This window comes from Phymastichus coffea, unplaced genomic scaffold (genome assembly GCF_024137745.1).
Source record: "Phymastichus coffea isolate CEN01 unplaced genomic scaffold, Cenicafe_Pcof_1.1 PCOF00027, whole genome shotgun sequence".
Lineage (NCBI taxonomy): Eukaryota > Metazoa > Arthropoda > Insecta > Hymenoptera > Eulophidae > Phymastichus > Phymastichus coffea.
The window spans coordinates 1,942,493-3,095,925 of NW_026706838.1; the positions used below are offsets into that span (position 1 = coordinate 1,942,493).

Here is a 1,153,433-nt window from a genome sequence, read left to right on the forward strand (position 1 = left end):
TCAACTGGAGGTCAAAGTATGAATTCTTAAAAATCTCGCGAATTCAGTGGTTAAACAAAACAAACAAAAGGATAACCCCAGGTAACTTTCAACGGTGCTCTTTAATTTGTCCTTGAACCTCATTTTCAAGGTTATTTTGAGGTCAACCTCATTTTTTTTAATGGGTACCCCTATTTTTTATGGCGGAATCGAAAAAAATGAAGACTCTCACGTATGGATGAGTTGAGGTTTGAGGTTAATGTGACCTCTAGGGGTCAGATGAAGGTCAAACTGTGGCTTTGTAATAGTACCGGGATTTTAGTGGTACAAGGAAGCAAATAAAGGTCATGGAAACCCCCATTTTCGACAGCGGCAATCGAAAGAGCGGATAATTTCACATCCAAATATCTACTTAGATCATAAGTCAGGGGCGAACTTAAAGTTTAAGGTCAGTCGAAGGTCATCCAAACTTAAAGACGCCCTAAAATTTTTTAAAGTTTTTTTCATAATGGAGAAGGGTATTTATTTAGTAATTGCCCATCGGAGATCCGTAACCTTGAATTTAACCTTCAACCTCATTATCAAGGTTTTTTCAAGATCAATTTTTTTTACTTTTAGCGTTACTCAGGAACAACGACGTGGACGTAGTAAAATCTGTCCCCTTGGGGTGCTTTATTTTCGTGAGTTCCCCTCGCCTCTCACGATCGGGGTGCTTGATTTTCGTGAGCTCCCCTCGCCTCTCACGATCGGGGTGCTTGATTTTCGTGAGTTCCCCTCGCCTCTCACGATCGGGGTGCTTGATTTTCGTGAGTTCCCCTGGCCTCTCACGATCGGGGTGCTTGATTTTCGTGAGCTCCCCTCGCCTCTCACGATCGGGGTGCTTGATTTTCGTGAGTTCCCCTCGCCTCTCACGATCGGGGTGCTTGATTTTCGTGAGTTCCCCTGGCCTCTCACTTATGATTTATCTTACATCAGCACATCTTATTTTAAGTGCTCGAATTGTTCACCGTTCACTTCTTGACAGTAAGCTAATCGGTGGTAAAAAGCATCAACAGCATTTTGGATCATTTCAGTGGGAATGAGAGCTGATTCGTCTATGATCCTTTGACGTAATTCGTCCAAGTTTTGGGGTTTAGTTTTGTATACCCGATCCTTTAGATAATCCCAATAGAAATAATCTAAAGGCGTCAAATCGGGGGACCTAGCTGGCCATTCAATTGTGCCTCTCCTTCCTATCCACCGATTATCAAACACCTCATCTAAGTAAATTCGAACGTCTCGTCCATAGTGAGCTGCAGCACCATCCTGCTGATACCATGTATTTTCGAAGTTGTCTCCGACTATTTCTCTAATTGCTGGAACTATTTGATTACGAAGCATCTCTTCATAATTTTGAGCGTTTAAGTTACCATCAATAAAGAATGGCCCTATGATTCGATTATTCACTATTCCAGCCCAAACATTCAACTTCTGCGGATATTGCGATTTATCTTCTCGCATCCAGTGTGGATTTTCCGCAGCCCAGTACCTGCAATTATGTCGATTTAATGTTCCGTCAAGTTGAAAAGTTGCTTCATCAGAGAAAACTATGTTTGATGGAAGATTTGGATTTTCAATTATGCGTGCGATCATATCTTCACAAAACTCAACACGACGATCGAAATCGTCTTCATTCAACTTGTGAACCAGGTGTACTTTAAACGGATGGAATTTTGCTGTTCTTAAAATATGTACGGACGATGTACTTATGTCATGCTCTTGAGCAACTCTGCGGATGAAATTATGTGGATTTTCAGTGAATGATAATAGAACATTTAATAAATTCTCTTCATTTGTTGCTGAGCGTGGTCTGCCTGACTTAGGTAGATTTCTGACATGGCCAAAATTTACAAACCTTGAAATAGTATTCTGAACAGTAGACACAGCAATTGGAGTTCTATTAACCCGAAATGTCTCATTAAAAAGATTTCTCACTGCCCTGTAAGATCTTTCTACTCCAACCCAGCCTCTCATCATAAGAAGTGATATTCTTTCTCGTTCAGTGAGGCGTTCCATTTTAAGTCAGCGAATCGAAATTTACTCAAAAATCAATCAGAATTAAAAACAAAAAGTTTGCAACCCAAATAAATGTTTTCAAAAAATGAAAATTATAATTTGAGTACTTTTACAAAAAAGTTCTACTACAGTCCGACTAATGCACTAATGCTTTATGGAGATTTTCGACTGGTAAAATCTTTTCAAATATGTTGCTTTTTTAAATATTAATTTTTGAAAATGCAATTGTCCCGAAGAATAAGCTCAAAACGATAAAGTTAGGCATAGTACATTTCCTAAGGATAGAACCAAGTGAAATTGTTAGTGGATTTTCAATGAATAGGTATGGGATAGTAACCTTAAAAAGTTTAACCGGCTAATCAAGTTATTAAGAAAATAAGCGTAAAAAATCATTGTTGATAGGCGAAGGGAACTCACGAAAATCAAGCACCCCGATCGTGAGAGGCGAGGGGAACTCACGAAAATAAAGCACCCCAAAGGGACAGATTTTACTACGTCCACGTCGTTGTTCCTGGGTAACGCTAAAAGTAAAAAAAATTGATCTTGAAAAAACCTTGATATACCATAAAAAATAGGGGTACCCATTAAAAAAAATGAGGTTGACCTCAAAATAACCTTGAAAATGAGGTCCAAGTACAAATTAAAGAGCACCGTTGAAAGTTACCTGGGGTTATCCTTTTGTTTGTTTTGTTTAACCACTGAATTCGCGAGATTTTTAAGAATTCATACTTTGACCTCCAGTTGACCTCTAGGGGTTACCTCAACCTCATACCTCAATACATATCTGGACGTAAAATTTTCCGCTCTTTCCGATTCCGCCATAAAAAATAGGGGTTTCCATTTAAAAAAATGAGGTTGACCTCAAAATAACCTTGAAAATAAGGTTCAAGGTCAAATCCATGGTTACCATCGGATTCCTCGTAAAAAGTTACTTCAAGAACAACCTTCACCCGGTTAAAAAAATAACCGGCTTAGAAAATTTCTCAGGTGTATCGTTACTTTTTGGACACCCTGTATATGTAAATTCAGTAGTATTGAAACGTCATAATTAGCAAATTAATTTTCTTGAAAGATAATTTGAATGAAAATTACATACAAATATATATATACAAATATTTTTTATATTGAAATAGATACATTATTTTTAACTCAAATGTACATATATAATAAATATTCATGATATTAGAAATGTTATTATTTCGGTGTAACGGAGAAACAACCGTACCACCTGGGTAGCTCGCGGCCGTCCGCACAAATTATTTATTTTAACTAGAAAGAGGAGAATTCGGGGGGCACAAAGGCTTCCACGACTGAATAATGCGTCGAACAACTGCATGGATTAGGATTTGGGATGAGGAGCGACACAGCGATGAATAAAAACACAACAGCGGATTAACCTACTAATCCTTTAATCAACAATAACAATCTTACAAGACAGCGATCTCTCACCGATAGATTCTACGAACGGCACAACAAATCGCGAGCGCGGAGATGAATCGGTGGCTGGTTAGCCTGCCGATTCCCTTTTAACCTACTTGTTACAATCAATTCCGACAACAATTCCGCCGTTAATTTTACCGATGAGGTAGTTAACAGCTTTGCCGCATTATCCACGCATCGGCTGGCGTCCAAACATGCAAGAGAGAGAAGGAGAGAGAGAAAAAGAGAGAACACGGATGTTGTTGTCGTTAGTGTTAGTTCTCGTGATCGACCTCTTGCTCGCTCCAAAAATATTGCTGTCTAAAACCGTTGTCGCTCATTATCGTTCATACCGCTGCAATTATTGTTCTGTCGTCGCTCGCTCGGTGTCTGTAGCAGCAACGATAACCGCTCACACGCGCACCCGCGCACCTCGCCAGTTACTCACATGCATCGATGCCAGATATCCTTCGGGACACGGCTAGGCGCGACCCAGCCACAACATCCTGTTTCTTGTCCGTGCACCGGGTGTACCTCCGAAAACGAAACGTTGGTGAGGTCGCGGGGATGACTCCGGAAAAACCATTAATAATTTGGTGTAATTCATGCGCGTGACGATCTCTGCTACTCTCCAGCAGGTACTCTCTCAAAATTGGCGCGGGGATCCGTAACTGGAGCGCTCTCTCTTTCTCCTCTTCCATCTTCCGTGCCATCTTGATCACTCCATCCGTCTGCTTAGCTCGTACACCGCACCTTGAGCACAAAAACCAAATAAGAGTGTGCGTATCGTACGCACACACTCTTAGCTTGACGCGGCCCACGGACATCGGCAAGAGCCAAACGGACAAAATTGGCCTAGCCAAGAGTCTTCGTTACAATGGCGAAATATATAAATTATCAAACCAAATAAGTCACGGTTACATATTTTAGACTTTGCTTTGAAATTAATATTAATAAATATTGTACAAACTTATATCGTATAACTACTGCAAGAGAACATGACCACCGCGAGCTACGGATTAATCTCTGCTAAATTTTTACGTGAGTTCAGCCTGGATTAAGGAAACCGACGCTGACTTCCACCGGGATTATCTTGAGAATTCTAGGAGAGCTGCAGGTAACAAAGAAAATAAATCGGTAATTTATTTGTACAAATAGGAGTTTTTTAATTATATTACGCCATAAGTGACAAAACTCTTGATATTATTTAACCTAGGCGCGAGTGAGCGTACTCACTTAGACTCTTTCTCGACAAGTATAAAGGACACAAGCGAATTCGCTCGGCGTCGGTGCAGAATAGTAACAAACAAAAAAAAAATAAAATCGTTACGGACAGGTGAGAGCCGGCGCAAAAAAGTAAAATAAAGCTACATAGAGCGACCCACCGTATGTCCTCGGTTCCACGGTTCGCAGGAGGAAAGACGGCGTCAACAAAAATAAATATTGGTAACAGCTATCGAAGTAGAACCACCGCTGGTTTTGAAGCGGTGGAGGCGCGACACGATCTTTGGGGACCCGAAATGGTGATGCCTGACCGCCCGATCCCGGTCTTTACTGTTGTTGAAACACCGCAGTTCTCCGCTTTTCCACACGGCGATAAGGTTGCTGTCTCGTGCACGGACTTGTTGTGTCAATTCCAAAAATATCTTTTTCCTTGCTGGTTGATACTAGGCGGTCTTTTTAAAACTCAGTTCGCAACTCAGTTAACATTTTCTCTTGTTTTATTCTTACATGAGAAAGTTAGGCAACCTTATCTCTCTTCTGGCTCTCACCTAAGTTCCTACTTTTTCTAATACGTAACATACTGTCTTGATTCCCTTATCGTTTTCTTAAATGATACTTTTCCTACTTATTCTTTCTTTCGCTGCAGACTCTATTTGTCCCCACCACATGTGCCGCTCTCTTCTACTTCTCTTCTTCGTCGAAATCCTCTCTTGTAACTCATTCTCTCCTTCACTCTCTTCCTTTCGGCTCTTCCTCGACGGCTGCGACTCTCTCTATTCAAGCCCGGCAACGACACAAGCATGTATATATACTTTGCTGACAAAGCCATACTTAATCGTTGCGTTCACGTGAGGAGAGTGCCGCGCATAGGGTCAGCGAACTCATTGTAGCCCTCTCATAGCCCCACGCTAAACCGCGGAAGCTGCAGGTATCCGTGGGTTACCCATCGCAACCTATCGAAACTTCCCTCACTCGAACACAGGGTCCAGTCATACGTCAAAACATATACAAGTAAATAGTAATAAAAAAATACATATTGCCACGATAGCGGACACGAGTGGAGGTCCACTGGATGGCTATGACGAAGTGTGTTATAAATGTCATAAAAATCAAAATTTCAAATGGTAGTGTGCGTAATATGTGAAGGTGTTATACCAGACGAGTGAATTTTTAAGAGAAAAAGCAAAGCGCTAGTAGTATGTCCTGATCATGCACCAATAAATCTAATCTCAGAATCATGTCACGAATTGCAGAGTAAAAACAAAGCTATTCATAGCACGGATAAAATAAGAAAAAGAAGAAGTAATAAAAAGGAAAATTATTGATAAATTTGCAGAGGTAAGCCAAGGAGATAATAGAAATAAACAAACTTTTTATTATGATAGATCTGAATTTAAAACTATGAAAATTGTAAACACTTTATTAAAAAATTTGAACACCGAATTAATGGAAAAAAATTATCTATTACATGAGAAAAATGAACAATTTGTAATGCGGTACATTACAAGGCCTTTCCTGAGTGCTGCATTATTTGCAACACCTCAGAAAGGCCATCCCCGTCCCTTGCCGCCCCGTAACCGGTTGAATAAAATAAAAATAAACGCGCCCTATATAAAACAATTACCCTTTTTTATGTCCGAACAACCACACCGGAGATATGGGCAAAACAAACTCGACAAACGCGATCCGACGGACACTCAAAGAGCAGAGAGAAAAAAGGAGCGCACCACGGAAAAAGAGAGTGCACGCACACCCACACACACACTCCCGACCACGTGTTGCCGACCGGCGAAAGAAAAATGGAAAACTTGACTGGGAAATGCAACGGAAATGCATGTTGATGACACATGCAGATCCGTTACACTCCCAGACACCAACACCAACACTCACAAAGCACTGACACTCCTGGAGCGAACAGAAAATCGCCGATGAAGTGGCAGCCGGCAATCAGCTGTGTCGGGCTGCCGAACACCATCGGCGACATCCTGAGCGCCACACACAAGTATAACAGCAACCACACACACAAACACCCGGGAGAACGTCACTGAACCGGGACAGGAGCGCCCCAGGAGGCGCTCCAACAACCGACACGAGAACACGAGGCGTACGCGCGAGAGACCGAGCGGCCATTTTGAGCGAGCGAAACAGACTGAGAGCGAGCGAGCGAGACAGACTGAGAGCGAACGAGCGAGACAGACTGAGACAGAGCGAGCGAGACAGAGCGAGCGAGACAGAGCAAGCGAAGTAAACTAGACAAGAGCGAGCGAGACAGAGCGAGCGAAGTAAACTAGACAAGAGCGAGCGAGACAGATTGAGACAGAGCGAGCGAGACAGAGCGAGCGAAATAGACTAAGCAAGAGCGAGCGAGACAGAGGATATGAAATGATAAATAGAATAATATGCAAATGCGACGATGAGGGCGCTACAAATGAAACGACGTATATTATATACGTATTCATGACAAATTAAAATTATAATTGAAAAAGAATGAACATAGAACAGATACCGAATTGTAAAAATCGCATGTGACCGACACCCCTATTATGATAGTGAGCGACAACCACCCCGTTAGGTTTAAGCAATAAATTAACCGACAGAATTCGAACCTCTGACGAAATTCGCTAGTGACGTCACGACCAATCAGCGAATTAGAATAAAATTTGATTTCTGTCCAGATAGAAAAATAGATAAGAGTAGAGGTAGATCTTTTCCGACAATTAATGATAGCTACCTTAGTGGAGGGTGAGAGAGGGTAAATAACGACGAAAGTACGAGAGTTAAGGAGGGCGCTGTGTCCTTCTAATTTACATACGGACCAATGATAAAATATTCGGAGGGCGCTACCGATATCCGAATTAGCATACCGACCAATAATAACATTTCTTCTCGGAAAGAGGAGAAGAGAAGCGATCTTTGACCGCGAAAAGCCGATTCTCGTCCATTTTGCCACTGGATCTCTAGCTAGAAGGAGCATTCCTAGATAATCTTGTCGCAGGATCATTTGCGCTAGACACCTTCTATTCTAGATAATTTTGTTCGCAGAAGCAGCAAGGAAAAATCGTAAGTAGGCAAAATGCCACTCACTTATATTGATCGCGGAGTACGAGAGTGAGATTTTCAGTGCCGTAGGTCGTCGCGACGCGTGGATCCGTCGACGCCGGTGCCTATCGAATAGGCCGTCGCTGACCTTTCCGCCATTTCGTAGATTGAACGTGAGTGTTAGGTTTAAACGGATTAAAAGCAGTGTTCGATTTATTCGTGCTGACCTTTCGCCGTATAATATTTTATTGTGTATACAGAAGTAGGTGAATAAGATCATTGGTTAATTTATTCGCACTAATCTTTCGCTAACAATTTATCGCGACATAGAATTAGCCGAATAAAATTATCGTGCTTACTTAATTGTGCTGACCTTCCCGCCATTTCGTAAACCGAAAGCGAACGGTAGGATCAGACAAAGAAAATTCGTAACCTAGGATTCGCGCTGACCTTTCGCTAATAATTTATTGCGACATAGAACTGGCTGAATAAAATTACTGTGCTATATTAATTGTACTGACCTTTTCGCCAATTCGTAAACCGAACGTGAGCGTTAAAATCAGACAAAGAAAATTCGTGATTTAGGATTCGCGTTGACCTTTCGCTAACAATTTATTACGAGTGTAGAATTAGCCGAATAAGATTACCGTGCTTATTTAATTGTGCTGACCTTTCCGCCATCTCGTAAACCGAACGTGAGCGGTAAGATCAGACAAAGAAAATTCGTGTTTGAGTTGTTTGCGCTGACCTTTCCACTATCTTTGACGTTAATCGAAGACCGAAAATTGTTAACATTTCGATTAATTTGTACCCTTGCTATTTTATGATTATTCAGAGTTTTACCGATACTATTCACTCCGATCTCTTATTTGTGAATTACTAGATACGTTAATATAACGATTAATTGTTCCTTACATATAATTTACTTCTATTACCTGCCTCAATTGCATGCTGGTGATTTTCAGCCGCGGGCGGTTATAATCGGTTAACACTGATTTGCTGTATTTTCGGGTCCCACGATAGGTAACATACGCGCGAATTCGAACGGACTTACGACCTGGATTAAGGAGCCATCATCTGAGCTGCCGGCTTATCATAATTGAGGAAAAACTTGGAATCGAGTAGTTGGACACCGAGGCCTGAACTGAGGAAATCGCGAGTACTCACCCGCTTGCCTACCCTGCGCAGTTGCCGTGAAGGCGGGCCGAAATACCCGCGACGAAAGCTCCATTTTGGCCCTACCCCCGACGATCGCCCTAATTAGCCGGCGGTCTGGCGCCCTAAATAATCGGGGGTAGTGAGTCAAACAGGCCTTGTGGCGGAAAAAACTCGGAGCGCGGTTAAAACCCCCGAAATTCCCCACCACAAATTAATAGAGAAAATAGAACTAGCAAAAAATCTATTCCCAATAACAAAAAAAATAAACTAACATCTACTAGTGTCGTGGCAAGTAATCTGACAAAAATCTATAAGAGAATACTTCAAATTATCTTAACGAAGAAAAATAATGATGATAACATAGAGAAAATAAATAAATATGTATCTGATTACTTAGCCTAAGACAAAATGATTCAAACTAAGAAGCTGATTAAGAAAACTGATAAAGAAATATTAGTAAGCTGTATGAATCTAGAAAGCACAGAAAAAGCAATGTCCACATTAGAAAATAAACAAAAAAACATATATGAAATTAGGAAAAAACAAATAGAAAATCCTGAAGTAAAAGTAATTAGAATATATAATTTTGAAAAAAGGTTTAAAAAAAAATAGAAGAAGACATCAACTTAAGAAATTTTAAAAATAATGAAAATAAATGCAAAATCTTGGATATATACACAAATAGAAAAAACAAATCTAATAACAGTAGTTACTGAAATATCAGCAGAAGCACACAGACAAATAAAAGAAAACCATGGCAGAATATTCGTTGGTCACAAAAACTGTTGTAACGGTCTTATCTATGAGCTATTCTCTTATTTTCACTGGATTACTGCAACCCGCTAAACTCGTCAATCTGTCTACATCAATTAGCATATTAAACGGTGCCACCTTATATATTTTATGATTGCTTAGTACCAAAGTCAAATTTCATGACCATATAAGGAGCGTGATGTCACCTACTTATAGATATAAATATATAATAGATTTTGTTATTTAAGTGAAATACATTATTCAGATTATTATTATTATTATTAATTATTATTATTAATTCAGAGTAATTTCTATGAAACAAAGCATTTTTTATGTAGATTGCAAAGGGGGAAGAAATATTCTTAAAGACACAACCAAATGCGCCACTACTGTACCCCTTGCGATTTGTTAAAGGATCCTATTTCGATGAAGGAAGCCGGTGCTGACTTCCACGGGCGCGAATCTGCCGTGATGACGGGGAAAGTGGAGGAAAGAAGTAGAAATAATTATAAAAGGCGATCCCTTTTTTACGCCACCGAAAAATACATCTACGGATTAGTACAAATTACGATGGCGAGCGCGCTCGCTCAATCCATGAAACGCGACAATTCAGTTCGCGACGTTGCACTGGGCGAGAGCTGGTACCTGAGAGAATGTCCGTGAAACAAAAGTAGAATCGAACCCACCGGGTAGCTGCCCCGCGGCTCGCTGGTGGAGAGTCGGCGTCTGCGAAACCGCAGTCCTGCAGGCAGTGGAGATCGCTGGATCACCGGCGGCGGCTTGTTGGCTGCTGGCAGCCGGGATCGGCTTTTCGATCGTCTAATGATGTCTGCTGTGGAGGCTGCTCAAAACAGCCGGAATATCGCCACAAGAGACTCCCTCACTCGTCCCAGGTGTGCTTTCCGTCGGCGTACCGTCAAAACTCACTTCTCGCCGTGACCTGATTAGCGTTCGGTCACTCCTCAACTGCTCCCAATACTTCTCTCTGCTCTCTTAATTCTCGCGGCGCGAGCCGCGCTTTCCGCGTTCTCGCTTATTCCTCTTCTTCTCTTACTCTGTCTTACGCTCTTCACGCTCTCGCTCTCTCTCGCGCCGTCTCTCCACTAGCCGCGCTCTCCCCTCTCCAGGCCCTGCAATAACATGAACACGTGAATGCTATGTCAATCATAGCCATGCTCGGCCGCTACATCCGTGCGAGGAGAGTGCCGCGCACAGGGCTAGCGAACATCGCTATCAGCCCTGTCACAAGATTTTAGGGCATACATTTGGATTATAATAATTTTAATTGCGTTTAACTACTAAATTACATTAAATTTTAATATGCAAAGTTAATTTATTAATTACATTGTAAATATGAATTATTAGAATAATGCGGATACTCTAAATTCGAGATGATTATCTAAGAAACATAAGTAATAAGTTATTTCATTGATAACTGCTTAGTTATTACTGGTATCAATAAATAAACAATTAATAATTTATCTAAATGATAATTGTATATAGATCGAAAGCTTTAATTTTGTAGATAACGACAACTTTATAATTTATTAATCTTAATTAACTAATTTGGTATTAGCATTCTAAGATTTTACAAAAAACCGTTACAAATATGAAAATTATTTATAATTCTAATGTTATTAACTAATTTAAGTAGTTCTTCTTAGAAATTACTTATACTAGTGATAAACTATTGATATATGTAAAAGTTAATAACTTTTGACGACACTTTTTGCGATAATTGTAAATTATACTAAAATGATTTATATCTACTTCTGTAGAGTTTACATGTTTTAGAATTTCATTATTACTGTTTATTCTCTTGTAAATTAGAAAAAATGATTTCGCACAATTGCGTAAACAACTCGAAGAAAGCTATTCTGCAAAAATAGGCGAGAAAATCTGTGTATAAATACGCTGATTTTTGCACAGGCTAGCATTCACTCCTAGCCTTGCAAAGTGAGCGTTCGAAATCAAATAAACTTGGCTAATACCTACATTCTTTCTCTAAAGTGATTAACTGAGCAAATCTTATCTTTTAGTAGGTAAACTAGAGGGGCCTTAACTCAGAGAGGTATCAGCTCACTGAGTTGAAGCATGTGAGTTGAGGTGTGTGCATGTTCACCTCACCTCCCCCCCCCCCCCTTACTGATCGGTCCGTGTGCTATCGACTCACCCCCCCCCCCCCCAATATTATTTATATTATACATAAATATTTATTATGATTGGTATATAACGAATAATAATAATTTTTTTGATGTTCAATGTGCGCATGCGTGAGTGTGTGCGTGCATGCGTGTCTCATCTACCGAAGATGATTTAATAGAAAAAACGTGCAAGTACCTGCTTATTTTCTTTTATTTGTAGACTTTGTGGTTGTAAGCTACTATAAATAGCACAGTGTAAGAATTATCGAATCATTCATCAACCAGCATTCCAATAAAATGGATCGCTACTCTAAAGTAAAGTACTCTCGTCTTCCACAGAAAGACCCGGACGAAAAGAAGAACAAAGAATCATCGACATGGAAACAAAGTATTTCCAAATTTTCGAGCAATACTAAAAATTTTCCTGAACAAAAAGGCTATCACCAGTTCAATAACGATAAGAAAAAATAATAATCATATGTTTACATGTCATAATTGTACACCACCTCAACTACTAAATAAACATTTTTTTCATCTAAATTCTATGTTGTATAAATTTTTTTTGTAGATCAAAAAAATACAAAATTTATTATAAAAAAGATGAACTGCTGCTGCTGCTGCTGCTGCTGTCATCATCAGAGTCAGCGAAGAATTTCGCTTTTTTTTGGAAGGTTTAATAAAAAAATAAAAGAATATTTTTTTGTATCAATTGAAACAAAAATTTTTTATTAATAAAAAATATATCTTATTCTACATATTCTTAAAAAATACATATTATTCTAAAAAGTATTTACTTAAAAAACAAAATCACTATAGAAATCCTTCAACGACTTCATCGCTCTCTTCCCAATGCATACAACAGCCATCGATATAAAACTTTTTCATTAATTTAACGTTTTGATGTGTACATGTCGTTACGTATTTGCCGTTATGATTAGGGCATACGGTAACTAATTTTAATTTTTCGAAAGGCGAATAGCCCCAATGATTCAAATCGAAAACTTTGAGGCCATATCGTTCTAACCACTCTTTTTTTAAATCTCCGGAAACAAAAATTTTTGTGGCATCTTTGAGTGTATCTGTGATGATGAATTTATGTTCTTCGTATTTATAATCGCCAGAGTTCCATGTTAATCCATGATAGTAAAGTTCTAACCAGAGATTTTCTCGCTTATATTTCTCCGTTAGTCTTCGCCATGGAAAGGGAGGTTTGAACAAGCGTACGAGCGGTTCTTCGTTGTAGTTAAGTAGAAGTATCGCTAACTCACTCACAGCATAAGTTTTGCCAGGCATCATGAAGCCTTGCATATCCACTACGTACTCCATTGCGATAGAAAGCTACTACTGAGCTGCTTAAGGAAAGAGTCAATTCTTTAATACCTTCCCCTCCCCCCTCTTCTAAATAAGTTTCTTCACATCTCCATTTATCGGATTATACTGAACGATGCGATCGTGTAGAATAAGACAATACGCTGTAGTTCCTTCGGGAATATTTTCTCTGGTTTCGAACTCCAAGCGCACGTCTACTGGAGCAGTCTTTAATGATTCGTTTTGTTTCGATCAGTCAATCACTACGAGTGGCATGTAATTTTTATATTCGAGTTTTTTGAGCATCGGTTCGGCATCCTTACCGTAGTATACGTTTTGAAAATTGGCATACAATCGTACAACATTGCGTACTGGTTTTTACTGAAATCAATGTTGAGATTACCATATGGATAGCACTGAGAGTTGAAGTACAGTTTTACATTTCTGATGTTACAATGATCAAATATACTAGCGTTAGAGTTTGGTTCATTTTTTTGATTGGTTTGGAAGGCTAAGATGACGTAGCGTGGTTTCTCCAACTGATTTGTCGTTTTAACTGTCCAGACGTGATTTGTGTTTGTAGGCAGCGCTGGATATTCGTACAGTTCCCAACTACGAAAACTCATTAAAATACTTCCGTTGCTTTTTAGAAAGTCGAGTAGACGTATTTTCTTTGCATTCGATGCAGTCACATAGGGCATAAGCCATTCGAGACATGTTACATTAATCTTGAATTCTTCGTAAGATTCAACGTCGGCCACAGTCTTTTTCGTTTGATAAACTGCATTTAACCCTTTGCGGCATACATTTTTCAGAGAAACCAGTTTTCGGTGTAAATCGGTTTACAAGGGTTTTTGGGATCGCTGATCACGATTCTGAACTTAGATTTTCGAAATTAAAAATGGCGGATCCAAGATGGCGGCAAAAATTTGGGTTATTTTCTTTTATTTTATTGAAAATTGGTATACAAGGGTTTTTGAGATCGTTGATCACGATTCTGAACTCAGATTTTCGAAATTTAAAATGGTGGTCAAAATGACGGATCCAAGATGGCGGCGTAAATTCAATGTATATTTTTTATTTCATTGAAAATTTGTATACAAGGGTTTTTGGAATCGCTGATCACGATTCTGAACTCAGAATTTTGAAATTTAAAATGGCGGATCCAAGATGGCGGCAAAAATTTGGTGTATATTTTTTATTTTATTGAAAGTTGGTATACAAGGGTTTTTGCGGTCGCTAATTATGAATCTAAACTCAAATTTCCGAAATTCGTAATAACGAATCCAAGACGACAGCAAATATTGATATTTCAGAATTTCTTCTGAAAATGTGCATGTAGAGGTTTTCGGGATGGGTGATTATATTTCTTCGAAAATTTCCTTTCTTTCTGCGGAAAGTTCTGAAATTCCATATTTTTAAAAGTCAACTCCTTCCATCAATAGAGGCTGTAACAAACCGTCATCTGTTCAAATGTTGTAATTTCTGTATGCTGGTACTCCATTAGATCCAATGCCAATTCAGTAAATCAGAGGATAAATCATTACCAAACTTACTTGACTTCAATAATCGTGAAATTATATACGTATACATAAGAGTAAAAATATAGCGAGTGTTAAAAATTCTTTCAGTTGTATAGCACATGGAACATTTCAAGTCATCTATTGGAAATTGATGGAAAAACAATTTTAGAGCGATAAAATAGATTCGTACGGATCATTGTAGTATAATACACTAAAATCTGTTGTGAGTTGCAATTTTCGTAAGAGCTTGTACCGATCCTGTAGCATTAAAAATTTTTTTTATCAAGTAGTCGAGTTTTTTTATAATTACAAATATTAACGTATCTCATACAAAATGGAAATCGCTGATATTTCTAGCGACACGGAGTCAGTAGATCGACTTGTTGATTCAGACCAAGAGGAGGATGATATAAATGTAGAAACCGAAGATCAGCTTGAAGAGAATGGAGGTGACAGCGATTCAGATGAAGATCAAGGAGAACGCTCTGGCAATGAAGTATGGAAGAAAAAAGGAAAAAATAGAGATGATGATCAATTCACTGCTGATTTCGGACCAAATATCCCCGAAAACGTAAAATCTCCACTAGATATTTTTTTGTGTCTTTTTCCTGACGACATGCTGGATTTACTAGTTCAGCAAACAAATAAATATACACAGGAGAAAACTCAGGAAAAGCAATTGATCAAAAAAGAAGAGTTACTGATTTTTCTAGGAATTAATATTCTGATGGGAATAAAAAAACTGCCTTCTTATCGCGACTATTGGTCGAGTGACACAAAGTTGAAGGATTCATATATAAGCTCGCTAATGCCGGTTGTTCGTTTCGGATTCATATTAGGTAATTTGCATATATCCGACAACAGCACAGAACCTAAAAAAGGTGAGCCTAATTATGATAAATTGTATAAATTGAGACCATTGTTGGATAGACTTCAAGAAACATTCAAAACTTGCTGGAAACCAAGCAAATATCAATCTATCGATGAATCCATGATAAAATTCAAAGTTCGAAGTAGCCTGAAGCAATACTTGCCAGCAAAACCAATAAAACGAGGATATAAATGTTGGGTTTGTGCGGATGAGTCCAGTTACGTATGTGAATTTCAAGTTTATACTGGCAAAGCCGAAAGTTCTGAGAAACAGTTAGGAGCACGAGTTGTGAAAGATTTGACGCGTGAACTTGTTGGTAAAAATCACCATGTGTACTTTGACAATTTCTTCACTGGTGTCGATCTATTAATTTCGCTGAAAGAAGACAAAATATTTGCTTGCGGAACTGTACGTTCCAATCGTACTGGGTTACCTAAATCTGTAATGCTTGACAAACAAATGAAACATGGACAATACGATTTTCGAACGTCTGATACTGGTATTGCTTGGATAAAATGGATGGATAAGAAAGGTGTTTGTTTCCTGTCAAATTACCATGATCCATCCGAAGTGACAACAGTAAATCGAACACAGAAAGATGGCACACGAGTGCAGGTAGATTGTCCAGTCATGTGCTCTGATTACAACAAATACATGGGATTTGTCGATAACGCTGATCGTTTGTTATCTACATATAAAATAGATCGAAAGTCCAAAAAGTGGTGGCACAGATTATTTTGGCATTTCATTGATCTAACTATTACAAATTCATTCATCATATTTTCAAAAATAAACGCTGATAATCCTATAACATTGAAGAAGTTCAGACTACTTTTAGTGGATCGATTGGTTTCTCACAAAATTCCAACTAAAAAAGGAAGAAAGCGACAACCTACACAAACCAATCTTCACAAACCACAAGTTTCTGTTGAAAAAAGACGCTCTCTATCTGCTCATATGCCAACACCCATTGATAATTATAGGAGATGCGCTCACTGCAGTACAAAAACAAAAGATGTGCGAACTAAATGGTGATGTAGTACGTGCAACGTACCATTATGTTTACAAGTAGACAGAAATTGCTTTTTGAAGTATCATTCCTGAAAGATTGAAATGAATTAGAAAGCTAAGATAATTAAAAAATTGAAGGTGAGAAGATAAAAATATAAAAGTGAAAAAATAACAAAAAAAAAACAAAAATACAACAAAAAATCAATCTGATCTTGGATTCACCATTTTAAATTTCAAAATTATAGATTCAGAATCAAGATTAGCGATCCCAAAAACCCTTGTATACTAATTTTAAATAAATTAAAAAATATACACCAAATTTTTACCGCCATCTTGGATCCGCCATTTTAAATTTCGGAATTCTGAGTTCAGAATCGTGATCAGCGATCCCAAAAACCCTTGTATACAAATTTTCAATGAAATAAAAAATATACACTGAATTTATGCCGCCATCTTGGATCCGCCATTTTAAATTTCAAAATTCTAAGTTCAGAATCGTGATTAGCGATCCCAAAAACTCCTTTGTATAAATTTTTGTAAAATTATAACTGAAAGTTTCTTCAATAATGAATTTTGTTTATAAATAGAGCTGTTTTTTCGTCTTTGTTTAACAATATTAACAAATTAATAAAAGTTGTGGCACCAATTAACGTAAATTTCAATTGTATATCATCCTATAATCGTAAAACAACAAAAAACTCAGGGTAAATTCATCAAAAACTATTCTAAATTTGCAAAAAATGCTATGAAAAAAGGTGGGAATACGTATTCCCACTGTGCCGCAAAGGGTTAAATCAATACTCGATCTTACGAGAATTAATTCATGTATCATATTCACTAGCACTTTACGATAGTCCTCAGTGAATCCAAGTATGAAGCTCAGAGGAATCAAAATGTCAAAGTCGCCATTCGCATTAATTATTTTACGGTCCTCTTGTTCTAAGGTATTTAAATCCATCCAGCATTTTCGGCAATCAAGGTTTGACTTGGAGTGAGAGATAACCAGTTCTTCATAACGGTTGTGAGACCAACGTTCTTACATTTATCTATTTCTATAGTATTCAGCTCATACCTAATTTCTTCAAACATGTAACAAATGGCATTATTAACAAAATCAGTATTCGTTAACAATGTGTTATTGTTGTTGCGTAATCGTCCACAAATGTGTAACGAGCTGCAAGATGGTAAAAGGCACAAGTCTTGATGTTGAATTGATATACGAATCTCGTCACTATTTTTGAACGATGAATTGGTGTAAGGTTGTTGAGCGTGGATCTCGTAATGAGCCAAAGATTCATCGAAGACGACAGGTGACTGTATTTCTAGAATGTTCTCCATTGTTTCGTTGAAAGCAGCAGCAAAAAAAAAATTAGGCAATTTATTTTCCACCTGGAACCACTCTTAACCCAAGACTTTTTAGGAACTTTATGCTTTGACGCGTTAAAGCTTTCGTTTTCCGATGACGATTGATGACTGGAGTTCGTCGTGTTGACGTTTTCAATTTCAGTCGACGACTGATGATGGGTTTGCATTTTTCAATGCTTATATAGCCCCTACCACTCTTTGAATCGTAAATAATTCCCATTATACGCTTTTGAGGTGTAATCTGATGGTTATGACTTCACCGCGAAAATTAATTAAATTTCCGTCTTGATCGACAATGCGTAATTGTAAATAATCTATAAACTTTTTCGTGACTGAAAGATAAATCACGTGAGAGGAAATTTCAATAATTTTATATCCAGGCGGTACTGCTGAAAAAAATTCGTGAATATCGTGAACGGTGTTTCCGTTCAAGTAAGCTCCAGCGGTTATATTACACTCGACTCTCACAGCGTTCACTCTGAGAATACTGACGGGCAAATCAGAGTTGTGAGAAACGTTTGCCTCTAATGTACGTTGTGAAAAACCCAACAATCGTCCGAGAGAATTCTGCGGACGAAAATCGATAGGTTCGGAACACATGATTGTACAATGCAAGATGTTGTTGTTTGGTTTCAAACTTAATATTATATTATTATTATTATTAGTACGGAGAGGCTGCACAGCTTTGCGAAGAAATTTATCAATATCGTCGATCTCGTAGGTCCCGACATGTATGTCGATAATTTGATTTGCGACGTAAAATTTATTATTAGGTACGTCGATATTAGGTATCGAGTTGAACATTAGAATCTCGACTAAGCCCAACTTGTAATGTTTATGCTGTGATAGTTCGATTGGTGGGAAATAGTGCACTTCCAACAGTGAAGAATTACCCGAGAGCGTCAGAGTTAACGAATCCTCCATGACTGTGTGAACATGACTACCGATATTTTCACGTTGCCTTTACTTTTATACCCTCGCACAAAAACTATAAGCAAAGATGACCGCATATGTGAATTGAAATCTTGATATCTTTTCGTATTATGTTAATCTCGATATCGCCAAGATACATTATTAAATCAATAGGTGGTCTAAGATCTCCAAAGCTATCGAAATATGTGACGTTTTTTCTGATTTTGCGATAAGCCACCCAGTGCATTCCTGTTCCTTCGACGCCATCAAGATTGACTATAGCTGATTCGTGATAATATGGTCCAGAGCTCGGTAAATCATTTCTCATAAAGACTCCGCGAAAATTTGGTATACTCAAAACTTTTGCATACTTCATCAAGTCGGCATTTGTGAGGGCTCTATCCGATAATTTTATTTTGAACTTTTTTTTTCAAACCTGATCCCAGATAAGGTTTGAGATAAAGTCCATAGCCTTTTTTATAAGGTTTGAGATACAAGCCTTTCCCCAGAGTAATGGTCTCTATCGTTTTGTTGTGTCTCTTGTTCTCTTCCAATTGCTGTTTTGCAGACTTTGACGTTTGCATATGATCATCACTCGACCAAGTCCAACACACGACTAACGTTTGAAACTATAAAAACAGGTATATATATAGCCATGTGGTCGAGTTATCGTTCGAACTCTGTCTCGTGAGTATGAATTTCAAGAAACAAACTGTGAAACTTCCCGTAGAAAATTTTGACGTTATCGTGCGGGAGGATAAGCGATCAAAGCGTCACGGAGATTTACTGTCGAATAGCATCAGAGCTATTTTTTGTGGTTCGTCCAACTATGGCAATACCAACAGTCTTTTGGCGCTTATCACTTACTCCAATGGCGTTAGATTCAAAAATGTTTACACTGCCGCTCACATAAATTTAGCCACCCCATCAAAAATCTGTCAAACTTTGAAGTTTTGTACCTCTATAAGGAATCAACCGATCTAAAAAATTCAAAGTACGTTTTGAAGCTTGTACCAAGCCCTTCAATATATGATGAAAATATTTAAAAAAGTAACGTTTAATTAATTTTTTATAAACAAATGAAGAAAAAAAAATTTTCAATTTTTTTCGTCCATTTCCAAATTGGCATAACTTTGTTAAAAATAATCGGATTAAAAAAAAACAAAATGGAGGTTAAAGCTATGGTACTCCTCTTTAAAATGCGCTATGCAGAATTTCGGTTCATTTATTTTTTAGGGAATTTTTTAATTTTATGTAAAAAAATCACATTTTTTTCAACAGCTCATAACTCAAAAACTATGATTCAAACTAAAAAAATCATAAGAGCAAAAATTAAGCGTTTTTACTCAACGAATACGAATTCAACGTAAAATATTCAAATTAAAAAAAAAATTTTTTTTTTAGCAGGAATAAAAGATTTTTATTTACAATTATTTATTAAACTTTTAGTGAAATATTACATAATGAGTTATACGACTTGTATACGTAGTATTGATTAAAATAAAAAACGAAACTCCCGTTACAGTTATTAAAAAGCCGAAGTTTTTATACAAAAAAAAATTAAAATACGAAATCAATTCGGCTGATAATGTCAACAAGTACGAAACTGCTCAGTCTAGTGGCGGAGATAGCGATGCTACTGTCACGCACAATACTACACAGTTTTTTAACAGTTTATCCAACGAGCCGATCGAGGATGAGCATCTAGCTGACGACAAGTACACGAATGCATTGGATAAAAGTGATTCGAATTTTGTGGACTTGATTTATGGAGTACCTAAAGAACGAAATGGATCATACACGCTTGGTAAATCTACGGTGATTTTTGATAAAGATAACGTAGACGTCGATGGTTTCAAGTATTCAAAAACACAGGGTTTAATGGAGTTATTGGTTGCAAAGCAACCTGATCAAAATTTAATCGCTTCCAATGATCTCAAGAGCTACAAAGAAATCTTGGAGATTTCTAATATTCATAGGAAGAAAAATAATCCAAACGAGGCTATACGAGCGCACAATAGTAATACATTCAATAACATAATTGGTCCGTTATTTGGTTTGACTAAAAAAAAAATACAAAACGAGGTGAGGGGCTGCTACAAACGACTGGTACGTCTTTACCTATCTACAAGATTGCGCGAAATAATACTTCTATGGATTACATATACTGGGATGATCCGAATGAGCTCGTTGATTGTCTTCGATTGTTAGTGGCTGAGCAATCAGCTGGTACCAATAATCACATCAACGAAATTCATTTGAAAATCGAAGAATTACGAGAGGGTGAATATATATATATATACTAAGAGCACACCTATCGTTCGAGCATTATCAAAATGAACGTCGACATATTCGGACGTAAATATAAAGAGCAAGGAGTCTACGGTCTTCGTGGTCCACCCGGTATTGGGTTCAAGCTCACAAGCGAGTACCATTACGATCTGGAGAATAAAAGATTGGAAAATCTTGCTCCTCCGCGGAAGGCTAAAGATGCTATAAATTGGGAAACTGCGGAAAACATCATTCAGATGGCAATCAAATCTACGAGAGACGTGATCGCACGATTAAGGAGTGATCTTGAGGATTTGGATGCAATTATCAAAGAGGAATTACCACGAATAAAGTCAAGTGTTGAAAATTTAGAAAACAGTCGATTATATGGAAGCGGTCGTGGAGGAGTTGCAGAAACCAACGAGACGTAATTATCCAAGACGAAAGTACGACGTTCAAGGTATCAATGAGACGTGGCAAGCCGATCTCGTCGATATGCAGGCCTATTCTAGACAAAATCGCTGCTACAATTGGCTTCTCACGATAATTGATAATTTTTCCAAGCACGCGTGGACTGTGCCAGTGAAAAGTAAAACCGGTCGCGATGTGACAGCGGCCATGAAATCTATTTTAGCGAAAGGTAGACGGCAAAGAATCTTCATACGGATAGAGGCAAGGAATTCTACAATGCAGATTTTCAAGCTCTCGTGAAAAAATATAATATTAATCTGTATTCTTCAGTAGCAGTAGCAGTAGCAGTAGCAGTAGCAGTAGCAGTAGCAGTAGCAGTAGCAGTAGCAGTAGCAGTAGCATTAGCAGTAGCAGTAGCAGTAGCAGTACCAGTAGCAGTAGCAGTAGCAGTAGCAGTAGCAGTAGCAGTAGCAGTAGCAGTAGCAGTAGCAGTAGCACTAGCACTAGCACTAGCACTTGATCGATCTGCCCCGTATAATAAAAGCTGGCCGCAGCAAGATCTGCTGGTCGTACGTGTGCTCATGTCCATTGAGACGTGAAGCTATCCAGCCTCGCTTGCTCAAATTTGCACAAATAAAAAAATATTGAAAAAATATATAAAGTATGTTCTATAAACAATAAAACAAATAATTACCTATAGACAATCTTGTTGGAGCTCATTGTAGAATGTTCGTATAACCTTTTTTTCTTTCACACTTTACACTAGTTCACTCTCGATGCGAATGCAACTGCTGATGAGATGCAGCTCATTTTTACAACGGACGATTTAGATTTCCCCTCCTCCATTGTCCATTAAAAAAATTCCATACATGCCTTACGTGCCATACATTCCATTCATTCCATACATGCCATACATTCCATAAAAAAAATTCATTTAATTTTTATGAGTTATACATACACGTGCGCGCGCACGTGCGTGTATGCGTATGTAAAGCATACAACTTGTGGGGAATTGACTCAACGGTCTATGCGAGTGACGTCATTTAAAACTGTCCCATATACGCACTGATTTTTAGAGACATTTTTTTGTTGTTGTTTTTTAATAACGATATTTTAATTATTTTAATTAAGAAGAAATTACCTGTCCTTTCTGTTGAATTTAATTGTTGACAATTTACATATAAATAATTAATTGTCTACATCAAATACTCTATAAGAAAAAATTAGTAACATTATTTATCGAATTTTTTCTCATAATAATCTTTCGGTAATAGACATACAGGAGAATCGAACCTAGCCTTCTTTGCATCTATACGAGTACGACAGTGCTCTACCGTTTGAGTCATTGTCGCTCTTTCTAAAGATAGTGCATACTAACTGTATATTACTTCATGATTTAGAAAAAATTATTATTTTTTAATATTATTTTGTACACTGAATTAAACGAACTATTTTAATTTTGTATATATTTTTTAACTAATTAAAAAATACTTACCTTATACTTACCTACTCGTCTCGCTGAAAATGGAGGGGTAAGAATGAAGAAAAACACAAGGTTGAATTTATTCGTAATTTTAAATTGTTATTGTTTTTTGTTGAAACGTTTGTTTTTAGTACTTACCTTTGCGGCTACGATATATTTGCGCATACGTTTGAATAGCACTGAAAAGTGCTGATTTATAAAAAAATAATATAAGTTTTTTTATTGAAAATTTAGCACTGAAAAGTGCTGTTTTAAGTTAATCTGAACTGATGATGATATCGATTAACTGTCGGGATTGTATAGCTTCGTCAACTTGAAAAAAGTGGCCCAGAAAAGAGCCGATCGTTCGTTCACTGCAACTTGTCACTACCAACGGCTTGCCACCACCTACTCTTCGTCCGTTGCGTGAGAAAAAGAGCGTACGCGCTATCGCGATCCTGTATTAATACACATTGGCGTCTTTTCTCCGCACTAATCACATTTTCTTTAGCTACTCCTCCCACCACTAATTACACAGGCACACAAAAAATAAAAAGTGGTCTGTATCAAAAACAACACACATATATTCCCATGTATTTTGCCACGCTGAATCCGAATCCGCAGTCAGTTTGACCCCAGCACGTCAGGATCAAGGTCATTTGAAGGTCAAACTCGAATAAAAGTAGTATAAAAAATGTAACTAGTATTTCTATGGTTTCGAGGGTCGCTGAACATAAATCCGTCATCCCCTTGACCCAAGCACGCCAGGTTCAAGGTCATTTCAAGGTCAAACATAGATATTGCACGAAAAGTTGAATTCTGACTACAGATTTTGAAAGTACGGAAAAAATTACGTTCAGAGACAATTTTTTCAATTTTTTTTATCGTAAATCCAGCGGTCATTTCGAGGTCATTGTATTTTGATCTCATGAAAATCAGTATGACCATTTTGAAAAAACAGAAGTACGTCTTCAATGAATAAAAAAACTCTTTCCATACGTTTTGACGGTTGCTGAATCCAAATCCGTGATCTCCGTGACCCAAGCACATCAGGTTCAAGGTCATCTGGAGGTCAAACTCAAGAAAACGTAGTTTAAAAAAATGTAACTAGTATTTCTATGGTTTTGAGGGTCGCTGACTCCAAATCCAAAATTAGAATTGCTCCGACTACTCGAGTTTGGTTTGTAAAGTGATAGAATTTATACTTCTCTTCTCTTGTAACGGACCCTTTTATCTTCAAAAGATCTATGCAGCGGTTTTCTTTTTCTTTTTTCCGTTTCTGACTCGTTTTCCCTTTTAAGCATCCAACAAAAATCTGCCATCATATTTACATCCCGTCTTCCTTGATACCGGCGTTCCATCTCTTTGATATCTTGATGAAACCGTTCACCCTGTTATTCGCTATAGCCTGAAAGCGTAAGATTTTATATCACACCTACGTTTTTCGTGTGCCGGAACCTAGGGCACCTCCACGCGGTGACGGCGGGAAACGGCTTTTTTTCTTTTTTTTTGTTTTCCGGCAAAGCTCTGGGGTGAAAGCACGATGCCGTCATGGCCGGCACACGAGAAGGTACGATGCAGGGTTTCGGATGCCTAGTATCGGCGGTTGGTCAGGGTGAGCAAGCGGGCCCGCAAGCGTCGTCATCAAGTGACCGCAAGTCTAGTAGAATAGAATCTACTTTTCATAGGTGTGATGGAAAAACAGATGATTTCTGTTATGTTTGTGGAAAATTTGAAGTGCCAAAATATCGAAGGCTGTTATCAGATAGGTTTATAACTATTTACGAAGAATGTTTTAATTTAAAGGTTGTCAGCCAAAATACAGTCTGGGTACCTCATATGATTTGCAATTGTTGCAGAACAATATTATCACGATGGGAGAAACTTAACGCAACTACAAAAAATAAAATCGTGTACGCTGAAGTAGCATCAGTAACCCAATCAGTAAGCCAATACCGTTAGAAGAGGAAGCTACTGACCAAGAACCTATGGAAGTTGATACATCACTTGCACCAAAGGAAATGGAAGTTGTTGAATCCTCAGATGAGGAAAGTGACAGTCAAAGTGATAGCAAAGAAGATGAATATTTACCAAGCGTTGTCTCGAATAATACCCCCGAAACTTTCAATCAAAAAGAGTTGAATGATCTCGTAAGAGATTTGGGATTACCCAAAGATGGAGCCGAGTATCTGGCCGCAGTATTGAAAAAGAAGAATTTGTTGTCCAAGAGGACCAAGGCTTATGTTTATCGGAATAGAAGAGAAGTTTCGTAAGTTCTTTGCCAAAGATTCAGAGAACTCGATGACATTCTGTACAGATGTGAGAGGATTAATGAATGAATTGAAACCTAATATTTATAAAGATGAAGAGTGGAGGTTATTTATTGACTCTTCTAAACGAAGCCTCAAAGCTGTACTTTTGAACAATGGAAACTCTTTTGCGCCTATTCCGATAGCTCATTCAACGAAGTTGAAGGAAACATACCAGAATTTGGAAGTTGTATTAGAAAAAATCAATTACTCGGATCACAAATGGAAAGTGTGCGGTAACCTTAAAATTTCAACTCTGATTCTGGGTCAGCAGTCAGGTTTTACAAAATATCCCTGTTTCTTGTGTCTGTGGGATAGTAGAGATAGAAAGCATCACTATGTACAGAAAGAGTGGCCAAAAAGAACTGATTTCAATCCAGGCGTACAAAACGTTCTCCGGGATCCTTTAATAGATCCTTCAAAAATTTTGCTCCCACCCCTTCATATCAAACTTGGTCTTATGAAGCAATTCGTCAAAGCTCTGAACAAGGATGGAAAATGTTTTGAATACTTAGGATAGAAGTTTCAAGGCATAAGTGATGCCAAACTAAAAGAAGGTGTTTTTGATGGTCCCCAAATCCGCACTTTATTCAGAGATAACGACTTTATCACAAAGATGACCCCTGTAGAATTGGCTGCATGGTCAAGTTTCAAGAAAGTAGCAGAAAATTTCTTCGGGAATCAGAGAAGTGAAGATTACCAAACTTTGGTGGAAAATTTATTAAATAGCTACAAAGAATTAGGATGCTTAATGAATTTAAAATTGCACTTTCTACATTCTCATCTTGATTACTTCCCAGAAAATCTCGGAGACTATAGCGAAGAACAGGGTGAACGGTTTCATCAAGATATCAAAGATATGGAACGCCGGTATCAAGGAAGATGGGATGTAAATATGATGGCAGATTTTTGCTGGATGCTTAAAAGGGAAAACGAGTCAGAAACGGAAAAAAGAAAAAGAAAACCGCTGCATAGATCTTTTGAAGATAAAAGGGTCCGTTACAAGAGAAGAGAAGTATAAATTCTATCACTTTACAAACCAAACTCGAGTAGTCGGAGCAATTCTAATTTTGGATTTGGAGTCAGCGACCCTCAAAACCATAGAAATACTAGTTACATTTTTTTAAACTACGTTTTCTTGAGTTTGACCTCCAGATGACCTTGAACCTGATGTGCTTGGGTCACGGAGATCACGGATTTGGATTCAGCAACCGTCAAAACGTATGGAAAGAGTTTTTTTATTCATTGAAGACGTACTTCTGTTTTTTCAAAATGTTCATACTGATTTTCATGGGATCAAAATACAATGACCTCGAAATGACCGCTGGATTCACGATAAAAAAAATTGAAAAAATTGTCTCTGAACGTAATTTTTTCCGTACTTTCAAAATCTGTAGTCAGAATTCAACTTTTCGTGCAATGTCTATGTTTGACCTTGAAATAACCTTGAACCTGGCGTGCTTGGGTCAAAGGGATGTCGGATTTATGTTCAGCGACCCTCGAAACCATAGAAATACTAGTTACATTTTTTTATACTACTTTTATTCGAGTTTGACCTTCAAATGACCTTGATCCTGACGTGCTGGGGTCAAAATGACTGCGGATTCGGATTCAGCGTGGCAAAATACATGGGAATATATGTGTGTTGTTTTTGATACAGACCACTTTTTATTTTTTGTGTGCCTATGTTATGATCGTCTTATGCGCGCGACAAAATCAGTGCTGTCGCGTAGTCTCGCACCCCCTACTCCCAAATCTTCAACCAATGACCGAAGCGCGGCAAGTATTTCCAAAAATGAATAAAATTCGAACGCCTCGCAACGTTACGTCACAGTGATTTTTTTGGTTGGAAAGTCAACTTTGGTGAAGGAAGATGCAACGCGAATACAATAGTGAAGTGCGAGATCGAGTTCTGCAGCAATTGTTTGCGCCAGACGATAGGCCGTGAAATTTAGACGCATGAGAACAAGCTATGGAAGCATTTGGCGAGGACGGCGATCTTTCCGAAGATGAAGTTTTCGGTGTGAATGAAGCAGCGGTGGACGAAGTCGTCGAGCAGCCGCGAACACCTTCGTCGAGGAGAAACGGCGACGACATCCACGAAGCGACAACAATTCGGATGCCACTGACACTTCCACCTACAATATTTTTATTGTAAGTACCTATTTTTTTCATTCTCTTTTACTCTCTCTCTCTCTCTCTCTCTCTCTCTCTCTCTCTCTCTCTCTCTCTCTCTCTCTCTCTCTCTCTCTCTCTCTCTCTCTCTCTCTCTCTCTGGTAAGCATCACAGCATCTTTTCAACGGCTCTTCAACAAATTCAGTTTATCTAATCATCTGGCATCATACCTTCGAGCAAACTGTTCCAGGTAGTGCATCTTCCACGGGGCTAACAAGTGTACGCTGTTTCATGCATAATTATTTGCATTCTGCCCTGGAATTTGCATTACTTGTGCAACCAGCATCACCTAACCTCTTTCACCTGGATCAACACTGCATACGTCTCTCTACTAACAGAATCAATTGCTGAATCACAATTGCATCAGGACATCTCACCTACCTGGCCGTTCTAGCTCTACCAACAACGAATATCATCGCTAGAACAACTATTTTCTCGTCGGTTAAGTGAGGAATATTTTGTCCTACCTACATTTTGCCACTACTCTGTATTGTTCATTTTTCTTTTATTATTTGTTATTACTGCGAACCTGTAATCTATCATTTTAATTGTTAAGACTACATCTCACCTCGATTCATCTAGTGTAATTCACATCTTCATCTTTATTGTTATTTTTATAATTATTCATTTTAATCTTAAGTTGTAACGTATATTTAAGTCGGGTTGCGTCATCTTGCGAATTTTCCGCGCCAAATTTTCCCCCTAATTTCTATTTCGTGTTCCGCATTACTGTGAGCATCATCTTCGCGCGCATTTTGATTTTCCCGCCACACCCTCTGTAATAATTCGCTTTTCCTCGGTAGAGGTCACTCTACCGAGTTTATCATAGCTGGTTGGTTGCGTGCGCATCCGCGCCACTTGAAATTGCGCGCGAACATTCAAATTATTATAGACACTTCATTTCTTTCTAAACCTATCTCGCCTATTTATGTCAAGCCGCGTGTGTGCCAAGTGCGGATTGATCGTGCGACGACCTGATCAACTCCTCCTCTGCAACTCCTGTAATTCCCTGTACCACAACTGTTGCATTTCACCCAACTCAAGACCAACCAATCACAACTTTGCAGAATTTAACTGCTGCCTCAACCGCTCGCCGAACGTTGATACTACTTTAGCCAATACCGTCTTGGATATCTTCGCTATGCCAAAAGGACACTCCCCCTCCATTATCACACACGCCAGGAAACGTCTAGCCTCACCAACTCAGCCATCACCACTGCCGATCACCAAAGCCTGCAGATCTGAGCTACCTCCAACTACAGGTCGGAACTCCGATTATTCGGCAATGTCTGAGGCACCTGAGTGGTTCCGCAGGGAGTCGCAGCTTAACGCGGAGCGGCATGCGAGGGAAGCCCAACTCAATTCTGAGCGCTTTGAGAAACTTTGCGGACTCTGGACTAAAACGCAGGATGAGTTTCGCGAGTGTGACGTCCATTTCGCAATAGTCGACGAGCCTGAAATCTTGGTCCATGGGTTACCAGCGGAATTTCAAGGTTCCCTCTTCCAGGCCGCTACTTCTGTCCTCATTGCGCTGGGCTTTGGTGGAGAGCACAACCTTCCTGCGATTATTGCGACAAGGGAGTGGAATCCCACCGCTGCCTCTCGCTCTACTGCGCCCACAGATCAGTCGCAGTCCTTCTCTCACTCGACCCAAGGTTCACCTTCCTGCTGGATTCGCCATCCTCTCGGGACAGAATAATCAAGCTTTCGTCCAGACTGAAGGGGCATACTGCCCAGACGATCTTTGGCTGTGGAGGTGGTTTACGAGTACTACTGCGTCCAATCTACCCCAAGCCTGTCTTCGAGCTGCTATCCAAGGCCAGAAAAGTGAGTGATGACCTCGGATACGCGTGGCCTGTGGTGCGAAACTTGCGGGTCTTCTGCCGCGCCACGCCGCAATCGGAGCTCATCCCTATTGTCTCTGAGGCTGACCTATGTGGTTTGCCGAGGCTGGCATCTCGCCAACCAGTCGCATGCTCGGCGGGAGCCCCAGGTCACCCTCACCCTTCGGCCGCGCCTTCCGCTCCTCTTACCGGTGCCCGTCACGATCTCCGACTCCCTCGCTCTGATCTTCATATCCGACCGGCTGCAAATACACCAAGCTTCACTTTATCTGCCTCTTCTTCTCAGTCGCCAACCCGTAACCCAGCTCAAACTTCATGACATTCAACGGTCTCACTAAATAATTCTGTTACCACCTCCATCCCATCTCGATCTTCCCTCACCGTTGCGCACATCAACATAAACGGCCTAAACGTACCGTGGCATTTCTCTCTCCTAGAAGCACAGGCACATACAAGTTCATATGACATTATTGCCATCTCCGAAACCAAACTTTGTAATGTCATCTCTGATGACCACCTCGTACTAGACAATTACAATTTTTTCCGACTAGATCGCGAGGGCAAGGAGGGTGGTGGAGTTGGCTTCTATTGCCGCAATAGTTTGACAGTAAAATTACTCGCTGCCTCTGATCCCACGTTTAACAACTCACCTGAATTCATGATAGCCGAAATCCAAAATAAAAGCCACCTAAAACTTTTATTTGCAATTGTCTACCGCCGTCCATCCGCCAAAATCCCATCATTTTTCTTCAACACCATCTCTTCCTTTCTTCCTCTCTTCAATGATGTCATTATCACTGGTGATTTCAAGTCCGACCTTACATCACATCTTCCACACGTCCTGGCATTGCGCGATCTCATCGATTCACACGCACTTAGGGTTGTCTCCACCGAGCCTATACACCATCCCATTACTGAGAGAGGAGTGACCACACATACAGCGCTGGATCTTTTCATAACAAATCCCTAAACTCATATCCTTAGTTTCACCAAATCTCTCTCCCCATTTGTACCTTATCATGACCTAATTGAGCTTTTCATACTTTTTTCCTCGCCCCAAGAACAACCTAAAACCTTTGCCTCCCGCTCTCTCCATCGTCTTGATAAATCTGTCCTGAACTCTCTTATCACCACCAAGCTCTCGGTCTCCCAGGATTACCTGGGTGATTCTCTTCGTCGAGACACTCCCTCAGTCGATCAACTTGAGCGAACTTTCACCCTTGCGGTTTGTGGAGCTTTTGACGAACTAGCCCCTTCTCGTCTGGTCACCATCTCCTCCAAAAAGAAGCCGTGGGTGACTGATAAGCTGCGTGTCCAAATGCGGATCCGTGACGCAGCCTACAAACGCTTTCGAGCCTCCAACTCATCCTTAGCCCTTCAACAATATCGCTCCCTAAGAACCGCCATTTCAAACGAGCTCGATACTAGGAAAAATAACCATATCCGTCATAATATTGAACACGCCAATAGCTCCAAATCCAAGTGGAGGACTCTCCATGACATCGGCCTAACCAATCGACTTCTGCCGTCACCACTGCTCTTTTTCTCAGCTGACGAACTCAATAAATACTTTGCTACAGTTGTCAACAGATCTCCAGCCCTAACCCTCACTACATTTGACAATATCTGCAGTTCCCCCTTGCATTTGACCTTTACTTTTCCTCCTTTTGTCTTTTCAAAAATTAAACATGCTGATGTTGAGAGCGAGATCAGGGTGTTGCGTTCTAGGGGTAGGGGTTGTGATGGACTTACGGGAGGAATGCTTCTCCTTGGACTTGACACCGTGGCTTGCAACCTTACTGATATATATAACAAGTCCATTGAAACATCTACTTTCCCAGCCACGTGGAAGCGCACCCTTATTCGTCCTCTTTCTAAGGTCAGATCACCCCAGTCTCCTTCTGATACTAGGCCCATAGCACAGTTGTCTGAACCTTCAAAAATCCTTGAACGAATATTGCACCGACAATTCTCTGACCACTTGGAAGCTAATGACCTTCTGGATCCCAGACAGGCTGGTTTCCATAAGGGACACTCTACTGAGACTGCTTTAGTGGGCGTCCTTGACGACATGAGGTTTGCCATTGATAGGAGGCAAATTACCATCCTTGTCCTTTTTGATTTCTCAAAGGCCTTCGACGGAATTCCACATGACTTGCTTATTAATAAGATCAGAGCTTGTCACGTTGGTGACTCCGTCTTAAGATGGTTCTTTAGCTATCTTGTCGACAGGGTGCAAGCTGTCATTGACCATGGGGACACTGTTTCGCGGTGGGAGCGTTCCCGGACGGGTGTCCCGCAGGGAAGCGTCCTTGGTCCGCTACTGTTTGCCATCTTCATTAATGACCTCCCACGAGTTCTTTTTTTCTGCAAGCATCTAATTTACGCTGATGATACTCAGATTTACCATCACTGCGTCCCTTCCCAGATTGTTGAGGGGCTTGAGAAGGTCCAATTAGATGCACAGGCGGTGGCGGATTGGGCGCGAGCGAACGGTCTCCAACTCAACGTCGCCAAAACAAAGGTCATGATCGTTGGTAGCGAACTTCACGTCCTCGCTATTGACCTAAACTCGTTGTCCAGGCTCAAGATTGATGATGTTGAGATTCCATTCTCATCATCGGTCAAAAGCCTTGGACTTACTATCACCTCGACCCTTCAATGGAAACCCCACATCTCCGACATTGTTAAGAGAGTTCACCTTGGTCTAAATTCCCTTAAATTTTACAGAAAATCACTCACCATTGAAACAATGAAATACCTGGTTCAAACTTTGATCTTTCCCCACTTTTCTTACGCCTCCATAGCCTTCATGCACCTTGATAAGTCCAGAACCCTGGCCCTTCAAACAGCTTTCAATGCCTATGTCCGATTTATCACAGGCTTTATACCTTTCATCCCCACACCAAACATTGACTCCCATGTGTCCTTCCATAGATTGCGTCTGGGCTGGCTATCTCTTGAGAGTCAGCGCAACATCTCTCTCATCCTTCGTACATACAAAACTGTATGCAGTCAACACCCGTGCTACCTTACGACTTATGTCAAAACCCCAAATCCTCCTAATCTTAAGCACTCCTCCCGCAATCCCCCGATGGCCTTCTCCTATCCCGCTCCAAGAACTGAGGCTTGGAGGTTCTCGGCGGCGGCCTATGGCATGTATCTTCTCAACCAGCTGGCCATAGCTGAGTTTGATATTACTCGCTATGTAGAGCTCAGGCGCTGGCTCTATGACTATTTTATGGTGATCGAAAAGCTCCTTTTTCGCCATAGGGTGGACGCCGAACACCTCACAAATCTTCCCTTGCTCCTGAAACTTCCTTCTATCCCTCTTCCTTTCAACGTCTCCGCCTTCACTTCCTCATCAGAGTACCTCCTATCACCTGGTCGCTACCTGGTCTGTAATTTTCCCCCATTCAATTCCAAGTTGTAACACCGACCGACACTTCCACCCTGATCCACAATCTACCTTCACTGTCACTTCGTCATCTCTCCAGGCCTTACGAGTTAGTTCTTAGTCTTGAATCTGCTTGACCACCATGCTTGTTAACTTGTTTGCTGGCTCCAATTACCCTCTTTGGCCGGTGATTTTATTTAGTGTTTATTCTGGCCTCTTCAGCATAACGTACTGTGTTATGCTTGCCTGTTCACCACTAGTCACTTAAGTTCATCACATCCCATTTAGTACGCCCTGCTCTGTGATCTCATCTATCTTGTCACCTAATCTATTGTCAATCAATATATCTCTATTCTTTCCATCTCATGCGAATATTGTATCATTTATTGCTATGTATGCTTCATAATCTCACACTCATACTCCTTAATTATATTGTTTAACTTATGTTCATCTTAAATTAATATTTATTTGTATAACTTTATCGCTTATTACTGCGCTCTAATTTAATGTATCTGCATTGTATTCTGCTCATAGCCTACGGGGTTATACCCCACGGCTTAATAAAGCTTATTCTATTCTATTCTCTCTCTCTCTCTCATTCTGTTTTTTATAATATAAAGAACAAAATCATTTAAATGTAAATAGATATGTTCTTATTAATATAAATTTTTATATATAATTAATACCATTATATTAATAACACAATTATATTTAAATTTTATTAATTTATCAATATAATGGTATTAGTTATACATAAATTTTTTATAATAATAAGAGCATATATGTTCTTTACATTAAAAAAGAAGTTCTGTTATTTTTTCATTGAATAATATTGTATTATTCGTTATATAATATGTATGTACGTGTGTATATGAGAGAGAGAGAGTATTTCCAATTTCAAATTTAATGTCCCTTTCTCTCACGTAGTTAAAATTTTTTGTTTTGTTTTTGGATCGCGTTCTTTTTTTTACGATGTCTGGCTTTCGTCGTCGTAGTCGTTATCGGCATAGTACACTGTTACTCTCACAGTTTTATTATACAGGGAATTTCAGTACAAATACATGTGTTTCCTATTACAGCAGGCATCGGTCGCCACTTGAATTACTGCCACCGTCTCCAAGCTCGCGATTGCTTCCAACGGTGAATGTGTACGTTGAATATTATTATATATATAGATAGATATATGAATTGATTTTTTTTCAATTAAAGAATCTTTTTTTTTGCAGATCTGATGACGATGACGACGATGACGTGGAGATGGTCTGACAGGTAATTGTCTCGCGTCGACCACCACCACCACCACCACCATCATCACGACACGTGATACACGTTGACCTGGTGACGCCTCGAGCAGCACCCGTGATCATCTGCATCACAACGCCACAACAGCCGCTCTTGGTGACCTTAGTTTCACCAGAGATACAAGAGACGCCCTGCCGCCAACGAGAACAGGTATGATTTTTTTTTTCTCTTTTCTTTTTTTCTAATCGGCGGTAGTATGTTCTAAGTTTTTTTCATATTTTGTTGCAGGTCGACGATCACAACGACGACAACAACAACAACAACAACACCATGCCAATATGCGAGGGCTGGGAGTGCGTATACTGCGCCGCTGGTCGCTGCAGTAGGCAGCCGCAGTGGGTGGAATCACTACCGCAGCGCGGCAGCAGGCGGCACGTCGATCGGAATGGGTCGGTCAGACACATGGTGCGCAGATTATTTACATCGAGGTCGTTCAGTCCCGAAAGTTCCCCCGCTGTGCGCCAGCCTTCTCGATCGCCGTCGCCAGCTCCCTTGAGTAAGCCCGCGGAATCACCCACAACGGCGCTCACGCAGAATCTCCACATCACGGGGAAAAAAAAGCGCCTGTGCGTCATGGACGAAACGGTTGACAGCGCCCCGCGCTATAAAGTTGCCAAATTTTTCACAACTGATCACGACGACGACGACGACGACGACGACGACGATGGCGACGACGACGACGACGAGGACAACGACGAGGACGACAAGGACAACGACGACGACAACGACGACAACGACGCCGATGATGATGATGATGATGATGATGATGATGATGATGATGATGATGATGATAACTAAGCGTCAGTTTTTTATAAATTTTTATAGATTTTTTTGTATTTTTTTGTGGATTTTTTATATTTTGTTTTATTTTTTTATATAATAAATAATTATTAATAATAATATGTCTTTTTTTTATTTCAGCGATCAGACACACACACACACACACACACGCGCGCGCGCGCGCGCACATTGAACATCAAAAAAATTATTATTATTCGTTATATACCAATTATAATAAATATCTATGTATAATATTTATTATAATTAGTATATTTATTAAAATTTATTGTATTAGCGCTTGGACCCTCCCCAGCAGCAGCCGCCGGCAGAGCCACCGCCCCCCACATATCAATCGTGTAGCTAGTATACACAATACGGTATTGCCCGTAGTAACAGTGGCTGTAGCTCTAGCGGTAGAGCATCGGCCTGCGGATCCGGAGAACGCGCGTTCGATCCCCCGATCCGTCCGTTTTTTTTCCGATAAATTCAAAAATTTAACACACACACACACACACAATAAAAAAATCAAAACGCGTAACACAGAATGCGCGAGCGCGCATCGAGAATACATCAGATCACGAGGAGAGAGAGAAGGAGAAGGAGGGAAGGGGTAGTGCAGAGAACGCACGTTGCGTCAGAACACATCAGCACATAGTGCATAGGAATCAATCAGTAGGCTGGGAGAGAGGGAAGTGCAGAGAACGCGCGTCAGAGCACATTAGTATAGTATAGGGGGGTGGGGGAGTGCGTAGAACGCACGCACAGTACAGCAGAGCAGGGGGGAGAACGCTCGCCACATTAGATTAACTCAGTAGGGGAGGGGAGAGTGCGTAGAACGTACCGGTATAACTTAGTAGGAGGAGGGGGGAGGTGAGTCGATAGCGCACGGGCCGATCAGTAAGGGGGGGGGGGGGGGAGGTGAGGTGAACATGCACACACCTCAACTCACACGCTGCAACTCAGTGAGCCGATACCCCTCTGAGTTGAGGCTCCTCTAGTTTACCTACTTCTTTCCCATTGTAATTTACGCCCGACTTACAGAACACTCTCGCTATGAGAAACTTGGGCTGAATTACATCCTTTTATAAGAAAGACTTAAGGAGGCTCCAGCGCGAAAATTTTAGAGGTCTGTTGTAGTTATTTCAATAGATAAAAACGTGTTGAATCCAACGGTATAATTATTTATTAGGGTAACCGTGGGAAATTTTAAGATATTTAATCGCAAAGTTGACGCATTTCGTATAGACTATACGTACATAGGTTCTTATAGAGCGACGCGAAATTTTTTAAAAAATTGTTTATTTACATTATGTTAATGGAGTTGTTCAACGGTATAAAACTGATGTTTTATAGAGAAAAAGTTGAGCTTTCAGATGATGTATCGCATAATATGGGTAGCCGTGGGAAATTGTGAGTTATTACCGAAAATGTTGCTAAAAATCGATGTCGCGATCCGCCGTCGGCTTACATTATCTTGTGTATAATATTTTCTTCTGGCCATTAAGGCCTCAAATTTGGTAAGCAGGTTCTTGAGGTGCTAATAAATAATGTGGTAATCAAAAAATGTGGATTTTCAAAAATTCGTAGTTGACTTTTATCTGTAACGGCGGCTCAAAAAAAAAAGACAAAAAAATACCGGCCACACACTTAGCTCGTAAATTAAGATGAAAAACGAAAAACTGCATACAGCTAAATAAAGAAAATTTTTTCTGTGAACGGCAGTTTTCGGCTCGCGCATCTGGCAATCTTCGGATGTTGAAAATAATCAGAGCGATCTTACGATCGGGCCATCCAGAGTAGCCAGATTGCGAGCATCTTTAGAAAGTAGAGATCTGCAGCGCACATGTGCATCCTACCGATAGTACTGTTATTTTATTTTAAATAATTTCAATATTACTAATTTCTTTTAAATTAAGGGAAGCGCATTTGCTTGCAGATCTCTTAAAAAATGCGAAATTTATCTATTGGAAGTAACATTCAAGTAGTCAACAAGGACTATTTTAATTAATAGTTTTTGTTTATTGCTCGGATAGTTTTAATTTTATACCTAAATATAAATATGGAAATAATTCATTATATTTCCGTATTTATTAAGATTTTTTTTTATTGCGAATTTTGTATGTTTAATCGTTGAATGCGCACAACTTTGCGTTAGAAAATTTAAGAACGGCTTGAACGAAAGTTAATGACTATATTTATTATAATTAACTCTGATTTTTCAGTATTTCTTAAGGCTTTTTGATAATTAATTAATAGTTAAGACTATTAATATCTTGTTTGTTTTCAGATAAATATAATCCTTAACTTTTGTTCTGTACTTTAGTTTTATTATAGATTAAGTAATATTTTTGTAAAAATTAGAGTACCACACACAGAATTGAATTTAAATAGAATTAGTTTAAATAATTAAAGGTCAAAATAGTATATAGAGGGCCATCTATGTGAAGAAGGTCCAAAGCACTTAAATGAGGCCACTCCCGCACACGCCGCCCCCGGCCAATTAGGGTTCGAATTTTGCTTACGCTTGAGACACTCCCCAAATTTTCCAACCAATTAAGTTAAGAAAATTTGAGTTCTTCCTGCCCAAAAATGACAAAGATTTTCGAGTTGGAGTCTCTTGCGAAAAGCATAAAAAGGAGCTTTTCAAGAAAATTAGGCAGTTATTTTCTAAATTCAGTTCGTGTAACCATTCCAAATTAGTTTGCTGTTTTTCAAAGTTCGTTCAGTTCGAAAGTTCTAGTTATTCTTTCCAGTGTGTGTGTGAGAAATTAAGGCAAAAGTAAGTAAAGAAAATCAAAATAAATTTTTTTACTCTAACTTCTTTGTACATCCGTTTCTCTCCTTATTCTTGCCTAGTTTAGGTTCGCGGACGGTCTGTCTTTTAGATAGTTACACTCGATTGCCAAGCGTGTGGTCGAGTGCATATTAGATAGGCCCCCCTTTACGTTATTTTATTGCCAAGAGTGTGGTAAAATAACGCGAAGCATTGCTATATTGCCAAGCGTGTGGTATAGTAAAGCTTCAATCCTCCGTCGCCAAAAAAAGAATTTCCCGCGATAGTGGTCACGCACGTCCCGGTTATTTTCCGTAAAGATAGACCAAAAAAGTGCGCCTGAGAATTGTTTCGTCAACCGAAGTTACGTTTTTCGTCGTTTTTGAGGTTATAATTTTTTTTGGGAATACCATGTTATGTATTGAATTTTAATTCAATCTATAAGATACTAGAGTCTTCAAGGAACATCGATTTTTTTACATTGATTGGTTAATAATTGCCGAAATAACAGCGAGTTGAATCCCAGGAGTATTTTTTTAATGCGCGAAAACAAAGTTGAGAGTCGGTTGAGAACCGCCATGGCACTGGAGCCTCCTTAAGGTCTGCTTTTAGGATACTTCGCACCATAAGAAACTAGGGTAAAGTCTATCTTTCCTGAAAATGCAATTCATATAATCATAAATATTCATTTATAATTTTATTTCAAAGTTAATATTTATAAGTATTTTTAAAAATTGAAACAAATTCTTACTCATTAACGCGATAGACTACGAAAGTATGAACAATAATATAAATAGAAGGTGATACGAACATCATACTGTAGAGCTTTTGATATGATCAATGTAAAACCATGCTATAACTGTGGAGGTTATTGGTACAAAGGATTAAAATGTAGGAATGAATCAGCATATCTGTAATGCTTTGATAAATATCCAACAACAGCTTGCAAAGAACAAAAGAACGAATAGAAATGTATAAATTGTACTTTTAGCAACAATAAATATGAAATGACTTATAAAACAAACCATATGGCAACAGATAACCACATATATGAAATACTGAAATAAAAAATTTATAATGTGATTGACTTTACCAACTACGAAATAAAACCTATGCTACCAAGATATATTGGTATGTCAAACAACTACGAAAAAAACCAGTTAGAATTTTCACGCATCCGAGAACATCTAGTATTATTTATTATTATTATTATTATTATTATTATTCAAGCAGAAAAAATGTTTTAAGCACCAAGTAATGGATAAGTACTTTAATGTCGATTAATAAATAACGATTTAATAAATAACGTAAATGCATATAAAGATCTAAAAAATCTTTCAATGAAAATCTCTCGAGTAATAAAAGCTTAGTTATATGTATAAATATTAGAAGCATAAATGTAAATTTTAATAAATTAGACTTTCATTGAAAATCTTAAATTAAAACCTAGTGTAATTATATGCACAGAAACTTGAAATTTACATGACTCAAGTTACTATAAACTAGAAGGATATCAAAGTTATTATAATGAAAGTACCATAAATAAAGCATATGGAGTTATAATATTTATTGAAGAAAAATCGAATGAAAATATTGAAATCGTTCTATTTGATCGACTGAGAACTGTAACAAAAATAATTCCTTGCTTTTTGAGAATAACAAGACCTGCCAATAATAATATTGGAGAAAATTGTATAGATAACTTTTTTATTAAAAACAAATGTATTAAATATACTACACATAAAGTCGAGAATATTTTTAATAATTATTACCTAATTTTCGTCACAATAGATAAAATAGAATCTAAAATGGTCAAAGAAACAAATATTCTATTAATAAACTTTAATAAATTAAAAAGAAATTTTAAAGAGCGTAAATGCCTACAAAGCAAATTGGAATACTATATATTTAGAATATCACCCAAAGAGTGCCCTGAATAAATTGTTAATTTTGATAAAAACATCTGCAGACAATGCAGTAATAAAGAATTCAAACAATAAAATGACAAAAATCCGAATAGAAAAAATTAGATAACTAAGGTTATCATGACATCATGCCAAAAAAAAACTATTATATAAATTGTAGTAAAAAGATCCAAAAAGCATGATACTGTTATGTCTAAGCGAGGAGATGTTATGACTAGACGTAATAATGTTTAAAGTACTGTCGCGTTGGTAAAAGTTGGATCTTAGTCAGGAGTTAGGCGGAGATTGGTTAAAAGGATAGCGCCTTTATTACATGTAGCGTGTTTAGGTAGATAACTTAGTTTCTTACCTTGTTAGTACTGGATTTCAGAAGAGATTTTTCTAAACAGTCTCAGTTTGCGCTTGATTTAAGATTTATTGTTTAATGACAAGTTTATAATGCTTAGCAGAGTATAATTCCGGTTCTGAGTAGCCGGGAAGCGAAACTTAGAAATACCTAAATCAGTATAAGTACGAGTATGAGTGCTAACTTGAATATGAGCTGGAATATGAGCTACCGCGGATCCCGATCCAGCCTTTTTATACCATAGGCTGATGTGCCCCTTCCCTTGTGTTTGCTAAATTAATATACGGTGAGTAATATTCGCGGAAATATTATGGAGAATGTGGTTACACTAATTTATCTCGCTAGATAGATTTACAAATGTTCCCGGGAGGGTTGATACCATAGGAAGTTAAATTACCGATATTCGATTAGTTACCATAACCCGTCATGTGTGACACTTATTGACTTATCGTGGTTCGTCACGTATGTTTTCTTAGTATCGACGTGACAATACTTAAGGGCAAATATAAAAAACATACCAAAACTCTAGATAAAGTAATAAAAGATGCCAAAATGAAATTCGGAAAACAACAAGTTCAATTCAATAGTAACAATCCAAAGAAACTATGGAACTTAATAAGTACTAAATTAGTAACAAATAGTAAAAAAGGAAATGACAGTCTAATAATAAAAAATAATAATATAGAGATGGAAACTGAATCAAAAATAGCAAATTATATGAATAACTATTTTCGTAAAATAGGACCAGAGCTTAGCTCAAAAATCCATAAACCAAATAATGAAAATCTACATGTACCAAAAAAAATATGGCATTTACATATTTATCTAATACAACTAGTGGGAAAATGAAAAACAAGGCAGTTGGAGTTGATGGAATAAATATAAACACATTGAAAAGTATTATACATTATATAAAAGAACCTTTAGAATACATATTTAATTTATGCATAGAAAAAGCAATTAGGCCAGATCAACTTAAAACTGCAGAAGTGGTTCCGATTTATATAGTAGGAGTGAAATCGGACATATCAAATTACAGACCAATATTGCTAATATCGAACATTGCAAAAATATTAGAAAAGATTATTTATAAAAGACTTTTTTCTTGTGTTACAAAACATAAAATGATAATAAACATTTTGGATTTGTAAAAAATAGGGGTACAACTAATGCATTACATTACATTTCTGATATTATATACAGGATCCTAGATAAAAGTAGACCTACTATTATTACTTTTTAATTTTGTAAGTAAGCTTGAGTGGCAAGCCTATACACTGACACATATACCTACACTTCACATTCTTTTATTTGTAAATTTTTACTCGATACAGATTCTCGTTATTTCTTATTAAATAAATGCGCTCACTTTTAAGTTGCTGATGTTGTCGTCAATTTTTCCATCCTAGAATTCCTTTCCAATATAAATCTATTCATTCGCTAACGTATTTATCTACGAAGACAGCAAGGGATTAAATCGAACAACATCGCTACCCGAATCCGATATTGTGATTCGAGGTAAACCACGACCTATATAGCAGTATCTAAGCCAAGCTAAACTTTAATTTGCCGAAATAAACTACAATGCTGTTTATTTCCCTGCCGTGAGTAATATGTCCCATTGAAACCTCTACTATTAGCTGAAATATTTACCGTAGACTTTGTAATAACTAGTTGTTATTCCAGAGTGGCAATACTCTGGAACCTAATTATTTATCAAATTACAGTTAGCCATCATTATAATATCAAATTATATTAAATTATTTATGGACTGGTGTTCAACTTCAAGTTTAATTAATTAACTGAGCCGCGGTAGAGCCTATACCGTAAATTAATTTTTATTTTTGCTGATCTTAATATTTCTGACCATTATAACTTATTGTTATCTATACTACATGGTACCATGGTTATTTCTTGTCGGAAAAGCATCATGTTATAAGTTAAAAATAATTTTACACTTACAAAGCCCCAAAATCATCTGGTAGTAATTCTGCTTGAAATCTATAACTTCAAAATTTTAAATTTTCAATGATAACTTTCAAGCAACCTTTTTTTCATATATAAACAAATGATGATAAATTAAAAAATAATCTACCTACCTCGTTAAATATTTTTTTTACTTTTTGAATTCAATGGTAGAAAATGACGTGAAAAGGAAGGTTCTACTTCAGTAATAAAATAGCCCTGTTATGACTTATTTGACACACCCTGAAACATATATAATTTTCTTTATAATAATCATCGTAGTACTCGGTTAAACCCATACTACTCTCTTAGCTCTATTTTACGATACCTCAGTAACATCAGAGTTTGAACACAGACATGCAGCATAGAAAAACATATGCAGCGACGAAGTATCCCAAATATTTGTTCTGCCGCATACGACACACAAAAAAACGGTACGCTGGAATGTCCTCATTGCGTCGAAAACTGTAAAAGCTAAAAAAAACGCCTCGCCCTTCGAATACAAAGTGGTATCGCAACGCTTCGAAAGAAAATACACTCTGACAAAAGAAAAATCTGACCACGAATAACTGAAGAAAATATTTATAAATGATTATTCCAAAGGCCCGGAACAATCAATATCTGTATCAAAACAATCCATAGAAACAAGTACTCGGCCATTTAATAAAACTCAGTACTCAGAATAAAACGGCAAAAATAAAATCTCAGATGAATCAGACCTACTAGAAACTATAATTCATTAACTAAATCAATTAGTTTATCATAAATTCGTCGATTAAATCAGGAACAGACCAAGTATACTTAAGCAAACTATTTAATAAAAATTTGGAACTGTTGAAATTAAATATGGACGCTAAGTGTAAGAGAAAATGAAGTATCGAAGTTAAATAAATTTTTATTTAATATATCCGTATCTTAGAATAGTTGGTGTCACTATCAAGATCGATCGGACTAAACTATGAAATTTATAGAAGTTTTGTGAGTAGATGAGAGATAGAATTCCCACACACACACAATGCATTATAATGTATATACGAGGTGTGATCAAAAAGTAAGGTGAATTTTTATTTTTCTCAAAAAATATTTATTTATTCATCAATTTTTATTTTATCTCCTTCAAAGTAATCCTCCTCGGATATAATGCACTTGTGCCAACGCTTTTTCCAATCCTCAAAGCATTTCAAAAAATCATTTTTTGTGATCTTGTTTAGTTCATCCTTCGATGCCGTCTTTATCTCCTCAATCGTGGCAAAACGCCGTCCTTTCATGGGCCTCTTTAGTTTTGGGAACAAGAAGAAGTCACAGGGGGCCAGATCTGGGGAATACGGTGCCTGTGGCATCGTTACTGTGTTGGTTTTAGCCAAAAATTCGCGCACAAGCAACGATGTGTGAGCAGGGGCGTTATCATGGTGCAAAAGCCAATTTTTATTTTTCCACAAATTCGGACGTTTCTGGCGGATTGCTTCGCGCAAATTGCGCATAACTTGCAGGTAATATTCCTTATTTACTGTTCTACCCTGTGGCAAGAACTCACGATGCACCACGCCCCTGCAGTCAAAGAAAACTGTAAGCAAAACCTTTACATTTGATCGAACTTGGCGTGCTTTTTTTGGTCTTGGTGATCCAGAATGCCTCCACTGGGACGATTGAGTCTTAGTCTCGATGTCATAACCTTATACCCATGTTTCGTCACCTGTTATAACCCTGTTGAGTAAATCTGGATCATCGTTGACGTCATTCAGTAGCTCTTGGGCGATGCTCATGCGACGTTTCTTTTGGTCGAAATTGAGCAATTTCGGAGCAAACTTCGCTGACACACGTCTCATATCTAAAACACTCGTCAAAATTGATTAGCACGAACCAAATGAGATGCCAATATCATCAGCAATTTCTCTAATGGTAATTCGATGATTTCCCAACACTATTTTCTTCACTTCTTCAACATTCTCAGCAGTTGTTGATGTGCTGGGGCGTCCAGAACGAGGTTCGTCGTCGGTGTCTTCTCGGCCTTCTTGGAAGAGTTTATACCACTTGTAAACATTTTTTTGGCTTAAAGTAGACTCACCGTATGCCACTTTCAGCATTTCAAGTGTTTTGGAACATTTGATTCCGTTTTTCACAAAAAATTTAATGCAAACTCTTTGATCCATGTTTTTAGACAGCAGCAAATCGTGGAGCACGCAAAACACTTCTAACCTTGATGCCTCTCACAAACAAACCAAACATACTACAAAGCTGAAATTTGGTACATATGTTCTAGACGAGTGTACCGACATAACCAAATAAAAAAGTCGAAGATCGAACGGACGTAGCCCGCTAAATTTCAAAATTCACCTTACTTTTTGATCACACCTCGTACATAGTTCATAATACTTAGCTCTGAAAGGAACTGTTTGTCAATACAACACTTTAAGAAAATCGATATCAAGATACTATTTCTATTAAAAATAAGACACGAGTTTTAGATACATTTCAACAGGAACCAATAGCTAACTTAAAAAAAAGTTGTGACGGGAGAGGACAGAGAAAAAACAATTTATTCGGGTTTTTCACGACCTCCACTGCCACCAGCGGCGCAGTCAGCCAATAATTGCAGCTTTTATTATTGTTTATTATTGGGCGCCAGCTACCGTCCTCGCGTTAGGAGGGCAGGTAGCACTGCAGATCGGCTGGTTCTGGTCGCTGTGATTCGGGCGGTTTCGCTGTTTCTCCGCACGCTGGTTTCGCTGGTCACCTAGAGATGAAAAGAGGGGTGCGCGAAGTCCTAACCAACGTGCGAAGAAAACTACGGGCAACGGCTAGTTGATGTGTCGGGGCAAGGGCTTTTCTCTCAGCAGCGGGTAGTCGGAGCGGCGTCTCAGGGCGCCACGTCAATAATCCAGGAGTAGTAAGAGTTCGGAGAAATCGATCACGTAAAATAAATGGCGTCAAAGCGTTGACACGTTAACTGGCTTCGCGCACCCGATCGCGATAGTTACGGATGATATGGAAAGTCAATCGAGGTTAAGTCAATGACAACAAGGATTTAAGCTAGAATTCGTATTTATTGATAAATAAAAGTTCATTCTATATATATATACCCGAGTTAGTCCAAGGTCGGTCATATCTTAGGTCGACGTGAAAACCGGAGGGAAGAGAGGGGAACATGCTAGTGGCATCCGGTCATCGTGTCCTTACGTAATTCGGTTTTCTCCTTGTTCGATTTAAGATAACAATTCGCGGCGGTCTACCTCATCTGAATTCCCCTAAAACGCGGATGGCGCACTACGACGCGATTGCGATTCGTTTTCGTGGCGATCGCACGAAGGTCAGGTGGCACGGGCCAATGCGTGGACGATTTCGATGATTGCGCGACGGTCATGCGGCATTCCATTAATGTACGAATAATTAACAATCGCACAAAAATCAGGCGGCAATCTAATGCGTGCGCAAGGAATTCGGCGATCGCGCGAAGGTCAGACGGCACTCCCGTTGATGCGCGAGAGCTTAAACGATCGCACAAAGAAAATCAGGCGTCAATCTAACGCGCGCACGAGGAATTCGGCGATTACGAGAAGGTCAGACGGCAGGTACCCACTCTTATCCTTTTTATATCTACTCCGGCTACTGCTGGTATCGCTATCGCTGCTGCTGGTCGTTAATAGTTGCTGCTGCTGGTCGTTAATAGTTGCTGCTGCTGGTCGTTAATAGTTGCTGCTGTTGGTCTTTAAATTTATTGCTGCTGTTGTATGCTATTGCTGCTGCTGTATGTTATTGCTGCTGCTGTCCTTTATATTTTGCTGCTGCTGTCCTTTGTTTACTCACTGTGTCACTATTCCATTCTGGGCTTTCGCGCGCCTCCAGACTTCTGTGGATACTGCCGCGGCTTTTCGCGGCATCGCGTCGCTTCTCCTCCTTTACTTCCCCTTTTTCTTGTGGGTTTTTATCCGATTGGTTAGTTTTGTTGCTAGGTCGATTATCAGCGCCGTCTATTTTACTATTTCAGCCCGCGCAATTTTACGACTGGTCGGTTTTTGGCCCCTAATTTCCCTATTTGTTGGTCAGATAGCGTTGGTTTTATCCTATTTGTTAACCCATCCCTATCCTATTACCAATTGCTTGGTCAAGTAGCGTCGGTTTTATTCTATTTATGGCATTAGAGAGTACACAAATACCCTCTCAGCCTGAATGCAGTGAACGGAGCAAGTGAGAAACAATGTAGAAGTTGAAATTATCCATTATTAATTGTAAGTATTCAGTTAAAGACAAGTGGATATTTTCTACATTAGTGGCTTGCGAATAATATGCAGTGGTTATATGCTTAATTTTAAAACGAGTTGCGATGCGTTTTATAAACTTGGAGATAGAATTTATATCACGGTGGCTATTAGCATATTTTTTATAAATATTTGGGTCATTGAGAATCAGTGTGAGTAGCTGCTGACGGAGCGACGAAGCACAGAGAAGAACCATGCGAAAGGATAAGATGGATGAAGAGAGTTCGAGTTGTGCCCTAATCTCATGCGCGACAGATAGGCAGGGGCGATCCACAATATGGAAAGGCCTGGTCGAGAACGTGCGCGTGTATAGATTTTATTTTGCTCGATTACCGGATTTTTGTTGGTTTTGTTTTTCGTTTGAGAAGCGGTGCGGTTTTCGACGCCATCATGGTTTAAAGGATACGTATCCGGTATGCGAGCATGCGTGTAAGTGAGGTGATTATTCGTGTATGGTTAGCTAGATTGTACTAAACTGCTACCGCCCGATACAGGTGTGTGTGGGCTACATTGGCGAAGCCCGTCCCGGTGACGCGCGTACGATCTCGACGACCAACCCAGCAGCAGCTAAACAGCGGACACAGTGGTAGGATAGACAATAGCAACAATAGCAGCAGAAAGCAGTGGAGCGAGAAAAGAGCAGTGAGACGAGACAGTAGCGCTAGTGCAGGCTTGGGCAGCGGAAGGGTATCAGCAGCGGCGGATGAGATCGATTCCGGTTGGTTTCGCTCTTTCTCTTTCTCTCTTGCATGTTTTGGTGCACGTATACTAGCATATGTTAGGCCTGGAAAAATTGCCGGACCCTGTCGAGCTTAGGGTTCAGTACGCGATCGCGGCTTGATCATTTTATCGAACATTAGTGCCGATAATCAGATTGAGCTGATTATTCGTATTAAACCGCCACTATATAATTCGACAGAGTGAGCGCACTCCGTCTAAATAATGATACATGTGTTTTTGTCCTTTCTTTTATACAGGGTGGGCCATTTTAATCTACGCACCCGGATTTTTCGGAAGCTAAGCAAGATAGGGAAAAACGGTTCAGACAAAAGTTGTATCGGACAAAATTGGTCACACAATAACGCTAACGTCTTGGTCTTGACCTTCAAGGTTATTTCAAGGTCAAAGTGGTTTGTTTTAATGGGAACACCTATTTATGACAACGGATTCAGAAAGAGCGGGAAATTTCACGTCCGAAACTATATTTGAACATTTCTTTTTATAACTCTTACAAGGTCATTTCAAGATCAAGTTCCAAAAAAACCTGCGTTTTCAGGAAAATTCAGGGTATTTTTCCAATGAAAACACCTATTTTTCACACAGAATTTAGAAAGAGCGGGAAATTTTACGTTCGAAACGGTATTTCAACATTTTTTTCATGACTTTCGGAAGGTCACTTCAAGGTCAAATGTTGAAATATTCTGTGGACATTATTTGCGCGATTGCTTATTCTGATAGAATAATCGTCGTTTATGTACTTTGATCAGGAGGGGCATTAAGTACATTTATCCACTGTATACTGTGACGAATCGATAAGATCATTTGAATGATCTCGCTAGAAGTGCGATCGATGGCTCGCTCGACACTGTCTCGCGAGCAATTTCATGCCGAGGCTCGCTAGCGAGTTGCTCGGACCGCGGAGCGCGGAGGACTCCGTTTTCTGCCGTCGACACGACAACACCTGAGAGGGCTCCGTTCTATTTGCCTAGTGGATGAAGACAGGCAGTCCTGAGATGGCGTTCGTCGTAATCATGGAATCAGTGAGAATAATTGGACGGTGAGACCTGTGCACCATGGGTAGAAGAATTTCTCAATCATCATCGTTTTCTGGGATGACGAGTTCGGCCACCAAACTAACCTGATATAGCGTGAGTCGCCTCAAATGTGCAGACCGTTGAAATTCCGAACTATTTGAATTTAAATTATCCAATGAGAAACGAAAGGGCCGTTCGCGCGGAAATAAACTGAATCCAAAATCCACAAAATGACCAATTTTATTTTGTAACATAAATATCCTAACGAGTGATCGAATTATATAGTAAATCGCGTATTTGACCTAGTTTTATAAAAATAAACTATAAAAATAATCGGAGTGAACGATCTTCTTTTATAACACATAACTAGCATAACGAGCGATCGAATTCTATAGTGTAAATTGCGTATTTGACTTAGTTTATGGAGTGTAATGGAGTGAGTGGTGTGAATTTGGAATGAATGAGTTCGTGAGAATGATTTAATGTTGTAAATGAGAAATGTAACGAATATATGAAGAGATGAAGTGTGTGGCGGATGTAATTTTATAGCGTATGAAAGGTATAATGATTGGATTAAGTTGCTGAGATCGCGAGATTCGAGATAGGGGATTATATGATAATCGTGTAGAAGAATGAAGTTAACTTATGTTTCTGTGCTCTATCAGTGAATAAACACCGAATTGTTCACTGTCGAGATTTTGACATTGGCTTTCTTGTTTTGTTGCATTCCTAAGCTTTAAGTTATGTGATCATTTGAATAAATACCAAAATATTTAAATACAATATTTACAATACTTTGACCTTTAACTCAACGATCAAGGTTATTTGAAGCTCATTGTTTTTTTTAATAGAAACCTCTATGTTTGACTCTGTAATCAGAAAAAATTACGCTGAATAGTACATTTCCACCCTGGTGCTAGCCTTGGACCAGGTCGGTATAGTATTTTTTAGCATAAGAACCTCAAAACTCATATCAAAGTCGTCGTTTTGAGGTTAGAATGTTGAAAAATAACATTTCAAGTTTGTTTTGCCTTGAATGGATTTACTAGAGAAGTTAATTCAAGATCAAATAACATAATATGCTTATCCTATTTTTAACGTTACCCAGGAACAACGACGTGGACGTAATAGGATTGTATTTCTTTTGGGGTACTTGATGAAAGTGAGTCCCTTTGCCTCTCACTGTGTGGGGTGCTTGTTTAAAGTGAGTTCCCTTGCCTCTCACTGTTTTAACCACGAAGTAAATGTTCAAAGTTACCTTCATTTTCTTGTAGGCACAAAGTTAAGCGCCGTTGAAAATGGCGTACAGTGTTCAATAGAGTCTGTCTCGGAATTCCTACACATGCTTGACGAATGCGATATTGCATGTTTTCTTTAGTTGTGGGCCGCTCATCAAAAACAACACAAATAAAAGTCTAGAGATGTAAAATCAGGTGAGTTAGGAGGCCAATTAACTGATCCTCCACTACCAATCTACCTTTCATGGTAAGTTTGATTCAAAAATTCTCGGACAATTAGTGTAAAGTGTTGTGCTGCACCATTTTGCTGAAACCATATTCTTCGTCTAGTTTCTAAATCAACATCATCTAATAATACTGGCAACTGGTCTCTTATTAACTGTAAATAACTGTGTCTACCAATATTCCGCTCAAAAAAGTAAGGGGCAGTGAAATATCCATTTACAATTCCACTCCACACCGTAAGACTCCAGCGATGCTGATAGTCTACAACTCTGTGCCAATGAGGATTCTTATTTGACCAATAATGACAGTTGTGCCTATTTAATTGTCCTTCGCTTCAAAATTTAGCTTTGTCAGAAAAAAGAACATAGTTGAAAAAATTAGGATCATTTTCTATAATCGGTAAGGCCCATTGGCAAAATTCAATTCTCATTTGCATATGGTTCATTCTCAATTCCTGTACGAGCGTGATATAGTAAGTTTGATAATTAAGCCTATTTAAAATTCTCAGAAATGTTTTTCTTGGAATAACAACTTCTCTTTCTATTTAACAACTGCTGACATGAGGATTAAGATGAATAGCTGCGTTACGATGTCTTGCTGCAGCACGATAATTATTATGACATTCTTTTCAAACCATTATCAGATCAACAATCTCATTTGGAGGATAGTCAGCCATTATGACAGTTAAAAATTTAAATAACACTGTTAAATTTTATTTAATATTTCAAGTGTAGTGCAGTAAACAAAAATTGTTTATAATAATCAAAAAACTCAAGAAATAGTAATAGTAGTAAATGATAACTCTCGTCTAAATTTAACACGAATAGATATTCCAATATTTTTTTAAATGACTATTTCTAATCAAAAATAATTTTTTTACCTATAACACTATTCTATTTCTTCAATTACTACAAAGAACGTAAATGTTAATTGTTACTTTAAGTTAAAAACATCTTAGTACATTAAAGAATTACATTTGAGCAATCGGAAGGGGCTAATTACAATTAAAAAAAAAATCAACGAACTCGCAAATTTCTCAAAGTTCATTCATTATGAGAAGTTATATATTGAATTTTAATAATTAATTAATTTCTTTTTAATAATTTTAATAATTAATTTTAATATTAATTAATTTTAGACCATTCAATATACTAATAATTTCAAAAAGTTTTACTAGCTGTATTACAATAAATTTTTTTTTTTTTTTTTTTATTTAACGTCGCTCTATTTATGCTCCATCAGTGCTAATCAGCGACGGACTTTTGCAAATATTATTATAAAATTAAATTTGTACCCAAGCTATATAGCTAAATAAACGTCTGATCCAGCCAGTAAATATTATTTGGAAATAATTTATACGTATTCCAATAATAAATAATAATAAATAAATAATAACAATAAGTAGATACAAAATAACGTAAATATGAAAAAATTAAATTAAAAGTAAAACGCTACAATGAGTCGGGGCAAAACTAAATATGATAACTTTTCCTATTTGATTTAGATAGATTTAGAAACTAGACGAAGAATATGGTTTCAGCAAGATGGTGCAGCACAACACTTTACACTAATTGTCCGAGAATTTTTGAATCAAACTTACCATGAAAGGTAGATTGGTAGTGGAGGATCAGTTAATTGACCTCCTAACTCACCTGATTTTACATCTCTAGACTTTTATTTGTGTTGTTTTTGATGAGCGGCCCACAACTAGAGAAAACATGCAATATCGCATTCGTCAAGCATGTGTAGGAATTCCGAGACAGACTCTATTGAACACTGTACGCCATTTTCAACGGCGCTTAACTTTGTGCCTACAAGAAAATGAAGGTAACTTTGAACATTTACTTCGTGGTTAAAACAGTGAGAGGCAAGGGAACTCACTTTAAACAAGCACCCCACACAGTGAGAGGCAAAGGGACTCACTTTCATCAAGTACCCCAAAAGAAATATAATCCTATTACGTCCACGTCGTTGTTCCTGGGTAACGTTAAAAATAGGATAAGCATATTATGTTATTTGATCTTGAATTAACTTCTCTAGTAAATCCATTCAAGGCAAAACAAACTTGAAATGTTATTTTTCAACATTCTAACCTCAAAACGACGACTTTGATATGAGTTTTGAGGTTCTTATGCTAAAAAATACTATACCGACCTGGTCCAAGGCTAGCACCAGGGTGGAAATGTACTATTCAGCGTAATTTTTTCTGATTACAGAGTCAAACATAGGGGTTTCTATTAAAAAAAACAATGAGCTTCAAATAACCTTGATCGTTGAGTTAAAGGTCAAAGTATTCAGTGGATAAATGGCCTTAATGCCCCTCCTGATCAAAGTACATAAACAACGATTATTTTATCAGAATAAGTAATCGCGCAAATAACATCCACAGAATATTTCAACATTTGACCTTGAAGTGACCTTCCGAAAGTCATGAAAATAATGTGGAAATACCGTTTCGGACGTAAAATTTCCCGTTCTTTCCGAATTCGGTGTGAAAAATAGGCGTTCTCATTAAAACAAACCACTTTGACCTTGAAATAACCTTGAAGGTCAAGTCCAAGACATTAGCGTTATTGTGTGGCCACCTTTGCCCCATACAACTTTTGTCTAAACCGTTTTTCCCTATCTTGCTGAGCTTCCGAGAAATCCGGGTGCGTATATTAAAATGACCTATCTTGTATATTGTCGATATGAATAAATCTGGTTTTCGATAATTTCGTGAGTGTCACTGCATCAATCCTTAATATCGTGCACGATCAACACACGCGCTCGGTGAGTTATTTAGTCATGAGAGCATTCGTGCCTTCCGAGCTCGCCCCGTTTTACATATTATGTGGACAATCACGAGCAAAATTTATAGTTAAATTGTCTGCTGAATAGTTCCGTTACAACTTGAAAATGTTTTCAACTAAGACCATAGAATGGGACGAGTACGTGGAATTAGCCATGTTCAACTATAATACGAGATGGCATAGCAGCGACCCATTCTCTCCTGGAGAACTGTTGTTCAAGCGCAAGCCACCTATACTGGATATATTTATTACACTAGATATATTAACAAGCTCGTGAAATAAATACACGCTCTACATGAAATCGTTAGAGAAAAATTGATTATTGTTTTCAAAGAAAAAATTTTAATTATACTACGATAAAAAATCTCACCCCGAAGAATTTAAATTAGGTCAATAGGTATTCTTAAAGAGTGGCCTTAAGCCAAGTAAGCTAATAGGTAGCCACTATTCGGGCCCGTACTTGGTCTTAGAAGCCGGAGAAAAAGATAACATCAAAATAAAGATAAATGAAAACGAATTGCAAATAGTGCACGCAAACCACTTACGCCTATCATACATTAAAAAATTATTATAATTTTAGTCAAACAACTAAATTAATAATCATTATTTTAACAGATTGAAGTTATATTACTCATCATCTGCATACTTCTTCACACTACATTTGTCACTTCTTTTATAACCTAACTGTTTCCAACGACATGCGAACTTTACTACCTTCTCATTAGTTGACATTGCAGAATACGATATACCCAATCCTGTTATCAATATCTACATTACCGAAATGTTTCTATTATAATCATGACTTTGCTATCGTAATAGTTATATACTGCAAAATTTACATTAAACAGACAGCCATAACTTGCGGAGTCTACTCACATGAATGATCTCGATCATTCTCATGGAATATTATTGAATGCATCTATACAAATAACCGCTATTACTGATAACATAATTCATAACCTCACAGTTAATGAAACGACTTCATACTCTGTACAACTTGCATATATACATAGCGACGCAGACTTTACTAACATAACAAGCTACTCAAAATGAGAAAAAAGGTGCGAAGAAAGGCCAGTGAGGCGTGAGCTCTTAAGCAATTAGGGCCGTCTTGAGCATAAAGAGGATCTGACTACGATTCCTACGAGCCAGCTGGTGTAACAAGTGCCTCGCTATTACGACCGCCAACAAAAAGGAATTGTCTGCAGCTAAACCAGGACCAGCGACCATTCCACGTCACGGAGGCAAAGGCCGCGCTGCGGCTCTTCCTGCAGCAGTGCCCACCGTCACCAGGGCGCCATTCCCAGCCGAACTACGTTTCCGCCGCCGTTGTCTCTCCGCCGACGGACCATCGGTGCTTGGTGGGTCAAACCCTAATTTTATCTCTCTCGCGCCAGCTCTCGCTCAATTGCAGATCCGCGAATTCTGAGCGAACTCTTTCGCGCACACTGAGCGATTGCGCTTGCATGATCCCACGAACTTTGGTCGCGAAAAGGGCTGAGCGCGCGCGAAATGAACTATTGTAGCGAGTGTGTATGTGAAAGGCGTCATTAAATGAGATCGCCATGTGTATTACTTTATCGTCGATAATTTTATTCATTTGATCCTCTCCCAACCAGAGCGAACGTCGGCCCGTGAAAGTCAGCGCCAGCTTTCTTTACCGGAATTGAACCAGTAAAAAAAAATTAACAGAGCTTAGCCCAGGCGCAAGGTGGCTATTCCCTCTCGCAATTCTTACAAATGAAAAAAAATTCAGATATTATAATGATTTCATTTACAGAGGCAGTTATAAATTTTTTTAATGATTCAAAATTGACATAACTTTTTTGATGATACATCCATCGAAATGGATGAAAGATGTTGAATACATGAACGGATCACAGTTAATTCCCAGCCTCAAAGTTGTAAACGACACAGCTCAAAGAGCAGTAAAATGAGTGAGTGTATTTAAGAATATTTTGATTAAGGATGAGAAGCAATCACAGTATCTACTGCCTGTTATAGAAGATTTGAAGCTTATTTCCCTATAGCAACAAAAAACATTAAAGTAGACATATAACATATAATTTATACATGGACTGTATGAGCATGAAAAATTTATCTGCAATAATCGCTTATTTTTTAAATATGATTGATATTTACATAAACTAAATAAAATAGATGTTACTATCTTTCACTGTTTTTGATAAGTTTGAAATTTGTTTTGTGATTTTTACATTTGAGATGTTCTGAAATATTCTCTCGATACATTTTTATGTTAATAAATAGTGACGATCCGATTTTATAGAATTTCACATCGCACATAAATAATTTACAGCATTTTATCGTATTTGTTACCTCACTGATTAGAGTTTTACGTTAACTTTTATATAGGTTATATTTTTTGTTATTCCGAAAAACCCACTAGTAGCACCACTGTATTCAGCTGTTTAAAATATATAAAAATACATGTTTTTGAAAATAAAATTTCCTATTTTTTAGTAATTGAAAACGGTAAAATCACACATTTTATGTGATTTTTTGAGTTTTTCCATTTTGGCCTGAAAAAATTTATTTTTTGCGTTATTGATGAATACTGATAGTATCATTGGATTTAACTGATTAAAATACAACGAAATCATATTATGATAATAAATTTTTATACTTTACATTGATTTTGTACGTCGTAAACTCTGTTTTTTACACAATTTTCAGCTTATTCTTACAACTTTAGGTTTTAGAATTTTTCTTTCAAATATTGACAATAAGTAATAGCATCATCGGATTCAACAACGCAAAATACGTTAAAAATATATATTTGAAGAAAATTTATCTTCTGTTATGGATTTTACGAGGGATGAATGATCGAGTCTGTTTTTTACATGTAAAACCCATAAAAAACTTCAGATGCTTTACGGTGTGACGTCAGGGCGAAATTTAATTTAATTTTAATCCTAATTAATTAATAGAAATCAATATTAAGAACAGAACGAGAACCTTCAAGATATATAAAAAGAGCAGGATTGAGAGTCACTACTAATAAAATTTCCCATGAGGAAAGCACATCTGGAATAAATTGTTGATATAAAATTTGATAGCGGCCCAAACTTGTGTACTCGGCGTTAAAATCGCTGCCTTATGCTGCTTTGTACCACTCGCATATATTGACAAGAGCCTACGATCATCGCGATTATACAGGGTGTCTCCGACCACCCGTCCACCCCCCAAAGTGTGCCGAAAAAGTTTTTTTTTTCAAAAATTGATAACGCAATTATATATAAATCGAGTACGCTCTATCGATTAGATGTAAAATCAACTTCCGGTTCCAACCGGAAATGGCCTATTCAGACCGGAAGAGCAAGAAAATCCATTTTTTTAAATGGAACATGCATACTTTTTTTTCAGATTCAGATTCTACGGTAAAAAATACGAAAATTTCATAAGAAGAATTTTTTGAAAAAAGTTGATATTTGACCTCTAATTGACGTCTGAAGTCTGTAATCCACCAGTTCGTACTCAAGCTGCGAATATGCACGTTTTAACAATGGAATAGAATAATGTGGCTCCTCTAAGAGGTTTCCGGGGTCGCTGAGTCCGAATCCAAGGTGAGTTTGATCTTATCAGGTCATTTTGAGGTCAATTCAAGGTCATTTAGAGGTAAAACAAAAAAAATATTAGATTTATCAAGAATGCAGTACTTTTAAAATTTTAGCCTTAATATTACAAAAATATGAATCTCGTCGTTTTTTCATTTATTCTTGTTATTATTAATCTATGTATTTACATAGCGTACTTTTATGAAATAAGGGGAAATGAAATTCCAAAACAAATTAGTTTAGCGAGATAAAAATTTTTATTCTCAAAACATAATAGATTTCGTTACAGTAGCAACATTTGTTTATAATAACATAAATAATGATAATTTGATTTATTAGAACCTAAAATAATGAAAATTTTTATAACATAATTAGATTTTATCTTCTATTGTTCTGTAAATAAAATTTTTTTATGAATAACGCTGAAATAACTGTGCGAAAATAGACGGTGAAGATTTGACAAAAACTTTAATGTTCAAAATGCGCTCCGCCTTGAAAAATACATGCTTGAACTCTTCTTTTGAAATTATCAACAGCTCTTCTCATTTCTGCTACCTGCAGCGACCGAATTGCATCCGTGAGTCTGCCAATCATATTGGCTCTCGTTGTCGGACGTTCTTGGTAAACTATGTCCTTTACTCTTCACCACAAATAGTAATCCAGGACAGTCAGATCTGGGGATCGAGGTGGATAATTGACAGAACCAAACCTTCCAATCCACCTATTGGGGAACATACGATTCAAACTATTTCGGCAGATATGTGCCGTATGTGCAGGACATGCATCTTGCTGAAACCACATGTCACGCCGTAACTGCAGCGGGAGGAATTTCTAAGAGAACAGGTAACTCATTTTCAAGGAGATTCACGTATCTGAACCGATTTAGATTCTCATTAAAAAAAATTGGACCTACTATTTGGTTATCAATAATTCCGCACCATACATTGACTTTCCAAACCCGCTGGTGATCTATAGTTCTCAACCAGTGGGAATTTTGTGGTGACCAATAACGACAATTCCACGTATTAACTTCTGCATCACTCTTGAAGGTACATTCATCCGAAAATAGAACAGATCTGTGAAACTCATCTCTTTGGCGGATTGACCAGTTGCAAAACTCAAGTCTTTGGCGAAAATTTCCAAAGCTGCTTTTTAAGACCTATCTTGTATAACGCTATCGCAGAGTTTGAAATACATAACATTCGATAAAGTATGCTGATTTTTTAATGCCTACGTAATTTATTATCATATTTAGTACATTTTCTCTTGACATGTAGGGCGGCATACAGGCTCATCAATTTTTGCTAAGATAGGTTTCGACTAAAAATGTTTGTTGATTCAATTAAACGCGCATTTAATATCGATTGTAAAACTAATTGTATGATCATTTTTTCACACACAGTTAAAAGAAACAAGTTGCAAATATGGTTTACTCTAATGCAGAAGCATACGACATGTTACAAGTTTACTTTCAAGCAGGATCATTTGCCGCTGCTGAACAATTGTGGCGACGACGCTACCCTGACAGATTTCCTCATTCTCGAAAGGTTTTTAGTCGACTGTCTAGAAGAATTAGAACTGAGGGAATTGTTCAACCGCATCATAATAAAGGAAGGGTTATTCGGCGGCGAGTTCGGGATGAACGTTAAGCGGATATTATCGCATCTACAATCATCGAACCACAAGATATTAAATGCGCGTTTATATATAATTGCGTTATCAATTTTTGAAAAAAAAAAAAACTTTTTCGGCACACTTTGGGGGGTGGACGGGTGGTCGGAGACACCCTGTATTTTGAAGCACTATCCCATCGATAAGAAGAGGGGCCATAAAAATACAATCTATCTTTTTTTCCCACCGAATTTTCTCTTTGTAGTAACTTTGCAATTTACCATTGAAATCGATTAAAATAAAATTGATGAGATTCGGAAATTTTTCTTATTAATAGATAATTGTGGCTTCCTGAAACCTATAATCGAGTTTTCAAACTGAAATTCATTTTAGTCAGAAAACACTTAGAGAATATCCATAATATTAAATGGGTTTTAATCAATTTTGTAAGTTACTATCAAATAGTGATTGTTCTAATAACCATCGTACCATAATGCGCACCTATAAAGATATATTATTTATCCAATTTAATCCTTGCAAGAACAAAATAACTAATAAATAATTTCATGTTTAAAGCGAAAACAACAATAGAACCGTAATGCATTTTATAATAACTCTTAGAAGTTATTGGATTTTTCTAAATGTTTTTAATAATTAATTATTGAATTATTGTAATTTATAGTTATCAAATAATCACTATGTATCATTAAAATTAACTAAGTCTAGTACGATTTTGTATAAGTAATTATAAACCATAGCGTTACTCTTGTTCTCGAAAGTGGCACTCCAAGAGCCATCTCTAGAAAAAAGGCCCAAGTTAAGAAAGGACCGCCCTATCTATCTTTGAAAACTCACGCACTCTGACCAATTACAAATACCAAATCAAATAAGAAAATTTTTCCCACCAATACAGAAAATTTTAATCGTCATCATGTCATGGGTCGGAAGAAGGGGACTTCCACCCAACCACCCACTTCTTATAAAAAGCTCTGTACAAGACTGCGGGATCAGTGCTGGAGGAAACACAGAAGGATAGAAAATTTTTTGAGAATAATCGGTAGTGCAGTGTAGTGCCAGAAACTGCCAAGAAGTCAGCCAAGAAGTCAGTCAAGAATTCAGCTAAAAACTTAATCAAGAAGTCAGCCAAGTGCATCCAGAATTGAGAGAGAGAGATAGAGGTCAAAGAGCAGAGAGTATGCAGTCTAAGTATCAACCAATCAAATCAAATAAAAGGTAAGTGAATTTCATATGTGGCTATCTTTTCTTTTCTTCCTTTCCTTTTCTTTCGCTCTAGTTCTTCTTTCTTTCTGGAAATTCGTTAAGCATGAGTCTGGTGAATTTCCCTTAGAGTCTCTTAAGAACACATTATGTGAAAGTCTTGTGTATTCAATAACAACACTTAGTTATTATTTCCCGGTTAGTAGTTTCTCTGCGCAACAAAATTGCTCGTCCCAGCTTATACGTTGCACGCAAGCCAAATCAGAGCAATCTTGAGCTTACGCTTACTCCAAGGGTATCTGAGAGTGACCCCGACGTCATAACGGCACGTGAAGATAAAATTTTCTGGATTTGAAACCTATGCACACATTGTTTTTAGAGCATATAAAAGCCATTTTTACCCCGCCCGAATGTTAAGTAATTGAAAAAATAATTAATCTTTAGGCTAATATACATGTACATTAATACTTCATTTTAAAAATGTAACCCGGACAAAACTGAAAAAAAATTTGTTTACAGATGATGAAGTATAACTCAACCGTCGGTTTTCGTTAATGGAACAGTATAGCCGAAAAATCGAGTTTAGTATTCATGCATTTACATGCTGTCCATTTTTAATTTCAGGCGTTGCAAACTCGAACAATATTAATGAATTGATATTTCTGAAAGAAGAAAGAATAAGATCGGTTGCTGAGGAAGAAAATACAGTTCTCAACAGAATTTTGAGGCGAGAGTTTGCTATTTGCGAACCGAAAACCGAAAGCATAGTTACAATTAGATATATTCATGGACCTGTAACGGTGAAATTCGGCCTTTCTCGTCTGGGTTGCTCACGGCCGTCCGCACAAATTATTTATTCGGGGATTCGGGAAACAAAAGACGTTCTCACGACTGAATAACGCGTCGAGCATAAACACGTTAAACGTACAGATTCGAAATCGGGATGAGGAGTGATACAGAGGCGAAAAAACAGAACAGCGGATTAATCCACTAATTCTTTACTCGTCAATAACAACTTATAAGACGGTGATCTCGTACTTATACACTACGAGCGGCACAATAACAAACGCGAACACGAAGGTGAATCAGTGGCTGGTCAGCCTGCCGATTCCCTTGTTAAAACTAAATATTACAATAAATGCCCGACAAACACTTTCCACCGTTAAACTATCAACGGGTAGCCAGCAGGTCTGCCGTACTACCACCCATAAGCTGGCGCCCAAACATGCAAGAGAGAGAGAGTCAAGAGAAAAACACGGCACCGACCTCGACCTTCAGCCTCTCCGACGGCTAGAGCGCTCCGCAGTATGACGTCACTGGTGTACTTCTCGCTGACCGTCTCGCTGATGTTTGTTGTCGTAGCTCTCTATCTTGCTCGTCCTCTCGCTCGCTCCACAATACTGCCTCAATCCGTTGTTACACCCGAGAATTGCTGTTGTCGTTGTTTCCGCCGCCTCTCTGTTGCTCGGTGCTGCAGCACGTCAAATTCCTCGCGCACACCCGCGCACCTCGCCGGTTACCCACACGCACCGGTGCCGGGTATCCTTCGGGACACTGCTGGGCGTGACCCAGCCACACAGCCCAGCTCTATTACTCGTCCGCGCAACGGACGTGTCTCCGAAAACGAACGATCGTCGACGAGGTCGAGGGGCCAACTTTGGAAAACCGTGACCTTTCGATTTTATCCGCACGCGCGACTTCCTCTGCTCATAGCTTAGCAGACTCTCTCGAATTTTCCGCGGCGATCCGCAATTCGAGTGATCTTTCTCTCTCTCTTTTCTTCTGCGCCATCTGCATCGCTCCAGTCGTCAGCTCAGCCCGTGTTCAGCACTTCGTAAACAAAAGATCCAAGCATGAGTGTGTGTACCAAACACACACACTCTCAGCATGGCGTGGCGCACGGATATTTGCGAGAGCCAAACGGACGAAATCGGCCTAGCCGATGTACGAGTATATATATATGGTCTATTTATAGTTACGACAGACACTTTTAAACCTTCAGATGACCGATTTTATCAAAACTTGGTGTATTTATTAAATATCTAAAGAACAATAGTCATTCAAATATTTAAACCAAAATATTGATTAGATAAAGAGTTATTAACAAATGAAAATTTTCGATAAAAATGTTAAAAATATTTGTATTTCAGTCAGGATTAAAGATGTAGAAACCAAACTCATTTCATAACAATTAGAAAAATATGCATTTTCGGAGCATTAATATGAATAATAATTTTATTGATTTTTCCAAAAGTTATTAATTTTAAAAATCAATAAAATGCTGCTGCTTTTCTTGCTGCTGCTGTGATTGCTGCTGGCTTTGTTGTCTCTTAGCTATCACTCGCGCACGTATCCAAAACCAGAAAAACAACTTTTGGAAAACGGCAAGAACAAGAAAATTTAGCGGTTATATCGACAACAGCTGAGGTTATACTGAAAATTGAACTCTCGCGCGCCCCCTCTTTCTCTCTTAGACGTTTTGCTCTAGCATCGCGAGTGCTACCGAATCACGAACGTATCGATTGATCGAATCGACTACCGTTGCAGCACACAACTATATACGCATACACAGAGTATCCATACCAGAAATTCCTTGCGCACACGTTTATGCGGACACACGCATATGCATGCACAAGCAAATATGTATGTATTTCATTGAGAATTTATCTTATTATATATAATCTACATCAACAATATTTTCAAGTTCGTTTAGTTGATGAGGCAAATATATACTTTCTGACAGTAGAACTTGAAGACATTCTGCAAAATCTTAAATGCTATGAGATAATTCATCATTCATATATCGATAAAATGTTAGAAGATATGAATATTCTCAAACAAATTGTACGTCTATCATAAATTAAGAAAGCAGAAAGGCCGTGAATTTGAAAATTGGCTATTGTATTACAGTTTACCTGTACGGCGAATCCATTTCAACTCAGGCAAGTTGGTAGCACACGTCACCAAAAATGATTTCAAGTTCAAGAGGCTTATTATCTAAATTATATTAAATAATAAGTATTGTAACGGAGTGATTACTCCGTTTTTATTCCGATAATTCGTTCGACGCGCAATCGTACCAGAATGCGTGCGGTGATATCAAAATATTCAAATTCATTAATTGGAGAGCAGGAGGGGACGGGAGTCAGTCAACCAACTTACTACTGGCTAGAAACGATAACAGTAAAATTATCGTTTGAATCACATGCAAGTTAGTTTATTTTTCTATACTCTACAAAATACTTGGCCCGCGTGTTTATGTTTACGAAGCGCGCGCGCGACAATAACATGCATCGCCGGATCGTCCGTAGCTCTTTGTTCGCAAAGTTAGCTTACATGCACGCTACCGATTCTTACAGAGTACGAAGGATTAGCAATTAGTTAAGCGCAGTCACAAGTGAAAAGTCGCGATATTAAGCTGGCCAGCTTACCTTGGTATCGGTCGCACTATTAGAGGGGGAAGAAACAAGTTCGTCTATCCGCTTCCGGGATATCAGTCTTTTTGAAGGAGGCGATTCGCACCCTCGGTTTCGCCCTCGATGGCGAAACTTTGCACCCACACACTCACACACACTCGTGACGGTAGCGACGAAAGTACAACTTTCGGTTATTGTCTCGATAACTCAGCTGGCTCGCTTCTGCACTCTCGGAAAAACTCGGGAAAACTTGTATTGTTGTTATCTGCAGCTGGATGCTCGGATTGCTAGTCCTCGACTGGTTCTTTCATATGGTTCCGTCCCGTCTCATACCGAGTTCCCTTTTTCTATTTTCCCCAACCGGTAGGTGCTACCCTCGCAGGTAGCCGCGTGATTGAGACGGTAGCGCTAACAAGACGTTTACTGTCACAGTATGTATTATTTCCAAATTCCTGAAAAAAAAAATTTTATTCTTTGAATTCTACGCTATTCGCTGCGATTTTAGACTTTTCAACTGTCGTTAGGGTATTAAATAGATTTATAAGTGTAATTTATAATGCCGTTCTCAAAAGTGAAAAATTACAAAAAATAAAAGTATTGGCAATTAAAAAAAAATAAAAAATGTGTTTTTCTCAAAAAGGCCATTTTTTACACAGAAAAAAAAATATTAGATAGTTTATCAACCGTACTACAGAATAGTCAGTCATAGCGATTTACTGTTTTAGGAACAGAAAAAAAATAAAAATGAAAAATAGTTTTTATTTGTAACTTACGATGTTTGAATGAATACGATATAACATAACCAGATCTCCTAATTTACGAAATAAGTTAGTTATAAATTGTAATGTCAAAACTATAATTATCAATGTTTTGAGCAAAAAAAAAACGAAAAATCGATATTTTATCACTAAAACGTAAAAGTACGCGATCACTCCTATACCAATTTAAAGGTCTTGTAATGCTTAATCTATCATAAAAATTTGAAAAAAAAAACGATGGCTTTTTTGAGAAAATTGAGTTTGAAATTTTTTCGAAAAATTGAGTTTTTCCCGCCAATTTTCAATATTTTTTTATTCTGTATGGCGCATTCGAAAGAGTATAAGAAATACAGTAAAATAAGCTATAAATAACATATTAAGTAAAAAAATTAGAAAATATAGAGCATTTTTTAAAATTTTAATATTTGATTTTTAGAAAATTTATTTTTTAACCACTTTTTTAAAATGCTCGTAAAAAATGATGTAGAGGTCTAATCGAAAAAAAAATACGTGTCGGCTTATTTTTGAAGTAGAATAACATACTCCACAGCCGAGTCAATCGGAGATATCATTGCCGTAGGCCTGCCCGATCTGAAATGGATCCGGTCATAGACAAAAAAAAACAGATGGAATAGTTTTAACATTTTCAAAAGCAACGAGAACAATATTAAGAAAGTTGTACGATATCAATGATACCATAAATGCCTTTGTACAACAAAAATTACACGATAGTCATTGGATCGAAAATTTTAGAATAGCTCTCAAACTGTTCGTATTATTTAAAAAAGATTCGTTTATTGACATTGCTACCATCATCTTACTCAAAAAATGATATGTTATATCTCATACCTGAAGTTACTAAACACATGCTGGAAAAAGTTAGGACAGTTGTGACTCAGAAAGAGATTTATGCTAAACCAGAAGTCTATGTAGGCCATTCAATTAATAATAATAAATTATTTATTAATCAGCCAAGCCGGCCTAGAAAAAGGACTTGGTTTACATATAATACCCTAGCTCAACGAAACAAATACACACCACTCATAGCCTAAAACCACCGAAATCCACACATACTACATACTACACGAAATACATATATACTCTATATATATAGTTTAGTTAGTTTATTTATTTACAACTTATATGTTACATTTGGTTTTCATTTCTTATATTACAATTGTGTCTCGTGTCCAGTTTGTGTAATTGATAATGTATGTGTTTTGTGTGTGTGTGTGTGTTTTGTGTGTGTGTGTGTGTGTGTGTGTGTGTGTGTGTGTGTGTGTGTGTGTGTGTGTGTGTGTGTGTGTGTGTGTGTGTGTGTGTGTGTGTGTGTGTGTGTGTGCTCCATCATCCACGCTATCTTTTCTTTGCTTCCTATTATTATTTTTTCCCATTCTTCCCCATCCTTTTTGCTTTATTCACATTTTTCTACTATGTGTTTCCAATTTTCTTCCTCTTTCATACACATTCTGCATCTCTTATTTTCTTCTTATTCCCAATACCTGCTTCCCCTCGTTTCATTACCTAACCTAAACCTTTCCATTATTTGTAGGATTCCTTTTATTCTTCCCTCTCATTGAATTTCTTTTAACCTATACCTTTTCATTTCTTCTTTCAGCTCTTTCCACTCATTTATGTACCTTGATTTTTCTAGTTTTTCTTCTAGTTCTTTATCATCTTTTTTCTTTAGCTCATCTCTTATTTCGTCCCAAAACTCTTCCCTCATTTCATCTTCCCCTCTCTGTATATTTTACTTTTTTCCAGCCTTTCCTCTCTCTCCTCCTTCTTACCCTTTTTATCTTTTTCATTTCTTTCCCTTTTCTTTAATTCTCTCCATGCTTCTCTTTTTATTGAGCCATCTCTTTCTTCTCTTATTTTGTTTTCATACTTCATTGCTCTTTCTAATGCTGTTTCCTTCATTTCTTGTCTTCCTGTTTCCCATCGTATTAGGTAACTTGGCGTGTTTCTATCTAATCCCAATACCCACTTTATGTATTTTAGTTGTAATCTCTCTATTTCTTCATATCTCTTCCATCCCCAGATTTCTACTTCATACATAATCACGCTTCTCGTCAGTGCGTCCAACAAGTTCATCCTTAGCTCCCAATTTTCTCTAAATAATTTTTCTCCTAGCCCCAATAGTCTTCCGAATTCCATGTTTATTTTCCCTTCTACCTTCTTCATCTGCTTTTTATTTCCGTTATTTCTGCTTCTCATATATCCCAAGTAATTGTACTCTTTAACCATCTCTATCTTATCACCTTCCCATTCGAATTCTTCTTCCTTTCTTCTTCCTCCTCGTCTCTTGAATTTCATCATCTTTCATTTTCCAACATTTAGTTCTAATCCCCTTTCTTCCAGGTACATTTTTAATTTTTTCAGCATTGCTTTCATTCCACTTTCACTCTTTGCCATCATCACTATATCATCTGCATATCCTAATTTCCATATTTTTTTCCTTCCTATCACTACTCGTCCTTCTTGCACCTGTTTGATCTTGACTTCTAGGTCGGCGAAGGCAAGATTAAATAGCGTGGTGCTCAAAGGGCACCCTTGCCTTACGCCTTTGTAAGTCTCGAACTCCCCAATTATTTCTCCTCCAACTTTTACCTTACTCTCTGTTTTCTTATATATTTCTTCTATTCTTTTCCTAATTTTTCTATTTATCCCTTTCTCTTTCATCGTTTCCCATATTTTCTTCCTCTTTATCTTGTCAAAAGCGGCCTTCATGTCGGCAAAGAATACAAATAGTTTTCCTCCTTTTTCCCTTATTTCCTTTCCTATTATTGTTTTTAATACATATATTGCGTCCATTGTTACTCTTTTCTTCCTTAATCCCATCTGGGTATCGCTTGGCGTTTCTTTAGCTTCTAGTTCTCTTTCCAACTTTTTCCTCAGTATTTTCGCATATATTTTATATCCCGTGTCCATCAACGTTATTCCTCTATAGTTTTCTACTTCTTCTTTCCTGCCTTTCTTATATATTGGTACTATTATTCCCTTCCTCCATTCTTCCGGATATCCTTCTCCGTTCCATATTCTGTTTAAGTATTTTGTCATATCTTTTAACAAGCCTTCCGTGCCTTCCATCCACGCTTCATTCGCTATACCATCTTCTCCTGTCGCCTTTTTCTGTTTCATTTTTCTTATTACCTCTTTTACTTCTCTTACTTTGATCTCTTCACCTTCCTCTCCTTCGCTGTCTTTGGTTTCTTCCCCTTTGCTTTCTTCCTTTTCTTTATCTTCCAGTTATCCTTTGAAGTGCTTTAACCATTCTTCTTTTCCTATATTTTCATCTAATCCAATTCTTTTCTTCCTATTGCTATTCACTTTATCCCAGAATTTTCTTCTCGTCTTATCTTTTTTTATTTCTTCTGCCACTCTTTTCCCCTCATCTTCTTTTGCTTTTCTTATTTCTTCTCTGTATTCTCTCTTTGCTTCTAGGTATTTGCCTCTGTCTCCTTCCCCTTTTCTTACCTTATTTAACTCTGCCATCACCCTAGCCCATTTTATCCTACATTCTTCTCTCCACCAGCTTTATTTAAATCCTTTTTTTTCCTTATCTTCTTTTTTACGACTGCATTCCTGACTCTATTTTTATCTATTTCCATTTTTCTGTTCCCTCTATTGCGTCTATCCATTTCTGATACTCTTTTATACCTTCTTCGCTCCAGTCGTCTAACATTTTTTCTTCCTTTTCTTTTCTTTCTTCTGCTATTTTGTCTCTCAATTCCACTTCTACTGGTAAGTGGTCCGACTTTACCCTCTCTTTTATTTAAACCCTTTTTATTGCCTCATCACCTTCCTGGTTACCTACTACATAGTCTATCGTTGACATTCCTCTGGCTCCTATATATTTTATTTCTCCCTCTTCATCTCCATCTTTTCTCCCATTCGTTATCACTAAGCCCCTTTCTCCTAGCCATTTTATCATTTATTCTCCTTTTGCGTTGAACACTTTATCTTTGGCCTTTATTTCTTCTAGGTTTTCTTCTGTCTCCCATTCTCTCCCTTCATTTCCTGTTCTTGAGTTGAAGTCTCCTCCTATTATTATTGTTTTTCCTCTGTTCTCCTCTATCTCTTCGCTTAGGTATTCATAGTTTTCCTTTTTCTCATGTTGCATATACACCGTTGCTATCATGTATTTTCTCCCTCCGATCTTTATTTCTCCTGCTATTACCTCACTTGTCCTTTCTTTCTTCCATTCAACCTTACTCATCCCTTTCCTCTCTCTTACTGCCATTATTTCTCCTCCTATTTCTCTCCCTCTTCTTCCTTCTCTTCTTGAGTCTCTCCACTCTATGTTATACCCTTTCAGTTGCTTCTCCACCCCAGTTTTGCCCCTTGTTTCTTCACCCAAGTTTCGGTTAGCCCTATTATATCAAATTCTCTAAAATATTCCCAGTCGTCTTCCTCCATGCTCCTAATCTCCGCCACGTTCCAGAATAGTATCTTTACTGCCTACCTTCCCTCCCCTCTCGCTCTTTTTTCCCTATTGTTTTCGAACCCTTTCGTCCTTTTTCCTACCATTTATCCCTCTTTCTCGCTCCACCACCATTCTTCTTCTTCTGACTTCAACCCATTATGCCACATCTTTACCTCTTTACCTTTACCTTTTATTTCTCTCGCTTTCCTTCTTACTTCCTCTCTTATCTTCCTCTGCTTCCACGTCCAGTCCTGATCTATAAAGATCTTTTTCTGCCCCAGCTTCTTTTTCCTCTTCATGATTCCTTCTTTTTGTTCCCATGAAGCGCATCTAATTTGCCACATCTTTTTTCCTCTTTCTGTCTGATCATCCCTCCCCGGTATCCCTTCTATTCTTCTCAGATTCACTATCTTCGCTTTCATTTCTAGTTCTTCTTTTAACTAGTCCTCTGCCTCACCCTTCTTTTCCTACCTTAACCCACCCTCTAAGTCTGTCACTATTATATTGTTTATCCTACTTTCTCTATCCATTTTTTTTCTCATATACTCTATTTCTTCCTTATTACCTACTTCTGTTCCTCTTTGCTTCTCGTTTCCTCCTTCTATACTTTCTTTTAATTTCACGCACGCTTCTTCCAACTAATTCATCCTCTCTCCCGATTTTTCCTGCAGATTCTTTTCTCTAAGTTCTGCTTCTTCCCTTTCTTCTTTTGTCTCTCTCCTTTTTTCTTCTCTCTCTTTCTCTCTTGTTCTCTCCTAACTTTTCCTATTTCTTTCTCCCACCTTTCTTCTCTTCTTTTCTCCTCTGTCTCCATTCTCTCTCTCCCTCACCACCTTTACTCTTTTCTTCTTTTCCTCCTCTGGACCTTTCTTATCCATCCTTCCACCTTTATCTCTTAATTTTTCTGTTGTCACAAATCTTTCCATCACTATCCCGTACGCCTTAATTCGTCTCTCTACTTCTACTCGTGATCTCATTTTTATTCCCTGTCGTACCTTTTCTGTCTCCGCCTTTACTTCTTACCGCTCCTCCTCTCTACTTGCATTTCCCGCTTCTTAATTTTCTCTCTTAACCTCAACTTTTCTTTTTTCTTTATTCCTCTCTCTCTCCTCTTTCCTGCTCTTCTCCAAGCCTCTCTCTGTACTCCGCTTCTCTTCCGCCTCCACGCCCTTTTCACCTCTATCTCTCTCCTCAAACACTTTTCCTCTCTAACTTTTTCACCAAAACTCACACTCACAGTCAATACACGTCTACTCCCTTCCACGAGTCGAAACCCACTCCCTACTCTATACATATATATAACTTGTATACTCTTATATACATTTTTAATACACCCTTGTACATTCTTATACACTCCATGACAACATGACACTAAATTTCTTCGCTTACGTCCTACTACGAGTCTCGCATGACTCTGCGTTTTTCATTTACACACCTTGTCCTCAGTCCATGCGTCTGAAAACTGCCATCCCTTAGAAGTGCAACGCTGCCGAAGATCTTATTGTATATTCTCTCCGCCGCCATCTCACTAAGCCACTTATACCATCTATTGTTAATTCAGAAATCTCCAAGACCGCACCTTATTTGCGCACCAGTTACTTTCTTACTTTTTACCCATCTTGCTACACTTTCTTTCCTTTTCCTATCCTCGTAGCTGAGGTCATTTTCAATGAAAATCTTCGAACCCTTTAGTTTGTATTTGTTCTTCCAAATCAAATCTCTGTCTTCCTTCTTTCCACGTCTAGCTATATATACACTACCGCTTTTCCTCACCTGTAATATCTTCACCTCAATGCCTAGCATTTCTTTAATAAACCTATTTAAACCAATACGCTATTCGCCGGTTAGAGATAGGCCTCTAAAAACCACGTTATCTTGCCTATCCATCTCATCCTACCATTTAACTAACCTTATCATTGCGTCTATCTTGAATTCCGAGAGACAACTTGTACCGGCCACCGATTTCGTTTCCCCATTTACCGACCCACCTTGAACTCCTATCGTCCCTATACTACTAGCTATACTGCCTTCGTTTCTTAAATTATTTGTTTTGCGCGAGGAAACCGTATTACCGACTAACTTTTCGAACTCATCTAATCTAATACACATTTTTAATCTAAATTCCAGCCATTCGTTTTCCAGTCTCAACATTTTTTCATTTAAATCTATTTCCAAATCTTTAATCTCCGTAATGCTTTAATGCTTCCGTAACGTTTTCTTGCCTAATCTTTTCAATAAGCGCCTCCCTCTGCTCATTCATAGCTTCTTCCAATTCTCCTATCTTTAACCTTAAATCTTCGCATCCTCGGCTTTTAATACTTTTTCTTTATTATCAAATTTCACTACCTTCGCAAAACTCTCTGTAATCGACTCCTGTTTATTTCAGGCTTTTTCACACTTTGGCTATCTAGAGCCTTTTAGTTTCCCCTTTCCCCCGGATTCCGCAATGCCGCTAATGTTTTTTTCACACGCACTCATCTCACTTTTCTCACCTCTATCGCTATTTCTCATAGTGCCTATCACTTTTCTATCTTCCTTTTCCTTAACTTTTCCATACATTTTTGCCAATTTAAGCAATTTACAGTTCCTGCCTACCTAACCAACTGCCCTAACCTCTACGCACGTACAACTTTTTTTCACTACAGATCACATCCACGCCCTGCGCGATGGCACATGCGGTCACGTTTTACAATCAACGCACGCATTTTTACAATAAAACACTAAAATTGTTACACCAAACACTGAAATATTCAATTACAGAAACAAATACCACGGAGCTTCCTCACATGCGACCATCCACACTCGCGTCACCCAACCAAGTCCGGCCATTCAATTAATAAAAATGATATAAAAATAGCTACAGAATATTTTTTAAATAATGATTTGAATTGCTCTATTCAAAGCTTAAACAAAAAAGATGCCGTAACTATCAAGGTCAACGGTCAAAAAGAAAAAGTCAAACATTACATGACTCGAACTATCAATAAAACATACTCGCTATGCCTATAACAAAATCTACATTTGAATTTAGGAAGGTCAAAGTTTTATACTTTGAAGTCAAAGCATGTGATGACTTGTACTACGAACGATTTTTACCTTTGAATTCATTCTACTAATTTTGATTTGTTTTTAAGAGTGTTACTGTTATTTCGAGAGTAGTCATATAGATTTGAATATGATACATAAAGATATATTATCTGCTTTAATGTACAATAATCCCACAAATGCATGTTATTTTTAAGAATGTAAAGCGTGTCCAGGAATTGAAGTTATTACGTTGTCATCACTTAAACTTCAAGATATTGATGCATTTGAAGAAATTTGCTTTGCCAACTGGGTCAAAGGAGAGTTAATAAAAAACGATTTCACTTTCTACCTTTATAAATGATTTATCTACATGTGCTTTTTCTACAAATACACATATTTAATTTTGAGTTATTCAAAGAAATGTTATCAAGAATGTGAAACAAAAAATTTTATCAGCTCCTCGACATTTGCTAGTTCACATTAATTTTGCAGAAAATTGAACGATGGTACTCAATCATGCAGTATAAGACAACCATTGGATAAATAAACAAATATCTATAATATAATAAGGTTTTGCAGTTGTCAGTGAAGATACTAAGCATGATTTTGCTCATGCCTTATTATTACTTGATACAATAGTTGGCCATTTGTCGAAGTCATATGGCACTTTTTAAAGCGTAACAATTTTGTCAGATGAAGCTGCTGCTCATTTCAAAAATCGCTTTCAACTTTATGAATACAAAAAGTCTTTACGTAATGGAAACTGGATTTTTTCTACTACGGGTCATGGAAAGGGCATAGATGATAATATAGGTGGATTAGTAAAGCATTATACTACAATTGACAATCTTAAAAAAGATTTAATTGATAATATTCAAGATTCCAATGCTTTTGTAACTACTGTTCAAGAATATACAACATCCATACAACTATTAATATTAAACAATGCAGAAGTACAGTATTTCAAACAGAAAAATTTGATTGAATGGAAAAGAGCTATAAAAATAACTGAAATACAGAAATGCCATGTGGAGATGTATTGTTAAAGAAAATCTAAGAGAAGATTTTATTGCTCGGACTAGTAATCATTCATTTAAGAAAATTAAGAATCTCAACAAAAAACAGAAAAAAGTGATTTAAACCAAATATGGTACCAGTAGCCACTATTATCCCAAGAAAAAAAAATTATTAAACCGTAAATAGTAATAAATAATACAAAAATCAATATAGTTAACAATGAAACAAATTTTTCAATTTTTGTTTTTCTGTCTCTAAAAATATAAATCATTATAACTAACTATGGAATTCTATAGTACGTTTGGTAAGCTATTAAATATATTTTTTTAGTGTAAGAAAATGGCCTTTTGAGTAAAACGTATTTTTCATTTTTTTGAAATGGGGCTATAACCCTTATTTTTAAAAATTTTTCATTTTTAGGAGCGGCCTTAGAAAGTACACCTACAAGTCTATCTAATACCCCAATGACAATTAAAAAGTCCGAAATCGTAACGAATAGCGCAGTATTGAAAGAATAAAATGATTTATTCGGGAAATTGGAAACAGAAGAAATATACAAGACACATACTTCCGAATTATTTGTTTGTAACACTCGCCATCGAAGTAGACTCCATGCGCCCGCGTTTAGCCGTCAGGTTCACGACTTTTAGTTAGCATCTTCGTGAACAGGCGCTGAGCTGACGAAGTCACCGTTACATCATTACACAATAGCATGTGCAGAAGGATTTACATGTCCATTAAGACGTAATATTATAAAAAGAATAAACACGCACGAGACAAGAAGCCAACCTCAAAATTATTTACTACAACAAGACAAATATAAAATTTTCATATGCTTGTTACTGTCACTCTTGGTAGTTCTGAGTACATTTTTAATTGTAGCTTCAGTCATGATGTATATAAAATTTTTACATCTTCTGAACTATAATGCTTCTTAACTATAAAAAACTAAGATTAATGGCGTAAAGATACCTAGCGTTCAAAACAAAAAATCTTCTTGAAGTAATAATAACAATAACAATCCATCATTCTTAGTAGTACCATCCTTAGGGTTAAGATTGGTTAAATGTTACCCAACTACAAGGAACTAAGATTAAAGGCGTAAAGATACCTAGCGTTTAAAACAAAAATTCTTCTTGAAATAATAATAACAACAACAGTTTTTGCACATCTTTTGGTTGACCGTCAGAAACCGTGCACATGAAATAATAAAAAAAAATAAAACAAAAACGAATAAAATTATTACGCTAAAAGAAAACTGATTACAGGTTTTATCGTAACTGTTCAGAAAAAATTTAATTTTCAAGTTAATGTAAAATTCGAAATTGAAATAAAAATAAAATTTTTAAATAAACGTAGAAAATACATTTATTTAATATTTTGCACTACGTAAGGTTGAAAATGATTAATTTCCTTGATTATAGCGATTATTTATGATATCATTTTATTTTCAGCTTAAAACTATACATTTGAATTAAAACATTAACGGAGTCAAATGTTTTCAAAAATATACTATGAATTTTCAAATATTGCTATGAAGTTTTCTATTTTTTTTATGATATAAAAATACTTTTTTTACTCATACAAATCACCATAAGTGCGCAAGATTGGTTTTAACGAATATGAGAGGAAATTTTCTTTACGAAAAATAAAAGACATGTTTCATTCAATTTTAGTTCGTAGATCTTCTTTGACACTTATAGAGGACTTTTTACCATTAAATTACTATTTAAAAAAGAGATCTACCAAGAGAAAGTTGAGAATAAATCCTGCCACAAAAATTTTAATTCTGTTAATAATATTGGCTATATTAATAATATGGAATGGATTAGCTGGTACAAATTGGGTTTATTAAAAAACAAACTCCCACGATGCAGAGCTAACCACCGCTCCGTTAATCACGTATGAGTATACGTGTATTCGTCTTTACGTTTGATACTTTCGTTCCAATGTCTTCTTTTCCAACAGAGTTGAACTCACCTTAAGTCACCTGAGTTATGACACTCGATTTATCTTAGGTATAAGTGACCTAATGTTTACTCCAACTATTCCCTAGATGAAATTGGTTTAAAAAATAACCAGTGACGGATCCGTTAAACTAAAAGGAAGCGAAATAACGTAATGCGGCGAATAAAATCAAGATCGTTTATCACTAAAAACTACAGTCTTCGTTGGGCCGAAAGATTTGCGCACGCGAATAGGATTTACAAATTTTCAATAATACGGGGAGAGAGAGAGAGAATTTAAAATTCTATCGTGAAAACTAACGCTCAGCGCGAATACAAAAACGGTCGCGATTGACAAAATACTTTCGCAAGTATTTTGTCGCGCAGAAAAAGGGAGGTGCACCTACCCTGCGGTACAATTACGGTGATCAGCCGTAATTGTTATTCCGCAAAACTACAGGTATTCCTGGAGACCTTGCTGCGCTTCCTCACTCACGAAGATCGGATATTGCTCCGATAAATGCTGCTGTTTCGCTGCTGCTTTAATTTCTGCTGCTGTGATTACTTCTTCCTATGCTGTCCACTAGCGATCACTCGCGCGAATAAAAAACACCAGTAAATCTTTTGATTGGCAAATGGCAAATCACAGTGGAAAACTTTGGCAGTATTCTAACGAACAGCTGAGGCTTAACTGAAAAATTGAACTCTAGCGCGCCCCTCTCTCTTTTAGCCGTTCGCTCTAGCATTGCGAGTGCTACCGAATCGCGAACGTATCGATTGATCGAATCGACTATCATTGCACTATATATTATTAACAGTAATCGCAATAAAAATATTACTGTTGATTGTTTGATAATAGTTGAATTGTTCCAAAGTTATCCAGTTTTAAAATTTATTCATGAAATTTTAAATCAATTTCTGTTATCATAAAACTGGTTTGATAAAATTTTGTTGCAGTCTAACTTTCCAATAAAGTATATTTTTAACGGATAGATTTCCTATCAGCTTTCTCTTGGTGAACTTTAAATTACGATAGAAGCGATTTCTTTGTTGTATTATATAAGTTTAAAAAACAAATTCTCTGTAAGTATCCAAGAAGGCCTATGAACTAGAACTAAAACACATCGTTTTACTTTTAGTTTCATCAAAATCGGTCTGCCGTAGATATGATAAAATATTTATCAGTACAGTTAAAGTTACACAAATCAATCTTAAAAAAATCAAGGTAATTAAAAATATATGAAATAGCAAAAGTTTACAACAATTTCGGTATAATTCCAACGTTATCCAAAAGTAATACTATTCAATTTTTCGAGTGAAAAATTATTAATCTTATCCATTTTCATCGTATTATAAGATAATTTATTAACCTGACGTATTTCTCATTAAATGAATTTTTTATCTAAATACTGTCTTTGTTGGGGTATGCAGATCTATTCGTGCATCAGTCGTATGATAAATGAAATAAACGATTACGAAACATTCGATAAGACAAAGTTATTGTTCTTATTAGATTGCACGAATACATTATATCTAACTTTTTAAATATTTGAAGAAAATTTGAATTGAGAATTATTTTAGTACATAATTATGTTATCGCTTTTTGTACAAAGTACTTTTACGAAAATATAAAAACTTTTATGAAAACAATTTCGTTTTTCTTCTTCATTCTTTTTACACTGTGGCACAGGAATATAAGATCTTTTCTAGTAATTGTACGTTAGTCTCTTTCCCTTCTCAAGTTTTTCATGATCACTTTTCATAAATTTTATGAACTTTTAGTTGCACCATACTGCATACTCCTGGTTAGAAGTTATGTGCGTCACATTTCAGTTCACCTAAAAACAGTATGATACAAAGTGTTATATAGAAAATATAAGCTATAAAAGTAATTTAAAATAATCACATGGAATTAATATAATATTCATGTAAATAGAACATTCAATCGTGCTAAAACTTAGTTAGATTAATTCATAATTAGATTAGTTAGATGAATTCATAATTCGAATAACAATGTGTGGATCGCTATGCAAAAACGAAATTTGAAAAATGGTTATAAAAGAACTAAAGACTTAAAAGTCACTTGTTTCTACTACACATTACAATAAATATTGAAAATTAAATAGCTATAACGAATAGCAAAGCCACTGATTATCAACGTACGAATAACAAAGATTCTGTTGTAAATACGTCGTGAAAGAATGTGAAAAAATATGCGCATAATTTTGTGTTAGAATAACAAGATTAAACGTTAATATAGAGTGCATTTCCAGAGAAGTTTGCTCGAGGGTAGTTGCCATGTGTATCGTTACAATCTAAATAAATGAAATATACGGCGGATATCAACTATGTTTAGTCACGCGGGTTCGGGTTTCGCCGAAAGTTATTTTCGTACTTAAAAGATTGTTGTGATGGTTAATACTTCTAATCGTGCTTGGGTTGAAGTTATACAAGAAAACCTCTGGATCCACGGATCAAATCTAGAAAACCTGATATTCCAAGAATTTTCGTTGTCTTTAGAGAATCTATAAGTAAGTTAGGTGTCCAAAAATATTTGTGTCTGAAAGCAAATAAAGTTACGTTATTCTAACATATAACACTTTTCAACTTGGACTACGGAGAAAATACCAGAAAAAATTTATTTTAATAACTTGCCATAGAAAAATAGCTCGAGATACAGTATGCGAAGGAATTTCCTGGAACAAGTTATTCAAAGGATTTAGCTTCAGAGAAGTTTTCAGAGGGAAATTGTCCGAGAGGAAATGACATTGGAATGTTATCCGAGGGAATCATCAAAGGGACTTCAAAGAGAAAAAATCTTGTGTCTAAAAGAGTATACGCATAGGAAAAATTCTCCTGCTCCAGAGAAAGTCAATACGCTCGAAGATATAATTTTTACGTTCAAAGGAATATTTTTACAATTTTTTTTTTTGTTTTATTTAACGTCGCTCTATTTATGCTCCATCAGTGCTAATCAGCGACGGAGGCTTGCAATGTGTTTGAGAACAAAGCACATGAAACTTTTTTCAGTGGTGCTTGTATCAATCAGCAGGGACTGGGAATCGAACCCAGGCCTACCGGGTGCGAGTCCGTCGCCCTACCGACCGAGCCATTGCAGGCCTCCATTTTTACAATTTAGAATATTTTATTTCCATAGAAAATAATGAAAATTTGAATGCCCGTAGAGAATTCTGGAAACATTTGAAACTTTAGGAAAATTGGTCTATATCTTCATCTGATGAACATTTTTAAATTCACTTTACATTTATTAATTCCTCGATTACCATAAATGTTTTGATGCCCACGCGTCGGTAGCCGGAGCGGTAACAACAACAGAGGCACTATGGCCGGGTGAAAAAGTAGCGTTGCACACAAGGAAACTACCCCAGGTGTACCTAACCTATTTTCTTCATTTTTTAATATGTTGTAGTATGTAGAAAAATATTTGACTCGTGTCTTTTCGTTCATACTAATTTGTCATTTTAAGAGGTGAAAACAACCTCTAAAGTTCACTCCTAAAAACGGGTTTTTCTAGATTTTTTGGGAACTATTTCAAATTTCTCGAAGAAACAAAATAAATATTATGTATTATTCAAAAATAAGTATTTGTGTATTATTTTCACCAATAAGTTGCATTTACTTGTTATTATAAGTTTTGGGGATGAACTTTAGAGGTGGTTGTTACCCCTTCAATCGTTAAATTAGCACGAACGAAAAGATATGTGTCAAATATTTTTAAATGTACACACATCAAAAAATGGAGAACATCGGTAAGGTACACCTGAGATAGTTTCCTTATTAGTGCATAATAATCGATAATAATTGTCAGCAAGCTATACTGCACATCAAATCATTTAATAACCATTAATTTTTCAAACTCAAACTTTTTTCTTATACGAGTAATTTACAATATAACTAATCAAGCTAAGTAGTATTCAGAATTCTCTATGGACATTCGGATTTTCATTACTTGCATGTGTAATGCAATTTTTTCTCTTTTTTTAAAATGATTTATTTTGGTATGAAGATTTGCTTATAGACCCAAAGATCTATGGCCACGTTACGTACTTTTTTCCATCGGCAAAATTGGGTATTTTTCCTTATTTGTATGGTTACTGTAAAGATTGGATAACGTCGTTGATATGCACAATATATTCAACTTATTTAAGCCATAATGATACATGTGTCATTTAACTCCGAGCAACTTACAGTGTAAATGCATTCATATAGGTAAATATGATATGAAAGTTTTAATAACAGAAATATTGAAGAGCACCTTTGAAGCGTCATCTCTGCATAACGCGGGATATAAATTGATGCAAATGGGAGCCGTTTACATTGTTGTCGTAGCCAGGAATAATGTCTTTTACATTTGTAAAAACTTGTCAAGTTTTATCTAAACATGAGATTACAGACTGACATTTTTAGAAGCTCAAATAGTTAAATTTGTTAAATTTTTTGGAACTTCAGAGGGCAATCGGTCAGATCAGAAGCATATTTTTACTCCAAACAAAAATTATTTTGCTAATGAATTATGTTACAAAGTTATTTGAGAGTGACACCGAAAACTCTAACACAAATAATTATACACAATTAATTATAACAACATTTCGCTGGGTTGCCTTCCTACCTCATCAGGTCTTTTATTAAATTGTCAACCGATACAAAAAATACTTTATGACGACTTAAATAAATGATACATTAAAGATCAATATAACAGCAAATTTTACATACCAACGTAACATGTAGAAATTTAATATTTATACTGTAGAATATTTGTTTGGTTCGATTTATTACCAACTTCACTGTTGTTTGTATCTCTGTTGTTGTTCTTTCTTACAGCTAGATAGTCGTTTTTGTTGACGTTAGCATATTAACCTGGTTAAAATAAACTAACGCCTTTTTAGTAATTGTATCTTATTTATTTACTGTTTGAGTGATTGTTACATTTCGGGAGCTCGTCCTAAGCTATTTTTCCGTGACTATAAGTGGCACAGAAAAATCACAGAAGACAAAGAGGACGCCAATAAAAGTGCCGTTCCAGATGCAAACGAGGGTGCAAGCAGCTGCCACTGTTGTTGCTGTCGGAACTACTTGTAATCGCGGAATGGATATGCTTGATACAGATGTTACAGAAAATTCTGTTAAACGACAACAACAACAACAAGCGAGTGCAACTACCCCTTCCGTTTCTGAGTCGGCCATTCTCACTTTAGGTAGTGTCGATGATATTTCGCATACGGTGATTGCCGAAGTACATTCTCAAAATGACGTACATTTGCCAATGATAACAACTCTTCCACCGCCTATACTTCATGAAGCGCTCCTCGAGCTAAACAAGACGAGGAGTCAGCTAGATAATTGAGAAGATCCTCGAACTTCGTACTCCGAAAGAAAAGGATCTTATAGCTGAATTATGTGCACGCAATGCGGACATTATTGAAGGTCGTCGAACGATTGAAAAACTACAAACAGAACAATAGGCGCTACATCAACAACTCGCTCAGTTAAAAGAACAATTAAACCAGATAAGTCATGATTCACATATCTCTATACATACATCATCTACACATGACAATACGACTATGTCCTCGAAGAAGTTAATTAGTGATTTGAATATACTTCCACCATTACCAATTACCAATTCAAATAGTTCTGCTAGTAAAGGGTTACGTTATAATCTCAAATCTGATATTTATGACGATACAACTCCTTTGTCAGAATACTTAAATCAATTCAATTTAATTGCAAAAGCAAATAGTTGGAGTGATGACAAGAAAATGATAGCATTAGCTGCATCTTTACGCGATAAAGCAAAAAATGTGTTGATTAGTTTCAAAGACACAGAGGTTTTAGATTTTAAGTCATTATTGGAAAAATTAGAAACTCGTTTTGGTGAACATTTAGGATCAAATAGTTATTTTTTATTTCAGAATAGGCGACAGAGAGTAGATGAGGATCTCCCTACGTTAGCTACTGATATTAGAAAATTGACAACATTAGCTTATCCTGAATGCTCGTTGGAAATTCGAGACAAAATAGCTTGTGCTCAATTTAAAGCGGGTATTTTTCACACGGGGATTAGAGAAGTTCTTTAATTAGAACGTATTACTTCTTTAAGAGTTGCTTTAGCTCGTGCGTTAGAAGTGAAGTCGATTAAAGAACAGAAAAGGGTTTCTACATCACGAAATATAAAATCTCAAAATCTAAATTTTTTGGAGAATAAGTCACAAAATAATAATGCAATTAATACTAAACAGGATCAACCATTTGATTCTCGAAAATGGTTGAAAGATATCGAATATTACGGTTGCCATAAAAAGGGTCATATTCGTTCGCGTTGTCCAGAACAGGGAAACTGAATAATGTTAAACCTTGAGAAGCGGGTTTAGAATATAAAAATAGAGCTCCTTCGAATACGCGTGTTCGTACGTATAGAGTTCTTCACAATTTAAAATCTTTCGAATTTGATGGTCAGATTAACAATAAACCCTGTATTTTGAAAGTTAATTCAGGATCAATTGTTATGTGATCTCAATCTGCAACTCAGCATTTCTTTATTCTAATAGTAGAAAAATTCCTCTTGATGGGAAAACAATAAAATACCCCACTCGTGAAAATGTTCCTGTTAAATGTAGATCGATTGTCAACTTAGATTAGGTCAGCATTTGATCCGGATGATTGTTTTCATTGCTGAGATTACTGATGATTGTATTTTTGGATGTGATTTTCTAAATAAAACTGATATTTTAGAATTTATATATAACCTTTTTGAACATACCCCTCTTCCTAACAATGTCAACGAGTCGACATGCAGTAAGATTGTAGATTTTGAACAGGAATTATCAGATTTGTTGAAAGAAGTTTTTGAGAATAATTTTCAAAAATTAGATACTTCACAAAAAGAGTAAATTGCTCGACTCTTAACTGAATTTCTGGATATTTTCGAAGATGGTGATGTTGCCAGAAAATGTACACTTGTGAACATTCCATACAACTGTGACGTCCGGGTCACTATCTCAGGTACGTCTGAGACGGACGTTATCTCAGGTGCTCTATTTGGTTTGCGTGCGTACGAACGAGCAATTGGAGAATCAGAGCTTTTCTATTTCGCGTTTCGCGTTAAAAGAGAGAAAAATAAAATTGGACTGCAAGTCTTCCATCAAACACCAGGATCCAATGGAATCGGGACTTGCATGTGAATATCCCAGACCTTGCTGGAATTGTCACATAAAAATAAATTTAATTTTTCTTTAACGGCGCGACTGTCTTTTAGAAAAGTATCCCAATCCTTGCTGAAATACTTTTCGAAGACTTGTTTTTTCGAGTTCCGGTCTAGCTATTCTAATAGAAAGGAAGAGGAGAGATAGCAGTAAAAAAAATTCGTTTAGACTTACTTTTCTTTTATTTAATGCAGTTGACTGGTACTTGGAGAGTCTGGACCTGGCACTTGGTCGAACTTCGTAAAATGAGGTAAAACTAATGAACCTTGCGAGAAGCGAGAGAGTGAGCGTATTTTTCGCTTGCGCAACGCCCTTTTAAAGCCTGGGGGTGGTTGGGAGGAAAATCCCTCTTTCAGTCCCTCAAAATTTGGGAAGAGTGGAAATGCCAGTAAATTTTAATTGGCTGACTGAGATTTTCCCTCTTTTTCTCTTTCGGTTTTCGGGCCCTAATTGGTTCAGGGGCGTGGTGAGAATTGGGGGCGTGGTGAGAATTGAGGGCGCGCGTTTAAGAGTATGGGCCCTATCTCGTTAGATGGCTCTCCACGTACCATTTTCATTACAGATTTTCTTATAATTATTAATTTATTTGTTATGTAAATTGTTACAATTAATTCTTAATAATAACGCAAGTTTCTTAATATCTAACATATTTTACGCGAAAATGTCTAATTACAATTAGTAACTTAAATAATTAACTAAATTCGTTGTTTAAATAATATGGAATGAAAAAGGGGCATTATTTAATTGTGGACTATATAATTGATTTACTAAAGTTCATTCAGGTAACTGTTTTCGATTATTTATCCAATTTCCTAACTTATAATTACAAAACTTTGGGATATTTTCGATGATTGTGCGGTAACTACGTTTCTAATCAAAAAGTGTGCGGGAGGTTTCAAGAAGCTGCGAAATTTTCCTATCATGCTGTTATTTTCTCAATTCATTTGTACAAAAATAATTATTAAATTTTTTCTATATAGCAAAAGTTTTAGCTTCTAAAAGTGGAAAACTTTTGGATGAAATCGTGTAACAGGATGTAGGCAGAATTCCGCGGCTCCTTTACTCTATATCTAAACCTACTCAAAAAAAACTTTACGACCTTTCGGAGTAAAATTCGGAAAGTGCGCGACAAGGGGACGGGTATTTTCACGTGTCCTCCAGCCGCTTCAGCTGAATGCTCTCCCCTTGCTCATTCACGGAGTTAAAATTTAAGTTACGTATTGAACACGCAAAAGCACACGAGAAAAAAAAATTAATTTTATTGATAGTAAACGACCCGACGTTACACAACTAAATGATTCACGTCTTATTAAACAACCTATTCGTCCTCTTCCATTTCATTTACAAGCTGAAATCAATCAAATGATCAAAGGAATGCAGGAACAGAAAGTTATTGAAGAATGTTCTAGTTCTTGGTATTTTCCAATAATTTTAAAACAAAAGAAGGATAAAACTTGGAGATTTTGTGTTGATTTTAGAAAACTAAATGATAGGACGATCAAAGATTCGTATCCATTATCTAGAATAAACCAAATTTTAGATAAGTTAGCTGGTAAATCTTGGTTTTCAAGGCTAGATCTCAAGAGTGGAAATTGGCAGATTAAGATTCATCCAGAAAATAGAGAGAAAACCGCTTTTTCTATCGGTAATGGTCTATGGCAGTTCACTGTTATGGCTTTAAGTTTTTGTAATGCTCCGGCCAGTTTTGAACGATTAATGGAAAAAGTGCTTGGGAATCTTCTGCATGATATCTCCTTAATTTATTAAGATGATGTTATGGTTATGACTAAATCATTCGATGAGATGTTAGATAACTTGCGGAAGATTTTCATGAGAGACTAACTAGGGAACCACCCCAACCCTCCGCCTCCGATTTTTTGTGTAATTGAGATATGTTATAGTTCGTAAAAAAGTAAAAGACCCGTATTTTTTTTATTGGCGGAAAAAGCTATTTAAGGGATGAAACCCACCCCCAAAAAACAGCCCCAAAAGCAGTTCTATAACAATATCTTTAGTTGTAATGAATATTTTTTTATGAAACAAAAAAAACACAAGATACTTATAAAAAAAGTAACAGACACACATCAATTTGGTCCCCGGGGGTTGTAACCCCTACGTTGTATAGCGGAAAAACTGTATTTTTAAGTGTATTTTTACCTTACAAAATCAAAAAATTATGTTAAAAAAATTTTTAAAATGATATTCTAGTAGAAAATGATAAAGTAAAATTGACGTGTTTCGTGGTTTTCCTATTATCTATTATTTCGAGGGTGAACTACACCTTAATGTTATTAATACAATATCAGCAGTTGTTAATCGCAGATTATGCTTGTTATTTCATGTTTTATGACGCTCAAAAAAGCCAAACACATGTACTCTTTTGTTCTGCCGAATAAACTATTTAGAGGATGAAAGCTACCCCTCAACACCATTTTATAGCGAAATTTTCGTATTTTATGCACAGTTCTCGACGCAACAAACTCTAAAAAATTCTTTTAAAAAATTTTAGCTAAATATATGGATTTCGTCTACAGGGGTTGCAACCCAACACCCTAAGTCGCCTGAAAGAAAAGCTATGTTTTCAAATATTTTCTTGCAAAATTTTTTCAGGAGAAATGAAGTTTATGAAATTCCGTTTAAAATTTAACATAAAAGTATACAGTATCCGTCAACAGGGGCTGCTACCCCTTCATTGGAGAGTGAACAGATCATTCATTTGTTACCCTGATCTCCTACTACCCCGAACCCAATTTCCTTAAACCTCGAGCTAGTTACTCTGCCACGCTATAACCCGTAACTCCTACACCCCAATTTCATCAACCCTCGAGCTGATAACCCTGCCACGCTGTAACCCCAAACTCTTAACCCCAATTTCCATAACCTTCGAGCTGGTTATCCTGCCACGCTCTAATCCCAAACTCTTAACCTCAATTTCCTTAACCCTCGAGCTGGTTACCCTGCCACGCTGTAACACCGAACTCGTGCATTCCAATTTTCTGAAATCCGGAACCCAACTCCCTGTCATTCATCTATATTTATATAGATCAGAAATATTTATAGTATCTTCAAATAAAAGGACATATGCACATTTTTTGTAGAAGATCACGTTTAATTAATTACGTATATTTATGTATAGGTAGGAAATAGCAAATGCAACTACGAAATCATGCAAATTTTTGAAGTTCGAAATAGCTACGGGGAATTTCATTTTTAAATCATTATGTTCAACAAATATTACTACTATCCCTGAGGAAATTCGATTATTATGTTATTACGAAAAAATTCATTAGACAAACTGATTTTTCCATACTAATAGGTATACAGTGCCGGTCAGCCACTTTTACCCCCCCCCCCCCCACGGGCAAAATCAGTCTAACTTTAAAGTTTTATATCTCTGGTAGAAATTAACGTACAGAGACGCGCGTGGGTGCGTTTGAAAGGTCTTTCGGAGAGCTTTCAAATGATATGACTCACAGTTGCCATCGATTGTTTTTTTAAATTTTGCAACAATTATGCAAAATTGAAAATTCTGAAATTTGTTTATTATTTTTGACAATTAGCCAATTTTGGAAAAAAAATCGTACGAAAATTTGAAGTACACCATTTTTTAGCTATTACCAAGCCCTATCTGAATCACTCATCAAAAATTTATTTTCGTCAAATATGACGCGCGCACGGGCATTTTTTCCTGGAAGTTTTTTTCAACATTTTTTATCTCCGTCAAATTGTAACAATCGAAAAAAATTTATAGGAGAAAAAATGTTTGTTTTTTCACGTAGAATACTGCAATAATTTTTTTTTCGGTTTTTCGAAAATTTTTTTTTTTCGGTTTAAATTATTTTTCAAGGTCGAAAAAAAAAAGATTTTTTTTTTATATAATTTACGATACTTGTTATGTAGTATTATTGAATGGGTGGAAAAAAATTTTTTTTTGTGGTTTCTCATCTTTTTAGCGTACCGACTGTGAGAAAAAAAAATTGAAAAAAACCGAAAAAAAAAATTTTTCGAAAAACCGAAAAAAAAATTATAGCAGTATTCTACGTGAAAAAACAAACATTTTTTCTCCTATAAATTTTTTTTGATTGTTACAATTTGACGGAGATAAAAAATGTTGAAAAAAACTGTCACTTCCAGGAAAAAATGCCCGTGCGCGCGTCATATTTGACGAAAATAAATTTTTGATGAGTGATTCAGATAGGGCTTGGTAATAGCTAAAAAATGGTGTACTTCAAATTTTCGTACGATTTTTTTTCCAAAATTGGCTAATTGTCAAAAATAATAAACAAATTTCAGAATTTTCAATTTTGCATAATTGTTGCAAAATTTAAAAAAACAATCGATGGCAACTGTGAGTCATATCATTTGAAAGCTCTCCAAAAGACCTTTCAAACGCACCCACGCTCGTCTCTGTACGTTAATTTCTACCAGAGATATAAAACTTTGAAGTTAGACTGATTTTGCCCGTGGGGGGTAAAAGTGGCTGACCGGCACTGTATGTACGTATTTGGCGAGGCGGTTTTCCCCGATATAAAAATACTGACATAAGATAATGTTACTCTTATTTTCCACCTTAAACACACTCGAGTATGTGCATGGAAAAACAAAATCAAACTGTGGCATGACGTGGAAACCACAATAAACGAATGTGGTTCATGTGGTTCAAATAGCAAGATTGGAACTGCAACTGTTTTTTTCCTTGATAAAAATCGCAATCGTTGACGTATGTGATAAGCCAAGATCTAACAGTGGAGGAACCTCGGCTACCTTGACTTGATATCGATTTGTGTGGTGCCAACTTCAAAACATGTTTTGTTCATTTACAGTATACTATATATAAGCATATTCGACCAGCATACTTCAGTAAATTAGTAATAGAACTTTGCTTTACATATACGTTTTTGAATATCAAAATTGTGTTAGAATGGCAATTGAAATTCACAACGTCATTCAAAAATTACTGAAAACATACCACATAAGTGCGGTTGTAGAAAGCATACCTATATTAAACGATGCAGAGAGGCAGCTACATGATTATGTTGAAGTGCAACGGTAGTCGATTCAATTAATCGAACCGTTCGCGATTCTGATTTTCGCGCGTTAGTTCTAAGAATTCAGAGAGAGAGGGGGCGCGCGATCTTTCAAATTAGCAGTTACGCTTCAGCTGTATTCGAACGAGCATCGCCGATTTTTATTTGCACAGTTTTTCTCGCCGAGTAATAGTTACTGGTCCATAATAATTACGCGCGTGAGTGCAACAACGAGACCTACAGATTGCAGCGTTTTGGTAGCAGCAGATTTGCAGCTGATAGGTGGTACGAGGTAGCACAGCTGATAACCTAGGACCGGAGGCAGTTGATATTTTGCTGACATCAACAATTACGGCTGATCACCGTAATTGCACCGCAGGGTAGGTGCACCTCCCTTTATTATCGCGTGTCAAAATATATTTATTATTTTGCTCAGCCGCGTTAGCGTTGATAATTTTATATTCGCGCCGACCGATCGCGCCAATTTTCGTATCTTCTCTCTCTCTCTCTCTCTCTCTCTCTCTCTCTCTCTCTTTCTCACCGAAAGTTATTAAATTGTAAATCCTGTTCGCGTGCGTCAGTCTTTCGGCCCGACAAAGACTGTAGTAATTTTTTTATTAATAAAATCTACTAAAATTATTCGCTGATTTCGTCATATAATTTTTCCTAATAGATTAAACAATTGAAATAGGCTTAAGTTTTAATCCGATCATAGCTAGGGGATTAAGTGGATTAGGAGCAAAGTCGATTACACTTAAAACTCATCGTGTGTCACAGGGCACGTGACTTAAGGTGAGTTCAACTCCGCTTGATCGAAGACAACCAAGTTAAGTCAGCTGACGTTAAGGCGAATACACGTATTAACATACGTGTTAACGGAGCGGCGGTTTGCTCTGCATCGTGGGAGTTTGCTCTTAAATAAATTTCTCATTTTGCAGGTTTATTCCCCCCGTTACAGAAGATATATTGAGAAAAAGCATTGAAACGAAATCAAGTATTGAATGTGAGACAAGTGAGAACTTATGTTTCCTGGATGATGATTTTGATATTAATCCAGAATTAATTGACGATCAATTTGAAGTAATACATGGTGTAGACTATGCCGAGGTACCTGCTTGTATGGTAACAAATACGGTACTCGACGATGGATATAAAAGAAAAGCTGTTGTATACTGGGAAAAAGGTAAGAAAAAGAAACTCTCTTTAAGTTCCGTTCAGAGTAAATATAAACAAGTTTCGTCAGAACGTCAGTTGAGAACATGGAAACAGCAAATTTTGACAGGCGGGACCAAAAGAGAGAATCTGTTTAAAGTTTCAGAATATACTTTACAACAACTCAAAGATGCTTTAGATCGGAAGTTAACAGTGCATGATTTAGATCTTAAAAGATGGGCTTTACAAAAAAAGTATGAGTTAGATATGCCTTGGTTTAAAGCTTCACCCAATTGGATATTACTTTTCAAAAAAAAGCATAAAATTGTATCGCGTACAATAACTAAATATATGACTAAAGTATCTGTTGAAAATGAGGCTAGATTAAAGTTAGATTGTCAAAATTTTATCAACCTCATAAAAACAGAATTATCAACCAAAAGTGCAAGTTACATATATAATTCCGATCAAAGTGGATTCAATTTAGAAATGCATACTGGCAAAACATTGAGCGAAAAAGGTAAGAAGACAGTCGAATTAGTAGAACAATCAGAATCATCGACTACGTATAGTTATAAGATTCAACCGACAATATCTGCAGAAGGTACATTGCTATCACCCCTTTTTATGGTATTAAAGGAAATAAAAGGAGAGTTTGGACCCATTGTATCAAAAAACTATTAAATGCACCTAATATATTTTTGCGAGTAAGTGCATCAGGAAAGCTGTCGAGTGAATTACTTCAAACATGGTTGCAACATGTATTTTTTCCTAACTATGGGAAAATAGCAGTTTTATTATTAGACTCATGGAGAGGACAGTGAATTGTGAGAATTTATTTTATTCGAATTGGAAGAGAAGTGACACCAGCAGATACAAATTTTCGATTGATGACAATTCCTAAGAGTACGACAGGCAAAATTCAACCACTGCATGTATTCGGTTTTCAATTTTGGAAAAACTTTGTAAGAAAAATATCTGATGCCATTATTTTATTCGGATCAGACATCAGTTTACATGAGAGAAATAATATTATAAAATTACAGTCTATCACACATAATTGATTAACTTCACCTAAATTCAAAAGCGTATTTAAATATGCTTGGTACAAAAGTGGATACTTGGATAAAAAACCTGATTCGTTCGACAATCCTGTTGAATATTGCTTCGAAATTTCAGAACAGCCTATCTGCGACATTTGTGAGAAAATAGCAATTATAAAATGTGCATGGTACAAGAAACTAATATGACTACAGCATTTATTTATAGAGTATCAGTATTGTTCACTATATGTACAGTGGTAATGAGCGCGGATCGTCTTTTTATATTCAAAAAATGTAATCTCAATATTAGATGAAATGACGAATTAATATAACGTAAATATAACATAAAAATAAAATAAATTTAACGTTATCTTCTACAATTATTTCACCTATGTCGATTTCTTCAGAGATATTACAAATATGTCGAAATTGGGATTATGAATAACAGAGAACCGCGTTTCGGACTAGAAAATTGGAAAGGGCAGGGTAACCAGCTCGAAGGTTGATGAAATTCGGGCGTAAGAGTTCGGGGTTAGAGCGTGGCGGGGTAACCAGCTCGAGGGTTAAGGAAATTGCGATTAAGAGTTTGGGGTTACAGCGTGGCAGAATAACCAGCTCGAGGGTTGATGCAATTGGGGTGTAGGAGTTACGGGTTACAGCGTGGCAGGGTAACCAGCTCGCGGATTGATGAAATTCGGGGGTAGGAGTTCGAGGTTAGAGCGTGGCAGGGTAGCCAGCTCGAGGGTTAAGAGTTTGGGGTTAGAGCGTGGCAGGGTAACCAGCTCGAGGGTTAAGAAAATGGGGGTTAAGAGTTTGGGGTTACAGCGTGGCAAGGTAACCAGCTCGAGGGTTGATGAAATTGGGGTGTAAGAGTTACGGGTTACAGCGTGGCAGGGTAACCCACTCGAGGACCGATGAAATTCGGGTGTAGGAGTTGGAGGTTAGAGCGTGACAGGGTAACCAGTTCGAGGGTTAAGGAAATTGGGGTTAAGAGTTTGGGGTTAGAGCGTGGCAGGGTAACCAGCTCGAGGGTTACCCTCTAAGGTAGAATAAAGACTGGTGTAATAACCAATCTGAAACATCTGAATTTGAATACGTTTTTGAGGCATGCTAAACCATTATACCATGCTCAAATTAAGGAGACCTTGAAGAAACGAAAAGAAACGCATCGATGTTAAGTTGGTGATAAGTGGGAGGGGCGATACGGTGCCGAAGCTCTGATAGCTCGACCAAATTTCCACAGTAGTGACATTTTCGACGACGAACTGGTGTTGATTCAACTATTGCGGACGGAAATCACAGTGAGAAAACCCATTTACTCTCGCTCTTCTCAACTTGTGCAAGACTCTCGTGCATCGATTCCACTATGACTACATGACCAGTGCTGTTAGTGAACTTTGCATTCTTCTGTAAACCGACACGAACAGTTTGGTGTACGAGATCACCAATGTAGACATGTACGACGTCATGCGTCGAGATATTTGCGAATTCGATTCATCGGATTTTTCAGAAGCAAATCGGTTCAATATTTCCAGAGCCAATAAGAAAGTGGTTGGTAAGATGAAAGAAGAGATTGCCGGAATACTCATGCTCGAGTTTTTTGGACTTAGAAGCAAAATATACAGCGTGAGAGTTCAGAATAAAAATCCAATAAAGAAGGCAAAAATGATCAAGAATCTGTATTGAATGCTACGATTACATTCGCGGACTACGTCAAATGTCTCCAAAAAAATGTGATTCTAAGCCGACAGCAAAAATATATCAGATCACGTCATCATCAGTTGTACAGCGAAAGACAAATAAAGATCGCACTCAGCGCGCATGACGATAAACGCTTCTTGTTACCTGGAACCACCGAACACTTCCTTCGGGTCGTTACGGTATTCCATTGGTGGAAAGGGAGGGGATAGAAGCGTTCGGAATGGTCGCAGTCGAGCCGCCAACCGCCGCCGCCGTCGAGCCGCCAACCGCTGCCGCCCTCGAGCCGCCGAAAAAGACCGGAGTGAGGAACGGGTTATATCAATCAGCACCCGAGGCTTCGGAGCTCATTTTCATCGAGAAAAAGTTACCTGCAACGACAAGTAGTGAGCAGCAGTCTTCTAATTTCATTCTTAGTCAACTTGCTTCAAGGAAAAGAAAGTTACTGGAAGCTCGTTTTATCGATAAAATTAGAAAAAAGAAAATTATGTATACATCAATTCAAATAGACAAGTGATACTAAGAACCTACTAAGAAGGTTCGTAAATTGGAGACAGAATCCAAGTATATGATCACCAGACTCAAACGAGTTGAAACACGATTCGGTGCAAAAGTTGTAGTCGAAGTCAACGACGGGTTCCAGCTGTTTCTACCAAACAAGGTATCCAGTGCATTGATCGTAAATGAAAAGCTGCTGAACGATATGACAGATTACCATAATAAATTTAAATTATTTCTCACTTATAAAGGTGATGGTTGTATAGAATTTACTACTGCATGAATATATATATTAATGCACGTAAAAAAAAGAAAAAAATTAATTTTCTTTATATTTTTCAAATCAAAATATGTGTGTTTATTTATTAATTCTTCAATCTACATAGTTTTCTTTTTTCTTTTAGCAATTCGGTTCTATTTATCCAACTATTATGCGAATCATCAAATCATAACCACTTTACTAAAACTTGATTACCACGCCTCTTAATAACCTTTTCTACTAGATAGATGTCAGGATACTTGATTTTCTGAAGTTCCTGTTCATAGAAGCTACCTAGGATAGTCTTGTTTCGATAGTTTTTCAAATGATAAGTAGTTGGATTTGTTGGTGCTACGCACACAATTGTAAATATTTCCGTTGACCAATTTGGTGTATATCCTTTTTTAAATATTTGCTTTGCTTGACTCACTCTGACTTTGTCGCCAACTTTGAACTTTGACTTTCTTCTTCTTCTAACGTATTGCATACATTTTTTTAATACTTGAGCTTGATTCGCCGCTGTAACGTGGATAGGTTTCGTACCAATAGTTTTCTGTTTGCGATTATTGTAAGAAGCTGTGAGCTCCAGTAGTACGTCGAACCATTTGTAGTTCCCACGGAGACTAAACTTTTTCTACATAGCGTTCTTCAACGTGCGATTAAAACGTTTGAATATCGAAGCTTTGAGCGAACTATAGGTAGAGTATAGATTGATATTATATTTTTTCACGAGAGCTTTAAAATCTGCATTGTAGAATTCCTTGCCTCTATCCGTATGAAGATTCTTAGGCCGTCTATCTTTCGCTACAATAGATTTCATGGCCGCTGTCACATCGCGACCGGTTTTTTTTTCACTGGTAAAGTTCACGCGTGCTTGGAAAAATTATCAATTATCGTGAGAAGCCAATTGTAACCGCGATTTTGTTTAAAATAGGCCTGCATATCGACGAGATCGGCTTGCCGCGTCTCATCTATTCCTCGAACGTCGTGCTTTTGTCTTGGATAATTACGTCTCATTGGTTTGTGCATCTTCTTCACCACCGCTTCCATCTAATGACTGTTTTCTAAATTTTGAACACTAGACTTTATTCGTGATAATTCTTCTTTCATAATTACATCCAAATCCTCAAGATCACTCCTCAATCGTGCGATCACGTTATAACTGGTCGTTCGATTAAGAACCTTTCAAATAACTGCAGAATGGTCCAAAAAGCCAACGACAGCTCTCCGTACTCCGAATTGCACTAGCGCAGCGAATTGTAAAATAATTTACAACTAACAACTATTTATTTATTTTTTTTCATATGCTGTTACGCGATGAGCACCAGCGTTACAAATTTACTAATTATTAATACCTGCTATTCTTCCAGCGACTACTCCGAAAAGTCAATATATGGAGTCAAGCACAGGAAAATAATCAACGCTGCTAAAGAAAGAAAAACCAACTTATGTACACCTACATGATGCAAGAAAAATAAGGAGTCATCAAATGTTGGACGTACACGATATAGAACTCTAAGATTTACGTCCGAAAATATACATACCATGCATTAAATAATTATTTTAATTTTGCGTCAGCGTATCGGATATTTTCTTTATGTTGCCGATACACAGAAAATATTTTATAATTTTGCCTATGGACAGCAGCGATAACGTTCCTAATTTAGTTAATATGCGCAATAATACTTGAAAATTTCGATAATAAAAAGATGTAAAGATCGTCTCATATTTATTTCGAATTTATATACCGAGAGATACAAATTAACCTCTCGCTATTATTTAATAAAAATCATTTTAATATTCGTCTCAATTTAAATGCTGCTTGATATGCATATTCATATTCTACGCTAGCCACGCCCACTTAGACAAACATTTACACATAACACTATTTTCGTTGTACATTCTTTACTCTCCACATTTACACAATTTCTTTTTTTAATAAATCGGCTTAATTAATTTCAAATCTAATTGTGTCATGCGTCCGCCTTGTCCTCTATTCATCCGACCTTGGGTTTCGCTCCAACTTCGATAGAGAACCATTGGAATTAATAAACATACAGCCGATTTTGATCCGACTACTTGCTATCAAGGTAAGCCACGACCAAGCCTCGATTGAGCTAAGCCGCGGAGAAATCTTGCGGGTAAACAAATACATTCACTCATCAGATTGCGACTAATAATTCGCATTTCCCTTAGTTTAATACACTGCTACGATTCGACTTTTAACGGCTCATAAGTTTGAATATAAATCTAGTCGACTATTTGTCGGATTAATAATGATACAGGATGGCACTCTCCAAAGTATTAATTATCAATAATTCATAATTAGTAGTGCCTGGCGTTCAACCAAAAGAAAAATAATTATTCCAATGGCTAATTCGTTGTAACATGTTATGTATCACATAATCGAATTTCTAAGTGAGACTGAAAACGTGTCGGTAGTTATGGTCTTAACGATAATTATTTATTTATTAATATCCCGCCAAGTAGCACGGTAGTCATTTAGTCGGTAAAAGTACCATGTTACAACGTCTCTCGTAGATTTGATTGCCATCTGAACGATGTTTTCCACAGTTTCCCAATTTACAGCGTCTTTAGCCTGCCACGGAGGAGCAAGATTTTCCTATCTTTTATTCTCTAGATCGTAATGTTACTAACTCGTAAGCTTGAACCCAATACCGGGCGGACCACGAAGACCGTGGACTCCTTGCTCTTTAAATTTACGTCCTAATATTTCGACGTTAATTTTGATAATGCTCAACTGACTTTTAAAAATATGGTAATGAAAGAACGTAAAAACAAATTGAAAAAAAAACTTTTTAGATATACAACCCGATGATCTCTATTTTAAAACTGGTTTGAATCATAAGTCATTAAAAATAATACTAGAATTAATAATTTATAATGTAGATTTGGCTTTGGGTATGTATCTATCGAAGATTTGAATGGGATATACAGTAAAATACGCCGGACTTTGCTCCAAACATTTACCAAAAAATATATCACTTTTACTAAATCTAGAAACGAAATACTTTCTAATTAAACTAAAGTAAATAGAATTATTTAAACTGGTTCAATCATATAGGATGGTACATATCCAAAAATTGAAAAAAGTTTTGACTTTGAATTTTAATCTGAAACATGGTCTGTTCGTAAACATTGCAGTCTTTTAAAATCTATGGTAGCTGTTTACGCCAATATGCATATTGTACGAATATGTGGACCATATCCTGGTAAAATGAATGATGCAACTATTTTTAATCAATTATTGAAAAAACCATTAGGGCATTATTTTGAAAAAAATGACGTTTTTATTGTAGATAGAGGCTTTGGAGACCCTGTAAAATAGATAGAAGAAAATGGTTTCATGACAAGAATCTCTGCTTTTACAAATAAAGCAAAAGTTAATAGTTCAGCAAGCTAGTATGTCGAGAACAGTAACAAAGAACCGTTATATAACAGAAAATTTTAATGAAATAATTAATCGTATAAACCAATATTTTACCCGAACAATACGCAACACGACAGTAGAATCAGCTTACGATGATTTTGTAATCGTACGTATGTGCAGTCTATAATCTAACCTTTACTTTCAAAGAAAGTTTTTCTTTAAATGTTGAAATAACCAAATGTATGCTTACTTTGGTCAATCGGGATAATAAATTTTAGCATTTAGTAAGTTCTTTAAACTTTAATTTACGAGCATCATTATTTTATACTATAGAATCTATATACGAGGTCTGTCCAAAAGTATCCGACCTACGTTCATATCTTTGCACGGAGATTCAGGCAATCTCTGAATGATACGAACCTTACCAGCAACTTCTAATCTTCTCGTCAGTAGCCGGATCACGAAACGTATACTTGTTTATGACTTTTTTTGCGTTCATTGCAATTGGTTTATTGTTAAAAATAGCAAAACGAACCGAACAGCAAATTTGCATAAAATTTTATTTTAATCTTGGTAAAAATAGTGTGGAAACTATTGAAATATTGCAAAAGGCCTTTAAAGATGAGTGTACTGGGAAAACACAAATAAAAGAGTGGTATAGATGGTTCAAAAGTGGCAGCACATTTGTTCTGGTCCTCGTTCTGGTCTGTTTTTTCGATTATAAGGGCGTTGTGCACCACAAATATGCTCCTACAGGCAAGACGATCATCAAAGAGTATTACGTTGAAGTTTAGAAAAGATTGCGTGGTGCAATCAGGAGAAAATGATTGCAAGTTTGGGAAAGCAGTGACTAGTTTCTTCATCACGACAATGCTCCAACGCATTTAACCTTGTGCAGCAGTATTTATTGAAATACTGTATTGCACAGTGCCGCCAGCCTCCCTACAGTTTCAATATAGCTTCCTACGAATTGTGGCTGTTTCCTCGATTGAAAATGCCACTTCAGGGACATCGATTTGGCGATAAAGAGACTGTTGAAACTAATGCGACGAATAAACTAAAGGCGATTCAGAAGTCTAACTTTCAAAAATGCTTTAATAAGTGGAAACATCAATATGAGCATCTTATTCAATCAAATGGAGACTACTTTGAAAGATGTCACCCCTCGGATGGCAAAGATTAAATTAAGCGCTGAGAAATTGAGGTAGAATGGATATTTTTACACTGAGAAAAAAAATTCATTGTTTCAATAAAAATGGAATAGATTCAATGAAATTATTTAATCACCGGCAATCCATTAAATAATTTAATTAAATCAATTTGTCTATTGTTCATAGATGCAACTATATAAATTAATAGATGCAGTAAAATACATTATTTTTTGTACAACAATTATTTTGGTTCCAAAAAATATTTCATTGATACGATGAAATCACACATATGAAACGATTATTCCTTTCTGGAATTCATGAAAAGTTTAATCAATTATACTAAATATTTAATGACAATACCAACATATTTATTTACACTAAACTTTCATGTAACTGTCCCGATAAAAGCTTTTGTAGGAAAGATGAAGTGACGCGTACGATACGATTGTTCAGTGATCGATCTGATGAAATATTTAATAATCACACTAATTATTATATTGATTTACATGGCTGTTTAGTTAAAATGCTGACCTGATTTTTTAATTGGATTAATATCGAACTGATTTGATAGCGTATATCATTGCAGTAATAGAGTCAGACGCACAAGACAATTGTTTTTCTTCTAATCAATTAAATATTTTATCAAATATACTGATTATTGAATTGAATTGAATAGTTCGTTCAATGAAATAACAGTGTATTGGTTTGGATTGTGCCTATATATAATCGCCTGATGAAACCTTTCATTGCAGTTATGAAATTATATATATAAATTAATTGTTCTGTTTTCAAATCTAATAAATGTTTCATTGCAGTGAAAAAGTTATTTAATTGAATTAAGCTTCCATGTCATAAAAAAATATTTTTATTAATTAAATTGATTCAGTACATTAGTTTATTCATAACCAATTAGTACTTTAGATGATTGGTATAATTATTGCAGAATAAAGCGGCATACTTGTTTTCTGAAACGCTGTTTTGTTATTATGTTATTTATATTATATTATATATTAATATTAATTAATATTTACTTACCTCAGTACAATTATAGAGCTATATCTATGATACATCGCATATTGATTACAAATAGTCGCTTAATGATCGCAAATACAATTTTCCGCTTACTTTCTAATGACAGAATATTATCAAATTTGTTGAATCGTTAATGAAACCTATTTTAGCTAAACTATTTGAGAAATATGATTAAATATTCAATCAGTGAAACCATTGAATGTAATCATAAAAAACAATATTATTTAGATATAATTTATCATGACATAATATTTGAAACAAGCGTACAATAACCGTATGCATAATATTTCAACAAAAAGAGCCTTTATAAATATTTTTATTAAATAATACTGAAATTAAAATATAGTGAGTGAATATTATCGAAGCCTTATATCCTATACAGTACATCAAATTATTATAATAAAAGAGACTTAAGTTCTTGAAGGAACGTAACGTTTGCTATCATTCATTAAATGATCGCAAGAAGGTATGAAGTCGGCAAGATCGTTGTAATAAATGCAGTGCAAGCGTTTCGTTCTACGACTTCGTAAGCATTTGTGTGCGTATTATTAGAAACGTTTAATAGCTTTTTATAGACGAATATTACATCGTCTTGAGAGGTTACTATTATGTGATAAATTTTTCCTAGTTTAATTATTACTTTATTATTATTGATAAAAATGATAGAGCCACGTTTATACAATGTGCCATTTATTCGAGCCCACTTTACAATTTCATACTTCGTAGAATTGAGCAATTTTGACAATGTTAAATGGAATTTTTTATAATCTACTAACATTTCTATTCGAGTTTGCTCTATGCATCCTTTTTCTAAGCGCGTTTCAAACCCAATTTTACATAAAAATCGGTAAGAGACTTAAAGCTGGTGTTTCAAAGCAAGACTGTACTCTGGATTAACCGGTGAAGTAATTGAATTTGCAATATCTTTAATTGTTTTATGTTTGCCTTCGAAACGAAAAACTGTAAATTAAATCAAAGGTCCAAGTGATCTCATCAATTCTGGATAATGGAGAAGAACATGAAATTTAAGCTTTAGTGTTTCGTTAAATAATTTTATATAAAGTGAGTGATGTTCGTCAATGACATTTTCAAGCTGCTCCAATAATAGTTCGCTTACTTTAGGAGTATTAATTAAGTTACACATCTCTCTGAGCACACAGTAAAAATGCCAAATCTTGTTTCTTTTAGGTACTAAGTCTCCTACTAGTATACCACAATATTCAATGATAAACATCATTTCACTTGCCGACAAATTAATGTTTTTTTACAAAAAACACTCTCTCGTATTTCGGGTAAAATGTTTTTATCCTGCAAACAAATTTTATTCAAACAACTTATTCTGGAATTCAACACCTCTAGTGTAAAATAACGCTTGATTTTAATAAAATAACTAAGAATCTGCCCCAGATCATACCGACAAATACATTCATACAAGTCATGCATGATGTCTGCACATGAATTATCCATTACATAAAAATAGGGTATTTTATGAAATATACATATTTCTTCAATTCCGTTGCTACAAGCGCGTGAATCTGTTTCATAGTTCTGGAAATTTCTTAAAAGTGAAGGATCTACTTTAGTTTGACTTTGTCTGGTTTTCTTTGTCAGCACTACAAATTCGGCAGCAATTACTCGCTAAAAATGATTTGGAAAATCCTAAAATTGAGTTTGCACCTAAATTATCACTGACTACTTGAAAAATAACAAAGCGAATCTTGTTATTTTCGAATAATAAACTTTCTTTAACTAAATTACTTAATTCTTCAATAACTTTTCGAAAAACTAGTTCGTTACCTAAGTTTTTATGATTCAAATATTTGTGCAATTGAATTGAGAAAATATTTTGTAGCTGGCTAGAATATTCGTAAAGAATACCGAGAATACTAATGTAGACAGCTCCGATTTTTCGGAGAACCTTACGTGAACCAATTACGTTAGTTATTTCAAAATCGTCATTGTAGATCATGAGCGGAATTATCGTCTCATCTGCGAAAGTTATCTGTATTTTTTTGTACAATCTGCCAGTAAAGAGAGAGTCAAGCGTGTCACTTTTTTTATATTTATTTATATTTGAAAATATAGACATAAATACGCCAGGTAATTGCAAAAACTGTGTTAATAAAGCTTTGATAGGCACGATTTGTACGTCATCGTGTACACGCTCATTTTTATAATGACCTTTAATAATCTTAGGTTTGAGATAAGTCATTATCGGTACAGCTTTTGGCATAATTAAAGTTCTTTGATCGATAAAATATTTAATTACAAGGTGTTTAGATTTAAATATACTGAAAGCATTGCGTATTAAGGAAAGCTCAACGCTTAGTTCTGACATTGCTTTATACTTATTTTCAAGATATATTAACGGTACATCATAAAATTGCGAAAAAGAATGTATTATTTCTAAAATATTTTTGCGGTTTATTGAGGGCTTAGCAAAATATTTTGCTACCAACAAAGCGGATTTACTAGTAATAAAATGAGAAAAATCTTCAAGACCTAAAACTGGCTCTAGTGAGCTTCCCATTATCGAAGCTACATCTTTTTGTATTAAATCAATCTCATTTACACCAGCCGGTTCTGCTAAATATTTAACATCATCTGCTATAAAAGTTGGATTAATATTAACGTAATTATTAGTTTCATTGTGTATTCGAATCGCATGCTATTTATAAGCATATATATGGCAAAACTTTTGCTTGCAATTACTGTGTGAACACTGAATTTCACTATTTAGTTGCGTTTTATGATTAACTTTTACATGAGGCAAAAAATCCGATTCCGATTTTTGCTTTTCGCAAAATGGGTAAACAATCATTTTCATTAAAAAAAACGTGAGAACAAATGTACTTAACAATAATACTTGAAATTTACTGAAAAAAAGATTAATTTAAAATGATTCCATTTAAATATCAGAAAGACTTTCATTCTTTGAAATATCAGACTGTCGGTCTACCGATTCAATTGCTGCAAATAAATCTCTTTTTTGCAAGGCATGAATCACATGTTCCGTATGAGCGTAAGTTTTGTCCCATTGCGTACGAATTTTTTAAAAACTTTTGTATGATTAAATATAAATGCTCACTTTCGATAGGATATTTTAAACTAAATATATGAAAGCTTTTAAAGCAAATATTCAATGCTTCCAGCACAGATTCAAAGTTATACATAACCTTATCGATACACACGTAACAATGGTCTATTTTTTCGATCGTCTCACCTACAGCAATTAAGTGCGGCTGTAGTGTCTGCTTATGATTAGCTGCAAAATTCATTTGTTCTTTCTTCACAGCTGCTATATCGCCATCCGTCTACATAAACACACATACAAAAAAAATAATTATTTTAAGATTAACCTAAAATAAATAATAAAAAATCATATTTTATAAGTACATGACATACTCACAATTAGGTATTGTATCATGCTTTGCTTGCAATCTCCGATTGAAATCTTCCCGGTACTTTTTTTTACCTTAAGTACAGCAGTTGGTGGAATTAAGTGTGATAATAATAACAGTTGAATAACAATTTTGCCATCTGAAAATGTATTTGATAATAAATTGAATTTTTATATCTTGATAAATGCAAAACAAAAATTATTCATACATTTAAAATACTTACTATTACTCAAGTTTTCATGATTCAGTTTTTTTTTTTTTAATTTAGCAGTAGCATCTTTATTTTGAATTGGTTTCAGCTTTAAAATTAGTGTAAATATTCTCTGCCAAGAATCTTCATTTAAATAAAAATTAGTTAATCCTAAGTGAGTAAAATCCTGCTCGATTAGCGGATAAGTACCGGCTTAGTATAGGATATTCTTCAAATAAATTCGTGACGGTTTGATTAGGTTTTCGGTATATCGAATGTATTCTATAATCGGCAGTTATCCTCCAATGCTCTAATGTTACATCATTGATTGATGAACAATCATTAGCAGCTAGCCAATCTAAACTTTGTTTTACAGCTTCATCTAAAAACGAAAATATATAAAATGTATCTACGTGTATATTTATGATATATACGTATATATATATCGTACCAGGCTCAGAATCGACGATTTTAAATTGCTCATCCACGTTAGCCTGTACTTCCTCATGACCCTATTGAAAAAATCCATCTGGAAATCCCGGTTGGATTTCCACATGGATATCAGCTGGATTTCCATGTGAATTCGTGTGGATTCCACATGGATTTTGCGTGGAATTCCACGCTGGATTTCCACTTTGATTCCATCTGGATTTTCTCAAAAATCCAGATGGATTTCTACGTTGATTCCATATGGATTTTTGAGAGAATCCAGATGGATTTCTACGTTGACTCCATATGGATTTTTGAGAAAATCCAGATGGATTTCCACGTTGATTCGATATGGATTTTTGAGAAAATCCAGATGGATTTCTACGTTGACTCCATAAGGATTTTTGAGAAAATCCAGATGGATTTCTACGTTGATTCCATATGGATTTTTGAGAGAATATCAGATGGATTTCTACGTTGACTCCATATGGATTTTTGAGAAAATCCAGATGGATTTCTACGTTGACTCCATATGGATTTTTGAGAAAATCCAGATGGATTTCCACGTTGATTACATATGGATTTTTGAGAAAATCCAGATGGATTTCCATGGTGACATATGGATTTTTGAGACAATCCAGATGGAATATCTGGTCATGTCGCATGGAATTTGGGGAAAATCTAGAATGATTTACTGATTATTCCGCATGGATTTTGCGTGGAATTCCACGCTGGATTTCCACTTTGATTCCATCTGGATTTTCTCAAAAATCCAGATGGATTTCTACGTTGACTCCATAAGGATTTTTGAGAAAATCCAGATGGATTTCCACGTTGATTCCATATGGATTTTTGAGAAAATCCAGATGGATTTCTACGTTGACTCCATAAGGATTTTTGAGAAAATCCAGATGGATTTCTACGTTGATTCCATATGGATTTTTGAGAGAATCCAGATAGATTTCCACGTTGATTACATATGGATTTTTGAGAAAATCCAGATAGATTTCCATGGTGACATATGGATTTTTGAGACAATCCAGATGGAATATCTGGTCATGTCGCATGGAATTTGGGGAAAATCTAGAATGATTTACTGATTATTCCGCATGGATTTTCCCGAAAATCCGGATGTTTCCTGGTAATTCTACATGAATTGAAAAGTGATATATAAAAATGAGGTTGATTTTTCGTGACTTTTAGAAGTTTTCATGATTAACAACAATAAAATTTTCATTAACATTTTTTTATACAAGACTTTATTCTTTATGAAGTGTGCGAGATACTCGACACTAACGCAACTTAGGATAGAATAATATAGCCTGTAAGGAAGAAAGTAGGTTATATGGAGCTCAATGTACGGTGATCAAAGTAATATGTATAGAATCCTTCTGATACAAATTGAAATGCTACCAATTAATTTTTTATTTCCAATACATATTAGGAACAGATAAAATGTAATCATCGCAATCAATACTTAAATAAACACATAGTTTATCAATATTCTGAGTTTCTGTTATATTAAGACTCAAGTTAATTCCAATGACTTTTTTTATGCAGTTCAACTCATCACTTATTGGATCATTATTGATTTCTATTTTTCTATATGTTGTGTACTCTTTGCCGTCCTCAATATTTATGAGAAACTGCTTAATCTGTATAAAACTGCCATCTTTTAGTATTGCAAAGGCATTATCTGATCTGTATAACAATTTTTCATTTGACTTAAATAAACATCCATCTTTAACCATTTTCCTGTATGCCCTTATTCTATTCGATGGTAATTGAAACTGTTCAATACCATCTTTATTCACAAGTGTCCTACCAAAATATCTGTAATTGAATTTTAAAGTTTTTTGGACAAACCCGTTTTCTAAATAATTTACATACTCTAAACACGCTGAATCTTCAATACTTTCAACATGTTTTTGTAATATCATTATACTCTCTTCAAAATTTACATGCCGACACACCTGGCTCAATACACCTTTGGCAGCATATATAGTTCGTTTTAATTTGCCATTACCTGATTCAAATACATAACTACTATGCGCATACAACGGGCCCCAGTCGGCAACACTTTGAGTTAAATGTAGCAGTTGATGAACGTTGAATGACATTGCGTCTTTTCCATACAGAAGCTGCACATTGAAAACAAATTTTTTTAGCAATAAATCTGCTCTCCTTAACTCTGTGATATTTGATCCATTTCTTAGTAATATATAATATGCTTCTACTAAGAGAGACCAGTGATTCATATAAACTTCAAATTCAGGAATGTCACGTGATAAATACTTCAATATTGGTAGACTATAAAAAAGGGTCCAATTCGACCATTCTGACGCTTTCCAATAAGCTCGTTCATTTATCGAACGTGATAATCGTACAAGTTGCGTAGGCACTTTAAAGTTTTCGATGTATCGATCAATTACTTTAATTCTATTTTTCGGAATCGAGTATGGTTTACCAGATGAAGCCACCCAATAGTTACAAAATTGGCAACTTATACCTTTATTAACGCAGTGCAGCGGGTCTGGAACAAACCCATCAATGATGTCGAAACTGTTCGCAAGTAACAAACAACTTACATTTTTGATACCAAGAACCGGAGCATTGAATTCAACTGATCTTTGCATGAGTTCAATTGTGGCACTTGCTGTTCTTCTTTCAGGATATTCATCCAGTATAGGATACTTCATAGCGTACCCAGTATCATGCCGAATACGAACACCTGGGTGCAAACACCAATTGCAGCCATAATAGCCATTGAATTGAACTGTACCTTGCATAGGTGCTCGCGCAACAGAATCTACACAACAATATAATACGTAAAGATATAGATTTTTCAATTGACCCGTATTTTGCAGTTGACATCGTATACCACCTTCTGTAAGTTTGTTGATGTAATCAACGAAGGGACGTAAAAAATATGTCATGTTAGGCTTATCACGTCCAAACCACAACGCACAAGTTATGCTTTTTGAAGAACGAACATTTTCTGGTACTTCATTCACAACAAGTTGTATTGGCCATATTGAGAATTTTGAACTTTTAAAAGTTGGAGATCCATCGCTATTAAATGTAATACTGATATAAGCCTCTTTACGATCGACTGGCAACGATGCTACAAATTTTTTGTATTTTTGACCATCGGAAATATCTCTAAAATTAACTGTAGGCTCTTTGTTACGTCGGGATACAACTTGAATATAGTAATCAGAATTGGCTTCGATCAGATTTCTTATGTTATTTACGACATCGATAATAACAAAATAATTAGTATACGATGGATCTTTCAAGTTTACGTCTTCATCGCAAACTTCACAAAATATTGTCCGCTGTTTCTTACCAAATTTCCCAATGTATACATTACATATTGGACATACAGCGTGATAATCAATACCACCTTCTGGATTGAATAGACTATCGACTTGATATCGATTCTCAGGAAAAATTACCTTGTTAAGAAATATATTTTGCATTTCAAACAAATCTACTATTCCCGTAGTCGGGATATGATATTTTTTAGCATACTTCATTACAGACAAAATCATTTCTAGTCTACTAACGCCTATTTGTAAAGGTTCGACTATATTGTATTCTTCATTTCGTATAATGTCATCTAATTTTGCAAATCTTCGCTTTTCGATTTTATCGTCATTGATGGACAGATTATTGAAATCGTCTTCTTCATCACTACTATTTGTAAAGTCATCTATATCTTCTGATATCGGATAACTGTCCTAAAGAGAATAAAAAAAATACCATTAATTATTATAGATGACGCAATATGTATTCTTATATTTTAACAAGCCTAACCCATATCGTCTTAATACGCTACACGTAATAAAATGGTGTTTGTCGTGTCATTCGAGAACGCGACAGTATTTTACTCTTTCTCCAAGCATAACTCATGTGAATGAATACGAAAAAATTGAGAGATACGCGTTTTTGAAGTTTAAGATCTTTCATTTTCAATAGTAGTCACAGAAAAGTAATAAAAAATACATGTCAACTACTTCTGATGTATTCTATGCATGATTCTAATATAATAATAATTTGAAGTGTTTTTTGTAGTATTAAGTTTTTTTGTAAAGTTGATTCTTTTTGAGTAAAATAATTATACACATTCGTAAAACACTATCTTGAAAAACCACCATTTTATAAAAATGCTGGCAGAAAAAAAATTTTCCCCGGATGGTTTCTAAAAGCTCAAACATCGGGACCGTGATTCCTGTTGATAAAATATTGGCTTGAACAGGCCTGTAACGAGTCGATTTGAACCTCGCGCCTTTTCACATTTGTGTGTGTGCGTGTGTAGATTCGTTGCGGATCACTGCGCATGAGCGAGGGTTAAATAAAATTAACGAACATCATAGCTCGCTCGCTCTGTTCGAACTGCCGTCCCGCCGACGTGACTGCATATCGTCGCGCTTGCTGCCGTCTCCGAAGCAGGATACAAGGCGAGGTCAACGCCGAAATTGTCACCTCTGTGATGCAACGAGACTGGAATTTATCATCTCGGAAACACCAGACTGGCATCGGTGGTTATGTATCTAGTTTCGTCGAGGCTTTTGAATTCGTTGCTCTCAAGGAATCCTCAACATTCACTACGTCATAGAATTTGTTTGTGATACAAGAAATAACAACGGTATTACCAATACCAGCGGACTTTGTTAATAAACGTAAGCATAAATCTAATTGAGCTCAATTACATTGTATTAATTATTCTAACGAATTATGATAGTAAATCTATCATAAATTTACAATCGTCACTCTACGCCAAAGAAAAGAATTAAATTTATTGGCAATTGAAATGCGGATACATAAATATGTGTGAATAGTGTGTGAATGCAGATATGATAATGTATGAATATTGTATGAATGTAGTTGTGATCACGTATGAATGTATTTAGTTTTAAGAAGTTTTAACTATTGAAAATAATGTATTGTGGCCAAAAGAAATACTGTGTTTATTATTTCAATAATCTTTCCTTCTCGTCGTGTGATTCGGGAGCTTAAGGAATTCATGTTCTACTGACTGTGAAAAGCCATTTTATTTACAAGTTGTCCTTTTAACCTATATAAATTTTACATTGGCGCCCGACCACGCGGCAACCTAACTCCTAAATTAAAAAATGCATGGCTAATTCCAATGAGTCCTCGACTTACGTGACGAGATCAGGAAGAACATCACACAAAATCGTTACTAATTTGTTTGGTACGAGTACGAGGTCACGAAACAACAACATGAATGTCATTCCTGACGATCCGAGAAATGAGGCGAGACGTCATCAGGCGGATCTAGAGAGGCAAGAAGCTGAAATACGGCGACTCACTCAACAATTGAATGAGCAAACGAATAATGGCAACAAACTTCAGGAAGAATTACAACAATCAAGAGAACAACTACGCCAAGTTCAAGAAAGTGTTCAACCTCAACAAAATAATATCCAGGTAGAGTCGGTTGCCGTACAGCGAAATTTCGTAAATGACTTTCTATCATTGATCGGAAACGTACAAGTAAATCAAATTGATATAACGGTCCCGTCATTTTCTGATGAAAATAGTGCAAATCCTCTGGAATTTTTAGATGAAGTGGAGAGATATTTCCGTTTAAAACAAATTCAATGTGAGAGAAAGCTACACGTGGTTACTATGTTACTTAAAAATAAAGTTAGAGCATGGATGGAATTACAAAATCCATTTGAGAATTATGATCAATTTAAAGTTGCCTTCATGGAAAATTTTTACACAGTAGAAGTACAAGTTAAAACTAAGAATCGGTGGTTGCAAGGGAAATTTAGCCCTCAAAATCATGAGAACTTACAATCATTTTATTATTCTCAGTTGAGAAAAGCAAATTTTATTAGACCAACTATGTCAATTTACGAAAAAAATTATTCAATTATTCAACAGTTACCTAAATCAGCAAAACTTGCGTTGGCTTCAATAGATTGTAACCAGAGTGATTTGATTGTTAAAACTTTAACAAATTTAGATCTTCTATTCGCAGAAAATAAAAGAAATTTTGAAAATAAATACAATTCACATAGTAATCATAACAATACACAAGCTCAAATCGGGCAAATAAATACTTATACTAATAGAGGTCGAGGTAGATTTAATAGAGTACGAAATAATTATAATCCCCAACGATATCATAACAGTAGACGTTATTCAAATAATAAACCTTCTCAAAATTTTAGTCAAAACAAATTTCAATTGCCTGATTTAACGATTCCACCTCCAAACATAAATAATAGGTCTCATTCAAATGGTACAATTATTGATGATAGCCAACAAAACAATTCAAACTTTAATAATTTAAACTGAAAAATGACGCATTGAATTATGGCTCATCAGTGCGTCAATATTATGACGTAATTAGAGATTTATCTCATGACGTAATAAATAGTGAGAGTCACACACAGTCAGAAATAAATAAAATACCTTCATCCCCCAGAGTTTTACTTGAAGTTGACAAATATAAGGTGTGGAGTCTTGTGGATAGTGGTAGTCAAATAACAGCAATATCAGAAAACTTTTATAACAAAATAAAAAATACAATACGCATATTAGAATTACCAGTAGCAAACGTAATAGTATCAACAGCTATAGGAAAAAAATCTACAACAGTTAAAAGACAAGTAGCATTAGATTTAAAAATTAATACAAAAATATTGTCGTTTTATTTCTTAGTGGTGCCCTTTTTGTCGACAGATATAATTCTGGGAAATGATTTCAACTTGAAATTTGGTATGATCATAGATTATTGGAAGACTCAATTGAGATTGAAAGATGAAGTGATCCCTACTCATTTGGTTTTGTTTGAGAGTGGAGATTTAGAAAGATTAATAATAAGAAATAAAGAAAAAGTAACTTGTATTCATATAATTAAAAATGAAAATATTAAAATTGATAATATATGCGAAACGCAAAATAATGAACTGAATGATTATCAGGATTTAAGAACCGTTGAGAGAAATAAAAATAATGGTATAAATATGAACAATTGTGAAATTAATCAAAATCCAACGGAAAATATTATTAGGAAAAATAATATAGAATATATTGACAATTTGTCTGATGTTTACAATGATCTTATGGATCTAGATATTGAGTTATTAGATACTTATAATAATTGTGTTAATATTAATCGCATATATATGAATAACATGAATACAAGAGTAATGCATAAAGAAAAAGAAAATGAAAAAAGTCTTGATGATCAACTTTACTCAATTGCGTTTTCAACTGAAAATCTAAGTGACGGGGAGAAACAAATTTTTCATGATCTTTTAATTAAATATAAAAAATTATTTGAGAATAAAACGGGATGTGCACTGGGTTATGAGCATAAATTGGTATTGAAAAATAATAATCCAAAAATTAATCGCTCGTATCCCGTACCATCAGCCTTACAGGAACCGGTACGTAGGGTTATTAATGAAATGTTAGAAGCAGGTATAATAGAACCTTCAATTAGTCCTTACTGTAGTCCTTTACGTATAGTGGTTAAGGAAGATGATTCATTAAGGGTTTGTTTGGATGCAAGACAAATAAATGATAACATTGAAGATGATTTGGAATCCCCCCCTGTTATAGCAGAAATAATGCAAAAGTTTTATGAATGCAAACATTTTTCAAAAATAGATTTACGAAATAGTTACTGGCAGGTAAAATTACACAAAGACTCAAGACCTTTAACCGCATTTAAATTTGACTCAAGACCATATCAATGGATTCGCGTGCCTTTTGGCATCAAAACAGCTGGCAGCGCGCTCATTAGAGCTTTTGCCATCTCACTTCAAACCTCTCTTCCAATTAATTTTAAATTTTTAGTTGAAGAAAATAACGAAGAAAAAATAGAAAAGAAAATACCTCTACAACTTTCTAATATAGAGAAAAATTTGATAACCTATGTAGATGATACTGCTATTGCGTCTAACACTTTTGAACGTCATATTCAGTTGTTACAAATAATTTTTCAAAAACTATTGCAAAATAATTTCACAATAAAAATTTCAAAATCAGAATTTTTCAAAAATGAAATCTTATTTCTTGGATATATTTTGTCGAATAAAGGCATAGAGCCAGACCCGAAGAGAATTGATGAAATAATTAAGTTTGAACATCCAAAAAATCAAGCACATTTACAGCAATTTTTAGGTGTATGTAATTACTACCGCAGGTTTGTTATGCGACATAGTGATTACATTTCGCCATTTCGAGATTTGTTGGCTGGGGATGCGGTTTGGCATTGGACAAATGAGCATGAGAGAAATTTTGAGGCCTTAAAACAAAATTTCGCTCGTGCAGTTTGCTTGAGTCACATCATACCTAATAGCCCATTTAAGTTGCAGTGTGATGGTAGCTTGATTGGTATAGGCGGCACATTATATCAAATTGACCAAGAAGAAAATCAATGTATAATTTCGGTAGCGAGTAGATGCTTAACATCTGAAGAAACTCGATATACTACTACCGAAATAGAATTACTAGCTATTATATATTGTGTTACAAAGTTTCGGTATTATTTGATAGGTGTCAAGTTCGAAATAATAACTGATCATAAAGGTCTGACATTTTTACAAAACACCGTTTACCATAATTCGCGCTTAATTAGATGGTCCCTGTTATTGCAACAATATTGTTATGATATATCTTATTGTAAGGGTACGGACAATGTAGTTGCTGATTTTTTCAGTCGTAATCCTATGGGAAGATTTCATAGAGAAACGGATAAAAAATTAATGATTGGTTTACTCAATACATTTATTTTTCCTTCTCAAATTAATGAAGTTTCTCCTTTGGTAATTATGGCAGTAAATGAGGAAAAACCGTCTTTAAAGCATATGTTAAAGAACTTAAATCAATTGCAATCACAGGACAGTTATTGTACATCAATCACGAATAAACTTCTTGCCAACAATAACAAAAAACAAACAGAAAACTTTGAAATATATCAACAAATCTTATTTCACCGCGAAAATAAAAGTCATTATTATCGTATTGTTATTCCAATTACATTAACAAATAAAATAATAAACTACGTTCATAACAAATTAGCCCATCCGGGTGTTTTTAAAACCTTAACTTATATCAAGCGATTTTATTACTGGAAATTCATGCATAAGCAAATAAAAAAGTTTGTATTAACATGTGATTTGTGTCAGAGGGTTAAGTATTTATCAGTCGCGATGGAGGGACCATATAATCAGGTTGCATCAAATTCACCTTCAGATTTGGTCACAGTCGATTATTATGGACCCCTCCCTCGCGCCAGGGGAGGAATGGAGTATGTATTTGTCGTCTTAAACGTGTTTTCAAAATTGGTACGTTTATACCCATTGAGAAAAGCTACCACAATAAGTTCACTCGATAAAATCTTGAATAAATACATTCCAGAATGCGGAAAGTTCGAGAGAATATTAAGCGACAATGGTACTCAGTTCACCTCACATAAATGGAGAGATTCGCTAGAAAACATAGGTGTCAAAGTCCTGTTTAGTAGTGTAAGGCATCCACAATCTAATCCCACTGAGAGAGTTATGCGTGAATTGGGTAGAATGTTTAGGACCTTGTGTAAGACGAGGCATACTACTTGGGTGAATCATATAAATACTATTGAAAACCTTCTAAATGTAACTACTCACTTTACTACAGGTTTCGCGCCAAACGAATTACATTTTGGAAAATCGATACAAGATGAAATACAAAAGTTGGTTGAGTTTCCAATGCAACCGAGAATTGATCATAAAATAATTATAACTCTTGCTAGAGAGAATATTCAAAAAAGTTTCAAAAAACGTTGTGAAAAACAAAAAATAATATCTAAAGTAAAACTTAATATAGGTGACTTAGTGATGTTACGTGTAAGACATTTATCAAAAGCGTTAGACAAGGTCACGCAGAAGTTTTTCGATATATTCGAAGGACCGTATCGTATTTCTAAAATAATCAGTGAAAATGCATTCGAAATAACTGAGTCTGAAGATTCCAGTGCGATTATTGGTACTTACAATCGCGCTAACTTGAGAAAGTATAAAAATAGATCCGATTCGTAACCTTTTTAGATCCAAATGATGACGAAATATAATTTTAAAACACGTAAATAAAATCTTAGTGATTATTTAAAATGTAAACTTCAAAACATGTATAGATAGATTTTAGGTATGGAATGAGTGAGGAGAATGAATGAGTACATTTAAGATAGGATAATTGTTTTGACGATGTGCTAAACCGAAAACCACGAATACTTATGAATTATTTGTAAAGATGTACATAGAATATCTAAAAAAATCATATATGGAAAATGACTTTAATTTGAGAATGAAATGTATGTATTGTAGAATTGATGATCTAAATTTATATTTAATTTGAAATGTGTGAATCATGGAATTGAGGAAGACGACGCTTAATACTGACTAAAGCAGATCATGAATGTCAGTCTACCCAAGCCTATATGGACTTCTTCTCAACCCTCATAAGTCCAGGGGAGGAATGTAACGAGTCGATTTGAACCTCGCGCCTTTTCACATTTGTGTGTGTGCGTGTGTAGATTCGTTGCGGATCACTGCGCATGAGCGAGGGTTAAATAAAATTAACGAACATCATAGCTCGCTCGCTCTGTTCGAACTGCCGTCCCGCCGACGTGACTGCATATCGTCGCGCTTGCTGCCGTCTCCGAAGCAGGATACAAGGCGAGGTCAACGCCGAAATTGTCACCTCTGTGATGCAACGAGACTGGAATTTATCATCTCGGAAACACCAGACTGGCATCGGTGGTTATGTATCTAGTTTCGTCGAGGCTTTTGAATTCGTTGCTCTCAAGGAATCCTCAACATTCACTACGTCATAGAATTTGTTTGTGATACAAGAAATAACAACGGTATTACCAATACCAGCGGACTTTGTTAATAAACGTAAGCATAAATCTAATTGAGCTCAATTACATTGTATTAATTATTCTAACGAATTATGATAGTAAATCTATCATAAATTTACAATCGTCACTCTACGCCAAAGAAAAGAATTAAATTTATTGGCAATTGAAATGCGGATACATAAATATGTGTGAATAGTGTGTGAATGCAGATATGATAATGTATGAATATTGTATGAATGTAGTTGTGATCACGTATGAATGTATTTAGTTTTAAGAAGTTTTAACTATTGAAAATAATGTATTGTGGCCAAAAGAAATACTGTGTTTATTATTTCAATAATCTTTCCTTCTCGTCGTGTGATTCGGGAGCTTAAGGAATTCATGTTCTACTGACTGTGAAAAGCCATTTTATTTACAAGTTGTCCTTTTAACCTATATAAATTTTACAGGCCGCACCAGGAAAACAATCGAGAAAAGAATTTTTTCTAATCATCAAAAGATGGGTATTTTTTTATTAAAACGACAAATTAATAAGATTGTTGATAATTTATCATAGAACTGATTCCGGATTCTGAAAGAGCACCTTCGAAAACCCCCTAAATAGGTTTTTAGGAAGAAGTCACTTTTTATTTTTCTGTATGAATTGTGAGCTTGAAATTGGGTGCGCAAAAATGCGGTTTTGCGCATTAATGGGTTAAGAGAATCTATTTATAATTATGCTTTATGATATGAATTTAAATCTGCGATGACAACAACATGGCACATTCGGATTAATATAGTAATCTAAAGAGTGCGGGAAAAGAACACGAGAGGAGAATCTCTTTCCTGAACATGTTGGATACGGTATTTCATGATACGACGTGCAGAAGGTTCGATTTTCAACGGACGATTTTTGCGGAGCGTACGGGAAAGTCGTATTTGCCGGAGGGAGTGTCGAAAAATATTTTTTTTATATTAATATTTTTGACGCAGCAGTAAAATATTGAAAATAATATATTTGAATAAGAGCCGTTTTTAAAAAATATCTTTAGTACAAAAAAACCTACGAGATTCATCTGGAATTAATTGAAATAATTTACTTAGAATCCACCTGGAAATCAAGGTGGAATACATGTATATCAAAGTGAAAATCCAACTGGAAATCCATTTGGAATCCATACATCTAATCAACTAGAAATCCAGACCGGATAATTTTAATAGGATATTTCAAATTTTTCAATATTTTTTCAATTTTTTCAATAAACCTATATATCTAATTTATTAATGTTTAATATTAATTTTTAACATATTATTATTTGATATATTTTTTTCAATAAATTTTATTTTTCCTAATTTTTTCTATTTAAAAGTTAATTTAGCGCTCTTTGAATTTAAGAAAAAGCATTAGAAATAAGGACGTTTTCACGTACTGCAATTGCGAAAAAATTTCGTTCCAAAAACAATTAAAAAGTCCATAAAAAAAATGTTCAGTGAAATTTTATACCATATTCACGAGTATTTTTCGACGCTATATGACCTACATAAAGAAAGGAAAAATTAAGAATTTGCACATGTCATGCATCCCTTTTTAAGTAAACAGTATATAAGATTTTTCAAACAGCATATAAAATATTATTTATTTCTATTTGTAGTGAATATATATATTTTTTAGCTTTAAGTAAAGATCCTGCTCTACTGATTTTAATACAGATATTCTTTAAAGATTGATATAAATAATCATCAAACGTTCAAAGATTATAAGTTGATATAGCGAAGATTTATGAGATTGACCAATATTTTTATTTAAAAAAAATGACAAATGAAACAAATTTCATATTTATAAAAATTTTTAAAGAATATCTCTATTCAATTATTATAGAATCAGTAAAATCCTTCTCACTTGATCAGCTAGAGAAAATATTTACTCTGAAAAATATATCATTTTTATACTCATAAAACAAATCAGTACTTTTCATAAGTAATAAAAAAGAAAAGAAAATATTGCACTATAAAAAATTAGCTTCCCCTCAATCAATTTACTGGATCTATCTTTAGTTACTAAAATCATCATACAAGTATATTTTCATTTATTAGACAAATACGAAAGATGTACATAATATGTATGCAATACTCAAATATAATTTATGAATTAATTTGCTTTACTTAATTATATCACAATTTTTATGAAACTTATAGATAATAGCTACATATAAGGCATCAGTACACAATTTTTTTAATTATACAAGGTGTCAAATAAGTAACGGAACAAGGCTGTAGCTTTTTAAGTACAGATTATTAGACCAAGGTCAAGGTCATTCCTTTAGTAACTTTCAACGCGGAATCCGATGGTGACCTTGGATTTGACCTTGAGATTGACCTTCAAGGTTATTTCAAGATCAACTTTGTTTTTTTAAATGGGAACCCCTATTTTTGACAACAGCAATCGAAAGAGCGGAAAATTTTACGTCCAAAACGGTATTTTAAAATTTTTTTTCATGGCCTTGAGAAGGTCGATTTAAGGTCAAATGCTTGAAAAACTGCCTAAAAGCGTTTTTTTAATTTTTAAGATATCGAAAAATGACCTCTACAAAATTTGTTCAGAACAGAGTGGGCCACCCAATGCACCAAAAACCTTTGACCTTTAACCTCATTTTGAAGGTCATTTCAAGGTCGAAGTGTTTTTTGTAATGTGGAAACCCCTATTTTTGACCCCGGATTCGCATATAGCGCGAAATCAGAAAGAAACATTCAAAACGCAGTGAGTGGAAAAAACTTATCCTGCAAAAAAACTGTACCTATGTCTCTGCTTGCTCCTCATTTAAAACAACTTGACTTTCGGTTTGGATAACCCGTTACTTTATTATTCAAACAATTAAAGGTCAAAGATAAGGTCACTGTAACATGCTCTCAGTAGAATTTAATAAATTTAGCCCGAAACATTTTGTAAATGTTTCGCGAATAATATTGGATCTAAATTTCACATGACCTTAGCGATGAACGTCGTAGATCAATCGAAACTCAACATAATACCTTATCCAAACGTCGGATTTCGCGCTATGTTCTAATCCGGGGTCAAAAAGAGGGGTTTCCATTACAAAAAACACTTCGACCTTGAAATGACCTTCAAAATGAGGTTAAAGGTCAAAGGTTTTTGGTGCATTGGGTGGCCCACTCTGTTCTGAACAAATTTTGTAGAGGTCATTTTTCGATATCTTAAAAATTAAAAAAACGCTTTTAGGCAGTTTTTCAAGCATTTGACCTTAAATCGACCTTCTCAAGGCCATGAAAAAAAATTTAAAAATACCGTTTTGGACGTAAAATTTTCCGCTCTTTCGATTGCCGTTGTCAAAAATAGGGGTTCCATTTAAAAAAACAAAGTTGACCTTAAAATAACCTTGAAGGTCAATCTCAAGGTCAAATCCAAGGTCACCATCGGATTCCGCGTTGAAAGTTACTAAAGGAATGACCTTGACCTTGGTCTAATAATCTGTACCTAAAAAGCTACAGCCTTGTTCTGTTACTTATTTGACACCTTGTATACATACATAGCTGGGAGTCATGAAGTTTTGATCAGCAACAATTGTATCAGATTCATTATAGGCATCGATATTCATATGTGTTACGGTACTGACATCTGAAAAATTGAACACACAAATTGAGAATCCATTAATAAATATAAAGATAATAACTTTACATGCAAGACTAAAAAGTGTTTCTATTATTATACTTTGTATATCATCTTGAATATTGTCATGAATATAATTTGACTGTTCACTTGTACAACTATTATTTCTCAACGAAGGGATATCAGAGTTTGCTGAAGAAGACTTCTGTGAAAATCCACTTGCAATATAAGTAATTGAGTATTGTATAAAAATACATATTGAGTTTGTTACTATTTAAAATATGCTGCATAATTTAAAGATAATTTAAATTTAATGACAAGAGAAGTATCTATTAATTGTTCATACCATTTGGAAGATCATTCAAGGATTGATTTTCATCAGAAAAAGGTTGCCGCAAACTTCTAAATATACTATCAGTATCAAGTGATGAATAATCATTCAAATCTGTTGAAGTTGAATTGAGCATCTCATTATTCTCGATGGTCTCACGAGTCACACTAGAACTTTCAGAATCCATGATTTGATGTGAAAAATTTAATAGAAATAAAAAAAATGCCAACACTAATTCATTAGTGGTACGAGGATTTGTTATTGCTTGATAATTGTTAGATGTTAGGTATCAGCCGGTAGAGTCGAGGTATCAGATGTTAGTACTCATAAATAAAAAATTTGAGAAAATTACTAAAAAAGTTTACGGCAAATTATTGTTCCTACATTGCTTTGCTAAATTAGGTGGACAATCTTTATTATTCATCTCTATATTGGTAAGCTATATGTGATTTACAAAAAATTGTTGCATACTTACTACTCCCTTGACAGTGACTGACGAATTTTACCGTCAATTTATCGGTCATTGTACTTACAGCTCATGCTTTTGACATTTATAGTTTTTTCATACTAATTCAAAATAATCAAGGCATTCAAAATCCATTGTTCTTCAAAATTTGTCAAGTAGATTTGTAAAACTGCAGTGATGGCAAACAAATTTCAAGAGGATTATTACGCAAAAATAAAATATCATGAAGATAATGTGCGGAGCACGGTTTTAGTTTCAGATATTTTAGAATTTAAAGATAATCCGAAGGAAGCAATACAAAATTTTAATAAATTAGCAGTTTACTCCATCTTATGGAGAGATAGAAATGATAAACCTGTCAAACTGGCAATACAAGTTTCGGCAATTAAAAGTAAGTTCCATTATTGTATGGTATAGTATAATATTATAATTATATTATATACGTTTATATAACATTCATTATATATTAACATAATTAATTAGTATTAATTCAAAAAGTTTGATTATAACATACAGTCACAATTATAATATACAAGTAAAATATATAATTTTTTTTTAACGTACAATAAAGGATCATCCTTTCCATTTTCATATCCATAATATAAAAATAAAATACATAATTCAAAAAGTTTGAAGCGAACAAAATTATCTAAAATATTAAGTGATGGTTTGTCATGTTATCAAAATAGAAATATAATTATGGAACATATAAAAAGCTGATTTTCATGATTTTGATAATGAACAGTAAAAAAATTATCCTTTAAGCAGCAGCTTGTTCTCATCTTAACATTTTAAAAGTTGTAAGAATCAAAGATTACATATCTCTACAAGCGATAATCATTATGAACCATGGACCACATAATTAAACACAAGTAAAATAAATAAGTTATTTATAATATACAATAAAGGATCCTTTCCATTTTCATATACATAATATACATATGAACCATCATTTTATATTTTTGATAATTTTGTTCGCTTCAAACTTTTTGAATTATAATAATGTGATGTTTTATTTGTATATTGTGTATATGAAAATGGAAAGGATCCTTTATTGTACGAATCACTTACACATAAGCAATCAAATATCAAATATCAGCTTTAAAACCAAGTTGTTATATAAAAAGTTATTTACTTTTAAATATATTAAACAAATAATTTATTATTAATTCAAAATAATTTTTATAGAATGAGCAATTTATTCTAATTACTTAAAAGTATAATAAAGCATTTGAATAAATTTACAGTAAAGTATTAATTAAATTGCTTTCAATTAAATCAAAATTGTGTATTGTTATTGTTATTAAATGGTTACTTCAAGGACTAAGTTCAGTTTTGAACTCTGCAGAGTTACACAAGGTACCTGTACGCATATAGCCTTGGTTCCCTATAGTTATGAGAGGTATGCATATATATATATGTGTGTGTGTGTGTGTGTGTGTGTGTGTGTGTGTGTGTGTGTGTGTGTGTGTGTGTGTGTGTGTGTGTAGCATTCGGCATTTTTTTAAATAGTAAACTTTTTCTATGTAGGCATTGTAACAGGGTGCAACTTAATTAAATCCCGGCGAGTTATGGCTATTCTTATCCGACGTTACAGCATTTAATTGAAAATTATTAGATAAATCTGTTTCAAACATCAAACTAATTAACAAAACAAATAATGTGTTGAGCGCGCGACGCGTAGTCGATAGTATGCGTAGTCGTTTTAATTTGGACTAGTGACGTCACTAGTCCAAATTAAAAATTGTAAACGTCGGATTACAAAAACTATTCTTTAGAGAGATAGCATCAAAATCCATATCAAAATCCTAGCTATAAGGTCAAAATCCACTTGGAAATCCAGATGGATGGATTCGATATATCCACTTGGAAATCCAAGTTAATCGTTAGTGTATTTCCAGGTGGATATCCATGAACAATTTCCAAATGTGACGGTATACCCAGATCATATTTTCTGAATGAACTTAAAATTGATTTGTTTGTTCATTTTTATGAACGTTTTAATAACAATCCTTACTTTCTAGTGATAAGAAATGCTTTAGAATTAGAACAATTCCAAGAAAAAAGAGGGAATTTCAACGTGCTTCATGACTCGGTAATCGACCGTTATTATGAAAAATATGAGACAGACGAAGATTCTAACAATGATTGTCAAAATAAGTCACCTACAGTATTGAAGCCAAATCCCAAAGTAAACATAGTTAGATAAGCAACTCAGGAAACAGCAGTTGGTAAGTTGGATGACCAATATAGTCAGATTTATAGTTTCAAAACATTGATTATACCTACAATGTTTCATCTGATTTTGCTGTAAATAGTATAGTCAGGATATAGGGTTTAAAAGTCTTGGCTCCAAAAGCGGTCCAAAACATTGTTTAATTTGCAATAAACTGCCAGGAAAAAAATCCTTTTTTTAGTTTTTTGCCCGTAACTTTTATCTATAGGTCATGCATTTCATAAGATTACAAGCAAGTTTGCCTAATTGTTACATTGAAGGACTCGAAAAATGCTATGAAACACAATTATTTGTTTGGAAATATTCCCATCTTGATCGGAAAACTCCAGCTGGAAATCCTGACGTATATCTTCTCACTCTTACTTACTAATCAAATTCGCTAATACCTGAGCTGTTTTCTCGACTTGGAAATCTATTGGTTGGATCTTACATCAAAATAGCTTATTGATCTGAGCACTGGTAACCCTAGAGCATGTTGTCGTCTTAGATTTGAATGCAAGTGAATGGATAAATAATTATAAACATTTCTTCTTGAGATCATTAAATATACTAACATATCATTAAGTATATTAAAAACCAAATTCAACATATTTTTTTGTTTAAATAAATTCAAAATATGAATAGACTAGGTAATAGAGTATGCTTGAGACATTGACAACATTCTTAAGAGTAACATGTGCTCGGATAATCTATGCAGTTGCAAGATCCTATTAAAACCAAGATGAGAAAACAGCTCAAGCTGATTAGTGAGCAAGAGTTTAAACCACGTTCGGATTATTTTATTCATGTATTTATTTATATTTTTGTATTAACTTTGTACGGTTTTATAAATATTTTTAGTACAAAAGAACATATGAAATTCACCTGGTATTTTAGCAAATTTCTACGTGGAAACCACTTTGAAATCCACCTGGAAAATACCTAGATTTCAGTTAAATCTATATGAACCTATCTGGAAATCCACCAAGAATTCACCTGAAATCCATCATGGATATTCATAAAAACTATGTAATCCATTTGAATGCAGCCGGATTTTTTCGCGAATCGTTTTATTCCAGACCAATAAAAAAAGTTATAGGCTGAAGTAGAAAAAAGTTTTTTTCCGGCAGTTTAGTGCAAACTAAAGAATGTTCCGGAACACTTTTAAAGTCAAATTTCTCCTATATTCTTAGCACTATTCGAAGCAGAACTATCGAAACATTGCATTGACTAATATTGTTTTGTTTCTTTGTAAGATTCCTTTTCAGTTTTCTCAAAAATATAAATAAGCTCCATAAGGTGATGGGTCATTAAAATTGACTTTAAAATCAATTCAGAATTCGAACTCAATTTATAATTCGAACTCGATTTTTACTTTTAAAAAGACGTCTTTTTTTGTCTAGTATTATATAAAGATGATAATTTCAGAATTGTCACAAAGATGCGCAGAAAGCAGTATTAGCTCAAATGGATAAATTTACAACTGCAAAAACTCTGTTTTATGACAGCGATGAAACTCAGTTTGAGCCACTCAGCACTAATGCAACAGCTGCTATTTCAAATTTGAGCGCAACTCGATCAATTGAACATAAGCCGAACGCCAGAATAAAAGAGTTAGAAAAAGAAGTTAACTTTCTCCAGGAAAATAATAGAAAACTGAAAAACTCATTGGAGGTCATAAATGAAAGATTCGAGACACTTCGAATCATTAATGAGCGGTTGCAAACAAAAAATCTGACTCTTGAGAGAAAAATTGAAGAAATGACAAATAGTAAATATGTTACAGTGGAGGTAATTATAATAATATTATCTTCATTATGTATTATAACTATATATTTTCCACGTGTGAATAGCACAGTTGAGCACCAGCCCTCGTGGATTATCGCACATAACTTTTGACCTTGACGTCGAAAGCCGAGAGAATCGACGCGTACTCGGGTGCTAGCTCCTCTTCGAGCCCCGTTAAATGTAGGGACGCGTTTGCGTCTGCTGCGTTCTTGAGTCGGAGCGTTTCAGCTAGCTAGAATGGATCGCGAAAGCGCGATCGCGTTACTCAGGGGAAACGTTCGTGCGCAGGAAATGAGGTGATAGCAGGTTGCATTTGCAGGTTAATTGATCCACTCGCGGATAGAGCTTTTCATGAGCCGTAGGACTCCTTTATTAATAAAAGAGAAGAGCGGAAAAGAAATGACACGTTAGTTTGCCGCGCTCGCTTACAAAGATGGCATGCGCGCCGCCATCTTGATGTTCGCGTGGCAGAGAATCGTGCACTCGCTATAAAAATACTTCATTTTATTCTGTCGATCACCCGCAGACAGGTGATCAACGGCGCACGCAACAACAATCTAGATTACAATAATAACGTGTGACGAGAGCAGGCCGTTTGCCCGTCTCTCGTCCGCGTTTCTCCCTCCCCCACTCGGCTAAGCGTGGTGGCCAACGTTGGGCGCATTTAAGTATGCGCCTAACACTTGGTCTTTTGTTTCAGCGCTAAGGACGAGCCAGCGCAGTTGAGCGCAAGAGTTGAAGAGCGCGGAGAGAGAGTGAGAGAAAGAGAGAGAGAGAAAGAGAGCATTAGGCCTATGCAGGGATTGGCAGGCGCGCAACGCGTGACCGATAAGCGACGCGTCGCGTGCCGCCTAACTAATAGGTCAAGGTAGGGAGAGGAGCGAGCGCCGCAGAGCGACTGCAAGAATGCGCGTAAGAATTAGTGCGTGAGAGAGTCGCAGCCGAGCCTTACGAGAGTGAGGGAGCCTACGCTTAGTCTTGCGAGAGTGCGGAAGTCCGAGCGCAGCAGAGAGAGCAGTTTGGGACAGCCGGAAGGAAGGACGATCAACCCTACCGGCAACGGCTTTGCCAGCAACAGCAGCCAGCCCGCCTGCCAAGAGAGTCAACGCCACCGACGGAGACCTGGTCAGCGACAGCGGGTAGCGACGATCTGACCAGCGACGACGGCCGGTACGTCCTGCGGCAGCACATCGCCCAGGATTCTCAACGTTGCAAGGAACAAAGAAAAAAGGTCAAGTCTTCCTTTTCTTCTTTCTCTCTATACTCTCTCTCTCTGTTGATGCGACGACCGGTACGCGGTGAAAGAGATAGCCTGGCACTCACGTGCCGGCTATCTGAAGGTACGCGTTAAGATTAATTTGTAGTGACGTAAGTTGCGACCGGTGAATTGTCCAGGCGCCCACGTGCCGGGCAATCTACCCGGTATTAATCCGCGTAGTTTTAAGGAAGTTTGTAATAGGTTAAGTATGCGATTTGTTATTAGTGAGATGCGAAATGTTCATTTGTGATTATCTTAAGTAGTTCATTGTTCGATTTTTAGTTTGTTAGTCGGTAATTGAGATTATGTTATGCGCGCGCGTTTGCTTAGTGTGAATGATTATTAATAATAATAGGTTATAAGTGAGATTTGATTCGTGTCTGTATATAATTTATTATCAACCTCCCCTCATTCTCCCCTCTCAATTGTCATGAGCGAAAGTGCCTCACTTACCCCGCAAAAGAATTGGTAACAAAGGATCAAGTTTTGTTACATGGCATCCCTTGTGAGTCTGACAATTGGGAGATAGATGAGAGAAATGGTTTGATAATAAAATTTTAGAAATAACGGTTAAATGATTTTCTTTGTGAACTAAGGGCAAAAGAGTGCGCGTAAAAGAATTTCGAGTTTTCGGTATTTTGAATTCTTGTTAGTGCTTGCCAGTGACCTTTCTTAATAGCGGTGTCGGATGACAACGGTGCGTCATTGAGTCGCTTTGACGCTAGACGACTGCGTTCTTTCTTCGCTTTAGTTTTTTTTCTGTGTTTTAAGAATTTTACTAGACTGCCTATTCAAAATTACGGTAAGTAAATTTTGATAAATTATAATTTCTTTCTATAAGCGTAAGCAAGGCGATTTCTTGCCGGCTTATAGCTTGGAAAGAAATTAGTCAGTAAGGTTTCAGGTTACACGGACCGGTCGAGACTTGCTTAGTCCCATAGGCTCGCGTCGTAGTCAAATTACGGATTTTCACTTTTAGAAATAACAATGTCGCTAGCGTGTAGAGATAAAATAGTCTTGCGCAGAATATTACGCGACGCGCATGCGAAAAAATTAAAACGCAAAATTGATTCCACAGAACCGGCTGTTCTGTTAGAATTAATGCGCTATCGCGAACTTAGTCTACACGGTGATCTTGAGGAATTACAAACCCGGTATTTTCGATATATGCTGCTAAGAGAGCGGCCAGATTTGCAGCCACCGTTGCGCTCGAGCGATTTTGCGTCAGGCCGAATCCCGGAAAAGCTGTATGACGAACAGCAAGAAACAACGGTAAGCAGTGCGCGGAACGCGAACCTGGGCGATGAATTCGCGGCAGCTGCAGCACCTTTGGCGGCCGAATTATCAAGCGAGCAAGAGCAGGCGACACAGGCAAGAGCAAGTGTTGCCGCTCCTCGCGAACAAGTTCGACCGCCGGGCGAAAATGCAGTCGCGCTCGGTGACAACGACATGTTACCGATGGCGACTCGCTCGCCGTCGGACAACAGGATCGAACGCGCACGCGAACAAGTCGCGGAAAACCGAGGCGAGCCTAGCACTAGCGCGATAAACCAAATCTGGGGAGCTTTAACTGCAGTACCGCGTTGGATTTATAGGCGCGAGGTTAGACAGGGCATCACGGATAGTGCGAATGCAGTTTTTAGAGTTGAAAGAGAGGCAATGCACGGTAGAGCGGCTCAGGCCGAACAGCAGGCTTCATTGCCGCCTCAGGCCAAGCCGCTCGGCGACCGCGAGACGCTAAACGCGCCCACGGTTGCGACTGAGCCATCGGCCCACGCGAACGCACCAAACAATAGAGCAGATAGTACATTCCTCTATGCCGATTCAAATAGATCGGCGAGCACGAAATATCACGCGCCTAGAGTAAGTTCATGGGTTGAAGACTGGGAGCGCGAGGTACGGGTAGCTACTAGAGAGGAAATGGAAATACCAGCTCCGTTAGGTGAAGGTTCGATTATTAGCGAGAAAAGTGTAATGAGCATAAGGCGACCTAAACAAAAACAGGTGAGACAGGTACAAAATATCAGTGGAAGCGACACTAGCTCGAGTCTATCGGATACTGATAGCTGTAACACCTGTAAAGTTAAATCGCCGCGGAAAACTGAGCAAGTTAGAGCGGAAAGATCAGGCAAAAAGAGTGCTCCTCCAAGAATCAAGTATATTAATGGTATACCTGCGGATGGAGTAAGCGCGCTCAATGCCTGGTCTCTTCGTTTTTCCGGTAAGGATAGTACAAACGCCCTAAGTTTTCTATCAGGTTTGAGTGATTGCCAGCGCTATTATGGCATCTCGGACGAAGAGATGCTGATAGCAATAGGCACCGCATTCCGCGATAAGGCGCGTCCGTGGTACGAGGTTAATCGCGGTATGTGGAAGACGCTGAAAGACTTTAAAAAGAGTTTTTCTAGCGAATTCTGCCGACGATTGAATAGAGAACAACTTTACGGCGAATTGCGTCAAAGAACACAGGGCGAGAACGAGAACATTACGGACTATGTCGCGGCTTTTCAGACGATATTACGCCGTTTTGATCCGCCCGTTTCGGTGAGACGCCAGTTAGCTATGATCATAGAGGGTTTACATCCAAGATATAAGCGATATCTTGAAACTAAGACCTTCTTAGATCTAAATAGTTTTAAAGAAGCGGGTATGGCGCTCGAAGATCGCATGGCCGGTTGGAAAAGGTGGCAAAAACCGCCCACGGCTGACGTAACGCTAATTCCGGAATCCGCGTACACAGAGACGAAGAAGTCGCCCGGTAAGCAAAAATCGGTCGAAACTATTGATGGTTTAAACGACGCGATTGACGAGGTCTTAATAGTTGAATCTCCTAAAAAGAAAGCGCAGCAGCAGAACAAAAAACTAGGTAAAAAGGGCAAGAAGCAGAACGGTGAAATTGCCGTGGCTATTGCCGATAGGCAACAGCCACAGGCAAGAAACCAGCCTGCGAACGAAGCCGCGCCTGCTCGTCAGAGCGCGCAGGCTTCGTTGGCCCCGGCTGCAGGTGTAGCCCCTAGTCTGGTCCCGCAGCAGCGCAATCAGGGAGGTAGCAACTTAAATAGGCCATTCACGGGGGCTTGCTTCAATTGTAACGCGGTGGGACATAGGAGGGCGCAATGCCCGATAGCTCAGGTCAATCCGCGGGTAGTTTGTTATAAATGCCGACAACCGGGGCATTACGCTAATAACTGCCCAACGCGAACTTCAGAGTCGACATTATATTGTCAGGTTTGTGGGACAATAGGTTACGTGTTTAGAGAATGCCCTACTTGTAATCAGGTGAAGCAGGGAAACCTCAGCGCGGGAGCCGTCGACCGCTCGACGACTCCTGCCTAAAATGGATTGAGCGGGCCATTGAGGTAGAGAAAGTGCTTCGCGCAAGGAGCGAAAGCACCTTAGAAGAAGGGAATAGAGTTGAGGTGAAAGGGGAAGGCGAGAACAAGGCAGAAACCGCCAGTTCTGCGCCTCCTTTTATGAACTTAGTAAAAAGGGAAGGCGAGAACAAGGCGGGAATTGCCAGTTCTGCGCCACCTCTCTTAGACGAGGTAATAGGAGAGTATTTGAAAGTCAAGGCTAAGGTCAAGCGTGCAGTATTCGTAGAGTATGAGGATCCGGAAAAAGGAAGTAAGGAAATTGTTGAGTTTAAAAACGTGTTTAAAGGCGAGTTTAGTCGTTCGACATTGAAAGAAGTTCAGGCGCAGAGTGACGAGGGCGTAAATTTCCCTAGTAGGATCAGCAATGAACCCGAAGAGGCAAATAAACGCGACTCGTTACAGCAGGACGCGGAAAGTCTTCAAAAAGATCGACACACTATCGCGCGAAAAACTTTGCCCGATAGGGATATGCAAGATCCGATAGGGTTTAATAAATTTTGCGCGATAGCTAGCTCGCCTGAGAAGTGCCCAGCGAGGCAAAATGAGTTGCCATCGTCGCGCACGAACACGAAGGAGGCAGGTTCGAGTATTTCGCCCACGGTTGGGCAGGCTTCGGAAAAGGCCGTTGCTTTAGGAAATCAGGATGAACCTGTGAAGGAATTTGTTGGTACGGAAACGAGCTCAGGCGCTGCGCTCCCGTCGGAACGGGCTGCGACAAAGGTCATGGTCACGCGCGATAGCAGTGAGCTTGTTGATACTAGGGTTTTGTTGTTTGGACGTTCGGTCGTCGGTGCCGACGCACCTTCCGTTTTGGTGAGGGGAGGGTCTGAGTGGAACTCAGAAATCCCGAAGAAAACGGCAGATGAATCAGATGCAGCGTTAGTCGCAGTAGTAGAGAATAGGTTCTTTATTAAGGTCGACATAGGCGGGCAAGTCTATACAGCGCTACTAGATTCAGGTGCTCAGGTATCAGTAGTAGGGCCGAATCTTGGTTTACGGTTTAAGGATCGGTTAAAGCCGCCTACGATTTTTGTACAGGGCATCTCAGGCGAGAAGCCGCAAACGTGGGGCGACTTGAGGTTAAGTATTGAAATTGGCGGTAGGACGAATTGGTTAATTGCGACGGTAGTATCTACGCTGAAGCACGACTTGATTTTAGGAGCCGACTTTTGGATAGCGTGGAATATAAATATTAGCTACGGTAATCGCGCTTGGCGGGCAGGTGACCAAGGCGACTGGTATCCGTTAGCAGAGCAGAATAGTAACGAGATAGTTGTTTTTGCGGAATGCGCAGGTTTAAGCAGCTACGAGGAGGCTCAACGAGAGACAATCTTGGCGCTTGTTCGCCGGATTGTCCCGGAGCCTGGTGAATCTCCGGCGGTTACAAAAGTTATCGAGCACATTATCGATGTAGGTGATGCGCGCCCGATAAAGACGCCGATGCGCCGAATGTCGCCTCCTATATTAGCATTCACGCAGGAAGAAACCATACGGCTATGGAAGGCGAAAATAATTAGGCCATCGAATAGTCAGTGGAGTAGTGCGCCGGTAATCGTACGTAAACAGGACGGCGGCTATAGGTTCTGTCTCGATTTTAGACCAGTAAATAAGGTGACGAAAGTAGACGCGTATCCGATGCCTAGCATTGACGCTATTTTAGATAGGTTGCGCGGAGCAGTCTATCTGTCGAAAATAGATCTGCGAGCGGCGTTTTGGCAAATTCCGCTTTCAGAAAATAGCAAACAATATACGGCGTTCGCGGTCCCAGGTCTTGGTTTATGGGAGTTTGAGCGAATGCCGTTTGGTTTGGTAAATGCGCCGGCTACTTTCACGCGCCTCATGGACGCACTTTTCGGTCCAGAGTATGAGCCGCACGTTTTCTGGTATTTGGACGATCTGCTAGTAGTTAGCGCAGATTTTAATAGCCACGTGATCTGGCTAGAGAAAGTTTTGAAGCGTTTAGTAAGCGTTGGTTTAGAAATCAACTTAGAGAAGTCCGATTTCTTCTGTACCGAGGTAACTTACTTGGGGTACAGGTTAGATAGTGAGGGTCTACGTCCGGACGACGACAAGGTGAAGCCGATAGTAGATTATCCTGCGCCGAATAACGTAGCTCAATTACGCCGATTTCTAGGTATGGTAGGATGGTATGCGCGTTTTATCGAACACGAGAGTGAGATAAAGGTCCCGTTGACCAAGCTCATCCGAAAGGACCGGGCCATGGGAATGGAAGGAGGAACAGCAAGTTGCATTTGAGAGGCTAAAGCGCGCGTTAACGGAGGCGCCGGTACTCGCGCGCCCTGATTTTACGCGCCCCTTTTACTTGCACTGCGATGGCTCTTCCTTCGCGGTTGGCGCGTGTTTGGTCCAGGTATTCGACGACGGCGAGCATCCCATATGCTACGCCAGTCGGATGCTGAACGCGCACGAGCGAAATTACACGGTGAGCGAAATCGAGTTTTTGGCAGTACTTTTTGCGGTAAAAAAGTTTAGGCCTTATATAGAAGGCTCACACTTTGTCATCGTTACGGATCACAGTGCGCTTACTAGGATTCTTAATAAACGCGAACTTACGGGTCGATTGGAAAGATGGGTGTTAGAATTTCAGCAGTTGGATTGCGAGATAATACATAGAAAGGGAGCGCTGCACCATGTGCCGGACGCACTTTCGCGAGAATTTGAGGACGAACTCGAGATTTGCGCATTTGATAAGATACAGGATGCTTGGTATCTACAACGCGTGTAAGACGTTCTTCAAAGACCGAAGAAATTCGAGAATTGGAGAGTAGAGAATAACGTGTTGTATCGGTTCATGCGCGATCACCTGCTCGACCCGATAACTAATCGCGAGGAATGTTGGCGCAAGGTGGTGCCGCTGGAGTACCGAGAAAGGGTGTTGAGAGACGCTCATTGCGAGCCATTCGCTGGACATTTAGGCCGTGAAAAGACTTACGATCGGATTGTTCGTGAGTATTACTGGCCAGGAGTATGGTATGATGTGAGGACGTTCGTAAGTGGGTGCTCTCAATGTCAGAAGTACAAGGTAGTCCAGCAGGCACCCCAAGGTCTAATGGGTAAGCGCGTGGTAGAAAGACCATGGGCCGTAGTAGCGACTGACGTCGTAGAGCTGCCCCGTAGCAAAAATAGGTTTAAATACCTGGTGGTTTTTCAAGACCTATTTACTAAGTGGGTCGAGCTGAAACCACTGCGATCGGCGGTCGGCCCTGCTCTTGTTGCCGCGCTTGAGGAGTTAATCCTGTTCAGGTGGGAAACTCCGGAGTATATCATTAGTGATAATGCGAAGGCATATAGGAGCAAAGTATTTCAAGACAGGTTGCGAGAATATGGTATCGAACATGTATTTTGTCCTGCGTATCATCAGCAAAGTGACCCGGTTGAGCGCGTAAATCGTACGCTAAAGACGATGATAGCGATGTTTGTAGATGCCGATCACAGGAGCTGGGATAGGCATTTGCATGAATTTCGTCATGCTATCAATACGGCGACTCAGGCGTCTACAAAAGTATCGCCGGCGTTTCTAAACTTTGGTAGGGATCCGCGTCCGGTAAAGAGTTTAAGGCGCGAGATCGAGGCAAAGGCCCCTATTGTTAAGATAGATACGAAGGCGTGGGAAGATAGGCTATCACGTTTAAATGCATTACGCGACTTGGTAGCTAGGCACATAGATGAAGCTCAGGAAAAGCAAAAGAAACACTACGATAAGGGTAGGCGTCAGGTACTTTTTCAGGTAGGTGACTTGGTTTTGCGCAAAGTGCATACGCTTTCGAGCGCAGCGGATGGTAAAAACGCGAAACTGGATCCGAAATTCGACGGACCGTTTGAAATTATTTCAGTGATTTCGCCCGAGATCTACGAGCTAACGACGAACAGTAAGCATCGTACAGCTAGGGTACACGTCTCCGAAATTAAGCGATATATACCACCGCGTAAGGTAAAGAAATAGTTCGCGAAATAGGATAGGTGTAATAACTGAATTGTTTTGTTTTAAAGGTACAGGAGGTTCATCGACGTCAGGTGATGATGGCTGAAACCGAGGAGTCAGGCCGCATCGCTCAAGTCGCCGAGGCTCAAACACCTACAGGCGACGTGACCGCATCGGTGAACTCGGCGGGAATTGTTGAGGCGATGGAGGTAGACCGAGCGTCGGAGTCTGCCGCCCGGTTTTCAGGCCTTGGGCAGGCGGCCTCCTTTGACATCGAGGTTGCCTCCTGTGTTTCACGGTTGGCACAGGCGTCGGTTGGCGGGGACAGTGACGGGCAGGCGAAGGGGTTCCCTTTGCCGCCGCCTTTGCCTTCGCCCCCGACGCCGTTCGTGAGCGACCGACGAGGGGTCCGTTTGCTAACGGGAAATCGTCGTGCGGGTTCGATAATTCGTCTGGCTGCGCCCACGCGTACCTGGGACGAGGCAGTGCGTCGCAGCGCAGCGTTTCGGCTCACGACGCTTTGCATACGCGAAGCATCCGAGAAGTCGAGAGTTATCGCCGCAAAAGAGGGAATTGTCTTCTCGCGGGTGGGCACGAGTAGCCAAGGCGAGAAATCGCCGGGCTCTCGAGCTACCGCGGGAGGACATCTCGCGGGTAGGGCGGCAAATCGGAGCCGTACCGCGAGGGCTTGTATAGGAAGGGGAAACTGGAGTCCTATAAAGCGAGGCGCCACCAACGGTATATTGGAGGTGGTGCTAAGCGGGGTATTTGGAGGACGAGAGAAAGAAGGAGGCTGAGGCTCGCCAGAATTCAGGTAGGAGGAAGCGCACGATGCGTTTCAACCTATCCGCGTGTAACTTTGAGAGGCCAACCTCCGGTTCGACGCCAACTCTACCTGAGATGGCGGAGGGAGCCGTTGCTGAGGCAACAGGCGCCCTCCAGCCATCGGTTCCGTTGGCTGTCAGCAAAGGGAGAGCCTCGGGAGTTGGTGCGAGCACAGTCACCGAGAAGACGGGAGAGGCAGGCGCAAGGATGGAAGTGGTGGTGCCGCCGACCCCACGAAGAGTGGAGCCGGTTGTGCCAGAGCGACCAACACTTAGGCCGGTACGACCCGTCCCGACTCCTCAGGTGGCGAGCCCGGCCTCGTCCTCTGCGTCGCCGTGTTGGGTCGATGAAACAGGGTTTCGATTGGTAAGAGGTAGCTTCCTGCAAAACCTGGCTCCGGTCCTCTGGGATGAGGAATTGGACGTGCCTTCGTTCCGTTGCTTCAATTGCAGAACGGGGTCACATCCCAGGTCGGCTTGCAGGAACCCGCCTCTTTCGCGTCCGGTTTGTAGGAACTGTGGGCGACTCGATGTCCGCGTGCAAGACTGTCCGCGTTGCCGCGATGCCTTTATGGCAGACCAGGCGCGCGCACGGTTGGTAGAGGAGGCAAGGGTTCGGGCTCGCCCGGGCGAACCAGTAGAGCTCCTGGCGACGCAGCCAAAGACTGTGGAGCCGGAGCTCGAAGCTTCTAGGTCAATGCCCGAGGTAGCCAGCCCTGAATCCTCGGTCGGGGAGCCCAAGGCGAGAAAGCCCAGGCACCGATGCGGCAAGCGTTTTCGCGCTAAGCTTGCGCGTAGATCACAGGCGCTTGCTGCAGAGGAAGCCGGGACTGAAGCCGGTTCGGTCGAAGATACGGGGATGGAAGTCGCGTCGCGGACGGAGCAGGCGTCGGTCCCCGCGGGTGAGCCGAGCGATCGGAGCGCCGGGGTGATTGAGTTCGAGGCGACTGAGGATGCCGGCCAAAGACTCTCCGGGGCAAGTGCCTCGTTTCCTTCGGCAGAGGAACTTCGAACGCTCAGGCTCCGGTATTTGGAGTCGTTGGAGCGGCAGTGAATGGTAAGATTCTTGGTTTAATTGAGTACTGAGATAGTCGCGATCTTGGCGCAGTGGATTAGTCGGCTTGCTATGACGAAAGATTAGGCATATTACTCGGATTAAACTATTCGGTTTGTTAGATTTTGCTCTTAGTTGATATGGTTGTTACCAACTTAGAATTAATTATAATTTAAGCTAAATCTAAGGTATTCTTATATGAATTAGCGTCTATCGTTGGTTGCCACTGCCGGTCGACAGGGAGAGAGAGAGGGAGACACGGAGTCAGGCCGTTCGCGGGTGCGAACTTTGGCCTTGGAAGGGGGTGTGACGAGAGCAGGCCGTTTGCCCGTCTCTCGTCCGCGTTTCTCCCTCCCCCACTCGGCTAAGCGTGGTGGCCAACGTTGGGCGCATTTAAGTATGCGCCTAACACTTGGTCTTTTGTTTCAGCGCTAAGGACGAGCCAGCGCAGTTGAGCGCAAGAGTTGAAGAGCGCGGAGAGAGAGTGAGAGAAAGAGAGAGAGAGAAAGAGAGCATTAGGCCTATGCAGGGATTGGCAGGCGCGCAACGCGTGACCGATAAGCGACGCGTCGCGTGCCGCCTAACTAATAGGTCAAGGTAGGGAGAGGAGCGAGCGCCGCAGAGCGACTGCAAGAATGCGCGTAAGAATTAGTGCGTGAGAGAGTCGCAGCCGAGCCTTACGAGAGTGAGGGAGCCTACGCTTAGTCTTGCGAGAGTGCGGAAGTCCGAGCGCAGCAGAGAGAGCAGTTTGGGACAGCCGGAAGGAAGGACGATCAACCCTACCGGCAACGGCTTTGCCAGCAACAGCAGCCAGCCCGCCTGCCAAGAGAGTCAACGCCACCGACGGAGACCTGGTCAGCGACAGCGGGTAGCGACGATCTGACCAGCGACGACGGCCGGTACGTCCTGCGGCAGCACATCGCCCAGGATTCTCAACGTTGCAAGGAACAAAGAAAAAAGGTCAAGTCTTCCTTTTCTTCTTTCTCTCTATACTCTCTCTCTCTGTTGATGCGACGACCGGTACGCGGTGAAAGAGATAGCCTGGCACTCACGTGCCGGCTATCTGAAGGTACGCGTTAAGATTAATTTGTAGTGACGTAAGTTGCGACCGGTGAATTGTCCAGGCGCCCACGTGCCGGGCAATCTACCCGGTATTAATCCGCGTAGTTTTAAGGAAGTTTGTAATAGGTTAAGTATGCGATTTGTTATTAGTGAGATGCGAAATGTTCATTTGTGATTATCTTAAGTAGTTCATTGTTCGATTTTTAGTTTGTTAGTCGGTAATTGAGATTATGTTATGCGCGCGCGTTTGCTTAGTGTGAATGATTATTAATAATAATAGGTTATAAGTGAGATTTGATTCGTGTCTGTATATAATTTATTATCAACCTCCCCTCATTCTCCCCTCTCAATTGTCATGAGCGAAAGTGCCTCACTTACCCCGCAAAAGAATTGGTAACAAAGGATCAAGTTTTGTTACAAACGCACGATAATGATACAGTGATGTTGCTGGCCAGCTTACTTTTCAAAGGATATCGTAGCAAGATCTAGTCGACGTGGCTTCCTTCTGGACTTGTCGTTTGTAGACGCGTCGCTCCCTTCTACACGCGATAGCTCGTGCGAGCTCGAGAGATCTTCTTGAAGGACCCGTGTTGTAGTCGTAGCTCACAAAACGCTCAGGTAAAGCCCTGGAGATCTCAAAGAATTTGTCTTGATCACAAAACTTGCCACAAACGCGAGAACTATGAATCCAGCAAGAGGGCGATCGTGGATTCTCGTCTCTGCTTTGAGCGTGGGCACGGAAACGTCTTGCTGATCTTGGCTGGCACGATACTGATTCTTAGTTGCCGATTTCCGCTGCGCGCGCATATTTTATGCGCGAGATGGTGTCCGATACGTACTGCCCTCGTGGGCAGTTGTCGATGCCGATAATACGCACGCGGATTTAACGAATACTTTTTATAGCTTACAGAATATAATAACAACTCGTGAGATCTTATGCAACGCTAATCCTTTACAGACCATAAAGCGAGAAAGAAATACAATATGATTATAGATTTCTTAGAATTATTATGTTTCTCTAATAAAAAATTTTGTACTAATTAATGTTGATACATAACTATATTTTAAAGCATGTGATAGAGAAAAAATCATATGAAGGAACATTAACACCAAGAAATGAACGGAATAATAAGTTTGAAGACGAAATCCTTTTCAGTCCAGTGGATAGGTTTTCACTGTTATTATTCAATGATGAGGATGTTGATGGTGCAGCAGGGAAAGTACAAACGCCGAAGTCATCGGCCAAAAGTAATAAGATTACTATTGATATTTTTATAACGAACCCTTTAATACTACATCTAAAAATACTAAATAACAAGCATGCATAAACATGCCTCTGTTCGATTTGGTTTCTCTGGTTCATTGTTTGTTAACTTTTTTAATTTCAAGAGTTACCTTATATTCACTACATCGAGCCGGAGGCAATGGGACTTAGAAATATGTTATTTGTTAATTATTGAAAGAGAATTTTGTAATTTACGAATGTGTGAATTTGCTGTAGCATCGTCTTTTACAATTTTTTTCAGGAAAACTTGAGTACCCTCCGTCAGAACCAAGAAAAAAATGCCGAACATGGAATGAAAAAAACTGTAGCGAATCTGGAATCGGAGACACAGACGATAGTAGCAGTCAAAGCTTCTCTCAGAATAGCAATGTAGAACTATCTACGAGAGAAATACAACTCTTCACTAGAAACTTGGTCAAAACCAAAGTGATCAATGAAAATGAGGATGAAGAGCAAAAGTTGAGAGATAGAAAAATAGAAGAACACTTTGCCAACTTTGGCAAAAAGGAAAGCATCACTCGTGATGATGGAGTAACCGTAAGTGAGATAAATTATAATAATTCTAATCTTATCATAGTTAATCATAGTTACCACGTGAGTATCAATTGCCGTGAATCTTCGTGTGTAAAAAATGGAAAGAATTGGATAATTATCCTTTAATTTTTACGATTTCAAATTCTAACCATTCTCCAATTGTAAGCGCTTCCCTATCGAAATTATTTTTGATACACCCGGTCATAGCGATTTCTTTTCTTAAGGAGGTTCTGGACGGGCAGTTACGGAAGCGGTGCGGCAAAACTCTTCTCTAATCGTATGGCTCCGCCTCCTGCGATTCGCCCCGCATTACCTACAACGTCGAGTTTTCATGCTCGTTTCGATTTAGATCCCGCAATACTTATTCTACACGTGGATAGGTATTTTTTGTATCAAGTCCTATACATTTTCTAAAGTTTGTACTCTGAGTGTATCACGTGTAAAGGAATCTCTCCCATAAGTAAATAATATATATATATATATAATAGCTTCCAAGAGGCTGTGTATAAGAGGTACATCGTAATCTTATTTCTTCTCAGATTTTCGACCGTAATACATTTTGAAAAAAATGTATGAACTTTCCGACTGTTGTAATCCATCATAGGATTTAATTTTATCGCGATCTGGGTAATTAGCCATGACTCCAGAACCTCTTAGAATGAAACCATACTTGCGGATATTTTACTGCAGTGCACAGTGTACAAGCGAAAGTCGTGCTGTCAAATGACAAATATGTTTGTAGACTAAATTTTCCTTGTTCAAAACAACTTTAATAAGACAATTTTTTTTGTTTCAGACAACATTCATTTACTTAAACAAAACCTTCAAAATGCTGTATGAAGATTGGAAGGCTCTACTAAAAGTGAAAGATAGCAGGAAATTCATCAAACGTGTTTTGAGGGCTCTGCATTCTGACGAAAATGGGTCGTATGAAAAATTATTATGTACACGATGCGTTTCTACCAAACCATGTTGGACACCACGAGGAAAGAACAGGAGAACACCATTAGATTACTTAGAACTATTGACTATAGAGAGTAAGTCAGACAAAATTACATTAAGGCCTTACGGTCACTTAAAAACTACATATATGCATAGAATTTTGATTTGTTTTTGGGTGACTCTAAGATCTTGAATATAGTAGACTGGTGTTCTAAGAATCCATTATCATATTTATTTACAGAATGTTTGAGATATTATTGCAAAAAGATAGCCCAAATGGATGACGGTGTAACGAAAAGTATGATCGCCAAAATGAATCATGTTATTACAGAAGATATTAATACATGCATCAAAAATCAAAAGAAACTGTATGATGATAAAAAGAAAAAAAATAGTAGCTCCAGCGAGGATATTGACATAATGAGTTAATTGATATCGAAAATATTGAGTTATTCATATACTTTAGTCTTAACGTTAATTTGAGTCAAAATGATTATTGTAACGATTACCGAAAATCGTAGACTCGCGCGAGGTTAGCGAGCGGCTAAGCGAGAGGAGCCGCGTTCGGTCCGTGAGAGAGAGAGAGAGCGTAAGGGGCAATGACCGGGAGGGGAGGCTCCGACCGGCAGTATGACTGTGCCACTCAGTCAGTTCGTGCCGATCTAACCTCCATTTTCCCGAGCCGTTCAAGTTTTGTGTTTTTCTGGTGACATTGCGAACGTAAGTGCGTGGGTGCGTTAGCAGCAGCAATAGCGGCAGCAGCAGCGATAGCAGCAGCAATATCGGCGGCAGCCCTAGCAGCAACAGCAGCATTAGCGACAGCAGCAACAACAACAGCAGCAATAGTAATTGAGGCGGTGCAGCAAGCAGCGGAGCAGCTTATTAGCAGCGTGTTGATCGGATACGGTTGGCCACCGTATCCTCATCGTTCTTGCGGTAGGTGCACCTTTTCCCCCTTTTTGTTATTGTAATTTGCGTGCGATCCCGTGCAGCGTGCGCGAGGAAGATTAGTTGTTGCGTGCGGGCGGTTAGTTCGCGGCATTCGTGGTTTTCTCTCTCTCTTATTTTCGGCGTGTGTTGTCATTCACGCGTGCGTGCGTAAGTCTCTCGGCCAATTCCCCGTGTAAATTAGTTACCTCAATAAAGTGCATCTTTATCGTTATTTTCGAGTTAGATAGTCGTTATTTAGTCTTTCCTTTGTCCGGAGGTCGCGCCAGTGTTTATTTTCAGTGGATTCGAATTCGCCGGTTGCGTAGCACGAATCGTGCGATTATCGATAGACGCGAGTCGACGGCTTAGGTTCCAGCGGCGGCCGCACGAGCGCTACTAGCAAGGGGCGACAGCGCCGCCAAGCGGTGAGTTGGGGGAACCCAACTCGGAACAGCGAAGAGACTCTGCGCAGGCGCACTCCGAGGCAAGGTAGGCTACTGTGCTTTGAGCACATAGATAGCAAGGCGTCGTTTAGTCGCAATTAAAGGTACGTTTGCATGATTATAGACTAAACGGCAGCCTGTTACATTATCTATAAATTAGTTTAAAATATTATTTTATATTATAAATAAATATTTATTTAAATATATTATCAGAGTAAAAATAAGTTGAAAAATAATAAATGTTGAATTAACGAACCTTATTTAAAAAATATTTTTATCCATACAATTACAAATTCTCCAAAAATACATCTACGATAATAATAATGAGCCTATCTAATCATATTAGTGCAGTTGAAACAAATATCTTTTGATTTTGAAAAGTTCCCGCGTATGATGAGCAATAGATCTATCTAGATTTTCTTCAAAATCCAGATCGGGAAGACCAGGAAATCCACCGGCATTTTCCCTAAAATACATGCGATGACCATTAAATCCATATGAAATCAACTTGGAAATCCATCTGGATTCTCTCAAAAATCCATATGGAATCAACGTGGAAATCCATCTGGATTCTCGCAAAAATCCATATGTAATCAACGTGGAAATCCATCTGGATTTTCTCAAAAATCCATATGGAGTCAACGTAGAAATCCATCTGGATTCTCTCAAAAATCCATATGGAATCAACGTAGAAATCCATCTGGATTCTCTCAAAAATCCATATGTAACCAACGTGGAAATCCATCTGGATTTTCTCAAAAATCCATATGGAGTCAACGTAGAAATCCATCTGGATTCTCTCAAAAATCCATATGGAATCAACGTAGAAATCCATCTGGATTTTCTCAAAAATCTAATTATTTCCTATTGAAAAAATCCATGTGGAAATCTAACCGGGATTTCCATATGGATTTTTTCAATAGGGGCACTGCTATCAACTGAAGCAAGTTTAGCTGACTGAGTGTTTCTCCGCTTAATGGGCAACTTGCCTTTGGAAGATATAGATCTATTCTTTGAATTTGAATCGTTTTTTTTGACAGGTGGAACATAATAGGTGGATAAAACTTCTGACGGAAAACTATCAACAATAAATTGTCCTATTTTATGAAATAAATCGTTTTTAACGCTGAAAAAATAGTAAAAACTTTAAAAATACGCAAATTGAAATTTCAAACAATAGGCATATAAAAATTGCGATACTATACCTTTTCTTCAAAGTACGCAATTCATGGATTATTATATCAACGAGCTTGTTTCTAGCTTGAGAAAACAATTGCTTCTTTTTCTTGTGTTGATGAATAATCAACTGGCCTACTTCTGATTTATTCAATATAGCTCGAATACCAGTCATTTTAAATGAAATAATGCTGTGGTCCACATTCTCGATGATCTCATTTGATGATTGCTTGTGTAAAGGGAGCCTTTTCTCCTGGATACTTGCTTCCACCTCAGAATCCTAAACATTCAAAAACTTATTAGCGATGATAAATGATTGCTAATACCTATTCAATCTATTTATCTAGTACTGGAATTAAGAATTTACTTCGAGAAAATAATTTATCTCAGTCAATTATAAATTTTATCAAATGAGAACAAGTCGACATTGTTAATTACAATTTGTTTCATCTTTATTATTTTTTATTAGAATTACGTAAAAATTATTTATTATTATTTAAATCTCTCACAAAATAACGAATTATGACTTATTTTAAACAAAATTATTTGATTATTTGAATGAATGTACTTGTACTACCGATTAAATATTTAATTATCTCAATGTTTTTGATGATTTAAATTTCATCACATCAATGAAATAATAAGACGCGTACTACATTGTACTATTATTATTTTTTTTTTTTTTTTTTTTTTTTTACAAGGAGTTGCGGAATCCTTTTTGCGGATTCCCCTTAGTCTTGATCTAAGGAGGTATGTGGGACTCCCCAAAAAAAAAAGACAGGCCTACCCACTAAACCGCCATCTCCTTGTTGTCCTTCCCCCAGCCAGGGACTATGTTGATATTACTTCTGACTGGAGGTTCTGTCTGTATTCCTTCGTTCGTATCGTTTTACCGTGCGTCGTTACGTCGCGTCAATCCGTCTGCTCAGTCGTCCTTCAGACAGTCGTCCGCGTTCTTACGTCTTAGTATGGTTTCCGTATAGGTAGCGACTAAACGCCACCATTCGGGTTTATGCAGCATCACCTCTACAATGTTATCGGGGGTGATGTTGCCAACTGTTGTCTCTAGTTCTCGTCTGAGTCTTGTCCAGCGGTCGCACCCGAAAAACGTGTGTTCCGCGTCGTCTCGTTCGTGTCCACAATACTTGCAGTCGGGTGTTCGTACTCGGTTCATATTGTGGAGGTACCGTCGAAAGTACCCGTGGCCCGTCAAGAGCTGGGTGACGTGAAAATTCACATCACCAAAATTCCTTCCAAGCCACGGTCTCACGTCCCGTATCAGTCGTCTCGTCCATTTGCTACCTCGTTCTTCTGTCCATCGGTCTTGCCACATGTCGATCGTCCTTTCGCGTTCAACGATTGCCGCGTTCTTTCGTCCTATGTCTGCGCTGCTCCCATAGATCCTTTTGCGTTCCGAGGCAAGAAGATCCACGGGTATTACGCTCGCCACCACCAGGACAGCCTGCGCAGAGACTGTTCGGTAGGAGCAAGCGATTCGCAGAGCGCCCTGTCTCTGTACCATCGTCATTATCTTACAGTACTTCTTTGTCTTCAAGGAATCTGCCCATATTTCCGCGCCGTATAAGAGGATCGAGTGAGCTGTCGCCATTAGCAGTCGCCGCTTTTCTGGTCTCGGTCCCGTCGTGTTTGCCATCAGGCGGCTCAAGGATGTTATCCACTCTGCCGCTTTTCGGGCTGTCTTCTGTATGTGAGGCCAGAAGGTCATCTTCGTATCGAGGGTTACCCCAAGGTACTTGACTTCCCCTTTGGTCTCCGTTTCGTATGTACCCACTCTCATGGGTAGTATCGTCTGTATGCGTCTTTTCGTGAGAAGCATAAGTTCCGTCTTTTCTGTTGCGAGTTGCAGTCCGTGTTCTGTCATCCATCGTCCAACTCGTCTCATGGTCTGGTTCAACGTCAGCTGCGCCAGCTCGGGAGATCTCTCCGTGATCACCGCCGCCACGTCATCAGCGTAGGCGACGAGGGTCACTCCGAGTGGCATCCCAAGCCGAAGCAGACTATCGTATAGACCATTCCAAAAGTCGGGTCCCAGTATCGACCCCTGAGCCACCCCAGCGGTGACCTGTCTCGTTACCTGTCCTTCGATCGTCTCGTACGTTATTCGTCTGTTTCTCAGATAATCCTCCACAACCCGAACCAGGTACGGTGGAATCCGAAAGTTGCTTTTCAGCGCCTCCAAGATATCCACCCACCTGGCCGAGTTAAAAGCATTTCTGATGTCGAGCGTCGCTAGCAGCACAATGGGTCGCGCCGCATGGCAGTGTCTGTCTAGTTCCAGGAAAGAATCAATCACCTTTTGGATCGCTCCAATCGTCGACCGACCCCTCCTGAAGCCGAATTACAAACCTGTGAGACCCCCTCCGGCCTGTATCGCGTCCGTCAGTCTCGGTCTGAGTAATTGTTCAAAGAGTTTACCAGTAGTGTCAAGTAAACTCAACGGCCGGTAGGCCGAAGGAGTGCCAGGGTCGCCCCTACCTTTTGGAATAAGAACGAGCCTCGCCTCCTTCCACCGATCGCTGAACGTTCCTGTCGTCAAGCACGTATTGTACAGGTCGAGAAGTATCTCCGGCCGTAGACGAGCCACGAGCCGGAGGATCTCGGATGGTACTCCGTCCGGTCCCGGTGCCTTACCCGTCTTCATCGCATTCGTTGCTCTGATGAGCTCCTCAGCGGTAAAAGCGGGAGGCATTTGTGCGTCCACGTCATCCATCACGTTTGTCCTAATCGAGTGCGTCGGAAACAATCCGTCAACAATCCGTCCTGCTGTTTCGGCATCTTTAAGTTCCGGTGAGACTCGGGCCCCTAGTTTCCTGGTCACAATCTTGTAGCCGGTTCCCCAGGGATCCTCGTTCACCTCCTCGCAGAGCTTCCTCCAGCATCGCGTTTTGCTGTCCCGTATTGCTTTCGTCAGCGTCTTCCGTGCTGTTTTGTATATGGCCTGAAGGTTTTCCCTTTCGGGTCCACCTCCAGCCCTCGTCGCACGTCGCCGATTTGCCAGGCATATCTTGCGTAGCTCGGCTATTTCGTCCGTCCACCAGTATTGTGGTCGTCTTTTTTGTATCTGTCGTCGTTTCGTCATTGTGCTGGTGCACAAGTTGTTTATTAATTTCGCCGTCTCGTCTGTCAGTCTTTCCGTTCTTCGCCGGCCCGTTAGCTCAGGAGGAATCTTCGACCCCGGGGCTGATGCCGCCGTCAACTCCTCCGAAAATTTTTGTCGGTCAAGTTTGTTAAGGTTCCACCGCGGGGGTTGGTGGATTCTCGTTTGTCTCGTTTCTGTCCGTCCCGCCACTTCGAAGACGATGTATTGATGGTCGCTGGCTGTATAGTCCTCGACCACCCGCCACCCCCTCACCCGTGACAGGATTCTGTCCGACGTCATCGTCACGTCAGGGATGGAGTCTCCAATCCCTGGTCGTCTGTACGTCGGCGTGTGTCCCGTATTTACTACTGCTAGGTCCAACCTTGCGGCCATTTCCAGCAGCAGTCGTCCACGTCGGTTCGTTTCGTTCATTCCCCACTCGATCGCCATTATTATTATTATTATTATTATTATTATTATTATTATTATTATTATTATTATTTTTTTTTTTTTTATGGTGGTAAAAAAAACAGGATAAATCCTCATGGACCATAACGGTTGGAGTGTGACGGCAGTTCACCGAAGCTACCCACCTACACTCTCCCACCCGCCGTGTGACGTGACTCGCTGATCCTCTCAGACCGGGCTGTTTCAAGCGATCTATCAATCGAACGCAAGGAGCCTCCGGGTCGTCGAAGACCAGCTGACCGCCCAAATCCCGCTTCTCTTCAACCGGAGGGTAAACCATCCGGGGAAGAGTAGTAAAGTCCACCTACACCATTCTCCAGCGGGGAACCGCGTAAGCATTACTTCCCGCTGGAGAACCGCGTCAAGTCCTCTCGTTGTCCACGGGTCCTGTATCGTTTCGTTACGTCCGTTTATTCACATTCATCCATTTGTTCATACCATTTACTCCCGCATTCTTCTCGTCTAACACTCGACTTCCAGGCAACCGTCCGCCTTTTTCCCTCGTAGGATAGTCTCAACGTACGTTGCCGTTACCGTCCAGTAGTCTTTGTCTTGTAGCATCTTTGCCACAATGTTGTTGGGCGTGATGTTTCCAAGTGTCGTCTCCAGTCTTTGCCTTTCGTCGTTCCAGTGTGAGCATTTGAAAAATGTATGCTCTGCGTCATCACATTTGTATCCACAGTATTTACAGTCGGCGCTGTTAACTTTGTTTCTGTCAAACAGATATTTCCTGAAGTACCCGTGGCCGGTAAGAAACTGGGTCAGGTAAAAATTCACTTCCCCAAATTGCCTCTCCGTCCACGGTCTCAGGTCGTCAATGAGTCGTCTAGTCCATGCTCCGTTCGTGCTCATCCTTCATTGTTTGTTCCAGTCCGTCATCGTCCTAGTTCTTTCGTCCTGGGCAGCTTCCGTTCTGGTCATGTCGCTGTTTCGTTCGTACACGCGTTTCCGCTCTCTGGCGAGCATGTTTATCGGGATAACCCCCGCCACCACCAGGACAGCCTCAGCCGAGACTGTCCTGTAGGCGCAGGCTATCCTCAGTGCTCCCTGTCTTTGTACGTTTGTCAGTCGTTTGCAGTATTTCTTGACCCCCAACGCGTCGGCCCACACCTCCGCCCCGTAGAGCATGATCGAGTGGGTCGTTGTCATCAGTAGTCGTCTCTTCCATTGTCTCGGTCCAAATGTATTTGCCATAAGACGACTGAGAGCGGAAGTCCTCTCTGCCGCCTTCCTCGCTGTCGGTTGTATGTGCGGCCAGAAGGTCATCTTCGTATCTAGGGTCACCCCCAGATACTCGACCGCCCCACTGGTCCGCAGCGATACCTCTCCGACTGTCATGGGAATCAGGGTATTAATCCTGTTTCCCGTCAGAAGGATGAGTTCTGTCTTGGCCAGGGCAAGGCTAAGTCCGCGTTCAGTCATCCATCTATTGATTCGTAACATCGCGCGGTTCAGAAGCATTTGCGCCAGCTCCGGGGTACGGGCTATTATCACCACAGCCACATCATCGGCGTAGGCAACCAGCTCCACCCCCGGTGGCATCGGTAGTCTTAGTAGTGCGTCGTACAGTATGTTCCAGAAGTCGGGTCCAAGGATTGAGCCTTGGGCGACTCCTGCTGTGATTCGTCTGGTCACTGTTCTGTCGGTCGTCTCGTATCGAATCCATCTGTCGTGTAGGTACTCCCTCATCACCCGCATCAGGTATTCGGGAACCCTGAAAGTTTGTAGGGCCTCCAGAATATCCCCCCACCGAGCGGAGTTGAAGGCATTCCTGACATCAAGAGTCGCGAGAAGTACTATTGGCCTCGCTCCGTAGCACACGAGCCTCGTCCGCCGAAAGGCGTCGGTCACTTGTCGAATCGCCCCTATAGTTGAGCAGCACCGTCTGAATCCGTACTGGTTTCCTGCAAGTCCTCCGTTTGCAGTTACCGCGTTCGTCAGTCTTGGTTTCAATAACGCTTCGTAAAGTTTACCCGCTGTGTCTAGAAGACTCAGGGGCCTATAGGAAGACGGACTATTCGGCTCTCCTTTTCCTTTATGCAGGAGAACCAGTCTAGCAGTCTTCTATCGTCTGGGAAAGATGCCCGCACGTAAGACCGCGTTATACTTATCCAGGAGGAGTCCTGGACGTACGCCCACGATCTGCTGGAGGATCTCTCCCGGTATACCGTCTGGTCCGGGTGCCTTACCAGGCTTGATCGTGGACACAGCCTTAATAAGCTCTGCCCCGACAAACTCTGGCACTGTCGTCTCTTGTTCGTTCGTCATTTCTTCCGTCTCTGGTTGGTTTGAGAAAAGTCCATCTACTATTGCTTTCATGGTGTCTTTGTCTTTTGGTTCAGAAGGGCCAAGGGCCCCCAATTTCTTGGTCACAATCTTGTAACCAAGTCCCCAGGGGTCCCGCTTCACTTCTTCACACAACTGTCTAGCGCATCGGTTTTTACTGTCCTTTATTTTAGTAGTCAGTCTCTTACGTGCCATCTTGTACGCTGTCGATAGTTCGTCCGCGTCTGGTCTGCTCTTTTTCCGTGCGCGGTTCATCCTCCGGCGGCAGGCAATGCATTCCCCACGGAGGAGGCCAATCTCGTCCGTCCACCAGTACATTGCTCGTTTGTGCGTTCGGCCCTTGCGTCGAGTCATCGTGGCGTCGCACAGTTCCGTTATCAGTTCCATTGTCTTGTCCGTTATCCATTCGGCACGCTCCCGCAGACCAAGCTCTGCCGGGACAGACTCGGCGGGTAACGGTGCCTCCCTTAGCAGTTTGTCAAACAGCTCTCTATCTTGTCGTCGTAAGTTCCAATACGTTGAAGTCCTGTCTCTAGTTTGTCCGTTTCGTATGTTCGTCGATTGATTTGTCACCTCAAAGACGATGTGCTGATGATCGCTGGCTGTATAGTCCTCGGTCACCCGCCATCCTCTTATCCGCGACGAGATCCTGTCTGACGTCATCGTCACATCGGGTATTGAGTATCCGAAGCCCGGTCGTCTATAGGTCGTTGTCGTCCCTTGGTTGACCACTACCAGATCAAGCCTTGCGGCCATTTCCAGAAGCAGCCTTCCTCGTTTGTCCGTCGTTGTCATACCCCACTCGACCGCTCTCGCGTTCATGTCTCCCACGACGACAAAGTCACCCGGGAGACCTGTGAGGGCGTCTTCCAGCTTACCGACTTTTTCCTCGTACACTGCCATCGTGCAGTTTGGGGTCAAATATACGCTAACGTAGGTGACGGAATCTACCCTCACCCACGCGTAATCTTCCCCCCTGCCAGAAGCTTGTATTCTCCTAGCCGGTTTGCCTTTGACCCATATGGCCGACGTACCGAGGATATTCGAGAACCAGCCGTCCTGTTCTCGTAAGTCCCACAGTTGCTCGCTCAGTATCAGTATGTCTACGTTTCGTTCCTTCGTTGTCTGTAATATAAGCAGCTGGGCTGCCTCGCGCCTACGCAGGTTTCCTTGTAAGATTCCTGTCATTGTCGTGTCTGCTTCCGGCACTCCTCCAGCGCTGCCCGGTAGGCCGCGCACGCTCCCGTTCCCGGGACGTGCGCCCTCTCCGTTGCACGCGCCTCGGAACATAGGAAGCACGTCGGCTGTTTGGTGGGGCAGGCTCTCCCGACATGGCCAGTCCCCCCGCACCTCCAACAGCACTGTCCTCTGTCAGGTCCTGTGCAGTCCGTTCGTCTATGTCCGTATCCGAGGCACCGGTAGCACCTCGGGACCGTCAATCTTTCTCTCAGCCGACAGTTGACCCAGCCGATCTTGATTCTGCCCTTCTTGAGCAGTTTGTGGGCCGTGTCTCTGTCTGCTTCGAACACTGCCATACAAACGTCGTGTTTATTAGGTCCAAAAATGTGGATCTTAAAGTCCGCATCTTGTCCTGTTTCTCGTTTCAATGCGTTCTGTACATCATTCGTGTCTGTAACACAGTCGAGGTCTAGTATCTCTAGTGTCTGTCCGTGTGTCATGTCTCGTACATTACCCTCATTTCCAAGAGTAACCTGGAGTTTCTCCTGGAACTTCCGTCTTGCGTCTGCGTTACAGCGAAAGCGCATGAGGAGTCCTCCGTCCTTAGTCTTCCGATATCCCGAGATACTCACTTTAGAGCCCTCGGGATTAATCTCCGTCTTTAGTCGGCGCAGGGTATCCGCGTACGTTCGTCCGTCGTTTGGCCGTACCAGTATAACGTTGGTCCCCCCCTTCCGGCGGGAACCACCCGTACTGGGCCGGTTCTTGTCCAGCTCGGGCCGTTTGTTCCCGTGGATAGGCGTCGCCGCTGCGGATGTCGAAGCTAGTGGCCTCTCCCTCCGCGCGCCCAGCGCCACCACAGGGGTAGTCTGTTGCGTCTTCTGTTTGAGGGAAGTCGTCTCCGTCGTTTGGTCATTAGTCTTCTGTTTAGACTTCCTCTTTTTTCTGTTCGCGGAGTTTACCGTGGTTCAGCCTGACTCGTCCGCAACCCTTTGATAGGCGACGGCTTGCTCAGGGCTGGCCCCCGTGTCCTCCCTCTTTCTTTTCTGTCTTTCTGTCCTCCTGTCGTTTACGGACTCCAGGAGGGGATTTAGGCGGTCGCATTCACTCCATGCAATCTCCACCGCCTCCTTTATTACAGCCATACTAGTCGTTATGTCCGTACTAATATTTCTCTGTATCTTAGTCCGTGCCTCCATCTTTTCGAGCGCGGCATCAATGCGCCTGAGCTGCGTGCGAAACAGCTGGAGGTTTTCTGTCATATGTCCGTTGTCATTGTCCACGTATTTCATGTCGGCGTCAGTGTTGGAGGTCTGCTTTTCGGAGCCCTCGTTTTTCCGCGCAGGTGGCACTTGTATGCGCCGCAGCGGTACCGTCACGTCTCGTGTATCACTAGTTCTTGTCGGTGTTCGTCCTGTCGTCGGTTCTTGGCCCTCAGCGGCAGAGACGTAGCTCACCCCGCTGCCGCCGCTTGACCCACTGTCCGTCCTCTGTCGTCTCGGTATGTTCAGTAGTTTCTTGTTTTTTCCTGTCTTTCCCCCCATTCCCGTGCACAAAGTGCGGCCCTCAAAATCCGTGCCGCTGCCCGTGGCCACCGGGGCTTTCACCCGATCGGAACCCGGGGTGGATTCCTCCTGAGAAGGAGTTACCACTTGAGGTACATCAATGTTTTCATTGTGCATATTCATATTGTTGGTTTTGTCCCGTTGTGCTGAAGGTCCCTCGTGGTCGCGACTCCACGAACCGCGCTGGGACAGCGCACGGCCCCTGAGGTCCCCCCCCCCCCTGTATGTTTACCCTGTGTGTTCAGTGTTCCCCCCTGTGGTGTGTGCGTGTACGTGAGTGCCCATAGGCGAAACCGGGCTTCATTCACGGGGAGAGTCCTTTTAGAGATATCCCCTTCTCTCGCTTTCGGGCGACTTCGTTTATAGGAGTCCCCGACCATTCGCTTTTCGGTAAGACCCGTTTATAGGGTCACCGAGCATTCACTTCTCCGGTTTGCCAGAAGGCGTGTGTGTGTGAGTGTTTGCGTAGTGTGTGTGTGTGTGTATGTGTATGAGTGATTAATGGTTGGACACATCGGCAGAATACCATTATCTTTTGCGTCATTTGTGAGCCATATCTTCCTCTTGGCCGTGTCCGTTATAGCGTTGCTGCTCAGAGCATTGACGCGACGGACAACGTTTCCACCGGGCACGTCGTGGACGTTGGAAGCTAGCATTTGCCCAGTGAGGTGTTACCACTCACTAGACCAGCCCGGCAATTATTATTATTATTATTATTATTATTATTATTATTATTATTATTATTATTATTATTATTATTATTATTATTATTATTATTATTATTATTATTATTATTATTATTATTATTATTATTATTATTATTATTATTATTATTATTATTATTATTATTATTATTATTATTATTATTATTATTATTATTATTATTATTATTATTATTATTATTATTATTATTATTATTGTACTACCTCTACTTGTTTTCTTTTCCGATTCAATGTTTTATCTAAATTTTCTTTTGTTGCAAAGTGTTGCCGATATTTAATTTTAAATTTTAATTGATCCCCGATAAGAAGAATTAAAGCTGCTATACTAGTATCATCCAATGCGTGAAAAACATCAATTGTGATTTTGTTTTCTGAGAAAAAAGAACAAATTAGTTTATATTAAAAATGACATTCTTACGTGATCCGAGCCGTCAGCAATTTCGAGAATGCAGAATGATATATACTGACCCGGCGTCGAATCGTAACCGTTATCGAGTTTGTTTACAATGGCATTGTTAAGATGACTTTTTTAGGAATTTCTAAGAAACGAAAACAAAGCCACCATAAAATGCATCGTGTTTACAGCAAAACATCATAAATATAATACTGTACAAAATAGTTTACAAATAAAATTTTTAAGCTGCTTTGTTGTACTAGATAAATAATGTTTGACTACCGTTTTACAAAAAAAGTATTATAATACACATTCTATTATTTCAAGATCGTAATATGTTACAGAAGCAATAAATGTAGAGAATTATTAATGTTGAAAATTTCATAAAACTTTACGGAATCTTTGAACATTATATTTTAAAGACAAAGCCTTCTATCTCTTTCTGTTGATAGAAATAAATAATAATGTACACATACCTTCAAATGCACAAATGAAGTCCTCTAAATCCCAAGAACGTAAAAGATTTTTCCCATTCTCGTCGGCCATTGTAATTAAATCTCACAAACACAATAAAAATAAATATGGAACTATGTAATTGCCGATGTCCTGCTTACCGGTCAAGCTTCCCAAGTCAGAATAAACGCCATTCGCGAAATGCCTGTAGGCGAGAACAACGAAAAATAGGAGGGGGGTCGCGAGCAAATGCCGCTTGAAATCTACATTACCTATTGAATAGTCGATAAATATAAATTCGTATCAATATTTTCACTAGACTATTTCTAGATTGTTAAGTTTTGCTTCAAATCGCATAGAATTGGTTTTGCCTCAATTCTATTTGTTTAGTACACTCAACGGTTGATAATCATTGAAATACGGTGATAAAAAATCACCGGCTCACTCGTTTGATTGAATAAACTATTGCATTATCTCAACGAAAGCGTGACCGTTTGAATCGCATTGAACTACTGATTCAATAAAGTACTTTACTCGTAAACTAATCATTATTACCATATCAAGTACCTTTTCATTACAAATATTTTATTGTTTCAATTAAACTATTAACCAGTATTTATGAAATAATATTTAGTTTATGAATAATGTACTTTATTGAATCAGTAGTTCGATGCAATTCAAACCGTCAAGCTTGCGTAGATATAATGAAATAGATAGTTATGAAAGCTTTTTATTGAGTTCAATGAATTCGCTTCATTCCGAAAAGATATATCAAAACTAATATTTCTACGGTGAAATATTTGATTGAATAAATGAAATCAGTTTCATAATAGATTTGTCAAAGAAATTAGATATATGTTTTGATTGAATCAGCACTGAATCTAATAAATATTTCTTCCACTGTATTAAATGGTTTTATTGAAATAAATGAATATTTATGATGTAATTTTATGTACTTGCAATAAAATATTTCATTATAGTAATATTATCATTTCAATATTAATATGATATATCTAATTTGAAAAAAATGTTGTGTATGAATCAGTGTTATTGTATTGGAAACAATGAATCATTTGATCAATTCTATATAGTATATAGTAGTTTTCAGAATTTCAGTGAAATTATTGAATAATTTTATAAAACAAACGAGTTGCACTAGATTGATAAAAAATAAAGATTTTCTAAATACATTTATTGGTTTAAATTATGATATGGTAAAATTAATAGATGAATATTTAATAAATAGTATAATAATTTTTCTTATATATATATATATATATATCTATATATATATATATATAAGAAAATATATATATATATATATATTGCAACGATTGCCGAAAATCGTGAGGACTCGCGTGAACTGCTGAGCGTGGCTAAGCGTAACAGCCGTGATCGGTTTGGGTTAGAGAGAGAGAGAGGGCGCGTTAGGGGCAATGACCGGGAGGGGAGAGCTAGCGAGCCAGTATGACTGTGTCCTTCAGTCAGGCGACCTCGCAGCTTTTTTGCATTGGAAGCAACAACGTGGTTTCCCATCCGAATGACATACCGGGAGTTAGAACAGATAGTTAATGAGTTGTGGGGCGGGCGTGCACACTGCGCAACGTGTGCACCAACAGCGGCAACAACAATCAGAGTGGTAGGACGGGTGCACACACTGCACAACGTGTGTGACACCGGCACCGGCAAAGACAACTCGAGCAGCATCCACCGTACGGCGTAGCAACAGCCGCAGAAGGCGTCGCAGAGGCAGCTCGTGATCCGCGTAAGTGGATACGGTTGGCCACCGTATCCTCCTCTAATTAACGGTAAGTGCGCCGCACTTTGTCCTACGTTTGCGTGCGATCCCGCGCAGCGTGCGCGGCGGGTTTTGGGTAGCGTGCGTGCGACTAGTCCGCGACGTCCGTTAAATATACTCTCTCTCTCTCCATTCGAATTATTATATCGACACAGCGTGCGATAAGACTCTCGGCAAATCCCTCCTTGTACAGAATTAGTTTCGTCTAATAAAGTAGTCAGATACCAATAAGAGACGATCTTATTATTTCGTCTTCCGTTTGTCCGGCGTCGGTGTTATTGTTTACATTCGATTCGAACGCGCCGGTAATCCAGCACGGATCGCGCGAGCATAGTAGGAGCTGTTCGTCGACCGAGGTGTTTGCGGTGTCCGACGGAGCGCTAGTAAGCTAGCGCACCAGCGCCACTTTGCGGAGAGATCGCGCACCCAAGTTGGATCGCTGAGTGGCCACGGCGCATGCGTACGCCGGAGCGAGGTGAGTAAATGTGCTAGAAGCATACGGCTAGTAGAGCACCGTTTGGCTGCCGTGATAAGTATATTTACTAGGGATAAGCGGCTATACGGCAGCCTGTTACAATATATTGTATTGGAGTAGCTATCCGTTTAAATTCGAAAATCGGAGAGCAGGAGGGAATGGGTGTCAGTCAACCAACTTTCTACTAGCACAAAATCATAATATGAGAATCACGGTTAATATCATATACGAGATCGTTTATTTCCTCTAAAGTCTACAATGTATTCGGCCCGAGTGTTTATGTTTACAAGACAACAACATACAGTGTCGGATCGCTCGCTGCTCTTTGTTCGCCGAGTTATTACATGCACGATTCTTATTGAGTACGCGAGATTAGTTAATAACAATTATAGTAATCGCGGAATTAAGCTGGCCAGCTTACCTTATTAGCAGTTGTACGGTAGCACGAGAGTAAACGTTCGCACCCTAGTTGCGGAAAAGTCAGTCTTTGTTGCGAGGTATCTTGCGTTTTCAGTTTCACCCTCGACGGCGAAACTGCTTACTCACGCACACTAGCACGCACTCAGCTCCGTCAGGCGAAGGCACAGCTCCTCTCGGTTCTTATCAGTTGACTCTCTTATGCGATATCGATAGCTAATCCTTTTAGTACTCTCAGAAAACTCAGAAAAAACTCCGATCTTTCTTAGCAGCAGCTGAGTGTGCGGGTTCTAATATTCCACTGATTCGTTTTCATACGCGCGCGTTCCGTCTCGTCTCGTGCCGAATTCCCTCAATACCTTTCGCCCCAACCGGCAGGTGCTGCCCTCGCCGGCAGCCGCAAGGTTAGGCTATTAGCGCTAATAAGACGTTTACCGTCACAATATATAATAATCATTTTTTTAATAATTTAATTTATTTTTCTATCTCTGCAGCTTCTTTCAATATCTTCATTCCTTTCATTTCCAGGTCTTTAACTTCTTGAGCTTATCTTTTTTTTCGACTTCTTCTTTAGCTCTGTTTTTATCTTCGCTCTTTTTTTTTATTTAAATAATCAATATAATTAAAGTGAGCTATACCCGTAGATTGCATACTTTTGGTGACGGGCTGAGTCCTTCTAAATGGTTTTATGACTTCATACACACGTCTTAATGCTACAATCTTTTTTCGTTTTGATTTTCTATCAGACACTCAGAACTTACTGAAAAGCTACGTACTAACGCAGCATTCTCATGACTTAATATGGGAATCATTTTTATGAATTGTGCTGAATGTACAGTTGGATTCCTTCAGTTAGTAATCACTTCCATCCAAAACTTATCTAATGGTTTTTGATTGTGATCACAAAACTTTATTGTCTCTATAATATTACTCAATCTACAAACGTTAATATATTCTAATTTCACTTTATCCGCAAAAGAGCCCGAAATCCACAAGTTACTATGTAAGGTACTTAAACAAGAGTCGAGTCTTTTTCCAGTTTTTATTGGGTATTCCCTGACCGAGTTAGAATCAAAACAACTTATAGTTCTCGTGAATCCATACAAAAGTGGAAATGGTTATTGCAATTTTTTCACTCAAGCCAAATGCCACTGCAACAATGTTCTCTGAAACGAGTTATGTTGTACTCACTCGATTTCGGTTTAAGATTTAATAGGAAATTTTTTGTTTCAAATCCCAAATCGATCTTACTCGTAGGAATCAAATTATTGTGCGGTAATTCAACTATTTTTTCTGAGAACTTCTAGTTTTAGAAATCTTCTCATAATAGTGGTCTTCAAATAAGTGATTTCTTGATAAAGAAATAAATATTTTATCTATCTTGATAAAGAATAAAAGACCTTAAAGGATGATCTGATTGAAATTCTCTCAAAAATGGTTCTACTAAAGTGACAAGTGAATTAAAAAACGTTAATTTAGCTGATAAAATTTGTAATAATGCAAAGAAGGAAAATAGTGAGAGCTGGAAATTCCCTTCATTTTAATTATATTCAGCAACGTTTCGTGAGTATATTTGCTCACCTCATCAGGTTTTATTAACAGAAAAACAACAAATTATTAACAATAAAGTTGCAAATGTAATTTTAACGGCATATAATTATATGTATATATATGTACTCCATTTCTCTCATAGTCGAATTATTATAGGCTAAAACGAATAGCTCGTAGCTAATAAAGTTACAATAGAGTAAGAAATCAAGCATTTCAACACATATATACGTATATATTCTTCATATATCATCCCTTCCTCATCGATCTTAATAAAAGCTTGTAAATATGACTAATATGTTGTATATCCTCTTTTCTATTTAAAATGATTGTATGTAAGCCGATGTGCAACATTTCGGATATTCTGCGTTTCTTATAATTCTTTTCATAATCCGATATCTTAGCTTCATCCTAGTCAAATTCGTGTGAGAGAGTTCCTCTAAGTGTAGCTACTAGTGTATCTGAATCAATATTTTTTTTGTGTTCATTTAGTCTAATTTTTAAGCACCGCTTACTTTTACCTATGTAGACCGCTGAACATTGTTTGCAGTTAAAACTGTAGACAATACTAGTGTTGTCTAATAAATCAGATTTGTCTTTTCCTAAACGAATAAACTCTTGTAATGGTTTTTGTAATAAAGGGATTGGAGTAATGTCATGTTTTTTTAACACAGATGAAGAGAACATTTTTTAAAGATGTTGCAATTATTTGGAATAGCGATTATAGGTAGTTTTTGATTTATCAATTTTTTAGAATTGTTCTTCCCTTTTTTATATTTGCTAATCCGTTTGTGTATTTTTTGATAAATTCAGATGGATAATTATTCACGAGAATATTTTGTCAATCGCGACTGTTATTTTTGTATTCGCGCCGAGCGCTAGTTTTCGCAGTCAAATTTCGAATTCTCTCTTTCTCACTCTCTCCATATTATTGTTATTCATTGTAAATCCTATTCACTTGTGAAAGTCTTTCGGCCCATCGAAGACTGTAGTTTATTAGAATTAAACGTTATTAATTTTATTCGCCGAATTACTTTATATCGTTTCCTTAAAATTTAACCGATCTATCACGGATTAAATTTCATCTAGGGGATTAGTTCGAATAAGCATTAGGTCATTCAGACCTAAGATAGATCGAGTGTCATAAGTCAGATGACTTAAGGTGAGTTCAACTCGGATGGAAAGAAGACATAGGAACGAAAGTATCAAACGTAAAGGTGAATACACGTATAATCATACGTGTTTAACGGAGCGGCGGTTAGCTCTGCATCGTGGGAGTTTTTGCTTTAATAAATTTCTTTTTATACTAGTTAATCCTCCGCGTTATAAGTTTTCTTAAATGATAAAATTTGTAATAATGGAAATTAAGATATTTTTGTTCCAAACGATCACGTTTTAATATCATTAGATGTACGTTCCTTATTCACGAATATATCTTGTGATTTAGTCTTGGAGGGATTGGACAAACGTTATGAATAAATTAAAAATTGTGAGATTCCAATAGAAGAGATTCAGAGAGGTATAAAATTTTTATTTAATAAGAAATTTTGTGTTCAAAAAAATTTATTATAAACAAATATTTGGAAGCCCGATAGGCTCCTCCATATCTTCTTTATTAGCTGATATTGTAATGCAAGACTTAGAGAAAAACTGCCTGAACGTGTTGTGGAATAAATATCGAATTAATCCTGTTTTCTGCTATAGATATATTGATGATACTTTGATGTGCGTTCCGAAAGATAAAATTGATTTAGTTGTCGAGACGTTTATTCTTATCATAATAGATTACAATTTACGTTTGAAATGGAAATGAATAATTTTATTCCATTTCTCGACTTAAAATTGATCAGAAATAATAATAAATTAGAATTTGACTGGTTTAGAAAAACAACACAAACTAACAGAATTTTGAATTTTAATTCAGAACATACAATTCATCAAAAAGTTTAGTTGATCGGGTGTTTTTACTTGCTGAAAAAAATTCCGTTCGCGTAATTTAAAAATAGTTACTAATATCCTGAAAAAGAATAATTATCCATCTGAATTTATCAAAAAATACATAAACGGATTAGCAAATATAAAAAAGGGAAGAACAATTCTAAAAAATTGATAAATCAAAAACTACCTATAATCGCTATTCCAAATAATTGCAACATCTTTAAAAAATGTTCTCTTCATCTGTGTTAAAAAAACATGACATTACTCCAATCCCTTTATTACAAAAACCATTACAAGAGTTTATTCGTTTAGGAAAAGACAAATCTGATTCATTAGACAACACTAGTATTGTCTACAGTTTTAACTGCAAACAATGTTCAGCGGTCTACATAGGTAAAAGTAAGCGGTGCTTAAAAATTAGACTAAATGAACATAAAAAAAACATTGATTCAGATACACTAGTAGCTACACTTAGAGGAACTCTCTCACACGAATTTGACTAGGATGAAGCTAAGATATCGGATTTTGAAAAGAATTATAAGAAACGCAGAATATCCGAAATGTTGCACATCGGCTTACATAAAATCACTTTAAATAGAAAAAAGGATATACAACATATTAGTCATATTTACAAGCTTTTATTAAGATCGATGAGGAAGGGATGATAGATGAAGAATATATACGTATATATGTGTTGAAATACTTGATTTCTTACTGTATTGTAACGTTATTGGCTACGAGCTATTCGTTTTAACCTATAATAATTTGACTACGAGAAAAATAAGGTACGGATATATACATATAATTATATGCTATTAAAATTACATTCGCAAGTTTGCAAAATCAAGTTTAAGGTCAAGTTTAACGTCATCATCAGTCGGCAGTCTCTGAACTCTACAACTATTATCTATAATATTTTTCGAACGGTTTGCAAAGTTTTCAGTTATCCTACAATCTAATTTAATATTTCACACTATATGTCTATATTTTGTCACTTGTGCAATCGTAAGTCTTAGTGAAATGACACTTATGCAGAAGTATACAAAATGGTTTTTTATTATTTTCCCATGAATATTCACTTCTGCAGACGCAATATAATTATGCGGACTGTAAATATATGTATATAATGGATTTAAGGGGTAATTCCCTAACCCATTTCACGGGTAGAAAAATATCGGTCAAGCTCTATCTATTTCGTGTTTAGTAACTCTCAAAACAACTTTAAGGTCACACAAACACACACACACACACGCGCGCACACGCACAGATATATATAAGCTAAAATTTAATCAGCATTATGTATGTATAATATAGTATGAATGGACGTACATATCTGATTTCTTGTTTGAAACGTACTAATATTTTTAATATAATTGAGTAAATAAATTAGCACCTTACTTGTTTTTAGACTGATTGTGAGTATCATCAACGGTCGCTGCTATGTTTCCACGTTGTGTCAATCTCACGCTGACTCTGCGCTCCTGGCCATCTACACCAGGCACTAAAAAACATTATATACTTTCAAGCTTTTAAATGCGATTTCATGTCATCGAACATTCAAATTATTTCATCCATTACATGACTATATGAAGAATTTCAAATGAAGGATTAATAATTATATAGAAATATCGTACAAAAACTTCTAGGCAAAACTAACACTTATTTTTTATACCAGAAGTAGTTTTCATTAACTTATCTTTTTAATTATTAACAAAAATTAATCGTTAATTGAAGAACTATAATAGATAACCATTATTAAATGTCAATTGTTACGGTCACGTCACGCATGCGATATGCTGCATACATGAAGCACTCAATACTAATTAAGATTATAATTCTCGGTTCTTCTCATTATCTTTTATTTTCTGTTCAACTTCTACGTATTACTTACACACTATCCTATTATTAAAGTCAAAAGTTGACGTTATCACTTTTTATCAAAAAAAGTTTTGATTTAATCTATGCTGTTTTGAAAAAGTTTTTTCAGTTTATTACATATGAACAATGTTTTTAAAAAAATCTTCTAACGGTATGTAAGATACGTCGAACTACGCATATATAACGTATATGAGAGCATAATTATACAACCGGATGTTCATCCGACTATCGATACATTATCTATATAACCTACAAATAAACGTGTTACAGACTGACCAAACCAATCGGCTGTCCGATTCATATGTGGTTAAGGTAATAAATGTTTTTATTTTAAGCATTCACGATACTCGTGCAATGATTGAAATCACTTGTACACCATTTTCTAAGTAATGAATTTTAGTTAAAATTTGTTGTACGACTATTAATTAATATCAGCATCAAATCAAAAAGTAAATATAACAATCTAAAATATTGATAAATATCGATTATTTTACAAACTATTATATCACGTAATTATGTCACGAACTTTAGTCAACACTTGACAATTTTGTGACTTCTATGGAGTATAGCGTATACCATACGTATATACTATAAGCGCTTTTATAACGATGATTATTGTTTATTGTGCAAATTTAAGTATATTTATTTCAAGAACATAATCGTTAACCTGAAAATTGAATTCATCAGATAACATAAATGTAATTTAGGATAACAGAAATAGAAAGATAGTCAACGAACTACCATTAAAAACAAAAAATGTATTTAACTATAATGATAAATGCAATACTCTTAATTAAATTTAATTTTTCTACTGTATGAAAAGTAGCAATAATAATTCTTATTTCTAAACCAGGTCAATCATCCGAACTTGATTTATCATCCAGACAAATCAGCCTATTGCTAATTCTCTCAAAACAGTGTGAAAAAAAATAATAATTAGCCTTTTGACTTGTCATCGAACTACACATTGTAAGAATAGGACAGATGGCAAAACATTTATTTAGGCAAACAAAGACGTCACGCACTTCTTGCCTTCGACGAACTGATTTGGCAAGAAAAAGGCCAAATAAGAAATTCATGGCGAAAAAACCGCTTGACGATCGTGATAAGCGGTCACTTCTGACGCTACTGGCAAAAGGAAGTTCTTCATGAGTATCAGCTGCTCTCAAAGTGACTGACCCCAAGTATACTGCTGAGAATTGGGGATCTCGTCCTCATTATGGATCTGAATTCACCCTCCCCCACTCGGTAGACATTTGCCCAAGTCCTAGAACTGCTTGAAGGGTGGCTAGATTGAAAACAGCCACAACTATCCTAACTCAACCCTTCTTCAAACTAGTCCGATTACTGGTTACTCTCGAGGTGCTTTATCATGGTGGCCGACGCTTCTTCTCCTCCCCCAGTAATGATAAGTACAGACAGTAAGCTAATTGGCCTATATAAAGTCACCAGTTCTATTTCTTTTCCGGGTTTTGGTATTAACATAATTACAGCTACTTTCCAATGAGTTGGAAAGTAGCATTAACGACATAAATTAAAAACTATTGATATGTATTCTATTGTTATTGTTATTGTTATTGTTATTGTTATTACTTCAAGAACTACGTCCACGTGGAACGCTGCAGAGGTAAACTAAGTACCTGTACGCATTAGTCTTGGTTCCCTATAGTCATGAATATTTTTTTTTTTTTTTTTTTATTTTAACGTCGCTCTATTTATGCTCCATCAGTGCTAATTAGCGACGGAGGCTTGCAATGTGTTTGAGAACAAAGCACATGAAACTTTTTTCAGAGGTGCTTGTATCAGCAGGTACTGGGAATCGAACCCGGGCCTACCGGGTGCGAGTCCGTCGCCCTACCGACCGAGCCATTGCAGGCCTCTGATAGTCATGAATATGCAGACTCACCTTCTCTATCATTTTTTTAAATGATGTAGGAGGATAAAGTTGAACACAATCATGACTGGACCTATAGTTTAAGGTGGAATCCGAATCACCGGAAATCACAGTAATACACATATGAAAATTTCATTTCTGAAAATCTTGACATATCCGGGGCTCGAACCCGCGACCTCTTACACAGAAGCCTGGGCTCTTACCCACTGAGCCACCGTGACCCCAATATTGCTTTTGAGAGTAATTTTTTTATCACTTTGCCTGTAATGTAATCAAAACCAGATACTTTTTTATTCTTAATTGAATTTATTAACTGTAATACTTCCTTTATTTTAACTGGCGTAATTAGTGTATTATCTTGGACGTCACATTCTTCTTGTAGAGTTCCTTCTTTTTGTTCTGAAATTTTTCTTTCGTGAGGTTAGAATACTGAATTTGGACGTTTGGCGAATGTTTCTGTTTCTTCACTATCTAATTTCACCCACCTTCTACAAGATTTTTTTATTGGTAGAATGAATGTGGTTGGTCTTTTAAGTCATATAGTGGCTTTTCAAAACGAATAGCCAGTTGCTTCTGTAGGATTAAGTGCTTTGAGTGTTTTCTGCATTTTTATGTTCTTCTCTTTAATCCTTTAATGTGCAAATTGCCAAAATTATCCTGAATTGCTATTTTTGAGTTTGCAGTCCGCTATCTTGGATCCGCCATTTTAAATTTTGATGTAATAATAATTAATTTGGATCTAATGGTGCTGAGAGTTTATAAAACTATTGAATAAAGAGGATTGAAGACTATACAGTGTCTATAAAACTGCGTAAGTACGTTATTTCAGCTGACTCATCACGGCCGCCATCTTGAAAATCAATTTTCTGAGCTAATTTTGCTAATATGCATCTAATTTATTGTCACAAGACTCGCAAAAGTAATTTTTCCCGCTAAAACTTTGATTATACTTCAAAAGTGCATATTACTGTGATTTTGCAATAATTTCAGGCATCCGGGCACTAATTTGGGTTGCAAAAATCAAAGTTTGTCAAAGTATTTTGGATTGCAAAAATCAAAGTTTGTCAAAGTATTTTTTTGAAGTACAACTTTCGGGTCCCGTATCCTAATGGATTTATAAAAATGTTTTGTTTAATTTTGCCTTTATCTTGACTTAATCTAGTAATTAGGTAACTCTTTCTAAGGTGTATGTTTTCCTTGATTTTATCTATAATTTTAATTGAGGTGAATTTTTGTACGTAATATTTGTTTATAATAGTAGAGCACTCATTTAATAATTCAGTGTGTTGAGTATTTTAATGCTGTTTTCAATGTTAATGGTTGTTTTAAGATGGATGTTACATGTGATTCGTTCTTCAATGAGGTGTGTGTATTTATTCTTGTCAATTTCTTTGTAGGTATTTATAATTTTATGTAACTCTGTTTGTAATGTGATTAGTACTGAAGAGTGGTTAGATATTAAGTCTAAGCAAGATGATGCTTCAAAGTATTTTTTATCAGTACCTTTTACAATTGTAAAGTCTTTTAGATCAGATAACTTTTTAAATCAGCTGATCAATAGGTTGGTTCTCTATCGTAATCGGAATGCAGTTATTTTTTTGTAAGACTTTATAGAGTAATCTACCTCTAGTTAACCGTAATCAGGCCTCTGTTATTATTTATACTCACGCTGGGTGCTTGTAAGTTCATTTCGCTTGTAAGCGATTGAACAAGATGTTCTATTGTTGTTTTTATTGTAATCGTAGAACCTCCGTGTGCTTTATCCAGTGATCCAGTGCGTGGATTGTTTTGTGTACAGTGTAATTTGGTATGTTTAAGGAGTTTTTGCTTGTGGAGTGAGTTTCAGAAATTAACATGATATCAATATTTTCATATAGTAACAAAGCTTTTAGTTCGAAATGTCTCTTCATATGTCCGTTTACATTCCAAATTACTATTTTTAATCTGCTCATTATGCTAATGTATTAACAAGGATCGTTTAAAGATTTAACATCGTATCCATTTGTTTCATTAGTTGCCCTAACATATTTAAAAGTTTGTTATTATTTACTTCATTATTGAGTCTGCTGTTTTCTGTTTGGGTGTTTGTTTTGATTCGTCTGCCTCAGTTTGTTTTGATTTGTTGTTGCTTGTGCATATGTTTTGTTTCGTTTTGCTTCGTATGTGTTTATGTTTGTATTTAAATTAAGTTGGGTATAATGAGTTAATTTTCTCTTAACTTTGTGTATAATTTCCGTTATAGATGAATACGTATTGGATATCACTTGTAGTTTGCAGTGTAGTTCCCTTGTCAATTAGCGCACTTTACTTCCTTTACTTTTATTAATGGGTGCATACCTCTTTATTTTTTTTTAATTGTGCATTATTTCGTTGCATGTTGTTTTGCACACTCCTTTTTTGAAACAATAATTTTTTGTATGTTCGTATTCTTGGCAATTTTGACATTGCGGAATGTCTCATTAAGTGTATGGTGGTTCTAATTTTACCACAGTATTTAATAGTTTGTTCACCCTGTATATTTCTTGATTTATGTAGTCGTGTTCTATTTTTACGATAAAAAATGATAATGGACTCTTAGTCACTCGAAAACGGATGTTATAGATGTTTATTATATTGTGTTTTGTATTCTGCTATGACGGCTTTAATTTCATCAGTGTCCATTGATGGGTGCATACCTCTCAGTATCACTTTGAATCCTTTACCTTCTTTATGTTATATACTCATGGCTATTAGTCCAATCAACAAAGAAATTTTCGTGCAAAAATTAAAGAATGGATTCAGCCAACGTAAATCGCTTTGGAGTAACGCAAATAGAAACTCTATATAAAATGCAACTCGAGATTTTGGTCAGATTTTTTTTATAAGGGCTCAAAGTTGGCGAAAACAGATTATTTCAATTTGCAAGCCACGGTATATATTTCACCTGAAAAAGTTTAAGATAAAAGTTGTAGACAATTCCAAAAGCTACAATTTGAGTTATCGCACGATTATTTTCATTTGTTAGTTATTGTAAAAAGTCCGAAAAACCCCCGAAAATAGTCATTTCTACTATATCGAATATTTATTGTAAAAACGACTTTTTTTAATGTTTATCTGTCTTAAAGGAAAGCTCTTGTGATTTAAAGAAAAAAGAGTCGTCACACGATTATATACTTTTATTAGTTACTGACTTATCCTTATTAGTTAACTAATTGTAAGAGACATCCAAAGTACGGGGCTGTAACTTTTTTTGGCCAAAGATATCGAGTTGCAAAAGAACTCAATCTCTTTGTCAAAACGTTAATTTTGATAAATGATTAGGGGCGAACAAAAAGATTAATTTGCAACATCTTATTTTTGACGTAAATAAAGTGCACCTTCTTTTCTGTATAAACAATTAGATTTGTGGCTTTCCTATGCATTATAGAAAATTCTTTCTTAGAAATATATATAGCTGAGTTGAAAACAAATATTTAAAAAAAAAAATTTTATTTTCGTACAATAGGAGCCGAGTTAAGGTTTTTTTTTTAAATCGATATTGTTGTACTAATGAAAATTAACAAATCGGACTAACGGCGTTTGATTGTTAATACATTACATTTTATTATTACGATACAAGGCTTTATATAGTTTGGCTCTTTGATAATGATAATTAGGTTTTAATTCAACTACGACGAAAGCCGGCGGCCGGGGACCATAGTGGGGGGCCTCTCTCGCGCACTTGAAAATACTGAAAGTCTGCGTTCAAATAGACGCGCTCCGCAAAAATCAAGCTTATCTCGCGAACTAGTGCATCAATTTCTATCATTTTTTTAAATTTTGGGTAGCTTCAAAATTTATTACGAATGGTCTATTCGTAATTACTATATTTAATTACCGTAATTTATTATTAACTTCACTCATCTGGCGAGTTTGAATAAGCATTACGGTGCAATTCTAATGGCTCGATAATGGTTTAATAAAAAGCTTAATTGTTAATCGTCTGACCATAAAACCCAGGTATACAAAATTACTATCTATGAATCCCAGGTATACGAAATAATGCTCGGCATTGAAAAAGATCAGGCTCATAACTACAAGAGTTTTGCACTTATATCAGTGTATGTATCAACTGTAATTAATTATTACTTGCTACACGTAAATATGAATAAGTATAAACAACATCAACAATGTATTTTAAATTACTGGGATTACTTTTAGTATTTTCCTTTGTAACTTTCCACTTATTTTGGTATAGTTTTTTTTAAATAAGTTCATGGATAAGAAAATAATGTAAGCCAAGTTTCGGTAACCGAAGCTACCCCTAAGGGGATGAAAAGGGGGTGAAAACACAAAAAAACGATCTCAAAGTATTTTAACTTTATACATTCCACATATTTTGGTACCGTTTTTTAAATAAGTTCAGTTTATTAGGGTAAGGAAATAATGTAAATTAAGTTACGGCATCCTAAGCCACCCCTAAGTATCTTACTGAGACTGAAAACGAATATGAGGTCAGAAATTCGAAATTTTTATTTCCAACATAGCCGCCAAGAATAAATATGAGCTCGGAAAATTAAAAATTCAAAAAATTTTTTTCCAAGATGGTCAATTCAAAACGGAAGACAAAATCATTGACGTCAAAAATCTTGAAAACCCCCTGGTAAACATTTTAAAGGTGAAATATCTATTAAGGTAGGGTGGGCAGGTAGGCAGGCAAGCAGACAGGCTAGCAGACGAGCAAGCAAGAGGACAGGTAGGCACACAGGTGAGCAGGTGAACAGGTAAGCAGGCGGGTTTGCAAGACGGTAGAGAGGCAGGCAGGCAGGCAGGCAGGTCGGCCGTGAGTCCCCTCACCTTTCACGATCGGAATACTAAATTAACGTTTGTTCCCTCGCCTCTCACGATCGGGGTGCTGGATTAGATACTGAGGAGTCGCTTCGGTTACTAAAACTTGGCTTACATTATTTTCTTATCCTCATGAACTTATTTAAACTATACCAAAATACGTGGAATGTTCAAATGAAAATACTTTTAGACCGATTTTACGTTTTTTCACCCCTTTTTCACTCCTTTCAAGATACACAGGGGTGGATATTTTTGGATGACGAAACTTGATATCTACTAGTTTTCGGCCGCAACAATCGTATTATTGTAAAAGATACTTGAAAAATGCATTGAAACTAAAAAGACAACATAAGTATCAAAGTTCGAGAACGAAATATCAATAATCTTATAGATTTTAAGAGGAAGAGAGTTCATGGAAATGGAACATTTGAAAATTAAGTATCTCAAAGAAAAAATGAGTTATTTGAGCAAACTCAACGGCATTTGAAAGGGCAAGACTTCTAGTTAAAGATGCCGTTTGTAGTTTTTTGTGAACAAAGAATATGACGATGCTACATAACTTCAAATATAGGCTAAAACGTCAATTTTTGGACTTTTAGGTTAGGATATCTTAAAAACCTGACGTGCTAGAGTAATTCGGTGACCAGATTTGGTTTCAGCGTCAAAAAATATACGAGCAACGATATATCTTACTCAGGTTCAAAAATTTTGTTCAAATATGTATTGTACTAAAGATTGACGATTACGAGTAATAATGTTATTTCATAAATGAAAATTTAAGTTTTCAACTATAAGTTACGTTAACATTAACTATTAATATTACTTAATTGTTAATATAATTATTATCAATATAATTATGTGACGAGAGCAGGCCGCGTGCCGGTCTCTCGTCCGCGTTTCTCCCTCCCCCACTCGGTTAGGCGTGGTGGCCAACGTTGGGCGCATTTAAGTATGCGTCTAACACTTGGTCTTTTGTTTCAGCGCCAAGGACGAGCCAGCGCAGTTGAGCGCAAGAAAAGTTGAAGAGCGCGGAGAGAGAGTGAGAAAGAGAGAGAGAGAGAGAGAGAGTATTAGGCCTATGCCGGGATTGGCAGGCGCGCAACGCGTGACCGATAAGCGACGCGTCGCGTGCCGCCTAACTAATAGGTCAAGGTAGGGAGAGGAGCGAGCGCCGCTGAGCGACTGCAAGATGCGCGCAAGAATTAGTGCGTGAGGAGAGTCGCAGCCGAGTCTTACGAGAGTGAAGGAGTCTAAGCCTAGTCCTACGAGAGTGCGGAAGTCCGAGCCCAGCAGAGAGAGCAGTTTGGGATAGCCGGGAGGAAGGAAGATCAACCCTTCCGGCAACGGCTTTGCCAGCATCTGCAGCCAGCCCACCTGCCAAGAGAGTCAACGTCGCCTACGGACACCTGGTCAGCGACAGCGGTTAGCGATGATCTGACCAGCGACGACACCCGGTACTTCCTGCGGCAGCACATCGCTCAGGATTCCTGACGTTGCGAGGAACAGGAGAATAAAGGTCAAGCCTTCCTTTTCTTCTTTCTCTCTACACTCTCTCTCTCTGTTGATGCGACGACCGGTGCGCGTGGAAAGAGATAGCCTGGCACTCACGTGCCGGCTATCTGAAGGTTCGCGCTAGGTTTAATTCATAGTGACGTAAGTTGCGACCGGTGAGTTGTCCAGGCGCCCACGTGCCGGACAATTTACCCGGTATTAGTCCGCGTAGTTTTTAAGTAAGTTTGTAATAGGTTAAGTATGCGATTTGGTATTAGGATAAAATGCGAAATGTTCATTTGTGATTATCTTAAGTAGTTTATTGTTCGATTTGTGTTTGTTGGTCGGTAATTTAGACTATGTTATGCGCGCGTATGTTCTGTGTGAATAATTATTAATAATAATAGGTTGTAAGTGAGATTTGATTCTTGTCTGTGTATAATTTATTTATCAACCTCCCCTCGTTCTTCTCTCCCAATTGTCATGAGCGAAAGTGCCTCACTTACCCCGCAAAAGAATTGGTAACAAAGGATTGAGTTTTGTTACAATTATAAGTTACATTAACACTAAGTATTAATATTACGCTTTCTGAAAAGTGTCTGCCATAATTCTTCCAAACTCTAAAGCCAAATACATCCAACGGTTTTATTTTACCCGTAATTTCTTTTAGAATAATTTTTAAAGTTATTTCTTTATTAGAGGGCTTTACATCTTGTACGGCCGAAGGGCAGCGACCACTCCATGAATCAATTAATAGTACGCTTGATGAATCAACATGCAGAAAGTACGCTTCTTTAAGCCATGCTGTCAAATGATCTGAATTAAAAAAAAAATTTCAAATGTTCAAAATATGAATTAAAAATTAAAATAAATAAAATCATAAAAGCTGCATTTGATCATAATTTTTCGATTACTTTACATATGAAAAAAATTCTTAAAGTTATTTTTCCGGACTTTGAAGCTATTATGTACGTTAACTGGTTTTAATAAATGTTGCAATAAAATAGATCCAAATTCACCGCGTTTTTCTTTAAGAATAATAAAAAGAAAGGAAAAAAGTCAACCGTCATCAGAAATTGTTGGTTGGATTGTATAACTATGGCTTGTGGAAGATACAAATTGAGCTAAACATCCACTTTTCTTTCATCTTCAATTACCAAAATACGGCCTGAATGTAATTCTAAATGAAAGTCGCATTGATCGAAATTGTAGACATTGTAACGGGAGGGATTAGCTGGAACAAAATGGGTTTATTAAACCAGTCAAATTCTAATTTACTATTATTTCTGATCAATTTTAAGTCGAGAAATGGAATAAAATTATTCATTTCAATCGTAAATTGTAATTTATTATGATAAGAATAAACGTCTCGACAACTAAATCAATTTCATCTTTCGGAACACACATCAAAGTATTATAACGAGTGAAATTGCAAACTCGTTATATATCTCTCTCCCTAGTAACGATATATAAATATGACACATTCTTCCGAACTTATCTTACGTATTTATGAATTTATTATGTTTGTATCCATTTATTATCTATGTCTGCATATGTAATTATCCTTCTGTACAGATATAAGGTAAGTGAGGCGAGAGAGACATACGAATATGCAGGGATACTTCCGTGCGCGACCGCGTGGCGCGGGGAGAGAGAGAGAGAGAGAGAGAGTTAGTCGCGCCTTATCGAGTGACCGGGCGCACTGATTGACTCATTAGAGAGAACGAAATCGAGAGTTGAGCAGGCGACACGCTAGAGAGTTACTGTTGTACGGACTTGTGAGCGAGCGGATAGATTTCTTTGTCTCGACGACTTTCCTTGCTGAGACCACGGTGTGACCCGGCTCTTCTCTTTTCTTCTTCGATCGTTGAGCTTGTGCCTTTGCGATTATGGTGATCAGCCGTAATTGTTGAAGCAAATCGAATGTTGGTGCTCTTCTCAGTGAACCAGCTACACTGCCTCGGTCACGAAGATCGGTGACTGCTGCAATTAATGCTGCTGTTCGCTGCTGCTGTGTTTTGCTGCTACTTGTATGGTCTGCGATCACTCGCGCACGTATCCAAAAAATTCCAGGAAAACACTTTATGGAAAACGACGAAATACAGTGGAAAACAATTTGGTGGCACTCTCTCACAAGCAACAGCTGAGGCTTAACTGAAACTTGGAACTCTCGGGCGCCCCCTTAGACGTTCGCTCTAGCATCGCGAGTGCTACCGAATCGCGAACGTATCATTGATCGAATCGACTACCGTTGCAACATTATATTCCTTTTTCCCGAATAAGATTTTTTATTTCAATGACAAATTCATCAGCATTTGTTTTTAAATAATCTGCTTCTTCTACTATTTTTCTTTTGTAATAAATTTATTAATTTTTCTTCCAACAATTCTATGGACTCTCTTAAAATTTTTCACCCAATGTTTTAACGCTTTAAAGCGAAAATCTTCATATCCAATATCTTTTTAAGATTGTAAAACCCATTTTTGTAAATCTATATCATGAATTACATGTCCAGCAACGACAGCAGTTTTGAAATTTTCGAGCACTAACGAACAAATACTAGCTATCTTTCCTTTATAAGTTCCACCTTTATTCAAAGTTTTTGCCCAACGTTTTAATTGTGTTAATGATTTCACTTTTCGAAATCGATTTTGAACAGTTTCTAATTTCAAATTTTTATTTACACCACATCTCCAAAAGTCTACTGCTCTTGCTTTGTAGTCGTGGTCTAATTCTTTAACGTCTGATTCACTTGGGAAGTTTCGTCTGTGGAGATATGTTTTTTATCATTTTCTACCACTTGTATTTCAGTATCTTTATAAAACTCTGTGAAATCTAGAGTTTTATCTTCTACCACCTTATTAAATGCTTCCATGACATTGAACAATAATTTTTTAAATTCATTTTTTAAATTTTGTTCCTATTGTGTTATTGGAGTTTCTTCCAGGTGAAGTGCATAAAACGTTATAGAAAGTAAATTAAGAACATCAATAGGATTTACAGTCATTTTCTATCACTTATTAAAAATTTAAATATTAATACAAGAAAATATTTTGATTATATTTGGCACATTGAAAGAAACGTAAAGTAAAATTGCTATTATCATTGTTTGTGACAGGTCCAGAATCAGATATAATGATAAATTTATCAAGAAGATAACAGGATGTTAATGTCAGTAGTTGATAAATGAAAATACCAATAAACAACTTCTTTTTACATTACTCATTACTCGATAACTCGGGTTTACAAAATTATCAGTACGTGGATTATAAACAGCAAATAACGTTTAATCTAATAATAATGAATATATGTAGCGACTTATAAAAAATTGTAAACATTTTGAAGTAATATTTTGAAATTTTTTAAATTATATAATTATATAACATTTTAAAATTTTATAATTTAAAAATTGGATGATTTAAAAATTATATAACAATTAAAAATTTTGTAATTTCAAAATTGGAAATGAAAAATCGCATTTTGAAAATTTATAATATTAACAAAATTCAAATGTTTCTTACAATTGATAAATACAATATATTATATTTTTAGAAAAATTAAAATATCCTAAAAAATATAAAATGGATTCATTCTTAAAATTATATTTTCAAAGCATAAAATTAACATATCAAATTTCTACAATGACATTAAAGGTCATATTATTGACTGTAGGTGTAATTTCATTGTAAATTTTATTATGATCTAAAAAGAGATAATATATTGATAATGAAAAACGTTTTAAGAACTTTAAACTCCAAAATCCAATCATTATAGCCTAAGTCTATGGGTTAGGTTTGTGACTTCGTCAGTTTCGTTGGGTTTCGTTGGTTGTTGAATTGTTTGGTTTCGGGGTTAATTGGTTTAACGTTTGTGGCTTTAGGATTTGCGAATTTGAGAGTTGTGGATTTGTAATTCGTGGATTTGAGGTAAATGGTAGGTGGGCGAGCTGGCTTGTAGTGTGAAATTTAATTAAAAAAAAATAAGCAACTAAACTCGTAGTTCCCAGGATTACGCGGGTAACCCTGCTTGTGGTTTGGTTGGTTTGAATTTTAGGGGTTAGGTGAATTAATGGGTAGATGGTTAGATTGGTTACTTGTCATGTGGTGTGAAATTTAATTATGTCAAAAACTATACTCGCTATTCCCAGAGTTAGATAGGTTAGTTTGCTTGTATATTGATAGGGGTGATATATCGTAGGGCTCGACTCTTACCTTGTTCGCTGACATTTCAACTGCGCTACAAATTACAAATTATTATAATGCATGGTGTGCTATAAATATGATTAATAAATAAACTGGCTGGAGGGAGAGAGAGACATAACGAGAATGCGGCTCGTTATAACTTTATATAAAAAAATAATAAGAAAAATACATAACTACCTCTGAAAAAAATAGGGGTTGCAACCCTTTGATATAAAAGCTATGTTTAAAGAAGCGTATTTTTATAAGAACTTTTTTGACATTGATTTTATTTAGAAACTTCAAATAGATTTTGAGATATTGAAAAAAACTATTTTTAAGCATGAACTTTAGGAATGATTTTCTTCTTTAAAATAAGCAAGTTAGCTCTTAAAAGAAAATACGTGTCTAATATTTTTTTGAGTATTATAACATATTACAATATCATCAAAATCGGTAAGGTATATCTGTAGACCCTTCCTTGCTAGCATATCTCTACAGCGTGTCACTTGAATGTAGTTCTATCCGCGGGCGCCCGCTAAAATTATTTACAAAGGACCGATAACGGCTAGATAACATACCAGTCGTGTATACTAATCATGTGTGAAACTGTTGGCAGAGGCTGTTATTGCCATTTTGTTTTATAGTACATTGTTGTATAGTTCTTGCAACTATGACAGGTATCCTCGAACATCAAGTATCCTAGTCTACTTACAGCAATCACCAATTAACCTCAAACCTCAAACCCCAAGAATCCTAGGCTCCTAACACTCACGACATGTTACTCCGACCCATAAACCCACAACAGGGTCTCGAATCCTAAAAATCCTGGTATCTTTACACCCATGACAGTTTAAACTCAATACTCAAGAACCCTAGGCTTCTAATACCCACCACAGGTTGAACTAAAACTCCAAGATTCCTAGGCTTTATATACCCACGATAAGTTAACCTCAAATTTCCAAGAAGACTAGGTCCTTTACATCCACGACAGGTTACAACAATTACTGGTTAAAACATATTGCTATTTTGTATATAGCGCTTATATATATTTTGTACAGCGCTGCAAATCTTGCAAATTTGCTTCTACGTTGTTTGCTGTCTGAAAGGAACAAATACGAGAGTTGCTACTTATATTTTGAGCCTTGGCAATACTAAGTGTTTAGAGGCGCCACCTGACGTTTCCAGTGGAAAGTTTGACATTTTTAACCATAACCTTCTTCAGAACATTTTTTCATTTGAGGGCAATTTGTGTTGTTCACAGTAACTTGAAAAATTCATCTCGGGCAAAAAATAGAATTAACTCGTGAACATTTTCGTGCGATGATTTTCTACGACTTTCGACGTGGGCTATCAAGACAGGAGTGCATCGATCAACTTACTTCGACTTTTGGCGATGAAGCCCCATCCCTTGCCACTGTGAAACGCTGGTATAACGAATTTAATCGTGACCGTAGTTCGCTCGGGGATGAAAGTCGTGAAGGTCGTCCAAAATCAGTTGTTGTGCCAGAAAACATTGATGCTGTGCACGAACTAATAAAGCAAGATCGGCATGTAACATATCGTGAGATTGAGGCATCCTTGGGCATTAGTATGACGAGCATCAATAAGATATTGCATGAACATTTAGCTGTAAAAATGATTTGTTTGCGTTGGATCCCCCATAATTTGAAAAAAGTTCAAAAAGATGCTCGCATCATTTGGTGCAAAGAAATGCTCAAAAAATACAATCGCGGTGCATCAAACGCTGTGTATAACATCTACACAGGTGACGAATCTTGGATCTATGCATATGAGTCCGAAACAAAACAGCAATCCACTGTATGGGTCTTCCAAGACAAGCCGAATCCAACAAAAGTGATTCGTGCGCGAAGCACTTCGAAGCAAATGATCGCCTGTTTCTTTGGAATAACTGGACATGTGGCAACTGTACCGTTAGAGCATCGTAGAACAGTGAATTCTGAATGGTATACAACCATTTGTTTGCCAGAAGTGCTTGGTGAAATACGAAAAAAGAAGCGACAACGAAGGATCATTCTTCATCATGACAATGCAAGCTCTCACACATCAGCTAAAACAACCTCCTATTTGACTGGCCAAAACGTTGAATTGATGAGTCATCCTCCATACAGCCCTGATTTAGCACCAAATGATTTCTTTTTATTCCCGCATATCAAGAATAAATTGCGTGGACAACGTTATTCGGCGCCTGAAGAAGCCGTTGATGCATTTAAAAACCATGTTTTGGAGGTACCTCAATCAGAGTAGAAAAAGTGTTACGAAAATTGGTTCGAGCGCATGCAAAAGTGCATTTATCATCATGGAGAATACTTCGAAAAACAATAAAGCCATTTTAGATAATAAATTACTGTCTTTTCATTATTAGGCTCAAAATATAAGTAGCAACCCTCGTATAATTGATAGAACATATAGCTTATTTGTAGATATTTACAGTGATCTGATTTACAAAAAAAAATTTATTTTTAATTCATTACTAACTTCAATTCTTAAAATAAAAGTTTCTCGACGTTCTTCCAAAGATGATTTTTGAAACGGCGTAACGTTTTTATCTGAGTTTCTTTTTCCATTTTGTTTTGTCTCCACAAGATGACAAAGTAGATACAAAACTAAAAAATCATATTTTTCTACGAAAGTATAAATAAAAATAAATAAGCAGTAAAGATTTTCATTTAAAAGGTTAGAGTATGTATATCGTTTGTAAATTTTGCAACGATAGTCGATTTAATTAATCGATCTGTTCGCGATTCTGCTTCTCGCGCGTTAGTTAAGAGAGAGAGGTGGCGCGCGATCTTTTAAATAAGCAGTTACGCCTCAGCTGTGAACGCGAGTTTACCCCCGATTTGTTTGTCGCACTTAGTTTCGCCAAAATAAAGTTTCCTTGGGACAATTACGTGCGTGTGTGCAACGACAGCATTGCAGCAGCAAGCAGCGGTGCAGAAGCAGCAGACTGCAGCAGATAAAGGCAGATCGAGGTAGCGCAGCTGATTAATCGAGGGGCAGTGGCAGTTGATAATTTTGCATCAATAATTACGGCTGATCACCGTAATTGCACCGCATGGTAGGTGCACCTTCCGTCATTATATGCGATACAAAATACATTCGGTATTTTGTCTAATCGCGTTAGCGTTATTTTTTGTATTCGCGTCGAGCGTTAGTTCGCGGTAGAATTCGAATCTTCTCTCTCTCTCTTTCTCACCGAACATAGTTAATTGTAAAATCCTATTCGCGTGCGTTAGTCTTTCGGCCCTAAAAAGACTGTAGTAATTTTAATTAATTAAAGTCTGTTAAATTTATTCGCCGTTTTCGTCATTTAATTTTCCTAGTAGCTTAAGTAACTGAAAAAGGCTTAGGTTTTAATCTGATTACCTCTAGGGGATTAAGAAGATTAGGAGTAAAGTCGCTCATATTTAAAACTCATCGAGTGTCACAAGACTCGTGACTTAAGGTGAGTTCAACTCCGTTTGATAGAAGACAACTAGGATAAATCATCTGACGTTAAGGCGAATACACGTACTATCATACGTGTTTACCGGAGCGGCGGTTTGCTCTGCATCGTGGGAGTTTGTTCTTAAATAAATTTCCCATTTTTCAGATAACCTCACCCGTTACATCATATATAATTTTATTCAAATATTTTGATTTGTAAACATGTGAAATATAACTGTTAAAAACGTATGATCGAATTCTATAGACTAGGTTTTCTTTTGTCTTTTGTAAAATTATTCAACTGCAAAAGAGTATTTATATCTCGATTTTGTCTTAGATTAAAATGTATCAATCCTTTGAACGTAGTCAATTTATTATTAGCATATTTTCAAAGTTTACAAATACCAGATAGCGAGATTAATTTCAAAGAAATTACGTAAATTGTCAGAAAAGTTGAAAGAAATATTAATATATCCCGTGCATGAGTTTAATGATATTGATATGATTGTTGAAGAGACATTAGATTTTCATGAAAATTATAAAGATACTGATGCTAAAATAATCGAAGATAAAGATCAACATCACTTTCCTGATCCTGATTTTGCACCAACAAATTAGTGCACAAATGATGATGAAGAAATCACATTTGATTATAAACAAAGAGCCGAAGAATTTTGGAAGAACGAAAAAAACAAAAACTTAAACAAGCGTACTACTTATTCTCGTCATAATACGAGGTGTGTTCAAAAAGTACCCGGAATTATCGTTTTTCCAAAAAAATATTTATTTATTCGTTTACATCAATGTGGTCCCCTTCAAAGTAATCCTCCCCAGATATAATACACTTATGCCAGCATTTTTTCCAATCTTCGAAGCACTCTTGATATTCACTTTTTGGTATGTCCTTGAGCACTCTCAGCGATTCGGCCTTTATTTCTTCAATCGAGGAAAAACGCCGTCCTTTCATGGGTCTCTACAACTTTGGGAACAGGAAAAAGTCACACGGAGCCATATCTGGTGAATATGGAGGTTGGGGCACGACTACGGTATTGTTTTTGGCCAACAAATTACGAACAAGCAACGACGAGTGAGCAGGTGCGTTATCGTGATGCAAAAGCCATGAATTGTTTTTCCATAAATCGGGGCGTTTTTTTCGGATTGCTTCACGCAAACGTCGCATACTTCAAGGTAATACTCCTTATTAACCGTACGATCTTGTGATAAGAACTCATGATGCACCACGCCCCTGCAGTCAGAAAAACTGTAAGCAAAACCTTCACATTTGATCGAACTTGACGTGCTTTTTTCGCTCTTGGTGACGTTGAATGCTTCCAGGTGGACGATTGTGCTTTGATTTCGACATCATAACCATACACCCATGTTTCATCACCAGTTATGACCCTTTCAAGCAAACTTGGATCGTCGTTGACGTCGTTTAACAGCTCCTGAGCGATGTTCATGCGATTGTTTTTTTGGTTAAAGTTCAGCAGTTTTGGAATGAATTTTGCTGCCACCCGTTTCATGCCCAAAACATTTGAAAAAATGTTGTGACATGAGCCAATTGATATGCCAACTTCATCAGCAACTTCTCTAATTGTGATTCGGCGATCATTCAGAACCATTTTTTCCACTTTTTTCACATTTTCATGATTGTTGACGTGCTGGGTCGACCGTAGCGTTCGTCATTTTCAACGTCTTGGCGACCATCTTGGAAACGCTTAAACCACTCGTAAACACTTGTTTTTTTCATAGCAGACTCACCATAGGCTTTTTGTAACATTTCACACACTTTGTTACACTTTATTTCATTTTTTACGCAAAATTTAATACAAATTCTTTGATCCATTTCTTTTAAAAAAAGAAAATCGCCGAGCTTATAAAAACACGTCAAACCTTAGCGACTACCGTAGACAAAGTAAACAGTGAATATTGCTGAAAATTTTATCATACTTCAGGGGCATGTATACCAACACAATAAAAAAAAAATTTAACAATCGGACTCTCCAGACCCGCGAAATTTAAAAATTCCGGGTATTTTTTGAACACACCTCGTAGATTCAAAAAAGTTTCATCTATAAGTCAACTTAAACGTTGGGCGAAAACAGTTAATAAAAATGAAACTTACCGAGAAAAGATTGCGCAAATTTGCCAATACACGTTTGATAATTTAAAAGCCGCTATTGCAGCTCGTACGATAGTGCATGATCGAGATATACGGAAATGGGCATTGCAAGCTCAAAAAATTGTTGTCCACGAAGATATAAGATTTAAGGCTTCTCAAAATTGGTTACTAAAACTTAAAAAAGCTTAAAGGTTTAAAAAAGCTCATAGAATAGTATCTAGAACAATAAATAAATTTATCGCCAAAAACACATTAGAAAGTAAAGAAGAACTACAAACGAATGCTGATGCTTTTGTAGCTGATGTTAAATCATGAATACCAGAAATCGGCATTGCAAACTTTTATAATTCAGATCAGAGTGGTTTCCAATTACAAATGCAATCGGGAAGAACATTAGCAGTTGAAGGAGTAAAGCAGGTTCAATGTCTGGTACAGTCGGTTTCATCGACATCGCACAGTTATACAATTCATCCAACTATATTAGCAACCGGGAAACTTTTATCACTACTTTTTATAGTATTAAAATAAAAAAGTGGTCAATTCGGTTCCATAGTATTATTATTTTCCATCTTCATTATTTAGACCAGAAAATATGCATGTGGAAGCATATTAATCTGGAAAATTTACGACAAGTTAGTATAGTTTTGTTTATTATAATGCAATGACATAAAAAAATGTTGACATTTTTTTATTTTAGATCATTTTAAAATTTGGTTGAAATAAGTTTTTTACCCAAATGTTGGACCTCAATCTGTACTTTTACTCGACTCTTGGAGTGGACATTGCGATAAAACTGTAAGGAAAATGATGCCGACAAACAAAATTGTTAATATAAAAAAAATTCCCACAGGAACGACAGGGAACATCCAACCACTCGATGTTTATGGATTTCGTATTTGGAAAAACTTCGTTCGACGTTTATCAGATCAAGTAATTTTGATGGACTATAAAATGAATCTACATTTAAGAAATAACATTATAAAAATGCAGTCTCTTGTTCATAACCAGCTTTCTTCACCAAGATATACAAATATTTTTTAATTCGCTTGGTATAAAAGCGGCTACATTGCTGAAAAACCAGCTAAAACAGATAACCCTGTTGATTTTAGTTTTGGAGATTCTTGCAATATACATTGCCAAGTAGAAGCATGTAAAAATGTTGCTATAATACGGCGTGGTTGGTGTGAAAGATCATTCTGTTTAAATCACTTTTTCCATGATTATCATTTCTGTAAGGAATTCGTTGAATGATACATTTTAATTAACCAATAAATGAAAACAAGAAAAAGATGAAAATTATTATGAAAAATCAAAATATATGTAGTATTGCGTACGATGGCTCTTACATAAATATATTTATGTATCTACATACGAATATAAATATATATGTATAGATCTATATATGATAATTAGTGCTCGTGTTATTCTCGTGTTTATTTTTAAGAGATATTTCTCGCCATTTTGGTACTATTAAAATAAAATGTATTAAACATATTTTTATTTGTCATAAATTATGTTTGAGCTACAGATATATTTTATCGAAAAAAATGGGATACCCCACGTACGGTGTAGAAATTAATTATTTTAAGAAAAAGCAACTGATAAAGTCAATTCTCCCAAAGTTAGGTTAATTAGCCTACATTTGGTTGGGTAAGGGTGGTTTATGGAGGTTTGATGGGTTAGAGGTAGGTTGGTTAGTTGAGGTAGCTCGCTCAGGCGTAGGATTAAATTATTTCAGGATATAACAAACGACTTAACTTGTGTTTCCCAGGGTTAGGAGGTTTAGCCTGCTTGTGTTTCAGTAAGGGTGGTTTATAAGGGTGGGGGTTAGATAGGTTAGGGGTAGGTGAATAAGAGGTATGTTATACAGCTGGGATAACTCGCTTATGGTGTAAAATTCAATTATTTCAAGAAATAACAAACGACTAAAGTTGCTTTTCACAGGATTAGGTGGGTTGGGTTAGCCTACATGTGGTTCGGTAAGGGTGGTTTATGGGGGTTTGGTGGGTTAGAGGCAGGTTGATTAGTTGAGGTAGCTCGCTCATGGATAGGATTAAATTATTTCAAGAAATAACAAACGACTAAACTTGTTTATCCCAGGGTTAGGTAGATTAACCAGCTACGGAAAGGTAATATATTAAAAATATTTGAAATTGAAACTTTCCGTACTTCTCCATTTCTGTCAAATATCAATTTCTATTAATATTATTTTTTTATAAATTTTAAATTGAAGATTACATACGCTATAATAAACAAGTGTTTTTTTTTGAAAAATTCGTATCTCAGAAAACTTTTCATATTTTTCGACATGCGGGGAGTCATTTGATACGTCAACTCTTCTACTTTCAAGAAAAAAATTGTCCATTTATAAAAAGTGACAGCTACCGGGTGTACTCTGACGACATTGGTACGCTTTTAGGGTCAATTTGATGCTCATATTCCGAGCACTGTAACTTGGCCAATTTTCAATATTTTTGAACCAACCGCGTGTCATTTTTTTGTCTTTTTAAGACTATAATTTGAGACTCGGCGCATCTCAATGGACATATTAAAACTAGAGATATAGCCGTTTGAAAATGACCATTTTTTGAAAAAATCGAAATCGCCAATTTTTGAAATCGTTTTATTTGAAAATGAAAAAGGGTCATACCGTGAAATTTTCAGAGCATATTCTACTCGATTTGAGCTAACTCAAACCATCTCAAAGTAGAAAAAAAATTGAATGCGTTTTTTTTTTCGCCTTTGAAAATGTCTATTTTTGAAAAAACGGCCAACTTTTATCGGCTATATCTCTGGTTCTAATGCATCGATTGAGATGCGCTGGATTTTAAATGAAAGGTCTTAAAAAGACAAAAAAAATGACACGTGGTTGGTTCAAAAATATTAAAAATTGACCAAGTTACAGTACTCGGAATATGAGCATCAAATTGACCCTAAAAAGCGTACGAATATCGTCAGAGTACACCCGGTAGCTGTCACTTTTTATAAATGAACAATTTTTTTCTTGAAAGTATAAAAGTAGACGAATCAAATGAGACGTCGCACATTGAAAAATATTGAAAACTCGCGGAGCTACGATTTTTCAAAAATAGCCAAAAACAGGCAGATTTTCAGACTTTGAAAAAATATATATGGACATATATATTTTAACGAAAATCTGAGCTAGCCAAAAGGCTTCTTTTGACATACTCTATCATAGAAAAAATCGCCGAGAAGGTCGGCTGACCCCCCTGCGCAGCCAATTTTAAAAAAATGCTGGAATCCTATATATATATATATATATATATATATATATGTATATATATATTTGTATAGTCCGCTTGAAATTTGATAATTAAGAAACTATCAAGTCAATCAAACAATTATAATTCAATTATTGTACTTCACAATATTATACACTTATCACCAAAATCGAATGAGCATTGTTCTGGCTGTAGTTCTATTGCTGTAAGTTGCTTTTCTATCACTTGCATAGCAAATTTTCTCTATGTGTCTGGCCAGGCACGTAAGGCCTACTGCACATGTGATCCTATAATGGGGAAACATACTTTGATGTTGTTGTGAAGAGTAGCACTTACAGTTTCATCTAAAGACTATATCATCAACAACTATTATATCTTTATGCTTAGGTTGGAATTTTAGTTCATAAACGGAATTGATATAAATTTGAGCACCTTGTACTCCTCTGCTGAACTAAAGAATAGCTTTATTGTTGCCTAAATAATTGATGTCACCATAAGTCATTCTAATGCAATTTGGTTGTTCTATTGCCTTGCCTGGGGCTAACTCAATTTTGTTTGTTATTGCTTATTGTTTATATGTTATAAATTTGTATTTTATATTTATATGTTGTTAGCTTCAGCCATTTGGTCTATAATATCAAAAACCATTTCTATAGGATTATATTTTGTAATATTTTCATCAGGTAATGATTCTGGTTCTGAGTGTAATGCTTTTAAAAATGTTATTGGTTGAAAACCCTTAATGTAGGGGTTATAGGAGTCGTCATTGTTTGTATCTAGTATAATTTTATTGGTTGTTATATTATATGATTCAGGAAATTTGTTGGTTAGCTTAATTTTGTTTTCCATTTCTTCAGTTGGTCTGTTCAGCATTTTTTTATAATTGTAAATGGTCGATCTAAAGTGTGATCTATTATTTTGAAGGTTACAATTACCTTGAGCACATATGTATGTACTAATATCTAGTAATATGTTGTTTGGGAAAATTGTATCTTCATGGACTTCCGATGTCGGATACTCAATTCCACTTAGCCATTTTTTCAATGATATGAGTAAATTCTTACAGTTGTATTTATCTTTCTTAGTTTTCTTACTCGATGTAATAAGTTTTATGGGTTCTGTTGTGTCTATATTTTGAATTTTATTTTCCTGGTATGTAAATTTTCTATTGATTTGAGTATTTTAGGTAATTTGTTAAATAATGTAATAGCCCTAATATAACTGTTTTTGATACTCATTTGTCTCAATATTCTTGGTACTTGTAGGCTGTTGTTTCTTGTTTTTATTATTGTATGTTATAGAAAGTTCATCATAATGGTATAGTAGTGATTCTAATGAGAAAGTTTTTCCTACATCAAGAGGTTGTTTCTCAATGATGAATTTATTTTTATTAACTTGTGGCGGGGAATTTCAGGGGATCTTAGCCGCGTTCTCGAATCTCTTCCGCTACAAGGCCTGTTTGGCTCTTTATCCCCGATTATTTAGGGCGCCAGGTCGCCGTTTGATTAGAGCGATCGTCGGGGATAGGGCCTAAAGGTCGCAGCGTACTCCGGTTTGCTTTCAGGGCGACTGCAAAGTGTGGGCAAACGTATGGGGACTCGTGATCTCCTCTATTCCAGGCCTTGATCTCCAACAATTTGGTTTCTTTTTGTCTTCTCGTTTATAATATGCCGACCGCTCAAGTTGTGACACTTTACCTCAGGTCGGAAGCTCGTTCGAATTCGCGCGTGTCACCTATCGTGGGAACCGACAAGTAACGAATCAGCGTTTTCAGATTACAACCGTTCACAGTTGAAAATAATCAACATGCAAATAAGGTAGGGTAACAAGAAGCAAAATTTATAAAGAAAAATTGATCAATCTTTATTAAACTTATTTCACCCTTCATACGCACGTGGTCTAATTAATTAAAGGTCAGTATAATTCAGCACAATTCTACGTAATAGCAAGGACACGAATTAATAGAAAAATTAAGGTTCTTTCAGTCGGTCTTTGATTAACGAAGATGGCGGAATGGTCCTCGTGATGTAATCGAAGAATTACTACCTGGTTTAATTTTCAACTACGTCCTCATAATCGAATAATTAGTTAGCGCGACCTAACCCAACTATTAATTATCCTCCGATTAATTTAACACTGACATTAACTTCGGATAAACCGAAAGGTTAGCACGAATTAGTTAAATATTAATCTTCTTCGTGCCTAAATCTCGCGGCAAATTAAAATACTGGCGAAAGGTCAGCGCGAATGATCTAAGCACCGATTTCTCTTGCCCGATTTTAACACTCACGTTAAATTCCAAGAAATGGCGGAAAGGTCAGCGCGAATCACTTAAAATAAGAAGTATTGGCGTCGACGGATCTACACGTCGCGGCAACCTGTTATACCGAGAGATTCACACCTGCACTCCGCGATTTCTAATAATGAGTGGCACTTTACCTACTTACAATTTTCTGCTGAAGATTCGGCAAACGCAATTACTGTGGAAGAGCTAGCTCAATCACTCCTTCTGGTTAAAAGAGTAGCGGTAAAATAGAAGAGAATCGGCTTTTCGCAGTCAAAGATCGCTATTCTTCTCCTCTTTCCGAGAAGAAATACTATTATTGGTTGGTATGCTAATTCGGATATCGGCACCCTCCGAATACTTCATCATTGGTCCGTATGTAAATTAGAAAGATACATCGCCCTCATTTATTCTCCTACTTTCGTCGCTATATACCCTGTCTCACCCCCCACTAAGTTAGCTAGCATTGATTGATGGGAAAGATCTACCCCTACTCTTATCTATTTTTCTATACGGACGGAAATCAAATTTTGTTCTAGTTCGCTTATTGGTCGTGACGTCACCAGCGAATCTCGTCAGAACTTCGAATTTCGTCAGTTAATTTATCAATTTAATTTATCGGAATATTTGTCGCTCGTTATTACAATAAAGGGTATGTCGGTCGCATACGAATTTTTATAATTCGATATTTTTCCATTTTCATTTTTAATTTTAACTTTAATTAATTGCGAGTAATAATATAATTTAAGTCACTTCATTCGTGGCGCTCTCATCTTCGCATTTACATATAATTCTATTTATCATTTCGCTCATTTCATATAGTCTATCTCGCTCGCTCTTATTTAGTCTATCTCGCTCGCTCACGTTCAGTCTGTCTCGCTCGCTCGTTCTCAGTCTGTCTCGCTCGCTCATTTTCAGTTTGTCTCGGCGCTTCAAAATGGCCGCTCGCTCTCTCGCGCGTGTACCTCGTGTTCCCGTAACGGTCTTTGGAGCGCCTCCTGGAGCGCTCCTGTTTCGGCAGGTGATGTGTTTCCGAGTGTTTGTTTTTCCGGGTGTCATTAGTGGTCATCGTTGTGAATGTGTGGCGCTCAGGATGTCGCCGATGGTGCTCGGCAGCCCGACACAGCTGATTGCCGACTGCCACGTCATCGGCGATTTTCTGCTCACCCCAGGTGTGTCAGTGTTCCACGAGTGTTAGTGTTAGTGTCTGGGAGCGTAACGGATCTGCATGTGTCATCAACATGCATTTACGTTGCATTCCCCAGTTAAGTTTCCCGTGCTTTTTCTCTAGTCGGCAACACGTGGTCGTGAGTGAGTGTGTGCGTGAAAAAAGTTGAGTGTTTGTTTTAGGGTGCGTCTGTATTCGTGTTGTACGACTAGTAACGGGGTGGCAAGAGACGGGGATGGCTTTCCTGAGGTGTTGCAAATAATGCAACTCTCTCAGGAAAAGCCTTGTAATGTACCACATTACAAACTATTTTAAGTAATTTGTTTTGCAAATTTCGTAGTCCTTTAATTCTACCAGAATAAGCTCCTCCCTATGCAATAATTCCGTTAAATGCAATGCTATGGCATAGGGCGTAATAAATCATCCTGGGCACTTCCGTTCTCATTATTCTCGATAATTTATAAAAGATAAAGGTTTAATACTTGGTTCTTTTGTATAAATTTTGTGAGTGAAGGTCCCATCTCATATTGCTATCAAAAGTTACATCTAGGTACTTTATGTAGTCTTGTCTGTGAATTGTTTTACCTTGTATAGAAATATTCAAGTTTTTGTGTATGCTATTACAGTTATTTCCAAATTGAAGATAGGCTGTTTTGTCAATGTTTAGTGATAATCTATTGAAGGTTAACCGGTCACCTACTTTTTGTAATTAATTATTCATCTTTCTTTCAATTTCGATCCCACTCCTACCAGATGCGATGACGACTGTATCATCTGCAAAAGATAGGATAGAATTTTCTAACATATTCGAAAGAATATCATTTATGTAGAGTAGGAAGAGCAGGGGACCTAGGATCGTTCTTTGTGGTACTCCCATGTATATTGTTTTAGGTTTGATAATGTAGTTATTTACTTTCACTATTTGTTTTCTGTTGGATAGGTAACTTTTGATAAGATTATAAGCTTTTCCTCGTATTCCGTAGCAGTATAATTTATTAAGCAGTACAGTGTGATATACTGTATCAAAAGCTTTTGCTAAATCAAGAAAAGTGATAATAGGATCTCCTTGATCGTGTCGATTGTATATTATATTCGTTATCTGGTAGAGTGCATCTTTTGTACTTTTGTTTTTCTGGAAACCATATTGCTTATTTGAAATTAGATTGCAATCATTTACAAAACTAGGTATTCTTTTGTGTATTAGTTTTTTAAAAACTTTAGTTAAGTTCGATATAAGTGATATAGGTCTGTAATTTGTTGGTAAATGTTTTTCTTTTACTTTATAAATGGGAATTATCTCCACTTCTTTAAGTGCATCTGTCAATGCTAGTGTTTATTATGTAGACCAGGGATGCTGAGATGAAACTTGTTAAAGTTTTAATTACTTTTGAGCTTATTGCGTCAACACTACCTTTTTTGTTTTCATTTTATGGATTATTTCTCATATTTCATATGTATTTGTTATCTTCAAAAATATAGTTTTATTGTTCATCTCTGGCATTTCTATATTTTTGTTGGTGGTCGCATTGATTTTATTACCCAAGTCTTTTCCCACGTTGCAGAAGAATTCGTTCATTTTATCGGCTATTTTTTGTGTGTCTGTAATTTTAATATTCTTCTCAGTAATGAAATCGATATTATTAGTTATTTTTTGGTGTTTTTCCATAATTTATTGTTTAGTATTGTCCATAAATTTCGAGGATTGTTGATATTGAGGTTAATTTTTATTCTGTCAAAGTTGCCTTTTGCTTTATTAATTACATGGTATAACGTTTCAACATATTTCTTATAATTTTCTTTTTTTACTACGTTATTGGGATAGTTTTTCCAGATGTCATAGAGTTTTTTTTTGTTTGACATGAATGAATGATTGCCTTAGTTATCCAGGCATTTCTCAGTTGTTTACTATTATTATTATTTTTGGTAGTGTAATTTGCTGCATTTATACATAATTGAATGTTTCTTATTACTTTCGTGATAGCTTGGTTAGGATCTGTTATAGTTATTATTTCTGACTAATTTATTGTTTTTGCAAAATTTATTAATTTGTGGAAATTTATTTTTGACTGTTCATAATCTACTTTATATCTTTTTTAATTGAATTTAATGTCATTAAAATTAGATAATGATCATTAAAAGGTATGTTAAGTAGATAAGTATTGGATTTAATATTTTCTAGTTTTATGAAAAAATTGTCTATACATGATCTCTTACTAATATCATCTATAGAAGGTCGGGTTATGGAATTGTATCCTGGGCAGTAACCATTTTCTAGTAAAAGTTGTAGAAATTCTTGACTTTGTATGTCACAATTGAAATCGCCAACTAATATACAATTTTTCTTATTCTTATTTGTATGTATTAGCAAAAGGTTTTTTATGCTTGCTAAAAATTCTGTTTTGTGTATGTTGTATGATCTGTCAATAGTTAATAATACTTGTTCTATTTTTATTTTCAAGCTTAATTGTAGTATTTACAATTTTTAGCTTATTGATTTGGATGCTTTCAGTGATTTCTGTAATTTCATTGTTTATATAGACTACATCGCCACCTGATTTATTCAATTTACTATTATTATAGTGCATAACATAACTATTTATGAAAAGTTGATGATAATCGAGATTCCATAATCCAGTACATACTATAATATTCGGTTTTTTTTCTAAGCATCTAATGAAAGCTAATATCTTATTGTAATTAGCATTTAAGCTACGTATATTTACACAAAGTATTACATCATTTTCTGTTTTTAACAATTTATTTAGAGTTGCTGTGCTATTGGTATTGATTTCTTTCGTGATAATTACATTGTCGGACTCCATTATTTCGTTTTGATTATTTTATTGTTACCTGTTGAGCTTGGTGTAGATATAGAAGCTATTGTCGCACTACTCTTAATTCTGAATCGCATATTCGTTACCTCGGGTTGTAAATTATTGCTCTCTACTTTACCAAAAATCTTTGTTAATCAGGTTGCATTGGGTAATTTGTCATTTCTATATATTTTTTAATTTTGTTTTTAAGAATCTTACAGTTCTGACTGTTATTTGCACAGTTAGCAACATCATAATTGCTTTTAAATTTGATATTGTAAAAAGTGCAATTCGGACACTTGGATGTGTAAGAACTGCACTTATCTGCTGAGTGTTTGCCAGTGCATTTCATACACGTGGCATCGTTTCTGCATTTATTTGCACTATGTCACCGATGCGAAGACAGCCCGACACAAATAACATTTTAAAAAAAAAATGATCACATCTCACGTATGTCTAATTGTACTTCTCGAAAAAATAATTATTTGTTATTGTACCATTATATTTCTCATAAAAAATAAAAAATATCCTTATCGATATTTCACCTCCTATTTATTCACATAAAAGACATAATTAAGCAAAAATAAATTCACAGAAAAATTGTACCTTCTGTAGTCTAACTTGTACCATCAGTACAATTCTATAAATTTGTTTCTAAAAGAAATAATAGGACAATTACAAATTACCACTATTAGTTACATCTTACAAGGATGTCATCCGGAAATGCACTTTGCGCAGGCGTAGAGCTTTAAACAGCGGAAACATTTTGAAACCCACAATATTACATACATAAATTTATATAAATTCAATTGATGATTTAGTATAGAAATAATTTAACTTGTCAGAAAAAATAATTTTCTTTCATCTAACTAATTATTTTTATATTATAAACCTCGAAAATCACTGGCAAAGAGAAAGATAACAGCTACACCGATTTGATTTCATGCTAATGCTTACTTTATCCAGATATAGCAATTTAAGGACAAATGTACCGCATTCATCGAACATCCGACTTAATTGTACCGTAATTAGTTTTTCAAACAATTAATTTGTTGCTTACTATTTATCGACTATTAATAAAGAATTTTCGATGCAGATTCGAGGTTAGGTACGTTGTGCCGACGCCGTCGGAAGCGGGGAAATTCAAAATATTGCAGGTGGAACTTTCAATCTGTTGAATTTTCGTTCAAGTATAGATATTTGGAAGTAACGTTGATAGAACCACTCGCGGGCACAGTTTATTCAAATTGTATCGATCATTATCATATTATGTCTCCCGAAAATCAATGGCAAAGAGAAAGATAACAGCTACACCGATTCGATTTCATGCTAATGAAAACACTAGTACGTAAAAAGTGTGTTCTAATGGTAGAGAAGTCGAAGTTCTGCAAAGTGGTTGGCCAGATCAAAAAATAACAGTGTGTGGAAAGAAGTTGCCAAGTCAGTTAATGAAAAAATTAGTCCTTTAAATATATATGTACAAGTGAAATATGATAGGAATAATATTCTGTCAAAATATAGACGTATTAAAAATTTCGACGTCAACATATGTGAGGAACAAAGTGTAAAAATTAAGGAAGTTGAGGAAGTGAGTGATGGAAGCGTAAAAAGTGAATATACAAGTGAAATGCCTGAAAAAAATAAAATATTTAAAAAAAGAATCAGATTGAGTTTGATGTACTTTTGGCTACTGAATAGTGGAGTAAGATAAATGCCTGTAAAAAAGTGTATTCTAATGGTAGAGAAGTCGAAGTTCTGCAAAGTGGTTGGCCAGATGTTGTGTTAAAAATTTATGAAGTGATTGCTCTTCCGTGAGTTTATAATGTTAAGAGACATGCTGTGGGAGTATCAAGCCCTTATATTACAATTTTTGGAGCGTGTAGAGAGTGTTTGGGAAAAATAATCATTAAATGTTTAAAAGAACCGACAGAAACAGAAAACATTATTTTTCATATGACGACTGTTGATACCAGAGACATTTCTCACAACCAGAAGAGGAAGTTGGCTGGTCCACGCAGAAAATTGATCAAAGACCAATTAAAATTAGTTAAACCTAAGCAGTGGAGAAGACAAGAGGTCAACAAGACAATGAAATTTGGAGATCCTGAATCCTGCTTACTTTATAAGACATCAGTTTTACAAAAAGCTAAGCAAGAAATTGTTATGGAAAAGCTAGGAATCAAGAGAGGTATCAACTTATTTCAATCTATTGATCAGTTACGAAACAATGTGGAGGTAAGTAAATTTATTAGAGCTAATGGATATGACTCATTTCATATCATGTATTGGTCACCCCATCAAGTAGCACAACATAACCAACTGCTGCAACTGGGAAATGGGATTTCCATCGATGCCACTGGATCATTTGTGAAGAAAATTGATGGAATTTATGGGGCCAGCCAAGATATTTTTCTATCCGTGATATCCACACATGTAGATAACATCATTGTACCACTGGCACAAGTGATATCCGCGAAAAATGACAACACTTTTCTGTCATACTGGCTCCAGGAGTGACTGAGAAGTGGAGCTAAAATTCCAAAAGATCTGGTGACAGATATGGGTAGAGCCTTACTCAATGCAGCTAGTTTGTCGTTTATATTCTATACCGTTTGCGACATATACGTATATATACGTATATATATATAAAAAAGTAGAGGAAAAGTTAAAAAGTTTAGATAAAAATGAATTGCCAATGCACAACACAAATATTAACAAAATAGACACAAGTTTCTTGAATGAAATTGAAATGTGGAAAACATCCCACAAGAAAAAAATGGAAGAATCATACGAGTCATTTGTAGATGACATCAATACTAGTGAAATCAAAGGAGAAGAACAAAATAATAGCCACAGTAATCAAGTTAATAAAGAAATTAGTATTAAATCGACAGAAATTGAGGATCATGACTACTCTAAAAGTGTAGAGGAATATTCATATTCATCAGTTATCGAGTATGAAAACTTTGAAACAGATATTTGTATTTCTTCTAATTCTATTATAAATATTGACGCTGATGAAGTTAGTTTAAATGTAAATGATGAAAATACAAAAGAAATAAAAAATAACGAAGATAGTATGCTAATCAAAATGAAATCAAGAGGACTATATGTTAAAGCTGAACCAGAAATAAAATTAATTATGCAAAGACCTATTATGAAATGTCCTAGTAAAGCTGTTATACAGAATGGAAATTGTTTGAAGCCTAGGTCTGTTAATGGTACGTTATTAACATTATATAATACCTGTCCATTTGATTCTATAACGGAAGTACTAAGTAATTCATATAGAAATGTTCCAATGTTCAAAGATTTTTTAAAAAAAAATAAAAATGAAACTTTAGCAACTCAATGCAAAAAGAAAAAAGTGCATCAACAACTCCGGTACTAAAAATAAACTGTAACAAAGGTACATTTTTTAAACTCTCATTTACGTATGAGGATTAAATTTCTATTGATTTTAATTCAATTTCGATATAAATCTCTATTTGTAGAACGATGGAATAGATATAAAATATCAACGCCAAGGTAATACGGCTCCTGTGCAAAATCGCCAAAGAGCTCACAACTATAAAAATACATCTACTAAAGGAGGACCATTCGAACGCAACTTGTTTGGTGAACAAAACGGAGAGCAGTCTCCAGCATCTCTAGCAAAACAATTGACAGAAAGCTCATTAAAGCACAAGTCTAATGCTTGTGGCAGGGAATTTCGGGGGGTTTGACCGCGCTCCGAGTTCTTCCGCCACAAGGCCTGTTTGGCTCTACCCCCGATTATTTAGGGCGCCAGACCGTCGGCTGATTACGGCGATCGTCGGGGGTAAGGCCAGTCGGGTTGTCGCGTATCCCGGTCTGCCTAACGGCGACTGCGCAGAGTGGGCAAACGGGGATACGCGTTGTATCCGAAATTCAGGCCTTTGGTGTCCAACTTTCGATGCTAATTTCCTCCTTGATTAGTGTATGCCGACAGCTCAGGTGATGACTCCTTAAGTCAGGTCGTGAGGACGTTCGAAATCGCGCGTATTTTACCTAACGAATAATCCGAAAATATAGCGAATTAATAAACCCGTATGTAACCGACCGTGGCTGAAAATCACTAACATGCAACAGGGGTAGGTTATCAAGTAAGATATATATATGTATCTAAAGACAATTAATTGTTTTATTGATGCATTAAAAGTTTCTCACATACGAGGTCGGAATAAATGTGGTCGGTAGAATTCTGAATTTTCATTAATCCCTAAGATACAATTTAAACGGTTCCTAAAATGGCGGAAAGGTCAGCGCGAGTAACAAATCGCAATTTTCTTTTATAAGACCTAACGCTCAAATTCGGTTTGCGAAATGGCGGAAAGGTCAGCACAACTAATTAGTCAAAACAATTTACTTCAACGGAACCTACGTTTGTACTAAGTAACTAACGAAAGGTCAGCGCGAATACTAAATTGCAATTTTCTTTTGTAAGACGAACTTAATAAACGTGACGAAAGGTCAGCGCGAATACCAAGTAGCGACTTTCTTTCACAAAACGAACACTTAATAACGTCGACGAAAGGTCAGCGCGAATACTAAGTCGCGATTTTCTCTCGTAACCGAACACTCAATCTATATTTGCGGAATGGCGGACAGGTCAGCACGATCCGGTAGGCACCGGCGTCGACGGATCCACGCGTCGCGACGACCTACAGCACCGAACTAAATAAATTAAATAACTTAACCCGTACTCCGCGATTAATTAAAAATGAGCGGCATTTTGCCTACTTACAAATTTTCCTTGCGATACTGGCAAATAAAATTGGCAACAGAGTGTGTAAGAGGCATCTAGCGCTAAAGGTTCGACGGCGAAAAATTAGCTGACAGAAGCTCTTTCTCTCCAGATATCCAATGGCAAAATGGACGAGAATCGGCTTCTCGCGGTCAAAGATCGTTTCTCTTCTCCTCTTTCCGAGAAGAAATGTTATTATTGATCGGTATGCTAATTCGGATATCGGTAGCGCCCTCCGAATTTTTATCATTGGTCCGTATGTAAATTAGAATAATACAGCGCCCTCCTTGACTCTCCTACTTTCGTCGTTATTTACTCTCTCTCACCCCCCACTAAGGTATCTATCATTAATTGTCGGAAAAGATCTACCCCTACTCTTATCTATTCGTCTATACGGACGGAAATCAAATTTTATTCTAATTTGCCTATTGATCGTGACGTCACTAGCGAATTTTGTCAGATGTTCGAATTCAGTTAGTTAAATTATCATTTAAACCTAAAGGGGGTAGTTGTCGCTCGCCATCATAATAGGGGTGTCGGTCGCGTGCGAATTTTACAATTCGATATTTGCTTCGTGTTCATTCTTTTTCAATTTATGATTTAATTTTAATCTCAGAAATACGTATATAATATACGCCGTTTCATTTGTAGCGCCCTCATCTTCGCATTTACATATTATTCTATTATTTTATATTGTCTGTCTCGCTCGCTCTTGTTTCGTCTATTTCGCTCGCTCTGTCTCAGTCTGTCTCGCTCGCTCTTGTTTAGTCTGCTTCGCTCGCTCTATCTCGCTCGCTCTGTCTCAGTCTGTCTCGCTCGCTCGCTCTCAGTCTATATCGGCGCTTCAAGATGGCCGCTCAGTTTCTCGCGCGTACGCCTCGTGTTCTTGCGCCGGTTGTTGAAGCGCCTCCTGGGGCGCTCCCGTGTCGGTTCTGTGGTGTTGTTCCGGGTGTTTGTGTGTGCGGTCGCTGATTTTCGTGTGTGTGGCGCTCAGGATGTCGTCGATGGTGTTCGGCAGCCCGACACAGCTGATTGCCGGCTGCCACTTCATCGGCGATTTTCTGCTCGCCCCAGGAGTGTCAGTGCCTCGTGAGTGTTCGTGTTAGTGTCTGGGAGTGTAACGGATCTGCATGTGTCATCAACATGCATCTCCGTTGCATTTCCCAGTCAGGTTTTGCATTTTTCTTTTGCCGGCCGGCAACACGTGGTCGGGAGTGTCTGTGAGTGAGTGTGTGCGTGCGCTCTCTTTTTCTGTGGTGCGCTCCTTTTTTTTTTGTCTGCTCTTTGAGCGTCCGTCGGATCGCGTTAGACAGTTTGCTTCGTCCATATCTCCGGCGTGGTCGTTCGGACATGGAAAATAATAATTGTTCGGTGTAGGGCGTGTTTAGCTTTATTTTAAACAACCGGTTACGGGGCGGCAAGGGACGGGGATGGCCTTTTCTGAAGTGCTGCAAATAATGCAGCACTCAGGAGGCCTTGTAATGTACCGCATTACACGCTTTATTAAAAGATGCAACAAATTTGGCAGTTAAGCATCCAGAAAACATTAGTAAGTTGCCAACGGACAACAAGGAAAAAAAAAAGGTGAGTAATTAATTCATGGACCATTTGTTTTTATAGTATTTTATCTAATTCAAGTACTTTTTTTGTAGAAAATGTTAAGTTGAATTCTGGGAAATCAGCTAGAAAATCGACGGAGGAAACAGTGCAACAGTGGTCAAGAGATTTTGGAGCATTTGATTTTAGATCGCAAGTTTGGGCGAATTTTAAATTCGATAAAAAGGCTATACTGAATTGCTTATAAAATAAATAGTATAAGAAGCAATTAAGTATAGAAAACTTCTGTGATCTCATTAATGTATCATTTGATTATTAGCTTTCACTGCCAAACTAGTTTTATCTCTTATGTTATATTAATATTAATTTATCAAATTAATGACGATAACGAAACAAATGTTGATAATTGTCATTATTATTACAAAATTATTGGCAATTTAAAGTTGAGTAAATGAAATTTAACATTTTTTTTTTCAATGCTAAGTGGAAATTCGTAGAAATATTTTAGGTGAATGGTACAAATGTATATTGAGAGATGTAGTAAAATGACTTAATGACATTTATGTTGCTCCATATGTAATAAGTTAGATGGATTTTAGTGATTAATACATTTGCAGTATCAATAACATGATCTCTATAGTTCCAAAATAAAATATTTACAAACTATCAATAGTATTGAGATATGTTGAATATCGTTTATTAGTCTTTTTTCGCTGTAAAAGTGTTAACGTTGATTCAAATAAGTGAATGAGGAAATATAAAAATTCTAAATTGGCTCTGTAAAATACATAAATGACAAGCTCAACTTGTTCTTTATTTTTTCTAACATTTCTGCAAAAACTGCTCAAATTGATTGTTTGCATAAATTGCTGTACTTAATATTAGCTGTTCTTATAATACATAGTTTAATTTTTTTGATTATGAAATTTGTTCTGGAATAAATTACTTTACTTACAATGTCTACCGACTAGAATAGTTTACAGTAACAATAAACCGTTATATTTTTCTAATAATCATCAATAAAATAGTAATTTATTTGCAGAACTTGTACAAATAAAAAAATATATATACAATTTCGGATGATTCGAAGAGTTAGTTTTGTAATTTACTGTTTAAAGTTGAGGAAGACGATGATGATAAAGACAAGAGCAATAAAAAAATATTCAACTTTCTTGACAATCACTCTACATGCGCCTTTAAAACTCCTAATAATTTCATTATTCAACATATAAACAGTTTTACTTTCTTGAAGAAGTCTTTTTTTTTGTTTCTTCATCTAAAGTATCTGCAATTCTATTCATTGTGTTGCGCAATTCACGTTTTAATTCGTAAATACTATATTCACCGAAGTCTGTAAGTTTATTTCCATCATTTGATGTATCTTGAAATGGACTATTTTTTTGTATAATAGCCTTTTTTTCTAAGAATTATCCCATCACTTAGTAGATCCATATATAGATGATAAATATATGCCATTAACAGTAATGAATCTATGTCTTCTACTTCTTTGAGTCTTATTAGGTACCTAGCTACACTTTCCCTGGAAAAATGTGATGCAAATAGTTGTGAAACATTTGCAAATGTATGTAAAAGTGTTGAGTAGTTTTGAATTAATTTAAATACAATGCCTAATTGGCAGGTAAATTTTCATACATCTTTTTCCTAAATAAAATTCCAATTCTTTTTCAAACGCCTCTGTTCTCTGAAGCCCTTCAATTCGTAACTGCTTCACATAAAATTAGCATAATTATACTTGAAAGCTCTTGTATTTTCATATGTACTTATACTTGAAAGACCTGATGCTTCGAGCTCATCAGAAACAAGTTTGAGCTCTAAACTAGATGTTTTCGATCTTGCATTGAAAGATCTATGTTTATTTAATTGATGTTTGCAATATTTGTGATTTGAGCTAATACATGTGCGAAGTTGACGAGAAATGTACTAAATTGTATTACTATTTTAGATAAATAAACGTTCTTTTTTAACATGTAACTTTTGCTTCCAGAATCAATCATATATTTTCCTATTTAACGTTTTACTTTCTTTTGATTTCAAAATATTTAAAAAATAAAATTAATCTCTCTTCATAAACTTCATCATAATTTTAAATTTACACTAGTTAGAGTTAATTGCGGTACAATTAACTCGGATGTTCGATGATTAAGGTACGGTTGTCCTTAAATTGCTATATCTGGAAAAAGTAAGCATTAGCATGAAATCAAATCGGTGTAGCTGTTATCTTTCTCTTTGCCATTGATTTTCGGGAGACATAATATGATAATGATCGATACAATTTGAATAAACTGTGCCCGCGAGTGGTTCTATCAACGTTATTTCCAAATATCGATACTTGAACGAAAATTCAACCCATTGAAAGTTCCACCTGCAATATTTTGAATTTCCCCGCTTCCGACGGCGTCGGCGCAACGTACCTAACCTCGAATCTGCATCGAAAATTCTTCATTAATAATCGATAACTAGTATAACGGGGTTTCTGCTCAGCTTCGCCTGGACAGGAACAGTTATATAATTTATAAGTCGCGGGAAATAAATTAGGTTGCTCTCCAGAGCAGCACGGTGCTCCTGCACCGGGTGTCCTGGGTCCAGCAGCTCAGTTGCCTCCTTTTCGGTCAGAAAGCTTGGCCCGCGGAGAGTGTCGTAGGCTATGCGTGAAGATGCGCGACGTCCAAAAAGAGAGATTCGCGCGTGTACAGTCGCATACACAATTGCAATTCAAGGAACAGGGAGTCGGCGGACAATAAGCACTCGAATATAATTAAAAGTAGAGGCGTATAAATTTTAATTAGCAACAAAGGAATACATAGTATCGAAACGCGTCGATATAAACAATATTAATCGCAACGCAACAAACTCGCAATAGTTTGACAGTGAAGCGAACGGAACTGCGCACGCGCTACGCGGTTAAGGTCGCGCAAGCACCCGCTCTGTTGTGAGTTGTGCACACTGGCGACAGCGAATCGGCGCGCACCGTTCGAACGTGGAAGCGACAAAAGAAAAGGCGAGCGTAAACGCGCGGCTTAGTTAACGCAAAAAGGGAGAGAGCGGTATAGAGAGAGAAGCCAGGTACTAGAACTGGTACTTACAGTATAGCCGCTTGTACGCCTACTCTAACCCGCAAACCGAGGGCACACAATAGCGGGCTCGCTTCTGCCGCGCACTCGCTTCCGCTGGTCGGCTGACTCGCAACAACGCCTCTTTTATTGTGTAGGCAGCGTACGTAGGCTGGATGTCCGCGGTAGGCCTCGGCTCGCCAGAAGGAAATTGAAGAATATTCCTGACGACTCGCGCGAGGGACGTTAACCCGTCGATCGTCGAAAACGGACTATATCAATATTCGAAACTCTCTCTCTCCTCGCAAGGAAGCGTCTCTCCGCGAGGTCCGCGCCGCGAATCGATATCGATTATCGTACGCAAGTCGCGTCGCTTACCAGTTCGCTGACGTCCGTAATGCTGTAACTATTCAAACAATATGGTAATTTATAATGATTATTAAATATATTAGTTACTGGCTTCTTGGGGAGAGAGAGACATAACGAATATACAAACGATTCGTTATAATAGTAAGCAACAAATTAATTGTTTGAAAAACTAATTGCGGTACAATTAAGTCGGATGTTTGATTAATGAGGTACAGTTGTCCTTAAATTGCTATATCTGGATAAAGTAAGCATTAGCATGAAATCAAATCGGTGTAGCTGTTATCTTTCTCTTTGTCAATGATTTTCGAGGTTTATAATATAAAAATAATTAGTTAGATGAAAGAAAATTATTTTTTCTGACAAGTTAAATTATTTCTATACTAAATCATCAATTGAATTTATATAAATTTATGTATGTAATATTGTGGGTTTCAAAATGTTTCCGCTGTTTAAAGCTCTACGCCTGCGCAAAGTGCATTTCCGGATGACATCCTTGTAAGATGTAACAAATAGTGGTAATTTGTAATTGTCCTATTATTTCTTTTAGAAACAAATTTATAGAATTGTACTGATGGTATAATTTAGATTACAGAAGGTACAATCTTTCTGTGAATTTATTTTTGCTTAATTATGTCTTTTATGTTATTCACATATATCGATAAGGATATTTCTTATTTTTTATGAGAAATATAATGGTACAATAACAAATAATAATTTTTTGGAGAAGTACAATTACAATACATACGTGAGATGTGATCATTTTTTTTCTAAAATGTTATTTGTGTCGGGCTGTCTTCGCATCGGTCACTATGTCTAACAAGGAAACCCCCCCAACCCGACCTCACCGATTTCAATAATCTTTTGATATGTTATAGTTCATCAAAAAATAAGACATACGTATTTTTTTTTATCGGCGGAAAAACACTTTGAGGGGGTGAAAACAACCCTCAAAGTTCACCCCCAAAAATAGATTTTCCAATGTATCTCAGCATCTAATTGATATTTTACGACCAAACAAATTTCATATCACTTCTCATGCGAAAAGCAAACTAGCACATGCAATTCCGACCACAAGGGATGCAACCCTTATTTTTTTTATTTAAAATACTATCTATTTCATGGCTATTTTTATGAAAAAAATTAAAATAACCCGAAAAAAATTGGAAAAAATATTACCCTACATAAAATACAAAAATAAAGTTAATCTAGTCAAGCTTTTTTTCAAACTACCCCTTAAAGTTGAAAAACCACCCCTAAAAAATTGTTTTCAATACATTACAGGTGGTGTTGATAATTTAGTGTAAAATACGTTGCTCATCATTTATACTGTACAAACACAACTATCTCGTGCAGTTTCGACCACAAGGGTTGCAACCCCTAATTTCTGTCATCGAAATTTTTACCTTCTTTGTACCTATTTTTTAAGAAAAGTTCATAATGAGCTTAAAAAAATTAGAAAAAAGATTATCATGGATAGAATAAGAAAAAAAAATTTACTTTTCATTTTTAAAACCACCCCTAATAATGAAAAACCACCTCCAAAAAATTGTTTCCAATACATTACAGGTCCTGTTGATAATTTACTGTAAAATACGTTGCTCATCACTTATAATGTACAAACACATTTATCTCGTGCAGTTTCGACCACGAGGGTTGCAACCCCTAATTTATGTCATCGAAATTTTTACCTTCTCCATTCCTATTTTTGAAAAAAAGTTCATAATGAGCTTAAAAAAATTGGAAAAAATATTACCGTGGATAGAATAAGAATAAAAAATTTACCTGTTCAAACTTATTTTCAAAACCACCCTCAATTTTGAAAAACCATCCTAAAAAAAGTTTCTGACATATCGTTGCAATCTCTTCTAAATCAAATAAGCTATGATTCCATAGCTATTTTGTTGCTCTCTTTTAAATTTTTTACGTTCTATCGTTTATTAATTCTATCAAAAAATAAATAACTTTTATTATATAAAAAAACAAGTCAAGAATAATATAATATTATAAGTATACCTAGAAGATAAGTATAGTTTCTCGGATGCGCAAAAATTTTGGTATATGAATGATAGTATTATCAGAATTTTATTTACGTCCTACTATCAGCGTCTCTGACGATTGTCTGTTATTTTCATGATTGATAAATATGAGTAAGTAATTCTTCATCAGTAGCCAACACAACTTTCTTGTTGTTGGACGTATTGTATCGACTATTGAACTAACAGCATAATAAATAGTAATAAGAATATAAGATTATAAGTACAAATAATAATAAGATACTATTTCGTTAATTCGTATTTCGTAGTACCTGCTACGTAAGTATAATTATAAAATTATTTTTTATATGCAAATAATTTTACGGCTTTTTAATATTTGTTATTAAAAAAATTGAAATTACACTGATTATGAGGATTTATTAATTAATGATGTTTATAATTATTGTTTACTTATTGATTTGTTTATTATTATTGTTTATTAATTAATATGTTTACTTTTTAATTTATTAATTAATTTTTTTCATGAATGTTTTCTATAAGTTTGTTTATCATTATTGTTTACTTATCAATTTGTTTATTTATTTGTTTTTATCCTAATTTGTTTATTTGTTATTCAGTTTATTTCTTATTCCCCAGCGATATCAGGAGAGACCTATACAGAGGAAAAATAAGGAAAAAAAGGGGCCGCATGGATGGACGGACGCACGGAGAATTTCGCGCCTTCTGTTTAATATAATAGAAGATATATAAGATATATATATATTTTTTTTTTATTTCAGATTAAAAAATGAAAATTAACGCTCCGAACGTTTGAAATTTATTATTAGCTTACTTTCAAACTCTACAAATACCTGAAAGTGAGACAAATTTTAAAGAGATTCAATTGTTGGAAAGAATTAAAAGCATTTTAATAGATTCCGTGAATGATTTCAATGAAGTTGATATGATCGTTGAAGATACATTAGATTTTCAAGAAGATTACAAAGATCATGCTGCAAAAATAGTAGAAGATGAAATTCAACACCATTTTCCTGACGATTTCGAAGCACCCACCGACCATTGTACCAAAGACAATGAAGATGTCAGTTTTGAATATAAGCAAAGAGCCGTAGAATACTGAAAAAAAACTAATTACAAAAAACTAACTACAAAAAAAAAATTTAAGTGTTGAAAGTGTACGTCAAAAATTTAAGAAAGTTTCATCTGTGAGTCAGTTGAAACGTTGGGCTCATACAGTCAACAAAGGTGGTACTTATAGAGAAAAAATTGCAAGAATTTGACAGTACACTTTTGATAATTTTAAAGCAGCAGTAGACGCTGGTTACATCATTCATGATCGTGACATACGTCGATGGGCATTGCAAGCTCAAAAGATTATAGGATCAGAAGATGTAAGATTCAAAGCTTCGGATAACTGGCTTTGTAAATTCAAGAAAGCTCATAGAATAGTATCCCGGAAAATAAATAAGTTTATAACCAAGAAAACACTAGAAAGTAATTCAGAACTAACGATTAAAGCAAATACTTTTATTGCTGATGTTAAAGCAGGCATAAGAATAATTGGAATTCATAATGTGTTTAATTCTGATCAGAGCGGATTCCAACTGGAAATGCACTCCGGAAGAACGCTAGCGGTTGAAGGAGAAAAGCAGATACAGTGTTTAGTACAGTCAGTTTCTTCAACAACCCACAGTTATACTATACAGCCACTCATATCAGCCGCAGGAGAATTACTGTCACCACTCTTTTTAGTTTTGAAGGAATCTAGCGGTGAGTTTGGACCCATTGTTGAAACCACTTTATTTAGACCCGAAAATGTTTACGTAGAAGCATCTAAATCTGGAAAGTTGACTACAGGTATACATAATCCCATCTAGTTACAATTAATGTCATTATAAATGATTTAACAAATAAGATTTTTGATTTTAGATATCTTTAAAATATGGCTGCAAAAAGTATATTTCCCTAATTTAGGTTCCAATACGATACTGTTGCTTGACTCCTGGAGCGGTCATTGTGACAGTGCCATAGAAACTGTAACTCCACGTGATCAAATTATAAATTTTAAAAAAATACCGACTGGCACAACGGGAAAAATTCAGCCACTTGATGTTTTTGGATTTCGCATATAGAAGAACTTTGTCCGCCAATTTTCAGATACCATAATTTTGATGAATTATGATTTGGATTTACATAAAAGAAACAACATCATTAAACTTCAGTCGTTAGTCCACAATCAATTATCTTCACCAAGATATACTAATCTTTTTAAATATTCCTGGTTCAAGAGTGGTTACCTCACTAAAAAACCAGAAAATTTTGACAATCCTGTTGCTTACAGTTTTGGAGATTCCTGCAATACACATTGTGACATAGAAGGATGCAAAAATGTGGCTATTATACGTTGCGGTTGGTGCAAAAAATCATTATGTTTCGAGCACTTCTATGAAGAATATCATTATTGTAAGAAGTATGAACAATAAATCCGTCCTAATTTTTTTGATTGTTTTTAATTGGTAACTGAATGAGTTATAGTAACGCATATAAAAATCAATTAAATATATATTACTTGGCAGTTTACAATTTTAGTCACAAGAAAGGAGAAAAACTCAACCAACAAAAACAATGGCAATGCTATCAACCCTCCTAATCACCGAATGGCGATGGTAATAAACCTCCCCCTAATAACCCTCCTAATATCCCCCAATGGCATTGCTTACAACCCCCCATTAACCTCCTAATAACTCCCCCCCCAATAAGACTCTCCCCCTAATAACCCCCTAATAACCCCAGTAGTTAGCAGGGTTGATAACGTTGCCATTATGTTATTCGGTGGGTTGCAAGCATTGCCATAAAGTTGCAAGGGGGCTCAGCTATGTCTTCGGGCTATTAGTGGGGGGCTAACGGCATTTTCATTGGAGGTTTTTAGGGGGTTATTAGGGGGGGTTGTAAGCATTCTGATAGTGCGGGTTAGTGCGGGAAATTGCCATTGGGATATAAGGGGAGTTTTAGAAATTGCTACTGGGTGATGGATCATTTTTCCGGACAGATTCGGAATCGGCGCAACAAAATACTTTGGAAAAACGTTGTCCCAGTTCTGGGTCTTGTTGGGTGATATAATCTTGAATTGGTACATATTTTTCGTATTCTATCCACGATAATAATTTTTCCAATTTTTTAAGCTCATTATGAACTTTTTTTCAAAAATAGGAATGGAGAAGGTAAAAATTTCGATGACATAAATTAGGGGTTGCAACTCTCGTAGTCGAAACTGCACGAGATAAATGTGTTTGTGCATTATAAGTGATGAGCAACGTATTTTACAGTAAATTATCAACAGGACCTGTAATGTATTGGAAACAATTTTTTGGGGGTGGTTTTTCGAAATTAGGGGTGGTTTTAAAAATGAGAAGTAAATTTTTTTTTCTTATTCTATCCATGGTAATATTTTTTCTAATTTTTTTAAGCTCATTATGAACTTTTCTTCAAAAATAGGTACAAAGAAGGTAAAAATTTCGATGACAGAAATTAGGGGTTGCAACCCTTGTGGTCGAAACTGCACGAGATAGTTGTGTTTGTACAGTATAAATGATGAGCAACGTATTTTACACTAAATTATCAACACCACCTGTAATGTATTGAAAACAATTTTTTAGGGGTGGTTTTTCAACTTTAAGGGAGTAGTTTGAAAAAAAGCTTGAATAGATTAACTTTATTTTTGTATTTTATGTAGGGTAATATTTTTTCCAATTTTTTTCGGGTTATTTTAATTTTTTTCATAAAAATAGCCATGAAATAGATAGTATTTTAAATAAAAAAAATAAGGGTTGCATCCCTTGTGGTCGAAATTGCATGTGCTAGTTTGCTTTTCACATAAGAAGTGATATGAAATTTGTTTGGTCGTAAAATATCAATTAGATGCTGAGATACATTGGAAAATCTATTTTTGGGGGTGAACTTTGAGGGTTGTTTTCACCCCCTTAAAGTGTTTTTCCGCCGATAAAAAAAAATACGTATGTCTTATTTTTTGATGAACTATAACATATCAAAAGATTATTGAAATCGGTGAGGTCGGGTTGGGGGGGTTTCCTTGTAAGTCTGGAGCATTTATGGTATTATGTTAATGATGTCAAAAACCCTGCAATTCTGATAGCCTGTGAAAATCCTATTTTTGTTTTCTCTTATGTGTTTATATAGATTGGCTGGTACTTCAAGTATTGCTGTACTGGTTTTTGTTCTTTCATTTGTGTAGATATATAAAACTTTACATTTCTCCTCATAATTAGCAAAATTTCTTTGATTTATATCTATTTCCAAATCTTTCTTATTAGTTTTAATTGATTTACTTATTCCTGTGACTTTGACTGTTGATTTTTTGATTTGTTCTTTTTCTACTTTGCATGATTTAGAGAGTTTTTTAGTTAAAGTATCATCTAATTTGTTAACATTTTCTTCATTCTTGCAGATAATAATTATAGTATCTTTGTTTTTAGAAATTACTTTTTTAGTCTTTATTGTTTTGTCTTTGATCAGATAATGAGCAATCGTATTTTCTAGATTCAAATTATCAATATTGTTTATTTTTTTTATAACTAGTTTAGGTACTCTTTTATTTTTTGGTTTATCTTTTGCAATAATCTCTGCATATGTGTTTTTGAAATTTTTGCTTGTTTTATTTTGTCTTTCTTTAGTAAGCAATTCTTGTAGTAGTTTATTCTTTTCTTTAGTTTCTTTGTAAAGTTCTTTTAATAAGTTATTTTCTAGTTTTAATGCATGTGATTCATCATAGTTTTCAAAAGTCGTTGTTTCCATTATTTGACCATCTGTATTTTGTTTTTCATGTTCTATTTCGTTTAGTATTTCTTGTAAAATTTGTTCTCTACTTACAGTTTTTAGTTGTGCTATGAATTTTGCCGCTTCTTCTGTTAGTGTACCATATGGTAGCTGGGAGGTTAATACCAGGTCTGTATGATCTTAACATACCACAAAAGAATTCTCTATTATTTTAATTAAACTGCCAGCATTTATTTTTGTCACTATTTCAAATGTAAAATAGAAATTTCCATAAACTATGCAAACTACCTATTAGTATATTATAGTATATTATATTATTTTTTTTTTTTTTTTTTTATTTAATGTTGCTCTATTTATGCCCATCAGTGCTAATCAGCGACGGAGGCTTGCAATGTGTTTGAGAACAAAGCACATGAAACTTTTTTCAGTGGTGCTTGTATCAATCAGCAGGGACTGGGAATCGAACCCAGACCTACCGGGTGCGAGTTCGTCGCCCTACCGACCGAGCCATTGCAGGCCTCTATTATATTATATTATATTATATTATATTATATTATATTATATTATATTATATTATATTATATTATATTATATTATATTATATTATATTATATTATATTATATTATATTATATTATATTATATTATATTATATTATATTATATTATATGCAACAGCAGTCGATTTAATTAATCGATCCGTTCGCGATTCTGCTTCTCGCGCGTTAGTTCGAATAATTAAGAGAAAGAGGGGTCGCGCGATCTTTTAAATAAGCAGTTACGCCTCAGCTGTGAACGCGAATTTACTGCCGATTTGTGTCGCACTTTGTTTTCGCCGAATAATTAGTTTTCTGGGACAATTTCGTGCGTGAGTGCAACGGTATTCCCGAGGTAAAAAGCAGCAGCAGTGCAGAAGAAGTATTGTAGCTAATTGGAGGCAGTACAAGGCAGCGCAGCTGATTAATCGAGGGGCAGCGGCAGTAGATAATTTTGCATCAACAATTACGGCTGATCACCGTAATTGCACCGCATGGTAGGTGCACCTTCCGTCATTATATGCGATACAAAATGTATTCGCTACTTTGTCTAATCGTGTTAGCGTTATTTTTTGTATTCGCGTCGAGCGTTAGTTCGCGGTAGAATTCGAATCTTTTCTCTCTCTTTTTCTCACCGAATATAATTAATTGTAAAATCCTATTCGCATGCGTTAGTATTTCGGCCCTACAAACACTGTAGTGATTTTTATTAATTAAAGTCTGTTACATTTATTCGCCGTTTTCGTCATTTAATTTTCCTAGTAGCTTAAGTAATTGAAAAAGGCTTAGGTTTTAATCTTATTATATCTAGGGGATTTAGAAGATTAGGAGTAAAGTCGCTCACACTTAAAACTCATCGAGTGTCACAAGAAACGTTACTTAAGGTGAGTTCAACTCCATTTAATTGAAGACAACTAAGATAAATCATCTGACGTTAAGGCGAATACACGTACTATCATACGTGTTTAACGGAGAGGCGGTTTGCTCTGCATCGTGGGAGTTTGTTCTTAAATAAATTTCCCATTTTTCAGATAACCTCCCCCGTTCCATATATTATATTATATTATATTATATTATGTTATATTATATTACTATATAATAACTTATTTTTACATTAGGATGACATATGTAGTGCTTAACCCATTTCTTCTCAATCGACCTTGAGACTACCGATTGGTTTATCGTCTTGTAAAATAGGTAGGATCGCTTGAAATCGACATGCAAAATAACATTTCCGAAGCAAAAAGACTTGCTCTTTCCGAATCTGCAAACAGATTTTCAAAATTTTGCGATCCAAAAACAATATGGCGGCTCAATCGTTCTGAAAATTTCATTTTTTATTTTAACTGAATTTCCTTTTTTTTCGAGTAAAGTATGTAACGTATACCTAATAAACAATTTTATTTCACTATCAGTATGGTTGTAGAACTTCTGTTATCGATTATTGATATTTTTGAAAATCCAAAATTTAAAATAGCGGACGAAAAATTGAAAAATTCTGAAAAATGAAGGAAAATGAGAAAATATATATTTCTTGTGTTTTTGAGGGTGCTGATTTGATATCTGGTATTGATTTTTGAAAATTCTTGCACCGAAAATAAATATGGCGCATTCAAAATGACTGCCAAATTGAATTTTTTCGAAAAATCAAAGTTTTTCGCCAAAATACATTCTCTTTGCGTTTTTGAGGGTGCTGATTTGATATTTTATGTTATTTTTTGAAAATTCTTGCATCGAAAATCAATATCGAGCATTCGAAATGGCTGATAAACTTAATTTTTTTTTACTTGAGTTTTTTTTTTATAAAGTACACATTTTTATATGCTTTTGAAGCTAATAAATTGATATTTCATTATATATAGTTATAAATCATTTTCAGTGTAAAAATTATGTTTAGGGAATAGTAGTAGTAAGTAATTCTGTTACTGAGATGTTGAAAAAGTATGATCATAACTGTCAAAACATTTACAACATATGTATTTATCGCATTTTTCGCAAAAGTTGTTAGTACGTTGGTTATCACACTTTTCTCCTGATTTACATGTTTGTTGTGTATATCTTTGAGAACTTTAATGCAAATCATGGTAGGATCTGAAACATTGAACACAATAATGTTCTTTACAATCATAACAATAATAAGTAGTTCGATCTTTACATACCTTACATACTTTGCGTGCCTTAGGAATCATGACGAGTGAATATTGAGATAGTGATTCTTTGCTTCGTTTCAAGTATACTTTTATGACATTCGAGACAAACTCTTTAGCTGATATTTTCTTATTAAGAACTAAATTATATAAAACCATACCATTAGTTAGTGATGATTGTATAAACCTACAAAACATAGGCCATGTCCACTTTTTACCATGAATAGCTGGTCGAAAATCACTGCAATGTTGATCATGAAGATCAACACCTCCCATAAACATATTATAAATTATAAAAACCAAAGGAAACTCTAGTGGAATTTTTTTTTATACTTTTATCAGTTCTTTCCACTTCAGATCGTGGTGTAACACAGCTTGCAGATGAAATGATAGAAATATTTTTAGAATCCTTTACTGTAACATAGTTTATGCCATTATTTACTTCGTGAGTTACTACATAAGTACCACGCTCAGATTTTTTATCGATGGTATGTTTTTTTTTTAAAGTATCAAGTTCGGAAACTACTTCTTGTTTGTTAGCTTTCTGTTTTGTTTGCTTGCCTGCTTTCAAAGTTGATTTTTTCTTTGTTAGATTATTTATTTTGTTTTTTACATTTTTTGCATTATTTTTTTCCGTTGCTTCCGTATATTTTTCTTTTACTTTTTTAGCTGCTTGTTTTTGAGCTGTTTGTTTTTTAGCTGCTTGTTTTTTAGCTATTTGTTTGTTAGTCAATCTTTTAACAGTTTTAACATTATTTGAAATTAGAGACTTTGTTTTTCTTTTATTTTTCTCTTGATTAGAAGCTAATAATTCTTTGAACATATCTTTAGTAAAAACTCGCTCGTCTCTTACTGCCCCAGTTGCTCTGAGACCATGTTTTTTCAATCGTACGAGTAAATCAGGTGAACTAAAATAATTGTCAAAACTGACGTGGTATTTCAAAAAATTTAATCTGCCGACTTTCTCTGAAAAAATTCTTTTAACATTTTTATCACTATTCTAGAACCCAAAACATATTTTTCTTCGCTACTTGAATCGTGACCACAGTAAACATCAAAATCTAATAAATATCCCTAAATTGTACAAAGCGCCCAAAGCTTTATTCCAAATCGTACAGGTTTATTTCTTATAAATTGTTTGAGTATGGTACGACCAAAAAGTTTAACCATCATCTCATCGATCGAAAGGACAGAACAAAAAAATCAAATTGCTGAATATTTTTTCGAAAAATGTTTATTATTTTTCTGACTCTCCATACTCTATCTACATCATTTCTATCTTCTTTTTTATTCATTTTAAATTTATTTTTTATATTTTCAAATTTATTACGCGACATGGTTTCAGAAACTGTATCGGAATGGTACAAAGAATCGTTAGACCAATAATCCCTATAACATTTACGACTGTTGATAATAGAAATGTTAAAAATGACTGAGATAAAAACGATTGAGTTTGTTTTAAATAAAATATAATATCATGCAAATATATACAAAGTGGGTCTCATAGTTAGAGACACGGTCTGCCTTAAGCAAGCGCTCTCTTTCGACTGTACTCATAGATACGTACAGATACATTTCGCCGTGAACTCATGCGCTTTTGCGCATGCGCTACTACATACATCTTTTACTCTTGAAATATTAATTCATATATTTTAACACACCTCCTTGAATTTATATTTCTTAACAGTAAACATTTTCAAAAAAAATCCATAATATTCACAGGTTTCAAAAAAAAATCTTACATTCTTTCTCTTACAATTCGTTATACAATATTTCAATCTCTCCTGAACATTTCGAACTTATTTTTACCTAGTGCTTTTGTAAATATATCCGCAATATTCTTTTCGCTCTCAACTTTTACAATATCAATTTCATTTCTTACGTAGCTTTCGTTAATAAAATGAAAATGTGTTTCTATGTATTTAGATTTCTTTGTGAGATTACCATATTTGGCAATAGCAATTGCACCAGAGTTATCTTCATAGATCTTTATAGGCTTAACAATATTTATGTCTAAATCTTTTAATAAATTTTTAATTACTTTTACCTCGCTAACAGCATCAGATAAAGCTACATATTCTGCTGCTGTAGAAGATTTAGCTACACTACTTTGTTTCTTTACTTTCCAAAAAATCGCATTCCCATAATAACGTATAACAAAACCTGTCGTTGACTGTCTACTATTTTTGTCACCTGCCCAATCAGCATCAACATAACAATCTATAATATTATTATTATTCGATTTTCTTATAAAATTCAATTTTTTTTCTTTGGTTAAATACAAATATTTCAGTACTCTTAAAGCATATTTATAATGAGTTTTATCATAACAATTTTGAAACCTACTCAAATAATTTACACTATAGCTTATATCTGGTCGAGTACATGTACTGATATACAAAAGTGCTCCAATTAAATTTCTATATTTGATTTCATTAGATGCTGATTGTGCTGGAGGTATATGTAACCTTTCCTCCATAGGTGTTGAGTACAGTTTAGTATTTTCTAAATTATAAACATTTCCTAATGAGTTTATATAATCAGTTTGATCAAGGCTCAATTTTCCTTTTTCAAGATCATATTCAACATTAAATAGGTCATATTCAATCCTAAATAGGTTTTTATTTTACCTAGATCTTTCATAGCAAACCTTTTCATTAATTTCATTTTAATTTTATCAATGACAGTTTGATTTTTTGAACAAACTAGCAAATCATCAACAAATAATAATATATAAATTTTTTCTCCATTCTCAGTTTTATAATATAAACAATAGTCGCTTTCGCTTCTTTTGAAATTCATACTATTAATAAAATTATCAAAACATTCGTACCAAGCTCTAGGACTTTCTCTTAAGCCATACAAAGCTTTTTCTAACTTTAAAACTTTATCAGAATTCTCATTAACATTTTCATAACCTTGTGGTATTTTCACATAAATTTCAGATTTAACTTTTCCATTCAAAAACGCTGTTTCAACATCCATTTGTTCAATATAAAATTCATTTTGGTTACAGTAAGCTAAAAGTAATTTCAAAGTTTGCAGTCTAGCTACTGGTGAATATATGTCCTCAATTATTTGATCTTGTTGGTATCCACGTACCACAAGTCTCGCCTTTTTTCTACCATCAGATTTATTTGTGTAAACCCATCTTAAATCTAAAATTTTCTTATCTATTGGTTTGTCAACTTTTGTCCAAGTTTTATTTTTTTCTATACTTTGAATTTCTTTTGCCATAGCATCATTCCACAAAGCAGAATCATTACAATTTACTGCGTCATTATAAGTCTTAGGTGAATCAGCACTAACAGTATTTACATAAATAAAACTTGTCACTGGTTGACCGTACCAACTAGGTTTTCTTTTCTCTCGCGTTGACTCTCTCCTTTCAAACTTTAAGTTTACTTTTTCATTATGATTGCCACTTGAATTTGGGCTAGATTTTTTTCTTTTTTTAAATTTGTTTTCTTTCTTAATTTTCTCATTATCATAAAATACTTCATCATCACTCATACTTTCATAACTCGTTTCAGATTCACTTTCACTCTCATTATCAGTATCTATTCCTATCCATTTCACATCATCTTCAACTACTTCTACGTGTCTAGCAATTATAATTCTACCATTCATTAAAACTCTATAACCTACGTTATCATATCCAACTAAAATTCCCATATCAGCTTTTCTGTCCTATTTTGAATGTCTTTTTTCTTCCGGAGTTTTTACAAAGATTTTACTCCCAAAAATTCTTAAATACTTCATACTCGGTCTTTTTCCAAAAAATATCTCGTAAGGTGTCTTATTAAGAAGTGTATTCGCAATTGAACGATTTTTTAAATACGCTGCAGTTTTTACTGCTTCAGGCCAATATCTAATATTTAACTTTGCTTCAGATAATAAACATCTAGCCGTATCCATGACCGTTCTATTGTATCTCTCCGCTGTTCCATTTAGTGGATGAACATATGGTGGGCAAGGTTCAAGATATATACCTTTATCTCTGATCAAGTTAAAAACATTGTTATTTATGTATTCTTTACCATTATCGCACCTCACTTTTTTAATCTTTTTATCTGTTAAATTTTCTACTAAATTTATGTATTCAAGAAAACATTGATATACTTCAGTTTTACTTTGAATTGGAAAAATCAATGTGCATTTGCTAAAGTCGTCAATAAATGTGAGAAAATATTTTGAACCTTCGTACCCCGTATTTCTGTGTGGGCCATTTAAGTTAGTATGGACTAATTGAAGGATTTCTGTTGCTTTTGTTCTATTGTTTTCAAAACGTAAATTATGCATTTTGTTTTTGATACAAATTCCACATTTCATATATTCTTTTTCTAAGTTTTTTGGAAGTCCTTCGATTAATTCATATTTGCAAAGTTTTTCTAAATAATCAAAATTTACATGGCCAAGAATTCTATGCAATTTTTCTTTTTGACTTATTATTCCAGAATTATTTACGCTAATATTTCTTTTATCAACATATGACGAAATTTTATATAGACCATTATCGTTATACGCAGTACAAATTATATTATTGTTTCTATCGTAAATTTCAGATCGATTTCCTTGAGATAAGATTTAAAAATTTTTATTATTAGTAATTCTTGCTTGACTTATTAAATTTCTATCCAATTCTTTTACATAAAAAACATTTGTCATAATTATTTCTGTTCTAAAATTTTTTTGATAAAATGATGTTATAATATTTCCAACTTTTTCACACTTTATTTTTCTACCGTCTGCAATAGTTACATAAATTGGTCTTTCTAATCTTTTAAAATTTGAGAAATAAGAATCATCGTTTATAATGTGGTCTGTACAACCACTATCTAAGATCCAATTAATTTGTGTACTTTGACTCTGATTTATGGAATTTACTCTACTATTAAAATTTTTAACATCAATACTTGCATGCAGATAAAACGTCTGTGGTGTATTATCGTAATACCTATAATTATAACTATAGCGTGCGTCGTGTTGACCTTCTTGTTGAAAACTTCGTTGATGGTTGAACTCTCGGTGACCTCCTCGTTGACCGTAACCTCGATTGTTGTTGTATTGTATTCTCTGTTATTGCTGTAGCCTCTGTAGTTACCGTAGCCTCTATTGTTGTTGTTTGTATAACCTCTGTTGATGTTGTTTTGGTAATTTTCTTCTTGATTGTAGCTGCCTCTTTGCCCGCTTCCACGAGAGTTGTTGCCTCGCCAGCTGCCTCGGGTTATAGCACCTCCTCGCCAATTTGCTCGGAAATTCGGAAAGGCATTAGTTTTACAATCTTTTTTTGTATGCCCTTTTTTGTGGCAAATGAAGCATTCAATGTCCTTCTTTTCGACTTTAAATAAATTTGACTTTTTACTGTTATCTTGGCTATGTTGAATTTCATACATTTTAATTTTGTTTTTTATATAACTGCAATTTTTATCTTTATCTTGCAAAGTATCAACTAAATCTCCAATGTATGCAAGTGAATCAGGTAGAGTTTTTAATACATAATCTAATTTTTCTTGTTCTCATAGATACGTACAGATACATTTCGCCGTGAACTCATGCGCTTTTGTACATGCGCTACTACATACATCTTTTACTCTTGAAATATTAATTCATATATTTTAACAAGAAAACATAACTATACCAATGAATTTATTCAAATCATCAGTATCAATATCTCAATCATTTTCAACACTTGCTTCAATTATATAATCTTTTATTTCATCTGAAAAAAATAACTCAAACAACTCATCGCATGTTTTTTCAGGCAAATTATTTTTTATCTCCTCATCCATAAATATTTCTAATTTTAGTATCGAATCATAAAATTTTTCTCCATCTTTCCATACATACTCATGTGAAGGTTCTAGTTTTTTATTTGAAGAAATAAGGGATTCGTCAACTATTTGATACCCTTCTAGACAATTGCGTCCTTCAATAATCTAAACACTGTCAGCTGATTCGTTTTCATTGTTTGATTCATCTCCACTTCCAATATCATCAGGAATCACAGCAACGTTTCTAAATAAACTTTCGGGTAAATTAGAAAAAGTTTTATCTGTTCCGTCAACATGATTGGAATCTAAATCCATAAGCTCAGTAGTTTCAACAGTAATGCTACTGTTGGATTGCTTTGCGTTTTTCTTTGGCAAACTTTACACCAGATGTTATTTTGTAAAGTTATTCAAAATTATAATATTATGAGGTTCAAAAACATTATAATAAATCAATCGCAGTAGTAGTCGAAGTTTTTATATAAATTATTATTATTGTAATACAATAGTAATATAAATTTTGTAGTTTATTTTTTTTAAGTATACAAATTTGCGGAAAATATCGGATACCTATATGGATTGCAGATTTTACTGCAAGTAAAAAAAATGACTGTTCGCAACCTAGCGATCCTTTTATAAGTGAAATATGATTTGAAATAATTTTATTGTAACTTTTATTATTTAGAAAATTAATAAATGCTAAACTTGAAGATTTTCGCTAGAAAAAATATATTTATAAAATAAATTAAGTTTATCAGCCATTTCGAATGCTCGATATTGATTTTCGATGCAAGAATTTTCAAAAATCAACACCAGATATCAAACCAACACTTTAAAAAAAAACATACCATCCATAAAAAATCTGAGCGTGGTACTTACGTAGTAACTCACGAAGTAAATAGTGGCATAAACTATGTTACAGTAAAGGATTCTAAAAATGTTTCTATTATTTCAACTGCAAGCTGTGTTACACCACGATCGGAAGTGGAAAGAACTAATAAAAGTATAAAAAAAAATTCCACTAGAGTTTCCTTTAGTTTTTATAATTTATAATATGTTTATGGGAGGTGTTGTACATCATGATCAACATTGCAGTGATTTTCGACCAACTATTCGTGGTAAAAAGTGGACATGGCCTATGTTTTGTAGGTTTATACAATCATCACTAAATAATGGTATGGTCTTATATAATTTAGTGCATAGTAAGAAAATATCAGCTAAAGAGTTTGTCTCGAATGTCATAAAAGTATACTTGAAACGAAGCGAAGAATCACTATCTCAATATTCACTCGTCATGATTCCTAAGGCACGCAAAGTATGTAAGGTATGTAAAGATCGAACTACTTATTATTGTTATGATTGTAAAGAACATTATTGTGTTCAATGTTTCAGATCCTACCATGGTTTGCATCAAAGTTCTCAAAGATATACACAACAAACATGTAAATCAGGAGAAAAGTGTGATAACCAACGTACTAACAACTTTTGCGAAAAATGCGATAAATACATATGTTGTAAATGTTTTGACAGTTATGATCATACTTTTTCAACATCTCAGTAACTCAATTACTTACTACTACTATTCCCTAAACATAATTTTTACACTGAAAATGATTTATAACTATATATAATGAAATATCAATTTATTAGCTTCAAAAGCATATAAAAATGTGTACTTTATAAAAAAAAAACTCAAGTAAAAAAAAATTAAGTTTATCAGCCATTTCGAATGCTCGATATTGATTTTCGATGCAAGAATTTTCAAAAAATAACATAAAATATCAAATCAGCACCCTCAAAAACGCAAAGAGAATGTATTTTGGCGAAAAACTTTGATTTTTCGAAAAAATTCAATTTGGCAGTCATTTTGAATGCGCCATATTTATTTTCGGTGCAAGAATTTTCAAAAATCAATACCAGATATCAAATCAGCACCCTCAAAAACACAAGAAATATATATTTTCTCATTTTCCTTCATTTTTCAATTTTTCGTCCGCTATTTTAAATTTTGGATTTTCAAAAATATCAATAATCGATAACAGAAGTTCTACAACCATACTGATAGTGAAATAAAATTGTTTATTAGGTATACGTTACATACTTTACTCGAAAAAAAAGGAAATTCAGTTAAAATAAAAAATGAAATTTGAGAAAGATTGAGCCGCCATATTGTTTTTGGATCGCAAAATTTTGAAAATCTGTTTGCAGATTCGGAAAGAGCAAGTCTTTTTGCTTCGGAAATGTTATTTTGCATGTCGATTTCAAGCGATCCTACCTATTTTACAAGACGATAAACCAATCGGTAGTCTCAAGGTCGATTGAGAAGAAATGGGTAAAGGAGTGAGCCGTCGGGCGGCTCCGTTCCGCTCGGCGTCATGATTGCCACTGGTTTTGGAATACAATAACTTAAGTATGAGCAATACATTTCCCTAAAACCCCTTTCTTTATTACTTCATTTTTTAATTCTTCCACTTATTGATGAAATACCTTAGTAAAAATATTAGGTCTATGTATAGGACTTTCATACTCCTCTATATTCTCAGTAATTTCCTTCCAATTAGGGTTGCATGTCATTGTTATAAATAAATCTAGTTTCCCATAGTGATTTACAATTGTGATAGAATCGATATTATTTTATTTTAGAAACCTCGGACTTCCCGTAAAATTTGATGGTAAGATAACCATTTTTCTAATTTTTATATTTTCTGATTAATGTTTACTATGTAAATAATCCATCAATATACTATAACATTTACTTCTCAATCTATCTTAATTTTTTTTATGTAATATAATCTTGAGCTATCGACTTTTACGAATGCATCAACTGTTGCTTGTTGACTTATTTTTCCAAGATTTAGATATGGATTGAATCCATTTGTTACACTCATTATGTAATTGTGAAATTGAAGTGTAACATACTGCCTTGATTCCCTCATGATTTTTTAAATGATAAATTTTGTAATAATGGAAAGAAGGGAAATAGTGATCGATGGAAAATCATTTAATTTTAATTATTTTCAGCAACGTTTCGTCAGCACATTTGCTGACCTCTTCAGGCGTTATTAACAGAAAAACAACAAATTATTAACAATAGAGTTTGCAAGAAGTAATTTTAATAGTATATAATTAGATGTACATGTGTATACCTGATTTCTCTCGTAGTCAAATTATTATAGGCTAAAACGAATAAATCGTAGCACAGTCAAGTTACAATAAAGTAAGAAATCAAGTATTTCAACCCATATATACTCGTATACTCTTCATCTATTATCCCTTCCTCATCGATCTTAATAAAGGCTTATAGATGTGACTAAGATATTGTATATCCTCTTTTCTATTTAAAGTGTTTTTATGTAAGCCGATGTGTAACATTTCGGATATTCTTCGTTTCTTATAATTCTTTTCATAATCCGATATCTTAGCTTCATCCCAGTCAAATTCGTGTGAGAGAGTTCCTCTAAGTGTAGCTACTAGTGTATCTGAATCAATGTTTTTTTTGTGTTCATTTAGTTTAATTTTTAAGCACCGCTTACTTTTACCTATGTAGACCGCTGAACATTGTTTGCAGTTAAAACTGTAGACAATACCAATGTTGTCTAATACATCAGATTTGTCTTTTCCTAAACGGATAAACTCTTGTAATGGTTTTTGTAATAAAGGGATAGGTATAATGTTATGTTTTTTTAACACAGATGAACATTTTTTAAAGATGTTGCAATTATTAGGAATAGCGAGTGTAGGTAATTTTTGATTTTCTAATTTTTTAGAATTATTATTCCCTTTTTTTGTATTTATTAATACGTTTTTGTATATGTTTTTTGATAAATAACGATGGATAATTATTCTTTTTCAGGATATTCGTAATTATTTTTAAATTGTTGGAATGAAATTTTTTGTCAGCAAGTAAAAACACTCGGTCAACTAAATTTGAAACTATATTAACTTTTTGATGAATTGTATGTTCTGAGTTAAATTTCAAAATTCTGTCAGTTTGTGTTGTTTTCATAAACCAGTCAAATTCTAATTTATTTTTATTTCTGATAAATTTTAAGTCAAGAAATGGAATAAAATTATTCATTTCAATTTCAAACGTAAATTGTAATCTATTATGATAAGAATAAACGTCTCGATAACTAAACCAATTTTATCTTTCGGAACGCACATTAAAATATTATCAACATATTTGTTATAGAAAACAGGATTAATTTGATATTCATTTCTGCAATACGCTCAGGCAATGTTTCTGGAAGTCTTCCATAACAATATCAGCCAGTAAAGGAGAGATAGGTGAGCCCATCGGGCTTCCAAATATTTGTTTATAATAAATCTTTTTGAACATAAAATATATAAAAATATATAAAAAACCTTTCCGAATCTCTTCTATTGGAAACTCACTATTTTTAATTTGTTCATAATGTTTATCCAATCCCTCTAAGACTAAATCACACGATATGTTTGTGAATAAGGAACTTACATCCAATGATATTAAAACATGATTGTTTGGAATAAAAATATCTTTCAATTTCTGTTTTAATTGTCCCCTGTTTAAAATGTGAGAGTTAGATTTCTTTATAACTGTTTTAAGTGCACTATATAAGAATTTTGCTAATTTGTGAGTAGGGCTATTAATTGATGAAATTATTGGACGTAGTGTCACGTTTTCTTTATGAATTTTTGGTAATCCATAGCATTTTGCTATAGTTGTGTCAGTTTGAGTCAAATCATTAATATTTTTTCAGAAAACCATTGCCATTCCAGTCCTTTAAAATTATTTTTACGTCTCCTTGTAATTTTTTCAGAGGGTTTGATTTAACTTTGATATAAATGATATTGTCTTCTAATAAAGTATTCATTTTTTCTAAATATTCTTTTTTTGACATGACTACTGTGACATTATCTTTGTCTGCGTTTGTAAACATAATGTTTGGATACAATTTCAAAAATTGTTTTGTTGATTTTATTTGTTTGTTAAATTCTTTTTGTTCAATAGATATATGTTTTTTGTTTTTATTAGCTGTTTCTAATATTTTCATTATTTTACTACGAATATCTTGTTTTTCATAAGTCGTTTTTATATAGTTTGTTTCTAATAGACCTTTCACATTTTTTATATTAGTTAAAATTTGTGGTTTATAAACGTCAGTGGAATAACAAAGTATTGGACCAAGTGAAATTGTTTGAACCACTTCTTTAGGAAGATCAATGCTTGTTAAATGTTTTATACAACTTTGGCAACAAGTGAATTTATGTTGTTTCTTGTTATGATTCTTTGACGTCAATTACTGGAATTTCATTTTGTGTAATAAGTCAAGCTTTTTTCTAAATTTGTTCATATTCAATTCAGTCATGTAAAAATAATTATCTAAAATTTTATTGTCAATTTTTGATTTCCTTAATAAGGACGTCGTATTGTCTAATTGTTTTTCCAAAAATTGAATTTGTCTATTTATATCTTGTATTTCAATTTTTAAGATTTTAGTTGCCAGAGTTAACAGAACTTTATTAAATTCATTTTTGGAATGTCTATTTACGAGAAAGATATTCTTTAATTTTGTCAAATGTTTTGAAAAATGTATGACGGTAGCATGTCATTGCTTGTGCATCTTAATAAAAAATTGCGTTTGGACAAGGAAACTATTAATTGTTTCTTGGTCAACTTTCATTGTTTAAAATTTCTTGTAGTTTGCTGTCCGAAATTAGATCGTATCAATTCAAAGAAACCAGGAGTTCTGTTTTCTTTATAGCCGTTATCTGATCCAAGGCTGTTTTCTAAATGTAACATACTGTCTTGATTCCCTTATGATTTTTTAAATGATAAATTTTGTAATAATGGAAAGAAGGGGAATAGTGATAGATGGAGAATCACTTAATTTTAATTATTTTCAGCAACGTTTCGTCAGCACAGTTGCTGACCTCTTCAGGCTTTATTAATAGAAAAACAACAAATTTCTAATAATAGAGTTTGCAACAAGTAATTTTAATAGTATATAATTATATGTATATGTGATTAAATTAATTATATATATATGTGATAATTACATGTATATATGATAGATTAAACGAACATAAAAAAAACATTGATTCAGATACAGTAGTAGAGCTACACATAGAAGAACGTTCTCAAACGAATTTGACTGGAAAAAAGCTAAGATATTGGATTATGAAAAGAATTATAAGAAACGAAGAAAATCCAAAATGTTACACATTGGCTTACATAAAAACACGTTAAATAGAAAAGAGGATATACAATGTCTTAGTCACATTGTTACGTGACGTTCCATTAGGTTATAATTATATTTTACGATTAAAATTTCGCTCTCGAGAATCCCGTTCGGCCATAGCAATAAAACACTATACCTAGCAGTATTCGTGTGCGCGGCTCGGTGGGAATGAGCGGCAGAGGCAGCAGTCAGCGTACTTAGCTAAGTAATACAAGCCGATTCGAGAAGAGTAAACGTTTAAGGTATATGTGCGAGAGAGAGACGGAATGCGAGGGACAAAGAATATATAATAAACCGGTGAAAACAACGGGAGCGGGATTAGTCAGTCAGGACTGAGCGTCAGAGCAACTAGGCCGCATTATAGAGTTTATTTCGCCGACTAAAAGATAAATTGAGTTTGATTTGTCCGTGTTATTCGGCATCATTATTTTAGTTAATTGAAAGTTTAATTGAAAGCTTCAGTTAAGATCACGTCAGCAGAGTTCTAGTGTTAATAAAAAAACCCTAGGAATCACAACCGTTATACAGGAAATTTGTTCGCGCTATTAGGACCGAAGAAAATATCTTAATCCACTGGACACATAATTATAATATACATACATATAACGGACCATACGATCCGCTTGAAAACAGGAAGGAGAGAGGACCAATAAATAGGAAATAATATTAATATATAAAGGACCGATTGTCAGTAACACTATTTAAAAAAATAAGTAAGTACCATATTGTTTATAAATTATAGACAACGCGAGGCGAAGGACACGCGCCTATATTTATTTATATCTTTTTCTATTCTCGCTCTATCATTTATTCATGTACTCGAGCTTTAAACAATAAATTTTATAAGTATTATTAAACGCACTCGAGGGTATCCATATGCTTCTCCATAGTTTATTCTATATATAACTAATTACGGATAAATATATATATGTCCGATCGAATATCCCATTGACGCGCGAACGGGACGGGGTGCCCGAGAGCCTGATTGCCGCCCGAGTCAAAGGCCGCTCGGCTGTTGAAAGGCCTTCGCACGGGAGAAACTCGCCTCGCGCGAGTAGTCACCCATCAACTGGTAGCAGAGCGTTGTTACTCAGGCTTTATCTTTTCGCTTTTCTCACACGTTGATAAAATTTTAATAATTTATTGAATAACTTTATAAATTTATTTCATATTAATTTATATAGGTATATTGGCTAGCACGTGTATTAATGCAATTGGTATTAATAAACTATACGTGCTGACTAGTGTGTAAAATATATATATATTGTTACATAGTGTTAGTATATGTTAACGCGTATTAATTAATATTGATACATATTAATTAATCCGCCGTCATCATTATTATTAATATTTTTTTTTTATTTCATATATTGTTTGCCTTTAATTTTGTATAATATTTAAGTTATATTTACTATAATCGCGATCGGAAAAATACGAGTATAACTTCTTTCCTGTGCTGGTGAAATGCGATACGGGTGAATAAGACGCTCGTTTCACCAGCAGGCTAAAGGCCAGCCGGAGACGTGGAAAATTGTTTTTCACACGATCGGACGCTCCGGAATTCAGCGGAGTTTCGTTTTTGGTCGCGTGAGCGTAGAGTTTTTGCTTCTAAGATCGGGTGTGTGCTTCTTCCGTTCCCACATTTTGTGCTTAGTTGACCGACTAGTATTGGCAACGTAAAATTTTAAACGCCGCTTAGCAAAATTTCTTTGGGATATTATTTCATGAACGATCGTTCGAATTTTGATGTGAGCGTTTGCGAAATATTTCCCTTCTGTGAAATAGACGAATTTATTTTTTTTATTATTCTGTTCGAATAGGGGATTGATACTTGACATTATACCGTACTATCCTGCTATTAAATTTCTCTTAACCATTTTACCCTTTTTAGTATAGGTATATATATTAAATATTAATAATTAGTATTTTGTTAATAATTATTATTTGAATAATTTAATTAAATTATTGATTAGTAAATTGATCGTGAATAATTAGTTGATTAATTATTATTCGAATAATTTAATAAACTAATTATTACCTTATTAGGAATTATTATTATTGTTATTATTTTTTTTATTGACAACGGAAAATTTTATTGTATTGTCGCCTTTATTTATTTTTTTTTATTATTATTTTTTTTTCTTTTCTACGATATTAAAAATAAAAATAAGACCCTGGGCCACATATAATCCATAAACTACTGCGGGGAAAATTTAGTGCGACCTTATATGAAAAAGAAAGCAACGTACATAGGACCGTAACGGAATGGAGTCGGCTACTTTACAGTTATTGACTAATATATCGGCCAGTTTTACCCTACAGAATATAGTACAAGGAATTATGGAGTTCGATGGAAAAAATGTGCCGCTTAAAGACTTCGTCCAGGATATTCGCAATGGAAGAGCATTGATAACAGATTCACAGGAACAAAATTTTGTCCGGTTAATAATTGCTAAACTACAAGGACCCGCACGTGACTGCATTTATGGAAAATCCATTAAGGCAGTTGATGACTTAATCAGAATCTTAAAGGAACGGTTCGCACCTTACAAAGACTTCGCATACTACGATTCCAAATTCCATAGTCTGCGTATGATGCTAAGGGACACTGTCGGAGACTTTCACGACAGGATAAACATTCTGTTGAACCGTGCGCAGAATGCGCTGAAAGAAGAGCTCGGAGAAGAGTACACCGAGACGATGATGACTCCAATGCGCAACTCGACTATTAAGACTTTCATAGATGGATTGCCAAAAGAAATTGGAGACTTAGTGGACATTAAACAGCCTAAAACCTTGGAGGATACTTATAAAGAAGCATTGCGTATAGAAACAACAAATAAGTTAAGGGCAAGGCATGGAGAGTCGAACCCTAACAAATGGACAAATTTATTGTGCAGCCTCAATGTTAACTTCGTACAAGACCAACAAAATGATTAAGAGGAACAATTAGAGTGGGAGGAAGTACACGCGAAAATTCAACAATTGTTCGTACAAAGAAACAACGGACAGCAGTCGTAAACGAATAACCAGAATAACCAAGGACAGCAACAGAATCGATTTCAAGGGCAAAGATCGTACCAAAATAGGAACTGGAAGCCTCGTTACAAAAATTATCAGGATAATGGACCGCATGTGTAGGACGGTTATATAACCCAGACACAGACTCGTATCACCATCCCTCTGGAAAACATTATGGAACAATAGCCTATGACCAGCAGCAAAGAGGTGAGCTTAGACCTAATCCAAAGTACCAGCAACAGAATAATGCAAATAATTTAAACTCGGATGGGGCTCGCCCAGCAGCGAATGGAACGACAAAATTCAACATCAACAACCGAATGCGAAGACGATGTTGACCGACATCCAGGAAGAATCAACGTCCGAAAAACCGGGAGTACCTCCGGCAAAAGTGATGACGATACTAAGGAATCCGCAATCGTTAATGAACCAGTCATCACAGTTGCCTCAAATTGGGGACTTGGCACAGGAAATAATCAGATCTATGCGCCAACAAGAGTAAGGTTTCGCATACCAGAGACCTGTAAAAAGTGAACCGTGTTCGTGATTGATAATGGATCAGCCGTGAACTTAATTAAGTTTAGTGCATTAAATTGGACTACGAGGTTTGATCCGAAGGAGGTCACTACCTTGAGCGGTATTACGGCACACACCGTTCCGACCATAGGTACGGCAATATTAACCATTAATGGAAAATCCGCAAAATTCCACATAGTATGGAACAATTTTCCTATTGAAGAGGATGGAATGTTAGGCAGAGATTATTTGATCGACACCAATGCAGTGATTTCGTATTATCATAACAGCCTAATGGTAAATAGTGATGTAATGAACCCGATACCGTTCTTACCGAATGATGTTCCCATTGACCGACTACAAGATGATCTAATACAAACAATGAGTATTAGAGTTCGTGAGGATGAAATATTGGATATTGAAACTGCAGTGGACCTAGATAGAGGAATAGAACGACTGGCTTTTAAAGAAAATGCGAGTAATAAGATTACAGATAGCAAAAAGAGACTGGCGGTTGGCACGGTACGATATACATTAGCACCAAGGACTCGTCAAGTTATACAGATTAATTTGCTGAAGAGTATACTTGCAGAAGGGTATCTACCTAGAATAAATGTGGCCGACGAAAAAGTGTTTCTTGGGGAAGGCATGGTCATTAATGATCATGAGACCTGCAAGATTATGGCTTGTGACGGTAAACGTCAAATTAGCGCTGATAACCTAACTTAATTGCTGCCTGGGAGGGCAGCACCTGCCGGGGGGACGAAATACGTAACGAAGGAATTCGGCGCGCGAGCAGACAGAATGCGCGCGATTGAAACCGAACTAGTGAAGCACTGGCTATCATCACGTTCGCTCGCCTTTGTTTCGCTAACGCCGATTTACGTGCCGCCAATACCGGAAGCCTACAAAAATACGTGCCAGTGATCCAGAGAAGTGACCGCTGCCGCCAAGGTGCCATACAACTACCAGTTCGAGACCAGGTCGTGAGAGAGTGTATGAGGTTTCGCCATCGAGGGCGAAACCATCGTGTGCGCGAACTCGCGATCCGCGACATAAACAATAGAAAAGTTTTCTCGCTGTGCGACTCGTCTGTGTCATCTTCGTACGCCTGCGATATTAAGGTTAGCTGGCCAGCTTAATCTCGCGATCGCGGTTGCATGTTCAATAATTGATTTCCGACATTCGAAGCGTGCATGTAGCGGCTCTGATAACAAAGAGCAGCGAGCGTCCCGACAATACGTGTTGTCGATGAGCGAGCGTCGATGTAAACAAACGCGCGGGCCGACCGTATGTAGTATTTGAGTAATAATAAAAGATTCAGTTCGTGTTACTAACACGTGTTTTTCGACTCGCTTACTCCTTATAACTTCCACTCACTTTTTCCTACCGTATTTTCCGGTGTATACGACGCACCGGTGTATAAGACGCACCCCAAAATTTGAAGGCACATTTTGAGAAAAAATGAAAATTTTGATAAAAATTTAGTTTTGAGGAAAAAAATTCGTTTAATTGTAATAAAGTACGTCTTTTTTGTGAATTAAAGTTAATTACGGGATGATAAAAAAATATTGATATCTGTTAGCCGACGATGATTAGATACATTGCCGTTGCATATCTCTTACCACGGGGAGATCGACAATCAAAAGAGACATTTTCTATTTTTTTTGTTTTGTATTGTTTTTTTTATTTTTTTTTTTTCGATTTTTGTTGTTTTTTAAAGTTTTTTTTTGCATTTTTTAAATATTTTTTGTTGTTTTTTTGTATTTATTTTTGATTTTGTTGTATTTTATTTATTTTTGTTGTTTTTTTGATGAAATTTTTATCTTACAGAATCTAACAAATGAGACCGAAATTGATCAAGAACCAGAAGTGCTTTTTTCTTCAAGAAGCCGCCTTGTCTTATACACCAGACTTTATGTATCCAAATTTTCTTACCACCTTCATCCATCCATCCTTTTGGGTATACATGCACTATTACACCTGTCGGTATTTTATCCTTAGGCATAGTTTTACGTTTAAAAATGATCATTGGAAGTAGCTTTACATCATCAGCACAGCAAGCAAGAACCACGGTGTAGTGGAATTGTTCATGGCCACTTGTCTTTATCGTAATCGTTTTTTGTCCTTTTTTCGAAACACTTTTAGTTGACGGAACATCGAAGTTCATAGGTGTTTCATCCATATTTGCTTTCTGTCCGATTTCAAAACTCATTGCTTGTCTACGGTGAATTATATTCCGGTGAAAAGAGAGAATTTTGTCTTCGTACTATTTTGGCATTCTTTGACAAGTTTTTGTTTTCACTCGTATAGCTAAACCATTGCGTTTCATGTAGCGGTGACATCATGAAGGACTTCTTTTAAAATCATTTATTTGACTTTTTAAAGCTACTTTTTGTGTATGTATGCGTATCATTTTTGTTGAAACAGCTAAGCCTTTGGAACAATTATCTTCAATCCATTGTTTAACTTCATCCTCTAACATAAGCCACTTGCTTTTTTACCACATTGCGCATGCTTTGATTTATGCATTTTAATCAAATTACTCTTCTGCGAACGCCAAAGCCTTTTTTCCTTAGTTTTTTCCCTTCGGTGGTGGGCCGAAATGATCTTCGGCAATTCTATTGCCATGTTCTTCAGCAAATTTGATCACTTTCAATTTGTAGCCCGCTGTGTACGATTTTCGTTTGTTAGTTTCGCTCATATTGGAATTCAAGTCAGTCTCTTACTTCAAAAAACACTTTCAAAATTATATTGAAATAAACGATACAACAAAAATACCGTTTTTATAAAAAATCTCGTATTAATTATCTAGTATATTATGCGACGTTTTTTGATCCCAAGTGGCATATAGGTAATAGGTATTTTTTATCATCCTCAGACATAAAGTACGTTTACTATATATATTATTGAAATAATAAAGAACTTACCTATTAAATAAGTAATCACTCTGTCATTGGCTAGTTTTGAAAAATATTCATAGTTAGTGAGGGTTGTCTAATTGCTACTATTCAGGCGCACGTTTTAGTTAGGTTAGTGGATTTGGGGTGTCTTACATTCGGTGTATAAGACGCAGGCTGGTTTTGGAGTCAGGTTTGACGGTAAAAAGGTGCGTCTTATACACCGGAAAATACGGTAGATTAGATGACTTATTGGTTGACTGACGCCTGTTTCCGCATGCTCTCCGGACTACATTTTGAGCATAGATAATTACGTTCGCCCTTTCGACAAAGTTGCGCGAATAAAAATATAATTAAACGGTATTACCCCGTTACAGGCTATCAATACCCATGAGAGAGAAGTAACCGTAGAAGTGGACCCAAAGTGTTATTCCATTTGAATATTACAAATCGGAATTCTCTAGTGACATGAATTCAGATCACAAAGGTAGCCTTCAGGGACAACGGACTATGGATCAACCCGAGAAACGGCGTAATCAATTATTGCAATTGATTAGAACAGGACACCTTCACTCGCATGAACTAAAGAGTGTTAAACGCTTATTGAAGAAATATCCGAATGTGTTTTTACTCCCTGGAGAACCTTTACCATGCACTAACATGATAGAACATGAAATACACTTAGAGAACAGAGTACCAGTTAATATCAAACAGTATAGACATCCTCCTGTGAACCGAGAATTTATATCGTTGCAAATTAAAAAACGTTTAAGGGAAGGAATAATCGAAGAATCTAACTCACCTTATAACTCGCCGCTCTGGATTGTCCCTAAAAGCCCGGCCAGTGATGGCACACCAAGGTGGAGGATGGTTATCGACTTTAGAGAATGAAATAAAAGGACTATTGGTGACGCCTACCCTTCACCTAATATTGCTGATATCCTAGATCAGTTGGGAGGTTCAATGTATTTCTCGACGTTTGACTTAATCAGTGGATTTTAACAAATTTCGTTAAGAGTTGAGGACAGGGAGAAGACGGCATTTTCAACTTTTGATGGATATTTCCATATATCAGAATGCCAGAAGGAATAATGAACGCGCCAGCGACCTTTCAACGAATGATGAATGCGTTGCTGCGAGGACTGTTGAACGTAGAAATGTTAGTGTATTTGGATGACGTGATAGTTTACGCGAAGAATTTACACGAACATGAAGTTAAAGTAGGGAAATTGTTTGAAAGACTTACCGACGCAGAATTAGTCTTACAACCGGACAAGGTAAATTTCCTATGTCGAGAAGTAAAATTCTTGGGAGACATTGTTAGTGCGCAAGGAGTTGAGCCGGACCCTAAATTGATTGAAGCCGTAAAGAAATTTCCAACGCCCAATGGAGTGAAAAGTATCAGATCTTTTCTCGGACTCTCCGGATATTACCGTCGCTTTATCCAGGACTACTCGAAGATAGCCAAGCCTGTCAGTGATTTAACGAAAAAAGACCAAGCATATAACTAGGAACCGCCACAGGAAGAGGCTTTCGAAAAGCTGAAGCAGATGCTTTGTGAGGCTCCTATCCTAGCTTTTCCTGATTTTAAGAAGACCTTTACCTTAACCACGGATGCTTCGGATTATGCAATAGGAGCGGTTTTATCACAAGTGGATGGTCATGAAAGGCCTGTAGCGTATCTTTCAAGGTTGTTGAATAAAGCGGAAAGAAACTATACTACCACGGAAAAGGAGTGTGTTGCAGTTTTATACGCGATGAATCAGTTTAGACCTTATCTCTTATGCAAAAAATTTACCCTGATTGCTGATCATGAACCTTTAAACTTTATGCATAATCGCAAGGAAAGGCTAATGAGGTGGATGTTTAAATTCACAGACTACCAATATACATTCAAATATAAACCCGGAAAATTTAATTGCAACGCAGATGCACTCTCAAGGAACCCGATTAACTTGCAAGAGTATTTAGACGAAAAGGATCAGAAAGAAAAGGAGCTGAATGAAAATATCCCGAAGATTCAGGTAATGATCCTAAAACGTAAGACTGGAGGAAAAGAAACAGATGACAAAGAGAAAGTAGAGCCACGGGAATCGCTTGGTAAACGGAAGAGGGCTCATACTATCTCGAATGAACCAAGGACAAAAGGAAGGCCTGTTGGGGCCAAGACGAATAAAGAAAAACCAAATTTAGATCACAGTACTATTGCTGTAAGAACTCGAAGCAAGAAGTCCGTGAAAACCGCAGGAAAAACTCTCCGACTACCGAATGAACCCAGACCTGACTAAACTTAAATTGGAGGTTGAAAAAGAGGCTAAAGGCGTTACAAAAAACTACATCGGATGCGGCAATAGATGATTCCGGATTGAAAACTGGTGAATCGGACAAGGAAACCTCGCCTAAAGTTACAGAGCGGGAAGGAGTAACGTCGACTGATGAATCTACTATCGAAGTTGCCGTTAAAGAGGTCGATAGCAACGAGTTCGTTAAAGATTCGTCTTTTGGACAATATCTGCCGAGTGGACGACACAAACGAGTACAGGATATTTTAGATCGACTGGAAAGGGAAAACATTAGCGCCAGTGTTTCGGATTCTGATAGCGAGATCGGATTGAAACAGGCAAGCTCCTCTCGGGGACCCTTGCTATCCTCAATAAGGATGGAGGATAAAGATCCAAAAAATGTCCAAGACAGTACGAATGATAGACTCCCGATAAAAGATCCGCGACATAGTAGGCTGAGAAAGGAAACCGAAACGGAAGAGGACAACTCAAGCGATGAAGTTCAGAGTGATAAATCAGAATTTACTGAACGAGTAGTGCTAGTAGTTACTGGACATCAAACCAGCGGGAACCCTGGACAAGATGATGAATTAGCAGAAAATGAAAGTTCTACTAAAAGATGCGAAGAAAGAGCCCCGGCACAGAGGACTAGTTTATCGGTAATCAAAGTGTGAAAATCAGCAGAAAAATTCGAAGCCAGTTTGCGAAGACATAAAAGTTTAGATAATGAATCGTACTATTGGGACGACATGGGCCTTGCGCGAGACAACCGAACCATAGAAATGCCTTCTCATTTCTCAGATGAAAACTACCCCCCCCCCCCCCCAATCAAGAACTACAAGAGACACTATGGAGCCTTGACCCATATGATGAAATAAATGATTCTGATGAGGTAATGGCGAATAGAATAACGAAATTAGTGGAAGATTCGCAAAAATTAATGGAAAATCACCTAGAACACGACAGTGGCTCGGACACAGATCGCCCGGATGAAGATGAAAATCAACGTCTCTCGGATAGTACTAAAGAAGAAAGTCCCGAAAGAATTAAGGAAGCTGAAGAAACTTTAAGGCAGCCACGATATCGAGAGATATCAGTAACCCCAACTATTAAAACAGGAATACCGGGAGCCAGACGTACTCCTATGGTTAAAGGACCTCGACTTATGGTAAGATTCGAAGGGCTTGAGGGCATACCCGAAGAGTCAAATCCTAGAAACAATCGATCGTCACGAGACTAGGGAACCGATGCTGATTACGGACACACCAATCGAGGCGTTCGACAAGGTATCGATAGACACCGTAGGAAAATTACGAACCACTCCTAGTGGAAATTCTCACCTGCTAACCATGCAATGCAATCTGACCAAATACTTAATTGTAGTACCAATAAAGGACCTTAGAGCAACCACTATCGTTGATGCATTAGCTAGACATCTAATATGCCAATTCGGTGCCCCTAGAGCGATATTGTCAAATCGCGGGACAAGCTTTCTTTCAGAAATTGTAGAATCACTATTACACTTGTTCAAAATTCATCACTTATCGACTTCCGGATACAGACCTCAGACTAATGGCTCTCTCGAGAGAATCCATGCACCCTTAATCGATTTCTTACGAATATATTCGGAGCGATTCGACGACTGGGACCAGCTCACACCCTTGCCGTTTTTACATGTAATACAAGTATACATAATGGAACTGGTTACACCCCCTTTGAGCTAGTTTATGGACGAATCGCTCGTTTCCCCATGAAGATCCCTAGGGAGAAAAATTAGGGACCTATAACCAATACCTACGCGATCTAGTCTTACGTTTGACAGAATTAAAGATAGCGGCGGGTGATAATCAAATTCGTGAAAAGGAAAAGTCTAAAAACCAATATGATAAACACGCTAGACCCTTTAAAGGGAAAGTCGGTGATTACGCCTGGATATTAAACGAACCTCGAGTAGGAAAAGCCGATAGTTATTATAAAAAAACCCTAAAAATCGTCGAAATTTTAAATCATAAGAACGTTTTATTGGAATTACCTAATGGAAAAACAATACGGAAGCATAGGGATAAACTTAAACTTCAGGCGTAACTATATAAATTCAATTACTCACTTATCTTATCTGTTCTATATTCTTCGTCTATACTATTTACTTTGTTCTGTTCTTTCAGGTACTATTTCTTTTAATATACTTCCTTTCATTTAATATGTATCTAATCTTACTTTTCTTTCTCTCCGTATTCGCCCCGTCTATTATGGACCCCCAATCTTATTCTATAGAAAAGCTAGACAGCAAACCAGGAATTTACTACGAAAGAATAGATCCAATGAAAATAAAGAGGGCAGATTGGAAAGTATACATATCCATCGACCTCAATTTGTTCCTACCGAAGACCACTGCTACAATTGACCTACGGTCGCTACTACGAAATTGTACTAGGCATCTCAATGAGGAAACTTGCAGTAATATAATCGGCTAGGATCACATTGATCTGAAGACAATAGCTCTGGAACAAATAAAAATTATAGAAACAAAGAACCAAGCAGCTATTGAGAACATGGGACATATTCAATCACCCGATGTCCAAGGATCTAAAAATATCAGGCCAAAAAGACTGGTACCTTTTGGAGGCATAGGAAGTCTGAGTCATAGTTTATTTGGATTAGTGACCATTGACGAAACTGATAAAATAGAAGCCAACATAAATCAATTATATGCAGACCAAAAAAATATCATTAAACTCTTTAATGATAGAACCCATATAATTACCACAGGAATGGATAAACTATACAAAATGATGGACGTCCACGGGGACAGAATTTATAATTTAAACCTCCAAATGCGACAAAAATTCAGGAAATTAGAAATTGAAAATGCCCGACTGGAATACATGATTTCAGTACATATACTTGGAAGAATGGTAGAGGCAAAATTAGATTATTTTATCAAAAGCTCGGAAAAACTTTTTGAAATTATTTATGCGTTGAAAAGGGGCAAAATACATCCGGACCTTATAGATTCTAACATGTTGCACCAGATAGCAAATGATATAAAATTCATGGTAATGGACCTCAATTTCCCAATTCCAACCGAACACCTCTGAATTAAAGAAATTATTAAAATTTCCAGCATTGACGCGATCCAGCGAGAAAGGAAGACATACATTGTCATTCGTTTACCTCTAGTTGACAGAAATTACTATAATCTATACCGTCTGCACTCAGTATTGATACCGCAATCGCCAAGCCCAACTGGAAAATCTGCATATATTAGACACGAATACCCGTACTTGGCATTAAGTTCGGATCGAAAACAGTATATACAGATGGACCATCATTCATTGCAAAGTTGTGTGCGAACACACTATACCCTTATATGTCCGGTAGGAGGACCTGTTTTAGATGCTAATCTAAATAGAAAATGCGAACTAGGACTGCTATTACAACCATCCAGTCATGAACTATACCATTGTGACATAGTTCTGAGAATACAACGAATTACCAGTTGGAATTATATATCAACGGATGGGTCATGGATATACTCAGCCAACCAACAAGATACAGCCCGAATTGTCTGCCCGAATCAAGTGGACCAAAAAACCGAAATACAAGGGGTAGGAATATTAAGAATTACCCCGGGGTGCATCGGTTATACCAAGGATGCGACCTTGTTTACGGAAACGGGCAAAGACAATACAAATATTTACCTATATCAACCAAACTTAACCCTTAACCTAACGAATCTTTACCCGACACTAACTTATCTGAAACAGATATTAAATTGGAAGAATGGACTCCACAAGCTGAAACCTGGACCAGCCAAGAAAAAACATTAAGCGACATCATGGAAAAGACGCAAATGTGGATAAGAAATCATTAAAAAATCACAATAATGCAATCAGGACTGATTTATAAAGGATTCAATATTAATATCCTAATCATAATAATTATCAGTATAATTTATAAATGTTGCATCGTACGCACAAAAGCGTTGAATAATACCATAGTACACGAATCACCTCACGTGCATACACCGGATCCTCGACACAGATCAATTCTTCATATCTTCAGACTGATTACGAATAAGCAAACGCCTGCCCGGATGTCTGAAGAACGATCTAAGAAACAAGCTCAAATCGAAACCCTTCACATTCAACCCTCGAAGAAACCGAAACCCTCCGCGACTATACCTAATCCGTTGATAAAATCTGAAAATTCTTCGGGTTTACAAATCCAGACGGCGGAGTCTGTATAAATTTTTTTTAATCAATAAGTTATTGATCATTTGTTTCAGTACCCAATATCGTCATGAGTGACATGTCTGAGCACTTGATAATAGACCCGACTTGCATCAAGACACGGTACTTTTTTTTTTTTATTTTTTTTTTTATTTAACGTCGCTCTATTTATGCTTCATCAGTGCTAATCAGCGACGGAGGCTTGCAATGTGTTTGAGAACAAAGCACATGAAACTTTACACGGTACTTAAAGCATAAGCCGCTGAGCGAACTCTTGACACGATTCGAGAGTATCGGACCCATAGTGGAGTTTCATTCACTACAAAATCTCACAAACAGTACAAGAATTATTCTCTGCAAATTTACCAGGATTAAATATGCAGTTAAATAGCAGTATCGGAAAACCGAAATCGTTACGAACAAACGATTCTAGGCCCACGGAGAAAATCCGACTATTTTGTCGACTTTCCTGGACAATTGAAGAGAGTTATAGGGAAATATCATTTTTCCAACACTTCTTACAATTCGGACCCTTAGTGTATCATAAAGTGGTGCGAGATAAAAAAGGAGCCCTTGCTATAGGCTACGCTCAGTATTACAAAGCTGCTGATGCCGCAACAGCCTGAAAAGAATGCGACCCTATTTACGGCGCTAGATATGCTGACATAAGGAAAAGAAGATGGGACCACAGTGATGAAACTAGGCACCACTGGCTTTGCGACGAATGGATAGACGCATCAATCTATGAGGATCACGATACCACCTGCAGGTGTCAGCACCAAAATAAACTCAGGGAAGGAAAAATGAAAAGACAATACCCTAAATCAGAAGTGAGAAGAGTGTATAAGGTAAATTCTACCAAAACAAGCCAACCTAACATAGGATTAGACAAAAAAGAACCCTCTACAGATCTTGTTACGCTCACGGATATTAAATTAATGGAGCCTACTCCTAATCTACGGGCAACCTTACGAAAAGCCCGACGAATTGACCTAACGGAAGAAGACGTGATAACAGGAATTGACCCTGAAGATAGAAGATACTTTGAATCAGCTGTATAAATTATAAGTCGTAGGATAAAAAAAAAAAAAGTATTATTATTTTACTTAACGGACCCAGAACTCTTTAATCTTTCACCTATTTCTTTACTCTTGTTTATGACTAGTCTTAAATCTTTGTACTTTTTTTTTCCTCTCGACCACGCAATTAACTGGACCATATTTCTACCTTAGGATGGAAGAAATTAACGGAATTCGCCTCCGAGCTGTGGCACCAGTAGATGACTCCTCCACTGCAATTCGTGTCAAATTTGATTACCCTCAACAAGAAGCTGCGGTCATCAAATTATTTAGTACTGTGGGACCATACGCTCTACTACAACGATAGCAGCCCCATCCTCCTCACATTATGGAGAAGTCATTATAGAATTTCTTCTTGAGGATGATTACCTTGCGGCAATATTAAGATTCTTCCCGTGTACCGTAGGGGAATGTTCACCTTACACTTCAAATGAGCACTCTTCGGATGACGAAGACGAGGAAACAACGGACCCAATTGGGTTCACGCCACGATCGACTACACCAGCCTATGCGAAGGAGGACCGCCGACCGACGATTGCATTTCCTCATACCGCACCGCGATAAACAGGGTAAACCATGGCCAGAACAGCGGGTCCATGACGACTTCATACTATTTGGACCAGTAGATTATATTAAAACATGGCAAAGCTCTTGCGAGCCTATGGGAATAATCAAATACATATTTAGTTGAATGTCACTTCGGCATTAAGCATCTTAAATAAACGTTATAAGGCGAAACATTCGCCACCTCGACATCTGATAGTCAAACTCCGGAACAGGTCCATGTACGTTTATCATGGTGCCTGCAGACACTATGTTACCAAGACAGAATTGGAAGCACATAGGACCATTTGACAATACCAAAACAGAAATGTGCTGAGAACGCATTGGTTCTGTGGAAGGGCATTGTATCTTTCCGATTGGGACCAACATTTACAAGACTATAATCTAGGGACCTACGACTACAACGGGTCCCCCTTTGATAGTATAAACAAGCTGACCTTGTTTTTGCAAATTCCCTCAACCAAACCAAAGGACCAAATTTTGTTACTCCAGGACCAAACTTCCTGTCTACAAGACTTAGAGGGGCTAGATCTAACAACCGGACAGGATAACCGCCAACTTGCGTTGCACAAATAAAGATTGGACCAAATTGACGAGTTTTTGCCTCCTTCTATTAACTATTTTGTTTGTATATAAATAGACCATTTATATTATTTTACTATTATTATTTATTATTATTATGTATATTATTATTTTCTTCCTGTACTACCCTAATTGGACCCAAAACGTTACCGAGGACGGCAACGATTCTAAGGGGGGAGGAATGTTACGTGACATTCCATTATGTTATAATTATATTTTACGATTAAGATTTCGCTCTTGAGAATTCCATTCGGACATAGCAATAAAACACTATAGCTAGCAGTATTCGTGTGCGCGGCTCGGTGGGAATGAGCGGCAGAGGCTGATTCACGCTGCTGCAGCATGCTGCGACAGCATGCTGCAGTCAGCGTGCTTAGCTAAGTAATACAAGCCGATTCGAGAAGAGTAAACGTCTAAGGTATATGTGCGAGAGAGAGATGGAATGCGAGGGACAAAGAATATATAATAAACCAGTGAAAACAACAGGAGCGGGATTAGTCAGTCAGAACTGAGCGTCAGAGCAACTAGGCCGCATTATAGAGTTTATCTCGCCGACTAAAAGATAAATTGAGTTTGATTTGTCCGTGTTATTTTTTTTACTCAGAAAAGTTTCACCGTATGCCACCGTCAACATTTCAAGTGTTTCGAAGCACTTTATTTTATTTTTTACACAAAATTTGATGCAAATCCTTTGATCCATATTTTTCGATAGCAAAAAATCGCCGAGGACGCAAAACACTTATAACCTTTACGCCTCTCATAACCAAACAAAAAATGCTATACACTTGAAACTTGGTACAGATGTTCGGGAAGAGTGCACCAACATAACAAAACAAAAAATCGATAATCGAAAATACGTTGCCCGTGATAATAGCAGGTATAATAGCAGGTGTATAAATTTGAAAAGTCACCTTACTTTTTGAACACACCTCGTATATGGGTTGAAATACTTGATTTCTTACTTTCTTGTAACTTGACTGTGCTATGATCTATTCGTTTTAGCCTATAATAATTTGACTACGAGAGAAATCAGGTATACACATATACATGTAATTATATACTATTAAAATTACTTGTTGCAAACTCTATTGTTAATAATTTGTTGTTTTTCTGTTAATAACGTCTGAAGAGGTCAGCAAATGTGCTGACGAAACGTTGCTGAAAATAATTAAAATTAAATGATTTTCCATCGATCACTATTTCCCTTCTTTCCATTATTACAAAATTTATTATGTAAAATTGAAGGTTTGATATGTTTTCATTCCTAGCATTAATTTTCATGCCTAGCAACCATCCGTAACCACCGTTAGGATAAATAAGTGAATATGTCATTGGATCGGTATGTTTACTAATAGGTGAAATACTAATAGGTTTTTCATATTTTGAGTATATTACGATTTTACGTTCTTTTAGAGGTTGCCCGTTTTCCCTCACAAATATCATTGCAACTTCGTTGTAAATAGCGTTATTATATTTAATTTTATCTAATTTTTCGTGTCTTTGTATTGACATTCTAATATTTCTCAATTAAATTGTAAATAAAATTTATCAAAAATTTACACACATTCTTCTATTTTTATCATCACCTTATAATCCCTACCATAAAACAATTTTAAATATTCTTTCTATACATTTCATAAGTGTAGCTAATTTATATTTGAATTATTATATTTGCAATATACAATATATTATTATTATTAACATCATTTTCAAATATTTCAAATAGTATGACCTGACAATTTCAAGAAATTCTTCATTCTAATTATTGTATGATGATATTGAATAATATATTTGACATAGATTTCTTTTCTAATAACGATATATGTTATATTAAGATTCATCTATCTCAATAAATCGCAACTTCAAAAAAATTTATACTACAATTAATGAAATGAATTGATAATGATTCAATTCGGTATTAATGTACATTAACAATGATTTCCTATGTAATTCATGATGTTCTATGAAAATATAATGTTACAAATATTCATTTATATCACAAGGGTAGTCCGATGCTTCTCAGTTAAAGTTTACTCAAGTATCGTTTCTCAAGGAGGTTTTCGATTATCGCCAAATATCGCATTTATATCACATTCGCAATGAAAGTACGAGGTATGATCAAAAAGTAAGGTAAATTTTTATTTTTCTCAAAAAATATTTATTTATTCATCAATTTTTATTTTATCTCCTTCAAAGTAATCCCCCTCGGATATAATGCACTTGTGCCAACGCTTTTTCTAATCCTCAAAGCATTTAGAAAAATCATTTTTTGTGATTTTGTTTAGTTCATCCTTCGATGCCGTCTTTATCTCCTCAATCGTGGCAAAACGCCGTCCTTTCATGGGCCTCTTCAGTTTTGGGAACAAGAAGAAGTCACAGGGGGCCTGATCTGGGGAATACGGTGCCTGTGGCATCGTTACTGTGTTGGTTTTAGCCAAAAATTCGCGCACAAGCAACGATGTGTGAGCAGGGGCGTTATCATGGTGCAAAAGCCAATTTTTATTTTTCCACAAATTCGGACGTTTCTGGCGGATTGCTTCACGCAAATTGCGCATAACTTGCAGGTAATATTCCTTATTTACTAATCTACCCTGTGGCAAGAACTCATGATGCACCACGCCCCTGCAGTCAAAGAAAACTGTAAGCAAAACCTTTACATTTGATCGAACTTGGCGTGCTTTTTTTGGTCTTGGTGATCCAGAATGCCTCCACTGGGACGATTGAGTCTTAGTCTCGACGTCATAACCGTATACCCATGTTTCGTCACCTGTTATAACCCTGTTGAGTAAATCTGGATCATCGTTGACGTCATTCAGTAGCTCTTGGGCGATGCTCATGCGACGTTTCTTTTGGTCGAAATTGAGCAATTTCGGAACAAACTTCGCTGACACACGTCTCATGTCTAAAACACTCGTCAAAATTGATTGGCACGAACCAAATGAGATGCCAATATCATCAGCAATTTCTCTAATGGTAATTCGACGATTTCCCAACACTATTTTCTTCACTTCTTCAACATTCTCATCAGTTGTTGATGTGCTGGGGCGTCCAGAACGAGGTTCGTCGTCGGTGTCTTCTCGGCCTTATTGGAAGAGTTTATACCACTTGTAAACATTTTTTTGGCTTAAAGTAGACTCATCGTATGCCACTTTCAGCATTTAAAGTATTTTGGAACATTTGGTTCCATTTTTCACACAAAATTTAATGCAAACTCTTTGATCCATGTTTTTAGACAGCAGCAAATCGTGGAGCACGCAAAACACTTCTAACCTTGATGCCTCTCACAAACAAACCAAACATACTACAAAGCTGAAATTTAGAACGTATGTTCTAGACGAGTGTACCGACATAACCAAATAAAAAAGTCGAAGATCGAACGGACGTAGCCCGCTAAATTTCAAAATTCACCTTACTTTTTGATCACACCTCGTATAGTGCATTTAATATAATCTCCTTAGATAAGTTTATCATTTTCAATATATTGATATGTCAAATGAATTCACTTCATTTATGATCTATTTGTCTGAGAATGTTTCATGTATATGAAAATTCTATTTATAAATATACATATTATAACGAGCGCGACTACTGCTCATTATGTCTCTCTCCCATATCATAATATGCCTTTGTAAATTAAATATGTATTAATATGTATCACTAAGTTTCAGCGGGCCTTTTCTTTTTGTTCTTGAGCGCCTGCGAACCATCTTTTTCGGAACAGCGATGTGTAAGTACCGTGGCGCACCTTCTCTCTCTCTCTCTCTCTCTCTCTCTCTCTAAGTAAATAAATAAATAAATAAATAAGAATAAATAAGAATAAATACCTCGTTTACTGTTCTCGCGCGATTTGTTTCTAATTCATTAATCCGCCTATCCTGACGATCCCTCGAGTTTCGCGTTTAGGCATGCGGATCTAGCACGTCGACCTGGCATTGAAGCCAAGACGCCCCGACAACACCTGGTGGACTGGAGTCCCAGGTAGGAGACAAACCGAGCCATCCTGCCTGACCAAGTCCTGATTTATCTCATTTCTTTTTACTATCATTTATTTATTTATGTCAACAGTATAAATTCCCGTTACAATATAAATGGATTAAATAACTTAATCCAATCTAATCAATGTCTATAATTATTATAATTTTCATGTAAAGATATATATTTTCATTTAAATATCAGTTATACATGATTTCCCTTGTATATCATAATTTCATTATGTAAATCGCATTATATAATTTTCACTAATATTAAGTCAAATCCATTCTCGTGCATATTCTACAACTCATTACTTAAAAATGACGCATTGAAAATGTTACCAGGCGAGCATTAGCGAGCGAGGTGTTTTCAGCTAGTAGGAATAATAAAGAAACAAAAGTAGTCCATAGATATTTTACATAGATTAGTTAAATAAAAAACTGTAAAAGTAACCGAATAAAATAAAATAAAAGCAATTAGATTACAAAGAAAAATATAGCTAAAATTGAAAACGAAATATAAAATAATTTAATTAAGTAATGAAACTGAAGAAAAGCCTTACACGTTTATTATTATTAACAATCACATGTACATAAGCCAAAAATATGTACTTGAAGAGCTATCTCTGAAGGAAAAGCCCAAACATAAAGGATCCACGTCCCCAGCATATCCGGAACATTCACGCCCTCCGACCAATTAGGGCTTGGAAAATCAAAGAGGGCCAATAATGTCAAGGGCCATTTTTTATTTTACGTAAACAAATTATAGATTTTTGAAAAATTGAAAATTGCAATGCCTGACTGCATAAGTGCATAAAATATGTAATTTTGATATAATCGATACATAAAATATTTCGTATAGTCTCATTTTTGCCCTACATCAACCCTTTAAATTTTAACCAATTTGGTAAGATAAATGCTACAAGCCTGTCTGATTTGAGATGGATTCAGATTGTAAAATTTTCCTTAGCGTGTGTATACCACATACGATGTCGGGATGTCACGGTGATAGTGACCACAGAAATGTCTCACACTTGCCGTACCTTTCAATCTCTGAATGTGTACCTTTTATCTTCGTAGATAAAAAAACAGATGCTTTCATATATATAAAATTATCAAAGAAAATTAGTTTTCGGTCATACTAGAGCTTCGCCATTACAATGAAGTAAATTAAATAAAGAAAATAGAACTTTTTTGAAATTTTGGAAAAATCATTAAAGTAAACATGATGAATTGATATAACTGATTTAAAAATCTTTAACACAGAAAGTGATTGTGTACAGTGTCACAGAGCTTGGTCGCACCATCGGTTATTATGCCGTAGGTTGCAAACGTGACCATTGATACGTAAAATATGAGAAGCATTAAAAAGTCGCATTGATAATCACAAAAAGTGTATCTTGGAGGACAGTAAGGTAATGTTGAAGTATATCAATATTTAAAGCAAGGATTAAAGAATAAAATATGACTTTTTAGTTTTAAAAGATACTGAATAGGTCAGAATTAAAAATTAATATTTAAAGTAGATCAAAAACATCAATTTTCAAACGTTTAAACGTTGATGACCTTTATTGCGCATTTTACGAAAATACTGGTTTTTAAGCTTGTTCGTATATAATGGTAAGTTTCAAACATTATTTAATAAATTGATGTTCACTGAACTTAATGATACTTATTTATTCATCAAAAAAACTTGTTCAACAAAACAAGAAAAACAAGAGGAAAAGAATTTTTTTCTCCGTCGCAATAAAAGAACCCCGAATCAGTAATATATAAGTTGAAAAATATTGTTATTATTTATCACATATGAAATTTCCAGCGAAAACAAGGTAGGGTTTTCAAGAAAATAAGCTTTGAAATTCGTCAGAATTACTTCGTTGTTTTCGGCATTTCAAAAAGTTTTTTTATTTTGATTACGTAATCGTGTAGAGTAAAAAATGTACGACATACCACCAAGCCCAATTTTCTAGATCGAAAAATGACAAAAATATAGCATAGGTTTTGCAAATCTCTCAGTCTGCATGGGAATTTGTCGCTGGGGTGCAATTTTTGTAGAATTGAAAAATAAAAAATACGTATATTCTTATTTTGTGAATAGAATAACATACTTTAATTTCAAATTGATCTGAATCATCACCCCTATCACCTGCATAATTTGAGATGGAATCGGTATATAACGAATACTATTCTGTGGTTATTTCATTATAGGTTCAATTCATGCATACCTAAATTCTTACAAAAGGAAAATTGCTAATATTTCGTGTAACAATACAAATAAAACAATAATTACATCTAATGCTGAAGATCTGAAACAAATGAATAATTCATCATCACAAATAAGCAAAGCACGAAGCTCAAAATTTTATAATTCAGGATTTTAATATTGATTTAATAAGTAAGAATAATGATACACAGGATTGATTATGGTACGAGGTCTGTCCGGAAAGTATCGGACCTACCTTTATACTTTCGTACTAGCGTTATTCTTTATCATCTGGTTGGTGGAGTCCTTCAAAGTAATCCCCACTTGATTGCATAACACGGTTCCATCGATGTTTCCACTTTTCAAAACAGTTCTAGAACTCACTTTTAGGGATAGCCTTAAGTACACTCGTCGCATTGTTTTCAACCGTTGTTTTGTCATCGAATCGGTGTACTTTGAGTGGTTTCTTTAGTTTTGGAAATAGCCAAAAGTCACAAGGAGCTATGTCGGGACTGTATGGAGGTTGTCAAAGCAATGCGATATTGTGTTTGCTCAAAAACTGCTGCACAAGATTGGATGAATGTGCTGGCGCATTATCATGATGGAGAAACCAGTCACCACTTTCCCAAAAGTGCGGCCGTTTTCTTCTTACTGCATCACACAAACGTTTCAAAATTTGAACGTAGTATTTTTTATTGATTGTCTGACCTGTTGGTGCATATTCGTGATGTACAACACCTTCACAATCGAAAACAACAATCAACATTGATTTAACATTGCTCCGACTTTGACGTGCTTTTTTTGATCTTGGTGATTCAGAATGCTTCCACTATGACGATTGTTGTTTTGTTTCACGATCATAACCATAAACCCATGATTCATCTCCTGTAATAACTTTTCTAAGCACGTTATCATCATTATTGACCATTTCCAGATTGTCCAGAGCGAACGTTCTTCTGTTCTGCTGTGAGCTATTTTGGGATGAATTTCGCACACATGCGTTTCATTCCTAAATTTTCGATTAAAATTTCTGAAATGATAATTTTTGGTATCCCAAGGTCTTCTTCTAGTTCTCGCACAGTCATACGACGATCTTGTTCGATTGCAAGTCGTACCCGTTCAATATTATCTGCGGTTGTCGTCGAAGGTCGGCCGGAACGAGAATCACTATCGACAGAAGTGCGACCATCCTTGAACCGTTTATACCACTCTTTTATTCGTGTTTTGCTCATACACTCGCTTCCGAAGGCCTTTTGCATCATTCCAATAGTTTCCGAACTCGTTTTTCCGAGTTGAAAGCAAAATTTGATGCAAATTCGTTGATCTTGTTTTTCAGTTATTTTTGACAATATCAAAATCCGACGAACGCGAAAAAGGCACTGTAAACAAAGACACGCTGCGCATAAACTATACGTCCGGCAGGTGTCAGTAAGTAACCAATAGATTCATGAGGCTTTACTGTTGACGTTTCTGTCCGGTAGAGGTCGCTCGAACACCATGGCGCGAAAATATAAACGTAAGCCCGATACTTTCCGGACAGACCTCGTATATATTAGGCTACGAGCTTATACGTTGTAACGAGGCAGACAGTAAGCCTGTTTCTCATCAGCCTCTCTGCCTCTCCCCTCTGCTTTCGGCAAGGCATACTAGCCAGCGTTTGATGCACCATAAGAATGTACCTAAATAATGGCCTCTTTATTTCAACGTCGATGATTGCCAAGGAGCGGACGAAAAGGCCCAAAGAGCTCCTGCAGTGGGAACAAGCGAGGGAGAAATAGAGATAAGTAGACTCTCTTTTTTTTCGGTTAAGTAAAATATACAATAAAAATATACAATATAATTTGTAAATATTAATTACATTTTCTTCATTTTTCAAAATTTTTATCAAGGTATTTTATTAATTATAATATCATATATTATATATCACAGTATATTCACAAGGAGGTGCAATATTAATATGTATAAATATAAATAAATAATTCTGTGCATAAAAATGTTCTCAGTCAAAGCCTGAAGTCAACAAATCTGAACAAGACAAATAACTCATAATTAAGTTGACTAGATATTAGACTAGAATTATTATAGAGGTAAATCATTATTGTAATATTCAAAAGACTAGTATAAATTGTCTTTAAGACTAGCAATGCAGTCTGAAAGAACTTTTAGAGATAATTTTTGTTAGTCAAAATAAGTTTATACATAACTTCAGTAGTACTCACCGCAGAGTTACATGTCCAATTCACAAAAATGCTCACGTGTCCTCCTTGAAGCGATGGCACATGTCTAGTTCCATTAAGTTTGATTACTATTCACTATTGGTCGTACTGGTCACGCTAAAGACAGTCGCATGCCAGTATTAAGCTTTAAACTTGAGTGAAGAACATCATAATTGACAATAACAATTTTCTGCGATTATGTAAACATTTCCGTATTTTGCGATGATGCAATTGTTACTTCACGTATTCAGAGTAATAATGAAACATTTTCGTTGGTTTATTAGAATAGGTAAGAAAGATATTATAGCCAAAACAGCTAAGGTAATAGCTGCAACATGTGTAGGTAAAAATGTCGTCAATGTTTTATTCGAATTGAAAAAAGGTAACTACAGAATTCGTGATTGGCATTTTATCGTTTCTTAAATTCACGGCGTCAGATGAAATAGAACAATCCTCAACCATGTTCAGTTCGATTTTGCAGGTTTTAGTTAAAAATTTGATCGTGATTAGTGGAATGACTCAACTTTTAACTAACCCAAATGAAATGCAATGTTACGTCACAGCAAACTGCAATTTTATTTCCAACGATTCCAATGTTAATATTATTGAATAATTCATACTGATACAAAAATTTGAAGAATCGATAATGAACTTGTTTTTCAAGCTGGTTGTAGTTGTCGCTGTTTCCATAGAGTATGTCAGTTTCAATATTAACTAGTACCAACTAACTGATAAGTATAATTTGCTGCAGATATGAATAAAAAGTTGCACTTCGATTTTCAGTTTGAAATTCCAGTTCACAGTTTGATCGGAACGCGGCAGTTATAAAGAACAGGACATTCAATAATTGTCAAAATGTGGTGGGACCATCTTATTAGATTACTCCGCTTCAATCCGCATTTCGCTCCGGATTCTGAGGTTCTCCGGTGAACGAATGCACGCTGGGTGTCTACATGGGAGGTTCCGCGCGACTTACGCGCGCGTCCTCTAGAGGGCTTGGATCACCGGCCGCAAGGCTAAGGCTCAAATCCAGAGACACCTTTGCCAGTACCTCGTCTGTGTCACAATTTCGGCAAGACTAAGGGATGGCCCCCCTCTCAGCCATTTAAGTCACCCCAATAATGCTTTTCAGCTCCTGCGGAATAGGTTACGCCGGCCCCCTTTTCCTCTGCCGGAGCACAGGCCGAGGCCTTACCACCTTCAAGGGTTACGTAGCGCTCTTCGTCTGTATGAATACAAAAGCTATCCAGTTCGAGGTCTGAGGTGACCTCACTACGGTGATTCATCGTGTGATGAGGATATCCTCCTGACATCTAGAGCGACAACCTTCGCGGAGCCAATCTGAAGCTGCGCTGCTTGCTCCGAGAGGCTGAGATCGACTTTCATGGAAGGCACTCTGGCCCAGAACGACGTTTCATGAAGATTCATCCCTCCTTCCGCTCACCACTTTAAAGATTTCTGGGAGGACAGAATGAAGTCTATGAAGGCCCACTTCCAGCGGGTAGCTGCACCTCGAACTCTAACCTACGAGGAGTTCCTCTCGCTATTCGTCACCATCGAAGCCGCCCTAAAAAGTCGGCCGCTCGCCTCCCCTCCCTCATCCCCCTTCCGGCATCTTCGGGGATTTAAGGTCCTCACACCTAGCCACTTTCTCATCGGGTTAGCAGCCACCTTTATACTCTAGCCTTAATCTCCACCTGACAAGTTGGCATTATCGCAGCACTAGAAGCTCGTCCGAGTGATGCGCGATCAATTCTGGAGCCTATTGAGCCGAGAGTACCAAACACTCTCCACCAACGCCCCAAGTGAAGGACAGCTCAGTGGAATCTACAGGTTGGTTATTTGGTGATCATCGTCGACCCATCGTTTCTCTGGCACGACGGACGATGTCATCTCGGCAGGATCGCCGCCACTCACTCCGGACAAAACGACTTAGTCCGCGCCGTCAGCATAAGGATCGCCACTGAGGGCATCAGACCTGTCGTCAAGTTCGCTTCACCAGCCCGATGAGCTCTGTGTCACCCTTTCGAAACACCGTAACCCCGGCTAGCCAAAATGATCATTCCCGGATTGAGGTTGGCGGGATGTTTGGTTGTTTGGCTATTCACTTGGACAACGCCCCTCTCTGCCTAGCCCTTAGCTCCCTCTCGCCCTCGTTCGTGCGTGGAGTGGAGATGATGGCCTAGGCGATGGGGGATGGGGTGGGAGAGTCCGAGGACGCTTTCTCGCTGCACAACGTCGTTAGTACTCCAGCAACCTCGAACGGATCTCTTGCTATTTTACCCTCCATCTCAATGTAAGTCGACTCAATAAAGGATTGACTTCTGCCCAACTTCCATGTCCGCTTCTCTTCGCGATCTCTTCCCTATCCATTAAACCGCACACGTAACAATATATAAATTTACTATTAATGGTCAGGTTTTGTAACAACCCCTGATCATGATCGGAGCATGATTTTCGTCCATTAACATACCAAAAGTAATGCCTAAAGTAAATTATTTTTCAAAAATTTTAACCTTTGCCATAATTAAATTAAAAATATATTTATTCCTTGGTATTTGATCAAACTTTCTAAATTAGATTCTGAAATAATATCAAATTTTACGTCGGAATAGTGGTATTGCAAAATTTTATTAGTCTAATGATATACAAAATAGAGGTTTGAAAACTTCTTAAAAATTTACATCGTTTAATCGTCAATGGCTTAAACTCAATGATAAGTACATTGCGTAAGGCAACCACGTAAAATATTTAAGTATACACCTAGACTGGACGCTCACATGAAAAGTACACATTCACAAAGCACAAATAACTAGGATTGAAATGGAGAAAAATGTATTGGCTTATCAGTAAAAAATCGGAGCTGTTCATTGAAAACAAATTACTGCTATACAAAGCTGTACTCTTAACAGTTTGGACTTATGGCATACAATTACTATGGTGGGCTATGTCAAATTCAAATATTGAAATTATGGAAAGATTCCAATCGAAAGTCTTACATAATATCGTATGGGATTCATAGTTTGTTCCAAATGAAATTATAAGAAACGATCTACAGGTTCCAGCGATAATAAAAAAAATAGTAGTTTTTTGCAAAATATAATTGCAGACTCCAAAATCACCCAAATAAGCTTATCAGCAATGTTCTCAAGACATCCATCACTAACACCAGACTCAAGAAACATAAACTCATGAACACATAAATTGTAATTTATTTCATACATGCACGTTTTTAAATTAAAAATAATATATAGAATACTTATGGAGTAATATTTTCTTATTGTCTCAATATATTAGATAGATTATAAATAAACTAGGCATAATAAAAAAAAATTCAAAGTTCTTGAGAATTTTACTAGTGGAGTACTTGATGATTCTACTGGGCTAATGTTTCATTAATATTAGACATGATTATTTTGCGTATAATTTTGCTTTTCTTGTTGGTATATTTCATTAGGTTATAATATTTCTCTTTTATTGCTTTTCATCAGAAGTACTCTTTTATTGTGAAAGAAATTATTTGCTTTTTTATATGACATTACTAACTTATTTTGTATTTTTTCAATATAAATGCTATGAAATCGTACATAGTAAATTGTTTTTAAGAATTTTATCTTTAAGAATTTACTTATTTGCGACACTAAGTATATGATATATCTAGTTTTTTAAACAATATCATCAATATGATACTTCCATTTACGTCTGTAATCTATCATAGTTTCAAGATATTTTACAGAGATCATTCTCTAGCTTCTGGTTGATATGGATATTTAGTTCCTTCTGGATACTACGTATCATGATGCATACCAAATGCTATATATAGAATATTTCGATTATTAAGTAATAAATGGTTCAGTCCCAGCCAATTTCTTACATCAATTAGCTAATAGCTCGTTCCAGTTTCAATCTACAAAGTATTCCCAATGCATAGAATGTTATCTGATTATCCGGAAAAAGTCTAAATTAATTATTTGAACGTAATATTCTTTATTGATTGTCTGACCTGGGCTGTGCATATTCATAATACACAACATATCCACAACCAACATTGACTTAACATTGCTCCGACTTTGACGTGCTGTTTTGATCTTGGAGATCCTGAAAGCTTTCACTGTGGTTTAATTGACTGTTGTTTTATTTCAGGATCTTAATCATAAACCCAGGATTCACCAGCAATAATAACTCTTTAAGCACAGTATTATCGTTATTGACCATTACTAATTTGTTCTGAGCGATTTATAAGCGGAACATTTTTTGCTTTGCAATGAGTGATTTCAAAATGAACTTCGCATCACATGCGTATCATTTGTAAATTTGAGGTTACAATTTGCCAAATTATAATTTTTGGTACAGGCGTCCCTCGTTATACGCGGTTTTTTTAACCGCGGTTTTCATTATCCGCGGTCAATGAAAATGCACCAACTCTCGTTATGCGCGGTCATTCCCTCGATTATACGCGGTTCGAAGATCGATTCGGAGCAATATTCACGTTAGTCGTAAAATGTTATTGTTTTTTTTCTAAACAAAACCTCAAAATTATTATATATCTATTTTTCTGCTTTTAGAAAACATTTATTAGTTTTCTAATAAAACTTTTATAAAAAAATCAGTTATAAAAATGCCTCCTAAACGCAAAAACAATTCTCCTGACAAACGAGTTGTAAAAAGAGCAAAAAAAGTTATGAGTCTTGATGACAAAATGAAAATTCTTGACAGTCTTAGGAGAGGAGAAAAAGTAGTTTTCCTTGCTCAACAATATCAAGTAAGCTGCAAATAGTTTGCATAGTTTGCAATAGTTTGCAACTATATCTTAAGCAAAGAAGTAAAATACGACATATCAAACAGGTTAATGAATCAACAATCAGCTCAATTAGAAACAATGAAAAAAAAATTAGAGAGACGGCTGAACAGGTCGGTGTACATGGTAAAACTGTTAAATACGTGAGAAGCACAAACATGGAAAAAATGGAAGACATGTTGTATATTTGGATAGAAGATAAAACCCGCCAAAGAGTTCCACTAAGTTCTGCAGTGATCCGTGAACAAGCATTATACTATTTCGATTATCTCAACAAGGAAATTTCAAAAACGAATGAGAAGTTTACAGCTAGTAAAGGTTGGTTCGAAGGTTTTAAAAAACGATATTCTCTTCATAATGTCAAATTCAGCGGCGAAAGTGCTTCTGCCGACTATAAAGCTACGACAGAGTTTCCGAAAGTTTTCAAGGAATTAATTGCTGAAAAAGGGTATCATGCATCACAAGTATTTAACTGTGATGAAACTGGCCTTTTCTGGAAAAAGATGCCTAATCGCACATTTTTAACAAAAGATGAAAACAAAGCGGCAGGTTTTAAGATTTCGAAAGATCGTTACACGCTGATGTTGTGCAGTAATGCATCTGGCACTTATAAGTGCAAACCACTGTTGGTTTATAAATCTGAAATTCCACGTGCTCTTAAGGGGAAACGAAAAGATCATTTACCGGTATTCTGGCAATTCAATAAAAAAGCATGGATTACTGGTAAAATTATGGAAGACTGGATATCAAAATCGTTTATGCCCGAAGTGCAAAGTTTTCTCAAAACAGAAAATCTTGATTTTAAAGTTCTTTTATTGATGGACAATGCACCTTCGCATCCAAAAAATTTATCAGATGCTCATTCCAACTTAGAAGTTTTGTTTCTTCCGCCCAACACAACGTCTTTGTTGCAACCAATGGATCAAACCGTAATATCGACCTTTAAGGCTTACTACTTACGCCGTGTGTTAAAAAACATGATCGCTGATATCAATAGAATTCCAGCAGGACAGGTCGACCCTACTGGAGTAGTGCGAGGTTATTGGAAGACATTCTCTATTTTACAGTCGATACTTATCGTGCAGTCGTCTTGGGAAGAAGTCTCATCTTACACAATGAATGCAAGTTAGAGAAAATTGTGGCCCGAAATTGTTCAAGATAAACAGCCCGAATTAAACGCACAGCAAATTGCACAGCAGGTCGTAGAGGTTGCAAAAGGGATCGAAGCAGACGGTTTTAAAGACATGGAAGCAGCTGAAGTTGTGAACTTGATAAATGAGAACATTGATCTTACACCTAGTGCCCTTGTTGAGATCTTGGATCCGGGACATGTACCGGACGATGAGGACGATCTTGGATCACAAGAAGAACCACCACATCTTTCGTACAAAACAGTGGCAAATGCGATGTCATTAATTCAAGAGGCTTTCGAATTGTTAATTTGCAATGACCCGATAATGTCACGCAGTATTAAATTTAGACACGATTGCGAAGAAGCTATGCGCCCATATACAGAATTACAGTCAGATTTACTGCGACGAGCAAAACAAAGTCGTGTAACTGATTTTTTGTGAAAATTGCGTATTTTTGTAAGGACGTGGAACGCAACCCCCGATTTCCCATAAGACTAATGCTTTTTTATACGCGGTTTTTTTATACGCGGAATTTTCAGGAACGAATTAACCGCGTATAATGAGGGACGCCTGTATTTCAAGGTTTCATTCTAGATCCCGTACCGTCATATAACGATCTTATTTGATCGTAAATCACACCTACTCAATATTATCCAAGGTTTTTGTCGTCGAAGATAGACGAAAATCACTATATGACGATGAAGTTAGCTGCGTTATTCCGGCCGCGTTTGGAAAAAACTAGAAACGAACGTAGCCGGGGACCCGAACTTAGAAATTGTTAATTAACTGCAATTGACTGGTTAGAATCACTGAGAATAGATAAAAAGGCAATTATATATATTCCACGAGAAAAAATACAAATACTAACGGTGAAAATTGTACAAATTCTGCCAAAGTCGTAAAAGGCAGTATCGTATGATCTAAACACTTTCATCGCTCCCAGCTATTTCGAGCCGTGCTCTAATATTTTTAATTAGATAGTTAAAGAAATGTACAACGTAAAAAAAGTTGTAGTCGTCTTCGTTAGGTCTAGGAGAACTTTTTTGTCGGTGATTTTTTCGGTCGAAACGCATGACATTACGCGAAATTTGCACTTTCAACGCTCCTACGTTCTTCCTGCCGCCTCGAATCGTGGTCTGATAATTTTTATTAGATAAATAAATAGGTTGATAACAAGAAACTGAGAAACCACAGATGTCCCCGCCAAGCTTCGGAAAATTATCTAATTCATTGACTTTTCCGAGACATACACAGCGTCGAGAGATTTTTTTCGTTTGGATCGGCTACAAAATTTTTCAGTGACCTTGTTTCTTACTCTAATAAATTTCTTTACGAACTGAAATATACATATAATCATCTCTAATGATTATGCTCTAATGATATTTGTTAGATAACTGAAGATATTTATAAGGAGAGAAAAATACGTCCGCCCCCAGCAACTATCGAAAAACGTTATCGACGCTTTTCCGAAACGGAATGACCGTCTCATACACTTTTTCGGAATCAAATACGTTTTTTTTCTACCACATTATTTTTACAACTGGGAATGTATGTGACGAAACTGAATCGCAATCACTTTTCTTAGTCGTCATAAACTGATAATCGACGTTTGTCCAAAGACAGGCAACGCGGACGTCTTCTCACGCTTACCATGTGATAAAATAATATTTTTCTTATAGCTAGAGATATATGGGAATAAATTGTCACGTATTGTAAATAAATTGTCCAACTCATGCACACCGTGTATGAATATGTGTGTGTATGTGTGTGTGTGTGTTCAAGTAGTAACAAGTTTTTCTTATAATAAACGTAATTGTATTATAAGGTTATGCATAAGTTTTTGCCGGTTTTTGTGGTAAAGAAAAGGATAATTTTCAGTAGAAATTATTTTCTGTTTATTCAAAATATTTGCCATCAGATTCCACACACTTTGTCCATCTTTGAGGTAAATTATGAATACCCTCCCGGAAAAATTGTTTGTCCTTTGCGGTAAACCATTTGTCGAGCCATTTTCCGTCAATCAGAACCGATATCAATAATAGTACTACTTACAATATCTTGCTTAATCAAATCTGTTTCACAACTGCTGATTTTGATGTGGCATATGTTTTTGTTGATACTTCCACGATCTTGGAAATTTTTTTATCTAAGTCTTTTTATGAGTGTATTTTTATTTCACTTATCTTTTTACTTAATAAATTGATTTTTTTTGTTTTTTTTTTTGTTACTGATACATTTTTTTATGTTGTCTAAAATCTTTCTTTCATTTCCTTTTTTTTTACCTTTCGGCAATCAAATCTTGACTTACAAAAATGATTATTAGTTTAGCCTGATTTTCTCCAAGTTTCTTTTGAAAATTGTTCATCATCACCGGATCTTCCTTTTTCTCGATTTTGTTGCACCTTATCACTTTTTAAACTAAATAACCTTTCGTTGCTTAAACTTAATTACTTTTTCGTCATGGAAATCACCTAACATTATCGACAGTCTTTTTAATTGTTTATCTCTCATAAATTTTATTGGACGAGCGAGATTGTAAACTTCTTAATCGCACACGACAGGTAAATACGGTTGATCAAGTTGTTCTACGATTTCCTTGATATTATGTAAAGCTGTATAGACAGAATCAGGCTGAATCACAGGTAACACGAGTAAATGTCGAATTTGTGTATAAAACCGAGTATCATCTTTGAACCAACTTTGAACGCAGACCGAGAAGGAATTGTTTGTTCTTTTCTTGCACCATAGCGACAAATTCCCATGTAGACTGAGATTCGCAAAACGTATGCTATATTTTCGTCATTTTTCGACCTAGAAAATTGGGCTTGGTGGTTTGTCGCACATTTTTTACTCTACACGATTACGTAATCAAAATAAAAAACTTCTTAAAATGCCGAGAACAACGAAGTAATTCTGAAGAATTTCGAAGCTTATTTTCTTGAAAACCCTACCTTGTTTTCGCTGGAAATTTCATACGTGATGAATAATAACAATATTTTTCAACTTATATATTACTGATTCGGGGTTCTTTTATTGCGACGGAGAAAAAAATTCTTTTCTTCTTGTTTTTCTTGTTTGGTTGAACAAGTTTTTTTGATAAATAAACAAGTATTATTAAGTTCAGTGAATATCAATTTATTAAATAACGTTTGCAACTTACCATTACATATAAAGACATCCGCCGTCGTACCAGAGAAACGATGGGTCGACGATGATCACCAAATAACCAACCTGTAGATTCCACTGAGCTGTTCTTCACTTGGGGCGTTGGTGGAGAGTGTTTGGTACTCTCGGCTCAATAGGCTCCAGAATTGATCGCGCATCACCCGGACGAGCTTCTAGTGCTGCGATAATGCCAACTTGTCAGGTGGAGATTAAGGCTAGAGTATAAAGGTGGCTGCTAACCCGATGAGAAAGTGGCTAGGTGTGAGGATCTTAAATCCCCGAAGATGCCGGAAGGGGGATGAGGGAGGGAAGGCGAGCGACCGACTTTTTAGGGCGGCCTCGACGGTGACGAATAGCGAGAGGAACTCCTCGTAGGTTAGAGTTCGAGGTGCAGCTACCCGCTGGAAGTGGGCCTTCATAGACTTCATTCCGCCCTCCCAGAAATCTTTAAAGTGGTGGGCGGAAGGAGGGATGAATCTTCATGAAACGTCGTTCTGGGCCAGAGTGCCTTCCATGAAAGTCGATCTCAGTCTCTCGGAGCAAGCAGCGCAGTTTCAGATTGGCTCCGCGAAGGTTGTCGCTCCAGATGTCAGGAGGATGTCCTCATCACACGATGAATCACCGTAGTGAGGTCACCTCAGACCTCGAACTGGATAGCTTTTGTACTCATACAGACGAAGAGCGCTATGTAACCCTTGAAGGTGGTAAGGCCTCGGCCTGTGCTCCGGCAGAGGAAAAGGGGGCCGGCGTAACCCATTCCGCAAGAGCTGAAAAGCATTATTGGGGTGACTTAAATGGCTGAAAGGGGGGCCATCCCTTAGTCTTGCCGAAATTGTGACGCAGACGAGGTACTGGCAAAGGTGTCTCTGGATTCGAGCCTTAGCCTTGCGGCCGGTGATCCAAGCCCTCTAGAGGACGCGCGCGTAAGTCGCGCGGAACCTCCCATGTAGACATCCGGCGTACGTGCGTCCACCGGAGGACCAGCGCGGCCACGTATGGTCACCCGTAGAGAAGCACGGGATAGCGCTCGTCGTACTAGAATTGGAAGTGGGCTAACCGACCGGCCACCCTAAGGAGACCGTAACGTCTAGGAATAGCTACAGTAAGCACAGATTTGATGATAGTCGGGAAGTGGTTGCTCGGAGCAAGTCGATATCCGAGGTTAACGTTCGGCGTTGAAAAAGTCGGGAACACACTAGGAACTTTGTTGGAGGGGAATTGCAAACCTGCGTTGGTCAGGTCGGCCAGCACGTCTTAGGACTCGCGAGTCAATCCGGTTCGTTTCACGAGATGTGGTGGGCCTCAAATATACCTGAGCCGATGTCTCGCGAAACGATGTCTGCGAGCTTCTGGTCCGTCGGCACGTGGTGAAGAATTGCTTTCGCAGTAAGCTCCTGGACGTGAGTACTTGCTATGTACTTGTCCACCAGGTCACCAGGTCGTTCCCTACAGATTCGTCCGACTTTAGTTAACGCAGCGCGACCTGGGAAATGCTCCATAGGTGGCAAGAAGTGATGGGTACTTACAGGGAGTCCGAAGTGGCGACCAGCAGCTGAGCAGTGATGTGAGCGGCAGGGAGTTCCAGGCGTGGGATTGTCATGCGCAATCGAGGGGAGGCGGAAGGTTGCAGACTCTTGATGGAGGACAGCTTCGAGTTGACGCTGATCAGAGAAGTAACGATAACTCCGTCCATGGATGTTACTTCGGAGGAGACAGCGACGATGAAGGTGCATCGGCTGGCATCAGCAATGACATGGAGTTGTCTGCTGGCCGTAGGGGTAAAGACGATCCAGCGACGGATGGCCTACGTTGTTGCTACGTGGATGGAAGTGCGAAATGCCGCCCACTTATCCTGCTATACTGTGGAGAGGGCCTCGTCCTAATATAGTTTTATTCTCCATAGGTCCTGGATGGTCATTTTCGCTAAGAGAGTGATAGGAGTGAACCAGCCTGCGGAGTCGAAGATGCTAGAGAGCTTCGATAGTACCTTTCGTTTCGACAGTGTCAAAGTCCGTGCTTTTAGATGTAAGAGATCGGCAATCGAATCCGAGCTGACTTTCAGCTCGCTCACGGGTTCATCGGTCGACAGGGATGACGTCAAGGATTGCCGGGTCACTGTAACCTATGTCCTGAAATGGAAGCCGCTTGCCGCCAGGAGCGCTATCAGTTGTTCCCAGAGGAGGTGCGTCTTTAGTATGTAACTGGCGTTGAGAAAGTCATCTATGTACAAGTCCCGCTCGGCCACTATCCGAGTAAGGGGGAAGCTGGCGCTCTCGTTTGCGCACAGCTGCTTGATGGTCCGCAGGGCTGGATAGGGAGTGTAAGCCTCACCGTAAGCGACAGTCAGCACGGTATAGTGGTCAGCGGAAGCGTTTTCTAACGAGCTCCACAAGACTCGTAGGAGATAAACATCCTCCTCTCACACTCTAATCTGGTGAAACATCATTTGAATATCGGCGCAAAAGGCGTACCGGTGTTTCTCCAGCGGATGATGAGGGTGGTAATGTCGTCCTGTAACTTTGGTCCCCCGTGCAGCGCATCTGTTCGCGGTATTCACTTGTCAAGGCATGGGAAGCGTATGGGCTCCTCATGTTGCTGCACAAAATACGCCGCGCTCTTTATTTTATTTTTATTTAGTTATCCGGCCGAGAAAACGCGCCTACTTCTATGTTTGGCTCTCTTAACCCGCGGGATCACTGTCGACCAACACGTGTTTCTTTGCCTCCCACCATCTGTGTCACATTTGCGATTCGTTGCCGAGTTGATTGCAAGAGCCGGCATAGAGAGGCCATGAGAAGCATGTTTTTAAGATCCATTGTTATGGCTATGTGGCCGTTCCCCTCGACCGCCCGCTGAGTGGCATGCACTTCCCGGCAGAGTTGGTCGACCAAGCTTCTTCGCTTTCTCTCTGTCTGTCGCTTCACGGATCCGCGGCATGCCTTCTCACCCCCGTTTGTCGCACAAACCAATTTAAAAACGCTGTTTTTCTGATAAGGGCTTAGTTCGTACTGGAGAACGGTTAAAGTTTCTTCTTTTGGCATACGACGGTGACTGCAAGCATGCGAGTTAGGCCGATTGTGCGCATCTTCATACGTTCGACTAGTGTAGTGTCACGGACTGGGCCACGGACAGAGCGACCTGCTGCCATAGGTGAGGGTGCGCTTAGCCTTCAAAGATGTCTTCCAACTCTAGTCTTAGTAGTCCAAGTTAGTAGATTATTTTTTTTTCTTTGCATGCCCCCAAACAGTAATTGATAGTCGTAATATTCATCTACAAACACTCACTCGATTTTTTCATTGCATACATGATTAGATCTCACAGCGAGTAATGGTTGTTGCTATTTTTCTTGGCCTGTGATAAAAAAATATTCACATAGAAATATGTAAAACTTGAGCAAAGGTAAATAAGTCATTTTGAACTTTCAGTTTTAACATGAAATCATAGATATCAAATAGAAACATGGCATTTCTTTCCATAATTGTTAATAACTGACTTTTTTCATGTGACTCGTTGCTTAATTGCATGCAACGACTTCTTTTTTTTTACTTGCAGTGCTTAAGAAATACTAACCGTTTGATCGCATGTTCATTTATATGTCGTTGTTTGTTTTTCTTCGTCACGACAACATAATATTCATAGAAGCGTGGAAAACTTCAAAAAAAAAATATTATTCACTTACACTTTTATTCATACAGATTAGTGACACGTCTATACACGTGATTAACTAAACCAAAGTAAGTTTTATCGAATTCATTCAATTGCGAAAAGAACTCTATTCAATCATTTAGTGGCTACTAACTATTGTTCTTAAATTTTATTTTATCAATCTTTTTTTAAGAATCTACTGAATGCTAAATATCTTAATAACGGTAAAAAAACATACAATCATAAAATAATTTTACATCGAGAATAAAAGTGACATATAAACTATCCTATTTTGAAAGTAGTTCTGCTAACATTTTCTGGTACCAATCTATAAACTGACATTCGGTTTCTTGGAAACTGCATTTTTTTCTACGCTCTTAAATAGAACTAATATAAGCATCGCAAATTATTTACACGAACAAGTTGCAGCAAATATAATCAAAGTAATATAAAAGTTTTAAGAATAATAAATTAACGTAAGGTACAAATGTGCAAGCAATTTTTGTTCTTTTCAAATTTGTAAGTATCAAAATATGATACCTTTTTAATGACATACCGATTGAAATTGTTAGAATGTTAATAAGAGAAATTAAGCAATTTTTAATTATTTAATATATATTATATAACTTTACATGTCATGTTTTTCTTGATAAAAAATATGCCGCCAGCTATTTTTTGTATTTTCCAAGAATCAACCTCCATGGACTTGGCAAAAACAGCAGAAGTCGAAAACAATTAGACGGCTTGAGCATACATGTCGATCTAGTTACGATCTGAGCTTTGCTTTTATCATATAAATTAATACTATACGTTTTATGTTATTTATTGTTATGTAAAATATGGTTCGCACTTGTAATGTGTGTAAGAAAAAAAAACAAAGCGACTCTAACTATAGGTATTTTCATAAGTAAATATAACGTTCAATCAATCGATCGAATTTGTAGATTATTATTCACGCCGCTGGAGTTATGAAAGACAAAAATATATATCTTTCAATAATGTAATTACGAAAAACAATGTGATATCATGTTTTACAATAGATTGTATGTATGTTTCATAAAATAATAAACAACATGTATTACTCAGACTACCGAAGATGATGTGGAAAAAGCAGCATGGCTAAAAGCTCTCGGAATATTCAAAGCAGCAAAAATATTTCATGTTTGTTCCAACCATTTCACAGAAAATGATTTTATGCAATCGTTAAATTTGGCTAGTAATTTTTGATACAGACATTTGAAGACAGGCGTCAACATCGTGATATCACATAATTTGAGTCGATAAGTTATATAAGCCAAATAATAAAATTTATGATGTAATTACGGTTTTTAAAAGAAAATTTCGGTGGTCTATATCAGATGTATCAACACTAAGAGGCTATTTACAAGAATATCATTTTTATCCAGGTATATCATTAAAAGCTATCGCGAGTGTAAAAAAATTAATTGAAGAAGGAAAAATAAAAGGTAAACATATATTGTTTAATTTAACTTGCGATGAGATGTTAATTCAGATAAAAGTGATATGGGATATAAGTGCTTGAAAGCATATTGGTATAAAGATTATGGATCGAGTTAAATTTCTTTAGATGATAAATCGAAAACTTCCGTAGCATCGAGTGAATGATTTTCATGTTGGTTGCTTAAAATAGTCATTAAAAAAAAAAATACTGCTTGCATATTAGCTCTGATGTAGCAGGTAAACGAATATTGCTACAGGAGACATTAGACATTTCCTTTAAAAATGAAATTGACATCAGAAATAATACATTTAAACCAGTCTCTTCCAACATAAACATGGTTGAAAACCTTGAAGCTGAAATGAAAAAAAAGTACAACAGAAGTCTCTTCTGAATACATGATAAGTGGTAAAACACAAACAATTCGCGCAATATTAGATGCTTGCCATGCATTAAAATTAATGCGGAATATTTTGGTGGAAAATGACCTTGTTGATAATGAAGGTGAAAATATTTCATTTAAATATATACGAGTTTTGCACAAGTTATAACAGAAAGAAAAATTGCACCTAGTAACAATATTACGCAAAAAATATATTTATCAAGATAAAATCATGAAAGTGAATATTACAGCTCAAACTTTAAATAACAGCATTGCTAATGCACTTGATTTTTGCTGAGTTGATCTTCAATTAGATCAATTCAAAGAATCTGCAGCAACTAGTCGATTTTGCTGGAATGTCAATAATAACTTCTATATCTTTGAAAAATATCTAGAATAAGAATCCAGGGAAATATACTATCACGAGACAAAATTGACAAGAGAAAAAAAGAAGGTGAACGAACTCGTCAATTACTACTCTTCTTTGATTTTTAACGGACGTCCCATCTTAACGACGAAACAACATACTGGATTTATAGGCTTAATAACAGGATTGCGAAAAGTAATCGCGATTGCTGAAGAATTATTTATAACATTTAGTAATTTTGACTTCCTGCTAACATACAATATGTCACAAGATCACCTGGAAACTTTTTTCCTGTGTAACGGAGAATATGCGACTGTTCCCGTCTGGGTAGCTCGCGGCCATCCGCACAAATTATTTATTTGGGGATTCGGGAAGCAAAAAACGTTCCCACGACTAAATAACGTATCGAACACAACCACGTTAAACGCACTAATTTAAAGTCGGGATGAGGAGTGATACAGCGGCGAATAAACACAACAGTGGATTAACACACTAATCTTTTACTTGTCAACAGTCGATTACAAGACGGCGATCTTACGCCTATACACTACGAGCGGCACAATAACGAAGCCGAACGCGAAGGTGAATCGGTGGCTGGTCAGTCTGCAAAGTAAAAAGCATGCATCTTAGACCGCGCGATTTTCACCGGAAGTGTGTATTTTAGTATTGGAAGTCGCATATGTACATTTAGAAGCATATGAGATTAATAGTGTATAACATGTTTGAGGTACTGGTCACAATGTCTGACAATAAAGAGGTTATCAAATCTTCGTTATAAAAAGATATAATAAATTATCGGCATACTCGCTTGATTATTAACCACTTTATCTTCACGTTCACGTATATTTCTAGTGTTGTGATCGCGAAAGGAGCTAAATTACATTTTAATAAATTTAGACATTACTTTACTTGTCAATATTTGATTATAGTGATCGTTTATAATCAATACATATTTTTAAAACATTACTTTCCCGTTTACATTTCAAACGGCAAGGCTGAGCGCGCCATAAGTAGAGCCGAGCAAAGTCACTATACCACGCGAACCTATTAAAAAAAGACAGCAATCCTCACATTTTTCGCTCTTTTTCTCTCTACACTAGAGCACCGATAGATCAAAGGCGCTGGCGTTTTATACTTTATATGTCTATGGCAAAACATGATAAAGTTCAAAGAAAAAAGTAGTTTGAAATAGTTCAATCCAGCTGAGCTCATAAAAAGAGGTTTTAAAATTTGGGTCAGAGCTGATGTATAGTACATGGTTTTGTATATGAGTTTCAAGATTACACAGAGAAAATCGAAGGTGTAGCAGAGATCCAATTAGGCGAGAGGATTGTGGAGGATTTGACAAGTAAAAGTGCTTTCAAATATTATCGAATTTATTTCGATAATTATTTTTCAAGTATTGTGTTAATGCTTGATCTAAAAAATAAAGATATATTAACATATGGAATAGTAGAAGTACATAAAAATCAAATCTTAGACAAGGATATGGAAAGAGCAGATTTTGAGTTTCGAACCTTGTATAACAGGATTTCTTGGGTAAAATGGAGAGACAATAAAGCTATTAGTTATTAGTTCTGTAGCTATTAGTTCTGTAGGTAGTCACTAGAAAGATGGTACTATCCTTCGACTGAGCTGTCCCCAACTTGTCCGTTTACAATTCTTACATGAATTATGTAGACAAAGCAAACTAACTAAAATCTACATATGAAATCAATCGTAAATCTAAAAAATGGTGGCATCGTATATTTTGGCACTTGATTGATACTGACTGTGTGACTGTAGTCAACTCATTTGTTATTTATAAGCAAAAAAATCCTGACATAAAGGTAACTTGTTAGATGATTTATAGTTTCGAAACTGATTGGCCAAAAAAGGTAAGAAACCAATAAAATACCAACCTAATCCTCAAAACCAAAAGTACTTGACGAAACAAGATTTTCTAAAGTACCACAGATTCCAACTAAACTAGAACCTCAAAAACATTGCGCTCACTGCAGTTATACACAAAAACGAGTAAAGACTTCATTTCATTATACTGTTTGTATGTATTAGAGAAAATAAAATAACTGCTATAAGTTATACCATAGGAAACAATAAATACTGAAAAATATTTGTGTATTGTAATAAACGAAGAAAAAATGATGTACCTAAATAAGCAAAAAGAGACAATTGACACAAAAAAAAACCAATAAATAAAGAGTAAAGGAAACATAGCTGGTCCCAAGTCTGTGTATCGAAAGAGAAAAGGTGTTTCGCAGTGATTTTCTTATCATTTGGAAAAAGGTGATCATATTCGATAGAACATAACATTTTTAGTCTGCTATATTAAATTCGGTATTTTGAATTTTGAAAATTTGATTTCAGATTTGTAATCAGTGACCTCATAAACCTATGTACTCGTATATATCTGTTTATATAAATTTGGCAGAATGTAAAATTTTTAATCGGCCATGTTGAATCTGCCAAATTGAATGAATATATTATTTAGTATATTATATTACATAGAAAGTTAGTGTTTGATCACTGAGGTATACAAACTTGCGTTCTACCCAAAAAGCTAAAATATTAACGGATCAGTAAAGTGACAGTTAAATTCAAAATTTAATATAATCAACTCTAAACAAAAAAAAAACGGCCGAAATGGCTACCTAGACAAGATCACTTCTAATAAACAGAACGAAAACTGGAAAACGGCAAAACACAAAGAAACAGCCCAGCAAACCAAACTCAAAACAAAAAAGGATAAGCCCAATTATCAAACTACTGGCTAAGCAACACAAGAATAAGTACGAAATATTATAAGAAAATAAAGAAAATAAAAAAATCATAGTGAAAAAGAAAACAATGAAGCAAATAAGTTGAAATCAGATCCCCTCCCGATCTACTCGTATGTTCATTGTGTAAAGAATATTAAACCCTTAAAAAATCTACTAAACACAATAGTCAAAGAAAATTACACCATAAAAGTGATAGGACAAAACAAAATTAAGATTTAGTCGACACCTTCAGAAAAGTATTTACCAATTATTACTGCATTGAAAAAAAAAAACACAGTTTTACACTTACCAACGCAAAGAAGAAAAAGATTCCAAAATTATATTAAGAAGCATTCATTCGTCAGTTGATATAGATGAATTAAAAATAGCCATAAAAAAATATGGACATAAAGTAATAAGTATTCATAATATAAAACATCGCATCACAAAACTACTATTGTCGCTTTTCACAGATGAAATTAAACGTAATTATAAAAGCCAAGAAATTTACAAAGTAAACCGACTCTTAAACACGGTAATCAAATTCGAACCACCGAATGTTAAAAAAGAAATTCCTGAATGTCAAAGCTGTCAAGAATATGGGCATACAAAAAACTATTGTTATACATAAGTGCTGTGTGTATGAAATGTACTGAACATTACCAAAGAACTAAACATTAACAAACCAAAGAATATCCAATTAAACAAAAAATAAAAGATGTAACGTGCGTAAATTGCAAAGGATATCATACCGCAAATTATAAAAAATGTCCAGTTCGTAAATAATTACAGTAAAGATTATTTTCTAAACTACAAGAAAAAAAATATTAAATCAAAATAGCATACAAGTCCATCAAAATCCGAATTAAAATTTAAATGCCAACGTTAATAGAGTTAGACCAAACATAACATATACAGGTTACATCAAAACAAAACGATTAGAGTGAGATAGAAATATCAAAACAAACAGCTGTTCAAGCAGAGCTAAGTAGACATACCAAAGAAGTAAATAGAAATAATAAACTTGATACAATGCTAAACTTTTTTAACCGTACTTGTTAATAAAATGGCACAATGAAAAATACGAAAATTGTTATCTAGAATGCAAATGGTCTTATGCAGTGATATTTAGAATTAAGAGCATTTCTAATTTACGATAATATTGGCATCATGCTATTATCAGACACACTTGTGACAGGGTTGATAGCGATACTCGCTAACCCTGTGTGCGGCACTCTCCTCGCACGGATGTAGCGGCCGAGCGTGGCTATGGTTGACATAGCATTCACGCGCTCGTGTCGTTGCAGGGCCTGGAGAGGGGAGAGCGCGACTGGCGGAGAAGACGGTGCGAGAAGAAGCGAGAGCGCGAAGAGCGGGAGAGAGAGCGAGAGAGGAAGAAGAATAGGCGAGAACGCGGAAAGCGCGGCTCGCGCCGCGAGAATTATGAGAGCGGGAGAGAAATTGAGGACAGTTGGAGAGTGACCGTACGCTAAAGAGGTCACGGCGCGAGAGAAGTCAGAGACGACGCGCCAGGAGAGAGGAACCCCAGGACGAGAAGTCTTCGCGTGGTAGATCTCCGGCTGCTGTTCGAGCAGCCCTTCAGCGATCATCATCAGGCGATCGAGAAGCCGATCCCGGCCGCCAGCTGCCAAACAGCCGCCGCCGGTGATCCAGCGAGCCCCGCTGCCAGCCGGACTGCGATTTCGCCGTCGTCGGCTTTCCACCAGCGAGCCGTGGGAGGAGCCACCCGGTGGGTTTGTTCCCTCATTATTTTGCGGATCTCTCTCTCTCACGTACCAGCTCTCGCCCGGTACAACGCCGCGAATTGAGTTGTCGCGATTATTAGTTGAGCGAATCCGCTCCTAATCATTGTATATTTGTCGCGTACAATAGTTGAGCGATCACGCTCCTAATCGCCGTTTGTTGTCGCGTTTGGGGATTGAGCGAGCGCGCTCACCATTTCGTTTGTAAGAAACCGTAGCTGTAACTTTTATTGGCGTAAATAAAAGGGATCGCCTCTTTGTACTTATTTCGATTCTGTCAGTTCACCTTTCCCGTCATCGCGGTAGGTTTGCTCCTGTGGAAGTCAGCGCCGGCTTCCTTCACCGGAAAAGGACCCTTAAATAACTCGCAGGGGGCATAGCAGTGGCGTACTTTGCTATGTTCCGAGGATAAATCCCCCCCCTTTGCATGGCATCCCTTGTGTTCTTTCGGCGGGAAAATCTTTCGCATCGCTTTGTTTGACGGGAAGTGTAGGTGATCGCGAGTGCGGTTGGGAAAATCGCGTTTTCATTGTGTCAGAGGCAGTGCGGTATTTTGGTCGACTTGTGCGTTTTCGGCGAGTTCGCTGAGTTGCGGGTAAGTACCGGTGAGACGCTGAGAGAGGCCAGAATTGTATTTTGAAATTAAAATTTCTTTGTTGCGATGTCGTCAACACGCTAGGCTCGAGTTACGCCAGAGTCCGAACGTTCCAAGAAGGGCAACAGCGAGAGTCGCTTTGTTTACGTTGCGCGATTAGCGCTGGTAATTTGAAATATAGCCTGGAGTTCGGAGCGACGAGGCGAGCCTGGTGTTTTGGCTAATGTGCGTGATTGGTTTGTAATGTGTGTTGTGTGATTGAAGCGTGTGTTTGGTATCATCACTTCTGGCTGTTTAAATTTGAGTTTGTAGGGATTAAGCGATTAAGACTTTGTGTTGCGTGTTCGCACCAAAGTCATCGCTGTTAAGAGACTTAGCGCGCGCACGGATAACTGTTGCGAGTCGCAGAGCAATTCTTAGCGGGTCTGGTTATTTACGCTGGACTAGGCGTGTAAAACGATGCCTCTGGCAAGGTCGCCGAAACGGCCGAAGCCAGGCGAGTCGCGCGCGCGACCGGAAACCTTTAGGCGACGAGTTATGAGAACGCCGGAGATAAAGGAACTATGGGAGCGCGTGCGCGAGACACGTTTAAGCGACCTGCTAGCATGGATGGCGGCCCAGAGTCTCGCGACGGAGGGGACAACAGCGACCGAGCAGGATAGGGCATTTCGCGTATTTTTATTTAGCGCGCGCCACGAATCGGAGCCCCCGGTAAAAGCAGAGGACTACGTAGCGGGTGAAATCCCGACTACCGTTGACGCGACGCTCGCGTCAGCGGCGCGGGATGGCGCGTTGTTGGAAGCTTGGGAGGCGGCGGTGCGAGCGGCGGTGATCGCGCGGCGGACGATGGGCGAGCACTCACAACGCGGCGACGCGGAGCCGTCGGAAACGCGTATTCACGTAACCGACGGTATCACTGCGAATGAGAAGCCGCTGGAAACAAATGTGAGGTCGGCGCTGAATCGGTCGGCACCGGTGGGCCACGCGCGACCAGAGGGTCTCGCGTCTGTCCAGTCTGCGAGTGGAAAAGGTCAACGTGGTAGGACGGCAAGGCCGGCGTCGAAGTCTGGAAGCGACAACGGAGGTCCGAGCAAGGAAAGCCCGTCACAACAGGATCCGGCGGCTTCGCCGGACATGTTGCCGACAGATGTAGTGGCTGCGTTGTCGCGGCTGCTGCGGACGCGCGGCGGGACGCCATCGGGAAGCGCAGCCCCGGCGGCGAGTAACGCAGCCGGCGGAGCAGCGTTCCAGGGCGTATGCTATAAATGCGGGGGGCGCGGACACCGTAAATCTGAGTGCGCGAGCCCGCAGGATGCGCGGATTCCGCAACAAGCCGCGGGTGGGCCAGCAGCCGCTGAGGCAGGCGGTAGCGCGGGTGCTAACCAAGTTGCGAGACGCGGCGAGGATAAGGGCCCAGTGCGCTGCTATAAATGCCAGCGGCCTGGTCACTATGCCAACAAGTGCACGTTGGGGGCGCGAGCCTCGCGAGGGTGCCAGGGTTGCGGTTGGGATAGTGGAACCCTGGAAATATGCCCAGAATGCCGAGGATGGATCAGGGCAATGGGAAACTCCAACGCGGGCTCCGCGCGCCCAGCGGGCCCCGCGTAGTGTCGCATGATAGGGCACTTCATCCGGGTGAGATCGCGTTTAATAGATTGTTAGAGGGCGGACTCGCGGAGTACCGCAGACTGACTGAAACACGTCGATCAGAGCATCCGGGAGGTGAGGACGCGAGCGGCGCGCGGCCAAGTACCCCAGAATATCGCGAGTACACAGGACGCGAAACGGAGAGTGTAAGGAAGACGTTCGATTGGACTGGGTTTAATGAGCAGTGGCTGAGGATGCGTGAGACCGAGTCGACGTGCGAGAATGAGAGACAGGCTGCGCAAACGCTGAATGCAGACCGAGGGAATATCCAAGGGTGTCCGAGGGATGGGCGCGGGTCAATCGGGAAGGATTCGACGGGAGCGCCAGTATCGGACGATGGTATTCGAAACTCGGGGGAAACCGTGGAAACCACGCGGTCTTTGAGCAGTCCGGGAGTAGGTGCGAAGCGCGTACTACAGGCCCCGGAGCAGGCTCAGGCCGCGGAACCGGGTCAGCATGACATGAGACGAGAGGTAGACGACCCTGGCAGTGTAGACGAGACGTCGTCGCGATCTGTCACCTCGTCGAACGAATTCATGGTGCTGAGCGGTACGGTTGCGGTAAAAGCATCTTTGCCGGGAGCGTTAGGCGAACCAGGGCGTAAACCGATGCGTAAGGAATCGGTGGGAAACGCGGATACTGGAGCCAGCGAGGAAGTCTCGCGCTTGTGCGTGCGCGTGTGCATGGGTGAACCGAAGGCGGACGCCGTGGAAAACCGCGCGCTTTTGGTAGTGCACATCGCGGGGAGACCGTATAGTGCGCTTTACGATTCTGGTGCGATGCTGACCATCGTAGGATCGCGCGTACGAAGAGAGTTTGTGGACCACATAGAGCCGTGCGATGTGGCATTGTTTGGTTCGCGGGAGCAAAAGCGAAAATTATAGGGAAACTTCGTCTTAAAATTGAAATCGACGGAGTAGTGCGCGAGGTAGAAACGCGAGTCGTGGACGCGCCAATGCAGTACGATATGATAGTCGGGATGGACATCATCGAGAGCTTCGGTATTGGCACGGAGCATGCAGAAGGGCGTTGGCATATAAGGAATGGCCCGTGGCACTCGTTTGCAGAGTTGAAACGCGAGAGCGTGGAATTTCCGAGCGACTCGGGATTCACGCGTGCTCGCGTCAGGGCCGAGGTCGCTGGACTTTCTGAGTTGCGACCTTCGCAGCGCGGGACGATAGAGCAGCTAGTGCGGCGGATTGTGCCCGAGAAATCACCGGCATGCACGCATTTAATTCGGCACGAAATAGACGTGCAGGGTGCGCGGCCGGTGAAGACCCCTTTGAGGTGATACTCGCCGCAGGTAATGGACTTCATGCGCTGCGAAACGAAAAGGTGGTTAGAATCCGGGTTGATTCGAAGGTCGACTAGCGATTGGAGCAGCGCGCCGGTGATCGTGAAGAAGCAGGACGGCACAAGTTGAATGTGTATCGATCTGAGACCGGTGAATATAGCGACAAGGGCAGACGCATACCCGATGCCGAGTATCGATGCGATCCTTGATCGTTTGCGAGGGGCGCGATTTATTTCGAAGATCGATTTGAAAAATGCATATCTACAGGTACCGTTGAGCGAGGAAAGCAAGAAGTATACGGCATTTGCGGTTCCAGGGATGGGCCTGTTTGAATGCAATTATATGATCTTCGGGTTGATAAACGCGCCGGCAACATTCATGCGTCTGATGGATGCGCTATTCGGTCCGGAATTTGAGCCGTTTGTATTTAAATATCTCGACGACGTGATAGTCGTGACCGAGACTTTTAGCGATCATCTGGTGTGGCTCGAGCGGGCATTGGAAAGATTGGTTAACGCGGGACTCGAGGTAAACGTAGGGAAATGTGAATTCGGATGCTCGGAGGTGACATTTTTGGGATACCGTCTGGATAGCCAGGGGCTGCGACCTGACCCAGACCGGATTCAGCCGGTAGTTGAGTTTCCTCAGCCCAGAAATGTCAAACAACTGCGACGCTTCCTCGGCATGTGCGGATGGTATGCGCGATTTATTGAGCACGAGAGCGAAATGAAGGTGCCGCTAACGAAGCTCACGCGCAAAAGCGAACGCTGGCATTGGGGATCGGAGCAGGCCGAAGCATTTGAAAAACTGAAGAAGGCGCTTACGGAAGCGCCAGTGCTGGCGAGACCCGACTTTGCGAAAACGTTCTATATCCATTGCGATGCGTCGTCATATGCGCTGGGAGCGTGTTTGATGCAGAAGGACGCGGACGGTTTCGAGCACCCCATCTGCTACGCGAGCAGGATGCTAAATACGCATGAGCGAAATTACTCGGTATCAGAACTGGGGTGCGCGGCAGTAATAATGGGTATAAAGAAATTCCGCCCGTACGTTGAGGGAACGCATTTCGTGGTGGTTACTGATCACACAGCGCTCACGTGGCTGCGGAATAAGAAAGAGCCCGCAGGTAGACTCGCGAGATGGATTCTAGAGCTTCAGCAATACGATTTTGAGATCGTGTATAGGAAGGGTCGCCTACATCATACGCCGGACGCGTTATCGCGCGCGTATGAGGACGGCGAGGAGGTAGCGTCATTCGCAACCATTACGGACCCAGACTACTTACAGCGCATGAGAGATGTTCTTGCGAGACCGGATAAATTCCGAAATTGGCGAGTGGAGGACGGAATGTTGTATAGATTCTCTTCCGATAAACTACTCGATCCAGTCACAAATCGCGAACAATGTTGGCGCTTAGTAGTACCGCTAGAGCATAGGGCTCGAGTGATGCGAGACGCACACTGCGAGCCATCGGCAGGGCATTTCGGTAGGGATAAAACGTATGATAGGGTTGCGAGGGAGTTCTCCTGGCATGGGATGTATCACGATATCACGGAGTTTGTGCGTTCGTGTGAGGAATGCCAGAAGTACAAGATCGAACAGAAGCTACCGATGGGATTGATGAGCAGACGTGTAGTCGAACGACCATGGCTAGTGGTAGCGGCGGATGTAATTGAACTGCCAAGAAGTAAGAATAGGTTTAAGTATCTAGTCGTATTTCAGGACTTATTTACGAAATACGTGGAGTTTAAACCTCTCGTGTCGGCTACGGGGAAAGCTCTTGCGCAAGCTCTTGAGGAACTGATTTTATTTAGATGGGAGGTTCCGAGTTACTTAGTCACGGATAATGGAAAGAATTTCTGTGGAAACGAATTTCGAGCGACGCTAGATGAGTACAAAATCGAACAGGTACTCTGTCCGCCATACCATCAGCAGGCGAACTTCGCCGAACGAGCGATTAAGACGCTGAAGCTGATGGTGGCGATTTTCGTGGATCAGGACCACAGAAATTGGGATAAATATTTGCATGAATTCAGACAAGCAATGAACACAACAATCCAGGCGAGTACGAAAGTCTCGCCGGCGTTCCTAAACTTCGGGCGTGAGCCGCAGCAAGCTAAGAGTCTGCGACGCGAAGTGGAAGCGCGAGCGCCGATCATCCGCTCGTCAATAAAAGATTGGAGCGAGCGAATGGCGAGGCTCGACGCGCTGCGCGACTTGGTTATCAAGCATATTGAGGAAGCGCAGACACGGCAGAAGAAGCATTATGATAGGAAACGGCGTGAAGCGGAATTTTCGGTCGGGGACTTGGTTTTGAGACGCGCGAATACGTTATCAAGTGCAAGCGCGGGGAGAAATGCTAAGTTAGATCCGAAGTTCATAGGCCCGTATAAAATTTTGCGTGTGGTTTCACCGGGAGTGTATATTTTAACCACGGATAAGAAACAGGTACCAATGGTTCACGTGTCCGAACTTAAGAGGTACATACCTCCGCATAATGCGGGTAGGAACAGCCGGAAGTAGATGTTACTGTGTGGAGTGATTGTTATGTGTGAGTGTAATTAGCTGGAGACAGGACTATTGACGACGGGACTATCATGGCGATACGAAACAATAGTCATGCGTTTCCGGAATTATGTGCTAATTTTATATGGAATTTTATTACGCGAGAGGGGCTGAGGCAGCGTCAGCGAGATCGCAGCCGCGGCCTCAGAGCGTCGATCGTCGCGCAAGCGAGCCGACGCATCGGCAGCGTCAGGTTGAGCATGGTACTCGAGAACGTGATCCTGTCGCGGCAATTCGCGCTGAGATGGCGAGACTCACACCATCACAGCGCGAAGAAGTTGCGAGGGCGGAACGCCAGGCGCGCGAGCTCGCCGCCTGGGCGTTAAGCCGTAGCGCAGCTCAGGAAGACGCGCAGGGTGATTAAGGTACCAGCATGGATGACACTAATAATTATGTTCATTTTATTTTTTTTAGCTATTTTGATTTTATTTTCGTGATTGTGCTATATTTGGTTTCTTTTTTTTAGCATTGGCGAACCGTTGTTTGTTTTATTTTGGTTTTATTTTGTTTTATGTTCTCGTACTGATATGTGTTTTAGTCAAAACCTCGGCCTTGTGTCCGGGCGAGGGGAGTTGCGTGGGGTAACCCTCGGGTGCCTCCGGCTCCCGTGGCTTAGCGGGGGGCTGTGACAGGGTTGATACCGATACTCGCTAACCCTGTGTGCGGCACTCTCCTCGCACGGATGTAGCGGCCGAGCGTGGCTATGGTTGACATAGCATTCACGCGCTCGTGTCGTTGCAGGGCCTGGAGAGGGGAGAGCACGACTGGCGGAGAAGACGGTGCGAGAAGAAGCGAGAGCGCGAAGAGCGTGAGAGAGAGCGAGAGAGGAAGAAGAATAGGCGAGAACACGGAAAGCGCGGCTCGCGCCGCGAGAATTATGAGAGCGGGAGAGAAATTGAGGACAGTTGGAGAGTGACCGTACGCTAAAGAGGTCACGGCGCGAGAGAAGTCAGAGACGACGCGCCAGGAGAGAGGAACCCCAGGACGAGAAGTCTTCGCGTGGTAGATCTCCGGCTGCTGTTCGAGCAGCCCTTCAGCGATCATCATCAGGCGATCGAGAAGCCGATCCCGGCCGCCAGCTGCCAACCAGCCGCCGCCGGTGATCCAGGGAGCCCCGCTGCCAGCCGGACTGCGATTTCGCCGTCGTCGGCTTTCCACCAGCGAGCCGCGGGAGGAGCCACCCGGTGGGTTTGTTCCCTCATTATTTTGCGGATCTCTCTCTCTCACGTACCAGCTCTCGCCCGGTACAACACCGCGAATTGAGTTGTCGCGATTATTAGTTGAGCGAATCCGCTCCTAATCATTGTATATTTGTCGCGTACAATAGTTGAGCGATCACGCTCCTAATCGCCGTTTGTTGTCGCGTTTGGGGATTGAGCGAGCGCGCTCACCATTTCGTTTGTAAGAAACCGTAGCTGTAACTTTTATTGGCGTAAATAAAAGGGATCGCCTCTTTGTACTTATTTCGATTCTGTCAGTTCACCTTTCCCGTCATCGCGGTAGGTTTGCTCCTGTGGAAGTCAGCGCCGGCTTCCTTCACCGGAAAAGGACCCTTAAATAACTCGCAGGGGGCATAGCAGTGGCGTACTTCGCTATGTTCCGAGGATAAATCCCCCCCCCCCTTTGCACACTTTACAAGCAAAAACTTTCTATACATTCCAATCTAAACAGTACACAATACAAATCATCCACTTGATAAAGCACACGGAGACACTGCAATCATTATTAAAACAAATATAAATCTTTTCGACACACATATACTAGTGTGTCGAAAGAATTTATATTTATTGCATTGTTTTATTAGTTACTACTAATAAAACAATAACAAAGAAAAATTAAACAGATTTCTTTCATTTAATAGGAAATCACTTGATAGTGGGAGGCAATTATAATGCGAAGCACTTATGGTATAGGTAAAGATCACAAACCCCAGCCTCTAGAAGTAATGTCATTTTCCGGACAAACTATCAAAGTATATTTATCATACGCTACTAATATGTATTTGTAATGACCGTAAGCAAATCTTTATGGTATACCGACGTGTACAGACGTATTTTTGTGCTCTCTAGAACTTTTTAAAGTTTTTAAAAAATTTTCCACTTTACTCCACTTACCTGTAATATTTTGAAAGTTAATAAGAAATATATTCGTAAAATATTTTTTCAATATTGTAGAAATATTACTTGAAACATTTTGATGAAATCGCTCTAATTTATTTCCGAAATTCTTACAATATTTCTGCAAGGTTTCTTTGAAATATTTCAGTGAAGTGTTCACTGCAATATTTCATGATTGTATTCTTTCTGAAATATCTGTATTCAAATTTTTAGGCTCAACATAAAGTAGTGTACAAGTCTTTTTTAAACAAGAATACGTATTAATAATTTTAGTTTCATTGTAAAATAGTTTGCTTTAAGCAATGAGATTAGCGCGGCTTTTCGATTTCATATTGTGTATTGACGCTTTCTCTTCTTGCTTTCTTAGACTTCAGACCAAAACACTTCAATATCAATTTGAATCATTTCAACACTTGTTCAATGACCGCATTAGAAAAAACTTTTAACTTATTTACTACTTAAACTATAATCTAAGTTTCAAGAATAATCAGAGATTATTCTAAAAGTTTATTCTAAGTCATGCAACAAAATTAGTCAACAATGTTTTTGTAAGGTTTCTGCACAGTTTCTGTGAAACATTTCGAAAGTTACCACGGAATATTTCATAGAAATATTGGCGCAACGTTCCTGCAAGATTTCTCTGAAATATTTCATTCTGTGTAGGTTATAATCTGACTTTCACTCCTTCATACAGGATACACGAAATCTGAACTTTCATTTTTTATTTTAACTTGATTTGAACTTCTAGCAGTACTTTCTACAGACAATCCTTTTCAGGATAGTTACTAGTTTCAGCGTTGCAACTTTCAACCAAGCGTGTATTCTCAGCAATCCTTTTCAGAATAGTTGAGGATTTTCCTCATTATTGATTGAAAGGTCATCAACGCTTTCTACCGAAAGTCCTTTTCAGGATAGTTGATGGTTTCAATTTACTTATTTTTCCAGAAGTCCTCCTCAGGATAGCTGGAGATTTCTGTATTACGTCTATTTTCACTTTTAATTTCATCGTATTTTCAAGAGCAGCTGACTTTATTCATATTATTCATATTTATTGGAATGTCTTGTCGAAATTTTATAAATGATCCTGATAAGTTCTGCTACGTATGCTAACTATATGCTCTTTCTAAACAAAAACATAATATTACAGATATGATCTAAGATGCATACAATAAGTATTTCGGTTATTCCATCGTGAATCTAGAGAATCAGAATAGAGAAATCATGAAAAAAATTAATACTTCTTGTCAATCAATATTAGCTTGGTGGAATAAGGATGATTCCAAATCACAATTGCCTTTTGGTTCTCCCATGTGGCATGAGCCATGCAGTTATGCTATCTGTTATTTTTTGGTAATTAATCTGTAAGGTTTCAATAGTAAGGATAAAAATTCAATTTTTTATCCTAACGTCTTGTGAGTCAGTTAACCAGTTATATTCGAATCTTCTGTTGGTAATAAATCATTACCCCTCAAGGAAATAGAATCTGTCCCTTATACTTTAAAGAACTCAGAGCAAATGAGATATGTGAACGTAAAAGATAGGCATCAGTTAGATGATAGTGCATATTTCGATCCAGATGAAGCTCCGCAATTGTTTTGGAAATTAACATGCTTCAATCCCAGTTGCTCATTCAGTGCATCTAAAAAAATCCGATGAAAATATGCAGAGAGTCCTTGAAACAATCAAATATGAAGAACATAAATGGTTTATATGTGGGAATTTCAAGATAATAACTATATTTCTTGGACAACAATCAGGGTACATAAAATTCCTTTGGTACATTTGTTTGTGGGATAGTAGAGCTCCTGAAGATCATTGGGAAAAATCTGATTGGCCATGGCGCAAATCCAGGATAATTCAATGTTCTCAAGAAATCGCTCTGGGATCCAAAAAAGATACTTTTATCTTCCTTGTACATAAAATTAGGATTGATAAAGCAGTTCATGAAAGTACTAGACCAGAATGAAAAATAGTTTAATTACCTTTTGAATGCATTCCCAGGATTATCTAATATAAAAATAAAAATAGGAATCTCCACAAGTCCAGACATAAAAAAGCTGATAAAATCGGAAGATTTTGAATGTACAATGACGAAAATAAAGTAAACTGCATACATCAATTTTTTTTCAAGGCGGTCGTAAAAGGATTTTTGGGCAATACGAAAGTGGAAAATTATGAAGTAATCGTTAGAAAAATGGTTACTAGTTTCAAGAAGTTGGAATGTAACTTAAGTTTAAATATATACTTTCTAAACTCTCATTTAGATTCTTTTCCTGAAAACCTTAGAGATCTGAGCGAAGTGCAAGGAGAAAAATTTGACCAAGACATCCAGGAGATGGAAAAGAGGTATCAAGGTCGATGAAATGTTAATATGTTGGTTGAGTAAAGAATAAGAGAAAGTCAGGAACAAGAAGCCTAAATATTATTTATTTGTTTACCAGAGTACAATATATATTAAAAAATTAGTAATAATATAAAAGTACGTTACAATGTATTATAATAACCCAGCAGAGGAAATTGATTTTCTGTTCGGTGGTCTGGAATCACATGAAGAGGAAAAGGTTTCACAAATCCAAAGATTACGTGGGGGGGTCAATAAGTCTTTACAAAATCCAAGAGATGGCGCTCGTCACGCTTAAATTATGATGTTTTTGGCAAGCAATACTACTAACTAGATATCGTACAAAGTTTCAGCTCGATTCATTTAAGTCGTTTTTTTGTGAGCGTTGATTGAACAAAAAATTATTGCTTTATTTGAAAAATGAAAAAACAGAGTTTCGAGCGGTGATAAAACATTTTCATTTGAAGGGACTTACACCAAAAGAAATCACAGTTGAGTTGAACGCCGTTCATTGCAAGTCTGCCCCTGTGTTTAAGACTGTTTATAACTGGGTAAATGAATTTAAACGCGACCGTGCAACAACAAAAGATGAGCTTCGTTCAGGACGCCCCGTAGAAGTGAGTAGGCCCGAAATGGTTGACAAAATTCACGATATGGTGTTGAAAGAAGATTAAAATTAAAATTGTTGATAGAAGATTAAAATTGCGAGAATTAGTTGAGGCTACAGGGGTATCAAAGGGTACAATCATTTCAATTTTGCATGAAAAATTGGGGATGAAAAAAATATCAGCAAGATGGGTGCCGCGTTTGCTCACTGTTGAAAACAAACGAATCCGCGTGGTCACCTCTGAGGCTCTTTTGGGACGCATACGTCGTAATCCGGAAGACTTTTGTCGTCGACTCGTAACTGTAGACGAAACATGGGTACGCCACTACACTCCTCAAACCAAAGAACAGTCCAAACAATGAATTACTGCAGGAGAACCAACCCCAAAGAAGGCAAAGACAGTAAATTCAGTTGGCAAGATTATGGCCACGGTTTTCTGGAATGCGTATGGAATCACCTACATCGACTACTTGGAAAAGGGCCAGACGATCACTGGACAATATTATACATCATTATTAGGTCAGCTGAAAGAAAAAATCAGAGAAAAACGTCCTCACTTGAACAAAAAAAATGCCTCTTTCTTCAAGACAATGCTCGAGTTCACACGTGTGCAGTTTCGATGGTAAAAATTAACGATTTAAAGTTCGAATTAATTGACCATCCACCATATTCGCCTGATTTGACTCCCAGTGACTTTTTCTTATTTCCTAACCTCAAAAAATGGCTTGCCGGACAACGATTTACGTCGAATGAAGAAGTCATCGCCGAAACAAATGTCTATTTTGAGAGTTTTCAGAAATCATATTTTTCTGATAGCTTAAAAAAACTGGAAGACCGTTTAATACAATGTATCGACCTTCAAGAAGGTTATGTTGAAAAATAAAAAAAAATACATACGCAAAACTTTTTTTTTGCTTCTTTTTGTAAAGACTTATTGACTCTCCTCCAAAGATTAATAACACTGTGAAATAAGACACCTGAAAATACTTACTCTCGCAGGCTACAGCGGATTTATGTTAACTTGTCTGAGATTGGATGTTTGTTTGTGGTTACAGTATAATTAGATGAACTAATCTTGGGTTTAACGTTCGTAGGTTGTAATGAACTTAGGTCAACCTGTCGTGAGTTTAGCTCTCGTAGGAAACAACGACGCATATATCTGTACTTATGTTGGTGTCTACAAAATATAACTCTTAACTTACTAAAAAATAGTGTTTTAGGTAATTTCAGGTTAGGAAATCCCAAAAAGTTTAAGTTATAGTAGAATTCTATCGTGGAATTCGTATTAAGCCACCTATAAAACGTAACAGTTTATATTATCTGCTTTCTGAAACATCTCATTCATTACAAGGCTGTAACGAAATAAAAAAAATACTATTTCTTATGGAAACATACTAAATAATAGAAGCTATTTCTTACTTTGCTAAAATGACAACAGGTAATAAATTAAATGTAAAGTATTTGAAAACCAAACCTGGAATAATTAGAGTTCAAGTCCAATCTCGGCATACTTCAAAGGGTATAAATGCTACTACTGTAGATGGTATATTGCAATATTGTTATGGTGAGCAAATTAATTAAGAAAAATCGGGTGTTGCTTTTATGTTCCCGCAGTAGTGTACTATCTCTCATATGGAAGATTTCTGTCGAAATTACTACAGAAATATTATACTAGTAATTATACAAAATATAATGTGATATATCATTGAAGAAAATAGCGATGAAGATTAATCTAATAAATTATTACATATTATAATTGTAGATATCAAAAGAAAAATTGATTCTGTTTTCAATCAATGAAAACTTTCAAAATATTATTAGTGTAATACACATGAATTATACAGAATTAAAATAAACCTCAATCAGATGTTTCATAAATATGACTTATATTTTTTCCCTTGTTTTCTGTATTCAACTGAATACTATATTTCTATTTAAATAAAAAATTATACACACATACACATGCACGCATGCACGCACGCACTCACGCACGCACGCGTGCGCACACACACACACACACATACAACATCACGAGAGGAGTGCCTCAAGGATCGGTTCTCCCTACTATGGAATGTTCATTAATGATGGACTGCTAAGAGAACAGTTCCCAGAGGGAGTAGAGATATTAGCATTTGCAGAGGATGTCGCGCTAGTGATTATTACAAAAAGCATAGAAAAATTGGAATACCTTGGAAATATATCCATTAAGGTGGTAGCCAGATGGTTGAGCGAATATGGACTGAGCCTGGTTGCAGAAAAGACTGAGGCGGTGCTGTTAACACGATGAAGTATTTAGGAGTCACCTTAGATGCGCGTCTATCGTTCAAGGATCACCTCTCAAAAACAGGAGTAAAAGCGGCTAACGTTGCTAGAGCGTTGGCGGGTATCATGCTGAACGTCAGAGGGCAAAAACAACAGCGCAGAGCCCTCCTATCTTCGGTGGTGAGTATGGTGATCCTCTATGGAGCCTCTATATGGGCAGATGCATTAAGGAATAATGCAAGCTATGGAGGGCCGTGCCGAAGAACCTGCAGGGTAGCAGCGCTACGAGTTGCCTGTGCATACCGAACCGTGTCAGATATAGCTGTCTCAGTGGTCGCCGGAATAGCGCCTATCGACCTGATAGCTTGCGACAGAGCAGAAAAATACCGTGGAAGAGACTGTACCGAAGAAAATTATGCTGATAGACATGTCCGCAGCAAGCGATAGACATAAAACACAGTGTGAGAATGGCAGAGAAGATGGGACAATGCTATAAAAGGGCGTTGGACTCACCGCATCATCCCGGATATCGACAAGTGGACAGGTAGGACCCACGGACACGTCACTTTCCAACTGACACAGATGCTCACCGCATCGGTGTCTACGCGAGTGCCGAATGCTCAGCATGTCCGGGCACTAATCAGGATGTGCCTTATTTGTGTGTCCCCACTTTATAGATGAGCGCACGGACAGAATGGAAAGGTCCAATGAGCCCCGAGGGCCTGGGCACCTCCCTAATTAGCTCACTGAAAGGATGGGAGGCGATGGTTGCCTTCGCCACATCAATGAACCAGCTGACTGATACAAGGAAAGAGCAAGAGAGACGACGCGACAAGTCTATCACACACAGATAGTGCAAGGTGCCAGACTATGGGACTAAAAAGCGCTCCCAAACTATCACAGCGTAGTTGCTAGAGCGCGGTCACCCCATCTGATGCAGAGGAACGTAGGCTCTGGAATCACCTATGTCCATAGGATAACAAGGCGCCAGCCTATCCTAAGTGCTCCCCATTCCTTGCGGGAGAGCAATGCACATTGGGTTGAGCCCAGACTTCCTCACCCGATGCAGAGGAACGTAGGTGTCGAGGTTGAGTCTGTCCAGAGGATGACAGGACGATGCCGACAAAAGAAGACAACCGGACGATGCTTTTAGAATTAGACGAAATAAACGATGCCGTAAGAAGACGACGAGGCTGAATTAGATGAAGACGATGAAGAGTGAAGAAATTAACAAAGCCGATATGTAACGAAGAAGACAAGGCTGATCTATATTAGAAGCCCCCCCCCCCGAAGTAATGCCTAGCGGCGGTTCCCGCGGGGGATACAGGTAGAATGATGGGAGTTTGATGAGTATGCCATACTTAGGAGAATCCCACACAGGACGAGCCTGATGGCCGTTATCGTGCATAAAGCATTCTTCAAATCCTTACAAAAAAAAACATACACACACACCCAATATATTTAAATCAAGTTTATCGTATATTGCAATAACATTTTCTTCGTTTATATTCTACTAAAGATTTTACAAATGCTATACGAAAAATTGAATTATTTTTCTGTATTGTATAATTTTCGAGGCAACATTTTTCACGAAGGAAATACAAGCTTGAATAATGGGTTTATATTTGTTTTCTGCATTAAAGTTTTACATGCAAAATTGTAATAAGATATTTCTATAAAAACAAAAATTATTGCAAATACCTTAAACGCTGGAAATAGTCGTAAATCGGTAGTAGAAGCATATAATTTTTCTCATTGATCGCATGGGGTTCTGGACTTATTTTGATACAAATAGTTTGTGGAAGAAGCACAATGCAGTAAAAAGTTGAAAATATATTTCTAGAAGGAAATATCTTATTTCTCGATGTCTTACTAAGAAACCACCCCAACCCTCCGCCTCCGATTTTTCTGCGATGTTATAGTTCGTAAAAAAATAAACGACCCGTATTTTTTTTATCGGCGGAAAAAGCTATCTAAGGGATGACACCCACCCCCAAAAAACAGCCCCAAAAGCAGTTCTATAGCAATATCTTTAGTTGTAATGAATATTTTTTTATGAAACAAAAAAACATAAGATACTGTAACGGGGGAGATTATCTGAAAAATTGAAAATTTATTTAAGAACAAATTCCCACGGTGCAGAGCAAATCGCCGCTCCGTTAAACACGTACTCGTATAATAGTACGTGTATTCGCCTTAACGTCAGATGATTTATCCTAGTTGTCTTCTATTAAACGGAGTTGAACTCACCTTAAGTCACGTGTCTTGTGACACTCGTTGAGTTTTAAGTATGAGCGACTTTACTTCTAATCTTCTTAATCCCCTAGATGTAATTGAATTAAAACCTAAGCGTTTTTCAATTACTTAAGCTACAAGGAAAATTAAATTACGAAAACGGCGAATACATTTCACAGATTTTTAATTAATAAAAATTACTACAGTCTTTGTAGGGCCGAAAGACTGACACACGCGAATAGGATTTTACAATTAGTAATATTAGGTGAGAAAGAGAGAGAGAGAGAAGATTCGAATTATAGCGCGAACTAACGCTCGACGCGAATACAAAAAATAACGCTATCACGAATATACAAAATACTGAATGTATTTTGTATCGCTTAATATGACGGAAGGTGCACCTACCGTGCGGTGCAATTACGGTGATCAGTCGTAATTGTTGTTGCAAAAAAATATCAACTGCCGCTGCCCCTTGATTATCAGCTGCGCTGCCTTGTTCTGCCTCCAATTAGCTACAATCTGCTGCTTCTGCACTGCTACTTGTTATCTCTAAAATACCGTTGCACTCACGCACGAAATCGTCCCAGAAAACTAATTATTCGGTGAAAGCAAAGTGCAATACAAATCGGCGGTAAATTCACGTTAAAGCTGAGGCGTAACTAACTATTCAAAAGATCGCGCGCCCCCTCTCTCTCTCTTAACTATTAAAACTAACGCGCGAGAAGTAGAATCGCGAACGGTTCGATTAATTAACTTGACTACCGTTGCAATACTTACAAAAAAAGTAACAGATACACATTAATTTGGTCCCGGGGGTTGCAACCCCTACGTTGTATAGAGGAAAAACTGTATTTTTCAGTGTATTTTTACCTTAAAAAATCAAAAAATTATGTTAAAAAAATTTAAAAAATGATATTCTGGTAGAAAATGGTAAAACAAAATTGACGTGTTTCGAGGTTTTCCTACTATCTATTATTTCGAGGGTGAACTACCCCTTAATTTTATTAATACAATATAAGCAGTTGTTATTCGCAGATTATGCTGGTTATTTCATGTTCTATGACGCTCAAAAAAGCCAAGCACATGTATACTTTTGTTCTGCTGAATAAACTATTTAGAGGGCGAAAGCTACCCCCGAAAGTTACCCCTCAACACCATTTTATAGCGAAATTTTCGTATTTTATGCACAGTTTTCGACGAAACAAATTCTAAAAAATTCTTTTAAAAAATTTCAGCTAATTATATGGATTTCGTCTACAAGGGTTGCAACCCAACCTCCTAAGTCACCTGACAGAAAAGCTGTTTTCAAATATTTTCTTGCAAAATTTTTTCAGAAGAAATGAAGTTTATGAAATTCCTTTTAAAATCTAACACAAAAATATACAGTATCCGTCACCAGGGGCTGCTACCCCTTCATTGGAGAGTGAACAGAGCATTCATTTGTTACTCTGATCCTCTACCACTCGAACCCAATTTCCTTAATCCTCGAGCTGGTTACCCTGCCACGCTATAACCCGTAACTCCTACACCCCAATTTCATCAACCCTCGAGTTGGTTACCCGTCACGCTGTAACCGCAAACTCCTACACCCGAATTTCATTCCGATTAGGCAAGTGAGTGGGGAGAGCGTGAGAAGCAGTCTCTCACGCACTCGGAAGCATACTCGCGGCGGGTAGTAAAAAAGATGCCCATAGCAGAGAGAGGTGCACGGACCCCCTGCAGTCAGTAAGAAAAGGCGAGGAAACCGAGACGGCATTAGTAGTCTGCCCGGACCCAGCCTATCATTTCGGGGAGCCCTTCCAACCACAGATTTGCCTGCAGGACGTTATCACCATCATCGGCGAGGCACTGCATCGAAGGAGATCTTCAGTCGTCAGGTCATTTACTAATCTCTCTCTTGAATTCTCACTCTACGGCTACTCGCGGCTTGTGCGCTGTGCCAGGCTCTCACGGGCCGGCACGGCTAGTTTGGTTATTAACATAATTTAGATTATATCGAGTCGGTAGCGAGATGGCAAGGCGCTAACGTTCCGGCCATCTCCTTCAGCGATCGTAGATTGTCAATAGTTAGATAAGGCGCGCGATAGATTGACCGAACTGTTAACGCTCAAGGTAGCGTATTGTAATAAATAGATTTACCAAGATAAGAGGAATGATCATTGCGTTTACCTTTCTCTTTACCTTGTCAGGAGCAATACACCGCCTCCCTTGCCTTCCCCCTTTATAAATAATTAGTAATAGCAATAGATTTATCGGCGATATAGGCCGACTCTATTACAAAGTGAGAACTTATGTTTCCTGGATGATGATTTTGATATTAATCCCGAAGTAATTGACGATTAATTTGAAGAAATACATGGTGTAGACTGTTTCGTCGAAAGACGAAAGTATTTTAGATATAGTAAAGGGGAAGTATAAGGTTGTAATATAGTCGCGCTTTCTCCTCTCTCCTAGTGGCCACGTACTATTTCTTTCTCTCTCTTTTCTCTTCTCCTTTTTCGATATACTTACTCAGCATGCCTAACTATGATCTAACTATATGACTTTTCTTTCTTTCTTACTTAAGGAGAGTAGGAGAGAGTATGCGTTTCGTGTGGCGGCGCGTTATCGGTTAGTTGTGGAGGTCAGGGCAGTATAAATCATTCGTCCAAACTAATCGCACGTTTTGAATTCTACATTCGTTTAAACAGAATTTCCTTAACTCATTTAAATTGTCAATATAGTGTAGTTGAACTTAATTAATTTCAATTAAAATAGTTTTTTTTTTTAATAGATACGTATTTATTCCAGTTTCTAAAGAACCCTTCCAATAATTTCTCTTTGTTTGAGTTGTGAGACAAACCCTCATCGAACTCAGGTAACACAAACACAATTTACACAAACACCGATACATATCATTGGTTGACTAGCCACAAAATAGTTAATTAAGTCCACAGCGACTAAAAAACCATCAATTAATCACGTACATTATATTGGTCGACTAACTACAAAGTAGTCAATCAACATCCTTTCATTTCACATATCATTTGGTCGGTTAGCCACAAATTAACCAATTTCAATTTTTTTACATCCGACACATATATGCATATCTTTAAGTATCAATTGTAATAAATTAATCATAACACGTTTTATTCTTTACACAACGATTGAACGCATGATCGCATGTAATCACAATTTCAGTTTGTATTTTATCAATGTAAAACAACCAAGGGTTTTTCTCCACTTAGGCGGTTTCTGTTTGCGCTTACATGCAAACATAGTTTACACGCAAGATCAAACCTAACCGAACCTTGTGGAGTTTTTTTCCCAATTTTTTAGGCCTATAATATATCGATCATATTGGCCTAACTACGCATTTATTATTTCATATTCCTTCATAAACTAGACATACATTAACGAACAATCCTTTCATTCAAAAAATTTAATGCTAATATAGACTATGCTGAGGTACCTACTTGTACGGTAACAAATACGGTACTCGACGATGGATATAAAAGAAAAGCTGTTGAATACTGGGAAAGTGGTAAGAAAAACAAAATGTCTTTAAGTTCCGTCCAGATTAAATATAAACAAGTTTCGTCAGAATGTCAGTTGAGAACATGGAAACAGCAAATTTTGACAGGCGGGACCAAAAGAGTGAATCTGTTTAAAGTTTCAGAATATACTTTACAACAACTCAAAGATGCTTTAGATCGGAAGTTAACAGTGCATGATTTAGATCTTAAAAGATGGGCTTTATAAAAAAAGTATGAGTTAGATATGCCTTGGTTTATAGCTTCACCCAATTGGATATTACTATTCAAAAAAAAGCATAAAATTGTATCGCGTAAAATAACTAAATATGTGACTAAAGTATCTGTTGAAAATGAGGCTAGTTTAAAGTTAGATTGTCAAAATTTTATCAACCTCAAAAAACAGAATTATCAACCAAAAGTGCAAGTTACATATCTAATTCCGATCAAAGTGGATTCAATGTAGAAATCGATACTGGCAGAACATAGAGCGAAAAAGGTAAGAAGACAGTCGAATCAGTAGTACACAATCAGTATCATCGACTACGTATAGTTATACGATTTAACCGACAATATCTGCAGAAGGTACAACGCTATCACCCCGTTTTATGGTATTAAAAGAAACAGACGGAGATTTTGGACCCATTGTTTCAAAAAAACTATTCAATGCACCTAATATATTTTTGCATCAGGAAAGCTGTCGAGTGAATTACTTCAAACATGGTTGCTACATGTATTTTTTCCCAACTGTGGGAAAAAAGCAGTTTTATTACTAGACTCATGGAGTGGACAGTGTGAATGAACTGTAAGAGAAGTCACACCAGCAGATACAAATTTTCGATTGATGACAATTCCTAAGGGTACGACAGGCAAAATTCAACCACTGGATGTATTCGGTTTTCAATTTTGGAAGAACTTTGTAAGAACAATATCTGATGCCATTATTTTATTCGGATCAGATATCAGTTTACATGAGAGGAATAATATTATAAAATAACAGTATATCACACATAATCAATTATCTTCACCTAGATTTAAAAGCGTATTTAAATAAGCTTGGTACAAAAGTGGGTATTTGGATGAAAAATCTGATTCGTTCGACAATCCTGTTGAATATTACTTCGAAATTTCAGAACAGCCTATCTGCTAGATTTATGAGAAAATAGCAATTACAAAATGTGCATGGTGCAAGAAACTAATACGTCTACAGCATTTATTTATAGAGTATCATTATTGTTCACAATATGTACAGTGATAATGAGCGCGGATCGTCTTTTTATATTAAAAAAATGTAATCGCAATATCACATGACATGAAGTATTAATATTACATAAATATAACATGAAAATAAAATAAATTTAACGTTATCATCTACAATTATTTCGCCTATGTCCTTTTCCTCAGAGATATTACAAATATGTCGAAATTGGGATTATGAATAACAGAGAACCGGGTTTTTGACTAGAAAATTAGAAAGGGCAGGGTAACCAGCTCGAATGTTGATTGAAATTGGGGTGTAGGAGTTCAGGGTTAGAGCGTAGCAGGGTAACCAGCTCGAGGGTTGATGAAATTAAGGTGTAGGAAATACGGGTTATAGCGTGACAGGGTAACCAGCTCGAGGATTGATGAAATTCGGGTGTAGGAGTTTGGGGTTAGAGCGTGGCAAGGTAACCAGTTCGAGGGTTGATGAAATTGGGATGTTGGAGTTCGAGGTTAGAGCGAAGCAGGGCAACCAGCTCGAGGATTGATGAAATTCGGTTGTAGGAGTTCGGGGTTAGAGCGTGGTAGGGTAACCAGCTCGAGGGTTCATGCAATTAAGGTGTAGGAGTTACGGGTTAAAGCGTGACAGGGTAACAAGCTCGAGGATTGATGAAATTCGGGTGTAGGAGTTTGGAGTTATAGCGTCACAGGGTAATCAGCTCGAGGATTGATGAAATTCGGGTGTAGGAGTTTGGGGTTAGAGCGTGGCAGGGCAACCAGTTCGAAGGTTAATGAAATTGGGATTAAGAGTTTGGGGTTACAGCGTAGCAGGGTAACTAGCTCGAGGATTGATGAAATTCGGTTGTAGGAGTTCGGGGTTAGAGCGTGGTAGGGTAACACGGTCGAGGGTTAATGAAATTGAGGTTAAGAGTTTGGGGTTACAGCGTGGCAGGGTAACCAGCTCGAGAGTTGATGAAATTAAGGTGTAGGAGTTACGGGTTACAGCGTGACAGGGTAACAAGCTCGAGGATTGATGAAATTCGGGTGTAGGAGTTCAGGGTTAGAGCGTAGCAGGGTAACCAGCTCGAGGGTTGATGAAATTCGGGTGTAGGAGTTCGGGGTTAGAGCGAGGTAGGGTAACACGGTCGAGGGTTAATGAAATTGAGGTTAAGAGTTTGGGGTTACAGCGTGGCAGGGTAACCAGCTCGAGGGTTGATGAAATTCGGGTGTAGGAGTTCGGGGTTAGAGCGTGGTAGGGTAACACGCTCGAGGGTTAAGGAAATTGAGGTTAAGAGTTTGGGGTTACAGCGTGGCAGGGTAACCAGCTCGAGGGATGAGGAAATTGGAGTTAAGAGTTTGGGATTACAGCGTGGCAGGGTAACCAGCTCGAGAGTTGATGAAATTAAGGTGTAGGAGTTACGGGTTACAGCGTGACAGGGTAACAAGCTCGAGGATTGATGAAATTCGGGTGTAGGAGTTTGGGGTTAGAGCGTGGCAGGGCAACCAGTTCGAGGGTTGAAGAAATTGGAGTTAAGAGTTTGGGGTTACAACGTGACAGGGTAACAAGCTCGAGGATTGATGAAATTCGGTTGTAGGAGTTTGGAGTTATAGCGTGACAGGGTAACCAGCTCGAGGATTGATGAAATTCGGGTGTAGGAGTTTGGGGTTAGAGCGTGGCAGGGCAACCAGTTCGAAGGTTAATGAAATTGGGATTAAGAGTTTGGGGTTACAGCGTAGCAGGGTAACAGGCTCGAGGATTGATGAAATTCGGGTGTAGGAGTTAGGGGTTAGAGCGTGGCAGGGTAACCTACTCGAGGGTTGATGAAATTGGGGTGTAGGAGTTACGGGTTATAACGTGACAGGATAACCAGCTCGAGGGATGATGAAATTAGGGTGTAGGAGTTCGGGGTTAGAGCGTGGTAGGGTAACCAGCTCGTGGATTGATGCAATTCGGGTGTAGGAGTTCGGGGTTGGGGCGTAGCAGGGTAACCAGCTCGAGGGTTGAGGAAATTGGAGTTAAGAGTTTGGGATTACAGCGTGGCAGGGTAACCAGCTCGCGGATTGATGAAATACGGGTGTAGGTGTTTAGGGTTAGAGCGTGGCAGGGTAACCTACTCGAGGTTTGATGAAATTGGGGTGTAGGAGTTACGGGTTATAACGTGACAGGATAACCAGCTCGAGGGTTGATGAAATTCGGTTGTAGGAGTTCGGGGTTAGAGCGTGGTAGGGTAACCAGCTCGAGGGTTCATGCAATTAAGGTGTAGGAGTTACGGGTTAAAGCGTGACAGGGTAACAAGCTCGAGGATTGATGAAATTCGGGTGTAGGAGTTTGGAGTTATAGCGTCACAGGGTAATCAGCTCGAGGATTGATGAAATTCGGGTGTAGGAGTTTGGGGTTAGAGCGTGGCAGGGCAACCAGTTCGAAGGTTAATGAAATTGGGATTAAGAGTTTGGGGTTACAGCGTAGCAGGGTAACTAGCTCGAGGATTGATGAAATTCGGTTGTAGGAGTTCGGGGTTAGAGCGTGGTAGGGTAACACGGTCGAGGGTTAATGAAATTGAGGTTAAGAGTTTGGGGTTACAGCGTGGCAGGGTAACCAGCTCGAGAGTTGATGAAATTAAGGTGTAGGAGTTCGGGGTTAGAGCGTGGTAGGGTAACACGCTCGAGGGTTAAGGAAATTGAGGTTAAGAGTTTGGGGTTACAGCGTGGCAGGGTAACCAGCTCGAGGGTTCATGAAATTAAGGTGTAGGAGTTACGGGATACAACGTGACAGGGTAACCAGCTCGCGGATTGATGAAATACGGGTGTAGGAGTTTAGGGTTAGAGCCTGGCAGGGTAACCAACTCAAGGGTTGATGAAATTGGGGTGTAGGAGTTACGGGTTATAACGTGACAGGGTAACCAGCTCGAGGATTGATGAAATTCGGATGTAGGAGTTCGGGGTTGAGGCGTAGCAGGGTAACCAGCTCGAGGGATGAGGAAATTGGAGTTAAGAGTTTGGGATTACAGCGTGGCAGGGTAACCAGCTCGAGAGTTGATGAAATTAAGGTGTAGGAGTTACGGGTTACAGCGTGACAGGGTAACAAGCTCGAGGATTGATGAAATTCGGGTGTAGGAGTTTGGGGTTAGAGCGTGGCAGGGCAACCAGTTCGAGGGTTGAAGAAATTGGAGTTAAGAGTTTGGGGTTACAACGTGACAGGGTAACAAGCTCGAGGATTGATGAAATTCGGTTGTAGGAGTTTGGAGTTATAGCGTGACAGGGTAACCAGCTCGAGGATTGATGAAATTCGGGTGTAGGAGTTTGGGGTTAGAGCGTGGCAGGGCAACCAGTTCGAAGGTTAATGAAATTGGGATTAAGAGTTTGGGGTTACAGCGTAGCAGGGTAACAGGCTCGAGGATTGATGAAATTCGGGTGTAGGAGTTAGGGGTTAGAGCGTGGCAGGGTAACCTACTCGAGGGTTGATGAAATTGGGGTGTAGGAGTTACGGGTTATAACGTGACAGGATAACCAGCTCGAGGGATGATGAAATTAGGGTGTAGGAGTTCGGGGTTAGAGCGTGGTAGGGTAACCAGCTCGTGGATTGATGCAATTCGGGTGTAGGAGTTCGGGGTTGGGGCGTAGCAGGGTAACCAGCTCGAGGGTTGAGGAAATTGGAGTTAAGAGTTTGGGATTACAGCGTGGCAGGGTAACCAGCTCGCGGATTGATGAAATACGGGTGTAGGTGTTTAGGGTTAGAGCGTGGCAGAGTAACCTACTCGAGGTTTGATGAAATTGGGGTGTAGGAGTTACGGGTTATAACGTGACAGGATAACCAGCTCGAGGGTTGATGAAATTCGGGTGTAGGAGTTCGGGGTTAGAGCGTGGTAGGGTAACACGTTCGAGGGTTAATGAAATTTAGGTTAAGAGTTTGGGGTTACAGCGTGGCAGGGTAACCAGATCGAGGGTTCATGCAATTAAGGTGTAGGAGTTACGGGTTACAACGTGACAGGGTAACCAGCTCGAGGACTGATGAAATTCGGGTGTAGGAGTTTGGGATTAGAGCGAGGCAGGGCAACCAGTTCGAAGGTTAATGAAATTGGGATTAAGAGTTTGGGGTTACAGCGTAGCAGGGTAACTAGCTCGAGGATTGATGAAATTCGGGTGTAGGAGTTCGGGGTTAGAGCGTGATAGGGTAACACGTTCGAGGGTTAATGAAATTGAGGTTAAGAGTTTGGGGTTACAGCGTGGCAGGGTAACCAGCTCGAGGGTTCATGCAATTAAGGTGTAGGAGTTACGGGTTAAAGCGTGACAGGGTAACAAGCTCGAGGATTGATGAAATTCGGTTGTAGGAGTTTGGAGTTATAGCGTGACAGGGTAACCAGCTCGAGGATTGTTGAAATTCGGGTGTAGGAGTTTGGCGTTAGAGCGTGGCAGGGCAACCAGTTCGAAGGTTAATGAAATTGGGATTAAGAGTTTGGGGTTACAGCGTAGCAGGGTAATTAGCTCGAGGATTGATGAAATTCGGTTGTAGGAGTTAGGGGTTAGAGCGTAGCAGGGTAACCAGCTCGAGGGTTGAAGAAATTGGAGTTAAGAGTTTGGGGTTACAACGTGACAGGGTAACCAGCTAGCGGATTGATGAAATACGGGTGTAGGTGTTTAGGGTTAGAGCGTGGCAGGGTAACCAGCTCGAGGGTTCATGCAATTAAGGTGTAGGAGTTACGGGTTAAAGCGTGACAGGGTAACAAGCTCGAGGATTGATGAAATTCGGGTGTAGGAGTTTGGAGTTATAGCGTCACAGGGTAATCAGCTCGAGGATTGATGAAATTCGGGTGTAGGAGTTTGGGGTTAGAGCGTGGCAGGGCAACCAGTTCGAAGGTTAATGAAATTGGGATTAAGAGTTTGGGGTTACAGCGTAGCAGGGTAACTAGCTCGAGGATTGATGAAATTCGGTTGTAGGAGTTCGGGGTTAGAGCGTGGTAGGGTAACACGGTCGAGGGTTAATGAAATTGAGGTTAAGAGTTTGGGGTTACAGCGTGGCAGGGTAACCAGCTCGAGAGTTGATGAAATTAAGGTGTAGGAGTTCGGGGTTAGAGCGTGGTAGGGTAACACGCTCGAGGGTTAAGGAAATTGAGGTTAAGAGTTTGGGGTTACAGCGTGGCAGGGTAACCAGCTCGAGGGTTCATGCAATTAAGGTGTAGGAGTTACGGGTTACAACGTGACAGGGTAACCAGCTCGAGGACTGATGAAAATCGGGTGTAGGAGTTTGGAGTTATAGCGTGACAGGGTAACCAGCTCGAGGATTGATGAAATTGGGATTAAGAGTTTGGGGTTACAGCGTAGCAGGGTAACGAGCTCGAGGATTGATGAAATTCGGGTGTAGGAGTTAGGGGTTAGAGCGTAGCAGGGTAACCAGCTCGAGGGTTGAAGAAATTAGAGTTAAGAGTTTGGGGTTAGAGCGTAGCAGGGTAACCAGCTCGAGGGTTGATGAAATTTGGGTGTAGGAGTTCGGGGTTAGAGCGTGGTAGGGTAACACGCTCGAGGGTTAATGAAATTGAGGTTAAGAGTTTGGGGTTACAGCGTGGCACGGTAACCAGCTCGAGGGTTCATGCAATTAAGTTGTAGGAGTTACGGGTTACAACGTGACAGGGTAACCAGCTCGAGTACTGATGAAAATCGGGTGTAGGAGTTACGGGTTATAACGTGACAGGATAACCAGCTCGAGGGTTGATGAAATTCGGGTGTAGGAGTTCGGGGTTAGAGCATGGTAGGGTAACACGCTCGAGGGTTAATGAAATTGAGGTTAAGAGTTTGGGGTTACAGCGTGGCAGGGTAACCAGCTCGAGGGTTCATGCAATTAAGGTGTAGGAGTTACGGGTTACAACGTGACAGGGTAACCAGCTCGCGGATTGATAAAATACGGGGGTTGGAGTTTAGGGTTACAGCGTAGCAGGGTAACTAGCTCGAGGATTGATGAAATTCGGGTGTAGGAGTTCTGGGTTAGAGCGTAGCAGGGTAACCAGCTCGAGGGTTGAAGAAATTGGAGTTAAGAGTTTGGGGTTACAGCGTGGCAGGGTAACTAGCTCGAGGGTTGATGAAATCAAGGTGTAGGAGTTAAGGGTTAGAGCGTAGCAGGGTAACAAGCTCGAGGGTTGAAGAAATTGGAGTTAAGAGTTTGGGGTTACAACGTGACAGGGTAACCAGCTCGCGGATTGATGAAATACGGGTGTAGGTGTTTAGGGTTAGAGCGTGGCAGGGTAACCTACTCGAGGGTTGATGAAATTGGGGTGTAGGAGTTCGGGGTTAGAGCGTGGTAGGGTAACACGGTCGAGGGTTAATGAAATTGAGGTTAAGAGTTTGGGGTTACAGCGTGGCAGGGTAACCAGCTCGAGAGTTGATGAAATTAAGGTGTAGGAGTTACGGGTTACAGCGTGACAGGGTAACAAGCTCGAGGATTGATGAAATTCGGGTGTAGGAGTTCAGGGTTAGAGCGTAGCAGGGTAAACAGCTCGAGGATTGATGAAATTCGGGAGTAGGAGTTTGGGGTTAGAGCGTGACAGGGCAACCAGTTCGAATGTTAATGAAATTGGGATTAAGCGTTTGGGGTTACAGCGTAGCAGGGTAACTAGCTCGAGGATTGATGAAATTCGGGTGTAGGAGTTTAGGGTTAGAGCGTGGCAGGGTAACCTACTCGAGGGTTGATGAAATTGGGGTGTCGTAGTTACGGGTTATAACGTGACAGGATAACCAGCTCGAGGATTGATGAAATTCGGGTGTAGGAGTTCGGGGTTAGAGCGTGGTAGGGTAACACGGTCGAGGGTTAATGAAATTGAGGTTAAGAGTTTGGGGTTACAGCGTGGCAGGGTAACCAGCTCGAGAGTTGATGAAATTAAGGTGTAGGAGTTACGGGTTACAGCGTGACAGGGTAACAAGCTCGAGGATTGTTGAAATTCGGGTGTAGGAGTTCAGGGTTAGAGCGTAGCAGGGTAACCAGCTCGAGGGTTGATGTAATTCGGGTGTAGGAGTTCGGGGTTAGAGCGAGGTAGGGTAACACGGTCGAGGGTTAATGAAATTGAGGTTAAGAGTTTGGGGTTACAGCGTGGCAGGGTAACCAGCTCGAGGGTTGAAGAAATTGGAGTTAAGAGTTTGGGGTTACAGCGTAGCAGGGTAACTAGCTCGAGGATTGATGAAATTCGCGTGTAGGAGTTAGGGGTTAGAGCGTAGCAGGGTAACCAGCTCGAGGGTTGAAGAAATTGGGGTTAAGAGTTTGGGATTATAACGTAACAGGGTAACCAGCTCGAGGGTTGATGAAATTCGGGTGTAGGAGTTCGGGGTTAGAGCGTGGTAGGGTAACATGTTCGAGGGTTAATGAAATTGAGGTTAAGAGTTTGGGGTTACAGCGTGGCAGGGTAACCAGCTCGAGGGTTCATGCAATTAAGGTGTAGGAGTTACGGGTTAAAGCGTGACAGGGTAACAAGCTCGAGGATTGATGAAATTCGGGTGTAGGAGTTTGGAGTTATAGCGTCACAGGGTAATCAGCTCGAGGATTGATGAAATTCGGGTGTAGGAGTTTGGGGTTAGAGCGTGGCAGGGCAACCAGTTCGAAGGTTAATGAAATTGGGATTAAGAGTTTGGGGTTACAGCGTGGCAGGGTAACTAGCTCGAGGATCTATGAAATTCGGGTGTAGGAGTTCGCGGTTAGAGCGTAGCAGGGTAACCAGCTCGAGGGTTGAAGAAATTGGAGTTAAGAGTTTGGGGTTACAGCGTGGCAGGGTAACCAGCTCGAGGGTTGATGAAATTAAGGTGTAGGAGTTACGGGATACAACGTGACAGGGTAACCAGCTCGCGGATTGATGAAATACGGGTGTAGGAGTTTAGGGTTAGAGCCTGGCAGGGTAACCAACTCGAGGGTTGATGAAATTGGGGTGTAGGAGTTACGGGTTATAACGTGACAGGGTAACCAGCTCGAGGATTGATGAAATTCGGATGTAGGAGTTCGGGGTTAAGGCGTAGCAGGGTAACCAGCTCGAGGGATGAGGAAATTGGAGTTAAGAGTTTGGGATTACAGCGTGGCAGGGTAACCAGCTCGAGAGTTGATGAAATTAAGGTGTAGGAGTTACGGGTTACAGCGTGACAGGGTAACAAGCTCGAGGATTGATGAAATTCGGGTGTAGGAGTTTGGGGTTAGAGCGTGGCAGGGCAACCAGTTCGAGGGTTGAAGAAATTGGAGTTAAGAGTTTGGGGTTACAACGTGACAGGGTAACAAGCTCGAGGATTGATGAAATTCGGGTGTAGGAGTTTGGAGTTATAGCGTGACAGGGTAACCAGCTCGAGGATTGATGAAATTCGGGTGTAGGAGTTTGGGGTTAGAGCGTGGCAGGGCAACCAGTTCGAAGGTTAATGAAATTGGGATTAAGAGTTTGGGGTTACAGCGTAGCAGGGTAACGGGCTCGAGGATTGATGAAATTCGGGTGTAGGAGTTAGGGGTTAGAGCGTGATAGGGTAACACGTTCTAGGGTTAATGAAATTGAGGTTAAGAGTTTGGGGTTACAGCGTGGCAGGGTAACCAGCTCGAGGGTTCATGCAATTAAGGTGTAGGAGTTACGGGTTAAAGCGTGACAGGGTAACAAGCTCGAGGATTGATGAAATTCGGGTGTAGGAGTTTGGAGTTATAGCGTGACAGGGTAACCAGCTCGAGGATTGTTGAAATTCGGGTGTAGGAGTTTGGGGTTAGAGCGTGGCAGGGCAACCAGTTCGAAGGTTAATGAAATTGGGATTAAGAGTTTGGGGTTACAGCGTAGCAGGGTAACCAGCTCGAGGGTTGATGAAATTTGGGTGTAGGAGTTAGGGGTTAGAGCGTAGCAGGGTAACCAGTTCGAGGGTTGAAGAAATTGGAGTTAAGAGTTTGGGGTTACAACGTGACAGGGTAACCAGCTAGCGGATTGATGAAATACGGGTGTAGGTGTTTAGGGTTAGAGCGTGGCAGGGTAACCAGCTCGAGGGTTCATGCAATTAAGGTGTAGGAGTTACGGGTTAAAGCGTGACAGGGTAACAAGCTCGAGGATTGATGAAATTCGGGTGTAGGAGTTTGGAGTTATAGCGTCACAGGGTAATCAGCTCGAGGATTGATGAAATTCGGGTGTAGGTGTTTGGGGTTAGAGCGTGGCAGGGCAACCAGTTCGAAGGTTAATGAAATTGGGATTAAGAGTTTGGGGTTACAGCGTAGCAGGGTAACTAGCTCGAGGATTGATGAAATTCGGTTGTAGGAGTTAGGGGTTAGAGCGTAGCAGGGTAACCAGCTCGAGGGTTGAAGAAATTAGAGTTAAGAGTTTGGGGTTACAGCGTGGCAGGGTAACCTACTCGAGGGTTGATGAAATTGGGGTGTAGGAGTTACGGGTTATAACGTCACAGGATAACCAGCTGGAGGGTTGATGAAATTCGGGTGTAGGAGTTCGGGGTTAGAGCGTGGTAGGGTAACACGGTCGAGGGTTAATGAAATTGAGGTTAAGAGTTTGGGGTTACAGCGTGGCAGGGTAACCAGCTCGAGAGTTGATGAAATTAAGGTGTAGGAGTTACGGGTTATAACGTGACAGGATAACCAGCTCGAGGGATGATGAAATTAGGGTGTAGGAGTTCGGGGTTAGAGCCTGGCAGGGTAACCAACTCAAGGGTTGATGAAATTGGGGTGTAGGAGTTACGGGTTATAACGTGACAGGGTAACCAGCTCGAGGATTGATGAAATTCGGATGTAGGAGTTCGGGGTTGAGGCGTAGCAGGGTAACCAGCTCGAGGGATGAGGAAATTGGAGTTAAGAGTTTGGGATTACAGCGTGGCAGGGTAACCAGCTCGAGAGTTGATGAAATTAAGGTGTAGGAGTTACGGGTTACAGCGTGACAGGGTAACAAGCTCGAGGATTGATGAAATTCGGGTGTAGGAGTTTGGGGTTAGAGCGTGGCAGGGCAACCAGTTCGAGGGTTGAAGAAATTGGAGTTAAGAGTTTGGGGTTACAACGTGACAGGGTAACAAGCTCGAGGATTGATGAAATTCGGTTGTAGGAGTTTGGAGTTATAGCGTGACAGGGTAACCAGCTCGAGGATTGATGAAATTCGGGTGTAGGAGTTTGGGGTTAGAGCGTGGCAGGGCAACCAGTTCGAAGGTTAATGAAATTGGGATTAAGAGTTTGGGGTTACAGCGTAGCAGGGTAACAGGCTCGAGGATTGATGAAATTCGGGTGTAGGAGTTAGGGGTTAGAGCGTGGCAGGGTAACCTACTCGAGGGTTGATGAAATTGGGGTGTAGGAGTTACGGGTTATAACGTGACAGGATAACCAGCTCGAGGGATGATGAAATTAGGGTGTAGGAGTTCGGGGTTAGAGCGTGGTAGGGTAACCAGCTCGTGGATTGATGCAATTCGGGTGTAGGAGTTCGGGGTTGGGGCGTAGCAGGGTAACCAGCTCGAGGGTTGAGGAAATTGGAGTTAAGAGTTTGGGATTACAGCGTGGCAGGGTAACCAGCTCGCGGATTGATGAAATACGGGTGTAGGTGTTTAGGGTTAGAGCGTGGCAGAGTAACCTACTCGAGGTTTGATGAAATTGGGGTGTAGGAGTTACGGGTTATAACGTGACAGGATAACCAGCTCGAGGGTTGATGAAATTCGGGTGTAGGAGTTCGGGGTTAGAGCGTGGTAGGGTAACACGTTCGAGGGTTAATGAAATTTAGGTTAAGAGTTTGGGGTTACAGCGTGGCAGGGTAACCAGATCGAGGGTTCATGCAATTAAGGTGTAGGAGTTACGGGTTACAACGTGACAGGGTAACCAGCTCGAGGACTGATGAAATTCGGGTGTAGGAGTTTGGGATTAGAGCGAGGCAGGGCAACCAGTTCGAAGGTTAATGAAATTGGGATTAAGAGTTTGGGGTTACAGCGTAGCAGGGTAACTAGCTCGAGGATTGATGAAATTCGGGTGTAGGAGTTCGGGGTTAGAGCGTGATAGGGTAACACGTTCGAGGGTTAATGAAATTGAGGTTAAGAGTTTGGGGTTACAGCGTGGCAGGGTAACCAGCTCGAGGGTTCATGCAATTAAGGTGTAGGAGTTACGGGTTAAAGCGTGACAGGGTAACAAGCTCGAGGATTGATGAAATTCGGTTGTAGGAGTTTGGAGTTATAGCGTGACAGGGTAACCAGCTCGAGGATTGTTGAAATTCGGGTGTAGGAGTTTGGCGTTAGAGCGTGGCAGGGCAACCAGTTCGAAGGTTAATGAAATTGGGATTAAGAGTTTGGGGTTACAGCGTAGCAGGGTAATTAGCTCGAGGATTGATGAAATTCGGTTGTAGGAGTTAGGGGTTAGAGCGTAGCAGGGTAACCAGCTCGAGGGTTGAAGAAATTGGAGTTAAGAGTTTGGGGTTACAACGTGACAGGGTAACCAGCTAGCGGATTGATGAAATACGGGTGTAGGTGTTTAGGGTTAGAGCGTGGCAGGGTAACCAGCTCGAGGGTTCATGCAATTAAGGTGTAGGAGTTACGGGTTAAAGCGTGACAGGGTAACAAGCTCGAGGATTGATGAAATTCGGGTGTAGGAGTTTGGAGTTATAGCGTCACAGGGTAATCAGCTCGAGGATTGATGAAATTCGGGTGTAGGAGTTTGGGGTTAGAGCGTGGCAGGGCAACCAGTTCGAAGGTTAATGAAATTGGGATTAAGAGTTTGGGGTTACAGCGTAGCAGGGTAACTAGCTCGAGGATTGATGAAATTCGGTTGTAGGAGTTCGGGGTTAGAGCGTGGTAGGGTAACACGGTCGAGGGTTAATGAAATTGAGGTTAAGAGTTTGGGGTTACAGCGTGGCAGGGTAACCAGCTCGAGAGTTGATGAAATTAAGGTGTAGGAGTTCGGGGTTAGAGCGTGGTAGGGTAACACGCTCGAGGGTTAAGGAAATTGAGGTTAAGAGTTTGGGGTTACAGCGTGGCAGGGTAACCAGCTCGAGGGTTCATGCAATTAAGGTGTAGGAGTTACGGGTTACAACGTGACAGGGTAACCAGCTCGAGGACTGATGAAAATCGGGTGTAGGAGTTTGGAGTTATAGCGTGACAGGGTAACCAGCTCGAGGATTGATGAAATTGGGATTAAGAGTTTGGGGTTACAGCGTAGCAGGGTAACGAGCTCGAGGATTGATGAAATTCGGGTGTAGGAGTTAGGGGTTAGAGCGTAGCAGGGTAACCAGCTCGAGGGTTGAAGAAATTAGAGTTAAGAGTTTGGGGTTAGAGCGTAGCAGGGTAACCAGCTCGAGGGTTGATGAAATTTGGGTGTAGGAGTTCGGGGTTAGAGCGTGGTAGGGTAACACGCTCGAGGGTTAATGAAATTGAGGTTAAGAGTTTGGGGTTACAGCGTGGCACGGTAACCAGCTCGAGGGTTCATGCAATTAAGTTGTAGGAGTTACGGGTTACAACGTGACAGGGTAACCAGCTCGAGTACTGATGAAAATCGGGTGTAGGAGTTACGGGTTATAACGTGACAGGATAACCAGCTCGAGGGTTGATGAAATTCGGGTGTAGGAGTTCGGGGTTAGAGCATGGTAGGGTAACACGCTCGAGGGTTAATGAAATTGAGGTTAAGAGTTTGGGGTTACAGCGTGGCAGGGTAACCAGCTCGAGGGTTCATGCAATTAAGGTGTAGGAGTTACGGGTTACAACGTGACAGGGTAACCAGCTCGCGGATTGATAAAATACGGGGGTTGGAGTTTAGGGTTACAGCGTAGCAGGGTAACTAGCTCGAGGATTGATGAAATTCGGGTGTAGGAGTTCTGGGTTAGAGCGTAGCAGGGTAACCAGCTCGAGGGTTGAAGAAATTGGAGTTAAGAGTTTGGGGTTACAGCGTGGCAGGGTAACTAGCTCGAGGGTTGATGAAATCAAGGTGTAGGAGTTAAGGGTTAGAGCGTAGCAGGGTAACAAGCTCGAGGGTTGAAGAAATTGGAGTTAAGAGTTTGGGGTTACAACGTGACAGGGTAACCAGCTCGCGGATTGATGAAATACGGGTGTAGGTGTTTAGGGTTAGAGCGTGGCAGGGTAACCTACTCGAGGGTTGATGAAATTGGGGTGTAGGAGTTCGGGGTTAGAGCGTGGTAGGGTAACACGGTCGAGGGTTAATGAAATTGAGGTTAAGAGTTTGGGGTTACAGCGTGGCAGGGTAACCAGCTCGAGAGTTGATGAAATTAAGGTGTAGGAGTTACGGGTTACAGCGTGACAGGGTAACAAGCTCGAGGATTGATGAAATTCGGGTGTAGGAGTTCAGGGTTAGAGCGTAGCAGGGTAAACAGCTCGAGGATTGATGAAATTCGGGAGTAGGAGTTTGGGGTTAGAGCGTGACAGGGCAACCAGTTCGAATGTTAATGAAATTGGGATTAAGCGTTTGGGGTTACAGCGTAGCAGGGTAACTAGCTCGAGGATTGATGAAATTCGGGTGTAGGAGTTTAGGGTTAGAGCGTGGCAGGGTAACCTACTCGAGGGTTGATGAAATTGGGGTGTCGTAGTTACGGGTTATAACGTGACAGGATAACCAGCTCGAGGATTGATGAAATTCGGGTGTAGGAGTTCGGGGTTAGAGCGTGGTAGGGTAACACGGTCGAGGGTTAATGAAATTGAGGTTAAGAGTTTGGGGTTACAGCGTGGCAGGGTAACCAGCTCGAGAGTTGATGAAATTAAGGTGTAGGAGTTACGGGTTACAGCGTGACAGGGTAACAAGCTCGAGGATTGTTGAAATTCGGGTGTAGGAGTTCAGGGTTAGAGCGTAGCAGGGTAACCAGCTCGAGGGTTGATGTAATTCGGGTGTAGGAGTTCGGGGTTAGAGCGAGGTAGGGTAACACGGTCGAGGGTTAATGAAATTGAGGTTAAGAGTTTGGGGTTACAGCGTGGCAGGGTAACCAGCTCGAGGGTTGAAGAAATTGGAGTTAAGAGTTTGGGGTTACAGCGTAGCAGGGTAACTAGCTCGAGGATTGATGAAATTCGCGTGTAGGAGTTAGGGGTTAGAGCGTAGCAGGGTAACCAGCTCGAGGGTTGAAGAAATTGGGGTTAAGAGTTTGGGATTATAACGTAACAGGGTAACCAGCTCGAGGGTTGATGAAATTCGGGTGTAGGAGTTCGGGGTTAGAGCGTGGTAGGGTAACACGTTCGAGGGTTAATGAAATTGAGGTTAAGAGTTTGGGGTTACAGCGTGGCAGGGTAACCAGCTCGAGGGTTCATGCAATTAAGGTGTAGGAGTTACGGGTTAAAGCGTGACAGGGTAACAAGCTCGAGGATTGATGAAATTCGGGTGTAGGAGTTTGGAGTTATAGCGTCACAGGGTAATCAGCTCGAGGATTGATGAAATTCGGGTGTAGGAGTTTGGGGTTAGAGCGTGGCAGGGCAACCAGTTCGAAGGTTAATGAAATTGGGATTAAGAGTTTGGGGTTACAGCGTGGCAGGGTAACTAGCTCGAGGATCTATGAAATTCGGGTGTAGGAGTTCGCGGTTAGAGCGTAGCAGGGTAACCAGCTCGAGGGTTGAAGAAATTGGAGTTAAGAGTTTGGGGTTACAGCGTGGCAGGGTAACCAGCTCGAGGGTTGATGAAATTAAGGTGTAGGAGTTACGGGATACAACGTGACAGGGTAACCAGCTCGCGGATTGATGAAATACGGGTGTAGGAGTTTAGGGTTAGAGCCTGGCAGGGTAACCAACTCGAGGGTTGATGAAATTGGGGTGTAGGAGTTACGGGTTATAACGTGACAGGGTAACCAGCTCGAGGATTGATGAAATTCGGATGTAGGAGTTCGGGGTTAAGGCGTAGCAGGGTAACCAGCTCGAGGGATGAGGAAATTGGAGTTAAGAGTTTGGGATTACAGCGTGGCAGGGTAACCAGCTCGAGAGTTGATGAAATTAAGGTGTAGGAGTTACGGGTTACAGCGTGACAGGGTAACAAGCTCGAGGATTGATGAAATTCGGGTGTAGGAGTTTGGGGTTAGAGCGTGGCAGGGCAACCAGTTCGAGGGTTGAAGAAATTGGAGTTAAGAGTTTGGGGTTACAACGTGACAGGGTAACAAGCTCGAGGATTGATGAAATTCGGGTGTAGGAGTTTGGAGTTATAGCGTGACAGGGTAACCAGCTCGAGGATTGATGAAATTCGGGTGTAGGAGTTTGGGGTTAGAGCGTGGCAGGGCAACCAGTTCGAAGGTTAATGAAATTGGGATTAAGAGTTTGGGGTTACAGCGTAGCAGGGTAACGGGCTCGAGGATTGATGAAATTCGGGTGTAGGAGTTAGGGGTTAGAGCGTGATAGGGTAACACGTTCTAGGGTTAATGAAATTGAGGTTAAGAGTTTGGGGTTACAGCGTGGCAGGGTAACCAGCTCGAGGGTTCATGCAATTAAGGTGTAGGAGTTACGGGTTAAAGCGTGACAGGGTAACAAGCTCGAGGATTGATGAAATTCGGGTGTAGGAGTTTGGAGTTATAGCGTGACAGGGTAACCAGCTCGAGGATTGTTGAAATTCGGGTGTAGGAGTTTGGGGTTAGAGCGTGGCAGGGCAACCAGTTCGAAGGTTAATGAAATTGGGATTAAGAGTTTGGGGTTACAGCGTAGCAGGGTAACCAGCTCGAGGGTTGATGAAATTTGGGTGTAGGAGTTAGGGGTTAGAGCGTAGCAGGGTAACCAGTTCGAGGGTTGAAGAAATTGGAGTTAAGAGTTTGGGGTTACAACGTGACAGGGTAACCAGCTAGCGGATTGATGAAATACGGGTGTAGGTGTTTAGGGTTAGAGCGTGGCAGGGTAACCAGCTCGAGGGTTCATGCAATTAAGGTGTAGGAGTTACGGGTTAAAGCGTGACAGGGTAACAAGCTCGAGGATTGATGAAATTCGGGTGTAGGAGTTTGGAGTTATAGCGTCACAGGGTAATCAGCTCGAGGATTGATGAAATTCGGGTGTAGGTGTTTGGGGTTAGAGCGTGGCAGGGCAACCAGTTCGAAGGTTAATGAAATTGGGATTAAGAGTTTGGGGTTACAGCGTAGCAGGGTAACTAGCTCGAGGATTGATGAAATTCGGTTGTAGGAGTTAGGGGTTAGAGCGTAGCAGGGTAACCAGCTCGAGGGTTGAAGAAATTAGAGTTAAGAGTTTGGGGTTACAGCGTGGCAGGGTAACCTACTCGAGGGTTGATGAAATTGGGGTGTAGGAGTTACGGGTTATAACGTCACAGGATAACCAGCTGGAGGGTTGATGAAATTCGGGTGTAGGAGTTCGGGGTTAGAGCGTGGTAGGGTAACACGGTCGAGGGTTAATGAAATTGAGGTTAAGAGTTTGGGGTTACAGCGTGGCAGGGTAACCAGCTCGAGAGTTGATGAAATTAAGGTGTAGGAGTTACGGGTTACAGCGTGACAGGGTAACAAGCTCGAGGATTGATGAAATTCGGGTGTAGGAGTTCAGGGTTAGAGCGTAGCAGGGTAACCAGCTCGAGGGTTGATGAAATTCGGGTGTAGGAGTTCGGGGTTAGAGCGAGGTGGGGTAACACGGTCGAGGGTTAATGAAATTGAGGTTAAGAGTTTGGGGTTACAGCGTGGCAGGGTAACCAGCTCGAGGGTTGATGAAATTCGGGTGTAGGAGTTCGGGGTTAGAGCGTGGTAGGGTAACACGCTCGAGGGTTAAGGAAATTGAGGTTAAGAGTTTGGGGTTACAGCGTGGCAGGGTAACCAGCTCGAGGGTTCATGCAATTAAGGTGTAGGAGTTACGGGTTACAACGTGACAGGGTAACCAGCTCGCGGATTTATAAAATACGGGGGTAGGAGTTTAGGGTTACAGCGTAGCAGGGTAACTAGCTCGAGGATTGATGAAATTCGGGTGTAGGAGTTCTGGGTTAGAGCGTAGCAGGGTAACCAGCTCGAGGGTTGAAGAAATTGGAGTTAAGAGTTTGGGGTTACAGCGTGGCAGGGTAACTAGCTCGAGGGTTGATGAAATCAAGGTGTAGGAGTTAGGGGTTAGAGCGTAGCAGGGTAACAAGCTCGAGGGTTGAAGAAATTGGAGTTAAGAGTTTGGGGTTACAACGTGACAGGGTAACCAGCTCGCGGATTGATGAAATACGGGTGTAGGTGTTTAGGGTTAGAGCGTGGCAGGGTAACCGACTCGAGGGTTGATGAAATTGGGGTGTAGGAGTTACGGGTTATAACGTGACAGGATAACCAGCTGGAGGGTTGATGAAATTCGGGTGTAGGAGTTCGGGGTTAGAGCGTGGTAGGGTAACACGGTCGAGGGTTAATGAAATTGAGGTTAAGAGTTTGGGGTTACAGCGTGGCAGGGTAACCAGCTCGAGAGTTGATGAAATTAAGGTGTAGGAGTTACGGGTTACAGCGTGACAGGGTAACAAGCTCGAGGATTGATGAAATTCGGGTGTAGGAGTTCAGGGTTAGAGCGTAGCAGGGTAACCAGCTCGAGGGTTGATGAAATTCGGGTGTAGGAGTTCGGGGTTAGAGCGAGGTAGGGTAACACGGTCGAGGGTTAATGAAATTGAGGTTAAGAGTTTGGGGTTACAGCGTGGCAGGGTAACCAGCTCGAGGGTTGATGAAATTCGGGTGTAGGAGTTCGGGGTTAGAGCGTGGTAGGGTAACACGCTCGAGGGTTAAGGAAATTGAGGTTAAGAGTTTGGGGTTACAGCGTGGCAGGGTAACCAGCTCGAGGGTTCATGCAATTAAGGTGTAGGAGTTACGGGTTACAACGTGACAGGGTAACCAGCTCGCGGATTTATAAAATACGGGGGTAGGAGTTTAGGGTTACAGCGTAGCAGGGTAACTAGCTCGAGGATTGATGAAATTCGGGTGTAGGAGTTCTGGGTTAGAGCGTAGCAGGGTAACCAGCTCGAGGGTTGAAGAAATTGGAGTTAAGAGTTTGGGGTTACAGCGTGGCAGGGTAACTAGCTCGAGGGTTGATGAAATCAAGGTGTAGGAGTTAGGGGTTAGAGCGTAGCAGGGTAACAAGCTCGAGGGTTGAAGAAATTGGAGTTAAGAGTTTGGGGTTACAACGTGACAGGGTAACCAGCTCGCGGATTGATGAAATACGGGTGTAGGTGTTTAGGGTTAGAGCGTGGCAGGGTAACCGACTCGAGGGTTGATGAAATTGGGGTGTAGGAGTTACGGGTTATAACGTGACAGGATAACCAGCTGGAGGGTTGATGAAATTCGGGTGTAGGAGTTCGGGGTTAGAGCGTGGTAGGGTAACACGGTCGAGGGTTAATGAAATTGAGGTTAAGAGTTTGGGGTTACAGCGTGGCAGGGTAACCAGCTCGAGAGTTGATGAAATTAAGGTGTAGGAGTTACGGGTTACAGCGTGACAGGGTAACAAGCTCGAGGATTGATGAAATTCGGGTGTAGGAGTTCAGGGTTAGAGCGTAGCAGGGTAACCAGCTCGAGGGTTGATGAAATTCGGGTGTAGGAGTTCGGGGTTAGAGCGAGGTGGGGTAACACGGTCGAGGGTTAATGAAATTGAGGTTAAGAGTTTGGGGTTACAGCGTGGCAGGGTAACCAGCTCGAGGGTTGATGAAATTCGGGTGTAGGAGTTCGGGGTTAGAGCGTGGTAGGGTAACACGCTCGAGGGTTAAGGAAATTGAGGTTAAGAGTTTGGGGTTACAGCGTGGCAGGGTAACCAGCTCGAGGGTTCATGCAATTAAGGTATAGGAGTTACGGGTTACAACGTGACAGGGTAACCAGCTCGCGGATTTATAAAATACGGGGGTAGGAGTTTAGGGTTACAGCGTAGCAGGGTAACTAGCTCGAGGATTGATGAAATTCGGGTGTAGGAGTTCTGGGTTAGAGCGTAGCAGGGTAACCAGCTCGAGGGTTGAAGAAATTGGAGTTAAGAGTTTGGGGTTACAGCGTGGCAGGGTAACTAGCTCGAGGGTTGATGAAATCAAGGTGTAGGAGTTAGGGGTTAGAGCGTAGCAGGGTAACAAGCTCGAGGGTTGAAGAAATTGGAGTTAAGAGTTTGGGGTTACAACGTGACAGGGTAACCAGCTCGCGGATTGATGAAATACGGGTGTAGGTGTTTAGGGTTAGAGCGTGGCAGGGTAACCGACTCGAGGGTTGATGAAATTGGGGTGTAGGAGTTACGGGTTATAACGTGACAGGATAACCAGCTGGAGGGTTGATGAAATTCGGGTGTAGGAGTTCGGGGTTAGAGCGTGGTAGGGTAACACGGTCGAGGGTTAATGAAATTGAGGTTAAGAGTTTGGGGTTACAGCGTGGCAGGGTAACCAGCTCGAGAGTTGATGAAATTAAGGTGTAGGAGTTACGGGTTACAGCGTGACAGGGTAACAAGCTCGAGGATTGATGAAATTCGGGTGTAGGAGTTCAGGGTTAGAGCGTAGCAGGGTAACCAGCTCGAGGGTTGATGAAATTCGGGTGTAGGAGTTCGGGGTTAGAGCGAGGTGGGGTAACACGGTCGAGGGTTAATGAAATTGAGGTTAAGAGTTTGGGGTTACAGCGTGGCAGGGTAACCAGCTCGAGGGTTGATGAAATTCGGGTGTAGGAGTTCGGGGTTAGAGCGTGGTAGGGTAACACGCTCGAGGGTTAAGGAAATTGAGGTTAAGAGTTTGGGGTTACAGCGTGGCAGGGTAACCAGCTCGAGGGTTCATGCAATTAAGGTATAGGAGTTACGGGTTACAACGTGACAGGGTAACCAGCTCGCGGATTTATAAAATACGGGGGTAGGAGTTTAGGGTTACAGCGTAGCAGGGTAACTAGCTCGAGGATTGATGAAATTCGGGTGTAGGAGTTCTGGGTTAGAGCGTAGCAGGGTAACCAGCTCGAGGGTTGAAGAAATTGGAGTTAAGAGTTTGGGGTTACAGCGTGGCAGGGTAACTAGCTCGAGGGTTGATGAAATCAAGGTGTAGGAGTTAGGGGTTAGAGCGTAGCAGGGTAACAAGCTCGAGGGTTGAAGAAATTGGAGTTAAGAGTTTGGGGTTACAACGTGACAGGGTAACCAGCTCGCGGATTGATGAAATACGGGTGTAGGTGTTTAGGGTTAGAGCGTGGCAGGGTAACCGACTCGAGGGTTGATGAAATTGGGGTGTAGGAGTTACGGGTTATAACGTGACAGGATAACCAGCTGGAGGGTTGATGAAATTCGGGTGTAGGAGTTCGGGGTTAGAGCGTGGTAGGGTAACACGGTCGAGGGTTAATGAAATTGAGGTTAAGAGTTTGGGGTTACAGCGTGGCAGGGTAACCAGCTCGAGAGTTGATGAAATTAAGGTGTAGGAGTTACGGGTTACAGCGTGACAGGGTAACAAGCTCGAGGATTGATGAAATTCGGGTGTAGGAGTTCAGGGTTAGAGCGTAGCAGGGTAACCAGCTCGAGGGTTGATGAAATTCGGGTGTAGGAGTTCGGGGTTAGAGCGAGGTAGGGTAACACGGTCGAGGGTTAATGAAATTGAGGTTAAGAGTTTGGGGTTACAGCGTGGCAGGGTAACCAGCTCGAGGGTTGATGAAATTCGGGTGTAGGAGTTCGGGGTTAGAGCGTGGTAGGGTAACACGCTCGAGGGTTAAGGAAATTGAGGTTAAGAGTTTGGGGTTACAGCGTGGCAGGGTAACCAGCTCGAGGGTTCATGCAATTAAGGTGTAGGAGTTACGGGTTACAACGTGACAGGGTAACCAGCTCGCGGATTTATAAAATACGGGGGTAGGAGTTTAGGGTTACAGCGTAGCAGGGTAACTAGCTCGAGGATTGATGAAATTCGGGTGTAGGAGTTCTGGGTTAGAGCGTAGCAGGGTAACCAGCTCGAGGGTTGAAGAAATTGGAGTTAAGAGTTTGGGGTTACAGCGTGGCAGGGTAACTAGCTCGAGGGTTGATGAAATCAAGGTGTAGGAGTTAGGGGTTAGAGCGTAGCAGGGTAACAAGCTCGAGGGTTGAAGAAATTGGAGTTAAGAGTTTGGGGTTACAACGTGACAGGGTAACCAGCTCGCGGATTGATGAAATACGGGTGTAGGTGTTTAGGGTTAGAGCGTGGCAGGGTAACCGACTCGAGGGTTGATGAAATTGGGGTGTAGGAGTTACGGGTTATAACGTGACAGGATAACCAGCTGGAGGGTTGATGAAATTCGGGTGTAGGAGTTCGGGGTTAGAGCGTGGTAGGGTAACACGGTCGAGGGTTAATGAAATTGAGGTTAAGAGTTTGGGGTTACAGCGTGGCAGGGTAACCAGCTCGAGGGTTTATGAAATTAAGGTGTAGGAGTTACGGGTTACAGCGTGACAGGGTAACAAGCTCGAGGATTGATGAAATTCGGGTGTAGGAGTTCAGGGTTAGAGCGTAGCAGGGTAACCAGCTCGAGGGTTGATGAAATTCGGGTGTAGGAGTTCGGGGTTAGAGCGAGGTAGGGTAACACGGTCGAGGGTTAATGAAATTGAGGTTAAGAGTTTGGGGTTACAGCGTGGCAGGGTAACCAGCTCGAGGGTTGATGAAATTCGGGTGTAGGAGTTCGGGGTTAGAGCGTGGTAGGGTAACACGCTCGAGGGTTAAGGAAATTGAGGTTAAGAGTTTTGGGTTACAGCGTGGCAGGGTAACCAGCTCGAGGGTTCATGCAATTAAGGTGTAGGAGTTACGGGTTACAACGTGACAGGGTAACCAGCTCGCGGATTTATAAAATACGGGGGTAGGAGTTTAGGGTTACAGCGTAGCAGGGTAACTAGCTCGAGGATTGATGAAATTCGGGTGTAGGAGTTCTGGGTTAGAGCGTAGCAGGGTAACCAGCTCGAGGGTTGAAGAAATTGGAGTTAAGAGTTTGGGGTTACAGCGTGGCAGGGTAACTAGCTCGAGGGTTGATGAAATCAAGGTGTAGGAGTTAGGGGTTAGAGCGTAGCAGGGTAACAAGCTCGAGGGTTGAAGAAATTGGAGTTAAGAGTTTGGGGTTACAACGTGACAGGGTAACCAGCTCGCGGATTGATGAAATACGGGTGTAGGTGTTTAGGGTTAGAGCGTGGCAGGGTAACCGACTCGAGGGTTGATGAAATTGGGGTGTAGGAGTTACGGGTTATAACGTGACAGGATAACCAGCTGGAGGGTTGATGAAATTCGGGTGTAGGAGTTCGGGGTTAGAGCGTGGTAGGGTAACACGGTCGAGGGTTAATGAAATTGAGGTTAAGAGTTTGGGGTTACAGCGTGGCAGGGTAACCAGCTCGAGGGTTTATGAAATATGGGTGTAGGTGTTTAGGGTTAGAGCGTGGTAGGGTAACCAGCTCGAAGGTTAATGAAATTGGGATTAAGAGTTTGGGGTTACAGCGTAGCAGGAAAACTAGCTCGAGGTTTGATGAAATTCGGGTGTAGGAGTTAGGGGTTAGAGCGTAGCAGGGTAACCAACTCGAGGGTTAATGAAATTGAGGTTAAGAGTTTGGGGTTACAGCGTGGCAGGGTAACCAGCTCGAGGGTTCATGCAATTAAGGTGTAGGAGTTACGGGTTATAACGTGACAGGATAACCAGCTCGAGGATTGATGAAATTCGGGTGTAGGAGTTCGGGGTTAGAGCGTGGTAGGGTAACACGGTCGAGGGTTAATGAAATTGAGGTTAAGAGTTTGGGGTTACAGCGTGGCAGGGTAACCAGCTCGAGAGTTGATGAAATTAAGGTGTAGGAGTTACGGGTTATAGCGTGACAGGGTAACAAGCTCGAGGATTGATGAAATTCGGGTGTAGGAGTTCAGGGTTAGAGCGTAGCAGGGTAACCAGCTCGAGGGTTGATGAAATTCGGGTGTAGGAGTTCGGGGTTAGAGCGTGGCAGGGTAACCTACTCGAGGTTTGATGAAATTGGGGTGTAGGAGTTACGGGTTATAACGTGACAGGATAACCAGCTCGAGGTTTGATGAAATTGGGGTGTAGGAGTTACGGGTTATAACCTGACAGGATAACCAGCTCGTGGGTTGATGAAATTCGGGTGTAGGAGTTCGGGGTTAGAGAGTGGTAGGGTAACACGCTCGAGGGTTAATGAAATTGAGGTTAAGAGTTTGGGGTTACAGCGTGGCAGGGTAACCAGCTCGAGGGTTGATGAAATTCGGGTGTAGGAGTTCTGGGTTAGAGCGTAGCAGGGTAACCAGCTCGAGGGTTGAAGAAATTGGAGTTAAGAATTTGGGGTTACAGCGTGGCAGGGTAACTAGCTCGAGGGTTGATGAAATCAAGGTGTAGGAGTTAAGGGTTAGAGCGTAGCAGGGTAACAAGCTCGAGGGTTGAAGAAATTGGAGTTAAGAGTTTGGGGTTACAACGTGACAGGGTAACCAGCTCGCGGATTGATGAAATACGGGTGTAGGTGTTTAGGGTTAGAGCGTGGCAGGGTAACCTACTCGAGGGTTGATGAAATTGGGGTGTAGGAATTCGGGGTTAGAGCGTGGTAGGGTAACACGGTCGAGGGTTAATGAAATTGAGGTTAAGAGTTTGGGGTTACAGCGTGGCAGGGTAACCAGCTCGAGAGTTGATGAAATTAAGGTGTAGGAGTTACGGGTTACAGCGTGACAGGGTAACAAGCTCGAGGATTGATGAAATTCGGGTGTAGGAGTTCAGGGTTAGAGCGTAGCAGGGTAAACACCTCGAGGGTTGATGAAATTCGGGTGTAGGAGTTCGGGGTTAGAGCGTGGTAGGGTAACACGCTCGAGGGTTAATGAAATTGAGGTTAAGAGTTTGGGGTTACAGCGTGGCAGGGTAACCAGCTCGAGGGTTGATGAAATCAAGGTGTAGGTGTTTAGGGTTAGAGCGTGGCAGGGTAACCAGCTCGAGGGTTCATGCAATTAAGGTGTAGGAGTTACGGGTTACAACGCGACAGGGTAACCAGGTCGAGGGTTGATGAAATATGGGTGTAGGTGTTTAGGGTTAGAGCGTAGCAGGGTAACCAGCTCGAGGGTTGATGAAATTCGGGTGTAGGAGTTCGGGGTTAGAGCGTGGTAGGGTAACCAGCTCGAAGGTTAATGAAATTGGGATTAAGAGTTTGGGATTATAGCGTAGCAGGGTAACTAGCTCGAGGATTGATGAAATTCGGGTGTAGGAGTTAGGGGTTAGATCGTAGCAGGGTAACCAGCTCGAGGGTTGAAGAAATTGAAGTTAAGAGTTTGGGGTTACAGCGTAGCAGGGTAACTAGCTCGAGGATTGATGAAATTCGGGTGTAGGAGTTAGGGGTTAGAGCGTAGCAGGGTAACCAACTCGAGGGTTAATGAAATTGAGGTTAAGAGTTTGGGGTTACAGCGTGGCAGGGTAACCAGCTCGAGAGTTGATGAAATTAAGGTGTAGGAGTTACGGGTTACAGCGTGACAGGGTAACAAGCTCGAGGATTGATGAAATTCGGGTGTAGGAGTTCAGGGTTAGAGCGTAGCAGGGTAACCAGCTCGAGGGTTGATGAAATTCGGGTGTAGGAGTTCGGGGTTAGAGCGCGGCAGGGTTACCTACTCGAGGTTTGATGAAATTGGGGTGTAGGAGTTACGGGTTATAACCTGACAGGATAACCAGCTCGTGGGTTGATGAAATTCGGGTGTAGGAGTTCGGGGTTAGAGAGTGGTAGGGTAACACGCTCGAGGGTTAATGAAATTGAGGTTAAGAGTTTGGGGTTACAGCGTGGCAGGGTAACCAGCTCGAGGGTTGATGAAATCAAGGTGTAGGTGTTTAGGGTTAGAGCGTGGCAGGGTAACCAGCTCGAGGGTTCATGCAATTAAGGTGTAGGAGTTACGGGTTACAACGCGACAGGGTAACCAGCTCGAGGACTGATGAAATTCGGGTGTAGGAGTTTGGAGTTCTAGCGTGACAGGGTAACCAGCTCGAGGATTGATGAAATTCGGGTGTAGGAGTTTGGGATTAGAGCGAGGCAGGGCAACCAGTTCGAAGGTTAATGAAATTGGGATTAAGAGTTTGGGGTTACAGCGTAGCAGGGTAACTAGCTCGAGGATTGATGAAATTCGGGTGTAGGAGTTCGGGGTTAGAGCGTGGTAGGGTAACACGCTCGAGGGTTAATGAAATTGAGGTTAAGAGTTTGGGGTTACAGCGTGGCAGGGTAACCAGCTCGAGGGTTCATGCAATTAAGGTGTAGGAGTTACGGGTTACAGCGTGACAGGGTAACCAGCTCGAGGGTTGATGAAATTCGGGTGTAGGAGTTCGGGGTTAGAGCGTGGCAGGGTAACCTACTCGAGGTTTGATGAAATTGGGGTGTAGGAGTTACGGGTTATAACGTGACAGGATAACCAGCTCGAGGGTTGATGAAATTCGGGTGTAGGAGTTCGGGGTTAGAGCGTGGTAGGGTAACACGCTCGAGGGTTAATGAAATTGAGGTTAAGAGTTTGGGGTTACAGCGTGGCAGGGTAACCAGCTCGAGGGTTGAAGAAATTGGAGTTAAGAGTTTGGGGTTACAACGTGACAGGGTAACTAGCTCGAGGATTGATGAAATTCGGGTGTAGGAGTTCTGGGTTAGAGCGTAGCAGGGTAACCAGCTCGAGGGTTGAAGAAATTGGAGTTAAGAATTTGGGGTTACAGCGTGGCAGGGTAACTAGCTCGAGGGTTGATGAAATCAAGGTGTAGGAGTTAAGGGTTAGAGCGTAGCAGGGTAACAAGCTCGAGGGTTGAAGAAATTGGAGTTAAGAGTTTGGGGTTACAACGTGACAGGGTAACCAGCTCGCGGATTGATGAAATACGGGTGTAGGTGTTTAGGGTTAGAGCGTGGCAGGGTAACCTACTCGAGGGTTGATGAAATTGGGGTGTAGGAATTCGGGGTTAGAGCGTGGTAGGGTAACACGGTCGAGGGTTAATGAAATTGAGGTTAAGAGTTTGGGGTTACAGCGTGGCAGGGTAACCAGCTCGAGAGTTGATGAAATTAAGGTGTAGGAGTTACGGGTTACAGCGTGACAGGGTAACAAGCTCGAGGATTGATGAAATTCGGGTGTAGGAGTTCAGGGTTAGAGCGTAGCAGGGTAAACACCTCGAGGGTTGATGAAATTCGGGTGTAGGAGTTCGGGGTTAGAGCGTGGTAGGGTAACACGCTCGAGGGTTAATGAAATTGAGGTTAAGAGTTTGGGGTTACAGCGTGGCAGGGTAACCAGCTCGAGGGTTGATGAAATCAAGGTGTAGGTGTTTAGGGTTAGAGCGTGGCAGGGTAACCAGCTCGAGGGTTCGTGCAATTAAGGTGTAGGAGTTACGGGTTACAACGCGACAGGGTAACCAGGTCGAGGGTTGATGAAATATGGGTGTAGGTGTTTAGGGTTAGAGCGTAGCAGGGTAACCAGCTCGAGGGTTGATGAAATTCGGGTGTAGGAGTTCGGGGTTAGAGCGTGGTAGGGTAACCAGCTCGAAGGTTAATGAAATTGGGATTAAGAGTTTGGGATTATAGCGTAGCAGGGTAACTAGCTCGAGGATTGATGAAATTCGGGTGTAGGAGTTAGGGGTTAGATCGTAGCAGGGTAACCAGCTCGAGGGTTGAAGAAATTGGAGTTAAGAGTTTGGGGTTACAGCGTAGCAGGGTAACTAGCTCGAGGATTGATGAAATTCGGGTGTAGGAGTTAGGGGTTAGAGCGTAGCAGGGTAACCAACTCGAGGGTTAATGAAATTGAGGTTAAGAGTTTGGGGTTACAGCGTGGCAGGGTAACCAGCTCGAGAGTTGATGAAATTAAGGTGTAGGAGTTACGGGTTACAGCGTGACAGGGTAACAAGCTCGAGGATTGATGAAATTCGGGTGTAGGAGTTCAGGGTTAGAGCGTAGCAGGGTAACCAGCTCGAGGGTTGATGAAATTCGGGTGTAGGAGTTCGGGGTTAGAGCGTGGCAGGGTTACCTACTCGAGGTTTGATGAAATTGGGGTGTAGGAGTTACGGGTTATAACCTGACAGGATAACCAGCTCGTGGGTTGATGAAATTCGGGTGTAGGAGTTCGGGGTTAGAGAGTGGTAGGGTAACACGCTCGAGGGTTAATGAAATTGAGGTTAAGAGTTTGGGGTTACAGCGTGGCAGGGTAACCAGCTCGAGGGTTGATGAAATCAAGGTGTAGGTGTTTAGGGTTAGAGCGTGGCAGGGTAACCAGCTCGAGGGTTCATGCAATTAAGGTGTAGGAGTTACGGGTTACAACGCGACAGGGTAACCAGCTCGAGGACTGATGAAATTCGGGTGTAGGAGTTTGGAGTTCTAGCGTGACAGGGTAACCAGCTCGAGGATTGATGAAATTCGGGTGTAGGAGTTTGGGATTAGAGCGAGGCAGGGCAACCAGTTCGAAGGTTAATGAAATTGGGATTAAGAGTTTGGGGTTACAGCGTAGCAGGGTAACTAGCTCGAGGATTGATGAAATTCGGGTGTAGGAGTTCGGGGTTAGAGCGTGGTAGGGTAACACGCTCGAGGGTTAATGAAATTGAGGTTAAGAGTTTGGGGTTACAGCGTGGCAGGGTAACCAGCTCGAGGGTTCATGCAATTAAGGTGTAGGAGTTACGGGTTACAGCGTGACAGGGTAACAAGCTCGAGGATTGATGAAATTCGGGTGTAGGAGTTTGGGGTTAGAGCGTGGCAGGGCAACCAGTTCGAAGGTTAATGAAATTGGGATTAAGAGTTTGGGGTTACAGCGTAGCAGGGTAACTAGCTCGAGGATTGATGAAATTCGAGTGTAGGAGTTTGGGATTACAGCGTGGCAGGGTGACCAGCTCGAGAGTTGATGAATTTAGGTGTAGGAGTTACGGGTTACAGCGTGACAGGGTAACAAGCTCGAGGATTGATGAAATTCGGGTGAAGGAGTTTGGGGTTAGAGCGTGGCAGGGCAACCAGTTCGAAGGTCAATGAAATTGGAATTAAGAGTTTGGGGTTATAGCGTAGCAGGGTAACTAGCTCGAGGATTGATGAAATTCGGGTGTAGGAGTTCGTGGTTAGAACGTAGCAGGGTAACCAGCTCGAGGGTTGAAGAAATTGGAGTTAAGAGTTTGGGATTACAGCGTGGCAGGGTAACCAGCTCGAGGGTTGAAGAAATTGGAGTTAAGAGTTTGGGGTAACAGCGTGGCAGGGTAACCAGCTCGAGGGTTGATGAAATACGGGTGTAGGTGTTTAGGGTTAGAGCGTAGCAGGGTAACCAGCTCGAGGGTTGATGAAATTCGAGTGTAGGAGTTCAGGGTTAGAGCGTGGTAGGGTAACCAGCTCGAGGATTGATGAAATTCGGGTGTAGGAGTTCAGGGTTAGAGCGTAGCAGGGTAACCAGCTCGAGGGTTGATGAAATTCGGGTGTAGGAGTTCGGGGTTAGAGCGAGGTAGGGTAACACGGTCGAGGGTTAATGAAATTCGAGTGTAGGAGTTCGGGGTTAGAGCGAGGAAGGGTAACACGGTCGAGGGTTAATGAAATTGAGGTTAAGAGTTTGGGGTTACAGCGTGGCAGGGTAACCAGCTCGAGGGTTGATGAAATTCGGGTGTAGGAGTTCGGGGTTAGAGCGTGGTAGGGTAACCAGGTCGAAGATTCATGAAATTCGGGTGTAGGAGTTCGGGGTTGGGGCGTAGCAGGGTAACCAGTTCGAGGGTTGAGGAAATTGGAGTTAAGAGTTTGGGATTACAGCGCGGCAGGGTTACCTACTCGAGGTTTGATGAAATTGGGGTGTAGGAGTTACGGGTTATAACCTGACAGGATAACCAGCTCGTGGGTTGATGAAATTCGGGTGTAGGAGTTCGGGGTTAGAGAGTGGTAGGGTAACACGCTCGAGGGTTAATGAAATTGAGGTTAAGAGTTTGGGGTTACAGCGTGGCAGGGTAACCAGCTCGAGGGTTGATGAAATCAAGGTGTAGGTGTTTAGGGTTAGAGCGTGGCAGGGTAACCAGCTCGAGGGTTCATGCAATTAAGGTGTAGGAGTTACGGGTTACAACGCGACAGGGTAACCAGCTCGAGGACTGATGAAATTCGGGTGTAGGAGTTTGGAGTTCTAGCGTGACAGGGTAACCAGCTCGAGGATTGATGAAATTCGGGTGTAGGAGTTTGGGATTAGAGCGAGGCAGGGCAACCAGTTCGAAGGTTAATGAAATTGGGATTAAGAGTTTGGGGTTACAGCGTAGCAGGGTAACTAGCTCGAGGATTGATGAAATTCGGGTGTAGGAGTTCGGGGTTAGAGCGTGGTAGGGTAACACGCTCGAGGGTTAATGAAATTGAGGTTAAGAGTTTGGGGTTACAGCGTGGCAGGGTAACCAGCTCGAGGGTTCATGCAATTAAGGTGTAGGAGTTACGGGTTACAGCGTGACAGGGTAACCAGCTCGAGGGTTGATGAAATTCGGGTGTAGGAGTTCGGGGTTAGAGCGTGGCAGGGTAACCTACTCGAGGTTTGATGAAATTGGGGTGTAGGAGTTACGGGTTATAACGTGACAGGATAACCAGCTCGAGGGTTGATGAAATTCGGGTGTAGGAGTTCGGGGTTAGAGCGTGGTAGGGTAACACGCTCGAGGGTTAATGAAATTGAGGTTAAGAGTTTGGGGTTACAGCGTGGCAGGGTAACCAGCTCGAGGGTTGAAGAAATTGGAGTTAAGAGTTTGGGGTTACAACGTGACAGGGTAACTAGCTCGAGGATTGATGAAATTCGGGTGTAGGAGTTCTGGGTTAGAGCGTAGCAGGGTAACCAGCTCGAGGGTTGAAGAAATTGGAGTTAAGAATTTGGGGTTACAGCGTGGCAGGGTAACTAGCTCGAGGGTTGATGAAATCAAGGTGTAGGAGTTAAGGGTTAGAGCGTAGCAGGGTAACAAGCTCGAGGGTTGAAGAAATTGGAGTTAAGAGTTTGGGGTTACAACGTGACAGGGTAACCAGCTCGCGGATTGATGAAATACGGGTGTAGGTGTTTAGGGTTAGAGCGTGGCAGGGTAACCTACTCGAGGGTTGATGAAATTGGGGTGTAGGAATTCGGGGTTAGAGCGTGGTAGGGTAACACGGTCGAGGGTTAATGAAATTGAGGTTAAGAGTTTGGGGTTACAGCGTGGCAGGGTAACCAGCTCGAGAGTTGATGAAATTAAGGTGTAGGAGTTACGGGTTACAGCGTGACAGGGTAACAAGCTCGAGGATTGATGAAATTCGGGTGTAGGAGTTCAGGGTTAGAGCGTAGCAGGGTAAACACCTCGAGGGTTGATGAAATTCGGGTGTAGGAGTTCGGGGTTAGAGCGTGGTAGGGTAACACGCTCGAGGGTTAATGAAATTGAGGTTAAGAGTTTGGGGTTACAGCGTGGCAGGGTAACCAGCTCGAGGGTTGATGAAATCAAGGTGTAGGTGTTTAGGGTTAGAGCGTGGCAGGGTAACCAGCTCGAGGGTTCGTGCAATTAAGGTGTAGGAGTTACGGGTTACAACGCGACAGGGTAACCAGGTCGAGGGTTGATGAAATATGGGTGTAGGTGTTTAGGGTTAGAGCGTAGCAGGGTAACCAGCTCGAGGGTTGATGAAATTCGGGTGTAGGAGTTCGGGGTTAGAGCGTGGTAGGGTAACCAGCTCGAAGGTTAATGAAATTGGGATTAAGAGTTTGGGATTATAGCGTAGCAGGGTAACTAGCTCGAGGATTGATGAAATTCGGGTGTAGGAGTTAGGGGTTAGATCGTAGCAGGGTAACCAGCTCGAGGGTTGAAGAAATTGGAGTTAAGAGTTTGGGGTTACAGCGTAGCAGGGTAACTAGCTCGAGGATTGATGAAATTCGGGTGTAGGAGTTAGGGGTTAGAGCGTAGCAGGGTAACCAACTCGAGGGTTAATGAAATTGAGGTTAAGAGTTTGGGGTTACAGCGTGGCAGGGTAACCAGCTCGAGAGTTGATGAAATTAAGGTGTAGGAGTTACGGGTTACAGCGTGACAGGGTAACAAGCTCGAGGATTGATGAAATTCGGGTGTAGGAGTTCAGGGTTAGAGCGTAGCAGGGTAACCAGCTCGAGGGTTGATGAAATTCGGGTGTAGGAGTTCGGGGTTAGAGCGTGGCAGGGTTACCTACTCGAGGTTTGATGAAATTGGGGTGTAGGAGTTACGGGTTATAACCTGACAGGATAACCAGCTCGTGGGTTGATGAAATTCGGGTGTAGGAGTTCGGGGTTAGAGAGTGGTAGGGTAACACGCTCGAGGGTTAATGAAATTGAGGTTAAGAGTTTGGGGTTACAGCGTGGCAGGGTAACCAGCTCGAGGGTTGATGAAATCAAGGTGTAGGTGTTTAGGGTTAGAGCGTGGCAGGGTAACCAGCTCGAGGGTTCATGCAATTAAGGTGTAGGAGTTACGGGTTACAACGCGACAGGGTAACCAGCTCGAGGACTGATGAAATTCGGGTGTAGGAGTTTGGAGTTCTAGCGTGACAGGGTAACCAGCTCGAGGATTGATGAAATTCGGGTGTAGGAGTTTGGGATTAGAGCGAGGCAGGGCAACCAGTTCGAAGGTTAATGAAATTGGGATTAAGAGTTTGGGGTTACAGCGTAGCAGGGTAACTAGCTCGAGGATTGATGAAATTCGGGTGTAGGAGTTCGGGGTTAGAGCGTGGTAGGGTAACACGCTCGAGGGTTAATGAAATTGAGGTTAAGAGTTTGGGGTTACAGCGTGGCAGGGTAACCAGCTCGAGGGTTCATGCAATTAAGGTGTAGGAGTTACGGGTTACAGCGTGACAGGGTAACAAGCTCGAGGATTGATGAAATTCGGGTGTAGGAGTTTGGGGTTAGAGCGTGGCAGGGCAACCAGTTCGAAGGTTAATGAAATTGGGATTAAGAGTTTGGGGTTACAGCGTAGCAGGGTAACTAGCTCGAGGATTGATGAAATTCGAGTGTAGGAGTTTGGGATTACAGCGTGGCAGGGTGACCAGCTCGAGAGTTGATGAATTTAGGTGTAGGAGTTACGGGTTACAGCGTGACAGGGTAACAAGCTCGAGGATTGATGAAATTCGGGTGAAGGAGTTTGGGGTTAGAGCGTGGCAGGGCAACCAGTTCGAAGGTCAATGAAATTGGAATTAAGAGTTTGGGGTTATAGCGTAGCAGGGTAACTAGCTCGAGGATTGATGAAATTCGGGTGTAGGAGTTCGTGGTTAGAACGTAGCAGGGTAACCAGCTCGAGGGTTGAAGAAATTGGAGTTAAGAGTTTGGGATTACAGCGTGGCAGGGTAACCAGCTCGAGGGTTGAAGAAATTGGAGTTAAGAGTTTGGGGTAACAGCGTGGCAGGGTAACCAGCTCGAGGGTTGATGAAATACGGGTGTAGGTGTTTAGGGTTAGAGCGTAGCAGGGTAACCAGCTCGAGGGTTGATGAAATTCGAGTGTAGGAGTTCAGGGTTAGAGCGTGGTAGGGTAACCAGCTCGAGGATTGATGAAATTCGGGTGTAGGAGTTCAGGGTTAGAGCGTAGCAGGGTAACCAGCTCGAGGGTTGATGAAATTCGGGTGTAGGAGTTCGGGGTTAGAGCGAGGTAGGGTAACACGGTCGAGGGTTAATGAAATTCGAGTGTAGGAGTTCGGGGTTAGAGCGAGGAAGGGTAACACGGTCGAGGGTTAATGAAATTGAGGTTAAGAGTTTGGGGTTACAGCGTGGCAGGGTAACCAGCTCGAGGGTTGATGAAATTCGGGTGTAGGAGTTCGGGGTTAGAGCGTGGTAGGGTAACCAGGTCGAAGATTCATGAAATTCGGGTGTAGGAGTTCGGGGTTGGGGCGTAGCAGGGTAACCAGTTCGAGGGTTGAGGAAATTGGAGTTAAGAGTTTGGGATTACAGCGTGGCAGGGTAACCAGCTCGCGGATTGATGAAATACGGGTGTAGGTGTTTAGGGTTAGAGCGTGGCAGGGTGACCAGCTCGAGAGTTGATGAATTTAGGTGTAGGAGTTACGGGTTACAGCGTGACAGGGTAACAAGCTCGAGGATTGATGAAATTCGGGTGAAGGAGTTTGGGGTTAGAGCGTGGCAGGGCAACCAGTTCGAAGGTCAATGAAATTGGAATTAAGAGTTTGGGGTTATAGCGTAGCAGGGTAACTAGCTCGAGGATTGATGAAATTCGGGTGTAGGAGTTCGTGGTTAGAACGTAGCAGGGTAACCAGCTCGAGGGTTGAAGAAATTGGAGTTAAGAGTTTGGGATTACAGCGTGGCAGGGTAACCAGCTCGAGGGTTGAAGAAATTGGAGTTAAGAGTTTGGGGTAACAGCGTGGCAGGGTAACCAGCTCGAGGGTTGATGAAATACGGGTGTAGGTGTTTAGGGTTAGAGCGTAGCAGGGTAACCAGCTCGAGGGTTGATGAAATTCGGGTGTAGGAGTTCGGGGTTAGAGCGAGGTAGGGTAACACGGTCGAGGGTTAATGAAATTCGAGTGTAGGAGTTCGGGGTTAGAGCGAGGAAGGGTAACACGGTCGAGGGTTAATGAAATTGAGGTTAAGAGTTTGGGGTTACAGCGTGGCAGGGTAACCAGCTCGAGGGTTGATGAAATTCGGGTGTAGGAGTTCGGGGTTAGAGCGTGGTAGGGTAACCAGGTCGAAGATTCATGAAATTCGGGTGTAGGAGTTCTGGGTTAGAGCGTAGCAGGGTAACCAGCTCGAGGGTTGAAGAAATTGGAGTTAAGAGTTTGGGGTTACAGCGTGGCAGGGTAACTAGCTCGAGGGTTGATGAAATCAAGGTGTAGGAGTTAAGGGTTAGAGCGTAGCAGGGTAACAAGCTCGAGGGTTGAAGAAATTGGAGTTAAGAGTTTGGGGTTACAACGTGACAGGGTAACCAGCTCGCGGATTGATGAAATACGGGTGTAGGTGTTTAGGATTAGAGCGCGGCAGGGTAACCTACTCGAGGGTTGATGAAATTGGGGTGTAGGAGTTACGGGTTATAACGTGACAGGATAACCAGCTCGAGGGTTGATGAAATTCGGGTGTAGGATTTCGGGGTTAGAGCGTGGTAGGGTAACACGCTCGAGGGTTAATGAAATTGAGGTTAAGAGTTTGGGGTTACAGCGTGGCGGGGTAACCAGCTCGAGGGTTCATGCAATTAAGGTGTAGGAGTTACGGGTTACAACGTGACAGGGTAACCAGCTCGCGGATTGATAAAATACGGGCGTAGGAGTTTAGGGTTACAGCGTAGCAGGGTAACTAGCTCGAGGATTGATGAAATTCGGGTGTAGGAGTTCTGGGTTAGAGCGTAGCAGGGTAACCAGCTCGAGGGTTGAAGAAATTGGAGTTAAGAGTTTGGGGTTACAGCGTGGCAGGGTAACTAGCTCGAGGGTTGATGAAATCAAGGTGTAGGAGTTAAGGGTTAGAGCGTAGCAGGGTAACAAGCTCGAGGGTTGAAGAAATTGGAGTTAAGAGTTTGGGGTTACAACGTGACAGGGTAACCAGCTCGCGGATTGATGAAATACGGGTGTAGGTGTTTAGGGTTAGAGCGTAGCAGGGTAACCAACTCGAGGGTTAATGAAATTGAGGTTAAGAGTTTGGGGTTACAGCGTGGCAGGGTAACCAGCTCGAGGGTTCATGCAATTAAGGTGTAGGAGTTACGGGTTATAACGTGACAGGATAACCTGCTCGAGGATTGATGAAATTCGGGTGTAGGAGTTCGGGGTTAGAGCGTGGTAGGGTAACACGGTCGAGGGTTAATGAAATTGAGGTTAAGAGTTTGGGGTTACAGCGTGGCAGGGTAACCAGCTCGAGAGTTGATGAAATTAAGGTGTAGGAGTTACGGGTTACAGCGTGACAGGGTAACAAGCTCGAGGATTGATGAAATTCGGGTGTAGGAGTTCAGGGTTAGAGCGTAGCAGGGTAACCAGCTCGAGGGTTGATGAAATTCGGGTGTAGGAGTTCGGGGTTAGAGCGTGGCAGGGTAACCTACTCGAGGTTTGATGAAATTGGGGTGTAGGAGTTACGGGTTATAACGTGACAGGATAACCAGCTCGAGGGTTGATGAAATTCGGGTGTAGGAGTTCGGGGTTAGAGCGTGGTAGGGTAACCAGCTCGAGGGTTGATGAAATTTGGGTGTAGGAGTTCGGGGTTAGAGCGTGGTAGGGTAACACGCTCGAGGGTTAATGAAATTGAGGTTAAGAGTTTGGGGTTACAGCGTGGCAGGGTAACCAGCTCGAAGGTTCATGCAATTAAGTTGTAGGAATTACGGGTTACAACGTGACAGGGTAACCAGCTCGAGTACTGATGAAAATCGGGTGTAGGAGTTTGGAGTTAGAGCGTGGTAGGGTAACCAGCTCGAGGATTGATGAAATGCGGGAGTAGGAGTTCGGGGTTGGGGTGTAGCAGGGTAACCAGCTCGAGGGTTGAGGAAATTGAAGTTAAGAGTTTGGGATTACAGCGTGGCAGGGTAACCAGCTCGCGGATTGATGAAATACGGGTGTAGGTGTTTAGGATTAGAGCGCGGCAGGGTAACCTACTCGAGGGTTGATGAAATTGGGGTGTAGGAGTTACGGGTTATAACGTGACAGGATAACCAGCTCGAGGGTTGATGAAATTCGGGTGTAGGATTTCGGGGTTAGAGCGTGACAGGGTAACAAGCTCGAGGATTGATGAAATTCGGGTGTAGGAGTTCAGGGTTAGAGCGTAGCAGGGTAAACACCTCGAGGGTTGATGAAATTCGGGTGTAGGAGTTCGGGGTTAGAGCGTGGTAGGGTAACACGCTCGAGGGTTGATGAAATTGAGGTTAAGAGTTTGGGGTTACAGCGTGGCAGGGTAACCAGCTCGAGGGTTGATGAAATCAAGGTGTAGGTGTTTAGGGTTAGAGCGTAGCAGGGTAACCAGCTCGAGGGTTGATGAAATTCGGGTGTAGGAGTTCGGGGTTAGAACGTGGCAGGGAACCTACTCGAGGTTTGATGAAATTGGGGTGTAGGAGTTACGGGTTATAACGTGACAGGATAACCAGCTCGCGGATTGATGAAATACGGGTGTAGGTGTTTAGGGTTAGAGCGTGGCAGGGTAACCTACTCGAGGGTTGATGAAATTGGGGTGTAGGAGTTCGGGGTTAGAGCGTGGTAGGGTAACACGGTCGAGGGTTAATGAAATTGAGGTTAAGAGTTTGGGGTTACAGCGTGGCAGGGTAACAAGCTCGAGGATTGATGAAATTCGGATGTAGGAGTTCAGGGTTAGAGCGTAGCAGGGTAACCAGCTCGAGGGTTGATGAAATTCGGGTGTAGGAGTTCGGGGTTAGAGCGTGGCAGGGTAACCTACTCGAGGTTTGATGAAATTGGGGTGTAGGAGTTACGGGTTATAACGTGACAGGATAACCAGCTCGAGGGTTGATGAAATTCGGGTGTAGGAGTTCGGGGTTAGAGCGTGGTAGGGTAACACGCTCGAGGGTTAATGAAATTGAGGTTAAGAGTTTGGGGTTACAGCGTAGCAGGGTAACTAGCTCGAGGATTGATGAAATTCGGGTGTAGGAGTTCTGGGTTAGAGCGTAGCAGGGTAACCAGCTCGAGGGTTGAAGAAATTGGAGTTAAGAGTTTGGGGTTACAGCGTGGCAGGGTAACTAGCTCGAGGGTTGATGAAATCAAGGTGTAGGAGTTAAGGGTTAGAGCGTAGCAGGGTAACAAGCTCGAGGGTTGAAGAAATTGGAGTTAAGAGTTTGGGGTTACAACGTGACAGGGTAACCAGCTCGCGGATTGATGAAATACGGGTGTAGGTATTTAGGGTTAGAGCGTAGCAGGGTAACCAACTCGAGGGTTAATGAAATTGAGGTTAAGAGTTTGGGGTTACAGCGTGGCAGGGTAACCAGCTCGAGGGTTGAAGAAATTGGAGTTAAGAGTTTGGGGTTACAACGTGACAGGGTAACTAGCTCGAGGATTGATGAAATTCGGGTGTAGGAGTTCTGGGTTAGAGCGTAGCAGGGTAACCAGCTCGAGGGTTGAAGAAATTGGAGTTAAGAATTTGGGGTTACAGCGTGGCAGGGTAACTAGCTCGAGGGTTGATGAAATCAAGGTGTAGGAGTTAAGGGTTAGAGCGTAGCAGGGTAACAAGCTCGAGGGTTGAAGAAATTGGAGTTAAGAGTTTGGGGTTACAACGTGACAGGGTAACCAGCTCGCGGATTGATGAAATACGGGTGTAGGTGTTTAGGGTTAGAGCGTGGCAGGGTAACCTACTCGAGGGTTGATGAAATTGGGGTGTAGGAATTCGGGGTTAGAGCGTGGTAGGGTAACACGGTCGAGGGTTAATGAAATTGAGGTTAAGAGTTTGGGGTTACAGCGTGGCAGGGTAACCAGCTCGAGAGTTGATGAAATTAAGGTGTAGGAGTTACGGGTTACAGCGTGACAGGGTAACAAGCTCGAGGATTGATGAAATTCGGGTGTAGGAGTTCAGGGTTAGAGCGTAGCAGGGTAAACACCTCGAGGGTTGATGAAATTCGGGTGTAGGAGTTCGGGGTTAGAGCGTGGTAGGGTAACACGCTCGAGGGTTAATGAAATTGAGGTTAAGAGTTTGGGGTTACAGCGTGGCAGGGTAACCAGCTCGAGGGTTGATGAAATCAAGGTGTAGGTGTTTAGGGTTAGAGCGTGGCAGGGTAACCAGCTCGAGGGTTCGTGCAATTAAGGTGTAGGAGTTACGGGTTACAACGCGACAGGGTAACCAGGTCGAGGGTTGATGAAATATGGGTGTAGGTGTTTAGGGTTAGAGCGTAGCAGGGTAACCAGCTCGAGGGTTGATGAAATTCGGGTGTAGGAGTTCGGGGTTAGAGCGTGGTAGGGTAACCAGCTCGAAGGTTAATGAAATTGGGATTAAGAGTTTGGGATTATAGCGTAGCAGGGTAACTAGCTCGAGGATTGATGAAATTCGGGTGTAGGAGTTAGGGGTTAGATCGTAGCAGGGTAACCAGCTCGAGGGTTGAAGAAATTGGAGTTAAGAGTTTGGGGTTACAGCGTAGCAGGGTAACTAGCTCGAGGATTGATGAAATTCGGGTGTAGGAGTTAGGGGTTAGAGCGTAGCAGGGTAACCAACTCGAGGGTTAATGAAATTGAGGTTAAGAGTTTGGGGTTACAGCGTGGCAGGGTAACCAGCTCGAGAGTTGATGAAATTAAGGTGTAGGAGTTACGGGTTACAGCGTGACAGGGTAACAAGCTCGAGGATTGATGAAATTCGGGTGTAGGAGTTCAGGGTTAGAGCGTAGCAGGGTAACCAGCTCGAGGGTTGATGAAATTCGGGTGTAGGAGTTCGGGGTTAGAGCGTGGCAGGGTTACCTACTCGAGGTTTGATGAAATTGGGGTGTAGGAGTTACGGGTTATAACCTGACAGGATAACCAGCTCGTGGGTTGATGAAATTCGGGTGTAGGAGTTCGGGGTTAGAGAGTGGTAGGGTAACACGCTCGAGGGTTAATGAAATTGAGGTTAAGAGTTTGGGGTTACAGCGTGGCAGGGTAACCAGCTCGAGGGTTGATGAAATCAAGGTGTAGGTGTTTAGGGTTAGAGCGTGGCAGGGTAACCAGCTCGAGGGTTCATGCAATTAAGGTGTAGGAGTTACGGGTTACAACGCGACAGGGTAACCAGCTCGAGGACTGATGAAATTCGGGTGTAGGAGTTTGGAGTTCTAGCGTGACAGGGTAACCAGCTCGAGGATTGATGAAATTCGGGTGTAGGAGTTTGGGATTAGAGCGAGGCAGGGCAACCAGTTCGAAGGTTAATGAAATTGGGATTAAGAGTTTGGGGTTACAGCGTAGCAGGGTAACTAGCTCGAGGATTGATGAAATTCGGGTGTAGGAGTTCGGGGTTAGAGCGTGGTAGGGTAACACGCTCGAGGGTTAATGAAATTGAGGTTAAGAGTTTGGGGTTACAGCGTGGCAGGGTAACCAGCTCGAGGGTTCATGCAATTAAGGTGTAGGAGTTACGGGTTACAGCGTGACAGGGTAACAAGCTCGAGGATTGATGAAATTCGGGTGTAGGAGTTTGGGGTTAGAGCGTGGCAGGGCAACCAGTTCGAAGGTTAATGAAATTGGGATTAAGAGTTTGGGGTTACAGCGTAGCAGGGTAACTAGCTCGAGGATTGATGAAATTCGAGTGTAGGAGTTTGGGATTACAGCGTGGCAGGGTGACCAGCTCGAGAGTTGATGAATTTAGGTGTAGGAGTTACGGGTTACAGCGTGACAGGGTAACAAGCTCGAGGATTGATGAAATTCGGGTGAAGGAGTTTGGGGTTAGAGCGTGGCAGGGCAACCAGTTCGAAGGTCAATGAAATTGGAATTAAGAGTTTGGGGTTATAGCGTAGCAGGGTAACTAGCTCGAGGATTGATGAAATTCGGGTGTAGGAGTTCGTGGTTAGAACGTAGCAGGGTAACCAGCTCGAGGGTTGAAGAAATTGGAGTTAAGAGTTTGGGATTACAGCGTGGCAGGGTAACCAGCTCGAGGGTTGAAGAAATTGGAGTTAAGAGTTTGGGGTAACAGCGTGGCAGGGTAACCAGCTCGAGGGTTGATGAAATACGGGTGTAGGTGTTTAGGGTTAGAGCGTAGCAGGGTAACCAGCTCGAGGGTTGATGAAATTCGAGTGTAGGAGTTCAGGGTTAGAGCGTGGTAGGGTAACCAGCTCGAGGATTGATGAAATTCGGGTGTAGGAGTTCAGGGTTAGAGCGTAGCAGGGTAACCAGCTCGAGGGTTGATGAAATTCGGGTGTAGGAGTTCGGGGTTAGAGCGAGGTAGGGTAACACGGTCGAGGGTTAATGAAATTCGAGTGTAGGAGTTCGGGGTTAGAGCGAGGAAGGGTAACACGGTCGAGGGTTAATGAAATTGAGGTTAAGAGTTTGGGGTTACAGCGTGGCAGGGTAACCAGCTCGAGGGTTGATGAAATTCGGGTGTAGGAGTTCGGGGTTAGAGCGTGGTAGGGTAACCAGGTCGAAGATTCATGAAATTCGGGTGTAGGAGTTCGGGGTTGGGGCGTAGCAGGGTAACCAGTTCGAGGGTTGAGGAAATTGGAGTTAAGAGTTTGGGATTACAGCGTGGCAGGGTAACCAGCTCGCGGATTGATGAAATACGGGTGTAGGTGTTTAGGGTTAGAGCGTGGCAGGGTGACCAGCTCGAGAGTTGATGAATTTAGGTGTAGGAGTTACGGGTTACAGCGTGACAGGGTAACAAGCTCGAGGATTGATGAAATTCGGGTGAAGGAGTTTGGGGTTAGAGCGTGGCAGGGCAACCAGTTCGAAGGTCAATGAAATTGGAATTAAGAGTTTGGGGTTATAGCGTAGCAGGGTAACTAGCTCGAGGATTGATGAAATTCGGGTGTAGGAGTTCGTGGTTAGAACGTAGCAGGGTAACCAGCTCGAGGGTTGAAGAAATTGGAGTTAAGAGTTTGGGATTACAGCGTGGCAGGGTAACCAGCTCGAGGGTTGAAGAAATTGGAGTTAAGAGTTTGGGGTAACAGCGTGGCAGGGTAACCAGCTCGAGGGTTGATGAAATACGGGTGTAGGTGTTTAGGGTTAGAGCGTAGCAGGGTAACCAGCTCGAGGGTTGATGAAATTCGGGTGTAGGAGTTCGGGGTTAGAGCGAGGTAGGGTAACACGGTCGAGGGTTAATGAAATTCGAGTGTAGGAGTTCGGGGTTAGAGCGAGGAAGGGTAACACGGTCGAGGGTTAATGAAATTGAGGTTAAGAGTTTGGGGTTACAGCGTGGCAGGGTAACCAGCTCGAGGGTTGATGAAATTCGGGTGTAGGAGTTCGGGGTTAGAGCGTGGTAGGGTAACCAGGTCGAAGATTCATGAAATTCGGGTGTAGGAGTTCTGGGTTAGAGCGTAGCAGGGTAACCAGCTCGAGGGTTGAAGAAATTGGAGTTAAGAGTTTGGGGTTACAGCGTGGCAGGGTAACTAGCTCGAGGGTTGATGAAATCAAGGTGTAGGAGTTAAGGGTTAGAGCGTAGCAGGGTAACAAGCTCGAGGGTTGAAGAAATTGGAGTTAAGAGTTTGGGGTTACAACGTGACAGGGTAACCAGCTCGCGGATTGATGAAATACGGGTGTAGGTGTTTAGGATTAGAGCGCGGCAGGGTAACCTACTCGAGGGTTGATGAAATTGGGGTGTAGGAGTTACGGGTTATAACGTGACAGGATAACCAGCTCGAGGGTTGATGAAATTCGGGTGTAGGATTTCGGGGTTAGAGCGTGGTAGGGTAACACGCTCGAGGGTTAATGAAATTGAGGTTAAGAGTTTGGGGTTACAGCGTGGCGGGGTAACCAGCTCGAGGGTTCATGCAATTAAGGTGTAGGAGTTACGGGTTACAACGTGACAGGGTAACCAGCTCGCGGATTGATAAAATACGGGCGTAGGAGTTTAGGGTTACAGCGTAGCAGGGTAACTAGCTCGAGGATTGATGAAATTCGGGTGTAGGAGTTCTGGGTTAGAGCGTAGCAGGGTAACCAGCTCGAGGGTTGAAGAAATTGGAGTTAAGAGTTTGGGGTTACAGCGTGGCAGGGTAACTAGCTCGAGGGTTGATGAAATCAAGGTGTAGGAGTTAAGGGTTAGAGCGTAGCAGGGTAACAAGCTCGAGGGTTGAAGAAATTGGAGTTAAGAGTTTGGGGTTACAACGTGACAGGGTAACCAGCTCGCGGATTGATGAAATACGGGTGTAGGTGTTTAGGGTTAGAGCGTAGCAGGGTAACCAACTCGAGGGTTAATGAAATTGAGGTTAAGAGTTTGGGGTTACAGCGTGGCAGGGTAACCAGCTCGAGGGTTCATGCAATTAAGGTGTAGGAGTTACGGGTTATAACGTGACAGGATAACCTGCTCGAGGATTGATGAAATTCGGGTGTAGGAGTTCGGGGTTAGAGCGTGGTAGGGTAACACGGTCGAGGGTTAATGAAATTGAGGTTAAGAGTTTGGGGTTACAGCGTGGCAGGGTAACCAGCTCGAGAGTTGATGAAATTAAGGTGTAGGAGTTACGGGTTACAGCGTGACAGGGTAACAAGCTCGAGGATTGATGAAATTCGGGTGTAGGAGTTCAGGGTTAGAGCGTAGCAGGGTAACCAGCTCGAGGGTTGATGAAATTCGGGTGTAGGAGTTCGGGGTTAGAGCGTGGCAGGGTAACCTACTCGAGGTTTGATGAAATTGGGGTGTAGGAGTTACGGGTTATAACGTGACAGGATAACCAGCTCGAGGGTTGATGAAATTCGGGTGTAGGAGTTCGGGGTTAGAGCGTGGTAGGGTAACCAGCTCGAGGGTTGATGAAATTTGGGTGTAGGAGTTCGGGGTTAGAGCGTGGTAGGGTAACACGCTCGAGGGTTAATGAAATTGAGGTTAAGAGTTTGGGGTTACAGCGTGGCAGGGTAACCAGCTCGAAGGTTCATGCAATTAAGTTGTAGGAATTACGGGTTACAACGTGACAGGGTAACCAGCTCGAGTACTGATGAAAATCGGGTGTAGGAGTTTGGAGTTAGAGCGTGGTAGGGTAACCAGCTCGAGGATTGATGAAATGCGGGAGTAGGAGTTCGGGGTTGGGGTGTAGCAGGGTAACCAGCTCGAGGGTTGAGGAAATTGAAGTTAAGAGTTTGGGATTACAGCGTGGCAGGGTAACCAGCTCGCGGATTGATGAAATACGGGTGTAGGTGTTTAGGATTAGAGCGCGGCAGGGTAACCTACTCGAGGGTTGATGAAATTGGGGTGTAGGAGTTACGGGTTATAACGTGACAGGATAACCAGCTCGAGGGTTGATGAAATTCGGGTGTAGGATTTCGGGGTTAGAGCGTGACAGGGTAACAAGCTCGAGGATTGATGAAATTCGGGTGTAGGAGTTCAGGGTTAGAGCGTAGCAGGGTAAACACCTCGAGGGTTGATGAAATTCGGGTGTAGGAGTTCGGGGTTAGAGCGTGGTAGGGTAACACGCTCGAGGGTTGATGAAATTGAGGTTAAGAGTTTGGGGTTACAGCGTGGCAGGGTAACCAGCTCGAGGGTTGATGAAATCAAGGTGTAGGTGTTTAGGGTTAGAGCGTAGCAGGGTAACCAGCTCGAGGGTTGATGAAATTCGGGTGTAGGAGTTCGGGGTTAGAACGTGGCAGGGAACCTACTCGAGGTTTGATGAAATTGGGGTGTAGGAGTTACGGGTTATAACGTGACAGGATAACCAGCTCGCGGATTGATGAAATACGGGTGTAGGTGTTTAGGGTTAGAGCGTGGCAGGGTAACCTACTCGAGGGTTGATGAAATTGGGGTGTAGGAGTTCGGGGTTAGAGCGTGGTAGGGTAACACGGTCGAGGGTTAATGAAATTGAGGTTAAGAGTTTGGGGTTACAGCGTGGCAGGGTAACAAGCTCGAGGATTGATGAAATTCGGATGTAGGAGTTCAGGGTTAGAGCGTAGCAGGGTAACCAGCTCGAGGGTTGATGAAATTCGGGTGTAGGAGTTCGGGGTTAGAGCGTGGCAGGGTAACCTACTCGAGGTTTGATGAAATTGGGGTGTAGGAGTTACGGGTTATAACGTGACAGGATAACCAGCTCGAGGGTTGATGAAATTCGGGTGTAGGAGTTCGGGGTTAGAGCGTGGTAGGGTAACACGCTCGAGGGTTAATGAAATTGAGGTTAAGAGTTTGGGGTTACAGCGTAGCAGGGTAACTAGCTCGAGGATTGATGAAATTCGGGTGTAGGAGTTCTGGGTTAGAGCGTAGCAGGGTAACCAGCTCGAGGGTTGAAGAAATTGGAGTTAAGAGTTTGGGGTTACAGCGTGGCAGGGTAACTAGCTCGAGGGTTGATGAAATCAAGGTGTAGGAGTTAAGGGTTAGAGCGTAGCAGGGTAACAAGCTCGAGGGTTGAAGAAATTGGAGTTAAGAGTTTGGGGTTACAACGTGACAGGGTAACCAGCTCGCGGATTGATGAAATACGGGTGTAGGTATTTAGGGTTAGAGCGTAGCAGGGTAACCAACTCGAGGGTTAATGAAATTGAGGTTAAGAGTTTGGGGTTACAGCGTGGCAGGGTAACCAGCTCGAGGGTTCATTCAATTAAGGTGTAGGAGTTACGGGTTATAACGTGACAGGATAACCAGCTCGAGGATTGATGAAATTCGGGTGTAGGAGTTCGGGGTTAGAGCGTGGTAGGGTAACACGGTCGAGGGTTAATGAAATTGAGGTTAAGAGTTTGGGGTTACAGCGTGGCAGGGTAACCAGCTCGAGAGTTGATGAAATTAAGGGGTAGGAGTTACGGGTTACAGCGTGACAGGGTAACAAGCTCGAGGATTGATGAAATTCGGGTGTAGGAGTTCAGGGTTATAACGTGACAGGATAACCAGCTCGAGGGTTGATGAAATTCGGGTGTAGGAGTTCGGGGTTAGAGCGTGGTAGGGTAACACGCTCGAGGGTTAATGAAATTGAGGGTAAGAGTTTGGGGTTACAGCGTGGCAGGGTAACCAGCTCGAGGGTTGAAGAAATTGGAGTTAAGAGTTTGGGGTTACAACTTGACAGGGTAACTAGCTCGAGGATTGATGAAATTCGGGTGTAGGAGTTCTGGGTTAGAGCGTAGCAGGGTAACCAGCTCGAGGGTTGAAGAAATTGGAGTTAAGAGTTTGGGGTTACAGCGTGGCAGGGTAACTAGCTCGAGGGTTGATGAAATTAAGGTGTAGGAGTTAAGGGTTAGAGCGTAGCAGGGTAACAAGCTCGAGGGTTGAAGAAATTGGAGTTAAGAGTTTGGGGTTACAACGTGACAGGGTAACCAGCTCGCGGATTGATGAAATACGGGTGTAGGTGTTTAGGGTTAGAGCGTGGCAGGGTAACCTACTCGAGGGTTGATGAAATTGGGGTGTAGGAGTTCGGGGTTAGAGCGTGGTAGGGTAACACGGTCGAGGGTTAATGAAATTGAGGTTAAGAGTTTGGGGTTACAGCGTGGCAGGGTAACCAGCTCGAGAGTTGATGAAATCAAGGTGTAGGTGTTTAGGGTTAGAGCGTGGCAGGGTAACCAGCTCGAGGGTTCATGCAATTAAGGTGTAGGAGTTACGGGTTACAACGCGACAGGGTAACCAGCTCGAGGACTGATGAAATTCGGGTGTAGGAGTTTGGAGTTCTAGCGTGACAGGGTAACCAGCTCGAGGATTGATGAAATTCGGGTGTAGGAGTTTGGGATTAGAGCGAGGCAGGGCAACCAGTTCGAAGGTTAATGAAATTGGGATTAAGAGTTTGGGGTTACAGCGTAGCAGGGTAACTAGCTCGAGGATTGATGAAATTCGGGTGTAGGAGTTCGGGGTTAGAGCGTGGTAGGGTAACACGCTCGAGGGTTAATGAAATTGAGGTTAAGAGTTTGGGGTTACAGCGTGGCAGGGTAACCAGCTCGAGGGTTCATGCAATTAAGGTGTAGGAGTTACGGGTTACAGCGTGACAGGGTAACAAGATCGAGGATTGATGAAATTCGGGTGTAGGAGTTCGGGGTTAGAGCGTGGTAGGGTAACACGGTCGAGGGTTAATGAAATTGAGGTTAAGAGTTTGGAGTTACAGCGTGGCAGGGTAACCAGCTCGAGAGTTGATGAAATTAAGGTGTAGGAGTTACGAGTTACAGCGTGACAGGGTAACAAGCTCGAGGATTGATGAAATTCGGGTGTAGGAGTTCAGGGTTAGAGCGTAGCAGGGTAACCAGCTCGAGGGTTGATGAAATTCGGGTGTAGGAGTTCGGGGTTAGAGCGTCGCAGGGTAACCTACTCGAGGTTTGATGAAATTGGGGTGTAGGAGTTACGGGTTATAACGTGACAGGATAACCAGCTCGAGGGTTGATGAAATTCGGGTGTAGGAGTTCGGGGTTAGAGCGTGGTAGGGTAACACGCTCGAGGGTTAATGAAATTGAGGGTAAGAGTTTGGGGTTACAGCGTGGCAGGGTAACCAGCTCGAGGGTTCATGCAATTAAGGTGTAGGAGTTACGGGTTATAACGTGACAGGATAACCAGCTCGAGGATTGATGAAATTCGGGTGTAGGAGTTCGGGGTTAGAGCGTGGTAGGGTAACACGGTCGAGGGTTAATGAAATTGAGGTTAAGAGTTTGGGGTTACAGCGTGGCAGGGTAACCAGCTCGAGAGTTGATGAAATTAAGGTGTAGGAGTTACGGGTTTCAGCGTGACAGGGTAACAAGCTCGAGGATTGATGAAATTCGGGTGTAGGAGTTCAGGGTTAGAGCGTAGCAGGGTAACCAGCTCGAGGGTTGATGAAATTCGGGTGTAGGAGTTCGGGGTTAGAGCGTCGCAGGGTAACCTTCTCGAGGTTTGATGAAATTGGGGTGTAGGAGTTACGGGTTATAACGTGACAGGATAACCAGCTCGAGGGTTGATGAAATTCGGGTGTAGGAGTTCGGGGTTAGAGCGTGGTAGGGTAACACGCTCGAGGGTTAATGAAATTGAGGGTAAGAGTTTGGGGTTACAGCGTGGCAGGGTAACCAGCTCGAGGGTTGAAGAAATTGGAGTTAAGAGTTTGGGGTTACAACTTGACAGGGTAACCAGCTCGAGGGTTGATGAAATTCGGGTGTAGGAGTTCGGGGTTAGAGCGTCGCAGGGTAACCTACTCGAGGTTTGATGAAATTGGGGTGTAGGAGTTACGGGTTATAACGTGACAGGATAACCAGCTCGAGGGTTGATGAAATTCGGGTGTAGGAGTTCGGGGTTAGAGCGTGGTAGGGTAACACGCTCGAGGGTTAATGAAATTGAGGGTAAGAGTTTGGGGTTACAGCGTGGCAGGGTAACTAGCTCGAGGGTTGATGAAATTAAGGTGTAGGAGTTAAGGGTTAGAGCGTAGCAGGGTAACAAGCTCGAGGGTTGAAGAAATTGGAGTTAAGAGTTTGGGGTTACAACGTGACAGGGTAACCAGCTCGCGGATTGATGAAATACGGGTGTAGGTGTTTAGGGTTAGAGCGTGGCAGGGTAACCTACTCGAGGGTTGATGAAATTGGGGTGTAGGAGTTCGGGGTTAGAGCGTGGTAGGGTAACACGGTCGAGGGTTAATGAAATTGAGGTTAAGAGTTTGGGGTTACAGCGTGGCAGGGTAACCAGCTCGAGAGTTGATGAAATCAAGGTGTAGGTGTTTAGGGTTAGAGCGTGGCAGGGTAACCAGCTCGAGGGTTCATGCAATTAAGGTGTAGGAGTTCGGGGTTAGAGCGTGGCAGGGTAACCTACTCGAGGTTTGATGAAATTGGGGTGTAGGAGTTACGGGTTATAACGTGACAGGATAACCAGCTCGAGGGTTGATGAAATTCGGGTGTAGGAGTTCGGGGTTAGAGCGTGGTAGGGTAACACGCTCGAGGGTTAATGAAATTGAGGTTAAGAGTTTGGGGTTACAGCGTAGCAGGGTAACTAGCTCGAGGATTGATGAAATTCGGGTGTAGGAGTTCTGGGTTAGAGCGTAGCAGGGTAACCAGCTCGAGGGTTGAAGAAATTGGAGTTAAGAGTTTGGGGTTACAGCGTGGCAGGGTAACTAGCTCGAGGGTTGATGAAATCAAGGTGTAGGAGTTAAGGGTTAGAGCGTAGCAGGGTAACAAGCTCGAGGGTTGAAGAAATTGGAGTTAAGAGTTTGGGGTTACAACGTGACAGGGTAACCAGCTCGCGGATTGATGAAATACGGGTGTAGGTATTTAGGGTTAGAGCGTAGCAGGGTAACCAACTCGAGGGTTAATGAAATTGAGGTTAAGAGTTTGGGGTTACAGCGTGGCAGGGTAACCAGCTCGAGGGTTCATTCAATTAAGGTGTAGGAGTTACGGGTTATAACGTGACAGGATAACCAGCTCGAGGATTGATGAAATTCGGGTGTAGGAGTTCGGGGTTAGAGCGTGGTAGGGTAACACGGTCGAGGGTTAATGAAATTGAGGTTAAGAGTTTGGGGTTACAGCGTGGCAGGGTAACCAGCTCGAGAGTTGATGAAATTAAGGGGTAGGAGTTACGGGTTACAGCGTGACAGGGTAACAAGCTCGAGGATTGATGAAATTCGGGTGTAGGAGTTCAGGGTTATAACGTGACAGGATAACCAGCTCGAGGGTTGATGAAATTCGGGTGTAGGAGTTCGGGGTTAGAGCGTGGTAGGGTAACACGCTCGAGGGTTAATGAAATTGAGGGTATGAGTTTGGGGTTACAGCGTGGCAGGGTAACCAGCTCGAGGGTTGAAGAAATTGGAGTTAAGAGTTTGGGGTTACAACTTGACAGGGTAACTAGCTCGAGGATTGATGAAATTCGGGTGTAGGAGTTCTGGGTTAGAGCGTAGCAGGGTAACCAGCTCGAGGGTTGAAGAAATTGGAGTTAAGAGTTTGGGGTTACAGCGTGGCAGGGTAACTAGCTCGAGGGTTGATGAAATTAAGGTGTAGGAGTTAAGGGTTAGAGCGTAGCAGGGTAACAAGCTCGAGGGTTGAAGAAATTGGAGTTAAGAGTTTGGGGTTACAACGTGACAGGGTAACCAGCTCGCGGATTGATGAAATACGGGTGTAGGTGTTTAGGGTTAGAGCGTGGCAGGGTAACCTACTCGAGGGTTGATGAAATTGGGGTGTAGGAGTTCGGGGTTAGAGCGTGGTAGGGTAACACGGTCGAGGGTTAATGAAATTGAGGTTAAGAGTTTGGGGTTACAGCGTGGCAGGGTAACCAGCTCGAGAGTTGATGAAATCAAGGTGTAGGTGTTTAGGGTTAGAGCGTGGCAGGGTAACCAGCTCGAGGGTTCATGCAATTAAGGTGTAGGAGTTACGGGTTACAACGCGACAGGGTAACCAGCTCGAGGACTGATGAAATTCGGGTGTAGGAGTTTGGAGTTCTAGCGTGACAGGGTAACCAGCTCGAGGATTGATGAAATTCGGGTGTAGGAGTTTGGGATTAGAGCGAGGCAGGGCAACCAGTTCGAAGGTTAATGAAATTGGGATTAAGAGTTTGGGGTTACAGCGTAGCAGGGTAACTAGCTCGAGGATTGATGAAATTCGGGTGTAGGAGTTCGGGGTTAGAGCGTGGTAGGGTAACACGCTCGAGGGTTAATGAAATTGAGGTTAAGAGTTTGGGGTTACAGCGTGGCAGGGTAACCAGCTCGAGGGTTCATGCAATTAAGGTGTAGGAGTTACGGGTTACAGCGTGACAGGGTAACAAGATCGAGGATTGATGAAATTCGGGTGTAGGAGTTCGGGGTTAGAGCGTGGTAGGGTAACACGGTCGAGGGTTAATGAAATTGAGGTTAAGAGTTTGGAGTTACAGCGTGGCAGGGTAACCAGCTCGAGGGTTCATGCAATTAAGGTGTAGGAGTTACGGGTTATAACGTGACAGGATAACCAGCTCGAGGATTGATGAAATTCGGGTGTAGGAGTTCGGGGTTAGAGCGTGGTAGGGTAACACGGTCGAGGGTTAATGAAATTGAGGTTAAGAGTTTGGGGTTACAGCGTGGCAGGGTAACCAGCTCGAGAGTTGATGAAATTAAGGTGTAGGAGTTACGGGTTTCAGCGTGACAGGGTAACAAGCTCGAGGATTGATGAAATTCGGGTGTAGGAGTTCAGGGTTAGAGCGTAGCAGGGTAACCAGCTCGAGGGTTGATGAAATTCGGGTGTAGGAGTTCGGGGTTAGAGCGTCGCAGGGTAACCTTCTCGAGGTTTGATGAAATTGGGGTGTAGGAGTTACGGGTTATAACGTGACAGGATAACCAGCTCGAGGGTTGATGAAATTCGGGTGTAGGAGTTCGGGGTTAGAGCGTGGTAGGGTAACACGCTCGAGGGTTAATGAAATTGAGGGTAAGAGTTTGGGGTTACAGCGTGGCAGGGTAACCAGCTCGAGGGTTGAAGAAATTGGAGTTAAGAGTTTGGGGTTACAACTTGACAGGGTAACCAGCTCGAGGGTTGATGAAATTCGGGTGTAGGAGTTCGGGGTTAGAGCGTCGCAGGGTAACCTACTCGAGGTTTGATGAAATTGGGGTGTAGGAGTTACGGGTTATAACGTGACAGGATAACCAGCTCGAGGGTTGATGAAATTCGGGTGTAGGAGTTCGGGGTTAGAGCGTGGTAGGGTAACACGCTCGAGGGTTAATGAAATTGAGGGTAAGAGTTTGGGGTTACAGCGTGGCAGGGTAACTAGCTCGAGGGTTGATGAAATTAAGGTGTAGGAGTTAAGGGTTAGAGCGTAGCAGGGTAACAAGCTCGAGGGTTGAAGAAATTGGAGTTAAGAGTTTGGGGTTACAACGTGACAGGGTAACCAGCTCGCGGATTGATGAAATACGGGTGTAGGTGTTTAGGGTTAGAGCGTGGCAGGGTAACCTACTCGAGGGTTGATGAAATTGGGGTGTAGGAGTTCGGGGTTAGAGCGTGGTAGGGTAACACGGTCGAGGGTTAATGAAATTGAGGTTAAGAGTTTGGGGTTACAGCGTGGCAGGGTAACCAGCTCGAGAGTTGATGAAATCAAGGTGTAGGTGTTTAGGGTTAGAGCGTGGCAGGGTAACCAGCTCGAGGGTTCATGCAATTAAGGTGTAGGAGTTCGGGGTTAGAGCGTGGCAGGGTAACCTACTCGAGGTTTGATGAAATTGGGGTGTAGGAGTTACGGGTTATAACGTGACAGGATAACCAGCTCGAGGGTTGATGAAATTCGGGTGTAGGAGTTCGGGGTTAGAGCGTGGTAGGGTAACACGCTCGAGGGTTAATGAAATTGAGGTTAAGAGTTTGGGGTTACAGCGTAGCAGGGTAACTAGCTCGAGGATTGATGAAATTCGGGTGTAGGAGTTCTGGGTTAGAGCGTAGCAGGGTAACCAGCTCGAGGGTTGAAGAAATTGGAGTTAAGAGTTTGGGGTTACAGCGTGGCAGGGTAACTAGCTCGAGGGTTGATGAAATCAAGGTGTAGGAGTTAAGGGTTAGAGCGTAGCAGGGTAACAAGCTCGAGGGTTGAAGAAATTGGAGTTAAGAGTTTGGGGTTACAACGTGACAGGGTAACCAGCTCGCGGATTGATGAAATACGGGTGTAGGTATTTAGGGTTAGAGCGTAGCAGGGTAACCAACTCGAGGGTTAATGAAATTGAGGTTAAGAGTTTGGGGTTACAGCGTGGCAGGGTAACCAGCTCGAGGGTTCATTCAATTAAGGTGTAGGAGTTACGGGTTATAACGTGACAGGATAACCAGCTCGAGGATTGATGAAATTCGGGTGTAGGAGTTCGGGGTTAGAGCGTGGTAGGGTAACACGGTCGAGGGTTAATGAAATTGAGGTTAAGAGTTTGGGGTTACAGCGTGGCAGGGTAACCAGCTCGAGAGTTGATGAAATTAAGGGGTAGGAGTTACGGGTTACAGCGTGACAGGGTAACAAGCTCGAGGATTGATGAAATTCGGGTGTAGGAGTTCAGGGTTATAACGTGACAGGATAACCAGCTCGAGGGTTGATGAAATTCGGGTGTAGGAGTTCGGGGTTAGAGCGTGGTAGGGTAACACGCTCGAGGGTTAATGAAATTGAGGGTATGAGTTTGGGGTTACAGCGTGGCAGGGTAACCAGCTCGAGGGTTGAAGAAATTGGAGTTAAGAGTTTGGGGTTACAACTTGACAGGGTAACTAGCTCGAGGATTGATGAAATTCGGGTGTAGGAGTTCTGGGTTAGAGCGTAGCAGGGTAACCAGCTCGAGGGTTGAAGAAATTGGAGTTAAGAGTTTGGGGTTACAGCGTGGCAGGGTAACTAGCTCGAGGGTTGATGAAATTAAGGTGTAGGAGTTAAGGGTTAGAGCGTAGCAGGGTAACAAGCTCGAGGGTTGAAGAAATTGGAGTTAAGAGTTTGGGGTTACAACGTGACAGGGTAACCAGCTCGCGGATTGATGAAATACGGGTGTAGGTGTTTAGGGTTAGAGCGTGGCAGGGTAACCTACTCGAGGGTTGATGAAATTGGGGTGTAGGAGTTCGGGGTTAGAGCGTGGTAGGGTAACACGGTCGAGGGTTAATGAAATTGAGGTTAAGAGTTTGGGGTTACAGCGTGGCAGGGTAACCAGCTCGAGAGTTGATGAAATCAAGGTGTAGGTGTTTAGGGTTAGAGCGTGGCAGGGTAACCAGCTCGAGGGTTCATGCAATTAAGGTGTAGGAGTTACGGGTTACAACGCGACAGGGTAACCAGCTCGAGGACTGATGAAATTCGGGTGTAGGAGTTTGGAGTTCTAGCGTGACAGGGTAACCAGCTCGAGGATTGATGAAATTCGGGTGTAGGAGTTTGGGATTAGAGCGAGGCAGGGCAACCAGTTCGAAGGTTAATGAAATTGGGATTAAGAGTTTGGGGTTACAGCGTAGCAGGGTAACTAGCTCGAGGATTGATGAAATTCGGGTGTAGGAGTTCGGGGTTAGAGCGTGGTAGGGTAACACGCTCGAGGGTTAATGAAATTGAGGTTAAGAGTTTGGGGTTACAGCGTGGCAGGGTAACCAGCTCGAGGGTTCATGCAATTAAGGTGTAGGAGTTACGGGTTACAGCGTGACAGGGTAACAAGATCGAGGATTGATGAAATTCGGGTGTAGGAGTTCGGGGTTAGAGCGTGGTAGGGTAACACGGTCGAGGGTTAATGAAATTGAGGTTAAGAGTTTGGAGTTACAGCGTGGCAGGGTAACCAGCTCGAGGGTTCATGCAATTAAGGTGTAGGAGTTACGGGTTATAACGTGACAGGATAACCAGCTCGAGGATTGATGAAATTCGGGTGTAGGAGTTCGGGGTTAGAGCGTGGTAGGGTAACACGGTCGAGGGTTAATGAAATTGAGGTTAAGAGTTTGGGGTTACAGCGTGGCAGGGTAACCAGCTCGAGAGTTGATGAAATTAAGGTGTAGGAGTTACGGGTTTCAGCGTGACAGGGTAACAAGCTCGAGGATTGATGAAATTCGGGTGTAGGAGTTCAGGGTTAGAGCGTAGCAGGGTAACCAGCTCGAGGGTTGATGAAATTCGGGTGTAGGAGTTCGGGGTTAGAGCGTCGCAGGGTAACCTTCTCGAGGTTTGATGAAATTGGGGTGTAGGAGTTACGGGTTATAACGTGACAGGATAACCAGCTCGAGGGTTGATGAAATTCGGGTGTAGGAGTTCGGGGTTAGAGCGTGGTAGGGTAACACGCTCGAGGGTTAATGAAATTGAGGGTAAGAGTTTGGGGTTACAGCGTGGCAGGGTAACCAGCTCGAGGGTTGAAGAAATTGGAGTTAAGAGTTTGGGGTTACAACTTGACAGGGTAACCAGCTCGAGGGTTGATGAAATTCGGGTGTAGGAGTTCGGGGTTAGAGCGTCGCAGGGTAACCTACTCGAGGTTTGATGAAATTGGGGTGTAGGAGTTACGGGTTATAACGTGACAGGATAACCAGCTCGAGGGTTGATGAAATTCGGGTGTAGGAGTTCGGGGTTAGAGCGTGGTAGGGTAACACGCTCGAGGGTTAATGAAATTGAGGGTAAGAGTTTGGGGTTACAGCGTGGCAGGGTAACTAGCTCGAGGGTTGATGAAATTAAGGTGTAGGAGTTAAGGGTTAGAGCGTAGCAGGGTAACAAGCTCGAGGGTTGAAGAAATTGGAGTTAAGAGTTTGGGGTTACAACGTGACAGGGTAACCAGCTCGCGGATTGATGAAATACGGGTGTAGGTGTTTAGGGTTAGAGCGTGGCAGGGTAACCTACTCGAGGGTTGATGAAATTGGGGTGTAGGAGTTCGGGGTTAGAGCGTGGTAGGGTAACACGGTCGAGGGTTAATGAAATTGAGGTTAAGAGTTTGGGGTTACAGCGTGGCAGGGTAACCAGCTCGAGAGTTGATGAAATCAAGGTGTAGGTGTTTAGGGTTAGAGCGTGGCAGGGTAACCAGCTCGAGGGTTCATGCAATTAAGGTGTAGGAGTTCGGGGTTAGAGCGTGGCAGGGTAACCTACTCGAGGTTTGATGAAATTGGGGTGTAGGAGTTACGGGTTATAACGTGACAGGATAACCAGCTCGAGGGTTGATGAAATTCGGGTGTAGGAGTTCGGGGTTAGAGCGTGGTAGGGTAACACGCTCGAGGGTTAATGAAATTGAGGTTAAGAGTTTGGGGTTACAGCGTAGCAGGGTAACTAGCTCGAGGATTGATGAAATTCGGGTGTAGGAGTTCTGGGTTAGAGCGTAGCAGGGTAACCAGCTCGAGGGTTGAAGAAATTGGAGTTAAGAGTTTGGGGTTACAGCGTGGCAGGGTAACTAGCTCGAGGGTTGATGAAATCAAGGTGTAGGAGTTAAGGGTTAGAGCGTAGCAGGGTAACAAGCTCGAGGGTTGAAGAAATTGGAGTTAAGAGTTTGGGGTTACAACGTGACAGGGTAACCAGCTCGCGGATTGATGAAATACGGGTGTAGGTATTTAGGGTTAGAGCGTAGCAGGGTAACCAACTCGAGGGTTAATGAAATTGAGGTTAAGAGTTTGGGGTTACAGCGTGGCAGGGTAACCAGCTCGAGGGTTCATTCAATTAAGGTGTAGGAGTTACGGGTTATAACGTGACAGGATAACCAGCTCGAGGATTGATGAAATTCGGGTGTAGGAGTTCGGGGTTAGAGCGTGGTAGGGTAACACGGTCGAGGGTTAATGAAATTGAGGTTAAGAGTTTGGGGTTACAGCGTGGCAGGGTAACCAGCTCGAGAGTTGATGAAATTAAGGGGTAGGAGTTACGGGTTACAGCGTGACAGGGTAACAAGCTCGAGGATTGATGAAATTCGGGTGTAGGAGTTCAGGGTTATAACGTGACAGGATAACCAGCTCGAGGGTTGATGAAATTCGGGTGTAGGAGTTCGGGGTTAGAGCGTGGTAGGGTAACACGCTCGAGGGTTAATGAAATTGAGGGTATGAGTTTGGGGTTACAGCGTGGCAGGGTAACCAGCTCGAGGGTTGAAGAAATTGGAGTTAAGAGTTTGGGGTTACAACTTGACAGGGTAACTAGCTCGAGGATTGATGAAATTCGGGTGTAGGAGTTCTGGGTTAGAGCGTAGCAGGGTAACCAGCTCGAGGGTTGAAGAAATTGGAGTTAAGAGTTTGGGGTTACAGCGTGGCAGGGTAACTAGCTCGAGGGTTGATGAAATTAAGGTGTAGGAGTTAAGGGTTAGAGCGTAGCAGGGTAACAAGCTCGAGGGTTGAAGAAATTGGAGTTAAGAGTTTGGGGTTACAACGTGACAGGGTAACCAGCTCGCGGATTGATGAAATACGGGTGTAGGTGTTTAGGGTTAGAGCGTGGCAGGGTAACCTACTCGAGGGTTGATGAAATTGGGGTGTAGGAGTTCGGGGTTAGAGCGTGGTAGGGTAACACGGTCGAGGGTTAATGAAATTGAGGTTAAGAGTTTGGGGTTACAGCGTGGCAGGGTAACCAGCTCGAGAGTTGATGAAATCAAGGTGTAGGTGTTTAGGGTTAGAGCGTGGCAGGGTAACCAGCTCGAGGGTTCATGCAATTAAGGTGTAGGAGTTACGGGTTACAACGCGACAGGGTAACCAGCTCGAGGACTGATGAAATTCGGGTGTAGGAGTTTGGAGTTCTAGCGTGACAGGGTAACCAGCTCGAGGATTGATGAAATTCGGGTGTAGGAGTTTGGGATTAGAGCGAGGCAGGGCAACCAGTTCGAAGGTTAATGAAATTGGGATTAAGAGTTTGGGGTTACAGCGTAGCAGGGTAACTAGCTCGAGGATTGATGAAATTCGGGTGTAGGAGTTCGGGGTTAGAGCGTGGTAGGGTAACACGCTCGAGGGTTAATGAAATTGAGGTTAAGAGTTTGGGGTTACAGCGTGGCAGGGTAACCAGCTCGAGGGTTCATGCAATTAAGGTGTAGGAGTTACGGGTTACAGCGTGACAGGGTAACAAGATCGAGGATTGATGAAATTCGGGTGTAGGAGTTCGGGGTTAGAGCGTGGTAGGGTAACACGGTCGAGGGTTAATGAAATTGAGGTTAAGAGTTTGGAGTTACAGCGTGGCAGGGTAACCAGCTCGAGAGTTGATGAAATTAAGGTGTAGGAGTTACGAGTTACAGCGTGACAGGGTAACAAGCTCGAGGATTGATGAAATTCGGGTGTAGGAGTTCAGGGTTAGAGCGTAGCAGGGTAACCAGCTCGAGGGTTGATGAAATTCGGGTGTAGGAGTTCGGGGTTAGAGCGTCGCAGGGTAACCTACTCGAGGTTTGATGAAATTGGGGTGTAGGAGTTACGGGTTATAACGTGACAGGATAACCAGCTCGAGGGTTGATGAAATTCGGGTGTAGGAGTTCGGGGTTAGAGCGTGGTAGGGTAACACGCTCGAGGGTTAATGAAATTGAGGGTAAGAGTTTGGGGTTACAGCGTGGCAGGGTAACCAGCTCGAGGGTTCATGCAATTAAGGTGTAGGAGTTACGGGTTATAACGTGACAGGATAACCAGCTCGAGGATTGATGAAATTCGGGTGTAGGAGTTCGGGGTTAGAGCGTGGTAGGGTAACACGGTCGAGGGTTAATGAAATTGAGGTTAAGAGTTTGGGGTTACAGCGTGGCAGGGTAACCAGCTCGAGAGTTGATGAAATTAAGGTGTAGGAGTTACGGGTTTCAGCGTGACAGGGTAACAAGCTCGAGGATTGATGAAATTCGGGTGTAGGAGTTCAGGGTTAGAGCGTAGCAGGGTAACCAGCTCGAGGGTTGATGAAATTCGGGTGTAGGAGTTCGGGGTTAGAGCGTCGCAGGGTAACCTTCTCGAGGTTTGATGAAATTGGGGTGTAGGAGTTACGGGTTATAACGTGACAGGATAACCAGCTCGAGGGTTGATGAAATTCGGGTGTAGGAGTTCGGGGTTAGAGCGTGGTAGGGTAACACGCTCGAGGGTTAATGAAATTGAGGGTAAGAGTTTGGGGTTACAGCGTGGCAGGGTAACCAGCTCGAAAGTTGAAGAAATTGGAGTTAAGAGTTTGGGGTTACAACTTGACAGGGTAACCAGCTCGAGGGTTGATGAAATTCGGGTGTAGGAGTTCGGGGTTAGAGCGTCGCAGGGTAACCTACTCGAGGTTTGATGAAATTGGGGTGTAGGAGTTACGGGTTATAACGTGACAGGATAACCAGCTCGAGGGTTGATGAAATTCGGGTGTAGGAGTTCGGGGTTAGAGCGTGGTAGGGTAACACGCTCGAGGGTTAATGAAATTGAGGGTAAGAGTTTGGGGTTACAGCGTGGCAGGGTAACTAGCTCGAGGGTTGATGAAATTAAGGTGTAGGAGTTAAGGGTTAGAGCGTAGCAGGGTAACAAGCTCGAGGGTTGAAGAAATTGGAGTTAAGAGTTTGGGGTTACAACGTGACAGGGTAACCAGCTCGCGGATTGATGAAATACGGGTGTAGGTGTTTAGGGTTAGAGCGTGGCAGGGTAACCTACTCGAGGGTTGATGAAATTGGGGTGTAGGAGTTCGGGGTTAGAGCGTGGTAGGGTAACACGGTCGAGGGTTAATGAAATTGAGGTTAAGAGTTTGGGGTTACAGCGTGGCAGGGTAACCAGCTCGAGAGTTGATGAAATCAAGGTGTAGGTGTTTAGGGTTAGAGCGTGGCAGGGTAACCAGCTCGAGGGTTCATGCAATTAAGGTGTAGGAGTTCGGGGTTAGAGCGTGGCAGGGTAACCTACTCGAGGTTTGATGAAATTGGGGTGTAAGAGTTACGGGTTATAACGTGACAGGATAACCAGCTCGAGGGTTGATGAAATTCGGGTGTAGGAGTTCGGGGTTAGAGCGTGGTAGGGTAACACGCTCGAGGGTTAATGAAATTGGGATTAAGAGTTTGGGGTTACAGCGTAGCAGGGTAACTAGCTCGAGGATTGATGAAATTCGGGTGTAGGAGTTCGGGGTTAGAGCGTGGTAGGGTAACACGCTCGAGGGTTAATGAAATTGAGGTTAAGAGTTTGGGGTTACAGCGTGGCAGGGTAACCAGCTCGATGGTTCATGCAATTAAGGTGTAGGAGTTACGGGTTACAGCGTGACAGGGTAACAAGCTCGAGGATTGATGAAATTCGGGTGTAGGAGTTTGGGGTTAGAGCGTGGCAGGGCAACCAGTTCGAAGGTTAATGAAATTGGGATTAAGAGTTTGGGGTTACAGCGTAGCAGGGTAACTAGCTCGAGGATTGATGAAATTCGAGTGTAGGAGTTTGGGATTACAGCGTGGCAGGGTGACCAGCTCGAGAGTTGATGAATTTAGGTGTAGGAGTTACGGGTTACAGCGTGACAGGGTAACAAGCTCGAGGATTGATGAAATTCGGGTGAAGGAGTTTGGGGTTAGAGCGTGGCAGGGCAACCAGTTCGAAGGTCAATGAAATTGGAATTAAGAGTTTGGGGTTATAGCGTAGCAGGGTAACTAGCTCGAGGATTGATGAAATTCGGGTGAAGGAGTTTGGGGTTAGAGCGTGGCAGGGCAACCAGTTCGAAGGTCAATGAAATTGGAATTAAGAGTTTGGGATTACAGCGTGGCAGGGTAACCAGCTCGAGGGTTGAAGAAATTGGAGTTAAGAGTTTGGGGTAACAGCGTGGCAGGGTAACCAGCTCGAGGGTTGATGAAATACGGGTGTAGGTGTTTAGGGTTAGAGCGTAGCAGGGTAACCAGCTCGAGGGTTGATGAAATTCGAGTGTAGGAGTTCAGGGTTAGAGCGTGGTAGGGTAACCAGCTCGAGGATTGATGAAATTCGGGTGTAGGAGTTCAGGGTTAGAGCGTAGCAGGGTAACCAGCTCGAGGGTTGATGAAATTCGGGTGTAGGAGTTCGGGGTTAGAGCGAGGTAGGGTAACACGGTCGAGGGTTAATGAAATTCGGGTGTAGGAGTTCGGGGTTAGAGCGAGGAAGGGTAACACGGTCGAGGGTTAATGAAATTGAGGTTAAGAATTTGGGGTTACAGCGTGGCAGGGTAACCAGTTCGAGGGTTGATGAAATTCGGGTGTAGGAGTTTGGTGTTAGAGCGTGGCAGGGCAACCAGTTCGAAGGTCAATGAAATTGGAATTAAGAGTTTGGGATTACAGCGTGGCAGGGTAACCAGCTCGAGGGTTGAAGAAATTGGAGTTAAGAGTTTGGGGTAACAGCGTGGCAGGGTAACCAGCTCGAGGGTTGATGAAATACGGGTGTAGGTGTTTAGGGTTAGAGCGTAGCAGGGTAACCAGCTCGAGGGTTGATGAAATTCGAGTGTAGGAGTTCAGGGTTAGAGCGTGGTAGGGTAACCAGCTCGAGGATTGATGAAATTGGGGTGTAGGAGTTACGGGTTATAACGTGACAGGATAACCAGCTCGAGGGTTGATGAAATTCGGGTGTAGGAGTTCGGGGTTAGAGCGTGGTAGGGTAACACGCTCGAGGGTTAATGAAATTGAGGGTAAGAGTTTGGGGTTACAGCGTGGCAGGGTAACCAGCTCGAGGGTTGAAGAAATTGGAGTTAAGAGTTTGGGGTTACAACTTGACAGGGTAACCAGCTCGAGGGTTGATGAAATTCGGGTGTAGGAGTTCGGGGTTAGAGCGTCGCAGGGTAACCTACTCGAGGTTTGATGAAATTGGGGTGTAGGAGTTACGGGTTATAACGTGACAGGATAACCAGCTCGAGGGTTGATGAAATTCGGGTGTAGGAGTTCGGGGTTAGAGCGTGGTAGGGTAACACGCTCGAGGGTTAATGAAATTGAGGGTAAGAGTTTGGGGTTACAGCGTGGCAGGGTAACTAGCTCGAGGGTTGATGAAATTAAGGTGTAGGAGTTAAGGGTTAGAGCGTAGCAGGGTAACAAGCTCGAGGGTTGAAGAAATTGGAGTTAAGAGTTTGGGGTTACAACGTGACAGGGTAACCAGCTCGCGGATTGATGAAATACGGGTGTAGGTGTTTAGGGTTAGAGCGTGGCAGGGTAACCTACTCGAGGGTTGATGAAATTGGGGTGTAGGAGTTCGGGGTTAGAGCGTGGTAGGGTAACACGGTCGAGGGTTAATGAAATTGAGGTTAAGAGTTTGGGGTTACAGCGTGGCAGGGTAACCAGCTCGAGAGTTGATGAAATCAAGGTGTAGGTGTTTAGGGTTAGAGCGTGGCAGGGTAACCAGCTCGAGGGTTCATGCAATTAAGGTGTAGGAGTTCGGGGTTAGAGCGTGGCAGGGTAACCTACTCGAGGTTTGATGAAATTGGGGTGTAGGAGTTACGGGTTATAACGTGACAGGATAACCAGCTCGAGGGTTGATGAAATTCGGGTGTAGGAGTTCGGGGTTAGAGCGTGGTAGGGTAACACGCTCGAGGGTTAATGAAATTGAGGTTAAGAGTTTGGGGTTACAGCGTAGCAGGGTAACTAGCTCGAGGATTGATGAAATTCGGGTGTAGGAGTTCTGGGTTAGAGCGTAGCAGGGTAACCAGCTCGAGGGTTGAAGAAATTGGAGTTAAGAGTTTGGGGTTACAGCGTGGCAGGGTAACTAGCTCGAGGGTTGATGAAATCAAGGTGTAGGAGTTAAGGGTTAGAGCGTAGCAGGGTAACAAGCTCGAGGGTTGAAGAAATTGGAGTTAAGAGTTTGGGGTTACAACGTGACAGGGTAACCAGCTCGCGGATTGATGAAATACGGGTGTAGGTATTTAGGGTTAGAGCGTAGCAGGGTAACCAACTCGAGGGTTAATGAAATTGAGGTTAAGAGTTTGGGGTTACAGCGTGGCAGGGTAACCAGCTCGAGGGTTCATTCAATTAAGGTGTAGGAGTTACGGGTTATAACGTGACAGGATAACCAGCTCGAGGATTGATGAAATTCGGGTGTAGGAGTTCGGGGTTAGAGCGTGGTAGGGTAACACGGTCGAGGGTTAATGAAATTGAGGTTAAGAGTTTGGGGTTACAGCGTGGCAGGGTAACCAGCTCGAGAGTTGATGAAATTAAGGGGTAGGAGTTACGGGTTACAGCGTGACAGGGTAACAAGCTCGAGGATTGATGAAATTCGGGTGTAGGAGTTCAGGGTTATAACGTGACAGGATAACCAGCTCGAGGGTTGATGAAATTCGGGTGTAGGAGTTCGGGGTTAGAGCGTGGTAGGGTAACACGCTCGAGGGTTAATGAAATTGAGGGTATGAGTTTGGGGTTACAGCGTGGCAGGGTAACCAGCTCGAGGGTTGAAGAAATTGGAGTTAAGAGTTTGGGGTTACAACTTGACAGGGTAACTAGCTCGAGGATTGATGAAATTCGGGTGTAGGAGTTCTGGGTTAGAGCGTAGCAGGGTAACCAGCTCGAGGGTTGAAGAAATTGGAGTTAAGAGTTTGGGGTTACAGCGTGGCAGGGTAACTAGCTCGAGGGTTGATGAAATTAAGGTGTAGGAGTTAAGGGTTAGAGCGTAGCAGGGTAACAAGCTCGAGGGTTGAAGAAATTGGAGTTAAGAGTTTGGGGTTACAACGTGACAGGGTAACCAGCTCGCGGATTGATGAAATACGGGTGTAGGTGTTTAGGGTTAGAGCGTGGCAGGGTAACCTACTCGAGGGTTGATGAAATTGGGGTGTAGGAGTTCGGGGTTAGAGCGTGGTAGGGTAACACGGTCGAGGGTTAATGAAATTGAGGTTAAGAGTTTGGGGTTACAGCGTGGCAGGGTAACCAGCTCGAGAGTTGATGAAATCAAGGTGTAGGTGTTTAGGGTTAGAGCGTGGCAGGGTAACCAGCTCGAGGGTTCATGCAATTAAGGTGTAGGAGTTACGGGTTACAACGCGACAGGGTAACCAGCTCGAGGACTGATGAAATTCGGGTGTAGGAGTTTGGAGTTCTAGCGTGACAGGGTAACCAGCTCGAGGATTGATGAAATTCGGGTGTAGGAGTTTGGGATTAGAGCGAGGCAGGGCAACCAGTTCGAAGGTTAATGAAATTGGGATTAAGAGTTTGGGGTTACAGCGTAGCAGGGTAACTAGCTCGAGGATTGATGAAATTCGGGTGTAGGAGTTCGGGGTTAGAGCGTGGTAGGGTAACACGCTCGAGGGTTAATGAAATTGAGGTTAAGAGTTTGGGGTTACAGCGTGGCAGGGTAACCAGCTCGAGGGTTCATGCAATTAAGGTGTAGGAGTTACGGGTTACAGCGTGACAGGGTAACAAGATCGAGGATTGATGAAATTCGGGTGTAGGAGTTCGGGGTTAGAGCGTGGTAGGGTAACACGGTCGAGGGTTAATGAAATTGAGGTTAAGAGTTTGGAGTTACAGCGTGGCAGGGTAACCAGCTCGAGAGTTGATGAAATTAAGGTGTAGGAGTTACGAGTTACAGCGTGACAGGGTAACAAGCTCGAGGATTGATGAAATTCGGGTGTAGGAGTTCAGGGTTAGAGCGTAGCAGGGTAACCAGCTCGAGGGTTGATGAAATTCGGGTGTAGGAGTTCGGGGTTAGAGCGTCGCAGGGTAACCTACTCGAGGTTTGATGAAATTGGGGTGTAGGAGTTACGGGTTATAACGTGACAGGATAACCAGCTCGAGGGTTGATGAAATTCGGGTGTAGGAGTTCGGGGTTAGAGCGTGGTAGGGTAACACGCTCGAGGGTTAATGAAATTGAGGGTAAGAGTTTGGGGTTACAGCGTGGCAGGGTAACCAGCTCGAGGGTTCATGCAATTAAGGTGTAGGAGTTACGGGTTATAACGTGACAGGATAACCAGCTCGAGGATTGATGAAATTCGGGTGTAGGAGTTCGGGGTTAGAGCGTGGTAGGGTAACACGGTCGAGGGTTAATGAAATTGAGGTTAAGAGTTTGGGGTTACAGCGTGGCAGGCTAACCAGCTCGAGAGTTGATGAAATTAAGGTGTAGGAGTTACGGGTTTCAGCGTGACAGGGTAACAAGCTCGAGGATTGATGAAATTCGGGTGTAGGAGTTCAGGGTTAGAGCGTAGCAGGGTAACCAGCTCGAGGGTTGATGAAATTCGGGTGTAGGAGTTCGGGGTTAGAGCGTCGCAGGGTAACCTTCTCGAGGTTTGATGAAATTGGGGTGTAGGAGTTACGGGTTATAACGTGACAGGATAACCAGCTCGAGGGTTGATGAAATTCGGGTGTAGGAGTTCGGGGTTAGAGCGTGGTAGGGTAACACGCTCGAGGGTTAATGAAATTGAGGGTAAGAGTTTGGGGTTACAGCGTGGCAGGGTAACCAGCTCGAAAGTTGAAGAAATTGGAGTTAAGAGTTTGGGGTTACAACTTGACAGGGTAACCAGCTCGAGGGTTGATGAAATTCGGGTGTAGGAGTTCGGGGTTAGAGCGTCGCAGGGTAACCTACTCGAGGTTTGATGAAATTGGGGTGTAGGAGTTACGGGTTATAACGTGACAGGATAACCAGCTCGAGGGTTGATGAAATTCGGGTGTAGGAGTTCGGGGTTAGAGCGTGGTAGGGTAACACGCTCGAGGGTTAATGAAATTGAGGGTAAGAGTTTGGGGTTACAGCGTGGCAGGGTAACTAGCTCGAGGGTTGATGAAATTAAGGTGTAGGAGTTAAGGGTTAGAGCGTAGCAGGGTAACAAGCTCGAGGGTTGAAGAAATTGGAGTTAAGAGTTTGGGGTTACAACGTGACAGGGTAACCAGCTCGCGGATTGATGAAATACGGGTGTAGGTGTTTAGGGTTAGAGCGTGGCAGGGTAACCTACTCGAGGGTTGATGAAATTGGGGTGTAGGAGTTCGGGGTTAGAGCGTGGTAGGGTAACACGGTCGAGGGTTAATGAAATTGAGGTTAAGAGTTTGGGGTTACAGCGTGGCAGGGTAACCAGCTCGAGAGTTGATGAAATCAAGGTGTAGGTGTTTAGGGTTAGAGCGTGGCAGGGTAACCAGCTCGAGGGTTCATGCAATTAAGGTGTAGGAGTTCGGGGTTAGAGCGTGGCAGGGTAACCTACTCGAGGTTTGATGAAATTGGGGTGTAAGAGTTACGGGTTATAACGTGACAGGATAACCAGCTCGAGGGTTGATGAAATTCGGGTGTAGGAGTTCGGGGTTAGAGCGTGGTAGGGTAACACGCTCGAGGGTTAATGAAATTGGGATTAAGAGTTTGGGGTTACAGCGTAGCAGGGTAACTAGCTCGAGGATTGATGAAATTCGGGTGTAGGAGTTCGGGGTTAGAGCGTGGTAGGGTAACACGCTCGAGGGTTAATGAAATTGAGGTTAAGAGTTTGGGGTTACAGCGTGGCAGGGTAACCAGCTCGATGGTTCATGCAATTAAGGTGTAGGAGTTACGGGTTACAGCGTGACAGGGTAACAAGCTCGAGGATTGATGAAATTCGGGTGTAGGAGTTTGGGGTTAGAGCGTGGCAGGGCAACCAGTTCGAAGGTTAATGAAATTGGGATTAAGAGTTTGGGGTTACAGCGTAGCAGGGTAACTAGCTCGAGGATTGATGAAATTCGAGTGTAGGAGTTTGGGATTACAGCGTGGCAGGGTGACCAGCTCGAGAGTTGATGAATTTAGGTGTAGGAGTTACGGGTTACAGCGTGACAGGGTAACAAGCTCGAGGATTGATGAAATTCGGGTGAAGGAGTTTGGGGTTAGAGCGTGGCAGGGCAACCAGTTCGAAGGTCAATGAAATTGGAATTAAGAGTTTGGGGTTATAGCGTAGCAGGGTAACTAGCTCGAGGATTGATGAAATTCGGGTGAAGGAGTTTGGGGTTAGAGCGTGGCAGGGCAACCAGTTCGAAGGTCAATGAAATTGGAATTAAGAGTTTGGGATTACAGCGTGGCAGGGTAACCAGCTCGAGGGTTGAAGAAATTGGAGTTAAGAGTTTGGGGTAACAGCGTGGCAGGGTAACCAGCTCGAGGGTTGATGAAATACGGGTGTAGGTGTTTAGGGTTAGAGCGTAGCAGGGTAACCAGCTCGAGGGTTGATGAAATTCGAGTGTAGGAGTTCAGGGTTAGAGCGTGGTAGGGTAACCAGCTCGAGGATTGATGAAATTCGGGTGTAGGAGTTCAGGGTTAGAGCGTAGCAGGGTAACCAGCTCGAGGGTTGATGAAATTCGGGTGTAGGAGTTCGGGGTTAGAGCGAGGTAGGGTAACACGGTCGAGGGTTAATGAAATTCGGGTGTAGGAGTTCGGGGTTAGAGCGAGGAAGGGTAACACGGTCGAGGGTTAATGAAATTGAGGTTAAGAATTTGGGGTTACAGCGTGGCAGGGTAACCAGTTCGAGGGTTGATGAAATTCGGGTGTAGGAGTTTGGGGTTAGAGCGTGGCAGGGCAACCAGTTCGAAGGTCAATGAAATTGGAATTAAGAGTTTGGGATTACAGCGTGGCAGGGTAACCAGCTCGAGGGTTGAAGAAATTGGAGTTAAGAGTTTGGGGTAACAGCGTGGCAGGGTAACCAGCTCGAGGGTTGATGAAATACGGGTGTAGGTGTTTAGGGTTAGAGCGTAGCAGGGTAACCAGCTCGAGGGTTGATGAAATTCGAGTGTAGGAGTTCAGGGTTAGAGCGTGGTAGGGTAACCAGCTCGAGGATTGATGAAATTCGGGTGTAGGAGTTCAGGGTTAGAGCGTAGCAGGGTAACCAGCTCGAGGGTTGATGAAATTCGGGTGTAGGAGTTCGGGGTTAGAGCGATGTAGGGTAACACGGTCGAGGGTTAATGAAATTCGGGTGTAGGAGTTCGGGGTTAGAGCGAGGTAGGGTAACACGGTCGAGGGTTAATGAAATTCGGGTTTAGGAGTTCAGGGTTAGAGCGAGGTAGGGTAACACGCTCGAGGGTTAATGACATTGAGGTTAAGAGTTCGGGGTTAGAGCGTAGCAGGGTAATCAGCTCGAGGGTTGATGATATTCGGGTGTAGGAGTTTGGGGTTACAGCGTGGCAAGGTAACCAGCTCGAGGATTCATGCAATTAAGGTGTAGGAGTTACGGGTTACAGCGTGACAGGGTAACAAGATCGAGGATTGATGAAATTCGGGTGTAGGAGTTTGGAGTTATAGCGTGACAGGGTAACCAGCTCGAGGATTGATGAAATTCGGGTGTAACAGTTTGGGATTAGAGCGAGGCAGGGCAACCAGTTCGAAGGTTAATGAAATTGAGGTTAAGAGTTTGGGGTTACAGCGTGGCAGGGTAACCAGCCCGAGGGTTGAAGAAATTGGAGTTAAGAGTTTGGGGTTACAGCGTAGCAGGGTAACTAGCTCGAGGATTGATGAAATTCGGGTGTAGGAGTTAGGGGTTAGAGCGTAGCAGGGCAACCAGCTCGAGGGTTGAAGAAATTGGAGTTAAGAGTTTGGGATTACAACGTGACAGGGTAACCAGCTCGCGGATTGATGAAATACGGGTGTAGGTGTTTAGGGTTAGAGCGTGGCAGGGTAACCTACTCGAGGGTTGATGAAATTGGGGTAGAGGAGTTACGGGTTATAACGTGACAGGATAACCAGCTCGAGGATTGATGAAATTCGGGTGTAGGAGTTCGGGGTTAGAGCGTGGCAGGGTAACCTACTCGAGGGTTGATGAAATTGGGGTGTAGGAGTTCGGGGTTAGAGCGTGGTAGGGTAACACGGTCGAGGGTTAATGAAATTGAGGTTAAGAGTTTGGGGTTACAGCGTGGCAGGGTAACCAGCTCGAGAGTTGATGAAATCAAGGTGTAGGTGTTTAGGGTTAGAGCGTGGCAGGGTAACCAGCTCGAGGGTTCATGCAATTAAGGTGTAGGAGTTACGGGTTACAACGCGACAGGGTAACCAGCTCGAGGACTGATGAAATTCGGGTGTAGGAGTTTGGAGTTCTAGCGTGACAGGGTAACCAGCTCGAGGATTGATGAAATTCGGGTGTAGGAGTTTGGGATTAGAGCGAGGCAGGGCAACCAGTTCGAAGGTTAATGAAATTGGGATTAAGAGTTTGGGGTTACAGCGTAGCAGGGTAACTAGCTCGAGGATTGATGAAATTCGGGTGTAGGAGTTCGGGGTTAGAGCGTGGTAGGGTAACACGCTCGAGGGTTAATGAAATTGAGGTTAAGAGTTTGGGGTTACAGCGTGGCAGGGTAACCAGCTCGATGGTTCATGCAATTAAGGTGTAGGAGTTACGGGTTACAGCGTGACAGGGTAACAAGCTCGAGGATTGATGAAATTCGGGTGTAGGAGTTTGGGGTTAGAGCGTGGCAGGGCAACCAGTTCGAAGGTTAATGAAATTGGGATTAAGAGTTTGGGGTTACAGCGTAGCAGGGTAACTAGCTCGAGGATTGATGAAATTCGAGTGTAGGAGTTTGGGATTACAGCGTGGCAGGGTGACCAGCTCGAGAGTTGATGAATTTAGGTGTAGGAGTTACGGGTTACAGCGTGACAGGGTAACAAGCTCGAGGATTGATGAAATTCGGGTGAAGGAGTTTGGGGTTAGAGCGTGGCAGGGCAACCAGTTCGAAGGTCAATGAAATTGGAATTAAGAGTTTGGGGTTATAGCGTAGCAGGGTAACTAGCTCGAGGATTGATGAAATTCGGGTGAAGGAGTTTGGGGTTAGAGCGTGGCAGGGCAACCAGTTCGAAGGTCAATGAAATTGGAATTAAGAGTTTGGGATTACAGCGTGGCAGGGTAACCAGCTCGAGGGTTGAAGAAATTGGAGTTAAGAGTTTGGGGTAACAGCGTGGCAGGGTAACCAGCTCGAGGGTTGATGAAATACGGGTGTAGGTGTTTAGGGTTAGAGCGTAGCAGGGTAACCAGCTCGAGGGTTGATGAAATTCGAGTGTAGGAGTTCAGGGTTAGAGCGTGGTAGGGTAACCAGCTCGAGGATTGATGAAATTCGGGTGTAGGAGTTCAGGGTTAGAGCGTAGCAGGGTAACCAGCTCGAGGGTTGATGAAATTCGGGTGTAGGAGTTCGGGGTTAGAGCGAGGTAGGGTAACACGGTCGAGGGTTAATGAAATTCGGGTGTAGGAGTTCGGGGTTAGAGCGAGGAAGGGTAACACGGTCGAGGGTTAATGAAATTGAGGTTAAGAATTTGGGGTTACAGCGTGGCAGGGTAACCAGTTCGAGGGTTGATGAAATTCGGGTGTAGGAGTTTGGGGTTAGAGCGTGGCAGGGCAACCAGTTCGAAGGTCAATGAAATTGGAATTAAGAGTTTGGGATTACAGCGTGGCAGGGTAACCAGCTCGAGGGTTGAAGAAATTGGAGTTAAGAGTTTGGGGTAACAGCGTGGCAGGGTAACCAGCTCGAGGGTTGATGAAATACGGGTGTAGGAGTTCAGGGTTAGAGCGTGGTAGGGTAACCAGCTCGAGGATTGATGAAATTCGGGTGTAGGAGTTCAGGGTTAGAGCGTAGCAGGGTAACCAGCTCGAGGGTTGATGAAATTCGGGTGTAGGAGTTCGGGGTTAGAGCGAGGTAGGGTAACACGGTCGAGGGTTAATGAAATTCGGGTGTAGGAGTTCGGGGTTAGAGCGAGGTAGGGTAACACGGTCGAGGGTTAATGAAATTCGGGTTTAGGAGTTCAGGGTTAGAGCGAGGTAGGGTAACACGCTCGAGGGTTAATGACATTGAGGTTAAGAGTTCGGGGTTAGAGCGTAGCAGGGTAATCAGCTCGAGGGTTGATGATATTCGGGTGTAGGAGTTTGGGGTTACAGCGTGGCAAGGTAACCAGCTCGAGGATTCATGCAATTAAGGTGTAGGAGTTACGGGTTACAGCGTGACAGGGTAACAAGATCGAGGATTGATGAAATTCGGGTGTAGGAGTTTGGAGTTATAGCGTGACAGGGTAACCAGCTCGAGGATTGATGAAATTCGGGTGTAACAGTTTGGGATTAGAGCGAGGCAGGGCAACCAGTTCGAAGGTTAATGAAATTGAGGTTAAGAGTTTGGGGTTACAGCGTGGCAGGGTAACCAGCCCGAGGGTTGAAGAAATTGGAGTTAAGAGTTTGGGGTTACAGCGTAGCAGGGTAACTAGCTCGAGGATTGATGAAATTCGGGTGTAGGAGTTAGGGGTTAGAGCGTAGCAGGGCAACCAGCTCGAGGGTTGAAGAAATTGGAGTTAAGAGTTTGGGATTACAACGTGACAGGGTAACCAGCTCGCGGATTGATGAAATACGGGTGTAGGTGTTTAGGGTTAGAGCGTGGCAGGGTAACCTACTCGAGGGTTGATGAAATTGGGGTAGAGGAGTTACGGGTTATAACGTGACAGGATAACCAGCTCGAGGATTGATGAAATTCGGGTGTAGGAGTTCGGGGTTAGAGCGTGGTAGGGTAACACGGTCGAGGGTTAATGAAATTGAGGTTAAGAGTTTGGTGTTACAGCGTGGCAGGGTAACAAGCTCGAGAGTTGATGAAATTAAGGTGTAGGAGTTACGGGTTACAGCGTGACAGGGTAACAAGCTCGAGGATTGATGAAATTCGGGTGTAGGAGTTCAGGGTTAGAGCGTAGCAGGGTAACCAGCTCGAGGGTTGATGAAATTCGGGTGTAGGAGTTCGGGGTTAGAGCGAGGTAGGGTAACACGGTCGAGGGTTAATGAAATTGAGGTTAAGAGTTTGGAGTTACAGCGTGGCAGGGTAACCAGCTCGAGGGTTGATGAAATTTGGGTGTAGGAGTTCGGGGTTAGAGCGTGTTAGGGTAACACGCTCGAGGGTTAATGAAATTGAGGTTAAGAGTTTGGGGTTACAGCGTGGCAGGGTAACCATCTCGAGGGTTTTTGAAATCAAGGTGTAGGAGTTACGGGTTACAACGTGACAGGGTAACCAGCTAGAGGATTGATGAAATTCGGGTGTAGGAGTTCGGGGTTAGAGCGTGGCAGGGCAACCATTTCGAAGGTTAATGAAATTGGGATTAAGAGTTTGGGGTTACAGCGTGTAGGGTAACCAGCTCGAGGGTTCATGGAATTAAGGTGTAGGAGTTACGGGTTAAAGCGTGACAGGATAACAAGCTCGAGGATTGATGAAAGTCGGGTGTAGGAGTTTGGAGTTATAGCGTTACAGGGTAACCAGCTCGCGAATTGATGAAATTCGGGTGTAGGAGTTAGGGGTTAGAGCGTAGCAGGGTAACAAACTCGAGGGTTGAAGAAATTGGAGTTAAGAGTTTGGGGTTACAGCGTAGCAGGGTAACTAGCTCGAGGATTGATGAAATTCGGGTGTAGGAGTTAGGGGTTAGAGCGTAGCAGGGCAACCAGCTCGAGGGTTGAAGAAATTGGAGTTAAGAGTTTGGGATTACAACGTGACAGGGTAACCAGCTCGCGGATTGATGAAATACGGGTGTAGGTGTTTAGGGTTAGAGCGTGGCAGGGTAACCTACTCGAGGGTTGATGAAATTGGGGTGTAGGAGTTACGGGTTATAACGTGACAGGATAACCAGCTCGAGGATTGATGAAATTCGGGTGTAGGAGTTCGGGGTTAGAGCGTGGTAGGGTAACACGGTCGAGGGTTAATGAAATTGAGGTTAAGAGTTTGGGGTTACAGCGTGGCAGGGTAACAAGCTCGAGAGTTGATGAAATTAAGGTGTAGGAGTTACGGGTTACAGCGTGACAGGGTAACAAGCTCGAGGATTGATGAAATTCGGGTGTAGGAGTTCAGGGTTAGAGCGTAGCAGGGTAACCAGCTCGAGGGTTGATGAAATTCGGGTGTAGGAGTTCGGGGTTAGAGCGAGGTAGGGTAACACGGTCGAGGGTTAATGAAATTGAGGTTAAGAGTTTGGAGTTACAGCGTGGCAGGGTAACCAGCTCGAGGGTTGATGAAATTTGGGTGTAGGAGTTCGGGGTTAGAGCGTGTTAGGGTAACACGCTCGAGGGTTAATGAAATTGAGGTTAAGAGTTTGGGGTTACAGCGTGGCAGGGTAACCATCTCGAGGGTTTTTGAAATCAAGGTGTAGGAGTTACGGGTTACAACGTGACAGGGTAACCAGCTAGAGGATTGATGAAATTCGGGTGTAGGAGTTCGGGGTTAGAGCGTGGCAGGGCAACCAGTTCGAAGGTTAATGAAATTGGGATTAAGAGTTTGGGGTTACAGCGTGTAGGGTAACCAGCTCGAGGGTTCATGGAATTAAGGTGTAGGAGTTACGGGTTAAAGCGTGACAGGATAACAAGCTCGAGGATTGATGAAAGTCGGGTGTAGGAGTTTGGAGTTATAGCGTTACAGGGTAACCAGCTCGCGAATTGATGAAATTCGGGTGTAGGAGTTAGGGGTTAGAGCGTAGCAGGGTAACAAACTCGAGGATTGATGAAATTGGAGTTAAGAGATTGGGGTTACAGCGTAGCAGGGTAACCAGCTCGAGGGTTGATGAAATTCGGGTGTAGGAGTTCGGGGTTAGAGCGTAGCAGGGTAACCAGCTCGAGAGTTGATGAAATTAAGGTGTAGGAGTTACGGGTTACAGTGTGACAGGGTAACAAGCTCGATGATTGATGAAATTCGGGTGTAGGAGTTCAGGGTTAGAGCGTAGCAGGGTAACCAGCTCGAGGGTTGATGAAATTCGGGTGTAGGAGTTCGGGGTTAGAGCGTGGCAGGGTAACCTACTCGAGGTTTGTTGAAATTGGGGTGTAGGAGTTACGGGTTATAACGTGACAGGATAACCAGCTCGAGGGTTGATGAAATTCGGGTGTAGGAGTTCGGGGTTAGAGCGTGGTAGGGTAACACGCTCGAGGGTTAATGAAATTGAGGTTAAGAGTTTGGGGTTACAGCGTGACAGGGTAACAAGCTCGAGGAATGATGAAATTCGGGTGTAGGACTTTGGGGTTAGAGCGTGGCAGGGCAACCAGTTCCAAGGTTAATGAAATTGGGATTAAGAGTTTGGGGTTACAGCGTAGCAGGGTAACTAGCTCGAGGATTGATGAAATTCGATTGTAGGAGTTTGGGATTACAGCGTGACAGGGTGACCAGCTCAAGAGTTGATGAAATTAAGGTGTAGGAGTTACGGGTTACAGCGTGACAGGGTAACAAGCTCGAGGATTGATGAAATTCGGGTGTAGGAGTTTGGGGTTAGAGCGTGGCAGGGCAACCAGTTTGAAGGTTAATGAAATTGGGATTAAGAGTTTGGAGTTACAGCGTAGCAGGGTAACTAGCTCGAGGATTGATGAAATTCGATTGTAGGAGTTTGGGATTACAGCGTGACAGGGTGACTAGCTCGAGAGTTGATGAAATTAAGGTGTAGGAGTTACGGGTTACAGCGTGACAGGGTAACAAGCTCGAGGATTGATGAAATTCGGGTGTAGGAGTTTGGGGTTAGAGCGTGGCAGGGCAACCAGTTCGAAGGTTAATGAAATTGGGATTAAGAGTTTGGGGTTATAGCGTAGCAGGGTAACTAGCTCGCGGATTGATGAAATTCGGGTGTAGGAGTTCGTGGTTAGAACGTAGCAGGGTAACCAGCTCGAGGGTTGAAGAAATTGGAGTTAAGAGTTTGGGATTACAGCGTGGCAGGGTAACCAGCTCGAGGGTTGAAGAAATTGGAGTTAAGAGTTTGGGGTTACAGCGTGGCAGGGTAACCAGCTCGAGGGTTGATGAAATACGGGTGTAGGTGTTTAGGGTTAGAGCGTAGCAGGGTAACCAGCTCGAGGGTTGATGAAATACGGGTGTAGGTGTTTAGGGTTAGAGCGTAGCAGGGTAACCAGCCCGAGGGTTGATGAAATTCGGGTGTAGGAGTTCGGGGTTAGAGCGTGGTAGGGTAACCAGCTCGAGGATTGATGAAATTCGGGTGTAGGAGTTCAGGGTTAGAGCGTAGCAGGGTAACCAGCTCGAGGGTTGATGAAATTCGGGTGTAGGAGTTCGGGGTTAGAGCGAGGTAGGGTAACACGGTCGAGGGTTAATGAAATTCGGGTTTAGGAGTTCGGGGTTAGAGCGAGGTAGGGTAACACGCTCGAGGGTTAATGACATTGAGGTTAAGAGTTTGGGGTTACAGCGTGGCAGGGTAACCATCTCGAGGGTTGATGAAATTCGGGTGTAGGAGTTCAGGGTTAGAGCGTAGCAGGGTAATCAGCTCGAGGGTTGATGATATTCGGGTGTAGGAGTTCGGGGTTAGAGCGTGGCAGGGTAACCTACTCGAGGTTTGATGAAATTGGGGTGTAGGAGTTACGGGTTATAACGTGACAGGATAACCAGTTCGAGGGTTGATGAAATTCGGGTGTAGGAGTTCGGGGTTAGAGCGTGGTAAGGTAACACGCTCGAGGGTTAATGAAATTGAGGTTAAGAGTTTGGGGTTACAGCGTGGCAAGGTAACCAGCTCGAGGATTCATGCAATTAAGGTGTAGGAGTTACGGGTTACAGCGTGACAGGGTAACAAGATCGAGGATTGATGAAATTCGGGTGTAGGAGTTTGGAGTTATAGCGTGACAGGGTAACCAGCTCGAGGATTGATGAAATTCGGGTGTAACAGTTTGGGATTAGAGCGAGGCAGGGCAACCAGTTCGAGGATTGATGAAATTCGGGTGTAGGAGTTCGGGGTTAGAGCGTGGTAGGGTAACACGGTCGAGGGTTAATGAAATTGAGGTTAAGAGTTTGGGGTTACAGCGTGGCAGGGTAACAAGCTCGAGAGTTGATGAAATTAAGGTGTAGGAGTTACGGGTTACAGCGTGACAGGGTAACAAGCTCGAGGATTGATGAAATTCGGGTGTAGGAGTTCAGGGTTAGAGCGTAGCAGGGTAACCAGCTCGAGGGTTGATGAAATTCGGGTGTAGGAGTTCGGGGTTAGAGCGAGGTAGGGTAACACGGTCGAGGGTTAATGAAATTGAGGTTAAGAGTTTGGAGTTACAGCGTGGCAGGGTAACCATCTCCAGGGTTTTTGAAATCAAGGTGTAGGAGTTACGGGTTACAACGTGACAGGGTAACCAGCTAGAGGATTGATGAAATTCGGGTGTAGGAGTTCGGGGTTAGAGCGTAGCAGGGTAACTAGCTGGAGGATTGATGAAATTCGGGTGTAGGAGTTCGGGGTTAGAGCGTGGTAGGGTAACACGCTCGAGGGTTAATGAAATTGAGGTTAAGAGTTTGGGGTTACAGCGTGGCAGGGTAACCAGCTCGAGGGTTCATGCAATTAAGGTGTAGGAGTTACGGGTTACAGCGTGACAGGGTAACAAGCTCGAGGATTGTTGAAATTCGGGTGTAGGAGTTTGGGGTTAGAGCGTGGCAGGGCAACCAGTTCGAAGGTTAATGAAATTGGGATTAAGAGTTTGGGGTTACAGCGTGGCAGGGTAACCAGCTCGAGGGTTCATGGAATTAAGGTGTAGGAGTTACGGGTTAAAGCGTGACAGGATAACAAGCTCGAGGATTGATGAAAGTCGGGTGTAGGAGTTTGGAGTTATAGCGTTACAGGGTAACCAGCTCGCGAATTGATGAAATTCGGGTGTAGGAGTTAGGGGTTAGAGCGTAGCAGGGTAACAAACTCGAGGATTGATGAAATTCGGGTGTAGGAGTTCAGGGTTAGAGCGTAGCAGGGTAACCAGCTCGAGGGTTGAAGAAATTGGAGTTAAGAGATTGGGGTTACAGCGTAGCAGGGTAACCAGCTCGAGGGTTGATGAAATACGGGTGTAGGTGTTTAGGGTTAGAGCGTAGCAGGGTAACCAGTTCGAGGGTTGATGAAATTCGGGTGTAGGAGTTCGGGGTTAGAGCGTGGTAGGGTAACCAGCTCGAGGATTGATGAAATTCGGGTGTAGGAGTTCAGGGTTAGAGCGTAGCAGGGTAACCAGCTCGAGGGTTGATGAAATTCGGGTGTAGGAGTTCGGGGTTAGAGCGTGGCAGGGTAACCTACTCGGGGTTTGTTGAAATTGGGGTGTAGGAGTTACGGGTTATAACGTGACAGGATAACCAGCTCGAGGGTTGATGAAATTCGGGTGTAGGAGTTCGGGGTTAGAGCGAGGTAGGGTAACACGGTCGAGGGTTAATGAAATTGAGGTTAAGAGTTTGGAGTTACAGCGTGGCAGGGTAACCAGCTCGAGGGTTGATGAAATTTGGGTGTAGGAGTTCGGGGTTAGAGCGTGGTAGGGTAACACGCTCGAGGGTTAATGAAATTGAGGTTAAGAGTTTGGGGTTACAGCGTGGCAGGGTAACCATCTCGAGGGTTTTTGAAATCAAGGTGTAGGAGTTACGGGTTACAACGTGACAGGGTAACCAGCTAGAGGATTGATGAAATTCGGGTGTAGGAGTTCGGGGTTAGAGCGTAGCAGGGTAACTAGCTGGAGGATTGATGAAATTCGGGTGTAGGAGTTCGGGGTTAGAGCGTGGTAGGGTAACACGCTCGAGGGTTAATGAAATTGAGGTTAAGAGTTTGGGGTTACAGCGTGGCAGGGTAACCAGCTCGAGGGTTCATGCAATTAAGGTGTAGGAGTTACGGGTTACAGCGTGACAGGGTAACAAGCTCGAGGATTGTTGAAATTCGGGTGTAGGAGTTTGGGGTTAGAGCGTGGCAGGGCAACCAGTTCGAAGGTTAATGAAATTGGGATTAAGAGTTTGGGGTTACAGCGTGGCAGGGTAACCAGCTCGAGGGTTCATGGAATTAAGGTGTAGGAGTTACGGGTTAAAGCGTGACAGGATAACAAGCTCGAGGATTGATGAAAGTCGGGTGTAGGAGTTTGGAGTTATAGCGTTACAGGGTAACCAGCTCGCGAATTGATGAAATTCGGGTGTAGGAGTTAGGGGTTAGAGCGTAGCAGGGTAACAAACTCGAGGATTGATGAAATTCGGGTGTAGGAGTTCAGGGTTAGAGCGTAGCAGGGTAACCAGCTCGAGGGTTGAAGAAATTGGAGTTAAGAGATTGGGGTTACAGCGTAGCAGGGTAACCAGCTCGAGGGTTGATGAAATACGGGTGTAGGTGTTTAGGGTTAGAGCGTAGCAGGGTAACCAGTTCGAGGGTTGATGAAATTCGGGTGTAGGAGTTCGGGGTTAGAGCGTGGTAGGGTAACCAGCTCGAGGATTGATGAAATTCGGGTGTAGGAGTTCAGGGTTAGAGCGTAGCAGGGTAACCAGCTCGAGGGTTGATGAAATTCGGGTGTAGGAGTTCGGGGTTAGAGCGTGGCAGGGTAACCTACTCGGGGTTTGTTGAAATTGGGGTGTAGGAGTTACGGGTTATAACGTGACAGGATAACCAGCTCGAGGGTTGATGAAATTCGGGTGTAGGAGTTCGGGGTTAGAGCGTGGTAGGGTAACACGCTCGAGGGTTAATGAAATTGAGGTTAAGAGTTTGGGGTTACAGCGTGGCAGGGTAACCAGCTCGAGGGTTCATGCAATTAAGGTGTAGGAGTTACGGGTTACAGCGTGACAGGGTAACAAGCTCGAGGAATGATGAAATTCGGGTGTAGGAGTTTGGGGTTAGAGCGTGGCAGGGCAACCAGTTCGAAGGTTAATGAAATTGGGATTAAGAGTTTGGGGTTACAGCGTAGCAGGGTAACTAGCTCGAGGATTGATGAAATTCGATTGTAGGAGTTTGGGATTACAGCGTGACAGGGTGACCAGCTCAAGAGTTGATGAAATTAAGGTGTAGGAGTTACGGGTTACAGCGTGACAGGGTAACAAGCTCGAGGATTGATGAAATTCGGGTGTAGGAGTTTGGGGTTAGAGCGTGGCAGGGCAACCAGTTTGAAGGTTAATGAAATTGGGATTAAGAGTTTGGAGTTACAGCGTAGCAGGGTAACTAGCTCGAGGATTGATGAAATTCGATTGTAGGAGTTTGGGATTACAGCGTGACAGGGTGACTAGCTCGAGAGTTGATGAAATTAAGGTGTAGGAGTTACGGGTTACAGCGTGACAGGGTAACAAGCTCGAGGATTGATGAAATTCGGGTGTAGGAGTTTGGGGTTAGAGCGTGGCAGGGCAACCAGTTCGAAGGTTAATGAAATTGGGATTAAGAGTTTGGGGTTATAGCGTAGCAGGGTAACTAGCTCGCGGATTGATGAAATTCGGGTGTAGGAGTTCGTGGTTAGAACGTAGCAGGGTAACCAGCTCGAGGGTTGAAGAAATTGGAGTTAAGAGTTTGGGGTTACAGCGTGGCAGGGTAACCAGCTCGAGGGTTGATGAAATACGGGTGTAGGTGTTTAGGGTTAGAGCGTAGCAGGGTAACCAGCTCGAGGGTTGATGAAATACGGGTGTAGGTGTGTAGGGTTAGAGCGTAGCAGGGTAACCAGCTCGAGGGTTGATGAAATTCGGGTGTAGGAGTTCGGGGTTAGAGCGTGGTAGGGTAACCAGCTCGAGGATTGATGAAATTCGGGTGTAGGAGTTCAGGGTTAGAGCGTAGCAGGGTAACCAGCTCGAGGGTTGATGAAATTCGGGTGTAGGAGTTCGGGGTTAGAGCGTGGCAGGGTAACCTACTCGGGGTTTGTTGAAATTGGGGTGTAGGAGTTACGGGTTATAACGTGACAGGATAACCAGCTCGAGGGTTGATGAAATTCGGGTGTAGGAGTTCGGGGTTAGAGCGTGGTAGGGTAACACGCTCGAGGGTTAATGAAATTGAGGTTAAGAGTTTGGGGTTACAACGTGGCAGGGTAACCAGCTCGAGGGTTCATGCAATTAAGGTGTAGGAGTTACGGGTTACAGCGTGACAGGGTAACAAGCTCGAGGAATGATGAAATTCGGGTGTAGGAGTTTGGGGTTAGAGCGTGGCAGGGCAACCAGTTCGAAGGTTAATGAAATTGGGATTAAGAGTTTGGGGTTACAGCGTAGCAGGGTAACTAGCTCGAGGATTGATGAAATTCGATTGTAGGAGTTTGGGATTACAGCGTGACAGGGTGACCAGCTCAAGAGTTGATGAAATACGGGTGTAGGTGTTTAGGGTTAGAGCGTGGCAGATAACCAGCTCGAGGGTTGATGAAATTTGGGTGTAGGAGTTCGGGGTTAGAGCGTGGTAGGGTATCACGCTCGAAGGTTAAAGAAATTGAGGTTAAGAGTTTGGGGTTACAGCGTGGCAGGGTAACCAACTCGAGGGTTGATGAAATCAAGGTGTAGGAGTTACGGGTTACAACGTGACAGGGTAACCAGCTAGAGGATTGATGAAATTCGGTTGTAGGAGTTCGGGGTTAGAGCGTGGTAGGGTAACCAGCTCGAGGATTGATGAAATACGGGTGTAGGAGTTCGGGGTTGGGGCGTAGCAGGGTAACCAGTTCTAGGGTTAATGAAATTGGGATTAAGGGTTTGGGGTTACAGCGTAGCAGGGTAACTAGCTCGAGGATTGATGAAATTCGGGTGTAGGAGTTAGGGGATAGAGCGTAGCAGGGTAACCAGCTCGAGGGTTGAAGAAATTGGAGTTAAGAGTTTGGGGTTACAGCGTAGCAGGGTAACTAGCTCGAGGATTGATGAAATTCGGGTGTAGGAGTTAGGCGTTAGAACGTAGCAGGGTAACCAGCTCGAGGGTTCATGCAATTAAGGTGTAGGAGTTCGGGGTTAGAGCGTGGTAGGGTAACACGGTCGAGGGTTAATGAAATTGAGGTTAAGAGTTTGGGGTTACAGCGTGGCAGGGTAACCAGCTCGAGGGTTCATGCAATTAAGGTGTAAAAGTTACGGGTTACAACGTGACAGGGTAACCAGCTCGAGGATTGATGAAATTCGGGTGTAGGAGTTAGGGGTTGGGGCGTAGCAGGGTAACCAGCACGAGGGTTGAGGAAATTGGAGTTAAGAGTTTGGGATTACAGCGTGGCAGGGTAACCAGCTCGAGCGTTCGTGCAATTAAGTTGTAGGAGTTACGGGTTACAACGTGACAGGGTAACCAGCTCGCGGATTGATAAAATACAGGGGTAGGAGTTTAGGAGTTAGAGCGTAGCAGGGTAACCAGCTCGAGGGTTGAAGAAATTGGAGTTAAGAGTTTGGGGTTACAGCGTGGCAGGGTAACCAGCTCGAGGGTTCATGCAATTAAGGTGTAAAAGTTACGGGTTACAACGTGACAGGGTAACCAGCTCGAGGATTGATGAAATTCGGGTGTAGGAGTTTGGGGTTAGAGCGTGGCAGGGCAACCAGTTCGAAGGTTAATGAAATTGGGATTAAGAGTTTGGGGTTATAGCGTAGCAGGGTAACTAGCTCGCGGATTGATGAAATTCGGGTGTAGGAGTTCGTGGTTAGAACGTAGCAGGGTAACCAGCTCGAGGGTTGAAGAAATTGGAGTTAAGAGTTTGGGATTACAGCGTGGCAGGGTAACCAGCTCGAGGGTTGAAGAAATTGGAGTTAAGAGTTTGGGGTTACAGCGTGGCAGGGTAACCAGCTCGAGGGTTGATGAAATACGGGTGTAGGTGTTTAGGGTTAGAGCGTAGCAGGGTAACCAGCTCGAGGGTTGATGAAATACGGGTGTAGGTGTGTAGGGTTAGAGCGTAGCAGGGTAACCAGCTCGAGGGTTGATGAAATTCGGGTGTAGGAGTTCGGGGTTAGAGCGTGGTAGGGTAACCAGCTCGAGGATTGATGAAATTCGGGTGTAGGAGTTCAGGGTTAGAGCGTAGCAGGGTAACCAGCTCGAGGGTTGATGAAATTCGGGTGTAGGAGTTCGGGGTTAGAGCGTGGCAGGGTAACCTACTCGGGGTTTGTTGAAATTGGGGTGTAGGAGTTACGGGTTATAACGTGACAGGATAACCAGCTCGAGGGTTGATGAAATTCGGGTGTAGGAGTTCGGGGTTAGAGCGTGGTAGGGTAACACGCTCGAGGGTTAATGAAATTGAGGTTAAGAGTTTGGGGTTACAGCGTGGCAGGGTAACCAGCTCGAGGGTTCATGCAATTAAGGTGTAGGAGTTACGGGTTACAGCGTGACAGGGTAACAAGCTCGAGGAATGAGGAAATTCGGGTGTAGGAGTTTGGGGTTAGAGCGTGGCAGGGCAACCAGTTCGAAGGTTAATGAAATTGGGATTAAGAGTTTGGGGTTACAGCGTAGCAGGGTAACTAGCTCGAGGATTGATGAAATTCGATTGTAGGAGTTTGGGATTACAGCGTGACAGGGTGACCAGCTCAAGAGTTGATGAAATACGGGTGTAGGTGTTTAGGGTTAGAGCGTGGCAGATAACCAGCTCGAGGGTTGATGAAATTTGGGTGTAGGAGTTCGGGGTTAGAGCGTGGTAGGGTAACACGCTCGAAGGTTAAAGAAATTGAGGTTAAGAGTTTGGGGTTACAGCGTGGCAGGGTAACCAACTCGAGGGTTGATGAAATCAAGGTGTAGGAGTTACGGGTTACAACGTGACAGGGTAACCAGCTAGAGGATTGATGAAATTCGGTTGTAGGAGTTCGGGGTTAGAGCGTGGTAGGGTAACCAGCTCGAGGATTGATGAAATTCGGGTGTAGGAGTTCGGGGTTGGGGCGTAGCAGGGTAACCAGTTCTAGGGTTAATGAAATTGGGATTAAGGGTTTGGGGTTACAGCGTAGCAGGGTAACTAGCTCGAGGATTGATGAAATTCGGGTGTAGGAGTTAGGGGATAGAGCGTAGCAGGGTAACCAGCTCGAGGGTTGAAGAAATTGGAGTTAAGAGTTTGGGGTTACAGCGTAGCAGGGTAACTAGCTCGAGGATTGATGAAATTCGGGTGTAGGAGTTAGGCGTTAGAACGTAGCAGGGTAACCAGCTCGAGGGTTCATGCAATTAAGGTGTAGGAGTTCGGGGTTAGAGCGTGGTAGGGTAACACGGTCGAGGGTTAATGAAATTGAGGTTAAGAGTTTGGGGTTACAGCGTGGCAGGGTAACCACCTCGAGGGTTCATGCAATTAAGGTGTAAAAGTTACGGGTTACAACGTGACAGGGTAACCAGCTCGAGGATTGATGAAATTCGGGTGTAGGAGTTAGGGGTTGGGGCGTAGCAGGGTAACCAGCACGAGGGTTGAGGAAATTGGAGTTAAGAGTTTGGGATTACAGCGTGGCAGGGTAACCAGCTCGAGCGTTCGTGCAATTAAGTTGTAGGAGTTACGGGTTACAACGTGGCAGGGTAACCAGCTCGAGGGTTGATGAAATACGGATGTAGGTGTTTAGGGTTAGAGCGTAGCAGGGTAACCAGCTCGAGGGTTGATGAAATTCGGGTGTAGGAGTTCGGGGTTAGAGCGTGGTAGGGTAACCAGCTCGAGGATTGATGAAATTCGGGTGTAGGAGTTCAGGGTTAGAGCGTAGCAGGGTAACTAGCTCGAGGATTGATGAAATTCGGGTGTAGGAGTTAGGCGTTAGAACGTAGCAGGGTAACCAGCTCGAGGGTTCATGCAATTAAGGTGTAGGAGTTCGGGGTTAGAGCGTGGTAGGGTAACACGGTCGAGGGTTAATGAAATTGAGGTTAAGAGTTTGGGGTTACAGCGTGGCAGGGTAACCAGCTCGAGGGTTCATGCAATTAAGGTGTAAAAGTTACGGGTTACAACGTGACAGGGTAACCAGCTCGAGGATTGATGAAATTCGGGTGTAGGAGTTAGGGGTTGGGGCGTAGCAGGGTAACCAGCACGAGGGTTGAGGAAATTGGAGTTAAGAGTTTGGGATTACAGCGTGGCAGGGTAACCAGCTCGAGCGTTCGTGCAATTAAGTTGTAGGAGTTACGGGTTACAACGTGGCAGGGTAACCAGCTCGAGGGTTGATGAAATACGGATGTAGGTGTTTAGGGTTAGAGCGTAGCAGGGTAACCAGCTCGAGGGTTGATGAAATTCGGGTGTAGGAGTTCGGGGTTAGAGCGTGGTAGGGTAACCAGCTCGAGGATTGATGAAATTCGGGTGTAGGAGTTCAGGGTTAGAGCGTAGCAGGGTAACCAGCTCGAGGGTTGATGAAATTCGGGTGTAGGAGTTCGGGGTTAGAGCGAGGTAGGGTAACACGGTCGAGGGTTAATGAAATTCGGGTTTAGGAGTTCGGGGTTAGAGCGAGGTAGGGTAACACGGTCGAGGGTTAATGAAATTGAGGTTAAGAGTTTGGGGTTACAGCGTGGCAGGGTAACCAGCTCGAGGGTTGATGAAATTTGGGTGTAGGAGTTCGGGGTTAGAGCGTGGTAGGGTAACACGCTCGAAGGTTAATGAAATTGAGGTTAAGAGTTTGGGGTTACAGCGTGGCAGGGTAACCATCTCGAGGGTTGATGAAATCAAGGTGTAGGAGTTACGGGTTACAACGTGACAGGGTAACCAGCTAGAGGATTGATGAAATTCGGGTGTAGGAGTTCGGGGTTAGAGCGTGGTAGGGTAACCAGCTCGAGGATTGATGAAATTTGGGTGTAGGAGTTCGGGGTTGGGGCGTAGCAGGGTAACCAGTTCTAGGGTTAATGAAATTGGGATTAAGAGTTTGGTGTTACAGCGTAGCAGGGTAACTAGCTCGCGGATTGATGAAATTCGGGTGTAGGAGTTAGGGGATAGAGCGTAGCAGGGTAACCAGCTCGAGGGTTGAAGAAATTGGAGTTAAGAGTTTGGGGTTACAGCGTAGCAGGGTAACTAGCTCGAGGATTGATAAAATTCGGGTGTAGGAGTTAGGCGTTAGAGCGTAGCAGGGTAACCAGCTCGAGAGTTGATGAAATTTGGGTGTAGGAGTTCGGGGTTGGGGCGTAGCAGGGTAACCAGTTCTAGGGTTAATGAAATTGGGATTAAGAGTTTGGTGTTACAGCGTAGCAGGGTAACTAGCTCGCGGATTGATGAAATTCGGGTGTAGGAGTTAGGGGATAGAGCGTAGCAGGGTAACCAGCTCGAGGGTTGAAGAAATTGGAGTTAAGAGTTTGGGGTTACAGCGTAGCAGGGTAACTAGCTCGAGGATTGATAAAATTCGGGTGTAGGAGTTAGGCGTTAGAGCGTAGCAGGGTAACCAGCTCGAGGGTTCATGCAATTAAGGTGTAGGAGTTACGGGTTACAGTGTGACAGGATAACAAGCTCGAGGATTGATGAAAGTCGGGTGTAGGAGTTTGGAGTTATAGCGTTACAGGGTAACCAGCTCGCGGATTGATGAAATTCGGGTGTAGGAGTTAGGGGTTAGAGCGTAGCAGGGTAACAAGCTCGAGGATTGATGAAATTCGGGTGTAGGAGTTCAGGGTTAGAGCGTAGCAGGGTAACCAGCTCGAGGGTTGAAGAAATTGGAGTTAAGAGTTTGGGGTTACAGCGTAGCAGGGTAACCAGCTCGAGGGTTGATGCAATTCGGGTGTAGGAGTTCGGGGTTAGAGCGTAGCAGGGTAACCAGCTCGAGAGTTGATGAAATTAAGGTGTAGGAGTTACGGGTTACAGTGTGACAGGGTAACAAGCTCGATGATTGATGAAATTCGGGTTTAGGAGTTCAGGGTTAGAGCGTAGCAGGGTAACCAGCTCGAGGGTTGAAGAAATTGGAGTTAAGAGTTTGGGGTTACAGTGTGACAGGGTAACAAGCTCGATGATTGATGAAATTCGGGTGTAGGAGTTCAGGGTTAGAGCGTAGCAGGGTAACCAGCTCGAGGGTTGATGAAATTCGGGTGTAGGAGTTACGGGTTACAGCGTGACAGGGTAACAAGCTCGAGGATTGATGAAATTCGGGTGTAGAGGTTTGGGGTTAGAGCGTGGCAGGGCAACCAGTTCGAAGGTTAATGAAATTGGGATTAAGAGTTTGGGGTTATAGCGTAGCAGGGTAACTAGCTCGCGGATTGATGAAATTCGGGTGTAGGAGTTCGTGGTTAGAACGTAGCAGGGTAACCAGCTCGAGGGTTGAAGAAATTGGAGTTAAGAGTTTGGGATTACAGCGTGGCAGGGTAACCAGCTCGAGGGTTGAAGAAATTGGAGTTAAGAGTTTGGGGTTACAGCGTGGCAGGGTAACCAGCTCGAGGGTTGATGAAATACGGGTGAAGGTGTTTAGGGTTAGAGCGTAGCAGGGTAACCAGCTCGAGGGTTGATGAAATTCGGGTGTAGGAGTTCGGGGTTAGAGCGTGGTAGGGTAACCAGCTCGAGGATTGATGAAATTCGGGTGTAGGAGTTGAGGGTTAGAGCGTAGCAGGGTAACCAGCTCGAGGGTTGATTAAATTCGGGTGTAGGAGTTCGGGGTTAGAGCGAGGTAGGGTAACACGGTCGAGGGTTAATGAAATTCGGGTTTAGGAGTTCGGGGTTAGAGCGAGGTAGGGTAACACGCTCGAGGGTTAATGACATTGAGGTTAAGAGTTTGGGGTTACAGCGTGGCAGGGTAACCATCTCGAGGGTTGATGAAATTCGGGTGTAGGAGTTGAGGGTTAGAGCGTAGCAGGGTAACCAGCTCGAGGGTTGATGAAATTCGGGTGTAGGAGTTCGGGGTTAGAGCGAGGTAGGGTAACACGGTCGAGGGTTAATGAAATTCGGGTTTAGGAGTTCGGGGTTAGAGCGAGGTAGGGTAACACGCTCGAGGGTTAATGACATTGAGGTTAAGAGTTTGGGGTTACAGCGTGGCAGGGTAACCATCTCGAGGGTTGATGAAATTCGGGTGTAGGTGTTCGGGGTTAGAGCGTGGCAGGGTAACCTACTCGAGGTTTGTTGAAATTGGGCTGTAGGAGTTACGGGTTATAACGTGACAGGATAACCAGCTCGAGGGTTGATGAAATTCGGGTGTAGGAGTTCGGGGTTAGAGCGTGGTAGGGTAACATGCTCGAGGGTTAATGAAATTGAGGTTAAGAGTTTAGGGTTACAGCGTGGCAGGGTAACCAGCTCGAGGGTTCATGCAATTAAGGTGTAGGAGTTACGGGTTACAGCGTGACAGGGTAACAAGCTCGAGGAATGATGAAATTCGGGTGTAGGAGTTTGGGGTTAGAGCGTGGCAGGGCAAACAGTTCGAAGGTTAATGAAATTGGGATTAAGAGTTTGGGGTTACAGCGTAGCAGGGTAACTAGCTCGAGGATTGATGAAATTCGATTGTAGGAGTTTGGGATTACAGCGTGACAGGGTGACCAGCTCGAGAGTTGATGAAATTAAGGTGTAGGAGTTACGGGTTACAGCGTGACAGGGTAACAAGCTCGAGGATTGATGAAATTCGGGTGTAGAGGTTTGGGGTTAGAGCGTGGCAGGGCAACCAGTTCGAAGGTTAATGAAATTGGGATTAAGAGTTTGGGGTTATAGCGTAGCAGGGTAACTAGCTCGCGGATTGATGAAATTCGGGTGTAGGAGTTCGTGGTTAGAACGTAGCAGGGTAACCAGCTCGAGGGTTGAAGAAATTGGAGTTAAGAGTTTGGGATTACAGCGTGGCAGGGTAACCAGCTCGAGGGTTGAAGAAATTGGAGTTAAGAGTTTGGGGTTACAGCGTGGCAGGGTAACCAGCTCGAGGGTTGATGAAATACGGGTGTAGGTGTTTAGGGTTAGAGCGTAGCAGGGCAACCAGCTCGAGGGTTGAAGAAATTGGAGGTAAGAGTTTGGGATTACAACGTGACAGGGTAACCAGCTCGCGGATTGATGAAATACGGGTGTAGGTGTTTAGGGTTAGAGCGTGGCAGGGTAACCTACTCGAGGGTTGATGAAATTGGGGTGTAGGAGTTACGGGTTATAACGTGACAGGATAACCAGCTCGAGGATTGATGAAATTCGGGTGTAGGAGTTCGGGGTTAGAGCGTGGTAGGGTAACCAGTTCTAGGGTTAATGAAATTGGGATTAAGAGTTTGGTGTTACAGCGTAGCAGGGTAACTAGCTCGCGGATTGATGAAATTCGGGTGTAGGAGTTAGGGGATAGAGCGTAGCAGGGTAACCAGCTCGAGGGTTGAAGAAATTGGAGTTAAGAGTTTGGGGTTACAGCGTAGCAGGGTAACTAGCTCGAGGATTGATAAAATTCGGGTGTAGGAGTTAGGCGTTAGAGCGTAGCAGGGTAACCAGCTCGAGGGTTCATGCAATTAAGGTGTAGGAGTTCGGGGTTAGAGCGTGGTAGGGTAACACGGTCGAGGGTTAATGAAATTGAGGTTAAGAGTTTGGGGTTACAGCGTGGCAGGGTAACCAGCTCGAGAGTTGATGAAATGAAGGTGTAGGAGTTACGGGTTACAGTGTGACAGGGTAACAAGCTCGAGGATTGATGAAAGTCGGGTGTAGGAGTTCAGGATTAGAGCGTAGCAGGGTAACTAGCTCGAGGATTGATGAAATTCGGGTGTAGGAGTTAGGCGTTAGAGCGTAGCAGGGTAACCAGCTCGAGGGTTCATGCAATTAAGGTGTAGGAGTTCGGGGTTAGAGCGTGGTAGGGTAAGACGGTCGAGGGTTAATGAAATTGAGGTTAAGAGTTTGGGGTTACAGCGTGGCAGGGTAACCAGCTCGAGGGTTCATGCAATTAAGGTGTAGGAGTTACGGGTTACAGCGTGACAGGGTAACAAGCTCGAGGATTGTTGAAATTCGGGTGTAGGAGTTTGGGGTTAGAGCGTGGCAGGGCAACCAGTTCGAAGGTTAATGAAATTGGGATTAAGAGTTTGGGGTTACAGCGTGGCAGGGTAACCAGCTCGAGGGTTCATGCAATTAAGGTGTAGGAGTTACGGGTTAAAGCGTGACAGGATAACAAGCTCGAGGATTGATGAAAGTCGGGTGTAGGAGTTTGGAGTTATAGCGTTACAGGGTAACCAGCTCGCGGATTGATGAAATTCGGGTGTAGGAGTTAGGGGTTAGAGCGTAGCAGGGTAACAAGCTCGAGTATTGATGAAATTCGGGTGTAGGAGTTCAGGGTTAGAGCGTAGCAGGGTAACCAGCTCGAGGGTTCAAGAAATTGGAGTTAAGAGTTTGGGGTTACAGCGTAGCAGGGTAACCAGCTCGAGGGTTGATGCAATTCGGGTGTAGGAGTTCGGGGTTAGAGCGTAGCAGGGTAACCAGCTCGAGAGTTGATGAAATTAAGGTGTAGGAGTTACGGGTTACAGTGTGACAGGGTAACAAGCTCGATGATTGATGAAATTCGGGTGTAGGAGTTCAGGGTTAGAGCGTAGCAGGGTAACCAGCTCGAGGGTTGATGAAATTCGGGTGTAGGTGTTCGGGGTTAGAGCGTGGCAGGGTAACCTACTCGAGGTTTGTTGAAATTGGGCTGTAGGAGTTACGGGTTATAACGTGACAGGATAACCAGCTCGAGGGTTGATGAAATTCGGGTGTAGGAGTTCGGGGTTAGAGCGTGGTAGGGTAACACGCTCGAGGGTTAATGAAATTGAGGTTAAGAGTTTAGGGTTACAGCGTGGCAGGGTAACCAGCTCGAGGGTTCATGCAATTAAGGTGTAGGAGTTACGGGTTACAGCGTGACAGGGTAACAAGCTCGAGGAATGATGAAATTCGGGTGTAGGAGTTTGGGGTTAGAGCGTGGCAGGGCAAACAGTTCGAAGGTTAATGAAATTGGGATTAAGAGTTTGGGGTTACAGCGTAGCAGGGTAACTAGCTCGAGGATTGATGAAATTCGATTGTAGGAGTTTGGGATTACAGCGTGACAGGGTGACCAGCTCGAGAGTTGATGAAATTAAGGTGTAGGAGTTACGGGTTACAGCGTGACAGGGTAACAAGCTCGAGGATTGATGAAATTCGGGTGTAGAGGTTTGGGGTTAGAGCGTGGCAGGGCAACCAGTTCGAAGGTTAATGAAATTGGGATTAAGAGTTTGGGGTTATAGCGTAGCAGGGTAACTAGCTCGCGGATTGATGAAATTCGGGTGTAGGAGTTCGTGGTTAGAACGTAGCAGGGTAACCAGCTCGAGGGTTGAAGAAATTGGAGTTAAGAGTTTGGGGTTACAGCGTGGCAGGGTAACCAGCTCGAGGGTTGATGAAATACGGGTGTAGGTGTTTAGGGTTAGAGCGTAGCAGGGTAACCAGCTCGAGGGTTGATGAAATTCGGGTGTAGGAGTTCGGGGTTAGAGCGTGGTAGGGTAACCAGCTCGAGGATTGATGAAATTCGGGTGTAGGAGTTGAGGGTTAGAGCGTAACAGGGTAACCAGCTCGAGGGTTGATGAAATTCGGGTGTAGGAGTTCGGGGTTAGAGCGAGGTAGGGTAACACGGTCGAGGGTTAATGAAATTCGGGTTTAGGAGTTCGGGGTTAGAGCGAGGTAGGGTAACACGCTCGAGGGTTAATGACATTGAGGTTAAGAGTTTGGGGTTACAGCGTGGCAGGGTAACCATCTCGAGGGTTGATGAAATTCGGGTGTAGGAGTTCAGGGTTAGAGCGTAGCAGGGTAATCAGCTCGAGGGTTGATGATATTCGGGTGTAGGAGTTCGGGGTTAGAGCGTGGCAGGGTAACCTACTCGAGGTTTGATGAAATTGGGGTGTAGGAGTTACGGGTTATAACGTGACAGGATAACCAGTTCGAGGGTTGATGAAATTCGGGTGTAGGAGTTCGGGGTTAGAGCGTGGTAGGGTAACACGCTCGAGGGTTAATGAAATTGAGGTTAAGAGTTTGGGGTTACAGCGTGGCAAGGTAACCAGCTCGAGGGTTCATGCAATTAAGGTGTAGGAGTTACGGGTTACAGCGTGACAGGGTAACCAGTTCGAGGGTTGATGAAATTCGGGTGTAGGAGTTCGGGGTTAGAGCGTGGTAGGGTAACACGCTCGAGGGTTAATGAAATTGAGGTTAAGAGTTTGGGGTTACAGCGTGGCAAGGTAACCAGCTCGAGGGTTCATGCAATTAAGGTGTAGGAGTTACGGGTTACAGCGTGGCAGGGTAACCAGCTCGAGGGTTGAAGAAATTGGAGTTAAGAGTTTGGGGTTACAGCGTGGCAGGGTAACCAGCTCGAGGGTTGATGAAATACGGGTGTAGTTGTTTAGGGTTAGAGCGTAGCAGGGTAACCAGCTCGAGGGTTGATGAAATTCGGGTGTAGGAGTTCGGGGTTAGAGCGTGGTAGGGTAACCAGCTCGAGGATTGATGAAATTCGGGTGTAGGAGTTGAGGGTTAGAGCGTAGCAGGGTAACCAGCTCGAGGGTTGATGAAATTCGGGTGTAGGAGTTCGGGGTTAGAGCGAGGTAGGGTAACACGGTCGAGGGTTAATGAAATTCGGGTTTAGGAGTTCGGGGTTAGAGCGAGGTAGGGTAACACGCTCGAGGGTTAATGACATTGAGGTTAAGAGTTTGGGGTTACAGCGTGGCAGGGTAACCATCTCGAGGGTTGATGAAATTCGGGTGTAGGAGTTCAGGGTTAGAGCGTAGCAGGGTAATCAGCTCGAGGGTTGATGATATTCGGGTGTAGGAGTTCGGGGTTAGAGCGTGGCAGGGTAACCTACTCGAGGTTTGATGAAATTGGGGTGTAGGAGTTACGGGTTATAACGTGACAGGATAACCAGTTCGAGGGTTGATGAAATTCGGGTGTAGGAGTTCGGGGTTAGAGCGTGGTAGGGTAACACGCTCGAGGGTTAATGAAATTGAGGTTAAGAGTTTGGGGTTACAGCGTGGCAAGGTAACCAGCTCGAGGGTTCATGCAATTAAGGTGTAGGAGTTACGGGTTACAGCGTGACAGGGTAACAAGATCGAGGATTGATGAAATTCGGGTGTAGGAGTTTGGAGTTATAGCGTGACAGGGTAACCAGCTCGAGGATTGATGAAATTCGGGTGTAAGAGTTTGGGATTAGAGCGAGGCAGGGCAACCAGTTCGAAGGTTAATGAAATTGAGGTTAAGAGTTTGGGGTTACAGCGTGGCAGGGTAACCAGCTCGAGGGTTGAAGAAATTGGAGTTAAGAGTTTGGGGTTACAGCGTAGCAGGGTAACTAGCTCGAGGATTGATGAAATTCGGGTGTAGGAGTTAGGGGTTAGAGCGTAGCAGGGCAACCAGCTCGAGGGTTGAAGAAATTGGAGTTAAGAGTTTGGGATTACAACGTGACAGGGTAACCAGCTCGCGGATTGATGAAATACGGGAGTAGGTGTTTAGGGTTAGAGCGTGGCAGGGTAACCTACTCGAGGGTTGATGAAATTGGGGTGTAGGAGTTACGGGTTATAACGTGACAGGATAACCAGCTCGAGGATTGATGAAATTCGGGTGTAGGAGTTCGGGGTTAGAGCGTGGTAGGGTAACACGGTCGAGGGTTAATGAAATTGAGGTTAAGAGTTTGGGGTTACAGCGTGGCAGGGTAACCAGCTCGAGAGTTGATGAAATTAAGGTGTAGGAGTTACGGGTTACAGCGTGACAGGGTAACAAGCTCCAGGATTGGTGAAATTCGGGTGTAGGAGTTCAGGGTTAGAGCGTAGCAGGGTAACCAGCTCGAGGGTTGATGAAATTCAGGTGTAGGAGTTCGGGGTTAGAGCGAGGTAGGGTAACACGGTCGAGGGTTAATGAAATTGAGGTTAAGAGTTTGGGGTTACAGCGTGGCAGGGTAACCAGCTCGAAGGTTGATGAAATTTGGGTGTAGGAGTTCGGGGTTAGAGCGTGGTAGGGTAACACGCTCGAAGGTTAAAGAAATTGAGGTTAAGAGTTTGGGGTTACAGCGTGGCAGGGTAACCATCTCGAGGGTTGATGAAATCAAGGTGTAGGAGTTACGGGTTACAACGTGACAGGGTAACCAGCTAGAGGATTGATGAAATTCGGGTGCAGGAGTTCGGGGTTAGAGCGTGGTAGGGTAACCAGCTCGAGGATTGATGAAATTCGGGTGTAGGAGTTCGGGGTTGGGGCGTAGCAGGGTAACCAGTTCTAGGGTTAATGAAATTGGGATTAAGAGTTTGGGGTTACAGCGTAGCAGGGTAACTAGCTCGAGGATTGATGAAATACGGGTGTAGGAGTTAGGTGATAGAGCGTAGCAGGGTAACCAGCTCGAGGGTTGAAGAAATTGGAGTTAAGAGTTTGGGGTTACAGCGTAGCAGGGTAACTAGCTCGAGGATTGATGAAATTCGGGTGTAGGAGTTAGGCGTTAGAGCGTAGCAGGGTAACCAGCTCGAGGGTTGAAGAAATTGGAGTTAAGAGTTTGGGGTTACAGCGTAGCAGGGTAACCAGCTCGAGGGTTGATGCAATTCGGGTGTAGGAGTTCGGGGTTAGAGCGTAGCAGGGTAACCAGCTCGAGAGTTGATGAAATTAAGGTGTAGGAGTTACGGGTTACAGTGTGACAGGGTAACAAGCTCGATGATTGATGAAATTCGGGTGTAGGAGTTCAGGGTTAGAGCGTAGCAGGGTAACCAGCTCGAGGGTTGATGAAATTCGGGTGTAGGAGTTACGGGTTACAGCGTGACAGGGTAACAAGCTCGAGGATTGATGAAATTCGGGTGTAGAGGTTTGGGGTTAGAGCGTGGCAGGGCAACCAGTTCGAAGGTTAATGAAATTGGGATTAAGAGTTTGGGGTTATAGCGTAGCAGGGTAACTAGCTCGCGGATTGATGAAATTCGGGTGTAGGAGTTCGTGGTTAGAACGTAGCAGGGTAACCAGCTCGAGGGTTGAAGAAATTGGAGTTAAGAGTTTGGGATTACAGCGTGGCAGGGTAACCAGCTCGAGGGTTGAAGAAATTGGAGTTAAGAGTTTGGGGTTACAGCGTGGCAGGGTAACCAGCTCGAGGGTTGATGAAATACGGGTGTAGGTGTTTAGGGTTAGAGCGTAGCAGGGTAACCAGCTCGAGGGTTGATGAAATTCGGGTGTAGGAGTTCGGGGTTAGAGCGAGGTAGGGTAACACGGTCGAGGGTTAATGAAATTCGGGTTTAGGAGTTCGGGGTTAGAGCGAGGTAGGGTAACACGCTCGAGGGTTAATGACATTGACGTTAAGAGTTTGGGGTTACAGCGTGGCAGGGTAACCATCTCGAGGGTTGATGAAATTCGGGTGTAGGAGTTGAGGGTTAGAGCGTAGCAGGGTAACCAGCTCGAGGGTTGATGAAATTCGGGTGTAGGAGTTCGGGGTTAGAGCGAGGTAGGGTAACACGGTCGAGGGTTAATGAAATTCGGGTTTAGGAGTTCGGGGTTAGAGCGAGGTAGGGTAACACGCTCGAGGGTTAATGACATTGAGGTTAAGAGTTTGGGGTTACAGCGTGGCAGGGTAACCATCTCGAGGGTTGATGAAATTCGGGTGTAGGTGTTCGGGGTTAGAGCGTGGCAGGGTAACCTACTCGAGGTTTGTTGAAATTGGGCTGTAGGAGTTACGGGTTATAACGTGACAGGATAACCAGCTCGAGGGTTGATGAAATTCGGGTGTAGGAGTTCGGGGTTAGAGCGTGGTAGGGTAACACGCTCGAGGGTTAATGAAATTGAGGTTAAGAGTTTAGGGTTACAGCGTGGCAGGGTAACCAGCTCGAGGGTTCATGCAATTAAGGTGTAGGAGTTACGGGTTACAGCGTGACAGGGTAACAAGCTCGAGGAATGATGAAATTCGGGTGTAGGAGTTTGGGGTTAGAGCGTGGCAGGGCAAACAGTTCGAAGGTTAATGAAATTGGGATTAAGAATTTGGGGTTACAGCGTAGCAGGGTAACTAGCTCGAGGATTGATGAAATTCGATTGTAGGAGTTTGGGATTACAGCGTGACAGGGTGACCAGCTCGAGAGTTGATGAAATTAAGGTGTAGGAGTTACGGGTTACAGCGTGACAGGGTATCAAGCTCGAGGATTGATGAAATTCGGGTGTAGAGGTTTGGGGTTAGAGCGTGGCAGGGCAACCAGTTCGAAGGTTAATGAAATTGGGATTAAGAGTTTGGGGTTATAGCGTAGCAGGGTAACTAGCTCGCGGATTGATGAAATTCGGGTGTAGGAGTTCGTGGTTAGAACGTAGCAGGGTAACCAGCTCGAGGGTTGAAGAAATTGGAGTTAAGAGTTTGGGATTACAGCGTGGCAGGGTAACCAGCTCGAGGGTTGAAGAAATTGGAGTTAAGAGTTTGGGGTTACAGCGTAGCAGGGTAACTAGCTCGAGGATTGATGAAATTCGGGTGTAGGAGTTAGGCGTTAGAGCGTAGCAGGGTAACCAGCTCGAGGGTTGAAGAAATTGGAGTTAAGAGTTTGGGGTTACAGCGTAGCAGGGTAACCAGCTCGAGGGTTGATGCAATTCGGGTGTAGGAGTTCGGGGTTAGAGCGTAGCAGGGTAACCAGCTCGAGAGTTGATGAAATTAAGGTGTAGGAGTTACGGGTTACAGTGTGACAGGGTAACAAGCTCGATGATTGATGAAATTCGGGTGTAGGAGTTCAGGGTTAGAGCGTAGCAGGGTAACCAGCTCGAGGGTTGATGAAATTCGGGTGTAGGAGTTACGGGTTACAGCGTGACAGGGTAACAAGCTCGAGGATTGATGAAATTCGGGTGTAGAGGTTTGGGGTTAGAGCGTGGCAGGGCAACCAGTTCGAAGGTTAATGAAATTGGGATTAAGAGTTTGGGGTTATAGCGTAGCAGGGTAACTAGCTCGCGGATTGATGAAATTCGGGTGTAGGAGTTCGTGGTTAGAACGTAGCAGGGTAACCAGCTCGAGGGTTGAAGAAATTGGAGTTAAGAGTTTGGGATTACAGCGTGGCAGGGTAACCAGCTCGAGGGTTGAAGAAATTGGAGTTAAGAGTTTGGGGTTACAGCGTGGCAGGGTAACCAGCTCGAGGGTTGATGAAATACGGGTGTAGGTGTTTAGGGTTAGAGCGTAGCAGGGTAACCAGCTCGAGGGTTGATGAAATTCGGGTGTAGGAGTTCGGGGTTAGAGCGAGGTAGGGTAACACGGTCGAGGGTTAATGAAATTCGGGTTTAGGAGTTCGGGGTTAGAGCGAGGTAGGGTAACACGCTCGAGGGTTAATGACATTGAGGTTAAGAGTTTGGGGTTACAGCGTGGCAGGGTAACCATCTCGAGGGTTGATGAAATTCGGGTGTAGGAGTTGAGGGTTAGAGCGTAGCAGGGTAACCAGCTCGAGGGTTGATGAAATTCGGGTGTAGGAGTTCGGGGTTAGAGCGAGGTAGGGTAACACGGTCGAGGGTTAATGAAATTCGGGTTTAGGAGTTCGGGGTTAGAGCGAGGTAGGGTAACACGCTCGAGGGTTAATGACATTGAGGTTAAGAGTTTGGGGTTACAGCGTGGCAGGGTAACCATCTCGAGGGTTGATGAAATTCGGGTGTAGGTGTTCGGGGTTAGAGCGTGGCAGGGTAACCTACTCGAGGTTTGTTGAAATTGGGCTGTAGGAGTTACGGGTTATAACGTGACAGGATAACCAGCTCGAGGGTTGATGAAATTCGGGTGTAGGAGTTCGGGGTTAGAGCGTGGTAGGGTAACACGCTCGAGGGTTAATGAAATTGAGGTTAAGAGTTTAGGGTTACAGCGTGGCAGGGTAACCAGCTCGAGGGTTCATGCAATTAAGGTGTAGGAGTTACGGGTTACAGCGTGACAGGGTAACAAGCTCGAGGAATGATGAAATTCGGGTGTAGGAGTTTGGGGTTAGAGCGTGGCAGGGCAAACAGTTCGAAGGTTAATGAAATTGGGATTAAGAATTTGGGGTTACAGCGTAGCAGGGTAACTAGCTCGAGGATTGATGAAATTCGATTGTAGGAGTTTGGGATTACAGCGTGACAGGGTGACCAGCTCGAGAGTTGATGAAATTAAGGTGTAGGAGTTACGGGTTACAGCGTGACAGGGTAACAAGCTCGAGGATTGATGAAATTCGGGTGTAGAGGTTTGGGGTTAGAGCGTGGCAGGGCAACCAGTTCGAAGGTTAATGAAATTGGGATTAAGAGTTTGGGGTTATAGCGTAGCAGGGTAACTAGCTCGCGGATTGATGAAATTCGGGTGTAGGAGTTCGTGGTTAGAACGTAGCAGGGTAACCAGCTCGAGGGTTGAAGAAATTGGAGTTAAGAGTTTGGGATTACAGCGTGGCAGGGTAACCAGCTCGAGGGTTGAAGAAATTGGAGTTAAGAGTTTGGGGTTACAGCGTAGCAGGGTAACTAGCTCGAGGATTGATGAAATTCGGGTGTAGGAGTTAGGCGTTAGAGCGTAGCAGGGTAACCAGCTCGAGGGTTGAAGAAATTGGAGTTAAGAGTTTGGGGTTACAGCGTAGCAGGGTAACCAGCTCGAGGGTTGATGCAATTCGGGTGTAGGAGTTCGGGGTTAGAGCGTAGCAGGGTAACCAGCTCGAGAGTTGATGAAATTAAGGTGTAGGAGTTACGGGTTACAGCGTGACAGGGTAACAAGCTCGAGGATTGATGAAATTCGGGTGTAGAGGTTTGGGGTTAGAGCGTGGCAGGGCAACCAGTTCGAAGGTTAATGAAATTGGGATTAAGAGTTTGGGGTTATAGCGTAGCAGGGTAACTAGCTCGCGGATTGATGAAATTCGGGTGTAGGAGTTCGTGGTTAGAACGTAGCAGGGTAACCAGCTCGAGGGTTGAAGAAATTGGAGTTAAGAGTTTGGGATTACAGCGTGGCAGGGTAACCAGCTCGAGGGTTGAAGAAATTGGAGTTAAGAGTTTGGGGTTACAGCGTGGCAGGGTAACCAGCTCGAGGGTTGATGAAATACGGGTGTAGGTGTTTAGGGTTAGAGCGTAGCAGGGTAACCAGCTCGAGGGTTGATGAAATTCGGGTGTAGGAGTTCGGGGTTAGAGCGAGGTAGGGTAACACGGTCGAGGGTTAATGAAATTCGGGTTTAGGAGTTCGGGGTTAGAGCGAGGTAGGGTAACACGCTCGAGGGTTAATGACATTGAGGTTAAGAGTTTGGGGTTACAGCGTGGCAGGGTAACCATCTCGAGGGTTGATGAAATTCGGGTGTAGGAGTTGAGGGTTAGAGCGTAGCAGGGTAACCAGCTCGAGGGTTGATGAAATTCGGGTGTAGGAGTTCGGGGTTAGAGCGAGGTAGGGTAACACGGTCGAGGGTTAATGAAATTCGGGTTTAGGAGTTCGGGGTTAGAGCGAGGTAGGGTAACACGCTCGAGGGTTAATGACATTGAGGTTAAGAGTTTGGGGTTACAGCGTGGCAGGGTAACCATCTCGAGGGTTGATGAAATTCGGGTGTAGGTGTTCGGGGTTAGAGCGTGGCAGGGTAACCTACTCGAGGTTTGTTGAAATTGGGCTGTAGGAGTTACGGGTTATAACGTGACAGGATAACCAGCTCGAGGGTTGATGAAATTCGGGTGTAGGAGTTCGGGGTTAGAGCGTGGTAGGGTAACACGCTCGAGGGTTAATGAAATTGAGGTTAAGAGTTTAGGGTTACAGCGTGGCAGGGTAACCAGCTCGAGGGTTCATGCAATTAAGGTGTAGGAGTTACGGGTTACAGCGTGACAGGGTAACAAGCTCGAGGAATGATGAAATTCGGGTGTAGGAGTTTGGGGTTAGAGCGTGGCAGGGCAAACAGTTCGAAGGTTAATGAAATTGGGATTAAGAATTTGGGGTTACAGCGTAGCAGGGTAACTAGCTCGAGGATTGATGAAATTCGATTGTAGGAGTTTGGGATTACAGCGTGACAGGGTGACCAGCTCGAGAGTTGATGAAATTAAGGTGTAGGAGTTACGGGTTACAGCGTGACAGGGTAACAAGCTCGAGGATTGATGAAATTCGGGTGTAGAGGTTTGGGGTTAGAGCGTGGCAGGGCAACCAGTTCGAAGGTTAATGAAATTGGGATTAAGAGTTTGGGGTTATAGCGTAGCAGGGTAACTAGCTCGCGGATTGATGAAATTCGGGTGTAGGAGTTCGTGGTTAGAACGTAGCAGGGTAACCAGCTCGAGGGTTGAAGAAATTGGAGTTAAGAGTTTGGGATTACAGCGTGGCAGGGTAACCAGCTCGAGGGTTGAAGAAATTGGAGTTAAGAGTTTGGGGTTACAGCGTGGCAGGGTAACCAGCTCGAGGGTTGATGAAATACGGGTGTAGGTGTTTAGGGTTAGAGCGTAGCAGGGTAACCAGCTCGAGGGTTGATGAAATTCGGGTGTAGGAGTTCGGGGTTAGAGCGAGGTAGGGTAACACGGTCGAGGGTTAATGAAATTCGGGTTTAGGAGTTCGGGGTTAGAGCGAGGTAGGGTAACACGCTCGAGGGTTAATGACATTGAGGTTAAGAGTTTGGGGTTACAGCGTGGCAGGGTAACCATCTCGAGGGTTGATGAAATTCGGGTGTAGGAGTTGAGGGTTAGAGCGTAGCAGGGTAACCAGCTCGAGGGTTGATGAAATTCGGGTGTAGGAGTTCGGGGTTAGAGCGAGGTAGGGTAACACGGTCGAGGGTTAATGAAATTCGGGTTTAGGAGTTCGGGGTTAGAGCGAGGTAGGGTAACACGCTCGAGGGTTAATGACATTGAGGTTAAGAGTTTGGGGTTACAGCGTGGCAGGGTAACCATCTCGAGGGTTGATGAAATTCGGGTTTAGGAGTTCGGGGTTAGAGCGAGGTAGGGTAACACGCTCGAGGGTTAATGACATTGAGGTTAAGAGTTTGGGGTTACAGCGTGGCAGGATAACCAGCTCGAGGGTTGATGAAATTCGGGTGTAGGAGTTCGGGGTTAGAGCGTGGTAGGGTAACACGCTCGAGGGTTAATGAAATTGAGGTTAAGAGTTTAGGGTTACAGCGTGGCAGGGTAACCAGCTCGAGGGTTCATGCAATTAAGGTGTAGGAGTTACGGGTTACAGCGTGACAGGGTAACAAGCTCGAGGAATGATGAAATTCGGGTGTAGGAGTTTGGGGTTAGAGCGTGGCAGGGCAAACAGTTCGAAGGTTAATGAAATTGGGATTAAGAATTTGGGGTTACAGCGTAGCAGGGTAACTAGCTCGAGGATTGATGAAATTCGATTGTAGGAGTTTGGGATTACAGCGTGACAGGGTGACCAGCTCGAGAGTTGATGAAATTAAGGTGTAGGAGTTACGGGTTACAGCGTGACAGGGTAACAAGCTCGAGGATTGATGAAATTCGGGTGTAGAGGTTTGGGGTTCGAGCGTGGCAGGGCAACCAGTTCGAAGGTTAATGAAATTGGGATTAAGAGTTTGGGGTTATAGCGTAGCAGGGTAACTAGCTCGCGGATTGATGAAATTCGGGTGTAGGAGTTCGTGGTTAGAACGTAGCAGGGTAACCAGCTCGAGGGTTGAAGAAATTGGAGTTAAGAGTTTGGGATTACAGCGTGGCAGGGTAACCAGCTCGAGGGTTGAAGAAATTGGAGTTAAGAGTTTAGGGTTAGAGCGTAGCAGGGTAACCAGCTCGAGGGTTGATGAAATTCGGGTGTAGGAGTTCGGGGTTAGAGCGTGGTAGGGTAACCAGCTCGAGGATTGATGAAATTCGGGTGTAGGAGTTGAGGGTTAGAGCGTAGCAGGGTAACCAGCTCGAGGGTTGATGAAATTCGGGTGTAGGAGTTCGGGGTTAGAGCGAGGTAGGGTAACACGGTCGAGGGTTAATGAAATTCGGGTTTAGGAGTTCGGGGTTAGAGCGAGGTAGGGTAACACGCTCGAGGGTTAATGACATTGAGGTTAAGAGTTTGGGGTTACAGCGTGGCAGGGTAACCATCTCGAGGGTTGATGAAATTCGGGTGTAGGAGTTCAGGGTTAGAGCGTAGCAGGGTAATCAGCTCGAGGGTTGATGATATTCGGGTGTAGGAGTTCGGGGTTAGAGCGTGGCAGGGTAACCTACTCGAGGTTTGATGAAATTGGGGTGTAGGAGTTACGGGTTATAACGTGACAGGATAACCAGTTCGAGGGTTGATGAAATTCGGGTGTAGGAGTTCGGGGTTAGAGCGTGGTAGGGTAACACGCTCGAGGGTTAATGAAATTGAGGTTAAGAGTTTGGGGTTACAGCGTGGCAAGGTAACCAGCACGAGGGTTCATGCAATTAAGGTGTAGGAGTTACGGGTTACAGCGTGACAGGGTAACAAGATCGAGGATTGATGAAATTCGGGTGTAGGAGTTTGGAGTTATAGCGTGACAGGGTAACCAGCTCGAGGATTGATGAAATTCGGGTGTAAGAGTTTGGGATTAGAGCGAGGCAGGGCAACCAGTTCGAAGGTTAATGAAATTGAGGTTAAGAGTTTGGGGTTACAGCGTGGCAGGGGTAACCAGCTCGAGGGTTGAAGAAATTGGAGTTAAGAGTTTGGGGTTACAGCGTAGCAGGGTAACTAGCTCGAGGATTGATGAAATTCGGGTGTAGGAGTTACGGGTTACAGCGTGACAGGGTAACAAGATCGAGGATTGATGAAATTCGGGTGTAGGAGTTTGGAGTTATAGCGTGACAGGTTAACCAGCTCGAGGATTGATGAAATTCGGGTGTAAGAGTTTGGGATTAGAGCGAGGCAGGGCAACCATTTCGAAGGTTAATGAAATTGAGGTTAAGAGTTTGGGGTTACAGCGTGGTAGGGTAACACGCTCGAGGGTTAATGAAATTGAGGTTAAGAGTTTGGGGTTACAGCGTGGCAAGGTAACCAGCTCGAGGGTTCATGCAATTAAGGTGTAGGAGTTACGGGTTACAGCGTGACAGGGTAACAAGATCGAGGATTGATGAAATTCGGGTGTAGGAGTTTGGAGTTATAGCGTGACAGGGTAACCAGCTCGAGGATTGATGAAATTCGGGTGTAAGAGTTTGGGATTAGGGCGAGGCAGGGTAACCAGCTCGAGGGTTCATGCAATTAAGGTGTAGGAGTTACGGGTTACAGCGTGACAGGGTAACAAGCTCGAGGAATGATGAAATTCGGGTGTAGGAGTTTGGGGTTAGAGCGTGGCAGGGCAAACAGTTCGAAGGTTAATGAAATTGGGATTAAGAATTTGGGGTTACAGCGTAGCAGGGTAACTAGCTCGAGGATTGATGAAATTCGATTGTAGGAGTTTGGGATTACAGCGTGACAGGGTGACCAGCTCGAGAGTTGATGAAATTAAGGTGTAGGAGTTACGGGTTACAGCGTGACAGGGTAACAAGCTCGAGGATTGATGAAATTCGGGTGTAGAGGTTTGGGGTTAGAGCGTGGCAGGGCAACCAGTTCGAAGGTTAATGAAATTGGGATTAAGAGTTTGGGGTTATAGCGTAGCAGGGTAACTAGCTCGCGGATTGATGAAATTCGGGTGTAGGAGTTCGTGGTTAGAACGTAGCAGGGTAACCAGCTCGAGGGTTGAAGAAATTGGAGTTAAGAGTTTGGGATTACAGCGTGGCAGGGTAACCAGCTCGAGGGTTGAAGAAATTGGAGTTAAGAGTTTGGGGTTACAGCGTGGCAGGGTAACCAGCTCGAGGGTTGATGAAATACGGGTGTAGGTGTTTAGGGTTAGAGCGTAGCAGGGTAACCAGCTCGAGGGTTGATGAAATTCGGGTGTAGGAGTTCGGGGTTAGAGCGTGGTAGGGTAACCAGCTCGAGGATTGATGAAATTCGGGTGTAGGAGTTGAGGGTTAGAGCGTAGCAGGGTAACCAGCTCGAGGGTTGATGAAATTCGGGTGTAGGAGTTCGGGGTTAGAGCGAGGTAGGGTAACACGGTCGAGGGTTAATGAAATTCGGGTGTAAGAGTTTGGGATTAGAGCGAGGCAGGGCAACCAGTTCGAAGGTTAATGAAATTGAGGTTAAGAGTTTGGGGTTACAGCGTGGCAGGGTAACCAGCTCGAGGGTTGAAGAAATTGGAGTTAAGAGTTTGGGGTTAGAGCGAGGCAGGGCAACCAGTTCGAAGGTTAATGAAATTGAGGTTAAGAGTTTGGGGTTACAGCGTGGCAGGGTAACCAGCTCGAGGGTTGAAGAAATTGGAGTTAAGAGTTTGGGGTTATAGCGTAGCAGGGTAACTAGCTCGCGGATTGATGAAATTCGGGTGTAGGAGTTCGTGGTTAGAACGTAGCAGGGTAACCAGCTCGAGGGTTGAAGAAATTGGAGTTAAGAGTTTGGGATTACAGCGTGGCAGGGTAACCAGCTCGAGGGTTGAAGAAATTGGAGTTAAGAGTTTGGGGTTACAGCGTGGCAGGGTAACCAGCTCGAGGGTTGATGAAATACGGGTGTAGGTGTTTAGGGTTAGAGCGTAGCAGGGTAACCAGCTCGAGGGTTGATGAAATTCGGGTGTAGGAGTTCGGGGTTAGAGCGTGGTAGGGTAACCAGCTCGAGGATTGATGAAATTCGGGTGTAGGAGTTGAGGGTTAGAGCGTAGCAGGGTAACCAGCTCGAGGGTTGATGAAATTCGGGTGTAGGAGTTCGGGGTTAGAGCGAGGTAGGGTAACACGGTCGAGGGTTAATGAAATTCGGGTGTAAGAGTTTGGGATTAGAGCGAGGCAGGGCAACCAGTTCGAAGGTTAATGAAATTGAGGTTAAGAGTTTGGGGTTACAGCGTGGCAGGGTAACCAGCTCGAGGGTTGATGAAATACGGGTGTAGGTGTTTAGGGTTAGAGCGTAGCAGGGTAACCAGCTCGAGGGTTGATGAAATTCGGGTGTAGGAGTTCGGGGTTAGAGCGTGGTAGGGTAACCAGCTCGAGGATTGATGAAATTCGGGTGTAGGAGTTGAGGGTTAGAGCGTAGCAGGGTAACCAGCTCGAGGGTTGATGAAATTCGGGTGTAGGAGTTCGGGGTTAGAGCGAGGTAGGGTAACACGGTCGAGGGTTAATGAAATTCGGGTTTAGGAGTTCGGCGTTAGAGCGAGGTAGGGTAACACGCTCGAGGGTTAATGACATTGAGGTTAAGAGTTTGGGGTTACAGCGTGGCAGGGTAACCATCTCGAGGGTTGATGAAATTCGGGTGTAGGAGTTGAGGGTTAGAGCGTAGCAGGGTAACCAGCTCGAGGGTTGATGAAATTCGGGTGTAGGAGTTCGGGGTTAGAGCGAGGTAGGGTAACACGGTCGAGGGTTAATGAAATTCGGGTTTAGGAGTTCGGGGTTAGAGCGAGGTAGGGTAACACGCTCGAGGGTTAATGACATTGAGGTTAAGAGTTTGGGGTTACAGCGTGGCAGGGTAACCATCTCGAGGGTTGATGAAATTCGGGTGTAGGTGTTCGGGGTTAGAGCGTGGCAGGGTAACCTACTCGAGGTTTGTTGAAATTGGGCTGTAGGAGTTACGGGTTATAACGTGACAGGATAACCAGCTCGAGGGTTGATGAAATTCGGGTGTAGGAGTTCGGGGTTAGAGCGTGGTAGGGTAACACGCTCGAGGGTTAATGAAATTGAGGTTAAGAGTTTAGGGTTACAGCGTGGCAGGGTAACCAGCTCGAGGGTTCATGCAATTAAGGTGTAGGAGTTACGGGTTACAGCGTGACAGGGTAACAAGCTCGAGGAATGATGAAATTCGGGTGTAGGAGTTTGGGGTTAGAGCGTGGCAGGGCAAACAGTTCGAAGGTTAATGAAATTGGGATTAAGAATTTGGGGTTACAGCGTAGCAGGGTAACTAGCTCGAGGATTGATGAAATTCGATTGTAGGAGTTTGGGATTACAGCGTGACAGGGTGACCAGCTCGAGAGTTGATGAAATTAAGGTGTAGGAGTTACGGGTTACAGCGTGACAGGGTAACAAGCTCGAGGATTGATGAAATTCGGGTGTAGAGGTTTGGGGTTAGAGCGTGGCAGAATAACCAGTTCGAAGGTTAATGAAATTGGGATTAAGAGTTTGGGGTTATAGCGTAGCAGGGTAACTAGCTCGCGGATTGATGAAATTCGGGTGTAGGAGTTCGTGGTTAGAACGTAGCAGGGTAACCAGCTCGAGGGTTGAAGAAATTGGAGTTAAGAGTTTGGGATTACAGCGTGGCAGGGTAACCAGCTCGAGGGTTGAAGAAATTGGAGTTAAGAGTTTGGGGTTACAGCGTGGCAGGGTAACCAGCTCGAGGGTTGATGAAATACGGGTGTAGGTGTTTAGGGTTAGAGCGTAGCAGGGTAACCAGCTCGAGGGTTGATGAAATTCGGGTGTAGGAGTTCGGGGTTAGAGCGTGGTAGGGTAACCAGCTCGAGGATTGATGAAATTCGGGTGTAGGAGTTGAGGGTTAGAGCGTAGCAGGGTAACCAGCTCGAGGGTTGATGAAATTCGGGTGTAGGAGTTCGGGGTTAGAGCGAGGTAGGGTAACACGGTCGAGGGTTAATGAAATTCGGGTTTAGGAGTTCGGGGTTAGAGCGAGGTAGGGTAACACGCTCGAGGGTTAATGACATTGAGGTTAAGAGTTTGGGGTTACAGCGTGGCAGGGTAACCATCTCGAGGGTTGATGAAATTCGGGTGTAGGAGTTTGGAGTTATAGCGTGACAGGGTAACCAGCTCGAGGATTGATGAAATTCGGGTGTAAGAGTTTGGGATTAGAGCGAGGCAGGGCAACCAGTTCGAAGGTTAATGAAATTGAGGTTAAGAGTTTGGGGTTAGAGCGTGGCAGGGTAACCTACTCGAGGTTTGTTGAAATTGGGCTGTAGGAGTTACGGGTTATAACGTGACAGGATAACCAGCTCGAGGGTTGATGAAATTCGGGTGTAGGAGTTCGGGGTTAGAGCGTGGTAGGGTAACACGCTCGAGGGTTAATGAAATTGAGGTTAAGAGTTTAGGGTTACAGCGTGGCAGGGTAACCAGCTCGAGGGTTCATGCAATTAAGGTGTAGGAGTTACGGGTTACAGCGTGACAGGGTAACAAGCTCGAGGAATGATGAAATTCGGGTGTAGGAGTTTGGGGTTAGAGCGTGGCAGGGCAAACAGTTCGAAGGTTAATGAAATTGGGATTAAGAATTTGGGGTTACAGCGTAGCAGGGTAACTAGCTCGAGGATTGATGAAATTCGATTGTAGGAGTTTGGGATTACAGCGTGACAGGGTGACCAGCTCGAGAGTTGATGAAATTAAGGTGTAGGAGTTACGGGTTACAGCGTGACAGGGTAACAAGCTCGAGGATTGATGAAATTCGGGTGTAGAGGTTTGGGGTTAGAGCGTGGCAGGGCAACCAGTTCGAAGGTTAATGAAATTGGGATTAAGAGTTTGGGGTTATAGCGTAGCAGGGTAACTAGCTCGCGGATTGATGAAATTCGGGTGTAGGAGTTCGTGGTTAGAACGTAGCAGGGTAACCAGCTCGAGGGTTGAAGAAATTGGAGTTAAGAGTTTGGGATTACAGCGTGGCAGGGTAACCAGCTCGAGGGTTGAAGAAATTGGAGTTAAGAGTTTGGGGTTACAGCGTGGCAGGGTAACCAGCTCGAGGGTTGATGAAATACGGGTGTAGGTGTTTAGGGTTAGAGCGTAGCAGGGTAACCAGCTCGAGGGTTGATGAAATTCGGGTGTAGGAGTTCGGGGTTAGAGCGTGGTAGGGTAACCAGCTCGAGGATTGATGAAATTCGGGTGTAGGAGTTGAGGGTTAGAGCGTAGCAGGGTAACCAGCTCGAGGGTTGATGAAATTCGGGTGTAGGAGTTCGGGGTTAGAGCGAGGTAGGGTAACACGGTCGAGGGTTAATGAAATTCGGGTTTAGGAGTTCGGGGTTAGAGCGAGGTAGGGTAACACGCTCGAGGGTTAATGACATTGAGGTTAAGAGTTTGGGGTTACAGCGTGGCAGGGTAACCATCTCGAGGGTTGATGAAATTCGGGTGTAGGAGTTCAGGGTTAGAGCGTAGCAGGGTAATCAGCTCGAGGGTTGATGATATTCGGGTGTAGGAGTTCGGGGTTAGAGCGTGGCAGGGTAACCTACTCGAGGTTTGATGAAATTGGGGTGTAGGAGTTACGGGTTATAACGTGACAGGATAACCAGTTCGAGGGTTGATGAAATTCGGGTGTAGGAGTTCGGGGTTAGAGCGTGGTAGGGTAACACGCTCGAGGGTTAATGAAATTGAGGTTAAGAGTTTGGGGTTACAGCGTGGCAAGGTAACCAGCACGAGGGTTCATGCAATTAAGGTGTAGGAGTTACGGGTTACAGCGTGACAGGGTAACAAGATCGAGGATTGATGAAATTCGGGTGTAGGAGTTTGGAGTTATAGCGTGACAGGGTAACCAGCTCGAGGATTGATGAAATTCGGGTGTAAGAGTTTGGGATTAGAGCGAGGCAGGGCAACCAGTTCGAAGGTTAATGAAATTGAGGTTAAGAGTTTGGGGTTACAGCGTGGCAGGGTAACCAGCTCGAGGGTTGAAGAAATTGGAGTTAAGAGTTTGGGGTTACAGCGTAGCAGGGTAACTAGCTCGAGGATTGATGAAATTCGGGTGTAGGAGTTACGGGTTACAGCGTGACAGGGTAACAAGATCGAGGATTGATGAAATTCGGGTGTAGGAGTTTGGAGTTATAGCGTGACAGGTTAACCAGCTCGAGGATTGATGAAATTCGGGTGTAAGAGTTTGGGATTAGAGCGAGGCAGGGCAACCATTTCGAAGGTTAATGAAATTGAGGTTAAGAGTTTGGGGTTACAGCGTGGTAGGGTAACACGCTCGAGGGTTAATGAAATTGAGGTTAAGAGTTTGGGGTTACAGCGTGGCAAGGTAACCAGCTCGAGGGTTCATGCAATTAAGGTGTAGGAGTTACGGGTTACAGCGTGACAGGGTAACAAGATCGAGGATTGATGAAATTCGGGTGTAGGAGTTTGGAGTTATAGCGTGACAGGGTAACCAGCTCGAGGATTGATGAAATTCGGGTGTAAGAGTTTGGGATTAGGGCGAGGCAGGGTAACCAGCTCGAGGGTTCATGCAATTAAGGTGTAGGAGTTACGGGTTACAGCGTGACAGGGTAACAAGCTCGAGGAATGATGAAATTCGGGTGTAGGAGTTTGGGGTTAGAGCGTGGCAGGCCAAACAGTTCGAAGGTTAATGAAATTGGGATTAAGAATTTGGGGTTACAGCGTAGCAGGGTAACTAGCTCGAGGATTGATGAAATTCGATTGTAGGAGTTTGGGATTACAGCGTGACAGGGTGACCAGCTCGAGAGTTGATGAAATTAAGGTGTAGGAGTTACGGGTTACAGCGTGACAGGGTAACAAGCTCGAGGATTGATGAAATTCGGGTGTAGAGGTTTGGGGTTAGAGCGTGGCAGGGCAACCAGTTCGAAGGTTAATGAAATTGGGATTAAGAGTTTGGGGTTATAGCGTAGCAGGGTAACTAGCTCGCGGATTGATGAAATTCGGGTGTAGGAGTTCGTGGTTAGAACGTAGCAGGGTAACCAGCTCGAGGGTTGAAGAAATTGGAGTTAAGAGTTTGGGATTACAGCGTGGCAGGGTAACCAGCTCGAGGGTTGAAGAAATTGGAGTTAAGAGTTTGGGGTTACAGCGTGGCAGGGTAACCAGCTCGAGGGTTGATGAAATACGGGTGTAGGTGTTTAGGGTTAGAGCGTAGCAGGGTAACCAGCTCGAGGGTTGATGAAATTCGGGTGTAGGAGTTCGGGGTTAGAGCGTGGTAGGGTAACCAGCTCGAGGATTGATGAAATTCGGGTGTAGGAGTTGAGGGTTAGAGCGTAGCAGGGTAACCAGCTCGAGGGTTGATGAAATTCGGGTGTAGGAGTTCGGGGTTAGAGCGAGGTAGGGTAACACGGTCGAGGGTTAATGAAATTCGGGTGTAGGAGTTGAGGGTTAGAGCGTAGCAGGGCAACCAGCTCGAGGGTTGAAGAAATTGGAGTTAAGAGTTTGGGATTACAACGTGACAGGGTAACCAGCTCGCGGATTGATGAAATTCGGGTGTAGGAGTTAGGGGTTAGAGCGTAGCAGGGCAACCAGCTCGAGGGTTGAAGAAATTGGAGTTAAGAGTTTGGGATTACAACGTGACAGGGTAACCAGCTCGCGGATTGATGAAATTCGGGTGTAGGAGTTCGTGGTTAGAACGTAGCAGGGTAACCAGCTCGAGGGTTGAAGAAATTGGAGTTAAGAGTTTGGGATTACAGCGTGGCAGGGTAACCAGCTCGAGGGTTGAAGAAATTGGAGTTAAGAGTTTGGGGTTACAGCGTGGCAGGGTAACCAGCTCGAGGGTTGATGAAATACGGGTGTAGGTGTTTAGGGTTAGAGCGTAGCAGGGTAACCAGCTCGAGGGTTGATGAAATTCGGGTGTAGGAGTTCGGGGTTAGAGCGTGGTAGGGTAACCAGCTCGAGGATTGATGAAATTCGGGTGTAGGAGTTGAGGGTTAGAGCGTAGCAGGGTAACCAGCTCGAGGGTTGATGAAATTCGGGTGTAGGAGTTCGGGGTTAGAGCGAGGTAGGGTAACACGGTCGAGGGTTAATGAAATTCGGGTTTAGGAGTTCGGGGTTAGAGCGAGGTAGGGTAACACGCTCGAGGGTTAATGACATTGAGGTTAAGAGTTTGGGGTTACAGCGTGGCAGGGTAACCATCTCGAGGGTTGATGAAATTCGGGTGTAGGAGTTCAGGGTTAGAGCGTAGCAGGGTAATCAGCTCGAGGGTTGATGATATTCGGGTGTAGGAGTTCGGGGTTAGAGCGTGGCAGGGTAACCTACTCGAGGTTTGATGAAATTGGGGTGTAGGAGTTACGGGTTATAACGTGACAGGATAACCAGTTCGAGGGTTGATGAAATTCGGGTGTAGGAGTTCGGGGTTAGAGCGTGGTAGGGTAACACGCTCGAGGGTTAATGAAATTGAGGTTAAGAGTTTGGGGTTACAGCGTGGCAAGGTAACCAGCACGAGGGTTCATGCAATTAAGGTGTAGGAGTTACGGGTTACAGCGTGACAGGGTAACAAGATCGAGGATTGATGAAATTCGGGTGTAGGAGTTTGGAGTTATAGCGTGACAGGGTAACCAGCTCGAGGATTGATGAAATTCGGGTGTAAGAGTTTGGGATTAGAGCGAGGCAGGGCAACCAGTTCGAAGGTTAATGAAATTGAGGTTAAGAGTTTGGGGTTACAGCGTGGCAGGGTAACCAGCTCGAGGGTTGAAGAAATTGGAGTTAAGAGTTTGGGGTTACAGCGTAGCAGGGTAACTAGCTCGAGGATTGATGAAATTCGGGTGTAGGAGTTACGGGTTACAGCGTGACAGGGTAACAAGATCGAGGATTGATGAAATTCGGGTGTAGGACTTTGGAGTTATAGCGTGACAGGGTAACCAGCTCGAGGATTGATGAAATTCGGGTGTAAGAGTTTGGGATTAGAGCGAGGCAGGGCAACCAGTTCGAAGGTTAATGAAATTGAGGTTAAGAGTTTGGGGTTACAGCGTGGCAGGGTAACCAGCTCGAGGGTTGAAGAAATTGGAGTTAAGAGTTTGGGGTTACAGCGTAGCAGGGTAACTAGCTCGAGGATTGATGAAATTCGGGTGTAGGAGTTAGGGGTTAGAGCGTAGCAGGGCAACCAGCTCGAGGGTTGAAGAAATTGGAGTTAAGAGTTTGGGATTACAACGTGACAGGGTAACCAGCTCGCGGATTGATGAAATACGGGTGTAGGTGTTTAGGGTTAGAGCGTGGCAGGGTAACCTACTCGAGGGTTGATGAAATTGGGGTGTAGGAGTTACGGGTTATAACGTGACAGGATAACCAGCTCGAGGATTGATGAAATTCGGGTGTAGGAGTTAGGGGATAGAGCGTAGCAGGGTAACCAGCTCGAGGGTTGAAGAAATTGGAGTTAAGAGTTTGGGGTTACAGCGTAGCAGGGTAACTAGCTCGAGGATTGATAAAATTCGGGTGTAGGAGTTAGGCGTTAGAGCGTAGCAGGGTAACCAGCTCGAGGGTTCATGCAATTAAGGTGTAGGAGTTCGGGGTTAGAGCGTGGTAGGGTAACACGGTCGAGGGTTAATGAAATTGAGGTTAAGAGTTTGGGGTTACAGCGTGGCAGGGTAACCAGCTCGAGGGTTCATGCAATTAAGGTGTAGGAGTTACGGGTTACAGCGTGACAGGGTAACAAGCTCGAGGATTGTTGAAATTCGGGTGTAGGAGTTTGGGGTTAGAGCGTGGCAGGGCAACCAGTTCGAAGGTTAATGAAATTGGGATTAAGAGTTTGGGGTTACAGCGTGGCAGGGTAACCAGCTCGAGGGTTCATGCAATTAAGGTGTAGGAGTTACGGGTTAAAGCGTGACAGGATAACAAGCTCGAGGATTGATGAAAGTCGGGTGTAGGAGTTTGGAGTTATAGCGTTACAGGGTAACCAGCTCGCGGATTGATGAAATTCGGGTGTAGGAGTTAGGGGTTAGAGCGTAGCAGGGTAACAAGCTCGAGGATTGATGAAATTCGGGTGTAGGAGTTCAGGGTTAGAGCGTAGCAGGGTAACCAGCTCGAGGGTTGAAGAAATTGGAGTTAAGAGTTTGGGGTTACAGCGTAGCAGGGTAAACAGCTCGAGGGTTGATGCAATTCGGGTGTAGGAGTTTGGGGTTAGAGCGTGGCAGGGCAAACAGTTCGAAGGTTAATGAAATTGGGATTAAGAGTTTGGGGTTATAGCGTAGCAGGGTAACTAGCTCGCGGATTGATGAAATTCGGGTGTAGGAGTTCGTGGTTAGAACGTAGCAGGGTAACCAGCTCGAGGGTTGAAGAAATTGGAGTTAAGAGTTTGGGATTACAGCGTGGCAGGGTAACCAGCTCGAGGGTTGAAGAAATTGGAGTTAAGAGTTTGGGGTTACAGCGTGGCAGGGTAACCAGCTCGAGGGTTGATGAAATACGGGTGTAGGTGTTTAGGGTTAGAGCGTGGTAGGGTAACCAGCTCGAGGATTGATGAAATTCGGGTGTAGGAGTTGAGGGTTAGAGCGTAGCAGGGTAACCAGCTCGAGGGTTGATGAAATTCGGGTGTAGGAGTTCGGGGTTAGAGCGAGGTAGGGTAACACGGTCGAGGGTTAATGAAATTCGGGTTTAGGAGTTCGGGTTTAGAGCGAGGTAGGGTAACACGCTCGAGGGTTAATGACATTGAGGTTAAGAGTTTGGGGTTACAGCGTGGCAGGGTAACCATCTCGAGGGTTGATGAAATTCGGGTGTAGGAGTTCAGGGTTAGAGCGTAGCAGGGTAATCAGCTCGAGGGTTGATGATATTCGGGTGTAGGAGTTCGGGGTTAGAGCGTGGCAGGGTAACCTACTCGAGGTTTGATGAAATTGGGGTGTAGGAGTTACGGGTTATAACGTGCCAGGATAACCAGTTCGAGGGTTGATGAAATTCGGGTGTAGGAGTTCGGGGTTAGAGCGTGGTAGGGTAACACGCTCGAGGGTTAATGAAATTGAGGTTAAGAGTTTGGGGTTACAGCGTGGCAAGGTAACCAGCTCGAGGGTTCATGCAATTAAGGTGTAGGAGTTACGGGTTACAGCGTGACAGGGTAACAAGATCGAGGATTGATGAAATTCGGGTGTAGGAGTTTGGAGTTATAGCGTGACAGGGTAACCAGCTCGAGGATTGATGAAATTCGGGTGTAAGAGTTTGGGATTAGAGCGAGGCAGGGCAACCAGTTCGAAGGTTAATGAAATTGAGGTTAAGAGTTTGGGGTTACAGCGTGGCAGGGTAACCAGCTCGAGGGTTGAAGAAATTGGAGTTAAGAGTTCGGGGTTACAACGTGGCAGGGTAACCAGCTCGAGGGTTGATGAAATACGGATGTAGGTGTTTAGGGTTACAGCGTAGCAGGGTAACCAGCTCGAGGGTTGATGCAATTCGGGTGTAGGAGTTCGGGGTTACAGCGTGGCAGGGTAACCAGCTCGAGGGTTCATGCAATTAAGGTGTAGGAGTTACGGGTTAAAGCGTGACAGGATAACAAGCTCGAGGATTGATGAAAGTCGGGTGTAGGAGTTACGGGTTACAGCGTGACAGGGTAACAAGCTCGAGGATTGTTGAAATTCGGGTGTAGGAGTTTGGGGTTAGAGCGTGGCAGGGCAACCAGTTCGAAGGTTAATGAAATTGGGATTAAGAGTTTGGGGTTACAGCGTGGCAGGGTAACCAGCTCGAGGGTTCATGCAATTAAGGTGTAGGAGTTACGGGTTAAAGCGTGACAGGATAACAAGCTCGAGGATTGATGAAAGTCGGGTGTAGGAGTTACGGGTTACAGTGTGACAGGGTAACAAGCTCGATGATTGATGAAATTCGGGTGTAGGAGTTCAGGGTTAGAGCGTAGCAGGGTAACCAGCTCGAGAGTTGATGAAATTCGGGTCTAGGTGTTCGGGGTTAGAGCGTGGCAGGGTAACCTACTCGAGGTTTGTTGAAATTGGGCTGTAGGAGTTACGGGTTATAACGTGACAGGATAACCAGCTCGAGGGTTGATGAAATTCGGGTGTAGGAGTTAGGGGTTAGAGCGTAGCAGGGTAACAAGCTCGAGGATTGATGAAATTCGGGTGTAGGAGTTCAGGGTTAGAGCGTAGCAGGGTAACCAGCTCGAGGGTTGAAGAAATTGGAGTTAAGAGTTTGGGGTTACAGCGTAGCAGGGTAACCAGCTCGAGGGTTGATGCAATTCGGGTGTAGGAGTTCGGGGTTAGAGCGTAGCAGGGTAACCAGCTCGAGAGTTGATGAAATTAAGGTGTAGGAGTTACGGGTTACAGTGTGACAGGGTAACAAGCTCGATGATTGATGAAATTCGGGTGTAGGAGTTCAGGGTTAGAGCGTAGCAGGGTAACCAGCTCGAGAGTTGATGAAATTCGGGTGTAGGTGTTCGGGGTTAGAGCGTGGCAGGGTAACCTACTCGAGGTTTGTTGAAATTGGGCTGTAGGAGTTACGGGTTATAACGTGACAGGATAACCAGCTCGAGGGTTGATGAAATTCGGGTGTAGGAGTTCGGGGTTAGAGCGTGGTAGGGTAACACGCTCGAGGGTTAATGAAATTGAGGTTAAGAGTTTAGGGTTACAGCGTGGCAGGGTAACCAGCTCGAGGGTTCATGCAATTAAGGTGTAGGAGTTACGGGTTACAGCGTGACAGGGTAACAAGCTCGAGGAATGATGAAATTCGGGTGTAGGAGTTTGGGGTTAGAGCGTGGCAGGGCAAACAGTTCGAAGGTTAATGAAATTGGGATTAAGAGTTTGGGGTTATAGCGTAGCAGGGTAACTAGCTCGCGGATTGATGAAATTCGGGTGTAGGAGTTCGTGGTTAGAACGTAGCAGGGTAACCAGCTCGAGGGTTGAAGAAATTGGAGTTAAGAGTTTGGGATTACAGCGTGGCAGGGTAACCAGCTCGAGGGTTGAAGAAATTGGAGTTAAGAGTTTGGGGTTACAGCGTGGCAGGGTAACCAGCTCGAGGGTTGATGAAATACGGGTGTAGGTGTTTAGGGTTAGAGCGTGGTAGGGTAACCAGCTCGAGGATTGATGAAATTCGGGTGTAGGAGTTGAGGGTTAGAGCGTAGCAGGGTAACCAGCTCGAGGGTTGATGAAATTCGGGTGTAGGAGTTCGGGGTTAGAGCGAGGTAGGGTAACACGGTCGAGGGTTAATGAAATTCGGGTTTAGGAGTTCGGGGTTAGAGCGAGGTAGGGTAACACGCTCGAGGGTTAATGACATTGAGGTTAAGAGTTTGGGGTTACAGCGTGGCAGGGTAACCATCTCGAGGGTTGATGAAATTCGGGTGTAGGAGTTCAGGGTTAGAGCGTAGCAGGGTAATCAGCTCGAGGGTTGATGATATTCGGGTGTAGGAGTTCGGGGTTAGAGCGTGGCAGGGTAACCTACTCGAGGTTTGATGAAATTGGGGTGTAGGAGTTACGGGTTATAACGTGCCAGGATAACCAGTTCGAGGGTTGATGAAATTCGGGTGTAGGAGTTCGGGGTTAGAGCGTGGTAGGGTAACACGCTCGAGGGTTAATGAAATTGAGGTTAAGAGTTTGGGGTTACAGCGTGGCAAGGTAACCAGCTCGAGGGTTCATGCAATTAAGGTGTAGGAGTTACGGGTTACAGCGTGACAGGGTAACAAGATCGAGGATTGATGAAATTCGGGTGTAGGAGTTTGGAGTTATAGCGTGACAGGGTAACCAGCTCGAGGATTGATGAAATTCGGGTGTAAGAGTTTGGGATTAGAGCGAGGCAGGGCAACCAGTTCGAAGGTTAATGAAATTGAGGTTAAGAGTTTGGGGTTACAGCGTGGCAGGGTAACCAGCTCGAGGGTTGAAGAAATTGGAGTTAAGAGTTTGGGGTTACAGCGTAGCAGGGTAACTAGCTCGAGGATTGATGAAATTCGGGTGTAGGAGTTAGGGGTTAGAGCGTAGCAGGGCAACCAGCTCGAGGGTTGAAGAAATTGGAGTTAAGAGTTTGGGATTACAACGTGACAGGGTAACCAGCTCGCGGATTGATGAAATACGGGTGTAGGTGTTTAGGGTTAGAGCGTGGCAGGGTAACCTACTCGAGGGTTGATGAAATTGGGGTGTAGGAGTTACGGGTTATAACGTGACAGGATAACCAGCTCGAGGATTGATGAAATTCGGGTGTAGGAGTTCGGGGTTAGAGCGTGGTAGGGTAACACGGTCGAGGGTTAATGAAATTGAGGTTAAGAGTTTGGGGTTACAGCGTGGCAGGGTAACCAGCTCGAGGGTTGAAGAAATTGGAGTTAAGAGTTTGGGGTTACAGCGTAGCAGGGTAACCAGCTCGCGGATTGATGAAATACGGGTGTAGGTGTTTAGGGTTAGAGCGTGGCAGGGTAACCTACTCGAGGGTTGATGAAATTGGGGTGTAGGAGTTACGGGTTATAACGTGACAGGATAACCAGCTCGAGGATTGATGAAATTCGGGTGTAGGAGTTCGGGGTTAGAGCGTGGTAGGGTAACACGGTCGAGGGTTAATGAAATTGAGGTTAAGAGTTTGGGGTTACAGCGTGGCAGGGTAACCAGCTCGAGAGTTGATGAAATTAAGGTGTAGGAGTTACGGGTTACAGCGTGACAGGGTAACAAGCTCCAGGATTGGTGAAATTCGGGTGTAGGAGTTCAGGGTTAGAGCGTAGCAGGGTAACCAGCTCGAGGGTTGATGAAATTCGGGTGTAGGAGTTCGGGGTTAGAGCGAGGTAGGGTAACACGGTCGAGGGTTAATGAAATTGAGGTTAAGAGTTTGGGGTTACAGCGTGGCAGGGTAACCAGCTCGAGGGTTGATGAAATTTGGGTGTAGGAGTTCGGGGTTAGAGCGTGGTAGGGTAACACGCTCGAAGGTTAAAGAAATTGAGGTTAAGAGTTTGGGGTTACAGCGTGGCAGGGTAACCATCTCGAGGGTTGATGAAATCAAGGTGTAGGAGTTACGGGTTACAACGTGACAGGGTAACCAGCTAGAGGATTGATGAAATTCGGGTGCAGGAGTTCGGGGTTAGAGCGTGGTAGGGTAACCAGCTCGAGGATTGATGAAATTCGGGTGTAGGAGTTCGGGGTTGGGGCGTAGCAGGGTAACCAGTTCTAGGGTTAATGAAATTGGGATTAAGAGTTTGGGGTTACAGCGTAGCAGGGTAACTAGCTCGAGGATTGATGAAATACGGGTGTAGGAGTTAGGTGATAGAGCGTAGCAGGGTAACCAGCTCGAGGGTTGAAGAAATTGGAGTTAAGAGTTTGGGGTTACAGCGTAGCAGGGTAACTAGCTCGAGGATTGATGAAATTCGGGTGTAGGAGTTAGGCGTTAGAGCGTAGCAGGGTAACCAGCTCGAAGGTTCATGCAATTAAGGTGTAGGAGTTCGGGGTTAGAGCGTGGTAGGGTAACACGGTCGAGGGTTAATGAAATTGAGGTTAAGAGTTTGGGGTTACAGCGTGGCAGGGTAACCAGCTCGAGAGTTGATGAAATGAAGGTGTAGGAGTTACGGGTTACAGTGTGACAGGGTAACAAGCTCGAGGATTGATGAAAGTCGGGTGTAGGAGTTCAGGGTTAGAGCGTAGCAGGGTAACCAGCTCGAGGGTTGATGAAATTCGGGTGTAGGAGATCGGGGTTGGGGCGTAGCAGGGTAACCAGCTCGAGGGTTGAAGAAATTGGAGTTAAGAGTTTGGGGTTACAACGTGACAGGGTAACCAGCTCGAGGATTGATGAAATTCGGGTGTAGGAGTTAGGGGTTGGGGCGTAGCAGGGTAACCAGCACGAGGGTTGAGGAAATTGGAGTTAAGAGTTTGGGATTACAGCGTGGCAGGGTAACCAGCTCGAGCGTTCGTGCAATTAAGTTGTAGGAGTTACGGGTTACAACGTGACAGGGTAACCAGCTCGCGGATTGATAAAATACAGGGGTAGGAGTTTAGGAGTTAGAGCGTAGCAGGGTAACCAGCTCGAGGGTTGAAGAAATTGGAGTTAAGAGTTCGGGGTTACAACGTGGCAGGGTAACCAGCTCGAGGGTTGATGAAATACGGATGTAGGTGTTTAGGGTTAGAGCGTAGCAGGGTAACCAGCTCGAGGGTTGATGAAATTCGGGTGTAGGAGTTCGGGGTTAGAGCGTGGTAGGGTAACCAGCTCGAGGATTGATGAAATTCGGGTGTAGGAGTTCAGGGTTAGAGCGTAGCAGGGTAACCAGCTCGAGGGTTGATGAAATTCGGGTGTAGGAGTTCGGGGTTAGAGCGAGGTAGGGTAACACGGTCGAGGGTTAATGAAATTCGGGTTTAGGAGTTCGGGGTTAGAGCGAGGTAGGGTAACACGCTCGAAGGTTAATGAAATTGAGGTTAAGAGTTTGGGGTTACAGCGTGGCAGGGTAACCATCTCGAGGGTTGATGAAATCAAGGTGTAGGAGTTACGGGTTACAACGTGACAGGGTAACCAGCTAGAGGATTGATGAAATACGGGTGTAGGTGTTTAGGGTTAGAGCGTGGCAGGGTAACCTACTCGAGGGTTGATGAAATTCGGGTGTAGGAGTTCGGGGTTAGAGCGTGGTAGGGCAACCAGCTCGAGGGTTGAAGAAATTGGAGTTAAGAGTTTGGGATTACAACGTGACAGGGTAACCAGCTCGCGGATTGATGAAATACGGGTGTAGGTGTTTAGGGTTAGAGCGTGGCAGGGTAACCTACTCGAGGGTTGATGAAATTGGGGTGTAGGAGTTACGGGTTATAACGTGACAGGATAACCAGCTCGAGGATTGATGAAATTCGGGTGTAGGAGTTCGGGGTTAGAGCGTGGTAGGGTAACACGGTCGAGGGTTAATGAAATTGAGGTTAAGAGTTTGGGGTTACAGCGTGGCAGGGTAACCAGCTCGAGAGTTGATGAAATTAAGGTGTAGGAGTTACGGGTTACAGCGTGACAGGGTAACAAGCTCCAGGATTGGTGAAATTCGGGTGTAGGAGTTCAGGGTTAGAGCGTAGCAGGGTAACCAGCTCGAGGGTTGATGAAATTCGGGTGTAGGAGTTCGGGGTTAGAGCGAGGTAGGGTAACACGGTCGAGGGTTAATGAAATTGAGGTTAAGAGTTTGGGGTTACAGCGTGGCAGGGTAACCAGCTCGAGGGTTGATGAAATTTGGGTGTAGGAGTTCGGGGTTAGAGCGTGGTAGGGTAACACGCTCGAAGGTTAAAGAATTTGAGGTTAAGAGTTTGGGGTTACAGCGTGGCAGGGTAACCATCTCGAGGGTTGATGAAATCAAGGTGTAGGAGTTACGGGTTACAACGTGACAGGGTAACCAGCTAGAGGATTGATGAAATTCGGGTGCAGGAGTTCGGGGTTAGAGCGTGGTAGGGTAACCAGCTCGAGGGTTGAAGAAATTGGAGTTAAGAGTTCGGGGTTACAACGTGGCAGGGTAACCAGCTCGAGGGTTGATGAAATACGGATGTAGGTGTTTAGGGTTAGAGCGTAGCAGGGTAACCAGCTCGAGGGTTGATGAAATTCGGGTGTAGGAGTTCGGGGTTAGAGCGTGGTAGGGTAACCAGCTCGAGGATTGATGAAATTCGGGTGTAGGAGTTCAGGGTTAGAGCGTAGCAGGGTAACCAGCTCGAGGGTTGATGAAATTCGGGTGTAGGAGTTCGGGGTTAGAGCGTGGTAGGGTAACCAGCTCGAGGATTGATGAAATTCGGGTGTAGGAGTTCGGGGTTAGAGCGTGGTAGGGTAACACGGTCGAGGGTTAATGAAATTGAGGTTAAGTGTTTGGGGTTACAGCGTGGCAGGGTAACCAGCTCGAGAGTTGATGAAATGAAGGTGTAGGAGTTACGGGTTAGAGCGTGGTAGGGTAACACGGTCGAGGATTGATGAAAGTCGGGTTTAGGAGTTCAGGGTTAGAGCGTAGCAGGGTAACCAGCTCGAGGGTTGATGAAATTCGGGTGTAGGAGTTCGGGGTTAGAGCGAGGTAGGGTAACACGGTCGAGAGTTAATGAAATTGAGGTTAAGAGTTTGGGGTTACAGCGTGGCAGGGTAACCAGCTCGAGAGTTGATGAAATTAAGGTGTAGGAGTTACGGGTTACAGCGTAACAGGGTAACAAGCTCGAGGATTGATGAAATTCGGGTGTAGGAGTTCAGGGTTAGAGGGTTACAGGGCAACCAGTTGGAAGGTTAATGAAATTGGGATTAAGAGTTTGGGGTTACAGCGTAGCAGGGTAACTAGCTCGAGGATTGATGAAATTCGGGTGTAGGAGTTCAGGGTTAGAGGGTTACAGGGCAACCAGTTCGAAGGTTAATGAAATTGGGATTAAGAGTTTGGGGTTACAGCGTAGCTGGGTAACTAGCTCGAGGATTGATGAAATTCGGGTGTAGGAATTCAGGGTTAGAGCGTAGCACGGTAACCAGCTCGAGGGTTGATGAAATTCGGGTGTAGGAGTTCGGGGTTAGAGCGTGGTAGGGTAACACGCTCGAAGGTTAATGAAATTGAGGTTAAGAGTTTGGGGTTACAGCGTGGCAGGGTAACCATCTCGAGGGTTGATGAAATCAAGGTGTAGGAGTTACGGGTTACAACGTGACAGGGTAACCAGCTCGAGGGTTGATGAAATTCGGGTATAGGAGTTCGGGGTTAGAGCGTGGTAGGGTAACACGCTCGAAGGTTAATGAAATTGAGGTTAAGAGTTTGGGGTTACAGCGTGGCAGGGTAACCATCTCGAGGGTTGATGAAATCAAGGTGTAGGAGTTACGGGTTACAACGTGACAGGGTAACCAGCTCGAGGGTTGATGAAATTCGGGTGTAGGATTTCGGGGTTAGAGCGTGGTAGGGTAACACGCTCGAGGGTTAATGAAATTAAGGTTAAGAGTTTGGGGTTACAGCGTGACAGGGTAACCAGCTCGAGGGTTCATGCAATTAAGGTGTAGGAGTTACGGGTTACAACGTGACGTGGTAACCAGCTCGAGGGTTGAGGAAATTGGAGTTAAGAGTTTGGGATTACAGCGTGGCAGGGAAACCAGCTCGAGCGTTCATGCAATTAAGGTGTAGGAGTTACGGGTTACAACGTGACAGGGTAACCAGCTCGCGGATTGATAAAATACGGGGTAGGAGTTTAGGGGTTAGAGCATAGCAGGGTAACCAGCTCGAGGGTTGAAGAAATTGGAGTTAAGAGTTTGGGGTTACAGCGTGGCAGGGTAACCATCTCGAGGGTTGATGAAATCAAGGTGTAGGAGTTACGGGTTACAACGTGACAGGGTAACCAGCTCGAAGATTGATGAAATTCGGGTGTAGGAGTTCAGGGTTAGAGCGTAGCAGGGTAACCAGCTCGAGGGTTGATGAAATTCGGGTGTAGGAGTTCGGGGTTAGAGCGAGGTAGGGTAACAAGGTCGAGGGTTAATGAAATTCGGGTTTAGGAGTTCGGGGTTAGAGCGAGGTAGGGTAACACGGTCGAGGGTTAATGAAATTGAGGTTAAGAGTTTGGGGTTACAGCGTGGCAGGGTAACCAGCTCGAGGGTTGATGAAATTTGGGTGTAGGAGTTCGGGGTTAGAGCGTGGTAGGGTAACACGCTCGAAGGTTAATGAAATTGAGGTTAAGAGTTTGGGGTTAGAGCGTGGTAGGGTAACACGCTCGAGGGTTAATGAAATTAAGGTTAAGAGTTTGGGGTTACAGCGTGACAGGGTAACCAGCTCGAGGGTTCATGCAATTAAGGTGTAGGAGTTACGGGTTACAACGTGACGTGGTAACCAGCTCGAGGGTTGAGGAAATTGGAGTTAAGAGTTTGGGATTACAGCGTGGCAGGGAAACCAGCTCGAGCGTTCATGCAATTAAGGTGTAGGAGTTACGGGTTACAACGTGACAGGGTAACCAGCTCGCGGATTGATAAAATACGGGGTAGGAGTTTAGAGGTTAGAGCATAGCAGGGTAACCAGCTCGAGGGTTGAAGAAATTGGAGTTAAGAGTTTGGGGTTACAGCGTGGCAGGATAACCAGCTCGAGGATTGATGAAATTCGGGTGTAGGAGTTCGGGGTTAGAGCGTGGTAGGGTAACACGGTCGAGGGTTAATGAAATTGAGGTTAAGTGTTTGGGGTTACAGCGTGGCAGGGTAACCAGCTCGAGAGTTGATGAAATGAAGGTGTAGGAGTTACGGGTTAGAGCGTGGTAGGGTAACACGGTCGAGGATTGATGAAAGTCGGGTTTAGGAGTTCAGGGTTAGAGCGTAGCAGGGTAACCAGCTCGAGGGTTGATGAAATTCGGGTGTAGGAGTTCGGGGTTAGAGCGAGGTAGGGTAACACGGTCGAGAGTTAATGAAATTGAGGTTAAGAGTTTGGGGTTACAGCGTGGCAGGGTAACCAGCTCGAGAGTTGATGAAATTAAGGTGTAGGAGTTACGGGTTACAGCGTAACAGGGTAACAAGCTCGAGGATTGATGAAATTCGGGTGTAGGAGTTCAGGGTTAGAGGGTTACAGGGCAACCAGTTCGAAGGTTAATGAAATTGGGATTAAGAGTTTGGGGTTACAGCGTAGCAGGGTAACTAGCTCGAGGATTGATGAAATTCGGGTGTAGGAATTCAGGGTTTGAGCGTAGCACGGTAACCAGCTCGAGGGTTGATGAAATTCGGGTGTAGGAGTTCGGGGTTAGAGCGTGGTAGGGTAACACGCTCGAGGGTTAATGAAATTAAGGTTAAGAGTTTGGGGTTACAGCGTGGCAGGGTAACCAGCTCGAGGGTTCATGCAATTAAGGTGTAGGAGTTACGGGTTACAGCGTGACAGGGTAACAAGCTCCAGGATTGGTGAAATTCGGGTGTAGGAGTTCAGGGTTAGAGCGTAGCAGGGTAACCAGCTCGAGGGTTGATGAAATTCGGGTGTAGAAGTTCGAGGTTAGAGCGAGGTAGGGTAACACGGTCGAGGGTTAATGACATTGAGGTTAAGAGTTTGGGGTTACAGCGTGGCAGGGTAACCAGCTCGAGAGTTGATGAAATTAAGGTGTAGGAGTTACGGGTTACAGCGTAACAGGGTAACAAGCTCGAGGATTGATGAAATTCGGGTGTAGGAGTTCAGGGTTAGAGGGTTACAGGGCAACCAGTTCGAAGGTTAATGAAATTGGGATTAAGAGTTTGGGGTTACAGCGTAGCAGGGTAACTAGCTCGAGGATTGATGAAATTCGGGTGTAGGAATTCAGGGTTAGAGGGTTACAGGGCAACCAGCTCGAGGGTTGATGAAATTCGGGTATAGGAGTTCGGGGTTAGAGCGTGGTAGGGTAACCAGCTCGAGGATTGATGAAATTCGGGTGTAGGAGTTCGGGGTTGGGGCGTAGCAGGGTAACCAGTTCTAGGGTTAATGATATTGGGATTAAGAGTTTGGGGTTACAGCGTAGCAGGGTAACTAGCTCGAGGATTGATGAAATACGGGTGTAGGAGTTCGGGGTTAGAGCGTGGTAGGGTAACACGCTCGAGGGTTAATGAAATTAAGGTTAAGAGTTTGGGGTTACAGCGTGACAGGGTAACCAGCTCGAGGGTTCATGCAATTAAGGTGTAGGAGTTACGGGTTACAACGTGACAGGGTAACCAGCTCGAGGGTTGATGAAATTCGGGTGTAGGGGTTCGGGGTTAGAGCGTGGTAGGGTAACACGCTCGAGGGTTAATGAAATTAAGGTTAAGAGTTTGGGGTTACAGCGTGACAGGGTAACCAGCTCGAGGGTTCATGCAATTAAGGTGTAGGAGTTACGGGTTACAGTGTGACAGGGTAACAAGCTCGAGGATTGATGAAAGTCGGGTGTAGGAGTTCAGGGTTAGAGCGTAGCAGGGTAACCAGCTCGAGGGTTGATGAAATTCGGGTGTAGGAGATCGGGGTTGGGGCGTAGCAGGGTAACCAGCTCGAGGGTTGAAGAAATTGGAGTTAAGAGTTTGGGGTTACAACGTGACAGGGTAACCAGCTCGAGGGTTCATGCAATTAAGGTGTAAAAGTTACGGGTTACAACGTGACAGGGTAACCAGCTCGAGGATTGATGAAATTCGGGTGTAGGAGTTAGGGGTTGGGGCGTAGCAGGGTAACCAGCACGAGGGTTGAGGAAATTGGAGTTAAGAGTTTGGGATTACAGCGTGGCAGGGTAACCAGCTCGAGCGTTCGTGCAATTAAGTTGTAGGAGTTACGGGTTACAACGTGACAGGGTAACCAGCTCGCGGATTGATAAAATACAGGGGTAGGAGTTTAGGAGTTAGAGCGTAGCAGGGTAACCAGCTCGAGGGTTGAAGAAATTGGAGTTAAGAGTTCGGGGTTACAACGTGGCAGGGTAACCAGCTCGAGGGTTGACGAAATACGGATGTAGGTGTTTAGGGTTAGAGCGTAGCAGGGTAACCAGCTCGAGGGTTGATGAAATTCGGGTGTAGGAGTTCGGGGTTAGAGCGTGGTAGGGTAACCAGCTCGAGGGTTGATGAAATTCGGGTGTAGGAGTTCGGGGTTAGAGCGAGGTAGGGTAACACGGTCGAGGGTTAATGAAATTCGGGTTTAGGAGTTCGGGGTTAGAGCGAGGTAGGGTAACACGCTCGAAGGTTAATGAAATTGAGGTTAAGAGTTTGGGGTTACAGCGTGGCAGGGTAACCATCTCGAGGGTTGATGAAATCAAGGTGTAGGAGTTACGGGTTACAACGTGCCAGGGTAACCAGCTAGAGGATTGATGAAATTCGGGTGTAGGAGTTCGGGGTTAGAGCGTGGTAGGGTAACCAGCTCGAGGATTGATGAAATTCGGGTGTAGGAGTTCGAAGTTGGGGCATAGCAGGGTAACCAGTTCTAGGGTTAATGAAATTGGGATTAAGAGTTCGGGGTTACAGCGTAGCAGGGTAACTAGCTCGCGGATTGATGAAATTCGGGTGTAGGAGTTAGGGGATAGAGCGTAGCAGGGTAACCAGCTCGAGGGTTGAAGAAATTGGAGTTAAGAGTTTGGGGTTACAGCGTGACAGGATAACCAGCTCGAGGATTGATGAAATTCGGGTGTAGGAGTTCGGGGTTAGAGCGTGGTAGGGTAACACGGTCGAGGGTTAATGAAATTGAGGTTAAGTGTTTGGGGTTACAGCGTGGCAGGGTAACCAGCTCGAGAGTTGATGAAATGAAGGTGTAGGAGTTACGGGTTAGAGCGTGGTAGGGTAACACGGTCGAGGATTGATGAAAGTCGGGTTTAGGAGTTCAGGGTTAGAGCGTAGCAGGGTAACCAGCTCGAGGGTTGATGAAATTCGGGTGTAGGAGTTCGGGGTTAGAGCGAGGTAGGGTAACACGGTCGAGAGTTAATGAAATTGAGGTTAAGAGTTTGGGGTTACAGCGTGGCAGGGTAACCAGCTCGAGAGTTGATGAAATTAAGGTGTAGGAGTTACGGGTTACAGCGTAACAGGGTAACAAGCTCGAGGATTGATGAAATTCGGGTGTAGGAGTTCAGGGTTAGAGGGTTACAGGGCAACCAGTTGGAAGGTTAATGAAATTGGGATTAAGAGTTTGGGGTTACAGCGTAGCAGGGTAACTAGCTCGAGGATTGATGAAATTCGGGTGTAGGAGTTCAGGGTTAGAGGGTTACAGGGCAACCAGTTCGAAGGTTAATGAAATTGGGATTAAGAGTTTGGGGTTACAGCGTAGCTGGGTAACTAGCTCGAGGATTGATGAAATTCGGGTGTAGGAATTCAGGGTTAGAGCGTAGCACGGTAACCAGCTCGAGGGTTGATGCAATTCGGGTGTAGGAGTTCGGGGTTAGAGCGTAGCAGGGTAACCAGCTCGAGAGTTGATGAAATTAAGGTGTAGGAGTTACGGGTTACAGTGTGACAGGGTAACAAGCTCGATGATTGATGAAATTCGGGTGTAGGAGTTCAGGGTTAGAGCGTAGCAGGGTAACCAGCTCGAGAGTTGATGAAATTCGGGTGTAGGTGTTCGGGGTTAGAGCGTGGCAGGGTAACCTACTCGAGGTTTGTTGAAATTGGGCTGTAGGAGTTACGGGTTATAACGTGACAGGATAACCAGCTCGAGGGTTGATGAAATTCGGGTGTAGGAGTTAGGGGTTAGAGCGTAGCAGGGTAACAAGCTCGAGGATTGATGAAATTCGGGTGTAGGAGTTCAGGGTTAGAGCGTAGCAGGGTAACCAGCTCGAGGGTTGAAGAAATTGGAGTTAAGAGTTTGGGGTTACAGCGTAGCAGGGTAACCAGCTCGAGGGTTGATGCAATTCGGGTGTAGGAGTTCGGGGTTAGAGCGTAGCAGGGTAACCAGCTCGAGAGTTGATGAAATTAAGGTGTAGGAGTTACGGGTTACAGTGTGACAGGGTAACCAGCTAGAGGATTGATGAAATTCGGGTGTAGGAGTTCGAAGTTGGGGCATAGCAGGGTAACCAGTTCTAGGGTTAATGAAATTGGGATTAAGAGTTTGGGGTTACAGCGTGGCAGGGTAACCATCTCGAGGGTTGATGAAATCAAGGTGTAGGAGTTACGGGTTACAACGTGCCAGGGTAACCAGCTAGAGGATTGATGAAATTCGGGTGTAGGAGTTCGGGGTTAGAGCGTGGTAGGGTAACCAGCTCGAGGATTGATGAAATTCGGGTGTAGGAGTTCGAAGTTGGGGCATAGCAGGGTAACCAGTTCTAGGGTTAATGAAATTGGGATTAAGAGTTCGGGGTTACAGCGTAGCAGGGTAACTAGCTCGCGGATTGATGAAATTCGGGTGTAGGAGTTAGGGGATAGAGCGTAGCAGGGTAACCAGCTCGAGGGTTGAAGAAATTGGAGTTAAGAGTTTGGGGTTACAGCGTGACAGGATAACCAGCTCGAGGATTGATGAAATTCGGGTGTAGGAGTTCGGGGTTAGAGCGTGGTAGGGTAACACGGTCGAGGGTTAATGAAATTGAGGTTAAGTGTTTGGGGTTACAGCGTGGCAGGGTAACCAGCTCGAGAGTTGATGAAATGAAGGTGTAGGAGTTACGGGTTAGAGCGTGGTAGGGTAACACGGTCGAGGATTGATGAAAGTCGGGTTTAGGAGTTCAGGGTTAGAGCGTAGCAGGGTAACCAGCTCGAGGGTTGATGAAATTCGGGTGTAGGAGTTCGGGGTTAGAGCGAGGTAGGGTAACACGGTCGAGAGTTAATGAAATTGAGGTTAAGAGTTTGGGGTTACAGCGTGGCAGGGTAACCAGCTCGAGAGTTGATGAAATTAAGGTGTAGGAGTTACGGGTTACAGCGTAACAGGGTAACAAGCTCGAGGATTGATGAAATTCGGGTGTAGGAGTTCAGGGTTAGAGGGTTACAGGGCAACCAGTTGGAAGGTTAATGAAATTGGGATTAAGAGTTTGGGGTTACAGCGTAGCAGGGTAACTAGCTCGAGGATTGATGAAATTCGGGTGTAGGAGTTCAGGGTTAGAGGGTTACAGGGCAACCAGTTCGAAGGTTAATGAAATTGGGATTAAGAGTTTGGGGTTACAGCGTAGCTGGGTAACTAGCTCGAGGATTGATGAAATTCGGGTGTAGGAATTCAGGGTTAGAGCGTAGCACGGTAACCAGCTCGAGGGTTGATGCAATTCGGGTGTAGGAGTTCGGGGTTAGAGCGTAGCAGGGTAACCAGCTCGAGAGTTGATGAAATTAAGGTGTAGGAGTTACGGGTTACAGTGTGACAGGGTAACAAGCTCGATGATTGATGAAATTCGGGTGTAGGAGTTCAGGGTTAGAGCGTAGCAGGGTAACCAGCTCGAGAGTTGATGAAATTCGGGTGTAGGTGTTCGGGGTTAGAGCGTGGCAGGGTAACCTACTCGAGGTTTGTTGAAATTGGGCTGTAGGAGTTACGGGTTATAACGTGACAGGATAACCAGCTCGAGGGTTGATGAAATTCGGGTGTAGGAGTTAGGGGTTAGAGCGTAGCAGGGTAACAAGCTCGAGGATTGATGAAATTCGGGTGTAGGAGTTCAGGGTTAGAGCGTAGCAGGGTAACCAGCTCGAGGGTTGAAGAAATTGGAGTTAAGAGTTTGGGGTTACAGCGTAGCAGGGTAACCAGCTCGAGGGTTGATGCAATTCGGGTGTAGGAGTTCGGGGTTAGAGCGTAGCAGGGTAACCAGCTCGAGAGTTGATGAAATTAAGGTGTAGGAGTTACGGGTTACAGTGTGACAGGGTAACAAGCTCGATGATTGATGAAATTCGGGTGTAGGAGTTCAGGGTTAGAGCGTAGCAGGGTAACCAGCTCGAGAGTTGATGAAATTCGGGTGTAGGTGTTCGGGGTTAGAGCGTGGCAGGGTAACCTACTCGAGGTTTGTTGAAATTGGGCTGTAGGAGTTACGGGTTATAACGTGACAGGATAACCAGCTCGAGGGTTGATGAAATTCGGGTGTAGGAGTTCGGGGTTAGAGCGTGGTAGGGTAACACGCTCGAGGGTTAATGAAATTGAGGTTAAGAGTTTAGGGTTACAGCGTGGCAGGGTAACCAGCTCGAGGGTTCATGCAATTAAGGTGTAGGAGTTACGGGTTACAGCGTGACAGGGTAACAAGCTCGAGGAATGATGAAATTCGGGTGTAGGAGTTTGGGGTTAGAGCGTGGCAGGGCAAACAGTTCGAAGGTTAATGAAATTGGGATTAAGAGTTTGGGGTTATAGCGTAGCAGGGTAACTAGCTCGCGGATTGATGAAATTCGGGTGTAGGAGTTCGTGGTTAGAACGTAGCAGGGTAACCAGCTCGAGGGTTGAAGAAATTGGAGTTAAGAGTTTGGGATTACAGCGTGGCAGGGTAACCAGCTCGAGGGTTGAAGAAATTGGAGTTAAGAGTTTGGGGTTACAGCGTGGCAGGGTAACCAGCTCGAGGGTTGATGAAATACGGGTGTAGGTGTTTAGGGTTAGAGCGTGGTAGGGTAACCAGCTCGAGGATTGATGAAATTCGGGTGTAGGAGTTGAGGGTTAGAGCGTAGCAGGGTAACCAGCTCGAGGGTTGATGAAATTCGGGTGTAGGAGTTCGGGGTTAGAGCGAGGTAGGGTAACACGGTCGAGGGTTAATGAAATTCGGGTTTAGGAGTTCGGGGTTAGAGCGAGGTAGGGTAACACGCTCGAGGGTTAATGACATTGAGGTTAAGAGTTTGGGGTTACAGCGTGGCAGGGTAACCATCTCGAGGGTTGATGAAATTCGGGTGTAGGAGTTCAGGGTTAGAGCGTAGCAGGGTAATCAGCTCGAGGGTTGATGATATTCGGGTGTAGGAGTTCGGGGTTAGAGCGTGGCAGGGTAACCTACTCGAGGTTTGATGAAATTGGGGTGTAGGAGTTACGGGTTATAACGTGCCAGGATAACCAGTTCGAGGGTTGATGAAATTCGGGTGTAGGAGTTCGGGGTTAGAGCGTGGTAGGGTAACACGCTCGAGGGTTAATGAAATTGAGGTTAAGAGTTTGGGGTTACAGCGTGGCAAGGTAACCAGCTCGAGGGTTCATGCAATTAAGGTGTAGGAGTTACGGGTTACAGCGTGACAGGGTAACAAGATCGAGGATTGATGAAATTCGGGTGTAGGAGTTTGGAGTTATAGCGTGACAGGGTAACCAGCTCGAGGATTGATGAAATTCGGGTGTAAGAGTTTGGGATTAGAGCGAGGCAGGGCAACCAGTTCGAAGGTTAATGAAATTGAGGTTAAGAGTTTGGGGTTACAGCGTGGCAGGGTAACCAGCTCGAGGGTTGAAGAAATTGGAGTTAAGAGTTTGGGGTTACAGCGTAGCAGGGTAACTAGCTCGAGGATTGATGAAATTCGGGTGTAGGAGTTAGGGGTTAGAGCGTAGCAGGGCAACCAGCTCGAGGGTTGAAGAAATTGGAGTTAAGAGTTTGGGATTACAACGTGACAGGGTAACCAGCTCGCGGATTGATGAAATACGGGTGTAGGTGTTTAGGGTTAGAGCGTGGCAGGGTAACCTACTCGAGGGTTGATGAAATTGGGGTGTAGGAGTTACGGGTTATAACGTGACAGGATAACCAGCTCGAGGATTGATGAAATTCGGGTGTAGGAGTTCGGGGTTAGAGCGTGGTAGGGTAACACGGTCGAGGGTTAATGAAATTGAGGTTAAGAGTTTGGGGTTACAGCGTGGCAGGGTAACCAGCTCGAGGGTTGAAGAAATTGGAGTTAAGAGTTTGGGGTTACAGCGTAGCAGGGTAACCAGCTCGCGGATTGATGAAATACGGGTGTAGGTGTTTAGGGTTAGAGCGTGGCAGGGTAACCTACTCGAGGGTTGATGAAATTGGGGTGTAGGAGTTACGGGTTATAACGTGACAGGATAACCAGCTCGAGGATTGATGAAATTCGGGTGTAGGAGTTCGGGGTTAGAGCGTGGTAGGGTAACACGGTCGAGGGTTAATGAAATTGAGGTTAAGAGTTTGGGGTTACAGCGTGGCAGGGTAACCAGCTCGAGAGTTGATGAAATTAAGGTGTAGGAGTTACGGGTTACAGCGTGACAGGGTAACAAGCTCCAGGATTGGTGAAATTCGGGTGTAGGAGTTCAGGGTTAGAGCGTAGCAGGGTAACCAGCTCGAGGGTTGATGAAATTCGGGTGTAGGAGTTCGGGGTTAGAGCGAGGTAGGGTAACACGGTCGAGGGTTAATGAAATTGAGGTTAAGAGTTTGGGGTTACAGCGTGGCAGGGTAACCAGCTCGAGGGTTGATGAAATTTGGGTGTAGGAGTTCGGGGTTAGAGCGTGGTAGGGTAACACGCTCGAAGGTTAAAGAAATTGAGGTTAAGAGTTTGGGGTTACAGCGTGGCAGGGTAACCATCTCGAGGGTTGATGAAATCAAGGTGTAGGAGTTACGGGTTACAACGTGACAGGGTAACCAGCTAGAGGATTGATGAAATTCGGGTGCAGGAGTTCGGGGTTAGAGCGTGGTAGGGTAACCAGCTCGAGGATTGATGAAATTCGGGTGTAGGAGTTCGGGGTTGGGGCGTAGCAGGGTAACCAGTTCTAGGGTTAATGAAATTGTGATTAAGAGTTTGGGGTTACAGCGTAGCAGGGTAACTAGCTCGAGGATTGATGAAATACGGGTGTAGGAGTTAGGTGATAGAGCGTAGCAGGGTAACCAGCTCGAGGGTTGAAGAAATTGGAGTTAAGAGTTTGGGGTTACAGCGTAGCAGGGTAACTAGCTCGAGGATTGATGAAATTCGGGTGTAGGAGTTAGGCGTTAGAGCGTAGCAGGGTAACCAGCTCGAAGGTTCATGCAATTAAGGTGTAGGAGTTCGGGGTTAGAGCGTGGTAGGGTAACACGGTCGAGGGTTAATGAAATTGAGGTTAAGAGTTTGGGGTTACAGCGTGGCAGGGTAACCAGCTCGAGAGTTGATGAAATGAAGGTGTAGGAGTTACGGGTTACAGTGTGACAGGGTAACAAGCTCGAGGATTGATGAAAGTCGGGTGTAGGAGTTCAGGGTTAGAGCGTAGCAGGGTAACCAGCTCGAGGGTTGATGAAATTCGGGTGTAGGAGATCGGGGTTGGGGCGTAGCAGGGTAACCAGCTCGAGGGTTGAAGAAATTGGAGTTAAGAGTTTGGGGTTACAACGTGACAGGGTAACCAGCTCGAGGATTGATGAAATTCGGGTGTAGGAGTTAGGGGTTGGGGCGTAGCAGGGTAACCAGCACGAGGGTTGAGGAAATTGGAGTTAAGAGTTTGGGATTACAGCGTGGCAGGGTAACCAGCTCGAGCGTTCGTGCAATTAAGTTGTAGGAGTTACGGGTTACAACGTGACAGGGTAACCAGCTCGCGGATTGATAAAATACAGGGGTAGGAGTTTAGGAGTTAGAGCGTAGCAGGGTAACCAGCTCGAGGGTTGAAGAAATTGGAGTTAAGAGTTCGGGGTTACAACGTGGCAGGGTAACCAGCTCGAGGGTTGATGAAATACGGATGTAGGTGTTTAGGGTTAGAGCGTAGCAGGGTAACCAGCTCGAGGGTTGATGAAATTCGGGTGTAGGAGTTCGGGGTTAGAGCGTGGTAGGGTAACCAGCTCGAGGATTGATGAAATTCGGGTGTAGGAGTTCAGGGTTAGAGCGTAGCAGGGTAACCAGCTCGAGGGTTGATGAAATTCGGGTGTAGGAGTTCGGGGTTAGAGCGAGGTAGGGTAACACGGTCGAGGGTTAATGAAATTCGGGTTTAGGAGTTCGGGGTTAGAGCGAGGTAGGGTAACACGCTCGAAGGTTAATGAAATTGAGGTTAAGAGTTTGGGGTTACAGCGTGGCAGGGTAACCATCTCGAGGGTTGATGAAATCAAGGTGTAGGAGTTACGGGTTACAACGTGACAGGGTAACCAGCTAGAGGATTGATGAAATACGGGTGTAGGTGTTTAGGGTTAGAGCGTGGCAGGGTAACCTACTCGAGGGTTGATGAAATTCGGGTGTAGGAGTTCGGGGTTAGAGCGTGGTAGGGCAACCAGCTCGAGGGTTGAAGAAATTGGAGTTAAGAGTTTGGGATTACAACGTGACAGGGTAACCAGCTCGCGGATTGATGAAATACGGGTGTAGGTGTTTAGGGTTAGAGCGTGGCAGGGTAACCTACTCGAGGGTTGATGAAATTGGGGTGTAGGATTTACGGGTTATAACGTGACAGGATAACCAGCTCGAGGATTGATGAAATTCGGGTGTAGGAGTTCGGGGTTAGAGCGTGGTAGGGTAACACGGTCGAGGGTTAATGAAATTGAGGTTAAGAGTTTGGGGTTACAGCGTGGCAGGGTAACCAGCTCGAGAGTTGATGAAATTAAGGTGTAGGAGTTACGGGTTACAGCGTGACAGGGTAACAAGCTCCAGGATTGGTGAAATTCGGGTGTAGGAGTTCAGGGTTAGAGCGTAGCAGGGTAACCAGCTCGAGGGTTGATGAAATTCGGGTGTAGGAGTTCGGGGTTAGAGCGAGGTAGGGTAACACGGTCGAGGGTTAATGAAATTGAGGTTAAGAGTTTGGGGTTACAGCGTGGCAGGGTAACCAGCTCGAGGGTTGATGAAATTTGGGTGTAGGAGTTCGGGGTTAGAGCGTGGTAGGGTAACACGCTCGAAGGTTAAAGAAATTGAGGTTAAGAGTTTGGGGTTACAGCGTGGCAGGGTAACCATCTCGAGGGTTGATGAAATCAAGGTGTAGGAGTTACGGGTTACAACGTGACAGGGTAACCAGCTAGAGGATTGATGAAATTCGGGTGCAGGAGTTCGGGGTTAGAGCGTGGTAGGGTAACCAGCTCGAGGGTTGAAGAAATTGGAGTTAAGAGTTCGGGGTTACAACGTGGCAGGGTAACCAGCTCGAGGGTTGATGAAATACGGATGTAGGTGTTTAGGGTTAGAGCGTAGCAGGGTAACCAGCTCGAGGGTTGATGAAATTCGGGTGTAGGAGTTCGGGGTTAGAGCGTGGTAGGGTAACCAGCTCGAGGATTGATGAAATTCGGGTGTAGGAGTTCAGGGTTAGAGCGTAGCAGGGTAACCAGCTCGAGGGTTGATGAAATTCGGGTGTAGGAGTTCGGGGTTAGAGCGAGGTAGGGTAACACGGTCGAGGGTTAATGAAATTCGGGTTTAGGAGTTCGGGGTTAGAGCGAGGTAGGGTAACACGCTCGAAGGTTAATGAAATTGAGGTTAAGAGTTTGGGGTTACAGCGTGGCAGGGTAACCATCTCGAGGGTTGATGAAATCAAGGTGTAGGAGTTACGGGTTACAACGTGACAGGGTAACCAGCTAGAGGATTGATGAAATTCGGGTGTAGGAGTTCGGGGTTAGAGCGTGGTAGGGTAACCAGCTCGAGGATTGATGAAATTCGGGTGTAGGAGTTCGAAGTTGGGGCGTAGCAGGGTAACCAGTTCTAGGGTTAATGAAATTGGGATTAAGAGTTCGGGGTTACAGCGTAGCAGGGTAACTAGCTCGCGGATTGATGAAATTCGGGTGTAGGAGTTCGGGGTTAGAGCGTGGTAGGGTAACACGGTCGAGGGTTAATGAAATTGAGGTTAAGTGTTTGGGGTTACAGCGTGGCAGGGTAACCAGCTCGAGAGTTGATGAAATGAAGGTGTAGGAGTTACGGGTTAGAGCGTGGTAGGGTAACACGGTCGAGGATTGATGAAAGTCGGGTTTAGGAGTTCAGGGTTAGAGCGTAGCAGGGTAACCAGCTCGAGGGTTGATGAAATTCGGGTGTAGGAGTTCGGGGTTAGAGCGAGGTAGGGTAACACGGTCGAGAGTTAATGAAATTGAGGTTAAGAGTTTGGGGTTACAGCGTGGCAGGGTAACCAGCTCGAGAGTTGATGAAATTAAGGTGTAGGAGTTACGGGTTACAGCGTAACAGGGTAACAAGCTCGAGGATTGATGAAATTCGGGTGTAGGAGTTCAGGGTTAGAGGGTTACAGGGCAACCAGTTGGAAGGTTAATGAAATTGGGATTAAGAGTTTGGGGTTACAGCGTAGCAGGGTAACTAGCTCGAGGATTGATGAAATTCGGGTGTAGGAGTTCAGGGTTAGAGGGTTACAGGGCAACCAGTTCGAAGGTTAATGAAATTGGGATTAAGAGTTTGGGGTTACAGCGTAGCTGGGTAACTAGCTCGAGGATTGATGAAATTCGGGTGTAGGAATTCAGGGTTAGAGCGTAGCACGGTAACCAGCTCGAGGGTTGATGAAATTCGGGTGTAGGAGTTCGGGGTTAGAGCGTGGTAGGGTAACACGCTCGAAGGTTAATGAAATTGAGGTTAAGAGTTTGGGGTTACAGCGTGGCAGGGTAACCATCTCGAGGGTTGATGAAATCAAGGTGTAGGAGTTACGGGTTACAACGTGACAGGGTAACCAGCTCGAGGGTTGATGAAATTCGGGTATAGGAGTTCGGGGTTAGAGCGTGGTAGGGTAACACGCTCGAAGGTTAATGAAATTGAGGTTAAGAGTTTGGGGTTACAGCGTGGCAGGGTAACCATCTCGAGGGTTGATGAAATCAAGGTGTAGGAGTTACGGGTTACAACGTGACAGGGTAACCAGCTCGAGGGTTGATGAAATTCGGGTGTAGGATTTCGGGGTTAGAGCGTGGTAGGGTAACACGCTCGAGGGTTAATGAAATTAAGGTTAAGAGTTTGGGGTTACAGCGTGACAGGGTAACCAGCTCGAGGGTTCATGCAATTAAGGTGTAGGAGTTACGGGTTACAACGTGACGTGGTAACCAGCTCGAGGGTTGAGGAAATTGGAGTTAAGAGTTTGGGATTACAGCGTGGCAGGGAAACCAGCTCGAGCGTTCATGCAATTAAGGTGTAGGAGTTACGGGTTACAACGTGACAGGGTAACCAGCTCGCGGATTGATAAAATACGGGGTAGGAGTTTAGGGGTTAGAGCATAGCAGGGTAACCAGCTCGAGGGTTGAAGAAATTGGAGTTAAGAGTTTGGGGTTACAGCGTGGCAGGGTAACCATCTCGAGGGTTGATGAAATCAAGGTGTAGGAGTTACGGGTTACAACGTGACAGGGTAACCAGCTCGAAGATTGATGAAATTCGGGTGTAGGAGTTCAGGGTTAGAGCGTAGCAGGGTAACCAGCTCGAGGGTTGATGAAATTCGGGTGTAGGAGTTCGGGGTTAGAGCGAGGTAGGGTAACAAGGTCGAGGGTTAATGAAATTCGGGTTTAGGAGTTCGGGGTTAGAGCGAGGTAGGGTAACACGGTCGAGGGTTAATGAAATTGAGGTTAAGAGTTTGGGGTTACAGCGTGGCAGGGTAACCAGCTCGAGGGTTGATGAAATTTGGGTGTAGGAGTTCGGGGTTAGAGCGTGGTAGGGTAACACGCTCGAAGGTTAATGAAATTGAGGTTAAGAGTTTGGGGTTAGAGCGTGGTAGGGTAACACGCTCGAGGGTTAATGAAATTAAGGTTAAGAGTTTGGGGTTACAGCGTGACAGGGTAACCAGCTCGAGGGTTCATGCAATTAAGGTGTAGGAGTTACGGGTTACAACGTGACGTGGTAACCAGCTCGAGGGTTGAGGAAATTGGAGTTAAGAGTTTGGGATTACAGCGTGGCAGGGAAACCAGCTCGAGCGTTCATGCAATTAAGGTGTAGGAGTTACGGGTTACAACGTGACAGGGTAACCAGCTCGCGGATTGATAAAATACGGGGTAGGAGTTTAGAGGTTAGAGCATAGCAGGGTAACCAGCTCGAGGGTTGAAGAAATTGGAGTTAAGAGTTTGGGGTTACAGCGTGGCAGGATAACCAGCTCGAGGATTGATGAAATTCGGGTGTAGGAGTTCGGGGTTAGAGCGTGGTAGGGTAACACGGTCGAGGGTTAATGAAATTGAGGTTAAGTGTTTGGGGTTACAGCGTGGCAGGGTAACCAGCTCGAGAGTTGATGAAATGAAGGTGTAGGAGTTACGGGTTAGAGCGTGGTAGGGTAACACGGTCGAGGATTGATGAAAGTCGGGTTTAGGAGTTCAGGGTTAGAGCGTAGCAGGGTAACCAGCTCGAGGGTTGATGAAATTCGGGTGTAGGAGTTCGGGGTTAGAGCGAGGTAGGGTAACACGGTCGAGAGTTAATGAAATTGAGGTTAAGAGTTTGGGGTTACAGCGTGGCAGGGTAACCAGCTCGAGAGTTGATGAAATTAAGGTGTAGGAGTTACGGGTTACAGCGTAACAGGGTAACAAGCTCGAGGATTGATGAAATTCGGGTGTAGGAGTTCAGGGTTAGAGGGTTACAGGGCAACCAGTTCGAAGGTTAATGAAATTGGGATTAAGAGTTTGGGGTTACAGCGTAGCAGGGTAACTAGCTCGAGGATTGATGAAATTCGGGTGTAGGAATTCAGGGTTTGAGCGTAGCACGGTAACCAGCTCGAGGGTTGATGAAATTCGGGTGTAGGAGTTCGGGGTTAGAGCGTGGTAGGGTAACACGCTCGAGGGTTAATGAAATTAAGGTTAAGAGTTTGGGGTTACAGCGTGGCAGGGTAACCAGCTCGAGGGTTCATGCAATTAAGGTGTAGGAGTTACGGGTTACAGCGTGACAGGGTAACAAGCTCCAGGATTGGTGAAATTCGGGTGTAGGAGTTCAGGGTTAGAGCGTAGCAGGGTAACCAGCTCGAGGGTTGATGAAATTCGGGTGTAGGAGTTCGGGGTTAGAGCGAGGTAGGGTAACACGGTCGAGGGTTAATGACATTGAGGTTAAGAGTTTGGGGTTACAGCGTGGCAGGGTAACCAGCTCGAGAGTTGATGAAATTAAGGTGTAGGAGTTACGGGTTACAGCGTAACAGGGTAACAAGCTCGAGGATTGATGAAATTCGGGTGTAGGAGTTCAGGGTTAGAGGGTTACAGGGCAACCAGTTCGAAGGTTAATGAAATTGGGATTAAGAGTTTGGGGTTACAGCGTAGCAGGGTAACTAGCTCGAGGATTGATGAAATTCGGGTGTAGGAATTCAGGGTTAGAGGGTTACAGGGCAACCAGCTCGAGGGTTGATGAAATTCGGGTATAGGAGTTCGGGGTTAGAGCGTGGTAGGGTAACCAGCTCGAGGATTGATGAAATTCGGGTGTAGGAGTTCGGGGTTGGGGCGTAGCAGGGTAACCAGTTCTAGGGTTAATGATATTGGGATTAAGAGTTTGGGGTTACAGCGTAGCAGGGTAACTAGCTCGAGGATTGATGAAATACGGGTGTAGGAGTTCGGGGTTAGAGCGTGGTAGGGTAACACGCTCGAGGGTTAATGAAATTAAGGTTAAGAGTTTGGGGTTACAGCGTGACAGGGTAACCAGCTCGAGGGTTCATGCAATTAAGGTGTAGGAGTTACGGGTTACAACGTGACAGGGTAACCAGCTCGAGGGTTGATGAAATTCGGGTGTAGGAGTTCGGGGTTAGAGCGTGGTAGGGTAACACGCTCGAGGGTTAATGAAATTAAGGTTAAGAGTTTGGGGTTACAGCGTGACAGGGTAACCAGCTCGAGGGTTCATGCAATTAAGGTGTAGGAGTTACGGGTTACAGTGTGACAGGGTAACAAGCTCGAGGATTGATGAAAGTCGGGTGTAGGAGTTCAGGGTTAGAGCGTAGCAGGGTAACCAGCTCGAGGGTTGATGAAATTCGGGTGTAGGAGATCGGGGTTGGGGCGTAGCAGGGTAACCAGCTCGAGGGTTGAAGAAATTGGAGTTAAGAGTTTGGGGTTACAACGTGACAGGGTAACCAGCTCGAGGGTTCATGCAATTAAGGTGTAAAAGTTACGGGTTACAACGTGACAGGGTAACCAGCTCGAGGATTGATGAAATTCGGGTGTAGGAGTTAGGGGTTGGGGCGTAGCAGGGTAACCAGCACGAGGGTTGAGGAAATTGGAGTTAAGAGTTTGGGATTACAGCGTGGCAGGGTAACCAGCTCGAGCGTTCGTGCAATTAAGTTGTAGGAGTTACGGGTTACAACGTGACAGGGTAACCAGCTCGCGGATTGATAAAATACAGGGGTAGGAGTTTAGGAGTTAGAGCGTAGCAGGGTAACCAGCTCGAGGGTTGAAGAAATTGGAGTTAAGAGTTCGGGGTTACAACGTGGCAGGGTAACCAGCTCGAGGGTTGACGAAATACGGATGTAGGTGTTTAGGGTTAGAGCGTAGCAGGGTAACCAGCTCGAGGGTTGATGAAATTCGGGTGTAGGAGTTCGGGGTTAGAGCGTGGTAGGGTAACCAGCTCGAGGATTGATGAAATTCGGGTGTAGGAGTTCAGGGTTAGAGCGTAGCAGGGTAACCAGCTCGAGGGTTGATGAAATTCGGGTGTAGGAGTTCGGGGTTAGAGCGAGGTAGGGTAACACGGTCGAGGGTTAATGAAATTCGGGTTTAGGAGTTCGGGGTTAGAGCGAGGTAGGGTAACACGCTCGAAGGTTAATGAAATTGAGGTTAAGAGTTTGGGGTTACAGCGTGGCAGGGTAACCATCTCGAGGGTTGATGAAATCAAGGTGTAGGAGTTACGGGTTACAACGTGCCAGGGTAACCAGCTAGAGGATTGATGAAATTCGGGTGTAGGAGTTCGGGGTTAGAGCGTGGTAGGGTAACCAGCTCGAGGATTGATGAAATTCGGGTGTAGGAGTTCGAAGTTGGGGCGTAGCAGGGTAACCAGTTCTAGGGTTAATGAAATTGGGATTAAGAGTTCGGGGTTACAGCGTAGCAGGGTAACTAGCTCGCGGATTGATGAAATTCGGGTGTAGGAGTTAGGGGATAGAGCGTAGCAGGGTAACCAGCTCGAGGGTTGAAGAAATTGGAGTTAAGAGTTTGGGGTTACAGCGTGACAGGATAACCAGCTCGAGGATTGATGAAATTCGGGTGTAGGAGTTCGGGGTTAGAGCGTGGTAGGGTAACACGGTCGAGGGTTAATGAAATTGAGGTTAAGTGTTTGGGGTTACAGCGTGGCAGGGTAACCAGCTCGAGAGTTGATGAAATGAAGGTGTAGGAGTTACGGGTTAGAGCGTGGTAGGGTAACACGGTCGAGGATTGATGAAAGTCGGGTTTAGGAGTTCAGGGTTAGAGCGTAGCAGGGTAACCAGCTCGAGGGTTGATGAAATTCGGGTGTAGGAGTTCGGGGTTAGAGCGAGGTAGGGTAACACGGTCGAGAGTTAATGAAATTGAGGTTAAGAGTTTGGGGTTACAGCGTGGCAGGGTAACCAGCTCGAGAGTTGATGAAATTAAGGTGTAGGAGTTACGGGTTACAGCGTAACAGGGTAACAAGCTCGAGGATTGATGAAATTCGGGTGTAGGAGTTCAGGGTTAGAGGGTTACAGGGCAACCAGTTGGAAGGTTAATGAAATTGGGATTAAGAGTTTGGGGTTACAGCGTAGCAGGGTAACTAGCTCGAGGATTGATGAAATTCGGGTGTAGGAGTTCAGGGTTAGAGGGTTACAGGGCAACCAGTTCGAAGGTTAATGAAATTGGGATTAAGAGTTTGGGGTTACAGCGTAGCTGGGTAACTAGCTCGAGGATTGATGAAATTCGGGTGTAGGAATTCAGGGTTAGAGCGTAGCACGGTAACCAGCTCGAGGGTTGATGAAATTCGGGTGTAGGAGTTCGGGGTTAGAGCGTGGTAGGGTAACACGCTCGAAGGTTAATGAAATTGAGGTTAAGAGTTTGGGGTTACAGCGTGGCAGGGTAACCATCTCGAGGGTTGATGAAATCAAGGTGTAGGAGTTACGGGTTACAACGTGACAGGGTAACCAGCTCGAGGGTTGATGAAATTCGGGTATAGGAGTTCGGGGTTAGAGCGTGGTAGGGTAACACGCTCGAAGGTTAATGAAATTGAGGTTAAGAGTTTGGGGTTACAGCGTGGCAGGGTAACCATCTCGAGGGTTGATGAAATCAAGGTGTAGGAGTTACGGGTTACAACGTGACAGGGTAACCAGCTCGAGGGTTGATGAAATTCGGGTGTAGGATTTCGGGGTTAGAGCGTGGTAGGGTAACACGCTCGAGGGTTAATGAAATTAAGGTTAAGAGTTTGGGGTTACAGCGTGACAGGGTAACCAGCTCGAGGGTTCATGCAATTAAGGTGTAGGAGTTACGGGTTACAACGTGACGTGGTAACCAGCTCGAGGGTTGAGGAAATTGGAGTTAAGAGTTTGGGATTACAGCGTGGCAGGGAAACCAGCTCGAGCGTTCATGCAATTAAGGTGTAGGAGTTACGGGTTACAACGTGACAGGGTAACCAGCTCGCGGATTGATAAAATACGGGGTAGGAGTTTAGGGGTTAGAGCATAGCAGGGTAACCAGCTCGAGGGTTGAAGAAATTGGAGTTAAGAGTTTGGGGTTACAGCGTGGCAGGGTAACCATCTCGAGGGTTGATGAAATCAAGGTGTAGGAGTTACGGGTTACAACGTGACAGGGTAACCAGCTCGAAGATTGATGAAATTCGGGTGTAGGAGTTCAGGGTTAGAGCGTAGCAGGGTAACCAGCTCGAGGGTTGATGAAATTCGGGTGTAGGAGTTCGGGGTTAGAGCGAGGTAGGGTAACACGGTCGAGGGTTAATGAAATTCGGGTTTAGGAGTTCGGGGTTAGAGCGAGGTAGGGTAACACGGTCGAGGGTTAATGAAATTGAGGTTAAGAGTTTGGGGTTACAGCGTGGCAGGGTAACCAGCTCGAGGGTTGATGAAATTTGGGTGTAGGAGTTCGGGGTTAGAGCGTGGTAGGGTAACACGCTCGAAGGTTAATGAAATTGAGGTTAAGAGTTTGGGGTTAGAGCGTGGTAGGGTAACACGCTCGAGGGTTAATGAAATTAAGGTTAAGAGTTTGGGGTTACAGCGTGACAGGGTAACCAGCTCGAGGGTTCATGCAATTAAGGTGTAGGAGTTACGGGTTACAACGTGACGTGGTAACCAGCTCGAGGGTTGAGGAAATTGGAGTTAAGAGTTTGGGATTACAGCGTGGCAGGGAAACCAGCTCGAGCGTTCATGCAATTAAGGTGTAGGAGTTACGGGTTACAACGTGACAGGGTAACCAGCTCGCGGATTGATAAAATACGGGGTAGGAGTTTAGGGGTTAGAGCATAGCAGGGTAACCAGCTCGAGGGTTGAAGAAATTGGAGTTAAGAGTTTGGGGTTACAGCGTGGCAGGATAACCAGCTCGAGGATTGATGAAATTCGGGTGTAGGAGTTCGGGGTTAGAGCGTGGTAGGGTAACACGGTCGAGGGTTAATGAAATTGAGGTTAAGTGTTTGGGGTTACAGCGTGGCAGGGTAACCAGCTCGAGAGTTGATGAAATGAAGGTGTAGGAGTTACGGGTTAGAGCGTGGTAGGGTAACACGGTCGAGGATTGATGAAAGTCGGGTTTAGGAGTTCAGGGTTAGAGCGTAGCAGGGTAACCAGCTCGAGGGTTGATGAAATTCGGGTGTAGGAGTTCGGGGTTAGAGCGAGGTAGGGTAACACGGTCGAGAGTTAATGAAATTGAGGTTAAGAGTTTGGGGTTACAGCGTGGCAGGGTAACCAGCTCGAGAGTTGATGAAATTAAGGTGTAGGAGTTACGGGTTACAGCGTAACAGGGTAACAAGCTCGAGGATTGATGAAATTCGGGTGTAGGAGTTCAGGGTTAGAGGGTTACAGGGCAACCAGTTCGAAGGTTAATGAAATTGGGATTAAGAGTTTGGGGTTACAGCGTAGCAGGGTAACTAGCTCGAGGATTGATGAAATTCGGGTGTAAGAATTCAGGGTTTGAGCGTAGCACGGTAACCAGCTCGAGGGTTGATGAAATTCGGGTGTAGGAGTTCGGGGTTAGAGCGTGGTAGGGTAACACGCTCGAGGGTTAATGAAATTAAGGTTAAGAGTTTGGGGTTACAGCGTGGCAGGGTAACCAGCTCGAGGGTTCATGCAATTAAGGTGTAGGAGTTACGGGTTACAGCGTGACAGGGTAACAAGCTCCAGGATTGGTGAAATTCGGGTGTAGGAGTTCAGGGTTAGAGCGTAGCAGGGTAACCAGCTCGAGGGTTGATGAAATTCGGGTGTAGGAGTTCGGGGTTAGAGCGAGGTAGGGTAACACGGTCGAGGGTTAATGACATTGAGGTTAAGAGTTTGGGGTTACAGCGTGGCAGGGTAACCAGCTCGAGAGTTGATGAAATTAAGGTGTAGGAGTTACGGGTTACAGCGTAACAGGGTAACAAGCTCGAGGATTGATGAAATTCGGGTGTAGGAGTTCAGGGTTAGAGGGTGACAGGGCAACCAGTTCGAAGGTTAATGAAATTGGGATTAAGAGTTTGGGGTTACAGCGTAGCAGGGTAACTAGCTCGAGGATTGATGAAATTCGGGTGTAGGAATTCAGGGTTAGAGCGTAGCACGGTAACGAGCTCGAGGGTTGATGAAATTCGGGTGTAGGAGTTCGGGGTTAGAGCGTGGTAGGGTAACACGCTCGAAGGTTAATGAAATTGAGGTTAAGAGTTTGGGGTTACAGCGTGGCAGGGTAACCATCTCGAGGGTTGATGAAATCAAGGTGTAGGAGTTACGGGTTACAACGTGACAGGGTAACCAGCTCGAGGGTTGATGAAATTCGGGTATAGGAGTTCGGGGTTAGAGCGTGGTAGGGTAACACGCTCGAAGGTTAATGAAATTGAGGTTAAGAGTTTGGGGTTACAGCGTGGCAGGGTAACCATCTCGAGGGTTGATGAAATCAAGGTGTAGGAGTTACGGGTTACAACGTGACAGGGTAACCAGCTCGAGGGTTGATGAAATTCGGGTGTAGGAGTTCGGGGTTAGAGCGTGGTAGGGTAACACGCTCGAGGGTTCATGCAATTAAGGTGTAGGAGTTACGGGTTACAGCGTGACAGGGTAACAAGCTCCAGGATTAGTGAAATTCGGGTGTAGGAGTTCAGGGTTAGAGCGTAGCAGGGTAACCAGCTCGAGGGTTGATGAAATTCGGGTGTAGGAGTTCGGGGTTAGAGCGAGGTAGGGTAACACGGTCGAGGGTTAATGACATTGAGGTTAAGAGTTTGGGGTTACAGCGTGGCAGGGTAACCAGCTCGAGAGTTGATGAAATTAAGGTGTAGGAGTTACGGGTTACAGCGTAACAGGGTAACAAGCTCGAGGATTGATGAAATTCGGGTGTAGGAGTTCAGGGTTTGAGGGTTACAGGGCAACCAGTTCGAAGGTTAATGAAATTGGGATTAAGAGTTTGGGGTTACAGCGTAGCAGGGTAACTAGCTCGAGGATTGATGAAATTCGGGTGTAGGAATTCAGGGTTAGAGGGTTACAGGGCAACCAGCTCGAGGGTTGATGAAATTCGGGTATAGGAGTTCGGGGTTAGAGCGTGGTAGGGTAACCAGCTCGAGGATTGATGAAATTCGGGTGTAGGAGTTCGGGGTTGGGGCGTAGCAGGGTAACCAGTTCTAGGGTTAATGATATTGGGATTAAGAGTTTGGGGTTACAGCGTAGCAGGGTAACCAGCTCGAGAGTTGATGAAATTAAGGTGTAGGAGTTACGGGTTACAGCGTAACAGGGTAACAAGCTCGAGGATTGATGAAATTCGGGTGTAGGAGTTCAGGGTTAGAGGGTTACAGGGCAACCAGTTCGAAGGTTAATGAAATTGGGATTAAGAGTTTGGGGTTACAGCGTAGCAGGGTAACTAGCTCGAGGATTGATGAAATTCGGGTGTAGGAATTCAGGGTTAGAGGGTTACAGGGCAACCAGCTCGAGGGTTGATGAAATTCGGGTATAGGAGTTCGGGGTTAGAGCGTGGTAGGGTAACACGCTCGAGGGTTAATGAAATTAAGGTTAAGAGTTTGGGGTTACAGCGTGACAGGGTAACCAGCTCGAGGGTTCATGCAATTAAGGTGTAGGAGTTACGGGTTACAACGTGACAGGGTAACCAGCTCGAGGGTTGATGAAATTCGGGTGTAGGAGTTCGGGGTTAGAGCGTGGTAGGGTAACACGCTCGAGGGTTAATGAAATTAAGGTTAAGAGTTTGGGGTTACAGCGTGACAGGGTAACCAGCTCGAGGGTTCATGCAATTAAGGTGTAGGAGTTACGGGTTACAGTGTGACAGGGTAACAAGCTCGAGGATTGATGAAAGTCGGGTGTAGGAGTTCAGGGTTAGAGCGTAGCAGGGTAACCAGCTCGAGGGTTGATGAAATTCGGGTGTAGGAGATCGGGGTTGGGGCGTAGCAGGGTAACCAGCTCGAGGGTTGAAGAAATTGGAGTTAAGAGTTTGGGGTTACAACGTGACAGGGTAACCAGCTCGAGGGTTCATGCAATTAAGGTGTAGGAGTTACGGGTTACAGTGTGACAGGGTAACAAGCTCGAGGATTGATGAAAGTCGGGTGTAGGAGTTCAGGGTTAGAGCGTAGCAGGGTAACCAGCTCGAGGGTTGATGAAATTCGGGTGTAGGAGATCGGGGTTGGGGCGTAGCAGGGTAACCAGCTCGAGGGTTGAAGAAATTGGAGTTAAGAGTTTGGGGTTACAACGTGACAGGGTAACCAGCTCGAGGGTTCATGCAATTAAGGTGTAAAAGTTACGGGTTACAACGTGACAGGGTAACCAGCTCGAGGATTGATGAAATTCGGGTGTAGGAGTTAGGGGTTGGGGCGTAGCAGGGTAACCAGCACGAGGGTTGAGGAAATTGGAGTTAAGAGTTTGGGATTACAGCGTGGCAGGGTAACCAGCTCGAGCGTTCGTGCAATTAAGTTGTAGGAGTTACGGGTTACAACGTGACAGGGTAACCAGCTCGCGGATTGATAAAATACAGGGGTAGGAGTTTAGGAGTTAGAGCGTAGCAGGGTAACCAGCTCGAGGGTTGAAGAAATTGGAGTTAAGAGTTCGGGGTTACAACGTGGCAGGGTAACCAGCTCGAGGGTTGACGAAATACGGATGTAGGTGTTTAGGGTTAGAGCGTAGCAGGGTAACCAGCTCGAGGGTTGATGAAATTCGGGTGTAGGAGTTCGGGGTTAGAGCGTGGTAGGGTAACCAGCTCGAGGATTGATGAAATTCGGGTGTAGGAGTTCAGGGTTAGAGCGTAGCAGGGTAACCAGCTCGAGGGTTGATGAAATTCGGGTGTAGGAGTTCGGGGTTAGAGCGAGGTAGGGTAACACGGTCGAGGGTTAATGAAATTCGGGTTTAGGAGTTCGGGGTTAGAGCGAGGTAGGGTAACACGCTCGAAGGTTAATGAAATTGAGGTTAAGAGTTTGGGGTTACAGCGTGGCAGGGTAACCATCTCGAGGGTTGATGAAATCAAGGTGTAGGAGTTACGGGTTACAACGTGCCAGGGTAACCAGCTAGAGGATTGATGAAATTCGGGTGTAGGAGTTCGGGGTTAGAGCGTGGTAGGGTAACCAGCTCGAGGATTGATGAAATTCGGGTGTAGGAGTTCGAAGTTGGGGCGTAGCAGGGTAACCAGTTCTAGGGTTAATGAAATTGGGATTAAGAGTTCGGGGTTACAGCGTAGCAGGGTAACTAGCTCGCGGATTGATGAAATTCGGGTGTAGGAGTTAGGGGATAGAGCGTAGCAGGGTAACCAGCTCGAGGGTTGAAGAAATTGGAGTTAAGAGTTTGGGGTTACAGCGTGACAGGATAACCAGCTCGAGGATTGATGAAATTCGGGTGTAGGAGTTCGGGGTTAGAGCGTGGTAGGGTAACACGGTCGAGGGTTAATGAAATTGAGGTTAAGTGTTTGGGGTTACAGCGTGGCAGGGTAACCAGCTCGAGAGTTGATGAAATGAAGGTGTAGGAGTTACGGGTTAGAGCGTGGTAGGGTAACACGGTCGAGGATTGATGAAAGTCGGGTTTAGGAGTTCAGGGTTAGAGCGTAGCAGGGTAACCAGCTCGAGGGTTGATGAAATTCGGGTGTAGGAGTTCGGGGTTAGAGCGAGGTAGGGTAACACGGTCGAGAGTTAATGAAATTGAGGTTAAGAGTTTGGGGTTACAGCGTGGCAGGGTAACCAGCTCGAGAGTTGATGAAATTAAGGTGTAGGAGTTACGGGTTACAGCGTAACAGGGTAACAAGCTCGAGGATTGATGAAATTCGGGTGTAGGAGTTCAGGGTTAGAGGGTTACAGGGCAACCAGTTGGAAGGTTAATGAAATTGGGATTAAGAGTTTGGGGTTACAGCGTAGCAGGGTAACTAGCTCGAGGATTGATGAAATTCGGGTGTAGGAGTTCAGGGTTAGAGGGTTACAGGGCAACCAGTTCGAAGGTTAATGAAATTGGGATAAAGAGTTTGGGGTTACAGCGTAGCTGGGTAACTAGCTCGAGGATTGATGAAATTCGGGTGTAGGAATTCAGGGTTAGAGCGTAGCACGGTAACCAGCTCGAGGGTTGATGAAATTCGGGTGTAGGAGTTCGGGGTTAGAGCGTGGTAGGGTAACACGCTCGAAGGTTAATGAAATTGAGGTTAAGAGTTTGGGGTTACAGCGTGGCAGGGTAACCATCTCGAGGGTTGATGAAATCAAGGTGTAGGAGTTACGGGTTACAACGTGACAGGGTAACCAGCTCGAGGGTTGATGAAATTCGGGTATAGGAGTTCGGGGTTAGAGCGTGGTAGGGTAACACGCTCGAAGGTTAATGAAATTGAGGTTAAGAGTTTGGGGTTACAGCGTGGCAGGGTAACCATCTCGAGGGTTGATGAAATCAAGGTGTAGGAGTTACGGGTTACAACGTGACAGGGTAACCAGCTCGAGGGTTGATGAAATTCGGGTGTAGGATTTCGGGGTTAGAGCGTGGTAGGGTAACACGCTCGAGGGTTAATGAAATTAAGGTTAAGAGTTTGGGGTTACAGCGTGACAGGGTAACCAGCTCGAGGGTTCATGCAATTAAGGTGTAGGAGTTACGGGTTACAACGTGACGTGGTAACCAGCTCGAGGGTTGAGGAAATTGGAGTTAAGAGTTTGGGATTACAGCGTGGCAGGGAAACCAGCTCGAGCGTTCATGCAATTAAGGTGTAGGAGTTACGGGTTACAACGTGACAGGGTAACCAGCTCGCGGATTGATAAAATACGGGGTAGGAGTTTAGGGGTTAGAGCATAGCAGGGTAACCAGCTCGAGGGTTGAAGAAATTGGAGTTAAGAGTTTGGGGTTACAGCGTGGCAGGGTAACCATCTCGAGGGTTGATGAAATCAAGGTGTAGGAGTTACGGGTTACAACGTGACAGGGTAACCAGCTCGAAGATTGATGAAATTCGGGTGTAGGAGTTCAGGGTTAGAGCGTAGCAGGGTAACCAGCTCGAGGGTTGATGAAATTCGGGTGTAGGAGTTCGGGGTTAGAGCGAGGTAGGGTAACACGGTCGAGGGTTAATGAAATTCGGGTTTAGGAGTTCGGGGTTAGAGCGAGGTAGGGTAACACGGTCGAGGGTTAATGAAATTGAGGTTAAGAGTTTGGGGTTACAGCGTGGCAGGGTAACCAGCTCGAGGGTTGATGAAATTTGGGTGTAGGAGTTCGGGGTTAGAGCGTGGTAGGGTAACACGCTCGAAGGTTAATGAAATTGAGGTTAAGAGTTTGGGGTTAGAGCGTGGTAGGGTAACACGCTCGAGGGTTAATGAAATTAAGGTTAAGAGTTTGGGGTTACAGCGTGACAGGGTAACCAGCTCGAGGGTTCATGCAATTAAGGTGTAGGAGTTACGGGTTACAACGTGACGTGGTAACCAGCTCGAGGGTTGAGGAAATTGGAGTTAAGAGTTTGGGATTACAGCGTGGCAGGGAAACCAGCTCGAGCGTTCATGCAATTAAGGTGTAGGAGTTACGGGTTACAACGTGACAGGGTAACCAGCTCGCGGATTGATAAAATACGGGGTAGGAGTTTAGGGGTTAGAGCATAGCAGGGTAACCAGCTCGAGGGTTGAAGAAATTGGAGTTAAGAGTTTGGGGTTACAGCGTGGCAGGATAACCAGCTCGAGGATTGATGAAATTCGGGTGTAGGAGTTCGGGGTTAGAGCGTGGTAGGGTAACACGGTCGAGGGTTAATGAAATTGAGGTTAAGTGTTTGGGGTTACAGCGTGGCAGGGTAACCAGCTCGAGAGTTGATGAAATGAAGGTGTAGGAGTTACGGGTTAGAGCGTGGTAGGGTAACACGGTCGAGGATTGATGAAAGTCGGGTTTAGGAGTTCAGGGTTAGAGCGTAGCAGGGTAACCAGCTCGAGGGTTGATGAAATTCGGGTGTAGGAGTTCGGGGTTAGAGCGAGGTAGGGTAACACGGTCGAGAGTTAATGAAATTGAGGTTAAGAGTTTGGGGTTACAGCGTGGCAGGGTAACCAGCTCGAGAGTTGATGAAATTAAGGTGTAGGAGTTACGGGTTACAGCGTAACAGGGTAACAAGCTCGAGGATTGATGAAATTCGGGTGTAGGAGTTCAGGGTTAGAGGGTTACAGGGCAACCAGTTCGAAGGTTAATGAAATTGGGATTAAGAGTTTGGGGTTACAGCGTAGCAGGGTAACTAGCTCGAGGATTGATGAAATTCGGGTGTAGGAATTCAGGGTTTGAGCGTAGCACGGTAACCAGCTCGAGGGTTGATGAAATTCGGGTGTAGGAGTTCGGGGTTAGAGCGTGGTAGGGTAACACGCTCGAGGGTTAATGAAATTAAGGTTAAGAGTTTGGGGTTACAGCGTGGCAGGGTAACCAGCTCGAGGGTTCATGCAATTAAGGTGTAGGAGTTACGGGTTACAGCGTGACAGGGTAACAAGCTCCAGGATTGGTGAAATTCGGGTGTAGGAGTTCAGGGTTAGAGCGTAGCAGGGTAACCAGCTCGAGGGTTGATGAAATTCGGGTGTAGGAGTTCGGGGTTAGAGCGAGGTAGGGTAACACGGTCGAGGGTTAATGACATTGAGGTTAAGAGTTTGGGGTTACAGCGTGGCAGGGTAACCAGCTCGAGAGTTGATGAAATTAAGGTGTAGGAGTTACGGGTTACAGCGTAACAGGGTAACAAGCTCGAGGATTGATGAAATTCGGGTGTAGGAGTTCAGGGTTAGAGGGTTACAGGGCAACCAGTTCGAAGGTTAATGAAATTGGGATTAAGAGTTTGGGGTTACAGCGTAGCAGGGTAACTAGCTCGAGGATTGATGAAATTCGGGTGTAGGAATTCAGGGTTAGAGCGTAGCACGGTAACGAGCTCGAGGGTTGATGAAATTCGGGTGTAGGAGTTCGGGGTTAGAGCGTGGTAGGGTAACACGCTCGAAGGTTAATGAAATTGAGGTTAAGAGTTTGGGGTTACAGCGTGGCAGGGTAACCATCTCGAGGGTTGATGAAATCAAGGTGTAGGAGTTACGGGTTACAACGTGACAGGGTAACCAGCTCGAGGGTTGATGAAATTCGGGTATAGGAGTTCGGGGTTAGAGCGTGGTAGGGTAACACGCTCGAAGGTTAATGAAATTGAGGTTAAGAGTTTGGGGTTACAGCGTGGCAGGGTAACCATCTCGAGGGTTGATGAAATCAAGGTGTAGGAGTTACGGGTTACAACGTGACAGGGTAACCAGCTCGAGGGTTGATGAAATTCGGGTGTAGGAGTTCGGGGTTAGAGCGTGGTAGGGTAACACGCTCGAGGGTTAATGAAATTAAGGTTAAGAGTTTGGGGTTACAGCGTGACGGGGTAACCAGCTCGAGGGTTCATGCAATTAAGGTGTAGGAGTTACGGGTTACAACGTGACGTGGTAACCAGCTCGAGGGTTGAGGAAATTGGAGTTAAGAGTTTGGGATTACAGCGTGGCAGGGAAACCAGCTCGAGCGTTCATGCAATTAAGGTGTAGGAGTTACGGGTTACAACGTGACAGGGTAACCAGCTCGCGGATTGATAAAATACGGGGTAGGAGTTTAGGGGTTAGAGCATAGCAGGGTAACCAGCTCGAGGGTTGAAGAAATTGGAGTTAAGAGTTTGGGGTTACAGCGTGGCAGGGTAACCATCTCGAGGGTTGATGAAATCAAGGTGTAGGAGTTACGGGTTACAACGTGACAGGGTAACCAGCTCGAGGGTTGATGAAATTCGGGTGTAGGAGTTCGGGGTTAGAGCGTGGTAGGGTAACACGCTCGAGGGTTAATGAAATTAAGGTTAAGAGTTTGGGATTACAGCGTGGCAGGGTAACCAGCTCGAGGGTTCATGCAATTAAGGTGTAGGAGTTACGGGTTACAACGTGACGTGGTAACCAGCTCGAGGGTTGAGGAAATTGGAGTTAAGAGTTTGGGATTACAGCGTGGCAGGGAAACCAGCTCGAGCGTTCATGCAATTAAGGTGTATGAGTTACGGGTTACAACGTGACAGGGTAACAAGCTCGAGGATTGATGAAAGTCGGGTGTAGGAGTTCAGGGTTAGAGCGTAGCAGGGTAACCAGCTCGAGGGTTGATGAAATTCGGGTGTAGGAGTTAGGGGATAGAGCGTAGCAGGGTAACCAGCTCGAGGGTTGAAGAAATTGGAGTTAAGAGTTTGGGGTTACAGCGTGACAGGATAACCAGCTCGAGAGTTGATGAAATTAAGGTGTAGGAGTTACGGGTTACAGCGTAACAGGGTAACAAGCTCGAGGATTGATGAAATTCGGGTGTAGGAGTTCAGGGTTAGAGGGTTACAGGGCAACCAGTTCGAAGGTTAATGAAATTGGGATTAAGAGTTTGGGGTTACAGCGTAGCAGGGTAACTAGCTCGAGGATTGATGAAATTCGGGTGTAGGAATTCAGGGTTTGAGCGTAGCACGGTAACCAGCTCGAGGGTTGATGAAATTCGGGTGTAGGAGTTCGGGGTTAGAGCGTGGTAGGGTAACACGCTCGAGGGTTAATGAAATTAAGGTTAAGAGTTTGGGGTTACAGCGTAGCAGGGTAACTAGCTCGAGGATTGATGAAATTCGGGTGTAGGAATTCAGGGTTAGAGCGTAGCACGGTAACCAGCTCGAGGGTTGATGAAATTGAGGTTAAGAGTTTGGGGTTACAGCGTGGCAGGGTAACCATCTCGAGGGTTGATGAAATCAAGGTGTAGGAGTTACGGGTTACAACGTGACAGGGTAACCAGCTCGAGGGTTGATGAAATTCGGGTGTAGGAGTTCGGGGTTAGAGCGTGGTAGGGTAACACGCTCGAGGGTTAATGAAATTAAGGTTAAGAGTTTGGGGTTACAGCGTGACAGGGTAACCAGCTCGAGGGTTCATGCAATTAAGGTGTAGGAGTTACGGGTTACAACGTGACGTGGTAACCAGCTCGAGGGTTGAGGAAATTGGAGTTAAGAGATTGGGATTACAGCGTGGCAGGGAAACCAGCTCGAGCGTTCATGCAATTAAGGTGTAGGAGTTACGGGTTACAACGTGACAGGGTAACCAGCTCGCGGATTGATAAAATACGGGGTAGGAGTTTAGGGGTTAGAGCATAGCAGGGTAACCAGCTCGAGGGTTGAAGAAATTGGAGTTAAGAGTTTGGGGTTACAGCGTGGCAGGGTAACCATCTCGAGGGTTGATGAAATCAAGGTGTAGGAGTTACGGGTTACAACGTGACAGGGTAACCAGCTCGAGGGTTGATGAAATTCGGGTGTAGGAGTTCGGGGTTAGAGCGTGGTAGGGTAACACGCTCGAGGGTTAATGAAATTAAGGTTAAGAGTTTGGGATTACAGCGTGGCAGGGTAACCAGCTCGAGGGTTCATGCAATTAAGGTGTAGGAGTTACGGGTTACAACGTGACGTGGTAACCAGCTCGAGGGTTGAGGAAATTGGAGTTAAGAGTTTGGGATTACAGCGTGGCAGGGAAACCAGCTCGAGCGTTCATGCAATTAAGGTGTATGAGTTACGGGTTACAACGTGACAGGGTAACAAGCTCGAGGATTGATGAAAGTCGGGTGTAGGAGTTCAGGGTTAGAGCGTAGCAGGGTAACCAGCTCGAGGGTTGATGAAATTCGGGTGTAGGAGATCGGGGTTGGGGCGTAGCAGGGTAACCAGCTCGAGGGTTGAAGAAATTGGAGTTAAGAGTTTGGGGTTACAACGTGACAGGGTAACCAGCTCGAGGGTTCATGCAATTAAGGTGTAAAAGTTACGGGTTACAACGTGACAGGGTAACCAGCTCGAGGATTGATGAAATTCGGGTGTAGGAGTTAGGGGTTGGGGCGTAGCAGGGTAACCAGCACGAGGGTTGAGGAAATTGGAGTTAAGAGTTTGGGATTACAGCGTGGCAGGGTAACCAGCTCGAGCGTTCGTGCAATTAAGTTGTAGGAGTTACGGGTTACAACGTGACAGGGTAACCAGCTCGCGGATTGATAAAATACAGGGGTAGGAGTTTAGGAGTTAGAGCGTAGCAGGGTAACCAGCTCGAGGGTTGAAGAAATTGGAGTTAAGAGTTCGGGGTTACAACGTGGCAGGGTAACCAGCTCGAGGGTTGACGAAATACGGATGTAGGTGTTTAGGGTTAGAGCGTAGCAGGGTAACCAGCTCGAGGGTTGATGAAATTCGGGTGTAGGAGTTCGGGGTTAGAGCGTGGTAGGGTAACCAGCTCGAGGATTGATGAAATTCGGGTGTAGGAGTTCAGGGTTAGAGCGTAGCAGGGTAACCAGCTCGAGGGTTGATGAAATTCGGGTGTAGGAGTTCGGGGTTAGAGCGAGGTAGGGTAACACGGTCGAGGGTTAATGAAATTCGGGTTTAGGAGTTCGGGGTTAGAGCGAGGTAGGGTAACACGCTCGAAGGTTAATGAAATTGAGGTTAAGAGTTTGGGGTTACAGCGTGGCAGGGTAACCATCTCGAGGGTTGATGAAATCAAGGTGTAGGAGTTACGGGTTACAACGTGCCAGGGTAACCAGCTAGAGGATTGATGAAATTCGGGTGTAGGAGTTCGGGGTTAGAGCGTGGTAGGGTAACCAGCTCGAGGATTGATGAAATTCGGGTGTAGGAGTTCGAAGTTGGGGCGTAGCAGGGTAACCAGTTCTAGGGTTAATGAAATTGGGATTAAGAGTTCGGGGTTACAGCGTAGCAGGGTAACTAGCTCGCGGATTGATGAAATTCGGGTGTAGGAGTTAGGGGATAGAGCGTAGCAGGGTAACCAGCTCGAGGGTTGAAGAAATTGGAGTTAAGAGTTTGGGGTTACAGCGTGACAGGATAACCAGCTCGAGGATTGATGAAATTCGGGTGTAGGAGTTCGGGGTTAGAGCGTGGTAGGGTAACACGGTCGAGGGTTAATGAAATTGAGGTTAAGTGTTTGGGGTTACAGCGTGGCAGGGTAACCAGCTCGAGAGTTGATGAAATGAAGGTGTAGGAGTTACGGGTTAGAGCGTGGTAGGGTAACACGGTCGAGGATTGATGAAAGTCGGGTTTAGGAGTTCAGGGTTAGAGCGTAGCAGGGTAACCAGCTCGAGGGTTGATGAAATTCGGGTGTAGGAGTTCGGGGTTAGAGCGAGGTAGGGTAACACGGTCGAGAGTTAATGAAATTGAGGTTAAGAGTTTGGGGTTACAGCGTGGCAGGGTAACCAGCTCGAGAGTTGATGAAATTAAGGTGTAGGAGTTACGGGTTACAGCGTAACAGGGTAACAAGCTCGAGGATTGATGAAATTCGGGTGTAGGAGTTCAGGGTTAGAGGGTTACAGGGCAACCAGTTGGAAGGTTAATGAAATTGGGATTAAGAGTTTGGGGTTACAGCGTAGCAGGGTAACTAGCTCGAGGATTGATGAAATTCGGGTGTAGGAGTTCAGGGTTAGAGGGTTACAGGGCAACCAGTTCGAAGGTTAATGAAATTGGGATAAAGAGTTTGGGGTTACAGCGTAGCTGGGTAACTAGCTCGAGGATTGATGAAATTCGGGTGTAGGAATTCAGGGTTAGAGCGTAGCACGGTAACCAGCTCGAGGGTTGATGAAATTCGGGTGTAGGAGTTCGGGGTTAGAGCGTGGTAGGGTAACACGCTCGAAGGTTAATGAAATTGAGGTTAAGAGTTTGGGGTTACAGCGTGGCAGGGTAACCATCTCGAGGGTTGATGAAATCAAGGTGTAGGAGTTACGGGTTACAACGTGACAGGGTAACCAGCTCGAGGGTTGATGAAATTCGGGTATAGGAGTTCGGGGTTAGAGCGTGGTAGGGTAACACGCTCGAAGGTTAATGAAATTGAGGTTAAGAGTTTGGGGTTACAGCGTGGCAGGGTAACCATCTCGAGGGTTGATGAAATCAAGGTGTAGGAGTTACGGGTTACAACGTGACAGGGTAACCAGCTCGAGGGTTGATGAAATTCGGGTGTAGGATTTCGGGGTTAGAGCGTGGTAGGGTAACACGCTCGAGGGTTAATGAAATTAAGGTTAAGAGTTTGGGGTTACAGCGTGACAGGGTAACCAGCTCGAGGGTTCATGCAATTAAGGTGTAGGAGTTACGGGTTACAACGTGACGTGGTAACCAGCTCGAGGGTTGAGGAAATTGGAGTTAAGAGTTTGGGATTACAGCGTGGCAGGGAAACCAGCTCGAGCGTTCATGCAATTAAGGTGTAGGAGTTACGGGTTACAACGTGACAGGGTAACCAGCTCGCGGATTGATAAAATACGGGGTAGGAGTTTAGGGGTTAGAGCATAGCAGGGTAACCAGCTCGAGGGTTGAAGAAATTGGAGTTAAGAGTTTGGGGTTACAGCGTGGCAGGGTAACCATCTCGAGGGTTGATGAAATCAAGGTGTAGGAGTTACGGGTTACAACGTGACAGGGTAACCAGCTCGAAGATTGATGAAATTCGGGTGTAGGAGTTCAGGGTTAGAGCGTAGCAGGGTAACCAGCTCGAGGGTTGATGAAATTCGGGTGTAGGAGTTCGGGGTTAGAGCGAGGTAGGGTAACACGGTCGAGGGTTAATGAAATTCGGGTTTAGGAGTTCGGGGTTAGAGCGAGGTAGGGTAACACGGTCGAGGGTTAATGAAATTGAGGTTAAGAGTTTGGGGTTACAGCGTGGCAGGGTAACCAGCTCGAGGGTTGATGAAATTTGGGTGTAGGAGTTCGGGGTTAGAGCGTGGTAGGGTAACACGCTCGAAGGTTAATGAAATTGAGGTTAAGAGTTTGGGGTTAGAGCGTGGTAGGGTAACACGCTCGAGGGTTAATGAAATTAAGGTTAAGAGTTTGGGGTTACAGCGTGACAGGGTAACCAGCTCGAGGGTTCATGCAATTAAGGTGTAGGAGTTACGGGTTACAACGTGACGTGGTAACCAGCTCGAGGGTTGAGGAAATTGGAGTTAAGAGTTTGGGATTACAGCGTGGCAGGGAAACCAGCTCGAGCGTTCATGCAATTAAGGTGTAGGAGTTACGGGTTACAACGTGACAGGGTAACCAGCTCGCGGATTGATAAAATACGGGGTAGGAGTTTAGGGGTTAGAGCATAGCAGGGTAACCAGCTCGAGGGTTGAAGAAATTGGAGTTAAGAGTTTGGGGTTACAGCGTGGCAGGATAACCAGCTCGAGGATTGATGAAATTCGGGTGTAGGAGTTCGGGGTTAGAGCGTGGTAGGGTAACACGGTCGAGGGTTAATGAAATTGAGGTTAAGTGTTTGGGGTTACAGCGTGGCAGGGTAACCAGCTCGAGAGTTGATGAAATGAAGGTGTAGGAGTTACGGGTTAGAGCGTGGTAGGGTAACACGGTCGAGGATTGATGAAAGTCGGGTTTAGGAGTTCAGGGTTAGAGCGTAGCAGGGTAACCAGCTCGAGGGTTGATGAAATTCGGGTGTAGGAGTTCGGGGTTAGAGCGAGGTAGGGTAACACGGTCGAGAGTTAATGAAATTGAGGTTAAGAGTTTGGGGTTACAGCGTGGCAGGGTAACCAGCTCGAGAGTTGATGAAATTAAGGTGTAGGAGTTACGGGTTACAGCGTAACAGGGTAACAAGCTCGAGGATTGATGAAATTCGGGTGTAGGAGTTCAGGGTTAGAGGGTTACAGGGCAACCAGTTCGAAGGTTAATGAAATTGGGATTAAGAGTTTGGGGTTACAGCGTAGCAGGGTAACTAGCTCGAGGATTGATGAAATTCGGGTGTAGGAATTCAGGGTTTGAGCGTAGCACGGTAACCAGCTCGAGGGTTGATGAAATTCGGGTGTAGGAGTTCGGGGTTAGAGCGTGGTAGGGTAACACGCTCGAGGGTTAATGAAATTAAGGTTAAGAGTTTGGGGTTACAGCGTGGCAGGGTAACCAGCTCGAGGGTTCATGCAATTAAGGTGTAGGAGTTACGGGTTACAGCGTGACAGGGTAACAAGCTCCAGGATTGGTGAAATTCGGGTGTAGGAGTTCAGGGTTAGAGCGTAGCAGGGTAACCAGCTCGAGGGTTGATGAAATTCGGGTGTAGGAGTTCGGGGTTAGAGCGAGGTAGGGTAACACGGTCGAGGGTTAATGACATTGAGGTTAAGAGTTTGGGGTTACAGCGTGGCAGGGTAACCAGCTCGAGAGTTGATGAAATTAAGGTGTAGGAGTTACGGGTTACAGCGTAACAGGGTAACAAGCTCGAGGATTGATGAAATTCGGGTGTAGGAGTTCAGGGTTAGAGGGTTACAGGGCAACCAGTTCGAAGGTTAATGAAATTGGGATTAAGAGTTTGGGGTTACAGCGTAGCAGGGTAACTAGCTCGAGGATTGATGAAATTCGGGTGTAGGAATTCAGGGTTAGAGCGTAGCACGGTAACGAGCTCGAGGGTTGATGAAATTCGGGTGTAGGAGTTCGGGGTTAGAGCGTGGTAGGGTAACACGCTCGAAGGTTAATGAAATTGAGGTTAAGAGTTTGGGGTTACAGCGTGGCAGGGTAACCATCTCGAGGGTTGATGAAATCAAGGTGTAGGAGTTACGGGTTACAACGTGACAGGGTAACCAGCTCGAGGGTTGATGAAATTCGGGTATAGGAGTTCGGGGTTAGAGCGTGGTAGGGTAACACGCTCGAAGGTTAATGAAATTGAGGTTAAGAGTTTGGGGTTACAGCGTGGCAGGGTAACCATCTCGAGGGTTGATGAAATCAAGGTGTAGGAGTTACGGGTTACAACGTGACAGGGTAACCAGCTCGAGGGTTGATGAAATTCGGGTGTAGGAGTTCGGGGTTAGAGCGTGGTAGGGTAACACGCTCGAGGGTTAATGAAATTAAGGTTAAGAGTTTGGGGTTACAGCGTGACGGGGTAACCAGCTCGAGGGTTCATGCAATTAAGGTGTAGGAGTTACGGGTTACAACGTGACGTGGTAACCAGCTCGAGGGTTGAGGAAATTGGAGTTAAGAGTTTGGGATTACAGCGTGGCAGGGAAACCAGCTCGAGCGTTCATGCAATTAAGGTGTAGGAGTTACGGGTTACAACGTGACAGGGTAACCAGCTCGCGGATTGATAAAATACGGGGTAGGAGTTTAGGGGTTAGAGCATAGCAGGGTAACCAGCTCGAGGGTTGAAGAAATTGGAGTTAAGAGTTTGGGGTTACAGCGTGGCAGGGTAACCATCTCGAGGGTTGATGAAATCAAGGTGTAGGAGTTACGGGTTACAACGTGACAGGGTAACCAGCTCGAGGGTTGATGAAATTCGGGTGTAGGAGTTCGGGGTTAGAGCGTGGTAGGGTAACACGCTCGAGGGTTAATGAAATTAAGGTTAAGAGTTTGGGATTACAGCGTGGCAGGGTAACCAGCTCGAGGGTTCATGCAATTAAGGTGTAGGAGTTACGGGTTACAACGTGACGTGGTAACCAGCTCGAGGGTTGAGGAAATTGGAGTTAAGAGTTTGGGATTACAGCGTGGCAGGGAAACCAGCTCGAGCGTTCATGCAATTAAGGTGTATGAGTTACGGGTTACAACGTGACAGGGTAACAAGCTCGAGGATTGATGAAAGTCGGGTGTAGGAGTTCAGGGTTAGAGCGTAGCAGGGTAACCAGCTCGAGGGTTGATGAAATTCGGGTGTAGGAGTTAGGGGATAGAGCGTAGCAGGGTAACCAGCTCGAGGGTTGAAGAAATTGGAGTTAAGAGTTTGGGGTTACAGCGTGACAGGATAACCAGCTCGAGAGTTGATGAAATTAAGGTGTAGGAGTTACGGGTTACAGCGTAACAGGGTAACAAGCTCGAGGATTGATGAAATTCGGGTGTAGGAGTTCAGGGTTAGAGGGTTACAGGGCAACCAGTTCGAAGGTTAATGAAATTGGGATTAAGAGTTTGGGGTTACAGCGTAGCAGGGTAACTAGCTCGAGGATTGATGAAATTCGGGTGTAGGAATTCAGGGTTTGAGCGTAGCACGGTAACCAGCTCGAGGGTTGATGAAATTCGGGTGTAGGAGTTCGGGGTTAGAGCGTGGTAGGGTAACACGCTCGAGGGTTAATGAAATTAAGGTTAAGAGTTTGGGGTTACAGCGTAGCAGGGTAACTAGCTCGAGGATTGATGAAATTCGGGTGTAGGAATTCAGGGTTAGAGCGTAGCACGGTAACCAGCTCGAGGGTTGATGAAATTGAGGTTAAGAGTTTGGGGTTACAGCGTGGCAGGGTAACCATCTCGAGGGTTGATGAAATCAAGGTGTAGGAGTTACGGGTTACAACGTGACAGGGTAACCAGCTCGAGGGTTGATGAAATTCGGGTGTAGGAGTTCGGGGTTAGAGCGTGGTAGGGTAACACGCTCGAGGGTTAATGAAATTAAGGTTAAGAGTTTGGGGTTACAGCGTGACAGGGTAACCAGCTCGAGGGTTCATGCAATTAAGGTGTAGGAGTTACGGGTTACAACGTGACGTGGTAACCAGCTCGAGGGTTGAGGAAATTGGAGTTAAGAGATTGGGATTACAGCGTGGCAGGGAAACCAGCTCGAGCGTTCATGCAATTAAGGTGTAGGAGTTACGGGTTACAACGTGACAGGGTAACCAGCTCGCGGATTGATAAAATACGGGGTAGGAGTTTAGGGGTTAGAGCATAGCAGGGTAACCAGCTCGAGGGTTGAAGAAATTGGAGTTAAGAGTTTGGGGTTACAGCGTGGCAGGGTAACCATCTCGAGGGTTGATGAAATCAAGGTGTAGGAGTTACGGGTTACAACGTGACAGGGTAACCAGCTCGAGGGTTGATGAAATTCGGGTGTAGGAGTTCGGGGTTAGAGCGTGGTAGGGTAACACGCTCGAGGGTTAATGAAATTAAGGTTAAGAGTTTGGGATTACAGCGTGGCAGGGTAACCAGCTCGAGGGTTCATGCAATTAAGGTGTAGGAGTTACGGGTTACAACGTGACGTGGTAACCAGCTCGAGGGTTGAGGAAATTGGAGTTAAGAGTTTGGGATTACAGCGTGGCAGGGAAACCAGCTCGAGCGTTCATGCAATTAAGGTGTATGAGTTACGGGTTACAACGTGACAGGGTAACAAGCTCGAGGATTGATGAAAGTCGGGTGTAGGAGTTCAGGGTTAGAGCGTAGCAGGGTAACCAGCTCGAGGGTTGATGAAATTCGGGTGTAGGAGTTAGGGGATAGAGCGTAGCAGGGTAACCAGCTCGAGGGTTGAAGAAATTGGAGTTAAGAGTTTGGGGTTACAGCGTGACAGGATAACCAGCTCGAGGATTGATGAAATTCGGGTGTAGGAGTTCGGGGTTAGAGCGTGGTAGGGTAACACGGTCGAGGGTTAATGAAATTGAGGTTAAGTGTTTGGGGTTACAGCGTGGCAGGGTAACCAGCTCGAGAGTTGATGAAATGAAGGTGTAGGAGTTACGGGTTAGAGCGTGGTAGGGTAACACGGTCGAGGATTGATGAAAGTCGGGTTTAGGAGTTCAGGGTTAGAGCGTAGCAGGGTAACCAGCTCGAGGGTTGATGAAATTCGGGTGTAGGAGTTCGGGGTTAGAGCGAGGTAGGGTAACACGGTCGAGAGTTAATGAAATTGAGGTTAAGAGTTTGGGGTTACAGCGTGGCAGGGTAACCAGCTCGAGAGTTGATGAAATTAAGGTGTAGGAGTTACGGGTTACAGCGTAACAGGGTAACAAGCTCGAGGATTGATGAAATTCGGGTGTAGGAGTTCAGGGTTAGAGGGTTACAGGGCAACCAGTTCGAAGGTTAATGAAATTGGGATTAAGAGTTTGGGGTTACAGCGTAGCAGGGTAACTAGCTCGAGGATTGATGAAATTCGGGTGTAGGAATTCAGGGTTTGAGCGTAGCACGGTAACCAGCTCGAGGGTTGATGAAATTCGGGTGTAGGAGTTCGGGGTTAGAGCGTGGTAGGGTAACACGCTCGAGGGTTAATGAAATTAAGGTTAAGAGTTTGGGGTTACAGCGTAGCAGGGTAACTAGCTCGAGGATTGATGAAATTCGGGTGTAGGAATTCAGGGTTAGAGCGTAGCACGGTAACCAGCTCGAGGGTTGATGAAATTCGGGTGTAGGAGTTCGGGGTTAGAGCGTGGTAGGGTAACACGCTCGAAGGTTAATGAAATTGAGGTTAAGAGTTTGGGGTTACAGCGTGGCAGGGTAACCATCTCGAGGGTTGATGAAATCAAGGTGTAGGAGTTACGGGTTACAACGTGACAGGGTAACCAGCTCGAGGGTTGATGAAATTCGGGTATAGGAGTTCGGGGTTAGAGCGTGGTAGGGTAACACGCTCGAAGGTTAATGAAATTGAGGTTAAGAGTTTGGGGTTACAGCGTGGCAGGGTAACCATCTCGAGGGTTGATGAAATCAAGGTGTAGGAGTTACGGGTTACAACGTGACAGGGTAACCAGCTCGAGGGTTGATGAAATTCGGGTGTAGGAGTTCGGGGTTAGAGCGTGGTAGGGTAACACGCTCGAGGGTTAATGAAATTAAGGTTAAGAGTTTGGGGTTACAGCGTGACAGGGTAACCAGCTCGAGGGTTCATGCAATTAAGGTGTAGGAGTTACGGGTTACAACGTGACGTGGTAACCAGCTCGAGGGTTGAGGAAATTGGAGTTAAGAGTTTGGGATTACAGCGTGGCAGGGAAACCAGCTCGAGCGTTCATGCAATTAAGGTGTAGGAGTTACGGGTTACAACGTGACAGGGTAACCAGCTCGCGGATTGATAAAATACGAGGTAGGAGTTTAGGGGTTAGAGCATAGCAGGGTAACCAGCTCGAGGGTTGAAGAAATTGGAGTTAAGAGTTTGGGGTTACAGCGTGGCAGGGTAACCATCTCGAGGGTTGATGAAATCAAGGTGTAGGAGTTACGGGTTACAACGTGACAGGGTAACCAGCTCGAGGGTTGATGAAATTCGGGTGTAGGAGTTCGGGGTTAGAGCGTGGTAGGGTAACACGCTCGAGGGTTAATGAAATTAAGGTTAAGAGTTTGGGGTTACAGCGTGGCAGGGTAACCAGCTCGAGGGTTCATGCAATTAAGGTGTAGGAGTTACGGGTTACAACGTGACGTGGTAACCAGCTCGAGGGTTGAGGAAATTGGAGTTAAGAGTTTGGGATTACAGCGTGGCAGGGAAACCAGCTCGAGCGTTCATGCAATTAAGGTGTAGGAGTTACGGGTTACAACGTGACAGGGTAACCAGCTCGCGGATTGATGAAATACGGGTGTAGGAGTTAGGCGTTAGAGCGTAGCAGGGTAACCAGCTCGAGGGTTGATGAAATGAAGGTGTAGGAGTTACGGGTTACAGTGTGACAGGGTAACAAGCTCCAGGATTGGTGAAATTCGGGTGTAGGAGTTAGGGGATAGAGCGTAGCAGGGTAACCAGCTCGAGGGTTGAAGAAATTGGAGTTAAGAGTTTGGGGTTACAGCGTGACAGGATAACCAGCTCGAGGATTGATGAAATTCGGGTGTAGGAGTTCGGGGTTAGAGCGTGGTAGGGTAACACGGTCGAGGGTTAATGAAATTGAGGTTAAGTGTTTGGGGTTACAGCGTGGCAGGGTAACCAGCTCGAGAGTTGATGAAATGAAGGTGTAGGAGTTACGGGTTAGATCGTGGTAGGGTAACACGGTCGAGGATTGATGAAAGTCGGGTTTAGGAGTTCAGGGTTAGAGCGTAGCAGGGTAACCAGCTCGAGGGTTGATGAAATTCGGGTGTAGGAGTTCGGGGTTAGAGCGAGGTAGGGTAACACGGTCGAGAGTTAATGAAATTGAGGTTAAGAGTTTGGGGTTACAGCGTGGCAGGGTAACCAGCTCGAGAGTTGATGAAATTAAGGTGTAGGAGTTACGGGTTACAGCGTAACAGGGTAACAAGCTCGAGGATTGATGAAATTCGGGTGTAGGAGTTCAGGGTTAGAGGGTTACAGGGCAACCAGTTCGAAGGTTAATGAAATTGGGATTAAGAGTTTGGGGTTACAGCGTAGCAGGGTAACTAGCTCGAGGATTGATGAAATTCGGGTGTAGGAATTCAGGGTTTGAGCGTAGCACGGTAACCAGCTCGAGGGTTGATGAAATTCGGGTGTAGGAGTTCGGGGTTAGAGCGTGGTAGGGTAACACGCTCGAGGGTTAATGAAATTAAGGTTAAGAGTTTGGGGTTACAGCGTAGCAGGGTAACTAGCTCGAGGATTGATGAAATTCGGGTGTAGGAATTCAGGGTTAGAGCGTAGCACGGTAACCAGCTCGAGGGTTGATGAAATTCGGGTGTAGGAGTTCGGGGTTAGAGCGTGGTAGGGTAACACGCTCGAAGGTTAATGAAATTGAGGTTAAGAGTTTGGGGTTACAGCGTGGCAGGGTAACCATCTCGAGGGTTGATGAAATCAAGGTGTAGGAGTTACGGGTTACAACGTGACAGGGTAACCAGCTCGAGGGTTGATGAAATTCGGGTATAGGAGTTCGGGGTTAGAGCGTGGTAGGGTAACACGCTCGAAGGTTAATGAAATTGAGGTTAAGAGTTTGGGGTTACAGCGTGGCAGGGTAACCATCTCGAGGGTTGATGAAATCAAGGTGTAGGAGTTACGGGTTACAACGTGACAGGGTAACCAGCTCGAGGGTTGATGAAATTCGGGTGTAGGAGTTCGGGGTTAGAGCGTGGTAGGGTAACACGCTCGAGGGTTAATGAAATTAAGGTTAAGAGTTTGGGGTTACAGCGTGACAGGGTAACCAGCTCGAGGGTTCATGCAATTAAGGTGTAGGAGTTACGGGTTACAACGTGACGTGGTAACCAGCTCGAGGGTTGAGGAAATTGGAGTTAAGAGTTTGGGATTACAGCGTGGCAGGGAAACCAGCTCGAGCGTTCATGCAATTAAGGTGTAGGAGTTACGGGTTACAACGTGACAGGGTAACCAGCTCGCGGATTGATAAAATACGGGGTAGGAGTTTAGGGGTTAGAGCATAGCAGGGTAACCAGCTCGAGGGTTGAAGAAATTGGAGTTAAGAGTTTGGGGTTACAGCGTGGCAGGGTAACCATCTCGAGGGTTGATGAAATCAAGGTGTAGGAGTTACGGGTTACAACGTGACAGGGTAACCAGCTCGAGGGTTGATGAAATTCGGGTGTAGGAGTTCGGGGTTAGAGCGTGGTAGGGTAACACGCTCGAGGGTTAATGAAATTAAGGTTAAGAGTTTGGGGTTACAGCGTGGCAGGGTAACCAGCTCGAGGGTTCATGCAATTAAGGTGTAGGAGTTACGGGTTACAACGTGACGTGGTAACCAGCTCGAGGGTTGAGGAAATTGGAGTTAAGAGTTTGGGATTACAGCGTGGCAGGGAAACCAGCTCGAGCGTTCATGCAATTAAGGTGTAGGAGTTACGGGTTACAACGTGACAGGGTAACCAGCTCGCGGATTGATGAAATACGGGTGTAGGAGTTAGGCGTTAGAGCGTAGCAGGGTAACCAGCTCGAGGGTTGATGAAATGAAGGTGTAGGAGTTACGGGTTACAGTGTGACAGGGTAACAAGCTCCAGGATTGGTGAAATTCGGGTGTAGGAGTTCAGGGTTAGAGCGTAGCAGGGTAACCAGCTCGAGGGTTGATGAAATTCGGGTGTAGGAGTTCGGGGTTAGAGCGAGGTAGGGTAACACGGTCGAGGGTTAATGACATTGAGGTTAAGAGTTTGGGGTTACAGCGTGGCAGGGTAACCAGCTCGAGAGTTGATGAAATTAAGGTGTAGGAGTTACGGGTTACAGCGTAACAGGGTAACAAGCTCGAGGATTGATGAAATTCGGGTGTAGGAGTTCAGGGTTAGAGGGTTACAGGGCAACCAGTTCGAAGGTTAATGAAATTGGGATTAAGAGTTTGGGGTTACAGCGTAGCAGGGTAACTAGCTCGAGGATTGATGAAATTCGGGTGTAGGAATTCAGGGTTAGAGCGTAGCACGGTAACCAGCTCGAGGGTTGATGAAATTCGGGTGTAGGAGTTCGGGGTTAGAGCGTGGTAGGGTAACACGCTCGAAGGTTAATGAAATTGAGGTTAAGAGTTTGGGGTTACAGCGTGGCAGGGTAACGATCTCGAGGGTTGATGAAATCAAGGTGTAGGAGTTACGGGTTACAACGTGACAGGGTAACCAGCTCGAGGGTTGATGAAATTCGGGTATAGGAGTTCGGGGTTAGAGCGTGGTAGGGTAACACGCTCGAAGGTTAATGAAATTGAGGTTAAGAGTTTGGGGTTACAGCGTGGCAGGGTAACCATCTCGAGGGTTGATGAAATTCGGGTGTAGGAGTTCAGGGTTAGAGGGTTACAGGGCAACCAGTTCGAAGGTTAATGAAATTGGGATTAAGAGTTTGGGGTTACAGCGTAGCAGGGTAACTAGCTCGAGGATTGATGAAATTCGGGTGTAGGAATTCAGGGTTAGAGCGTAGCACGGTAACCAGCTCGAGGGTTGATGAAATTCGGGTGTAGGAGTTCGGGGTTAGAGCGAGGTAGGGTAACACGGTCGAGAGTTAATGAAATTGAGGTTAAGAGTTTGGGGTTACAGCGTGGCAGGGTAACCAGCTCGAGAGTTGATGAAATTAAGGTGTAGGAGTTACGGGTTACAGCGTAACAGGGTAACAAGCTCGAGGATTGATGAAATTCGGGTGTAGGAGTTCAGGGTTAGAGGGTTACAGGGCAACCAGTTCGAAGGTTAATGAAATTGGGATTAAGAGTTTGGGGTTACAGCGTAGCAGGGTAACTAGCTCGAGGATTGATGAAATTCGGGTGTAGGAATTCAGGGTTTGAGCGTAGCACGGTAACCAGCTCGAGGGTTGATGAAATTCGGGTGTAGGAGTTCGGGGTTAGAGCGTGGTAGGGTAACACGCTCGAGGGTTAATGAAATTAAGGTTAAGAGTTTGGGGTTACAGCGTAGCAGGGTAACTAGCTCGAGGATTGATGAAATTCGGGTGTAGGAATTCAGGGTTAGAGCGTAGCACGGTAACCAGCTCGAGGGTTGATGAAATTCGGGTGTAGGAGTTCGGGGTTAGAGCGTGGTAGGGTAACACGCTCGAAGGTTAATGAAATTGAGGTTAAGAGTTTGGGGTTACAGCGTGGCAGGGTAACCATCTCGAGGGTTGATGAAATCAAGGTGTAGGAGTTACGGGTTACAACGTGACAGGGTAACCAGCTCGAGGGTTGATGAAATTCGGGTATAGGAGTTCGGGGTTAGAGCGTGGTAGGGTAACACGCTCGAAGGTTAATGAAATTGAGGTTAAGAGTTTGGGGTTACAGCGTGGCAGGGTAACCATCTCGAGGGTTGATGAAATCAAGGTGTAGGAGTTACGGGTTACAACGTGACAGGGTAACCAGCTCGAGGGTTGATGAAATTCGGGTGTAGGAGTTCGGGGTTAGAGCGTGGTAGGGTAACACGCTCGAGGGTTAATGAAATTAAGGTTAAGAGTTTGGGGTTACAGCGTGACAGGGTAACCAGCTCGAGGGTTCATGCAATTAAGGTGTAGGAGTTACGGGTTACAACGTGACGTGGTAACCAGCTCGAGGGTTGAGGAAATTGGAGTTAAGAGTTTGGGATTACAGCGTGGCAGGGAAACCAGCTCGAGCGTTCATGCAATTAAGGTGTAGGAGTTACGGGTTACAACGTGACAGGGTAACCAGCTCGCGGATTGATAAAATACGGGGTAGGAGTTTAGGGGTTAGAGCATAGCAGGGTAACCAGCTCGAGGGTTGAAGAAATTGGAGTTAAGAGTTTGGGGTTACAGCGTGGCAGGGTAACCATCTCGAGGGTTGATGAAATCAAGGTGTAGGAGTTACGGGTTACAACGTGACAGGGTAACCAGCTCGAGGGTTGATGAAATTCGGGTGTAGGAGTTCGGGGTTAGAGCGTGGTAGGGTAACACGCTCGAGGGTTAATGAAATTAAGGTTAAGAGTTTGGGGTTACAGCGTGGCAGGGTAACCAGCTCGCGGATTGATGAAATACGGGTGTAGGTGTTTAGGGTTAGAGCGTGGCAGGGTAACCTACTCGAGGGTTGATGAAATTGGGGTGTAGGAGTTACGGGTTATAACGTGACAGGATAACCAGCTCGAGGATTGATGAAATTCGGGTGTAGGAGTTCGGGGTTAGAGCGTAGAAGGGTAACCAGCTCGAGGGTTGATGAAATTCGGGTGTAGGAGTTACGGGTTACAGCGTGACAGGGTAACAAGCTCGAGGATTGATGAAATTCGGGTGTAGGAGTTCAGGGTTAGAGAGTGGCAGGGCAACCAGTTCGAAGGTTAATGAAATTGGGATTAAGAGTTTGGGGTTAGAGCGTGGCAGGGTAACCTACTCGAGGGTTGATGAAATTGGGGTGTAGGAGTTACGGGTTATAACGTGACAGGATAACCAGCTCGAGGATTGATGAAATTCGGGTGTAGGAGTTCGGGGTTAGAGCGTGGTAGGGTAACACGGTCGAGGGTTAATGAAATTGAGGTTAAGAGTTTGGGGTTACAGCGTGGCAGGGTAACCAGCTCGAGAGTTGATGAAATTAAGGTGTAGGAGTTACGGGTTACAGCGTGACAGGGTAACAATCTCCAGGATTGGTGAAATTCGGGTGTAGGAGTTCAGGGTTAGAGCGTAGCAGGGTAACCAGCTCGAGGGTTGATGAAATTCGGGTGTAGGAGTTCGGGGTTAGAGCGAGGTAGGGTAACACGGTCGAGGGTTAATGAAATTGAGGTTAAGAGTTTGGGGTTACAGCGTGGCAGGGTAACCAGCTCGAGGGTTGAAGAAATTTGGGTGTAGGAGTTCGGGGTTAGAGCGTGGTAGGGTAACACGCTCGAAGGTTAAAGAAATTGAGGTTAAGAGTTTGGGGTTACAGCGTGGCAGGGTAACCATCTCGAGGGTTGATGAAATCAAGGTGTAGGAGTTACGGGTTACAACGTGACAGGGTAACCAGCTAGAGGATTGATGAAATTCGGGTGCAGGAGTTCGGGGTTAGAGCGTGGTAGGGTAACCAGCTCGAGGATTGATGAAATTCGGGTGTAGGAGTTCGGGGTTGGGGCGTAGCAGGGTAACCAGTTCTAGGGTTAATGAAATTGGGATTAAGAGTTTGGGGTTACAGCGTAGCAGGGTAACTAGCTCGAGGATTGATGAAATACGGGTGTAGGAGTTAGGTGATAGAGCGTAGCAGGGTAACCAGCTCGAGGGTTGAAGAAATTGGAGTTAAGAGTTTGGGGTTACAGCGTAGCAGGGTAACTAGCTCGAGGATTGATGAAATTCGGGTGTAGGAGTTAGGCGTTAGAGCGTAGCAGGGTAACCAGCTCGAAGGTTCATGCAATTAAGGTGTAGGAGTTCGGGGTTAGAGCGTGGTAGGGTAACACGGTCGAGGGTTAATGAAATTGAGGTTAAGAGTTTGGGGTTACAGCGTGGCAGGGTAACCAGCTCGAGAGTTGATGAAATGAAGGTGTAGGAGTTACGGGTTACAGTGTGACAGGGTAACAAGCTCGAGGATTGATGAAAGTCGGGTGTAGGAGTTCAGGGTTAGAGCGTAGCAGGGTAACCAGCTCGAGGGTTGATGAAATTCGGGTGTAGGAGATCGGGGTTGGGGCGTAGCAGGGTAACCAGCTCGAGGGTTGAAGAAATTGGAGTTAAGAGTTTGGGGTTACAACGTGACAGGGTAACCAGCTCGAGGGTTCATGCAATTAAGGTGTAAAAGTTACGGGTTACAACGTGACAGGGTAACCAGCTCGAGGATTGATGAAATTCGGGTGTAGGAGTTAGGGGTTGGGGCGTAGCAGGGTAACCAGCACGAGGGTTGAGGAAATTGGAGTTAAGAGTTTGGGATTACAGCGTGGCAGGGTAACCAGCTCGAGCGTTCGTGCAATTAAGTTGTAGGAGTTACGGGTTACAACGTGACAGGGTAACCAGCTCGCGGATTGATAAAATACAGGGGTAGGAGTTTAGGAGTTAGAGCGTAGCAGGGTAACCAGCTCGAGGGTTGAAGAAATTGGAGTTAAGAGTTCGGGGTTACAACGTGGCAGGGTAACCAGCTCGAGGGTTGATGAAATACGGATGTAGGTGTTTAGGGTTAGAGCGTAGCAGGGTAACCAGCTCGAGGGTTGATGAAATTCGGGTGTAGGAGTTCGGGGTTAGAGCGTGGTAGGGTAACCAGCTCGAGGATTGATGAAATTCGGGTGTAGGAGTTCAGGGTTAGAGCGTAGCAGGGTAACCAGCTCGAGGGTTGATGAAATTCGGGTGTAGGAGTTCGGGGTTAGAGCGAGGTAGGGTAACACGGTCGAGGGTTAATGAAATTCGGGTTTAGGAGTTCGGGGTTAGAGCGAGGTAGGGTAACACGCTCGAAGGTTAATGAAATTAAGGTGTAGGAGTTACGGGTTACAGCGTAACAGGGTAACAAGCTCGAGGATTGATGAAATTCGGGTGTAGGAGTTCAGGGTTAGAGGGTTACAGGGCAACCAGTTCGAAGGTTAATGAAATTGGGATTAAGAGTTTGGGGTTACAGCGTAGCAGGGTAACTAGCTCGAGGATTGATGAAATTCGGGTGTAGGAATTCAGGGTTAGAGCGTAGCACGGTAACGAGCTCGAGGGTTGATGAAATTCGGGTGTAGGAGTTCGGGGTTAGAGCGTGGTAGGGTAACACGCTCGAAGGTTAATGAAATTGAGGTTAAGAGTTTGGGGTTACAGCGTGGCAGGGTAACCATCTCGAGGGTTGATGAAATCAAGGTGTAGGAGTTACGGGTTACAACGTGACAGGGTAACCAGCTCGAGGGTTGATGAAATTCGGGTATAGGAGTTCGGGGTTAGAGCGTGGTAGGGTAACACGCTCGAAGGTTAATGAAATTGAGGTTAAGAGTTTGGGGTTACAGCGTGGCAGGGTAACCATCTCGAGGGTTGATGAAATCAAGGTGTAGGAGTTACGGGTTACAACGTGACAGGGTAACCAGCTCGAGGGTTGATGAAATTCGGGTGTAGGAGTTCGGGGTTAGAGCGTGGTAGGGTAACACGCTCGAGGGTTAATGAAATTAAGGTTAAGAGTTTGGGGTTACAGCGTGACAGGGTAACCAGCTCGAGGGTTCATGCAATTAAGGTGTAGGAGTTACGGGTTACAACGTGACGTGGTAACCAGCTCGAGGGTTGAGGAAATTGGAGTTAAGAGTTTGGGATTACAGCGTGGCAGGGAAACCAGCTCGAGCGTTCATGCAATTAAGGTGTAGGAGTTACGGGTTACAACGTGACAGGGTAACCAGCTCGCGGATTGATAAAATACGGGGTAGGAGTTTAGGGGTTAGAGCATAGCAGGGTAACCAGCTCGAGGGTTGAAGAAATTGGAGTTAAGAGTTTGGGGTTACAGCGTGGCAGGGTAACCATCTCGAGGGTTGATGAAATCAAGGTGTAGGAGTTACGGGTTACAACGTGACAGGGTAACCAGCTCGAGGGTTGATGAAATTCGGGTGTAGGAGTTCGGGGTTAGAGCGTGGTAGGGTAACACGCTCGAGGGTTAATGAAATTAAGGTTAAGAGTTTGGGATTACAGCGTGGCAGGGTAACCAGCTCGAGGGTTCATGCAATTAAGGTGTAGGAGTTACGGGTTACAACGTGACGTGGTAACCAGCTCGAGGGTTGAGGAAATTGGAGTTAAGAGTTTGGGATTACAGCGTGGCAGGGAAACCAGCTCGAGCGTTCCTGCAATTAAGGTGTATGAGTTACGGGTTACAACGTGACAGGGTAACCAGCTCGCGGATTGATGAAATACGGGTGTAGGAGTTAGGCGTTAGAGCGTAGCAGGGTAACCAGCTCGAGGGTTGATGAAATTCGGGTGTAGGAGTTCGGGGTTAGAGCGTGGTAGGGTAAGACGGTCGAGGGTTAATGAAATTGAGGTTAAGAGTTTGGGGTTACAGCGTGGCAGGGTAACCAGCTCGAGAGTTGATGAAATGAAGGTGTAGGAGTTACGGGTTACAGTGTGACAGGGTAACAAGCTCGAGGATTGATGAAAGTCGGGTGTAGGAGTTCAGGGTTAGAGCGTAGCAGGGTAACCAGCTCGAGGGTTGATGAAATTCGGGTGTAGGAGTTAGGGGATAGAGCGTAGCAGGGTAACCAGCTCGAGGGTTGAAGAAATTGGAGTTAAGAGTTTGGGGTTACAGCGTGACAGGATAACCAGCTCGAGGATTGATGAAATTCGGGTGTAGGAGTTCGGGGTTAGAGCGTGGTAGGGTAACACGGTCGAGGGTTAATGAAATTGAGGTTAAGAGTTTGGGGTTACAGCGTGGCAGGGTAACCAGCTCGAGAGTTGATGAAATTAAGGTGTAGGAGTTACGGGTTACAGCGTAACAGGGTAACAAGCTCGAGGATTGATGAAATTCGGGTGTAGGAGTTCAGGGTTAGAGGGTTACAGGGCAACCAGTTCGAAGGTTAATGAAATTGGGATTAAGAGTTTGGGGTTACAGCGTAGCAGGGTAACTAGCTCGAGGATTGATGAAATTCGGGTGTAGGAATTCAGGGTTTGAGCGTAGCACGGTAACCAGCTCGAGGGTTGATGAAATTCGGGTGTAGGAGTTCGGGGTTAGAGCGTGGTAGGGTAACACGCTCGAGGGTTAATGAAATTAAGGTTAAGAGTTTGGGGTTACAGCGTAGCAGGGTAACTAGCTCGAGGATTGATGAAATTCGGGTGTAGGAATTCAGGGTTAGAGCGTAGCACGGTAACCAGCTCGAGGGTTGATGAAATTCGGGTGTAGGAGTTCGGGGTTAGAGCGTGGTAGGGTAACACGCTCGAGGGTTAATGAAATTAAGGTTAAGAGTTTGGGGTTACAGCGTGGCAGGGTAACCAGCTCGAGGGTTTATGCAATTAAGGTGTAGGAGTTACGGGTTACAGCGTGACAGGGTAACAAGCTCCAGGATTGGTGAAATTCGGGTGTAGGAGTTCAGGGTTAGAGCGTAGCAGGGTAACACGCTCGAGGGTTAATGAAATTAAGGTTAAGAGTTTGGGGTTACAGCGTGGCAGGGTAACCATCTCGAGGGTTGATGAAATCAAGGTGTAGGAGTTACGGGTTACAACGTGACAGGGTAACCAGCTCGAGGGTTGATGAAATTCGGGTGTAGGAGTTCGGGGTTAGAGCGTGGTAGGGTAACACGCTCGAAGGTTAATGAAATTGAGGTTAAGAGTTTGGGGTTACAGCGTGGCAGGGTAACCATCTCGAGGGTTGATGAAATCAAGGTGTAGGAGTTACGGGTTACAACGTTACAGGGTAACCAGCTCGAGGGTTGATGAAATTCGTGTGTAGGAGTTCGGGGTTAGAGCGTGGTAGGGTAACACGCTCGAGGGTTAATGAAATTAAGGTTAAGAGTTTGGGGTTACAGCGTGGCAGGGTAACCAGCTCGAGGGTTCATGCAATTAAGGTGTAGGAGTTACGGGTTACAACGTGACGTGGTAACCAGCTCGAGGGTTGAGGAAATTGGAGTTAAGAGTTTGGGATTACAGTGTGGCAGGGAAACCAGCTCGAGCGTTCATGCAATTAAGGTGTAGGAGTTACGGGTTACAACGTGACGTGGTAACCAGCTCGAGGGTTGAGGAAATTGGAGTTAAGAGTTTGGGGTTACAGCGTGGCAGGGTAACCATCTCGAGGGTTGATGAAATCAAGGTGTAGGAGTTACGGGTTACAACGTGACAGGGTAACCAGCTCGAGGATTGATGAAAGTCGGGTGTAGGAGTTCAGGGTTAGAGCGTAGCAGGGTAACCAGCTCGAGGGTTGATGAAATTCGGGTGTAGGAGTTTGGGGTTAGAGCATAGCAGGGTAACCAGCTCGAGGGTTGATGAAATTGGGGTGTAGGAGTTACGGGTTATAACGTGACAGGGTAACCAGCTCGAGGATTGATGAAATTCGGGTGTAGGAGTTCGGGGTTAGAGCGTAGAAGGGTAACCAGCTCGAGGGTTGATGAAATTCGGGTGTAGGAGTTCGGGGTTAGAGCGTGGTAGGGTAACACGGTCGAGGGTTAATGAAATTGAGGTTAAGTGTTTGGGGTTACAGCGTGGCAGGGTAACCAGCTCGAGAGTTGATGAAATTAAGGTGTAGGAGTTACGGGTTACAGTGTGACAGGGTAACAAGCTCGAGGATTGATGAAAGTCGGGTGTAGGAGTTCAGGGTTAGAGCATAGCAGGGTAACCAGCTCGAGGGTTGATGAAATTGGGGTGTAGGAGTTACGGGTTATAACGTGACAGGGTAACCAGCTCGAGGATTGATGAAATTCGGGTGTAGGAGTTCGGGGTTAGAGCGTAGAAGGGTAACCAGCTCGAGGGTTGATGAAATTCGGGTGTAGGAGTTCGGGGTTAGAGCGAGGTAGGGTAACACGGTCGAGGGTTAATGAAATTGAGGTTAAGAGTTTGGGGTTACAGCGTGGCAGGGTAACCAGCTCGAGAGTTGATGAAATTAAGGTGTAGGAGTTACGGGTTACAGCGTGACAGGGTAACAAGCTCGAGGATTGATGAAATTCGGGTGTAGGAGTTCAGGGTTAGAGCGTGGCAGGGCAACCAGTTCGAAGGTTAATGAAATTGGGATTAAGAGTTTGGGGTTACAGCGTAGCAGGGTAACTAGCTCGAGGGTTGATGAAATTCGGGTGTAGGAGTTCGGGGTTGGGGCATAGCAGGGTAACCAGCTCGAGGGTTGAGGAAATTGGAGTTAAGAGTTTGGGATTACAGCGTGGCAGGGTAACCAGCTCGAGGGTTCGTGCAATTAAGGTGTAGGAGTTACGGGTTACAACGTGACAGGGTAACCAGCGCGAGGATTGATGAAATTCGGGTGTAGGAGTTCGGGGTTGGGGCATAGCAGGGTAACCAGCTCGAGGGTTGAGGAAATTGGAGTTAAGAGTTTGGGATCACAGCGTGGCAGGGTAACCAGCTCGAGCGTTCATGCAATTAAGGTGTAGGAGTTACGGGTTACAACGTGACAGGGTAACCAGCTCGCCGATTGATAAAATACGGGGGTAGGACTTTAGGGTTAGAGCGTGGCAGGGTAACCTACTCGAGGGTTGATGAAATTGGGGTGTAGGAGTTACGGGTTATAACGTGACAGGATAACCAGCTCGAGGATTGATGAAATTCGGGTGTAGGAGTTCGGGGTTAGAGCGTGGTAGGGTATCGCGGTCGAGGGTTAATGAAATTGAGGTTAAGAGTTTGGGGTTACAGCGTGGCAGGGTAACCAGCTCGAGAGTTGATGAAATTAAGGTGTAGGAGTTACGGGTTACAGGGTGACAGGGTAACAAGCTCGAGGATTGATGAAAGTCGGGTGTAGGAGTTCAGGGTTAGAGCGTAGCAGGGTAACCAGCTCGAGGGTTGATGAAATTCGGGGGTAGGAGTTTAGGGGTTAGAGCGTAGCAGGGTAACCAGCTCGAGGGTTGATGAAATTGTGGTGTAGGAGTTACGGGTTATAACGTGACAGGGTAACCAGCTCGAGGATTGATGAAATTCGGGTGTAGGAGTTCGGGGTTAGAGCGTAGAAGGGTAACCAGCTCGAGGGTTGATGAAATTCGGGTGTAGGAGTTCAGGGTTAGAGCGTGGCAGGGCAACCAGTTCGAAGGTTAATGAAATTGGGATTAAGAGTTTGGGGTTACAGCGTAGCAGGGTAACTAGCTCGAGGGTTGATGAAATTCGGGTGTAGGAGTTCGGGGTTAGAGCGTGGTAGGGTAACACACTCGAGGGTTCATGCAATTAAGGTGTAGGAGTTACGGGTTACAACGTGACAGGGTAACCAGCGCGAGGATTGATGAAATTCGGGTGTAGGAGTTCGGGGTTGGGGCGTAGCAGGGTAACCAGCTCGAGGGTTGTGGAAATTGGAGTTAAGAGTTTGGGATTACAGCGTGGCAGGGTAACCAGCTCGAGCGTTCATGCAATTAAGGTGTAGGAGTTACGGGTTACAACGTGACAGGGTAACCAGCTCGCCGATTGATAAAATACGGGGGTAGGAGTTTAGGGTTAGAGCGTGACAGGGTAACAAGCTCGAGGATTGATGAAAGTCGGGTGTAGGAGTTCAGGGTTAGAGCGTAGCAGGGTAACCAGCTCGAGGGTTGATGAAATTCGGGTGTAGGAGTTCGGGGTTAGAGCGAGGTAGGGTAACACGGTCGAGGGTTAATGAAATTGAGGTTAAGAGTTTGGGGTTAGAGCGTGGTAGGGTAACCAGCTCGAGGATTGATGAAATTCGGGTGTAGGAGTTCGGGGTTGGGGCGTAGCAGGGTAACCAGTTCGAGGGTTGAGGAAATTGGAGTTAAGAGTTTGGGATTACAGCGTGGCAGGGTAACCAGCTCGCGGATTGATGAAATACGGGTGTAGGTGTTTAGGGTTAGAGCGTGGCAGGGTAACCTACTCGAGGTTTGATGAAATTGGGTTGTAGGAGTTACGGGTTATAACGTGACAGGATAACCAGCTCGAGGGTTGATGAAATTCGGGTGTAGGAGTTCGGGGTTAGAGCGTGGTAGGGTAACACGCTCGAGGGTTGATGAAATTGGGGTGTAGGAGTTACGGGTTATAACGTGACAGGGTAACCAGCTCGAGGATTGATGAAATTCGGGTGTAGGAGTTCGGGGTTAGAGCGTAGAAGGGTAACCAGCTCGAGGGTTGATGAAATTCGGGTGTAGGAGTTACGGGTTACAGCGTGACAGGGTAACAAGCTCGAGGATTGATGAAATTCGGGTGTAGGAGTTCAGGGTTAGAGAGTGGCAGGGCAACCAGTTCGAAGGTTAATGAAATTGGGATTAAGAGTTTGGGGTTACAGCGTAGAAGGGTAACCAGCTCGAAGGTTGATGAAATTCGGGTGTAGGAGTTACGGGTTACAGCGTGACAGGGTAACAAGCTCGAGGATTGATGAAATTCGGGTGTAGGAGTTCAGGGTTAGAGCGTGGCAGGGCAACCAGTTCGAAGGTTAATGAAATTGGGATTAAGAGTTTGGGGTTACAGCGTAGCAGGGTAACCAGCGCGAGGATTGATGAAATTCGGGTGTAGGAGTTCGGGGTTGGGGCGTAGCAGGGTAACCAGCTCGAGGGTTGAGGACATTGGAGTTAAGAGTTCGGGATTACAGCGTAGCAGGGTAACCAGCTCGAGGGTTGATGAAATTGGGGTGTAGGAGTTACGGGTTATAACGTGACAGGGTAACCAGCTCGAGGATTGATGAAATTCGGGTGTAGGAGTTCGGGGTTAGAGCGTAGAAGGGTAACCAGCTCGAGGGTAGATGAAATTCGGGTGTAGGAGTTACTGGTTACAGCGTGACAGGGTAACAAGCTCGAGGATTGATGAAATTCGGGTGTAGGAGTTCAGGGTTAGAGCGTGGCAGGGCATCCAGTTCGAAGGTTAATGAAATTGGGATTAAGAGTTTGGGGTTACAGCGTAGCAGGGTAACTAGCTCGAGGGTTGATGAAATTCGGGTGTAGGAGTTCGGGGTTAGAGCGTGGTAGGGTAACACACTCGAGGGTTCATGCAATTAAGGTGTAGGAGTTACGGGTTACAACGTGACAGGGTAACCAGCTCGCCGATTGATAAAATACGGGGGTAGGAGTTTAGGGTTAGAGCGTGGCAGGGTAACCTACTCGAGGGTTGATGAAATTGGGGTGTAGGAGTTCAGGGTTAGAGCGTAGCAGGGTAACCAGCTCGAGGATTGATGAAATTCGGGTGTAGGAGTTCGGGGTTAGAGCGTGGTAGGGTAACCAGCTCGAGGGTTGATGAAATTGGGGTGTAGGAGTTACGGGTTATAACGTGACAGGGTAACCAGCTCGAGGATTGATGAAATTCGGGTGTAGGAGTTCGGGGTTAGAGCGTAGAAGGGTAACCAGCTCGAGGGTTGATGAAATTCGGGTGTAGGAGTTCGGGGTTAGAGCGAGGTAGGGTAACACGGTCGAGGGTTAATGAAATTGAGGTTAAGAGTTTGGGGTTACAGCGTGGCAGGGTAACCAGCTCGAGAGTTGATGAAATTAAGGTGTAGGAGTTACGGGTCACAGCGTGACAGGGTAACAAGCTCGAGGATTGATGAAATTCGGGTGTAGGAGTTCAGGGTTAGAGCGTGGCAGGGCAACCAGTTCGAAGGTTAATGAAATTGGGATTAAGAGTTTGGGGTTACAGCGTAGCAGGGTAACTAGCTCGAGGATTGATGAAATTCGGGTGTAGGAGTTCAGGGTTAGAGCGTAGCACGGTAACCAGCTCGAAGGTTGATGAAATTCGGGTGTAGGAGTTCGGGGTTAGAGCGTGGTAGGGTAACACGCTCGAGGGTTAATGAAATTGAGGTTAAGAGTTTGGGATTACAGCGTGGCAGGGTAACCAGCTCGAGCGTTCATGCAATTAAGTTGTAGGAGTTACGGGTTACAAAGTGACAGGGTAACCAGCTCGCGGATTGATAAAATACGGGGGTAGGAGTTTAGGGGTTAGAGCGTAGCAGGGTAACAAACTCGAGGATTGATGAAATTCGGGTGTAGGAGTTCAGGGTTAGAGCGTAGAAGGGTAACCAGCTCGAGGGTTGATGAAATTCGGGTGTAGGAGTTCGGGGTTAGAGCGAGGTAGGGTAACACGGTCGAGGGTTAATGAAATTGAGGTTAAGAGTTTGGGGTTACAGCGTGGCAGGGTAACCAGCTCGAGAGTTGATGAAATTAAGGTGTAGGAGTTACGGGTTACAGCGTGACAGGGTAACAAGCTCGAGGATTGATGAAATTCGGGTGTAGGAGTTCAGGGTTAGAGCGTGGCAGGGCAACCAGTTCGAAGGTTAATGAAATTGGGATTAAGAGTTTGGGGTTACAGCGTAGCAGGGTAACTAGCTCGAGGGTTGATGAAATTCGGGTGTAGGAGTTCGGGGTTAGAGCGTAGAAGGGTAACCAGCTCGAGGGTTGATGAAATTCGGGTGTAGGAGTTACGGGTTACAACGTGACAGGGTAACAAGCTCGAGGATTGATGAAATTCGGGTGTAGGAGTTCAGGGTTAGAGCGTGGCAGGGCAACCAGTTCGAAGGTTAATGAAATTGGGATTAAGAGTTTGGGGTTACAGCGTAGCAGGGTAACTAGCTCGAGGGTTGATGAAATTCGGGTGTAGGAGTTCGGGGTTAGAGCGTAGAAGGGTAACCAGCTCGAGGGTTGATGAAATTCGGGTGTAGGAGTTACGGGTTACAACGTGACAGGGTAACCAGCTCGAGGATTGATGAAATTCGGGTGTAGGAGTTCGGGGTTAGAGCGTGGTAGGGTAACCAGCTCGAGGGTTGATGAAATTGGGGTGTAGGAGTTACGGGTTATAACGTGACAGGGTAACCAGCTCGAGGATTGATGAAATTCGGGTGTAGGAGTTCGGGGTTAGAGCGTAGAAGGGTAACCAGCTCGAGGGTTGATGAAATTCGGGTGTAGGAGTTCGGGGTTAGAGCGAGGTAGGGTAACACGGTCGAGGGTTAATGAAATTGAGGTTAAGAGTTTGGGGTTACAGCGTGGCAGGGTAACCAGCTCGAGAGTTGATGAAATTAAGGTGTAGGAGTTACGGGTCACAGCGTGACAGGGTAACAAGCTCGAGGATTGATGAAATTCGGGTGTAGGAGTTCAGGGTTAGAGCGTGGCAGGGCAACCAGTTCGAAGGTTGATGAAATTGGGATTAAGAGTTTGGGGTTACAGCGTAGCAGGGTAACTAGCTCGAGGATTGATGAAATTCGGGTGTAGGAGTTCAGGGTTAGAGCGTAGCACGGTAACCAGCTCGAAGGTTGATGAAATTCGGGTGTAGGAGTTCGGGGTTAGAGCGTGGTAGGGTAACACGCTCGAGGGTTAATGAAATTGAGGTTAAGAGTTTGGGATTACAGCGTGGCAGGGTAACCAGCTCGAGCGTTCATGCAATTAAGTTATAGGAGTTACGGGTTACAAAGTGACAGGGTAACCAGCTCGCGGATTGATAAAATACGGGGGTAGGAGTTTAGGGGTTAGAGCGTAGCAGGGTAACAAACTCGAGGATTGATGAAATTCGGGTGTAGGAGTTCAGGGTTAGAGCGTAGAAGGGTAACCAGCTCGAGGGTTGATGAAATTCGGGTGTAGGAGTTCGGGGTTAGAGCGAGGTAGGGTAACACGGTCGAGGGTTAATGAAATTGAGGTTAAGAGTTTGGGGTTACAGCGTGGCAGGGTAACCAGCTCGAGAGTTGATGAAATTAAGGTGTAGGAGTTACGGGTTACAGCGTGACAGGGTAACAAGCTCGAGGATTGATGAAATTCGGGTGTAGGAGTTCAGGGTTAGAGCGTGGCAGGGCAACCAGTTCGAAGGTTAATGAAATTGGGATTAAGAGTTTGGGGTTACAGCGTAGCAGGGTAACTAGCTCGAGGGTTGATGAAATTCGGGTGTAGGAGTTCGGGGTTAGAGCGTGGTAGGGTAACACACTCGAGGTTTCATGCAATTAAGGTGTAGGAGTTACGGGTTACAACGTGACAGGGTAACAAGCTCGAGGATTGATGAAATTCGGGTGTAGGAGTTCAGGGTTAGAGCGTGGCAGGGCAACCAGTTCGAAGGTTAATGAAATTGGGATTAAGAGTTTGGGGTTACAACGTGACAGGGTAACCAGCTCGCCGATTGATAAAATACGGGGGTAGGAGTTTAGGGTTAGAGCGTGGCAGGGTAACCTACTCGAGGGTTGATGAAATTGGGGTGTAGGAGTTCAGGGTTACAACGTGACAGGGTAACCAGCTCGAGGATTGATGAAATTCGGGTGTAGGAGTTCGGGGTTAGAGCGTGGTAGGGTAACACGGTCGAGGGTTAATGAAATTGAGGTGTAGGAGTTACGGGTTACAGTGTGACAGGGTAACAAGCTCGAGGATTGATGAAAGTCGGGTGTAGGAGTTGAGGGGTTAGAGCGTAGCAGGGTAACCAGCTCGAGGGTTGATGAAATTGGGGTGTAGGAGTTACGGGTTATAACGTGACAGGGTAACAAGCTCGAGGATTGATGAAAGTCGGGTGTAGGAGTTGAGGGGTTACAGCGTAGCAGGGTAACTAGCTCGAGGGTTGATGAAATTCGGGTGTAGGAGTTCGGGGTTAGAGCGTGGTAGGGTAACACACTCGAGGGTTCATGCAATTAAGGTGTAGGAGTTACGGGTTACAACGTGACAGGGTAACCAGCGCGAGGATTGATGAAATTCGGGTGTAGGAGTTCAGGGTTAGAGCGTGGTAGGGTAACACGGTCGAGGGTTAATGAAATTGAGGTTAAGTGTTTGGGGTTACAGCGTGGCAGGGTAACCAGCTCGAGAGTTGATGAAATTAAGGTGTAGGAGTTACGGGTTACAGTGTGACAGGGTAACCAGCTCGAGGGTTGATGAAATTCGGGTGTAGGAGTTCAGGGTTAGAGCGTAGCAGGGTAACCAGCTCGAGGGTTGAGGAAATTGGAGTTAAGAGTTTGGGATTACAGCGTGGCAGGGTAACCAGCTCGAGCGTTCATGCAATTAAGGTGTAGGAGTTACGGGTTACAACGTGACAGGGTAACCAGCTCGCGGATTGATAAAATACGGGGGTAGGAGTTTAGGGGTTAGAGCATAGCAGGGTAACCAGCTCCAGGGTTGAAGAAATTGGAGTTAAGAGTTTGGGGTTACAACGTGACAGGGTAACCAGCTCGCGGATTGATGAAATACGGGTGTAGGTGTTTAGGGTTAGAGCGTGGCAGGGTAACCTACTCGAGGGTTGATGAAATTGGGGTGTAGGAGTTCAGGGTTACAGCGTAGCAGGGTAACTAGCTCGAGGGTTGATGAAATTCGGGTGTAGGAGTTCGGGGTTAGAGCGTGGTAGGGTAACACACTCGAGGGTTCATGCAATTAAGGTGTAGGAGTTACGGGTTACAACGTGACAGGGTAACAAGCTCGAGGATTGATGAAATTCGGGTGTAGGAGTTCGGGGTTAGAGCGTGGTAGGGTAACGCGGTCGAGGGTTAATGAAATTGAGGTTAAGAGTTTGGGGTTACAGCGTGGCAGGGTAACCAGCTCGAGAGTTGATGAAATTAAGGTGTAGGAGTTACGGGTTACAGCGTGACAGGGTAACAAACTCGAGGATTGATGAAATTCGGGTGTAGGAGTTCAGGGTTAGAGCGTGGCAGGGCAACCAGTTCGAAGGTTAATGAAATTGGGATTAAGAGTTTGGGGTTACAGCGTAGCAGGGTAACTAGCTCGAGGGTTGATGAAATTCGGGTGTAGGAGTTCGGGGTTAGAGCGTGGTAGGGTAACACACTCGAGGGTTCATGCAATTAAGGTGTAGGAGTTACGGGTTACAACGTGACAGGGTAACCAGCGCGAGGATTGATGAAATTCGGGTGTAGGAGTTCGGGGTTGGGGCGTAGCAGGGTAACCAGCTCGAGGGTTGAGGAAATTGGAGTTAAGAGTTTGGGGTTACAACGTGACAGGGTAACCAGCTCGCCGATTGATAAAATACGGGGGTAGGAGTTTAGGGTTAGAGCGTGGCAGGGTAACCTACTCGAGGGTTGATGAAATTGGGGTGTAGGAGTTCAGGGTTACAACGTGACAGGGTAACCAGCTCGAGGATTGATGAAATTCGGGTGTAGGAGTTCGGGGTTAGAGCGTGGTAGGGTAACACGGTCGAGGGTTAATGAAATTGAGGTGTAGGAGTTACGGGTTACAGTGTGACAGGGTAACAAGCTCGAGGATTGATGAAAGTCGGGTGTAGGAGTTGAGGGGTTAGAGCGTAGCAGGGTAACCAGCTCGAGGGTTGATGAAATTGGGGTGTAGGAGTTACGGGTTATAACGTGACAGGGTAACCAGCTCGAGGATTGATGAAATTCGGGTGTAGGAGTTCGGGGTTAGAGCGTAGAAGGGTAACCAGCTCGAGGGTTGATGAAATTCGGGTGTAGGAGTTCGGGGTTAGAGCGAGGTAGGGTAACACGGTCGAGGGTTAATGAAATTGAGGTTAAGAGTTTGGGGTTACAGCGTGGCAGGGTAACCAGCTCGAGAGTTGATGAAATTAAGGTGTAGGAGTTACGGGTCACAGCGTGACAGGGTAACAAGCTCGAGGATTGATGAAATTCGGGTGTAGGAGTTCAGGGTTAGAGCGTGGCAGGGCAACCAGTTCGAAGGTTAATGAAATTGGGATTAAGAGTTTGGGGTTACAGCGTAGCAGGGTAACTAGCTCGAGGATTGATGAAATTCTGGTGTAGGAGTTCAGGGTTAGAGCGTAGCACGGTAACCAGCTCGAAGGTTGATGAAATTCGGGTGTAGGAGTTCGGGGTTAGAGCGTGGTAGGGTAACACGCTCGAGGGTTAATGAAATTGAGGTTAAGAGTTTGGGATTACAGCGTGGCAGGGTAACCAGCTCGAGCGTTCATGCAATTAAGTTGTAGGAGTTACGGGTTACAACGTGACAGGGTAACCAGCTCGCGGATTGATAAAATACGGGGGTAGGAGTTTAGGGGTTAGAGCGTAGCAGGGTAACAAACTCGAGGATTGATGAAATTCGGGTGTAGGAGTTCAGGGTTAGAGCGTAGAAGGGTAACCAGCTCGAGGGTTGATGAAATTCGGGTGTAGGAGTTCGGGGTTAGAGCGAGGTAGGGTAACACGGTCGAGGGTTAATGAAATTGAGGTTAAGAGTTTGGGGTTACAGCGTGGCAGGGTAACCAGCTCGAGAGTTGATGAAATTAAGGTGTAGGAGTTACGGGTTACAGCGTGACAGGGTAACAAGCTCGAGGATTGATGAAATTCGGGTGTAGGAGTTCAGGGTTAGAGCGTGGCAGGGCAACCAGTTCGAAGGTTAATGAAATTGGGATTAAGAGTTTGGGGTTACAGCGTAGCAGGGTAACTAGCTCGAGGGTTGATGAAATTCGGGTGTAGGAGTGCGGGGTTAGATCGTGGTAGGGTAACACACTCGAGGGTTCATGCAATTAAGGTGTAGGAGTTACGGGTTACAACGTGACAGGGTAACCAGCGCGAGGATTGATGAAATTCGGGTGTAGGAGTTCGGGGTTGGGGCGTAGCAGGGTAACCAGCTCGAGGGTTTAGGACATTGGAGTTAAGAGTTTTGGATTACAGCGTAGCAGGGTAACCAGCTCGAGGGTTGATGAAATTGGGGTGTAGGAGTTACGGGTTATAACGTGACAGGGTAACCAGCTCGAGGATTGATGAAATTCGGGTGTAGGAGTTCGGGGTTAGAGCGTAGAAGGGTAACCAGCTCGAGGGTTGATGAAATTCGGGTGTAGGAGTTACGGGTTACAGCGTGACTGGGTAACAAGCTCGAGGATTGATGAAATTCGGGTGTAGGAGTTCAGGGTTAGAGCGTGGCAGGGCAACCAGTTCGAAGGTTAATGAAATTGGGATTAAGAGTTTGGGGTTACAGCGTAGCAGGGTAACTAGCTCGAGGGTTGATGAAATTCGGGTGTAGGAGTTCGGGGTTAGAGCGTGGTAGGGTAACACACTCGAGGGTTCATGCAATTAAGGTGTAGGAGTTACGGGTTACAGTGTGACAGGGTAACCAGCTCGAGGGTTGATGAAATTCGGGTGTAGGAGTTCAGGGTTAGAGCGTAGCAGGGTAACCAGCTCGAGGGTTGAGGAAATTGGAGTTAAGAGTTTGGGATTACAGCGTGGCAGGGTAACCAGCTCGAGCGTTCATGCAATTAAGGTGTAGGAGTTACGGGTTACAACGTGACAGGGTAACCAGCTCGCGGATTGATAAAATACGGGGGTAGGAGTTTAGGGGTTAGAGCATAGCAGGGTAACCAGCTCCAGGGTTGAAGAAATTGGAGTTAAGAGTTTGGGGTTACAACGTGACAGGGTAACCAGCTCGCGGATTGATGAAATACGGGTGTAGGTGTTTAGGGTTAGAGCGTGGCAGGGTAACCTACTCGAGGGTTGATGAAATTGGGGTGTAGGAGTTACGGGTTATAACGTGACAGGATAACCAGCTCGAGGATTGATGAAATTCGGGTGTAGGAGTTCGGGGTTAGAGCGTGGTAGGGTAACGCGGTCGAGGGTTAATGAAATTGAGGTTAAGAGTTTGGGGTTACAGCGTGGCAGGGTAACCAGCTCGAGAGTTGATGAAATTAAGGTGTAGGAGTTACGGGTTATAACGTGACAGGGTAACCAGCTCGAGGATTGATGAAATTCGGGTGTAGGAGTTCGGGGTTAGAGCGTAGAAGGGTAACCAGCTCGAGGGTTGATGAAATTCGGGTGTAGGAGTTCGGGGTTAGAGCGAGGTAGGGTAACACGGTCGAGGGTTAATGAAATTGAGGTTAAGAGTTTGGGGTTACAGCGTGGCAGGGTAACCAGCTCGAGAGTTGATGAAATTAAGGTGTAGGAGTTACGGGTCACAGCGTGACAGGGTAACAAGCTCGAGGATTGATGAAATTCGGGTGTAGGAGTTCAGGGTTAGAGCGTGGCAGGGCAACCAGTTCGAAGGTTAATGAAATTGGGATTAAGAGTTTGGGGTTACAGCGTAGCAGGGTAACTAGCTCGAGGATTGATGAAATTCTGGTGTAGGAGTTCAGGGTTAGAGCGTAGCACGGTAACCAGCTCGAAGGTTGATGAAATTCGGGTGTAGGAGTTCGGGGTTAGAGCGTGGTAGGGTAACACGCTCGAGGGTTAATGAAATTGAGGTTAAGAGTTTGGGATTACAGCGTAGCAGGGTAACCAGCTCGAGGGTTGATGAAATTGGGGTGTAGGAGTTACGGGTTATAACGTGACAGGGTAACCAGCTCGAGGATTGATGAAATTCGGGTGTAGGAGTTCGGGGTTAGAGCGTAGAAGGGTAACCAGCTCGAGGGTTGATGAAATTCGGGTGTAGGAGTTACGGGTTACAGCGTGACAGGGTAACAAGCTCGAGGATTGATGAAATTCGGGTGTAGGAGTTCAGGGTTAGAGCGTGGCAGGGCAACCAGTTCGAAGGTTAATGAAATTGGGATTAAGAGTTTGGGGTTACAGCGTAGCAGGGTAACTAGCTCGAGGGTTGATGAAATTCGGGTGTAGGAGTTCGGGGTTAGAGCGTGGTAGGGTAACACACTCGAGGGTTCATGCAATTAAGGTGTAGGAGTTACGGGTTACAACGTGACAGGGTAACCAGCGCGAGGATTGATGAAATTCGGGTGTAGGAGTTCGGGGTTGGGGCGTAGCAGGGTAACCAGCTCGAGGGTTGAGGAAATTGGAGTTAAGAGTTTGGGGTTACAACGTGACAGGGTAACCAGCTCGCCGATTGATAAAATACGGGGGTAGGAGTTTAGGGTTAGAGCGTGGCAGGGTAACCTACTCGAGGGTTGATGAAATTGGGGTGTAGGAGTTCAGGGTTAGAGCGTAGCAGGGTAACCAGCTCGAGGATTGATGAAATTCGGGTGTAGGAGTTCGGGGTTAGAGCGTGGTAGGGTAACACGGTCGAGGGTTAATGAAATTGAGGTTAAGTGTTTGGGGTTACAGCGTGGCAGGGTAACCAGCTCGAGAGTTGATGAAATTAAGGTGTAGGAGTTACGGGTTACAGTGTGACAGGGTAACAAGCTCGAGGATTGATGAAAGTAGGGTGTAGGAGTTGAGGGGTTAGAGCGTAGCAGGGTAACCAGCTCGAGGGTTGATGAAATTGGGGTGTAGGAGTTACGGGTTATAACGTGACAGGGTAACCAGCTCGAGGATTGATGAAATTCGGGTGTAGGAGTTCGGGGTTAGAGCGTAGAAGGGTAACCAGCTCGAGGGTTGATGAAATTCGGGTGTAGGAGTTCGGGGTTAGAGCGAGGTAGGGTAACACGGTCGAGGGTTAATGAAATTGAGGTTAAGAGTTTGGGGTTACAGCGTGGCAGGGTAACCAGCTCGAGAGTTGATGAAATTAAGGTGTAGGAGTTACGGGTCACAGCGTGACAGGGTAACAAGCTCGAGGATTGATGAAATTCGGGTGTAGGAGTTCAGGGTTAGAGCGTGGCAGGGCAACCAGTTCGAAGGTTAATGAAATTGGGATTAAGAGTTTGGGGTTACAGCGTAGCAGGGTAACTAGCTCGAGGATTGATGAAATTCTGGTGTAGGAGTTCAGGGTTAGAGCGTAGCACGGTAACCAGCTCGAAGGTTGATGAAATTCGGGTGTAGGAGTTCGGGGTTAGAGCGTGGTAGGGTAACACGCTCGAGGGTTAATGAAATTGAGGTTAAGAGTTTGGGATTACAGCGTGGCAGGGTAACCAGCTCGAGCGTTCATGCAATTAAGTTGTAGGAGTTACGGGTTACAACGTGACAGGGTAACCAGCTCGCGGATTGATAAAATACGGGGGTAGGAGTTACGGGTTACAGCGTGACAGGGTAACAAACTCGAGGATTGATGAAATTCGGGTGTAGGAGTTCAGGGTTAGAGCGTAGAAGGGTAACCAGCTCGAGGGTTGATGAAATTCGGGTGTAGGAGTTCGGGGTGAGAGCGAGGTAGGGTAACACGGTCGAGGGTTAATGAAATTGAGGTTAAGAGTTTGGGGTTACAGCGTGGCAGGGTAACCAGCTCGAGAGTTGATGAAATTAAGGTGTAGGAGTTACGGGTTACAGCGTGACAGGGTAACAAGCTCGAGGATTGATGAAATTCGGGTGTAGGAGTTCAGGGTTAGAGCGTGGCAGGGCAACCAGTTCGAAGGTTAATGAAATTGGGATTAAGAGTTTGGGGTTACAGCGTAGCAGGGTAACTAGCTCGAGGGTTGATGAAATTCGGGTGTAGGAGTTCGGGGTTAGAGCGTGGTAGGGTAACACACTCGAGGGTTCATGCAATTAAGGTGTAGGAGTTACGGGTTACAACGTGACAGGGTAACCAGCGCGAGGATTGATGAAATTCGGGTGTAGGAGTTCGGGGTTGGGGCGTAGCAGGGTAACCAGCTCGAGGGTTTAGGACATTGGAGTTAAGAGTTTGGGATTACAGCGTAGCAGGGTAACCAGCTCGAGGGTTGATGAAATTGGGGTGTAGGAGTTACGGGTTATAACGTGACAGGGTAACCAGCTCGAGGATTGATGAAATTCGGGTGTAGGAGTTCGGGGTTAGAGCGTAGAAGGGTAACCAGCTCGAGGGTTGATGAAATTCGGGTGTAGGAGTTACGGGTTACAGCGTGACAGGGTAACAAGCTCGAGGATTGATGAAATTCGGGTGTAGGAGTTCAGGGTTAGAGCGTGGCAGGGCAACCAGTTCGAAGGTTAATGAAATTGGGATTAAGAGTTTGGGGTTACAGCGTAGCAGGGTAACTAGCTCGAGGGTTGATGAAATTCGGGTGTAGGAGTTCGGGGTTAGAGCGTGGTAGGGTAACACACTCGAGGGTTCATGCAATTAAGGTGTAGGAGTTACGGGTTACAACGTGACAGGGTAACCAGCGCGAGGATTGATGAAATTCGGGTGTAGGAGTTCGGGGTTGGGGCGTAGCAGGGTAACCAGCTCGAGGGTTGAGGAAATTGGAGTTAAAAGTTTGGGATTACAGCATGGCAGGGTAACCAGCTCGAGCGTTCATGCAATTAAGGTGTAGGAGTTACGGGTTACAACGTGACAGGGTAACCAGCTCGCCGATTGATAAAATACGGGGGTAGGAGCTTAGGGTTAGAGCGTGGCAGGGTAACCAGCTCGAGAGTTGATGAAATTAAGGTGTAGGAGTTACGGGTCACAGCGTGACAGGGTAACAAGCTCGAGGATTGATGAAATTCGGGTGTAGGAGTTCAGGGTTAGAGCGTGGCAGGGCAACCAGTTCGAAGGTTAATGAAATTGGGATTAAGAGTTTGGGGTTACAGCGTAGCAGGGTAACTAGCTCGAGGATTGATGAAATTCTGGTGTAGGAGTTCAGGGTTAGAGCGTAGCACGGTAACCAGCTCGAAGGTTGATGAAATTCGGGTGTAGGAGTTCGGGGTTAGAGCGTGGTAGGGTAACACGGTCGAGGGTTAATGAAATTGAGGTTAAGAGTTTGGGGTTACAGCGTGGCAGGGTAACCAGCTCGAGAGTTGATGAAATTAAGGTGTAGGAGTTACGGGTTACAGCGTGACAGGGTAACAAGCTCGAGGATTGATGAAATTCGGGTGTAGGAGTTCAGGGTTAGAGCGTGGCAGGGCAACCAGTTCGAAGGTTAATGAAATTGGGATTAAGAGTTTGGGGTTACAGCGTAGCAGGGTAACTAGCTCGAGGGTTGATGAAATTCGGGTGTAGGAGTTCGGGGTTAGAGCGTGGTAGGGTAACACACTCGAGGGTTCATGCAATTAAGGTGTAGGAGTTACGGGTTACAACGTGACAGGGTAACCAGCGCGAGGATTGATGAAATTCGGGTGTAGGAGTTCGGGGTTGGGGCGTAGCAGGGTAACCAGCTCGAGGGTTTAGGACATTGGAGTTAAGAGTTTGGGATTACAGCGTAGCAGGGTAACCAGCTCGAGGGTTGATGAAATTGGGGTGTAGGAGTTACGGGTTATAACGTGACAGGGTAACCAGCTCGAGGATTGATGAAATTCGGGTGTAGGAGTTCGGGGTTAGAGCGTAGAAGGGTAACCAGCTCGAGGGTTGATGAAATTCGGGTGTAGGAGTTACGGGTTACAGCGTGACAGGGTAACAAGCTCGAGGATTGATGAAATTCGGGTGTAGGAGTTCAGGGTTAGAGCGTGGCAGGGCAACCAGTTCGAAGGTTAATGAAATTGGGATTAAGAGTTTGGGGTTACAGCGTAGCAGGGTAACTAGCTCGAGGGTTGATGAAATTCGGGTGTAGGAGTTCGGGGTTAGAGCGTGGTAGGGTAACACACTCGAGGGTTCATGCAATTAAGGTGTAGGAGTTACGGGTTACAACGTGACAGGGTAACCAGCGCGAGGATTGATGAAATTCGGGTGTAGGAGTTCGGGGTTGGGGCGTAGCAGGGTAACCAGCTCGAGGGTTGAGGAAATTGGAGTTAAAAGTTTGGGATTACAGCATGGCAGGGTAACCAGCTCGAGCGTTCATGCAATTAAGGTGTAGGAGTTACGGGTTACAACGTGACAGGGTAACCAGCTCGCCGATTGATAAAATACGGGGGTAGGAGCTTAGGGTTAGAGCGTGGCAGGGTAACCAGCTCGAGAGTTGATGAAATTAAGGTGTAGGAGTTACGGGTCACAGCGTGACAGGGTAACAAGCTCGAGGATTGATGAAATTCGGGTGTAGGAGTTCAGGGTTAGAGCGTGGCAGGGCAACCAGTTCGAAGGTTAATGAAATTGGGATTAAGAGTTTGGGGTTACAGCGTAGCAGGGTAACTAGCTCGAGGATTGATGAAATTCTGGTGTAGGAGTTCAGGGTTAGAGCGTAGCACGGTAACCAGCTCGAAGGTTGATGAAATTCGGGTGTAGGAGTTCGGGGTTAGAGCGTGGTAGGGTAACACGCTCGAGGGTTAATGAAATTGAGGTTAAGAGTTTGGGATTACAGCGTGGCAGGGTAACCAGCTCGAGCGTTCATGCAATTAAGTTGTAGGAGTTACGGGTTACAACGTGACAGGGTAACCAGCTCGCGGATTGATAAAATACGGGGGTAGGAGTTTAGGGGTTAGAGCGTAGCAGGGTAACAAACTCGAGGATTGATGAAATTCGGGTGTAGGAGTTCAGGGTTAGAGCGTAGAAGGGTAACCAGCTCGAGGGTTGATGAAATTCGGGTGTAGGAGTTCGGGGTTAGAGCGAGGTAGGGTAACACGGTCGAGGGTTAATGAAATTGAGGTTAAGAGTTTGGGGTTACAGCGTGGCAGGGTAACCAGCTCGAGAGTTGATGAAATTAAGGTGTAGGAGTTACGGGTTACAGCGTGACAGGGTAACAAGCTCGAGGATTGATGAAATTCGGGTGTAGGAGTTCAGGGTTAGAGCGTGGCAGGGCAACCAGTTCGAAGGTTAATGAAATTGGGATTAAGAGTTTGGGGTTACAGCGTAGCAGGGTAACTAGCTCGAGGGTTGATGAAATTCGGGTGTAGGAGTGCGGGGTTAGATCGTGGTAGGGTAACACACTCGAGGGTTCATGCAATTAAGGTGTAGGAGTTACGGGTTACAACGTGACAGGGTAACCAGCGCGAGGATTGATGAAATTCGGGTGTAGGAGTTCGGGGTTGGGGCGTAGCAGGGTAACCAGCTCGAGGGTTTAGGACATTGGAGTTAAGAGTTTTGGATTACAGCGTAGCAGGGTAACCAGCTCGAGGGTTGATGAAATTGGGGTGTAGGAGTTACGGGTTATAACGTGACAGGGTAACCAGCTCGAGGATTGATGAAATTCGGGTGTAGTAGTTCGGGGTTAGAGCGTAGAAGGGTAACCAGCTCGAGGGTTGATGAAATTCGGGTGTAGGAGTTACGGGTTACAGCGTGACTGGGTAACAAGCTCGAGGATTGATGAAATTCGGGTGTAGGAGTTCAGGGTTAGAGCGTGGCAGGGCAACCAGTTCGAAGGTTAATGAAATTGGGATTAAGAGTTTGGGGTTACAGCGTAGCAGGGTAACTAGCTCGAGGGTTGATGAAATTCGGGTGTAGGAGTTCGGGGTTAGAGCGTGGTAGGGTAACACACTCGAGGGTTCATGCAATTAAGGTGTAGGAGTTACGGGTTACAGTGTGACAGGGTAACCAGCTCGAGGGTTGATGAAATTCGGGTGTAGGAGTTCAGGGTTAGAGCGTAGCAGGGTAACCAGCTCGAGGGTTGAGGAAATTGGAGTTAAGAGTTTGGGATTACAGCGTGGCAGGGTAACCAGCTCGAGCGTTCATGCAATTAAGGTGTAGGAGTTACGGGTTACAACGTGACAGGGTAACCAGCTCGCGGATTGATAAAATACGGGGGTAGGAGTTTAGGGGTTAGAGCATAGCAGGGTAACCAGCTCCAGGGTTGAAGAAATTGGAGTTAAGAGTTTGGGGTTACAACGTGACAGGGTAACCAGCTCGCGGATTGATGAAATACGGGTGTAGGTGTTTAGGGTTAGAGCGTGGCAGGGTAACCTACTCGAGGGTTGATGAAATTGGGGTGTAGGAGTTACGGGTTATAACGTGACAGGATAACCAGCTCGAGGATTGATGAAATTCGGGTGTAGGAGTTCGGGGTTAGAGCGTGGTAGGGTAACGCGGTCGAGGGTTAATGAAATTGAGGTTAAGAGTTTGGGGTTACAGCGTGGCAGGGTAACCAGCTCGAGAGTTGATGAAATTAAGGTGTAGGAGTTACGGGTTATAACGTGACAGGGTAACCAGCTCGAGGATTGATGAAATTCGGGTGTAGGAGTTCGGGGTTAGAGCGTAGAAGGGTAACCAGCTCGAGGGTTGATGAAATTCGGGTGTAGGAGTTCGGGGTTAGAGCGAGGTAGGGTAACACGGTCGAGGGTTAATGAAATTGAGGTTAAGAGTTTGGGGTTACAGCGTGGCAGGGTAACCAGCTCGAGAGTTGATGAAATTAAGGTGTAGGAGTTACGGGTCACAGCGTGACAGGGTAACAAGCTCGAGGATTGATGAAATTCGGGTGTAGGAGTTCAGGGTTAGAGCGTGGCAGGGCAACCAGTTCGAAGGTTAATGAAATTGGGATTAAGAGTTTGGGGTTACAGCGTAGCAGGGTAACTAGCTCGAGGATTGATGAAATTCTGGTGTAGGAGTTCAGGGTTAGAGCGTAGCACGGTAACCAGCTCGAAGGTTGATGAAATTCGGGTGTAGGAGTTCGGGGTTAGAGCGTGGTAGGGTAACACGCTCGAGGGTTAATGAAATTGAGGTTAAGAGTTTGGGATTACAGCGTAGCAGGGTAACCAGCTCGAGGGTTGATGAAATTGGGGTGTAGGAGTTACGGGTTATAACGTGACAGGGTAACCAGCTCGAGGATTGATGAAATTCGGGTGTAGGAGTTCGGGGTTAGAGCGTAGAAGGGTAACCAGCTCGAGGGTTGATGAAATTCGGGTGTAGGAGTTACGGGTTACAGCGTGACAGGGTAACAAGCTCGAGGATTGATGAAATTCGGGTGTAGGAGTTCAGGGTTAGAGCGTGGCAGGGCAACCAGTTCGAAGGTTAATGAAATTGGGATTAAGAGTTTGGGGTTACAGCGTAGCAGGGTAACTAGCTCGAGGGTTGATGAAATTCGGGTGTAGGAGTTCGGGGTTAGAGCGTGGTAGGGTAACACACTCGAGGGTTCATGCAATTAAGGTGTAGGAGTTACGGGTTACAACGTGACAGGGTAACCAGCGCGAGGATTGATGAAATTCGGGTGTAGGAGTTCGGGGTTGGGGCGTAGCAGGGTAACCAGCTCGAGGGTTGAGGAAATTGGAGTTAAGAGTTTGGGGTTACAACGTGACAGGGTAACCAGCTCGCCGATTGATAAAATACGGGGGTAGGAGTTTAGGGTTAGAGCGTGGCAGGGTAACCTACTCGAGGGTTGATGAAATTGGGGTGTAGGAGTTCAGGGTTAGAGCGTAGCAGGGTAACCAGCTCGAGGATTGATGAAATTCGGGTGTAGGAGTTCGGGGTTAGAGCGTGGTAGGGTAACACGGTCGAGGGTTAATGAAATTGAGGTTAAGTGTTTGGGGTTACAGCGTGGCAGGGTAACCAGCTCGAGAGTTGATGAAATTAAGGTGTAGGAGTTACGGGTTACAGTGTGACAGGGTAACAAGCTCGAGGATTGATGAAAGTAGGGTGTAGGAGTTGAGGGGTTAGAGCGTAGCAGGGTAACCAGCTCGAGGGTTGATGAAATTGGGGTGTAGGAGTTACGGGTTATAACGTGACAGGGTAACCAGCTCGAGGATTGATGAAATTCGGGTGTAGGAGTTCGGGGTTAGAGCGTAGAAGGGTAACCAGCTCGAGGGTTGATGAAATTCGGGTGTAGGAGTTCGGGGTTAGAGCGAGGTAGGGTAACACGGTCGAGGGTTAATGAAATTGAGGTTAAGAGTTTGGGGTTACAGCGTGGCAGGGTAACCAGCTCGAGAGTTGATGAAATTAAGGTGTAGGAGTTACGGGTCACAGCGTGACAGGGTAACAAGCTCGAGGATTGATGAAATTCGGGTGTAGGAGTTCAGGGTTAGAGCGTGGCAGGGCAACCAGTTCGAAGGTTAATGAAATTGGGATTAAGAGTTTGGGGTTACAGCGTAGCAGGGTAACTAGCTCGAGGATTGATGAAATTCTGGTGTAGGAGTTCAGGGTTAGAGCGTAGCACGGTAACCAGCTCGAAGGTTGATGAAATTCGGGTGTAGGAGTTCGGGGTTAGAGCGTGGTAGGGTAACACGCTCGAGGGTTAATGAAATTGAGGTTAAGAGTTTGGGATTACAGCGTGGCAGGGTAACCAGCTCGAGCGTTCATGCAATTAAGTTGTAGGAGTTACGGGTTACAACGTGACAGGGTAACCAGCTCGCGGATTGATAAAATACGGGGGTAGGAGTTACGGGTTACAGCGTGACAGGGTAACAAGCTCGAGGATTGATGAAATTCGGGTGTAGGAGTTCAGGGTTAGAGCGTAGCAGGGTAACCAGCTCGAGGGTTGAGGAAATTGGAGTTAAGAGTTTGGGATTACAGCGTGGCAGGGTAACTAGCTCGAGGGTTGATGAAATTCGGGTGTAGGAGTTCGGGGTTAGAGCGTGGTAGGGTAACACACTCGAGGGTTCATGCAATTAAGGTGTAGGAGTTACGGGTTACAACGTGACAGGGTAACCAGCGCGAGGATTGATGAAATTCGGGTGTAGGAGTTCGGGGTTGGGGCGTAGCAGGGTAACCAGCTCGAGGGTTTAGGACATTGGAGTTAAGAGTTTGGGATTACAGCGTAGCAGGGTAACCAGCTCGAGGGTTGATGAAATTGGGGTGTAGGAGTTACGGGTTATAACGTGACAGGGTAACCAGCTCGAGGATTGATGAAATTCGGGTGTAGGAGTTCGGGGTTAGAGCGTAGAAGGGTAACCAGCTCGAGGGTTGATGAAATTCGGGTGTAGGAGTTACGGGTTACAGCGTGACAGGGTAACAAGCTCGAGGATTGATGAAATTCGGGTGTAGGAGTTCAGGGTTAGAGCGTGGCAGGGCAACCAGTTCGAAGGTTAATGAAATTGGGATTAAGAGTTTGGGGTTACAGCGTAGCAGGGTAACTAGCTCGAGGGTTGATGAAATTCGGGTGTAGGAGTTCGGGGTTAGAGCGTGGTAGGGTAACACACTCGAGGGTTCATGCAATTAAGGTGTAGGAGTTACGGGTTACAACGTGACAGGGTAACCAGCGCGAGGATTGATGAAATTCGGGTGTAGGAGTTCGGGGTTGGGGCGTAGCAGGGTAACCAGCTCGAGGGTTGAGGAAATTGGAGTTAAAAGTTTGGGATTACAGCGTGGCAGGGTAACCAGCTCGAGCGTTCATGCAATTAAGGTGTAGGAGTTACGGGTTACAACGTGACAGGGTAACCAGCTCGCCGATTGATAAAATACGGGGGTAGGAGCTTAGGGTTAGAGCGTGGCAGGGTAACCTACTCGAGGGTTGATGAAATTGGGGTGTAGGAGTTCAGGGTTAGAGCGTAGCAGGGTAACCAGCTCGAGGATTGATGAAATTCGGGTGTAGGAGTTCGGGGTTAGAGCGTGGTAGGGTAACACGGTCGAGGGTTAATGAAATTGAGGTTAAGTGTTTGGGGTTACAGCGTGGCAGGGTAACCAGCTCGAGAGTTGATGAAATTAAGGTGTAGGAGTTACGGGTTACAGTGTGACAGGGTAACCAGCTCGAGGGTTGATGAAATTCGGGTGTAGGAGTTCAGGGTTAGAGCGTAGCAGGGTAACCAGCTCGAGGGTTGAGGAAATTGGAGTTAAGAGTTTGGGATTACAGCGTGGCAGGGTAACCAGCTCGAGCGTTCATGCAATTAAGGTGTAGGAGTTACGGGTTACAGCGTGACAGGGTAACAAACTCGAGGATTGATGAAATTCGGGTGTAGGAGTTCAGGGTTAGAGCGTAGAAGGGTAACCAGCTCGAGGGTTGATGAAATTCGGGTGTAGGAGTTCGGGGTGAGAGCGAGGTAGGGTAACACGGTCGAGGGTTAATGAAATTGAGGTTAAGAGTTTGGGGTTACAGCGTGGCAGGGTAACCAGCTCGAGAGTTGATGAAATTAAGGTGTAGGAGTTACGGGTTACAGCGTGACAGGGTAACAAGCTCGAGGATTGATGAAATTCGGGTGTAGGAGTTCAGGGTTAGAGCGTGGCAGGGCAACCAGTTCGAAGGTTAATGAAATTGGGATTAAGAGTTTGGGGTTACAGCGTAGCAGGGTAACTAGCTCGAGGGTTGATGAAATTCGGGTGTAGGAGTTCGGGGTTAGAGCGTGGTAGCGTAACACACTCGAGCGTTCATGCAATTAAGGTGTAGGAGTTACGGGTTACAACGTGACAGGGTAACCAGCTCGCGGATTGATAAAATACGGGGGTAGGAGTTTAGGGGTTAGAGCATAGCAGGGTAACCAGCTCCAGGGTTGAAGAAATTGGAGTTAAGAGTTTGGGGTTACAACGTGACAGGGTAACCAGCTCGCGGATTGATGAAATACGGGTGTAGGTGTTTAGGGTTAGAGCGTGGCAGGGTAACCTACTCGAGGGTTGATGAAATTGGGGTGTAGGAGTTACGGGTTATAACGTGACAGGATAACCAGCTCGAGGATTGATGAAATTCGGGTGTAGGAGTTCGGGGTTAGAGTGTGGTAGGGTAACGCGGTCGAGGGTTAATGAAATTGAGGTTAAGAGTTTGGGGTTACAGCGTGGCAGGGTAACCAGCTCGAGAGTTGATGAAATTAAGGTGTAGGAGTTACGGGTTACAGCGTGACAGGGTAACAAACTCGAGGATTGATGAAATTCGGGTGTAGGAGTTCAGGGTTAGAGCGTAGAAGGGTAACCAGCTCGAGGGTTGATGAAATTCGGGTGTAGGAGTTCGGGGTTAGAGCGAGGTAGGGTAACACGGTCGAGGGTTAATGAAATTGAGGTTAAGAGTTTGGGGTTACAGCGTGGCAGGGTAACCAGCTCGAGAGTTGATGAAATTAAGGTGTAGGAGTTACGGGTTACAGCGTGACAGGGTAACAAGCTCGAGGATTGATGAAATTCGGGTGTAGGAGTTCAGGGTTAGAGCGTGGCAGGGCAACCAGTTCGAAGGTTAATGAAATTGGGATTAAGAGTTTGGGGTTACAGCGTAGCAGGGTAACTAATTCGAGGGTTGATGAAATTCGGGTGTAGGAGTTCGGGGTTAGAGCGTGGTAGGGTAACACACTCGAGGGTTCATGCAATTAAGGTGTAGGAGTTACGGGTTACAACGTGACAGGGTAACAAGCTCGAGGATTGATGAAATTCGGGTGTAGGAGTTCAGGGTTAGAGCGTGGCAGGGCAACCAGTTCGAAGGTTAATGAAATTGGGATTAAGAGTTTGGGGTTACAGCGTAGCAGGGTAACTAGCTCGAGGGTTGATGAAATTCGGGTGTAGGAGTTCGGGGTTAGAGCGTGGTAGGGTAACACACTCGAGGGTTCATGCAATTAAGGTGTAGGAGTTACGGGTTACAACGTGACAGGGTAACCAGCGCGAGGATTGATGAAATTCGGGTGTAGGAGTTCGGGGTTGGGGCGTAGCAGGGTAACCAGCTCGAGGGTTGAGGAAATTGGAGTTAAGAGTTTGGGGTTACAACGTGACAGGGTAACCAGCTCGCCGATTGATAAAATACGGGGGTAGGAGTTTAGGGTTAGAGCGTGGCAGGGTAACCTACTCGAGGGTTGATGAAATTGGGGTGTAGGAGTTCAGGGTTAGAGCGTAGCAGGGTAACCAGCTCGAGGATTGATGAAATTCGGGTGTAGGAGTTCGGGGTTAGAGCGTGGTAGGGTAACACGGTCGAGGGTTAATGAAATTGAGGTTAAGTGTTTGGGGTTACAGCGTGGCAGGGTAACCAGCTCGAGAGTTGATGAAATTAAGGTGTAGGAGTTACGGGTTACAGTGTGACAGGGTAACAAGCTCGAGGATTGATGAAAGTCGGGTGTAGGAGTTGAGGGGTTAGAGCGTAGCAGGGTAACCAGCTCGAGGGTTGATGAAATTGGGGTGTAGGAGTTACGGGTTATAACGTGACAGGGTAACCAGCTCGAGGATTGATGAAATTCGGGTGTAGGAGTTCGGGGTTAGAGCGTAGAAGGGTAACCAGCTCGAGGGTTGATGAAATTCGGGTGTAGGAGTTCGGGGTTAGAGCGAGGTAGGGTAACACGGTCGAGGGTTAATGAAATTGAGGTTAAGAGTTTGGGGTTACAGCGTGGCAGGGTAACCAGCTCGAGAGTTGATGAAATTAAGGTGTAGGAGTTACGGGTCACAGCGTGACAGGGTAACAAGCTCGAGGATTGATGAAATTCGGGTGTAGGAGTTCAGGGTTAGAGCGTGGCAGGGCAACCAGTTCGAAGGTTAATGAAATTGGGATTAAGAGTTTGGGGTTACAGCGTAGCAGGGTAACTAGCTCGAGGATTGATGAAATTCTGGTGTAGGAGTTCAGGGTTAGAGCGTAGCACGGTAACCAGCTCGAAGGTTGATGAAATTCGGGTGTAGGAGTTCGGGGTTAGAGCGTGGTAGGGTAACACGCTCGAGGGTTAATGAAATTGAGGTTAAGAGTTTGGGATTACAGCGTGGCAGGGTAACCAGCTCGAGCGTTCATGCAATTAAGTTGTAGGAGTTACGGGTTACAACGTGACAGGGTAACCAGCTCGCGGATTGATAAAATACGGGGGTAGGAGTTTAGGGGTTAGAGCGTAGCAGGGTAACAAACTCGAGGATTGATGAAATTCGGGTGTAGGAGTTCAGGGTTAGAGCGTAGAAGGGTAACCAGCTCGAGGGTTGATGAAATTCGGGTGTAGGAGTTCGGGGTTAGAGCGAGGTAGGGTAACACGGTCGAGGGTTAATGAAATTGAGGTTAAGAGTTTGGGGTTACAGCGTGGCAGGGTAACCAGCTCGAGAGTTGATGAAATTAAGGTGTAGGAGTTACGGGTTACAGCGTGACAGGGTAACAAGCTCGAGGATTGATGAAATTCGGGTGTAGGAGTTCAGGGTTAGAGCGTGGCAGGGCAACCAGTTCGAAGGTTAATGAAATTGGGATTAAGAGTTTGGGGTTACAGCGTAGCAGGGTAACTAGCTCGAGGGTTGATGAAATTCGGGTGTAGGAGTTCGGGGTTAGAGCGAGGTAGGGTAACACGGTCGAGGGTTAATGAAATTGAGGTTAAGAGTTTGGGGTTACAGCGTGGCAGGGTAACCAGCTCGAGAGTTGATGAAATTAAGGTGTAGGAGTTACGGGTTACAGCGTGACAGGGTAACAAGCTCGAGGATTGATGAAATTCGGGTGTAGGAGTTCAGGGTTAGAGCGTGGCAGGGCAGCCAGTTCGAAGGTTAATGAAATTGGGATTAAGAGTTTGGGGTTACAGCGTAGCAGGGTAACTAGCTCGAGGGTTGATGAAATTCGGGTGTAGGAGTTCGGGGTTAGAGCGTGGTAGGGTAACACACTCGAGGGTTCATGCAATTAAGGTGTAGGAGTTACGGGTTACAACGTGACAGGGTAACCAGCGCGAGGATTGATGAAATTCGGGTGTAGGAGTTCGGGGTTGGGGCGTAGCAGGGTAACCAGCTCGAGGGTTTAGGACATTGGAGTTAAGAGTTTGGGATTACAGCGTAGCAGGGTAACCAGCTCGAGGGTTGATGAAATTGGGGTGTAGGAGTTACGGGTTATAACGTGACAGGGTAACCAGCTCGAGGATTGATGAAATTCGGGTGTAGGAGTTCGGGGTTAGAGCGTAGAAGGGTAACCAGCTCGAGGGTTGATGAAATTCGGGTGTAGGAGTTACGGGTTACAGCGTGACAGGGTAACAAGCTCGAGGATTGATGAAATTCGGGTGTAGGAGTTCAGGGTTAGAGCGTGGCAGGGCAACCAGTTCGAAGGTTAATGAAATTGGGATTAAGAGTTTGGGGTTACAGCGTAGCAGGGTAACTAGCTCGAGGGTTGATGAAATTCGGGTGTAGGAGTTCGGGGTTAGAGCGTGGTAGGGTAACACACTCGAGGGTTCATGCAATTAAGGTGTAGGAGTTACGGGTTACAACGTGACAGGGTAACCAGCGCGAGGATTGATGAAATTCGGGTGTAGGAGTTCGGGGTTGGGGCGTAGCAGGGTAACCAGCTCGAGGGTTGAGGAAATTGGAGTTAAAAGTTTGGGATTACAGCGTGGCAGGGTAACCAGCTCGAGCGTTCATGCAATTAAGGTGTAGGAGTTACGGGTTACAACGTGACAGGGTAACCAGCTCGCCGATTGATAAAATACGGGGGTAGGAGCTTAGGGTTAGAGCGTGGCAGGGTAACCTACTCGAGGGTTGATGAAATTGGGGTGTAGGAGTTCAGGGTTAGAGCGTAGCAGGGTAACCAGCTCGAGGATTGATGAAATTCGGGTGTAGGAGTTCGGGGTTAGAGCGTGGTAGGGTAACACGGTCGAGGGTTAATGAAATTGAGGTTAAGTGTTTGGGGTTACAGCGTGGCAGGGTAACCAGCTCGAGAGTTGATGAAATTAAGGTGTAGGAGTTACGGGTTACAGTGTGACAGGGTAACCAGCTCGAGGGTTGATGAAATTCGGGTGTAGGAGTTCAGGGTTAGAGCGTAGCAGGGTAACCAGCTCGAGGGTTGAGGAAATTGGAGTTAAGAGTTTGGGATTACAGCGTGGCAGGGTAACCAGCTCGAGCGTTCATGCAATTAAGGTGTAGGAGTTACGGGTTACAGCGTGACAGGGTAACAAACTCGAGGATTGATGAAATTCGGGTGTAGGAGTTCAGGGTTAGAGCGTAGAAGGGTAACCAGCTCGAGGGTTGATGAAATTCGGGTGTAGGAGTTCGGGGTGAGAGCGAGGTAGGGTAACACGGTCGAGGGTTAATGAAATTGAGGTTAAGAGTTTGGGGTTACAGCGTGGCAGGGTAACCAGCTCGAGAGTTGATGAAATTAAGGTGTAGGAGTTACGGGTTACAGCGTGACAGGGTAACAAGCTCGAGGATTGATGAAATTCGGGTGTAGGAGTTCAGGGTTAGAGCGTGGCAGGGCAACCAGTTCGAAGGTTAATGAAATTGGGATTAAGAGTTTGGGGTTACAGCGTAGCAGGGTAACTAGCTCGAGGGTTGATGAAATTCGGGTGTAGGAGTTCGGGGTTAGAGCGTGGTAGGGTAACACACTCGAGCGTTCATGCAATTAAGGTGTAGGAGTTACGGGTTACAACGTGACAGGGTAACCAGCTCGCGGATTGATAAAATACGGGGGTAGGAGTTTAGGGTTTAGAGCATAGCAGGGTAACCAGCTCCAGGGTTGAAGAAATTGTAGTTAAGAGTTTGGGGTTACAACGTGACAGGGTAACCAGCTCGCGGATTGATGAAATACGGGTGTAGGTGTTTAGGGTTAGAGCGTGGCAGGGTAACCTACTCGAGGGTTGATGAAATTGGGGTGTAGGAGTTACGGGTTATAACGTGACAGGATAACCAGCTCGAGGATTGATGAAATTCGGGTGTAGGAGTTCGGGGTTAGAGCGTGGTAGGGTAACGCGGTCGAGGGTTAATGAAATTGAGGTTAAGAGTTTGGGGTTACAGCGTGGCAGGGTAACCAGCTCGAGAGTTGATGAAATTAAGGTGTAGGAGTTACGGGTTACAGCGTGACAGGGTAACAAACTCGAGGATTGATGAAATTCGGGTGTAGGAGTTCAGGGTTAGAGCGTAGAAGGGTAACCAGCTCGAGGGTTGATGAAATTCGGGTGTAGGAGTTCGGGGTTAGAGCGAGGTAGGGTAACACGGTCGAGGGTTAATGAAATTGAGGTTAAGAGTTTGGGGTTACAGCGTGGCAGGGTAACCAGCTCGAGAGTTGATGAAATTAAGGTGTAGGAGTTACGGGTTACAGCGTGACAGGGTAACAAGCTCGAGGATTGATGAAATTCGGGTGTAGGAGTTCAGGGTTAGAGCGTGGCAGGGCAACCAGTTCGAAGGTTAATGAAATTGGGATTAAGAGTTTGGGGTTATAGCGTAGCAGGGTAACTAGCTCGAGGGTTGATGAAATTCGGGTGTAGGAGTTCGGGGTTAGAGCGTGGTAGGGTAACACACTCGAGGGTTCATGCAATTAAGGTGTAGGAGTTACGGGTTACAACGTGACAGGGTAACCAGCGCGAGGATTGCTGAAATTCGGGTGTAGGAGTTCGGGGTTGGGGCGTAGCAGGGTAACCAGCTCGAGGGTTGAGGACATTGGAGTTAAGAGTTTGGGATTACAGCGTAGCGGGGGTAACCAGCTCGAGGGTTGATGAAATTGGGGTGTAGGAGTTACGGGTTATAACGTGACAGGGTAACCAGCTGGAGGATTGATGAAATTCGGGTGTAGGAGTTCAGGGTTAGAGCGTGGCAGGGCAACCAGTTCGAAGGTTAATGAAATTGGGATTAAGAGTTTGGGGTTACAGCGTAGCAGGGTAACTAGCTCGAGGGTTGATGAAATTCGGGTGTAGGAGTTCGGGGTTAGAGCGTGGTAGGGTAACACACTCGAGGGTTCATGCAATTAAGGTGTAGGAGTTACGGGTTACAACGTGACAGGGTAACCAGCGCGAGGATTGATGAAATTCGGGTGTAGGAGTTCGGGGTTGGGGCGTAGCAGGGTAACCAGCTCGAGGGTTGAGGAAATTGGAGTTAAGAGTTTGGGGTTACAACGTGACAGGGTAACCAGCTCGCCGATTGATAAAATACGGGGGTAGGAGTTTAGGGTTAGAGCGTGGCAGGGTAACCTACTCGAGGGTTGATGAAATTGGGGTGTAGGAGTTCAGGGTTAGAGCGTAGCAGGGTAACCAGCTCGAGGATTGATGAAATTCGGGTGTAGGAGTTCGGGGTTAGAGCGTGGTAGGGTAACACGGTCGAGGGTTAATGAAATTGAGGTTAAGTGTTTGGGGTTACAGCGTGGCAGGGTAACCAGCTCGAGAGTTGATGAAATTAAGGTGTAGGAGTTACGGGTTACAGTGTGACAGGGTAACAAGCTCGAGGATTGATGAAAGTCGGGTGTAGGAGTTGAGGGGTTAGAGCGTAGCAGGGTAACCAGCTCGAGGGTTGATGAAATTGGGGTGTAGGAGTTACGGGTTATAACGTGACAGGGTAACCAGCTCGAGGATTGATGAAATTCGGGTGTAGGAGTTCGGGGTTAGAGCGTAGAAGGGTAACCAGCTCGAGGGTTGATGAAATTCGGGTGTAGGAGTTCGGGGTTAGAGCGAGGTAGGGTAACACGGTCGAGGGTTAATGAAATTGAGGTTAAGAGTTTGGGGTTACAGCGTGGCAGGGTAACCAGCTCGAGAGTTGATGAAATTAAGGTGTAGGAGTTACGGGTCACAGCGTGACAGGGTAACAAGCTCGAGGATTGATGAAATTCGGGTGTAGGAGTTCAGGGTTAGAGCGTGGCAGGGCAACCAGTTCGAAGGTTAATGAAATTGGGATTAAGAGTTTGGGGTTAAGCGTAGCAGGGTAACTAGCTCGAGGATTGATGAAATTCTGGTGTAGGAGTTCAGGGTTAGAGCGTAGCACGGTAACCAGCTCGAAGGTTGATGAAATTCGGGTGTAGGAGTTCGGGGTTAGAGCGTGGTAGGGTAACACGCTCGAGGGTTAATGAAATTGAGGTTAAGAGTTTGGGATTACAGCGTGGCAGGGTAACCAGCTCGAGCGTTCATGCAATTAAGTTGTAGGAGTTACGGGTTACAACGTGACAGGGTAACCAGCTCGCGGATTGATAAAATACGGGGGTAGGAGTTTAGGGGTTAGAGCGTAGCAGGGTAACAAACTCGAGGATTGATGAAATTCGGGGTGTAGGAGTTCAGGGTTAGAGCGTAGAAGGGTAACCAGCTCGAGGGTTGATGAAATTCGGGTGTAGGAGTTCGGGGTTAGAGCGAGGTAGGGTAACACGGTCGAGGGTTAATGAAATTGAGGTTAAGAGTTTGGGGTTACAGCGTGGCAGGGTAACCAGCTCGAGAGTTGATGAAATTAAGGTGTAGGAGTTACGGGTTACAGCGTGACAGGGTAACAAGCTCGAGGATTGATGAAATTCGGGTGTAGGAGTTCAGGGTTAGAGCGTGGCAGGGCAACCAGTTCGAAGGTTAATGAAATTGGGATTAAGAGTTTGGGGTTACAGCGTAGCAGGGTAACTAGCTCGAGGGTTGATGAAATTCGGGTGTAGGAGTTCGGGGTTAGAGCGAGGTAGGGTAACACGGTCGAGGGTTAATGAAATTGAGGTTAAGAGTTTGGGGTTACAGCGTGGCAGGGTAACCAGCTCGAGAGTTGATGAAATTAAGGTGTAGGAGTTACGGGTTACAGCGTGACAGGGTAACAAGCTCGAGGATTGATGAAATTCGGGTGTAGGAGTTCAGGGTTAGAGCGTGGCAGGGCAACCAGTTCGAAGGTTAATGAAATTGGGATTAAGAGTTTGGGGTTACAGCGTAGCAGGGTAACTAGCTCGAGGGTTGATGAAATTCGGGTGTAGGAGTTCGGGGTTAGAGCGTGGTAGGGTAACACACTCGAGGGTTCATGCAATTAAGGTGTAGGAGTTACGGGTTACAACGTGACAGGGTAACCAGCGCGAGGATTGATGAAATTCGGGTGTAGGAGTTCGGGGTTGGGGCGTAGCAGGGTAACCAGCTCGAGGGTTTAGGACATTGGAGTTAAGAGTTTGGGATTACAGCGTAGCAGGGTAACCAGCTCGAGGGTTGATGAAATTGGGGTGTAGGAGTTACGGGTTATAACGTGACAGGGTAACCAGCTCGAGGATTGATGAAATTCGGGTGTAGGAGTTCGGGGTTAGAGCGTAGAAGGGTAACCAGCTCGAGGGTTGATGAAATTCGGGTGTAGGAGTTACGGGTTACAGCGTGACAGGGTAACAAGCTCGAGGATTGATGAAATTCGGGTGTAGGAGTTCAGGGTTAGAGCGTGGCAGGGCAACCAGTTCGAAGGTTAATGAAATTGGGATTAAGAGTTTGGGGTTACAGCGTAGCAGGGTAACTAGCTCGAGGGTTGATGAAATTCGGGTGTAGGAGTTCGGGGTTAGAGCGTGGTAGGGTAACACACTCGAGGGTTCATGCAATTAAGGTGTAGGAGTTACGGGTTACAACGTGACAGGGTAACCAGCGCGAGGATTGATGAAATTCGGGTGTAGGAGTTCGGGGTTGGGGCGTAGCAGGGTAACCAGCTCGAGGGTTGAGGAAATTGGAGTTAAAAGTTTGGGATTACAGCGTGGCAGGGTAACCAGCTCGAGCGTTCATGCAATTAAGGTGTAGGAGTTACGGGTTACAACGTGACAGGGTAACCAGCTCGCCGATTGATAAAATACGGGGGTAGGAGCTTAGGGTTAGAGCGTGGCAGGGTAACCTACTCGAGGGTTGATGAAATTGGGGTGTAGGAGTTCAGGGTTAGAGCGTAGCAGGGTAACCAGCTCGAGGATTGATGAAATTCGGGTGTAGGAGTTCGGGGTTAGAGCGTGGTAGGGTAACACGGTCGAGGGTTAATGAAATTGAGGTTAAGTGTTTGGGGTTACAGCGTGGCAGGGTAACCAGCTCGAGAGTTGATGAAATTAAGGTGTAGGAGTTACGGGTTACAGTGTGACAGGGTAACCAGCTCGAGGGTTGATGAAATTCGGGTGTAGGAGTTCAGGGTTAGAGCGTAGCAGGGTAACCAGCTCGAGGGTTGAGGAAATTGGAGTTAAGAGTTTGGGATTACAGCGTGGCAGGGTAACCAGCTCGAGCGTTCATGCAATTAAGGTGTAGGAGTTACGGGTTACAGCGTGACAGGGTAACAAACTCGAGGATTGATGAAATTCGGGTGTAGGAGTTCAGGGTTAGAGCGTAGAAGGGTAACCAGCTCGAGGGTTGATGAAATTCGGGTGTAGGAGTTCGGGGTGAGAGCGAGGTAGGGTAACACGGTCGAGGGTTAATGAAATTGAGGTTAAGAGTTTGGGGTTACAGCGTAGCGGGGTAACCAGCTCGAGGGTTGATGAAATTGGGGTGTAGGAGTTACGGGTTATAACGTGACAGGGTAACCAGCTGGAGGATTGATGAAATTCGGGTGTAGGAGTTCAGGGTTAGAGCGTGGCAGGGCAACCAGTTCGAAGGTTAATGAAATTGGGATTAAGAGTTTGGGGTTACAGCGTAGCAGGGTAACTAGCTCGAGGGTTGATGAAATTCGGGTGTAGGAGTTCGGGGTTAGAGCGTGGTAGGGTAACACACTCGAGGGTTCATGCAATTAAGGTGTAGGAGTTACGGGTTACAACGTGACAGGGTAACCAGCGCGAGGATTGATGAAATTCGGGTGTAGGAGTTCGGGGTTGGGGCGTAGCAGGGTAACCAGCTCGAGGGTTGAGGAAATTGGAGTTAAGAGTTTGGGGTTACAACGTGACAGGGTAACCAGCTCGCCGATTGATAAAATACGGGGGTAGGAGTTTAGGGTTAGAGCGTGGCAGGGTAACCTACTCGAGGGTTGATGAAATTGGGGTGTAGGAGTTCAGGGTTAGAGCGTAGCAGGGTAACCAGCTCGAGGATTGATGAAATTCGGGTGTAGGAGTTCGGGGTTAGAGCGTGGTAGGGTAACACGGTCGAGGGTTAATGAAATTGAGGTTAAGTGTTTGGGGTTACAGCGTGGCAGGGTAACCAGCTCGAGAGTTGATGAAATTAAGGTGTAGGAGTTACGGGTTACAGTGTGACAGGGTAACAAGCTCGAGGATTGATGAAAGTCGGGTGTAGGAGTTGAGGGGTTAGAGCGTAGCAGGGTAACCAGCTCGAGGGTTGATGAAATTGGGGTGTAGGAGTTACGGGTTATAACGTGACAGGGTAACCAGCTCGAGGATTGATGAAATTCGGGTGTAGGAGTTCGGGGTTAGAGCGTAGAAGGGTAACCAGCTCGAGGGTTGATGAAATTCGGGTGTAGGAGTTCGGGGTTAGAGCGAGGTAGGGTAACACGGTCGAGGGTTAATGAAATTGAGGTTAAGAGTTTGGGGTTACAGCGTGGCAGGGTAACCAGCTCGAGAGTTGATGAAATTAAGGTGTAGGAGTTACGGGTCACAGCGTGACAGGGTAACAAGCTCGAGGATTGATGAAATTCGGGTGTAGGAGTTCAGGGTTAGAGCGTGGCAGGGCAACCAGTTCGAAGGTTAATGAAATTGGGATTAAGAGTTTGGGGTTACAGCGTAGCAGGGTAACTAGCTCGAGGATTGATGAAATTCTGGTGTAGGAGTTCAGGGTTAGAGCGTAGCACGGTAACCAGCTCGAAGGTTGATGAAATTCGGGTGTAGGAGTTCGGGGTTAGAGCGTGGTAGGGTAACACGCTCGAGGGTTAATGAAATTGAGGTTAAGAGTTTGGGATTACAGCGTGGCAGGGTAACCAGCTCGAGCGTTCATGCAATTAAGTTGTAGGAGTTACGGGTTACAACGTGACAGGGTAACCAGCTCGCGGATTGATAAAATACGGGGGTAGGAGTTTAGGGGTTAGAGCGTAGCAGGGTAACAAACTCGAGGATTGATGAAATTCGGGTGTAGGAGTTCAGGGTTAGAGCGTAGAAGGGTAACCAGCTCGAGGGTTGATGAAATTCGGGTGTAGGAGTTCGGGGTTAGAGCGAGGTAGGGTAACACGGTCGAGGGTTAATGAAATTGAGGTTAAGAGTTTGGGGTTACAGCGTGGCAGGGTAACCAGCTCGAGAGTTGATGAAATTAAGGTGTAGGAGTTACGGGTTACAGCGTGACAGGGTAACAAGCTCGAGGATTGATGAAATTCGGGTGTAGGAGTTCAGGGTTAGAGCGTGGCAGGGCAACCAGTTCGAAGGTTAATGAAATTGGGATTAAGAGTTTGGGGTTACAGCGTAGCAGGGTAACTAGCTCGAGGGTTGATGAAATTCGGGTGTAGGAGTTCGGGGTTAGAGCGAGGTAGGGTAACACGGTCGAGGGTTAATGAAATTGAGGTTAAGAGTTTGGGGTTACAGCGTGGCAGGGTAACCAGCTCGAGAGTTGATGAAATTAAGGTGTAGGAGTTACGGGTTACAGCGTGACAGGGTAACAAGCTCGAGGATTGATGAAATTCGGGTGTAGGAGTTCAGGGTTAGAGCGTGGCAGGGCAACCAGTTCGAAGGTTAATGAAATTGGGATTAAGAGTTTGGGGTTACAGCGTAGCAGGGTAACTAGCTCGAGGGTTGATGAAATTCGGGTGTAGGAGTTCGGGGTTAGAGCGTGGTAGGGTAACACACTCGAGGGTTCATGCAATTAAGGTGTAGGAGTTACGGGTTACAACGTGACAGGGTAACCAGCGCGAGGATTGATGAAATTCGGGTGTAGGAGTTCGGGGTTGGGGCGTAGCAGGGTAACCAGCTCGAGGGTTTAGGACATTGGAGTTAAGAGTTTGGGATTACAGCGTAGCAGGGTAACCAGCTCGAGGGTTGATGAAATTGGGGTGTAGGAGTTACGGGTTATAACGTGACAGGGTAACCAGCTCGAGGATTGATGAAATTCGGGTGTAGGAGTTCGGGGTTAGAGCGTAGAAGGGTAACCAGCTCGAGGGTTGATGAAATTCGGGTGTAGGAGTTACGGGTTACAGCGTGACAGGGTAACAAGCTCGAGGATTGATGAAATTCGGGTGTAGGAGTTCAGGGTTAGAGCGTGGCAGGGCAACCAGTTCGAAGGTTAATGAAATTGGGATTAAGAGTTTGGGGTTACAGCGTAGCAGGGTAACTAGCTCGAGGGTTGATGAAATTCGGGTGTAGGAGTTCGGGGTTAGAGCGTGGTAGGGTAACACACTCGAGGGTTCATGCAATTAAGGTGTAGGAGTTACGGGTTACAACGTGACAGGGTAACCAGCGCGAGGATTGATGAAATTCGGGTGTAGGAGTTCGGGGTTGGGGCGTAGCAGGGTAACCAGCTCGAGGGTTGAGGAAATTGGAGTTAAAAGTTTGGGATTACAGCGTGGCAGGGTAACCAGCTCGAGCGTTCATGCAATTAAGGTGTAGGAGTTACGGGTTACAACGTGACAGGGTAACCAGCTCGCCGATTGATAAAATACGGGGGTAGGAGCTTAGGGTTAGAGCGTGGCAGGGTAACCTACTCGAGGGTTGATGAAATTGGGGTGTAGGAGTTCAGGGTTAGAGCGTAGCAGGGTAACCAGCTCGAGGATTGATGAAATTCGGGTGTAGGAGTTCGGGGTTAGAGCGTGGTAGGGTAACACGGTCGAGGGTTAATGAAATTGAGGTTAAGTGTTTGGGGTTACAGCGTGGCAGGGTAACCAGCTCGAGAGTTGATGAAATTAAGGTGTAGGAGTTACGGGTTACAGTGTGACAGGGTAACCAGCTCGAGGGTTGATGAAATTCGGGTGTAGGAGTTCAGGGTTAGAGCGTAGCAGGGTAACCAGCTCGAGGGTTGAGGAAATTGGAGTTAAGAGTTTGGGATTACAGCGTGGCAGGGTAACCAGCTCGAGCGTTCATGCAATTAAGGTGTAGGAGTTACGGGTTACAGCGTGACAGGGTAACAAACTCGAGGATTGATGAAATTCGGGTGTAGGAGTTCAGGGTTAGAGCGTAGAAGGGTAACCAGCTCGAGGGTTGATGAAATTCGGGTGTAGGAGTTCGGGGTGAGAGCGAGGTAGGGTAACACGGTCGAGGGTTAATGAAATTGAGGTTAAGAGTTTGGGGTTACAGCGTGGCAGGGTAACCAGCTCGAGAGTTGATGAAATTAAGGTGTAGGAGTTACGGGTTACAGCGTGACAGGGTAACAAGCTCGAGGATTGATGAAATTCGGGTGTAGGAGTTCAGGGTTAGAGCGTGGCAGGGCAACCAGTTCGAAGGTTAATGAAATTGGGATTAAGAGTTTGGGGTTACAGCGTAGCAGGGTAACTAGCTCGAGGGTTGATGAAATTCGGGTGTAGGAGTTCGGGGTTAGAGCGTGGTAGGGTAACACACTCGAGCGTTCATGCAATTAAGGTGTAGGAGTTACGGGTTACAACGTGACAGGGTAACCAGCTCGCGGATTGATAAAATACGGGGGTAGGAGTTTAGGGTTTAGAGCATAGCAGGGTAACCAGCTCCAGGGTTGAAGAAATTGTAGTTAAGAGTTTGGGGTTACAACGTGACAGGGTAACCAGCTCGCGGATTGATGAAATACGGGTGTAGGTGTTTAGGGTTAGAGCGTGGCAGGGTAACCTACTCGAGGGTTGATGAAATTGGGGTGTAGGAGTTACGGGTTATAACGTGACAGGATAACCAGCTCGAGGATTGATGAAATTCGGGTGTAGGAGTTCGGGGTTAGAGCGTGGTAGGGTAACGCGGTCGAGGGTTAATGAAATTGAGGTTAAGAGTTTGGGGTTACAGCGTGGCAGGGTAACCAGCTCGAGAGTTGATGAAATTAAGGTGTAGGAGTTACGGGTTACAGCGTGACAGGGTAACAAACTCGAGGATTGATGAAATTCGGGTGTAGGAGTTCAGGGTTAGAGCGTAGAAGGGTAACCAGCTCGAGGGTTGATGAAATTCGGGTGTAGGAGTTCGGGGTTAGAGCGAGGTAGGGTAACACGGTCGAGGGTTAATGAAATTGAGGTTAAGAGTTTGGGGTTACAGCGTGGCAGGGTAACCAGCTCGAGAGTTGATGAAATTAAGGTGTAGGAGTTACGGGTTACAGCGTGACAGGGTAACAAGCTCGAGGATTGATGAAATTCGGGTGTAGGAGTTCAGGGTTAGAGCGTGGCAGGGCAACCAGTTCGAAGGTTAATGAAATTGGGATTAAGAGTTTGGGGTTACAGCGTAGCAGGGTAACTAGCTCGAGGGTTGATGAAATTCGGGTGTAGGAGTTCGGGGTTAGAGCGTGGTAGGGTAACACACTCGAGGGTTCATGCAATTAAGGTGTAGGAGTTACGGGTTACAACGTGACAGGGTAACCAGCGCGAGGATTGCTGAAATTCGGGTGTAGGAGTTCGGGGTTGGGGCGTAGCAGGGTAACCAGCTCGAGGGTTGAGGACATTGGAGTTAAGAGTTTGGGATTACAGCGTAGCGGGGTAACCAGCTCGAGGGTTGATGAAATTGGGGTGTAGGAGTTACGGGTTATAACGTGACAGGGTAACCAGCTGGAGGATTGATGAAATTCGGGTGTAGGAGTTCGGGGTTAGAGCGTAGAAGGGTAACCAGCTCGAGGGTTGATGAAATTCGGGTGTAGGAGTTACGGGTTACAGCGTGACAGGGTAACAAGCTCGAGGATTGATGAAATTCGGGTGTAGGAGTTCAGGGTTAGAGAGTGGCAGGGCAACCAGTTCGAAGGTTAATGAAATTGGGATTAAGAGTTTGGGGTTACAGCGTAGAAGGGTAACCAGCTCGAGGGTTGATGAAATTCGGGTGTAGGAGTTACGGGTTACAGCGTGGTAGGGTAACACACTCGAGGGTTCATGCAATTAAGGTGTAGGAGTTACGGGTTACAACGTGACAGGGTAACCAGCGCGAGGATTGATGAAATTCGGGTGTAGGAGTTCGGGGTTGGGGCGTAGCAGGGTAACCAGCTCGAGGGTTGAGGAAATTGGAGTTAAGAGTTTGGGGTTACAACGTGACAGGGTAACCAGCTCGCCGATTGATAAAATACGGGGGTAGGAGTTTAGGGTTAGAGCGTGGCAGGGTAACCTACTCGAGGGTTGATGAAATTGGGGTGTAGGAGTTCAGGGTTAGAGCGTAGCAGGGTAACCAGCTCGAGGATTGATGAAATTCGGGTGTAGGAGTTCGGGGTTAGAGCGTGGTAGGGTAACACGGTCGAGGGTTAATGAAATTGAGGTTAAGTGTTTGGGGTTACAGCGTGGCAGGGTAACCAGCTCGAGAGTTGATGAAATTAAGGTGTAGGAGTTACGGGTTACAGTGTGACAGGGTAACAAGCTCGAGGATTGATGAAAGTCGGGTGTAGGAGTTGAGGGGTTGGGGCGTAGCAGGGTAACCAGCTCGAGGGTTGAGGACATTGGAGTTAAGAGTTTGGGATTACAGCGTAGCAGGGTAACCAGCTCGAGGGTTGATGAAATTGGGGTGTAGGAGTTACGGGTTATAACGTGACAGGGTAACTAGCTCGAGGGTTGATGAAATTCGGGTGTAGGAGTTCGGGGTTAGAGCGTGGTAGGGTAACACACTCGAGGGTTCATGCAATTAAGGTGTAGGAGTTACGGGTTACAACGTGACAGGGTAACCAGCGCGAGGATTGATGAAATTCGGGTGTAGGAGTTCGGGGTTGGGGCGTAGCAGGGTAACCAGCTCGAGGGTTGAGGAAATTGGAGTTAAAAGTTTGGGATTACAGCGTGGCAGGGTAACCAGCTCGAGCGTTCATGCAATTAAGGTGTAGGAGTTACGGGTTACAACGTGACAGGGTAACCAGCTCGCCGATTGATAAAATACGGGGGTAGGAGCTTAGGGTTAGAGCGTGGCAGGGTAACCTACTCGAGGGTTGATGAAATTGGGGTGTAGGAGTTCAATGGTTAGAGCGTAGCAGGGTAACCAGCTCGAGGATTGATGAAATTCGGGTGTAGGAGTTCGGGGTTAGAGCGTGGTAGGGTAACACGGTCGAGGGTTAATGAAATTGAGGTTAAGTGTTTGGGGTTACAGCGTGGCAGGGTAACCAGCTCGAGAGTTGATGAAATTAAGGTGTAGGAGTTACGGGTTACAGTGTGACAGGGTAACCAGCTCGAGGGTTGATGAAATTCGGGTGTAGGAGTTCAGGGTTAGAGCGTAGCAGGGTAACCAGCTCGAGGGTTGAGGAAATTGGAGTTAAGAGTTTGGGATTACAGCGTGGCAGGGTAACCAGCTCGAGCGTTCATGCAATTAAGGTGTAGGAGTTACGGGTTACAACGTGACAGGGTAACCAGCTCGCGGATTGATAAAATACGGGGGTAGGAGTTTAGGGGTTAGAGCATAGCAGGGTAACCAGCTCGAGGGTTGAAGAAATTGGAGTTAAGAGTTTGGGGTTACAACGTGACAGGGTAACCAGCTCGCGGATTGATGAAATACGGGTGTAGGTGTTTAGGGTTAGAGCGTGGCAGGGTAACCTACTCGAGGGTTGATGAAATTGGGGTGTAGGAGTTACGGGTTATAACGTGACAGGATAACCAGCTCGAGGATTGATGAAATTCGGGTGTAGGAGTTCGGGGTTAGAGCGTGGTAGGGTAACGCGGTCGAGGGTTAATGAAATTGAGGTTAAGAGTTTGGGGTTACAGCGTGGCAGGGTAACCAGCTCGAGAGTTGATGAAATTAAGGTGTAGGAGTTACGGGTTACAGCGTGACAGGGTAACAAACTCGAGGATTGATGAAATTCGGGTGTAGGAGTTCAGGGTTAGAGCGTAGAAGGGTAACCAGCTCGAGGGTTGATGAAATTCGGGTGTAGGAGTTCGGGGTTAGAGCGAGGTAGGGTAACACGGTCGAGGGTTAATGAAATTGAGGTTAAGAGTTTGGGGTTACAGCGTGGCAGGGTAACCAGCTCGAGAGTTGATGAAATTAAGGTGTAGGAGTTACGGGTTACAGCGTGACAGGGTAACGAGCTCGAGGATTGATGAACTTCGGGTGTAGGAGTTCAGGGTTAGAGCGTGGCAGGGCAACCAGTTCGAAGGTTAATGAAATTGGGATTAAGAGTTTGGGGTTACAGCGTAGCAGGGTAACCAGCTCGAGGATTGATGAAATTCGGGTGTAGGAGTTCGGGGTTAGAGCGTAGAAGGGTAACCAGCTCGAGGGTTGATGAAATTCGGGTGTAGGAGTTCGGGGTTAGAGCGAGGTAGGGTAACACGGTCGAGGGTTAATGAAATTGAGGTTAAGAGTTTGGGGTTACAGCGTGGCAGGGTAACCAGCTCGAGAGTTGATGAAATTAAGGTGTAGGAGTTACGGGTCACAGCGTGACAGGGTAACAAGCTCGAGGATTGATGAAATTCGGGTGTAGGAGTTCAGGGTTAGAGCGTGGCAGGGCAACCAGTTCGAAGGTTAATGAAATTGGGATTAAGAGTTTGGGGTTACAGCGTAGCAGGGTAACTAGCTCGAGGGTTGATGAAATTCGGGTGTAGGAGTTCGGGGTTAGAGCGTGGTAGGGTAACACACTCGAGGGTTCATGCAATTAAGGTGTAGGAGTTACGGGTTACAACGTGACAGGGTAACCAGCGCGAGGATTGCTGAAATTCGGGTGTAGGAGTTCGGGGTTGGGGCGTAGCAGGGTAACCAGCTCGAGGGTTGAGGACATTGGAGTTAAGAGTTTGGGATTACAGCGTAGCGGGGTAACCAGCTCGAGGGTTGATGAAATTGGGGAGTAGGAGTTACGGGTTATAACGTGACAGGGTATCCAGCTCGAGGATTGATGAAATTCGGGTGTAGGAGTTCGGGGTTAGAGCGTAGAAGAGTAACCAGCTCGAGGGTTGATGAAATTCGGGTGTAGGAGTTACGGGTTACAGCGTGACAGGGTAACAAGCTCGAGGATTGATGAAATTCGGGTGTAGGAGTTCAGGGTTAGAGAGTGGCAGGGCAACCAGTTCGAAGGTTAATGAAATTGGGATTAAGAGTTTGGGGTTACAGCGTAGAAGGGTAACCAGCTCGAGGGTTGATGAAATTCGGGTGTAGGAGTTACGGGTTACAGCGTGACAGGGTAACAAGCTCGAGGATTGATGAAATTCGGGTGTAGGAGTTCAGGGTTAGAGCGTGGCAGGGCAACCAGTTCGAAGGTTAATGAAATTGGGATTAAGAGTTTGGGGTTACAGCGTAGCAGGGTAACCAGCGCGAGGATTGATGAAATTCGGGTGTAGGAGTTCGGGGTTGGGGCGTAGCAGGGTAACCAGCTCGAGGGTTGAGGACATTGGAGTTAAGAGTTCGGGATTACAGCGTAGCAGGGTAACCAGCTCGAGGGTTGATGAAATTGGGGTGTAGGAGTTACGGGTTATAACGTGACAGGGTAACCAGCTCGAGGATTGATGAAATTCGGGTGTAGGAGTTCGGGGTTAGAGCATAGAAGGGTAACCAGCTCGAGGGTAGATGAAATTCGGGTGTAGGAGTTACTGGTTACAGCGTGACAGGGTAACAAGCTCGAGGATTGATGAAATTCGGGTGTAGGAGTTCAGGGTTAGAGCGTGGCAGGGCATCCAGTTCGAAGGTTAATGAAATTGGGATTAAGAGTTTGGGGTTACAGCGTAGCAGGGTAACTAGCTCGAGGGTTGATGAAATTCGGGTGTAGGAGTTCGGGGTTAGAGCGTGGTAGGGTAACACACTCGAGGGTTCATGCAATTAAGGTGTAGGAGTTACGGGTTACAACGTGACAGGGTAACCAGCTCGAGGATTGATGAAATTCGGGTGTAGGAGTTCGGGGTTGGGGCGTAGCAGGGTAACCAGCTCGAGGGTTGAGGAAATTGGAGTTAAGAGTTTGGGGTTACAACGTGACAGGGTAACCAGCTCGCCGATTGATAAAATACGGGGGTAGGAGTTTAGGGTTAGAGCGTGGCAGGGTAACCTACTCGAGGGTTGATGAAATTGGGGTGTAGGAGTTCAGGGTTAGAGCGTAGCAGGGTAACCAGCTCGAGGATTGATGAAATTCGGGTGTAGGAGTTACGGGTTACAGCGTGACAGGGTAACAAACTCGAGGATTGATGAAATTCGGGTGTAGGAGTTCAGGGTTAGAGCGTAGAAGGGTAACCAGCTCGAGGGTTGATGAAATTCGGGTGTAGGAGTTCGGGGTTAGAGCGAGGTAGGGTAACACGGTCGAGGGTTAATGAAATTGAGGTTAAGAGTTTGGGGTTACAGCGTGGCAGGGTAACCAGCTCGAGAGTTGATGAAATTAAGGTGTAGGAGTTACGGGTTACAGCGTGACAGGGTAACGAGCTCGAGGATTGATGAACTTCGGGTGTAGGAGTTCAGGGTTAGAGCGTGGCAGGGCAACCAGTTCGAAGGTTAATGAAATTGGGATTAAGAGTTTGGGGTTACAGCGTAGCAGGGTAACCAGCTCGAGGATTGATGAAATTCGGGTGTAGGAGTTCGGGGTTAGAGCGTAGAAGGGTAACCAGCTCGAGGGTTGATGAAATTCGGGTGTAGGAGTTCGGGGTTAGAGCGAGGTAGGGTAACACGGTCGAGGGTTAATGAAATTGAGGTTAAGAGTTTGGGGTTACAGCGTGGCAGGGTAACCAGCTCGAGAGTTGATGAAATTAAGGTGTAGGAGTTACGGGTCACAGCGTGACAGGGTAACAAGCTCGAGGATTGATGAAATTCGGGTGTAGGAGTTCAGGGTTAGAGCGTGGCAGGGCAACCAGTTCGAAGGTTAATGAAATTGGGATTAAGAGTTTGGGGTTACAGCGTAGCAGGGTAACTAGCTCGAGGGTTGATGAAATTCGGGTGTAGGAGTTCGGGGTTAGAGCGTGGTAGGGTAACACACTCGAGGGTTCATGCAATTAAGGTGTAGGAGTTACGGGTTACAACGTGACAGGGTAACCAGCGCGAGGATTGCTGAAATTCGGGTGTAGGAGTTCGGGGTTGGGGCGTAGCAGGGTAACCAGCTCGAGGGTTGAGGACATTGGAGTTAAGAGTTTGGGATTACAGCGTAGCGGGGTAACCAGCTCGAGGGTTGATGAAATTGGGGAGTAGGAGTTACGGGTTATAACGTGACAGGGTAACCAGCTCGAGGATTGATGAAATTCGGGTGTAGGAGTTCGGGGTTAGAGCGTAGAAGAGTAACCAGCTCGAGGGTTGATGAAATTCGGGTGTAGGAGTTACGGGTTACAGCGTGACAGGGTAACAAGCTCGAGGATTGATGAAATTCGGGTGTAGGAGTTCAGGGTTAGAGAGTGGCAGGGCAACCAGTTCGAAGGTTAATGAAATTGGGATTAAGAGTTTGGGGTTACAGCGTAGAAGGGTAACCAGCTCGAGGGTTGATGAAATTCGGGTGTAGGAGTTACGGGTTACAGCGTGACAGGGTAACAAGCTCGAGGATTGATGAAATTCGGGTGTAGGAGTTCAGGGTTAGAGCGTGGCAGGGCAACCAGTTCGAAGGTTAATGAAATTGGGATTAAGAGTTTGGGGTTACAGCGTAGCAGGGTAACCAGCGGGAGGATTGATGAAATTCGGGTGTAGGAGTTCGGGGTTGGGGCGTAGCAGGGTAACCAGCTCGAGGGTTGAGGACATTGGAGTTAAGAGTTCGGGATTACAGCGTAGCAGGGTAACCAGCTCGAGGGTTGATGAAATTGGGGTGTAGGAGTTACGGGTTATAACGTGACAGGGTAACCAGCTCGAGGATTGATGAAATTCGGGTGTAGGAGTTCGGGGTTAGAGCATAGAAGGGTAACCAGCTCGAGGGTAGATGAAATTCGGGTGTAGGAGTTACTGGTTACAGCGTGACAGGGTAACAAGCTCGAGGATTGATGAAATTCGGGTGTAGGAGTTCAGGGTTAGAGCGTGGCAGGGCATCCAGTTCGAAGGTTAATGAAATTGGGATTAAGAGTTTGGGGTTACAGCGTAGCAGGGTAACTAGCTCGAGGGTTGATGAAATTCGGGTGTAGGAGTTCGGGGTTAGAGCGTGGTAGGGTAACACACTCGAGGGTTCATGCAATTAAGGTGTAGGAGTTACGGGTTACAACGTGACAGGGTAACCAGCTCGAGGATTGATGAAATTCGGGTGTAGGAGTTCGGGGTTGGGGCGTAGCAGGGTAACCAGCTCGAGGGTTGAGGAAATTGGAGTTAAGAGTTTGGGGTTACAACGTGACAGGGTAACCAGCTCGCCGATTGATAAAATACGGGGGTAGGAGTTTAGGGTTAGAGCGTGGCAGGGTAACCTACTCGAGGGTTGATGAAATTGGGGTGTAGGAGTTCAGGGTTAGAGCGTAGCAGGGTAACCAGCTCGAGGATTGATGAAATTCGGGTGTAGGAGTTCGGGGTTAGAGCGTGGTAGGGTAACACGGTCGAGGGTTAATGAAATTGAGGTTAAGTGTTTGGGGTTACAGCGTGGCAGGGTAACCAGCTCGAGAGTTGATGAAATTAAGGTGTAGGAGTTACGGGTTACAGTGTGACAGGGTAACAAGCTCGAGGATTGATGAAAGTCGGGTGTAGGAGTTGAGGGGTTAGAGCGTAGCAGGGTAACCAGCTCGAGGGTTGATGAAATTGGGGTGTAGGAGTTACGGGTTATAACGTGACAGGGTAACCAGCTCGAGGATTGATGAAATTCGGGTGTAGGAGTTCGGGGTTAGAGCGTAGAAGGGTAACCAGCTCGAGGGTTGATGAAATTCGGGTGTAGGAGTTCGGGGTTAGAGCGAGGTAGGGTAACACGGTCGAGGGTTAATGAAATTGAGGTTAAGAGTTTGGGGTTACAGCGTGGCAGGGTAACCAGCTCGAGAGTTGATGAAATTAAGGTGTAGGAGTTACGGGTCACAGCGTGACAGGGTAACAAGCTCGAGGATTGATGAAATTCGGGTGTAGGAGTTCAGGGTTAGAGCGTGGCAGGGCAACCAGTTCGAAGGTTAATGAAATTGGGATTAAGAGTTTGGGGTTACAGCGTAGCAGGGTAACTAGCTCGAGGATTGATGAAATTCGGGTGTAGGAGTTCAGGGTTAGAGCGTAGCACGGTAACCAGCTCGAAGGTTGATGAAATTCGGGTGTAGGAGTTCGGGGTTAGAGCGTGGTAGGGTAACACGCTCGAGGGTTAATGAAATTGAGGTTAAGAGTTTGGGATTACAGCGTGGCAGGGTAACCAGCTCGAGCGTTCATGCAATTAAGTTGTAGGAGTTACGGGTTACAACGTGACAGGGTAACCAGCTCGCGGATTGATAAAATACGGGGGTAGGAGTTTAGGGGTTAGAGCGTAGCAGGGTAACAAACTCGAGGATTGATGAAATTCGGGTGTAGGAGTTCAGGGTTAGAGCGTAGAAGGGTAACCAGCTCGAGGGTTGATGAAATTCGGGTGTAGGAGTTCGGGGTTAGAGCGAGGTAGGGTAACACGGTCGAGGGTTAATGAAATTGAGGTTAAGAGTTTGGGGTTACAGCGTGGCAGGGTAACCAGCTCGAGAGTTGATGAAATTAAGGTGTAGGAGTTACGGGTTACAGCGTGACAGGGTAACAAGCTCGAGGATTGATGAAATTCGGGTGTAGGAGTTCAGGGTTAGTGCGTGGCAGGGCAACCAGTTCGAAGGTTAATGAAATTGGGATTAAGAGTTTGGGGTTACAGCGTAGCAGGGTAACTAGCTCGAGGGTTGATGAAATTCGGGTGTAGGAGTTCGGGGTTAGAGCGTGGTAGGGTAACACACTCGAGGGTTCATGCAATTAAGGTGTAGGAGTTACGGGTTACAACGTGACAGGGTAACCAGCGCGAGGATTGATGAAATTCGGGTGTAGGAGTTCGGGGTTGGGGCGTAGCAGGGTAACCAGCTCGAGGGTTGAGGAAATTGGAGTTAAAAGTTTGGGATTACAGCGTGGCAGGGTAACCAGCTCGAGCGTTCATGCAATTAAGGTGTAGGAGTTACGGGTTACAACGTGACAGGGTAACCAGCTCGCCGATTGATAAAATACGGGGGTAGGAGCTTAGGGTTAGAGCGTGGCAGGGTAACCTACTCGAGGGTTGATGAAATTGGGGTGTAGGAGTTCAGGGTTAGAGCGTAGCAGGGTAACCAGCTCGAGGATTGATGAAATTCGGGTGTAGGAGTTCGGGGTTAGAGCGTGGTAGGGTAACACGGTCGAGGGTTAATGAAATTGAGGTTAAGTGTTTGGGGTTACAGCGTGGCAGGGTAACCAGCTCGAGAGTTGATGAAATTAAGGTGTAGGAGTTACGGGTTACAGTGTGACAGGGTAACAAGCTCGAGGATTGATGAAAGTCGGGTGTAGGAGTTCAGGGTTAGAGCGTAGCAGGGTAACCAGCTCGAGGGTTGATGAAATTCGGATGTAGGAGTTTGGGGTTAGAGCGTAGCAGGGTAACCAGCTCGAGGGTTGATGAAATTGGGGTGTAGGAGTTACCGGTTATAACGTGACAGGGTAACCAGCTCGAGGATTGATGAAATTCGGGTGTAGGAGTTCGGGGTTAGAGCGTAGAAGGGTAACCAGCTCGAGGGTTGATGAAATTCGGGTGTAGGAGTTCGGGGTTAGAGCGTGGTAGGGTAACACGCTCGAGGGTTAATGAAATTGAGGTTAAGAGTTTGGGATTACAGCGTGGCAGGGTAACCAGCTCGAGCGTTCATGCAATTAAGTTGTAGGAGTTACGGGTTACAACGTGACAGGGTAACCAGCTCGCGGATTGATAAAATACGGGGGTAGGAGTTTAGGGGTTAGAGCGTAGCAGGGTAACAAACTCGAGGATTGATGAAATTCGGGTGTAGGAGTTCAGGGTTAGAGCATAGAAGGGTAACCAGCTCGAGGGTTGATGAAATTCGGGTGTAGGAGTTCGGGGTTAGAGCGAGGTAGGGTAACACGGTCGAGGGTTAATGAAATTGAGGTTAAGAGTTTGGGGTTACAGCGTGGCAGGGTAACCAGCTCGAGAGTTGATGAAATTAAGGTGTAGGAGTTACGGGTTACAGCGTGACAGGGTAACAAGCTCGAGGATTGATGAAATTCGGGTGTAGGAGTTCAGGGTTAGAGCGTGGCAGGGCAACCAGTTCGAAGGTTAATGAAATTGGGATTAAGAGTTTGGGGTTACAGCGTAGCAGGGTAACTAGCTCGAGGATTGATGAAATTCGGGTGTAGGAGTTCAGGGTTAGAGCGTAGCACGGTAACCAGCTCGAAGGTTGATGAAATTCGGGTGTAGGAGTTCGGGGTTAGAGCGTGGTAGGGTAACACGCTCGAGGGTTAATGAAATTGAGGTTAAGAGTTTGGGATTACAGCGTGGCAGGGTAACCAGCTCGAGCGTTCATGCAATTAAGTTGTAGGAGTTACGGGTTACAACGTGACAGGGTAACCAGCTCGCGGATTGATAAAATACGGGGGTAGGAGTTTAGGGGTTAGAGCGTAGCAGGGTAACAAACTCGAGGATTGATGAAATTCGGGTGTAGGAGTTCAGGGTTAGAGCATAGAAGGGTAACCAGCTCGAGGGTTGATGAAATTCGGGTGTAGGAGTTCGGGGTTAGAGCGAGGTAGGGTAACACGGTCGAGGGTTAATGAAATTGAGGTTAAGAGTTTGGGGTTACAGCGTGGCAGGGTAACCAGCTCGAGAGTTGATGAAATTAAGGTGTAGGAGTTACGGGTTACAGCGTGACAGGGTAACAAGCTCGAGGATTGATGAAATTCGGGTGTAGGAGTTCAGGGTTAGAGCGTGGCAGGGCAACCAGTTCGAAGGTTAATGAAATTGGGATTAAGAGTTTGGGGTTATAACGTGACAGGGTAACCAGCTCGAGGATTGATGAAATTCGGGTGTAGGAGTTCGGGGTTAGAGCGTAGAAGGGTAACCAGCTCGAGGGTTGATGAAATTCGGGTGTAGGAGTTACGGGTTACAGCGTGACAGGGTAACAAGCTCGAGGATTGATGAAATTCGGGTGTAGGAGTTCAGGGTTAGAGCGTGGCAGGGCAACCAGTTCGAAGGTTAATGAAATTGGGATTAAGAGTTTGGGGTTACAGCGTAGCAGGGTAACTAGCTCGAGGGTTGATGAAATTCGGGTGTAGGAGTTCGGGGTTAGAGCGTGGTAGGGTAACACACTCGAGGGTTCATGCAATTAAGGTGTAGGAGTTACGGGTTACAACGTGACAGGGTAACCAGCGCGAGGATTGATGAAATTCGGGTGTAGGAGTTCGGGGTTGGGGCGTAGCAGGGTAACCAGCTCGAGGGTTGAGGAAATTGGAGTTAAAAGTTTGGGATTACAGCGTGGCAGGGTAACCAGCTCGAGCGTTCATGCAATTAAGGTGTAGGAGTTACGGGTTACAACGTGACAGGGTAACCAGCTCGCCGATTGATAAAATACGGGGGTAGGAGCTTAGGGTTAGAGCGTGGCAGGGTAACCTACTCGAGGGTTGATGAAATTGGGGTGTAGGAGTTCAGGGTTAGAGCGTAGCAGGGTAACCAGCTCGAGGATTGATGAAATTCGGGTGTAGGAGTTCGGGGTTAGAGCGTGGTAGGGTAACACGGTCGAGGGTTAATGAAATTGAGGTTAAGTGTTTGGGGTTACAGCGTGGCAGGGTAACCAGCTCGAGAGTTGATGAAATTAAGGTGTAGGAGTTACGGGTTACAGTGTGACAGGGTAACAAGCTCGAGGATTGATGAAAGTCGGGTGTAGGAGTTCAGGGTTAGAGCGTAGCAGGGTAACCAGCTCGAGGGTTGATGAAATTCGGGTGTAGGAGTTTGGGGTTAGAGCGTAGCAGGGTAACCAGCTCGAGGGTTGATGAAATTGGGGTGTAGGAGTTACCGGTTATAACGTGACAGGGTAACCAGCTCGAGGATTGATGAAATTGGGGTGTAGGTGTTACGGGTTATAACGTGACAGGGTAACCAGCTCGAGGATTGATGAAATTCGGGTGTAGGAGTTCGGGGTTAGAGCGTGGTAGGGTAACACGGTCGAGGGTTAATGAAATTGAGGTTAAGAGTTTGGGGTTACAGCGTGGCAGGGTAACCAGCTCGAGAGTTGATGAAATTAAGGTGTACGAGTTACGGGTTACAACGTGACAGGGTAACAAGCTCGAGGATTGATGAAATTCGGGTGTAGGATTTCAGGGTTAGAGCGTAGCAGGGTAACCAGCTCGAGGGTTAATGAAATTGAGGTTAAGAGTTTGGGGTTACAGCGTGGCAGGGTAACCAGCTCGAGAGTTGATGAAATTCGGGTGTAGGAGTTACGGGTTATAACGTGACAAGATAACCAGCTCGAGGATTGATGAAATTCGGGTGTATGAGTTCGGGGTTAGAGCGTGGTAAGGTAACACGGTCGAGGGTTAATGAAATTGAGGTTAAGAGTTTGGGGTTACAGCGTGGCAGGGTAACCAGCTCAAGAGTTGATGAAATTAAGGTGTAGGAGTAACGGGTTACAGCGTGACAGGGTAACAAGCTCGAGGATTAATGAAATTCGGGTGTAGGAGTTCAGGGTTAGAGCGTGGCAGGGCAACACGGTCGAGGGTTAATGAAATTGAGGTTAAGAGTTTGGGGTTACAGCGTGGCAGGGTAACCAGCTCGAGAGTTGATGAAATTAAGGTGTACGAGTTACGGGTTACAACGTGACAGGGTAACCAGCTCGAGGATTGATGAAATTCTGGTGTAGGAGTTCGGGGTTGGAGCGGGGTAGGGTAACACGCTCGAGGGTTAATGAAATTGAGGTTAAGAGTTTGGGGTTACAGCGTGGCAGGGTAACCAGCTCGAGGATTCATGCAATTAAGGTGTAGGAGTTACGGGTTACAACGTGACAGGGTAACCAGCTCGAGGGTTGATGAAATTCGGGTGTAGGAGTTCGGGGTTAGAGCGAGGTAGGGTAACACGGTCGAGGGTTAATGAAATAGAGGTTAAGAGTTTGGGGTTACAGCGTGGCAGGGTAACCAGCTCGAGGGTTGAAGAAATTGGGGTGTAGGTGTTACGGGTTATAACGTGACAGGGTAACCAGCTCGAGGATTGATGAAATTCTGGTGTAGGAGTTCGGGGTTGGAGCGGGGTAGGGTAACACGCTCGAGGGTTAATGAAATTGAGGTTAAGAGTTTGGGGTTACAGCGTGGCAGGGTAACCAGCTCGAGGATTCATGCAATTAAGGTGTAGGAGTTACGGGTTACAACGTGACAGGGTAACCAGCTCGAGGGTTGATGAAATTCGGGTGTAGGAGCTTAGGGTTAGAGCGTGGCAGGGTAACCTACTCGAGGGTTGATGAAATTGGGGTGTAGGAGTTCAGGGTTAGAGCGTAGCAGGGTAACCAGCTCGAGGATTGATGAAATTCGGGTGTAGGAGTTCGGGGTTAGAGCGTGGTAGGGTAACACGGTCGAGGGTTAATGAAATTGAGGTTAAGTGTTTGGGGTTACAGCGTGGCAGGGTAACCAGCTCGAGAGTTGATGAAATTAAGGTGTAGGAGTTACGGGTTACAGTGTGACAGGGTAACAAGCTCGAGGATTGATGAAAGTCGGGTGTAGGAGTTCAGGGTTAGAGCGTAGCAGGGTAACCAGCTCGAGGGTTGATGAAATTCGGATGTAGGAGTTACCGGTTATAACGTGACAGGGTAACCAGCTCGAGGATTGATGAAATTCGGGTGTAGGAGTTCGGGGTTAGAGCGTAGAAGGGTAACCAGCTCGAGGGTTGATGAAATTCCGGTGTAGGAGTTCGGGGTTAGAGCGAGGTAGGGTAACACGGTCGAGGGTTAATGAAATTGAGGTTAAGAGTTTGGGGTTACAGCGTGGCAGGGTAACCAACTCGAGAGTTGATGAAATTAAGGTGTAGGAGTTACGGGTCACAGCGTGACAGGGTAACAAGCTCGAGGATTGATGAAATTCGGGTGTAGGAGTTCAGGGTTAGAGCGTGGCAGGGCAACCAGTTCGAAGGTTAATGAAATTGGGATTAAGAGTTTGGGGTTACAGCGTAGCAGGGTAACTAGCTCGAGGATTGATGAAATTCGGGTGTAGGAGTTCAGGGTTAGAGCGTAGCACGGTAACCAGCTCGAAGGTTGATGAAATTCGGGTGTAGGAGTTCGGGGTTAGAGCGTGGTAGGGTAACACGCTCGAGGGTTAATGAAATTGAGGTTAAGAGTTTGGGATTACAGCGTGGCAGGGTAACCAGCTCGAGCGTTCATGCAATTAAGTTGTAGGAGTTACGGGTTACAACGTGACAGGGTAACCAGCTCGCGGATTGATAAAATACGGGGGTAGGAGTTTAGGGGTTAGAGCGTAGCAGGGTAACAAACTCGAGGATTGATGAAATTCGGGTGTAGGAGTTCAGGGTTAGAGCGTAGAAGGGTAACCAGCTCGAGGGTTGATGAAATTCGGGTGTAGGAGTTCGGGGTTAGAGCGAGGTAGGGTAACACGGTCGAGGGTTAATGAAATTGAGGTTAAGAGTTTGGGGTTACAGCGTGGCAGGGTAACCAGCTCGAGAGTTGATGAAATTAAGGTGTAGGAGTTACGGGTTACAGCGTGACAGGGTAACAAGCTCGAGGATTGATGAAATTCGGGTGTAGGAGTTCAGGGTTAGAGCGTGGCAGGGCAACCAGTTCGAAGGTTAATGAAATTGGGATTAAGAGTTTGGGGTTATAACGTGACAGGGTAACCAGCTCGAGGATTGATGAAATTCGGGTGTAGGAGTTCGGGGTTAGAGCGTAGAAGGGTAACCAGCTCGAGGGTTGATGAAATTCGGGTGTAGGAGTTACGGGTTACAGCGTGACAGGGTAACAAGCTCGAGGATTGATGAAATTCGGGTGTAGGAGTTCAGGGTTAGAGCGTGGCAGGGCAACCAGTTCGAAGGTTAATGAAATTGGGATTAAGAGTTTGGGGTTATAACGTGACAGGGTAACCAGCTCGAGGATTGATGAAATTCGGGTGTAGGAGTTCGGGGTTAGAGCGTAGAAGGGTAACCAGCTCGAGGGTTGATGAAATTCGGGTGTAGGAGTTTGGGGTTACAGCGTAGCAGGGTAACTAGCTCGAGGGTTGATGAAATTCGGGTGTAGGAGTTCGGGGTTAGAGCGTGGTAGGGTAACCAGCTCGAGGGTTGAGGAAATTGGAGTTAAAAGTTTGGGATTACAGCGTGGCAGGGTAACCAGCTCGAGCGTTCATGCAATTAAGGTGTAGGAGTTACGGGTTACAACGTGACAGGGTAACCAGCGCGAGGATTGATGAAATTCGGGTGTAGGAGTTCGGGGTTGGGGCGTAGCAGGGTAACCAGCTCGAGGGTTGAGGAAATTGGAGTTAAAAGTTTGGGATTACAGCGTGGCAGGGTAACCAGCTCGAGCGTTCATGCAATTAAGGTGTAGGAGTTACGGGTTACAACGTGACAGGGTAACCAGCTCGCCGATTGATAAAATACGGGGGTAGGAGCTTAGGGTTAGAGCGTGGCAGGGTAACCTACTCGAGGGTTGATGAAATTGGGGTGTAGGAGTTCAGGGTTAGAGCGTAGCAGGGTAACCAGCTCGAGGATTGATGAAATTCGGGTGTAGGAGTTCGGGGTTAGAGCGTGGTAGGGTAACACGGTCGAGGGTTAATGAAATTGAGGTTAAGTGTTTGGGGTTACAGCGTGGCAGGGTAACCAGCTCGAGAGTTGATGAAATTAAGGTGTAGGAGTTACGGGTTACAGTGTGACAGGGTAACAAGCTCGAGGATTGATGAAAGTCGGGTGTAGGAGTTCAGGGTTAGAGCGTAGCAGGGTAACCAGCTCGAGGGTTGATGAAATTCGGGTGTAGGAGTTTGGGGTTAGAGCGTAGCAGGGTAACCAGCTCGAGGGTTGATGAAATTGGGGTGTAGGAGTTACCGGTTATAACGTGACAGGGTAACCAGCTCGAGGATTGATGAAATTGGGGTGTAGGTGTTACGGGTTATAACGTGACAGGGTAACCATCTCGAGGATTGATGAAATTCGGGTGTAGGAGTTCGGGGTTAGAGCGTGGTAGGGTAACACGGTCGAGGGTTAATGAAATTGAGGTTAAGAGTTTGGGGTTACAGCGTGGCAGGGTAACCAGCTCGAGAGTTGATGAAATTAAGGTGTACGAGTTACGGGTTACAACGTGACAGGGTAACAAGCTCGAGGATTGATGAAATTCGGGTGTAGGAGTTCAGGGTTAGAGCGTAGCAGGGTAACCAGCTCGAGGGTTAATGAAATTGAGGTTAAGAGTTTGGGGTTACAGCGTGGCAGGGTAACCAGCTCGAGAGTTGATGAAATTCGGGTGTAGGAGTTACGGGTTATAACGTGACAAGATAACCAGCTCGAGGATTGATGAAATTCGGGTGTATGAGTTCGGGGTTAGAGCGTGGTAAGGTAACACGGTCGAGGGTTAATGAAATTGAGGTTAAGAGTTTGGGGTTACAGCGTGGCAGGGTAACCAGCTCGAGAGTTGATGAAATTAAGGTGTAGGAGTAACGGGTTACAGCGTGACAGGGTAACAAGCTCGAGGATTAATGAAATTCGGGTGTAGGAGTTCAGGGTTAGAGCGTGGCAGGGCAACACGGTCGAGGGTTAATGAAATTGAGGTTAAGAGTTTGGGGTTACAGCGTGGCAGGGTAACCAGCTCGAGAGTTGATGAAATTAAGGTGTACGAGTTACGGGTTACAACGTGACAGGGTAACAAGCTCGAGGATTGATGAAATTCGGGTGTAGGAGTTCGGGGTTAGAGCGAGGTAGGGTAACACGGTCGAGGGTTAATGAAATAGAGGTTAAGAGTTTGGGGTTACAGCGTGGCAGGGTAACCAGCTCGAGGGTTGAAGAAATTGGGGTGTAGGTGTTACGGGTTATAACGTGACAGGGTAACCAGCTCGAGGATTGATGAAATTCTGGTGTAGGAGTTCGGGGTTGGAGCGGGGTAGGGTAACACGTTCGAGGGTTAATGAAATTGAGGTTAAGAGTTTGGGGTTACAGCGTGGCAGGGTAACCAGCTCGAGGGTTGAGGAAATTGGAGTTAAGAGTTTGGGATTACAGCGTGGCAGGGTAACCAGCTCGAGCGTTCATGAAATTAAGGTGTAGCAGTTACGGGTTACGACGTGACAGGGTAACCGGCTCGTCGATTGATGAAATTGGGGTGTAGGAGTTACGGGTTACAGCGAGGTAGGGTAACACGGTCGAGGGTTAATGAAATTGAGGTTAAGAGTTTGGGGTTACAGCGTGGCAGGGTAACCAGCTCGCGGATTGATGAAATACGGGTGTAGGTGTTTAGGGTTAGAGCGAGGCAGGGTAACCTACTCGAGGTTTGATGAAATTGGGGTGTAGGAGTTACGGGTTATAACGTGACAGGATAACCAGCTCGAGGGTTGATGAAATTCGGGTGTAGGAGTTCGGGGTTAGAGCGTGGTAGGGTAACACGCTCGAGGGTTAATGAAATTAAGGTGTAGGAGTTACGGGTTACAGCGTGACAGGGTAACAAGCTCGAGGATTGATGAAAGTCGGGTGTAGGAGTTCAGGGTTAGAGCGTAGCAGGGTAACCAGCTCGAGGGTTGATGAAATTCGGGTCTAGGAGTTCGGGGTTAGAGCGTGGTAGGGTAACACGCTCGAGGGTTAATGAAATTAAGGTGTAGAAGTTACGGGTTACAACGTGACAGGGTAACCAGCTAGAGGATTGATGAAATACGGGTGTAGGTGTTTAGGGTTAGAGCGAGGCAGGGTAACCTACTCGAGGTTTGATGAAATTGGGGTGTAGGAGTTACGGGTTATAACGTGACAGGATAACCAGCTCGAGGGTTGATGAAATTCGGGTGTAGGAGTTCGGGGTTAGAGCGTGGTAGGGTAACACGCTCGAGGGTTAATGAAATTAAGGTGTAGGAGTTACGGGTTACAGCGTGACAGGGTAACAAGCTCGAGGATTGATGAAAGTCGGGTGTAGGAGTTACGGGTTATAACGTGACAGGATAACCAGCTCGAGGGTTGATGAAATTCGGGTGTAGGAGTTCGGGGTTAGAGCGTGGTAGGGTAACACGCTCGAGGGTTAATGAAATTAAGGTGTAGGAGTTACGGGTTACAGCGTGACAGGGTAACAAGCTCGAGAGTTGATGAAATTCGGGTGTAGGAGTTACGGGTTACAACGTGACAGGGTAACCAGCTCGAGAATTGATGAAATTCGGGTGTAGGAGTTCGGGGTTGGGGCGTAGCAGGGTAACCAGCTCGAGGGTTGAGGAAATTGGAGTTAAGAGTTTGGGATTACAGCGTGGCAGGGTAACCAGCTCGAGCGTTCATGAAATTAAGGTGTAGCAGTTACGGGTTACGACGTGACAGGGTAACCGGCTCGTCGATTGATAAAATACGGGGGTAGGAGTTTAGGGTTAGAACGTGGCAGGGTAACCAATTCGACGGTTGATGAAATTGGGGTGTAGGAGTTACGGGTTATATCGTGACAGGGTAACCAGCTCGAGGGTTGATGAAATTGGGGTCTAGGAGTTCGGGGTTAGAGCGAGGCAGGGTAACCTATTCGACGGTTGATGAAATTGGGGTGTAGGAGTTACGGGTTATATCGTGACAGGGTAACCAGCTCGAGGGTTGATGAAATTGGGGTGTAGGAGTTACGGGTTACAGCGAGGTAGGGTAACACGGTCGAGGGTTAATGAAATTGAGGTTAAGAGTTTGGGGTTACAGCGTGGCAGGGTAACCAGCTCGCGGATTGATGAAATACGGGTGTAGGTGTTTAGGGTTAGAGCGAGGCAGGGTAACCTACTCGAGGTTTGATGAAATTGGGGTGTAGGAGTTACGGGTTATAACGTGACAGGATAACCAGCTCGAGGGTTGATGAAATTCGGGTGTAGGAGTTCGGGGTTAGAGCGTGGTAGGGTAACACGCTCGAGGGTTAATGAAATTAAGGTGTAGGAGTTACGGGTTACAGCGTGACAGGGTAACAAGCTCGAGGATTGATGAAAGTCGGGTGTAGGAGTTCAGGGTTAGAGCGTAGCAGGGTAACCAGCTCGAGGGTTGATGAAATTCGGGTCTAGGAGTTCGGGGTTAGAGCGAGGCAGGGTAACCAATTCGACGGTTGATGAAATTGGGGTGTAGGAGTTACGGGTTATATCGTGACAGGGTAACCAGCTCGAGGGTTGATGAAATTGGGGTGTAGGAGTTACGGGTTACAGCGAGGTAGGGTAACACGGTCGAGGGTTAATGAAATTGAGGTTAAGAGTTTGGGGTTACAGCGTGGCAGGGTAACCAGCTCGCGGATTGATGAAATACGGGTGTAGGTGTTTAGGGTTAGAGCGAGGCAGGGTAACCTACTCGAGGTTTGATGAAATTGGGGTGTAGGAGTTACGGGTTATAACGTGACAGGATAACCAGCTCGAGGGTTGATGAAATTCGGGTGTAGGAGTTCGGGGTTAGAGCGTGGTAGGGTAACACGCTCGAGGGTTAATGAAATTAAGGTGTAGGAGTTACGGGTTACAGCGTGACAGGGTAACAAGCTCGAGGATTGATGAAAGTCGGGTGTAGGAGTTCAGGGTTAGAGCGTAGCAGGGTAACCAGCTCGAGGGTTGATGAAATTCGGGTCTAGGAGATCGGGGTTAGAGCGTGGTAGGGTAACACGCTCGAGGGTTAATGAAATTAAGGTGTAGGAGTTACGGGTTACAACGTGACAGGGTAACTAGCTAGAGGATTGATGAAATTCGGGTGTAGGAGTTCGGGGTTGGGGCGTAGCAGGGTAACCAGCTCGAGGGTTAATGAAATTGAGGTTAAGAGTTTGGGGTTACAGCGTGGCAGGGTAACCAGCTCGAGAGTTGATGAAATTCGGGTGTAGGAGTTACGGGTTATAACGTGACAGGATAACCAGCTCGAGGATTGATGAAATTCGGGTGTAGGAGTTCGGGGTTAGAGCGTGGTAGGGTAACACGCTCGAGGGTTAATGAAATTGAGGTTAAGAGTTTGGGGTTACAGCGTGGAAGTGTAACCAGCTCGAGGGTTCATGCAATTAAGGTGTAGGAGTTACGGGTTACAACGTGACAGGGTAACCAGCTCGAGAATTGATGAAATTCGGGTGTAGGAGTTCGGGGTTGGGGCGTAGCCGGGTAACCAGCTCGAGGGTTGAGGAAATTGGAGTTAAGAGTTTGGGGTTACAACGTGACAGGGTAACACGGTCGAGGGTTAATGAAATTGAGGTTAAGAGTTTGGGGTTACAGCGTGGCAGGGTAACCAGCTCGAGAGTTGATGGAATTAAGGTGTAGGAGTTACGGGTTACAGCGTGACAGGGTAACAAGCTCGAGGATTGATGAAATTCGGGTGTCGGAGTTCAGGGTTAGAGCGTAGCAGGGTAACCAGCTCGAGGGTTGATGAAATTCGGGTGTAGGAGTTCGGGGTTAGAGCGTGGTAGGGTAACACGGTCGAGGGTTAATGAAATTGAGGTTAAGAGTTTGGGGTTACAGCGTGGCAGGGTAACCAGCTCGAGAGTTGATGAAATTAAGGTGTAGGAGTTACGGGTTACAGCGTGACAGGGTAACAAGCTCGAGGATTGATGAAATTCGGGTGTAGGAGTTCGGGGTTGGGGCGTAGCAGGGTAACCAGCACGAGGGTTGAGGAAATTGGAGTTTAGAGTTTGGGATTACAGCGTGGCAGGGTAACCAGCTCGAGCGTTCGTGCAATTAAGTTGTAGGAGTTACGGGTTACAACGTGACAGGGTAACCAGCTCGCGGATTGATAAAATACGGGGGTAGGAGTTTAGGGGTTAGAGCGTAGCAGGGTAACCAGCTCGAGGGTTGAAGAAATTGGAGTTAAGAGTTTGGGGTTACAACATGACAGGGTAACCAGCTCGAGAGTTGATGAAATTCGGGTGTAGGAGTTCGGGGTTAGAGCGAGGTACGGTAACACGGTCGAGGGTTAATGAAATTCGGGTGTAGGAGTTCGGGGTTAGAGCGTGGTAGGGTAACACGGTCGAGGGTTAATGAAATTGAGGTTAAGAGTTTGGGGTTACAGCGTGGCAGGGTAACCAGCTCGAGAGTTGATGAAATTAAGGTGTAGGAGTTACGGGTTACAGCGTGACAGGGTAACAAGCTCGAGGATTGATGAAATTCGGGTGTAGGAGTTCGGGGTTGGGGCGTAGCAGGGTAACCAGCACGAGGGTTGAGGAAATTGGAGTTAAGAGTTTGGGATTACAGCGTGGCAGGGTAACCAGCTCGAGCGTTCGTGCAATTAAGTTGTAGGAGTTACGGGTTACAACGTGACAGGGTAACCAGCTCGCGGATTGATAAAATACGGGGGTAGGAGTTTAGGGGTTAGAGCGTAGCAGGGTAACCAGCTCGAGGGTTGAAGAAATTGGAGTTAAGAGTTTGGGGTTACAGCGTGGCAGGGTAACCAGCTCGAGAGTTGATGAAATTAAGGTGTACGAGTTACGGGTTACAACGTGACAGGGTAACAAGCTCGAGGATTGATGAAATTCGGGTGTAGGAGTTCAGGGTTAGAGCGTAGCAGGGTAACCAGCTCGAGGGTTGATGAAATTCGGGTGTAGGAGTTCGGGGTTAGAGCGAGGTAGGGTAACACGGTCGAGGGTTAATGAAATTGAGGTTAAGAGTTTAGGGTTACAGCGTGGCAGGGTAACCAGCTCGAGGGTTGAAGAAATTGGGGTGTAGGTGTTTAGGGTTAGAGCGTGGTAGGGTAACACGGTCGAGGGTTAATGAAATTGGAGTTAAGAGTTTGGGATTACAGCGTGGCAGGGTAATCAGCTCGCGGATTGATGAAATACGGGTGTAGGTGTTTAGGGTTAGAGCGTGGCACGGTAACCATCTCGAGGGTTGATGAAATTCGGGTGTAGGAGTTCGGGGTTAGAGCGTGGTAGGGTAACACGCTCGAGGGTTAATGAAATTAAGGTGTAGGAGTTACGGGTTACAGCGTGACAGGGTAACAAGCTCGAGGATTGATGAAAGTCGGGTGTAGGAGTTCAGGGTTAGAGCGTAGCAGGGTAACCAGCTCGAGGGTTGATGAAATTCGGGTCTAGGAGTTCGGGGTTAAAGCGAGGCAGGGTAACCAATTCGACGGTTGATGAAATTGGGGTGTAGGAGTTACGGGTTATATCGTGACAGGGTAACCAGCTCGAGGGTTGATGAAATTGGGGTGTAGGAGTTACGGGTTACAGCGAGGTAGGGTAACACGGTCGAGGGTTAATGAAATTGAGGTTAAGAGTTTGGGGTTACAGCGTGGCAGGGTAACCAGCTCGCGGATTGATGAAATTGGGGTGTAGGAGTTACGGGTTATAACGTGACAGGATAACCAGCTCGAGGGTTGATGAAAGTCGGGTGTAGGAGTTCAGGGTTAGAGCGTAGCAGGGTAACCAGCTCGAGGGTTGATGAAATTCGGGTCTAGGAGATCGGGGTTAGAGCGTGGTAGGGTAACACGCTCGAGGGTTAATGAAATTAAGGTGTAGGAGTTACGGGTTACAACGTGACAGGGTAACTAGCTAGAGGATTGATGAAATTCGGGTGTAGGAGTTCGGGGTTGGGGCGTAGCAGGGTAACCAGCTCGAGGGTTAATGAAATTGAGGTTAAGAGTTTGGGGTTACAGCGTGGCAGGGTAACCAGCTCGAGAGTTGATGAAATTCGGGTGTAGGAGTTACGGGTTATAACGTGACAGGATAACCAGCTCGAGGATTGATGAAATTCGGGTGTAGGAGTTCGGGGTTAGAGCGTGGTAGGGTAACACGCTCGAGGGTTAATGAAATTGAGGTTAAGAGTTTGGGGTTACAGCGTGGAAGTGTAACCAGCTCGAGGGTTCATGCAATTAAGGTGTAGGAGTTACGGGTTACAACGTGACAGGGTAACCAGCTCGAGAATTGATGAAATTCGGGTGTAGGAGTTCGGGGTTGGGGCGTAGCCGGGTAACCAGCTCGAGGGTTGAGGAAATTGGAGTTAAGAGTTTGGGGTTACAACGTGACAGGGTAACACGGTCGAGGGTTAATGAAATTGAGGTTAAGAGTTTGGGGTTACAGCGTGGCAGGGTAACCAGCTCGAGAGTTGATGGAATTAAGGTGTAGGAGTTACGGGTTACAGCGTGACAGGGTAACAAGCTCGAGGATTGATGAAATTCGGGTGTCGGAGTTCAGGGTTAGAGCGTAGCAGGGTAACCAGCTCGAGGGTTGATGAAATTCGGGTGTAGGAGTTCGGGGTTAGAGCGTGGTAGGGTAACACGGTCGAGGGTTAATGAAATTGAGGTTAAGAGTTTGGGGTTACAGCGTGGCAGGGTAACCAGCTCGAGAGTTGATGAAATTAAGGTGTAGGAGTTACGGGTTACAGCGTGACAGGGTAACAAGCTCGAGGATTGATGAAATTCGGGTGTAGGAGTTCGGGGTTGGGGCGTAGCAGGGTAACCAGCACGAGGGTTGAGGAAATTGGAGTTTAGAGTTTGGGATTACAGCGTGGCAGGGTAACCAGCTCGAGCGTTCGTGCAATTAAGTTGTAGGAGTTACGGGTTACAACGTGACAGGGTAACCAGCTCGCGGATTGATAAAATACGGGGGTAGGAGTTTAGGGGTTAGAGCGTAGCAGGGTAACCAGCTCGAGGGTTGAAGAAATTGGAGTTAAGAGTTTGGGGTTACAACATGACAGGGTAACCAGCTCGAGAGTTGATGAAATTCGGGTGTAGGAGTTCGGGGTTAGAGCGAGGTACGGTAACACGGTCGAGGGTTAATGAAATTCGGGTGTAGGAGTTCGGGGTTAGAGCGTGGTAGGGTAACACGGTCGAGGGTTAATGAAATTGAGGTTAAGAGTTTGGGGTTACAGCGTGGCAGGGTAACCAGCTCGAGAGTTGATGAAATTAAGGTGTAGGAGTTACGGGTTACAGCGTGACAGGGTAACAAGCTCGAGGATTGATGAAATTCGGGTGTAGGAGTTCGGGGTTGGGGCGTAGCAGGGTAACCAGCACGAGGGTTGAGGAAATTGGAGTTAAGAGTTTGGGATTACAGCGTGGCAGGGTAACCAGCTCGAGCGTTCGTGCAATTAAGTTGTAGGAGTTACGGGTTACAACGTGACAGGGTAACCAGCTCGCGGATTGATAAAATACGGGGGTAGGAGTTTAGGGGTTAGAGCGTAGCAGGGTAACCAGCTCGAGGGTTGAAGAAATTGGAGTTAAGAGTTTGGGGTTACAGCGTGGCAGGGTAACCAGCTCGAGAGTTGATGAAATTAAGGTGTACGAGTTACGGGTTACAACGTGACAGGGTAACAAGCTCGAGGATTGATGAAATTCGGGTGTAGGAGTTCAGGGTTAGAGCGTAGCAGGGTAACCAGCTCGAGGGTTGATGAAATTCGGGTGTAGGAGTTCGGGGTTAGAGCGAGGTAGGGTAACACGGTCGAGGGTTAATGAAATTGAGGTTAAGAGTTTAGGGTTACAGCGTGGCAGGGTAACCAGCTCGAGGGTTGAAGAAATTGGGGTGTAGGTGTTTAGGGTTAGAGCGTGGTAGGGTAACACGGTCGAGGGTTAATGAAATTGGAGTTAAGAGTTTGGGATTACAGCGTGGCAGGGTAATCAGCTCGCGGATTGATGAAATACGGGTGTAGGTGTTTAGGGTTAGAGCGTGGCACGGTAACCATCTCGAGGGTTGATGAAATTCGGGTGTAGGAGTTCGGGGTTAGAGCGTGGTAGGGTAACACGCTCGAGGGTTAATGAAATTAAGGTGTAGGAGTTACGGGTTACAGCGTGACAGGGTAACAAGCTCGAGGATTGATGAAAGTCGGGTGTAGGAGTTCAGGGTTAGAGCGTAGCAGGGTAACCAGCTCGAGGGTTGATGAAATTCGGGTCTAGGAGTTCGGGGTTAAAGCGAGGCAGGGTAACCAATTCGACGGTTGATGAAATTGGGGTGTAGGAGTTACGGGTTATATCGTGACAGGGTAACCAGCTCGAGGGTTGATGAAATTGGGGTGTAGGAGTTACGGGTTACAGCGAGGTAGGGTAACACGGTCGAGGGTTAATGAAATTGAGGTTAAGAGTTTGGGGTTACAGCGTGGCAGGGTAACCAGCTCGCGGATTGATGAAATTGGGGTGTAGGAGTTACGGGTTATAACGTGACAGGATAACCAGCTCGAGGGTTGATGAAAGTCGGGTGTAGGAGTTCAGGGTTAGAGCGTAGCAGGGTAACCAGCTCGAGGGTTGATGAAATTCGGGTCTAGGAGATCGGGGTTAGAGCGTGGTAGGGTAACACGCTCGAGGGTTAATGAAATTAAGGTGTAGGAGTTACGGGTTACAACGTGACAGGGTAACTAGCTAGAGGATTGATGAAATTCGGGTGTAGGAGTTCGGGGTTGGGGCGTAGCAGGGTAACCAGCTCGAGGGTTAATGAAATTGAGGTTAAGAGTTTGGGGTTACAGCGTGGCAGGGTAACCAGCTCGAGAGTTGATGAAATTCGGGTGTAGGAGTTACGGGTTATAACGTGACAGGATAACCAGCTCGAGGATTGATGAAATTCGGGTGTAGGAGTTCGGGGTTAGAGCGTGGTAGGGTAACACGCTCGAGGGTTAATGAAATTGAGGTTAAGAGTTTGGGGTTACAGCGTGGAAGTGTAACCAGCTCGAGGGTTCATGCAATTAAGGTGTAGGAGTTACGGGTTACAACGTGACAGGGTAACCAGCTCGAGAATTGATGAAATTCGGGTGTAGGAGTTCGGGGTTGGGGCGTAGCCGGGTAACCAGCTCGAGGGTTGAGGAAATTGGAGTTAAGAGTTTGGGGTTACAACGTGACAGGGTAACACGGTCGAGGGTTAATGAAATTGAGGTTAAGAGTTTGGGGTTACAGCGTGGCAGGGTAACCAGCTCGAGAGTTGATGGAATTAAGGTGTAGGAGTTACGGGTTACAGCGTGACAGGGTAACAAGCTCGAGGATTGATGAAATTCGGGTGTCGGAGTTCAGGGTTAGAGCGTAGCAGGGTAACCAGCTCGAGGGTTGATGAAATTCGGGTGTAGGAGTTCGGGGTTAGAGCGTGGTAGGGTAACACGGTCGAGGGTTAATGAAATTGAGGTTAAGAGTTTGGGGTTACAGCGTGGCAGGGTAACCAGCTCGAGAGTTGATGAAATTAAGGTGTAGGAGTTACGGGTTACAGCGTGACAGGGTAACAAGCTCGAGGATTGATGAAATTCGGGTGTAGGAGTTCGGGGTTGGGGCGTAGCAGGGTAACCAGCACGAGGGTTGAGGAAATTGGAGTTTAGAGTTTGGGATTACAGCGTGGCAGGGTAACCAGCTCGAGCGTTCGTGCAATTAAGTTGTAGGAGTTACGGGTTACAACGTGACAGGGTAACCAGCTCGCGGATTGATAAAATACGGGGGTAGGAGTTTAGGGGTTAGAGCGTAGCAGGGTAACCAGCTCGAGGGTTGAAGAAATTGGAGTTAAGAGTTTGGGGTTACAACATGACAGGGTAACCAGCTCGAGAGTTGATGAAATTCGGGTGTAGGAGTTCGGGGTTAGAGCGAGGTACGGTAACACGGTCGAGGGTTAATGAAATTCGGGTGTAGGAGTTCGGGGTTAGAGCGTGGTAGGGTAACACGGTCGAGGGTTAATGAAATTGAGGTTAAGAGTTTGGGGTTACAGCGTGGCAGGGTAACCAGCTCGAGAGTTGATGAAATTAAGGTGTAGGAGTTACGGGTTACAGCGTGACAGGGTAACAAGCTCGAGGATTGATGAAATTCGGGTGTAGGAGTTCGGGGTTGGGGCGTAGCAGGGTAACCAGCACGAGGGTTGAGGAAATTGGAGTTAAGAGTTTGGGATTACAGCGTGGCAGGGTAACCAGCTCGAGCGTTCGTGCAATTAAGTTGTAGGAGTTACGGGTTACAACGTGACAGGGTAACCAGCTCGCGGATTGATAAAATACGGGGGTAGGAGTTTAGGGGTTAGAGCGTAGCAGGGTAACCAGCTCGAGGGTTGAAGAAATTGGAGTTAAGAGTTTGGGGTTACAGCGTGGCAGGGTAACCAGCTCGAGAGTTGATGAAATTAAGGTGTACGAGTTACGGGTTACAACGTGACAGGGTAACAAGCTCGAGGATTGATGAAATTCGGGTGTAGGAGTTCAGGGTTAGAGCGTAGCAGGGTAACCAGCTCGAGGGTTGATGAAATTCGGGTGTAGGAGTTCGGGGTTAGAGCGAGGTAGGGTAACACGGTCGAGGGTTAATGAAATTGAGGTTAAGAGTTTAGGGTTACAGCGTGGCAGGGTAACCAGCTCGAGGGTTGAAGAAATTGGGGTGTAGGTGTTTAGGGTTAGAGCGTGGTAGGGTAACACGGTCGAGGGTTAATGAAATTGGAGTTAAGAGTTTGGGATTACAGCGTGGCAGGGTAACCAGCTCGCGGATTGATGAAATACGGGTGTAGGTGTTTAGGGTTAGAGCGTGGCACGGTAACCATCTCGAGGGTTGATGAAATTCGGGTGTAGGAGTTCGGGGTTAGAGCGTGGTAGGGTAACACGCTCGAGGGTTAATGAAATTGAGGTTAAGAGTTTGGGGTTACAGCGTGGAAGTGTAACCAGCTCGAGGGTTCATGCAATTAAGGTGTAGGAGTTACGGGTTACAACGTGACAGGGTAACCAGCTCGAGAATTGATGAAATTCGGGTGTAGGAGTTCGGGGTTGGGGCGTAGCAGGGTAACCAGCTCGAGGGTTGCGGAAATTGGAGTTAAGAGTTTGGGATTACAGCGTGGCAGGGTAACCAGCTCGAGCGTTCATGAAATTAAGGTGTAGCAGTTACGGGTTACGACGTGACAGGGTAACCGGCTCGTCGATTGATAAAATACGGGGGTAGGAGTTTGGGGTTACAACGTGACAGGGTAACCAGCTCGAGAGTTGATGAAATTCGGGTGTAGGAGTTCGGGGTTAGAGCGAGGTAGGGTAACACGGTCGAGGGTTAATGAAATAGAGGTTAAGAGTTTGGGGTTACAGCGTGGCAGGGTAACCAGCTCGAGGGTTGAAGAAATTGGGGTGTAGGTGTTACGGGTTATAACGTGACAGGGTAACCAGCTCGAGGATTGATGAAATTCGGGTGTAGGAGTTCGGGGTTAGAGCGTGGTAGGGTAACACGGTCGAGGGTTAATGAAATTGAGGTTAAGAGTTTGGGGTTACAGCGTGGCAGGGTAACCAGCTCGAGGGTTGAAGAAATTGGGGTGTAGGTGTTACGGGTTATAACGTGACAGGGTAACCAGCTCGAGGATTGATGAAATTCGGGTGTAGGAGTTCGGGGTTAGAGCGTGGTAGGGTAACACGGTCGAGGGTTAATGAAATTGAGGTTAAGAGTTTGGGGTTACAGCGTGGCAGGGTAACCAGCTCGAGAGTTGATGAAATTAAGGTGTACGAGTTACGGGTTACAACGTGACAGGGTAACAAGCTCGAGGATTGATGAAATTCGGGTGTAGGAGTTCAGGGTTAGAGCGTAGCAGGGTAACCAGCTCGAGGGTTAATGAAATTGAGGTTAAGAGTTTGGGGTTACAGCGTGGCAGGGTAACCAGCTCGAGAGTTGATGAAATTCGGGTGTAGGAGTTACGGGTTATAACGTGACAGGATAACCAGCTCGAGGATTGATGAAATTCGGGTGTAGGAGTTCAGGGTTAGAGCGTGGCAGGGCAACACGGTCGAGGGTTAATGAAATTGAGGTTAAGAGTTTGGGGTTACAGCGTGGCAGGGTAACCAGCTCGAGAGTTGATGAAATTCGGGTGTAGGAGTTACGGGTTATAACGTGACAGGATAACCAGCTCGAGGATTGATGAAATTCGGGTGTAGGAGTTCAGGGTTAGAGCGTGGTAAGGTAACACGGTCGAGGGTTAATGAAATTGAGGTTAAGAGTTTGGGGTTACAGCGTGGCAGGGTAACCAGCTCGAGAGTTGATGAAATTAAGGTGTAGGAGTAACGGGTTACAGCGTGACAGGGTAACAAGCTCGAGGATTGATGAAATTCGGGTGTAGGAGTTCAGGGTTAGAGCGTGGCAGGGCAACACGGTCGAGGGTTAATGAAATTGAGGTTAAGAGTTTGGGGTTACAGCGTGGCAGGGTAACCAGCTCGAGAGTTGATGAAATTAAGGTGTACGAGTTACGGGTTACAACGTGACAGGGTAACAAGCTCGAGGATTGATGAAATTCGGGTGTAGGAGTTCGGGGTTAGAGCGAGGTAGGGTAACACGGTCGAGGGTTAATGAAATAGAGGTTAAGAGTTTGGGGTTACAGCGTGGCAGGGTAACCAGCTCGAGGGTTGAAGAAATTGGGGTGTAGGTGTTACGGGTTATAACGTGACAGGGTAACCAGCTCGAGGATTGATGAAATTCTGGTGTAGGAGTTCGGGGTTAGAGCGGGGTAGGGTAACACGCTCGAGGGTTAATGAAATTGAGGTTAAGAGTTTGGGGTTACAGCGTGGCAGGGTAACCAGCTCGAGGATTCATGCAATTAAGGTGTAGGAGTTACGGGTTACAACGTGACAGGGTAACCAGCTCGAGGGTTGATGAAATTCGGGTGTAGGAGTTCGGGGTTAGAGCGTGGTAGGGTAACACGCTCGAGGGTTAATGAAATTGGAGTTAAGAGTTTGGGATTACAGCGTGGCAGGGTAACCAGCTCGAGCGTTTATGCAATTAAGGTGTAGGAGTTACGGGTTACAACGTGACAGGGTAACCAGCTCGCGGATTGATAAAATACGGGGGTAGGAGTTTAGGGGTTAGAGCGTGGCAGGGTAACCAGTTCGAAGGTTAATGAAATTGGGCTTAAGAGTTTGGGGTTACAGCGTAGCAGGGTAACAAGCTCGAGGATTGATGAAAGTCGGGTGTAGGAGTTCAGGGTTAGAGCGTAGCAGGGTAACCAGCTCGAGGGTTGATGAAATTCGGGTGTAGGAGTTCGGGGTTAGAGCGAGGTAGGGTAACACGGTCGAGGGTTAATGAAATTGAGGTTAAGAGTTTGGGGTTACAGCGTGGCAGGGCAACCAGCTCGAGGGTTGAAGAATTTGGGGTGTAGGTGTTTAGGGTTAGAGCGTGGTAGGGTAACACGGTCGAGGGTTAATGAAATTGGAGTTAAGAGTTTGGGATTACAGCGTGGCAGGGTAACCAGCTCGCGGATTGATGAAATACGGGTGTAGGTGTTTAGGGTTAGAGCGTGGCACGGTAACCATCTCGAGGGTATGAAATTCGGGTGTAGGAGTTCGGGGTTAGAGCGTGGTAGGATAACACGCTCGAGGGTTAATGAAATTGAGGTTAAGAGTTTGGGGTTACAGCGTGGAAGTGTAACCAGCTCGAGGGTTCATGCAATTAAGGTGTAGGAGTTACGGGTTACAACGTGACAGGGTAACCAGCTCGAGAATTGATGAAATTCGGGTGTAGGAGTTCGGGGTTGGGGCGTAGCAGGGTAACCAGCTCGAGGGTTGAGGAAATTGGAGTTAAGAGTTTGGGATTACAGCGTGGCAGGGTAACCAGCTCGAGCGTTCATGAAATTAAGGTGTAGCAGTTACGGGTTACGACGTGACAGGGTAACCGGCTCGTCGATTGATAAAATACGGGGGTAGGAGTTTAGGGTTAGAACGTGGCAGGGTAACCAATTCGACGGTTGATGAAATTGGGGTGTAGGAGTTACGGGTTATATCGTGACAGGGTAACCAGCTCGAGGTTTGATGAAATTGGGGTGTAGGAGTTACGGGTTATAACGTGACAGGATAACCAGCTCGAGGGTTGATGAAATTCGGGTGTAGGAGTTCGGGGTTAGAGCGTGGTAGGGTAACCAGCTCGCGGGTTGATGAAATTCGGGTCTAGGAGTTCGGGGTTAGAGCGAGGCAGGGTAACCAATTCGACGGTTGATGAAATTGGGGTGTAGGAGTTACGGGTTATATCGTGACAGGGTAACCAGCTCGAGGGTTGATGAAATTGGGGTGTAGGAGTTACGGGTTACAGCGAGGTAGGGTAACACGGTCGAGGGTTAATGAAATTGAGGTTAAGAGTTTGGGGTTACAGCGTGGCAGGGTAACCAGCTCGCGGATTGATGAAATACGGGTGTAGGTGTTTAGGGTTAGAGCGAGGCAGGGTAACCTACTCGAGGTTTGATGAAATTGGGGTGTAGGAGTTACGGGTTATAACGTGACAGGATAACCAGCTCGAGGGTTGATGAAATTCGGGTGTAGGAGTTCGGGGTTAGAGCGTGGTAGGGTAACACGCTCGAGGGTTAATGAAATTAAGGTGTAGGAGTTACGGGTTACAGCGTGACAGGGTAACAAGCTCGAGGATTGATGAAAGTCGGGTGTAGGAGTTCAGGGTTAGAGCGTAGCAGGGTAACCAGCTCGAGGGTTGATGAAATTCGGGTCTAGGAGATCGGGGTTAGAGCGTGGTAGGGTAACACGCTCGAGGGTTAATGAAATTAAGGTGTAGGAGTTACGGGTTACAACGTGACAGGGTAACTAGCTAGAGGATTGATGAAATTCGGGTGTAGGAGTTCGGGGTTGGGGCGTAGCAGGGTAACCAGCTCGAGGGTTAATGAAATTGAGGTTAAGAGTTTGGGGTTACAGCGTGGCAGGGCAACCAGCTCGAGAGTTGATGAAATTCGGGTGTAGGAGTTACGGGTTATAACGTGACAGGATAACCAGCTCGAGGATTGATGAAATTCGGGTGTAGGAGTTCGGGGTTAGAGCGTGGTAGGGTAACACGCTCGAGGGTTAATGAAATTGAGGTTAAGAGTTTGGGGTTACAGCGTGGAAGTGTAACCAGCTCGAGGGTTCATGCAATTAAGGTGTAGGAGTTACGGGTTACAACGTGACAGGGTAACCAGCTCGAGAATTGATGAAATTCGGGTGTAGGAGTTCGGGGTTGGGGCGTAGCAGGGTAACCAGCTCGAGGGTTGAGGAAATTGGAGTTAAGAGTTTGGGGTTACAACGTGACAGGGTAACCAGCTCGAGAGTTGATGAAATTCGGGTGTAGGAGTTCGGGGTTAGAGCGTGGTAGGGTAACACGGTCGAGGGTTAATGAAATTGAGGTTAAGAGTTTGGGGTTACAGCGTGGCAGGGTAACCAGCTCGCGGATTGATGAAATACGGGTGTAGGTGTTTAGGGTTAGAGCGAGGCAGGGTAACCTACTCGAGGTTTGATGAAATTGGGGTGTAGGAGTTACGGGTTATAACGTGACAGGATAACCAGCTCGAGGGTTGATGAAATTCGGGTGTAGGAGTTCGGGGTTAGAGCGTGGTAGGGTAACACGCTCGTGGGTTAATGAAATTAAGGTGTAGGAGTTACGGGTTACAGCGTGACAGGATAACAAGCTCGAGGATTGATGAAAGTCGGGTGTAGGAGTTCAGGGTTAGAGCGTAGCAGGGTAACCAGCTCGAGGGTTGATGAAATTCGGGTGTAGGAGTTCGGGGTTAGAGCGGGGTAGGGTAACACGCTCGAGGGTTAATGAAATTGAGGTTAAGAGTTTGGGGTTACAGCGTGGCAGGGTAACCAGCTCGAGGGTTCATGCAATTAAGGTGTAGGAGTTACGGGTTACAACGTGACAGGGTAACCAGCTCGTCGATTGATAAAATACGGGGGTAGGAGTTTAGGGTTAGAGCGTGGCAGGGTAACCAACTCGACGGTTGATGAAGTTGGGGTGTAGGAGTTACGGGTTATATCGTGACAGGGTAACCAGCTCGAGGGTTGTTGAAATTGGGGTGTAGGAGTTACGGGTTACAGCGAGGTAGGGTAACACGGTCGAGGGTTAATGAAATTGAGGTTAAGAGTTTGGGGTTACAGCGTGGCAGGGTAACCAGCTCGAGGGTTGAAGAAATTGGGGTGTAGGTGTTTAGGGTTAGAGCGTGGTAGGGTAACACGGTCGAGGGTTAATGAAATTGAGGTTAAGAGTTTGGGGTTACAGCGTGGCAGGGTAACCAGCTCGAGAGTTGATGAAATTCAGGTGTAGGAGTTCAGGGTTAGAGCGTAGCAGGGTAACCAGCTCGAGGGTTGATGAAATTCGGGTGTAGGAGTTCGGGGTTAGAGCGTGGTAGGGTAACACGGTCGAGGGTTTATGAAATTGAGGTTAAGAGTTTGGGGTTACAGCGTGGCAGGGTAACCAGCTCGAGAGTTGATGAAATTAAGGTGTAGGAGTTACGGGTTACAGCGTGACAGGGTAACAAGCTCGAGGATTGATGAAATTCGGGTGTAGGAGTTCGGGGTTGGGGCGTAGCAGGGTAACCAGCACGAGGGTTGAGGAAATTGGAGTTAAGAGTTTGGGATTACAGCGTGGCAGGGTAACCAGCTCGAGCGTTCGTGCAATTAAGTTGTAGGAGTTACGGGTTACAACGTGACAGGGTAACCAGCTCGCGGATTGATAAAATACGGGGGTAGGAGTTTAGGGGTTAGAGCGTAGCAGGGTAACCAGCTCGAGGGTTGAAGAAATTGGAGTTAAGAGTTTGGGGTTACAACGTGACAGGGTAACCAGCTCGAGAGTTGATGAAATTCGGGTGTAGGAGTTCGGGGTTAGAGCGAGGTAGGGTAACACGGTCGAGGGTTAATGAAATAGAGGTTAAGAGTTTGGGGTTACAGCGTGGCAGGGTAACCAGCTCGAGGGTTGAAGAAATTGGGGTGTAGGTGTTACGGGTTATAACGTGACAGGATAACCAGCTCGAGGGTTGATGAAATTCGGGTGTAGGAGTTCGGGGTTAGAGCGTGGTAGGGTAACACGCTCGAGGGTTAATGAAATTGAGGTTAAGAGTTTGGGGTTACAGCGTGGAAGTGTAACCAGCTCGAGGGTTCATGCAATTAAGGTGTAGGAGTTACGGGTTACAACGTGACAGGGTAACCAGCTCGAGAATTGATGAAATTCGGGTGTAGGAGTTCGGGGTTGGGGCGTAGCAGGGTAACCAGCTCGAGGGTTGAGGAAATTGGAGTTAAGAGTTTGGGGTTACAACGTGACAGGGTAACCAGCTCGAGAGTTGATGAAATTCGGGTGTAGGAGTTCGGGGTTAGAGCGTGGTAGGGTAACACGGTCGAGGGTTAATGAAATTGAGGTTAAGAGTTTGGGGTTACAGCGTGGCAGGGTAACCAGCTCGCGGATTGATGAAATACGGGTGTAGGTGTTTAGGGTTAGAGCGAGGCAGGGTAACCTACTCGAGGTTTGATGAAATTGGGGTGTAGGAGTTACGGGTTATAACGTGACAGGATAACCAGCTCGAGGGTTGATGAAATTCGGGTGTAGGAGTTCGGGGTTAGAGCGGGGTAGGGTAACACGCTCGAGGGTTAATGAAATTGAGGTTAAGAGTTTGGGGTTACAGCGTGGCAGGGTAACCAGCTCGAGGGTTCATGCAATTAAGGTGTAGGAGTTACGGGTTACAACGTGACAGGGTAACCAGCTCGTCGATTGATAAAATACGGGGGTAGGAGTTTAGGGTTAGAGCGTGGCAGGGTAACCAACTCGACGGTTGATGAAGTTGGGGTGTAGGAGTTACGGGTTATATCGTGACAGGGTAACCAGCTCGAGGGTTGTTGAAATTGGGGTGTAGGAGTTACGGGTTACAGCGAGGTAGGGTAACACGGTCGAGGGTTAATGAAATTGAGGTTAAGAGTTTGGGGTTACAGCGTGGCAGGGTAACCAGCTCGAGGGTTGAAGAAATTGGGGTGTAGGTGTTTAGGGTTAGAGCGTGGTAGGGTAACACGGTCGAGGGTTAATGAAATTGAGGTTAAGAGTTTGGGGTTACAGCGTGGCAGGGTAACAAGCTCGAGGATTGATGAAATTCGGTTGTAGGAGTTCGGGGTTGGGGCGTAGCAGGGTAACCAGCACGAGGGTTGAGGAAATTGGAGTTAAGAGTTTGGGATTACAGCGTGGCAGGGTAACCAGCTCGAGCGTTCGTGCAATTAAGTTGTAGGAGTTACGGGTTACAACGTGACAGGGTAACCAGCTCGCGGATTGATAAAATACGGGGGTAGGAGTTTAGGGGTTAGAGCGTAGCAGGGTAACCAGCTCGAGGGTTGAAGAAATTGGAGTTAAGAGTTTGGGGTTACAACGTGACAGGGTAACCAGCTCGAGAGTTGATGAAATTCGGGTGTAGGAGTTCGGGGTTAGAGCGAGGTAGGGTAACACGGTCGAGGGTTAATGAAATAGAGGTTAAGAGTTTGGGGTTACAGCGTGGCAGGGTAACCAGCTCGAGGGTTGAAGAAATTGGGGTGTAGGTGTTACGGGTTATAACGTGACAGGGTAACCAGCTCGAGGATTGATGAAATTCGGGTGTAGGAGTTCGGGGTTAGAGCGTGGTAGGGTAACACGGTCGAGGGTTAATGAAATTGAGGTTAAGAGTTTGGGGTTACAGCGTGGCAGGGTAACCAGCTCGAGAGTTGATGAAATTAAGGTGTACGAGTTACGGGTTACAACGTGACAGGGTAACAAGCTCGAGGATTGATGAAATTCGGGTGTAGGAGTTCAGGGTTAGAGCGTAGCAGGGTAACCAGCTCGAGGGTTAATGAAATTGAGGTTAAGAGTTTGGGGTTACAGCGTGGCAGGGTAACCAGCTCGAGAGTTGATGAAATTCGGGTGTAGGAGTTACGGGTTATAACGTGACAGGATAACCAGCTCGAGGATTGATGAAATTCGGGTGTAGGAGTTCGGGGTTAGAGCGTGGTAAGGTAACACGGTCGAGGGTTAATGAAATTGAGGTTAAGAGTTTGGGGTTACAGCGTGGCAGGGTAACCAGCTCGAGAGTTGATGAAATTAAGGTGTAGGAGTAACGGGTTACAGCGTGACAGGGTAACAAGCTCGAGGATTGATGAAATTCGGGTGTAGGAGTTCAGGGTTAGAGCGTGGCAGGGCAACCAGTTCGAAGGTTAATGAAATTGGGAATAAGAGTTTGGGGTTACAGCGTAGCAGGGTAACTAGCTCGAGGATTGATGAAATTCGGGTGTAGGAGTTCAGGGTTAGAGCGTAGCACGGTAACCAGCTCGAGGGTTGATGAAATTCGGGTGTAGGAGTTCGGGGTTAGAGCGTGGTAAAGTAACACGCTCGAGGGTTAATGAAATTGAGGTTAAGAGTTTGGGGTTACAGCGTGGCAGGGTAACCAGCTCGAGGATTCATGCAATTAAGGTGTAGGAGTTACGGGTTACAACGTGACAGGGTAACCAGCTCGAGTGTTGATGAAATTCGGGTGTAGGAGTTCGGGGTTAGAGCGTGGTAAAGTAACACGCTCGAGGGTTAATGAAATTGGAGTTAAGAGTTTGGGATTACAGCGTGGCAGGGTAACCAGCTCGAGCGTTCATGCAATTAAGGTGTAGGAGTTACGGGTTACAACGTGACAGGGTAACCAGCTCGAGTGTTGATGAAATTCGGGTGTAGGAGTTCGGGGTTAGAGCGTGGTAGGGTAACACGCTCGAGGGTTAATGAAATTGGAGTTAAGAGTTTGGGATTACAACGTGACAGGGTAACCAGCTCGTCGATTGATAAAATACGGGGGTAGGAGTTTAGGGTTAGAGCGTGGCAGGGTAACCAACTCGACGGTTGATGAAGTTGGGGTGTAGGTGTTACGGGTTATATCGTGGCAGGGTAACCAGCTCGAGGGTTGATGAAATTTGGGTGTAGGAGTTCGGGGTTAGAGCGTGGTAGGGTAACACGCTCGAGGGTTAATGAAATTGAGGTTAAGAGTTTGGGGTTACAGCGTGGCAGGGTAACCATCTCGAGGGTTGATGAAATCAAGGTGTAGGACTTACGGGTTACAACGTGACAGGGTAACCTGCTAGAGGATTGATGAAATTCGGATGTAGGAGTTCGGGGTTAGAGCGTCGTAGGGTAACCAGCTCGAGGATTGATGAAATTCGGGTGTAGGAGTTCGGGGTTGGGGCGTAGCAGGGTAACCAGCTCGTGGTTTGATGAAATTGGGGTGTAGGAGTTACGGGTTACAACGTGGCAGGGTAACCAGCTCGCGGATTGATGAAATACGGGTGTAGGTGTTTAGGGTTAGAGCGAGGCAGGGTAACCTACTCGAGGTTTGATGAAATTGGGGTGTAGGAGTTACGGGTTATAACGTGACAGGATAACCAGCTCGAGGGTTGATGAAATTCGGGTGTAGGAGTTCGGGGTTAGAGCGTGGTAGGGTAACACGCTCGAGGGTTAATGAAATTGAGGTTAAGAGTTTGGGGTTACAGCGTGGCAGGGTAACCAGCTCGAGAGTTGATGAAATTCGGGTGTAGGAGTTACGGGTTATAACGTGACAGGATAACCAGCTCGAGGATTGATGAAATTCGGGTGTAGGAGTTCGGGGTTAGAGCGTGGTAAGGTAACACGGTCGAGGGTTAATGAAATTGAGGTTAAGAGTTTGGGGTTACAGCGTGGCAGGGTAACCAGCTCGAGAGTTGATGAAATTAAGATGTAGGAGTAACGGGTTACAGCGTGACAGGGTAACAAGCTCGAGGATTGATGGAATTCGGGTGTAGGAGTTCAGGGTTAGAGCGTGGCAGGGTAACCAGCTCGAGGGTTAATGAAATTGAGGTTAAGAGTTTGGGGTTACAGCGTGGCAGGGTAACCAACTCGACGGTTGATGAAGTTGGGGTGTAGGAGTTACGGGTTATATCGTGACAGGGTAACCAGCTCGAGGGTTAATGAAATTGAGGTTAAGAGTTTGGGGTTACAGCGTGGCAGGGTAACCAGCTCGAGAGTTGATGGAATTAAGGTGTAGGAGTTACGGGTTACAGCGTGACAGGGTAACAAGCTCGAGGATTGATGAAATTCAGGTGTAGGAGTTCAGGGTTAGAGCGTAGCAGGGTAACCAGCTCGAGGGTTGATGAAATTCGGGTGTAGGAGTTCGGGGTTAGAGCGTGGTAGGGTAACACGGTCGAGGGTTTATGAAATTGAGGTTAAGAGTTTGGGGTTACAGCGTGGCAGGGTAACCACGTCGAGAGTTGATGAAATTAAGGTGTAGGAGTTACGGGTTACAGCGTGACAGGGTAACAAGCTCGAGGATTGATGAAATTCGGGTGTAGGAGTTCAGGGTTAGAGCGTAGCAGGGTAACCAGCTCGAGGGTTAATGAAATTGAGGTTAAGAGTTTGGGGTTACAGCGTGGCAGGGTAACCAGCTCGAGAGTTGATGAAATTCGGGTGTAGGAGTTACGGGTTATAACGTGACAGGATAACCAGCTCGAGGATTGATGAAATTCGGGTGTAGGAGTTCGGGGTTAGAGCGTGGTAAGGTAACACGGTCGAGGGTTAATGAAATTGAGGTTAAGAGTTTGGGGTTACAGCGTGGCAGGGTAACCAGCTCGAGAGTTGATGAAATTAAGGAGTAGGAGTAACGGGTTACAGCGTGACAGGGTAACAAGCTCGAGGATTGATGAAATTCGGGTGTAGGAGTTCAGGGTTAGAGCGTGGCAGGGCAACCAGTTCGAAGGTTAATGAAATTGGGAATAAGAGTTTGGGGTTACAGCGTAGCAGGGTAACTAGCTCGAGGATTGATGAAATTCGGGTGTAGGAGTTCAGGGTTAGAGCGTAGCACGGTAACCAGCTCGAGGGTTGATGAAATTCGGGTGTAGGAGTTCGGGGTTAGAGCGGGGTAGGGTAACACGCTCGAGGGTTAATGAAATTGAGGTTAAGAGATTGGGGTTACAGCGTGGCAGGGTAACCAGCTCGAGGATTCATGCAATTAAGGTGTAGGAGTTACGGGTTACAACGTGACAGGGTAACCAGCTCGTCGATTGATAAAATACGGGGGTAGGAGTTACGGGTTATATCGTGGCAGGGTAACCAGCTCGAGGGTTGATGAAATTTGGGTGTAGGAGTTCGGGGTTAGAGCGTGGTAGGGTAACACGCTCGAGGGTTAATGAAATTGAGGTTAAGAGTTTGGGGTTACAGCGTGGCAGGGTAACCATCTCGAGGGTTGATGAAATCAAGGTGTAGGACTTACGGGTTACAACGTGACAGGGTAACCTGCTAGAGGATTGATGAAATTCGGGTGTAGGAGTTCGGGGTTAGAGCGTCGTAGGGTAACCAGCTCGAGGATTGATGAAATTCGGGTGTAGGAGTTCGGGGTTGGGGCGTAGCAGGGTAACCAGCTCGTGGTTTGATGAAATTGGGGTGTAGGAGTTACGGGTTACAACGTGGCAGGGTAACCAGCTCGCGGATTGATGAAATACGGGTGTAGGTGTTTAGGGTTAGAGCGAGGCAGGGTAACCTACTCGAGGTTTGATGAAATTGGGGTGTAGGAGTTACGGGTTATAACGTGACAGGATAACCAGCTCGAGGGTTGATGAAATTCGGGTGTAGGAGTTCGGGGTTAGAGCGTGGTAGGGTAACACGCTCGAGGGTTAATGAAATTAAGGTGTAGGAGATACGGGTTACAGCGTGACAGGGTAACAAGCTCGAGGATTGATGAAAGTCGGGTGTAGGAGTTCAGGGTTATAACGTGACAGGATAACCAGCTCGAGGATTGATGAAATTCGGGTGTAGGAGTTCGGGGTTAGAGCGTGGTAAGGTAACACGGTCGAGGGTTAATGAAATTGAGGTTAAGAGTTTGGGGTTACAGCGTGGCAGGGTAACCAGCTCGAGAGTTGATGAAATTAAGATGTAGGAGTAACGGGTTACAGCGTGACAGGGTAACAAGCTCGAGGATTGATGGAATTCGGGTGTAGGAGTTCAGGGTTAGAGCGTGGCAGGGTAACCAGCTCGAGGGTTAATGAAATTGAGGTTAAGAGTTTGGGGTTACAGCGTGGCAGGGTAACCAACTCGACGGTTGATGAAGTTGGGGTGTAGGAGTTACGGGTTATATCGTGACAGGGTAACCAGCTCGAGGGTTAATGAAATTGAGGTTAAGAGTTTGGGGTTACAGCGTGGCAGGGTAACCAGCTCGAGAGTTGATGGAATTAAGGTGTAGGAGTTACGGGTTACAGCGTGACAGGGTAACAAGCTCGAGGATTGATGAAATTCAGGTGTAGGAGTTCAGGGTTAGAGCGTAGCAGGGTAACCAGCTCGAGGGTTGATGAAATTCGGGTGTAGGAGTTCGGGGTTAGAGCGTGGTAGGGTAACACGGTCGAGGGTTTATGAAATTGAGGTTAAGAGTTTGGGGTTACAGCGTGGCAGGGTAACCACGTCGAGAGTTGATGAAATTAAGGTGTAGGAGTTACGGGTTACAGCGTGACAGGGTAACAAGCTCGAGGATTGATGAAATTCGGGTGTAGGAGTTCAGGGTTAGAGCGTAGCAGGGTAACCAGCTCGAGGGTTAATGAAATTGAGGTTAAGAGTTTGGGGTTACAGCGTGGCAGGGTAACCAGCTCGAGAGTTGATGAAATTCGGGTGTAGGAGTTACGGGTTATAACGTGACAGGATAACCAGCTCGAGGATTGATGAAATTCGGGTGTAGGAGTTCGGGGTTAGAGCGTGGTAAGGTAACACGGTCGAGGGTTAATGAAATTGAGGTTAAGAGTTTGGGGTTACAGCGTGGCAGGGTAACCAGCTCGAGATTTGATGAAATTAAGGAGTAGGAGTAACGGGTTACAGCGTGACAGGGTAACAAGCTCGAGGATTGATGAAATTCGGGTGTAGGAGTTCAGGGTTAGAGCGCGGCAGGGCAACCAGTTCGAAGGTTAATGAAATTGGGAATAAGAGTTTGGGGTTACAGCGTAGCAGGGTAACTAGCTCGAGGATTGATGAAATTCGGGTGTAGGAGTTCAGGGTTAGAGCGTAGCACGGTAACCAGCTCGAGGGTTGATGAAATTCGGGTGTAGGAGTTCGGGGTTAGAGCGGGGTAGGGTAACACGCTCGAGGGTTAATGAAATTGAGGTTAAGAGTTTGGGGTTACAGCGTGGCAGGGTAACCAGCTCGAGGATTCATGCAATTAAGGTGTAGGAGTTACGGGTTACAACGTGACAGGGTAACCAGCTCGAGAGTTGATGAAATTCGGGTGTAGGAGTTCGGGGTTAGGGCGAGGTAGGGTAACACGGTCGAGGGTTAATGAAATAGAGGTTAAGAGTTTGGGGTTACAGCGTGGCAGGGTAACCAGCTCGAGGGTTGAAGAAATTGGGGTGTAGGTGTTACGGGTTATAACGTGACAGGGTAACCAGCTCGAGGATTGATGAAATTCGGGTGTAGGAGTTCGGGGTTAGAGCGTGGTAGGGTAACACGGTCGAGGGTTAATGAAATTGAGGTTAAGAGTTTGGGGTTACAGCGTGGCAGGGTAACCAGCTCGAGAGTTGATGAAATTAAGGTGTACGAGTTACGGGTTACAACGTGACAGGGTAACAAGCTCGAGGATTGATGAAATTCGGGTGTAGGAGTTCAGGGTTAGAGCGTAGCAGGGTAACCAGCTCGAGGGTTAATGAAATTGAGGTTAAGAGTTTGGGGTTACAGCGTGGCAGGGTAACCAGCTCGAGGATTCATGCAATTAAGGTGTAGGAGTTACGGGTTACAACGTGACAGGGTAACCAGCTCGAGTGTTGATGAAATTCGGGTGTAGGAGTTCGGGGTTAGAGCGTGGTAAAGTAACACGCTCGAGGGTTAATGAAATTGAGGTTAAGAGTTTGGGGTTACAGCGTGGCAGGGTAACCAGCTCGAGAGTTGATGAAATTAAGATGTAGGAGTAACGGGTTACAGCGTGACAGGGTAACAAGCTCGAGGATTGATGGAATTCGGGTGTAGGAGTTCAGGGTTAGAGCGTGGCAGGGTAACCAGCTCGAGGGTTAATGAAATTGAGGTTAAGAGTTTGGGGTTACAGCGTGGCAGGGTAACCAACTCGACGGTTGATGAAGTTGGGGTGTAGGAGTTACGGGTTATATCGTGACAGGGTAACCAGCTCGAGGGTTAATGAAATTGAGGTTAAGAGTTTGGGGTTACAGCGTGGCAGGGTAACCAGCTCGAGAGTTGATGGAATTAAGGTGTAGGAGTTACGGGTTACAGCGTGACAGGGTAACAAGCTCGAGGATTGATGAAATTCAGGTGTAGGAGTTCAGGGTTAGAGCGTAGCAGGGTAACCAGCTCGAGGGTTGATGAAATTCGGGTGTAGGAGTTCGGGGTTAGAGCGTGGTAGGGTAACACGGTCGAGGGTTTATGAAATTGAGGTTAAGAGTTTGGGGTTACAGCGTGGCAGGGTAACCACGTCGAGAGTTGATGAAATTAAGGTGTAGGAGTTACGGGTTACAGCGTGACAGGGTAACAAGCTCGAGGATTGATGAAATTCGGGTGTAGGAGTTCAGGGTTAGAGCGTAGCAGGGTAACCAGCTCGAGGGTTAATGAAATTGAGGTTAAGAGTTTGGGGTTACAGCGTGGCAGGGTAACCAGCTCGAGAGTTGATGAAATTCGGGTGTAGGAGTTACGGGTTATAACGTGACAGGATAACCAGCTCGAGGATTGATGAAATTCGGGTGTAGGAGTTCGGGGTTAGAGCGTGGTAAGGTAACACGGTCGAGGGTTAATGAAATTGAGGTTAAGAGTTTGGGGTTACAGCGTGGCAGGGTAACCAGCTCGAGAGTTGATGAAATTAAGGAGTAGGAGTAACGGGTTACAGCGTGACAGGGTAACAAGCTCGAGGATTGATGAAATTCGGGTGTAGGAGTTCAGGGTTAGAGCGCGGCAGGGCAACCAGTTCGAAGGTTAATGAAATTGGGAATAAGAGTTTGGGGTTACAGCGTAGCAGGGTAACTAGCTCGAGGATTGATGAAATTCGGGTGTAGGAGTTCAGGGTTAGAGCGTAGCACGGTAACCAGCTCGAGGGTTGATGAAATTCGGGTGTAGGAGTTCGGGGTTAGAGCGGGGTAGGGTAACACGCTCGAGGGTTAATGAAATTGAGGTTAAGAGTTTGGGGTTACAGCGTGGCAGGGTAACCAGCTCGAGGATTCATGCAATTAAGGTGTAGGAGTTACGGGTTACAACGTGACAGGGTAACCAGCTCGTCGATTGATAAAATACGGGGGTAGGAGTTTAGGGTTAGAGCGTGGCAGGGTAACCAACTCGACGGTTGATGAAGTTGGGGTGTAGGAGTTACGGGTTATATCGTGGCAGGGTAACCAGCTCGAGGGTTGATGAAATTTGGGTGTAGGAGTTCGGGGTTAGAGCGTGGTAGGGTAACACGCTCGAGGGTTAATGAAATTGAGGTTAAGAGTTTGGGGTTACAGCGTGGCAGGGTAACCATCTCGAGGGTTGATGAAATCAAGGTGTAGGACTTACGGGTTACAACGTGACAGGGTAACCTGCTAGAGGATTGATGAAATTCGGGTGTAGGAGTTCGGGGTTAGAGCGTCGTAGGGTAACCAGCTCGAGGATTGATGAAATTCGGGTGTAGGAGTTCGGGGTTGGGGCGTAGCAGGGTAACCAGCTCGTGGTTTGATGAAATTGGGGTGTAGGAGTTACGGGTTACAACGTGGCAGGGTAACCAGCTCGCGGATTGATGAAATACGGGTGTAGGTGTTTAGGGTTAGAGCGAGGCAGGGTAACCTACTCGAGGTTTGATGAAATTGGGGTGTAGGAGTTACGGGTTATAACGTGACAGGATAACCAGCTCGAGGGTTGATGAAATTCGGGTGTAGGAGTTCGGGGTTAGAGCGTGGTAGGGTAACACGCTCGAGGGTTAATGAAATTAAGGTGTAGGAGATACGGGTTACAGCGTGACAGGGTAACAAGCTCGAGGATTGATGAAAGTCGGGTGTAGGAGTTCAGGGTTATAACGTGACAGGATAACCAGCTCGAGGATTGATGAAATTCGGGTGTAGGAGTTCGGGGTTAGAGCGTGGTAAGGTAACACGGTCGAGGGTTAATGAAATTGAGGTTAAGAGTTTGGGGTTACAGCGTGGCAGGGTAACCAGCTCGAGAGTTGATGAAATTAAGATGTAGGAGTAACGGGTTACAGCGTGACAGGGTAACAAGCTCGAGGATTGATGGAATTCGGGTGTAGGAGTTCAGGGTTAGAGCGTGGCAGGGTAACCAGCTCGAGGGTTAATGAAATTGAGGTTAAGAGTTTGGGGTTACAGCGTGGCAGGGTAACCAACTCGACGGTTGATGAAGTTGGGGTGTAGGAGTTACGGGTTATATCGTGACAGGGTAACCAGCTCGAGGGTTAATGAAATTGAGGTTAAGAGTTTGGGGTTACAGCGTGGCAGGGTAACCAGCTCGAGAGTTGATGGAATTAAGGTGTAGGAGTTACGGGTTACAGCGTGACAGGGTAACAAGCTCGAGGATTGATGAAATTCAGGTGTAGGAGTTCAGGGTTAGAGCGTAGCAGGGTAACCAGCTCGAGGGTTGATGAAATTCGGGTGTAGGAGTTCGGGGTTAGAGCGTGGTAGGGTAACACGGTCGAGGGTTTATGAAATTGAGGTTAAGAGTTTGGGGTTACAGCGTGGCAGGGTAACCACGTCGAGAGTTGATGAAATTAAGGTGTAGGAGTTACGGGTTACAGCGTGACAGGGTAACAAGCTCGAGGATTGATGAAATTCGGGTGTAGGAGTTCAGGGTTAGAGCGTAGCAGGGTAACCAGCTCGAGGGTTAATGAAATTGAGGTTAAGAGTTTGGGGTTACAGCGTGGCAGGGTAACCAGCTCGAGAGTTGATGAAATTCGGGTGTAGGAGTTACGGGTTATAACGTGACAGGATAACCAGCTCGAGGATTGATGAAATTCGGGTGTAGGAGTTCGGGGTTAGAGCGTGGTAAGGTAACACGGTCGAGGGTTAATGAAATTGAGGTTAAGAGTTTGGGGTTACAGCGTGGCAGGGTAACCAGCTCGAGAGTTGATGAAATTAAGGAGTAGGAGTAACGGGTTACAGCGTGACAGGGTAACAAGCTCGAGGATTGATGAAATTCGGGTGTAGGAGTTCAGGGTTAGAGCGCGGCAGGGCAACCAGTTCGAAGGTTAATGAAATTGGGAATAAGAGTTTGGGGTTACAGCGTAGCAGGGTAACTAGCTCGAGGATTGATGAAATTCGGGTGTAGGAGTTCAGGGTTAGAGCGTAGCACGGTAACCAGCTCGAGGGTTGATGAAATTCGGGTGTAGGAGTTCGGGGTTAGAGCGGGGTAGGGTAACACGCTCGAGGGTTAATGAAATTGAGGTTAAGAGTTTGGGGTTACAGCGTGGCAGGGTAACCAGCTCGAGGATTCATGCAATTAAGGTGTAGGAGTTACGGGTTACAACGTGACAGGGTAACCAGCTCGAGAGTTGATGAAATTCGGGTGTAGGAGTTCGGGGTTAGGGCGAGGTAGGGTAACACGGTCGAGGGTTAATGAAATAGAGGTTAAGAGTTTGGGGTTACAGCGTGGCAGGGTAACCAGCTCGAGGGTTGAAGAAATTGGGGTGTAGGTGTTACGGGTTATAACGTGACAGGGTAACCAGCTCGAGGATTGATGAAATTCGGGTGTAGGAGTTCGGGGTTAGAGCGTGGTAGGGTAACACGGTCGAGGGTTAATGAAATTGAGGTTAAGAGTTTGGGGTTACAGCGTGGCAGGGTAACCAGCTCGAGAGTTGATGAAATTAAGGTGTACGAGTTACGGGTTACAACGTGACAGGGTAACAAGCTCGAGGATTGATGAAATTCGGGTGTAGGAGTTCAGGGTTAGAGCGTAGCAGGGTAACCAGCTCGAGGGTTAATGAAATTGAGGTTAAGAGTTTGGGGTTACAGCGTGGCAGGGTAACCAGCTCGAGGATTCATGCAATTAAGGTGTAGGAGTTACGGGTTACAACGTGACAGGGTAACCAGCTCGAGTGTTGATGAAATTCGGGTGTAGGAGTTCGGGGTTAGAGCGTGGTAAAGTAACACGCTCGAGGGTTAATGAAATTGAGGTTAAGAGTTTGGGGTTACAGCGTGGCAGGGTAACCAGCTCGAGAGTTGATGAAATTAAGATGTAGGAGTAACGGGTTACAGCGTGACAGGGTAACAAGCTCGAGGATTGATGGAATTCGGGTGTAGGAGTTCAGGGTTAGAGCGTGGCAGGGTAACCAGCTCGAGGGTTAATGAAATTGAGGTTAAGAGTTTGGGGTTACAGCGTGGCAGGGTAACCAACTCGACGGTTGATGAAGTTGGGGTGTAGGAGTTACGGGTTATATCGTGACAGGGTAACCAGCTCGAGGGTTAATGAAATTGAGGTTAAGAGTTTGGGGTTACAGCGTGGCAGGGTAACCAGCTCGAGAGTTGATGGAATTAAGGTGTAGGAGTTACGGGTTACAGCGTGACAGGGTAACAAGCTCGAGGATTGATGAAATTCAGGTGTAGGAGTTCAGGGTTAGAGCGTAGCAGGGTAACCAGCTCGAGGGTTGATGAAATTCGGGTGTAGGAGTTCGGGGTTAGAGCGTGGTAGGGTAACACGGTCGAGGGTTTATGAAATTGAGGTTAAGAGTTTGGGGTTACAGCGTGGCAGGGTAACCACGTCGAGAGTTGATGAAATTAAGGTGTAGGAGTTACGGGTTACAGCGTGACAGGGTAACAAGCTCGAGGATTGATGAAATTCGGGTGTAGGAGTTCAGGGTTAGAGCGTAGCAGGGTAACCAGCTCGAGGGTTAATGAAATTGAGGTTAAGAGTTTGGGGTTACAGCGTGGCAGGGTAACCAGCTCGAGAGTTGATGAAATTAAGATGTAGGAGTAACGGGTTACAGCGTGACAGGGTAACAAGCTCGAGGATTGATGGAATTCGGGTGTAGGAGTTCAGGGTTAGAGCGTGGCAGGGTAACCAGCTCGAGGGTTAATGAAATTGAGGTTAAGAGTTTGGGGTTACAGCGTGGCAGGGTAACCAACTCGACGGTTGATGAAGTTGGGGTGTAGGAGTTACGGGTTATATCGTGACAGGGTAACCAGCTCGAGGGTTGTTGAAATTGGGGTGTAGGAGTTACGGGTTACAGCGAGGTAGGGTAACACGGTCGAGGGTTTATGAAATTGAGGTTAAGAGTTTGGGGTTACAGCGTGGCAGGGTAACCACGTCGAGAGTTGATGAAATTAAGGTGTAGGAGTTACGGGTTACAGCGTGACAGGGTAACAAGCTCGAGGATTGATGAAATTCGGGTGTAGGAGTTCAGGGTTAGAGCGTAGCAGGGTAACCAGCTCGAGGGTTAATGAAATTGAGGTTAAGAGTTTGGGGTTACAGCGTGGCAGGGTAACCAGCTCGAGAGTTGATGAAATTCGGGTGTAGGAGTTACGGGTTATAACGTGACAGGATAACCAGCTCGAGGATTGATGAAATTCGGGTGTAGGAGTTCGGGGTTAGAGCGTGGTAAGGTAACACGGTCGAGGGTTAATGAAATTGAGGTTAAGAGTTTGGGGTTACAGCGTGGCAGGGTAACCAGCTCGAGAGTTGATGAAATTAAGGAGTAGGAGTAACGGGTTACAGCGTGACAGGGTAACAAGCTCGAGGATTGATGAAATTCGGGTGTAGGAGTTCAGGGTTAGAGCGTGGCAGGGCAACCAGTTCGAAGGTTAATGAAATTGGGAATAAGAGTTTGGGGTTACAGCGTAGCAGGGTAACTAGCTCGAGGATTGATGAAATTCGGGTGTAGGAGTTCAGGGTTAGAGCGTAGCACGGTAACCAGCTCGAGGGTTGATGAAATTCGGGTGTAGGAGTTCGGGGTTAGAGCGGGGTAGGGTAACACGCTCGAGGGTTAATGAAATTGAGGTTAAGAGTTTGGGGTTACAGCGTGGCAGGGTAACCAGCTCGAGGATTCATGCAATTAAGGTGTAGGAGTTACGGGTTACAACGTGACAGGGTAACCAGCTCGAGAGTTGATGAAATTCGGGTGTAGGAGTTCGGGGTTAGGGCGAGGTAGGGTAACACGGTCGAGGGTTAATGAAATAGAGGTTAAGAGTTTGGGGTTACAGCGTGGCAGGGTAACCAGCTCGAGGGTTGAAGAAATTGGGGTGTAGGTGTTACGGGTTATAACGTGACAGGGTAACCAGCTCGAGGATTGATGAAATTCGGGTGTAGGAGTTCGGGGTTAGAGCGTGGTAGGGTAACACGGTCGAGGGTTAATGAAATTGAGGTTAAGAGTTTGGGGTTACAGCGTGGCAGGGTAACCAGCTCGAGAGTTGATGAAATTAAGGTGTACGAGTTACGGGTTACAACGTGACAGGGTAACAAGCTCGAGGATTGATGAAATTCGGGTGTAGGAGTTCAGGGTTAGAGCGTAGCAGGGTAACCAGCTCGAGGGTTAATGAAATTGAGGTTAAGAGTTTGGGGTTACAGCGTGGCAGGGTAACCAGCTCGAGAGTTGATGAAATTCGGGTGTAGGAGTTACGGGTTATAACGTGACAGGATAACCAGCTCGAGGATTGATGAAATTCGGGTGTAGGAGTTCGGGGTTAGAGCGTGGTAAGGTAACACGGTCGAGGGTTAATGAAATTGAGGTTAAGAGTTTGGGGTTACAGCGTGGCAGGGTAACCAGCTCGAGAGTTGATGAAATTAAGGTGTAGGAGTAACGGGTTACAGCGTGACAGGGTAACAAGCTCGAGGATTGATGAAATTCGGGTGTAGGAGTTCAGGGTTAGAGCGTGGCAGGGCAACCAGTTCGAAGGTTAATGAAATTGGGAATAAGAGTTTGGGGTTACAGCGTAGCAGGGTAACTAGCTCGAGGATTGATGAAATTCGGGTGTAGGAGTTCAGGGTTAGAGCGTAGCACGGTAACCAGCTCGAGGGTTGATGAAATTCGGGTGTAGGAGTTCGGGGTTAGAGCGTAGTAGGGTAACACGGTCGAGGGTTAATGAAATTGAGGTTAAGAGTTTGGGGTTACAGCGTGGCAGGGTAACCAGCTCGAGGATTGATGAAATTCGGGTGTAGGAGTTCAGGGTTAGAGCGTAGCAGGGTAACCAGGTCGAGGGTTGATGAAATTCGGGTGTAGGAGTTCGGGGTTAGAGCGAGGTAAAGTAACACGGTCGAGGGTTAATGAAATTGAGGTTAAGAGTTTGGGGTTACAGCGTGGCAGGGTAACCAGCTCGAGGGTTGATGAAATTTGGGTGTAGGAGTTCGGGGTTAGAGCGTGGTAGGGTAACACGCTCGAGGGTTAATGAAATTGAGGTTAAGAGTTTGGGGTTACAGCGTGGCAGGGTAACCATCTCGAGGGTTGATGAAATCAAGGTGTAGGAGTTACGGGTTACAACGTGACAGGGTAACCTGCTAGAGGATTGATGAAATTCGGGTGTAGGAGTTCGGGGTTAGAGCGTCGTAGGGTAACCAGCTCGAGGATTGATGAAATTCGGGTGTAGGAGTTCGGGGTTGGGGCGTAGCAGGGTAACCAGCTCGAGGTTTGATGAAATTGGGGTGTAGGAGTTACGGGTTACAACGTGACAGGGTAACCAGCTCGCGGATTGATAAAATACGGGGGTAGGAGTTTAGGGGTTAGAGCGTAGCAGGGTAACCAGCTCGAGGGTTGAAGAAATTGGAGTTAAGAGTTTGGGGTTACAGCGTGGCAGGGTAACCAACTCGACGGTTGATGAAGTTGGGGTGTAGGAGTTACGGGTTATATCGTGACAGGGTAACCAGCTCGAGGGTTGTTGAAATTGGGGTGTAGGAGTTACGGGTTACAGCGAGGTAGGGTAACACGGTCGAGGGTTTATGAAATTGAGGTTAAGAGTTTGGGGTTACAGCGTGGCAGGGTAACCACGTCGAGAGTTGATGAAATTAAGGTGTAGGAGTTACGGGTTACAGCGTGACAGGGTAACAAGCTCGAGGATTGATGAAATTCGGGTGTAGGAGTTCAGGGTTAGAGCGTAGCAGGGTAACCAGCTCGAGGGTTAATGAAATTGAGGTTATGAGTTTGGGGTTACAGCGTGGCAGGGTAACCAGCTCGAGAGTTGATGAAATTCGGGTGTAGGAGTTACGGGTTATAACGTGACAGGATAACCAGCTCGAGGATTGATGAAATTCGGGTGTAGGAGTTCGGGGTTAGAGCGTGGTAAGGTAACACGGTCGAGGGTTAATGAAATTGAGGTTAAGAGTTTGGGGTTACAGCGTGGCAGGGTAACCAGCTCGAGAGTTGATGAAATTAAGGAGTAGGAGTAACGGGTTACAGCGTGACAGGGTAACAAGCTCGAGGATTGATGAAATTCGGGTGTAGGAGTTCAGGGTTAGAGCGTGGCAGGGCAACCAGTTCGAAGGTTAATGAAATTGGGAATAAGAGTTTGGGGTTACAGCGTAGCAGGGTAACTAGCTCGAGGATTGATGAAATTCGGGTGTAGGAGTTCAGGGTTAGAGCGTATCACGGTAACCAGCTCGAGGGTTGATGAAATTCGGGTGTAGGAGTTCGGGGTTAGAGCGGGGTAGGGTAACACGCTCGAGGGTTAATGAAATTGAGGTTAAGAGTTTGGGGTTACAGCGTGGCAGGGTAACCAGCTCGAGGATTCATGCAATTAAGGTGTAGGAGTTACGGGTTACAACGTGACAGGGTAACCAGCTCGAGAGTTGATGAAATTCGGGTGTAGGAGTTCGGGGTTAGGACGAGGTAGGGTAACACGGTCGAGGGTTAATGAAATAGAGGTTAAGAGTTTGGGGTTACAGCGTGGCAGGGTAACCAGCTCGAGGGTTGAAGAAATTGGGGTGTAGGTGTTACGGGTTATAACGTGACAGGGTAACCAGCTCGAGGATTGATGAAATTCGGGTGTAGGAGTTCGGGGTTAGAGCGTGGTAGGGTAACACGGTCGAGGGTTAATGAAATTGAGGTTAAGAGTTTGGGGTTACAGCGTGGCAGGGTAACCAGCTCGAGAGTTGATGAAATTAAGGTGTACGAGTTACGGGTTACAACGTGACAGGGTAACAAGCTCGAGGATTGATGAAATTCGGGTGTAGGAGTTCAGGGTTAGAGCGTAGCAGGGTAACCAGCTCGAGGGTTAATGAAATTGAGGTTAAGAGTTTGGGGTTACAGCGTGGCAGGGTAACCAGCTCGAGAGTTGATGAAATTCGGGTGTAGGAGTTACGGGTTATAACGTGACAGGATAACCAGCTCGAGGATTGATGAAATTCGGGTGTAGGAGTTCGGGGTTAGAGCGTGGTAAGGTAACACGGTCGAGGGTTAATGAAATTGAGGTTAAGAGTTTGGGGTTACAGCGTGGCAGGGTAACCAGCTCGAGAGTTGATGAAATTAAGGTGTAGGAGTAACGGGTTACAGCGTGACAGGGTAACAAGCTCGAGGATTGATAAAATTCGGGTGTAGGAGTTCAGGGTTAGAGCGTGGCAGGGCAACCAGTTCGAAGGTTAATGAAATTGGGAATAAGAGTTTGGGGTTACAGCGTAGCAGGGTAACTAGCTCGAGGATTGATGAAATTCGGGTGTAGGAGTTCAGGGTTAGAGCGTAGCACGGTAACCAGCTCGAGGGTTGATGAAATTCGGGTGTAGGAGTTCGGGGTTAGAGCGTAGTAGGGTAACACGGTCGAGGGTTAATGAAATTGAGGTTAAGAGTTTGGGGTTACAGCGTGGCAGGGTAACCAGCTCGAGGATTGATGAAATTCGGGTGTAGGAGTTCAGGGTTAGAGCGTAGCAGGGTAACCAGGTCGAGGGTTGATGAAATTCGGGTGTAGGAGTTCGGGGTTAGAGCGAGGTAAAGTAACACGGTCGAGGGTTAATGAAATTGAGGTTAAGAGTTTGGGGTTACAGCGTGGCAGGGTAACCAGCTCGAGGGTTGATGAAATTTGGGTGTAGGAGTTCGGGGTTAGAGCGTGGTAGGGTAACACGCTCGAGGGTTAATGAAATTGAGGTTAAGAGTTTGGGGTTACAGCGTGGCAGGGTAACCATCTCGAGGGTTGATGAAATCAAGGTGTAGGAGTTACGGGTTACAACGTGACAGGGTAACCTGCTAGAGGATTGATGAAATTCGGGTGTAGGAGTTCGGGGTTAGAGCGTCGTAGGGTAACCAGCTCGAGGATTGATGAAATTCGGGTGTAGGAGTTCGGGGTTGGGGCGTAGCAGGGTAACCAGCTCGAGGTTTGATGAAATTGGGGTGTAGGAGTTACGGGTTACAACGTGGCAGGGTAACCAGCTCGCGGATTGATGAAATACGGGTGTAGGTGTTTAGGGTTAGAGCGAGGCAGGGTAACCTACTCGAGGTTTGATGAAATTGGGGTGTAGGAGTTACGGGTTATAACGTGACAGGATAACCAGCTCGAGGGTTGATGAAATTCGGGTGTAGGAGTTCGGGGTTAGAGCGCGGTAAGGTAACACGGTCGAGGGTTAATGAAATTGAGGTTAAGAGTTTGGGGTTACAGCGTGGCAGGGTAACCAGCTCGAGAGTTGATGAAATTAAGATGTAGGAGTAACGGGTTACAGCGTGACAGGGTAACAAGCTCGAGGATTGATGGAATTCGGGTGTAGGAGTTCAGGGTTAGAGCGTGGCAGGGTAACCAGCTCGAGGGTTAATGAAATTGAGGTTAAGAGTTTGGGGTTACAGCGTGGCAGGGTAACCAACTCGACGGTTGATGAAGTTGGGGTGTAGGAGTTACGGGTTATATCGTGACAGGGTAACCAGCTCGAGGGTTGTTGAAATTGGGGTGTAGGAGTTACGGGTTACAGCGAGGTAGGGTAACACGGTCGAGGGTTAATGAAATTGAGGTTAAGAGTTTGGGGTTACAGCGTGGCAGGGTAACCAGCTCGAAGGTTGAAGAAATTGGGGTGTAGGTGTTTAGGGTTAGAGCGTGGTAGGGTAACACGGTCGAGGGTTAATGAAATTGAGGTTAAGAGTTTGGGGTTACAGCGTGGCAGGGTAACCAGCTCGAGAGTTGATGGAATTAAGGTGTAGGAGTTATGGGTTACAGCGTGACAGGGTAACAACCTCGAGGATTGATGAAATTCAGGTGTAGGAGTTCAGGGTTAGAGCGTAACAGGGTAACCAGCTCGAGGGTTGATGAAATTCGGGTGTAGGAGTTCGGGGTTAGAGCGTGGTAGGGTAACACGGTCGAGGGTTTATGAAATTGAGGTTAAGAGTTTGGGGTTACAGCGTGGCAGGGTAACCACGTCGAGAGTTGATGAAATTAAGGTGTAGGAGTTACGGGTTACAGCGTGACAGGGTAACAAGCTCGAGGATTGATGAAATTCGGGTGTAGGAGTTCGGGGTTGGGGCGTAGCAGGGTAACCAGCACGAGGGTTGAGGAAATTGGAGTTAAGAGTTTGGGATTACAGCGTGGCAGGGTAACCAGCTCGAGCGTTCGTGCAATTAAGCTGTAGGAGTTACGGGTTACAACGTGACAGGGTAACCAGCTCGCGGATTGATAAAATACGGGGGTAGGAGTTTAGGGGTTAGAGCGTAGCAGGGTAACCAGCTCGAGGGTTGAAGAAATTGGAGTTAAGAGTTTGGGGTTACAACGTGACAGGGTAACCAGCTCGAGAGTTGATGAAATTCGGGTGTAGGAGTTCGGGGTTAGGGCGAGGTAGGGTAACACGGTCGAGGGTTAATGAAATAGAGGTTAAGAGTTTGGGGTTACAGCGTGGCAGGGTAACCAGCTCGAGGGTTGAAGAAATTGGGGTGTAGGTGTTACGGGTTATAACGTGACAGGGTAACCAGCTCGAGGATTGATGAAATTCGGGTGTAGGAGTTCGGGGTTAGAGCGTGGTAAGGTAACACGGTCGAGGGTTAATGAAATTGAGGTTAAGAGTTTGAGGTTACAGCGTGGCAGGGTAACCAGCTCGAGAGTTGATGAAATTAAGGTGTACGAGTTACGGGTTACAACGTGACAGGGTAACAAGCTCGAGGATTGATGAAATTCGGGTGTAGGAGTTCAGGGTTAGAGCGTAGCAGGGTAACCAGCTCGAGGGTTAATGAAATTGAGGTTAAGGAGTTCGGGGTTAGAGCGTGGTAGGGTAACACGGTCGAGGGTTAATGAAATTGAGGTTAAGAGTTTGGGGTTACAGCGTGGCAGGGTAACCAGCTCGAGAGTTGATGAAATTAAGGTGTAGGAGTTACGGGTTACAGCGTGACAGGGTAACAAGCTCGAGGATTGATGAAATTCGGGTGTAGCAGTTCGGGGTGGGGCGTAGCAGGGTAACCAGCTCGAGAGTTGATGGATATAAGGTGTAGGAGTTACGGGTTACAGCGTGACAGGGTAACAAGCTCGAGGATTGATGAAATTCGGGTGTAGGAGTTCAGGGTTAGAGCGTAGCAGGGTAACCAGCTCGCGGATTGATAAAATACGGGGGTAGGAGTTTAGGGGTTAGAGCGTAGCAGGGTAACCAGCTCGAGGGTTGAAGAAATTGGAGTTAAGAGTTTGGGGTTACAGCGTGGCAGGGTAACCAGCTCGAGAGTTGATGAAATTAAGGTGTACGAGTTACGGGTTACAACGTGACAGGGTAACAAGCTCGAGGATTGATGAAATTCGGGTGTAGGAGTTCGGGGTTAGAGCGAGGTAGGGTAACACGGTCGAGGGTTAATGAAATTGAGGTTAAGAGTTTAGGGTTACAGCGTGGCAGGGTAACCAGCTCGAGGGTTGAAGAAATTGGGGTGTAGGTGTTTAGGGTTAGAGCGTGGTAGGGTAACACGGTCGAGGGTTAATGAAATTGGAGTTAAGAGTTTGGGATTACGGCGTGGCAGGGTAACCAGCTCGCGGATTGATGAAATACGGGTGTAGGTGTTTAGGGTTAGAGCGTGGCACGGTAACCATCTCGAGGGTTGATGAAATTCGGGTGTAGGAGTTCGGGGTTAGAGCGTGGTAGGGTAACACGCTCGAGGGTTAATGAAATTGAGGTTAAGAGTTTGGGGTTACAGCGTGGAAGTGTAACCAGCTCGAGGGTTCATGCAATTAAGGTGTAGGAGTTACGGGTTACAACGTGGCAGGGTAACCAGCTCGAGAAATGATGAAATTCGGGTGTAGGAGTTCGGGGTTGGGGCGTAGCAGGGTAACCAGCTCGAGGGTTGCGGAAATTGGAGTTAAGAGTTTGGGATTACAGCGTGGCAGGGTAACCAGCTCGAGCGTTCATGAAATTAAGGTGTAGCAGTTACGGGTTACGACGTGACAGGGTAACCGGCTCGTCGATTGATAAAATACGGGGGTAGGAGTTTGGGGTTACAACGTGACAGGGTAACCAGCTCGAGAGTTGATGAAATTCGGGTGTAGGAGTTCGGGGTTAGAGCGAGGTAGGGTAACACGGTCGAGGGTTAATGAAATAGAGGTTAAGAGTTTGGGGTTACAGCGTGGCAGGGTAACCAGCTCGAGGGTTGAAGAAATTGGGGTGTAGGTGTTACGGGTTATAACGTGACAGGGTAACCAGCTCGAGGATTGATGAAATTCGGGTGTAGGAGTTCGGGGTTAGAGCGTGGTAGGGTAACACGGTCGAGGGTTAATGAAATTGAGGTTAAGAGTTTGGGGTTACAGCGTGGCAGGGTAAACAGCTCGAGAGTTGATGAAATTAAGGTGTACGAGTTACGGGTTACAACGTGACAGGGTAACAAGCTCGAGGATTGATGAAATTCGGGTGTAGGAGTTCAGGGTTAGAGCGTAGCAGGGTAACCAGCTCGAGGGTTAATGAAATTGAGGTTAAGAGTTTGGGGTTACAGCGTGGCAGGGTAACCAGCTCGAGAGTTGATGAAATTCGGGTGTAGGAGTTACGGGTTATAACGTGACAAGATAACCAGCTCGAGGATTGATGAAATTCGGGTGTATGAGTTCGGGGTTAGAGCGTGGTAAGGTAACACGGTCGAGGGTTAATGAAATTGAGGTTAAGAGTTTGGGGTTACAGCGTGGCAGGGTAACCAGCTCGAGAGTTGATGAAATTAAGGTGTAGGAGTAACGGGTTACAGCGTGACAGGGTAACAAGCTCGAGGATTAATGAAATTCGGGTGTAGGAGTTCAGGGTTAGAGCGTGGCAGGGCAACACGGTCGAGGGTTAATGAAATTGAGGTTAAGAGTTTGGGGTTACAGCGTGGCAGGGTAACCAGCTCGAGAGTTGATGAAATTAAGGTGTACGAGTTACGGGTTACAACGTGATAGGGTAACAAGCTCGAGGATTGATGAAATTCGGGTGTAGGAGTTCGGGGTTAGAGCGAGGTAGGGTAACACGGTCGAGGGTTAATGAAATAGAGGTTAAGAGTTTGGGGTTACAGCGTGGCAGGGTAACCAGCTCGAGGGTTGAAGAAATTGGGGTGTAGGTGTTACGGGTTATAACGTGACAGGGTAACCAGCTCGAGGATTGATGAAATTCTGGTGTAGGAGTTCGGGGTTGGAGCGGGGTAGGGTAACACGCTCGAGGGTTAATGAAATTGAGGTTAAGAGTTTGGGGTTACAGCGTGGCAGGGTAACCAGCTCGAGGATTCATGCAATTAAGGTGTAGGAGTTACGGGTTACAACGTGACAGGGTAACCAGCTCGAGGGTTGATGAAATTCGGGTGTAGGAGTTCGGGGTTAGAGCGTGGTAGGGTAACACGCTCGAGGGTTAATGAAATTGGAGTTAAGAGTTTGGGATTACAGCGTGGCAGGGTAACCAGCTCGAGCGTTCATGCAATTAAGGTGTAGGAGTTACGGGTTACAACGTTACAGGGTAACCAGCTCGTCGATTGATAAAATACGGGGGTAGGAGTTTAGGGTTAGAGCGTGGCAGGGTAACCAACTCGACGGTTGATGAAGTTGGGGTGTAGGAGTTACGGGTTATATCGTGACAGGGTAACCAGCTCGAGGGTTGAAGAAATTGGGGTGTAGGTGTTACGGGTTATAACGTGACAGGGTAACCAGCTCGAGGATTGATGAAATTCGGGTGTAGGAGTTCGGGGTTAGAGCGTGGTAGGGTAACACGGTCGAGGGTTAATGAAATTGAGGTTAAGAGTTTGGGGTTACAGCGTGGCAGGGTAACCAGCTCGAGAGTTGATGAAATTAAGGTGTACGAGTTACGGGTTACAACGTGACAGGGTAACAAGCTCGAGGATTGATGAAATTCGGGTGTAGGAGTTCAGGGTTAGAGCGTAGCAGGGTAACCAGCTCGAGGGTTAATGAAATTGAGGTTAAGAGTTTGGGGTTACAGCGTGGCAGGGTAACCAGCTCGAGAGTTGATGAAATTCGGGTGTAGGAGTTACGGGTTATAACGTGACAAGATAACCAGCTCGAGGATTGATGAAATTCGGGTGTATGAGTTCGGGGTTAGAGCGTGGTAAGGTAACACGGTCGAGGGTTAATGAAATTGAGGTTAAGAGTTTGGGGTTACAGCGTGGCAGGGTAACCAGCTCGAGAGTTGATGAAATTAAGGTGTAGGAGTAACGGGTTACAGCGTGACAGGGTAACAAGCTCGAGGATTAATGAAATTCGGGTGTAGGAGTTCAGGGTTAGAGCGTGGCAGGGCAACACGGTCGAGGGTTAATGAAATTGAGGTTAAGAGTTTGGGGTTACAGCGTGGCAGGGTAACCAGCTCGAGAGTTGATGAAATTAAGGTGTACGAGTTACGGGTTACAACGTGATAGGGTAACAAGCTCGAGGATTGATGAAATTCGGGTGTAGGAGTTCGGGGTTAAAGCGAGGTAGGGTAACACGGTCGAGGGTTAATGAAATAGAGGTTAAGAGTTTGGGGTTACAGCGTGGCAGGGTAACCAGCTCGAGGGTTGAAGAAATTGGGGTGTAGGTGTTACGGGTTATAACGTGACAGGGTAACCAGCTCGAGGATTGATGAAATTCTGGTGTAGGAGTTCGGGGTTGGAGCGGGGTAGGGTAACACGCTCGAGGGTTAATGAAATTGAGGTTAAGAGTTTGGGGTTACAGCGTGGCAGGGTAACCAGCTCGAGGATTCATGCAATTAAGGTGTAGGAGTTACGGGTTACAACGTGACAGGGTAACCAGCTCGAGGGTTGATGAAATTCGGGTGTAGGAGTTCGGGGTTAGAGCGTGGTAGGGTAACACGCTCGAGGGTTAATGAAATTGGAGTTAAGAGTTTGGGATTACAGCGTGGCAGGGTAACCAGCTCGAGCGTTCATGCAATTAAGGTGTAGGAGTTACGGGTTACAACGTTACAGGGTAACCAGCTCGTCGATTGATAAAATACGGGGGTAGGAGTTTAGGGTTAGAGCGTGGCAGGGTAACCAACTCGACGGTTGATGAAGTTGGGGTGTAGGAGTTACGGGTTATATCGTGACAGGGTAACCAGCTCGAGGGTTGAAGAAATTGGGGTGTAGGTGTTACGGGTTATAACGTGACAGGGTAACCAGCTCGAGGATTGATGAAATTCGGGTGTAGGAGTTCGGGGTTAGAGCGTGGTAGGGTAACACGGTCGAGGGTTAATGAAATTGAGGTTAAGAGTTTGGGGTTACAGCGTGGCAGGGTAACCAGCTCGAGAGTTGATGAAATTAAGGTGTACGAGTTACGGGTTACAACGTGACAGGGTAACAAGCTCGAGGATTGATGAAATTCGGGTGTAGGAGTTCAGGGTTAGAGCGTAGCAGGGTAACCAGCTCGAGGGTTAATGAAATTGAGGTTAAGAGTTTGGGGTTACAGCGTGGCAGGGTAACCAGCTCGAGAGTTGATGAAATTCGGGTGTAGGAGTTACGGGTTATAACGTGACAAGATAACCAGCTCGAGGATTGATGAAATTCGGGTGTATGAGTTCGGGGTTAGAGCGTGGTAAGGTAACACGGTCGAGGGTTAATGAAATTGAGGTTAAGAGTTTGGGGTTACAGCGTGGCAGGGTAACCAGCTCGAGAGTTGATGAAATTAAGGTGTAGGAGTAACGGGTTACAGCGTGACAGGGTAACAAGCTCGAGGATTAATGAAATTCGGGTGTAGGAGTTCAGGGTTAGAGCGTGGCAGGGCAACACGGTCGAGGGTTAATGAAATTGAGGTTAAGAGTTTGGGGTTACAGCGTGGCAGGGTAACCAGCTCGAGAGTTGATGAAATTAAGGTGTACGAGTTAAGGGTTACAACGTGATAGGGTAACAAGCTCGAGGATTGATGAAATTCGGGTGTAGGAGTTCGGGGTTAGAGCGAGGTAGGGTAACACGGTCGAGGGTTAATGAAATAGAGGTTAAGAGTTTGGGGTTACAGCGTGGCAGGGTAACCAGCTCGAGGGTTGAAGAAATTGGGGTGTAGGTGTTACGGGTTATAACGTGACAGGGTAACCAGCTCGAGGATTGATGAAATTCTGGTGTAGGAGTTCGGGGTTGGAGCGGGGTAGGGTAACACGCTCGAGGGTTAATGAAATTGAGGTTAAGAGTTTGGGGTTACAGCGTGGCAGGGTAACCAGCTCGAGGATTCATGCAATTAAGGTGTAGGAGTTACGGGTTACAACGTGACAGGGTAACCAGCTCGAGGGTTGATGAAATTCGGGTGTAGGAGTTCGGGGTTAGAGCGTGGTAGGGTAACACGCTCGAGGGTTAATGAAATTGGAGTTAAGAGTTTGGGATTACAGCGTGGCAGGGTAACCAGCTCGCGGATTGATGAAATACGGGTGTAGGTGTTTAGGGTTAGAGCGTGGCACGGTAACCATCTCGAGGGTATGAAATTCGGGTGTAGGAGTTCGGGGTTAGAGCGTGGTAGGGTAACACGCTCGAGGGTTAATGAAATTGAGGTTAAGAGTTTGGGGTTACAGCGTGGAAGTGTAACCAGCTCGAGGGTTCATGCAATTAAGGTGTAGGAGTTACGGGTTACAACGTGACAGGGTAACCAGCTCGAGAATTGATGAAATTCGGGTGTAGGAGTTCGGGGTTGGGGCGTAGCAGGGTAACCAGCTCGAGGGTTAATGAAATTGAGGTTAAGAGTTTGGGGTTACAGCGTGGCAGGGTAACCAGCTCGAGAGTTGATGAAATTCGGGTGTAGGAGTTACGGGTTATAACGTGACAAGATAACCAGCTCGAGGATTGATGAAATTCGGGTGTATGAGTTCGGGGTTAGAGCGTGGTAAGGTAACACGGTCGAGGGTTAATGAAATTGAGGTTAAGAGTTTGGGGTTACAGCGTGGCAGGGTAACCAGCTCGAGAGTTGATGAAATTCGGGTGTAGGAGTTACGGGTTACAACGTGATAGGGTAACAAGCTCGAGGATTGATGAAATTCGGGTGTAGGAGTTCGGGGTTAGAGCGAGGTAGGGTAACACGGTCGAGGGTTAATGAAATAGAGGTTAAGAGTTTGGGGTTACAGCGTGGCAGGGTAACCAGCTCGAGGGTTGAAGAAATTGGGGTGTAGGTGTTACGGGTTATAACGTGACAGGGTAACCAGCTCGAGGATTGATGAAATTCTGGTGTAGGAGTTCGGGGTTGGAGCGTGGTAGGGTAACACGCTCGAGGGTTAATGAAATTGGAGTTAAGAGTTTGGGATTACAGCGTGGCAGGGTAACCAGCTCGAGCGTTCATGCAATTAAGGTGTAGGAGTTACGGGTTACAACGTTACAGGGTAACCAGCTCGTCGATTGATAAAATACGGGGGTAGGAGTTTAGGGTTAGAGCGTGGCAGGGTAACCAACTCGACGGTTGATGAAGTTGGGGTGTAGGAGTTACGGGTTATATCGTGACAGGGTAACCAGCTCGAGGGTTGAAGAAATTGGGGTGTAGGTGTTACGGGTTATAACGTGACAGGGTAACCAGCTCGAGGATTGATGAAATTCGGGTGTAGGAGTTCGGGGTTAGAGCGTGGTAGGGTAACACGGTCGAGGGTTAATGAAATTGAGGTTAAGAGTTTGGGGTTACAGCGTGGCAGGGTAACCAGCTCGAGAGTTGATGAAATTAAGGTGTACGAGTTACGGGTTACAACGTGACAGGGTAACAAGCTCGAGGATTGATGAAATTCGGGTGTAGGAGTTCAGGGTTAGAGCGTAGCAGGGTAACCAGCTCGAGGGTTAATGAAATTGAGGTTAAGAGTTTGGGGTTACAGCGTGGCAGGGTAACCAGCTCGAGAGTTGATGAAATTCGGGTGTAGGAGTTACGGGTTATAACGTGACAAGATAACCAGCTCGAGGATTGATGAAATTCGGGTGTATGAGTTCGGGGTTAGAGCGTGGTAAGGTAACACGGTCGAGGGTTAATGAAATTGAGGTTAAGAGTTTGGGGTTACAGCGTGGCAGGGTAACCAGCTCGAGAGTTGATGAAATTAAGGTGTAGGAGTAACGGGTTACAGCGTGACAGGGTAACAAGCTCGAGGATTAATGAAATTCGGGTGTAGGAGTTCAGGGTTAGAGCGTGGCAGGGCAACACGGTCGAGGGTTAATGAAATTGAGGTTAAGAGTTTGGGGTTACAGCGTGGCAGGGTAACCAGCTCGAGAGTTGATGAAATTAAGGTGTACGAGTTACGGGTTACAACGTGACAGGGTAACCAGCTCGAGGGTTGATGAAATTCGGGTGTAGGAGTTCGGGGTTAGAGCGTGGTAGGGTAACACGCTCGAGGGTTAATGAAATTGGAGTTAAGAGTTTGGGATTACAGCGTGGCAGGGTAACCAGCTCGCGGATTGATGAAATACGGGTGTAGGTGTTTAGGGTTAGAGCGTGGCACGGTAACCATCTCGAGGGTATGAAATTCTGGTGTAGGAGTTCGGGGTTGGAGCGGGGTAGGGTAACACGCTCGAGGGTTAATGAAATTGAGGTTAAGAGTTTGGGGTTACAGCGTGGCAGGGTAACCAGCTCGAGGATTCATGCAATTAAGGTGTAGGAGTTACGGGTTACAACGTGACAGGGTAACCAGCTCGAGGGTTGATGAAATTCGGGTGTAGGAGTTCGGGGTTAGAGCGTGGTAGGGTAACACGCTCGAGGGTTAATGAAATTGGAGTTAAGAGTTTGGGATTACAGCGTGGCAGGGTAACCAGCTCGAGCGTTCATGCAATTAAGGTGTAGGAGTTACGGGTTACAACGTTACAGGGTAACCAGCTCGTCGATTGATAAAATACGGGGGTAGGAGTTTAGGGTTAGAGCGTGGCAGGGTAACCAACTCGACGGTTGATGAAGTTGGGGTGTAGGAGTTACGGGTTATATCGTGACAGGGTAACCAGCTCGAGGGTTGAAGAAATTGGGGTGTAGGTGTTACGGGTTATAACGTGACAGGGTAACCAGCTCGAGGATTGATGAAATTCGGGTGTAGGAGTTCGGGGTTAGAGCGTGGTAGGGTAACACGGTCGAGGGTTAATGAAATTGAGGTTAAGAGTTTGGGGTTACAGCGTGGCAGGGTAACCAGCTCGAGAGTTGATGAAATTAAGGTGTACGAGTTACGGGTTACAACGTGACAGGGTAACAAGCTCGAGGATTGATGAAATTCGGGTGTAGGAGTTCAGGGTTAGAGCGTAGCAGGGTAACCAGCTCGAGGGTTAATGAAATTGAGGTTAAGAGTTTGGGGTTACAGCGTGGCAGGGTAACCAGCTCGAGAGTTGATGAAATTCGGGTGTAGGAGTTACGGGTTATAACGTGACAAGATAACCAGCTCGAGGATTGATGAAATTCGGGTGTATGAGTTCGGGGTTAGAGCGTGGTAAGGTAACACGGTCGAGGGTTAATGAAATTGAGGTTAAGAGTTTGGGGTTACAGCGTGGCAGGGTAACCAGCTCGAGAGTTGATGAAATTAAGGTGTAGGAGTAACGGGTTACAGCGTGACAGGGTAACAAGCTCGAGGATTAATGAAATTCGGGTGTAGGAGTTCAGGGTTAGAGCGTGGCAGGGCAACACGGTCGAGGGTTAATGAAATTGAGGTTAAGAGTTTGGGGTTACAGCGTGGCAGGGTAACCAGCTCGAGAGTTGATGAAATTAAGGTGTACGAGTTACGGGTTACAACGTGATAGGGTAACAAGCTCGAGGATTGATGAAATTCGGGTGTAGGAGTTCGGGGTTAGAGCGAGGTAGGGTAACACGGTCGAGGGTTAATGAAATAGAGGTTAAGAGTTTGGGGTTACAGCGTGGCAGGGTAACCAGCTCGAGGGTTGAAGAAATTGGGGTGTAGGTGTTACGGGTTATAACGTGACAGGGTAACCAGCTCGAGGATTGATGAAATTCTGGTGTAGGAGTTCGGGGTTGGAGCGGGGTAGGGTAACACGCTCGAGGGTTAATGAAATTGAGGTTAAGAGTTTGGGGTTACAGCGTGGCAGGGTAACCAGCTCGAGGATTCATGCAATTAAGGTGTAGGAGTTACGGGTTACAACGTGACAGGGTAACCAGCTCGAGGGTTGATGAAATTCGGGTGTAGGAGTTCGGGGTTAGAGCGTGGTAGGGTAACACGCTCGAGGGTTAATGAAATTGGAGTTAAGAGTTTGGGATTACAGCGTGGCAGGGTAACCAGCTCGAGCGTTCATGCAATTAAGGTGTAGGAGTTACGGGTTACAACGTTACAGGGTAACCAGCTCGTCGATTGATAAAATACGGGGGTAGGAGTTTAGGGTTAGAGCGTGGCAGGGTAACCAACTCGACGGTTGATGAAGTTGGGGTGTAGGAGTTACGGGTTATATCGTGACAGGGTAACCAGCTCGAGGGTTGAAGAAATTGGGGTGTAGGTGTTACGGGTTATAACGTGACAGGGTAACCAGCTCGAGGATTGATGAAATTCGGGTGTAGGAGTTCGGGGTTAGAGCGTGGTAGGGTAACACGGTCGAGGGTTAATGAAATTGAGGTTAAGAGTTTGGGGTTACAGCGTGGCAGGGTAACCAGCTCGAGAGTTGATGAAATTAAGGTGTACGAGTTACGGGTTACAACGTGACAGGGTAACAAGCTCGAGGATTGATGAAATTCGGGTGTAGGAGTTCAGGGTTAGAGCGTAGCAGGGTAACCAGCTCGAGGGTTAATGAAATTGAGGTTAAGAGTTTGGGGTTACAGCGTGGCAGGGTAACCAGCTCGAGAGTTGATGAAATTCGGGTGTAGGAGTTACGGGTTATAACGTGACAAGATAACCAGCTCGAGGATTGATGAAATTCGGGTGTATGAGTTCGGGGTTAGAGCGTGGTAAGGTAACACGGTCGAGGGTTAATGAAATTGAGGTTAAGAGTTTGGGGTTACAGCGTGGCAGGGTAACCAGCTCGAGAGTTGATGAAATTAAGGTGTAGGAGTAACGGGTTACAGCGTGACAGGGTAACAAGCTCGAGGATTAATGAAATTCGGGTGTAGGAGTTCAGGGTTAGAGCGTGGCAGGGCAACACGGTCGAGGGTTAATGAAATTGAGGTTAAGAGTTTGGGGTTACAGCGTGGCAGGGTAACCAGCTCGAGAGTTGATGAAATTAAGGTGTACGAGTTACGGGTTACAACGTGATAGGGTAACAAGCTCGAGGATTGATGAAATTCGGGTGTAGGAGTTCGGGGTTAAAGCGAGGTAGGGTAACACGGTCGAGGGTTAATGAAATAGAGGTTAAGAGTTTGGGGTTACAGCGTGGCAGGGTAACCAGCTCGAGGGTTGAAGAAATTGGGGTGTAGGTGTTACGGGTTATAACGTGACAGGGTAACCAGCTCGAGGATTGATGAAATTCTGGTGTAGGAGTTCGGGGTTGGAGCGGGGTAGGGTAACACGCTCGAGGGTTAATGAAATTGAGGTTAAGAGTTTGGGGTTACAGCGTGGCAGGGTAACCAGCTCGAGGATTCATGCAATTAAGGTGTAGGAGTTACGGGTTACAACGTGACAGGGTAACCAGCTCGAGGGTTGATGAAATTCGGGTGTAGGAGTTCGGGGTTAGAGCGTGGTAGGGTAACACGCTCGAGGGTTAATGAAATTGGAGTTAAGAGTTTGGGATTACAGCGTGGCAGGGTAACCAGCTCGAGCGTTCATGCAATTAAGGTGTAGGAGTTACGGGTTACAACGTTACAGGGTAACCAGCTCGTCGATTGATAAAATACGGGGGTAGGAGTTTAGGGTTAGAGCGTGGCAGGGTAACCAACTCGACGGTTGATGAAGTTGGGGTGTAGGAGTTACGGGTTATATCGTGACAGGGTAACCAGCTCGAGGGTTGAAGAAATTGGGGTGTAGGTGTTACGGGTTATAACGTGACAGGGTAACCAGCTCGAGGATTGATGAAATTCGGGTGTAGGAGTTCGGGGTTAGAGCGTGGTAGGGTAACACGGTCGAGGGTTAATGAAATTGAGGTTAAGAGTTTGGGGTTACAGCGTGGCAGGGTAACCAGCTCGAGAGTTGATGAAATTAAGGTGTACGAGTTACGGGTTACAACGTGACAGGGTAACAAGCTCGAGGATTGATGAAATTCGGGTGTAGGAGTTCAGGGTTAGAGCGTAGCAGGGTAACCAGCTCGAGGGTTAATGAAATTGAGGTTAAGAGTTTGGGGTTACAGCGTGGCAGGGTAACCAGCTCGAGAGTTGATGAAATTCGGGTGTAGGAGTTACGGGTTATAACGTGACAAGATAACCAGCTCGAGGATTGATGAAATTCGGGTGTATGAGTTCGGGGTTAGAGCGTGGTAAGGTAACACGGTCGAGGGTTAATGAAATTGAGGTTAAGAGTTTGGGGTTACAGCGTGGCAGGGTAACCAGCTCGAGAGTTGATGAAATTAAGGTGTAGGAGTAACGGGTTACAGCGTGACAGGGTAACAAGCTCGAGGATTAATGAAATTCGGGTGTAGGAGTTCAGGGTTAGAGCGTGGCAGGGCAACACGGTCGAGGGTTAATGAAATTGAGGTTAAGAGTTTGGGGTTACAGCGTGGCAGGGTAACCAGCTCGAGAGTTGATGAAATTAAGGTGTACGAGTTAAGGGTTACAACGTGATAGGGTAACAAGCTCGAGGATTGATGAAATTCGGGTGTAGGAGTTCGGGGTTAGAGCGAGGTAGGGTAACACGGTCGAGGGTTAATGAAATAGAGGTTAAGAGTTTGGGGTTACAGCGTGGCAGGGTAACCAGCTCGAGGGTTGAAGAAATTGGGGTGTAGGTGTTACGGGTTATAACGTGACAGGGTAACCAGCTCGAGGATTGATGAAATTCTGGTGTAGGAGTTCGGGGTTGGAGCGGGGTAGGGTAACACGCTCGAGGGTTAATGAAATTGAGGTTAAGAGTTTGGGGTTACAGCGTGGCAGGGTAACCAGCTCGAGGATTCATGCAATTAAGGTGTAGGAGTTACGGGTTACAACGTGACAGGGTAACCAGCTCGAGGGTTGATGAAATTCGGGTGTAGGAGTTCGGGGTTAGAGCGTGGTAGGGTAACACGCTCGAGGGTTAATGAAATTGGAGTTAAGAGTTTGGGATTACAGCGTGGCAGGGTAACCAGCTCGCGGATTGATGAAATACGGGTGTAGGTGTTTAGGGTTAGAGCGTGGCACGGTAACCATCTCGAGGGTATGAAATTCGGGTGTAGGAGTTCGGGGTTAGAGCGTGGTAGGGTAACACGCTCGAGGGTTAATGAAATTGAGGTTAAGAGTTTGGGGTTACAGCGTGGAAGTGTAACCAGCTCGAGGGTTCATGCAATTAAGGTGTAGGAGTTACGGGTTACAACGTGACAGGGTAACCAGCTCGAGAATTGATGAAATTCGGGTGTAGGAGTTCGGGGTTGGGGCGTAGCAGGGTAACCAGCTCGAGGGTTAATGAAATTGAGGTTAAGAGTTTGGGGTTACAGCGTGGCAGGGTAACCAGCTCGAGAGTTGATGAAATTCGGGTGTAGGAGTTACGGGTTATAACGTGACAAGATAACCAGCTCGAGGATTGATGAAATTCGGGTGTATGAGTTCGGGGTTAGAGCGTGGTAAGGTAACACGGTCGAGGGTTAATGAAATTGAGGTTAAGAGTTTGGGGTTACAGCGTGGCAGGGTAACCAGCTCGAGAGTTGATGAAATTCGGGTGTAGGAGTTACGGGTTACAACGTGATAGGGTAACAAGCTCGAGGATTGATGAAATTCGGGTGTAGGAGTTCGGGGTTAGAGCGAGGTAGGGTAACACGGTCGAGGGTTAATGAAATAGAGGTTAAGAGTTTGGGGTTACAGCGTGGCAGGGTAACCAGCTCGAGGATTGAAGAAATTGGGGTGTAGGTGTTACGGGTTATAACGTGACAGGGTAACCAGCTCGAGGATTGATGAAATTCTGGTGTAGGAGTTCGGGGTTGGAGCGTGGTAGGGTAACACGCTCGAGGGTTAATGAAATTGGAGTTAAGAGTTTGGGATTACAGCGTGGCAGGGTAACCAGCTCGAGCGTTCATGCAATTAAGGTGTAGGAGTTACGGGTTACAACGTTACAGGGTAACCAGCTCGTCGATTGATAAAATACGGGGGTAGGAGTTTAGGGTTAGAGCGTGGCAGGGTAACCAACTCGACGGTTGATGAAGTTGGGGTGTAGGAGTTACGGGTTATATCGTGACAGGGTAACCAGCTCGAGGGTTGAAGAAATTGGGGTGTAGGTGTTACGGGTTATAACGTGACAGGGTAACCAGCTCGAGGATTGATGAAATTCGGGTGTAGGAGTTCGGGGTTAGAGCGTGGTAGGGTAACACGGTCGAGGGTTAATGAAATTGAGGTTAAGAGTTTGGGGTTACAGCGTGGCAGGGTAACCAGCTCGAGAGTTGATGAAATTAAGGTGTACGAGTTACGGGTTACAACGTGACAGGGTAACAAGCTCGAGGATTGATGAAATTCGGGTGTAGGAGTTCAGGGTTAGAGCGTAGCAGGGTAACCAGCTCGAGGGTTAATGAAATTGAGGTTAAGAGTTTGGGGTTACAGCGTGGCAGGGTAACCAGCTCGAGAGTTGATGAAATTCGGGTGTAGGAGTTACGGGTTATAACGTGACAAGATAACCAGCTCGAGGATTGATGAAATTCGGGTGTATGAGTTCGGGGTTAGAGCGTGGTAAGGTAACACGGTCGAGGGTTAATGAAATTGAGGTTAAGAGTTTGGGGTTACAGCGTGGCAGGGTAACCAGCTCGAGAGTTGATGAAATTAAGGTGTAGGAGTAACGGGTTACAGCGTGACAGGGTAACAAGCTCGAGGATTAATGAAATTCGGGTGTAGGAGTTCAGGGTTAGAGCGTGGCAGGGCAACACGGTCGAGGGTTAATGAAATTGAGGTTAAGAGTTTGGGGTTACAGCGTGGCAGGGTAACCAGCTCGAGAGTTGATGAAATTAAGGTGTACGAGTTACGGGTTACAACGTGACAGGGTAACCAGCTCGAGGGTTGATGAAATTCGGGTGTAGGAGTTCGGGGTTAGAGCGTGGTAGGGTAACACGCTCGAGGGTTAATGAAATTGGAGTTAAGAGTTTGGGATTACAGCGTGGCAGGGTAACCAGCTCGCGGATTGATGAAATACGGGTGTAGGTGTTTAGGGTTAGAGCGTGGCACGGTAACCATCTCGAGGGTATGAAATTCTGGTGTAGGAGTTCGGGGTTGGAGCGGGGTAGGGTAACACGCTCGAGGGTTAATGAAATTGAGGTTAAGAGTTTGGGGTTACAGCGTGGCAGGGTAACCAGCTCGAGGATTCATGCAATTAAGGTGTAGGAGTTACGGGTTACAACGTGACAGGGTAACCAGCTCGAGGGTTGATGAAATTCGGGTGTAGGAGTTCGGGGTTAGAGCGTGGTAGGGTAACACGCTCGAGGGTTAATGAAATTGGAGTTAAGAGTTTGGGATTACAGCGTGGCAGGGTAACCAGCTCGAGCGTTCATGCAATTAAGGTGTAGGAGTTACGGGTTACAACGTTACAGGGTAACCAGCTCGTCGATTGATAAAATACGGGGGTAGGAGTTTAGGGTTAGAGCGTGGCAGGGTAACCAACTCGACGGTTGATGAAGTTGGGGTGTAGGAGTTACGGGTTATATCGTGACAGGGTAACCAGCTCGAGGGTTGAAGAAATTGGGGTGTAGGTGTTACGGGTTATAACGTGACAGGGTAACCAGCTCGAGGATTGATGAAATTCGGGTGTAGGAGTTCGGGGTTAGAGCGTGGTAGGGTAACACGGTCGAGGGTTAATGAAATTGAGGTTAAGAGTTTGGGGTTACAGCGTGGCAGGGTAACCAGCTCGAGAGTTGATGAAATTAAGGTGTACGAGTTACGGGTTACAACGTGACAGGGTAACAAGCTCGAGGATTGATGAAATTCGGGTGTAGGAGTTCAGGGTTAGAGCGTAGCAGGGTAACCAGCTCGAGGGTTAATGAAATTGAGGTTAAGAGTTTGGGGTTACAGCGTGGCAGGGTAACCAGCTCGAGAGTTGATGAAATTCGGGTGTAGGAGTTACGGGTTATAACGTGACAAGATAACCAGCTCGAGGATTGATGAAATTCGGGTGTATGAGTTCGGGGTTAGAGCGTGGTAAGGTAACACGGTCGAGGGTTAATGAAATTGAGGTTAAGAGTTTGGGGTTACAGCGTGGCAGGGTAACCAGCTCGAGAGTTGATGAAATTAAGGTGTAGGAGTAACGGGTTACAGCGTGACAGGGTAACAAGCTCGAGGATTAATGAAATTCGGGTGTAGGAGTTCAGGGTTAGAGCGTGGCAGGGCAACACGGTCGAGGGTTAATGAAATTGAGGTTAAGAGTTTGGGGTTACAGCGTGGCAGGGTAACCAGCTCGAGAGTTGATGAAATTAAGGTGTACGAGTTAAGGGTTACAACGTGATAGGGTAACAAGCTCGAGGATTGATGAAATTCGGGTGTAGGAGTTCGGGGTTAGAGCGAGGTAGGGTAACACGGTCGAGGGTTAATGAAATAGAGGTTAAGAGTTTGGGGTTACAGCGTGGCAGGGTAACCAGCTCGAGGGTTGAAGAAATTGGGGTGTAGGTGTTACGGGTTATAACGTGACAGGGTAACCAGCTCGAGGATTGATGAAATTCTGGTGTAGGAGTTCGGGGTTGGAGCGGGGTAGGGTAACACGCTCGAGGGTTAATGAAATTGAGGTTAAGAGTTTGGGGTTACAGCGTGGCAGGGTAACCAGCTCGAGGATTCATGCAATTAAGGTGTAGGAGTTACGGGTTACAACGTGACAGGGTAACCAGCTCGAGGGTTGATGAAATTCGGGTGTAGGAGTTCGGGGTTAGAGCGTGGTAGGGTAACACGCTCGAGGGTTAATGAAATTGGAGTTAAGAGTTTGGGATTACAGCGTGGCAGGGTAACCAGCTCGCGGATTGATGAAATACGGGTGTAGGTGTTTAGGGTTAGAGCGTGGCACGGTAACCATCTCGAGGGTATGAAATTCGGGTGTAGGAGTTCGGGGTTAGAGCGTGGTAGGGTAACACGCTCGAGGGTTAATGAAATTGAGGTTAAGAGTTTGGGGTTACAGCGTGGAAGTGTAACCAGCTCGAGGGTTCATGCAATTAAGGTGTAGGAGTTACGGGTTACAACGTGACAGGGTAACCAGCTCGAGAATTGATGAAATTCGGGTGTAGGAGTTCGGGGTTGGGGCGTAGCAGGGTAACCAGCTCGAGGGTTGAGGAAATTGGAGTTAAGAGTTTGGGATTACAGCGTGGCAGGGTAACCAGCTCGAGCGTTCATGAAATTAAGGTGTAGCAGTTACGGGTTACGACGTGACAGGGTAACCGGCTCGTTGATTGATAAAATACGGGGGTAGGAGTTTAGGGTTAGAACGTGGCAGGGTAACCAATTCGACGGTTGATGAAATTGGGGTGTAGGAGTTACGGGTTATATCGTGACAGGGTAACCAGCTCGAGGGTTGATGAAATTGGGGTGTAGGAGTTACGGGTTACAGCGAGGTAGGGTAACACGGTCGAGGGTTAATGAAATTGAGGTTAAGAGTTTGGGGTTACAGCGTGGCAGGGTAACCAGCTCGCGGATTGATGAAATACGGGTGTAGGTGTTTAGGGTTAGAGCGAGGCAGGGTAACCTACTCGAGGTTTGATGAAATTGGGGTGTAGGAGTTACGGGTTATAACGTGACAGGATAACCAGCTCGAGGGTTGATGAAATTCGGGTGTAGGAGTTCGGGGTTAGAGCGTGGTAGGGTAACACGCTCGAGGGTTAATGAAATTAAGGTGTAGGAGTTACGGGTTACAGCGTGACAGGGTAACAAGCTCGAGGATTGATGAAAGTCGGGTGTAGGAGTTCAGGGTTAGAGCGTAGCAGGGTAACCAATTCGACGGTTGATGAAATTGGGGTGTAGGAGTTACGGGTTATATCGTGACAGGGTAACCAGCTCGAGGGTTGATGAAATTGGGGTGTAGGAGTTACGGGTTACAGCGAGGTAGGGTAACACGGTCGAGGGTTAATGAAATTGAGGTTAAGAGTTTGGGGTTACAGCGTGGCAGGGTAACCAGCTCGCGGATTGATGAAATACGGGTGTAGGTGTTTAGGGTTAGAGCGAGGCAGGGTAACCTACTCGAGGTTTGATGAAATTGGGGTGTAGGAGTTACGGGTTATAACGTGACAGGATAACCAGCTCGAGGGTTGATGAAATTCGGGTGTAGGAGTTCGGGGTTAGAGCGTGGTAGGGTAACACGCTCGAGGGTTAATGAAATTAAGGTGTAGGAGTTACGGGTTACAGCGTGACAGGGTAACAAGCTCGAGGATTGATGAAAGTCGGGTGTAGGAGTTCAGGGTTAGAGCGTAGCAGGGTAACCAGCTCGAGGGTTGATGAAATTCGGGTCTAGGAGTTTGGGGTTACAGCGTGGCAGGGTAACCAGCTCGAGAGTTGATGAAATTCGGGTGTAGGAGTTACGGGTTATAACGTGACAGGATAACCAGCTCGAGGATTGATGAAATTCGGGTGTAGGAGTTCGGGGTTAGAGCGTGGTAGGGTAACACGCTCGAGGGTTAATGAAATTGAGGTTAAGAGTTTGGGGTTACAGCGTGGAAGTGTAACCAGCTCGAGGGTTGATGCAATTAAGGTGTAGGAGTTACGGGTTACAACGTGACAGGGTAACCAGCTCGAGAACTGATGAAATTCGGGTGTAGGAGTTCGGGGTTGGGGCGTAGCAGGGTAACCAGCTCGAGGGTTGAGGAAATTGGAGTTAAGAGTTTGGGGTTACAACGTGACAGGGTAACACGGTCGAGGATTAATGAAATTGAGGTTAAGAGTTTGGGGTTACAGCGTGGCAGGGTAACCAGCTCGAGAGTTGATGGAATTAAGGTGTAGGAGTTACGGGTTACAGCGTGACAGGGTAACAAGCTCGAGGATTGATGAAATTCGGGTGTAGGATTTCAGGGTTACAGCGTGACAGGGTAACAAGCTCGAGGATTGATGAAATTCGGGTGTAGGAGTTCGGGGTTGGGGCGTAGCAGGGTAACCAGCACGAGGGTTGAGGAAATTGGAGTTTAGAGTTTGGGATTACAGCGTGGCAGGGTAACCAGCTCGAGCGTTCGTGCAATTAAGTTGTAGGAGTTACGGGTTACAACGTGACAGGGTAACCAGCTCGCGGATTGATAAAATACGGGGGTAGGAGTTTAGGGGTTAGAGCGTAGCAGGGTAACCAGCTCGAGGGTTGAAGAAATTGGAGTTAAGAGTTTGGGGTTACAGCGTGGCAGGGTAACCAGCTCGAGAGTTGATGAAATTAAGGTGTACGAGTTACGGGTTACAACGTGACAGGGTAACAAGCTCGAGGATTGATGAAATTCGGGTGTAGGAGTTCAGGGTTAGAGCGTAGCAGGGTAACCAGCTCGAGGGTTGATGAAATTCGGGTGTAGGAGTTCGGGGTTAGAGCGAGGTAGGGTAACACGGTCGAGGGTTAATGAAATTGAGGTTAAGAGTTTAGGGTTACAGCGTGGCAGGGTAACCAGCTCGAGGGTTGAAGAAATTGGGGTGTAGGTGTTTAGGGTTAGAGCGTGGTAGGGTAACACGGTCGAGGGTTAATGAAATTGGAGTTAAGAGTTTGGGATTACAGCGTGGCAGGGTAACCAGCTCGCGGATTGATGAAATACGGGTGTAGGTGTTTAGGGTTAGAGCGTGGCACGGTAACCATCTCGAGGGTTGATGAAATTCGGGTGTAGGAGTTCGGGGTTAGAGCGTGGTAGGGTAACACGCTCGAGGGTTAATGAAATTGAGGTTAAGAGTTTGGGGTTACAGCGTGGAAGTGTAACCAGCTCGAGGGTTCATGCAATTAAGGTGTAGGAGTTACGGGTTACAACGTGACAGGGTAACCAGCTCGAGAATTGATGAAATTCGGGTGTAGGAGTTCGGGGTTGGGGCGTAGCAGGGTAACCAGCTCGAGGGTTGAGGAAATTGGAGTTAAGAGTTTGGGGTTACAACGTGACAGGGTAACACGGTCGAGGGTTAATGAAATTGAGGTTAAGAGTTTGGGGTTACAGCGTGGCAGGGTAACCAGCTCGAGAGTTGATGGAATTAAGGTGTAGGAGTTACGGGTTACAGCGTGACAGGGTAACAAGCTCGAGGATTGATGAAATTCGGGTGTAGGATTTCAGGGTTAGAGCGTAGCAGGGTAACCAGCTCGAGGGTTGATGAAATTCGGGTGTAGGAGTTCGGGGTTAGAGCGTGGTAGGGTAACACGCTCGAGGGTTAATGAAATTGAGGTTAAGAGTTTGGGGTTACAGCGTGGCAGGGTAACCAGCTCGAGAGTTGATGAAATTAAGGTGTAGGAGTTACGGGTTACAGCGTGACAGGGTAACAAGCTCGAGGATTGATGAAATTCGGGTGTAGGAGTTCGGGGTTGGGGCGTAGCAGGGTAACCAGCACGAGGGTTGAGGAAATTGGAGTTTAGAGTTTGGGATTACAGCGTGGCAGGGTAACCAGCTCGAGCGTTCGTGCAATTAAGTTGTAGGAGTTACGGGTTACAACGTGACAGGGTAACCAGCTCGCGGATTGATAAAATACGGGGGTAGGAGTTTAGGGGTTAGAGCGTAGCAGGGTAACCAGCTCGAGGGTTGAAGAAATTGGAGTTAAGAGTTTGGGGTTACAACATGACAGGGTAACCAGCTCGAGAGTTGATGAAATTCGGGTGTAGGAGTTCGGGGTTAGAGCGAGGTAGGGTAACACGGTCGAGGGTTAATGAAATTCGGGTGTAGGAGTTCGGGGTTAGAGCGTGGTAGGGTAACACGGTCGAGGGTTAATGAAATTGAGGTTAAGAGTTTGGGGTTACAGCGTGGCAGGGTAACCAGCTCGAGAGTTGATGAAATTAAGGTGTAGGAGTTACGGGTTACAGCGTGACAGGGTAACAAGCTCGAGGATTGATGAAATTCGGGTGTAGGAGTTCGGGGTTGGGGCGTAGCAGGGTAACCAGCACGAGGGTTGAGGAAATTGGAGTTAAGAGTTTGGGATTACAGCGTGGCAGGGTAACCAGCTCGAGCGTTCGTGCAATTAAGTTGTAGGAGTTACGGGTTACAACGTGACAGGGTAACCAGCTCGCGGATTGATAAAATACGGGGGTAGGAGTTTAGGGGTTAGAGCGTAGCAGGGTAACCAGCTCGAGGGTTGAAGAAATTGGAGTTAAGAGTTTGGGGTTACAGCGTGGCAGGGTAACCAGCTCGAGAGTTGATGAAATTAAGGTGTACGAGTTACGGGTTACAACGTGACAGGGTAACAAGCTCGAGGATTGATGAAATTCGGGTGTAGGAGTTCAGGGTTAGAGCGTAGCAGGGTAACCAGCTCGAGGGTTGATGAAATTCGGGTGTAGGAGTTCGGGGTTAGAGCGAGGTAGGGTAACACGGTCGAGGGTTAATGAAATTGAGGTTAAGAGTTTAGGGTTACAGCGTGGCAGGGTAACCAGCTCGAGGGTTGAAGAAATTGGGGTGTAGGTGTTTAGGGTTAGAGCGTGGTAGGGTAACACGGTCGAGGGTTAATGAAATTGGAGTTAAGAGTTTGGGATTACAGCGTGGCAGGGTAACCAGCTCGCGGATTGATGAAATACGGGTGTAGGTGTTTAGGGTTAGAGCGTGGCACGGTAACCATCTCGAGGGTTGATGAAATTCGGGTGTAGGAGTTCGGGGTTAGAGCGTGGTAGGGTAACACGCTCGAGGGTTAATGAAATTGAGGTTAAGAGTTTGGGGTTACAGCGTGGAAGTGTAACCAGCTCGAGGGTTCATGCAATTAAGGTGTAGGAGTTACGGGTTACAACGTGACAGGGTAACCAGCTCGAGAATTGATGAAATTCGGGTGTAGGAGTTCGGGGTTGGGGCGTAGCAGGGTAACCAGCTCGAGGGTTGCGTAAATTGGAGTTAAGAGTTTGGGATTACAGCGTGGCAGGGTAACCAGCTCGAGCGTTCATGAAATTAAGGTGTAGCAGTTACGGGTTACGACGTGACAGGGTAACCGGCTCGTCGATTGATAAAATACGGGGGTAGGAGTTTGGGGTTACAACGTGACAGGGTAACCAGCTCGAGAGTTGATGAAATTCGGGTGTAGGAGTTCGGGGTTAGAGCGAGGTAGGGTAACACGGTCGAGGGTTAATGAAATTGAGGTTAAGAGTTTGGGGTTACAGCGTGGCAGGGTAACCAGCTCGAGCGTTCATGCAATTAAGGTGTAGGAGTTACGGGTTACAACGTTACAGGGTAACCAGCTCGTCGATTGATAAAATACGGGGGTAGGAGTTTAGGGTTAGAGCGTGGCAGGGTAACCAACTCGACGGTTGATGAAGTTGGGGTGTAGGAGTTACGGGTTATATCGTGACAGGGTAACCAGCTCGAGGGTTGAAGAAATTGGGGTGTAGGTGTTACGGGTTATAACGTGACAGGGTAACCAGCTCGAGGATTGATGAAATTCGGGTGTAGGAGTTCGGGGTTAGAGCGTGGTAGGGTAACACGGTCGAGGGTTAATGAAATTGAGGTTAAGAGTTTGGGGTTACAGCGTGGCAGGGTAACCAGCTCGAGAGTTGATGAAATTAAGGTGTACGAGTTACGGGTTACAACGTGACAGGGTAACAAGCTCGAGGATTGATGAAATTCGGGTGTAGGAGTTCAGGGTTAGAGCGTAGCAGGGTAACCAGCTCGAGGGTTAATGAAATTGAGGTTAAGAGTTTGGGGTTACAGCGTGGCAGGGTAACCAGCTCGAGAGTTGATGAAATTCGGGTGTAGGAGTTACGGGTTATAACGTGACAAGATAACCAGCTCGAGGATTGATGAAATTCGGGTGTATGAGTTCGGGGTTAGAGCGTGGTAAGGTAACACGGTCGAGGGTTAATGAAATTGAGGTTAAGAGTTTGGGGTTACAGCGTGGCAGGGTAACCAGCTCGAGAGTTGATGAAATTAAGGTGTAGGAGTAACGGGTTACAGCGTGACAGGGTAACAAGCTCGAGGATTAATGAAATTCGGGTGTAGGAGTTCAGGGTTAGAGCGTGGCAGGGCAACACGGTCGAGGGTTAATGAAATTGAGGTTAAGAGTTTGGGGTTACAGCGTGGCAGGGTAACCAGCTCGAGAGTTGATGAAATTAAGGTGTACGAGTTACGGGTTACAACGTGACAGGGTAACCAGCTCGTCGATTGATAAAATACGGGGGTAGGAGTTTAGGGTTAGAGCGTGGCAGGGTAACCAACTCGACGGTTGATGAAGTTGGGGTGTAGGAGTTACGGGTTATATCGTGACAGGGTAACCAGCTCGAGGGTTGAAGAAATTGGGGTGTAGGTGTTACGGGTTATAACGTGACAGGGTAACCAGCTCGAGGATTGATGAAATTCGGGTGTAGGAGTTCGGGGTTAGAGCGTGGTAGGGTAACACGGTCGAGGGTTAATGAAATTGAGGTTAAGAGTTTGGGGTTACAGCGTGGCAGGGTAACCAGCTCGAGAGTTGATGAAATTAAGGTGTACGAGTTACGGGTTACAACGTGACAGGGTAACAAGCTCGAGGATTGATGAAATTCGGGTGTAGGAGTTCAGGGTTAGAGCGTAGCAGGGTAACCAGCTCGAGGGTTAATGAAATTGAGGTTAAGAGTTTGGGGTTACAGCGTGGCAGGGTAACCAGCTCGAGAGTTGATGAAATTCGGGTGTAGGAGTTACGGGTTATAACGTGACAAGATAACCAGCTCGAGGATTGATGAAATTCGGGTGTATGAGTTCGGGGTTAGAGCGTGGTAAGGTAACACGGTCGAGGGTTAATGAAATTGAGGTTAAGAGTTTGGGGTTACAGCGTGGCAGGGTAACCAGCTCGAGAGTTGATGAAATTAAGGTGTAGGAGTAACGGGTTACAGCGTGACAGGGTAACAAGCTCGAGGATTAATGAAATTCGGGTGTAGGAGTTCAGGGTTAGAGCGTGGCAGGGCAACACGGTCGAGGGTTAATGAAATTGAGGTTAAGAGTTTGGGGTTACAGCGTGGCAGGGTAACCAGCTCGAGAGTTGATGAAATTAAGGTGTACGAGTTACGGGTTACAACGTGACAGGGTAACCAGCTCGAGGGTTGATGAAATTCGGGTGTAGGAGTTCGGGGTTAGAGCGTGGTAGGGTAACACGCTCGAGGGTTAATGAAATTGGAGTTAAGAGTTTGGGATTACAGCGTGGCAGGGTAACCAGCTCGCGGATTGATGAAATACGGGTGTAGGTGTTTAGGGTTAGAGCGTGGCACGGTAACCATCTCGAGGGTATGAAATTCTGGTGTAGGAGTTCGGGGTTGGAGCGGGGTAGGGTAACACGCTCGAGGGTTAATGAAATTGAGGTTAAGAGTTTGGGGTTACAGCGTGGCAGGGTAACCAGCTCGAGGATTCATGCAATTAAGGTGTAGGAGTTACGGGTTACAACGTGACAGGGTAACCAGCTCGAGGGTTGATGAAATTCGGGTGTAGGAGTTCGGGGTTAGAGCGTGGTAGGGTAACACGCTCGAGGGTTAATGAAATTGGAGTTAAGAGTTTGGGATTACAGCGTGGCAGGGTAACCAGCTCGAGCGTTCATGCAATTAAGGTGTAGGAGTTACGGGTTACAACGTTACAGGGTAACCAGCTCGTCGATTGATAAAATACGGGGGTAGGAGTTTAGGGTTAGAGCGTGGCAGGGTAACCAACTCGACGGTTGATGAAGTTGGGGTGTAGGAGTTACGGGTTATATCGTGACAGGGTAACCAGCTCGAGGGTTGAAGAAATTGGGGTGTAGGTGTTACGGGTTATAACGTGACAGGGTAACCAGCTCGAGGATTGATGAAATTCGGGTGTAGGAGTTCGGGGTTAGAGCGTGGTAGGGTAACACGGTCGAGGGTTAATGAAATTGAGGTTAAGAGTTTGGGGTTACAGCGTGGCAGGGTAACCAGCTCGAGAGTTGATGAAATTAAGGTGTACGAGTTACGGGTTACAACGTGACAGGGTAACAAGCTCGAGGATTGATGAAATTCGGGTGTAGGAGTTCAGGGTTAGAGCGTAGCAGGGTAACCAGCTCGAGGGTTAATGAAATTGAGGTTAAGAGTTTGGGGTTACAGCGTGGCAGGGTAACCAGCTCGAGAGTTGATGAAATTCGGGTGTAGGAGTTACGGGTTATAACGTGACAAGATAACCAGCTCGAGGATTGATGAAATTCGGGTGTATGAGTTCGGGGTTAGAGCGTGGTAAGGTAACACGGTCGAGGGTTAATGAAATTGAGGTTAAGAGTTTGGGGTTACAGCGTGGCAGGGTAACCAGCTCGAGAGTTGATGAAATTAAGGTGTAGGAGTAACGGGTTACAGCGTGACAGGGTAACAAGCTCGAGGATTAATGAAATTCGGGTGTAGGAGTTCAGGGTTAGAGCGTGGCAGGGCAACACGGTCGAGGGTTAATGAAATTGAGGTTAAGAGTTTGGGGTTACAGCGTGGCAGGGTAACCAGCTCGAGAGTTGATGAAATTAAGGTGTACGAGTTAAGGGTTACAACGTGATAGGGTAACAAGCTCGAGGATTGATGAAATTCGGGTGTAGGAGTTCGGGGTTAGAGCGAGGTAGGGTAACACGGTCGAGGGTTAATGAAATAGAGGTTAAGAGTTTGGGGTTACAGCGTGGCAGGGTAACCAGCTCGAGGGTTGAAGAAATTGGGGTGTAGGTGTTACGGGTTATAACGTGACAGGGTAACCAGCTCGAGGATTGATGAAATTCTGGTGTAGGAGTTCGGGGTTGGAGCGGGGTAGGGTAACACGCTCGAGGGTTAATGAAATTGAGGTTAAGAGTTTGGGGTTACAGCGTGGCAGGGTAACCAGCTCGAGGATTCATGCAATTAAGGTGTAGGAGTTACGGGTTACAACGTGACAGGGTAACCAGCTCGAGGGTTGATGAAATTCGGGTGTAGGAGTTCGGGGTTAGAGCGTGGTAGGGTAACACGCTCGAGGGTTAATGAAATTGGAGTTAAGAGTTTGGGATTACAGCGTGGCAGGGTAACCAGCTCGCGGATTGATGAAATACGGGTGTAGGTGTTTAGGGTTAGAGCGTGGCACGGTAACCATCTCGAGGGTATGAAATTCGGGTGTAGGAGTTCGGGGTTAGAGCGTGGTAGGGTAACACGCTCGAGGGTTAATGAAATTGAGGTTAAGAGTTTGGGGTTACAGCGTGGAAGTGTAACCAGCTCGAGGGTTCATGCAATTAAGGTGTAGGAGTTACGGGTTACAACGTGACAGGGTAACCAGCTCGAGAATTGATGAAATTCGGGTGTAGGAGTTCGGGGTTGGGGCGTAGCAGGGTAACCAGCTCGAGGGTTGAGGAAATTGGAGTTAAGAGTTTGGGATTACAGCGTGGCAGGGTAACCAGCTCGAGCGTTCATGAAATTAAGGTGTAGCAGTTACGGGTTACGACGTGACAGGGTAACCGGCTCGTTGATTGATAAAATACGGGGGTAGGAGTTTAGGGTTAGAACGTGGCAGGGTAACCAATTCGACGGTTGATGAAATTGGGGTGTAGGAGTTACGGGTTATATCGTGACAGGGTAACCAGCTCGAGGGTTGATGAAATTGGGGTGTAGGAGTTACGGGTTACAGCGAGGTAGGGTAACACGGTCGAGGGTTAATGAAATTGAGGTTAAGAGTTTGGGGTTACAGCGTGGCAGGGTAACCAGCTCGCGGATTGATGAAATACGGGTGTAGGTGTTTAGGGTTAGAGCGAGGCAGGGTAACCTACTCGAGGTTTGATGAAATTGGGGTGTAGGAGTTACGGGTTATAACGTGACAGGATAACCAGCTCGAGGGTTGATGAAATTCGGGTGTAGGAGTTCGGGGTTAGAGCGTGGTAGGGTAACACGCTCGAGGGTTAATGAAATTAAGGTGTAGGAGTTACGGGTTACAGCGTGACAGGGTAACAAGCTCGAGGATTGATGAAAGTCGGGTGTAGGAGTTCAGGGTTAGAGCGTAGCAGGGTAACCAATTCGACGGTTGATGAAATTGGGGTGTAGGAGTTACGGGTTATATCGTGACAGGGTAACCAGCTCGAGGGTTGATGAAATTGGGGTGTAGGAGTTACGGGTTACAGCGAGGTAGGGTAACACGGTCGAGGGTTAATGAAATTGAGGTTAAGAGTTTGGGGTTACAGCGTGGCAGGGTAACCAGCTCGCGGATTGATGAAATACGGGTGTAGGTGTTTAGGGTTAGAGCGAGGCAGGGTAACCTACTCGAGGTTTGATGAAATTGGGGTGTAGGAGTTACGGGTTATAACGTGACAGGATAACCAGCTCGAGGGTTGATGAAATTCGGGTGTAGGAGTTCGGGGTTAGAGCGTGGTAGGGTAACACGCTCGAGGGTTAATGAAATTAAGGTGTAGGAGTTACGGGTTACAGCGTGACAGGGTAACAAGCTCGAGGATTGATGAAAGTCGGGTGTAGGAGTTCAGGGTTAGAGCGTAGCAGGGTAACCAGCTCGAGGGTTGATGAAATTCGGGTCTAGGAGTTTGGGGTTACAGCGTGGCAGGGTAACCAGCTCGAGAGTTGATGAAATTCGGGTGTAGGAGTTACGGGTTATAACGTGACAGGATAACCAGCTCGAGGATTGATGAAATTCGGGTGTAGGAGTTCGGGGTTAGAGCGTGGTAGGGTAACACGCTCGAGGGTTAATGAAATTGAGGTTAAGAGTTTGGGGTTACAGCGTGGAAGTGTAACCAGCTCGAGGGTTGATGCAATTAAGGTGTAGGAGTTACGGGTTACAACGTGACAGGGTAACCAGCTCGAGAATTGATGAAATTCGGGTGTAGGAGTTCGGGGTTGGGGCGTAGCAGGGTAACCAGCTCGAGGGTTGAGGAAATTGGAGTTAAGAGTTTGGGGTTACAACGTGACAGGGTAACACGGTCGAGGATTAATGAAATTGAGGTTAAGAGTTTGGGGTTACAGCGTGGCAGGGTAACCAGCTCGAGAGTTGATGGAATTAAGGTGTAGGAGTTACGGGTTACAGCGTGACAGGGTAACAAGCTCGAGGATTGATGAAATTCGGGTGTAGGATTTCAGGGTTACAGCGTGACAGGGTAACAAGCTCGAGGATTGATGAAATTCGGGTGTAGGAGTTCGGGGTTGGGGCGTAGCAGGGTAACCAGCACGAGGGTTGAGGAAATTGGAGTTTAGAGTTTGGGATTACAGCGTGGCAGGGTAACCAGCTCGAGCGTTCGTGCAATTAAGTTGTAGGAGTTACGGGTTACAACGTGACAGGGTAACCAGCTCGCGGATTGATAAAATACGGGGGTAGGAGTTTAGGGGTTAGAGCGTAGCAGGGTAACCAGCTCGAGGGTTGAAGAAATTGGAGTTAAGAGTTTGGGGTTACAGCGTGGCAGGGTAACCAGCTCGAGAGTTGATGAAATTAAGGTGTACGAGTTACGGGTTACAACGTGACAGGGTAACAAGCTCGAGGATTGATGAAATTCGGGTGTAGGAGTTCAGGGTTAGAGCGTAGCAGGGTAACCAGCTCGAGGGTTGATGAAATTCGGGTGTAGGAGTTCGGGGTTAGAGCGAGGTAGGGTAACACGGTCGAGGGTTAATGAAATTGAGGTTAAGAGTTTAGGGTTACAGCGTGGCAGGGTAACCAGCTCGAGGGTTGAAGAAATTGGGGTGTAGGTGTTTAGGGTTAGAGCGTGGTAGGGTAACACGGTCGAGGGTTAATGAAATTGGAGTTAAGAGTTTGGGATTACAGCGTGGCAGGGTAACCAGCTCGCGGATTGATGAAATACGGGTGTAGGTGTTTAGGGTTAGAGCGTGGCACGGTAACCATCTCGAGGGTTGATGAAATTCGGGTGTAGGAGTTCGGGGTTAGAGCGTGGTAGGGTAACACGCTCGAGGGTTAATGAAATTGAGGTTAAGAGTTTGGGGTTACAGCGTGGAAGTGTAACCAGCTCGAGGGTTCATGCAATTAAGGTGTAGGAGTTACGGGTTACAACGTGACAGGGTAACCAGCTCGAGAATTGATGAAATTCGGGTGTAGGAGTTCGGGGTTGGGGCGTAGCAGGGTAACCAGCTCGAGGGTTGAGGAAATTGGAGTTAAGAGTTTGGGGTTACAACGTGACAGGGTAACACGGTCGAGGGTTAATGAAATTGAGGTTAAGAGTTTGGGGTTACAGCGTGGCAGGGTAACCAGCTCGAGAGTTGATGGAATTAAGGTGTAGGAGTTACGGGTTACAGCGTGACAGGGTAACAAGCTCGAGGATTGATGAAATTCGGGTGTAGGATTTCAGGGTTAGAGCGTAGCAGGGTAACCAGCTCGAGGGTTGATGAAATTCGGGTGTAGGAGTTCGGGGTTAGAGCGTGGTAGGGTAACACGCTCGAGGGTTAATGAAATTGAGGTTAAGAGTTTGGGGTTACAGCGTGGCAGGGTAACCAGCTCGAGAGTTGATGAAATTAAGGTGTAGGAGTTACGGGTTACAGCGTGACAGGGTAACAAGCTCGAGGATTGATGAAATTCGGGTGTAGGAGTTCGGGGTTGGGGCGTAGCAGGGTAACCAGCACGAGGGTTGAGGAAATTGGAGTTTAGAGTTTGGGATTACAGCGTGGCAGGGTAACCAGCTCGAGCGTTCGTGCAATTAAGTTGTAGGAGTTACGGGTTACAACGTGACAGGGTAACCAGCTCGCGGATTGATAAAATACGGGGGTAGGAGTTTAGGGGTTAGAGCGTAGCAGGGTAACCAGCTCGAGGGTTGAAGAAATTGGAGTTAAGAGTTTGGGGTTACAACATGACAGGGTAACCAGCTCGAGAGTTGATGAAATTCGGGTGTAGGAGTTCGGGGTTAGAGCGAGGTAGGGTAACACGGTCGAGGGTTAATGAAATTCGGGTGTAGGAGTTCGGGGTTAGAGCGTGGTAGGGTAACACGGTCGAGGGTTAATGAAATTGAGGTTAAGAGTTTGGGGTTACAGCGTGGCAGGGTAACCAGCTCGAGAGTTGATGAAATTAAGGTGTAGGAGTTACGGGTTACAGCGTGACAGGGTAACAAGCTCGAGGATTGATGAAATTCGGGTGTAGGAGTTCGGGGTTGGGGCGTAGCAGGGTAACCAGCACGAGGGTTGAGGAAATTGGAGTTAAGAGTTTGGGATTACAGCGTGGCAGGGTAACCAGCTCGAGCGTTCGTGCAATTAAGTTGTAGGAGTTACGGGTTACAACGTGACAGGGTAACCAGCTCGCGGATTGATAAAATACGGGGGTAGGAGTTTAGGGGTTAGAGCGTAGCAGGGTAACCAGCTCGAGGGTTGAAGAAATTGGAGTTAAGAGTTTGGGGTTACAGCGTGGCAGGGTAACCAGCTCGAGAGTTGATGAAATTAAGGTGTACGAGTTACGGGTTACAACGTGACAGGGTAACAAGCTCGAGGATTGATGAAATTCGGGTGTAGGAGTTCAGGGTTAGAGCGTAGCAGGGTAACCAGCTCGAGGGTTGATGAAATTCGGGTGTAGGAGTTCGGGGTTAGAGCGAGGTAGGGTAACACGGTCGAGGGTTAATGAAATTGAGGTTAAGAGTTTAGGGTTACAGCGTGGCAGGGTAACCAGCTCGAGGGTTGAAGAAATTGGGGTGTAGGTGTTTAGGGTTAGAGCGTGGTAGGGTAACACGGTCGAGGGTTAATGAAATTGGAGTTAAGAGTTTGGGATTACAGCGTGGCAGGGTAACCAGCTCGCGGATTGATGAAATACGGGTGTAGGTGTTTAGGGTTAGAGCGTGGCACGGTAACCATCTCGAGGGTTGATGAAATTCGGGTGTAGGAGTTCGGGGTTAGAGCGTGGTAGGGTAACACGCTCGAGGGTTAATGAAATTGAGGTTAAGAGTTTGGGGTTACAGCGTGGAAGTGTAACCAGCTCGAGGGTTCATGCAATTAAGGTGTAGGAGTTACGGGTTACAACGTGACAGGGTAACCAGCTCGAGAATTGATGAAATTCGGGTGTAGGAGTTCGGGGTTGGGGCGTAGCAGGGTAACCAGCTCGAGGGTTGCGTAAATTGGAGTTAAGAGTTTGGGATTACAGCGTGGCAGGGTAACCAGCTCGAGCGTTCATGAAATTAAGGTGTAGCAGTTACGGGTTACGACGTGACAGGGTAACCGGCTCGTCGATTGATAAAATACGGGGGTAGGAGTTTGGGGTTACAACGTGACAGGGTAACCAGCTCGAGAGTTGATGAAATTCGGGTGTAGGAGTTCGGGGTTAGAGCGAGGTAGGGTAACACGGTCGAGGGTTAATGAAATAGAGGTTAAGAGTTTGGGGTTACAGCGTGGCAGGGTAACCAGCTCGAGGGTTGAAGAAATTGGGGTGTAGGTGTTACGGGTTATAACGTGACAGGGTAACCAGCTCGAGGATTGATGAAATTCGGGTGTAGGAGTTCGGGGTTAGAGCGTGGTAGGGTAACACGGTCGAGGGTTAATGAAATTGAGGTTAAGAGTTTGGGGTTACAGCGTGGCAGGGTAACCAGCTCGAGAGTTGATGAAATTAAGGTGTACGAGTTACGGGTTACAACGTGACAGGGTAACAAGCTCGAGGATTGATGAAATTCGGGTGTAGGAGTTCAGGGTTAGAGCGTAGCAGGGTAACCAGCTCGAGGGTTAATGAAATTGAGGTTAAGAGTTTGGGGTTACAGCGTGGCAGGGTAACCAGCTCGAGAGTTGATGAAATTCGGGTGTAGGAGTTACGGGTTATAACGTGACAGGATAACCAGCTCGAGGATTGATGAAATTCGGGTGTAGGAGTTCAGGGTTAGAGCGTGGCAGGGCAACACGGTCGAGGGTTAATGAAATTGAGGTTAAGAGTTTGGGGTTACAGCGTGGCAGGGTAACCAGCTCGAGAGTTGATGAAATTCGGGTGTAGGAGTTACGGGTTATAACGTGACAGGATAACCAGCTCGAGGATTGATGAAATTCGGGTGTAGGAGTTCAGGGTTAGAGCGTGGTAAGGTAACACGGTCGAGGGTTAATGAAATTGAGGTTAAGAGTTTGGGGTTACAGCGTGGCAGGGTAACCAGCTCGAGAGTTGATGAAATTAAGGTGTAGGAGTAACGGGTTACAGCGTGACAGGGTAACAAGCTCGAGGATTGATGAAATTCGGGTGTAGGAGTTCAGGGTTAGAGCGTGGCAGGGCAACACGGTCGAGGGTTAATGAAATTGAGGTTAAGAGTTTGGGGTTACAGCGTGGCAGGGTAACCAGCTCGAGAGTTGATGAAATTAAGGTGTACGAGTTACGGGTTACAACGTGACAGGGTAACAAGCTCGAGGATTGATGAAATTCGGGTGTAGGAGTTCGGGGTTAGAGCGAGGTAGGGTAACACGGTCGAGGGTTAATGAAATAGAGGTTAAGAGTTTGGGGTTACAGCGTGGCAGGGTAACCAGCTCGAGGGTTGAAGAAATTGGGGTGTAGGTGTTACGGGTTATAACGTGACAGGGTAACCAGCTCGAGGATTGATGAAATTCTGGTGTAGGAGTTCGGGGTTAGAGCGGGGTAGGGTAACACGCTCGAGGGTTAATGAAATTGAGGTTAAGAGTTTGGGGTTACAGCGTGGCAGGGTAACCAGCTCGAGGATTCATGCAATTAAGGTGTAGGAGTTACGGGTTACAACGTGACAGGGTAACCAGCTCGAGGGTTGATGAAATTCGGGTGTAGGAGTTCGGGGTTAGAGCGTGGTAGGGTAACACGCTCGAGGGTTAATGAAATTGAAGTTAAGAGTTTGGGATTACAGCGTGGCAGGGTAACCAGCTCGAGCGTTCATGCAATTAAGGTGTAGGAGTTACGGGTTACAACGTTACAGGGTAACCAGCTCGTCGATTGATAAAATACGGGGGTAGGAGTTTAGGGTTAGAGCGTGGCAGGGTAACCAACTCGACGGTTGATGAAGTTGGGGTGTAGGAGTTACGGGTTATATCGTGACAGGGTAACCAGCTCGAGGGTAGTTGAAATTGGGGTGTAGGAGTTACGGGTTACAGCGAGGTAGGGTAACACGGTCGAGGGTTAATGAAATTGAGGTTAAGAGTTTGGGGTTACAGCGTGGCAGGGCAACCAGCTCGAGGGTTGAAGAAATTGGGGTGTAGGTGTTTAGGGTTAGAGCGTGGTAGGGTAACACGGTCGAGGGTTAATGAAATTGGAGTTAAGAGTTTGGGATTACAGCGTGGCAGGGTAACCAGCTCGCGGATTGATGAAATACGGGTGTAGGTGTTTAGGGTTAGAGCGTGGCACGGTAACCATCTCGAGGGTATGAAATTCGGGTGTAGGAGTTCGGGGTTAGAGCGTGGTAGGATAACACGCTCGAGGGTTAATGAAATTGAGGTTAAGAGTTTGGGGTTACAGCGTGGAAGTGTAACCAGCTCGAGGGTTCATGCAATTAAGGTGTAGGAGTTACGGGTTACAACGTGACAGGGTAACCAGCTCGAGAATTGATGAAATTCGGGTGTAGGAGTTCGGGGTTGGGGCGTAGCAGGGTAACCAGCTCGAGGGTTGAGGAAATTGGAGTTAAGAGTTTGGGATTACAGCGTGGCAGGGTAACCAGCTCGAGCGTTCATGAAATTAAGGTGTAGCAGTTACGGGTTACGACGTGACAGGGTAACCAGCTCGTCGATTGATAAAATACGGGGGTAGGAGTTTAGGGTTAGAACGTGGCAGGGTAACCAATTCGACGGTTGATGAAATTGGGGTGTAGGAGTTACGGGTTATATCGTGACAGGGTAACCAGCTCGAGGGTTGATGAAATTGGGGTGTAGGAGTTACGGGTTACAGCGAGGTAGGGTAACACGGTCGAGGGTTAATGAAATTGAGGTTAAGAGTTTGGGGTTACAGCGTGGCAGGGTAACCAGCTCGCGGATTGATGAAATACGGGTGTAGGTGTTTAGGGTTAGAGCGAGGCAGGGTAACCTACTCGAGGGTTGATGAAATTCGGGTGTAGGAGTTCGGGGTTAGAGCGAGGTAGGGTAACACGGTCGAGGGTTAATGAAATTGAGGTTAAGAGTTTAGGGTTACAGCGTGGCAGGGTAACCAGCTCGAGGGTTGAAGAAATTGGGGTGTAGGTGTTGAGGGTTAGAGCGTGGTAGGGTAACACGGTCGAGGGTTAATGAAATTGGAGTTAAGAGTTTGGGATTACAGCGTGGCAGGGTAACCAGCTCGCGGATTGATGAAATACGGGTGTAGGTGTTTAGGGTTAGAGCGTGGCACGGTAACCATCTCGAGGGTTGATGAAATTCGGGTGTAGGAGTTCGGGGTTAGAGCGTGGTAGGGTAACACGCTCGAGGGTTAATGAAATTGAGGTTAAGAGTTTGGGGTTACAGCGTGGAAGTGTAACCAGCTCGAGGGTTCATGCAATTAAGGTGTAGGAGTTACGGGTTACAAAGTGACAGGGTAACCAGCTCGAGAATTGATGAAATTCGGGTGTAGGAGTTCGGGGTTGGGGCGTAGCAGGGTAACCAGCTCGAGGGTTGCGGAAATTGGAGTTAAGAGTTTGGGATTACAGCGTGGCAGGGTAACCAGCTCGAGCGTTCATGAAATTAAGGTGTAGCAGTTACGGGTTACGACGTGACAGGGTAACCGGCTCGTCGATTGATAAAATACGGGGGTAGGAGTTTGGGGTTACAACGTGACAGGGTAACCAGCTCGAGAGTTGATGAAATTCGGGTGTAGGAGTTCGGGGTTAGAGCGAGGTAGGGTAACACGGTCGAGGGTTAATGAAATAGAGGTTAAGAGTTTGGGGTTACAGCGTGGCAGGGTAACCAGCTCGAGGGTTGAAGAAATTGGGGTGTAGGTGTTACGGGTTATAACGTGACAGGGTAACCAGCTCGAGGATTGATGAAATTCGGGTGTAGGAGTTCGGGGTTAGAGCGTGGTAGGGTAACACGGTCGAGGGTTAATGAAATTGAGGTTAAGAGTTTGGGGTTACAGCGTGGCAGGGTAACCAGCTCGAGAGTTGATGAAATTAAGGTGTACGAGTTACGGGTTACAACGTGACAGGGTAACAAGCTCGAGGATTGATGAAATTCGGGTGTAGGAGTTCAGGGTTAGAGCGTAGCAGGGTAACCAGCTCGAGGGTTAATGAAATTGAGGTTAAGAGTTTGGGGTTACAGCGTGGCAGGGTAACCAGCTCGAGAGTTGATGAAATTCGGGTGTAGGAGTTACGGGTTATAACGTGACAGGATAACCAGCTCGAGGATTGATGAAATTCGGGTGTAGGAGTTCAGGGTTAGAGCGTGGCAGGGCAACACGGTCGAGGGTTAATGAAATTGAGGTTAAGAGTTTGGGGTTACAGCGTGGCAGGGTAACCAGCTCGAGAGTTGATGAAATTCGGGTGTAGGAGTTACGGGTTATAACGTGACAGGATAACCAGCTCGAGGATTGATGAAATTCGGGTGTAGGAGTTCAGGGTTAGAGCGTGGTAAGGTAACACGGTCGAGGGTTAATGAAATTGAGGTTAAGAGTTTGGGGTTACAGCGTGGCAGGGTAACCAGCTCGAGAGTTGATGAAATTAAGGTGTAGGAGTAACGGGTTACAGCGTGACAGGGTAACAAGCTCGAGGATTGATGAAATTCGGGTGTAGGAGTTCAGGGTTAGAGCGTGGCAGGGCAACACGGTCGAGGGTTAATGAAATTGAGGTTAAGAGTTTGGGGTTACAGCGTGGCAGGGTAACCAGCTCGAGAGTTGATGAAATTAAGGTGTACGAGTTACGGGTTACAACGTGACAGGGTAACAAGCTCGAGGATTGATGAAATTCGGGTGTAGGAGTTCGGGGTTAGAGCGAGGTAGGGTAACACGGTCGAGGGTTAATGAAATAGAGGTTAAGAGTTTGGGGTTACAGCGTGGCAGGGTAACCAGCTCGAGGGTTGAAGAAATTGGGGTGTAGGTGTTACGGGTTATAACGTGACAGGGTAACCAGCTCGAGGATTGATGAAATTCTGGTGTAGGAGTTCGGGGTTAGAGCGGGGTAGGGTAACACGCTCGAGGGTTAATGAAATTGAGGTTAAGAGTTTGGGGTTACAGCGTGGCAGGGTAACCAGCTCGAGGATTCATGCAATTAAGGTGTAGGAGTTACGGGTTACAACGTGACAGGGTAACCAGCTCGAGGGTTGATGAAATTCGGGTGTAGGAGTTCGGGGTTAGAGCGTGGTAGGGTAACACGCTCGAGGGTTAATGAAATTGAAGTTAAGAGTTTGGGATTACAGCGTGGCAGGGTAACCAGCTCGAGCGTTCATGCAATTAAGGTGTAGGAGTTACGGGTTACAACGTTACAGGGTAACCAGCTCGTCGATTGATAAAATACGGGGGTAGGAGTTTAGGGTTAGAGCGTGGCAGGGTAACCAACTCGACGGTTGATGAAGTTGGGGTGTAGGAGTTACGGGTTATATCGTGACAGGGTAACCAGCTCGAGGGTAGTTGAAATTGGGGTGTAGGAGTTACGGGTTACAGCGAGGTAGGGTAACACGGTCGAGGGTTAATGAAATTGAGGTTAAGAGTTTGGGGTTACAGCGTGGCAGGGCAACCAGCTCGAGGGTTGAAGAAATTGGGGTGTAGGTGTTTAGGGTTAGAGCGTGGTAGGGTAACACGGTCGAGGGTTAATGAAATTGGAGTTAAGAGTTTGGGATTACAGCGTGGCAGGGTAACCAGCTCGCGGATTGATGAAATACGGGTGTAGGTGTTTAGGGTTAGAGCGTGGCACGGTAACCATCTCGAGGGTATGAAATTCGGGTGTAGGAGTTCGGGGTTAGAGCGTGGTAGGATAACACGCTCGAGGGTTAATGAAATTGAGGTTAAGAGTTTGGGGTTACAGCGTGGAAGTGTAACCAGCTCGAGGGTTCATGCAATTAAGGTGTAGGAGTTACGGGTTACAACGTGACAGGGTAACCAGCTCGAGAATTGATGAAATTCGGGTGTAGGAGTTCGGGGTTGGGGCGTAGCAGGGTAACCAGCTCGAGGGTTGAGGAAATTGGAGTTAAGAGTTTGGGATTACAGCGTGGCAGGGTAACCAGCTCGAGCGTTCATGAAATTAAGGTGTAGCAGTTACGGGTTACGACGTGACAGGGTAACCAGCTCGTCGATTGATAAAATACGGGGGTAGGAGTTTAGGGTTAGAACGTGGCAGGGTAACCAATTCGACGGTTGATGAAATTGGGGTGTAGGAGTTACGGGTTATATCGTGACAGGGTAACCAGCTCGAGGGTTGATGAAATTGGGGTGTAGGAGTTACGGGTTACAGCGAGGTAGGGTAACACGGTCGAGGGTTAATGAAATTGAGGTTAAGAGTTTGGGGTTACAGCGTGGCAGGGTAACCAGCTCGCGGATTGATGAAATACGGGTGTAGGTGTTTAGGGTTAGAGCGAGGCAGGGTAACCTACTCGAGGTTTGATGAAATTGGGGTGTAGGAGTTACGGGTTATAACGTGACAGGATAACCAGCTCGAGGGTTGATGAAATTCGGGTGTAGGAGTTCGGGGTTAGAGCGTGGTAGGGTAACACGCTCGAGGGTTAATGAAATTAAGGTGTAGGAGTTACGGGTTACAGCGTGACAGGGTAACAAGCTCGAGGATTGATGAAAGTCGGGTGTAGGAGTTCAGGGTTAGAGCGTAGCAGGGTAACCAGCTCGAGGGTTGATGAAATTCGGGTCTAGGAGTTCGGGGTTAGAGCGAGGCAGGGTAACCAATTCGACGGTTGATGAAATTAAGGTGTAGGAGTTACGGGTTACAGCGTGACAGGGTAACAAGCTCGAGGATTGATGAAAGTCGGGTGTAGGAGTTCAGGGTTAGAGCGTAGCAGGGTAACCAGCTCGAGGGTTGATGAAATTCGGGTCTAGGAGTTCGGGGTTAGAGCGTGGTAGGGTAACACGCTCGAGGGTTAATGAAATTAAGGTGTAGGAGTTACGGGTTACAACGTGACAGGGTAACCAGCTAGAGGATTGATGAAATTCGGGTGTAGGAGTTCGGGGTTAGAGCGTGGTAGGGTAACCAGCTCGAGGATTGATGAAATTCGGGTGTAGGAGTTCGGGGTTGGGGCGTAGCAGGGTAACCAGCTCGAGGGTTAATGAAATTGAGGTTAAGAGTTTGGGGTTACAGCGTGGCAGGGTAACCAGCTCGAGAGTTGATGAAATTCGGGTGTAGGAGTTACGGGTTATAACGTGACAGGATAACCAGCTCGAGGATTGATGAAATTCGGGTGTAGGAGTTCGGGGTTAGAGCGTGGTAGGGTAACACGCTCGAGGGTTAATGAAATTGAGGTTAAGAGTTTGGGGTTACAGCGTGGAAGTGTAACCAGCTCGAGGGTTCATGCAATTAAGGTGTAGGAGTTACGGGTTACAACGTGACAGGGTAACCAGCTCGAGAATTGATGAAATTCGGGTGTAGGAGTTCGGGGTTGGGGCGTAGCAGGGTAACCAGCTCGAGGGTTGAGGAAATTGGAGTTAAGAGTTTGGGGTTACAACGTGACAGGGTAACCAGCTCGAGAGTTGATGAAATTCGGGTGTAGGAGTTCGGGGTTAGAGCGTGGTAGGGTAACACGGTCGAGGGTTAATGAAATTGGAGTTAAGAGTTTGGGGTTACAGCGTGGCAGGGTAACCAGCTCGCGGATTGATGAAATACGGGTGTAGGTGTTTAGGGTTAGAGCGAGGCAGGGTAACCTACTCGAGGTTTGATGAAATTGGGGTGTAGGAGTTACGGGTTATAACGTGACAGGATAACCGGCTCGAGGGTTGATGAAATTCGGGTGTAGGAGTTCGGGGTTAGAGCGTGGTAGGGTAACACGCTCGAGGGTTAATGAAATTAAGGTGTAGGAGTTACGGGTTACAGCGTGACAGGGTAACAAGCTCGAGGATTGATGAAAGTCGGGTGTAGGAGTTCAGGGTTAGAGCGTAGCAGGGTAACCAGCTCGAGGGTTGATGAAATTCGGGTGTAGGAGTTCGGGGTTAGAGCGGGGTAGGGTAACACGCTCGAGGGTTAATGAAATTGAGGTTAAGAGTTTGGGGTTACAGCGTGGCAGGGTAACCAGCTCGAGGGTTCATGCAATTAAGGTGTAGGAGTTACGGGTTACAACGTGACAGGGTAACCAGCTCGTCGATTGATAAAATACGGGGGTAGGAGTTTAGGGTTAGAGCGTGGCAGGGTAACCAACTCGACGGTTGATGAAGTTGGGGTGTAGGAGTTACGGGTTATATCGTGACAGGGTAACCAGCTCGAGGGTTGTTGAAATTGGGGTGTAGGAGTTACGGGTTACAGCGAGGTAGGGTAACACGGTCGAGGGTTAATGAAATTCAGGTGTAGGAGTTCAGGGTTAGAGCGTAGCAGGGTAACCAGCTCGAGGGTTGATGAAATTCGGGTGTAGGAGTTCGGGGTTAGAGCGTGGTAGGGTAACACGGTCGAGGGTTTATGAAATTGAGGTTAAGAGTTTGGGGTTACAGCGTGGCAGGGTAACCAGCTCGAGAGTTGATGAAATTAAGGTGTAGGAGTTACGGGTTACAGCGTGACAGGGTAACAAGCTCGAGGATTGATGAAATTCGGGTGTAGGAGTTCGGGGTTGGGGCGTAGCAGGGTAACCAGCACGAGGGTTGAGGAAATTGGAGTTAAGAGTTTGGGATTACAACGTGGCAGGGTAACCAGCTCGAGCGTTCGTGCAATTAAGTTGTAGGAGTTACGGGTTACAACGTGACAGGGTAACCAGCTCGCGGATTGATAAAATACGGGGGTAGGAGTTTAGGGGTTAGAGCGTAGCAGGGTAACCAGCTCGAGGGTTGAAGAAATTGGAGTTAAGAGTTTGGGGTTACAACGTGACAGGGTAACCAGCTCGAGAGTTGATGAAATTCGGGTGTAGGAGTTCGGGGTTAGAGCGAGGTAGGGTAACACGGTCGAGGGTTAATGAAATAGAGGTTAAGAGTTTGGGGTTACAGCGTGGCAGGGTAACCAGCTCGAGGGTTGAAGAAATTGGGGTGTAGGTGTTACGGGTTATAACGTGACAGGGTAACCAGCTCGAGGGTTGATGAAATTGGGGTGTAGGAGTTACGGGTTACAGCGAGGTAGGGTAACACGGTCGAGGGTTAATGAAATTGAGGTTAAGAGTTTGGGGTTACAGCGTGGCAGGGTAACCAGCTCGCGGATTGATGAAATACGGGTGTAGGTGTTTAGGGTTAGAGCGAGGCAGGGTAACCTACTCGAGGTTTGATGAAATTGGGGTGTAGGAGTTACGGGTTATAACGTGACAGGATAACCAGCTCGAGGGTTGATGAAATTCGGGTGTAGGAGTTCGGGGTTAGAGCGTGGTAGGGTAACACGCTCGAGGGTTAATGAAATTGAGGTTAAGAGTTTGGGGTTACAGCGTGGAAGTGTAACCAGCTCGAGGGTTCATGCAATTAAGGTGTAGGAGTTACGGGTTACAACGTGACAGGGTAACCAGCTCGAGAATTGATGAAATTCGGGTGTAGGAGTTCGGGGTTGGGGCGTAGCAGGGTAACCAGCTCGAGGGTTGAGGAAATTGGAGTTAAGAGTTTGGGGTTACAACGTGACAGGGTAACCAGCTCGAGAGTTGATGAAATTCGGGTGTAGGAGTTCGGGGTTAGAGCGTGGTAGGGTAACACGGTCGAGGGTTAATGAAATTGAGGTTAAGAGTTTGGGGTTACAGCGTGGCAGGGTAACCAGCTCGCGGATTGATGAAATACGGGTGTAGGTGTTTAGGGTTAGAGCGAGGCAGGGTAACCTACTCGAGGTTTGATGAAATTGGGGTGTAGGAGTTACGGGTTATAACGTGACAGGATAACCAGCTCGAGGGTTGATGAAATTCGGGTGTAGGAGTTCGGGGTTAGAGCGTGGTAGGGTAACACGCTCGAGGGTTAATGAAATTAAGGTGTAGGAGTTACGGGTTACAGCGTGACAGGGTAACAAGCTCGAGGATTGATGAAAGTCGGGTGTAGGAGTTCAGGGTTAGAGCGTAGCAGGGTAACCAGCTCGAGGGTTGATGAAATTCGGGTGTAGGAGTTCGGGGTTAGAGCGGGGTAGGGTAACACGCTCGAGGGTTAATGAAATTGAGGTTAAGAGTTTGGGGTTACAGCGTGGCAGGGTAACCAGCTCGAGGGTTCATGCAATTAAGGTGTAGGAGTTACGGGTTACAACGTGACAGGGTAACCAGCTCGTCGATTGATAAAATACGGGGGTAGGAGTTTAGGGTTAGAGCGTGGCAGGGTAACCAACTCGACGGTTGATGAAGTTGGGGTGTAGGAGTTACGGGTTATATCGTGACAGGATAACCAGCTCGAGGGTTGTTGAAATTGGGGTGTAGGAGTTACGGGTTACAGCGAGGTAGGGTAACACGGTCGAGGGTTAATGAAATTGAGGTTAAGAGTTTGGGGTTACAGCGTGGCAGGGTAACCAGCTCGAGGGTTGAAGAAATTGGGGTGTAGGTGTTTAGGGTTAGAGCGTGGTAGGGTAACACGGTCGAGGGTTAATGAAATTGAGGTTAAGAGTTTGGGGTTACAGCGTGGCAGGGTAACAAGCTCGAGGATTGATGAAATTCGGTTGTAGGAGTTCGGGGTTGGGGCGTAGCAGGGTAACCAGCACGAGGGTTGAGGAAATTGGAGTTAAGAGTTTGGGATTACAGCGTGGCAGGGTAACCAGCTCGAGCGTTCGTGCAATTAAGTTGTAGGAGTTACGGGTTACAACGTGACAGGGTAACCAGCTCGCGGATTGATAAAATACGGGGGTAGGAGTTTAGGGGTTAGAGCGTAGCAGGGTAACCAGCTCGAGGGTTGAAGAAATTGGAGTTAAGAGTTTGGGGTTACAACGTGACAGGGTAACCAGCTCGAGAGTTGATGAAATTCGGGTGTAGGAGTTCGGGGTTAGAGCGAGGTAGGGTAACACGGTCGAGGGTTAATGAAATAGAGGTTAAGAGTTTGGGGTTACAGCGTGGCAGGGTAACCAGCTCGAGGGTTGAAGAAATTGGGGTGTAGGTGTTACGGGTTATAACGTGACAGGGTAACCAGCTCGAGGATTGATGAAATTCGGGTGTAGGAGTTCGGGGTTAGAGCGTGGTAGGGTAACACGGTCGAGGGTTAATGAAATTGAGGTTAAGAGTTTGGGGTTACAGCGTGGCAGGGTAACCAGCTCGAGAGTTGATGAAATTAAGGTGTACGAGTTACGGGTTACAACGTGACAGGGTAACAAGCTCGAGGATTGATGAAATTCGGGTGTAGGAGTTCAGGGTTAGAGCGTAGCAGGGTAACCAGCTCGAGGGTTAATGAAATTGAGGTTAAGAGTTTGGGGTTACAGCGTGGCAGGGTAACCAGCTCGAGAGTTGATGAAATTCGGGTGTAGGAGTTACGGGTTATAACGTGACAGGATAACCAGCTCGAGGATTGATGAAATTCGGGTGTAGGAGTTCGGGGTTAGAGCGTGGTAAGGTAACACGGTCGAGGGTTAATGAAATTGAGGTTAAGAGTTTGGGGTTACAGCGTGGCAGGGTAACCAGCTCGAGAGTTGATGAAATTAAGGTGTAGGAGTAACATGTTACAGCGTGACAGGGTAACAAGCTCGAGGATTGATGAAATTCGGGTGTAGGAGTTCAGGGTTAGAGCGTGGCAGGGCAACCAGTTCGAAGGTTAATGAAATTGGGAATAAGAGTTTGGGGTTACAGCGTAGCAGGGTAACTAGCTCGAGGATTGATGAAATTCGGGTGTAGGAGTTCAGGGTTAGAGCGTAGCACGGTAACCAGCTCGAGGGTTGATGAAATTCGGGTGTAGGAGTTCGGGGTTAGAGCGTGGTAAAGTAACACGCTCGAGGGTTAATGAAATTGAGGTTAAGAGTTTGGGGTTACAGCGTGGCAGGGTAACCAGCTCGAGGATTCATGCAATTAAGGTGTAGGAGTTACGGGTTACAACGTGACAGGGTAACCAGCTCGAGTGTTGATGAAATTCGGGTGTAGGAGTTCGGGGTTAGAGCGTGGTAAAGTAACACGCTCGAGGGTTAATGAAATTGGAGTTAAGAGTTTGGGATTACAGCGTGGCAGGGTAACCAGCTCGAGCGTTCATGCAATTAAGGTGTAGGAGTTACGGGTTACAACGTGACAGGGTAACCAGCTCGAGTGTTGATGAAATTCGGGTGTAGGAGTTCGGGGTTAGAGCGTGGTAGGGTAACACGCTCGAGGGTTAATGAAATTGGAGTTAAGAGTTTGGGATTACAACGTGACAGGGTAACCAGCTCGTCGATTGATAAAATACGGGGGTAGGAGTTTAGGGTTAGAGCGTGGCAGGGTAACCAACTCGACGGTTGATGAAGTTGGGGTGTAGGAGTTACGGGTTATATCGTGACAGGGTAACCAGCTCGAGGGTTGTTGAAATTGGGGTGTAGGAGTTACGGGTTACAGCGAGGTAGGGTAACACGGTCGAGGGTTAATGAAATTGAGGTTAAGAGTTTGGGGTTACAGCGTGGCAGGGCAACCAGCTCGAGGGTTGAAGAAATTGGGGTGTAGGTGTTTAGGGTTAGAGCGTGGTAGGGTAACACGGTCGAGGGTTAATGAAATTGAGGTTAAGAGTTTGGGGTTACAGCGTGGCAGGGTAACCAGCTCGAGAGTTGATGGAATTAAGGTGTAGGAGTTACGGGTTACGGCGTGACAGGGTAACAAGCTCGAGGATTGATGAAATTCGGGTGTAGGAGTTCAGGGTTAGAGCGTAGCAGGGTAACCAGCTCGAGGGTTGAAGAAATTGGAGTTAAGAGTTTGGGGTTACAGCGTGGCAGGGTAACCAGCTCGAGGGTTGAATAAATACGGGTGTAGGTGTTTAGGGTTAGAGCGTAGCAGGGTAACCAGCTCGAGGGTTGATGAAATTCGGGTGTAGAAGTTCGGGGTTAGAGCGTGGTAGGGTAACCAGCTCGAGGGTTAATGAAATTGAGGTTAAGAGTTTGGGGTTACAGCGTGGCAGGGTAACCAGCTCGAGGGTTGATGAAATTAAGGTGTAGGAGTTACGGGTTAATGCGTGACAGGGTAACAAGCTCGAGGATTGATGAAATTCGGGTGTAGGAGTTTGGGGTTAGAGCGTGGCAGGGCAACCAGTTCGAAGGTTAATGCAATTGGGATTAAGAGTTTGGGGTTACTGCGTAGCAGGGTAACTAGCTCGAGGATTGATGAAATTCGGGTGTAGGAGTTCGGGGTTGGGGCGTAGCAGTGTAACCAGCTCGAGGGTTGAGGAAATTGGAGTTAAGAGTTTGGGATTACAGCGTGGCAGGGTAACCAGCTCGAGAGTTGATGAAATTAAGGTGTAGGAGTTACGGGTTACAGCGTGACAGGGTAACAAGCTCGAGGATTGATGAAATTCGGGTGTAGGAGTTCGGGGTTGGGGCGTAGCAGGGTAACCAGCTCGAGGGTTGAGAAAATTGGAGTTAAGAGTTTGGGATTACATCGTGGCAGGGTAACCAGCCCGAGAGTTGATGAAATTAAGGTGTAGGAGTTACGGGTTACAGCGTGACAGGGTAACAAGCTCGAGGATTGATGAAATTCGGGTGTAGGAGTTTGGGGTTAGAGCGTGGCAGGGCAACCAGTTCGAAGGTTAATGCAATTGGGATTAAGAGTTTGGGGTTACAGCGTAGCAGGGTAACTAGCTCGAGGATTGATGAAATTCGGGTGTAGGAGTTCGGGGTTGGGGCGTAGCAGTGTAACCAGCTCGAGGGTTGAGGAAATTGGAGTTAAGAGTTTGGGATTACAGCGTGGCAGGGTAACCAGCTCGAGAGTTGATGAAATTAAGGTGTAGGAGTTACGGGTTACAGCGTGACAGGGTAACAAGCTCGAGGATTGATGAAATTCGGGTGTAGGAGTTCGGGGTTGGGGCGTAGCAGGGTAACCAGCTCGAGAGTTGAGAAAATTGGAGTTAAGAGTTTGGGATTACATCGTGGCAGGGTAACCAGCTCGAGAGTTGATGAAATTAAGGTGTAGGAGTTACGGGTTACAGCGTGACAGGGTAACAAGCTCGAGGATTGATGAAATTCGGGTGTAGGAGTTTGGGGTTAGAGCGTGGCTGGGCAACCAGTTCGAAGGTTAATGAAATTGGTATTAAGAGTTTGGGGTTACAGCGTAGCAGGGTAACCAGCTCGAGAGTTGATGAAATTAAGGTGTAGGAGTTACGGGTTATAGCGTGACAGGGTAACAAGCTCGAGGGTTGAAGAAATTGGAGTTAAGAGTTTGGGGTTACAGCGTGGCAGGGGATCCAGCTCGAGGGTTGATGAAATACGGGTGTAGGTGTTTAGGGTTAGAGCGTAGCAGGGTAACCAGTTCGAGGGTTGATGAAATTCGGGTGTAGGAGTTCGGGGTTTGAGCGTGGTAGGGTAACCAGCTCGAGGGTTAATGAAATTGAGGTTAAGAGTTTGGGGTTACAGCGTGGCAGGGTAACCAGCTCGAGGGTTGATGAAATTCGGGTGTAGAAGTTCGGGGTTAGAGCGTGGTAGGGTAACCAGCTCGAGGGTTAATGAAATTGAGGTTAAGAGTTTGGGGTTACAGCGTGGCAGGGTAACCAGCTCGAGGGTTGATGAAATTAAGGTGTAGGAGTTACGGGTTACAGCGTGACAGGGTAACAAGCTCGAGGATTGATGAAATTCGGGTGTAGGAGTTTGGGGTTAGAGCGTGGCAGGGCAACCAGTTCGAAGGTTAATGCAATTGGGATTAAGAGTTTGGGGTTACTGCGTAGCAGGGTAACTAGCTCGAGGATTGATGAAATTCGGGTGTAGGAGTTCGGGGTTGGGGCGTAGCAGTGTAACCAGCTCGAGGGTTGAGGAAATTGGAGTTAAGAGTTTGGGATTACAGCGTGGCAGGGTAACCAGCTCGAGAGTTGATGAAATTAAGGTGTAGGAGTTACGGGTTACAGCGTGACAGGGTAACAAGCTCGAGGATTGATGAAATTCGGGTGTAGGAGTTTGGGGTTGGGGCGTAGCAGGGTAACCAGCTCGAGGGTTGAGAAAATTGGAGTTAAGAGTTTGGGATTACATCGTGGCAGGGTAACTAGCCCGAGAGTTGATGAAATTAAGGTGTAGGAGTTACGGGTTACAGCGTGACAGGGTAACAAGCTCGAGGATTGATGAAATTCGGGTGTAGGAGTTTGGGGTTAGAGCGTGGCAGGGCAACAAGTTCGAAGGTTAATGCAATTGGGATTAAGAGTTTGGGGTTACAGCGTAGCAGGGTAACTAGCTCGAGGATTGATGAAATTCGGGTGTAGGAGTTCGGGGTTGGGGCGTAGCAGGGTAACCAGCTCGAGGGTTGAGAAAATTGGAGTTAAGAGTTTGGGATTACATCGTGGCAGGGTAACCAGCTCGAGAGTTGATGAAATTAAGGTGTAGGAGTTACGGGTTACAGCGTGACAGGGTAACAAGCTCGAGGATTGATGAAATTCGGGTGTAGGAGTTTGGGGTTAGAGCGTGGCTGGGCAACCAGTACGAAGGTTAATGAAATTGGTATTAAGAGTTTGGGGTTACAGCGTAGCAGGGTAACCAGCTCGAGAGTTGATGAAATTAAGGTGTAGGAGTTACGGGTTATAGCGTGACAGGGTAACAAGCTCGAGGATTAATGAAATTCGGGTGTAGGAGTTTGGTGTTAGAGCGTGGCAGGGTAACTAGCTCGAAGATTGATGAAATTCGGGTGTAGGAGTTCGGGGTTAGAGCGTAGCAGGGTAACCAGCTCGAGGGTTGAGGAAATTGGAGTTAAGAGTTTGGGATTACAGCGTGGCAGGGCAACCAGTTCGAAGGTTAATGAAATTGGGATTAAGAGTTTGGGGTTATAGCCTAGCAGGGTAACTAGCTCGAGGATTGATGAAATTCGGGTGTAGGAGTTCGGGGTTAGAGCGTAGCAGGGTATCCAGCTCGAGGGTTGAAGAAATTGGAGTTAAGAGTTTGGGGTTACAGCGTGGCAGGGGATCCAGCTCGAGGGTTGATGAAATACGGGTGTAGGTGTTTAGGGTTAGAGCGTAGCAGGGTAACCAGTTCGAGGGTTGATGAAATTCGGGTGTAGGAGTTCGGGGTTTGAGCGTGGTAGGGTAACCAGCTCGAGGGTTAATGAAATTGAGGTTAAGAGTTTGGGGTTACAGCGTGGCAGGGTAACCAGCTCGAGGGTTCATGCAATTAAGGTGTAGGAGTTACGGGTTACAACGTGACAGGGTAACCAGCTCGCGGCTTGATAAAATACGGTGGTAGGAGTTTAGGGTTAGAGCGTGGCAAGGTAACCAACTCGAGGGTTGATGAAATTGGGGTGTAGGAGTTACGGGTTATAACGTGACAGGGTAACCAGCTGGAGGATTGATGAAATTCGGGTGTAGGAGTTTGGAGTTATAGCGTGACAGGGTAACCAGCTCGAGGATTGATGAAATTCGGGTGTAAGAGTTCGGGGTTAGAGCGTGGTAGGGTAACCAGCTCGTGGGTTAATGAAATTGAGGTTAAGAGTTTGGGGTTACAGCGTAGCAGGGTAACTAGCTCGAGGATTGATTAAATTCGGGTGTAGGAGTTCGGGGTTGGGGCGTAGCAGTGTAACCAGCTCGAGGGTTGAGGAAATTGGAGTTAAGAGTTTGGGATTACAGCGTGACAGGGCAACCAGTTCGAAGGTTAATGAAATTGGGATTAAGAGTTTGGGGTTATAGCGTAGCAGGGTAACTAGCTCGAGGATTGATGAAATTCGGGTGTAGGAGTTCGGGGTTAGAGCGTAGCAGGGCAACCAGTTCGAAGGTTAATGAAATTGGGATTAAGAGTTTGGGGTTATAGCGTAGCAGGGTAACTAGCTCGAGGATTGATGAAATTCGGGTGTAGGAGTTCGGGGTTAGAGCGTGGTAGGGTAACCAGCTCGAGGGTTAATGAAATTGAGGTTAAGAGTTTGGGGTTACAGCGTGGCAGGGTAAGCAGCTCGAGGGTTCATGCAATTAAGGTGTAGGAGTTACGGGTTACAACGTGACAGGGTAACCAGCTCGCGGCTTGATAAAATACGGTGGTAGGAGTTTAGGGTTAGAGCGTGGCAGGGTAACCAACTCGAGGGTTGATGAAATTGGGGTGTAGGAGTTACGGGTTATAACGTGACAGGGTAACCAGCTCGAGGATAGATGAAATTCGGGTGTAGGAGTTTGGAGTTATAGCGTGACAGGGTAACCAGCTCGAGGATTGATGAAATTCGGGTGTAAGAGTTCGGGGTTAGAGCGTGGTAGGGTAACCAGCTCGAGGGTTAATGAAATTGAGGTTAAGAGTTTGGGGTTACAGCGTAGCAGGGTAACTAGCTCGAGGATTGATTAAATTCGGGTGTGGGAGTTCGGGGTTGGGGCGTAGCAGTGTAACCAGCTCGAGGGTTGAGGAAATTGGAGTTAAGAGTTTGGGATTACAGCGTGGCAGGTTAACCAGCTCGAGAGTTGATGAAATTAAGGTGTAGGAGTTACGGGTTACAGCGTGACAGGGTAACAAGCTCGAGGGTTGATAAAATTGGGGTGTAGGAGTTACGGGTTATAGCGTGGCAGGGTAACCAGCTCGAGGTTTAAGGAAATTGGGTTCGAGTGGTAGAGGATCGGGGTAATAAATGAATGCTCTGTTCACTCTCCAATGAAGGGGTAGCAGCACCTGATGACGGATACTGTATACTTTTGTGTTAGATTTTAAACGGAATTTCATAAACTTCATTTCTGAAAAAATTTTGCATGAAAATATTTGAAAACATAGCTTTTCTGTCAGGCGACTTAGGGAGTTGGGTTGGGTTGCAACCCCTCTAGACGAAATCCATATATTTAGCTGAAATTTTTTAAAAGAATTTTTTTAAATTTGTTTCGTCGAAAACTGTGCATAAAATACGAAAATTTCGCTATAAAATGGTGTTGAGGAGTAACTTTCGGGGGTAGCTTTCACGCTCTAAATAGTTTATTCGTCAGAACAAAAGTATACATGTGCTTGGCTTTTTTGAGCGTCATAGAATATGAAATAACCAGCATAATCTGCAATTAACACCTGCTTATATTGTATTAATAAAATTAAGGGGTAGTTCACCCTCGAAATAATAGATAATAGGAAAACCTAGTACCACGTCAATTTTGTTTTATCAGTTTCTACCAGAATATCATTTTAAAAATTTTTTTACGTAATTTTTTGATTTTGTAAGATAAAAATACACTGAAAAATACAGTTTTTTCTCCATACAACGTAGGGGTTGCAACCCCCGGGGACCAAATTGATATGTGTCTATTACTTTTTTTATAAGTATCTTGTGTTTTTTGTTTCATAAAAAAATTTTCATTACAACTAAAGATATTGCTATAGAATTGCTTTTGGGGCTGTTGTTTGGGGGTGGGTTTCATCCCTTAGATAACTTTTTCCGCCGATAAAAAAATACTGGTCTTTTATTTTTTTACGAACTATCACATATCTCAATTGCAGAAAAATCGGAGGCAATGGGTTGGGGTGGTTCCCGAGTTAGTTGGTTTCGAATGCCGTAAATGGTTCGAAAAAGAGAATTTACAAAAAAAAAGTGTCTACACAGTCAGCCGGGTTGCCCGACATTAAGTTATCTTAAGTAATGCGATACATGTTTTCAATGTATTTTTTATGTAGAATCCAATGATTCTATTTTTGGTTTTTTTAAAAATCAGACTTCAGTGATTTTTATTTTTTTAACCCCGCGCACCCACCTTAAAAATCTAAAAAAAACTTACATTTATTTTTGAAATAAAATACATAAAATATTTTGTTTTCCAGAGATACGTTCATCCTAGTTTACAGAATATTGACAATTAAAATGTTCAAACGTTTTTAAAAAGTAGAATTTGGCGCAAAATTTTTTTAGGTTTGACAGCTTTGTAAGGTTTAAAAACCCTACATTTTAGGAAACTTACAATTTTTTGTAGCTCAAAAATTGACCGAGTTATTGTCAAAAAACGTACAAAACTACAAATTGAGATTCTGCACATGCGCATGCGTCTACATGGTTAAAAATCGCTGGAGAGGTATACTTTTTGATGTGGAGTGTGACGGTATGTTCTGTTTTTCATAACATTCTTAGGCAGATTTGACCGTCATATCCGACTAGACTTTTATCACGAAATGCATACAAAGGATAATGTTAAAAATAGGCGTTTTTTGGTTTCTTCTTGGAAACGAAGTCATACACCAAAACAGTGTTAGGATGTGTCAAGGGTAGCTAATTATATACGAGGGTGGATTGATAAGTTTCCGGCCTGGCCAAGAACAACAACGTTATTAAGAATTTTTTTTTTATTTCTCAACATAATCTCCTCAAAGACTAATACATTTCTCATAGCGGTGTTCTAGTCTAATAATGCCATCTCTATAGACTGATTCGTCAAGCTCCACAAAATACGCATTTACAGCTTCGATTACTTCTTTATTGTCCGCAAATCTTTTACCGTTAAGCCATTTTTTGAGGTTAGGAAACAGATAATAGTCACTCGGGGCTAGGTCTGGAGAGTAGGCAGGGTGCGACATCAATTCAAACTTCAAATCGTTGATTTTAACCCTCGCAACGATTTACTTGTGCGCTGGTACGTTATCGTGATGAAACAAGATTCTTTTCTTCGCCAGATGAGGTCGTTTAATTTTCACCTCGTAGCTCAAACGTTGCAATAAGTCTGCGTAGTATTGATCAGAGATAGTTTTACCCTTTTCAAGGTAATCAATGTATATAATACCTCTTGCATCCCAAAAAACAGTAGTCATACCCTTGTCATGTCAACAGTAGTCATAACCTTGTTCGCAAAAAAAATTGTTTTTGCCTTCTTTGGAGTTGGTTCCCCTGGTCCAATCCACTGTTTGATCTATTCTTTGGTTTCAGGAGTGTAGTAGTGGACCCAAGTTTCGTCAACGGTTACGAATCAATGCAAAAATTCGCTTGGATTACGCTTATACAACGCCAAATTGGCGGTAAAAATGTTTTTTCTAATCAATTTTTGTTCGACTGTTAGCAAACGCGGCACCCATCTTGCACAGAGCTTTTCCATATGCAAATGTTGGTGCAAAATATTTTGCACACGTTCATATGACATCTTACAGGTCTCAGCTATCTCACGCACTTTTAATCTGCGGTCTTCCAGCACTATTTGATGGATTTTTTCGATCATATCTAGAATTGTGACCTCAACAGGGCGTCCTGAGCGAGGCTCATCAGAGGTGCTCACACGACCCTTTTTAAACTCGGAAACCCACTGCTTAATGGTTGAATATGATGGGGAGGATGTCCCCAGTGTTGAATCCATCTCTTCTTTGATTTCCTTCGGCTTTAACCCCTTCAAATAGAAGTGTTTGATGACAGCACGATTTTCCAGCTTTTCCATTTTTAAGAAAAACACAGAGGCGTCTTGTTCAGTGAGCTCTCAAACCTAAACTAACATAACGATCGGGCTGAAACTATAGTTACAAGCTATCTAAGGATGGTACTATAGAACGCCACCTCAAGGTAGGCCGAGTGGCGCCATCTCTTGGTCAGGCCGGAAACTTATCAATCCACCCTCGTACTTCCAAAGTTTCAAATGTGCGGGGATACTGTACGGGCACCCCCTTCATACGGGTAGCCATCCCTATTTTGAGAAATAATAACAGTCACACAAAAAAAATTAATTTGATATGAAGATCAGACCATATTTACTATATGTTTTTGAGATCGGTCGATCCGAATTCGGAGTCCTTTTAACCCAACCCCATCATGTCATGATTTTTCATAACCTCAATAAAATAGGCCAAAAACCCCTATATTTCCACTGATACAAAAGAACAAGCAGGCTAACCCACGTAATCCTGGGAACAACGAGTTTAGTCGGTTGTATTTTCTTAAAACAATCAAATTCCACACCACAAGCAAGATAAACCACCTAACCACTTACCTCCTAACTCATCCAACCCCTAACAACCACCCCTAACAAACCCCTAACAAACCACAAGCAGGCTAACCCACCCAACCCAACTCTAGGAACGAGTTTAGTCGCTAGTTTTTAGGGAAACAATTTTTTGAGTCTTTCTTTTCTAACATCAAATTATAACTAGATTGACAAATCCTTTTAAATAAAACTTGATCAAAACTATTCCATTTTTTCTACTTTACATTGATATGTATTCGTCTTAATTTTATATCGGATTTAATTCTTCATTTTATTATATTAATCAAAAAAAGGATAATTTAGGTATATATCGTAAAATAGTTTAAATATAGAATAAAAATATAAATGTCTCCGTAATTTTCTGTTGAAAATAGAATATATGTTAATGTTTTTTTTATCTGAAATATATACTGTGTTAATAGTTCTGTTCACTGTATAAAATGTATTGTCGAGGTTGTGGTAAGTCTTTCGCAAAAAAAAAGACGGAACAGGGATTATTATGAAATTTCAAAAAATCCTGACGAATACGAATGCAAAAAATGCTACAATGATCCTAATCATCAATCTATGCGTGTAAGAGATATTGGATCGACAGATGAAGAAGAGATAAACGTAGAAAGTAGAAACCAAATAACAGTAGACATTCCAGGGAGTTCCAGTGATCACAGGAGATATCTTTTTGGATGTGAAGAAGGTCAAATATTAAGAAGACTAATTGTAAGTCGAGAAGAATGTTTAAATATTTTTATGCTTTCAAACATTTAAGTTTCTTACGATAACAGTATCTGCATTAATCACGGTTCTGATGACTCCTTACAAATTCCTGATTCATTTACTAGTATAAAGCCTAAAGTTGTCATGACCGCCGATGAAGTTAAACAATTACTATTTACATTCAAAAGTATGGTTATTGAGAAACGTAGAATCAATTCAAGATCAAAAACATTTTTAACTATCGAAACATGTGACTTGTTTTTTGAAACAGGTGTAAATCATGATGCGTTTAAAACAATCTTGGAATATATCAAAGATATAAAAACCCATGACAAAAATTTATTTTTAGGAATGTATTTGTCAAGACTTCGAAGAGGCTAGACCTTTGATGAGTTGGAGTTAAAGTATAATTATAGCAGACAAACTGTTAGTAAAAATTGCAATAACATTCGAAAAACATTACTGCAATCAGAAAAAAATATTTAAGTTTTGCGAGAAGTAGGGATGACATATTAACCAATCAAACTGCTATATCCACAATTCTTCAAACAGGTTCATCAGAAAAGGGGTCAGTTATATTTGATGGTACATATTTGAAAATAGAAAAAAGTTTTGATTTTGAGTTTCAGAGACAAACTTGGTTCGTTCATAAACATTATAATCTTATAAAACTAATGGTGGCTACGTACCTTAATGGTCGTATTGCTGGTGTTTGGGGGCCATATTCTGGTCGCAAAAATGATGCTTCTATCCTAAATGATCTTTTAAAACAGAATATTTGGTCGCACTTTAAATCAGGGGACGTTTTGATACTGGATAGGGGATTTTGTGACTCTGTCAGTGAAATTGAAAAAAAAGGTTTCGTTGTTAAGATACCAGCTTTAACTGATCAAAAGCAACTTACTACCCAACAAGCTAACGATTCAAGACTGGTCACAAAGAATCGATACATCACTGAAGTTGTAAATGGTAGAATAAATAGGAATAACAAGTATTTTGTAAAAACAATACGCAACACAACAGTTAAGACAGCATATGATGATTTTGTAGTTTTCTGCGCAATATATAACTTAACTTTTACTGCGGTTCAAAGTACTAATTTAGATATTACAATAGCTCAAAGAATGCTACAGTTATTAGATAAAGATCATAAGCTATCACACTTGGTATCAACTTTGAATTTGAATTCACGTTCATTGTACTTTCAACGATTGGAATTAACCTCTTTGGATATATTTCCATGATTGGATGTAATAGATTTACAATTATATGGATGTGGCACATATCAACTAAAAATGGCTCCGTTTTACTTTGCAGACTACGTCAAAGATAGCGGTGATTTTGAATTCTTAGTCTCAAAAGATAATCTTAATATATAATATAATAATTTTGATATCAACACTGAATCCGACAACTCATTCATTATAAAAATACGCATTAATTCGAGGCATGCAGCTGCATCAAATTACTTCGTTTACATCCTGGTCGATAAAACGAAGGACAAGTGTGATTCAATTATTGGTTATACCTGTGGTTGTAAAGTAGGAAAAAGTAGAAAAAAGGCTGCTGTTCCCACGTAATGGTCGTATTACGGTACTTTGGGTATGCCAAGTATTTAGAAAAAATACCAATAGGACCAGATCATTCTCCTATATTTGAGTCTTTAAGTGATGATGAATTTATAAGCGACAGTGATAACGAATTGGAAGAAACAATAAAAAAGTTTTAAATAATGATATTTTTTAAATATTTTTCATTAAGGATTACAGTAAATTAGACATCGTATATTAAAAAAAAAATTTTTTTAAATAAATAAAAAAAAACAAAAAAAAACGAGATGTAGCAGAAGGTCGCCTCTTCATGGTACATCGTGGAAACACAATCTGTGACTAAATAACCCTCCTGCGGAGTGTAATTAGTGTATATTTTTAAAAAATCACTTACCAATGAAAAATGTACCCCTTGAAATAATCTTAAATCGGTAATATTATTAAACTTAATACAGCTTTCTAAGTTTATGTAGATTAGAGAGATAGCCCGCACATGATATAAAAATTATTTTATAAAGAATAAGCGATTAATTCTCTGTTCTCATGGTTATGAGAATTAGCCTACTTGTGGTTTAGTACGGGTCGTTAATAGGAGTTAGGTAGATTAGAGGGAGGAAACACGTGCATTAGATTGTAGTTTACATACTAATATTTCATTAAAAAAGCGACTAAACTCGTTGTTTCCAGGTTTAGGTGAGTAAGTCTGCGTGTGGTTTGGTAGGGGTGGTTTTCAGGGGTTGGATGAGTTAAGAGGTAGGTGGTTAGATGGTTTAGTTCGCTTGTGGTGTGGAGTTTGATTGTTTTAAAAAAACACAACGACTAAACTCGTTGTTCCCAGGGTTAGGTGGATTAGCTTGCTTGTTCTTTTGTATAAGTGGAAATATAGGGATTTTTTGGCCCATTTTTTGAGGTTATGAAAATCATGACATGTTGGGGTTAAAAGGACTTCAGATTCGGAACCACCGACTCCAAAAACATATAGTAAATATGGTCTGATCCTCATATCAAATTAATTTTTGTTTTTGTGTGACTGTTATTATTTCTCAAAATAGGGATGGCTACCCGTATGCAGGGGGTGCCTGTCCAGTTTCCCCGCATATTTGAAACTTTAAAAGTGTATAATTAGGTACCCTTGACACATCTCACTGTTTTGGTAGGTAACTTCGTTTCGACGAAGAAGCCAAACGACGCCTATTTTTAACATTGTCCTTTTTTACTCAATAATCAACTTTTTCCTAAAAATTGAATAAATAAATAATAGACACATATTATGGATAATATAATGTAGGTAGCTTTCATAGAATTTTAACTAAATACAAAAAATGAAAAAATGAAAGAAAATTTGATCTAACTAAAATTTGATCCCTAAATCTGCATATTATCAGACTTGTACTTTATCACTTTGCTATCGATGACTGTTACCGTATTTACTAATTTTAATCTATTTTACACATGATTTGAAAATTATTCAATCATTAAATCATATTCAATGAACTACATGTTTGCTGATAATAGCGACAAATGAAAAATTAACAATATACATGTATATAAGTTTACTTTTCTTTATTTGTATTTTTTGTTAAATTTAAATTCATCAACATTACCAGTAAAAATATAATTCATACAATATGATCGAATAATTTATAAACAATTTTCAGGTTATATATAATATAGAATAAAAAATCATATCTACCGTAAGATTCATCGGTAGTAAAGTGATGAAATATAAGTCTGCCAAAGATCTCGAGTTCAAATTATGTTCAAATCGGTTATTTTTTTTATATTTTTCCATTTTCAGTCTGCAGTTCATCTTCTATGGAAGCTGCCCAGATTATTTTATCCATAATATACATACATTATTTATTTATTTATTTATTTATTTATTTATTTATTTATTTAATTTATAGGAAAAAGTCGATCATTAAGTACAACATTTGTACAAATTTTGTACGAAACTGGTACAAATTCTGTACACATTTTTTTGAAAAAATGAGTACAAGTTATGTACAAGAATTACACAGAATTTGCATAGATTTCGTATATATTTTCATATAAATGTCCTATATATTCTATACAAAATTTATAAATACATTTCCAGTGGGGGTTACAAATAGCAAATTTTGCCCTTTCTAATTGCAATTGAAATTTTAATTTCTATGCACTTCTTAAAAAATGAATTTGAAAATGACACCATATCTAGTTTATCTGCAACTTATTTGCATAAAAGTTTCGTTGATAGGTGGAGGGGGGGGGGGAGATTTCACTCACTATTCAAGGATCGTGAGCATTCATAATTAAAAAAATAGTTATTAATAAATACTTAGGACGCAAGTTTCTCACCTTGACCAATATTTCTCAGTCTGCGACTTGCGTTTCATAGGTATATCTATATTCTGTATTCTGTAACTTAAATAAGATGACACCATAACGGGTGATTGACGCATTAGCGAAAACGAAACAGCTATCTTCTATTTCATATAAAAACCTATAGAGGATTGAGATACAAAGATGAACCAAATATTTTTTTAGGTATAAGATAGCTGTATTACTAGATATCAAACAAAATTTTTGATCTGAAAAATAATTCAGAACATGTCAAAACTAATATAGGGCAATTCTTTGCTATTTCAAACAGTTTAAAACTTCAAATCACCAATTTTGTTCAAAGTTGGTGGACTTGTTACCTATACAGAGGTCAACATCTGTGCAGAGTTTTAGATCAAAATATTGATAAGGGGCCGACTTATCAACTGTTCAAAAAATATTAAACTTTTTTTTATTAATTCGATTTCTCGGAGATTAATAAAGATACAGTCGAACCTAACGCACTGTCTGCTCTCGGGAGTAGCCGACCCGTGCACTGCACGCCGCGCGTCAGCCAATCAGGTGTGCGTATATTCCCGCTGGTGAGCGGAGATCTGAGGGGCCCGAATAAATTTGACACCGGAAAATATTATACTTGCTATACTTTCTAGAGAAAAACAGTAAATTTGATGGTTAAAAATGTATTCCTTACTAAATAAAAGTAAATATTAATGCATATTTTCCACGTGGCTTGGGTAATTAAAAAAATGCTTCATTGATGAAAATAAATAATGTTTTTTGAGTATTGCTTTTTCGTGGTATTTAAATTTTAATGAAATATTAAGGTTAAAAATGTTTCTCATTGACAAATAAATATTTCAATAATGCTTATTATTCAATCCCGGAAATGTTTATTTTTCAATCAAATTACATATAGAGAAAAATAGGAAACTTGTATTTTTCCAAACCTAAATTCTAAAAGTTGTTTATAAATATTACATATTTACAGTGCACAATTTTGAAAAAATTGAGTTTTCCATTTCTAAAAAATATTTAATAGATCAAAAATTATTAACAGTTAAACTTGCAAAAAAAGTTAATTTTTCAATTATTAACTTTTTAAAAATGTATTTAAAAAAAAAACTGCAAGAGACGTTTTCATCTTAAAATGACCAAAATTATCTATAAAAAATTGTTTTATTGAAAAAGAATTATTTGTACACGATTATTTAAACAACTGAGTTTTAAAAAAAGCCTAGGGGTTTGTCGTAAAAATTATTAGTACCATTGGATTCAGCAGGTAAAAATACATAAGATATGGTATACATAAGATAGATACATGGTTTTTACTTTCTACCGTCTTAGAGTAGTAAGAGTTTAACTTTAAAAATGTAAATAATAAAATACCAAATCATTTATTTATGCCATTATTATAAACAATTTTTTCAAAAAATCAACGATATCTCAAAAAACGATAATTTTTTTTATTATTTTTGTACCATCGTGTTCCTTGTCATTTTTTAAATAAGAAACCGTTGAGAAAATCGAGTTCCCGCTATTAGGATTAAGACAGCACTAAAATGAAACGAACCGCGCGCTAGCCGCTCGATCGTCTGCTACTCGTGTGGTTCCAACGTTGCTTGCTGCAATTGCCTTCTTTAAGGAATAAATAATTTCATATTCAATCAGTCTATATGTATTTATTTAAATAATATACAAATGTATTAATTAAGTAATGTAAATGAACTATTTTTTTATACAATCTGATATAATATTGAAATTAAACATTTGCTCTCTGCGTTTGAGCGGGCTTGAGACCGACGCATATTTAGGATGCGGCCGCATTGAAAATGTTTTTTTATCGGACCTACACCATAATACTCTTAATAAGTTATTTACAAGTAATTTTACAAAAAAAAACCTTTAAATTATGCGTCTTATTGCAAATTCAGAAGAGTATGAAATTTTTTTTACTTTAATTTCCGTTGTATTATCATCACTAACTGGAATGAATGCATGCAGTGATTGTGTTCCTTCTATAGTAAGAGCATCTTTTAATTGACTATACATGCTACTTTCAAAAATGTCATATTCTTCTTGACTACAGTAAATAAACGTTATTTTAGGCATAGCTTGCTTCGCCCATTTGTAAAATTCTGCAGAATTACTTATGATTTTACCGAGCAAGCTTTCTCGTCGAGCTAATGTTTTTATACCTCCACCAATTCCATCACACGGACTTTTACCATGACAACTTGCAAAAAAATGCCATTCTGCTCTAATAGAATAAATGCTGTAATGTCGAACTAAGTTTAGAAAATTCATTCTATTTTTATATTGCCTTCCGGCACCATCACTAACATAAATAATTTTTTTTATAGTATTTTGAAATGTATTTTTGACGAATTTAATTAATTTTTTTTTATATTTAGCATAAATTCTTTTTCGTAAGAAATTCAAAGACTTTTAAAGACTTCTATAAGTTATTACAAATTGGTGTTTATATTTTCTACCATATATTTTTGCATATACGTCATTCTTACGCCCGATTAAACGCACAGAGAAAATGTTTCATACAATGCTGTGTTAGATTTTACAAAACAATAGTCCTTTTATATTACTTATATTACTTTATATTACGTTATATTAAGTAAATAAGTCATTAAATTTAATTTAAATTTAATTACTTATTTAATTAACTTTATATTTATATATTATTTAAATAAATACATATAAACTGTTAGAATATGAAATTATTTATTCTTTCAAGAAGGCAATTGCAGCAAGAAACGTCGAAACCGCACGAGTAGCAGACGGCTGAGCGGCTAGCGCGCAGTTCGTTTCATGTTAGTGCTATCTTAATCCTAACAGCGGGCACTCGATTTTCTCAACGGTTTCTTATGTAAAAAATGACAAAGAACACGATGGTGCAAAAATTAAAAAAAAAATTTCGTTTTTTGAGATATCGTCCATTTTTTGAAAAAATTGATTATAACAATGGCATAAATAAAAGATTTGGTATTTTATTATTTACATTTTAAAAGTGAAACTCTTTTCGCGTCTTTTAAAAAAAGAATCATGTCCATATCTTTATTAGTCTCCGAGAAATCGAATTAATAAAAAAAGTCCAATATTTTTTGAACAGTTGATAAGTCGGCCCCTTATCAATATTTTGATCTAAAACTCTGCACAGATGTTGACCTCTGTATAGATAACAAGTCTACCAACTGTGAACAAAATTGGTGATTTGAAGTTTTAAACTGTTTGAAATAGCCAAGAATTGACCTATATTGAATTCCCACTGAAAATAACTATGCAAATATTACGTACAGAATATGTACGAAATTTGTACTAGAATATATACAAAATTTATGCAAACCATGTTATATAAAACATATTTGTACAAACTAATAAATAAATACAAAATTCATACAATATTGTACAAGGTTTGTATAAATTTTATACATATTCTTGTACAAAGGGTCTAGCAGGGTAAAATGGTCAAAAATGCCTTTGAGTCATCCGGGAAAATAATTATACCCCCATGTTCAGCATGAAAAATGACTAGGATTCCCAGATTTTCAGACCCCTAAACCCATACAGGTCCCTATAAGGCCCAGTTTTGTCATTTTTGGTTTTTTGACCAAATCTCGGTCAGTTTTTGAGCTAGAAAAATCTTTCTTGTTTTAAATTGTAGGGTTTTTAAAGCCCTATAAAATGGCCGCGCTCCAAAAATTTTTGGCGCGAAATTCAAATTTTTAGAGCCGTTCAAAAATTTTAAAATTTAATATTTCGAAAATGAAGATCGACTCTTTGCTAGAAAAAAAATATGTTGTGTATTTTTGACTGAAAAATGTTTCTGATTTTTTTCAGATTTTTAAAAGTGGTGGAACGACCTTAAAAAAAATAAAAATCAACAAAAAACCTAGTTTTTCTCCCCTAGCGCTTTGTAGGTTAAATCTATGATGAAACAAATAGCACCATCAAATTCTGCGGAAAAAAATACATCGAAAACATGTATCACATCTATGGAAAAAATCAAAATCCTTCACAAATTCAGTACATGATAGCATCGGCCATGCCGATCGGCTCCACTGGCAGTGTAAATATTTATTCCTTTTCGATTCAAGGTTAACTCAAGATTGTTTTCGAACATGTGATACATGTTTTCGATGTATTTTTTTCCGTAGAATACGATGGTGCTATTGGTTTTTTCATAAAATTGACCTCATGAGCGCTAGAAGTTAAAAACTAGAAAAAAATCAAGTTTTTCGCGTCTTTGGTTGAGTTTTATGAAAAAACTCAGTAGCACTATCGTATTTTACGTGAAAAAATACATCGAAAAAGTGTATCACATTTTTTTATAATATATAAGACCTCAATAACACCGTATCATAGTTACAAGGCGTTTAATGTTGTATTATCGATTATTTTACTTGATTGGCATTTATAGTAAGCTTTTTTACTTGAATACTGTAGGGTAAAAATAGATTGCGCAGGTGGGGCTATAATACAGGATATTTGACTATTTCTGAAATAGAAATTGTTTTTTCCACAGGTATGTATGTTTTATTAACTTCACGGTTACAATCTCATATGCATTAAATCATTATTTTTACAAAACATGAGTAAGTGTGTGCATGTGTGTCAAATATATGTGATATAATATAATGTTTACAATTTTAGATACTTCTGGTTTAGTTCTTATACGCCAACTTATTTTGCTCAAAATCTTTCAAGCAATTATCACTTTTGCCATCACACCAAGCCGTGCCCTATATGCCGAAAGTGATATTTCCGTCTCGGAAACATAATAATTAAAATTAATTTTTTTCTTATTTTTGGTAATTTTTTATATTTACGGAACTTTCGTTTTAATTTTATTAGTTACGGTATTGCTTACGACATGGAAAAAAGTTTATTTAAAACAAACCAGAAAAAACTTCCTAATTCTAAATCACATGAATCGATTATTGACATCGACATTTTTTTTGCAAATGCATTGATCTAGCGTGATCAGAGGTAAATCAATGTCAATAGTCGAATCACTTGCCAATGAAAATAAATTCAAAGCTAACGATTTGCTGAGCATGTCTTTTTCATCGTTAAATATTCTATCGGAGGTTCCTGAAAAGATCAATCTACATTGTTCATATTAACATTGTAACGTAGTGGATTTACAAAGTCGGTTAGTGGCATACAAATATCTAATGCGGTTGAAGTGCTTCTAAAACAAAAATATTAGTATTGCATTAAAAAATAGTGATTAATGGTTTGATTTAAAAATAAATAGTGTATTAATTAAGTAGAGTTACAGAAAATAACGATTTTTATTCACTCCAACAGAATGAAATGACTCTGAATTTTTTCTATCATTCAACGAACATTTAAAAAAGATTATGACCTGACATTAGTTGGCGTATGATTTTCTTACATTCATAAAATAAATTATTCATTAATATTTTTAATTATAATGTTCTGCATTATTTCAAATTATGTAATAATTTTTGTTTTTCACAACGAAAGAGTTCATATAATTACAAAAATTTTTAAATAATGAGTGTGATTTGAATACTCGAAAATTGGAATTATTTTTGCTGGATTGAAAATAATAATAACATTTTATTATAAAACAGTGAGTTCATTTTAGAACCAAACATTTAGTGATTTCTAATATATCTATATGCATAAAATCAAATCTTTACTTAACATATATTGCCAATGAAGTAAACACTTTATCCCCACGTTATTACTCTTTATTATCACGTTAGATCAATTATTCTTTAGAATTTTTTTGTGTTTTTTTCTAAATAAACTATTCTATCTCACAAGCTAATACTGCAACTGATAAAATTAAAATAAAAGTTCTTTAAAAATAAACAATATCTAAAAAACGAAAAAAATCAATTATAATTACTTTTTTACAAACATTGCCAAATGTATTTAACATTTCAAAATTTTCTCTTCCAAATAATGACATTATTGATGAACTCCAATGTATTTTTTCCAGAATGTCACTATGTCAGCCTCAGGTATTGGTAAAAAATGCGCTTGCTGCGGTTTACCAGAGAAAAAATTAGTGGGACCCAAACAAACTGTTGACACAGATGATGAAGCTTATACTTTGTCCGATCATTTGGCTGTGACACTTGTAATGGGAGACATACTTTGTCAGAAATGCAGTGGTTCTGCCCGCTTCGCCAAAGCAAAACGCAGAAAAATCGATCAACCACAAAATGTAAATACTTTGCAAATCGATAGTCAAGGGTCAACATCTTCTTCAGAGACATTATCGCAACCACATAATGATACAGTTTATGTTCCACCAAAGAAAAAAGTTATTGAAAAAGCAAAAGATACTATTGAGTTACCTTTAAAAAGAGTAGTTTCTACTGTTACTACATTACTGTTGTTTATGCAAAAGCAAAACAAATATTGTTATTGTTCCTTTCGATGCAAGAAAACAAGCTTTTGTTGAAAGAGATATATTCATACCAGAGGGTAATAGATGTTGCCGAAAACACTTAATAAAGAAAAGATTTTATTCAGATGAGTTAATTAATTTAAAAGTAGTTTCTAATTCAACTACCACAACAGCTGCAGATATAACAAAACTATTTAAATCTTTGAGTTTAACTTCCGACAGAGAATTACACGATAGAATCGGAGATTTTTCAATCTCTGAAGAGAGGATTCGTACGTTTACTGGATTGAATTGGGAACAACTAATAGAATTGCGAGAAATGATGGTTTCGTTGAGGAATACCGACAATCGGACTGTTACGCAAGCTGTTGTTGTTTTTTTGTTCAGATTACGAACAGGAAACTCAAATGAGATAATCTGTTCTGTTCTCGGCCTTGATCGTCATCAGCAAGTCTCTGAATTTTCAAAGTCTGTGTTAAGTGCCTTTGAAAAAGATGTATTGCCTTCACGATTTGGTTTACAAGCCGTCAATCGAGGGGACTTGATTGCTAATAATTCAACGATTCTCCTTCAGAAGCTTCATGGCATAAGTGATAACAATCTTTCGTTAGTTGGCGATGGCACTTATTTGAAGCACCAAAAAAGTTCCAATAACGAATACCAACGAAGATCTTTTTCTGGACATAAGAAAGTTCCTCTATGCAAGCCATTTACTCTGTGCACTACAACTGGTTTTATTGTTGATGTACTGGGGCCGTTTTATGCTAAAGAAAACGATTCTATGATTTTGGAAAAAATTTTGAAGGCCCACGATAACAATTTAAAGAATTTGATGTGCAAAGAGGGTGATGTTTTTATTCTTGATCGAGGGTTTCGCGATATAAAATCAAAATTAGAAAATGATGGTTATCGGGTCCTCATGCCAGCCTTAAAAGATAAAAATCAGAAACAATTGTCAGCGGAAGATGCAAACAAATCTCGACTTGTTACCATACTTCGTTGGGTGGTGGAAGCGGTACACGGAGCTGTAGCTCAGAAGTATAAGTTTTTCCATCAGCAATTAGATAATCGTTACCTGACTGAAGCTGGTCTTTACTGCAGAATTGTTTGCTTTTTAATTAATCAATTCGGAAAACGAATCGTGTCAAGGGCTTCGACCGATAATGAGATACTCAATTACATTCTTTCAAGAAATTCCAATGAAAATAGTTTAGCAACGGAAGTGATATCAGGAAAATATAGTCGAAGAAAGAGTTTATTCAAAACGTTAAGGTCTGATGAGCTAGAAGATTTTCCTGAAATGATGGAACAGGATCTAGTCAAACTATTCACTGGAACTTACCAACTCAAACAAGCAATATCCTATTTAGCTGAAATGATGGGCGACACGTATGAAATAAATGTAAGTTACTACCGTGAATCTGCTGATCTAATCAAGTTACAAGTGAGATCTAGACATATCGAAAGTAAACAATACAACTGCTATATTCACTACAAACCAAATACCATTGGCTGTGCTGGCATACTGCGGTTTTGCTGTGAGTGTGCTAACGGTATGAGAACAATTGGATGCTGTTCTCACGTGGCTGCCGTTATTTATTATTTAGCGCACGCCAGATTCCAATCTTCCATTGTAAAACCTGCCCAACATCTAACAAAGATTTATGAACAAGATCATGTGGTGGCTGTTATTGAAGCAGATAGTGATGACGATTGATACATGTGATATGATTGATACTTTGATTATCTCAAAAGAATATTTTTTCTATTTTTGTAAAATGTAAACAAATTATTAAATAATCACAGAAAATTGATATCTATAGAAATTGTTTGTTGTCTTCTTATTTATTAGTCGCACACTAATCAAGTATACCCTTGAACCATGCTCCAGCTAAAAATGAATCTTTAAAAAAAAATTTTCGTAAGGTTATAAATAATAGTAACGATAATTTTTCTTATTCGATATTTTTTGAATGAATCGCTCAAAGTAAATCTTAGAATCAAACCAATACCACTATCGTATTTTGTGCCAAAAAATACATTGAAATCATGTATACGTGTATGATGAAAAAAACGTATGCTCTATTAGCCGGATCGATCGGCATAAGACATCATTTTCTTACCTGAACTTGTTAATGATTAATATCCTTACTGAAGTATTAAAAAAAATGTGATACACTTTTTCGATGTATTTTTTCACGTAAAATACGATAGTGCTACTGAGTTTTTTCATAAAACTCAACCAAAGACGCGAAAAACTTGATTTTTTTCTAGTTTTTAACTTCTAGCGCTCATGAGGTCAATTTTATGAAAAAACCAATAGCACCATCGTATTCTACGGAAAAAAATACATCGAAAACATGTATCACATGTTCGAAAACAATCTTGAGTTAACCTTGAATCGAAAAGGAATAAATATTTACACTGCCAGTGGAGCCGATCGGCATGGCCGATGCTATCATGTACTGAATTTGTGAAGGATTTTGATTTTTTCCATAGATGTGATACATGTTTTCGATGTATTTTTTTCCGCAGAATTTGATGGTGCTATTTGTTTCATCATAGATTTAACCTACAAAGCGCTAGGGGAGAAAAACTAGGTTTTTTGTTGATTTTTATTTTTTTTAAGGTCGTTCCACCACTTTTAAAAATCTGAAAAAAATCAGAAACATTTTTCAGTCAAAAATACACAACATATTTTTTTTCTAGCAAAGAGTCGATCTTCATTTTCGAAATATTAAATTTTAAAATTTTTGAACGGCTCTAAAAATTTGAATTTCGCGCCAAAAATTTTTGGAGCGCGGCCATTTTATAGGGCTTTAAAAACCCTACAATTTAAAACAAGAAAGATTTTTCTAGCTCAAAAACTGACCGAGATTTGGTCAAAAAACCAAAAATGACAAAACTGGGCCTTATAGGGACCTGTATGGGTTTAGGGGTCTGAAAATCTGGGAATCCTAGTCATTTTTCATGCTGAACATGGGGGTATAATTATTTTCCCGGATGACTCAAAGGCATTTTTGACCATTTTACCCTGCTAGACCCTTTGGTACACAATTGAGCAATACAAAATTTGTATTTTGTTCAGTGGAGATAACTTTCTTAAAACTGTATCGATTCGATTAAAACTTGGGAGATAAACGGTAGTCTAAACTTGCAATTTTAATGGTCGAAACACTAATAGCAAATGCGTGTCAGTGAAAAAAGAATAAATGACTTTCAGGAGAAGCCGGAATCGGCATTTTATTGTATAGTAATGTCGGACACTATCACAGCTTGATGACTAATTCATACCCCTACTTGCATACGGTTCACGTTTGCAATTCTTGATCGTAAAAGATGTATGAACAACAAAAACTTATCAAAATGTTAGACCTGTTAAATTAGAAGTATTTTTAAACGCGTTGTAAATTAAAAATTACAGCTTTCAAACAAATTACTAATAATATTCTAACATTAAGGCTACCTAAAATTTCTAATTATGACTAAGATGAATAAACTTTAGGAACCGTAGGTCTACCGAAGCTTTTGAAATATTTTCCAATCTTGGAATAATTTATAAGATGGCATGCAAAATAAAAGTTTAATTAATGCAGTGAGTACCAGAGTAAAAAAACAAAAAGAAAAAGAAAAGAAGAGCACACAAAGCACGCTACACAACGCTAATATGGATCAATATGGATAATATGGTAGTAATGGTGATTGTGATGATTTAATAATTTAATGAGAAAAGGTAACGTTCAGAATATTCATGCTATAACTCGCTGTTGTGACCCTTGATTTATAAGAAACATAAATGAGGTGGTTAGAAGTTCAAACGCAAATGTATATAATAATTTTGAAAATTATATTTTTCGCACGTCGAGCAATCTATTTCATATCCCAATTAAGCAGATCTCAATCTATTTTCTTCATCAAACTGAGGCAATGCTCCAAATTCTTTATACATACTCAAACTATTACTGATGTGAATTCAACAAACGTTTTTTGTCGAATTTGCCAAGCTGACTATGCGAGTAACAGATTTTAAGGATGTCCTTGTGATCGCTCACAACCGTTAATAATTCAACAGAACTTCTGCTGTAACTTTTATATTATCCGTCGGTCATGAATCTTCGCTTTTTTCGAATGCAACACAGTATCTGCCCGTCGAATGTTTTGAGCTTACTTTAAAAAGGTGCTGGATTTACGATTCTTAGCTAAAAAACATAAACTACGACAAAGTCTTCGCTAACTACTAAACTCGTAGTTCAACTAATCGATGATTTTATGAATAATTGCAAAGTGCGAAGCCGATACATCGGCTATTAATTGAATTCCAGTTGCTTGTTCAAGGCACTTCAGACCTTATACCTTGAGACCAGTACTAACTCACAAAGAATATTTAAACGAATCTATAGACTCCTGCAATAGACTTCCTTTTTATTACGAAATGTTGTTTGCTGACGATAGTTTTGATTAATTATATTCATTGTTAGCGAAGTAACAAACAACTGCTGACTCGCGCTGATGTTGACGTTGTTGTCTAGAATTAACAAAGATGATGGATTGACTCTTACGGTAAGATTGTTGAGTCGGAATCTCATTCCGATAATGTATGTGATGAACATTCATGATATCTCACTCCAAAATTTGCCAGGCCGAAAACTAGATGGCTAGCATGACTTTGACTTGAGAGTATTAAAACAACATTGCTTGCTGGGTTCTTAATATTTAATCTCGTTGTCCTGATTTGTGGTTTCTACTGTTACTGTTAGCGCTGCTTTGGATTATCAGTTCCATTACTCACGAGCAAGTGTTCAAATTTACCTTGAAGCTCGCCTTTGTCCTGCTGCTGCTGATGATGGAGATGCAGTGGATGATGGTGATGGTGTTGCTGAAGATGTTGATTATCAAACTGCTCCAAATATTCAAATTTGTTCTGCTGTCTGCGACCCGACGTACCGACTAGCGTTAATCCCGGACCGGAAGCTCCAGCATTCGCCAAGCACTGCCGCGTATATGGCCTGAAACTTGCGAGGTCAACTAACTAATGCCGTGTCTACGTTAAATGATTATCTTAGTCTCACATTAACTTTTTAACAGAGATTATATTTCACAGATAAATCGAATCAATAGTAGTTAATACGAAAAACAAGCAGAACAATGATTTATAACTAGTTGTAAATTAAATAATTATAAGAGCATTGGTATTAATGTTATTAAATATTGTGAGACTAAGACAATCATTCAGCATGACAAGGCTTTATGCATTTTATTATTTTATCAAATTCTCATGATAATTTATGTTCACAAGAGCATCAACAATACATATTAATACTTAAAGGAGCATGGAAACCCGATGATGTTTAATAAAATCGTGGGAAAGGTTATTAATTGGAATCTAATTCATGTTAATTTTTTAATATTTTATTTATAAATCTATTAAATCATTCTTTTTCTTTTCAGTCAAAAATTTTTCAGATAAATAATATCCTTGGTAGAGGCTAATGTTTGCTATAGATTCTTGATTTATACATTATATTGTTGAAATTTCTAATTTGGAGATAACTCCTTACACTTCTTTTTAATTTGGATAAATCTTTTAAAATTGTAGTGCTTATACATTACGGAAATTTTACTAATATAAGTATTTTTTTCGTTTTCCAGCTACAACTGTAAAATATGCTCACAGGCCATCTTTGAATTTCAAAATTGTCTCTATGAATTCATTTAGTTTATAAATACAAGTGATAACAGATAAAAACAATTTTTTAGTCAAGACCGCTAAATATTGTAAAGGCGATAAAAAAAACGATTCGAATAAGTTGTGAAGTATTAGACTAATATAACATAAATAAGGTGTATGAATGAAAAAAAAACAACTGCGACTCTTTAAATCAAACAATAATTAATAAGCTAAATAAATGTTTAATTACAGTTTAGAAGTATCTCATTAAAGATGAGATTTTTTAGTTTTCATGAAATTTCTTTCTTTCGAGTTGTTCTTATTTTGAATAACTAATGATTCAAAAATAACCATAAAGTTGTGAAAGATCCCAATAAGAAAAGAGCTTATAAACACAAGAAATGGCGTTAAAAGATACTCATCTCGGAAGGCTCACTATTTTATAGCTTCTCTATAAACACACAGAAGTTTTTCGTTGTAATACAATAGAATGAAGTGAAGTATAGTTGAAATAAGCCGAGATGAGACAGTGGACAGGCAAGTGAATCGCAACGGTGGTCGATAATACAATGCGCTGAGCACTTGGAGCAATTAGGTGAGTAAGCTCTTACTATTTAAAAAGACACAAGGGACGTTCTTTGCAGAGAACGCTCGTCGTGGCTTTCCTGCTGATTTTATTGCATCATCAAGATCTGAGGCGCATTGTCGTATTTTATTTATCACGAACTACCACAAATACTGACCTTGAACGATGCTCTTGCTCGTTATTAATTCCTGGTATAGGAGTTGGATTGTTTGCTGGTTGCAGGTGTGTTACTGCTTGCTGTTGTGGTTGCTGCTGTTGACTACTTGATATAGCTGGCTGCCTTGCATTTCCAAACTTCAGCATATTCCAATCAAACACGTAGTCATACGTGAAGCCTTGACTGTGAAATAGTGTCCGGAATAGATGCCTGAGATATGAGTAATCAGGCTTTCCTTCAAATTTCAACTCCTTGCAGTATTTCAAGTATGTTGCAAACTCAACTACTCGTTATGAAAAATATCAAAATCAAAGGATAACTTTATAATTAAACATATTCTAGGTAATATCAATAGTTAATCTTACCAGGATAACCTTTGCACAGTTCCTCTATAGGTGTAGACATTTTTTTTTCAGAAATACGTTCATATTTCTGTCTTTTTGTTGCTGCTTTAAGTCCTTGCCATGGAAGACTACCTCGATTAAAGTACATAAGTACATATCCTAGTGATTCAAGATCATCTCTTCGTGATTGTTCAACTCCTAAATGTGTATTTACACTTGCATATCTGTTAATTAATTCAATAATTACTTAATAATAGGTTGTACTATTAGCGGTATACAATCAAATTTATTGCATTTATATTACCTAGCTGTACCAGTGAGATTTTTATTCTCTCTGTAAGGTATGTGTTTGTTTGTTCTTCCATCACGATATTTTTTTGCTAGTCCAAAGTCAATAATATAGACAAGATTACCTTTCTTTCCTAATCCCATTAGAAAATTGTCTGGTTTGATATCACGATGGATAAAATTACGACTATGTATATAGTCTGTTCTACTTATCTGCCACACAAATTATTATAATTTATCACTACTATAAAAAATGGTATATTACATTTAAAATTAATTATCTACTATAATATTACAATAATTTTCTTTAAATAAAATCAGAACATTAAAATTTATTCTATTTTTACCACATTTCTAAAAATTTAAATACAATCCTACATGACGATGTTTCTAGACTGAAGGTTTATCTTCAAACTAGTTTATAATTTTAAGATAAATAATGCTTATCTTAATAAAACAAACAAAATATAAAACATCTACATATAAGTGCATTTCAATATTTAATAATGTCATTTAATTTATTATTATTTTAATTTTAGTTAGTTCAGTTTCAGTATGAACCTTCAGCCTATAAAAATTATAAAAAATAAATAATAATAGTGCTACTAAAATTTAAACACCTCATGATAATACTAATTTTATTCTAAACTAATAGAATAAACCATTTATCAAGATTTGATATAAAAAAAATTAAAAATTATCATGTAGTTGAATATAGAGCTAAGAAAAATGAAAATATTGTGTATTATTACTTATCTCTATAAAAACTCAATTTTATTTAAATATTAAACACTTTTTAAACTAGCTTTGAAGGCATTACTTACCAGCTGATCAGCCAGTAACAAAACTGTCTTCAATGAAAATCGTCGCGAACAAAAGTTAAATAGATCTTCTAATGATGGACCAAGAAGCTCCATTACCATTACATTGTAGTCACCTTCTGATCCACACCATTTTATAGTTGGAATACCAACTGAAAATAAAAATATATTTCTTAATATTGTACATACATAACTTTAACATACATAGTAGATATACATAGATAACTTAGTAGATATAAGATAAAGTAATACACAATAATATATTGTTTTATTATTTATTTAACTTACCCAAACCATATATAAGATTTATACAACTTTACAAAAGATATCAATTGTATTGCATAAGAATATTAAAAAAATTATTTTAAATTTTTTTCATGTAACACAAATTAAAATAAAAACAACAAATAATAACAAAAAATTTGTGTCAATTCTACAAAATACAAAGAAAAATACTGTAAATTATTTTCATATCAAACATCTTACTTACCACCCCCTTGCATCATCTTATAAAATCTAGACTCAATATGTAACTGAGGATGCCTGGTTTTGATGCATTCCAGCTTGATAGCAACTTCTTCCCCAGTAGAGATATTAGTACCTCAACATTAAAGGTAGAAAAAATTGATTAAAATGTATAAGTTTATGGCCAAGTACGAATCTGATATAGAGACAAATTAAAAGCTGATACCTAAGTAAATGTCGCCGAAAGAGCCGCTGCCGATTTTGCGGCCTAGTCGATACTTGTTGCCAACGCGTAACTCCATCGTATATAAAAATATGGGAAAGTATGACTTGCTGGAACTTTTGGAATCAAGATATTTGAAACTTCTAAAGAGTTCTCACGTTCGAATTCTGTATTAATAAACTATGCTACATCACTGTTTCTATTGATTCCGCAAAGGGTAACCTGCATGTCCATATCGCGAGTGACGAGTGTGGTGAAAGCAAAACCTGGTGGCTAAATGCTTCCTTGCCGGCAATCTCGGATCTATGATCTGGCTAATTAGCAACCTCGTAGCGAATATAGCATCAAGTTTTCACCTGTAATTAAACCTTGACTTGTTGCAGTGGTCAATTTGTTATGGCCAGTACTCAACAAACCTGAATGATTGCTGGCTGTCCAGCTCCTTAAATAAACTTCGGCCCTTACCGCCCTATTCAACTAAATGTAAACCAAGATGATCCAAGAACTTCAGAACCTCAGAAGATAACTATAGAGAGGATTAGAGATAGGATAGAGGAAAACAAGACTGCAAAGATGGCGCTGCAACGCCTTTAGTCACAGAGAATGTAAACCAGAGATAAAGTAGAACAGGGAGAATGGAGTTTGCTAAAGGTGTGAAGACTATCAAGATCAAGGCATGCTTGGGCTTGGCCGTACCGTGCGCCGGATTTTGTTCGAGCGATCCTAGCGACCACAATTGAAACCATGCTAATCTAGAAAAAAGGGAGTAGGAGATTGACAACCGAGTTTGCTGGATGAGGGGAAAAAAGACAGCAACAGATGGATGAGAAAACTCGGACATAAGAGAGAGATGAATGGGTTAGGGAATGTAGCTGCATTTTCTTATTTTTAGATATTTACGTTTTCTCTTCTCAAAGCCCAAATGAAAATTTTAGTTCAGCGACTGGATAGCCTTGTGGCGGTCTCATGGTCCACCCATCCTCACTAGATGGTGATCAGCGATGAGCATTCGGTCGCCCATCCCAAATCTCTTTTTCTCCTATTCATAACGCATCTAGGTCTGTTGTACACTTGTGGCTGTTATATCATTGTACCGTGTCCGAATTCCGCGTTTCAAATTAGTTTTGTTTAAAAGAGGGAAAATAAGAAAATTCTCAATTGTACAATATATAGTTATTGTTTGGTCATCAGCATATTAAATTAATGTTAGCCTCGGGAAGTACTGATTATATATTTTCAAGTACATTTCGATATGTAGCCTAGTAGTAAGAGTAAAAGTCCAAAGAAAGAGGTATTGTAACAAATATAATCTATATTCTCATACTATTTGTTGAAGAATTAAGAAAATTGTAAACATATCATAAATTGTCAAATCCTAATTAGTTTATTCTTATTTGAGTTCTGTAAATTCATATAGGTCATATGGTAAATTTAGTAAATTATAATTCTTGTTTGAAACATTTTCTTTATTATAGCTAGAACAGCTATCAATAAATGAGTCAATAAATATAAGATAATTATATCTAGATCGTAATACAGAATGGAAATTTCCAGAGCACATTAAACAGAATGGAAAGAGTTGACTTCAATCCAAACAAAGTCTAACACTGAAAATGTTGAAAGTAATTTTGAAACAGTGTCATAGTATGTTTAATTATTAAAATTTTATAGATTGATATTTATTGTTTCTAATTCTTTTTTAATTTAGATATTACAGGTCTGAACCAAATGCTGAAGTGTCAAAACATACTGCTGACGATAACAGTATCAAAGTCAACTCTTTATATTCCGTTCAATTTGCTCTAGAAATTTTAATTCAGCATTACGCTTTAGACATTGTCTAGGTATAATAAAGAATTTAAAATGTTTCAAACAAAAATTGTAATTTACTAAATTTACCATGTAACCTATGAACTTACAGAGCTTAAATAAGAAGAAACTAATTAGGATTTAACAATTTATGACATGTCTACATTTTTCTTAATTCTGCAAAAAATAGTATGAGAATATAAATTATATTTGTTAAAATACTTCTTTCTTTGGACTTTTGCTCTTACTACTAGGCTACATATCGAATTGTACTTGAAAATAAATAATCAGTACTTCCCGAGGCTAACATCAATTTATATCAAACAATAGCTACATATTGTACAATTGAGAATTTTCTTATTTTCCCTCTTTTAAACAAAAAGAACGCGGAATTCAGACACGGTATGATGATAGAACAGCAACAAGTATACAACAGACCTAGATGCGTTACGAATAGGATAAAAAGAAGTTTAGGATGGGTGACCGAATGCTCATCGCTGATGGTGATTGGTGTCGGCCATCCGCAAGCGGCAGAAATTTCGCCTGTTGAATTTATAAGCCTGTATAGCGGCTCGAATACTTTGAGCATATGAGGCAGATGTTATCAGCCGTCGAACCTCACTGACGAGTCCAGCCGGTAACACCGCGATGAAACGTTTCTGCTTTACCAACCGCATTCTTCTTCCCCCCTTACGAGTGTAAAGCTGGCTTAGTGTGGAGTTTCGATAGTTTACTTTGGAAAAAAGGACTCTGAGCTCCGAGTGTGCAGCGGACTTCAATGCGTACACCCAAAGAGCTCTTTCCTATTCCGCTCGTTCCACCATCCTAGTCTTTTGCATTCTATATTCATTACTCACGTCAAATGCAAGTTTTTGCATTTTAATTTTTGTTAAATAAAAATAAACATAAAAATAACATACAACAGGATAGACTAAATTTAAATATTTAACTGTATTTTTTATATATAATGACAGAACCAATAAGAAAAATATTATAGCACTTTTTCAATACAAAATTTTACATTTGTTTTTACAAAATAATATTGAAATTCTAATTTGTCATTATTATAACTATAAACTGTAATGTCTTTATTGCCACTAAAACTTAAAAAGTAGTTTTAACCTACAATATAACAATAAAATTTTTACTTTAATATATTTCAGACTACAAAAAACATATACGAGTGGAAAATAATATTATTAATGGGAATATTAATATTAGGAATAAGAAGTAATTTTGTTATTAAAAAATTAATACCAGGAAGAGGTTTTTGTACTTAAAATTATATGTTCATTTCCATAAATCAGGTGAACCATAAATGTATTCAAAACGTTGTTAAAACACCATTTCTTGCATTTAAAACAATTCCATGCATGTAAATAAAAATCATAAAATTACATGTATACACATTTTGATTATTCTTACCACTATCAGTTTAGCCTCGATTTTAAGATGAATAATAATAATATTCCACCTGAAAATGATTAATAAATGCCTCCTAAATGAATGATTTTTACTGGTAAGCTCAGCTCATATAATCTCAGAGAAAAATATTAGCTTGTGACTTCGCGCCAAATTGTACTCGAGAGCGGGAAACATGGAATGAGAGGAGAGCATATGGAAGTTGTCTGCGTATCCAGCTTCAGAGAGCCTTTTTTCCAAAGTAAACTTTCGAACATGGAAACTGTATACAGGAGGTGAGGCAGAGACCTTTTATCTAGGCAACTTTCTCTTTTTCTAGAGCACTAAAGATATAGGTATTCTAGAGCACTAAAGATATAGGTATTCTCATCCGCCATATTCGTGCCTCCACTGCAGCAGACAGTTTTAAAAATACATGTATTGAGCCGTTACTGTAAGTTTTATGCTTGTTTTTTTTACGTTTTTAAAATTATTTGTGACTGAAAAAGAAGTGATTCCATGAAAATCGTGTAATAGTAGTAGATAGCTTTTGATATATGTCTTAATACACATTAAAAAGCTACTTTTTACATCATAATTTCAAAGTTCGCTAGTCTCTACAGAGATTTTTTAGCTCCTCTGTAGAAACATTGAAGGTATGTTAATTATTTTTATCTAAAAACAATCAATCGTGATTTTAAAGCTTAACATTTCTATTTTCATATTTTTTAATTGTTTCTGAAATTATATCATGCACAGCATAATTGATAAATCTTAACTATTACTATCCTAACCTATAAAACCTATAAAGCTCTTATTGAAATTTATCAACAAAAATATTTTGTTCCATAGACATCAATGCTAAGAGCTTCACCAAATAGTCAAGATGCCTTGCTGTGCTTCAATTAATTGTAGCAACCGAGCAGAAAAAGGTTTTCGCTTGTTTGTTTTTCCAGCAAATAATGATCGACGCTCGATATGGATCCAAAATATGCGAAGAAGTAATTGGAAACCAAGTGGATCTTCTCGTTTGTGTGAAGTAATGCAGTTTTATTATGATAAATTTTAAAAGATATTTTTAAAAGAGACATACATTAGAGACAATATTTCTAAAATTATTTATCGTTTACTTTTTAGGTGCACTTTGAAGATTCTCAATTTGAAAGCAAACGTGCAGATGGTTGGAGAAAATTGAAGCCTAATGCTGTGCCTACATTATTTAATGTGCCAAATCCACCTCCAAGGATTGATCCTCTTCCAAGAAGATCAACTTATAAAAAACGTGATAGTGATTCTAACCCAAAGAATGCCCAAACAGTCAAAGCGATACCTTCCCCACCACTAACTATGGTTGAACAAGAATCAAATTCTATAGTATTAAATAGTATGAATGTAATAGATATTGATACAAACAGTTTATGTGATAATGGAGATAGGAATCTACCACTAGCAGAACAAATTAAAAAACTGAAACAAGAAAATGAAGAGTTGCGTAGTGAGTTAAAAAAAGCATTAGTAGTATGTCATGATGTTGTTCAACAAGAAAATGAAGAACTTCGTCTTAAAAGAGATGCTTTAGCCAAGTTTTTGAATAATGATCAGATAAAATTATTATCTAATGGTCGTTTAAATCAGTGGTCCAATGAAAGTATTATTAAAGGACTTAAATTTAGATTTGCTCTTTCAGTACATGGTTTTGATTTTTTGAGAAAGAGTGGATATCCATTGCCATCATATAGTACAATAATGAGAAAAATTCAAGATATGAATTTGGAATTTGGAATTTTTGAAGATGTTTTGGAATTACTAGGCTTTAAAGTTGAAACTATGGATGTAACTGATAAGTATTGTGTATTATCCTACGATGAGATGTGTATTAGCGAACAGTTAGATTATAACAAAAATTCAGGAGAATTTTCTGGTTACGCCACACTTGGACAAGATAAATCTTTATTAGGCCAAAAAATATTTGTAGTAGTTCTTAGAGGTATAAAAAATAAATGGAAACAAGTGATTGCTTGTCACGTAACTCGCAAGGAATCAATCGATCCACTTCAAGTAAAAAACTTTATTTTAGATTGCATTTCCAGTGTAAAAAAAATTGGACTTTGCGTTCTTTTACTATCATCAGATTTAGATGGAAGAAATAGGTCTCTTTGGTCATCTTTCAACATAAATGCAACAAAATTTGGCAAGCGGATAAACTCATTTTTTTATAATGGACATGAGATTTATGTATCACCAGATGTTTGCCATCTCTTAAAAAATTTAAAATCTGCTATGTTAAGACAGTTAGTGTACCTGCCCGCTGAATTTGTGGAAATGGAAAATCTGCCAACAAATGTTGTTGATGGTAAATACATAGTCCAATTGTGGAATTATGAAATATCAAATGTTGGAGCAAAACGGTTGTTACATCATCTTAAAAGACAGGACATTGAACCATCCAATTTTGACAAAATGAATGTCGGTGCAGCGGTTCGATTTTTTTCATCTAAAACTGCAAGTGCTCTGCAAACTGCAGTCGAATTGGAAATTCTACCCAAAGAAGCCTTAACAACAGCAAAGTTTATTTTAATAATAGAAAACTGGTTCTCTATTACAGCATCTAAACTGCGAAAAACTTCTATCACTGCAAGAAATTGCGATCAAAAATATATATTCTTACATTCAGTTATAGATCTTTTTCAAAACAGCGTATTTCGTGAAGGATGGAAGCCACTGAACTATGGATTCGTTCTTGCCACTTTATCATTCTGTGATATTGCTGAGTATTTGTTTGCAAATGGATATGACTTTCTATGCGGAAATCGTTTTACTCAAGACGGAACTGAAAACATTTTTTCACAGATTAGAAGAAAAGAAGGTAAAATGCCCACTGCATTAGCATGTTTACGAGGGATAAAAGGAATTACAGTATCACAGTTTGTATCTGATTGCAAACGAACAAGTTACATGAATGATTCAGATCAATTTTTACTTGATTTTTGTGCGAGCAAAAAAAAAGCTCTTGACGAATCAGTATCAGTTGAAAATAAAACTGTTGAACCTCCACCAAAAAAGCAAAAAACAAGTGATACTCAGTTTTGTGTGCAAACATTTTCGTTTGATGACTTTAGTAATTTGATCTCTAATTATGACACAAATAGTATATCTTATTTAGCTGGCAGTACAACCAATGCTGTTGTAAAACACGTTTGTAAAGAGTGTGTGCAATTTTTGACAACTTTAAATTTGCCAAAAATTAGTTTTATAGATAAAGCAAAGTATTATACTAAAAAATTAAACAAAGGTGGATTAAAGGAACCGTGTGCTCAAACCTATAGTTTAATTTTACACTGTGAGCATTACTTCAATTTATACCAAGATGTGATAACAAGAAATGGAAATTGTGATTTAATGAAAGTATTGCTAGAAAAAGTTAATATTAATTTTCCAAAATGTTGCTGTGTTAAGTATAAAATAATCAAACACTTTTTTAATGTGCGTTCTTACTGCGTAAAAAATTTTTATGAGAACTACAAAAGTCGTACCACTGTGTATGGATCTTCCACTGTAAAGTAATATTAAGTTATTTAAGTTATGCATTTGATGCATGTGTTAACGTTGAAATATATTGTTATTTTTATATTCATAAATGTAGTTTTATGATGTGATAAATAAATTTAAAACAGATTTAATTATAAAATAATACAAATTTATTTCATTTCCAATGTACAATTCTGACAATTTATTTACTGGTTCACATGATTATTATTTCACATAATCTTTTACCAAAAAATATGGTACTGGTATATACAAATTATTTTGTTCTGAAGATATGTACAATTTTAACCACGCTTCCTTTATTATTTCATAGTTAGCGAATCTTGCAGTTCTTTAAATATTCTGAAGCTGCTGGATAAGTTTTATGTTCTCTCAAAATTGCATGTATTCTCTGTATTTGATCCTTCAAAGAGCGATTTTCAGTAAGCAAAGACATAATGGTCTCCTCGTCAACAGATTTTTCAATACTTTTATGCTTCTGAAAAATAAATGATTATTATTATTTATATTTACAACCATTTTACACATTTATTTTCAAAGCATAAGTATTTAAAAACACATTACCATTGTAGTTGTAGCAGCAAATGATCTTTTGTCGTTACTTTCCTTTTTTACTGGCATGTTTATCATCTATTAAAAAAAAAGTATTTATTAAGCTTACATTCGTAATACATTATTTATTACATTAATATATATCTCTAAAAAACTACAATGACTTTTATAAATAAGTAATAATGTTAAAACATTACTCACCAAATTATTACTGGAATTTTTTGGATAGAGAGGTTATACGTATTTATTATTCAATCACTGAGTGGTATTTTTCAGTTAAATCTTTCTTTCAATATTATCAGTTGAAACTTTAACTATTTAAATTTATTATCAGACAATGTTTTAAATAAAATTCAATACAATTATCAACAAAAGTTTCAATCTTGTTGACCGTAAACAAACGTGTTTACTATACTGGCTACTACTAGCATCTGCTCCTTGTGGCACGAAGATGGCGGATGAGAATACTCATACCTATAGTGCCTTACTTTTTCTCGGAGGGAATTAGCTGATTTTAGCACCGCGCGCGGTAGTTAGTGAACCACTAGAAGACTTACAATATGAGCGTAGCTTATCGAGAATGATGGAGATGTATACAGTCTCCATGTTATCGACCATGGTACTGTAGGTGACGAAGATAACCCGCCCTTGCATATCTTTTTGTAAAAATGAATCCATTAATTTTATAGAAAATTAATACTATTTTACAATGAAAAAGTCTTGCAATATATCGTTTTTGTTATTTTTTTGAAATGGTAGAATACGCTTTTCGATCACTCGATTTTAATAATTTTATAGTTTTTTTTGTTTTTATATTTCCTTATTAAACAATATAATGTCTAATAATAAATAACATTCGATATACTTAACTTTAATGATAGTTACGATGATTAATGTGGTCATTGTCAACTATCCACGAAATTTTTACCGTGTAAAATAATTATCTTTTTAATAGAAAAATATTGTTACGAAAGCCATTATTCAATTGTATAAAAAGCATAGATTTTTAACATAAAAATTTATAATAATTATAATTATTTTTTAATTTGTTAGTAATTGTCACCTTTTTGATTTTAGTAAAAACTAAATGTTGGCAATTACTTTGATTTTGAATGACAAAAAAAATGAATTAATTATCTTCTTTAGATTGGGAGACGCGACATTTGGACTATTGCCTAGACTAAATGTTACGAAGGCACCCTCCAAAAGATAAAAATTAGATATATTTCAACCTGTCTAATGTTTACACGTTACCAATAGTCAAATATTTTTTCTGTAGTCGATATTTTGATTCCATCATGTATTTTTTTTTTATAAAATGATTTTATTTGCTTGAAGTTTTACATTATTAGGTACAGTGTGGGCGCAAATAAATATACGAAACAAAAGCCTTACAGAGTAGTGAGTGAATATAAGTAAAAATGCTTCGGCGAAGACTAATTTACTGTCGTTGGTTAACATGGTAAAAGATTATGACTAGGAGTTACAATTTTGTAAGCATTGACACAGTGTGTCGCGTGTGCTTAACGTTTTCTGTTTTTTTTTGACGCAGGAAAAAGTTTAAAAACCTACATGACAGTATCTGTATAAAAAAAATCACAGGACGCACATGGGGAAGAGGAGTGGATATTGAGGGGAAGTAGGGGCAGGGGGAGGGGGGGGTGGATCAGTCTTACAAAAGGCTGCGTGAGCAGCGGCCGAGAGCCCGGTTATTGTTGTAATTGTAAATGGTATATCCTTAGTATTGATGTGTGGTTCGAGTATTGGGAGGCACGGTGTGTGTACACACACATCCGTACACATGCTTATGCGAACACAAGCGTATGCACACATGCACACACACGCACACACACACGCGCTCGCGCACACACGCACACATGCACACGCACTCGCGAGAGTACAGATACACAAATACATATAGATATATACATAACACGTGTTGTACGGAAGAGTCTATAACGCTATTATGTGCGATTTTTTCTTTTGTGCTTAGAGCGCTTTTTGATTTCGCTTTGTATGCGTGGGTCGTCTACGAGCCAATGATAATTTTTATTGCCACGGTCAAACGCATCAATGCAGCGCCTGGGCAGAGCGGTGGAGTATTTTAATAAGGGGGGCGCTCCATTCTTATCAAGCGTAATTGATTTGATGTTCATATGCCTAGGCATATGATACAAGATCGGCACGCCTTCAAGGTCCTGGATTATCCCTTTTTTGTCAAAGTACATGAACATGTGTGGGGCTATATACCCAGATAGGCTGGCTTGTTCGCACTCGCATGTGTTGCACGATGTATATTGTTTTAGGAGTCCGTTGTCAATATTTACAAGGTTCGCAAGATAATCACGGGTAAGCTTAAGCATAAATACATCTATTCGTGGGATATTGGCCGCATTATAGATGTCCCTATTGCTGACAAAAAATTTGCTCTCAGAGCGTCTGTATAAATGGAGACAGGCTCGGAGGCACATTCTCTCGAGCCTTCTGATTTTTTCGACAATCGAGGCGCTCGCATTCCACCAGACAGGTACCGCATAGGTAATTATTGGCCGAATCAAAAGGAGATAGCAGATTATTTTGGCTTTAGCTGTTAGAGACCTATTGTAGAAAATATTTGAGAATTTACGGAAAGCTTTTTTGGCTTTTTCAAGTTGTGTTTTTATATGTATGTTTAGTCTGAGTAGGTTGTCTAGGTAAACACCGAGGTATTTAACTACATTGTTATGAGGAATAGCGATGGGTGTATTATTTTCGAGAATTTTTATGTTAAAATCTTTAATGATAGCGCGTTTGTTGGGGTTAATGCGATTAAAGGGCAGTCTGAAAACTATGGTTTCGCATTTTGCGGGATTAGGCTTGAGATTCCAAAGTTTATAGTGGTTATTGATATAATTAATTATCTTTTCGAGTTTATTTTGGACTATCTCTGGGTTGGCATCGGCTACCAGCGCGATGTAGTCGTCAGCATATTTGGCCTCATATATGCCGTCCAGGTTAAAGACGGATGGGATTTTTGGGATCTTGCACGTGTAAATATTAAACAATATGGGTGAGTTGACGGCGCCCTGCATAAGCCCTTCTACGATTAGGAAAACAAGCGATGAAATTTTCTCTCCATTCCAGACAACAAATGAGCGGTTTTGGGTCATGTGCCATACCATCTGTATAAGGTCTATGGGGAATTTTTCGACATACAGTATATATAATAAGCCATCTATCCAGACCGAGTCGAATGCTTTTTCGAGATCGACCAAGCATGCGCCGACTACCTGTCGCGTGTTTAGATGCTTATATATATTTGTAATAACGTTGTGCACCGCGTGGGCTGTTGAATGGTGCTGTTTAAAACCGAACTGGTTATCCGGAATGACAGAGTTTTTTTTGCAGTATTTAATCAACGAGTCGTTCATGATGCATTCGTAAACTTTACTGATGGCAGGTGTCAAACTTATTGGACGGTAGCTAGAAGCCCTATCGGGTGGTTTGTCTTTTTTAAAGATGGGTAGGATTTTTGACCGTTTCCATGTGTCTGGGAAATATTTCAGATTGATGCAGTTGTTGAACAGAATAGTGTAGTGTTAGATAATATTTGGCGGTAAGTGTTTAAGTACAATAGGGGGGATGTTATCTAGTCCGGAGGATGTTTTGTTCGGTAGGTTTTTTAAGATTTTGATTAGGCAACGGGAAGTTATGAAATGGAATGAGTTATCGAGCGATTTAGGGGAGTGCGCTGGGTTTACGGTAGAGAATTGGGTTATAGTTATGTTGTTATTGAATTTTGCTGTAAATGACTCTTTTAATGCGTTGGCTCGGAGTTCAACAATTCGCCTAGTGTCCGTGCCTGCATTTAAATGTCTCGGGGCATTGACCCGTTCGTAGTGTGCGCCGATCACATTCAAAATGCCGTCTGTTGAATCAATTACGAAATTGTCATCGGAGCTTTGCAGTGTCGTCATGTCGCAGTCAATACGTATAAGTAGGTCAGGGTCGTTTTTGTTTACACGGAGAGTATCAATTTTAAGTTGTTGTCTAGGTCGGAAAAATTTGTTGATTTTGGGAAAGAATGAGGTCGAGTCTCTATAGCTAATACTGCGGATAAGAGTATCCCAGTACTTGCTGTAAGCGACCTTGTATTCATTTTTGAGGATGTCATTACAATACTGCACGAGATCCTTGAGAACGCTCAGCCTGTCAATGATGTCGGGTGTGCGTCGCTGTTTATATAGTTTATTTATACGAGTGAAAGCGGACGATTTAATTTTGTGAATTTTTTTTATTTTTACATTAATGTAGTTGAGCACGTTGTCAGAAGGTTTGTATTTAGGCACGTGGGCTTCGATGGCGTTAGAGATCGTTTTTTGAATCGTGTTTAAGTGATTATTAATTTCGGCAGCAGTGAGATTGCGATCGGATGGGATTGTATTTACGTAATCGCAACCAAGCCTTTTTTCAAATTTGCTCCACTTAGTTTTCTTAAACATATGCCTGAATTTGGTTGAAGGTTCTATTTTCTCTATTACGAAATTAGTGGGCAAGTCGAGAGTTAGGAGAATAGCTTTGTGGTCGCTGCTGTAATCTAGCGTTGCCAGTTTGTTATTGGTTGAATTTTTTATTGTTAGTCTATTGTCCGTAATACAGAGATCTAAAAAGGAGTTGGCACTAGGGAATGTAGCTTCAGACGGAGGGTAAATTTGTGCTTTGTATACGAACGCGGAATTATCAAGCCAGCCCTTGAGCATTTTTCCCTTAGTTTTAGTGACGGAGTCACCCCAAGCGGTGTGTCTGGCGTTTAGGTCGCCACATAAGATGTAAAAGTTCTTGGCTTGTTCTAATTCTAAGCGTGAGAAAAGACGATCCAGTTCATTGATAAATACCCCTCCTGACTGATTATTTGCGTAGGCGGCTACTATGAACAAATTGGAGTCTTTGATTTTAATTTTAATGATAGTGTATTCCAAAATTGAGTTCATTTTTGAAGAAGGTGAGTTAATAATATCGTATGGGATACACTTTTTGATCATAATGGCAGTCCCGCCCCCATTATCATAAACTCTGTCGGATCTAATAAAATCAAACTCCGAAAATTCCACTCTGTGTCGACTCTTCAGTTTCGTTTCGGATAGCAATATGATGTCGAGGACATTATTATTTACAAAATTGAGTAGATCGTACCGTCTACTTAGCGTGGCTATCGAATTTACATTTATGGCCGCGATATTGAGTGAAGCGATGTTGTCATTATTTTGACTAGTCGTGGCTATATCGAGTGATGCTCGAGAAATAGACGGGTGTCTATCCATAATTAGGCCGAGTTAGCATTTGAGACGTGATTCTCTGGATATTTTGAGCGTGCATGGACAGAATGTTATAAATATTGCTTAGTTGCTCTTGCATCATTTTCATCAAGTTATCGCTTAATTCATTGAATCTCGTCTCGAATGCATTAGTACTAAAATTATTATTTATGGGATTGTTGTGATGGGAAGTAGGGTTGTTGATGGGGGGGGGAGGATCGGCGCAGTGTTAGTTTGGTGGTGTGGGAGGGGGGCGTTAGATGTGGCGTTTGCGTAAGAAATGTTGTCGTTCCTGATGTTACCGTAGCTGGCGAGGCGGGTGCGGTGCTTGTTGATTTTGTCGTCAATCTGTCGTTGGTGAAGTTCCTTCTCTCTTTGTCGTACTCCTTTGACGAATTTCAGGTATGGGTAGCCTCGGTACGATGCGGGGTGGCCATTGCTTCCGCAGTTGCAGCAGTACAGGCGGCTTTTGTCCATGGAATCTTTGGGGATGGGACACTGCTTTGGGCCGTGTGCTTCGCCGCATTTTACGCATCGGAATTTCATGTTGCAGCTAGCGCTAGCGTGGTCGGTTCGTTGGCAATTCTTGCACTGGAACACTTCGTTTCGCTGGAGGTCGTCCCATTTGGCTCGTTGATGAGCTATATGCCTGACTGCTTTCAAGGCTTTGATGTCGCTGTCCGTTGATACTGCGATGATGTAATAATAGAGACTCGGATTATTTTTGTTGTAACGTACTTGTTGCACCTTTTGTACGGTTACTTTTGGTATTTGTAGACTGGTGATCTCCTCCTTGATTTCGTCGGCAGAGTAGTCTCCGTAGATTCCCTTTAGTACCAGGTTCTTTGGCTTTCTTTGCTTCGGTGTGTACGTGAAGAAATCAATATTTTTCTCGCGCAAGACGACAAGAACTTCGTCGAATATTTCGAGATTTGAAGTCGATACTGTGAGGCAATCGGTGTCAGTCTGTCGTACAACGAAGTCCTCTTTCCCAAAATTGCTGTTTGTTAGGAGTGAGATTAGAGTTTTTAGCGTGCTGTTCTTAACGAATATTGGCGGAGATTTGTACGATGTGCGAGCAGGCTGAGCAGCTTGGGCTTGAGGCCGAGAGCGGGCCGTGTTTGTGGTTTGATCGGCCGATACATTCAAGCGGGCCGCGCGTCTGGTCGATTTGCCGTTACGGCTGCCTGGCGCTTGTGTTATGTTGTTGTCTGATTCATTCTCGGAAACTTCCATCTCCGACAAGTCACTGAATGATGCGTAGCGATTGTTGTCGGGCGAATTTTCGAACATGACTTGTTGTGGTGCTCGTTGGACTCTCTTCGTTTTTCGTGGTTTTTCCCACGAGTCATCTGGGCTGTCAGCTGCGCTGCGTTTTTTCGCATTTTCGTCCACTTTGTCAGTGTTCATTGGAATGTGCTTCTTCTTTCTCTCAACGAAGCTTGGTTGGATAGGACATTTGAATTTTCCGCATTCGCGTAATGCGTCCTTAAACATTTTATCGAGCTTATGCGGGTCAATTTTGCCTGTTAAATTCTTGGTGGCTGACGCGACAAGGGTTTGCGTGGAGATTTCGTCGTGCGTTTGGCGAGCGTTGACTTTTTGTCCGTTGCTGCCGTCAACTGCCTTTGCGTTCGGGCTCGTAGCTGAGCTTTGGTGGTTGTTCCCAATGGCCGCGGTGGGCGATGTCGTTCCATTTGTGAGCAAGCCGCCCGAGTTGTCATCTTTTCCGTCGGTGTTGGGCATTTTGTGCCCTTCACGAGAAAGTTTGAAGCGATGAGAGACGGGTACTCGGTGGTACCGCGTTGCCGATGGCTCGCCGCGCCGTGCGCGTGCGCGGCGGCGCTCGCCGATCAAAATTGCACGGTCACTCTCGTTCGTGATGTTTTTCGTTTTTCTTTTCACGGAATATGAGGCATCTGCACTCGATCGGTGGGTGGTGAGATGCGCTGTTCACTTGATCACTCGGTTGTCACACATTGAGGCAGGAAAAGCGATCCTCACTCCGTGAAATAACGGTAAAGTTGCGGAGCGATCGGCATGCGACCGGTCAGTTCGACGCGCTGCGCGCAACCCCAAGCAGCAGCGCTGCTCCGATTCCATCATGTATGTGTGTGTGTGTGTGTGTGACAATCTCACTTAACAAACTTCTAAAACTTTTTCGAAAAATTTAGTTGTTATATATATATATTTTTTTTCAAGATAGGAAATTCAACGTTCTTCACTTAACTTTAAAAATGTAGATTTACGAACAAAATTGCAAGACTTTTTTATCATAAAACGGTATTCATTTTCTATAAAATTAATTTATCCCGTTTTATAAAAAAAGATATTCGCGTGCGGGTTATCTTCGTCACCTACAGTACCATGGTCGATAAGCTTCACTCATATTGTAAGTCTTCTAGTAGTTCACTAACTACCGCACGCAGCGCTAAAATTGGCTAATTACTTTGGGACTGTGACTTGGGTTTGCCGAACGCTTTAACACGGGTGGTATAGGCCTGCCTCGCCTCCCGTATATACAGTCTCCATGCTATCGAAACTCCACATTGGCCTGGCTAGGGTGTTCACAGAACGATTCTGACACTCAAATATGACATGAATTCTGATACCATGACACGTTGAAATAGGATATGTCATGAGCCACTGCGCAGCAAGCCATGCGCAGGTGATTTCTAGGGATTTTAGAGGGGAGCGTATTTTGAATACAAAATGATAAAAATGAAAACAAACAAAACATTATAATTTGTAATGTTTTGTTTGTTTTCAAATGTTTTGTTTTAAAATGTGACTTTTAGTAAGTACTAAATAAATGACAAATGCGCATGCGCTGACTGACAACACAGCGACTAACAATAAGAGCGGCTCTTACCGATTTCCCCAACCTATTCTACTTCTTGCTGAAGCCTTTGTAAATGACATATCGTGTTACGTTTACATAGTTCAATTAAGTCAAGGCTTTATAATATACGTAGACTCATATTCATAAAAATATTTAAAGCTAAAACTAGAAGAATAATAAATTAATAGAAGTATTACATAAGATTACCTATCATTCCCCCGAAAGCGTTAACCCTAATGTTCATTACCCCGAAAAAAATTCCAAATGATCATTCCCCCGAATGACAAATTACCCGAAAGCAGTACCCCGAATGATGAATTCCCTGATAAAATTTAAGCTTGTATCGCAAAATTCAAGAGCAAGGGCTGCAAGTTGCGTACAATGACGCAGAAGACAAAACACTGAAAGATTTTACGCACATGCTCGCAGCCTTAGCATACGCCCCGATTGGTGACGTAGAATGCTATTTTGCCCGATTGAAAGGAACAGCACCCGAGCAGATGAAAGTGTATGTAAACTATTTTGATGCTACATACGTCAACGGTATACCAACAAGAGGCAGAAGGAGAGCTGTACACAGCAAGGTACCCAATCCGCCTCTGGAATCAGTACGATGCGATCATAGAAGGGCAAGCAAGAACGAATAACGTGTCGGAGGGGTGGCACAACCGATTCCACTTGCTGATGGCAAAAAACTACCCTGACTTATATTCTTTCATAACACATATTATGAAAGAACAGGGAGACACAGAAATATCGGTTGTTAAAGTTTCACTCGGACGGAAAATTAAGGCCGCTCCGAAAAAGAAGTGGGTTGAAGCTCAAAGAAGAGTACAAAGAATCGTTGTGAATTACGAAAATTATGAAATTTCGGATTATTTGTAAGGTGTTGGACAGATCATTGTATTATAAAATTGAAATAAATAAATTAAGTATAAAATTATATAAAAATATATTATATATAAATAAAATTTTTCGGGGGTTTGTTAAAATAATAGGTTCGGGGACATGATTTTCGAGGAATAATTGATTCGGGGGATTGTTCATTCGGGGAGACGCTTTCGGGGGAATGATCGGGAACAGTAATTACTATCTATAAAATGATGGTGTGAAAAGGTGAAAATACAGTATTTAGTATCGTATTAATATTTATTCACAATATTTATAGTAACATTCATTATTACATTAAATATTGTAAACTAATTATTTTTTTCTTTGGTTAATTCATCAAAAATAGATTTCATAATTTTTTTATTTTTAATGACTCTTAGTTTATTGTTGATATTTTCCCTAAAAGTATGGTTAAACTATCCAAACCTCCTGTTTCAAAAGCTTGTACAAGTATCGTTTTATTAATATCTGCCCTTCATACTTTTTGAAATCGATAATGTTGTTATGTGACAGAAATTGAGCAGTTTTTAAAACAAAGTCTCGGCACATAATAAAAGGGTCAAGGCCAAGACTTCAGCGATAAACTGCTGAAATCAGCAGCGCACGTGTGCGCGCTTGTTGAGCCTTTGCAGTAGAGACAAAGCAATGAGAAGGAGATGAAAAATAGGAAGGAGAGAGGGAGAGTAGGCTGCGGTAGCGAGGCAGGCGCGCGAGCAGTTGCGATTAGCCTGTTCTAAAGTACGGACGCTATTTTCGCCAGAGTATTAATTAAATCGACTTGAGTTAAGTCTCCGAGCACAAGAGAGAAAAGAGTTTGCCATTAATTATCGTGTTTTAAATTTAAATAATAAAGCTAACACCACAAATCAGACTTATATAAACCAAAAAAAGGACCAAAACAACAGAGTGAGTACTTCTACGCTCTATTCTCGATAAAGCGAAATCTCTTCCTTGTTTTCTCTCTCTTTATTTCGATAACTATTTACTATATTCAGTGTTCCCCTTTTGGTGAATCCATTTGTTTGTGTACCGGGACCGGGTGTGTAACGACGACCGACCGCGTATTTTAGAATATTTATTTAATAAATCGTAAATTAGATAGCAACGCGATAGAGGTATCAATACTAGACATGTTATCTTATGTATCTAAATATATATAAATCTATCTTATGTTACCCGTGTATTTTCATTTTAATAATCCAGCGAGCCCCCCCCCCCCCCCCATTACTCTCACTTATCCCTCGCGTGAACGAGTTTCGGACATTGTCGGCAAAAACGCGATCCATTCGTTGAAACGGTCGCGGTACCGTACCGAAGGTTCAATTAAACCGAATCAGGACCACTCCGAGCTAAAACGGTCTAACACGTGGTCGCTTTGAAAAAAACATCAAAACTGTCACGTAACAATGTTGATAAGGAATCATTGTTTTCTTTCATTTTTTGGGTCCTACCTTTTTTATTAATATATATATTTTTTTATTTACAACTTATGTTACATCTGGTTTTTTTATTTCTTACATTACTATTTGTGTCTCGTGTCCAGTTTGTGTTTGTGTAGTTGATGATGTATGAGTGTGTATGTTTTGCGTATGTGTGTATGTATGTAGGTGTGTCTGCAACTCTTGTGTCTCTGTCTTCTGCGCCTGTCTGTTCCTTTTTTCTTCCCATTTTTCTGTTGATTAATCTTCTCTTCCTCTCTCTCTCTCCAAGATCTACCTTTTCCGCTCTTCTGTTTTTCTCTTTCTTGCATATTTTCTTTTCAACTTTTTCCTTTGTTACTTTCTTTTGCCTTTTCACCTTTGCCTTTCCTTTGCTTTTGCTCTCATTCTTGCTAATAATTTCATCCATCTTTCTCCTTATTAGGGCTTTAATACCTTTTACTTATTTCCTATTGCTCCCTCTGCCTTTCCTTTCCTTAACCTCACTTATTTTTCCTTAGTATCTTATAATTTGTCTTCTAATTTACCTTTTTCTTTCTCTTCTTCGATTCTTCTTCTTTTCCATTTTGCTCCATCCTACAATACCTGCTTCCTCTCGCTCATGTAGTTGCTAGTACTTGTGTTTTGTGTGTGTGTGTGTGTGTGTGCATGTGTATGTTTATGTTTGCGCGTGTGTGCGTATTTTGTGTGTATGTGTGTGTATGTAGATGTGTCTGCGAGTCATGCTTCTCTGTCTTCTGTTTCCGTTTCTCCTTAGGGTCTTGCAGTTTCGTCTTCTTGTTTTTCTTTTTTTTTCTTCTCTTCGTTTCTTCTTCTTTTCCATTTTATCTCCATCATCCACGCTATCTTTTCTTTGCTTCCTATTATTATTTTTTCCTATTCTTCCCCTTCCTTTCTACTTTTTTCACATTTTTCTACTATGTGCTTCCAATTTTCTTCCTCTTTCATACACATTCTGCATCTCTTATTTTCTTCTTTTTCCCAATACCTGCTTCCTCTCGTTTCATTACCTAACCTAAACCTTTCCCTTACTTGTAGGCCTTTTATTCTTCCCTCTCCTTGAATTTCCTTTAACCTATACCTTTTCATTTCTTCTTTCAGTTCTTTCCACTCGTTTATGTATCTTGATTTTTCTAGTTTTTCTTCTAGTTCTTTTTCTTCTTTTTTCATTAGCTCATCTCTTATTTCTTCCCAAAACTCTTCCCTCATTTCATCTCCCTCTTCCCTCTCTCTGTATATTTTACTTTTTTCTAGCCTTTCCTCTCTCTTCTCCTTCTTACCATTTTTATCTTTTTCATTTCCTTCCTTTTTCTTTAGTTCTCTCCATGCTTCTTTTTTTATTGAGCCATCTCTTTCTTCTCTTATTTTGTTTTCATACCTCATTGCTCTTTCTAATGCTGTTTCTTTCATTTCTTGTCTTCCTGTTTCCCATCGTATTAAGTAACTTGGCGTGTTTCTATCTAATCCTAATACCCACTTTATGTATTTTAATTGTAGTCTCTCTATTTCTTCATATCTCTTCCATCCCCAGATTTCTGCTCCATACATAATCAGGCATTTCGCCAGTGCATTGAACAGGTTCATCCTTAGCTCCCAATTTTCTCTAAATAGCTTTTCTCCTAGCCCCCATAGTCTTCCGAGTTCCATATTTATTTTCTCTTCTACCTTCTTATCTGCTTTTTATTTCCGTTATTTCTGCTTATCACATATCCCAAGTAGTTGTACTCTTTAACCATCTCTATCTTCTCACCTTCCCATTCGAATTCTTCTTCCTTCCCCCTTCCTCCTCCTCTTCTGCATTTCATCATCTTTGATTTTCCTACATTTAACTCTAATCCCCTTTCTTCCAGGTATCTTTTTAATTTTTTCCGCATTGCTTTCATTCCACTTTCACTCTTTGCCATCATCACTATATCATCTGCATATCCCAATGTCCATATTTTCTTCCTTCCTATCACTACCCCTCCTTCCTGCACCTGCTTGATCTTCATTTCCAGGTCGGCGAAGGCAAGATTAAATAGCGTGGTGCTTAAAGGGCACCCTTGCCTTACGCCTTTGTAAGTCTACAACTCACCAATTATTTCTCCTCCAACTTTTACCCTACTCCCTGTTTTCTTGTATATTTCTTCTATTCTTTTCCTAATTTTTCTATTTATCCCTTTCTCTTTCATTGTTTCCCATATTTTCTTCCTCTTTATCTTGTCAAAAGCGGCCTTCATGTCGGCAAAGAATACATTTTTCCTCCTTTTTTCCTTATTTCCTTCCCTATTATTGTTTTTAATATATATATTGCGTCCATTGTTCCTCTTTTCTTCCTAAATCCCATCTGCGTATCGCTTAGCGTTTCTTTAGCTTCTAGTTCTCTTTCCAGCTTTTTCCTCAGTATTTCCGCATATATTTTATATCCCGTGTCCATCAGCGTTATTCCTCTATAGTTTTCTATTTCTCCTTACCTCCCTTTCTTATATGTTGGTACTATTATTCCCTTCCTCCATTCTTCCGGATATCCTTCTTCGTTCCATATTCCGTTTAAGCATTTTGTCATATCTTTTATCAAGCCTTCCGTGCCTTCCATCCACGCTTCATTTGCTATACCATCTTCTTCTGTCGCCTTTTTCTTTTTCATTTTTCTTATTACCTCTTTTACTTCTCTTTCTCTAATTTCTTCACCTTCCTCCTCTTCGCTGTCTTCGGTTTCTTCCCCTTTGCTTTCTTCCTTTTCTTTCTCTCTCAGTTGTTCCTTGAAGTGCTTTAACCATTCTTCTTTTCCTATATTTTCATCTACCTCAATTCTTTTCTTCCTATTGTTATTCACTTTATCCCAGAATTTTCTTCTCGTCTTATCTTTTCTTATTTCTTCTACCACTCTTTTCCCCTCATCTTCTTTTACTTTTCTTATTTCCTCTCTGTATTCTCTCTTTGCTTCTAAGTATTTACCTCTGTCTCCTTATTTAACTCTGCCATCACCCTAGCCCTTTTTATCTTACATTCTTTTCTCCACCAGCTTTTTTTTTTATCCTTTTTTTTTTCTTACCTTCTTTTTTACAACTGCGTTCTTCACTCTATTTTTTATCTCTTTCCATTTTTCTGTTCCCTCTATTGCGTCTATCCATCTCTGATACTCCCTTATACGTTCTTCGCTCTAGTCGTCTATCATTTGTGACGGGCGAATCGATCGTTGAATTCGATCGCCCTGTTCGCCTCTCTTTCTCTTCCGCGTGCCTTCCCCTGAGCCGCTGCCACATCGGTCTTGGTTGAGTAAAACCGAGTATCGACGCACGATGTGGCTTTGTTGCAGGTTTGATTCCTGATCGGCGGAGATGCCTGGCGTTGGAGGGATAGGCATGAGCGGGGAGCAGAGGAGGAGAGAGAGAAATAGTGTCGCCGGCATGAGTCGCACATGTGTGCGTAGCCGGCGGCGCTCGGCCGTTTTTGGGTACCTATAGGGAGGGGCGCGTAAGAAATCGCGGAAGGCGCGAGATCGCGGTTAGTAGGGTTTTGACCGGCAACTAATTGCCAGCTAGTTAAGCCTCGCGACAAGAACCAGTATTTGTGTAGTTGATTGCCATCGAGCGACCATCATCAAGGAGGAAGACCAGCTGCATCCAGAACCCCGCCTTTCGAGGACGACATCTTTGGCCCAGAGGACGCGGACTTCCGCAGCAGCGCTCCCTCCCAAGGTCAGGTACCCTTTTTGTTCCTCGGTGTGCGCCTCGATTTCTCTCTCTCCGAGCATCGTATAGGCCGGACGCGGACGAGCGGTTGCATGCGTGAACTCGCATCGCCCTCGCGGAATTCGCGGGACAAGTTGTAAAGTGACGTTCTGTCTCCTGTGCGTTAATTCGCACGGACCGAATTTAGCCCGGACTCGGCCGACGCACACGTCGAACGCTGTATGTACGTTATTGTTGTAATAAAGTGTAAAATAGCTGAACTGATGAGTTTATTCTGTTTAACCTGTCTCTCTCGTAATTAGTTAAATTGCGATTATCGATATTACCGGACGACATAGCCCTCGTTAATTTTCCGCAACGAAGCGAGTGTGCCTTCCGAGCCTTTCCCCTTAAATAATTTGTGATCCAACGTTGTTTGGGCTTAAATTATTAATGTACGTGTTACACATTCTTTCTTCCTCTTCTTTTCTTTCTTCCGCTATTTTGTCTCCCAATTCCACCTCTATTGGTAAGTGGTCCGACTTTACCCTCTCTTTTATTTAAACCCTTTTTATTGCCCATTACCTTCCTCGTTACCTACTACATAGTCTATCGTTGACATTCCTCTCGCTCCTATATACAGGGTGACCCATTTTAATCTTTGGACCCGAATTGCTTCTAAACCACGACATCTGCAAAAAAATGTTTCAGACAAAAGTTGGTCAAGACAAAGGGGGCCATTTGACGGTACCATTAGTTTTGACCTTGAAGTTAATTTTGAAGGTCATTTCAAGGTCAAGATGGTTTTTTCAAATGGGAACCCCTATTTTTGAGTGCGGGTTTGGAAAGAGCGGAAAATTTTAAATCAAAATTGTCTTAAGCAAAAATTGTTTTTGTGACCTTGGGAAGGTCAAAAATGAAGGTCAAATTGTCTGAAAAAACTATTATTCGTACTTTTTCTAAAATGACGTTGTTTTCTTGGTAATATTACCGTTCATAATGCTTGTGAAAGATCAATAAATTCTAAGGGTGTTAATTACTTTGATTAGCTTGACCTTGGCATCAATTTTCAACGTTATTTGAAGGTCATAACGCATTTTTTGATTGGTAAACCATATTTTTGACTGCAGTCCCTGTTTTATAATATTAGGTCCTAAAAGAATGTTACTTCTTACATGATGATAGAGATTTCTTAGTTTTTTAACCTAATCTTAAGAAGGTCATATCAAGGTCAGTTTAGGAATCTTTGTTTGATTGCTGATTCTTCTTCAGACATGAGTGGCTTTTTGTAATACAAGGAAAACAAAACAAAAGTACTTTTATCTTACTTTTAGCATTACCCGGAAACAACGACGTGGACGTAGTAAGTTCTGTTTATCGTGAGCCCCCTTGCCTCTCACGTCGGGGTGCTAGATTATCGTGATTCCCCTTGCCTCTCACGTCGGGGTGCCAGATTATCGTGAGTCCCCTTGCCTCTCGCGTTGGGTTGCTAGATTATCGTGAGTCCTCTTGCCTCTCACAATGGCTGTGGTTAACCACGGATAAATTGTTCAAAGTTTTCTCCGTTGGCTTGAAGACACATGCGTACACGTCTTTCAAAACTGTCCACAGTCCTGACCAATGTTTCTCGAGGAATGGCTGCGCAAGCTGTACGGATTCGTTCCATCATATCCTCCCTCGAGGTTGATCGTTGTGCAAAAACAACATTTTTCACGTACCCCCACAAGAAAAAGTCAGGTGACGTGAGATCCGGCGAAGAAGCAGGCCATTCAATTGGTGCTCCTCGTCCAATCCACCTGCCATCATAACGATTATTTAAAAAGTCCTGTACAATACGTGCAAAATGAGGCGCAGCACCATCTTGTTGAAGCCACATTCTTTGTCGCGTTGCCAAGCCAACATTTTCCAAGAGACCGGGTAAATGGTCCCTTATCAACGCTAAGTAGCTATGCCTGTCAACATTTTGATCAAAAAAGTAAGGTCCAATAAGATATCCGTTTACGATTCCGCACCAGACCATGAGACTCCATCGATTTTGATGGTCTACAGCTCTAAACCAGTAAGGATTTTCGTGTGACCAATAGTGACAGTTATGTCTGTTCAGCTGCCCGTCACTATAAAACTTAGCTTCGTCGGAGAAAAGTAAGTATCGAAAAAAATAGGTATCATTTTGTATGGTTTGCAAAGCCCATTGGCAGAAATTAATTCGCGCTAAAATATGACGCGACTGTAAGGCTTGCGTTAGAGTGATGTGGTAAGCGTGATAATTTAAATATCTTAAGATTCTCGAAACTGTACTTTGCGGTATACCCGTTTCTCTTTCAATCTGTTGAGTACTAATGTGCGGATCTAAGTGGACAGCTGCGAGAATTGTTAAGGTTCGAACATCATTATCTTCATAATCATGATGACGGCGTTGGCGAATAAGGTGCCCTTCGCGAGCTCTTTCAGTTAAGGTTCTTATTGTCATATCAGAAGGGTGTCTTCTATCTGGAAAGCGTACAGCATAAAGTCTTGTTGCAGCGGCGAAATTGTTGTGACATTCTCCTAAAATTAATATCATATCAACAATTTGTGTTGGTGGATAATCAGCCATATTACGAAATTTCTTCCGGATCAAGTACAAGAAGTGTGAATAGTGATTTAATAACGAGGTAGATTTCAAGGAATAAATAAAATATTACAAATAAATCAATGGCTAACATAAGCTCAATTTTTTTCAATAATACAATTAAAAGTAGTTGAAAAATGATAGTACCACGATAAATTTCGCCATCTAATGAAAATCGGTCAATCTTTGAGCTTTAATATATCGGAGACAAAAAATAAAATTTTAAGTACGTTTTAAATCTTGAGTCAGATCCTTCAAACAGTTATTATTTTAATTCGTAATTAATAAAAAGAAATTGTATCAATAAGCTAGGGCCATTCTATGTTAGATCTTATACATATTTATTGATACAGCAATATCAAAAATAAATCTAACAGTGGTGAACGTAGTACGAGCGTCAGACTAGGGATTAAGCGATTTTCGAGTGCATTTTAAAGAAACTTGAAACAAAAATTAGCTAGACCAGGTACTGTACTCTGAAAAAAATTCTGAAAACGAAAAGGAACTTCGAGCAATTAATCCATGGCTAATCGAACGTGAGAGGAAAGGGGAATTGAGATAATCTAGCACTCCAACGTGAGAGGCAAGGGAACTCACGATAATCTAGCACCCGAAAGAAAACAGAACTTACTACGTCCACATCGTTGTTTCCGGGTAACGCTAAAAGTAAGATAAAAGAACTTTTGTTTTGCTTTTCTTGTATTACAAAAAGCCACTCATGTCTGAAAAAGAATCAGCAATCAAACAAAGGTTCCTAAATTTACCTTGATATGATCTTCTTAAAGTTAGGTTAAAAAACTAAGAAATCTCTGTCATCATGTAAGAAGTTACATTCTTTTAGGACCTAATATCATAAAACAGGGACTGCAGTTAAAAATATGGTTTACCAATAAAAAATGCGTTATGACCTTCAAATAACGTTGAAAATTGATGCCAAGGTCAAGCTAATCAAAGTAATTAACACCCTTAGAATTTATTGATCTTTCACAAGCATTATGAACGGTAATATTACCAAGAAAACCACGTCATTTTAGAAAAAGTACGAATAATCGTTTTTTCAGACATTTGACCTTCATTTTTGACCTTCCCAAGGTCACAAAAACAATTTTTGCATAAGACAATTTTGATTTAAAATTTTCCGTTCTTCCCGAACCCGCACTCAAAAATAGGGGTTCCCATTCGAAAAAACCATCTTGACCTTGAAATGACCTTCAAAATTAACTTCAAGGTCAAAACTAATGGTACCGTCAAATGGCCCCCTTTGTCCTGACCAACTTTTGTCTGAAACATTTTTTTGTAGATGTCGTGGTTTAGAATCAATTCGGGTCCATAGATTAAAATGGGTCACCCTGTATGTTATTTCTCCCGCTTCATCTCCTTCTTTTCTGCCATTCGTTATCACTAAGCCCCTTTCTCCTATCATTTCTTCTCCCTCTCGTTTAACACTTTATCCTAGGCCTTTATTTCTTCTAGGTTTTCTTCTGTCTCCCATTCTCTCCATTCATTTCCTCTTCTTGCGTTGAAATGTCCTCCTATAATTATTGTTTTTCCTCTGTTCTCCTCTATCTCTTCGCTTAGGTATTCATAGTTTTCCTTCTTCTCGTGTTGCATATACACTGATGCTATCATGTATTTCCTCCCTCCGATCTTTATTTCTCCTACTATTACCTCACTTGTCCGTTCTTTCTTCCATTCCACCTTACTCATCCCTTTCCTCTCTTTTACCGCCATTATTCCTCCCCCTATTTCTCTCCCGCTTCTTCCTTCCCTTCTTGTGTCTCTCCACTCTATGTTGTACCCTTTCAGTTGTTTCTCCACACCAGTTCTTGCCCCTTGCCTCTTCACCCAGGTTTCCGTTAGCCCTATTATGTCGAATTCCCTAACATATTCCCAGTCGTCTTCCTCCATGCTCCTCATCCCCGCCATGTTCCAGAATAGTATCTTTATTGCCTTTCTTCCTTCTCTTTCCCTTCCCTCCTCTCTCTCTCTCTCTATTATCTCTATTGATTTCGAAACTTCCGCCCCTTTTCCTACCATTTTTCCCTCTTTCTCGCTCCACCACCATTTTTCTTCCTCTGACTTCACCCCGTTATGCCACATCTTTACCTCTTTACCTTTACTTTTTATTTCTCTCGCTTTCCTTCTTACTTCCACTCTTATCTTCCTCTGCTTCCACGTCCAGTCCTGATCTATGTATATCTTTTTCTGTCCCAGCTTCTTTTTTTTCTTCATAATTCCTTCTTTTTGTTCCCATGAAGCGCATCTAATTTGCCACATATTTTTTCCTCTTTTTCTCCGATCATCTCTCCCCGCTATCCCTCCTATTCTTCTCAGATTCACTATCTCTCCTTTCATTTCTAGTTCCTCCCTTAACCAGTCCTCTGCCTCTCCCTTCTTTTCGCATCTTAACTCACCCTCTAAGGCTGTCCCTATAATATTGTTTATCCTACTTTCTCTATCCATTTTTTCTCTCATATACTCTAATTCTTCCTTATTGCCTACTTCTGTTCCTCTTTGCTTCTTGTTTCCTCCTTCTATACTTTCCTTTAGTTTCATGCACTCCTCTTCCAACTAGTTCATCCTCTCTCCCCATTTTTCCTGCAGTTTCTTTTCTCTATTTTATGCTTTTTCCCTTTCTTCTTTCGTCTCTTTCTTTCTTTCTTCTCTCTCTCTCTCTCTCTCTCTCTCTCTCTTGTTCTCTCCTAACTTTTCCTATTTCTTTCACCCATCTTTCTTCTCTTCTTTTCCCCTCTGCCTCCATTCTTTCCATTTTTCCCATTATTTCTTTAAACATTTCTGTCCATTCTTTCCTTTCATCCTCCCCTGCCTCTCTTAAATCCCTTCTATCTGCCCGTATCTTTTCCATTATATCTTCTGCACCACTACTTTTTCCCACTTCTCTTATCGTGTTGTCCAATCCTTCTCCCCCCTACCCTTCCATCTTGCTCCCCTCGCTTTCACTCTTGCATCTCTTTGCCTCTCTCATTTCTCCTCTATTATTCTCCCACAGCCCCTCTCCGCTCTCTCTCTCCCTCACCACCTTTACTCTTTTCTTCTTTTCCTCCTCTGGGCCCTTCTTATCCATCCTTCCACCTTTATCTCTTAATTTTTCTGTTGTCACAAATCTTTCCATCACTATCCCGTACGCCTTAATTCGACTCTCTAATTCTACTCGTGATCCCACCTTTATTCCCTGTCTTTCCTTTTCTGTCTCCGCCTTTACTTCTTACCGTCCCTCTTCTCTACCTGCCTTTCCCGCTTCCTGATTTTCTCTCTTAAGCTCAACTTTTCTTTTTTCTTTATTCCTCTCTCTCTGCTTTTTCCTGCTCTTCTCCAAGCTTCTCTCTCTCTCTCTCTCTCTCTCTACTCCACTCCTCTTCCGCCTTCACGCTCTTTTCACCTCTATTACTCTCCTCAAACACTTTTCCTCTTTAACTTTCTCACCAAAACTCGCACTCACAACCATGACACGTCCACACTCTTCCACCGGCCTTCCTTCTCCTTCCTTTTTTATTAATAATAAAGTCAATACTTGAAGTATTTTTTACAATAGCATCCTTATCAATACATAATTTTTCTAATAATTTTTTGTAAAACTAGCACGTCATTTAGTGCATTATGAGCCACCTTAAGATCATCTTTATATAAAAATTCATGTGCTAAAATGTCTTGTTTAAAAGATAACTTTGCTTTTATACGTTTAGTAGCACTGAAGTCTTTGGTCTCTATAGTTTTAAATAAACGTAGAGTATCACAACCACCTTTGACAAATAACATGAATTCCTTAAAAAGATTCAACGACTTAGCTAAATTACAAATCCGTGGTATACATCAAAGCTATTGCCATTATGAGCTACCAATATGCATGGTTTCATGATGGATTTAAAAAAAAAATAAAAATCTCATAAAAGCATCTATAGCAAAAATAGTTTCTACAGCCCCACCCCGGGTTCCGATCGGGTGAAAGCCCCGGTGGCCACGGGCATTGAGGGCCGCACTTTGTGCACGGGAATGGGGAGAACGACACGAAAAATCGACACGAACCTACTGAACTTACCGAGACGATAGAGGATGGATAGTGTATCAAGCGGCGGCAGCGGGGTGAGCTACGTCTCTGCCACTGACAGCAAAGAACCGACGACAGGACGAACACCGACAATAACAATGTCTACCTGACACCCAACTGCACCGCGATGGAGTTCGAAAGAAAGGTGGCACTCCTAGAAGACGGGATCAGGGATCTGCCCGGGGATGTCATTGTTGCGGGGGATTTTAACGCGAGGGCGACCGAGTGGGGAATGAACGAAACGAATCGACGCGGACGACTATTGCTGGAAATGGCCGCAAGGCTCGATCTAGCAGTGGTAAATACGGGACATACGCCGACGTATAGACGGTCAGGTGTCGGTGACTCTATCCCCGACGTCACGATGATATCGTACAGAATTCTGCTACGGCTGAGGGGATGGTGGGTGATCGAAGACTACACAGCTAGCGATCACCAGTACATCGCCTTTGAAGTGGTGGAACGGACGGAAACGAGACGAACGAGAACCCATCAACCCCCCGCGGTGGAATCTACGGAAACTCGACGGACGAAAATTTTCGGAAGAGCTAATGGCAGCACCGGGTCCAGGGGAGAGAATTCCCGCGGAACTGATGGGCCGGCAAAGAGCGGAAAGACTGACAGACGAGCCGGCCAAATTAATAGACAGCTTGTGCAGAGGCACAATGCCGAAACGTCGACAGATATAACAAAGACAACCACAATATTGGTGGACGAATGAAATAGCCGAGTTACGCAGGATATGCCTGATAAATCGGCGACGAGTGACAAGGGCAGGGGGCGGACCCGAAAGGGAAAACCTCCAAGCCATATACAAAACAGCACGGAAAACGCTGACGAAAGCAATACGGGACAGCAAGACGCGATGCTGGAGGAAACTCTGCGAGGAGGTGAACGAGGATCCCTGGGGAACCGGCTACAAGATTGTGACCGGGAAACTAGGGGCCCGAGTCTCACCGGAACTTAAAGATGACGAAACAGCAGGACGGATTGTTGACGGATTGTTTCCGACGCACTCGATTAGGACAAATGTGATGGATGACATGGACGTTCAAATGCCTCCCACCTTTGCCGCTGAGGAGCTCATCAGAGCAACGAATGCGATGAAGACGGGTAAGGCACCGGGACCGGACGGAGTACCATCCAAGATCCTCCAGCTTGTGGCTCGTCTACGGCCGGAGATACTCCTAGACCTGTACAACACGTGTTTGACGACAGGAACGTTCAGCGACCGGTGGAAGGTGGCAAGGCTCGTTCTTATCCCAAAAGGTAGAAGCGATCCTGGCACGCCTTTGGCTTACCGACCGTTGAGTTTACTTGATACGACTGTAAACTCTTTGAACAACTACTGAGACCGAGACTAATGGATGCGATACAGACCGGAGGAGGTTTATCAGATTTGCAGTTCGGTTTCAGGAGGGGACAATCGACGATTGGAACGATCCAAAAGGTGGTCGACTCTTTCCTGGAACTAGACAGACACTGCCATGCAGCGTGACCTATAGTGTTGCTGGCGACGCTCGACACTAGGAATGCTTTCAATTCGGCTAGTTGGAAGGATATGTTGGAGGCGCTGAAAAGCCACTTCGGGATCCAGCCATACCTGCTTCGAGTTGTAGAGGATTACCTAACAAACAGACGGATAACGTACGAGACGATCGAGGGACAAGTAACGAGACAGGTCACCGCTGGGGTGGCTCAGGGGTCGATACTGGGACCCGATTTTTGGAATGGTCTATACGATAGTCTGCTGGTCTGCCAAGGCTGGAGACCAAGGGGGAAGTCAAGTACCTTGGGGTAACCCTCGATACGAAGATGACCTTCTGGCCTCACATACAGAAGACAGCCCGAAAAGCGGCAGAGAGGATAGCATCCTTGAGCCGCCTGATGGCAAACACGACGGGACCGGACGACTGGAAAAACGACGACTGTTAATGGCGACAGCTCACTCGATCCTTCTATACGACGCGGAAATATGGGCAGACTCCCTGAAGACAAAAAAATACTGTAAGACGATGATGATGGTACAGAGACAGGGCGAACTGCGAATCGCTTGCTCCTACCGAACAGTCTCTGCGCAGGCTGTTTTGGTGGTGGCTGGCGTAATACCCGTGAATCTTCTGGCTTTTGAACGCAAAAGGATCTACGGGATCGGCGCGGACATAGAACGAAAGAGCGTGGCAATGGCTGAGCGCGACAGGGCAATTGACATTTGGTAAGGCCGATGAACAGAGGAGCGAGGTGGAACAGTGGACGAGACGATTGATAAGGGACTTGAGGCTGTGGCTCGGAAGGAAATTTGGTGATGTAAACTGCTACGTCACCCAGCTCTTGACGGGCCCCGGGTACTTCCGACGGTACCTCTACAATATGAACAGACTACGAACACCCGATTGTAAGTACTGTGGACACGAACAAGACGACGCGGAACACACGTTTTTCGGGTGTGACCGCTGAACAAGACTCAGACAGGAACTGGAAGAAACGATCGGCAGCATCACCCCCGATAACATCGTGGCTCTCATGCTGCATGAACCTGAATGGTGGCGCTTAGTCGCTACCTATACGGAAACTATACTAAGACGTAAGAACGCGGACGGCTGCCTGACAGATGACTAAGAAGACGAAGTGACGCGACGTAACAAGATACGGAGGAACGACACGAACGGACGAACACAGACAGAACCTCCAGTCAGAAGTAATATCAGTATAGTCCCTGGCTGGGGGGAACGACACCAAGGAGATGGCGGTTTAGTGGGTAGGCCTATTCTTTTTTCGGGGAGTCCCACATAACATCTTAGTCAGAAAGACTAAGAAGAATCCGCAAAAAGGGTTCCGCAACTCCTTGTAAAAAAAAAAAAAAGAAAAATAATAATAATAATAATAATAATAATAATGGTGGGTGCTCTATTGTGTGAATCACACCCATAATAGAGAAACGCTAACTTCCGGCGTCCACGTCGCGCCCGCTGGAAACGTCAATATCGCGTTGATGCTCTCTGGAGCAGCGCTATAATAGAGACGGCTAACGGAAGCATTGGTTACAGCCGCCAATAATGGTAGGCAGTAAGGCTGTACACAACCTCTCATCAGACAAAACCTGCACATCTGATTGACTGTTCGAAAATTCTCTGGGAGCATGAATGAGGGGCCCTTTAAACGGGTATTTTTTCCAAGCGAGTTATGAATGAGGGGGCTCTATAAATGGGCATCTGCCGAATGCATGTGAAACCAGAGGAATGACGGATTAGTCGATCAGACACAAAGCAGAACTTTACCAGACGGTGGCGAGAGCAATCACGAGAGAGTTTACCCTAGATTGTGTGTGTGCCGACTCTGGAGGGTACAATCGTAAAACCAGTCGTGTACTTCTGGGTCGCTAGTAGTTGGAGGAGGTCGGACCCAGCTTAGCCAGCATGGGAGGCTCGCCCTACACAATGGTAAAGCGCCTAATAAGCACCAAATCTCGCTCTCTGTAGTAATGCCGATTGGCGATCGGAAGGGCCCTTGCTGTAGGGAGGAAGGAGGAACGGTCGAGGCCACCGGACTCTAGACACACTCGGTTAGGGGGTCTACTCAGGAAAGATTGCAGGACCCACTATACTGGTAATTAGTTCTGACCACTAACACGTAAAACACATAGTAGAATGAAGGAGATGAAAAGGAGATGAAAGTCAAAGAAAATTTTGCAGGTACTAGAGAGCCGCCTGCGCCCATCGACTAAGGAGTGTCACTGGAGCTGCCCGGCTCCCCCCTTACACCAGTAGGAAACCTGACTGGTGGACGGATAATTGCGACAGGAAAAAGGACAGGGTCGACATCGCCAGAATCCTGGGACACTGTGGAGAGTAAGATACGAGAGCAACTGCTCACCGTAACAGCGTCATAGAAAAATACAGACAACGAGACGGTACAAAAGACGACAAACGGACACAGAAGCCGAGGATCGGAATGTCCCAACCTGAAAACCAGGCGCGGGACCATTCTGATCAAGCCGCCGGATAGACAACTGTACGCCGATGTTTTGCGGACTATCAGATAGAAGGTTGATCCTAAGACAGAGAAGATAAACGTTCAGACGATTAGAAAAACTAAGGACGGTGCTGTATTGATGCGACTGGAAAACTCGCAAGGACAGGTTTTCCAAAGGACACTTCAGAACGTATTAGGACAGACTGCAACAGTAAAAGACTTAACTTCCAGGGTGACGCTGGAGTTTGCTGACTTGGACTGCGTCACGACGGTACAGAACTTCACGAACTCGATAAATCGTGAACTAAATACGGACTCGGAACGGAAAGTGCATCTCTTTGCGCCAAATGCATATGGGAATGCGCGAGCCGTTTGCGAGTTCGACACGACGGAAGCAACGAGACTGATAGGCAAACATACGGATATATGCGGAGGGAATGTAAAGGGCCGGACAGAAAGAACTGCTGCATGAAATGCAGACAGACGGATCACGTTGGCAAGAAGTGTAAAAATACTACTGACTGCTTCCTCTGTAAGGGGATAGAAGGACAAAATCTGGCCCACGTGCCTGGATCAAGCGGATGCGTCGTATACAGAGCAGCACTGATGAAACAGAAAAAATTACCCTGACGATACTACAATGCAATATGAACCGGAGTAGCGTAGCACACGTGCTACTCCCTCAAATTGCGACGGAGACGCACGCAATCGTGTTTGTTATAAGCGAACAATACAGGGACAGACCTGAGCCATCGTGGTTCGCTAGCAAATCGAAAACGACGGCGGTATGGGTACGCGGAAACGAAGCGATGCGAGTCACGGCAAGCGGCTCCGGGACGGACTATGTTTGGGTGAGGGTGATCACTGTCGTTATCGTCAGTTTATACCTGACACTGAACTATTCCGCGCTGGAATATGCCAACAGACTCGTAGATATCGAAGACGCCGTAAGGGATATACCCGGAAATACGATCGTGGCGGGCGATTTTAACGCGCGGGCGATTGAGTGGGGTATGTCCACGACAAACAGACGCGCACGACTGCTACCAGAGATGGCCGCGAGGCTGGAACTAGTAGTGGTGAACGAGGGAAAAACGGCGACATTTAGACAACCGAAGTGGGTTCAATCTATACCAGACGTGACCTTGGCCACAAATAGACTACTGACGCGAATAAGAGGATGGAAAGTGATCAAGGAATATACAGCCAGTGATCACCAATACATCATCTTTGAAGTGACAGACGAAAATACGACTAGACGAAAAGGTAACGTGTTACCCCCTCTATGATGGGACACGAAACACCTGGACAGAAAAGAACTCGACAGACTACTGCAAAACGCAGACCCTTTTACGGAAACCACTCGAAGTGGTATGGACCGTGATTCGGTGGAGAAGTTGGCTGAGGAGGCGGAAAAATACCTCCGTCACCTATGCGAAGCTACGATGCCGAAAAAACGATACGGACGCGACCGGCGACAGATGTACTGGTGGACACAAGAAATTGCAGACATCAGATGCGAATGTCACCGGCGACGTAGTCAGGCACAAAGACAAAGAAACAAACATGACGAAGAAGTCTCAAAGGCATACAAATTTGCCAGAAAAAGGCTGAGACAAGCTATAACGGACAGCAAACGGCAATTCTGGACACGACTGATAGACGAGGTGGACTCGGACCCGTGGGGGATGGGTTACAAAATCGTGACCCGGAAACTAGGCGTCCGAGTTCCACTGGAGACAAAAGATGCTAGGACAATGGAAAAGATAGTTGAGGGTCTTTTTCCAACGCATCCTGACAAAAATGATGAAATGAACACGGACGAAGCAATGGAATGTCCTTGCTTCACAAGGGAAGAGCTCATACGAGTACAAGCAACAACCTTGCTGAAGATGAACAAGGCTCCTGGACCAGACGGTATACCGGGTGAACTGCTACGGTATGTAGCGACTTGACGGCCCGACATACTCTTGCAGTTGTACAGTTGGTGCCTGACAGCGGGTGTTTTCAGTAAACTCTTGAAAAAAGCGAGGTTGATACTCATTGGCAAAGGCAAGGGAGACCCCGACAAGCCGAATTCGTATAGGCCTTTGAGCCTCCTCAACACGACCGGCAAATTATACGAACTGCTACTGAGACCAAGACTGAACGCGGCAGTGCAAGCCGCTGGCTACCTATCGGACCGACAACACGGCTTCCGGAAAGGACGCTCAACGATAGGAGCAATCACAAACGTGAGACAGGTAGTTGACAAAATGAACGAGATTTGCTACGGAGCCAGACCAATAATGCTCCTAGTAACATTAGACGTAAAGAACACCTTTAACTCTGCTAGGTGGGTGGATATTCTGAGAACACTAGATGACTTTTAGATACCCGCCTACCTTGAAGGAATACTTAAAGGACCGAAGACTGACGTACGAATCGACAGAAGAACGGAAGTATCGGAAAATTACAGCAGGGGTGGCACAAAGATCCATATATATACCTCTGAAACGTACTGTACGATGGACTAATAAAGCACGACATGCCCCCGGACATACGTCTGCTCGCCTACGCTGACGATATAGCAGCCGTAATAACGGCCCGCAACACACATCTGGCTCAGCTCAAACTGACCCAGCTGATGAGGCGTTTGGACGGGTGTATGACGGACCACGGACTGAGCCTAGCTCTTTTTAAGATAGGCCTACTGATACTGATGAGACAGAGAATAGACACGATAATATCAATGACTATAGGAACGGAACAACTGGAGACCAAAAGTGAGGTAAAGTACCTAGTGGTGACTCTAAATACGAAACTGAACTTTTGGCCCCACTTACGAGACGCGACCGCTAGAGCAAGCTAAAGGACCAAGGCCTTGAGCAGGCTGATGGCAAACACGAAAGGACCGAGACCGAGTATACGAAGAGTGCTGATGGGCGTAACCCACTCCATCATGCTTTATGAAGCAGAGGTATGGGCCGACCCGTTACGGGTGAGGAGACGCGCAAAGACTATGACGAGCGTACAAAGAACGGGGGCGCTAAAAATCGCATGCGCGTACCGAACAGTTTCGGAAAACGCGATATTCGCGATCGCGGGCGTTATCCCGATCGACCTCTTGGCAGGCGTGAGGAAACGCATTTACGACCGAAGTGCGACCGTAGGGAGGGCCGACGCTGCAACAGAGGAACGAACGAAAATGACAGAACAATGGCAGACAAGATGGACGACAGACGTTCAAAGACGATGGACCCACAGACGTTGGTCCGTGGAAAGACAGAAAACACGGGTAGGTGGATTTCTATCTCTCCCAGTTTCTGTCCGGACACGGATACTTCCGAAAGTACCTGCACAGAATGGGTAAGGTAACTTCCCCAGACTGTGTGTACTGTAGGAGGCCTTGGGACGACGCGGAACACACGTTTTTCGTGTGCGACAGTTAGTCCGAGCAAAGATTGAGACTAGAGATAGAATTAGGGCCGATTACGTCAGAAAACGTGACGAACGTATTGTTGACAATAGCCGACGCATAGCGTAAGATCGCGCTGTACGCTATGAATGTGTTACGAAACAAAAAGACGGATGGATGCTTGGAAAATTGAATGAATGTGTGCTTGGACACGCAATGATAGCTGCCCAGTCTGAAGTAATGTGATAAACAGTTCCGGGCTGGTTGCGGTGCGAACAAGGAGAGATATGTTTGGTGGGTATTGGTGGCCTAAGCTACTGAGTCCTACAGTTGGCAGGTTTCCGTTAGTTGTCCATAAATGGATTCAGACTCTCCTCAAAAAAAAAAAATAATAATAATAATGATAATAATAATCCAAGACCCAAGATAAATAAAAGTTCGATTATCAAAATCGTTTTTGATTGAATCATTACGTGTGTTCGTGCCACATTTAGTAACGTAAACCAATCTAACCAATGTGCAAAAGTGTCCAGTCTATCTAGGCAAGGTGAGAATGCTGAGCCGATCAAGACAAGACGTTGGCAACCCAGCCAATGAAGGCAAGGTATTAATTACCCAGCCAATTAAGGCAAGGTAGGAATGCCCAGCCAATGAAGACGAGATATTGATTAACCAATCAATTAAAACAAGGTGGAAATGCCCAGCCAATTAAGGCGAGGTATTGATTATGCAGCCAATTAAGGCAAGGTGGGATGGTCCAGCTAATGAAGACGAGGTATTGATTACCCACTTCTCTTTTTGCCAGAACGTTATGAGTAACGTATGAGAAGAAATAGTAATGTCCCAAGGGATCGTGCTAGAACTATATGTAGTATATTCTTCACTTTTTTTACGCTTACATTGATGTGCACTATCTATTTATTACATTAATAATATTTAAAAAATTCACTCTTAAAAATTGAAAATGAATAAAGCAAAATGAAAAAGCGCTTCACTAAGCCGTTTCTTTGAGGGTAATATGGCTTTTGGATTCTCTTGGAGCCAGTTAGTTGAACGAGAGCGTCGAAAAGGGCGGACTCGAACTGTTCGCCCTCGTCTGAAGTAATGGTCACTGGGCATTCAAACAAGGCGATCCACTCTCTTAGAAAAGTGGTGGCGAGGACTCTGCGGTGATATCAGCTAACGGTACTGTAACTAGCCGTACTGCTAAAGACAGCGAATCTCGCTATGACGCCACGCGCAAAAAGTCAAATAGATAAACACAATAGGTGAAAGACCGCTCAAGCTTCCGTCAACCTTCAAATTAATATACAAACTAAGAAGTAATTATCTACCAAACGAATAACATACTTAATGCTAATTTACCTACATTGCAATTAAAGAGAATTTGAACGTTGATAATAATTTAACTTACAGTTATCAATAAAACTAGTTATTAAGTCAATATACGTGTTATATGAACTCTAAGAAATATAATTAAACAAATTCATGAAGTTATCATTAACATCTATAAATAATACAAATAACTTGAAAAGCAGCTAAGATTGCTATAATCGATGTTGATTAATAATATTCGCTGCATACGTATAAGTCATTGAAAATGAATAGATATCTATAAAATAATTATAAATCAACGATTACTCAGTTTAATAAATAATTGGCTGCATCGGAACTGATAAAATTCAAATGATTAAAGCGAAATACATGGAAAATTGCGAGAGTTCATAGGCAAAACGGCGCTCTAGAATTTTTGATGTATGAAAATAGACACTTGTAACTGAAGTAGTGGGGTAAGATTGGCAATCCGCTACTATGTATAAATAGACTGGCGTACATTGCTTCGATCAACATTGATCTGAGCACCACGCAGGCAGTTGGACTGAGGTTGAATAAATAACTGGCAACAGTCTTTATTTAATAATTCTGTTCCTCTGTTTGTCGGTTTAGAACTTTACCCTTCATCTTTGTTTAGATCATCTCTGGATAATTATTTCTATCCGAGAGACAATATCCTTCTAAGATTATCACTAAACAATTCACATAATCAACAATGGGAAGAGTGATACCTACTAAAAATATTCTATTAAAAATGATTGAAAATAAATAAATCATTTTTAATCGTGAATCTTAATCCCTCAAAAACCAATTAAAATCGATTGAAAATCAGATCAGGAAGCAATCGATTGAACTTGATTGAAGATTATTTCATTCAAAATTATGAAAATTTATCGTTGTATTATTAATAATATTAGTAAAAATTGGTGTAAAATATCTTGAAACTTATAGTTAATTCTCAATGAACTATAATAAAAGTAGAAAAAATGGAAAAAAAAGTTTCTAGGTCTTTTTTCTTCTTTTGATATCTCGTATATGTACTGCCCAGGATTCAAACCCACCACCTCCTGCATATGAAACTGACCGTTATACAACTAAACCACGGATGAGTTACTGAAATATCTTTTCGTATGGGAGTAATAAGCTACAATAAACTACTAAAATAATGCCATATTATAAAATAATTCTCAAATTCAATCTTTTAATTCAACAATATTGTAACTTCTTTCGAAAATAAATATTACAGCGAATCTCTGTTAAAAAGTTCCATTGATGATAATTAAAGTTTATTAAATTTTAATTGAAACCAATCACTTTTAACAATTTGATGATTTTCAATAAACACATCTATTAAAATTGAATCATTATAAATCATATCTGATTGAAAACGCAATTAATATGAAAAAGTAGAATTCATTAAAGTCCTATTAAATCACTTTTTATAGTACTTTTGAAAATTATTAGTTAATCACATTTCACCTAATACTTTGAAATATATTACAATACTTTTTGATAGGACATAATGTTCAATCATATTCAGTTGTAAAGATTCAAATAATTTCTAATGATTTTTAGTTAATTACCTATTCAATTATTTTAATTTCTCATTTTCAATATATTCCAATAATTAAATATTCTATTATTTTATTTTTTCATTTTCAATATATTCTAATAATATTTCTAAGTTCGCTATGCTCTCGCACTATCACCAGGACACGAAAAACTTGGAACGGCTCGGAAAAAGGTTAGCTCGACGCTGATGGACTGAGTGGCACAGTCATACTGCCGGTCGGAGCCTCCCCTCCCGGTCATTGCCCCTACACGCTCACTCTCTCTCGCGAACCGAACGCGGCTCCTCTCGTTTAGCCGCTCATTAACCTCGCGCGAGTCTGACGATTTTCGGTAATCGTTGCAGCCCCCTCATAGCTTCGAACTACCGGATCGAACTACCTCACTGACTCGCGACCCTAAGGACAGGATTGGGAAAGGAGAGAAATCAACACAATCCATCCTCATTAACACAACGCTTTATTTGCCCATCCCGGGCCACCACTCCCCCACGTCATCTGCCGGAGCCCCCTGGCGCCTTGTGTCTGGGGTAGCGCCAGTGCTCCGCCTTGTTGGGGCACTTGGACGTGGTGGTAATCCCGGGATGGCCGCATATATAGCAGACCTTCCCTGGTCTCCTACTGGGGCCGGGCTTCGTCCCCTGGCCCTGGCTCCTCGCTGGTGGATGCGGCGGCTGGGCTGAAGTCGCCGGGGCGGCGATAAATGTAACGCCGCCCACCGTGGCGGACGTGCGTCCCCCCTGGGTACGCACCACCACGGTAGGGTCGGAGACCGACCCGTCCACACGGACCGTAAACTCCTGTCCGGCACCGGTGGCCCCCGAGACTCTCTTGGCCTGAGTCTGCGTCGGGGGCCTGGCCGCGGCCCTATCCGTTGGCGCCGGCGGTGGTAAAACCGCCGGAGGGCCCGCGGCCGCTGGGGACTCCGGTCCCCGGTCGACGCGCAGCAGGGCCTCACCATAGGCCCGCTGCCGCCGGACCACAGGAGCCCACTCCCCCAGCATTTCTTGGGCGCCGCGGAAATCGAGGAACTCCCCCAGGTGCGCATGAACCTGGCGCTGGAGTTCCCCGACAAACTCCCACGCGTTTTCCAATTCCTGGAGGCCCAACCTCACGTGCCTCCAGGAATTTTCGAGCCCAACCTGCTGGGGGACCCGGGGGTGGTTGCAGACCCACTGCCCCTGGCCACAGGCCTCTTTCGGCCTGGGGCACTGTGTCGAGCCGTCGGCCATCGCCGGCCTGCTCGACTCTGGGGTCTGCACCCCCTGGTCCGTCGTGGACTTAGACCGACGGCCCTCTTCGGATGGACCGTCGGTCTGGGTGGACGCTTCCCGGGTCTCGGGCCTTCTGGTCGGGGCCCTCATGGCTTCCCGGAGGAAGTCGTCCACCCGTTGGCGCGAGCGGCCCTCTCTGGCGGCCACCTCGACCCGGGTCCGGACGAATCTTCGGATGTCCCCGATCAGCCGATCGGCGTCCGGACCCAGTCTCAGGTCGAGCAGCATCTGGGTGGCCGTCTCGAAGGCCTCTTCGCTTACAACCAGCTTCCTCTCCATCTGTAAAAGAGAAGAGGGGAGTTAAGGGATATCTCAGGTTCAGCCCTTAACCTAACTGTCGCTGTGTCACGCTCGACGCTATTGCTTACGAGGACGTCCCGGTCCCCTGCGCTTTCCTCGCGAACATGGCCCATTTGCGGGGGTAGCTGGCAGGACCACCTTCCGCACGTGCTGAGCGGTTCTACGTGGCCTGCCTCTTCCCCTTACTGTATTGCCATCCAGGTCGTCTCCACCTGGTGCCTGAGATTCGCACGCAGGGTTCTTGCGCGGCCTACCCCGGCCTCGCTTAGCCGGCGCCTCGATCGGTACCTTTGGAGCCGCCGCGGGTTTCTCACACTCGTTCGCGGGGGCTGCAATCGCGACGCGCTCGCATATCGGATCCTCGCTGGATTCCTCGACCTTCGCTGGCGGGTCGCCTACGCCCTCCTCTTCCTCCAACGGTGTTGAGTCCCCGCCTCCTGGTTCCTCGTTGTCCTGATCCGAGAATGGACCGAAATAGGGCTTGAGGTCCTTGGCGTGGATCAGCTCGGGCAACTCTTCCTGCTGGTTACCTAGGCGGTAGGTATTAGTCCCACATACCTCCTGAATTACGTATGGACCAGCATACTTCGGTGCCAACTTCGCCGAAACGCCCTGAGCTGCGGAAGACAAGATGCGGTTCCGCTTCCACACCCAGTCTCCAACCCTAAAGTCGGCCTGACGTCTCCGATGTCTATCTCATGCTCGACCCCCACAGCACAGCCTAAACACTCGCCTCCGCCTGGAATTAATCCGTCGACGAGGCTAGCCACTTCTTGACGATGTGCTTCCGTGGCTTCTACCAGGCCTACGGGTGCGAGGCACGACGTACCAGTGACGCTTGCCACTTTCAACGGTACCGCCACTTTGGCTTTCGCCAAGTACAGCTGGTCCGTGTCAGGGTTCAGGTTGGCGCTGAATTCCCTTACGAAATTCGCGCCGACATAGCAGTCATCAGACAGCAGTGGCATTATAGCGACCCTTACATCTTTTGTGATTCCCCCTACCGTGAAGGGGAAAATCACATGACCCAAGATGGGACATGGGCGACCGTCGGCGAGCTTTACTTCTCCCGCACGCGTGACGTCCAGGCCCAACCCCATGTCTGATGCCAACCTAAGCCCGAGTTGACCCATTACCGTCGATGAGGCCCCGGTGTCGTAAAGTGCCCTTAACTTGTAGGCACCTATCCCCACCTGAAGCCACCATCTGGTCTCATCCTCGGGTCTGTACCTACGGGGAGCTTTCTCCGTCCCTCTCTCCTCTGTGGACGGGAGGCTTTCACGGCTCTTCCTGCCCTGGGTAGCCGCTACTCGCATCGACGTGCTCTCCCCCGCAGGTGTCTGGGTCGCCGGCGTATCCTCTGGAGTGTCAGGTGGTCTCCTGGAGCTTTTGGGTCTGATGGTCTCCTCTCCGACCCATTCAAACCCCTGCTCCACCACCTGAATCCGGCCTCCGTACCCTTCGAGGATACAAAATGCCCGGTTACCCAGATCAGGCATCTGTTCGGTCGCTGTCGCTTCCAACGCCACCGCACTGCCAGGTCTCGTAGGGTCCGATATTCCTGGCGAGACCTTCCTGAACCCTGGGGTCACTGGCGGGCCCCTGCCCCGTTCCAGCGACCCGCGACGAGAGGTCACCTTTACTGGGGACGCGGAGGGGACCTCCGTCCTCCGTTTCCCTGCCCGTTTCCCTTGTTGCAATCCGGGCAGTACCTCCTGGTAAAGCCTAGTTTGCCACAAGACGAGCACTTAATCGGTTGGGAGAAATCTATTTTTCTCCGCTGGCCCTCTCGTCGCTGGCCAGGAGACCCAGGGGGGGTTTAATTCCTCCCCTTTTCTTGCGGCCGACCCCTCGGCCGCCTGGGAGAGTTAGCCTTCCTCTCCTTAAAGTACCGGTCCATCTCGCGTCGCAGGGTCGCAATTTGCGACGACAGATCCTCAAAGCGGTTTGTCGCCTGCGTTGCAGCGACTGTGGGCCGGTCCTCGGGTTTCCTGGCCGGGGCTTTAACCGGTGACTCGGGTTGCAGCTGTTCCCTACCCCGAGGCTTGTTGGACATGGCCGCCGTTCGGGGTCCTGCCCGGGGCGGTGGTGCCTTAGCTGACACCCCCATGTGCTCGGGGTACAACGTGGACGTTGGCTCCAGCCTGGTCCTCGGGCGCTCGTCGTCCCGCAAAGCGGTCTCGATCTCAGTCGCCCGGGCGTGGAATTCGTCCACGTTGGAGAACGCATTCCTCCGCAGCTGCATCCGGATGGCGGGTAGGAGATTTGCATACAGCAAATCTAACTGCCGCTGCTCTGGTAACGGCGGGCGTAGCTGGGCTAACATGAAGAGGAGGTGGCAGGCATATTCTCGCACCAGCTCTCCTTTCTCCTGGTATCGGGCTTGGGCCTCTTGCAGCAATCTTTGTTGCTGCAACTCACTTGACCCAAACCATCGTCGAGCGCCAGCCACGAAGTCGGCGTAACTCCTCCACTTGAACTTGTTAAGCTCGTGCCAGGTTTTCGCAACGCCTTCGAGGAGCTCTGATACCGAGCACAAGATTTCGCCGTCCGTTAGCCCTGAGCCCGCGCGTAGATCCTCCAGTCTTGACAAGAAGGTGTCTACGCACTCTGAAGCCGTGCCAGAGTATCGCAGCTTCCATCCTCGGACAATCCTACCCGCGTCCCGAGTCGCGTAGTACCCCGACGCCGCATTGGCGTCGTACCAGGCGGATCCTTCCGGGGTCGCTTGCCCTTCATCCATGTCGGCGTCTCTTGGTCCTCTTCTTGGTGGCTGTTCCGTCCTTGAAGGCACCTGCCTTTGGGGAGCCTCTCGAGGTTCGCCAGGGGTCGGTCGCTGGGGTTCCGGGGTACTTCCTGGTACCCTTGGGTCGTAGTGGCACGTATACGTGGACTGAAAGTCCACGGTCCTCCTGGGCCGCTCTGGTATGACCGTTCGTCGATTGGTGGGGTCCCTGTTCCTTAACTGCTGGACCTCCACCTGCAGAGCGGTTACCTGGTCGCTCCACCGCGCGCATACCTGGTCGTGTCTTTCCAGCATCTCTAATATGCGGTTTATCCCGACCCGGTTGCGCTCGATCTCTTCCTTCAGTCGTTCGGTCACGCACCGCTCTTCCTCTTCTTCTTGAGGTTGTAGCTCCGCGTTCTCGAAACGACGAGCTCTTCGCCTATCCGGCGATCCGGTGGAGCCCTTGTGCTCACTACTGACCCCTCCGTGGGCCCCTTGACCTCGCCGGTCCCCCCTTCCTCTGCGGGCTCTCGCTCCCCCGTCTCGCTCTGACTCTCCTCCTCTAAGTTGTCGTAGACCGCGAGAGTCCGCGTCAGGTTCGCCTCTACCACCTCATCTCTATATAGCAGCATGAGTGGGTGAGCGACAAGATCCTCAGCATCGGCTGCTATTAATTCTTGTCGCCTGGACTCCAGCCACCTCTCTCGGCTCCTTCGCCTGCGTTGTGTCGCCTCCCTATCCAACGCCGCTCCTTGGAAGTCTAGGTCGATATATTCGCCTAGCAACCAATACGCTAATCGAACTGCCTGCATCAGCTTGGGACCGTCTGTACGCAACTCCAGTTGCGTCAGGTATCTGTCCAGCTGTGTCGAAGGCAGTTCCGAAGCCCACCGGGTTATCGCGTCGGCGGTATCCTCCATGTCGCTTATGCTGGGGCGTAGGTGACGGTTGAGGTTAATTTTCCTAGTCGACCACTACCGCCTCCTATCGCCCAAGGCGCGAGCGGGATGTTGCGATTTTTATCGCCAACTACCCAAATACGCCTTTAATTGCAAGGCAACTATACACGTGGCTTGTGGGTGTGTGCAGGTGCCGCGTACTCTAAGGAAGTACGAACTTCCACTTCGCAACTACCTGCCTATAGGTGGAGGCTAACTGTTTGTTAGCTCCACCGGGTTAGTTAATCTAACCCTACACACACCCCAATTGCGCGCTCTGCTGGTACTGTCGCTCGGTGACTAACCCCCACTGAAATACTTTAATGTGTATTTAAACACTTAAAAAGGCAAAAAGTTAACCAAAATACGAATTGTCACCTTTTTTATTCGCGTTAGAGCGACTCTGGACGTCTCTTCGACCCCTGGGGTTAGTGTGCTCTCGGCTCCCAAAAGCAGGTGTTATTGGGTCGGAGAGGCGTCTTTCCCCTACCGCAGAGCACGTACCGAACGAGCCACGCGTTATTTTACCCGCTCGCACCTTATTACGCACGCGCGCAAACGTCTCTCTCTCCCGCGCGTCGCTCTCTCTTTTTGTGCAATTTCCCTCGTGTGTGAGTCCTAATTTTAGTTGGGCGCCATGTAACAGGCTGCCGTTTAGTCGATAATCTCTTGAAAGTACCTTTATTACGACTAGACGACGCCTTGTTATCTCTGTGCTCAAAGCACAGCAACCTACCTTGTCTCGGAGTGCGCCTGCGCAGAGTCTCCTTACTATTCCGAGCTGGGTTCCCCCAACTCGCCGCTTGGCGGCGCTGTCGCCCTTACTAGTAGCGCTCGTGCGGCCGCCGCTGGAACCCAAGTTGAAGATTCCCGCCTATCGCTATTTTCGTGATTCGTGCTACGCTACCGGCGAATTCGAATCTACTGTAAACAAATACTGACGCGACCTCCGGAAAAGGAAAGACTAAATAACGACTATTTGATTTGAAGGTGACGATTAATATGCACTTTATTTATGCAACTTAGATACACGAGGGTTTAGCCGAGAGACTTACGCACGCTTGCGCGAATGACAACACACGCAGATTGAGAGAGAGAGAAAAAACCGCGATTACCGCGAACTAACCGCTCGCACGCAACAACTAATTTTCCTCGCGCACGCTGCGCGGGATCGCACGCAAATTACAACGGTAAAAAGGGGAAGGTGCACCTACCGCGAGAACGATGAGGATACGGTGTCCAACCGTATCCAAACGACAAATTGCTGGAACGCCGCTTCGCTGCTCGCTGCATCGCCGCGAATACTGTTGCTGCTGTTGTTGTTGCCGCTGCTGTTGTTGCTGCTGTCACTGCTACTGCTGTTGTTGCTGTTGCTACTGCTGCTATTGCTGCTGCTACCGCACCCATCACTCTACACCAAAGTTCGCTATGCTCTCGCACTATCACCAGGACACGAAAAACTTGGAACGGCTCGGAAAAAGGTTATCTCGACGCTGACGGACTGAGTGGCACAGTCATACTGCCGGTCGGAGCCTCCCCTCCCGGTCATTGCCCCTACACGCTCTCTCTCTCTCGCGAACCGAACGCGGCTCCTCTCGTTTAGCCGCTCATTAACCTCGCGCGAGTCTGACGATTTTCGGTAATCGTTGCATGGAATATACAGTGCCGGTCAGCCACTTTTACCCCCCCACGGGCAAAATCAGTCTAACTTCAAAGTTTTATATCTCTGGTAGAAATTAACGTACAGAGACGTGCGTGGGTGCGTTTGAAAGGTCTTTTGTAGAGCTTTCAAATGATATGACTCACGGTTGCCATCGATTGTTTTTTTAAATTTTGCAACAATTATGCAAAATTGAAAATTCTGAAATTTTTTTATTATATTTGACAATTAGCCAATTTTGGAAAAAAAATCGTACGAAAATTTGAAGTACACCATTTTTTAGCTATTACCAAGCCCTATCTGAATCACTCATCAAAAATTTATTTTCGTCAAATATGACGCGCGCACGGGCATTTTTTCCTGGAAGTGACAGTTTTTTTCAACATTTTTTATCTCCGTCAAATTGTAATAATCGAAAAAAATTTTATAGGAGAAAAAATGTTTGTTTTTTCACGTAGAATACTGCAATAATTTTTTTTTCGGTTTATCGAAAAATTTTTTTTTTCGGTTTTTTTCAATTTTTTTTCTCACAGTCGGTACGCTAAAAAGATGAGAAACCACAAAAAAAATTTTTGTCCACCCATTCAATAATACTACATAACAAGTATCGTAAATTACATAAAAAAAAAAATCTTTTTTTTTTCGACCTTGAAAAATAATTTAAACCGAAAAAAAAAATTTTTCGAAAAACCGAAAAAAAAATTATTGCAGTATTCTACGTGAAAAAACAAACATTTTTTCTCCTATAAATTTTTTTCGATTGTTACAATTTGACGGAGATAAAAAATGTTGAAAAAAACTGTCACTTCCAGGAAAAAATGCCCGTGCGCGCGTCATATTTGACGAAAATAAATTTTTGATGAGTGATTCAGATAGGGCTTGGTAATAGCTAAAAAATGGTGTACTTCAAATTTTCGTACGATTTTTTTTCCAAAATTGACTAATTGTCAAAAATAATAAAAAAATTTCAGAATTTTCAATTTTGCATAATTGTTGCAAAATTTAAAAAAACAATCTATGGCAACCGTAAGTCATATCATTTGAAAGCTCTACAAAAGACCTTTCAAACGCACCCACGCGCGTCTCTGTTAATTTCTACCAGAGATATAAAACTTTGAAGTTAGACTGATTTTGCCCGTGGGGGGGTAAAAGTAGCTGACCGGCACTGTATATCTGATCTGATCGGATAGTTTATTTCATCGTAGATGTTGGATTATATTTAAAGTTATATAATTATAAAAATAACCAAAAAACTTGGTAATTCTTCATAGAAATCTTACCAAATAACGCTTCTAGCGCTGTACAGTTGATTTCTACAAGAAAACTGATGGCACCATTGTATTCTATGGAAATATTGAAGGGATATATATATATATATATATTGTAACGGGGTATGACCGTTTAATAAATTTATATCGCGCAATTGCATTAAGGGACACGCGTAAATCGTCAATGCTCGCTACTATTCTGGGAGAGCACGAGAAAGTATGCGTCAGTCAACCAATTATCATTAATAACCTATAATAGAACGAGTGGAAGCTATGTGAAATGAGAGAATCAATAAAAACACTTGTTAGTAATGTAGATCGGATCTTTTATTGTCCCTCCAAAATTCACAAAAGGTCGGCCCGCGCGTTTGTTTATATATACGCTCGCTCGTCGACAACACGCTTTGCCGGTACGCTCGCTGCTCTTTGTTATTAGCGCCGTTACATGCACGCATCAAGAGTTAGTATCAAATTATTATTTTATGCTCGCGATCGCGAAATTAAGCTGGCCAGCTTACCTTATAATTGCGGGCAATCGGAGAAAATCACAGCAAATCGCACAGCACGGAACAGTCGCTTATCGTTTTGTTCGCGGGACGCGAAAGCGCGCACACACTGGTTTCGCCCTCGATGGCGAAACCTCACACACTCTCTCTCTCTCTCGATCTGGCCTCTGGCTCGTAGCTGGCGGCTGCAATCCGGGATCTCCAATTACTGCTGTTTTGAAGCGTGTGGATGTCAAGGGCACGTGAATTGTCGATAGTGGTAACGAAAGCGGGCGGACGCTAGGATGATCTAGGCTTCACTCTTCAAATTCGTTCGCGCGCGTTCCGTCTGCTCGCGTGCCGAATTCCTTCGTTACCTATTTTGTCCCCCCGGGAGGTGCTGCCCTCACAGACAGCAATTAAGTTAAATAATCAGCGCTAATTTGACGTTTACCGTCACAGCCCCCTTCCAGTCTTGACCTATAGGGTCCTCGACGATAATTCCATTAGCGCTGTTCCTTCCGAGGATGAAAAAGAGAGAGGATAATAAAGGATTATAGTCCACATGATGTTTACTTCCATCTTTATTCGCCGGGTAGTATAACGGTTGCCCTGCCCACGAGGGCAGGGGAAGGTCACCTGGCTGGTCTCCCGGGTAATTCTGCGCCCCGGTCATCCAATGGATGATGTCGGGGCCTTCAGCGGGATAGATCCCGCTGGGGGTCCGGATAGCGGCGTGGTATCGCCGTGCGCGATACCGGGAGTCGTCGACGGTATCGCGATAGGGTCCGCCGTCGGGAGTTCTTCGATGAGCACGGATGACGAGCTCTCGTGAGCTCGCACCCGTGCTTGCTCCACCTCTTCTCTTCGGGCACTTATGAGGTGCAGGGCGGCATGTACCACCCCTTCAATGGCGGGACCCATGTCCAGGTCGATGAGGGCGGCTGCCGCTTGCTCGAATTGTTCGAGCTTGATCTGCATCCTGTAATTATCCAGCGAGTTAGTATCCTGAATAGTTTTGGATATCGAAGGTGGGCGCCTGTTCGGCTGCCCAGGGCCTTCGTCGCCGGAGTCGAAGGTGGGGTCCTTGGCGTCGGTCTCCCAGGTCCTTCGTTCGCCGTGTATCATGCATTCACGGTTGTCGCTTTCGGTGGTCTACCCCTCTTCCTCTTCACAATGATGGGAGGAGGGGCTCGTGTTGTTTGTCGATGTTGTATAGTGTGTGTAGTTCGCGCGGACTTACGAGGTCTTCCTCGTGGGCGCTTCGTCGGGTTAGTAGGAGGGATATCTAGTGGGACTCGGCTGGGGGGATTGCGGCGAGTACGGCGAGGTGATTTCGGAGTTGTGGCGTCGTCATTTCGGAGTGTATTATCTGAAGTGTCGGCGCTCCCGTTTCCGTGTATCGTTGTATCGCTCGCGTTGGGCGGGACGCTCATCGCCTCGGTTCCCTCGGCGGTAGTGGTCTCGTCGTCGCCATATCCGTCTCCTCCTTGATGATCGTGATTCGGCTTTCGGTGGTACATCGCCCGGCCGACAACCTTCCAATTCGGGTATGGTTCTGGACGGCTCTCGACGCGTCGGAATTGATCCGTGTACCAGGCGCTGTCCCTTGGCTTCGGCTGGTTCATTGAGCCAACCTCTGCCCTCGTGGGCTCGAAAGCGCGTGATAAGGCGTCGGGCAATACATTGTCTGCCCCCTTTCGATATTCGATCTCGAAAGTGTGGCCTTGAAGTTGTAAGGCCCATCGGGCGAGACGTCCAATTGGATTCTTCAGGTTGTATAGCCATTTCAGGCTATTGTAGTCAGTTACCACCCTGAACGGGTACGCTTCTATGTATGGGCGAAATTTTTGGATGGCCCATACGACCGCCAAGCACTCGCGCTCCGTAGCTGAGTAGTTTTGCTCAGCCGGATTAAGGACTCTGCTAGCGTACTCTATGATTCGGTCGCCGTCTCCCGTTTTTTGCATCAGGACGGCCCCGATTTCGGTAGCGCTGGCATCTGTCTCCAGCACGTACTGCCCATCAGGTTCTGGCAATCCCAGGCATGGTGCGGACATCATGAGTGCCTTAATTTTGGCGAAGGCTTGTTCCTGTTCCTCTCCCCACACATATTCGCTCTTTTTTCCTGTTAACCTCGTTAACGGTTGAGCGTGCGTGGCGAAGTCGGTCAAGAATCTGCGGTACCACGAAGCTACCCCCAGGAAGGTGCGCAGCTGTCGCACGTTTCCTGGCCTTGGGTACTCCATAATAGAGCGCACCTTTTCAGGATCTGGCCTGATCCCCTCGCGGTTGATCAGCAGGCCGAGGTATTTGGCTTCAGACTTGCAGAAGACGCTGTTCTCTCGATTGATCGAGAGGCCAGCTTCGCACACCCTGTCCAATACGGTTTTTAAATGCCGTAGGTGATCCTCGAAACTGGACGATACCACTATGATATCGTCCAAATAGGCGAAGGCGAACTCGCCTAATTCGGGGCCGATCACACTATCGATCAACCGCTGGAAGGTGGTACCGGCGTACGAGAGAGCGAACGGCATTCGTACGAACTGGTAATGTCCCAGTCCGGGTACGGTAAAGGCCGTGATCGGCCGAGATTCAATCTTGAGCGGGATCTGGTGATACGCTCTACTGAGGTCGAGCGTGGATATGTAACGCGCGTTTCGCAAGCGTCTTAATATATCCTGCATAAACGGCAAGGGATACGCATTCGGCTCGGTGACTTTATTGACCTTTCGGAAGTCAATACAAAATCTGTATGAGCCGTCCTTCTTGCGTATCATAACCACTGGGCTCGACCAGCCACTGTCTGCTGGTTCGATTACCCCTTGGGTTAACATTTCCCTTACCAGTCGATGCATTTCCTGCTCGACCTTGTGCGATACCGGGTAGTAACGCTGTTTAATTGGCTTCGTATCACCGACCCTAATCTCGTGCTCGATGCCTGCCGCACATCCCAAGCCCGTCGGGGCTCGGGATAGGGCCTCGTTGATGGTCTTCTGCAGCATGGTCTGTTGCGTAGCCGTAACCTCGGCTAGTCCGATTGTGGCTAATCTCGGACCAGCCTCCAAGCTAGCTACCTCTAGCTCCATTTTGGCCTGCGATCCCTTGAACAGCAACGTGTTATCGTCTGGATCAAGTACCGCTCTGAACAACCTGATGAAGTTCACTCCTAATATACATTCTTCGACGAGGGTAGGGAGGATGGCTACTCTCGTCGGCATCGTCAATCCTCCCACGGTGAAAGGTAGCATGGCGTGACCGACGATCGTTAACTTGCGACCGTCTGGTAATCCTGCTGTTCCCGCGCGGGTGGTGTCTAATCTGACGCCTAGCACAGACGCTATTTGTAGAGCATTACTACCCATAGCTGTGGTGGAAGCTCCCGGATCGTAGAGGGCCCGTATTTGGAAGTCCCCTATCTTCACCGGTAGCCACCAACGCGTCTCCTGTTCCGGGGAATATCGGGAAACAGTTTCGACGGCTCCACAGCTTTGCTCTTTGTTCGTTATAGCGCTAACCATTGTGCTCTTGCGTGGTCGAGTGACGTTACTTGTCGTCCGAGCCCCTTTGGTTCGGACGATCGGAGTCTCCATGAGGTTCTTCTTCGACGGTTTATCTGCCTTAGCCCGTGCCCCCGAGGGCGTGTGCGATCCGTACGTCACCGCCTCGGCTGGTCTAGGGTCTCTGGCTTTACTAGCGTCGCAACCTCTCTTCTCCGAGCACGTTCTTCCGCCACGCTTATCTTTGGCGTCAGCAAGGGAGTTCTCGTCCTCGACGCCCAACACGCTCGCTACTAACGGCATGGACTGTGTTGGCGGAGGCCGCAAGATCTCTTTGACGGGGTTTGAGTTACTGGATGAAGGAGTGGGGTCAACCCCACCTATCCACTCCTTTGCTCGTTTCCCTTATTACATTGGGGACAGAATTTCCTGTAGTAACCCAGTAGGCCGCACTCGGCACATTTGATCGGCCCAGAGAACTCTCTTCCTCGTTTGCGGGGAGTCTCCGGCCTTTTACTTCGGTCCTCGGAAGTCGAGCTTTTGTCGGCGTGGTTATTCTTCATTTCCGCCGATATTTCCTTAAGGGATAACAGCATTTGGTTGAACACGTCGCTGGGTGGAACCTTCTTCTCACCATCGACGGATTCCAGACTCGGGTTAGGTGCTGCCCCCGGGGGCGTCGGTGTGTAGACGACCTGGTGCGTCACCTTTTCGAGTACCTTTTCCATGCGTTCCAATCTATCGCTGACTTCCGGTTTATCACCGGACATGGAAGCCACTTTCCCTTTACGACCCTTGCTCGCGTCGGTGCGGGGATGATATGCCATCTCAGGATACAGAGTCGACTGAGGGTCTGGCATCGTCCGCTCCATCCTCCGCTGATGCAAGTTGTGTTGGGCCGTCATGGCCAGGACGTTTAGGGTTCGTACGGAGTCCACTTCTGACCTCCGTATCTGGCTTTGGATTTCCGGTAGGAGGTTGGTATGTAGCAGGTCCAGCTGGCTCTCGTGCGTCATTCTAGGGTTCAGCCGGCTCATTAGGCCCATCAGGTTCGCGATGTATACGTTCGCGGGTTCGTCTGGGCCTTGATATCGGCCTTGGACCTCTTTGGTTAGACGCTGCTGCTGTTGCTTGCTAGTTCCAAACCACGCTCTGGCGTCTGCCTCGAAATCCGCGTAAGAGAACCATTTATTCCGCATCGCCTCAAACCAGACGAGGGCAGGACCGGCGAGTAGCTCGGAGACAGCCGTGAGCATCTCGTCTTCCGTGAGTCCAGCGCTGCTCTTCGAGTTGTCTAACCTTGTTAAGAAGGTGTCGATGCTCGCGTTGCCTTCTCCGGAGAACCTGAGCTTCCATCCCCTGACGATGCGGCCGACGTCCCTTGTTGTCGATAACGGGCTTGACGTCTGTTGGGATGACCACATGCTCGGCGGGTGGTTGTTCACTTCAGCATTAACTCCACCGAGTTGATGCTGTCCACCCTCTCCGAAAGGGGGCGTTCGGCGGGGTATCCTGCCAGGGGCCCCCGTGGGCCTCAGTCCGGGTCCGGCTGGAGTGCTCTGGGGTAGTCTTGCGTCGTAGTGGCATGTGAACGTGTCTTGGAATGCGACGCTCCTACGCGTGTTTTCGGGTTGCGGTTCCTCATTGGAACTGTTCGACTCGTCTTGCCGCGTAATTTTGTTTACGGCATTCTCCAGTTCCGTAATCCTGGTTGCTAGGTTGTCCATGTGTTCCTGCACCCTGATGTTGGTCTGGACGATTTCTTGCATTATTTGTGTTAGGTCAGACGCATTTCTATTTCGTGAGTCTTGTACCTCCCATTTCCTCTCATGTTCCCTGCACCGGAAAATGAGGTCTTGAACCATTATCGCGAATGCCGGCGGGAGTCTGAATTGGCTGCCATCATCAGCCTTAATAGTAATTTCCTTATTACTATTTGATTTTTCTCCGCTGTCGAGGTCATTCACGATGTTTATCGCGGTTTTTTGAACTCGCGATATCACGTCCGCACTCTGCAGTAATTGGGCTAGCGGATGTTCTCCCTCTTGCTCGGATGCTGTGTGTTCCTGGCATATGGATACTATTAGCTCCGAGCGTAGGGCGGCTCTTTTGGCTGAGCTGCTGTTCTGGTTGTCGGTTTCCGCGAAGTCCGCTGCGGAATAGTCCCCGAGTAACCAGCTTTGTAGACGTGCAGCTCTCGAGAGCTTGGTTCCGCTTGTTTTGAGCTCCAAGTTCTCGAGGTATTCTTCGACTTCTTCTTCCTGGAGCGTCAATACCCAATTTTCTATTTCATTTTGAGTGCGGTCCATGATTGTCTGTTAGGTTGCTTGCGTTTATTTTATGTAAATTTACAGGTATGTTAAGCTCGTGCGAGTGTTATATTAAAATTCGTGCGCCGAATTGAAAAATAAAAAAATTTTATTTGTCAGCACTGGGCTTGATCAAGGGCGCTTTACGGATTAATTGCCGAAAGATTCTTTGCTCGTCAATACGCAATATAATGATCCTACCTATCAGGCGTACTAACTGTTTGTTAGCACGGCTGTGTGAGTTAGTATCTAAAATATTGTAATGAGCGTTGTGCGTAAACACCAATAACCGCAGTTAATAATATTAAAAAAAAATTTTTACGTTACGACAATATGATATCAAATAAGATTATTCAATTAAATTAATCCCGTTTGAAAATTGCCGGTGTTAGTTTTCCCCGGGCCAACGGGTATAATATTATTTACGGCAACTTTCAAAATTCGTTGGTGTTTACGCTCGAGAATCTTTCGGTCGCACTCGCACGCGTTCACAGTCAATGTTTACAATTTTTCGCCGCGGCGGGCCTTCGCAAGCTAGCTAACGGGCTTTGTTTACTATTGTGGCTTTCGGTGTCGAGTGCGCACAACAACACTTGACTGCCACCTGAGCTACTGGTTGACCGAGCGCAAGGTTAATATTAAGAACCGGTGTTTTGCACTATCAAAAACACCGTAGGTTCTTTAACGTTGGGCGTCATGTAACGGGGTATGACCGTTTAATAAATTTATATAGCGCAATTGCATTAAGGGACACGCGTAAATCGTCAATGCTCGCTACTATTCTGGGAGAGCACGAGAAAGTTTGCGTCAGTCAACCGATTATCATTAATAACCTATAATAGAACGAGTGGAAGCTATGTGAAATGAGAGAATCAATGAAAACACTTGTTAGTAATGTAGATCGGATCTTTTATTGTCCCTCCAAAATTCACAAAAGGTCGGCCCGCGCGTTTGTTTATATATACGCTCGCTCGTCGACAACACGCTTTGCCGGTACGCTCGCTGCTCTTTGTTATTAGCGCCGTTACATGCACGCATCAAGAGTTAGTATCAAATTATTATTTTATGCTCGCGATCGCGAAATTAAGCTGGCCAGCTTACCTTATAATTGCGGGCAATCGGAGAAAATCACAGCAAATCGCACAGCACGGAACAGTCGCTTATCGTTTTGTTCGCGGGACGCGAAAGCGCGCACACACTGGTTTCGCCCTCGATGGCGAAACCTCACACACTCTCTCTCTCTCTCGATCTGGCCTCTGGCTCGTAGCTGGGTAGCTCCTTGGCGGCTGCAATCCGGGATCTCCAATTACTGCTGTTTTGAAGCGTGTGGATGTCAAGGGCACGTGAATTGTCGATAGTCGTAACGAAAGCGGGCGGACGCTAGGATGATCTAGGCTTCACTTCAAATTCGTTCGCGCGCGTTCCGTCTGCTCGCGTGCCGAATTCCTTCGTTACCTATTTTGTCCCCCCGGGAGGTGCTGCCCTCACAGACAGCAATTAAGTTAAATAATCAGCGCTAATTTGACGTTTACCGTCACAATATATATATATATATATATATATATATATATATAATATCATGCAGAATGAAAGTGCTCTTACTAAAAAATTAATTTTTGTTTTACTTTTTTTTTGATGTGAGCAAAATGTCGAATGAAAGTGCTCTCACCAAAAAATTTATTTTTTCTGTTTTACGTTTTTTTGGCGAGAGCAAAATGTCGAATGAAAATACTCTCACCAAAAAATTATTATTGTTATTATTATGATTTATAGACCATAGTTATCACCTAGAAAAGGAATAACTTAATCCAAAATACAGCAAAATCATAAGCCCGACGTTTAATATAAAACATATTTGTGAAATTACATGAAAAAAAGTGATATCGAAAATTCGACTTGAGTTTCGAATTCTACGGCTCAAAATACATCGAAAATCATATCTTATTTATTTTTTACTCATAATTTCGATTCTTACAGAGCCCTGCAATTCGTGAGACTACATAAAAGCTTAGAAATAGTAAAATTTCAAGCCTTTCTGCACATTTGAGTGAGATTTACTAAAAAATAAATCTAAATATGATTTTTGATGTATTTTGAACAAAACCCATGAAAAGTTATATTTTTACTTGTTTCGATATTTGAGTTTTAGGGTGATTTCACCATCTTCACAGGCAAAAAAATAGGTATCACAAAGAAAGGGACGCGTGGGCAAAAGAAGACGAATCTGTCAACGCCCCGTAGAACGGCATACGTGTAAAATGAAGAGAGTGCACTCGATTTCTACCTTTCAACAAACTGTATCAAATTGCATAACTTTTTTCTGGAATTGCTCATATCATTTGCTTCATATTTGTTTTATACATATTGATTCGCAATACTTCGTTAACTTCGTTCCTCGTACTATTCTTTCGAATGAGTTTCAATAGATTCAAAATCTTCCCCATCTAGACCGATTCAAATTTTGAGATGGTCACGTATATCGTATATCTTTCATTATAAGTATCAATAGGATTAAACATTTCTTATTCATGCTGATTAAAGTTGCAGCTGTTTACGAATATCTAACGACTTGCATCAATGTGTATCAATAAGACACTATTGTTCCCATTCACGCTGATTCGACCGTCGGATGCTATGCAATTTTTCTCAATAAGTACTAATAGGACTGACAAAATTCCGATTCGATCTGATTGGACTTTTTAGCAGGTTGAAATTCATAAAACTTAATTAAAAATGGTATTAAAAATTATTCAAACAGGATGTGATTAAAAATGATTGAATTTTAATCGACGCGGTTATTGAAAACAATCCATTTTATTAAAATCAATTAAAATTTATTAAAATTTAATCGACCTTAATAATTTGTAATGAATCATTTTTAGCAGGGATGTTAGTATTCTTGCGAGAAACTAAACTGCTTATTTTGTAGAACTATGTTATCGGACGGAAATAATTACTCTAAATATTTAATACAACACTAACATTGATACAACGCCAAAAGCTTATATTGTATTGATTGCATTAGACTTGTTCTTTCCATGAGTTGCATTTATTTGACATTGATGCTAAATAAGTTAAACAGTTGGTGTAAATTGGATATTTTAATTTTCAGAATTGTACCCGCGATGCCCGGACAGATAGAGCACATTCTCACACCTTGCTGTATTTAAATTAAACAAATTCTGTCTCGATTAACTCTGTACTAATGATTTAGCTATTCAACCTACAAACGATGCGACAAATGAAATTAAGCGCACCCAAGGTAACGTGCTATAAAAGTGGTCGTTTTGTTTGTCAATCAAATGAAATTTCATCGTATTCCGGAACTGAGCATACGACGAATAGACAAAAGCTCGATTCTCGAATCATCTGTGTCACAAGACGTTAAAACAATTCTTTAAAAATATATACTTTTAAATACTTCGTAGTAATGTCGATTGTCATCCATCCGAGAGCATTATTTTTGGCAATAATCGTCAGTTTAATTTACGAAGGAGCGATTTTCCGATTATTTCGGAACTTTCGATCTGATACGTAAGTAGCGCATTGACTTGAATCTCTTGTATAATTATAATTCGAGATGTTCCACGGCAAAGGATGAAAAATTCGTGAGCGACGTCAGCAATTCAAACAGAACGAATGTATTTTCGTCAGAGTTGAAGAAAGATATGACTAGGACGACTTATGAGAGCAGCTACTACTATATAACAGAAGATAACGGAAAAAGTAAATATATTGCCTTATTAAACAGAGATTATGGGAAAAGACTAGAACAAATTGGTACAGGTGATCGTGCTCGAAAATGTACAATTTTTTTGAAAAATTTTCAGCCACTCCTCATAAGCTTGGTGAAGAGTTTGAAGACGAGCTACCTAATAAAGTTGCGTTGAGGCGCGTGACGTAACTGTAAACCGAATGCGAAACTCATTAGTCTGGCAGTTTGCCGTGGAAGCGTTGAAATATTTACTCTACAAAGTAAATGTAAGCATGCTACAACGTCACGCTGGGAATGTACGAAATTAATCTGGTGATGCTAGTGGCACAAAAGTCGCACCGCGACTCGACACAGTTTAATCATCTCAGATTACTTGAGTTGAATCAGCATAGACTTGTACATCGCTGAGATTGCCGATGTGCACAACGAGTATTTGGTTGTCGTCAAGAATCACGAGTTGTATGGTGTAAAGGGAGAATCAGTTTTTAGAATAAAATTTGCCCGCGACTCTATTTACCTATTACACAGGCCGACAGTTTTTAGACCCAGAGACCAGACATAGCGTACCCGAAGGAATTTAATGCGCTGAATCCAAATCTGGCCTCAGAATTAATCCATCATCCTCAGTTTCTGAGATATACTAACCTAAAAGTGCAAAAGAAACCGTTTTTCGCTATTTTTGCACTCTTCTCAGTCACCTCAGATCATTTTCGATGTACTCGTAGATCATAGTATCATTGAAAACTCTAATTTTCTCTATTTTAAAGAACAATATCTCCACTTGAAAAAATTTAATTGAAAAAATTAGGTAGTACTTTTTAAAATAGACAATTTGTCCTTTCGAATGCTGTTTCCACTTTTTGACTAAAATGGAAATTAGCGATGTGAGAAGAGATAAAAAACAGTGAAAAACAGTCTTTTTTCACTTTTAGTTTAGGGTATCTTAGAAACTGGAGGTGATGGATCAATTCCAAGGCCAGATTCGGATTTAGTGCAGAAAATTTCTTCGGGTATATTAGGTCTGGTCTCTAGATCTGGACTTTCGTCCAATTATATCGGCCAGTGTCACTTACGCGGGATTTTGGAAGGCAAAATGCTTCAACTACTGAACAACCTGTCGGGCATACAGGTTGCGACGTTTGCGCGTGGGCTGCTACATCTGTGGGGAGCCTGGGGTGACCAACTCCCAGCGGTGCCCGAAGAAGGCTACACACTGGCGCTACCCGAAACATCGCGCGCCAGGTGTAGCCAAACAATGATATATGCCCTGGTGGGCCAATAATAAAGAGGAAATAAATAAAGAGAGTTATTTATTTAATTCCTTTCCTTCTTTATTATTTTCAGGTTCCTGATGGCGGCGAATCGCGGGTATTCGTCCTGCCCGGGTAGTCAGGACTTGGAGGGGGCTGCAACGGTAGTCGATTCAATTAATCGCACCGTTCGCGATTCTGAATTTCGCGCGTTAGTTCTAAGTATTGAGAGAGAGAGGGGGCGCGCGATCTTTCAAATTAGCAGTTACGTCTCAGCTGTTGTGACAAGTAGATATCGCCGAAGTTATTTGCACTGTTTTTTTCTCGCCGACTAATAATTACTGGTCCATAATAATTACGCGCGTGAGTGCAACAACGAGACCTACAGATTGCAGCGTTTTGGTAGCAGCAGATTTGCAGCTGATAGGTGGTACGAGGCAGCACAGCTGATAACCTAGGACCGGAGGCAGTTGATATTTTGCTGACATCAACAATTACGGCTGATCATCGTAATTGCACCGCAGGGTAGGTGCACCTCTCTTTATTATCGCATGTCAAAATATATTTATTATTTTGCTCAGCCGCGTTAGCGTTGATAATTTTGTATTCGCGCCGAGCGTTAGATCGCGCCAATTTTCGTATCTTCTCTCTCTCTCTCTCTCTCTCTCTTTCTCACCGGAAAATTATTTAATTGTAAATCCTATTCGCGTGCGTCAGTCTTTCGGCCCGACAAAGACTGTATAGATTTTTTATGAATAAACTTTGTTAACTTATTCGCTGATTTCGTCATATGATTTTCCTAATAGTTTAAGAAATTGAAATAGGCTTAGGTGTTAATCCTATTACGCCTAGGGAATTAAGCGGAGAAGGAGTAAAGTCGCTCACACTTCAAACTCATCGAGTGTCGCGATACACGTGACTTAAGGTGAGTTCAACTCCGTTTGATAGAAGACAACAAAGAGAAATCATCTTTGTTAAAGCGAATACACGTACTTACATACGTGATTAACGGAGCGGCGGTTTGCTCTGCATCGTGGGAGTTTGCTTATAAATAAATTTTTCATTTTGCAGGTTTATCCCCCCCGTTACACACTATATATATATATATATGTATATATGAAATGTATATATTGTAACAGGGTTGCTACCGTCTTTTTATTTAATGCGCGCGATCGCATATAAGAGCGCGCGGGATTATTCGAATATTTAAATACAAAAGCCGGAGAGCAGGAGGGAACGGGTGTCAGTCAACCAACTATTTACGAAAATGAAATCAGTACAGCGTAAATAAGGTTAATATCACAGACGGAATCTTTTATTTCCTCTAACTATACAGCGCATTAGGCCCGCGTGTTTATGTTTACACGACAACAACATGCAGTGTCGGATCGCTCGCCGCTCTTTGTCCGCAGAGTTATTACATGCACGCTTTTCGTCGAATACGAGAGATTAGTTATTAGTATTGCTATCGCGGTCGCGAAATTAAGCTGGCCAGCTTACCTTTTAGCAGTCTTACGAAGAACGGAAGAACAAATCGCACTCTTGTAGCGGTAAAGTCTGTCTTTTCTTTATCGCGGATCGCGAATTCGCGCGCACACGGTTTCGCCCTCGATGGCGAAACACCTCGCACACACACTTAACTCCGCAGGAGATGGCACCGTTTCTGCTGGCTCAGGTCGACACTCTGGACAGCTCGGCAACAACAATCAGCTAATCTCTGCGCTGCGTTCGGGTAATTAGGCTGCGGGCCTCGATTTTGCGGCTTTCGTATCGGTAGCTGATTCTCCACTGGTTCGTTTTCAATCGCGTGCGTTCCGTCTCGTCGCGTGCCGAATTCCTTCATTACATTTTTCGTCTACCGGTAGGTGCTGCCCCCGCAGGCAGCCACTAGGTTAGACCATTAGCGCTAATACGACGTTCACCGTCACAATATATACATATATATATATATATATATATATATATATACAGGGTGGCCCATTTTAAGTGATCCACTCAGATATCTAGATTGGAGTGAGTTTTATCGAAAAAAGTTTCAGACAAAAGTTACTCAACTTTGAGGGGGCCATGTTTCTATGACCTTGGATTTGACCTTGGAGGTCATGTTCAAGGTCATTTCAAGGTCAACTTTGTTTTTTTAAATAGGAACCCCCATTTTTAACCCCGGATTCGGAAAGAGCGGGAAATTTTACGTCCAAAACGGTATTTTTAAATTTTTTTTCATGGCCTAGAGAAGGTCGATTTAAGGTCAAATGCTTGAAAAACTGCCTAAAAGCGTTTTTTTAATTTTTAAGATATCGAAAAATGACCTCTACAAAATTTGTTCAGAATAGAGTGGGCCACGCAATGCACCAAAAACCTTTGACCTTTAACCTCATTTTGAAGGTCATTTCAAGGTCGAAGTGTTTTTTGTAATGGAAACCCCTCTTTTTGACCCCGGATTCGCACATAGCGCGAAATCCGACGTTTGGATAAGGTATTGTGTTGAGTTTATATATATATATGTAGATGTGTATGCGTTCGTTAAATTCTTAACTATCTTGGCTTTGGTATTTTGCTCTCGCGACTCTTTTCATTTATTATCATAAATACCGATCGGACCAGCGTAATGTGATCTTCTCAATTACATAGTATTATAGCCTACGCTGACGAAGTGTTTAAAAATTAAGCACGTCCCCAGATAACATGATATGCATGTGTACAGGATAAATAGTACGTCTGCAATATTTTGACGAGCTCGATTCCAAAATGCTAAAACTCTTGAGTAAGCTTTAACTCCAACTTTACATAATTATAATTAAATGAACGATAAATCGGCTTCAAGAGAAATGTCCTTAACGAATAAATTATTACTTGTAATTCGGAAATATATATAAATTTAGTAGTATATTTATTGTTACGAATAATTTTTCAATAGTTTAAATTGCAGCCCTATTACTACAGCTAATACCTTTGTCTTTAACCAGTAGAGTCGAGACTAATGAGAGTTTCGACCTATATAATTATTTTATGATACATATATAAATAATCGTGCCTATATTTGCAATAGTAGTAGAAGGACCTCTATATAAATATATTCTAGTTATTTGATTTTTTTTAATATTTATGTCCCATAAATATACCTATACGTAAAATATATTTAATAATTAACTTGCGAGCGTTAAGTGAGCGGGGCCTCATACATGCAGCAATATACCACATCGAGTTGTAGTGTCGCTCGTTTGCTAAAAAGACACTAACGACCAATGTGCCTACCCGAAACCCACGTCACAAATATTATATTATATATATTTTTTAAATTTGTTTTTTAAGACACAATGGAAGGTGATAGTGGCATGTCAGATGTTGGCGAGACAACAGCTCATGCTGCTGTTAGGTTTTATGCTGATAATGCAGAAGTAAAATTTCTCCCGGTGACTCATATCCAACACTATGATCCAAAAGAAAAAAAGTTTCCCTATAATGCTAAGGTGAAAAGTGGAAAGGACGCTGAAGGCCAAGATATGTTTGAACCAGCAGTAATTCTGGAAATCGCTGCAGATAAAAAAAGAAGATAGCCTAAGCCAAATAAGAGACTCAGCACTGTTCTCCACGAGTTAGCTCAGAAGCACCAGGATCAAGAAGTTAATGGAAAGGAAAAGGCAAAAGGGAAAGGAAAAGCTAAAAAAGGGATATTGTCAACGATGTCATCAAATAAGGTTTTTATGCTATGTATACAACATACTTTCATAGTAGTCAATATGTACACTTGGTGGAACATTTTTATGATTAAAAAAATAAATATTGCTAGCTATATGTGGAGTATAAATATTTCAGATTTGCTGATTTTACTGTGGTATATACTATATATTAACAATTTTGGATGTTTCTATTTTTTATTGCTATTTATTGTTCAACTTTCATTATAAATTTTACAAGAAATCTATACTTTGAATATTATATTTTTTAGTGTATAAATTTTAAATAACTATTTAACTCTAAGATCACACACTTCGTTTCCTTATTCAGGACCAAAAGCTGCCCTCTCCACTCTCAGTAGCAGATACAGAAACAGCTATGGGCAGCAAATTAAAAATGCTGCAAAGTAATTTAGAATTTAATGAAGCTACCACAACTAAAGAATTTGAGAAAGACAAACGCATAATGGAATTAGAAGAGCAATTAAAAGCACTTCAAAAAAAAATGCAAGGACAGTCAAATAATTCTTCGAATTATAGCCCTAGTACTTCAGCTTCCCCTAGCATGAATGATATTGATACCCCACAATCTGCAAGTTACTCAAAGACAAATCCTCTATTACCATGTAATATTATCCTTAAAGGTAAGTAATTCAAAAATATATAATAGTGTTTATATCGTTGAAGCAGCTTTAAGTATACTGGAATATTCGTTTTTCAGATGTACTGGATACTTCCTATAGCTCAAACGTGAATTTTCGTTTATCTCCAGCAAATATAGTATCAACTAACAAAGCATTGGAAAGCAGATCATCCACAAGTGGAATACAAAAACAGTCATTGAAGGAAAAAGATATTGGAAAAGATGCAGTACCTAAAAATAAATTAAAAATTAGTTCACAAAAGAGAGCAGTTGCCGAGAAAAGAAGAAATATCAGGAAGGAGCCGGATAAGAAACTAAAGAATAAAAAGTACAAAAAAAAAAACTAAAAAGTGTCCTATACGATTCAGACGACTATATTCAGTCAGATTGCGAAATAAAGAGGCGGAGACTCACCACCTGGGAAGAGGAAGCGACGGAAGACAAACCAGCGGTAAGTATTTATCCGATAAATTATAAATAAATAAAATATTGACTTTTCAGTCATAAATTTCCAGGAAAATAACGTTATTTTCTGTACATGACGTTATTTCATATAAGAAATAACGTTATTTCATTTCCTGAGCTAAACCAATTCTTTAAGAAATAACGTTATTTTATGTAAACGACCTTATATGTATAATAATTTCCAGAGAACTATGTTCCATCTACATTTTGGAGTTTCGGTGCCCTATAAAGCTTGGAAAAAAGCAAAGCGGGTAAAGTCAGCTTATAAATTCTTGAGGGAACTAATTCCCTGCATATGGGAAACTGATGAATTTCTGTGCTTGGCTATACAAATTAACAGAACAAAGGATGCTCCAGACAGGTCTCCTGTTGATCCCAAAAAATTTGAGGCATTAAAACGTACTGTATATTATCTAAATGATCTCTTTAAAAAATACCTTATACTGAATTTTTATTTCATTTTTAGGTGGATATGTCCAATACTTAATAGAAAACAAAATAATTCATAATGAGATGTCTTCTCAGAAAAAACGCGCTATTATATAGCAATTTGGAAGGAAACTTGGTACTATAATTGCTCAAGAAAGGCAAACTTATTATACTTGCTCTGACGAGCTTCGCGAAGAAAAATATAATAAAAATGTAAATGAATCTGATGATAATGAGGATGAGGATGAGGATGAGAATCATGATGAAGATCAGAATGAGGACGACGAAGAGAATAACGATAATGATGATTCTGAGATTAATGAAGATGATCTGGAATATGATTGATCCGAAGTACAATCAACTTGTCATCTTTAATTAGCTTTTTTTCTTAATGTTCAAAAATTCCATAACGTCTTATTTATTTTTGAATATAAAAAAATCTTGTAATATGTACGTATAATGTAAATATTACATACTTTTTACACATATATATAATGCTATTTAACTTTTTTCTGTAAGTTTAAGGGCTATGTGATATTATATGTAAAACAAATATGTACGTCTATGATAATATATTTGAATAAGATTACAATACAATAACAACAAAATTACATTATTTCATTTTAATAAATTTCCGTGGAACTAACGTGATTTTCGGTAAATGACGTTATTGCCGACGAGAATATAACGTTATTTGGTTTCAACAGCACTCCAAATTTTTGAAAAAATAACGTTATTTTCTGCAAATGACGTTATCATCTGTGAGAAATAACGTTGTTCCATTTCCAGAGCTAAACTAATTCTTTGAGAAATAACGTTATTTTCTGTAAATAACGTTATTGCCGACGAGAAATAACGTTATTTGGTTTCAGCAGTAGTCCAAAATTTTTGAAAAATAACGTTATTTTACGTTCAAAAAACCTAACACGTCCAATAACGTTATAAATAACGTCATTAACCCATTAAGGCCCATGCCAAACCTGGGAAATATAGCGCCAAACTAACTATGCCAATCGTAGCTAAATCGAAAAAAAAAATACCCGTGTTTTTTCTTTTGTCATTTTCAATTGTTTATAAAAAATTATTTAAACAAATTATCAAAAAGTTATTATTTTCAAAAAACTAATAGCGGCAATCGATTCTACGGGAAAAAACATGAAAGAAATGTATATAACGTTTTTTTGTCAGACGTCAATTTGTTAGTGTAAAACGGCTATAAACAATTGCAAGTCTGTCAGGTACCTGTGTATACGCCAAATCCCAAGCAAAATCTATTGCCGATAGCGCCAAACTAACTATGCCAATCGTAGCTAAATCGAAAAAAAAATACCCCTGTTTTTTCTTTTGCCGTTTGCAATTGTTTATAAGAAATTATTTAAACAAATTATCAAAAAGGTATTATTTTTAAAAAACTGATAGCGGCAATCGATTCTACGGGAAAAAACATGAAAGAAATGTATATAACGTTTTTTTGTCAAATGTCAATTCGTTCCAAAAACAAATAACTGTAAAATAGCGATTTTCTATAATACATTCAAATTTCTATGAAGCTTCATCCATGTGGTCATTTTTGTGATCATTGCATACAACTTTAGAACATTGTTCACAGTACAGCTGAGTTCTTTTTTTACACGATGAAACCTTACAATGTAGGTACTTACCTATTTTTAGGTAAGTACCTATCACTGTCTTTTTTGCCTGACAGGGCGGTCCCTTGAAAACTTATCGAGATAATATTGGCAAACTTCTTGCACAAGGTCTTTCGTTCCCTTTGGTAATTCTGGATGAAGCTTATTATAGATGACGGTAGAATTTGTCAATGCTGCCTGAATAAGTCTCACAAAGAGACACCACATCCATTTCTTACTTTTAATTGTAGGCGTCAATGCATTGCAATGTTGATCATGCAGGTCAACTCCACCCATGTATCGATTATACATTGAAAACGCTTGAGGGAAGAGAATTGACTTCTTAGATGACTCGTGCCATCTCTGTACTTCAACTTTTGGCTCATCACCATATTTCGTTGAAAGAACTGATACAGGTTTTGAGTCCATAACAGTGATATAATTCACTGTTTTTTTTGGCATCTCAACTTTTTCTTTGACTCGGTTTTGTCTAACAGTCCCAGTTGCTGATAATCCTAGTTTATCTAAATGAACCATCAGATCTGGACTTGTGAAAAAATTATCAAAATATATATGATATTTACGAAGATCATCTTTGTCAGTTACTTCTAATAGAGGTGAAAGTAACTTCATGACGACTCTAGATCCCAAACCGACGGCAACTAAAGGATTTCTTTCATCAATTCCAGCTTTTCTCGTATAAATATCAAGTTCATATATATATCCATCTGAGGAGCAAAGTGCCCACACCTTGAACCCGAATCGGATTGGTTTATTTCGTATACATTGTTTTATTCCGAATCTGCCATAATATTTGACTATTATCTCGTCTATTGATAGATTATAGTCAAAAAAGCCAAATTGCATACAATTTTGACGAAAATAATCATACAGTGTTCTTACTTTCCAAACTTTGTCGTTTTTATTCTCATCCTTCTTATTATAAAATTTAATATTTCTCTTGATTTCAACAAATCTATTCCTTGTCATGAGATTAGATATGACTGGACACTGTAAAATTAATTTACTTGACCAATAGTCACGAAGATTCTTCCTAGAATTTATTATAGTAATCATTAAGATTACCATGAATTTTTCTAGGTCGATCATACTAAGTTCAAAATTATTTTCCGCTGTAGCTTCAATTATATACTTTTTCATTGAATCTGAAAAATATATTTCAAATAACTCTACAGAGTTCTTAGAAAATAAAGACGAAATCGATTGAATACTGAAGTTATCATCAGTATCCATAATTGTAGAGTGGCTTGGAGCCTCTTCTTGCCATTTATAGATATGATTATTTTCTAATAATTTTTGCGTACTAGTGTAAGTATTTTTGACATGTTCATAAGAGCCGGTGGGAATTATTTGAGATGAAATATCTTCATCAAGATTGCAATCAGAATCTCCATCTGAGCTCTCATGATCTTCCGGTATAAAAGTTATATCTACATGTCGACAATCATCGATATCATCCTCCTCAACTAATTCTGCTAAATCTTTTACTCTACGCCTTGGCATCTTCACTTATCAATTATAAACAAAAAATTATATTGGGACTACAAAAATCAGATCACTACCCAACACGACAACTTATACTAGAAATATTTGTAATGAAAACTGAATCTGTAAGATTACATGAAACCGTTAGCCCGCCACTCAAACGTGATCTCTAACACGGTTTCAATAGAAAAACATTTTGCAAACTCAGTAACCGAAAAATTAGCCTATGTTAGTCAAATTTATAAATGTACTAGAAATGTCCAAATATACTAAAAACTTTTGTAATGAAAACTGAATCCATAATATTACATAAAACCGTTAGCCCGCCACTCAAACGTGATCTCTAACACGGTTTCAATAGAAAAAAAATTTTGCAAACTCTTTGCAACTTCGTAACCCAACAATTACTATTTTAGTCAAATTTCCAAATGTACAATTTGTGAAAATTCAAAGCTTTCTGTCCTATTTTCTTAAACAAATTGACGTCTGACAAAAAAACATTATATACATTTCTTTCATGTTTTTTCCCGTAGAATCGATTGCCGCTATCAGTTTTTTGAAAATAATAACTTTTTGATAATTTGTTTGAATAATTTTTTATAAACAATTGCAAACGGCAAAAGAAAAAACAGGGGTATTTTTTTTTCGATTTAGCTACGATTGGCATAGTTAGTTTGGCGCTATCGGCAATAGATTTTGCTTGGGATTTGGCGTATACACAGGTACCTGACAGACTTGCAATTGTTTATAGCCGTTTTACACTAACAAATTGACGTCTGACAAAAAAACGTTATATACATTTCTTTCATGTTTTTTCCCGTAGAATCGATTGCCGCTATCAGTTTTTTGAAAATAATAACTTTTTGATAATTTGTTTAAATAATTTTTTATAAACAATTGAAAATGGCAAAAGAAAAAACACGGGTATTTTTTTTTACGATTTAGCTATGATTGGCATAGTTAGTTTGGCGCTATCTTTCTCAGGTTTGGCCTGGGCCTTAATGGGTTAATGACGTAATTAAATAACGTCATTAATGACGTCATTTTTTGCAATAGGGTAGTGTATTATAATTGAAAATTCTGATCTGCATATCATTGAACATAATATTAATTATGTTAGTACAGTATACCAATATAATTAATTAACTTACAAAATTATCTATTTGTACAACATTTACAGCTTTTCAATAAAAATGTTTTCGCGGAATCGTTTTTGAAAATGTAAACATGAAACTGGAACTGGAACGAGAGATAGAATAGCTAACTGCGGAAGTACAAACGATATAGATTCGTCTATACTTCATGAAAATGAGCAACATTGTTCCACTTTACTTTACTTTACTAGATGGCGGTGGGTCTCTGACTGAGACGCCGATAAGCCAAGACGCATGCGTGAACTAAAGTGTTAAAATTTAAAGTCTGAATAGTTATTCAGAATAATATGGACATTGTTCGGTGATTGTAGGTGATATTGTGTTGTGAATTAGTTAGTTAAGTTGAGTTAGTTTTGTGAGCGGGTTGATTAGATTGTTAAAGCACATTTGTTAATGAATTCTATTAGTAGAGTAGCTGGTGTTTCAGTCGGATATTTAAGTATTTCTTCGATCGTTTTTATATGCGGAAGTTTCCTTTTTTCAGTGTATCTTTTTAATTTCTTAATAAAAATATTTCGTTGGAATGTGTGATTAACGCAGTCCCACAATATGTGATTTATATCTTGGTAGTCATGTCCGCAGTCACATGATGCTGATTTAACGAATTTTTTTCTAAAAAGACTCGCAGCTAGCGAGTAGTGATTGCTTCTTACTCTATTTATAGTAGTGATATATTTCCTTTGATAGTCGAATTTTCTGAACCAGGCTTTGTGTTGGGATGGTGAGTAGAAGTTTTGGAAATAGTATGTTCCTTTGTATGTGCTTTGCGAAAAAATGGAAGAGTTGAACAGTTCTTTGTGTTGTTTTTTAATTGGTTCTAGAAACTCAGAATGATGAAGTAGAATTATGGTATTGGTGCCATTGGTAATTGCTCTTTTTGCTATCTTGTCTACAGTTTCATTGTGAGGGATTTGTAAATGGGAAGGTATCCAAACAAGTTCAACCTTTTTGTTTAGGCTCTGTATGTTGTATAGTAGAAGTTTGATATCAATAATCAAATGAGAAGTGTTTTTACTTTTTATGGGGGAAAAGAGTTTTATTTATGGCTTGTATAACACTGAGGGAGTCTGAGAAGATAATGGATTCATTATATGAGTTTTCTAGTATGTGGTTGAATGCCATAAGTATGGCCAGAGGTTCACCTGTGAAAATGGAAGCTTTGAATGTAATTTTAAATGATTTACTTTCGCCTGACATAGGAATGTAATAGGCGAATCCAGTATGGGACGAGTTTTCTTGTTTTGAGGCATCTGTGAAAATACATGTTTTGTTGTTCAAGTCTGAGTAAAAAATTTCATTGAATTTATCTTTGGGGCAAGCTGATGACTTTATTGTTCCTGATTCTGTATCAATGTTTGGTTGGTGTATGGTGCATTCATATTTGTATCCGAATGGAATCGGGACTTCGTAAGTTTGTACGTAATGTTTGACTGTAGGATATAGTTTATTAAATGACTCGAGAACATTATATTGAGTTCTGAGAGGATGATTAGGGGTTAGAATAGAGTCGAGATAATATATTTTGTTTATTAAAGGGGAGTCATTGAATGAAAGCAGTTTTAAAATAAATTTATCTGAGAGAAATTTGAGTCTGTGATTGATAGTCGTAAGTTTCGACTCATCGTATAAGACATTTAGGGGAGTAGATATCCTGTATCCTAACGCTAGTCGGATTGCTTGATTTTGAATTTTCTCTATTTTAGAGCGAAGAGAGGTGTTAGAGATGTTTGTTAGGAAGAGACTATACTCTAATGTGCTTCTAATGACTGACGTGTACATTTTGAGTAAAGTTTTGGGGTGTCCACCCCACAAGGTACCTCGCAGGACCTTTATTATATTCATGAGCCTGCTTGCTCTGCCTATGATGTATTCTGCATGAGCGTTCCATGTAAGATTGGAGTCCATTAGCACTCCAAGATACTTTATTTGTTTCAATGGAGAAATGGTGTGATTATTAAAGTTTAAAGTGTAGTTAATAATATTTGAGAAGTTGTCTTCAGAGAAAATTATATATTGGGTTTTTTCTGGAGAAATTAGTAATTTTATAGAGTCGAAGTAACTTTTAGCGACTCTGAGTGTGTGTTCTAATATGTTTAATATTTCTTCGATGTCATTACTAGTGGTATAAATGACAGTATCATCTGCGTATTGAATGAGTTTTATAACTAGGTCTGAGAGAGCATTTTGTAATCCAGCGACAAAAAGACTGTATAAAATTGCACTCAGAACACATCCTTGAGGGACTCCAGTACTTTTGAAGTGAGGTCCGTTTAGGTTATTTTGTATTTTGAAGTATAATTTTCTGTTTATTATAAGGTTATAAATAAATCTCCGGATTTTAAATGGTATTTTCATTTTTTTTAAGATTTCGTCAAGAATGGTTGGATCTACTTTGTCAAAAGCAGCCTTGATGTCAATGAAGACACAGCCAGTTTTAAGTCCAAGTTGTTTATTTATATGTAAATCTGTGATTAAATGAGCTAAGGCGTGCTGGTACGATTTAGCTTTCCTGAAGCCATTTTAAGAGTCAGAGATTAATTTGTTTTGTTCTACAAAGTGAACAAGTCTTCTGTTGATCATTCTTTCTATCAGTTTTAGTGAGCAAGAGGCTAGCGAAATAGGACGGAATTTGTCGTTACTTCCTTTAGGTATCAGTGCAATGAGGAATTGTTTCCAATTGCCATACATTGTGTCTTCATTGAAGAATACGTTTAAAGTGTCTAGAAAGTACTGTTTGAAGATGTCAGGTGTATTTTTTAGCATCTTGTAGTCTATTTGGTCGAGACCAGGTGAGGACTTATCATTTGCAGAATTAAGGGCTAATAAAAATTCTTCGTGAGTGAAAGGTTTATTAAGATCTTCATGAGGTAGTATTTCAGAGCTATCCGTTGGTAAAGATGAGGAATAACACAGGCCTGCAAAATAGAGAGTCGTCACTGTTCTTTTACAACTTACGGTCATTTCCAAAGTAATTTTTGGCGTAGAATTAGAATCCGTCGTCAGAATTGCTTCATCACGTCAGGTTTTTGAGTAATCGTCCCCTAAAGGTCGAAAAAACACGTTTTTTGGCCATATTCAAGGCTTGATTACATCGTGACTTTATATTCTTTTCAAAAACGGTTGACGGCATCTTAAAGAAGCACTCTTACCCTTCAAAACTCATTTGAAGTTTCAACATCAATTGAAGTTTGCCATTTTTAAGGTTTCACCATGAGCTTAAAAATTCGGCCAATTGTCCTGGAAGAATACGATATATTTCTTAGTTTTTTTTTTATAATGATTCTAGAATCATTATCCAAAAAATACTAAGAAATATATCGTATTCTTCCAGGAAAATTGGCCGAACTTTTAAGCTCATGGTGAAACCTCAAAAATGGCAAACTTCAATTGATGATATCTTGATGAAAAAAAATGATATCTTAAATTTGAAAAATGAGTTTTGAAGGGTAAGATCTTTAAGATGCCGTCAACCGTTTTTGAAAAGAATATAAACTCACGATGTAATCAAGCCTTGAATATGGCCAAAAAACGTGTTTTTTCGACCTTTAGGGGACGATTACTCAAAAACCTGACGTGATGGAAAAATTCTGATGACGGATTCGAATTCTACGCCAAAAATTACTTCGGAAATGACCCTCAGTTGCAAAAGAACAAAACCTTGCAGGCCTGTGTAATCAAAATTGGGTTCTGCGCAGTGCTCATTTGCAAATTTCTTGGCATTTTCATTTAGTACTAAATGGTTATTGCTGAATCGTTTGGAGTTGTTTCTTACATTTTTGTAGCAGTTAAATATGTTCCACATTTTTTTTTCATCTGTGGATATAGAGAAGTTTTCTTCTATTACGTTTTGAAATTTTAGTTTTTTGATTTCCCTTAACAATTTCTTGACCTTTCTTTCAGTTTTTATCACATTTTTAAGATTCGAGTAATTCGGATTTTTGAGAAGGGATTCTCTTGCTTGTCTTCTTTCTCTTGTTAAGTTTGTACAGTCATCATCCCACCACGGCGCTTTAAGAGGGCGTACTTCGTATGTTTTATGAATATCAAAGGAATGATTGTTTATGTAAGCTGAGGGTTAGATATGGGCGGACCTGAGTACTTTTTTTAGTGAGTTGTTTTACAGTATTTATACAGACGTTCGTCAGAAGATTATATTTTTCAATGTATTGTAAACTATTAATATACTCTTTGTGGGTGTCTATGAAATGTTCAATGATAAGTCTAATGGGGAAGAAATTATCTGCGGTTGGGTATTGAATGAAGGGTTAGGAGTTATGGATTGATCAACGTTTCGAAAGTCTGTGTGGGATCCATCGTTTAGAGGGAGTAAATTGAGCTCTAGTAGTGCATCGTATAGATTTTCACCGAATTTACATATTTTATTAGAGCCCCAAGATGGATGGTGGGCGTTGAAGTCGCCAGCAATAAAAATGAAATTGAATTTTGAGGTGGTATTAAAAAGGTTTCTCCATTCATTAAGTGAAGTAACGTTTTCGCCTGGGAGTCGGTATACGGAGGTTATCAAGAGCTTGTTTTCATTATTTTGACTGAGGTTCAAATTTTTTTTAATCGGAATGGATATAGATATGGTTTCTATTCTATAATCTATATGATATGTTTAATTTTCTACTTCGAAGGGGATGTTTTTCCTGATCAAGATCGCAACACCTCCATGTTCGCCGTACATTCTGTTTTTGGTTAAGAGGTGGAAGCCAGGTATGGATATTGTAAAACCATCATATAACCATGTTTCGCATAGTAATATGATATCGTAATTACATGCAGTACATTTTAGAGAGTCTAATTTATTTTTTATGCTTTGGCAGTTCCATTGCAGAATTCGAAGATTATCTGTGAGCATTTTTTTTCATGATTATTATTTAATTCGGTTTAATTGGTAAAAATGTTTTTTCTTTCGCTCTTTTATACTTTGTCTTATGTTATTATTATTATAATGAGTTTTATTATTTTTTTTTTTTAATATTTATCTTAGTATTAAATTAAGGTGGGATTGCTATGAGGATTGAGCTTCGTTTGTAGTTATTTGTTGCTGTAAAATTAAAATTGTATTGTCTTCAGTGGCATTATCTGTTGTTTCTGAATCTTGGGCGGTAGCTGGAGAGTTAACTTCTCTTTCGAGGTTTATAGCATTATCTTCATTTTCGTGACGAGTCTTGTCTTGAGTGTATTTTAAAACATTGGGGTCTTTCAAGAAGTTGGAAAATATCTGACTATACTGCTCATGTGTGAAGAGCATGCCGTTAAACCTGTATCCGTCATCGCAAGGGATGATTTGCAGTATACCTTCTTGCAAGCCATCACCTTCTTGTAGACCGTGTTCTTCAAGCGATTTTTCTGCTTGAGGATTAGCAATTGGATTGAATTTGAGGTCGTAATTGCCATTTGTCGCTATGAGAAGCTTTCGATGTTCGTCCGAGTAAGGAGGCGAGGGTCTAGGGGGTGATCTTCGTTCAAGTGAGGACGAGTTTTTACTGAGCTTATTATGAGTGAAGGACCTTTGAGGAATGGTTAAGGGACTGTTATGACGTACAGTAGTATTATGGGTGGGTGACCATGAGACTCTATTGTCTGGGACGAGCGGGGTGACTGGCAAAACATGAGTTTTGACGGTTCCTGGCTGTTTGGTGATATTATTTGGGGAGAGATTTTCGGTGTGAGCTATTTCTCCATAGGCAAGTAAGTCGTGAAACTCTGGAAAGTTAGTGATAGACTTGGTCTATTCGAGGGCTCTAAATTCTGCCATAACTTCTTGAATTGATTTGTTTTTACGGTATGATTTGAAAGGCCTTTTTGTTCAAATTTCCTCATCGGACAATTCTTATCAGTTGCTAAGCGACCTAATTCTTTGCAGTTTATGCAAGGAAGTTGGTCTTTGTTGGGAGTAGTGCATGATTCGGCGGAGTGGTCATTACAGCAATGCAAACAGCGATGCTTTCGCGATTTACAGAAGCGCTTGGTGTGTCCAAAACGGAAACATTTGGTGCACAACCTTACGTTTGGGGTATAAACTTCAATGTTCACTTTAAATCTATAAAGATACACATATGGGGGGAGCATTTGTCCTTTGAAAATAACCTGTACCGTCTCAGTAGGTATAGGTTCTACTTCACCTTTTTTGTTCACGATCCTTCTTTTAAAGCGATGTGTTTTGATAGCATGTATGCCTCTGTAGTGGCTGAGTAGAGTTTCAATATTCTTTAAAATCTCTTCTTCGGTGAGATCAGCAGGTATACCCTTCAGAATGCCATACTTATAAATGTATGAATTAGGGATTATTGATTCTAGGTTATTATCTTTAATGAAATCAAAGTCTCCTTTGAGAAGGCGGTTGGCTACTTTCCTTTGATGAGTTAGGAAAATGAATTTGTTTGTGCCTGATGACTTAATTTCGTCAAAGGTGTTGTCTGGGAATTGTGGAACTAATTTACATGCAACTTGAACATGCTTAACAATTTTTTCATTTTGGCCTTTCGTTTGGAGAATTACTTTTTATGGAGGCGGGATATCACTGGTGTATTCAAGGACTTTAGGGAGACCGATTCTTTGAGATAGATTATCTGTTTTGTAGTTAGATTGAGATTGGGAAGATTGTTGTGAGTTTTGCGATTGTGAACACTGTTGGGATTCTAGGTTAGACTGAGACTGTGACATCGATTCAGATATACGATCGATATGCGGTTGTTTGTATTTGTTAATATCGTAAGGAATTTTTGTTTCAGAAACGTGTTTTCTTTTTGAGCGGATAGAGGTGAGAGATGAACTTTCGTCTAACATCTCTATATCATCCATATCGAGCGGTTCCTCCTCCATCTCAGTGGAAGGAACAAAAGCGCACCCGTAATGGGTGCGCCTTTGTATCCGTGCAAAAGCTAGGTTAGATAATGAGGAATGAGTTATTTCTGTTTAAACAGAGAAGTTATAATCATAATATATAATATTTGATGTATTGTTAGTTTAAGGCGATGTGTTATATGTTATGTTATTTAGCCATCGCAACAATCACCTTACCAAATGTTAACACGTAAGTGAATGAAGAAAGTAGGAGAGGTGAAACAACGCTGCGTCTTGGCTCCTCGTTCCGTCCCGAGCCAACATTGTTCCATACGAGGCGCATGCGCGAAACAATGTCATAATAACCTTTTTAAATGCGCAAGAGTATTATTTTATTTTAATTAATTAAACGATAAACTATTTAATAATTTTATGTTGGATGCCAATAATGCGTGAGACGCACTAACGATTGGTATATTGTAAAAAATTATTTTCACGATATAAACCACTATATTTGGAGAATCAAATTTGGGTGCTAGCGCCAGCCCCCATAATTAATTTTATCTGTTTTTTACATAAGGAAAATGAGCATAATCGACGCACAAACGATATGTGATTAATTAAAAGCCGCCCAATCGAATGGTCAAATGAATTTTTAAATTTATTCCATATTTCAATTATTGGGTGCTAACTTTTAAGACCTTATCTTTTGTACCTCTCGAATGTTCAAAATAAACTTTATCTTGAAAGTAAAATTTACAAGAATTATAATAATGATAAATAGAGTGCATGTAAATATTTTGTGCTTAGATAATTTAAAGAATTATTAAGCAGGATTTCTTTTGCTTATAAGTAGTAGCAACGTTTTATATTATTGAATTAAATAGGTAGTTAGCTAATTTCGAAAATTTTTATATTTCATATACAATATATTAATATAGGTATATATACATATCGATGTAAATATCGTAATGGTAATTGTATTTATTTACACGTTAGGATAACGTTCTATAAAAGATTAACTCAATTAATTTAATCTAATTATGTTTTGCTTTATAAAATTAAAATTACAATTGTTGAAATAATAGAACTGCCAATTATATTAATATAATTTTTGATAATACTTTTTAATATCTCAAATTTCAATGATCACTTACAATGTAGCATGAAACATACAGATATTTAAATCCAATATAAAATTTACCATGTTAATTCACTTTTATAGTTACAGGTATTTTGTTTACTGAGCCTGGTATAACTTTCATGTACTCCTAAAGAAAAATGGCATAATATGGAATAAATAGTTAATTGCATAATAATAGAAGTCCGAAGAGTCATAAAAGTAGGACTTTTAGAATATAACACTCAACTTTGTGTAAGACATTATTTTTCTTGATATTTTTGAGTTTTTTCCAATAATTTCAATAATTTTATTAACTTGTTTTGGTTTTGTATATTTACATGTAACATGAACATGGATATGTATTTGTATATGTATATTTATGTATATGCGCATGTTTGTGTGCATATATGCGTATGTGTGTACATTTGTGAGGTTTCGACCCCATGCTCGCCTTACTTGCCAACCCCTATATACATTAACATTTTATATATGATATTATTTCCATATTAGCACTGAGGTAAATATCGCATGCATTTTTTAAAAATGGTGTAGCGAAGAGGCCTAATTTGCTGGAAATGCAAATCTTACTCTTTTATTTTTTAGAAGATATCTTGAATATTTATCTTTTTGATCTTTCGATATGTTGATACTGTGATATATTGTTTTAAAATATTTCTTTTACTTGTCAATATCTCAACATATTTTTTTTAATGCTTATACTTTTCATGGTGTATCTTAATCCACAAAAAACACATTTTATGAAGTAAAAAGTTGCATAATTGCCTTTGTAACTTTCTTACTATTATTTACTTATTTCAATTATTTCAAGCAAAACGTTATGAAAAACTTCGGATCACCATTTTCAACCACCTTCTACATATATTAGTTATATTATAATTCATTACGTTCATGATATATGCCACTAAGTGAATTTCAGTAAGAAACCTTATCTCAATATTTATCAGAAATGTTTTTAAACTAACTATTGAAAGTAATGAAATCTATTTCAAAAATGGCAAAGCTGTCATCAATTACCTTTTACTTAATAAATCACCAATTACATTTAATTGCTCTCCAAAATGATACTTAATCTTCACATAAAATTTTCTGACTTTATAGGACTATTACAAATGTGAACATAGAGTATTGATTTATAATACATGCACACAATCAATATATTTTATATTTTATTATTAAATATATTATCACAATTATGACATTTACATTGTTGGAATGTATAGAGTTTTAGAAGTATAATGATAGAGAGAAAATGAAAATAATAATACAATGTTATAAGTAATTTATTCGTTGAATGCTAGTCACAAAAAATTGATATAAAATTTTATTCTTGCTAGGCTTCTTCACTAACAGTATTTAGTTCGAACCAGAAATATAAATTTAAATGTTCAAAAGGATATATTATTCAAGAATATTTATGCCACCAAAATGAGTTGAACTAAATTTTCATTTTATACATAAAAAAATTCTTTGTATTTAAATAATTTAGTAGTCCTAGCTTTTTTCAAATAATATTCATTGAAATAATAGCAAGCTTTTTATCGTTTTCACCAAATAAATTTCTTAAAATTTATATCAGTACAGATTAAATTATTCGAGAAAATATAGTCCATGTCCATTTTTTTGATTTAACACTTGGATTCTCTCTGTTACAACGATAATCATATAGACCTACTTCTCCCATGAACTAACTATAGACAGTTATAACATTTAAGTTATAACATTTAAGTCAGTTAGAACTGATAACTACATTTTTCTTCTTTAGCGCTTGGCTATTTCAAACAGTTTAAAACTTCAAATCGCCAATTTTGTTCAAAGTTGGTAGACTTATTACCTATACAAAGGTTAACATCTGTGCAGAGTTTTAGATCAAAATATTGATAAGGGGCCGACTTATCAACTGTTCAAAAAATATTGGACTTTTTTTTATTAATTCGATTTCTCGGAGACTAATAAAGATATGGACATGATTCTTTTTTTAAAAGACGCGGAAAGAGTTTCACTTTTAAAATGTAAATAATAAAATACCAAATCATTTATTTATGCCATTGTTATAAACAATTTTTTCAAAAAATCGACGATATCTCAAAAAACGATATTTTTTTTTTAAATTTTTGTACCATCGTGTTCCTTGTCATTTTTTACATAAGAAACCGTTGAGAAAATCGAGTGCCCGGTATCAGAATTAAGATAGCACTAAAATGAAACGCACCGCGCGCTAGCCGCTCGGCCGTCTGCTACTGGTGCGGTTCCAACGTTGCTTGCTGCAATTGCCTTCTTTAAAGAATAAATAATTTCATATTCTAACAGTTTATATGTATTTATTTAAATCATATATAAATTAATTAATTAAATAAGTAATTAAATTTAAATTAAATTTAATGACTTATTTACTTAATATAACGTAATATAAGTAATATAAATGAACTATTATTTTGTACAATCTGAAACAACATTGAATGAAACATTTGCTCTGTGCGTTTGATCGGGTGTGAGAATGACGTATATGCAAAAATATATGGTAGAAAATATAAACACCAATTTGTAATAGCTTCTAGAAGTCTTTAAAAGTCTTTGAATTTCTTACGAAAAAGAATTTATGCTAAATGTGAGGCTTACTTTTACTTTCTTTGCTCGACTACCTGAGTACAGCGAAGGGATCAACAATCAGTGAACGGATTAGCTTCAAAAGTATATATGGTAGAAATTATAAACACCAATTTGTAATCGCTTCTAGAAGTCTTTATTAATGCTAAATGTGAGGCTTACTTTTACTTTGCTCGACTACCTGAGTCACAGTGAAGGGATCAACAATCAGTGAACGGTTTAGCTTCAAAAGTATATATGGTAGAAATTATAAACACTAATTTGTAATAGCTTCTAGAAGTCTTTATTAATGCTAAATGTGAGGCTTACTTTTACTTTTCTCGACTACCTGAGTCATAGCGAAGGGGTCAACAAGGAGCGAGGGGACTAGCTATAAAATATTCTAGATTTAGTTGACTTTGACCTGAAACTGCGATTATTTGTGTTTCTCTAAGCTGAGTCAGTATGCATTCACCATCTGCCTGCGCCACGTAGCAGTTGCATCTGGAAGAAGGTACATTTTGAAAAACTGCGATTTTGAAGTTATTTGTGTGTTTTCGTGTTATGATTCAAGTAGCTTAATTATGAGTTTTAATTATTCTGTATGTAAAAACATTTTTCATCTTCATAACAATAGTCGTGAAGGTTGTTTTCAGCCACCTCCAAACTGTATTTATGTAGAATTCCGCTCGTATCTGGAAAAAGGAGATGTTTTGTGTCCAACTTGTAAAAGAAAATGTTATAAAGTAATAGCTAATCGAAAATTGGAAGGTAGTGTGCAAAGTTCAATTAAAGATGTCGGATTGCATCATGGAAATGATCATGAAGTAAAGCACATGGAAACAAAAATGGTATGTTCAGAGAAGTACAATTTTAATATAGACGATGAATTCAAGCTTGAAGGAAATAATCAACGTGATTATGTACTAAAAGCATTAAATGAATTGAATGATAAATTACATTTAAATAATATAAGGTTGATTGATCTAAAAAATCCTCGTATAGTTAAAGACAAAATTAATGCTCTCGTTGATTATTTGAAAGCTGCGATTCTAAGGGAACATAAAAATAATGATCAAAAGCATGAAAATAAAGATACTAGTGTGTTAGATTCTAATTTTATCGATGAATTGAAAGAAAAGTATAAAAAAGCTACTACTTGGTTTGAAAAAATTCACATTTTAACAATTTTTCCACTTTCATGGAGTATACGTAAAATTCAAAAAGAAGTAGGGTTCTCTCTTTATATTGCTTCAACCGCTAAAAAACTTTGCGATGCAAACAAGAAAAAATATCGTAACTGATAAGACAATAGAAAATGTAACATCATTTTTTTTGCAAGATGATATCAGTCGAATCTGCCCTGGGATGAAAGACTGTAAAAGTGTAAAAACTAATGAGAAACGAGAAAATATTAGAAAAAGATTATTACTCCATAGTCTTAAAGAAGCATACGCACTATTTAAAGAATAGTTTCCAGAAGATAAGATTGGATTCTCTACATTCTGTCAGTATCGACCAAAACAATGTGTTCTAGTGAGTGATTTAAAAGGGTTTCATAATATTTGTCTTTGTATATATCATTAAAATAATAAGTTAATGTTGGATGGGGCTTATAAGTTTTTAAAAGATAATGATACAATTCCGATAAATCAAAACGAAATTTTTAAACATATACTATGTAATAATCCAATTGAGGCATGTAGCTATAATGCATGTTTTGAATGTCCTGGCTTTGGTTTCTTAGCTAATAAATTACTAACTTTTTTCATAAACAATTTAATTAGTAGTATCAAATTCAAACAATGGAAGAATGTGAATGGCATACACCAATTAATTGATGTTGAGATAATTAGAGAACAGTATGTCCATGAACTAACAGTGCAGTTTGTTAATAAATTTGGCGTGCATGATTACGTAACGAAATGTTAACGTGATTTTGTACGAACAACAATTACGAATTTGCAGGATAATAAACTTGTTGTAATAATGGATTTTGCTGAAAATTATATATGTCAATTTCAAGATGAAATTCAATCCGCGTATTATACTAAAGATCAAATAACTATACATCCTTTTTCAGTTTACAAAAAAATTAACGGTAAAGTCGAGCAAAAAAGTTTAGCTGTTATATCTGGAAGTTTAAAATATAATTCATATGCAGTTTTATTATATCAAAAAAAATTAATTGAATTCGTCAAAAATACATTTCAAAATACTGTAAAAAAAATTATTTATGTTAGTGATGGTGCCGGAAGGCAATATAAAAATAGAATGAATTTTCTAAACTTAGTTCGTCATTACAGCATTTATTCTATTAGAGTAGAGTGGCATTTTTTTGCAATTTGTCATGGTAAAAGTCCGTGTGATGGAATTGGTGGAGGTATACTACTGTGGGCAAAAAGTAAGGTGAATTTGTTTGTAAAATGAAAAATCTTTATTTATTCTTCTACATCAATGTCATCCCCTTCGAAGTAATCCCCTCCCGATAAAATACACTTATGCCAACGTTTTTTCCAATCCTCGAAACATGCCAAATAGTCCCTTTCCGGTATAGCCATCAGCGCCTTCTTCGATTCAGCTCTTATCTCCTCAATCGACTCGAAACGCGTTCCCCGGAGTGGTCTCTTGAGTTTTGGGAATAGCCAGAAGTCACATGGAGCCAAATCAGGCGAATACGGTGGTTGCGGAACGATATGCGTCGAATTTTTGGCGAAATGGTCACGAAGAACGAGTGCAGTGTGAGATGGTGCATTATCGTGATGCAAAAACCAAGAGTTGTTGGCCCATAATTCTGGTCTTTTTAGACGAATTGCTTCACGCAAACGACGTATAACGCTCAAATAATATTCCTTATTAACAGTTTGGCCGGGTGGAAGGAATTCATAGTGCACCACACCACGAAAATCGAAGAAAACTGTCATCATGACCTTGATTTTTGAACGACTTTGACGTGCTCTTTTCGGTCTGGCCTCGCCTTTAGCACGATATTCGCTTGATTGGTCGGTTGTTTCAGGGTCGTAAGCATAAATCCAAGTCTCATCTCCCGTAATCATGCATTTGAGCTTGTCCTGATAGTCAGAAAGCATTGTTTCACACACATCAACGCGGCGACTTTTTTGCAAGAAATTGAGCGTTTTCGGTACCAAACGAGATTTGACTTTTCGTAGGCCCAAATGGTCTTTCAAAATTGTTTTCACAGATCCTTCTGATATTCCGATCATATCAGTAAGGTCTCTAACAGTCAACCGACGATTTTCGAGCACTAATTCCTTCACTTTATTGACGTGTTGGTCATCTGTTGACGTCGATGGTCGTCCGGAGCGCTCCAAGTCATCAACACGTTCTCGACCCTCTTTGAAGTCTTTGTACCACTTATAAACATTTTTCTGCGATATGGTAGAATCACCAAAGGCCTTTCGCAACATCCTCAACGTTTCCACAGCCGAAATTTCATTCCGCAAACAAAATTTGATGGCACTTCTTTGCTCAATTAAATCAGACATTGTAAAAATCGAAACATGCACTCTTGGTCGTTTGGTAAACACAAGCGTAAATATATTACTGATGATGACATTAACATGAAATTTGTCCCAGATGTCATTCGCAGTCCTACCAACTCAAGAAAAAAAGAACTAGCCCGAAATGTTAAGCCCGCGAAGTTTAAATTGGAAATTCACCTTACTTTTTGCCCACAGTAGTAAAAAGATTAGCTCGACGAGAAAGCTTGCTCGGTAAAATCATAAGTAATTCTGCAGAATTTTACAAATGGGCGAAGCAAGCTATGCCTAAAATAACGTTTATTTACTGTAGTCAAGAAGAATATGAAATTTTTGAAAGTAGCATGTATAGTCAATTAAAAGATGCTCTTACTATACAAGGAACACAATCACTGCATGCATTCATTCCAGTTAGTGATGACAATACAACGGAAATTAAAGTAAAAAAAACTTTATACTCTTCTGAATTTGAAATAAGACGCATAATTTAAAGGTTTTTTTTTGTAAAATTACTTGTAAATAACTTAATAACAGTATTATGGTGTAGGTCCGATAAAAAAACATTTTTAATGCGGCCGCATCCTAAAGATGCGTCGGTCTCAAGCCCGCTCAAACGCAGAGAGCAAATGTTTAATTTCAATATTATATCAGATTGTATAAAAAAATAGTTCATTTACATTACTTAATTAATACATTTATATATTATTTAAATAAATACATATAGACTGTTAGAATATGAAATTATTTACTCTTTAAAGAAGGCAATTGCAGCAAATAACGTTGGAACCGCACGAGTAGCAGACGGCCGAGCGGCCGAGCGGCTAGCGCGCGGTTCGTTTCATTTTAGTGCTGTCTTAATCCTAATAGCGGGCACTCGATTTTCTCAACGGTTTCTTATGTAAAAAATGACAAAGAACACGATGGTACAAAAATTAAAAAAAAAATATCGTTTTTTGAGATATTGTCGATTTTTTGAAAAAATTGTTTATAACAATGGCATAAATAAATGATTTGGTATTTTATTATTTATATTTTAAAAGTGAAACTCTTTCCACATCTTTTAAAAAAAGAATCATGTCCATATCTTTATTAGTCTCCGAGAAATCGAATTAATAAAAAAAAGTCCAATATTTTTTGAACAGTTGATAAGTCGGCCCCTTATCAATATTTTGATCGAAAACTCTGCACAGATGTTGACCTTTGTATAGGTAACAAGTCTACCAACTTTGAACAAACTTGGTGATTTGAAGTTTTAAACTGTTTGAAATAGCCAAGAATTGCTCAGCTTTAGAAAACTGATGCATATCGGAAGTTGAAGTAACGCTAGCTGTTGTAATTAATAGCATAACTTCCTTATTATCTATGACTGATGTATCATTCATTCCAGAGTTTTTTTTCATTTTGTACTTAATACTCTCCTCTTGCTGAATTTTTCCCTCATGAATGTTAATCCTTATCTTAACAACTCTGTCTTTTATAACAGTATGTTACTCTTACACCAATGTTTTTTAGTTTCTAATTGTTTAAGGTTGATTAAAATTAAAAGTTGATGTCGCATTTGTAGTACAACTTTAGATTCTAGAGGAACAGGTTTTAACTTTTCTCCGATTCCGAAGCTACTTGTGCTACAATAGATATAATCTAATAAATAACCAGAACTAATCCAAATTTCCTACAATTTCATACCAAACCTAGTAGATTTTTGCTTCATATATTGTTTCAGAACCGTCCTGCCAAACATTTTTATCATTATTTTAATAATGTATAAAGCAGTATTGAAAAACTAAATTGTTGAATATAAAAAAAAAATTTTATGTTGAATATTAATAATAAATTGTTGAATATTTTTTCTGAAGATGTTAACCATTTTCTTGAAGATGTTAACTAATTCACCAAGCTTGGTGGTGCTTGTAACGGTCCTATCTATGAGCTATTTATTAAAACACTGAATTACTGCAACTAGTCTAACGTATCTATCAGTTTATTCAAATTAACACATTAAGCGGCGCTACCTCACTGTTTACTCGATTGTATTCATATAAGAGTCAAATCAAAATAAATAGCGTGACGTCACAAAGTAATAGATATAGATATAGTGATTTTTGTTATTAAGAAAAATTTGTTAATTAGAGATAATTTTAATATAACAAAGTATTTATTATACGAGGTGTGATCAAAAACTAAGGTGAATTTTTATTTTTCTCAAAAAATATTTATTTATTCATCAATTTTTATTTTATCTCCTTCAAAGTAATCCCCCTCGGATATAATGCACTTGTGCCAACGCTTTTTCCAATCCTCAAAGCATTTCAAAAAATCATTTTTTGTGATCTTGTTTAGTTCATCCTTCGATGCCGTCTTTTTCTCCTCAATCGTGGCAAAACGCCGTCCTTTCATGGGCCTCTTCAGTTTTGGGAACAAGAAGAAGTCACAGGGGGCCAGATCTGGGGAATACGGTGCCTGTGACATCGTTACTGTGTTGGTTTTAGCCAAAAATTCGCGCACAAGCAACGATGTGTGAGCAGGGGCGTTATCATGGTGCAAAAGCCAATTTTTATTTTTCCACAAATTCGGACGTTTCTGGTGGATTGCTTCGCGCAAATTGCGCATAACTTGCAGGTAATATTCTTTATTTACTGTTCTACCCTGTGGCAAGAACTCATGATGCACCACGCTCCTGCAGTCAAAGAAAACTGTAAGCAAAACCTTTATATTTGATCGAACTTGGCGTGCTTTTTTTTGGTCTTGGTGATCCAGAATGCCTCCACTGGGACGATTGAGTCTTAGTCTCGACGTCATAACCGTATACCCATGTTTCGTCACCTGTTATAACCCTGTTGAGTAAATCTGGATCATCGTTGACGTCATTCAGTAGCTCTTGGGCGATGCTCATGCGACGTTTCTTTTGGTCGAAATTGAGCAATTTCGGAACAAACTTCGCTGACACACGTCTCATGTCTAAAACACTCGTCAAAATTGATTGGCACGAACCAAATGAGATGCCAATATCATCAGCAATTTCTCTAATGGTAATTCGACGATTTCCCAACACTATTTTCTTCACTTCTTCAACATTCTCAACAGTTGTTGATGTGCTGTGGCGTCCAGAACGAGGTTCGTCGTCGGTGTCTTCTCGGCCTTGGAAGAGTTTATACCACTTGTAAACATTTTTTTGGCTTAAAGTAGACTCACCGTATGCCACTTTCAGCATTTAAAGTGTTTTGGAACATTTGATTCCATTTTTCACACAAAATTTAATGCAAACTCTTTGATCCATGTTTTTAGATCGAATTTGATCAAATCGTGGAGCACGCAAAACACTTCTAACCTTGATGCCTCTCACAAACAAACCAAACATACTACAAAGCTGAAATTTGGAACGTATGTTCTAGACGAGTGTACCGACATAACCAAATAAAAAAGTCGAAGATCGAACGGACGTAGCCCGCTAAATTTCAAAATTCACCTTACTTTTTGATCACACCTCGTATAAATTTAAGTACGTAGATTCAGAATATAATAACACAAATTGCATTTAATTATGAAATAATAATGAATTTTAATATGCAAAGTTGATTTATTTATTACGCTAACATTATGAAATATTAGAAAAATGTTAATAATCCATATGCAAAATGAATAAGTATAGAACACGAGTAAGAATTGGTTTCATTAATAACAGCTTAATAATAACTGTTATTAGTAAATAAACAATTAATAATTTATTTAAACAATAAGCTGTATATAAAACGAAAGTATTAATTTTATACTTGATAATGATAGCTTTATGACTTAGCAATCTTAGATAATTAATCTAATAATTGCATTATGAGATTAGGAAAAACCGTTACAAATATGAAAAATTAGTTATAATTCAAATGTTATTAATTAATTTAAATAATTAATTTTGGAAAATACTTCAAAAATTAATCAACTATAAAGTTATATGAAATTTTAATAATTTTCTATTGTAAATATTGTAATATCATGTTAATTAACTATATTAGTTAATAACTTTTGATGACACTATTTGCGATAATTGTATATTATATGAAATCAACAAATAACAAATTTGGTAAAGTTTACATGTGTTAAAAGCTTAATATTAATGGTTATTTACTTGTAAATTAAGAAAACTCATTTCTGAAAATTCATGAATGTATTGTAATAGGGGGATAAATCTACAAAATGAGAAATTTATTTAAGAACAAACTCCCACGATGCAGAGCAAACCGCCGCTCCGTTAACACGTATGTTAATACGTGTATTCGCCTTGACGTCAGCTGACTTAACTTAGTTGTCTTCGATCAAGCAGAGTTGAACTCACCTTAAGTCACGTGCCTTGTGATACTCGATGAGTTTTAAGTGTAATCGACTTTGCTCCTAATCCACTTAATCCCCTAGCTGTAACCGGATTAAAACCTAAGCCTTTTTCAATTGTTTAAACTATTAGGAAAAATTATATGACGAAATCGGCGAATAAGTTTAATAGATTTTATTAATAAAAAATCTCTACAGTCTTTGTCGGGCCGAAAGACTGACGCACGCGAATAGGATTTACAATTAAATAACTTTCGGTGAGAAAGAGAGAGAGAGAAGATACGAATATTGGCGCGATCTAACGCTCGACGCGAATATAAAAAAAAATCAACGCTAACTCTGTTGGACAAAATACCAAATATATTTTGTCACGCGATAATTAAAGGAGGTTCACCGACCCTGCGGTGCAATTACGGTGATCAGCCGTAATTGTTGAAGCAAATTAAAGGTGCTCCTCAGATCAGAATCAGCTGTGCTGCCTCGATCGCGAATCTGCTTTAATAGCTGTTTCTGTGATGCTGCTACTGTCGTTGCTTCCTCGCTCACCCTTTCACACGTATCCAAAATCCAGGTAACTTTTTATTGGCAAATCGGTGAAACACTGTGCTAAACTATTTGGCGGTACTACACAAGTAACAGCTGAGACGTAACTGCTAATTCAAAAGATCGCGCGCCCCCTCTCTCTCTCAATACTTAAAACTAACGCGCGAAAATCAGAATCGCGAACGGTTCGATTAATTGAATCGACTACCGTTGCAGTATCTCGAATGTTCGATGACATCTCTCCTGCAAAAATAAGCGGGAAAATCTGTGTATAAATAGGCCCACCTTTGCACAGGCTAACATTCACTTATAGCCTTGCAAGGTGAGCGCATGAGTCTGAATACACTTGGCTAATACCTAAGTTCTTTCTCTCATTGTAATTAACTGAGCAAGACCATTTCTTCCTTATAATTCGGGCTCGACTTATAGAACATCTCGCGCTATAAGAAACTTGGGCCGAATCATATCCTATCCAAGAAAGACTTTAGCTCTGCTTATGGGACAATTCGCACTATAAGAAACTAGGGCATCGTCTGACTTTCCCTGAAACTTTGTATTTATTTTTATATATATTTGATCTATTTATTATTATTAGAGTACATTTGATTTATCTATTTATTTTATTGACAAGTAGAGTGAAATTATTAGAAACCAATTCTTATTCTTTAGCTAGATTCGAGAGATCGAATTATTATTATTTATAAGTGATACGAACATCACACGCTGTAGAGATTTTTATCACAGTTATCGCGCTTCTTCTAATGGAGAAAATACGGAAATTTTGAAACAGAGATATTTCACGGCTATCGAGTACCTTTGTGGGGACGGGAAGCCCACAGGAACGATTCACAGGAAGGTAAGGTAGGAAAGGACTTTTAGTAGAAAGTAAAACTTTCATCTCAACTCAACGCAATAATCCATCTATTTGGAAAGAACATACAATAAAATTAGATTATTGTTTTTGACATATATATTAATAATTTTGAAAAATAAGAGCGGTGCAATTAAAACGAGCAAGGGTTCAATTTTTTTGCCTTGTTTCTTTGCAAAAATATTAAGTATTACTAAAGATATCGCAGTTGCGAAAAATGAAAAAATAATCATAGTTTTTAATTTTTTTTGGGATAACTGAAAGGGTTCAATTAAAAAAATTAGCATTTTTGGAGGATTTAATTAGAGATATTTCGAATGGTATTTTTTGTCATAGTTCATTATACTTTGCAGGCTGGGGTAACGGGGGTTGATTCCAATGTGTCAAGCTCCTCCTTTTATACCCGTTCCCGCTGGAACCTCTTACCCTCAAACACTCTTTTTACGCTCTTTTTTATTTTGTGATTTTACAAATTGAATTGCAAAACATTAAATATTTATATTAGAGGTCCGCTTTTTCCATTAAAATACATTTTTGATTACTCTTTAATTTCGTATGAGTACAGATTATTTTTTACAATTTTGGCTTATTTTATATATTGGTTTAAAGATATAAATGATGATATCTCAAGTTAATAAACTGTAATTATAGTAAAAAATTATATGTACTTATAGCTTATAATTAAATAAACCAATATGTTAAAAAAGAATGTCAAAAATTACTATTGTTTAATGATTTATGGAATTTTTTCACTTTTCAGTTTATTAACAAATTGCGATATCTCGGCTTTGACGCAATCTTTCAACTTAATTCAAATTTTGCTTATTTATTTGATAACCATTATTCATTACATAAAATTAGTTTTGTTGAACTAAATTATTAATTTTTTATTTATTAATAACATAATTTCCGTAGAAATTATACATATTAAATCGTATGATTTCTTTTCGTGATGTTTGTTTCATCACAATTATTGTTATTTGTTCATAAAGAGTAAATACATATTTACAATTAAAAAACCATAATAATAAATAGATAATTTATATAAAATAACACATATTCGTAAAGCGGAGATCTTATTCTACAAATTTGAGTGATGAGTCGATTGAAAGTTAATTAAATATATTGTTTTTCATGAATTATATGGAGAAAATTAATTAACTATATTGTTTTTTATGAACTATAAGGAGAGAATATATCTAGATATATAAGTAAACAAGTCACATAGTAAAATTGATTGTAATGTAGCGGGTTGTCAACGTATAGGCGCTATCATAGGACAGGAACTAACACAAACGTTACATTATCCCCTCTTAACCCATTAAGGCCCAAGCCAAAACTGGAAGAGATATCGTCAAACTAACTATGCGATTCATAGGCAAATCGAAAAAAGAAATACCCGTGTTTTTTCTTTTGCCATTTGCAATTGTTCATAAAAAGTTATTTAAACAAATTACCAAAAAAGTTATTGTTTATCAAATCTAATTGCGGAAATCGGTTCTACGGGAAAAAACATGAAAAAAATGTATGTAACATTTTTTTGCCGGACTTCAATTTGTCATGAAAAACAGCTATCAAGCATTGAATTGATACCGACAGTCACAAGTGATTCAACCTGATGGTTGAGTTCAGTTCTGTTGGAAAAAATTTTTTTTCATTGTGAAAATTTGTAAACCGTGTTAGAGATCACGTTTGAGTGTCGGTCTAACGGTTTTACAGAAAATTTAGAGGTTTTGTTTCTTGATACAAAAATTTGATTTCTATTTGACTTACAGCGAAAATCTATAATTTCTTGTAAATTGCTGTCTATTTTTGAACGAAGTAAATGTGACAAGGCGGATGGCTAAAGATTTAACCAATTTTGTTGAGGATGATGATATCGATGATTCCCGAGCTCATGTCGATATATCGTTTATTCCCGGAGATCACGAAAGCTCAGATGGGGATTCTGTTTGCAATGTTGACGAAAATATATCATTTGAATTGATTTCTGTTGGTTCGTATGAACATATAAAAAGCGCACTCAAAAACTATTAGAACCCAATCACGTTTACGATGGCAAGTATTAGATTTGAATGATACCTCAACTGTGAATAACGATGATCCATTCAACGTTCAATCCATTTCCTTTTGTATTCTAAAAACTCTTTGCAATTATTTGAATTATATTTCTCAAATTCAATGAAAAATCATATAATAGAAGCTACAACTGAAAACAATTTTGAATTAAGTATGAATGATCTAGAAAAATTTATTTTTATCATAATCGTTACTATTTTCAATTTGAGAAAGAATCTCCGTGACTATTGATCAACTAAAAAAATCTTACGATGTCCAGTTATTTCTAAACTTATGACAAGAAATAAATTTATTGAAATTAAGAAGAAAATAAGATTTTATAAACTTCAAGACGAAAATAAAAATGATAAAGTTTGGAAAATTAGAAGTTTGTATGATTCTTTTCGTGAAAATAGTATGCAGTTTGGTTTTTTTCATTACAACTTATCAATAGATGAGATAATGGTAAAATATTTCGAGAAGTTTGGCATAAAACAGTGTATATGAAATAACCCAATCAGATTTGGAATAAAATTATAGGCCCTTTGTTCCTCAGATGAATATTTATATGAACTGGATATTTATACAGGTAAAGCAGGACTCGATGAACGGAACTCTCTAGTTGCTGTTTGTTTGGGATCGAAAGTCGTTATCAAGTTGCTTTCGCCTTTACTACAAGTAACTAATAAAGATCTTCCTAACTAGGAAACCACCCCAACCCTCCGCCTCCGATTTTTCTGCAATTGAGATATGTTATAGTTCGTAAAAAAATAAAAAACCCGTATTTTTTTTTATCTGCGGAAAAAGCTATCTAAGGGATGAAACCCACCCCCAAAAAACAGACCCAAAAGCAGTTCTATAACAATATCTTTAGATATAATGAAAATTTTTTTATCAAACAAAAAAACACAAGATACTTATAAAAAAAGTAACAGACACACATCAATTTGGTCCCCGGTGGTTGCAACCCCTACGTTATATATATAGAGGAAAAACTGTATTTTTAAGTGCATTATTACCTTACAAAATCAAAAAATTATAATAAAAAAATTAAAAAAATGAATTTCTAGTAGAAAATGATAAAACAAAATTGAGATGTTTCGGGGTTTTCCTATTATCTATTATTTCGAGGGTGATCTACCCCTTAATTTTATTAATACAATATAAGCAGTTGTTAATCGCAGATTATGTTGGTTATTTCATGTTCTATGACGCTCAAAAAAGCCAAACACATGTATACTTTTGTTCTGCCTAATAAACTATTTAGAGGGTGAAAGCTACCTCCGAAAGCTACCTCTCAACAAAATTTTATAGCGAATTTTTCATATTTTATGCAGTTTCCGACGAAATAAACTCTAAGAAATTCTTTTAAAAAATCTCAGCTATATATATGGATTTCGTCTACAGGGGTTGCAACCCAACCCCCTAAAACGCCTGACAGAAAAGATACGTTTTCAAATATTTTCTTGGAAAAATTTTCCAGAACAAATGAAGTTTATGAAATTCCGTTTAAAATCTAACATAAAATTATACAGTATCCGTCACCAGGGGCTGCTACCCCTTCATTAGAGAGGGAATGAAGCATTCATTTGTTACCCTGATCCTCTACAATCCCGAAATCAATTTCCTTAACCCTCGAGCTGGTTACCCTGCCACGCTCGAAACCTGAACTCCTACACCTCAATTTCATCAACCTTCGAGCTGGTTACCCTGCCACGCTGTAACCCCAAACTCCTACACACCAATTTTATCAACCCTCGAGCTGGATATTCTGCCACGCTTAACCCCAAACTCTTAACACTAGTTTCCTTACTCCCGAATTGTATTGATCCATGAGATGTATATCCTGCCAAGCTGTAACACCAAATTCTTAACCATAAATTCCTTAACCTACGAGCGGGTTACACTGCCTTGCTCTAACCTCAAACTCCTATTCCCCAATTTCATTAATCCTCGAGCCGAATATCCTGCCATGCTGTAACCCCAAATTCTTAACCCCAATTTCCTTAACCCTCGAGCTTGTTACCCTGCCACTTTCTAGCTCCGAACACGTACACCCGCATTTCATCAAACTTCGAGCTGCTTACCCTGCCATGCTGTAACCCCAAACTCTTCACCCTAATTTCCTTAACCTTCGAGCTAGTAACCCTGCCATGCTGTAACCTCAAATTCTTAACCCTAATTTCCTTAACCCTCGAGCTGGTTACCCTCCCTCACCCTAACCTCGAACCCCTACTCTCTAATTGCATTAATTCTCTAGCTGGATATTCTGCCACGTCTTAACCCCAATCTCTTAACCCTAATTTCCTTAACCCTCGAGCTGGTTACCCTCCCTCTCTCTAACCTCGAATTTGTACTCCCGATTTGTATGAATCCCTGAGATAGATATCCTGTCACGCTCCAACCCCAAATTCTTAACCCGTTTTTCCTTAACCTTCGAGCTAGTAACCCTGCCACGCTCTAACCCCGAACTCCTACACCCCAATTTCATCAACCCTCGAGCTGGTTACCCTGCCATGCTGTAACCCCAAACTCTTAACACTACAGTCGAACTCCCGGCACTTCTCGCTCTTGGGAGTCGCTCGCCCCGGCACTTCTCGGTGAGCGGCAGCCAATCAGAGCTTACGGCCAGGTATGGGCATACTGTAGCTTGCCGCGTGGGCCCATGGGGCACTCAAAAATAGTTAGTTCAAAATAAGCAGCTGCGCCTTATATTAAACAAAATTCATACGTTAACAACAAAGAATAATTAATATGATAGTCAACTTTTTTTTGATAATTTAAAAAATTGAACGCAAATAAATTTTATTTATGATTTCTACATATGTATAGGTAATAATTAGTTATTTAATTTCTTTGTAAAACATGAACGAACGAAATACTTCTTTTTTTTAATACCATATTTTTTTATATTTTCGTTACTTTTTTATTATAAAAATAAATCGCTAAAAATTTTTTTTCTTTAAAAAAATTAAAAGCATCAATTGGTTTGACGAGAAAATCTAAGACATTCTCTATCGCGTTTTTTTTTGTCAAATTCTAATTTGTTAGTGTAAAATCATTATAAAGGGGTTCATAAGATTAAAATCGGATTATCTGCATCCATAAAACTAAAAGTTTGAAGTCGGATTATCCATACATATTCGGAAATCTATTGAAATTATAAAGAGGAAAGAATAAGCCTTCCAATAAGGCCGGAAGAGAAATAGAGACCCCCTGGTATGCAAGGGGCAGTGTACGGCCCTGCCCCTTGAGAAGTGCCGCGTCGCAGCCAGCGAGAAGTGCGGGGGCGCAAGAAGTGCCGCAACGAGAAGTGCCGGGGGTTCGACTGTAATTTCTTTAAATCTCGAGTTTGTTACCCTCCCTCTCTCTAACCTCGAACTTGTACTCCCGAATTGTATTAATCCCTGAGATGGATATCCTGCCACGCTGTAACCCCAAATTCTTAACCCTAATTTCCTTAACCTTCGAGCTAGTAACCCTGCCACGCTCTAACCGCGAACTTCTACACCCCAATTTCATCAAACCTCGAGCTGGTTACCCTGCTATGCTGTAACCCCAAACTCTTAACCCTAATTTCCTTAATCCTCGAGCTGGTTACCCTCATTCACCCTAACCTCGAACCCCTAATCTCTAATTGCATTATTCGTCCACCTGGATATTCTGCCACGTTGTAACCCTAAACTCTTAACCCTAATTTCCTTAACCCTCGAGCTGGTTACCCGGCCACGCTCTAACCCCGAACTCCTACACCCCAATTTCATTAAACCTCTAGCTTGTTACCCTGCCACGCTCCAACTCCGAACACCTACACCCGCATTTCATCAACCCTCGAGCTATCTAACCTGTCACCCTGATAACCTAATCTCTTAACCCTAGTTTCCTTAACGCTCGAGCAGGTTACATTCTTTCGCTATAACCACAAACTGCTACTCCAGAATTTCATTAATCCTCGAGCTGGATATTCTGCCATGCTGTCTCCCAAACTCTTAACCCCAATTTCCTTAACCCTCTAGCTTGTTATGCCACACTCTAATTCCGAACTCCTACACCCGCATTTAATCAATCCTCGAGCTGGTTAACCAGCTACGCTGTAATCCGTAACTCGTACACCCCAATTTCATCAACCCTCGCGCTGGCTACCTTGACACCCTGTAAACCCAAACTCTTAACCCTAATTTCCTTAACCTTCGAGCTAGTAAAGCTGCCACGCTCTAACCGCGAACTTCTATACCCCAATTTCATCAAACCTCGAGCTTTTTACCCTGCTATGCTGTAACCCCAAACTCTTAACCCTAATTTCCCTAATCCTCGAGCTGGTTACCCTCCCTCTCCCTAACCTCGAACCCCTAATCTCTAATTGCATTAATCCTCCAGCTGGATATTCTGCCACGTTGTAACCCCAAACTCTTAACCCTAATTTCCTTAACCCTCGAGCTGGTTACCCGGCCACGCTCTAACGCCGAACTCCTAAACCCCGATTTCATTAAACCTCTAGCTTGTTACCCTGCCACGCTCCAACTCCGAACACCTACACCCGCATTTCATCAACCCTCGAGCTATCTAACCTGTCACCCTGATAACCTAATCTCTTAACCCTAGTTTCCTTAACGCTCGAGCAGGTTACATTCTTTCGCTATAACCACAAACTGCTACTCCAGAATTTCATTAATCCTCGAGCTGGATATTCTGCCATGCTGTCTCCCAAACTCTTAACCCCAATTTCCTTAACCCTCTAGCTTGTTACCCTGCCACACTCTAATTCCGAACTCTTAAACCCCAATTTCATTAAACCTCTAGCTTGTTACCCTGCCACGCTCCAACTCCGAACACCTACACCCGCATTTCATCAACCCTCGAGCCATCTACCCTGTCATCCTGTTAACCTAATCTCTTAACCCTAGTTTCCTTAACGCTCGAGCAGGTTACATTCTTTCGCTCTAACCACAAACTGCTACTCCAGAATTTCATTAATCCTCGAGCTGGATATTCTGCCACGCTGTCTCCCAAACTCTTAACCCCAATTTCCTTAACCGTCTAGCTTGTTACCTTGCCACACTCTAATTCCGAACTCCTACACCCGCATTTAACCAATCCTCGAGCTGGTTAACCAGCTACGCTGTAATCCGTAACTCGTACACCCCAATTTCATCAACCCTCGCGCTGGCTACCTTGACACCCTGTAAACCCAAACTCTTAACCCTAATTTCCTTAACCTTCGAGCTAGTAAACCTGCCACGCTCTAACCGCGAACTTCTATACCCCAATTTCATCAAACCTCGAGCTTTTTACCCTGCTATGCTGTAACCCCAAACTCTTAACCCTAATTTCCTTAATCCTCGAGCTGGTTACCCTCCCTCTCCTTAACCTCGAACCCCTAATCTCTAATTGCATTAATCCTCCAGCTGGATATTCTGCCACGTTGTAACCCCAAACTCTTAACCCTAATTTCCTTAACCCTCGAGCTGGTTACCCGGCCACGCTCTAACCCCGAACTCTTAAACCCCAATTTCATCAAACCTCGAGCTGGTTACCCTGCTATGCTGTAACCCCAAACTCTTAACCCTAATTTCCTTAATCCTCGAGCTGGTTACCCTCATTCACCCTAACCTCGAACCCCTAATCTCTAATTGCATTATTCGTCCACCTGGATATTCTGCCACGTTGTAACCCCAAACTCTTAACCCTAATTTCCTTAACCCTCGAGCTGGTTACCCGGCCACGCTCTAACCCCGAACTCCTACACCCCAATTTCATTAAACCTCTAGCTTGTCTCCCTGCCACGCTCCAACTCCGAACACCTACACCCGCATTTCATCAACCCTCGAGCTATCTACCCTGTCACCCTGTTAACCTAATCTCTTAAGCCTAGTTTCCTTAACGGTCGAGCAGGTTACATTCTTTCGCCTTAACCACAAACTGCTACTCCAGAATTTCATTAATCCTCGAGCTGGATATTCTGCCACGCTGTCTCCCAAACTCTTAACCCCAATTTCCTTAACCCTCTAACTTGTTATCCTGCCACACTCTAATTCCAAACTCCTACACCCGCATTTAATGAATCCTCGAGCTGGTTAACCAGCTACGCTGTAACCCGTAACTCGTACACCCCAATTTCATCAACCCTCGAGCTGGCTACCTTGACACCCTGTAAACCCAAACTCTTAACCTTAATTTCCTTACGATGTCCAAGGTCTTCAGGGTAATCTCCGCCACTGCCAGGAGGCGCAGCTATTGTTGACCCAGATAGGCACTGAAAGGGAAACAGACATATTGATAGTTAGCGAGCAGTACAGAGATTGGACAGTAAATAAGACGTGGTTCGCTAGCGCCTCCGGCACGTCGGCCATCTGGATAAGGGACTCTGAAAGCGGCCGGATTAGAGGGTCGGGCGTTGGGGAAGACTTTGTTTGGGTTAAGGTGGGTTACGTGACTTACGTCAGCGTCTATCTATCCCCGAACGGGTTCATAGCTGACTTTGAAGGTAAAGTTGGTAGATTGGAGGACGCATTGCGGGACATCCCGGGGGAACTATTTGTAGCAGGAGACTTTAATGCTAGGGCGATAGATTGGGGAATGGATAGAACCGAAACGAGAGGGCGGATACTGCTAGACATGGCCGCGAGGCTGGATCTGACAGTGGCGAATCAGGGACGAAAATCGACATACCTTAGACCGGGATTCGGAGAGTCAATACCGGACGTGACTTTCGTGTCGGAAAGGCTTCAGCATAGGATGGAGGGATGGCAGGTGATCGATGACTATAACGGCAGCGATCACCGGTACATCGTCTTTGAGGTTGTGGACAGCGTAGGGCGAGGCCAGACGGCTCCACCAAGACTCCCGAGGTGGAGTCTGAAGAAACTCGACAAGGAGCGTTTCTCGGACCTACTGCTGGAGACTCCGGCACCTAAAGACAGTCTGTCAGAGCTTTTAACAGCTAGACAAGCAGCGGAGTTCCTGATAAACGAGACGATGGGGCTGATAGTAAGGGTCTGCGATGCCTCCATGCCCATGAAGAAGGGGCGTCCGGACGGTAAGCGGGCTAACCACTGGTGGACGGAGGAGCTGAGTGAGCTGCGAAAAGAATGCATAAAATGCAGACGTAGGGTGTACAGGGCGGTTAAGAGACATAGGCCAAACGCACTTGCACTCGCTGTGGAGTATAAAGCAGCTAGGAAACGGATGACGACGGAAATAAAAAGGAGTAAGGACGAGGGCATTAGACAATTATGTGACGACGTAGAAAACGACCCCTGGGGACTCGGCTACCAGATAGTCACAGAGAAATTAAGGACAGGGGGTGGGATGGAAAGAAGAAGTACGGAGACGATGGAAAAAATCGTGGACGTACTTTTCCCGACACATCCGACCAGAGAGGAAAACGAAGACGAAGGAACACTGGAGGCCCCAGTTTTCACGGAGGAGGAGCTCAAGAGAGCAATATCCCGCTTGAAGATTAGGAAGGCCCCGGGACCTGATGGAATCCCAGGAGAGATCCTGCGGCTGATATTCTGTATTAGGCCGGGGATCCTCCTGGATATGTATAACGGATGCCTCAAGGGAGGAGTGTTCGGGAAAACGTGGAAAATAGCGCGATTGGTATTATTATGCAAGGGGAAGGGTGATCCGGACGAGCCATCGTCGAACAGACCACTGAGCCTACTTGATACGACAGGGAAATTATTTGAATTGCTAATAAAAACAAGACTTACGGTAGCAATTGACGCGGCGGGTGGTCTGAGTGAAAAACAGCATGGTTTTCGCAAGGGGCGGTCGACAATAGGCGCGTTACGTAAGATTACGGACAAGGTATTTGAGACGAGACAGGGAAAAAATCGAGATAAGCCTATAATCTTGACTGCTACGCTTGATATTAAGAATGCCTTTAACTCCGTCAGATGGACGGACATTCTAGAAGCCTTGCAAGCTCGCGGGTTGTCCGACTATCTGGTACGCGTGTTGAGGGACTATTTAAGAGATAGGAAAATCATGTATGATACGGCGGACGGTAGGGTCATAAGGGATATCACAGCAGGGGTGGCTCAGGGCTCGATTCTTGGTCCACTCCTCTGGAATCTCACTTACGATGGCTTGCTCGGGCTACAAATGCCCGACGGTGTATCGTTGGTCGCGTACGCGGACGACGTGGCTATAGTGATAGAAACGCGAAATACTTGTTTAGCAGAACAGACACGAGATACCGTCATGGTGATAATAGGGGACTGGATGAGAGAGCACGGGCTAGAACTTGCGATACACAAGACGGAACTGCTAATTATGACGACTCGGAAGATAGAGACCATAGTTACAATGACGGTAGCAGGGACTCAGATGCAGACTAAGAGGGAGCTCAGGCAGTTGGGGGTCCTGCTAGACACTAAGTTGACTTTTTGGCCACATAGAGATAAGGTAGCAGATAGAGCTGCGGAGAGAGTTGCTGCTCTTGGTAGGTTAATGGCCAACCTCTACGGGCCCAGGCAGAAGACGAGACGATTATTAATGTCAACCACAAACTCGATCCTGTTATACGGGGCGGAGATATGGGGCGACGCAATGGAAGTGAAAAGGTATCGCAAAAGACTTCTGAGCGTACAGAGGCGAGCGGCGCTCAGGGTGGCGAGCGCCTATCGGACAGTCTCGATGGAGGCCATAATGGTGGTCGCTGGCGTAATCCCAGTGGATCTTCTTGCTAGGGAGCGTAAGATGATCTACAACAGAAGCTCGAACGAGGGTAAGGCAGAAGTGGTAAAAGAGGAGAGAGGTAGGACAGTCGAGGCGTGGCAGGAGCGCTGGTCGAAGGACGGTAAAGGAGCGTGGACAAAAAGACTGATTCGGGATCTAGGGCCGTGGATAGGAAGAACTTTCGGAGAGGTTAATTTTTATCTTACGCAGATGCTCACGGGCCACGGGTACTTCACATGCTACTTGTATAGAATGGGAAGGATGGGGTCGCCAGACTGTGTTTTGTGTGGAAATGAGAGAGACAGCGTGGAACACACCTTCTTTGAATGCCCGCACTGGAATGACGATAGGCAAGAGCTTGCGATCGAAATAGGTATAGAAATAACACCTGAAAATGTGATAGAGATAATGATCAGGACTAAAGAAGACTGGGACAGCATAGCAAGATTTGTAGAAAGAGTTCTTAGACGCAAGAAGGCAGCCGGCTGCCTGGAATTTTAGGTTAGGCAAGACAAGAAAAAGGGGTAGACGATCAATAACAAAGTGGAAAACGGAGTCTTGGACAGGATGTATATACGACATGTGTAGGGATATACGGCACGGTCCCCCAACGGTGAAGTAATGCTAACGCAGTTCCACGTTGACGGGTAAATGGTAGGTGGATATTATCTCCTCCCAGTCCTAGCACTCTAAGCTAAGGCCGGGCGGAGCAGGTTTACTGGGTAGGTGCCGCCTCGGATGGTACTGCTGTCATTTATGACGGCCATACCTGAAGTAGGAGGCAAGTCCCATGTCCTAGCGGAGGAACAAGCCGGTCAGCTACTGGTCAACTTGACCGCTAGGTGCAATGAGCATTTGCCTTTTATTTACCACCTTTAAAAAAAAAAAAAAAAAAAACCCCTAATTTCCTTAACCTTCGAGCTAGTAACCCTGCCACGCTCTAACCCCGAACTTCTACACCCCAATTTCATCAAACCTCGAGCTGGTTACCCTGCTATACTGTAACCCCAAACTCTTAACCCTAATTTCCTTAATCCTCGAGCTGGTTACCCTTCCTCTCTCTAACCTCGAACTTGTACTCCTGAATTGTATTAATCCCTCAGATGGATATCCTACTACGCTCTAACCCCAAATTCTTAACCCGTTTTTCCTTAACCTTCGAGCTAGTAACCCTGCCACGCTCTAACCCCGAACTCCTACACCCCAATTTCATCAATCCTCGAGCTGGTTAGCGTGCCATGCTCCAACTCCGAACACCTAAACCCCAATTTCATCAACCCTCGAGCTGGCTACCTTGACACCCTGTAAACCCAAACTCTTAACCCTATTTTCTTGAACCCTCGAGCTGGTTACCCTCCCTCTCCCTAACCTCGAACTTGTACTCCCGAATTTCATTAATCCTCGAGCTGGATATTCTGCCACCCTGTAACCCTAAACTCTTAACCCCAATTTCCTTAACCCTCGAGCTGGGTACCTTGTCACGCTCTAAACCCGAGCTGCTACACCCCAATTTCATCAACCCTCGAGGTGGTTAATCAGCTACGCTGTAACCCGTAACTCGTACACCCCAATTTCATCAACCCTCGAGGTGGTTTCCCTGCCATGCTGTAACCCCAAACTCTTAACCCTAATTTACTCAACCCTCGATCTGGTTACCCTGCCTCGCTCTAACCTCAAACTCCTATTCCCGAATTCATTAATCCTCGAGCTGGATATCCTGCCACGCAGTAACCCCAAGCTCTTAATCCCAATTTCCTTAACCCTCATTATCACTGTGCATATTGTGAACAATAATGATACTCTATAAATAAATGCTGTAGACATATTAGTTTCTTTCACCATGCACATTTTATAATTGCTATTTTCTCAAAAATCTCGCAGATAGGTTGTTCTGTAATTTCGAAGCAATATTCAACGGGATTGTCGAACGAATCAGGTTTTTTATCCAAGTACCCACTTTTTTACCAAGCATATTTATATACGCTTTTGAATTTTGGTGAAGATAATTGATTATTTGTGATAGACTATTTGATTGATTATTTGTAATTTTATAATATTATTCCTCTCATGTAAATTGATGACTGATCCGAATAAAATAATGGCATCAGATATTTTTCTTACAAAGTTTTTCCATAATCGAAAACCGAATATATCCGATGGTTGAATTTTGCCTGTCTTACCCTTAGGATTTTTCATCAATCGAAAATTTGTATCATCTGGTGTCACTTCTCTTACAGTTCATTCACACTGTCCACTCTATGAGTCTAGTATTAAAATTGCTGTTTTCCCACAGCAAAAGATACATGTAGCAACCATGTTTGAAGTAATTCACTCGACAGCTTTCCTGATGCAAAAATATATTAGGTGCATTGAATAGTTTTTTTGAAACAATGGGTCCAAAATCTCCGTCTGTTTCTTTTAATACCATAAAATGGGGTGATAGCGTTGTACCTTCTGCAGATATTGTCGGTTAAATCGTATAACTATACGTAGTCGATGATACTGATTGTGTACTACTGATTCGACTGTCTTCTTACCTTTTTCGCTCTATGTTCTGCCAGAATCGATTTCTACATTGAATCCACTTTGATCGGACTTAGATATGTAACTTGCACTTTTGGTTGATAATTCAGTTTTTATGAGGTTGATAAAATTTTGACAATCTAACTCTAAACTAGCCTCATTTTCAACAGATACTTTAGTCACATATTTAGTTATTTTACACGATACAATTTTATGCTTTTTTTTGAATAGTAATATCTAGTTGGGTGAAGATTTCAACCTAGGAATATCTAACTCATACTTTTTTTTGTAAAGCCCATCTTTTAAGATCTAAATCATGCACTGTTAACTTCCGATCTAAAATATCTTTGAGTTGTTTTAGAGTATATTATGAAACTTTAAACAGATTCTCTCTTTTGGTCCCGCCTGTCAATATTTGCTGTTTCCATGTTCTCAACTGACGTTCTGACGAAACTTGTTTATATTTACTCTGGACGGAACTTAAAGAGAGTTTCTTTTTCTTACCACATTCCCAGTATTCAACAACTTTTCTTTTACATCCATCGTCGAGTACCGTATTTTTTACCGTACAAGTAGGTACCTTGGCATAGTCTACACCATGTATTTCTTCCTATTGATCGTCAATTAATTTTGGATTAATATCAAAATCATCATCCAGGAAACATAAGTTCTCACTTGTCTTACATTCAATACCTGAATTCGTTTTAATGCTTTTTCTCAATATATCTTCAACATAATCGTGTAGCTGCTTCTCTACATCGTTTAATATAGGTATGCTTTCTACATCCGCACTTATGTGGAATGTTTTCAGTAATTTTTGAATGACGTTGTGAATTTCAATTGCCATTCTAACACAATTTTGATATACAAAAACGTAGATGTAAAGCAAAGTTCTATTACTAATTTACTGAGGTATGCTGATCGAATATGCTTATATATACTGTAAGTAAACAAACCATGTTTTGAAAGTTAGCACCACACAAACCGATATCAAATCAAGGTGTCCGAGGTTCCTCCACTGTTAGATCTTGGATTATCACATACGTCAACGATTGTGATTTCTATCAAGAAAAAAAACAGTTGCAGTTCCAATCTTACTGTTTGAACCACATGAACCGAATTCGTTGATTGCGGTTTCCACGTCATACCACATGAATTTTTTTCCTAATAACATAATAATCGAATTTCCTCAGGGATAGTAGTAATATTTGTTGAAGATGATGATTTAAAAATGAAATTCCTCGTAGCTATTTCGAACTTCAAAAATTTGCATGATTTCGTAGTTGCATTTGCTATTTCCTACCTATACATAAGCAAACGTAATTAATTAAACGTTATCTTCTACAAAAAATGTGCATAAGTCCTTTTATTTGAAGATACTATAAATATTTCGAAATCGGGATTATGAATAACAGGGAGCTGGGATACGGATTTCAGAAAATTGGAATGCAGGAGTTCTGGGTTACAGCGTGGCAGGGTAACCAGCTGGAAGGTTAAGGAAATTGGGGTTAAGAGTTTGGGGTTACAGCGTGGCAGGGTAATTAGCTCGACGGTTGATGAAATTGGGGTGTAGGAGTCACGGGTTACAGCGTTGCAAGGTAACCAGCTCGAGAATTGATGAAGTTCGGGTGTAGGAGTTCGGGGTTAGAGCATGGCAGGGTAACCAGCTCGAGGGTTAAGGAATTTGGGGTTAAGAGTTTGGGGTTACAGCGTGGCAGGGTAACTAGCTCGAGGGTTGATGAAATTGGGGTGTAGGAGTTACGGGTTATAGCATGGTAGGGTAACTAGCTCGAGGGTTAAGGAAATTGGTTTCGGGATGGTAGAGGATCAGGGTAACAAATGAATGCTTTACTCACTCTCTAATGAAGCGGTAGCAGCCCCTGGTGACGGATACTGTATAATTTTATGTTAGATTTTAAACGGAATTTCATAAACTTCATTTGTTCTGAAAAAATTTTGCAAGAAAATATTTGAAAACATATCTTTTCTGTCAGGCGACTTATGGGGTTGGGTTGCAACCCCTGTAGACGAAATCCATACATATAGCTGAGATTTTTTAAAAGAATTTTTTAGAGTTTATTTCGTCGAAAACTGCATAAAATATGAAAAATTCGCTATAAAATTTTGTTGAGAGGTAGCTTTCGGAGGTAGCTTTCACCCTCTAAATAGTTTATTAGGCAGAACAAAAGTATACATGTGTTTGGCTTTTTTGAGCGTCATAGAACATGAAATAACCAACATAATCTGCGATTAACAACTGCTTATATTGTATTAATAAAATTAAGGGGTAGATCACCCTCGAAATAATAGATAATAGGAAAACCCCGAAACATCTCAATTTTGTTTTATCATTTTCTACTAGAAATTCATTTTTTTAATTTTTTTATTATAATTTTTTGATTTTGTAAGGTAATAATGCACTTAAAAATACAGTTTTTCCTCTATACAACGTAGGGGTTGCAACCACCGGGGATCAAATTGATGTGTGTCTGTTACTTTTTGTATAAGTATCTTGTGTTTTTTTGTTTCATTAAAAAATATTCATTATAACTAAAGATATTGCTATAGAACTGCTTTTGGGACTGTTTTTTGAGGGTGGGTTTCATCCTTTATATAGCTTTTTCCGCCGATAAAAAAAAATACGGGTCTTTTATTTTTTTGCGAACTATAACATATCTTAATTGCAGAAAAATCGGAGGCGGAGGGTTGGGGTGGTTCCCTAGTAAGTATCATGTGTATTTTGATAATTTTTTACCAATTCAGATCTTATGGTTTATTTGAAAAAAATTGGAATATGAGTAACTGGGACGGTTAGAGAATACCGCGTCGAAGAAAAATTCGAAATGCCAAAAAAAGCTCAGAGGGGAACAACTATCGCTCTTCACGATCAAAATTCCAAACTGAATTATATAAATGTAATGGATTCCAAACCTGTATCAGTCCTATCAACAAAATTTGAGGATGAACCGAAAATTGAAGTGCAGTGATGGCATGGAAAAGCTAAGAGGACCGTTCTTTTCTTTTTTCGTCCTATAATCAAAACATGAATGGGGTTGATTTGCATGATCAACATTGCAATGCTTTGATGCCTTCAATTATGAGTAAAAAATGGACATGGTGTCTGTTCTTACGACTAATTCAGGCTTCATTGACTAATGCTACTGTGATTTACTACTGTGGGCAAAAAGTAAGGTGAATTTTTAATTTAAACTTCGCGGGCTTAACATTTCGGGCTAGTTCTTTTCTTCTTGAGTTGGTAGGACTGTGAATGACATCTGGGACAAATTTCATGTCAATGTCATCATCAGTAATATATTTACGCTTGTGTTTACCAAACGACCAAGAGTGCATGTTTCGATTTTTACAATGTCTGATTTAATTGAGCAAAGAAGTGCCATCAAATTTTGTTTGCGGAATAAAATTTCGGCTGCGGAAACGTTGAGGATGTTGCGGAAGGCCTTTGGTGATTCTACCATGTCGCAGAAAAATGTTTATAAGTGGTACAAAGACTTCAAAGAGGGTCGAGAACGTGTTGATGACTTGGAGCGCTCCGGACGACCATCGACGTCAACAGATGATCAACACGTCAATAAAGTGAAGGAATTAGTGCTCGAAAATCGTCGGTTGACTGTTAGAGACCTTACTGATATGATCGGAATATCAGAAGGATCTGTGAAAACAATTTTGAAAGACCATTTGGGCCTACGAAAAGTCAAATCTCGTTTGGTACCGAAAACGCTCAATTTCTTGCAAAGTTCGCCAAAAATTCGACGCATATCGTTCCGCAACCACCGTATTCGCCTGATTTGGCTCCGTGTGACTTCTGGCTATTCCCAAAACTCAAGAGACCACTCCGGGGAACGCGTTTCGAGTCGATTGAGGAGATAAGAGCTGAATCGAAGAAGGCGCTGATGGCTATACCGGAAAGGGACTATTTGGCATGTTTCGAGGATTGGAAAAAACGTTGGCATAAGTGTATTTTATCGGGAGGGGATTACTTCGAAGGGGATGACATTGATGTAGAAGAATAAATACAGATTTTTCATTTTACAAACAAATTCACCTTACTTTTTGCCCACAGTAGTATAATAAGCTGCACCCAGACTTGCCGAAAGGTTCAAAAGATATTGTGCAAAAAGTTTGTGAATATGATCTTGAGAAATTTGCGAATCAACGTCCTAACAAGCGAAAGAGATCAAGTGACACGTCATTGCATAAACACGTAATCAAACAAGGTATGTACAAAACATGTGAGGTATTATCGTGTGAGATGAAAACTGAATTTTATTGCCAAAAATGTGCTATTTCTTTCTGCAAAAGACACCTAGAAGATCACGAAAATAAAACTCAATAAAGATTCAATCGAATTATATGATCAATGTTTGATAGTTGTTTTTCATGACAAATTGAAATTCGGCAAAAAAAAATGTTACATACATTTTTTTCATGTTTTTTCCCGTAGAACCGATTTCCGCAATCAGATTTGAAAAACAATAATTTTTTTGGCAATTTGTTTAAATAACTTTTTATAAATAATTGCAAATGGCAAATGAAAAAACACGGGTATTTTTATTTTTCGATTTGCCTATGAATCGCAAAGTTAGTTTGACGCTATCTTTTCCAGTTTTGGCCTAGGCCTTAATGGGTTAAGTTGGGAAAGTGTTTAAACGATCATATCTTAATATGGGTGGTTGTCTTGGTTTGTATTTTTTTTTCTCTCACCATCCTGAGAGAATAAAAGGGCTTGCCTGCCGCTGCGTGCAAGGCTTATTCTAGCGAAAAAGGTAAAAGTGGATAAGGACTTAAAAAAAAAGAATTAAAAATAAATAAGGAAAAATTGTCTGTTAACTTTCTTTTCCATTTTGCTTTTAGAAATTTCCGCGACCCACGATAATATAGAACATCCTCTCAACCTAAGGTTTTGGGTTGGTGTTTGGGTTTGATTGCGCCTGAGCTAAATGTCTTGGACGAAGTCAAACTAGGGAACTAAAAGCACATTTTTGGAAGTTAACAAAGTAATATATGAATGAACGCGATTATCGTAATATTTTTCAAATATTATTTTATATTTGTAAGCAAAAAACTGTTTTAGAGTTTATAAAATAGTAATACGCTAAAAATGTAATCTTTATCTGAACGATGAAAGAAAAATTAGGTAGTAAGTAAAACATTGATATTAAGAAAGTAAGCATTGCTATAGATTTGTTTTCATTAAAATTGATCTATCTTTCTTATTTAAACTTATCTGATCATTCAGAGTAGCACATACGCGAGTTGTTTTATAGCATGACACAATGTATGACAGGATGAGTAATTACGATATCCGAAATAGGAAAGAGCGACACCGAAAATTTGTTCGCGATTTTTCGATTTTGTACTTGTGATACCTATTGGTCTTTGAATTTTTTGTGTTTTGGATACGCATTCGAGTTTATATGTACGAGTACATATGGCACTCGATTGGTAAATCAGTGGCGTAGACGCAACAAACTTTCCCGAATCCATAGAATCCAATAAGTCCGTGAATTCTCTGAAGATGGTGGTGTTTTCGTAATGTATTTCACACTGTAAGACAGTCCCGTCTAGTATAAGTGCGTATACATAGTTTTAAGTCAGTACGTTGGATTAGAAATATTTTACAGTCATTTGAATTTAGTTTTTCATTGTGTCAATAAAATCATGGAAAAAACATGAGTTTTGTGTGCTTATTAAACATTATTTCCTACGCAAAAAATCAATCAAAGATACTGAAAAAAAGCTCAGGAAATATTATGAAGACTGCTCTATCGCATGGCATGGTTCAAATGTCGTTTATTGAATTTCATCGATAAGATTATTGAATTTCATCGCTGACCATAAGAGCACAAATAATGTTGAGTGTCCTGGCCGTCCAAAGGATGTAATTACTTAAAACGTGATCGATTAAGTTCGTGATATTGTATTCGCCAATCGTCAATTGAAAGTGCGTGAGATTAGTGAGGCTCTTAACATTTCAGTAGGATACACAGGGAACATTTTACATGAACGTTTGGGCATGAGAAACTTGTCTGCAAGATAGGTGCCGTGCTTGCTCACTGCTGATAACAAACGAGCTTATGTGGTTGCGTCTGAGCAATGTTTGAGCATGTTTCAACGTAATCCAAAGGAGTTTTGGTGATGCCACTTTACTATTCGTGAAACATGAATTCATTATTATACGCTAGAAACAAAAAATTTGTCAAAAATGTGGACTGTGCCATGTGAATCTGCGCCGAAAAAAGCGAAAACGATACGATCAACCGGAAAAGTCGTGGCAACAATTTTTTAGGGCTCAAGTCTCATAATATTAATCGATTACCTACAGAGTGGAAGAACTATTACAGGAGAATATTACGAGGATCGTTTGAAAAGTCCGTGCAAAGTCAGAGAGATACTAGTGCGTATCAAGGTTATTTTCAGTTAGTGGCATATCTTGGAAGAGCACACACTAAGTTTCATCCAGATCGGCCAATTACTTTGCTTTTTACATTCGTTTCAATCAAAGAAATCGAGTGGTTGTAAAAAAATGGACGAAAAAGAATTTCGTGTATTGATTAAATATTACTTTTTCAAAGGCAAAACGCCTCAGGAGATTAAACAGAAGCATGATAAACATTATGGTGATTGTGCACCTTCGATTAGAATGGTTTGTAAGTGGTTTCAAAATTTTCGGAGTGGCCATATGAGCACAAAAGACGCTGAACGTTCTGTACGCCCTGTTGAGGTTACCACTTCAGAAATCATTGATAAAATCCATGACATGGTAATGGCTGACAGAAGAGTGAAGGTGCGTGAGATTGCTAGTACTGTAGGCATCTCGAGCGAACGGATACATAATATTTTGCACCAACATTTGGACATGAAAAAGCTGTCCGCTAGATGGGTGCCGCGATTGCTCACGATTGACCAAAAACGAGATCGTGTGAAGTGTTGCAAGAATGGTTTGCAGCTGTTCCAGCAAAATCCGCAAGACTTTAAGCGTCGTTTCATCACTGAAACATGGATACGTCACTACACTCCTGAGACCAAAGAACAGTCTAAACAATGGGTTACCAAAGGGGAATGTGCTCCGAAAAAGGCGAAGACAACTCCTTCAGCTGGGAAGGTTATGGCGACTATCTTTTGGGATTCACAAGGAATAATCTTCATCGACTATCTGGGAAAGGGTAAAACCATTACAGGCGAATATTATTCATCGTTATTGGATCGTTTTGAAACCGAGTTACTAGAGAAACGTCCACGATTGGCCCACAAAAAAGTCCTCTTCCACCACGACAATGCGCCAGCTCACGCCTCAGCAGTTGTGGCCGCAATACTGATGGAGATAGGGTTCCAACTGGTTTCACATCCCTCCTATCCTCCAGACTTGGCTCTGTCGGACTACTATTTGTTCCCTAATATGAGAAAATGGCTGGCGGGGAAAAGATTTTGTTCAAACGAGGAGGTGATTGCAGAAACGAATGCCTATTTTACAGACTTGAACAAATCCTATTATTTGGAAGGGATTAACAAACTAGAGCAGCGTTGGATGAAGTGTATAAACCTAAAAGGAGACTATGTTGAAAAATAAAAAAGATTTATTAAAAAAAATCAAGTAGTTTTTATTTTTGCACGGACTTTTCAAACAAACCTCATTATTAGACTGATTTGATACTAGACTGGAGGAAAAGCGGACCCATCTGGCAAAAAAAAGTTCTTTTCAATGCACCAATACCACAATGCACCAGTTCACATGAGTTCCATTAAAACGACCAAATTATTTAATTTACGCTACAAAATACTTCCTCATCACCGTATTTTCCAGATTTGGCCCCTTCGGATTATTTTTTGTTTTCTGACATGAAAATTTGGCTTGCGGGTAAAAGATTTTCATTTAACGGAGAGGTAATTGCTGAGATAAATGAGTATTATGAGGAGTTTGATAAAAATTACTTTTCAGAGGGCATAAAAATGCTTGAGTATAATAAATGTATAGAGTTAAAAGGGGACTGTGTTAAAAAATAAATTGAAATTATTTAAATAGTGTTATTTTATTTAGTTATGGACTTATTAAATGACCCTCGTAGAGAATGGCTGCTAAGCTGTATTGACCGCCCAAATGACCCTCAGTCGAATTCGGCAGTTACTCACGTGGGGCATAACTTAGCAATCCAACTAGCACAGTAGTGAAGATACATAATAACAGAATTATTAGCAATGTAGGTCTGTCCGCAGTTAGTTTCGTCGTATGCTACCAATTTACTTCTTGAGTATCACCTACATTTAACTCTAAAATGTCGTCGTCAAGAATGTAAAATATTTTCAGTATCAAGGGCCAGCCAAGTACGGGAATACGGTACAAATAATATGTTTGCAGCGCGGTATAGTATACAATCGGAGGTAAAGAATATATTATATTCACGCTTCTCTCGCCCAAAACATATAAATGCTTAATATTGCACTGCCTATACTTACAATTAGTATATTTAGCGTGAGCATATACTTTACCAGTATACATAAATATACATACATATGATCGCGGTCCCGTAGTGAAGTATCCAAGAGACTGAGCGAGTTTTACTTATAATATGCTCGCATATATCGGTACATAGAGTTCGGCTAGGTTTGTCTTAAAAACTGCTCATTCACTGAGTTTATTCGAATAGAAGTTTTTGATGATTAAATGGTGGGCTGCAACGCAATACTTTAGGCTGACTCTGACGCTCCCTGGACTCACGTAACACTTGTCGCATGAGCTTGGAGAATAGTTTGAGGAAAATAATACAAGCAGTAAAATGCATAAAGCCATTCCCAATAACTGCTGAAATAATAATATTTTGTATATAGGCTTTTACTTTTGAAAAAATTTTAAATTGGTGTATTTAAATTAAATATATATATTTATAAAATTCCATAATATTAATTTCATTAATTAATAAATTAAATTTACTTATGATACCAGTAGCCTTTGCTATGTCTTGTACCCCAAAACTTCAGAAAGGTATCCTATAAATTCTCTGAAACAAAATTAATGTTTTCATATAAAAGCTTCAGGTAATGCTAATTAATTATATTTGTCGAAAAACGTATGTATGGTTGAAAAAAGAAACATTTGTATGATTGAAAATTACATCAAAAGTAAAAGCTGAATAATGCAAAACCAGGAAAATATAAGAAAAAACTGATAAGGAAAAATCTTCCTCTTCTTCCAATATATATTTAACGTCTAGATCACTGATGAAGTCAACATTTTCTCCCAGAGAATTCAGAGTCATTGTGCGTTGTTGATACTCTTCGTATAAATAAATAATAATATAATAGCATACAAGTAAATATAACAGCAGTTATCACATTTTCGTAGCTTGTCACTGACGAAGAGAAAAGAAATAAATATTATACATACATATAATATACGAGGTACAGTGCCGGTCAGCCACTTTTACCCCCCCACGGGCAAAATCAGTCTAACTTCAAAGTTTTATATCTCTGGTAGAAATTAACGTACAGAGACGCGCGTGGGTGCGTTTGAAAGGTTTTTCGGAGAGCTTTCAAATAATATGACTCACGGTTGCCATCGATTGTTTTTTTAAATTTTGCAACAATTATGCAAAATTGAAAATTCTGAAATTTTTTTATTATTTTTGACAATTAGCCAATTTTGGAAAAAAAATCGTACGAAAATTTGAAGTACACCATTTTTTAGCTATTACCAAGCCCTATCTGAATCACTCATCAAAAATTTATTTTCGTCAAATATGACGCGCGCACGGGCATTTTTTCCTGTGAGTGACAGTTTTTTTCAACATTTTTTATCTCCGTCAAATTGTAATAACCGAAAAAAATTTATAGGAGAAAAAATGTTTGTTTTTTCACATAGAATACTGCAATAATTTTTTTTTCGGTTTTTCGAAAAATTTTTTTTTTCGGAAGCACTGGCTACGGCCGCCAATAGTGGTAGGCAGTAAGGCTGTACACAACCACTCATCACACAAAACTTACACATCTGATTAACTGTCCGAAAATTCTCTGGGAGCATGAATGAAGGGCCCTATAAACGGGTATTGCCTACGAATGAGATGGAACCCTATAAACGGGTATTTTTTCCAAGCGGGTTATACGAGGTGTGTTCAAAAAATACCCGGAATTTTTAAATTTCGCGGGTCTGGAGAGTCCGATTGTTAACATTTTTTCTTATTGTGTTGGTATACGAGTCCCTGAACTATGATAACATTTTCAGCTATATTGACTGTTTACTTTGTCTGCGGTAGTCGCTAAGGTTTGACGTGTTTTTTGAGCTCGGCGATTTTCGTTTTTTAAAAGAAATGTATCAAAGAATTTGTATTAAATTTTGCGTAAAAAATGAAATAAAGTGTGACAAAGTGTGTGAAATGTTACAAAAAGCCTACGGTGAGTCTGCTATGAAAAAAACAAGTGTTTACGAGTGGTATAAGCGTTTCCAAGATGGCCGCGAAGACGTTGAAGATGACGAACGCTCCGGTCGACCCAGCACGTCAACAATCGATGAAAATGTGAAAAAAGTGGAAAAAATGGTTCTGAATGATCGCCGAATCATAATTAGAGAAGTTGCTGATGAAGTTGGCATATCAATTGGCTCATGTCATAACATTTTTTCAAATGATTTGGGCATGAAACGGGTGGCAGCAAAATTCATTCTAAAACCGCTGAACTTTGACGAGAAAAACAATCGCATGAACATCGCTCAGGAGCTGTTAAACGACGTCAACGACGATCCAAGTTTGCTTGAAAGGGTCATAACTGGTGATGAAACATGGGTGTACGGTTATGATGTCGAAACCAAAGCACAATCGTCCACCTGGAAGCATTCAACGTCACCAAGAGCGAAAAAAACACGTCAAGTTCGATCAAATGTGAAGGTTTTGCTTACAGCTTTCTTTGACTGCAGGGCCGTGGTGCATCATGAGTTCTTATCACAAGGTCGTACGGTTAATAAGGAGTATTACCTTGAAGTTATGTGACGTTTGCGTGAAGCAATCCGAAAAAAACGCCCCGATTTATGGAAAAACAATTCATGGCTTTTGCATCACCTTAACGCACCTGCTCACTCGTCGTTGTTTGTTCGTAATTTTTTGGCCAAAAACAATACCGTAGTCGTGCCCCAACCTCCATATTCATCAGATATGGCTCCGTGTGACTTTTTCCTGTTCCCAAAGTTGAAGAGACCCATGAAAGGACGGCGTTTTTCCTTGATTGAAGAAATAAAGGCCGAATCGCTGAGAGTGCTCAAGGATATACCAGAAAGTGAATATCAAGAGTGCTTCGAAGATTGGAAAAAACGCTGGCATAAGTGAATTATACCTGGGGGGGGGGGATTACTTTGAAGGGGACCACATTGATGTAAACGAATAAATAAATATTTTTTTGGAAAAACGATAATTCCAGGTACATTTTGAACACACCTCGTAAATGAGGGGGCTCTATAAACAGGCATCTCCCGAATGGATGTGAAACCAGAAGAATGACGGATTAGTTGATCAGACACAAAGCAGAACTTTACCGGACGGTGGCGAGAGCAATTACGAGAGAGTTTACCCTAGATTGTGTGTGTGCCGACTCTGGAGGGTACAATCGTAAAACCAGTCTCACACTCCTGGGCCGCCAGTAGTTGGAGGGGGTCGGACTCAGCTCAGCCAGAATGGGAGGCTCGCCCTATACAATGGTAAAAGCGCCTAATAAGCGCCAAATCTCGCTCTCTGTAGTAATGCCGATTGGCGATCGGAAGGGCCCTTGCTGCAAAGGGGGGAAGAACGGTCGAGGCCACCGGACTCTAGGCACGCTCGGTCAGGGGTCTACTCTGAAAAGATTGCAGGACCCACTATACCTGGTAGTTAGTTCTGACCACTGATACATAAAACACATAGTAGAATGAAGGAGATGAAAATGAAATGAAAGGTAAAGAAAATTTTGCAGGTAATAGAGTGCCGCCTGCGCCCATCGACTCCGGAGAGTCACTGGAACTGCCCGGCTCCCCCGTTACACCAGTAGGAAACCTGGCTGGTGGACGGGTAATTGCGACAGGAAAAAGGACAGGGTCGACGTCGCCAGAATCCTGGGACGCTATGGAGAGTAAGATGCGAGAGCAACTGCTCACCATACACAGCGTCCTAGGACAAATGACGGAGAAGACGAACGTCCAAAGAAACGTGAACCACGTGATTACGAACGGTATGGTTGAGATATATGCGGCTGTAGAAGTTTGTATGTATGAACTAAAGCGAATACGACAGATCAGACAAAAGACGAACGTAACGGAAAGACGAGCGAATGTAATGGAGGAAACTTCAGGACATAAAAGGCGACGGCTAAAACAGACCCCAAATCCAGACCAAGTAGATGACGAAAGACGGAGAACGCTCCTAGACGTTGCTGCCACACAGGAAATGCCGGGGGTGAATGCCGGAAACCGACAGACACGTGACGAGGGGACACCACGCATACCACTCAACAGAATCCTTCGGAGGATGTTCAGATGAGAGCGCAGGTGTCAGAGGACTGGGCCATCGTCGTAAAAAAGAAAAAGAAAAGGAACAATAAAAAGACCGACAAAGAGGTACAAAAGACGACAGACAGACACAGAAGCCGAGGATCGGAGTATCCCAACCTCAAAACTAGGCGCGGGACCATTCTGATCAAGCCGGCGGAAGGACAACTGTACGCCGATGTATTGCGGACTATCAGACAGAAGGTAGACCCCAAGACAGAGAAGGTAGACGTTCGGACGATTAGAAAAACCAAGGACGGTGCTGTATTCCTGCGGCTAGAAAAGTCGCAAGGACAGGACTTCCAATGGACACTTCAGAACGTATTAGGACTGACTGCGACAGCAAAAGACTTAACTTCCAGGGTGACGCTGGAGTTCGCTAACTTGGACTGCGTCACGACGGCACAGGACATCGCGAACGCGATAAATCGTGAACTAAATACGGACTCGGAACGGAAAGTGCATCTCTTTGCGCCAAACGCATATGGGAATGCTCGAGCCGTTTGCGAGTTCGACACGACGGAAGCAACGAGACTGATAGGCAAAGAACGCATCAAAATAGGATGGATGAATTGTCGAGTTCGACTCCGTATTCATCCTCAAAGATGCTTCAACTGCCTCGGGTACGGACATAAGCGGAGAGAATGTAAAGGGCCGGACAGAAAGAATTGCTGCATGAAATGCGGACAGACGGGTCACGTGGGCACGGAGTGTAAAAACACTACTGACTGCTTCCTCTGTAAGGGGATAGAAGGACAGAACCTGGCCCACGTGCCTGGTTCAGGCGGGTGCGCCGTATACAGAGCAACACTGATGGAACTGAAGACGAAACAGAAAAAATGACCCTGACCATACTACAATGCAATGTGAACAGGAGTAGCATAGTACACATGCTCCTCCCTCAAATTGCGATGGAGACGAACGCAGACGTGCTTGTTATAAGCGAACAATACAGGAACAGACCTGAGTCCTCGTGGTTCACTAGCAAATCGAACACGACGGCGGTGTGGGTACGCGGAAACGAAGCGATGCGAGTCTCGGCAAGCGGGTCCGGGGCGGACTATGTTTGGGTGAGGATGGGCACTGTCGTTATCGTCAGTGTATACCTTTCACCGAATTATTCCGCGTTGGAGTATGCCAACAGACTCGTAGATATTGAAGACGAAGTGAGGGATATATCCGGAAATACGATCGTGGCAGGCGATTTTAACGCGCGGGCGATTGAGTGGGATATGCCCACGACAAACAGACGCGGACGGCTACTACTAGAGATGGCCGCGAGGCTGGAACTTGTAGTGGTGAACGAGGGAAAGACGGCGACATTTAGACGACCGGGGTGGGGTCAATCTATACCAGACGTTACCTTGGCCACAAATAGACTACTGACGCGAATAAGAGGATGGAAAGTGATCGAGGAATATACAGTCAGTGATCACCAATACATCATCTTTGAAGTGACAGACGAAAATACGACTAGATCAAGAGGTAATGTGTTACCCCCTCTACGATGGGACACGAAGTACCTGGACAGAAAAGAACTCGACAGACTACTGCAAAACGCAGAGCCTTTTACGGAAACCACTCGAAGTGATACGGACCGTGACTCGGCGGAGAAGTTAGCTGAGGAGGCGGAAAAATACCTCCGGCACCTATGCGATGCTACGATGCCGAAAAAACGATACGGACGCGACCGGCGACAGATGTACTGGTGGACGCGAGAAATCGCAGACATGAGACGCGAATGTCACCGGTGACGTAGACAGGCACAAAGACAAAGAAACAGACATGACGATGAAGCCTCAGAGACATACAAACTTACTAGAAAAAGGCTGAGACAAGCTATAACGGACAGTAAACGACAATGCTGGACACGACTGACAGACGAGGTGAACTCGGACCCGTGGGGGATGGGTTACAAAATTGTGACCCGAAAACTAGGGGTCCGAGTTCCACCGGAGACAAAAGACGCTAGGACAATGTAAAAGATAGTTAAGTTGTCTTTTTCCAACGCATCCTGCCAGAATCGATGATGGGTGTCTGTCAGCGGGTATTTTCAGTAAACTCTGGAAGAACGCGAGGTTGGTACTCATTGGCAAAGGCAAGGGAGACCCCGATAAGTCGAATTCCTATAGGCCCTTGAGCCTCCTCAACACGACCGGCAAATTATACGAACTACTACTGAGACCAAGACTGAATGTGGCGGTGCAAGCCGCTGGCGACCTATCGCACCGACAACACGGTTTCCGGAAAGGACGCTTAACGATAGGAGCAATCACAGACGTGAGACAGGTAGTTGACAGAATGAACGAGATTTGCTACGGAGTGAGACCTATAACGCTCCTAGTAACATTAGAGGTAAAGAACACCTTCAACTCTGCTAGGTGGGTGGATATTCTGAGAGCACTAGACGGCTTTCAGATCCCCGCCTACCTTCTAAGAGTCTTGAGGGATTACTTAAAGAACTGAAGACTGACGTATGAAACGATGGAAGGACGGAAGTACCGGAAAATTACAGCAGGGGTGGCACAAGGATCAATATTGGGTCCCGACCTCTGGAACGTACTGTACGACGGACTAATAAAGCTCGACATGCCCCGGACATGCTTCTGGTCGCCTACGCTGACGACATAGCAGCCGTAATAACGGCCCGCGATACACATCAGACTCAACTCAAACTGACCCAAGTGATGAGGCGTTTGGTTGAATGGATGACGGACCACGGACTGAGCCTGGCTCTTTTTAAGACAGGCTTACTGTTACTGACGAGACAGAGAATAGAGACGATAATACCGATGACCTTAGGAACGGAACGACTGGAGACCAAAAGTGAGGTAAAGTACCTGGGGGTGACTCTAGATACGAAACTGAACTTTTGGCCCCACATACGAGACGCGACCGCCAGATCCAGCGAAAGGATCAAGGCCTTAAGCAGGCTGATGGCAAACACGATAGGACCGAGACCGAGTATACGAAGACTGCTGATGGGCTTTCATCATGCTTTACGGAGCAGAGGTATGGATCGACTGGTTACGGGTGAGGAGACGCGCAAAGACTATGACGAGCGTACAAAGAACGGGAGCGCTAAGAATCGCGTGCGCGTACCGAACAGTTTCGAAAAACGCGATATTCGCGATCGCGGGCGTTATCCCGATCGACCTCTTGGCAGGCGAGAGGAAACGTGTTTATGACCGAAGTGCGACCACAGGGAGGGCCGACGCTGCAACAGAGGAATGAACGAAAACGACAGAACAATGGCAGACAAGATGGACGACAGACGTTCAAGGACAATGGACCCACAGACTGAAACCAGACGTTGGTCCGTGGAAAGACAGAAAACACGGGAGGTGGATTTCTATCTCCCCCAGTTTCTGACCGGACACGGATACTTCCGAAAGTACCTGCACAGAATGGGTAAGGTAACTTCCCCAGACTGTGTGTACTGTAGGTGGTCTTGGGACGACGTGGAGCACACGTTTTTCGTGTGAGACCGTTGGGCTGAGCAAAGATTGAGACTGGAGACAGAATTAGGGCCGATTACGCCAGAAAACGTGACGAACGTAATGTTAACAACAGCCGAGGCATGGCGTAAAATCGCGCTGTACGTTTCGAATGTTATGTTATTATTAGCACTCTCCATTTTGTTCAGCAAAAAATTCTTTAATCCAATTTTAGAGCCAACCCGTTGTAAAAAAATAATCAAACAATCATCTCAGGTGGTTACACACGTGTGTTTCGTTGGTAAATATCCAACCTCATCAGATCTTTATTAAAAAACAAAAAGAGAATAGTTACAGATATAAACACACAAATAAAAATCACGCTAACAAAACATTTACGTCAATTCGCAAGTCACAATCAAATCAAATATCACAATAAAGTCAAAAATAAATTGTTAAACTCATCTTATAACTTAACATTCGTTCAAATACTCAAAATTCAAATCAGACAACGACTATGAAATAATGCAAATCAAACAGTGTCTGCTACCTTTTATACCAAAACAAATCACAGGTAGACACACAATCAAATGTATCCCCTCTACTATGCCAAGAAAACCGGTACGTTAAGCATCATTATACATCAAAACAAAATTTTTTAAAAAATATTATAAATAAATATGAGATCAGTTAGCTAAAACATCAAATAAACCTTTATATTGTTTACTCAATAAACCAGTGTCCTCTTGTCTATTTCTAGTGTTATCAGACAAATTAATATATATAATTTCCAAAATTAATCTCTTACAATAATTAGACTCTCTATCTAAAATTATTGTGTTGTCCCAGTCAAACGAATGTGTAGGATAATTTTTCAAATGCATAGGCACAGGAAGAGATTTATCTAAAGGTGTCTTACTATGCTCATCTATGCATTTTTTTAAACTCCTCTTAGTTTGACCAATATATACAGACGGGCAACTATCACAACAAAATTTGTATACTATATTTGTCTCATTCCACTTATTTGTAACATCTTTACCCAGTTTTATAATATTGTCCAGCTTATGATTAATTAATGGTATACAATGAATATTAAATTTTCTTAAACTATGGTTACATAAGTTAAAAAATCTTTTATGAAAAGGCAACGTTAAAACCATCGATTTAATATTCGTATTTTTTCTATCATCCTGAGCAGCAATACTATTACAAAATCTATGTTTACGAATGCGATCCAATATACATGTATTGACAAATTTTTACGGGTAATCATTATTTTTTAAAATACTCTTAACAATTTCTATATTATCTTCATGAAAGGTTGCATCAGATAGTAATAACGATCTATCAATCAGATTATATACAATGTTTCTTTTTTGCTGAGTTGTATGGTTGGAATAAAAATTCAAAATTCTGCCTGAACAAGTCGGTTTTTGGTACCAATTAGTAACAATTTTACTGTTCTTAATTATTAACGAAATATCTAAAAAAGTTATACTATTATTAAATTGGATTTCATGTGTGAAATTTAAATGACTATTATAATTATTAAAAATATCCAAAACCAATTGTAAATTATCCCTTTTTATACATAAAATAGTGTCATCTACATATCTAAAATAAAAAAGTGGTGAACAATTATATTTTTCTCGCAAAACATTTAAACAATCTGTCTCCAAATCATCCATAACTAAATCAGCAAACAACGGTGATATTGGAGAACCCATCGGTGTACCAAAAATCTGCTTGTAAACTATTCCATCAAACTGGAAAAAAGTATTATCAAACAAAAACTTTACCGTATCAACTATTTCAGTAAAAGGTATCACAAAAACAAAGTGAATCTTATTAAATCGCCTATCGAGACTCTCAATGACTAAATCACACGGAACGTTTGTAAACAAAGAGCTTACATCTAATGAAATTAGAATATAATCTGACGGAACTGTTATGTTCTGAAGTTTTTTTATAAGTTGAAAACTATTGTCAATATGTGAAAGTGGACGTAAGTTACATTTTTTTATTTCTTTGTCTAAAACTGTAGATTAAAAATGAACCGGGCTATTAACAGTTGAAATAATAGCTCTAAGTGGATATCCATATTTGTGAATTTTAGGAAAGCCATAAGCTTTGGAAAGTACCCTGTTAGTTTGCGTGAGAGCATATTTATTATACTTAAAATGTAAATAGCCCTTTTCATTAAAATCGCGAAGAATTTTATAAACCCTCAACTGCAACGATCTCAAAACATTTTTAGTAGTTACAATTTTATATGTATTCACATCATTTAATAATTCAATCATTTTTGATTTATAATCACAAACTTCCAAACAAACCGTTAAATTATCCTTATCAGCTCTTGTAAAAAATATATTGTCATTATCTCTAAGAAATTGCTTAGTGTGATCTATTTTTTGTTTCAATTCCCTCTGAATCTTCGATACATGCAAAGTATTGCTAGCAACTCTCTTCAAATTCTTTATTATAGTATCTCTAATTATATAGCTATTTGTTATTCCTTTTTTCCTCGAAGCAGTATCATCCACAATATTAACATCACCAACCTCATTATCATGTGATTTATTTCGTAAAAAATACTCGACATTTTTTAATGTCAAAATAATATCTTTTTTTGTAAACTCAGATGTATTAAAATTAGGGCCCATCGATACAACATCTATTACTTCAGTAGGTAGCGCAATATTAGTAAGATTTTTAACCCATTTTTCACGATCTTCAACATTACGAATAAAATATTTCTTTCTGTATATCATTTTAAACTTATCACTCAATGTCTTGTTCAATCTTTGAAAAATATTACTACTTTTTATTTCAGTAAAGTTTCTAAATGAATTCAAAATATCACGATCAATCCGCAAACCATCCAACATGTGTGATTATAAATCAAAAATGTTTGAATTATTAAATGATGTGAATACATATAAAATTGTAACTACTAAAAATGTTTTGAGATCGTTGCAGTTGAGGGTTTATAAAATTCTTCGCGATTTTAATGAAAAGGGCTATTAACATTTTAAGTATAATAAATATGCTCTCACGCAAACTAACAGGGTACTTTCCAAAGCTTATGGCCTTCCTAAAATTCACAAATATGGATATCCACTTAGAGCTATTATTTCAACTGTTAATAGCCCGGTTCATTTTTAATCTACAGTTTTAGACAAAGAAATAAAAAAATGTAACTTACGTCCACTTTCACATATTGACAATAGTTTTCAACTTATAAAAAAACTTCAGAACATAACAGTTCCGTCAGATTATATTCTAATTTCATTAGATGTAAGCTCTTTGTTTACAAACGTTCCGTATGATTTAGTCATTGAGAGTCTCGATAGGCGATTTAATAAGATTCACTCTGTTTCTGAGTAGATAAGCAATGTATGTTCTGGGACACAAAGGAGCCGACAAAGGATGCCGCCAATGTATAAGGATACGTGTATGTTCTGGGACACAAAGGAGCCGCCCGATGAAGGGGTGAAGGTAGTGACACCTTTTAATTAATGGTCAGACCCCATGGTGAGTGTCTAAAAGGCATTTGATGTACCTTTGACACCTCCCGCGTGCCAGTGGGCCCTTCGAGGGTGCCAGTCTCCCCCCCCCCCTCCTTCGATAGTAGGACGCTTCACCCACCCACCCACCCACCCACCCATAGAGGTTCTTAAGGTAGGATGCTGTAGAAGTCGGTAGGGTGTTTGGTAAACTATATGCTTATGCTGGCTGAGTGTGGGCCCTCGGAGAGGGGGTAGCGTCTCTAGCTTGCTAGACGCTTACGCCGTATAGTGCGGATGCTGTTTTCACTCTCTCTCTCTCTCTCTCTATCCCTCTCTCTCGCTCTCCTTCGATAGTAGGGCGCTTATGCTGGCTGAGTGTGGACCCTCGGAGAGGGGGTAGCGTCTCTAGCTTGCTAGGCGCGTACGCCGTATAGTGTGGATGCCGTTCTCTCTCTCTCTCTCTCTCTCGCTCTCCTTAGTAAGCTTATGCTGGCTGAGTGTGGGCCCTCGGAGAGGGGGTAGCGTCTCTAGCTTGCTAGGCGCAGCCACCACCCACCCACCCACCCACCTCCTACCTTTCGTCTGACTACTCCCTCTTCAACCTACAGCGCCGAAACCGCTGCTTTCAGCGCCACCATAGTGCTTAAAAGCCGTGCTCGATTAGAAAAGAGCGCAGTCTTTCGAGACAGCCCGCTTCACTAGCTTTCTTAGCAGTGACAAGCAGTAGTAGTAGTAGTAGTAGTAGTAGTACTAGTAGTAGTAGTATTACTAGTTATCCTACGTGCATTTTCATTACAATGGCTTCTATTTCTTATTTTGAAAATACAGTACGCGATTTATGGAAAGCCTATTACAACTCAGACGCTAATAAGGATGATTTTATTAGATGGAAAAATATAATAATTACCGCTTTGCATTCTCTTGAAGAATATATGTTACGGCCTAACTTAAGTAGAGCAATACGACAGAGATGTCAAACATGCGCTACTCATTTGAATTCAATCGAAATTAATTTAAATAATTCCATAAAAGTCGGAGGAAATGTTAATTCATTACGAGTCATTCCAAACCAAATTGAAGGGGACGGAGTTATTTGGCGTGAAATAAATTCAGCATTTGAAAAACGTATCAATACTGCATTCATAGCCAATCAAGAACATAGAGATATAAAGTCATTCTTAAAAGCAGCAAATAAATTATTACAACTACAAATACCAAAATATCTTTCAATTCATAATGCTCTAAAAATAAATAAAGAAATGTCAGCTCAATTTATCGTAATAAAAGATAATGTAGAGGACATTCAAGTAAAGTATTTCAACACCGAAAATGTTTCTATTTATAAAACGACAGATCTTAAATTATGGTTTACAGAAAATATTGAAGATGTTATACTTAAAAATTTAGGAGAATTTCAAAAAAAAGATTCCGGTTGGACATTAAAAACTATCATCGGTGTTACTGTTAATATAAATAAATTTAATCCTTTCAAACCTGGCTCATATATTCAACTACCAAAACAAATAGCAGATAAAAAAGCAATTATCAACGTTCAAAATACAGATAATGAATGTTTTAAATGGGCTGTGCTTGCCTGTCTTCATCCAGCTAGATTTCATAGCGAAAGAGTTCAAAATTATATGCCCTTTGCGAACGAATTGAAATTCGATGATATAAACTTTTCTGTTGTGGTAAAGAATATTCCTAAATTTGAAAAATTAAATAGTATTTCAATAAATCTATACATACTAAAAAAATACGGTTTTAAATTCGAAGTCTCACCATATTATATATCAACTTTAAAACAAGATAAGCATGTAAATCTTTTGTTACTACAAAGCGATTATATTGATGAGAATGAAACAGAAAAATCTAATAGATCAAATAACAGTGATAATTTCAAATTAAAATCCCACTATGTATGGATTAAAAATTTATCTGCTCTTGTTAGAAGTCAAGTAACGAAACATACTGCACAAATTTATCTCTGTGAACGCTGTCTCCACTATAATAAAGAAAAATTAAATATTCATGAGACAGATTGTTCAAAATTAAATAAATATAGAGTTAATCTACCTAATTTTCCTCTTCTGAAATTTAATCATTATGATCGGAAAGAAATGGTTCCGTTTATTATCTATGCTGATTTAGAGTGCTTATTGAAACCAGTAAATAACGGACGATCCTTCCAAGATCATGAAGCCTTTAGTATGGGGCTTTATATAAAATGTAGTTATGATGATTCCAAATCAGTCTTTAAGATGTATAGAAAAAAACTGAATGAAGAACAATCACCCGCACAATGGATTATCAAACAATTTCAGATTTTGTTAGATGAAATGAATCAAATATATAAGAATGCAATAGAAATGAATCTTTCATGGCGTAATCAAATGGATTTCAAGATGAGCAAAATGTGTCATATTTGTAGAAAATATTTTCAACCTGATGAAACAAGAGTTAGAGATCATTGTCATTTGACGGGTCGATTTAGAGGTGCTGCTCACGCATCCTGTAATTTAAATTATAAGAATCCTTATTTTATACCAGTTGTCTTCCATAACCTTACTGGATATGATTCTCATTTTATAATAAAAGAAATAGCTACTAGCTCTGATCTTGAGGGAAATGTGACTGTTTTAGCTGAAAACAAGGAAAGATATATAGCTTTCACAAAACACGTGGACGGTAGTACTATAAATTTTCGATTTATTGATTCGTTTCGTTTTATGTCATCATCTCTCGAAAAACTGTCTTCATACTTAACCAAACTAAATATCGTTTTTCCATATGAGTATGTTAACAGTTTTGAAAGATTAAAACAGACTCAACTACCACCTATCGAAGATTTTCATAGTCAAGTTCAAGCTGACTATGAGCATGCTCAAAAAGTGTGGAATGCATTTGACATCATTGATTTAGGACAGTATTCTGATTTATATTTAAAAACTGACGTATTACTCTTGGCCGATATTTTTGAAAATTTTCGTAAAACGTGTATGGACGCGTATCAACTCGACCCGGCACACTATTATACTACTCTTGGATTAACATGGGATGCTATGTTAAAGTGTACAAAAATTGAGCTAGAACTTTTAACCGATATAGACATGGTTTTATTCATCCAAAAAGGCATTCGAGGAGGTATTAGTTAATGCTGTAATAGATACTCAAAAGCTAATAATCGATATATGGGCTCAGAATATAATGAAAAAGAACCTAGCAAGACTTTGATGTACTTTGACGTTAACAATTTATATGGATGGGCGATGACGCAATCATTACCATATAAAAATTTTAAGTGGGTCTCTAACATCGATGAGCCTCATTTTTTCAATGTTTCCGATAACAATGAGGTTGGATATATTTTAGAAGTTGATCTAGAGTATCCAAAAGAACTACACGACGAACATAAGGACCTTCCACTTTGTCCTGAACACAACACACCACCTGGATCAAGACCAAAAAAACTTTTAACAACACTGTATGATAAAGAACGGTATGTCATTCATTATAGAGCGCTAAAGCAGGCTATTAAATACGGACTCAAAATAAAACAAATACACAGAGCACTTCAGTTTAATTAAAAGCCTTGGCTTAAAACTTATGTAGATTTGAATACAGAAAAAATAAAACAAGCTAAAAATGAACTTGAAAAGTTATTCTATAAACTCATGATTAATGCAGTATACGGAAAGACTATGGAGGATGAAAGGAAACGAAAAGACGTTAAATTAATTAGTACATGGAATGGTAGATATGGAGCAGAAGCACGGATCGCACAACCCAACTTTCATAGTAGTTCAATCTTTGATGAAAATTTAGTAGCAATACAGTTATCATGGACGTCTATTAGTATTAAAAAACCAATATATATTGGACTTTGTGTGCTAGATCTCTCAAAAACATTAGTATATGACTTCCACTATGGCTACATAAAAGAAAGACTACCGCATAAAGCAAAATTACTTTATACTGATACAGATAGCCTCGTATATGAATTTAAAGATGTTGATATATATTAAATAATGAAAGAAGATAACAATAAATTTGATACATCAGATTACTCAGAAAATAATCAGTTTAATATGCCGTTAGTTAATAAAAAGGTTCTCGGTATTATGAAAGATGAATGCAATGGTAATATTATGAGAGAATTCATTGGACTTCGAAGTAAAATGTATAGTATACTAATAGAAAACCATCAAGCAATAAAGAAAGCAAAAGGCGTAAAAACACATACTGTCATAAAAACAATAGATCATGAAGATTTTCGAAACTGTTTATTGGATTTAGAAATTATTAGGCGTGAGCAATTTAATATACGAAGTCTATTACATCAAGTAAGAACAGAAAGAGTGCTAAAAGTAGCACTAAGTCCATATGATGATAAACGATGTATATTCGATAAAAATCCTGATACACTTCCATGGGGTCATTACAAAACTATTGAAACGTCAAAGCTTAAAATCAAGAGTGCGGAACAACGCAGGAAAAGAAAGATCATAGAAATGGAAGAAAATCCTCAAGAAAGTTGTAAGCTTCCTCTAACCTCCGACAGAAGTCGCTCAGAACAGAGTAGTAATAGTGGGGATGAAGAAGGCTCAGTTAGGAAAAGACTAAGGATAGAATAGTGAGAGAGTGGGGACAACGGTAGAGTGGGGGACAACGGCAAACATGGCGACTGAAGTCTGAGGAGTATGGGCAATGGAATCATATGAGAAATTACTCAAGTGGGGATAAGGCGAAAAGAGAGGGAAATTACGGCGGCTCGAGTTCTCCGAGAGGGGACGCATGGTACAAAACGGAGAACACACCTCAGTCCGTCGCAGTTCTTCAGCAGTAGGTTGAAACAACAGCAGTAGTCTCTCTTCCTAGTTCTCCTATTAAACTTCTAGATTTTCTCTTAAAAGTAAGTTTCTTGTATACTAGTAGCTCTCTAACTATATATCCTAGTAGTATTAATTATTGATTGATTTTTTGTTATTGTAGAATGGACTTTTCATCAATTAATAAAATAGCCAAATCGGCATTCTTACCAAGAAAAACGATGGCACAATTAGAAAATAACTGTACCTACATGATAACGAAATTAAGATGGCTTAATACTCGTTATGGATTTAGTGTAGTTATAACAGTAGACGACGAATTCGAAATATTTCTACCTAAGCGAGTAAGTTTAGCATTAGAAAAAGATGAAGATATGCTGAAAAAATTATTCGAGACTATGGAAAGAAAGGAGTTGTTTATTTACCATCGAGAAGGCTCGAATTTTGAATTTAAAAATTAATCTAGCATAATATGTAAATGTATAAATAGTAAATAAATTTATATTTAAAATTTTAATTATCTCTTTAATCCTAATTTAATTATTCCTTCAAATCCTTTTTTTTTTTTTTTGGAGAGGTTGAAGTAATTACTTATGCGTTCTTTCTGCTGAGTTTCGACTTAGTGTAAAGGTCTCATAAGCAATGTTAGTAGTGGAATCACCTCACAGGTGAGAGCGATGGTTGGGGCTCTCACCATTCCCTAATAAAAAATAAGTAAGAGGGGGGGGGGGATTTCGGCGGCTCGAAAAGCGAAGTAGTGGGGTTATATTCTAAAATATCGATAAGATGTTAATAGGAATACCATTCTGTTCGAAGCATTGGTAAGAAGAAGAAGTAGTAGTAGTAGAAGCTTAGCCATGCCAGCTATAAGAGACAACAGGAGATCTCACTCCTCTTCTAATCATGTATGGTTTGCGAAGAATGTTAAAATACATCATCTTCCATACGAAGAAAAAGACTCTAGAAATTTATTACTCTAGGTATTTGGGAGCAAATAGCACGAGATCACGAACGTTTCCAAAGATGTATTGCTGAATTGAATAAAGTTATATCACGAGTATTACTCAAGAAACGTATATTGATGATGAATAGAATGCTTGGTCCTATATTAAAAAATCATCACACTATATATATGTTAAATAAAATGGAAATCTAATTTAAAGTAGAGGGAGGCGGTTGTGGCGGCTCGAAAACCAAAGTAGTGGGGAAAAGTTTTAAAAGAGCTGTGAGCCTCGAAGAGCTTCATTCTGCCTCAAGAATCGAGTAGTAGCAGTAGTAGCAGTAGTAGCAGTAGTAGCAGTAGTAGCAGTAGTAGCAGTAGTAGCAGTAGTAGCAGCAGCAGCAGCAGTAGCAGCAGCAGCAGCAGTAACAGTACAAACAGCAGTGAGAGCAGTAGTAGAAGTAGTAGTAGTAGAAGTAGTATTAGAAGAAGAATACGTAACATTCTAGATTTCTTTACCTACAGCAAGATGACTTTTGAAATGTTGAATAACATTGGAATGAAGCTTTTCGATATACTTCCTGAAAAAAGTCATTATGAATTGCATGAAGATGAGAATTATCTAATAACATTCATGAGACAAGATGAATCTCGAATTATTCTTGAACTCGATTGTGAGTTTGAAATTGTTCTACCGGACTGAATGTCAAGAGCGATAATTCATCATTTGGATCTTTTTATTTATCTTTCTGATAGAGTACAAAAATATGCATTATTTATTCAATATTATGGATGTGATCGATTTCAATTTAATATTAAGTAAATGTATTTGTATATCTTATTAGATCTCAATAAAGATTGTATTATATAAATTTATTTTCTGGAGAGGTAAATGAGTCATTAGTGTTTCTATTAAAGCAGGTTTCGACTTGTCTTTATGGACTCACTAGTGTCGAATATAAAAAATGGAAGTACCTCACAGGTAAGAGCGAAGGTTGGGGCTCTTATCCTTAAAATAAAAAAACAATGTAATATTTATAAATGAAAACAATTATTTATTTAAATACAAGCTAGATACATATAAATTTATATTTGTAATTCATTGTTGTATAGTCTCCTTATTTATCCAAGAATTGTGAGTATTATCAAAGCCAAGCCATTTTATATAGACTTCATTACCCCGTCTTCTGAGAATTTTTTCTACAAGATAAATATCAGGATACATAGCTTTCTGTAGTTCTTGCTCATAAAAACCTCCAACAATGGGATTTTCTTGATAATCTAGTAGGTGATATGTTACAGGTTTAGTTCTCGAAATACGATGAATAGTAAAAATTTCTGTAGACCAATTAGGCGTATATCCTTTTTCAAAAACGTGTTTAGATTTGCTTACTCGCACTTTATCTCCTACCTGGAATTTCGGTTTTTTGAAAAGACGTTGATCGTAAGAGAATCGTGTCAAGACCTGCATTTCATTTTCTTTAGTCGCGTCTTTAGGCTTCATATTTATTGTACGATGTTTTTGATTATTATAAGATTCTATTAAACTGGTGAGAAAGTCAATCCACTTATAATTTCCTATTAAACTGAATTTTTTCCACATAATATTTTTTAGTGTTCGATTGAAACGTTCACAAATTGATGCTTTAAGATTGCTATAAGTAGAATAAAGGTTTAACTTATATTTTTTTATTAAACTTTGAAAATTTGTATTGTAGAACTCTTTGCCTCTATCCACTTGGAGATTTTTAGGAATGCGTCCCTTTTTTAATACAGACTCCATTGCGTTAGTGACATCTGTAGCAGTTTTCTGTTTTACTGGAACTCCCCAAGCATATTTAGAGAACGTATCTATAATAGTTAATAGATAGCGAAAACCTTTATTCTCTCTAGAATAGTTTTGCATCTCAACAAGATCAGCTTGCCACATCTCATCTATTTCGCGTATATCGACTTTTCGACGAGGATAGTTTCGACGTGCTGGTTTGTATAACTCATCAACCACTCTTTGATGTTTCATTTTAAAGTTTTTTTTTTATATGTCTAACGGTCCAATAGTTTTTAAAATGTCAAACGGTCCAATAGTTTTTTCTTTCTCTTTATGATTACTAATATTATCTTTTTCTAACTTAGTAATAATTACTCGATGCTTTACTAATTCTAATCTTATTGTATCCAATGATTTTGAGAGATCATTTATCATACTCGTAAGCGTAGTAACGTTAGCTACAATAGTTTTTTGCAACGTTCGTAAGTTTATAGCATCGTTACTCTCCTGAGGATCGGCTATATAACAAATTCTTTTGTCATTCGCGTCGTATTGTCCGTCTTTAGTGATATTATACCCTATACCAGGAGGACCTTGATTACCCTCCTTTTTTTTCAATGTACGTCCAAACACATCAACACTCATTTTATTACTGAGGAATATTTAGAATTGTCTTAATATATATAGCCAACTTCACGTAATTCTTCAATGACTGAATGAATTTCATTAATATGACTAGGATTACCAGCGGTTTGTTCGGCGATAAGCAATCTCAATCGATCAACGAGCTCGTTTGGATCATCCCAATATACATAATCAAATAATGTTCCTTTTCTTGCTATTTTATAGTTAGGAAAAAGACCTCTTCCATCAATAGTCAATTTTCGCTTCTTAGCACTACCACTTAAAGATAAATTTGGACCAATATACTTTTTCAATTTATTTACACGCTTATTGCGATATTCTCTATTTGTTTCATCTCTTACGATGAGCGTTAGTGATTTGAAGAATTTTTATATAATTTTCAATATCTGATGAACTTAGAATTAGGTTCTTTACGAAAGAGAAGTTCCATTAATCCAGGCGTCTTGCTGAATGCTTTATCATTTACAGTCACATTATCGTTTTGGAAAGAAATTGGAGAATTGCCTATGACATATGTATTTTCATGCAAGCGAACGCCAAATGTCTTGTCTAAATTACTTTTCTGTTGCGGTTCATGCAATAGTCGAATATAGTTTCCTACAATCGAGTCATCCAATAGCTGTTTTTGTTGTTTTGAACTAACATTGTCTAAATTTATTGCAGTTCTATCAAGTGTTGATTCACTAGTCTTACTAAATTCGTCTTCAATACCATCATCAGTAATAGACATAGCGGATTCAAATGTAGAATCAAGCGGATGTAATGTTGAATTTAAGTCGTTAACAGTACTATTGAAATATCGAGATTTATAGGGAGTGTCAGCTGTTGGTTTTGACTTGAAAACTTTATCGAACGTAATTTTCTTCTCCTTGTTCGTTTCCTGTTCAGTATTATCGTTAGTTTTATCAATAGCTACCTCCACAAGTTTCTTCAATGGATCAACCATAGGTTTGAAAGTTTCATTCAATGTATTTTCTAAATCAGCTTTGTCACATTTTATTAGTTGATACTTACGTCTGATGGCATCACGAGCCTCAGATAATTGCTCGAGCATCTTCTTTTCTTTTTCAAAATTAGCCATGTTGACGCTTGCAATTTCTAAAGTTAAATAATCTTCATTCGTTCACTCCGTTATATTTATAGCAAAAGAATCGAATCCTTTTCTATGCCGTCCATGATTGATTGGTCTATCTCTATCAATAACTATAAATCCATGATTATCGTCTCTCCAACATTTTGAACAAATTGCTTTAAACTTCTCAAAAGTCATATCTGAGTTAACATGATCGTTATAAATATGTTTAATATTCACGTCATCTTGTCGAAACAAAACTAGTAAATTCACATTATTTCGAATGAGATGCTTCGGTATGCGAGCGTATGATTGACAGAGATAGAAACTATCTACTTTTTTATGTCTTCCCATACAGAAGAATGCTCTCACGTTGTCCTGCTTTTCAGTGGCTATATCGTCAAAAATCATGATGGAATTGGGATTAGCTTTATCGGGTGAAACAACTGCCTCATGCTCGCTGAATGCATAATACTGTATTCCATCAATCGGTTCCAATAAATCTTTTAAAAACTTATACTTTGGTTGATTGAGGGACTTTGAATAAACATAAATGTTTTCAAATCTAAGTCCATTAGGATGTGTGATTAGTGTTAGCAAACAGTTAGTTTTCCCACAGTTACTAGGACCACAGAAAACTGCTCGTATACTGTCAGGCAGTAGTTCACCATGTCTTTTTTCTCGCTTTTCCGTCTCAACCACATTATCAAAATTTATGACTTGCAACTTAAGTGGTTGCTCTTTGAAGTCCATATTGTTTTCTAATCACCGATCGAAGGACGAATGAGACTACTAACTATAAAAAGACTGTTTATATATTTTTAGTTTCATTAAGACTTCGTCTCTGATGAGGTATGATCATTTGTTACAAAAGAAAGACTGGTGGTGCTGGCTTAGTGAATAAGATCATTAATAACTTACCATTCGAAGCTCATTTGCCTGGTTATCAGTATTGCGGACCGGGAACTAAATTGAAAAAACGACTTGCTTGTGGTGATCCTGGAAAAAATCCGCTAGACGCTGCTTGTAAAGATCACGATATTGCTTATTCTCAAAATCGAGAGAACATTGAGGCGAGAAACGAAGCCAACAAAATTCTAGCTAAACAAGCCTGGGATAGAGTGCAAGCGAAAGATAGTAGTTTTGGTGAGAAAGTTGCTGCATTTGCTGTAGCCAACATAATGAAAGTTAAAAGTAAACTTGGTATGGGTGTTAAAATTTTAAAACGAGGAAAGAAACGAGGTAAGGGATTAAAAAATCGCCAACAACAACGACAGCGACGAAAGACACATGTAAAAAGTAAAAATCTATCAATTGCATCGAAAAAAATTATTAACGCAGCCTCGAGAAGTGTTGTACCTAGTAATAAATCACTCTTTGTCATTCGTTCGGCTATAAAAGGCGCTAAAGAAGCTGTGAAGAAGGCTGGAGGAAGAAGAAAAATAAATATTCCTCGTATTCTACCAACTCCTAGTAAAGTGGGTGGAGCTCTTCCTTTTTTAATTTCATTATTTGCCGCTGGGAGCGCCACTGGAGCTTTAGCTGGAGGAGCTGCTTCAATAGCAAAAGCCGTTAACAGTGCTAAGGCCGCTCAAAATGAATTGAAAGAAGCTCATAGACACAATAAAACTATGGAAGCTATTGCTATTGGTAAAGGACTTTATTTGAAACCACATCATAAAGGTTATGGTCTTCATCTGAAACCATATTCAAGTGGAAAAGGTTTAAAAAAAAAAGCTCGAAATAACTTTACCTAATCGAGCACTGACAGATCATGATATAAGAAAATATGCTAAAATACTAAAAATAGCAAATTTTCGAGGTGTTTTTATGCGTGATGCTCTACCGACCGATGGGCCTCGATATCAAGAGACAACTATTGTAAATTTGGATAATAAACGGGGGCCAGGTACTCATTGGGTAGCATATAAAAAGAAAGGCGATGAGGTTATGTATTTTGATAGTTTTGGTAATCTACAGCCGCCTATAGATCTATTGCTTTATCTCAAAGTTAATAGAATCATGTATAATTATATTAGATATCAAGATTTTAATACATATAATTGCGGCCATCTTTGTCTCAAATTTCTTTTAAACAAACTATAGAAAAGACGACTAGTATATAAAATAGCATTATAACCCTTCTTCTGGGTTGAAAATGCTCTAATAAATAAAAAAAAAAAAAAAAAAAGTATATAAAATACTCATTCAAAGAATGACTGTCATTTGATATGAATCTGTCATGGAGAATACACTAACATTGAGTCTCTCGGGAACATCATCCGTACTCGAATCATATTATTTTCCACCGATCGAATTGATAGCAAACAAAAAATACGTTCTTGGTCTAGTTGAGCTATTGACATTTAATTCAATACCAAACATTGACGTTGGTTGTAATAAATTTTACATTGAAGGTCAAGAAGCTATCACTTTACCGACTGGTAGCTACGAAATAGAAGATATTGAAAGCTTTCTCATAGACGAATTTGCACCTAAAGGTATATCGTTTAGCCTAAATCCAAATAATAATACTTTACGTAGTGTCATTCGGTGCAGTCAAAAAATACATTTTGAACCAGAAGATTCTATTGGATCAATTTTAGGCTTCACTAAACGGACGCTCGTTGAAAACGAAACACATAGTTCTGGCTTACCCGTCACTATACTCAAAGTCAATGCTTTACGTGTAGAGTGTAATATTACTACAGGCTCTTACATAAACGATCGCAAAGTACATACTATACATGAATTTTTCCCAGCAGTCCCACCTGGATATAAGATTATAGAAGTTCCCTCTCACGTCATTTACCTTCCAGTCGCTGTGAGGAGCATTGATCATTTTCAAATTCGTATAGTTGATCAAGACGGAAACCTAGTTAACTTTCGAGGAGAAGTCATCACAGTGCGAGTGCATATAAAGACCATATCTTAGTAATGGGTATCATTTACAATATAAAGAGCGGCCGAGGCTATATTAAAAGACAAAAATGTCGAACAGCAACCAGTCAACAGCGAGCTATCAGACCGCTCACACCTCAGAACATTCAATTCCTGAAAAGCTTGAGACTAGGAGTCGTCGAAAATCGTGGAAGAAAATATTGTGCATATTAGTGTGTTGTATAAAACAACAACAACAATATGGAGGGAATTTTAGACATTCATTCAGCTGTCGCTTTCGATGAGTCTATAGCTCATTATAAAGTTCATGCGCATCAGCCTTATTCATTATTATATTTCAATAATAGCGATGAAATTCATATAGCAATTCAACATCAAGATTTATCTCTGCTTCCATCGCGCAGTATGATTCATATTTGTGGTAGGTTAACCAAGCCGGACGGTACTACGCCAGTGGAGAACACTGTATTAGTCCACAACGCCCTCTGTCATTTGTTCGAGGAAATACGATATGAAATAAATGCTATTGAAATTGATAAAGTGAAAAATGTAGGCTTAACAACTCTCATGAAAAATTGGCTTTCACTCAATCCATGTCAGAGCTCTATCGCTGAAAATGCCGGATGGAATGGTGATAACAATGAAGTTTTAATATGTAACGCTCAAGGTTTTTTTGATGTGACTATACCTCTCAGTATGTTGATGGGCTTTGCTGAAGATTATCGGAAAATTGTAGTCAATGTCAAGCATGAACTTATTCTCACAAGATCAAGTGATGATTTGAATGCTATTTTGTCTGCTCCAATTGGGAATCCTGCTGCTTCAGAAAAAACAAAAATTACTTTAACTAAGGTTGAATGGTTGATGCCATATGTGATGGTTGCAGACAAAGAAAAAGTCAAATTACTTAATCAGATCGGACGAGATCGTGCGATTACAATGAGTTATCGTACTTGGGAAATGTATGAGTATCCAAAATTACCACGTACATCAAAGCATGTTTGGAGTGTTAAGACTTCCAATCAATTGGAAAAGCCTCGCTTTGTTATTTTAGCTTTTCAAACTAAACGTAAAAGTTCGGCGAGCGTTAATTCTAGTAATTTTGATCATTGTAATATTAGTAATGTGAAGCTATTCCTCAATTCACAATGCTATCCGTATGGAAATCTCAATTTGAATATCATTCAAAATCAGTATGCTGTTCTCTACGATATGTATACTAATTTTCAAAACGCTTATTATGGTAAAGAAAACGAGCCGTTACTCAATAAAAAAGATTTCATTAATAAAGTGCCGCTAATAGTTATAGACTGCTCCAAACAAACATTAAAAATCGCGCCAGTCGATGTTCGCCTAGAATTTGAAACTCGGACTGATTTTCCTGAAGATACTGCAGCCTACTGCTTAATATTACACGATCGTATTGTACAATATAACCCGATTAGTGGTGATAAAAAATTTGTTTGAAATGTACGAGACATTATGTAATCAATGTATACAATGCTTTTCAATAAAAAAGAAAATAAATTATACATATTGTTGGAATTTAATAAAAACTATCTATAACCATACTATATAGTATCTATGACGCCCTATACTTTCGATTGGTGAGGTATGGTGACTATGGCGCCCTCTACTTTCGAATAGTGAGGTATAGGCTTTATATAGAACAAACACGTGCCTCTACTATCATAACGGTTTTGGGAACTAGTAGAGTTCACATTAACTTCAGCATCTTTTCAAATGGATTTCGTAATAGATTTTCAAGGCTTTCAAAGTTTAAACGAGACTTTTGTTTGTAAAGAACTCGCATATCTACCATTAGATATAGATACTGTTCCAACTGTGTTTTTCTTCGAACCACCATATCATTGGTTTCAACTTCCTATCAAGTATCGAAAAGTGAATCATTTCTTAGAAACGTGTCATCATGGTTTATTATGGAGATCCGGTCTTATTATTCCATATAAAAATTTAGCACGTGTACTAAACAATCATTTAAATAATTCTAGAAATATTTATGTAAAAGGATTAACAAAGAAACAATGGTTACAAAAAATTTTACCTGAAAAGTAAGTATTTTTATTTATTTATTTTTTTGTTAGAAATTAAAATCATTATTAATTAAAAATTTTTTTCCTTTTTTAGAAAAATTTTAGAACTTGAAAGCGAGATGAGATGTCCGCCAATGAGCGCATTACCTTACCCATTAGAAACAATATGTACATATCATTATAATAAACCAGCTAACTTTGTATGTACCGTTACAAATGCACAAAGATTGTTTTCATGGATAAAAGCTAGACTGAAGCAATCTGAAATGGAACGTATTGATGAAGTGGACAATATTACATATAAAAATTCAACTCAATATTTCAATATAGCGATGTCAACTACTGAAAATAAAGATTATAGACAGACTGTATTATATTCAATGTATAGTTGAATGAACAATAAATTAATAATTAAACGAAAATTCTATAAGTTTTATTAATTAATATTCGAATAAAGTCAACTGTGAGGTTGAAAGGTTCCCGAAATCTAATGAAAATACTATAGCGCTTGCTTAGAGAAAGAGAGAGAGAGAGAGAGAGAGAGAGAGAGAGAGAGAGAAGCATATAGCTTACCAAGCTATATGCTACCCTCTCTCCAAGGGCCCAAATACCCTACTATTAAAGGAGAGGGAGAGAGAGAGAGAGAGAGAGAGAGAGAGAGAGAGAGAGAGAGAGAGAGAGAGCAGCACCTACACTATACAGCGTATGCGTCTAGCAAGCTAGAGACGCTATCCCCCTCTTCAAGGGCTATACGGAGCACGCTGCTAGCAAGCAGCTAGAGATGCTACCCCCCTCTCCTAGGACATGCATCTAGTCAGCATGTTTACTTTTGAAGGAGAGTGAGAGAGGAAGGGAGAGAGAGAGAGAGAGATATTTTTTTTTAATTTAAATCAATTTATTTAATTTTATTACATTACATTAAATTTAATTAAATTACAAAAATTTTTTAATTATTTTTCCTACCACATGGTTTGGTAGGTCGTGTAGGCTTCCTGTTAAAACAAGAAAATACACTAGGGTCCTGGATTATTTTAATACATTTTACCTTAGGTACCACTTTCTGCTTGCTCGTGGTAGGTAAAATTATGCTGCTGCTGCTGCTGCTGCCGCTGCTGCTGGTAGCGATGACTGCCGGTGGAAGGGCATTTTCGATGCTACTCATGGGGCATCTCGATGGTTCATTGCGATCCACAGCATCAGTAGCAACATTCATCTAAAAAAATAATATTCATTTAAAAAATATTTAGTTATTAAATAAAAAATGTATTTATCTATAATAATAATATAAACTACTTTATTTAATGCTCACGGTGATAATATAAATTAAGAAGTTCTTGGTTATGCGAGCACCACCAAATATTAACCTTTGAATTTATAGCTCAATTCTTTTTAGCCTGCGGGTTTGCAAGATTCGAAAAAGACGAGCTATACAAAAATAATAGGTGTTTCGTCCAGGACTAGTAGATTGGACTCCTCAGTAGGGGTCTACTAGTCCGCCCTAGACACCTTGCCACTTGATGTACAGCAGCTAGAATTATTAGAGGAACCTGCTTAATTCTTATATAGAAAAATTAAGCCCTCTACTGGCAATATTTCAACCAAATGCCGAATTCAAATATAAACTACTTTATTTAATGCTCACGGTGATAATATAAATTAAGAAGTTCTTGGTTATGCGAGCACCACCAAACATTAACCAAGAACTTCTTAATTTATAATAATAATAAATAATCTTACCTTAAGAAATTTCTTCTTTGGTGGAAGAGATGTAAACGCTGCTAACGGAACAGCGTTTACACATCTTTTTTTGGCTGCTTTTACGGCTGTTGTTTCGCTCGCAGCCCTCGCAGCCTTTCCGGCTGCAGACTTTGCAGCCCTCGCCGTCTTCTCGGCCACAGCTTTAGCAGCCCTTTCAGCCCTTTCAGCTAAATATTTTGCAGTCTTTGCTGTTCTTTCAGCCGCGGCCCTTTCGAGCTCAGCGGCCCTCTCGCTTGCGGCCCTTTCGAGCTCAGCGGTCCTCTCGCTTGCGGCCCTTTCAGTTGCAGCTTTTTCGGCTGCAGCTTTTGCGGCTGCAGCTCTTTCGGCCGCAGCTCTTTCGACCGCAGCTCTTTCGGCCACAGCTCTCTCGACGGCAGCCCTTTCTATTCTTTCAACATCGCTCTGTAACTAAAAAAACAATATATATATATACTTATTTAAAAATACTTATTTAAATATAATTATTTATATACATACCTTTATAACTACTTCTAATATATGTTGAATATGTCGCCTATGCGACGGCTCCGTCACGATTATATTTAGCTGAAAAGAAAAAATAAAAAGATTAAAAATAAATATATTTGATATTATATAAAAAATACTTACCACTCTTAAAATGGCAATCATTAAACAATAAAATATGCTAGTTGGTAAACTAGCTAGCAGGATCGGAGGAGTCTGAAAAAAATAAAAAATTTATTATAAAAACTATCTTAAATAATTAATAGAATATATAGATAAAATACTTACGTTAACCATGAAAATGATCATTGCATTTATTGTACTTATTATTTGTACACTATCCATTTTAATTTTTTATAAAAAGCAAAGAATAGTTACTAAAAATATTAAATGCTTCGTCGATGTATACTTCTTGAGCACTACCGAACGATTGACTCCGGAAAAGATTTTCGGAAAAATCAGGATGATTCCTACTCTCCAAAAGAAACTCTAGTCAAATTGATAAAAATCTTTAAAGGAAGAAGAACATTGATTTCGCTTTAGACGCTCAGCATGTTGGAGGATGCAACTAAACAAGGCTAACTCAAAAACCTTATCTCTAAGGCAAAAAAAAGCAATAAAATGACTAACAGACAATTCATCATTAAGATTACTCTATCTCCAATCACCTGCTGCGTACATACTTTCGAACGCATCTTCATTGGAAAAGGAACATCGAATGCATTTTAACCCTCAGCATGAGGTAAAGCGTTATTGGAGAAAGTGCAAGCTGGTGTGGGTGGTCGAAAGTTTCCTAAATTATATGTGTGGCCCTGAAAAAGGATAGTGCACGCTGCTAGAACGCATCTTCATTTAAAAAAGGAACATCGGTTATGCTTTAGACTCTTAGCAACGACTTCTACAGCAACCTACCTTAACAACCTCTGTAGGTGGGTAGAAGAGCGGGTGAATAGGGGGGGGGGCACTGTCGAAGGGTCCACTAGCTTCTGTCTCAGGACATACGCATATACCTTATGCATTGGCGGCGCATCTTTAATGCATAAGCTACATCGATTACCTTTTAGGTACTCAGCGGGAGGTGTCACAGGTACATCAAATGCCTTTTAGACACTCAGCATGGGGTCTCACTCTGTCGAAGGGGCCCCATAGCGCCCTACTATCGAAGGAGAGCGAGAGAGAGGGATAGAGAGAGAGAGAGAGAGAGAGAGAGAGAGAGAGAGAGAACAGCATCCGCACTATACGGCGTACGCGCCTAGCAAGCTAGAGACGCTACCCCCTCGCCGAGGGTCCACACTCAGCCAGCATAAGCATATAGTTTACCAAACACCCTACCGACTTCTACAGCATCCTACCTTAACAACCTCTGTGGGTGGGTGGGTGGATGGGTGAAGCGTCCTACTATCGAAGGAGAGCGAGAGAGAGGGATAGAGAGAGAGAGAGAGAGAGAGAGAGAGAGAGAGAGAGAGAGAGAGAGAGAGAGAGTGAAAACAGCATCCGCACTATACGGCGTACGCGCCTAGCAAGCTAGAGACGCTACCCCCTCTCCAAGGGTCCACACTCAGCCAGCATGAGCATATAGTTTACCAAACACCCTAACGACTTCTACAGCAACCTACCTTAACAACCTCTGTGGGTGGGTGGGTGAAGCATCCTACTATCGAAGGAGGGGGGGGGGGGGAGACTGGCCCCCCTCGTAGGGCCCACTGGCACGCGGGAGGTGTCGAACGAACATCAAATGCAACACTCAGCATGAGGTCTCACCTTATCGCGATTAAAAGGTGTCACTATCGCGACACCTTCATCGGGCGGCCTCTTTGTGTCCCAGAACATACACATATCCCTTATACACTGGCGGCGCGCGCGAGGTGTCAAACCAACATCAAATGCCCCTTAACACTCAGCATGGGGCCCACTGGCACGCGGAAAGTGTCAAAGGTACATCAAATGCCTTTTAGACACTCACCATGGGGTCTGAACATTAATTAAAAGGTGTCACTACCTTTACACCTTCATCGGGCGGCTCCTTTGTGTCCCAGAACATACATTGCTTATCTACTTTTCTGTGATACCTTTTACTGAAATAGTTGATACGGTAAAGTTTTTGTTTGATAATACTTTTTTCCAGTTTGATGGAATAGTTTACAAACAGATTTTTGGTACACCGATGGGATCTCCAATATCACCGTTGTTTGGTGATTTAGTTATGGATGATTTGGAGACAGATTGTTTAAATGTTTTGCGAGAAAAATATAATTGTTCACCACTTTTTTATTTTAGATATGTAGATGACATTATTTTATGTATAAAAAGGGATAATTTACAATTGGTTTTGGATATTTTTAATAATTATAATAGTCATTTAAATTTCACACATGAAATCCAATTTAATAATAGTATAACTTTTTTAGATATTTCGTTAGTAATTAAGAACAGTAATATTGTTACTAATTGGTACCAAAAACCGACTTGTTCAGGCAGAATTTTGAATTTTTATTCCAACCATACAACTCAGCAAAAAAGAAACATTGTATATAATCTGATTGATAGATCGTTATTACTATCTGATGCAACCTTTCATGAATATAATATAGAAATTGTTAAGAGTATTTTAAAAAATAATGATTACCCGTAAAAATTTGTCAATACATGTATATTGGATCGCATTCGTAAACATAGATTTTGTAATAGTATTGCTGCTCAGGATGATAGAAAAAATACGAATATTAAATCGATGGTTTTAACGTTGCCTTTTCATAAAAGATTTTTTAACTTATGTAACCATAGTTTAAGAAAATTTAATATTCATTGTATACCATTAATTAATCATAAGCTGGACAATATTATAAAACTGGGTAAAGATGTTACAAATAAGTGGAATGAGAGAAATATAGTATACAAATTTTGTTGTGATAGTTGCCCGTCTGTATATATTGGTCAAACTAAGAGGAGTTTAAAAAAATGCATAGATGAGCATAGTAAGACACCTTTAGATAAATCTCTTCCTGTGCCTATGCATTTGAAAAATTATCCTACACATTCGTTTGACTGGGACAACACAATAATTTTAGATAGAGAGTCTAATTATTGTAAGAGATTAATTTTGGAAATTATATATATTAATTTGTCTGATAACACTAGAAATAGACAAGAGGACACTGGTTTATTGAGTAAACAATATAAAGGTTTATTTGATGTTTTAGCTAACTGATCTCACATTTATTTATAATATTTTTTAAAAAATTTTGTTTTGATGTATAATGATGCTTAACGTACCGGTTTTCTTGGCATAGTAGAGGGGATACATTTGATTGTGTGTCTACCTGTGATTTGTTTTGGTATAAAAGGTAGCAGACACTGTTTGATTTGCATTATTTCATAGTCGTTGTCTGATTTGAATTTTGAGTATTTGAACGAATGTTAAGTTATAAGATGAGTTTAACAATTTATTTTTGACTTTATTGTGATATTTGGTTTGATTGTGACTTGCGAATTGAGGTAAATGTTGTGTTAGCGTGATTTTTATTTGTGTGTTTATATCTGTAACTATTCTCTTTTTGTTTTTTAATAAAGATCTGATCAGGTTGGATATTTACCAACGAAACACATGTGTGTAACCACCTGAGATGATTGTTTGATTATTTTTTTACAACGGGTTGGCTCTAAAATTGGATTAAAGAATTTTTTGCTGAACGTTTCGAATGTGTTACGAAACAAAAAGACGGATGGATGCTTGGAAAATTGAATGAATAAGAACATTTCAGAGCCTACTTGGAAATGAATGAATATTAAAGGGATGAATGTGTGCTTCCACACGCAATGAAAGCCGCATACATTCTGAAGTAATGTGATAAGCAGTTCCGGACTGGTTGCGGTGCGAACAAGGAGAGATATGTTTGGTGGTTATTGGTGGTCTAAGCTACTGAGTTCCACACTTGGCGGGCTTCCGTCAGTAGTCTGTAAATGGATTCAAACTCTCCTCAAAAAAAAAAAAAACATTATTTCATTATTATTTCGCATAATGTATGTAGTTGCGATAGGCAATGAGGGTATTCAGTTTCGGCTGTAACGCTATTTATTTATTTCAACTTAATCACGGAATTTTCGGCTGCTCGAGAATCAGAATATTTTATAATGTGTACTCCAATAGCCAAACATCAATGGACACTTATGAACAAATGAATTTTTTTTGCTATTTTTTGCTATTCTTTCATTTGTTATTCATTTAGCTGTTCATTTCTATACTATTTTTTTTGCTATTTACTTGTTTACTACTATTGATTAGTTTTAAAACGTTTTCGCAGGGTATATTTCGGTATGATGACTAGATAAAATATTTATACGAGTGAGGATCATATTGATGTGGTGTTGAGTTTGGGCTGGGCTGAAGGCAACATTAGTACGACTTCTCGAAGGTACGCAGACCTTTACAGACATTAGATAAGATTATACATATTGATATTTCACGATAGCAACCATACTATCACTCTTGGTAGCTGGAAGTCCGGGAGCACTTGCTCTCGTGTGTATGGCGCGCGACCTCGATCGCGGATTCTTATTCTGCTGTTAACTAGAAACGACTATCATTTATCAATCGTTTGTCATACATCTATGGACGGGGACTTAAAATATTCATATCATAATCAGAAATATTTCTAAGTGATTGATTCTACGATTTCTCTGGACTCTTATTGGTTGAAAGGCTTATAAACAACTAACTTTCATATTTTTCAATGAAAATTTAGCCTTTGAATCGCTATAAACTGCTCTAAAGTAAATAAAATTTTATGTATGCAATTTCGTTTTGAAGCGACAGGTATTGCCTTTAAAATAAATCATTAAACGTCTTATTATCTCTAATACTAACTGAGATACGATCGATCGAATGAAAAAAACATCATATGTATTATATTTGTGTACTAATTTGCATATAACTTTCGTTCTAATTAATATGTTTTTAGAAAACAAAAAAGTTAAATGTTCTTTATTAGATTTAATATCGACCTATCAAATCAAAAATACAAAAGATTTGGTAAGTTATAAATTATAGACATTTAAACAATTAATTATTAATAAAATAAAACTGATAGATTTTAGGCTTAAATCCCTTGAAAAATCATTTTTCTGCATCAAAAAATATGAAAATAAACAAAGTGTCCGAGGAAAAATCGAAGTAGCTCTGAATCCCCCCCTTCCCAGTGCCCTGACGGTAGCCACTATAATTTAGAAATAGCGCGCTCAGCGCACCAATTTGGTATCGCGTGGCTAGTTTAGTCAGCCTTTTCTGTTCTAAAACAAATTTTTTTTATTAATTTATTTTGTCCATATGAAATTCGAAAAAATGGTTTATTATGATGGTAAATCATAAGAAAATATACGTACTTCGACCGGGGGATACAGAAAAATACTATTTCTAGTATAGAATCTGTTGATCAGAAGCAGAGGTTAAGATTAGCCTTGGTTAGTGGACGCGATTAATGAAGATCCCCACATTTTAGAGCGAATTTTATGGACGAATGAATCTACTTTTGGACGAGTGGGCATGTTCAACCAACACAATGAACATCAGTGGGCCATCAGTGGATCATCAAAATCCATTCACGGTGTGACAAGGTGTTTTAATAACAATATTGTATTTTTGCTCCTATAACGAAGCTGCAAAAAAAAATTGTTTAATAGCTTTCAAATATTTTCTCGTTGATAAAATAATACCATATTGTTTACAACAATGTAGAAATAATATTTAATAGAATTTATAATAAAAATTGAAATAATGGTAAAAAGAAAATGAAAAATTATCTACATAATTCAATACATCGATAAATACGAACAGAAAAAAATTATTTACGCCTTTATCTTATACGAAGGTGGTTCGATAAGTACTTAGCCTCACCACCCGATGGCGCCACTCTCGCAAAAGAAATATTCTATCACGTAGTACAACCTTCTCGATGGTTACTGTCAAGATTTCAGCCGGATCGGAGTTGTAGTTTATTTTTGTGAGCGTGTGAAAGCAAGTATGTCCGTTGATTTTTGAAAAATGGAAAAAGAGCAGTATCGGTCGGTGATTCGATTCTTGTTTTTGGAAGGGAAATCGCGCAGCGAAATCAAAAGGCGCTTGGATGCTGTGTACGGTGACTCTTCTCCTTCGATGGCGACCATCAAAAATTGGTTTAACGAGTTTCAACGTGGTCGCACGTCGATTTTTGAAGAGCGACGTCCAGGTGCTCCGAAAACGGCTACCACGGAGGATAACGTGACAAAAATTCACGATCTCGTATTGGCAGATCGACGATTGAAGGTGCGCGAGATAGCTAAGATCGTAGGCATCTCAAAAGACCGCGTGGGTCATGTCCTGCATGAAATTTTGGGCATGAGAAAGCTGTCGGCGCGATGGGTGCCGCGTTTGCTCGCTCCGGACAACAAGCGCAACCGTGAGACAACTTCAGAGCAATGTTTGACGCTGTTTAAGCGCAATCCGAAGGAGTTTCTGCGTCGTTTCGTGACAGTCGACGAAACATGGATCCACTGTATACACCAGAGACCAAGGAACAGTCGAAACAGTGGACTTTACCCGGCGAAAGTGCTCCGAAGAAGGCGAAGACTGCCCCATCGGCCGGAAAGGTGATGGCCACCCTTTTTTGGGATTCACTAGGTGTGATCTACATCGATTACCTGGAGAGGGGCAAAACGGTCACAGGGCTGTACTATGCCGAATTATTGCGCTGATTCGACGTCGAATTGCAGAAAAAAGGCTCCATTTGGCGAAGAAAAAAGTGCTCATCCACCATGACAACGCACCGGCTCACACCTCCGCCGTCGCCATGGCCAAATTGGTCGAATTAGGCTACGAACTGCTACCCCATCCACCGTATTCTCCAGATTTAGCCCCGTGCGACTTCTTTTTGTTTCCAAACTTGAAAAAGTCACTCGCCGGGCAGAAATTTGAGTCGAATGAGGAGGTAATCGCTGCCACGGAAGCCTACTTTTCAGACCTCGAGGAAACGTATTTTTCAGACGGGTTAAAGAAGTTGGAGCATCGCTGGGCCAAGTGTATCGAACTAAAAGGAGACTATGTTGAAAAATAAAACGCCACTTTTCCAAAATTTTCGTTTTTCTTTTGTAGGTACTTATCGGACCACCCTCGTAGTTAAAAAGATGTTTCATAATATTCTAATATATTTGTCATAATTCAGACCGTTTGTAACATCGATATGTCGTAAACGTACACTGAAAGAAATGATGTAATAAAATTTGCTACAATGAGTAGTAAAATTTACTATGTACCATAGTAAAGTTCGGAGATTCTCTGGCTATAATAAAAATTACTAGTATGTAGTAAAAATTATCATACTTCAAACTTACTTAGACTATAATAAAAATTACTATGTAACATAGTAAATTTTACTAGAAACAGAAACCATGAAAATGTGGTGAAATTTACTATGTTCTATAACAATTTTTACTGCTTCATAAAATAAAATTAAAAATAATGTTTCTGATTAAGATCATTATAGAATCAGTTATTTTGATCTTCGAAATCTGCAACTACAACGTGTGATGAATAATTATTGAGAGTATATTATATATTACTTAGTATAGCACATTTATAATTTCGCAACCTAACCCTATAATAATTCACCTGTCGCACACATTTTTACATGCTTGACTTGGATTGATATTTTCCTTATATAGTAATCGAAGGTTAACTTCGCCACTCGCGAGAATTGACTCGATATCTACAAATCTACTCATTAATCCTCCTAGTATGAATATATGTTTAAGATAATTTAGAAAATTAACGTTGGATTTCGAAAATCCACGATTACTTTTTTTCAAATTTGTAATAATAATTGTACATTTCTAAAAGTTCTCCGGGCCGAAGATTTTTAAAAGATTATTCGTTTACCAATGAAGCAATATGATTGGCAGCGTATTTTTGTTGAGATATTATAATTAATTAAAACAAAACAAATATTACAAAAGAAAAGAAAACTATTTATAGCCAAGTTTTTGCTACTGTGACGTCGTGGCAACGGCACATCTCAGGTGCACCTGAGGCTTGGCGCAGTCTCAGGGTTCTGTTGTTGCTAGTCTGCGATTTCTCGCATAACTAGCGGGATCACTATTCGAAAATTATTAACACCGAAGGGGACAGTGCCATTAAACCTGTGCTTGGATTCCAATCAATAGTTGTAATCAGAGAGCGGGAAGTACCCTGGGTCCTATCAATAGTAGAACCCGGTTTTCCTAATATAAATTGTATTTAGAGCCTATCAAAAGTAGTCTCCAAATACGACAAAGGGAAAATTTTTCATTTGCGACCTACTTCTAAAAGAGAGGAGAGATAGATAAGTTAAAACAATTAAAATTTTGATTGCTTACTCTTTTTTATTGAAAACTTGACACTGTTAATTTGCGGGTCTTTATTCTGTATTGGTCGATCTTTTTTTTTTATTTTATCTGTTCTGCTACTTCGCTGCTTGGCTGCTTGGCTCTTTCGTTCACTTCTTCTTGTCTAGACTCTTGGTTTACGTACTCCCGTGCTTCCTTCAATCTTTTCTTGATTTTCTTATCTTCTTGGCGACTTTACTTCTTGGTAGACTTATCCTTGTGCTTCCTTCAGCACTCACTCACTGGTACTCAATATCTGTTTTGTACTCACACTACGATAACTGACAACTACAGAAACAACTGCAACTGCTACTCCAACTACTTTTCTAGCACTTATCTAATAACTTGAACTTTCTCTAATAACCTTTAGGACTTGAACTTGCTCTCCGGGTCTTATGCAGCCCTTTTTATATTAGGTGGGTGTATGGCTGATGATTCCCTCTCTTAGCCTCTTGGTTTCGGGAGGAGTGGAGCAGGCAATGATATGTTAATTGGTCCGTTTGTTTCTTCTGAATTTCCTCGTTGGATTTTCGGGCCCTGATTGGAGCGGGGGCGTGGAGAAAATCGAGAGCGCGGACGCAAGGGTACAGGCCTTAACTCGTAAGATGGCTCTTCAAGTATCATTCGGAGCCAAGATTTATTAAAAATTTCGTAATTATTAATTAATTGGAGGTTATATTGTGACTTGGACGAGAGTAGACGTGTCTTGTGTGAGTGCTGAATATAGGCCGATTCTGGAGAGAAGGAGAGCAGGAAGTGAAGAGAAAAGTGGAGAAAAGGTGCAGGAGGAGTGGAAGGACGTTCGGAGAAAAGAAAAAGTGAACGAGATAAAGGGTGAAGGAAGAAAGGTGAAAAAGAAATAAAGAGAGAAAGGATAGGTTAGGGTGGATAAGTCAGAAGGCGGGAAAAGAGGAGCGTAGGAGAGGGGCATAAAGGCGAAGATAGAGGGAATAAGAGAGAAAGTTAAGGCGGGAGCACGACGGGGAATAGGAATAGGAAACAGGAACGAGATGTTTACAACGCCAGGAACATCGAGAGAGAGAGAGACGGTAAAGGGGATAAGAGGAAGGCAAAGGGGGTGAGAGGTAGAGAGAGCGAAGAGGGCATGAGAGGGGGAAATAAGGAAGAAGTGAGACAGGCGAAAAGGTACAAAAGTGAAAGCGAGGGGAGTGAAACAGAGGGGGACGAAGGGAATGAAATGGACAGAACATTGATAGGGGTGGGGGAGAGTAAAGGAGAAGACAATGTATTTGAAAGAGTACTAGCAGAAATGAGGGAGTTGAGAAGAGAGGGGAAGAGAGAGAGAGAGGAAATGATGAGACGAATGGAAGAGGCGGAGAAAAAAAGAGAGGCAAAATGGGAGAGAGGTTTGGAAAAACTTAGAGAAGAATAGAGAAAGAAGAAAGATAGAGAGGAAAGGAAAAAAGAGAAAAGAGAAGAAAAAAGAAGACAAGAGAAGTGGGAAGAAAGAATGAAAGGATGGGAAAAAGAGATGAATAAGATGAAAAAATACATAGAAGGAAGAGAGACAAGGGTAGAAGTAAAAGGAGTAGATAATAGGGAAGAAATAGATTACATGAAGAGGAGGATGGATAGAGAAAATAGGGTAAATAATATAATTGTTACAGATCTGGAGAGAGAACTAAAATGGGAAAAAAAAGGAGACGCAGAGGAATGGTTAAAGGACAGAATGGGAATAAAGGGGGAAATAATAAGCCTAAGGAGCATAGGAGGCTCAGAAACAAAACAGAGTCAGGAAGGGATGGAGTATAGAAGGAAGAGGATGTGGCAAATAAAGTGTGCCTCATGGGAGCAAAAGGAGGGAATAATGAAGAAAAAAAGTAAATTAGGGGAGAAAAAAATATATATAGATCACGACTGGACGTGGAAACAAAGGAAAATAAGAGAGGAGGTAAGAAGAAAAGCAAGGGAATTGAAAAATAAGGGTAAGGAAGTTAAAATATGGCACAATGGGCTAAGAGCAGGGGAGGAAGAGTGGAGGTGGAACGAGAGAGAGGAGAGAATGACAAAGAAAGGAAGGGAGGGGTTTCGGAATTAAAGGGGGGAAAGGAGAGAGAAGAGGTGAAGGGAAGGAAAACAGTAAAAATGTTATTTTGGAATGTGGCGGGAATAAAGAGCTTGGAAGAAGAGGACTGGAAATATATTAGAAATTTTGATATAATAGGACTTACGGAGACATGGGTGAAAAGAGAAGAAGCAGAAATAGGAATAGGAAAAAATCTGAATGGGTATAACATTGAATGGAGGGATTCGAGAAGGGAAGGAAAAAGGGGAAGGGAGATAGGGGGTGGACTGATGGCAGTAAGAGAAAGACAAGGGAGAATAAAGGTAAAATGGAAGGAAGAAAGGACAGAAGAAGTTATAGTAGGGGAAATAGAGATAGAGAGAGAGAAATGCACGGTTGCATCAGTCTACATGCAGCACAAGAAAAAAGAAAATTATGAGTACCTAACCGAAGAAATAGAGGAAAATAGAGGAAAAATATTAATAATAGGAGGAGACTTTAACGCTAGAACAGGAGGCGAAGGAAGAGAATGGGACAGCGAAGGACAGATAGGAGAAATAAAAACAAAGGATAGTATGATAAACGCAGAAGGGGAAGAGATGGTAAAATGGCTAGGAGAGACGGGATTAGTGATTATGAATGGGAAAAAAGAAGGAGATGAAGAAGGAGAAATTACATATATAGGAGCGAGAGGGATGTCCACAATTGACTACATAATAGGAAACATAGGAGGGGAAGAGAGAGTGAAGAAAATGCAAATGGGAGAGAGAACTAAATCGGATCACCTACCAGTAGAAGTGGAACTAGAAAACAGGATTGAAGAAGAAAAAAACAGAGAAGAAGAAAGGTTAAGAGAAGACTGGAGCGAAGAAGGAATAAAAGAGTATCACAGATGGATAGGAGCAGTTTAAGGAACGGAAAAGTGGGAAGAGATAAAAATCAGAGTGCAGAACGCCGTAACAAAAAAGAAAATAAGAAGTAAAAAAGGAACAAGGAAAAGCTGATGGAGAGAAGAATGTAAGGTAAAAAGAGACAAGGTAATGAATGCTCTGAAAGAACTAAGGAGAGGAACTGGGGATAGAAGCAGATACTTGGAAGCAAAGAGGGAATACAGAGAAGAAATAAGAAAGGCAAAAGAAGAGGAAGGAAGGAAAGTGGCGGAGGAAATAAGCAAGGATAGAACGAGAAGGAAATTTTGGGAAAAAGTGAGCGGAGGAAAGAAAAAAAGAACAAAAATAGACAAAAAGATAAGTAATGAGGAATGGCTAAATCACTTCAAGAAGCAGCTGGGAGAAAAAGAAAAGGACTACAATCAAAAAGAAGAAAGAGAAGAATGGGAAAAAGGTGAAAAAGAAGAGGGAGGGGAAATAAAAGTAGGGGAGGTAGTAGAAGTGATAAAGAGAATGAAAAAGAAAAAAGCATCAGAAGAAGATGGGATTGTAAATGAAGCGTGGATGGCAGGGACAGAAAGCCTAATAAAAGACCTGACAAAATGTCTAAATGGAGTATGGAACGGAGAAGGATTCCCGAAGGATTGGAGAAAGGGAATAATAGTACCAGTCTACAAGAAAGGAAAAAAAGAAGAAGTAAGCAATTACAGGGGTATAACGCTGATGGACACAGGTTACAAGATATATGCAGAAATAGTAAGGAAAAGACTAGATAGAGAGATAGAAGAAAAAGGAATACTAAGCGATACGCAAATGGGATTCAGACTAAAAAGAGGAACAATAGATGCAATATACGTGCTGAAAACGGCAATAGGAAAAGAAATCAGGGAAAAGGGTGGGAAATTGTTTGTCTTCTTCGCTGATATGAAAGCAGCGTTTGACAGAATAAGAAGAAAGAAGATATGGGAAATAATGAAGGAAAAAGAAATAGATAAAAGGATCAGAAGAAGTATAGAAGAAATATATAAAGAAACAGGATGCAGATTAAAAATTAGAGGAGAGATAATAGGGGAATTCGACACAGAAAAGGGAGTGAGGCAAGGGTGCCCGCTGAGCACCACGCTATTTAATCTTGCCTTTGCGGAGTTAGAAGAGAAAATGAGTAAAATTCAGGAAGGAGGAGTGGTAATAGGAAGAAAGAAAATCTGGACGATAGGATATGCGGATGATATAGTAATGTTGGCAAAAAATGAAAATGGGATGAAAGAGATGCTGAAAAAACTAAGGAGATTCTTAGAGGAAAGAGGGTTAGAATTAAATGTAGAAAAGTCAAAAATGATGAAATGTAAGAAAGGAGGAGGAAGAGGAAAGGAAGAAAGTTTTGAGTGGATAGGAAAGAAAATTGAAATGGTAAAAGAATATAACTATCTGGGATTCACAATAAACAAAAATAATGGGAATAAGAGACATATAAAGAAAACAGAAGGTAAAATAAATATGGGACTAGGAAAAGTATGGGGGTTGGGAGAAAGATTATTTAAAGAAAATTGGAAGTTAAGGATGATGTTATTTGATAAGTTAATGAAATGCGTGATAATGTATGGAGCAGAAATATGGGGATGGAAAAGATACGAGGAAATAGAAAGACTACAAATGAAATATATAAAATGGGTACTGGGTTTGGACAGAAACACACCGAGTTATCTGATAAAATGGGAAACAGGAAGAAAAGAAATAAAAGAAAAAGCAATAGAGAGAGCGATGAGATATGAAAATAAAATAAAAGAAGAGAGGGATGGAACAATAAAGAAAGAAGCATGGAGAGAAATGAAGAGAAACGAAAAGAAAAGAGAAGAAAGAAATGAAAAAAAAGGAGAGAGAGATGAAAGACTAGGGGAAAGTAAAAAATACAGAGAGAGAGAAGAAGGAGACGATGAAAGAGAAGAGTTCTGGGAAGAAGTAAGAGAAGAATTGAAGAAAAAAGAAGAAAAAGAAATGGAAGACAAGATGGAAGAATCAAGATATATAAGAGAGTGGAAGGGGATAAGGGAGGAAATGAAGAAGAGTAGACTAATAGAAATACAAAATGAAGGGAAAATAAGAGGGCTACAGATAAGAGAGAGGTTTAGGTTAGGGAACGAGACAAGAGGGTGTAGATACTGGGAAAAAGAGGAAAATAGGAAATGTAGATTATGCCAAAAAGAAGAGCAAGACTGGAAACACATAGTAGAAAAATGCGAAATGACAAGAAAAGAAGGAGAAAAGTGGGAAGAAATAATGGTTGGGAGCAAAGAAAAAATAGCATGGATGAGGGAACTAAAGTGGAAAAGAAGAAGAAAAGAAGAAGAAAAAGAGAAAGAAAAAGAAAAGTGAAAAGAGAGAAGAGAGAAAACGGTAAGAGAGAACCGTAGTAAGCATGAGTGAAAGCAGAGGGAGCGGAGGATATCGCAGTAAAGGTGTAAAAGCCCTAATACGGACAGATGAAAGAAGAGGAAAAGGAAGCGCAAAGAAAAAGAAAAACACTAACTCATCAAAGCACAATCACACACAAATACAACACAAAACACTAACAAGAAACAAGACACGTCACTCAACAAAATTGAAATATATATTGTAAATAATCATTGTAACATTAAGTAGAATAAACTCAATATATTAATTAATTGAAGTTGGAACAACCATAATCGACCAATACATAACTTATACACTATTTATATTAACAATCAATATTATAATTAAATTCGCCGCAAAATACAGTTATAATTAATTATCTAATAATAAAATATAATAAAAATAGAGCGATGCTTGTTATCTTGCACGCCACATTGTATAAATTCGTAGATTAATTTCTTATAATAAAAGTTCGCTAAATAACAGTGAATTCATTAAAATTAACATATTTTTTATTTTTTTTTCTATTTTCTGCTTAAACTAAGCTCCGGGGCGAAAACTCGTTAAGAGGTTTTGAGAGGCCAAAATTAGTTTTGATATATTGTTGAAATCAAAATATTCAAAAAATATTATTTCATAATTTCTAATGCCTAATTTAATTGGAAGGGGAAAAATTCATTAGTTATGATGTGAATAGGATGCAGACGCGATCCCATGGCCCTCTTCTCTCATCATGATAACGCTTCACGATGTATACACGATGATCGTAGGCTCCTGTCAACACATGCGCGTGGGACAAAGCAGGATAGAGCGTCGATTGTAAGGCCGAGTACGCAGGTTCGTGCCACTATCAAATTTTATATAAACACTTTATTTCGAATGCGTTTTCATCGTGGGAAATCAGGAAGGTTCCCACTCTGTTCGTCATATTTAATAATTAAATTAATTTAAAAAAAACTAAGTTACGGCTGGCCGTCACACCCCCACACTTAAACGATTGCTAGAGGAGTGCAACGAGGAAGAGCAATCGAAATTTTTATTCTAATTATAAGGATCTTATCGATTCATGCTGTAATTAAGGTTTTATCATTATATTTTATATTTTATTAATTTCGAAGATCTTGCCCTAACATGGGAGAAACCCAAACGATGGTTTAACTGCTTGAGATTGTGATGCTGGAATCGAATTACTCTGGTGGTGTTGTGTTATTTTATTTTCTGTTGTATGTAGAGTCGGATATAACTCCTGTCCAGGAGCAGTGGCAATATTTGCTGGTGATTCTACATCCCTTTTCGCTTCTGTGGGTTTTGGTGCTAAATGTATCAGAAAGGTAGTTAAACTATTCCATATGGCCCCAATCAGATGAAAAGACCATCTATAAATGCTATGTAGAGTTATTCCATTGATGAGGACTTCTATTAATTTTTTCGTAGTTTGGACAATTAATATAATTGCAAGTATACCGGCACTGAAAGTACCAAAGGTTATAAATTTCATCCACATTTTGTTCCAGGTATTGACTACTAACTGCTCCATTACATTCTCGTTCATTATTTTTCCAATTATTCCGTTACTGTCTTTTATGGTGTGCCCACTAATTTCTCGGGTTACTTCATTTATTACTGCAGGTTGTTCTAAGGGGAACAGGATTCTGTTCATTTAATCTTGTAGATCCTTTTCTGTATATATTCCGCTGGTGGCTAGTGAGGGAATATTCTGGTATTTCCAGGTTAATCCAGAAAAAGGCGTAAGAGTGGTGGGAGTTTTTGCTTCTACTGCTCTTGGTAAAAACTTATACCAGTCATCATTGAAATAAAAGAATGTGGGTAGGAGAGCATTGCAATCAACTACTGTCCCATAAGCTTTCAAAATATGTGTTTTAGGAGATAACAATTTGGTATGGTTGTTATAGATTACTTTTAGTTCAACATAACATTCGTCTCCTTGCGATACTTTCACATCAACGGGTATACACTTAACAATGTGCACTACCTCTCCTGCTGTCACAGCCATATATCGGTGTCCTTTCATGAGATTATAGGCAAACTGATCGGGAGATTGACTAGCAATTGCAAGTGCATTTTTCGAAATTTCTCTTTCTTGCTTACAGCGATGTACGACAACATCCTTGTACATACGACTTAATTGTACTTTTATGTGACGTTCTACATATACAAATTTAGAATTTACATACGCAAATATATCTAGGTTATTCATGGATATTTTCTTACTTAGGAAAAATGCATTATTTTCGACAACGTAAACAAATAATTTTGAGTGTTCGGTAACTATAATTTTGTAACCATTTAGATTTGGATATTAACGCGAAAGCAATGTCTTGTGTTACTAACGAGTATAAAGTTTGTTCTATTTCACCTTCAATTTGATTAGCTGCTCCTTCATACAATATTTGATACCGATTAAATTTGCATACATCTTAAGGTATACTTTCCCAAAAAGTGTATCTAAGAATCTATAAGAAAGAATCTATATAATGTTCACTATCTGAAATACATCTAACGCCACTACGTAATATTATTTGGTTATTATCTAAGTCGACAGAAGCGGTATATTCTTGTAAAGTTACTTTTATTTTAGCTCGGACAACTACGGAACTCCAGCTTCCATAAGCATCGGAATAACTACCATAGGTACATTCTCCATTATGATCTACGCTTCCTGCAAGTATAGCGGGTCTAACTGTGGTTTGATTAACTTTAATATCTCGAAATACATGTGAATTGTCAAAGTAAAATGTACCGCTTTTGTGCAAATCATAACATGTTTGTTGGCTTACATCCATTAAATATTCTATTGCACCATTCTCTATTATGGAATTGTGTGAATGCATTCCACAATAATAAACAGTTCGGTCTACTTGGACTTTACATTGAATCACTTGTGCAGTTTCATAGTTATTTAACTGTAATAATTGAATGTATTTTCTTGTTACGTTTATTTTTGTTGAAGGCATTTCACATTCTTCCACATTTAACAAAGATATAGTGGTTATATTAAGTGATCTTGCTCCGCAGTCATATCCTATGATGGCTGTAACTGGATTAGTTATTGTTAAGAATATCAGTGATAACAGAGAAGAATGCAACATGTTTTTGGTTCTGTAATCAGAAAATATTTCATTATATGTTTCTTTTGTTTAATTATTTATTGTTTGTTTCGCAATATACGAGTATATGTATATATTTTATTTTATTTATTTATTTATTTATTTTTCATTTTATTTTATATTTTATTATATTTTTCCTCTCTCTTTTTTTCTATTTTGGCTTGTTTTCCTTCGTTGATTTGTTTATATGTGAAATTCAGAGTCTATTTGAATGAACTATTTTTGTGCCCTTTTTAGTCTCTATTTTTACATTATGTTTTGGAAGAATACCAACTATTTTATAAGGTCCTGAGTAATGATCCCCGAATTTCCCTGGTTTAGATCCTGATTTTAAGAAAACGTAATCACCTAAGCTAAAGTCTTTTGGATTTATATGTCTATCATAATATTTTTTTGATTTTTCTTTAGAGCTAACTAAATTTTCGTAAGCTAATTTTCGTATACTACATAAACGCGCAACTAAATCTATTATATATTCCTTATATGTAGGTAACGTATCGCTTTCACGAAGGGGATTATTTGAGGGCATTCGAGCTAAATGGCCAAATACAACTTCATACGGCGTATGTTTGGTACTTTCTTGTACACAGGTATTGTAGTTTAGGATAGCTAGGTCGAGCCAATCATCCCAATCGTTGTCAAGATCGGTGTATTGCTTTAAGTACTCAATTAATACGTGATGAGATCTCTCAAGGGAACCGTTCGACTGAGGCATGAATGCTGTGGTTTTTAATTTCTTTATTTTGAATCGTTTGGAAATACGCGTCATTAGTGAACTCATAAAATTTCTGCCTTGATCAGTAAGCACAGCTTTCGGACATCCAAAAACACAAATGAATTTCTTAAGAAATGCGTCCGCTATTGTTGATGATAAGGTGTCTGCTAATGGGACAGCTAGATAAAAAAAATATATTCATTTCCTTTTATTGTTCTTTTTAGAGGGCCTACAATATCCATAGCAATTTTATCAAACACTGTAGCACATGTATTAGTTGTTATCATGGGTTGTCTGGTCTGTAAACGAGTTAATTTCTTCAATTGACATTCTAGACACTGTTGAATTTGTCTTTGTACATCATCTTTTAGATTTTCCCAATAATATTCTTGTCTGATCCGGTGAAAGGTTTTTGAAACGCCACGATGTCCTCCAATTGGGGATTTATGAAATTTATAAAAGATTCCGTCGCGTTGTTCTAAGAGTACATACTCTAACTTATCCGTACAAATTATTATTTTTATTCCACTATCTCTAAAGACACTATCTAATAAATACTCTATTTCTGACCAACTTCAATTCTCTATATGTTTACTCTGAGCAATACAGACTTCAGTTTGATTAGTATTAATTAGCAAATCTCTTAATATTTTTAAAGTAATATGTATATAGTCCTTAATATGAGTTAACGATTCTGGGCGGTCTCCTCGTATGCAGAGTCCAAATTGATGATAGTTCTTCTTTTCTTTTGAGACTTCACCCATTTGTAAGATTAGTTTAGTATTAATTTTCTTATTTTCTATCAATTTTCGAGCGCCTTCGTCACAAGGTTGTCCATTGCTGCTTATAAAATAAGCAACATTGTCGTTGCGCACATGTATGGTTTCTTTAACCTTAACTATATTAGCGGTGTCGTTGTCGTTATTTACGGACTCATCTGAACTATTATTCATTGAGTCCTCTTTAGAATCAGTAACTTGTATATTGTGAGGTAGATTCTGATTGGGTTGCACAGGTATTTCGGGTATAACTCGTGCCTCACCTTCAAGTTCACTGTCGTCTAGATCACTTTCTACATAATCAGGTATCTCATTTCGAGTTCTTTCGGGGTAACGTTTTGAAACAACTTTGACAAATTCAGGTATGGGCAACTTCTCGACAGGAGGTGTTCTTGGGTGTGGAATAATATTTTTAATATCATTATTAACAGGAATGTTCCGGGGTCGTCCACGTGGACGTTTTATTGGTTTGATATCTTCAGTTTCTTTTTGAACTACTACAGGGTCAGATGACTGTTCCATTTGTTGTCTTTGCCTTCTAGTAACTACATTTATTTCAGGAATTTGATGAGTTTTGCCTGCTTCGGTGATTACTGATATGTAACTATCATTCTCTTGTGTTGGTATTTTCCGTCTTCTGAAAGGAATGTAAGTGTCTCCTATTTTTATTGTCTTTGTGTCAAAATTAACACTTGCTTTACTAGAAAAAAGGAAATCAGATCCTATTATGCCTTCGCAATTTCGCGAGAAGCTCGGCTAGGCCGAATTTCGTCCGTTTGGCTTTCGCAAATGTCCGCGCGTCGCGCCAAGCTGAGAGTGTGTGCGTGTGGCACGCACACTCATGCTTGTATTTTTGTTTTTCGTGGCGCTATATACGGGCTGAGCTGACGACTGGAGCGATCGAGATGGCGCGGAAGAGGAAGAAAGATAGAGAGAGAGAGAAATAGAGATAGCACTCAAGTTGCGATCATCGCGGAAAATTTAAGGAGTCTCTGCTAGGCTTTGGGCAGAGAAAGTCGCGCGCGCGGATTAAAATCGAAGTCAACAGTTTTCCTAAGTTGGTCCCGCGACCTCGTCAACGTTTTCGTTTTCGGAGACATGACCGGTGCGCGGGCGAGTATTAGAGTGTGTGGCTGGGTCGCGCCCAACCGGTGTCCTGAAGGATACCCGGCACCGGTGCGTGTGGATAACCGGCGAGGTGTGCGGGTGCGCGCGTGAGCGGACTTTATCGTTGCTGCAAGTACCGAGCAACCGAGGAGCAGCGGAAGCAACAACAACAGCAATCAACGAGCGAAACAACAGATTAAAGCAGCAAGATTGATACGGCGAACGAGAGGACGAGCAAGAGAACAAACAGCGACGACAATAAACACCAGCGAGGCGGTCAGCGAGACGGAGTGAACTAGAGACGTCAGACTGCAAAGCGTTCTAGCCGTTAGAGAGGCTGAAGGTCGAGGTCGGTGCCGTGTTTTCTCTTGTTTCTCTCTTGCATGTTTGGGCGCCAGCTGATGGGTGGTAGCGCGGCAGACCTGCTGGCTACCCCGTTGATGAAATAACGGCGGAAAGTGTTTGTCGGGCATTTATTGTAATAATTAGTTTTAAACAGGGAATCGGCAGGCTGACCAGCCGCCGATTCACCTTCGTGTTCGGGTTTATTATTGTGCCGCTCGTAGTATATAGGCGTGAGATCGCCGTCTTATAGTCGATTGTTAACGATTAAAGGATTAGTGTGTTAATCCGGTGTTGTGTTTATTCGCCGCTGTATCACTCCTCATCCTGACTTCGAATCTGTGTGTTTAACGTGGTTGTGCTCGACGCGTTATTCAGTCGTGGGAACGTCTTTTGCTTCTCTAATTCCTAAATAAATAATTTGTGCGGACGGCCGCGAGCTACCCAGACGGGAACGGTCTCAAATCCTCCGTTACAATTTTTAGATATATGAAAATTGTTGATTTCATGCAAGATAGATCTCTCTGTAATACCGGTGAGTTTGTAATCACGACGCGCTAGAAAAGTGTCATAATTATTTATTGTTCGTAAAGTACATTGAGTATCAAGAAAACATTTTTCTATATCGACTTTGTGAATCAAGCAATATTGACAGAAAAAATTTGTATTGAAACTTTCAACTAAAGTAAGTATACTATGAATACCTAAATTGTTACCAGTAAACAAAACCTGTTCAAAATAAATATGTTCAATGCCATGAGATAATTCAATATCAATCCCTTGTTGAAAGAGAAAATTCAACTCTTCAACTACACGAGTGAATATTATTTTATTTAAAAAAATTGTTTATCAAGTGTGTTGAATAAGATAAGAAGAAAAATGTTTTCAATTTTAGCTTGAAATTGTGATGGCAAACTAGGTATGTTTATATACGCGCCAGTTTTTGATAAACTTTTATGTGATCCTAAAGGATTATTATTTTCGTAATCATCGAAAAACATTAATAAAGGCATTACAATTCTATTTTTGAATGTTTTACATCTTTCTTGCGAATATGAACTCTGTATTATATTAGTTAAGATTTTATCACTGAGTATTAAATCTTTCATATACAACATCGGTTCATTATAATTATTTGACATTTCGAAAAAATTTTTCAGTACGAATCTCAGTGGGATGAACTGTGCATTCACAGGAACATGTATTAAAATTGGTTGTGAGTTAATTATTCGGTACTCCTTTCGTTTGCCAATGATGTAACTGATAGGCTCGATGTATGTTTTTGTCTTTCTAAATAACGAATGCCTCTTGCCTTTAATTTGAACAATCTCTAGGCAATTTGAAAACTTATCAATTATATGATTCAATTGCTCAGAATTATGTAGTCTACTAGAATAACGTCTCTCTTAATATTAGTTAATAATTCATTAAAAAAAATTGGAAATCACCAATAATATTGTTAATATACTTTCTCAGAATTTTAAAATTTGAAAGTGTTGCACTGTAATTCAAAACCAAATCTTTATAAAGTTTAGTATTTGAAGAATTTTTAGGCTCGTCAATACAAAAATCCTCATCCGAATTGTACGCATATGAGTTATAACGGGGTTTTAGCTCGTGCTCTTTCCGGGCTAAATCAGTTATATAATAAATAGTTCTCGCGGATTAATATTTTAACAAAGCGAAGTGCACTATCCAAGGCAACCCTATGTGCCAGAGCGAACAGTGCTTGAGTCCAGCCGCATCAGCTTGCCTCCTTCCTTACGTAGAAATTCGGCCCGCGGAGAGTGTCGTGAGCCACAGGTTACTTGGTGAGGGACAACCTAAAGAGTCTCGCGGCGAAGTAGTTATACAACAGGGCAGGTGTATCGGAATAAGTTGCTGCGGATTTTGGTAGAAACGAATCTTGTATTTCAGGCACTTACGAATACATAGAAGCGCGTGTGGTGGCGAAATGTGAGCGGCAGCGAACAAGGCGACGACGCAACGCAGCGCGTCGATCTTGTCAGCAACCGAACAAGATCGGACAACGAATTCGCTTAAAGCGGCTCGAGGCAAGACGCGATGCCGAGCAAAATGACAGAGTGCGTAAGCCGGGCGAAAAACTAAAGTGACAAATGCAGTTAGCAAGCAATAGGAGAGAGAGAGCCTAAGAAAGAGAGAGAGAATCGAGTAGGTACTTACAGTAGTTGTCGTCGGTTATTAGAACGGCAGCAACGCACGAACAGTAGATCGCGATCACACTTACTCCTGTCCTACACTCGCGCGGGCGTTCTCGCTTCCCAGCCTTATAGCTGACGGAATCCCTGTCAACATCAGCTATGTGCCTTCGCTTATCGCTGGCGATCTTTGGACTCGTATAATCGCCACTGCGTACTCGCTCACTCCCTCGAGGTCTCTCGTAACGCAAAAGAAAAGGTGTTACTGTCAAACTATGCTAGCGTCCGTACTTGTCTCTGCTCGCGTGCCAACTAACTCATTACGCGCTCTCCCTCTCTTTCTCCCTCGCGATCGCGGTCTCTCCGCGACATCCGCGCTAGGAACTATCGATAGTATAGATCGTAGGACTCGACTCTTACCTTGTTCGCTGACATTTCAAATGCGCTACAAATTATAAATTATTATAATGCATGGTAAAGTGTAAATATGATTAATAAACAAACTGGCCGCAGGGAGAGAGAGACATAACGAGAATGCGACTCGTTATAGAGTCATCCGATTCACTTTCATGTAAAAGTGGCATTTCTTCAAATGTTTCATATTTTTCGTCATCTCTATAAATAAGAAATTTTTTATGATTTTTTCGTAATCATCCACAGTAGTTTCAAGTTTTCCATTCCAATCATACGCATTAGCTTGTTTTTCATTGTTTTTCATTAGAATCGCTCGTAACATATTTTTAAAAAATTTTAACATTTGTGTTACAATAACTACTCACTGTTTCTATATTTTCTTTGCTCCTAGTCATATTTTCATTATGCTTTTTACTTAAGTGTTTTCTAAATGAGTCTAAAACAGAATATGCATGCGTATACCGGTTACATGTTGATATAAAACATTGAAACGGGTCATTTTCATGATATTCGCATAAATAGTAGCGCTTTGTGATGCGTAAAGTTAATATTTTATTTATTTATTTATTTAAGTCCAGAGTAAATATACATTAATAATAATTAATAATATACAATTACATTACAATCAGTCGCGATGTCGCCGTCAAGCGGTGCGGAAGTGCAACCGCCTGACGCATCATCGCTACATAAGCATTTCAAGTGTCATCCAAATACAAAAGTAGGAGCAGTTGTGTGTTTAGTATGTGGAAATTTCTATCATACGAGTGAAATAGTAGCAAAAATCAATGCAGGAAATGCAATCAAACTAATAAACAGCTCATTCATAATATGCCAGGAGCATCCAAATTTTGCACTAACATCAAACTTGCCATATGGGGACCTAAGTGAACAAGCTAGTGCTTTTATAACACAATTCAAACTTGTAAGCAAAGAGGAAATAAAACAAGAAATACTAAATGAGCTCGTGCATGAGAAACAAATAATGAATGAAAACGATGAACATATGGATTTAACACAAGTAAGTGAATTAGATGAAATACAACAACTAAAAGCTGAAAATAACTTATTGAAAGAACTCTACAAAGAAACAAAGGAAAAAATGAATTACTAAATGAATTACTCATCAAAGAAAAGCAAAATAGGAATGAGTTATTAGCAAAAGAAAAGAAAAATAAACCAAATAACATATTTAAAAAATCATATGCAGAAACATTGAGTTTACCAAAGCCTAAGCCAAAAAAGGTACCAAGACTTATTATCAAACGAACTAATAAAAATGATACCACTAATTGAGAAAATACCGTAGCTCATTATCTTATCAAAGATAAAACAATACAAACAAAAAAAATTAAAACAGTAAATAACGATACTGTCATAATTAACTGCATGAATGAAGAGAGTATTAACACTATAGAAAAAACATTACACAAAAAAATACACACTTTTGCTAAAATTGAAAAAGAGCAAATTAGGAAACCAACAGTTAAAGTTACTGGCATCAGCAAATCTTTCACACAAAATATGCGAGACATTGAGTCAGATATAAACCAAAGAAATTTCCACAATTATGATGACAAAGGTAAAGTAATACACACATACACAAATGAGAAATTGCAAACTATGACAGTTATAATGGAGGTATCAGCTAATTTGTACAAACACATTAGAGAGAATAAAAGCAGACTTTTTGTTGGTTGCCAAAACTGCAAAGTCTATGACATTATAAATACAAGCCCTTGTTATAACTGTGCTAGGTTTGGACATAGTGGGAGCAGATGTAAAAATGAAGCCACGTGTTACAAATGCGGCGGTAATCACACTGGTAGTCAATGCAACAATAAAACACAAACATGTCCTAATTGCACATACCACAATACTAAATACAAAACTAAATTTGATACTAAACACAGTGCAATTGACAGCCAATCTTGTGAAATTTTAAAAGCAAAAATAAACAAATACATTGAAATGACAGACTACCCGATAATGCCAACGCACCAACGCTACTTCGGAAAAATAGAACACCCGGCTGCAGAAAAACCAACAATTAACGCGCGTCCTGCTCTATCAAGCGGCGCATCATTAGCATCATTAGCCTCCATATCCTCGCTCAACTTACATGGTAACAATAATACGAAATACAAATAAAAATGCATCCCATCGATGAAAATATTAGCAACGAAATTATTATTAATAACACTGATGAATTAAATGAGCACATAATAACAGAAAAGGAAATTATTATCTTTGTTAATATCAGAAGTTTGAATGCCAATTACACCAAACTTCTAACATTTATAAACAACCTACAAAAAAAAACCAAGTGTTATAATATGTACTGAAACATGGAATTTACAACATTTCCTAGTCTTCAATATTGAAGGATACAGTATGTACTATAACAATAGTAGTATTAATAAGGCTGATGGCGTGGTGACCTATATCAGAGACGACATAATTGAATCAACAGAAATAATTCAAATACAAAATTTAAAAATTTTACAAACTACAATACAGTTAGAAAATGAAAAAACTATACTGTTAGCAGCTATATACAGATCACATGACCTACACAAACCACAATTCATACAATCGATCAAAACATACATAACTCAACACATAAAGAAAAAAAATTCAATACTAATAGGCGATTTCAACTGCGACATTTTAAGCCAAGATCCTTGGGATCAAGAATTCTTGCAAATGTTAATGGAAAAAGGACACCATCCAGGATTTAATACGATTACCAGACCTTCGCTGGACAACAACAACAGTGGAGCATGCATAGATAATTTTTTTATAAAAATGAAAAATAACGCATACAAAACTTTCAACGTCAACACCCCGTTCAATGACCATTATCCACTAATAATGGCGTTGCAGAACCAAACAAAAAGCATAAATCACTCACATAATAAAAAACAAATTAATTACCGAAAACTTCAACATATAGCTCAAACTATAAACTGGAATGAAAATAGTGAAACTAATGATACAAATCAATCTATCAATAACTTAATCATGAAAATACAATATTGCCTTAAACAGGCAGAAAAGAAAAATGTCACAAACAAAACTATTAATAGCTTGAAGCCAAGAAAAAAATGGATCACCAAAGGCATAAAAAACTCATGTAAAACTAAAGAAAACCTATATATTGAATGAAAAAATAATCCTCACGATACAACAAAAAAAAATAACTATAAAAATTTTATCAAAATTTTAGATAAGATAATTACAATAGCAAAAGAAAATTACGATAAAAAAATCATAGAAATGGTGCAACATGATCCTAAAAAATTATGGTCAGTTGTCAACAACAAACTAGGGAGAAATACTCAGAATAACAAAACTATTGATTACATCACGGACAAAAATAATAGAATCACCAATCCAGAAGAAATTGCAAACAAAATGAACACATTTTTTTGTGAAATCGGAACGGAACTTAGCAATAATATAATACAACCGCAAAATGCAACGCTCAACCTCCCAAAAATAAACCCGAAAACAATATTTTTAAATTTTACAAATGAACAAGAAGTAAAGAAAATAATTGGCAGACTAAAAAACAAAAAAGGAGGAGTTGATGGAATTAATTCATTATTATTAAAATCATTAATCCACTACCTATCTGAACCACTTGCACTTGCTATAAATAAGTGCATTATTAATGAAACTTGGCCTGATGCTTTAAAAGAAGCGGATATTATACCAATCCACAAATCAAAAGAAAAACATTTAGCAAATAACTACAGACCTATTTCTCTAATCTCCAACATAGCTAAAATCTTTGAAAAAATAATACATAGTGCAACGATTACCGAAAATCGTCAGACTCGCGCGAGGTTAAGGAGCGGCTAAACGAGAGGAGCCGCGTTCGGTTCGCGAGAGAGAGAGAGCGCGTAGGGGCAATGACCGGGAGGGGAGGGTCCGACCGGCAGTATGACTGTGTCACTCAGTCCGCTTGTAGCGTGCGTCTAACCTGTTCCCGAGCCCTTCGAAGTTTTCGTGCGTTTTCCTGGTGACATTGCGAACTTTGGTGCGGTGTGCTGAGTGCAGCAGCAGCAGAAACAGTAGCAGCAGTGAAGGCAGCAGCAGCTCTAGTAGCAACAGCAGTAATAGCGACAGCAGCAACAACAACAGCAGCAACAGTAATTGAGGCGGTGCAGCAAGCAGCGAAGCAGCTTGTTAGCAGTGTTGTTCGGATACGGTTGGCCACCGTATCCTCATCGTCCTTGCGGTAGGTGCACCTTCCCCTTTTTATTGTTGTAATTAGCGTGCGATCCCGCGCAGCGTGCGCGAGGAAATTAATTGTTGCGCGCGAGCGGTTAGTTCGCGGTAATCGCGGTTTTTTCTCTCTCTCTCATTTAGCGTGTTTTGTCATTCACGCGTGCGTGCGCAAGACTCTCGGCAAAACCCTCATGTAACTAAGTTGCATTAAATAAAGTGAACATTAATCGTCATCTTTAAATTAAGTAGTCGTTATTGTGTCATTCCTTTGTCCGGAGGTCGCGCCGATATTTGTTTACAGTCGATTCGAATTCGCCGGTAGCGTAGCACGAATCACGTGAATATCGATAGGCGGGAATCGTCAACTTAGGTTCCAGCGGCGGCCGCACGAGCGCTACTAGTAAGGGGCGACAGCGCCGCCAAGCGGTGAGTTGGGGGAACCCAACTCGGAAAAGTGAAGAGACCCTGCGCAGGCGCACTCCGAGACAAGGTAGGTTGCTGTGCTTTGAGCACAGAGATAACTAGGTGTCGTCTAGTCTTAATAAAGGTACGTTCAAGAGATTACAGACTAAACGGCAGCCTGTTACAATAGAAGAATTCAATCTTTCATTGACAACTGTAATTTGCTTTCCACAAATCAATTTGGCTTTCGAAAAAACAGAAGCACAAAACATGCACTAAATTATATTTCAAACAACATTTATGAACAATTAGATGCAAGTAAACCTATAGCAATAACTTTTCTGGATCTTGCCAAAGCCTTCGACACAGTTGACCACAAGATACTGTTACAAAAATTATACAACTATGGTATTAGGGGTAGTGCCTATAACCTTATCAAAAGCTATCTAACAAATAGAAAACAATGTGTGAAGGTAAATAATGCAAGTAGCGATAAACAAATAGTAAAAATGGGCGTTCCACAAGGAACTATACTGGGTCCGCTACTTTTCCTACTATACATAAATGATCTACTAACGATACTACCAGAAAAATCCATACTATCTTTTGCAGACGATACAGCAATCATAGCAAAAGGTAAGAATTGGAAAGAAGCTGAAACTAATATGAACAGTTATCTAAAAATAGTGGGAATTTGGCTTGCTCTTAATAAACTATCTTTGAATGTAGACAAGACAACGTACATGGAATTTGGAAATTATCATGACAGTACGCCAAAAAACCTGAAAATTGAAATCTTAGGACATCCAATACACCTAGTTGAAAACACAAAATATCTTGGAGTTACTTTTGACAGTAATATGAAATGGGATTTACATCTACAAATCCTATACCAAAAAACAAAATATCTAACATTTGTCCTATATAAGCTATCAAAAATAATGAATACTAGTACATTAAAAATGATCTACTACGCACTCTTTCACAGCATAATGACCTATGGAATTATAGCTTGGGGAGGAGCGTACACAGGTCGAATTAAAGTAATACAAAACTTGCAAAACAGACTACTAAAAATAATCTATAAAAACCAATTTGTGACACATGAATGGAAAAGAAAGAAAAACAAGATTCGCCTCAATCCAACACTCAAAAAGAACACTAACTATCAGCATAAAAAACAGTTATGTAAGAGCAATTATGTTATACAATAAACTACCAAATGACTTGAAAACAATTAGCAACACGACAACTAGGAAAAACAAACTTAAAAAATGGATCAAAGGAAACCCAATATGGCAAATAGATTAAACTGCAAAAATATAAAACAATTAATTGATCTCTATGGTACTCTGTATCCGACATCGGAAGTCCATGAGGATGCAGTAGACCACAACAAATTAATACTAGATATTAGAACATTTATTTGTGCAAATAACAATTGCAATTTATCTCATAAAAGATCACACAAAAGAATCACCCAGTATAACTATGAAAAAATGCTGAAAGGATCAACACAAGAAATCAACAGGATCGCAAAGCTAGCTAACAGCCTCTTGAATAATATGAAAACAACGACAGCTACACAAATCAACAGAATAAAATTCACTAAGTCCACACTCGAAGAACATAACATAAACAGTAATAACAAAATGTCCATAGAAACAGTTTTCGATGCAATTGATGAGATGGCAAATGAAAATAACTATAGAGCACTGTCAAGAAAACCGATGCCAGCCCCTGGAAAACTGATAGAACAATCAAATTGTATCAGAATGACCTATGGAGACATAAACTATCTAGGCAACAATAAAGCCCTGTTAAATTTTGACAGAGCTATTCAACGAGCAAAAATTTTCAAGAACTCAGCATCACCTCTAGAATATCAACCACAACACCTAGACATTGTAGTTGTCGATGACATAGTGTTCACCTCAACTTGCAAATGTGTCTCGAACAGACAACACAAAGAAATTTTTCCACACTATAGAGAAACTTGCGCAATAGGACTAACATGTCCAGCAAGATTAACAAGCTTAGAACGTGTCATCTACAGAAGAACCAAGAATGCAACAACAGGATATTTCACTACAGCCAGATAGATGCTAAATAGAACATGGGATTAGAACAACAAATCATGAATATTTTTATACAAATTACTAATTAGTTTTAAGTATTAGTATTAGTTTATTAAACATGCCAGACCAGCGTACAGGAAGAAATATCACATTTGAAACATTTTGACAACTCCATATTAAACATCAAACATCTAATAGTAAACATCTAATAATAACATCTAACTAATCTAAGAGAAATTTAGTAAATATTATAACATCGTTTCTCTCAGTGTATAGACTTTTATCATACGCGACCAAATTGCCGGGCCATTTCGTCTGCCAGGAAATCTTGATGCCGATATTTACCTTAATTTTCTGCAACATGATCTATTAGGACTTCTAAATGATGTTTTACCTCTAAAACAGCAACAAAACATTTTTATGCATGATGGAGCTCCAACGCATTTCGCTTGACTTGTACAAGATCACTTTGACGAGGTAATTAATTACTGTTTATTATTTTTTTTTAATCACAAGTATGTTCACTCCGATATTTTTAGAGTCTGCAATGGTAGTCGAGTTAATTAATCGAAACGTTCGTGATTCTGCTTCTCGCGCGTTAGTTCTAATAGTTAAGAGAGAGAGAGGGAGCGCGCGATCTTTTGAATAGGCAGTTATGCCTCAGCTGTTCACGCGAGTTTACCGCCGAATAGTGTTTTGCACTTTATTTCGCCAAAAATAAAGTTTCTCTGGGACAAATACGTGAGGGTGTGCAACGACGATATTGCAGCAGCAAGCAGCGGTACAGAAGCAGCAGATTACAGCTGATAGAGGCAGTACAAGGCAGCGCAGCTGATAATCAAGGGTCAGCGGCAGTTGATATTTTTTACAACAACAATTACGGCTGATCACCGTAATTGCACCGCATGGTAGGTGCACCTTCCGTCATATTAAGCGATACAAAATACATTTGGTATTTTGTATATTCGTCAAAGCATTATTTTTTGTATTCGCGTCGAGCGTTAGTTCGCGGTATAATTCGAATCTTCTCTCTCTCTCTTTCTCACCGAATATAACTAATTGTAAAATCCTATTCGCGTGCGTTAGTCTTTCGGCCCTACAAAGACTGTAGTAATTTTTATTAATTAAAGTCTGTGAAATTTATTCGCCGTTTTCGTAATTTAATTTTCCTAGTAGCTTAAGTAATTGAAAAAGACTTAGGTTTTAATCCAATTACATCTAGGGGATTAAGAAGATTAGGAGTAAAGTCGCTCACACTTAAAACTCAACGAGTGTCACAAGACACGTGACTTAAGGTGAGTTCAACTCCGCTGAATAGAAGACAACTAGGATAAATCATCTGACGTTAAGGCGAATACACGTACTATCATACGTGTTTAACGGAGCGGCGGTTTGCTCTGCATCGTGGGAATTTGTTTTTAAATAAATTTTCCATTTTTCAGATAACGTCTCCCGTTACAAGTCATACCTTGAGTGGATTGGTCGTGGCGGTATCGTAAAGTGGCCAGCATGTTCCCCAGATAATAATTCTTCAGATTTTTATGTCTGGGGAACGTGTAAAGAAGATATTAACCACAGCAATGCATCGGCTACTGCTGACGATTGCTATTAATATATCGAAAAATGGATACAAGACATATCACTCAAAGAGATACATTTGCCGACATTTTAAGTGCTGCAAAGAGCTCGATTGTACATAAGAATGGAGAGGAAGCATTTTCATGCAGTGCTTAAAAATGAATCTGGAAAGGATAGGTACTGTAGAAAATGAGCCAGCGAATGAAGGAAACAGTGAGGATGATGACAATGACGATGACTAAGAGCCAGACGACGATCTCATGATCCAAATTGGGACATAGCCGAATAAAAAAAGGTAATATGTCTGTGTAGCCTAAATAAAAATGTCCTCAAAAGAGTCGTGAGAAAATCGTGGAAAAGTTGTAAAATCAACCCAACTCAATAACTAAATGCCGTAAAAAGTAGTTTTTTCCACATTTTTATGACTTTTCTATGACTTATCTGCGATCTTCCCACGACTTTTTTACGACTTTGCATGACTTTTTTTTATAACTTTTCCACGATTTATCCACGACTTTTTTACTATTTTTCTAAGACTCTTCTACGACTTTTCTTCGTTTCTTTATTGGGTCACAGGATTAATAGGTCATTAAGTTATTATAACAAATAACTTATTGAACCAATAACGAATTGTTATAGAATATTTTTTACAACTTTCTTTATACTTGAATAATTGATATTATTTTGCAGTGTTCCAAAAATCAACGGTACATACTGAGATTTAAGAATTTTTTCGTTTGTTAATTTTTATTTTTTTATATTTTATGTATTTTTTATTGAAATTTACAATTTTAAAAATAAAAAAATGCAAAAAATAAACTAAATAAAATAAAAATAACACAAAGAAAAATTTTTTTCACTACCCCGCGCATTGTCACAAGCTCTGGTTAGTGCCAATCTATATTTTCCTGCCATTTATCTATCCGATTCATTAAGGGTGTTGTTTAAAATGTTGTTATACGTCGGAGCTCTACCTTTTTAATTTGGAGATTAATCATCTTCGTTACTATCTTCTGGCTGCTCTCTCTGTCTTTGGAGGTCATTTAACTCTATTTTGACAACATAAACCGCGGAACCATCGCAAAGCTATACCTATAAAAAAAGTTATAATAATTTGATTTTTACGTCAATTAGTTGACATGTACATAAATAAATATAACAGAATTTCACCAATCAAATTTATTAAACAATAAGTGACCTTTTCACCACATTCATTAATGCATTATCGATCCTCCTAAGATTATAAAAATTGTTATAGCTTGAGAAAGGTCGAAGGTGTATTTCTCAATAGTGAATCAAATAGTGTTAGAAAACCATCGAATCATTATTAGAGAAGTGGCTGAAGATGTCGGCATCTCTGTTGGCTCGTGCCATGCAATTTTTTCCAAAGTTTTGGACATGAAACTTGTAGCAAAAAACTTGTTCCGAAACTGCTTAATTTTGAACAAAAGGATCGTAGAAGGAGCATCACTCAAGAGCTGTTAAACGATGTCAATGATGATCCTGATATGCTTAGAAGAGTCATATCTGGTGACGAATCATGGGTTTATGGTTATGACGTCAGAACTAAAACCTAATCGTCCCAATGGAAGTGTCCAGAAGAGCCAAGACCGAAAAAAGCACGTCAAATTCGATCAAATGTCAAGGTTTAGCTCACTGTTTTCTTTGATTATCGTGGCGTAGTACACCAAGAGTTCTTACCACAAGGTCGTATGATCAATAAAGAGTATTACCTCGAAGTTGCTCAAAAAACCCATGAAAGGAAGGAGATTTGGAACGATTGAGGAGATTACGATTGTATTTTTTAATTTTCCTGAATTGCTATTTTTTATTTTGCAGTCCGCCATCTTGGATCCGCCATTTTAAATTTTGATAAGATAATAATGAATTTGGATCTAATGGTGCTAAGAATTCATAAAACTATTAAATAAAGAGGATTGAAGACTATACAGTGTCTATAAAATTGTGTAAGTACGTTATTTTAGCTGACTCACCATGGCCGCCATCTTGAAAATCAATTTTCTGAGCTAATTTTGCTAATATTCATCCAATTTATTGTCACAAGACTCAGGAAAGTCATTTTTCCCGCTAAAACTTTGATTATACTTCAAAAGTGCATATTACTGTGATTTTGCAATAATTTCAGGCATTCGGGCGCCATTTTGGATTGGTTAACATTAAAAATCGAAGTTTGTCAAAGTATATTTTTGAAGTACAACTTTTGGGTCCCGCATTCTTATGAATGAAGAATGTTCTTGAGTGCCGAAAACATAGTTAAAAAATGCATTAAAAAAAATCGAAAATCTCCATTTTTTTTGTTTATTGTTAAAAATAAACAATTTGTGCCCATTTATTGATAAATCTGGCGATGCCATTTGAAAGATGAGACTTTTATACACAAGAATATGTATCCCAATATTTTTTCCACACGGGTAATTGAAAGGCACGAGCTTGAAGTTGACGTTATATTTTGGCCATTTGCACGTGAAAGGGTTAAAAGATTATTAAGTTATGACTGATCGAAAAAGTTAATACCTAAGTGACTTCCGTCACTAGTTCTAATCCTGTAACTCCTTGAGATATTTAGTTTATGGAGATCAGGTTGACTTTCTGTATTTTCCGAAGGCATATCAAATTCTACCTCTTCAATTTCGATTTTCAGATCTGCTTTACCCTCTAAACTATCATCAAGAGAATGATGTCCAGTTTACTAAAGGCTTCGAGATTCCTTTCTCGTACTGGCTTTTTAACGAAAGCAACTGATAAATATATGATTCTAATCCTATTCTTTGAATTATATCCATCTACAGAAATTAAAGAAAAGTAACAATCATCTACATGATTCCGAGGTTCCCGCCAAATTATAGGAGAAGTGAATGGTTTCTTTCTTCTATTATCATTATGCCACTGACTAAAAAATGTCGCACAATAGGTGCATAAAGTATTCGGTATACAATTTTTATCGAAATAAATCATAGCATTTGGGTAACAACATTTATATACATTTCTAAAGTGATCTCTGAAAGTATTTCTATATTTTTTTTAATAGGACTGATATCAAAGTTGTTCTGAAAAGAACTGAATTTTTGCAAAGCCATTTTGCAAAGAACTGATTAAAAAGTAGTTCTTAAAGCAACTTATTGAATAGTAGTTCCGAGATAAACTGTTATCAAAGTATTTCCAAAAAGAACTAATTGAAAAGTAATTCTAAAAAGAACAAATTGAAAAATAGTTCAGAAAAGAACTGATTGAATAGTAGTTCTGAGATGAACTGTTATCAAAGTAGTTCTAAAAAGAAATGATTGAAAGTAGTTCTGAAAAGAAATGATTGAAAGTAGTTCTGAAAAGAATTGATTGAAGAATAGTTCTGAAAAGAACTGATTGAAAAGTAGTTCTAAAAAGAATTGATTGAAAAAACGTTCTAAAAAGAAGTGATTGAAAAATAACTTTAAAAAGAACTCAAACAAGAGTAATTTTAATATAACTGCGTGAGTTAAAGGCTTTCGGCTGAAAGCTTGCGTGTTTAAAGGTTAGGGTGTTAATGGTTGAGGATTAAGACCTTTGTAGTTAAGGGCTTGACGTTGAACAGCTTTAGAATTTGAAGGTTTGGGGTTGAATTGTTTAGGAGTTAAATGTTTGAGGGTTAAGTGCTTTGGGGATTTAGGTCTTCGTTTTAAGGACTTGGGGTTAAGCTTTGGTGTTAAGCACTTCAGGTTCAATCGGAGGTCTGGGGTTTATGGGATTATGAACTAAGATTACGATTGTCTATAAATACGTTTGTCGTTTTTTCGAATTTACTCGGAATTCTGATGTGCTGGAGCAATTCTAAGTAAATATTCGTGATCAGCTACTCAAAAAACATTATGTCTACTTAAGGAAGTCCAAGAGCACTGCGAAAAAAATTTTGTGGTCCCGTGATTTTTTTGGTAACTTCGTGAAATAATTCTTTGATAGGATATATTTTTGTTTCATTACACCACTTACGAAGATGGGCGGTGATCTTGGCATTATTCTTGTTTTCCTTGATGTTAGGGAGATTTTTCTAAATTTTTTATTATTCATGTTTATATCTAACACTGAATGGATTTTCTATATCAACTGATGCATTTAATAGAATAAGATGGTGTAAATCCGACCTAGTAATTTCTTTTCCTATAAAACGTTTATCCCAGGTAAAATCTGAACTTTATATACGTTAAATTAAAGGTAATATAAAAAAGCATCTTTTTGCAAAGTATTTTTGTTATACCATCAAAAGTTTTTGAAATATCCGTATTTCAAAAAAAGTCAATTTTTGCCATTTTCAAAAATAGCGGGGTAAATCTGATTCCCTACTTTTTAGCTGAGTTTGCACAGAAATAGTTCTAAATTAACAGTTTTTTCACTTTGTTTACATAAATAAATAATTCTATACACATAAACAATAAAAAATATGCGGTCGAATTTACCCTACTACGCCATGTTTTATTTAACATACGAGTACTTAGAAACAATTTACTCGAAATTTTTAACAAAAACGATACATCAATTGAATAGGTCACTAAATGCACTAAAAAATCACTTACCGTTTTTCTGCGATTGTTTTATTTAATAAGATAAAACTACTGATGCAATTTGCACGAAAATTAAACTGAAAAGATTTAAATAACACTTGTTGTCTTTTGAGCGTTTCAATGTCAAATGCGATAAAGCTGTCAAAGGTGACATTTTCATTATTTCGAATGCCATTTATATGGTAAGACTAATGCAAAATCGCTCCGCTTTGCCATTTCTCACAAATAGAGGGAGGTCAGGTTTATTCACCCAGTCGAATTTATCTTATCTTACCTTATATCAAGCCAGTAATTTTGAACGTTAGTTTGTCTTTTCTTTATAATTTTATTTTCTATAGAGCCATTCCCATTTTGTTGTTTTTTGCTCTTTTTCACACAGTTATTTCTTTTTTGCTTGTTTTTTTGCAAGCCCTGTCCAAACTATTAAGTGTTGGTAATGTTTTACGATTAATTAAGCAGTTCAATTAAACTGCACTAGTGTATGTCCGGTTTGCACGAGTGCTAGCACTCGAATCAATATATTTTTAACATATTTTTGTTAATATCGTTTTTTAATTCTCTATTTTTCTAATTTTATTATTTTCTTCTTTTCAGATTTATTGACGTTTAGGAAAGAAAATAAACAAGGAAACACATTTCCTCCACCGGATGAAAACGCCTAATCTCTACAAGTTCCTAATACCGAAGGTTTGGACCGAAAATTAATTTTCAATAGATAAATTTTCAGCTGTCTATGCCGGATGAGATTGATGACGATAACATTTGATAATGTCGATAAAACTGAGTTGTCAGAAGACGAAATGCAACTTATTTTTGTAAGTATAAATTTTTATCAATATATAAATATATGCAATGATAGTTCATATGTATGACATACTCATATCTTTTGTAATGGGGTGAGCTACGCGGTGCGAAGGTCTGCGGTCAAGTTTCTTCGTCTATGTACGGATCAGCACGAGCTATGCGAATATCGCCGCACGGTGCGTAATGGCGCACATATTAGCGGTACTCTGTGTGCTTTCCGTGGGCTGCTCTCACTGGTAACTGCATGCGCCTCCTTTGCACCGAATTTTGCACCGAGACCTTACCGTGGGCGTGGGCCCTTGCTTTCGGGAGAAGTCCTCGTTAATTGCTGCCTGTATCTTTACTGAGCAGCTTCAGCCTTGCTCGAAAGTTTAACTGAATTCTGCTAGCTGAAATGGAACGCATAAATACGAAGGCGTATGACAGAAACGAATATGCGAGTATAGGAATGAGCACTTTTGAAGGGTCAGTCAATGATTAAATCAGTCGTTCTTAATTGTCACGACGGTATTCTTTATTAGATAATGGTCCGGTTACAAATTGAAGCATGTACAACGATAATACTTTTTAGCACGTGGCAGTTGCGAGCGCCACCATCTTGTCCGCTGCCACATGCACGCAGCGATATTTCGCCTACGGATGAGCTATAATCCACGCACAATTATATCGTTGCAGTTTCTGAGCTTGCGTGAGATAGGCTGTCGATTGATCTCGAACTGCGCCTTGTATTATACAAGTAAAACAATGACGGATCACGCGGGCGTATTGCGCGGTGCTGGCTAGCTGATCTTGCGAGATCTGCTTTTTTTCGTCGCTCAGGTTATTTCAATCACGGGAGGAGATGGCTACACACAATTTCTAGCGTTCTCTGGAGTTCGCTCAGGATGCCTTTTGTGTTCTCTATTGGGGAAATAGCGCATACAGTAGCTTCCGTGTTCGTCCGACATCGAAGCTCGAGAGTCCGGAACATGAAGAGAACGTGCGTGTCCAAGGGCAATCTACACGACTGTTATCTGTGTATTACTTTCTCTTCTCTATCCACGTGTACGCGACGCATGCCCTCACTTCCTAGCCGGTAGGTGCTGCCCCCACGAGCAGTCCCATCGACGAAACGAGTGCGCAAATATAACGTTCATTTTGTTTATTTCATCACTATACATTGATTTTTTGGTGGAGTTCCATCCGTACATTGACGATCACAGACGAGCAGTGATGCAATGAAGATTCACCGAAGTACTTAAGAATCGTATGAGGGACAGCATACTACGTATGTGATGTCATGTGTACGTTACAAGGATTGAGCAATAAGTCTTTAGGAAAAACTAGAATGACTATTTTATTTAGGTGGATTATTTTTTATTTTTCAATATTTTGTGTTTCTAACCTATCAGAAAAATATGATTTTAGGAGTTCCTTAAAATAGTTATTTTTTTATTTTTCAAGGAGAAGCAAAAGTTGTTCAATTTGATTGATGATAAAAACGGAACCACTTAAAAAATTTAGCTGAATATTTAACAGCACTCTAGTTAGAAATGAAGCCTGCTGTAGCAACATAAATTGTGATACCTTGTGTGTCATTGATTTTAAGGACTTATTGACCTACTCTCGTTTTATAAATGCTATGAAACAATACATATGTCTGCATCTGGTTTTTAAGTGACCAAATGCTCCTCAATCCCTCCCAGAGCTTCAAAATTGGTCGACCAGCACTGCCAGCGCCGTATTACTCTTACAGTACCAGCGCGACATTCTAGAATGTCTTCTAACTTGGCTTTTGCTCAGCTCTAATTGAATTGGAATTGCTACTGGTGTGGAAAATTAAGATAACTTCGAAAAAATTTGTTATTACACAAGCGAAAATCTGAATAATCGCACTAAATTACGAAATTTATTGCGAATATTCGGATTATTTGATTTATTTGATGACTGCCGAAAACATCAATGTAAAAACATAAAATGGATGTGAAATGAAAAAAGTACATGTATGAATAAAATATATTGAGGACTTCATTTTCCGGGGCATGTTGAAATAATAATTTTAGAGACATGATATTCGGGCACTCATTTATTCGAGGACATCACTTTCAGAGAATAACTAATTTGGAAAAACAATCATTCGAGCAGGTATTTTCTGGGGAATGATCGGAAAGGTCATAATTATACTATGTCCATTTTGGAGGTGATATTACTAAGTAGAAAGAGCAACGTGGGAGCTGGTAATGACATCTACAACATGGGTCTCCTCAAGTGAAAAAATGTTCACCTACGATAACGACGAATTCGGCTAGGACAGTTCGATTCTTTATACCTTGTAATTGAAGAAAATGTAAAGGGTAAAATCGAAGCTGATTGACGGGTGACAACTCGCGCGAGGCGAGTTTGTCCCGTACGAAGGTCTTTCAACAGCCGAGCGGCCTTTGACTCGGGCGGCAGTCAGGCTCTCGGGCACCCCGTCCCGTTCGCGCGTCAATAACGAAGTCTTCGTAGATTTGAATACGGGATCCCGATACCGCGATCGTAAGATATTCGATCGGACGTATTCGTATATATCTATCCGTAATTGATTATATATAAAATAAGCAATAACGGGGAAGCATATGGATATACTCAAGCGCGATTAATAGTACTTATAAAATTTATTTTATAAAGCTCAAGTACACGAATAAATGATAGAGTGAAAATAGAATATATATATATATATATATATATATATATATATATATATATATATATATATATACAAGGTGTCAAATAAGTAACGGAACAAGGCTGTAGCTTTTTAGGTACAGATTATTAGACCAAGGTCAAGGTCATTCCTTTAGTAACTTTCAACGCGGAATCCGATGGTGACCTTGGATTTGTCCTTGAGATTGACCTTCAAGGTTATTTCAAGGTTAACTTTGTTTTTTTAAATGGGAACCCCTATTTTTGACAACGGCAATCGAAAGAGCGGAAAATTTTACGTCCAAAACGGTATTTTTAAATTTTTTTTCATGGCCTTGAGAAGGTCGATTTAAGGTCAAATGCTTGAAAAACTGCCTAAAAGCGTTTTTTTAATTTTTAAGATATCGAAAAATGACCTCTACAAAATTTGTTCAGAACAGAGTAGGCCACCCAATGCACCAAAAACCTTTGACCTTTAACGTCATTTTGAAGGTCATTTCAAGGTCGAAGTGTTTTTTGTAATGGAAACCCCTCTTTTTGACCCCGGATTCGCATATAGCGCGAAATCAGAAAGAAACATTCAAAACGCAGTGAGTGGAAAAAACTTATCCGGCAAAAAAACTGTACCTATGTCTCTGCTTGCTCCTCATTTAAAACAACTTGACTTTCGGTTTGGATAACCCGTTACTTTATTATTCAAACAATCAAAGGTCAAAGATAAGGTCACTGTAACATGCTCTCAGTAGAATTTAATAAATTTAGCCCGAAACATTTTGTAAATGTTTCGCGAATAATATTGGATCTAAATTTCACATGACCTTAGCGATGAAAGTCGTGGATCAATCGAAACTCAACATAATACCTTATCCAAACGTCGGATTTCGCGCTATGTGCTAATCCGGGGTCAAAAAAAGGGGTTTCCATTACAAAAAACACTTCGACCTTGAAATGACCTTCAAAATGAGGTTAAAGGTCAAAGGTTTTTGGTGCATTGGATGACCTACTCTGTTCTGAACAAATTTTGTAGAGGTCATTTTTCGATATCTTAAAAATTGAAAAAACGCTTTTAGGCAGTTTTTCAAGCATTTGACCTTCAATCGACCTTCTCAAGGCCATGAAAAAAAATTTAAAAATACCGTTTTGGACGTAAAATTTTCCGCTCTTTCGATTGCCGTTGTCAAAAATAGGGGTTCCCATTTAAAAAAACAAAGTTGACCTTGAAATAACCTTGAAGGTCAATCTCAAGGTCAAATCCAAGGTCACCATCGGATTCCGCGTTGAAAGTTACTAAAGGAATGACCTTGACCTTGGTCTAATAATCTGTACCTAAAAAGCTACAGCCTTGTTCCGTTACTTATTTGACACCTTGTGTGTATATATATATATATATATATATATATATATAGACGCGTGTTCTTCGCCTCGCGTTGTCTATTATCTATAAACAATATGGTACTCACTTATTTTTTAATAAAGTTATTGGCGTTCGGTCCTTTATATATTATTATTGTTTTTTATTTATATGGTCTTTCTTCCTTTTGTTTTTAAACGGATTGTATGGTCCGTCAAATGTATGCGTAAATATGTATGTGTCCAATTGATACAGTGGATTAATATATTTTCTTGGTCCTAACGGCGTGAACAAATTGCCTGTATGATTGCAGTCTTTCTTTGGCTTTTATTAACACTCAAGCTCCGATAAAGTAAACTGAACTAAACTTGTAATTAGGTAAAAGAATAATACCGGATAACTCGGACAAATTAAACCAAACTAAATTTATATTTCAATTGGCGAGATAAACTCTGAATTCGGAAATATTGCGGCCTTCTTGCTCTGGCGCTCAGTCCTGACTGACTAAATTCAAGCTCCATTGTTTTCACCGGTTTATTATATATTATTTGTCCCTCGCATTCCGTCTCTCTCTCTCGCACATATGCTTTAGACGTTTACACTTCTCGAATCGGCTCGTATTACTTAGCTAAGCACGCTGACTGCAGCATGCTGTCGCGGCATGCTGCAGCAGCGTGAATCAGCCTCTGCCGCTCATTCCTACTGAGCCGCGCACACGAATACTGCTAGCTATAGTGTTTTATTGCTATGTCCGAACGGAATTCGCGAGAGCGAAATCTTAATTTTAAAATATAATTATAACATAATGGAACGTCACGTAACACTGATTCTTCTCATGAAATATGTGAAAAATAACAAATAAAAAAATTAAAACAATTTTTTTGTTAAAATGGTTTTATTTTCTGCAATAATTTAATTTTATAGTACATATTATATGAACAATTTTATTCAATGCTTTGAAGGTAGAAACGAAGGGCGTCAATTTGAGTTGTCCAGAGGTATCGCCATATACGAGGTGTGATCAAAAAGTAAGGTGAATTTTGAAATTTAGCGGGCTACGTCCGTTCGATCTTCGACTTTTTTATTTGGTTATGTCGGTACACTCGTCTAGAACATACGTTCCAAATTTCAGCTTTGTAGTATGTTTGGTTTGTTTGTGAGAGGCATCAAGGTTAGAAGTGTTTTGCGTGCTCCACGATTTGCTGCTGTCTAAATACATGGATCAAAGAGTTTGCATTAAATTTTGTGTGAAAAATGGAATCAAATGTTCCAAAACACTTGAAATGCTGAAAGTGGCATACGGTGAGTCTACTTTAAGCCAAAAAAATGTTTACAAGTGGTATAAACTCTTCCAAGAAGGCCGAGAAGACACCGACAACGAACCTCGTTCTGGACGCCCCAGCACATCAACAACTGTTGAGAATGTTGAAGAAGTGAAGAAAATAGTGTTGGGAAATCGTCGAATTACCATTAGAGAAATTGCTGATGATATTGGCATCTCATTTGGTTCGTGCCAATCAATTTTGACGAGTGTTTTAGACATGAGACGTGTGTCAGCGAAGTTTGTTCCGAAATTGCTCAATTTCGACCAAAAGAAACGTCGCATGAGCATCGCCCAAGAGCTACTGAATGACGTCAACGATGATCCAGATTTATTCAACAGGGTTATAACAGGTGACGAAACATGGGTATACGGTTATGACGTCGAGACTAAGACTCAATCGTCCCAGTGGAGGCATTCTGGATCACCAAGACCAAAAAAAGCACGCCAAGTTCGATCAAATGTAAAGGTTTTGCTTACAGTTTTCTTTGACTGCAGGAGCGTGGTACATCATGAGTTCTTGCCACAGGGTAGAACAGTAAATAAGGAATATTACCTGCAAGTTATGCGCAATTTGCGCAAAGCAATCCGCCAGAAACGTCCGAATTTGTGGAAAAATAAAAATTGGCTTTTGCACCATGATAACGCCCCTGCTCACACATCGTTGCTTGTGCGCGAATTTTTGGCTAAAACCAACACAGTAACGATGCCACAGGCACCGTATTCCTCAGATCTGGCCCCCTGTGACTTCTTCTTGTTCCCAAAACTGAAGAGGCCCATGAAAGGACGGCGTTTTGCCACGATTGAGGAGATAAAGACGGCATCGAAGGATGAACTAAACAAGATCACAAAAAATGATTTTTTGAAATGCTTTGAGGATTGGAAAAAGCGTTGGCACAAGTGCATTATATCCGAGGGGGATTACTTTGAAGGAGATAAAATAAAAATTGATGAATAAATAAATATTTTTTGAGAAAAATAAAAATTCACCTTACTTTTTGATCACACCTCGTATATCGAGATCAAGTAGTAAATCTGCATTCTTCAACAAAGTTCTAGGGGCATTGTTCTTTCTGAGGAAGATCATTTACTATATTAATTAGGCTTTGTTATGCGTGAATATTTTGTTCGAATATACATTCTCCACATTTATGATTTTTTCTTATGGTTACTTGACCCAAACATTTCGTACAAATTTTTAATGTGTTTTTGACTGCTGATGGTACTTTAAGATCTTTTTTTCCTTCATTTTTAGCATAAAGTGAACAAAATAAACTATTTCCAGCATAGATATTATTTTCTATTTTTAATGGTTGACCAACGTTAATTTCATTTTTTTGTGGCTCTTATACCTTGCCGTCAAACAAATATAACAATTGTACTGACAATTCTTTGTGTTGTCTGAAGTTCTTGTTAATTTTTGTAGTACCATATTTTCATAATTGGACATGGGTTTAAAAGATCTTTTAAAATTCTCGTTATCGTGCTCTGTTAATATTTGACGACAAGTTGTACAAAGTCCAAGTGGAAACTTTGAGTCCGTAGAACAGAAATTTGAATTGATAAATTTTGTTACCAACTGCTCATTTGAAAACAATTCAGGATTTTTTTTCCAATAGTGATTTTTCTCCCACAAGGAGCACAGACTTTTTGTCTATTTTCCTCGTGATCGCGCTTGTGATCACAGTTTTCACTCATAGTTTTCTTGACGTATATTTACAATAGTATTTTCAAGACTAAATGATCTATTTTTTATAAAAAAAATTGTAATATTAAGAAGTTGTATGTTTAATATTAAGCATTGGATTAGAATTGAAAAATGTTATTAAATTGAATAATGAAGTTATGACCCTTTTAATAGTAGTTAGAAAAAAATTATTACACTTATTTACCAAAAACTATATATATACTGTAACGAGTGGGCTCGTTAAGGGGCAGATAAGCGGAATCTGAAATAGCGCGCCATGCGCAAAAGACCCGCGCAGCGAGAGAGAGAGAGAGAGAGATAACTACGACACGCGGGCTCGACACAGGGTACACGTGCAACCGGCGAGCGGAGAACACACGTCCGAGATTGTTTTCGTTTTTCGTTCCCTTTTGCTTGGTCATCATCGCGTGCGTGTAGCAATAAAAAAGTGTAGCCACTATTACGAGGTGGCAGTGTGGCGAATAGGATTGGCGTCCAGTGCCGGCTATCGCGCCAAAGTGAATAGATTGAGAGACACCATCCGAGCGAAGGAATCCGGCCCGCCGCGAATCGTCGTCCACTGTAAATAAGGACTGGACGACGGCTTGCTCGACTTCAACGACTTTGGGCGACGACCTTCGCGAGATTAGACTTGGGACGTAAGGCGAAGCTGTCTGCAGCAGTGTTCGCTCGCGTAAGTTTATTGATAAATTGTAATTTTTGCGTGCGAAATACTGTGCGGGCTGTGCGCCGACCGAAGTCGTATCTTCCGTCTCTCTCTCACGCGTATGTTTAAGCGGATCATGCGTCTCGAATCTCTCGGTCAATACGGAATGCGCGCTAGATTGTAAACTAATAACCGAGTAAAACCCGCTGTGATCACATTGAGCAAGACGGCGAATTTATTCGACGACACCAAATCTTTCTCTACGTTCCCTTCTCCTTCGTAACGTTTTCCGAGAACCTGCAACCGTCGCTCTTCTTCGCTATTCCGTGCTTTCGCGCTCGTTTTCAGGTTGCGCTTTCGACACGGAGCTAGCCGGAAAAGAAGGATACAACGGCGATATAGATATCTTGTTAACGGACGGCGATTTGCAATTACGAAGAAATCAACAACCGTTACAATACGTAAAAAATCAGTTTCATTATGTGCTGTAACGGGGTATGACCGTTTAATGATTATATCGCGTGGTTATATTACTGGGACACACGTAAATCGTCAAAGCTCACTACTATTCCGGGAGAGCACGAGAAAATATGCGTCAGTCAACCGATAATCGTTTATAACCTAAGCTAAATTGAGTGGAAGCTATGTGAGATGAGAGAATCAATGAAAACACTTGTTAGTAAGGTAAATCGGATCTTTTATTATCCCTCAAAACTCACAAAAGGTCGGCCCGCGCGTTTGTTTACATGCACGCTCGCTCGTCGACAACACGCTTTGCCGGTACGCTCGCCGCTCTTCGTTACGAGAGCCATTACATGCACGCATTAAATGTTAGAATCGAGTTATTATTCGCGTAATCGCGATCGCGAAATTAAGCTGGCCAGCTTACCTTTTACTCGCAGGCGATCGAAGAGAAACAACGAATACTTCGCACAGCACGGAACAGTTTTATTGTTGTTTTGGTGTTCGCGAGTCACGAATGCGCGCACGCACTGGTTTCGCCCTCGATGGCGAAACCTCTCACACTCTCCCTCTTTCTCGTTCTGGCCTCCAGCTGGTACTCGGTGGCTCCTTGGCGGCTGCACTCCTGGATCACTAGTTGCTGTTATTATTAAAGCGTACGGATGTCAAGGGCACGTGAATCGACGGGATGATAGCGTAAGCGGACGGACACTATGATGGTCGATGCTTCACTGGTTCAAATTCGTTCGCGCGCGTTCCGTCTGCTCGCGTGCCGAATTCCTTCGTTGCCTATTCTGTCCCCCCGGCAGGTGCTGCCCTCATAGGCAGCAATTAGGCTCAACAGTCAGCGCTAATTTGACGTTTACCGTCACAGCCCCCTTCCAGTCAGGACCTATAGGGTCCTCGACGATAATTCCATTAGCGCTGCCTTTTCCGAGGAGAAGATGAGGAAGGATAATAAAGGATTGTAGTCCATGTGATGTAAAACTTAAGATTTATTGGACGGCAGGGCGATGTATCGGTGGTCCTGCCCACGGGGGCAGGACGTTATCACCTAGCTGGCCTCGGCGGTAATTCCTGGCCCTGGTCGTCCAACGGGGGTCGGCCGCGCGCCTCCCACTCCAGCCTCTCCTGGACCAGGTCGGCGTGTTGTCGCACGCGTGGGCAGCGGTCCGTGCGGGTCACCCCGGGGTAGTGGCATACGTTGCACCCCTCCCACTGAGCGCGGGAAAGGGTGCCCCGTGGGAGCCCTCGCTCTCGGGGGGTCAGAGGCAACCCGTTCCTACGGTTCGGGGCGGACCACAATGGTCTTTCGACCGTGGAGTCCGCACCCGTGGGGCCTAGGACCACATTAATGTGGATGGGCCCCGTTGCTTGACCGCCTTGGCTCCCGTCCACATTAACCACCAGGGTTACCCCGCCTTCTTGCGAGCCCTGGTGCGGCGTGATCCCCGACCTGGTTTCCGGGGCCGTTGTTTTGGCGCCGGCGGTCGGAGACTGGGGGAGGCTTGAAGGATCGCCGCTCGCCGGGCCCTCGATGGCCTGGCGGAGGCGCTGCTGTACCTCCCTTAGGGCCGACGCGAACTGGCAACGGCGGGACACCACTCTCTCCCAGTGGTCAAGGTCTGCTGGGTGGTGTCCCGCGGCTGTGTACGCATCATATTCGGCGTACACAGCCCGCTGGAGGGCGTTGAGGGTCGTCCAACCTCGCTCGACCTCCCTCAACCCCTCGACGATGTCCTCCCAGGTCCTTTTGCCAGAGGGTGGTGTCTGGCTCGGGAACCTGGGGGGCCAGGTCGCGTCGGGGGCACCCTCTTCCGTTTGGGTGCCCACTGATGCTGTCGGGATCCTCATGGGGATGGGTCCCTTTGGTGGTCCGGACGGTGGTGCAGCGTCGTCGCGCGTGATGCCGGGCGTCGTCGTCGGCGTTGTGGAGGTTTCCTCGGTCGGGAGCTCTTCTATGAGCACGGATGACGAGCTCTCGTGAGCTCGCACCCGTGCTCGCTCCTCTTCCTCCTTCTTCTCAGCGAGCAGGTGGAGTGCGGCATGAACCACCCCCTCGACGGCGGGACCTAAGTCCAGGCCGATGAGGGCGGCTGCCGCTTGCTCGAACTGATCGAGGGTAATCTGCATCCTGTAAATGTTCGGCGAGTTAGTATCCTAAAAACAACTTTGGATATCGAAGGTGGGCGCCTGTTCGGCTGCCCAGGGCCTTCGTCGCCGGAATTGAAGGTGGGATCCTTGGCGTCGGCCTCCCAGGTCCTTCGTTCGCCGTGTATCATGCATCCACGGTTGTCGCTTTCGGTGGTCTGCCCCTCTTCCTCTTCACGATGATGGGAGGAGGGGCTCGTGTCGTTTGTAGATGTTGTGTAGTGTGTGTTGTTTGCGCGGACTTACGAGGTCTTCCTCGTGGGCGCTTCGTCGGGTTAGTAGGAGGGATATGTAGCGGAACTTGGTTGGGGGGATTACGGCGAGTACGGCGAGGTGAGTTCGGAATTGTCGCGTTGTCGTTTCGGAGTGTATTATCTGAAGTATTGGCGCTCCCGTTTCCGTGTATCGATGTATCGCTCGCGTTGGGCGGGACGCTTATCGCTTCGGTTCCCTCGGCGGTAGCGGTCTCGTCGTCGTCTCGTGTTCGGGTCCCATTTTCCGGTATATCGTCATCTCGTCCATAATAGGGTTTAAGGTCCTTCGCATGGATTAGCTCCGTGACCTCCTCCTGTTGGTTGGCGAGGCGATATGAGTTGGGGCCGAGTACCTTCGTGACGATAAAAGGGCCGATGAATTTGGGTGCTAGTTTCGCGGAGATGCCCTGCGCCGCGCAGGACAGTATGCGATTCTTTTTCCACACCCAATCACCTTCCTTGAACCTGTCGTCCCTGTGTTTAGCATTGTAGTACTTAGACTGCCTCAGGGACTCATCCGAGGCGCTCTCGTGAGCTTGCTGAATGGCGGAGCGGCTATTCTGCATGTGCTCGTTCCATTGCCCGATTCGAAGCAAACTCTCTTCTTGCTCAGCGAGCTCGTCCATCCGTTTCCGGAGAGTATTCGGGGCTCCCGGTTGTCTGCCCTAATTGAGCATGGCCGGACTAACCCCGGTGGAACTATGGACGGCCGTGTTCAACGCGAACATGAGTTCGGGTAGCGCTCGGTCCCATTCCCTATGATTTCCCCGCAGATACGACGTTATCATCGTTTTCAAGGTGCGGTTAACCCTTTCCGTAGGGTTAGCCTGCGGGGTATAGGTCGAGGTGAAGGTCCGTTTTATCCCCTGATCTCTCAGGTACCCATCCACCAACTGATTACGGAACTCGGTGCCGTTGTCGGACAAGAAGATCTTCGGTGTGCCGAAACGTAGGATTATTCGTTCCCTAAGTTCCTTCACGATCGTCTTGCCGTTAGCACTACGTATAGGTATACATTCGATCCATCGTGTGAATACGTCGATGAATACCAGGACGTATTCGTGCCCTCGTGGGCTCTTCGGAAAGGGTCCGGCGATGTCGCCCGCGACCACTTGTCAAGGCATAGACCATGTTCGGTCCTGCATGAGCCCGCGCGGTGGTCGCTGCTCGACCTTACACTGTTGGCAGACCTGGCACTTTTGGACGTATCCCTTCACATCCGTGTACATTCCCGGCCAGTAATAGGACTGGGCGACACGGGCGAAAGTCTTCTCGCGTCCTAAGTGTCCTGCTGTCTCTAGGTCGTGATTTTCGAACAGCACCGCTTTGCGTTCTTCTGGGGGCACGACGAGTTTCCATTCGTCGCCATATCCGTCTCCTCCTTGATGATCAAGATTCGGCTTTTGGTGATACATCACCCGGCCGACAACTTTCCAGTTCGGGTATTGTTCCGGTTGGCTTTCGACGCGTCGGAATTGGTCCGTGTACCAGGCGCTGTCCCTTGGCTTCGGTTGGTCCATTGCGCCAACCTCTGCCCTCGTGGGCTCGAAAGCGCGTGATAAGGCGTCGGGCAATACGTTGTCTGCCCCCTTTCGATATTCGATCTCGAAAGTATGGCCTTGAAGTTGTAAGGCCCATCGGGCGAGACGTCCAATTGGATTCTTCAGGTTGTATAGCCATTTCAGGCTATTGTGATCAGTTACCACCGTGAACGAGTACGCTTCTATGTATGGGCGAAACTTTTGGATAGCCCACACGACCGCCAAGCATTCGCGCTCCGTAGCTGAGTAGTTTTGCTCAGCCGGATTAAGGACTCTGCTAGCGTACTCTATGATTCGGTCGCCGTCTCCTGCTTTTTGTATCAGGACGGCCCCGATTCCGGTAGCGCTAGCATCTGTCTCCAGCACGTATTGCCCATCGGGTTCCGGTAATCCCAGGCATGGTGCGGACATCATGAGTGCCTTAATTTTAGCGAAGGCTTGTTCCTGTTCCTCTCCCCACACACATTCGCTCTTTTTTCCTGTTAACCTCGTTAACGGTTGAGCGTGCGTGGCGAAGTCGGTCAAGAATCTGCGGTACCATGAAGCAACCCCCAGGAAGGTGCGCAGCTGTCGCACGTTTCCTGGCCGTGGATACTCCATGATAGAGCGCACCTTTTCAGGGTCTGGCCTGATCCCCTCGCGGTTGATCAGCAGACCGAGGTATTTGGCTTCAGACTTGCAGAAGACGCTTTTCTCTCGATTGATCGAGAGGCCAGCTTCGCACACCCTGTCCAATACGGTTTTTAAGTGTCGTAGGTGATACTCGAAACTGGACGATACCACTATGATATCGTCCAAATAGGCGAAAGCGAATTCGCCTAGTTCGGGACCGATCACACTATCGATCAACCGCTGGAAGGTGGCACCGGCATACGAGAGACCAAACGGCATTCGCACGAACTGGTAATGTCCCAGTCCAGGTACGGTAAAGGCCGTAATCGGCCGAGATTCGATCTTGAGTGGGATCTGGTGATACGCGCTACTGAGGTCGAGCGTGGATATATAGCGCGCATTTCGCAAACGTCTTAATATATCTTGCATAAACGGTAAGGGATACGCATTCGGCTCGGTGACTTTATTGACCTTTCGGAAGTCAATACAAAATCTGTATGAGCCGTCCTTCTTGCGTATCATGACCACTGGGCTCGACCAGCCACTGTCGGCTGGTTCGATTACCCCTTGGGTCAACATTTCCCTTACCAGTCTATGCATTTCTTGCTCGACCTTGTGCGATACTGGGTAGTAACGCTGCTTAATTGGCTTCGTATCTCCGACCCGAATCTCGTGCTCGATGCCTGCCGCACATCCCAAGCCCGTCGGGGCTCGGGATAGAGCCTCGTTGATGGTCTTCTGTAGCACGGTCTGTTGTGTAGCCGTAACCTCGGCTAGTCCGATTGTGGCTAACCTCGGACCAGCCTCCAAACTAGCTACTTCTAGCTCCATTTTGGCCCGCGATCCCTTGAACAACAATGTGTTATCGTCTGGGTCAAGTACCGCTCTGAACAACCTGACGAAGTTCACTCCTAAAATACATTCTTCGACGAGGGTAGGGAGGATGGCTACTCTCGTCGGCATCGTCAATCCTCCCACGGTGAAAGGTAGCATAGCGTGACCGATGATCGTTAACTTACGACCGTCTGGTAATCCTGCTGTTCCCGCGTGGGTGGTGTCTAATCTGACGCCTAGCACAGACGCTATTTGTAGAGCATTACTACCCATGGCTGTGGTGGAAGCTCACGGATCATAGAGGGCCCGTATTTGGAAGTCCCCTATTTTCACCGGTAGCCACCAACGCGTTTCCTGTTCCGGGGAATATCGGGAAACAGTTGCGGCGGCTCCACAGCTTTGCTCTTTATTCGTTATAGCGCTAACCATTGTACTCTTGCGTGGTCGAGTGGCGGTACTTGTCATCCGAACCTCTTTGGTTCGGGCGATCGGAGTTTCCATGAGGTTCTTCTTCGACGGTTTATTTGCCTTAGCCCGTGCCCCCGAGGGCGTGTGCGATCCGTACGTCACTGCCTCGGCTGGTCTAGGGTCTTTGGCTTTACCAGTGTCGTAACCTTTCTTCTCCGAACGCACTCTTCCACCACGCTTATCTTTGGCGTCAGCAATGGAGTTCTCGTCCTCGACGCCCAACACGCTCGCTGTTAGCGGCGTGGGCTGTGTTGGCGGAGGCTGCGAGACCTCTTGGACGGGGTTTGGGTTATTGGATGAAGGAGTGGGATCAACCCCACCTATCCACTCCTTTGGTCGTTTCCCTTATTACACTGGGGACAGAACTTCCTATAATAACCCAGTAGGCCGCACTCGGCACATTTGATCGGCCCAGAGAATTCTCTTCCTCGTTTACGGGGAGTCTCCGGCCTTTTACTTCGGTCCTCGGAAGTCGAACTTTTATCGGTGCGGTTACTCTTCATTTCCGCCGATATTTCCTTAAGGGATAACAGCATTTGGTTGAATACGTCGGTGGGGGGAACCTTCTTCTCACCATCGACGGCTTCCAGACTCGGGTTAGATGCTGCCCCCGGGGGCGTCGGTGTGTAGACGACCTGGTGCGTCACCTTCTCGAGTACCTTCTCCATGCGTTCCAATCTATCGCTGACTTCCGGTTTATCACCGGACATGGAAGCCACTTTCCCTTTACGAGCCTTGCTCGCGTCGGTGCGGGGATGATATGCCATCTCAGGATACAAAGTCGACTGAGGGTCTGGTATCGTCCGCTCCATCCTCCGCTGATGCAAGTTGTGCTGGGCCGTCATGGCCAGGACGTTTAGGGTTCGTACGGAGTCCACTTCTGATCTCCGTATTTGGCTTTGGATTTCCGGTAGGAGGTTGGTATGAAGCAGGTCTAGCTGACTCTCGTGCGTCATCCTGGGGTTTAGCCGACTCATTAGGCCCATCAGGTTCGCGATGTACACGTTCGCGGGTTCGTCTGGGCCCTGATATCGGCCTTGTACCTCTTTGGTTAGACGTTGCTGCTGTTGCCTGCTAGTTCCAAACCACGCTCTGGCGTCTGCCTCGAAATCCGCGTAGGAGAACCATTCATTCCGCATTGCCTCAAACCAGACGAGGGCAGGACCGGCGAGTAGCTCGGAGACAGCCGTGAGCATCTCGTCTTCCGTGAGTCCAGCGCTGCTCCTCGAGTTGTCTAATCTCGTTAAGAAGGTGTCGATGCTCGCGTTGCCTTCTCCGGAGAACCTGAGCTGCCATCCCCTGACGATGCGGCCGACGTCCCTTGTTGTGGATAACGGGCTTGACGTCTGTTGGGATGACCACATGCTCGGCGGGTGGTTGTTCACTTCAGCATTAACTCCACCGAATTGATGCTGTCCACCCTCTCCAAAAGGGGGCGTTCGGCGGGGGGTCCTGTCGGGGGCCCCCGTGGGCCTCGGTCCGGGTCCGGCTGGAGTGCTCTGGGGTAGCCTTGCGTCGTAGTGGCATGTGAATGTGTCCTGGAATGCGACACTCCTACGCGTGTTTTCGGGTTGTGGTTCCTCATTGGAACTGTTCGACTCGTCTTGCCGCATAATTTTGTTTACGGCTCTCTCCAGTTCCGTGATCCTGGATGCTAGGTTGTCCATGTGTTCCTGCACCCTGATGTTGGTCTGGACGATTTCTTGCATTACTTGGGTTAGGTCAGACGCATTTCTATTTCGTGAGTCTTGTACCTCCCATTTCCTCTCATGTTCCCTGCACCGGAAAATGAGGTCTTGAACCATTACCGCGAATGCCGGCGGGAGTCTGAATTGGCTGCCATCATCAGCCGTAATAGTAATTTCCTTATTACTATTTGATTTTTCTCCGCTGTCCAGGGCATTCGCGATGTTTATCGCGGTTTTTTGAACTCGCGATATTACGTCCGCACTCTGTAGTAGCTGGGCTAGCGGGTGTTCTCCTTCCTGCTCGGATGCTGTGTGTTCCTGGCATAGGGATGCAATTAGCTCCGAGCGTAGGGCGGCTCTTTTGGCTGGACTGCTGTTTCGGTGTTCGGCTTCCGCGAAATCTGTTGCGGAATAGTCGCCGAGTAGCCAGTTGTGCAGTCGTGCAGCTCTCGAGAGCTTGCTCCCGCTAGTTTTGAGCTCCAGCTGGTCGAGGTATTCTTCTACTTCCTCCTCCTGGAGCGTCCATACCCAATTTTCTACTTCAGTCTGAGTGCGTTCCATGATTTGTTGTTAGGTTACTTGCGGTTGACTTTTATGTAAATTTACAGGTATGTTACGCGCGTGCGAGTGTTATATTAAAATTCGTGCGCCGAATTGAAAAATAAAAAAAATTTTATTTGTCAGCACTGGGCTTGATCAAGGGCGCTTTACGGATTAATTGCCGAAAAATTCTTTGCTCGTCAATACGCAATATAATGATCCTACCTATCAGGCGTACTAACTGTTTGTTAGCACGGCTGTGTGAGTTAGTATCTAAAATATTGTAATGAGCGTTGTGCGTAAACACCAATAACCGCAGTTAATAATATTAAAAAAAAAATTTTTACGTTACGACAATGTCAAATAAAATTATACAATTAAATTAATTTCGTTTGAAAATTGCCGGTGTTAGTTTTCCCCGGGCCAACGGGTATAATATTATTTACGGCAACTTTCAAAATTTGTTGGTGTTTACGCTCGAGAATCTTTCGGTCGCACTCGCACGCGTTCACAGTCAATGTTTACAATTTTTCGCCGCAGCGGGCCTTCGCAAGCTAGCTAACGGGCTTTGTTTACTATTGTGGCTTTCGGTGTCGAGTGCGCACAACAACACTTGACTGCCACCTGAGCTACTGGTTGACCGAGCGCAAGGTTAATATTAAGAACCGGTGTTTTGAACAATCAGAAACACCGTAGGTTCTTTAACGTTGGGCGCCATGTAACGGGGTATGACCGTTTAATGATTATATCGCGTGGTTATATTACTGGGACACACGTAAATCGTCAAAGCTCACTACTATTCCGGGAGAGCACGAGAAAATATGCGTCAGTCAACCGATAATCGTTTATAACCTAAGCTAAATTGAGTGGAAGCTATGTGAGATGAGAGAATCAATGAAAACACTTGTTAGTAAGGTAAATCGGATCTTTTATTATCCCTCAAAACTCACAAAAGGTCGGCCCGCGCGTTTGTTTACATGCACGCTCGCTCGTCGACAACACGCTTTGCCGGTACGCTCGCCGCTCTTCGTTACGAGAGCCATTACATGCACGCATTAAATGTTAGAATCGAGTTATTATTCGCGTAATCGCGATCGCGAAATTAAGCTGGCCAGCTTACCTTTTACTCGCAGGCGATCGAAGAGAAACAATGAATACTTCGCACAGCACGGAACAGTTTTATTGTTGTTTTGGTGTTCGCGAGTCACGAATGCGCGCACGCACTGGTTTCGCCCTCGATGGCGAAACCTCTCACACTCTCCCTCTTTCTCGTTCTGGCCTCCAGCTGGTACTCGGTGGCTCCTTGGCGGCTGCACTCCTGGATCACTAGTTGCTGTTATTATTAAAGCGTACGGATGTCAAGGGCACGTGAATCGACGGGATGATAGCGTAAGCGGACGGACACTATGATGGTCGATGCTTCACTGGTTCAAATTCGTTCGCGCGCGTTCCGTCTGCTCGCGTGCCGAATTCCTTCGTTGCCTATTCTGTCCCCCCGGCAGGTGCTGCCCTCATAGGCAGCAATTAGGCTCAACAGTCAGCGCTAATTTGACGTTTACCGTCACAGTGCATGAATTATTTTACAATTAAACATAAATTCCGGTAACAATTTAACATATTGCTGCAAGGTGATAAATAGAATAAGTTAATACGAAAATGTTCCTTTTTCATCAATTAATTTAACGTCTATGAATATTATCAGTAGTTTTAACTAGTGAATAACCACGAATATGTCTGAAGAAAAACATTAAAATTAAAATAAGTTATAAAATTAGAATTAATGAGGTCTAAATAAAAAATATAAATTATAAATAATTAATTTCCTGTATTTCATGAGAAGAATCAGTTTCGATTTTACCCTTTGCATTTTATTCGATGACAAGGTATTAGTAATCGAACTGTCCTAGCCGAATTCGTCGTTATCGCAGGTAAACATTTTTTCGCTTGAGGAAATCCGTGACGACATACTATAGACATTGATTATGCTACACGCATGCTGAGATTTCATTAATAATGGACTAATCAATAATAGTCCAACTGATCAATCTATACATAGTTAATTGTAAAATTAATACCCGCTATCAATTTATCGCCAGCTCCCATCGTATCCTGAGGTCCCCGACAGCTCCCATCATATCAGTAACGTTACCCTCTACAATGAAAATATTATAATTATTGACTGATAAATTTTGTAATGATGGAGAGAAGAGAAATAGTGAGAGATGGAAATTCACTTAATTTTAATTATATTCAGCAACGTTTCGTCAGCACATGCTGACCTCTTCAGGCTTTATTAATAGAAAAACAACAAATTATTAATAATAGAGTTGCAAAAGTAATTTTAATGGTATATAATTACATGTATATGTATATACCTGATTTCTCTCGTAGTCAAATTATTATAGGCTAAAACGAATAGCTCGTAGTACAGTCAAGTTACAATAAAGTGAGAAATCAATTATTTCAACCGATATATATACTCTTCATCCATTAACCCTTCCTCATCGATCTTAAGAAAGGCTTATAAATGTGACTGAGCTATTGTATATCCTCTTTTCTATTTAACGTGTTTTTATGTACGTAAGCCAATGTGTAACATTTGGGATATTCTTCGTTCCTTATAATTCTTTTCATAATCCAATAATTTAGCTTTTTTCCAGTCAAATTCGTGTGAGGACGTTCTTCTATGTGTAGCTACTACTGTATTTGAAACAATGTTTTTTTGTGTTCGTTTAATCTAATTTTTAAGGAACGCTTACTTTCACCTATATAGACCGCTGAACATTGTTTGAAGTTAAAACTGTAGACAATATCAGTGTTGTCTAATAAATCAGACTTGTCTTTTCCTAAACGGATAAACTCTTGTAATGGTATTTGTAATAAAGGGATAGGCATAATCTTATGTTTTTTTCACACAAAAAATGTTCATCTGTGTTTATATTTTTTTATATTTGAACGTTGATGTAATCAAGACTGATACTATTGAGTTTGCCTACCACATATCTTTTCATAAACTATGTAATAGCAGATAGTTCTTTTATATTTACTATTATATATAGAATGAATTTTTTTCGATGAGCGATAATACTAATAAGTTGGTATACGATGGCCCTTTTTATCACAATGAACTATACTGAATGCCGCAGCTCGTTATTGCAAACGTTAATGAGTTGATATATGATACATCTATCTACAAGTATGTATTTTAGAGATTTTTAATAGGTTTTATATTTGACCTTTGATGTATCCAAACCTGCTCATATGAGTTTTTCCTATCTTTTTGTAAACTGCAAGAAAAATAGAGGATGGTCCTATATCTATTATCAAAGGAGAGTGGTGCTTGAAAAGGAAAAGAAAATATATAATTGCTGAAAAAATAACAAGTACTTTTCTTATTCGTTGAGAGTTTTCTACTAGAGGGAGTGAGTGCAACTGAAGCTTAAAATTTATCACAGAAGCAATTCTAACAGTTATTCTGAAATTTTACTAGTGAAAATATCATTTTCACTACAGTACGGTGTGGCGTTCTCAACAGTACAGTTTAAATTCGTATCTGTGCATAAAGTAGTTTTTACAAAGAATCAATTTCACTACATTTTTTTCAAATCTCTTTAAATTGAAGTTGAATATTGTGTCATCATCAGCATAAATATAAAGCTCTATCAAATAAAGATATTTACATCTTCGTGACAGAAGACAATTGTATATAATATAACATAAACGAATTACGAAGGTAGGTCAATAAATCCTTAGAAAATTCAAGAGATGGCGCTTGAAGCATCCCAACTTATGTTGCATCAGCAATCGACTTTATTAAATATAGTGTTACCGAAGTTTCAGCCAGATCCACCGAGTAGTTCCATTTTTATCGTCGATTAAAGTGAACAGCTTTTGTTTCTTGTTTATAATGGAAAAAAGTGAGTTCCAAGCGGTGATAAAACATTTATATTTAAAAGGTCTTACACCGAAAGAAATCAAAGCTGACTTAGATGATGTTCGTGGTGTATCTGTCCCTGTATTTGTAACTCTTTACAATCGAGTAAATAAATTTAAACGTGGCCGTACATCGATAGTAGATGAACATCGTTCAGGCCGTCCTGTAGACGTGAGCACTCTGGAAATGATCTATAAAATCCACGACATGGTGTTGAGTCAGAGAAGAATAAAATTACGTGAATTAGTTGAAGCTACTGGGATTTCAAAAGGTAGTTATTTCGATTTTGCATGAGAATTTGGATATGAGGAAAATTTCGTCAAGATGGGTGTCGCGTTTGTTCTCAGTCGAGAACAGACACAGTCGAGTGGTGACCTCTGGGGCCCTCTTGGCACGCATCCTCCGTAATCCGAACGACTTTCTGCGTCGATTCATAACTGTAGATGAAACGTGGATACATCACAACACTCTTCAGATTAAGTTATGTTTTTTTTCTTTTGTGAATAGCATGAGGCTACTTAGATTTTACTTCGTGAAAAAAAACTAATTTTTGTAATGTTTATCCATGTATATATCGGCGTGGTAGTTTGATGAGTAAATGCATTAATATTAAACGTGTGTTACAGTGATTTCAAATCCAACTCAAACCAACTTTTCTGAAGCCTGAATTTAGTTTCCAACGTGATTAGTACTGTGACTTTTCGGGTAGATCGGGTTTTTTGTAGACCCGATGTTTTTGCGTTATATATAAGGTAGAGATATGGAAATTGAATTAAGCCTCAGTTGCACGTCCAAATACGAATAACAAGATTACCTAAATAAATTTTTAAATACAAATGTTAACTATTACATTATTGAAAATAAGCAAGAATTGAATTTTGAACAATTGGTATTGAATTTTTAATTTAACTTAAATTTCTAAGATGTGACGAGAGCAAGCAGTACGCTTGCTCCTCGTCTGCCCTCCTTCTCTCTCTCCCTCTTATCACTTGGCATGGCGACGTGGTCAGCGTTCGGCGCATATATTTATTGCGCCTAACCACTGGCCTTTGTTTTTCCAGCCGCCGAAGATTGCCGAGCAAGATTGAGAGCGCCGGAAGAAGCAAGAGCGCAGCGACTATGAGGGAGAGTGAGAGAGAGAGAGAGAGAGAGAGAGAGTTAGCGAGCATGCTAGAGTGCGCGTCTATGCACGCACTATGCAGGTTTGGGCCGGCGTGTGACGCGCGACCAATTAGCGCTTTTGTCGCACGCCGCCTAATGAGTGGGCTTGGTGGGAGAGCCCGGCGAGAGCGCGAACGCTGACCATGCGTCAAGTCGCGTGAGGCAGTTCCCGGAAGAAAGTTGAGGAGAGAAGTTGGAAGTAGCAGCGCAATGAGAGAAGAAGAAGCACACGTGCAGCAGTGACCAGACCAGGGCGAGCCGAGGCAACGTGTGGCGGCAACACCTGCAGCAGGGCATTCAGTGTCGCCCTCGCCGCCATGCACGGCATGACTTCCAGTGGGTTCACCACGGGCTACGCCGAGGAAGACGTCCAGTCAGCGGCCAGGTCAACTTCCCGTTGCCGACTCATTGCCAAGGACAAAGGTCAGGTTATCTCTCTCTCCCGGTATTTCTCTCTCTCATAGTGATGCGCGGCCGCGTAGGAACGATAGGTAGCCAGGCGATCACTTGCCGGCTACGCTCATCGTAATGCGGTAGAGAGGTTTCGACGTATTCTTTCCTTTGTAAGGAGGTAAATGGCCAAGGCGATTTAGTCACCGGGCCATTCGTCCTCCCGCGTTAGTTTAAGTTGTTCTGTATATGTGCGCGTGATGTAAACTTTATTGTAACCGATTTTGTATTTGTTTGTCTGAATAGATTTAAGTTGTATGTTCCAAGTAAAGAAAATTATTTATTCGTTCGACCTATCCTCTCGTTCCCCGATTGTTAAAGAGCGAAAGTGCCTCTCTTACTCTCCCCTTAATAAATTAGTGACGTCAGTGCCGAATAAGGCGCTGCCCCCGTTACAAAGACACTAAGGTTTATTTGTTTTCAATATTTTAATAATTAGATCTTTTTCAATTGTTTCGTCTATGAGTAAAATTATATCATGACTGATTATCCAGCTGATCAAGTAGTTGACATGATAAAGGTTTTGAGGCAATGTAATGGTAATTATCGTGCAACAGCTAAGTGGTATGCTGAGTTATATCCACAAACGAGACATCCTATTGATATGATAATTAGAACTATAACTCAAAAAGCTCGTGGTGGCCATCTTATTCGTTAGTGCAGGCATCAGGAATACGATGAAAACGACGCTCGTGTCGTGATTATTTTAGCAATTGTTCATCTCGATCCCCATATTAGCATATGCGAAATTGAAAGAGAAATTGGTATTGCCCGTGCGAGGTTTCAAGAATTCTGAGAATTCTTAATGATCATGGCTACCACATAACTTGAGTTCAGGAACTAAGATACAATTATATTCAATTACACAGTGAAATTTGTCACTGCGCTTCAAGAATGATAGAAAATGATCTAAACTTTTTAAAATACGTCCTTTTTCGGATGAGGCAAAATTTTATAGCGATGAGGGACTCAACAAGCACAATTGCCATTACTGGTCCAATGTGAACCTTCACTGGCACAGAGTTATGGATCATCAAAATCCGTGGAGCGTTATGGCATAATGTGCAATAGCTAATAACCATTAACTTACATAACATTACATAATAGGTCCGTATTTATTTGAGCGTAATTTCTATAGAAACAGCTACTTACAATTAGAGCCATTAAAAAATCACTTGCCAATACTTTGGTAAACATCGACCTAGCTACAAGACAAAGAATTTGGTTTCAGCAAGATGGTATAGCACCACATTTTGCATGAATCGTTCGAGAATTTTTAAATAATCACAAAAAGAGGTAGGTTAGATAAGGAAGTCCAGTTAACTGATCTGCAATTTACCAAATATGACGTCACCAGATTTTTTCTCGTGAGGGTATGTAAAAAATGTAGTTTTTGCTCAACAACCTACAATAATAGAAAATTTTATGGATAGAATTCGCAGAGCTTCCGCATCCATTCCTAGAACAACGTTACTCTAGATTGTTGATCATTTCCAAAGGTGATCGCCTTGGAAACTATCGGAGATAATTTTCAATATTTATTCCGTGGATAGAAAATGTCAACCGCAATATTGATGGTGAAAGGCAAGAAAACTTATATTAAACAAGCACCCTAGTGAGAGGTAAGAGGATTTATGTTAAAAAAGCATCACAATGAGAAGAAAAGGGACTCACGTTAAACAAACACCCCAAAGAAAACAGACCTTACTACGTCCGTGTCATTGTTTCTAGGAAACGCTAAAAGTAAAGATCTAGTATTATCAAAAAGGGTTTGAAGCCAATAGAGCAATGTTACAGGAACTTCTCTAGATTAATGACAACAAAAACTTCCAGGATAGTATTTTTTAGCGATTTTCATGGAAATTAGATAATTGACCCTACTTAAAGCGATTCAGCCTTCATGCGGTACCATCGCGTCGCATCCCATAGAAATTTAATATCAAATTCATAATTCGCGACCATAAAAATTTCTCAATTAATTGGTTAAGTTTATCAAGACTTGTTCTACTTAAGACAACTATGACATTTCGTGTACAGACCATTTATTATGCATTTGATTTCCATTGAAGGCCTTATGGAGGTCATAAAAAAAATGTTTGAATAATGGTTTTGGACGTAAAATTTTCCGCTCTATCCAATTCCGTCATCAAAAATAGAGTTTCCCACTTTAAAAAAAGAACTTAACTTTGTAATGACTTTGAAAAATCATCTCAAGGTGAAATTAAAGGTTAACAAAAGTTGTCTCTATCGGCACGAAGAATTTTCGTCCAAACCGTTTTTTTTGCAACAGGCTTGCATTCAGAGATATTTGGCTACTTAGCCAGCTTCACGCAGTTCTTTGACAATTGAATCAATTTCATTAACATGACTGGAATTACAGTAGCTTGTTCGGTGATAAGAAATTTTAGTCAATCAACAAGCTCGCTCCGATTATCCCAATATATATGATTAAATAATGTTCCTTTCCAAGCTATTTTTTAATCAGATAAAAAATCCTCTGTGCCACTGGATGACGACTTTCGTTTCTTAGCACCACCACTTGGAGATAAATTTGGACCAATATACTTTTTATATTTGTTTACAAGCTTATTACGACATTCTCCATTTGGTTCACATTTCTTCAATTGGTGTTTTCAAGAATTTTTATATAATTTTCTATATCCAATGAGCTAATTAATTTGAAATCTGGTTCTTTATGAAAGAGAAGTTTCATTAAGCCAGGTATCTTACTGTATGCTTTATCGTTCACAGTCTCTTTATTGCTTTCAAAGTAAATTGGATAATTGTCCATTACATAGGGGTTTTCTTTTAGGCAAATGCCAAAAAGCTTGTTTATATCGTTTTTCGTTTGTGCAACAGTCGACTATAGTTTTCTATAATCAATCATCCAACAGCTGCGGATGCTGTTTTACAATTACATGTGAAGAATATTTGACGAAATTTATAACAGTTGTATTAACAGATTCAGTCGTATTCATTTAATTGACTTCACTATCATAAATAGTAAATTTAAATGTAGTACCAAGCGAAAGCAATGTAAAATTAAACTCATTAGCAGTGCTATTAAAGCAGCGAGATTTATTGGAAGTGTCAGCTATTGTTTTTGATTTGAAAGTAGCAAACGAAATCTATAGTTCTGACTTACCTATGATTATTTTTAAAGCCAACGCTTTACACGTAGAGTATAATATTACAACAGTACATAAACGATCGTAAAGTATATACTATATACGAATTTTTCCCAGTAGTGCCATTTGGATATAATATCACAGACGTACCCTCTCACGTCATTTACTTTCCACTCATCGTCAGAAGCATTGATCATTTACGAATTAGTATTGTCGATCAAGACGGAAATCTAGTTAATTGTCAAGTAAAAGTAATCACCGTGTTAATACATATAATAACCATATAGTGATGAGTATCATTTACTATACAAAGATTTATCGAGGGTATATTAAGAGTTGAAAATATCAACCAGCGATCAGTCGAAAGCAAGTTACTATAACGCTCACACTTTAGAACATTTAGTTTCTTAAAAATCTAAGACTGAAAATCATCAAAAATCACCCTCGTGGAGGTACCTGCTTAAGTGTACTATCTACAACAATGAAAGAAATTCTAAATACTTTTTTTCACAATAACGATGAAATTCATATTTCGATTCAACATTAAAATTTATTTTTTCTTCAATCTTTTGACATGATTCTAATATCAGGATTATTAACTAAAGAAAATAGCGCTGCTGTAATAAAAAAAATAAGTTTGACAACAATGACCTCTTTCATTTGTTTGATAAAAGACGTTATGAGATAAATGCTATTGAAATAGAGTTATAAGTGTTGGCTTAACGAGTAACATGAGAAATTGGCTCTTGCTCAATTCAAGTCAAGCTCTATCATCAAAAACGCTAGTTGGACTGCAGATAAAGAGAATGTATCGTTAACAAATGAAGCAGGTTACTTTGATGTACGAAACTATGCGCATACTCTAGAAATTTGCGAAAGATTATACAAAAATTGTTGTCGATGTAACCATGAACTTATTCTTACAAAATCAAAAAATGTTTTGAATATGTGTACCATTACACCGTCAGAAAATTCTGCCATTTTTTGAAAACTTGAAATTAATTTGACTAAAATCGAATACTAATGCCTTAAATAGTAGTAACTAACAGAGAAAAATCAAATTACTAAATCATATTGGATGTGACAGAGTAATCGAAAATTACACCTCATATCGACGCATGCTTGGTGTTAAGACATCAAATCAGCTAGAAAAGCCTTGCTTTACCATTCTAGCTTTTCAAATTAAATAAAAAATGTAGTGAATGCTGATGCTAGTAATTTTGATCACAGAAATGTTAATAGCGTAAAGTTATTTTTCGATTCACAATGCTATCTTATAGAAATCTCACTCTAAACATTCGAGAAAATCAGTATGCTATGTTAATCTTGAAAGCTATTACTATGAAAAAGAAAACCAGCTAATGTTCAATAAAATGAATTTCTTTGATAAATCACGTCTAATTGTCATAGACTTGTCAAAATAAAATGAATCAATTAAGAGTGCCTCAGTTGATGTCCATCTCGAATTTGAGACAAGAACCAATTTTTGGGACGATCCTGCTACAAACTACTTAATTCTCCATGATCGAATTCTACAGTATAATCCAATCGATGATAACCTGGAAAAATTAATGTAGTATACAAATAATGAGAAAAAAGAATTACGTAATACAAAATTTATATATTCTGTAATTTTATAAATATTAATATAAATATACATAAAAAATAAATATAAATCAAATATGCAAATGTATATATAGAATAAATATAAATAAATGCAAATGTAATAGTCTCTTTTTGTACATTAACGTTTCTATCTCTCCCTTTTTCTCTTTCTCTTTCTCTCATATCATAATATTATATTATATTATTTTATATTACTTGTAATGGAGCTATCCAGCCAACACCGTCGAGGCTGGTGACTGTTCGTACAAATTATTAAAGAAGTAATTTGGAAAGCGCGGATGCTCTCACGATGCAATAGTTCGATGGTAACACTCATTCTAATTATTCAATGTAAGTACTGTGACATATACGAGGTGTGTTCAAAAAATAACGAGAATTTTCGTTTTATGAAAAAAATATTTATTTATTCATCTACATTAATGTTGTCGCCTTCAAAGTAGTCCCCTTCGGATACAATACACTTATGCCAACGCTTTTTCCAATCCTCGAAACACTTTTGAAACTCGATCTTTGTAATAGCTTTTAGCTCTTTCAGCGATTCGCTTTTAATGTCATCTATGCTTGTAAAACGACGGCCTTTTAATGTTCTCTTTATTTTTGGAAATAGAAAAAAGTCACATGGAGCCATATCTGGCGAATATGGAGGCTGAGGCATCGTTACAGTTTCGTTTTTGGCCAAAAATTCACGAATAAGCAATGAAGTGTGAGCAGGCGCATTATCGTGGTGCAAAAGCCATGAATTGTTTTGCCACAAATCCGGGCGTTTTTTTCGGATTGCTTCACGCAAACGACGTTGAACTTGTAGATAGTACTGCTTATTGATTGTTTGACCTTGTGGCAAGAATTCATAATGCACTATGCCATTAAAATCGAAGAACACAGTGAGCATAACCTTCACATTCGACCGCACTTGTCGAGCCTTTTTCGGTCTTGGCGATCCAGAATGCCTCCACTGGGACGATTTAGCCTTAGTTTCGACATCATATCCGTAAACCCATGTTTCGTCACCTGTTATAACACATTTTAGTAGTTCTGCATCGTTATTGACTTCATTTAGCGACTCCTGAGCAACTTCCATTCGCCGCCAAAAAATTTTATCCAAGCGGACTCTCCAAACCCGCGAAATTTAAAAATTCTCGTTACTTTTTGAACATACCTCGTATAAGCACCAAGATAAGATACAAACAATGATCTGTGGATTAAAGGATTAATGACACTACAGAAGCTGTTATTGATAGACTTACAAGGAGAGTGCCAACCTTGTGGGTCATAGATTTTGATGAAACTTTGCACACACCTTTTTTATTTGAAAATATTGGACAGGTGTCTCTCAGTTTCTCTGAATAGGTTTTTCTTTACCAATTATCCATGTATGAGTGAATCTTCAGAACCTTTGATTTTCGAGGATCTGGGTACAAAAACTATTAACTAAAACCTTTTGTATATATGTAACAACGGATTCATAATAAATGAAGGATACAAAACAGGGTCCTACATAGTTTTTTCAATTATACTCGATAGCCGACCCGTAAAATATTCGTAAAGTTCGATTTTTTAAATAATGTATAAGAGAAGTAGTGGTGATGTCTAATTTATTAACTTCATTAAATGGATAAGTCTTCACGAATCAACACGAAAATTTTTTTTTAGGATCTCATTGACATCTACTTTAAGGCTGTATATGTTAGAATAGTGTGCGTTTCACGAATAACGAAATAAAAATGAAAATTCATAAGGAACTACTTTTTCATAAAATTTGATAATTGCAACAATTTATAATTTTGCCGAAATAAGTTTTGAGAAAAGGTATTGCAACTAATATTACTCTGTTGTGTTTGAATAACGGAACTCAATTACGTTTGGCGCTAAGGTGTGCCACCTTCCATTCAAAAGTTACGCTAATCCAAAGTTTCCTTATTCCCGCGCCCCTCGCCTTTAAAATTTTCATTTTTGAGTAGCACACGGCAGGTTCTTATTGAACGCGCTTGTACTCAACAGCTCTTTTATTTTTAGTAAAAGATAAACAGTTCTGGTATGACTTACGTTTAGATTCGTATAAACGTTCAGAATATAGGCTGAACAAGTAGTGAAAATTTCTATAATATTCATTCAACCACAAATTAAATTATTTATCGTGCTAATTCAAGGAAAAAAACATGATAAGTCTATCTATAACTCTAGAGGTTTGCTGCAGGCTTATCAACGTGTAGTCCAACTATGTACATGCGTGAGAATGTGGTAATTTCACATTTAGAATAGTATTTCAGATCGATGAAATGTCATTGATGGTGAGGTATGAGATTCGGTGTTTTCGTGATTAAATTTGTGAATGTGAATTGAGTGCTAAAACATGGAATCACCGAAGATTGATAAAGCCGCATCAAAAAGACTTGCAGTGCGACAAAAGCGACAAATTGCTGCTGAGAAGAAAGCTAAGAAAACACTGAAACTAGAAGAGTTTAATAGAAACAAACAGTTGAATACACAACTACGTACTCGGTAGGCAACATAGTTAAAAACGTTTACAAGCTTTACAATTATTCGATTATGTTTAGATGTGATGTGAATTTGTGTATGTGAATTTTATAGGGATATGCAAGGTGCCAGCTCAGACAGTTTCGTGGCTGATGCTTCGCGTTCATCTACAACGCCCACAGAAGTCACTAATGACAGTTTTCACTCTAGTCTACGGAAGAGTGCCCGATTGCGTGATAACATCGCACCCACATACTTCATTTACAGAAAGCGAAAATCGATGGAAGCAATTGAATCAGAAGAAGTCGATGACGAATGGGAAATGAGAAATGATAGTTTGAACACTGACAATCATAAAAGTCGTAAAAGAAAGAAAATTTTTGAACCTTTGAGTGATGTGAGTTCAGTAGGAAAAACAACGACGTCTACAGATTTTATTGAGATGGATGATCATCAATTTTCTACAAATGGAAACGATTCAGTTCTTTCATCAAACGACGAAAGTTCTTCGGAGATGCAGAACGAGAATGAGACTGACAAAAATAGAGTATACAGTAGCAACAGAGATAGAAATAAAGTTCACAGCTTGAGTAAATCATTAGTTTTTGCAAAAAAAAGAGAAAGGAAACTTCGCAGGCTTTATGCAAATGCCCTCGATGTCATCGAAAATCAGAAAATGGAGCTGAAGCAAACAAAAAATAAATTGTATAAAGCTGTATCTAAAAATACAAGTGAAGATATTCACTTACAAAAAGTAAAAGAAATAGAGAAGACAGGTAAAAAGGAGATAAGAAACTCTTTGTTGTTTGGAGAAGTGTTAAAAGCACAATTGATAGAAAATAAACGCAAACTGAAAAATGAATGTGAAAGGTCAATCTATGGGCAAGTGCTTTCAGGAAAATTGATTAAAAAATATCATTTTGCTAATAATAGGATGAAAAAAATTAACAGTGGGTACTTTCTACGTAAATTTGCTGACAGAATAGACATTACTTTCTCGCGATCGACTACTAAAAAGAAGGCTATGACAAAGAAAATCAAGGAAGCAATTCGAAAATTTCTAGAAAAAGATGAGAATTCTACAGTTTGTCCTGGAATTAAAGATGTTATTAAGAGGGGTGGAATAATTAAAAGGAAACGATATTTGGCTGATAGTTTAGGAAATTTACATAAAAAATATCTGAGGGAGGAAACATTTAATATTTCAAGGGCAACGTTTTTCAAATATAAACCATTCTGGATTTCGCACAAAAAGCTTTCAGCTCGTGATACTTGTTTATGCACAAAACATGCCAATTTCAAATTTATTTTTCAGAAACTGTGCTACCATAGGATTATAACGACTGAAAACATTCAATCATTCATTAAAGCATTAACTTGTGATCCAAATAATAAAGCATGCATGTACAGGGAGTGTCCAAGTTGTAGACATAGGAGAGTGAAAGAGGTAAAAAATAGTCTGGACTCATATTATTTTAAATGGATCACTCAAAAAGAAAATAGAATTGGTGCAGAAAATAAAATATTCAATGTCACTGTTACAACTAAAATTAAAGTTAAATGTACTATTACAAAAATGATTGAAGACATTAATGCATTAACAGCTCCATTTTTTAAACATGTTTATGATACATGGCACCAACTGAATTTTTTTGAAAAGAATAAAATGCAATTGAAACCTGGTGAAGCTCAAATAGTTATGGACTTTTCTGAGAATTACGTATGTAAATATGCTAATGAAATTCAATCTGTACATTTCGGTGCGTCTAAAAAACAAGTATCATTGCATACTGGTGTAATTTATTATAAAATTTTTCCATCTAATGAGCTGAGAAGGATTTCATTCTCTACAGTTTCCGATTGTTTAAGACACGACACAGCAGCTATCTGGGCGCATTTACGCCCGATTCTCAAACTCATTGAAACACTTGTTCCTGATTTGAAAGTTATCCATTTTCGCAGCGACGGTCCAACAACCCAGTACAAGAATAAAACAAACTTCTACTTATTTCAATATCACTGTTCGAAAATGGGACTTTATCTTGCTTCGTGGAATTTCTCTTCTCCAGGGCACGGAAAAAGTAGCGCTGATGCTATTGGTGGGTCAGTGAAAGGACTCTGTGACCAATATGTTTTAGCTGGAAATGATATCACATCTGCGAAAAATTTCAAAACAGCAGTTCGATCCAAATCAAATAATATTAATATTTTTTTGGTTTCACAATTGGATATGGAAAATATTGATAAGATTGTGAAAAAGGATTTGAAACCAGCACCGAACTCAAATAAAATTTTTCAGCTGCTATGGAGTAAAGAAAAATCGAAAAAGTTATATTTAAATTACTTGTCTTGCAATGAATGTTTCGATAGTTCACCATGTTCACATTACTCATTGAAACCCTCTAGCTGGGATATGTATGTTACGAAAAAAATAAGAGGTATTCAAAAACATGTTTCGAAGAAAATACTGTAAAATAAACAAATAAAAAAACTTGTTCTACGATGTGATGGAAAAAAAATAGCGAAGAGATACTTTCTGTGATTACAGTACCTGTGATTAAACTAGTATTTATGCTAAATAAAAATAGATAGTTAATTGATTCAAACGTATAAAAATGTTATTTACAGAGTGTTATTACATAGGAAAAGGAATCGTTTTTCTGTATTGATGACTAATGTAATTAGAGAAAAATATTGTTGCGAATGTCTTTATACTTATTTTCTTGTATTTGTAAATTGGTGAATTAAATGATTCATAGCGTCATAAGATTTGCGACATTGATTTATTGAATATTCCTAAACTACCTTTTTTTTATAAAAATAACTCTGAACCTGATATAAAACAATACCAGCTTTGGATCAGCAACGCCAAATCCATAAGGATAACCCTATCCGTTTCTAGCAATCATTTTTTGCTTATGTATATTATTAAAATTTAACGAGTACAGTAATTAATTTTTGACGTGCAATTTCTGAAATAAGTCTTTTAAAAAATTGGGGGCCCTTATATTTCTTTGTTATTAAGTATCTAAATAAGCATTTAAGCCTATTAAAATTCATGTGCCTTCAAAAAAAAAAATTTTTTTTCCTGAGTATAAATTCAAAGATTTCCTAGATTTACTCGTATGTTCATTTATCTCTCTTTGGCCGACTTAGCGGATACTATGTTATTTTTAAGGACTACAAAAAGTTATTTCCAAATGTGTGATACATATTTTCGATGTATTTTTTACGTAGAATGCAATGGTTCTATTAGATTTATCATAAAACTTATCCTGTCAAGCGCTAAAAGCCAAAAACTGAATTTCTTAGGGGTTTTTAGTGGTTTTTTTTTGTAGTTTTTTGCTTCTAGCGCTTGATAGAATAGGTTTTATGATAAATTTAATAGCACCATCGTATTCGACATAAAAAAATACATCGACAACATATATCATACTTTTGGAAATAACTTTTTGTAGACCTTAAAATAATACCCGACTTCCCTTGTCCGTTATCGACGAACATCGAAGACATTGATTTTACGCCAATATCACACGACAACTCAAAATTTTGTTCAAAACTTGTAATACGTGTTTTCAATGTTCGTCTCTATATAACTCAAGTAAGAATAGGAAAAATATGGAAGCTTTTGCGATGAAAAGAATTTTTAAAACCGTTAAAATTATCATTAAAATACGTTGTTCACGCTTCATAATGTAAATTATTCCAATTCATTAAAAATGAGAATTTCTTCACGTTAGATAAACTAAGAAATAAAACACTGTTTCAATTCAATTATTTACAATTTATGTATATTTCTATTATAAAAATCAGTTTTTCAGATTTGAAAGATATTGAATATAACGCGAGATGTGCTGATATAACAAGCATCGGAACATGTGCTTGATGAACGGCTTGAGTGGCCAACGCAACAATTGAATTAAAATCACCATGTCTCACGTTCTATTCAATATTTTTCAAATCTGTTGCTGTTTCCAAAAAATCAAAATATAAATAAGCTTTTATGGTTACTTAAACAATTAAATTGTTGATAACTAGTTACCTATCCATTTTTCTTGACAAGCTCTTCTCAAGATTTGTATTGAGCAAGTCAAAATATCTAAAAGCACATTTGGATCGTATTTTGTAGCCCTATCTGTCACTTTCACGAACATCCGCACTGAATTCTACACTACTCTTTGCAAATTAAAATATGATAAAAACCAAAAAACTTCTCAATAACTTTCAAATTTTAAAAAACAAAAAATACGTTTTTCTTCCAATTCTTTCAAACATATTCCACGTATTCTGTTTTTTTTTTTTCAATTAATTTGTACCTTTTCTTATGTTGAATATCGAACCGTCGGGTTCATGTCAGATTACTTTCTTGTCCACCAGACCGGTATCGTTAAATCGCCAGTACAGGTTAAATTAACCGTAACTGTTGTTGTTTTGAATTTTTGAAATTTTTTGATACCAATTGTGAGTGATAATTAATTATTACTAATCCGTCAATTATATATTAGAAAAAACCAGAAGTTATCAAAAGTAAATTTGGTATGGTTTTCTATAATAAATTCAATATGTAACTAATAGTAACGAAAAAGTGATGCTCGAAGATTATTTTGTGCTTTGTGAAAGGTTTTTCAAAGATTTTTGACTGAAACAAATTACACTATGTATTATAAATGGTTTTTATATAACTAATATTAAAAAGTTGATAGATTTATTTAATTTTTATTTGTTTCTATTTTAGTATTCCATCAGGATTCCATTAAATGATTATAATTAACTATAATTGTTCGCGAAAATGACTAATCAATACAAAAATATTGAATCAAACTCAAAACTTTTCAATCAGTGTTTACAAGTTTGTCTAGCAAATTAAAAATATGAATTTGATGAAGAGTTCTCACAAGACCCATCAGAGCAAGCTTGCAAAATTGGTAATGATATGGCAGTAGTTCTATGCGACTATTATGAAACATTGACTTTAAAAAATGAATTGATATTAGATGAAATTGACGAACTATATACAGATGCTGAATTTGTAAATTTAATCAATACCAATCAATGTTCACCAGAAGAATTTTATATATTGGAAAATTTAGAAAGTCAATAAGAAGGTGGGTTTGCATTACAAAAATCAAGTCCTCATAACAATTGATATCATTTGTAAAACCCACCAAATAATTACTCATACACTAAACAATTTTTGAATAAACTTATACATTAGCTTTTGTACATTTCTAGATGACTTTCTTGACAGTCAAGGGAGTGATTATCAACCTGATATCAAAAAAATAAAAAAAAATATTATTCAGCTATTCCATTGAAAATTAAAATTAAATGTGTAAATTTAGCTAAAGAACATCCTGGTTAGTCGCTTACCACTTTGCAACAAAGAGGATCTCATTTTTTTACTAGATTGGACGTACTAAAGAGATGGGAAAAAGATATTCAGAAAGGAGGTACTAATTTGATAAGCAGGAATTCATAAATAAATGGACATATGATAGATTTTTAGATGCCAGAGAAAGAAAACTTCCTCTGAGTACTCGTAACTTACAAGAATGGGCATTGCAAGGTGCTATGCAATTTAATTAAAAAGACTGCCAATTTAGTCCTTCCTTATCGTGGGTAAACAGATTTAAAAAACATTACCGAATAAAGCAAAGGAAAGTCACGAGATATGTAAAACCTACAGAAAAGATGTCAATTACAGAAATATTTTCAATTGCTGAAAAATTTCAAGATGAGTGTTACAATACAATAAAAAGTATGGCTAAGAGCTATGTTTTCAACACAGATCAAATAAGTTGCGAATACAGACCAAATGTAAATAGGACGTTGGAAATCGTTAGTACGAAGAATATAGATGCATACCTTCTATATAGAAGCATACACGATTACAATAAAGTGATCCATAGCTATCCAGTTCAATATACAATTAGTACTGCAGGTAAACTTCTACCAAAAGTTTTCATATGTTTTCAAGAGGTCAATGGTGTGTTTGGTCCAAAAATTGTGAAAGATATAGAGGCAATGTCGAAAGAATTTCCAAACATTTTTGTAATTTGCTCGAAATCTGGGAAATTGTCATCGGCCTTGTTTCATTCTATACTCTTAATATTATGTTGCCACATGTAGAGTACAATCCATTTTTACTTCTTTTGGATAGCTGGGGTAGACAAAAAAATAAAAATTTATATGAAAAATTTGTTGACGAGCACGGTAATCAAAGTTGCACAATTAAAGTTATTCCTCCTGGCTGCACAGCTTATGCTCAACCTTTGGATGTTTATTTTCATAGACAAGCAAAAATTTTAATCAAAGAAATTTGCAATTCAACATACCTTAAACAAAGAGAAGATCAATTTATGTCAAGATATGATGTTGTAAAAATACAATCACTTGTACACAATCAATTATCAGCTCCAATATTTAAAGAAATGATAACATATGCCTGGTATGTTGAAAATGTGTTTTTTTTAATTTCAAAAATTAAAAAAAACATTTTTCAAAAATAAAAAAAACATTTTTCAAAAATAAAAAAAAATTTTCAAACAAAAAATTTTTCAAAAATCAAAAAAAAATTTTTTTTTCAATTTTTCCACTAACTATAAAATATGGTTCTTTAGCCATCGTGATTGATGACTGATTTACCCTTGAAAAAAAAATTTTTTTTTTAATTGAAGCAAAAATAACATTTTCAATTTCTTTACTGAAAAAAAATTAATAATCGATTAGTCACTCATTTTGATTCATTTAGGTCATGGCTACATTCAAGCCTCAATTACGCTTAAAAAAAATGGATTCGAAAAAAATCAAAGTTGATACCCCTAAGGCGTACTCGGTCTGTGAAATTCCGCGCGATAAGTTTTTAACGTCTTACGTGAAGCCAAAACGTGATAAAAAAAAACAGTATTTTTCTAATCTCTTCGACTTTTTAGTAAAAAACCACTCAACAGTTTTTTTCAAAACTAAACTTTTCTTTTCGTTAATTCTAAAGAACTTTTTGACGGCTGCTTGATTCTCGTAAACATTAATTTTTTTCATAATGCCTCCGAGGCTGCATTTATCTGCCCCAGAAGTCGCTTAGCTAGTAACTCTTGTTCAGGAGGGGTATAGGTATCGGTAGGTGGGTGAACGACTTGGTGTCAGTCCCTCGGTAGTGTCTCGTGCCTACAATCGATACCTGGAAACAAATCGATTCGAGCGACGCTCTGGACAAGGCTGACATCGAGAGACGACTCGCCGAGACGATCGAGCAATCATTCGACACGCCCTTCAAGAACCTTTTGCTCCAGCAAACATCATCGCCCAAAACTTCCCCAACCATCAACATCAACGACAACAACAACAATAACAACGACAATGACAACAACAAAGACCGCCTCGAAACATTTCTCGAACAAAAGTAAGGAATCGCCTTCACGAAGCTGGACTGCGTGCTCGAAATGCTGCTCGTGGGCCGATATTGACCGCTGCACATTGTAGAGCTCGTATGCAGTATGCTCGTAACCATGTGAACTGGCCCATGAGAAACTGGAACAATGTTCTTTTCTCAGATGAAACTCGATTTTGTCTGTATGGTAACGACAGAAGACCTCGAGTTTGGCGCCGTACAGGAGAACGTTATGCACAACGCTTGATGCGTTCAGTAGCCGCTTACAATGGAGGATCAGTAATGGTTTGGGCAGGAGTTTCACGAGGATCTCGAACTCCTTTGGTTATTGTTCGAGATAACCTCAATGCCAGGCGTTATATCGACCAGATTCTGAGACCTCATGTGTTACCAATATGGAGAAAAGCGAGAAGATTCATTCTTATGCAGGATAACGCAAGGCCTCATACGGCGAACATCACTCGTCGATTCATCGAGAGAAAAGGAATTCAGTTGTTAAGGCATCCTGCAATGTGTCCTGATCTCAATCCAATTGAGCATGTCTGGGACATTTTGGGCCGCCGATTGCGTCAGAGTTACCCAAACCTCCGAAATTTAGCTGAATTAGAGATTGCTTTGATAAGAGTTTGGCGTCAGATTCCTCAGCGGATGATCCGCAATTGCATTTCCAATATACGACAGCGATTGCAAGCTGTGATTCAGAGTAGAAGCGGAAATACTCGATACTAATCACACACACACACACACACACACACACACACTCACTCACTCACTCACTCACACACTTTGGAAAGTGAGTTTGGAGTCGTAAAATACTGTGGAGCTGACGAGCCACGGGGTCTCTTCTTTCCAAAAATCATTCGCACACGTGCGTAAGCACAAAAGAAGCATAAATCCGACCGAGCAACCTCCACGTGGTATGCTTTGGATAACGCTAATGCCGGCGGTAAATCGGTCATCAATCGCTAGATAACAATATTTTATAGTCAGTGGAAAAAAGTTTTTTTTTTATTTTAAAAAAATGTTTTTTTTGATTTTTGAAAAAAAAATGTTTTTTTTTTCAATTTTTTTCAAAATTAATCGTAAACAGACACAAAATTGTGAAAACAGACGAAAAAAAATGGAATTTTTTGATTTTTAAAAAGTTTGCTTCAAGTTAAGGAACAAAAACCTTGTTCCTTTAATTTTTTATAAATTTTGATCAATTAGTCCGGAAAAACCGCTGAAACGATCGCTCCATAAATTTAGGGGGTTCTTTGGGGGACATTAGACTATAAAATTTCTCTTTAACCGTACCTTTTCCGCCCATATGACTGAAGATACAGTCAAGTAACCAAAAAAGGGTAAAATGTCAGTTTTTTTCACTTTTTTCAATTCAATGTTAGAGATAGAAAAAAATTTTTCTCTTTACTAACATTTGACTGTATTTCATCAGAAATTTTATGCAGATGATGAAATTCGGTGTCCGCTCTGGAACTACTGGTGCGACCAGTAGTTCCAGAGATATCGAATTTTGAATGCGAAAGGATCCTTTTACATTCAAAGTTCGATATCTCGGAGACAAATGATCGTAATTGAGCTCCGCGAAAAGCAGCGTGAAGCTGAATAAACAGGCTAGAAGACCTATGTATTGGCGTAGCTCTAGCAAATTTTTTCATGCCCGTAGAGTAAGAAACAAAATGTAAAAAATTTGGATAAAATTTTTTTTGCGCTTTGTATAAGGATTGCATGAAATACGGAGCTCCAAAAAATTTTTAACCAGAAAAACTAAAAACTAGAGTCTTCAAGATTCAACAGCTTTATTTTTTTATTTTCTGTACGACCATTTCTCACTGAAATACCGCCTGTTGAAAATCAGCCAAAAATTTAACAAATGTTTTTGTTCCCTTAATTTTTGCGAAGAGTGTATATATAATTGTTAATATCAAAATTATAATTATCTTAATAATATTTGATTTAAGATATCTAACCTAAACAGCTGAGCGATCAATTTTACCAATCGATTTTCAAGTATTTTGATTGTAGTTGGTCTGACGATCAACTACTAATTTCGATAGTAGAAACTACTGCAAATATTGTACATAATCCTTTTTCAGAATAGAAATATACATAAATTGTAAATAATTGAATAGAAACAGTGTCTTATTTCTTAGTTTATCTAACGTGAAGAAATTCTCATTTTTAATGAATTAGATTAATTTACATTATGAATCGTAAACAGCGTATTTTAATGATAATTTTAACGGTTTTAAAAATTCTTTTCATCGCAAAAGCTTCCATACTTTTTCCTATTCTTACTTGAGTAATGTAGAGACGAACATTGAAAACACGTATTACAAGTTTTGAACAAAATTTTGAGTTGTCGTGTGAGATTGGCGTAAAATCAATGTCTTCGATGTTCGTCGATAACGGACAAGGGACGTAGAGTATTATTTTAAGGTCTACAAAAAGTTATTTCCAAAAGTATGATATATGTTGTCGATGTATTTTTTATGTCGAATACGATGGTGCTATTAGATTTATCATAAAACCTATTCTATCAAGCGCTAGAAGCAAAAAATTACAAAAAAAACCACTAAAAACCTCTAAGAAATTCAGTTTTTGGCTTTTAGCGCTTGACAGGGTAAGTTTTATGATAAATCTAATAGAACCATTGCATTCTACGTAAAAAAATACATCGAAAATGTGTATCACACATTTGGAAATAACTTTTTGTAGTCCTTAAAAATAACATAGTATCCGCTAAGTCGGCCAAATAGAGATAAATGAACATACATGGATAATTGGTAAAGAAAAACCTATTCAGAGAAACTGAGAGACACCTGTCCAATATTTTCGACTTAAAAAGGTGTGTGCAAAGTTTCATCAAAATCTATGACCCACAAGGTTGGCACTCTCCTTGGAAGTCTATCAATAACAGCTTCTGTAGTGTCATTAATCCTTTAATCCACAGATCATTGTTTGTATCTTATCTTGGTGCTTATATATGTCACAGTACTTACATTGAATAATTAGAATGAGTGTTACCATCGAACTATTGCATCGTGAGAGCATCCACGCTTTCCAAATTACTTCTTTAATAATTTGTACGAACAGTCACCAGCCTCGACGGTGTTGGCTGGATAGCTCCATTACAAGTAATATAAAATAATATAATATAATATTATGATATGAGAGAAAGAGAAAGAGAAAAAGGGAGAGATAGAAACGTTAATGTACAAAAAGAGACTATTACATTTGCATTTATTTATATTTATTGTATATATACATTTGCATATTTGATTTATATTTATTTTTTATGTATATTTATATTAATATTTATAAAATTACAGAATATATAAATTTTGTATTACGTAATTCTTTTTTCTCATTATTTGTATACTACATTAATTTTTCCCAGTTATCATCGATTGGATTATACTGTAGAATTCGATCATGGAGAATTAAGTAGTTGCTGACCACTACTTAAAGTCAGAATTAAACGCAATGTGTAATAGATACTCCATGAATCTAATCCAACTATGTGATATTGGAAATCCAAATTTATAAAATTCATACAGACAGTTGCATGTTAAAAGGTAATTAATTTTATTTACATATTTTGGACCAACTGTGACGGGCGAATCAATCGTTGAATTCGATCGCCTTGTTCGCCTCTCTCTCTCTTCCTCTTGCCTTCCCCTGAGCTGCTGCTACATCGGTCTTGGTTGATTAAAACCGAGTATCGACGCACGATGTGGCTTTGGTGCAGGTTTGATTCCTGATCGGCGGAGATGCCTGGCGTTGGAGAGATAGGGCAAGAGCGGAGAGCAGAGGAGGAGAGAGAGAAGTAGTGTCGCCGGCATGAGTCGCACATGTGTGCGTAGCCGGCGGCGCTCGGCCGTTTTTGAGTACCTCTAGGGAGGGGCGAGTAAGACGTCGAGGAAGGCGCGAGATCGCAGTCAGTGTGGCTTTGACCAGCAATTAATTTGGAGAGTTGAGCCTCGCGACCGAGATAAGCGAAAGTATATCTAGTGAACGGAATAGAAAAGGAGGACAGGACCATCTGCATCCATCCAGAATCCCGCCTTTCGAGGACGACAATTGTTGGTCCAGAAAACGCGGAGTTCTGCAGCAGCGCTCCCTCCCAAGGTCAGGTACCCTTTTTGTTTCTCGGTGCGCGCCTCGATTTCTCTCTCTCCGAGCATCGTATAGGCCGGACGCGGACGAGTGGTTGCATGCGTGAACTCGCATCGCCCTCGCGGAATTCGCGGGACAAGTTGTAAGGTGACGTTCTGTCTCCTGTGCGTTAATTCGCACGGAATGAACTTAGCCCGGACTCGGCCGACGCATACGTCGAACGCTGTATGTACGTTATTGTTGTAATAAAGTGTAAAATAGCTGAACTGATGAGTTTATTCTGTTTAACCTGTCTCTCTCGTAATTAGTTAAATTGCGATTATCGATATTACCGGACGACATTGCCCTCGTTAATTTTCCACAACGAAGCGAGTGTGCCTTCCGAGCCTTGCCCCTTAAATAATTTGTGACGCAACGTTGTTCGGGCTTAAATTATTAACGTACGTGTTACATGGCATCCCTTGTGGGGAAAGTGCGGAAATCGGGATTGAGATGATCGCGAGAAAGAGAGACGGGACGTGAATTTATAAAGTAGAAAAGTAATTCGCGGAGATAAAGAAATTTAAAAAGGTCGGTTGAGGCCGAGAGAAGAGGTGACCGAACGATCGGCCGAGCTGCGTTGAGTCACGGCTCGAGCGGTGTTTGTTTACATTTCCCATCTCGGGTTCACAGAGAGCGCCGATCGAGAGAGAGATACGAGGCCGAAATTGTAGCATGGTTGTGTTGTCGTCGCTACACTCAGGCACGGGCGAGTGAGTCATCGACCTAACGTGTCGAAGGCCACTATTCATCATACCCATGGTATACGGCCAGTAAAAGGACGGATAGACGAGTCCATTTAAGAAGCGGTTGTTGTCAGCGTAGTTAGTTAGATACTTGAACGGTATGGCCATTGGGTACTAATCTGTTTTGATTAGCGGATTATAAAAGGTGCGCCCTTGCCTGGGAGCCGCGACGAGAGAGAGTAGTTAGTATTTGTGTTTTTATTTTGAGATTAAGGACGCAGAGCAATGCGTATAATTCGCACTGCCTGAAAAATTATTTTATATTATTGATCAAGTAACGGACAAACGAAAGAAAGCGAATGCGTAGAAGTCGCATCCGCCGTTGATGAGAGTAGGCCGGACGATAATTTGGGGCAAGTTAGTGTTGGTCATTAGTGTTTCCTTTGTTTAATTTCGTTTTTATAATTGGACAGTTGCGCTACGCGGTCGTCGGTTGTGCCCACATCGCGAGCGTGATAGTAGATTGAGCGTTCGGGCGGTGTGAGAAGCAGGGGGCTTGTCAGGATGCCGCCAAGCGGGACGGCGGGCGCGATTATGCGCGAAATATTAAAGGATAGGTCGGTGCGGGCTCTTAAGCGGCGAATCAATGAAACGCCGCCCGCGGAGTTACTGAGTCTCCTTAAGAGCTATGGCCTTAGCGTGACGGGTAGCTTCGGGGAACTTCAGGAGCGCATGCTGCGCTACATGATCTCGCGTGAACGGCCGGAGCTTAATCCGCCCCTGAGTCTTGGTGACTTTGAGTCGGGCGTTATGCCGGGCCCGCCGAAGGGCATTCTGCGGGAGGAATCGCGTGAGGTCAACATGGACCTGCAGCCTGATGGAGGCGAGGGGAGTAACGGACGTCTGGAAGGCCAGATCGAGCCTGCGTTAAGTCGCAGGCGAGAGAGCTTGGCATCCTCGGACGAGCGGCCGTCGCCGGTAGCGGCGCAGAGAAGCGGGCCAGAGCATAGGAGCGAGGACGGGCAGGATAACGCCCGAATTGCGTCACATTATGGGGCGACGGCTCTCGCCGATGCGAGGAAAGAGTTGGCGGCTCACGGAGAGGTGGCGTTCCAGGGTGTCGCGCGAGGGCCGAACGTTTTCGGACAGGCGTGGAACATCGTCGCAAGCCTGCCTGGCTTAGTTATGCGGAGGGAAGTGCGTGTAGCATTATCGGAAAGCGCGAATAATTTATATCGCCTAGAAGAGGCCGCATTGGGGATGCAGGCGGGCAGGCGGGATGCGCCGCGCGCCGAGGATATGACGGCAACTCGGATACCACGTAGACGGGCGCGAGAGGAGCGACGATCTCGCTCTGCGTCGCACCGGCGGAGGGAAGTAGCTCGCGTGAGCCGGTTTCGGAGGACGAATTTTTCTCCGAAGTGGAAAGCGACGCCACCGAGGAGGGAGTATTGGGATCGTTCTACCGGAGAACGAGCACCCCGGCATTGCCACGCGAGGTTGGAGAGGCCATGAAGAATTGGGAAGATTTAGTTAGGAAACTGTTGAAGGGCGGCGCGCGAGAGAATCACGCTGTGAAAACCGAGGGAACGTTGCCGCGGGCCAGGCCACGGTTTGCCGACCCAGCGGAATGTAGGGAGAAGTACAGGCCGAGGTGCCCATCGGCAAGCGAATGGGAAGATAGTTGGAGCGAGTCCCCGAGTTCGGATGAGGACGGGCCGGATGAGGCGGGGTTGGTCAGTCGCAGACTGAAACGCCGGAGTACTTGCAGGCGCTCAGGCCTGCGTCAGTCCCGACGTTATAAACTGGTGGACGCGATGAAGGCCTTTCGCTCTTGGTCGCTGAAGTTTTCGGGCGACGGGGGAGCGGATGTGGACGGTTTCGCAAGCGATATTAGGAAATGCCAGGATTTTTACAGGTTAAGAAATGAGGAAGTACTCCGGGCGGTGGGCATAATATTAACGGGAAAGGCAGCGCTCTGGTACCGGAATAATGAAAATACTTGGCGAACCCTCGGGGAGTTTCTCGCCGATTTAAAGGAGGAATTCGGAAGGCATTATAAGCGGGAGGATTTATACCAGGAGCTACGGCTAAGGACACAGGCAGAGGGAGAGACGCTGGGTGATTACGTGACCGCCTTCCAATGTATCGTTCGCCGTTTTGACAGGCCTCCTTCGGAGAGAAGGCAGGTGGTGATTTGCAAAGGTTTGCATCCCACCTTCACGAGGTACTTGTACGGGAAGTCGTTTGCTACGCTCAAGGAACTGAAGAGGGTAGGCTGCGAATTTGAGCGTCAGCGGGCAAGGGAGAAGAGGTGGCGGCCACCTTCGGCGGCCGACAGCATGCTGGTTCAGGACGCGGCGTATCGAAGCTCGGCGGGACCAGCGAGAAAGGTGGCAAGGACCGCTGTGTTAGAGGCGGAAAAGGGCGCCGAGGTGACACCGGAGGACGGATCGGGTGCGCGACGTTCTAGGAGGCGGTCAAAAGGGAAGAGTAGCGATGCGTCCAAGAGCGAGGTACTCACGGCTACAGCGCAGCCCGGCGAAGGTAGGAGGCCGACCTCGGGTTCCGGAGCCGGCGGGGGAATCAGTGCGAATAATTCCGCACCCTCGGCCGTTCCAGTGGATCCAGGTGCAGCGCGGACACAGACCTCGGTTCCGCCAAGTTTGGTTCCCCAGCAGAGGGGCGCGCAGCGAGGGGGTGATGGCGCTGGCGAGAGTTCGCGCGCGTTCGGAAGTAATTGTTTCTCGTGTGGAGGCAGGGGACATAGGAGCTCGAAGTGTCCGAATCGCGCTAATCGAGAGGGAGGTAGGCCGCCCCCCACCTGTTATCGGTGTAGGCAGGCCGTACACTTTGCTAATGCGTGTCCGGGGGCCGTGGTTAGCTGCCAGGTTTGCGGGACTGCGGGGGTGGTCTTCCAGGACTGCCCCACGTGTGCGGATGATCTGGCGCAACAGGAAAACTCGCAGGCGGGGGCCGAAACTCGCTCGTCGACCCCTGCTCGAGTCTGCTCGGGCGAGCGCGGTTGGCGCTTGAGTTGCACCGGAACAGGGTGGCTCGCGCAACGAGAACCGGTAACGGGGAAATCAATGGTGGTGAGGAGGTCGAGCCCGGGGAGACTGCGTTGTTGTTCGCGGCCGAGGCGCCGGACCAGAATAAGAATGGCGCGATTGAGGGAACGGCGCGCGGAGCTGAAGGCGCACATCCAGAAATAGCTAAGGGTAGGTCAGAGGAATTTTGGGATAGTCTGTCTTATGAGCGGTTGAACGTGTCGGATCTCGAGGATGTCCAGTTCAGGAAAGCGGTAGGAAGCGAAGGAAGGGAAGATCGCACTGTCGGAAAAGGGAAGTTCGGAGTAGTGAGTGAGCGATCCGATCGAGCGCAGGTTGAGCACGTGGCTGAGGAGTCACCACGACGCTCCCCGCTGCTCTCGGATGCGCTGAAAGTGAGAGAGCGATCCGATCTAGCGTAGGTTGAGCACGTGGCTGAGGAGTCACCACGACGCTCCCCGCTGCTTTCGGATGCGCTAAAAGTGAGAGAGCGATCCGATCGAGCGTAGGTTGAGCACGTGGCTGAGGAGTCACCACGACGCTCCCCGCTGCTCTCGGATGCGCTAAAAGTGTGAGAGCGATCCGATCGAGCGCAGGTTGAGCACGTGGCTGAGGAGTCACCACGACGCTCCCCGCTGCTCTCGGATGCGCCAAAAGTAAGAGAGCGATCCGATCGAGCGCATGTTGAGCACGTGGCTGAGGAGTCACCACGACGCCCCCCGCTGCTCTCGGATGCGCTAAAGATGAGTGAGCGATCCGAGCGAGCGCGGGTTGAGCGCGTGGCCGACGAGTCGCCGCGACGCTCCCTGGGGCCCTCGGGTGCGCCTCAGGTAAGAGAGGGGTCCGATGGAGCGCGAGGGGGGCGCGGGGAAATGGAATCACCGCGAGCCTCGCCAAGGCTCTCGGACACCGGTGAACGGGACAGTGGAGTGATGCGACAGGGATCGGTGGGCGAGGATCCAGCGAGCTGTGCGAGGGTGGCGGAGACGCCTTCCGTGGTAGCGGAGGGAAGAGCCGAGCCCGGCTCGGATGATCGGGTCGCGAGCCCGCGTGAAGATGATGACGTAGCCCAGGTGGCCGTAGTAGAGAATAGATTTTTTCTAGCCATCAAAATAAATGGGAACAATTATCTTGCGTTGTTGGATTCAGGTGCGCAGGTTACGGTGGTGGGCCCAGGATTGGCAAATAGGTTTAGGTCACGGTTGAGACCGCCAACGATATTTGTAAGAGGAGTGTCGGGTGAGGAACCGGACCCTTTGGGCGATCTGAAATTGTACCTCGAGATAGGGGGAAAGAGCGGGACGTTGATCGCGTCTGCCGTGGCGCAGTGTGCGCATGACCTAATCTTGGGCGCGGATTTTTGGAATGCGTGGATGCAGGATATCAGCATCGAGAGACGGGAATGGCGACCGAGGGACTCGCGAGAATGGATTCCCTTCGCAAATAATGAGGACGGGACGGCGCACGTATTCGCTGAGTGTGCGGGACTCGTGAGTTACATGAGCGCGCAACGTGAGCGGGTGTTGGCGTTGGTGCACCGCATCGTGCCGGAACCCGGAATTGCTCCGGCTGTGACGAATTTGATTAAACACGTGATAGATGTGGGGGATGCGAGACCGATCAAAACGCCTATACGTCGGATGTCGCCACCGATCTTAAAGTTTACCCAGGAAGAGACGACAAGAATGTGGCGTGCAGGGATAATCCGGCCGTCAGATAGTCAGTGGAGTAGCGCGCCGGTCGTGGTGAAAAAGGCAGACGGGACGTATCGATTTTGTCTGGACTTCCGTCCGGTGAATAAAGTGACAAAGATCGATGCGTACCCGATGCCCTGTCTCGACTCGATTCTGGATCGATTGCGCGGCGCCGTATTTTTGTCGAAGGTTGATCTTAGGTCGGCGTTTTGGCAGATCCCTTTGGACGAAAAAAGTAAACAATTTACGGCATTTGCGGTTCCCGGGTTGGGGCTGTGGGAGTTCGAAAGAATGCCCTTCGACCTGGTAAACGCGCCCGCGACGTTCATGCGCTTCATGGATGCTCTATTCGGACCGGAGTTTGCGTATAACGTTTTCTGGTATATGGATGACTTATTGGTGGTGAGCGCGAATTTTGAGGACCACATGCAGTGGTTAGAAAGAGTACTGCGGCGTTTAGTTGAGGTAGGTTTGGAGATCAACCTCGAAAAGTCGGACTTCTTTTGTACGCAGGTGACCTATCTTGGCTATAGGTTGGACGGTGAGGGCCTGCGCCCGGTCCCGGATCGGATTCAGCCGATTATGGACTACCCGGCGCCTTGTTCGATAGAGCAGCTTCGTAGATTCCTGGGTATGGTGGGTTGGTACGCGCGATTTATCGAAAACGAAAGCGACATAAAGGTACCGCTCACGAAGTTATTGAGGAAAGATCAGTCGTGGGTTTGGGGCGAGGAGCAACAGGAGGCCTTTGAGCGACTGAAAAGAGCGCTCACTGAAGCTCCTGTGCTGGTGAGACCGGACTTTGAGCGGACATTTTATCTGCATTGGGATGGTTCGTCATACGCGGTGGAAGCGTGTTTAGTGTAGATTTTTGAGGATGGGGAACACCCGATTTGCTATGCGAGTCGTATGTTAAACGCGCATGAGAAACGATATACGGTAAGCGAGATTGAATTCTTGGCGGTTCGATTCGCAGTTAAGAAGTTTAGGCCGTATATCGAGGGATTTCACTTCGTAGTAGTAACGGATCATAGCGCGTTGACGAAGCTTTTAAGCAAGCGAGATTTGACCGGCCGACTCGAGCGTTGGGTGCTGGATTTTCAACAGCTCGATTGCGAGATAGTGCATAGGAAGGGTGCCTTGCATCATGTCCCGGATGCACTCTCGCGCAAGTTTGAGGACGAGGCAGAGGTCAGCGAGTTTGAGGACGAGGCAGAGGTCAGCGAATTTACGACAATCAAGGACTCTTGGTATCAGCGAAGATGCCAAGAAGTCCAGGAGCGGCCGGAGAAATATAAAAATTGGAAGGTAGAGGACGGCCTGTTGTATCGCTATATGACAGACTATCTGCTTGATCCAGTTACCAATCGTGAGGAGTGCTGGCGAATGGTTGTTCCGCTCGAGTATCGGGAAAGGCTTTTGCAGGATGCCCATTGTGCGCCTTCGGCCGGATATTTTGGACAGGACAATACGTGCGATTGGATAATAAGGGAATATTATTGGCCAGGAGTGCGATATGACGTGCGGACGTTCGTAAATCAGTGTCAGGTTTGCCAAAAATATAAGGTAGAGCAGAAAGTACCGAAAGGGTTGATGGGAAGACGGATGATTGAGCGCTCGTGGGTGGTGGTTGCGACGGACGTGATAGAGTTGCCGCGAAGTAAAAACCGATTTCGGTACATGGTAGTATTCCAGGATCTCTTTACTAAATGGGTCGAGCTCAAACCGTTGAGCTCTGCGGACGGAAAGTCGCTCTCGCACGCGTTTGAGGAAATGATCCTGTTCCGATGGGAAACGCCCGAGTACTTGGTTAGTGATAACGCGTAAGCTTATCAGAGCAAGGCGTTTCAGGATACGCTCCGAGAATACGGCGTTGAGCATGTGTTCTGTCCCCCTTACCATCAGCAGAGTGACCCAGTAGAGAGAATTAATCGGACGCTGATGACGATGATAGCTATGTTCGTGGACAACGATCACCGGACTTGGGACCGCTACCTGCACGAATTGAGGCACGCTATTGACACCGCGACTCAGTCTTCTACGAGAGTTACGCCGGCGTTCCTGAACTTCGGTCGGAATCCTCGGCCGGTGAAAAGTTTAAGGAGGGAAATAGAGCGGCGTTCTCCCGTGATGAGGATCAAACCCGAAATTTGGCAGGACCGATTAGAAAGACTCTATGCTTTGCGAGACTTGGTGGGACGTCATATCAAGAAAGCGCAGGAAAGACAGAAGAGAGAGTATGACAAGAGGCGAAGGAACGTAGTATTTAGCGTAGGTGATTTAGTTTGGCGGAGGAACTACTCGTTGTCGTGTGCTGCGATGGGCAGGAACGCGAAACTGGACCCCGAATACACCGGACCGTATAAAATAGTAAGGAAAGTCTCGAACGTAATATACGAGTTGGAGACTGATAATAACTATCGGATCCCGATGGTCCACGTGAAGGACTTGAAGCGTTACGTTCCGCCGCGTGGTGTGGGCAACGAACGGCGACCGACCACCGTCGGGTAATGAAGTGGACGGGTTAGATTGTATTTTCGTTTTTTTTTTCTTTTAATTGTTTTTTTTTATTACTGATTTTGACCGAAGAAAGACCAAATAACTAATAAGCCTTAAATTTACAGGATGGAGAACGAAATCACGGCGTTGGCCGCTCTGACGGCCGAAATAGGCGTCGGGAGCGAGCCTTCCCCCGGACGAGACAGGACGGCGGACCCGCAGCCCGAGAATACGGAGGCAAGCGTGGCCGAGTCTTCGTTGCCTTTGGCTCGGCCCGAGCAGTCGCTTGCCGGTCCCACAGAGGGCGGCGAGGAAGAAGTGCTCCCGGATCCGTGAGACTTGGAGCGCACGACCGGAGAGGTGGCTCCCGGGACCCGAGAAACGCGGGGTACGCGAGTACTGAGGCGGGCCGTGGCCATGGTCGCGGAGCTCTTGGCCTACCGCGTCCTGAGCGTGGGTCCGGGGTTGCCTGAGAAACCGGATACCGAGAGAGGAGAGGCGACCGGCTTGGTCGTCGATAGTAACGCGGCGGAATTGGAGCTGGAGGAGCTGCTGCTAAGGAGCCCTCCGGCGCAGCCGCAGGAGCTGGGGGGCGAGACGCCTGTGCGTGAATTCGCACGTCCGTCGAGCCCCGGAGACTCTGCGGACCTGCCTGGCCTACCATCGGCCACAGCGTCGGACCGGCCTCAGGAGTTGGGTTTCACCAACGGACGGCTGCAGTTGGCGGGGGAGCCGGCTCCGGGAATTGGAGCAAACTCGGCAACGGCGACGGCGGTGGTGCGGCCGGAGAGGCATGTCCATGAGCCTATGGAGTGGGTGCCGGTGCACCAGCAACGGCTGGACCCTAGATTCGGCTTCCGCCGGCAAGGACCGCCGTCAAACATCCCGCCTGCCGGGTACCTGGAGGACGAGCGGAGGAGGACCGCGGAGGAGCAACGAGGCAGCGGCAAGAAAAAGAAGAAGAAGAGTAAGGGCCCGGATTTCTCGGCGAGCAACTGTGTCTCGTCTCTGACTGAGGCCGAAGTGGAGGGATCGGAGCGGCTGTCGACGAGTAGCCCGGAGGCTAGGATCGGCCACCACCGTACCGAGGACGCTAGGCCGGGAGATGTGTGCGTAAATTCGCACCGTTTCCATGGCGAGGCGTCCGCGGAAGCGATGGCGTTGGGGAGGCGCCCGCGTCGGCTGGAGATAGGACGAGCCCGTGGACTGCCCTGCCCCCGTCGCCCCAGGTTGGTGCGCGTTTCGCCTCCACGTTCCGTTGAGACGCCGGTGGCGAATGACCGTAGTGGCCGTGATGGAGGGGTCTCCGTAGAGCCTGCCCTGGAACCTCGCAGATTGGCCGGTCAGGTGTCAGTGGCCGAGCCGCTGCGTCTGGTGTTCCGAGCTGGACGGTGGATCCGGGAGACGGACGGGGCCCAGCCGATGTTGGGGGTTTTTCCACATCACCGCCGACTGGTTTGGGAGACGCATGAGGAGAGGTCGCCTCCGCCGGGGACTCCGTGTTTGCCCGCTGCTGTCCGGCCCGAGCCTGGGCGAGGCGGGGAGGAGAGGCCGATTGCTTCGGAGGAGAGCTCGCGGCCCCCATTGCGGGACGCCTTTTCCGTCGGAATTCCAGCTGTAAGGACTGGGGAAGAGGACGTGGTGATGGGCCGATTGACGGGCACTTTCCTGGCCGGCCTGAGCTCGGTGCCGTTCGACCGGGAGCTGGACGTGCGGCCGTTCACCTGCTTCAACTGCAGGACTGGGGAGCATTGTCGTACGAGGTGCCTGGAGCCGCCGAGCCCAAGAGACTGCTGTCGGAATTGTGGACGCCTGGACGTGACGGTCGCCCATTGCGTGCGATGCGCTGCCGCTTACGCAAAGTATTTGCGGACTCAGGCGGGGGCCGACGGTGTAGCGAGGGCGTCTGGAGAGCAGCAGCCCAGGGAGGTGGATGGACCTCGACTGCCGAGTGAGAAGAGTGGAGGGACTCGTAGCGAGGAGGCCGAAGATGGGACTGCAACCGAGCCGCGTAGGAAAAAGCAGCGGCGTGGTGGCCGTCTCCGACGTGAGAGAATAGAAAGGAAACGAGCTCTCGAAGCTGAGCAGGCCGGTCCGGACGCTGCAGTCTTAAGGCTGCGAGAGGACGCGCGGCAAGAACACCAGGCTGCGAGTTCTCTTCAACGAGACGCCGAGATTGCCCTGCGGCGCACTCCGCCAGGATCCGGCGACGATGCGGAGAGGACTGATCCTGCTACTGGTCCCTCTGAGGAGCCTTTTCAACCCCGAGCGGAGGTAGTAGGATCGACGCTTGGAAGCCATGGACGGACGAACAGGCCGAAGAGTTAGGTAGACTGGCTGGGGCGGTTAATCCTAGCCACCCCACCACGGCCGAGTACATCAGGATGGTGCGGCTGCGACGCTTTGCGTTGCAAGCCAGCACACCTGATGCCCGGAGTACCGACTAAAGGCAAATGGGGTGAGTAGTGGTGAAAGGTAATTTTAATTGAAGTAAATGTTAAGTCTGATGGTTGACGTGTGCAAGTGTTACCCTTGTGTTATTTCCGTTCAATGTCCCTCTGAATTCCCGAGACCGATGGCGGCGGTGCTGGGGAGGTCGAGATGGTCGTCCACCGATGATTTGGGGTATCGTTGGACTTGGGAGGGGGTGTGACGGGCGAATCGATCGTTGAATTCGATTGCCCTGTTCACCTCTCCCTCTCTTCCGCGTGCCTTCCCCTGAGCCGCTGCCACATCGGTCTTGGTTGATTAAAACCGAGTATCGACGCACGATGTGGCTTTGTTGCAGGTTTGATTCCTGATCGGCGGAGATGCCTGGCGTTGTAGGGATAGGGCAAGAACGGAGAGCAGAGGAGGAGAGAGAGAAGTAGTGTCGCCGGCATGAGTCGCACATGTGTGCGTAGCCGGCGGCGCTCGGCCGTTTTTGAGTACCTATAGGGAGGGGCGAGTAAGACGTCGCGGAAGGCGCGAGATCGCAGTCAGTGTGGCTTTGACCAGCAATTAATTTAGAGAGTTGAGCCTCGTGACCGAGAAGTGTGTGCGATAAGCGAAAGTATATCTAGTGAACGGAATAAAAAAGGAGGACAGGACCATCTGCATCCATCCAGAATCCCGCCTTTCGAGGACGACATCGTTGGCCCAGAAGACGCGGACTTCTGCAGCAGCGCTCCCTCCCAAGATCAGGTACCCTTTTTGTTTCTCGGTGCGCGCCTCGATTTCTCTCTCTCCGAGCATCGTATAGGCCGGACGCGGACGAGCGGTTGCATGCGTGAACTCGCATCGCCCTCGCGGAATTCGCGGGACAAGTTGTAAAGTGACGTTCTGTCTCCTGTGCGTTAATTCGCACGGACCGAATTTAGCCCGGACTCGGCCGACGCACACGTCGAACGCTGTATGTACGTTATTGTTGTAATAAAGTGTAAAATAGCTGAACTGATGAGTTTATTCTGTTTAACCTGTCTCTCTCGTAATTAGTTAAATTGCGATTATCGATATTACCGGACGACATAGCCCTCGTTAATTTTCCGCAACGAAGCGAGTGTGCCTTCCGAGCCTTTCCCCTTAAATAATTTGTGATCCAACGTTGTTCGGGCTTAAATTATTAACGTACGTGTTACACAACTTTACAAATATTGCAGCAGTTGGAAGATTTTTGGTTTCTCAAAACATTTCCCACTTTACCATCTATCGTTGTACATATAAAATCAAACGTTATATTAAATTCCATATCCATAAATTTCAGTTCATAATTTTTTACTTTTTCCAATGGTTTTGAAATTCTTTTATAAGTTTTTATTGTATTAATATCATTCTCCTTTACAAATTCAAAGCTTATTGGACGACAATACAAAGTTGAAGATTGTTTATTATCAAGCCACACTATTTTACCATCAGAAGTTCTTACTTCAATAGGTACTAGATTTGCAATAAATACAGATGCATCAGAAAAGTTTTGTTGGTAATAATCATTATTCTCATCACCACTTGAACTGAAATGTAAAGAATTATTCATAAAACGCTGTCTTGTTGTTTGCTGCCCTGAACATCCATCAAATCCATACTTTCCTACAAAAACTAAAGTTTTATTCAGTTTTTATAATTCTGTTTTATCAAACATCATGAGAATTCGTTTTAAAGTATGGTCAAGGAGAGATATGATGTGAATCGTTCCTCCAGAATTAGTTATTTCTATATGTTCTGGGTAACAGGCGTTTTTTGCATCATGATCATCCCATATGGTGGGTACAATTTGTTTTTAAAAATCAATTGATTATAAGATTTTAATTTTTCATATTTGCGGTATGACAAATATAAGTCAGAAAACATATTTACATGATAATTTATGAATCAACTCAGTATCAGGTTTATCAGGTTCTTCATCAGGTACTTTATTTTCAGAAATATTTTTAGTTCTAGATGATTGTAGTTTAAATTTTAATGCCAGAGATAGTTCTTCTTTTGTATACTTGTTAGCAATCTCAAGAGCACTAGTATATTGCGTTTTTGAAGATCCTTCTTCAAAAGATAAACGCGGTCTTCCTGTCGCTATCATACATTTTGATGAAGACGAGGAATTACTAGGTGATGTCAACTGGTTGGAAGAAGATTCATAATCTAACTTTATAGTAATTATTTTGACAAGAAAATCTGTATGTTTATTTTTAAAAATATCTTTTTTTTTTTAAGTACCACTCCATTTTTGTTTGAACTGGATAATATAGGTTTTATTTAAATGTTTCCTCACAATAATTCCATCACAGTCAGACAACAAATATTTACTTTGAATACTACTAATAAGCGAATCAATATAACTTTCATGGTTATCATGGTTATCCACCCTATTTCATATAATATCACATAAATCATAATATTTTAAATTTAATAACATTATTAAAAATTAATTAATACTTAGCAAGTAATGTTTTCTAATTATTTATTTCAATTTTTTTGTAAACCCACACTTCACTAAAGTTAGGATTTCTTTTTAAATAATTATTAAATATCCGTCTGTTAATGAATAATGATAAAATAAATAACACTTAAATCTTTACGTTTTAATAATTACTTATTCATTAACGTGAAAACAAAAAATTTTAAGTTATTTGAAAGTAAGGAAAAAAATTATATTTTAAATTTCTATAATTCAAGCTTATATTAAGTATACGCGCATTTGGTTATCAATTTAAAAGTTATATAGAACATTAACATATACGTAGATTTATGCATATGTTAATTTATTTATATTTTCAAATCATTAAATGTATATGGTACTGTTCTTTTGATTAATTTCGTCATTAATTAAATAATAGTCAACTGTAAATTAACAAATTAAATTAATATTTTCACAAGAAAAAAGAAAAATCGTACGTGGTAAACGCAGAATAAGTGAATTTTACAAATATGGTGTTGGTAATCTAGTGAGTTTATGGGAACAAGCGAGCTTATAGAGGCAGTGTGCTTAGGATTCAAGAGGTTTTGAATTGGGTGTCTTTGTGAGTTTGTGGATTTATAATAATTGGGTGAAAATGTTAGATACTTCAAGGGTTTATTATTTTTGGATTAGCAGATTGTTGAATTAGGTGTTTGAAAGTAAGAAAATTTTTTGGTTAGCGAGTTTATGAATCGGAGGCTTAAAGAGTTGGAGAGTAAGTGGGTTGGTGGATTCGTGAATTTGTTAAATGATGGGTTTGAGAGCTTAAGAGAATATGAATTCTCTGGTATGGGTATACTATGAAAAAACAAGGTTTTTATTGCTAATTTATTATAAGTTGCTATTTTTACAAAATTTATTACACTTAAACTAACGTATATTAATCGTTACTATAGCGTGTTTGTTTCGTCGATCATGAACAACGCGTTTTTAACACTAGTATAAAAGCAATTATTTAACAAATACCAGTTTGGTTTAACGCGTTTCAGTGCTCCTTACAAATTGCTTTGTTAATAAGTGCTTTGTTAATAATATTTTGTTCTATAAGAGCTTAAAAATATTGTTAAAGTTACGAAGGGTTTTTAGTAGGAGTTAGGAGTAAAGAATAGAAAATGTAGCAGTCACTTTCGTCAATAGATATTCTATCGAGTATTTCAAAATATGTTTTATTGAAATCTGTCAAAAATTAAGCCGTAGTTAAAAAATTTCCTTTTATTTTTCACAAATGTAAATAAGAATATATATAAGACAAGTATATATAAGAGCGAACGAATTTACGTTGTCGCTATACGAGAGAAATTCTGTGAGTAATTTACAACTATTTTCTTTCAGGCCAGAACAGAAGAAACAGAAGCAACTAGAGTGGTGCTCCGCCGTGCTACCATGACCGGCTTCACGAACGAGTCCAATAGAAAAAACACTCAAATTTGTCTTTTACATATCGAATTAAGTATTTCCGCGGCGATACATCAAGGCTATTTGCACGTACAACGGAAGCTTAATTCGATTTTCATCTCTCTACCTGATACGTATATAACGCAAAGACATCGGGTCTACAAAGAAAACCTTATTTGCTCGAATGGTCACAAATTGGTGCCCGAACAAGGACTCGATGTTTAATAATTGTATATAATTTGCATAGGATAAGGATAGAGTATAAGTTGTTATTAACATTATTTTTCCATTGGTGATTAGTTGGTAAATTTCATTGGAATAATGCGATTCTGTAAATAGAGAAGACATTTAAATTGTAAAAAATATTTTTTTCGTTTATAGGTTCGAGGTGTAATTGTAAATACGTATAAGTAAACTCAAAATAAAGGTTCTTATTCAAGGTAGATTTGTTATGCATATAGCATACTGACACAGCTTCTTGACGTCTCAGTTATGTAAATGGTATACAAACAACGTTAGAAATAAATAGACTGCACGTTTAAATTTTTTGTAATACGGGGCATTTAAATACAGTACATATGACAAGACCGACAACAGCTTAATTTATCACAGGATGCGTATTACGATTAAATTAGAATTAGAACTGGTAATTGTTCAAAATCAAAATAATGATAACAGTGCTGAAATTGAAAAATGGAAGTAAGATAATGCAAAGTTACACAAAGATTTAGTATTCATATTCAAATGAATTGATAGAAATTTTGAAAGAATAGAAGAACAAATCGAGTATTCTTTATTCAAATTCGGTTCAAGACGTTTGTCAATTCTAACTAGATAATCTCAGTATTTCAAATCTTATTTTTTTTTGTTTTTTCCTTCTTAATAGTCTTGTTTTAAATATCCGTTAGTATGGCAGAGAGGAGAAAATCATTCAGACTGTCGAATGAATTATCTACGATGTCATTTGACGATGATACCGAGAAATATAACAATAAACAGATAGAGGCAATTGATGCAATTACGATGATTAACTGAATTATATCATGATAAAAACGAACTAGGACGAAAGGTAGATAAAATTTTAGATTTGCTAACAGACGATCCGGAAAAAGAGTATTGCTAACGTAAAGGATAGAGTCTGATATTTGTAAAGATCAGTTAAAGGCGTTATCAGATTCCATGAGATCGTGGAACGATAAATTTAAAATGTTAGCAAATGAATTTGAGAAATTCAAAATAAATAAATTCGGGAAGTTAATACAAGAATTTTATACGTATGTTAAGTTGGTCGAAACAGATCAGTTGATTCAGCAAGTAAAGTCAAATTTGCAAACACGTATTAATGAAGCAAATAATAAAGTTGAGGAAAAATTGTACGAAATTAAAAACATGATTTACAAGTCAAATTTGAATAATATGTGCCATAATAGCTCAAACTAGGATATAGTATCGAAAATCAAAATACCGATTCCTATGTTTAAAGGCACAGATACGGAAAGGCCGGTAAAATTTTTAAATCATTTGGACAAGTACATATCTGTAAAAAAAATTCTAGAGCACGATATTTTGGTGGAAAATTAAGTAGAATAAATTACGTAACTAAGATTCTTAATTATGCGAAAGAACTTCAATTATCATTTTCTAGAGAAGAATTAACGAAGAAATTATGTGAGCATTTCGAAAGAGGAATTCGTGACGCGTTTTCTAGCCAAAGATTAAAAAACAAGAACATGTTGTTTCAAATATTACTTGATAATGATAATGATGATTAAAAATTTTTAGAGGGAAAATAGAAAAAAAAATAAATAAGAACAGTCGAACGATGATAAATATGGACAAAACGGAATTTTTATGAAAAAAATATAAGAAACCGTGGCAGAAATCGGTGAATATCGTGAAAATTGAAGTAAGAATCATAAACAAAGTAAAGAACAACTTATTCCTCCTGTTAGCAAGAAGATAGCAAAACAAGCTGACGATGTTTTTGATATTTTAAATATTGATTTCGGTCCATCATTCAAGTCAAATGGGTTGAAGTCGGAAAACTAAATGTAATTGTATCTCTAGACTCAAAGAGCGCGCAAAACAAATGTATGCGGGATACAACTAAGCGCTTGTTTCTAAATAAGATCGAATTATTGTGAGTCGCACTGATAGATTCGCGTGCAGACTTAGTTCAGGATATTGAACCGGATAATGAATATTGTCAACAAAGACAATTTCATATATATATAATTCTTACAAAATTAATAAAACCTTGCATTATGGATATTGATGTGCAAGAAAAATTAAATATGATTATTAATACCCAGCAGGAAAATTTGATGATATCAGTAGGTAGACAATTTGAGAAATTGTCATGTTAATGATTCTAACGACATGAGAAATTATGCTTCTTTGAACATAATAAAATACAACAATGGTGATAATGACCATATCTTATTGAATTCCGATCGCGATATAGGCAAAAATGACTATAATATATCAAAATTAATATCTCTATTTGATTGCACGGATTATAATGATAACGAGTTTAGTCTCTCAAATGCAGAAATTAAACACAAACTTGAATCATGTAATACGAGGGGGATCAATAAGTTTTTACAAAAAGAATGAAAAAAAAGTTTTGTGTATGTAATTTTTTTTTATTTTTCAATATAATCTCCTTGAAGGTCGATACATTTTATTAAACGGCCTTCCAGTTTTTTTAAGCCATCAGAAAAATATGATTTCTGAAAACCCTTAAAATAGGCATTTGTTTCGGCGATGACTTCTTCATTCAACGTGAATCGTTGTCCGGCAATCTATTTTTTGAGGTTAGGAAATAAGAAAAAGTAATTGGGAGCCAAATCAGGCGAATATGGTGGATGGTCAATTAATTCGAACTTTAAATCGTTAATTTTTGCCATCGAAACTGCACATGTGTGAACTTGAGCATTGTCTTGAAGAGTCTTGTTTGGACTGTTCTTTGGTTTCAGGAGTGTAGTCGTGTACCCATGTTTCGTCTACAGTTACGAGTCGACACCAAAAGTCTTCCGTATTACGACGTCTGCGTGCCAAAAGAGCCTCAGAGGTAACCACGCGGGTTCGTTTGTTTTCAACAGTGAGCAAACGCGTCACCTATCTTGCTGATATTTTTTTCATTCCTAATTTTTCATCCAAATTGAAATGATTGTACCCTTTGATACCCCTGTGGCCTCAACTAATTCTTGCAATTTTAATCTTCTATCATTCAACACCATATCGAGGATTTTGTTGACCATTTCAGGCTTACTCACTTCTACGAGGCGTCCGGAACGATGTTCATCTTTCGTTGTCGTACGGCCGCGTTTAAATACATTTACCCAGTTATAAACAGTCTTAAACACAGGGGCAGATTTGCCATGAACGGCGTTCAACTCAACTCATTTTTCAAATAAACCAATAACTTTTTGTTCAACCAACGCTCACAAAAAAACGACTTAATGAATCGAGCTGAAACTTTGTACGATATCTAGTTAGTAGTATTGCTTGCCAAAAACATCATAATTTAAGCGTGACGAGCTCCATCTCTTGGATTTTGTAAAGACATATTGACCCCCCCCCCCCCTCGTAGTTATAAGCTAAAAATGACCGACTCGTGGGTTTTGAGATTAGGAAGTAGTAATTTGGAGCGGGAAAGCTTACTAGTTTTAGAATATCTGTGATAAAAATACAAATTTGTTTTACTTTATATTTTTTTACGTAACGCTTTTTCACATGAAATCATGAAGTTTCGTATGCAGGAGAGTGATTTCTTGAGTTTTAATACAAAATGAAGGTGATGACATAATTCTGGTCCCGCATTTCGGTTTTAGAACATCAAATTTTATGAGTTGATGGGTCTGCTCTTCGGTACAGACCTCTTTTTTATTGTACGAGGGTCGTTTGAAAAGTCCATTATTTTTAGTTATCTTGGAAGAGCATACACCAAGTTTCAGCCAGATTGGCCAATTACTTTGCGTGTTACATTCGTTTCAATCAAAGAAATCGAGTAGTTGTAAAAAAATGGACGAAAAAGAATTTCGTGTATTGATTAAACATTACTTTTTCAAAGGCAAAACGCCTCAGGAGATTAAACAGAAGCTTGATAAATATTATGGTGATTGTGCACCTTCGATTAGAGTGGTTTATAAGTGGTTTCAAAATTTTTGGAATGGCCATATGAGCACAAAAGACGCTGAACGTTCTGGACGCCCTGTTGAGGTTACCACTTCAGAAATCATTGATAAAATCCATGATATGATGACGGCTGACATAAGAGTGAAGGTACGTGAGATTGCTAGTACTATAGGCATCTCGAGCGAACGGGTACATAATATTTTGCACCAACATTTGGTCATGAAAAAGCCACCCGCTAGATGAGTGCCGCGATTGCTCACGATTGACCAAAAACGAGATCGTGTGAAGTGTTGCAAGAATGGTTTGCAGCTGTTCCAGGAAAATCCGCAAGACTTTAAGCGTGGTTTCATCACTGTAGATGAAACATGGATACCACGGCGGTCCTGAAGTAGGTTTAAATCGAAGGTCCTTGCACTCTCAAAATTCCAACGGGGTATCTTTTTAGGATGTTTCCTGAGCAGTTTGAGCTCAAAACGAAAATCGATGATTGGGCCGTTTTTGAAAAAACCATTTTTTAAGTTTTCAATGCAAAAATAATTCATTTTTTTATCTATTGAAATACAAATGTATGCCTTCCTATGTTGAATTATCGTCTCTTTTCATTAATGTGAATTTTCATTTCGTTCATAGATAAAAATGTGTTCATGCAAAAAAAATATTTCAATTATAATTAATATATGAAATTTAATTTATTCTTATAAATAATGAGTTCTTACGTTTTGATATATTTTACTTGACAAAGGGATTAATATTATTTGCTTCCAAATTTAATTCAACTTCTGAATACAGATTTGACTTCGACGCATTATACATGGGTTGTTTGTAAACAGAGCGCGAAACCTCGATAGTTCACGCGTACGGTTTTCTTGGAATTTTCAGTATTGACTCGATCTGAAAATTTGCGAGGACAATATTATTTGACAGTCGTAAGAAGTCAATCTACGAAATAACATTCGGTTAGTGATATTCTTTCGCGCTACGATGTTGCATAAAAGTAAATCGCATTTGCGCTCACACCAAGAAAATCATGATACGGTCTGTTTATTATGCTTTGACAAGAAAAATGTGATGGTGAATATTGCGACTGTGATACAAAAAAAATAGAAAATTTGTTCGATAATTACGATTCTACAAATGAATGCCTCCCGCACGTGATTTGTGCCAGTTGCAAGAGAAATCTTTACCGCTTTGACTCAAAACAACAAGTTGAGCAAATTGTTTTTCCAAAGTTCGACATCAGGGACAGTACTAGATCTCGTGAAAATAAAATATGTCAATGTGAATATTGCATAGTTGGTAGAATGAATGGGAATGAGTGGAGATGGAATGCTCCTATTCGAAAGGTTTTTCAAATCAATCCAAAATCATCTGATGTAAAAAAGAATACATGTACTCAGAAGAAATGTTCAAAGTGTTTCGGAGTAATTGCCAAAGGCAAAAGTCATGTCTGTAAGAAATCTAATCGTATACCTAATTTGAGTAATTCCATCAAAGAGTCGTGTAATTCACAGGAAAAGGAACAACTTACTGCGCTAATTTTGAAAAATATTGAAAGTGATAAAAGTAAATCGAGTGATAAATCAAAAGAACGTGTAGTGTTATTATCTCAAAGACGAGGGAAAAAACTTCAAGTGGCTATAGGAAAAAATAACAATATAGCAAAGTTCGAGAAACAAAAAAAACAGTGTATATTGAGTGCTGATGATTTTCTTAAAATTCAAACTAATTACAATATCAGTTACAAAACTATATGTGGTATCGCCTCTTGTATTCGGATTGCTTTTAAAGATCGTAAAATCATCGAACCTAATTTGAAAAATAAGCTGCTATTGAATAATCACTCCATAGATGACTATTTTGATGCAAAAAAGTTCGAATTTGTTAAGAATAAAGGTGATGAAGTTTCTGAAAAGTTTGAATCTGTGGTATATTGTAATAATGTAAAAAAATTGATTGAACATGTCAAAGAATCACGTGAAGTTGACGATGTACTTTTAAAATTTGGTATTGATGGAGGACGCGGATTTTTGAAAGTTTGTCTTTCCGTTCAGTCGAAATCCCAATCAGCGGCACAGACCTCCGAGAAAAAAAATACTCGTCAATCTTACAAAGATGGCATCGGCGCTAAAAAATTTAAGGACTCAAGTGTAAAAAAAATATTTATACTTGCATTGGCGCCTTACACGCAAGAAAACTATGCTAATGTTTATCAGTTGTGGTCTGAGTTGAAGATTAATAATTTTGAGGGAACGATAGCAACAGATCTTAAACTTGCTAATATTATTGTTGCAATAATGACGCATGCAAGTAAGTTTCCATGTACATGGTGCTATGTAGAAAAAAATAAATTGGATGAAATTGGAATTCATAGAACTATAGGGAATATTTTTGAGAATTATGCAAATTGGATAAAATCAGGGGGTAAGAAAAAAAAGCAAAAGAGTACAAGAACTGCACGAATGTTCCTATTATACAAACTAAAGAAGATAAACTGGTTTTAGAAGTGATACCACCTCGAGAATTGCATTTAATGTTAGGGGTAGTGAATACTTTGTATGATCATATGCTTAAGCAATTTGAAAATGATGCTGAGAAATGGGCCAAGTCATGTCATGTGGAACGTGAAATAACGCAAGGAAACTCAGGTTTCAAAGGCAATTCATGTAAAATCTTACTAAGTAAAGTAGATGTTCTAAGATCGCTTTGCAGTATACGGTGTCTCAAATTCGTTAAGGCGTTTCAAACATTCAATAATGTTGTAGAAGCCTGTTTTGGCGTGCATTTACAACCTGAATTTGAAAAATGTATTTCTGATTTTTAACAGAGTTATTTAGATGTAGGTATCCCAGTGACACCAAAATTTCATGCAGTTTTTTTTCATGTGCGCGATTTTTGTGTAGAAATGCAAAAGGGTTTAGGTTATTACAGTGAACAGGCCATAGAGTCTGTGCACTTTGACTTTTCTAAGACCTGGGACAAGTACAAGGTTTCAAATAGCAACCCGAATTATGAAAAACAATTGTTGAGAGCTGTATGTGAATACAATTCACATCATGTATGATTTTTTTGTGAATATTAATTTTTCCTATTGTTGAGAAATAAATTTTTTTTTATAAAATTATTTATTATAGCCTTATTAATTATAAATCCGAAATTCTAGTGACCTATACTAATAATATAATTTAAAGTAGCATGAATTGTGTATTTGAATAGATACTGATAAAAAATGAATTATTTTTGCATTGAAAACTTAAAAAATGGTTTTTTCAAAAAAGGCCCAATCATCGATTTTCGTTTTGAGCTCAAACTGCTCAGGAAACATCCTAAAAAGATACCCTGTTGGAATTTTGAGAGTGCAAGGACCTTCGATTTAAACCTACTTCAGGACCGCCGTGATACATCACTACACTCGTGAGACCAAAGAATAGTCTAAACAATGGGTTACCAAGGGGGAATCTGCTCCGAAAAAGGCGAAGACAATTCCTTCGGCCGGGAAGATTATGGCGACTGTCTTTTGGGATTCGCAAGGAATAATCTTCATCGACTATCTGGAAAGGGTAAAACCATTACAGACGAATATTATTCATCGTTATTGGATCGTTTGAAAATCGAGTTGCTAGAGAAACGTCCACGATTTGCCCACAAAAAAGTCCTCTTCCACCACGACAATGCGCTAGCTCACGCCTCAGCAGTTGTGGCCGCAAAACTGATGGAGATAGGGTTCCAACTCGTTTCACATCCCCCCTATTCTCCAGACTTGGCTCCGTCGGACTACTATTTGTTCCCTAATATGAAAAAATGACTGGCGGGAAAAAGATTTTATTCTAACGAGGAGGTGATTGCAGAAGCGAATGCCTATTTTACAGACTTGGACAAATCCTATTATTTAGAAGGGAGTAACAAACTAGAGCAGCGTTGGATAAAATGTTTAAGCCTAAAAGGATACTATGTTGAAAAATAAAAAAGATTTATTAATAAGAATTAAGCAGTTTTTATTTTTGCAGGGACTTCTCAAACGACCTTCGTATCTATGAATTATCAAGCTGATCAAATAGTTGACATGATAATATTTTTAGGGTAATGTAATGGTAATTATCGCGTAGCAGTTAGACAGCACACTGAGTTGCATTTACAAAGGAGACATTCTTTGATTTGTTAAGTTTATCAAGCCTTGTTCTGCTTAAGACAACTATGACATTTCGCGATCAGACCATTTTTTAAGCTTTTTACCTTGATTTAACCTTATGGAGGTTACAAAAAATATATTTTAATAACGGTTTTGGATGTAAAATTTCCCGCTCCATCCTACTTCAACATCAGAAATAGGGATTCTCATTAAAAAAAATATTAACTTTGAAATGGCTTTGAACAATTATCTCAAGGTCAAATTAAAGTTGAACAAATGTTGATCCCCATCGGCACAAACAATTTCTGTTTAAACCATTTTTTTGTATCTGGCTTGCATTGAGAGATATTTGGATAGATTGATATGAAACACCGTCTATATTAAGAGAATTCTGAATATTTATTAGTATTTAAATGAGTGGCGATGTGTGTGATCGTGAGCTGAATAGAAAGGAGAGTAATTGAATTCCTCCTAGCATAGAGTATAGAATCACTGAAGATGATTAATATGATTGATAAGGGTGAGGTGAGCAGGAAATAATAGTATGAGTTTTCTTAGTTTTTTTATTATTTAGTTTACAATTAACTCCCGAGAGCAAGAATGAGCGACTTGCGCGCTTGCTGGCTGGACCAACAGTGCTGGTTCTTTCATGCTCTGCCTCGCTCGGCGGAATCCTTCCGCTAGAGGCGCTACAGGTTTTCGGCAGGCAATGTTAGGGAAACTAACCGAAGATAAGATCTGCCAGCAGTCACACATGTCGCTCAAACTTTTACAGCACTATATAACTTATCTAATACCCTACTTATCTAATGGTTCATGTGTCGCGCATATGGTTGTCGCTTGGGTCGCAGCAAGCTTGCCGAACAAAAGATTTTAGAAACCAACCGCGGAAACCTTCTACGCTCAGTCCGGACGCGAGTTTCTTCGTTTGCCCCTCCATTCGATCTTTCGCCCTCACTCTCGCTTATCCGCTCCCTTGTCTGCTTGCCTGCCGGTCTAGGGTAACATGTGATTACCCTTCCCGTATTTACGCAACTTACGTAACGCTGATTGTTGCTCAATTCTTCAGCCTCCAGGAGATAACTCCTCAAAGCTGATGGGGCATCACGGCCACGAGTACGCCTTCCAAGCGCTCGCGCACGTCCATGAGCAAGACAAGGAGCGGCAAAAAGACGAGGCATATACATTCAACATCCCGGTTCATTAATTGTAAACAATCGCGCACGAACTCAAGAACGGCTTACGACGCAGGGCTTCGAAGAACCTAAAAGGAATATAATGGGACACGTCTGCGTCACACGTGGCTCGCACTCGTTCATTAACGCTATTGTCACCGAGATCGCTCGAACTCCCGCCCCTCACAACCTTCACGCGCTGGTCAAATTTTATTGCTTTTTCCCAAAATTTGTCGCTTACGCCTCTCGAATACGGTTTGAGGATCTTACTTTCGGCGTTTCTTACAATGATGTAGATAATAAAAGTATTTGTAATGTTCCTTATTTTCGTGAAGCCAATAGCACAGTAATCTTATACTTTGATAGTCAGTTGATTGAAGCTAAAATAAATAGTTTCAAGAGTATAAAAACTCAATTGTAGAAAAATATGAGTGATTTAAAAGTTGTTGTAAAGCAACAGAACAATGAGATTTTGAATTATATAAAAAGAGAGAAGCAGTATTTTCATCATAAGCATCATCATGATGTTGATGTGTTTTGAGGCGAATTGAAGAGCTCTCACGGTTATGAACTCACTAAAGATGGTTAATATGACGTTGATAACAAAAAAATTGATAGTCTAGCTGATCCTTAAAGAAATAAGGATACTGTAAACTTATGAAAGTTGCGAATAGCTAGTGCATCTGACGTTAACACGCTCACGATTGTAATAAATAATATTTAAAAATCTGGAAACAAGATAAGGGCGGAATTGAAAGTGTGATATGAAATTAAAGCAATTATAAAATTAAAAGAAACTAAAAAAATGCAATTGTTCAGACGATACTTTTAGGACCAACGTCTTTTTATCAAGAAACCAAAATTCTGAGTAGGAGATTTAGTGCGAGTGAGCAAGTGTAAGCACGTTTTTGAAAAAGGATTTACTCCCAACTGGTCTATAGAAATTTGTACTATTCAGTGTATTTTGAGAACAAAACCTATAACATATTATTTGATAGATTAATTATTAAGAATATCCCATTGTTAGAAATTTCTATTAACAACGACATATGCCAATGATTATCTGGTAGAGTATGTATTATTGAAAGAAGGAACCCTTGCCGAGTGTTTGCCTCCGATTTTTATATAACTGTAATATTTTGTAGAATATAAAAAAATAAAAGAGACGTATTTTCTTTATTGGAGGAGAAGCGTTTTAGGGAGTCAAAACAGCCCTTAAAAATCACCCTTGAAAATGAACTTTTCTTAATATCTCTAAATAAAAACTAATGTTTTATGTCATTCCAACGCGAAATTGTTTGTTATATGATAACAGTTTTATGACAAGTATTTGTACTCCAAAGAGTTGCAACCCTTACTTTTTTTTATTGTAAAAGTGAAAATTTTTTTTTACAATTTTTCGAGTACCAACTTTTCAAAATTGCTTAAATTAAATTAAAATATATTATTATTAAATTTTAATCGAGGTGTTTCATGACTTTCATAAAAAAAATATAATTGTAATATTAATTAATTATCTTTCATATACTGTCTTCATTTACTTCATAATCTGTCTTATGAAGATTATTTGTATACTATGGAGTTATAACTCATGCATTTTTAATTAAAAATATTTTTTTACATGATAACCTACAAAAAATTTATTTTAAATAAATTATAATATACTATTGTGAAAAAAATCCAAATCTATTGGAAATAAAAATATTTTATCTGCAAATTTTTACATGTAAAACAGAAAGTTAAAAAAATAAAAATAAAATTTAACTTTAAAGAATATAAAATATACACATTGACGTAACAAGCTATAAAAAATAGTAACAATTTCAGAAAGAAAAATCTTAATTTATTTCAATAATTAGTAATTCATAAAAAGATCATTTATCAATAGAAATTAAAATAATTATAACATGATCTTCTTTTACTTATGCGAGTGTAAGCAGGTTTAACAATCATACAACTTTAATTGTAAAACATGTGTAATATTGTTAGTTATGGTACATAGTTTGTACAATAATGAAATACTTCGAAATAATGTTCAAGGCATAAAGATTTCCGACACCATAAACATCTCATAATAGTAACATTTTTACATCCAAGTGTCTTACATAAAACTTGATCTGCTTGTGTAAATCTAAATTCAATAAAATATAAAAATGGATAGGTTTTTTGTCTATATGTCCACTTTTAAGCCAACTTTACTTAAAACGATTGAGATATCCAGGTGAAAACAGTTGATTGTGAATGAGTGCTTGTAATTTTATAACATCGTTTCTTAAATGTAAATATAAATGTTCATTTAATATCACACTATCGGAGGAATGCCTTACAAAGTTTTACCAAATTCTAAAATCAAAAACATCTAAAGGTTGTATCTTTGATGTTGTACCTTTGTGCAATTTTAATAGATGGATCTGTTTATCTTTGACAGTAGATTCTCAAACAGCTTTTGGATAATATCCATGGATCTATTAGAAGTACATTTTAACTATCCACATTACGATAAAGAGCTTCTTTCAACCATGTTTGGAAATGTTCTGCAAATATAATGAATACTTAGAAAGTCGTATAAAATCAGTATTTTTAGACTACAGATATCTTTAGTCAATTTACCAGATTTTAATACCATCACGTACACATTAGATGGTTTAAGTACATTTTTTAATATTATCAATCCAAAATCATCCTTGGTTTCCTTTATAACTAAAAAAGGAGCGAAAGTAATTTTCCTACAGCAATTATTGTCGATTGTATCTTATAGCTGTGAATTATTGCAGAAATTGATTGAACAACTCACTCAACTTTTACGTTCCTTCTTAGGTTAATGTTAATTTAGAGTGAATTTTTAACTCAAATCTAATTTGATTAGAGTTATAGATATTATCTTCTTCATACTATTATGTGACGGATCATACATTGCAATGGTAGTCGATTCGATCAATCGATCCGTTCGCGATTCGGTAGCACTCGCGATGCTAGAGTGAACGTCTACGAGAGAGAGGGGCGCGCGAGAGCTCAAAGTTTTCAGTTAAGCCTCAGCTGTTATTTGAGAGAGTACCGCCAAATTAGTTTCACTGTGTTTCGCCGTTTTGCCAATAAAAAGTTGTTTTTTGAGATATTCGAAACGTGCGTGAGTGAGCGCAGAGGCAATCACAGCAGCAGCAAGCGTATAGTAGCATTAAGTATAGCAACAATAGCTTGGAAGCGAGCGAGACAGCGCAGTTGGTTCATGAGGAGCACCAACAGTCAATTTGCCTGAACAATTACGGCTGATCACCGTAATTGCACCGCAGGGTAAGTGCACCTCCTTTTTTCTGCGCGACAAAATATTAACGAGAATATTTTGTTTATCGCGACTGTTATTTTTGTATTCGTGCCGAGTGTTAGAATGTTTCACGGTAGAATTTCGAATTCTCTCTCTCTCCCCCCGTATTACTGTTAATCATCCATAATAAAAAAAAAATTGTTAATCATTGTAAATCCTATTCTCGTGCATGTTAGTTTTTCGTCCCATCAAAGACTGTAATTTTCTACTCATAAATGATATTAACTTTATTCGTCGCATTACGTTATTTCGTTTCCTATTAGCTTAACGGATCTATCACCGGTTAAATTTTAAACCGATTTCATCTACGGGATTAGTTGGAATAAGCATTAGGTCACACACACTTAAGATAGATCGAGTGTCAAAAGTCAGGTAACTTAGGGTGAGTTTAATTCTGTTGGAAAGAAGACATCTAAACAAAAGTATCAAACGTAAAGGCGAATACACGTATGATCATACTTGTTTAACGGAGCGGCGGTTAGCTCTACATCGTGGGATTTCGTTCTTTAATAAACTCCGTTTGTACTAGCTAATCCACCCCGTTACATGGCGCCCAACTGATATTCAGACCCGTTTTGTGCGAATAGGATTGTGCGTCGAAGGTAATCGACGCACGGGAGAGAGAGAGACGATTGCGCGAGCGCTTAGGAAGCTTTGAGCGGGTGTTAGCATGAGATAGTGAGCGGTGCGCCCTCTGTAGGGGAAAAAGGGAATCATTTCGACTTTTTTTGTATAAATTTTAATATTTATTGTAAATAAGGGTCGAAAGCGGTAATAATTAATAGATCGAAGTGATTCCAAATCGTTGTTTTTAATTATCAGATGCTAGCCTATTTGAGCCACAGTTTAGTGGATAAATGGGGACCGGAAGCACCTGAGCAACGATATAAGCAGAGAGCGCGACCCAAGTATGCAGCCCAGAAATATTAGCGATGCGAAGCAAGCAAACAGCGGACTCCAACCTTAGATAGGATATTTTTCTTATTATTAGATAATTTGCGGGGACTGCACACGCTCATAATCTCGCGAGTTTGCGCCTTGAAAAGAAGGCAGTAAGGGTAGTTACATTAATTAGTGTATACCCCGCTCATACATTGGATGATAGGAAGCGGTAGTGGTCGAATAGGTTGAGATTTTAAACCTCGACCACATCCTACACCTGTGCATAGGCAAGATTCATCCAGCTTCATCCAGCAGGCGGCTAGGCTAGGGAGATGGTTGCTGGATGAGTATACAGCGTCGCAGATTTTGAGGAGACCATACGTAGTGAAGGGTGGTGGGGCGCAGGAGGCGCATCCGACAAGCGTGTCTTGATCTGCGACGAGTTGGAAAACCTCAATGCAGAGGAGCACAGTGACCATCCTCTGAGACTCATCAACAGGGAGGGAATAACCTTGACAAATATGTCAAGGACATTCGCCTGCCTGAACGAGGACTCGGAGATTGAAGCCAGCCGCCTAGAAGAGGATGAGCTCCAGAGGGTACTTCACACCCAGGAATAGGAGGAGGGGGAGAGAAGAAGGAGCAACCCGGATCTAAGGTCGCAGGAGTCCTGGAGCCGGAAGGAGTTCCAAGGAGAACTATCCTTGAGCGAAGCCTTTTGGTATATAGAGTACCTGAAAGAGGGAATCGACCGCAACCGCAAGCTGATCAGTCGGATCCTAGAGACCCTTCAAACTCTCCAGGGCATACAGGTGTGTGCGGAACGAGAGGCGTAGGACATGCGCCAAAGAATACGAGAGCTGGAGGACGGAATACATGAAATGGCCGATGCAGCCCGTTATTCCCAGCGTGACTCGATTCAACCGCGCCCCAGGCGCAATGTGGACTTCCAGGACACATTCACCTGCCATTACGACTCTGAGATTCTGGGAAGCTCACCGGCTTCTCCAAGACCCGTACCCAGGAGAAGGGATGTCACCCCACCGGAAACCCTCCAAAGAAGAGGAGGCGAAGAGGATCCTGGGGATTACGGGAGATCCGTACCAGTTCGACAAAGAAGTTGAAGAGGATCGTTTGGCACCGTTCCCCATCTATCCTCAGGGCTCTCTACAACCAGAGATGTGGGAAAAATTGTCCGCGGAAGGAAATTGAGATTTGCGGATAGTAGGGCATAGAGCGTGGACACGTTTCTGTCGCGGTTAGAAGACCTGCGCGTGGGCGCAGGACTAACCGATGATGAGGTGCTTTGTTCAATATCAGAGATCCTCGGAGATAATACGAGGACCTGGTACGATAACAACAAGCACCAGTGGCTCAGTTACGCCGAATCCGTCGCCGACGCCTGAAAATGGTTCGGCACCAGTACGCAACAGAAATAAAGGCTGTTGCAGGAAGCGCACAATCGATTCCAGGGCGAAGACGAATTAGTGAGAGACTACGTGTCCAACCTGGTAGCTCTTGTCAATAGATTGGAACCACCAATGCCCTTGGAGAGGTTATTGGACCTGTTGCATGGAAACCTCCTTTCGAACATCCAGATTCAACTGGGTCGTAGCGAGCTGACATCAATCGCGAGTTCAACAGGAGAACGACCGAAGTATAAAATACTTTGTCTTACGGTCGGCGTTTACGAGTATTCACGGACTCAAACTCGACGATCTTTCCTCAGCACGCATACCAACCGAGCAAAAGAATGGCTGGTAATAAATCTCAAACCGCTGCATTAGCCAGCGAAGGGAAGGGGCGTGCAAAGAAGGAGGGAGATCCGCAGCGCGAACAGGGCGTGGAAAACCCTGCCAGGAGGCCCACCGAGTTGGTAACGGTATTGGCTTATACGAAGATGGATCTGATAAGAAGATAGAGGAGCGTCTGGAGGGCATAGAGAGAATCCTGCGCAAAATGGCCAAGGAAAGGCAGGACAGCCCTCCTGAACAACGCAAAAGCCGATGGTGTGGGAGAAGGAGGAATTCTCATCCTCCTAGGTCTCCTGACGAGCGGGGAGAAGGACAGAGGCGAAAGATAGACTTCACGAAGCCTCTTCACTGTTCCTCTTGTGGCAAATTGGTTTTGAGCCCCAAGTTTTGCGCAGATTGCAACAAGAGAAACGACAAGGAGAACGATGAAAAGAGGTCATCTTTGCGCTTCCAGTAAGTTTGACATCTCGCCGCGGGTCGTCGACTGGAAAGAGCAAGTTGTCGGTGACCCAAGGATCCAAACAGGTCGTAGGAGAAAGATCCCGGCTATATCAAACGAGCCCGGGACCTAGCAGAGCAATGGAGCAGAAGGCGATCGAGCCTGATGCCAGCCCTCGGCAGAGAAAGGGGTGGTCATCCTGGAAGGATCAGGTGGCCACGTGCAAGTTGTGAAGGAGGGAGAAGACTCGATAGATATGAGGATCGAGTAACCCGAAGACCTGAAAGATTCGGATCCCTACACAAAAAGCTCCCCTGCCGAAGGAATCCACAAGTAGGAGCAAGCCTATCGTCGTAGCAGCAGTGGAAGGGAAAAAGCCGCTGAGAAGCACGACGAATGTTCTGTTTCTGACAGAGTGCGAAAGGAAATGCACGGGCTGGTCAAGGATATGCTGGAAAAAGATGTAATCGAACCAGCGACCAGCGGATGGTCAAGTCTACTGGTGATGATAAAGAAGGCTGATGGAAAGTATAGATTCTGCGTGTATTACCAAAAGGTAAACGCAATAACCAAATCAGATGCCTATCGTTTGCCATATATGAATGACATCCTAATACGGATAAGGGATGCCAAGTTGATATCCACGCTGGACTTAAGCAACGCGTACCATCAGATTCCCCAAAAGGAAGAGTCGCGTCCGACATCGGCGTTTACAGTACCGGGGTTGGGGCATTTTCAATTCAAGAGGATACCGTTCGGACTGTCATACGCGGGGGCGACCTTCCTGAGGTTGATGGATAAGGTGATAGACCCGGATATGGATCTATTCGCTTTTGCCTACCTTGACGACGTAATTGTAGTTTCGCCGTCAATTGAGGAGCATAGCAGCACCTGGAAATGGTATTAAAGAGAATTTTGGGTGCGGGCCTAACCATCAAAAAAACCAAAAGCCACTTCTGTAAAACGGAAATAAGGTACTTGGGAGTTCTCGTGAACCAGAACAGAGTAAGACCAGATCCCGAGAAGATACGACCGATACTGGAGTATAAACCGCCTGACGAAAAAAAAGTACGTTTCTCTTGGGAGGAGGAGCTAGAGTGAGCTTTCACGAGGTTGCAGGAGGCGATGACTTCCGCCCCACTACTGCAACCACCCGATCCTTGCGGTCAATTTATACTACAAATTGTCGACAGTGACAATGGAATCGGGGCAGTCCCCACGCAGGATGTCGATGGAGAGAAGCGTGAAATCGAATACGCCAGCCGATTACTCAACAGTGCTGAGAGAAATTATACAGTCTCCGAGAGAGAGAGAGAGAGAGAGAGAGAGAGAGAGAGAGAGGAGAGAGAGAGAGAGAGTGCTTGGTAGTGGTAGGGACCATTGGAAATTCCGGCCGTACATTGAAAAGCATCACATCAAGGTCATCACTGATCATAGTCGCCTGAAATGGCTCCACAGTATGAGAAATCCCACGGAAAGACTAGCGCATTGGACGCTAGCATTGCAAGGCAATGTCTTCGAATTTTGAATATCGAAGGGGAGATCTCAATGTGGTGCCGGACGCATTGTTTAGGGTCTATGAGGAGGAGGGGACTGAATTGAGTTTTATAAATTGTCGGCCGGAGACCACTGATGCCTGGTATTTGCAACAATACCAGGAGTTATGCCATGACCCATACTCACACCTAACATGGAAGGTAGTTGGGGGAAGGCTGTATCACTATCAGCCTGATGAGGACGGTGAACGATCCATCGACAACGAGGAAGCCTGGAAGCTTACGGTGCTTAGAGAGTAAAGGCACCAAGTGCTCTAGGAGGTCCATGATGCTTTGACGGCAGGGCATCAAGGACAAGAGCGTACGTTCTATAGGGCTGGGCGCTTGTATTACTGGCCTAAGATGTATAATCAGGTCAGGGAGTACGTGAAGATTGGCCTGGTATGTCAGCAATGCAAGGTTGAACAACGGGCACTTTGCGGGCTGATGGGTCGTAGACAAGTGTCACGACCCTGGCAGGTGGTGGCCGGTGATATTAAGATAATAAATCATGCCATGAATATATATTTTCTATTCTATCAAAAATTTCATTTTTTTGCTAATTTTTTAAGGAATTGAATATATTCATTTATTGATGGGGATGATTAAACCTGTCTAAAAGAGATAGATTGAAAAAAAAACTGTAGAAATGATTAACCCATTAACGCCGAAAAAGCCAAAAATCTAAACTTTACTTTGCGTTTATTTTTGAAGTACTTAAACATCAAGAATATGTCTAAAAATTACTTACTTTATGTTTTTGGGGTCGCTTTACAAGACTCTTAAAGTCAAAATGATGATTAGATTTCAAGAAAAAAAAATATGGCGACTTTTTTCGAAAAAAGCACTGAAAAATTTGTCGAGAAAAATTTAAAAATCAAATTTTCTATCAAAATAGCATGTTTTTATTCATAAAAAATGAGCACAAGTTTGCACAAACATTTCAAACTTTCGAAATATGACCTATAAAAATTAAAAATTCCAAAATGTACGTCTCAAAATGGCAGCGAATTAGTAATTTCTTTTTCAACTCCAGAAGCGTTTTTCTCGAAAACTAAAGACTAGCGAAAAATTTCTAAGAACAAAAAAGTCTTAAAATCAGTCAAGGAATACTATCAAATTTTTTTCAGAATTTTTGGAGATTTTTGGAGAATTGGATTTTGCATTTTCCAAAAAGTCGAAAATTGTCTCAAAAAAAACTGAAAAAATTTGAGAATATTTCTTGGCCAATTTTAAGACATTTTGTTTCTAAAAATTTTTCGCGAAAGTCTTTAATTTTCAAGAAAAACGCTTCTGAAGTTAAAAAAGAAATTTCTACTTCCCCGCTATTTTGAGACGTACATTTTGGAATTTTTAATTTTTATAGGTCTTATTTCGAAAGTTTGAAATGTTTGTGCAAACTTGTGCTCATTTTTGTTGAATAAAAACATGCTATTTTCGAAACAGTTCTTTTTTCGAAAAAAGTCGCCATATTTTTTTTTCTTGAAATCTAATCATCATTTTGACCCTAAGAGTCTTGTAGAGCGACCCCAAAAACATAAAGTAAGTAATTTTTAGACATATTCTTGATGTTTAAGTACTTCAAAAATAAACGCAAAGTAAAGTTAAGATTTTTGGCTTTTTCGGCGTTAATGGGTTAATCATTTCTACAGTTTTTTTTTTCAATCTATCTCTTTTAGACTGGTTTAATCATCCCCATCAATAAATGAATATATTCAATTCCTTAAAAAATTAGCAAAAAAATGAAATTTTTGATAGAATAGAAAATATATATTCATGGCATGATTTATTATCTTGATGAAAAAAAACCTTCTAGATGGGGCAACACCCCCACAATATGCAATGACAAGTAAAACAAAAAAATCATCGTCATTGCAATGAAAAAATCATAGCAATTTAAAAATGCTTACATTTTTTTTAATTACATAATTTTTTTTTATTGCAATTGACTCTCCAAATGGGTGCATTACATTTTGAATAATTTAATAATTATAGTGTACATTGTATTCTCTATTTAGAAAAATTATTTAATTTTTGAATTTTCAATCAGAAAATATAAGAAATAAAAAAATTCTAAAAATCGTCAATATGTGTCCATGTAATCAATAGGTGGCGCATATTCAATCACAATTGTCTTACTTCACATAATAGATTAAATAAAGGGCATGTGTAGTTGAGAATTGGTTTTAATTTAAGTGTACATTTCAGAACATAAGGATTTAGAATTTAAAATAGCGTATACAGAGTTTTGATTAATAAATTTATAGTGGATGTCACTATTGATAGATTTTATTAATTTTCACTTTTATTTTTAAGTTTTCAGGATTAATATTTCTGGAGTTATTTAATTTTTAAATAATGCCTGTTACTATGTATCTGGGTTGCAAAACTTCAAAGCAGGTTAAAACAGATGTGTTTTTGCAATTACAAACATGTTGAATATATCGACAACAATAAATAATATTAAGTAAAAATATAATACAAAAAAAATTATTAGATCTCATTCAAGATGTTCCACCTAATAGTATGATTTGTAAATCTTGTTATAACTAAATTTCTAGTAACCCACTTATTTCCATAGAACATGATACTCCAAATTTTAGTACTTACAAGAAAGGAAATAATTATTTTGAATATTGTACTTTTGGCTGCAAGCAAAAATACACGTTGATATCGGATCCTAAATCTATCCAACATAATCTTTTAATGGACTATAAATGCCTTGTTTATCACGATTTTCGTATGTGCAGTAAAAATTTGGTTATTGATAATTATGCGCTTTCGGTTAACCAAATAAAAAATCACGTTCCAGATAGTAGGTAAAAAATTATGAGTGATTCAATATACGACTATTATCACGAAAATTCGAAAAACTAGAGATATACTGTTGATATTAATCATTTGGCCTCAATAAATGAAGTAGATTTCAAATGGTTGTGATGCTTTCAAATGCTTGGTTTAGTGTTGATAAAAATCAATTTAATAATATTTGTACTTACAAGCGGTGATCCAAATCATATCACGTAGCAACTCTTTTATGTAAATTACTAACTTCTCTTACGAATCAATAGTTAGATTTTTTGTTTGGAGTATGCGAGAAAACTATATCTAACTAAATACTGCAACAGATGATTTACTTGAGAATTTTGTATATAAATTTATTAATTGATATAGTTATGAAGAGTTAATTGAAAATAGTACTAAAATAGCTAAAATCTTATTTGATATTCCTGACGATAAGGATAGTATTATATTTGACGCAACATATCGTTTAGCCCAGAAACCTAAAAACTTTGCTGGTCAAAAAAAATCTGTGGTCAGAATAAAAAAATTTCCCCTATTAAAACCCATGGCAAGATGTACTCCTGACAGATATGTTTTATTTGTGATGGGACCGTACGATACTACTCATAATAACGCTACAATATTGAAGGAATGTTTTCACATATTTACAGATCAACTATTGATCATCGAGCAAGGAGATTTAATATTTATAAATAGAGGGTTTCGCAAATTACTTCCATATCTGAGTGACATAAAATATTTCGAAGCATATATTCCGTGGCTCAGAAATCTTAAAACATTCGATTGTAATATGATCAGATTTATAACTAAAATTAGGTGAACATTGGAGAAAGTTTTGTGACGTCTTAAAAAAATTGTTTGTCATTCTAGCCTACAACTCTACTTTAGAACATGACATTGACAATCTTTTCATTGCTTTTGCAATTCTCAATCCTACTCACAAGCCAATACTTTGTAACTATTATGATAAAAACATAGCACATTTAGTGGTTTCAAGATTAAATAATGAAAATAAATTAAAAACAATTATGAAAGACTTTAATCTTACAAAGGTAACACGGGGTGCTTTTTATCCATGAGTCTCCTGGCTTCTTACGATGAGATACTTTTTGTACGTAAGTCTTCTCGCCTCTCACGATGTCAATTTTATTGGTAGGCTAGTCATTATTTACTTTTGGAATCATTATGGAAACCTCGTATGCATCAGGATTGCGAATTTTGATTTTATTGAATTACCCATATCCAAGGTACCATATTATTGTCATAACATGACTACAGCAACCCACAGTTCAACTCCCACTTTCGCAGGTGCAATAACACAGGCACACAAAATTCACTTCAAAAAAGAAAAATTCTGTTCCCGGAACCAGACTGGTATATCTGTATGTTTTCGGCTGTTTCCGAATCCGATATCCGTTCGCCTCCATTAGGTCAGGTTTAAGGTCATTTGAAGGTATATTTCTAAAAAAGTAGTCAAAGCGATTTAAATTACTATTCCTATATGTTTTTTAGATCACTAAATGTGAATCCCGTGTCTGTTTGTCTTTATAAGGTCAAGTTTAAGGTCATTTGAAGGTCAATGGGATTAATTCTATCAAAAATGATTTATTTACTGCAGACTGTGAATAAATGAAAATTTTTGTAAGGACATTTCAAGGTCTTCACGAGATATATGCTCTCTATTTTGAGCCGCTGGAACGTGCATTTTTTATCTTACTCATACTCTCACACATCATATTTTCATTCCATTTAATCTGGGACCTTCGTTCTACATCTTTAAAATCTGGGTGTAAATATATTCCTTGTTTTTCACTGAAATCTCCAACGTTGTTTGGAAAATCGTCTACGTGGCTGTTCATCATGTGTAATTTTAAGCTCATGCTACATTTCAATCTCTCAAAATTATCTATCATGTTAGATATTATTTCTTTGTAGTCCGTGCTTTTATGATTACTTACTTTCTATTTCAGCATTAGAAAGACCCGGGAACTGATCTCGTAAGTATTGGTAACAAGTAAATATTTGTAATCGCCTTCATTATTCATGAGTCCTAACTTTATATGTAATATAAAAATCAATATCTTCTTCGGATCTATTAACGACTTATTTCATCTCTATTATCCTATTTATAAAGATAACATAGTTTTTTGGTATAGCCAGATTGCTGTTTTAGAATCATTGTGAGGATTTTAAAGTCTCCGCAAACTTGCCATTTGTGGTCATCATATTTCATTGCTGCTAATAGCTTGTTTAAATTTGTATACGATCCATTGATAACAGTTCAATGCGTAACTAGGATGGGTATGTATACGTTAATATTGTGGAGTAGGACTGCTTTGAGACTGCGTTTATTAGAGTCGATAAAATCCTTGATCAGTATCGGGCTTCAATTTGTCAATTAATCCTTTAACATTATTTTTTTTTTCCTGTAAAACATTACCTTTGTCTTCTTCTTCAACAGATTTCTCTCCTTCAATGTAGAAGCATAGTACTCGGCAACATCTTTCGATATTCTCATGATACGAATGAAATCTTTCAGTTATTTCTGTCAGAACAATTAAGGCTGTTTTTCTTTCGGATCTGTTGGAACGTCTTCGTCACTATTATCTTCAGTTTCACTTTCTTCGTTATTGGTTTGATCATCTCCGCTGCCACTTTCTTTTTCGCTTCCATAGTTCTCATTGTCACTATTAGTTTCATTTTTACTGGTATATCTTTCATCTTTGCTACCAAATTTAGTCATATCTTTGTAGTTCGTATCTCTACTATCACCATCGTGCTATTCATCTTAATTTACACCATTTCTGCCGTGATCTATATTTTTTTCCAATATTAGCTTCAATCTCATTTATTTTCTTTCCATCTGAACTGAAATTCCGTTAGTTCGTATGATCCTCGTTAGAAATAACAGGTAGTGTGACACTTGTAACGTTAGCATACATTATTTTTGATTTATTTTTATTGTTATACCCAGTCAAAATTTTTTACGAAAATTCCAATCTTCTCTAGATTATGCTTTGATCCAATGTACTTGTTTAGAAAAATTGAGATATCTCATGTCTCGAGACTTGTCAACGATGAATTATTGTGTTACTGGAAGCATAAATTATGCATCGTATCCAATCATTCCTTTTATTATAACGAATCGCTTGTATATTCGTTATGTCTCTCTCTCCCCAAGAAGCCAGTAACTAATATATTTAATAAACATTATAAATTATCATATCGTTTGAATAGTTACAGCATTACGGACGTCAGCGAACTGGTAAGCGACGCAACTGGCGTACGATAATCGATATCGACTCGCGGCGCGGACCTCGCGGAGAGACGCTTCCTTGCGAAGAGAGAGATACAGTTGGCTTTCGATCAGCGACCGGCTAAGACTCCTCGCACGAGTCGCCACAAGTTTTCCGGCTTTTCTTCGCGAAGAACTAGCGTTAGAAGGTAGCAGAGAATATCGCTACAGCGGGGCTGAAGCAGAGGCCTACTACGGACGATCAGCACCGCTCCTATCAGGGGAGAAGCGTCATCGCCAATTCACCGACGACAAGAGCGAATACGCAACAGAAGCGAGTCCGCTACTTAACGCTCTTGGTCCGCGGGTTAGATTAAGCGTGCAAGCGGCGATACTGTAAGTACCAGGTCTAGCGCTTGTCTTCTCTCTCTATACCGCTCTCTCCTTTTTTTTGCGTTAACTAAGCCGCGCGTTTACGCTCGCCTTTTTCTTTTGTACACGTTGCGCCGCGGCCACAGTTGATACCGGCATTCTCTCTCTCTCCGCGAGTGTGCTGTCGCTTTTGAATATTCGTCGTACTTGAACCGAATAAGTGCGGTTTGCCGTTCGTGAACACCCGGCTCCTGCGAGGCAATTTTGCTGCTACCTGCTTCGACGAGGTTAAGCGCTGTCGCCTCCTCGTTCGAACGGTGCGCGCCGGTTCGCTGTCGCCATTGTGCACAGCTCACAACAGAGCGAGTGCTTGCGCGACCTTAACCGCGTAGCGCGTGCGCAGTTCCGTTCGCTTCATTGTCAAGCTATTGCGAGTTTGTTGCGTTGCGATTAACTTTGTTTATATCGATCGTTTTGATAATATATATTCCTTTGTTGCTAATTAAAATTCACACGCATCCGCGTTTAATCATATTCGAGTGCTTATTGCCCGCTGACTCCCTGTTCCTTGGACTGTAATTGTGTATGCGACTGTACACGCGCGAATCTCTCTTCTTGGACGTCGCGCATCTTCACGCGTAGCCTACGACACTCTCCGCGGGCCAAGCTTTCTGACAGAAAAGGAGGCAAGTGAGCTGCTGGACCCAGGACACCCGGTGCAGGAGTACCGAGCTGCTCTGGAGAGTCACTCATCTACTTTTCCGCGGTTACTTTTATATAGCGTGTCCCGCTCGAGCGAAGCTGAGCAGGAACCCCGTTATATTTTGGCGCCCAACGTGTTCATCGATTTTCGTGTGACTTTGCTGCGATATCCTCTGCGGAAAATTCAGAGAGACGTACGTGTGGTAACGTAAACACAACAAATCGACCAAGCTAGTTACAAAAGCTGCTTGCGATATAAATAGTGTTGAGGAATTCAGAGTATTTACGTCGTACAGACATACTCGGCGAGAAAAGCGTTCGAAGCGAAAATCGCTACCCAAGCGTATATATATATTAATGCGTATTGTCCGAACATTTTCAATTTAAGCGTTTGCGCTATATATTACGTATATAGTTACTGCAAATATAAGCGATTATTTTGAATTTTACTGTGTATGCATGTCAATCCTGATTTATATTATATATCGTCATAATTCATAGCGACTATAACATAATCCATAATTATTTAGAACGCGCATATAAATCAAATAAATTCTAAATCAAATAATATAAAATTATCTAAGAAGAAATACAAGAACCAAATCAAGAGTCATAACAAGAAATAATAGTTAATAATAAATAAATAAAGTATAAATAATTAACAAATTAAATTAAATTAAAGATGGATAACATTAGCGATTTAACGATATTTAAAGATGAAATTGATAACAAAATTAAAGATTGGATAAAATCTTTACCCAGTGACACGTTAAATAACATTTTAAACGACCTTGAAATAGATAATAACGGTTCAATGTATGAGCGCGCTAATAAACTTTACAGGCGACTACAAGGCGATTATTCAACGGATGACTTCATGGAAACGATCGACAATCTAACGCTAAAAGCGAAAGAAAGACGCGATAAACTATGGGTGACGCTGATGCAATCAGAAGTCATACCGGAATCTTTACGCGACGATCTTAGAATTATGGCTGAATTGAATAAGGAAGAAGATTTTGACAACACGGATAACACCAACGATGAAGAAGACAACGTACACAAGGACATGTCGTTAACACCAACATCTAACACGGCACAAATTTTAACAAAGGAAACTTTAATCAACAATACGATCGCGGGGAGCACACATACGGCACAGACAATGACAACAACAAGTTTTGTCAATACAAGGCCGAGGACATCGACATGGGAGAACAGATTAACAAGCGAAATATCACAGACGCCGGAGAAAATGGTATGGTGTTTGCTACCAACAGGGGAAACGCAGCACATACCACAATCTACGGCTAGAGAGCTGAAAAAAGCCATAATTGCTGCGACTATGCTTCAAGAAAAAGTCGATAACATGGAAAACGACTTATCAAGAATGCAAAGCGAGAACGCTAGACTCGAACACAAAATCGAATCTCAGCAACAACAGATAAAGTCGATGTCAGAAACTATCAGTAACTGGAAAGCAACAAGACAGGACAAAAATGTGAATTTTCGTGATACCTACAGTCTTATAGATCCAGAGTACGATTTAACAGTAATTGAAAAGTCAAAACTGAATCCGAATGCAGCTTTGTTTTCGTCAACGAGAAGATCGCAAATAGCTACCAACAGAACAAGCATACTAAGGAATGCAATACCTACTGCAACAGCTAATGCGACAAGTACGCAAGACCTTCGGTCTTGCGGAATGACTTCTACCCCCGCAGCTTCGAGCTGGGGAAGGGGGGTCCTAAGAGACGAAGCGTTTTCGCTCTCGCATGCTACGGGATCGCAACCAACAAATGCAACTCGGCAAGCGACCACTAGTCACGGACTTCCAAATTGGAGAACAAACGCTAACGGCTTCGACAATACACGAATTCAAACAAGAAACCTGGGAAAAACGGTCAGAGACTGGAAGATCCAGTTCTCCAACGACTCGAGTGCCAGTATCGAGGAATTCCTGGACAGTGTAGAAGAAAATTGCTGTTTAGACCGTATCACGGAGGATGAAATCCTGGATTCACTATCTACGCTTTTCAGAGGTCAAGCGCTCCACTGGTACCGCCTCTTGAGACCAACATGGAATACCTACCAAGAGTTTCGAGATGCAGCGCTAACCGCTTATAGCAAGTCACGTCGGTACAGCCGAAACCTGTCGGTGGAAGCGCATTTAAGGACGCAAGGACCTGATGAACCCGTGAGAGATTACCTGTCAGCCCTACATACGATTTTCAGCCGATTTGAGTGACCATGGAGTGTCCTTGACCAAGTGGACTTGGCAATAGATAACATGGTTCCAAGACTCAAGAAGGAGCTAAAGAAGCAGCAACACACCATCGCATCGCTAGCTCAGCTCCTCCATCGAGCGCAAGAGGTGGAAATCGCGGAATTCGATGAACTTTGGAAGCCGCCGCCGTCTCCAGAGCAGAGTTTGCTCCCAGAGGCCGCATATAAGCCGAAGACCAAGACAACGATGAAGTCAAAGGCGAATATCGCTTCAATGGCGGAAACTTCGAGTTTATCAGATGCTGAGTTAGAGAAATCTCTCCACAATTACCTACTGAAGAAATACCAGGAGCTTACAGTGTCTTCTCCCAAAAGCCTGCCTATTGCTAGTGTGGATACCACTCCAACTTCAACTAAAGCTGCAGCACGACAGTCACCTACTTCTCCACGAAGAGGATCCGATTCTCGTGACAGAGGGGGCAGGAATGGAGGGCGATGGAACGCTAGAGGTGGTCGAGGAGGTGATCGACTGCCTGGAGGTCGAGCAAGAGTTATCACACCACGCTCAGACAAGAATAAAGATAAAACTCCTGGACCAGACGCAGATAAGTTACTCTGCTGGGAGTGTAGTTGGCCCGGTTATACTAAGGCTACTTGCCCTGAATGCTCGAAAAATGAGCCTGCAAAAAACGCAGACAGGAGCGAGTAGACGGGGTCCCTATCGCTCCCCTGATTCCGAGGGCCTCATCAACTAACGCCGACTCAGGAGACCGTCAGGCACAGCAATCAGCGAAAGTCGTCCGTTCGCCGGCACAGAACGATCAAGCGATTACGCTTCTGTCAGACCAACGTACTGCGACGTGCGCTTTAGTTGAAACGTACCCTCGGTGGTGGCTACCAGTACAAGTAGGCCATTTCACGTTTAGAGCACTTTATGACACCGGTGCATCTCGGACTGTCTTAAGCCCCATTGGCCTTCAAATAGCTGCGGCCCTGGATCGTCCGGTCACATTGTACGACGGCCCAGGAGCGCGCGCTATCGATGGACATTACGTGCCCATCATTGGCAGTGTTCAATTACCGTTTTCGGTCGCAGGAGCGTCTTATACGATAGATGTCCTTATTTTAAGCGAAGCCGAGTCTGAATGTACTCTAGGAGGAGACTTCATTCGTGCGTTTTCCGCTTGTCTTGATCCCGAGACGAATACCTTACGGGTAAAAGGGTGTGATCAACACGTGTCACTTACCCTCTCGTCTTTGAGCGTTGATAGTCCGCTCGCTCTGTCCGCACTTGGTATTGCAGAGATTACTCCAGAGCAACGAAAAGGGATCGACCGAGTAATTGAGGAGATACTGCCGGAATCAAAGAATGGCCACATTGGATGTACTTCATGGATTTCCCATGACATTGACGTTGGAGATGCCCGGCCGATCAAGCAGAAATACTATCCTGTTTCGCATGTTATCGAAATGGAGATGCATGCGCAGGTATATAAGATGCTTGAGGCGAAGATAATTCGGCGTTCGAAAAGCGAATGGTCGAGCCCTGTCGTTATGGTTAAAAAACCAGACGGTTTGTATCGCTTTTGCGTAGATTTTAGAAAGGTCAACGCAGTGTCCAAGGTTAGCGCATATCCGCTTCCCTTCATGGACGTGATTCTGCGAAAACTGCAGCACGCTAAGTACATTAGCGCTCTTGACTGCTCAGGGGCCTTTCACCAGATCCCTCTTACGGAGCGATCCACGCCGATTACAGCATTTACTGTTCCTGGCCTCGGGCTATTCGAGTTTGTGCGAATGCCCTATGGAGTGGCTGGAGGACCAGCTACCTTCCAAATGCTGGCAGATATGCTGATACCGCCTGAGATGGAGCCCTACGCCTTCGCATATATAGATGATTTGATCATAGCCACCGAGACCTATGATGAACATCTGAAATGGCTTTCGTGTATCCTTAATCGGATCAAAAAGGCGGGCCTAACCATCAACTACAAGAAGTCGCGCATTTGTATGACAGAAGTTCGCTACTTAGGCGTTTTAGTAAACAAGGATGGGACTCGTCCTGATCCCGAGAGGGTTCGTCCTATTTTGGACTATCCGCCGCCACAGAATCTGAAGCAATTACGCAGATTCCTTGGCATGGCGTCATGGTATCGGAAGTTCTTGCCCGATTTTGCGAGCATAGCGGATCCGCTTACCTTATTAACCCGAAAAAACACTAAGTACGAGTGGACTGAAGCGCAGCAAGACGCTTTTGAGCTCATCAAAGGACAGATCGCCACTGCCTCAGTCTTGGCACGGCCCGATTTCGCGGCCCCGTTTATAGTCGAATGTGACGCAAGCGATTCAGGACTGGGCAGCGTTCTCCTACAACACATTGGAGAAGAAGACAGAGTGCTTTGTTTTGCCAGTCGAGCACTCAGCGCTACGGAGAGGAGGCTCTCAGTAACAGAAAAAGAGTGTCTCGCAGTAATTTGGGCGATTGAGAAATTTAGGCCTTATATAGAAGGTTATCATTTTACAGTGATAACCGATCACTATAGTCTGAAATGGCTACGAGATTTGAAGCATCCGAACGGTAAGCTCGGACGCTGGTCGCTGATCTTACAGTCGTACAGTTTCGATATAGTGCATCGCAAAGGAAAGTTCAACGTCGTTCCAGATGCCTTATCACGGATGTACGAAGAAGATGGCACGACTACTGTCGCCGACTTAGCATCGCTCTCAGCGCTAACTCCAATCAAAGACCCTTGGTATTTGAAATGGGTTCAAAAGGTTCGAGAGAATCCAACCGAACACCCATATTGGAAGTATAGCGGAGATAAGCTATATATCTACAAGCCGGATCCTCTTATTGACGATCTGATGGGCGCGGACGAGGACGCATGGAAACTAGTGCTCCCGCGAGAACGCAGAGCTCAAGTGCTTGTAGAAAGCCACGATAGCCTGCGATATGTAGATAGCCACGATAGCGAGCAGCGCTGAAATATTATTGGCCTGGCATGAATAGAGACGTAGCACATTACGTCCGTAATTGCCTTGTCTGCTAACAAACCAAAGTGGAGCAAGTCGCTCCTGCAGGTTTAATGGGAAGGCACATAGTCTCTCGGCCATGGGAAATAGTGGCAGGCGACACTATGGGCCCTTTTCCAAGGTCAGCGCAGGGTCACGAACATCTTCTCATTTTTGTTGACCTCTTTACTCGCTGGATAGAGTGCATTCCATTACGCAAAGCTAATGGGAAAGCGATCCGCCGCGAGTTAAAGGAGCGAATCTTTTTGCGATTCGGAGTGCCCGATAAATTTTTATCGGATAACGGTACGCCGTTCAAAAATAAGTTGGTGGATGAGTTCTTGGACTCATTCGGCGTAACGCATAGCACGTGCGCGCCGTATTCTCCTAAGAGCAATCCGACGGAGAGAGTGAATCGCACTATCAAGACCATGATTAGTGCCTTCATTCAAGAAAATCACACCACCTGGGACGCGCACATAGCGGAATTCGCTTTCGCTTACAACACTGCGATACATGAAGCGACGCGCGCTAGTCCAGCTTTCCTTAATTACGGGCGGCACCCTGAACTTCCCGACTCCAAGAAAAAAAGGGAAGATAGAGACCGAGTCCGTAACCTTGAAGCTGCGGCAGTGGAACACTGGCACGCAAGGATGGAGAAATTGGATGATTTCCGCGCCGTCGCTAGGGAAAACACTCGGATTGCGCAAGATCGTCAACAGAAGTATTACAACCTAAAACGAAGAAACGTAGAGTATTGCATTGGAGATAAAGTCTGGGCTAAGAACCGCCTACTCTCTTCAGCAGCGATGAAAATAGCTGCTAAGCTGAGCCCGAAGTTTGCGGGACCTTTCGTCGTGACTGCTCGTCTAGGCCTGAACTCATACCAATTGAGCACCGAAAAAGGCCACGATGTGGGTAAAGTTGCCGTTTGCGACTTACGACCTTGCCACGACGAGGATCAATGTCCGGACGCGGACAAAGAAGTAGAAGAGGAACCTAAGTCCGAAGAAGAGTTTGATCTCAACGATCTGTTTTCTCCAGTACCCGTCGAGAGCGTGTCTAAACCGAATAGGTCGGAAAACTGCGAGACGAACTCCGAACCGCGGAGAAAACGTGGCCGACCGAAAGGTAAGAAGAAGCTCGCGTTGCGTGCGAATCCGCCGTCACCGAGACGACTCCGTTCCAACCGAAATTAAGCGACCCAATTGCGCCTTATTTTTGTTTTTTTTTCTTGCTTTGTTTTGCTTATGTTTTTACTCGATCTACTGCCTTTTCAACTTCTGCTTTGCTGCTTTACTCCATCGCTCTCTAGTGCTTGATCTTCTTCTGCTTGCTGGGTCATCTTGATAGCTCCAAGAGATACTACAGTTACCTTGGGATTTTTCAGATGGAATCTGCGCAGCAGAGCGCCGAGGGAGAGCCCCAGCGAGTCGTCGCTCCGGCTGAAGGCGCTGTCGCTGAGGTCGCGGTCGCTGAAGACGCGGTCGCCGAAGCCGCGGTATGCGTCGAAGTAGTACCCGACGAAAGCGAGAAATCGCTGAGCGCTGAGGCTGCTGTCCCCGGGGGAACGCTTGAAGCGACCGGGGAAGAGACCCTCGACGTTGGAGTCGAGCCCGCTTCTTCGCCTGAGCTCCTCCGACTAGCCCCCGAGGCCGAAGCGTCCGACGAGCGAGTGAGGACGCCCGACGAAGAGGCGAGCACTGAGGGAGGCTCAGAGGTTGCCGCGGACGCCGCTTCGTCACCGGCCCAGGACGACACCGAGTCCAGCGACGACGCTCCCTACCCCGTCTATGGGCCAAGGGCCCTCGAAGAGGCCTGGAAGGAACTCTTCCAGCGGGTAAAAGGCGCCCGTGCTGCCCGTATCGCCGCCAATCTGAAGGAGATCGCCGTCTTTACGGAAGCGGCGGACTTCATCCGCGTCGTTGGCCCCGAGGCAAGGCGGGTCGCTGGTGAATACGCTGCGAAGATTCAGCAGGAGCTGGATTGGAACGCGTACGTCGCTGACGTCCGTACCGACTGGCTGGCGCAGCGCATAGCCGAGGAGGAGAAGCGAGCGCTCGCTGAGGCCGTCGAGGCCAAGCTGCGGGAGGTGGACGACCTTCGTGCCCAGATGAGGCAGCTGGATCGCTTGGCGGTGGATCCCCGTCGCCACGCGCTCCGTATCTGCCAAGCCGGAAGGCCCTGGGACACGGAGTCTACCTCTGACCAGGCGGGACCGTGCGCAGAAATGGTCGTCGCCCAGGCTCCGGCCAGGCCTGGAGGACTGACTCAGAGCTTTGCGCGGGGCTCCGTTAAACGGCCACCCGGCCACGTGGCCCTCAAGAACGCGTTCCGCACGGAACCCTGCGGAAAGTGGGAGGGACCACGCGACGACCTCATAGGCGTGAGGTTCTGCCGCATGTGCGGCCTAACTGGCGTCGCTCGCTCCACGGACTGCCCGAACTTTTCGCTCCACCCGCTGTGGTTATCGGAGCAGCAGGCGCAGTACGCCTATACGGCGAATGAGCTGCGCGCCCATAAGGGCAGCAGATAAGCGTTACGCCTAGCGTACACGCTAAAAGCGAGTTTCGCTACCACATTTTTTTTTTCTTTTCCTCTTCCTCTCTTTCGTATACTTGATTGTTACGCGGCGCGCGTAACGCTAAACGAGGGCTGTGCCCCTAATCAAAAAAAAATAATATAATGTATTTAATTGTTTCACCTTTTTTTTTATTACATTTGTAGCGAATAAACGCCTATTTTTGTAAGGGAGAGAATTACTCTAACTACCTTGCCCTTCCTATCCTTTTGTGGTTGCGCTTGTTCTGCCCCAATATGATGGCCCGCGCTTTAAATTTTCCCTAGGAGGTAAATAAACTCATATGCATGCAGAGAGAGAGACTAGGCTTCGATCTGGTACCCACTGGCAACCAGCGTCTGGGGAAGGGGGATATAACGAATCGCTTGTATATTCGTTATGTCTCTCTCTCCCCAAGAAGCCAGTAACTAATATATTTAATAAACATTATAAATTATCATATCGTTTGAATAGTTACAGCATTACGGACGTCAGCGAACTGGTAAGCGACGCAACTGGCGTACGATAATCGATATCGACTCGCGGCGCGGACCTCGCGGAGAGACGCTTCCTTGCGAAGAGAGAGATACAGTTGGCTTTCGATCAGCGACCGGCTAAGACTCCTCGCACGAGTCGCCACAAGTTTTCCGGCTTTTCTTCGCGAAGAACTAGCGTTAGAAGGTAGCAGAGAATATCGCTACAGCGGGGCTGAAGCAGAGGCCTACTACGGACGATCAGCACCGCTCCTATCAGGGGAGAAGCGTCATCGCCAATTCACCGACGACAAGAGCGAATACGCAACAGAAGCGAGTCCGCTACTTAACGCTCTTGGTCCGCGGGTTAGATTAAGCGTGCAAGCGGCGATACTGTAAGTACCAGGTCTAGCGCTTGTCTTCTCTCTCTATACCGCTCTCTCCTTTTTTTTGCGTTAACTAAGCCGCGCGTTTACGCTCGCCTTTTTCTTTTGTACACGTTGCGCCGCGGCCACAGTTGATACCGGCATTCTCTCTCTCTCCGCGAGTGTGCTGTCGCTTTTGAATATTCGTCGTACTTGAACCGAATAAGTGCGGTTTGCCGTTCGTGAACACCCGGCTCCTGCGAGGCGATTTTGCTGCTACCTGCTTCGACGAGGTTAAGCGCTGTCGCCTCCTCGTTCGAACGGTGCGCGCCGGTTCGCTGTCGCCATTGTGCACAGCTCACAACAGAGCGAGTGCTTGCGCGACCTTAACCGCGTAGCGCGTGCGCAGTTCCGTTCGCTTCATTGTCAAGCTATTGCGAGTTTGTTGCGTTGCGATTAACTTTGTTTATATCGATCGTTTTGATAATATGTATTCCTTTGTTGCTAATTAAAATTCACACGCATCCGCGTTTAATCATATTCGAGTGCTTATTGCCCGCTGACTCCCTGTTCCTTGGACTGTAATTGTGTATGCGACTGTACACGCGCGAATCTCTCTTCTTGGACGTCGCGCATCTTCACGCGTAGCCTACGACACTCTCCGCGGGCCAAGCTTTCTGACAGAAAAGGAGGCAACTGAGCTGCTGGACCCAGGACACCCGGTGCAGGAGTACCGAGCTGCTCTGGAGAGTCACTCATCTACTTTTCCGCGGTTACTTTTATATAGCGTGTCCCGCTCGAGCGAAGCTGAGCAGGAACCCCGTTATATTATTTATCATATTCAAATTAAAATAATCTTTGTACATACTTCTTATTTGCTCTGTAATATATCTGCGATTCTGTAGTGCTTCATTGTTACCACAAACATAACAAAATAAATCAGAATGCTTATCGCATATGTGATCTGAACTGGTAACGACTGATTCTAAAGTAGCGATCGAGTTCGCTTCCACTATCTCAATGGTATTTAACTCCTTAAATCCTAATTAGCCTCTTTCATCACGAAGCAATCATCGACTCTGAATCTGATATCTACATTGGATGAGGCTATTTTAAAGTAAGTATTGTTGTGATCGGAACATTCAATAACGCGTTCTAACTTAAACGGGCGTACAGTCCTTGGATATACACTTAAAAAGCGCATCTTGCGTGCTAAGTTTTCTGGTCCCGATCTCCTCAGCGCCACAGTAGCCTCGCTCTTTAACTGCCCATCAACATTTTCCGCACCAGCTCCCTTAATATTGGAATATTATTTGCCGATCCTTGCCTTCAACCCTAACACAACACTTGACGTATTTACTAAAGACACGATCAAGTGGTCCACTGTGTCAACAGAGTTGCCCTTTCTTTGAATGAATGTTTGGCCACACCTACAATCGATATGGAGACTTGCAGCAGTCACTGGACCTAATACATCTCGATCGAAAACGCTGGGAAGATTTTCGTAATCCGGGTTATCCCCATGGGTAGTTTCCGTAGCATTAACACTCATCATTAGTTCTTTGTTTTGTTTTTAAAAAAGTAATGAAGAACATAAAAAAAAGTGATAGCTCAGGAATCCTGGGACCGCTAACCCCGGAGGTACAAACACCTCCCCTCTGAGATCATCAACAAAACTAGAAAAATTAACAACGGTACCAAGATGATGAAACAGTAAGTACGAAAATTTCAGTAAAGAACAAGGAGAATGATTCCACTAAGATTTTCAAGATATAGAATGAAGCTCTCAGGATAGATGGAATGAAAACATGATGGCAGATTTATGCTGGATGTTGCATAGGAACAATTTGAAAAAAACGCAGGAGAAATCCCTTGCATATATCCTTCCAGGATAAACAAGTACGATATAAAAGAAGGTGACACGATGAAGAAGTAACAGAGTGAAAAAAAATGCATGTTCCAGCGACTTAAGATAAAGGCCTATCTTTCGCGTTGACCTTATGAAGACAGACGGTCACCGGATTTGGATTCAGCAACTTGAAAAATATATAAGAATAATAATTTAAATCGATTTGACTACTTTTTTAGAATTTGAAAGTGGAAGTTGATCTGTGGGTTGCTGTAGTCATGTTATGACAATAATATAGTACCTTGGATATAGGTAATACAATCAAATCAAAATTTGCAATTCTAATGCATGCGAGGTTCTCATAAGTATTCTAAAGGCAAATAATATCTAGTCTGCCAATTAAATTGACATCGTGAGAGGCGAGAAGACTTACGTACAAAAAGCATCTCATCGTAAGAAGCGAGAAGACTCATGCATAAATAACACCCCGTAAATATATCGTTTTTATTTCAGAAAAGATCGAAATGCATTTTTTTATAAATAGTAATGAACATGAACTGAATATATGTATCCGTTGTTGCGATAATTTAACTCCATGAAAGGAGTACTCCTTTCATGGAGTTAAACTATCCCAACAATTGGACAAACATCTGAAAAGTGATGCAGATAATTCAGTTTAAACACTCTATAAAACAAGTGTTTTTTTTTCAATTTCCTTTTTTCGCAAAGACTTTTGATTAGATTGATTAGGGGTGGTTTTTCCTATCAAGAAGGTTTATTTTTTTTTTTTTTTTGAGGAGAGTCTGAAACCATTTACGGACAACTGACGGAAGCCCGCCAAGTGTGGGACTCAGTAGTTTAGGCTACCAATAGCCATCAAACATATCTCTCCTTGTTCGCACCGCAATCAGCCCGGAACTATTTATCACATTACTTCAGACTGGGCGGCTGTCATTGCATGTCCAAGCACACATTCATCCCTTTAATACCCATTCATTCCCAAATAAGCTCTGAAATTTTCTCATTCATTCAATTTTCCAAGCATCCATCCGTCTTTTTGTTTTGTAACACATTCGTAACGTACAGCGCGATCTTACGCCATGCGTCGGCTGTTGTCAACATTACGTTCGTCACGTTTTCTGGCGTAATCGGTCCTAATTCTGTCTCCAGTCTCAATCTTTGCTCGGCCCAACGGTCGCACACGAAAAACGTGTGCTCCACGTCGTCCCAAGACCACCTACAGTACACACAGTCTGGGGAAGTTACCTTACCCATTCTGTGCAGGTACTTTCGGAAGTATCCGTGTCCGGTCAGAAACTGGGGGAGATAGAAATCCACCTCCCGTGTTTTCTGTCTTTCCACGGACCAACGTCTGGTTTCAGTCTGTGGGTCCATTGTCCTTGAACGTCTGTCGTCCATCTTGTCTGCCATTGTTCTGTCGTTTTCGTTCATTCCTCTGTTGCAGCGTCGGCCCTCCCTGTGGTCGCACTTCGGTCATAAACACGTTTCCTCTCGCCTGCCAAGAGGTCGATCGGGATAACGCCCGCGATCGCGAATATCGCGTTTTTCGAAACTGTTCGGTACGCGCACGCGATTCTTAGCGCTCCCGTTCTTTGTACGCTCGTCATAGTCTTTGCGCGTCTCCTCACCCGTAACGAGTCGATCCATACCTCTGCTCCGTAAAGCATGATGAAAGCCCATCAGCAGTCTTCGTATACTCGGTCTCGGTCCTATCGTGTTTGCCATCAGCCTGCTTAAGGCCTTGATCCTTTCGCTGGATCTGGCGGTCGCGTCTCGTATGTGGGGCCAAAAGTTCAGTTTCGTATCTAGAGTCACCCCCAGGTACTTTACCTCACTTTTGGTCTCCAGTCGTTCCGTTCCTAAGGTCATCGGTATTATCGTCTCTATTCTCTGTCTCGTCAGTAACAGTAAGCCTGTCTTAAAAAGAGCCAGGCTCAGTCCGTGGTCCGTCATCCATTCAACCAAACGCCTCATCACTTGGGTCAGTTTGAGTTGAGTCTGATGTGTATCGCGGGCCGTTATTACGGCTGCTATGTCGTCAGCGTAGGCGACCAGAAGCATGTCCGGGGCATGTCGAGCTTTATTAGTCCGTCGTACAGTACGTTCCAGAGGTCGGGACCCAATATTGATCCTTGTGCCACCCCTGCTGTAATTTTCCGGTACTTCCGTCCTTCCATCGTTTCATACGTCAGTCTTCAGTTCTTTAAGTAATCCCTCAAGACTCTTAGAAGGTAGGCGGGGATCTGAAAGCCGTCTAGTGCTCTCAGAATATCCACCCACCTAGCAGAGTTGAAGGTGTTCTTTACCTCTAATGTTACTAGGAGCGTTATAGGTCTCACTCCGTAGCAAATCTCGTTCATTCTGTCAACTACCTGTCTCACGTCTGTGATTGCTCCTATCGTTAAGCGTCCTTTCCGGAAACCGTGTTGTCGGTGCGATAGGTCGCCAGCGGCTTGCACCGCCACATTCAGTCTTGGTCTCAGTAGTAGTTCGTATAATTTGCCGGTCGTGTTGAGGAGGTTCAAGGACCTATACGAATTCGGCTTATCGGGGCCTTCCTTGCCTTTGCCAATCTCGCATTCTTCCAGAGTTTACTGAAAATACCCGCTGTCAGGCACCCACTGTACAACTGCAAGAGTATGTCGGGCCGTCGAGTCGCTACATACCGTAGCAGTTCACCCGATATACCGTCTGGTCCAGGAGCCTTGTTCATTTTCAGCAAGGTTGTAGTTCATATGAGCTCTTCCCTTGTGAAGCAAGGACATTCCATTTCTTCGTCCGTGTTCGTGTCATCGATTCTGTCAGGATGCGTTGGAAAAAGAACCTCAATTATCTTTTCCATTGTCCTAGCGCCTTTTGTCTCCGGTGGAGCTCGGACGCCTAGCTTTCGGGTCACAATTTTGTAATCCATCCACCACGGGTCCGAGTCCACCTTGTCTGTCAGTCGTGTCCAGCATTGTCGTTTGCGGTCCGTTATAGCTTGTCTCAGCCTTTTTCTAGCAAGTTTGTATGCCTCTGAGGCTTCTTCGTCATGTCTGTTTCTTTGTGTTTGTGCATGTCTACGTCGCCGGTGACATTCGCGTCTGATGTCTGCAATTTCTTGCGTCCACCAGTACATCTGTCGCCGGTCGCGTCCGTATCGTTTTTTCGGCATCGTAGCGTCGCATAGGTGACGGAGGTATTTTTCCGCCTCCTCAGCTAACTTCTCCGCCGAGTCACGGTCCTTATCACTTCGAGTGGTTTCCGTAAAAGGCTCTGCGTTTTGCAGTAGTCTGTCGAGTTCTTTTCTGTCCAGGTGATTCGTGTCCCATCGTAAAGGGGGTAATACGTTACCTCTTCGTCTAGTCATATTTTCGTCTGTCACTTCAAAGATGATGTATTGGTGATCACTGGCTGTATATTCCTCGATCACTTTCCATCCTCTTATTCGCGTCAGTAGTCTGTCTGTGGCCAAGGTCACGTCTGGTATAGATTGAACCCACCCCGATCGTCTAAATGTCGCCGTCTTTCTCTCGTTCACCACTACTAGTTCCAGCCTCGCGGCCATCTCTAGTAGCAGTCGTGCGCGTCTATTTATCGTGGTCATACTCCACTCAATCGCCCGCGCGTTAAAATCGCCCGCCACGATCGTATTTCCGGGTATATCCCTCACGGCGTCTTCGATATCTGCGAGTCCGTTGGCATACTCCAACGCGGAATAGTTCGGTGACAGGTATACACTAACGATAACTACAGTGTCCACCCTCACCCAAACAAAGTCCGCCCCGGACCCGTTTGCCGAGACTCGCATCGCTTCGTTTCCGCGTACCCATACCGCCGTCGTTTTCGATTTGCTAGCGAATCACGATGGCTCAGGTCTGTTCTTGCATTGTTCGCTTATAAAAAGCACGTCTGCGTTCGTCTCCATCGCAATTTGAGGGAGGAGCATGTGTGCTACGCTACTCCTGTTCACATTACATTGTAGTATCGTCAGGGTCATTTTTTCTGTTTCGTCTTTAGTTCCATCAGTGCTTCTCTGTATACCTGCTCCAGGCACGTGGGCCAGGTTCTGTCCTTCTATCCCCTTACAGAGGAAGCAGTCAGTTGTGTTTTTACACTCCGTGCCCACGTGACCCGTCTGTCCGCATTTCATGCAGCAGTTCTTTCTGTCCGGCCCTTTACATTCTCTCCGCTTATGTCCGTACCCGAGGCAGTTGAAGCATCTTTGAAGATGAATACGGAGTCGAACTCGACAATTCATCCATCCTATTTTGATGCGTTCTTTGCCTATCAGTCTCGTTGCTTCCGTCGTGTCGAACTCGCAAACGGCTCGAGTATTCCCATATGCGTTTGGCGCAAAGAGATGCACTTTCCGTTCCGAGTCCGTATTTAGTTCACGATTTATCGCGTTCGCGATGTCCTGTGCCGTCGTGACGCAGTTCAAGTCAGCAAACTCCAGCGTCACCCTGGAAGTTAAGTCTTTTACTGTCGCAGTCTGTCCTAATACTTTCTGAAGTGTCCTTTGGAAGTCCTGTCCTTGCGAGTTTTCCAGCCGCATCAATACAGCACCGTCCTTGGTTTTTCTAATCGTCCGAACGTCTACCTTCTCTGTCTTGGGGTCTACCTACTGTCTGATTGTTCGCAAGACATCAGAGTACAGTTGTCCTTCCATCGGCTTGATCAAAATGGTCCCGCGCCTGGTTTTCAGGTTGGGACACTCCGATCCTCGGCTTCCGTGTCCGTCTTTTATACCGTCTCGTTGTCGGTCTTTTTCTTGTTCCTTTTCTTTTTCTTTTTTACGGCGGTGGCCGAGTCCTTTGACCCCTCCGCTCTCATCTCAACATCCTCCGAAGGAGTCCACTACATTCACTCGTCTTTCCGTTGCATTCGTCTTTTGTCTGATCTGTCGCATTCGCTTCAGTTCATACATACAAACTTCTACAGCCTCATAATGCTGGCTGAGTTGGATCCGACCCTCTCCAACTACTGGCGGCCCAGGAGTGCGAGACTGGTTTTACGATTCAGAGTCGGCACATACACAATCTAGGGTAAACTCTCTCGTGATTGCTCTCGCTACCGTCTGGTAAAGTTCTGCTTTGTGTCTAATCGACTAATCCGTTATTCCTCTGGTTTCACATCCATTCGTGAGATGCCTGTTTATAGAGCCTCCTCATTTATAACTCGCTTGAAAAAAATGCCCTTTTATAGGGTTCCATCTCATTCGTACGCAATACCTGTTTATAGGGCCCCTCATTCATGCTCCCAGAGAATTTTCGGACAGTCAATCAGATGTGTAAGTTTTGTCTGATGAGTGGTTGTGTACAGCCTTACTGCCCACCACTATTGGCGGCTATAGCCAGTGCTTCCCTTAGCCATCTCTATTATAGCGCTGCTGTAGAGAACATCGACGCGATATTGCCGTTTCCGGTGGGCGCGACGTGGACGCTGGAAGTTAGCGTTTCTCAATTGTGGGTGTGATCCACACAATAGGGCACCCACCCCTATCAAGAAGGTTGCATTTTCTTCAAGATGAATAAATGACGCCATGAATGAATTTTCTATTCTATGAAAAATCTGATTTTTTTTTATAATTTCCAAGAGAATTGTATATATACATTATACATTTATTATAAGGATTAAACAGCACCACAAAAAAGTTGTCACTTCCAGAAACGTGAGGATGGTACTTCTATGGTTTTTGAGCCGTTGAGTGTAAATCCGAGGTCAGTTTGGCCCCATCAGATCTTTTTTAAAGTTAGTTAAAGGCCAAATCATGAAAATTTATAAAAGAAAATCCTAAAAATATGGTATCTTCGGTTTTTTCGGTCGCCGATGCCAAAGTAAGCGTCAGTATTATCCCATAAGATTATATTTATGGTCAGTTCAATGTCAGTCCATTGACATAATACTATATCATAGTTAGCTATCTATACTTTTAGTAATGGATTAAGATACCATACTTTTAGTTAACTTTTTATCAATTTTGATGATCTGACTTTTAACTGACCTTCTGAAAGTTCTGATCTGGCGAATCTGACCTCGGATTTGGATTCACAGCCACCTTAAAAACATATAAGTACAATGGTCGCGTTACTGGGATTGACATTTTTTTTGTGGGGCTGTGTAATAAAATTAGAGAAGGTTCTTTATTTTATTAAATTAATTACTTTTCTATAACACAATTGCCATAAATATATTTAACATTAAATATTAAATTTAATTTGAATTAAATCAATAATAATTATTTTTATTTTCAGGAATTCATCAATTTCTAATAAAACGAGGAAGGTCTAATAATGTTTCATAGAACAGCACAAATTGCCGTTGCATCTTTTTTAATTGCTACTTTATCATTCACATTGTGTGAATTTTTGAATATATTCATCTTAAACTACTACTGTAAATGGAATTATAAATCATTTTGGAGCCACGTTATAAATTTTGGAACTACATACATAAGCTTGCAGTATATTTTCAGCCCACCAACAAATGAAGTAAGATTTTGATGGCTCATACATGTATATAAACATTATGTTGAACTTAAAAATATAAGGAAATATATACAAGTTTCAGATTTCTGCCTGAATAATGATATAATTAATAACAGTTGATTGCATAGAAAAACATATAGGGTAATTTTGAAACACGTTTGGTACCATTGGATTCGCCTTGAAAAATTAAATAAGACAGCGTATTTAAATTTTTTATTTATAATTACGTAATAAAATAATAGCGATTGAATCTCAGCTAGTGAGTGACTGGCTACAACCGGCGGAATGCACAACGGTGAGCCATGACGGAGAAGAAATTCATCATGCGCATACCAATCAACAGGTGATAGCGGTGCTTAATTTTTGACGTGTTACTGCGAACAGCCATTATGTCAGCGCATTTTAATATTAATAAAATTATTACTGCAGTGATATGCATGCAGGTATCCGATCCTCCTCTACATGTGCATGTAATAGTAATATGAATATCAGTTTTTTTTAATGAGTTGCAATGTAATAATACAATTACGCATGTAATTACTGCACATTGTACACATGCTGACGTAGTTGCAAGAAACTAAATTATTGAACTACATGAATAATTGCAATAAGTATGACTTACATTGCAACTACATGTGTTATATGCATTGCGTGCATAGCTATTATGATCACTCGCTCACCCTTGTACATACATACATATACATATACAGGGTGATTTGATTCCATATTCTAGCAAGTTTATGATACTTTTAAACATATCATTAATGAAAAAGATAATTTGGTTGTTAATTAATTTTGTGTTATTACAATATACGAATATAATACGTAAACGTGAATTTATTTAATTTTTATAATAATGTAGAAAAACGGAATGCTAAGATAATAAGTTATCACGAAATTAATGGAAACATTCATAAAATTTCGAATCGGTTTTAAAACACTTACGAATTACAAGCAACTGTAACTTCAGATTATTTATGGAAACAAAAAGATTTTTATTTAGTTTTGAATGACATTTCGTACTGCAAAAATCCAACTGTTTTGTATTGTATCGTGGAAAGCCAGTGAGCTGGTTTAGTTTAGCGTTGTTGCTACAAGAAAGTAAGGCTCACTGGTGGGCAATAATAAGCTAAAATATGCATCACAGTAGTCGACTAAATGAGGTGATGACTCCAGAAACGGTGAAGATAATCCACAAACTGGCACTGAATGATCGTCGACTGAAAGTGCGCGAGCTAGCAGATATAATAGGCATTTCAAAAAGTTCGGTATATCGCATATTATCTGAAAATTTGGACATGAGAAAGCTGTATGCAAGATGGGTGCCGTGTTTGGTCACACTTGAACAAAAACAGTGTCGTGAGCATATTTTAATTGAATGTTTAACGAAGTTTTACAGCAACAAAGCAGAATTTTTGCGCTGTTTTATAACCATGGATGAAACATGGGTCCATCACTTTAAAACCAAGACAAAAAACAATCAAAACAATGGAGTAAAAAGGGGGAACCGGCTTCAAAGGCAAAGACCTTTCCATCTGAAGGCAAGGTCATCGTTGGTTTTTTCGAATGTGCGTGGGAACATTGTCATTGATTATCTTGAAAAAAATAAACTAGAAACGACGAGTATTATGCGAATTTATTGCAACGTTTGAGTGAAGAAATCAAGCAAAAATGGCCGCATTTGGCTAAGAAGAAAGTGTTGTTTCATCAAGACAATGCATCAGCTCACAGATCCGTTATTGCGATGGTAAAAATTAATGAATGAAAGTTTGAATTGCTACCTCATGCACCCTATTAGATTTAGCTCTTTTGGATTATTTTTTATTCCAAACTTAAGATAATAGCTCCGTGGTCAAAGATTTTCCAACGATAAAGAAGTGATGTCAGCAGTTACTAGCTATTTTGAGGAGCAAAACAGTTCTTATTGTAGAAAGGGTATCGAACTTATTGAACAGCGTTGAAAAAAGTGCATAGAGCTGAAAGGAGATGATGTTAATAAATAAATATACTTTTTTCTAAAATTTTTGTATTTTTTTTGTTGGGTCGGATGCTGTGTGACCACCCTCGTATTAGTATGATTAAATCTAATGACATTACATGCAAATTTATTAATCAATAAGCGACGCTTCTACTGCATTGAAAAATACACCTCCCTCCTTTTTCAAGCTATAACAATTGTTATAACCTTAAGAGGATCAATGGCGTGTTAGTCAATAAGGTGGAAAAGTCGCTTATTGTTTAGTATTCTTGTATTTATTTATACAGGGTGTCCCATTTTAAATGAATCACCCCGAAATTTTCAACGGTTGGCGTTGTACAAAAAAATTGTTCAGACAACAGTTGTTTGCGACAATGGGGGCAACCTTTCTGTGAATTCCGATTTGACCTTGAGATTCACTTTCAAGGTCATTTGAAGGTCAAAGTCATTTTTTGAATAGGAACCCATATTTTTGATCCCGGATTCGGAAAGAACGGAAAATTCTACGTTTAGATAACGTATTATGCGTGGGGTGCGGTTAACTCCCCCCCTCCCTCGCCTAAGATCATGTAGTGGTCAAATTAATGATTTTCTTCATCTATGCACAGGGATGATCGGGCAAGAGTAAGGTTAATTGTAATAACCCAATAACTCCAATACCCAATAACTCGATAACCCCAATAACCCCAATAACCCAATAACCAAGAGATATTTTGAATAAGGACCCCCATTTTTTATCCCGGATTCGAAAAGAGCGGGAAATTCTACGTATTATGTTGGGGGAGCGGTTCACCCCAACCCCCCATCCCACCGGGGCAAAGGTGAAGTTAATATGGTATTGATTACCCAGCCAGTGAAGACAAGGTATTGATTACCTAGCCAATGTAGGCAAGGTATTGATTACCCAGCCAGTGAAGGCAAGGTATCGATTACCCGGCCAGTGAAGACAAGGTATCGATTACCCAGCCAATGAAGGCAAGGTGGGAATGCTCAGCCGATCAAGACAAGACGTTGACTACAGATAGAGTTATGGTCAAGATTGTAACACAAACATTTATCTCATAAGATGTTCAAATTTATGCAGTGTTGAATTTTACATTCAAAATTTTTAACTGTAGACATCAAAACGTGACGCGGAATAGATCTGCAAGCTTGTATGATGCGTTGCATCATATCTGTGTTGTTGGTTACTGTGCATAAACAACATTTTTCAAATAGCCCCATAAAAGGAATACTGGACTTGTCAGATCTGGTGATCTTGGACGCCACTCAGTAATGTCACTACCAATGCCTATCCATCGTCTTCGGTATCGTTGGTTCAAGAAGTGAAGAACCATTAGTGAGCGATTACACGGTGCACCATCCTGTTGAAGCTATAATCGTCTTCTGGTTTCCAAGTCCACATCTTCCAATAATTCTGGTAATTCATTCTGCAGGAAATCAAGATATGCTGCGCCGTTGACATTCCCATCGAAAACATAAGGTCCTATCAGATAACCATTTATTATACCGCACCAAACTACGAGGCTCCATCTATGCTGATTATCAACATGACGTACCCAATGAGGGTTCTGGATAGACAAATAATTACTATTATGGCGATTGAGTTGCCCATTACCATGAAATGTAGCTTCGTGCGAAAACATGACGTATCTGAGAAATTCAGGATCTTCACGAATCCTTGCTTGTGCCCAATTGCAGAATTCGAGTCTGCGGCGGAGATCATCTGGCATCAAAGCTTGAGTCAAAGTTATATGATACGGATGAAATCTGTACAGCCGCAAAAATCTAGCGGCTGTTGATCTTTGGATTCCAGTACGTCTCTGAATTTCACGCAACGAGATATGATGATCCAAATCAACCATTGCCAAACCGACGAGAATTCGTGGATCATTCTTGTTCAGCATCATAATGCGACGACGATTTCTGCGTATTCGGGGTCGACGTCTCTCTCTTTGTTCGATGATTCGGATTCTCTCGTGGTTCGGGTAGTGAAGCCTCCCTGGGTAATTTTGGCGGTAATACCTTGCCGCAGCACGATATCGGCCTTGACATGCCCAGAGAGACAACAGAATATCAACAATTTCGTTTCTCGAATAATCCGGCATATTCCCTCCTTTTAAGTCGACTAAGAAAATTACACTTGAACTATCCTGAGAAGGACTGTTCGCGAATCACTATTGTCATAAACAATACTAAAAAAGTGTTACTAAACAATTTAGTTAAAACTTTGTAGGCTTGTCCGGAATCACACTAGAAAAAAAATGGAAATAATATGTTATCCCACAAAATGGAAAATGACACTTCCCATGAAGGCATTGAATACATGAAGTCGACTTTGAAAATCAACCTAAAGTTTAAGCTCAAGGTCACTGTTGTTTGACCCTACAATTTTTTTGGGATATATTGGGGTTATTGAATTATTGGGATTATCGGGTTATTGGATTATTGGGTTATTTGGGTTATAGAGTTATTGGGTTATTACAATTAACCTTACTCTTGCTCGATCATCCCTGTGCATAGATGAATAAAATCATAAATTTGACCACTACATGACCTTAGGCGAGGGAGGGGGGGAGTTAACCGCACCCCACGCATAATACGTTATCTAAACGTAGAATTTTCCGTTCTTTCCGAATCCGGGATCAAAAATATGGGTTCCTATTCAAAAAATGACTTGGACCTTCAAATGACCTTGAAAATGAATCTCAAGGTCAAATAGGAATTCACAGAAAGGTTGCCCCCATTGTCCCAAACAACTGTTGTCTGAACAATTTTTTTGTACAACGCCAACCGTCGAAAATTTCGGGGTGGTTCCTTTAAAATGGGACACCCTGGATACATTTTAACTAACTTTGTGAAGGTTTCATTATTTATGTTGTCAATATTAAGCCCGACAATATAACCACGAAATATAGAGAGAAGAACTAGGTGGTAACGAAGGTGATAAATCTCCTAATTAAAAAGCAAGAGCTTCGACGCATGACGCCGACTGGGAAATCCGGTTCGGTGAGCGTTCCGAAACAAATTTACAATGATGTACTGCGTAAGTATAATAAAATAAGGTATTTAACAGAGGCATAATTCTTTATCATTTCCTTTTCTAGAGTTTTTAAACAACACCGTTTATGAATCGAAAAGATTAGTAGCAGGAAAATATAGGGTTGATCGTCATTGTCATCGTCGTCGCTGTTTCCTTCATCCGCTGGCTCATTCTCTGCAGCGACTACTCTTTTTAGATCCGTTTTTTAGCACTGCTGAAAGTGCCCTCTTCCATTCTTATGCACAATCGAGTTCTTCCAGCACTTGAATCGTCACTGAATATATATATTCGGGTGGTAGGTCTTATGCCTATTCTTCAATAAATTTCCAGCAATCATCAGCAATAACCGGTGTACGAGGGGGGTCAATAAGTCTTTACAAAATCCAAGAGATGGCGCTCGTCACGCTTAAATTATGATGTTTTTGGCAAGTAATACTACTAACTAGATATCGTACAAAGTTTCAGCTCGATTCATTAAGTCGTTTTTTTGGGATGCATATGGAATCATCTACATCGACTACTTGGAAAAGAGCGAGACGATCACTGGACAATATTATGCGTCATTATTAGGTCAGGTGAAAGAAAAAATCATAGAAAAACGTCCTCACATGAACAACAAAAATTCCTCTTTCTTCAAGACAATGTTCGAGTTCACACGTGCAGTTTCGATGGCAAAAATTAACGATTTAAAGTTCGAATTAATTGACCATCCACCATATTCGCCTGATTTGGCTCCTAGTGACTTTTTCTTATTTACTAACCTCAAAAAATGGCTGGCCGGACAATGATTCACGTCGAATGAAGAAGTTATTGCCGAAACGAATGCCTATTTTGAGGGTTTTCAGAAATCATATTTTTCTGATGGCTTAAGAAAACTGGAAGGCCATTTAATAAATTGTATCGACCTTCAAGGAGATTATGTTGAAAAATAAAAAAAAATTACATACGCAAAACTTTTTTTTCCTTGTTTTTGTAAAGACTAATTGATTCTCCCCCCCTCGTACCATTTTGGTAAATGTCTGTTTATGATTTGGGGAAGGTGCTGGAAACTCCACGGTACCGCCGAAACCACTTAAGGTATGACTATGAAAATATCGGAGTGAGCTTATTTTTTACTGTGAATAAATAAAAATCGCATAGTAATTAATTACGTACCTTATGGAGGAGATCCCGTACAGGTTCAGCGAAGTTTGCTAGAGCTCCCTCATGCATAAAAATGATGTTTTTTTGTTCTTCTAGGGGTAAAACATCATTTGGAAATCCTAGCAGATCATATTGCAGAAAGTTAAGGTACATATCGACATTAAGGTTTCCTGGTAGACGCAATAGCCCCAGAATTTGGTCGCGTATGATCTTAGTTCATACGTTTATGGCATACCGAAGTTGTGTCTAAATTATTATCAAAATATTAGAATATTATGAAAAATTGTTTTACATTTAAGACAAAAGCGTAAATAATTTTTTTCTTTTCATATTTATCGGTGTATTAAATTGTGTGGGTAATTTTTTATTTTCATTTTAAAATTATTTTAATTTTTATTATTAAATTTTATTAAATATTACTTGTACATTTTCGTAATAAATATGGTATTATTTTATGGGAGAATATATTTTAAAGCTATTAAGCGATTTTCTTTTCGCAGCTTCGTTATACCAGCAAAAATACAATATTGTTATTAAGACGTACCTTATCGCACTGCAAACGGATTTTTATAGACCCACTGATGTTCATTGTGTTGGTCGTTCAAAAGAAGACTCATCTGTCCACAAAATTTGCTTCAAAATGTGAGAATCTTCATCAACCGCGTCCACTAATCATTGACTGTATCTTAACCTCTGCTGCTGATCGCCAGGTTCTATACTACAAATACTATTTTTTTTCATTCTCTGATTGAAGTATGTATATTTTATTATGATTTCCTATTATTATAAACCATTTTTTCGAATTTAATATGGGAAAAAAAATATATTAAAAAAAAACATTAGTTTTAGAACAGAAAAGATTTACTAGACTAGCCACGCGAGATCAATTGTTGCACTGAGTGCGCTACCTTTAGATTATAGGGCTACTGCCCGAAGACTGAAAAGAGGGGACCCGTAGCAACTTCGTTATTCCCTCTGATATTTTATTTATTTTTATATTTTTTGATGCAGAGAATCGATTTTTTAAGGAATCCAAGCCTTAAACCTACCAGTTTTATTTTATTAACAATTTAATTGTTTATATGTCTATCATTTATAATTAACAGATCAATTGTATTTTTAATTTGATATGTCGATAGTAAATATAATAAGGATAATTTACCATTTGTATTTTCTACAAAATATTAATTATAACAAAAACTATATACAAATTAGCATAAAAATATAACAGATTTTTTTTTTCATTCAATCGTTTGTATCTCTCAGTTCATATTAGAGATAATAAGACGTTTAATGCTTTATTTTAAAGGCAATACCTGTCGCTTTAAAACGAAATCACATACATACAATTTTATTTGTTCTCGAACGTTTTATAGCGATTCAAATGCTAAATTTTCATTGAAAAATATGTAAGTTAGTTGTTTTTAAGATCCTTAAGAAATAAGCCCAGAATAGTCATACAATCAATCACTTATAAATATTTCTGATTATGATATAAATTTTTTAAGCCTAAGCCTCGTCCATAGATGTACGACAAACGGTGAAGGAATTGTACCTGTTTTTAGTAAGGAAGCGTACCTCTTGAGCGGGGGGCATAGTCTGGGCCATTGGTAACCTGGATGGATCACGTAAAGCCGACCGAATCCTTATAAATGGGCTCTTTGACAGGTTGTGATTAGTCCCAGGGTGGCTCAGGCACCTGGAACACTCTCAAGAGTGGACAGGGATGCTCTATAAGCTCGGAGGGACCAACAAGCAACCCCCTAATCGGAATGATAAATACGGTTAAAAATTGTATCACCCCTAATCTAAGTTGTGTGATACCGTGCCGAAGAATGAGCGGTACAAGGGGGGGGGCTGTATCGTGAACGGTTCTCTTGGAGCACCGAGCGAAACCTGTTGTATCTAGCCTTACTAGGTATAGCGAACCAGCCGGGCAGACTTTTTGGATTCGCATTACTCGTGGAACCAAAAATGACCACAAAAGTAGAACAATTTAAAAATCCCAATGAAGAGAAGGAGGACCGGAACTCTGGACCGGACGCTAACCCCACGGAAACATCTGCGAACGATAAAGGGATGGGCTTGAACCGACACCTGAGTGGGGCGTAGAAGAGAAAGCTTTTGAAGCATTAAGCATTAGCGAAAGGTCGACCTATTCCAAAGTTTGGTTTATCCAGAAAGCTGAGCTAGGTCCCTATATCAGTCAGACGACTGATGAAAAATATGCGAGGAATAATCAATGAGGGATGCCCTCAGGAAGGAGTTCTATCACCTCTGTTGTGGATTCTGGTCGTTAATGAGCTGATGCTAGGCACTGGACAAAAAGGAAGTCATAACGGAGGATTATGCAGATGACTTCGAAATATTTGTCAAAGGGAAATATGAAGAGGTTCTGTCGGATCTTATGCAAAGACAATGCAAGCATAGTGGGAACTCTGGCGGTCAACCCTAAAAAGACAGATAGTAGTTTTTACTAGTTTTCACTAAGAAATATAAAAGCAAAATAACTAGGTGAATTACCTTCTACGGGCAAAAGGTATCGTATGTAGAAAAGGTAAAATACCTAGGAGTTTACTTAGATAAGAAACTAACCTAGAGATAACACATACAACAACAAAGTAAAAAGGTGCTAAGCAGAAGTGTGCTAAACATATTTATGCAGTGTAGGTCAGCAATCGAGGCAGGATGGGTACTTGAATCTTAGAAGGCACTATGAGTCTAAAGACGGACATGCAACCATCAACAATATTCTAACTAAAGATGACATCTTGGGTTAACCATAAGACAGAATAGTGAAAACTACCATATTCGTGAGACGTTTCAAAACGAATATACCGGAAAGGGAAAAGTGGAAAGAGAATGAAGCCTTGGGACATGGAGACATTTGGTTCACAGATGGATCCAAATCAGACAGATGTCGGTATATGTGGACACAAGTAAGGATAAGATTCAGTCAATAGCCTGAAGGAATACTGTACCACCTTTTAAGCGGAAATGGACGCTATAAAGACGTGTGTTAAGAATCTAATACAAAATAGAATGTAAAGCAGTCATTAAAACCTGCACTATAGCCAAGCGTCAATAAAGGCACTTGAGAATTCGGTCACGACATCAGCACTGGTCATTGAGATCAAAGAATTGCTGAATCATTTGGCTTTGAGAAACTCCATTACTGTTACATGGATACCTGAGGACTCAGGGTACAAGGGTAATGAGAAGGCGTACAAGCTGGCCAATTTGGGTGCGGATACAGACGTACACCTAAACTGGGAAATAGGAATGCTATACCAGGAAGGATGTACGAGAATAGACTCAATTATGGAGGAAGAAATATGGACAACCTAGAAGAAATCTAAAGATGTAGATAGACGAGAACCCTGCTTGGAGGAAGTATGAATAAACGGTCTAGCACCATAAAAAACATGAGCAAACAGGAAGGAAGAACAAAACTTGGAGTACTTACCAGAAATTTTAAGTTTCGCGGTTATACTCATGAAACACAAGGACATAGTAACTTGTGCAGTTCGTGTAAGGAAGAGGAGGAAATACCACTCCATTTCCTATGTGAATGTCCAGCACTAATGGTCAAAAGACAGAAGTGGATGGGTAAAGGATATTAGATCTTGAGATATTTAAGTTGACCTGAGGAGCATACTTCAATTCTGCAAGACGACAGGGATCACTGATACCTCTTAGGCAGAGTCTGGGAGTATAGAAGTACAATGTCAGCAGCTAAGTGTTTGAGTAGGCTACCTGCACCCCAAACAGAAGTATTTATTATTATTATTATTAAACCCTCGCCCATAGATGTACGACAAACGATGGAGGAATTGTACCCGTTTCTAGTTAACGGCAGAATTTCTAGTTAATGATCGACGTCGCACGCCATACACATGGCCGCGAGCGCTCCCGGACTTCCAGCTACCAAAAGTGATAGCATGGCCGCTATCGTAAAATATAAAAATGTATAAACTTACTTAGTGTTTGTATACCCTGAAGATGAAAGGCATGCTGTCCATCATCTTTCATGACCCATTGTACACTGTTGTATGAATACCTTACACGTAATGCCTCTTCGATTTGACGTGAAAGCAATCCTAAGTTATCCATCCGGTCCGCGGCACAAGCAGCGATGATATGGTCACGAAGGTGATCACGTTCACGTTGTCGACCTCCATCTGGATTCCGGACCACAACGCTGTCCATTTCTTACAACTTTCGCACGGTATTCTCGATGGTCCGAGGACCAGAATGTTGTTCTCTCAGCGGGTAAAGATCAGCTCACCATTGAGCAGACGCGTTAGCGTTGCATTCAGCTCAGCCCAAGCACACCATATCGGTATACTCCTCGTTTGTATAAACATTTCATACAGCTATCATACCGAAGTATACCGTACCAAAACGTTTTTGAAGTAATCAATTGTAATAAACACATGAATAGCAAAAAAAATTCATTTGTTCATAATTATTCATTGATAGTTAGATAATAAAGTACACGTTACGAATTATTCTAATCCTCGAACTGCCGAAAATTCCGCGATTAATTTGAGATAAATAAATATCGTTATAGCTGAAATTCATTAGCCTCGTTGCCTATTGTAACTATACATCTTATGCAAAATAATTATTATGTGTACAATAACTATTTATATCACGCGCAGTAATTAGACGTGTAATAGATCCAGGTTTATTGACAAATCTTTTGAAAATTAACCCTTTAATGCCCAACTTGACCAAAATTCGTCGCTAGCTTCGGCCTAATATTTTTTAACGAAAAAGTAATTTAATTTACGAAGTATCTTTCCTAATGTAAAATTGGGTCCGTTCTTTCCGAATCCGAGATCAGATTAACGCAAAAAATATTTTAAACAATAGGTTTTTAATGCTTTTTACAAAAAATACAAATATTACTAGTCGATGTTTTTTTATAACTTGAGTTTGACTTCCATAAAGTTATAAAATGATGATAAAATATCTTCTATCGTGGTCATTGATAGTTGCTCTTGTAACATGAGTGGTTCATTGATTTGTTTCCATCATAATAAATAAATATGGCGATTGCTTTTATGTGACCTCATTCGCATAATGCGTTATATGTATTTACTTGTCGAGAATGTATTTTTATGAAAAAATCATAAGTACACAAGTTTTTTCGTATGTTCAGATTATTTCAATTATAGTCTCAAAACTGGGGTCAGATAAATTTTTAGGTCCGGTGAGGCCCAAACCACGGTCTTTCATTAGAAATACTCAGATTTCATGAAAATAACTTTTACATTATCAGTAGCTTCCCTGTTGGTTGTCCTAAAATTGGGCGTGATATGAATATTGGAGCCAATAAGGCCCAAATCATATTTTATATTCAAATTTTATACCTATCATATTGGAACTTGGTTCTTAATTGGTTTTCGTTCTAAAGCTATGAAAAAAAAGATAATCCATACTTTTCCGAATTCAACATTTTTAAATACTTTTAGCCGTTGCTGAGTAGTACGTTGTCCAGTTTTCACCACGTGGAGGTAAGCGTTCATTGAAAACCTTTGTTTCCGTCTTTTTTTGTTTATTTTTATTTTGTTGTTGTATTTTTTATATTTTATTAAGAAAAGAATTTTTGTAGAAACTGTTAAAATTCTTTTTTTTAAAACATGGTTCACAAAAATATTTATCATAGCATCTTTTGCAAAACTGCGAGCTTCTTACTTTGCATACAGAGCAATATGATCATTTAGCTCCTTTTCCAAGTTCATGCTTCGTCAACAAAACTCTCTCTAGATAATTCTTATATATTTCTATAGCGAATTCTTTTATCCCTCGTTTTTTGTATGGTCGAATAGTGTTCCACAGCACAATTGCATTTGTAATAGATGATTGGATTATTCGCATTAGATTGTTCCATGTCCATTTTTCAGACCTAAAAACGGGTATGACTTTGTTGCAATACTGATCATGGATGTCAACCCCTCTTATTAATTAGTTATACATTTTAAAAGCATTCGAAAATGTAATTTCTGTTTTTTTGTTTTTCAGTTTTACTGTATCTTTTCACATACCAAGGGGGTTGGCACGTGCTGCAGTGGACAGAATTGAAAGAGGCTTTGAATCTTGTACAGTAATAAAATTCATTCCACTACTTTGGTGATGTTGTACAACATAAGTCCCTTTAGATGATATTTTGTCCAAGAAATTTTTTGAATTTACCCGATTTTTTCTAACTATTCCTGTGGCTTGAAGCCTAACTTTCTTTAGATGAACTAGCAAATCTGGGTTACAGAAAAGATTGTGGAAATAAATATGATTGTGACTCAGCTTACGAGCAAATAAAGATTTTAGCATACGTTCCAACATTTAAATAACAACTCTGCTACCTAAAGCACAATTTGCTAATATGTCACTTTTTTCAGTTTTTCCGCAGTAGATGTCAAAATGGAAAAGGTAACCAAAACTGCTACATAGTGCCCAAAGCCTTATATTGTTTTAGAACAGATTTACCAAAATACTTTACTATCAATTCGTCGATGGCAAATGCAGTTCAAAAATAGCTAAACTGTTGAATAATATTTCTGTTGAATATTTCTGTACATGCTCGAACACGCCAAGCTCTGTCCGACTCATTTTTGTCTTCCAACCTTGAACATTTCAGAAATTTTCTTATTTTTTCGAACTTGTTGCGACTCATAGAGTTGCAAACTATATTACTTCTCAAATATGGGTCTGTTGACCAACAATCTCGTTGAGCTGGTCTCCTGTTGTATGTTGAGAAAATGATTATACCTAGGAAAGTATTTAATATGTTAGAGATAATTTATATCCATTAGCTTTTATAGCCTCTATAAGGTAATTTTTCAATTCTGTAGAGAAAAAGAACTCGAATATCTCTGCAGGAAAATTATTGGAGATTTTCCTTTTGTCCGATTCGGACAAGAAAATCTCATTCTGAAGTGAATGATCGTACATCTTCTCTCCGTCTATCCAAACATACCGATGTGCTTCTTCTAATTTTTTTGAATATTATTATAATCATTATATACTTCAGAGTATGATCGAGAAGGATATTGAAGAGTGAGTTCATCGACAACATTTTCATCGAGATCATCGTCACTATCTGACCAATCACTATCTAACTCTCCTGAATCATCCAAACCAGGAATGAATGAGCATTCATTCTGATTTTCTTTCTCAATGATTTCATATCGACTTTCTCTATTTCTCGAGATTTTGATGGCATTCATATATATATATATATATATATATATAACAGGAACGTTAGTGCACTTATTCAGAATATACGTATGACGAATCACGAGTGTACAATTAAAAGTACAATAGATGTAAGTTGAAAACGGTTGACTTTTACACTGCCCGTCAATCACTTTTGCCATGCTTACCTCAAAATTAGGCAAACTTGAAAGTTTTGTATCTCGGTCGGAAATCATCGTATCACAAAAAACAGCAGGGCATTTTAAAGGTAATTGCAAAAGCTTCCATTTAAGACGTGCAGAGACTTAAAAATGAAAATTTGTGTTTTTTACAGTAAAAAAACTAATTAAAAAAATTTCAATTTTTTTAACCTCGACTTAAATCAATGCCAATTTAGAACCAGGCGGTGGAGGGCAAATCGACCGGAGGGGTTCGGAGGGTAATGTCTTTCCCTTTAAAATTAGCCCTCGCGGGGTTTTTTCCGATGTTTTTTAACCGAGTTACGGCGTTTTTTTGTAAAAAAATAACCTTTTTTTTCAATCCTCAATTACTTCGACTTGCGTACGTTTTGGAAAAAAATGCCAAGGAGAAAAAAGTTTCATTTTGTGCCCAAGAATACGAAAATAAAGTTAAAATAAAGAAATAGAGAAAATATTTTTTTTCGGTTTTTAGCGCATTAAAAAAATAAAGGAATTTAACTTTTTTTTTACGTTTAGTTTTAGTTTTTTTGTGATTTACTACGTCCCTAGACATTTTAAAACGAAGCGTAAAAAAAAAGTTAAATTCCTTTATTTTTTTAATGCGCTAAAAAACCGAAAGAAAATTTTTTCTCTATTTCTTTATTTTGACTTTATTTTCATATTCTTGGGCACAAAATGAAACTTTTTTCTCCTTGGCATTTTTTTCCAAAACGTACGCAAGTCGAAGTAATTGAGGAATGAAAAAAAAGGTTATTTTATTACAAAAAACGCCGTAACTCGGTTAAAAAACATCGGATAGAACCCCGCGGGGGCTAATTTTAAAGGGAAAGACATTACTCTCCGAACCCCTCCGGTCGATTTGTCCTCCACCGCCTGGTTCTCAATTGGCATTGATTTAAGTCGAGGTTAAAAAAATTGTAATTTTTTTAATCTTTTTTTTACTGTAAAAAACACAAATTTTCATTTTTAAGTCTCTGCACGTCTTAAATGGAAGCTTTTGCAATTACCTTTAAAATGCCCTGCTGTTTTTTGTGATACGATGATTTCCGACCGAGATACAAAACTTTCAAGTTTGCCTAATTTTGAGGTAAGCATGGCAAAAGTGATTGACGGGCAGTGTATATTGTAACGGGGTATGACCTTTTAATGATTATATCGCGTGGTTATATTACTGGGACACACGTAAATCGTCAAAGCTCACTACTATTCCGGGAGAGCACGAGAAAATATGCGTCAGTCAACCGATAATCGTTTATAACCTAAGCTAAATTGAGTGGAAGCTATGTGAGATGAGAGAATCAATGAAAACACTTGTTAGTAAGGTAAATCGGATCTTTTATTATCCCTCAAAACTCACAAAAGGTCGGCCCGCGCGTTTGTTTACATGCACGCTCGCTCGTCGACAACACGCTTTGCCGGTACGCTCGCCGCTCTTCGTTACGAGAGCCATTACATGCACGCATTAAATGTTAGAATCGAGTTATTATTCGCGTAATCGCGATCGCGAAATTAAGCTGGCCAGCTTACCTTTTACTCGCAGGCGATCGAAGAGAAACAACGAATACTTCGCACAGCACGGAACAGTTTTATTGTTGTTTTGGTGTTCGCGAGTCACGAATGCGCGCACGCACTGGTTTCGCCCTCGATGGCGAAACCTCTCACACTCTCCCTCTTTCTCGTTCTGGCCTCCAGCTGGTACTCGGTGGCTCCTTGGCGGCTGCACTCCTGGATCACTAGTTGCTGTTATTATTAAAGCGTACGGATGTCAAGGGCACGTGAATCGACGGGATGATAGCGTAAGCGGACGGACACTATGATGGTCGATGCTTCACTGGTTCAAATTCGTTCGCGCGCGTTCCGTCTGCTCGCGTGCCGAATTCCTTCGTTGCCTATTCTGTCCCCCCGGCAGGTGCTGCCCTCATAGGCAGCAATTAGGCTCAACAGTCAGCGCTAATTTGACGTTTACCGTCACAATATATACTTTTCTATGAATTTCTTCAAATATTGCAGAAATATATTGAGGAAGGGCACAAGACAAAGAACAACATTTTTGAGTTGGGAAAAAAATTTCAATTTTCATTCTTTTGGAATTCGTGTAGTTGGGAATAAAACCAGATTGAAAAAAGTATTATTCCGCAAAGTGCACAAGTTACAATGATTTGAAATCTCGTAATTATTCTAAAGACAGTATTATCAATCATTGTAAATATAACTAATCACGAGAATCTAAAAATTTATTTTTAACGGGTTATTTAATACATATTTGAAAATTAGCCAAAGACAATGATAAATGATAGAGCTGGTTAAGTTTCAAGGTGATAGGTATAAAATTTGAATATAAAATATGATTTGGGCCTTATTGGCCCCAATATTCATATCACGCCCAATTTTAGGACAACCAACAGGAAAGCTACTAATAATGTAAAAGTTATTTTCATGAAATCTGATTATTTCTAATGAAAACCCGTGTTTTGGACCTCACCGGACCTACAAATTTATCTATCCCTAGTTTTGAGACTATAATTGAAATAATCTGAACATACGAAAAAACTTGTGTACTTATGATTTTTTCATAAAAATACATTCTCGACAAGTAAATACATATAACGCATTATGCGAATGAGGTCACATAAAAGCAATCGCCATATTTATTTATTATGACGGAAACAAATCAATGAACCACTCATATCTCAAGAGTAACTATCAATGACCACGATAGAAGATATTTTATCATTATTTTATAACTTTGTGGAAGTGTCAAACTCAAGTTATAAAAAAATCGACTAGTAATATTTGTATTTTTTGTAAAAAGCATTAAAAACCTATTGTTTAAAATATTTTTTGCGTTAATCTGATCTCGGATTTGGAAAGAGCGGACCCAAGAACATTAGGAAAGATACTTCGTAAATTAAATTACTTTTTATGTATGCATGCAAGAGGATGCGTGCGTAATCATAATAACTATGCACGAAATGCATATAACACTTGTAGTTGCAATATGAATCATGCTTATTGTAACTATTCATGCAGTTCAATAATTTAGTATAGTGTACAATGTGCAGTAATTACGTGAGTAATTGTAGTAGTACAATTGTAGTAATGTAGTATACTACTAATTTTTTTATAACTGATATTCATATTACTTATGCATGTACATGTGGAGAAGTTCCCGATACCTGCGTGTATATCACTGCAGTAATAATATTATTAATATCAAAATGCACTGACATAACGGCTGCTAGCGATAGCATGTCAAAAATTAAGCATCGCTATCACCTGTTAATTTGTATGCGCATGATGTACTCCCTTCTCCGTCATGGCTCATCGTTGTGCATCCCGTCGGCTGTAGCTGGTCACTCACTGGCTGACATTCAATCACTATTATTTTATTACCTAATTATCAAAAAAAATTTTAATTACGCCATCTTATTTAATTTTTCAAAGCGAATCCAACGTTACCAAACTCCTCATATGTTTCAGAATCACGCTGTATTTGAAATTACTAATGCTTTTATTCATAAAATTTAGCGTGATATACAGTAGCTTACATGTAATTTTATTAGTTATATTTTATTTATAGGGTAAACTATATGAAGCTAATTTCTTCACATCACTGCACAATTCGATCGTGTAGAATTAAAAAATACACTGCAGTATTATCAGAAAAATGTATTGTGTCAAACTCGAGGTGAACGTTAGTAGGAACATTTTTGATAGATTCATTTAGTTTTGAACAGTCTATCACGATTAACGATAATTTTTGGATAAAATTTTTTTTATTAAGCAATGGTTTGTTTTCTTTTGCATAATATGAACTTTAAAAGTTAACGTACGTATCATAAAGTACTGAATTCTGGTTTTGATTAATGTTTAAATTAATTACTCAGTCGGGCCATATCGAAGTTCACGTTGGTCTTGGGGTCCACGTAGACACGGTCAAAAGCGCTGAGGACCGCGATCTCTTTGAGCTTATCCAAGTCCATGTTTATTTCTTCTAAAACATTGAATTTCATTGAAGGTGGGTGCCCATTCAGCCTGGCTCAGGTCTTCTGGAGACGCGGCTAATATTAGTGGTGTTTATGGTCATGCTCCCTTCCTGTCGTTAGTGTCGTTTTAGTCCGGTCATTCTGGTACGAAAAAAAAATAGATCTATATTTTTTGCGAACAGCGAGATTTTCTTTTATTTCAACGCGGGAATAACACGTAGATAATGGGAAAAATAGTTTTGATTTTCAAATGTTTCCGAAACATTATTTTATTAAAGATTTATTGCAAAAAAAGACACTTTTTAGTTATTCGCTTATATCTTCTTTCCTAATTATTCTATCAATATAAGCTCAACGGGATTCGATTCCTGAGATAATTCTACATAAGGATAAGTATGTTCAAACTATATCTTGGGTTGCTTCCAAGATTACAAAACATACAAACGCTTATATCTTCTTTAATTTTCAATAAATATTGTCTAAATTTTCAGAGCCGATACATCTTTAAAAAATGTATAATAGAAAGTCTGTCCGATTTTTCGAAAGTTAATTGTTTACGAGCTAGAGCGCGACAAAGTTTCAACTTTGACGGTGTACCACGGCTGACCTGTCCAGATTTCGACAAAATGACCAAATGTAACTTAAGAAGGACGATGAAATCTATCGGTAGAAAAAATTTGATAATTTTTCGATAATTAGTTTCCGAGAAAAAGATGAAAGACTAAAATTGCTTAGTTGTAAAATAGAATTTAACAATGAAGCAAAAAACATATTGGAATCTAATAGAATTTATTCGATTGGCAATTGAACAACCTTTCATTTAAAAAAAGGATCTTTCTACAATAATTAGGAGCCGAGATATTATTATTTTAACTCCTCTTGTTTATAACTTTTTTCAAACTTAATTGCTGATTTCGATTTGAGAAGAATTTACCTATACACTGAAATTTTTTTAGCTATGCAGGATTTTCATTTCTATAAGTAAAGTTAATTGTAACAATTGGAGCGCGTCGCGCGGCCGCGTGCACCCGCCGCGGTGGTGGTGGGGGTCAGAGGAATGATCCTCTCCTCACGGCTCCGAGGCTTTCGAGCTACCTTAGTTGCATAATTAATTTACACCACTTCTACATATGGTAAAATTTCTTTTTTTAAGTATTTTTTCTCTACATTCTGATTCTTACATCAAAATTTCATTGAATATCATCTATCTTGCCCAATTTACACAATAAAATATGAAAATTAATGTTTATTGAAATTTCGTATTTTTTAATATGAATACTATACAGTTTTACACTCATTTTATGTAATATAGTGTACCGGGTTAATTACTCTGTTTTTATTCCGTTAATTCTCTCGACACGCAGTCATACCGGAATACGCGCGGTGATATCAAAATATTCAAATTTTTGATCGGAGAGCAGGAGAGGACGGGAGTCAGTCAATCAACTTACTACTAGCTAGAATTAACAACAGTAAAATTATCGTTTGAATCACATGCGAGTTGTTTTATTTTTCTATACTCTACAAAGTACTTGGCCCGCGTGTTTGTTTACTAAGCGCGCGCGTGACAATAACATGCATCGCCGGATCATCCGCAGCTCTTTGTTCGCAAAGTTAGCTACATGCACGGTACCGATTCTTACAGAGTACGAAGGATTAGCAATTAGTTAAGCGCAGTCATCCGACAAGTCGCGATATTAAGCTGGCCAGCTTACCTTAGTATCGAGCGCACTATTAGAGGGAGAAAGAAACAAGTTCGTCTATCCGCTCCCGGGATATCAGTCTTTGTGGAGGAGGCGATTCGCACCCTCGGTTTCGCCCTCGATGGCGAAACTTTACACCCACACACACTCGTGACGGTAGCGACGAAAGTACAACTTTCGGTTATTGTCTCGATAACTCAGATCGCTCGCTTCTACACTCTCGGAAAAACTCGGGAAAACTTGTATTGTTGTTATCTGCAGCTGGATGCTCGGATTGCTAGTCCTCGACTGGTTCTTTCATATTCGCGCGCGTTCCGTTCCGTCTCATACCGAGTTCCCTTTTTCTATTTTCCCCAACCGGTAGGTGCTGCCCTCGCAGGTAGCCGCGTGATTGGGACGGTAGCGCAAACAAGACGTTTATATATAACCGTCACAATATATAAAAAAAATTAATTTATAAGACGAAAAAAATCACAATTTCCACTTAAATTTATAGTAAAAAAAAGTCTTTTCTATCTCGAAGGTATTTTCGTATGCTACTTGAATCTGTAGTAATATTTTTATAGTATATTCTATTTAATGGGGAAGTTTCACTTTTAAAAATATAAATAATGTTTTTCACGATTATTTTGTATATAATGTATTTTTTTTATTATACAAGGATAACAATTACGATAAAATGTTTTTTAATAAATCATATTCGATACAATAATTATAATTAAAGATACGTAATCTAACAAGGGAACCACCCCAACCCGACCTCATCGATTTGAATGATTTTGGGATATGTTGTAGTACTTGAAAAAAAATTAGATACGTATTTTTTTTTATCGGCCCATAAGGGCTTTTAACGGGTGAAATCCACCCTGAAAATCAACCCCTAAAATCAGTTTTTTTAATATTTCTCAGCATCAAATGAATATTTTTCAGTAAACTCAACGTTAAAAAATTTTTTATAACAAAGCGCTTTTAAGGACTGTAACGGGGGAGGTTATCTAAAAAAATGGGAAATTTATTTAAGAACAAACTCCCATGGTGCAGAGCTAACCACCGCTCCGTTAAACACGTATGATTGTACGTGTATTCGCCTTTACGTCAGATGATTCCACTTAATTGTCTTCTATCGAACAGAGTTGAACTCACCTTAAGTTACGTGCCTTGTGACACTCGATGAATCTTAGGTGTGGGCGACTTTACGCCTAATCCACTTAATCCCCTAGACGTAATCGAATTAAAACCTGAGTCTTTTACAAATTGCTTAAGCTACTGGGAAAATTAAATGACGTAATCGGCGAATAGATTTGACTAACTTTAATTAATAAAAATAACTACAGTCTTTGTAGGACCGAAAGACTAACGCACGCGAATAGGATTTTACAATGAATATTATTCGGTGAGAGAGAGAAAGAAGATTCGAATTTTACCGCGAACTAATGCTCGGCGCGAATACAAAGAAAATCGCTATTACGATTGACAAAATACCGAATGTATTTTGTCACGCAATAATGAAGAGAGGTGCACCTACCCTGCGGTGCAATTACGGTGATCAGCCGTAATTGTTGATGATGAATAATCAACTGCCGCTGCCCTCCTAATTATCAGCTGCGCTACCTCGCTCTCCTATCAGCTTTAACTTTGCTGCTGCCGATCTGCTGTTGCTTGCTGCAATAACTTAGTTGCACCCACGCACGTAAAGTTTGTCCCAGAAAGACTTATCAATCGGCGAACATATTACAAAATAAAAATCGGCGGTATCGACACACAAACAGCTGAGGCGTAACTGCTCATTCAAATGATCGCACGCCCCCTCTCTCTCTTAATTATTCGAACTAACGCGCGAGAAGCAGAATCGCGAACGGATCGATTTATTGAATCGACTACCGTTGCAGGACCTAACATTTATACCGAAGGGTTGCAAACCCCTTTTTAATAAGGGTAAATGCACAATTTTTTGTACTGTTTTACGACATGTAATATAGTAAATCAGCTCGAGTGATTTAAAAATCGCACTGATGATGAGAAAATACCAAAATGAAATTGACGTATTTCCGGATTTAAAAAAAAAATATTTAAGGGATGTTTCACCCCCTAGAAACCACTCCCGTCAAACTATCAGCAGGTTAATCCACCTACCCCTGGGATAAACAAGTTTAGTCGTTTGTGATTTCTTGAAATAATTTAATCCTATGCATGAGCGAGCTACCTCAACTAACCAACCTGCCTCTAACCCACCAAACCCCCATAAACCACCCTTACCAAACCACCAAATGCAGGCTAACCCACCTAATCCTGTGAATAGTAATTTTAGTCGTTTGTTATTTTCTGAAATAATTGAATTTTACACCATAAGCGTGTTATCCCAGCTGTATAACATACTTCTTATCCACCTACCCCTAACCTATCTAACCCCCACCCTTATAAACCACCCTTACTGAAACAGAAGCAGGCTAAACCTCCTAACCCTGGGAAACACGAGTTAAGTCGTTTGTTATTTCCTGAAATAATTTAATCCTACACCTGAGCGAGCTACCTCAACTATCCAACCTGCCTCTAACCCACCAAACCCCCATAAACCACCCTTACCCAACCAAATGTAGGCTAATAGACCTAACTTTGGAAGAATTGAGTTTATCAGTTGCTTTTTCTTAAAATAATTGATTTCTACACAGTACGTGGGGCATCCCTTTTTTTTTGATCAAATATATCTGTAGCTTAAGCATAATTTATGACAAATAAAAATATGTTTAATACTTTTTATATTAATAGTACTAAAATGGTGAGAAATATCTCTTAAATATAAACACGAGAATAACACGAGCACTAATTATCATTTATAGATCTATACATATATATTTATATTTGTATGTAGATACATAAATATATTTACGTAAGAGCCATCACACGCCATACTATATATATTTTGATTTTTCATAATAATTTTCATCTTTTTCTTGTTTTTATTTATTGGTTAATTAAAATGTATCATTCAACGAATTCCTTACAGAAATGATAATCATCAAAAAAGTGTTTGAAACCGAATGATCTTTTACACCAACCACGCCGTATTATAGCAACATTTTTATATGCTTCTACTTCACAATGTATATTGCAAGAATCTCTAAAACTAAAATCAACAGGGTTATCTGTTTTAGCTGGGTTTTCAGCAATGTAGCCGCTTTTATACCAAGCGAATTAAAAAATATTTGTATATCTTGGTGAAGAAACCTGGTTATGGTCAAGAGACTCCATTTTTATGATGTTATTTCTTAAATGTAGATTCATTTTATAGTCCTTCAAAATTACTTGATCTGATAAACGTCGAACGAAGTTTTTCCAGATACGAAATCCATAAACATCGAATGGTTGGATGTTCCCTGTCGTTCCTGTGGGAATTTTTTTTATATTAACAATTTTGTTTGGGGGCATCGTTTCTCTTACAGCTTTATCGCAATGTCCACTCCAAGAGTCGAGTAAAAGTATAGATTGAGGTCCAACATTTGGGTAAAAAACTTTTCAACCAAATTTTAAAATGATCTATAATAAAAAAATATCGACATTTTTTTATGTCATTGCATGATAATAAACAAAAATATACTAACTTGTCGCTAATTTTCCAGATTTAGATGCTTCCACATGCACATTTTCTGGTCTAAATAATGAAGATTCCACTATGGGACCGAATTGACCACTTTTTTCTTTTAATACTATAAAAAGTAGTGATAAAAGTTTCCTGGTTGCTGATATAGTTGGCTGAATTGTATAACTGTGCATTGTCGATGAAACCGACTGTACCAGACATTGCACCTGCTTTTCTCCTTCAACTGCTAATGTTCTTCCCGAGTGCATTTCTAATTGGAAACCACTCTGATCTGAATTATAAAAGTTTGCAATGCCGATTTCTGGTATACATGATTTAACATCAGCTACAAAAGCATCAGCATTAGTTTGTAGTTCTTCTTTACTTTCTAATGTTTTTTTGGTGATAAATTTATTTATTTTTCTATATACTATTCTATGAGCTTTTTTAAATTTTAGTAACCAATTTTGAGAAGCCTTAAATCTTATATCTTCTTGGCCAACAATTTTATTGAGCTTGCAATGCCCATTTCCATATATCTCGATCATGCACTATCGTACCAGCTGCAATAGCGGCTTTTAAATTATCAAACGTGTATTGGCAAATTTGCGCAATTTTTTCTCGGTAAGTTCCATATTTATTAATTGTTTTCGCCCAACGTTTAAGTTGACTTATAGATGAAACTTTTTTGAATCTACGTTATACATTATCCAGTTTTAAGTTTGTGTTTTTTCCGCTCCTCCAAAATTCTACGACTCTTTATTTATAATCAAATGTTACGTCTCGTGCATCGACTACGAATAGCTAATGAATGAGACGTTCCAATATGTTGACTAGTGGTTGGATATGTCTCACTTATAATAAATGTATGTGGAAATGTATGTCTGATGATTGCACTACCTTGATAATCGTAGTTTTTAATTGTTGACAGAAATGCAGCAGGCTCTAACTGCTTGTTGAATTGTATAAATGTAGCAGGCTCTAACTGCTTGTTGAATTGTATAAATGTAGCAGGCTCTAACTGCTTGTTGAATTGTTTAAATGTAGCAGGCTCTAACTGCTTGTTGAATTGTTTAAATGTAGCAGGCTCTAACTGCTTATTGAATTGTTTTGGGTAGGTTGTTGAATAATTACTTGCACGATATTACTTTGTAACAGTCGCGAGTTTATTAAGTAAAGTAATCATCAATTGTCGGACCGGTGTGTACGGAGTTGAGTCTTACAGGTACTTATTGACTGACTGACGGACTACTGATCAACTGCCTGAGTGATTTGTTCATTCCTTTTTATATCTTTTATAGCTCTTTTCAGGTCAGTATTGCGATATGGTGTGACATTTTGTTGTTGCTGAATACAAATTTTGCGTTTGGTGACTTTATTTAGGCGTGTTATTTACCTCGTGTTTCGTCAGCTTTTTGCTGACGTGCGAGTATTTTAACAGCTTTGAATATCACGAATGTGCATTTGTTACAAAAAGGATGCGTCGTAAGACGTAACACAAATGTGATTTCTATATCATCATTTGTGCACTGATTTGTTGGTGCAAAATCAGGATCAGGAAAGTGATGTTGAACTTCATCTTCGATTATTTTAGCATCAGTATCTTTATAATCTTCATGAAAATCTAACGTCTCTTCAACAATCATATCCATATCATTAAACTCATACACGGCATCTATTAATATTTCTTTCAACTTTTCTGACAATTTAATTTCTTTAAACTTAATCTCGCTATCTGGTATTTGTAAACTTTGAAAATATGCTAATAATAAATTGACTACGTTCAAAGGATTGATCTTCATGTTTTAATCTAAAACAAAATCAAGATATACGAGGGTGGTCCGATAAGTACTTAGCCTACAAAAGAAAAATGAAAATTTTGGAAAAGTGTCGTTTTATTTTTCAACATAGTCTCCTTTTAGTTCGATACACTTGGCCCAGCGATGCTCCAACTTCTTTAACCCGTCTGAAAAATACGTTTCCTCGAGTTCTGAAAAGTAGGCTTCCGTGGCAGCGATTACCTCCTCATTCGACTCAAATTTCTGCCCGGCGAGTGACTTTTTCAAGTTTGGAAACAAAAAGAAGTCGCACAGGGCTAAATCTGGAGAATACGGTGGAAGGGGCAGCAGTTCGTAGCCTAATTCGACCAATTTGGCCATGGCGACGGCGGAGGTGTGAGCCGGTGCGTTGTCATAGTGGAAGAGCACTTTTTTCTTCGCCATATGGGGCCATTTTTTCTGCAATTCGACGTCGAATCGGCCCAATAATTCGGCATAGTACAGCCCTGTGACCGTTTTGCCCCTCTCCAGGTAGTCGATGTAGATCACACCTTGTGAATCCCAGAAAACGGTGGCCATCACCTTTCCGGCCGATGGGGCAGTCTTCGCCTTCTTCGGAGCACTTCCGCCGGGTAAAGTCCACTGTTTTGACTGTTCCTTGGTCTCTGATGTATACCAGTGGATCCATGTTTCGTCGACTGTCACGAAACGACGCAGAAACTCCTACGGATTGCGCTTAAACAGCGTCAGACATTGCTTTGAAGTTGTCTTACGGTTGCGCTTGTTGTCCGGAGTGAGCAAACGTGGCACCCATCGAGCCGACAGCTTTCTCATGCCCAAAATTTCATGCAGGACATGACCCACGCGGTCTTTTGAGATGCCTATGATCTTAGCTATCTCGCGCACCTTCGATCGTCGATCTGCCAATACGAGATCGTGAATTTTTGTCACGTTATCCTCCGTGATAGCCGTTTTCGAAGCACCTGGACGTGGCTCTTCAAAAATCGACGTGAACAACGTTGAAACTCGTTAAACCAATTTTTGACGGTCGCCATCGAAGGAGAATGGCGCCTTTTGATTTCGCTGCGCGATTTCCCTTCCAAAAACAAGAATCGAATCACCGACCGATACTGCTCTTTTTCCATTTTTCAAAAATCAACGGACATACTTGCTTTCACACGCTCATAAAAATAAACTACAACTCCGATCCGGCTGAAATCTTGACAGTAACCATCGAGAAGGTTGTACTACGTGATAGAATGTTTCTTTTGCGAGAGTGGCGCCGTCGGGCGGTGAGGCTAAGTACTTATCGGACCACCTGCGTAAATACTCTTTTTTGCAGTTGAATAATTTTACAAAAGACAAAAGAAAACCTAGTCTATAGATAGAATTCGATCATACGTTTTTAACAGTTACTATATATTTCACATGCTTACAAATCAAAATATTTGAATAAAATTATATATAAGTGACATAAATACTTACGTAGTAGACAAAAACTTTTCTTCTTGTTATGTACTAGATTTTCGTGTTCGGGAAATTTGTATGTAAATATAGGAATAAGTTTATTTATAAATCCAGCACTATAAACAAATTTTAACTTTTTAAATACTTGACTTTTCTTCAACTACTATGAATAATGAAATATGTATCGGATGTCTTATTATAGTAAGGGGCGTAGATTTGATATAAATTATCTTCTTCGAGCAATTGATAATACAAAATTGTAAATAAGATAAAGTGTACAGCAAAGTAAAGTACCAACAAAAAGTAAACTAAACCACAAGTGAAATTTGAAAAAAGTAAATAGTTTATAAATATAGGAGTTGAGACTATAATAACTACTTATAACTATTAATATAATCAATTATTTGTTATAATTTCATTTCTCATTGACAAGTTGTAAATGATTAAAAAAGAAATAATAACTATATTAAACTTCCACTTTTGAAATTAATAATTTTTAATTGTTATTACTTGTTATTTTTCTTTATTACGAATTAACTTTACGTTTCAAAAATAATAACTATTATTATTACTCTTTTATACACAGCTATATGTAATACAATGCAAATAATATTTAATAAAAAACTGATACTATAACTGTTATTATTAATTTCGAAAAAACATTATAGTTAATTATTATTTATAATTTATTTTAGTCTCAAATCTTATATTTATAAGCCGCTATTAATTATTTTTATCTTTTTTGTATTTATAATGAAAAGAAAATAATAATTATTACATAAAATTTGTAATACTTGGGACATATTGTTATGCCACATGAGTGTTATTCAAGAAATACATTTATTTTTCGCTTTTTATATAAGGTTAGCCCGCATGTGGTTCGGTAAGGGTGGTTTATAAAGGTGGGGGTTAGATAGGCTAGGGGTAGGTGGATAAGAGGTATGTGATTCAACTGGGATAACTCGCTTATGGTGTAAAATCCAATTATTTCAAGAAATAATGAACGGCTAAAGTTGCTTTTCCCAGGATTAGGTAGGTTAGAGTATTAGTTCGGTAAGGGTGGTTTATGGGGGTTTGGTGGGTTAGAGGCAGGTTGGTTAGTTGAGGTAGCTCGCTGATGCATAGGATGAAATTATTTTAAGAAATAACAAACGACTAAACTTGTTTATCCCAGGGTCAGGTGGATTAACCTGCTGATAGTTTGACGAGGGTGGTTTCTAGGGGGTGAAACACCCCTTAAACATATTTTTTTTTTAAATCCGGAAACACGTCAATTTAATTTTGGTATTTTTTCATTATCAGTGCGATTTTTAAATCACTCAAGCTGATTTACTATATTAGAAGTCGTAAAACAGTACAAAAAATAGTGTATTTACCCCTATTAAAAACGGGGTTGCAACCCTTCGGTATAAATGTTATGTCCTTAAAAGCGCCTTTACATAAGAAATTTTTTAACGTTGAGTTTACTGAAAAATATACATTTGATGCTGAGAAATATTAGAAAAACTGATTTTAGGGGTTGATTTTCAGGGAGGATTTCACCCCTTAAAAACTCTTATGGGCCGATAAAAAAAATACGTATCTAATTTTTTGTCAAGTACTACAACATATCCCAAAATCTTTCAAATCGGTGAGGTAAGGTTGGGGTGGTTCCCTTGTAAATGATCTACATTATTATCTAATTAATATATTTTTTTAATTGCACAAAAAATTACATAACAAAACAAATTCATTATAAAGTAGATTATATGCAAAATAATCGTGAAAAACATTATTTATACTTTTGAAAGTGAAACTTCACCATTAAATAGAATATACTATAAAAATATTATTATAGATTCAAGTAGCATTGGAAAATACCTTTGAGATAGAAAAGACTTTTTTTTACTATAAATTTAAGTGGAAATTGTGATTTTTTTCGTCTTATAAACTAATTTTTTTTTTATAAATTACATACAATGGGTGTAAAATTGTATGGGATTCATATTAAGAAATACGATATTTCAATAAATATTAATTTTCATATTTTATTGTGCAAATTGGGCAGGATAGGTGATATTCAATGAAATTCTGATGAAAGAATCAGAATGTAGAGAAAAAATACTTAAAAAACAAATTTTACCATATTTAGAAGTGGTGTAAATTAATTATGCAACTAAGGTAGCTCGAAAGCCTCGGAGCCGTGAGAAAAGGATCATTCCTCTGACCCCCACCACCACCGCGGCGGGTGCGCGCGGCCGCGCGTCGCGCTCCAATTATTACAATTAACTTTGCTTATAGAAATGAAAATCCTGCATAGCTTAAAAAAATTCAGTGTATAGGTAAATTCTTCTCAAATCGAAATCAGCAATTAAATTTGAAAAAAGTTATAAACAAGATGAGTTAAAATAATAATATCTTGGCTCCTAATTAATAGTAATATTCTCGGGGCGTCCGCGTACCTGTTTTAGCGACAGTATTGAAAGCTATGTCGGCCCTACCTCAACGGATGGTTGGCGCTTAAGCCTCTCCTTGTCCGCGCTTAGGTTGGGTCCTCCGCAATATGGACGCTCGCTCGTTTTCGGTGCCTCCGCTCTCCGCTTCACTTGTTGACTCGCTGGGCGACTCGCTCGCCAACTATCGTGTCAACGAATGGCAAATGCGCTGGAACTTCGTTTACGGCGTCCTCCTTTTCGAGGTTCACTTCGATCGAGTGGTGGAAGTACTTGAGGTCTTTTACATACTTCTCGTCCGCAAGTATCTCTTGGTGGTTTTTGAGACGATACGAATTATGTCACACCACTTCCTATAATATATTTATATATTTAATATATTTATATATTTATAATATAGGGGCCAACGAAAGCTGGCGCGAATCCTGCAGTTATCCCTTGCGCCGCGTTGGACAAGACTTTGTTTCTCTTTAACACCCAATCGCCGACTTGAATTCAACCGGACTTTGTCTGTGATTGTAGATGCGCGCTTGGCGTTCGCTCTGTTTGAACGCATTATTCTTCCGCTTTTGGGCGAGCTCTGAGTTGCCCGTCATTCTTCCGACCCACCAGACCCGTGTATCTACCTCACCCGGTGCGGCGACTTTTCGATCCATTATCTTATGCAAATAATCAGGAGAATCGAGTTGTCTACCAAAGTTCAGGACTGCGGGGATGAAACCACTATAGCTGTGGACCGTCCTGTTCAACGCAAACGCGAAATTTGACAGAAATTCGTTCTATTCGCGGTGCGTCTCTCGCAATAAAGCCTTTATCATGACTTTCAATGTGCGTATTACGCGCTCAGTCGGGTTCGCCTGCGGATGATAACTCAATATGAAAGTGTTGTCTATCTCTACTGACTCCAGGTAGTTTCTAACCGTCTGATTTTTGAATTCGATGCCATTGTGTGACAAGAACGCCACCGGTGTCCCGAACCTGATGACCACTATCATACAGAGCCTTTTTGATTGCCTTGCCGTTCGTCTGCCGTAGAAGCACGCAATCCACCTATCGAGTAAACAAATTCACTAGTACAAGCACGTACTCGCAACCCCCAGGGCTACGAGGGAAAGGTCCCGCAATGTCGCTGTACCTGCCATGGTATATCCACAGACTGTGGCCTTATAAATCTAAACGGTGGCCTCGACTTTGGCTTAAACCTATTGGGCGAGCCCCAGTCCGTTGGGTTGTTGAGGCTCCTGAGCCAGTTAAGGCTATTATGGTCCGTGATGACCAGAAAGTCGTAGGTCTCTATATAGTGGCGAAATTTGCGTTTGCTCCAAATTAATTCGAGAGCCTCTCTTTTGATAGTTGCACTCCGGCGAATTTAAAATGCGACTCGCGTATTTGATGACGCACAGCTGTCTCTTGACTCACTGCAGAAGCACCACTCCGAGTCCGATTGCGCTGTTTCGAGTATATACTCGCCATCGGGGTCCGGAGGATAAAGGCACGCCGCTGTAGTTATCAGCTCCTTGATTCGCTCGAAAGCGGATTCTTGCGCTTGGCCCCAAATTTATTCCTGATGCTTCTTGGTGAGTTTGGTCAGGGGTTCGTTAAGTTCGAGAGAAAGCGTCGATACCACGACGCCATTCCGAGGAAGCTTCTCAATTTGCTTAGCATCCTCGGTCGGAGATATTCCATGATTGCTCGTATCCGCTCCGAATCTGGTCTCAAACCCTCACACTATGAAACTCAAAGAGCGCACTTCCAACCGGCAAAACTCACACTTGACCGGATTAATCAAGATAAGACTACGATGATGTCGTCGTTGTAGGTGAAGGCGTAAGGGCAGAACTACGCTCCTATTACGTGGTTAATTAGATGTTGTAAGATTGTACCCGCGTATGTTAGCCCGAAGGGAAAGCGCACGAACTAGAAATTGCCGAGTCTTGGCAGCGTAAACGTCATTAGCAGCCATACCGCTGGAACCAGCTTGATTTGACCAGTTTGATTAGCAAACACTGCTTAGATCGAGTGTCAAAATGTACCTAGCGTTGCGTGATCTTCGCTGTATGTCTTGCATATAAGGGAGAGGGTACGCATTCGGCTGAGTAACTTTGTTTAACGCGCCGAAATTGATACAAAAACAATAAGTACGCTTATCTGGCGGCCTACACAGCCCGACGTGAAACTTGCTCATTAGATGAGACTAGTTATTTCCGCTAGATTTTGGGTCACTGAATTCAAATGTTAAAATTACTCTATCACATCAAGTTCTTTAAATATCCCACCGTATTGATAATCATTATCGAAATTGCACCCCAACCCTATTACGGACCCTATTACGAACTCTCATGAGACGTCTTTTTTACAAATATAAAGCTAGTGTGAATGATGGAAATAGTATTTTTTATAGGTGTGTGAATGATCCGTAGAAATTTTGATATGTCTGTGGTGATTTCGTCCTAACTAAACAATCTAAATCCATAACAACATCTATCAAATTATTGTACAAAGAACATTTTAATAATGAATTGACCAATTTAAATAAAACTTGAGTTCCTAATATGGTTTGCGATAAGTGCAGAGTATGTTTAACACACTGGAAAAATGGAAAAAGAAAGACTATATCAGTTGACACTCCCACAGTATGGCGAGAATCAAAAAATCACGCTGATGATTGCTATTTTAGTTTATGCCACGGTGGTAAACAAATCAGTACCTTCAATAGCAAAAAGAAATACACTATTAAATATGCAAACGTACAATCTGTTACAAGACCTACTCCTCGTACGCCTAAAAATCCCATTCCTGTTCCAAAAATCAAAATGGAAACAGAAAAAGAAGAAAACAAAGAAAAAAAAGAAGAAGAAGAAAAAAGAGAACAAAAATAACAAAGATGAAAATGAATTTGAAGTTGTTTATAGTAGCAACTAACTGCGCTCATCGTTTGGTAAGCCTTGTACATTTAATCAGGCTGAGTTGAATGACTTAAATCGAAATTTAGGGAATTCGAAAGAAGAGTCGATGTTATTAGCTTCAAGATTGCAAGAAAAAGTTGCGCTTTCTCCCGAGATAACTTTTACTTGGTAAAAATCTCTATTATACGGAGGCGGAATCATTAACTTTTTGCAATGATGTTTCAGGTTTAATGGCTGCTTTAGGCCTTAAAACTCATAATCCAGACGAGTAGAGACTTCATAATGCAAATCAGTAAGCGTCCATTCCTATTGAATATTCAAAAATTTTAGATAAGAAATATGAAACATGAAAAGTTTTAGATATGAAAACATGAAACTGCTTCTTGAAAAACTAGATTACAGAAAACATAAATAGAAGATTTGCGATGATTTTAAAGTCATATCCATTCTTTTAGGCCATTAAAGTGGATAGACCAAATATCAAATATTAATCATCAAATATCATGTTCCATTTGCGAGTGGGATAGTAAAACTGATCAGGAGCATAGGGTAAAAAGTACTAGCCTAGTAGGAAGAGTTTGATAACCGGATCCATGATCATCCTTCACGAAGCGTTAGTTGATCCAAAAAAAATTCTCTTACCTCCACTGCATATAAAATTAGGTCTAATAAAGCAGTTCGTAAAAGCGCTCGATCAATCAAGTGCATGTTTTCAGTATTTACATAAAAAATTTCCAAATCTTAGTGACGCAAAAATAAAATCTCGAATTTTTATATAGGACCTCAAATTAAATTACTATGTAAAGATGACGATTTCAAGAAAACTATGTTTATCAAAGAAAAAAAGGCCTGGTTTCAATTTGAAAAAGTCATAAATGGTTTCTTAGGAAATAAAAAAAAAACAATTACAAAGAGCTTTCAAAAGATATGTTAGAAAAATTTAAAGATCTAGGATGTCGTACGAGTCAAGTTTTTTACATCTCGATTTCATTCCAGATGGAAATTTAGGTAATATAAGTGATGAATAGGGAGAGAGATTTAACCAGGATCTACTAGCTATTAAATCTACGAGGGTGGGTTAATAAGTCTTGCAACGATTGCCGAAAATCGTTTGGACTCGCGTGAGCTACTAAGCGTGGCTGAGCGTAACAGCCGCGATCGGTTAGGGTTAGAGAGAGAGAGAGAGGGCGCGTTAGGGGCAATGACCGGAGGGGAGAGTTAGCGAGCCAGTATGACTGTGTCCTTCAGTCAGGCGACCTCGCAGCTCTTTGCGTCGGAAAAATAAAGTGTTCTTTCTCAGCCGAGTGATACCGTGAGTTAGAACAGATAATTAGCGAGTGACGAGGCGAGTGTGCACACTGCAGAACGTGTGCACCTCTAGTGTCAAGGATAATTGTGAGTGGAGTGTCGAGTGCGCGCACTGCTCAACGTGCGCGGCCTCGGCAGCTACGAGAGCAACCTCAGCGGCTTCAACAGCAACGCGACAGTCCCAGCGGAGAAGCAGTCGCAGAGGCAGTTCGTCGTCCGGCAGTATAGTCGGATACGGTTGGCTACCGTATCCCCTTCGATCTATCGGTAGGTGCACGGCACTTTTCCATTGTGTTAGCATGCGATCCCACGCAGCGTGCGCGGCGGGTTTACTGATAGCGAGCGTGCGAATAGTCCGCGACGTTTGCGAGATTCTCTCTCTCTCTCCCCGTTCGAATTGTTGTATCGAAACAGCGTGTGTTAGTCTCTCGGCAAATCCCTCCCTTCTACAAGTTCGTAGGTAATTGAATAAAGTGGTTAGAGATCCCCGAGAACGATCTTATTATTTAGTTTTCCCTTTGTCCGGTATCGGTGTTATTGTTGACATCCGATTCGAATGCGCCGGTAATCTAGCACGGATTGTGCTAGCGTAGTAGAAGCTGTTCGTCGACCGAGGTGGTTGCGGTGTCCGACGGAGCGCTGGTGAGCTAGCGCAGCAGAGCCACTGTGCGGAGGGATCGCGCACTCAAGTCAGATCGCTGAGCGGACAAGGCGCATGCGTACAGCGGATTGAGGTGAGTAAGTGTGCTAGAAGCATACAGTTAATAGCGCACCGTCTGGCCGTATTGAGGACTACGATTACCCGGGATTTGCGACTAGGCGGCAGCCTGTTACAGTCTTTAGAAAATCCAAGAGATGGCTCTCAAAACATCTCAACTTATGTTGCACTAGCAAGCGTCACTAATTAAGTAGAGTGCTGCCGAATATTCAGCCAGATCCATAGAATAGTTCCGTTTTTATCGTTGATCAAATTGAAGAACTTTTGTTTCTTATTAACAATGGAAAAAGCGAGTTCCGAGACGTGATAAAACAGTTCTATTTCAAATGCTTTACACCGAAAGAAATCAAAGCTCAGTTAGATACAGTTCATGGTATATCTACCCCTGTGTTTGCAACTGTTTACAATCAGGTAAATGAATTTACGTGGCCGTACATACGAGGTGTGTTCAAAAAGTACCCGGAATTATTGTTTTTCAAAAAAAATATTTATTTATTCGTTTACATCAATGTGGTCCCCTTCAAAGTAATCCCCCCAGATATAATACTTATGCCAGTGTTTTTTCCAATCTTCGAAGCACTCTTGATATTCACTTTTTGGTATGTCCTTGGGCACTCTCAGCGATTCGGCCTTTATTTCTTTAATCGAGGAAAAACGCCGTCCTTTCATGGGTTTCTTCAACTTTGGGAACAGGAAAAAGTCACACGGAACCATATCTGGTGAATATGGAGGTTGGGGCACGACTACGGTACAGTTTTTGGCCAAAAAATTACAAACAAGCAACGACGAGTGAGCAGGTGCGTTATCGTGATGCAAAAGCTATGAATTGTTTTTCCATAAATCGGGACGTTTTTTTCGGATTGCTTGACGCAAACGTCGCATAACTTCAAGGTAATACTTCTTATTAACCGTACGACCTTGTGATAAGAACTCATGATGCACCACGCCCCTGTAGTCAAAGAAAACTGTAAGCAAAACCTTCACATTTGATCGAACTTGACGTGCTTTTTTCGATCTTGGTGACGTTGAATGCTTCCAGGTGGACGATTATGCTTTGGTTTCGACATCATAACCGTACACCCATGTTTCATCACCAGTTATAACCCTTTCAAGCAAACTTGGATCGTCGTTGACGTCGTTTAACAGCTCCTGAGCGATGTTCATGCGATTGTTTTTCTCGTCAAAGTTCAGCGGTTTTAGAATGAATTTTGCTGCCACCCGTTTCATGCCCAAAACATTTGAAAAAATGTTATGACATGAGCCAATTGATATGCTAACTTCATCAGCAACTTCTCTAATTACACAGGCCGACAGAATTTGACAAAAATATTTTACCAAGAACCCGAGTATAGTTTTCCGAAGGTTTTTTGCGCGCTGAATCCGAATCCGAGGTCAGAATTACTCTGGTGGCTCCGGTTTTCGAGATATCCTAACCTTAAAGTGCAAAAAACGCGATTTTTGCCTATATTTGAGGTTATGTAGCAAAGAAAAGAAATTTTTTTCAAAAAACTGTATACATCAAATTAAAGTATGAGTTTTCTTCTTTCAAATGCCGTTGAGTATGCTCGGATATCTTTTTTTTTTCACGAAGTTACACTAATTTGAAAATTTCAAATTTTATGAATTTAAAAAGCACCACACCATTCAGCCCAAGATATCTAACAAGTAACCATATTAAAGAGCCACTCACCAATTTAAACCAAACTTGGAAATATGACAAAACACAATAAAATGCTTTATTTTTTAATCAGAAAGAGGGAGAAAAAATGTGACAAAGTGAGAGTAGAGAGAAGAGAGAGAGGAGAACTAGTGATAGAGAGAGATAGAAATATCAGCCCCTAGTAATGGAGAGAAGAAGGTCGTTTTCTAACGCTAACGGTAGAGAAAAAAGAGAGAGAGAATGAGTCACATATAGTTACGAGGGGCGGTCAATAAGTCTTTACAAAATCCAAGAGATGTCGCTCGTCACGCTCAAATTATGATGTTTTTTGGCAAGCAATACTACTAACTAGATATTGTACAAAGTTTCAGCTCGATTCATTATTTCGTTTTTTTGTGAGCGATGGTTGAACAACAAGTTATTGGTTTATTTGAAAAATGGAAAAAACAGAGTTTCGAGCGGTGATAAAACATTTTCATTTGAAAGGCCTTACGCTAAAAGAAATCACAGTTGAGTTGAACGTCGTTCATGGCAAGTCTGCCCCTGTGTTTAAGACTGTATAACTGGGTAAATGAATTTAAACGCGGCCGTACAACAACAAAAGATGAACTTCGTTCAGAACGCCCCGTAGAAGTGAGTACGCCCGAAATGGTCAACAAAATCCACGATATGGTGTTGAGTGATAGAAGATTAAAATTGTGAGAATTAGTTGAGGCCACAGGAGTATCAAAGGATACAATCATTTCAATTTTGCATGAAAAATTGGGGATGAAAAAAATATCAGCAAGATGGGTGCCGCGTTTGCTCACTGTTGAAAACAAACGAACCCACGTGGTAACGTCTGAGGCTCTTTTGGCACACATACGTCGTAATCCGGAAGACTTTTGGCGTCGACTCGTAACTGTAGACGAAATATGTGTACACAACTAAACTCCTCAATTCAAAGAACAGTCCAAACAATGGATTACTGCAGGAGAACCAGCTTCAAAGAAGGCAAAGACAGTAAAGTCAGCTGGCAAGATTATGGCCACGGTTTTCTGGGATGCGTATGGAATCATCTATATCGACTACTTGGAAAAGGGCCAGACGATCACTGGACAATATTATGCATCATTATTAGATTAGCTGAAAAAAAAAACCAGAGAAAAACGTCCTCACTTGAAGAAAAAAAATGCCTCTTTCTTGAAAACAATGCTCGAGTTCACACGTGTGCAGTTTCGATGGTAAAAATTAACAATTTAAAGTTCGAATTAATTGACCATCCACCATATTCGCCTGATTTGGCTCCCAGTGACTTTTTCTTATTTCATAACCTCAAAAAATGGCTTGCCGGACAAAGATTCACGTCGAATGAAGAAGGCTTCGCCGTAACAAATGCCTATTTTGAGGGTTTTCAGAAATCATATTTTTCTGATGGCTTAAAAAAACTGGAAGGCCGTTTAATAAAATGTATCAACCTTCAAGAAGATTATGTTGAAAAATGAAAAAAAAATTACATACGCAAAACTTTTTTTTCCTTCTTTTTATAAAAACTTATTGACCCCCCCTCGTATGTTGCTATGTTTAGGTATTAAATAAAGATATATATTTAAAATTAAATGCTTTTATTCATAAAATTTAAGGTGATGTACAGTAGCTTACACATTTAATTTATTTAGCTTATTTTTAATTGTATTAAATACATTTTATTTAGAAAGTAAACTATATTAAACTAATTTCTTTACATCACCGCTGATTGGATTATACTGCACAATTCTATCGTGTAGAAATAAACAATAGGCTGCAATATAATCAGGAAAATTTTCTCTCGTGTCAAATTCGAGGCGGACGTCTACAGGAACACTTTTGACAGATTCATTTTGTTTCGAACAATCTATCGCGATTAACGATAACACAGGCCGACAGAATTTGACAAAAATATTTTACCAAGAACCCGAGTAAAGTTTTCCGAAGGTTTTTTGCGCGCTGAATCCGAATCCGAGGTCAGAATTACTCTGGTGGCTCCGGTTTTCGAGATATCCTAACCTTAAAGTGCAAAAAACGCGATTTTTGCCTATATTTGAGGTTATGTAGCAAAGAAAAGAAATTTTTTCTCAAAAAACTGTATACATCAAATTAAAGTATGAGTTTTCTTCTTTCAAATGCCGTTGAGTATGCTCGGATATCTTTTTTTTTCACGAAGTTACACAAATTTGAAAATTTCAAATTTTATGAATTTAAAAAGCACCACATCATTCAGCCCAAGCTATCTAACAAGTAACCATATTAAAGAGCCACTCACCAATTTAAACCAAACTTGGAAATATGACAAAACACTAAAAAATATTGTGAGCATCGTGCTTCTATTTACAAAATGCTCTCTTACGGGTAGAAACCACCCCTGCCAACCCCTAAACAGGCTCACCCACATAACCCTGGGTAGAGCAAGTTTAATTAACTGCTTTTTGATAAAAAAACTCATTTTCTGATCACAGGTATGCGTACTAATATGATCTAGATAGGCCTCATCCCCAAATACCTCCTCAACCCTTTAAAACCAGCACTCCTAACCGCGTACAAAAAATAAGCTGCGTATGTCTATCTGTGATTAATTCCTTCATCGAATTTCACATGATTAAAATAGCTTACCCAGGGTTCTATGATTAGCCTGCCCAAGGGTTTTTAAGGGTTGTACATGTATACAGGGATAAGGCATATCCAGGTTAAGATGTGTATGTCTATTTGTGATTAAAAAATTAATTTTTTCATCAAAAAGGATTTAATTAAACTTGGTGTAACTAGGGTTACGTATATAAGCCTGCAAGGGGTAGATAGGGGTGGCTTTTAACCCTTTTCGGCATACATTTTTCTATTGACTATTCTGGCTTAAAATTTCTTACTCGGGGGTTTTCGGGGTCGCTGAATACGAATCTACAGTCAGAATTTTCATTTTTGAAAATCCAAGATGGCAGATTCAAGATGGTGGATGAAAATCATAGAATTAGCATATTTTTGGTTGGAAATTAGTACTCGGGGGTTTTCGAGGTCGCTGAGTTCGAATATACTACCAAAATTTCGTTTTTTCAAATCCAAGATGGCGAACGCCAGATAGCGAATTCAAAATGGTGTAGGATATTTTTTTGAAATCAATATTTCGCTCGAAAAATAGTAACTTGAAGGGTTTCCAAAACCCCCGAGAATGAGTTTTTTTACCGAAAAGCAGTTGATTAATCTTGCTCTACCCAGGGTCATGTGGGTGTGCCTGCTTAGGGGTTGGCAGGGGTGGTTTCTACCCGTAAGAGAGCATTTTGTAAATAGAAGCACGATGCTCACAATATTTTTTAGTGTTTTGTCATATTTCCAAGTTTGGTTTAAATTGGTGAGTGGCTCTTTAATATGGTTACTTGTTAGATAGCTTGGGCTGAATGGTGTGGTGCTTTTTAAATTCATAAAATTTGAAATTTTCAAATTTGTGTAACTTCGTGAAAAAAAAAGATATCCGAGCATACTCAACGGCATTTGAAAGAAGAAAACTCATACTTTAATTTGATGTATACAGTTTTTTGAAAAAAAATTTCTTTTCTTTGCTACATAACCTCAAATATAGGCAAATATCGCGTTTTTTGCACTTTAAGGTTAGGATATCTCGAAAACCGGAGCCACCAGAGTAATTCTGACCTCGGATTCGGATTCAGCGCGCAAAAAACCTTCGGAAAACTATACTCGGGTTCTTGGTAAAATTTTTTGCCGGCCTGTGTTATGATTCGGCGATCATTCAGAACCATTTTTTCCACTTTTTTCACATTTTCATCGATTGTTGACGTGCTGGCTCGACCGGAGGGTTCGTCATCTTCAACATCTTCGCGGCCATCTTGGAAACGCTTATACCACTCGTAAACACTTGTTTTTTTCATAGCAGCCTCACCATAGGCTTTTTTTAACATTTCACACACTTTGTTATACTTTATTTCATTTTTTACGTAAAATTTAATACAAATTCTTTTAAAAAACGAAAATTGCCGAGCTCATAAAAACACGTCAAACCTTAGCGACTACCGCAGACAAAGTAAACAGTGAATATAGCTGAAAATTTTATCATACTCCAGGGGCATGTATACCAACACAATAAAAAAAAATTTTGACAATCGGACGATCCAGACCCGCGAAATTAAAAAATTCCGGGTATTTTTTGAACACACCTCGTATAATGTAGATGAACATCGTTCAGGTCGTCCTGTAGACGTGAGCATTCTGAAAATTATTAATAACATCCATGACATGGTATTGAGTGACCGAAGAATAAAATAGCGCAAAATAGTTGAGGCCACAGAGGTTTCAAAAAGTATAGTCATTTCGTTTTTGCACGAGAAATTGGACACGAGCAAAATTTCGGTAAGATGGGTGCCTCATTCGAGAATAAACGCAGTCGAGTGGTAGCCGCTGAGGCCTTCTTGGCGCACATCCACCGTAATCTGGACGACTTTCTGCGTCGTCCTACACTCCTAAGACGAAGGAACAGTGGATTATGAAAGGTCAACCAGCTCCAAAGAAGGTGAAGACAGTGAAATCGTCCGGCAAGGTTATTGCCACTGTTTTTTGGGATGCATGTGGAATTATCTTTATCGACTGTTTAGAAAAAGGACAAACAATCACCGAAGAATATTATGCGTTGTTGTTGAACCAGTTAAGCGTAAAAATAAAAGAAAAACGTCCTCATTTGAACAAAAAAATTCTGTTTCATCAAGACAATGCACGAGTGCACACTTGCTTAGTTTCAATAGCTAAAATTAAGGAACTGAAGTTCGAATTAGTAAACCATCCACCGTATTAACAGATTTGACCCCAAGTGACTTTTTTTTATTCCCAAACCTAAGAAAATGGTTTGCCGGACAACGATTCATATTGAACGAGGAGGTCATGAGACAGACAAATGACTATTTTGAGAAACTTTCAAAATTATTTTTCTCTGATAGTATATAAAACTTGAAAGACGCCTGGAAAAGTGTAACGAGCTAAAAAGAGATTATATTGAAAAAAGAAAAAGAATTTTTTTTTAGATTTTTTTTAAATTTTATTTTATCTTTTTCTAAGGACTTATTGACCCGCCCTCGTAGGTATCCTGGACAATAGAATTCTGTCATGATAGCTGACTACTGTTGGTTATTCAAACGTGATGATGTAATAATTGTGCATAAGCGACAGGCGAGTAAGCTTAGATTTCTACCTATATAAAAACCTAACATACTGATTTTTTTAAATAGTAACTTTTCACGCAATTATTTTCAAGAAGAATAAAATTACAACAATCATACGTAATACAAACAGCATATTGTTTAAAAGTTTAAAAATAATAATACTAGTAAAATCACAAAGATACCAAAAACAAAATAAAAAGAAGACTCAGTGATCGATACCTTCTCGTAGTTGGTTCTGAAAACGCACGTTGCTGCTACAAACGTTCGTCATTTGTTTATAGTGTAAGGATTGTGGACTGGACATTGGGTGAGTTTAGGGTTCGTAGATTAAGTGTTGTGTGAAAAATTGTGTTTTTACTGCATTTTCACCCCTCTTATAAGGGTTGTAAATTTTTTTGAACGACAAATTTGGTAAATGGTTTCTTATCATTTTTTTCAGTCTGTATTTTCTGTATTTTACTTATTTTATTTACTTTTTATTTACTGTATTTTCACTTCCGTTGTACGGGTTGTAATTTTTTATAGTAGGCAAAACTTTTTAATGTATTCTTCTTATCGTGAGGGTTGGGAATTGAAAACCAGCAGGTTACCGGGCTCGAGAGTTTAAGAAATTGCGTTGAGAAGGTCGGAGGTTGGAAACCAGCAGGTTACTAGGCTTATACGAGGTGTGGCTATTAAGTAACGAGACTAGCGCTGCTACAGAAAAAGTACGCATGCGCCAAAGGTTAATGACTGTCAGCTGTTTAGCCTGAAGCCTACTCTTTCGAATGCGATGTCTACCGTGTCTGTAGACAAACCAGTGTAGCCGTGGCCTTCGTTTCTATACGAGCTGTTTTTTTGTTTTGCCGGAAAAATGATCGACGTCAAAATAGAGCAACGGATTGTTGTGAAATTTCACATGAAACTTGGAAAAACTGCAACTGAAACTTATAATTTATTGAAACAAGTGTATGGCAATGAATGTTTGTCGCGTCCACGTGTTTTTGAGTGGTTTAAGCGTTTTCAAGATGGCCGAGAAGGTGTTGAAGATGATTCACGTTCGGGTCGCCCTTCCACGTCAAAAACGGATGAAAATATCGAAAAAGTCGGTAATCTTGTTCGATCTGACCGTCGGCTAAGTATTCGTGCGATTGCTGAATCTATAGGAATTGACAAAGAATGTGTACGGCAAATTTTACATGAAAATTTTAACATGAGAAAAGTGTGTGCAAAACTGGTGCCTAAAATCCTCACGTTTGAACAACTAGAAGCTCGCAAAAATATTTGTATTGACACTTTGAATGCGATTGCAAAAGACTCAGACTTATTAGAAAAGGTAATAACGTGTGACGAATCTTGGTTTTTTACCTATGATCCTGAAACAAAGCGCCAATCCATGCACTGGAAGAGTCCAACTTCGCCAAGAGCAAAAAAGCGAAAATGAGCAAATCAAAATTCAAAGCAATGATGATTGTTTTTTTCGATATTCATGGAATTATATACCTTCACTGGGTTCCTGAAGGTGAAACAGTTAACCAACATTATTATCTTCACGTTCTTACTGAACTCCGTGAAAGAATAAGAAAAAAACGACCCAAACTGTGGAAGGAGAAGTCATGGCTTCTTCATCAAGACAATGCGCCAGCTCATTCCGCACTGTCCGTCAAGAAGTTTCTAGCCAAGTACAACATCCCAGTGTTAGACCATCCACCTTATTCGCCGGATCTTGCACCGTGCGACTTCTATCTCTTTCCTAAGGTGAAATCTGCATTAAAAGGAACAAAATTTGAGTCTGTTGAAGCTGTGAAAGAAAAAGCGGCGCGCGTCCTGAAGGAACTAACAGAAAAAGACTTTCTGCACTGTTTCGAACAATGGAAGATTCGCATGGAGCGATGTAGGGATAGAGGAGGGGTATATATTGAAGGTGATAATAAATAAATATACATAATATCAAAATAAAATGTTTTATATTACCAGTCTCGTTATTTAATAGCCACACCTCGTATGTCAAGGAAATTGGGTTGTATGAGTTTCTTGCACCGCTTTATATTAAAGTGTTCATTGTTGAACCGACGTCTGCTCAAATGCCTACAGTATCAGTGGATATAGATTAGATATTTAAAGGTGTCCAGTAATGCTTCGTTATATAAAAAATACTATTTCAATCATGCACACTAGCTTTATATCTGTAGAAAAAATGTCTTATGGGGGGTCCGTAATAGGATTCTGAGGTTATGGTGCAGTTTCGACAATGAGTATCGTTCAGTGATCCAAATGACCATAAAATACGTTACATCGATTTTTCAAATGTCTCACTCTATTTTCAGGCTTTAACGAAATTATTATAACAGTAGACTTCAAATAACGGTATCGTGGACAGAAAAAAAGATTTTCCAAACTTAAAAAAAGGGTTTTGGATGATAAGAGTGCTCCTTTAAGATAGTGTACTTGATTTAAAAAAAAAATTTAGTTAAGATATTATTGTACGTCAAAAACAGCAAAAAAACAGCATTTTTTGCACTTTTAGGTAAGAAAATTAAAAAATCTTCACGTGATAGAGTAAATCGAAAGTCAGATTTTAATTCATTACCCAAAATCTACCGAAAATTCTCATCTAGTGAGTAAGTTTCACGTCGAGCTATGTTATCATTATGAAGAGCGCTCTCTCTCTGAGCGTGGTTCGTTCTCGCGATGCCGGCCGCTGCCAACGTTGGCCAGACGTCTATACTCGCCATTTATAAACGTACCGATGATCGGGAGGCTTTGAAGTATAGGAGGTCGGCATCAGGGTCCAGCGGAACTGTTTCATAAAGTTTACGCCGAGGATACAGTGTCGATTAGTGTAGGTACTATTGTCACTCTAATCAGCCGAGTCAAACGTCCGACTGATATAGGGGCAGTATTACATGCGCGAGCACGGTCAGGTCTCGCCTATCGGTCAGTTCTACTATGCCAGATGGTATCATCCGTACTTTAGCTTGTAGCTCCGCCGCCAACTGCATGTTGTTCTGTCCCATGATGTAGACTGACGATTCCGAGTCAAAAAGCGCGGTGATAGAGAGTTTACCAATTTTTATTGGCACCTACCAATGAGTTTCCTATTCCGGGGAGTATGATTGGACCACTACAGCGGAAGCGTCTTGTCCGGTTAACATCTTTTCGCCTATAATACCCTGTGTCGTAAGACGTGCTCTTCTCCGCGGTCGATTCGCCATTCGCTGGCCCCGCTGGTGCGGATTCCGTGGCTATTGCGCTGTCGGTGGGTTGTAAAGCAGATATCTTCTTGAGCGCCGCGGATCTGGTTATTGTCCCACCGGTTCCGTAGAGCTCCGGGACAAGCGTTGAAGCCTCTTTTCTTGTGAGAGCGGTAGAGACTTGCTCTAACCGCTCTGATTGGCGTTTCCCTGGTTGCATTGGAGGCAGAACATGAGTGTGTACCCAACCAGCCCTCAGTCGTTGCAGGTGACGGGTTGAAGCGTTGCATTTTTACTGTAAAGTTTGATAATTCTAAAGAATTTAGCGAGGGTTTCGTATGCTCGCTCAAGCATTTTGACGATGTTCTCAGCTGATTCTAGATCGTTCGAGCAATCGCTGGTTGACAGGACCACTGCTTCTGGTTTTGCTTGATCTTCGCCGCTCTTGGTTTAGGAACAGCGTCAAATTGGGGATTTTGGCGCTCAATCCTGCGTAGACTTAGGGTATTCAGCGCAAGTATGGTCAATCGTTGCAAATTCTTAATGCTTTGGCCATCGGAACACCGCACTTAGGTTCAGATGTCGGCCAGAAGGTTGCCGTGCATCACGTCGAGCTGTTGCTTGAGAGGCACTCTTTTAATCATGTCCATAAGGCTTGTAATGTACGTCGTCACGTCATCGTCTGGCCCTTGAATACGCGTGTAAATTTCATGCACCAGTCTCTCATGCTGAAAGGTGTTGTTGCCATATTATTCGCGAGTCTCGGTGACAAAATCTCTGTACGGTGCCCAACTTTCGTGGACGGCCTCGTACCAGGTAAGGACCATTCAGTACGTCTTCGACGCCCTTGAACATCTCTTCTTCCGACATTCCCGCGCCTATACAGGCGTTTTCCAGACGATTGAGAAAGAGATCGATTGACTTTTCGCTCGTCCTTTTTCCGGCAAACTTGAGTTTCCAATCTCTCACGATTCTTCCAACGTCTTTTGTTGTCGGGTTGGGACTATAAGAGCCTTGCCAACTGCTCGGTTGGCCTATTACAGTACTCATGATTGATGGACAGTACTGTCCACTTCCCCCCTGGACGAAGAGTGGAATGTTGGGCCTACCCTATGGGCAACATGGGGTTTGCCTGTATTGCTATGATTACCGATGATGTTTCAATCAGGTAGTATGTGAAAGTGTCGCCGAAATTTACTCGACCAGTACTTTACTCGATTTTGTCTAGCATTCTTTCGTAAACCTCTCCCATCTTGGGGTCTACCGCTAGTTTCGTTGTGAAGCAAAGAATTTGTAGACTGTTTGACTGGTAAGTTATAGTTTCGCGCATGTTTTTGAATTCTTGTGTTTCAAACACTGAGTCGCGGAAAGTCAATGCGAAAGATTTGGGAGGTGTGAATGCTTCGTTATTTGAGGTCTGGATTTCTACCAGCTCTTAGGGTCGGTTTTTTCACACTGGTGATGTTTCTATGTTGGTTGGTGCTGTTTGATTGTTCTCTTTGAGTGATATATCTGCCAAATTATCCATGGACGCCTGCATTTTGTCGCGAATTGCTGTGTTGTCTCGCATTTATATTAATGGATGGTCGGTTGTAACTTTTGATTCGTCAAAGTCCCCCCCCCCCCCCCCCCTTAAACAGTGCTTAAATATATCACGCGCACACTCGAGACCTACGCTCCTGCGTCTAGGACTTCTGTTGTGATGAAATTGTTTTCCAAGTACTCTTCCAGTAGCCAGTTGTATAGGTAAGAAGCCTTCTTGTACTTTCCTCCTTCTGAACGCAATTCAAGTGTCTTTAAATGAGAGGCGATATCTGCATCTAATAATGTGTCGATCCAATTTTCGATTGTAATCGCTAAATTCTGTTCTTCATGTCTTCATGTCTTCGTTTGTATGAACGCTTGACAGCGTGTATAGTTCGCTCTTTGCTTGTTTTTATATGGCCTAATCTGAACGTCGTTGGCAAACAATATTTCGCGCGCTTTTGTTTGACCAGAAAGATCGGTAACTTTTGTCGTTATTGTTAACCGAGAACTACGATTTTGGCTAGTTATGAAGAACAAAAAAAATCATTTTCCTTTACAAGTGAAAAAAATTAAATGGTCAATTCCCCGCGTGCCACTGATATATGTGCTCTCTTTTAGCTTTTACGCTTTGTTCTAAGACGCTCACAATATAGATACAAAGAAACACCTGCCTATCAGCTCTATCAACTATTTATTGATAGAGTTAATTATTGTTTTCGCACACACATAGAATTGACTTTGTCAAATTGATGAGTAAGTTTTTCAGTTTAAGAATTTTTAAGAGAAAAAAAAGTATTTATTCGTACACAATTAATTATTTTTCTGTCTCCTAAGTGGGAGAAAAAAATGATAGGAACAAATGTATTTGTTTACTTTATTTTTATTCCATTAACTAATAAGGTTAGTATTTCCTAGCTGGCATGTTAAAGTAAGATTCTCGCAAATATGGCAGTTCTCGCAAATATGGCAGTTCTCGCAAATATGGCAACTCAAAGAGTAGAAGTGGCACGCGTAAATGTAAACACAAGCACGTGTAAACAGTGTGTCAAACGTATTCGCTTTCTCTCTCTCTTTCTCTCTTGCCTACGCGCGCACCGAGCTTTGTTTTCGACTGTAAATGCCAAAGTTGTGTGGTTATGCGTGTTATGGTTCGCTGTGTTTATGCGTTAGGTGCCATGTAACAGACTTATTACTCTTGCCTCGGCCCTAGAGGCCCGATGACGTACCGAGTAAATGCGCGAGAGATTTTTGCTAGGTATCTCGTCTATTCTTAACGACGGTGGCTCGTTATGGCAGTGGGATCACCTGCAACGCAGAAGACAGGCAACCCGCGCCGCTTCTCAGCTGCAGAAAACAGAGTAGTAGTGATCTTATAACGTGATCGCGTGCGTACTTATTAGGTACTTGTGCACGTATTATATGATATTGGGGAGGGAGGTCGAGCAAATGAATTCGAATCTTCTGTTTATTCTCTAAACAAAACGGCATTCGTAGGACTACGCTACAAGTGGTACACTGGATGCTCTGGCCGGGCGCTAATGCTGCGTAATTCGCACAACGAAAGAGAGAAATGACCGATAACTAGACTATCGACAACGCGACGTGCGCTCGCTTGCTTTCATGAATCGCTCGCTAGATTTATTCATCGTATCATACTTTTCTTGCTTTCAGAACCCCGGCATTCGGGCTCGTGAACGGTCCGGTGCACTCGTCGCCTTTCGTGGCGAGCCCTTGGAGCTCGACGTGTCCTGTCTTATCGAAGTGAGGCTAGTGTAGCGTAGTCGACCGACGATGGCTCGTTACGTCGACAAGGTGGTGTTACAATTCGTCGACTCTTGTGGTACCAATTGACGCTCGCACAGAAACACCTACGCATGTAGCAACTGTGAGTGGCTGCCCAGTTTGTAACCCGTCTCGCTGTACCGGTTAATTTACGATTACCGCGACAAACTAACGATGTGATGAAACAAGTTACCAAATGTGACTAACTACTCGCACACCCCTTCGCTCTCTCACCTTCGCTCTCGCACGCTATCTCTCATCCACTGCGTTACCACCGTTCCGACAACTTCCCGTGACCCGCGCGGGATTCGGCTTTGTATAACAAGCGGACCTCGTTAGAATACATATTCTATTATCCATCCAACAATTGGAATTGATTATTCTTGATTCACGTGCATTACGATTGATGAGCATAATATTATGGAAGAGTTTTATTTTATATTCTTATAAATTAAATTTATAACTTAATGGTAATCAGTTGTCTTAATTATACGAGGGTGAGATTTAATAAGTCCGTGTCTTTAAATAAAAAAATATTATTTATTTAAATAACTCAAATTTATTTTTTAACATAATTCCTTTTTAACTCTAGACATTTATCATTGCGGTGCTTAAGCTATTTTATACTCTTTGAAAAGTCATTTTTAAAAAACTCCTCAAAATGTTCATTTGTTGTAGTAATCACTCCTTCATTGGATGAAAATCTTTTACCTACAAACCAAATTTTCATGTCAGGAAACAAATAAATAATAGGAAGGAGCCTAATTTTCGAAGAGCCTCACTAATCTCACGCATATTCAATGGACGATCGTCGAGTATAATATCATAAATTTTATCGATCATATCTTGAGTAGTCATCTCTTTTGTACGGCCAGGACTATTAGCATCCCTTGTGCTCTTGCGCCTAAAATGAAATTCAGTAAACCACTTATGAACCATGCCATAGAGCAGAATCTCCATAATATTCCCTGATGTTGGGGACGGGAGAGCAAGAATAAATAACTACCCCAGTGTTTTGGACGGTTTTTTTATTTTTCTTAACACAATCAGCTACAAGGTTGTTAAATTAACCGCTTGCGTGTAAACAGGACTCAACTAGTCGAGGTGTCAGGATAGAGTGTCGTCGCTCTTTTCCGCTTCCCGCTTCATTAATTCGGTCTTCCCTTTCCTTGTCGTTTTCCGCGTGGGCGTAGCCAAAATGAGGCCCGAAGGAGGCCAGTGTCGCACTTTCCCTCCGCTTCGCTCGTGGTTCGCCGGGCGGCCCCGGGAATAACCCTTGTGTTATTGCCGCGCCGTAAGACCGAAAAGATCATCTGCAGCAGGTCACGGCAGCCTCGGGAAGGGGCACGGCCCGTATCTCCCTCCCGAGCTGTAGCGTACGGCCTTGGATCTGCCCGATAGCAGCCATGCTCGTCAAACGAGCGAAGCCATGGAGGGTGGCCGTTTCAGTCAATTTCCGACATATGTATTCAAGGCGGAGGCGGATGGTCGCGACGACACACTTTCCTACCATCGTACGCAAAAGACTTAATTTCTTATCGCAACGCACGCTGTACATATGTTTCGGCGTGTCGAGTCGCTAGCGCTTCACATCTTCCTTACTGTTTACGACCTCTGACCGAAGAGGAAAATTCGGATTTTCTCCGGCGCGTCGCGTCATAAATCACGGCTTATCGCACGTTGTTCAATGCGTGACCGAGGTCGAAAGATTGCTGGTGTCTTCCGAGCAGACGTTCAACAGCTGTGGACGTCTACTTCTTTCGATCCGTAACATCCTCCCCCCGTGAAAATGAAGTCATTTTGACCTATAGAGAGTAGCAAATTTTGACGAGTTTATGGACGGGTCTTGTTAATTCGCTTTTTCCCGCTCGGACTTTAGCAACTCGGACAATTCCGTCGGATGCGTTCGGATAAATTTCGATGATTTTGCCTTTTCTCCACGAGTTACGCGACGCCTGATAATCTAGTATGAGAACGATGTCTCCAACTTTTAACTGCGGCTCGGGAAAGTGCCACTTCTTTCGCGGTAGAAGCGTAGGGAGATATTCTCGTAGCCACTTCTTCCAAAAGGCTTGAGCGAGTTATTGCGCTATCTCGAATGTTTTACGCGGGTTTAAAATTTCGCTTTCGTATCTTTCTAGCCGCAAGTGCCCGGACGACGTGCCTATCAGAAAGTGATTGGGTGTTAGCGCTTCTTCGTCGCGTGGGTCTACGGAAACATGAGTGAGCGGACGCGAGTTGACCATGTGTTCGGTTTCGGCGAGCAGCGTTATCAAAACTTCTTCGAACGGGGCCTGATCTTTGAGCGCGTGATTCAGCGCTATCTTTACGGAACGGACTTGTCACTCCCAAGCTCCCCCCATGTATGACGCCTCGGGAGGTTTAAAGTGCCACTCGAAGCTCTTGGTATCGCTGTACTGTCTGAGTTTGTTATTGTCTAAGCCTAACACTGCGTGCCGTAATTCTTTGTTGGCCTTGGTGAAGTTAGTGCCGTTGTCGCTGTACATCGCGCGCGGAAATCCCCTCCGACAAGCAAAACGTTGTATGGCCATTATAGCTGAGCTTGCACTCAAGCTATTCGCCAGTTCGAGGTGAATCGCCCTAGTAGTCATACAGGTAAATAAAACTCCCCACCGTTTTTCTCGACGTCTCCCTATTTTAACAAGCATTGGGCCGAAATAGTCCACCCCGCAATGAGAAAACGGTCGTTGATTGTGGGCCACGCGACACCGAGGTAAGTCGGCCATGGAAGGGCTGTTGGGCTTCGCGCGACGCATACGACAGATTATGCAGCTTTTAGCTAGGAAACGCAACCTTCTCCTGAGTCCAATAATATAAAACTCTTGCCTCAACTCGTTTACGACGGTTTATGATACGCCCCTATTAGGCATTTCGTAGCGAAATGATGCGAAATGACGCGAAAAACGGTTTTAGGCTAACTAACCTTCCCCCTTTGCGCACCGCTGTGCCGCGTTGCAACGCGTCAATTTCTTCGGGAAAGCAATCCGACTGTATCTCTCGATACCAGAAATGCATGGCTTTATATCTAACCTCCTGTAAGCTCATCGTCTCTCTGGGGCCGCTGAGCGACGTTTTCTCTCTCTTACCCAACGCGCGGTCGATCCAACGATGAGCGTACTTCTGCATGCGCAACCCTACAATTAAAAATCCGTGCCAGCCGAAGAGTTGTGCCGTTATCGGTGCGCTCGCGATATTTGTGGTCGTCATCCCGACGAACTCCTGTCGTGACTTTAATGCGTTTATTTCTTGTATCTCAGTACCTAGCAACGATTTTTCCTTTGGCCACGTTTGCGACGGTCCGTGTAGAAACTCGGGCCCGACGAACTACCGATCAGTCGGTCGCATGGGCTCTTTTGATGGACGGGTCGCGTCGTCTGCTGGGTTTGCTCGCGTCGGTACCTAGCGCCACTCTGAAATCTGCGTCTTGTCCCCTATTTCTCCTAAACGATTTCGCACGAATGTTTGCTTCAGTCGTGGGCCCGCGCAAATCCACTGCAAAACTGTCGTTGAGTCCGACCAAAGGATCTTCTCCGATATTTCGATGTCTAGTTCTTTGGAGACAGTCGAGGCTATCCGCGCTCCGAGAACTGACGCTTGCAACTCTAAACGCGGAACTGTTGTCGGTTTGACTGGCGCGACTCTTGTTTTCGCCATCACGAGCGATATATCGACTTTACCGTCGCGAGACGCGGTTCGGAGGTACGCGGCAGCGGCGTACGCCTGTAAGCTCGCGTCGCAGAATACGTGTAACTGCGTGCGGAAATAATCGGTCCCGATAGATATGAAACGTCGCGGTATGCTACAGTCTTTGATCGCTACAAGATTTGTCAACCACTGCTTCCACGCAATAAACTCTTCTTCGCGTATTCTCGCGTCACATCCTACCCTGCTAGGCCAGATATCTTGCATAATCGCCTTTGCGAAGAGAAGAAATGGAGATAAGAGACCGAGCGGATCGTACACCGACATTATTATGCTGCAAAATTCGCGTTTTGTTGGTTTTAAGTTCCCTAGCAACACGTTATCATCGATCTTATTTATCCCTACATTGAAGCTTAATTTATCGTTTTTGCGATCTCAGTATAACCCGAGCACACGTTCTTCCTCGTTACATAAACTCGCTTTCGTCTCGCGGCCTAGTTTTTCGTCTTCTTTCACGAATTTGACAATGCGCGCGTCGTTTGAGGCCCATCCGTGCAAGGCGAAATTTGCTTCGCTGTTGATTTGTTTGACGTCTCTAACCAGCTTTTGCATTTCCTCAATGCTCCCCCCACTAACTAAAAAGTCGTCCATATAGCTACTCTTAACGATGCTTCGCGCAGCTACAGGTTTCGTTTCCGCGTATCTCTCGGCATTGCAATTTTTCACGTATAACGCGCTGCATGACGATGACTTTGATCCGAAAATCAGGCACGTTATGGCATAAACGTCGGGCTCTCGCTGCCTATCAACTCCGCGGTACAAGAATAATTGCGACGCGCGATCTTTCTCGGTGATCTTCACTCTCAAGTACATATCCTGTATGTCCGCTTTTACCGCAAAGGGATGTTGCCGAAATCGCAGTAGTACGCCGAGAAGAGACTCGAGTAAGTCCGGCCCCGTGTCAAGCAAATCATTCATGCTTACTCCATCGGTTTTCTCTGCCGCGTCAAAAACCAAGCGAAATTTTCCGGGTTTATTCACGTTCTGCACGCCGAAATGAGACACGTAGCGCTCTCGGGGGTTTTTAGCATTTACCTTTATTTTTATCGCGTATCCGTTCTCTATTAACCTATCCATTTCCTTGTAATATAACGAAGCGAATAACGGATCCCTATCTAATCTTTTCTCCGTCGCGTGCAGTCTTTTCGCCGCTGTTGCCCGAGTATTCAAATTTGGCAATCTGTCGCTTTTCCATAAAAGGCCCGTTTCCCATACGTTGCCCACCCTTTTCATCGTTTCCTTTAGAATTTTCATTGCGCGATCCTCCCCCCGTTCACTTCCTTTTGGCGCCGCTACTCCTAAATTATCTAAGTCGAAATAACCTCGCACTAGTGTATCTAATTCTAATAAGACCAGCCGAGGATCACTATCGGGGCGCCCATCAGGGCAGCGGACTGTATGGACAAAAAGGCTACGCGTTTTCCTTTGATCGTCTTCTAAATACCCGTGTACCCATCCCAACGGCGAATTCGATAGTACGAGACCCGTGCCGTTGACGCATCGCGATTCGCTGCTTTCTATTAGCCGCCAGTTGTCTTGCCCTAGCAGAATTTTTGGTTGAGCGTTCCGATGAGTCTCTAGATCAAGACCTTCCTGTTCTTGCACGCGCCGTATAATTTCCGACGGGATTCTTTGCAAGGGCAATTCTAAATTTGCAACCGTCAACGCGTGTTCAATTATTTGGGCGCCCCGCGTTCCCTCCGCGACGAACATTACCCTTTGGCACTTTGTCTGCGTCGATCCGCTCCAGAGCCCCTTCACCGACACGTTTACGTTTTCTCCTTGTAATCCGATTTGCTTAGCTAAATTCTTATCAATTACGGTAATTGTTGACCCGCTATCTAAAAGGGCGTAGGTATTTATGGTCGCGCCTTCCGTTCCCCTTATTTTTACCGGCACGATTTTTAGTAGCCCTCTCCTCGGCGTTAGTCATAGTCGATTGTCCGGTCCGTCTTGTCCACGAGCAGGCGCGTCTGCGCGGTCAGTTCGCGATCCGTTGTTCGCTTCGCCTCGGTTTCTGACACGTTCTCGCTCACTCATGTGTAATTTTTCGTGATATGCGTGCTTACAAATAGTGCAGCCTGATTTCTCGGGACATTCTCGCGCCATGTGTCCGCTCTTTAGGCACCGAAAGCAAACCCGCAGTTGCTTGACGAGCGCATGCCTACGCTGCACAGATTCTCGAGTGAATTTGTGGCAGTCGGCTAACACGTGTCCTCCTCGGAAACAAAAAACGCAGCCTGACCGGTTGACTCCTCTATCGCGGCTCGTCGAGCGCTCTCGATCTACCATCGTACAGATATGCGCGCTTTGCCCAGGTCTCTCTTCGTTGTTTCGCTCTCGACGCGGCACATCCCGAGGCTTTCTAGCCCTTTCGTCGTCTCTATGCGTCAGAACTGTCGATGCTTCCAGCAGTCCGGACTTAATTGCGTTCCTAGCTTTCTGCTGCAAGAAGTCGGCCAATTTTTCTAAGCCCGTTATCTCGTTTGTCACGCCCGCCGCGTAATCGTAGAAGGCTGTCGTCAAGCCGCTTGGTAACTTACTCAACGCATGGTGCATGAGATTTATATTGCTTAAATGATTTTCTAGGTTCACCGATTTAAACGCCGACACTGCGTTGTTGATACCATTTGCGAACTCTACAATATTACATTTTCCTTCTTTTAAAGAACGCAATCGATATATATCCTCGGATATCGTGTTCGCGATCGCGGCGCTATTTCCGAACTGCATTTCGAGTGATTCCATCACTTTCTCTGGGTCGGTCGCGGTGTCTAACAGCGTCCTAACTCATTCGGCTGCCTTTCCGTGGATGGCTTTTTGAAGACGCGCGATGTTTTCCCGGTTAGAGTAACCGTAGTTTCGTGTCGATTCACGATACATCGCTTCAAAGTGCGTCCACTTAAGTGGATTTCCTCGAAATTCGGGCAAATCTTTTAAATAGTTCAGCTGCCCCGCTCGCGGTCCGTTTTCGCTTACGGTTGCGTCTCGAATCGTGCGCAAAAGTCCGTTCACGGTTTCGATAAATGACGCAGTCGCATCGCTCGCATTGCCGTTATATCGGCCGCTCGCTCCCATACCTGGGGCTTGGTCGTTGCGACTCGGTGCTCGGGCGTAGTCCTCGCCTTCGACGGTTGATGCGCTCGAGCTCGTTGCCTGCAACTGTGCCTGCTGCACGATGATATTTGGCTCGTACAGGTAAATCGGCGGTGATGATGTCCGCTGTTGCTGCTCATCGGGAACTGGCGTTGATGCTTGTTGCGGTAGGGTGGCTCTAGATACCGTCATTTCTTGTTGGGGTTCGTCCGTCTGCTGCTCCTGGTCGATCGTTTTTCTGGCTCTTGTAGTCCGGGCGCGTGGCGCAGTTGCTTTTCTGGCCGCCGGCTGGTCGGCTTCCTGACGGCGTGCTCTTTTGTTTTCAGTTGTTGGTGCTGGAGGCGCACTGTTCTTGTGTTTCCTTGTAGCTCGTGGCGCCATTGTCCGGATGATGTTCTACGATGTAGTTTCTTCTGCGATGTTGATGAACATCCGGCACAACAATTCAAGGCACTTCTATTTTCTTCACCTGCCGAATTATTATTCTTGCTCAATGTTCTTGCGTCCTACCAGGGGTACTAATGTTGGGGACGGGAGAGCAAGAATAAATAACTACCCCAGTGTTTTGGACGGTTTTTTTATTTTACTTAACACAATCAGCTACAAGGTTGTTAAATTAACCGCTCGCGTGAAAATAGGACTCAACTAGTCGAGGTGTCAGGATAGAGTGTCGTCGCTCTTTTCCGCTTCCCGCTTCATTAATTCAGTCTTCCCTTTCCTTGTCGTTTTCCGCGTGGGCGTAGCCAAAATGAGGCCCGAAGGAGGCCAGTGTCACACTTTCCCTCCGCTTCGCTCGTGGTTCGCCGGGCGGCCCCGGGAATAACCCTTGTGTTATTGCCGCGCCGTAAGACCGAAAAGATCATCTGCAGCAGGTCACGGCAGCCTCGGGAAGGGGCACGGCCCGTATCTCCCTCCCGAGCTGTAGCGTACGGCCTTGGATCTGCCCGATAGCAGCCATGCTCGTCAAACGAGCGAAGCCATGGAGGGTGGCCGTTTCAGTCAATTTCCGACATATGTATTCAAGGCGGAGGCGAATGGTCGCGACGACACACTTTCCTACCATCGCACTCAAAAGACTTAATTTCTTATCGCAACGCACGCTGTACATATGTTTCGGCGTGTCGAGTCGCTAGCGCTTCACATCTTCCTTACTGTTTACGACCTCTGACCGAAGAGGAAAATTCGGGTTTTCTCCGGCGCATCGCGTCATAAATCACGGCTTGTCGCACGTTGTTCAATGCGTGACCGAGGTCGAAAGATTGCTGGTGTCTTCCGAGCAGACGTTCAACAGCTGTGGACGTCTACTTCTTTCGATCCGTAACACCTGAGCTGTTCTTTGATTGATTTGCTCCGTAGAAAATAATGTTTAATAAGCACACGAAACTCATTTTTATCCATGATTTTATTTACACAAGGAAAAAATAAATTCAAATGACTGTGAAAAATTTCCAAACCAACTTTCTAACTTGAAACTTTGTACGAGGTCGGTTCACAAAGTATCGCGAATTTTGTATGTTGTCAAAAATTATTTATTTATTCATGAATATCTATTTTATCTACTTTAATGTAATCCCCTCGCATATAATGCACTTGTGCCAACGTTTTTTCCAATCCTCGAAGCACTTAAAAAATAATTTTTTTGATCTTGTTCAGCTTCTCCTTCGATGTCATCTTTATATCCTCAATCATGACGTACCGTTATCCTTTCATGGGCCTTTTCAGTTTTAGGAACAGGAAAAAGTCTGAGGCATACGGTGGCTACGGCACCATTATTGTGTTGTTTTTGTCCAAATATTCGCGCATAAGCAACGATGTGTGAGCAGGGCCGTTATCATGGTGCAAAAATCAGTTTTTGTTCTTCCTCAAATCCGGACGTTTCTGACGGATTGCTTTAAGCAAATTGTGCATAACTTGCAGGTAATATTCCTTATTGACCGTACTACCCTGTGGCAAGTACTCATGATACACCACGCCCCTGTAATCGAAGGAAATTGTGAGTAAAACTTTCACGTTCGACCGAACTTTGCGCGCTTTTTTCGGTCTTGGCTCATGCGGCAGCTTCCATTGGGATGATTGAGCTTTGGTTTTCACAGTATAACCATAAATCTATGATTCATTACCAGTTATGATCCTCTGGAGCACATAGAGTCATCACGGCCCGAATCCAACATCTTCTGAATTATGTTAATGTGATGCTGTTTTTGGTTGATTATTGAGCAAAATTAAAAACAAAATTGAGCAGTTTTGGCATGAATTTCGCGGCAACCCGACTCAAGCCCAAATCATTGATTAAAATCGAATATCATGAGCCAATCGATATTTTTATATCTTCAGAAACTTCTCTAACGGTGATGCGACGATTGGACAATACTATTTTTTTCACTTTATTAATGTTTTCGTCTGTTGTTGACTTGCTCGTTCATCCGGCACGTTGTTCCTCGTTCACATCTTCTCGACCCTCTGAGAACATTTTGTACCACCGATGAACGTTGCTTTGGTCCGAGGTAGTTTCACCATATGCCACAGTCAACATTTGGAATGCGTCCGCGTACTTTATTTTGTTTTTCACACAAAATAATATACAGATTCTTTGGTCCGTTTTTTAGAATAGGCATAAATCGAAGACGAGCCAAAACACATCCAAGCAAAACAGTTCTCAAAAATTAAACATTCAAAATGGCCGACCTTGTCAGCAAAAGTAAAAGACAAAGGTACCAACATAATGCTACAAAAAAATCAAATTTACGTAGCCCGCGGAAATTAAAAATTTGCGATACTTTCTGGACAGACCTCGTATACACACTTACACTAGAGACTCTATTACAGTGTAAAATATGTCACGATAACACCAGCATTTTCCGAAAAGTCACAGATTTATTGAACGACCCTCGTAAAATTCAAATTATATACACTTTTATACATCGATGTAGGTGTGCTCAGGCCTACCACATAAATAATCAAAAATCGTTAGGTGCATTACTACGTTGAAACAATTTTCCCGAATACAAGATAACGGAAATAAAATTTTAGAAAAACATATGTTTATGTACTTGTTGAAGATCTGCACGATGTTTTATTCAATTGTAAGAAAAAATATCGTTTTCTGCGTCAAAATCAAGAAAAACTGATTTTTTTATTTTTTTTTATTTTTAATTCATAATTTTGATTTTCAATTCAAGAAAAGAAAGATTCAAAATTGATAAACGACAATAAGTGTTATCTTCTCTACATCATTTGACCTCTCAAATGCCGTTAAATTGATCCTTCTATTTTGTTTCAATCGACGGTAATTTTATTTTGTCAAAGTATCCCATAATGCATCAGCCTCGAACTCCACGTATTTAGTGGTTAAGAATACCCCAAAACGACCTTAAGGTCTTTCTTGTATATTATGACGAGAATAAGTAGTACGCTTGTCTCTCGTTCACCTCTCTCCCTCACTTCTCTTGGGGGCCTCGGCGGAGCAGAGGGAGCGGCTGCAGAGACTGAGCAACGCGTGCGTAAGATACATCTATGGTATCCCGCGTGATGTCTCGGTCTCTCCATATAGGTCGCGATTGGGTTGGCTTCGCGTGGACGTGCGCAGGGAATATTTTATGTCCCTGCTAATGTACAGGTGCTTGACCATGCGTGAGCCTGGCTACCTGGCTGAGCTCTTCATAGGGCACAAGTCAAGGTATCCGGGTAGGGCGGGGCAGGCTGAGCTTAGAGTTGCTAAGGTTAGAACGGTTACGGCTCGCAGGTCTTTCCAGGTGATGGGTGCCCATCTCTGGAACACTCTTCCATCTGACCTGCGGCATGCGCCGTCGCTTAGCAGCTTTAAGAGGGGGGCGCGCGGATACTTTGCGTCATTGAATGCGTAGGGTGGTACCACTGGAGTATTTTTATTTCTATTAGTTTACTGTATAAATGTTTGTACAGTTATTTATTTACGTGTTTGTAGTGAATTATACTTATTTATTTATTTATTGTGCTGTTTTGTGTCTGTATGACGAAAACTAGTCTAAACTTTTGACTGCATTACTAGTTTTAAGATAAGCAAGCTAGACTGTAGTGATAAGAATTATTGTTTCCTCTGGAATATCGAACTGTGAACTAGTCAAATCCTAGTCTATTTATTTTAACGTAATGACTACAATCATAATTTTATTTATTGACTGAGGAACTACAATTGTAATCGAACTGTGATGAAATGTGATGCCTGTACGGTATAATGTAAACTGACTGAAAGCTGTGACAATTACTGTATATATTTATATATTATTGTATTTTATGTTTTGCCATCACGGTGAATAAATTCTTATCTATCTATCTATCTATCTATCCTCTGTATTTTGCAAGGCATGGTGGCTTGCGTTCGGTGCATAATAAGAAACCGTCTAACACTGGCTTTTGTTTCAGCCGTCAATGTTTCCAAGAAGCGGTTAAGTGGCTGACGAGTTCCAGCGACGAGAAAAAAAAAGAGAAAAGATAGAGTTTATGAGTTGCGTCGCATGCCGTCATAAAGCATGAAATAGGTATTAAAGTAGCAAAAGTCTCAGGTCGTATTTAGTGTCTTACGCCTATAAAGAGAGTTGCGTTTATTTTTTGATGAGTTAAAGAAAAAAAAAGGCTGTGTTATGATTTTGTCTTCCCGTTCAAGTATTTTCGTGAGAGTTCTTGCACATGTGGAGTGTTGTAAGTGTGATTCTACAGAGGAACAAAAGTCTGTGCCGCCTTCTTGCTTTTGCCTAAGTCGACAATTTGAGATCTAAAGGTCAGATTTTCAGTTTGTCTGTCTGTCTGTCTCTCTCTCTCTCTCTCAGATTTTCTCTCTCGAATTCTCTCCTCTCGCATCATAGCAGGCATCGTTTCGCGGTATAGTAAAGAAGCAATAAAATAGAGGCAGCAAAGTGTTTACCTGCCGGGAGTCTATATCTTCTTTTCTTAAGAACAGTGGCTCTATAGGTCAAATTGCCAGCGACTTTTGGCTGTTTCCAAAACTAAAAAAACCACTCGGAGGACACCGATTCGTTGACAAAACAACGGTTGAAAACAATGCGACGAGTGTACTTAAAGCTATCCCTAAAAGTGAGTTCCATGACTGTTTTGAAAAGTGGAAACATCGATGGAACCATGTTATTCAATCAAGTGGGGATTACTTTGAAGGATGCCACCCACCAGATGATAAAGAATAACGCTAGCACGAAAATATAAAGGTAGGCCCGATACTTTCCGGACAGACCTCGTAAATAGTGATGCATTTCGATTTTTGAAATTTTTTACCTCTCTTTTTATTAGGAATATGATGTCTTGTTCTATGTATACAAATAATTTATTTTTAATTTTATAGGTAAAAATGTATAACTGTATGAAAATACGAGATCTATCTAGAAAGTCACAGGCCCACCTTTACGTATATCTCCACGCTGACGTTATTCTTCATCATTGGACGGTTGCCATCCTTCTAAGTAATTCCCACATGATTGAATAACTTGATTCCAGCGATATATCTATTTCTCGAAACAGTTCTAGAACTAACTTTTAGGGATGGTCTTGAGTACGCTTCAACCGTTGTTTCATCATCGAAACTATCTCATTTAAGTGGTTTTTTGAGTGTTGAAAGCAGCCAAAAATCATAGGGGGTTCGGGTTATGTCGGAACTGCACGGAGGTTATCGAAGCAATACAATATTGTGCTAACTCAAAAACTGCTGCACAAGATTCGATAAATGCGCTGGCGTATTATCGTGGTGGAGAAGCCAGTTACGATTTGACCAAAAGTACAGGCGTTTTCTTCTCACTACTTCACACAAACGTTTTCAAATTTGAATGTAATATTTTTTATTGATTGCGTGAGCTGTCGGTGCATATTCGTTGTGCATAACACTTTCATAATCGATAAAAAATAATCAACATTAATTTAACATTGTTCCGACTTTGACTTGTTTTTTTTTGTCTTTTTAAGCGAAGCATTTTTCGCTGTGCACTGAGCAATTTCCAGATGAGCTTTACACACACGCGTGTCATTTCTAAATTTTAGGTTAAAATTTCCTAAATTATAATTTTTGATTCAAGGTCTTCTTCTAGTTTCCGCACAGTACGACAATCTCGTTCGATCGCATGTCACTGAATATTATCCAAGATTTCTGTCGAATGTCGGCCAGAACAAAAATCACTATCAACAAAACTGCTGTCTCCTTTGAAACGATTACATCACTCTTTTTCCGCTTCGTGTTTTGCTGATGGACGCATTCTCATGAGCCTTCTTCATCATCTGAATAGTTTCCGAACTTGTTTTTCCTAGTTGAAAGCAAAATTTGATGCAAATTTGTTGATCTTTCAGTTATTTTTAATAATCATAAAATCCGTCGAACTCAAGAATAGCTTTCTAAACAATGACACGCTACATATGAACTATACGTTCGGCAGACGTCAGCAAGCAACCCATAGGTTCGTGAGGCTTTTCTGTAAATGTTCATCCCCACGTAGGTCGCTCGAATACTATGGCACGAAGATAAGATAGGCTCGATGCTTTCCGGACAGACCTCATATTACATTATGATTATATAATTGATATTATTTCCACACTACCATTAAGGTAAATATCATATGGAATTTTTTATAGTGGTATTCCCAACAAGTTTGATACACTGAAATTCTTTACTATGTGATTTTTAATTAATATAATCTAAACGTACGAGTACATATAACATTTTAATGTTTCTCGTGTCAATATCTCGACATACATATAACAATTTCTTCTGTCTAATATCGATATTAGTACACTTATGAAACCTTAATAAATATAATTATTAATAATATTGTAATAAAAAATTCTTATTTATTAATTTAATGAATTAGTCCTATTGGGAATACGACTATAAAAAATGCGCCATGATACATACCTTAATAATCATGTAGTAATACGTATCATTAATTTTTATGTAATATTTTCATATCATACTAATATTTGATTTTCATATAATATTTTTATTATTGAATTATATTTAGAATCACTGTCATCGATTGTATTAATTGATATAATAAAATTATTTAAAAATGTTATTAAATTTACTAATTTTAATCCGCCTAGGAAAATTCCTGTACTCGTCAATTTAATTGATAAGCATTACCCTACCTACTATTTTAGGAGGAGATAGATGCTGATCAGCAATCTAACACCGAAGGGTATATATATTTGTGTGTACACGCTATTTTATATATATGTATATGCCTTAATGTATGCGCGTGTACATATACGAGGTGTGATCAAAAAGTAAGGTGAAATTTGAAATTTAGCGGGCTACGTCCGTTTGATCTTCGACTTTTTTATTTGGTTATGTCGGTACACTCGTCTAGAACATACGTTCCAAATTTCAGCTTTGTAGTATGTTTGGTTTGTTTGTGAGAGGCATCAAGGTTAGAAGTGTTTTGCGTGCTCCACGATTTGCTGCTGTCTAAAAACATGGATCAAAGAGTTTGCATTGATTTTGTGTGAAAAATGGAATCGAATGTTCCAAAACACTTGAAATGCTGAAAATGGCATACGGTGAGTCTACTTTAAGCCAAAAAAATGTTTACAAGTGGTATAAACTCTTCCAAGAAGGCCGAGAAGACACCGACGTCGAACCTCGTTCTGGACGCCCCAGCACATCAACAACTGATGAGAATGTTGAAGAAGTGAAGAAAATAGTGTTGGGAAATCGTCGAATTACCATTAGAGAAATTGCTGATGATATTGGCATCTTATTTGGTTCGTGCCAATCAATTTTGACGAGTGTTTTAGACATGAGACGTGTGTCAGCGAAGTTTGTTCCGAAATTGCTCAATTTCGACCAAAAGAAACGTCGCATGAGCATCGCCCAAGAGCTACTGAATGACGTCAACGATGATCCAGATTTACTCAATAGGGTTATAACAGGTGACGAAACATGGGTATACGGTTATGACGTCGAGACTAAGACTCAATCGTCCCAGTGGAGGCATTCTGGATCACCAAGACCAAAAAAAGCACGCCAAGTTCGATCAAATGTAAAGGTTTTGCTTATAGTTTTCTTTGACTGCAGGGGCGTGGTGCATCATGAGTTCTTGCCACAGGGTAGAACAGTAAATAAGGAATATTACCTGCAAGTTATGCGCAATTTGCGCGAAGCAATCCGCCAGAAACGTCCGAATTTGTGGAAAAATAAAAATTGGCTTTTGCACCATGATAACGCCCCTGCTCACACATCGTTGCTTGTGCGCGAATTTTTGGCTAAAACCAACACAGTAACGATGCCACAGGCACCGTATTCCCCAGATCTGGCCCCCTGTGACTTCTTCTTGTTCCCAAAACTGAAGAGGCCCATGAAAGGACGGCGTTTTGCCATGATTGAGGAGATAAAGACGGCATCGAAGGATGAACTAAACAAGATCACAAAAAATGATTTTTTGAAATGCTTTGAGGATTGGCAAAAGCGTTGGCACAAGTGCATTATATCCGAGGGGGATTACTTTGAAGGAGATAAAATAAAAATTGATGAATAAATAAATATTTTTTGAGAAAAATAAAAATTCACCTTACTTTTTGATCACTCCTCGTATATTTAAATTTGTATATGTCGGTTTATTTGGGTGGGTGTATGGATATGTTTATACGTATTTAATTGTATGTATGCGTGTATATAATATAAGTTTACTACAACACTGTTACCACAAATATTACTTCACATTTACATTTTCTTTAAATGTCACTTTTCACAATTCTACAAGATTTTTTTAAATTTATCTACCATATAAAGGGTGTCTTATTTTAACTTACGCACCAAGATATCTCAAAAACTATGAGAGCTAGCGAAAAACGTTTCAAATCAAAGTTACTCATCTTTGAGGGGGATATAATTACGTTACATTAACTTTGACCTTGAAGGTCATTTGCAAGGTCATTCGAATGTCAACTTTGTTTTTTTAATAGAAATCCCCATTCTTGACTCCGGATTCAAAAGGAGCAGGAAATTCTACGTTCAGATGTTCTTTCATACGTGGAATCCAGGAGACCGCGAAGGTCACTCACAACACCACGTGAAATTTAATATTTCACGTGGCCTTGGGATAAAAGCACAATAACTTTTATTACAGACAAAAGTTATTGTACTTTGGGAGGAGCATATTGCGGTGACCTTGACTTTAATCTTAAGGGTCATTTTCAAGGTCATTTGAAGGTCAACTTTGTGTTTCTTCGAGTAGCCTACTTTTTTTTATCATGGATTCAGAAATAGCAAAGAGTGCTACGTTCAGGAAAGTTATGACATGTAAAATCTAGTTGATTCCTCAAGGTTATATGCGGTTCAATTTTTTTTCCATAAGAACCAGTAATCTTGACCTCGAATTCGGAATGTAGGGAGAGTTTTAAAGGTTTTATGTGAAGGATTAGTTTAATTTTGTATGGATACTTAAAACGTAAAAATAATGATAAATTACATTAGTCAAAACAGTTTCACGTTTTGGTGAAAGAAATGAAAGTATACCTAAGTTTTAGAACACGCTAAATTTAATCAACTTTTCATTGGATAGAGAGTTTAACAAAAAATTATTAGTAAATGATGATAATAATCAACAGTAATAGTCAATCTAATGACTTCATAATTACAATATGAATGACCTGGCAATAACTTAATAATAAATAGTGTGAACAATTACATTAGATGTTCACTAGGTCCTTCATTGTTCGCTAAGCATATTTCCAAACGGTGACGATAATTATTTAGAACGTCTGTAAGTCTTACTGGTGTGACTGCTGCTTAAGTTCTTATAATTCTGTCCATTATATCTAGTCTAGTGGTAGGTCCATTCTTGTAAACAGCGTCCTTCTTATATCCGTAGAAATAACTATCCAATGGATTAAGATCAGGAGATCTGAATAGCCAAGAACTGGACCACCACGATCTATCCAATGGTCAAGGAATTGTGTATTAAAAAATGCTCTAACGTTTATAACAAAGTGAGCAAGAGCACCATCTTCCTGTAGCCAAATAAGCTGTTGAACATTCAGTGGAATATTCTCCAAGTATCCAGGTAGATGATTCTCGAGAAAATCAAGATACGCTTGGCCGATGACAATGCCAGAAAAGAAATGGAATCCAATGATATGCCCGTTAACCCTTTCGCTACGGTGGGCCTCGTCGCGGAGTACCTCATCTAGAACGGAGCGCCGTGCTGAAAGTGGGAACATTAAGCGTGCGCAGTCTTAACTTAACATTTGGTTCCATTTTTGGAGCGGGTGACTATAGTCACCCGTCGTGTGCGAGTTTCGTTTTGTTGCGGGTGACTATAGTCACCCGTAGTAGTGAAAGGGTTAAATATTCTCTCCCAAACATGAAGTCTTCAACGGTGTTTATTTATTACTTGGAGATGCCAATGAGGATTGACAGGTAACCAATGATGGCAATTATGGCAACTATTAAGTCTACCGTCACTTTAAAAGTAGCTTCATCACTATAACAGACATTCTAAAAGAAATCCGGATAGTTGTCTAGTCAATTAAGAGCTTATCTACAGTAATTCACCGGGAGTAAATGATCATTTTCATTCAGTTCCTGGTTCACAATGATGTGAAATGGTTAATAACCTACAGATGTTAACATTCAATGAACATAGTACGAGATACACCCAATCGATATTCAATTTCTTATGTACGGATGTGAAAGTTTAAATAAACCATTGTCAACAAAGCAAGAAGTCTTGGATCATTGTCGTTCAAATATCTGTTTCTATCTCTCCCTCGATGTAAATCATTCTAGTATTCTTTCAATATTTCTGATTTACCTATCATATGGATGACACTGATTCGGAAAACGTTCAGCTTAGAGCCGAGCAGCAGCTCTGTAGTTTCGGCGAGATTCACCGAGAACTGACAATGCTTCCACAATTATATTATCTGAATAATTAGCCATTCTGTAAAGAAGTATCAAAGTCATCATACACATTTGAAAAATAATACGAGGTATGTTCAAAAACTGAGGTGAATTTTTCAATTGGGCGGGTTACATAGATTCGATCACCGATATTTTTTTTATCATGTTGGTATACATGTCCTTCACATATGCTCACAGTTTGTATGTTTACTTTTTTTACGAGAGTCTGTTTTAAGTAAAAAAAAATGTTTAAAAGTGATATAAGCTCTTTCAAGATGATCGAGAAGACACCGACGACAAACCTCGCTCCGGATGCCCCAGCACTTCAATAACTGATGAAAGTGTTGAAGAAGTGAAACAAATGGTGTTAAAAAAATCGTCGAATCACTATTAGAGAAGTGGCTGAAGACGTCGGCATCTCCGTTGACTCGGGAGATGTACATTTTTCCGAAGTTTTGGGCATCAAATGTGTAGCAACAAAATTTGTTCCGAAACTGCTTAATTTTGAACAAAAGAACCGTCGAAGAAGCATCGCTCAAGAGCTGTTAGACGACATCAATGATGATCCTGATCATCGCAATAGGAAAGGAAAGGCTTGTTTGGGTAATCACTAGAAAGAAACAACTTAGGCATAAGCCAAGTTTATTCCATTTCGAGCGCTCACTGTGCAAGGTTAGAAGAGAATATTCGCTAAAGAAAATTTAAATAGTGTAAAAATTACAGAAGGTAATATAGATAATTTAAGCATAATTTGCACTTATCGCAAAAATCGTAGTTAAAAGTTATTAACCAACGAAGTTAGTTAATACAATAGCGCAAAATTTACAATAAAAAAATAAGAATTTTTTACATATAAAAATAATTTGTCGTTTGTAGATATAATTACAAGTGAGAACTACTTAAATTAGTTAATAATATGTGAGTAATAATTAATTTTCATTTTATGCAAAATCTTATAATGTAAATATAAAATCGGCTAATTAAAATTAATAAATTCTGACAATTTTGTCATTATGTATAGAATCAATGCTTTCGATTCATATACTTTTATTTGTTTAAATAAATTATTAATTTTTTATTTATTGATAACAATAATAATTAAGTTGTGATCAATGAAACGTATTCTTACTCATGTTTCTAACATAGTATTCTTGACATCAGAGTATCCGCTTTTTTAAAATAATTAATATTTACAAAGTTATAAATAAATTAAGTTTATACATTGTGACGGTAAACGTCCGGTTTGCGCTACCGTCTCGATCGCGTGGCTGCCTGCGAGGGCAGCACCTACCGGCCCGAGGAAGTCGAAAACGAGAACTCGGTCCGAAATAGGACGGAACGCGCGTGAAGAAATAAGGATCAGCCGAGGAGCAACGTTAGAATCAGTAACAGTGTGCAAGAATGGGAGAGCATCTTTGACACTGGTAACAACGTGCAGGAGTCGAGGAGTAACGCGAGGTTGAGTAGCAGCTAGAGTCGAGGAGTAGCCCTGGCTTTGTCGACAGCGTACAACGTGTGAGAGTCTAGGAGTACTTCTAGCACCGATAGCAGCGTGCGTGAGTGCGAACGTCGTAAGGAGCGCGAATACTAGACTGCCAATAGTTTCTGTTGTTACTGCAGTCTCGAGTGGTTAGCTGAAACGTATAGGCCATCGTAAGCCAGCCACGAAGTTGCTGAATCTGTCCGACGGAAGCAACAGGACGACAGAGAAAGCCTCGTTTTTAATTTGAAAAAGCGACAGCCTGAGCCATGTGTTAAGAGGCGACGCTGAGTTGCTCCCCCTGATAACGCGTCTAATTGTATAAGGTAAGCTAGCCAGCTTCGCGTCGTGATTTTTGCTAATCGATCCCGCGTAATATTTTAGCTCTCCCCTCACGTCTGCGAATGTAAAGAAATCGGTAGCGAACTAACATGCAGGCGAGTAATTCGAACGAGCTACTGTAGACGAAAAGGTGGTGCATAAGATTATCGCGCACATCGTATAAGCGTTAATGCGCAGGCCAAATGCGTGTAGATTATATAGTGAATAAACTAGTATATGTATGATTGAAACATTAATTTATTGTTGTCTTTGGCTATTAGTAAATTGGTTAACTGATACCTGTCCTTCCCCACTCCTCGGTTAGGTAACAAAAATTGATTATTTCGATCTCGTCGTGCGCATTCCGATACGACTACATATCAGGCGAGACAAAGAAACTAATACGGAAATATACCCCGTTACAACATTAAAATTCCATACTGTTCAATATAAAAATAACTTGAAAATATGATTTTAATCTACGCCCTAAAATCTAAATAAAAAATACTTTGTTTCGTTAAAATTACTCTTAATAACGCATTTTAATTTAACAATAAAAATTATCATATCTATATCGATAAGTAGAGTGACGTCACGCTCTTTATATGGTTATGAAATTTGACTCTTGCTCTAATATAATACGTGAGGTGGCACCGTTTAATATACTAATTGATAGATGTAGATTCGCTTCTTTAGCTGGTTGCAGTAATACAGTGAAAATGAGAAAATAGTTTAGGACCTCATAGATAGGACCGTTGCAGTATTTAGGACTTTTATTTAGTTAATCATGTCATCACTTATTAGATTTTTAGCCAGTGTTTTTTGACATTCCGGTGAAGTTTGAAATATTTAAAAATATTTTATATTTGAAGAAAATTAATCTAAACAAGCTACATTGGTATAATTATGTTCATTTTAGAATATTTACTAAGCAAAATAGACAAATCACATGTATCTCTTTAGAAAATACTTAATATTTAATTAAGAACAAATAAAGAAAATAAAATTAATTTAAATATTATTTATATGCATGTTCTTTGGTACGCTGAAAAACTGACGAGTCTGTCATTTGAAGCTTATAAAATTAAAAGTTTTAAATGGCAAGATACGTGTAGATGGTGGTCTTTGAGTGTGAGAGCTTGCCATGTTAGAATTTTGTTGTTTATAAAAATTTCTTTTACTTTATATTTTTTACAGAACACTTGTTCTCATAAAATTATGAATTTTCGTATGTGACAGAATGATTTCTTGAGTTTTAATAAAAAATGAAGGGTACTAGCATAATTCTGGCCCCGGATTCGGTTTTACCACATCAAAATTCATGAGTTTATGGGTCTGCTCTTATTAATTAAATAGTTGACCTAATAATTGTTTAAGGGCAATGTAATGGTAATTATCGTGCAGCAGATATGTGGCATATTGAGCTGTATCTACAAAGAAGATATTCTTTGATTAGTTAGGTTTATCAAAGCTCGTATATATCTTAACTTCCAGGCGGCTGGAATTGATGAAAGAGGTAAAATTAAACTTTGAACAACATTTTGCAAACGATCTAAATTAACCCCATATATGGTTAACAAAAATGGTGACCAGATATGACCCTTTCCAGCTGGAAAAGTTTTGGGAATATACATTTTTTTTAAGCATTTTGGCATTTAGGAAAACGATTTTTGTAAGAGGTTTTTGAGGTCGCTGATGATGAATCTAATGTCCAAAAGAAGAAATATTGAAATCCAAGATGGTGGTTCAAATATGGTGGAACAATATCGTAGACCTAATTTCCAACTTTAGATTGTTTTTTCATAAGCCTAATGTACAGTAGGCTTAATGTACAGTTTAATTGTTTTACAATTTTATCGAAATTAGGTTTAGCTCAAAACTCGATCTTAATAAGCCTTAGCATCACCAGAACTAACGACGTGGACGTGGGCATTGTGTAGCCCCTTTTTTCATTTTTTTATCTTTTTATGTTATTTTTTAAAAATTTATTATATATATATATATATATATATAATTTTTGATTGTTATTTTCTTTTATAATTTCTATTGTGACTTCTCATAAGATGTGAGACTTTTTTCATTTTCGTCCTTACCGGACAGTGTTTCCTTACATTACCCGGGAATGGAATGATTGGTGTTGACGAAAATACTGAAAATTTTTACTTCACGGCGCGTATGCTCAGCTAGTCCTTGAATCACGAAATTGATAATTCTAGCGCCAATCTTTTCAGAAGTCACAAAGAATCTCAATTTAAGATTCCACTCAGACCTATAAAGGTTCTAATGATCTAAGTTCTGAGTGTTATACTATGTATCAAATCTATTCAACTCGTTTTGCAACGAGAGGACCGAGCGATACGAAATTCGGAAAGGTGATTTTAAAAGGGTTACTACTACCAAAATTATTATTTTTAAATTAAACTTACATTAATTTTGAATCCTTGTCTACTATAACACAATTCCGAACACTTAATTGTAATTTGCACGCTCAGTATTTAGAATATAATCTAGTCTGAGATACGAGATAGAGTAGATTCCTACTAAGTGAAAGAGAGATCTGATCAGCGTGGACGTCCTCGCTGCAGATAGCGTAACAGTTCCAACTGCGGGTAGCGCGGGCATAGCAGTGCCGACTAGTTCGTGCGTTGCTTAACAGAATACCTCAGGATGCACTCTTTTTTAAAATAAGGCTGCAAGAGGCTTTGAAGATCTGGACATGAAAACTTCAAAAGTGATTGGATGAAATTTTCTCGCAAAAGAGAGAATCACGGCAGAATACGCTTTTCTCTTGAGCTTTTCCAACACAAATGGAATTACTTATTCCAAATAGAATGAAAAATAGTCCATATTATTTACATTGTTAAACGTGTAAGGTCTTTAACATTTTGCACTTAATCAATTAAAATTAATATTAAATAAACAAATAACATTCTATAAGTTTTTATTTAATTCTCAAGTGTCAATTATTTATACTAGACTTGATATTTATTTGTTTCGGTCTTAAAACTTACTTAATTTTAATAACAAACATTAATATTAGCAATAAGTTTCATTAAAACATTAAAAAGTATTATTATTTAATTATAATCGTTTATTTAGCTAAAAACTAACTTAAAACTTAAAATTATACATCTTATTTTTACATATACGTTAGATAAAAATTCCTATTAAACTTTATTATTTCTATTAATTTTATCTATCAAATAAATATATTTAAGTTGCAAATTTTATACTTTTGATTGTAAAATATGTAACACGTACATTAATAATGTAAGCCCGAACAACGTTGCGTCACAAATTATTTAAGGGGAAAGGCTCGGAAGGCGTACTCGCTTCGTCGCAGAAAATTAACGAGCACTATGTCGTCCAGCAATATCGATAATCGCAGTTTAACTAGTTACAAGAGAGACAGGTTGCCCAAATAAACTCATCAGTTCAGATATTTTACACTTTATTAAAACAACAATGTACATACGGCGTTTGACGTGTGCGTCGGCCGAGTCCGGGCTAAGTCCGTTCCGTACGAATTAACGCACAGGAGACAGAACATCAACTTACAACTGTCCCGCGAATTCCGCGAGGGCGATGCGAATTCACGTATGCAGCCGCTCGTCCGCGTCCGGCCTATACGATGCTCGGAGAGAGAGAAATCGAGGCGCGCACCGAGAAACAAAAAGGGTACCTGACCTTAGGAGGGAGCGCTGCTGCGGAAGTCCGCGTCCACTGGGCCAGCGATGTCGTCCTCGAAAGGTGGAATTCTAGGTGGATGCAGATGGTCCTGTCCTCCTTTTCGATACCGTTCACTAGATGACGATTAATTTATCACACACTTCTTGGTCGCGAGGCTCAACTCTCAAATTAGTTGCTGGTCAAAGCCACACTAACTGAGATCTCGCGCCTTCCGCGACGTGTTACGCGCCCCTCCCTATAGGTACCCGAAACGGCCGAGCGCCGCCGGCTACGCACACACGTGCGACTCATGCCGGCGACACTACTCCTCTCTCTCCTCCGTTCCCCGCTCTCGCTCCGCCCCTCCAACGCCAGGCATCTCCGCCGATCAGGAATCAAACCTGCAACAAAGCCACATCGTGCGTCGATACTCGGTTTTAATCAACCGAGACCGATGTGGCAGCGGCTCAGGGGAAGGCACGCGGAAGAGAGAGAGAGAGAGAGAGGTGAACAGGGCGATCAAACTCAACGATCGATTCGCCCGTCACAAATAATGTGTAATGCTAAATTTTAACGTACATAGAACAGTAAAAAATTCGAAGAGAAAGTGCACAGAAAAGGTTTTATGGCTCTACCTCTTTTTATCTCGCTCCGATCCTAAATCGACGGGCCATGCTATTAGTGCAAGGACATCATAAATCAAAGGGACGGTCGCAACTTTTTTCGCAACTTTTCAAATAACTACGTTTCGAGATTTAAAATTCTTTTGCTTAACTTGTCTTTCCAGAATTTTGAGCAAACCTTTTCTTAAAAGAGAGAATCTTTTCGGAGTACTTTTCGTTTTCTAACAATTGTAACACGTTCGTTTCTGTTTTAAAAGGGGAAAAATCTAAAAGGCGTATTTGCTTCGTCGCGAAAGGTGCCGATGGGCTCCCGTCACCCGGCAATCCTAATAATCGTGATTATGGCTAATTAACAGAGAAGACAGAAATATTTGAAATAATTTCTTTTAATTCTCATTTACACCCTTTATTATTAAATCTTCCTAATTTACATATCCGATGCGATTTTACTTACGCATCGAATGAAGGCCGGGCTAGCCTGTCTCGTGCGAACGGACGCACCGGAGACAAAGCGTCACCTTATATTTTCTAACTAGACTATTTACGTGGATGCGGTGCGAGTCTAACGCACGCCCAGCCACTCGTCCGCGTCCCGCCGATACGATGCCGAGAGAGAGAAATCGAAGCGCGCACCAAAGAAAAGGGGTACGTGACCTTAATGAAGGAGTGTCGTAGAAGGACGTCCGCGTCTATCAGCTCATTGGTTGTCCTTGAAGTGCAGATAAAGATGCCACGGGCGTTGTTAATCCTCTCCTTTGATACTCGGTGGAAAGCTATCCTTGGAAAGAGAGCCAGCGTTTGCACGATACACAGTCATTGGCGCACTTACTTTTTATCTGGAGGCCAGTCCAGTTAATCGTCGCTACGCTGGTCAAAACCACTCTGTCCTCGCGGTCTCGCGCTTTCCGCGGCATCTTCCATTCCCCTCCCTATAGGTTCTCAAAAATGACCGAGCGCTGCTGGGACTCATGCTGGGCGACGCTATTTTTCTCTCTCTCTCTCTTTTCTTGCTCGCTCCGTCCCTCTTACTCCAGCCATCGACGCCGATCAGGAATCAGACCTGAAACAAAGCCACATCGTGCATCGATACTTGGTTGGAATCAACCAAGGCCAATGTGGCAGCAGCGAAGGGGAAAGCACGCGGAAGAGAGGCGAACAGGGCGAATGATCTCAACAGTCGCCCTGCCCGTCACACGGTTTTATCATAATGTACATTTCTGGTGCGTTTTATATCAAAAAATCATTTGAAATTCCATAATAGAAAAAGAGAAATCTTATAATTAATTATCCTATGTTACACTATGTTAGCAACTTTACATTTTTTCCCTTGATTTTTGTTTTTTGATTTTTATAACGCCTCTAAAGTATGATATTCTTCAAAGCAAGAATCTAGTAATAATGATACTCCACATTTTGGACAATAATATGGCGTTTTTTTTAAATCTTGATCAGCGTCTTAGTGTACATAAAGTACAACACTTTCTGCCATTGGGATTGAACTTTGTAAAATGTTTACCTACAAGGCGAGTTGGTTGAGGATAGATTGGTAATTCAATATTTTCATCACCAATTACAAGGCTATTTATTATACTCATTCGGAAGTCGGTGAAAGAAATATAAACTTTTTCGTTCAGTTTATATAAAGCATGTGTATTTATCAAAGCAAGATCAAGTAGATAAAAAAATAGCTTTTTATACTATTTGAGGGATTTTCGTATTGACTGGGCTGAAGCTAATTAATTATCAACATTGTTTATACCACTCATGTTTTTATTATAGTCAATAATGCAGCTTGGTTTCAATTTTATTTCACCAGTTTTGTACTGAATTTTACCAGTAGATTCGTAATCGAACTCATGTACAGTAGTGATCATCCGAACTTCTTTATCCTGTCATTTCAGGGCCAGCCATATCATGTTATGCCCTGCTTGTGATTCCTCTTTATCTAATTTGCTTTCTAATTTTGGAAGACCAGTTCTATTTTTTGTTTAGAGTGCCACAAAGACCAGTATCTTTTTTATGCAAATATTCTGCTAATTTTGAAGACGTGCATCAATTATCTGCGTAAATAACGTGTCCCTTTCCATAGTAGGGTTCTATAAAATGAAAAATAATATCCCCAATCACATCGAGATCGAATTTTTTCACTCAGTGTCCGCCCCAGTATAAACAATAAATCCTAAAATAAAACAGCTAGTTTCAATTCACTACTTGAAATAATTTTATTACAAATCAATCCCTTTTGAATTTAAGTTTCCTTTTCCATAATAAAAGGCTTTCATCCACACACAAGCTTTTAGCAGGATTTAGAAATCTTGAAAATTTTTCATTTAGATTATCTATTACGATTTTGATTTTTATCAAAGGATGGTTCAAAAGGGTCCAGCCGAATAAGATGGTCGAATATGCCCCCAGGCCGTAAGAAAAAATGATTATACAATATTGTTTCGTATGGAAAACCATACCAGTTTCCCAATTTTTAGACCTCAAGACTCATGGGCAAGCGCAGAATCTCTATTTTTCGTGTTTTATGTTTTTTGACGATATCTCGGTCAATTTTTAAGCTTGAAAAAAAACTTTTTCTTTTCAAATTGTAGGGTTTTTCGAGCCCTCTAAGACGATTGGAACAAAAAAAATTGTTGCTAATTCAAATTTTTACAGGGATCTGAAAATTTAAAAATGCGATATTTTAAAAATAGAGACTGACTCATCACTAGAAAAAAAAATGTCTTGTATTTATAGTTCAAAAATAGATGTAAATTTTTTCAGATTTTTAAAAGTGGTGGAACTCACTAAAAAAAAAAGAGAACCACATTTTATCGTATTTTGGACCAAAAATAAGGCTTTATGTTATCCTCTACGAATCTTTGGATGATATTAACGCTCTTTCCTGTTTAAATTCCCAATTTCAAGTAAGGAAGTAAGTTTTCGTTGACATCGAATGTTTTCATCGGTGGTGAACCGCCTAGAAAGTATATCAAAACTCGCAATTTCCGAAACTAGATTTATTAATAAGTATCTAGGTACTTGTATACAATCATGTTGATGCTGCAAATTCCTTTTGTTGTTCAAAGTGAACATTTTTAGAAAAAAACATAAGGCTATCTTACCTTAAACTATTTTTATTAGCAAAGATTCACGTAAAATCCCGCATGAAAATTCATTTGTCAAGATTATTGAACACCTTGAAACCTACCGCTCTTTTTAATCCAGCTTTTTGTTATTGGAAATAATTTGTGACTCGGCTTTAATATTGAATATTCAGAGCTTACCTCACGCGTTATGTACTTTATGAAAAAAAATGTCGACTGAAGTTGTCATACTGATGATGGATAGAATACTACAAAAGTATGTTACCGTATACCATGCGTTAAAATACAAGGATTTTTCATTTATTTTGCAGTTAATAGAAAATACAACTAGTTTGAATTGAAAGGCACTGGCGATTTATTAAATCTATCACAAGTTAACGTAATTTTTTATATTTAATACAATTTTATAAAAATATATTATTTTATTTGGTTTTAATAATCTGATATTATAAACATCATTTTAATCTTCATCGCTATCTTCTTCTATAACTGGACTAATACCCTCTCGTTCATATACCTTCGTAAGGTGCTCTGCAGTTCGAACGATTCTAGAAAGATATCGAGCATGTGACAAGAAGTATATTACAGCAGCCACATGAGAACAACAGCCAATGGTTCGCATTCCATTAGCAAATTCGCAAAAGTACCGTTTGATTCCAGCACAGCCTATTGTATTTGGCTTGTAATCAATATAACAGTTGTACGATTTCTTCTCGATATGCCTAGATCTCACATTAGTTTCAGAATATTATCTGAATCTTTGTGATGCTGCAAAATCATCTCATCCTTATCATCAATCATTTAAGCTAAATAAGATATAGCTTGTTGCAGCTGATAAGTTGCAGTAAATAAAGTCACTAAATCGCTTTGCGTCATTTTTGGAAAATCGTCGACATCAGAGGAATACAATTTTTTGAATTCGCTCGTTCGGTGATTCTATCTCCCAGCCTCTGCTTCTGTATCTAAAGTATTTTTCATGCTATTTTTTGAAATTATTAGATTTAGTACCTCTTCATTTGTAGAAGCTTTTGAGATGAACCATTTACCAAATTCATTAATCAGAAAACAAATGATCTTACAGTAAAGACTAGCTTCGACTTGGTACCGATTATCTATATGTTGGTGGAAGAATTTATATTTCTTTGAGTATACGATACTTTAGTTCGTTTAATAACGGCAAAATATCACGGAATCCAAGATCGAGCACGAAAACATCATTCTCTCTGCACATAAGTCTTTTCAAATCACTTTCATTCTCATTTAAGACTTTTTCCAATATCTTGGCGTCATTTTCTTTTGCGTAAAATGGTCTCAACACATCAATTACGTAACCGTCAGTCGTGCAAATGGTGAAAGGTTTACAAAGAGGAAGCTTTTTGTGCCTTGAATAAGACTTTCTTTGGTACTCATTGTTAGAACTCTTTTGGTGTTTCAAGTAAGTTCCATCGCTAACCAGCGCAATATTATCGTCACTCACATTATGAAGTTTTTTGAGAGGGATCGTCAAATGATTTTTAATCAAATCATCTCTGTTTACAGCTTTCAAGCCAAAGCGCGAAGGCAGTACGCCCTATTCAAAAGACCTCAAAATAGATTTGGAAAATTTAGAAACTTGCTGATGTCGGTCCAGACCAAGAATGGAACAAATCATTTCATTCGAGTTTCCTGTGCGTAGCCTGAATAAAAAAACCACCAGAGCTTGCGTAACTGTTCGATTATCCGCGTCCCTCAAAGAAGTCATCATTTCACGTAATTGAATTAACTGTTCCCAGTTCAACCCAGTGATTTTTTGTATTCTCTCTTCAGAGATGGCAAAATCACCAATTCTGTTATGCAAATCTCGATCTGCAGTTACACTAAGAGCTTCGAGTAGTTTCGTTATACCCGCAGCCGTAACAAAGCTTGAATGAGAAACTACCCTCAAATTTTTTAGTTCATCTGCATAGAAACGTTTTTTTATTAAATGACACTTGCAACATCTGTTTCCCTGAGGAATGAAAATTAGCTTCTCAACAAGTACCTGTTGACGTGCTTCAAAAGGCGCAATAATAAAAACAGTTTTTTTCCCACACAAAACACAAAATTTGTGAGTAGAAGTTACTCTCACATATGGCAACTCAATGGTTTCTTCGTTTTTTTGTATTAACTGGTAGTTTTTCTTTTGGTATATAAATACTGGATCTTTTGGGTTGAGATGGTGGATCTGAAAACGAGGTAGAGGTTTGACTGTTGGTTTGTGGAGGTTGCTCAAGTCTTCTTAGCTTTGACTTTGCGAAACGAGCAGTGCCACTGCATTTTGGGCACAAAATATCATTGACTACAAGAATTGCTGCTTCTTCCTCTGTAACAACAATTTGTTTAAGACCAACAATTTTCTTTTTTGATATGCCACATCCTCCGCATTTTTCACCAATTAGCGCCTCAGACATGCTAACAGATATCTGAAAAAAAAACAGAAGTTTCATAATAATTTTAGTTATATAAAGTAGCGATAGCCGATAAGAAACGCCTATAAACCACGTGGCTCAATTAGTACCTATGAGGGATGTGAAAAAAAGCTACTTGAAGATTACATGTGGGAAGGACGGTTTTCGAATAATTCTTATTATAATTGTAAAAAACATATTATATAATAATGACTATCCTGAAGAATTTGTAAATTCGTGCATTAAAGATCGCATTAGAAAATACAAATACAGTCATAACATTACACAAAATAAAAACAATAACAAAAAACAGACAATATACTTTCCAATTCCATTCGAAAAAGAATTCTTCTATAAATGTAAATCAACATTAAAGAAGAGTAACCTTGTTTGCATACCAAAAATGACTAACAAGTTATCCAATATTATTGTTCTAGGTAAAGATAAATTAATAAAATATGAAAAAACAGGTATAGTTTATAATGTTCAATGTAAACAATGTACATCTAACTACATAGGCGAAAGCAAAAGAGCTCTAAAAACTAGAATCAATGAACATAAATATTCGGTAAAAAACACGATTCAAGATTCAAGTAACTCTAGATTTAGACATCTACCTATACCAGCTCATATAGTGAATAATCCGAAACATGAATTTGATTGGGATAACACAAAAATTATACATGTAGAACAGAATTACAAAAAAAGATGCATCGCAGAATCAGTACACATTAAAATTACGGATAATACCATTAATTCACAAGAAGATACAAAATATCTCGGCAACCAATATTCGAGAATATTTAACATCATTAAGTCTATTTAGTAATAGTATTATGAGATTAACATGATCTGATCTTTCTTTTCCTCTTTTGTATTCCCCACTCTTCATATCTCTCTTATTAGACCATTCAATCTTTCTCTTTCCATTCTTATACAGCGTGAGTGACTTACTAGGAGCATATACAAACGTATTCTATCAGTTTTATTTTAATTTGCTTGGACATGATGTGTTTATACCGTACTGACAAAAAATTATTGTTTTATTTAATTGATGTTATAATTTTATATTGACGTTATATATGTGAGGAAATAATTTTTATTTTAATCAACATTGCAGTACAAAGCATATTAAAAAACGTAGGTTTATATTTAATTTATTACTATATTTGATTTGAAATTATTCATTTTATATATTTAACAGATGTATACTGAGGTGGCAATAAATTGAATTGCGAAACGTTTACAAGAAAAACAAGGTGTGTAATTATTTACAGGGATAACTCCTAAGATCAGAAATTTAATAAAATAAAATCATCAAATATCAGGAGTGAAAACATAAGAATTTTTTATATATGTATATATACTCCATAATAGTGTATACTTTATATACTTTATAATAGTGTGCATAGATTATAATATTATTTTTATATTATTATTTAAAAATTATTTTTTTTTAAATCTTATGTAATCTTTTGTATTGGTTATCCAGTTTTGTTTTTCTTCCTTGTTTCCTTCCTTGTTGATGGTATGGTAACAATAAGATATATGTGAAAATCATATTGATATCAGTTAAAAATATTGATTCAGAAAAATGTTGAAAAAGAATGAATATATACTTTACGGAAAAAATCAACGTTCTGAGAAACATACTGTAACGGTCCTATTTATGAGCTATTTATTAAATCACTGAATGACTGCAATTAGTCTAACGTATCTGTTTAGTCAAAACAATACATTAAGCGGCGCTACCTCACTGTTTACGCGACTGTATACAAATAAGAGTCGAATCAAAATAAACAGCGTGACGTCACAAAATAATAGACATAGATATAATGATTCATGAGATTAAGAAAAATATGTTAATTATAGATAATTTTAATATAACAAAGTATCGATTATATAGATTTTAGCATGTAGATTGTAACAGGCTGCCGTTTAGTCGACAATCTCTTAAAAGTGCCTTTATTACGACTAGACGACGCCTTGTTATCTCTGTGCTCAAAGCACAGCAACCTACCTTGTCTCGGAGTGCGCCTGTGCAGAGTCTCCTTACTATTCCGAGCTGGGTTCCCCCAACTCGCCGCTTGGCGGCGCTGTCGCCCTTACTAGTAGCGCTCGTACGGCCGCCGCTGGAACCCAAGTTGAAGATTCCCGCCTATCGAGATTTTCGTGATTCGTGCTACGCTACCGGCGAATTCGAATCAAATGTAAACAAATACTGACGCGACCTCCGGACAAAGGAAAGACTAAATAACGACTATTTGATTTGAAGGTGACGATTAATATGCACTTTATTTATGCAACTTAGTTACACGAGGGTTTGGCCGAGAGACTTACGCACGCTTGCGCGAATGACAACACACGCAGATTGAGAGAGAGAGAAAACCGCGACTACCGCGAACTAACCGCTCGCGCGCAACAATTAATTACCTCGCGCACGCTGCGCGGGATCGCACGCTAAATACAACGGTAAAAAGGGGAAGGTGCACCTACCGCGAGAACGATGAGGATACGGTGGCCAACCGTATCCGAACAACAAATCGCTAGAACGCCGCTTCGCTGCTCGCTGCACCGCCTCGAATACTGTTGCTGCTGTTGTTGTTGCTGCTGTCACTGCTACTGCTGTTGTTGCTGTTGCTACTGCTGCTATTGCTGTTGCTACCGCACGCAAGTTCGCAAAGTCACCAGGAAACGCACGGAAACTTCGAAATGGAGGTTAGCTCGACGCTGACAGACTGAGTGGCACAGTCATACTGCCGGTCGGAGCCTCCCCTCCCGGTCATTGCCCCTACGCGCTCTCTCTCTCTCGCGAACCGAACGCGGCTCCTCTCGTTTAGCCGCTCATTAACCTCGCGCGAGTCTGACGATTTTCGGTAATCGTTGCAAGATTAATAATATTATAACAAAAATCTCATTCAACTATGAAATAATAATGAATATCAATATGCAAAGTTAATTTATTTATTAACATATGAAATATTAGAAAAATATAAATAATTAATATGCAAAGTGAACAAACATAGAATATGAGTAAGAATTGGTTTCATTAATAACAGCTAAATAATAACTGTTATTAATAAATAAACAATTAATAATTTATTTAAACAATAAGCTACATATAGAACGAAAATATTAAGTTTATACTTGATAATGATTACTTTATAATTTAGATATCTTATATAATTAATTTAATAATTGCATATTAAGATTAGAAAAAACCGTTACAAATATGAAAAATTAGTCATAATTCAAATGTTATTAATTAATTTAAATAATTAATTTTGGAAAATACTTCCAAAATTAATCAACTATAAAGTTATATGAAATTTTAATAATTTTCTATTGTAAATAATGTAATATCACATTAATTAACTTTATTAGTTAATAACTTTTGACGACACTATTGGCGATAATTGTATATTGTATAAAATCAACAAATAACAAATTCTGTAAAGTTTACATGTGTTAAAAACTTAATATTAATGGTTATTTACTTGTAAATTAAGAAAACTTATTTCTCAAAATTCGCGAATGTCTCTCGAATTTTCGATGAAATCTCTCCTGCAATAATAAGCGGGAAAATCTGTGTATAAATAGGCCTACCTTTGCACAGACTAGCATTCACTTCTAGCCTTGCAAGGTGAGCGCATGAGTCTGAATAAACTTGGATTAATACCTATGTTCTTTCTCTCATTGTGATTAACTAAGCAAGACTATCCTTTCCTTATAATTTGAGCTCAACTTATAGAACATCTCGTGCTATAAGAAACTTGGGCCGAATTATATCCTATCAAAGAAAGACTTTAGCTCTGCTTATGGGACAATTCGCACCATAAGAAACTAGGGCATTGTCTGACTTTCCTCGATATATTGCACTTACTTATGTATATTTGATTTACTTATTTATTATATTTGATTTATTTATCGATGTTATTGAGAATTAGAGTAAAATCATTGGAAACAAATTCTTACTCATTAGCTAGATTACGAGAGTTCGAATTATTTTATTTATAAGTGATACGAACATCACAATACTTTTAAAATATTATCTTAGTTAAGAATTTCGAACAACAATTAACTTACAACTGGATTTTCTTGCGTATTGAAAATATCGAAATGAATTAGTATTGCACTCGCATTTTTTTTAACTAGACTAGATTTGAATTATTATAGTACAATATACGTTGACAAACATAATTAAATAACAACTTTTTTCTTATGATAAGAGTTTTTCAGTCTCGTAGCGGCACTGGAGTCAACATACGTAGTGATTATGCGAATACTGTATGTACACCCTCAGTAACTGATTTGTTCGCAAAGGGAAAGTAATTAGGGCCCGTTTGAGCATCTTGGCTTAAGAAGAGGTTAATTGGAGTAAACGATGGGACGAATCTTTTATTAGGCCAGTGGTGCTCAAATAGAACCTAGTTACTTTTCCTAGGGAATGAATCAGTTACTGTGCAGTGTACGAATACAATATGATTTGCATTAAATGAGCAATTATCATCATCAAAATTTCAATAAGCTCTATCTAAAACGATTTAATAATGAGTAAATTAATATTAGGGTAAATAATATACTTACTTAATTTAAATGTCTCTAGGCTTCAAGATGTTCAAAAATCTTGACAAATGAATTTTCATGCGGGATTTTACGTGAATCTTTGCTAATAAAAATAGTTCAGGGTAAGATAACCTTATTTTTCTTTCTAAAAATGTTCATTCTGAGCAACAAAAGGAATTTGTAGAATCGAGATGATTGCCTAAAAGTACTTACAAGGGAACCACCCCAACCCGACCTCACCGATTTGAATGATTTTGGAATATGTTGTAGTACTTGAAAAAAAATTAGATACATGTTTTTTTTATCGGCCCATAAGGGCTTTTAAGGGGTGAAATCCACCCTGAAAATCAACCCCTAAAATCACTTTTTTAAATATTTCTCAGCATCAAATGAATATTTTTTAGTAAACTCAACGTTAAAAAATTTCTTATAAAAAGGCGCTTTTAAGGACAGAACATTTATACCGAAGGGTTGCAACCCCTTTTTTAATAGGGGTAAATACACTATTTATTATACTGTTTTACGACATGTAATATAGTAAATCAGCTCGAGTGATTTAAAAATCGCACTGATAATGAGAAAATACCAAAATTAAATTGACGTGTTTCCGGATTTAAAAAAAAATATGTTTAAGGGGTGTTTCACCCCCAAGAAACCACCCCCATCAAACTATCAGCAGGTTAATCCACCTAACCCTGGGATAAACAAGTTTAGTCGCTTGTTATTTCTTGAAATAATTTAATCCTATGTATGAGCGAGCTACCTCAACTAACCAACCTGCTTCTAACCCACCAAACCTCCATAAACCACCCTTACCGAACCACATGCAGGCTAACCCAACCCAACCCACCTAATGCTGTGAAAAGCAACTTTAATTGTTTGTTATTTCTTAAAATAATTGAATTTTACACCATCAGCGAGTTATCCCAGCTGTATAACATACCTCTTATCCACCCACCCCTAATCTATCTAACCCCCACCCTTATAAACCACCCCTACTGAAACACAAGCAGGCTAAACCTCCGAACCCTGGGAAACACGAGTTAAGTCGTTTGTTATTTCCTGAAATAATTTAATCCTATGCCTAAGCGAGCTACCTCAACTAACTAACCTGCCTCTAACCCATCAAACCCCCGATCGACTAAACTTGTTTATCCCAGGGTTAGGTGGATTAACCTGTTGATAGTTTGACGGGGGTGATTTCTAGGGGGTGAAACACCCCTTAAACATATTTTTTTTTAAATCTGGAAACACGTCAATTTAATTTTGGTATTTTCTCATTATGAGTGCAATTTTTAAATCACTCGAGCTGATTTACTATATTACATGTCGTAAAACAGTACAAAAAATAGTGTATTTACCCGTATTAAAAAGGGGCTTGTAACCCTTTGGTATAAATGTTATGTCCTTAAAAGCGCCTTTTTATAAAAAATTTTTTAACGTTGAGTTTACTGAAAAATATTCATTTGATGCTGAGAAAGATTAAAAAAAGTGATGTTATTATTAGCACTCTCCATTTTGTTCAGCAAAAAATTCTTTAATCCAATTTTAGAGCCAACCCGTTGTAAAAAAATATTAATCAAACAATCATCTCAATTCGCAAGTCACAATCAAATCAAGATGTGTGTAACCACCTGAGATGATTGTTTGATTAATATTTTTTTACAACGGGTTGGCTCTAAAATTGGATTAAAGAATTTTTTGCTTAAAAAAAGTGATTTTAGGAGTTGATTTTCAGGGAGGAATTCACCCCTTAAAAGCTCTTATGGGCCGATAAAAAAAATACGTATCTAATTTATTTTTAAGTACTACAACATATCCCAAAATCATTTAAATCGGTGAGGTCGGGTTGGGGTGGTTCCCTTGTTAGATACTCATTAATAGGTCAAGATTCAGAAATTACGAGTTTTAATATACTTTGTGACGGTAAACGTCAAATTAGCGCTAATTGCCTAACCTAGTGGCTGCCTGCGGGGGCAGCACTTACCGGGAGACGAAAAATGTAACAACGGAATTCGGCACGCGAGCAGACGGAACGCGGGCGATTGAAAACGAACCAGTGAAGAATCAGCTACCGATACGGAGGCCACGGAAATCGAGACCGACGAGCTAATTACCTGTGCGCACGAGAGAGATCGAGAGGCTGTCGTTACAGAGCTACACAGAGCGCAGACCTGAGCCAGAAAAAGCAGGATCGTTACCTACGGAATCCAGAGTGTGTGTGTGTGAGGTTTCGCCATCGTGGGCGAAACCGTGTGCGCGCGAACTCGCGATCCGCGGCATAGAACAGACAGACTTTCCCGTAGTGAGAGTGCGAATTGTTCCCTTCGTCTTCGTACGTCTGCAAAATAAAGGTAAGCTGGCCAGCTTAATCTCGCGACCGCGATTGTAATAGCTCACGTGCATGTAATAGCTCTGCTAACAAAGAGCGGCGAGCGATCCGACGCTGTATGTTGTCGTCGTGCGAGCGCTACTGTAAACATAAACACGCGGGCCAATTCTAGTGTAGCATTCAGAGAGGATAATAAAGAGTTTTCGTCCGTGATATTAACCAGTACTTTCGACGTGCTTATTCCGTATTAATTCCACTCCTGTAGATTTGTTGGTTGACTGACACCCGATCCCTCTTGCTATCCGACTTTCGTATTTGATATAGGTGATTACACGCACCCATCTACGCGATCGTCCGAATCAAAATAATTAAACAGTACCCACCCCGTTACAACTTTCTAGGTGGTTCACCACCGATGAAAACATTCGATGTCAACAAAAACTTATTTCCTTGCTTGAAATTGGGAATTTAAACAGAAAAGAGGGTTAATATCGTCCAGAGATTCGTAGGGGATAACATAAACCCTCGTTTTTGGTCCAAAATACGAAAAAATGTGGTTCTCATTTTTTTTAGTGCGTTCCACCACTTTATAAAATCTGAAAAAATGCACAGCTATTTTTGAACTATAAATACACGACATTTTTTTTCTAGCGATGAGTCGGTCTCTATTTTAAAAATATCTCATTTTTTAATTTTCAGAACACTGTAAAAATTTTGAATTTAGCGACAATTTTTTTTTCTTCCAATCGTCTTATAGGGCTCGAAAAACCCTACAATTTGAAAAGAAAAAGTTTTTTTTCTAGCTTAAAAATTAACCGAGATATCGTCAAAAAACATAAAACATGAAAAATGGAGATTCTACGCCTGCCCATGAGTCTTAAGGTCTAAAAATTGCAAAACTGGTATGGTTTTCTAGACGAAATAAAATGGTATAATCATTTTTTCTTATGGCCTGGTGGCAGATTCGACCATCTTATTCGGCTAAACCCTTTACGTAAGATTGTGACAATGAAGCATCTTAGAATTTGTTCATATCTATTTCGTGTCATTGTTTGCGGAATAATTAAAGTGACTAATAAAAGATTCGTGCTCCAATAATCGTCTAATAAAACTTTTTTATATGACCCATCAACAAAGTCAGACCAAAAAAGTTATTGAGCTTACTTATCGATAGCTCTTCCTAAGATTTTATGTGCAACAAATCTGATTCAGGATTTTGAAGTTGAAAAAGGTTTGTCTTATAAATAATGTGATCCAATAGACGTCCATAAAAAAATAAATCAAAATAATTTATTGGTGAACAACCACCTAAATGAACTTTGTCATCCATATGAGTGGGCTGTCGGATAAACTCTTTTATTGATGGATGATAATTATTATCATACAATATTTCAAGTCCTAGTATATATTCACTGTCAACAATAATAAGAGTATCAAAAGCTTCATCTTCAAGATCAATATTCTCGTCCTGTTCTTCGTCACTACTGTAAGGATCCGAAGACATGATTCAAAACAAATACATTTATTCAAAATATCGTGATATTTACTGCAAACGACGGAAATAATCGATCTAGTGTTTACACTGAGTAGTTTGTGTCGATGTTGTGTTCTGATTTAAAACCTCTATGAACCTCTATGGAATCTCTATTTATGTATTCTAAATGAAAAATTCCTTTCGGGAGACATTTATCCCCAGCCATTTAGCAGTCTTTTAGTGAACTCTACCTCTCTTGAAACATGATCAATTTTAATGCCAAATGGTTCATTTTTGATCAATAAAATATCAATTCTCTATGTATGTATTAAGTTTGAGAGTTCATTAGATTAGTGACCATATCAGACCCTTCCCGGCCGCCTGGAGGTTAAGCAACAAGGTTTGTTTTAAGGAGGTATTACCGGTTATAATTTTGAAAAAATCATTTTTTTTTTCATTTTTCAACTAATTATGCCTTCAGAAATCACGTCCTAAATTTTTGGTATGGTCCAGGGATAGCAGACTGAGCAATTGTAAGTAATAAATATTTCGTTTTTTATAAAAATATTGAATAAATTCATAATAAAAAATTTTAAAAGCGATTTTCTCAAAATGACGTTCTATCAAATGGCAGACACTTAATCTCCGGATTGGCTCGACCGATTTAAGCCAAATTTGGTGTGCTTCTTTATTCTGATATCCTGTGTGGTAATTTACCACGATATAAGCAAAAAGTGAACCTGAAAAAAATGAGCAAGTGAAAAAAAGTGAAAAAAAGCGCGATTTTTGTTTAAATTTTTTCAAACTATCACTATTATTTTTCCTTGTGATTTTTTTTAAATATAGTGGTAAATTACCACGTAAGACATCTTCCTTTTTAAAATGCCGTTTGGATTTTTTGTTTCAGATTCTTCGTTCCCGAGCTTATCTGTCCGCCATAGGACGCGGCATTTTTTAACCTACTGACGCATACTATAAATTAGAAAAAGAGACGAAAAAAGTCAAAAAAATTTTTTGAAATCTTCAAATTATGTATTTCATCTGTGGAAATTTGCAAATTAATATAGAATAAAGGAATTGAGAAAAAAAATATTGAAAATTAGCCTATTTTTTGTTGTTATAACCGGTAATACCCCCTTAAGATAACTATGACGTTTCGCGTTCAGACTATTTTTTAAGCATTTGACTTTTAATTTAATTGAACCTTGTGGAGGTCACAACAAAATGTTTGAAAAACAGCTTTAGAATTAAAATTTACCGCTCTATCTGATTCGGACACAAAAAAAAGGTATTTCTATTTAAAAAAATTATCTCAACCTTGAAATGAACTTGAACGCCGTTGATGGTATGGTCTAGGTTTTTTTTACCATATCGTTTTTTTTTACCACCAACAAAAAAATGTACATACGAGGATGGTCCGATAAGTACTTAGCCTACAAAAGAAAAACGAAAATTTTGGAAAAGTGGCGTTTTATTTTTCAACATAGTCTCCTTTTAGTTCGATACACTTGGCCCAGAGATGCTCAAACTTCTTTAACCTATCTGAAAAATACGTTTCCTCGAGGTCTGAAAAGTAGGCTTCCGTCGCAGCGATTACCTCCTCATTCGACTCAAATTTCTGCCCGGCGAGTGACTTTTTCAAGTTTGGAAACAACAAGAAGTCGCACGGGACTAAATCTGGAGAATATGGTAGATGGGGCAGCCGTAGCTAATTGGGGCAGTTCGTAGCCTAATTCGACCAATTTAGCCATGGCGACGGCGGAGGTGTGAGCCAGTGCGTTGTCATGGTGGAAGAGCACTTTTTTTTCGCCAAATGGGACCGTTTTTTCTGCAATTCGACGTCGAATCGGCCCAATAATTCGGCATAGTACAGCCCTGTGACCGTTTTGCCCCCCTCCAGGTAGTCGATGTAGATCACACCTTGTGAATCCCAGAAAACGGTGGCCATCACCTTTCCGGCCGATGGGGCAGTCTTCGCCTTCTTCGGAGCACTTTCGCCGGGTAAAGTCCACTATTTCGACTGTTCCTTGGTCTCTGGTGTATACCAGTGGATCCACGTTTCGTCGACTGTCATGAAACGACGCAGAAACTCCTTCGGATTGCGCTTAAACAGCGTCAGATATTGCTCTGAAGTTGTCTCACGGTTGCGCTTGTTGTCCGGAGTGAGCAAACGCGGCACCCATCGCGCCGAGAGCTTTCTCATGCCCAGAATTTCATGCAAGACATGACCTACGCGGACTTTTGAGATGCCTACGATCTTAGCTATCTCGCACACCTTCAATCGTCGATCTGCCAATACGAGATCGTGAATTTTTGTTACGTTATCCTCCGTGGTAGCCGTTTTCGGCGCACCTGGACGTGGCTCTTCAAAAATCGACGTGCGACCACGTTGGAACTCGTTAAACCAATTTTTGACGGTCGCCATCGAAGGAGAAGAGTCACCGTACACAGCATCCAAGCGCTTTTTGATTTCGCTGCGCGATTTCCCTTCCAAAAACAAGAATCGAATCACCGACCGATACTGCTCTTTTTCCATTATTCAAAAATCAACGGACACACTTGCTTTCACACGCTCTCAAAAATAAACTACAACTCCGATCCGGCTGAAATCTTGACAGTAACCATCGAGAAGGTTGTACTACGTGATAGAATATTTCTTTTGCGAGAGTAGCGCCATCGGGCGGTGAGGCTAATACTTATCGGACCACCCTCATATAACAGTCTGTTCGCATGAAACTTAACATTCATACGAGCAAGTGTTCATAAGAAGCAATGATGTACACACATACACATTTATTATTCTACACGGGAATATTTCTATTTTTGGAATAGATAGAAAGAAAAAATTTGTTTTCAAATTCCTTATTTTACTTGAATTTTCATGTGAAAAGACATCTTTTTTCTATTTACAATTTTTTCGTATCTTTAATATTTTTTCAGATATTTAAACTTCAAAAAAACAATCAATGTTTTACTAATATACTTTTAAGACGATATAGCGGGTATTCCAGACCATCCGTACAGCCATTTTAAAATCGAAAATTCGTGTTTTTGTGAAAAATGTTTCAGATGAAAGTTGTTTACGACAAAGGGGGCTATCATCTGTATAATTAGTTTTGACCTTGAACATCGTTTTCAAGGTCATTTGAAGGTCGAATTGTTTTTTTTAAATGGAAACCCCTATTTTTGACACCGGATTCGGAAAGAGCGGGAAATTTTACGTCCAAAACGGTATTTTAAAATTTTTTTTCATGGCCTTGAGAAGGTCGATTTAAGGTCAAACGCTTGAAAAACTGCCTAAAAGCGTTTTTTTAATTTTTAAGATATCGAAAAATGACCTCTACAAAATTTGTTCAGAACAGAGTGGGCCACCCAATGCACCAAAAACCTTTGACCTTTAACCTCATTTTGAAGATCATTTCAAGGTCGAAGTGTTTTTTGTAATGGAAACCCCTCTTTTTGACGCCGGATTCGCACATAGCGCGAAACTCAACATAATACCTTATCCAAATGTCGGATTTCGCGCTATGTGCGAATTCGGTGTCAAAAATAGGGGTTCCCATTTAAAAAAAACAATTCGACCTTCAAATGACCTTGAAAACGATGTTCAAGGTCAAAACTAATTATACAGATAGATGGCCCCCTTTGTCGTAAACAACTTTCATCTGAAACATTTTACACAAAAACACGAATTTTCGATTTTAAAATGGCTGTACGGATGGTCTGGAACACCCGGTATACTAATAATATATATAGTATAAGATATTGTAACGGGGTGTGAATTCCGTTTTAATTTCTTTGTCTCGTCCGATACGCAGTCGTACCGGAATGCGCGCGCTGAGATCTAAATAATCAATTCTATTAACTAACCGGAGAGCAGGAGAGGACAAGTGTCAGTCAACCAACTTACTAATAGCAAAGACAACAATAGATTATCGTTTCAATCATACATGGACTAGTTTATTTATCATGTAATCTACAATGCACTTGACCCGCGCATTTACGCTTATACGAGGTGCGCAACAATCTTACGTATCGTCATTTCATTTACAATCATTCGTTTACGATATTCGTTTGCATGCTCACTCGCTACCGATTTTCTGGTTTTAGCCGGTGTGAGGGGAGAGCTAAGATGTTACGCGCGGTCGCTTATAGAAACAATAACGCGAAGCTGGCCAGTTTACCTTATGCGATTAGTCGCGCTGTCAAGGGGAGCAGTTCAATGTCGTAGTTCAACGCGTGGCTCAGGTTGCCACTATTCCGTTTAAACACGAGGCTCTCTCTATCGTCGTTCTGCTTCCGTCGAACGGATTCAGCAACCTCGTGGCTGGCCTCCGATGGCGTCTCAGCTAACCACTCGAATTCGCAGCAACAACAAAGAACGACCGGCCGTTTAACGTTCACGCTCCTTGTGACATTCACACGCACGCTCGTCGTTGCCGGTGATAGAGGCACTTCTAGGTTCGGACACGCTATTCGCGACTTTCGGGTAGCTGCACAACTCTAGCGTTAGTGCTCCTGGACTCCTGTATGCTGTTGCCGATATCAAAGGCACTCTCTCACTGGTCCTTTTCTCTTCGCGTGCGTTCCTTCCCATTTCGGACCGAGTTCCCGTTTTCGATTTACTCAGGCCGGTAGGTGCTGACCACCCCATGGTAATCGAAGAAAACAGTGAGCAAAACTTTGACATTTGATCGAACTTGGCGTGCTTTTTTCGGTTTTGGCTCATCTGGGCTCTTCCATTGGGACGATTGGACTTTGGTTTCGATATCATAACCATATACCCATGATTCGTCACCAGTTATGACCCTTTTGAGTAAATCTGGGTCGTCGTTGAAGTCATTCAACAGTCCTTGAGCGATGCTCATGCGACGGTTCTTTTGGTCAAAATTTAGCAATTTCGGAACAAACTTCGCTGACACACGTCTCATGCCCAAAACGTTAGAAAAAATGTCATGGCACGAGCCAAGCGATATACCAACATCCTCAGCAACTTCTCTGATAGTGATTCGACGATTTTCCAGAACAATTTTCTTCACTGCTTGAACGTTTTCATCAGTTGTTGACGTGCTTGGGCGTCCAGAGCGAGGCTCGTCATTGGTATCTTCCCGGCCATCTTGGAAGAGTTTGTACCACTTGTGAACATTTTTTTTACTCAGAACAGTTTCACCGTATGCCACCGTCAACATTTCAAGTGTTTCGGAGCACTTTATTTTATTTTTTACACAAAATTTTATGCAAATCCTTTGATCCATATTTTTCGATAGCAAGAAATCGCCGAGCACGCAAAACACTTATAACCTTTACGCCTCTCACAACCAAACAAAAAATGCTATACACTTGAAACTCGGTACAGATGTTCGGGAAGAGTGTACCAACATAACAAAACAAAAAAATCGATAATCGAAAGTACGTTGCCCGTGAAATTTGAAAAGTCACCTTACTTTTTGAACACACCTCGTAAGCTTTTAAATTTTGTTGACATTTTTGAGGTGTGATAATTAGTTGAAAAAATATACAGTTTCATGAGAGTTGAATATTTTGATTTTATTTATCAATATTTTATTATTAATATAATTTTTTTTTGAGTCTGCTATAGTTGATTTGAAAGCTTTTAACTCACAGAAGATGATTGTGTTTGAATTTTCAAGCTACAATAATTTTTCGTTAAGATATAAAATGTTTGTTTTCTAAATATTTTCATAACGTTGGCAAAAGCATTTGACGGAGAGTATATAATTGTCGATATGAATTAGTTGTCATGCGTGTGCATGTGTAATGTGATTGCATCAGTACATTGTTATTGCACATCATTTCACTATAAATTTTATTTTTCACAATTTTATATCTATTTGAACTATTTTACAATTTATCGTTTTTTTCATAACGTAATTTTGATAATTTTTTGTTACTTCAGAAATTGTCACTTAGTTTTTGTCCAGTAAGAGCTTTTCCGCTTTATATGAATAATTTGGAGTTACAATTTGAATAAAATATTATTATATTTTTAATGGATAAAAATACAAAAGTGTAACGAAAGAAGAACTAAATGACTAGTCAGAAAACTCAGCGTGCGAGGAAAAAACAGTTACTAGTTGAAATATTGTTACGCACTTGGCCTATTTGGTGTCCAAAGGAACAATACCGCCACCGCTAATCCGTCAAGTCATGAGCAGCGTGACTTCGCCCGGCAGGCATCTTGAGCGTTGCAAATGAGTATGGTTGCCTTAGGGCGGGATTTCTCAATATTAACTCATTGAGAGCTTGTGTTAACTGGAAACTGGATTGATCCTATTGTAGACCGCCATATCGTGCAGGTACCAGATTACTTCGTGATTACAGGAGATTACAACGTAAATAGGGGTGGAGTCTCTTTATATGCAACATCTATAAGATTAAAAGACTGGCATCATCTGCCACAAAAAGAAGTGGGAAACCAGGAGAAACAATTTTACAGTGCGAAGACGGGTGGCTCCCCTCCAATAATCGTGGGGTTTGTTTATTGTTGGCCCAAGGTACCCTTTCAGCGGAGTTCTGATTTGTTCGATGTCTTGAGAGATCTCTGTGATGGTTTTAGCCATAAGATCATCATAGGGGACCTCAATACTAACCTGAACTCTCGCTCGGATGATACCCTTACTCTGGCGCGTCTGAGAGACGAAATCAGGAACCACAGGACCGAGTTATTGTCTGGTTTCGGCAGGTATGCCATCATAGATGTCATCATTGACATCTATGCTTCATCGCCTGTGTAGGAAATTTTTTACTGACGAAATTTTCGAGGCATTTGTCGTAAAAGATTGACAGATCTACTCAAGAATTACGATTGGATGCCCGCGAAGTTTGTCAAGTCTGATCTGGAGGGTGCTATTCACGCACTAAAAGTCAATTTAACGCAGGCTATCAATGCATTAACGCCTTTAAAAATTACTTATCCTAGGAAAAAGTATGCTCCTTGATTTGATCCAGAGTTGAAAATACTTGTCGACAGATATGCCTTGCGCAGACGTTACAATTGTACTGGGTTGGCGGATCTTGAAGAGGAATTTCTCAGGCTCAACAACAAGGTCGATGTCTGTATGGAACAGAAACGCATCAACTATCTTCATAATCATCTATCAGGCTCTCTTAATGATGTAAGAACATATGGAAGAAAATGCGTCACTTTGGCCTCTTGCCAGGGCGGGTGGGGATGGGCTCCATGGGTTTGCATTGGATGAGCTGAACGATTAATTCTCCGGGGATTCTCTCTCAACACGCGAAGATATTAATAGCATGGAGATTGATATTATGTATGTGAATGGCGTGGGGTTTGTCTTCGAATCCATGACCTTCAATGATGTGATCCTGGTTGTCTCTCATTTTTCTTCACAGTCGAGCGAAGTGGATGGTATTCCCCGTAGGGTGGTGGCGAAAACTCTTCCTGTAATAGATAAGCACATGGTGGTCACATTTCACTGTTTATTTCTTGGGGGGATATTCCCGAGTCCCTAGAAACGGTCACAGCTAATAGCTTTGAAGAATAGTAATACTTCTTCATTGTCATAGGGCTTCCGTCCAATTGCTTTGCTCTACTTCTTGTCAAAGATTCTACAGAAACTCGCCTATGACCGGATCATGGAGTATTTAGTTAAAGAAAACTTCTTGATCCCTTCTAGATTCGCTTGAGATGCAATTACAGTACTCAGGCAGTACTCATTAAACTGATGGGTAACGTATAGTTGGCTATTAATAAAAATATGGTGACAATCTTACTATTATTTGATTTTAACAAAATATTTGACGCCATATCGCCTTCCCAACTTTTGTGGAATCTCTCATTCTTGGCTTCTCCGGAACTAGTCTTCTATGGCTGAGATTCTACCTGCAGGGTCGCGCTTAAAAGGTTACCTCTGGTAATAGAGGCTCAAACTGGTAGGAGACGAATTTGGAGGTGCCGCAGGGCTCAGAGCTGGGACCGCTTTTGTTTTGCTTATATGTTAATGACCTAAGAAACGTACTAAAAAGACATAAGCTTTCTTATCTTTTTTACACTGATGATTTTCAGATTTATCAACTTATACCGAAGAACGATCTACAAAAGGGAATAAAAAGACTGAGACGGTTAAGGTGGTGGTACTAGGCTAGCGATTCGAACTTGCGCCTCAATGCTGGCAAAACAAAACAATAATTTTCGGAACATAAAGGGACTTACCAGGTGTTGAGATGTGAGATAGAATTTTTGTCCCTTTTAGTGAAGAGCATTCAATCATTCCGTTGAACTCGTCCTGTACAGACATTTGATGAAATGCTCTTGTAAATTTGAGCATTTCTAAGTAAAATTTACAGTTTAAGTAATACTACAAAAATATACATATGCACATATTTAAATTAATTAATCCAACCACATAGCTAGAAATAAATAATTAGTACAAATAACATCAACTAGGAATTATATAGAAAAAAACAAGAGATGACACAATGAAATACAAAACAGCGCTAAATAATAGATCAAGAAATAGCCCAGAAAAAAATTAATCAATCAAGAAAAGTCAAATATTTATTAAAGATTGGTTGGCAATTTCAGCAATGCAGTCAAACTTAAATAACAATTCAAAGTGCTGGAAGATAAAGAAGGTAACAAAAACAAACTAAAAACGTAAACACACTAATACCAATACAGGTAGTCAATAAATCAGCAAAATTACCACCGATATTCGTAAGTGACATCTTAACCCAACCCATCAACGCTGACAGGACGCTTTTTCGAGAGGTACATTTGAAAAGTTGCCACGCAATGAATTCGAATAAGAAAATTTAGGAACCACTGTTTTCTACGTTTCCAATGGTGGTTTTTTCAGGGGCATTGATCAAAAGTCTTGCAAAAAAAGTTTTACCATCAAAAAGTCAAAAATACAAAAAAACTGGATTTTTCGTTTGCAATTTTTTTAAATTGACTGTTTGTTTTCTTAATAATTTTTGATATGTCCGAAGCCTCTCTTGATCGTGGCACCGATATCTAAATTAAAAATGAATAAGGTTTCCCGGACATGAACATTTTTTGATTAAACAAAATGGCGGCCGGAATGCAAAATTTTTTTTGTATCTTTACAAAGTTTTTTCTGAAAAACTATGGACTCTTATCCAAATTCCCGGGGAACAAAAATATCTTAGAATCAGTTAAAAAATACTTCAGAATTTTTTCATAATCATTCGAAGAAATTCGTGAATTATAAGTCTCAAGACTTGCAAATTCAAAAATCGTAGGAAAGATTTGAAAATATTTGAGAATATTCTGTATTTGATTTTAAGACAAAAAACTAATGGTTTGAAATATGAATTTCTTTCTCGAAAATTACGTCCATTACTGAAATTTTCCTGAGAATAAAATTGTCTTTAAAACAAATACAAAATGTTTTTAATTTTTTTCAAATCTTTCCTATACGAATTTTGAATTTGCAATCTTGTTACTTCGAAAATTCAAAAATTTCTTCAGACGATTCTGAAAAAATTCTAAAGTTTTCCTTGACTGATTCTAAGATATGTTTTTCTTAGAGAACTATGATAAAAGTCAATAATTTTCCAAACAAAAATTTGAGAAGCTACAGAAAACCATTTCATATTTCAGTCACCATTTTATTTAATCACAAAATGTTCATGTTCGGGAAACCTTACTTATTTTTAGTTCAGATGTCGATGTCGCGATCAAAAGAGGTTTTAGAAATATCAAAAACTGTTAAGAAAACAAACAGTCAATTAAAATACATGATTCAACTGAAAAATCTACTTTTTTTTATTTTTGACTTTTCAATAACAAAACTTTTTTTACGAATTTTTTAACCGACACCACTGAAAAGAGCACCTTCAAAAGCGTAGACAACAGTGGTTTCTATATTTTTTTCGAATTCATTGCATGGCAACTATTCCAACGTAGCTCTCGAAAAAGCGTTTTGTCGGCGTTAATGAATTAAACAATAGTCACTCCAAAGCCCTTTTAGATCAAGTTGCGAAAAATGGATTCTCCTTAAAAGTTTCATCTAATAATGAAATGAAATTATAAATAGAAAATTCAGAATTATTTACTCTAATAATAACTGATTAGAGAAAAAACACCACCTTTTATACATTTCAAAAAAAAAAAAAATAATAAACCATACAAAGCGGTACCTAAAAACATTCACATGTCGATCGATCTAGAATAACTTAAAAGAAAAATCGAATGGTATAACGGTAGTGTTATTTGAATTTCAAATATTAAACATAAAAGAACAAAACAGCCGTTTCCTATTTTTTTCATCGAATTAAAAACTGTAACGGGGTGGATTAACTAATGCAAATTGGGTTTATTTATGAATAATCTCCCACGATACAGAGCTAACCGCCGCTTCATTAATCACGTATGAGCATACGTGTATTCCCCTTTACGATTGCTACTTTCGCTTCAATGCCTCCTTTCCAATAGAGTTGAACTCACCGTAAGTCACCTGACTTGTGACACTTGTTTTCTCTTAGGTATACAGAGACTAATGTTTCTTTCCACTATTCCCTAAATGAAATCGGTTTACAAAAATATCAGGTGACGAATCCGTTAAATTAAAGTCCTTGTTCATCTATGTAGAAACAAGTTGAGCCATTCCCTACTAAAAATTCTTGCGTCATTTCTATTGTAAGAAACATCGCTAGATCCCGTAGGATGTTTTCGCCCCCTATTTCTTACGTTAGAACCTGTTCTCATGCAAGATCCAGCGTAAGAAATATATAAAAATGACTCATAATCTATTCCTCACGAAAGATCTGATGTAAGAAATGAATGTAAGTCAGTCGAAATGATTCTAACGTAATATCATGCGTATGAAACTGTCCTCATACATGATCTGACGTAGGAAATTTATATAAAGATCTGCAGTTATTCTCATGTAAAATCTTATGTAAGAAACAAAGATTATATAAAAATTTTTAATAAACAATAGCGACTGCTTTGTGACTACTTTGGTAACATAAAGAAATAAATTTTAGGAGTTTAAATTTTATATTTAAATTAGCTTGGTTTTTACACATTTATCTGTATAAATATACATCTTGACAATTATATGACTTATTAAATAAATATATTCTGATTGAATAAATTATAATCTACTTCACATATACTAATACCATCATGTAACAAATACAATGATGTTATTAACCAGCTACAATTATTACGCATTGTCCTGGAAACGCGTCAAATTAGACGATACTCAAGAATGATAGACATTTTTATTATTTTCTTAAAAAAAATAATTTACTATTTTACGATATATAAAAAAACGTATAATGTGAATCGTTGACTTGAACTTTAAAAGAAAAGACATTGGAACTCTCAGCATTGTTTCAAGATTTTTCAAGAGTTGTTTGAGAAAAATTCGTCAAATTTGCAAGTTAGGAAAAAATTTCTAGTGTTCTTCAGCTTATTGTCCTATTAAATAAAAAACGATTAACCTAAAATTCACACTTATTAAAAACTAAGATCACAGTCAGTGATTGCTCGCGGTGCGAGTCATTAATACTGCCTGTCGTATAGTTTTTGTACAAGAGTAGAAACCATGAAGCAAGGAACTGCGTTTAACAATTATAACGTGTGATAAACCACTCGTTATGTCTCTCTCTCTCAAACAACCACTCTTATTTATGTACTTATATACTTATATTTATATTCTTTATTTGGCATAATATCAATTTATGTACAACGCCTAGAAGTGGCAGCCGCAGCAGACAATCGAGTACGAGGTAAGAGAGAGAGAGAGAATACATAATATGCAACGCGAACTAGTGAGAGGAAGGATAAGCTCGTGCAGGTCCAAGCCGAAGGCGTGCTGATGTGTGAAAGAGAGACGGTCGCGCGACAGGAACCGACTTAGGCTCGACAGAAAAGAGGAGAGAGAGTGGGGAGCACTTCCGCGACATTAGCTTGTGGATTGCGTCCGAAAGCACACGTGCTCCCGCCGGCCGGCTTTTGCAGTGAAGATCGACTACTACCTTTCGTTATTTAGACTCTCAGTTTGGCCCTGCGGCAGTTAGAAAGAGAAACTTCTCATTGTAATTAGTGTATAGAGAGTGCTGTGAGAGAGTGTGTGGGACTATTCGAGTGCGAACCTGCTGTTTGATCCACTGTATTCGAGTGTTTGATAAGGCTCATCCGTGGTTTAGTCCGCATATGTAAGTACCTTCTTGCGTACCTTGTTTCTCTCTCGCTAGCCAGTTATTCTCTCTCTTTTTATCGTTGCGCTGCCTTCTATGTAAACCCACATGCTATATAAATACCGTTTATCTTATGTAATCCTTCATCTTATTTACACCTAACTCTACAACCATCCACGCTTCCCCGTCGACGAATTAACTCGAAGAATAGCTGCTGAATCCGCCACGCTCCCGCGGGCCTTGAGGCGAAACTAAGTATCCGGGCATAGTCTCGTGCGGTTATCGTACGCCCGCAACGAGCTGTATAATATATTCATCGTTCTCTCGCGAAATAACGCGGGCAATTAACTACCCCGTTATACAATGATATTTTTAATAGTGGCATTGGTGGAGGAGATCCTCAATTACGGGCAGCGGATATCGGTCTGGCTCCGTGCAAGCGTTGAGCCGGCGGTAGTCACCCGTGACTCTGAAAGAACCGTCGCTCTTCTCGACCAGATGGAGAGGGCTGGCTCACTGGCTGCATGAGGGACGAACGATGCCGCGATCCCTTAGCTCCTTGAAAGCGGCCTTGGCTCCTGCGAGGCGCTTGCCGTGCAGTGGTCGTGCGCGGTCGTGGACCAGCGGCCCTCATGTGTAGATGTGGTGAGTGACCACGTTGCCGTTCAGCGTCGCTCTGGAGCCGCTGGTCTTCGCCAGGTGGGCGAACTCGACAAGGAGGCGATCATATTGGTTCCTCGGTTTCGTATCGTCGTCGCAGGCATGGAGGAAGGTCACCGACTGCTCGATCATCGGGTGGGCCCTGGCCTGGACGCTGAGCGAGGTTGTTGCATGGACGAGGCGCAAGTTCTGCAGGTCGACCAACAGACCTGCGTTGGCCAGGAAATCCGCGCCGATGATGACGCCGTGGACGTCCGCAAAGACGAATGGCCAGGTCAGGTCTCGGCGCAGTCCCAGGTTGAGTGTGAGGACAGTGCGCCCGTAGGTGGCGATAGGCGATAAGTTCGCCGCTGTAAGGCTCAGGTCTTGCTTGGCTAGGGGCTCAGGTGTGCCACGCACTGCTGAACGAGGCAGCAAGGAGACCACGGAGCCTGAATCAATCAAGAAAATTATGCTCGAGTTCTTGTCCTTGACGTGGAGGCGATTTTCAGTTGTTGCGACGCTGCCATCGGCAGCGTCATCGGCAGCGACCTTAGTTTCCCGGCCCTGCTTGGAAAGTGCACGGCGGGCGGCAACGCTCGGCAGAGGCGCCAAAACGGTAATGGTAAAAACAAAGGCCTCCGCCTGCTGCAAGTGCTGCGGGTGAGGTCGAACGGGCACCTAGGCCCCGACTATGGCTGCGACCGCGCCCCTGTTGATGAGCTGTTGGTCGAGTGGCGATGACCTCCAGGATGGTGTTGTTTGCCGACACCAACTGCGCCACTGTGAGACGCAGCTCTGAGATTTCTCTGGCCAGTAGATCGTCGCGGTGCGGAGAGGGACTACGAAAACCTGGTTTGACGGCACTGACCGTGCCTACGATTAGTGGGATGTCGCTGACCTCGTCGGTAACCTCTGCCAGCTCGTCCAGGGTGTTACTGCGCATTACTCGCAGGACTCGCTGCGTGGCGCCGGGAAGGACGTTAAGCCACCTGACCTTGAGGCCCGCCTCGTCAATGCTGCCACCAGCAAGCCGCCTCATCTCGTGGAGGATCTGCGATGGCCTGCGGCCCTCCGTCCTAACGCCACTATACAACGTGCGCAGGCGCTGCTCTGCCGTCTGTCCGAAGCGAGAGAGTATGTGCGCTTTGAGGTGCGCGTACTTGCCTGTAGCTGGTGGATTCTGTAACACGTCGAGCAAGTCGTTCGTGGTCTCCGTGTCCAACGCAGTCACGACCAGGTTGTAGCGCAGGTCATCGGCGGTGATGCTATTACAGGCAAACATGGACTCCGCGTGTAGGAACCATCCTTCCGGCGAGTTCTTCCACAGCTGCAGAAGCTTGAAAGTGCGGGCGGGCGCGCCGCTGTTGGCGGCCACGTGCTGCTGCATCCTGGTGAGTGCCTCGCGCTGCGATACCAGTTCCGCTGCATCCGCCACGTTGACGGGCTCTTGCTGCTGCTGTTGCGAGCCATCTACGCCGGTCAGCGGAAGGCCGGTGTTTTGTCCGAGCATGACACTGAGTTTTGTCTCCTGCTCGTGTTGGACCACTTCGTCACTGAGTCGTGCGAGCTGTTGCTTGGCGAAGGACCGCGTGACAGGCCGCAGCGGCTCGGATCGCGGTTGCTGATTCGTCCTGGCTGCTGTTGCTCGGGAATGGACGTGGGCCTTCACTGCTATGGACAACGGCAGTCGTGAGCCGCGAGGTTGTAGCAAAGATGGCGTCGCTTGGGCGCTCGTGCCGCGCGTTTGCCTTGCCACGATGTCTCTCGGGGATCCGTCGAGATCACGTCGGGGTCACCATTTTGGTGTTTCGGTTCCGAAAGGAGAATGAAACGCGAACACTCCAAATCACTCTAATGCAGATATTTATTGAGAGGGTTACACTGTGCGTATTAAATAGCGAAAAACAGCCTCAGCGCGAGATGCGTTTGGACGCGTGCGCGCTTGACCAAGTTGGCCACTCGAGTGAGTCCGGGGAAGAGAAACAGCCTCGCGGCTGCAGCGACTGCTTCCGGTAGCGCTGTTGGCGTTGTTGCGGGTGCTGCCACCTAGCGTGCGTGTCGTGAGGTGGTCGAGCCCCTTAACTTTAAGCAAAAGTACTTTTTCATAAATTTTTAAGTGAGCTTTAATAGATGGTTCTGCAGTCGACTGCTAAGTACAAATTACTGTCTTTTGTTAGATTTGATTATTAATTCTCATTTAATGTACGTATCTGGGAAGAATGATTTCGACATTTAGGAAATATTCAATAATGAAGGAGAATAACCAAATGATGCCTAAAATTTGTTATGACACCTTAAATGGTTACGTACTTAATATACTGACATATTACATTTTTTCATAAGAAATAAAATAACCTTTAATAATTTTCAACTTTTTCGGAGTTATGATTTTTGTCGGCGACGCCGCATTTCGCAGTATTTTAACATAAACTTTATTTAAAAATAAACATCTATTGGCTAACTGTTCCTTTAAATAATGAAATTTTAATATACATCTAAAAAGTCTTTCTGGTGTTTTACTTGTTACCAAAATGTACGTTGAGTAGTCTATATATTTTCCTAATCCAACATACACCTTAAAAAAACCAATTTTTAAATTATTTAAGTCACGAAAAATCAATTTTTATGTAAATAAAAATTTTACCTGGGTTTTACCATTTTTTGTACGTAGACTTAGCAATGGTGTAGGATAATTTTCTGCAAAATGATCGACCAACAGATCATTGTAACCTGAAAATAATTTTTTTTATCATAATTATGTTAATTGTGTAATACTTAATTGTGTAATACTTAAGTATTTTCTAATACATTTTTACTGATGTTCAACAAATATTCAGCTGAAGGTAAAGAGGGTCCAATTGGTGACTGCTGTTGTTGAAAACCTGGCTTATTGGCGATGGCAGAATTGAGTGCTCCATTGGGAAGCCATACTACTTCTACTGTGTCTACGTTGTCGATAAACGTATCCATTTGTAGTGAAAAACGACAACAATCTGTAAAATATAAATATCGTACTTTATTTGAATACCTTTTAAAATCTTTCGTTAAAAAAGACATGCCAGTTTAAATGTTATGCTTTTATATAAGTTTAATAAGTCTTATTTATGATGTATAATTTAAATTACAACCAATTCTATATTAATTCTCTTAATTCTCTGTCGATTACATTTACCTGCAGAATTAAAATAATTGACCTAACTAGCAATGGACATCGCATTGCAAAGTTAACATTAAAAAAAGATTAATAATTTTAAAAGGTATATGAATAAATTTCTTATCAATAAAGTCATTTTTATAAAAAAATTTAACTTTAGCAAGATTATTTTCATATTCACAGGTTACATTTAATATAAATATAATTACTTATTTTATATCATGATCCACCTATAGATAAAAATAAAATCTTTGAACTTTGAATGCAGCAGTTAAATCATATATATGGATTATAACGTGAGAAGCGAAAATATTTAAAGTAATTGAAAATTTAGAAATCAATCTGCCATATTTATGAAATTATTTAAATTAGTTTGCTTTAAATTTACAGTTATTGCATATACAAAAAATGTCACAACATTGCATCTTTATTAACATAATGGTATTTTAAAACAGCTGCATTTGACTCAATTGAAAAATGTACTCGTATGTACATACAAAATCACTTTTATCTCGTTAACTTATTGATTCGTGATACTGCTCTTTCCCGCTCTTGTTGTGCGCTGATGTAATTTAGTCACTGATGATTTCTGCTAGAAATAGAATTCACATAATCGTTAAATACCGGTGCTTATAAATTGTTTTCAAATAGTTTTTAATACACGCCTCGACAGAGAGAAAATAAAAAGGACATTTTTTTCAAACAATGTTAATAATTTACTGCAAAAAGCAAATCGATAAAAATTAAACTGTTTAATCTTGATAAGGGTTTACAGTTCAAAGAAATTTGAAATTTTTAAAACGTTTAAAAACCGTCAGTAAACGCCAAGAAAGAATTCAGTGCAGGTATATCTAGTACGGTAAGCCATTCTTTGCTATTGCTTGTTTTTCACCTCCCTCCCCTCTCTCTCTCCTTCCATTGCCTTTTTCTTCTTGTACTATCAAAATTTTCGTTGTTTCGCGTTTTTTCTCTTTTCTTTACTATGTTGAGGCTGGTTATAACAAAAAAAAAGAAAAGTTTCGTACAATGACATAACAAGTTTATTAATTTTTCTCGAAATACTTTTTAATGCGAATACCCACATTTTCAACGTGTGTATATATATATATATATATATATATATATATATATATAAGATTGATTTTTTTATCGTTTAATTTTTTACTTATATCGAACAAATTTCTGGTGCTGCTTCTGTTTAGTCCTATCGACACAACAATTAAAACTGACAACGTTTTTTTAACTGCTACGGGATGGCTGTCTTTCTCTATTTTCGATCTCTTTCGTTTCATTTTTTCCTCTCTTTTACTAGTACCTGTGCCATTTTTCGTCTTCCGTTATCGAAAATACGCTTGTATAAAGCCTTTAATTATCACAGGCCTGCAAGGTTTTGTTCTTTTGCAACTGAGGGTCATTTCCGAAGTAATTTTTGGCGTAGAATTCGAATCCGTCATCAGAATTTCTCCATCACGTCAGGTTTTTGAGTAATCGTCCCCTAAAGGTCGAAAAAACATGTTTTTTGGCCATATTCAAGGCTTGATTACATCGTGAGTTTATATTCTTTTCAAAAACGGTTGACGGCATCTTAAAGAAGCACTCTTATCCTTCAAAACCCATTTTTTAAATTTAAGATATCATTTTTTTTCATCAAGATATCATCAATGGAAATTTGCCATTTTTGAGGTTTCACCATGAGCTTAAAAATTCGGCCAATTGTCCTGGAAGAATACGATATATTTCTTAGTATTTTTTGGATAATGATTCTAGAATCATTATAAAAAAAAAACTAAGAAATATATCGTGAAAAAAAAAGAAATTACGTAAGAAATTTAATAACAAGATCTGGATAATACGATTGACAGATAGAATTTGTTATTTTTTATAAAATAACATTAAACAAACTAAACTTTTTCGTACAAAATATTTTTTAAACAATCATAACATTTTAGAAATGTTTACAATGCAGTTTTTTTTTAATCTTGCTTATCTTTCATCGAGACTTTTGGCTTACGAGGTTCCTTTAAAGCGTCAAGTTGTGCTTGAATTTCTTTTTTTCTATTCATGAGCTCCTCTCTCTTCTTTGCCTTTTCTTCTTTCTTTTTCCGCTTTTCTTCTTTTTTATTCAATTGCCTTAAAAATTCGTTACTGGTCCCTGCTACTTGAATTTGCTGAGTGCCTTTTTTAGCAAGACGATTACGGCCACTTTTTGAAAGATGTGATGCAGGACATTTCATATTCTGTTTGAAGGCAGTTTGAAAAAGTTCCTTGTTTATAACATTTTCGTTTGTACCTGTAAATAATATTATTCATATAAACGCATATAAATACATACAGATAGTAAATTTCATTTATTATAAAATTATTACCTGGAATATTTTCTTGTGGTACTGAAGAATTGAATATAAAATCTTGACTTTCCACATCAGACCCTATTGCATCTAGCTGTTCATTTAAATTATTAGTTACATGCACTGGAATATCATTGCTTTTTGGTAATACGTTTTCTAAATAATAAAGAGCATACTTTAGTCAAAACAATTCAAAAATAAAAAAATAAATGAATAAATACAGTTAGATTTTTAATGTACCTGTTGAAGTTCTTTTCTTTTCTTGATCATATCTTTCTTTTTTTATGTTTAATAATGGTGGTAAAAATGAATGCCCAAAATTTTCATTTTTGTCTCCTTGAGCTACCAAAATTTCAATACTGTGAACTTGACCTGCAATTGAAATAACAATTGTTATATCTATAAGTTTTTACCAAAAAGTTTGTTACATAAAAGATTGAAAAAATTGTACCTGTCTCAGTTAAATTATCACTTTTATTATTTAGAGTGGTTAATGTATTGATCACTGCTCCATTGTCTAAAAGTATGTCCACTGGAATGTCTAATACGTTCAAATTAGAATTAGACTTGTCTAAGTTCAGTGCAGGATCTGATCTATACAATAAGGCAGCATCATGGTCCAAGTAATCAGTGCAATGGGACTCATCAAAATAATCAAAGTTAGAATTTTCTCGAACTTGTGGTTCTGAATTCAAGCTATTATCTACCATTTTTTCTGGCATTTCAAATGAAGTATCATCTAATTTCTGTTCATAGTCATTCAATGTAGAGTTGTTAATATTTTTATCATCTATGTGATCTCGGGGAGGCTCTATTATTATTTTTACATGTTCATCTTCTTCCAATAAATGTATTTGTTTAATAATAATATTTTTAGAGCTTTTCTCTGGCTTTGAATTTTCCTCAGATTTTAACTCAATAAGTGCGTCGTCTACGATAGATTATTCGAAATTGAATAGAGTGTAAGATTATATTTAAAAAAAATTGATTGCACTTTGATTATAACATTTATAACGGGGTTTTGACCCAGCGCGGGTCACTCGTTATATAAATTACGAGGGGATTAAAACAGCTCGGTGTGGACCTCGTAATAGGCTGCGCAAAGCCTAGCCCAGCAGCAACAGGAACGTTGTGGTGCAGCATCTGTTACCTTGGCCCGCGGAGGGCGTCGTGTAGTCCTATGGGCGCTTTGGAACAATCACGAAATTTAGGTGCGAAAGCCGGACGGAACGGGATTGTTTACGATAGTTAAAAGGAAGCGCAAAAGAAGAAAACAGATATACGAATAACATCGAGTTTACTACGGAGAGTAATACAAAATTAATACGCAGCGTAAGCGGAAGAGAGAGCGGCGAAAAGCTAGCGGAAGAGACACGTATTCGAGAAGGTACTTACATTAATGTCTCGGCGTTAGCCCTGCAGGCGATATCCTCAGCCTCGTACGTGGTTCGCGATGACGCGCAGTGTACAGCTCGGGTGCAGTCAAGAGGCGGGCGGCCTTAAAGGCTCGCACGCGTGGTCGCAGGAACTAGCCCGCCAAAGGCACTAGGGGCAATCTCGGCACCGGTATCTTACACCGAGTAGACACTCGCGTATTCGCAGACGACCGAAAAGTCAGTCACAAAAGGTTAGTCACGGAAAGTCGGACAACAAAAGATCGCAAGCACGTGTATAGCCGCTCGTCACACGTCCACGTGCTTCGAAGTCGCCGGTACAAGAGCGAGTTCTTATCGCGGGGCTTTGTCCTGCCCCACTCTCCTACTCGCGCGCGTCGCGCCGACCATCCGAATTCTCTCTCTCTAGCTCGCCCTCTATTAGCGCTCTCTCTGACTTACCTTTGGCTGCCATACATGTGGGATAATTATAAGACAATTATATATATAAGAATAATTATAATTATGTATGGGGAGAGAGAGACATAACGAGGGTCTGGCCGCTCGTTATACATTTTTTAAGAATCAATATATCTCAAAAAAGACATTTATCATAAATTGATTAAAAGTTAATTAAAAGTTTCATCTAATAAAAATATGAATGTGTGAATATAAAATATAAAATATCGAATAGAAAAAAAATGCATAAATACTTGTAAACAAATACATTCACAAAAGTAAAAAAGTACCAGTATGTCCTTTCAAAGATAACCACATTCCAAATAAGGCAATATAGCACGAATCTCCTGTCCATACTTTACTTTCTTCGCAGTCTTGAAATTGAAATAATAATTCTAATGGAAACTTATCTTCAAAAACTTTCAATGCTATTTCTTCCACGTTGATTGGATTGGAAATTTCTTCTTCAGTTGGCTGTGTCTGGCTTGATTTCAATTTTGTTTTTTTACTTTTTTTATTGAAAATACTATAATCTACAACATCTGCGTTGAAAGGTATTAATCCTGCAGATGAAAAACCATTGATGACTGCCGTTTTTTCTTGTGTGAATGCATCCAAACTTTCCTTCAACATCGTAGCAAAATTTATTTTGGATAACTTCTGAGCTTCATTTCTTGATTTCCATTCAGCACTGATTTTTTTATAATATACTTTCATAGGTCGAAAGAATGAGATATCCAAAGGCTGGATTATGTGTGTTGAGTTTGGGTACAAAGCAACAATTTCTATCTGATGCTGTTTACAAAATCTTAACAGAGGTAGAGTCAAATGGGATGTATGATTATCCATATACAAAAGCACTGGAAATTCTACTGTTTTTTTAAGTAACCATGGGTAGAAAATATTGGTTACATACTCGTAGAAAGTCTCTGTGTTCATCCATCCACTTTCGGATAATCCAATGCCCCAGTTTTCAGGGTGATTTGTTACAAGCGCTTTTGGCAAGTCTTTCTTATATTTATACAATACTATCGGTGGTCCTCTAGTGCCATCAACACTATACATGAAAAGCGCTGTCAAACATTCTTTTTCAGAACCATCACTTACTTGGTACACGGCTCTGGCTCCCTTTTCAGCTAATACAGTGTCATCATGTGAGTTTATATATAGACTGGATTCATCGTAATTGAATACTCTTGAAGGGTGAATATCAATTAGATTTTTTTCTACTAAGAATAATTTCACAGAACTAAACCAGTTCCTTAGGCTATCTTCATTGACTGTTGCTCTTGCAAGATTTAAGCTTTGGGCTATTCTTATGGAAATATTAGAATAGCGAGCTCTAAAATTTTTAAACCAATGCTTACCAGGACGATTATTTTTAAAAAAGGTGATTCTATTCTGTGAGTGTAAATAGTCTCTAATAGAATCAAATAATTCTGTTTTTGTCACCGGTGAACCATATCGAGCCTTGTGAATAATCCATTGCACTATCTCATCCTCTTCTTCTTTGGATAGTACCGTACCAGGACTACTTTTTTTTAACAACTCTGGATTTTTCACTTTTCTACAGAGTGTCGATACTGAAATACCATACCTCAGTGCTGTTTCTCTAAGTGGTTTGCCTTCTTGTGTAATAGTTTTAATAGCATTTTCCAAAGCTTCGAGAGAATATTTCTTTCTTCTTAACTTTCTTTTTGTTTTCGTATCACAAACAGTCCCACCTTTCAACACTCTACTCTTTACTTTTATACACCATCATCTTTTTTCAATCTTTTCTTGATAGAAATTCCTTTGTTAGATTTGAATTTTTTGCTTTTATTCAAGAGTGATTTTACAATATGCTTTGTAACATTTGTGTTTCTTTTCTGTAAAGAAATCAACTTCTTAGTGTTGCAACCTTTTTTGGCGATTTTAACTTCAGGTTTGTAGTGGTAAATCTTAGACTTTTTTTTTCGCCTTTTTTCAGGACTACCATCACTCACTCTGCGTTTTTTTGTAAAGTCATCCCTAAAATATGATTAATAATTAAGTAATAATTAAGTGTGAAAAATAAACTATTTTTACTATCAGATAAGCATGATAAGAAACTCAGTGGTTTATTTGGATTATTTGTTTGCGTTTCGTGTAAAAGGCGGTTGTATAAAAATCTAGGTTCTTTTCAGTTTACAAAAAAAAAATAAATTTTTTTGGTATAAATAATTTTTTTCCGATCGTGCAACTCTTTCCAAACCTACCATTAAAATTTCGTTGATTTTCATAAAATACTTTCGGAGATATGAAAATTAAAAAAAAAGTAGATAGAAAATTCATTTATTTATAACTTTTCAAAAAGTTGATATTTTCAAATGATACTTCAGGGCATTAATTTTCACATACAAGGCTTCAACAATCTGTCAAAACATATGAGGAATTCGAACAGTTGATTTTTACTGGCTCACTTGAGAAAGCTTGACTTTATATATTATAGGTGTATCCTGCACAGGGTTGTCGAGTCGACTGACATTAATCTAAAAGCGAGTAGCGTAGCATGAACAGCTAGCCAGATGCTGTCTCTCTCTCTCTCTCGCTACGCACATGATTGGCTGACTGGCTTTCCTACTACTAGATTTCCGAAAGTCTAATGTCTTAATTGAAATAAAGTTAAAAATCGAGTTTTATATAATTTTGGTAGATTTGTGATAATCCGCATGCAAATAGATTACGTCATCCAAATACCAATTTGAAAATGTATGTGAAGAATATATGCTATTAGAGGAGACCGCTTCAAGACCATCGATTCAAGATATACTCAAATCCCTCCAAGCTGAACTTTGACAATCTTACAATCTATATTTACATACTCGAATTATAATTTAAAAATAGCTAACAGTTAGTACCTTATATCGTTTTTATTAATAGAATTTCTGTCCATTTATAATACGTACTACATAAACATATATTTATTGAAGAAAAGATATAATTATAGAAAAAACTAAAAATCAATTTTTTTCCCCCTTTTATCTCTATAACATAAAGCAATGAAATATTAATTCAGTGTTACATTCCATACCCAAGTGTTCAAAATTAAAAATAATTTTATTTATATAACTTAATCCTATTAATTTAAAAATATTTCATGAAATAGTTTTTTACTATCATTGCCTGAATATGAATTTTCTCATTAAAACATACATGTTTCAATAAGAAATAATTAAAATAATTTTTTTAATAAATACGTAATTGTTTTTCTTGTACACAAATATGCACAAGATACAAAATTTTAATTTACATAGAAATATATAGGCAATAGAACATTTATAACTTTTAAAATTGTCTAATACATTACTTTTTGCTAATTGTCCTTTGTAAATTTTTAGTATGTTATTAATATTCGTATGTTTAGTAATTGTTCAATAATGAAGCATATTACATACCGGAGAAATAAAATTGATTTCATTGTTGGAAACAAAGACACAAACTTTCATTATATCTTTCGTTGATGATACAAATATTGTAGCTTCAATATCTTGTACAATGTGCATCGAATTACAATAACTCAATTCTTTAGTTTTAATACGTTTATAAAATACTTTTTCTGTTTGATCATATGTTATAACAAACGCTTTAATCTGTATATAATCACCATTATTTAGCTGAGCATAAGAATTTTCCGAACAAACATTTTTTATGACATCGGCAGTATACAGACAAGCATCCTTGACAATACGAGTATAAGCAATTATATTTTTTTCGTTGAAAACGTCTAATTCTCGCAAAAGTTAAGTGTCCCCCATTCCAAAATAAGTAATATTACTTATTTTAGAAGAATTTTGTATTTGAGTTTTATTCATATCTTCACAAAAACTTTTAACAACATCTGAGCAATGTCCATAAACATGACTTTCCAAAATAATAACGTGATGCTGTACATTTACATACCTCATAATTTGTTCATTAACACCTTTTACACAATTGATTGCTTCTAAAAGATCATGATTTTTTGACTCGAAAGGATATTGAAAATGTGTCCATCCAGGACCCCAATTCATATTGCTTCTTGGCATATGTGTCAAGAGATGCATATTAGGTGTTATTTCATTGATAGAATATATATTTTCGGTTTCTTTGACAAATTTTTTTAATTTACTTTCAGCAGTTTCTAATTCTTTTTGAGTTACTTTATCTTTCAACAAAACATAGTAACTTTCAACGTACTGAGACCAATATTTTATAAAAATCTCTTCAAAAAACATAGAAAAAAGTGGTATGCTATAAAATAATAGAAAATTTTCCCATTCCCTTGCTTTCTAATCTGCTACATCTTTAAGAGATCTTGGTAATCGTGCCAACTGTATAGGAACTCGATATAATTTCAAATACTCGTCAAAACAAGCTTTTTCTTTGGGATCCATAATTGATATAATTTTTAGTGTTAATTGTTTTCCAGCTCCAATTCCAGAACCATGCAATATATCAGGTACGAAGCCATCTATTAAATCAAACTAATTTAAATTCATTAGCGTAGGAGCTATTAACACACCTTCTACTTCAGATAAATTGTCACGTATAAGTTTTTTAATACGCTCTATTGTATTTTCGTAAGTTCTAGTTTCCGGAGGAATGGATTGTTCGATATATCTACTACAATTATTACTCCTTTTTCCTGGATGTAGGCACCAGCCACATCCGAAACGTCCGTTGAATTGTTTAATACCTTGCATAGCAGCTCTGGCAACGGAATCGTCGCAAGATATCACAACATAAAGTCTTATTAAACAATCATTTCCTTTTAAATCACATTTGAACCCATTCTGTAAAAATTCGTTCATTTCATGTACGAATGCTTCTAAAAAAGCATTCATTTCTGGTTTTGATTTACCATACCACATGCCAACGACGATTAATCTATTCATTCTAATTTGTGGTGGCAATTCATTTAGCATTATAAAAATTGGCCAAATAGAATAGTTAGAGCTTTTAAATCGTGGCGCACCGTCCGTATTAAAAACTGCAGTAACATAGAAATGCTTGCCTTCTTTTAATATGATTCTAACGAGTTTTTTGTAACATTTTCCATCATATATGTCTTCATACACATTTTCTTCGGAAACGCGATCGTTTAAAATGTATTGATAGTACTCATAGTTCTCATTCAACACGTCTTCTATAGCTTTAGCTGGGTTTATAGTAATAAAACAATTTTCACGTGCAAAGTCGAATTTTTTATATGTTTCCTGACATTTTTGGCAAGTTATGTCGTTTGTAATAGTACCAAGGTAGTTTCCACATTGGGGGCAAATTCCATGAAATAAGGATATGCAGTTTGGATTAAATATTTTATCAATCATGTAAGATGAATCAAATAAAATGGGATGACTGAAAATTGTATTTTGCAATTTTAAAAGTACAGATGTATTCGATAGTGGAATTCTATTTTTTAAACAATATTTTAAAACCATCAGAATAATTTCAGCTGGCGATTTCGCTTTTGCTTTGATTGGCTCTAGAAATATTTTGTTATTCAACAGATCATTCAAATTTTTTGGGGGAAAAATTCTTCTCGCATCAGTTTCTTCGCCCAATAAAGTTTTCCTTGATGCTTCTAACATTATCACATCTCTTAACTCGGTTCGGGAAAGGATGAACTACAAAGTAACAGCGTTTAGACAATAACAGAATTTGATAACTACAATATTTACTCATTTTAAATGCGATAAAATAAATATATTGAAAATGCAATTATTAACCAATTTATAACTTTAATGTGAAAATCGCTTGCTTTAAATCACTCAATTTTGTAAAGTTAAATAACTATGCAATTATACGTACAACTTGTAATAAAATAAATCTGTGTAAAAATTCACGATAGAAACAATCATAATAAGCTCACATGCAGAATGTAGATAAATTTTATACAAAGTTTTAAATATGATAAGTAAGATTTATGGGAAAATTTGCAGATACTTTTAAAATATGCACTAACCTCATTTTGTTGTTCACTTAAAGCTTCCAATACTGGATGAGTGGTAATTATTTCTTGTACTTTAAAGGCAATGCCATTGTAAATATTGTTTCTTGATTGATTTGAAGGTATTGTTGCATTACACAGCTCCACAAAAAAAAAATGAAAGTATTTTTCCCGATATCTGACTGTATGTTCTTTATGTTTTTGAGGTCGCTGAATCCGAATCCGGGGTCCGTTTGACTCCATCACGTCAGGGTTAAGGGCATTTGAAGGTCAAATTGCGAATCAACCCGTTAAAAATTTTAAAAAAAATTTATAATATATTTTTGGGATTCCTGATTCCAAATCCAATCTTTTTTGAACCTCAACATGTCAGAATCAAGGTCAAACGGAGGTCAAATCATTCAAATCGGATGATACAATATTTTTGACTCCAGATTCTGAAAGAGCGGAATTTTACGTCCGAATACGTAGTAACTTTTTTTTTAAACCGACTTCTGTAGGTCGCGTTGCGGTTATCCAAAATAAGACTTGGATATCTAGTTTTGGCCGGAACATTGAACGCAGATTAGAATTCTGGTTCTTTAGACAGTTGATCTTCATGTTTTTTGAGTCACTGATCACGAAGCTAGTCCTTTTTACTACATCGTAATGTCCGTTTAATTTAATGTCCGTTTGTGATAACGGACTTGCTTTTGCTCAAACGATCTACGTAATGGTTTTCTTTTAGGTGTTACTGGAACTGTTTCTATATCTCGTTTTAAATTCCAGCAGTAGTCTGCCATCATATTTATACCCCATGTTCCTTGATAGCGCTTTTCCATATCTTTCATGTCTTGATGACATCTCTCTCCATGCTCTTCACTGAAATCACCTAATTTTTCTGGAAAGAAATCGAGATGAGAGTCTACAAAATGCAATTTGATGCTCATATTACATCCTAAATTCTTATAGTTTTCAATCATAACACTTACTAGTTTTTTATAATTCTGACTTTTATTGTTCCCTAAAAAATACTTAGAAACTGCATGGAAGCTAGTTCATGCCGCTTTCTCTAAATTTGTCATTTGAGATGTAAAATTGGGATCATTGAAGAGCGTTCGGATCTGTGGACCATCAAAAATGCCTGCCTTTAGCTTGGCTTCACTGAGTTTGGGCATTTTTTTCACTATATATCTAAAGCAATCTCCATCTTTATCTAGAGCTCTGACAAATTGCTTCATGAAACCAAGTTTGAGATGCAGTGGAGGAATTAAAATTTTTAATGTATCTACAAGAGGCGGCTGAATGACGTTGGACGATCCAGGCTGCAGAGAATTTCTCGTTGGCCATTCCTTTTTGATGTAGTGATTTTGACGATCCCTGCTGTCAAAAAGGCACAAGAAGCAAGGGTATTTAATATTCCCGCTCTGCATCCCAAGAAGAATTCCAATGATTTTGAGGTCACCACAGATTCTCCATTGATGTTCTTTGTAATTGATTTTTTCTAAAACAATTTTCATATTTTGGTAAGATTCTTTGAGAAGTGTAGAGTGAGCTATGGGTATTGGAGCCAGTACATTCGTATTGTGGAGCAATATCTTTTTCAAACTGCGAATAGAAGAATCTATAAACAGTCTCCACTCATTCGGCTTGTAGACATTAACTTTGAAACTATTTATAAGTCCGTTGATATCATTGCAATACACCAATCCCACTGTATCATCTTTAGTAAAGAAACGTCGAAACTCTTGGTCTCTGTTCCTATAAATTGAAATCTTTACACCTTCTTCCAAAAGATTCTTTTGTTTCAGCCTTGAAGCCAAAAGTTCATGAGCTTCCTTTGAAAGTCCTAACTCTCTTCCTAAGTTACTCAATTCATTCTGCGTAAATTTTGCAGGCTCCTTATTCCTTTCATCCTGGTTTTCGTCACTTTCACTTCCTTTGTCTGTCTCTATCTCGCTGTCACTTTCCTCTGTTTGTACTTCTTCGGTACCTATTTCTTCATTGGCCAGGACGTCTACAACAGGATTCTTGGCATTACCACTATTTTTTGAAATCAAAACAGCTGGAATTACTTTATCGGTAAAAATATATTTGATTTTTGATTTATTTTTCCTATTGTATCCGTGAGTAATGGTATTGCAGAAGAAACAGTCTTGTTTTGCTTCTGGCATTTTCCATGTCACTGATAGAGTATTCCAACTTTGAAAGGTCCTTTTTCATATAACATGTCAGCAACATTTTATGACAGCGCAGACAAACGACATGTGGAACCCAATTCTCATCTTGATTCAATATTTCTGATGAAAAACAATAACTGTATGCAGTACGCACAGCACGAGTGATATTTTTCCGGCTATATGGTGGTGCGTATGCAGCATAAACGTAACAAAAATAATTTGGTTTTTCCGGGTTGTCATGCTCATGTCTAGAGGTTCTGGCTATACTTGTAGCTTTATACTTTGGTAAGGCCAAGTTAGCCACCTTAACAAAGCTACGGTCGCATGATGACGACGCCTGCGGGCCCGCTTTCTCACCCTGACCAGCCGCCGATAGTGGGGTTCCGACCCCCTGCATCGTAAGTTTTTCCGGTGTGTTTACCATGACGGCATGAGCATCATGACCCAGAAACTTTGCCGGATAGCGAGACAACTCCGTTGCCCGCCGTCACCACGGGAAGGTGTCCTGGATGCAAACACATGGAAAAAACCGCTGCCAACAGATTCCAAAAATAGATATCTAAGTCTTATTTTGGATAACCGCAACGCGACCTACAGAAGTCGGTTTAAAAAAAAAGTTACTACGTATTCGGACGTAAAATTTTCCGCTCTTTCAGAATCTGGAGTTAAAAATATTGTATCATCCGATTTGAATGATTTGACCTCCGTTTGACCTTGATTCTGACATGTTGAGGTTCAAAAAAGATTGGATTTGGAATCAGGAATCCCAAAAATATATTATGAATTTTTTTTAAATTTTTTAACGGGTCGATTCGCAATTTGACCTTCAAATGCCCTTAACCCTGACGTGATGGAGTCAAACGGACCCCGGATTCGGATTCAGCGACCTCAAAAACATAAAGAACATACAGTCAGATATCGGGGAAAATACTTTCATTTTTTTTTTGTGGAGCTGTGTTATCATCATTGACCTGTACATATAACTCAGCAATTAAACAATTGCTGGTGCCAGGTCGAGTAGCAACGTGAATTTCATTTTCTACCTTTTGAAAAATATTCAATTACTATAAAATATAAATTTTATGGATGTTTTTTTTATCGGTATTCTAAAACGTTCTATCTGTACACTGAAAAAAGATTCATTGACTTTATAGTATAAGTTAATTGTGTATTACAGGTATAACATAAATAATATTCATTTTACTGAATTTCTATGGGGTCTCTTTCTGTAAGTATCTCGGAACGACACAGTTAGATCTGTCAAACGTATTGTACCGACACAGGTCTGCGACCTCCCCCAATGCTCTTCCCCGATCTTCCACTCAGTCCACTGCCTTTCCCCACTCTTCCTAGATTTGATTGAAAAGCTATCGGCTATCATACTATCGCAGCTTTTGAGTTATCTAAACTCGAAAACTGGCTCATAGGTGAGGATGAGTGGGAGCCGGGGAAGAGCAGTGGGAAGATTGCAATTCTGTATCGACACGCACTTCTGGCTGTATCGTTTAAGTTCCTAGATAAAATCCGGTGATTTTGTTGTTTCACATCTGTTTGAAGAAAAGTGTATGTACTGCATTGAATCGTAACTTATTTGTTCTTTAATTAGGCATAAAAGCCCTAACAATACATTTTTATTTGATGAAAAAACTTTTTAATTGCAGATGTTTCCAATTGTAAATTAAAATTATTGCACATTGAAATTTTTGTCACTAAACTTACCTCTGAGTTATCGTTATTTAAACGACATAACTTTCTTTTTGCGTATCGACTTACGTCGGATGATTTCCCAGTGTAAAAATACCTCATATAATTTCCATCTTCATTTTTATCCATGATATAAAACACTTGAACTAATAAGTAGCCAAACTATAAACACGTATAAGTGGCACGTCTGAAATTAATAGTTTAAATAATCATAATAAAGTTATGTATGATCTCATCAATATTTCAGATATCGTAATAAATTCCTTAAATCGATATAAATTAAATCGATTGCTACGCTTATTTTTTTATCAAGAATAACGATTTTTGAATAATAACAGAATAATACCTACATAACGAGATTTTGAGTTGAGATGAAGATTTTCGTGCTGTACACGAATACTCTAATCTGTAGATTCCAGAAATTTGTAGTGGAGATTCTATATACAACTTTCGAGAAAGTACTAAACGTATATATTAACAGCGCTATACTTCTCTCTTTCTCTCTCTCTTTCTCTCTCTCTTCTCCCTCCCTCTCTCTCCATTAGCATTTCCCTATTTGCTGCGAAGAGTAAACTGTCAGGTCTTAAAAGTTAGCACCCAACATAAAATTATTAAAAAGTTTATCATTTAATTAATTAAAATAAAATAATACTCTCGCGTAATTAAAAAGGTTATTATGACATTGTTTCGCGCATGCGCCTCGAATGGAACATTGTTGCTCAGTCGCAGACTCAATGCCATCTATAGTAAACCGAAGTAAACTAAATTCAACTGAAGCATTGTTCAGTTCACGAGGTCAGTCGGAGTGCGCCTTTCGTCCAGTGTCCATCAGCTTCGGCGGTGGACACTGGACGAAATTTTTCAATTGAGTAAATAAAAAATATATTACTCAATTTGAACATTTAATTACTAGTCTGATATTAACTCTTTCATGTTCAAGTGAATAAATATATCGGTACACTAAACAATTGGTGTTGTTCTCAAGTTTAGTTCAATTATTATCTCAGTATGGCTGAATTAAATCAATTTATAGTTTTAAAGTAAACAAATATATATTTGTATACTGTGCAATCACTTTTATGGTAGACACTGGGACGTTTATGGTGGACACTGGGATGTTTTTCAATTGAGTAAGTAATATATTAAGATTCAATTTGAACATTTATTTACTATAGCGTGAAGTAGCTCTTTCATGTTCAAGTAAATAAATATATCTGTACGCTGTAGAATTAGTTTTGTTTCTAAGCTTAGTTGAATTATTATATTATGTCTTAGTATGGCTGAATTGAAGTTCTTAGTTCTAAAGTAAACAAATATATTTGTATACTGTGCGATCAGTTTTGTTTGCTGATTTAGTTGAATTATCAATTTTATTTCATGAATTTAAGTTGTTCTGGCTTGTACATCTGATATGGAATGCAGCTTTTGTCTAACATTCCAAGTGGCGGATAACAAAGAGAATATTGCCATAATAATATATAATAAATAAATTTCAGATGCAGTTGACATTCTAACATGTACTTAGTCCACTACATAACAGCAGCAAGGACAAGGAGGGTTAGACGATGAGTCTTTACAAAATATTTTGGCTCAGTTTTGGCCTCTTCTGTAGAAGACATCAAGTTAACATGCGTGTGTTTATCTCAGCTAAAGGAGAACCAATAGATGCTACCACTGAAACACACATTTATCAGGTACTTTTCATCAAATCTTTATGGAAAAACTTAACACAGGATGAAAGTTTGCTTCTTAAACTAAACTTTCAAAATACAATTACAAAATGAGAGTAAAATATACAAGATCGATTGTTTAACAGAAAAAGTAGTTGTCAATCGAGCTATTTTATTGCAAATTCAGTTCTTGAATCTATTACATGCAGTAGTTGAAAGTGAAATAATTATCTTGTATTATATATCACATTTATATTGATTAGCTTGTATCATCACAGTTGTTAAATGTCTTTTTATTTCTAAAATTAAGGATTCCTGAATATGCTTTTGAGATTGGTCTGGCAAAATATCGGAAAAATGGAAAACTCAGGTGGTGCCCCAGTTTGGTGTATAGCTCATGTCAAGTCAATTTCTCTTGTTTCAAAATATCACTGCACGATAAAAGACGCTCGTAAGAAAGAGAGAGAGAGAGAGAGTCGGAGACTGAGAAAGGGAGGGGTGGAGGATGCCATGCGTTGTGAATATTGTAACGTCAGTTGATAGCCATATATGGAACTGGCTCACCACCACGAGCCAACACGAAACAAGAAGTGACACGTTCACAAAAAACAAGTGACTACTGTATTTATATAAGTGCACGTAGGATAGAATCGCTTAAAATAGTTTAATAAACTTACATTGATCTTTATCCATTGTGTAAATTACATTTATTGTGATTTATTAAATTAATAAGAAATATTGTAAGTGAAGATTACCAGTGACCAAATAAAGTTGTAGATCAAGAACAGAGAAAGAGCGAAGACGCGAGTCAAGGAAATTTCTCTCTCTTTCTCATTCAACAAATTACAATACACTATGCATTTTGGATTATGAGAAAAAATGAGGTAAAAGTTATTGTGCACATACGTATTTATTTTTCATATTACTTATTATAATGTTTTAATTAAAAAATATTGCTAAAGATATTAATATCTTATCACTTAAAACGTATTTTTTTAACAAGTAATCCACTTTTGTTGTTGGTGTTGATCCCTAAATTTTGTTGTTGATACCTAGTATTACTGAAAAATATGATTTTGTTTTAGATGGTCAGTGCTTGAAAAAAATTACAATAACACTTATTATGATGTGGGCAAAAGTGCACTATGAATACAAAAAGCCCGATAAAGGTATTGTTAGAAGAGATGAAATACGATATCAGAAAAATGGCAAAGAAGTATTGAAACCGAAGCATAAATGTGATTATGCGCCCGACATTTACTATTATTCCAAGACCGACACTGTAGTGGATTGTTTTGATGACTGTAAAAGTGATTGTGAACTTGAACATAAGAGAATATCGTGGCAAAAGTGCCGTATCTTGCGGTTAGGAGAATCGGTGCAAGAAGTAGCAAACGAAAGAGTAGGCAAAAGAAACATTCTCCCAAAAATTCGGCCAGATGTTTCCTGCTCTTCTGCCACAGAACTCTCTGAACTTCCAAATGAAAGTAGTTATAAATTAAATGACTGTGAGTCGAGCAATGACGGGACTATAAATAAAAACAAAAAGCACAAAAAATCGCAGGTAATAAAAAAGACGCTACAGAATATGGTTATTAAAAACTTACCAAGACAGAAAAATTTGACCAATGTAAGTTCAAAAGAATCGACTTAATCTTTTTTTCAAATGTAGAAAAAGTAATCTATCTCGTTGAATACTTATTTTATTTTTCATAAATTATTTTTTATGGATGGGTTAGGTACATCGAGTTTTATTTTACTAATAAAGTTAATATCATACTCTTATTTTCCAGCTAGAAGAATCCAAATTAAAAAATGCAAAACAACGACGATATTCTATGAAAAATTTAGAAATTTATAAAAAAAATAAAACAGCTATCCAGTACATCACCCCTCAACATCATTGTCGAAGACAACGTAATAATATATCAATAGGATCTATAAATGTATCACAAAAGTCTGAAAAAATCATTTTACGAATGGGTTTGGTAAGTTTTATTCTGCAAATTTATATAGATATAAAAAAAATTATAAATATGCTCTAAAAATTCAAAGAATTTTAATTTTTGTTAGACAAATTTGAGCATTCCTTAATTTAATTCTTATAAAGAATATATTGACAAATTTTTATTAATATATTAATACACGTGAGTTATTAATAATTTTTCATAAACATGAAGGACGAAAAAACGAGAAATGGCAGAGACGGGAAGAAAAAGAACGCCAACGAACAGAGGAAGAAGAGTGGCATCGAAGGAAGACAGAGGAACTACAGCAAAAGGAGAAAGAAGAGCGTCGATTAAGAGAACAGCGAGAAGAACAGAGGAACTTTGTTATTAAAGAAATTGAGGAGGGAAGAAATAATAGTGTGATGTTTGTATCACTTATAAATAATAATTCGTATTCCCGTATCCAGTTGCGTTAATGAGTAAGAATTCGTTTCTAATAAATCTACTCTACTTGTCAATAAAATAAATTGATAAATCAAATATATGCGAATATGAATAAGATTTCAAGGAAAGTCAGACTATGCCCTAGTTTCTTATGGTGTGAATTGTCCCATAAGCAGAGCTAAAATCTTCCTTGTAGAGGATATAATTCGGCCCAAGTTTCTTATAGCGCGAGATGATCTATAAGTTGAGCTCGAATTATAGGAAAGGAAAGGTCTTGCTCAGTTAATTACAATGAGAGAAAGAACTTAGGTATTAGCCCAGTTTATTCAGACTCATGCGCTCACTTTGCAAGAAGTGAATGACAGCCTATGCAATAGTGGGCGTATTTATACACAAATTTTCCCGCCTATTTTTGCAGGAGCGTTTTCTTCGAGAAGTTTAAGAATATTCGAGAAACATTCGCGTATTTTGAGAAATGAATTTTCTTAATTTACAAGTAAATAAACATTAATAATGAGCTTTCAACACATGTGAACTTTACAGAATTCGTTATTTGTTGATTTAGTGTAATTTACAATTATCGCAAATAGTTTTGCCAAAAGTTATTAACCAATAAAATTAATTAATGTAATATTACAATATTTACAATAGAAAATTATTAAATTTTTACATAACCTTATAGTTTATTAATTTTAGAAGTATTTTTTAAAAAGAAATATTCAAATGCGAGAAATATTCATTTATGCGAAAAATACTATACAGCTATTTTTCTACAATAGAATAAGCAACTAGATGCTTGAATAAAATAAAAACGTTTATTGAATTTATGGGCCAACTTGAAAGAAAGCGAATGACTCACCAGAAAATAAGAATTATCAGAGGTAATATTAAAGTTAAAAATACTTTTAATAACATTTCGTTCATTTGAATTCATTCTAATGTTTTGTCATAAAAGAAATTGTTCTATATATAAAATTTAACATTTTATATTATTTTTATTCTATAGTGGACTGATGCCAAAACAAAGATTAGCATTATTTTTCTTACTATAATTATTTGTGTTTATTTCAGATATTTTGAAAAATCACTGTAATAGTATTGATAATATTGGTGATCTCTGGACCAAGACATATCATGAATTTGGAAGATATCTTGGAACAGCCATCCAGGATGCCGGTAGAAGATAAATACGAGGGTGGTCCGATAAGTACTTAGCCTCACCGCCCGATGGCGCCACTCTCGCAAAAGAAATATTCTATCATGTAGCACAACCTTCTCGATGTTTACTGTCAAAATTTCAGCCGGATCGGAGTTGTAGTTTATTTTTGAGAGCATGTGAAAGCAAGTGTGTCCGTTGATTTTTGAAAAATGGAAAAAGAGCAGTATCGGTCGGTGATTTGATTCTTGTTTTTGGAAGGGAAATCGCGCAGCGAAATAAAAAAGCGCTTGAATGCTGTGTACGGTGACTCTTCTCCTTCGATGGCGACCGTCAAAAATTGGTTTAACGAGTTTCAACGTGGTCGCACGTCGATTTTTGAAGAGCTACGTCCAGGTGCTCCGAAAACGGCTACCACGGAGGATAACGTGACAAAAATTCACGATCTCGTATTGGCATATCGACAATTGAAGGTGCGCGAGATAGCTAAGATCGTAGGCATCTCAAAAGACCGCGTGGATCATGTCCTGCATGAAATTTTGGGCATGAGAAAGCTGTCGGCGCGATGGGTGCCGCGTTTGCTCACTTCGGACAACAAGCGCAATCGTGAGATAACTTCAGAGCAATGTCTGACGCTGTTTAAGCGCAATCCGAAGGAGTTTCTGCGTCGTTTCGTGACAGTCGACAAAACATGGATCTACTGGTATGCACTAAAGACCAAGGAACAGTCGAAACAGAGGACTTTACCCGGCGAAAGTGCTCCGAAGAAGGCGAAGACTGCCCCATCGACCGGAAAGGTGATGGCCACCGTTTTCTGGGATTCACAAGGTGTGATCTACATCGACTACCTGGAGAGGGGCAAAACGGTCACAGGGCTGTACTATGCCGAATTATTGGGCCGATTCGATGTCGAATTGCAGAAAAAACGACCCCATTTGGCGAAGAAAAATGTGCTCTTCCACCATGACAACGCACCGGCTCACACCTTCGCCGACGCCATGGTCAAATTGGTCGAATTAGGCTACGAACTGCTGCCCCATCCACCGTATTCTCCAGATTTAGCCCCGTGCGACTTCTTTTTGTTCCCAAACTTGAAAAAGTCACTCACCGGGCAGTAATTTGAGTAGAATGAGGAGGTAATCGCTGCCACGGAAACCTACTTTTCAGACCTCGAGGAAACGTATTTTTTAGACGGGTTAAAGAAGTTGGAGCATCACTGGGCCAAGTATATCGAACTAAAAGGAGACTATGTTGAAAAAAAACCGCCACTTTTCCAAAATTTTCTTTTTTCTTTTGTAGGCTAAGTACTTATCGGACCACCCTCGTAAATCAGCAAATACCTGTCAACCTCAATATTAGAAGACGTATTATATTCGAAGAAGAACAACTGCAGCAACAAATATTACAACAGCAATAATAATATAAACTGTGTTGCGGATTAGTAACAAAATTCTATATTGTTTCAGTTTACGATTTCAGTTTATTGTTACAATCTTTAAAATTAGTTCATCTTATTACATTAACGTTCAAGGAATACTCTGTAAAATTTCTTTTGTAATAGTTTACAGCGCAAACTTTCCATTACTTGATTTACCATTAACAGATTTATCTAATTGAAATGAATAAGAAGCTTTGATCAATTTAAAAAAATACCAAATTTTGCTGCTGAAGGAATAAATGCTATAAATTATGATGGATTATATTATTTCAAAAAATCAATCTATTTCAACATGCAATTCTTATATTACGATATCTACTTCTAATAGATTATGTGATTCCTTTCCACTTTAATATTTTTCGGTACTGTGAAGAAATTTCTAATGTTTGCATTGTTTTATTATCTTCTTTATTATGCGTGATATCATTTAATTTGATCATTTCTAGGATTAAAATGATTTGTTTAAGATGCAATGTGAAAATACGCGATATATGTTAAACGTGATGTGATTACTTGTTTTTGTTTCAATTTAAGGGTCGAAATTGATAGTTTGTATAAGCGACTTATAGTATTTTTGTCCTGGAATGGTCCTCAAAGTGATCAAACAAGTGGTCAACCGCAGTCATTAATTTACAAATGAGCAAAAATAGATTTAGTTTAGCTTGTTATAGCCCGACATCAACCTACCGCCAATAATGTTATTTTTTTTCTAACGTGCATTACAAACATTTTGAAATTATTTGATTTTCTTTTTTTCATAGGTTCCAAATGCTCAAAATTATCAATTGACGTCTTACGTAAAAATTATGTATTTTATTTTTGCAGTAAGTTTCAGAAAATTAATAGAAGCGAAGACTTTGCCAAAAGCGATGTTCACTATTGAGAATATCATTGTTAAACGCAGTTCCTTGCTTCATGGTTTCTACTCTTGTACAAAAACTATACGACAGGCAGTATTAATGACTCGAACCGCGAGCAATCACTGACTGTGATCTTAGTTTTTAATAAGTGTGAATTTTAGGTTAATCGTTTTTTATTTAATAGGACAATAAGCTAAAGAACACTAGACATTTTTTCCTAACTTGCAAATTTGACGAATTTTTCTCAAACAACTCTTGAAAAATCTTGAAACAATGCTGAGAGTTCCAATGTCTGATCTTTTAAAGTTCAAGTCAACGATTGACATTATGCGTTTTTTTATATATCGTAAAATAGTAAATTATTTTTTTTAAGAAAATAATAAAAATGTCTATTATTCTTGAGTATCGTCTAATTTGACGTGTTTACAGGACAATGCGTAATAATTGTAGTTGGTTAATAACATGATTGTATTTGTTACATGATGGTATTAGTATATGTGAAGTAGATTATAATTTATTCAATCAGAATATATTTATTTAATAAGTCTTATAATTGTCAAGATGTTGTTACGTCTCGTGCATCAACTACGAATAGCTAATGAATGAGATGTTCTAATATGTTGACTAGTGGTTAGATATGTCTCACTTATAATAAATGTATGTGGAAATGTAAATATGTATGTATGATAATTGCACTACTTTGATAATCGTAGTTTTTAATTGTTGATAGAAATGCAGCAGTCTCTAACTGCTTGTTGAATTGTATTGGATAGGTCGTTGAATAATACTTGCACGATATTACTTTGTAACAGTCGCGAGGTTATGAAGTAAAGTAATCACCAAGTGTCGGACCGGTGTGTGTACGGAGTTGAATCTCACAGGTACTTATTGACTGACTGACGGACTACTAATCAACTGCCCCCGAGTAATTTTGTTCATTCCTTTTTATATCTTTTACAGCTCTTTTCAGCTCAGTATTGCGATATGGTGTGACATTTTGTTTTTGCTGAATATAAATTCTTGCGTTCGGTGACTTTATTTCGGAGTGTCATTTACCTCGCGTTTCTTCAGTTTTTTGCTGACGTGCGAGTAGTTTAGCAGCTTTGAATTTCATGAATGTGCATTTGTTACAAAAAGGATGCGTCGTAAAACGTAACAATGTATATTTATACAGATAAATGTGTAAAAACCAAGCTAATTTAAATATAAAATTTAAACTCCTACAATTTATTTCTTTATGTTACCAAAGCAGTCACAAAGCAATCGCTATTGTTTATTAAAAATTTTTATATAATCTTTGTTTCTTATATAAGCTCTTACATGAGAATAACTGCAGATCTTTATATAAATTTCCTACGTCAAATCATGTATGAGGACAGTTTCATACGCATGATATTACGTTAGAATCATTTCGACTGACTTACATTCATTTCTTACATCAGATCTTTCGTGAGGAATAGATTATGAGTCATTTTTATATATTTCTTACGCTGGATCTTGCATGAGAACAGGTTCTAACGTAAGAAATAGGGGGCGAAAACATCCTACGGGATCTAGCGATGTTTCTTACAATAGAAATGACGCAAGAATTTTTAGTAGGGTTGTAATTATGCGAACGTGCTGTTTCAAGAATATTATTAACTATTTGTTTTCAGTATTTAATTTTTCGTATTGTTGTTTTCCGATTTCTAATCAATGATTTTCTTGGTTGTTATCATTATTGTGAATTACATTAATTTCAACATTTTGATCCATTGTTGGAAAATCAACTAAACTTTTTCTTTCCTTAATCAAAATATTATTTATTTCTGAATAAGCCATTTTATAACTGGTAATTAATTCGTTGTTACGCAAAAAGTCTTCAGACATGGAGTTTTCAAAGGTTTCCCACAATTTTTCTGGAAAAGTTGGTTGACAATGAATCAATATACGTACAAATAACTGTCGCAGAAGTTTAGGCATCATCCAAGTCTCTGTTTCTTTCATAGCCTTGTTCCATTCGTCATCATCTTCAATAATTTCTAATGCTAGACAGTCTACCGTAAATGAATGATGTAAAACATTATCTACTGTTCTTAAATCGTCGAAGCTGGTAGCTCCTTTGACGTGCAATAATAATAATCTTAAATGAAATAATTCAATTTGTGTTAGGCTTATAGAAAATATACGATCTATACAATTGAATCGTTTTTTTCGAGTTTCCCTGGAAGAATAACTTTAACCAATAACTTTTTTTATAGGTAAAAAATTTTGGAATTTCTGAATAATAATATTATTTTGCCGTATTATTTATTACATTTAACTGGAAGTAATCAAGTAACGTACTTTTTAAATTATTTAAATTAGCCAAGAATAAAGCTTCATTTTCATTATCTGTAATTATTACTGATTATTCATTCAGCATATGTATTGTTAATCTTACTACAGAGTGACTTTTATTTTGCAGTGGTTTATTCAAAATTCGGTAGCATGCCTCTACAGGACCAACATAACGCGTTTCAATGAAATTACGACAATCATCATGTTCAATAGTGTTACCATTTTCTGCATGTCCAATTACTACTATAGCAGCATCGTGTCCTTTGTAGATGTATTTGTATAAATATTTAACTACTTTAATACTTGAGACAATTTCCACATTGATATGGCAGTTGAACATCAATAGAAATTCAGCACAGTATGGAATAACCCACTGATTCAGATCATTATCATGACCTCTACGATAATATGGATAACCATTTTTGTTCATGATAATTTGCTCTTGAAAATTTTTCGGAAAATTTTTAGAGCATTTGGCTTCTTTCATACACCAATCACTGCATGGACCATGAATCATATTTCTCATAACGATGTCGAATAGTAGTGAATTTCTATTTTGATCTGGTATTTCTGTTGATATGAATCTGTCAACTATATCTGGAGTAGTTATTTTATATGCTTGTTCTAATGTAATCAATAGATGCATATGTAGTAAACCTCTCTTTTGAAATTCAATTACATACACGTACGATGGAACTTTTCCAAAATAATTTTTCTTTATGACAACATCAAGCAAATGATTTTTTTTTAAATCGAAAACTCTGGCTACCAAATCTGGTCTGTCTGTAGCTTGCTTATTAGTCAATAAATTTTCGATTATTTCTGGTCATTTTGCGTTACATGTCATTGTAAGAAAAATATCAGGTTTTCCTGTCTCATTTACAATAGCCATAGCGTCTTGATAACATTGTTATATACGAGGTCTGTCCGAAAAGTATCGGGCCTACGTTTATATCTTCACGCCATAGTGTTCAAGCGACCTCTAACGGACAGAAACGTCAATAGTGAAGCCTCACGAATCTATTGGTTACTTACTGATACCTGACGGACGTATAGTTCATCCGCAGCATGTCTTTGTTTACAGTGCCTTTTTCGCGTTCGTCGGATTTTGATATTGTCAAAGATGACTGAAAAACAAGATCAACGAATTTGCATCAAATTTGATTTCAACTCGGAAAAACAAGTTCGGAAACTATTGAAATGATGCAAAAGGCCTTCGGAAGCGAGTGTATGAGTAAAACACGAATAAAAGAGTGGTATAAACGGTTCAAGGATGGTCGCACTTCGGTCGATAGTGATTCTCGTTCCGACCGACCTTCGACGACAAAAACCGCAGATAATATTGAGCGGGTGCGACTTTGCTATCGAACAAAATCGTCGTATGACTGTGCGAGAACTAGAAGAAGACCTTGGGATACCAAAAACTATCATTTCAGAAATTTTAACCGAAAATTGAGGAATGAAACGCGTGTGTGCTCAAAGTTGCTCACAGCAGAGCAGAAGAACATTCGCTTAGAAATCGCTCTGGACAATCTGGAAATGGTCAATAATGATGATAATGTACTTAGAAAAGTTATTACAGGTGATGAATAATAGGTTTATGGTTATGATCCTGAAATAAAACAACAATCTTCGCAGTGGAAGCATTCTGAATCGCCAAGACCAAAAAAAGCACGTCAAAGTCAGAGCAATGTTAAGTCAATGTCGATTGTTTTTTTCGATTGTGAAGGTGTTGTACGTCACGAATATGCACCAACAGATCATTCAATCAATGAAGAATACTACGTTCAAATTTTGAAACGTTTGCGTGATGCAGTAAGAAGAAAACGGTCGCATTTTTGGGAAAGTGGTGACTGGCTTCTCCATCACGATAATGCGCCAGCGCATTGAGCCAATCTTGTGCAGCAGTTTTTGAGCAAACACAATATCGCATTGCTTCGACAACCTCCATACAGTCCTGACATAGCCCCTTGTGACTTTTGGCTGTTTCCAAAACTAAAAAAACCACTCAAAGGACACCGATTCGATGACAAAACAACGGTTGAAAACAATGCGACAAGTGTACTTAAGGCTATCCCTAAAAGTGAGTTCCAGGACTGTTTTGAAAAGTGGAAACATCGATGGAACCATGTTATTCAAGCAAGTGGGGATTACTTTGAAGGATGCCACCCACCAGATGATAAAGAATAACGCTAGCACGAAAATATAAAGGTAGGCCCGATACTTTCCGGACAGACCTCGTATATCGAGGGGAGCCAGTAAATGATGAAGTTAGAATTACAGTTTTACCTACATGACCATTTATATCATTTGCACAATTTCTCATATAGTCGTGTAAAGCTTGATAGTATCAACTTTTAATTCTTTTTGATGATCTTTACAGTACTGAATTCTGTCTTTTTCACTTTTAACATAATTATCTATTACACATTGTTAAAATAGTCTACATCCTTTTAATTGGGTGAAATTTATTTTCTCTAATTACTATTTTATATTTAGTGTAATCTAAACGGCTAATTCGACGATTATGATTTAAACGAAACATATTGTAATGCCAACCTCTTGAATCGTGTGGGTAAAATAAGGGATATATCTATGGTTCAACATTAGAATCCAAGGAATTAACAAATTGTAGTGTTTTTGTATTCTTGTTTCTAATAGTAATATAGGACTCTGGTATTTCACCATCAGCAGTCGTTGAAAAAATAGCAGCCACTTCGTTTACACGTTGAAAATTATATCTACGACTATCTTGACCAGATTTTAATGAAAATAATAATTACAATTCGCATTCTGTTGAATTACCATTTGCTTCCCTAATAAGTTGCTGTATACATATTTCATCTTTCATCATTTCATAAGATTTAGCTTGAATATTATTACGAATTATACTATTTAGAATTGTTATCAACTCATAATCTACAACAGGATTTTCCTGAATTCGATAATCAAGTGCTTCATTCTGATCAATTATAAAAAGTTGTCCGTATAAAGGACTGTCATCGTCGCTTGGGTACAGGGCCATATTTATTTGATAATATATCTGACCTTGAATTTTGAAAAAATATGGACCTAGTCTGCGCGTTTCAAAACTAACCAAATTTGCATTAAATGAAGCAAAAGATAAAAAATTATTATAATTCCGTATTCGTTCAAAAAATAAAGATGACTTTTCATGTTTTCCATTAAATAAGGTCGAAACTTCGGGTGAGAAATCCTGTAATGGATCCAATTTTACAGTCCCATGACCACAACAATCATTAAAAGATGATCCTTTATTTGAAATTTTTTCGTCTTTGAAATATTTAGCGTTACAATGTTTGCATAAAATATTCATAGGTCCTAAATAATCATTTTCAACTGTATGAACTAAATTACGATTATTGTCATAGATACTTTCTCGAGCTTGTTGCCGCTTAACCCATTAACGACCAAAATGCTCAATTTTTTTGTCGATTTTCAACGCGTTTTTTTCGGTAGTCATAGGCCTAAGAAATTTTTGCAAACACGTATTTGGATGGGAAATTTAACGCTCTTTCAGAATTTTTTTTCAAAATTGCGATTGATCACGTTATAAAAAAGTTATAGCCAATTAAACAATAAAAACCTGAAAAATTTTGCGAAAAATCAAGTTTGCGATTTTTTTTAGCAATGTTACCACTAAAAAATCATCGAACAAATATGATCAGAGGTGATTTTTGAATTTTCGGAGAATACGGAATATCCATTTTTCCAAAATCATCTCCAAAAATTCTAAAAAAATTCATGCGTGTTCCTTGATAAATTCTAAGACTTTTTGTTCCATAAATTTTTTCTTCAAACTCAATAGTTTTCGAGATAAAAAGTGAGTTAGGTTATAATCCTAGCAGCGTTAATATTTTTGATACAGAATAAAGAACAGCCATTCAACAATAATATAATAATGTTTTCCCTTTTTATGTGTATACAAGTGCAGTTTGTATAGCATATACTAATATACACATATCAAAAAAGCAATTCAGAAAATTGTATGTGAGCTCATTTTTATTACTTACTAGTCTCTTGTTATTTTGAGACCATACAGTAAATCGAATCGAAAAGATTATTTTCGCTTTCTAAAGTCTAGGTTTGACAAGAAGCATTGAAAACTGTAGTAATTATTTTCATTAGGTATTTTTATTATTTTATATAACATGTCGCAAAAACGTAAAAGACGTTCCACTCGCTCCCATGAAATGTACGAAATTGATACTTCAAAGAACACTTACGATAATATAGTTACCCTTCTAAATCCTGACAATTCTGGTTCTGATGGATCAGATTTCGATACTTATTCGGATGATGAAATTTCTAATATAACGTACACAGAAGCTTGTAAAACATATACTGAAACTCAAACTAAATTAGAAAGAACGCATGAACTCCAGTGGATGGAAGGAGAAAAAAAGTATAATGATAATTTGAAAGACAAAATTTTATTGAAAGACTTGGTAAATAATAAAATACAAGAAATGGAGCCAGTAGAACTGTTTGAAACATTTTTCTCAACTGAAATGAAGTAATATATTATACGAGTAGATGTTTGCAAAGAAAATAATTTTGATTTAAAGTTAAAAGACTTAAATACATTCGTGGGAATAATCATTTTGACTTCATTCAACAAAAGAAAATCTCAGAGGGATTACTAGTCACGTGATCCCTTTTTATCTTGTAACGTTGTTTCTTCTGCTATGTCACGTAATAAGTTTGAAGAGATCGAATCAAAATTAAAATATTCACAAACGAAAGATAAAAATCCAACTGACTATGCTTGGCGTGTCCGTTCACTATTAAACCTATTTGAAATTAATATTATGAAGTTCGGTGTGTGGAGAACTGCTCTTTCCATCGATGAAATGATGGCTAAGTCTTATGCGAGGACGGTTCTAAAACAATTCATTCGAGGAAAACCCATACGATTTGGTCTCAAATTCTGGGGTCTTTGTACTTCCGATGGTTTTGTATTAGGTCTTGACTTATACTGCGGAAAAAATTCTACAACAGGAAGTAAATTTAGTAAGTGTGCATTAGGTTCTCGCGTTGTCGTGAATTTACTAGAAAAGTTTTTTCGTGTTATACCTCCGGGCATAATATCTATGCTCCATCTTTATTTTGATAATTATTTCACAAGCTTAGATCTCACTGTGCATTTGAAGAAGTTTGGGCTAAAATATTCAGGTACTATTGGAGAAGATAGAGTCAAAGATAAAAATGTTCTAAATAAAAAAGTTCAAAGAGGTGAGTATGCCGTGAAGCACGATAAGAACAGTGGTATAAATTACATCACTGTGATGGATTCAAAACCAGTTTCGATTATTTCTACTGCTGCAGGGGTAACTCCATTATCCTTTTCAAAGAGATACAGTAAGCAAGAAGGAAAAAAAGTTGAAATACTTTTTCCGAGGGCTATTAGCGTCTATAACAGTTTTATGGGTGGCAATGATGTCCACGACGGACATTGTAACAATTTACTTCCGAGTATTCGTTCAAAAAAGTGGACATGGGTAGTTTTTTTAAGACTAATTCAAGCTTCGATTGTAAATGCTACTGTACTATTCAATGCTGTCAATGATGAGAAAAAAAGGATTGGAACAAAAGATTTTGCACTTTCAATAGCTAAAAATAGCATGACGCAGAGACAATGCAAAAAAGAGAAACACAATATGTCCAAACAAACAAAACTCAAAATTTGTTCTTATTGTCCCGTAAGAACGAGAATGATCTGTGAAAAATGTGATTAATCGATTTGTGTTGAATGTTTCAAAAAAAAAAACAATAAAAAATTCGTATTGCAGTGAGAGGCAAGGGGACTCACTCAAATCAAGCACCTCGAAAAGTGAGAGGCAAGAGGACTCACTCAAATCAAGCACCCCAAAGGAGACAAAATTCTACTACGTCCTCGTCGTTATCTCTGGGTCATGCTAAGAGTAGAACGTTTTTTATCTCGAAAACTATTGAGTTTGGAGAAAAAATTTATTGAACAAAAAGTCTTAGAATTTATCAAGGAACACGCATGAATTTTTTCAGAATTTTTGGAGATGTTTTTGGAAAAATGGATTTTCCGTATTCTTCGAAAATTCAAAAATCGCCTCGGAAAATTCTGAAAAAATTCAGGCATATTTCTCGTTTAATTCTAAGACTTTTTTGTTCAATGAACTTTTTATCTAAACTTAATGGTTTCCGAGATAAAAAATAAGAAATGTTTTTTATGGATTTTTTTTTATTTTGCCACCATTTTGTTGGGATAAGTGGTTCAAAAATTCCACCAAAATTCCTGGAGATACTTTGATAGTCGTGATCACCTCTGATCATATTTGTTCGATGATTTTCTAGCGGTAACATTGTTAAAAAAATCGCAAAATTGATTTTTCGTAAAATTTTTCCGGTTTTTATTGTTTAATTGGTTATAACTTTTTTATAACGCAATAAATCGCAATTTTGAAAAAACATTCTGAAAGAGCGTTAAATTTCTCATCCAAATACGTGTTTGCAAAAATTTCTTAGGCCTATGACTACCGAAAAAAACGCGTTGAAAATCGACAAAAAAATTGAGCATTTCGGTCGTTAATGGGTTAAGACGTTGGTTTTCTGTTCGCTGGATTAGTTTATTTATTTGAAAAATCGCTTCTTCTTCCTGTGTGCATTTATTACGACCTATAATTCAATTTATTTAAATGTAAAAATAAGATAGAAGTTTTATGAAAGTTAAATTTAAATAAAAAAATGTCAATTTTCTAATCTCCAATATTACTTTCAGTTTAATAAGAATTTGCCATTTTGTAATTAAAATAATTATGTAATAATTCTATAAATTATCATCAAGTAGAAATAAAATATAGGTTTATAACTTTTTTTAACGAATAGTCAATCAGAACAATATTCAGTCAGTTTGCTTTGGTTTGATTTAGTTTGATTTGATTAGTATGGTTTGCTTTGGTTTGATTTATTTTCGTTTTATTTGGTTTATTTCGTTTTGGTATTGGTTGGTAGTATTATGTAACTTTTTAAAAGATATATTCAAGTTTAAAATGAAATTCAATTTATTCAGAAGTAACAAAAACGTACATGTAATGTAACAAAATCTTATTCTAATAAAATTGAAATTTTATTTTTTATAATACTGATATCTATTGATTCAATATTTATTTCTATAGTATTAGTTACTATCCTGGTAAGATTCCATATGAGAACCTGAAACAAAACCGTTAAAATAATAATATGAAAATTAATTTTTCAACTTGTTATATAGCACTATAACGGGGTTCCTGCTCAGCTTCGCTCGAGCGGGACACGCTATATAAAAGTAACCGCGGAAGAGTAGATAAATGGCTCTCCAGAGCAGATCGGCACTCTTGCACCGAACGTCCTGGGTCCAGCAGCTCAGTTGCCTCCTTCTCGAGTCGAAAATTTGGCCCGCGGAGAGTGTCGTAGGCTACGCGTGAAGATGCGCGACGTCCAAGAAGAGAGACTCGCGCGGGTACAGTCGCACACACAATTACGGTTCGAGGAACGGGGAGTCGGCGGACAATAAACACTCGAATACGATTAATAGTGGATGCGTGTAAATGTTAATTAGCAACAATGGAGTACATAATATCACAACGCGTCGATATAAACAAAGTCAATCGTAACGCAAGGAAACTCGCAATAATTTGACGGAGAAGCGGACGAGGCTGCGCACGCGCTGTGCGGTTATGGTCGCGCAAGCACTCGCTCTGTTGTGAGCTGTGCACAATGACGACAGTGAACCGGCGCGCACCGTTCGAACGAGGAGGCGACAGCGCTTAACCTTGTCGGATCAAGTAGCAGCAAAATCGCCTTGTAGGAGCCGGGTGTTCACAAACGGCAAGCGGCACTTATCCAGTTAAAGTACGACGAAAGTACGAAAGCGACAGCGCACTCGCGGAGAGAGAGAACATGCCGGTATCAACGGTGGTCGCGGCGCAACGCGTACAAGAGAAAAAGGCGAGCGTAAACGCGCGACTTAACTAACGTAACAAAAGGGAGAGAGAGCGGTATAGAGAGAGAAGACAAGCGCTAGACCTGGTACTTACAGTATCGCCGCTTGCACGCTTAATCTAGCCGCTGTCCAAGAGCGTTAAGTAGCGAACTCGCTTCTGTCGTGTATCCGCTCTTGTCGTCGATAAATTGGCGATGACGCTTCTCCCCTGATAGGAGCGGCGCTGATCGTCCGTAGCAGGCCTCTGCTTCAGCCCCGCTGCAGCGATATTCTCTGCTACCTCCTAATACCGATTCGTCGAGAAGAAAAGCCGGAGAATTTGTGGTGACTCGTGCGAGAAGTCTTAGCCGGTCGCGGATTGCAAGCCAACTGTCTCGATTTTCGAAACTCTCTCTCTCTCCTCGCAAGGAAGCGTCTCTCCGCGAGGTCCGCGCCGCGAGTCGATATCGATTATCGTACGCCAGTCGCGTCGCTTACCAGTTCGCTGACGTCCGCAATGCTGTAACTATTCAAACGATATGAAAATTTATAATGTTTAATAAATATATTAGTCACTGGCTTCTTGGGGAGAGAGAGACATAACGAATGTACAAGCGATTCGTTATAGCACGAATAATTTAAAATAAAAACAAATGAAATATGTGCAATATATAATAAATACTCATTAAGACAGGATTTGCAAAATTATGTATACTGAAAGTTGAGAAGAGGTCTGAATTGATAATCGTTTAAAAAAAAATATTATAAATTCAGAAAATTAGGTTGTAATTTGGTACTGCTTAAAAATCCATACTAAAGCACACTTAGTAATGGTATTTGATGGGTGACAACTCGCGCGAGGCGAGTTTGTCCCGTACGAAGGCCTTTCAACAGCCGAGCGGCCTTTGACTCGGGCGGCAATCAGGCTCTCGGGCACCCCGTCCCGTTTGCGCGTCAATAACAAAGTCTTCGTAGATTTGAATCCGGACTCCCGATACCGCGATCGTGAGATATTTGATCGGATGTATTCGTATATATTTATTCGTAATCGGTTATATACATAATAAGCAGTAACGGGGAATCATATCGATATATGCGTTGAATATTACTTATAACATTTATTTTATAAAGCTTAAGTACATGAATAAATGATAGAGCGAAAATTAAAAAGAGATATATATATATATATGTTCTTATATTTTATATATATCTTATACATATATATATGTATATATATATGTGTTCTTCGCCTCGCGTTGTCTATTATCTATAAACAATATGGTACTCACTTATTTTTTAAATAAAGTTATTGACAATCGGTCCTTTATATATTATTTTCTATTTATCGGTCCTCTCTCCTATCTGTTTCTCTTTAAATGGATTGTAAGGTCCGTCAAATGTGCACGTATATTCGTATATGTCTAATTAATACCGTGGATTAATTTATATTTTTTTCTTTGTCCTAGCGGCGTGAACAAGTTGGCTGTACAGTTGCTGTGTTTCTTTGCCTTTTACTAACACTCAAACTGAACTCAACTTTTAATTAAGTAAAGGAATAATACCGGATAACTCGGACGAATCAAACTAAATTTAGATTTCAATCGGCGAGATGAACTCTGTAATGTGGAAATATTGTGGCCTAGTTGCTCTAGCGCTCAGTCCTGAGTGACTAATCTCTGGTCGTTGTTTTCGCCGGTTTATTATATATTCTTTGTCCCTCGCATTTCGTCTCTCTCTCGCACATATGTTTTATACGTTTACGCTTCTCGTATCGGCTTGTATTACCTAGCTAAGCACGCTGACTCCAGCGTGCTATCGCAACATGCTGCAGCAGCGTGATTCAGCCTCTGCCGTTCATTCCCACCGAGTCGCGCACACGAATACTGCTAGCTATAGTGTTTTATTACTATGTCCAAACGGAATTCTCGAGAGCGAAATCTTAATCGTAAAATATAATTATAATATAATGGAACGTTGCGTAACAGTATTGCTGAAACATAAATCATAATTCAATGTACAATTAAAAATTATTCGAATATAAATTTATCATAAAAAAATGGTAACATTACATACCATAAAATATTCTCAAAAGATATTAAAGGCTAGAAGTAATAACAATATCACTATGGAATTAAGTATGAAATGCAAATTCCATTTTGTAATAGATTCTCTGAAACATAAATCAAAAATTTGTCAGAATTATCTAATATAAGAAATAAAAAATTATTTTTATTAAAGTTTGTAATATTATTTATGTGAATCAACAAAGGTCTTGTAAAACATTTCAATCATTGCATTAATTGTAATTTCATTTTCATAAACGTTCTTCTATAAAAAACGGCTTATTTATGATTTGAAGTCAAGTTGAAATTCATATATTTATAATATATTTATAATCATCACTGAATATTATATCCAATTTAAGAATTAATATACAATACTAACCTCTTTGATTGAACATTTAATTCCTTTGATTAAATTAGTTATTTTAATAATAGGTGACAATCTTTTCTAAATTGATAAATACACTACATTAAAACACTTATGACTAGTCAATTGCTTTTTTATTAAACAAATGTTGGAGTATAGTATATTTTTTAAGAAACACTCTCTCCAGTGCTTATCGATACAATACGTTCGCAACATTAAGCAATTTTAAGATTTACATTAACCTTGGTCTCTCGTTGATATCCGCACTTTTGGATTTACAAGATACAACTGAGTCAATGTAATTGCAAATTATGAATATCATACGTTTCGATTTCGACTGGTGTATATTATATTGTCAAAAAATAATATTAAAAAACCATTTCACGATTTTAAGTTAATTTAGAATCATATATGACATAATTAATAATTTAAATTATTCTGATTATACAGGGTGTCCAATTTTAAAGGAATCACCCCGAAATTTTCGACGGTTGGCGTTGTACAAAAAAATTGTTCAGACAACAGTTGTTTGGGACAATGGGTGCAACCTTTCTGTGAAATCCGATTTGACCTTGAGATTTATTTTCAAGGTCATTTGAAAGTCAAAGACATTTTTTGATCCCGGATTCGGAATGAGCGGAAAATTCTACGTTTAGATAACGTATTATGTGTGGGGTGCGGTTAACTCCCCCCCCCCTCGCCTAAGGTCACGTAGGGGTCAAATTTATGATTTTCTTCATCTATGCACAGGTATGATCGGGCAAGGGTAAGGTTAATTGTAATAACCCAATAACTCCAATACCCAATAAGTCGATAACCCCAATAACCCCAATAACCCAATAACCAACAGATAGTTTGAATAAGGACCCCCATTTTTTTATCCTGGATTCAAAAAGAGCGGGAAATTCTACGTTTAGATAAAGTATTATGTTGGGGGATCGGTTCACCCCCCCATCCCACCAGGGCAAGGGTGAGGTTAATAAGGTATTGATTACCCAGACAGTGAAGGCAAGGTATTGATTACCCAGTCAATGAAGGCAAGGTATTGATTACCCAGCCAATAAAAGTAAGGTATCGATTACCCAGCCAATGAAGGCAAGGTATTGATTACTCAGCCAGTGAAGGCAAGGTATCGATTACCCCGCCACTGAAGGCAAGGTATTGATTACCCAGCCTATGAAGGCAAGGTATTGATTACCCAACCAGTGAAGGCAAGGTATTGATTACCCATCCAATGAAGGTAAGGTATCGATTACCCAGCCAATGAAGGGAAGGTATTGATTACCCAGCCAATGAAGGCAAGGTATTGATTACCCAGCCAATAAAAGTAAGGTATCGATTACCCAGCCAATGAAGGCAAGGTATTGATTACTCAGCCAGTGAAGGCAAGGTATCGATCACCCCGCCACTGAAGACAAGGTATTGATTACCCAGCCAGTGAAGGCAAGGTATTGATTACCCAGCCAATGAAGGCACGGTATTGATTACCCAGCCAGTGAAGGCAAGGTATTGATTACCCAGCCTATGAAGGCGAGGTATTGATTACCCAGCCAGTGAAGGCAAGGTATTGATTACCCATCCAATGAAGGCAAGGTGGGAATGCTCAGCCGATCAAGACAAGACGTTGACTACAGATAGAGTTATGGTCAAGATTGTAACACAAACATTTATCTCATAAGATGTTCAAAAATACCCCCGTTCAAATTTATGCAGTGTTGAATTCTACGTTCAAAATTTTCAACTGTGGACATCAAAACGTGACGCGGAATAGCTCTGCAAGCTAGTATGATGCGTTGCATCATATCTTCCCGTGTTGTTGGTTGCTGTGCATAAACAACATTTTTCAAATAGCCCCATAAAAAGAAATCTGGACTTGTCAGATCTGGTGATCTTGGACACCACTCAGTAATGTCACTACCAGTGCCTATCCATCGTCTTCGGTATCGTTGGTTCAAGAAGTGACGAACCATTAGTGAGCGATGACACGGTGCACCATCCTGTTGAAGCCATAATCGTCTTCTGGTTTCCAAGTCCACATCTTCCAATAATTCTGGTAATTCATTCTGCAGGAAATTAAGGTATGCTGCGCCGTTGACATTCCCATCGAAAAAATAAGGTCCTATCAGACATAATACGTTATCTAAACGTAGAATTTTCCGCTCTTTCCAAATCCGGGATCCAAAATATAGGTTCCCATTCAAAAAATGACTTTGACCTTCAAATGACCTTGAAAATGAATTTCAAGGTCAAATCGGATTTTACAGAAAGGTTGCCCCCATTGTCCCAAACAACTGTTGTCTGAATAATTTTTTTGTACAACGCCAACCGTCGAAAATTTCGGGGTGGTTCCTTTAAAATGGGACACCCTGTATATCGATTATTACCTTGGCTTGACAATTAAATAAGATAGAGGTTGTAAAATAATGAAAATAAATATACTCGTATTTCAAAAATATTTATTTGAAAAAAATACATGCTTCATATACATTTAAATTACTTAATAAATACAAACATTTTACTGTAGTGAATTAAATGAAATAAATTATTAAATTAATACAAGAAAAAATTAATAGTAGTAAATATGACGATAGATATTTATGTATAGTTTGTATAATGTTTCAATGTTTTTTAACTTGCTAGATATTATCTAAAGACATAATAATCCCTCCTGTATATCAAAACTAGTTATATGTTAGCTACAAAATATTACATGTTTTACATTATTATACTGTAACGGGGTAGTTCATCCGTTTTTATTTCTTTATTTCGCTCGACACGCAATCGTACCGGAATGCGTGCGGCGAAATCGAAATATTCGCGTTTATTAACCGGAGAGCAGAAGGGGACAGGAGTCAGTCAACCAACCTACTACTAATAACAATGACAACAGTAAAATTATCGTTTTGATCCAACATGAGTTAGTTTATTTTCCGTTAACTCTACGAGACGCTTGGCCCGCGTGTTTATGTTTATTCGGCGCGCGCGATAATAACATGAATCGCTAGCTCGTCCGCAGTTCTTTGTTCGCAAAGTTAGTTTACTGCACGCTACCGATTTTTTTACAGAATCGCCGATACGAAGGAATAGCAATTAAGCGCGGTCGTGCATTAGAAATCGCGGTGTTAAGCTTGCCAGCTTACCTTAATACACGGTCTTACTATCAGGGGGGGGGGGGATAGGTCCGTATTGCCGCTTCCGATATCTCAGGTTGTTGTCTCTGGGATTTTCCTTTGTCTTGTCGACTTCGTAAGAGGGAATCCACGTCCTCGGGATCGCCTACGATGGCGAAACTTCACACCCACACAAACCCACCAAGCGGCAACGACAAAGATATAAGCTTCGATAAAAACTGTCAGCTGGATCACTTCCGCACTCTTTGAAAGCTCGTGTTCGCGTCTTGCTCTTGTGTGCAGCTGGATGCTCGGATTGCTAATCCTCGACTGGTTCTCTTGTCTTTGCGCGCGTTCCGTCCCGTCTCGTACCGAGTTCCCGTTTTTTTGCTTTTCCCGGCCGGTAGTTGCTGCCCTCGTATCTATCGAGACGATAGCGCAAACAAGACGTTTACCGTCACAATACTTATTAAAAGTATTCAATAAATAAATAATTACTATGAAACTATGTTTTTACATTTTTACATTCTAGAAAATAAATTATGTTTAACTACGAAATTTTTAGTTTACATTAAAATTTCCGTGTAATCTAATGAATCACAAAGTTGTTTTTAATATTAGGCATTGAAAGTTATTGAAGTTAATACATTTAAAATTGTTATGTTACACAATTAGTATTCGTACATTACCTATAACAATAACATAATATATCTTAAGTTACTCAATGAACTTGATGAAAACTAAGATTAATAAATATTAGTCTTTCTGCTTTTGAAATACATTTTTTTTCTTGTATAAAACTATTAAATATCTTTTCTTTATACTTTGTCAAAATATATAATACATTAAACATCTCAATAATGTAAAATCATTTATAATATACTACATATATCTATCAGTCAACGAATATAAAATGTTATTTAAAAATGAACGTATGCTTATTATTAAAAGATTATTCGTGTACTCTTTTTGGATTTTTATTACCAAAAGATAAATCTTGTTGGCTCATGGGATTAACATTTTTATCTGCAATCACTGAATCATTATTTCTGCATACAATTGTAATCAGCCCACCTAAAAATACATTACGATTTATATTTTTTATTCATAGAAAGTTATGTTAAATTATGAGATATAATATTAGATATAAAAAATATCTACGTACATATGCGATTACAAATTAATTACATATCTGAGGTGAAAATTTTACCAATAACGCTTACAAAGATTCCTTTTGGTATAATTGAATCAGTGTAATTAGTGATGTTGACGTTGATTTTATATTCACCGTCAGTGATGGCTCCAACTTCATAAGTACCATTTTTGTGACGATGGGTATACTCCACAAAGACTTATTTCAAGTAGACGCTAATAGCTGTAAAATATAATATAATTTATATAAATAAATAAACTAATAAATATAAATGTAAATATAAATTTATTTACCGTATACTTACAAATGAAACCCTTAGCTTTTCCAGCAGTAAGAAAAGTAATTTCATTTGCTAATTGTTCCAAATTCGATTACTTATTTGTATGATAAGTAGCCTAAGTAAGTAATGAGAGAAGTGTCCTGGATAAGTAATTTATATGGAACTAAATTGTTGATATCTCTGTAGTAATTTCTTGAAATCACCTTTGTGACAGCCCCTTCTACGTGCAAAATCTAAACAAAAAGACAAAAGTTGTCATCAATAATTTATAAAAAGTATTAAAAAGATGTCAGGTGTGATCAATATTTTTTATACATTAAATAACTATATATAAACTGTAACGGGGTCGGTGCTCCGCCTTTTTATTTATGCGCGCGATCGAATCGAAGAACGCGCGAGATTGTCTAAACGTTCAAACTCGTCGACCGGAGAGTAGGAGGGAACGGGCGTCAGTCAACCAATCTTCTACCAGCGAGAAATAATAACTTCAAAATTACAGACAATATCACATGCGAGATCGTTTATTTTCTCTTATCTCTACAATACGTTCGGTCCGCGTGTTTATGTTTACAAAGCGCGCGCGCGACAATAACATGCAGTGTCGGATCGCTTGCCGCCCTTTGTTCGCCGAGTTAATACATGTACGCTTCTTACTGAGTACGGGGGATTAATTATTAGCAATTACACAGCAATCGCGATATTAAGTTGGCCAGCTTACCTTTGTATCGGTCGTACTACTCGCAAGGAGAAAGGAGACAAGTTCGTCAATGTTCGTTAATGTCCTTCACCGGGACGGTCTGCTCCTGGTTTCGCCCTAGATAGCGAAACACTCCACACACGCTCACTCACACACACTCGCCACTACAGCGACGAAAACGGTTCTCGCGAGCTCGGAGGTGTCACTTCGTCTCGTATGGAAAATCGGCTCGCTCACTCCTTACTTCCCACGGAAACTTTGGCGGTGAAAACTTTGGTTTTATGTTAGGCGGCTAGATGCTCGGATAGCTTATCTTCGACTAGTTCATTTAGATTCGCGCGCGTTCCGTCCCGTCTCGTGCATTCCCTCGTTACATTTTTCCCCAACCGGTAGGTTCTGCCCTCGCAGGCAGCTGCGTGGTTGGGCTGTTAGCGCTAATGGGACGTTTACCGTCACAAAACTTAAAAACTAAAAAAACGTGAATAAAGTGAACTTACACGTTCAATCACAGCTTCATGTTCATCATACAGCTGCATAAGCGTTCTGCCCCATACTAAACACATGATTCTTTTATTGCTCCCGTTGTCGAGAACAAACTTAAACAGTTCATACTGGGTTTTCGATATATCCTATTATTTCACCCTACCTTGACCTATTAGTTAGGCGGCACGCGACGCACCGCTTATCGGTCACGCGTCGCGCGCCTGCCTATCCCTGCATGGGCCTAGTACTCTCTCTCTCTCTCTCTCTTTTTCTCACTCTCTCCGCGCTCCTCAACTTTTTCCTGCGCTCAACTACGCTGGCCTGTCTTTGGCGCTGAAACAAAAAGACCAAGTGTTAAGCGCATACTTTGATGCGCCTAACGTTGGCCAACACGCCTTGCCGAGTGGAGGAGGGAGAAATGCAGACGGGAGACCGGCACACGGCCTGCTCTCGTCACAACTTATATATGAAAATTTTAGTTGGGAAAAATATTCAAATATTCTAAATCCGAATTAATCAGATTTTGTTCAGATTTACTTTCGAAAATTTTTTTTGTATAACCTTCTGGTATTTCTTAATAATTAGAATACATTATTGTAATAGATGAAAATGATCATTTTTTCAGACGATCAGTTTTTATTACTCCATTATTAAAATAAATAATAAATACTCTTAAGTCTGGTTATTGTAAATAGGAGTCGAAATAAGTAAATAACGTTCACACGTTTTGATAACTTTAGAAATTGATGTTTAATCCTTTCAAGGACATTTTTCTGCTGCACTTATCCCAGACATAAAATTGTATATAAGGGTTTTTATAGTCGCTGATTATGAATCGGTAGTTCAATATTTAAAATTTCAAATAACTGGCCCAATATGGCGGACATAATTCATATACATTAGCGTATAGAAATTAAAATTTGTAGTTAGGTTTTCTGGGTCGATGATTAAGAATCTGAAGTAAAATTTTTTAAATTCAATATGACGGACGAAACGTGTGAAATAAGAAAATAAATTTGTTTCTACATGAGCATCTGAGGAGTCACTAATTCTAATTTTAACATTCCAGAGAATCTCCTACTAATTTTCTATAATGTAATTATTATTTTTTTTTTAAATGTAGGGTAACTGATCACGGATATGGTCCTGAATTTTCATAATAAAGTTTATTATTAATCTAAAGCAGTGAATAAAAATTTGGAAACTTCTACCAATAGAATATATTAGTCACATGTGAATTTAATGTATATTGTAATAATATTTTATTTATGATATTCAGTAAAGCAATTTTCTTTCGCATTTATACATAAAATTATATTCCGTGTTGTGCAATAGAATTGTAATCTAACTCGATTGTTTTAAATACTACAAAGCTCACAATTTTTGTAAAGTCCTTCATGTACACAAGGAAAATGTTTCTGTACTTATGTCCTGATACTTTTAGGTATTTTTTTTTGCTGCTACAGGTAATAGCAGCTGAAATAACAGAATTTTGTAAACTTTCCTTACGATAGGGCCACTATATTGGATATGCCATTTTGAATTTGGATTCTTAATCAGCGTCATTGAAAAGCCCCGTATATTAAATATCAGTAAATTTAGTTGACAAATGAGGTCAAAACCGAATTTAATTTAAAATTTTTACATTTTTTGTTTATAAATAATGCTATTATAAATTTTGAAGCTGAGAATTCTGTTCCCTAAAAATCCAGTATTCAATGAAAAAATATTACAGTGATCTATAGCTCAAATTATCCAAACTATAAAGAAAAAACTAAGAAAAAATAGGGTGCCAATATTCGACCCTGCAAGGGTTAGATGAAAATGTTTTATCAACCGTTCGGAACTCATTTTTTTCCATTGTTAATAAGCAAAAGTTGTTTACATTGATCGACGATAAAAATGGACCACTTGATGGCTCTGTTTGAAACATTGACAGCGCTCTATTTAGAAGTGACGCTTGCTCTTGTAACATAAGATGTTGTAGCAATTTGATAGGTGAAAGTTCATCTTAGGCTACAGGCTCCACTTCTAACGTATTCTGGATATTAATTAACAAAGACTGGCTCTTGAACAAGGAACAGTTTATTTACATGAACTATGTATAGAGATGTATGTACTCTGATCGAATGTAAGTACGCAACGACTGTTGGGATCATTCGCCTCAAATGTCCTTTCGTCGCCGCAGCTTTTTTTCTTACCGCTGCTACCTTACTCTTACGCTGAAGTGAGAAGTAGGATCTACTACTCTCATATTCTCCTCCGAGTGTCAATAATCTTAATTTAAATAGTCATTTTTATTTTACATTATGAAGATGTTTTACATTTTCTGTTTGATTGAAATTATAAATAAGGTGATATACGGAGAGAGTTTATGTGTGACTATTAGGTGCAAAACTTACTTTAGGTTTGCGCAAATATATCTTAATCACAGGTAGTTGTTCTGGTGACAAAATACGTTCAATAACTTTCCTCACAAAGTACGCCGGCTTTATATTTTTTATACTTACGCTACGAATAAAACTGTTAATATCAATGTCGAATATTTGATCAGAAATGCATTTAACAACTTTGTGTGGTCAAGTGTAAAGTCCCTGTAGCCTTTTTTATCATTCCACTAACTTTCAACCAAACATGCGAGCAAGTACTCTGATTTTTGTGCATAAAAATGCATTTCTTATGACGATGTTTTACCCGAATAGTAGCTGTTATAGCAGCTGCAATGACAGCAGTGGTAGTAGTAGTAGCAGTATAAGACGTAACATTCTTGATCTCTTTACCTACAGCAAGATGAATTTTGAAATATTGAATAACATTGAAATGAAGCTCTTCGATGTACTTCCTGAAAAGAATCATCATGAATTGCATAAACATCAGAATTACCTAATAACATACATGTGGCAAGATGAATCTCGAATTATTTTTGAGTTCGATTGCGAGTTCGAAATTGTTCTACGAGACCGAATTTCAAGAGCAATAATTTATCATTATGATCTTTTTATTGATCTATCCGACAGTGTTTAAAAATATGCATTATTTATTCAATATAATGGATGTGATCGATTTCAATTTATTATTTAAATGTATTTTATTATTATATCTTCTGTATTATTATATCTTCTTATATGTCAATAAAGATTGTATTATATAAATTGATTTTCTGGAGAGGTAAATGTGTCATTAGTGTTTCTATTAAAGCAGGTTTCGACTTGTCTTAATGATCCACTAGTGACGAAGATAAAATGGAAGTACCTCACAGGTAAGAGCGAAGGTTGGGGCTCTTATCCTTAAAATAAAAAAAAAACAATGTAACATTTATAAATGAAAACAACACTATTTATTTCAATAAAAGCTAGATATATATAAATTTATATTTGTAATGTAATTGATTTATGGTCTCCTTATTTATTCAAGAATTGTGAGTATTATCAAAGCCGAGCCATTTTACGAAGACTTCCTTACCCCGTCTTCTGAGCATTTTTTCTACAAGATAGATATCAGGATACATAGCTATTTGCAGTTCTTACTCGTAAAAACTACCAACAATGAGATTTTCTTGGTAATCTAGCAGGTGATATGTTACAGGTTTAGTTCTCGAAATACAATGAATAGTAAGTTTCTTTAGACCAATTAGGCGTATATCCTTTTTCAAAAACGTGTTTAGACTTGCTCACTCGCACTTTATCTCCTACCTGGAATTTCGGTTTTTTGAAAAGACGTTGGTCGTAAGAGAATCGTGTCAAGACATGCATTTCATTTTCTTTTGTCATGTCTTTAGGCTTCATATTTATTGTGCGATATTTTTGATTACACAGTCGTAAAAAATACCTTAATTTTTTGCATCAGCAAACCATATATGTTCTCCCAAAGAATTTTTGGCGCTGAAACCAAATCCGGCCTCAGAATTGCTCCAGCACGTCAGGATTTTGAGATATCTTAATCTAAAAGTGTGAAAATATCGATTTTTACCTATATTTGAGGTTATGTAGCACCGCGACATTATCTACACGTAAAAAACTACAAACGACATATTAAAGAAGCAGTCTAGTACTTTTAAATGCCGTTGAGTTTGCTCAGTTTGCTTATTTTTTCTTTGAGATATTAAATTTTAAAGTTTTTCATTTCATGAATATTGTACCTTTCAGAACATATAGCTTTGAACGTTTCGACGTCGAATTTTGTGTCAAGCGTCTTCAATCAATTACTGTTCTACAACAAAATTAAGATATATACCATGGACAGGCTAACCCAACTTCAACCTAAATTACGTTATCCCCACAAACCCTTACAGCCCTTATAAACCACCCCTACCTGAGGAGGGGTATATCAGAGATAATGTCAATGAGATATTCATTTTTTTACAGAAAAGCAGTTGATTAAACTCGCTCTACCAAGGGTTAGGTGGGTTAGTTTGCTTGAGGGTTGGTAGAGGGGGGTTCTGAGGGTTGGTAGAGGGGGGTTCTGAGGGTTGTAGGATTTTCTGAGGATAGAATACATCAAGGAGACAACAGGTAAGCCTATCTGGTTGAGATTTCACGTTCCTCATAGAAAAGCAATTGATTAAACTCGTTTTAACCAGCGTTAAGTAGGTTAGCCTGCTTGGGGGTTGGTAGGGCGGTTTATGAGGGTTGTAAAGGTATCTGGAGATAGAGTACGTCAAGGAGAAATAAGATAAGCCTATCTGTGGTTGAGAGCTTAGGCTCCTCATAGAAAAGCAGTCGATTAAACTCGCTCTACCCAGTTTTATCGTAGGTAGGTTAGCCTGTTTGAGGGTTGGCAGGGGTGGTTTTTAAGGGTTGTAAGGATTTGTGGGAATTATATAATTTAGGTTAAAGATGGGTTAGCCTGTCTATGGTATATATCTTAATTTTTTTACAGAACAGTAGTTGATTTAAGTCGTTTGACATAAAATTCGACGTCGAAACTTTCAAAGCTGTACGAGTATGTTCTGAGAGGTACAATATTTATGATATCGAAAAACTTTAAAATACATTGTCTCAAAGAAAAAATAAGCTATTTGAGCAAACTCAACGGCATTTGAAAGGACTAGGCTGCTACTTTAAGATGTCGTTTATAGTTTTTTGTGTATAGAGAATGTCAATGAGCTACATAACTTCAAATATAGGTAAAAATCGTTATTTTCGCACTTTTAGGTTAGGATATCTCAAAATCCTGACGTGTTGGAGAAATTCTGAGGTCGGATTCGGTTTCAGCGCCAAAAATTCTTCGGGGAACCATGTATGGTTTGCTTGTGCAAAAATCTTGTCGGACTGTGTTATTATAAGATTCTATTAACTGATTCTATTAAATTCTTATTAACAGTCAATGTATTTATAATTTCCTATTAAACTGAATTTTTTCCACATAATATTTTTGAGTGTTCGATTGAAACGTTCACAAATTTATGCTTTAAGATTGCTATAAGTAGAATATAGATTTATTTTATATTTTTTCATTAGACTTTGAAAATTTGTATTGTATAACTCTTAGCCTCTATCCCTTTGGTGATTTTTAGGAACGCGTCCTTTTTTTAATACAGACTCCATTGTATTAGTAACATCCGTAGCAGAGTTCTGTTTTACTGGAACTCCCCAAGCATATTTAGAGAAGGTATCTATAATAGTTAATAGATAGCGAAAACCTTTGTTCTCTCTGGAATTGCCTTGCATCTGAACAAGATCAGCTTGGCATGTCTCATCTATTCCGCGTATATCGATTTTTCAACGAGGATAGTTTCGACGTGCTGGTTTGTGTAACTTATTCACCACTCTTTGATGTTTCATTTTCAATATATTTGTTAAAATTGATGCATAAAGTCAAACGGTATATTCATTAAATCTTTCTCCTTATTATTATTTTTTTTTGTAAATGTTTAATCGCTTCTCGATACGCTTGTAATTCTGACTTTTTTATATTTAAAAATATTATAATATTATTTATCGCAGTCGTAAGCGTAGTAACGTTAGCTTCACTAGTTTTTGGTAACGTTCGTAAGTTTACAGCATCGTTACTCTCCTCAGGATCGGCTATATACCAATTCTTTTGTCATCCATGTCATATTGTCTGTCTTTAGTGATTTTATAGCCTACACGAGGAGGACCTCGATTACCCTCCTTTTTATTCAATTTACGTCCAAGCACAACAACACTCTTTTTATTACTGAAGAATATTTAGGATTCTCTTACTATACATAGCCAGCTTCACGTAATTCTTCAATGATTGAATGAATTTCATTAACACGACTAGAATTACCAGTGGTTTGTTCGGCGATAAGCAATCTCAATCCATTAGTCAGTTAGTAGTTTGCCATGTCTTTTTTCTCGTTTTTCCGTCTCAACCACACTATCAAAATTTATGACTTGCAACTTAAGTGGTTGCTCTTTGAAGTTCATATTATTTTCTAGTCACTGATCAAACGACGAATGAGAATACTAACTATAAAAAGACTGTTTATATACTCGTATTTTTTAGTTTCATGAAGACTTTGTCTTCTGATGAGGTATGATCATTTATCGCAAAAGAAAGGCTGCTGGTGCTGGGTTAGTAAATAAGATCATTAATAACTTACTATTCGAAGCTCATTTGCCTGGTTATCAGTATCGCGGACCGGAAACTAAATTGAAAAAACAACTTTCTCGTGGTGATCCTGGAAAAAATCCGCTAAAAGCTGCTTGTAATGATCACGGTATTGCTTATTCTCATAATCGAGAGAACATTGACGCGAGAAAGGAAACCGATAAAATTCTTGCTAAACAAGTCCGGGGTAGAGTGCAAGCGAAAGATAGTAGTTTTGGTGAGAAAGTTACTGCGTTTGCTGTAGCCAATATAATGAAAGTTAAAAGTTAACTTGGTATGGGTGTTAAAATTTTAAAACGAGGAAAGAAACGAGGCAAGGGATTAAAAAATCGTCGACAACAACGATGGCGAGAAAAGACACATGTAAAAAGTAAAAATCAATCAATTGCATGAAAAAAAATTATTAACGCTGCCTCGAGAAGTGTTGTCCCTTGTAATAAATCACTCTTCGTCATTCGTTCGGCTATAAAAGGCGCTAAAGAAGCTGCGAAGAAGGCTGGAGGAAGAAGAAAAATAAATATGCCTCGTATTCTACTGCTTCCTAGTAAAGTGGGTGGAGCTCTTCTTTTTTTAATTCCATTATTTGTCACTTTGAGCGCCACTGAAGCTCTAGCTAAAGGAGCTGCTTCAATAGCAAAAGCCGTTAACAGTGCTAAAACCGCTCAAAATTAATTGAAAGAAGCTCATAGACACAATAAAACTATGGAAGCTATAGCTTTTCGTAAAAGACTTTATTTTAAACCACATCGTAAAGGTCTTCATTAGAAACCATATTCAAGTGAAAGCTCGATGTAACTTTACCTAATCGTGCGCTGACAGATCATGAATTAAAAAAATATGCTAAAATACTAAAAATTGCAAATTTTCGAGGTGTTTTCATGCGTTATGCTCTATCAGCCGATGGACTACGATATCATGAGACAGCTATTGTAAATTTAGATGATGAAAGTGGACCCGGTACTTATTGGGTATCATATAAAAAGAGGTGATGAGGTTATGTATTTTGATAGTTTTGGTAATCTACAACCGCCTATAGATCTATTGCTTTATGTCAAAGTTAATAAAATTATGTATAATTATATTAGATATCATGATTTTAATACATACAATTGCGGCCATGTTTTTCTCAATTTTCTTTTGAATAAACTTTAGAAAAGACGACTAGTATAAAAAATACTCATTCAAAGAATGACAATCATTGGATATGAATCTGTCATGGAGAATACACTTTTATTATCTTATAATTCAAACAAACGCGCGCTTTAACTAATCAAAATATAAACATCTTAATTGTATGACTACAACATTATGCCCCTTAATCGAATAACAACGCGACTTATTTTAATACAAAGAAACTTGTAAAGTAGCCGGCGAGTGATCGCCTGGCTACCGTACATTTATAACTAATGAAACACGTAATACAAATTATCGACGAAAAGGAATTAAACAAAGGTAATCGGCAAGTGATCGCCTGGCTACTCAATAATTCCCGTGGCCGCACGTCATTGCGAGAGAGAGAGAGAGAGAGAGAGAGAGAGAGAGAGAGAGAGAGAGAGAGAGAGAGAGAGAAAGAGAACCTGACCTTTGTTTTCTCCTCGATGATTCCTGGAAGACGAAGGTGGTAACTACAGGGCAGGCCGATCGTTCGGCTTGTCGTCGTTGTCGCTGCTGCAGGTGGTGCGCGCTTTGACGAAAGGCCAGGGCGTGGAGTCGCTCAAAATGAAATCAGCCAACCTCTTCTTCACAGGGAACAATTGGTAAGATGATGGCAGCGCGAGCTAATTCCTTGGTCGACTGACCTCGATTGATGGCTGACGTAGAATGAATGACGCCATGCAATACTCCTGCGCGAGCAATAACCGCTCTCTCGCAAACTATAACTTCTTAGCCCATTTCTAGGCGGCGTACGACGAAGCACTATTTTGTGGCGCGTCTTCCGCCTACCAAATAACCGCTTAGTATGCGCTGACGTGAGCGCTCTCTCTCTCTCTCTTTTCTCTAGTTCTTTCTCTCTTTCTTCAACTGTAGCGTCTTCTTACGTTTTTGCTTCTGCAGCGCTTTCTCTCACTCTCCTTAGGCTATCTTAGCCGGGCCTGGTAATTTATGGTGGCTGAAAAAGAGGTACAGTATTAGGCGCATAGACAAAGTACGTCCAATACGGATCCCTGAGCCTTGACGAGGCCAAAGGGGGAAGGCAGAGGGACCGACAAGAAATAGGCAACAGCTCGCCACACCTCCTTCCAAGGTCAAAGCTCGAACCTGAGCGAACGGCCTTCCTCTCTTCTCTGTCCCTCTCTCTCGACAGGCAACCAGCAGCCAGCACGTAACGCATATCAAATTATTAAACCAATTATTAGTCTAACTTAACTAAAACCTCATCTCTAATTAAACAACAATCCAAAAATCTCAAAGACAAACGCTTTTTGATTGTATACCATAGCTTAAATGATAATAAAACCGAACACTTTTCATCACCGAGGAAGCAATGTCCAGCGACGTCGATCGTCACTTCAGCCAAAATAAAAAAAACAAAAGTTACTTTTGTAAACTGTTTTGCCTTTACAAGAGCTTCAGATACCGGAGCCTTAGTACCCGAAGCTCTTCAGGTGTTGGTGATGAGGCATTATTCCCGAAGAGTTGGTAGCCTGCAGACCCCGTCACCTCGGACCTAACAACCCCAGAGGGCTCGACATCGGTCGTCCCTATAGAAACCAACACGTTTCCTGCCTGCGATGCGACTTCTACTCGCGACGCGTTTTCCGTCCGAACTTCGACGCTGGCTCCGTTCGTGGCGAACACTTGCGATTTACGCGCAAGCTTTTCGCGAAACCACTTTCCACAACGGTGCCTGAGCTTCTTTGCTATGGGCTCTCCGATAGAGGACCCAGCACTTACTACCTTTTGTTCTATTGGCTCCGGCTGTGTCACTTCTGGTAAAACCTGGAGCTCAATCGGTTCGCTAAGGCATTCCTGCGTCCTCTTTTTCTCGGCTAACCTTCCACACGCCTGTTCCGCCTCAAAGGCGTCACAGCAACGTGGCCAATTACACAGGCCAACAAAAAATTTTACCAAGAACCCGAGTATAGTTTTCCGAAGGTTTTTTGCGCGCTGAATCCGAATCCGAGGTCAGAATTACTCTGGTGGCTCCGGTTTTCGAGATATCCTAACCTTAAAGTGCAAAAAACGCGATTTTTGCCTATATTTGAGGTTATGTAGCAAAGAAAAGAAATTTTTTTTCAAAAAACTGTATACATCAAATTAAAGTATGAGTTTTCTTCTTTCAAATGCCGTTGAGTATGCTCGGATATCTTTTTTTTTCACGAAGTTACACAAATTTGAAATAAAAAGCACTTGGCTAACTTGCTCTACCCAGCGTCATGTGGGTGTGCCTGCTTAGGGGTTGGGAGGGCTGGTTTTAAAGGGTTGAGGAGGTATTTGGGGATAAGGCCTATCTAGATCATATTAGTACGCATACCTGTGATTAGAAAATGAGTTTTTTTATCAAAAAGCAGTTAATTAAACTTGCTCTACCCAGTGTTATGTGGGTGAGCCTGTTTAGGGGTTGGCAGGGGTGGTTTCTACCCGTAAGAGAGCATTTTGTAAATAGAAGCACGATGCTCACAATATTTTTTAGTGTTTTGTCATATTTCCAAGTTTGGTTTAAATTGGTGAGTGGCTCTTTAATATGGTTACTTGTTAAGTGGATAGCTTGGCCTGAATGATGTGGTGCTTTTTAAATTCATAAAATTTGAAATTTTCAAATTTGTGTAACTTCGTGAAAAAAAAAGATATCCGAGCATACTAAACGGCATTTGAAAAAAAAACTCATACTTTAATTTGATGTATACAGTTTTTTGAAAAAAAATTTCTTTTCTTTGCTACATAACCTCAAATATAGGCAAAAATCGCGTTTTTTGCACTTTAAGGTTAGGATATCTCGAAAACCGGAGCCACCAGAGTAATTCTGACCTCGGATTCGGATTCAGCGCGCAAAAAACCTTCGGAAAACTATACTCGGGTTCTTGGTAAAATATTTTTGTCAAATTCTGTCGGCCTGTGTTATATACCGAGACATTCAGTCGCCCGCAATTCCGACAAACCGGACGAGTAAGAGGCGCGGCCCTACACACCGACCGCTGAATGGATCCCATGGGTCCGGTGCCAGTCTTCGCAGAAACTTTCCCCGCACCAATATCTCTCCCGACCTATCTGCCCAGACCCCTACCACAGAGGAGGAGGATACCGAGCTCGCCGTCTGAGGACGTGCAGCGGGTTGAGCTCATGGAGGTACCGGCAGCTCAGGAACAACTGGTTCCGTTCGTTGCGCCGCCAATCTTGCCCTTGCCGCCACCCTCCAATCTTCTACCATCGTCTCCTCGGCAGCTACTCCCAACCTTATTCCGAGGCCTCCCTCCCATCGGTCGCCGAATATCCAGGCAACATACGGGCGTCTGTTAATTCAACGACAACTTCCTCTACCGCATTAAATATCTTTGATGGCTGATTAGAAGTCGGCCTCTCGAAATTCCACGCGAATAGATTGAAATGCATCGAGTGCTTCCTCTTACCCTCGTTCTAACGGGCCTCAGCTTCCTTTTTCTTCTCGTCTTGTAATTATCCTGTCGGAGGGAACTGTGCGGGCCAACCCCTACGGACGAATTCATAAACGGGTTCCAGCCTTTGTTCCGCAAAAAGCTTAAAAGGGAAAGGAGCATGTACATGCAGCTGCGAAGCTACGCATGGCAGCTCCTCTTTCTCGGAGTCGCTGGAGCTCAGTACCACCTCCAAAATACCGTAGGTGACGCTTTGCATCGAGGCACTCCAGCCTCCTCTTCCGATCATGGCCCCCGCGCTACGGCTTCGGTTCGCCGCTCTTTCCGCGAGATAACTATCTGCGGCAACTCGAGAACCCAGCGATCTCTCGCCTTGGCTACTCGTGTCCGCCTATGGGAAGACAATTCCCCCTTTTGCGGCAGTAATCCTCAAGTTCTCCGACGCTTCGCGAATGCAAAGCGTCGTGAGCCGATATGCTGCGCTCCGGCGCACCGCCTTATCTCAGGTGCGCATCGGCGCAGCCATAGAAATTATCGAACCCGGACTTTTGTTGCCGGTCAACAACCGCACCTCACGCCAGTCGCTTAGAACGGTTTTGGAGGCGAAGACAAAGACGGCGGCAAAGGTAGCTCCTTTGCCTCTCCGTCACTAACCGATGCCCGAGGTAACTGCGAAACGCAGAAGGCAACCTCGGTGTCGTAAGGGACTGCCTACCCTATGCCCGAAAACGGGGTGGCAGACCTCAACACTTGGTCCACCTCCATGGCCCTCACAGCTTCCGATGTGTGTGCCAACGCTGTCGTTACCCCCGAAAATTCCTGGGTCTCAGTAGCCTGAGGAATGCGGCCCGATTCTCCAAGTTCGTCAGCCATCATCACCCGGTGTCAATGAACCTCTTAAACCTTTAAAATAAAACAAGTTAGTTATTACACCTGTTCTGTCTCGTGAACCTATTTATTTACCTTACGTGGCGGTAGGTAACGCTTGATTTCTGAAACATGCACTCGAGTAGTACAATATTTACTGTTTGTTGCTAGCTCGTATATCTCTGGCGAAATCACTGAAATAATTTTAAACAGTCCGTCGTATTTTGAATCGAGTTTCGCGTTTTTACCTGCCGCAGCGTTCGAAAGCGTGTGCACTTTGCGCCAAAATAAATCGCCTACCTGGAAAAGCACTTTACCCTTATCGTAGTACTTTTTTTGCTTTTCCTGCGCTTCGTCGATATATCTAGTTACTAAGTCATGTAACGCATTTAAACGCAATAACCTATCTTCCCATGCTTTCATATCTAACTTCACAATTGTTGCTTTTACCTTAATCTCGCGCTTTAAACTCTTTACCGGGCGAGAATCCCTACCAAAGTTTAAAAACGCCGGCGAAACCTTTATAGACGCCTTAGTCGCAGTATTTATAGCATGACGAAATTCATGCAAATACCTATCCCATCTCCTGTAATCGGCATCTACAAACATCGCTATCACCGTTTTCAAAGTACGATTAACACGCTCTACCGGGTCACTCTGCTGGCGATACACCGGGTAAAGCAAGTGTCCAATACCGTACTCTCGCAACCTGGCGTGCTACTCCACTGACTATTCGATGGCCTAATTATTTTCGTCCTTCATAGCCGCATAGTTTCTTCCTGCGTGAAAGCTAATATAGGGGGCGACATTTGGCTCATCGGGGTCTTTATCGGGCACGCATCATCTATATCGATGATGTGCTCGATAACTCGGCAATTCATTTTGCCTTGCTGGGCACTTCCTGGGTGAGCTAACCACCACACGAAAATTACCTGGATCAATCGCTTCCCGCGCCTTGTCGTTTGGTAAATAATCGTGCGATGTGGAGTTTCGATATTTTGAGCTGAATTCTGTACTTCCTTGTACCGTATCGCGAATATTTGTCTGTTCGGACCTATTATTAGCCTTACTATAGAAATGTACAATTACGTACCCTGCGCCCGAATTCTCTCTATTTTCAAAGTAGAAAGCTCACCCTCGAACACACGTTGTACATTACCCAATCCTACATACTCTACACTACTTTCTTCCGAATCCTCGTACTCTATAATAATCACACGCTTGACTTTAAGATTCTCGTTCCTATCTAACAAAAGAGGCGCTGAACTGGCAGTTTTTGTCTTGTTCTCGCCTTTCTTTTTTACTTCGGCTTTATTTTCTTCTTCCACGGTGCCTTTGCTTCTTGCGCAAAACACTCTCTCTACCTCAATGGCCCGCTCGATCCATTTTCGGCAGTAGTCGTCGAGCGGTCGATGGCTCCTGCAAGGATGTTTCCCTGCTTAACCTGATTGCAAGTAGGGCAATTCCTAGAAACAAACCCGACGGTCCCGTACACTTGGCAAACTGATGTACGCTCGGTAGATCTAGTTGGGCAATTATTGGCATAATGCCCTTGTTGCCGACACTTGTAACAAACGATAAGTGGGTTGACTCGAGCTATCGGGCATTGCGCCCTCCTATGACCTATCGCGTTGCAATTGAAACAGGCCCCCGTAAATGGCCTATTTAAATTGCTTCTGAATTCGTCACCTTTTTGATCGCGTTGCTACGGAATCAAGCTAGTGTTGTAGCCGAGGCTATCAAAGCCTGCGTGGTCTGCTGAGCAAGCGCGGCTTCTTTCACAGGTTGGTTTGTCGCCTGCGGCTGCTGCCTGCCGACTGCAGCCACGGCAACTTCACCTCTCTGATTTTCACCTTGCTTTCATCTTTGGCTGCGCTTTCTTTTTCGATGTCTCAATCACTAAAATTTCGTCTACCGTATCACTAAGGCCCTCAACAACCTCTACTGATTTCTATTTACCTTGAGACTTTTTCATCTCGGTGTACGCAGATTCCGGTATTAACGTCGCGCCGGCCGTCGGCGGCTGTTGCCACCTTTCCCAACCCGCCACACAGTGCTCAAAATTAGACAAAAATCGCTGCAGGTCGTAATTTTTATCCAATTTCAATCTTTCGGGTCTCAAACAAAAGTTATTCCTTTTTGGAATAATGTAAGTCTGCCACGGTAATGAAATATAATTCCTGACTAAGTCAAAACATGTTTATGTACATTGAAAAAAAATATCCAAACTAGTCCGATATTTACTCGAACTAAATTTTCTCCACAGATCTTCTTGAAGTAACTTTAAACCAGCAATACAATAGTAAACTTGACTTTAACTTTCACAATGATCTTCAAAGTCATTTCACGGTCAGACATTGTTTTTAAGTAAAAATCTCATTTTTGACATCGAAAAAATATTAAGCGATAAATCTTATGTTTAAATCTGTATTGAGCTCATATTTCGATTATTTAGTTCTTTATAGTGTCATTTAAACCTAAATAAGTTCCAAATATCTTTTCAAGACAAGATATTTTATTATTTATGAGAAAATTTAGTTCGAGTAAATATCGGACTAGTTTGGGTATTTTTTTTAATCTACATAACTATAAGTTTTGACTTAGTCAGGAATTATACGAGTATATCATTACCGTGGCAGCCCTACATTATTCCAAAAAGGAATAATTTTTGTTTGAGATCCGAAAGACTTAAATCGGATAAAAATTACGATCTGCAGCGATTTTTGTCTAATTTTGAGCACTGTGTGCCATACGATCTTCTAATGCCATTCTTGACTCTTTAAACCCGTTTAAATCTTTAAACGTTTTTGTCTCGAAGTACTGCTTGTATCTCGGATGCAGACCTTCCACGAGAATAGCTAACTGACGTTTAACCGAGACCGGCGGATCGAAACGGCGTAGAATCGTTTAACAGGCTGCGACATAATCAGTTATTTTCTCATCTTCGCCTTGCGTTCTCTGCCTAAGCTCACCGTAAAGCTATTCCCTATTCAATCGGCGACAGAATTTGTCAGAAAAACTCTTTTTAAAGTCCTTCAGCGTCTTCCAATTGCCGCGATTGACCTCGTACCATGAACGCGCTTTGTCGCGGAGTGCCGTGCCTATCGTGATCAACATCTCTTCGTCGGGGATGCCGAAGTAGCGCTGACAGCTACTTAAACCCGAAAGGAAACTCAACGCGATCATACTGTCTTTACCTCAAAAGTGGAGAGACCAAGCATTGTGTGCGTTTATCCCGTCCGCAGGTATACCGTTGATGTACTATATTCGAGGTCCGCTGCTCTTTCTGCTCGAGCTCTCTACCTTTTTCTCTAACGATTTCTCAGTTCACGTAACGTAACTATCGGTATCCGACGGGCACGTGCTCGTATCGCTTACCCTGAAAGTTTCTACTTTTTCTGCTTTCTTTTGCCTAGGCCGCTTCATACTAATCACACTTTTCTTATCCCTGATCGAGTCTTTCCTCAACGAAGTCAGTGCTCGCGTTTCATTCCTAGTGGCTACCTGTACCTAGCGCTCCCAGTCTTTGACCCAAGAGTTGACCCTTGGCACTCGGTACCTTGTGCTCACTGACCTGATAGAATCAGCGTTGATACACATACTATCTGCCCTACTCATCGGTGCGCTTGCATACGCCGCTTGCTTAGCCACAGCCGCAGGCATGTTTAGCGCCGCGCGGTCGCCGGACAGTTTGGCCTGGGGCGGTAATGAAGTCTGCTGCTCGGCCTGAACCGCCCTACTGTGCATCGCTTCTTTTTCCACTCTAAAAACCACATTCGCCCATCCGTGATTCCCTATCTGATTTCTCGCCTATAATATATCCAACGAAGCACGGCTGTAGAGGCCCCCAGGTTTGGCTTAACGCACTTGTGCTACGCTCACCTTGATCTCGCGCGTCCTGCTCGTGCGCGTATCCATCTACGTTAGCTGACATCAAACGAACCGGCGACAGCAACACATTTTCATCGTGTGTAATCATGCTTCTGTCCGGTGATTGGGTTTGCTCGCGAGGAACGGCCGCGCAGGTTACTAGTGCCACCTGTTTTTGCTGTCGCTGCAATCCAGCCGCCGAGGGCGCAGCAGCCATCGCAAGTTCGTCACCGAAATCTTCGCTTCGCGCATCGACCGTTGCTACTTCCCGCTGTTCATCGCACAGCAAATCGGGGATTCGGCCCGACGTAAAATCACCTGAATTCAGCGCGATCACAAATCTGGTCGCTCCTTAGTTAATAAGTATCGCGTAGCACTTCCAACTCGTCGCGCAAGGTTAGTCCGCGGAAGCTTCAGCGACACGATTGCGTTTGGAAAAAGAATTATTCCATGCGCGAACTATAACACGTACCTTGACCGCGAGCTGCGTAACCCGACACTTGAAGAAAATTCCGGCATCTCAAAACCAAAACAAAACAAGGAATTCTAAGCGGTACTATGTCCGCATCTGGCTTCAAAGTGACTCATCGGCGCACATGCTGTTATCCGATTCCTCGATAAGAAAAGATCATAAGGAAACCCGAACTTTCCAGAAACAACTAAATTCCTTCGCGAAACAAGCGTAACGAGCACGCATTTATTTATTTATTTTTTTTCACCGTTGGTTTACAATTAATATACTATAATTTATTAATTTAACCGGCATTCACCTTTATTTTGTTTAAGGTCGCTCTATTTATGCTCATGAAAGCAAAGAACATGACACTTTTTTTTCAGTGATGCTTGTATCAATTAGCAGAGACTAGGAATCAAATCCGGACCTACCGAGTGCGAGTCCGTCGCCCTATCGAACGAGCCATTTCAAGCCACTAAACATAAACATGATTTGATATACGAGGTCTGTCCGGTAAGTATCTGGCCTACCGTTATATTTTCGTGCTAGCGTTATTCTTTATCATCTGGTGGGTGGCATCCTTGAAAGTAATCCCCACTTGCTTAAATAACACGGTTCCATCGATGTTTCCACTTTTCAAAACAGTCCTGGAACTCACTTTTAGGAATAGCCTTAAGTACACTCGTCGCATTGTTTTCAACCGTTGTTTTGTCATCGAATCGGTGTCCTTTGAGTGATTTTTTTAGTTTTGGAAACAGCCAAATGTCACAAGGGGCTATGTCAGGACTGTATGGAGGTTGTCGAAGCAATGCGATATTGTGTTTGCTCAAAAACTGCTGCACAAGATTGGATGAATGCGCTGGCGCATTATCGTGATGGAGGAGCCAGTCACCACTTTCCCAAAAGTGCGACCGTTTTCTTCTTACTGCATCACGCAAACGTTTCAAAATTTGAACGTAGTATTCTTCATTGATTGAATGATCTGTTGGTGCATATTCGTGACGTACAACACCTTCACAATCGAAAAAAACAATCAACATTGACTTAACATTGCTCCGACTTTGACGTGCTTTTTTTGATCTTGGCGATTCAGAATGCTTCTACTGCGAAAATTGTTGTTTTATTTCAAGATCATAACCATAAACCTATGATTCATCACCTATAATAACTTTTCTAAGCACATTATCATCATTATTGACCATTTCCAGATTGTCCAGAGCGATTTCTAAGCGAATGTTCTTCTGCTCTGCTGTGAGCAACTTTGAGCACACACGCGTTTCATTCCTCAATTTTCGGTTAAAATTTCTGAAATGATAGTTTTTGGTATCTCAAGGTCTTCTTCTAGTTCTCGCACAGTCATACGATGATTTTGTTCGATAGCAAGTCACACCCGCTCAATATTATCTGCGGTTATTGTCGTCAAAGGTCGGTCGGAACGAGAATCACTATCGACAGAAGTGCGACCATCCTTGAACCGTTTATACCACTCTTTTAATCGTGTTTTGCTCATACACTCGCTTCCGAAGGCCTTTTGCATCATTTCAATAGTTTCCGAACTTGTTTTTCCGAGTTGAAATCAAATTTGATGCAAATTCGTTAATCTTGTTTTTCAGTCATTTTTGACAATATCAAAATTCGACGAACGCGAAAAAGGCACTTTAAACAAAGACACGCTGCCCATGAACTATACGTCCGGCAGGTGTCAGTAAGTAACCAATAGATTCTTGAGGCTTTACTGTTGACGTTTCTGTCCGGTAGAGGTCGCTTGAACACTATGGCGCAAAGATATAAACGTAGGCCCGATACTTTCCGGATAGACCTCGTATAACTTTCACTAAGCTGGATGTGTGGAGATAAAAGAAGAAAAATAATTGTCTATAAGTAAACGTATTATTCCATTTTGAGATATTTGCCTCTAATAATATATTAAGTTTAAGAATTTGAATTTCTATATTATGTTCTAAGGATTTGAATTTTTCAATAATCTTTTCAACCATTTATTATTCAATTATTTTCAACGTTTCAATAATATAATTAATAATCCTTATGAAGGCTGTAAAAATACAAATAATTAAAAAATATAATAATCATTGAGAGGTAGAATACCTAACAATTCTTCACTGGAGAAATCAAAAACCACAAATTTGTCAATTTAAAAATCATATTGTGCACGATCGTTAAAGATTTTTCATATAAGAAGAGAAAGAATATATTCGGATTATTACGCTCTCCTGTGTAGACAAACAAAAAGTTACAGTTTCATTCCCGAGGGTATTTATGCTAAGAGGATAAACGATGAAAAATGAATGAAGAAGGGGTAAAGTTTTCAAAAAGGCTAATAAGCAGGTTATAGATAGGAATAAATCCGTTACATCAAGCTTGGTTTCTTATGTACATTATAGCGTTTAGATGGTAAGATCTTTTTGTTAGTTTTGTTTATGTCATCGACAGATTCTTCATATGTACTTTTCAGTTTTATGGTATCCAATTGTTTGTTTACTTTGACTATCGTATTGTAAATATATATCATTTCAGAAAACAATCGCTTATTTTTACTTTGTTCAATATTAACAATTTTATCACCATCAAACCAAATATCATGTTTACATGTATTCGCATGTTCAACGAATGCTGATGTACCATCTTTCTTAATAATATTCCGTTTATGATGATTAATGCGTACTTACGAGTAGAATTTGCGGCTTGTTTATCTATAGCTTATTTTTATAACTAATAATCAATCATCTGTGTAGCTTTCGTAAAATACATTATTACTTTTTTAAATTTTCAAACAATGCAATTCTAAATATTTTAAGACCAACTCACCAAACCATGGACTAGAACAATCTCCCAACAAACTCCCGAAACCTGTTTATAATATAAAATTACTAATTATTTGTGATCAATCAAAAACATTTTCCTTCTTTTCAAACTATGTAACTTATTAAGAAATTGAATTAAATATTTTATTTCTAGTTGGCAATTCGAGCTTTTTTTTTGGGATACAGCTTCAGCTTAGGAATAGTAAATTATAATACAGCTTTACCAAAATGGAAAGGATTTGGTATCTATACTGTTATCTTATCTACATTTCATGTCACTGAGTTCTTGGCAGTTACAATGACAAACCCAATGTCATCATCTTCTGATTCATTTGTTATAAACCACAGTATTGCATATACAGTAGCTGCTGGAATAAGTTGGATAGAGTATTTTATGGAAGGATATTATTTTCCGAAAACTAAAGAAAACTTGATTTTCTTAATAATTGGCGTCACTCTTTGCGCTGCTGGTGAATTATTCAGAAAAATTGCAATTTATACAGCAGAGAAAAACTTTAATCATATGATTCAAGATAAGAAAATTGATGGTCATGTTTTGATAACTCATGGAATATACAGTATTTGTAGGCATCCAAGTTATGTTGGGTGGTTTTACTGGTCTATAGGTACACAGGTAATAATATACAAACTATTTTCTTCCATCTAATTATTTAATTAGATATAATTTAATAAGGAATAAATAATTATTTATTAAATTATAATAAATACTGATCTTGTTTTTATAAATGAGCTCTTTGGTTCTTTAAGGTTATAAAGTAAATGTAAGATGAATAAACGAATTATTAACTAATCCAACATCACTGCATAAGATTCAGAGAAAATTCCGAATAATTAAGCTATTGATTAATATCGTTAACGTAGAGGTATATGTTGTTATTGTTATTATTGTTATTGTTACTTCAAAAAATACATTTCCTTTCAATGTTACAGAGTTATACTAGATATCTCTTACCCGCCAGTTATTGTTTCTTATAGTTATGAGAAGCATGTAATCAACCTCTCCATCACTTTTCGAAAAAACATGAGAGAAGAATTTTTATTGTATTACAATTAACAAGAAAACTCCTCTACCCGATTTCATCTATTGCAATAATCTATTAGTATACTTCGCAACAAAATTAACGCAACACTTAATTCCGATTTAAAAAAGGCGCAAATTTGATATCTCCGGTAAAAAATACCGTAATGGAGTTAATTTATTTTAAATTAAAGAGTAAAGTTTCTACTTTAAGATGGTGGAACTCGATTTTTATTTGACTCAACCTGTACTTACGTGACCTTGAAATTCAAGGTAATTTTCTATAGCTCAAAAATCGTAAACTTTCGCAGTGCACTCGCGCGTGGGTGATTTTTTTATAATTCTGATCATTGCATCTTAAAATACCGCTCTTTTTCTTTAATTAAAAAAAAATTAACCTGGTACGATTTTTTTGACGATTTTGGAGCATTTTAAAGATTGTATTTAAAAAGCTCGTTTTTTGTAAAATATTTGATAATTTCGATCCATCTTACGATTGAATCAACAGTGTAGAATGACTCGACTTCGTAGATCGATATCTCATGTTCCAAATGCCATATGCACGGGTTTGAATGTTATTTTTTGGTTAATTCTGAACAAATCAAAATGAAAAACTCGTATTCTATCGAAATAAGTAAGTCTTGCGGAATGGGATGGTGCATTGTTTTGCATGAAAATGAAATTTTGACCTATTGCTGCGACTCATTGGAAGCACGTGAGGCTCCAAAATTTCATCGATGTAGCGTCTAGATGTTAATCCGGGAGGTGAAATCGTAATAAGATTAGTGCGATCACTTTAAGGGATTCTTCCCCATACTATGATGGATCCACCGGAAAAATCCTGGTCGGTTCAATATGGTTTGTCTCAAAACGGTCCGTCTTACAACGCCAAATTCGTATTCGAGCATTATTACCATAAAGACAAAACTGTGTCTTGTCTGTGAACAAAATGTTTCTCGACTGTCTCACCGTGCATTGTCCATAATTTCTAGCATAGTGCAAACGAGATCTATGATATGTTGCTGTGAGAAAGAGAACTCTAGTACGACTTTGCGATTTTAAGCTTGCTTCATGAAGACGTTTCCGTATTGTTGGCAAACTGATTTGCCTGTGTGGCAAGGCTTCGTTATAAATTTGTTGCGCATTTCTTACTGGTTTATGTAAGGTTACTTGTATTATACGACGATTCTCATGAGCATTTGTTACGCGTCTCCTACCTTGCCCGGTCCTTCTGTGATAAGTTCCTGTTTCATTGAATTGAGACAGAACTCGAGAAACAGTCAAAAAATAAATTCTCATTCGTCTTGCTACCTCACGTCGACTAATTCCAGCTTCTGAGAGTGCAACAATTTACGCGGATTGAATTTTATTCAACAGAGACATTAATATTTTGCTAAAAAATCGATTTGAACAGTTTTAAAATACTACCGTAAAAATTTTACGATTTTGCCAAACGGCAAAAGATTAAAAAATGGTAGATTTGTAAAAGAACCGTATTCGTTAAAATTTGGACACGGTGAGAGATGGAATTGAAATTTTTGTTTTACATTACTGATTTCAGGAAACAATATGCAACGGATGACAAATTTGATAAAGGGTCTAGTCGGGTAAGATGGTCAAAATGCCCTTTGAGCCGTTCGGAAAAGTACATAGGTCAAAAGTATATTATGTTTGGTATGTATAGAGATTCATTTTCTCAGATTTTCAGACCCCTAGACCCACTCACTGCGTGGGGGGTCCTATTTTGTGTTTTTCGGTTTTTCGACGATATCTCGATCAATTTTTTAGCTAGAAAAAAATTTTTTTGGTTTGATGGGGTTTTTGAGACCCCATCAAACCGTCCAAACGAAAAAATTTTTGACGCCAAATTCAAATTTGTATAACGTTCTAAAAATTTCAAAAATTTTTTTTTCGAAAATGAAGATATACTTCACCCTGGAAAAAATATATATTGTGTAGTTATCCTCTAGAAATACGCCTATATTTTTTTTAAATTTTTAAAATATGTAGAACACCCCTAAAAAAATTAAATTCCATGAAAACATGGTTTTTTGCTTCTAGCGCCGTACATTTAAGTTATACGTTAAAATAGTTAGCGCCATCAGATTCTACGTCAAAAAATACATCGGAAATATGTATCACACATATGTCATTAGCACTATTACATCATAAGAAATGAATGGAGTTCCGTCGCATGGAAACTAAGCCAGGAGAGGGCGCCACGTAATTAGAAAAAATTAACGTGATTAGGATACTTATTGGCTTAACTATACCTAACAGAAACTATAGCTTTAGTGCATGTAGGTATATATTCACTTGTTAATTTATTCTAATTAATTGGCGCCCTCTCGTGGCTTGGTCTCCTTGCGACGAAATCCGCAATCCGGAACTGCATTCCCGAAGGGCCGAAGTTAGACGATTCAGGCGTTCCCCTTATTTGAACTACTGAACGGACGCTTGCTAATCAAAAATACTCTCTTAGATTCTAGACAAAAGTATTAGTAAATATTAATTGCTAAATATTCAGAATTTTATTAATATATGCACACCAACAGTCGAATTAGAAATTGCATTGATCTTCAAAAGTGGGATAGTTAAGAAATGTTGGTAGTATATGTTACGTAAATATTTATATTTATTTCAATCTACAATAATATGAGTCCAATCCTGTGTAAATAATGTGATGTGCTAATCTTATGAAAAGACTTGTGACGGTAAACGTCATATTAGCGCTAATAGCCTAAACTAGTGGCTGCCCACAGAGGCAGCACCTACCGGGAGATGGAAAACGTAATGAGGGAATACGGCACGCGACGAGGCGGAACGCGCGCGATTGAAAATGAACCAGTATGGGACTAGCTACCGATACGGAGAGCCGCAAGTGAAGGATCGGCCATCGACACGCCTAGCCAAAAGTGCACAATCAGCTACCGATATACGAGCCCAAAGTGGAGAGCTAACCGCCGATACGGAGAGCTGCGAGTGAGGGATTAGCCATCGTCACGCTTGGCCAAAAGTGCAGGACTATCTACCGATACGGAGAGCCGCATATCACAATAACTACCGATCGCAAAGCCGTGCCGCATAACCTTCTGACGTTGTTCCGAGTGTTCCTGGGAGCGTGAAGACAGATCGGCTACGAGGACCGAGGGGAGATAGTTGACGGAACCGAGTGTGTACGAGTGTGTGCGTGAGTGGTGAGTTTCACCATCGAGGGCGAAACTGCGAGCGAGAGACACCGCAACCGACAATCGGACAGTGTACAAAGACACACGAGATCCCCCTTCCCCCTTTGCAATCCGTGCAAGAGCTGAAATAAAAAGGTAAGCTGGCCAGCTTAATTTCGCGACCGTGATATAATTGCTAAACAATAATCCCTTGACTCGATGAAAAACGTGCATGCAATATCTTGGCTAACAAAGAGCGGCGAGCGTTCCGGCACTGTTGTATGTTGTCGTCGTGCGAGTATGTAAACATAAACACACGGGCCGAATGTAATGTAACATTTCAGGAGTAATAAAGAGTTTTCGTCTGTGATATTAACCAGTACTTTCGACGTGTTTATTTCGTATCAGTAGTTAGTTGGTTGACTGACACCTGTTCCCTCTTGCTCTCCGACTCCCGTATTAAACATAGGTAATTACGTGCGTTTTTCAATACGATTACGCGGATAAAATTAATTAAACGGTACCCACCCCGTTACAGACTTTATTGATGGGAATTAACAATACCTCAAATACATTGTTCTATGTTGATATACTTATTGTTGTCACTCAGTGGTACAGCCAAATTTTTTGAGCGTGTGCTAGACATTTCAAAAGGTAAGCTGTGAAACATTTTAAGCATGCATTAGGTATACTCGTATTTCTAGCAATATATACTAATTTTATTTCATGAAAATGTTACAGTAAATTATGGTATGAAAATTAAAAGTATTTTTCAAAACAAATTCTTCAGTAATGTAATAATTCTTACAAAGTCGAATGCAAGGTTTACTATACTGATCAGTAGATAATAAGAATTTTACGCTAGAATTTAATCAGCGATTATTGCTTAGTAGTAAAACTATTATGTAGAGCTGTTTACTGGAATACAAATTTTCAAGACATTCTGTACAAGGTAAATTAATTTAATTACTCTTCTAAGATAATATTTTTATGATAAATGAAAATTAAAAAAAAAAATTTTTTTCATTTGTTTTTTATAAATAAAAAATTCTTAAGATCAAAGTGAAAGAATCTAGGTAATATTGAATTTTTGATGATCTTGATTATAAATGTAATTTTTTATAAAAGACGAGTATTTTAGCATTCATTTAAGATTTCAATTCGTTATTTAACACGTTTTGTTTACGATTCTAAATTTTTTATAAACTTATTATATTATAATTTTTCAAGATGTTTTGAACATTTAGAAATTATTACATAATGAAATAAAAAGCAGGAAAAAAATTGACGAATCAAATGTATTATAAATAATTATTTGTCAATATTATCAGAAAATAAATAAAAAACAATAATATTTATTAGAATAACATGCTCAACTCAGTTTTCGAAGTGACGCTTTTTTTCGAATATTTGTAAAATTCACCTCTGTTACCAACCACCTGACTTTTAGCCAATCAGGCATCGGCATTTCGACAGATACTATATGCTGACCTCTATATACCTATTTACAAACCCTATACATCGTATTGTGTTCTCACTTCTCAGCACATTCAAATATGTACAAAAGTTTTCAAATAAAAAATTATGAGAATTCGTTTTGTTAGTGTGAAATCTTTATAAATAATTTCCAAGCCACATATTTTTTAGCAGTAAATTTTTATAACGATTTTACACCAACAAAACGAATTCTCATAAAAAAACGCTTCACAATTTTTTCCATAGAATCGATAGGTATAATTCGTTTTGCAAAATTACAAAATTTTTTTAAATTTTCACTTGTTTATAACGGTTTTACACTTAAATAGCTTCTTATAAACAATTTGAAAGACAACAGAAAGAACTACGAGTATTTTTTTTTCGTTTCTATACCGTATTAAATAGTTAGTTTGATGCTTCCGTCAACAGTTTTGGCCTCTGAGCTTTATGGAATTAATTATTAATTGTAATCACATTAATTATATTAATTAATTTATTAACTACAATCACATTCTTTTGATAGGAAACTGAAGTTTTTAAAAAGGTTTTGTTTATTATAATAAAATAAACTGTCAGATATTTATTGTAAATACATACTTTAATACTTCCTTAATCAGTTTTGTCCTGGACCTCACTAACTTTTATTTTTTATAACAGTTTTCTATTATTCAAAACGATACCAGTGTCATGCAATGCCTTTATAGAGTGTTTTTCATGACGAGTGCTCCAAAACATAGTCGATGAAGTTCGTCTTTTCTTTCCGTATTAGCTACTAGCAAAATTGACACACTGAGTCTGCCAAACTGGCGCACTCGGTGCGCCAAACTCACGAGAGCGCTGCTGTGCCAGCTGTACCGTAGTGGCTCCTAGAAATTGTTTTCGGTGTAGTTGGAAAATCAAAATAAATATACCATGCAGTTTTCGTTTATATTTTTTACAACAATCGCATAATAATAGATCCTTCACTTATTTTAAAGGCAAATCGATTCTCCTCTATTGTCGGCTGGATTATTTTTCTGAAATTCTTTTATTACTATTTTGCATCACTAAAATAGATATATTTGTCGAAAAGCAAAATATTGATTGTTTATTTGTTTTTTACGGGTCAAAAATGTGTGAAATCGTTGTATTGAATGTTTTGAGTTTTTCTTTACTGAATTCTTGGAATAATCGTTAAATATTTTATATTTCAGGTGTCATTATGGCTACTTCAACTATTTATAAAAAATGCCCTGGTTGCGGGTTACCCGAAAACAGGATGGTCGGGCGCAAACAAATAATTGAAACAGATGATGAAGTTATTGCCTTGTCCAACTATTTTGCAACAAACGTTGAACTTAGAGATATTTTATGTCAAAAGTGCAGCGGTATGTCACGTTTAGCAAAGTCAAAACAACGTAAAATTGAAGAAGCAGAAAAAGTGATAAATACGCCACCGTCCAACTGCCAAGAATTCTCATCATCTTCAGATCCATCATCACAGACTTCAGTTTATAGCCCACCGAAAACTCAAGCTACTGACAATGAGAAAGAAACAATTGAGTTACCTTTCAAAAGAGTTGTTTGTGTTCATGATTATTGCTGCCTGTGTCGAAGTAAAACAGGAATTATTAATGTTCCATTTGAAGCCCGGCGACAAGCTTTTGTTGAAAGGGAAATATTTATCCCAGATCGTAACCGATGTTGCCAAAAACACTTGATAAAGAAACGATTTTATGTTGAAGACTTGAATAATTTAAAAGTACATGCGTATTCGTGTACTACAACAGCTGAAGATATTACTAAATTACTCAAAGCTATGAGTATCACTTCAGATAGAGAATTACACGACAGAATTGGTGACTTTTCTATCTCTGAACAAAGAATTCGCGCATTTACAGGATATTCGTGGAAACAGATAATACAATTAAAAGAAATGATGGTTTCTTTAAGGAATACCGATAATCGGACGGTTACACAAGCTTTTGTTGTGTTTCTTTTCAGATTACGAACCAGTAATTCAAATGAGATCATATGTTCCATACTTGGACTTGAGCGTCCTCAGCAAGTCTCTGAGTTTTCGAAGTCTATTTTGAACTCCTTTGATAGAGATGTTTTACCTTCGCGCTTTGGCTTAAAAGCCGTCATTCGAGAAGATTTGATTCTTAATCATTCAACAATTCTCCTTCAAAAACTTCATAACGTAAGTGACAATAATCTTGCACTGGTTGCTGATGGTACTTACATGACACATCAAAAGAGCTCTAATAACGAATACCAACGAAAATCTTATTCAATGCACAAAAAACTTCCTCTCTGTAAGCCGTTCACTATATGCACTACAGATGGCCTTGTTATTGATTTATTAGGACCATATTATGCCAAAGAAAATGACGCAATGATTTTGAAAAAGATTTTGGATGACAATGATAGTGCTCTCAAGAAGTTGATGCGTAAAAAAATGATGTTTTCATACTTGATCGGGGCTTTCGTGAGGTAAAATCGCAGTTAGAAAATAATGGATATAGGGTACTTATGCCATCTTTGAAAGACAAAAATGAGAAACAGTTGTCAGCGGAGGACTCAAACAAATCTCGACTCGTTACTATACTTCGTTGGGTAGTTGAAACTGTGCATGGTAATGTAGCTCAAAAACACAAGTTTTTTCATCATCAATTGGACAATCGCTATCTTCCTGCAGCTGGTCTATACTGCAGAATAATTTGTTTTTTAGTAAATCAATTTGGAAAACGACTTATTACCACTGCATCTACAGAGAATGAGATATTACGTTATATACTTGACAAAAATTCTAAAGAAAATAGCTTAGCCATAGAAGTAAAATCAGGAAAATATAGTCGAAAAAAAAATTTATTTGTGAAAATAAAATCTACTGATATACAAGATTTTCCTGAAATGACATTAAATGATTTAACAAAATTATTCACTGGAACATATCAAATGAAGCAAGCGATATCCTACTTGGCTGAAATGATGGGGGACACAAATGAGTTTGCTGTAGGCCATTGTAAAATATCATCTGATCTTCTCAAGATAGAAGTAAAATCAAGGACGCGACGTAAATAATAGGAATTAACAAGTGAATATATACCTACATTCACTAAAGCTATAGATATAGATTCTGTTGGGTATAGTTAAGCCAATATGTATATAAGTATCCTAATCACGTTAATTTTTTCTAATTACGTGGCGCCCTCTCCTGGCTTAGTTTCCATGCTACGGAACTCCATTCATTTCTCATGATGTAATGGTGCTAATGATATATGTGTGATACATGTTTCCGATGTATTTTTTGACGTAGAATCTGATGGCACTAACTATTTTAACGTATAACTTAAATGTACGGCGCTAGAAGCGAAAAACCATGTTTTCATGGAATTTAATTTTTTTAGGGGTGTTCTACATATTTTAAAAAAATATAGGCGTATTTCTAGAAGATAACTACACAATATATATTTTTTCCAGGGTGGAGTATATCTTCATTTTTGAAAAAAAAATTTTTGAAATTTTTAGAACGTTATAAAAATTTGAATTTGGCGTCAAAAATTTTTTCGTTTGGACGGTTTGATGGGGTCTCAAAAACCCCACCAAACCAAAAAAATTTTTCCTAGCTCAAAAATTGATCGAGATATCGTCGAAAAACCGAAAAACACAAAATAGGGCCCCCCTCGCAACGAGTGGGTCTACGGGTCTGAAAATTTGAGAAAATGAGTTTCTATACATACCAAACATAATGACCTATGTACTTTTCCGAACGGCTCAAAGGGCATTTTGACCATCTTACCCGGCTAGACCCTTTGTACACTTTCTATTTTTTAAGAGATATTTGATGTAAAATAAAAGTTATGAAATAATAACATTTACAAATCTTAAATATTTGTTTTTTACATTTAGCTTGAGTTAAACCCAATTGACTATCTTCTAGTGGTGCTTATTGGATAACGCTAATGTCGACGGTACTCGTATTCGTTTCACTCGAATACGAGTTTTCCATTTCGATTTTATCAGAATCAACAAAGATATACCATTCAAACCCGTGCATATGGCATTTTGAACATGAAATATTGACATACGAAGTCAAGTCATTTTACGTCACTGATTTAATCGTAGGATGGATCAAAATTATCAAATTTTTCACAAAAAACGAGATTTTTTAACACGATCTTTAAAATGCTACAAAATTGTCGAAAAAAAAAACGTACCAGATTAATTTTTTTTTAATTAAAGAAAGAAAGCTGTATTTTAAGATGCAATGATCAGAATTATAAAAAAAATCACCCATGCGTCGATGCACTCTGAAAGTTTACGATTTTTGACCTATTACCTTGAATTTCAAGGTCACGTAAGTATAGGTTGGGTTAAATAAAAAATTAAGTTTCACTATCTAAAAACTTTACCCTTTAAGTTGAAAAAATTGACCCCATTACATTATTTACCTGAGATATTGGAATTATTTGTTGTGTTAATTTTGTTGCGAAGTGTATATTATAGTTCATGAAAAAATAATACATTGTAACGGGGTGAATACCGTTTAATTAATTTTATCCGCGTAATCGTATTGAAAAGCACACGTAATTACCTATGTTAAATACGGAAGTCTGAGAGCAAGAGGGAATGGGTGTCAGTCAACCAACTAACTACAGATATGAGAAGAACACTTCGAAAGTACTGTTAACATCACATACGAGAACTTTTATTATCTCTCAATATTACATCAAATTCGGCCCGCGTGTTTATGTTTACATGCCGCGCGCATGACAACAACATGCAGTGTCGGATCGCTCGCCGCTCTTTGTTTGCCGAGATGTTACATGCACGCTTTTTGTCGAATCGAGGTATTAGTCGCGTAGCAATTATATCGCGACCGCGAAATTAAGCTGGCCAGCTTACCTTTTATTGCACTCGTACGGAGAACGAAAGAAACGGTGCGCACTGTCGTTGCGGGAAAGTCTGTCCTTTTTGCACGAGGAAGTTCGCGTTTTTGGTTTCGCCCTCGCTGGCGAAACTCCTCACACGCGCACTCTCACACACGCTTTTCTGGCAGGCGTAGGCTCCGCTGTCGCAGCTCCAATTCGGCTCGTTTATCGGCAACTTATTCCGCGCTTTCGGCTAAACGTGTCGATGGCTGGTCCTTCACTTGCCGCTCCTCGTATCGGTAGTTAGGCCTGCACTGGTTCGTTTTCAATCGCGCGCGTTCCGCCTTGTCGCGTGCCGAATTCCCTCATTACATTTTTCGTCTACCGGTAAGTGCTGCCCCCGCAGGCAGCCACTAGGTTAGGCTATTAGCGCTAATTCGACGTTTACCGTCATAACATATATATTTTGTTTATTGGCGGAAAAACATCATGAGGGTATGGTAATCACCTACAAAGTTCACCCCAAAAATGAATTTTCTAATGTATCTCAGCTACTAATTGATATTTTACGACGAAACGAAATTCATGTCACTTCACAAGCGAATATAAAATCAGCGCATGCAATTTTGACCATAAGGGATGCAACTCTTACTTTTTTATTTAAAATTCTACCTTTTTCATGCCTATTTTTATGAAAAAAAATCAAATCAAATCAAAAAAATTGGAAAAATATTATCGTACATGAAATACAAAAAAAAAGTTAATCTATTCGAGCTTATTTTTCAAACTTTCCAGAAAATTGAAAAATCACCCGCAAAATATGTCTTTCGATATACTACAGATTCTATATACACTATATTATACATTACGTATCAATTATAATGTACAGATACATCTGTCACGTGTAGTTTTGACGACAAGTGTTGTAACTGCTATTTGATTTTATTGAAATTTATACTTTCTTCGTGCCTATTTTTTGAAAAAAATTTCATTATGAACCAAAAGCATGGAAAAAAATATTACTGTGGGTAGAATACAAAAACAAAGTTGTCCTGTTCGAAATTATTTTTCAAGCCACCAAAAATTTGTTTTCGATACATTACAGGTGCTAACTGATAAATTACTATGAATTACATAACGCATTACATGTAATGTAAAAATACAACTTATACGAGGAGTACTTAGCCTCACCGCCCGATGGCGCCTCTCTCGCAAAAGAAATATTCTATCACGTAGTACAACCTTCTCGATGGTTACTCTCAAGATTTCAGCCGGATCGGAGTTGTAGTTTATTTGTGAGAGCGTGTAAAAGCATGTGTGTCCGTTGATTTTTGAAAAATGAGCAGTATCGGTCGGTGATTCGATTCTTGTTTTTGGAAGAGAAATCGCGCAGCGAAATCAAAAAGCGCTTGGATGCTGTGTACGGTGACTCTTCTCCTTCGATAGCGACCGTCAAAAATTGGTTTAACGAATTTCAACGTGGTCGCACGTCGATTTTTGAAGAGCCACGTCCAGGTGCTCCGAAAACGGCTACCACGGAGGATAACGTGACAAAAATTCACAATCTCGTATTGACAGATCGACAATTAAAGGTGCGCGAGATAGCTAAGATCGTAGGCATCTCAAAAGACTGCGTGGCTCATGTCCTGCATGAAATTTTGGGTATGAGAAAGCTGTCGGCGCGATGGGTGCCGCGTTTGCTTACTCTGAACAACAAGCGCAACCGTGAGACAACTTCAGAGCAATGTCTGACGCTGTTTAAGCGCAATCCGAAGGAGTTTCTGCGCCGTTTCGTGACAGTCGACAAAACATGGATCCACTGGGATACACCAGAGACCAAGGAACAGTCGAAACAGTGGACTTTACCCGGCGAAAGTGCTCCGAAGAAGGCGAAGACTGCCTTTCCTCCATCGGCCGGAAAGGTGATGGCCACCGTTTTCTGGGATTCACAAGGTGTGATCTACATCGACTACCTGGAGAGGGGCAAAATGGTCACAGGGCTGTACTATGCTGAATTATTGGGCCGATTTGATGTCGAATTGCAGAATAAACGACCCCATTTGGCGAAGAAAAAAGTGCTCTTCCACCATGACAACGTACCGGCTCACACCTCTGCCGTCGCCATGGCCAAATTGATCGAATTAGGCTACGAACTGCTGCCCAATCCACCGTATTCTCCAGATTTAGCCCCGTGCGACTTCTTTTTGTTTCCAAACTTGAAAAAGTCACTCGCCGGGCAGAAATTTGAGTCGAATGAGGAGGTAATTGCTGCCACGGAAGCCTACTTTTTTCAGACGGGTTAAAGAAGTTGGAGCATCACTGGGCCAAGTGTATCGAACTAAAAGGAGACTATGTTGAAAAATAAAACGCCACTTTTCCAAAATTTTCGTTTTTCTTTTGTAGGCTAAGTACTTTTCGGACCACCCTCGTATATTGCAACGGTAGTCGATTCGATCAATCGATACGTTCGCGATTCGGTAGCACTCGCGATGCTAGAGCGAACGTCTAAGAGAAAGGGGGGCGCGCGAGAGTTCAAAGTTTCAGTTAAGCCTTAGTTGTTACTTGCGAAAGTACCACCAAATAGTTTTTCCACTGTGTTCCTGCCGTTTTACTTTTAAAATCAAAAGTTTCCTAGTGTTTTTGATACGTGCGCGAGTGGTCGCAAACACTAATACAGTAGTAGACTGTAGTCTTCTGTACAGTGATCTGTGGATGTTTCGAAAGAGTCAGGAAGATAATGTTTAACTTCATCATCTACTATTTTGGCATTCTGATCTTTGTAATCTTCTTGAAAATCTAATGTTTCTTCAATGATCATATTTACTCCATTGAAATAATTTACTGAAGCTATTAAAGTGCTTTCAATTTTTTCCGATAATTGAATCTCTTCATAATTTGTTTTACTTTCAGGTATCTGTAGTTTGAAAGTGAGCTAATAATAAATTCAATTCTTTTAGAGAGTTAATTTTTCTTTTAAAATCTGAAATAAAAAGCTAAGTGTGTGTGTGTGTATGTGTGCGCGTGTGTGTGTATCAGACGAAATATTTCAAATTTTTTACTATCTTAATTAATTTATTAATCAATAAGATTGATTCTTATTATAAGTTTTTATTAAATTGATTTTTATTATTTAATTTAAATTAATTAATTTAACTAATTTAATTTAATTAATTTAATTAAATTAGTCGTGATAGAGCAATCACTATGAGTTATCGAACTTGGGAGTTATACGAGTATCCAAAATTACCTCGCACATCTAAACATATATTGTGGTATAAGCTGTTCCAAGAATGCCGAGAGACTGTCGAAGACGAACCTCGCCCTGGACGTCCCAGTACATTAACAATAGAAGAAAACATTGAAGCAGTGAAAGAAATTGTGTTAAAAAATTGTCAAATTACCATAAGAGAAGTTGCAGAAGATGTTAGCATATCGGTTGGCTCATGCCATGATATTCTTTCGGATATTTTAGGCATGAGAAGTTATAACGGGGTTTCTGCTCAGCTTCGCCTGGACAGGAACAGTTATATAATTTATAAGTCGCGGGAAATAAATTAGGTTGCTCTCCAGAGCAGCACGGTGCTCCTGCACCGGGTGTTCTAGGTCCAGCAGCTCAGTTGCCTCCTTTTCGGTCAGAAAGCTTGGCCCGCGGAGAGTGTCGTAGGCTACGCGTGAAGATGCGCGACGTCCAAGAAGAGAGATTCGCGCGGGTACAGTCGCATACACAATTACAGTTCAAGGAACAGGGAGTCGGCGGACAATAAGCACTCGAATATGATTAAAAGTGGATGCGTGTAAATTTTAATTAGCAACAAAGGAATACATAATATCAAAACGCGTCGATATAAACAAAGTTAATCGCAACGCAACAAACTCGCAATAGCTTGACAGTGAAGCGAACGGAACTGCGCACGCGCTACGCGGTTAGAGAGAGAAGCCAAGTTAACAGACTGGTACTTACAATGCTGGAGCTGACGAGTCGCTCTACAGTAGATTCGCAAGTAGTTCTCGGCGCGCTCGTTTACAAAGTATTTGTTAATCGCGTTATCGCTTCTTGCGTTCACGCTTTTACTCTCTGCCGCTATCACCGAGTGTTCACAAGACTCTTCAGGAACAGCGTCGATGGTTGTCACGTGTGTGGCTATTAAACCTAATTGCTCTCTCGAGTAATCAGCGAGCTCACGTTGCCGGTTGCTTGTTCGTTGCCGGTCGGAAGCAGACTTACTTTTTTGTCCCTAGTCTCTCTCTCCTCGAAGGGCTCGCCTCTCCGCGAGGTTCGCGCCGCGAGTCGATATCGATAATCGAACTATAATCGCGTCACTTACCGGTTCGCTGACGTCCACGCTGCAATTATTTAAACATGTTTACATGATAATTAATTATTATAGATAATTATTATTTGATGGCTTTCTGGGGAGAGAGAGACATAACGAACTTACATGCCGTTCGTTATAAAGTGTGTCAACAAAATTCGTTCTAAAATTGCTCAATTTTGATCAAAAGAACCGTCACATGACCATCGCTCAGGAGATGTTGAATAAAATCAATAAAGAACCTCATTTTCACAAAAGGGATATAACTGGTGATGAATCGTCAGTACGTGGTTATGATGTCGAAACTAAAATCCAGTCGTTTCAATGAAAGATCCCAGAAGAGCCAACACCCAAAAAAGCACGCCAATTTCGATCATATGTCAAGGTTTTGCTCACTATCTTCTTTGATTATCGTGGCGTAGTTTATCAGGAATTCTTACTACAAGGTCATACGGTCAATAATAAGTATTGTCTTGAAGTTATGCGTCGTTTGCAAAAGGCAATACATAAAAAATGTCCGGAACTTTGGATAAACAATTTGTGGATTTTGCATCACGATAATGCACCTGCTCACTCATCGTTGCTTGTGAGAGTTTTTAGCTAAAATCGAAACCACAGTCGTGCCTTAGCCTCTGTATTCACCGAATTTCGCTCCTAGTGACTTTTTACTTTTCCTAAAACTTAAGAAATCCATGAAAGGACATTGATTTTCAATGATTAAGGAGATCGAAACTGCATCGTTAAAAGAACTCAAGGTTATACGTCAAAATGATTATTAAAAGTGCTTTGATGATTGGAAAAAGTCTATTATATAAACAAATATGAATAAAAACTTAAAAGTAGTTGGAACCTGGCTAGCATTAAATACATTTTCATTAAATATAGATAAAACAGTTTACATGGAATTCAGTGATAACTATAACAGCACACCAAAGAATCTTAAAATTCAAATCCTAGGCAATAAAATTAGTGTAGTATATAGTATAAAATACCTAGGAGTTACTTTTGACAGCAACATGAAATAAGATCTATATTTACAAAATCTATACAAAAAAAACCAAATATTTAACGTATGTTTTCTACAAACTATCAAAATTAATGAATTTTGACGTATTAAAAATGGTAACGCACATTTTCACAGAATTATGTCCTATGGACTTATTGCTTGGGGAGGAGCGTATTCAGGTAGAATTAAAGGAATTCAAAACTTAGAAAACAGACTACTCAAAATAGTATATAAAAACCATTTTATTATAGATAAATATCCACTCAACTTGGAACGGATTTTCTCACTAGAATCTCTACTTTTCAATTATGAAGAATTACAACAGAAATACATTAAAAAAGACAAAAAAAAACTAGATTTAATAAACTGTAACATCCGAAAAAAGCAAAAAAATATATTATAAAAAACAGTTACACAAGAGCCATAATGTTCTACAACAATCTATCAAACAAGCTCAAGATTATTGATAGTATCCAAATACGAGTATCCAAATTACCTCGCACACCTAAATATGTTTGGAGTGTAAAGAGATCAAATCAATTGGAAAAACCTCGTTTCGTTATTTTAGCCTTTCGAACACAACGAAAAAATGAAGTAACCGCTTCCGCTAGTCGCTTTAATCATTGTAACATTTGCGATGTTAAATTATTTCTAAACTCTCTATGCTATCCATACAGAAATCTTAATTTAAACATTAATCAAAACCAGTAGGCAGTAGTATATGATATGTACGCTAACTTTCAAAGCTCATATTATGGAAAAGAAAATGAACCATTGCTTAATAAAATAAATTTCATCGAAAAATTACACAGGCCGACAAAAAATTTTACCAAGAACCCGAGTATAGTTTTCCGAAGGTTTTTTACGCGCTGAATCCGAATCCAAGGTCAGAATTACTCTGGTGGCTCCGGTTTTCGAGATATCCTAACCTTAAAGTGCAAAAAACGCGATTTTTGCCTATATTTGAGGTTATGTAGCAAAGAAAAGAAATTTTTTTTCAAAAAACTGTATACATCAAATTAAAGTATAAGTTTTTTTCTTTCAAATGCCGTTGAGTATGCTCGGATATCTTTTTTTTTCACGAAGTTACACAAATTTGAAATAAAAAGCACTTGGCTAACTTGCTCTACCCAGCGTCATGTGGGTGTGCCTGCTTAGGGGTTGGGAGGGCTGGTTTTAAAGGGTTGAGGAGGTATTTGGGGATGAGGCCTATCTAGATCATATTAGTACGCATACCTATGATTAGAAAATGAGTTTTTTTATCAAAAAGTAGTTAATTAAACTTGCTCTACCCAGGGTTATGTGGGTGAGCCTGTTTAGGGGTTGGCAGGGGTGGTTTCTACCCGTAAGAGAGCATTTTGTAAATAGAAGCACGATGCTCACAATATTTTTTAGTGTTTTGTCATATTTCCAAGTTTGGTTTAAATTGGTGAGTGGCTCTTTAATATGGTTACTTGTTAGATAGCTTGGGCTGAATGATGTGGTGCTTTTTAAATTCATAAAATTTGAAATTTTCAAATTTGTGTAACTTCGTGAAAAAAAAAGATATCCGAGCATACTAAACGGCATTTGAAAAAAAAACTCATACTTTAATTTGATGTATACAGTTTTTTGAAAAAAAATTTCTTTTCTTTGCTACATAACCTCAAATATAGGCAAAAATCGCGTTTTTTGCACTTTAAGGTTAGGATATCTCGAAAACCGGAGCCACCAGAGTAATTCTGACCTCGGATTCGGATTCAGCGCGCAAAAAACCTTCGGAAAACTATACTCGGGTTCTTGGTAAAATATTTTTGTCAAATTCTGTCGGCCTGTGTTATCGTTAATCGCGATAGATTGTTCGAAACAAAATGAATCTGTCAAAAGTGTTCCTGTAGACGTCCGCCTCGAATTTGACACGAGAGAAAATTTTCCTGATTATATTGCAGCCTATTGTTTATTTCTACACGATAGAATTGTGCAGTATAATCTAATCAGCGGTGATGTAAAGAAATTAGTTTAATATAGTTTACTTTCTAAATAAAATGTATTTAATACAATTAAAAATAAGCTAAATAAATTAAATGTGTAAGCTACTGTACATCACCTTAAATTTTATGAATAAAAGCATTTAATTTTAAATATATATCTTTATTTAATACCTAAACATAGCAACATACGAGGGGGGGTCAATAAGTTTTTATAAAAAGAAGGAAAAAAAAGTTTTGCGTATGTAATTTTTTTTTTATTTTTCAACATAATCTTCTTGAAGGTTGATACATTTTATTAAACGGCCTTCCAGTTTTTTTAAGCCATCAGAAAAATATGATTTCTGAAAACCCTCAAAATAGGCATTTGTTACGGCGAAGCCTTCTTCATTCGACGTGAATCTTTGTCCGGCAAGCCATTTTTTGAGGTTATGAAATAAGAAAAAGTCACTGGGAGCCAAATCAGGCGAATATGGTGGATGGTCAATTAATTCGAACTTTAAATTGTTAATTTTTACCATCGAAACTGCACACGTGTGAACTCGAGCATTGTTTTCAAGAAAGAGGCATTTTTTTTCTTCAAGTGAGGACGTTTTTCTCTGGTTTTTTTTTTCAGCTAATCTAATAATGATGCATAATATTGTCCAGTGATCGTCTGGCCCTTTTCCAAGTAGTCGATATAGATGATTCCATACGCATCCCAGAAAACCGTGGCCATAATCTTGCCAGCTGACTTTACTGTCTTTGCCTTCTTTGAGGCTGGTTCTCCTGCAGTAATCCATTGTTTGGACTGTTCTTTGAATTGAGGAGTTTAGTGGTGTACACATATTTCGTCTACAGTTACGAGTCGACGCCAAAAGTCTTCCGGATTACGACGTATGTGTGCCAAAAGAGCCTCAGACGTTACCACGTGGGTTCGTTTGTTTTCAACAGTGAGCAAACGCGGCACCCATCTTGCTGATATTTTTTTCATCCCCAATTTTTCATGCAAAATTGAAATGATTGTACCCTTTGATACTCCTGTGGCCTCAACTAATTCTCACAATTTTAATCTTCTATCACTCAACACCATATCGTGGATTTTGTTGACCATTTCGGGCGTACTCACTTCTACGGGGCGTTCTGAACGAAGTTCATCTTTTGTTGTTGTACGGCCGCGTTTAAATTCATTTACCCAGTTATACAGTCTTAAACACAGGGGCAGACTTGCCATGAACGACGTTCAACTCAACTGTGATTTCTTTTAGCGTAAGGCCTTTCAAATGAAAATGTTTTATCACCGCTCGAAACTCTGTTTTTTCCATTTTTCAAATAAACCAATAACTTGTTGTTCAACCATCGCTCACAAAAAAACGAAATAATGAATCGAGCTGAAACTTTGTACAATATCTAGTTAGTAGTATTGCTTGCCAAAAAACATCATAATTTGAGCGTGACGAGCGACATCTCTTGGATTTTGTAAAGACTTATTGACCGCCCCTCGTAACTATATGTGACTCATTCTCTCTCTCTTTTTTCTCTACCGTTAGCGTTAGAAAACGACCTTCTTCTCTCCATTACTAGGGGCTGATATTTCTATCTCTCTCTATCACTAGTTCTCTCTCTCTCTTCTCTCTACTCTCACTCTGTCACATTTTTTCTCCCTCTTTCTGATTAAAAAATAAAGCATTTTATTTATTTATTTACTTATTTATTTTATTTTATTTTATTTTATTTTAATTTATTTTATTTTTATAATACATTAAATAATAAAAATAATATAATTTTATACTATTTTATGTTTTCATCATTGATCCTACAATCTTGAGGGGGCGAGTCGGTTTTCTCATCGTTGGTTCGGCTGGGATTAAAATTATCTTACGACGAACAGCCTCAGTACTCTTTATCAACGGTTTCTTCGGCACATTTTACGTGAAATATTTAAAATATTAATTAATTTCAATTATAGTGAACACTTAAAATATATAAATTTTATAATAAATATAAAGAGTTTGCTTACTACAGTAGTCAAATCAATTGCATCATCTTGCTGTAAAATCTCCAAAGAAGGCAACTGCGACATTGATGATGACGCAGACGACGACGAGGACGATGAAGACGATAAAAACGCAGACGACGCAGACGACGACGACAACGTTACTGATCCCGACGATGCTGATGAGGATGACGATAACGTTTTCATATTTGATCGACGATTTTGCCAGCACTTCCACCATTCATTTTTTTACTTTATGTGCTATTTTGTCTCGTTCCGTCTTGGCCAGCTCAGCTTTTCTTTTTCGTTCTAATCGAGAGAATTTTGCTTTTTGCGCATTATGTCTGCACGCTTCAGATCACAAAGATGCACACTCGCTCGTTCTTCCACTGTTTTCTCTATTTGATATGCAACTTGTTGTGCGAGCGACCTCTCCGCTAATGAGTGTTTGATTCACTAAAAATAAAAAAATAAAAAATTATACAATCATATGACGAATTAAGTAATAATAATTGTAACGGAGATAAGCGGCCGTTCCCGTCTGTGTAGCTCGCCGCCGTCCGCACAAATTATTTATTTGCGGATTCAGGAAGCAAAAGTCGTTCCCACGACTGAATAATGTGTAGAGCAAAATCACATTCAACGTATAGATTCGAAGTCGGGATGAGGAGTGATACAGCGGCGAATAAATACAACACCGATTGACGAGGGCGCGGGGCCAACTCCGGAAAACCGTTGACTTCGGTTAAATCCGCGCGCATGACTTTCTCTCTACTAAAGCCCAGCAAATAATCTTATATTTTCGCGGTTTTTCCACAACTAGAGCGCTCTCTTTCTCTCTCTCTCTCTTTTCCTCTTCCGCGCCATCTTGATCGCTCCAGTCGTCAGCTCAGCCCGTACACAGTACCTCAAAACAAAATCCAAGCATGAATGTGCGTGCCACACGCACACACTCTCAGCTTAGCGCAGCGCGTGGACATTGGCGAGAGCTAAACGGACGAAATCAGCCCAGCCGAGATTCTCTGTTACATAATAATAATAATAAAACTTACATGATGCACAACAGCTATCATTTATGTTATCTGGATATTATTACGTGCTATGCGTTGTTGCCTGTGCACCTAAGCAACTGAAAATAAATAAATAAATATATATATTTAAATATTAAATAATATAAAAAGTACTCACAGTATTTAAGATAACGGTGAGCAGCCAATACAGCAGCTTTCGTGGGATGGTATTTGTATTCTGTAAATCAGTCAATAAAAATTATTAAAATTATATATATATAAAATTATTTTTAATTTTTTTAAATATTTACTTATGGTTTCCAAGAACTGATAGGTACTTAGATTTTCTTTATTTTTTCACTAGTTTAAATAACATTAAACACTTACGAAAGTTTTTTTTACACAAGTAAAAATTAAAAAACTAATCACTAACACTTATGTGTATATATATGTATATATATATATATAATGAACCGAATGATTTTGTCAGGATTCGAAGCTGAGTAAGACTGACAGTGAAAAAGAAAACCTGATCAACACAATGTCTGAATTTAGGGATCCCTCCCTAGGAAAATTTTGTTTATCTCAAAATATAACTTCACCCAGATAGTTAAATCAATTTTTCGGATACTATAAAGGGTCGCGGATACAGGTACGGTCTTTAATTTGTGTAGACGAATTCCTATTGTTTGTTTATGCTTAAGTATCAAATAATCCTTCTTTCTACGACGCCAAAGCTACCAGTCTTAAATTAATCATATCATGTATTTATTTCTCGTAAACAACAAGACCGATGCATCGGTCCCGTATCGGTCTTTTTGAATTATGTCGACAATACATAAATTAATACATATTATATTTGTCTGCAAGATTAATTTCATGAAATTTTATCTAAAGGAAAGGAACGAAAGGAAGACTAAGGGTGTTTTCTTTTTATAGAGAGAGAGAGAGAGCGAAATCATGCGCTCCCCTACTTCTCCGCGCACCGTGGTCCACACCGAGCCAGAGCGAGAGCTCCAGAGAGAAAAAGGGAGAGGGAGGGAGAGAAAGAGAGAGAGAGAGAAAGAGAGAGAGAGCACGCATTTACTACTATAACAGCGCATCCCTAAGCTAGAACTATAAACAGCGCGCTTTCCTCCTCCTCCGCCCGCCGTGGTTCTAAGCCACGCTGAGCCAGAGCGAGAAGGAGAGAGAGAGAGAGAGAGAGAGAGAGAGAGAACGCCGCTAAGCTAAGCTGAACGCGCGCTCAGGCCCTATACCAAATGTACGTGTATAGCTAATATACACAATAAGCATTCTCTAAGGTACATGTGGCATTGGTTCTAGTAGTAAAGCGCTAGCCTGCCAACCCAGAAGACGCTGGTTCGATTCTCCGATCTGTCCCTTTATTTTTTTCAATTATCGCTTTCTATTCATTTTCAATGTAGCAATTAAATTATCAATAACATTTATAACTTTTCAAAATACATTTAAATAAATTAGACAGAACGCACTAGCTAGGGTCCCTAGGGATAGGAGCCCTAGAAACCTTCCTAAAAAATATGAAGTTATTAACATTAATAATAATTAATAGGGAAGGGTTAGGCCAGAGAACCAAAGGGTTAAGTCAGGAACCCCGCAGATAATGTTAATAATTATTATTAACATTAATAATTATTAACATGAAAGGGTTAGGCCACGGGCGCAAAGGGTTACGGACCCCCCGCAGGATGATCTGAAAGATACATTGATATACTAATTTTATACAACATATAACGAGATAAGAATTTATATCTAGACGCGAGACGTGGATGCTTGCGACTCATGTGTGTGCATAGGTTCCTATCGGCGATTCGAAGAAATGATCACCTATTCAAGATGCCGAATCAAAATTTTGACGAGGCAACTCATGCGTCGTACGAGCATCTCTCGCTCTCTCGTCTGGGGTCCGTCGAAGAGCTAATATTACAAGTAACTCTTCGCTCAAGCCAACGCCTACCGTTGACCACGGCCTATGATATACACGCCTTCGTACCTGTCTAGCCAACGTTCAGTCTACGTCCCGATTCAAGGAGCCAGAGGTATAAGCCCGTCATCGTCGTGGTCGAAGGGGAGCGCCTAAGCATTAAACATCACCCAAGCAAAGAGCTGCCTATCGTTCAAAAGTTATCTGAGATGAGTACCTATGATCTCGTGAGTGATCATAGTTACAAGTTTTAGTTTTAATTTTATATTTTGGAATAAGTTGAACCACTCGTTCAACTCTGATTGTGTAAGAGTGAGATTAACCTGGTAATTCTATATATCTATATATTTATTTCATCAACAAGTGAAATACAAACTAAGAATTATAATATATTAGGTTAGATACTCAATAAAATCTGAGCTACATTAATATTGTTTGGGGTAAAATTTTATATACTCTTATTAATAAATCTTACAAATATTTATAAGTATTAATATTTATGTTAAATTGTACAATAATATTTAAAATATATACATTTGCTTTATAGAACGTCATAATTGTATTATCATTGTTTACTTTAGACATTGTTTAAAAAAATTATTAGTTAATAAATTGCTGGTAAAATCTGAATCTAAGAAAATAAAATAATGATTATAGAAATTATTTATTTTCTTTATTTATTAAAATATCAAATTATATTATAGTACGAAACTAAATTCCACTGCAACCTACAGAAAAGTACGAGTATTAACTTCTGTCTGTAGGGTTGAACACAAAAGTATTTGTAAACTAGAAAATAATTATAATAAAAGAAATTCTCACTTGTGACTCTCAATGATATAAGTTTCTTTTATATTATATTTTAGAGTCCAAGTTTTATGGTGAGCCATAATAAATACATATTTGTAAATTTCAAAATATATCGTAAAACCTTCTAAAAAGATAGACTCAATAAAATGTTGGAAAGAAACAAAATTTTTTCTGTTTATAGAAGTTACATCCAATTACCATGTGATGGTCAATATATACAATAAAGATAGCAAATGATAAAACAATTATTATATATTTTGTGACGGTAAACGTCTTGTTTGCGCTACCGTCTCGATCACGCGGATGCCTACGAGGGCAGCACCTACCGGCCGGGGAAAGCGGAAAACGGGAACTCGGTACGACATGGGACGGAACGCGCGCGAAGGTAAAAGAACTAGTCGAAGATTAGCCATCCAAGAATTTGGAAGCAAAAAGAAACCGGATCAACTCGTGCGCGAACACGGATATCTAAAAGAGCGCGGAAGCGAGTCCATCGATAATTTCCGTTGTTGTTGCCGTTCGGAGTGAGTGGTGATATTGCCATCGTAGGCCAACCACGAGGTTTTGGAATCCATCCACCCGATAGGATCAACAAGACGACGGAGAAGAATTCTTTTTCCAATTAGGAGGCGACCTGTGATATCAGAGGTGATACTGATTTGCTCCCCCTGATAGTGCGATCGTTCACGCAAGGTAAGCTGGCCAGCGTCACCATTTTTATTAATCAACCGCGCGTATGAATTTTCCCCTCACATCGGCGATTATGAGAAAAACGATAGCGGGCGTGCAAACGAATTCCACGAACGTAAGATTGTGAACGAACTGGCGATGCGTAAGATTGTCCCGCGCATCGTATAAACGTAAATGCGCGGGCTGAGCGTACTGTAGATTATATAGAAAATAAACTAGCTCATTTATGATTGAAACGTTAATTTATTGTTGTCATTGTTAGTAAGTTGATTGACTGACACCTGTCCTTCCTGCTCCCCGGTTAGTTAATAAAATTGATTGTTTCGATCTCGCCGCGCGCATTCCGGTACGACTGCGCATCGGGCGAGACAAAGAAATAAAACGGAATTCATACCCCGTTACAATTTATTCGTTAACGGAATAACATTTGTAGTTAAAAGAAGTACTAAATATAAACATAAAGTGTTTGCTCAAGATTTTGTAAATGATTCAATTCAGAAATTTTATAACTATATAAAAAATTATAAATTAAACTATATTAACCGATTAACGTCCAAACGACGAGAATTTTTAGTAAGTTTTTAATGGATTTATTTTGTATGTTATTAGACTAATAAAAAATTTGCAATACCACTATTTTGATACATAATTTAATATTCTTTTAGAATACGAGCTTGAAATTTTGATTAAACACCGAAGAATAAAGCTATGACCGATTTAATCATGAAAAACGTAAACATTTTCGAAAAAATATACTTTTAGCATTTTTTTGGTATGTTAACGGACTGAATTCTTATATAATTATGTAATTTTTATATAATGTATTCTTATATAATGTAAATTTTTATATAATTAATGAATCACTTCTTTTTATTATGTGGTGGGTGGATTCTGAAAATTCTATGAAAATATTAGTTATTTATTTTTCGAAATCTATTAAGTTAGGAAAAAATTATCTTAGAACGAACATGTCTTAAAAATTGGTCAAAGACCACCTTCCAATTATTTCAGAATTTTTTTAAATGAACTTTATTTTTCAAAAATAACAACAATTTGATAAAATTAGAAAATTTATTCAACTAAGAAAAAATTCAAGACGACAGCAAATATTGATATTTCAGAATTTCTTCTGAAAATGTGCATGTAGAGGTTTTCGGGATGGGTGATCATATTTCTTCGAAAATTTCCTTTCTTTTTGCGGAAAGTTCTGAAATTCCATATTTTTAAAAGTCAACTCCTTCCAACAATAGAGGCTGTAAAAAACCGTCATCTGTTCAAATGTTGCAATTTCTGTATGCTGGTACTCCATTAGATCCAATGCCAATTCATTAAATCAGAGGATAAATCATTACCAAACTTACTTGACTTCAATAATCGTGAAATTATATACGTATACATAAGAGTAAAAATATAGCGAGTGTTAAAAATTCTTTCAGTTATATAGCACATCGAACATTTCAAGTCATCTATTGGAGACCGATGGAAAAACAATTTTAGAGCGATAAAATAGATTCGTACGGATCATTGTAGTATAATACACTAAAATCTGTTGTGAGTTGCAATTTTCGTAAGAGCTTGTACCGATCCTGTAGCATTAAAAATTTTTTTTATCAAGTAGTCGAGTTTTTTTATAATTACAAATATTAACGTATCTCATACAAAATGGAAATCGCTGATATTCCTAGCGACACGGAGTCAGTAGATGGACTTGTTGATTCAGACCAAGAGGAGGATGATATAAATGTAGAAACCGAAGATCAGCTTGAAGAAAATGAAGGTGACAGCGATTCAGATGAAGATCAAGGAGAACGCTCTGGCAATAAAGTATGAAAGAAAAAAGGAAAAAATAGAGATGATGATCAATTCACTGCTGATTTCGGACCAAATATCCCCGAAAACGTAAAATCTCTACTAGATATTTTTTTGTGTCTTTTTCTTGACGACATGCTGAATTTACTAGTTCAGCAAACAAATAAATATACACAGGAGAAAACTCAGGAAAAGCAATTGATTAAAAAAGAAGAGTTACTGATTTTTCTAGGAATTAATATTCTGATGGGAATAAAAAAACTGCCTTCTTATCGCGACTATTGGTCGAGTGACCCAAAGTTGAAGGATTCATATATAAGCTCGCTAATGCCGGTTGTTCGTTTCGGATTCATATTAGGTAATTTGCATATATCCGACAACAGCACAGAACCTAAAAAAGATGAGCCTAATTATGATAAATGGTATAAATTGAGACCATTGCTGGATAGACTTCAAGAAACATTCAAAACTTGCTGGAAACCAAGCAAATATCAATCTATCGATGAATCCATGATAAAATTCAAAGGTCGAAGTAGCCTGAAGCAATATTTGCCAGCAAAACCAATAAAACGAGGATATAAATGTTGGGTTCGTGCGGATGAGTCCAGTTACGTATGTGAATTTCAAGTTTATACTGGCGAAACCGAAAGTTCTGAGAAACAGTTAGGAGCACGAGTTGTCAAAGATTTGACGCGTGAACTTGTTGGTAAAAATCACCATGTGTACTTTGACAATTTCTTCACTGGTGTCGAACTATTAATTTCGCTGAAAGAAGACAAAATATTTGCTTGCGGAACTGTACGTTCCAATCGTACTGGGTTACCTAAGTAAATCTGTAATGCTTGACAAACAAATGAAACATGGACAATACGATTTTCGAACGTCTGATACTGGTATTACTTGGATAAAATGGATGGATAAGAAAGGTATTTGTTTCCTGTCAAATTACCATGATCCATCCGAAGTGACAACAGTAAATCGAACACAGAAAGATGGCATACGAGTGCAGGTAGATTGTCCAGTCATGTGCTCTGATTACAACAAATACATGGGATTTGTCGATAACGTTGATCGTTTGTTATCTACATATAAAATAGATCAAAAGTCCAAAAAGTGGTGGCACAGATTATTCTGGCATTTCATTGATCTAACTATTACAAATTCATTCATCATATTTTCAAAAATAAACGCTGATAATCCTATAACATTGAAGAAGTTCAGACTACTTTTAGTGGATCGATTGGTTTCTCACAAAATTCCAACTAAAAAAGGAAGAAAGCGACAACCTACACAAACCAATCTTCACAAACCATAAGTTTCTGTTAAAAAAAGACGCTCTCTATCTACCCTTGTATACAAATTTTCAATGAAATAAAAAATATACACTGAATTTATGCCGCCATCTTGGATCCGCCATTTTAAATTTCAAAATTCTAAGTTTAGAATCGTGATTAGCGATCCCAAAAACTCCTTTGTATAAATTTTTGTAAAATTATAACTGAAAGTTTCTTCAATAATGAATTTTGTTTATAAATAGGGCTGTTTTTTCGTCTTCGTTTAACAATATTAACAAATTAATAAAAGTTGTGGCACCAATTGACGTAAATTTCAATTGTATATCATCCTATAATCGTAAAACAACAAAAAACTCAGGGTAAATTCATCAAAAACTATTCTAAATTTACATAAAATGCTATGAAAAAAGGTGGGAATACGTATTCCCACTGAGCCGCAAAGGGTTAACCGAGCGGGACGTATAAATACGTCCAAAATAAACAGTATCGGGTACGGGTAGGACATATGAATACGTCCTCGATATTTATATTGCGCCCTGGAACGGGCGGGACGTATATTTTACTACTACTATGGTAATACGTCATTCATACACGTCTTACAATTAGTGGAAAATGACGCGCCCGTTATATGTTGCGTAATTAGAAAGGGATTTCCCCGGTTAACAGGTTAAATTAATAATTACGTCGCAAGTGTAAAATAATGAAATAATGAAATAGTTTTTTATTAATATCTGTACGGAGTAAACTAATTAAACATTATTAATTTTATTCGCTGCATTACGTCATTTCGTTTATTATAGCTTAACAGATCTATAAAGGATTAAGTTTTAATCCGATTTCATCTAGAGGATTAGTCCGATTAAGCATTAGGTCACTCACACTTAAGATAGATCGAGTGTCACAAGTCAAGTGACTTAAGGTGAGTTCAACTCGGTTGGAAAGAAGACACTAAAACGAAAGTATCAAACATAAAGGCGAATACACGTATAACTATACGTGTTTAACGGAGCGGCGGTTAGTTCTGTATCGTGGGAGCTTGTGCGTTAATAAATTCTCTATTTTACTAGCTATCCACCCCGTTACAATATACATAATTATTTATTTACTTATTTATTTATTAATAACGTTAGTACACTGAACTCCTTATTTTTCAAGTGGAAATGGCTTAAAAAAATTAATTTGATCTTCATACATTAGTGTGTTGTTCTTATATACAAAATGTAACAATATTATTTCTTAAAAAAATAAAAATCTTTTTCCCTTGGTTTTTCTCAAATCAGAAAATTTTGAATGGATGACGTTAGAAAGAAAAGTGAAAAATTTACAAGAGTTAGAAGAGAGCAATAAAGCAGCTATAAAATCATAGCTTATTTGTTTTTAAGAGATTGCAACTATACGTCTAAAACTTTTTTTAGGGTGGTTTCAGAAAGAAGTTCAAACAGATAAAATTTATTTTTGTATTTTATATATGTTAATATTTTTTTCTAATTTTTGTTGGCTTATTTTAATTTTTTTTCATAAAAATAGACATAAAAATGGTAGAATTTTAAATAAAAAAAAAGATGAGTTGCACCTTTTATAGTGGGCATCATTGCATGCGCTAGTTTTATATTCATATGATAAGCGATTTGAAATTTCTTTCATCATAAAATATCATTTAGAAGCTGAGATTCGTTAGAAAACCCATTTTTGAGAGGCAACTTTGAGGGTGGTTTTCACCGTCTCAAAGTGTTTTTTGGCCGATAAAAAGAACACATATGTCTTTTTTTTTCATCAACTCTAACGTATTAAAAGGTTATTGAAACCGATGAGGTCAGGTTAAGGGATTTCCCTGTTAGCTTACATTTTAAGATGAAGGTGGAATTCGAACCATCAAGAGTCATGATAATAACCATATGACAATTTCATTTGTGAAAATATTTACATGTTTGGTAGTCAGCCGAATCCACCATCTGTTCCGCTAAGTAATGAAAAGTAATGCAAACTTAAATTAATGGATATTTTTTTCTTCATTAAGATATCGACTCCAAGCCACGTCATTTGAATGGATATTCAAGTTTCATAGTTTCCGAAAAAAAAAGTTCATTAATATTTGTAATTTAACTCGTGAAACCGATGGCTTGCAATTATCTGAAAGACTTCACATGTTAATATGCAAATGTTAATGAATTTTTTCTTGTAAACTGTGCCCCTAATAAAAAAAATTATAAAAACACTTTTGACTCAAAATTTCGTGCTCTTTAAGAATTCAAGGTCAAAAGTAGGGGTTCCTATTAAAAAAAATTTGATCTTGAGATGTCCTTGAAAATCATTTCCAAGGTCAAATTAAAGGTCACCGCTGTAATCTTTGACTGATTTACTGATATTTTGTATGGTTCATATTTTCTGAAAATGCGTTTTTGAAAAACTAGAAGGGGTGGATGGGTGATCTGGGACACCCTGTATATTAGGTTTAGCTATTCATATGAAGTTTTGTTCATTCTATTTTTGACTCGTATAACACTAGCATCCGTAAATAATTATCCTATTTCAAATATTTTTACATGTATACAATTTGATTTTGCTCTATTTTATTCGCTTTTTTCTCGTAATTTTCATACATTTCAGCAAGCCATCATCAGTCAATTATATAGCCACAGTAAATTACCAGTTAATTTGTCATTGTTATTTCATTTTATTTTCTTACTAGTCGTTTCACGCATACTTGATCGTCTCGACACAATTGTAAATTGTAATAATATGTAAATTGTAATAATCGTAATAATAATAATATGTAAATTGTAACGGGGAACTGTCTCGTTGACATAAAAATTAATTGACAATGATATGCCGATGATGCAAGTAAGGAATCCGGGCTCGATTAGGCAGGAACAGCTCGGCTCGTCAGGTGTTGTCGAGGCTTCAATTCCAGGTCCTGGTGCTAGACCCGCACGCCTAAACGCGAAATTAAAAGATCGAGAGGATAGGCGGAAGGACGGAGAGACGCGCAGACGGAAGGCGGGCAGACGCGCGTGAAGCAAACAAGCGTGTTATTTATTAGTCTAACGGGTAAATAATAACAAAAAAATAATATAAGAGCGACGAAGCAAAAGGAGAGAGAGAGAGAGAGAGAGAGAAAGCAAGAAGCTGAATTGGGAGAGAGAGAGTGTAAGGTACGCAGCAGTACTTACAAGTAGCTGTCCCGTGAAAGTCGGCTCGCAGTAGGCACTCGATTGACAAAAAAAACTATTAACAAACTATTGGCTGGCGCCGGTGGCAAGAGGCCGTCACTCCACACACTCCACACTCGCACTTTTATTCAGTTCGTTATCTCTCACAACTGCGCACTCTTAATCACGCTGTCAAGGATTCACAGTCTCAAGGCACGAGTATTGTGTTGATAGCTTAACACGTGCGCTCATGTTGAAGACCAGTCGCCGAATATGCCGCGCCAAGAAGATCGCGCCCTCCTCGTGGTCCGTAAGTTCGATAGTCGAACCGTCTCTCTCTCTCTCTCTCTCTCACTCTCTCACCCTCTCACCCTCTCACCTACCTTGCTTCAGCCCACTGAAACTTAAATGACATGTTACATATATTTGACTTATATAAATAAATTAGAACATGGGAGAGAGAGGCATAACGAGTTATAAAATCATACATACAGCGGCATGAAAAATTATGTAAAAACTTTAATATATCATTATAAAGTACATTTATTGTGCTACAATACTATATAGATAGATAATATAATACAATAATCAATAATTATCTACAACAACAAGAAGAATTTTTGATACTTCATAAATATTCGTCCAAAATCTATAAAGGTATTTACTAATCGGAAAAGAATGTGTTCGCTCCATGTGATATGTAAACATTGAGTGCACTGTTTGTTCTGTATTATCTTATCAGTTATCATTCGCCAAGAAGCCGAAATGGGAATCATTAGACAAATGTGGATTAGTTGTGAAGTTACACAATTAAAGTAAAAGTTCACGTGAAATATCGTCAATTTTGGCTATAGGAAAATCGACTGTTAATGATATACTTAAAAAATTTGAGACTACTGATACCGTAGAAGCTAAACACAATCCTGGACGACCTAGAAAAACGACTCAGCGTGTTGATAAAGTGATCCAAAAAAAGGCTGTGTCAGACGTCAAGAAAAATGCTACTATTATTTATTCATGTTGTCTTCACCCAATTTGATGATATTGTTTAATTTTTTTGTCATTCTTGGACACATTCTATGTTGCTTTTTTTGTAGGCGAATTTACATTTGTAGAAATATTCTTTTTCAAATGGAATTGAGAGGTAGTGTATATTCAATTTTTTTTTTGTTATTTTTAGTATCATTCAGTGTTTGATCCTTGAGCAGAGCGGACGTATTTGTAACGGAGCTCTGCTCGAAAATAAAAAATACCAACCAATCAAGAGAAGTGTCAGTTTATTTAAATTTACCTCCTCATCGTTATAACAATAACAGAATAACGTCCAAATGGGCACTCAGGTAGGGGACACAATGTCTACACCTACACAAAACAACTCAATAACCCAATAACATCATGAAATGGATAACTGTAAGTGGAAAAAGACAACAAAGTAGCCCAGAAACTTAAGCTCCAAGTAAAAAACGACAAGCCCAGCTATCAGACTACTGGCTGAGTCAATATACTAATAGATACGAAGTTCTTAGGAATAAACAAATTGCAGATACGAACACGGTAAATAATGATAAGAAACTCTATAATATAATTAAATCACCTCCGATCTTTGTGTATAATGTAGAAAACGTCCGTTGGAAAACTGCTACACGAAATAGCCAAAGATAGCTATATTTTGAAAGTATTAGGACAAAACAAAATAAAAATTCAACCAACAACATCTGAAAAATACCTACCGATAATAAATGGATAAACGAAAAAACACAGAAATTTACACATATCAGCGAAAAGAGAAAGGATTTAACGTGATATTGAGAAGTATGCATCCGTCGGTTGACATTGACGATTTGAAATCGACCATAGAGGAACAGGGATATAAAGTACTAGGCATTTGGAATATTCGGCACTGCCTAACAAAAATACCAGTACCATTATTTACTATAGAAATCGAATACGACTATAAAAACCAGGGATTTTACAAAGTCAACAAACTACTCAACACTGTGATTAAGTTTGAACCGCCGAATGTTAAAAGATAAATACCGCAATATCATAACTGCTAAGAGTACAAGTACACAAAAAACTATTATTTCAAAAGTGCAGTATGTGTGAAATGTGCTAAACTGCATCCAACGGAAAAGTGTACAATTGAGGAAAAATCAAAGAAGTAAAATCAAAGAAGTAAAATCAAAGATGTACAAATTGTCAAGGTAATCACACTGCAAGCTACAAAGGATGTCCAATACGTAAACAGTTGCAGTAAAAATTGTTTCCAAGACTAAGAAATAAAATACTAAATCAAAACAATAGACAAGTTCAGCCAAATTCAAATTTCAATACATACCAACGTTAATAGAGCTCAACCAAATATAACATATGCACAGGTAATATCAAAACAAAACGATCAGAGAGAGATAAAAATATGAAAACAAATAACTGTTGTAAACAGAAGTAAATAACTACACCAACAAAATAAACACAAATAATAAACTCAATAAACTCGCTAATATGTTGGAAAAAATGACACTCACAATGGATACATTAGTAAAACTAGTAACTTTACTTGTTAATAATATGTCTCAATAATGAAAAATTTGAAAATAGCTATCTGGAATGCAAATGGGCTCATGCAAAGACACCTCGAATTCAAAGCATTTTTAATCCACGAAAATACAGAGTGAGGAAGAAGTATGGAAACCCCAGAAAATTCAGAAAACCGCACGAGGTTAGTCATGAAACAAAGGTCTATGTAACTTTCAACGAGGATTTGACCTTGAACCTCATTTTCAAGGTTATTTCAAGGTCAACCTTATTTTTTTATATGGGAACCCCTATTTTTTATACTGAAATCAAAAAGAACGATAAAATTTATGGGTGGGAATGATTCAAAGATAGCGTTACCCCTAATGCTCTTTGAAACCATGTATTTTCAAAATCATCACATCTTAACGCCTGAATAGCTGAAACAATCTGATTTCACAAAAGTTACAGCGTTCAAATTTCCTGTGATAAAAAAGGGACTTATTTTTGTATCGCCTACTATTCCTGCCCACACGTTTAATTTTTTAGGATATTGAGTGTGACTTTCTCTCATCCAATGAGGATTTGTGTTGGACCAATATCTAAAGTTATAACGATTGACTTCGCCATTTAATTGAAATGTCGCTTCGTCTGAAAAAACAATATTTTTTTTAAATACAAAAACAGGGTTGATTTTTGCTAGAAAACGAATAAAAAGCGATTTGAAGATCTATCTTTCTCGTATTTTTTAAAAATTTTGAAAAAAGAAGACAACTCTTTTTTCACACTGCACAGTTCATCTGGATCTCATTTTTTTTCGCAGTCTTCATCTTTCATTTTAGAAAATAGAAAGTCACTACTTTGAGCATAAAATATCATTAAAATTGTCAAAAATTAAAAAATTACATTTTTTTTGTCAAAAGTTACGTTTTCTCCTCTTTCATGAGCTGTAAAGCTAATTGTTTATTAGAAATACAAAATTATTTTGAAGGTATTTGAAAGAAGTGAACATTTTTAAATAAAATAGAAGTGCTTTTACAAATAATAAATAAAAATTGTTATCATTTAGATTTAAAAATCTTATTCGTTCTTGACTTCTACTAATTGGAAGTTAAAACCATATTTTGTTGTTTTCATAGTAAATAGGTTCTAGAAAAAAAATACTTGACCAATAAAAAAAAAACAAATTCGACAAATTCGTCAAATATTTCATAGTTTTTTTAGGTACAATAACAATATTAAATTTTTGTTTTTTTCAAACTTTTAAAATGTTTCGTTTGTTCGAAAGAGAACGAATATCTCTTCTAATGATAATGGGTTAGGGCGATCAGCAAAGGTCGTATACTAATGTTGTTAATCTCTTTAATAGAACGTTTCGAAACGGCGATGGCGAAACTCCTTTGTCTAAATCCACAGTTTTAAAAATCTTAAGACGTTTTCAAGAAACGAGGTCTATTAAAAATCGTTCTGTTACTGGAAGACCACGAACAGCAACAAATGAAGAAAAATCTTTAGATGTTTTACTGCATTCGTGGAAAATCCACATGAATCATCTCGATCAGTAGCTTTACAACATCCTTATAAAATGAAACTTGTGCAGGAATCGAATGAGGATGATCCTGATCGTCGAGTAGAAAGACAATGATGCAAATGATTACTGAAAATCCAATATTTTTACAAAATATTGTTTTTTCAGACGAAGCGACATTTCAATTAAATGGCGAAGTCAATCGTTATAACTTTAGATATTGGTCCAACACAAATCCTCATTGGATGAGAGAAAGTCACACTCAATAGCCTAAAAAATTAAACGTGTGGGCAGGAATAGTAGGCGATACAAAAATAAGTCCTTTTTTTATCACAGGAAATTTGAACGCTGTAACTTTTGTGAAATCAAAATGTTCCAGCTATCCAGGACTTAAGAGGTGATGATTTTGAAAATACATGATTTCAGCAAGATGGTGCTCCAGCTCATTACGGTGTAACTGTCAGACAATACCTCAATGAAACATTTTTTTGATAGATGGATAGGTAGAAGAGGTACAGTAGAGTGGGCTTCAAGATCTCCAGATTTAAGCCCTTTGGACTATTTTTTGTGAGGGTATTTGAAAGATCGGGTTTACAGAAGTAATCCATAAAATCTTGAAGAATCAAGACGTAGAATAGTTCAATAAATTAATGCCATTCCACGGCAGATGATCCGAAATGCAACTCAATCATTCTACAATAGGATTGGTTACCGTCAAGAAGCAAATGGAGAACAATTTGAACATCTGTTGTAAATTCATTTACGTGAAAAGGGGAACTCACTATTAAAAAGCACCCCAAAGTGAGAGGCAAGGGGAACTCACTATAAAAAAGCACCTCGAAGGGAACAGATTCCTTCTACGTTCACGTCGTTGTTCCTGGATAGCGCTAAAAGGAGGATTAGGAGTTACGGTATCTTCGGACTTGAATCGTTCCCACCCGTAAAATTTATCGCTCTTTTTGTTTCTAATATAAAAAATAGGGGTTCCTATATGAAAAAATTAGGTTGACCTTGAAATAACCTTGAAAATGAGGTCCGAGGTCAAATCAGAGGTCCACGTTGGGTTCATCGTTGAAAGTTACATAGGGTATGACCTTTGTTTCATGACTAACGTCATGCGGTTTTCCGAATTTTCCGGGGTTTCCATACTTTTTCCTCACCCTGTATAGACATCATGTTAGTTTTAGAAACTCACTTTACAAGTAAAAATTTTCTCTCCATTCAAAATTACATAGTACACAACATCCACTCGATAAAGCGCATGGACGCACTGCAATTATTATTAAAACCAAAATAAGTAATCACGCCCAAACACACACCAGTGAGATTTACCGGCAAGCGACTAGTGTAAGCATAGACAACAATAAAGGCCCTATAACTATAACAGCTGTTCATTGCCCTCCGAATAAAACAATATCAAACGAAAACTGGACAAATATCTTCCATTCCCTCGGAAATCGATATATTATTATAGCAGGAGGCGATTATAATGCCAACTATCCGTGGTGGGGTTTAAGATCGCCAACTCCAACATACAGAGGTAGAATACTATATGAAACACTACAAAAAAACAACTACCTTCCAATTTCCACAGGAGAACCAACGTACTGACCGATAGATGTAAACAAGCTTCCGGATCTGATTGACTGCAATAGTAAAAGGAATAAACAAAAATTATTTCGAAGTGGCATCATGTTTAGATTTAACCTCAGATCACTCGCCAGTATCAATTACTCTACACTCTCAAGTACTTAAACTATTATATTGTTACGTAAACAATTGTACTAAAGTCGATTGGAAGAAATGTGCTCTTTTCATCGAGGAACGCATTGAGTGTAACGTTATTCTTAAATCAGAAAACAACATAGAAAATAGTATTGATACACTAAACTTACTTCTAACTGAAGTTATTAACAAATGTTCTACTACGACTACAAATAATAAAGAAAAGCAACATATTATTTCCAAAATAATAGTCCAAAAAATTAAAGAAGATTATTAAGGAAAAGGTACCAGGTAACTAGATCGAGTCAAGATAAAACAAAAGTAAACAATGCAACTAAAGAACTGAAAAATTGTTATACGAGGAAAAAAATATAAAAACACAGAACTATCTCAAAACTCTAAGCCCAACAGAAGCAACGGATTATTCACTATGGAAAGCTATCGAACGTCTCAAAAGGTCAGTTACATTTATCCCACCTATTAAAAAACCTGCAGGAATATAGGTCAAATCTGAAAAAGAAAAAGCTGAAACGTTTTCAGAACATTTTAGCGCAGTATCCACACCCCACCAAAAAATAATCTCCGAACAAAAAGAAGAAATGTTACTGGGAAGCTCAAATGTACAAGATAGCACACCAATCAAATCAATAAAAATTAAGGAAGTATTGCATAATTCATAGTATTAATTATTAAAATGTTACCTACAATAGCAATAACGTTGATTCCAAACCATCAATTTGATTTTAGATGTAATCACTCCACGATAGAGCAAGTGGATAGAGTGGTATCTGCTGCGAGGAAAGCCATCGAAGAGAAAAAATACTGGACTGGTATTTTCCTTGATGTAACCCAGGTGTTCGACAGAGTATGGCATGAAGGGCTATTACATAAGATTCAAAGTTTTTTTCCTGTACGCCACTACGAAATACTACGGTCATATCTGCAACAGGGCATTTTAAGTTAGAATAAATAGGAATAAATCAAAACGCCAGCTAATAAAAGCAGAAGTGCCGCAGGGCAGTGTTCTCGATCCAACCCTTTATTTACTGTATACCTCGGACTTACCTAAATCTGAAAACATTCAGACAGCAACATACGCAGATGATACAGTAATTCTAACAACACACTGAGACCCAACAATAGCATCAGAAATAATCCAAAAATACATTATCTTCAAAATTGGTTCAACTAATGGAGAAGAATAGTAAAAAAAAGTAAATCAATCGAGGTGTGATCAAAAAGTAAGGTGAATTTTGAAATTTAGCGGGCTATGTCCGTTCGATCTTCGACTTTTTTATTTGGTTATGTCGGTACACTCGTCTAGAACATACGTTCCAAATTTCAGCTTTGTAGTATGTTTGGTTTGTTTGTGAGAGGCATCAAGGTTAGAAGTGTTTTGCGTGCTCCACGATTTGCTGCTGTCTAAAAACATGGATCAAAGAGTTTGCATTAAATTTTGTGTGAAAAATGGAATCAAATGTTCCAAAACACTTGAAATGCTGAAAGTGGTATACGGTGAGTCTACTTTAAGCCAAAAAAATGTTTACAAGTGGTATAAACTCTTCCAAGAAGGCCGAGAAGACACCGACGACGAACCTCGTTCTGGAGGCCCCAGCACATCAACAACTGATGAGAATGTTGAAGAAGTGAAGAAAATAGTGTTGGGAAATCGTCGAATTACCATTAGAGAAATTGCTGATGATATTGGCATCTCATTTGGTTTGTGCCAATCAATTTTGACGAGTGTTTTAGACATGAGACGTGTGTCAGCGAAGTTTGTTCCGAAATTGCTCAATTTCAACCAAAAGAAACGTCGCATGAGCATCGCCCAAAAGCTACTGAATGACGTCAACGATGATCCAGATTTACTCAACAGGGTTATAACAGGTGACGAAACATGGGTATACGGTTATGACGTCGAAACTAAGACTCAATCGTCCCAGTGGAGGCATTCTGGATCACCAAGACCAAAAAAAGCACGCCAAGTTCGATCAAATGTAAAGGTTTTGCTTACAGTTTTCTTTGACTGCAGGGGCGTGGTGCATCGTGAGTTCTTGCCACAGGGTAGAACAGTAAATAAGGAATATTACCTGCAAGTTATGCGCAATTTGCGCGAAGCAATCCGCCAGAAACGTCCGAATTTGTGGAAAAATAAAAATTGGCTTTTGCACCATGATAACGCCCCTGCTCACACATCGTTGCTTGTGCGCGAATTTTTGGCTAAAACCAACACAGTAACGATGCCACAGGCACCGTATTCCCCAGATCTGGCCCCCTGTGACTTCTTCTTGTTCCCAAAACTGAAGAGGCCCATGAAAGGACGGCGTTTTGCCACGATTGAGGAGATAAAGACGGCATCGAAGGATGAACTAAACAAGATCACAAAAAATGATTTTTTGAAATGCTTTGAGGATTGGAAAAAGCGTTGACACAAGTGCATTATATCCGAGGGGGATTACTTTGAAGGAGATAAAATAAAAATTGATGAATAAATAAATATTTTTTGAGAAAAATAAAAATTCACCTTACTTTTTGATCACACCTCGTATACAGCGATTACACTTCGAAAAGATACTTGACCATCTATTAGTTTAAATGATAAATACATCCCGCAAAGTAACCGAGTAAAATATTTATGTATTCACTTGTACCGAAGGCTTACACATATTCACTAAACGTAAACAGTTGGAACTGAAATAGAGAAAAATGTACTGGTTCATAGGAGGAAAATCGGAACTGTCAATCGAAAACAAACTACTGCTATATAAAGCTGTACTCAAACTAATCTGGACCTATAGCATTCAACTATGGGATGCTGCTTCAAGTTGGAATATTGAAATCTTGGAAAAATTTTAATCGAAAGTACTACGTAATATAGTACGGGCCCCGTAGTTCGTTCCTAATGAAATAATCAAAAACGATCTACAGATTCCAACAGTCAAGAAAGAAATCAAAAGTTCCTACGCTAGATACAACAAATGTCAAAAACTTCGAATAAACTCATCAGCAATCTTCTCAAGACTTTTATTTCAAACACGAGACTAAAGAAACATAATCTACTAAGCGCATAAATAAACTGATGTAAATATCATAATCACACTGTAAAACAAAGATAGAATACTCGCTGGAGTATTCTGTCAAACAACATGTACACTACTTAATTGTAATTCCATTTGCTTATTGTCTCAATAAGTAAGACAGATTGTAAATAATATTAGGAAGTAACAAAAAATTGTTAGTACTATTCCGGTCCTCAACTTTCTGTGAAAGATTCGAGTCATAAGTGAATTTTTTAATGTATTCTTTTATGCACTGACTGACAAATTTTTATTGATAGTTATTATTAAGTAATAGGTTTTTAATAATGCATATATTGTCTTTATGATAGCACTCCTCTGATAACAATATAGCTCTGTCAACTAAATTGCTAATTATGTTCCGTTTTTGTTGTGATGTGTGGTTTGAATTGAAGTTTAGTATGCGTCCTACGGTTGTTGGTTTTTGGTACCAGTTGGTGACGATTTTGTTATTCTTCCTAGTCAGAGATGAATCGAGAAAGTTGAATGTATTATCCTATTTAATCTCAGATGTAAATTTTAAGTGTGAGTTATAGTGATTGAAGGTCTCTAAAATAGTATTCGTCTATAAAATAGTAATATAGTGTCGTCCACATATCGAAAATAAATACCGAAGCAATATTGAAATCCTCTTTTGAAGTGGGTAAACACTCCGTTTTCAAGTCATCCATAACTAAATCAGCAAAAATATCGGACAATGGGTCACCCATTGAAGTACCAAAAATTTGTTTGTAATTAATGTTGAATCGAAAATAAGCTTTATGGAAAAGAAAATTTATTGTAGTGATGATTCAAATGTTATCAGCGATCTCTTATGTATCGTGTTGAACCTTTTATATAAGCTGTTTAAAATTAAATATCTAGGAATGCTAGTAAACAACGAAACAACATCCAAAGATACCAGTATGTGATCTGAAGGAATACTTATGTTATTTAAAATTTGTTTTAATTGGAAACTATTTTTGATATGTGATTTCGGAAGATTTGTAGCATGCTTCAAAACTCTGTTTATCAATTTTGAGAGGAATTGAGTTGGACTGTTAACTGTGGAAATAACTGGTCGAAGTTAAATACCTGTTTTATGTACTTTGGGTAGTCCATATGCTCTCGCCATGTTAGTATGCGTCTGCGTTAGGAAAAATTGATTTATGTGCAATATTGGGAAATATTCTTTAATATAACATTTTTTGTTAAACTTAGTTATATAGAATTTAACATCTTTTTGTAATTTGCTCAAAGGATTTTTTTCACAAATATAATAAGTGTTAGTGTCTGATAATATTTCATTCATTCTGTATTATATTCGTTTTTATCTAGACATACGGTTATATTACCTTTATCTGCTTGTCTGAAGTATGTGTTGGTATTTTATTTAAAAAATCTGTTGTTTTCTTAAATTTTGTAGTTGAAGATTTTCTCCGTCTTGCTCTTGTGTTTATTATTTTTTATAGTGTGCTCGATATTTCTAATTAAGTTTTCTTTAATATCATTCTTGTCCAATTAACTACATCCTTTTGTGAATCTTTGTTTCTTTCAAAAATCTATTCAAGATTGGTAATACTGTCAATTATGTCTAATTTATTTAGAGACCCTGGAGTGTTATAATTGGAACCCAACGATACTATATCCATAACATTATTCGGAATAGGTATGTCAGTAGTATTTATAAGCCAATTATTACTCTTATAGTCGTTTTAAAAATTCGTATTCTTCTTTGGTAACATGTTAAGCCTTCTATCCAGTTTATTTTTCATGTATGAGAATATTCTATTACATTTATATTCGATAAATTGTCTAAATTTTTCCATTGTTTTGTGGTGAATGCCTAAGTCATATATTAAACTGGCTAGAACATTGAATCGTTTATGACAGAAGTTTATATGTATGTATAAATCTGATATTTCAATATTCAATAATTTCTTGTTGTGTTTCTTTTATAGGGAATTATAGTGGGCGTTGCTTGATCTACTATGAAAACTAAATTTTCGTTTGAAAACATTAGTGATGTGCGTAGGAAAAACATCATTGCTTCTGCATCTAGTGAGGAATTGTGATCTAGCATTGCAACGTGCAAGTCATGTCTGTACTTAGTCCATCTTCCTAGCAATGTATACTGTACCTTACCATGTTTGTTCAATATATGCTTGAAAAAGTTCATGTTAATTCCCATTTGGAATCTGATCTTTCTTTCAGCTGTAGATTGATTATGATATATATATATTTTTATTAACCTTGTTAATTTGTATAAATTTAATTGAAATCAGTTTTTAAGGGCCATCCCATTATTTAATTACATAAATAAAACACTAAGACATTTCTTCTTATATTAAAACGGCATTTCGCAATTAATTTATTGCCGCTTCAGGTTACAAAAACTTATTGTTTTACGTTGTATAATATTTGAAATATTTGAGTAATCAATAATTTGAGTAACAGTCAATTTTACAGTGAAATAATAGTTTGAGTTCAATAATATGCATTTGCTCCATGTTGTTCAATTTTTCAACTGAAAACCGAAGTACATTAAATTGTGTGCTTGCTTTTGAAAAGGAGAGGAAATAGTATAGTAGTGGGAAATCTATGGTATGGTAGGGAGAGGTAGTGATTGAAATTTCCTTATAATTCTATGATTTCGCATTATTTTAAAAATTCTTGAATATTGATTACTGAGATAATGTGTCTTCTTGTGCGTTTATTGCGTTATCTGTGATTTATATATGTATATCGATTCTGCAATGCATCTTTTATTGTAGTTTATTTCGGAATGTAATATATTCATATTATCCCAATCAAATTCATGTGTGGGATTATTAATTATATGTGCAGGAGCGGGAAATAATCTGTATTTAGAGTTAATTGGATCTTCCATTGCTTTTTTAACAGCAATTTTATATATAAGAAGAAATGTCTTAGTATTTTATTTATGAAATTGAATTATGGGATGGTCCTTAAAAACTGATTCAACAAGATCAATTACAAATAAATCTTTGGTTCTTCAATGGGTGGCCCATCGTACGATTTTTTTGCTGATTTAATTATGGATGACTTGAAAACGGAGTGTTTATCCACTTCAAAAGAGGATTTCAATATTGCTCCGGTATTTATTTTCGATATGTGGACGACACTATATTACTATTTTATAGACGAATACTATTTTAGAGACCTTCAATCACTATAACTCACATTTAAAATTTACATCTGAGATATTAAATAGGATGATACAATCAACTTTCTCGATTCATCTCTGACTAGGAAGAATAACAAAATCATCACTAACTGGTACCAAAAATCAACAACCGTAGGACGCATACTAAACTTCAATTCAAACCATACGTCACAACAATAACAGAACATACTTAGCAATTTAGATGACAGAGCTATATTGTTATTAGAGGAATGCTATTATAAAGACAATATATGCATTATTAAAAACCTATTACTTAATAATTTTCTAAGTGCAATAACAATAACTCCCCCTCCCTCAATGTTTTTTTTTAAGTTTACTTAATCTAGCCTTTTATGTTTGTTTACTTTTTCTCAATAGACTGCTAAAATTATTTACACTGAAAACTATATACATACAATGCTTGTTCTCTCCGTTAGATTGAACTTATTTTTGCCTAATCGTACAATAATAATAATTGATTGTTTTTGATAACCAAATTTTTTGATCTATTTCTCTTTTTCTTATGCTTTATTACACATTTTTAGATGTATTATTTAATGAAATCAGAGTGATAATTATCCTTTCTTAACTAGTCTTCTTAACTAATAGTTTCTTAACTAATCTGTAACCAGTTTTAAATTTTGTGTATGAACATTTTTTATCTGCGAGTAAAATCACTCGATCAAATAAATTAGAAACCATGTTGGTTGTAGTGGGAAACTTCGGGGGGCCTCAGCTGCGCACCCCGAGCACTTCCGCCACAAGGCCTGATTGGTCCTTTTCCCCCGACTAATAATAAGGGAGCCAGATCACCGTTCCTAAAATACGGCGATCGTCGGGGGTAGAGCCTGAAAATCGTAGCTTAGTTCTGTTAGCCCACTATGCGACTGCGCATAGTGGGCAGGTTGAAGTCATCATAACGATTTTCTGGTATCAAATCGATGGTGCCCAACAATTGTCGATTTATTTCCGTCCTCTCACATCCTTGAAATGCCGGCAGTCAGGATAAGACTCCTCGTCTCGGGTCGGAGATTCATTCGATTTCGCGCGAAAGTTACGTAATTTCGGAACCAGTAATTGCGAACAAAAGAATTCTCACTATCGACTGTCCGCGGCTGAAAATAATATCAGCCTGCAGGGAAGGAAGGGTTAACGAGGCGTAAATCAAGAAAATCGGTCACACTTGACTTTCCTTTATTCTGAAATTAAAGTACAGGTACAGTCGGAATGGCGGATAGCCAGCGCGACTTAACGCGATTTAATATGCGGCGGAACAGATCTACACGTCCCGGTGAATTAAATCTACGACGGTCTCCGGGTGTTGTTAGTGATCGACAGCAGTGTTTGTATGTGTGGCGCTCAGGATGTCGCCGATGGTGCGCAGCAGCTTGACACAGTTGATTGCCGGTTGCCGCTTCATCAACGATTTTCTGGTCACCGCAGGTGTGCCAGCATCTTCAGAGTGTCTGTGTCAGTGTCTGGGAGTGTAACGGATTTGTATATACCGCTATCATGCATTTCCGATGCATTTTCGGTGTTTTTATTTTCCAGCCGGCAACACGTGGTCGGGAGTGTATGTGTGCGTGCGCTCTCTTTTCCTCGTCATGCGCTCCATTTTTCAATCATCCGTCGGATCACGTTCTTCAACTTGTTACGTCCTTTTCTCGGGTATCGTTAGGCGGATATGAAAAAAATTAGTGTCCGGATTAGAGCACGCGTAGGTTATAATTATCCGACTGGTTACGGGGCGGCAAGAGACGGGGAAGGCTTTCCTGAGGTGTTGCAAATAATGCAACACTCTCAGGCAAGGCCTTGTAAACAAACCCATTACATACATTAACACCGCATTACAAACCCCCCCCCCCCCAAATTAAGCCGCTACACTACCACGTGTACCACTCGTTTGCTCAACTTTCCCTCGTTTTGCCGCCGCGTTCTCAGCTCGCGTTAGTTGTCAGGAATTCTTACCTGGTGGGGGTTTCCCCTCCTGGGTTTCATGGTCTGCTATTGTCGGAGTCCTCCATCTGCTTAGTCTGCCTGGCTGCATCCTTCCTTTTATATTCTTCTATTGGCTAGGTCGGTTACGGTCGGTCAGAAAAAGGTCAGGTTACAAAAATAAATGGCAGGTTGGCCATTTTAAGCCAGGGCTTGGCCCTGACATTTATTCAAAGTTTTCTCAAAAAATTTTTTTTTATTATCGACATCGGCTGAATTAATGATACCCACGACTGCGGGAGCGGTTACGCCTCTCCATGGCTTCCATTTCCTGGAGGGCGCGCTGGAGCTGTTGTAGCTCCCTCTAGCGCAGGTCGGCGTCGGCCTCATCCTCGGAGGCCCTTGTATTTTGGGCTCTCCGCACCAGATCCCTCGCCCGTTCCTCCACCGATGGTCTGATAGATGAAAGGGGAGATCTGGTACGGGGTATAGCCCCGGTACTGACGGTCGGTCTTCCGGCCGGTGATCTCGTCTGACCCTGGGTTGCCTCCTGGTATAATGGTGGTAAGTCTTCCAGGATTCGGAGTCGGGTAGTTAGTCGCTAGTCCTCTGAGCGGTGGTGGCGGGCAGAACGGTCAGCGTCTCTGTCAGCCTTTTGTTGCTATCGGTAATATTTTCTAATCAGTGGAATTCTCGTAGTAGTCCTATCTTTTCCAACCGAGTCAAAAGATCACTACATTATCTATGGTCTGCGTAGTAAAGCTTTACACATCTAGGGTCTTCAACTGAACGGGTAGTTGCCTGAGACATTTTCGTCTCTTATTGATAAAATAAATGGTCAGTAAAGGGTATAGTCAAAATGCCTACCTTTCGGGATCGGGAAACTAAGTTTATAGACATATTCTACATGTAAAAAAAATACGTTTACCGCAAACCCGAGCTTTCTAGACCCCTCTAAGTCTCTATATGGCCAAAAAACGGTTTTTTTTGTAAATATTTTTTACAAAAAAGAGGTAGCTGGTAATAAACTCTCGCCCACCCGCTCAGTCCAGCCGACAGGCGTGTGTCGAGGTCACGGTGGGATTGATGGAGGGTCCACCGGAATATCTCTGCCCGGGACTATGTGCCTCCGCTCGTAAGTCTCGGCACATCTCGGGTAGTTAAAAACCTCCACACTTCTTCGACCACAATTCCCGTAGAACTGCCCCTCTTTAGGTCGCGGGCAGTTCCCGAAATTGTGGTTCAGTTGCCAGCAGTTAAAGCAGGCGCGGAGCAGCGGGTCAACGGTGGGGTCCGTTCGGAATCTTCGTCAATTGTCCGAATCCTGCTCCCGTTCTTCGGAGCAGGGTTCGCCAGGATGGCATTTTAGTGGTGGTGTTCTGCCTGGGCCGGTCGACGGTGATCCTGGCAGGAAGTAATCGGATTTCTCCTCGGATTTATCACCCGCATCCGCCAGATCGTCCAGCTCGAGATGCCGCCGAGGGTTATACCTACAGCGTTTTCCACTGGCCGTCCGGTAGTGCAGGCCCTGAACTTCCGGCCTATCGACCGGATCCACTCTGGGCGTGGTCTATGTCAGTGTCGGTATCATCGATGTTGTGGTCATCGTTGGTACCAGGGTAAAATTCCTGGACTCCACCTGGAGCCACTCAGGATGTCTTTGGTGCCTCACTTTGACTCCGGCGGATGGCTGGGCGCGGCGGCGATCTAGAGTTGACCGGCGGTGTGGCCAGAGTAACGGGTGGTGTGGCCTCTTCTTGGCTAAGACGTCGCAGCTCCGGCGGTGGTGTTGCCGGTCGGGGCGATCTGGTGGTGGTGGTTTCCGCTCCGATTGTTGCTGCCGCTGGCCATCCACCTTGGTCACCCAAATACTCCGCCAACTCATCCTCTGCCTGCCCATTGAGGGACAGCTCGGAGTCCCCGAGCTGGTGGTTGGGCTGTAGGACATTGGTGTCCTACACCCCGAGGGTTCTCCGGTGGTCGCGCCATCGGCCGGATCCGTCGTCAGTGTCGGTATCGGCACTTCTTCCTCCTCGATGGCGCGAACCATCCTCATCCGCTTCCTTTCCTCGGGTCTCTAGTCAGATTCTGGGACCCGAACTCTGAATGTTTGTCAGCAGATAAGGCACTCGCGTTTTTGCCCCGATGGAAGGGGCCTCACAGCCTTCTCAGATGATGGTGATGCTGGTGGCAGTGTGAATGTTGGAGGTTGAGGTGCCGTTGCCTCGGCCTCCTCGAGACGAGCCTTCTCCCGCTTAATCTCATCGACCATGTCCTGGATGTACCAGGACTCTTCGTTGGTGTGGGGTTTCTCCCTCTCCAGCTCCAATCTTGGAGAGGTCAATTGCTCGCTCGTCTAAGCCCCCACGCCATTCCTGGGATGGTGTCCAGGCATGGTCAACAGCGCTTTCAAGCGCAGGCTCGCTTCAGACTCCTCCGAGGTAGCTCGGATCTGAGCCGGTCTGTTTTCCCAAGTCCTGGTCCCCGTGATGGTCTTGGGGACAGCGAACAACGGAATCCTGACCGTCAGGCTTAGACCTTTCTTCTTAGCGACGAGGATTCTTGGGGCCATGGTAGTTGTTCAGATCTGAAAATAAGTATAACTAGTACGAGGGTTACTGGTCAAGGTCAGGACAGCACAGTGCATGTACTTATCTGAACTGGTAGGACGAGGGGTGTAGCTTAGTCAACGACTACACCCCCACTTAGCCTGGAGAGGCTTGCCTGTCCAGGCTTACAGAACAGTAAACGGAGATGTCAGTTACTGACATGCGCGTAATCGATCCCAGCGCCGTGACCTTGTTAGTACGCGAGTTAAAACCCCCATGAATCGGATAACACAGGGTATGGTTAGATTGGTCAGATTGGCCCAATTGGATTGTACATGTCAGCTTTCTATTTATTTAGCTTGATCTTGGTTACTTGTTTGTTTTCTTGATGCAATCTAAGGTCATAATCGTTGTTGTCGGCGCTTTTAAATGGCTTCAGTTGTTCAACATGAACTTTATCGACCTTTTTCTTCGTCAGTGACTCAATGGTGAATATTGTGTCCGAGAGTTTCTCTAGTACTTTGAAAGGTCCTTCGTATTTTTGACCTAATTTAGTCGAAAATTTGTTTGCCGCATTTGATAAATAATACGTTTTTACCAATACTAGATCACTGGTTTTATACTTGGTGTCTTTTCTCCCTATATTGAATCAGTCAGCCATTTTGTCGTATGTTTTCTTTAGATTCCTTTCAACCATTTCATGTAGATCTTTTAATCTTTTTAGCCTTTCCGTCCACTCTTCTGGTTTCAGTATCAGTTCTAGTTCGGTTGATTCTACTTTTCTTTGTAAACGTCTTACTGGTCTTGGTAGTCTACTGTAATTTAGGAATGCTGGGGACGCTTGTGTGGCTGATTGTACTGCTGTATTTATGTATGTTGGAACTCATTAAGGTGTTTATCCCAATTTTGGTGGTCATTTTCTACATACATCGCTATCATCATTTTTAATGTCCTATTACTTCTTTAGACTAGATTAGCCTGCGGATGATATGGTACCGACGTGTTATGTTTGATGCCATATTCTTGTAACGTGCTGTCTAAGTGTTGGCGTATTCTTTTCTGCTGTCGATCAGTAGGTAGTCAGGTATTTCCCATCTTAATATAATGAACTTTTCTAGCGCATTCGCAACGATTTTTCCGTCTGCGGAGCGTACCGGTTTCAATTCTATCCAACGTGTGAAGTGATCTTGAAAAACCAGTAGGTACTTGTACTGAGTTTTGCTTCGAAGGAATTCCATAGTATCAGCCGCTACTATGGTTCATGGTCGATCTATATTACGTCGTCCCATGAGGCCTTGTGGACCTAGTTGGCTAGTTTTGAACCTTTGACACAGTGGGCACTTTGTGACGAAATTGTATGTGTCAGTATACATTCCTCGCCAGTAATATTCAGTGGTGATTCTCATATACGTTTTTTCTACTCTCAGGTGTCCTGCTATAGGTGGGCAGTGTGCACTTTTCATGATTTCTGTCCGGTATTCATCGGGTACCACTAATTTTTATTCTGTTTCTCTGTTTGTTACCGGATCCATAATTGGGTCTGGTTTTGTATAATATAGCATGTTGTCTTCGATCTTCCAGTCAGGTTATATGTCTGGTTTTTCTTTCACCTCTTTACATCTTTTCAAGTACCAATTATCTTGCACTGTTTTGAAAGCTGAGATTTTATTGGTCTCTTTATCAATTCGTGACAGGGCGTCTGGTACTTTATGTATTATGCCTTTAAACGTTGTTTAAAGGTCACATTCTCTTGCATTAGGTCACATATCCATCTTCCTAGTCTATCTTTCGGTTCTTTTATGTTGAACAGGTATACTAAGCTATATAAATAAATAATTCTCGCGGATTAATATTTTAATAAAGCGAAGTGCGCTATCCAAGGCGACCCTGTACGCCAGCGCGAACAGTGCTTGCGTCCAGCTGCATCAGTTTGCCTCCTTCCTTACTTAGAAATTCGGTCCGCGGAGAGTGTCGTGAGCTACAGGTCACTTGGTGAGAGACAACCTAAAGAGTCTCGCTGCGAAGTAGTTATGCAATAAGGCAGGTGTATCGGAATAAGACACTGCGGATTTTAGTAGAAATGAATCGCGTATTTAGGCACTCGCGAGTACATGCAAGCGCGCGTGTTGACAAAATGCGAGCGGCAGCGAACAAGGCGACAACAAAACGCAACGCGCCGATCTTGTCTGCGACCGAGCAAGATCGGACGACGAATTCGCTTAAAGCGGCTCGAAGCAAGACGCAATACCGAGCAAAATGACAGAGTGCGTAGGTTGGGCGAAAAGCTAAAGTAACAAATGCAATTCGTAAGCAATAGGAGAGAGAGAGAGCCAAAGGAGAGAGAAAAGAATCGAGTAGGTACTTACAGTTGTTGTCGTTGGTTGTTAGAACGATAGAAACGTGCGTACAATAGATTGTGACCACGCTTACTCCTAGCCTACGTTCGCGCGGGCGTCCTCGCTTCCAAGCTTTATAGCTGACGGAATTCCTGTCAGCATTCACTGTGTGTCTTCGCTTATTACTGGCAATCTTCGGGCTTGTATAATCGCCACTGCCTACTCGCTTGCTCCTCCGTAATCTCTCGTAGCGCAGAAAACATGTTGCTGTCAGACTAAGCTAGCGTCTGTACCGGTCTCTGCTCGCATGCCAACTGGCTCATTGCGCGCTCTCTTTCTCTCTCCCCTTCGCGATCGCGGTCTCTCCGCGACATCCGCGCTAAGGACTATCGATAGTATAGATCGTAGGGCTCGACTCTTACTTTGTTCGCTGACATTTCAACTACGCTACAAATTACAAATGATTATAATGCATGGTAAGGTATAAATATGATTAATAAATAGACTGGCTGCAGGGGGAGAGAGACATAACGAGAATGCGACTCGTTATAACATATTTACAAATCAAAATATTTGAATAAAATTATATATGATAAGTGACATAAATACTTACGTAGTAGACAAAAACTTTTCTTCTTGTTATGTACTATATTTTCGTGTTCGGGAAATTTGTATGTAAATATAGAAATAAGTTTATTTATAAATCCAGCACTATAAAAAAACTTTAACTTTTTAAATACTTAACTTTTCTTCAACTACTATGAATAATGAAATATGTATCGGATGTCTTATTATCGTAAGGGGCGTAGATTTGATAAAACTTATCTTCTCCGAGCCATTAATAAGACAAAATTGTAAATAAGATAAAGTGTACAGCAAAGTAAAGTACCAACAAAAACTAAACTAAACCACAAGTGAAAATTGAAAAAAGTAAACAGTTTAGAAGTATAGGAATTGACACTATAATAACTATTTATAACTATTAATATAATCAATTATTTGTTATAATTTCTTTTCTCATTGATAAATTGTAAATGATTAAAAAAGAAATAATAACTGTATTAAACTTCCACTTTTGAAATTAATAATTTTTAACTGTTATTACTTATTATTTTTCTTTATTACGAATTAACTTTACGTTTAAAAAATAATAACTATTATTATTACTATTTTATACACAGTATAACGAGCGGCCAGACCCTCGTTATGTCTCTCTCTCCCCGTACATAATTATAATTATTCCTATATATATAATTATCTTATAATTATCTCACTTGTATGGCAGCTAAAGGTAAGTCAGAGGGAGCGCTAATAGAGGGCGAGCTAGAGAGAGAGAATTCGGGAGGCCGGCACGACGCGCGCGAGTAAGAGAGTGGGGCAGGACAAAGCCCCGCGATAAGGACTCTCTCTTGTACCCGCGACTTCGAAGCACGTGGACGTGTGACGAGCGGCTATACACGTGCTTGCGATCTTTTGCTGTCCGACTTTTCGCGATTAACTTTTGTGACTGACATTTTGGTTGCCTGCGAATACGCGAGTGTCCACTCGGTGTAAGGTTTCGGTGCCGAGATTGCCCCTAGTGCCTTTGGTGGGCTAGTTCCTGCGACCACGCGTGCGAGCCTTTAAGGCCGCCCGCCTCTTGACTGCACTCGAGCTGCACACTGCGCGTCATCGCGAGTCACGTGCGAGGCTGAGGATATCGCCTGCAGGGCTAACGCCGAGACATTATTGTAAGTACCATCTCGAATACGTGCCTCTCTCGCTAGCTTTTCACCGCTCTCTCTCCCGCTTACGCTGCGTATTAAATTTGTATTATTCTCCGTAGTAAACTCGATGTTATTCGTATATCTGTTTTCTTCTTTTGCGCTTCCTTTTTACCTATCGTAAGCAATCCCGTTCCGTCCGGCTTTCGCGCCTGAATTTCGTGATCGCTCCAAAGCGCCCATAGGACTACACGACGCTCTCCGCGGGCCAAGGTAACAGACGCGGCACCACGACGTCCCTGTTGCTGCTGGGTTAGGCTTTGCGCAGCCTATTACGAGGCCCACACCGAGCTGTTTTAATCCCCTCGTAATTGATATAACGAGTGACCCGCGCTGGGTTAAAACCCCGTTAAATTATGGCGCCCAACAACGCATGGGTTTAATAGCTTTGCGAAAAAATCCGAAATTCGAATTATAATTGTATAGCGAAAGCGCGTGTTCGTGGAATCCACCGAGGAATGCGACGCGTGCGACGAGAGAAGAATTGTTTACGTTTAGAAGCTAGCCACAGCGCACAACCAAAACAAGGCGCTCGGTTTTCAGCACCTTAAAATTTTATCATAACGTGCGAGCGAGAATCGTAATTCTTCGTATTTAGAAACGTATGCGTACAAGCGTAACAACATTTATTTTCCGCTGTGCGTGCTGGCAACAATCGGGCGTATTTGCTTAAAAATTGTTACGCGACCTACAATTAAAATCCACTATTTCAGGATATTCCAAAACTATTGTTTTTCGTTATCAGTTTTATAAAAATTAAAAATGGCCGAAAAAGATATAACCGACTTAACAATTATAAAAGAAAAAATTGACAATCACATTAAAGAATGGATTAAAAGTTTGCTAAGTAATAGAATAGATAACGTTTTGGAAAATCTTGAACTCGTGGTAGACGGCACAATGTACGAACGCTCGAACCGCTTATATAGACGACTGCAAGGTGACTATGAAGAAAAAGACTTCGTACAAACCATAGACGCGTGGGACCACGAAACGATAACGCGGCGCAATAACCTTTGTCTCACTTTTATAAAATCAGACGCGCTACCGCGAGAATTGCGTGAAGATCTCATTAACGCCATTAATCAAGACATAAAAGAAGACATGATAAATAGCCAAGAAATAGAAGAAACGAATAACGGCGACATGTCACTCACAACAACAGCTAATACACACGAGACACTCATGCGAGACGCGGTACGCATATACGCACCGATGTTCGCAGTAATTACGAGCGCCCACGTGCCGACATCGCAGTCAACACCGCCGTGCACAGTATCAGCAGCAAACGTAGGCTCAAGTGAACAACGTCATGCCAACACGAACACAACATGCGCGCACGAGGCATCGATACCTACAATAGGCACCCCAAGTACGATAAATTATCGTGAAGACCTCATATGGGTTAATCTGCCTTGCGGTGAACCTAAACAAATGCCACGCTTAGCAGCCGAGGAGCTAAAACGAGCAGTGATAGCGGAACGTTCACAGGCTCAACAAATTCTCGATCTTCAAAACTGTCTAGAAGCTATGTCAAACGAACACGACAAGCTTATAAGACAAAATGAAGATCTGAAGACCACGAACAATAACCTCCTCACCAGACTACAAGCAGCTGAAGCAAGAGTTCAACAACAAAACGAGCGCACACGGTTTAATGCGACGCGCGCAGATAAAGCTGTCAACTTTCGCGATACATACAGCCTCATCGATCCGGACTTCGATCTAACTATAACCAGCCCGAACGTAAATCCCCATGCACGAATCTTCTGCTCGACAACGAAACAGCAGACAACACAACACGCGACAGGGCTAACAGTATATTCAGTCGCACCAGTTAGACCGGCCGACAGGATGCAAGCGGCCACGCGATTAAGGGAAGCTGAGTTTTCTACCGCGATCCCTTACATCCCCGCAAACTCGAGCTAGGGAAGGGGGGTCGCACCTTCAAGTCGTCCGCTCTCGCAAGCGACGGACGCGCAGCAAACGGCCGCCGCGCAAGCCCAAATCCCTTCGAGCTTCGGTGTTCCCAATTGGCGATCGAGTCCACTTCTCGCAACCTTCCGCTCGATGAGTTCAACCAGGAATTTAGGGAAAACCATCAGGGAATGGAAGATTTCCTTTGCGGGAGACGGCACCATCAGCATCGAGGAATTTTTGGAGCGTGTTGAAGAAAACTGCTGCCTAGACCGAATAGCGGAAGACGAGCTTTTAGAATCGTTGTCCACCCTGTTTCGCGGATCTGCGCTTCGATGGTACCGCTTGCTACGGCCCACATGGTCGTCGTATGAACAGTTCAGAGATGCCGCGCTATCCGCCTATAGTAAATCCAGGAGTACAACCGCAACCTATCGGTTGAAGCGCACCTGAGGACACAGGGCCCCGATGAACCGGTCCGCGATTACCTTGCAGCGCTGAATACTATTTTTAGCCGCTTCGAAAGGCCGTAGATCGTCGCAGACCAGGTCAACTTGGCGATCGATAATATGTTGCCTAAACTGAAGAAAGAGTTGAAAAAGACTCAGAACTACTTCGCGTCGTTACCGCAGTTGTTAGCCAAAGCAATGGAAGTGGAGATCGCGGAGACCGACGAATACTGGAAAGCCTCCCCCTCCGCGGAACAGAGCATGCTGCCCGACGCGGCATACCAGCCTAGGGCCAAAGCGCCGGCGAGGGCCAAAGCGAGCATCGCGTCTGTGGTAGAAAAGTCTTCTTTCTCTGAGGCCGACTTCGAAAAATCTTTCCAAAAGTTTTTCGATAAAAAGTGGCAGCAACTTGCGGCGGCTAAGAAAGGGCTTCGCGTTCCCCTTAAGGACGCAGTACAAGAATCGACCACCGCCGGCTCCCTGAAAGATGGCAAACCTCCGGTCTACCCGCGTCAACGCGAGGGAAAACGGAGCGGGGCAAGCGGCCGCGGCCGCCCGGCAAGAAATGGTCGGGCCCAAGTCATCACTCCCAAGTCGGACAAAAACAAGAGCAAGCCTCCCGGCCCCGATGCTGAGAGATTACTCTGTTGGGACTGCAGCTGGCCTGGGTACACCAAAGCCACCTGTCCCGAGTGCTCAAATATCGAGGCACCAAAAAACGTGGAGAGGAACGCGTAGATGAGGTCCCTACCGTTCCGATGACGACCCGGACCTTCGCTGCAGATGCCCCGCGGGAGAAGCGCCAACGCGTTCCGATAGCATTGCGACGAGCGCGTTGGTAGAGAAGTACCCCAGATGGTGGCTGACGCTTAGCATCGGTCCCTTTACTTGCAGGGCCCTGTACGACACTGGAGCCTCGCGCACCGTTCTGAGCCCCATTGCCCTTCAGATTGCTGCCGCGATGAACAAGCGCGTCAACATGTATGTCGGGCCCGGCGCGGAAGCAGTCGATGGTCATTATGTCCCTATCATCGGTAATGTACAGTTACCCTTTACGATAGGTGGTGTTACCCACTCGATCGACGTACTCATTTTGAGCGAGGCTGATGCTGATTGCACCCTCGGAAGTGACTTCGTTCGAGCCTTTTCCGCGTGTTTGGATCCCGAGACCAACACGATAAGGATTAAAGGTTGCGATCAGGAAGTCCCGACCATTGTCTCCTCGCTTCGTGTAGAGGAGGCGATGTCGCTGGCGGCCTTGGATATCGAAGAGATCTCGAAGGAACAGCGACAGGAAATCGATCGAGTGATGGATGACCTCCTGCCCGAACCTTCCTGCGAGCAGCTCGGCTGTACCGGATGGATCGAGCACGACATCGACATCGGCAGCGCGCGCCCAATTAAACAGAAATACTATCCGGTGTCGCATAAGATCGAAGAGGAAATGCACGTGCAAGTGCATAAAATGCTGCAGATGGGAATTATTCGTAAATCCCGCAGCGAGTGGTCTAGCCCGGTGGTGATGATTCGGAAACCCGACGGCGAATACCGATTTTGTGTGGACTACCGGAAGGTGAATAGCGTTACTCGCGTGAGCGCATATCCGCTGCCCTTTATGGACGCGATACTGCGAAAGCTCCAGCACGCCAGATTCGTGAGCGCAATTGACCTCGCGAGCGGATTTTGACAGATCCCTCTTTCGGAGAGGGCCATCCCGGTAACTGCTTTCACCGTCCCAGGACTCGGGCTATTCGAATTTGTTCGGATGCCCTTCGGATTGGCTGGTGCCCCGGCAACATTTCAGATGTTGGCCGACAGGCTCATCTCACCCGAGATGGAGCCTTATGCCTTCGCGTACCTTGACGACGTGATCATCGCTACTGAAACGTTCTCAGAGCATGTCCGGTGGCTCACGCATATTCTAAAAAGGATACGTGATGCTGGCCTTACGATCAATCGCAAGAAGTCTAGGATTTGCATGACCGAGGTGCGTTATCTCGGCGTGCTGGTAAATCGCGATGGTACACGCCCAGATCCAGAACGAGTCGCACCGATACTCGAGTACCCAGCCCCGAAAAATCTCCGTGCTTTGCGCAGATTCTTGGGCATGGCCTCGTGGTATCGAAAATTCTTGAACGATTACGCCACGATTTGTGAGCCGTTTAACGCGCTCACCCGCAAGGACGCCAAATTTGAATGGCAGGAGGCGCAACGGCAAGCTTTCGAGCAAGTCAAAGCTCTTTTGGCAACGGCCCGTGTCCTAGCCAGGCCCAATTTCACTGCGCCGTTCATCATCGAATGTGATGCGAGCGATACTGGCCTTGGAAGCGTTCTGCTGCAGCGTATCGACGGCGAAGATCGAGTTCTGTGCTTCGCGAGCCGCGGCCTGACGGCTTGCGAACGTCGCTTGTCGGTTACCGAGCGTGAGTGCCTCGCTGTCGTATGGTCGACCGAAAAGTTCCGACCCTACTTGGAGGGGTATCACTTTACAGTTGTAACCGACCACCAGAGCCTTAAATGGCTCACTAATCTGAAATACCCACACGGTAAGCTTGGTCGCTGGTCCCTCGCATTGCAATCGTATGATTTCGATATTATACATCGCAGGGGTAAGGACAACGTCGTGCCTGACGCGCTTTCACGCATGTTTGAGGCCGACGAAGACGAGCTCGCGGCTACAGCTTCGTTGACACTCGACGAAAGCATAAACGACCCGTGGTACCGCAAGAGGATGCAGGAGGTCCTCGAGCGGCCCACGGATAACCCCTATTGGAAGGTTTTAGGCGGCCGGTTATATATTTATAAGCCTGACCCCATCGTTGACGATATCTTCGGGACCGATGACGACGCTTGGAAGCTCGTTATCCCAAAGGAAGACCAGGCACGAGTCTTATCCGAATGCCACGAGGAGCCGACGGCAGGGCATCCTGGCCGCTAGAAAACCCACAAGCGCGCGAGTCTCCGCTATTATTGGCCGAAAATCCATCACGACGTAGGACACTATGTTAAGAATTGCCAAATCTGCCAGTAGGTCAAAGCTTTACAAGTCACACCAGCAGGATTGATGGGATGACACCTCGTCACGCGACCGTGGGAAATTGTGTCCGGCGATACCATGAGCCCTTTCCCGCGATCCGCGCAGGGCTACGAGCACTTGCTTGTCTTTCTCGATCTCTTCACTCGCTGGATCGAATGTGTCCCTCTCCGTAAGATTACTGGGAAAATCATCCGATGCCAACTAAAAGAACGTGTGTTTCTGCGTTTCGGGATCCCTAAAAAGTTCTTGTCTGACAACGGTACTCCGTTCAAGAATAAAGTTGTCGACGACTTTTTGGACTCGTTCGGCGTGATACACGCGACATGCGCCCCGTACTCGCTTAAGAGCAACCCGATCAAACGCGTTAATCGCACAATCAAAACCATGATTCGAGCGTTTATCGAGGAAAAGCACTCGACGTGGGATGCGCATATAGCAGAGTTCGCGTTTGCCTACAACACGGCAATACACGAAGCGGTGCGCACGAGCCCCGCCTTTCTAAATTACTGACGTCATCCCGAGCTGCCAAACTCGAAGAAACGAGAGGAAGAACGCGCCGTGGCTCGGAACCTCGAGACGGCCGCGGTCACCGACTGGTACGCTCGAATTAACAAGCTTGACGACTTCCGAGTCGTTGCGCTGCAACACTCGCGGGAAGCCCAAGATAGACAGGAGATGTACTATAACGCTAAGCATCGCGACGTCAAGTATAACGTCGGTGATAGAGTCTGGGCGAAGAATCGTGTGCTGTCCTCCGCCGCTAACCAGACGACCGCGAAACTCAGCCCGAAGTACGCGGGCCCGTTCATCATTGCCGCATGCTTCGGTCCCAACTCATACCAACTCCAGAACGAAGAAGGTTGTGACGTTGGTAAAGTCGCCGTTTGCGACTTGCGCCCGTGTTTCGACGGAGCCCAATGCCCCGATGATGCAGCAGACAGTCCTCTCCTTGAAGGAAACGAAAACGACGAAACGAAGTCGTTGAAAGGAATTTTCTCACCCGATCGCACGCAAGAAAGCGACGAGCGCGATGCCTCGAACGACGATGTTTCGGTCACAAAAGTTATAGGGCCAGAGGCCTCAGCAAGCCCACGACAGGACCTTCGGCGAGGCGAAATACCGACCGCCCCAAGGAGAAGAGGTCGTCCTCGCAAGCAGAAAATGCATGCTCCCGTCGACGTATCCCCTCGGCGCTTGCGTTCCAGGAACTAACACCCTACGACTTTGCTTGATTCCTCATTTTCTTTCTGCTTATCTCACCTTCTATGCTAATAAAACTCTGTTACTGCTTTAAAGCTTCCTGCTTCCCTAGTAAGCGCTATCGCTTGATGCAACAAATCAAGTTCGTTTTTCTTGCCTAACATTACATATGCTTCGCCCTATAGAGGATGCTGACCAACGCCGAAATAGCCCCCCTCGCCAAGTGGTTGGAAGAAGTGCTGCATGAAGCACTCACGGCGGCCGTAGCTATTGCATCGCGCCGAAACGCTGCGCCGTCGAGGCGCAGGGAAGCTTTTCCAGCTCCAGCCCTGGCCTACTCCAATGCAGTAGGGGACGATCCCGCTAACGAGTCGCAGGCCTCGTCAGATGATGACAGCGGCGCAAGTTCCGCGGAAACTACCCTAGACTTCCCCCAGAGGATGCTACGCAGGCCGAGACGGCCAGAGGGCAATGCAGGCCGTAAAGGCGAGGATTCACCGGACCGCAGCCCGAAGCACGCCAACGAGTCTCCCTGTTCCGCTCTGGCGGCCGCCGAGCGCTTGGAGGCCATCCTGCGGCAGCGCAGCTACGGCCCCGAGGAACGCGACGTCGCTACGAGCCTCAAGACCAAGGTAGACCCGGCCCCTGCGACGAAAGAGCCACCTACCCTCGAAGAGGAGTGGAAGGTCCTCCAGGCTCATTCCTGCAGAAAGGCGCGGCTAGCCGCGGAAAAGGAGGAGGAGAAGGCCTACCGAGACGGACTCGCCTTCATCGACCGTCATGGGTCCCGCGGTCTCGCTATCGCGGGAACCTACGCGATCAGGCTGCAGGAGGCCATAGAGCTCAAGGCCTACACTCAGGAGACGATCGCCGAATGGCGGAAGGAAAGCGAGGCTCTCAAACAACGCGAGGAGACGCGACAACGCTTACGAGAGGAACAACGTCGAGCCCAAGAGCACCTCGAAACGGTGAAACGGCAGCTCGCAGCCTTGGGCGACCCACCGACGTCCCACTCCCGTCGAGTATCCAACCAGGCCATCCCGAACGACCAGACGCCCCGCATGCCAGCCTACTTTGCCCTGCAAGGAGCCGCAGGAGACGAGTCGTGCGACCGCTGGGCCGGTCCCCGTCCCGACCTCTTCGGCAAGCGGGCTTGCTCCACTTGCGGCCTCACGGGAGTACCTCGAACCTCCGACTGCCCGAATTGGTCGAGGCACGAGCTTTGGAGGAGCTGCGGACAGCAGCCATACTCGTATAGCACGGTCGAAACGCGTCAACGCAGGGAAGCCTTCCTTCGAGATCGAGAAGAGTCGTCGGTCACCCACGCGGACGGCAGCGACAGACGAGGTGTATCCGGGCACTAGGTCTAAATCTAAGCGCTACGACCATCCTCGCGACCTCGCCCTCGAGGTTTTCTCCCCAAGAATCAGGCATTGACGCCCATGTTTTTTTTTTCTCTTCTCGTTTTCTTTTATCACGCGTTATTATAAGATTTGCGATCTGCGCGAGTAGAGAGAGTCGCGGTATGCTACGTTCCACCTAGAGCTTCTAGTGTATAAGACGTCGAAAGAAATAAATAAATAAAACATATTTTTTTACCACTACGATGTCTTGATTTTTCTTTATCAATTAATTTTCCTTGCTTGGTGGAGAGAGACAGGTTTTTCGACCTGGTACGCCCTGCTACCCAGCTCTGGGGAAGGGGCATATAACGAGCGGCCAGACCCTCGTTATGTCTCTCTCTCTCCGTACATAATTATAATTATTCCTATATATATAATTATCTTATAATTATCTCACTTGTATGGCAGCTAAAGGTAAGTCAGAGAGAGCGCTAATAGAGGGCGAGCTAGAGAGAGAGAACTCGGGAGGCCGGCGCGACGCGCGCGAGTAAGAGAGTGGGGCAGGACAAAGCCCCGCGATAAGGACCCTCTCTTGTACCGGCGACTTCGAAGCACGTGGACGTGTGACGAGCGGCTATACACGTGCTTGCGATCTTTTGCTGTCCGACTTTTCGCGACTAACTTTTGTGACTGACATTCGGGTTGCCTGCGAATACGCGAGTGTCCACTCGGTGTAAGGTTTCGGTGCCGAGATTGCCCCTAGTGCCTTTGGTGGGCTAGTTCCTGCGACCACGCGTGCGAGCCTTTAAGGCCGCCCGCCTCTTGACTGCACCCGAGCTGCACACTGCGCGTCATCGCGAGCCACGTGCGAGGCTGAGGTTATCGCCTGCAGGGCTAACGCCGAGACATTAATGTAAGTACCTTCTCGAATACGTGTCTCTTCCGCTAGCTTTTCGCCGCTCTCTCTTCCGCTTACGCTGCGTATTAATTTTGTATTACTCTCCGTAGTAAACTCGATGTTATTCGTATATCTGTTTTCTTCTTTTGCGCTTCCTTTTTACCTATCGTAAGCAATCCCGTTCCGTCCGGCTTTCGCGCCTGAATTTCGTGATCGCTCCAAAGCGCCCATAGGACTACACGACGCTCTCCGCGGGCCAAGGTAACAGACGCTGCACCACGACGTCCCTGTTGCTGCTGGGTTAGGCTTTGCGCAGCCTATTACGAGGCCCACACCGAGCTGTTTTAATCTCCTCGTAATTTATGTAACGAGTGACCCGCGCTGGGTCAAAACCCCGTTATAACAGCTATATGTAATACAATGCAAATAATATTTCAAAAATACTGATACTATAACTGTTATTGAGTCAAGCTTTCTCAAGTGAGCCAGCAAAAATCAACTGTTCGAATTCCTCATATGTTTTGGCAGATTGTTGAAGCCTTGTATGTGAAAATTAATGTCCTGAAGTATCATTTGAAAATATCAACTTTTCGAAAAGTTATAAACAAATGAATTTTCTATCTACTTTTTTTTATAATTTTCATATCTCCGAAAGTATTTTATGAAAATCAACGAAATTTTAATGGTAGGTGTGGAAAGAGTTGCATAATTGGAAAAAAAATTACTCACACCAAAAAAATTTATTTTACTAATAAATAATTGATTTTACAATAAACTATCGCTAATTTAATAAACTTCTCCTTCCGTTAAACAACATTTTCTTATACGCTCTCATTCTGTAAAATATACTCTAATCGTTTGTGCAAAAATATTTTAGTGCTCTCCGTCTGACAAAAAAATACGAATACTTAAACATTACCGTGAACGCGCGAAACTGCAGCCGAGGCGCGAGGCCAGAGCACAGAGCCGATGAAACGCGCGCTCTTCCCTATATTTTATAAGCTTACGTTCTCAAATACATATTTTATGAATGTTCTACACAACGTCTAAATTATTAATCTTATTGACTATTATTTATTTAAAACAATTTTTTTATTACTTTCACCCCAAAAAAATCTAAACTCTTAAAGTAACGAATCAAATAATTTATGTCAATACTAACGTTTCAATTCAATAGAAAAACAATTCAACTTATATACGCGAATATTTCTTATTTCAAATAACTTTGGGGCAATGTATTATCCGAATTGCAACGACTAAACGGTTTTTTTGAATTCTTAAGATTTCTAATTCTTGCCTCGAGGAGAAATGACACTCGCGTAAACAACTGAGCATCGCGTATAACAGGCGTGAACCTTGCACTCATTGTTTCGCTCAGTCTGCTCGTAATAATCATGACACCACCACCAAAGTGTTGTAATCCTTTTAATAAAGCAGGACATAATAGTGTGAAAAATAAATTATTTTTGCGATCGGATAAGCATGATAAGAAACTTACAAGGAAACCCCCCCAACCCGACCTCACCGATTTCAATAATCTTTTGATATGTTATAGTTCATAAAAAATTAGACATACGTATTTTTTTTTATCGGCGGAAAAACACTTTGAGGGGGTGAAAACAACCCTCAAAGTTCACCCCCAAAAATAGATTTTCCAATGTATCTCAGCATCTAATTGATATTTTACGACCAAACAAATTTCATATCACTTCTCATGTGAAAAGCAAACTAGCACATGCAATTCCGACCACAACGGATGCAACCCTTATTTTTTTTATTTAAAATACTATCTATTTCATGGCTATTTTTATGAAAAAAATTAAAATAACCCGAAAAAAATTGGAAAAAATATTACCCTACATAAAATACAAAAATAAAGTTAATCTAGTCAAGGTTTTTTTTGAAACTACCCTCTTAAAGTTGAAAAACCACCCCTAAAAAATTGTTTTCAATACATTACGAGGTGGTGTTGATAATTTAGTGTAAAATACGTTAAGCATCATTTATACTGTACAAACACAACTATCTCGTGCAGTTTCGACCACAAGGGTTGCAACCCCTAATTTCTGTCATCGAAATTTTTACCTTCTTTGTACCTATTTTTGAAAAAAAGTTCATAATGAGCTTGAAAAAATTAGTAAAAATATTACCGTGGATAGAATAAGAAAAAAAATTTACCTTTTATTTTTAAGACCACCCCTTATGTTGAAAAACTACCCCCAAAAAATTGTTTTCAATACATTACAGGTGGTGTTGATAATTTACTGTAAAATACGTTGCTCATCACTTATAATGTACAAACACATTTATCTCGTGCAGTTTCGACCACGAGGGTTGCAACCCCTAATTTATGTCATCGAAATTTTTACCTTCTCCATTCCTATTTTTGAAAAAAAGTTCATAATGAGCTTAAAAAATTGGAAAAATTATTATCGTGGATAGAATACGAAAAATATGTACCAATTCAAGATTATATCACCGAACAAGACCCAGAACTGGGACAACGTTTTTCCAAAGTATTTTGTTGCGCCGATTCCGAATCTGTCCGGAAAAATGATCCATCACCCAGTAGCAATTTCTAAAACTCCCCTTATATCCCAATGGCGATTTCCCGCACTAACCCGCACTATCAGAATGCTTACAACCCCCCCTAATAACCCCCTAAAAACCTCCAATGAAAATGCCGTTAGCCCCCCACTAATAGTCCGAAGACATAGCTGAGCCCGCTTGCAACCTTATGGCAATGCTTGCAACCCACCGAATAACATAATGGCAACGTTATCAACCCTGCTAACTACTGGGGTTATTAGGGGGTTATTAGGGGGAGGGTCTTATTGGGGGGGGGTTATTAGGAGGTTAATGGGGGGTTGTAAGCAATGCCATTGGGGGATATTAGGAGGGTTATTAGGGGGAGGTTTATTACCATCGCCATTCGGTGATTAGGAGGGTTGATAGCATTGCCATTGTTTTTGTTGGTTGAGTTTTTCTCCTTTCTTGTGACTAAAATTGTAAACTGCCAAGTAATATATATTTAATTGATTTTTATATGCGTTACTATAATTCATTCAGTTACCAATTAAAAACAATCAAAAAAATTAGGACGGATTTATTGTTCATACTTCTTACAATAATGATATTCTTCATAGAAGTGCTCGAAACATAATGATTTTTTGCACCAACCGCAACGTATAATAGCCATATTTTTGCATTCTTCTATGTCACAATGTGTATTGCAGGAATCTCCAAAACTGTAAGCAATAGGATTGTCAAAATTTTCTGGTTTTTTAGTGAGGTAACCACTCTTGAACCAGGAATATTTAAAAAGATTAGTATATCTTGGTGAAGATAATTGATTGTGGACTAACGACTGAAGTTTAATAATGTTGTTTCTTTTATGTAAATCCAAATCATAATTCATCAAAATTACGGTATCTGAAAATTGGCGGACAAAGTTCTTCCATATGCGAAATCCAAAAACATCAAGTGGCTGAATTTTTCCCGTTGTGCCAGTTGGTATTTTTTTTAAATTTATAATTTTATCACGTGGAGTTACAGTTTCTATGGCACTGTCACAATGACCGCTCCAGGAGTCAAGCAACAGCATCGTATTGGAACCTACATTAGGGAAAAATACTTTTTGCAGCCATATTTTAAAGAGATCTAAAATCAAAAATCTTATTTGTAAAATCATTTATAATGACATTAATTGTAACTAGATGGGATTATGTATACCTGTAGTCAACTTTCCAGATTTAGATGCTTCTACGTTTTCGGGTCTAAATAAAGTGGTTTCAACAATGGGTCCAAACTCACCGCTAGATTCCTTCAAAACTAAAAAGAGTGGTGACAGTAATTCTCCTGTGGCTGATATGAGTGGCTGTATAGTATAACTGTGGGTTGTTGAAAAAACTGACTGTACTAAACACTGTACCTGCTTTTCTCCTTCAACCGCTAGCGTTCTTCCGGAGTGCATTTCCAGTTGGAATCCGCTCTGATCAGAATTAAACACATTATGAATTCCAATTATTCTTATGCCTGCTTTAACATCAGCAATAAAAGTATTTGCTTTAATGGTTAGTTCTGAATTACTCTTTAGTGTTTTCTTGGTTATAAACTTATTTATTTTCCGGGATTTTATTCTATGAGCTTTCTTGAATTTACAAAGCCAGTTATCCGAAGCTTTGAATCTTACATCTTCTGATCCTATAATCTTTTGAGCTTGCAATGCCCATCGACGTATGTCACGATCATGAATGATGTAACCAGCGTCTACTGCTGCTTTAAAATTATCAAAAGTGTACTGACAAATTCTTGCAATTTTTTCTCTATAAGTACCACCTTAGTTGACTGTATGAGCCCAACGTTTCAACTGACTCACAGATGAAACTTTCTTAAATTTTTGACGTACACTTTCAACACTTAAATTTTTTTTTTTGCCACTTCTCCAGTATTCTACGGCTCTTTGCTTATATTCAAAACTGACATCTTCATTGTCTTTGGTACAATGGTCGGTGGGTGCTTCGAAATCGTCAGGAAAATGGTGTTGAACTTCATCTTCTACTATTTTTGCAGCATGATCTTTGTAATCTTCTTGAAAATCTAATGTATCTTCAACGATCATATCTACTTCATTGAAATCATTGACGGAATCTATTAAAATGCTTTTAATTCTTTCCGACAATTGAATCTCTTTATAATTTGTCTCACTTTCAGGTATTTGTAGAGTTTGAAAGTAAGCTAATAATAAATTTAAAACGTTCAGAGCGTTAATTTTCATTTTTTAATCTGAAATAAAAAAAAAAAATATATATATATATATCATATATCTTCTATTATATTAAACAGAAGGCGCGAAATTCTCCGTGCGTCCGTCCATCCATCTGTCCCCTTTTTTTCCTTATTTTTCCTCTGTATAGGTCTCTCCTGATATCGCTGGGGAATAAGAAATAATCTGAATAACAAATAAACAAATTAGGATAAAAACAAATAAATAAACAAATTGATAAGTAAACAATAATGATAAACAAACTTATAGAAAACATTCATGAAAAAAATTAATTAATAAATTAAAAAGTAAACATATTAATTAATAAACAATAATAATAAACAAATCAATAAGTAAACAATAATTATAAACATCATTAATTAATAAATCCTCACAATCAGTGTAATTTCAATTTTTTTAATAACAAATATTAAAAAGCCGTAAAATTATTTGCATATAAAAAATAATTTTATAGTTATACTTACGTAGCAGGTACTACGAAATACGAATTAACGGAATAGTATCTTATTATTATTTGTACTTATAATCTTATATTCTTATTACTATTTATTATGCTGTTAGTTCAATAGCCGATACAATACGTCCAACAACAAAAAAGTTGTGTTGGCTACTGATGAAGAATTACTTACTCATATTTATCAATCATGAAAATAACAGACAATCGTCAGAGACGCTGATAGTAGGACGTAAATAAAATTCTGATAATACTATCATTCATATACCAAAATTTTTGCGCATCCGAGAAACTATACTTATCTTCTAGGTATACTTATAATATTATATTATTCTTGACTTGTTTTTTTATATAATAAAAGTTATTTATTTTTTGATAGAATTAATAAACGATAGAACGTAAAAAATTTAAAAGAGAGCAACAAAATAGCTATGGAATCATAGCTTATTTGATTTAGAAGAGATTGCAACGATATGTCAGAAACTTTTTTTAGGATGGTTTTTCAACATTGAGGGTGGTTTTGAAAATAAGTTTGAACAGGTAAATTTTTTATTCTTATTCTATCCACGGTAATATTTTTTCCAATTTTTTTAAGCTCATTATGAACTTTTTTTCAAAAATAGGAATAAAGAAGGTACAAATTTCGATGACAGAAATTAGGGGTTGCAACCCTTGTGGTTGAAACTGCACGAGATAGTTGTATTTGTACATTATAAATGATACGCAACGTATTTTACAGTAAATTATCAACACCACCTGTAATGTATTGAAAACAATTTTTTGGGGGTAGTTTTTCAACATAAGGGGTGGTCTTAAAAATAAAAGGTAAATTTTTTTCTTATTCTATCTACGGTAATATTTTTACTAATTTTTTCAAGCTCATTATGAACTTTTTTTCAAAAATAGGTACAAAGAAGGTAAAAATTTCGATGACAGAAATTAGGGGTTGCAACCCTTGTGGTCGAAACTGTACGAGATAGTTGTTTTTGTACAGTATAAATGATACTTAACAAATTTTACACTAAATTATCAACACCACCTGTAATGTATTGAAAACAATTTTTTAGGGGTGGTTTTTCAACTTTAAGGGGGTAGTTTGAAAAAAAGCTTGACTAGATTAACTTTATTTTTGTATTTTATGTAGGGTAATATTTTTTCCAATTTTTTTCGGGTTATTTTAATTTTTTTCATAAAAATAGCCATGAAATAGATAGTATTTTAAATAAAAAAAATAAGGTTTGCATCCCTTGTGGTCGGAATTGCATGTGCTAGTTTGCTTTTCACGTGAGAAGTGATATGAAATTTGTTTGGTCGTAAAATATCAATTAGATGCTGAGATACATTGGAAAATCTATTTTTGGGGGTGAACTTTGAGGGTTGTTTTCACCCCCTCAAAGTGTTTTTCCGCCGATAAAAAAAAATACGTATGTCTTATTTTTTGATGAACTATAACATATCAAAAGATTATTGAAATCGGTGAGGTCGGGTTGGGGGGGTTTCCTTGTTAGTGGTTTATTTGGATTATTTGTTTGCGTTTCGTGTAAAAGACGGTTGTATAAAAAACTAGGTTCTTTTCAGTTTACAAAAGAAAACGAAATTTCTCAAAATCAAGCTCAAGCAGAAAAAGAAAAGGAGACTGAGCAAATAGACGAGAATAATGAAAGTGAAGGAGAAGTGGAATCAAATAATCCTGCTAAAGATCCAGACTATGTTTGTAAACAAGTTAACAATAAAAACCAAAAACTAAGGCTTGCAGCTGCTATTCATGAAGTGATTACAGCTCCTCCTGCAAAATAAATGCACTTGAATTTATGTGATTGTGACAGTGATATTCTGCGCAAGTCTATTGGTACAAACACTTTGAGTACTCATGCTGATGTCAATTGCAATCGTTGGATTAGTGATTTAAAATCAGCATTGTCGCGTGCACCAACGCGAAAAGAGAAAATTATTGTCTTAACAACGATGCCAGTGGATTGGCCAATTTGAAAAATAGTAAGAGAATTTGGCCTAAGTAGGCGTATGGTAAGCTCATCGAAAAAGTTACGTAATGAAGGAGGATACTGTGCACAGCCCATTCAAAAAAAAGGACGAGCTGTGAATCCTGACCTGATAAAAAAAGTTGAAGAATTTTATTTATCTGACGAAGTTAGTCGAGTTATGCCGGGAGTAAAAGATTTCAAGTCTGTCAAAATCGATGGAAAACGTACGCACGAAACTGTAAGCATTTGTTGATATTTTTTTTACTATAACACCGTATTTTTTTTTAATCGTGTTGATAAAATTATTATTAATAATTCTATCGATAAAAATCATTTAATAAATTATAATTTAATATTTGAGCTAAGTAAATACATTTTCTTTAATAGAAACGATTGCTGCTGGGGGATCTTTGTAGTTTACATAATGATTTTTTACAAAAGTACCCAAATCTGAAAATTTCTCTGGCTGTTTTTAAAGCTTTGAGGCCTCAGCAATGCATTCCCGTTGGCGCGAAAGGTACACATAACGTGTGTGTATGTAAAGTGCATGGGAACATCCGTCTTAAGCTGAGGGGTCTTAAAGAAGAATTTGCTCGTAAAAAGTTTAATTTTCAAACTACCTATCGAGATTACTTGAAAGCTATGATTTGTTCAAATCCAACTGCAGATTGCTATTTATCAAAGTGTCAAAGTTGTCCTGGCACAGACAGAATTTTTGATGAATTGAAAGAAACTCTAAGTAGATACAATATTACAAATATTTCTTTCAATCAGTGGCTTACAACTGATAGGTATTGTGTATTTCAATTAACGTATGAAATTCTCGCTTATTTTTTATAATTTATTTAAATCAAATCTGTTTTCCACAGGTGTCAATTACTTCGTCAAACTGAAAGTGTCGATAGTTTTATAAAAAACATGGCTACAGAATTACCAGATATTTTGAAACATGATTTTATTGCTGGAGCACAAGCAAAATATTTGAATGAAGTAAAAGAGTCACTCGCCCATGGCGAATTTTTAGTCACTCTCGATTTTTCTGAGAATTATTCTTTTCATGTACTAAATGCCATCCAATCTCAACTTTGGTCCAAGAATCAAGCATCACTGCACCTGTATGTAATATATTACAAGAAAAATAACGTTGTGCACCATCTTAATTTCGTTGTTTTTTCGGAGTATGAAAATCATGATGCCACTAGTGTACATCTTTACAATTCCAAAATGATTAAATTTTTGATAAGAAAATTTGGCAAGCGAAACGTGAAAAAGCTCATTTATTTTTCTGACGGAGCGGGATCGCAGTACAAAAATATATTCAATTTTTTGAATCTGTTAAACCACGTAAAAGACTTTAAAATCAAGGCAGAATGGCACTTCTTTTGTACTGCTCATGGAAAAGGAGCTTGTGATGGCATTGGTGGTTGTGTAAAAAGAAATGCTTACCGTGCTAGTTTACAGGATAAAACTATAGTCTCGACACAACAACTGTTTGAGTGGGCAAAAGATTTCTTCAAGAAAATTGATTTTGATTTTTGCACGTTAGCTGAATACAAGAATCACGAAAAAGTACTAGAGAAACGTTTTGCTACAGCCAAGACTATCGTTGGAACACGCAAGTTTCATTGCTACAAACCATTTGATTTGAATACATTAGAATGTAAAATTTTCTCAAAGGACTCAGAATCTACAATTGTAAAAGTAATAAAAAAAGTCGTCGCTGCAAAATAAATAAAAATTAGTACGTAACTGAAATCATAAAAACTCTAGTTACGGTGAGAGCGCGCGTTTGATCGGCGCTGTGTGCTCTGGCCTCGCGCCTCGGCTGCAGTTTCGCGCGTTCACAGTAATGTTTAAATATTTGTATTTTTTTGTCAGACCGAGAGCACTAAAATATTTTTGCACGAACGATTAAAGTATATTTCACAGAATGAGAGCGTATAAGAAAATGTTATTTAACGGAAGGAGAAGTTAATTAAATTAGCGATTGTTTATTGTAAAATCAATTATTTATTAGTAAAATAAATTTTTTTGGTGTAAATAATTTTTTTCCGATTGTGCAACTCTTTCCAAACCTACCATTAAAATTTCTTTGATTTTCATAAAATACTTTCGGAGGTATGAAAATTAAAAAAAAAAAGTAGATAGAAAATTCATTTGTTTATAACTTTTCAAAAAGTTGATATTTTCAAATAATACTTCAGGGCATTAATTTTCACATACTAGGCTTCAACAATCTGTCAAAACATATGAGGAATTCGAACAGTTGATTTTTACTGGCTCACTTGAGAAAGCTTGACTCATTTGGAAGACGATTTTTATTTATAACTTTTAATATTTTGTTCTGTATTCTTTGTATTAGGGTTAAATTATTTGCATATACTCCACCCCAAGCAATTCTTTCATATTTAACAGTATTATGAAAGAAAGCATAATATATTATCATAAGTGTCTTTTAATCCATAATATTTTTGAATTTTGCAACTATACAAATCTTTACTTTGTTTAAATATACAAATTTTTACTTTGTTTTATTTATTAAATATTTAATATGCTTATCCAAGTTCCCATTGTAATCAAATATAGTTAATATAGTTAATACATTATGATTTATTTTAATGTTTATAGTTTTAGGCAAGCTGTCACAGTGGTTTCTAGAAGTCATATATACGGTTTTATTTATATTTAGTGTTAATTTGTTTAATGCTAACCAGTTAGCTACCTTTTGGAAATTGTTTACTGCATCAGCTGCTTTAGTCCACGTATTATCACTTGTGATGATTACAGTGTCATAAACATATGATATAATTTCTATGTCCTATAACGAGTGTGAATGATACTCGTTATGTCTCTCTCTCCCATATTCTAATTTATTAATATAAGCCTAATGTATATTATACAGGGTGGACCATTTTAATCGAAGCACCCAGAAATCTTTTTCCAGGTAAGGATGCGTGAAACATGTTTCAGACAAAAGTTGTTGGACTCCTAGGGGACATAATCGGGTGACCTTGACTCTGACCTTGAGGGTCATTTTGAAGGTCATCCGAAAGTCAAATTTGTTTTTTTAAATAGAAACCCCCATTTTTGACCTCGGATTCAGAAAGAGGGGGAAATTCTACGTTCAGATGACTTACTATATTATACTTGGGATCTGGGTGACCACCAAAGTCGCCCCCAACATCACGTAAAGTTCAATGTTATTTTTTTCTTAATCTTTCCACCTAAGTAACCTAAGATCGGTATGGTTTAGAGAAAAATGATGTAGACAAAAGTTATTGCATTTTGAGAGGGGCATCTTGTGGTGACCTTAACTTCGACCTTGAGGGTCATTTTCAAGGTCATTTGAAGGTCAAATTTGTTTCTACTTTTCTATTAGTAGTAACAGTAGTAGTAATTTTTACAATACTTGTTTTGGGAGTGTCTTGGATAGGGTAAATAAATCATACCAAAGTGTATAGTACACAAATTGATCTTATTTATCATGAAAAAATTATCATATTTATTATATTTTTTATTAATAATTAATCAGGAATCGGAAAGCTTTGTGAAGAAATCTTAATAATTACAAAATATGTCGTTTCAAAATAATGTTACTCAAGTTAGAATTACGAACGGGTTTATGAAAAAGCTTACAACAAAAAAACCCTTACAGGTCACCTAGATACTACATGTGTTATGTTTCAAGAACGTGGAATTCTTTGTTGTTTCCGAATCCGTGATAACAAAGTAGGCTATTCCGAGAAACAGAAAGTTGACCTTCAAATGATAATTTTTTCATGATAAATAAGATCAATTTGTGTACTATACACTTTGGTGTGATTTATTTACCCTATCCAAGACACTCCCAAAACAAGTATTGTAGAAATTACTACTACTGTTACTACTAATAGAAAAGTAGAAACAAATTTGACCTTCAAATGACCTTGAAAATGATCCTCAAGGTCGAAGTTAAGGTTACCACAAGATGCCCCTCTCAAAATGCAATAACTTTTGTCTACATCATTTTTCTCTAAACCATACCGATCTTACGTTAGTTAGGTGGAAAGATTAAGAAAAAAATAACATTGAACTTTACGTGATGTTAGGGGCGACTTTGGTGGTCACCCAGACCCCACGTATAATAGGTCATCTGAACGTAGAATTTTCCGCTCTTTCTGAATATGAGGTCAAAATTGGGGGTTTCTATTTAAAAAAACAAAGTTGATCTTCGGATGACCTTGAAAATGACCCTTAAGGTCAGAGTCAAGGTCACCCGATTATGTCCCCCTCGGAGTCCAACAACTTTTGTCTGAAATATGTTTCACGCATCCTTACCTGGAAAAAGATTTCTGGGTGCTTCGATTAAAATGGTCCACCCTGTATGTTATTTTAATTTCAGTAGGCTGAAGCAAGGTAGGTAACAGAGAGAGAGAGAGAGAGAGAGAGAGAGAGAGAGAGAGAGAGAGAGAGAGAGAGTAGGACGGAGAGAGAGAGAGAGAGAGAGACGGTTCGACTATCGAACGCGCGGACTGCGAGAAGGGCGCTTGATTCTCTTGACGCGGCAGATTCGGCTATCGTTCTTCAATGCAAGCGTGCGTGTTTAGCTGTCGATTCAATACTCGTATCTTGAGTCTGTAAATCCTGGACAGCGTGATCTAGAGTGTGCGGTGTGAGAGTTTTTGAGCTGATTAATCGTGCGAGTGTGGAGCGTGTGAGTGACGGCCTCCTGCCACCGGTGCCAGCCTATTCGGGCTTGTTATTTAATTATAGTTTGTAATTCGAGCGCCTATTGCGAGCCGATCTTCAAGGAGCAGCAAATTGTAAGTACTGCTGCGTACCTCACTCTCTTTCCTAATTCAGCTTCTTGCTTTCTCTCTCTCTCTCTCTCTTTTGCTTCGCCGCTCTTAAATTATTTTGTTAACATTTATCCGTCATTCTAATAAATAACACGCTTACTTCTTAACGCGCATCCGCTTTATTCCGCCTTTCCACCTATCTCCTCGACCTTTTAATCTCGCGTTTAGGCGTGCGAGTCTTACACCGCGACCTGGCATTGGAGCCATGACGCCCCGACAACACCTGACGAGCCGAGCTGTTCCTGCCTAACTAAGCCCGGATTCTTTACTTGCGTTATCCGCATATCCTCATATATTAATTTTTATGTCAACGGGACTGTTCCCCGTTACAGTCCAACATGTCTTCCAATAGATCATTGACATATAAAAATGAAAAATAGTGGTCCTAATATTGTTCCTTGTAGCACTCCAGTGGTAATTATTTTCATGTCGCTTATGTGATTATTAATTTTAACAAATTGATGTCTATTGGAAAGGTAGCTTTTAACTAGTTCCAGAGCATGTCTCCTTATTTCATGTCTGTCTAATTTATCCAGCAGGATTTGATGATCAACGGTATCAAATGCCTTAGATAGATCTAGAAAAGTAGCAATAGTAGATCTACTATCGTCTAGGTTTCTGTATATAATATCAGAAATGTAATGCAATGCATCAGTTGCACCGCTATTTTTTACAAATCCAAATTGTTTGTTCGATATTATTTATAAATAATCTTTTCTAGTATTTTTGCAATGTTCGATATTAGCGATATAAACCTATAATTTGATACGTCCAATGTCACTCCTGCTTTATCAATCGGAATCACTTCTGCAGTTTGAAGTTGATCTGACCAGACTGCTTTTTTATGCTGTAACGGGGTTGCTTACCGTTTAATTATTTTTATTACGATGATCGCGTAAACGCGCTCGCTATCACCTACTACTGTGGGCAAAAAGTAAGGTGAATTTTCAATTTAAACTTCGCGGGCTTAACATTTCGGGCTAGTTCTTTTTTTCTTGAGTTGGTAGGACTGCGAATGACATCTGGGACAAATTTCATGTCAATGTCATCATCAGTAATATATTTACGCTTGTGTTTACCAAACGACCAAGAGTGCATGTTTCGATTTTTACAATGTCTGATTTAATTGAGCAAAGAAGTGCCATCAAATTTTGTTTGCGGAATGAAATTTCGGCTGCGGAAACGTTGAGGATGTTGCGGAAGGCCTTTGGTGATTCTACCATGTCGCAGAAAAATGTTTATAAGTGGTACAAAGACTTCAAAGAGGGTCGAGAACGTGTTGATGACTTGGATCGCTCCGGACGACCATCGACGTCAACAGATGACCAACACGTCAATAAAGTGAAGGAATTAGTGCTCGAAAATCGTCGGTTGACTGTTAGAGACCTTACTGATATGATCGGAATATCAGAAGGATCTGTGAAAACAATTTTGAAAGACCATTTGGGCCTACGAAAAGTCAAATCTCGTTTGGTACCGAAAACGCTCAATTTCTTGCAAAAAAGTCGCCGCGTTGATGTGTGTGAAACAATGCTTTCTGACTATCAGGACAAGCTCAAATGCATGATTACGGGAGATGAGACTTGGATTTATGCTTAAGACCCTGAAACAACCGACCAATCAAGCGAATATCGTGCTAAAGGCGAGGCCAGACCGAAAAGAGCACGTCAAAGTCGTTCAAAAATAAAAGTCATGATGACAGTTTTCTTCGATTTTCGTGGTGTGGTGCACTATGAATTCCTTCCACCCGGCCAAACTGTTAATAAGGAATATTATTTGAGCGTTATGCGTCGTTTGCGTGAAGCAATTCGTCTAAAAAGACCAGAATTATGGGCCAACAACTCTTGGTTTTTGCATCACGATAATGCACCATCTCACACTGCACTCGTTCTTCGTGACCATTTCGCCAAAAATTCGACGCATATCGTTCCGCAACCACCGTATTCGCCTGATTTGGCTCCGTGTGACTTCTGGCTATTCCCAAAACTCAAGAGACCACTCCGGGGAACGCGTTTCGAGTCGATTGAGGAGATAAGAGCTGAATCGAAGAAGGCGCTGATGGCTATACCGGAAAAGGACTATTTAGCATGTTTCGAGGATTGGAAAAAACGTTGGCATAAGTGTATTTTATCGGGAGGGGATTATTTCGAAGGGGATGACATTGATGTAGAAGAATAAATAAAGATTTTTCATTTTACAAACAAATTCACCTTACTTTTTGCCCATAGTAGTATATCAAATAAGAAAGTCGGAGAGCAAGAGGGAAACGGGTGTCAGTCGACCAATAAGTCTACGAATCTAAAAGGAGTGGAGTTATTACGAAATAAACACGCTGAGAGCACTTGTTAATATCACGAACGAAACCTTTTATTGTCTATGAAATGCTACATTAGATCGGCCCGCGTGTTTATGTTTTAATCGGTGCTCGCTCGACAACAACATGCAGTGTCGGGACGATCGCTGCTCTTTGTCCGTAGAGCTACTACATGCACGCTTTGAGCACGGAAAATTAATTGTTACACATGCAATCGCGATCGCGAGATTAAGCTGGCCAGCTTACCTTTATTCTGCAGACGCACGAAGACAAAACTGAATAATTTACACTGCGGGAAAGCCTGTCTGTTCTTTTGCCGCGGATCGCGAATTCGCGCGCACGTGGTTTCGCCCTCGATGGCGAAACCTCACACACACACTCTTCGATGTCGCAGGTACAATGGCTTTCAGCTGGCTCAGGTCAGCACTCGGTGGCAGCGGTCGCTGGTGTTCGGCTCTAATTCGGACACTTCTGTTGTAGAGTTCAATCTGCTCGTTCACGTATCGGTAACTAGTCGTATATACGGGCGAGCGTGATGATGGTTAGTCCCTCACTGGTTCAATTTCAATCGCGCGCGTTCCGTCTGCTCGCGTGCCGAATTCCTTTGTTATGTTTTTCGTCTCCCCGGTAGGTGCTGCCCCCGCAGGCAACAATTAGGTTAGATTATTAGCGCTAATTTGACGTTTCCCGTCACAATGCATAAATTAAATATGTATTCCAAAGTTTCTTTTATATAATGTATAATACTTTTCAATGTGCTTATATTTATTCCATCCCTTGTTTTTCATTTTCATAACAATTTTTTCAATTTGCTTACTAGTTGTATTAGATAAATATATAGATGCCATATTTCTTTTTGATACACGTAGGTATTCATTCTTTGGTTTTTGGATTTTCGAGCTAAGCTCTGGTCCTATTTTACAAAAATAGTTTTTCATATGATTTGTTATTTCTGATTCTATTTTCATCTCTATATTATTATTTTTTATTATTAAACAGTCATTTCCTTTTTTTATTGTTTTTTGCTGATTTAGTGTTTATTAGACTTTATAGAAATTAAAAAGTTCATGTGATAGTGTGCGTAATATGTGAAGGTGTATACCACATGAGTGAATTTTTTTTTAAAAAAAGGAGGATAATTTATCAGCAAAGTGCTAGTAATGTGCCTTGATCAAGCATCAATAAATCTAACCTCAGAATCATGCTACGAATTACAGAATGAAAAAACAAAGCTACTTATAGCAGATAAAATAACAAAAAGGAAGTAATAAAAAGGGAAATTATTGATGAAATTGTAGAGGTAAATCAAGGAGATAATAGAAATGAACAAACTTTTTATCATGATAGATCTGAATTTGAAATTATGAAAATGGAAAACACTTTATTCAAAAATTTGTACACCGAATTAATGGACAAAAATGATCTATTACATGAGAAAGATGAACTATTAATAGAGAAAATGGAACCAGAAAAAAATTTAATGCCAATAACAAAGACAAATAAACTAATATGCTAGTGTCGTGGTAAGTTGTTAGACAAAAATCAATAAGAAAATACCTAAAATTATCATAAAGATGAAAAATAATGATGACAACGTAGATAAAATAAATAAACGTGTATCTCATTACTTAGCCAAAGACAAAATGATTCAAACTAAGAGGCTGATTAAGAAAAATGATAAAGAAATATTAGTAAGCTGTATTAATCAAGAAACCACAGAAAAAGCAATGTTTAACATCAGAAAATAAACTAAAAAACATATGTAAAATTAAGAAAGAACAAATAGAAAATCCTAAAGTAAAAGTAACTGGAATAGATTTGAAAAAATGTCTAAAAAAGAAATAAAAGAAGACATCAATGAAAATAATTACAAAATCTTGGATATTTACACAAATAAAAAAACAAATCTAGTAACAGTAGTTACAGAAATATCAGCAGAAGCACACAGACAAATAAAAGAAAACCATGGCAGAGTATTCGTCGGTCATCAAAGCTGTAGAGTTTTTGATATGACCAATGTGAGACCATGCTATAACTGTAGAGGTTATTTGCACAAAGGATCAAAATGCAGAAATGAATCAGCATGTATGAAATGCTCTGGTAAACATTTACCAACAGCCTGCAAAGAACAAAATAATGAATATATATGCCTAAATTGTACTTTTACCAATGATAAATATCGAACAACTTATAAAACAAACCGTATGGCAACAGATAGCCACATGAACGAAATATTGAATTTACCAACTATGAAATAAAACTTACGCTACCAAGATATATTGGTATGTCAGACAACTATAAAAAAAATACCAGTTAAAATTAATAGCACAAATAAACAGGAAATGAAGAGAATTACATTATCAAAACTCATGCATCCGAGAACATCTAGTATTACATCAAACAGAGAAAGTGTTTTAAGCAGTCTTTACAATTAGTAGATAAGTATTTCAACGTTAACGATTTAATAAATAAATAGAAAATGTATAGAAAGATCTGTAATCTTTTAATGAAAATCTCTCGAGTAACAAAAGCTTACTCACATGTATAAATATTAGAGGCTTAAATGCAAATTTTAATAAGTTAGAAATTTTCATTGAAAATCTTAAAGTAAAACCTAATATAATTATATGCATATAAACTCAGACTATAGACTAGAAGGATATAAAAGTTATTATAATGAAAGTATTATAAATAAAACAGATGGAGTTATTGCATAAATAAAGCAGGTGGAGTTGTAATATTATATTAAAGAAAAATTGGATGAAAATACTGATATTGTTCTAATTGATAGACTGAGAATTGTAATTTTAGAAATAAAAATAATAGGTGAAAAGAAACTCCAAATTTCAGCCATCTACAGATGTCATGATATGTCAAAAACTGAGTTTGTTAATAGCCTGAAAAAATATATGATAGAACAAAATAATACAAAGAATCACTGCATTTTTGGAAATTTTAATTTAGATATTTGTAATAAAGCCAATAAGATAAATTTGGATACAATTATAGAAAAAGAATAACTTACTCGAACATTAGTACATTCCTTGATTTTTAGGAATAATAAGACCTGCAAATGATAATATTGAAGAAACTTGTATAGATAACTTTTTTATTAAAAACGAATGAATTAAATATACTGCACATAAAGTCAGGAATATTTTTAATAATCATTACAAATTTTAGTCACAATAGATAAAATAGAATCTAAAATGGCCAAAGATACAAATATTCCATCAATAAACCACAATAAATAGAAAAAAATTCATAAAAAGAAAATTAGAATACTATATATTTAGAATATCAAACACAGCCCTGAATAAATTATTAGTTTTGATAAAAACATATGCACACAATGCAGTAATAAAAAATACGAACAATATAAATAACAAAAATCTAAATAGAAAAAATTGGATAACAGTAGGTAAACCAGAGGGGCCTCAACTCAGAGGGGTATCAGCTCACTGAGTTGAAGCGTGTGCATGTTCACCTCACCTCCCCCCCCCCGCTTATCGGCCAGTGCGCTGTCGACTCCCCCCCCCTACTAAGTTATACCGGTGCGTTCTACGCACTCCCCCTCCCCTACTGAGTTGATCTGATATGGCTTGATCTGATGTGGCGTGCGTTCTCTGCACTTCCCCCTCTCCCACTGATTTAATTCCTATGCACTACGCACGCGTTCTATGTTACGCGTTTTGATTTTTTTATTGTGTGTGTGTGTGTGCGCGTGTGTGCGCGTGTGTGTTAAAAATTTTTAGATTTATGTGAAAAAAAACGAACGGATCGGGGGATCGAACGCGCATCCTCCGGATCCGCAGGCCGATGCTCTACCGCTAGAGCTACAGCCACTGTTATCACGGGCAATACCGTATTGTGTATACTAGCTACACGATTGATATGTGGGCAGGCGGCGGCGGTGGCGCCGGCGGCTGCTGCTGGGATGGGCCCAAGCGCTAATACATACAAATGATAATAAATTTTAATAAATCTATAAAGCTGGGCAGTATACGCACTCCCAGCCTTCGCATACTGGCATGGTGTTGTTGTTGTTGTTGATGATTTTGTTGTCGTCGACCTGCATTTTATCTGCATTTCTGTCGCTCGTCTTCCTCTATTTTATTCTATGGGTATATTGTTTTGTCACTTCATTTCGTTACATTTCGTGCCGCGTATTTATTTATTTTTGCCTGCTGTCATCTTGTTACGCTTTACATTATTTATGTAATCTTGCGATTTTGTTATTCTGGCCATACAGGGTTGTGTTTAATAGCTCAAATAAAGGAAAATCAAATCAAATGTTTTTCATCTCTCTCTCTCACGTCCGAACGTGTGACCAGCAGGAGAACCAGCGTTAGTTCGGAGAATCTCGCAATCTTTCAGGCGAAAGAGTACGCATTTGGTTTGGTGCCGTGGCTTTGCTCCTTTGATCAAGCCGCTTACGTTACGGATCATTGCGCGGTGTGCAAAATTCCAGCGTCATTGATGTACAGGCGTGTAACTATGCAATGACCATTGATTGTTGCGGAATAAAGTTTATTTTTGTAAATGCGCGAGCGAATTAATTAACCTGCCTTTGCCTCATTCCAATTCTCATTAGCATTATTGCATAATCCTATCGCCTGGCTGGATTTTTAAGTGGAGTGTGTTCGAGCATTCCGAACCCCCCTTTGTAATCAAATAATTAGTAACGGTTTTTGTCGGGTTAAGCTTTCGCGCATTAAGTGAACCAGCTAAATTTGAAAATTTCGGTATAAAGCGTCAAAGCCAAATATAAAAGATAATATAAAAAAATACTTATCGAGTATTACAATGAGGTTTAAATAAGATAAAAGTGACAGCTTGGTAGTTTAAGATAACAAGTAAAAGTAGATTTGCCACATAGTAAAGCCTGTAAAAATATGTCATTGCTAGACAAATGCGCAATTATGAGTACAAATTTACCGCATAAAATATAAAAAAAAATGGTTGTGATTGAAATTGACTCTGATATTACAATTTTGAAAGGTTCTTTTGGCTTCTGGCAATTGTAAGAAATACTATATTGTGTGTGTAGCATTTTACTCTCACACTCACGTGCATATAAATCTTATTTACGCGTATATTTAGAACAGACGTAATATTTTTACTCGCATCTGTCGAGGATCTCGTGGAAAGTGTTTTTGGCTGAAATTATGAAACTCACAAGGATTCTACTACTGCTACCGTATGCAAAGCTTACATTTTCAATTACCATCCTAATATAATATACACTTTATCTTCATACAATATCATTCGTATATTCAGACTTATTTAAACATTTTTTTCGAAGTTAACTTATAATATTTATTTTATTAAGTATTAGTTGACGCTACTGTTGAAAGAAAATAAGGCGTTTTCTAAAAAAAAAATTATTAAACATCCTGAAGAATAGGATACTAAATGTGAAAGGTAATGCTTTTATTTCGAATAATTAATTTATGCTTAAAAGTTGACTCAATTTGAATACGATCAAAATGAACACAATTTGAAAGAAAAAAAATTTAGCATACGTATGTATGCATAAAATCTAGCATAAAATTATTTGTTGCACGCGAAATAGTAATAGAGAATAGGTTCAATTTTACATTCAGATATTCGAAAGAATTCATATTTCTCGAATACACGATGTTGAAAGTTAGATTTATGTACATTACGTACGTCTATGCAAATAATATTTACGGATTTTAAGTATATATCTTGTATAGTTTTTTCGTAACAGAATGGATCTAGGAAATGGATCTTTGTTGCAAGGAGCATGAATAAATACCAGGTTAATATGCCAGTCACATACTACACGCATTATGCACAACTTTCTTTATATTACTCAAAGCTAGAGTCACTTGAAAACAATACATGGTCTCGATTGTCCCCGTATTAAACCACTGCTAGCTTGCTACGTAAATGATGAAACGCATAAAAATGTTATTTTCCAGGATTTTGAATTCGTCGCTGCGATATAGGTAGTAGTAAAAGTACTCAATTGGTTATGAATAGCTTTGTTAAATAACTTGTTGAAATTATGAATTTCGATGGTTATCTACAATTTTCGAAGTCGTAACTCGATAGTAATTGAGGATGTTGTAATCCGATATTTTTTCTCATTATTCACGCAGACTTACATAGCAGATTTGTTAAATTTTTCAGTCAGTTGATCGTTCATCTATGCATGTCTTCAGAACCTTCTAGCTCGAATTTTAGAATTGCACGATTAAATCTCATCGGACCAACACCCGAAAATTTAGCCAAGTGCTTATTATTGAATGCTTGAATTCAAGTATATATTGAATGCTTGAATTCAAGTATATATTGAATGCTTGAATTCAAGTATATATTGAATGCTTGAATTCCAGTATATATTGAATGCTTGAATTCAAGTATATATTGAATGCTTGAATTCAAGTATATATTGAACGCTTGAATTCAAGTATATATTTTTGAATGACAACGTTAATTTTCAATTTTTCTAATTATATTCAATAAAATTCGAATTGTACTTAATTTTGTTAATAATTTATTTATTCTTCCTGACTCGAACCTAAGGATAATCAAAATCAACAATTTTTTATTCGACTAACATCTATGGCAGATGATTATAAAAACTAAAAATCGGATATTTGATCGTGTAAGGTATAATCGATGGTTTATATGAGAACAAATGAAAAAGTATGGCATTCCACAAGTAAACACAAGAATTAATTCATTAGTATCACTGCTGCTGCGCTTTTTCTTTTATGGGGTAGAGCTGGTCTGTGCACGCAGCTAATTGACGACTTAAAATACCACCGCGCTTTGCCAAAGACTCGGGAATATTCATTATAGTATCTCGAGTGCTCGTAGCTCGTAGCTCGTTGAGATTCCGCACGACACCTTCATTGCCTCGCGACTGCTGTCACGTCCTTTCACTTCGCCCTCCATCCTATTTCAATTTTTACCCGATACTCTTTGATCACGCATGCATGATTTTACCTCTGTTTAGTGACTATTGCAAGCAAGTTACTTGTTTTGAGAGATTCAGCAAAATCAATATTCTGTAGCTTTCAAAAGTAATTAACACTTTACATTACTCTCGAATCAAACAAAATATTATTTGGTAAATCATCTTTCTAAACAACTCGCAAAAACTTTTTTTCTCGGCACAAGTATGTTGAATATAAACTATCACAAGTTGAAGATAAAATAAGGTAAAATAACGTTGTTGATTCTGTTTCTGTATGACATAATTTGACATGATTGACATGATACGTTTAATATTAGATCCTTTTTATAACGCTATTTATAGATATAAAAAAATGTTTAGAAATGTTTAGTTTCTTATATTCGTAGTTTATAACAAAACAATATGTGGCGAGAGCAAGCGATGCGCTTGTTCTCGTCGGTATTTTTCCCCAATTCCCCCTCTCTCGGCAAGGCACGGTGACCAGCGTTAGGTGCATTTAAGAATGCGCCTAATGCATGGTCTTTGTTTCAGCCGACGGAAATTGCCGAGCGAGGCCGAGCCTTTTCCAGCATCTGCTTGGGACGCTACCCGAAGGAGCCGGCAAGAGTTGCCCAGAGACGGCCAGCAACACTATCCGCAGGACGCAGCCAGGACTCCCGTTCTTGCATCGATAAGTCAAGGCTCGTAATATTTATTTTTCTCTCTCTTTCTCTCTCTCTCTCTTTAGCGACATGGCACAGCCGGTAGTCGTAAGAGTCAGGTAGGTAGCAAGGCGTGCACGCGCCGGTATTCAGGTAGCGTACTGTCCAGGCAATCCCTGCGCTGGGCGACTTTCTCTTTTAGTTTAAGTAGGCTAAATCGATTGGTCGTCGTGGCGGTCACCTGCCGGGCGACATGTTTATAAGTCGGTTAGATTTGTAAGCGCGATAATTAGTTCATTTGTTCTTCTATTGTAATAGGTGTTAAGAACACCGTTATGTTCTGTAGTGTTAAGACGTGTTTGTAACACCATTGTGTTCAATAGGTTAAGAGTTTGTATAGCTGGCTATAAGTATAATTTTATGGTATTTGAAGTGTGATTTCGATTTGACTTGATTTTGATTAGATTGTGATTTTGTGTGTAATTTTTAATTACTTTCATTTCTTACCTCCCCCCCCCTTCCCCGCCTTGATTGCTATGAGCGAGTGCGCCTCACTTAAAAATTGATAACGAATGATGCTTTCGTTACAAATATATTTCTTTTTCAAATTTAGAGAGTTGAATGTTTTAACAAAATATATCAGAAGTGTAATAAATAGTGGTCGAGTAAAAACTTTTTGAAAAATTTACAAAGTAGTTGACTTCTTACATAGTATGCCGATGATTGAAAAGTCAAGAGAAAATTTGATTTTGAGTTTTTTATTTTCATTCTTGAGTTATCGCACGGATACTTGCAAAGGTAAGTAATTTTAATGAATCTGTTCGCGTTATTTGCACTCATTACATTGAAGATGAGCACGCTGTCGAATTTGTCTCTTCGGTTCAAAAGGTAGTTTGTCACATGTTGGGATGCTCAAACATTGTAAATCATCGTGTAATGAGTTACACGTGCTTTTTATAAAAAATTGAAGGTATATCAACAGCTCAGTGAACGATTGCAGAATAAGGTTATCCTAGCACTTGTTCAAGCACTTACGGAGAAATTCATATCTGTGTTCAACGAATATGCAGCGAGGCCGATACGTGGGAGTTATATAAAAGGACATAATGACTCTACTGAAATTGTGGCGAGGATCTCGCAGACTTGACCCAACGCTGTACCCATCCTCACTAATTAGGTTCTCGTAGCGTACTCAATCCTGGAAAGTCTTTGGGTTTGTTTCGTGCTCTTAAGGGAGTTGTTACAACTTTTCTGGTGAAGACATAATGCGCATGACGCACTATTTAGCCGGCCGCGAGACCAGCTAGGTGACGTGCAAAAATTTTCATCTGATCCGAGAAACACGTGGTGCTCTTGATCATGCAATCTGTGAAAGGTGGTAAGTGCAATGATGTATGTTGAAAGCGTTGCGCATTGCCTTAGCAACGCGAATCAGTACATATCATTGGAAATAATGCGCATTGTCTAAAGCGGTACTCTTGTAGCGGAAGGATTAAGTTGTCCCTCGATTGGTGGCTAAGGTAGCCGCCATTCGTCTTGGGGTATGTAATCTGGTTGGATTTGAAAGGCATCAGACACTCATATGTGTGAATGTGCATACCTTTCCCTGGTGGGGCCGAGTAACGCTATATCCATGAGATATCGTAGGCTAAATGTACAACGCCTTCTACCCGAGTTCACTCAGGAAATAACAGCGAGTCTATTATAGAGACAAAAGGTGTAGCCTCATTAACATTCATCATTAAGAGGCTGTTAAAATACATAAAAAGTGGCAAACGGCTACAGCTAGCCTACAGATTCATCAGTAGCCAAGTCCAAAAATAGATCGGACAACTAGTGAAGTAGCCACCCATCAGATTGATCTCCATTTCCTATTCAGCGCAAGAGACTTAGTATCCTCGTTAGCGAATATGGAGTCGGAGATAATGTACTCAAATTATTATTTGCGCCTTCGGGCTAAGGTTATGCGCTTGGGAAAACAAGACGCATGAACCTTCCCAAGACTCACAATAACATCGTTAGTTGTCCTGTCGTAGAGACTTTATTTCTTTTTCAACCTCTAATGAGTACAACAGAAAATAATACCTCAGAGGCATAGGAGTGGATGCTATACGGAGACGTTCAGCTTCCACCGCTCGAGTTCCAATCGTCAGGGAGTATAACCCGCCCAATAGAGCCACAAATGAGGCTGCGGCAATTCTCGACTATCAGGCTCGTGGTGCCTTTTTTAGATTCAAGATATTGTCCAATTTGTGAAATGGATATATAATAACTGTAATAATAAATTTGGTCGTCATCATGGATGGTCTTGCTACTATACTAAGTGTAACATAGTCATAGCTGAGCATTCTGAGTTGGCATTCAAGTGCCCTGAATATTCTAACTCCTTTGAGACACAAATCGTACTTCTACAGCATAAGCGACTTGAACATCCTGAAAGGAGAAATACTGAGAGGGCAGCAATAGTAAACAGAGAAGCTAAACCCAAAGGTGCACCGAAATGAGTATGGACTAATCAAGAAATACAGAAATTATACTGACTCGATCTTAAATATAAACCACTAGAAACGTTGGGACGCATTCTGGGGGAATCTGTTTCTGTATATCAGCGCCACAATAAAATTAAAGATCTAGTGGGCAGCTATCATAGACATGACCATATGTTTGAAAATTGTTCGTACCGTTTGCGCTACTTTTGCTGAAAATGTGTAGCTCCTAATCTGTATTTCTGTAGAAGCACGTTTCATCCTTTGCGCGCCTCGTGTTGAAAACGTGCTCAACTGCTGTGCGGAACATTCAAAAAAGAATGAGAGAGAAAGCTAGTATCTAAAAAACTAAGCGACTCTCGAGTGACCATAAAAAACATGTGGCTGTTAGTCCGCTTGTTTGTCAATTTCTGCGCTCAACGCTTGACGCGTCGACAAAAAAAAGAGTAGGTATGCTATTGACCATTCAAGGTAGTTTACGCGGACTGGCGTCACCGCCTTTCCGAACTACCGAATGGGCTTAAGAGAGTAGGGCGGTACCTATCGTCTTCCTGTTGAAAAAGCGGAGGACACAAAAACAGTTTCTCTCGGAAAATCGACGAGTTGGATGCTGTCATTAACCACTCTCTCGTGCTTAGTTGCGTGTCAGTTCTGCCATCTTTGTACCTTGTGTGTGGATATAATACTAGGATATAATACATTTTGGATATAATACTAGGCTCCAAAGGCGGGGATTTCGTTGATCTTATTTATCTTTGTTAAATTTTCATATTTTATTTATTGTTAAGTTTTAAATGTACCTGCATTTACACTGGAAATGTACATCCGGAGGAAATTATTCCAACTGGATGTAGAATACAGCCATCGTGTGAAGACTGAGATTGTTACACGTCTTAAACTTCCCGACTGCGTTGCGCGGATAGTACTCCTGTGCCTGTTTATAGACTCTACCGCCTGCGTTGTTACGTGAGTTGTATAACTACAATTTTACTGATTCTCAATACATCATTCTTTATCAATTGGCCGCTCTCTCGTTGGAAACAAAACACTCAGCCGTCTTTTGTCAAAACTATTATGCATTGTCTTATTATTGATTATATAGTTACTTGATTTATCTGTATAATTGCTAAGACAGTCTTTGTAGGACTTTTAAACTGTAAAAACTAGCTAATAAAGTGCTATGAAGAATAATATATGTATGTAATAATATATATTTTTTTACTTATTTACATCTTTAAATTAAGATATAGAACCTAATTCTACCTGTCACTTAACTCGTGCGTGCGAGTTCCCAGGCATGCACTTTTCCATCAGCGATACACGGTGACTAGTGAAGGACTGAGAACAGGGTTTTACTTCAGTATCTTTCTTTATTATATCTAAAGTCTACTAATCATAACAAATATATTTTAAATATTATAAAAATAGTCACGCTTTTAATATTAACAATGTTTGTGTATGCAATAGATCGCTGTAATAAAAACTGTATAATATACTATGTTATAACATGTACGAAATAATCCATCTTTTATTTCGTTGATTTTCAATGTCAACCTTTAAGCAAATAGTATTGTGTTACGATTATTTAAACTTTTTATTATGTTGTTATTGTATCACAAAGAATGAATTGATTTTTATAGAAGAATATAACAATATATTCGTGATCCTTACTCACGGAGGGTTGGCACATAGTCTAATCAATAGAAACAAAAAATTGCTTTTTTATGCGAAAATTCTGATATGGATGAAATCTATGTAGGCCTCTTCAGGACAGGATGTTCTACAAAATGTAATTTGAGAAAGAGCATCACTATTAATTAACGAGGTTCCAAAATGTCGACGAGTAGCGAGCAGCAGCAGCAGCAGCAGCAGCGGTCTTCCAATTTCATTCTTAGTCAACTTGCACCGAGGAAAAGAAAGTTACTGGAAGCTCGGTTTGTCGAAAAAATTAGAAAAAAATAAAATTTCCGTGATTAAAAAAAATTAGACGAAGTAATTGTGATTTTGTGTGTGTGTGTGTGTGTGTGTATGTGTTTTGTTTCAACTCAACTGAGTTTAAATATCAATGTTTTTTTCTACAGATGGATCTCGGGCAGCTGAATAATTTAGCTTGTAATCAATTCAAACCCACTATGAAGATTCGTGAATTGGACACAGAATCCAAGTATATGATCACCAGACTCAAACAAGTTGAAACGCGATACGGTGCAAAAATCATATTCGAAGTGAACGAGGAGTTTCAGCTGTTTCTACCAAACAAGATATCGAGTGCACTGATCGTGAATGAAAAGCTGTTCAACGATATGTCGGATTACGCTAATAAACTTAAATTATTTCTCAGCCATAAGGGTAATGGTTATATAGAATTTACAACAGCATAAATATATGTATATCAATGTACGCATAACAAGAAAAAAAGAAGAGAATAAACTTCCTTTATATTTTTTCAAATCAAAATATGTGTGTGTGTGTTTATTTATTACTTCTTCAATCTACATAGATTTTCTTTTTTTTTTTTTTCTCTACAATTCGGTTCTATTTATCCAACTATTGTGCGAATCATCAAATCCTAACCACTTTACGAAAACTCGATTACCACGCCTCTTAATAACCTTTTCCACTAGATAGATGTCGGGATATTTGGTTTTCTGAAGTTTCTGTTCGTAGAAGCCACCTAGGATAGGCTTATTTTGATAATCTTTCAAATAATAATTAGTTGGATTTGTAGGTGCCACGCGCACAATTGTAAATATTTCCGTTGACCAATTTGGTGTATATCCCTTTTCAAATATTTGCTTCGCTTTGCTCACTCTGACTTTGTCGCCAACTTTGAACTTTGGCTTTCTTCTTTCTCTTCTTCTTCCCACGTATTGTATAAATTTTTTTAATACTTGAGCTTGATTCGCCGCTGTAACTTGGATAGGTTTTATACCAATAGTTTTGTGTTTGCGATTATTGTAAGCAGCTGTGAGCTCCGGTAGTACGTCGAACCATTTGTAGTTCTCACGGAGACTAAACTTTTTCCACATAGCGTTCTTCAACGTGCGATTAAATTGTTCGCATATCGAAGCTTTGAGCGAACTATTGGTAGAATACAGATTGATATTATATTTTTTCACGAGAGCTTGAAAATCTGCATTGTAGAATTCCTTGCCTCTATCCGTATGAAGATTCTTTGGCTGTCTACCTTTCGCTAAAATAGATTTCATGGCCGCTGTCACATCGCGATCGGTTTTCCTTTTCACTGGCACAGTCCACGCATGCTTGGAAAAATTATCAATTATCGTGAGAAGCCAATTATAGCCGCGATTTTGTCTAGAATAGGCCTGCATATCGACGAGATCGGCTTGCCACGTCTCATCGATACCTCGAACGTCGTACTTTCGTCTTAGATAATTACGTCTCGTTGGTTTGTGCAACTCCTCCACCACCGCTTCCATCTAATCGACTGTTTTCTAAATTTTCAATACTTGACTTTATTCGTGGTAATTCCTTTTTGATAATTGCATCCAAATCCTCAAGATCACTCCTTAATCGTGCGATCACGTCTCTCGTAGATTTGATTGCCATCTGAACGATGTTTTCCGCAGTTTCCCAATTTATAGCATCTTTAGCCTTCCGCGGAGGAGCAAGATTTTCCAATCTTTTATTCTCTAGATCGTAATGGTACTCGCTCGTGAGCTTGAACCCAATACCGGGCGGACCGCGAAGACCGTGAACTCCTTGCTCTTTATATTTACGTCCCAATACGTCGACGTTCATTTTGATAATGCTCGAACGATAGGTGTGCTCTTAGTATATATATCCACCCTCGCGTAATTCTTCGATTATCGAATGAATTTCGTTGATGTGATTATTGTTACCAGCTGATTGCTCAGCCAATAACAATCGAAGACGATCAACGAGCTCATTCGGATCATCCCAGTATACGTAATCCATAGAAATATTGTTTCGAGCAATCTTGTAGGTAGGCAAAGACGTACCAGTCGTCTGTAGCAGCCCCTCGCCTCCTTTTGTATTTTTTTAGTCAAACCAAATAACGGACCAATTATGTTATTGAATTTATTACTATTGTGCGCTCGTATAGCCTCGTTTGGATTATTTTTCTTCCTATGAATATTAGAAATCTCCAAGATTTCTTTGTAGCTCTTGAGATCATTGGAAGTGATTAAACTTTGATCAGGTTGCTTTGCAACCAGTAACTCCATCAAACCCTGTGTTTCTGGATACTTGAAATCATCGACGTCTACGTTATCTTTGTCAAAAATCACCGTAGATTTACCAAGCGTGTATGATCCATTTCGTTCTTTACGTACTCCATAAATCAAGTCCACAAAATTCGAATCACTTTTATCCAATGCATTCGTGTACTTGTCGCCAGCTAAATGCTCATCCTCGCTCGGTTCGTCGGATAAACTGTTATAAAACTGTGTAGTATTATGCGTAACAGTAGCATCGCTATCTCCGCCACTAGACTAAGCGGTTTCGTACTTGTCGACATTATCAGCCGAATTAATTTCGTATTTTAATTTTTTTTTGTTTAGAAATTTCGGCTTTTTAATAACTGTAACGGGAGTTTCGGGGGGAAGATTTTTTTTTGTTCCTTCTCACTTATTATGACTTTAAGAGGATCGACTATTGGTTTGAATGTCTTATTCAAGACTTCGTCGGTATACTCTCGGTTATGCTTCAATAAACTATATTTTCGTCTTATCGTGTCTTGCGCTTTTACGAGTTGAGAAAGCACATATTTTTCCCTTTGATGATCAGCCATGTTAACGTTTCGACGATCATCGAGAGACTGTGTACCGCATTACTATCGTGATATATTTATAACAAAACAATCAAAGCCCTTTCGATATCTTCCACAGTTTATATCTCTGTCTTTGTTGATCACTAAAAACCCATATTTATCATCCAACCAGCATTTTGCACAAAGTTCTTTAAATTAATTGTAAGTCATATCTGAATTCAAATGATTGTCGTATATATGTTTCATATTTGCTTCGTCTTGTCGAAAAATTGCCAATAAATTGACGTTATCTCTCACGAAATGCTTAGGAATACGCGCGTACGTTTGCGAGAGATAGAAACAGTCGACGCTCCTATGTCTGCCCATACAAAAGAAAGCGCGTACATTGTCCGGTTTCTCACAGGCGATGTCGTCGAATATCATAATTGAATTAGGCAATGCATGCTCGGGATCGATCACGGATTCGTGCTCCTTGAACGGAAAATACTTCACTCCGTCTATCGACTTTAACATCTCTTCCAATAATTTATACTTTGGCTGATCGAGCGATTTCGAGTACACGTAAACATTTTCGAATCTAACGCCATTAGGGTGAGTGATAAGCGCCAAAAGACTGTTGGTCTTGCCACAGTTGGACGGACCACAAAAAATAGCTCTGATGCTATTCGGCAGTAAATCTCCGTGACGCTTTGGTTGCTTATCCTCCCGCACGATGACGTCAAAATTTTCTACGGGAAGTTTCACAGTTTGTTTCTTGAAATTCATACTCACGAGACAGAGTTCGAACGATAACTGACCACATGGCTATATATACCTGTTTTTTATAGTTTAAAACGTTAGTCGTGTGTTGGACTTGGTCGAGGGATGATCATATGCAAACGTCAAAGAGCAAAGAAAGGACGAGGATTCGTCAATAATATCATTAATAAACTTCCATTTGAACTCCATATTCCAGGCTATCAATATTGCGGACCAGGAACTAAGTTACAGACACGTTTAGCTCGCGACGATCCAAGAATCAATCCTCTCGACGCAGCTTGCAAGCAACACGATATATCGTACTCGAAAAATCGAGAAAATATCCAGGCTAGAAATATCGCAGACAAAATTTTAGCTGAAAAAGCGATCAAAAGAGTCTTCGCTAAGGATTCTAGTTTTGATGAGAAAGCAGCTGCTTACGCTATATCTAACGCCATGAAATTAAAATCAAAGTTTGGTATGGGTCTCGCGAAGAGAAGAAAGGAAACCAAGACGAAAGGATGCAAGAAAACGAAAAAGTTAGTTAATTTGAAAAGCGTGATCAAAGCGGCCACATTCAAATGGTCCAAGGGTAAATGTGCGCGCAAAGTCATCGGTTCTGCTTTGAAAAAAGCTCGTACAACCGTTAAAAAAGCTGGTGGAAAAGCAAACATCAATGTTCCACGATTTCTGCCAATATCAACTAAGATGGGTGGAGCTTTGCCCTTCCTCATACCACTTTTTGCAGGCTTGAGTGCAACTGGCGCTCTAGCTGGTGGCGCCGCGGGAATCGCAAAAGCCGTGAACGATGCAAAGTCTGTAAAACAGCAATTGGAAGAGAACAAGAGACAAAACAAAACGATGGAGACCATTACTCTGGGAAAAGGCCTGTATCTCAAACCTTATAAAAAAGGCTATGGACTTTATCTCAAACCTTATCTGGGATCAGGTTTGAAAAAAAAAAAGTTCGAAATAAATTTACCGGACAGAGCCCTCACAAATGCCGACTTGATGAAGTATGCAAAAGTTTTGAGTATACCAAATTTTTGCGGAGTCTTCATGAGAAATGACTTACCGAGTTCTGGACCATATTATCACGAATCAGCTATAGTCAATCTTGACGGCGTCGAAGGAACAGGAACGCATTGGGTGGCTTATCGCAAAATCGGAAAAAACGTCACATATTTCGATAGCTTTGGAGATCTTAGACCACCTATTGATTTAATGAATTATCTTGGCGATATCGAGATCAAATATAATACGAAAAGATATCAAGATTTCAATTCTCACGTATGCTGTCATCTTTGCTTACAGTTTTTGTGCGAGGGTATAAAAGTAAAGGCAACGTGAAAATATCGGTAGTCATGTTCACACAGTCATGGAGGATTCGTTAACTCTGACGCTCTCGGGTAATTCTTCACTGTTGGAAGCGCACTATTTCCCACCAATCGAACTATCACAGCATAAACATTACAAGTTGGGCTTAGTCGAGTTTCTAACGTTCAACTCGATACCTAATATCGACATACATAATAATAAATTTTACGTCGCAAATCAAATTATCGACATACCTGTCGGGACCTACGAGATCGACGACATTGATAAATTTCTTCGCAAAGCTGTGCAGCCTCTCCGTACTGATAATAATAATAATATAATATTTAGTTTGAAACCAAACAACAATACCTTGCATTGTACAATCAAGTGTTCCGAACCTATCGATTTTCGTCCGCAGAATTCTATCGGACGATTGTTGGGTTTTTCACAACGTACATTAAAGGCAAACGTTTCTCACAACTCTGATCTTCCCGTCAGTATTCTCAGAGTGAACGCTGTGGAGCTTACTTGAACGGAAACACCGTTCACGATATTCACGATTTTTTTTATTGAAATTCCCTCTCGAGTGATTTATCTTCCAGTTACGAAAAAGTCTATAGATTATTTACAATTACGCATCGTCGATCAAGACGGAAATTTAATTAATTTTCGCGGTGAAGTCATAACCATCAGATTACACCTCAAAAGCGTATAATGGGAATTGTTTACGATTCAAAGAGTGGTAGGGACTATATAAGCATTGAAAAATGCAAACCCATCATCAGTCGTCGACTGAAATTGAAAACGTCAACACGATGAACTCCAGTCATTAATCGTCATCGGAAAGCGAAAGCTTTAACACGTCAAAGCATAAAGTTCCTAAAAAGTTTTGGGTTAAGAGTAGTTCCAGGTGGAAAATAAATTGCCTAATTTTTTCTTTTTGCTGCTGCTTTCAAGGAAACAATGGAGAACATTCTAGAAATACAGTCACCTGTCGTCTTCGATGAATCTTTGGCTCATTACAAGATCCACGCTCATCAACCTAACACCAATTCATCGTTCAAAAATAGTGACGAGATTCGTATATCAATTCAACATCAAGACTTGTGCCTTTTACCATCTCGCAGCTCGTTACACATTTGTGGACGATTACGCAGCAATAATAACACTTTGTTAACGAATACTGATTTTGTTAATAATGCCATTTGTCACATGTTTGAAGAAATGAGGTATGAGCTGAATGCTATAGAAATAGATAAATGTAAGAACGTTGGTCTCACAACCGTTATGAAGAACTGGTTATCTCTCACTCCAAGTCAAACCTTGATTGCCGAAGATGCCGGATGGATAAATACCTTAGAACAAGAGGACCGTAAAATAACTAATGCGAATGGCGACTTTGACATTTTGATTCCTCTGAGCTTCATACTTGGATTCGCTGAGGACTATCGTAAAGTGCTAGTGAATATGAAACATGAATTAATTCTCGTAAGATCGAGTACTGATTTAAATGCAGTTTATCAAACGAAGAAGACCGTGGCCGACGTTGAAGCTTACGAAGAATTCAAGATTAATGTAACACGTCTCGAATGGCTTAAGCCCTATGTGACTGCATCGAATGCAAAGAAAATACGTCTACTCGACTTTTTAAAAAGCGAACGAAGTATTTCAATGAGTTTTCGTAGTTGGGAACTGTACGAATATCCAGCGCTGCCTGCAAACACAAATCACGTCTGGACAGTTAAAACGACAAATCAGTTGGAGAAACCACGCTACGTCTTAGCCTAACGTACTAACCATCTTAGCCTTCCAAACCAATTGAAAAAATGAACCAAACTCTAACACTAGTATATTTGATCATTGTAACATCAGAAATGTAAAACTGTACCTCAACTCTCAGTGCTATCCATAAGGTAATCTCAACATTGATTTCAGTAAAAACCACTACGCAATGTTGTACGATATGTATGCCAATTTTCAAAACGTATACTACGGTAAGGATGCCGAACCGATGCTCAAAAAACTCGAATATAAAAATTACATGCCACTCGTAGTAATTGACTGTTCGAAACAAAACGAATCATTAAAGACTGCTCCAGTAGATGTGTGCTTGGAGTTCGTAACCAGAGAAAATATTCCCGAAGGAACTACAGCGTATTGTCTTATTCTACACGATCGCATCGTTCAGTATAATCCGATAAATGGAGATGTGAAGAAACTTATTTAGGAGAGGGGGGGGGGTATTAAAGAATTGACTCTTTCCTTAAGCAGCTCAGTAGTAGCTTTCTATCGCAATGGAGTACGTAGTGGATATGCAAGGCTTCATGATGCCTGGCAAAACTTATGCTGTGAAAGAGTTAGCGATACTTCCACTTAACTACAACGAAGAACCGCTCGTACGCTTGTTCAAACCTCCCTTTCCATGGCGAAGACTAACGGAGAAATATAAGCGAGAAAATCTCTGGTTAGAACTCTACTATCATGGATTAACATGGAACTCTGGCGATTATAAATACGAAGAGCATAAATTCATCATCACAGATACACTCAAAGATGCCACAAAAATTTTTGTTTCCGGAGATTTGAAAAAAGAGTGGTTAGAACGATATGTCCTCAAAGTTTTCGATTTGAATGATTGGGGCTATTCGCCTTTCGAAAAATAAAAATCAGCTACCGTGTGCCCTAATCATAACGGCAAATACGTAACGACATGTGCACATCAAAACGTTAAATTAATGAAAAAGTTTTATATCGATGGCTGTTGTATGGATGGGGAAGAGAACGATGAAGTCGTTGAAGGATTTCTATAGTGATTTTATTTTTAAGTAACACTTTGTAGAATAATATGTATTTTTTATCAATAAAAAAAATTTTTGTTTCAATTGATACAAAAAAAATATTCTTTTATTTTTTTATTAAACCATCCAAAAAAAGCGAAATTCTTCGCTGACTCTGACGATGACAGCAGCAGCAGCAGTTCATCTTTTTATAATAAATGTTGTATTTTTTATTAACAAAAAAAATTTATACAACATAGAATTTAGATGAAAAAAAATGTTTATTTATTAGTTGAGGTGGTGTACAATGATGACATGTATAAATATGATTATTATTTCTTTTTTTCGTTATTGAACTGCTGATAGCCTTTTTGTTCAGGAAAATTTTTAGTATTGACCGAAAATTTGGAAATACTTTGTTTCCATGTCGATGATTCTTTGTTCTTCTTTTCGTCCGGGTCTTCCTGTGGAAGACGAGAGTACTTTACTTTAGAGTATCGATCCATTTTATTGGAATGCTGGTTGATGAAAGATTCGATAATTCTTACACTGTGCTATTTATAGTAGCTTAAAACCACGAAGTCTACAAATAAAAGAAAGTAAGCAGGTACTTGCACGTTTTTTCTATTAAACCATCTTCGGTAGATGAGACACGCATGCACGCACACATACGCGCGCCCGCGCGCACACATTGAACATCAAAAAAATTATTATTATTCGTTATATACCAATTATAATAAATATTTATGTATAATATTTATTATAATTAGTATATTTATTAAAATTTATTGTATTAGCGCTTGGGCCCTCCCCAGCAGCAGCCGCCGGCGCCGCCTCCGCCGCCCCCCACATATCAATCGTGTAGCTAGTATACACAATACGGTATTGCCCGTAATAACAGTGGCTGTAGCTCTAGCGGTAGAGCATCGGCCTGCGGATCCGGAGGACGCGCGTTCGATCTCCCGATCCGTCCGTTTTTTTTCAGATAAATCTAAAAATTTTTAACACACACGCGCACACACACACACACAATAAAAAAATCAAAACGCGTAACATAGAACGCGTGCGTAGTGCATAGGAATTAAATCAGTGGGAGAGGGGGAAGTGCAGAGAACGCACGCCACATCAGATCAAGCCATATCAGATCAACTCAGTAGGGGAGAGGGAGTGCGTAGAACGCACCGGTATAACTTAGTAGGGGGGGGGGAGTCGACAGCGCACTGGCCGATAAGCGGGGGGGGGGAGGTGAGGTGAACATGCACACGCTTCAACTCAGTGAGCTGATACCCCTCTGAGTTGAGGCCCCTCTGGTTTACCTACTGTTATCCAATTTTTTCTATTTAGATTTTTGTTATTTATATTGTTCGTATTTTTTATTACTGCATTGTGTGCATATGTTTTTATCAAAACTAATAATTTATTCAGGGCTGTGTTTGATATTCTAAATATATAGTATTCTAATTTTCTTTTTATGAATTTTTTTCTATTTATTGTGGTTTATTGATGGAATATTTGTATCTTTGGCCATTTTAGATTCTATTTTATCTATTGTGACTAAAATTTGTAATGATTATTAAAAATATTCCTGACTTTATGTGCAGTATATTTAATTCATTCGTTTTTAATAAAAAAGTTATCTATACAAGTTTCTTCAATATTATCATTTGCAGGTCTTATTATTCCTAAAAATCAAGGAATGTACTAATGTTCGAGTAAGTTATTCTTTTTCTATAATTGTATCCAAATTTATCTTATTGGCTTTATTACAAATATCTAAATTAAAATTTCCAAAAATGCAGTGATTCTTTGTATTATTTTGTTCTATCATATATTTTTTCAGGCTATTAACAAACTCAGTTTTTGACATATCATGACATCTGTAGATGGCTGAAATTTGGAGTTTCTTTTCACCTATTATTTTTATTTCTAAAATTACAATTCTCAGTCTATCAATTAGAACAATATCAGTATTTTCATCCAATTTTTCTTTAATATAATATTACAACTCCACCTGCTTTATTTATGCAATAACTCCATCTGTTTTATTTATAATACTTTCATTATAATAACTTTTATATCCTTCTAGTCTATAGTCTGAGTTTATATGCATATAATTATATTAGGTTTTACTTTAAGATTTTCAATGAAAATTTCTAACTTATTAAAATTTGCATTTAAGCCTCTAATATTTATACATGTGAGTAAGCTTTTGTTACTCGAGAGATTTTCATTAAAAGATTACAGATCTTTCTATACATTTTCTATTTATTTATTAAATCGTTAACGTTGAAATACTTATCTACTAATTGTAAAGACTGCTTAAAACACTTTCTCTGTTTGATGTAATACTAGATGTTCTCGGATGCATGAGTTTTGATAATGTAATTCTCTTCATTTCCTGTTTATTTGTGCTATTAATTTTAACTGGTATTTTTTTTATAGTTGTCTGACATACCAATATATCTTGGTAGCGTAAGTTTTATTTCATAGTTGGTAAATTCAATATTTCGTTCATGTGGCTATCTGTTGCCATACGGTTTGTTTTATAAGTTGTTCGATATTTATCATTGGTAAAAGTACAATTTAGGCATATATATTCATTATTTTGTTCTTTGCAGGCTGTTGGTAAATGTTTACCAGAGCATTTCATACATGCTGATTCATTTCTGCATTTTGATCCTTTGTGCAAATAACCTCTACAGTTATAGCATGGTCTCACATTGGTCATATCAAAAACTCTACAGCTTTGATGACCGACGAATACTCTGCCATGGTTTTCTTTTATTTGTCTGTGTGCTTCTGCTGATATTTCTGTAACTACTGTTACTAGATTTGTTTTTTTATTTGTGTAAATATCCAAGATTTTGTAATTATTTTCATTGATGTCTTCTTTTATTTCTTTTTTAGACATTTTTTCAAATCTATTCCAGTTACTTTTACTTTAGGATTTTCTATTTGTTCTTTCTTAATTTTACATATGTTTTTTAGTTTATTTTCTGATGTTAAACATTGCTTTTTCTGTGGTTTCTTGATTAATACAGCTTACTAATATTTCTTTATCATTTTTCTTAATCAGCCTCTTAGTTTGAATCATTTTGTCTTTGGCTAAGTAATGAGATACACGTTTATTTATTTTATCTACGTTGTCATCATTATTTTTCATCTTTATGATAATTTTAGGTATTTTCTTATTGATTTTTGTCTAACAACTTACCACGACACTAGCATATTAGTTTATTTGTCTTTGTTATTGGCATTAAATTTTTTTCTGGTTCCATTTTCTCTATTAATAGTTCATCTTTCTCATGTAATAGATCATTTTTGTCCATTAATTCGGTGTACAAATTTTTGAATAAAGTGTTTTCCATTTTCATAATTTCAAATTCAGATCTATCATGATAAAAAGTTTGTTCATTTCTATTATCTCCTTGATTTACCTCTACAATTTCATCAATAATTTCCCTTTTTATTACTTCCTTTTTGTTATTTTATCTGCTATAAGTAGCTTTGTTTTTTCATTCTGTAATTCGTAGCATGATTCTGAGGTTAGATTTATTGATGCTTGATCAAGGCACATTACTAGCACTTTGCTGATAAATTATCCTCCTTTTTTTAAAAAAAAATTCACTCATGTGGTATACACCTTCACATATTACGCACACTATCACATGATCTTTTTAATTTTTATGATATTTATAATATACTTCGTCATAGCCGTCCGGCGGACCTCCACTCGCATCCGCTATCATGGCGTTTTTTGTTAACAACCAATAAATACATTTCCTAATGTAAATATTCAACGTACGCGCTATTCGAAAGCCCGACGTATCCCTAGATTTTCTTTAATTATTTGTTTCATTCTTAATGATAGATTATCTATTTTATCAATAATATTACCAATGTTTATTACTAATTATTCGTTGCTTTCTTACGATTTTTCTTGACTTTTTAGTCTTTTTCTTATTTTTCTTTTGTAATTCCTTGTTGTCTTTTAGCCTTTATGCTTTCAATAGTAAGTCACTGTTTATTCTAGGTTTACCATTGTCCAATTATTTAGTTGTATGCTCAGGAAGCATGTATGCGCCCTAGCTCTTCAGATTCCGCTAGGCTACGGAATCACACGTAGATTTGTAAGAGATGCAGAGAGTAAAAAAATAGCAACACGCACTTTTCTATGAAAGAAAACAAATCAACGAAAATATATTTAAATGTTACATATATTGTACGTATACATGAACCAGTGATCAACGCTGTTATAACACTGGAGATAGCTGTGTTACTGTAGGTTGGCTGCAGGTTGTAAGCCAACCCACATTTACGACTACCAATGAAGATGCGCGCGAGAGAGAAAAGAGAGAGATAGTTCCATGCTGTCTGTGCTGACGTGGTGCTGCTGGCCATTCGGCGAAGCTACTGCTGGGCGTTGTAGAAGATCTCTAGAGGGATTATGCTCCTAACACTAGCTGGCACCACGGCCGCTCGCCGACGGACCCACGGTCGGCGCCTGGTCGTCGGGGAATTGCTAATAATCCATGGAAAATGGCTACTGTAATAATGACGCACAGATTTTCCGGCGAAGGCAGCTGAAATGCGTGGCTGTTGATGATACCGTACACCGTCGATCGCCAACAACCGTGTTTCCGTCCACCGGTACCGATTCGAAACTCTTCGCTGTGCGTCTCACCGCTCGTCACTCCAGCTAAAACTCTCTTGCATCAGTTCACTCTTTATTCAATCGCTAACAGCGTTTACAATAACAACAATCGAACCAAGAGCTTAACTGCTCACCGCCACAGATGATTTTTCCCGATCGTAGTGCTACCTCTTCTTTCTTCCCCACGGAGCGTGAAATATTTCAAAATGAACCTATCAATAAATATTTCGCTTAAATATCTCTAGAAAGTTTCTAAAATATACTCTCCTCCACTTGCTTTTGAGCACCCAACACGAAAATCGGCAAAGCTAGAAAGTGTTATTGCTTGGTACCCAAAAGTCGTACCTTAAAAAATTAATAGGTATTCGAAAGAGGAGGTGAAAATCTGTCTATAACGTTATTGCAGACTATCAAATTCGAGTTTTTTATGATTAACAAAAACATATAAAAAAATGTAAAAAATTTCATTTGACTTTAACAGGTTGCAAATTTAGATCCAGTAAGCGGAAAAAAAACTGTTAGCAAGCTTAAAATAAAATTACTTTAGCATTAAAATGAGAGCTTGAGCACTTTTCCCAATAATTTTTTACCAAGTTAGAGCATATTTTTGTAAAAAAAAAACAAGGCCTTTTTCAAAACACGAATTCACAAAAAATAAGCAAGATAGAAAAAAATAAAGAGAGAAAAAAGATGTAGTTTTATTTATAGAATACTGCAGTGAAAATTTGGTTTTGAAAAAAACAATTTTTCTCAAAATCTGCGATCCTGTTTTTCGATGAACACGGCGATCATACCATAAAGTCAGCACAGCAGTAATACAACGACTCCGCAGCATTGAGAGTTATCTTCGCACATCGTTGGTCAAAGTCATTACGGTGTCCAAGCGATCGTTTGACTCCATTCTTCAGAGAAAGCACACATAAGCGGTCATTTGTGAGACGGCAGCCACGAGCCGTTCTCATTCGGAATATAAATGTAAAGAGAATATACTCTCTTTAAATTTAGCGCGCTCTACAAAAATATGCGCGCTCATCAAGATCGATTATTTCAATATTTATCCTATCGACAAGAAGTCATATGATCAATATTGATGAGTCCTGTGTTATAATCAACTGAAGATGATAAAGATATACTAAAAATAGTAAATTTAATTAAAATAGAAGATATAAGAAAAGACCAAAAAGATTATGGCAGATTAAATTATACGAAGAATAAAATTACAAACGAATTTGGATTAATATATAAACAAATTAAAAATACAAAGAAGATAATCTTAACTAAGGAATTTAGTATTAAAATGATAGAAGAGATACATACAGAATGGTGTCACTTAGGAATTAGACAAATGATGAGTAGAATATGCCCTCATTACACAGCAAATAATTTTATAGAAAACATAAAAAAAATATGTAAAACATGTGAGACATGTATCAAGAACAAATCAAGAAGACAAAACAAATTAGGAATAATATCTCATTTAGGGCCTGCAACAAAACCATTTGAGATAATGTCAATAGACACGATCGGCGGATTTGGAGGACGAAGATCAACAAAGAGATACCTTCATTTGTTAGTAGACCATTATACTCGTACCAGGTATGCATATATTCTAACATTAAAATCACAAAACACACATGATTTTATAAAATTGGTAAAGAATGTATCAGAAACAGATAAGATTGACTTAATACTGACAGATCAATACCCAGGCATAAATTCTAAAGAATTTAAAAATTACCTAAACGAAGAAAAAGTTAAGTTAATTTTCACTGCTGTAAATTCACCCTTTTCAAATGGCTTAAACGAAAGATTAAATTATACATTGGCGAATAAAATAAGATGTAAGATAAACGAAAAAAATGAAAAAAAGCCTGGACGACAAGAGAAAAAGAATGCGTAGAAAAGTGTAACTTAACAGAACATTCAACTAGAGGATTTATGCCAAAATACTTGTTAGACGGAACTAATACAAACTATTTGCCGAAAGAACTAAGGATAAAAACTAATACAGAAGATTGGAAAAAAACAGGGAATTAGCCTTTAAGAATTAAATTTAAAATCACATAATTATAACAAGAAATTATATGACAAAAACAGAAAAGAACACGAATTTCAAATAGGTGATTCATTATACGAGGGTCGTTTGAAAAGTCCGTGCAAAAGTAAAAACTGCTTGATTTTTTTTAATAAATCTTTTTTATTTTTCAACATAGTCTCCTTTTAGGCTTATACACTTCATCCAACGCTGCTCTAGTTTGTTAATCCCTTCCAAATAATAAGATTTGTCCAAGTCTGTAAAATAGGCATTCGTTTCTGCAATCACCTCCTCGTTTGAATAAAATCTTTTCCCCGCCAGCCATTTTTTCATATTAGGGAACAAATAGTAGTCCGACGGAGCCAAGTCTGAAGAATAAAGGGGATGTGAAACGAGTTGGAACCCTATCTCCATCAATTTTGCGGCCACAACTGCTGAGGCGTGAGCTGGCGCATTGTCGTGGTGGAAGAGGACTTTTTTGTGGGCCAATCGTGGACGTTTCTCTAGTAACTCGGTTTTCAAACGATCCAATAACGATGAATAATATTCGCCTGTAATGGTTTTACCCTTTTCCAGATAGTCGATGAAGATTGTTCCTTGCGAATCCCAAATGACAGTCGCCATAACATTCCCGGCTGAAGGAATTATCTTCGCCTTTTTCGGAGTAGATTCCCTCTTGGTAACCCATTGTTTAGACTATTCTTTGGTCTCAGAAGTGTAGTGATGTATCCATGTTTCATCTACAATGATGAAACGACGCTTAAAGTCTTGCGGATTTTGCTGGAACAGCTGCAAACCATTCTAGCAACACTTCACACGATCTCGTTTTTGGTCAATCGTGAGCAATCGCGGCACCCATTTAGCGGACAGCTTTTTCATGTCCAAATGTTGGTGCAAAATATTATGTACCCGTTCGCTCGAGATGCCTACTGTACTAGCAATCTCACGCACCTTCACTCTTCTGTCAGCCATCACCATATCATGGATTTTATCAATGATTTCTGAAGTGGTAACCTCAACAGGGCATCCAGAACGTTCAGCGTCTTTTGTGCTCATATGGCCACTCCGAAAATTTTGAAACCACTTATAAACCATTCTGATCGAAGGTGCACAATCACCATAATGTTTATCAAGCTTCTGTTTAATCTCCTGAGGCGTTTTGCCTTTGAAAAAGTAATGTTTAATCAATACACGAAATTCTTTTTCGTCCATTTTTTTACCACCACTCGATTTCTTTGATTGAAACAAATGTAAAACGCAAAGTAATTGGCCGATCTGGCTGAAACTTGGTGTGTGCTCTTCCAAGATATGCCACTAACTGAAAATAACCTTGATACGCACTAGTAGCGCCATCTCTCTGACTTTGCACGGACTTTTCAAACGACCCTCGTACATAGAAAACGACAACAAATTAAATAGAAATAAACTAGATGAACTAAAAATTGGACCATTCGAGATTACAGATAAAATATCAGCATCGATATATAAGATAAATTGAGGAAAAAGAAATCAAGACACGGCATTATTCCATAAATCAAAATTAACACCTGTTATATATTATGATGAAAACTCTAAAAAATTTTTACAAGAAAGTTGGGATATGTAAAGAGAATATACTCTCTTTAAATTTAACGCGCTCTACAATAATATGCGCGCTCATCAAGATCGTTTATTTCAATATCTATCCTATCGACACGAAGTCACATGATCAATTTTGATGAGTCAGCATTAGCAGCAAGTAAATAGAAAGATTAGAGAGAAGAAGACAATTGAAGAGAAACCGTTATGAGATCTACACAAAGAAAGATTATGATTAAGAATAAAGTGATCATAAGTGTTAATTAATTAAGAAAAGTGAAATAATAACTTTAAAATTGATTAAATAAAGAACAATAAGCTAATTAATAAAGAGAAACGAATAATAAACATTAATTGTCGTTTCTCCTATTTACAGGTAATTTATAACTGTGTAAATAACTATTTTTCTTGTAAATAATGTAAATAATTGTTAATAAAAAATTCTCCTATTTACAGAGAAACAAATTTTGTTTATTATCACAGAATATTTTGTCTTATATAAATTATTGCTTTCATGTTTCAATTTTATAATTCCTTTTTGTGCATACAAGCACATTCGATTACTTATAATTACATGTCTGTATGTATATTGAAATTCGAGAAATCAAAATTAAATTAGTCAATCGATCGAAATTTTATTTATGATCTTTATTTATTTATGATCTTGTCACTTCAACTCAGTCTTCCCTCTTCATTACTTACCCTGATTATTTATTTAATGTGAGTTTCATGCTCTAATTTTGCCTTTTCTTTGATCTTATAAATTATCTACATTCAATAATTTTACACTATGTTTGAAATTTTTAAATTTGAGCAACTTTAAATAGTAAATTTTTCAATTATGCAGAAGCAAGTCAGAAAGAAAAGCATTAAAATTCTACTATAACAATATATTAATCAATATAATATTTTAATATTATATAATATTAATCAATTATAATATTTTAATCAAAAGTAATTAGTTTAGTTTTTTCAATTGTTAATTACATAGCCCCACAAACACTAATTTTAAGTACCAAAAACTAGACAAGTATGTTGTACAGGTTGCTGATTCTAAATGTGAGGTTATTGTTAATAACCTGATGAAGTCAGATTCAAGACAATTTCAAGGTTGAATACACATAATCAAAACTAACTTGAAATAGTAGTTATATAGGTTTTTTTTAATCGCTAAATTAGAATTCAGGGTCAGTTTAATCCTTCAAGGTCATATTTAAGGTGAAATCCGCAGAATTCATCAAAACTAAGTTGAAATAGTAGGTCTATAGGATTTTCAGGGCGCTGAGTCCAAATTCAAGGTCAGTTTAACCTTATCAGGTCATGTCGAATGTCATTTCATGGTCAAATACACAGAATTCATTAAATATAAATTGAAATACCAGGTCTCTAGATTGTTCAAATATTTTGAATTTCGTATTTGGGGTCGGTTTGATTATTAGATAAATTTTAACTTCATTTTAATAAGATTCTACACTGAGAGGACGTATTTACGCTCCAGTATATGATACTAATAGATTAGAGAAAGCAAAAGTGACACTTAAATAAATAAAAGGATTGATTACAGTGCAAAATGAATTACCTATAATACGCTGACAGTAAATAACTGATCACAAGTAAATATAGTAGAGAAATTCAAATACAATATTAAATAGGCTTTTATAGCTAATAAAAATTATAATGGATATCTCGCCCTAAAATAATAAAAAGGAAGAATGGAAAAAAGTCAATGGAAAACGGCAGAGGAATAGCCCTGTAAACAGTTCGCAGCAACAAAATAAGCGTTCTCTCTACACGTTGGAGAACTGGCTTGGTACTATAAATCGATATGAGCCATTCAGATTATAAAATGAAAAAAATGAAAACAAAGAAGAAATCAAAATTTAAATCTATAAATCACCACCAATTTATGTTGAAAATGTAGAAAAATTTTGAAGAATTATTAAATAAAATAGTCAAGAATAATTATACGATTAAAGTTCTCAACAACAATAAGATTAGAATTCAACCAAGCGATTGTAATAAATACTTACCAATAGTAAATATATTAAAAGAAAAGAGAACACAATTTTACACTTACGAGGGTGGTCCGATAAGTACTTAGCCTACAAAAGAAAAACGAAAATTTTGGAAAAGTGGCGTTTTATTTTTCAACATAGTCTCCTTTTAATTCGATACACTTGGCCCAGCGATGCTCCAACTTCTTTAACCCGTCTGAAAAATACGTTTCCTCGAGGTCTGAAAAGTAGGCTTCCGTGGCAGCGATTACCTCCTCATTCGACTCAAATTTCTGCCCGACGACTGACTTTTTCAAGTTTGGGAACAAAAAGAAGTCGCACGGGGCTAAATCTGGAGAATACGGTGGATGGGGCAGCAGTTCGTAGCCTAATTCGACCAATTTGGCCATGGCGACAGCGGAGGTGTGAGCCGGTGCGTTGTCATGGTGGAAGAGCACTTTTTTCTTCGCCAAATGGGATCGTTTTTTCTGCAATACGACATCGAATCGGCCCAATAATTCGGCATAGTACAGCCCTGTGAACATTTTGCCCCTCTCCAGGTAGTCGATGTAGATCACACCTTGTGAATCCCAGAAAACGGTGACCACCACCTTTCCGGCCGATGGGGCAGTCTTCGCCTTCTTTGGAGCACTTTCGACGGGTAAAGTCCACTGTTTCGACTGTTCCTTGGTCTACAATGTATACCAGTGGATCCATGTTTCATCGACGTTCACGAAACGACGCAGTAACTGCTTCGGATTGCGCTTAAACAGCGTCAGACGCTGCTCTGAAGTTGTCTCACGGTTGCGCTTGTTGTCTGAAGTGAGCTAACGCGGCACCCATCGTGCCGACAGCTTTCTCATGCCTACAATTTCATGCAAGACATGACCCACGCAGTCTTTTGAAAGGTCTACGATCTTAGTTATCTCGCGTACCTTCGATCGTCGATCTGCCAATACAAGATCGTGAATTTTTGTTACGTTATCCTCCGTGGTAGCCGTTTTCGGAGCACCTGAGCGTGACTCATCAAAAACCAACGTGCAACCACGTTGAAACTCGTTAAACCAATTTTTAACGGTCGCTATCGAAGGAGAATAGTCACCGTGCACAGCATCCAAACGCTTTTTGATTTCGCTGTGCGATTTTCCTTCCAAAAATAAGAATCAAATCACCGACCGATACTGCTCTTTTTCCATTTTTCTAACACGTCCGCTTCAACACGCGGTTACAACAGAACTATGAGTCCAATTCGGCTGAAATTTTGACAGTAACCATCGACAAGGTTGTACTACATGGTAATATATTTCTCTTGCGAGAGTGACGCCATCGAGCGGTGAGGCTAAGTACTTATCGGACCACCCTCGTATTTCTGTTCAACAAGCAAAAATAAATGTATCAAAAAATAAAAAAAAATTATAAGAAATAATGGAAAAACTCGTGAATAGAATGCTAAATAGAATGATAAAGACACGATGCTGAAACTGCTATCAACATTAATCAATAAAATTTCAAAATAATGGATAAATTAAAAATTGTCATATGGAATCATAATGGACTCATACAAAAAAATCTGGAACTAGAAAACTTTCTAACTAGTAAGCAACGTGAAAAATTGAAATGAGCAAAAATTTTTTTTTTAAACCGTTTTTTTTTGTTCAAATCGTATTTAGAATTAGACTGGTACACTTTTTGGGAAATATGATGAGAGATTCAGAAAGGCCATTAAATTCTACGTCGAATACGTGTAGTTGCATATATTTGGACAACCCAACCCATTTTCGTAAAAAATATATACATTGAAAACTGTTATGAAATTCGTCTATTCAGGACTTAATGGGTTAAGTGTATGAGGAACATGTAAAATGAACTCCATCGATATGAGTGCTTATAATTATACACCTGATATCACCGATGATCGTTTCAGATAAATTTTAAAATTATATCAATAATTATAACTAGTTAGACTTTTGATATGAACAGCTGATCGAGTCTGCGCTATAAGACGCGTATTTGTAAGTTAAACATATACCTATACATCGCTATCGAAATATGACTGATATTATATGGACTGATACTTTTAGCATTCAAACTACTGACATTTTCAGCAATTCAGACCATTTTTAGCAATTAAGCGAATTAATATGCAGGTTCTATACACTGCATTATTATAGCGTATTATATGTAGTATTGTACGTAGAATACCTATAATAATCAACCTGAGACGAAATCTGTGACGAGTAGTTGTCTGAAAAAACGACAATCAAAAATTTTTGTTTTCCAAATAGCTTTCTCTAAATTACATCTATTGAACTAAAACTTGTTTGAATGTAAGACGAAAAGATAGACTTTTCATTTTACTATTGGTTACATAAGTATATTATGCATGGAGACTATAAAGATAATAAAATACATTCGGAAAGCCCGTATTAGCCAACTTATTTTTTGTAGTGTCGAGTGCGACAGGCTTCATATCTCTATGTATGCCGTGACCGCGACACTTGATATGTAATCCTTTTTATATTTCGTTTTGCTTCGTGGTTTCACGCTCCAAAATGTGTGCTCCCCAGCATCGAGCATACTAAGACCGGATCGAGGGATGAAATTTCTATAACGGCGTTGAACAATTTATTTATTTAACTCACCGTTATAAATCTTTATAATAAAGAAAAATTCGTCTGACGTTACAACAGTATTTCCTTAATTATTCCAATTAACTATTTATATACTTCTTATAAATTAACCAATTTAATAAAAAAACACTATTGATTAAAAGATAGTAATATTACTTCATTCATATAAAAATATATTTATGTTTCAGATTATTTTGCAAAATCCTATATGTTTGATGATATATACATTTATATCCTGGATATTTTTTTATGACAGAATATCAATTGAAGAAACAAGTTTATTGAATTTTTTTGGATATTCCTATATACAATATCAGAATCAAGTAAGAACTGGCCTTCCATTCATTTCTGGATGTAATAGTTTGAAAGACTGTTAATAAGTTAAACTTATTTCAAACTTATGTTGTAACAATAATAATAATAAAAATAATAATAATAATAATAATAATAATAATAATAATAATAATAATAATAATAATAATAATAATAATTAGGACAGCTGGATAGCGGTCACTACCTTTTTCGAGACTGTCCTGAGAGAGAAGAATGGGTACGGATACCTAGAATTTGGATGAATGTATGAGAAATACCGCGGATGAGTTATGTATGAAAGGCTGAATAAATGAAATGGGCGGAAAGACGTAATAAAACCAAGGAAATGAACAGACGTTTGGACAAAACCAGCAGCGGCGATGTAATACAAAAGTGGTCCCACGCTGCGGGTTAGACAGAAGGTGAAATTTTCCATCCTGGGGCATGCTTCTGAATACACTCAGAGATATGCTCGACGGATGGCGGGTTAGACGGTTCCCATGGGCCACTGAAGCCCGTGCCGCTGATAATCTGGAGCAATCCAGTTTACTCGCTGCTGAGGCTGACGTGTTCCCGGACACACCGGTGGAGTCCGCGACACCTGACTTGGTAGAAAAGAGGGCCGTTTTTGATGGTCTGCTCTCGGCAGATTCCCTGTTTTTACCAGCAAAAAAATTAATAGTAATAGTAATAATAATCATAATAGTAATAATAATAATAATAATTTCCGGATCCTGAATGCCTGGGACTTCTCCTGGATAAGTACAATCCTAATCTGTGGGTCGGTATTTTCCTCAAGCGATGGAATACGGCCAGACTGGTTCTCAATAAAAAAAGAAAGCCGAATGCCTCGTCTTCCTATAGGCCCCTGAGTCTGCTAGAGACAGCGGGTAAACTGTACGAAGCGCTAATAAAAAGGAAACTAACGGATGTGGTAACATCAACGGAGAACCGCGGACAACTGGCATGGTTTTCGAAGGGAATGCTCGACAATAAGGGTAATACGACAGATCACGGATAGTTTTTGGTAGACGAAGCGCATTTGCTACAGGGAGAGACCAATAGAGACACTGGACATCAAGATTCCTTAACTTAGCCAAATGGAGTGATATACTTGAGGCCCTTGAAAGCCTCGACTCTCCATATACGAGGTGTGTTCATAAAGTAAGGTGACTTTGTATTTTTAAGAAAAAATATTTATTTATTTATCAATATTTATGTTGTCCCCTTCAAAGTAATCCCCCTCAGATACAATACACTTATGCCAACGGTTTTTCCAATCCTCAAAGCACTTCTTATAAGCACTTTTCGGTATAGCCTTGAGCTCTTCCAGTGATGCAGTCTTTATCTCTTCAATCGTTGCAAATCTCCGTCCTTTCATAGGTCTCTTTAGTTTTGGGAACAAGAAAAAGTCACATGGGGCCAAATCCGGTGAATATGGTGGCTGAGGCATGATTGTGATGTTGTTTTTGGCCAAAAAATCTCTCACAAGCAAAGATGAGTAAGCAGGGGCATTATCGTGATGCAAAAGCCATGAATTGTTTTTCCACAATTTTGGGCGTTTTCTTCGTATTGCTTCTCGCAAACGGCGCATAACTTCAAGATAATACTGTTTATTGACCGCACGTCCATATAGTAAGAACTCCTGATGCACCACGCCATGGTAATCGAAGAAAACAGTGAGCAAAACTTTGACATTTGATCGAACTTGGCGTGCTTTTTTCGGTCTTGGCTCATCTGGGCTGTTCCATTGGGACAATTGGACTTTGGTTTCGATATCATAACCATATACCCATGATTCGTCACCAGTTATGACCCTTTTGAGTAAATCTGGGTCGTCGTTGACGTCATTCAACAGTTCTTGAGCGATGCTCATGCGACGGTTCTTCTTCAAAATTTAGCAATTTCGGAACAAACTTCGCTGACACACGTCTCATGCCCAAAATGTTAGAAAAAATTTCATGGCACGAGCCAAGCGATATACCAACATCCTCAGCAACTTCTCTGATAGTAATTCGACGATTTTCCAGAACAATTTTCTTCACTGTTTGAACGTTTTCATCAGTTGTTGACGTGCTTGGGCGTCCAGAGTGAGGCTCGTCATTGGCATCTTCCCGGCCATCTTGGAAGAGTTTGTACCACTTGTAAATATTTTTTTTACTCAGAACAGTTTCACCGTATACCACCGTCAACATTTCAAGTGTTTCGGAGCACTTTATTTTATTTTTTACACAAAATTTGATGCAAATCCTTTGATCCATATTTTTCGATAGCAAGAAATCGCCGAGCACGCAAAACACTTATAACCTTTACGCCTCTCACAACCAAACAAAAAATGCTATACACTTGAAACTTGGAACAGATGTTCGGGAAGAGTATACCAACATAACAAAACAAAAAATCGATAATGGAAAGTACGTTGCCTGTGAAATTTGAAAAGTCACCTTACTTTTTGAACACACCTCGTACCTCATGTAAGTGGTAAGAGATTATTGCAGGATGGATGGATTATGTACAAAACGACCAACGGAAGTGTGACCAAATGAATGATCACAGGTGTACGCAGGGATCTATCTTGGATCTGAAATTCTGGAATGTAGTATATGACGCATTACTGAGACTGAAGATGCCGTCGGGAGTGAAGATGGTCGCCTACGCCGGTGACATCGCAGAAGTGATAACAGCACGCACCATGGAGTTGGCATAAATGTTACCGAACCGTACGATGCTACGAATTAACAGATAAATGTCTAGATGTGGGCTGAGCCTGGCCCTGGCTAAGAGGCAACTGATCCTTCTAATGGGAAACAGAATTATCACACTTATTCCAATGTCGGTTGGTGGTTTTCAGACAGAGACCAGAGGGACGGTTAAGTACCTGAAGGTGACCCTAGATACAAAACTTACGTTCCGGTCACACATATAGAAGACGGTAAAGAGGACTTTCGCTCTTAGCCACTTGATGGTAAATACATTTGATCCAAGACAATGGAAGAGATGACTACTAATGGTGGAAGTATGAGCCAGCAGGCTGAAGATCAAGAATTACAGTAAATGATTTATGAACATACAGAAACAGAAAGCATTAAGGATTGCTTGCACTTACAAAGTCTCGGCTAATACCGTTCTTGTGGTAGCAGTCATAATTCTGATAGACCTGCTCACAAAAGAACGGAAGCACGTATATGAACAAAATCGATATATAACAAGGAAAGAAGCTGCGAAATAAGAGAAAAACAAGACAGTCACAGAATGAAATAATCAATGAAGGACGAAACCGATTAGTAAATGAAAGAAGCGTCTCATTGACGATCTGAAACCGTGGACGGGGAGGAAATTCGGAGAAGTAAACTTTTTCCTGATCCAGTTTCTTACCTGTCACAACTATTTCAGGAAATACTTACACGACAGAGGAAATGTAAATAGTCCAGACTGTAAATACTGCGAGACGATAAAGAACATACTTATTTTGAGGACCACTACTGGAATATGACGACGACTAGAAAGAGTGGAAGAATGTAATTTCACTGACAAAACAATGAACGAAATAGAAGATCAGACAACAGACAGAAATCAGGTCACGGTGTTTTTCACCAGGAAGTAGTGCTAATGTAGTTAATAAACTGCGTTTATTGTCTTTTCCCAGTGGAGAGCAGACGATGGTGGATATTATTATTTTTCTCCGGGCAGTTCATCGTTCGATGAAAGAGACGCAGGTGTTAGGCGGTCAAATGAGCTTCGATGACTAGAAAATTTTTCACAGTCGGACAACAGATGGTCTGAAACAGTCCGATCTAAGAGGATCAGTAAATTTTGTTACACGGTTAAAAATAAAATTTTACCAGAGTGTCTACATGATCCAAATGTGATTTTTCATAATTTTTAGTTTATAAGTATCTTAGATTTAGTTGCCCAATTTCTTTTAAAATGACTTATCGACTTTTTGCGAAAAAATACATAAATATCAATCTTTAAAAGCAAGCAGTTCAACTGCAGTTCGTTAATCAAACGTTTATAACTAAAGTGTAGCATAGCTACGAACATTCAATATTTATTTTGTCAATTATTAGTTAATTAATTTATTATCAGCAACCATAATAAACAGTTATATTTAACATTAAAAACGTCAACATTTCTTTAATAGGAATAAAATTTATTTTATTAATTATTAATAATTCAATATAAAAGTATTATTACTATATATTGGCCTAGTTAACTATCTACTGATCCACACTTGCAGTAGAGACCCTAATCTGTTTTATTTATCTCTCGTTTTGTTTCGTGATTTCGTGATCATATATGTATCAGTAGCGAACATACCAGGAGCGGGTCGAGGCGGCGATTAGCCTCATAGCGAGAGATGAAAGTTTTTAACGGTATTAGGTATTACATTTATTTAACCGACCGTGACAGCCTTATATACAGAAATAAAAAGTCTATGTAAATTTTTTTTTCATAATAAACTTTTCAAAAAATTTTTTTTAATCTAGTTTTGATTAAGCTAATTAGTTGCAAATTGGAAGAAAAATTATTGTTTATTGTTTGTTTGCGAGTTTGCGTTTAATCCTTAAGGGGAGCTGATAGGCTTAAATTGTGTTCGACCCGAAAAGCTATAGTATTAGCAAATCAAGTGAAGTGACAGTTGAAGTTTATACTTCATTGACAGTACCTCAAAACAAAAGAAAATAATAGCCAAAATGGCCACTTAAATAGGGTACGACATGTCTACTCCCAATAAAAACAAAACTAGATATTAGAAAAGTGTAAATAATAAAAGATGGATAAGCAATCTAGACGTTCAAATTTAATTTAAAAAATGACAAGCATTTAATTATCAGATTACTGGTACACAATCAACGGATACGAAATACTTCAAGAAAATAAAGAAAATAAAGAAAATCATAGTAAAGAAGAAACCAACGAAGCAAATAAGTTGAAAAACTAATTCCCTACGATCTTCGTTTATAATGCAGAGAATATTTAACCGTCAGAAGATCTACTGAATACCATAGCCAAAGAAAATGACACTTTAAAAGCGATAGGATAAAAATAAAATTCAAATTTAGCTAACAACCGCGGAAGACTATTTGCCAATTATTACTGCATTGAAAGAAAAAAAAAACGTGCAATTTTACACTTATCAGCACAAAAAAGACAAAGGTTTCAAAGTTATACTAACAAGGAAACCCCCCCAACCCGACCTCACCGATTTCAATAATCTTTTGATATGTTATAGTTCATCAAAAAATAAGACATACGTATTTTTTTTTATCGGCGGAAAAACACTTTGAGGGGGTGAAAACAACCCTCAAAGTTCACCCCCAAAAATAGATTTTCCAATGTATCTCAGCATCTAATTGATATTTTACGACCAAACAAATTTCATATCACTTCTCATGTGAAAAGCAAACTAGCACATGCAATTCCGACCACAAGGGATGCAACCCTTATTTTTTTTATTTAAAATACTATCTATTTCATGGCTATTTTTATGAAAAAAATTAAAATAACCCGAACAAAATTGGAAAAAATATTACCCTACATAAAATACAAAAATAAAGTTAATCTATTCAAGCTTTTTTTCAAACTACTCCCTTAAAGTTGAAAAACCACCCCTAAAAAATTGTTTTCAATACATTACAGGTGGTGTTGATAATTTAGTGTAAAATACGTTAAGCATCATTTATACTGTACAAACACAACTATCTCGTGCAGTTTCGACCACAAGGGTTGCAACCCCTAATTTCTGTCATCGAAATTTTTACCTTCTTTGTACCTATTTTTGAAGAAAAGTTCATAATGAGCTTAAAAAAATTAGAAAAAATATTACCATGGATAGAATAAGAAAAAAAAATTTACTTCTCATTTTTAAAACCACCCCTAATTTCGAAAAACCACCCCCAAAAAATTGTTTCCAATACATTACAGGTCCTGTTGATAATTTACTGTAAAATACGTTGCTCATCACTTATAATGCACAAACACATTTATCTCGTGCAGTTTCGACCACGAGGGTTGCAACCCCTAATTTATGTCATCGAAATTTTTACCTTCTCCATTCCTATTTTTGAAAAAAAGTTCATAATGAGCTTAAAAAATTGGAAAAATTATTATCGTGGATAGAATACGAAAAATATGTACCAATTCAAGATTATATCACCCAACAAGACCCAGAACTGGGACAACGTTTTTCCAAAGTATTTTGTTGCGCCGATTCCGAATCTGTCCGGAAAAATGATCCATCACCCAGTAGCAATTTCTAAAACTCCCCTTATATCCCAATGGCAATTTCCCGCACTAACCCGCACTATCAGAATGCTTACAACCCCCCCTAATAACCCCCTAAAAACCTCCAATGAAAATGCCGTTAGCCCCCCACTAATAGCCCGAAGACATAGCTGAGCCCCCTTGCAACCTTATGGCAATGCTTGCAACCCACCGAATAACATAATGGCAACGTTATCAACCCTGCTAACTACTGGGGTTATTAGGGGGTTATTAGGGGGAGGGTCTTATTGGGGGGGGAGTTATTAGGAGGTTAATGGGGGGTTGTAAGCAATGCCATTGGGGGATATTAGGAGGGTTATTAGGGGGAGGTTTATTACCATCGCCATTCGGTGATTAGGAGGGTTGATAGCATTGCCATTGTTTTTGTTGGTTGAGTTTTTCTCCTTTCTTGTGACTAAAATTGTAAACTGCCAAGTAATATATATTTAATTGATTTTTATATGCGTTACTATAATTCATTCAGTTACCAATTAAAAACAATCAAAAAAATTAGGACGGATTTATTGTTCATACTTCTTACAATAATGATATTCTTCATAGAAGTGCTCGAAACATAATGATTTTTTGCACCAACCGCAACGTACAATAGCCACATTTTTGCATCCTTCTATGTCACAATGTGCATTGCAGGAATCTCCAAAACTGTAAGCAACAGGATTGTCAAAATTTTCTGGTTTTTTAGTGAGGTAACCACTCTTGAACCAGGAATATTTAAAAAGATTAGTATATCTTGGTGAAGATAATTGATTGTGGACTAACGACTGAAGTTTAATGATGTTGTTTCTTTTATGTAAATCCAAATCATAATTCATCAAAATTACGGTATCTGAAAATTGGCGGACAAAGTTCTTCCATATGCGAAATCCAAAAACATCAAGTGGCTGAATTTTTCCCGTTGTGCCAGTCGGTATTTTTTTAAAATTTATAATTTTATCACGTGGAGTTACAGTTTCTATGGCACTGTCACAATGACCGCTCCAGGAGTCAAGCAACAGCATCGTATTGGAACCTACATTAGGGAAATATACTTTTTGCAGCCATATTTTAAAGAGATCTAAAATCAAAAATCTTATTTGTAAAATCATTTATAATGACATTAATTGTAACTAGATGGGATTATGTATACCTGTAGTCAACTTTCCAGATTTAGATGCTTCTACGTAAACATTTTCGGGTCTAAATAAAGTGGTTTCAACAATGGGTCCAAACTCACCGCTAGATTCCTTCAAAACTAAAAAGAGTGGTGACAGTAATTCTCCTGCGGCTGATATGAGTGGCTGTATAGTATAACTGTGGGTTGTTGAAGAAACTGACTGTACTAAACACTGTACCTGCTTTTCTCCTTCAACCGCTAGCGTTCTTCCGGAGTGCATTTCCAGTTGGAATCCGCTCTGATCAGAATTAAACACATTATGAATTCCAATTATTCTTATGCCTGCTTTAACATCAGCAATAAAAGTATTTGCTTTAATCGTTAGTTCTGAATTACTTTCTAGTGTTTTCTTGGTTATAAACTTATTTATTTTCCGGGATACTATTCTATGAGCTTTCTTGAATTTACAAAGCCAGTTATCCGAAGCTTTGAATCTTACATCTTCTGATCCTATAATCTTTAGAGCTTGCAATGCCCATCGACGTATGTCACGATCATGAATGATGTAACCAGCGTCTACTGCTGCTTTAAAATTATCAAAAGTGTACTGACAAATTCTTGCAATTTTTTCTCTATAAGTACCACCTTTGTTGACTGTATGAGCCCAACGTTTCAACTGACTTACAAATGAAACTTTCTTAAATTTTTGACGTACACTTTCAACACTTAAATTTTTTTTTTGCCACTTCTCCAGTATTCTACGGCTCTTTGCTTATATTCAAAACTGATATCTTCATTGTCTTTGGTACAATGGTCGGTGGGTGCTTCGAAATCGTCAGGAAAATGGTGTTGAGCTTCATCTTCTACTATTTTTGCAGCATGATCTTTGTAATCTTCTTGAAAATCTAATGTATCTTCAACGATCATATCTACTTCATTGAAATCATTGACGGAATCTATTAAAATGCTTTTAATTCTTTCCGACAATTGAATCTCTTTATAATTTGTCTCACTTTCAGGTATTTGTAGAGTTTGAAAGTAAGCTAATAATAAATTTAAAACGTTCAGAGCGTTAATTTTCATTTTTTAATCTGAAATAAAAAAAAAATATATATATATATATATCTTATATATCTTCTATTATATTAAACAGAAGGCGCGAAATTCTCCGTGCGTCTGTCCATCCATCCGTCCCCTTTTTTTCCTTATTTTTCCTCTATATAGGTCTCTCCTGATATCGCTGGGGAATAAGAAATAAACTGAATAACAAATAAACAAATTAGGATAAAAACAAATAAATCAACAAATTGATAAGTAAACAATAATGATAAACAAACTTATAGAAAACATTCATGAAAAAAATTAATTAATAAATTAAAAAGTAAACATATTAATTAATAAACAATAATAATAAACAAATCAATAAGTAAACAATAATTATAAACATCATTAATTAATAAATCCTCATAATCAGTGTAATTTCAATTTTTTTAATAACAAATATTAAAAAGCCGTAAAATTATTTGCATATAAAAAATAATTTTATAGTTTGTAACGGGGTATGACCGTTTAATTATTATATCGCGCGATTACATTAAGGGACACGCGTAAATCGTCAATGCTCACTACTATTCCGGGAGAGCACGAGAAAGTATGCGCCAGTCAACCGATAATCATTGATAACCTATGCTAAATTGAGTGGAAGCTATGTGAAATGAGAGAATCAATGAAAACACTTGTTAGTAATGTAGATCGGATCTTTTATTGTCCCTCCAAAATTCACAAAAGGTCGGCCCGCGTGTTTGTTTACGTATACGCTCGCTCGTCGACAACACGCTTTGCCGGTACGCTCGCTGCTCTTTGTTATTAGAGCCGCTACATGCACGCATCGAGAGTTAGTATCAAGTTATTATTTTATGCTCGCGATCGCGAAATTAAGCTGGCCAGCTTACCTTATAATTGCGGGCGATCGGAGAAAATCACAGCAAATCGCACAGCACGGAACAGTCGCTTATTGTTTTGTTCGCGGGACGCGAAAGCGCGCACACACTGGTTTCGCCCTCGATGGCGAAACCTCACACACTCTCTCTCTCTCTCGATCTGACCTCTGGCTCGTAGCTGGGTAGCTCCTTGGCGGCTGCAATCCGGGATCACCAATTACTGCTGTTTTGAAGCGTGTGGACGTCAAGGGCACGTGAATTGTCGATAGCGGTAACGAAAGCGGGCGGACGCTAGGATGATCTAGGCTTCACTGGTTCGAATTCTATCGCGTGCGTTCCGTCTGCTCGCGTGCCGAATTCCTTCGTTACGTATTTTGTTCCCCCGGGAGGTGCTGCCCTCACAGACAGCCATAAAGTTAAATGGTTAGCGCTAACTTGACGTTTACCGTCACAGCCCCCTTCCAGTCTGGACCTATAGGGTCCTTGACGATGACTCCGTTAGCGCTATATTTTCCGAGGAGGAGATGAGGAAGGATAATAAAGGATCATAGTCCGAGTATTGTCAAATTTATATTTTATTGGACGACAGGGCGATGTAACGGTGGTCCTGCCCACGGGGGCAGGACATTATCACCTAGCTGGCCTCGGTGATAGTTCTTAGCCCTGGTCGTCCAACGGGGGTCGGCCGCGCGCCTCCCACCCCAGTCTCTCTTTTACCAGGTCGGCATGTTGCCGCACGCGTGGGCAGCGGTCCGCGCGGGTCACCCCGGGGTAGTGGCATACGTTGCACCCCTCCCACTGAGCGCGGGAAAGGGTGCCCCGTGGGAGCCCTCTCTCTCTAGGGGTCAGAGGCAACCCGTTTCTACGGTTCGGGGCGGACCACAATGGTCTTTCAACCGTGGGGTCCGCACCCGTGGGGCCTAAAACCACATTGATGTGGATGGGCCCCGTTGCTTGACCGCCTTGGCCCCCGTCCACATTAACCACCAGGGTTACCCCTCCTTCTTGCGGGTCCTGGCGCGGCGTAATCCCCGACCTGATCTCCGGAGCCGTTGTTCTGGCTTCGGTGGTCGGAGACTGGGGGTGGCTTGTGGGATCGCCATTCGCCGGGCCCTCGATGGCCTGGCGGTGACGTTGCTGGACGTCCCTGATCGCCGACGCGAACTGACGACGGCGGGACACCACCTTATTCCAATAGTCTAAATCTTCCGGGTGGTATCCCGCGGCTGTGTACGCGTCAAATTCTGCGTACACAGTCCGCTGAAGGGTGTTGAGGGTCGTCCAGCCACGCTCGACTTCCCTCAACCCCTCGACGATGTCTCCCCAGGTCTGCCCGCCAGACGGGGGTGTCTGACTGGTGAACCTGGGGCGCCAGGTCGCGTCGGTGGCACCCTCCTCCGTCTGGGTGCCGATGGTCGCGGTCGGGACTTTCCGGGGAATTGGTCCCCCCGGGGGTCCAGGCAGCGGCGTGGTGTCGCCACGTGTGATGCCGTGGGTCTTCGACGGCATCTCGGTCGACTCCTCGGCCGTGAGCTCTTCTATGAGCACGGATGACGAGCTCTCGTGAGCTCGCACCCGTGCTCGCTCCTCTTCCTCCTTCCTAGTGGCGAGTAGATGGAGGGCGGCATGTACCACCCCCTCGACGGCAGGACCTAAGTCCAAGCCGATGAGGGCGGCTGCCGCTTGTTCGAATTGTTCGAATGTAATCTGCATCCTGTAAATGTCCAGCGAGTTATTATCCTGAAATAATTTTGGATATCGAAGGTGGGCGCCTGTTCGGCTGCCCAGGGCCTTCGTCGCCGGAGTCGAAGGTGGGGTCCTTGGCGTCGGTCTCCCAGGTCCTTCGTTCGCCGTGTATCATGCATCCACGGTTGTCGCTTTCGGTGATCTGCCCCTCTTCCTCTTCACGATGATGGGAGGAGGGGCTCGTGTCGTTTGTCGATGTTGTGTAGTGTGTGTCGTTTGCGCGGACTTACGAGGTCTTCCTCGTGGGCGCTTCGTCGGGTTAGTAGGAGGGATATGTAGCGGGACTCGGCTGGCGGGATTACGGCGAGTACGGCGAGGTGAGTTCGGAATTGTCGCGTCGTCATTTCGGAGTGTATTATCTGAAGTGTTGGCGCTCCCGTTTCCGTGTACCGATGTATCGCTCGCGTTAGGCGGGACGTTCATCGCCTCGGTTCCCTCGGTGGTAGGGGTCTCGTCGTCATCTCGCGTTCGGGGCCCATTTGCCGGTATGTCGTCGTCTCGTCCATAATAGGGTTTGAGGTCCTTAGCATGTATTAGCTCTGTGACCTCTTCCTGTTGGTTGGCGAGGCGATATGAGTTGGCGCCGAGTACCTTTGTGACGATAAAGGGGCCGATAAACTTGGGTGCTAGTTTCGCGGAAATGCCCTGTGCCGCACAGGACAGTATGCGATTCTTTTTCCACACCCAATCACCTTCTTTGAACCTGTGGTCCCTGTGCTTGGCGTTGTAGTACTTAGACTGCCTCATGGACTCACCCGAGGCGCTCTCGTGAGCTTGCTGAATGGCGGAACGGCTATTCTTCATGTGTTCGTTCCATTGCCCGATTCGGAGCAGACTCTCCTCTTGTGCGGCGAGCTCGTCCATCCGTTTCCGGAGAGTATTCGGGGCTCCCGGCTGTTTGCCGTAATTGAGCATGGCCGGACTAACCCCGGTGGAACTGTGGACGGCCGTATTCAACGCGAACATGAGTTCGGGTAGCGCTCGGTCCCATTCCCGATGATTCCCCTGCAACTACGACGTTATCATCGTCTTCAAGGTACGGTTAACCCTTTCCGTAGGGCTAGCCTGTGGGGTATAGGTTGGGGTGAAGGTCCGTTTTATCCCCTGGTCTCTCAGGTACCCGTCCACTAACTGATTGCGGAACTCGGTGCCGTTGTCGGACCAGAAGATCTTTGGCGTGCCGAAACGCAGGATTATTCGTTCCCGAAGTTCCTTCACTATCGTCTTGCCGTTAGCACTACGTACGGGTATACATTCGACCCATCGTGTGAATACGCCGATGAATACCAGGACGTATTCGTGCCCTCGTGGGCTCTTCGGAAAGGGTCCGGCGATGTCGCCCGCGACCACTTGCCAAGGCATAGACCATGTTCGGTCTTGCATGAGCCCGCGCGGCGGTGACTGTTCGACCTTACACTGTTGGCAGACCTGGCACTTTCGGACGTAACCCTTCACATCCACGTACATTCCTGGCCAGTAATAGGACTGGGCAACGCGGGCGAAGGTCTTCTCGCGTCCCAAGTGTCCTGCCGTCTCTAGGTCGTGATTTTCAAACAATACCGCTCTGCGTTCTTTCGGGGGCACGACGAGTTTCCATTCGTCGCCATACCGATCTCCTCCTGGATGATCATAATTCGGCTTTCGGTGATACATCACCCGGCCGACAACCTTCCAATTCGGATATTGCTCTGGTTGGCTCCCGACGCGTCGGAATTGATCCGTGTACCAGGCGCTGTCCCTTGACTTCGGCTGGTCCATTGCGCCAACCTCTGCCTTCGTGGGCTCGAAAGCGCGTGATAAGGCGTCGGGCAATACATTGTCTGCCCCCCTTCGGTATTCGATCTCGAAAGTATGGCCTTGAAGTTGTAAGGCCCATCGGGCGAGACGTCCAATTGGATTCTTCAGGTTGTATAGCCATTTCAGGCTATTGTGATCAGTTACCACCCTGAACGGGTACGCTTCTATGTATGGGCGAAACTTTTGGATCGCTCACACGACCGCCAAGCATTCGCGCTCCGTAGCTGAGTAGTTTTGCTCAGCCGGATTAAGGACTCTGCTAGCGTACTCTATGATTCGGTCGCCGTCTCCTGCCTTTTGTAACAGGACGGCCCCGATTCCGGTAGCGCTAGCATCTGTCTCCAGCACGTACTGCCCATCAGGTTCTGGTAATCCCAGGCATGGTGCGGACATCATGAGTGCCTTAATTTTGGCGAAGGCTTGTTCCTGTTCCTCTCCCCACACATATTCGCTCTTTTTTCCTGTTAACCTCGTTAACGGTTGAGCGTGCATGGCGAAGTCGGTCAAGAATCTGCGGTACCACGAAGCTACCCCCAGGAAGGTGCGCAGCTGTCGCAC

The 1,153,433-nt window shown here is 41.0% G+C and overlaps 5 protein-coding genes and 1 long non-coding RNA gene across 6 annotated transcripts; 5 read left to right on the top strand and 1 right to left on the bottom strand.

Moving 5' to 3' along the window:
• Positions 1–38,086: 38,086 nt before the first annotated feature.
• On the bottom strand, positions 38,087–605,435 carry LOC131675601 (casein kinase I-like). The gene is made up of 10 exons (XM_058954633.1): positions 605,286–605,435; positions 604,873–605,225; positions 604,672–604,782; positions 604,185–604,333; positions 603,377–603,573; positions 603,094–603,296; positions 602,729–603,011; positions 601,127–601,323; positions 153,337–153,439; positions 38,087–38,140 (listed from the first exon to the last, which is right to left on the bottom strand). Exons 2-10 carry the CDS (start codon positions 604,946–604,948, stop codon positions 38,095–38,097), a joined length of 1,365 nt encoding a protein of 454 aa, XP_058810616.1. The 5' UTR covers positions 604,949–605,225; positions 605,286–605,435; the 3' UTR covers positions 38,087–38,094.
• On the top strand, positions 104,608–106,311 carry LOC131675602 (uncharacterized). The gene is made up of 2 exons (XM_058954634.1): positions 104,608–104,932; positions 106,199–106,311. The coding sequence occupies exons 1-2, from the start codon at positions 104,618–104,620 to the stop codon at positions 106,202–106,204; spliced, it is 321 nt and encodes a 106-aa protein (XP_058810617.1). The 5' UTR covers positions 104,608–104,617; the 3' UTR covers positions 106,205–106,311.
• Positions 605,436–679,701: 74,266 nt separating the features above from the next.
• On the top strand, positions 679,702–832,329 carry LOC131675644 (uncharacterized). The gene is made up of 4 exons (XR_009303093.1): positions 679,702–679,856; positions 680,195–680,344; positions 776,878–777,098; positions 831,838–832,329. It is a non-coding gene; the product is annotated as an uncharacterized LOC131675644 (long non-coding RNA).
• Positions 832,330–862,056: 29,727 nt separating this feature from the next.
• Positions 862,057–862,824, top strand: LOC131675624 (uncharacterized). Its single transcript, XM_058954663.1, has one exon. It carries the CDS (start codon positions 862,057–862,059, stop codon positions 862,822–862,824), a length of 768 nt encoding a protein of 255 aa, XP_058810646.1.
• Positions 862,825–914,489: 51,665 nt separating this feature from the next.
• LOC131675625 (protein GVQW3-like) lies at positions 914,490–915,059 on the top strand. Its single transcript, XM_058954664.1, has one exon. The coding sequence runs from the start codon at positions 914,490–914,492 to the stop codon at positions 915,057–915,059; it is 570 nt and encodes a 189-aa protein (XP_058810647.1).
• Positions 915,060–1,030,108: 115,049 nt separating this feature from the next.
• LOC131675626 (protein-S-isoprenylcysteine O-methyltransferase) lies at positions 1,030,109–1,140,103 on the top strand. Its single transcript, XM_058954666.1, has 4 exons — positions 1,030,109–1,030,129; positions 1,030,410–1,030,517; positions 1,032,981–1,033,460; positions 1,139,888–1,140,103. Exons 1-4 carry the CDS (start codon positions 1,030,109–1,030,111, stop codon positions 1,140,074–1,140,076), a joined length of 798 nt encoding a protein of 265 aa, XP_058810649.1. The 3' UTR covers positions 1,140,077–1,140,103.
• The last annotated feature ends 13,330 nt before the right edge of the window (positions 1,140,104–1,153,433 follow it).

Excerpts from the sequence above, each read along its gene's own strand:
- LOC131675626 (XM_058954666.1), top strand. The coding sequence starts at position 1,030,109 with ATGTCCGCATCTGGCTTCAAA. Across the intron at positions 1,030,130-1,030,409 it reads TGTCCGCATCTGGCTTCAAA|AGACTAGGAATCAAATCCGG; the intron begins GTGACTCATCGG and ends ATCAATTAGCAG. Across the intron at positions 1,033,461-1,139,887 it reads ACTGGTCTATAGGTACACAG|ATTATTTTGCAAAATCCTAT; the intron begins GTAATAATATAC and ends TTTATGTTTCAG.
- LOC131675601 (XM_058954633.1), bottom strand. The coding sequence starts at position 604,948 with ATGGAGTTACGCGTTGGCAACAAGTATCGACTAGGCCGCAAAATCGGC. Across the intron at positions 604,783-604,872 it reads TTTCGGCGACATTTACTTAG|GTACTAATATCTCTACTGGG; the intron begins GTATCAGCTTTT and ends TTTAATGTTGAG. Across the intron at positions 604,334-604,671 it reads TAAGATGATGCAAGGGGGTG|TTGGTATTCCAACTATAAAA; the intron begins GTAAGTAAGATG and ends TTTTATTTTCAG.
- LOC131675624 (XM_058954663.1), top strand. The coding sequence starts at position 862,057 with ATGATTAGTGCCTTCATTCAAGAAAATCACACCACCTGGGACGCGCAC.
- LOC131675625 (XM_058954664.1), top strand. The coding sequence starts at position 914,490 with ATGATCGACGTCAAAATAGAGCAACGGATTGTTGTGAAATTTCACATG.
- LOC131675602 (XM_058954634.1), top strand. The coding sequence starts at position 104,618 with ATGGCTAATTCCAATGAGTCCTCGACTTACGTGACGAGATCAGGAAGA.